At 43.6% G+C, this 1,013,602-nt stretch overlaps 4 protein-coding genes across 15 annotated transcripts; 2 read left to right on the top strand and 2 right to left on the bottom strand.

Moving 5' to 3' along the window:
* Window positions 1–21,103: 21,103 nt before the first annotated feature.
* On the top strand, window positions 21,104–134,488 carry LOC117362998 (F-box/WD repeat-containing protein 7-like). 4 transcript variants are annotated; one of them, XM_033950118.1, is made up of 13 exons: window positions 21,104–21,249; window positions 26,608–26,811; window positions 28,195–28,443; window positions 35,351–35,433; window positions 45,992–46,133; window positions 65,375–65,509; window positions 66,224–66,347; window positions 78,788–78,924; window positions 79,469–79,582; window positions 93,511–93,692; window positions 110,642–110,867; window positions 130,891–131,101; window positions 133,294–134,488. In XM_033950118.1, the coding sequence occupies exons 1-13, from the start codon at window positions 21,220–21,222 to the stop codon at window positions 133,560–133,562; spliced, it is 2,106 nt and encodes a 701-aa protein (XP_033806009.1). In that variant the 5' UTR covers window positions 21,104–21,219; the 3' UTR covers window positions 133,563–134,488. The 4 variants fall into 4 exon arrangements, with proteins under 4 accessions (XP_033806009.1, XP_033806008.1, XP_033806007.1 ...); XM_033950117.1 differs by lacking the exon at window positions 21,104–21,249 and adding an exon at window positions 21,258–21,464 and having other exon boundaries at window positions 45,998–46,133; XM_033950116.1 differs by lacking the exon at window positions 21,104–21,249 and adding an exon at window positions 21,258–21,464.
* A 30,591-nt stretch (window positions 134,489–165,079) lies between these two features.
* On the bottom strand, window positions 165,080–846,142 carry DNHD1 (dynein heavy chain domain 1). Its single transcript, XM_033948490.1, has 47 exons — window positions 845,994–846,142; window positions 835,953–836,078; window positions 825,454–826,156; window positions 803,734–803,913; window positions 792,865–793,068; window positions 766,782–766,892; window positions 745,799–745,955; window positions 745,223–745,474; window positions 744,916–745,059; window positions 705,990–706,095; window positions 672,516–672,787; window positions 639,077–639,320; window positions 631,710–631,867; window positions 627,661–627,786; window positions 613,204–613,335; window positions 607,927–608,203; window positions 604,975–605,102; window positions 592,272–592,470; window positions 567,908–567,999; window positions 559,069–559,282; window positions 552,773–552,898; window positions 537,594–537,691; window positions 510,849–514,116; window positions 509,725–509,845; window positions 468,492–468,675; window positions 445,229–445,526; window positions 431,206–433,141; window positions 408,845–409,062; window positions 391,487–391,691; window positions 382,193–382,295; window positions 377,131–377,280; window positions 355,746–355,928; window positions 346,447–346,514; window positions 340,478–340,490; window positions 338,445–338,876; window positions 316,596–317,061; window positions 315,136–315,291; window positions 294,787–294,960; window positions 278,682–278,863; window positions 262,518–263,486; window positions 247,384–247,558; window positions 227,188–227,319; window positions 214,371–214,575; window positions 191,848–191,939; window positions 169,322–169,474; window positions 168,417–169,201; window positions 165,080–167,168 (listed from the first exon to the last, which is right to left on the bottom strand). The coding sequence occupies exons 2-47, from the start codon at window positions 836,035–836,037 to the stop codon at window positions 166,818–166,820; spliced, it is 15,027 nt and encodes a 5,008-aa protein (XP_033804381.1). The 5' UTR covers window positions 836,038–836,078; window positions 845,994–846,142; the 3' UTR covers window positions 165,080–166,817.
* A 22,069-nt stretch (window positions 846,143–868,211) lies between these two features.
* On the bottom strand, window positions 868,212–878,076 carry TIMM10B (translocase of inner mitochondrial membrane 10B). The gene is made up of 3 exons (XM_033948772.1): window positions 877,946–878,076; window positions 874,439–874,534; window positions 868,212–868,936 (listed from the first exon to the last, which is right to left on the bottom strand). Exons 1-3 carry the CDS (start codon window positions 877,973–877,975, stop codon window positions 868,727–868,729), a joined length of 336 nt encoding a protein of 111 aa, XP_033804663.1. The 5' UTR covers window positions 877,976–878,076; the 3' UTR covers window positions 868,212–868,726.
* ARFIP2 (ADP ribosylation factor interacting protein 2) lies at window positions 877,431–977,165 on the top strand. Of its 9 annotated transcripts, none has more exons than XM_033948763.1 (10): window positions 877,434–877,709; window positions 907,061–907,167; window positions 918,315–918,353; window positions 918,698–918,806; window positions 936,349–936,411; window positions 952,336–952,451; window positions 957,559–957,780; window positions 961,373–961,530; window positions 967,487–967,661; window positions 974,976–977,165. In XM_033948763.1, exons 2-10 carry the CDS (start codon window positions 907,069–907,071, stop codon window positions 975,129–975,131), a joined length of 1,137 nt encoding a protein of 378 aa, XP_033804654.1. In that variant the 5' UTR covers window positions 877,434–877,709; window positions 907,061–907,068; the 3' UTR covers window positions 975,132–977,165. The 9 variants fall into 9 exon arrangements, with proteins under 9 accessions (XP_033804658.1, XP_033804654.1, XP_033804655.1 ...); XM_033948764.1 differs by lacking the exon at window positions 877,434–877,709 and adding an exon at window positions 878,176–878,308; XM_033948762.1 differs by lacking the exon at window positions 877,434–877,709 and adding an exon at window positions 878,276–878,403.
* The last annotated feature ends 36,437 nt before the right edge of the window (window positions 977,166–1,013,602 follow it).

The raw sequence follows: 1,013,602 nt of genomic DNA, 5'->3' as shown, positions 1-1,013,602 counted from the left end.
CTTGAATTGCAGAAAGAAACCATCCTTGGTAATTTGACAGGAGCACCAAGTGAAATTAAAGTAGCTAAGCAATTATGGACGAGAGTGGCTGGAAATAGGTGCAAGTTGAAATGTGGCTTGGTCAGGCAGGTAGGTGACTCTTGTACCAGAAAGTGAACTACACATTATGTACTTTTCCAACTCTATCTTCTGACAGAGAAGTGAGAGAGAATCGGATTCTCTGTGTAAAGTGCTGTGTTTGACAATACTGCAGTTTCCACAAGTACAGCCCAAAATAATACTAACAAACCATGTATTAATGTAGCACTCTTATGGCTCTTCCTCTTATTCACGAGAGATACTAAGTTCAACTAAAACCAACTATAGATGGTTAAGATCCAAGATGGCCGCTGCATCTCTGCTGCAGTGAGGACGCCGTCGAGATCTACTTACAAAAATAATGCCGAAAAGACGCAGCAGGAACGCTGGAGGAGCCTCCCAGCGCCCCATAACCCCATTGGTTACCATTGACGATTTTCTTCGGCGTCTACAGCGGGGAGCAGGAAGAGTTGGGAGTTAGCCCGTTAGGGACACCGCTGGAGAGTAGTGCGGTGGTGAAATCCTCAGGGCTTGATGTCACCCTTAGCCCCGACGTCAGGACGCCACCCCTTCAACCGACGCCGCAGGCAGCCAGCTCTCCATGGGACCAGAATGCACCCGAAGAGGCAGCTTTCTCGTCTCCAGAGGCTAGTGCTATGGAAGGCTCACCGAATGAAACAACTCAGAGTGACTTGCTCTCTCTGCCAGGACCTGCGACCGGGATAACTGAGGTCAGGGGAATACAAGACCTCGCTGAGGTAAAACTAATTTCAGAACAGTCTGATACTACACAATTACAACTTTTTTCTCCTACCAGACCTCCTAAAGTCACACTTGAAGCATTATGGGACTTGGTAGTGAATTTGGGGAATTCCTTAAATCCTCAAATAAAAAGTTTGGATAAAGAATTAATTGAACAGAAAGGAGAAATAAAATTGATAAAACAGGACATATTTCAGCTAAAAACAGAGACACAAAATACAAGTAAAGAGCTAATATCACTAAAACAAAATCAAGATTTGTTGGTTAAAGATAATATAATTCTCAGGAGGAAGTTGGAAGCTCTGGAGAACAATGGTCGAGCTAACAATTTGAGATTTATAAATTTTCTTAAGATCTTGTCAACTTCCCCTAGAGAAATGGTAAAACATTATTTTATGGAAATATTGGAAATTCCTGAAAGCTCTTTACCTCCTCTTACAAGAGTGTACTATCTCCCCACCAAGTCCCCATTCAAAAAAGAAGAAAAAGTTGAGGAACCCCGGGATAGACCATTGGAAATTTCCGCAATTCTGGAACAATCGGATGGAGAATTGGCTGTTTCAGCCACTCTCTTGTTGTCTGTGGCCTTGGCTCCAGACAAGGATTGGATATTAAAACTTTTCTTTAAAAATAGATCCAAGGACTTTCTGGGACATCATATTCAGATTTTTCCTGATGTCTCTAGAGATTCAAAAAAGAAGAAAATAATTTCTACTTCTGAAACCTGGAGTGACTCAAATAGGGGGTACTTTCTTTTTGAGATATCCATGTAAATGTGTAGTTAGATACTTATCCCTGAAGTACATTTTCACAGAGCCATCTTATCTGATAAGTTTTCTCTCAATGAAACGTCTTGAGAAGGGAATAACTGCGCCTAAGGAAGATTAGCTCTCTGTACTGCAGTAGACATGGCTTTCCTGATAACTTTATTTGACTTATTTTGTTCTACTCTTAAATCGTGGATCCAATTATTGAGGACTAGTGTGCGATCAAATTAGATTATCTTTACTTTATGTATTTTTATCTTTAAATTTAATTGCGTATTACTGTACATTTCACATTTCAATTTTGGACTCAGTTTATTATGTTTTGACCGCACTTTGCTGTACAAGATGTATATGCTTGGTAATATTATAAAATTCTATAAATAAATATTTAAATTAAAAAAAACAAACAAAAACCAACTGTAGATATATCAAATGACGCAATTCAGGCAGGCGTTTATAAAAGTTGGTGAAGAGCTAACGAGGTCAATAATTCACCTCTCATGTCTGAGGAAAACAAATTATGGCCCAAATCCAATTTATAGCTCTTATCAACACATGTGCAGACCTTCGATGCACCCATTGTATCCTTAACTCTATGCTGTTACCAAATGCAGATTAAGACCTGCACGGTCCATTGGGTCTGCCCAACAAGGTGGCCAGAGTGGCACCTGCCACTCTGCAGGTTGTAGTCATTCATCATTGAACACTGGCATCACGTTAAGGGCAACTGGCAATCTGTTATGTTCTGCATGATGTCAAAATAGCACAATACTATCGTTTTTATTATGGCCTTAGCATATTCATATTTACTGTACTCCTAATATATAATATAAATGTGATATAACATACAAATACTCGATTCTGAACCAATCTCTGTAAAACTGGAACATGTATTTTATTTCAAAACACTTGATATAGCGCCATTCATAAAACAGTAGCAAAGTGATTTACAACCACACTCGAAGGGATTTAAAAAAAGACTAAATAGGGAAAAGGGGCATTTTCAATATGATTTGTAAGTCCGAGTTTCGATATTTTGTGAAGTACATCCAAAAATCGGGAAGAGAAAAACCACAAAATGTTTTTTTTTTTTTTTTTTTTAATGACTGTTATAGACATGTTCACCCTTAGTATGTATTTTGTTGTTTTACCATTTTTGAAAAAGAAAACGTGAATTAAGTTATATTGGTTACACCACTCAGGCATTAAAAACAAGGATGTCTGAGCATAAATATAGCGTTGAGCATAGGAGATGGTATTGCACTGTGAAGAAAAAAAAGCATACCTCTAGTGAGTTACAATGTGCGGCGAAAGATCCAATACCCCTATCCCAGAGACAAGGCAACATTAAGAGATCAAACAGGATGCCATGGATACAGTTAAGAGGAATGATTAATCTGCTGGCTAGGGTGGTGGGCAGTGGGGAGTAGGGTTATGGCTTGAAGGCTACATAAATATTTAGTGTATGTTACAAATTTGTATGTATGCTAAACATTTAACGCATTAATCATCGGGATGGGCCCCAAAGTGATGGGCTGGGTCAGGAACTGGTTGAGTGGAAGACGACAGAAGATCAATGGAAATCGCTCTGAGGAAAGGGATGTTAGCGGTGGTATACCTCAATGTTGTTCTTGGGCCTGTACTTTTTAACATTTTTATAAACAATATTGCTGGGGGATCACGTGATGCTGTGAGCTGGTCGACTGTGAGATCGATCGGCTCCGGATACCTGCCCCTCATCCGGCATAAAAATCGCGCCTACAAACTAGCGGTTTTGCTCCCCTTTTGCCAGCAACGGGTTAGTAAACGTATGGACAGATATCTAACTTCTCCGGGGGCATGGATGGCAACTAAATCGGTGAAAAAAGACCGCGAAAAGACGTGGCCCGGGGAGGATAAAATGGCAGCCGCGCCTCGTGCTGAGGCGGCGGCAGCGGCATTCACCCCCGAGATGCTCACGGAGCTACACAACGTTGTTTTACAGGCACTGGGGCCGAGGATGGAGCTTATTTCTACTCAATTAACCAAACTGGAGTCCCTGTTGGAGGACAACTCGACCAGGGTGACTGAATTGGAGACGAGGGTCTCGGCGGTGAAAGATGGGGCCACGGCAATGGAATCCACATTGGCCTCCCTCACCAAGCAGCTACGCTCTTGTCAAGACAAGCTTGAGGATTTGGAGAACCGTTCTCGCCGTGGGAACCTGCGCTTCATTGGACTATCTGAAAACATATCTGATACAGTGCTATTATCAGTGGTGGAGTCCTGGCTGGCTAGTGAGCTCCCCATGCCATCTTCACTGGGCCCAGCCCGCTTTGAGAGGGTACATAGAGTGAGTCCTAAAGTGGGTCCGGACCAAAGACCCAGAGTTGTCATTGGAAAATTACACAATTATCGTCATAAAGTGGAACTGCTGAGAGCCTTCCGTGCCCGACGAGAGCCTCTGACTTATGAAACCTTACCGGTGCGCATTGGTCAGGATTACTCTGCTGCGCTGACTGACCGGCGCAAAGTCTTTCACCCCCTATGCGCTAAGTTGGTGGAACATGCCCGGGGGTACATGGAAATTTCCGTCCTACCTATTTAAAAATTTGAATTTTCAGAAATATCTTACACAGAAATGGAATGACTATGCGGCGTTCAATGCACAGCATCGGACCACGCCCGTGCTCTTTTGGGAGGCCGCCAAATCTGTACTTTGGGGAGATATCATTTCCTATGTCAGTGCCCATAGAGCCCGCCTTTCCCGGGGCCTTCTTCATTTAGAGAGTGAATATAAACGTCTGAAGCGAGCTCACCTTGTGCATCCCTCCCCTCAATCTCAGGAGGCCATGGTAGCGGCGCAGACTGCCTTGAATACTTTATTACATGAACGCACGCAACATTATTTTCACTATTGTAAGTTTAAATTCTATAGGTTTGGGAAACAGAGCGGGACGGCTTTTGGCTAATTTGACTAAACCTCACCGTCCTAATCGCCACATTTCCCGTATTTTGCTGCGTTCGGGTGAGGAGCTCACAACTACTCCTGCCATATCCGCTGGTTTTCTTAAACATTATACGGAATTTTATGCTTCCAGGGAAGGGCAGGGGGGACCAAATGCGGAGGACTATTTAATGGACGCCGGGGTACCCTGATTGACCTCACCTGATCGTAATTACTTAAATCGTCCTATACAGGGTAAGGAACTTCAGGGGGCGGTTAAACAGCTTAAGGGAGGCACATCACCAGGCCCCGACGGATTTTCTCCTGAGTTCTATAAACTTCTTTTTCCTTCCCTCTGTGGTCCTTTGGAGGCATATTATACAGCAGCTCTTGAGGGCGGGTCCTTTCCGCTGGGGGCTAATCAGGCATTTATTACCTTAATACCTAAACCGGGCAAACTTGATACGGATATTGAATCCTATAGACCTATATCACTAATTAATGTGGACATCAAAATATTAGACAAAATATTGGCCAATAGATTGGCCACCTTGTTGCCCACTTTGATAGTACAGGAACAGGTGGGTTTTGTTCAACACCGCCACTCGGTGCTAAATGTTCGTAGACTACTCACTGCTCTACAGCGCTCAAGGGATTCTGATCTTCCGGGCATACTGGTGGGATTAGATGCAGCAAAGGCTTTTGATCAGGTTAATTGGGGATATTTATTCCAAGTGCTCACATACATGGGTTTTGATGGGTGGTTCCTGGATATGCTACACTTGCTTTATACTGATCCAACGGCCTGCATTTTGGACAATGGTACTTATACACCTGTTTTCCCGATAACGCTTGGGACGCGGCAGGGTAGCCCTCTTTCCCCTCTTCTTTTCTTACTCTACTTAGACCCTCTACTACACACTATAATGCGGATTGACATTGTCCAGGGCTTACCAGAGGGTGACTCCCAACTGAGAGTTTTAGCTTATGCAGATGATATCTTGTTAACTCTGGGATCTCCCGAACTTTCTCTTACTAGAGCTTTAGAGTTGCTGGATGAGTTTAGTATGTACTCGGGCTTGGTACTAAACAAATCAAAGTCTACAGTTTTGCCCTTGACCCCGGAAGTGCAGACACAGTGGAGGGGGCCTTTTCTTCTCTCATGGGCACCGGGTCATCTTACTTATTTGGGTGTGGTTATTTCCCCCGATCCTTCCAAACTCTATGCTCTCAATATAGACCCTCTAGTTCTTTCCACAACTCAAAAACTGGAGAATTGGAGGATTTATCCGCTTTCTTTAATGGGTAGAATAGCATTGTATAATATGATACTTGTGCCCCAGTGGCTCTATGTGTTTCAAATGATACCTGTATTATTATCCTCACGTCATGATAAACTACTTGGGAAATGTTTGCAAAAGTTCTTGTGGAATGGGAGGAGGGCCTGTATGTCTTTGGCTCATCTGGCGCGCCCCAGGAATCGCGGAGGATTTGGTCTCCGGAGTCTTCGTTTATTGTCCTGGGCGTGCCAGATGAGACATTTGAATGACTGGTACCAGGGGACTAATCATTTTTTGGCTTCCACACAGGAATTGTCACTCTCTGCTCCATACCATTTTAGTTATCTGCTACATGCTTCTCACCTGCCACGGAGGACCTCATCAGCACGAGACTTATTTCTACTGCCTTTACGACGTCTTTGGAAAGTACTATGTAAACAGCTCCAGATTACCTCTCAGGTTACTCCTTACTTACCATTGCGGGGTAATGGTGACTTTACAGCGGGCATGGACCCAGTTTCTTCTCCAGTGTGGACATTGCCAACTAATCAATATATCTTTCAACTGGTACATTCCACTGGCGCTTTGAAATCGTTTGAAGAACTTCAGCGGGACCATGGCTGGAGGCCTAACGATTGGCTATCTTACCTTCAACTTTCCTCTTACATTGGCTCCTTGCCATGGGATTCTATAGTGGACCGTTGTATGGAACACCTATCTGAAGCGCTGAGTCTGTCTGCCCAGGTACCGATTCCATTGTGATTTCATCATCGCCATCTTCAGGAATGTCTGGGCGAGCCTTCCTATTACTCTTATGCTTTAAAATGGTCACAAGACCTTTCTTGTGAGGTAACAGCCACTATGATCCGCAGGGGGGTCTTTCGAACGGCTCGAGTTTCACACAGTGTGACTCTGTTTGAAATGAACTATAAATTTTTACATCGGTTGTACAGATCTACTTCATACCAATTTCGAGCAAAGATGTGCTTGTCCGATTGTTGCCTTAAATGTTCTCATTCTCCGTCCACTTTGGGACATCAGTTCTGGATGTGTCCTCGGATTCAAGCTTTTTGGCAAAAGCTGTGTACGCATATTCAAACCATGTGGAATTACAACTTTTCCTTAGATCAACAGATGCTGTTTATTTACCCTTGATTATGTACCCCTGTCAGCTCCTAAGGGGTTTCGGAGCTTTCTTGCCCGTTCTGTATTATTGGGGAAGAAGACTATTCTACTTTACTGGATTTCGTCTGAATCTCTGACGCTTTCTCGTTGGCGGACATTGATGATACAGCAAGCCTCCATGGAGCAACTTTGCTTTTCTATGTTGGACTCCGCACAGGGCAGGTTGTTCTGTCAATGTTGGGCTCCTTTCTGGGATACTTTAACATCAAGAGCTCGAAGTCATTTGTTAAATGTTTGACTATATATTTTGGACTGTACTGGAGTGGACTTTTGTTATGATTTGTTTGTTTGGGTCATGGGAGGGGGGTGGGAGTGGGTGAGATGGGGGGGGAGGGCTCAAGAATGTGTTGGTGAATTTGAGCAGTATTTTGGTATTCATGAGATTTGTTGTACACCATGTGTAATTGAGTGCTTTGTTCTTTCATCATTGAAAACTTAATAAAATATACTTTTCCAATAAACAATATTGCTGCAGGGCTGTCGGGTAAGATTTGCCACTTGGCAGTTGATACCAAAATCTACAATAGAGTAGACACCCAGGATGGTGTGAATAACATGAAGAAAGACCTGGCAAAGTTTGAAGAATGGTCTGAAATTTGGCAGCTAAAATGTAATGCTAAGAAATGGAAGGTCATGCATTTGGGCTGCAAAAACCCAAAGGAATGGTACAGTTTAGGGGGTGAAGAACTTATGTGCATGACAGAAGAGCAGGGTTTAGGTGTGATTGTAAGTGATCTTAAGATAGACAAACAGGTAGAAAAGGTGACGACGAAAACTAGAAAGATGCTAGTGTGCATAGGGAGAGGTATGGCCAGTAGGAAAAAGGAGGTATTGATGCCCCTGTATATTGTGTACTGTTCTGGAGACTGCACTTTCAAAAAGATATAAAAAGGATGGAGTTGGTCCAGATGAAAGCTACTAAATGGCATTTGGGGACAGACTTAAAGCTCTCAATCTGTATACTCTGGAGGACAGGCGGGAGAGGGAAGATATTCTGTCCCCTTCACCCCCTTGTCCCCACAGCATCCATACAAGCCTCAGTACTGCAATATTTAGCTTATTCCTTCCTTATAAATCAAAGTTCTGGCTGCTGAACTAGAGAAAGAGATGTTCAGCTGGCAGGGCTTTGTTTATAAATTTTTATCAACACAACTAATATACTACTTTATCCTAAAGTGAAAAAAAAAGGAAATAAATAAATAGAATTTTTTTTTCTACCTTTGTTGTCTGGTTTCTCCTTCCATCATCTTCTCATTCAATTCCTTCTATCCAGTGTCTGTCTTCTCTCAGCATCTTCCATTTGCTCTGTTACTGTGCCTCTCCCTTCACCCCCCCAAAAAAAAAAATTGGTCTGGCACCCATCTTCTTCCCTCCACTCTCCCCATAGTCTGGTATCTCTGTCTTCCCCATTTCCCTTCCAGTGTCTTCTGCCCACTCTTGTCTTCCCCATTTCCCTTCCAGCGTCTTCTGCCCACCACCCCCTTACCTCTCCGCCCTTCAGCACCCCTTTGCGCAGCCCGAGAATCCGCCTCCCTCCCCCTTACTTTCGTGGTGTGTTAGTAAAGTAATGGTCTTAATATCTGGCAACTAAAATTCAATGCAAAGAAATGCAGAGTAATGCAGTTGGGGATTAATAATCGGAAGGAGCTGTATATGCGGGGAGGTGAGAGGCTGATATACACAGATGAGGAGAAGGACCTTGGAGTGATAAGTGTCCGAAGATCTAAAGGTGAAAAAACAGTGTGACAAGGCAGTGGCTGCTGCCAGAAGGATGCTGGGATTTATAAAGAGAAGCGTAACCAGTAGAAGAAAGAAGGTATGATGCCTCACTACAGGTTGTTGGTGAGGCACCACTTGGTGTATTGTACATATCTGGGGAAGGATACAAAAAGGCTTGAAGCAGTCCAGAGGAGGGTGATGAAAATAATAGGAGGTTTGCACCAAAAGATGTATGAGGAGAGCCTGTATACCATAGAACAGGGGTGCCCAAATGGTCAATCGCGATGGCAACGCGAGTCGATCATGTTACCTTTGTGATCTTGTTCTTCCTGCCTCCCTGAGCCAGGCCAGGTGCGTACAAGCCTTCACCTCTGACATCAATTCTTTTATATTTTTTAAAATATATATATATATAAAATATTTATTGCAATTAAAAACATCCAATTTATATATTTGTACATAAAACAATACATTAGTTCATTATATAACTTATTTCATGATAAATAATAAAAATATAAATTCTGATGTCAGAGAGGAAGTTCTGGGCCAGCCATCGGGGGGGGGGGGGGGGGAAGGCTTGTGAACCCCAGCGCTTGTATGCGCCAGGCCAGGGAGAAATTGGCATGGTGGCTGGGGGGGGGGGGCAGGGAGAGAAAGAATTAGGAAAGTGGAGAAATCAGTGCGATGGCTTGGGAGGCAGGGGGGTAGAGAAAGGCATATATAAAGAGGGGAGCAGGGGGAGAGAGACAGAAAGAAAATGGGAGGGGGCAGAAAGAAATATTGGATTTACAGAAGAAGGAAGTGCAACCAGAGACTCATGAAATCACCAGACAAAAATGTAGGAAAAATGATTTTATTTTCAATTTAGTGATCAAAATGTGTCCGTTTTGAGAATTTATATCTGCTATCTATATTTTGTATTACGGCCCCCTTTTACTAAACCGCGAGAGCGGTTTTTAGTGCAGGGAGCCTATGAGCTTCAGGAGCTGCGAGGGGCATTCAGTGCAGCTCCCTGCGCTAAAAACCGTTATCGTGGTTTAGTAAAAGGAGAGGGGGCATATTTGTCTATTTTTGTATAATTGTTACTGAGGTGACATTGCGTATTTTAGTCATCTGCCTTGACCTCTGAAAAAAAACCTGAATACAAATGATAATTAACATTTTCTCTGTGTACAGTGTGCTTTGTGGTTTTTAAAATTTTATTGAGGGTAGATCATTTTGACTTGGTCATTTTAAAAGTAGCTCGCAAGCCAAAAAAGTGTGGGCACCCCTGCCTTAGAGGAAAGGAGGGACAGGGAAAATATGATTCAAACGTTCAAATACTTGAAAGATATTAACGTAGAACAAATCCTTTTCCAGAGAAAGGAAAATGGTAAAACATTACATTAGGGATTTCTATTCCGCCATTACCTGAGGACATAATTTGAGGTTGAGGGGTGGTAGACTCAAGAGCAATGTAAGGAAATTCTTCTTTATGGAGAAGGTGGTGAATGCCTGGAATGCGCTCCCGAGAGAGGTGGTGGAGAGGAAAACGGTGACGGACTTCAAAAAAGCGTGGGATAAACACAGAGGACCTAGAATCAGAAAATAATAGTAAACATTGAAGAACTAAGGTCAGTATTTGGCAGACTTGCATGCTCTGTGTCTGTATATGGTCATTTGGTGGAGGATGGGCAGGGGAAGGCTTCAATGGCTGGGATGGTGTAGATGGGCTAGAGCAGGGGTAGGCAACTCCGGTCCTCGAGAACCGGAGCCAGGTCAGGTTTTCAGAATATCCACAATAAACATGCATGAGATAGATTTGCATTTCAAGGAGGCAGTGCACGCAAATCCATCTCATACATATTCATTGTGGATATCCTGAAAACCTGAGCTGGCTCCGGCTCTCGCGGACTGGAATTACCTACCCTTGGGCTAGAGTGAGCTTTGATGGAGACATCAATAGTTGAAACCTAAGAACAGTACTGGGCAGAGCTTTGGATTGTTGCCCAGAAATAGCTAAGAAGGAAAAAAACAACAAATTTTTAGATTGAATCAGGTTGGGCAGACTAGATGGACCATTTGGGTCGGTATCTGCCGTCATCTACTATGTTACTCAGGTGATAGGGAGAGACAGCCACACAGAGGTGGAAAGAGAGGAACAGACACTTATCCCAGGATAAGCAGGCAGCATATTCTCAACAGTGGGTGACGTCACCTACGGAGCCCCGCAGCGGACAGCCTCGAAAGCAGACTTGCTTGAAGATCTTTGTAAGCACTTCCGAGTGCTGCACCGTGCATGCGCGAGTGCCTTCCCATCTGAGTTAGGGCGCGCGTCTCCTGTGAGGACTCAGTTCAACGTTTTCCGTGGAGCCGATAAGTCATCTGTACTTCAGCTCTGCAGCCTTCGTTGCCTTCTCTCACCGCGGCTTTTTTATTTTTATCAAGTCGCTCTGCTCGCGTTCCACTGCGGTTTTCTTTTGTAAAAAAAAATAAATAAATAAAACTTATTTTACTTTTTGTTATTCTTCCGGCCAGCGGCCTTTTGGCCTAAGCCTGCTTGCTCGCCTCGTTCGATACATCGGCCTTTATTTTTTCTATGTCCCAGCCTCTAACCGGGTTCAAAAAGTGTAGCCAGTGCAACAAGACCCTTTCAATCACCGATCCTCATAGTCGGTGTATTGTTTGCCTGGGTCCTGAACATTGTCCCGACGCTTGTTCGCGCTGTGCTACCCTCCAACCTCGGGCAATTAATCGGCGCCGTGCCAAGCTCCTCCAACTTTTTGGCACGATGGACCAGCCGGCTGACAAGGCCTCGACCTTGGCTTCGGGGACAGCCTCGACCTCGACTCCAGCCTCTGCCTCCACCAAGGCCTCGACCTCGACTCCTTCGGCCTCGAAGGCACCTCCTCTGAAAACCTCGACAGGTAAGTCTCCTGTCTCTCCTTCAGGTACCATTTCTAAGAAGCCTCCAGAGTCTCAAGCATCCCAGGCCGTGCTTACAGTCCTGCCAGCCTCTTTGAGACCTCCAGCTAAGCGTGCCTCCAAGCATTGGGAATACTCAACCTTGAGGTAGCCCTCCTTGGAGCACACTGCTGCACCTTCGAGACCTGATCCCTTTGTCTCGGTGCCCATGTTCGAGGACATGTTAAAAGCCATTCTGACCACTAAGATTTCCTCGGTCATGGCTCAACTCCTCCCGTCCTTGACCCTGCTTCCTGCGAGCCAGCCTGAGCGGCAGTCTGAGACCCCTGTGGAAGCACCTAAAGGCAAGCCTCGGAAGTCTCAACGTCTCTCCTCCAGTGACTCTTTGCCTACTCAACATCGGTCTCCTCAACCTCGATCGAAGCATCGCTCGAGGCATTCGAGGCATCTCGCTTCCAAGCTCAGTCAGGAGTCCCTTCACCAGAAACCATCTACTCCTCCGGATACTGAGTCTTCAATGCCTTGTTTATCAAAGGCTGTTGAGGCTTCTACCAAACTTAAGCATAAGTCTCGCAAGGCCCTTACACCAGATGCTTCTCCTCGCAGTCCATCGAGGTTGAAGACTCCCCCGTCGAGACCGCCTCTGAGGGACTCTTCTCCTCCTGCCTCGACCCACTCTGTTCCTCGACCCCCGAGAACTTCACCATCGAGGGTTTTGAAGCGCAAGCACTCTAACTCCTCCTGTCATGAGTAGTGCAGCTTCTTCAATCACTGTGTGCCTGGACTCTGAGCCTCCTTTGCAGTATTCCAGGGAGGCTTCTCCCTCGTATTCGGTGGTTCCTAGTCTCGCATTCCTTCTCCTGAAGGTGCCTCGACCTCGAAGTCTGTCTCTTTTGCCAAGTTTGTTTTTGACATGGGACAAGCTCTTCAACTGAATCTCCACTCAGATTCCAAGTACACTCCTGAATACTTGGCCAATATGGAATTGCCTCATCCGCCTAAGGAGACCTTGACTCCAGTATTGAAGCAAACTTTCTTCAGGAATATGGAAACTCCTTATTCCATTACAGCCATTCCATCCAAGCTGGAATCCAGGTAACATAGAAACATAGAAATTGACGGCAGAAAAGGGCCACAGCCCATCGAGTCTGCCCACACCAGTGACCCACCCCCTGATTCTTACTCTCCTATAGATCCCACATGAATATCCCATTTCCTCTTGAAATCTAACACGCTGCTGGCCTCAATCACCCGCTGAGGCAGCTCGTTCCAATGATTGACCACCCTTTCGGTGAAGAAGTACTTCCTAGCATCACCCTGAAATTTCCCTCCCCTGATTTTCAGCGAGTGTCCTCTGGTTACCGAGGGCCCCGTAAGACTGAAGATATCATCTTTCACCACTATACGCCCAGTAATATACTTAAAGGTTTCAATCATGTCTCCTCTCTGTCTTCGCTCCTCCAATGAGTACATCCGCAGTTTTTTTAACCTTTCTTCATATGTGAGATCCCCGAGCCCCAAAACCATCCTAGTAGCCATTCGCTGAACCGACTCAATTCTCAACACATCTTTTCGGTAGTGTGGTCTCCAGAATTGAACACAATACTCAAGATGAGGTCTCACCATGGATCTGTACAGTGGCATTATTACTTCAGGTTTTCTGCTGACAAAACCCCTACGGATACAGCCCATCATTTGTCTTGCCTTGGACGATGCCTTCTCTACTTGATTGGCAGCCTTCATATCGTCACTAATGATCACTCCTAAATCACGTTCCATCGTGGTCCTGGACAAGGTTTCACCATTTAGTGTGTAAGTTCTGTGTGGATTTTTTTTGCCTAGATGCATTATTTTACATTTTTTAGCATTGAAGCCTAGCTGCCAAGTTGATGACCACTGCTCGAGCTTTCTTAGGTCCTGCGTCATAAAGTCAGGCACACTGCTGTTGCCAACTATGTTGCATAGTTTGGCATCGTCGGCAAACAGTGATAGTTTTCCTCTAAGTCCTTGGGTCAAATCTCCTATGAATAAATTGAATAGAATCGGCCCTAAGACGGAGCCCTGAGGTACTCCACTCATCACTGCTGACGTTTTGGAGGGGGTACCGTTTACCATCACCCTTTGAAGCCTACCATCTAGCCAATCCTTTATCCATGTAGTGAATGTATCCCCTAATCCCATCGATTTTAGTTTGTTCAACAGCCTTCGGTGTGGGACGCTATTAAAAGCTTTGCTGAAGTCCAAATATATCACGTCAAGGGACTCACCGGCATCCAGATGACTGGTCACCCAGTCAAAGAAGTCAATCAGATTAGATTGGCAGGACCTTCCCCTGGTAAATCCATGTTGATGTGGATCACGTAAACTTTCTTCGTCTAGAATTTTGTCAAGTTCTTGTTTGATCAGTGTTTCCATGAGTTTGCACACTATGGATGTAAGACTCACCGGTCTGTATTTTCCTGTCTCTGTTCTGCATCCCTTTTTGTGGAGTGGAATTACGTTAGCCATTTTCCAGTCTAGGGGTACTTTTCCCATGCGCATGGAAAGATTGAAGAGTACGGATAGTGGTTCAGCCAGAACTTCACTCAGCTCTCTGAGTACCCTGGGGTGTAGATTATCTGGTCCCATGGCTTTGTCCACTTTGAGTCTTGAAAGTTCGTGGTAGACGCTACTAGGTGTAAACTCGTAATCGCGAAACAGGTTATTTTGGCTGTCTCTTATTTGTAGTTGCGGACCATCTCCCGGTGCTTCACAGGTGAATACTGAGCAGAAGTATTCGTTTAGCAGTTCTGCCTTGGTAGTATCAGATTCTGCGTAGTTTCCATCTGATTTCCTAAGGCGTTCTATTCCATTTTTGTTTCTCTTCCTGTCGCTAATGTACCTAAAGAAGGATTTGTCCCCTTTTTTAATGTTCCGTGCTAGATCTTCCTCTGTTTGAAGTTTGGCTTCCCTGACTGCCTTTTTGACAGCCTTAGATCTGGCCAGATAGTCTTCTTTTGCCTCCCTTTTCCCAAGATGTTTGTAGTTGATAAATGTTTCTTTTTTCATTTTAATGAGGTCCGAAATTTCCTTGTTGAACCATTGTGGTTTTTTGTTTTTCCGGCGTTTGCTTACTGTTTTTACGTAGCGGCCAGTTGCTTCATTCAGGATGGATTTTAGATTTGACCACATAGTTTCCGGATTGTCAGTTTCTGCATGGTTTTGCAGCTCTTGATGGACAAAGTCTCTCATGTGGTCGAAATCTGCCTCCCTAAAGTTGAGGACCCTCGTTGCTGTGTTTGATTTAGAGAAGCCTTTTCTGAGGTTGAGCCATACCATGTTGTGATCACTGGAGGCCAGCGTGTCTCCCACTGATACTTCCGAGACACTGTCTCCATTTGTGAGTACCAGGTCCAGTATTGCTTTTTCTCTGGTGGGCTCTAATACCATTTGTTTTAGTTGTGCACCTATAATGGAGGTTACTATTCTTTTGCTACCGCTCGTAGTTGCTGAGAGGGTGTTCCAGTCAGCATCTGGCATGTTGAAGTCGCCTAACAGTACTGTGTCACCACGCAAAGTGATGTTCTCTATGTCCTCAATCAATTCTTTGTCTTTGTCTTCCTTTTGTCTCGGAGGCCTGTACACCACACCGAGGTAAAGGCATTTTTCGTTCCCTCTGGCAAGGTTTACCCAAAGTGATTCCCCTGTGTATTTAACCTCTGTGATCCTGGTAGTTTTGATATTATCCTTAGTGTATAGTGCTACCCCCCCTCCTAATTTGCCCTCTCTGTCCCGACGAATTAGATTGTAGCCTGGTATAACCATATCCCACCCGTGTGAGTCTGTGAACCAGGTCTCGGATATCGCTACTATGTCAAGGTCAGCATCCCTTATTTCTGTTTCTAGTTCCAGGATTTTGTTGCCCAAGCTGTGTGCATTAACATACATTGCTCTCCAAATTTGTGATGATATGCCTATCCCCGTTAGTGTGGCTCTTGTTTTTTTGTGTATGCTATGGGTACTTACCTTAGGCTCAGAAGTGTGGGTTTTATTTGTTTCTCCAGGATGGATCCTTACTTCTCTGCTATGTATGTGTGAACCCTCCCCCAACTTACCTAGTTTAAAGCCTTCCGAAGTAGATGTGCTAGTAGATGTCCAAAAACTTTCTTGCCTCTCTTTGTTAGGTGAAGTCCGTCAGGTCCCTGTAGTCCTTGTAGCGCCGCTCCGTGGTCTAGGAATCCAAAGTTCGTCTCTAAACACCATTCTCGAAGCCACTCGTTGGTCCTATGGATGCGCTCTTCCCTGTCTCTGCCTTTGTCTCTTACCGGTAGAATTGATGAGAAGACCACCTGTGCTCCTGTCTGCTTTAGTTTCCTTCCCAGGGCCTCGAAGTCTTTAGGGATGCTGTCTGATGTGCTTCTGGCAGTATCGTTGGTACCTACATGAATGAGAAACATAGGGAAATGGTCAGTAGGTTTCAGAAGTTTGTCTATACTGGTGGTGATGTCGCGGATCCTGGTATCGCACAGTACTTTGCAAGGGCTTTGAGAAATCTCAATTATCCCACCAGTCCTTGGTCCAGGCAGGGAGGGCCGTTCCATGGACAAGTTTGGCCGCAGGTTATATCAGAATTCCATGATGGCTAACAGAATTCTCAATTACAACTACACTTTTACTGCTTATTTCAACTATTTCCTCAAATTGATGCCTAAGTTCTACCCGTCTCTTGAGGAGCAGAGTCTTCCTGAATTTAAATAGATCATCAGAACTCTGTCTCAACTTAGACTCTTTATGCTGCAAGCCACATACGATGCATTTGAGCTTTCTTCTAGAGTCTCTGCCTTTGCGGTAGCCATGCACCGTCTAGCCTGGCTCCGCATTGTTGATATGGATCCCAATCTGCAGGACCGTTTAGCCAACTTGCCTTGCCAGGGGAATGAACTCTTTGATGATTCTATTGAGGCTGCTACAAAGCGCCTCTCTTAGCATGAGCGCTCTTTTGCTTCCTTGATTCGGCCGACGCCTAAGACTCCTCCTGCTCAGCCATATAAGCAACCACCACGTCGTTATCCTCAAAAAATGACACCAGCTTTCTCCAGGCCTCCGCCTAGACAGCCTCCACAACAACGTCAGCAGAAGGCTCAGACTTCTACTGTGACTAAACCAGCTGTCTTTTTGACATTCCTAGTCTGAGCATGCCAACCTCCCTGAATCAAAATTCTCTTCTGCCCATAGGAGGTTGTCTTCACCATTTTTATCACCAGTGGGAGATGATAACCTCAGTTCTCTGGGTTCTCACCATTCTTCGAGAGGGATACTCACTTCACTTTCTTCAGGTGCCTCTAGATCGCCCAAGAGAGTGTCCTTCCAATTCGTCGCAACTTCCCCTTCTTCTTCAGGAAGCTCAAGCTCTTCTTCGCCTTCGAGCTGTCGAGGAGGTTCCTCTAAACCAACGGGACATGGGCTTTTACTCCCGTTATTTTCTAGTCCCAAAGAAGACGGGGGATTTGTGACCCATTCTGGACCTCAGAGCCCTCAACAAATTTCTAGTCAAAGAGAAGTTTCGGATACTTTCTTTACCAACCTTATATTCCCTGATGGATCAGGGAGATTGGCTATGCTCTCTGGATCTCAAAGAGGCTTACACTCATATCCCGATTCATCTAGCCTCTCGCAAATATCTTTGATTCAAGGTGGGGAATCTTCATCTACAATACAGAATTCTTCCTTTTGGACTCGCCTCATCCCCCAGAGTCTTCACGAAATGTCTGGTGGTGGTAGCTGCAGCCCTCCGTGCCCAGGGTCTTCAAATTTTTCCATACCTGGACGACTGGCTTATCAAGGCCCCCTCTCAACAAGGGGTTATTGCAACGACCCAACAGACTATTATGTTCCTCCAAAGTCTGGGGTTCGAAGTCAACTTTTCAAAATACCAGCTGACCCCATCTCAGTCTCTCCAATTCATTAGGGCCACTCTAGACACTGTCCAGCTCAGAGCGTTTTTACCTCCACCACGTCGGGGTACCCTCATTCGCCTTTGCCATCAAGTGTCTCTTCTCACATCAATTTCAGCAAGACAAATGATGGTTCTGCTCGGTCACATGACTTCTACAGTTCACGTGACTCCTTTTGCTAGACTTCACCTTCGCATACCGCAGTGGATCCTGGCATCTCAGTGGCAACAAGCTACCGACCCGCTTTCTCAACAAATTACAGTAACTCCTTCATTGAAGCAGTCTCTCCACTGGTGGATGCTCTCTTCAATCTTTCCAGAGGTTTACTGTTCCACAATCTCCCTCATCAGAAGGTTCTCACAACAGACTCGTCAACCTATGCACGGGGAGCCCAGCTCGACGGACTCCGTACTCAAGGTCATTAGACTCCTGCGGACCATCTTTGTCACATCAATCTGTTAGAACTCAGAGCAATTTTCAATGCTCTCAAAGCTTTTCAACACCTTCACGACAACGTAGTCCTGGTCCGGACGGACAACCATGTCGCCATGTACTATGTCAACAAATAGGGAGGAACGGGATCTCACTCCCTTTGTCAAGAAGCTCTGAAGCTCTGGAATTGGGCAATCCATCAGAACATCTTTCTCAGAGCAGCATATATTCAAGGTCAGAAAAACTGTCTGGCGGACAAATTGAGTCGTCTTCTGCAACCACACAAATGGACACTCAATTCCTTGCCTCTATGTCAGGTGTTTGCTCATTGGGGGACTCCTCAAATAGACCTCTTTGCCTCTCCCCTCAACAACAAGCTGCCTCAATTCTGCTCCCGAATATATTCTCCCCAGCGTCTCGAGGCAGATGCTTTCCTTCTGGATTGGACGGGTCAGTTTCTCTATGCCTTCCCTCCATTCCTTCTGATTCTCAAGACTCTTGTCAAACTCAAGACAGAACATGCCAACATGATTCTGATAGCTCCTCGGTGGCCCAGACAACCATGGTACTCCCTTCTACTTTAACTCGGCACCATGGCGCCTCTGCTTCTACCAGTTGTTCCATCTCTGCTTACTCAGAGTCAAGGGTCCTTGTTACATCCCAACCTGCAGTCTCTACACTTAACAGCTTGGTACCTTTCAATCTGGCGGACTCTATACAGTTCTCTCAGTCTGTCCAGGATATATTGGTAGCTTCCAGAAAGCCGTCCACTAGGCAGTGTTACGGCCAGAAATTAACTAGATTTTCTGCTTAGGGTTCCACTCGCCATATGGAGCCAATGTAAATCGCTTTATTAGACCTTTTTTCCTTTCTTTAACTTTCTCTCTGATATTATCTATTGTTCTTTTATGCTTTGTTTTATTTAGTTTTTGTTTTGTTTACCTGTTTTGTTTTATATTTTATTTTATTTTATTTTTTTTTTTGATGTATTTTAATACTTTGTTATATTATATGTTTTTTAATACTTTGTTAAAATTACATGTTATTTTATTTATTGTAATTCTCTTAGAAAAATTTTTATTTAAGCGATTAATCAAAAACAAATAAAACTTGAAACTTGAATGTCTACCTCCTTGGCTGCTGTTTTGGATTATTTACTTCACTTATCACAGACTGGACTCCAGTCTACATCTATCCAAGTCCATCTTAGTGGAATTGCTGCTTTTCATCAGCCTCTTGATGGGAAACCTCTGTCTGCACACCCTATGAAAGGACTTTTTAATGTTCATCCACCGCTCAAAACACCTTCAGTGGTCTGGGATCTCAATGTTGTCTTGGCTCAATTGATGAAGCCTCTATTTGAACCAATTGATAAGGCTCATCTCAAGAACCTTACTTGGAAAGTAGTTTTCCTGATTGCCCTCATGTCTGCTTGAAGAGTCAGTGAATTACAAGCTTTGGTTGTGGATCCACCTTTCACAGTTTTCCACCATGACAAAGTGGTCCTCCTTACTCATCCCAAATTCTTGGCTAAAGTTTTGTCAGAATTTCACATCAATCAAGTTATTGTTCTTCCAGTATTTTTTCCAAAGCCTCATTCTCATCCTGGAGAAGTAGCTTTCCATACTTTGGACTGCAAGCGTGCCTTGGCTTTCTACTTGCAACGCACTGAACCTCACAGAATAGCCCCTCAACTTCGATCCAAATAAGTTGGGGCATCCTGTCTCGAAGCGAACCATCTCCAACTGGATGGCTGCTTGCATCTCTTTCTGCTATGCTCAGGCTGGTCTCCCTCTGCAGGGTCAAGTCACAGGCCACAGAGTTCGACCAATGGCGGCGTCTGTAGCTTTCCTCAGATCAACTCCTATTGAGGAAATCTGCAAGACTGCCACTTGGTCCTCGGTTCATACTTTCACATCTCATTACTGTCTGGATACTTTCTCCAGAAGGGATGACCATTTTGGCCAATCTGTCTTGCAAAATCTCTTTTCTTAACTTGCCAACTCTCCCTCCATCCCATTATGCTTAGCTTGGAGGTCACCCACATGTGAGAATATGCTGCCTGCTTGTCCTGGGATAAAGCACAGTTACTTACCGTAACAGTTGTTATCCAGGGACAGCAGGCAGATATTCTCACAACCCACCCTCGTCCCCTGGTTGGCTTCTTAGCTAGGTATCTGAACTGAGTTCCTCACAGGAGACGTGCGCCCTAACTCGGGCGGGAAGGCACTCACACATGCACGGTGCAGCACTCGGAAGCTCTTACAAAGATCTTCAAGCAAGTCTGCTTTTGAAGCTGTCCGCTGCGGAGCTCTGTCGGTGATGTCACCCACTGTTGAGAATATCTGCCTGCTGTCCCTGGATAACAACTGTTACGGTAAGTAACTGTGCTTTCTCTTACCATGTTTAAAAGCAGACTGAAACCCCACCTTTTTGATATAGCCTTCAATCCTTATCCCTAATCTTCTGCCCACCAACCCAGCCAACTGATTAACCATTCCCCTTAACTGTATCTATGACATCCTGTTTTGTCTGTTTAGATTGTAAGCTCTTTGGAGCAGGGACTGTCTTCTTCTTTGTGACTCTGTACAGCGCTGTGTACGTCTGGTAGTGCTATAGAAATAATTCATAGTAGTTGTGTGAAGTTTCAGTCTTTGGGAAACAGAGCTGAGATTGTGATGTCATAATGCCTCATTCCACCACTAAGAGCCAACTTCATCAGTGATGTCACAATGGCTTATTGTCCTGTGCTCCCCTCTGCCTTCCAACCCAGCCCCCTTAACTGTATCCATGACATCCTGTTTGTCTGTTTAGATTGTAAGCTCTTTGGAATAGGGACTGTCTTCTTCTTTGTGACTCTACAGCACTGCGTGCGTAGTGGTGGGAAGAGTTTCAGTCTTTGGGAGGCAGAGCTGAGCTTGTGATGTCATAATGCCTCATTCCACCAATAAGAGCCAACCTCATCAGTGATGTCATAATGGCTTATTGTCCTGTGCTCCCCTCTGCCCCCTTAACTGTATCCATGACATCCTGTTTGTCTGTTTAGACTGTAAGCTCTTTGGAGCAGGGACTGTCTTCTTCTTTGTGACTCTGTACAGCGCTGTGTACGTCTGGTAGCGCTGTAGAAATAATTTATGGCAGTAGAAGAAGTTTCCGGCCACAGGGAAGCGATTTCAGCCGGCGTTGCCTGTGGGGGGCGGAAGTGACGCGCCGGGGCGTCCCCGGCGGAAGTGATGCACGTCGGCGTGCCGCTCCCGGAAGCGGTAGGTGGTGCGGCGCCTGCGCAGTGCAGGCTGAAGGCCGCCGCCGCGTTTCGTTCCCGCGGGTTCCGGGGGTCGTGGCCGGCAGGGAGGGGATGGCGGAGCAGGAGGGCTCCGAGCCCAGGGTGGACATCAACCGAGCGGGAGTGAAGGAGCTGGAGGCGGCGCTCAGCGGCATCGGCCGCAGAAGGGCGCGAGCCATCGTGCGGAAAAGGGAGGTGAGCGCCCTCGAGGGTCGGAGGGGGAGGGGGAGGGGAGCTGGCGGTTGCTTCATCCCCCCCCCCCCCCACCGCCGTTAGTCGTCTCTGCTCCAGGTCTCCTCCTCGACCTGCCTTTCACTTCTATAGGGCTGAAAGGTGTACGCGGCGCTGTACACTTGGGGATGCGGAAGCCAAGGGGCAAAGAGGTGGTTTTCCATTTGCTACCTTCTGCTCCCCTGAGAGAGAACTGCTGTGGTGCTTTCTTATTTATTTCTGGTATTGGGGGGGGGTTTCCTTTCTCAGGAGGATTAGAAAGCAGCTGATCTTCATGTAAAGGTTGTAAAATGGAAATGATGGTTTACATTGCATTAAAACTTCTACTAATCATTTCTCTAGCGCTACTAGACATAAACAGAAGAGAGAGTCCCTGCTCAAAAGACAGACAAACTGGACAAGAAGGTTCATCAGGTGGGGGAATTACACAGGGAATGAGAAGACAGATCTTGGTGCTTAGCAGGTGGGCTGCAGTTTGGAATTGAAAGCTTTGAAGCTGGATTTCAGTACTGCCAGAAACGGAGCCTCAGGCAGTTCCAGGCATACAGTGCAGCAAAGTAGAAGGGACAGAGTCTGGAGTTGGCCGTAGAGGACCTACCCGATGAGCGGAGTGTGGGGAGAGAAGAGAAATGCTAAGGCGCCATAGAGCAAATATACTTCTAGGTCAGTAAAAGGAGTTTGAACTGTATGCAAAAATGGATAGGGAGCCAATGACGTGTTAATGTGGGCATAGCGACATTGACGGAACATGAGGCATGTAGCAGAGATTGAAGGGGTGGTTTCGCGGAAGGCCAGTGAGAAGCAGGTTGCAGTAGTCTAGGCAAGAGGTGCTCTCAGAAAGGAATGGTCTGATTTTAAAGAAATGACAGGATTTGGCAGTCTTTTGGATATGTAAAGAGGAGAGAGATGAGTCGATGATTACCCTGAGATTGCAAGCAAACAAGATAGGGAGGATGGGGGGGGGATGTTCACAGATATAGAGAATGGGGGAAGGGGAGAGAAAGGTTTAGATGGAAAGATAAGGAGCTCAGTCTTGACCACATTTCATTTTAGATGGCAGGTAGCCATCCAGGTAGCGATGTCAGACAAGCAGGTTGAAACCTGGGACTGAATGTTTGTCGTGATGTGAGTTATCGGCATACAGGTGATACTGAAAGGCCTGAAAGGAGATTCGAGCACCAAGGAAAAAAGAAGTGGTCCCAGGACAGAGCTCTGAGGTACACTGACTGACAGCAGGATTGCAGTGGAGGAGGGTTCACCACAGCTTATGCTAAAGCTGCAGAAAATCATGCTAACAAGAGCCCTGAAATCAAAGTGAAGACAGTGTATCGATGAGTAGGTGGTGATTTACCATGTCAGAAGCTGAGGATAGATCAAGAAGGATGAGGATGGAGTAGAGGCCTTTGGAGACTTGTGTAAGGGCCGTTTCTGTAGAATGAAGAGGGCGAAAGCTCAATTGAATCGGGTCAAGGATAGCTTGAGATGAAAGAAAGTCAAGACCACAGCAGTAAACACCACATTCAAGTAGCTTAGATAAGGGCAGGTAGGGTCCAGGGAAGGTTTTTTTGAGGAGTGGTGTAACATCTTTGAAGATGTCGGAAAGTGATAGGCTGAGTAAATAGCAGATAGAGGGGATGAGAATAGTCAAGATAGTGGTAAGTAAATGAATGGGGATGGGATTAGAGGAACAGGTGGTGAGTTTGGAGGAGGAAAGAAAACATGCAGATTCCTTCTTCATAATTTCAGGAAAGTAAAATAAGGTGGCAAGGGACAAGAGAGGGTAGAGAGAGCAGGCTGGGGTAGGTGGTGAACATTGTCGTAGAAGTACTTAGCCATAGTTGGGGAGGGAAAGTGACAGGGGCTGGAGGTGGGGGGAACCTTTAGTAAGGAGCTCAGTGTGGGAAAGAGGCAGCTTGGGTTGGATCTGAAAGTCGTGTGTAGTAATCTTGTTTGGCAAGTGAGAGAGCAGATTGGAAGGCAGTCCGGAGGAATTTGAAATGAATGAAGTTTGTATGAGTATGGAACTTGAGCCAGAGCCATTCAGCAGACCTGGCACAGGAGTGTCCTAGGGCTGGGGTTTGGGGCACCTTACAGAGTGAGGAGGAGACAGCCTCATTTACAGACTTGTGTAGCATAGTGGAAGAAAGGAGGGTGTGAAAGGGTAGTTGAGAGAGTGCCAGAGTCAATAGCCTGAAGATTCCTAAATATACAGGAGGTGATGGATTGTGAAAGTTATCAGATGATTGTCAGAGAGGGGAAGGATTCAGTGGAGAAATCTGTGCTAGAGCAATTGGAGAAGAAGCCACTTCAGGCAGTGGTCATTCTGGTGGGTTGGGGTGGTGGAGAGATCAAATGAGGATGTTAGGGCTGGAAGCCTAGATTGATAAGAGTCAAAGGAGTCGTTAGATGGATGTTCAAAAAAGAGGGGTTGAAGTCAAGGAGGAATGAAGAGAGGAACTTCTCAGAGGGGAGGTAAATGACAGCTACATAATCCTTACGGATTGCTTTTGAATTTGGACAAGAGAATCATATAGTTTCTGTTAAAATCTAGTGGCCGCTCTCCTGAGTCATTGGTAGGTCCTAGGTCTCAAATTTGTTTTTTGAATTTTTCATCCTGCCTTAAGGCTCTTGTTCTCTTGCACCCCGATTCATTTGAAAAGTATTTCTTTATTTTATTATTCTTCATACACTGCTTTGACTCAAGTATTTCTCCCTATCAGTCCTGGAGTGTTAAGTGACTTGCCCAGGGTCACAAGGGGCAGTGCTGGGCTTGAGGCTGCAGCCCTAACCACTAGGCCACCTCTTTCTCAAGTCTTCCAGCTTCTTTGCCCTTTCTTCCTTGATCAGATATTTGTTCTAAAGAAGCATTTGTATTAAAAACCAACTAGTTCTAGTACAAAACCCAATTTCTCCTTGGACAAGTCACTTAATCCTACTGTGTCTAAATTTTACTCAGCCTAGCTAGTCTGACTAGTTTTTCATGCCACAAACTCTGTGTTGATCTTAGCTACTTCTCACAGACTTTGCCCTCTTGCTTCCCAAAGCTAATGATACTCTAGGTTTATTACATACACTTTGCTTCTCAGTCCTATACAGTTGGGAGTTTTGCACTTGTACCTGTTTGTTTTTTTAAAATCTAACGAAGCGCCATTATTTACTACGCATAGTCCATCCAGTCTGGCTCAACAAAGGGCCAAAAGTTGTGCCCTAATGATCGGAGCAGCTTACACCCCTCTATTTCATGTTTAATATATGAAGAAGGTAAAGGATTTTTTTCTGTACGGGTCCTCTGTCTTACCTATTTTTGAATTATTTGTTCTCCTTCTCATCTTCAACTGGATGGTGTTCCAGGCATCCACTACCCTTTAGTTCATATGCTCTTGTTCTGTTTTCCTGTTTCTGAAACAGATTTGTTTGTATGCCAGGGGCTGCATTTCTATAAAAATTTTTAATTGTGATTAATTGCACAGTTAAAGGTATTTAAAAAATTTTTATTTACCCCCCTTTTTTTTTTTTTTTTTTACAAAACCGCGATAGCATTTTTTAGCGCAGGCCAGCGTGCTGAATGCGCTGCTCCCGATACTCATAAGAGTTGGGAGCAGCGCAAAGCATTCAGCGCGCCAGTTTTGCTAAAAACTGCTATTGTGATTGTAAAAAGGGGGTGGGGTTAATTACTTATGTCCTACCGTAGCTTCTTCTGATTGGGCAAACCACTTAACTCTATTGTCCAGGTACAAAGTAAGTACCTGTATATAATACATAAACTGAAACGCAGTCTATCAAATCCCATTGCATTCCCCTTTCCCAGAGGACTTCTAATCTCCCTCCCACTCCTCAATAACTTCCTTCCCTTCCTTTTTCTCTTTCTGGGGCTCTTTTGTGACTGATGTAGAACAGGTAAAAGTGAATTGATTTTTCACTCTTTCCAAGAGTTCAAAGACCAGGGGACACTTTACATGAAAATAACTTTAAAACAAATAGGAAGAAATACAGTATTTTTCATTCAAAGAATAGTTAAGTTCTGAAGCAGTTAGCATAGCTGGGTTTAAACAAGTTAAGAACATTGGAATGGTCATACTGGGACAGACTGAAGGTCCATCAAGGCCAGGATCCTGTTTCCAACAGTGGCCAACCTAGCTAGAGCCCAAGTAGGAAAAGAGATTCTGTCTAGTCTAGTCTTCGGTTTATATACCAGGTCATCGCTCGTCGGAGCTTGACTCAGTTTACAAATAGTCAGAAGACTAGAATGTCCATAAATGATGTAGAATAGAGTGTTTAATATTAAAAACTATCATAAAATCAAACTTGCAGCATTTGTTGAAGTCGTAAGCTACAACGCCGGCAAGCCTTTTTGTTTATTGAGCCCCATTTTTAATTTTTTAATCGGACTCGCATGACACTAGTACGATTTCCTACAGGCCAGCCTTCTTGTACAGTGATGTGAGGCTCCTGAAGAAGGTACAACTTGCTGTACCGAAATGCTTGCAGCGTTGAATGTGAATTATAGATCTGTATTTCTGCTCTAAATAAAAGACTTTCCCACTTGTTTTTTCTGTGTCCTAGAAATAGCCCATAGTCTGCTATTGAGACAGACATGGGAGATTCTTGTGACCTGGACTGACCACTCTTGGAAACAGGATACTGGGCTAGATGGACCATGGGTCTGACCCATTCATGGCTAGTCTTATATTCTTATGTTTTGAGCTAAACAGTCATCTTCTTTGTTTCTGTTTGAATATTTGTCATTCTTTTTCATTTGCACCCATCTCTTTTTCAGAATAAATGTGTTCTTTCAGACCTTGAGCCATTTTGATAGCTCTTCTCTGGACTGACCCTCTTGTATATCTTTCTGGAGTTATGGTTTGCAGACCTAGAAAATACTCCAGTGATTTGTATGGAAGCATGTTTGGGTGGTCTTTTAATTGTTCAAAGGGTCTTTGGTTTTTCTGCTCATTTTATTAGAGTCTTGGGATTTTTAAGTACAGTGCTAGATAAGAACTGGGAGAGGAGATAGGGAGAATGTGATGGGTTAGAAATTTGGAAGGCTTCAGACTGGCTACCATCAGAGACGAGATGTTTTTCTTATGTTGAGACTTTTACTTTGCAGGAGCTGAAGGGCTTTGACTCCCTCGAAGATCTCCTTCATGTGAAGGGAATCACCACACGTATCCTGGAGCTGAACAGCGAGCGACTTACTTGCAGGAAACGACAGGGCAGTGAGGACCCCATCAGAGGGAGCTCTTCACTCACTTCTGCACATCAGAGAGCCTCTGTCTCCCTGGGGGACAGTCTGAATGGCAACATCTCTCAGGTACTGGGGAGGGTGGATCCAATAGTGGAGGGCAGGGGTTTATTTGAATTGTGTCCCCATCTCTCAGGTACCTGCTTAGGGAGGGTAGATTTCAGCTGTTTGCATCCCAACTCTTGGACACAGACTGTGAAGACTGGGTTAATTGTTCTGTTGATTCAACTTGTACCTTGCTAATCTGACACAGGGGTGGTAGCCAAATATTTTGACACAGGGTCACATGTATGGTTTATCCTTGTCCCTCCCTCACTTAGAACACTGGTCTGCAGTCTGTTCCACAAGAAAAAGAAATAACATAACTTATGCTGCCAAGCTACATAATAAGAACATAAGATTAGCCATACTGAGTCAGATCAGTGGTCCATCTAGCCCAGTATCCTGTTTCCACAGTGCTGGCTCCATGTCACAAGTACCTAGCAGAAATCCAAATAGTATCAACATTCCAATCTACTGATCCCAGGACAAGTAGTGGCTTCTCTCTATTTCTTTCTCAATAGAGAAAAGTGAGAATGCTCCACGGTGCAGTTTTGGTCGCCTTGTCTCCAACAAGGAATAGAGGAAGAAGACACAAATGATAAAGGGAATGAGATGACTTCCCTCTGAGGAAAGGCTACAGTGGCTTGGTGAAATGGGTAGATGTGACTCTGTTCCATTAAACCACGTTTCATTCTTTATAATAGTTTCCGCACTCTTGCTGGTCTGCAATTTCTCTGTGAGCTTTTCCTGCTTCATTTGCAACTGGCGCTCAATATGCCAATATCCCGATGAGCTGGTTGAAAGGAAGCTGATTATTTTTCACCTGTGCTGTAAACATTGCTTTAGTGCTTTTTGGAATCCTGCCAGGTACTTGTGTCCTGGTGAGTCATCAGTATAGTAGAACGTAACAGTTTTGTATACCATATCCAATCAACAGCGCTGAATGAAAAAGAAACTAAAAAGGGAAATATTTCCAAAAGCATAATAAAGAACTGTCTAAACAGACTTTATAAACTAAAATGTCTTCTAAGTTATCATTAGTTAAATAATAATATGCATTTAATTAAATGGCTGTTTAAACAAAATGAAATATCTTCTGAATAACCAACCCTTAAGTAATAACAGTTCTGTTCCTCCCTTTTTCCTAACCTATGTGATTCTGGCCAATATGTCTCTCTCTCTCTCTACATGATGATAAACAACCAAATTTGGAATCGGTAGGAAAAAAGGAGAGCATTTGTAATCTAGTTAATGTCCCCCCGAGTAAGTTTAATAGTAGGTGTTATGTTAATTGCTTCCCATTGTAAGAACTGAAGTCAAAACTGGCATCTCCACTTTTGGCTCCTCCACAGCCTTCTAGGATTTTAGGTTGCCCATCTTTACTCTCTCCCTTTTCCTTTGAATCTACAGCCAAGTGGGATGGGCACGGAAGATGAAGAAGAGTCTGAGATCCAGGCTGTGTGGGGAGAGGAGGAGGACTCGGAGGAGTCCGAACAGTATGGTGTGCGAGAGGAGGAGGAGGAGGAGGAAGAAAGCTGTGGCAGTGCGGAAGGGGAAGATGGAAGTGATGTGTACTTCTATTATACCAACGATGAACGCTGGATCGATTACTTGGAAAGGACAGAAGAAGGAAACCTAATCCGACACATTCGGCCCAAGGTAAGAGCAAAGAGTTCTTGGATTGTTAGAGCCTGCCACGTATACTGTGCTGTGCCAATATTAGCATGTTCAGGTTTCCAGGGGAAAGCATGGGGGTCTGCTGTCAGGGCCCAGTAACTGGGGGTTTCTGTGGATCTGCTGCAGGAGCCTCATGTCCATTGGAGCCTGGAACGAGGTCAATAATCCCACTAGTCAAGGAGTAAGTTGGGAGATCTTGCCACTGGACTCCAGTGACTGAGGTATTCGTGAGATGAAATTAATTGTTGAAGTTGGGAGGTAAAGCGGAGATCTCGCTAGGTCAGCCAGGCTAGAGGTTGCTTCAGTCAAAGCAAAATCTAGCTCATAATAGTTTCAAGTTGGTTCGAGCTTGATATACCGCTTTAAATACCAAAGCGGTTTACATTGAACAAAAGTTAAAAACAGGGGATAGGACATGCACAAAAGGGAAATAGGAGGGGTTACAATTCTCAAAATAAAATAAGGAGGTAATGGACAGAACCATATGGTTGCATAAACTTTTGTGTGCTTACAGAAATGACCCTTGTAGGTTTGCGTGCGTTGTAATATAGCAGACTTCCTAGAGAAGAAATCAGCCAGTTAGTCATCCCTGGAAGTGGGCTTTGAGAAATGTATTTGATCTTTGCTTGTATTATGATTGTTGTCTTGTAAATCACTGAAAGAAATGAGCTTGGATGAGAAGTATAGCACAATTTTTGAGAATATGCCAGGTACTTTTGACCTGGACTTGCCAATGCTGGGTTTGATGGACCTTGGTCTGACTCAGCATGGTTTTTCTTCCTGTACTTAAATACAGTGCATTTTAATATTTGATGTCCAATTATGTGTGTTGAGCAGTTTTATGGATTTGTTTTTTTAACTGAATTATGATTTGGAATAATTGCTATATTTAATTATGAAAATTTCAGGGTTGTTGGGGCTGTTTTGGGTCCTTAGAATTAAATAAGTGAGGTGCAAAGGTGACAGAACTCTGGTTTAAAGACACCCTAGGGTGTACAGGTGTGTTTGGGTGGCTTCCAGTGAACTTCAGAATTGGCAGCATTCTTAGGTTGAGAGGGCAACCCTGGAATTCAGGCATGTACCATGTACTACTGGTTGGGTTGCATCATAATATGTCTACAGGATAAGAGCAGAGGCTCCTCCCAGTAGACCATCCCCAGATATTCAGTGGCGCTAACTGGACAGTTCTACTGAATATTGGAGACCGCAGCAGCTCTGTCCAAGCAGAACCAGGTCTGGAGCTGAGCTGGCAAATAACTTTTTGATGCTAGTGCTCACATAGCTAGCTATCAATTTGGGCTGCACAATTTGCTGTCCTAACTTTACCTGGTTAGATCGGCAGGCTGACATTGGAGAGCGACCCGGATATTCAGCTCATAGCTGTCAGCAGGAGGAGAAGGAACAGATGCTGAGTGTGAGTTGAGGATGTCTACTCTGCCTGAAGTTCTCCTTCTTGAAGATTCTCAATTTCATACACTAAATAAAATAAAAGTTATATTGAAAAAGGTGAAGGTGGGGCTGGTGAGCTCTGTTAAAGACAAGTTGGTTTCGGCACTGCCCAGTGACCGTACATCTTCTCAATATTCAGTGGGGAATAGTATGGTTGCTTTTTAATTGAATTTTTTTGTTGTTGCTCTTGGAGAGTTTTGTACATTATTTTATAATTGGGTTTTTTTTTTTTTTTAATTCTTTATTATATAATTGGTTTTGTGTGTAGACTTTCCCTTGTTGTAAAGACTTGGTTCTTTCTACCCACAAGTCTGATTACCCCACACCCCACTTTCATCCTGTTCAGGTTTAACCCATGGAGAGGCAGAGATGGATTGGTGCATTGATGTCATGAATTATTGACCAAGGAGCTATATGATCGGTGGAATGGAATTTGGGATTTTAAAACCGGAAACACAGATCTTTTTCAAAAAATCCTACCCAAACTAAAATGACCTTAGTATATAGGACTATAGGAAATGATTTAATTTATTTTTCATTGTTTAAAATTAGTCACAAATGTACTTTAAAATTTATTTTATCTTTTATAATTAGATTGAAAACAGTAGCAGGGTTGTGGCTAGATAGACCTCCTTTTACAAAAATCCCCACCTGAGATTTGCTCTGCATCTGCACTTTGAAAACTGTGTGCATTTCTGGTTGCTTCATGTTGGAAAGTATATAGCACGACTAGAAAAGGTTCAGAAAAGAGCAACAAAAATGATCAAGATGATGGAACATCTCTTATGAAGAGAGGCTAAACAGAAAAAGGATGGGATCCAATTAAAGTAAAACTTAAATAATAATATAAAGCTTTATTTATTTTCAGTTCAAGATGGTATACAGTAGCGGAAAGGTACAAAGTGGATAATGAACCTATTCAGTTCTAGACAGTGTACAATAGTGGAAACAGAGTGGGATTGTGGGGAAGGGGGAGTAGAGAGGAAAAGGGAGAAGAAGCAGGAAGAGAGGGGCTTGGAGGATCAGATGAACTTGTCGAATCGATGGGTTTTCAGTGCTCCTCTGAGGGCTTGGTACGTTGGGGAGTTTAGAACGAGGTTGCTTAGGGTGTTATTCCAAATGCCTGCTTGGAAGGAAAGTGTTCTATCGAGAAGTCTTTTGTAGTGGCATCTCTTGGGGGTGGGGAATGAGAATATCAACGTATTGCGGGAGGGATGTGGTTTGTCCTGTAGGATGAAGTGATTCAGGAGGTAGGTGGGTGAGGTGCCGAGTCTTGCTGCTAACCGGCTGCTGCGAGTTCCTTCGGCCACTGAGCAACAAGAGCAGGAGTGCGATTTGGCACTGCTGCTCGGTACTGAGAGGCATCCTTACTGCAAGAATTCACGGGAGCCAGTAAGGATGCCTCTCAGCAGCAGGACAGGAACTTGGAAAATTCGCTCCTGCTTGCTGCACCTTCACCGCGGATCACCAAGATGAGGTATCATATGAGGCTTAGGGCTGGGAGGGAGGGAGGGTGCATAGTCTGAAGGGGAAAGGAAGGAAGGGTGCTGGGTGCAGAGTCTTGACAGGGGAGGGGGGAAGGAAGGAAGGGGGCTGGTGCAATGCCTGACAGGGGAGAGAGGGAAGGGTGATAGGTGCAGAGCCTGACGGGGCAGGACACTTAAATATTAAGCTGCCCGACTCATATTCGAGTCAACGATTTTTCCTCTTTTTTGGGGGGAAAGGGGGGGTCTCGACTTACATTCGAGTATATACGGTAACTATGCCACTCATTTTCAAAGCAGAGGGACATCCCTAAATGGCCAAAACAGGCCAATTTGCTGAAAAACTTCAAAATCACAATTTTCAAATGCTCAGTTTAGTTGTTTTACACTGCAGTTCATCCAAATATCAAGGGTGCATCTTGGAGGCGTGTTTTGGGCAGGACAAGGAAGGGCCCAAAAATAGAACGGTTCAAGTTTGATATGATAGAGGTCTATAAAATACTGGAAAGGGTAAATACACCCAATGCTTTTCCTTTATACTGTAAATGCCCTCTGACCTCTCCCCTCCCAGCAGTATACTGTATACGCATAATTAACCATGTGCCTCTGAAACGTTATGATTGTATTGTTTCTTCCCTATATATAGAATGTACCACTACCCTTGTATCCCAAACACTGTGAATGTACTACTGTGACCCTGGGTAGGACGAGTTATAAAACGTAAATAAATATGAATTGTTTGTTCACACTTTCCAAAAATACTAGGTCTAGGGAGCATGCGATGAAGCTACTACAGTGTTTCCCCGAAAATAAGACCTTGCCTATCTGCCTGTTCATTCCCTTGAAGAAGTGCAGCAAGTTTGTCAAACAAGATCTGCCTTTGCTGAAACCGTGCTGGCTGGTCCTCATCAGACCGTGTCTGTCAAGGTGATCAATGATGCGGTCCTTTATCAGCACCTCTACCATCTTTCCCAGTACCGAGGTCAGACTCACCAGTCTGTAGTTTCCCAGATCTCATGTCGGGAAAGATTCCGGAGGACTGGAAGGTGGCAAATGTTACGCCGATCTTCAAAAAAGGTTTGAGAGGAGACCTGGGAAACTACAGACCGTTGAGTCTGACCTCAGTACCGGGAAAGATGGTAGAAGCGCTGATAAAGGACCGCATCATTGATCACCTTGACGGAAACGAGCTGATGAGGACCAGCCAGCACGGTTTCAGCAAACGCAGATCTTGTTTAACAAACTTGCTGCACTTCAAGGGAGTGAACAGGTAGATAGACAAGGGCGACCCAGTCGACATTGTGTATCTGGACTTTCAGAAGGCGTTCGACAAGGTTCCGCATGAACGACTACTTGTGAGCCATGGAATAGAGGGTGAAATACTCACATGGATTAAAAACTGGCTGGCGCATAGGAAACAGAGAGTGGGGGTAAATGGACAATATTCGGACTGGAAGAGTGTCACCAGCAGGGTGCCGCAGGGCTCGGTGTTTGGACCCGTGCTCTTCAACATTTTCATAAAAGATCTGGACATAAGGTACAACACGCAAGGTGATAAAATTTGCAGACGATACAAAGTTATTCAGAGTAGTGAAGACGCAGGGGGATTGCGAAGATCTACAACATGACATAATCAGGCTCGAGGAATGGGCAGCGACATGGCACATGAGGTTCAACGTGGACAAGTGTAAAGTGATGCATGTTGGTAAAAAAATCTCATGAACAAATACAGGATGTCCGGGGTGGTACTTGGAGAGACCTCCCAGGAAAGGGATTTGGGAGTTCTGATCAACAAGTCGATGAAGCCGTCTGCGCAATGTGCGGCAGCGGCGAAAAGGGCGAACAGAATGCTAGGAATGATAAAAAAGAGGATCACGAACAGATCGGAGAAGGTTATCATGCCGCTGTACCGGGCCATGGTGCACCCTCACCTGGATTACTGTGTACAGCACTGGTCACCGTACATGAAGAAGGACACGGTACTACTCGAAAAAGTCCAGAGAAGAGCGACTAAGATGGTTAAGGGGTTGGAGGAGCTGCCGTACAGCGAAAGATTAGAGGAAACTGGGCCTCTTCTCCCTCGAACAGAAGAGGTTGAGAGGGGACATGATCGAAACATTCGAGGTACTGAAGGAGATAGACTTAGTAGATAAGGACAGGTTGTTCACCCTCTCCAAGGTAGGGAGAATGAGAGGGCACTCTCTAAAGTTGAAAGGGGCTAGATTCCGTATGAACATAAGGAAGTTCTTCTTCACTCAGAGAGTGGTGGAGAACTGGAACGCTCTTCCGGAGTGTGTCATAGGGGAAAACACCCTCCAGGGAATCAAGACAAGTTCCTATTGAACAAGGACGTACACTGGTAGGGCTAGTCTCAGGGCAGTGGTCTTTGACCAGAGGGCCGCCGCGTGAGTGGACTGCTGTGCAGGATGGACCACTGGTCTGACCCAACAGTGGCAATTCTTAGTTTCTTACCTCGAAAATAAGCCCTAGCATGATTTTCAGGGTAGATCTTAATATAAGTCCTATCCCCAAAAATAAGCCCTAGTCGTAAGCAGCTGCGCTTCCTCCCGACCCCTGCCGCGCAGCCGAACCCCCGCTGACCCTCCATCCTTCCTTCCCAACCAATCCCCACCGACTGATATCATAAATACCTTCTGGCAGAGGAGCATCGGGCCAGCAGCACTCGCAGGCTGCTTCGCGAACTTCTCACTGAGGCCTTCTGTGTATTGATGACATCATCAGTAACATGGCATACAAGGCCCCAGCGAGAAGGCTGCAAAGCAGCCTGTGAGTGCTGCTGTCCCGACTCTCCTCTGCTGGACGGTATTTATGATCGCAGTTGGCGGGAATCAGTTGGGAGGGAAGGATGGAGGGTCAGCGGGAGTTCGGTGATTCAACTGCGCGGCGGGTGCTCAAGGGTTCAGCTGCAGGAGGATGGTAGGGAGGAAAGGATGGAAGCTGGGCAAAGGGTTCTGCTGCACAAGGGATGGGAGGGAGGGAAGGATGGAAGCTGGGCAAGGGTTTTGCTGCACAAGAGGGAGGGAGGGATAGAAAGATGCTGCAAAGGGAAGGCACAAGGGGATGGGTGAGAAGTGAGGAAAGATGTTGCACATGTTGGGGAAAGGAAAGAGGAAATATTGGGGTGAAGAAGAGGAAGGGAGAGATGATCATGTACATGGAAAAAAAAGCCCTACCCGAAAATAAGACCTTGTGCCTTTTTTGGGCCCCAAATGAATATAAGACACTCTCTTATTTTCAGGAAACACTATAAATAGTAGATTTAAAACAAACTGGAGAAAATATTTTTTCACACAACATGTAATGAAACTGGAATTTGTTGCCGGATAATGTGGTGAAATCAGTTAGCTTAGCAGGGTTTTAAAAAGGGTTTGGATAATTTCCTAAAAGAGAAGTCCATAGGCCATTATTGAGATGGCTTGGGGAAATCCACTGCTTATTCCTAGGATAAGCAGCATAGAATCCGTTTTGCTACTTGGGACCTCGGTTGGCCACTGTTGGAAACAGGATCCTGGGCTTGATGGACTTTTGGTCTGTCCCAGTATGGAAATTTTTATGTTCTCATTTTAGAAGGGGAATAAAGACCCACAGCAAAAAAGGGCCTTTTATATTTAGACCTGTTTCACTTACATCCAAGGTACAAAATGATGTCCTGTGCACAGCTGACCACTGAAGGGATAAAGGCATGACCCTTCTTGAATCTCCCCTTTTTGGGGTGGAAAAAGTGCATTTTACAGAGCGAAAAATATGGTAGGTCTTCTTTTTGGGATCTTCTGGCCACTGCTAGAGACAAGATCCTAGACTCAATCAACCTTAGCACAGATTTTGTCTTCATTAGGTAGGGGGAGAACTGGAAGCTCCTTTCACCAGGTGGGGGTAGAGTTAATGTCCTGTCTGGTCTTAGAATTTCTTACCAGTTTTATTTCCTTCCCTTTCAGATGAAGCGGAAATCAGAGAATGGCGTGGATGTAAGAGCTTTGTCCCCAGGAAAGAAGCTATGCAAAGGTTCTGAGTACAGCAGGTGAGGATAATAGTTGAGGCACAGATAGACAGCAGAAGCTTCCTCTGGGGGGATAGCAGGAAAGGCAGAGAAAGGTGTGTGTGGGGGGAGGGAGTTAGTAGACCCTTTGTGGGTGTTTCTTTCTCTTTACAGTATAACCCCAACTCCCACTATTATATGGCAGATAGTTCAGGATTCAGCTGCAAGGATTTGAATTGTAGCATTTCTTTATAAATCTTGAAATAGTTGTCTTTTGTGTACATTTTATTTTTCACTTACAAACATGCCTTTTTTCTTTGAGGAGAAAGGAGATGGAGAAAGGGTCTCAGAAGAGGGAAATGCAGAAGGATTCTCGGGCAGGATGGAAGGAGCGGAGTGATAGGCGTGTAGAATGAGAAAAGAATGGGGGATTCGTGAAACTGGCGAAAAGAAAATGGGGTGGGATTTAATATACCATCTTTCTGTGGTTACAATCAAAGCAGTTGACAAATTATATGCAGCTACTTATTTTGTTCCTGACTGCAGTGGAAATTGAACCCAATTCACCAGGTTCTCCGCTGCTGCACAAAAGAAATCAAGAGGTGGATTGGGAGGAACATCCAAAGAGAATGATCCTTCCCTTCACTTATACTCTTCAGCTGCTCCTATGAAAATAAGAATAGCCTTACTGAGTCAGACAAATGGTCCATCAAGCCCAGTAGCCCGTTCTCACGGTAGCCAATCCAGGTCACTAGTACATGGCCAAAACCCAAAAAGTAGCAAACAGTGGCTTCCCCCATGTCTTTCTCAATAACAGACTATGGATTTTCCTTTCTTAAAACCAGCTGCGCTATCTGCTTTTACCACATCCTCTGGCAACGAGTTCCAGAGCTTAACTATTCTCTAAGTGAAAAAAAATTTCCTCCTATAGGTTTTAAGAGCACTTCCCTGTAACTTCGAGTGTCCCCTAGTCTTTGTAATTTTTGACGGAGTGAAAAATCAATCCATTTGTACCCATTCTATGCCACTCAGGATTTTGTAGACTTCAATCATATCTCCCCTCATCATCTCTTTTCCAAGCTGAAGAGCCCTAACCAGTTTAGTCTTTCCTCATAGGAGAGGAGTTCCATCTCCTTTATCATCTTGGTCCCTCTTTTTTGAACCTTTTCTAGTGTCCCTTCTTCTCATATAACCTTTTCTGTCTCCCACATTACCTCATTCTGTTCATTCTCTCCCTATATACTCTCTCTCTTCCTGTTCCGATGGGTGGGGTGCTTTTTAAGATACTACCTCATGCCTGACTACTTCAAACTGCTTAGTTATACACTGGAAGGCAGGTGTACTGAGGGTAACAAAATAGGGCTATCTTGTGTGCTTTCTTGCTTAAGAAAGTGGAGTGCAGTGAAGAACAGTCAGAAACTTACATCTGAAGCATCATGGATAGGAATAACTGGGCAGAATCAAGAAGGATTGAGTCAGGCTTGAAAATGGGTGACCCAGTTCTGGGCTAGAAAAGCTGCCCCATAGCTCAGAACTAAGGGTTCCTTTTACTGAGTTGTGCTAACTAATTTAATGCATGCTAACAGTTAGTATGCACTGAATGCTAAGACGTCCATTATATTCTTCTGGGCGTGATCATTAGCGCATGCTAAATCAGAACACCACAGCCGCATCCTTAGACCTGTTCTTTTTTGCATCTGAATATGAAATTGAAGCTCTTCCCTATTTGAAGAGGCTTTACCTCTTGTTCCATCTTGACATTTTTCATCACTTCTTTTCCAGCAGGTGATGATACGGTCACAAATTATGAGAAGCCCTTGGGATTCCAGATGTTACAAAAGAATAGCTCTGCTGGGTCAGACCAATAGTCCATCTAGCTTTGGATCTTCTTTGAAAAGAGAAGATGGAACCTCTATCTACGTGGGTGTTGTCTACAGACGTCTGACTCATTCGCAGCAAATTGATCTTTTTGCATGGGAAGAAAGGAGAGCTGCTCCCGTTGAGTAATTTCAACCTGTCGGGTGTGGATTGGAAAGTCCCATCTGCGGAATCGGAAAGAAGTAGAGAGAGTGGATGCCCTTCAAGGGGTTCTGCTCAGATAAATAGTGACAGAACTGCCAAGGGAAATAGCGATATTAGATCTGGTGTGTGTCTAATGTCCGAGTGGGTGCCCACCTGGGTGGTAGTGATCATCAAATGGTTTGGTTTGATATAACGGCTAAACTTGAGGGTGGTCACACAAAACTCAAGGTCCTGGATTTCAAATATGCGAACTTAAGTAAAATGAGGAGTATCTAAAGAAAGAGCTGATGGGATGACAAGAAAAGTGAAAAAACAATTGTTCAGGCTGAAAGGATCAATAAAAATGGCTACCAACCTTTGTGAGGAAAATAAATAAAAACAAGAGCAAAAGGTTCTCTAGACTAGTGGCAGAGAAAATAAAGGCACACAGCATACTGGAACCCATCAGGCTATATGCTGGAAACGAAGACGGAAAGCTGACAGGATTGACAGTCAGTCTAGAGGAGGTGTGTAGGCAAATTGATAAGAGCGCTAAATCTCCGGGACCAAATGGCATCCATCTGAGGGTCATCAAGGACAGAAATGGGACCATAGCTGAACTGCTTCAACTAATAGCCAATCTGTTGATCAAATCGGGAAAGATTCCAGAAGACTGGAAGGTGGGAAAATATTACGCCAATCTTCAAGAAAGTTCGAGGGGAGATCTGGGAAACTACAGACCGATGTAGAGTCACTGATAAAGGACCGTATTATTGATCACTTTAACAGAAACGGGCTGATGAGGACAGTTTTAGCAAAAGCAGATCATGTTTGACGAACATGCTGCACTTCTTTGAGGGAATAAACAGTCAGATAGACAAGGGTGACCTGGTCGACATTGTATATCTGGATTTTCAGAAGGTGTTTGACAAGATTCCACATGAATGACTACTTCGTAAAATTGCGAGCCATGGAATCGAGGGTGAAATACTCACGTGGATTAAAAACTGGCTGGAGCATAGGAAACAGAGAGTGGGAGTAAATGGACAATATTCGGACTGGAAGAGCATCACCAGTGGGGTGCCGCAGGGCTCGGTGCTTGGACCTGTGCTCTTCAACATCTTTATAAATGATCTGGATATTGAGACGACGAGTGAGGTGATTAAATTTGTGGACGATACGAAGTTAGAGTAGTGAAGACGCAGGGGGATTGCGAACATCTGCAACATGACATAATGAGGCTCGAGGAATGCTCATCAACATGGCAGATGAGTTCAACGTGGATAAGTGTAAAGTGATGCATGTAGATAATAAAAATCTCATACACGAATACAGAATGTCCGGAGCGGTACTTTGAGAGACCTCCCAGGAAAGAGACTTGGGAGTCCTGATCGACAAGTCGATGAAGCCGTCCGCGCAATGTGTGACAGCGGCAAAAAAGGCAAACAGAATGCTAGGAATGATAAAGAAAGGGATCACGAACATATCGGAGAAGGTTATCATGCTGCTGTACTGTGCTATGGTGCGCCCTCACCTGGAGTACTGTGTTCAGCACTGGTCACCGTACATGAAGAAGGACACGGTACTACTTGAAAGGGTCCAGAGAAGAGCGACTAAAATGGTTAAGGGGCTGGAGGAGTTGCCGTACAGCAAAAGATTAGAGAAACTGGGCCTCTTCTCCCTCGAACAGAAGAGATTGAGAGGGGACATGATCAAAACATTCGAGGTACTGAAGGGAATAGACTTAGTAGATAAGGACAGGTTGTTCACCCTCTCTAAGGTAGGGAGAACGAGAGGGCACTCTCTAAAATTGAAAGGGAATAGATTCCATACGAACATAAGGAAGTTCTTCACCCAGAGAGTGGTAGAAAACTGGAACACTCTTCCGGAGTCTGTCATAGGGGAGAACACCCTCTAGGGATTCAAGACAAAGTTAGATGGGTTCTTGGTGAACTGGAATGAATGTATGCAGGTAGGGCTGGTCTCGGGGCACTGGTCTTTGACCTGGGGGCCACCGCTGGAGCTGACTGCTGGGCACAATGGACCACTGGTCTAACCCAGCAGCGGTAATTCTTATGTTCTTATGGCATTCGTGAAATATAAAAATACTCAAGAAGAAGAGCACAAAAAGAGATATTAGATGAAAATGAAAGAAACCAAGCGAGAGATACATCTGACAGGAGTGCAGGCAGAAGAGCAAATGGCTAAAAGTATAAAAAAGGGAGATACAAATTTTTTCAGGTATACTGTATTAGTGAAAAGAAAATGAAAAATGGATTTGCAAGACTGGTGACACCAGGAAGTACTTCTTCACAGAAAGGGTGGTGGATCACTGGAACAAACTTCCGGAGCAGGTGATCAAGGCCACCAGCGTGCTCGACTTTAAGAATAAATGGGACATCCAGTGGGATCCCTACGAGGGACGAGCTAAGGAACTAAGTCCTCAGCACTCAGACTTAATGGGGTGGGTCAGTAGAGTGGGCAGACTTGATGGGCTGTAGCCCTTTTCTGCCGTCATCTTTCTATGTTTCTATGACTGAAAGAAGCTATGAACCACTATGTGAAGCTTGATGAGGAAAAAGCAAACATGCTAAACAAATACTTTTGTGTCCACAGAATAAAATCCTAGAGAAGGACCACGATTGGCTGGCAAAATGAGATGGAATGTGAGAATGGATACTGTGCCGTTCACAGAAGAAAGTGTTTATGAACAACTTGAAAAATTGATGGTGGACAAAGCCATGGGATCAGACATGATCCATCCCAAAATACTGAGAGAGCTCAGAGAAGTTCTGGCGGGTTCACTTAAAGATTTGTTCAATAAATCTCTGGAGACGGGAGAGGTTCTGCTCTTCTCCAGAGATGAAGTGGGGAACTACAGGCGTTGCTGAAGGGGAGAGGATAGTGAAATTCCTAGAAGCTAATAGATTACAAGATCCAAGACAACATGGCTTTACTAAAGGTAGTTTGTGCCAAATGAATCTGATTGAATTCTTTGACTGGGTAACCAGAGAATTAGATCAAGGAAGTGCGCTAGATATAATTTACTTAGATTTCGGCAGAGTCTTTGACATGGTTCTTCATAGGAGACTTTTGAACAAACTTGACCAGCTGAAGTTAGAACCCAAAGTGGTAAACTGGATTAGAAACTGGTTGACGGACAGACATCAGAGGGTGGTGGTTAACGGAATTTGCTTGGAGGAAGAAAAGGTGAATAGTGGAGTGCCTTAAGGATCGGTGCTGGGGCCAATTCTGTTCAATTTGCTTGAGTGATATTGCCAAAGGTTTAGAAGGAAAGGTTTGCATTTTTGTGGATGATACCAAGATTGGAAACAGAGGACACCCTGGAGGGAGTGGAAAACATGAAAAAGGATCTGCAAAAGTTGGAAGAATGGTCTAATGTCTGGCATCTAAATTTCAATGCAAAGAAGTGCAGAGTGATACATTTGCGGAGTAGAAATCCGAGGGAGATGTATGTGCTGGGAGATGAGAGGCTGATATGCACAGACGTGGAAGGGGACCTTAGGGTGATAGTGTCTGAGGATCTGAAGGCGACAAAGCTGTGTGACAAGGCGGTGGCTGTAGCCACAAGGATGCTAGGCTTTATAGAGAGAGACGTAACCAGCAGAAGAAAGGAGATATTGATGCCCCTGTACAGGTCGTTGGAGAGACCTCACTTGGAGTATTGTGTCCCATTTTGATGTCTGTATCTGACCAAGGATATAAAAAGATTTGAAGCGGTCCAGAAGAAATCAACAAAAATGATAGGGAGTTTGTGCAAAAAGAAGTATGAGAAGAGACTAGAAAACCTCAACATGTATACTCTGGAGGAGAGGAAGAACAGGGGTGATATGATACAGACATTTAAATATTTAAAAGGTATTAATATGGGACTAAATCTTATCCAGAGAAGGAAAATTGGTAAAACTAGAGGATATAAATGAGGGGTGGTAGACAAGAGTAATGTTAGGAAATTCTTTTTCACGGAGAAGATGGTGGATTCCTGGAATGCCCTCCTGAGGGAGATGGTAGAGAAGAAAACGGTGATGAAATTCAAAAAAGCATGGGATGAACCCAGGGGATCTCTAATTAGAATATGAATGGGGAAACATTCACAGTTTGAATCCTGCAAAGGAGATGGTTTAAATAGGCTGGAGTGAGCTTCAATGGCACTCAGTAGTTGGAACCTAAAGACAGTACCAGGAAGACTTCTAACGTCTATGGCCCAGAAATAACTAAGAAAATAAGACATTCTTTAGCGCCTCTCCAGACTGGCACAGTTCACTGATGGGTAATAGCTCACCATGACCAGCAGGTGGAGACTGAGACAAACTTTTTGGCTGTAGTATTAGTGGCTGTGCAGTCCCTAATACTTATTGTCCCCATCTGGTGCCAGACTGAGCATGGGGAGACCCTATCGGGTGTTACACTCAACAGGTTGAGTCCCTCACCCTCAGTTTCTCCACCTTCCCAAAATTTTTATAGAGGTGCCACCAATACCGGCAATGCATATGGCTATGAGAGCCAGTGGAGTCTGTTCAAAAAAACAAACCAACCTGAGGCACTGCTGATCTGAAGGGAAGTCTTCAATTGACTGTAATTGATTTTTATTGTTAACCGGCAATTTTTCTTTTAGCTAGGTCACGTATTGCGCAATGAGCACTTTTAAGGGGAAAAAGTGTTCATTGTGCTTCAGAAGCAAAGTTGATGCAGCCAGCTTATGCATGTGGTGTGCTGGCTGCCATGAAGGAATCCTCATCGGCTTCATGTGCCAGTGTTCAGGAATCCCCTTTGCGAGTGCCTTGCACTCAGGCAGTGGAGAAGCCTGGGCATCCTTCACCGCCCAAACAGGGATTCCCCCAGCCACCACTGGTCAGGGAAATAAGGTTTCCCTTATCGCCGATGGTACTGGGAACTCCCTTACCTCTGCTGCCTGCTTGCCTGCTTTAGCAGCTGGGGCGGTTCAGGTCTCTCAGCTGCTGCAGGTCTCAGTAGTTTTTTTCGGTTGGTTTTGGCGGGAAGCTCCTCCATCTTGTCTGCAGCCTCAGGTGCCCTTCCCCCCTTATTGGAGAGACAGGGGCAGGTTTCTGCTGGGTCTCCTGCTTTGGCAGTGAGTTAGATTGGGCCGCCAGGGTTTTTTCCCCCCTGATTTTGTTTTAGCCTTGTTTCAAGGCTTATCTTCAGGCAGCAAGACCTACCATTAGTGAATGTTGCCTCCGGTCCGGCAATCCACAGGATTCCAGAATCTTTCGCATTCTCCGTTTTAAAAGCATTTCCATTAATTTGCTTATCACAGAAGTCAGACTTATTGGCCTGTAATTCCCTACTTCTTCTTTACTTCCATTTTTGTGGAGAGGTACTACATCCGTCCTTCTCCAGTCTACAGTACCACTCCCAACTAGAGACTCATTGAAAATTTCAGTCAGCAGAGCCACCTGAACTTCTTAACACCATTCAGCCCCATCATTTTGTCTACCTTTATTTTAGCTAGCTTCTCACAAACACAATCCTCTGAAAATCGATCAGTGTCTACCACTCCTTCATCCCTATTCATGTTTGTCTTCTGTGGTCCCGCTCCCAGTGCTACAGCCGTGAACACAGAACAGAAATATCTGTTAAGCAATTCAGCCTTTTCTTTATCAGCTTCTATATATTCCTCCCCTTCTCCTTTGAGTCTCACAATGCCACTTTTGCACTTCTTCCTATCACTAATATATCTAAAAAATGTCTTGTCTCCCCGTTTTACCATGTTAGCTATTTTTTCTTCCATTTGCATCTTTGCTTTCCTGACTTCTGGACCAGCCTCTCTTAACTTTTCCAGATATTTTTGCCTGTCTTCCTCTTTCTGTGATCTTTTGTAGTTTATCAAAGCTAACCTCTTATTCCTTACCTTCTCAGCTACTACTATTGAGAACCAAAGCGGCCTTCTTTTTCTCTTACTTTTACTTACTTGCCTCACGAAAAGGTTTGTCGCTCTTACAAGTTGTTTGCCCATTCCTGAGTTGCGATTAGACAGGCATCCAGTTTACACAAAGTTATAGGTATATCTGGTTCATTGGGTATGAGAAGTTGTACTTCATCGGCATAGATATAGAATTTTGTGTCCATTGACAGAAGTAACTCAGTAAGATGGGAGATTGGCACCCGTTCAGTGCCTGAGGTAATGATACACTGTTGCTGGTTTTAATAGGATGGTTGTTATTTTGTTTGAACTGTTATATGTATATTGCTGTCCTTTTATATGTATGTTTTGCTGTAATCCGCATAGAATTGTTGGATATGCTGACTATAAATTTTTAAATAAAGAAAGAAAAAAAAAGGTTTGGACAAGTTCCTGGAGGAGAAGTCCATAGTCTGATGTTTAGACAGACAAGGGACGGTAGCATGGAATGCTGCTACTATTTGGGTTTTTACCAGGTACTTGCAACTTGGATTGGCCTCTGTGAAGGCGGGCTACTGGGCTAGATGGACCTTTGGTCTGACCCAGTAAGGCTATTCTTATGACAAATAGGATTTGGACTATGTAAATATTGTGCCACAGATATTTTCTGCCAGTCTTGTAAGCATGGTATTATGATCCACAGTGTTGAAGCAAGATCCCCTGTCACAAGAATGATCTCTGTTCCGTACCCAGCTCTGATAGGCGTCAGCCAGTTGAGTTGAAGGCAGACTGTCTGTTATAGGAATGTTAGAAACTAGTCTATAGTTTTTGAGCTTTTCTTCATCAAGAACGTAAAAATAGCCATACTGAGTCAAACCAGTGTTCCATCTAGCCCAGTGGCCAAAAGGTAGGGGGTGGCAGCTGCCCTTCCACAAAGTGCTCATATGGAAAAGTACTTCCTGCATTTTGAGCTAGGCCACATAAAAATCCACATGAGAAGTTCCTTCACTCTCTGGACCATAATTGGGCTCTCACAAGAACTGAACCAATCTGAAAATAAACCCAGCTATTTGTCTCCTTCAGTCGAAACAGAATTAATATTCCAAAAGCCAAACAAAAGTTGGCAAATAGACCTGCTTCATGTATCCATTCTGTTGCAAACAAGGTAATACTTATTTAGCCAGTAAAGTAGACCCACCAAATTGTTGCCACTGTAGCTATCATAGCTCTCTCACAAAATGTGCTAAATTGTACTGCACATGTGAAGCAGCTACATGGCCCTCACTTCATCCTTTCATCACACTATAGTTTGGGCCAGTCCACAGTTGGAGATCATGAATCCAACTTGTCTTTTTAACATCAGCAGTTCTTCATATATTTATCTTAGTGATCTGGACAACAAACACACCAAACAGTTCTGACTAGAGGTCTGCACGGGAATGGGGATTGTGGGAATCACGGGGACCCCCCTCTGGCCCACGGGGACCTCCCCTCTAACCAACGGGACTCCCACGGGGATGGAAGGCTTTGGAAGCAGGGTTCGTCCATATAATATAATGGACACGTCAGCCTTAGTAAAAGAAGGGGTTTATAAGTTAATTACCTGAACAGAAAACAAAAAAAGGGTTCCATCAAAGAGATTCCACAAGGAAAACAGCAGCACAAACACAAAAGAAACTGTGGAATTGATGATCCTGTCTGAAGTAATTGCTGCTTTTTATGGGGACGGGCGGGGATGGAGGTAATTCCTTGTGGGGATGGGTGAGGACGGAGAGGATCCTGATGGGAACGGGTGGGGACGGAGAGGATCTTGGCGGGGATGGGTAGGATTTCTGTCCCCGCGCTACTCTCTCGTTCTGACCCACATGCGTGCCTGTTGTGGTTTGGCTGTAACAAGTATTTTCAGTAGACGTCAGGATTGAACCCCAGAAGCCCTTCCAGACCCCCAACAGCTTCATTCCTTCTTGAGCTATGGAACTAAGAGAGGGGACTGTGCACAGGAAGGGCTGAGCTCTGGGATGGCTGTTCCATAATGATTCCCTAGAGTAATATCACCCACTTGTGTGCCTCATCTGTTCATTGATTACAGGTGAGAAGCATAGTAACGTAGTAAATGACAGCAGATAAAGACCTGAATGGTCCATCCAGTCTGCCCAAACATACTCGTACACTCTCTATAATTTAATGATTTAATTTAAATTGTTCTTTTTCTTAGATATTTCTGGGCCAGAAACCCAGAGCTCTCCATCCCAGCCCATCCTCAACTGAATGGCCATATATGTGCCACAGACTGTATTGGCTTTAGTTCTTCAATATATACATAGAGATCCTCTGTGTTCATTCCATGCTCTTTTGAACTCTGTCACCGTTTTCCTCTCCACCACCTCCCTCGGGAGCATCAACCACCCCTCAACCTCAATTTATGCCCTCTGGTTTTATCATTTTCCTTTCTCTGGAAAGCAAGGCTCTTCTCTTCCCCAGCCCCTTGCCCATCTCCTAGCTTATATTGGGAGAGCAATGGGGCCTGGGTTGCAATCCTTGCCTTTACTGGTGGTATAGCAAGGGCACTAATACTTATGGTGATTCAGACACACAATTTATAGAGGACACCTGTACCTTGCTGCATGAAGGACCACAGAATACTTTAGGAGGTTCTGGTGTGGCTTGTTTTGAGAGTATGTCATTGCTGGTTTCACTTTTAAAATTTTATTTTATGAGTTTTAGGACTTTGGGATCATGTATCAACACAGCCACAACATTTGGTGATCTGCGCAATGCGAACCTCCACAGGCAGCAGCGCAGACGTATTCCCTCTGTCACACCACCAGCAGAACTTCAAGACTGGCTGCGCACATTCCAGGTAATTTCAGTTTTTATTGTTTTTTGTCCTTTCTCTTCATAAGAACTTAAGAGTGGCCATACTGGGACAGACCAGATGTTCATCAATAATGGCCAACCAGGGTCACAAGTTCCTGGCAAGAACCCAAGAAGAAAAATAGATATTATGCTGCTTATCATATGAATAATCAATGGATTTTCCCATCTTAATAATAATGGCTTATAGACTTTTCGTTTAGGAAATTATCCTAACCTTTTTTTAAATCTTGCAAATCTAACTGTTTTTCACAACATTCTCTGGCAATGAATTCCAGAGTTTAATTATACTTGGACAGACTGAAGATCCATCAAGCCCAGTATCCTGTTTCCAACAGTAACCAATCCAGGTCACAAGTACCTAGCTAGATCCCAAGTAATAAAACAGATTTTGTGCTGCTTATCCTAGGAATAAACAGTGAATTTTCCCAAGTCCATCTTAATAATGGTTTATGGATTTCTCTTTTAGGAGATTATCCAAACCTTTTTTAAACCCTGATAAGCTAACTGCTTTCACTACATTCTCCGGCAATGAATTCAAGAGTTTAAATTATACATTAATGGAAGAAATATTTTCTACGGTTTGTTTTAAATCTACTACTTAGTAACTTCATCACATGCCCCCTAGTCCTGGAAAGAGTAAACAATTGATTCACATCTATTTGCTCCATTTCACTCAGTACTTTATAGACCTCTATCATATCTCTCCTGAGCCATCTCTTATCAAGGCTGAAGAACTCTAGCCACTTTAGCCTTTCCTCATAGGGAAGTGTCCCATCCCTTTTATCATTTTTGTTGCCCTTCTCTGTACCTCTCTCCCATCACGCTTACTGAGTGCTCTTAATCTCATTTTCCTATTTTAAGATACATTAAAAATTAAGAAACTTGGGAGGGGGTTAGCTGGTTGATGAGATGATCCCTGAGTAGAAAACATGCTAAGGGGGAAAGTTAGACCTTTGCAGAAAAATTTAAATTCTTTCCTCTATACTATACAGATCCTGGACCTGATGGGCCACCACATGAGCAGACTGCTGGGCGTGATGGACCTCTGGTCTGACCCAGCAGAGGCACTGCTTATGTTCTTATGTTTTCCAAACTATGTACCAGGGTGCCGCATTGAACTCAATAGGATGCCACGGAGGACGACGCAAACTTACTGCCAGTCCGGCACCTCACCTTCCTTACTCAGTGTGAAATCTCTCTCTCTCTCTCCCTTCCCAAGTTAAAGCTTACAATCTTCTGGCTGCCAGCTGCTTAAACATACTGCCTTTGATGACCCGGAAGCTTTCCCTCTTTTGCAGTATCCTGCCTCTGTAGGGACAGGAAGTTGAAAAGAAAAGTTTCTGGAGCTTCCAAAGGCAATGTGTTTAAGTTGTCAGTGGCCCAAAGATCCCAAGCTGCAGAGTGGAGGGGGATGGAAGAGAGAAATGCTGCACCTGATTGGGAGGGGAAGGGTAAGTGAGAAAACTGCCAATCAGAAGGGGGGAAGTAGGGAGGAGACAGATGCCAAGGAAGTTTGTTAAGGAAGGGGAGGGAAGTTAGAGGAGAGGGACCACAGGAGAGGAGAGAGATACCAGACCATGGGGACCAGAGGGAAGAGAAGGAGAGGATAGAGATACCAGATTTGGGGAAGGGAAGGAGAGGGGAGAGATGCCAGTTTGTGGTGGTGGACTGGTAAGGTATTTTTTTTGACTTTGGAGCGTCATGAAAAATTACTGATAACACGAAGGATGCCTTGAACTAAGTTTGAGAACTATTGCTCTACACCAGGGGTGTCAAAGTCCCTCCTTGAGGGCCACAATCCAATCGGGTTTTCAAGATTTCCCCAATGAATATGCATGAGATCTATTTGCATGCACTTCTTTCATTGTATGCTAATAAATCACATGCATATTAAGAACATAAGAAGTTGCCTCCGCTGAGTCAGACCAGAGGTCCATCGTGCCCAGCAGTCCGCTCCTGCGGCGGTCCATCAGGTCCATGACTTGTAAGGTGATCCTTTGTCTTAAACCCTTCAACCCCCTTTATCCTTCTATCTATATTCACCTCTACCTATATCCCTCAATCCCCGCATCCTTCAGGAATTTATCCAATCCTTCTTTGAAACCCCGTAATGTACTTTGTCCTATCACAACCTCCGGAAGCGCATTCCAAGTGCCCACCACCCTCTGAGTGAAAAAGAATTTCCTAGCATTGGTTCTAAACCTGTCCTCTTTCAATTTCTTCAAGTGTCCCCTTGTTCTTGTGGTTCCCAATAGGCTGAAGAATCTGTCCCTCTCCACCTTCTCTATGCCCTTCATGATCTTGTAAGTCTCTATCATGTCTCCTCTGAGTCTCCGCTTCTCCAGGGAAAAGAGCCCCAGCCTTTCTAACCTGTCTGCGTATGAAAGTTTTCCATACCTTTTATCATTTTTGTCGCTCTTCTCTGAACCCTCTCAAGTATCGCCATTTCCTTCTTAAGGGTACGGTGACCAATATTGGACACAGTACTCCAGATGCGGGCACCATCGCACGATACAGCGGCATGATGACTTCCTTTGTTCTGGTTGTAATACCCTTCTTAATAAGTAATATTCATTGGGGAAATCCTGAAAACCTGATTGGATTGTGGCCCTCGAGGAGGGACTTTGACACCCCTCCTCTACACTAAAGACTGAAGCAGGCTGGGGAGATACCCATACCAAATGTGGTCCCATTTAGAGTCCCCATCAAAGGATTTGAAAAGAACCAGTGTAATGACTTTATTAAAAAAAATTAAAAAAAGAGGTTCTGCAGGTGATCAAGGAAACTATATACTAGTGCACCTGAAAACAGTGGCTCATACAATGATAAACGAAACTGATTAAGGGTTGAAATTTTGTAAATGGGGAATATGACAAAAAAAATTATGACTATTTGATTTATTTATTTTAAAAACTTATAATAATAATAATTTAATAATAATTTTATTCTTATATACCTCCAAAGCCATAATAGTTCAAGGTGGTTTACAATAAGAGAAACTGGACAGTCAGTGAAGAATACAAGTCATCAGAAATACATAATGGATGAAGATTAAAAACAATAAAACCATTAGGTTACAAATCGATTGAACAACTGCGTTTTTACTAATGGATTCCCCTGTCAGGATCAGCTGAATCAGCATGAAGAATAAAAATTTGTCTCTCCCTCCCTCACACTCACCGATCACCTACACATGTCTCCCAACATCCAACATCTCTGGACACCCCCAACACCTTCTGCTGACAAATTATCAGGAGGGAAGCCCACTCCCTCCTGCTGATTTGTCAGCAGAAGGTATAGGGAGGGAGGGGGTCCGGAGATGTAGAGGGGAGGGGTGTAGGGGATCAGTGGATGTGAGGGTGGGAGAAACAAATTTTTTTTTCTCTCTGCCAATTCAGCTGATCCTGACGGGAATCCATGATAAGCTGAACCAGCGGGACTGCACTAAAACCAACTCAGCTGATAGGGATACCCCTGCTGCAATCAGCTGATGGGATGCCTACTGTTGATAGGAGGGGGGGTCATGCCTTAAACCCTCTAGTGGTTGTCTTGTCAGTTTGGGCACATTTGTGGAACTTAGATGCAACTAAAACAGGTCTAACACTCTGCGTTTTAACTTCTCCCTAGGACAGTCCTGGGAAAGCTTTGGCTGTCCCTGCAAGACATCCAGGTCTAAGCCCGCCCATAACACACTTCCCACTTGAGCTCTGGACATTCAACAGCTTAGAAGTTGGTTTTGATTACACTGGTCAACACATCATTTTCATCAGAGTTAATGGTGGGTGGGTTTTGTAGTATTTTGCATGCTGGTTTCAAATTTGTGTTTAGTTTTTCACTAGCACATCACATTTTTGTAATGAGGCTCATATATAATTATAAATGTTAATTGGGCGATATATCATGCGTCTATAGGATAAACACATAAGGAGGGTTAATGACAGTTGTCTTTGTTTTTTTATGCTACAGGCGGTGATTAATATCAGTCTTTATCATGCCAAGATATTGTACTAATCATCCAGATAGTTTCTGTTATGTCTGTAGTTCATTCACAATGAAAGTACAACATTGCCCAATTACCATATATCTGAAGAAGGTATAAAAATTGTACTTTGACTGTCCACTGGGTTACCTGGATAAGTCTTGGGCTACACATATCATCTGTACCAGTTGTCCCAATGGACTTCGTGACTGGCTCAATCAACGAAAGGCAGCAATGTCATTTGCAATCCCAATGAGATGGCGGGAACGCGAGACCATATTAAAGATTGCTACTTTTGCCTTGTGAACACAAGTGGATTCTCAGCTAAAACTAAGCAAAAAATTATATATTCTACTCTGGATTCTGCCATTAGGCCTGTTCCTCATGATGATTCACTGCCTGTCCCTGTACCTCCACAAGATGGACTTGCTATCCGCGCTTTTCAATCTCTCCCTTAGTACGGGTAATGTCCCGTTGGACTGGAAGATGGCTAACGTCATTCCACTCCACAAGAAAAGCTCCAAGATGGAGACAGCAAACTACAGACCAGTGAGTCTCACATCATTAGTGTGCAAACAAATGGAAACTCTAATCAAACGCCAATTGGATACGATCCTGAATGAGGAGAATCTAAGGGATCCCCGTCAACATGGATTTACTAAGGGGAAATCCTGCCAATCCAACCTGATCAGCTTCTTTGACTGGGTGACGAGGAAACTGGATGTTGGGGAGTCCCTGGACATCGTATACCTGGACTTCAGTAAAGCATTCGATAGCGTACCACACCGCAGGTTGCTGAGCAAGATGAATTCTATAGGATTGGGCGACACATTGACGAAATGGGTTGGGAACTGGCTTGGAGGTAGGCTTCAGAGGGTAGTGGTGAACGGCACCCCCTCCGAAATGACGGAGGTAATCAGTGGAGTGTCGCAGGGCTCGGTCCTGGGCCCGATCCTATTCAACATCTTTATAAGAGACTTGGCAGAAGGGCTGCGAGGTAAAATAACATTATTCGCCGATGACGCCAAACTAAGCAATGTAGTGGGCAAAAGCACAACAGACATAAATTCAATGTCCGACAACATGATGCACGATCTACTCCTACTGGAGTGCTGGTCTAGATCTTGGCAACTCAGTTTCAATGTCAAAAAATGCAAAGTCATGCACCTGGGCAGCCAAAATCCATGCAAGACTTACACCCTTAATGGCGAGACCCTAACAAGAACTGAAGCAGAACGAGACTTACGGGTGATCGTCAGTGAGAACATGAAGACTGCTAATCAAGTGGAGCAAGCTTCATCCAAGGCAAGGCAAATCATAGGTTGCATACGCAGGAGTTTCGTCAGCCGTAAGCCTGAAGTCATTATGCCATTGTATAGATCCATGGTGAGGCCCCACCTGGAATACTGTGTGCAATTCTGGAGGCCGCATTACCGTAAGGATGTGCTGAGACTGGAGTCAGTCCAAAGAATGGCCACCCGGATGGTCTCAGGACTCAAGGATCTCCCGTACGAGGAACGACTGGATAAGTTGCAGCTGTACTCACTCGAGGAACGCAGAAAGAGGGGTGAGATGATCGAGACATTCAAGTATCTCACGGGCCGCATCGAGGTGGAAGAAGATATCTTCTTTTTCAAGGTCCCGCGGCAACAAGGGGGCATCCTTGGAAAATCAGGGGCGGGAAACTGCACAGGGACACCAGGAAATTCTTTTTCACTGGAAGAACATAACATAAGAAATGCCTTCACCGGATCAGACCGAGGTCCATCATGTCCGGCGATCTGCGCACGCGGCGGCCCTTTTAAGTACACCTTTTAGGAGACCCGGTTCACTCGTATCCCTCAATATGATTTTCAAGAAGATGTGCATCCAACTTGTGCTTGAAACTCGGAACAGTAGTCTCCGCCACAACCTCCTCCGGGAGAGCATTCCAAGCGCCAACCACTCTCTTTGTGAAACAGAACTTTCTAACATTTGTCCTAAACCTGCTGCCACTCAATTTCAGGCTATGACCCCGTGTCCGTGTCACCTCCGAAAATGTTAGTAATGCTGTTTCCTGGTCTATTTTATCAAATCCTTTTAATAATTTAAAAGTCTCTATCAAATCACCTCGCAATCTTCTCTTCTTGAGGGTGAATAGTCCCAGTTTTCTGAAGCGTTCTTTATAGCTCAAATTTTCCATACCTTTGACTAGTTTCGTGGCTCGCCTCTGCACCCTCTCCAGCAGAGCTATATCCTTCTTAAGGTATGGAGACCAGTGTTGGACACAGTATTCCAAGTGAGGTCTGACCATTGCTCTGTAAAGTAGCATTATGACCTCTTCCGATCTACTCGTGATCCCCTTCTTAATCATGCCCAACATCCTGTGGTTGATCGCTGGAATAGTCTTCCACTTCAGGTTATGGAGGCCAGCAGCGTGCCTGATTTTAAGGCCAAATGGGATAGACACATGGGATCTATTCACAGAGAAAGGTAGGGGAGGTTCATTGGGGTGGGCAGACTAGATGGGCCGTGGCCCTTATCTGCCGTGGTGATGATGATGCAGCAGCAGCTGGTCTCAATCCAGAATTATCTGATCCTGATTATGTGAATGAAGATTCAGAACCAGAGACCTTTACATAAGCTGAGCTCAATGATAATATTCATGATCTAAATCTTTCAAAAGAAAAAGCAGAACTTCTTGCTTCAAGACTTAAGCAAAAGCACTTGCTTGCAAAAGATGCTAATATAACTCATTACAGAAAATAGAATAATAACTTTAAAATATTCTTAACTGTAAATGGCTCTTCAACATTTTGTTACAAGTGCATTATTCAGATGAATGGCGTCTCTGCACTGCGATACTCAAGAAAACAGAAGGGAGGTGGGACTGGAACCAATGAAGGTAACTCAAGAGAGAAAGCACACCCTAAGCACAAATAAAAAGGCCAAAAACAGAAAACTATTACTGTTGGGGGATTCCATCATCAGAGGCATTAACCTTGGAACACAAGGCGAGGAGACCAAAATAGTGAAATGTCTTCCAGGATCCTCAGCTACCAGGAGTTCCAGGCAAATGCAGACTATAATGAAGGAAGAAACTAAGGATTTTAACACTGATGTTGTCATCCATCTGGGAACAAATGACCTGGCCAACAACTCCACACTTGCAGCACAGAAAGCTTTTCGGGAGCTTGGTGAAGGCGTGAAACCTTTTGTAAAGACTTTAGCTTTTTCTGAAATACTGCCTGCATATGGAAAGGGGGAGCAAAGAGTGAAAAACACAGAGGACTTTAATAGATGGCTCAAAGCCTGGTGTCATCAAGAAGGCTTCAGGTACATAGGAGGATGGGGAAATACATGGAAGGACAAGAAGCTATATTGCACTGATGGGCTACATATTACTACAGCAGGAAAAAGAAACCTTGCAGAGAAATTTAGACAATATTTTTCTAGGCATTTAAACTAGAAGGTGGGGATGGTGTAAGTATGAAGGACAATTATAGAGACCACCCCCGGCAAAAGAAAAGATGTGATAGTAGTAAAGACTGCAACATAAGCAATATCAGCAACTCATTTCTTAGTATTACAACGGAAAGTGAAACGAAACAAAAATCCATACGAAAAAGGAGATTATCACTGAAAAATAGCTAGAATGCGATGACCACAAATGCTCGCAGTCTAAGCAACAAAGTTCATGATCTGCAAGCCCTGATGTTAGAGGCAGATCTAGATATTGTCGCTATCACAGAGACATGGTTCAGTGAATCACATGGATGGGATGCAAACATACCGGGATATAATCTTTTTAGGAAGGACAGAGATGGTCATAAAGGTGGAGGAGTAGCTCTCTATGTAAAGATCAATATCCAAGCGACCGAAATGCAAGGGACCTGGGGAGAGGAAGAAGCGATATGGATTGCTCTGAAAAGAGAAGATGGAACTTCTATCTACGTGGGTGTAGTCTACAGACCTACGACTCAATCGCAGCAAATTGATAAGGATCTGATTGTGGATATCCAAAAGTTTGGAAGGAAAGAGGAGGTTCTGCTGTTGGGAGATTTCAACCTGCCGGATGCGGACTGGAATGTTCCGTCTGCGGAATCGGAAAGAAGTAGGGAGATTGTGGATGCCTTTCAAGAGGCTCTGCTCAGACAAATGGTGACGGAACCCACAAGGGAAAAAGCGATATTGGATCTGGTCCTCACAAATGGAGAGAGTATCTCTAATGTTCGAGTGGGTGCTCACCTGGGTAGTAGCGATCATCAAACGGTTTGGTTTGATATAACGGCTAAAGTGGAGAGCGGCCGCACGATACTTAAAGTCCTAGATTTCAAACGTACGGACTTTAATGCTCTGGGAGAGTACCTGAAGAAAGAGCTGTTAGGATGGGAGGACATAAGAGAAGTGGAAAGACAGTGGTCTAAGCTGAAAGGAGCGATAAAAATGGCTACGGACCTTTATGTGAAGAAAATCAATAAAAACAAGAGAAAAAGGAAGCCGATATGGTTCTCCAACCTAGTGGCTGAGAAAATAAAGGCGAAAGAGTTGGCGTTCGTGAAATATAAAAAAAACCAAGACGAGGAGAGCAGAAAGGACTACAGGGTGAAACTGAAAGAAGCCAAGAGAGAGATACGTCTGGCGAAAGCAAATGGCTAAAAATGTAAAAAAGGGAGACAAAAATTTTTTCAGATATATTAGTGAAAGGAGGAAGATGAAAAAAGGAATTGCTAGGATAAAAGATGCTGGGAACCAATATGTGGAAAGTGATGTGGAGAAAGCGAATGTGCTAAACAAATACTTCTGTTCTGTGTTTACAGAAGAAAATCCTGGAGAAGGACCGAGATTGTCTAGCAAAGTTACACGGGAAAATGGAGTAGATTCTGTGCCATTCACGGAGGAGGGTGTTTATGAGCAACTTGAAAAACTGAAGGTGGACAAAGCGATGGGACCAGACGGGATCCATCCCAGGATACTAAGGGAGCTCAGAGAGGTTCTGGCGAGTCCTATTAAAGACTTGTTCAACAAATCTCTGGAGACGGGAGTGATTCCTGGGGATTGGAGGAGAGCGGATGTGGTCCCTATTCATAAAAGTGGTCACAGGGATGAAGCAGGAAACTACAGGCCGGTGAGCCTCACTTCAGTTGTTGGAAAAATAATGATTTGCTGAAAGAAAGGATTGTGTACTTCCTTGAATCTAATGGGTTACAGGATCCGAGGCAACATGGCTTTACAAAAGGTAAATCGTGCCAAACGAACCTGATTGAATTTTTTGATTGGGTGACCAGAGAGCTGGATCGAGGACATATGCTAGATGTAATTTACTTGGATTTCAGCAAAGCCTTTGATACAGTTCCTCATAGGAAGCTGTTGAACAAACTTGAAGGGCTGAACTTAGGACCCAAAGTGGTGAACTGAGTCAGAAACTGGCTGTCGGACAGACGTCAAAGGGTGGTGGTTAATGGAAGTCATTCGAAGGAAGGAAAGGTGAGTAGTGGAGTCCCTCAGGGATCAGTGCTGGGGCCAATCCTGTTCAATATGTTTGTGAGTGACATTGCTGAAGGGATAGAAGGAAAAGTGTGCCTTTTTGCAGATGATACCAAGATTTGTAACAGAGTAGACACCGAAGAGGGAGTGGAAAAGATGAAAGAGGATCTGCAAAAGTTAGAGGAATGGTCTAATGTCTGGCAACTAAAATTCAATGCAAAGAAATGCAGAGTAATGCATTTGGGGATTAATAATAGGAAGGAACCGTATATGCTGGGAGGAGAGAAGCTGATATGCACGGACGGGGAGAGGGACCTTGGGGTGATAGTGTCCGAAGATCTAAAGGTGAAAAAACAGTGTGACAAGGCAGTGGCTGCTGCCAGAAGGATGCTGGGCTGTATAAAGAGAGACGTAGTCAGTAGAAGGAAGAAGGTGTTGATGCCCCTGTACAGGTCATTGGTAAGGCCCCACTTGGAATATTGTGTTCAATTTTGGAGACCGTATCTGGCGAAGGACGTAAGAAGACTTGAGGCGGTCCAGAGGAGGGCGACGAAAATGATAGAAGGCTTGCGCCAGAAGACGTATGAGGAGAGACTGGAAGCCCTGAATATGTATACCCTAGAGGAAAGGAGAGACGGGGGAGATATGATTCAGACGTTCAAATACTTGAAGGGTATTAACGTAGAACAAAATCTTTTTCAGAGAAAGGAAAATGGTAAAACCAGAGGACATAATTTGAGGTTGAGGGGTGGTTGCTATTCAAGAACAATGTTAGGAAATTCTACTTTACGGAGAGGGTGGTGGATGCCTGGAATGCGCTCCCGAGAGAGGTGGTGGAGAGTAAAACTGTGACTGAGTTCAAAGAAGCGTGGGATGAACACAAAGAGTCTAGAATCAAAAAATAAGATTAAATATTGAACTAAGGCCAGTACTGGGCAGACTTGAACGGTTTGTGTCTGTATATGGCCATTTGGTGGAGGATGGGCTGGGGAGGGCTTCAATGGCTGGGAGGGTATAGATGGGCTGGAGTAAGTCTTAACAGAGATTTCGGCAGTTGGAACCCAAGCACAGTACCGGGTAAAGCTTTGGATTCTTGCCCAGAAATAGCTAAGAAGAAAAAATTAAAAAAATTTAAATTGAATCAGGTTGGGCAGACTGGATGGACCATTCGAGTCTTTATCTGCCATCATCTACTATGTTACTATGTTTCTATGTTACTATGTATGTTGATTCTTCACAGAGAAGCTTGAAGGCAGTGTTACTGCACAACGGAAATTCCAAACCAAGTATACCAATTGCCCATTCTGCTCATCTAAAGGAGTCTTAAGAGAATATGACTAGAAGAAATCAGTTATAAAACACACCAGTGGAACATCTGTGGTGTTCTGAAGGTTATTGGCTAATGGGAATGCAAGGAGGATTCACTAAATACTGTTGTTTCCAGTGTTTATGGGATAGCAGATCTACAGCTGAACATTACGTCAAGCGTGTCTGGCAGCTGAGAGATACCTATAATCCAGGGACAAGCAGTGTGAAATTTATGCCATTGGTGGATCCTCATACAAATTTCTTCAACTTCTTCATATCAAGCTGGAGTTGATGATGAACCTGGTAAAGGCCATAGGTAAAGCAAACTCACCAGGTTTTCAATATCCTGTTAAGAAATTTCCAAAAATCAGCATTGCAAAACTGAAAACAGGGATATTTATAGGCCCACAGATAGGTCCGTTATGCAGGATGAAGATTTTAAGCAATCACTCTCAGCAGCTGAGCTTGAAGCTTAGGAGGCATTCAGATGGTTAGTGGAAAACTTTCTGGGCAACCACAAGTCTCCTTCATACAAGGAAGACGTTCAGAATCTCTTTGACTCATCAGAGACTTGGCTGTCACATGTCATTAAAAGTACACTTTTTGCACTCACATCTTGACTTTTTTCCAGAAAATCTTGGTATGGTGAGTGACGAGCAAGGAAAATGTTTTCACCAGGACATTCAGTTAATGGAGCGTCGCTACCAAGGTTTCTGGAATGAGAGTATGATGGCCGACTACTGCTGGATGTTGTGCCGTGACAATCCAGACAACTCACAAAAGGTTTCTGAGTGACACAGTCCAGTGTATGTATTATGCTATGCTGTGTGCTTAATTGACTTTGGACTGAAAATACTGCAACATTTCTTTAAGTTGATGCTGCAATTCTTAAAATCCTATATGCTAAAATTCTATAAACTAACATTACTCGTAGCATTAAAAGTTTACGTGACTGAAAAAAACTAAAAACAGGTCTGAAATCAGCATGAAAAACTGATTTAAAAAAATGTGCTATGTTGTCAGATGATTCCGAAAAAAACATTTTTGTTGCCTTGTGTTATCGATACTTGGACATCCCAGCTATTAGGATGTCCAAGTGCTGATTTAGGTGGGATTTTGGATGTTTCAAAGTTTTGATTATGAGCCTCATACCCAACATTAGTTTTTTGGGTTTATAAAAAATTTTTTATTTAAGTTGTTTTTTAAATTTTATTTTTAAAATCCAACATTGGTAATACAGCACTTTGAACTACAAGACAAAAATTATATGAGGACAGAATTGGTTTTAATCTGCTCAAAAGCCACATCTACAAGAAAGCAGATTTAATAGCAAATAAAACCTGATCCTTCATGGATAAAAGAATCTTTTCAAACACCTAAAACTTTCATTTTCTTTTGCACTATAAGCACCATGCTATCCACCTCAACAACTACTGGTCATAATGGATCTTCAACCCTTCCTACCAACTTCAACTCCATTTTTGCAAGATTCAAAACTAGTCTATGACACATCATCCAATCATAAGAATAGCCCGTTTTCATGGTGGCCACCAAGGCTGTGGAGTCGGAGGAAATTTCGGGTACCTGGAGTCGGAGTCTGAGTCTGAAGTACAAAAAGTGAGGAGTTGGAGTCGGAACATTTATCTACCGACTCCACAGCCCTGGTGGCCAATCCAGGTTACTAGTACCTGGCAAAAACCCAAACAGTAGCAACATTCCATGCTACAAATCTCAACACCAACACTAGGATTTGATCTCACAAACACTGATTGCGGGGCAGCAACTCTACCTATGAGCCACACCTGTACTTATTATTTATTTAGAGCATTTATATTCCACTTATAGCCTAAATGGTTTACATTCAAGTATTTCAAGCATTTTCCCTCTGTGTCCCGGTGAGCTCACACACTGTCTAATGTACCTGGGGCAATGGGGAATTAAGTGACTTGCCACACTCTACAATCATAATCCCAAGGAAACTAATTATTCAACACTCCAAACACTTCTTCCTTATGCAAAAGGAATTTAATTTTTTACTAAGGTTTGCATTCAGCTCAAAGGAGAGAGAGGGAGGAAAGAGCCTCATTAGCTTTCAAGCAGGCTATATTTGTGAGCTCAAAATTCTCCTCCTCCTAATGATTCTCTGTTGGTTTTTACAATTAATTAATTTTATAATTTTTAATAAATATTTTTAAATTAATGATTTATTTTGTGTATTTTTAAAATATATTTTTATGTTAAAACTCCTAATAGCTAAACCCTAACATTCCAAACTTCCATCATCATTGGGGGGGGGGGGGGGGGCGCGGCAGCTAACAACAGTCTTCGGGAATGACCATAAAATCACTTCCCGCTAGTGTCGGATGAGTGTTAGCATAATATTGCACAAATGTTTAAGCTACAACACTTATCTCTCTTCCCTGCAATTCAAGAAATCTTCTTCACTCCGTACTGCTGTTCAAAAATGGCGAGTCTGCTTAAGCCCAAAAGCCGATGGTGGCCTGCCAGCGTTTCGCTATGCTGCGTCAGGGCAATGAGGCTACTGTGCAAAAGATCAAACTTTACAAAATATAATTAACATTCCCCTTGGTTCATGAAACAAATTAGATAAACTTACATCGGCACATGACTCCGTGCTCATAGGCTAGCAAACAGGGAACCTTCAGGACAGATTTTGAACTCTATGGCGTCTGACATAACAGAACCGCCTCCATCTTGGACTACCCAATCAATTGCTCTCTTGCAAAACCTGGGCTGACCACATTAGTAAATCAGCTCCACCTAATAAATACAGGAACTGAAATTTCCTTCGGGCGAACTTAATTTATGGAGTTCATAAATACCAAACAGAATTTTAAAAGAAAATACTGTTATGCAAATGCTGTTCATTTCCCTCCTGATCAACAAGCTTACAATAATTGCTCGTTATTTCTTTTAACTTCTTTTCACCTCTTTTAGCCCCTCAAAAGGCAGATAAAAATAAAATAAAAATATAAAGTTCTGGGAGGATTTAATTACAGGAAAAGGTGCCAATCTATCCTAGAATTTAGACCCTGGGGTTCTTCCGTACCATTCCTGTTCCACTAGGCAGCTCTGGTGAGAATAGGTGGCGTAGGTGCATTCACTCTGAATGGCATTTCTGGGTGCATGCCTTAAGGTGCTGGGTTTGTGAAGAGGAAGGTTTTCACAGCCTTCCTGAAGCTCCAGAGTCTATTGTTCTAACAGATGGGGAGATGGTGTGTCATAGTCTGGCAATGAAATGTGAGTAACATAGAAATAGACAGCAGATAAGGGCCACGGCCCATCAAGTCTGCCCACTCCAGTGATCCTCCCTATCTATCTTTGCGGATAGATCCCACATGTCTATCCCATCTGGCCTTAAAATCCGCCACACTGGTGGCCTCAATAACCTGAAGTGGAAGACTATTCCAGCGATCAACCACCCTTTCAGTGAAGAAGAACTTCCTAGTGTCACTGTGCAGTTTCCCGCCCCTGATTTTCCACGAATGCCCCCTTGTTGCCACGGGAGTAGGAGTATTTGCGGACTGTTTCAGTTTTGAGAGAGTGGCCAGGAGCTATGGTCTGTGGTTTGTCTCCTTGGGACCTCAGTGGTCGCTTTGGGAAGTAGATTTGTAGTTTAGTTGTCATGTAGTGTGGAATTGTTTCATGGAAGGTTTTGAAAGCGAGCATCAGGTCCTTGAAGGTGCATCGTTTTTGAATGGGCAGCCAGTGCATGGAAGCTAATGCAGGGGTAACATGGTCGCGAATACCAAGGTTTTTCAGGAGGCAGATTGCAGCATTTTGCACCCTTTGGAGGCGAGAGAGTTTTGGTAGTAAGGCCCACTAGTAGTGTGTTGCAATAGTCTAAGCGAGATGGTACAAAAGCGTACAATAGTTGATCAAATTTGGGGTCTGAGAAGTATGCACGTATGGTTTTTAGCTGGCGGAGGTAGTAGAAGGAGGAAGATACTAGTTTGGATAAGTGATCTGTCATTAATAAGTTTGAGTCGAGAGTTACTCCTAGGCTGTGGATTTATCCTTGGGTGTAAGGGTGTTTGTGCCCCAGGAAAAGGACGGACTGAACCAGAACATACGCAGGTAGGGCTAGTCTCAGGGCGCTGGTCTTTGACCAAGGGCTGCCGCGTGAGCGGACTGCTGGGCACGATGGACCACTGGTCTGACCCAACAGCGGCAATTCTTATGTTCTTATGGGGTATACGCAAAGATCTTTGTGGATCCAGAGAAGTTCTTTCTTGGACTCATTTAACTGTAACTTGTTCCCAGTCATCCAAGTCTTTATTTCAGTTAAGCAAGACTGGAGATTTTTGATTTGTGTATCTCGGTGTCGGCCTAGTGGGAGGTAGAGTTGTAAGTCATCTGCGAAAGAGTGGATTCTGATTCGGTGTTTTTCCGCTATGTTCAGTACTGGTTTGACATAGAGATTGAAAAGGAGTGGTGATAGTAAGGCACTCCATAGTGGAGTGGTTTGGGTTCAGATAAGGATTTCCCCTTTAGAACTCTCTGGGATCTGTCGTTCAGGAATGAGGAGAACCTTCGAAGTGCGCTGTCACGGATTCCAATGGTTTTTAGCCTGGACAGGAGGAGAGAGTGGTTGATGGTGTTGAAGGCAGCACTGAGGTCTAATAGTACCAGCAGTGCATCATTCCCTTCATCTAGGATTTTCCAGCAGTCATCTAAGATGTCCAGGAACACTGTTTCTGTGCTGTGGAGTTTCCTGAAGCTTGATTGGAAGTTGGAGAGGGTGACATTTGTCTCCATGAAGTCTTGTAGTTATATGAGTACTGTCTTTTCCAATATTTTTGAGATGAATATGAGGTTTGAGACGGGTCTGAAGCTGCTTGGGTTGTCTGGATCCATGGTTGGTTTTTTCAGGAGTGGTTTTACTATTGCTGATTTCCAGCTCTGTGGAACTACACCTGTCATAAGGGACTCGTTTATTAAGGGTAGGATGGATTCCAGGAATGCCTCGTTTGTATCCAGGAGTGTAGTGGAGGGACATGGGTCCAGGATCGAGGTCGTGGGGCATACGGAGTTGATTATGGTTTTAAGGTTGTTGAGGGAGATCGGTTTGAAACTGTTCAACGTTTCCGTCTTGTGGGGATTTACGTCTTGAGTGGTCTTTGGGTGTTTTGGCCTCTGAATCCAGATTTGCACGTATCTTTGATATTTTGTCATGAAGAGATCCCACATGCCAATCCCATCTTTTCTTAAAATCTGGCATGCTGCTTGCCTCAATTACCTGTTGTGGAAGATTATTCCAGCAATTAACCACCCTTTCGGTGAAGAAATATTTTCTGGTGTCGCCATGAAATTTCCCACCCCTGATTTTCAACGGATGCCTTCTTGTTGCCATGGGTCCTTTAAGGAAAAAGAGATCCTCTTCCACCTCGATACAGCCTGTGACATATTTGAACGTCTCGATCATGTCTCCCCTCTCTCTGCGTTCCTCAAGTGAGTACAGCTGCAACTTACCCAATCGTTCCTCATAAGGGAGATCCTTGAGTCCTGAGACCATCCTGGTGGCCATTCGCTGAACCGACTCAACTCTCCGCACATCTTTTTGATAATGCGGCCTCCAGAATTGTACACAGTATTCCAGATGGGGTCTCATCATGGATCTGTACAACGGCATTATGACCTCGGACTTATGGCTGACGAAACTTCTACGGATACAGCCCATGATTTGTCTAGCCCTGAATGAAGCTTTCTCCACTTGATTGGCAATCTTCATGTCTTCGCTAATGATCACCCCCAAGTCACGTTCTGCTACAGTCCTTGCTAGGATCTCACCATTTAGGGTGTATGTCCTGCATGGATTTTTGCCGCCAAGGTGCATGACCTTGCATTTTTTGGCATTGAAACTTAGTTGCCAAGTCTTTGACCAATGCTCCAGCAGGAGTAAGTCCTGCGTCATACTGTCGGGCATTGAGCTTTTGTCGGGCACTGTGCTTTCATCTGTTGTGCGGTTGCCTACTATGTTGCATAGTTTGGCGTCATCGGCGAATAATGTAATTTTACCTCGAAGCCCCTCAGCCAAGTCTCTTATGAAGATGTTAAATAGGATCGGGCCCAAGACCAAGCCCTGCGGCACTCCGCTGATCACCTCCGTCGTATTGGAGAGGGTACCGTTTACCACTACCCTCTGAAGTCTACCTCTAAGCCAGTCCCTAACCCATGCGGTTAATGTTTCACCCAGTCCCATCGAACCCATCTTGCTCAATAACCTGCGGTGTGGGACGCTATCAAACGCTTTGCTGAAGTCCCCTATATCCAGCTTTCTTGTTACCCAGTCAAAGAAGCTGATCAGATTGGATTGGCAGGACCTTCCCTTCATAAAACCATGTTGATAGGGATCTCGTAGATTCTCCTCGTTCAGGATCGTATCCAATTGGCGTTTGATTAGTGTTTCCATAAGTTTACTCACTATCGACATGAGACTCACCGGTCTACAATTCTCAGCCTCCGTCCTGCATCCCTTTTTGTGGAGTGGAATGACGTTAGCCATTTTCCAAACCAACGGGACTCTTCCTGTACTTAGGGAAAGATTGAAGAGCGCGGATAACGGTTCCGCCAGGACGTCACTCAACTCCCTGAGCACCCTGGGGTGTAGTTTGTCCGGTCCCATAGCTTTGTTCACCTTGAGTCTTGATAGCTCCTCATAGACACTGCTGGGCGTAAACTCGAAATTTCGAAACGGGTCTTCCGAGTTTTCCCTCGTCGGCAGCTGAGGGCCGAAGACCGAGCAGAAGTATTCATTAAAAGTTTGGCTTTGTCGGAGTTCGATTCATCATAGTTCCCGTCGGGTTTCCTAAGGCGTACTATCCCATCTGTGTTTCTTTTTCTGTCACTAATATACCGGAAGAAGGATTTATCACCCTTCTTGATGTTCTTCGCAAGGTTCTCCTCCATTCGGAGTTTGGCCTCCCTGACTGCCGTTTTGACTGCTTTTGACTTGGCCAGATAGTCTTCCTTGGATTCTCGCTTCCCTGATTGTTTGTAGATGATGAACGCTCTTTTCTTCTTTTTTTATGAGGTCTGAGATCTCCGCAGAGAACCACTGTGGTCTATTGTTTCTTCGCCGTTTACTTACTGATTTGACGTAGCGGTTGGTTTCTTCGTGTAAGGTTGATTTCAGAGTTACCCAGACTTCTACATTATCTGTTTCGGTATGGTTTTGCAGTGCCCGATGGATGAAATCTCCCATGCTTTCGAAGTTTGTGCCCTTAAAGTTGAGGACCTTGGTTGATGTGCTTGACTTAGTGAAACCTTTCCTGAGGTTGAACCATATCATGTTGTGGTCACTGGAGGCCAACGTATCACCTACCGAGACCTCTGTGACACTTTCTCCGTTGGTGAGTATTAGGTCTAGTATCGCCTGATCCCTAGTGGGCTCTAATACTATTTGTCTGAGTCTCGCTCCCTTTATAGAGGTTAATAGCTTCCTGCTGCCACAGGTCATAACGGAAAGATTGTTCCAATCCACATCAGGCATATTGAAGTCTCCTAACAATACTGGGTCTCCACGCAAAGTGATATTCTCAATGTTTTCGACTAATTCTATAGCCATGTCCTCCTGTTGGCTTGGAGGTCTGTATACTACACCAAGATATAGGCATTTGTCCTTCCCCCTAGCCAAATTCACCCAGATGGATTCCCCAGTGTACTTGACATCTGCGATTTTGGTAACTTTGATGTCCTCTTTAGTGAATAGTGCTACCCCTCCTCCCATTTAGCCAACAATCTGAAACCCATTCACATACTAATCATTGAAAACATACTACCATATGATTTGTGCAAACAAGATTGTTTAAGCTCTGTTTTAAACAGAGAGAAGGAAGTAATCCAGAGCTTAGGACCTGTTACTCGAAACACAGGTTTTTCTCTGTACCTGTTGTTTAATTAAGTGGCAACAAGGAGCCTCAAGACAAGCTCATGATATAAGAAGTTATCGTACTTCAGTCTATCTCCTGAGCCCAGTCGTTCCAACCAAATAGCAATCTTGTAATCTTCTGGATATGACCAGAATCTTCTCTTATTGTAATCCGCCTAGAACCAAAAGGTATTGACAGAATAAAAAACATCAATGTAATGTAATGCAAGAGCATAGTGCTCTGGAAGATGGATGGAGTCGCAGACTTGAAACGATAAAGGGTGAGATCATTTTATGAAGTGCTTTAAAATCCAGACTTAAAATCTTAAATTTTATTCTCTGATTGGTATCCAGTGAAGGTTTTTCTGAATAGGTGCAATATGAGTGTATCTAGGTGTTTCCAGCTAATATTTTGGCTGTCACATTTTGGGCTGATTGTAGAGCTTTTAAACAATTCTTAAACAAAGCCGCAATCAAAGCAAAGAAAGATTGTTTTGTGGCTGTCTCTAGCGCTCTTCTCTTGACCATATTTATTGGTGGCTGTAGAGATCTGGATATAACATTCCTCTCTCTCCTCCAGCGATGGAGTGGCCCAGAGAAATTGTTGGCCTTGGATGAGCTTATCGATCGATGTGAACCTTCTCAGATCAAGTACATGATGCAGGTCATTGAGCCGCAGTTTCAGAGGGACTTCATTTCCTTACTGCCTAAAGAGGTACGTGAGCAGATAAGGGGGCAATGGGCAAGAACTTGATCAACAGGCATTGATGCCTAAGACTGATATTGCCCTTCTCCATTCTAGTGTACCAGAAAGCAAGCATTAATTTTGGTGCCCTAGAATCAGGGCTAGTGTAGCTGACCAATGGTAGGTGGTGATAGACTGACGGTGCCCCTAGCACCGTACGATGTGTACGATGTGTCCAACACAATATTTCAGGCTGGGAATACAATTTTTCAGTTCTGTGGAACTGGTTATATTTTCAGATGGTACCCCCCCTCCATACTCCTTTGATTAGTCTCTAGAACAGGGGCAAAGTCCCTCCTCAAGGGCCACAATCCAGTCAGGTTTTCAGGATTTCCCCAATGAATATGCATGAGATCTGTTTGCATGCACTCCTTTCATTGTATGCTAATAGATCTCATGTATATTCATTGGGGGAAATCCTGAAAACCCGACTGGATTGCAGCTCTCAAGGAGGGACTTTGACACCCTTGCTCTAGAAAGAGCTTGTGGACCATCAAAAGGTTGGATTTGTTGGACCTCAGCTTTTTAGCCTAAATCTCTATGTAGGTAATTTCTCTAAATAAGTATTTGCCAACCTTAATGTATTTTATTTCTTCTCTACTCTTCTTCAGCATCCCACTTGTACTCTCCTTTGTTGCTTTCTCATCCTGATTCTTAAGTGTTGATGCTGTTCTGTTTCTCCAGCTGGCGCTGTATGTGCTGTCTTTCCTTGAGCCACGAGATTTGCTGCGAGCTGCCCAGACCTGTCGCTATTGGAGGGTTCTAGCTGAAGACAACCTGCTGTGGAGAGAGAAGTGTCGAGATGAAGGTACAGTGGCTCTGTCCTATGGGAAAGAGTGATGAGGAGGGGTGAAATATGCTAGAACCAGAGAAGGGCAGTGGTGAAGAGGAATGGGAGAAGAGGAGGCAAGGGTCTGTAGAATTGGAGGGAGGGAGCACAATAGAATGGGCAACATAAGGAAAATAAATTTTGAAACGTAGAAATATGAAGACAGATAAAGACCAAATGGCCCATCCCAGCATCCACTATCGCCTCCTCTTCCTACCCCAAGCCTTCTTGAATTCAGACACAGTCTCTGTCTCCACCACCTCTTCCGGGAGAGTGTTCCACGCATCTACCACCCTTTCTGTAAAAAAGTATTTCCTTCGATTAATCCGGAGCCTATCACCTTTTAACTTCATGCTATGCCCTCTCATTCCTAAGCTTCCTTTCAAATGAAATTGATGAGTCTCAAGTGCATTTATGCCACAAAGTATTTAAACGTCTCTATCATATCTCCCTCTTTTCCTCCAAAGTATAGAAAACGGCAGGAATATGGTAGAAAAAGTGATGAGATGTAGAAAGGAACATGAAAAGGCTGTGGAACAGAAAAGAGAGTGGGGCTATAGTAGAATCGGAAACAGGAGAAAGGAGAAGGATTGAGAGAACAAGGAAGATGACCTGCTAGAGAGAAGGGGAGTAGTAAATTGTCCGGTCTAGTAAACTGAATAATGCATGTGGTAAACCGTGGACAGGTATAAGACCATATCTGACAGGTTGAGAGAAGGACTGACTTTAAGAACAAATGGGATCAACACATGGGCTCACTTCAAAGAAGAATTTAGAGGGGAGGGTTATTTGAGTTGGCAGACTTGTTGGGCCAAAGGCCCTTTTCTGTCGTCATATTCTATGTTTTTAAGTGGAAGAATGCAGGGATGAGGGGGAGGAGTGGTAGAAGAAGATGTGAGACAGAACTCTAAATCCCTGATACTAGATCAAGGTGGCACCTTAGGTGTCTGTGGACCAGATTGTACTGCCAGCAGTCATCCTGGAACAGCTGTCTTAGTGCATGTTTGTTGCTGAACGCTGAATAGTAACATATAGTAGATGACGGCAGATAAAGACCCGAATGGTCCATCCAGTCTGCCCAACCTGATTCAATTAAAAATTGTTTTTGTTTTTTTTTTTCTTCTTAGCTATTTCTGGGCGAGAATCCAAAGCTTTACCCGGTACTGTGCTTGGGTTCCAACTGCCGAAATCTCTGTTAAGACTTACTCCAGCCCATCTACACCCTCCCAGCCATTGAAGCCCTCCCCTGCCCATCCTCCTCCAAACGGCCATACACAGACACAGACCGTACAAGTCTGCCCAGTAACTGGCCTAGTTCAATCTTTAATATTATTTTCTGATTCTAAATCTTCTGTGTTCATCCCACGCTTCTTTGAACTCAGTCACAGTTTTACTCTCCACCACCTCTCTCGGGAGCGCATTCCAGGCATCCACCACCCTCTCCGTAAAGTAGAATTTCCTAACATTGCCCCTGAATCTACCACCCCTCAACCTCAAATTATGTCCTCTGGTTTTACCATTTTCCTTTCTCTGGAAAAGATTTTGTTCTACGTTAATACCCTTTAAGTATTTGAACGTCTGAATCATATCTCCCCTGTCTCTCCTTTCCTCTAGGGTATACATATTCAGGGCTTCCAGTCTCTCCTCATATGTCTTCTGGTGCAAGCCTCCTATCATTTTCGTCGCCCTCCTCTGGACCGCCTCAAGTCTTCTTACGTCTTTCGCCAGATACGGTCTCCAAAACTGAACACAATACTCCAAGTGGGGCCTCACCAATAACCTGTACAGGGGCATCAACACCTTCTTTCTTCTACTGACTACGCCTCTCTTTATACAGCCCAGAATCCTTCTGGCAGCAGCCACTGCCTTGTCACACTGTTTTTTCGCCTTTAGATCTTCGGACACTATCACCCCAAGGTCCCTCTCCCCGTCCGTGCATATCAGCTTCTCTCCTCCCAGCATATACGGTTCCTTCCTATTATTAATCCCCAAATGCATTACTCTGCATTTCTTTGCATTGAATTTTAGTTGCTAGGCATTAGACCATTCCTCTAACTTTTGCAGATCCTTTTTCATATTTTCCACTCCCTCTTCGGTGTCTACTCTGTTACAAATCTTGGTATCATCTGCAAAAAGGCACACTTTTCCTTCTAACCCTTCAGCAACTGGCATCCAGCGAAATGTCTGGCTCCAGAATATTGTAAATGAGGTCTCACCAAAGTCTTATACAGGAGCATCAATACCTCCTTTTTCCTACTAGCCATGTACCCTTCGCCGTCACCTTTTCATCCTATTTGGCCACCTTAAGGTCATCACATACAATCACACCCAAGTCCCGCTCTTCTGTCGTGTACATAAGATCTTCGCCCCATAAACTGTATTGTTCCCTGTATCTCTTATCGTTGGGTTTTTGCAGCCCAAATGCATAACCTTGCATTTCTTAGGATTAAATTTTAGCTGCCAAATTTCAGACCATTCTTCAAGCTTTGCCAGGTCTTTCTTCATGTTGTTCAAACCATCCTGGTTTTCTACTTTATTGCAGATTTTGGTGGTATCCGCAAAGAGGCAAATCTTACCTAACAACCCTTCACTAATATCATTTATAGAAATGTTAAAAAGAATAGGCCCAAGAACAGAATCTTGAAGCACATCACTGGTAACATCCCTTTCCTCAGAGCGATCTCCATTGATAACTACCCTCTGTCACCTTTCACTCAACCAGTTCCTGACCCAGCCCGTCACTTTGGTACCCTTCCCGAGGGCACTCAGTTTATTTATTAGACGTCTGTGTGGAACAATGTCAAAGGCTTTGCTAAAAACTAAATACACCACATCTAGTGCACATCCTCTATCCAATTCTCTGGTCACCCAGTCAAAGAAATTGATCTTTGTCTGGCAAGACCTACCTCTAGTGAATTCACAGGATGCCAGAAACTTGACCATCTTCTGTTTTAAAAGTGTTTCCATTAATTTGCTTACCACAGAAGTCAGACTTACCGGCCTGTAATTCCCTGCTTCTTCCTTACTTCCACTTTTGTGGAGAGGGACCACATCTGCCCTTCTCCAGTTCTCCGGTACCACTCGCGACTCCAGAGACTCGTTGAAAAGGTCAGTCAGGGGAGCTACCAGAACTTCCCTAAGTTCCTTCAGCACCCTTGGATGTACACCATCCGGCCCCATCGCTCCCCACGAACACAACCATCTGAAAATTGATCAGGGTCTATTACTCATCCATCCCTATTTATGTTTGCTTTTTGCAGTCCCGCTCCCAGCGCTTCAGCCGGGAACACAGAACAGAAATATTTGTTAAGCAATTCGGCCTTTTCTTTATCAGCTTCTACATATTCTTCCCCTTTGAGTCTCACAATGCCACTTTTGCACTTCTTCCTATCACTAATATATCTAAAAAATGTCTTGTCTCCCCGTTTTACTGTGTCAGCTATTTTTTCTTCCATTTGCATCTTTGCTTTCTTGACTACATGACCAGCTTCTCTCAAAAACTGAGATCTAATGGTGGGAAGCTTTTTTCATTTTCGACTACTTGGTAGATCATGACTCTCTTTCTTTCCTTCCTCGAGTCAATTCTGTTTTATTTTGCAAATTGTAACTACTCCTTTTGTGTGTTCATTTTTGTCCCTGTTATGGTACTATCTTGTTTCTTTTTTCCCTTCTATATTATTCACTTCCTAAATGTAGTATATTAATAACATTTAAAAATATATTTCAATATAAAGTCTTCTATGTTGAAATCTGAGACTTTGGGCTTTAAGGAATATTGGGCCCATAAGCTCTTAGAACTTCTTTTTTAAAGATAGCTTTTTGTAACTTACTTCACTCACAGTCCAAATGAAAAAGAGTTGAAATAAATTTAGCATGTACAACCCTACTGAAACTTGAATTGGGTGAATGTATTTTTATAGCCCTCTCCCTTCCCTCCATAGGAATCCATTATCCCAGGACAAGCAGGCAGATATTCTCACTAATGGGTGATGTGATCCAACGGAGCCCCAATGTGGACGCTTTTTTGAAGAAAAACTCGAAGTTTCGAGTTGCCCGCACCGCGCATGCACGAGTGCCTTCCCGCCCAGACCAGGGCGCATCTCCTCAGTTCTTACTTTTCCGCGGAGCCGAGAAGTCCGTCTTCGACTCTGCGCAAAGTTTTCTTCACTTGTGCCTTCTAAGTCCGCGGTTTTGGTTTTAATTGATCTTAATCGCTGATTTTCGTCGTTTTATTGTTTCCAAAAAAAAAAAATTTCTTCGTTCCGTTCGACCGGGCAAGCCACATGGCCGCAGCCCCGCGGCTTCGATCTCACGGCGGAGCTTTTTCGGCCTATGTCCTGGCCTATCACCGGTTTTAAAAAGTGTGACAAGTGCCAGCGCGAGATTTCGCTAACGGACCCTCATCGACACTATGTTCGGTGTCTCGGGCCTTAACATCTCCCGAAATCGTGCCGGCCTTGCTCCACACTCACCGGCAATCACACCACTGTTGATATACCAGCGGCGCTACCCTCCTAAACAGGCTCCCCCCCATCAGACAGCCTGTGAAGAGACAGCACCTGCAGAAACATCATTAAAAGCCTCAACCATCTACTGTCCCTAAGGTTCCTCAGCCCTTTTGACTGTCTCAAAGAGGGCATAACCTCGGTCGTTCTGCCTTTTTCAATCAATCCACCCATCGGAGGTCGTCTCCAGCATTTTTACCACCGATGGGCGACCATTACCACCGACCTCTGGGTCCTTTTCCATCGTAAGTTCCACCAAATTCCTCGGGAACATCCTCCAAGAGAGTATCCTTCCAAATTAACCCAGACCGCCCTTCTTCTTCAGGAAGCCCAGGCCTTATTACAGCTGGGGGCTGTCGAACCGGTCCCTCGGGACCAACAGAACAAGGGGTTTTACTCCCGGTACTTCCTCGTTCCGAAAAAGATGGGCGATCTGCGACCCATTTTGGACCTCAGGGTACTCAACAAGATTTTGGTCAAAGAAAAGTCTTGCATGCTGACCCTGGCATCCCTGTATCCCCTCCTCGAGGGCTGCGAGGTAAAATAACATTATTCGCCGATGACGCCAAACTAAGCAATGTAGTGGGCAAAAGCACAACAGACATAAATTCAATGTCCGACAACATGATGCACGACCTACTCATACTGGAGTGATGGTCTAGGTCCTGGCAACTCAGCTTCAATGCCAAAAAATGCAAAGTCATGCACCTGGGCAGCCAAAATCCATGCAAGACTTACACCCTTAATGGCGAGATCCTAACAAGAACTGAAGCAGAACGAGACTTAGGGGTGATCGTCAGTGAGAACATGAAGACTGCCAATCAAGTAGAGCAAGCTTCATCCAAGGCAAGGCAAATCATAGGTTGCATACACAGGAGTTTCGTCAGCCGTAAGCCTGAAGTCATTATGCCATTGTATAGATCCATGGTGAGGCCCCATCTGGAATACTGTGTGCAATTCTGGAGCCCGCATTACCGTAAGGATGTGCTGAGACTGGAGTCGGTCCAAAGAATGGCCACCCGGATGGTCTCAGGACTCAAGGATCTCCCGTACGAGGAACAACTGGATAAGTTGCAGCTGTACTCACTCGAGGAACGCAGAGAGAGGGGTGAGATGATCGAGACATTCAAGTATCTCACGGGCCGCATCGAGGTGGAAGAAGATATCTTCTTTTTTAAGGGTCCCGTGGCAACAAGGGGGCATCCGTGGAAAATCAGGGGCGGGAAACTGCATGGGGACACCAGGAAATTCTTTTTCACTGAAAGGGTGGTTGATCGCTGGAATAGTCTTCCACTTCAGGTTATTGAGGCCAGCAGCGTGCCTGATTTTTAAGGCCAATGGGATAGACATGTGGGATCTATTCACAGAGAAAGGTAGGGGAGGGTCATTGGGGTGGGCAGACTAGATGGGCCGTGGCCCTTATCTGCCGTCTATTTCTATGTTTCTATGATCTCAAGGAGGCCTACACCCACATTCCCATTCATCCGGCTTCCCGCCAATACCTCAGATTCAGGGTGGGACACCTTCATCTCCAATACCGAGTGCTTCCATTCGGCCTGGCCTCGTCACCCAGAGTCTTCACCAAGTGCCTGGTAGTGGTAGCTGCAGCACTCAGAAACCATGGTCTCCATGTGTTCCCTTACCTGGACGACTGGCTCATCAAGGATTCCACGTCTCAGGGAGTCGCCCTCGCGACCCAGAAGACCATTTGGTTATTGCAACATCTGGGATTCGAGATAAACTTCCCAAAATCCCACCTACAACCCTCCCAGACTCTCACCTTCATTGGAGCGATCCTGGATACTACCCAACTCAGAGCGTTTCTTCCTCCCCCACACATGAATGCTCTACTTCACCTCTGCCATTCAGTGTCCTCTCGCCCATCCATCCTGGCGAGACAAATGATGGTCCTGCTAGGCCACATGGCCTCGACAGTTTACGTGATCCCATTTGCCAGACTCCACCTGAGGATCCCCCATTGGACCCTGGCGTCTCAGTGGTCCCAAACGTCCGACCCTCTGACGCCCCCTATCCAGGTCACTCCTGCTCTACAACAGTCTCTGCACTGGTGGATGCTATCGTCCAATCGCTCCAGCGGTTTACTATTCCACACCCCCCACCATCAGAAAGTCCTCACGACCGACTCGTCGACTTATGCCTGGGGGGCTCATCTGGATGGCCTCCGCACCCAGGGTCACTGAACCAGTGCGGACCAGCAGTGCCACATCAATCTCCTGGAACTCAAGGCGATCCTCAACGCTCTCCATGCCTTTCAGCATCTCCTTTGCGACCAGGTTGTCCTCATCCGCACAGACAACCAGGTCGCCATGTACTATGTCAACAAGCAGGGAGGCACGGGATCGGCCTCCCTTTGCCAGGAAGCTCTGAAGGTGTGGGATTGGGCGATTCGCAACAACACCTTCCTCGGAGCGGTCTACATTCAGAGTGCAGACAATGCCTTAGCACAGTGTTTTTCAACCTTTTTTGGGCAAAGGCACACTTGTTTCATGAAAAAAATCACGAGGCACACCACCATTAGAAAATGTTAAAAAATTTAACTCTGTGCCTATATTGACTATATATAAAGTAATTCTCTTGAATAGGAATCAAATAAACACAAAGAAAGTATTTTATAATTACTTTATTATGAAATATTAAGTAAACAGAATAGTGAAAAATTATAAAATACTTTATTCAGTGCGAAACCTGAGCCTGTTTGGCTGAACACAAAGCTGATATTCTGGCTGGAATCGAAGAAAGACACACACGTAGCTCTTCGTCAACAGCTCTCAGTCTCTCTCTGTATTTGGTTTTTTATAGCATACAAAAATAGACAAATATACCCTCCATCCTTTTTATTAAACCACAATAGCAGTTATTAGCGCAGGGAGCTGCGCTGAATGCCCAGCGCTGCTCTTGACGCTCATAGGCTCCCTGCGCTAAAAACCACTATTGCGGTTTAGTAAAAGGTGACCATTTTGTAAAATATAGACAGCAGATATAAATTCAGAACTGTGCATAGTAAGTGAAGGGAAGTTTTCATCTCTGGGAATTTACCCAGTTAACTATTAAGTTATTTGGGCAAATTCCTTTGAAAACTGTGGTAATACTGCCTCCACTTTGCTAAATTTAAAATAAAATCATTTTTCCTACCTTGTCTGGTGATTTCTGGTTGCACTTTCTTCTTCTGACTGTGCATCCAATCTTTCTTCCCTTCTATCAGCCTGTATGCTTTCTCTCCTCCACACCTCATTCCCTCCCCCAACTTTTTCTTCCTCTCTCCCTGACCTTTCTTTCTTTTTTTTCTGTTTCTCTTCTTTCCTTCTGTTTCCCTGCCTGCCCCCTTTCTTTCTTTCTCCCTGCCGTTCCCCAAGCCACTGCCGCTGCCATCGGGGAACAGGACCCACCAATGGATAACAGGCCCCAAAGCTGACGCCGACGCATGCTCTCCCTGACGTCAATTCTGCAATCGGGGAGGAAGTTCCGCCCCGCCAGGCAGCGATTGGCTGGCCCGAACTTCCTCTCCGACTGCAGAATTGACGTCGGGGAGAAGAAGACTTATTGGCTCGATAGATTAGATCGCCAAGACAAAGTGAGTCCTGGGTGATCGATTCACTTTGCCTTGGCGAGCTACTGGTGCCTCTGCCTCGGGCCCCCTGTCAGCTCCGGGCCCCTGAATGCAGGACTGGTAGTACTGCCCTGATGGCGGCCCTGCGGCACACCAGGCAACATCTCGCGGCACACTAGTGTGCCGCGGAACAGCGGTTGAAAAACACTGCCTTAGCAGACAGCTTGATCGCCTCCTGCAACCTCATGAGTGGACTCTCAACTCCACTCCTCTTCATCACATCTTCGCTCTGTGGGGGACACCTCTTCGCAGCCCCCCACAACTTCAAACTGCCTCAGTTCTGCTCCAGGATCTACACTCCACATCGCCTTGAGGCAGACGCATTTCTTCTGGACTAGACAAATCTCTTTCTATATGCGTTTCCTCCATTTCCTCTCATCCAAAAGACCCTAGTCAAGCTGAAATCAGCCCTTGCCACCATGATCCTGATTGTGCCACGGTGGCCCAGACAACCTTGGTACTCCCTTCTACTTCAACTCAGCAACAGGGAACCTTACCTTCTACCAGTTTTTCCATCTCTGCTTACACAGCATCAGGGATCTCTGTTTCACCCCAACCTGCAGTCTCTACACCTGACAGCTTGGTTCCTCTCAATGTAACCCCTCTACAGTTTTCCCAACCTGTGAGGGACGTCCTGGAAGCTTCACGGAAGCCTGCTACTAGGCAATGCTACCACCAAAAATGGACTAGATTCTCTGTTTGGTGTGTTTCTCAGCATCAGGAGCCTCAACACTCTCCTTATCTTCGATTTTGGACTATATTTTACACCTGTCTCATTCTGGCCTCAAGTCTTCTTCGATACGAGTCCATCTCAGTGCAATTGCTATTTTCCATCAGCCTCTGCAAGGAAAACCTCTATCTGCTCATCCTGTGGTTTCCAGATTCATGAAAGGACTTTTCCTTGTCAATCCCCCCTCTCAAACCGCCTCCAGTGGTTTGGGACCTCAATGTTGTTCTTTCACAACTTATGAAGCCTCCATTTGAACCTCTTCACAAGGCTCATCTGAAGTATCTCACTTGGAAAGTGGTGTTTCTCATTGGCCTCACTTCTGCTCGACGAGTCAGTGAGCTCCAAGCCTTGGTTGCGGATCCTCCATTTACAGTATTCCATCATGACAAGGTGGTTCTCCGCACTCATCCGAAATTCCTGCTTAAAGTTGTCTCAGAATTTCATATCAACCAATCCATTGTTCTTTCCGAAGCCACATTCTCACCCTGGAGAATCTGCCCTTCATACTCTGGACTGTAAGCGTGCTTTGGCTTTTCTACTTAGAACCTCACAGAACTGCTCCTCAACTTTTCATCTCCTTTGATCCGAACAAGTTGGGATGTCCTATATCCAAGCGCACCATCTCCAACTGGATGGCGGCTTGCATCTCGTTCTGCTATGCCCAGGCTGGATTGCCCTTGACAGAAAAATCACAGCCCATAAGGTCAGAGCTATGGCAGCTTCTGTAGCTTTCCTCAGATCGACACCAATCGAGGAAATTTGTAAAGCTGCCACTTGGTCCTCGGTTCATACCTTCACTTCTTATTATTGTCTGGATACTTTCTCCAGAAGGGATGAACAGTTTGGCCAAACAGTATTGCAAAATTTATTCTCCTAAGTTGCCAACTCTCCCACCATCCCATTATGGTTAGCTTGGAGGTCACCCATTAGTGAGAATAGCTGCCTGCTTGTCCTGGGATAAAGTAATGTTACTTACCGTAACAGTTGTTATCCAGGGACAGCAGGCAGCTATTCTCATGTCCCACCCACCTCCCCTGGGTTGGCTTCTCTGCTAGCTATCTGAACTGAGGAGATGCACCCTGGTCTGGGCGGGAAGGCACTCGCGCATGCGCGGTGCGAGCGACTCGAAACTTCGAGTTTTTCTTCAAAGAAGCGTCCGCATCGGGGCTCCGTTGGATCACGTCACCCATTAGTGAGAATAGCTGCCTGCTGTCCCTGGATAACAACTGTTATGGTAAGTAACATTGCTTTCTCTGCCTGTCTTCTCTTCCATCTCTGGAGAACACAACCCTTCATATCTTTCTCTCTCTTATCCTCTTCTGCCACTGCTTGGGCCTCCTCCCCCCCCCCCCCCCCCGACATCTCTCCGCTGTCGCCATCCCCCTTGCTCGTGGTCCATATCTTTCTCTCTTCCTTTTTGTCTGAGACCTCTTTTCACCTTTGACTGCATTCCAGCGGTTCTGGGGACTTGCCTTGATCGCTGCACTGAAAGCAGGCTGCTTCTCACTGGGCCAAAGCCTCTCTTTCTGTAGCATTGGAAATGGCTTATTACCTCTAGGGCTTTAGCCCAAGCCATCTCTCCACTGCCCAAGGTAGAATCTTTGCCAGAAAATTGAACTTAGCCAAAGTTTCAATGCCGTAATTAAGGCAAGTTCCCAAGGCCACTAGGGAGAGGGGGATGCCGGAGTGTGGGAAGAGGAAAAAGAGAGAGATGTGGACTGTGAAGCAGTTAATCGTGTTAAATTTTTTAACATGAGTTAAATTATTAATTTGTTAATCGCATTAATAGCTTGTTAAATGTGCAACCCTAATTTGAAATATTAGGGATTTGCCTTTACCCATCTTATAAGATCAGCTTATGTTGCAGTGTATTTGCGAAATCTGAACCAAGATTCAATTTGGATCCTTTATAATTTAGGTTTTTATTTGCTTTTCAACCTTAAGATTTCCAAAGCTTGTTGGTACTTAATACTTTGAAGATTAAGGTTCAGGAGCAGTCTGATTTACTGGTTTTCTGTGGGATTCTGTGGGCACGTTCTACTCGAACCCATTTAGAATTTAGTTAGCAGTTAGTTAAAAGGTTTCCAGAACTGTACAGGGTCTCCCCTCAAGATTTCAGCCATTCCAAGTAATCTAATGTCTATCTTTTCCTCGGTTCCCATATCTTATCAGTTGATTTTTTAAACAGTTACATCTTTTTTCTTCTTCTCACTTTTGTGTGAAAGTTCCAACTGCCCGATTTTATCTTCTATCATAGATATTCTCTGCCTGTCATTTTGAAATTCCTGTTTCAGACTAAGCATTCTTCTTGACCTCTGAAAGTTGCAGGCATGTCTGTAACATAAGTTTGATTTTAAATAGTTCAGCCATGATATCCGATGTTTCAGTTAATTCCTCAGCTTCCAGTGGGATCGGCACACTCGACGGTGACACGGGGGTGATCTTTGACCTTTTCGCCGAAGTACACGGCTTTTCAGGCTTTCCCTGTCTCGTCGCAGCCATTTCCTTTGTTGTATTTTATTAATTTTAGCTCGGGTGAGCAAAGTAAAACAGTTAGTTTTCTCGAGTTTGTTGCCTGGGAGTGAGGAGCGCCGCGGTTAAGCTGCCATGTTGTGCGCGCTCCAAGCCACGCCCCCCAGTCTAAAATTATTAATTGTCTTCCTTTTCTTTCTCTTCTTTAAGTCTGGCCCAGTTGGAAGCTCAGTCTTTCTCTAAAAGGTTTTACACCTTTCTGTGTTTTTCATTTTCTGCTGTTTAAAAATATAGTTCCTAATGCATCAGTGCTTAACTGATTTACCTCACACAATGTTTTCAATGTGAAAAACAATTATATACTGAAAAAGTAATTAAGAACCTAGAGTAGAGATTGACCCAGGGACAAATTTTTCCCCATCCGGTCCCTGTGAGTTTTGCTGCTGTCCCTGTTCCTGCCTCATTCCTGTAGGCTCTGCCTTAACTGCACAAGTCTCAAACACACATGATTTTAAAGTGTTTGAGGCTTGTGCAGATGAGGACAGAGCTTGCAAGAATGGAGCAGGGGCAGGAAAAGAACTCATCCAGATACATTAACCCTCCCCTTCTTCCCTCTCCTCCCTGGTAAATTCCCCTCCCAAAGCCTCCACTTGGGTAATTTCTTCCTCCTCAAAATACCAACCAAGAATACAGATCCCTAAAATGTAATGTAATCTTATTTGTAACCTATCTGTAATATTACCTAGAAATATCCAATTTGCAAGTTCTCCTGGAAATTAGCCAGCTATCTTACCTCTTTTATAACCAAAAAACAATTGTAACGTTACTGGAAATGTCCAGTTAGCTCTTTTGTAATCTGCCTTGAACTGCAAGGTATAGGCGGAATAGAAGTCAGTAATGTAATGTAAGTAAAATGAGTTCCGACAGGGAAAATTTTGTCCCCATGTCATGCTCTACCCTTTTCTTAGCAAATGTGTGTGGTGCTGATTGTTGCATGTATGCCCGATTTCGGTCATGCCTTGGTCTTCAGATCCTCTTCTCTGCACTCTGATGATGCCTGTCCTTCATGCTTTTGTCTGCATAGGCATCGAGGAGCCCCTGAGTCTACGACGGAAGCGAATGCTGACCCCCACCTTCATGTATAGCCCCTGGAAGTTTGCATTCATGAGGCAGCACAAAATTGACATGAACTGGCGACATGGAGACATCAGACCTCCAAAGGCAAGTGCTACTGAGATCTCTTTCTATTATAAAGCTGGAGCGCAGGCAGCAACAGTGATAGGGAGTGGTAGTGTAAGAGGGGACTAGTAGGGGGGGGGCACAGTGTTGGGGAGGAAACTGGCAGCAGGGAAGAGAAAGTAGGCAAAAGATGGAGGGATAGCAGAGAGTGACAGAGAGCCAGATGGGGAAAATGGAAAACTGATAGCAGGGGGGAGGAAGGGAGGCCTAGATTGGCCACTATTGGAAACAGGATCCTGGACTTGGCAATGCCTGACAAGGATGGGGGTTTCTGGTGGTATTGTTGATGCTCAAGGCAAGGTTGTCCATATAACAGATTGTAAGTTTAAATTGGAAATTAGGTCACTGTAATTATAAAAAAATTTTCATCTATTTTGATGTGCTGGGTTGGAGGTGGTTCTTTTCCCAAACTAGAATGGGATGTTTCTCCTCCTTGCAATGTGGGCCCTACTATCCAGTCCCTCCTCTCATTTTCTTTTCTTTGCCTGGTGCTCTGACCTCTGACAATTCTCTCTCCTGGTTGCAGGTGTTGAAAGGACATGATGACCACGTCATTACATGTCTACAGTTTTGTGGCAATCGAATTGTCAGTGGCTCGGATGATAATACGCTCAAGGTGTGGTCAGCAATCACAGGAGAGGTGAGACATCTGGAAAAGCCTCCTGTCCTCCATAGAAACATGATGGCAGATAAAGGCCAAATGGCCCATCCAGTCTGCCCATCCTCAGCATCCACTAACTCCTTCTCTCCCTAAGAGATCCCAATTGCCTGTCCCACACTTTCTTTAATTCAGACACAGTCTTTGTTTCCACCACCTCTTCTGGGAGACTGTTCCATGCATCTACCACCCTTTCTGTAAAAAAGTATTTCCTTAAATTACTCCTGAGCCTATCACCTCTTAACTTCATCCTGTGCCCTCTCATTCTGGAGCTTCCTTTCAAATGAAAGAGGCTCACTTCATGCGCATTTACACTTCCCCCTCCCCATTTGTGGTTTCGGCAATCACGATTTCACATATTCGCGATTTTTTGGGGAAGGGGAAAAAAAGAAAAAAACCCACAGTTTAGCCTTCCCCCCGGCGTCCCGGCCTTACCTGGTGGTCTAGCGGGCTTTCAGGGCAGGAGCGATCTTCCTACACTCCTGCCCCGTATAGATCGCCAATAGGAAATGGCTGTGGGGAGTTCCGTCGTAGTCTCGAGAGACTACGGGAACTCACGGCAGCTATTTCCTATTGGCGATCTACACGGGGCAGGAGAGTACGAAGACCACTCGTGCCCCGAAAGCCCGCTAGACCACCAGGTAAGGCCGGGATGCCGTGGGGAAGGCAGGAGGGAGGCGGGGCTGGGTCAGAGCCGGACCAGAAGATATTCGCGATATTTCACCATTCGTGGTCCGGCTCTGCCCCTATCCCCCGCGAATCCGGAGGGAGAAGTGTACAAAATGTAGGTATTTGAACGTCTCTCTCATATCTCCCCTCTCCTGCCTTTCCTCCAAAGTATACAGATTGAGATCTTTAAGTCTGTCCCCATACACCTTATCACAAAGACCACCTTCCTCTGGACCGACTCTGGTGGTCTCTAGAATTGTACGCAATATTCTAAACGAGATCTCACCATAGTCTTATACAGGGGCATCAGTACCTCCTTTTTCCTAATTGTCATACCTCTCCCTTTCGCCAACACCTTTTCAACCTGTTTGTCTATCTTAAGCCATTCTTACAGATTGAAAATGTGAAACAAAAGAATTAAAAATCACCAAAACACAAAAATTCCCAGTGAAGTGAATATGCAATCATATATTCATACTGATTACAGGGGTATCAGAGAGACCATGTGAGGTGAAAACACCACAAAGGCCTTATCTATCTTCATTTATCCCCTATAGCGTAATCATGATTTAATTTGTTGTTATATAAATGAATATTGACTTAGCTTTTTATCAGCATTTTTTTCTTTTTTTCTTGTTATTTCATTATTTTTCAAGTAATTGCTTCTGCTTTCTCCAGCGTTCTGAGTAGATCGTTCCCCTGCCAACGCGTTTCGCCTATCTTTGTCAAGGCATGGGGTTCTGAGTCCTAACAGGTGCCTAACTTATAGCTGCTGTTGAAGCCGCTGCAGCTATAAGTTAGGCACCTGTTAGGACTCAGAACCCCATGCCTTGACAAAGATAGGCGAAACGCGTTGGCAGGGGAACGATCTACTCAGAACGCTGGAGAAAGCAGAAGCAATTACTTGAAAAATAATGAAATAACAAGAAAAAAAGAATAAAATGCTGATAAAAAGCTAAGTCAATATTCATTTATATAACAACAAATTAAATCATGATTACGCTATAGGGGATAAATGAAGATAGATAAGGCCTTTGTGGTGTTTTCACCTCACATGGTCTCTCTGATACCCCTGTAATCAGTATGAATATATGATTGCATATTCACTTCACTGGGAATTTTTGTGTTTTGGTGATGTCTATCTTAAGACCATCACATACAATCACACCCACGTCCCGTTCTTCTGTCGTGCACATAAGTTTTTCACCCCCTAAACTGTACCATTCCCTCAGGTTTTTGCAGCTCAAATGCATGACCTTGCATTTCTTAGCATTACATTTTAGCGACCATGTTTTTGCCATCTTTGTCAGTGTCCTGCCATCATTTTGTATAAATATGCTTTATTATGTAAATAAACTTGTAACCTGTTATGTTGTCTAGAAATTATTGAAGTTCAGTAGGTTACTACATAAATATGTCTTATATGGAGGTTTTTTTTAGGCTATGATTGAAGGTGAGCCTGCCTGTTTTACGTTCCTTAAGGGGTTCAATGGGACTTAGCACTTTTTGACCTGAGGCCTTTTCTCCATGTTTTGTTTAAATGAATGAACAAGTGGTGTGTTCTTTTGTGATTGGATAGTGGTGTGCTAGTGTGAATTTTGGATCCAATCTTTATATATAAAGTGTGGGTAATTGGAATCATCCAATATCTAGATCCACCCTCATGTATGTAAGCAAAGCAGCCACTTTCAAAATATTCCCCTTGGCACCTTGCAAAAAGCAAGGCCAACCACTAGATGGAGAAACAAGAAAAGACCTCAGAATATACTTCATAGGTCTGATAAAAACCTCACATTGTCCTCATAGCTTCTTCTTTCCTTCCCTCAGAGCTTTAAAAGTTTCTTCATAGAACAGGCCTTTAATGCTTACATGATCGTGCACAAATATAATTAGAATGTCAGTACTTCGCTTGCAATGTTCTCTGAGCTGCCGCCTCTCAAATTCAGCATGGCTTGAAACAAACCGACGAAAGTGAAAGAGGAAATATTTTTCACTCAGAGAATAGTTAAGCTCTAGAATGCAGTTGACATAGCTAGTTTTGAAAAAGATTTGGATAAGTTCCTGGAGGAAAGTCAATAGTCTGCTATTGAGACAGACATGGGGGAACCACTGATTTCCCTGGAATGCTGCTACTATTTGAGTTTTTGCCAGGTTTTTGGCCTCCCTGAAGACGGGATACTGGGCTAAATGGACCATTGGTCTGACCCAGTAAGGTTACTCTATGCTTTTGCCTGCCTTGCATTTGACTTGCCATTCCTTATGCAGCATAATTTGAAAATTAAATGGAGGGAGCATAGGTTTTGGTTTACTTACCAAGCGAAGCCAATATTGGGCACCTGTGAATCTATCACAATCCCCAAACTAACTGAATGAAACATCTAGAAATTGTACTGGTTCATAATGGACATTAGTAGCATGTTTATTCACTGTCATTCTCAAACAGTATTTCAGCTTTTCTGCTCTTCTACAAAACATTTCATCCACTGGAAAAAAAATTTGAATGTCATTTTTCATACACCCTGAAATCAATCCCCAAACATTTTGGAGAACCCCACAAAATAGCTTCAAATAAAAATGAAACCGCAGAGCAGAGGGTGCAAAATCTCAAGGTACTTCTCATTGTCATTAAGTGTAGATAAGAAACTGCATCCCTGAGTTTCCAAATTTATTTTGAATTTGATATACTACCCATCTGAGCGGTTCACAATCTAATCAGGTACTCTTCAGTTTCGTTTGCATATGCCCAATCTGTTAAGTATATCTCAAACCACAAATACATTGTACCTCATAATCCAAGCCCACACAGTCACTGAAGTAGTATTGCATGATTAACAGCATCAAATGCCAAAGATATATCCAACATTGCAAAACCCCATCGAATCGCATCCAGTGATGATGCTAATAGGGTTCCAGTATCATGTGCTTCTGAAACCCATTTTGGTTGAGATCCTAGAGGTCAGCTCTATCCACAGACTCCATCAATTGAGTTATGAAGGTGATTTGAAAAGTTTGGCAAAAAAGTACGTTCTTTATCGTTCCTCCAGACCGGCATAGCAACTGATGAGTTATAGCTCACCTTGACCAGCAGGTGAAGACTGAGATACAAACTTTTGGCTGTAGTACAAGTGGGCTTTGCAGTCCTAAATACAATCAGTCTGCTCTGTCTCCAGCAGGTGGAGGTGGTAAGTCTGTGCAGTCTTTCCCTGGTTTAGTGTAGGGCTGTTGGTTTTGGTTAGTGGCCTTCTGATCCCGGAATGAGCTTGGGGGACCCTTTCGGGGGTTCATCTGACCTCGGGGGTGTCACACTTGTCTGGTTGAGTCACTCCTCCCAATTTCCCCCAATTTTTTTCTTTAGAGGTGCCTCAGCTGTAAGCCTTGCCACCAACTACCGGCAAGGCATATAGCTTAGAAAGCCAGTGGGGTCTGTTCAATTGTAAATTAAAGTTATATTGAAGAAAAAAAAAAGTCCCGAGGCAGTGCTGGTCTGAAGGGAAGCCTTCAACTAAGTTTAATTGATTTTTATTGCTAACTGGCACTTTATTTTCCCTTCTAGCAGTTTTCGCAATGAGCAGCTTAAAAAGTGCTCATTGTGCACCAGGCGTACGATTGATGCGGCTGGTGTGTACCAGCTGCCACAAAGAGGAATCCTCATCTGCTTCGGGTGCTGGTAAGCAGGGTTCACCTTTGCGTGTGCAGTGTTCGTCGGCAGCAGGCACTGGGGAAGCCCGAGCTTCCCCTAACGCCCATACAGGGATTTCCCCAGCCACTAACGGACAGGGAAAGGAGGTTTCCCTTACTGCCAATAGTGCTGGGGACTCCCTTTTCGCTGCTGCTGGTTGCCTGCTTTAGTGGCTGAGTTTGTTCAGGCATCTTTGCCGTTGCAGGCTTCAGGTGGGGTTTTCACCGGTTTTGGTGGGAAGCTCCGCCATCTTGTCTGAAGCCTCAGGTGACCTTCCTCCTGTCTTAGAGGGACAAGAACAGGTTTTTGCTGGGTATCCTACTTTAGCAGTAAGTCCTGCTTTGCTGCCAGGGGGATTTGCCCCAGATTTTGTTTTGACCATGTACAGGGCATAATTGCAGGCAGCCAGTGGTCCTGTTTCTTCCCTGGGAGTCACTGTTTTTTTGAGGGGGCTTTTGCCTTCCGCGTCTACCCCATTTCGATTCCCCCCTCAGCGTTGACTTGCCTAGTCCTCCCCCATCTTCATGGGATGAGGATTTTTTGTTTGGAGATGCGTTTCCTTCTGATGAGGACTTGGACCCCTTGTTGGATCTCCAAAACCCTCTCGGGGATATGTATTTGTCAGAGACACCGTCAGGCGAGGATGCATCAGTGGTGTGCATTTTTCACTGGGAGCTTGTTCTTCAGGTTTCATCGGTTTTGTGCTTTGAGGAAGACGTGAAAAATCCCCCGCATCTGGTAGATTCCATGCTTTAGGAGATGAAGTTTCAAGTTTTTATTAAAATTTGATATAATCGCTTTTTTTGTTTTACTAAGCGAAATGCAATAATAAAAAGTCATTAAAACACACAAAAAATGAAAAAAAACATAAACTATTACAATTTAAGAACTAAATATAAAATAGGGTAAACAAATTGACATACAAACCAACTAATACAGAAGGGTATCGGGGAAGGAACTACAATTTAGTTTTTTAAAGTTCAAAAGAGTAACATGTATGGAAAGTACGATAGGGATGTGGTGCACGTGCAGTGGAATTTGCCGGAAATGCCCTTTCATTTGGCACCATCCATGGCTCGGCTTTAACCCATTCCTGATGGAGATCGGAATACCTGTAAGTCTCCTGTGATGGATGCGGTGGTTTTGGCTATCAATCACAGGCATACAGAGCCGGTTGAAGGCAGTTCAGCCTTGCAGGACTCTCAGGATCTTAAGTTGGAATCTCTTCTTAAGCAAAGTTTTGACATAGCTACCTTGGCAGTCCAGGAGGCGATTTGTTGCAGTCTAGTGGCCCAGGCTTGTTTTGGTGGTTCGAGCAAGTTCTTGACGGTGAGTCTGATGACTGGTCCTTGGTGATTCAGGAGGTGGTTAAGATTGAGCTTGACGTTTTTTATCTTTTGTATGTCATGTATGATCTGTTGCGGGCTTTGGCCAAGTCGATGGCTCTTGGAGTGGCTTATCATCGTACCCTGTGGCTCCGGGGTTGGTCGGCGAATGCAACGTCTAAGGCTAAGCTTAGTAAATTTCCTTTTCCAGGCTCTTTCCTGTTTGGTGAGCAGTTTGGCAAGCTGGTTGAGGCCTTGACTGACTCTAAGGTGCCCTGTCTTCCTGAGGACTGTCCTCGCCCGCCTTTGGGAGCGACTTCTTTTCCTTCCAGGTGCCATTCCTTTCAACGCATGCAGTCCTTTCATGGTGCCCGCCGAGGGGGTGGGGGGGCCCTTCCACTGGTGTCGGTGGTAAGCTGGTTGCGGGAGTTTTACCAGGGGTGAAAGTGATTCGGGACAGTTATGCTCTGGAGTTTTCCCAGCCCTGGCTAGATCGTTTCCTTTCTTGTCAGGTGACTTGGAAGAAGCGGGCTTTTCGTCAAACGCTGCAAAGATTGCTCAACCTCAAAGCAATAGTCCCAGTGCTCATTCAGAAGGTTCACACTGGCAGGTCTTCCATTTACTTTGTGGTGCCTAAGAAAGAGGGGTATTTTTGGCCTATTTTGGATCTCAAAGGTGTCAACAGAGCACTCTGGGTTCTGTCTTTCGCATGGAGACCCTGAGATCTGTCATTCTAGTGGTCCAACCTGGAAGTTTCTGACCTCTTTCGGTCTGACGGAGAGCTACCTGCATGTTCCGATTTGGGCTTCCCACCAGTATTTCCTTTACTTTGCGATTTTGGGAAAGCACTATCAGTGTTGTGCACTTCCTTTTAGTCTGGCAACAGCTCCACGGACTTTCACCAAGATTATGGTGGTGGTGGTTGTGGTGGCGGCCTTATGCAAGGAGGCCATTCTGGTTCATACGTATCTGGACGACTAGTTGATTCAAGCAAAGTCCTTTCAGGAGAGATCCTGGGTTTTGACTCGGGTTTGTCAAATTCCTGCAGTTGCTGGGATTGGTGGTCAACTTGTCCAAAAGCCGGTTGGCTCTGTCTCAACTCCTAGAGTACCTTGGAGTTCTCTTCGACATCTGCCTAGGGAGAGTCTTCCTTCCAGAGGCCCGAGTGTGCAAGTTGCAGTAACAGATTTCCTTCCTATTGGATTGTTGGTGTCCTTGGACGCAGGATTTTCTACAGGTCTTGGGGTTGATGGCAGCCTCCCTGGATGTGGTCAGTTGGGTTCGAGCTCACATGTGCCCACTTCAGTATGCTCTTCAGCAGTTGTCGCCTCAGACACATGATGTGGACTTCCTGTTCCACTTTGGGGGTTAGTTCGTCACAGTCTCAGCTGGTGGCTACAGTCTTTCAATCTGGTGCAGGGAGGGAGTCTAGATCAGCCTCAGTGGACAGTGCTTATCACAGATGCCAGTCTCCTCGGTTGAGGAGCTCAATGTCTCGGTCGCTCGGCTCAGGGCAGCTAGTCTCCAGAGGAGGCGTCCAGGTTGATCAATGTTCTGGAGACCAGAGTAATCCGGTTGGTGTTGCTAGCGTTCCAGATGTTGCTGAAAGGTGAATCGGTTCGGGTTCTCTTGGACAATGCCACGGCGGTGGCTTACTTCAATCGTCAGTGGGGGCACCAAGAGTCATCTGGTGGCGCTGGAGGCTTTTCTGCTTATGGCTTGGGCAGAGACTCGTCTTCTGGCCATCTAGGCTTCCCACATAGCGGAAGTGGACAATGTCCAGGCAGACTTCCTCAGTCATCATGTGCTAGATGCCAGCGAGTGGAGTCTTGGTCCCACTGCATTCAAGTTGATTGTGCAGGCATGGGACCAGCCAGTCGTGGACCTGATGGCCACGAGTGTCAATGCCAAAGCACCAAAGTTCTTCAGTCAGCGCAGAGATTTCCAGGCTCGGGCTTGGCTGACGGAAGGCTTCTTGTATGTTTTTCCCCCGTGGCCAATGGTGGGCATAATCCTTTTTTGCTTTGGTCGTCACATCGGCCTCATGATCCTGGTAGCTCTGGACTTGCCCAGGTGCCCATGGTACATAGATCTGGTTTGTCTTCTAGTGGCAGATCCTCTTCTGCCCCTCTCGCCCGATCTTCTGTCGCAGGGTTCCATTCCAATGTTCGATCCAGGTCCCTTTTGTCTTATGGCTTGGCCTAAGTAAAAAAAGGTTATTTGGATAAGGTGATCTCCACCCTCTTGGGTTCCCATAGACTTTCCACCTCTTGGGCTTATGGGCGAGTTTGGCGTCTCTTTGAGGAGTGGTGTTCCATGCATGGCATGGTTCTCTTTCACACTTCTTTGCCTCACATCTTGGAGTTCTTGCAGGATGGTCTGCACAGGGGCCTTGCATGATCTTTACTCTGACAAAGAGATAGGCGCTATCATTCAGAAACTAACCAAAGTTTGTCAATGGCTGAATGTGAACATGTCCTTAAATGTTAGCAAAACCAAAACCATGTTCTTTCTATGGAAAAGTGGTCTCAGGCCCCCCTCCACCAATCAGTATCAAGGATGTTCTCCTTCAGGAAGTTGATAAGATTAAAATCCTAGGTATAACCATTGATAAATAAAACTCATTTATGAACAAATAAGTTCCGTAGTGAAAAGCTGCTTTCACAGACTCCGACTGATCAGATCTCTGGCGAACTTTCTTAATACATCCTCTTTAAACACTTTAATACACTCCTTGGTAATATCCAAAATAGATTATTGCAACTCCCTCTATAAGGGTGCTTCACTTAAGGAATTAAGCCGGTTACAAATCATCACCAAATCCAGAAAATTTGATCACGTTACACGCCTTCTAAAGCAAGCTCACTGGCTACCAATAATTCATAGAATTACATTTTAAATATGTTTATTGACTCATAAAGTATTAATTAATAAATTTTCCTTATTCTTGAAGAAAATGCTTATTCCCTATGCTCTATCAAGAGCACCAAGATCTGACAACAAAAACCTTCTGTCCATCCCGTCCTTAAGATGCATTAATACCCAAAAGGATACTATCTTTTCAGTTGTAGCCCCACAAACTTGGAACTAGAGAATGACATGGGGAAAAAATTTGTTCCCATTACTGCCCCATCCCCAGACCACCGTCCCCTTCACCACCCCATCCCCGTGACCACTGTCTCCTTCATTGCGCCGTCCCCTTCACGTCTTCGTTCCCGCAGCATCCATATAACAGAGTGAAGGCAACAGGAACAGTATTTTCTGCTTCCAGAAGATCCTACCCCCCCCCACACACACACACACATAATTGGTGTATTCAGCCAGTTTAGCAATTAGACTGTGGAAGGAAGATATCTTCTTTGTCTCTCTCTTCATAAACCTGTTATAACCAGTAAACAAAACCTCATCGGTTCTGCTTCCCCAAAGCAAATGCTTTTTTCTCCAAATCATGGACCTGTTTCTAGTTCTCTGTTACAACACCAAAGAGGAGAGCCAAACTTCAATGTAATCACAAAAACCGGATTCACCAAAAAAAAGAGGTTGCCTGTAATAACCTCTTATTTTTAAAATAAAAGATAGTATGTGAACATTTCTTGACTGTATCAAATCATGGACCTGCATCAAACTTTTAAGAAGGCACTGGGGTAACTTGCACAGAGCAGTGGTTATGACTAATAACCAACAAATTACTGCATTAAACTTTTATATGTATGATGACCACTAAGCATAGGGAATCAGATGTTTTGGATAATAGCCTTGCAGGTTTTGGTGGAGACTAGTGCTGCCCGATTCAGGAAAAAAATTTTGATTCGATTCAGCCTATTGAATCGATTTTTCGATTCTATCTTCTTGCCCAATTGGGTGTTTTTTTCAAACCATTTGGCTTCTCCTAACCACACTGGCGCTGTGGTGTAAACAAAATAAACAAACAAAAAAGACTTTTCCTCTCTCTATTAAATCCTAGCTCACGTTTGTGTTCTAAGACCAGCTCTGGCAGAATACACGTTTCAAATCTGACATATTGTAATCACAAAACAGAAAATAAAATGATTTTTTTCTACCTTTTGTTGTCTGGTCATTATTCAAATCTTGTTGGTCCCAGGCTCTGGTTGTCCTCTGATAACTTGCTTGCCAGGGTCTCCTTTTTTTCTTTCTCCGTGCTAACCATCAATCTTCTATCTCTGTCCTCCCCTTCCCTCCCCTGGAGGTCTGGCATCTTTTTTTCATTGCTTTAATTAATCACCCATCCACAATCTGTAAATCTCTTTATATATAAAAAATAATAACCACACGGTAAGATACTTGCTTAATAGTGAACGCTCAGACCCACAACTATATCCCAGTGAAATATCACGGAGAATCTGTGTAAAGAGACCATCATTGCTTGTTCACAGTCTCTCCCACCATTACTATATAACATTAGTTCTTAGCAACATCCACAGTTCCTAAAATAGGAACAAAAACTACTTATCTTAGTAAGGTGGTACTGTAGTCCTTACAGCTACTCCCGGTACATTCTTAATCACCTCAGCTGCACAAAATGCATATTCACCGACACTCCCCCCCCCATCCACAGATCCTTTTTTTCGTCTCCATCCATAGATCCATCTTTTCTCAACTACCCTTTCATCCAGCATCTCTCACTCTTTCCCCACCACCCCAGGGTCCACCTTCTCTCACTCCTTCCCCACCACCCCAGGGCCCACCTTCTCTCCCTTTCTGTTCCCAACTACCCTCCTATCCAGTATCTCTATCCCCCCTCTACACCATCCCTTGTATCCAACTTCTCTCCCTCTCTGTTCCTTCCATCCCTAAATCCCATTATCCACCATCTCTCTCGCTCCTCTGTTTTTAGACCCATTATTTCTTCCCCCCAAAGTCCAGCATATGCACGTATCTTTTAACCCCCTTCCCTCCCTCCCTCTGTGTACTTCTACACCAGGACCCCCTCCCCTGAAGGCCTGTCCCCCCCCCCCCGAAGTACTCCACCTCCCCCCCTCAAAGGACTGCACCTCCCATGAAGGCCTGTATCTCCCCCTCTGGCCTCCCGCGCGCCTCCTTTTACCTGATTGCAGCAGAGAGCAGCCTGGAGAAAGGATTGCGGGTACTTTAGCGATCCTTGCAGGTTGCCATAGACCTCAGGAGCTGTCATCCTTCTGCCGCGGTCCCGCCCCTCCTCGGACGTTAGAGGCAGGATCACGGCACAGGAACAACAGCTCCGGAGGCCTATGGCAACCTGCAAGGATCACTAAAGTACCCGTGATCCTTTCTGCAGGCTGCTCTCTGCTGCTATCAAGTAAAAGGAGGCGCCAGAGGCCGGGGGGAAGCCGGACACTGCAGCACTTCCCGACTGACCCTCCCCCCTCGCCCTCTAAAGCAGGAGCGCAGCGCCAGCCAGCAAGAGGCAGCACTGCCGATCCTGCTTTAGGGGGCGAGGGGGGAGGGTCAGACAGTGAATCCGGAGGCTGATTTTATTTTTTATTTTTTTAATTGATTCACCCGAAATGAATTGGTGAATCGATTTGATTCGTGAATCGGGCAGCACTAGTGGAGACTACTACATTAACAGGACTCACTCCCTCGCAGTACACCCAGCACTCTCAACGGCAACGATTCCCCCACAGTGCACAGCCAATACCTCGTTTTCCAATCCTGCTCCGCTGGGCTCTGACTCGCTCAGTACTCACTCTCGATGCCAATGATTCCCCCACAGTATGTGGCAGCAGCATCTCGTTTTCCAGTCCAGCTCCGCGATTTGCTACTGCTGCACAGCGTCTACCACACGGGTTTTAAAATGTGTGTGGCAGTAGCGATTGGATCATAGCTTGGGTGGAAGAGAAGAGAGAAGACCCAATTGGGAGCTTTAGGGGGAGGAGTCAAGGCAAAGGCAGAACTGAAGTGAACACAAAGATGGCATGACATTGACGAGGACAATATGGTCGCTGGAATTTAGAAGGGTCACCCACAGTGAGTCGATGACACAGTAAAAAGCGGTAAGCAGTGAGGAGGTGCTTTCGATGAGACTTGTCATCGTTCCCGCAGGCAGTAAAAAGTTTTGTCTCCGTGCCTGTGGTGACTCAGGCTTTAGCGTCTCCATAGTTGTTGGTAAACCACGGCCCCCCCGCGGCTTTCCACGAGTTTTCTTCACTGTGTCATTCTCTACTTGGAACTCACTCCCAAAACAACTGAGGGAAGAAAAGTCATTAGACAAATTCAAAGGTTTACTAAAAACCTTTTTATTTAAAGACACCATCAATGGTTAAAATTTCTAAATTTCTTTTCCATGTCCTTCTTTGTTAACCTTTAACTGTCTCTTTCCTATCACAATGGTAATTCTCCCCTTATCCTTTTGTATCTAATCAGTCATGTTAGTCCTTGTCTATGTTTGTAATTATTCTACCTGTTATCCACTTATTTTATTTTACATCGCTTTGAACCATGAAATTGCGATTTTTATCAAAATTTTATTAAACTTGACTTATTACATAGTCGGCGTTTGTCTATTTAATGTTCACATTTTCTCCTCCTACCCCCTTCTAAAATTTATTTTAATATTTTTAGCTTTGTAAACCGGCCAGATGCACGTCAATGGTCGGTATATTAAAATTTAAATAAACTTGATTTGTTTTTTGAGGGCGGGAAAATTGCTCCGTCCTCCAGTGTGGCATTCGGTTCCAGCCTGGGAACTCAATCTGGTTCTTTCCATGCATGTGCCCCCTCCTTTTTGAGCCTACTGGCTCCTTCATATTGAAGGACCTTACTCTTAAGGCGGTCTTCCTGGTGGCCATAACTTCTGCGAGACACATTTCAGATCTGCAGGCCTTTTCGTGTAGGCCTCCTTTCCTGGAGTTCACTAGGGAGTGGGTTGTGCTGCAGCTGGTTTCCTCTTTTCTGCCGAGGATGGTTTCACCTTTTCATGTCAACCAGTCCGTGATCCTCCCGGTCTTGGGTAGTCGGGAGGGCTCTTTGGAGCAGAGACAGCACAAGTTGGATGTCAGTAGAGTTCTTCGCTCTTATGTTCAGTGGACCCAGAAGTTCCAGAAATCGGATCATCTTTTTGTCCTCTTAGCGGGTCCTCCTAAGGAGGACGATGCTTCTAAGGCTACCATTGCGCAATAGATCAAGGAGCCTATCGCTTTGACTTTCCTTCTTCAAAAGAAACCTGTTCTGGAATTTCTCAAAGCTCGTTCCTCTCGGGGGTGTCAGGCAGCTTCTTGGGCTGAGTCTTCTCTTGAACCTATGGTGGATATCTGTAAAACTGTGGTTTGGTCTTCTCCCCATTCCTTTGTGTGACATACCGTGTGGACGTTCAGGCGCATTAGGATACGGTGTTCAGTGAGCGTGTTCTTATGGTAGCCCTTCGGGGGTCCCACCCATGATTTGATATGTCCCATCAGTTGCTGTGTCGGTCTGGAGGGAGAATAAAGAAGGAGAAATTAGGTTGTTACCTGCTAATTTTCTTTCTTTTAGTCCCTCCAGGCCAGTATAGACCCCACCCTGTCGTTTTTTATTTGGAGTATTGCGCAAAGAGTACGGTTTTTTTTCTGTGGTGTCTTTTTGTCTGAGTTGTCAGGGGAGATTAAAAGAACAGCGGCATTTGGTTCGCCTGGCGAGCTGTGGGGACGTTTTTGAAGGTTCTTATTCTAATCAATATCCAACAGTATTTCTCTCTGTTGCTATTCTCCTTCTGGGAGTGAAGTTGCTGGTTATTTGTTTCTTAGTTCTGCTTGGCTATTCATTAGACTGATTGTATTTGGGACTGCTCAGCCCACTTGTATTACTGCCAAAAGTCAATGTGTTCTCAGTCTCCACCTACTGGTTGAGGCACCATAACCCATGAGTTACTGTGCCGGTCTGAAGGGACTAAAAGAAAGAAAATTAGCAGGTAAGAACCTGATTTCTCCTTCAACAATATAAGGCTATTCACTTAGTCCAGCGAGTTTTAAGTTTTTTTCGTATTGTAGGAAAAATAGGTTTTGTCAGACTCTGCAAAATACTCATTGACTGCATCGATGATGTAATGGACTGTGGTACCATCTCATGAAAACTTTTCAAACTAGCCTTGTAGTTCACCTTTTCAGTAATCTTCCCTAACCGTGAAGAAGGGATGTTGGTGCTGTTCTGGTAGGGCAAGTTGTTGCATAGGTACGAAATGTGGCGTTATATATTTTCTGACATAGGGGAAAGCTCTCTCTCTGCTCTTCACGTAACTCACACTTTTGTTCTTCCTTTGGCAGTGTGTGCAGACTCTTGTTGGCCACACAGGTGGTGTCTGGTCGTCTCAGATGAGAGAGAACATTGTTGTGAGTGGTTCTACAGACAGAACATTGAAGGTTTGGAACGCTGACTCTGGAGAATGTATCCATACGCTGTACGGTCATACATCCACTGTTCGCTGCATGCATCTCCATGGGAACAGGTATGCAGGAGGCAAAACAGCAAAGTGTACAGCTCCACAGGGATTGGGAACAGCAATTTGTGCCTCTCACAAGAGCACGTATGCAATGTGTGGGCCAATGAAGTACACAGGAAGGCATACTGGAAGTAGGAAGTGACAGGAAGCTTCCTGATTGACAGCCACAGTAGAGCAAGGGTGCTGATATCACTTCTGTGAAGAGCACCAGTTCATCTGAATAACACAAGCGAATCTCATACCCTTTATTTGACATCCAATGGACAAAATATTGCAGGACACTCTATAAAGCCAAAAGCCTCTCACTGCTCAGACCCTACTCAAAAGAGCTTATCTTAAGTGAGTACTCGAGGCAACAAAAATAAGTCCCCTTCCCTCTACTCAATTTTCTTTATTGAAATTATCACACTGAATAGTTTCTGCTTTATAAACAAAATGGAATATTCTTCCCCCCCTTCCCGTAGTTGCAGGGGTTAGAGGCCACTTGCAAATAACAAAAATTTGTGAATAACTTAGGGCTGACTCTGAACCACCCTTGCCTCCCTCCTGCCTCCCAGACCACTTCACATCTTACTTTTAAAAAACCTAGTGGTGAAGTGAGGCAGCAGCTTGTGCAGAGCTGTGAACAAAAATGGCTTCTTTGAGTTCCCCAAGGGGCAGAAGCATTGGAAGATTGCTCCAGCCTTGCTTCACCACTAGACCACCAGGCTTGAAGGTGTGGAGAGGTCCGACAGGCGGAGTGGTGAATAACCAAATTTGCAAATCCTAAACCTGCAAATGTGGAGGGGGGAGTGTATTGTATTAGACAAAGGGAACCTGAGTAAATATACATAAATAAATAAAGTAAAATTACCAAACCCGTGTCAACTGTGTGGAAAATAACTGACCAACTTACCAAATTTAATTGCTAAAAAAATTCAGCTAAACACAGCCAGGCTTGGTTGCAGCTAGCCTGGTTCAGTCTTAAATCTCACCATCCCCCCTTTTACAAAACCATGCTAGCGTTTATAGCACTGGCCGCGGTGGAGGGGGGGGGATATATATTGAACCTTATCATGAAAGTGAATTTGTCACTACAAGAGCACTATGTCACAAACAAAAAATATTTCAGAATTGATGAGAAAACAAATTTATTGATGTAAATCAGCCTGGAAATGGTTATGAAGCCATTTCTAAAGTTTTGGGACTCCACCAACCCACAGTGAGAAGATTTGGAACAAAGGTGAATCTTCCTAGGAGTTCATGTAGACGGGTTGATTTTGTGATGAGTTTTTTTTTTTGGTTTTTTTTTTAATTGCTCAGCAATGTTGATAATAATACACTTAGGTAAAAGCAAAATAGAGATGAATAAACATGAACCTTTCATAAATATTGCTCATAAGACACTGAACCGAATCTAATCTAATCAGTAATCTTATATTCTGCTGCTTTTCAGTTCAGATTCAGAGCGGATTACAACAAGAGAAACGCTACATTAAAGGGAGCACATATACTTAAATTATTGCACAAAAAGTTAAAATCAAGAGTAACATTTTTCAAAAAAGAAGGTTGGTATTCAGAATGATTTGAACAGCCAGGAGAGGCTTAAAGCCATTGTGGGGAGATTCAGCTGCTGAAACTGGCTACTTTGTGGGTGGTCCAGGGGCAAAGTGAAGGTGAGTGGAAACTCAGCTGGTGAGTCTGCTGACTGGCTATGTGACCACATAAAGTTAGGATAGCTGTGGTGAGTTAACCAGACACCAGTTTGAATATTACTTGGTGCCTCGTTAATTTCCAGGACAGTGATCATACCTGCATATTCAATGCCAGGAGCCCCACATGCCCCAACAGTGACTATCTGGGATTAAGTGGGCTAATTTTAATATACAGTTATTCTTTTCTTTGACTTTTAACAAATTTTAAAAATGTGTGTGTGAATAGGGATTAAGGGAGTTAAGTTTTTTAGTCACTCTCTGATTTTTAAGCCATCTCAACTGTGAAATGACCTTCCATTTGTTTTAAGAAGTTCTGGCTCACTTCAACCTTTTTGCAAATCCTTAAAAACTACTTTATTTGCTAAACACTTTGAAAATTAACTTTACCAAACTTAGTCTTATTCTTTTCTGGTTTTTTATTCGATAACTTAATTATTGTAAACCGAGTAGAGCTTTCCTTGAATGATGACTCGGTATATAAAGGGAGGAAGATCTTAGGAGTCTAGTAGGTTCTTGAGGAATAAGAAGTTTGTGAATAAAGGCCGTTTTCTTGATGTTTTGAGACTTAAAAGAGAGACTAGCTATTTTATATATGATATGATGTGGAATTGAAAGCCAGTGAGCATTTTTCCTGTTTGTAATTACTTTTATGGCAGTATTTTGTATCAATTGTAGTTGACGGATGCCTTTTTGGCAGATACCCTTATACAGTGCATTGCAGTAATCTAACTTAGATATGATAAGGAAGTGTATTAGAATGTTGAGAGATTGAGGGTCCAGAAAGTTCGCAAGAGACTGAATCATTCTTAGACTAATGAAGCAGTTCTTTACTACAACAATGACTTGTGGCAGATACAGAAGTAATAGAGATATCGTTTATTGTAATGGGATAACTAAGCTGTATGTTTTCTTTCCAAGGAAAGAGAAGACATTTGGATTTTGATATGCTGAGTGACAGCATATTTTCGTGGCGCCAATGACTAATTTTATCCAGTTGAGAATTGAAAAGACAAATGTCATCGGAACTGGAGACATCGATAGGGTAGATGATCTGGATATCATCTGCATAAGCGTAAGTAGTAAGACCAAGAGATTGGCAAAAGGTAATAAAGGAGCCAGGTAGATATTAAAGAGTAAGGGGGACAGTATAGATCTTTGCGGGATACCGAAACTATTTTGAATGGGAAAAGATGTGGCATTATTAAAGGAAACAGCAGTGTGATTTGTGAAATAAGAGGTAAACCACTGGAGAACTTGATCAGAGATACCTGCCGCTGCAAGCCTTCAAAGCAGGAAGTTGGTGATCTACTGTATCAAACGCAGCTGATAAATCTAAAGAGATGAGGATAACTGATTTATGCTGGTCTAGGAAATATTGTACTGATGTGGTTAAACCTATGAGTGTGTGTTCTTTAGAATGATTTTTCCGGAAGCCATTTTGATTGGGAAGAAAGAGCTGTTAGGATGGGAGGACATAAGAGAAGAGGAAAAACAGTGGTCTAAGCTGAAAAGTGCAATAAAAATGGCTACTAACCTTTATATGAGGAAAATAAAAACAAGAGGAAAAGGAAACAAATGGTTCTGTAAACTTGTGACAGAGAAAATAAAGGCAAAACAGCTGGCGTTCGTGAAATATAAAAATGTCTAAGAAGAGGAGTACAGAAAGGACTACCAGGTGAAACTGAAAGAAGTCAAGAGAGAAATGGCTAGAAATGCAAAAGAGGGAGACAAACATTTTTTCACATATATTAGTGAAAGGAAGAAGATGAAAAATGGAATTGCGAGACAAAAAGATATGTATCGATATGTGGAAAGTGATGAGGAAAAAGCAAACATGTTAAACAAATTCTTCTGTGTTCAGGAAAGAAGATCCTGGAGACGGACCAAGATTGTCTGGCAAAGTTACACATGAGAATGGAGTAGATACCGTGCCGTTCACGGAAGAAAGTGTTTATGATCAACTTGAAAAATTGAAGGTGGACAAAGCAATGGGACCAGACGGGATCCATGATATTGAGGGAGCTCATAGAGGTTCTGGTGGGTCCAATTAAAGGTTTGTTCAACAAATCTTTGGAGATGGGAGTGGTTCCAGGGGATTGGAGAAGAGTGGATGAGGTCCTTATTCACAAAAGTGGTCGCAGAGATGAAACGGGGAAACTACAGATCAGTAAGTCTCATTTTGGTTATTGGAAAAATAATGGAAGCGTTGCTGAAAGAAAGGACAGTGAAACTCATAGAATCAAATGTTACAGGATCTGAAGCAACATGGTTTTACTAAAGGTAAATCTGATTGATGGGAGATGCCAGAGGATGATGGTTAATGGACTTCGCTCGGAGGAGAGAAATGTCATTAGTGGAGGCCCTCAGAGATCGGTGCTGTGACCGATCCTGTTCAATAAGTTTGTGAGCGACATTGTCGAAGGGTTAGAAGGAAAAGTTTGCCTTTTTGCAGATTATACCAAGATTTGTAACAGAGTAGACACCGAGGAGGGAGTGGAAAACATGAAAAAGGATCTGCAAAATTTAGAGAAATAGTCTTAATATCTGGCAACTAAAATTCAATGCAAGGAAGTGCAGAGAAATGCATTTGGGAATTAGAAATTGGAAGGAGCCATATATGCTGGGAGGTGAGAGGCTGATATGCCCTGATGAGGAGAGGGCCTTGGGATGATAGTGTCTGAAGATCTAAAGGCAAAGAAACAGTGTGACAAGGAGGTGGCTATTGCCAGAAGGGGTGCTAGGCTGTATAGAGAGAGACATGACCAGTAGGAGAAAGAAGGTTTTGATGCCCCTGTACAGGTCGATGGTGAGGCCTCACTTGGAATATTGCGTTCAATTTTGGAGACCTTATCTGGCAAAGGACATAAGACGACTTGAAGCGGTCCAGAGGAAGGAGATGAAAATGGTAGGAGGTTTGCACCAGAATACGTATGAAGAGAGACTGGAAGCCCTGAATATGTATACCCTAGAGCAGGGGTAGGCAATTCCGGTCCTCAAGAGCCGGAGCCAGGTCGGGTTTTCAGGATATCCACAATAAAAATGCATGAGATAGATTTGCATCTCAAGGAGGTAGTGCATGCAAATCCATCTCATACATATTCATTGTGGATATCCTGAAACCTGACCTGGCTCCTGCTCTCGAGGACCGGAACTGCCTACCCCTGCCCTAGAGGAAAGGAGGGACAAGGGAGATATGATTCAGACGTTCAAATACTTGAAAGGTATTAATATAGAACAAAATCTATTCTAGAGAAAGGAAAATAGTAAAACCAGAGGGCATAAGTTGAGATTAAGGGATGGTAGACACAAGAGTAATGTTAGGAAATTCTTCTTTACAGAGAGGGTGGTTGATGCATGGAATGCGCTCCCGAGGGAGGGGGTGGAAAAGAAAATAAGCACGGGATGAACACAGAGAAAATAATGGGTATACATTGAAGGCATTAAGGCCAGTACAGGGCAGGCTTGCATGGTCTGTGTCCCATATATGGACATTCAGTTGAGGACGAGCCAGGGAGGCTTAACCATGGCTGACATGGTTAAGATGGACCGGAGTGAGCTTTGATGGAGACTCCAGTAGATAAAATCTAAGCACACTACTGGGCAGGGCTCTGGGTTTCTGGCCCAAAAATATCTAAGAAAAAGGACCATTTAAATTACCGTATTTTTTCGCATATAATGCGCGCGTTATACGTGGTTTTTACAAACCGCACATACCCTTGCGCGTTATACAAAAAAATTTTTTACATTGTTTCCCCCCCCCCCCCGACGCCCGATTCATCACCCGGAAGGAGCGCTCGCACTCCCACCCCGAAGGACCGCTCGCATCCCCACAGCCTCCCTCCCTCCCCCATGGAGAAGCTGTCTACCTTGTTTCCGGATGCCAGCCCAGCTGCTTCCTCTGCCGGCGGTCCTGCCCCTTCTCAGAGCCCTGTGCTGCGTTGCTTCCTCTTCAGGCGGTCCTGCCCTTTCTCTGACGTCCAGACTGTTTTTGGATAATCCTAATTTTTTGGACAAGTGGAATGCAGTGCTTAATAAATGTTCTCTGGATTTAATGTTACTAGTAATAGAAACAACAAAAACAGAATTACAGACATATAATATTGAGTTAGATCAAGCTAAGGAAAGTTTAAAATCTCTAGACACTATAGATGACTATAACCAAAAATTAACAGAACTCAATCTTAAAATTACTGCATTTAGAGAAGATTTACGTAAGAACAAAATCAAAAAACTAAGACGTGATGAACTTGATTACACAAAAGGTTTTGTCTATCCGTGGATGGACAAATCTAGTAGTAATAAAAACAAAAAACGATCTACATATACACACACATCCTCCGATTCCTCAGATGACGACAAAACATCCACTTCTGGCCCCAAACAAACTCAGTCGGTCCATTTTCAGGGGGGATCATTACCAAACCCACGCAGACCAACCAGAACAAAATACAACAGGGTTCCACCTTAACATCCAATGTATTTAATCTGTCACATAGAAAGTTAACCACGGCAGAACTATCTGTACTAAACAAAGGGTTATCATTTGTGCCAACTAACCATATCAATCTTTTGACACCAGAGTATCCATGTTTAAATTTATCAGAAAATGCAAACTCAAACATTTTTTTCATCTAGATGAGTCAACTGAAACATTGTCATCTACTACTGACAATGTATTAAGAACTAAATCTACCTTCCAGGAACAGTGGATTCTCATATACAAACTTTTGAGAATTTAGTATTAAAAGATATTAACATTTTGGAACAAAATTTACTTAAAATACGCCACAATTTAACTAAGTCTCAGCATCTTGCTTTACAATCCCTCATGTCTGATCATAACATTATTATCCGCCCTGCAGACAAAGGGGGAGGAATAGTACTTATGGACTCTGATCAATACGTAGCAGAAGCCTTACGTCAATTATCAGATCTAAATTCTTATATTCCTTTACAAGAAGATCCTACCCCACACATACGAGATGCCATTTCCACACTTCTAGTATACGCCGTAGAAGCAGGGACCATTACAGATAAAGAATTTCAGTTTCTTTCATGCAAACACCCTAGAATCCCTGTAATTTATTTTGTCCCTAAAATTCATAAATCTCTCCACAATCCTCCAGGAAGACCCATTGTCTCTGGAATAGGCTCCATCTTAGAACCTTTATCTACCATTATCGATATGTATTTAAAAGATAGAGTTCCTTTAGCTCCATCTTATGTTCGTGACTCCACTAACATGATTAATATTTTAGAACAATATCATGATGTACCTGCATACGCCATCCTTATTACGTTAGACATATCAGCATTATATACTAACATCCCACAAAATGCTGCAATGGAAATTATTAAAGAGGAATTATCAGCATTGGATTTATCTCAACATAGGGATGGTCCCCATCCCTATGGTCAGACCACTACACATACAACTTCAACATCAATTGGACCAAGACCAAACACACACCTCAATCAAAAAAAACCACATATACCACACGCAAACATATCGACCCAACCATTTTTTGGTCAAATGTAGACGAAACTATCCAAGACTGCGACCCAAAAGACTTCATCCTCCACTGGAAAAACGTGTCCACCAACATCCTTGATGATCTGGCCCCCCTACAAACCAAAACCAGAACCAGCAGGAAATCAGACCAATGGTTTGATAATGAATTACTCCAACTCAAAAGACAGTGTAGAAGATTAGAAAGAAAATGGAGAAAAAAGAACCAAGATCAAACAAAAACCGACTGGAAAAAAATCAACAAACAATACAAAATTCTACTAAGGGATAAAAGAAAAAGCTACTATACTAATCTCATAGGCACGGAAACCCAAGATTCCAAAAAAATATTCCAAATCCTGAAAGAATTAACAGACACCAAACCATACACCACCACCACGAACACCCCTCCTCCATCACCCACCCTCTTAGCAGAACACTTCAAGAACAAAATTACCAACACCAGAGCCACTCTCATAATTAACCCATCCCATCAAAACCCAATCACAATCCACCCGACAGGAAAAGAGGCAACCGCAGCAGACAGAATTTGGACTCAATTCCCCAACATACAATGGTCAGAATTCAACAAACTCTATAAAAAATACAGCCATGCCTCCTGTGACCTCAACCATTGCCCCTCATATCTTCTTACCACCTCTAGTGTAAAATTCCGCACCAAAATTCTACAATGGATTCAACTCACGCTCACAGAAGGCACATTCCCTGCTGACCTCAGCGAAATCGTCATCACCCCAATCCAAAAAGACCCAAAAGCACCACAAAACCTCCCATCTAACTTTAGACCTATAGCCTCAATCCCGCTATATGTCAAAATTATAGAAGGCCTAGTAGCCAAACTCCTCACCGATTACATAGATGACCACAACCTACTCCACCCCATGCAATCAGGCTTCAGAACAAACTTCAGTACAGAGACACTACTAGGCTCCCTTATGGATACCGTCAGACAACAACTTAGTACAGGGAAAAAAATGCTTCTCATACAACTGGACCTAACTGCAGCATTCGACTTAGTGGACCACAGCATCCTTCTACAGATCTTAGACGCAATAGGCATCTCAGATAAAGTTTACTCTTGGTTTGAAGGATTCCTAAAACTCAGAACCTACAGTGTAAAATCAAACAAAGAAAAGTCAGAATCCTGGTCAAACCCCTGCGGCGTACCACAAGGATCTCCACTATCCCCTACCCTCTTCAATCTCTACACTGCTTCCCTAGGAACGCATCTGGACAATCTGGACATAACCACCTATAGCTATGCTGATGACATCACCATCCTCATCCCATACGATCATTCTAAACCTACCATGACAGACAAACTTCACCAAACACTTGAAACAGTCACAACCTGGATGAAAAATCACAAACTTAAACTCAACCAAGAAAAAACCAAATTCATCCTCCTCGAAAATGACAAGGTCCAAACCACAACCAACTTAGATATAAACACAATCAAATATCCCATCCAAACCACTATAAAACTACTTGGAATGACCATAGACAGATGCTGCACTATGCAACCGCAAATAAATAAAACAATTCAGAAATCATTTGCAATCATGAGAAATCTGAGACAAGTCCGAAAATTCTTTGAAAGAACACAATTCCAACTTATAGTACAATCCCTAATACTAGGTATATTGGACTACTGTAACATCCTCTTCCTCCCTTGCCCTGCAACTACGATAAGACAACTCCAAACAATCCAAAATACAGCTCTGAGACTCATATACTCATTGAAAAAACATGACCACATCACTGAAGCCTTCATCAACTCACATTGGCTTCCAATCCAAGAAAGAATCCAATTCAAATTCTACTGCATACTATTTAAAACCCTACACGGAGACAGCCCATCATATTTGAACAATCGCCTCATCCAAGCACCCACCACCAGACACAGAAAAACGCACTCCCCATTCATACTCCCCCCAATCAAGGAAGTAAAAAGAACAAAACTACACGACGGCCTCCTAGCCACTCAAGCCGCAAGGCTGGACAACCAGATCTCCAACCTTCTGATGACCACCCCAGACTATAGGACGTTCAGAAAAGAAATAAAAACCACACTTTTCAAGAAATTCCTGAAACAACAATAACACCACGACCTCTTAGTAACTCTAAAACTGACATTTGATCTACCCATTACTACACTAATTATAACAAAAGAATCTCCACTATGACCACCTATTAACTCTCTTACAAACCACCTCACCCTCAACAACCCGCAAAATGTTTATAAAATCTACAATCTACCTCTCTAGCTAATCATTGTAACTCTGTTCTTTTTAAATTAACCTTTTGTAATCCGCCTTGAACCGCAAGGTAATGGCGGAATAGAAATCCCTAATGTAATGTAATGTAATGTAATTTGTTATTACAATTAGCATATATTGCATTAAGTATGAACTATTTTCAGTTTGACATGCAATATTATAAACAAATCAAAGGTACGGCTATGGGGGCTAAGATGGCTCCATCTGTGGCATGTTTGTATGTTTCCAAATTCGAAAAAACTTTTTTATACACATCCAGATATTGGAATAATTTTTTACTCTGGAAAAGGTACATCGATGATATCTTTGCAGTATGGATAGGTACACCTATTGAATTTCAAACTTTTCTAGAGTGGTTAAATTCCTGTGACAGCAATTTACAATTCACCATGAGTACTAATATGAGACAGTTATCATTCTTAGATATACAGATTTGTTTACATCAAGGTAGTTTTTCTACTACCATCTTTCGTAAACCCACGGACAGAAATAACTTATTGGAATACAGCAGTTTTCACCCTAAACATTTAAGAAATAATATTCCCGTAGGACAGTTTTTACGACTCAGAAGACTCTGTACCACAGTTCAAGAGTATATCTGCAAGGCTAATGACATGAAAATGCGATTCATAAAAAGAGGGTATCCAACATCAGTTATCAAAAAAGCATATAAAAGAGGACTGTATGCGAATAGATCTTTATTGTTAAATCCCACCTCTAAAGAAGATGAGGACACTTTAGTATGTGTCCTCCCGTACTCAGTCAGAGCATTTGACATTAAAAGGATCATTAAGAAACACTGGGGTATTATGCAATACCACAAGACATTCCACCAAATACCCCGCTTGCGTTCTCCAAACAACGTAATCTCAAACAACAGTTGGTACAATCCCATTTTGTAAAACATCCAGTAGAACAAATGGCAGGGCAACATGTTCCATGCGGACACTGTAAAATGTGCCAATACAGTGTCACCTTAAAACACATGTCCATACACAATAGCTGTCTTAGCAAAATTAAAACCTCTGCCATAGATTGTGAGTCCAGACAAGTAGTGTATGTGATTCAATGCCCGTGCCATCTTTTATACCACTCGTTGCATCAAAATCAGGATTGGAGAACATATTAGTAGAATTTGCTCTGAAGTAAAAGAGGCTCCCCTAGTCCAGCACTGGTTACTACACCAACATGCGATCACAGATCTCAAATTTTCAGTGCTCAATGTCATTAATTTAATCAGAGGAGGAGATGTGGCCCATACACTTTGGAGACAAGAACAAAAGTGGATTTTCACTTTAAATACACTGCAACCTCATGGCCTAAATAGTGATATGGAATGGATCGCTTTCCTATGAACAAGGCTTTTAGGCTACACGCAGTCATATTTCACTATCTTTACAATAACATTTAAAATCTTCCCTGTATTTTTTAATGCTAAACAGTAACTCACCACTCTATGTACTTATCCACCAACATTCTAGGAATCACGTCAGTTCTAATTCTAATTCTGACGTGTAATAAACTCCTCCCCCTGTACTCTTTTAAACCGGACAGCTGATGCTATGTTTTCTCTGACAGTTTAAATTCTCAGCACCGACAGCGTTCTTTTGACGGTATGTATTGTTGTGCCTCGCTTCCTACAGTAGCTTTATAATTAATTTAGAATTTTTGCCATAGTGAAATTTCTACTCTCATACCCGGCTGTTTATATACATTCTATATTTCAGATGTTACCACATCGCAAACTTGAAGCATTCTATCAGCATTGAAAAGGTTTTTCAGTTTACATATAATAGGGTCTCCTGAAGAAGGAATCGAAACGGGGCCACGTAGAGACCCCGAACCTGTTATAAACTGAATTATCAAGCTGCTCTCAATTTTCTCACAGAGCGATGTTCATTTGAAAAGATTTGTAAAGATAAGAAAAAACAAAGTATTTTCATACAAGTGTTTGAAAGACTGTAAAGACATTTATTTATTTATTTTTGTAATCAAACTTGGAGCGTAACCAGCACTAATAAGGTTGCAACGACTGAAAAGTATACTTTGGTTCATCACTAGAGGGCGCAACTCTCTTCTTGAAGAACTCTATACCTCTGAGTGACTTTCAAATGTGACGGTTGCAATCCTGAAGTTTGGTTACCAATTTGAATGAGAAGACAGTTCTTTTGTTTGAACTCTAATATTTTTCTGACTTCCACTAGTATTTAACTATTAGTACCCCAGTGACATTATAAAGAAATTAAATCAATCTTTGGCATGTCTCCAGGGTACCTTGTTTCCCATTTCTCCTTGAACTACTCCAACAAGCCTACACATAGAGTTCACCTCTTTACATATCGTTTTAAGAGATTTCTTGAGAGAACCCTCTCTTTTCAGGCAGCCAAAATGAATGACTGGTTTAGTAAAATTATGCCAGATGTCTCATCTTATTCTTTTAGAAAATCAGTAAAGACACAGCTATTTGACAAATTCATACCTTAAGCTTTCTATTGTTTTTTAATTATAACTATGTATTTCTTATGACTTGTAAAAAACTAATGTATCTTTTATGATTTGTACATATTCGCTGAGTGTCCAGCTTTACTTTGTTGTGAACCGCCTAGAACATAGAAACATAGAAAAGTGACGGCAGAAAAGGGCCAAGGCCCATCAAGTCTGCCCACTCTATTGACCCACCCACCCTCCTAGCTACCCTTTGAGAGATCGCACTCTGATGTCCCATTCCCTCATAGAGATTCGACATGAGCATCCCATCTGTTCTTAAAATCTGGCATGCTACTGGCCTCGATCACCTGTGCTGGAAGCTCATTCCAATTGTCAAACACTCTTTCGGTGAAGAAGTACTTCCTGGTGTCGCCATGAAACTTCCCGCCCTTTATTTTCAGTGGGTGCCCTCTTGTAGCCGAGGGTCCTCTAAGAAAGAATATATCATCTTCTACCTCAATACGACCAGTGATATACTTAAACGTCTCAATCATGTCTCCCCTCTCCCTATGTTCTTCGAGAGAGTATAGCTGCAATTTTTTTAGCCTTTATGGTCTGGTGGTATATAAGAATAAAGTTATTATTATTATTACTACTGTTCCCTCGGGGTTTTGCAGCCCAAATGCATGACCCAAATGCAGATTCGCTCTCTGATGGATTTCCGATGTTCTGCAGGTCTTGGGGGTTTATGGTGCCTCCTTAGAAGTGGTCCGGTGGGTTTGGGCTCACATGTGTCTTCTTCAGTATGTGCTTCTTCGGCGGTGGTCATCACAGATTCATGATCTGGACTTTCCTGTCCTGCTTCAGGGCTCCAGTGGTGGCTCCAGTCTTCGTCTGATTCAGGGAGTGAGTCTCAATTGGCCCCATGGACAGTGCTTCTCATGGACGCCAGTCTCCTCGGTTGGGGAGCTCAATGTCTCGGTCACTTGGCTCAGGGCTGCTGGTCAACGGTGGAGGTGTCCTGGTCAATCAGTATTCTGGAGATCTGAGCCATTCGGCTAGCATTGGTGGAATTCAAGTCCATGCCGGGGGGCAAGTTAGTTCAAGTTCTCTCAGACTATGCCACAGCGGTGGCCTATGTCAATCATCAGGGGGGCACCAAAAGTCATCTGATAGTGCTGGAGACCTCTGCTCATGGAATGGGCAGAGGCTCATCGTCGGGATATCTCGGCTTCCCACAGTGCCAGGTGGATTTTCTCAATCATCATGCACTGGATCCCGGCGAGTAGTATCTCGGGCTAGAAGCCTTTGAGTTGATTATTCAGTCCTGGGGTCGTCTGATCTTGGACCTAATGGCCTCAAGTGCAAACGTCAAAGTGCCTTTTGGATCTTCACTGCAGATTGAATTCTCAAGTAAAGTTTTGGGTGTCATTATAGACTCAACATTTTCATTTAATGGCCATCTTAATTCTCTGGTTAAAAAAAAAAAAAAAAGTTTCTTTAGTCTCCATATGCTGAGGAAAGTGAGATCCTTTTTCCACCAACAACACTTTGCTGTCCTTGTACAATTAATCATTCTTTCGAGGTTGGATTATTGTAATTCGGTCTGTTTAAGTCTAACCAAGAAAAGACTTCAACAGATCCAGAGTACTGTGGCTAGGTTGATCTTTGCAAAAAGCAAATTTGATCATGTTTCCCCGCTTTTGTTAAAACTTCACTGGCTCCCAGTAATCTCTAGAGTTTACTTTAAATGTGCCTGCCTAACATTTAAGATTTTGCATGGCACTCTCCTCCTTTAATTCCTCTATCTTGGAATTCTGCGAGACCCGATATTACCAGATCTATACAAAAGCTTAAACTATCTATATTTGAAAATTAGGGAAATCTCTGTACTTGAAAATTACTGAGCTTTGGAATAATTTTCCTGTCCAGCTGCGTAACTTGGGCTCTTTTCAATTATTTCAAAAATATCTGAAAACTTGGCTATTCTCAAAAATGTAAATTTCACTGCTCTTTATATAATCACTACTTCTTATTATATTTCCCTTTCTTTAAATTTATCGTAAACTGTGCAGAGCTCTATCTTTATAGAGAACATGTGGTATATAAGCTTAAGGTTTAGTTTAGTTCTTCAGTTGGCGCAGGGATTGCAGGGCCTGGATGCGCTGGTGCAGGCTTGGCCACTGGCTGGTCTGCTTTGTCTTTCCTCCGTGGCCTCTGCTGGGCAGAGTTGTTCTTCTTGTGGCTCCAGACTGGCCCAGGTGCCCCTGGTATGCGAAGCTGGTTCATCTGCTAGTGGCAGATCCTCGCCCGCTGCCGCTCTCGCCCAATCTTCTGACTCAGGGTCCTAGTCCAATATTCGATCTGGGTCCTTTTTGTCTTACGGCTTGGCTTTTGAAAGGGCTCGCCTAAGGAAGAAGGGATGTTTATGTCCATGATTGGCATCTTTTTGAGGAGTGGTGTTCTGCATGTTTTGTGATTCCAGTTCGATCTGCTTTGCCTCACATTCTGGAGTTTCTGCATGATAGTCTGGAGCGAGGCTTAGCCTGGTCCTCCCGGGTGCAGATTGCCGCTTTGTCTTCTTTTCATGGTCTCTTGCATGGTAAGCATTTGGCCTCCTCTCCGGATGTGATTTGGTTCTTGAGAGCTGCAAAATTGCTCCAGCCACCGGTTCGACCATCAGTTCCTACCTAGGATCTCAAACTAGTTCTCTCCATGCTCATTTGTCCTCCGTTTGAGCCTCTTGATGCCTATACTCTTAAGGCGGATTTCTTGGTGGCCATTATTTCTGCGAGACACATTTCAGAACTGCAATCTTTTTCGTGTAGGTCGCCCTTCCTGGAGTTCTCTAGGGTTGAGCTGCGGACAGTTTCCTCCTTTCTTTCAAAGATGGTCTCACAGTTTCATGTTAACCAGTCCGTTGTCCTCCCGGTCTTGGGTAATCGGGAGGGCTCGTTGGAGCAGAGGCAGTTGCACAAGTTGGGTCCTTTGCTCTTATATTCAGTGGACCCAGGAGATTCTGTAAATCGGATCATCTTTTTGTCCTCTTAGCGGGTCCTCGAAAAGGGGGACGATTCTTCCAAGGCTACCATTGCACGTTGGATCAAGGAGGCTATTGCTTTGGCATATCTTCTCCAAAAGAACCCTGTTCGGAATTTCTCAGAGCTCTTCCCACTCGGAGTCAAGCAGCTTCTTGGCCTGAATCTTCTCTTGTACTTTGTACTTCCAGTGGATATCTGTAAAGCTGCGGTTTCGTCTTCTCTCCATTCCTTTGTTCGGCACTACCGTTTGAATGTTCAGATGTGTCAGGATGCGGTGTTTGGTGAGCATGCTCTTGTGGCAACCCTTCAGGGGTCCCACCCATGTTAGGTACTGCTTTGGTACATTCCCATCCATTTCTGTGACGGTCTGGAGGGATGCTAAAGAAGGAGAAATTAGGTTCTTACCTGCTAATTTTCTTTCTTTTAGTCCCTCCAGACCGGCACAGACTCCGCTTGTACAGGTTTTTCTGCAGGAATTGGTTGTTCAGGGAGTTCAAGGAGCAGCGGCAATTCTTATGTTCTTATGAGTGTGGAATTGGAGGTTGTTTCAGCCTAGTTGTTTTCTTCTTGGCTAGTCATTAAGACTGGTTGTAATAAGAACTGCACAACCTTCTTGTACTGAAGCCAAAAGTTAGTATCTCAGTCATTTCTGTGCTTGTCTGGAGGAACTAAAAGAAAGAAAATTAGCAGGTAAGGACCTACTTTCTCCTTTTGTACAGAATTTGTTGCAAGAGTATCATTCTCATGGTATAGACTGATTTACCTACTTACAGATGTGTTCTAGTGGTTTACAATAAAATGATTGATTTACAGTTATACTGGCATTCATTAATACAAAAAATTAAACATCATAATCTTAGCAACATAATTAAAATAAACAGCTAAAACGAAATCCCATTACTCTGAAACCTAATAATAACACAGTTATAGTATAATATAACAATAAGCCCATAATACTTTTGAAATAGCCATGTTTTCAAAGCTTTCCGAGCTAAATTTCTTACAAAATTCATCTGGTGATGAATTCCAGTGAAAAGCAGCAGCATATCAGAAAGTCCTGTTCCTAATAGTAGTCTTAACAAAATGCAAAGATGGAAGTTGAGAAGAATGTAATGACTGAGAGAGAGTATCTGACAAATAGACTCGGTCCTTCAAACACAAACAAAGCTTTAAAAACTCGAGAATGTAATTTTAAAGAAATTCTGACTGCAGTGGATAATAAGTGCAAATCAATCACAATCATGTTTAATCGTTCAAATGACTTGTAGCCAATGAATGAACAAGCGTGATCAAATTTCATTTGGAAAGAAACGAACTTGGTTGCCTAATCAATTCATTTGGAAGAAACAGTTCTTAACAGAAACCTAAGGTCTTGACTTCCTCCACAAGAGGCAACGAAACTCTTTGAATTTTAGAAACAAACTCTGGTGGGGGTTTTAGACCCTGAAAGCCACACTTAATATTCAGCACTAAATCACGAGCATCTGATCACTTGTGCAAACTATCCAATTTACCATTCACGTCCATTGAAACATTCACTTGATTTTCTCCCATTTCTGCGATAAAATGAAATGAGATTCACCAACTGTCCATAAATCTGGCTACAACTTAAATAATAGTGGTGAGAGTAATGAGCCCTGTGACAAAACTCATTGGTTAAATACTCTGCTTTCTCTTTCCACCTTGCTGTGCTCTCCCCACCCCCCACTCCCAGCGCCTCTTCTCCCATGTCACACACTCTCTTCCTGCAGTACCTGTTTTGTACTTTGGATCTGTCAAAATATAATTTGTAGAAAGAGATTATGTTTAATTTTTTACCCAGTGCTACTGCCTCTTTCAGATGATCCCTAAACCTTTGCATACAATATGCAAGCTGGGGGGTGGAGTTATTAAAACGGTAGAATTGGTGGCTCTTGCTGTGATGGTTGTCTTCTCTGAGTTCTTTTTTTTTTTTGATTAGTCCTTTCCCATTCTTTTCATGCAGAGTTGTGAGTGGTTCCCGGGATGCCACACTTCGGCTCTGGGATATTGAGACAGGACAGTGCCTCCATGTCCTCATGGGTCATGTGGCTGCAGTGCGCTGTGTGCAGTATGATGGGAAAAAGGTGGTCAGTGGAGCGTATGACTACACTGTGAAAGTCTGGGACCCTGAGACAGAAACCTGCATCCATACATTGCAAGGGCACACCAACAGAGTCTATTCATTACAGGTAATGCACCTAATTCATGACAATCAGGGCTGAAAGGGAAGGACATTGAGGGTAAAGGTTTGAGGAACTGGAGAGAGAGAGCTGTGAACAAAATAATTGCTATTAAATGAGAGTGTGGCACAGTAGTTAGAACTACAGCCTCGGTACCCTGGGATTGTGGGTTCAAATCCACTCTGCTCCTTCTGACCCTGGACAAGTCACTTAATCCCCCCATTGCCCTAGGTGCATTAGATAGATTGTGAGCCTACAAGACAAGACAGGGGAAAGTGCTTGAGTAACTGAATAAATTCATGTAAACCTTTCTGAGCTCACCTGGGAGAACGGTATAGAAAATTGAATAAATAAATAAAATATATGGCATGCCAATATTGATTGGTTTAAATTTCATTCTTTCAGGTATGCTCTTCTAAGTGGTGCAGTTTTGTCTTACATTTAAATTCTTTATCTTTATGAGATATTGGCAGATCCTTTTTTTATAAACCCATGTGGTGTTCCCCAGGGATCTCCACTTTTACCTTTCATCACTGGGTTCGTGCTTGAGTGACTGTTTAGTTATGCTGATGGCATCACTATTGTCATACCTTTTACTTCAGTTTTATCTCAGATTACCACTAAAGTTGAAATTGTAATAAAACAGATGGATTCTTGGATGCAGAAATTTAAACTCAAATTTAACTCTGGCAAAACAAAGTTTTTTGTGGCGACCTGTACTAAAATCCCTTTTGAACCTTCCATCAACTCCTTATATAATTCATCCAACGATTAAAATTTTAGGAGTTATTCTGGACCAGCATCTTACAATGAAAGCTCAGATAGATGCTATAGTACGTAAATGTCATTTCACCTTATGGAAATTACAAACAATTAAATCTTATTTCAAATTTATTGCTTTCAGACTATTGGTTCAATCGTTATTACTAAGTCTTCTCGATTACTGTAATATTATCTGTCTGACAGTCACTAAGAAAGAATTAGCAAGACTTATACTAATACAGAATGATTTATGGCCTGATGAAATATTGTGAATTGCATTGGTTGCCTATGGAAGCTCGGGTGTTGTTCAAGTTAGGCTGTTTCTGTTATAAGGCTGTTTATGGTATGGCTCCTTTTTATCTGGTCAACAGATTTTCTTTGGCTTCATACAGACACAGTATGAAAAACTCATCCTTTGTTTAATTTTCCATCTGTCCAGGGTTGTAGGAGTAAGAAATTTCTTAATCATACTTTGGCATCTCAGGCAGCTCTTCATGACAAAGAATTTCGAACATTACTGCTCACAGACATTTTAGAAGACAATTGAAGATCTATCTTTTTTCCTAAGCACTTGACTGACTGACTAACCATCTTATTTTATGTAATATGCTTACTTTTATAATCTTTTGTAAACCGCATTGACCTTCTGCTTACGCGGTTAATAAGCGCACTTGAATATTTAGTTGTAAATATCTTTATTGGGGGTTCGATGGGTAATGTCATTATTCTTTAGCGTCCCTCCAGATCGGCATAGATGGATGAGTTTACGCTTCTCTACCAGCAGGTGGAGACTGAGAACACACTGAATTCTATATATCAGCAGTACAAATGGGCTTTGCAGTAGAGAGCTGCACGGGATCAGGGACGATGGGAATCCCGCGGGTTCCCCCTTTGGATCACGGGGATCCCGTGGGGACGCCCCCTAGGGTCAGGGGGATCCCGTGGGGACGCCTACGAGGGTCGCGGGGTTCCTGCGGGGTTGGATGGCACTTGAGCCGCGAGGCTAGTCTCCTTCTCCTTACTTGCCCTTCCGCAGCACACAGCCAAACGGAAGTCTTCCTGATGTCAGCGCTGACGTCGGAGGGAGGGCTTAAGCAAAGGCCTCCCTTCCTCCGACGTCAGCGCTGACATCGGGAAGACTTCCGGTCGGCTGTGTGCGGCAGGGCAGGTAGGGAGAAAGCAATGGCGTACCAAAGAGGAGGGGGGAGGTCCGCCCCTGGTGCAGCCATGGAGGGGGGAGTGTGCACAGCCGGTCAGGTCCCCTTACCCTTTTGGCGCTTCCCCGACCGACCGACAACAGGCCTGGCCGACAAACCTCCCTGCCCTGTAGCCGCGAATCTAAATTACCTTCTTACAGCAGCTTCAATACTCCAGCTGCTGTAAAAAGGTAATTTAGATTCACAGCTACAGGGCAGGGAGGTTTGTCCGACTGGGCCTGTTCTGTTTTGAGTCTGTTTAGAAAGCAGTGGTAAGAATTAGACAGTGCGCCCTTATGCGGTTCTTTCCTATGCGCTAAGATCATTTTGGCTGCAGCCGTGAAAAAAAAAATCCCTATTTACTATTAATTTCATTTATAGCTCTTACCATTAGCACATGATCAATTAAAAAATTCCATGTGATCACCATTAAACTCTGGAATCATTGCCAGAGAATGTGGTGAAATCAGTTACCTTGGCAGGGTTTAAAAAAGGTTTAGATAATTTCGTAAAACAAAAGATGGCTTGAGAAGACTTGGGAAAATCCAATCCTTATTCCTAGGATAAATAGAAAAATGTGGGGGGGCCACAAATTCAAGGCTTGATATTATGTGAGTGATTAAAAGACACTATGGCAAATCCAATACAAAATCACTCCTATATAGTCAATAATTTCTCTGAAAACTTATATCAACTTATACTGAAACCAGTGCTCAGAGACATGGAGGTCGGGTGGGGAAGCGCCACAAAGGTAAGGGGCAGGGAGGGAGAAAGGGAGGAAAGGTGGAGTAGAGAAGAAAAGACGCTTAAGCGAAATGGGTAAAACTGAGGGGGGAGAAGGACTCTGAAAGCACTGGGGAAGACAAAGGGGTGGAGAAGGACACTGAAAGCACATGGGGAAGATGGGAGGGGTGGAGAAGGACGCTGAAAGGACATGGGGAAGACAGAGGGGGGAGAAGGACGCTGAAAGGACATGGGAAGACAGAGGGGGAAGAAGGACGCTGAAAGGACATGGGGAAGACGGGGGAGAAGGACGCTGAAAGGATATGGGGAAGACAGAGGGGGAGAAGGACGCTGAAAGGACATGGGGAAGACGGGGGGAGAAGGACACTGAAAGCACATGTAGAAGACAGAGGGGGGAGAAGGATGCTGATAGGACATGGGGAAGATGGGGGGGAGAAGGATGCTGAAAGGAAATGGGGAAGAGAGAGTGGGGAGAAGACGCTAGCTGGGAAGAAGACAGAGATGCCAGACTATGGGGGGAGCGGAGGGAAGAAGATGGGTGCCAGACCAATTTGGGAGGGGGGAGAAAGGGAAAGGCACAGTAACAGAGCAAATGGAAGACGCAGAGAGAAGAGAGACAGTGGATGGAAGGAATTGAATGAGAACATGAGGAAAGCAGAAATCAGGCAACAAAGGTAGGAAAAATTTTTATTTTTATTTTTTTGCTTCAGGATAAAGTAGTATATTAGTTGTGTTGATAAAAATTTATAAACATTAGAGGCTCTGGTAGAAACCAGTTTACAAAGTATGTATTCTACCCAATTAATATTTCCAAATTAATAAAGTCTTTTGCTTATTTTTAAATGGGTTTCTACCAGAACCTTTAATTCAATAGCATAATTACATGAAATAACTATTTCTGTAGTTTATAGGGACGGGCGGGGACGGATGGGATTCTTCGCGGGGACGGAGGGATTCCTCGCTGGGATGGGTGGGAGTCCTGATGGGGACGGGTGGGACTTTGGCGGGGGCGGGTGGGATTTCTGTCCCCGCGCAACTCTCTACTTTGCAGTCCCTCTTAGAATCCATCTGTTTAAAGTCTTCAGCAGTTCTGTTTTCTTTTCTTGGCTGTAGTTAAGGACTATTGAAAAAGATAGGCAAGGACCTTTTTGGCCTTTTCTTGTCTGGACTGAGCTTGGGTCCCATAGGGGGCCTGTTAAACCTCGGAGTTGTCATACTTGGGCTGAGGAGTCCCTCCCCCCATTCCCTCACTGCCCCAATTTTTATTTAGAGGTGCCTCAGCCGTACGCATTGCTTGTGGGCACTAACTACAGCTTAGAGAGGTACAAGATACAGTGGTACCTCGGTTTACGAGTGCACTGGTATGCGAGTGTTTTGCAAGACGAGCAAAACATTCGCAAACTTGGTGCCTCGTAAACCGAGCTTGCCTCTCTGTACGAGCACCGCCCCCCCGCAATACGGCACCCCCCGCCGCAACCTGAGATCCCCCAACCCACCCGAACCCTCTTCTTACTTCCAGTGTAGCCTCCACATCGGCACCGGCACCAGCATGTCCTGTGCCCGAAAATCTGCTTCCTGTGCCGGGCCTTGAGCATGTGCACTCAACGTGAACTCTCAGGCCTTGAGCATGCGTGCATGCTCAAGGACCGGCACAGGAAGCAGATTTTCGGGCACAGGACATGCTGGTGCTGGTGCCGATGCCGATGCGGAGGCTACACTGGAAGTAAGAAGAGGGTTTGGGTGGGTTGGGGGATCTCAGGTCGCGGCAGGGGGTGCCAGATCGCGGGGTGGAGGGTGCCGGTTCGCGAGGGGGGCCTTCGGGGGGAGCAATGCCGGTTCTCGTGGGGAGGGAAGGTGGGGGGTGGGAACATATCAAAGCAAGTTTTCCTTACTTCCTAAGGGGAAACTTGCTTTGATATACGAGCATTTTGGATTACGAGCATGCTCCTGGAACGGATTATGCTCGTAATCCAAGGTACCACTGTATAGGGTAGTGATAAGGTGGATAGAATTGGGGGAGGCGTAGCATTATATGTTAAGGAGGGCTGAAAATTCTACAGGAACAGAAACACACTTGGTAGAAACTCCATGTGTCAGGGGGAAAAGGATAATGATAGGCGTGTACTACTGTCCGCCTCACCAGGATGAATAGACAGATGCTAAAATATTAGAAATTAGGGAGGCTAATAAACTGGGTAACAAGTTTCAAGTTTAATGATTTTTTGATTAATCGCTTAATCATAATTCAAAGCGATGTACAATTTAAAATACATTCAGAGGGAAACAATACAATACAAACTTTAAAAAAGATTAAACATATAATACAAATCAAACTTGAATAATAACATAATATTAGAAATAGTTCAACATATTCGTAACAAAAGGTAAAAAGGGGAAGTGAAATACAATTCATGATAGAAAAGTAGAACAAACAAAGGAAAAAAAACATTGGGAAGGTATGTAACAGTAAAATTTAAGATTTAAAACAACAGTTTAAAAATTAATAAATCAAATGCCAAATGCATCTTTAAAAAGAAATGTTTTTAAATTACTTTTAAATTTTCCCAGATCATGCTCATTTCGTAGATAGATTGGGAGGACGTTCCAAATCTGTGGCGCAGTTACTGAAAAAATGAATTGCCGTCTTGTATTAATGATCTTGAGTGAAGGAATGGTTAGTAAATTTTGCTCATTGGACCTTAATGTTCTAGTCGGATTGTATGGGATTAATAATTTATAGATAAAAGCTGGAGTTTTATTGAGTAAAGCCTTGAAGGTGAGTAGACAGAGTTTATAAGTTATTCGATGAGTGACTGGGAGCCAATGTGCTTTTATTAAAAGAGGAGTAACATGATCAAACTTTCTAGAGTTAGTTATAAGTTTAATAGAGACGTTTTGAATAATTTGGAGACGTTTGATCTCATTTAATGCTATCCCTTTAAAGAGTGCATTGCAGTAGTTCAATTTCGCTATTACCAACGAGTGAATAAGAATATTTAAAGATTTGGGGCATAGAAATTTTGAAATTGCTCGAATCTTACGTAGTCTGTAAAAGGTAGTTTTAATAATAGTACTGATGTGATCATGAAAATTAAGTTTGGTGTCAAAAGTAACCCCTAAAATTTTTATATTGTTTACTAATTGCAATGGGATATTTTCTATAGTAATAGGAGCAATGAGAGTGGAACTTTCTTTCCATGGGAATAACATAATATTGGATTTTTTGATATTGAGAGCCAATTTGTTTGCATTTAACCAGTGATAAACTAGGTCAAGTTTTTCGTTGATCTCTTGGATATCAGACATTTTATTGGTATCAATTGAATGCAGAAGCTGGATATCGTCTGCATATTCATAAACTTGAAAACCCACGGATTGACACAAAGTAATTAACGGAGCAAGAAAGATATTGAATAATAAAGGAGAAAGAATGGATCCTTGAGGAACACCGTGAGTAGTTAAAGAAAAGTTTGAGGTTGAGTCTTTAAAGAAAACAGCAGAAGTACGATCTGATAAATAAGATGTAAACCAGGAAAGAACTTGGTCAGAAATGCCGATAGAGTGAAGTCTGCCAAGGAGAAGCTGATGATCGATCGTGTCAAAAGCTGCAGAAAGATCAATAGAAATTAATAGGGTTGATTGGTGATGATCTAGAAAGTATTGAATGGAAGTAGTCATACCAATCAGTGAAAGTTCTGTGCTATGGTGATGTCTAAATCCCGTCTGATTAGGATGCAGTGCATTGGTTTTTTCGACAAAATCTGAGATTTGATTATAGACTATTTTTTCTGTTAGTTTTGCTAGGAAAGGGATATTGGCTATTGGTCTGTAATTGGATAAGTCTTCAAAACTAGCATTTTTATCTTTTATTATAGGACGAATAATGGATTTTTTCCACGTTAATGGTACCGTGTTTTGACTCAAGCTTTTGGTAACTAAAGTATGAATGAAGGGTCCGAAGATATCAAAATAATGTTTTAGAATGAATGGTGGAATCAAATCGGCTTTAGATCTTTTGATATTAATAGTTTTAACAATGGATTCTATTTCTTTTAAACTAGGTAATTTGAATTTTGAGCATCTAGCAATTAATGAATCTGCAGCAATTTGTTCAAAGCTATCTGTTGAATCTTGTTTTATTGTAAACATTTTACTAATTTTGTTAATTTTTTCGATAAAATGTTCCGCTAATTCTTGAGCGGTGGGAACAGAAACTACTGCGTCAGGTTGTTGTTTGTAATTTGGAATTGTTAATGAGTTTAGTATTGTATAAAGTACTGAAGGATTTTTAGCTTTGAATATTTTATCTGAGTAAAATTTCTTTTTTGCATCGTTTATTTTTATTCTATCAAGTTTTGATTGTTCATTATATCTTTGTAGATTAAATTGAGTTTTATCTTTTCTCCATTTACGTTCTAAAGATCTAACCTGTTTTTTAATGAGGGAAAGTTCAGCTGTGAACCATGGATTATGAATTTTTCGAGAGGGAATTACTTTAACTTGTAAAGGTGCAATTTTGTCCAAAAGCGATTGTATGGCTATGCTCCAAAGGTTTGTTAAATCATCCAGGGTGCTAGAATTAGATTTTGAAAAATCTAAATTAAATGAAGAATGAATTAAGTCTGAAGAAAGATTGTTATAATTTCTGAAGTTAATTGTTTGTTCATTTTTTTGATTCCAATTAAAGGATGTAGTATATGTTAATGATATTAAAAAATGGTCAGACCAAGGAACAGGTATGCATTCTTTTAATGATAAATCTTTTCTTGTAGTTGTTGAAATTAAAGCCATATCGAGTGTATGGCCAGCCTGATGTGTTGGAGTGGTTATTATAGGGCTTAAGTCTAATTGTTTAATATATGAAAGAATTGTTTTAGTATGGTTGTTATTTAGATCATCAAAATGGATATTGAAGTCACCCATAATTAGAGGATTTAAGCAAGAACTACCGAAATCAAAGAGTAAAGATTGAAGTTGTGTAATATTGGTGGTGGCAAATAAATTAAAAGAATGTCGGTTTTTGGTTTAGTGAGCAGAGAAAATTGTAAAGATTCTATAGTGAAGTTATTTGAGGGATTATCAGTAGTTGATAGTAAATGCTCTCGAAAGATTACTGCCAGTCCCCCTCCTTTTTTATTGCTACGATGACGATAAAGGAATGAGAATCCCTGGGGACAGGCATAGGAGAGATAGGCTTCTTCTCCATCGGAAAGCCATGTTTCTGTGAGACATAAAATGTCAAGGGATCGTAGAATAATTTCATCTCTAATTAAATGATATTTACTTTTAATGGAACGAATGTTAATTAAACCTATATTGAAATGGTTGATTGTGTGTTTAAATGATAGTGGGGACTGTGAAGAAGAGCCTAAGTGGTTATGGGGAAGTTTAATATGTAAACGTTCCGAAAAGCGCGATGAGATTTGACCAGATTCGGATTTAAGTGGTCTGTGTCCCCAGAAAACTGGAATAGATAAAGCTTGTTCATCCATAGTAATAGGATGGTGAATGGGAGTATAAAATAAAAGTATATCAGATTTAGATGAGATATCGGTGAACAGGAAAAAAAGTGAATAAAAAATAATGGTTATGTTTAAATATGGCATTGAAATTTTTTTGTACTTACTTGATTTAAAAATAATTGGAACGCACTGCAGGATCGCACAAAGGAGCGCATTAAGGAGCAAGACCTGCTCCTTAAGCGCGGCGTGCGCCGCAAAGTGCCAATCTTTAAATGACATATACCGGATGTTGAGGGGCGGAGCCAGGAACGGGCCGCCGCTTTGCGGCGGCAAAGAAGTCAGGAGGAGAGCAACTGGAGGTAAAAATAAAAGCAATGTAAAAAACTAAGTTCTTAACTGAAACTTCGAACTTAAAATAAATTTAAATTAAAACAAGTAAAACAGATATAATAAAATAAGTAAAATAGGTTGTCAAACAGAGTGCCATGCAAAACAGCAGTGCTTCACTGACTAGACTAGATTAAGACAGACTAGATTAAGATTATGTTGATTTCAACTGGGCAAATGTATCATCAGGGCATGATAGATAAAATTCATCTTCTCTGTAGTTGCCCCTCAGCTCTGGAATAACTTGTCAATGATATTCAATTCTGATGAATCGGAGAAACTCATACAAATCTCTGTAACACTGGGTCAGTTTGCCAAATTGAACAGTAACAAATCACCTGGACTGGATGGTATACATCCAAGAGTGCTGATAGAATTGAAAAATGAACTTGCAAGCCTAATGTTAACTAGCGGTTGGTGTATCCTCTTCTCTCTCTACACCTGTTCCCTCGGTGCCCTGATCTCCTTCCATGGATTCCAGTATCACCTATATGCTGATGATTCCCAAATCTACCTCTCTACACCTGAAATTTCACCTAAAGTCCAGGAAAAAGTATCTGCTTGTTTGGCTGATATTGTTGCCTGGATGTCCTGCCATCATCTGAAAGTTTCAAGTTTATTAGGATTTTATATACCGCCTATAAAGGTTATCTAAGCGGTTTTTACAATCAGGTACTCAAGCATTTTTCCTCTCTGTCCCGGTGGGCTCACAATCTATCTAATGTACCTGGGGCTATGGAGGATTAAGTGACTTGCCCAGGGTCACAAGGAGCAGTGCGGGGTTTGAACCCACAACCCCAGGGTGCTGAAGCTGTAGATCCAACCACTGCACCACACACTCCAAGACTGAGCCACATGTCCAAGACTGAGCTACTCCTCTTTCCTCCTAAACATTCTGCTCCTCCTTTTTCCATCTTAGTTAATAATACTGTCATTATTCCAGTCTCCTCTGCTCACAACCTTGGAGTGGTTTTCGATTCTGACCTCTCATTTTCTACACATATCCAACAAGCTGCTTCTATCTCTTCAATATCATCAATATTTGTCCCTTCCTCTCTGAGCACACTACCTGGACCCTTGTCCAAGCTCTTGTAACCTCACGCTTAGATTACTGCAATCTACTCCTAACTGGTATCCCTCAGTGTTGCCTCTCCCCCTTGCAATCTGCAAAACTCTGCTGTGCGACTCATCTTCTACCAACCTCACTACGCTCATGTCACCCCTCTCCTTAAGTCACTTCACTGGCTCCCTATCTGCCATCGCACACAGTTCAAGGTCTTCTTGCTGCCCCTCAATATCTCTCCTCACTTCTCTCTCCTTTACACCTCCCAGAGAACTCAGTTCCTCAGTTAAGTCACTCTTAGCGTTATCCTTCTCCTCCACTGCCAATTCCAGACTTAGTTCCTTTCATCTAGCTGTCCCCTATGCCTGGAATAAATTACCTGAGTTTGTCCATCAAGCCCCTTCCCTACCCTTAAGAACATAAGAATAGCCTTCCTGGGTCAGACCAATGATCCATCAAGCCCAGTAGCCCGTTCTCACGGTAGCCAGACTGAAAACCTACCTTTTTGATACAGCTTTCAATCCTTAACCCTATTCCTCTGCCCTTCAACCCAGCCTGCTGATTAACTGTTCCCTTTAATTGTGTATCCATGACATCCTGTTTGTCTATCTTGCTTGTTTAGATTGTTTTAAACTTTGTTTTAAATTGATTTAGAGATTATTCTACACGTAAATAGTTAGGAATGGAATTCCAAAGAGGGAGCAGTCACTGTAAAAATAAGCTTGAGGGATGGAACCGAGAGCAGATTCTGAGTCATGGAGCGAAGAGTTCTAGAACGTGGATGAACAAACGAGTGCATGTGTTAAATTTTGCTAGCTCTGTTCTGCCTTTAATTTTTGATTCGCCCAAGTATCTAGCATTATTAGAAGCTTCAGATGTGCTCCATGACCAGATCTAAACGCACAGTAGCTCAAACTATAGCAAACGTAGTTAGAAATTTTAATATAATTAAAGCTATTGGGCAATTCCAGTGATCGGATACATTGCTGCAGTTGATTTAGATAAACTAGACTGAAGGATCAGGAAATTTATGTCCTGAACCAAAGGAGGCAGAGACCTGTTACGGTATATGGGAAACTGCTGAATATTACAAATGAATCATTAGAATCACATTAGAATATAAAAAGAAGTCACTGCAGGGCCAATACATAAAGGATATTAATGGGAAAAGTGTCAAAAGCTCATCATGGAATAAGAACATAAGAGTCCATCAAGCCCAGTCTCCTGTTTCCAACATGTACCTAGCTAGATCCTAAGGAATAAATCAGATCCTATGAATAAGCAGTAAAGTCAATAGTGGCTTTTAGGACTTTAAACCCCGCTAACTGATTTTCCCCATATTCTCCAGAAACAAATTCCGCAGTTTAATTACATGTTGTGTGACGAAGTATTTTCTCCAGTTTGTTTTAAATCTACTACTTAGTAGATTCATCACATGCCCCCTAATTCTAGTATTTTTTGAAAAAGTGAACAACTGATTCCCATCTACTGTTTCCACTCCACTCAGTATTTTATAGACCTCTATATATTCATGGAGAGGGTGAGATGGATGGAGAGGACAGAAAGGAGGGAAGGAGAAATGTTACACTCTGGGGAAGGGGGAGAGGGCAGAGAGTGAAAAGTTGGACTCATGGAGAGAGAGAGAGAGAGGGGGGGATGTTGGTTGGGGGAGGGGAAGGAGGATCAGAGGAGAAGCATGCAGGAGGAAGAGAGAAAAAATGTTGGACTAGTGGAAAGGAGGGAGAAATGTTGGGCTGGGAGGGGGGCCAGAAAGGAGGAAAGGAAGAGAGATGGACTGCAGGGGGCAGAAAGGAAGAAGGGAAAGAAAAATGTTACACTGGGGGGGGGAGAGATGACTAAAGGAAGGGAGAGATATCAGACCAGGGAATGGAAGGAAAGGAGGGGAGTCTGGTAGTGTTATAGAAATAATAATATTAGTAGGAGTAAAAGAGAGAGATGCCAGGTTATGGGAAGGAGAGGAGAGAGATGCCAGGTTATGGGAAGGAGAGGAGAGAGATGCCAGACTGGGAAGGGGAGAAAGGAAGGAGAGAGATGTCGTCGGACCACCGGGGGGGGGAGGTGAGAAGAGAAGGAGAGAGATGTCAGACTATGGAAATAGGGAGGGAATGAGAGAGACAGAGTAGATTTTGAGAAGAAAGCAGAAAAATGGAAATAGCAGAAAGTGAAGACGGAGAGAAAAACAGTCAGTGGATAAGAAGGCCCTGGAAACATAGTTAAAAGCACAGAAAAATAAAGTCACCAGACAACAAAGGTAGGGAAAATGATTTTATATATAGTGACTGAAGTGTCAGTTTTGAGAATTTATATCTGCAGTGTATAAATGAAAAATGAATGGGGAAAGAAATTACATTACAATTAGTAAAGGGAGTGGGATCTGGGGAAGAGTGGGAGGAGTTTGGGAGGTCTGGGGTTGGGGGTACTCAGTTGATATTTGTTAGACTTCCCTGCTGGCATGCCCTACTGGCATTTCAGGGCCTGTCTGGAGGGCCTCTGCGCATGCGTGGATGTGAGCGTGATGATGTCATCACGTTGACGTCCACACATTTCTGGGTGTCTTGAGCTGTGGCCACTACCTTTAGTGTGCCCCAGCTCGAAAAAGTTTGAGAGACACTGCCGTAAAGGTTGAACAGATAAAGTGACAAGATGCATCCTTGCCTGATGCCACATTTTATTGGAAAGCAACCAGTGTAGCCATATTCTGTTCTCGCTGCAGTTTCTTGATATGATAGGTTTATAAAATACTGTGTGGAGTGGAACAGGTAGACGTAAATGTGCTTGTTTACCATTTCCAATGAAGCTACTAAGTAGTAAGTTTAAAGCAAACCAGAGAAAATATTTCTTTACTCAACATTGTTTTCAGACAATGTGATAAAAGCAGTTAGTTTAACAGGATTTTAAAAACAGTTTGGTTAAGTTTCTAAAAGAAAAGCCCATAAGCCATTATTAAGAAGGATTTGGGAATATCCACTGCTTATCTAGCATATGCAGCATAAAATGTTTCATCTCTTTGGGATCTTGCCAGGTACTTGTGACTTGGATTGCTCTCACTGGGCTTGAGGGACATTTGGTCTGTCCCAGAATAGTACTGATTATGTTCTTATGGCCTGGCTGAGGATGTGGGCAGCACTTGGCAAGGCTACTAGAATTGTGTAAGGGACATGGTTCTTAAACCTGTCCTGGAGGACCCCCAACCAGATGGGTTTCCAAGATATCCCTAATGAATATGCATGAGGCATACAATAGAGGTGACAGGCATGCAAATCTGCCTCATGCATATTCATGAAGGTCTCCAGGACACTTTCAAGAACCACTGGTGTAGGGTCTGCAGTATAGAAGCTCTGCGAAGAGATCATATATAGTAAAATTAAATTAACTCAGGTATTTGAAACTATCACCCAGAAGCATTCTTGTTTCAGAGGAATGTATATGCAAGGATAGGTTAGTATGTAGTAGAAACACTGTATGTAAATCCAAGTGTTTCATATTCTTTGGGGACATTATGGAGCAATCGAGAGGAGGATTGAAACCCCAACCCTTAGAATCTGAGAGCATTCTCACAACCCTGAGATTGGGCCTCTGCAACATTAGGGTCTTGATGTAGTAAAATGCAAATGGTGTGCCATGCACAAAGACCCCCCCTCATAACGTAATTGACAAATTAGCTGCGTGCCTGGTTCTGAAAATGGCGTCCCAATTGTAGGTGGGGGTAGGCATCCTACTGCCGTCAAATGGACCAATTGGGATGGAGGCATCTAGGCCTAGGTGTGGTTTATACCGGAAGTGGCTTTGGGTGTCCTTAGGCCTGTAACAAGCTGGCCTACATTTAAGGTGTTTGTGGAAGAAAATAGCCAGAGATTGAGATGCGACAGGTGCTCGTTTTGCAGGCCCCATTTCCAGAATCAGGCCCTTGGTGTTGGATCAGCAGACTTGCACATCAGGGTTATGCCGTTGAGCTGCTGACAGCAATTATACAGACTCTTGACCTTTAGAGAGTTACTCCCGTATGGTGTAAGTATGTTTATCCCAGGACAAGCAGGCAGGTATTCTCACTAGTGGGTGATGTCATCTGACAGAGCCCCGATACGGACATCTTGCAAGCATGTCTTGCTTGAAGAAACTCAGAAGTTTCGAGATGCCCGCACCGCGCATGCGCCAGTGCCTTCCCGCCCGATGCTCCGGGCGTGTCTCCTCAGTTCTTTTTCTTCCGCGGAGCTGAGAAGTCTATCTTCAATTTGCGCCCATTGAATCTCTTTTTTTGCCTTCTTTTTTGCCGCGGGTTGAGTTCTTTTGGCTCTCCTGTGCATTTATTTCTTTCTTTGATTTCTTTTTCAAAAAAAAAAAAATTTTTCCTTCCGATACCGGGTCGGCCGTGTGGCTGGGGCCCCGCGCCTTCAACCTTGCGGCGGAGCTTTTCCGGCCTATGTCCCGGCCGATCACCGGTTTTAAAAAGTGTAGCAAGTGCCAGCGCGCGATTTCGCTCACGGACCCTCATCGACGCTGCTTACAGTGTCTGGGACCAGATCACTTCCCGAAATCGTGCCGGCCTTGCTCCACTCTGACGGTGAGAGCGTTTAAGCGTCGCTGTCTGCTGTGGGAGTCCATGTTCAAGATGGAAGCTTCATCGGATCCTGCAGCTTCGACATCGACAGGTGCTTCGACTCCTTCTGCGAAGCCCTCTGCCTCCCCGGCTGCTTCGGGCCTCCTGAAACCGGCGTCGTTCACACCGGTTTCGGCCCCGGCTTCGGCGCCGGAGCCTTCATCCGTCTCCTCGGAGCAGGTATCGACCCCAACAGTTCCTCCAGTGGTGCTCAAGGTGCCGAAGACTGGCAAGCAGAAGCACGTAGCACCCAAGGAGCGCGGAGACCGTGCGGAAGGGCCCCCTTTTGGTGCGGATCCCTCCATATCGGCTTCGTTGCGGTCCATCCTGGAGGCTCAGTTCGTGGAGCTCATGCAGACCATGGGGCCTCGGCTGATTGCCACCATCCAGGGTGACCTTCCAGCTTCGGCTTCGAGGGGCGGACCACCCCCTCCTCCTCCTCCTCGCCGCACTACCTCGTTACTCGGCGAGGAGGAGCGGCGAGCGGTGTCCGGGTCCTCGAGGAGGTCCTCCGTTAGCGCTGTACCTCCTTTGGAACCGATTTCCTCGAGGAGGGCCTCCTTTAGTGATATGCCTCCCTTGGAGCCCATCCCCTCGAGGAAAGCCTCGTTTAGTGACCTGCCTCCCTTGGAACCGATTACTCCGCCCCATGACTCGGTGTGGCGTCCACCTTTCGGGGCCACCCAGTCCTGGGCATAGCAGGAAGCAGGACGAGTTCTTCCGAACCCCCTATCAAACCTGGGCGGCGTTGGGGGAGCCTCCGACTCTGCCGCCTCTGTGATCGACGGCATCGAGTCCAATCTGCTCCTTGGAGGCGTCTGAGCCAGTTTCTCACGGACGGGCTCGATCCCCTTCCAGGCATCGGGAGGGGCATCGATCCAGACATTCTTCGAAGCATTCCTCTCGACACTCGACCGTCTCGCCTCAGAAGAAATTGCCTCGGTTGGGGTATGCTGCTTCGACTGGGTCTCCTCCTCCGGGCCCGGAGTTCAAGGGCCCCGAGGTTATCTACTCGTCCTGTTGCTCGCAGGCCTCTCTGGAGCCAGAAGCCTCTTCTTCTTCTAGTCCGTCTCGCAGACCGGCGACGGCAGACCAACTGTCCTTTTCATCGTTCCTCAGGCAGATGGCGGATGACATGGACATTACTCTCGATGCTGGGTCTCGATATTCCAAAGAGTACCTCGATACCATGCACTTGCCTCGTCCTCTGGCAGAGTCCTTGCGGCTTCCCCTGCACAAGCTCCTCGACCAGACCTTCATGCGATGCTTCGAGTCTCCTTACTCTATCCCTGCGGTCCCTGGCAAATTGGATGCGCGGTACCGCACGGTGCATCATAAAGGCTTCGAGGGTCCTCAGCTTTCTCACCAGTCCCTCCTGGTCGAATCCTCGCTCAAGCTGTCTCATCCTGGCCAGGTCTATGCTTCAGTGCCTCCGGGCCGCGAGGGCAGAACCATGGATAAGTTTGGTCGACGCATCTATCAGAATTCGATGATGGCGTCTCGAGTCCTGAATTACAATTTCCACTTTGCAGCCTACTTGGAATTTTTTCTGCCTGTGCTTCGGAAGTTCACACCATACATCGAATCCCAGGCTAGGTTTGAGTTTGAGGAAGTGGTTGCTTCGCTGTCCCAACTTCGGCTTCAGTTAATGCAATCTGCCTATGATGCGTTCGAGCTCTCTGCCCGAGCGGCGGCCTGCTCGGTGGCGATGCGCCGGTTGGCCTGGTTGCGGACCATTGATATGGACCCGAATCTTCAGGACCGCCTGGCAAACGTCCCGTGTGCTGGGGCGGATCTTTTTGACGAATCCATCGAGACTGTTATGAAGAAGTTGTCTGACCACGAAAAGTCCTTCCAATCTATCCTTCGGCCGAAGCCTAAGCCTCAGCAGTCTCGACCTTCTCGTCCGCCGTTGATTTATCAGAGGTGTTATCAGCCGAGGCAAACTCCTCCTGCGAGGCAACCGGTGAAGCGTCAGCCTCCCCAAAAGGGTCAGCCTAAGTCTCAATCGCCTGCTGTCCCTAAGACCACTCAGCCTTTTTGGCTGTCTCGTCGAAGGCATAACCAACCTCGTTCTGCCTCCCCCTGTTTTTCCCATCGGAGGGCGCCTCCATCATTTTTCTCATCGCTGGGAGGCCATAACAACCGACCTCTGGGTCCTTACTATCATCAAGGAAGGATACTCTCTTCATTTCCATCGGGTCCCTCCGGACCACCCTCCGAGAGAGTATCCTTCCAACTTGACTCAGACCGCCCTTCTTCTCCAGGAAGCTCAGGCTTTGCTCCGGCTTCGTGCCGTGGAGCCGGTCCCGACGGACCAACTGAACCAGGGGTTTTACTCTCGGTACTTCCTTGTTCCGAAGAAGACGGGCGACCTGCGACCCATTTTGGACCTCAGGGCCCTCAACAAATTCCTAGTCAAGGAGAGGTTTCGCATGCTGACACTTGCTTCTCTCTACCCTCTCCTCGAGCAGAACGACTGGTTATGCTCTCTGGATCTCAAGGAGGCCTACACTCACATTCCCATTCATCTGGCCTCCCGCAAGTTCCTCAGATTTCGGGTGGGACATCTACATCTGCAGTATCGAGTGCTTCCATTCGGCCTGTCCTCGTCTCCCAGAGTCTTCACGAAGTGTCTGGTGGTGGTGGCTGCTGCACTCCGGAACAGGGGTCTTCAGGTATTTTCATACCTCGACGACTGGCTCATCAAGGCCCCATCAGCTCCAAAGGTCATTTCGGCGACCTTGACCACGATCTGCTTCCTGCAGAGCCTAGGCTTCGAGATCAATTTTCCCAAATCTCATCTGCAGCCTACCCAGTCCCTTCCCTTCATCGGGGCGGTACTGGACACCATCCAGCTTCGAGCATTCCTTCCTCCTCAGCGCATGAATGCTCTTCTTCGTCTCTGCCAGTCTGTATCTTCTCGCCAGTCCATCTCAGCGAGACACATGATGGTCCTCCTGGGCCACATGGCCTCTACAGTTCATGTGACGCCCTTTGCCAGGCTCCATCTCAGAATTCCTCAGTGGACTCTAGCTTCTCAATGGACTCAAGTGTCAGACCCGTTGACTCGACACATCATAGTCACTCCTGCTCTTCGGTAGTCTCTACTTTGGTGGATGGCCTCTTCGAATCTATCCAGAGGTTTGCTGTTTCACACTCCTCCTCATCAGAAGGTTCTCACTACCGATTCCTCGACCTATGCCTGGGGGGCTCATCTGGATGGGCTTCGCACTCAGGGATTCTGGACCTGTGCGGACCGACTCCATCAAATCAATCTTCTGGAGCTCAGAGCCATCTTCAATGCTCTTCAAGCTTTTCAACATCTGCTTCACGACATGGTGGTCCTCATTCGCACCGACAATCAGGTCGCCATGTATTATGTCAACAAGCAAGGGGGCATGGGCTCGGCCTCCCTCTGCCAGGAAGCTCTCAGAGTCTGGGATTGGGCGGTTCGCCACAACTCCTTCCTCAAAGCTGTCTACATTCAGGGGAAGGACAATGTCTTGGCAGACAAACTGAGTCATCTTCTCCAGCCTCACGAATGGACACTCCACTCCAAGCCCCATCATCAGATCTTTGCTCAGTGGGGAACGCCTCAGATAGACCTCTTTGCGGCTCCCCACAATTTCAAGCTGCCTCAGTTTTGCTCCAGGATCTACGCTCCTCATCGCCGCGAGGCAGATGCTTTTCTGCTGGATTGGGGGAATCGCTTTCTGTATGCGTTTCCGCCATTCCCTCTCATTCAAAAGACTCTGGTCAAGCTGAAGTCCGACCATGCCACCATGATTCTGATAGCCCCTCGGTGGCACAGGCAACCTTGGTTCTCCCTTCTACTTCAACTCAGCAGCAGGGAACCGTACCTACTTCCAGTGTTTCCTTCACTGCTTACTCAGCATCAGGGGTCTCTGCTTCATCCCAACCTGCAGTCTCTCCACCTGACAGCTTGGTTCCTCTCAACGTAACTCCGCACCAGTTTTCCTAGGCAGTGAGGGATGTCTTGGAGGCTTCCAGGAAGCCTGCTACTCGTCAATGCTACTCCCAAAAATGGACTAGATTTTCTTCATGGTGTATTTCCAATTCTAAGGAGCCTCAGCGAGCCTCCCTATCCTCTGTGTTGGACTATCTTCTACACCTGTCTCAGTCTGGTCTTAAGTCTACTTCTATACGAGTCCACCTGAGTGCTATTGCGGCTTTCCATCAGCCTCTACAAGGAAAACCTCTCTCTGCTCATCCTGTGGTTTCCAGATTTATAAAAGGACTTTTTCATGTCAATCCTCCTCTCAAACCGCCTCCAGTGGTTTGGGATCTAAATGTTGTCCTTTCTCAGCTTATGAAACCTCCTTTTGAGCCTCTGAGCAAGGCTCCACTAAAGTTTCTCACTTGGAAAGTGGTTTTTCTGGTGGCCCTCACATCTGCTCGCAGGGTCAGTGAGCTTCAGGCCTTGGTGGCGGACCCACCTTTCACAGTATTCCATCATGACAAGGTGGTCCTCCGCACTCACCTGAAATTCCTGCCTAAAGTGGTCTCTGAATTTCACCTCAACCAATCCATTGTGCTTCCAGTGTTCTTTCCAAAGCCTCATTCTCATCCTGGAGAATCAGCTCTTCACACTCTGGACTGTAAACGTGCTTTGGCTTTCTACTTGGATCGCACCAAACCACACAGAACTGCTCCTCAACTTTTCGTCTCCTTTGATCCAAACAAGTTGGGACGACCTGTATCAAAGCGCACCATCTCCAACTGGATGGCGGCTTGTATCTCTTTCTGCTATGCCCAGGCTGGATTACCCTTCCCTGTAAGGTCACAGCCCATAAGGTCAGAGCAATGGCAGCCTCTGTAGCCTTCCTCAGATCGACACCGATTGAGGAGATTTGTAGGGCTGCCACTTGGTCCTCGGTTCATACGTTCACCTCTCATTATTGTCTGGATACTTTCTCCAGAAGGGATGGACAGTTTGGCCAAACTGTGTTACAAAATTTGTTCTCCTAAGTTGCCAACTCTCCCTCCATCCCATTGAGGTTAGCTTGGAGGTCACCCATTAGTGAGAATACCTGCCTGCTTGTCCTGGGATAAAGCAATGTTACTTACCGTAACAGTTGTTATCCAGGGACAGCAGGCAGCTATTCTCACGTCCCACCCACCTCCCCTGAGTTGGCTTCTCTGCTAGCTACCTGAACTGAGGAGACACGCCCGGTGCATCGGGCGGGAAGGCACTGGCGCATGCGCGGTGCGGGCATCTCGAAACTTCTGAGTTTCTTCAAGCAAGACATGTTTGCAAGATGTCCGTATCGGGCTCTGTCGGATGACATCACCCACTAGTGAGAATAGCTGCCTGCTGTCCCTGGATAACAACTGTTACGGTAAGTAACATTGCTATTTGCTTTTCTGAAACTTAGCCCCAAGGAGCCTAGACACAGAGAGAGGGGTGGGTGTATGAAGAGCAATGACAGATAAGCACAGGGGAGAGAGGGCCAAAAGCATCCTTAGGAGCCGGTAAACTTTGCATTAACATCCTGCCTTGAGCACAAAGCCCATAGAGAAGATGGATGCAGCGGGAGGGAGGGCACAAACAAGACAGTTGCTCTGGGACCCCAGGCTAGATAGGGCTCCAAGTTTATCTCAACCTGTTGGTGGGTTTTGGGACTTCTGCTAAATGTTTGCCCTTCTAGCCCAGCCCTTAGAAACATTTATTAATGCTTAAATGTCAAAAGTTTTTTATTTTTTTGTTTCGGCTTTTCTTCTATTTTGGGAGACTATATGTGTTCTGACCTGTCCCTTTCCCACCCCCACTTCACAGTTTGATGGGACGCACATTGTCAGTGGCTCTCTGGATACCTCAATCCGTGTCTGGGATGTGGAAAGTGGGAACTGTTTACATACGCTCATGGGACACCAGTCGCTTACCAGTGGTATGGAGCTCAGGCACAGCACTTTGGTTTCTGGAAATGCGGACTCCACTGTGAAAATCTGGGACATCAAAACTGGACAGTGCTTGCAGACACTGCAGGGTGAGTTATGACAGGAGGGAGGGAGTGGCACTTACACCACAGGGAGAATGATAATGGGCATGCTCTGAGGGGAGATTGGTAACGGGTGGCAGCAAATGTGGGAGTGTGTGGCACAGTGGCTAGAGCCTCAACACCCTGAGGTTGTGGTTTCAAATCCCACGCTGCTCCTTGTGACCCTGGGCAAGTCACTTAATCCCCCCATTGCCCCAGGTCCATTAGATTGTGAGGGAAAAATGCTTGAGTACCTGAATAAATTCATGTAAACTGTTCTGAGTTCTTCTGGGAGAACGGTATAGAAAATTGAACGAATAAATAGAAGGGAGTGGCATTTACGGGTACAGAGTGGGAGACTGGTAACGGGCGGGTGCAAGGGAGTGGCATTTACGGGTACAGAGTGGGAGACTGGTAACGGGCGGCTGCAAGGAAGTGGCATTTACGGGTACAGAGTGGGAGACTGGTAACGGGCGGCTGCAAGGGAGTGGCATTTACGGGTACAGAGTGGGAGACTGGTAACAGGCGGCTGCAAGGAAGTGGCATTTACGGGTACAGAGTGGGAGACTGGTAACAGGCGGCTGAAAGGGAGTGGCATTTACGGGTACAGAGTGGGAGACTGGTAACGGGCGGCTGCAAGGGAGTGGCATTTACGGGTACAGAGTGGGAGACTGGTAACGGGCGGGTGCAAGGGAGTGGCATTTACGGGTACAGAGTGGGAGACTGGTAACGGGCGGGTGCAAGGGAGTGGCATTTACGGGTTCAGAGTGGGAGACTGGTAACGGGCGGCTGCAAGGGAGTGGCATTTACGGGTACAGAGTGGGAGACTGGTAACGGGCGGCTGCAAGGGAGTGGCATTTACGGGTACAGAGTGGGAGACTGGTAACAGGCGGCTGCAAGGGAGTGGCATGTACGGGTACAGAGTGGGAGACTGGTAACAGGCGGGTGCAAGGGAGTGGCATTTACGGGTACAGAGTGGGAGACTGGTAACGGGCGGCTGCAAGGGAGTGGCATTTACGGGTACAGAGTGGGAGACTGGTAACGGGCGGCTGCAAGGGAGTGGCATTTACGGGTACAGAGTGGGAGACTGGTAACGGGCGGCTGCAAGGTAGTGGCATTTACGGGTACTGAGTGGGAGACTAGTAACGGGCGGCTGCAAGGGAGTGGCATTTACGGGTACAGAGTGGGAGACTGGTAACGGGCGGGTGCAAGGGAGTGGCATTTACGGGTACAGAGTGGGAGACTGGTAACGGGCGGCTGCAAGGGAGTGGCATTTACGGGTACAGAGTGGGAGACTGGTAACGGGCGGCTGCAAGGGAGTGGCATTTACGGGTACAGAGTGGGAGACTGGTAACGGGCGGGTGCAAGGGAGTGGCATTTACGGGTACAGAGTGGGAGACTGGTAACGGGCGGCTGCAAGGAAGTGGCATTTACGGGTACAGAGTGGGAGACTGGTAACGGGCGGCTGCAAGGGAGTGGCATTTACGGGTACAGAGTGGGAGACTGGTAACAGGCGGCTGCAAGGGAGTGGCATTTACGGGTACAGAGTGGGAGACTGGTAACAGGCGGCTGCAAGGAAGTGGCATTTACGGGTACAGAGTGGGAGACTGGTAACAGGCGGCTGCAAGGGAGTGGCATTTACGGGTACAGAGTGGGAGACTGGTAACGGGCGGCTGCAAGGGAGTGGCATTTACGGGTACAGAGTGGGAGACTGGTAACGGGCGGCTGCAAGGGAGTGGCATTTACGGGTACAGAGTGGGAGACTGGTAACGGGCGGGTGCAAGGGAGTGGCATTTACGGGTTCAGAGTGGGAGACTGGTAACGGGCGGCTGCAAGGGAGTGGCATTTACGGGTTCAGAGTGGGAGACTGGTAACGGGCGGCTGCAAGGGAGTGGCATTTACGGGTACAGAGTGGGAGACTGGTAACGGGCGGCTGCAAGGGAGTGGCATTTACGGGTACAGAGTGGGAGACTGGTAACGGGCGGCTGCAAGGGAGTGGCATTTACGGGTACAGAGTGGGAGACTGGTAACGGGCGGCTGCAAGGGAGTGGCATTTACGGGTACAGAGTGGGAGACTGGTAACGGGCGGCTGCAAGGTAGTGGCATTTACGGGCAGTGCGCTAGGAGAGACCTTTTTGGGCGCGTGTGGTGGAGTTGTAACGCATCTTATTTTTTCTCTGGGTTTCTCCCTTTCTGTCCAGGTCCTCAGAAGCACCAGAGCGCTGTCACTTGTTTGCAGTTCAGCTCCAAGTTTGTGGTGACCAGCTCAGACGACGGCACAGTGAAGCTTTGGGACTTGAAGACAGGCGATTTCATCCGTAACCTCGTGGCACTAGAGAGTGGTGGCAGTGGTGGTGTGGTGTGGAGGATCCGGGCCTCCAATACCAAACTGGTGTGTGCAGTAGGAAGTAGGAATGGAACTGAAGAGACCAAATTACTGGTGCTGGACTTTGATGTGGACATGAAATGATACTGGACCTGCTGGCGCAGGAACCGGCACTCTGCCATCTGCCCCACAGTGCCGCTGGCATCAGCCTCCCCACACCACAGATGTTGCAAAAATCTTCCTCCTTTCAGATGTTGGCTGCCTATTGAGCTGGTTCCTTATCTGTCATTTTCTCTTTCTCAGTTCACATTCTTTCTTTTCTCACTGGCCAAGCTCTTTCCATTTCTTTTGCTATCATCACCTTTTTACTCTCTCTCTCTCTCTTTTCTATGGGGACCATTCTTTGCATCTGTGGCTGGGTATTGGAGAGGGTCATTTGCTGCAGCCAGTGGGTTAAAGCTACCAGTACTTGGTGGACTTCTTCAATCTGCGTGATATGCCTGAGCATTTCTTGCAGGGATTGTGTTGTACACCTTTTGGCAAGGAGTCACCTGTGTGTCCTTGAGACATCTCACCTGAGCGAACGCTGGATCCTTTCTGCTCCATTGGACTTTAGCTCTGGAGGGATCTTCCACATTCTTAAGAAGTGAGCCCAGAAATGATTACAAATACTAGCCATGGTGTTCGATCCAGAAGAGGCAATGGGTTTCCTGCCCCTCGTTGTTGACATGACAAGTATGTACAGAAGTCGCTGTGTGGATCACCCTTTTCTGTACAAATCTAGTGCTTATTTATAGAAGACATTCAGAGGACAGCCCACAGCGCAAAGGATGACTGTACAGTTCTGTATAGAGAGACAGCATGTTTTATACATATATATATATATATATAATATATATAAATCTATTTATGTACGCTGAGTGAAAGAGCGTGGCTCAGAGCACGCACACTGTATTCTGAATTTTAGCAGAGCAGAAAGTTCTATATTTTTACAGAGTGATAGATTTTGATGTGGGCAGAATTTGTCAGGGCTCAGGTCTTAGTATATAAATCTTTTTTTATGGCTGGGACATGCAGTGTGAGAAATTGTTGGTAAGTAAAGCGCAGTAAGAAAAGGAGACTCTGGGGTCTTGGCAGTCAGGAAGAGTTAGTTCTGGGAAGGAAGGGGAGATCCCTCTGCTCTCAGGCACATCACTGCTGCCTCCTATACAACCAGCCTCTGTGCAGCCCTGCAGAAGGGATGAGATGCTGGTTGTACTGACCTCCTTAAACATACGGCGGCTCTGGTTTTAAGATCAGAGCCAGACCTTGCAAGTAGTAGGCCTTGGTTCTCCGTTATCCATCGCCACTTCATCTCCTGATCCTTAAATTCTCAGGGGAGGACGCTTAATAGATACCACATCAGACATCCACCACGGGTGGCATTGTTGCTTAGCGATGTTCAAACACATGATTTTGGATTGAAAGGACTGGGTGATGAGAATTTAATGGGAGGGAGGGAGATTAAAGGGGGGGGGGCATGGTCAGGAAGGGTGGATGAAAAATTAAATCAGAGCCCCTCTGTGGTTGGGTTGAGAAGCTGCAGTGGCGTCCTGGCACAGAAGGGTAAGGGGTAGAGGCCATAGCAGTTACCTCAGCACAGGGTGGTGAAGGAAGATGAGGGGTAGGAGGGTTGGCAAAGGCTGGAGTGGGGGAGGGGGCAACTCTGTTCCAGCTCTGGTTGGGGGGGAGGGTTTGTGTTGTGTTATCTTCTGTCTGATGTCAAACATAGGGTGGGCTCTCCTTGTGCCCTTTTAGAGGTCTAGGCAGACAGGAACAGCTGGTACGTCACAGGGGTAGTGGAGAGGCTGCAAGCAGACGTACCCTGGCACCCCAAATGAGCAGAGTCTGAAGTGGTTGCTGAGTTACCTTGATTCTGTGTCTGTTCCTTTGTGCATTTAGGGCAATTCTGTAACTTATGTGCTCACATTTATGTTTATGATTTGGGTAAATGTTGAGAATACATGCACAAGTTCTAGGCATTGCCAAGAGACATAGACGGAGCCCCCCCCCCCCACACACACACACTTCTGTGCATAATTTTAAAGAATACTGTAAGTTGCACACTTTGCTTTGTGGCTGGTGTTACATCAGTATTCTTTAAAGGGAATTCAGCACACACTTTCTGTGTAAGAAGTTATAGAATTTGCCCCATAGGAATCGGAGAATGGGCATGTGTGGATTCCGTGAATCCCTGTGACATGGATTTAGCATTAGACGCTGCATTGTGAATACAGTGAGGACCTGAATAGGAGCCACTTTTTTGAATTTTGTACACATACTGTATATTTGAAGACCTGTTATAAAATGCTCAGCAGGATTGCGTGTTCCGTTTTATTTTCTGGGGTGGGTTGGAAGATGGAGATTGAATAAACCACGGCAATGTGCAATCCTGCATAAGAGGTGTTGGTGAGACAGGGGACCATCTCTCTTTCTGGGAGTAGGAACAAACCACATTATTTCATTTTAGGAATGTGTTTTTTTTTCTCATTGCTTAGCTTGCAGCGGTGTAACCTGTCCTCATGCAGGAGAGACAGTAGCCTGGTTTGACATGGAATTTGTGAAAATAGTAATGCACGATGGCTGAAAGAGATAAAACTATCTGAACATATTTCTTGAGGAAGAGGGCACAGCACATTTAGGCTAGAAACTCCTCCCCCCCTCAAATTTCCTTATTCAGGTTGTCTCGTTAATAGGCAATGAACAGGTTGAGAATCAAAACAGGTATTTCTGTATCCCTTGGTAGACTGGTATAGTCTTTAGGAATGGGTAATATGCCTCACTGCTACCAGCAGGTGGAGACTGAGATCAAACTTGTATATCAGTATAGCATGCTCTCGTGCTACTCCAGTTTTCCTCAGTCTCCAGTAGCAGGTGGTAAGGCTTTTCAGCTCCTCTCTTAGCACTGTTGGAACATTGTTTGAGGACTCCTGGTTCCCCTTTTTGTGCCGAACAGAGCTTGGCCGGGTTCTATTTGGGGATCCATTTGACCTCGGGGGTGTTAAACCCAGCAGATCTCGTGTTGGGTCCCTCCCCCAACACACACCTCCCTCCACCTCCCCATATTTTTGTAGTGGGCCTCGGCAGGCGGCCTGGTCCCCTGGTTGGTCAGCCCTCCAACTTTGAGAGTCGTGGAGTCTGTTCAGCCTAAGTAAAAAGAAATAACAACAACAACAAAAAAATCCTGAGTTGTGCCGGTCCAAAGGGCTCATTTCCCTTTATAACTGCCTTTTTCCTGTGTTTTTTCTCAATTAACTGGCATTTTCTTTACATCTAGGGTGGTTTTCAGCACAATGAGCTCTTTTAAAGAGAAAAAGTGCTCCAGGCGCGAGATACTTGTTGCCGGCCTGTGCAGGCCAGAGCAGTAGGGAAGCCTTGGCAGCGGATGCCAGCGGCCAGGGCACCCCGCCACATGTGCCTCGCGGTTCGGCTTTGGATTGTGGGGAAGGCCAGGCTTCCCTAGCCGCCAACAGTCAGGGAGCACAGGATTCCCTTACCGCCAGTTCGTCTGGGGATTCCCTTTTCGCGTTGGTCAGTTCCTCTGCCTCAGCGTCAGGAAAGTCCCAGGCTTTTCAGACATGACAGGCCGCAGGAGCTCCGATTTTGGCGGTTTCAGGTCCAATTTCAGCAGGAACCTCATTCATTTCTGTTACCTCAAGTGACTTCCCCCTGTTCTGGAAATACAGGGGCAAGGTGTGTCAGGGTCCCCTGCTGGGGCAGGGAGTCCCTTGGGGCTGCTGGGGGTTTTCCCCCTGAATTTATGTTAGCACTTTATAAAGCTTATGTGCTGGCGGCAGGAAGTTCTGTGTCCACTTGGGGGGGAGGGTTTACCTCCGACATCTTGCCCGGTGTGACCCCAAAAAGCGGCAGTTTTGCCCCCCTCTACTCTCTCATCCAAATGCCCGAGGGTCTCTTAAGATGAGGATTTTTTTCCCAGAGGAGCACGAGGTGATTGATGAAGACCTGGACCCTTGGGGAGAATTCCAGGATCCTCTTGGAGGGCTGGATTCCACTGGCAAGGGGTTTGAGCACCCCGCAGCCGGCGAAGATGCAAATGTGGTACGCATTTTTCATCAGGAAGCGCTCCATGAGTTAATCCTTCAGGTCTCCTTGGTTTTGCACTTTGAGGACCCTATGTCAGAGCCCCTGCATACAGTGGACCCCTTGCTTAAAGGGATTCGCTCTGCTTCCCGCTCTTTTCTTATACATCAGGATATTCGGGACATCAGGCTCGCATAGTAGCAGGTGCCGGAAGCCCCTTTTCGCTTTGCGCACTCCATGGCCCGCCTGTATCCTATTCCGGAAGTGGATAGGGATACTCTACAGTCGCCTGTAGTGGATGCGGTGGTCTTGGACATCTCTATATGGCATACCATGCCTGTTGAGGGCGGTGCAGCTTTGAAGGACCCTGAGGAGCATAATAATAATAATTATTATTTTATTTTGTATACCGCCATACCCAGGGAGTTCTAGGCAGTTCACAACAGATAGATGAATTACATACAGTGCGATTGAAAAAAGAACATAACAAGGCAATCGTAGGGTCAAACTAGTTTACATTAACAATTTGGGTGAGGGAAGGGCAAAATACAGAGCACATACAGTATGTACTGTAAGCGAATATAATTGAATTTCTGAGAAGGGGGGGACAAAGCATATTAGATGAAAGGGGGAGCAACAATCTTAGAGGGGTGGGGGGGATTTGGTCCATTGAAAAGTAGAGTTTTGAGCTTTTTTCTAAAGTGGAGGTATGATGGGCCGCCGCGGGAGCGGACCGCTGGGCAGGATGGATCTATGGTCTGCCTCAGTGGATGCAACTTCTTATGTTCTAGCTCTTATTATTATAGTTCAGGTTGAAGTGGTCTGGTGACATACCAGATACGGTTTTGTAGCAAATGCAAGAGAACTTAAATAGGACTCTGGATTTGAATGGCAGCCAGTGCAACTTGTGATAGAAAGGGGATATGTGTTCCCATTTCTTCAGGCCAAAGTTGGAGTCCCTCCTTAAACAGAGTTTTGATGTGACAGCTCTGTCAGTCCAGGCGGCTATGATTGGCAGGCTAGTGGCTCGGGCGTGTTTTCATTGGGCCCAGCATGTACTTGATGATAAATCTGAGAATTGGGACTTGCTAAGGCAAGAAGTTGCCAAAATTGAATTGGGTGCTTCTTATCTTTCGGATGCCTTGTATGACCTTTTGCGAGCTTCTGCCGAGTCTCTGGCCTTAGGAGTGGCAGTTCGCCGTACCTTGTGGCTTCGCGCTTGGTCGGCGGATTCGGCATCCAAAGCTAAGTTGACGAAGTTTCCTTTTAAAGGATCTTTCTTGTTTGGCGAGGATCTGAACAAGTTAGTTCAGACTCTCACTGATTCTAAAGTGCCTCGTTTGATGGATGATTGGCCTAGGCCGCTGGCTCAAGGCGGCGCTGCTCGTGGGTGTAATTTCTGCCGTTTCTGCTCTGGTCGAGGGGCGGCTGCTTTTCAGTCTCCTAGGCTCTCAAAAGACAGGTTTTTCCATCGCATGCAGTCCTTTCGTGGGGGTGCAGGTAGTGCCCCCACCGGGTCCCCTGCTGCCCATCCTGCGCAATGACTCCTTGCCGGCGTCCGTCTTGGTTCCAGTGGGCACCCGGTTGAGAGACTTGTCCACAGTGGGCAGACATCACGTCCGATCAGTAGGTTCTGGAAGTGATCTGGGACGGCTATGCTCTGGAGTTCACCCGGTCTTTGCCAGACCGTTTTCTTGCTTTTCCCTCGCAGGTGGCGTGGAAGCAGTAGGCCTTTTGCCAGACCTTTTAAAGATTGTTGGATCTTCACGTGGTGGTTCTAGTTCCCCCGCTGGAGTGGGGCACAGGTTGGTACTCGATTTACTTTGTGTTGCCAAAGAAAGAAGGGACCTTTCGAGCCATCCTGGATTTTGAAGGTCAACAGGGCTCTTCACGTGCCTTCCTTCCGCATGGAAACTGCAGTCTGTGATTCTGGCATTTCAGTCAGGGGAGTTTCTGACCTATCTCGATCTGACAAAGGTCTACTTACACATTCCTATTCGGGCCTCCCATCAAAGCTTCCTGTGCTTTGCAATCTTGGGGCAACACTATCAGTTTTGTGCACTTCCCTCCGCAGACATTTACCAAGGTGATGGTGATTGTCACAGTGGTGTTGCGCAGAGGGCATTCTTGTTCATCCTTATCTGGACGACTGGTTGATTCGAGCCGTCATTCCAGGAGAGCACTTGGGTCAGGGCTCGGGTGGTGGAGTTTCTGCACTCGCTGGGACGGGTAGTCAACCTTGCAAAGAGCCGGTTGTCTCCATCTCAGCGCCTGGAATATATTGGGGTCCTGTTTGACACTTTGGGGAAGGTCTTCCTTCCAGAGGCCTGGGTGAGCAAATTGCAATCTCAAATTTGCCTGCTTATGGTGTCCCGGTATCCTCGGGCGCAGGATTTTCTCCAAGTCTTGGGGTCGATGGTGGCCTCCCTCGATGTAGTGAGGTGGTTGCGGGCACACATGTGTCCTCTTCAGTATGTGCTTCTTCGGAAGTGGTCACCTCAGAGGCACAGTCTGGATCACCCTGTTCTGCTTCTGGGCTTAGCTCGGGGCAGTCTTCGCTGGTGGCTTAAGACCCCCCCCCATCTTATACAAGGGGTGAGTCTGGATCAGCCGCAGTGGATGGTGCTGCTCACAGATGCCAGTCGTCTTGGTTGAGGGGCTCATTGTCTAGGTCACTCAGCTCAGGGCACCTGGTCAATGGAGGCAGGTTCTTGGTCTATCAGTATTTTGAAGACCAGAGTCATCTGTCTGGCGTTGCTAGCCTTCCAGTCCTTTCTGATGGGCAAGTCAGTCAGGGTTCTGTCGGACAATGCCATGGCGGTGGCCTATGTCAATCATCATGGGGGCACCAGGAGCATTTTGGTGGCGCAGGAGGCGACTCTGCTCATGGTCTCTATGCACCTTCAAGAGATCTCAGCATTCCACATAGCTGGATTGGAGAATGTTCAGGCGACTTCCTAAGTCGTCATGTGCTAAATCCCAGAGAGTGGTGTCTAAGCCCCATGGCCTTTCAGTTGATAGTGCAGTCTTGGGGTCAGCCCCTCATGTACCTGATGGCCACAAGTGTCAACGCCAAAACGCCCTACTTCTTCAGTCATCGCAGAGATGGTTAGGCCGAGGGCCTGGATGCTCTGGTTCAAACAAGGCCAACGGAGGGGCTGTTATATGTGTTCCCTCCTTGGCCATTAGTGGGCAGAGTTCTCCGCATAATTCGCCATCCGTGCCTCGTGGTTCTGGTGGCCTCGACAACTGTGGTACGCAGATCTGGTGAGGCATCTGGTGGCAGATCCTCTTCCTCTCTTGGACGACCTTCTAGCTCAGGGTCCCATTCCAATGTTCGATCCGGGTCCCTTTTGTCTTACGGTTTGGCTCTTGAAAGGGGTCGCCTAGGTAAGAAGGAGTATTCAGATAAAGTGATCTCAATGCTCTTGGGGTCCCAGAGGCTTTACACCTCTTGGGCTTATGTTTTGGCATCTATTTGAGGAGAGGTGTGATGCGCGTGGAGTGGTCACTTTTCACGCTTCCCTGCCTAACATCTTAGAGTTCTTGCAGGATGGCCTGGATAGGAGACTGGCTTGGCCTTCTCTCTGGGTTCAGCTTGCGGCCTTGTCAACCTTTCGGGGGTTCTTGAAAGGTTGGCGTTTGACTGCCATTCCTGATGTGATTTGCTTCTTATGGGTGGCCAAGTTGCTCAGGCCTCCCATACGACCTTCTTGTTCCATCTTGGGATCTGAACCTGGTTCTGTCCATTCTGGTGCGCCTTCCTTTTGAACCGTTGAGAGACTGCTCTTTGAAGGACCTTACTCTTAAGACGGTCTTCTTGGTGGCCATTACTTCAGCTAGATGTGTTTCTGAGCTGCAAGCTTTCTCTTGTAGGGCTCCCTTGGAGTTTTCTAGGGAGCGGGATGTCTTGAGGTCTGTTCCTTTCTGCCAAAAAGGAACTATCCTGATGGGACGAGTCGACACTCAGATTCCGAGGTAAGGACCCAATATGCAAACAGTTCTCTTGGAGCCACACAGACTCGGTCAGGAATAGCCTTACAGGGACTCAGCAAACACAAAGTGTGGAGGGCCATGTATGTTAATGCACACAGTTTAGGCAATAAAATTCTAGAACTAGAAACTGAAATAAGGGATGCCAATCTGGACGTGGTGGCAATATCCGAGACTTGGTTCACTGACGCACATGGGTGGGATATGGCTATACCGGGGTACAATCTACTTCGTCAGGACAGAGAGGGCAGGTTAGGTGGAGGGGTAGCACTATACATTAAAGAAGACATCAAAACTACCAGGATCACTGATGTCAAGTATACCGGGGAGTCCCTCTGGGTTAACCTGGCACGAGGTAGTAAAAAATGCCTGTATCTTGGTGTGGTATACAGACCTCCAAGACAACCGGAAAACATGGACGCAGAATTAATTGAAGACATAGAGAATATAACTCTACGGGGTGACACTGTGCTGCTAGGGGACTTCAACATGCCTGACGCAGACTGGAACACATTTTCAGCAGCAACCAGCAGCAGCAGGAGGCTTCTGAACTCCATAAAAGGAGTACATCTCAGACAGATGGTAACGGAGCCCACTAGGGCCCAGACAATCCTAGACCTGGTACTCACAAACGGGGAAAGCATCTCAGAGGTCTCGGTAGGAGATACGCTAGCCTCCAGCGACCATAACATGGTATGGTTCAACATTGGGAAAGGATCCCCTAAATCAATTACAAAAACAAAGGTGCTCAACTTTCGGGGCGCCGACTTCACACGTATGGGAGATCACGTTCATCAGACGCTACAGGACCAAGCAGAGACCGGCAATGTGGAAACTATGTGGTCGTACCTGAAATCATCGATACACGAAGCAACTAATCGCTACATAAAATCAGTAGACAAACGGCAAAGAAACAACAAACCCCAATGGTTCACTGAAGAGATCTCACTCCTCATTAAGGAGAAGAAAAAAGCATTTCTTTCCTACAAACGCACCCAGAGAAGAGAAACTAAAGTAGAATATAAGACCAGATCTGCAGCGGTCAAAACAGCAGTTAGGGAGGCCAAATGTCGAGTGGAAGAAACTCTGGCAAAAAACATTAAAAAAGGGGACAAATCCTTCTTTAGGTATATTAGCGATAGGAAAAGGAACACAGACGGTATAGTACGCCTTAGACAACCGGACGGAAACTACGCGGTGGCGGATTCAGAAAAAGCAGAACTACTAAATGAATATTTCTGCTCAGTCTTCACCTGCGAAGCACCGGGACACGGACCACAGTTGATGATAATACAAGACGTGGATGACCCGTTTCAGAATTTTGAGTTCACTCCTGGGGACGTCTACAACGAACTGGCAAGGTAAACAAGGCCATGGGACCGGACAATTTACACCCAAGAGTGCTCAGAGAATTGAGAGATGTCCTGGCAGAACCATTGGCGGTGCTCTTCAATCTCTCACTAAGTACGGGGAAAGTTCCGTTGGACTGGAAAACAGCCAACATCGTTCCTCTACATAAAAAGGGTTGCAAGGCTGAGGCTGCGAACTATAGACCGGTAAGCCTCACCTCAATAGTGTGCAAACTCATGGAAACACTAATTAAGTATAAATTAGATACGATCCTGAACGAGGGAAATCTCCGGGATCCCAGCCAACATGGATTCACCAAGGGTAGGTCATGCCAGTCCAATCTAATAAGCTTCTTTGACCGGGTAACAAGAAGACTAGACTCAGGAGAGTCCTTGGACGTCGTGTACCTGGACTTCAGCAAAGCGTTTGACAGCGTCCCACACCGCAGGCTGCTGAACAAGATGAAATCTATGGGATTAGGAGAGACTCTAACTGCATGGGTTAAAGATTGGCTTAGTGGCAGACTTCAGAGGGTGGTGGTCAACGGTACCCTTTCTAAAATGTCAGAGGTGACCAGCGGAGTGCCACAGGGTTCGGTCCTGGGCCCACTCCTCTTCAACATATTCATTAGGGATCTGACTCAAGGGCTCCAAGGCAAGGTAACCTTATTCGCTGATGACGCCAAACTATGCAATGTAGTAAACGGCTATAATCTTCAGGATGCTATGGAGCAAGACCTGCGTACTTTAGAAAATTGGTCCTTGATCTGGCAGCTGGGCTTCAACGCCAAGAAATGTAAGGTCATGCATCTCGGCAACGGAAATCCTTGCAGAACTTACACCCTGAATGGAGAAACTTTAGCCAGGACTACGGCAGAACGAGACTTAGGAGTAATCATCAGTGCTGACATGAAAGCAGCCACTCAAGTGGAGAAGGCTTCATCTAAAGCACGGCAAATGATAGGTTGTATCAAGAGAAGCTTCGTCAACAGGAAACCTGAAGTCATGATGCCACTGTACAGAGCCATGGTGAGACCGCATCTGGAATACTGTGTTCAATTCTGGAGGCCACATTACCGTAAGGATGTGCTCAGAGTTGAATCGGTTCAGCGGATGGCCACCAGGATGGTCTCGGGGCTAAAGGGTCTCCCGTACGAAGAAAGACTGAGCAAATTGCAGCTCTACACTCTCGAGGAGCGTAGGGAGAGGGGAGACATGATTGAGACATTTAAGTACATCACGGGACGGGTAGAGGTGGAAGATGATATCTTTCTTCTCAGGGGACCCTCGACCACAAGAGGACATCCGCTCAAGCTCAGGGGAGGGAAGTTTCGTGGAGACACCAGGAAATACTTCTTCACGGAGAGAGTGATTGAGCATTGGAACGAGCTTCCAGTGCAGGTGGTCGAGGCACACAGCATCTCAGACTTCAAGAACAAATGGGATACCTATGTGGGATCCCTACGAGGTCATGCCAAGGGATAGGGTCACTAGGACTGAATGAGCGGGTCAGTAGAGTGACAGTATAATTACAATTATTCTTTAGGGGGTCAGTAGACTCAAGAGGGTGGGTAAATAGTGTGGGCAGACTTGATGGGCTATGGCCCTTATCTGCCGTCATCTTTCTATGTTTCTATGTTTCTCCTTTTCATGTCAATCAGTCTGTAGTCCTCCCAGTGTTGGGTTGTCGGAAGGGCTTTTCTGAGCAGAGACAGCTGCGCAAGTTGGATGTCAGTTGGGTCCTTCGCTCTTATGTGTTGAGGACCTAGGAGATCAGGAAATCAGCTCATCTTTGTCCTACTAGCAGGTCTTCATAAGGGGGATGGCGCTTCTAAGGCTACTGTTGCGCGCTGGATCAAGGAGACTATTGCTTCCACTTACCTTCTGAAGAAGAAACCTGTTCCCGACTTTCTCAAGGCTCATTCCACTAGGGGTCCGGCAGCTTCTTGGGCTGAGTCTCTCTAGTGCCTCCAGTGGATATTTGTAAGGCTGCAGTTTGGTCTTCTCTGCATTCCTTTGTCAGACACTACCGTGTGGATGTTCATGCGCATCGGGACGCAGTATTCAGTGAATGTGTTCTGGTGTTGGCCCTTCGGAGGTCCCACCCTTGATGTACTGCTTTGGTACGTTCTATTCGTAAGGATTATACCAGTCTACCAAGCGATAGAGAAGGAGTAATTAGATTCTTACCTGCTAATTTTCTTTTTGTTAGCTTGTAAACTGGTAGAGTCCCCCACCTTGTCTTTCTTTGTGGGATTTTGTTCGCATGCAGATTTTGAATTTTTCTGCGGGTTCTAGTATTTTTCTAGGGCCGGGGAGAATTAAGAACAGCGGCGATGGCTCAGCTAGCTTAGCTGGTGAGCTGTGGGGATGTTTTACTTCCAGGATCAAGTTCTATACATGTTCCAACAGTTGTTTAAAGATGTTTGTTGTTTTCTTACACTCCTGTTTGGAGTGTCATGTACTGTTTATCAATTAAGAGATTTCCTAGGTTCTGCTTGGGTGCCATCGACTCATGTTTGAGTGGCACGTTAAGCTATTCGGCAAACTGGAGTAACAAGAGGGGCATGCTATACTGATATACAAGTTTGATCTCAGTCTCCACTTGCTGGTAGCAGTGAGGCATATTACCCATTCGTAAGGACTATACCAGTCTACAAGCTAACAGAAAGAAAATTAGCAGGTAAGAACCTAATTTCTCCTTCCAGTGCAATAGGTGTGACATTCTAGACAAGCAGGTTCTCTGCAGAAGGAATTCACTCTGGATTTTTTCAGTGTCCCTCCTACTTCATTGCTACCTACAGTTTTTCCCTTCTGCATGTGAGCCAGAAAGAGTGTTTCTGTGCTGTACTCTCCTTTTCTTATTTTATTATTTTTTGACCTTTATTCAGTGTTTTCTGTTTTCAGAGCTTTTGCGTTGGTCACAGCTCTGCTTGCAAAGAGAAGAAGCAGACAGGCCAATCCCTGGCGATACCTGTTAGCCAGCGTGCACAAGTATTTATTTATTTATTTATTCAATTTTCTATGCCGTTCTCCCAAAGGAGCTCAGAACGATTTACATGAATTTATTCAGGTACTCAAGCATTTTTGGAGCTTGTGGCTGGCCCCATGTTTGTCTCACTGCCTTGTAGGGGTTCAAGGGCAGACTGTGTAGACAACCTTAGGAGGTTCAGTGATGTCTCATAGGGGTCAGGGTTTCTGGCTGCATTTTTCATCTCCCCCCTTCTGTTAGTGCATCCTTCGGGGGTGTAAGTACAGCCATGTCTGACCAGCAGCCCGAAGATCAGTATTTAAGTTTATTGTGTATTTGATTAATCGCTTACTCAAATTTCTAAGCGATAAATATATCTTTAAAATTACAGATAATACAGGGGATAGCAAAAACAAATAGACACTGAGCAAAACAAAACAAATTAATGACTAACAATATAAACAGTAAAAACAGAAGGAAAGAGTGGGTAAAGAAATACAGAATTGTTAATAGAAAAGAAGACAATTATGGTAAAAACAATAGGGGGGAATAAACAGTAGCCTTATAAGAGGTTATAGAGATAAGCTGGAACTCCTAAGTATCAAAAGCATCTTTAAAAAGAAAGCTTTTTAGTTTGCTTTTAAATTTATCTAAGTTGTTTTCTTCTCTTAGATAAATAGGGAGGGAGTTCCATGTTTGAGGAGCTGTAACAGAAAAAATAAAATGACGCCGTGTGTTAACTTTGAGTGAGGGCCTAACTAATAAATGTTGATCGATAGATCTCAATGCTCTGGTTGGGGTATAAGGAATCAATAATTTATAAATGAAAGCTGGAGTTTTATATAACAGGGACTTGAAGGTAGAGGCATTCATAGCTTGAGGCAGTGATTCATCTCCTTTCCAGCTACTGTAAAGGGCCGAGGCAGGCTGCAGCACATGTTCAGTACAGGTCACAGTGAGTAAGGCTGTTACAGCCTGAAAGGTGAATTGGGAGAGGTCTGAATTCCAGGTCTTTGGGTGTTTCTGCATGTTCCCCCACCTGAAAAATCCTAATTTTGCCTTTTTTGCACTTTGTAGAAGTGTTTTATTAGCATTTTTAGGCAAGAATTTCTTAGCGGAGACCATCTTGGATTTTAGCGACCTTTTTTCAAAAGTTCCTTCCACTTCCAAAACTGCAATTTTTGACTCAAAACTGGTTGGACCCGGAGTCCTTGGGCTTTTCTACCCCAAATTCAGACGTAGCACAGTCCAGAAAGGTGGGAACGGCCACCTTAACCTCTCCTCTACTTAGGTGGCTAAAAGGGCAGCCGGCCTGTTAGGGCGGCCTTCTCTATTTTCCGGGCCTGGAAATCCATACAGGCCAAGAAGCGCAAGCTAAGGTAATCCAAAGGTGATTCCACGCGCCAAAGACTTCTCAGACTTTCTGAAATTTTTTTTGGAAGTCCTTTCATGAGAGCTGTGCTTCTACACAGTCTTACTGCGCCTCTCAGGGGATGCTCTTCCCATGGCTGGGGACCCGGGAACGAACACCAGTTCTGGGAGTCCTGCTTTGGCTTAAGTGCCAGGGGATGATCCCACGGCTCTGCACTTATTTAAGTCCACTGCCTTTCTGGATCTTATTTCGAAGTCTCTGCATGAGTTGGTTTTAGTCATTCAGCCAGCTTCCTCCTCTCTTCTGTGTGTTTGTTCTGCCACTTATTTCTGTCAGATGGGATGATCAATGACACTCAGAAAAGCACACAGACAATATAAAAGCATAGACAGTAATCCTTTATTATACTTATATATATATATATATATATGAATATAAAAATAGAATAACTTCACTATGATCCCAGATGTCACCATCCTTCACAATCGGGAATCCCTGCGACTGATAGGTGGGTAGGATATGGACTGCCCCGTGGTTGCAACTAAATAGATTCTGATTCTGGGGGACAGTCCCGTTTCTTATATAGGGTGGAAACTGCTGAGTTCATAGTTATACAAGCCAATCCTGCAGACAACAGGAGGACCTGGATATGGAATTGATCGGAGACATAGAGAATATCACCTTGCGAGGGGATACAGTACTGTTAGGTGACTTCAATATGCCTGGTGTGGATTGGAACACACTTTCCTCTGCATCCAGCAGCAGCAGGAGGCTATTGAACTCTATGAAGGGAGCAAGACTGAAACAACTGGTACTGGAGCCAACAAGGGAGCAGGCAATACTGGACCTGTTACTTACCAATGGCGAAAGTGTCACAGAGGTCTCAGTGGGCGAAGCGTTGGCCTCCAGTGACCACAATATGGTATGGTTCAATCTCAAAAAGGGGTTCGCCAAATCTAACACATTGACCAAGGTCCTAAGCTTCAAGGACGCCAACTTCGAGGGCATGGGGGAATTCAAGCGCTACAAAACCAAGCGGTAACAGATAACGTAGAAGAAATGTGGTCAGCTCTGAAAGATACCATACAGGAGGCAACCAACCGATATATAAAATCAGTAAGTAAACGGCGAAGGAACAATAGGCCACAGTGGTTCTCTGCGGAGATCTCAGGCCTCATAAAAGAGAAGAAAAGAGCGTTCATTTCTCACAAACAATCAGGGAATCAGGACTCGAGAGAAGACTACCTGGCCAAGGCAAGAGCCGTCAAAACAGCAGTTAGAGAGGCCAAATTCCGAAACGAGGAGACGTTAGCAAAGAACATCAAGAAGGGCGATAAATCCTTTTTCAGGTATATTAGCGACAGAAACAGAAACACAGGTGGGATAGTACACCTTAGGAAACCAGACGGGAACTATATAGAAGCGGACTCGGAAAAGGCTAAACTTTTAAACGAATACTTCTGTTCAGTCTTCACCCGCGAGGAGCCGGGATCTGGCCCTCTGCTACAGACAAGGGATAGTTCAGCAGACCCGTTTAGTAGCTTCGAGTTTACGCCAGGCAGTGTCTACTGTGAGCTGTCTAAACTCAAGGTTAACAAAGCGATGGGGCCAGACAACCTACACCCCAGGGTACTCAGGGAGTTAAGTGATGTCTTAGCGGAACCACTATCCGCGCTTTTCAATCTCTCCCTTAGTAAGGGTATAGTCCCATTGGACTGGAAAACGGCTAACGTCATTCCACTCCACAAAAAAGGTTGCAGAATGGAGGCTGCAAACTATAGACCGGTGAGTCTCACATCAATAGTGAGCAAGCTGATGGAAACTCTAATCAAACGTCAATTGGATACGATCCTGAACGAGGAGAATCTACGGGATCCCCGTCAACATGGATTTACTATGGGAAGATCCTGCCAATCCAACCTGATCAGTTTCTTTGACTGGGTGATGAGAAAGCTGGATGTTGGGGAGCCCCTGGACATCGTATACTTAGACTTCAGCAAAGCTTTAGATAGCGTACCACAACGCAGGCTGTTGAGCAAAATGAGTTCTATAGGATTGGGTGACACTTTGACAAAATGGGTTGAGAACTGGCTTGGAGGCAGGCGTCAGCGGGTGGTGGTGAACGGCACCCCTCTGAAATGATGGAGGTGATCAGTGGAGTGCCGCAGGGCTCGGTCTTGGGCCCAATCCTGTTCAATATCTTTATAAGAGACTTGGCAGAAGGGCTTCGAGGTAAAATAACGTTATTCGCAGATGACACCAAACTATGCAATGTAGTAGAAAGGAGTGCAACGGTCAAAAACTCAATGTCCGACAATATGAAGCACGACCTACTCCTATTGGAGCGCTGGTCTAGGATCTGGCAACTAGGTTTCAATGCCAAAAAATGCAAAGTCATGCACCTTGGCAGCCAAAATCCATGCAAAACTTACACCCTTAATGGCGAGATCCTAGCAAGGACTGTAGCAGAACGGGACTTAGGGGTGATCATCAGTGAAGACATGAAGACTGCCAATCAAGTGGAACATGCTTCATCTAAGGCTAGACAAATCATAGGGTGTATACGTAGGGGTTTCGTCAATCATAAGCCTGAAGTCATTATGCCATTGTATGGATCCATGGTGAGACCCCATCTGGAATACTGTGTACAATTCTGGAGGCCTCATTACCGCAAAGATGTGCTGAGACTGGAGTCGGTTCAGCGAATGGCCACCCGAATGGTCTCAGGACTCAAGGACCTCCCGTACGAGGAACGGCTGGATAAGTTGCGGCTATACTCTCTCGAGGAACGCAGAGAGAGGGGAGACATGATCGAGATGTTCAAATATCTCACAGGCCGTATCGAGGTGGAAGAAGATATCTTCTTTTTCAAAGGTCCCACGGCTACAAGAGGGCATCCATGGAAACTCAGGGGAGGGAAGCTGCACGGTGACACCAGAAAGTACTTTTTCACCGAGAGAGTGGTGGATCGCTGGAATGGTCTTCCACTTCAGGTGATTGAGGCCAGCAGCGTGCCCGATTTTAAGACAAAATGGGATCATCATGTGGGTTCTCTTCACAGAGAAAGGTAGGGGAGGGTCATTAAGGTGGGCAGACTAGATGGGCCATGGCCCTTATCTGCCGTCTATTTCTATGTTTCTAACCAGCTTCCTTCACTACGACTCGGGCACACCCGGTCCTGTTCTTTGTTTTGGCAACACCCAGGTCACTGTGGTCAAGAGGTCAGGTTAGCAAATAAGCAGGCTTGTTGCAGAAACCAGCTTTCTTCACTCGGACACCTGGTCAACCTGGTTTTACTGGTCTTTTGTTCTTTGTTTTGGCAACACCCAGGTCACTGAGGTCAGGATAGCAGATAAGCAGGCTTGAGGAGACATGTCAAGCAGTATGATGAGTTTCAGTTACCCCCTGGCCATAGGCATAACAGTCCACCCCTGGATCCTCAAGTCTGCACCTTCGAATAAGAAGTTATCCGAATAGAGGGAGAGAGTGTCCGTTTGTATACACAATAGGTAAACCTACAATTAAGAAATGTTAACATAAGGATAGCTAAGGGATGAAGAAACACCTTTTGTGCCGGTAAAAGCATCCCACCAATGGTGTGCAGTGGTAGCTTCAGTGTGATATGCCACTGAATGCAAGTTGGTATTTAAAAATTCAATATCTATTTTATGCTGCAGCAAGGTATGGTTACGTTGCTGATTTGCTTTATTTAGGATTGCTATATTTTGCATGGCTTTCTTTACAGATGGCAATAAAATAATTGGAGTAAGTACATCGGCAAAAGAAAGATTAATATTTACATTTGATATAAACATACTGAAAAGGGAGCTTGAATAGCAGGAATCACCAGTTCAACAGTACTGCTAGCAACACAAACATATTTATGTGATATTTCTTGTATAAAGGTATAACCTTGCGGTTGAATGGTCTATTGGCACAAATTGTAGGTATGTTGTAAAGAACATGGTTCATAGATAACACGTAAGTTTTATTTTGTTGATTTATTTGTTGCCCATGATAAATGGGAAACCCTAATTGGGGTCCCAATGCCAAAGGCATCACCGTAAAAGGACACATTGTAGAGTTACATCAAATAACATAAGCAACCCTTCACATGAGAAATCAGAACATTGTTTCATATCAAAATTACACCATTTTCTATCTAAGGGTGTGGTTTTAAATCAATGAGATAAAGTTAATTCTTTTGGTATAAAAAAACAAAACACAGATATCATTGACGACATGTAACATTAACTGATCATATCGTAGAGCTAGTTCATGATTATGTACAGTATTTGGCACCCATTCACCTTCCCATCTAAATACATCTGCTACTCTGGAGCCAAAATATGCTTGTTTGCCTACCAGTATTTCAGAAACAATAGTATTTACTATACCTCGGGTTCTACATTTAGGTAAAATAGGAAAATTAAATTATTTCCTTGTGTTCTAAACTGATAATATTTCTTGCTAATTAGGCATTTTACCTGAAAGTGTCACATATCGGGAATCATGGAAATTAATAATCTTATTAATATTATATTTGTGCTCCTACTAATGGCTTACAGCTCCATATTCACCCTTGATCACTGCAGTTATCTGGTATCCAGTTTTTCTTAGCAGCTTAGGTTAGGGTCTGGCTATGCTCCAGTTTCAATAGGCTTGCTATGCCACTCACATGCCTTCACTCACGTAAGAGTCAAGTGCACCACCCCCAGAGACCAGCCCTAATGTGAAGCGGCAGGATATAGGCTCACTTCTATTCCCAAGTCGGTGCCACATAACAGCGTCATGGCACGGCTCTGTATATCTGGTTGCGTGTCATCTTCTCGATCTGGTGAAATTTTCTCTTAACCCAGCATGTTAGCCAAATCATATGAATAAGAGAGCAGAGCTGACCAATTCTATCACAAAGGGATGAAAGTCTATATGGAATAACATTTCCCAGTACGTGATTTTCCAAGGAAAATATTTCATCGTGACTGTTTAGCTTCAATGCTTTAGTTACAATAAACACCCCTAGTGATAAAAGAGAAAATAAGAAAAAGGAGAAAAACCACTTTATGTACAGAATGTGATAACATGTGATAATACTTGTGTGTAAGGTAGTATTTGTTTGAGATAAGAGAAACAACACTAATGCACTTAAAGGTATTCAGTAGGACATTCAGAAAATACACCTTTTTATGTTCTGGACATAATTATTATGTCACATAAGAGAGACCATAAACACGTACTGATGGTAATACCAAACTAACTTATGTCAGAAATGTGCACTGCACTGTTTATACCTGGTAAGTTAAATAAAGAGAGACCATTTTTATTTTATTTAGCAAATATCAAATACCAATGGTCTGACCCGGCGGAGGCACTGCTTATGTTCTTATGTTCAATGAGCACCATTTTAACAAGTATAAAGCTTTCTAATTTTTTCTCTTAAGATATCCTCTTATAATATAACCCCTAGCTAAGTTATAATTGGGCTGTATGAGCCATAGCATAAAATCATTGTGAGCGTGGTTTTCATAAGAAACTTTCTTGTATGTGAGGGAATCTTTTTCGGAAAGGGATATGGTACCATTTGGACTTATAGAGAGGGTGGAAAAACTCTGGAAATGGCCAATGTGCGATGTTTATTGGGATATCCCATAAGCTAAAACAGACGACACATAACAGAAACAGACAAACACAGAGCTCCAGCATGCTTTCTTCCATTGATTCAGGGTTAAATTTAATCTGTAAATAAGCACACTATTAATCAAAAGAGTCATAAACAAATTTGGTATCCATTGGATTCCCAATATCAGGTCACAGTGCTGGAAGTATTTTAGAAATGGCACAGTGAAATTGGTTTCTAATGACCATGTCTGGATGTCAAGCTTCTAAAAGAAAGAGAGAGAGAAACTTAAGGTAATTGCTCTATAGTTTTGCTGGTCTCCTGTCTATCTTCTTCCATTTCCAGGCTCTGTCACACAATCATAAAAGAATGCAAGCAGGGACGTTTTAATCTATAAAACATACAAGAGAGGTTTAAGTGAAGGTAAAGTGGTTCATAATGTTAGAGGTAAAAGACACATTTGCAGTACAACTTCCTTATACTATCTAACAAAACTTTATACATTATAAAGGTCACTTAGCAATATTTCTACTCTTTTATTGTCCAACCTACCCCATATGTCACCGCAGATGTGAAATATGTTGCCTCCAGAATCCAAAAAGGCCCGAGTTTGTTTGTTTTTTTTCTTTGGGGAGAAGGGAAGTTTATAATCTTCTGTTTAACTTTCTCTATCACCTCTCGGCATCCTTTTGCCCACTTAGTCAATACCTGCAGGTAAGGTACAATTATCTAAATGTTCTGCTATAATCTTGTGATAGAAAGTGAGACTATGTAAGTATTCTTGTGGTAGTTTGGTAGAAGTATATTGCCTCCCTTGCCAAGTGAATGCAAATTGTTCCTGACATTGCTCCACTATAGGAATAGTAAAGAATGCATTGGCTAAATCATAAACTGCATACCAAGTACCAGTTTATGATTGAATTTGTTCTACCAGTGTTATCACATCTGGAACGGCTGCACTTAGGTGTCATGTGTTTTATTCAACTCTCAGTAATCTACTGTCATTCTCCAACTTCCATCTGCCTTGTGGACTGGCCATACTGGATTATTGAAGGCGGAGGTAACAGTTTGTTTTTGGGGGTTTTTTGGGTTTTTTTTCACTCCCGCCTTCACCAAATCCTGTATGGTATTGGTAATTTCTTTGTGCCCTCCCGGAATACAATATTGTTTCATGTTTACAATTTTAGTGGAGATCGGTACTATTATTGGTTTGGATAATTTTCCCACCACTACTGATCTCATAGGAATGTCTGGCAATTTACCAAAACTATAGATTCCATCAGAAAGTTGTAATGTTAACCCTTGTAGGATATTTATCCCTATTATATTTTAAGGAATCTCATTGATCAATACAGTATATTCCCAAATTGGTAATTGTCCAATTTTTAAATCTGTTTTTTTTCTGTACCACTTGTATAATTTTCTCCCCAATCCTGATATTTATATTCCGCCACCCCAGTGTCCACTACAGCTTGTACCTTTTGCTCCCCAGATTTCCAATAAATATTTATCTCTACATGCGGACGCTGTTCTAATTTGGTCCAGGCAAACACTGAGGCTTGGCATTCACATCATTGATCCTCCCAACACTTCCACCCTTTTTAAATCAGGATAAAGAGTGGAAGCAGTTTCCTCAGGAGGAGCCGTTGGCACCAAAATATCCTCCCTTTCTCCTTTGTTCACTTGTGCTTGAGACATAGATTTCTTTCCCAGTCCTCTACTTTTGTACATTTCCCATAACGTCCCTGTATCTTTCCCATCTATTTCTTCCCTCTTTACACCACCTTTTATTAATGCCAAAAACATATTCCTCTGAGACACCCGATTAGCCCTGTTTGAATTGGATTGTCCTTTTCTATTTTTATCAAAAGTATTTTGAGGTCCCCAGTCCCTCCGATCTCCTAACTGTCGGACCGCTTCCAAGGCTTCCAAAATAGTCCTGTCTATTTGATTGATCAACAAAGTCATCATTACCTGTTTGTATGCCGGTGCAGCATACCTGATAATTTTATTTCTCATGGACACCGTAAAAGGTAATGACATATGTGTCAGCGTGACCTATTACTAAGGCTACCTTCATAGCCTCCTCCTTAATTCTCATTTGAGCATCTTTTAATGTATACCAAATTTTATCATTTGAGGGCCAATCAGATTCAAGTGGATATCGCCTCGTGACACCCCTACCAATTATCTAATAAAGACAATGGCATTGGGCGTATTTTGCAGGATCAGGATCCTCCCGTAACGCATCTTGTACTGCTGCTTCTTGACTAATTTGAACAAATTTAGGGGCATCTGTGGCATCCAACATAATCCCTGCTGCGCCCAGCTCCTGCACTCGAATTACCCATTGTATTAGTGGTTCCCCAGGCCGCTGTGTAAAGCGTGCCATTATATCCATGACTTCCTGTTGAGTAAAATCCTCCATAACATTATTTCTAGTCAGATTTTCTCCTGTCTGCAGATTTCCCTGTAATCTTCGTCTCCTCACAGGCTTTGCTTCTAAACTTTCCGCCTGCTCTCCTTCAACACATATATCCTCCTCAATGTTATTAGAATTTGAATCCCAAATATCCCCATCCCATTTGTCTGGATCCCAATCATCCAGCAAATGATAAATTAAGATTCTAACTTTTCTGTAACTCACTTTCCGCCTCCGTTTCTTGTATTTATATCGTGCACATTGCACAGCTGCCTTTTCTGTTACATTTTGATAGGTGTCCACCTTATCCATTAACAACTTATTCTGACGTAGCATTGTAATGGCATGCTGTTGATTACACATTTTCTTTTCCAGCTCTAATTTCAATTGTAACTCATGTTTAGCTTCATGCAAATTCTTCCATGCTGACAAAATCATCCATCCTTGTCTAAAAATTCCTTCTTGCTCTTTTCCTTTTGAGATTGTCACCTTTTGTAAGGAGGCACATAATTCATGTGGATCCCCACTTCCAAAAGTACAGGATTCACATAATCCAGCTTCTACAGATCACTCAGTGGCCATTAATTTACCTATACTGTCATCCCAACCCGGAATGGAGGGATTGGGAGCCTGCTCCTCAACCCCTTGTTTCTTGTGTTGCTTTTCTGACGACATGACCACCCCACTTCTGGTACCAATATGTTCCGCCACTTATTTCTGTCAGATGGGATGATCAGTGACACTCAGAAAAGCACACAGACAATATAAAAGCATAGACAATACCCTTTATTATACTTATATATATATATATATATATATACTAGCTTTATAGCCCGTTACATTAATGGGTGCTAGAATATATGTGTGTGTGTCTGTCTTTCTTTGTCTCTCTGTCTCCTTAGCCACTTTCTGTATTTCTGTCTTTCTTTCTTTTGGCTGTCCATCACCACCCCTTCACTGCTCCCCTTATCCAGCAGCAGGCCTTCTCTCTTTGTTTTACCTCCCCCCTGTCCATCAGCACCTCTCCCTGCTCCCCCTGTCCATCAGTAGGCCTCCCTTCCTTTTTTGTTTTACTTCCCCCCCCTGTCCATCAGCACCTCTTCCTGCTCCCCCTGTCCAGCAGGCCTCCCTTCCTTTTTCCCCCTCTCTTCCTGCTCCCCCTGTCCAGCATCATGCCCTTTCCCTCTCACAATACCTAAACGGTTTACAATATTTTTACAATGAAAAAAAACCCCCAATGCTTAAAAGAAACAAAAAAAGTAATATTGAATAAAATAAATTATTATTAAAATGATTGGTGATTGACAAACTGAAAAGTACTAACTGGAACAGTGGGAGAAGGGGGGACAGGGGAGTGAAAAATACATTAAGATTGAAAATTTTAAAAAGTGGGGGCGGGGAAGGAGAATAAAGTAGGATGGCTTCTAAGGAAGTGTTTGCCATTCTCTACTGGTTAGGTCTCATCTCAAGCGTTGTAAGCATTCTTAAAGAAGGTGGTTTATACTTTTAAATTGTCTGGTCCCTTGCAGCCACGCGGCAGCTCCTCCCGCACGGAGAGGGGAGGAGGGCCCTCCCTTCCTCAGCCCTGCGCGCCTTCAGTTGGCCACGGCTTCACACCAGCGAGAGCTCATTCTTCCAGCGCAGGAAAAAACCTTTTTTGGAAGCGGGCTCCACCGACAGCCGTAGCAGCCTGAAAGATCTGTGAGTGCAGGTATGTGGTGCAGTAGCGGTATTTCACTCCCCCTCCACGTCGTCCCTTACCAGAAATTTTTTTTTGTGTAAAAGTGTCCAGCGCCTTCTCTCAGGATCCCTGCCTGCATCCCTTAGTCCCTTGCTGCCCCCTTCCCGCGGTCCCAACAAACGTCCTTACTCCAGCAGGGGCCGCAGCACTGTAAACACGCTGCTTCGCGGCCTGCTACTTCCTTGATTTGCTCTACCGTGTCAGGCAGAGCAAATCAGGGCAGTAGCAGGCCACAAAGCAGCGTGTTTAAAGTGCTGCGGCCCCTGCTAGAGTAAGGACGTTTGCCAGGACTGCGGGGCAAGAAGAGAAGAGTGGTGGCAAGGGACTAAGGGAGCCGAAGGTAGGGTCGGATGGGAGGCTGAACAGGGGTTCAGGTGTGCCGGGGAGAGGAGCGAAGACGATGTCGACGACCGGCCAGAGAGAGAAAGAGATTCACGCGCATGCGCACTCCTACCTCAGGTGCCCTACATCTCACGGAAACAGACGCACGCAGGTGGGAGTGCGCATGCGCGGCTTAGCGTTTTATTATATTAGATGAATATAAAAATAGAATAACTTTACCATGATCCCAGGCATCACCATCCTTCACAATCGGGAATCCCTGCGACTGATAGGTGGGTAGGATACGGACAGCCCCGTGGTTGCAACTAAATGGATTCTGATTCTGGGGGACAGTCCCATTTCTTATATAGGGTGGAAACTGCTGAGTTCATAGTTATACAAGCCGATCCTGCAGTAACCAGCTTCCTTCACTACGACTCAGGCACACCCAGTCCTGTTCTTTTATTCTTTATTTTGGCAACACCCAGGTCACTGTGGTCAAGAGGTCAGGATAGCAGATAAGCAGGCTTGTTGCAGAAACCAGCTTTCTTCACTTGGACACCTGGTCAACCTGGTTTTACTGTTCTTTTGTTCTTTGTTTTGGCAACACCCAGGTCACTGAAGTCAGGATAGCAGATAAGCAGGCTTGAGGAGACATGTCACGCAGTATGCTGAGTTTCAATTACCCCCTGGCCATAGGCATAACAGTGTTCTTCGTTCTCTGCCTTTCCCTGGCATCTTCATATTCACATCCTGATCTCGAAGCATTAAGATTCTCCAGAGGGGATCCTCAAAAGTAGCAAGTGCCATGTCCCATCTGTATCCTATGGCAAAAGTGTCAGCAACTGTTCAGTCAAACTAGAGTGGATTCCTTGGTGACTCAGGTCACTCAGCGCACCTCCAGGCTCTCTTGTCAAGGGCCTTTCCTCAGAATTGCAGAGACTGGGGTCTCCCTGAGCACTGTTCCTTCTTTTCTGCCAAAGGTAGTGTCGGCATTTCATGTGACTCCGGAGGTCAGTTTGACTGTATTCCAACCTATAGGTTCTAAGAAACAGGACCACATTTAGATTCTCTAGCCATCTGTTTGGGCTGACTCCTTTGTCTAAGCAAGGCACTCCTGCTTCCAAGTCATGATATCCATTTGGATCCGTAAGGCCAGTTCATCAGCCTACATTGTCTGTGGGACTCAGTCCCCTGTTTCTGTTAAGGCATATTTGACCAGAAGTGTAGCTTCATAGTGGGCATCTCTCCAGAGGAGTTTGGACAGTAGCAACTTGGTCCACGCTACACATTTTTGCAAGGTTTTACAGGGTGGATGTTGCGGCAAGAGAGGAGTCTGCCTTTGGTTCCTCCGTGTTACGGGTCAGCGCAGTCAGCCCACCCTAGCTCATGTACGTCCCGCTTGTCTAGAATGACACCTATTGTACTGGAAAAAGAGATTATGTCCTTACCTTGATAATATCTTTTCCAGTAGATAGTTTTGTCATTCTAGATTCCCGCACTGGCCTTCCTGTGCCTACCTACTGTTTTTTTATTCTGTATATGCTTCTCCAAGTTGCATCTTGGATGCCAGTCAGCCCTTTGGGTCCTGAAGGATATTGTCTGATATGTTTTAGCATCCACAGGGGTATTTCTTTGATGCTTCTGTAACAGTGTTTATGTTAAAGCAGAACAGTTGTATTGTTGGGTGTCCCTTTTTTGTCCTTACTTCACATAATCTAGCAGCCAGTAGGAGGGACACAGAAAAAAATTCAGAGTGGATTCCTTCTGCAGATGGCTCGCGGCCATGGGGAGATAACCCACTTGTCTAGATTAACACAGATATTTATCAAGGTAAAGACATAATCTCTTTTAATGTAGCATAGGACGGGGAATCTTCAGAACATATAAGAATAGCCATAGTGCGTCAGATCAATGGTCCATCTAGCCCGGTATCTTGTTTCGACAGTAGCCAATCCAAGTCACAAGTACCTGGGAAAAACCCAAATAATAGCAACATTTCATGCTAGCAATCCAGGGCAAGCAGTGGCTTCCCCCATGTCTGTCTCAATAACAATGGACTTTTCCTCCAGGAGCTTCTCCAAACCTTTTTAAAAACCAGCGACTTAAGCTGTCAGCTGAGGAACCCTCCTCTCTTCCTGCTGTCTGTTTTGGGTAAAATGTTATAGGGAGGAGAGCAGCCAGAGAATTTTATATCAGCTCAGCGTAGTCAAGAATCAGACTGCATTAAATATAACAGGCCAAAGATTTTAGAGTGCTAGATGAAGATGGTTAATATTGAGCTGTATATTCTAGTGATACATTATAAGATTATGCAGTTGTCTTGCTGAATTTTGATATCAAAAAGACTAAGGTTTGGGGCAATAAAGTCATTTCCCTAGATAAAACAGTATTATACCTGCAGAAATGAATTTGAATTATTGGCCACTCTCGGTATGCATATGTGAATTGTTTAACAATGCAACTTTTGCATCAGCGTTTCATATGAAGGTGCAAAGACGCCAATGTCATCTACAGTACTTCACTAAACTTAGCACTGTGCTTTACTTCTGGTTAGTGTGCTTTTAATATACTAAAATTGCTTCCTGGTAATGAGGAATTTGATAGACAGTTAAACCTCGGTTTATGAGTGCACCGGTTTGCGAGTGTTTTGCAAGACGAGCAAAACATTCGCAAAATCGGCTTGACTCGATTTACGAGGGCCCCCCTCTGCGATCCGGCATCCCGCCCCCGCTCACGTTGCCCCCCTCCCCCCTGCGATCCTACATCCCCTGCCGAGCACCCAAATAACATCCCTTATGCCGATTTGGCACCAGCACCAACGCACAGGACATGGTGGTGCCCTAAGATCCTCCCTTTGGGCTGGACTGAGCACCGAAGATCCTCCCTCTGGGCTGGGCCGGGCTAGACTGGGCCTTGAGCATTTGCGCATGCTCAAGGCCTTCTGGTCTTGCTGTCTCCGAGAGGGAGGATCTTCGATGCCCAGCCCAGAGGGAGGATCTTTGGGCACTGGCATGTCCTGTGTGTTGGTGCCGGTGCCAAATCGGGGTAAGGGATGTTAATTGGGTGCTCTGCAGGGGATGTAGGATCCCAGGGGGAAGCGACATAGAAACATAGAAGATGACGGCAGAAAAGGGCTACAGCCCATCAAGTCTGCCCATTCTGCTTACCCACCCCCTGTCTATGCCCTAATGACCCAATTTCCTTATCTTGACCCTCGTAGGGATCCCACATGGGAATCCCATTTATTCTTAAAGTCTGGTACGCTGTCTGCCTCGATCACCTGCACTGGAAGCTTGTTCCAATGATCAACCACTCTCTCTGTGAAGAAATACTTTCTGGTGTCGCCATGTAATTTTCCGCCCCTGAGTTTGAGCGGGTGCCCTCTTGTGGCCGAGGGTCCCTTGAGAAAGAAAATATCATCTTCCACTTCGACACGTCCCGTGAGGTACTTAAATGTTTCGATCATGTCTCCCCTCTCCCTACGTTCCTCAAGAGTGTAGAGCTGCAATTTGTTCAGTCTCTCTTCGTACGAGAGACCCTTGAGCCCCGAGATCATCCTGGTGGCCGTCCGTTGAACCGATTCAATTCTGCGCACATCTTTACTGTAATGTGGCCTCCAGAATTGCACACAGTACTCCAGATGAGATCTCACCATGGCCCTGTACAACGGCATTATGACTTCAGGCTTTCGGCTGACGAAACTTCTATTGATACAACCCAATATCTGCCTTGCCTTAGATGAAGCCTTCTCCACTTGATTGGCAGTTTTCATGTCTGCACTGATGATTACTCCTAAATCTCGTTCTGCTGAAGTCCTAGTTAAAGTTTCTCCGTTCAAGAAGTACGTCCTGCATGGATTTCCGCTTCCAAGGTGCATGACCTTACATTTCTTAGCATTGAAGCCTAGCTGCCAGGTGACGTGAGTGGGGGGATGCCAGATTGCAGGGGGGATGCCGGATCGCAGGGGGGTATGGAGCAGCGCCTGTGGCCTCAAGGGGGGGGAATAGAGCAGCACTTGTGACCTCGGGGGGTGGGGTGGAACGTATCAAGCGAGTTTCCATTCATTCCTATGGGGAAACTCGCTTTGATATATGAGCAAGTTGGTTTACGAGCATACTTTGGAACGAATTATGCTTGTAAAGCAAGGTTCCACTGTATTTAGTTGAATGGTCTGCTTTTCCTCTCAGAATATTAAAATGGATTACAAGTTAGCTAAAAATCTTAGAATAATAATAATTTATTTCTTATATACAGCTATACCATGAAGTTCAAAGCGGTTAGAAGGGAAAGGAACTTCCCCTTATAAAAATCAGGAAAAGTAAAGAGTAAAGCAATAAAACTACAAGAAAAAACAAAAAATACAAAATGTAAGACCTAAAAAAAACAAACCAACCATAAACTGCACTAGTTCTTTGGAGGGATGGTATTGGATCCTGCAGATGGATCCAACGGACTCTTCTTGGCCTTTGTAAGTGGTACCGCTCCCCCAATTCCCCTTATCTCGGCGGCAGCAGCAGCAACGGTGGCCCCGGTGGTTTTCGCAGCCTTCCATCACCAAAATGGCCCTACCGGCCGAAGTTTACTTTTAAGTTAAAAGCCGCTGCGGCGGCTCCTCTCATGAGCCGCAACTGCGTCAGAGAAGGCTTCTGATGCAGGTGGCAATCGTGAGAGGGGCCGCCATGGCACATTTAAACTTAAAAATAAACTTCGGCCGGTAGGGCCATTTTTCCTATGATCGAGGTGGAGAGCAGGGAGGCCAGAGACTAAAACTAATCCTGCATGCTATATCGCGGCAAGGGAAGGGGGGGGTGGCAGGGAGCTGGCCAGACCGTGGGAAGGGAAAGGGGGGTAGGGGGAAATGATGCTGCTGCTGCTGCACAGGGATATGGAGGGAAAGCAAAATACTGCTGCTGTTGCTGCACAGGAAAGTTGGGGGGGGGGAGGGAGAGAGACAGATAGACAAAGGACAGAAAGAAAGACAGGGGCAGGTAGAAAGACAGAAAGAAAGACAGACAGACATATATTCTAGCACCCGTTAATGTTACGGGCTTAAAGCCTAGTAAAAACTATAAAAGATAGTAATTACACAATACAAGTTGATTATACTAAAATAAATAAAAATAGTCTGTCGAATTGTTTAAACGAATGATCATAAGATAGTAGAAACGATAACAAATTTAAGAATAAAATCAATAATGTGTTTTGTATTGTTTAAATAAATAAGTTTTAAGATCTTTCTGAAATTGATAATAGGTAAGGGATGGGGAAATGAGAGCATTCAAACATGAATTCATTACTCCTGCTTGGAATGCCAAGGTCCTATCCAAAACATGTTTTATAATGGCATGTTTTACTGAAGGAAAATAAAACCAACCGGATCTGCGAATGTTTTTCTTAAGAGTACGAAATCTAAAATGGGAAGAAAAATCAAATAAAACTTTAAAACAAATGCAACCAAATATGAATAACACGCTGGCCTCAAATGGCAACCAATGGAGCTTTTGATAATATAAACTAATATGATCGTGTTTTTCAAATTAAAAATCAAATGAATTGCTGTATTTTGTATTATTCTTAATTGACTGATTGTTTTTTTGTATGAGCCCAAGTAAATAACATTGCAGTAGTCCAATATTGAAAGAATTGCCGATTGAACCAAAATTTTAAATGATATAAAATCAAAATATTTTCTAATAGTACACAACTTCCAAAGAACAATGTTACTATGCTACATTGCAGGCTCTTCCTGCAATACCTAGGCCCTGTAATCTGTCATGATTCACCAGATCAAAAGCCAGAGAGATGAATAACTGCTTTAGCAAGGGGGAATGGATGCATCTTCAACAGCAAGCGAAGAGGAAGAGGGTAGAGTATTCCTAGAACCTACAGTTGTTGGTGATGGCTAAGTTCTCAAGATTATAAAATTTATCAGGTCAGGTCATGTATGGGATGATAATTGAATATAAAACAACAAAACCATTAAAGGAACAAGCTAAATTGTAGAAAACCTTTCTCTTCACTTTCTTAAACCAATCCTCAGAGAGTGGAGCACTTTATCTCATGCTGGAATTTCTTCCAAGAGAGGAAAAGTTTTTTTTTCTCCTGATGACTTAATTTAATTTAAGCCTTAAGTTTATATACCGCATCATCTCCACAAAAGTGGAGCTCGGCACGGTTTACAAATCTTAAATATAGGAGGAGAGAGGAGAAAGAATTACAAGAGCATTTGAAAAGAGGGGAAGAAACAAAGAGAAGAGATGTTAAAATGAATTGAATAAGAAATGGGTACTTTGAAATTCCCTAACTGCCCCGAAGGCTCACAATCTAACTAAAGTACCAAGACAAGCAAAATTAGCAAATATTAGATAAGAAAATAAAGATAGCGGAAATGAGATACAAAACATCCTAACAAGAATACATAGAGCTCTCAATATTAAACTATTGAAGAACAAAATTAATTAAAAGAAAAACTAAGCAAAAGAAATAAAAATAGTATATAAATAGGACAAAAGTCAGGAAGGGCTTGATTTTATTTCCCTCAGTCATCAATGATTATCGAGTTGAACCTGTCCTTCCTACCATTATTTAAACTATCAATTTAATTACTTTCTTATTAATATCTTTTTATTTAATCTCCAAAAAGATCTGACAACACTGGAAAAATGGGCCAAAAAGTGGCAAATGAGTTTCAACATAGGGAAATGCAAGGTCATGCATATAGGGAAAAAAACCCCGATGTTCACTTACAAAATGGGGGGGATCAGCGCTAGGGGTGAGCGACCTTGAAAGAGACCTGGGAGTGATGGTAGACACAACATTGAAGGCGTCAGCGCAGTGTACCACGGCCTCAAGGAAAGCAAGCAGAATGTTGGGTATCATTAAGAAGGGTATCATGACCAGGACAAAGGAAGTCATCCTGCCACTGTATCGTGCTATGGTGCGCCCGCACCTGGAGTACTGTGTTCAGTTCTGGTCGCTGTACCTCAAGAAGGACATGGAGGTACTTGAGAGGGTCCAGAGAAGAGCAACTAAGCTAATAAAGGGCATGGAGGACCTCTCATATACTGACAGACTGAAAAAGCTGGGGCTTTTCTCCCTGGAAAAGCGGAGGCTTAGAGGAGACATGATAGAAACCTTCAAGATCATGAAGGGTATAGAAAAAATAGACAGGGACAGATTTTTCAAATTAAGGGGGATCAACAAGTACAAGGGGGCACTCAGAGAAATTGAAAGGGGAGAGGTTTAGAACAAACGCCAGGAAGTTCTTTTTCACACAGAGGGTGGTGGATACATGGAACGCGCTACCAGAGGATGTGATAAACAGGAGCACGCTACAGGGGTTCAAAGAAGCTTTGGATAGGTACTTCGAAGACAAAGGGATTGAGGGGTACAGATAAGATTAGAGGGATGGGATTAGAGGTAAGTTACAAAATTAATCAGGGACCACTGTTCAGGCACTAGGCCTGATGGGCCGCCGCGGAAGCAGACCGCTGAGCAGGATGGACCTCTGGTCTGACTCAGCGGGGGCAACTTCTTATGTTCTTAATCTACCTCACTCTTAAACAATTCATCAAATGTTAATACTTCATTAAATTTATTAAAGCTGTCATAACTAACTAATATTAAACATTAAAAAAGGAACTACAATTAAGCTGAACACTCAGGACCAGCAGTAATTAAATTGATAGTTTAAATAATGGTAGGAAGGACGGGTTCAAGCCTGTGATGTCATCAAGAGAAAAAAACCTTTTCCTCTCTTGGAAGAAATTCCAGCATGAGATAAAGTGCTCCGCTCTCTGAGGCTTGGTTTAAGAAAGTAAAGAGAAAGGTTTTCTACAATTTAGGTTGTTGTTTTATATTTAACTATTTAATTAACCATTTAGTTTGGTAGTTTGATTGGGATGATAACTGGTCACAACACTCCTGTGTACCGTAATCTACCGTTTTCTGCGTGTGGCCTAATGAGGGCTGATTTCCAAGCAACTGGAACCAGGTCTCTCTCACTCTGCTTGCATTTGGTGTCACATTTTACATTTATGCCGATGATATCCAGATCTCGTTCCTCTTACATATCTGTTAAGTTTTTTAATCTAGACAAGATTGCTGATGCTTGTATGTGAATGAAATGAAACTTTTCCCCACATGTCTATCTCTGATCCAGCCTCTTCACAACTCCTTCTCAAGGACTGTGTTCTTGGTGTAATCTTTGACCATGCTCTAGATTGCAATTAGTACAAAACCACCACTGTCAGATTATGCTTTGGTTTGGAGCAACATGTTTACTCTTTCTTTAGGAGATCCTAACAATCCTGCTATATTCCTCTCAGCGTAGCCTATTGCCAGTCCCTTCCCACTCTCAAGTCTGCTGCTTCAGTGATTTTGTCATAAGAATAGCCATCCTGGGTCAGACAGTGGCCAATTCAGATCACAAGCAAAAGTAGCAATGGCAGACTACGGACTTTTCCTCTTTGCAATAACCTTCCACAATCTAGGCCATGCTCCCTTCGGTCCCTAGGCCGAGAAGCACCACCCATTCCAGTTCCTAACTTTCTGCCCCACTCCGCTCTTTCTTGTTAAATTGTAATCTGTTCTTCCTTGTGTCATCCATCCTATATTATATCTTGGATCCTGTATTCCCCTTTTTTAAAACCATGTTGATATACAGTTTTGATTGGTGGCATATCAAATAAAGTTGAACTTAAAAATAATTAATTCATATGCACAAGCACAGAAACTAAGGTGAAATAATGAAAACCTAAAGGAAAGAGAGTCTGTATCTTCTGGCTTTCATCAATGAGAATAAGCTAGAAATGAAAGCTCATGGCTCCCTAATCCCAGAGATACCTGTTAATAATGAGCTGGAAGCCCGAAGGAGGAGGAGAAAAAAGGCCAGGCCCTTCAAGAAGAACAGTCTCCCCCCTTCCTTCAAGAGCAATCAGTGAGTTCATCCACTTGTCTGGGCCTAGTAAATCTGGGCGTTAACAGGTTCTACCTGGGAATGGCAATATCTTCATTTCACCTATCCTGCATGGAAATATTCCCCTCTATGCCTCTAAGGAAAAGGAGAGGGAATCAGTCAGCTCTATAGCTGCTATGTGAACTGTTCTGTTTGCTTTCCTCAAAGAAACAAAAATCGAAATATGAAACAGCAGCTGTAAGAAAAGACACAGACGAGTCCTGGTCTGCTTTACTTTCATGAGAACGGAGTGACAGAGATAAGGGCCTTCCGTGGGGGGGAGGCATTAGACGAATGCCCTCTCAGGGGGCACTGCTTTCAGGCAAATAGCCCTTGCTTCGGCCATTCACACTGTATCTGAATCCAAGACTGACTGGCACTGTGGATGCTTATTTCTGAGCATTTTCATAGGGAAATGGCTTTGGATAAAACGGCTCTCCCTTGCAGCCAGAGTCTTTAGAGATACTCGTTGGGGAGGCAGGTGGATTTTCATTTCTCTGAAAAAGCTACCTACATATTTGTGTGGGTAGTTTTCAAAGGGAACGCTCCTCCCACTCCACCGCACTGTACAATGTCACAGCACGCTGCGAGCGTGCACCCGCCGCTGGCTACACACAACTGGATCCAGCTTTGATGTGAGCAGCAAGGAGATGAGCGGGCTTGGTGTCTGTAGCCTGAGTCCCTCCTTATCCGTGCAGACGTAGAGTGGGCAGAGGTACTGAGCATATGCAGAAGATGACCTTCTTGCTTTCTGTGTCACTGGTTCTGCCGTGATCCAGACCACTGGGAGGCTGCAGGGCTTGGTTGAGAGCGTCTCCTGAATAAGTGCAAATCTGGTGTCCCAGAGGGCATTGTGCAGCTGTAAGCCACTGAGGTAAAGGCCATGTTGTGGGACAGGCATTGAAAGAAGACCTCGCTGCATGATCTACAACATAAATCAAAAACAGCACAAATCATCAATTGTTCCATGCAAAAAGCCCAGGTCATCCTTCCCTGGGATTAACCATGGCTGAATACCCCCAGGAACCAATCTAGCTCCATTCTGAATCAGATTGACTGCCTCTTCTACTACTAATAATCATTTCTATCATGCTCTACATCTAATCTAATCTGGTATTTGTGTGTCGCTATGCCTACAAAGGTTCAAGGTGACTTATTGAAGAAAAGGAGAACAGTTAGAAGGTTCTAACAAGAGAAGGTTAGAACAGTGTGGAAATCTAAGGAAAACATTGCAATACAAGGATGCACTAAAGGTAAATTAAGACTTTAGGATTACATATTTTATGCAGGTGCTTTCTCTGTATCTAGTGGGCAATGGAGGGTTAAGTGATGTAAAACAAATCGGAAAAAAAAATATATCTTCACACAACACATAATTAAACTCTGGAATTTGTTACTAAAGAATGTGATGGGTTTAAAAAAGGTTTGGATAATTTCCTAAAAGAAGTCCATAGGCCATTATTTAAATCAGTGGTATTCCACCCAGTCCTCAGGGACCAGTTGGGTTTTCAGGATAGCCACAATGAATATGGATGACAGAGATTTAGAAAACCCGACTGGCCAGGTGGTCCCCGAGGACTGGGTTGAATATCACTGATTTAGATGGCTTGGGGAAATCCACTGCTTATTCCTAGGATAAGCAGCAAAAAATCTGTTTTACTACTTGGGATCTAGCTATGTAGCTGGGACCTGGGTAGGCCACTGTTGGAAACAGGATCCTGGGCTTGATGGACCTTTGGTCTTTCCTAGTATGAGAATTCTTCAGGGAGAAGTGGCCTAGGGGTTAGTGCTAGAGCCTCAGCATTCTGAGGTTGTGGGTTCAAACCCTGTGCTGCTTCTTGTGACCCTGAACAAGTCACTTAATCCTCACTGCCCCAGATACATTAGATAGATTGTGAGCCCACTGGGACAGACAGGGAAAATGGTTGAGAATCTGAATGTAAACCGGCTATTTGTGGGCAGTCATCACTTAACTGGCCAAGGTCACTACATAAAAGTCAGTCCTACCTTTATGTGGTGCCTCATAGCCGGTTAAGTGGTGTAGCTGGCTCTGGAAACCTGAAAATTCAATGCCAGCCGAATATTGATCCCTGTGACTCCTTGTATTGAGAAAAAAATGCCTAAGTTGTTAGTGCAACATTAATGAAAGTCTGAAGATGGATGGAACTTCTACCTGAGCCTGGATGCGGTACTGGTCCAGGTCCTGATGCTCTGCTCTTGCTTTCTCCTCTATTACTGCAACGAGCAGCCCCTTAGGATTTTGAAAGACAGATGGATTGTACTGACAATAATTCCTGGAATCTGACTCCAAGTACCCTGATAAGTGCTCTAGGCGACATCTGAGGAGTTTCAGCCACTTGGGCACAGATAACTGGGATGAAGCTGATCTGTACATAGTCCATTGCTTGGGCAAGGAACAATTTCGCAATGCCCAAGTTATGTCTTCACATCTACTGCAAGGACAGGGGCCCCTTAATAGTTCATCCTGAGTGCAGCAGAGGTCAGTGTGCAACTTTGAGATCATCTGACAAAGATACTTCCACTCTTGAAGAAGAAAGCTCTGCAGGGCATCCAGACCAGTATCTTTGTTGGTACCCTGAGAGCTGGCCTTGCTCCCTTCTTCCCCATAAGTGTCCCATGAGGCCCTGGATCCTTCCTCCCTGCTGCTTCTATGAGGATGAACTTTGAATTTTTCTTTCCTCTTCACCTCAGTCTGCATGTCTTCCAGAAGGTTCACACACTCACTGACAAGTCCCATAAGTTTTTCATGCTGAAATTCTGGTGTCAGCCTGGGCTGCCAGATGTCCTGTGTGGTTAACAGATCTGCAAACATAACTTGACTTTTGCTACAGATTAAGTTCTCTTCCACCCCACTGCAGAGGCCAAAGGTGATAGGATCTGCTGGAATTGGCAGCTTTTGAATCCTCTCCTGTATTTCCAAATATTGCTCCTGAAAACCTGTGCATCAGACAAAAAGAGAAAAGAGTAATCCTGACTGCAGCCTTTTTTTGTTGTTCTAATATTCTCTTGACTTGTCTCCCATTCTATGAGATGTGCCTGAGTTAAAGGGATTTTCACCTGAGAGGGATCGACTTGTCAGCACAGATGCGAGTTTCTCCAGGCCCTGGGTAGGCAGCAATCTGGAATGTATTTTCAGGCAGCCTTGGGCCACGCTGAGGACACTGACTGCATCAGCTGGATCAAGGATGTGACCACCATAGATAACAGATCCTGTAAGGCGAGAAAAGTAACATCACCAAGTGTAGAACCTGGAGAACCCAGTCCCCTCTTATCCAGACAAAAAGATGGCATTGCATATCTTAGAAACCAGCAAATGGCTGAAGGATGCATCAGCGACAGAGCTTTCTTTCTTTGGATTACAGTGTGATATCTAAAGTTTCCTCCAGTTTTTTGACTTCACATGCTGGAAGGAAGCCATGTTTTTTTCAAGCTGAAACTATGCTTTTCCAGTCTGTGAAATAATTTTTGGGCCTAGGACCCTGCTATTGCAGCGAGGGAACCTTTTTTTTTTTTGGGGGGGGAGGGGGATTTTCAAAATGCTACATACAACATAAGGAAAAGAAAGATCAAATGTTAAGCCTATATCTAGGGGAGAACAGAAGGACTCTACATCAAGAAGTCATAAAAGAAACATCTAGGTGAATTATCAATGGCACTAAATTAAACTTTAATCTGTGATTAATCTGCAGTTATTGAAAACAACCTAAGTTGTCTTAACTACTTACCAGACCAAAACTTCTCAAGGTGTCTAGGTTCTGAAAACAAATAAGAATGGCCCCAATACATGACCAGGGAAACTTTACAAAGTGCCTCCCACAACCAAAACATGAGGCTTGAACAGAAGGAAAGCTTTGTAATGAAGTTGTGTTGCTCTAGCCATATTGGAGAACATCATTACTTTTTGACCTTAGAAAGCAACATTCTTCTTAGGCAAATCAAAGTATTCAATAAAGCTAAGTTCTTCTCAATTAAACCAAGAACAATCAACATAATAGCTCTCTTTGATATATTCTGTGAATTCTCTAGGATTTTGACAGATCTAAGCTATCAGGAGAACTTAGAACATCAAGTTTTATTTCCTGGTTGCTCTACTTTACTCCCCTAGGAAAATAATAAGCACTTCTAAGATCACACCGATCAATATTAATTTGCAGGATACTTTTAGCATACGTCTTAAACAGCACAAATGGAAATGAGTCACTGTAAAATTAAGTAAACATAAATTATGCTCTACTGACATTTATTTTAAACATTTCTTTCCCACCTAACATCTAGGCAGGTTACAGCTACAAGTTCTCTAAGTTCTTGATCTGGACATGCATCATCAAACACTCTTTTTTTTTTTTTAATATGTGTTTTATTATTTTTGCAATACAAATACAAAAACAGTACAAGGACTATATACAAAAATGTTAAAGAATACATCCTCTAATGTAAGCACTGCACTCATCCAACCATCCCTCTACCCTCCCAACCCCATCCAACCATTACATAGAAACATAGAAGATGACGGCAGATAAGGGCCATAGCCCATCAGGTCTGCCCACTCTACTGACCCACCCCCAAGTCTACTATCCTAGGGATCCCACTCCTGGTGACAGGTTCCCTTGGCTTAACCCTCTAAGGGATCCCACATGGGCATCCCATTTGCTCTTAAATTCTTGCATGCTGTGTGCCTCGATCACCTGCACTGGGAGCTCGTTCCAAGGATCAACCACTTTCTCGGTGAAGAAATATTTCCTGGTGTCGCCATGAAATTTCCTGCCCCTGAGTTTGAGCGGATGCCCTCTTGTGGCTGAGGGTCCTTTGAAAAAGAGAATCTCTTCTTCCATCTCGATATGGCCGGTAATATACAATCATCAAACTCTCTTTTAATGCCATCACAGCAAAATCATTTGTAACTTTCTCTAAACCTTTATTAACATGTTCAGCAAGTGTGTCCACTTCTTCCTCTGAAAACTTACTAAATTGTCCTTCAAATTTTTAGCCATTTTCATAATAACATCATAAACATCCTTCAAAGCAATAACTTCCATAGAAGAAGTGGCAGACAACACCATATATTGAAAAGAAACCTTCCTAATAGTTGGGTCTACTGAGTCCTGAGATGAAGAAACCAAGTTAAGATTGTTCCCTGGAGTGCTCATTAACAACAAGACCACGCCTTTCTTAGGTTGCGGGGATGGACCCCCTGAAGAAAGAGAAACCTCTGGACAGGGAAGAATACTCACTGGAGAAGGAAGTCCCATCAATTGAGCAGTAGTGGCTCGTGGCCAGTAGGGGGTGATGTCTATGGGACGGTAATGGAATGGTCGTCAGGACATGATAGTACAGTATTTTTGTAGTTTTTCTACAAAAGGGCTGGTTTTTCGTATGATTTTGGGTAACTCTAGTTAGATACAAGCATATGTGTCAGTTAAGGCCATGCCCAATAGAAGCGTATGAAAAACGGGTGAATAAAAATCTGAATATGGACGTAGTCAAGGCCAGAAAAACACACTACAGATTAATATTAAGGGAAAGTATAATAATATTCTTTTTATGTACTTTGCTATTAGGCTAAATCATGAAGGAAATCAGGATATACATGGACTCCATTTTGTTCTCTGCTTTTCTATATCTGCTGTGTCTTGGACTCCATTTTGTGTCAATGAATTTAAGTCTTCTTTGTTCTCTCTGCTTTTCTTTGTGCAGAGTTTTCCCTCTTCTAAGCCACGTGGTTCTAATTGATACCAGATGTGTCTTAGGCTGGCTAGGAAGAAGTATCCCAAACTAAGATATAACATGCATTAAATATGAATGAAATATGAGTTATGAATCAAGTTATGAATGTTTGGGGCCCCTGAATGTGTGATATGAATGGATTTGTAGTACTTAAAATGAAATGGTTTATAAAAAAGAACACTAAAAGAAAAAATCCTGAACACAACATCCATGAAATGGTTAACTTAGAGTCAGAGACTGCTGTTCCAGTCTCTAACATAGGAAGGCTTCTGTGTGAAGATCAATTAAATTTGAAACTGTCAGCTCAGGGGGAGACAGCCCCTCCTTTCCTCTAAGGCTGATCAATTTTCAGCACTGTTTGTAGGTAACTTGAAACTTGGCTGTTCAAAGCAGGCTGAGAGCATTTCAGCAGGCTAAGAAAATTTCAGCACCCTGTTAACAATTGTAGATTCTCTTGAATAATTGGATATGTTATAAAATGTTAATGTATATTCAGAAATGAATGTAAACAAACAAATGTAATTTCTGAAACTTTTAAACGTAGAGGAATTTCTTGTCTAACTTTTAAATACCTCCTTTGTTAATTTTGATTGGCTGACAAACCGATGATGTCACACTGAGCCAAAGGTATATAATGGGGTGTTTCAAAATATTGAACTGAGCTCGTTATCAGAAGGCCAGCATTTTGGCAACTATAACGAACTCCCGCTAATGCAACTGCTAACGCAATTATGCTTTATTCTTTTGGTTTCATGATTGAACAATAAAAACAATAACATTACTTTGGTAACTTTGCGTTAGCGTCAATTTTTCATGTTTTTTGTTATTTTTCACACCTTGAGTGAAAGCTGGCAGCTTTATGAGTACGTAAGCGTCCAATTCCCATGCTCACAATCCCATAGGGCCCTTAACCAGAGTACTGGCCAAAGGGTTGTTCCTCATTCCTTTGCATTTCCCTATACAGGCGGAGCAGAATGCCACACTCCTCAGTGGCTGTGAAGGGGCTCCAAAGGGGTAAGACCTGCCTATTTGGTCAAAGCCATGTATCACGATATGAGCTGCCTCTTAAAGGTGGAAATGAGACCTCTATCTGATGTCAGAAGCCTTGGGTGTTCCAGCAGTGCATGCAGAATTCAAAGGTCCCTTTGATGTCTCTCGCAAGGGAACAGTTTTGAACTTAGACTCTGCTTCTCTGTATAGGAGCCATACTTTTTGAGCTTGTGACCTGCTTTTGTAGTGTAAGACCCACGTTAACTATAAGACGCCACTTCTAGCAATGCTTGTTTGAGCATTGGATGAAGGTAAAGGAAATGCTAAAGAAAGTTAATATTAAAGATGTTTTCAGTTGAGATCTGGCTTTTACTGAACAGCATGGCAGTATTTTTTAGACCATACACACTTCTGCTCTGCAAAGGCAACACTATTTGACCCAAGAGGCAGATTGATAGGCTTAAGAGTGATAAATCCTTGGGACCGGATGGTATCCATCCGAGGGTCATCAAGGAACTGAAAGGGACTATAGCTGAACTGCTTTAACTAATAGCCAATCTGTCAATCAAATTGGGAAAGATTCAGGAGGACTGGAAGGTGGCGAATGTTATGCCAATTTTCAAAAAAGGTCGAGGGGAGACCCGGGAAACTACAGAACGGTGAGTCTGACATCAGTATCGGGAAAGATGGTAGAGGCGCTGATAAAGGACCGTATCATTGATCACCTTGATGGACACGGTCAGATAAGGACCAGCCAGCACGGTTTCAGCAAAGGCAGATCTTATTTGACAAACTTGCTGCACTTCTTCGAGGGAGTAAACAGGCAGATAGACAAGGGTGACCCGGTTGACATTGTATATCTGGATTTTCAGAAGGCGTTTGACAAGATTCCACACGAATGATTACTTTGGAAAATTGCGAGCCATAGAATCGAGGGTGAAATATTCACGTGGATTAAAAACTGGCTGGAGCATAGGAAACAGAGAGTGGGGGTAAATGGACAATACTCGAACTGGAAGAGCATCACCAGTGGGGTGCCGTAGGGCTAGGTGCTTGGACCCGTGCTCTTCAACATCTTTATAAATGATCTGAACATAGGTATGACAGGTGAGGTGATTAAATTTGCGGATGATACGAAGTTATTCAGAGTAGTGAAGACACAGGGGGATTGCGAAGATCTGCAACGTGACATAATCAGGCTCGAGGAATGGGCATCGACATGGCAGATGAGGTTCAATGTGGATAAGTGTAAAGTGATGCATGTCGGTAACAAAAATCTCATGCACGAATACAGGATGTCCGGGGCAGTACTTGGAGAGACCTCCTAGGAAAGAGACTTGGGAGTTCTGATCGACAAGTCGATGAAGCCGTCCGCACAATGTGTGGCAGCGGCAAAAAAGGTGAACAGAATGCTAGGAATGATAAAGAAGGGGATCACAAACAGATTAGAGAAGGTTATCATGCCACTGTACCGGGCCATGGTGCACCCTCACTTGGAGTACTACATCTAGCACTGGTCGCCGTACATGAAGGACACGGTAGTACTCAAAAGGGTCCAGAGAAGAGCGACTAAGATGGTTAAGGGGCTGGAGGAGTTGCTGTACAGCGAAAGATTAGAGAAACTGGGCCTCTTCTCCCTCAAACAGAGGAGATTGAGAGGGGACATGATTGAAACATTCAAGGTACTAAAGGGAATAGACTTAGTAGATAAGGACAGGTTGTTCACCCTTTCCAAGGTAGCGAGAACGAGAGGACACTTTCTAAAATTTAAAGGGGATATATTCTGTACAAACATAAAGAAGTTCTTCTTCACCCAGAGAGTGGTAGAAAACTGGATCGCTCTTCCGGAGTCTGTCATAGGGGAAAACACCCTCCAGGAATTCAAGACAAAGATAGACAAGTTCCCGTGAATCAGAACGTACGCAGGTAGAGCTAGTCTCAGTTAGGGCACTGATCTTTGACCAGAGGGCTGCTGTGTGAGCGGACTGCTGGACATGATGGATCACTGGTCTGACCCAGCAGCGGCAATTCTTATGTTCTTATGTTTTCCTGTCAGTAAACCATGCTTGATCTGAGACCATGCTTTTTCAGCAAGGGAACCAGGGTAAGATTCTTGTGTACAATGAGTACTGATATACACCTGTTCCTATTTCTGTTTGTTCATTTACATTTATAGCACTTTCTTTATTCTTTCATTCTTAGATTTGTTGTGCCTGTGAACTTGGAATGTGAAGAGTTTCCAGCTTCAGTTTTGTTGTCTTGATGTTTGCTTCCCACTGTTATTGACTGGAGAAGACAAAGCAATTCTTGGGCCTGTTCTTTTTAACGTTTTTGTAAGCGATATTCCTGAAGGGCTGTCAGGTAAGAGTTGCCTCTTTGCAGATACCACCAAAATCTGCAATAGAGTAGGCACCCCTGATGGTGTGAATAAAACGAGGAAGGACCTAGCAAAAGCTTGAAGAATGTTCTGAAATTTGGCAACCAAGATTTAATGCTAAGAGATGCAAGATCATGCATTTGGGCAGCAAAAACATAACATAACTCTCACTTTTATACCACAAAACTGTTAAGTTCTATGCAATTCACAAAAGATAAAGGATATACAATAAACGGGATTTACTTAATTTCCAAAGGATTTGATAAAGAGAGATGTTTTTAAGGCACGCTGAAATTGTTGATAGGTATCAGAAGACATAATCAAATGATTCAGATCCTTGTCCCATAATACCGCTTGAAAGGACAAATCTTTTAAATTTACAGCGCTTAGCAGGCGGATAAGTGAATAGCATATGAGATGTTCTAGAAGGTTTTGAGCTTGTAAATGTAAATGAATCCAAGAGATATTCAGATATTAAACTGATTAATGCCTTAAAGCAAATACATCCAAATTTGAACTTACACCTTTTTACCAGTCGAGGCTCGGGTTAACATGATCATACTTCTTCAAATTATAAATCAAACAGACAGCTGCGTTCTGTATAATGCACAAACTTTGAAGATTATTTTGAGTTCCGGCAAGATGCACAATATTACAGTAGTCAAGTTGACTCAAAAACAAAGAGTGCATAAGAAGTCTAAAGGAATTTATATCAAAATATGCTCTAAACCACTTAGAAACCTCACGGTTATTAGCGGTATATAAGAATTAAATTAAATTAATAGTTCTTAATTTCCACAGCATGTGGAAACCCTTACGAACCATAGAGTCAACCTGATTTTTCATGATTAAATTACAATCTAAAATTACTCCCAGTATCTTAATAGTAGGTTGGATGGTATAAGTTTTTTGCATTTAAGACTATAGACGTCACATTATCCTTCTGACTTGGGGAAGCACAGAAAAATTTGTCTTATCTGTATTAATTTTTAGTTTGAATTCTGCCATCCATAATTCAATTATCAACAAGATGTCAGCGAGGATATGACTGATCTGAGAAAGAGAGATGGAAAAAGGGATCAAAATGATTATATCATCTGCATAGCTAAACAGCTTGATTTTCAATTGAGACGGACCGTCTCCCAGTGAGGACAAATAAATGTTAAAAGCAAAGGAAATAACAGTACTGTTTAGGGGGTGAAGAACTTTTGTGCACAAAAGACGAGCGGGACTTTGGTGTGATGATCTTAAGGTAGTCATACAGGTTGAAAATGCAAAAGCTAGAAGGATGCTAGGGTGCATAGGGAGAGGTATGGCAAGTATGAAAAAGGAGGTATTGATTAGAGAATGACACGGGGGAAAAAAATTATCACCGTTCCCGCCTCGTCACCGTGAGCTCATTCCCATCCCTGTCCCCACGAGCTCAGTCCCCATCCCTGCCCTGCAAACTGTCAGTTCCAATTCACACAAGCCTCAAATAGTTATGATTTTATACTGAACTTATTTTATTAAAGTAGAAAAAGAGACAATATCCTATATAATAAAATGCTAAGCACGCATGCGCACTCTTACCCCGTGTTCCCTGATCCCTGATCTGTCGGGCTGTGGCAGGTAAGAGTAGCATGCGTGTCTAAGGACCAGCGACAGATAACACGCCACGACTCCCCCCGCCGACCCAACCTGGCACACAAGTAACATGCCGCGACTCCCCCCCCCCGCTGCACCTACCTGGCACACCAGAAACCCCCGTTTACCCTCTGGCTCCAACAGCGTCTGAGGCACAGTAAACACGCTGCTTCACGTCCTTCTACTGGCCTAATTTCCTCTGCCACGTCCCTGATGACATCATCAGAGACGCAGCAAAGGAATTAGGCCAGTAGAAGACCTCGAAGCAGCGTGTTTACTGTGCCTCGGACGCTGCTGGAGCTGAGAGGTTTGTCGGCCGTCTAGCGGTGGGAGGTTCAGCTGGGAGGGTCAACGGGGGTTTCGGGTGTGCCGAGTAGGGTCGGCGCAGAGGGGGGTTAAATGGATATATGCTGGAACAAAAGAATTTTAACATCCATAAAGGGTGCACGTCTCAAGCAAATGGTATTGGAGCCCACCAGGGACCAGGCGATACTGGACCTAGTACTCACCAACGGAGATAGCATCTCGGAGGTCTCAGTAGGTGATACACTGGCCTCCAGCGACCATAATATGGTATGGCTCAACCTCAAGAAAGGTTTCTCTAAGTCAAACACAGCAACGAGGGTTCTCAACTTTAGAGGCACAGACTTCAACCGCAAGGGAGTTTTTGTCCATCAAGAGCTACATAAACAAGCAAAAGCTGACAATGTGGAGGATATGTGGTCGACTCTGAAGTCCATCCTACATGAAGCAACAACCCGCCACATAAGAACAGTAAGTAAACGCAGAAGAAACAAAAGACCCCAATGGTTCAGCAATGAAATTTCAGACCTAGTTAAAAAGAAAAAAGAAGCATTTATCACCTACAAACATTTAGAAAGACAGGAGGCGAAAGAGGACTATCTAGACAGATCTAGAGCTGTCAAAAAAGTAGTCAGAGAGGCCAAACTCCGAGTGGAGGAAGAGTTAGCACGGAACATTAAGAAAGGGTATAAATCTTTTTTTAGCTATATTAGTGGCAGGAAAAGAAGCAAAGATGGGATTGAACGCCTGAAGCAATTAGACGGTAACTTTGCAGAATCAGATTCTGCCAAGGCAGAACTACTAAATGAATACTTCTGCTCAGTCTTCACATGTGAAGCACCGGGAGATGGCCCACAGCTTTAGACGGGAGATAACCAGGAAGACCCGTTTCAAGACTTCGAATTTACGCCCAGTAGCGTCTACAACGAACTATCGAGACTCAAAGTAAACAAAGCCATGGGACCGGACAACCTACACCCCAGGGTGCTCAGGGAGTTAAGGGAAGTCCTGGTGGAACCATTATCTGTGCTCTTCAATCTTTCCCTACGCACAGGAAAAGTCCCCTTGGACTGGAAAACTGCCAACGTAATCCCACTCCACAAAAAGGGCTGCAGGACCGAGACAGCAAACTACAGACCAGTGAGTCTCACGTCTATAGTGTGTAAGCTCATGGAAATACTGATCAAACGGAATCTTGACACAATCCTAGATGAGGAAAACCTACGTGATCCCCACCAACACGGGTTCACCCAGGGTAGATCCTGCCAATCCAATCTCATTAGCTTTTTTGACTGGGTTACTAGACAACTGGATGCCGGAGAGTCACTGGACGTGGTATATTTGGACTTCAGTAAAGCATTTGATAGCGTCCCACACCGAAGGTTATTGAACAAGCTGAAATCGACAGGATTGGGAGACACTCTAACTACATGGGTTGGGGACTGGCTGATTGGTAGACTACAGAGGGTGGTGGTTAACGGTACCCCATCGGAAGCGTCGGATGTGCTCAGTGGAGTACCACAGGGCTCGGTCTTGGGCCCGATTCTATTCAACTTATTCATAAGAGATATGACGCAAGGACTTTCTCCTCAAAAGAAAACAGCAAGTGTGCGCCTTTATGAAGCGACACCTGTTGAAGCGACAAAACGCTATGATAAGTACTTCAATCCACTAAAATCGTCCTCTATAATCTGCACCTATCAATGCTGACAATCCTGTAGATTCTTGACAGTATCTGCAAACTCTATATTCCTTCCAAATAGCCTGATAAGTTGATAGTTCTGTTTATCTCCATAATAACTTGTATGTCTTCATATAGCTGGATAAGTTGATAACACTGTTTATCTCCATAATAACCTGTATGTCTCCCATATAACCTGATAAGTTGATAGTACTGTTTATCTCCAAAATAACCAGACAAGCATAGACAAACTGCAATAGCTGATACTCTTATATCCCATTGTTAGTTCTCCTTATCCCTACATAACATTGATAGCACTTACCCAGCTCTGAACTCACTACTGAGGGTTACAGATACAACAGAACAGAGGGGAAGAAAAACGCCCCCTCCTCCCCAACCTCCCTTCTCCTCTCAGAATCTCACACCTCACACCAAACACTAATCTGCAGATTTTCCTGCACCCTACAAAAATTCACTATGCCCCCCAATTTTTCCACAAGCATACTCCTACATTTACTGCTCTTCCTACTCCTAACCAACAGAATAACAGAAGGATATCATACATCCTCTATCCCAACCTTAACAGAATCCCTTAGGTTCCCTCTACCTACCAGAAAACTATACTCGCCCAGAAACTTGATAGACTGCTCCTCACTCAACCATATCAGCATACCAACCAGCTGGGGAAAAAGACCACCCCCAAAACCAAAATCAGCATACCACAACTATCACCCACAATCCAAAGACAATCTCCTCCACCCAAACCTCTCACCCATTCCCCAAACACACAACACCTCACTATCCTGTGCATATATGAACATCAGATCAATAAGCACAAAAGCAGACCTTATTAAGGACTGTATAATTAAAAAACAACTAAGCTGCCTATTCCTATCCGAAACCTGGCTAACCTCAGAATCCGATCCCACCATCACAGAACTCTGCCCACCAGGTTACAAAATAGAACTGATCTGCAGAAAAAAAAAACGTGGTGGAGGTCTAGCCATCATACTCAAAAACAACATTAATATAAAGACCCTAGACAAACACTCCACCCCCCACCTAGATCTCCTAGCCTGTCAACTATCCGATGATTCTCTCATAGGAACATTAACATGCATCCTCTGTTACTCAACACCAGGAAAATGGAATGAAAACAAACAAGCTCTCGAAGAATTCATTTACCAGAACTCCCTAACATCACCTCATAACCTACTCCTAGGAGACTTAAACCTCCATCTAGAAGATCATACCTCTAATCAAGTAAAAAATTTTCTCTCATACCTCAAAGCACTGAACTACCAGATCCTCAACCCCCAACCCACACACGAAAAAGGACACCAACTAGATGTCGCTGCTTACATGACCCAACACCCTCACAAACCCGAAATCCATATCTCAAATGGGACCTGGCACCCCTCCCTCTGGTCAGATCACTATAAATATACCTTTAACATCAACTGGCCTCAAAGCCTTAACAAGCAACCTCCAAAAAAAAACCTCCTTCAAAGCACGCCAAAAAATCGAACCCTCCACATTCTGGGATAAAGCAGACCACGCCATCAACAACCTAGCCCCCAACGAATTTACATCCCAATGGCGAACCATAAGCGAAACCATCCTGAATGAGCTAGCCCCAGAAAAACTAAAATTTAAAATATGCAGACCTTCTGATAAATGGTTCGACTCTGAACTTCTCCAAGAAAAAAAGCTCTGCAGACAACTTGAAAGAGACTGGAAAAAAAATAAGAGCTCAGAACACTATAAAACAGCATGGAGAATTCAAATAAACCAATACAAAACCAAACTCAAGGAAAAACGGAAAACCTACTACTCCAAAATGATAGGCACCAAAACCCCAGACACAAAAAAGCTATTCAACCTAGTAAAGAACCTCACTGACACCAAACCTTACCTTGCCACTCAAGGAATCCACCCACCGACAGCAATCCACCTAGCAGACCATTTCAAAAACAAGATCACCAACATCAGAACCGCATTCATCAACACACACACCCATCTCGAAAAGATAACAACAAACCCATCAACAGGGGAAGCCATTGTTGCAGACAGAAGCTGGTCCAACTTCCCAATCCTTCTTTGGTCGGATATGAACCGACTATACAATAAATACAGCCATGCCTCTAGCGACCTAAATAATTGCCCCACCTACCTGTTATCAAACGCCTCCATCACATTCAAAACCAACTTCATGCTATGGATTCAAACCACATTGACAGAAGGCCAATTCCCACAAGACCTAGGAGAGATCTTAATCACCCCAATCATGAAAGATCACAAAGGCCCAATAGACAGCCCCGCCAACTACAGACCTATCGCTTCAATACCAATATACGTTAAAATAATAGAAGGTCTAGTAGCTCAATACCTCACTAACTACCTGGAAAAACACAACTTACTCCACCCCACACAATCAGGATTTCGAACTAACCATAGTACAGAAACACTACTTGTCTCACTTCTAGATACAGCCCGGCAACACATCAGTAAGGGAAAAAAGATGATGTTAATACAACTTGACCTCTCCGCAGCATTTGACCTAGTTGACCACACCTTATTACTACAAATACTCGACACCATAGGGATCTCAGGCAAAGTCTATAATTGGTTTCAAGGGTTCCTCAAATCAAGAACCTACAGGGTAAAGTACAATGATATCAAATCAGAGCCATGGGCAAACCCCTGCGGAGTTCCACAAGGATCACCACTCTCACCTACACTCTTCAACCTCTTTCTCTCCTCCCTAGGAGCCACTCTAGATAACCTAAATGTCACATCCTTCAGCTACGCAGATGACATCACCATACTCCTCCCCTTCGACCCATCAGATACCACCACCACAACAAAGCTGGAAACAACCTTAGATACAGTAGAAAAATGGATGATGGATCACAAACTAAAACTAAACTCAGAAAAAACAAAATTCCTCTTACTCGAACAGGCCAAAACGCCTACCATCACAGAACTGAAAATCAAAAACACCAAATACCCAATACAACCTGAACTAAAACTCCTAGGAATTACAATAGACAGATGTTGCACAATGCAGTCCCAAATCAACAAGACGACCCAGAAAGCTTTTCTAACCATGAGAAATCTACGTAAAATCAGAAAATTCTTCAACCCAGCACAATTCAGACTAATTGTCCAATCCCTAGTCTTAGGTCTGCTGGACTACTGTAACTCCCTCTATCTTCCTTGTCCAGCCACTATGATAAAAAGACTCCAGACCATACAAAACCCCGCTCTCAGACTGATCTACTCACTCAGAAAATATGATCACATAACAACTGCCTTCTTAGACTCCCACTGGTTACCCATACAAGCACGAATTCAATTCAAATTCCACTGCCTATTATTCAAAGCATTACACGGCTCCTCCCCTTCCTACCTAAACAACCGCTTAAACCAGATCTCCACCTCAAGACACAGAAGAACCCCAAACCCTTTTGCCTTTCCCCCACTCAAAGGCACACTATGCAAGAAAATATTTGACAACCTTCTGGCAACACAAGCAGCAAAACTCAACCATTCCATCTCCAATCTGCTGACAACATCGGACGACTTCAAAACATTCCGAAAAGAAATCAAAACCCTGCTTTTCAAAAAATTCATCCAAATATCTTAACCCTTCTTCACCTACCTCAAGATATCACCTCCCCAAATAACCCACCTAAACACCTTCCAAGCAAACAGACCCCTAAAATAGATGGTAATCTTACCTACTCTAACTATATTCTCTTTGTCTATATCACACAGTTTGGCACCATCATTTTACTATCCAACCCCTAAATCCCCTTAGGAATCTATCCAGCTATCTCTCCTCTGACAAAAAAAAATAAAATTGTATCTTCACTGGAAAATGTCCAGTCAAATCTTTTGTAATACGCCTTGAACTGCAAGATATAGGCGGAATAGAAATCCGTAATGTAATGTAATGTAACTTAGAGGAAAGGTATAACTGTTCGCCGACAACGCCAAAATTTGCAACTTAGTAGGCAAAAGCTTGTTACCTGATAATATGACACAGGAGCTACTGCTGCTGGAACGATGGTCAACGACTTGGCAGCTGGGCTTCAATGCTAAAAAATGCAAGAGAAACCCGCGCAGAACATATGCACTAAATGGTTAGACCTTGGTTACGACCACGGCAGAACGTGATCTAGGGGTGATCATTAGTGATGACATGAAGGCTGCCAATCAGATGGAGAAGGCTTCCTCCAGGGCAAGACAAATGATGGGTTGTATCCGTAGAGGTTTTGTCAGCAGGAGACCTGAAGTCATCATGCCGTTATACAGATCCATGGTGAGGCCTCACTTGGAGTACTGTGTTCAATTCTGGAGACCACACTACCGTAAAGACATGCTGAGGATCGAGTCGGTTCAGCGAATGGCCACCAGGATGGTCTTGGGGCTCAAGGATCTAACGTATGAAGAAAGACTAAAAAAATTGCGGCTGTACTCACTTGAGGAACGAAGAGAGAGGGGAGACATGATTGAAACATTTAAGTACATCACGGGTCGCATCGAGTCGGAAGATAATATCTTCTCTCTCATGGGACCCTCGACCACCAGAGGACATCCGCTGAAAATCAGGGGAGGGAAGTTTCATAGCGACTCCAGAAAGTACTTCTTCACCGAAAGAGTGGTGGATCATTGGAACAGACTCCCACTGCAGGTGATTGAGGCCAGCAACGTGACGGATTTTAAGAGAAAATGGGATGCTCACGTGGGATCTTTAAGGGAGTAAATTCAGGGGGGCGGATACTTGGAATGGGCAGACTTGATGGGCTATGGCCCTTTTCTGCCACCATTTTCTATGTTTCTATGCTGCTCAAGGGGATGGCAGGCAGGCTGGCATCGGGGGTGGGGGGGTTTAAATGGAAACATGCTGCTCAGGGGGATGGGAGGCAGGCAGGCTGGCATCGGGGGGTGGGGGGGTTTAAATGAAAACATGCTGCTCAGGGGGATGGCAGGCAGGCAGGCTGGCATCGGGGGTGGGGGTGGGACAAAGTCTGGAAGATAATGATGGGGACATAGGAAGGAGGCACTGGGGCACTAAGGACATAGAAAGGGGCACTGAGGGCACTAAGGACATAGGATGCACTGAGGGCACTAAGCAGGACAGAGGCACTGGGGGCACTAAGGACACGGGAAGGAGGCACTGGGGGCACTAAGGACACAGTACGCTGGCACTGGGGCACTAAGGATACAGTACGCAGGCACTGGGGCGCTAAGGTAAGGACATAGGAAGGGGTACTAAGGACATGGGAAGGAGGCACTAGGGGCACTAAGGACTTAGGAAGGGGCACTAAGGACATAGGAAGGAGGCACTGAGGGCACTAAAGACATAGAGAGAGACATAGGCAGAAAAAATGACAGAAAGACAGGCAGTATGCAAGGAGAAAGATAGAGAATGACACGGGGAAAAAATCTGTCCCCGTCACTGCACCGTCCCTGGCCCACCATCCTCTGGACCGCCCCGTCACCGCCGTTCCCTTCACCGCCCCGTCACCGCCACTGCATCCCATTCACCGCCCCGTCACCGTCCCCGCAGCATCCATATAAGCCTCAGTACTGCTAAACACCATGAAGACAGAAGAGAGTCCTGCCACTACTACTACTGCACTGAGAATCTGTTTCAGTGCCTCTGCCCTGTAGTAAAAACAGAACATAAAATAAATCAATTGACTTGTCCTCCCTTGCAATGACATGTCCCCCATGTTCACCTATAGCTCGAATCAGGTCAATTGTGCACACTAAAAATGCAGAAGGATCTGGAACATGAGCGCAGGCAGGCAGTGATACAAAAAACAGTAGACACCCGACCGACTGCAGTGTTCCGCCATCTCCCTCCCTCCATCTCACCTTAGATGTAGAGTATGCCGGCTTTCTTTTTCGCCCAGCCGCATGCTCATTTGTTCAATATTCTCCTCTGACGCAACCGGAAACAGGAAGTTGCAAGAGAGGAGAAGATTGAACAACTCGAGCAGCCGTGCATGCGGCTGGGCGAAAAAGAAAGCCAGCATACTTCACATCAGTGTTTTTCAACTTTTTTACACCCGTGGACCGGCAGAAATAAAAGAATTATTTTGTGGACCGGCAAACTACTAGGACTAAAATTTTAAAACCCTGTTTCCGCCCCATCTCCGCAAGCTCAGTCACCTCAGTAACTATAGAAAAATAGACAAATATAGTGCAAAATATAGACAGCAGATATAAATTCTCAAAACTGACACGTTTTGATCACTAAATTGAAAATAAAATCATTTTTCCTACCTTTGCTGCCTGGTGATTGATTTCATGAGTCTCTGCTTGCGTTTCCTTCTGTCTGTGTATCCTTTCTTTCTTTCTGCACTCAGGCCCAAGAATTGTCCCTTTCTATTCCCTCCCTCTTTCCTTCCTATGTCCTTAGTGTCTCCTTCCCATGTCCTTAGTGCCCCCAGTGCCTCCTTCCCATGTCTTTAGTGCCCCCAGTGCCTCCTTCCCATGTCCTTAGTGCCCCTTCCTGTCTTTAGTGCCCCCAGTGCCTCCTTCCCAAGTCTTTAGTGCCCCCAGTGCCTCCTTCCCATGTCCTTAGTGCCCCTTCCTGTCTTTAGTGCCCCCAGTGCCTCCTTCCCAAGTCTTTAGTGCCCCCAGTGCCTCCTTCCCATGTCCTTAGTGCCCTTTCCTGTCTTTAGTGCCCACAGTGCCTCCTTCCCATGTCTTTAGTGCCCCAGTGCCTCCTTCCTATGTCCCTCTCACTGCCTTCCACATTTTGTCCCACCCCCGAAGCCTGCCTGCCTGCCTGTGCCTGTCTACCTTTCTCCCTCCCTAGCCAAAGCCAGCCTGCTGCCTCCCTGCCGCTCAAAAAAAAAAAAGCCTCCGTCCTTTTCCTCCTCTCTTACCGCCATGCTGCAGCTGCTAAAGCCAGAAGTCTTCTTTCCGACTCAATTCTGAAGTCGGAGAGGACGTTGGAAAGACTTCCTGTCGGCTGCCGCTTTAGCAACTGGAGAGCAGGAGAAAAGGAGAGGCTTTTTTTTTTTTTTTCTTCGTGCGGACTGGCAGAAATTCAACCGGCGGTGCTCTTCAATTCAAAGGTGAGGTGGAGGGAGGGAGATGGCGGGGACTGCGCGATCTTGATTGCCTCACTGCGGGGACAAGTCCATTCACTGCTCCACGGGGCAGTGAATGGCCTTGTCCCCGTCCCACAGAGGCCACTATTTTTTCTTCCCTGTTTCGGTGGGTTACCCGCGGGTAACCGCCACCGTGTCATTCTCTAGAGAGAGAGAGACAAAAAAAACCCCATACAGACAGACATCTACTCTAGCACCCGTTAATGTAATGGGCGTAGAGACTAGTTCTGTATAATTGTCATTTTATAAACATAAATAATAGAGAGCAAGGATCAACAAAACCCGTGTCTCCCCTCCCTTTCACAAATATCCCCTCCATATTGTGAAAACTGAACAAATCAAATTACTACAGAATGCTACATAGAAAAATCTGTATATGAATTAAGATTAAGAACTAGATTATCCAAACCTTCCTCTTATAAAGCTAACTTAACTAATATATTTATTAGTTTATGCATATATTTACCCACCCTACCCAATTCATTTCTTAAACAGGCTTACTTATACCTTATCCATCCATTTTATATATTTGATTCCCCCTGCCAAGATCAGCTGAGCCCTACACCCCTCCCCCTTACATCCTCCCCCTTACATCCCCCAACATCCGGGACCTCCCCTGACATCTCCTCCCCCCTCCACATCCCCCCAACATTCCTGGGCCCCCCTCCCCCGTACCTTTGTAAGATCAAACGCTGGAGGGAAGCTCACTCTCTTCTGACTACAGGGTCCACATGCTTCAAATGACAGGGCTTCCCCCTCCCAATGCATCTTGGGATGCAGTGGGAGGGACCGAAGGCCCTGATTGGCTCAAACACTATTCCAGAAGTCCTGGTGTTTGTCTACATTCTCCCTGGAAAACTTCAGTCTTGCCTTGATGTTTTTCTTAGAGAGCAAAGATTTCCTCCTTGCACACCTCCCATGCAAGTTAAATTTGTGCAATCTCTTTCTGGCTGTAGAGGTATGCACTTTCACATCAAAAGTAGCAAGAGCCTGCTGTAGGTCCCGTGATGACATTTTAGGGTTTTTGGAGACTTCTTTTAGCATCTTACGGTCTGCTTGGACAGCCAGACCTGGGCAAGTTGGCAGTTGTTTGGAAAATCCTCCACTTGTACACTGTTTTCCGGACCGTGGAATGGCTAATGTCAAATTCTTTCGAGATCTTTTTAAATCCCTTATCAGACTTATAAGCTGCTACAATCTTCTTTCTGAAGACCTGAAACAACTCTTTTGATCTCACCATGGTGCTCGCTCTCACCGCAGCAGTCATGCACACCAAACTAAATGTCTGAGGTTTAACTAGGGCAAACCTCCTTCAAAATGCTGAGTAACAGTTGTTCTAATCATGTACACCTGTTGTGATACACCTGTGTGTGATTTGAGCCACTTTAAGTGGGAGGATATATGGGGGTATCCTAATTTATTCCTCAGTTAGAATATAATAGGAGTGGAGGTAGGTTAAAAAAATAGTCAGGGACCACTGCTCAGGCAATAGGCCTGATGGGCCACCGCGGGAGCGGACCGCTGGGCGAGATGGACCTCTGGTCTGACTCAGCGGAGGCAACTTCTTATGTTCTTATATATACATTTCTTAAAGAACTGAATATTTCATGGGGTGTCCTAATTTTTTCATATGATTGTATATGTAAAATGTTTCTTTGTTTATTTTGTATATTTATTTTCTTATGTTCTTGTAAGATTTAAAAATCTTAATAATAATAACAAAGAGAAAACAGCAGGAGCGAGGCAAGAACTGGAGAAAGGCATTTTCAGCATATTGTAGCTAATTGGCTCATTTTGTGCATTAGGAGAAATCACCTACTGGAGGCGGGAAAGCCCTTTCTCGTAACTCCTACTCCCTCCAGTGACTGCTAAGCATATGCCTGCTGACAGCTTTTTGCAAATATACAGTGAACACTGTGGAAGAGACAGCCAGTCATTCAGGGGTGATTGTTAAAGGGGTCACAGTGATATTAAAGAGATTGATTGGCCTGCATCCCCCTCACTCCCCACATGCTACCTGCTTGGCAACTCCTCTATGGGCCTGAGATGCTGGACGCAGTGTTCACAGTCCCTGGGAGAGGGAAATCTCTCATTGCTCAGGGTGACACCTTGTGGTCAGATCAGTGTCGGCTGGGAACTTGAGGGAACTGCACTCTATGGCTCTGATCAGTGATCCTAATTGCAATTTATGGTCAACTGAGATCAGAGAATTAGGAATTGGTTATCGGATATAAAACAGAGGGTAGGGTTAAATGGCCATTTTTCTCAATGAAGGAGAGTAAACAGTTAAGTGCTGCAGGGGTCTGTACTAGGACCGGTGCTATTTATAAATGATCTGGAAATTGGAACGACGAGTGAGGTGATTAAATTTGCAGATGACACTAAACTGTTCAAAATTGTTAAAACGCATGCAGGTTGTGAAAAATTGCAGGCGGACCTTAGGAAATTGGAAGACTGGGCATCTAAGAGGTAGATGAAATTTAATGTAGACAAATGGAAAGTGATGCACATTGGGAAGAATAACCTGAATCACAGTTACTGGATGTTAGTGTCCACCTTGGGGGTTAACGCCCAAGAAAAGGATCTGGGTACCATTGTAGACAATATGATGAAACCTTCTGCCCAATGTGTGGTGGCGGTGGCCAAAAAAGCAAACAGGATATTAGGAATTATTAAAAAAGGATGGTTAACAAGACTAAGAATGTTATAATGCCACTGTATAGCTCCATTGTGTGACCTCATCTGGAGTATTGCGTTCAATTCTGGTCTCCTTATCTCAAGAAAGATATAGTGGCGCTAGAAAAGGTTCAAAGGAGAGCGACCAAGTTGGCAAAGGGGATGGAATTCCTCTTGTATGAGGAAAGACTAAAACGGTTAGGGCTCTTCAGCTTGGAAAACAGAAGGCTGAGCAGAGATATGATTGAAGTCTACAAAATCCTGAGTGGAGTAGAATGGGTACAACATAGTAACATAGTAACATAGTAGATGACGGCAGATAAAGACCCAAATGGTCCATCCAGTCTGCCCAACCTGATTCAATTTAAATTTTTTTTATTTTTTTAATTTTTCTTCTTAGCTATTTCTGGGCAAGAATCCAAAGCTTTAACCGGTACTGTGCTTGGGTTCCAACTGCCAAAATCTCTGTTAAGACTTACTCCAGCCCATCTACACCCTCCCAGCCATTGAAGCCCTCCCCTGCCCATCCTTCACCAAACGGTCATACACCGACACAGACCGTGCAAGTCTGCCCAGTAACTGGCCTAGTTCAATATTTAATATTATTTTCTGATTCTAAATCTTCTGTGTTCATCCCACGCTTCTTTGAACTCAGTCACAGTTTTACTTTCCACCACCTCTCTCGGGAGCGCATTCCAGGCATCCACCACCTTCTCCGTAAAGTAGAATTTCCTAACATTGCCCCTGAATCTACCACCCCTCAACCTCAAATTATGTCCTCTGGTTTTACCATTTTCCTTTCTCTGGAAAAGATTTTGTTCTACGTTAATACCCTTCAAGTGGTTTGATATTTCACTCTGTCAAAAATTACAAAGACTAGGGGACAATCAATGAAGTTACAGAGAAATACTTTTAAAATCAATAGGAGGAAATTTTTTTTCACTCAGAGAATAGTTAAACTCTGGAACGCATTGCTAGAGGTTGTGGTAAGAGCGGATAGTGTAGCTGGTTTTAAAAAAGGTTTGGATAAGTTCCTGGAGGAAAAGCCACAGGGGGGAAGCCACTGCTTGCTCTGGATCGGTATCATGGAATGCTGCTACTCCTTGGGTTTTGACCAGGTACTGGTGACCTGGATTGGCCACCGGGAGAACAGGCTACTGGGCTTGATGGACCACTGGTCTGACTCAGTAAGGCTATTCTTATGTTCAGAGAGATGATATTGAAATGGTGGGGGTAAAGGAGGAGAACTGAATACAGGGAGATGTAAATAAATAGTCATGGAGCTGAAAATCCAAATTAAGCAAAAAAGCAGGAATTAATTTATTTCTCCGAGGATCAGGACTGAAGAGAATTGTTTACAGAGGGCTGAAAAAGTCAGGATCCTTACCTTAACAGCAGGGGTGTCAAAATCTGGCCCAGAGTGTAAATATATTTGGCCTGTGAGAAACTTCCAAATGTCTACTAGAGCTGGCCCACCGGTAGACAGTTTTTTGACCCATTAGGCACGTCATCATGTTTGACGTTTTTACAAGTTCCCGGGATGTTCTCTAGCTCTCTTCACAGTCTCACACTGCGTTGCAGTACCAATGGACTCTTCTGCAATTGCTTTTTTTGTAAGTATTCCTGCTTTAAAAGTTCTTGTCACAGCTTTGGGAGTATTCTACTGTAGGGTCATGAAATGGTTAATCTAATCTAATCTAAGCTCTGGCCTACATATCTGAAAACAGTGTACAATCTACTGACCTCATCTGCCTAAAATGTATGTCCCTACCTTACCACATTGTAAGCTAAATAGATAAGAGTTTGAGCCATGATGTACCCTGCCCTTCTGTACATGTAACATTTAGACCTGTAAGATCTAGATAAGCAGAGAAATGAGCTAGTTTCCTACAGGACTATAAGTTGTATCCCTGAATCTATCATAAGTGCTGGCTTAGGACCAATAATTGTAGAAAAGTTATAGAAGTAACAAATGAAAATTGTAGTTTTTGTATATGTTAAGTTTGCGTATGCTTAGTGAAAAGGGCATAAAAGTCCGTGCATTTCCTGATTCTAACACTCTAGTAGGCAGGCTGTTAACTGCACTAGAGTCCGGTATACTGTAATAAACCTCTCTTGTACTTTCTTCACGCCTCTGACTTTGTGTGTCCAAGTGACCTTTCACTACTGGTTGCTCTTGGGTCAGTGATTGTTAAACTCGATTGTGATCCTGTTGTTTGTTCCCCTACATTAAGCCTGTTTTTGTCAGGCAGATTGGAACTTCTCCTGTTTTTGCCTTTAGTTTCATAATATGTTTTTAAAGTTTTTAAATTTGTATAGTCCAGTCAATAAGTTTATAATTTGTGTCCCTTCTATTTGCACCTTTCTTTTTCCTTTTTTGTCCGTTGACATCGGAATGGTCATGTGACCTTTCCTGGGGCTTTTTTTTTTAGCATTCACAAAGATCGCACCACTTTTACTTTCGTTTTCACAGGTTGTGGAACAGTGCGGTTTCACTGCACAAGGTAAGGACTTTGCACTCCTCTTTTTGATCTTGATCTTTTTTTCACAGTAATTGCATTATCACCATTTTTACAGTATGTTTTTTTTGTTCTTTTAGTGTTTGATATTTTAGCACTGTTTCAGCAAAAGTACTGCACAACATTTTGAGCACTCTCGCTGTGTTTTTTCTTATGCCGGCTTTCTATCTATGTTCACCATCTGTAACCAGCAATTGGTAAAGGAATCACTGCTCTTTTTTGCATTGCCTGGGCTTTTCTGTTCTCTTGGCTTTTACTATTTTTGAGAGATTTCCTTAAGTTTGTTTCCATATGTAAAGGTTCATCATTATATCTGATGAGAAGGAAAAACTTCCTCAATTGTAAACGTTTTTTCAATAAATATCAAGGTTGGCCTGCGACTTTGTCCAAGTTTTTAATTTTGGCCCACTGTGTATTTGAGTTTCACACCCCTGCCTTACAATGGAAAGCTTAGTGTGCAATAAAGACATGTGGCTTTTGGGAAAGCCCCCTCCACTTTGTGTGAAGAGACAAAGCTAGACTTTCTGCAAGCACAGGGTGCCCATGTCTACCTGCTAGAAACGGCACGACTTCTTCTGGATCCTGACAGAAGCCCCACACCTTCTCTTGTACATTGAGAGCGAAGAAGAGATCAGCCTGAGTCCTGCAGCAAGAAGAAAGTGACAAGCAAGGTCAGCAGACATTGCATTCATTTATTGTTATTATGGAGACATTGAAGAGAGATTAAGATAAAGCATTTCCATGTGAAAGCATTTGACATGAGCAAAAGGGTATGCACTGGAAGCTCCTTTTGACAAGGGCTGCATGCTGGAGTGGAAATCTGGGTGCAGAAAAGGTCTCAGCCCAACCACCAGCTTCCTAAATTCTGAACTATTCTAGCTGAGAAGCGTGAAATTCTCTGTTTTGACACTGTTTCAGATCATTGATTGAACCAGATCCACATCATTCTTTTCATGGTTGGGCTGAGAACTTTTCAGAACTTCCTTGTAAGGCACTCTAGGTTGCTTTTATGAATAGGCGCCTTTTCCAATTTTGTCAAAGGCATCCAGCTAAAGAATTACTGCTTAAAGGGTAATTTTAACTAAATCTAAAGTATGTCCACGGATAAAAAGCAAAGTAATAGATATTCTTTATAGATGGTAGAATTAATCAGGTACATAAGTGGGTGTTGCCAATAGACCGTGCTGGTTCTTGAGATGACAACTAATAGAAAGTTTATTTATTTATCAAACTGTCCTATTTGGGCTGGGGCAGTCTGTAGGCAGAACTTAGGCACAGCATGAGAAAAGCCAGAACCTAACCAATTAGCAGCCCCGTTTCAACTGCTAAACAGTTAAGTAAGTGACTAAAATTAGGACGGCAAAAAGGCTGGCCTAACTTTAGCTGTAAAACTAACGAGGAACTAGTCTGAATATTGGCCGGTGCTCAGTTTGCTTCCCAGTTGTAGCACTAATTATCAACGTGCCCCTCCCACCTGTGGTGTAGAACGGGTACAAGTGGATATTTCACTGTCAAAAATTACAAAGACTAGGGGACACTCAATGAAGTTACAGGGAAATAATTTTAAAACTAATAGGAGGAAAACTTTTTTCACTCAGAGAGTAGCTGTTATTATTATTATTATTAGTTAAGCTCTGGAAAGCGTTGTCAGAGGTTGTGGTAAAAGTGGATAGCGTAGCTGGTTTTAAGAAGGGTTTGGACAATTTCCTGGAGGAAAAGTCCATAGTCTGTTATTGAGAAAGACATGGGGGAACGGAATGTTGCTACTCTTTGGGATTCCGGAATCTTGTTACTCTTTTGGATTCCGGAATCTTGCTATTCCTTGGGATTCTATATGGAATGTTGCTACTCCTTGGGTTTTGGACAAGTACTAGGGACCTGGATTGGCCACCGTGAGAACAGGCTACTGGGCTTGATGGACCATTGGCCTGACCTAGTAAGGCTCTTCTTAGGTTCTTGATTTTGTTATTTCTCAGTGCAGCTGCTTCCTGACTTGTAGACATACTTCTCCAGACTAAAGTTAAATACCACAGGAAACCATCAGTTCAATTCCTTTTAGAGTTCCATATTACGGAAAGAAGATGTAGCCTAGCAGTTAGAGCTGCTGCCTCAACACCCTTAAATTAACAATTCAATCCCAGCCTGTTCCCTGTATCTCTGTTGCCCCAAGTTATCACAGTTTGATTGTGAGCCTGCCGGGACAGATAGGGAAAAGGCTTAAGAGTATCTGATTACTATTCAATGTATTGTAAACCGCTTTGGGTGAATCTTTTCATGAAAAGGCAGTTAATAAATCCAAATAAATAAAAAAAATGTTGCAGAAGTCTAAAGTGTCCATTTTTGTTTATCTGCTCTGAGAGACTCAGGAGAAAATGTAAACAGTCATGAGATAGGAGGCAATGTTGGATGAGGAATTAATTGGTTATTGGTCAAAAATTAGAGGGTAGAGTTAAATGGCCATTTTTCTCAATAGAGGAGAGTGAGTAGTGGAGTGCCACAGGGATCTGGAAATTGGAATGGCAAGCAAGGTGATTACATTTGCAGATGACACAAAACTATTCAAAGTTGTTTAAACATATGTGGACTGTGAAAAATTGCAGGAAGATCTTAGGAAATTGGAAGACTGAGCATCCAACAAATGCAAAATGATGCACATTGGGAAGATTAAGTCAAATCATTGTTACCTGATGCTAGGGTCCACCTTAGGGTCAGCACCCAAGAAAGAGATCTAGGTGTCATTGTAGACAATACACTGAAATCTTTTGCCCAGTGTGTGGCAGAAGCCACAGATATTCGGTGATTGTTTGGGGAGGCTTTAGTAGGTGCAGCTAGGCAAAACAGAGCACAGCAAGGAGGGAATTCTTTACTGTTGGCTCCACCTCCCTCCATGCTCCGCTGTTTTCGTAGTAATATGCAAACTGAATGCACTCCAGAAATTATATACCAAAAAATCAAAATAATGCACCAAAGCAGGCAATTTAACACTTGTCTCTCAGTCTACTATGACTACCATTAATTATTAATATTACTACTTTCTCTGGGTGGTTGATCAACATCCCTGAACTGGACGATGGTTGCAGTGAGCTCCCCAGCCAAAGAGGCTGGCATCCGTTGTCACAATTACCCAGGAAGATATGCGTAGGGATATGCCCCTGACTAGCTACTGAGGGTGGAGCTACTAGTCCATACTGGCTTCCAGAGTCCAATGCAGGAGTATCTGCAGAGAGTTAGTTTGAGGGGACTAACGCAATAACAATGCATTTTGGAGAGGACGCAAGTGAGCTTTCGCCCAAGGAACCATGTCTATTGTGGTTGCCATAGAACCTAGCACTTGGAGATAGTGCAACACTGATGGACTTGGCTTGGCTGGCAAGCTGTATGCTTCTGGAAGACAGACATGGTTGTCTATCATGCTGAACAATACACCCAGGTATTCCAGGGACTGTGTTGGAGTCAGATGGCTCTTTGGGAAATTCACTATTCAACCCAGATTCTGCAGAACTCGGACTGCCTGAGACAACCCTTGCTCTCTTTTGGAAAACAATGGAGCTCTGATCAGCCAGTCATCCAGGTATGGATGAACCTCTAAGCCCATCTTGTGCAGGTGGGAAGACACTACAACCATCACCTTGGTGAACATGCAAGACATGGTCATGGTGAGGAAGAAAATTAGGAAGAGGATAAGCACTGTAAAAACGCTAGAGCAAGCATGGTCCCTTTTTAAGGACAAAGTCATAGAGGCACAAAATTTATATATACCACGTATCAACAAGGGTTCCAAGAGGAAGAAGAACAAGGAACCGGCGTGGCTCACTTTAGCGATGAAGGAAGTGATCAGTGACATGAAAACTTCGTTTAAGGAATGGAAAAGGACAAAAACGGAAGAAAACTGGAAAAAGCACAAACAACATCAAAGCAAGTGCCATAAGGCAGTAAGAGGGGCCAAAAGAGACTACAAAGAAAAAATAGCCAAGGAGGCCAAAAATTTTAAGCAGATCTTTGGATATATTAAGGGGAAACGACCCGCAAAGGAAGCAGTGGGGCTGTTAGATGACAAGGGAATAAAAGCAGTACTAAAGGAGGACAAAGCCATCACCAACAAACTGAACACATTTTTTGCGTCTGTATTTACCGAAGAGGATATATCCAATTTACCGGAAGCCGACAGGCTATACACAAGAAATGAAGAAGGGAAACTGATAGGCTTAAAAATAATAAATCCCTGGGACCAGACGGCATCCATCCGAGGGTAATCAAGGGTGCTAAACTGCTCCAACTAATAGCCAATCTGCCAGTTTCAATTTTATAGTACAAGATTCACTAATAAAAAACAGCTTAGAAATTTTATCCTGTACTCTTAAACATATAGATCTTTCAGATTCTTTAAATTGTATTTTGTTTTATTTGCCTCCTGGATATTGGCCTCAGGCCAAACACCATTTTTATGAATTTATTTATAACAATTTGCTCATAGCGCCTCACTACCTATTATTAGGCGATATTAATCTTCACTTGGAAGTAGAAACTAATCACGATGTGGCTGATCTTACTACATTCCTAGCTTCTTTAGATTTTACTGCCATACTTCCTTCGCAAACTCACATGGGAGGTCATCATCTTAATTTAGTATCTTTAGCTACCAAATCTGACTCTTTACTTAAAATCAAGATACAAGAAGGCAGATGGTCACAGATCCCATGGTCAGACCATTAAATTCATTATTTTTATTTAGAATGGCCTAAGCAATTTTATTCAAGTTTGGTACAGCAAAAACAAGAAATTCTATTTAGGAAATTACCAGATCTAGTTGAATTTTGGAAAACAATTGAGAATAACAATGATTCTCTTTCAAATGAGAACAATTTTGATTTTCCATTAAATTGTAAAAAGAATTGTAGTACAATCCTAGATGAAATTGCCCCCAAACATACAATAAAGAGACGATCACAAGACTCAACAAAATGGTATGATATCGAACTGCTAGGGATGAAATGATCAGTAAAATGCCTCGAGAGAAAATAGTTAAAATCAAAACTAATTGAACATAAGAACATAAGAATTGACATCTCCGGATCAGACCCTGGGTCCATCAAGTCCGGTGATCGCACACGCGGAGGCCCCACCAGGTGTACCCTGGCCTAGTTTTAGTCCCCATATCACCATATGCTTCTCAAGGGAGATGTGCATCTAATTTACCCTTACCCTTATCACTCTATGCCACTCTTAAGGAGATGTGCATCTAGTTTACTCTTAAATCCTAGAACGGTGGATTCTGCAATTACTTCCTCTGGGAGAGCATTCCAGGTGTCCACCACTCGCTGCGTGAAACAGAACTTCCTGATATTCGTCCTGGACCTGTCCCCCCATAACTTCAGTTTATGTCCTCTTGTCCGTGTCACATCGGACATTGTAAATAACTGCTTCCCCTGCTTTATTTTGTCGAATCCTTTCAGTATTTTGAAACTCTCGATCAGATCTCCTCGTAGTCCCTAACCGCATGGGTTAGGGACTGGCTTAGAGGTAGACTTCAGAGGGTAGTGGTAAATGGTACCCTCTCCAATATGACGGAGGTGATCAGCGGAGTGCCGCAGGGCTCGGTCTTGGGCCCGATCCTATTTAACATCTTCGTAAGAGACTTGGCTGAGGGGCTTCGAGGTAAAATTACATTATTCGCCGATGACGCCAAACTATGCAACATAGTAGGCAGCCGCACAACAGATGAAAGCACAGTGCCCGACAAAAGCTCAATGCCCGACAGTATGACGCAGGACTTACTCCTGCTGGAGCATTTGTCAAAGACTTGGCAACTAAGTTTCAATGCCAAAAAATGCAAGGTCATGCACCTTGGCGGCAAAAATCCATGCAGGACATACACCCTAAATGGTGAGATCCTAGCAAGGACTGTAGCAGAACGTGACTTGGGGGTGATCATTAGCGAAGACATGAAGACTGCCAATCAAGTGGAGAAAGCTTCATCCAGCTTCATCCAGGGCTAGACAAATCATGGGCTGTATCCGTAGAAGTTTCGTCAGCCGTAAGCCCGAGGTCATAATGCCGTTGTACAGATCCATGGTGAGACCCCATCTGGAATACTGTGTACAATTCTGGAAGCCGCATTATCAAAAAGATGTGCGGAGAGTTGAGTCATTTCAGTGAATGGCCACCAGGATGGTCTCAGGACTCAAGGATCTCCCGTATGAGGAACGACTGGGTAAGTTGCAGCTGTACTTACTCGAGCAACGCAGAGAGAGGGGATTCATGATCGAGACGTTCAAATATGTCACAGGCCGTATCGAGGTGGAAGAGGATCTCTTTTTCCTTAAAGGAACCACAGCAACAAGAGGGCATCCGTTGAAAATCAGGGGTGGGAAATTTCATGGCGACACCAGAAAATATTTCTTCACTGAAAGGGTGGTTGATCGCTGGAATAATCTTCCACAACAGGTAATTGAGGCCAGCAGCATGCCAGATTTTAAGAAAAGATGGGATTGGCATGTGGGATCTCTTCATGGAGGTAGTTAGGGGGTGGGCCATTAGTGTGGGCAGACTGGATGGGCCGTGGCCCTTTTCTGCCGTCATGTTCTATGTTTCTCCTCTTCTCAAGGGAGAACAACACCAGTCTCCTAAGTTGTTCTTCGTAGTCCAGGTTCTCCATACCTTTCACTAGCTTTGTTGCTCGTCTTTGCACCTTCTCTAGCAGTTTTATATCCTTCTTTAGGTATGGAGACCAATGCTGGATGCAGTATTCCAGGTGCGGTCTGACCATGGCTCCGCAGAGCGGTATTATAACTTTCTCTGATCTACTCGTAATTCCTTTCTTTATTATGCCTAACATTCTATTTGCTTTCTTTGCTGCCGCCGCACATTGCGCCGACGGTTTCGGGGTCCTATCTATCAGTACACCCAGGTCCTTTTCCTGTTCGGACTTTCCCAGAGTTACACCTGACATACTATACTTGTGTTCTTTGTTTTTTCTGCCTAAATGCATCATTTTGCATTTTTCCACATTAAACTTCATCTGCCATTTATCTGCCCACTTCTCCAATTGATTCTAGTCGCTCTGGAGTTCCTCGCTGTCCTTTTGCGATCTGAAGCCAAAGTAAAATGGAGAAATGAAATTAGAATTTACAAGCTAAAGCTAAGGGACAAATGAAAAGCTTATTACTCGGCTAAAGTTGGGATTACAGGTATTAATGTTAAAACATTATTCCAACTTGTTAGCACTGCATTCAATGTAACCAAAAAACCACAATCCTCTTGCTTATCCCTTCCATCTTCAGATGACATAGCTAATTTCTTTAGCTCTAAGGTCCTCCAATCTACCTTGTCCTTTGAACATAGATTCTTATTTTAATTTTAACCTAAAGGAAGATGGGGTCCATACAGACATGAGTTGGTCTACTTTTGAAAAGCCAGACTGGCATGATTTTACTACATTATTTCAAAGATATGCGCAATCCTATTGCTTGCTGGACCCTTGTCCTCCAGATTTGATGGCTCCTTTACATTTTAAACTGAAATTATTTGAATAGTTAATTGATTCTTTAGATATGGGAAAATTTCCTTTAGAAGATGGTAATATAATAATTACTCTGATATTTAGAACACTTACTACTTCATAATTTAGATCCCTGCACAGCATTGAAACAGTAATAGCTATGCTGTTAGACTATTTAAACAATCTAATAAGTAAAGGTAAAAATACTTTGGTGCTCCAATTCGATCTAAGTAGCGCCTTTGACTTAGTGGATCATAGCAACCTTCTAATATGCTTGAATGCCTTAGGATTAGATGGTAATGTTTATTCATGGTTTAAGGGATTTTTGGACTCTAGATCCTATCAAGTTAGATTTCAGACTCAATTTTACTTTAGTTGGAAAAATCCATGCGGAGTTCCCTAGGGATCCCCGTTATCACTACATTATTTAATGTCTATCTCTCATCGCTAGGTTTGTGCCTAAGTGATCTGGACATTAGATTATTTAGTTATGCTGATGATGTTACAATAGTCATACTTATAATTCGGTTCTATCTCAGATTACTACTAAAATTGAGACTATAATGGAAAGGATGAATCTCTGGTTGCAGCAATTTAAACTAAAGCTTAATTCTGATAAAACAAAGTTTTTTGTAGCATTACCCAGTAAAACCACTCATGAATTTTCCATTAATATACATTCAACATCATATGTAAGTCATCCAACAATTAAAATACTAAAAATCGTTTTAGATCAACATCTTACGATGAAAAGTCAGATAGATGCTGTTATACGTAAAAGCTACTTTACTTTATGGAGACTGCGAACAATTAGACCCTATTTTGAATTTTCTGCCTTTAAATTATTGGTTCAGTCACTCGTATTGAGTCTCCACGAGTACTGTAACATTGCTTATTTATTAGTTACCAAGAAAGAACTGTCAAGACTATCACTGATTCAAAATACAGCAGTTAGATTGATCTACGGATTGAAGAAATACGATCATGTTACGTTGTTTTACCGTGAACTTTACTGGTTACCTGTGGAGGCCTGGGTACTGTTCAAACTGGGCTGTTTTTGCTATAAAGTTCTTAATGGCTCAGCTCCTATCTATCTATCTGACTGATAGTTTCTCCATAGCCATACATAAATACAGCAGAAAAACTCATGCTTTGTTCAATTTTCCTTCTGTAAGGGCTGTAAAAGCAAGAAATTTCTTAATCATTCTTTAGCATCCCAGGCAGCCTCTCATGAAAAAGAATTTCGTTCATTGTTGCTCTCAGCTGATTCTTATAAACATTTCAGGAAAAAGTTGAAAACTTATCTTTTCTCTAAATACTTGACTACTTAATCCATCTTATTCCATGGATCATGTTTATAATTTTTTTGTAAACCACATATAAGTTTTTGGTAACGTGGTTAATAAGCACAATGTAATGTAATGCAAATCAGGAAAGATGCCAGAAGACTGGAAAGTGACGATGTTACGCCGATCTTCAAGAAAGGTTCGAAGGGAAATCCAGGAAACTACAGACCAGTGAGTCTGACTGCGGTACCGGGAAAGATGGTAGAGGCACTGATAAAGGATTGCAAGATTCCACTCAAATATCCCATTTTAAAGCACAATTTGAATCTATTGTCCTATAGAGGGAGCGGGAGAGCAGGAGTGCAGGATTCCCATCCCCCACTGAAGCCTAGAATGATTTCCCAGAAATCATTTCCACCTGAGGGTTTGGGGCGGGGCTGCAGACTGCTATCCTTGAGAGCCAAGCTACTTGGGAAACAGAAGCAGCAGGAACTCAGGCAGGACAGGCCACAGCTACTCAGGGCTGAGAGCTCTGAATGTCAGCCCAATTCCAGAGGCCATGGAGTTGATAGAGGCTGGTGAAGATATGCCTCTTGGTTTGCTGGAAGAACCACATGACATGGAGCTGGAAGTAAACCCTGTGACAAATGCTGATTTGCCTAGTAAAGCCCAACCTATGGAGGTATGCTGTATGAAAGCCAAGTGACTGACTCTGTTGTAGTGAGTACTGGAAGTTTGTTTTTCTAATTGCTTGCAAGTGCTGGATATTTCTAAGCCACCTGAAGAGTAAGGAAGTTTTCTTTTGAACTATGCAAGAACTGTATTTTTGATATTGGTTTTTTTTTTCCTTTTTGGAAGTTTGTTGTTTTCCCTGGTGGGGAAAGTGAACTGTTTTCAGTCCCAGAAAGTGGGGTTTGCCCCGTGTTCATAGTGGTGGGATAGAGGGCCAATTTTATGGCAGATTAATACCACAAGGCACACTGTCTGATCAGCACTCTGCTGCTGCTGAAGCCAGTGCGAGTGCACTGACTTTTGCTGAAGTAGTGCAGCCCTGAAGTTTATTTTGGTTTTTGAAAGTTTTCCTTTCTTTTGCTGTTCATACTTTTTTGACTGTGAATTAATGTGGACTCTACTCTGTTGGGGAATTTTCCTGTTGGATGTTTTGAATTATCCTTTTTTTGATACACTCACAGAGACTAGTGAATTATTCAGTTTATAGTATTGACATTGAGCCTATGTTAATAAGCAGAATCATTCTGACAAGTTTGCTGTTTATTCTTACTTTGAAAAATAAAATTCCAGTTTGTTTTAAAGAAGAACTTACCTGGTGCGGTGGCATCCTTATTCTAAATGCTTTATCATTTTCCTTGTGCTGCCCGCAACGGCTCTCAAGAGGTTTTTCTTGTACCGGAGGCTCAGGACTATCTTGCCTTGTGGTTGCAGGTTACAAAGGTGTATCAGTTTGGGGATTTTTTATTTTACTGCCTAACATTGGAGATTGTTGCAAGGAACATCAAACCAGGAACTGAAATTGATTAAGTGCAGTACTTGACACTGTGTGTTGTTTTGCATTTTTTTTTTGTTGCTCTTCATCTGTGGACTGTTGCTGACCTTGGGAGAACTCTGCTTGAGATTGTGACTGCCAGAAGCCGTGGAAGCAGAACCCAGAAGCAGATCCAGAGGGAGCCCAGCAGTGTTCCAGAAGTGCCAAGCCTGTTGTCAATCTCAAACGCTAAGACTTATCAGTCTGTCTGGTAAGAATACCCTGGGGACAGCTGATTGAGGATTCTGGGGTTGATAGCGCAGCTGGGAGGCAGGAGCTGGGGCTAGCTCTCTGGGGGTGCGCAAAAAACAAAACAAACGCCCTTGGGTTCCATTGTTTTTGTTTGCTTTCTAGGTGGCGTCATGGATTTGCAGCAGATGATCACCTTGTTGGCGTCAGAAAGACAGAAAGAGATGGAGGACTTAAAGGTCATGCTCCAGGCGTACCAGGATCTCTAGCGGGCGAGCCAAGTGGAGGCCGGAAGGAGACATGAGGAGCTGGTACAAGCCATGGGGGACCAGACCAGGACATTCACCCAATTTCTCCAAGGGACAGTGTCTGGAGGTTCCGGTGCAGGAGTACCAGCAGCTTTGTAAGATGGGACCTACCGATGCTCCAGATGATTTTTTGATGGCATTTGAACGAATGGCGGTAGCGGCTGGCTGGCCGGAACAACAATGGGTTACGAGGCTGATCCCATGTCTCGCTGGAGCAGCGTTGGCGGCATATCAGATTCTCAGCCCTGAGTTAGCTAATAACTACCGGGCCATTAAAAACCATATCCTGGACTACTTAGGGTATACAATGGAACACTACCGTCAAGAGTAAAGGGGTACCCAGTTGAGGGACAAAGAGAGACCCAAAGCACTTCTTCACAGGCTAAAGAAGCTAGTTGAGCGGTGGCTCCAACCCTGTCTTTCGGACCCTCAGGCTATGCTCACTGAAATATTACTAGAGCAGTTTTTAGAGGCTCTGCCAAAGAACCTCAGGGCCTGGATCCAGAAACAGGGAAGTCGTCCACTAGGACAGGTTATTGAACTAGCCGAAGCTTACATCGACTCCTCTAGTTCCTCAGGGCCTGAGGGGAACACTCATGGGGGTACCTTTGCCCATAGGGGACCTATAACTCGGACAGGTTATCATAAGTCCCAGAAGAATATCCCTAAGCCCACGAAGGAGGCTCAAGACTTAGGAACACCCAGTAATAAGTATATATCTTGTTGGGGATGTGGCAAGCGGGGTCATGTACAGAGGTGTGGAAAATGAATGAATTTAGTAGGGATTCAACCTCCTGCTGATATTTCCCAGGAGGGGTATCAGGTGTCGGTGCAGGTGGATGGACACCCTATTGTGGCTTTCCTGGATAGTTGGGCCTCTCAATCCATGATAAAAGAGCAGGTTTGGGACGCTATCCAGGCTGAAAAGGAGACCTAAGGTCTCCATTCGGTGCATTCATGGGGACATCCATGACTATGTGACCCACTGGATGAGGATCCAGTATGGGGCAAGTGAGGAGAAGCTATTAATTGCGATGGTTCCTAGAGCGCCCTATGAGATGATCCTCTGTTGGGATTGGAAAGGTTGGCCAATAGAATGGGACTCAGGGCAGGCTCTGGGAAAAAGGAAACCGCTGGGGAGACCCTTGGGGACAGCTTCCCGTTTCAGGGAGAACTTTTTCAGAAGGGTAAGGAGAAAGGGCCGCGTCCCTCCAAAGCGCAGGTGAAGCTCCAGAAATGGCAGAGGAGACAAACTGTTGCCTGTACTTCTCAGCAGCAGGAAGTTCCCTCCATTCTTGAAAAAGTATTAAGAGACCTTTCCTATATTCCAGGCTGAGCAAAAGGCAGACCCATCTTTGCGTGCTGTATGGCAACAGGTGGGGACCATGTGTAAAGGGGAATTTAGCATGAAAGTTAAACGGGGGCTACTATATCGAGTTAGGACTGCGGCAGGCCAAGACAACAGGGTCGATCAGTTAGTAGTGCCCCAAGGTTTTAGGTCCTTGGTGCTGCAGATGTCACACGATCATCTCTTAGCGGGGCATAAGGGAGAGGATACCACCAAAACACAGATCTTGCAGAGATTTTTTTGGCCTGGGTTACGCCAGGAATTGGTGCAGTTCTGTGCTTCTTGCCCTACCTGCCAGAAGTTGGCTATACAAAAACCCCGTAGAGCTCCATTGATCCCCATTCCATGGGTGGAGGAACCCTTAGGTAGATGGGCCATGGACATCGTTGGACCTCTGCAGAGGACACCTCGGGGTTACCAGTATATACTAGTGGTCATGGATGTTGCCACTAGATTTCCGTGGGCCTTTCCTTTGAGAAGAACCTCGACCCAAAACATTACAAATGAGTTGGTCAGTTTATTCTGTTCAGTTGGGTTCCCTAAGGAGGTTCTCATGGATCAGGGGAGTAATTTCATTTCCCGGGAGATGGAGGCCTTCTGGCAGAGGTTCGGTATAAGGCATATAAAGACCGCAGCCTACCATCCTCAAGGGAATGGATTATTGGAGCGATTTAATCAGACACTTAAACTTATGCTCAAGAAGGTAGCAAGTCAGGAACTGACTGATTGGGACTTGATGATACCATGGGTGTTATACGCCAATCGGGAAAAAGTCCAAGTTTCTTTGGGGATTAACCCCTATGAAATGCTATTTGGTCGGAAGCCTAGGGGCTTACTGGATATTCTTAAAGATAAGTGGGACCCTCCTCCTGAGTGTTGGATTAATATAATATCCTACCTGGGCGATCTTAAGCAAAGATTCGGGAGGTTGGTGGAGAAGGGTAAAGCTTATATTGGGAAAAGCCAAGAGAAGCAAAAAAAACCTATTATGATCAAAAGACTCAGGACAGACAGTTACAGGTGGGAGAACAGGTCCTTGTCTTAGTTCCTATGGATCCCCATAAGTTTCTTGCTCAATGGAAGAGTCCGGTCACCATAGTACAGCAAGTGAATGAGGTAGACTATAAGGTTAAAGATGGTAAAGCCTTGGAGGGACCGTCAAACCTTAGCCCTCATTGCTCAAAGCTGTGAGTAGGACGAATTCGGACCTCAGATAGGAGAGTTTTATCTGACAGAGCAGATCAATATGGGGGAGGAACTTACCCCTTTCCAGAAGGAAGTAGAGGGTTTACTGGAGGAGTTTGGGAATGTTTTTTCTCCCATTCCTGGTGGTACTATCCTAGTAAACCATGATATCCGGACTCTTCCAGGGCAGGTAGTGAGGGTTAAGCTTTACCGGCTGTCTGAGGAGAAGAAGATTCTGGTTCAAGAGTTGGTGGAAGAGATGTTAGCCCTGGGGATTATTGAACCTTCTCAGAGTCCTTGGGCAAGCCCTATTGTGAATGTGCCCAAGGCAGATGGGTCACCCAGGTTCTGCATCGACTTCCGCCAATTGAACGCGATTTTGCAATTTGATGCCTTTCCTATGCCTAGGGTGGAGGAGCTGCTGGATAAGTTAGGGCAGGCACAGTATCTTACCACCCTGGATCTCACAAAGGGGTATTGGCAGATCCCTTTGACACCCACTACTAGACCTAAAACTGCTTTTGGTTCCCCTTTGGGCTTGTTTCAATTTACTAAGATGCCTTTTGGCTTACATGACGCTGCCGCTTCATGCCAGCGCCTAATGGATCAAGTGCTAAGGGGACATCAAGAGTATACTTCCGCCTATTTGGATGATGTCATCATCCATTCTCAAACTTGGGCTCAGCATATAGAGCAAGTAAGAGCAGTCTTACGAGCATTAAGGGAAGCAGGATTAACAATCAACCCCAAGAAGTGCTGCGTGGGAAAGAAAAAAGTCAAGTATTTGGGATACTTGGTAGGGCGGGGGGTAGTATAGCCTCTAGTGGATAAAATTCAGTGTATCCGAGAGTACCCAGAACCAGAGTCCAAAAAACAATTGCGAGGATTCTTAGGGTTGGTAGGGTACTATCGGCGATTTATCCCTCATTTTGCCACCCATGCAGCCCCACTGACGGAAATGCTTAAGTAGAATAGGCCGAACAAATTATGTTGGGACCCAGAGGGTAGGAAGGCATTGGAAGATCTCAAGACCAGTTTGTGCTCTGAACCAGTGTTGGCATCAGTGAATTTCCAACATCCATTTGTGTTACAGATGGATGCCTTACAAACTGGTTTAGGGGCAGTGCTGAGTCAAGAGGTAGAGGGGCTAGAACATCCTGTCCTTTACCTAAGTAGGAAGTTGCATGATAATGAAAAACATTATGCAACGGTGGAACTAGAACATTTAGCTGCCAAGTGGGCAATGCAAATCTTGGAACATTATTTGGAGGGCCAAGAATTTACATTGGTCACGGACCACGCTACACTGAGCTGGCTCAATTCTATGAGGAATAATAATGCATGGCTCACCAGGTGGTACCTGGCCCTTCAAACGTTCCGATATAAGACCATACATAGGCCTGGCCATCTGCACACTAATCCCGGGTTGGGGAAAAGGACCCAAAGAGGCCTAGCACCATCCCTAGCAATCAGTTAAGGGTATGTGGTATGCAGCCTGTGCCTGCTAGGAATGTCCCTAGAGCAGTGCACAAGTCTAAACCAGATTCCACTCAAATATCCCCTTTTATAGCACAATTTGAATCTATGGATGAATTACCTTCTTTGTCCTATAGAGGGAGCGGGAGAGCAGGAGTGCAGGATTCCCATCCCCCACTGAAGCCTAGAATGATTACCCGGAAATCATTTCCACCTGAGGGTTTGGGGCGGGGCTGCAGACTTCTATCCCTGAGAGCCAAGCTACTTGAGAATCAGAAGCAGCAGGAACTCAGGCAGGACAGGCCACAGCACTCAGGGCTGAGAGTTCTGAATGTCAGCCCAATTCCAGAGGCCATGGAGTTGATAGAGGCTGGTGAAGACATGCCTCTTGGTTTGCTGGAAGAACCACATGACATGGAGTTAGAAGTAAACCCAGAGACAAATGCTGATTTGCCTAGTGAAGCCCAACCTATGGAGGTATGCTATATGAAAGCCAAGTGACTAGCTGTTGTAGTGAGTACTGGAAGTTTGTTTTTCTAATTGCTTGCAAGTGCTGGATATTTCTAAGCCACCTGAAGAGTAAGGAAGTTTTCTTTTGAACTGTGCAAGAACTGTATTTTTGATACTGTTTTTTTTTCCTTTTTGGAAGTTTGTTGATTTCCCTGGTGGGGGAATGTGAACTGTTTTCAGTTCCAGACAGTGGGGTTTGCCCCGTGTTCATCGTGGTGGGATAGAGGGCCAATTTTATGGCAGATTAACACCACACGGAGCACACTGTCTGACCAGCACTCTGCTGCTGATGAAGCCAGTGCGGGTGCACTGACTTGTGCTGAAATAGTGTAGCCCTGAAGTTTATTTTGGTTTTTGAACGTTTTCCTTTCTTTTGCTGTTCATACTTTTTTGACTGAATTAATGTGGACTCTACTCTGTTGGGGAAGTTTCCTGTTGGATATTTTGAATTATTCTTATTTTGATACACTCACAGAGACTAGTGACTTATTCAGTTTATAGTATTAACATTGAGCCTATGTTAATAAGCAGAATCATCCTGACAAGTTCGCTGTTTATTCTTACTTTGAAGAATAAAATTCCAGTTTGTTTTGAAGAAGAACTTACCTGGTGCGGTGGTATCTTTATTCCAAATGCTTTATCATTTACCTTGTGCTGCCCGCAGCGGCTCACAAGAGGTTTTTCTTGTACCGGCGGCTCAGGACTACCTTGCCTTGAGGTTGCCGGTTACAATATCTAGATTTTCAGAAGGTGTTTGACAAAGTTCCGCATGAACGTCTACTTCGAAAAATTGTGAGCCATGGAATTGAGGGTGATATACTCACATGGATTAAAAACTGGTTGGCGGATAGGAAACAGAGTGGGGGTGAATGGTCAATACTCGGACTGGAAAAGTGTCACCAGTGGAGTGCTGCAGGGTTCTGTGCTTGGACCCATGCTATTCAACAGGCTCTATGGCCTGAATATCAAACAACCTTCATACTGTGGCCTCTATCCCGACTGCTTTTTCTGGTCATCCTGCTGGGGAGTCCAGTTTGTAACCTCTCTGAATGATTTCCAGTACACAGCAATTTGACGATATCTGTGCCCAGGCCTGCCCAAAGTCCGAGAGCTGTCCCACTAACTTGAGGGGAACAGCTTCAGACCTGGCGTCATTGTCTTTTTGAAGGTTGAAGCAGGACGGGATCTGGAAGCCTGGCTTCGCTTGGGCCCTGAGAACCTCTGACTGGTTCCTTGGAAGGATCTCTAAGAGTCGGCTCCTCCTATGTACTGTCAAGAATTCTTGAAGCCATGAAAATTAGAGCGCCATGAGACCCTAGAGGCTCTGGGTCTGCTGTTGGGCAAAGATTTAGGACAACGATCTGCTACACTAGTCATGAGATCTTCCAGTCCCTTACCGAAGAACATTTGTTCCTTGAAAGGAAGTCAGCTGAGAGTAGCCTAGGAGGTGGAGTTTCTAGCCCATTGCCTGAAACAGAGCATTCTGCGGGCTGAGATTGAATAGGCGAAAACTTTGCTCATAACCCTGATAATGTCATACAGGGCATCCACCACATAATCCACCCCTGCTAACAGGAGCTGGGGTAAAGGCTCGTTGCTCACTCTCTCAAGACTCCACAACTTGGAATGATAGACACAGGTCACAAAGGAGGCTGCTGTGGCCACTTTGATTCCTAATGCCAAGGCCTCAAACTGTCTTTGAGAACCACATCCACTCTACAATCCTTCATATCCTTTAACACCACGCCTTCCTCGCTTGGTATGGAAGTGTGCTTGATAACCTGTGCCCCAAGAAATCCACTTTGGGTTGAGCAGACAACTGGTGACACTCATGTGCCATTGGATACATTCAAGCCATAGTCCTGGCAACTTTAAAGGACCCTTCAGCTGCATCCCAATGCTCCATGACCGTGATATTCATATCAGGATGCCAGGGAAACATAGAAGACTGGGCTCTCACTCCACTCATAATAGAGGAGGGAGCCAAAGGACCTGCTGGATGTCCATGTTTAACTCCTGTAGTGAATCAGACATTGGATCCATTAGAGCTGAGGGTTTGAATAGACAGTGGACTGTGGGATTATCGCCTTGATCAAGGGCTACCACAGGGTCTAACTCACAAGCAACTGTTTATATCCTTGCATCCGCAGAAAAGGAAGGTGCGAACTGAGACAGCAAGGGCATAGTACGAAACCATTCTCTGAATCTCCCTTGGAAAGGTCCCCTAGATCCTAGCTGGCCACAGCCATAGAGGTAGATGCAGTAACAGAGCCCTTACCCCCTCGTGCGCAGTCGTAAGTGCTGCTAGACTTTCCCTTGGAAGGTCGACTATTCTGAAAGGCTCTCCAAATCAAATGAACACATTCCAGAGAAAATGCCATTCTAGGAAGCACTTATTCTCCTGTAGAAGACTCCAGCTTACATCTCTTGAGCTTCACAGCTTTTGCTTCCATGCACGTAGGACAACCGCCATTCTGGGGCTCTGAAAGGAATATAGCCCCAACCTTTGGGCTTCCAGCCCATTCTTCAGCCCTAGAGATCAAATGGGAGATAAGCTGACCACTTCTGTCCCCCTTCAAGAGCTGCGAGGCATGAGGTGCAAGGGCACTGTTCAGGCACCCAGTCAGCACAAACCTGGCAAGCAATAGGGTCAAAAGAGACTGAGGACTCTATACCTGTCAGTTTTAAGGTAAAACAAGATGATTTGGAGCTTCTAGAGAACTTTGAAAAAAATTGGGAAATCCAAGATGGCCGACGCTAAAATAAAATGAGAAAAGCAACAATTATATAATTTTAGAGGTGGGGGAACATCAGGGAATAGGCATAAACCTTCATAAGAACATAAGAAGTGCCTCCGCTGGGTCAGACCAGGGGTCCATCGCGCCCAGCAGTCCGCTCCTGCGGCGGCCCATCAGGTCCATGATCTGTAAGTGATCCTTTGTCTAAAACCTTTCAATCCCCATTTTTCTCCTATCTCTACCCTTTCATAATCCTATCTCTACCTCTATCTCTACCCCTCAAAAACAACATTTAAAGATCCTCTTCCAGATCTTCTTCATAGGCTGTAACAGCCTTACTAACTGTGATCTGTGCTGGCAATGTGCTGCAGCCTGCCTCACCAGGGAACATCCTTTCAACACTGAATCTTCGGGCTGCCAGTTAGACCTGTATCTTACTGAGCCTCCAACCCCCATGGACCCATGGATGCAAAATGGGGGAGGTTAAATGCAGTGGGAACCCTGCGAGACCCTGTTGAGCCCCCTACAGATGCTTAACCACCTGCGCTCAAGCCCCTACAACAGGGGTAAGAACATAAGCAGTGCCTCCGCCGGGTCAGACCATAGGTCCATCCTGCCCGGCAGTCCGCTCCCAAGGCAGCCCAAACAGGTCACGACCTGTCTGAATCACCAGAAGGGGCTCCCTTGCCACCTTGGTTTCTCATTGAAGTCCTATCTTCCCATCGAAGTCCTAACCCTCCGATCTTGCACATGCACAACCTGGTTGGGTTTCTATACTTGTGTTACATCCCAGCTCCTCCCTCAGTATCCCACGATCCCTTTATCCCTCAGGAATCCGTCCAATCCCTGTTTGAATCCCTGTACCGTACTCTGCCTGATCACTTCCTCCTGTAGCGCATTCCAAGTGTCCACGACCCTTTGGGTGAAAAAAAACTTCCTTGCATTTGTTTTGAACCTATCTCCCTTCAGTTTCTCCGAATGTCCCCTCGTACTTGTTGTCCCCTTCAGTCTGAAGAATCTGTCCCTATCCACCCTCTCTACGCCCCTCATGATCTTGAAGGTCTCTATCATATCTCCCCTGAGCCTCCTTTTTTCCAGAGAGAAGAGCCCCAGCCTATCCAACCTCTCGGCGTATGGGCAGTGTTCCAGCCCTTTTACCAGTTTCGTTGCTCTCCTTTGGACTCTCTCAAGTACCGCCATGTCTTTCTTGAGGTGCGGCGACCAATACTGAACGCAGTATTCCAGATGTGGACGCACCATCGCTCGATACAATGGCATGATGACTTCCCGTGTCCTGGTTGTTATGCCCCTCTTTATGATGCCCAGCATCCTGTTGGCTTTTTTCGAGGCTGCTGCGCACTGTGCAGATGGCTTCAGTGATGCATCCACCAGCACACCCAAGTCTCTCTCAAGTCTGCTGTCTCCCAACAATGCCCCCCCCCCCAATTTGTAGTTGAACAACGGGTTCTTTTTCTCTATATGCATGACCTTGCATTTTTCCACGTTAAAGCGCATTTGCCATTTGTTTGCCCAGTCTTCCAGCTTGTCCAGGTCCCTTTGCAGGTCCTCACACTCCTCCCTGGACCTAACTCTGCCGCACAGTTTGGTATCGTCTGCAAATTTTATAACCTCGCACTTTGCCTCCTTTTCCAGGTCATTGATAAATATGTTAAAGAGTAACGGCCCCAGCACCGACCCCTGTGGCACACCGCTTGTGACTCCCCGCCAGTCAGAATATTGGCCCTTCACTCCGACCCTCTGCAGTCTACCCGACAACCAGTGCTTGATCCATCTGTGCACATCCCCTCCCACCCCGTGGTTCCACAGCTTCCTAAGCAGCCTTTCATGTGGCACCTTGTCGAAAGCCTTTTGAAAATCGAGGTAAATGATGTCTATGGGTTCCCCATTGTCCACCCGACTGCTTATTCCCTCAAAGAAGTACAGAAGGTTCAAAGTGTGTCAAAGTCCCTCCTCGAGGGCTGCAATCTAGCTGGGTTTTCAGGATTTCCCCAATGAATATGAATGAGATCTATTTGCATGCACCACTTTCATTGTATGCTAATAGATCTCATGCTTATTCATTGGGGAAATCCTGAAAACCCAACTGGACTGCGGCCTTTGAGGACCGACTTTGACACCTGTGCCCTACATTATAGTTGGTGAGCAATGCTACCAGGGGAACGGCACCAAGCTCAAAAAAGGGTTCTGCAGGTTGGCCAACAGGCACCATAAGGGATTGGCCTGTCAGCTGCAGACCTCAGTCTGCTTCTCTTCCATGCAGGCAGAGCTGGACCCTTGAAGAGGGGAGCTCTCAGCACCAAAACAGAGGAAAAATACCCCAAAATACTGAAGAAAAATAAAGAAATAAGCAGAGCAGATCAGAGCACTCCTTCTGGCTTCCATACAGAAGGAAAAAAAAACTGTAGGGGACAGCAGAGCCCTCAGTGAAGTAGGAGGGATTCAAAAACCAGAGCTGATTCCTTATGGCTCAAGAGAACTGGGATATAACCCCTCCATCCAGAATGACACACCAATTGCCCTAGAAAAGAGATATTGATGCCCCTGTACTGGTGCACTGGTGAGACCTCATTTAGAATATTGTGTACAGTTATGGAGATTACACATTCAAAAAGATATATAAAGGGAATCCAAAATGGCAATGTAGTGCAAGGACACACTGAACAGTTGTGCAGTAGAGGCATGCTGGAAGGCCGCACAAGCAGAGCTCGGTGTTTTGAGGAGTTTGATCTGCCATACTTTACTTCCCTGTCATTTCTTGATGGGGAAAAGGAGAGGAAAAGTGTGGGAGCCTTCCCTGGTTGCACCATCCACTCCAGGAATGAGACAGCTCTCTCTCAATTTTTTTACAAGCACCAGCAAGACTGGTGACTTCTTCTTCTTCAGTCGCGCCTGGAATATCTGTATCGGGCAGCAGTTTAGGGGCATCTTTAAGCTCCGTAGAATGAACGGCTCCCCTGCACCTGGGTGAAAACTTATCAGAAGTCCAACGTTCGGCAAGGGAACCCGGGCCAGATGATATCCCCTGTGAGCAAGGGAGGCTGCCTTCTGAGGATTTGAAGTCTCCTCCAAAGGAAGAAGAACAACTGATGCAAGCTACTTCCAAAACCTTGGGTCAGGAAGCAGTGAGTAATCTAATGAAAGTTAAGACCCAGGTAACTTTGGTTTCAAAGGAGCGGGAAAAGTCAAGACCAGCCGTGGTGAAACTTGAATCACTGTGGGATGCCAATAATGGCATACAGTCTTCTCTACTAAAATAAGTTAGATAAAATACTATGGATTTGAAGAATATTTCTGAAGCAGTCTTGGTTCAAGCGTAGGTTGCTAATCAACATGGATAGGAAATTGATTCTTTAAGGCTAGGTTCCAGGCAGTGGAGACATGTGAGTCCTCGATAGTAAAAAAATAGAAATTATATTGCAAAATGATTAGAGTACCTTGAAAATCAATCGAGACGATTTAACTTACAATTTTTGAACTTTCCTAAGTCTCCACTGGTACTAGCTGTGGATATGTTTAAAAAATTTCTGATGGAAGTTCTGAAGATACTGTCGAAGGCACTTCCTGCGAGGGTCATACCAATGAATAGGGTCACTAGGGTATAGACTTAATAGAGCGGGTCAGTAGAGTGGCAGTATGATCTGATTTAAGGGGGCCGGTAGACTTAAAAGGGTGGGTCAATAGTGTGGGCAGACTTGATGGGCTGTAGCCCTTATCTGCCATCATCTTTCTATGTTTCTATGTTTCCTCCTATTACACGTGCTCAATACCTCCAGGGTTGGAGGAGTTCTGCTAACCTGGAGGTAACAGCTGAGAAAGAAGAACCCCTGGGACTTACTGCCTTTTTGGAATCCTCTCTGGAAGTGATTACCCTTAGGACTACATTGCTGGTTACCTTCGCTTATGAATTTGACCATAAAAATTGTTTGAAGCTTTCCTTTAGACATTTGGATTCTCAGTTTCTAGGGTCTAAAATAAGAGTATTTCCTGATTTGGCACAAGATACACAGATAAGGCAAAAAGCCTTCTTGGCTGTCCAGGCTAGGGTTCAGGCTTTACCTGCTAACTTTGTGTTAAGATTTCCTTGTAACTGTTGTATTATTCATGAAGGCAAACAATTTCAATTCTTTGACCCTAAGCAGCTTGAGGAATTTTTAAGTGCTAGAGAAGAAATTAAGGTCATAGTGTAAATTCCATACATTCGCTGTAGACTGGCTAGGGGCAGGATCTCAGAGCGTCTTTCAATGCATTTGTGTTCCTTTATTACTTATAGATAGTTACTTTTTCCTAATTTTGGATCACAATTATCTAAATGTTGTGGGCAAAAGGTGTTAACTATTTCCTCTTGTATTCTTAGTTTTATTTTACTTTATTTCAAGAATTTTTGTTAATCTCCAAAGTATTGGTGCTGTAAAAGTGAAATTAATAAAGAATAACTAAAAATAATAAACAGGATGGAGTTGGTCCAGAGAAAGGCTGCTAAAATGGTTGGTGGTCTTAATATGTATACTTTGGAGGAAAGGTGAGAGAGGGGAGATATGACAGAGACGTTTAAATATCTACATGGCATAAATTTTCATTTGAAAGGAAGCTCCAGAATGAGAGAGTATATGATTAAGTTTAGAGGTGATAGGATCAGGAGTAATCTAAGGAAGCAAACTGCAGGCTGTGAAGGCCAGAGACTAGAGGCTGGGAGGTAGAAGAGATCCCTTGTTCTGGGTTAGGAGGGTCAGAAAACAGTCTAGTCTCCATGGCTTTTTGGATAACAACTCTGGAAGAAGAGGGAACCAGATCTGCCTGGGTCAATATGGGACGATCAGAATTATGATTCCCTAGTCTTGTTTGAGTTTCAGCAAAGTCTTCCCTAGGAGAAGTGATTAGGTGACAAGCTTATAAAACAAAGGTTTGTGGGTAATACTTAAACAGTGAGTTATATGGTCACTTCCATATTCCTATTAAAATCTTTGAGACTCACCAGTGATAGAGTTCCATCTGAGCAATATTTCCGTAGTGTTGTCTGTGCAAGAGCACCCCATGTAATACCGCCAGTGCTATGATCCGCTCCACCGGTGTCTTTGATGTCACTTGTGCCATGGCCTGGCTGCAACTTCTTTCCAAGATTAATCGGAGCTCTTGCGGTGTCTCCCACAGCAGAGTCTGTGCCTGAGGCAAAAGGTATCCTGAAAAGAAAGTCACAGTGTGAACTAGAGCAGTGCAGTTCTGTAAGCAGAAAGCTTCTTCTCCTAGCTCAGGTAACTCACTATTACAGCTTGATAACTGGAAATCCCACTGCAGAATATAGAGTAATGCAGGGCTTCTATAAGTTGGCCCCGTACGATGATATCTTATTCTATAACTACACTGGGAACTCAGATTCAATTAAAGGCATCAGTGTGCCTTTCATTCAGATGCACATAGATTCTCCAGCCACAGACCTGATCTAACTGCAAATGCTTAAATGTGTCATGGGTGTCCGCAATTTTATCACACACACATCTCAAAGCATAGTTACTCACCTATAGCAGGTGTTATCTGATGACAGCAGGCAGATATTTTCACATGTGGGGGACGTCATCCATGGAGCCCTGGCACGGACAGTCAAAAAATATACTGTCACTTTAAAACTGCCCATACCACCCGTGTACTGATGCCTTCCTGCCCAATCTCTCCCTAAGTAAGGGGAAAGTTCCCCTGGACTGGAAAATAGCTAATGTCGTTCCTCTGCATAAAAAGGGTTGCAGGGCAGAGGCTGCGAATTATAGACCGGTGAGTCTCACATCAATAGTGTGCAAACTCATGGAAACACTAATTAAAAGCAAATTGGACACGATCTTGAATGAAGGGAATCTTCGGGATCCCAGTCAGCATGGATTCACCAAGGGTAGGTCCTGCCAATCCAATCTCATCAGCTTCTTTGACTGAGTAACAAGAAAGTTGGACTTGGGAGAGTCTTTGGACGTCGTGTACCTGGACTTCAGTAAAGCTTTTGACAGTGTCCCACACCGCAGGCTGCTAAGCAAGATGTAATCGATGGGGTTAGGAGAGACACTAACTGCATGGGTCAATGATTGGCTGAGTGGCAGACTTCAGAGGGTGGTGGTTAATGGTACCCTCTCTAAAACATCGGAGGTGACCAGTGGAGTGCCGCAGGGCTCGGTCCTGGGTCCACTCCTTTTCAACATATTCATAGGGGATCTGACTCAAGGGCTTCAAGGTAAAATAACACTATTCGCCGATGACGCCAAACTATGTAATATAGTAAGTGAATGCAGTTTACAGAATTATATGGCGCAGGACCTGCTTACATTGGAAAGTTGGTCCTCAACCTGGCAGCTAAGCTTCAATGCTAAGAAATGTAAGGTCATGCACCTCGGAAGCGGAAATCCATGCAGGACGTACTTCTTGAACGGAGAAACTTTAACTAGGACTTCAGCAGAATGAGATTTAGGAGTAATCATCAGTGCAGACATGAAAACTGCCAATCAAGTGGAGAAGGCTTCATCTAAGGCAAGGCAGATATTGGGTTGTATCAATAGAAGTTTCGTCAGCCGAAAGCCTGAAGTCATAATGCCGTTGTACAGGGCCATGGTGAGACCTCATCTGGAGTACTGTGTGCAATTCTGGAGGCCACATTACAGTAAAGATGTGCGCAGAATTGAATTGATTCAACGGACGGCCACCAGGATGATCTCGGGGCTCAAGGGTCTCTCGTACGAAGAGGGACTGAACAAATTGCAGCTCTACACTCTTGAGGAACGTAGGGAGAGGGGAGACATGATCGAAACATTTAAGTACCTAATGGGACGTGTCGAAGTGGAAGATGATATTTTCTTTCTCAAGGGACTCTCGGCCACAAGAGGGCATCCGCTCAAACTCAGGGGCGGAAAATTTCATGGCGACACCAGAAAGTATTTCTTCACAGAGAGAGTGGTTGATCATTGGAACAAGCTTCCAGTGCAGGTGATCGAGGCAGACAGCGTGCCAGACTTTAAGAATAAATGGGATACCCATGTGGGATCCCTACGAGGGTCAAGATAAGGAAATTGGGTCATTAGGGCATAGACAGGGGGTGGGTAAGCAGAGTGGGCAGACTTGATGGGCTGTAGCCCTTTTCTGCCGTCATCTTCTATGTTTCTATGTTTCTAATGTCGGTTTGCAGGACCATCAGTTCAGTAACAAAACTAAGAAGTCAACTAGGGGGGAGGGAGGGTTATGAGACTATCTGCCTGATGTCCTTGGATAACACCTGCTGGCAAGTTAGATGCAAAGCATTGATAAAGATAGCTAAGAAAGAATATGAAGAGAAACTTGCAAGAGAGGCAAAAACTCATAGCAATTTTTTTAGGTACATCAGAAGCAGAAAACTTGTGAGGGACCGTTAGATGACCAAGGAGCGAAAGGGGTACTCAGGGAGGATAAGGCCATAACGGAAAGACTGAATGAATTATTTGCTTCGGTCTTTACAGAAGAAGATGGTGTTCAAGGGTGATGATGTGGATGAACTGAAAGACATCTCGGTGAATCTGGAAGATGTACTGAGCCAAATTGACAAGTTAAAAAGTGATAAATCACCAGGACCGAATGGTATACATCCCAGGGTATTAAAAGAACTAAAAAATGAAATTGCTGACTTGCTGTTAATAATCTGTAACCTGTCGCTAAAATCGTCTGTAGTAGAGAGCTGCACGGGAATGGGGACGACGGGAATCCCGCGGGTTCCCCTTTCGGGTCACGGGGATCCCGTGGGGATGCCCCCTAGGGTCGCGGGAATCCCATGGGGACGCCCCCTAGGGTCGCGGGAATCCCGTGGGGATGCCTCCGAGGGTCGCACGGCTTTTCTCCCTACCTGCTCTGCTTGCAGCATAGAGCCGAATGGAAGTCTTCCCGACGTCAGCGCTGACGTCGGGAAGACTTCCGTTCGGCTCTGTGCTGCAGGCAGGGTAGGTAAGGAGGAGTAGCCTTGCAGCTCGAGTGGCTACCAAGGGAGGGGGGGGGCGATACACCCCGCCCCGGGTGCAGCACAGCCGGCCAGGTCCCCTTACTTTTGTGGCGCTTTCCCGACCGACCGACAACAGTCCTGGTCCGACAAACCTCCCTGCCCTTAACCGCAAATCTAAATTACCTTCTTACAGCAGCTGTAAGAAGGAAATTTAGATTCGCGGTTAAGGGCAGGGAGGTTTGTCAGACGGGGGCTGTTGTCGGCACAAAAGTAAGGGGACCTGGCCGGCTGTGCTGCACCCGGGGCGGGAGAGAAGGAGGAGGGAGAAGGACGCTGAAAGCACTGGGGAAGACAAAGGGGTGGAGAAGGACGCTGAAAGGCCATGGGGAAGACGGGGGGGGGGGAAGGACACTGAAAGCATTTGTGGAAGACAGAAGGGGGAGAAGGACGCTGACAGGACATGGGGAAGACGGGGGGGGGAGAAGGACGCTGAAAGCACATGGGGAAAATAAAGGGGTGGAGAAGGACGCTGAAAGGTCATGGGGAAGACGGGGGTGGGGGTGGAGAAGGACGCTGAAAGGCCATGGGGAAGACGGGGGGGTGGAAAAGGATGCTGAAAGGCCATGGGGAAGACAGAGAGGGAGAAGGACCCTGAAAGGACATGGGGAAGACAGAGAGGGAGAAGGACGCCGAAAGCACATGGGGAAGACAGAGGGGGAAGGACACTGAAAGGACATGGGGAAGACAGAGGGGAGAGAAGGACGCTGACAGGACATGGGGAAGATGGGGGGGAGAAGGACGCTGAAAGGAAATGGGGATGAGAGAGTGGGGAGAAGACGCTGGCAGGGAAGAAGACAGAGATGCCAGACTATGGGGGGGGGGGCGGAGGGAAGAAGATGGGTGCCAGACCAATTTGGAAGGGGGAAGAAAGGGAGAGGCACAGTAACAGAGCAAATGGAAGACGCAGAAGGAAGAGAGACAGTGGATGGAAGGAACTGAATGAGAACATGAGGAAAGCAGAAACCAGGCAACAAAGGTAGGAAAATAATTTTATTTTATTTTTTTTTTTTTTGCTTCAGGATAAAGTAGTATATTAGTTGTGTTGATAAAAATTTATAAACAAAAGAGGCTCTGGTAGAAACCCGTTTACAAAGTATGTATTCTTCCCAATTAATATTTCCAAATTAATAGTCTTTTTGCTTATTTGTAAATGGGTTTCTACCAGAGCCTTTAATTCAGTAGCATAATTAAATGAAATAACTATTTCTGAAGTTTATGGGGACGGAGGGGATTCCTCACGGGGACGGGCGGGGACGGAGGGGTTCCTCGCGGGAACGGGTGGGGACGGAGAGATTCCTCACGGGGACGGGTGGGATTCCTCACGGGGACGGGTGAGACTTTGGCGGGGACGGGTGGGATTTCTGTCCCCGCGCAACTCTCTAGTCTGTAGTACCTGAAGATTGGAGGGTGGCCAATGCTATACTGATTTTTAGAAAGGGCTCCAAGAGAAATCTGGGAAATTACAGACCGGTAAGCCTCACTTCGGTGCCGGGCAAAATGGTAGAAATGATAAAAAATTGTGGAACAAGTAGACAAACATGATTTAATGAAATGGAATCAGCATGGGTTCATCCAAGGGAGATCTTGCCTCACCAATTTGCTTGACTTCTTTGAAGGTGTGAATAAACATGTGAATAAAGGTGAGTCTGTGATGTAGTGTATCTAGATTTTCAGAAAGCTTTTCATAAAGTTCCTCATGAGAGGCTCCTGAGAATATTAAAGAGTCATGGGATAGTTGGCAAAGTTCAGTCATGGATTAGGAATTGGTTATCAGATAGAAAACAGAAGGTATGGTTAAATAGTCATTTTTCTCAATGGAAGAGAGTAAACAGTGGAGTGCCGCAGGGGTCTGTACTGGGACCGATGCTATTTAGCTTATTTATAAATGATCTGGTAATTGGAACGACGAGTGAGGTGATTAAATTTGCATATGACACTAAACTTGTTCAAAGTTGTTAAAATGCATGCGGATTGTGAAAAATTGCATGTGGACCTTAGGAAATTGGAATACTCATGTTTCCTTTGCATCTTTCTCATGTTCTCAGTATCAAGATGCCCAGATTATATAAAGAAAATAGAATTTTAATGGATACTTGGAAAACCTTACGATTTGTCAGTAACTTAACAGCTATTCCTATTAATAAATCAACCAATCAAACCATATGGCTAAACTCCAAGATTCAAATTGGCAGATTCAAGGTAGTCTGGAAGCATTGGATAATTGCAGGTATTTGAACTTTAAATGATGTTATTTCTAATGGTAATCTGCTTGATTTTACACAATTGCAACATAAATTTGGGCTTCATAAATCACAATGTTTTCGTTGGTTGCAATTGAAGCAGGCCATTCAGGCAGGGTTCCCTGAATGGAAAACTCTTAATACTCAATACAGTATGGAATTTTTATGTTTTCAGGCGGACTTTCTGGGTCACCAGGCCGCGCAGTGGTTAAAAAAAAGCCTAAAAATGGCCTTAGGGATATTTGGAGCATTGAGATTAAGCATCAGATTTCAGCATCTCAATGGCCACAAATTTGGTCTTGGAGAATAAGATGTACAATGTCGGCGTCTATGAGGCAAACGTGCTTTTTTTTGTTACATAGAGCATTTTGGACCCCAGTTAGTTTACAAAAATGAAATAGTTCCTTGTCTAATAGATGCTGGCATTGTAATCTGGCTGTAGGGACTTTGGACCATCTTTTGTATTATTGTCCCCATATCTTAGCCTTTTGGAATTCAATCTGGGATCAAATAAATTGTTTTTTGGAAAATCATGTAGCGTTATTTCCAAAAAGCGATTTTCCAAAAAGCCTTTGACAAGGTGCCCCATGAACGATTACTGAAGAAACTGTGGAGTCACGGGGTGGAAGGGGACGTGTACAGATGGATCAAAAATTGGCTGGCGGACAGGAAACAGAGGGTAGGAGTAAAGGGGCACTACTCTGACTGGATAGGGGTCACAAGTGGTGTTCCGCAAGGGTCAGTGCTGGGACCATTGCTGTTCAATATATTTATTAATGATCTAGAAACGGGGACAAAGTGCGAAGTTATCAAGTTCGCGGATGACACAAAACTCTCCAGCAGGGCCAGAACTGTTGAGGAATGCAAAGAATTGCAAAGCGACCTGAACAAGCTGAGTGAGTGGGCAAAAAAATGGCAGATGAGCTTCAATGTGGAGAAATGTAAGGTCTTGCACATAGGGAAGGGGAACTCCATGTACAGCTATACGATGGGAGGGAGGGTACTCGGGAAAGGCAGCCAGGAAAAAGATCTGGGGGTATTGGTAGATAACACAATGAAGCCGGCGGCACAATGTGCAGCGGCCTCAAAAAAAGCGAACAGAATGTTGGGCATTATCAAAAAAGGTATCACTACCAGAACAAAAGAAGTTATCCTGCCACTGTATCGAGCAATGGTGCGCCCACATCTGGAATACTGCGTCCAATACTGGTCGCCATACCTCAAGAAGGACATGGCAATACTCGAAAGGGTCCAGAGGAGGGCAACGAGGATGATAAAGGGTATGGAGAACCTTTCATATGCCGAACGGTTAGACAGGCTGGGGCTCTTTACCCTGGAGAAGCGGAGACTGAGAGGGGACATGATAGAAACTTATAAAATCATGAAAGGCATAGAGAAGGTGGAGAGGGACAGATTCTTTAGACTAGCAGGGACAACTAAAACAAGAGGTCATTCAGAAAAACTGAGAGGAGACAGATTCATAACGAATGCAAGGAGGTTCTTCTTCACTCAGAGGGTGGTGGACACCTGGAACGCGCTTCCCGGAGAGGTAATAAGACAGAGTACAATTCTGGGGTTCAAAAAGGGACTGGATGACTTCCTGGAAGCGAAGGGGATAACAGGGTACAGATAGAGGTTTACCGTACAGGACATTGAGCGAATAGGGTATGGATATTTCAGGTTAGGTAGGGAACACTTTCAGGTCATGGACCTGGGGGGCCGCCGCGGGAGCGGACTGCCGGGCACGATGGACCCCTGGTCTGACCCGGCAGAGGCAACGCTTATGTTCTTATGTTCTTATGTTATCTTATGATACTGTGATATTTGGAATGTCCATGAGAAAAAAGAGTCTGATATCATCGTGTAACAATAAACTTTTATTGATCATGACAGGAGTTGCCATCCAACATATTACTAATAATTAGAAAGATCACAGTAGACTTAATTTTAATTTCTGGTGGAATTCGTTGTGTCACTTATATAAAATGGAAAGATCACTGGCGGTACAGAATGTAAAGTATAAAAGTTTTATAAAAATATGGGAGCCATTAACATCTTTTTGTCATGATTAAATGCCATTTTTCTATTAATTATACACCACTTAGTGTTGAAAGAGGGGAAGGGTTTAATGGGAGGGTTTAGGATCTTATAATGAATAATGGGCTTAGAGGGAGGGTGGGGGGAGGGTTGCATTTATATTTATAAGATACAATGATAAGATGTTCAAGTGGTCTAATTAATAGTGTTTATTATGAATTTTGTACACTTGATGAAAGTTTAAAAATGAATAAAGAATTAAAAAAAAAAAAAGGAAATTGGAATACTGGGCATCCAAGTGGCAGATGAAATTTAATGTGGACAAATGCAAAGTGATGCACATTGGGAAGAATAACCTGAATCATAGTTACCGGATGCTAGGGTCCACCTTGGGGGTTAGCACCCAAGAAAAGTATCTAGGTATCATTGTAGACAGTACAATGAAGCATCCACCCAATGTGTGGTGGCGGCCAAAAAAGCAAACAGGATTCTAGGAATTATTAAAAAAGGGATGGTTAACAAGACTAAGAATGTCATAATGCCACTCTATTGCTCCATGTTGCGACCTCATTTGGAGTATTGCATTCAGTTCTGGTCTACTTATCTCAAGAAAGATATAGTGGTGCTACAAAAGGTTAAAAGAAGAGTGACCAAGATGATAAAGGGGATGGAACTCCTCTCGTATGAGGAAAGGCTAAAATGGTTAGGGCTCTTCAGCTTGGAAAAGAGATGGCTGAGGGGAGATTTGATTGAAGTCTACAAAATCCTGAGTGGATTAGAACGGGTACAAATGGATCAATTTTTCGCTCCGTCAAAAATAACAAAGACTAGGGGACACTCGATGAAGTTACACAGAAATACTTTTAAAACCAATAGGAGGAAATTTTTTTTCACTCAGAGAATAGTTAAGCTCTGTAACGCATTGCCAGAGGATGTGGTAAGAGCGGATAGCGCAGCTGGTTTTAAGAAAGTTCCTGGAGAAAAGTTCCTGGAGGAAAAGTCCATAGTCTGTTATTGAGAAAGACAAGGAGGAAGCCACTGCTTGCCCTGTATTGGTAGCATGGAATATTGCTACACTTTGGGTTTTGGCCAGGTACTAGTGACCTGGATTGGCCACTGTGAGAACGGGCTACTGGGCTTGATGGACCATTGGTCTGACCCAGAAAGGCTATTCTCACATGTGGGGACTCCCTAGCTGCCAGGTTAATGCCTCTGAGAAGAGGGTTATTGACAACTACTATGATCCTGGCAAAACTGAAAAGAGTTGGAGGGTAATTGACATCTAAGTGGAGAATAAATTTTGTAGAAGTGGTTGGCCGATCTGACTATCCCGTCAGGAATGCATCTCCAAACAGTAGTGGGATGTGAAGGTATGAACTAAGGACCAGATGGCTTCTTTAAAGATGTCCTCAATGGGAGTGGAATGCAGGTGGGCTTCTGAACTCACAAGTTTTCAGATTTTATGCTGGGACACAGTCTTCAAGCGTCAGCCCAGCCCAAGTATAATAAAAGGCGGTACAGTTCACCAGCCATGTGGAGATGGTTCTCATTTGTTTATATTCTGCTTTTATCAAAGTGGAGCACAAAGCAACATGCACAATAGAATTACATACAGACAGCTAAAAACTTATTTAAAAATTTCACAATACATAACCAAACCATGAAATCCTGCAAGAACTGAGTTATTAGATATTCTTTTCCACACTAAACACCAATGAAACCAACCACAGCATGAGTCTGAGAGACAAATACAGACTCATTCTCAATACTTCATAAGACAAAACAAATGTCGTTTCAACAGTTTTTTTGAAATCCGCCACCCTTGCCTGTTTTTTAATGTAAGATGGAAGTTTATTCCATTCTTCAGGGGCAGCACAGGAATAAAACCCAGTCCTGACTGTCTGCAATCTAACCTTTCTCCTTGCTGGTATCGTCAGGTCACGGTGTGTTGAGGAGCATAACTGTGGTAGAGAACTATATGGGTCACACACTGTACCAGATAGCCAGGAGCACGGCCCTGTACGCTCAGATAGGTCAAAAGTAAAAGCTTATATCTAATCCGAAACTCAACTTTCAGCCAGTACAACTTGGTTCTTGAATGACAGGAACAGTTGAGTGAAAATTCTGTGAGGTTTGATCCGGTTCAAGTAGTAAGCAAGAGTACATTTACAGTCCAATTTGTGGAGTACTGCTTCACCAAGATGAGAATGTGGCTTGGGAAGAAGACAGGTAGAACTACAGGCTGGTTGAGATGAAATTCCGACCTGACCTTCAGGAGGAACTTGGGATGAGTGTGAAGAACTACCCTTTTGTGGTTGAATGTTGTGTAAGGTGGTCTGACACAAGTGTGTGAAGTTCACTGATTCGGCGAGCAGATGTGAGAGATATGAAGAAGATTCTTTCTAAGTGAGATGTTTGAGGGATGAAGTTGAGGATGGTTGAAACAGAGGCTACATTAGAGTAGAAAGTACCACTTTGAGGTCCCAATCTACCAGGGAAGACTTGAGCAGTGGTTTGGTATGGTAAAGGTCTTTCATGAATCGGGATACAGATAATGGCTTATTACGTACCAGTGTATAAAAAGCAGAAATAGCACTGAGATAAACTCTGACTAGTCTTCAGATTAGAGTTGGCAAGATGTATAACAGTCCAGAACCAATGACCATGCTGTGAGTGTTAATGAATGTAGATTGGAATGGAGGCGAGAACTCTTATTCTGTGTTAGCAATGTTGGAAAGATTCAGAGTATTATGGGTTACTCTAAGTTGCAGGAGGAGAGGGAACCATGGTTGACATAGCTACCGAGGAGTTATGAGAATCTTGCTGGCATATCTCTGCTGAAGTCTGAGTAGAGTTTTTCTGACTAGTGGAATTGGAGGGAAAGCATAAAGAAACCTGTTCTTCTAGTTGCTCTGATAGGTAGGCCCCTCCTATAGAGGTCTTAGGCACTTGGGCCAAACAGAGCCTTAGGCCCCTCCGTACTTCCCAGAATGCACCAAGATGGAGCCTAAGGGAGAGGCCTTAGGCGCCTGGACCAATCAGAGCCTTAGGCCCTTCCTCAGAGCATCCCAGGATGCACTGGGAAGGGGAAGGCCCATCATTTTGAAGAGGAGAGCCTGCTGGCTGGAAAGAGTAGGCATCCCTCCGGCCAGCCTTCATTGTAAAGGAACAGGTGGGCAGAGGACCCTGGCAGTGGCAGGAAGTGGGTATCTCTCCTGCTATCCTTGAATTTAAAGGTGTGGGGGTTGTCGGGGAAGGCGGGGAACCCCGGTGGTGGGTAGGAGTAGGCATCCCTCCTGCTGTCACTAAATTTAAAGGTGAGGGGGTGGCAGAGGACCCCAGCAGCGGCAGTGGGCATCCCTCCTGTCGTCCTTCAATTTAAAGGCGCAGAGAGTATTGGGGGGGGTTGTTGGGGGGACAGAGGACACCGGCATCATTGGGAGCATCAAATGGCCCTAGGGGGGAAATCGATGGGAGGGAAGAATTGGGGTCTATTTTTTTTATTTGGGGGAGGGGAATGTCTGAGCTGTCAAGCCTTACTTTCCTGTCAGTGCCTGAACCAATCAGCGCTCAGGGATAGAGAGCTGCACGGGAACGGAGACGACGGGAATCCCGCGGGACCCGCAGGTTCCCCCTTTGGGTCACGGGGATCCCGTGGGGACGCCCCCTAGGGTCGTGGGGATCCCGTGGGGATACCCCTCCCTTCCTCCGACATCAGTGCTGACTTCGGGAAGACTTCCGGTCGACTGTGTGAGGCAGGGCAGGTAGGGAAAAGGCAGTGGCATACCAAAGGGGGGGGCAGTCCGCCCCGGGTGCAGCCATGGGGGAGGAGTGTGCACAGCTGGTCAGGTCCCCTTACCTTTGTGGCGCTTCCCCTGACCAACTGACAACAGGCCCAGCCGACAAACCTCCCTGCTCTGTAGCCACGAATCTAAATTACCTTCTTACAGCAGCTTCAATACTTCAGCTGCTGTAAAAAGGTAATTTAGATTTGCGGCTACAGGGCAGGGAGGTTTGTCTGACCGGGCCTGTTCTGTTGTCAGTCAGGTGGGGAAGCGCCACAAAGGTAAGGGGTAGGGAGGGAGAAAGGGAGGAAAGGTGGAGTGGAGAAGAAAAGATGCTTAAGGGAAAAGGGTAAAAATGAGGGGGGAGAAGGACTCTGAAAGCACTGGGGAAGACAAAGGGGTGGAGAAGGATGCTGAAAGGACATGGGGAAGATGGGAGGGGGGGAGAAGGATGCTGAAAGCACATGGGGAAGACAGAGGGGGGAGAAGGACGCTGAAAGCACATGGGGAAGACAAAGGGGTAGAGAAGGACGCTGAAAGGACATGGGAAGACGGGGGGAGAAGGACACTGAAAGCACATGTGGAAGTCAGAGGGGGGAGAAGGATGCTGACAGGACATGGGGAAGATGGGGGGAGAAGGATGCTGAAAGGAAATAGGGAAGAGAGAGTGGGGAGAAGACACTGGCAGGGAAGAAGACAGAGATGCCAGACTATGGGGGGAGCGGAGGGAAGAAGATGGGTGCCAGACCAATTTGGAAGGGGGGAGAAAGGGAGAGGCACAGTAACAGATTAAATGGAAGACGAAGAGAGACAGTGGATGAAAGGAATTGAATGAGAACATGAGGAAAGCAGAAACCAGGCAACAAAGGTAGGAAAAATTCTTTTTTTTTTTTTTTGCTTCAGGATAAAGAAGTAAATTAGTTGTGTTGATAAAAATTTATAAACATTAGAGGCTCTGGTAGAAACCCGTTTACAAAGAATGTATTCTTCCCAATTAATATTTCCAAATTAATAAAGTCTTTTTGTTTATTTTTAAATGGGTTTCTACCAGAGCCATTAATTCAGTAGCATAATTAACTGAAATAACTATTTCTGAAGTTTATAGGGACGGGCGGGGACATAGGGGATTCCTCGCAAGGACGGGCGGGGATGGAGGGGATTCCTCGCAGGGACGGGTGGGAGTCCTCACGGGGACGGGTGGGACTTTAGTGGGGATGGGTGGGGACAGGTGGGCTTTCTGTCCCCGCGCAACTGTCTAATCAGGGCCTGACCGGGAAGTAAGGCTACAACGGATCATACCCTGCTGGAAAATTTTGCCTGCAAATATGGCACAACGAAGTTAGGAAATCACCCAATGATGACAGAGAATCACCTGGAGTGCTCCTTTAAATATTAATGAGCCCATTTTACTACCATTTTAATATTAATTACCTTGTTGTACTACATTTGCATGGCAGAGTTGGAGACTGCCAGGAAGCTCAGAAAAGACCACGGTGATCCTTCTGATAATCAGCTTATAAAATACTGGCATGCTAAACCGATTCAAACTGGTTTAGCGACCCTCATTAAGGGTACGGTAAGTTTTTAGAATCCAGCCCTCAGTGTCTGCAGAATCTGGCCACATAGGAGGAAAACTAGATATTGAAGAAGATGAGCTAAGAGCACAGACAGGACAATAACCAAGATTATCCTGAATTACTTGCTAGGACATAGGAAGTCAGAACATTATACCTGGAACAGACTTCACCGCATCCACTGCCGTAATAAACCATAGGCGGAAATCTGGATGAACAAAAGCTGAGTGAAGTTCCTTGGTCTTTGCTAGTGGTGTAGAGTGCTCTGTTCCATTGGTGGAAAAGTCTTCTGCAACAGTAACAGAGTAGCAAAATCACAACTGAGAAATGGATCTCCTATTGCTATAAACCCAACACCTGATAATACTTAGCACATAACAGCCAACCTTTCAAAATCACTGGGGATATTCAAGTTCTGCCCCAGACCCCACCCAAAGACAGGGGGGAAGCCTCTGATCGCCTTGGATTGGTGGTATGGAATGTTGTTACTCCTTGACTTTTGCCAGGTACTAGTGACCTGGATTGGCCACCGTGAGAATGGGCTACTGGGCTTGATGGAGCATTGGTCTGACCCAGTAAGGCTATTCTTAGGTTCTTATTTTTCCATTCATTTTTCATATATACACACACAATATAATCTTATAAACAATACATAATAGTTAACCACAAAGCACACTGTATGCTTCTCAACATTCATTCCTACCAGAACACCTGGCCTTGATCACACATGCAGAACACAGATAAATGCTATGCAAATACAGGACCACAAACAAAACCCTAAGATGCCAGACTCTGGATGCAGTACAACACCAGTGGGGACAGGAGAGGGAAAGATTCCAGGCCACAGAGGCAGTGTTTACTTCAAGAATGAAAGAGCAGCTGCAGCAATGGATCCAATGTGTGTGAGTGGGGGGGGGTGGAACCTTGGATGGAACCTCTGCGGTCATATAATGTCCCAAAAATATTGGGCTGCTCGGGCACCCAGAGCACCCACAGAGCTGGCACCTATGACTTATCAGCAGATCAAGCACATAAGTTTAAGGCAAGCACAAAGTAATGAACAATTTATGGAAGTTGCCACTTGCATGAGGAGAGTGTGGTACAGTGGTTAGAGATACAGCCTCAGCGCCCTGGGGTTGTGGGTTCAAACCCACGCTGCTCCTTGTGACCCTGGAAAGTCACTTAATCCCCCAATTGCCTCAGGTACATTAAGTAGATTGTTAGCCCACCAGGACAGACAGGGACAAATGCTTGAAGTAGCTGTACGTAAACCGCTTTGAGTGTGGTATATAAGTCCCAATCCCTTTCCCCATGTAAGACTATTAGCGAGGTGATTAGCTATTGGCTCCCCCAGTCATCTTTACAACTGGGTTAAAGCCAGGTACCTATTTACCAAATGGCTTCCTGAAAGAAATCCCAGTGAGGTACTAGTACGCAAGTACACTACTGACTGCAGCACATAGAAATAGATGGCAGATAAGGGCCACGGCCCATCTAGTCTGCCCACCCCAATGACCCTCCCCTACCTTTCTCTGTGAATAGATCCCATTTGGCCTTAAAATCAGGCACGCTGCTGGTCTCAATAACCTGAAGTGGAAGACTATTCCAGCGATCAACCACCCTTTCAGTGAAAAAGAATTTCCTGGTGTCCCCGTGCAGTTTCTTGCCCCTGATTTTCCACGGATGCCCCCTTGTTGCCACGGGACCCTTGAAAAAGAAGATATCTTCTTCCACCTCGATGCGGCCCATGAGATACTTGAATGTCTCGATCATGTCACCCCTCTCTCTGCGTTCCTCGAGTGAGTACAGCTGCAACTTATCCAGCCTTTCCTCGTACGGGAGATCCTTGAGTCCCGAGCCTTTCAATGGATAAATTATTCATTTAAGGTTGCATATACTTGAGTGGCAGTAAAATGGAGAAGTGGCACCAGAGAAATCATATAAATACATTGATATCTTGAAAGCAGTGCTTTTCAGGATTCCCACAATGAAAATGCATGAGATTTGCAAAGAATGCAGGTCATGCATGCAAATGTGTGTGCAGAGGAGTGGGTCGAGAACCACTTTGGAAAGTTATACCTGCAATATGGCTGCTGGAGCTTGCACAATTATACTGCTGTTGTATAATTTTAATCCCCTGATTCTAACTGGATTTAAAAACACATGGCACTGTAAGCGCTTTAAAATATCACTCAGTAAATAAAAGAACTGCTGCAGTCTTACAAAAGGAGACCTGCAAATAACAAGGAAATGCCTAGTAAGAAAGATAATTGATAAATGAGGGTCTCTGATACGCCAGGATGTAGAACTAGGACCTTTGGGTTTCTTGAACGCTTAAGATTTTGAGATAACATCTAATTCTGGTGACATATAAAGTTAAAAAACAGGAAGACCCAATGTTCCACAGAAAAAGGAGCAATCCATAAAAAAAAGAACTGTGGACCATATACAATGTTCTTTGACTTTCCATTAGTTCAATCAATGTTAAGAAAATGTCCACATCAACCGAATTAAAGACTAACGGACCCGACACAGGCTGTGTTTTGGCTAACAAAGCCTTCCTCAAGGGTCTGGTCCTTAAATAATACGCTAATATTGTGGAGATGATATGGAGAACGAAACAGGACTGAATGCTGATACACAGAAAACTGCTGTTTGTAGAATAGGTGCCATCGACTCGTGCTCGTCCTAGCAACGATGAATTACAGATCTAAAAAGAAATTGGTTTTGAGCTAATCCTCCAGCATCATCCCCATGGTTATTTTCAACATGGTCAGCCATCTGATTGCAGGTTACCCTCTTCGCCTGGTTCCTTTGCCAAGTGGTAGATGGAGGTGATCCCTTTATTGAATTAATCAGTTTTAATTCTCTAATTTCTTATATGTCCTGTTTGTCTCTCTTGAATAAATGATAAACTCTGTCAAGCAAGGACTGTTTTTTTTTTTTCGAGATGGCACCAGGCTAGGTTGTGATGGTGGTGCCTCCTTCCCTTCCTTGGTTTTTTTTCTCATCTTTTGTTTTTGGCCTGATTTGATCTGAGTTGAGTGATCTAAAGGGCATTATTTAATCATCTTTTATTTCTCCTAGTTTGACCGTTGCAATGATAACAGGCCTCCTACCTGCCTTTCTGTAGTTGTTCATTTTCTATTGGAGGATTGTGCCCTCTGCTCTTTGGAGTTGAATTGTGTAGGTGGGGATCGATGATGATGATGTTGGTGAGGGATTGCTGCTCTCTTCAGGCAAAATTTCAAGGTGACGTGGACAGCGCATCGTGGAGGACGCAGAGCTGAGATGGGAGAGGATGGCGCTGGAAGGACTAAAATTCTGGGCAAAGAAGGCGCACTTTGGAGCTGATCCGCAGGGGAAGCTGTATGGAGGTGGTCCCGATCCACTATGCAGTTGATGGACGTGTGAATATCCCTGGCTCCTGACTGCACTTCTCGGCCTCCTTTGAACTTTATCTCTGCTTCTTACATAGTAACATAGTAGATGACGGCAGATAAAGACCCGAATGGTCCATCCAGTCTGCCCAATCTGATTCAATTTAAATTTTTTCTTCTTAGCTTTACCCGGTACTGTACTTGGGTTCCAACTGCCGAAATCTCTGTTAAGACTTACTCCAGCCCATCTACACCTTCCCAGCCATTGAAGCCTTTCTTGCTCCTTGGTTTTTGTCATCGATCCTTCACTCAGACTTTATTTTATTTATTTGTTTTTTATTCTGTTGAGTCTTATTCTAATTTTTTGCCTTCCTATTTAATTTCCTCTTTTTCTTTTTTGCCAGATATGTACATATTTATTATATTTTTCATCTTCTTTGTATCCTCAGGTACTTTAGTTTAGAATGTGAGCCTGCTTGGGACAGAGAGGGAAGTTTTCAACATGCCAGGTTTTTGATTGTGAGTCAGTTTTTGTTTATTTTGGTACACATTCATGGAAGGGGGGGAAGGGGGATATTTTTTGTCATAATTTGATTTTTTAATATTTACACTTGGGATGGGTGGGAGGATGGAAGGATATGGCTAATATGTAAGATTATTGGGGATATCTATATTTCTGAGTTTTATTAAATTATTATTAGGTGGGAGGGATGGGATAGGAGGAGAAATTGGTTGGTTATGTATATTTGAAAGTTAAATGTGCTTATATTGACTTATTATATATGATATATTTATGTATTGCTCTATTGAAGATTAGAAAATCAATAAAGATAAAAAAAGAGAATGAATTTTTACATTTAGGTTTAAGCAGAATAAAAATGATAAAAATCAATAAGTTAATGTAAACTGTTCTGTGCTCCCTGGTGAGAACAGTATAGAAAACGGAATAAATAAATAAAATACAGATGTGGAGGGGCATAATAAAAAAAAACTTCTAAGTCCCCTTTTGGCCTAAGTAGAAGCAGGGAAAATGTCCTTTGATAATGGCCTGCCTCTACCTTCGCCTAAAAGCTAGATTCTGTAACTGGTGTCTGTCAAAAACAACACCGGTTACAGAATCCACCCCCCACGACATCGGGCCAGAAGGGAACCCAAGCCCTCCTGCCCCGCGATCCCCAACCCCCCTCCCCCCCCCCCCCGATTATGTTCAGGGCAGGAGGGGGGCCGATCAGGGGTTCAGGGGGGCGGTCGTTGGGAGGGTTGTGTCGAGGGCAGGTGGGCCTGGGATCCCTCCTGTCTGTATTGTAGTGGGGGTGGGGGGGTAGGGGGTCCACCTGGGCAGAAGGGGTTGGGCTTCCTCCTGCCTGATCTTGTAGGGGGTGGGGGGTGAGAGGCCACGAGAGCTTGGGCTCCTTCCTGGCTGGATCGGACTCGGGGGGGTTGTGGATCGCGGGGCAGGAGGGCTTGGGTTCCCTCCTGCCCTGAACGTAATTGGGGGTTTGGGGATCGCGGGGCAGGAGGGCTTGGGCTCTCTCTTGCCCTAATGTTGTCGGGGGGGGGGGTGATGTATTGCGGCAGGAGAGATGCCTCATCTCCTGTCGCAGGTCGTGGCAGTTTGAGTAGAGGAGTGATGGCATCGCGGTAGGGGAGATGAGGCATCTCTCCTGCTGCGATCATTGCTGTAGGGGGTAGGCAGGTTTCTGGGGCCACTGAGCTGATCGCAGCAGCCACGATCAGCTCAGCGGCCCCTTTTTCAGCACTTAGACCTCTTTTGACTTCGTCTAAGTCAAAACGTATAAGTGCCGACTAGGCAACCTGTCAAAATCTTTTGGTTATACCTGCTGCACGCCTAGGTCTAGGTCGGCCCACCTCCCGCCCACCGCCCGCCCTTTCCCCTCCTCTAAAAACACCTCTTTTCTCTCTGTGCGTTTAGAGGCAGGGGAAAGGCCTAAGTTGGTTTTAGATACGTCTAAAACCAGCTTTGATTATGGGCACTTGGACGATCAGGCTTTTTGATCGTCCAAGTCGCCATTTAGACCACTTTTTAGACGTTTTTTTTTTTTTATTATGAACCCCTTAGTGTACAGTGTTGTGTAAGTTACAAGTAGTAGTATTAGCAGTTCAAGCTACAACTCTCTGGATCACTCATGTCTGCACTTCAGGAGGCAGCTCCAGGAAGAATTGTTACAAGCTGTGTAGTGCTTCATTGAAGGGATGCTTTAACAAGAAGCATTGGGTCCCTCTCTAACCTCAGGATATTCCACCAGCCCTAAGACCTAGAATGAATGACGAGATTGAGCTTTTAGACTACCTCCAGGAAATTTAATCAACACTAACATTTAGGAAGGACAGTGAGATTGGGTACCTATGTTACCTCAAGATATTCCACCTGTACTAGGACCTAGAATGCATGGTGAAATAGGGTTTTCCTATGTTACGTCAGGATATTCCACCAATACTATGACTCAGAACGCATGATGAGATTGGGCTTTTAGACTACCTCCAAGAAATTTAACCAATACTAAGACTCTTAACATGTAGGAAAGACAGAGAGATTGGGTCCCTCTGTTACCTCAAGATATTCCACCAGTACTAGGACTCAGAATTGTAGGGATATTTCCGTATTCACACCTGAAGGTTAGGCCTCCATGATGTCATCAAGCCTGAACCATTGTTTCAAGAATCTCTCTCTGCAAGCAACTTTCCAGCATGAATTTTGCAAGAAGTAAGAAGAATGATGCATTATGGGGATGTACCCGAATGTTGCTATTCAAGGGCATTCATCTGTGCTTTAATAATGGGACAGTGTGAATCTTGAAGAAATTATTCTGTTCTTATTTGTCTAACGGCCCTGGGTCTTCCAGCATACATGATACTTTATACAGAAAGGCTATTCATCAAGTTCTGTTTCTGGATTGGTCCGAGGAAGTCATCTGATGAGATTCAAGAAAAGAAAGGTGCTAATTAATTAATAATTAGTTAGTCTGTGATAAGGTCCGGGGAAGCTCAGATCTGCTCACAGATGTTCTAATTGTAAACTTTTTTCTTTCAATAATTAGACCTGTAAGTTACCTTGTGTGATTCTCTGCCTAAGAGATAGAAATTCGGACATTTAAAAACTGTTCTGAACTTAGCACAGATAAACGGAACTTATTGCTGATGATTTATAGCCTCATCAAGGATTTTCAACACGTGTAACTTTTACAACAGTATTCCTGACGTCTTCCAGCTGACAAGAAGTTTCTCTTCCACCTAATTGTGCCGGAGAGGCTAATTAAGGGTGAGCATACGGAAATTACTTTTATTAGCTTGGGAATTAGATAGGTATCTATTGATAAAGGTAAAGGGTTGAAAAGTTACCTGGGTGATAATATAATCATTTGCTAATCAGGGATTTTTATTATAAGGAATAGTGTGTGTGTTTAACAAGAAGTTTTACTCAATTGTCTAACCATTAGATTGTGACAATCATGTACTGAGTTTCATTTGTGTAATTAGATATTTTGAACAATATTTAGATTCTGCAGCTGGCTTGTGAATTATATTTTTCTATTTTCATAATAAAGATATTTCTCATTAGCCTGGGTTTGTGTCGTATAATTAGACCATGATATTTGAACTTGAATAAAAGGTTATGGTTTTCTCTAGACCACTTAACAGAAACGTAACGTGTTTATAATACTGCTAAGTGAACCATAAATCCTTCTACAGATTTTGGGGGCTCGTTTGCCGGGATATCTAGGTTTCTAATTTACGACCTTAGCCATGTCTGTTGACACTGAGACTCAGATTTCGTGGCATGCTCTTGAAAAGGATGTTTTTCAGAAATTAGCTGTGCAAGTTTTAAAACAGTCAGATTCTGATGTGTATTTTTCTGACCTTGTTCGTTTATTACATGCTGATATAGAGGACTCTAATCAGGCGTACTGTTCAGTATTGCAGCGTCTCCTACATGCTCGTACTAAACCTACAGGAGAAAATTATTCAGAGCTCATCTGTGCGTTGTTTGCTTTTAAAACTTCTGTCTCTGCTAGTTTATCTCAACAACGTCAGCTTCAGAGTGATTTATATGAGCAATTAGAGGATTGTAAAAATTCTTTGCAAGCAGAACGGACTCGTAATGATTCCCTTGAACTGTTAGCTTCTAATTGTGAAGATCAACATTCCGACTTTGATCAGGTGATGTCTGAGTTACGACATCAATGTTCTGAGTTGAATGCTGAACTTGAAAGTCAGAAAAAAAGTACAGTGGATATTTCTTGTGTTAAGTGTACATCTTTAGTGACGCAACTTAATACTGTCCGGGCTCAGAAGGATGAGTTACAAGTCTCTTTATCTACTTGTCAGAAAAATCATGCTGAGGTTTTATCTAGGTTGCAGATGGAACTTGCAGACGTAACTTCTGCTTATGTTTGTCTGGGTGAAAAGTTAGACGCTACCGAACGTCTGTCTAATGATAAGGCAGCCCGTGCTGACAGGCAATTATGTGCTTTACAAGCGGACTTTGTTGAGTCTCAGAACCGATTTTCCGAAAGTAAGTTACAGGTCACAAAGCTAACTGACTCGTTATGTCAGGCAGATGCCGATAATTTGGCTCTGCGCCAGAATGTTCAAGATATATCTTTCCAAAGAACTGCGTTAGCTTCTGATGTGAAAGTGTTGCAAGACAAGGTTGCTACTTTTTGTAGTGAGAGGGATATTAAAACTGTTTCTCCCCCTGTGTCGCCTCTTCATTTTCCTACACCAGCTCCAAGAACAGTCTTTCGTTCTTTTTACAGCTCTAGTGGGGGAGGTGGGTACAGGAATTCGCAGGAGTGTTCTGATTCTACTGCAGATGACTTGTTGCCTAGTAACAAACCCTGCCCTGAGAAATTAGTGACACTAGCTGACCGCCCAGTGCAGCAACCACGCCCTGTAAGGTCTATCTCAAATTCCTGTGACGTCACTGAACCTTCTGACTCTAAACCACGCCCAGTAAGGTCAGTTTACAGTGAGCCTAAACAACCACCAGATGGCACCAAAGCACCAGACATTTCACAACATACTCCACAAAGGTCACAGCACAATAATGAAACAGGGAAAGAAACTCAAAAGAAAGGAGGAGGTTATACTACACCACCCTATCACGTACAGATAATGAAGATGTTTAAACAAATGATAGAACCTTTTAGAGAGGGAACTAAGCTAACTATTGAAGCACATTTGGCCTCAATACATGAGTTCTTTGAAACTTATGCAGTGACAGAGGACAGTGATAAGCTTCGTTTACTCCGTTGGTCCTTTGCTTCTGAGTGTTCTGAGACATTGAGGTCCATCATCACTGGTACTTCGGATGTGTTAGAGGTGGAACAACAACTCAAAAGACGTTATGGTACATACGCTGATTCCATTGAATCTCGCAAAGCTGCATTCCATTTGCGTTGTGGACTCCAAGAAAATCCCCGTGAATTTGCTTTCCGTCTGAAACGACATTTCTTTCCAGACAGGACTCCTTCTGAGGACGAACTGGAGTATGGAGAATTCCGATCTCTCTTTGCAAAAGCCTTGCCTGAATATATGAGTGTGGTTGTGGCTGGTATGAAAAAGGCCTCTTACTCATCGATCCTAGCCGTAGCCGAGGATTTCTATGATCATAAAGTCAGGGGTCCTGCAGGCCAATCTGAGAAACCGGTGCCCAAAGCACGATCTAAGGAATCTAAGCTGAGTGTATGTGCAGTTCAGAATTCACTTGCTTTGGAACCTAGTAGCTCTGTAGTTTCCACTCCAGGACCTGTTTCATCTCGTCCAGCAGACCAGACTTCCTCTTCTGATGCACCACCCAATAGGGATGGACCCAAGACACAGAAGAAGAGACGGCCCAATAAGCAACAGAAGCAGAGTGACCTCAGTGTGATAATGGAACAATTGGCTCAGGTGGTGGATCGTATTTCTACCCTGGAATTGACTTCTAAACAATTGGCAGTATCTGTCCCCGCGAGAAAGGAACAGACCTCAAGGAAAATGGATAACAATATCAGTTACAGGCCTTCCGGAACTCGAGTGGTCAAGTCTGTAGTAACTGACACCCATGCTTCCTCAGTAGACGACCTGGATGACACACCCAAATTGTTAGAGGATGATACCGCATGACTAGTCCGAGAACCAATTTCTCTACCCACTATTGTATCTTCTGTCCAAACAACATCTCCTGATGCTACACAAGACATAGATCCGGTACAATCCAGTGAATTATCTGAGGACACAGAGTGGCTTCCTTCGTGGGATTCCATTAAGTCACACAAGTATTTCTTGGGTAGGTTAACGCCTATGGGTCAACGGTACACTTTACCTTTGTTTCTCCAACAGGTTTTGTCTTGTCCCGGTTTACTTGATACGGCTTCCGAAGTGACTTTGATCACTCAGGGACTATTCCAACGTTTGCAGACTACCCTGGGTACCCAGAATCCACTGTCGATTATTCCCAGTGATTTGTCTTTGGTTGCATATGGACATCAGAACATTGAGACAGTTGGTCAAACTTGGCTGACCTTGCAGTTAGGCAAAATGAATGTTAAACACCCAGTGATTATTACCACTAGTCCAGGAGAGGAGTTTTTGATTGGAAACGATCTTTTGAAGAGATTGCGTCCTATTTTGGATTACGTCCAAGAAGTGGTCTGGGCTCAGGTGACTCGTCCCCTTCCTTTTGGAAAGGTACCGACTACACGCCTTCCCCAGGTTACCAGTACTGTGGAACGAAACGATACTTCAATTCGAATAAATTTCCTGCGTTCAGCAGATCCACACATTTTGGAGATACGGTACGCCAATGTTCCAGAGGGGGGTCCCACAGACCGCGAGATTGTCAGCGTTCCCAAGGAACAAATATCTGACATTGTTCTCCAGGCTGACCATTTGGAGATTGTTCTGAAGTCTACGTTCCCCGTGCCAGATCCACCTCAAGAGACTGTCCAAGACCCGACCTCATCTATTTCCAACTCTTTGACCTCTCATCCTCGTCTACTGGCTGTACTTCACCAGGATGATACTGACTTGTTTGTTGATGTTCACCTGCACGGTTCTGTCCCAGTTCAAGCTCAACTGCTACTCCAGAGTGACATCTCCATGATTAGTGAATCTTTTTACTGTCAACTTCAGCGAACCACATCAGTTCCGTTTGTTCGGCGCCATTCTACTCACCTACCTATACCAGATCAGGGGGTCAAGCCTCTTGTTGGGGTTTGTAGCCTTCCGCTGACCCTGGGTTCTAAGACTTTCACTCATCACTTTTCTGTGGTGAAAGGCCTACACACATCCTTGTGTTTGGGATCCGAATGTCTTGTTCGTCTAGGAGTCTACGTTGATTTGGTGAATGGTGTGCTTTGGAGCAGATTGCAAGGCACCCCGGTAGAAAATGTGGACCTGATGGATGGTCTGAAGGCTGGACAACTTCTTCCTCTAGTTTGTGAAGTGGTTTGTGCTGAAGACGTCAAGATTCCTGGCCTTGTGCAGGATTTTGCTCTGCCTCTTCGTTTGGCCCATGGTCAACACATGCTCGATGATATTGGCTTTTTCAACCCGAATTCCTCTTTTCTCGAGCATGGTCTTTCTCTAGGTGCTTTACCATGTCTTGAAGTACCTACCTCTTCTTTCCATGTATTGATTGTCAATGCTCAACCTACGGAAGTCTTTCTCTCCGCTGGAGAACATTTGGGTTTTCTAGTGGGTGAATCTTTTCCTGATGTTGAGGTAACATTGCCTATCATTGGCAGCTTGTCTTCCATTGTTGATCCCTGCCAAGGGGGGGATATACTGGACCATATTTTTACCTCACCTAAAGGACTCATTTCACTGGACTTCCTGTGGCCATATGATGCAACGACTTCCCATGTAACAGTGGATAATGATTTTTTGATTTTATCCAGGAAGTTAGCTCTGTCTGACCAATCCAAAGCGGTGAATGCCATTGAATCTTCATCTTTGCAAGAACAGATTGAAGACCAAGTGGAAATCTTTTCCAACCAACCTTTTTCTAAGTTTGATGCTATGGTAAAGGAACAAGTGGACCTAGCTGATGCGTGCTCTTCTGATGAAGAAAAGGCTCAGTTCACACAGTTGTTGTACAAGTATCGAGACCTTTTTGCAGTGGATTCTTATGACACTGGTCTGACCGATCTACATGTGACCAAGATTCCTACGGATCTCCACAGTAAGCCCGTCTTCGTACGTCAGTATAAGATTCCTTTGGCCTCATATGAGTCCGTGCAAGAGATACTTGATACCCTGGAAACTAGGGGTATCATTAGGCTTTGCAACAGTACATACAACTCACCCTTGTGGCCAATCCTGAAGAAGAATAACAGTTGGAGAATTGCCTTGGACTACCGACAGCTAAACAAGCGGGTACCCTTGTCTAGGTGGCCTATGGCCCATCTTGACCAGAGCTTGACTACCATCAAAGGAGCTAAGTATTTTACCAGTTTGGATTTAGCTTCTGGATTTTGGACAGTTCCTGTACATCCACCGGATCAATACAAACTAGCATTTACCTTTGGGAAGAAACAGTACACGTGGAATAGAACACCTTTTGGTTTTCTGAACTCTCCAGCTGAGTTCAACATATTTCTCCATAAAGCCCTTCCAGATGCGGAAGCTCGAGGAACTCTAGTCTATGTGGATGACATCCTGATCAAGAGTCCCACCTTTCAGAAACACCTGGAAGAGGTAGAACATGTGTTCCAACAATTGCAAAATGCAGGAGCTAAATTGACCCTTGCCAAAGGTCAATGGTGCCGAACATCTCTGAATTATTTAGGGTATGACATTTCCTCTGAAGGTCTTCGACCACAGAAGAAAAGGATACAGGCCCTACAACAGTTGAGGAAACCTACCAATTTGACGGAACTTCGTTCATTTTTAGGAATATGCAATTATTCTCGACAGTTCATAGATCAGTATGCAGAGATCTCTAGACCCTTGGTTGCCTTACTTAAGAAGGATGTACCTTGGACGTGGGGTCCTGAACAGGACGATGCTATGCGAGAGATGAAAGATCAGCTTAGTAGCTTTCCTTGCTTGGCCTACCCTGAGAGTGGTCGTGAATTCTTCATCGACCTAGGATTCTCCAAACACTCTATGAGTGCTGTCCTGTACCAGAAATACGACTCTGACAAGCGTGTGGTGGCCTATGCAAGCAAAGGCTTCACCGATGTAGAGAAGAAGTATTCTGAATGTGAGAAAGCTCTACTGTCAACTGTTTGGGCTCTTCAACATTTTCGGAGTTATATCCAAGGAGAAAAACTCATTGTAGAGACTTGTCATCAACCCATTAGTTTCTTGGGCAGTGACAAGATCAAAACTGGTCGTGTCTCCAATAGCCGAATAGTCTCATGGACTTTGGCTCTCCAAGGATGGCCTTTACAGGTAAAGTATGCACTGAAACATCGTAACACAGTAGCCCAAGGGATAACAGAATTGCATGATTGTACAGAACAAGATTCTCTTACAGGTATACCGGAACCTGATGTTCCACCAGAAGAGGAGGAACCCCATCGTCATCATCTTTACGATGAACAGCTATGTGCCAATATACCTCAAGTCTACGTAGATGGCTGTGCCTTTCACCAGACCTCGACCCATAATTTGGTCGCAGGAGTAGGTGTAGTGTGGAATGTCGACACACCTATGGAAACTTTGAAGTATAGATTGGGTGCTAAAACCAACCAATATGCAGAGATTGTAGCAGCTCTGGTCGCTGTACAGTCTGCGGTACAGAAGGGGATCCCAGAACTGATTATCTGTACAGATTCTGATTATGTGCGTCAAAACTTTGTGTCTCACTTACCCGTGTGGAAAAAGAAGGGCATGTTAAATTCCAAAGGAAAGCCTGTCCATCATGGCGACTTGATTCTAGCCTTAGATCAATTGGTACGAGACAATGACATGACCATCTACTGGAAGAAAGTGAAAGGTCATGCTAAGGTTAATAGTTCTGACAAGATCGGAAATGACCTTGCGGATCAATTGGCCAAAGAAGGTGCTTTGTCAGGTGAACTATGGCAATGCCCTGAAGAGTTGTTTTCGATGGTACATGCTATTACTCGACGCCAAGCGAAACAGGTAGTTGAAACACCTGTGGTGCAGTGGGGTAATGATATTCCTTCCTTTGATCTTGTAACCGCTCAGAAGACCGATCTTATCCTGGGAAAGTTCTATAACTTCATACAGAATCCACAGGATCATCCATTGTCTGAAGACGATCAGAAGGATGAAGAACTTAGGATACTCTACATCTCCAGAGAGAAATTTTCTATTCATCAGAACCTGCTCACTCGGACGAGTAAGCATGGTATTGTGCAGTGGGTTGTACCCCGTACATATCGAGGAATCATGTTGCAACATGCCCATGATGAACCTTGTGCAGGACATAGAGGTGAAGAAGTTACCTATGAGACACTGAAGCAAGTGGCCTATTGGCCTCATATGCGGCAAGATGTGCAGTTATATACGAGAGGTTGCTTGACTTGTTGTCAATTTCAACCCTCTACACCACTTCACCGAGCACCCTTGAGAAAGAAGGGTTTGGTCATGCCCTGGTCCGACATCCAGATTGACTGGATTGGCCCAGTGGTCCGTTCCTCCCGAGGTAATAAGTATATGTTGACTGTCACTTGTTTGTTTACAAAGTGGATTGAGTGCTTGCCTGCACCCAATTGTACGGCAGAGACTACCGCTACCTTGTTACTGAATCATGTGTTCAGTAGGTGGGGTTTGCCCATGAGAGTGGACTCAGACCAAGGATCACATTTCACTGCGGATGTGATGCGACACATGTGGAAGATACTCGGAGTGAAAAGTAAATTGCACATAGCTTATCACCCTCAATCATCGGGACAAGTGGAAAGAGCGAATCGTACCATCATCACGATCCTGAAGAAGTACGTGTCTACCTCTGGTAAGAATTGGGACATGAAGTTACCTTTGGTACTGATGGCTATTCGTGCCACGCCTCACCGGTCTACGGGGGTGACGCCTTTTGAAATGATGACAGGTAGAGAAATGACATTACCAATTCATTTGTTGTATAGAACTAATGATGTAAATCTTTCTAGTGCTACTACTGCTCATGAATATGTCACCCATTTACGTAAACATTTACAGGGTGCATTTTCTTTTGCCCAGAAAAATCTGGAAATTGCTGCTAAAGGTAGAAAAGCCTATTATGGTCATAGGACTACCACAAAGGAATACCAAATTGGCGACAAGGTATTCTATTACAATTTTGGCAAAACCAAGGCCAAAGAAAGTAAATTTTTGCCAAGTTGGCATGGTCCATTCCCTATAGTGGAAAAAGCTTCACCTGTGGCCTATCAAATTCGCATCAAATCAAATTCTCCAGGTGCAGATGTCCTTAAATGGGTCCACATTAATCAACTGAGACCATGTCATCCCAGTAAATTTGCCCATGATGAAACCATTGTGATGAAGACATTAACCTAGCAACAGCCTAGGCTGTTCTCTCTCTTTTCTGTTTTTCAGATGGCGAAACGAGTTCTGCCGATGCTGTTCCTGGTTGTCCTGCTGATTGGCGTTGGTACCAAAGTAATCGATCCTGGTCCACAGTCCCGTGTTGTCCTTCAAGATTCTCCTGGTTTCTTCCTCTTCCCGTTCCAGATCCTGCTCCAGAACATCTTCTTTCGATGTTTCTCTTTTTCATTTGGACTCTACTCCTACTGAAACTGAATTGGAAATCTTAGATGTTTTCCGTGGACATTCCATCAACTTTACCCTTGAAGTGGAACAATATTTGATGACAAAGCCTTCCCACACCATTGAACTGAAAGTTGATAATGATAAGCTTCATATTGAGGACTTTCATATTGGCTCCTCCAATGTACATGAAGTTGTTGATACCCGCAGTATTGATCTTTTTATCACTGTTGTTATTCCAATTTTTGCCATTTTGTGGGTTCTCTTATTTGGGTTCTCTGTTTTTGCACTCTATGAGACCATCCGGATTAAACGTCTTATTCAACAGAAACCATCACATACTGACTTAAGAATGCATGATTTCATTGCGGCTATGAAAGAGTAATTTTGCTAGCCGTATTTTTGATTATGATCTATCTGTCTTAACTTTTGCTTTGGCATACCTTTTGTGCCTTGCTAAGTAGTTATGATTTTTGATTTTATCATATATTGCCATTATTCAGTGATTTTATTATCATTTATTTGGCTGGGTTCATATATTTTACCCTTGCCTTTATGATTATTATCCATTGATTATTGATATCTTTGATTTATTGCTGATTTATATGGTATTGCTTATGTTTATGCATTTTTATATCACCTTGGGTCTTGTCGATCCTTTCCTACTTAGTTAGGTTGAAGGTGAAATAGACTCCATTGAAGTTATTTCTCCTCCAAAAGGGGGGACTGTAGGGATATTTCCGTATTCACACCTGAAGGTTAGGCCTCCATGATGTCATCAAGCCTGAACCATTGTTTCAAGAATCTCTCTCTGCAAGCAACTTTCCAGCATGAATTTTGCAAGAAGTAAGAAGAATGATGCATTATGGGGATGTACCCGAATGTTGCTATTCAAGGGCATTCATCTGTGCTTTAATAATGGGACAGTGTGAATCTTGAAGAAATTATTCTGTTCTTATCTGTCTAACGGCCCTGGGTCTTCCAGCATACATGATACTTTATACAGAAAGGCTATTCATCAAGTTCTGTTTCTGGATTGGTCCGAGGAAGTCATCTGATGAGATTCAAGAAAAGAAAGGTGCTAATTAATTAATAATTAGTTAGTCTGTGATAAGGTCCGGGGAAGCTCAGATCTGCTCACAGATGTTCTAATTGTAAACTTTTTTCTTTCAATAATTAGACCTGTAAGTTACCTTGTGTGATTCTCTGCCTAAGAGATAGAAATTCGGACATTTAAAAACTGTTCTGAACTTAGCACAGATAAACGGAACTTATTGCTGATGATTTATAGCCTCATCAAGGATTTTCAACACGTGTAACTTTTACAACAGTATTCCTGACGTCTTCCAGCTGACAAGAAGTTTCTCTTCCACCTAATTGTGCCGGAGAGGCTAATTAAGGGTGAGCATACGGAAATTACTTTTATTAGCTTGGGAATTAGATAGGTATCTATTGATAAAGGTAAAGGGTTGAAAAGTTACCTGGGTGATAATATAATCATTTGCTAATCAGGGATTTTTATTATAAGGAATAGTGTGTGTGTTTAACAAGAAGTTTTACTCAATTGTCTAACCATTAGATTGTGACAATCATGTACTGAGTTTCATTTGTGTAATTAGATATTTTGAACAATATTTAGATTCTGCAGCTGGCTTGTGAATTATATTTTTCTATTTTCATAATAAAGATATTTCTCATTAGCCTGGGTTTGTGTCGTATAATTAGACCATGATATTTGAACTTGAATAAAAGGTTATGGTTTTCTCTAGACCACTTAACAGAAACGTAACGTGTTTATAATACTGCTAAGTGAACCATAAATCCTTCTACAGAATGCATGACGAAATTGGGCTTTTAGACTACCTCCAGGAAATTTAACCAATACTAAGACTCTTAACATGTAGGAAAGACAGAGAGATTGGGTCCCTCTGTTACCTCAAGATATTCCACTAGTACTAGGACCCAGAATGCATGAACAGATTGGGTTTCCCTATGTTACATCAGGATATTCCACCAAAACTATGACTAGAACGCATGGCGAGATTGGACTTTTAGACTACCTCCAAGAAATTTAACCAATACTAAGACTCTTAACATATAGGAAAGACAGAGAGATTGGATCCCTCTGTTACCTCGGGATATTCTACCAGTACTAGGACTCAGAATGCATGATGAGATTGGGCTTTTAGACTACCTCCAGGAAATTTAATCAACACTAACATTGACATGGATAACCTGGACATACAGATGATTCAACTGGACATACTGGCCTCACTTGTATATGCTGGACACTACAGACCTATATTTTCCCTTAGCCAGGCCCAGCCTGTACCTTGCTGTCTGTAAACACCTGCAGCCTTTGCAATGCTAACGTTTTTGTCTCCATTCCCTGCTGGGAGGATATTTCTCCAAGGTTCTGCTGTATGACTTCATATGCCAGGCACACTGGAAAGCCATAAAACTTTTATAATGAGCAAGGATCTCTGCAGGACGATGTGGGTGTAGCGAGATGAGAGAAATTGGTACCAAAACATTTGCTCCCTGTCTCTGAACCAAATTATGGGAACCAAGCAGCTGGATTGTTGAAAGGTCACCTTTGCCAACTTTCAGCATACAAGGACACCATCCCGAAGATGCACAGACTAATAAACATCTACAAAGTGATAAAGTGATCTCAGCGCTGGAGAAAGAAAGTTCACCAAGAGTTCTCTGTTTCTGCAAGGCCCCCCTACTGGGGAGGGGGGTGGAGGTGAGAGAGGCGTGGACTGAGAGGAGGAGTTAGGTATACATTATTTTATGTACCAATAGGGAATTACATAACCAGAATTCAGGGATGGACTTTTTTGGAACAAAGGAAGAATTGCTCTGTATAAAAAACACGTGCATTCTAGGTAAAGCCAGAGAGATTCACTTACTTATGCTACGGGGATCTGCTAGCCCACTGCTAAGCATATGGGTGCACATTCTTCTCTCCATTGCATATTCTGAACTGACAATACATTTTTCTGATATGTCTCTGCTGCTGTAATACTGTAAGTTTTTATACTAACAATAAACGAATATTGTCTGTTTTGGAAGATACAATGTCGTCATGTAGTTATTCCAATGAGGTAAACAAAGCAGCCTTTACTTCAACATTTAGGAAGGACAGTGCGATTTGGTCTCTCTGTTACCTCAAGATATTCCAACAGTACTATGACTCAGAACGCATGGCGAGATTGGGCTTTTAGACTACCTCAAAGAAATTTAACCAATACTAAGACTCTTAACATGTAGAAAAGACAGAGATTGGGTCCCTCTGTTACCTCAAGATATTCCACCTGTACTAGGACCCAGAATGCATGGTGAGATTGGGTTTCCCTATGTTACGTCAGGATAGTCCACCAGTACTATGACTCAGAATATATGTTGAGATTGGGTTTTTATACTACCTCCAGGAAATTTAATCAATACTAACTCCCCCCCCCCCTTTTTTTACTAAACTAAGATAGTGGTTATTAGCGCAGGGAGCTGCGCTGAATGCTCCATGCTGCTCCTGACGCCCATAGAGCATTCAGCTGGACTCCCTGCACTAATAACCGCTATCGCGGTTTAGTAAAAGGGGGGGGGGGGGGGATAAGACAGCGGTATTGGGTCCCTAGATGTTATTTCCATTAGCTTTAAATACTTCAGTCATGCCGAGTCAACTCTACTCTGGAGGAACTGTACAATTTTTGTCTCTCTCCTGCATATACTAGTAATGTTTTTAAGTGATGTGGTCAAAAGGTATCATCTTACAGAAAAGCCCATGAATATCTTTATTCTAATAAGAACATAAAAATATAAGAACAGCCTTAATAGCCTACTATCCTTTTCCCAGTAGCCTTCCATGTTACAAGTAAGAACATAAGCAATGCCTCCGCTGGGTCAGACCTGAAGTCCATCGTGCCCAGCAGTCCACTCACACGGCAGCCCAACAGATCCAGAACCTGTGCAGTAATCCTCTATCTATACCCCTCTATCCCCTTTTCCAGCAGGAAATTGTCCAATCCTTTCTTGAACCCCAGTACCGTACTCTGCCCTATTACGCCCTCTGGAAGCGCATTCCAGGTGTCCACCACACGTTGAGTAAAGAAGAACTTCCTAGTATTCGTTTTGAATCTGTCCCCTTTCAACTTTTCCGAATGCTCTCTTGTTCTTTTATTTTTTTGAAAGTTTGAAGAATCTGTCCCTCTGAAGTATATTGATCTTTCCTTTCCTTTCGATTTTTCCTTTGAATGTCTTACTTACTCAAACAACTTGTATTTCCTTTCCCTACCTCTCCTTGTGTTTTAATGGGTTTGTAATGTTAGTTTATAATTTGTCTTGCAAGACTTAGTTTTTGTCATTTGTTATATTGTTCCCTAAATTTTGTAATTTTATTGATATGTACATCGTTTCAAATTCTGATTAAGCGATCAATCAAATCCTTATTAAACTTGATGACACTTCAAGAGTTTGTAAAATTGACACAAGTCTCTCTGCTGCTGAAGTTTATTCCATTCTATTGGCCCTGCACATAAAATTGTGCTCTGCCATACTGCTTCCAAATGCAGTTGTTTCTGAGAGGGAAACACCAGACCTGAAAGTGCTGCAGAGCGCAACAGAGGACATTAAACAATCTGGCAAATACTGTATTTTGGTGATAAACCATCAGGAACAATTGAAACTTCAGACAAAATTCCATAGACAACCAGCACATCCCAAACAAATATGAAGAAACATGCTTAAATTTCTTAATCCCACTTAATGAGAGGAATGGAATGGGTACATGCAAATCGATTCTTTACTTTTTCACAGGTACAAAAACTGGGGGATGTGACATAGTACATGTTGAAAATCATGTTCACTCAACGCACAGTTAAGTTCTGGCACTCATTAATGCAGCTGTATTTAAAATAGGTCATAAACTGTGGAAATCCAGTACTTATCCCTGAGATTGATAGCATGGATTGTTGCTGCTCTTTGGGTTTCTGCCAGGTACTTGGCCACTGTTTGAATCAGGATATTGGTCTAGATGGACCATTGGCCTGACCCAGAATGCCAACTCTTACGGAGTTTTCTGGGTTTCTTGCATTGCCACACAACTACTGGTTTCCTTGGCTAATGAAGCCTCCGATTCTCACTCATTTTGCTCTCTTTGCTGTTCTTGCACTTGAAAAAATGCAAAACTTCCTCCATGGTCCAGATTCAGCTGCAGGAAGCAAAGTATGATGTGTTGGAGAAATGACCTCTTATCTAAGGATGAAATTGGGTCATTATCTTACCTTGATTAGAGTCCACGAGCTTCATCAACTGATTAATGACGCTGTCAGGCCAATGGTCCAGTAAGTGACAGTTGTTAAGAACGAGCCAATGCCCTTTTCTTTGACAGGTCATTAAGGAGTCCAGTACCTTAGTTTTGGGGCCAGGAGTTCCAAAGGATATTACTATCATGCTTCCCTAAAAATGGAAAAATCATGAGTGAGGCAACTGGGCAACTCTCCCATTCTCAGTTTGGTTTCCCTTTGATATTCCATTTCATTTAATAAAGCACAATTAAATCATACAGCCATATAAAGCACATTAATGCCACTCCCCATCATAATCTTCACATAAAAATCATTTTACAATCTCCCCAAATTGTTAAAATAAGCACAGCATATTCTCACCAACAAGCCTTAACTTCGGTATTACAGGCAACTAACCAAGTTTGAACACTCAGATCCAGATGTGCAAATCATGATGTGTTCTGAGCAGCACTTGGTTTGGGCTGGGCTGGCATGTGGTGGTGGTGGTGGTGGAAAGATGAGCAATTTTTGAAAATAATGCCAAATTATATTACAAATTTGAGAAGTTACAGTATTTCTATTAAACTGAAAACAAAATATAAAACTGTATATGTATATAAATATATGTAAACACATATGCCTTGAGACATAAACATAACATAACATTAAAACTCACTTGTATACCGCAAATACCGTTAAGTTCTATGCGGTTCACAGAGATTAGCAATATAAATGAATAAACAAACCAGTATCTCCAAAAGATTCTGTAAAAAGATGCATCTTTAAAGCACGTCAAAATTGTTGATACAAATTTGAAAGTGTGAATATGCGAGTCAGATCCTTAATCCATGAGGCTACCTGGAAGGACAGCAGTCGTTCCTGGAATTTCTTATATTTGCATCTCTTTGCAGAAGGAAATGCAAATAGTGAGTGAGATTTTCTAGAATGTTTAGAATTTGTAATGATGAAAGATTCCATAAGATACTCTGGGATTAGACCTGTAATGCCACCGAACTTAAATTCTGACCCATCATTAAAATCTGTCAAATATAGAAGACATCATGAATGCACCTTTTAATACCTGGGTGCTAAAATCTGGAATGATCTTCCAATGGCAATTAGAGCTCTATCTACTGATTGTACATTTCATTGAACAATGGGCTTCATTCAAACCATGATGTTTACCATTATTATTTATTATTTTCAATATTTTTGTTCTTAATCATACTTTGTAAATTTTTGTAATCTTTTATAAACTGCTTTGAATCCAGTAGAAGCGAAATTGGTAAATAAGGCACCATTAGCATATTAACACAATATCAAAAAGTAACTTCAATAGGAATACAGTGAGTTCCCTTATTATTGCAATATATCACACTGCACTACAACCATAAAATCATTTACCTAGTAATGATTTTGGTAGGTTGCCAAAGGGCCACCATGGGGCTATCATGGGGGAAGCCACTGCCTACCCATGGAAAGCTGCTACTATTTGGGTTTCTGGCTACTGGGCTAGATGGACCATTGGTCTGACCTAGTAAGGCTATTTTTATGTTCAGCTCCACTAGCCTTTAGTTTGCTGAGAACTAGGACAGCTAGGGCTCAAATCCCACTGATGATGCTTGAGATCTTCGCTAAGTCATTCCACTGCTCAGATACAAAACTCAAAAATTATAAGCCCTCCAGGGACTTAAAAAATACCTACTGTACTTGAGTGTAACTTGCCTTGAGCCAGGTATGTCAAGGGGAAGCAACCAGCAAGGGAGGAAGTGGTACCCTTGGATGATGGAGGCAGAAAGGGAGTGGTAAAAGAGGAAAAGAGATAGCTGACAAGTTAAATGAGTTCTTCATGTCAGTCTTCACGAGGGAAGACACAACCAACATTCCGGAACCCGAAGAGATCGTAAATGGAGATTAAGATGATAAGCTGGTCCAACTAGAGGTAAGCCAAGAGGATGTCCTCAGGCAGATAGACAGGCTAAAGAGCAACAAATCACCAGGTCCAGATGGCATTCACCCAAGGGTACTCAAGGAACTAAGGAACGAAATAGCAGAGCCACTTCGACAAATATACAACCTATCCTTAAAAACTGGAAAGATCCCGGAGGACTGGAAAATAGCAAATGTCACGCCCATCTTCAAGAAGGGTTCAAGGGGTGACCCAGGAAACTACAGGCCGGTGAGCTTGACCTCGGTCCCGGGAAAGATGATGGAAGCGCTGATTAAGGACAACATCTGTGAATACATCGAAAACAATGGACAGCTAAAGCCGAGTCAGCATGGCTTCTGCAAGGGAAGGTCATGCCTCACAAACTTATTGTACTTCTTTGAGGGGGTAAACAGCCAGGTGGATAAAGGGGAATCCATAGACACGACTGATTAAGGGGATGGAAAGCCTTTCATACGCTGAGAGATTGGAAAAACTGAGACTCTTTTCCTTGGAGAAGAGAAGACTTAGAGGGGATATGATAGAGACTTACAAGATCATGAAGGGCATAGAGAGAGTAGAGAGGGACAGATTCTTCAAACTTTCAGAAAATAAAAAAACAAGAGGGCATTCGGAAAAGTTGAAAGGGGACAGATTCAAAACAAATGCTAGGAAGTTCTTCTTTACACAACGTGTGGTGGACACCTGGAATGCGCTTCCAGAGGACGTTATAGGGCAGAGTACGGTACTGGGGTTTAAGAAGGGACTGGACAAATTCCTGCTGGAAAAGGGGATAGAGGGGTATAGATAGAGGTTTACTGCACAGGTCCTGGACCTGTTGGGCTGCCGTGTGAGTGGACTGCTGGGCGCGATGGACCTCAGATCTGACCCAGCGGAGGCATTTCTTATGTTTTTATTTACCTTGACTTCCAAAAAGCCTTCGACAAGGTACCACACGAAAGACTGCTTAAGAAGCTATGGAACCACGGGGTGCAAGGGGAGGTCCACCGATGGATCAAAAACTGGCTGGCAGACAGGAAACAGAGGGTTGGAGTAAAGAGACATTACTCAGACTGGCAATGGGTCACGAGCGGAGTTCCGCAGGGCTCGGTGCTGGGACCGCTCCTATTCAATATATTCATTAATGACCTGGAGGTGGGAACAAATTGTGAGGTCATTAAATTTGCGGATGACACCAAACTATACAGCAGGGTTAAAACCACGGAAGACTGCGAAGATCTCCAAAAGGATCTAACAACACTGGAGGAGTGGGCCAAAAAGTGGCACATGAGCTTCAACATAGGGAAATGCAAGGTCATGCATGTAGGGAAAAAAAACCCAATGTTCACTTACAAAATGGGGGGATCACTACTAGGGGTAAGTAACCTTGAAAGAGACCTAGGAGTGATGGTAGACACAACATTGAAGGCGTCGGCACAGTGTGCCACAGCCTCAAGGAAAGCAAACAAAATGTTGGGTATCATTAAAAAGGGTATCACGACCAGGATGAAGGAAGTCATCCTGCCACTGTATCGTGCAATGGTGCGCCCGCATCTGGAATACTGTGTCCAGTGCTGGTCGCCGTACCTCAAGAAGGACATGGCAGTGCTTGAGGGAGTCCAGAGAAGAGCAACTAAGCTGATTAAGGGTATGGAAAATCTCTCATATACTGACAGATTGAAACAGCTAGGGCTGTTCTCCCTGGAGAAGCGGAGACTTAGAGGAGACATGATAGAAACCTTCAAGATCCTGAAGGGCATAGAAAAAGTAGACAGGGACAGATTTTTCAAATTATGGGGAACCACAAGTACAAGGGGGCACTCGGAGAAATTGAAAGGGGACAGGTTTAGAACAAATGCTAGGAAGTTCTTTTTCACCCAGAGGGTGGAGGATACATGGAACGCGCTTCCGGAAGCTGTGGTAAGCAGGAGCACATTACAGGGCTTCAAAGAAGGTTTGGACAGGTTCCTAGAGGACAAAGGGATTGAGGGGTATAGATAGGAGTAGAGGTAGGTTATAGAAATAGTCAGGGACCACTGCTCAGGCAATGGCCCTGATGGGCCGCCGCGGGAGCGGACCGCTGGGCGAGATGGACCTCTGGTCTGCCTCAGCGGAGGCAACTTCTTATGTTCTTATATGATCTAAATTCAAATCCTAAATCCAATACCAGATATAATGTGAATTTAAGTAATACAAAACACGACCATCAGTGCTGTTTAAAGTACTTTAGTATCATACCATACCATAGCATAGCCTGCCTGTCCGAACCTGCTGCCTGGATTTCTCACTGCCATCTAAAACTGAATATGGTTAAAATCTTTTCAGATAAGTGGTCTACTGTTATACAGCTTTTGTAGAGCCATAACATTTGCCACTCCAGTAGCAGCAAGAATCCTTGCTCCATGCAATGTGTTATGATTAAAATTCAAGCTCCAAAAAGGGGGGAGGTTCCATTGGCGGGGAGGTGGGAGGGTCTCTTTCATGAGGGGGGGAGTGGGGGGGTCTTGGTTCGTTGATTGTCGGGGAGTATCAGAGTACAGCTCGTCGACAAGTACGCTTGTGGGTTTTCTGCTATTTCGAGGGTTAGGGGTTGAGGGTCATTTCAGAGGCTCTTCTCTACTATGGAATATTTGGGTGGGACGCACATTGTTTTAGGTCTGTTCCGCTTTTTGTGTTTGCTGGGGGGAGAGGGGTCTCTGTTTTGTTTTTGTTTTTTTTGGGAGGGTGTTATGGGTGGGGAGGGGGGTTCTCATCATATGAAAAAAATTTTGATGACTACCTCTTTGTTGTATACTATTCTTTGCTTGTTCGTTTTGTAAGTACAGTATTTATGAAGTGTAGTTCTGGATTTGTTTGGTTCTGTTCTAGATTTGTCATCAATAAAATATTATTTGAAATAAAATTCAAGCTCCTTTCCAGCGACATTGTACCGCTGATGTGGTGCCTTACTGAAGAGTTTATGAGCACATTTAAATATTTAAAAGCCTTTAAATGTTATATGATGTTATTATTTGAGAAACTTGCCCAGTATTGATGAGAGGGGGTGGTCTTTTATGTTTTGTTTTACATCCATCTTTGGCATTAACTTTTAATATTCAACTTTCTTCAACTTTTCTGCTTCCTTCTCAAATCTATCCACTGTTTTCCCTTCCAATCTATCCACGTGTACTATCTCCTCCCTCTCTCTTTTCCTTTCCTCCCCTCCATCCATGTGTACCATCTTCTCCCCTATTCCTATCTTTTCTTAAACAGCTTTTCATGCATCTTTCTTCCCTTCCCATCCCTGTGCACCATCTCCTCTTTCTCTCTCCCCTTCCTCTCCATCCCTGTGCAGCATCTCTTCCCTCTCTCTCCCCCCCTCTGGTGGTCTCCATCTCTCTTCCTTCTTTCCCTTCCCTCCTCACCCTTTGTGGTCTTCACCCTCTCACCTACCCTTCTCTCCTCCTTCCCTTCCCTGGTCTGGCATCTCTCTCTCTCTCTTTCCCTCTCCCTCTAGTAGTCTGACATTTCCCTCCTTTCCTTTCTCCCTTCTTGTGATCTGGTATCTCCTCTTCTTTCCTTCCCTCCTCATCCTCCCTACCATAGTCAGGCAACTTTGTCCTACCCTTCCCTGCAGGTCTGGCATCTCTTTTTTTTCCTCTCCATCCCCGCAGTCCAACATTACTCTAATGAACCCCCCTCCCCATGATCCCCCCCTGCATTCCTCCCCTCCACAAGCTCTGGTAAGATCACTCTTCAGGTCATCGACAGCATGAGTGAAGTAAACATGCTGCCTTTGGCAGCCTGGAAGCTTTCCTTCTGCTACTGCTTTGCACCTGAGTAGGGACAGGAATCAATGGCAGAGGGAAAGCTTCCGAGCCACAGAAGGAAGTGTGTTTACTTCACCTATGCTGCTGTCAGTGCAAAGAGTGAAAGAGATGGATCATGCAGAAGGGACGGGGATGGAACCCCGGACAAGTCAAGTTTCAAGCTTAATAAGGATTTGATTGATCGCTTAATCAGAATTCCAAGCAATGTACATATCAATAAAATTACAAAATTTAGGGGACAACAAAATAAGACAAAAACTACGTCTTGCAAACCATATTATAAACTAACATTACAAACATATTAAAACACAAGGAAAGATAGGGAAAGGAAATACAAGTTATTTGATAGTAAATAAGACATTCAAAGGAAAAAAAAGGAAGGGAAAAATCAATGTACTTCTGAGAAGCTATAAAGTGCAGTTAAAATAAGGCCACTAGACTGGCTTACTAATTATAAAATGCGTCCTTAAAAAGAAAGCTTTTTAATTTGCTCTTAAATCTATCCAAGTTGCGTTCTTCCCTTAAGTAAATAGGGTTCCATGTTTGAGGGGCTGTGACAGAAAAAATGAATTGCCGCCGAGTATTAATAATTTTAAGTGAGGGAATCATCAGTAAATGTTGTTCATTCGATCTCAATAATCCATTTTAGATGTAGGGAATCAGTAGTTTATAAATAAAAGCAGGAGTTTTATAAAGTAATGATTTGAGTGTAAGCAGACTTAGTTTATAAATTATCCGGTGAGCTACCAGGAGCCAATGCGCTTTCTTAAGGAGAGGTGTCATGTGATCGAATTTCCTAGCTTTCGATACAAGTTTAATAGAAGCATTTTGAATAATCTGTAAATGTTTGATTTCATTTTGGGCTATTCCCTTAAATAAGGCATTGCAATAATCAATTTTAGAAATTACCAAGGAATGGATTAGAATGTTACACGAGCTGCCAAAAAGGTCTGCAGTCACATGAGGTCCCAAAAATATTGGGGATGCATTGCTCGGGCACTCACAGAGCTGGCGCCTGTGATGCTACCAGCTGCAGAGCTTGGAAATTTTTGGCTACTGGACTGGAGGAACATAAGAACATAAGAAATGCCTGCACCGGATCAGACCCGGGGTCCATCTAGTCTGGCGATCCGCACACGCGGAGGCTCAGTCAGGCACACCCTGGCGAATACTCTAGTCACTCGTATCCCTCAATGTCTTCTGCAAGAAGATGTGCGTCCAATTTTCCCTTAAATCCTAGAATGGTGGTTTCCTCCACCAGCTCTTTCGGGAGAGAGTTCCAGGCGTTTACCACTCGCTGTGTGAAGCAGAACTTTCTGACATTTGTCCTGGCCGTGTCCCCTCTCAGCTTCAGGCCATGACCTCTGGTCCGAGACTGGGTTACATTTGCCAATGTGAATAACGCTGTTTCTTGCTCACCATCCTTTCCCCCTGCTGGTCAGTCAGCTTGCTCCATTATGTCGAACCCTTTTAGCAATTTAAAAGTCTCTATCAGATCCCCTCTCAGTCTTCTCTTCTCAAGGGTGAATAGTCCCAGTTTTCTGAGGTGATCTTTGTAGCTCAAGTTCTCCATACCTTTTACTAGCTTCGTCGCTCACCTCTGCACCGTCTCCAGCAGTGTTATATCCTTCTTCAGGTATGGAGACCAGTGTTGGACACAGTATTCCAGGTGTGGTCTGACCATTGCTCTATAAAGCGGCATTATGACCTCCCTTGATCTACTCGTGATTCCTTTCTTTATCATGCCTAACATCCTGTTAGCTTTCTTTGCCGCTGCTGCGAATTGAGCCAATGGCTTCAGGGTTCTATCTATCAGTACTCCCAGGTCTTTTTCTTGTTCGCTCTTCCCCAATGTTATATCTAACAGTTTGTACCCATGCTCCTTGTTTTTACTGCCCAGGTGCATCACTTTGCATTTTTCTACATTAAAACTCATCTGCCAATTTTCTGCCCATCTCTCAAGTTGCTTCAAATCTCTCTGGAGTTCTTCGCTGTCTTTTTGTGGCCTGATTGCTCGGCATAGTTTTGTGTCATCTGCAAACTTGATGATAGCACTGGTTGTTTCTTCTTCCAGGTCATTTACGAAGATATTGAATAAGATAGGCCCAAGAACTGAGCCCTGAGGCACACCGCTAGTTACTTTCTTCCAGTCTGAGTACTTCCCATTTATGCCCACTCTCTGTCTTCTGTTTTCTAGCCATTTTCCTATCCATCTACTAAGTCATGGAATAGGAGGAGAAGTGCACAGATGGATCGGCAAATGGTTAGAGAACAGAACGCAGAGAGTAAGCATAAATGGGAAATTCTCAGACTGGGAGAAGGTGACTAGCGACGTGCCCCAGGGCTCTGTTCTTGGGCCCATCTTGTTCAATATTTTTATAAATGTCCTGGAAGAGGAGACAACAAGCAATATAATCAAGTTTGCAGATGATACAAAACTATGTCGGGTAGTGGGCTCTCAAAGGGACTGCGAGGATCTTCAGAAGGATCTGAACCAGCTGGAAAAATGGGCGATAAAGTGGCAGATGAATTTTAACGCAGACAAATGCAAGGTAATGCATCTGGGAAATAAAAACAAAGAACATGAATATAGGATATTGGGTGTGACATTAGCCAAATGCGAACAAGAAAGGGATTTGGGGGTACTGATAGACAGAACCCTAAAACCATTGGCTCAATGTGCGGCGGCGACGAGGAAAGCAAACAGGATGTTAGGCATGATTAAGAAGGGGATCACGAGTAGATCGGAAGACGTCATAATGCCACTTTACAGAGCAATGGTCAGACCACACTTAGAATACTGTGTCCAACACTGGTCTCCATACCTTAAGAAGGATATAACTCTGCTGGAGAATGTGCAGAGGCGAGCCACAAAACTTGTCAGAGGTATGGAGAATTTGAGCTACAAAGAACGCCTCAGAAAACTGGGACTGTTCACCCTCGAAAAGAGAAGACTGCGAGGAGATTTGTTAGAGACTTTTAAAATATTAAAAGGATTTGATAAAATTGACCAGGAAACAGCATTACTGACATTTTCAGATGTGACACGGACAAGAGGTCATAGCCTGAAACTGAGCGGCAGCAGGTTCAGGACAAATGTCGGGAAGTTCTGTTTCACACAACGAGTGGTGGGTGCTTGGAATGCTCTCCCGGAGGAGGTTGTGGCGGAGACTACTGTTCTGGGTTTCAAGCGCAAGTTGGATTCATACCTTCTTGCAAATCACATCGGGGGATATGGGAAATTCGGGTCTCCAATAAGGAGCACCTAACTGGGCCTCCGCGTGTGCGGATCGCCAGACTAGATGGACCTAGGTATGATCCGGCGAAGGCGTTTCTTATGTTCATCTTAGTATATCCCCTTCTAATCCATGACTTTATAGTTTTTTGAGAAGTCTCGCATGAGGTTCTTTGTCGAACGCTTTCTGGAAGTCCAAGTATATTATGTCAACCAGTTCTCCGCTATCGACTTGTTTGTTCACTCCCTCGAAAAACTGAAGTAAGTTTGTCAAGCATGACTTCCCTTTCCTGAAGCCATGCTGACTACCTCTCAGCAGGTCATGGTTATCCAGATGCTGTACAATGCTGTCTTTAATCAAAGCCTCAACCATTTTCCCAGGGACCGATGTGAGACTCACTGGTCTATAGTTTCCCGGTTCTCCCCTTGATCCTTTTTTTGAAGATTGGTATTACGTTCGCTATCTTCCAGTCTTCTGGTATCCGTCCGGTTCTAATTGACAAGTTAGCGAGGGATTGCAGTAGTTCTCCGATTTCCAGCTTTAGTTCCTTTAATACTCTCGGGTGAATTCCGTCTGGGCCAGGGGATTTGTCACTTTTTAGTTTGTCAATCTGATAGTATATCTGGTCCAGATCCACCTTCACTGTGGTGAGGCTCTCCTCTATTTCCCCCCTTGAAAACTTTCACTGTTTCGGGTATTGATGTGGTGTCTTCCTTGGTAAAGACAGAAGCAAAGAAGGAATTTAATCTGTCTGCAATCTGTTTGTCCTCTTTGATGTATCCTTTTCTTCCTTGGTCGTCGAGAGGGCACACTGTCTCCTTTGCAGGTTTCTTCCCTTTAACATATCTAAAAAATGGTTTGAAGTTTTTGGCCTCTTGGGCTATCTTTTCCTCATAGGCCCTTTTGGCTTCTCTCACAGCCTTGTGGCACTTCTTCTGGTCGTCTTTATGACTGTTCCAAGCCTCAGTTGTTTTCTCGTGTTTCCATTTTTGGAATGAGTCTTTCTTTTCCCTAACTGCATCCTTCACCTCTTTGGTTAGCCAAGCTGGTTCTCTTTTGGCTTTAGTTTTCCTTCCTTTGGCTATCTGCGGGATGTATAGATTCTGTGCTTCGGTGATAGTATTTTTTTAGTAGGGACCATGCTTGTTCTACCGTTTCGATTTCAGCTATCCTTTCTTGATCCGTTTTCTTACCATGGCTCTCATGTTATCGTATCTTCCTTTTTTAAAGTTAAAGGTCTTGGTTAGGGTCTTTGTTCGCTTCCCCTTCCCGATGTCGAGTTTAAAGTAGATCATACTGTGGTCGCTCGTTCCTAGTGGGACCGTGACTTCTACATCTTTTGTTTGCCCAGTTATGCCATTTAGGACCAAGTCCAAGGTGGCGTTTCCTCTTGTCGGTTCTCCTACCATTTGTTCTAGGAAGCAGTCACCCGTCATTTCCAGGAACTTTATTTCTTTGCCACAGCTTGAGGTTACTAGGTTCCAGTCTATTCCTGGGAAATTGAAGTCTCCCATGATCGTTACATTGCCCGTCCTACATTCATGTCTTATTTCTTCTATCATCTCAGAGTCTGTTTCCTCCGTCTGACCTGGGGGTCGATAGTAGAGACCTATTTTTGTGTCTGCTCTGTTTTGTCTGGGGATCTTTACCCAGATGGACTCCAGTTTCGTTTTCTCCTCCGCCTTCCCTTCTCCAGTAGATTCTACTCCTTCCTGGACATATAGGGCAATGCCTCCCCCTTTCTGCCCTGTTCTGTCTCTTCTGTAAAGCTTGTATCCCTGCAGTACTGTATCCCATTCATTTTCCTTCTCCGCCTTCCCTTCTCCAGTAGATTCTACTCCTTCCTGGACATATAGGGCAATGCCTCCCCCTTTCTGCCCTGTTCTGTCTCTTCTGTAAAGCTTGTATCCCTGCAGTACTGTATCCCATTCATTTTCCTCATTCCACCATGTTTCTGTTATGCCAATGATATCTATTTCTTCGCGTCTAGCTAGTGTTTCCAACTCCCCCATTTTATTTCTCAGGCTTCTGGCATTCGTGTACATACATTTAAGCTCCCTTTGTGTTGCCTTCTTAGATTTTCTGGGCTTCACAGTCCTTATTGTATCTTTTACGGCATCTATTTGCGCTCCATTGTTGTCTCCCTCATTTGCGTTAAGTTCTTCCCCTTCATCTGAGCGGATGTCCTTATTTCCTGCTGTCCGGGCCATCAACTGTTTGTCGACTGTCCGCTCTCCCCTGATCTTCAGTTTAAAGTCTTCTCAATGATCTTCTTCATGTTTCCAGCCAATATTCTCACCCCTTCTTTGGTGAGGTGTAGTCCGTCCTTCCTATAGTACCTGCTCCTTCCCCAGAACGTCGTCCAGTTGCGCACGAAGTCAAAGCCTTCTTCCTCGCACCATCGTCTCATCCAGGCGTTGATTTCTCGCAGTTCATCTTGCCTCTTCGCATCTGCTCTCGGTACCGGGAGGATCTCAGAAAATGCCACTGTCACCTCCCTGACCTTCAGTTTTCTTCCAAGTGAGCGGAGCTGGTTCTTCATTTCCTCCCTATCATACTTCCGTCCGCTCACGTCGTTGGTTCCCACGTGGATAAGTACCGCAGTGTCCTTCCCTTCTGCGCTGTCTATGATCCTGATGATCCTGCCAGCCACATCCTTCACTCTTGATCCGGGCAGGCAGGTGACCAGTCTGTCTTCTCTTCCTCCTGCAATGTGGCTGTCTACATTGCGTATAATGGAATCTCCAACGATGATCCCTATCTTTTCTATTTGAGGGTTTCTTGGGGGTCGCAAGTCCACGTCCATGGTGTAGGTCCTGTCTTCTTTCTTCTGTGGCACATCCCCAACCTCCGCTGCCGACTCTTCATCAATTGTAATGGTATCTCCGCTCATCTCACCATGGCCTTCTTCCTGGGTAGTTCGGGTACAGCTGTCCAACCCTGGGACTTCCACATGTTGCTGGTGGGCTTCCTCGATGAATTTCTCAAGTTCCTCGATCTCTTTGCTGGCATTGGACGTCACAAGCAACTTCTCCTGATTGCTGGGTTCTTCTTCTTTACAGGTGAGGAGTTCTTCCAGTTCTCTCACTGTTCCCTCCAGCATACGAACTTGTTGTTTCAGGCTATCCAGCTCTCTGCACCGACTGCAAATGTATGCCCTAGTCCCCGAGGGAAGGTAGTCATACATATTGCAGTCAGTACAGAAGACTGGAAAGCCCATCTTCTGGGTACCATGGGCGATCATTTCCCTTCTGAAGTCTGGGCTGTATGTGAACCTTCTGTTTCTGTCGGTTGTTTGTGACCCGACTTCCTGTTGTTGTCTTCTTGTTAGTAGTGAGTCTGCTGGTGCTGCTGTGCTTTGGGTGTTTTAGGTGAGTGCTTGGGTGTTTTAGGTGAGTATTTGGGTGTTTTAGGTGAGTGCTTGTTCTAGGTGTGTTCTAGGAGTGTGGTGTGAAAGAAGTGTTCCCTGCTGTGTGGCTAGGTAAGAAAAGCCTTGTAACTTACGCTTTTGGTCTTTCTTTTGGGCGACCTAACTTCCTGGCTCCTTTGCAAGGCTCCTTTGCAAAGGCTCCCTTCCTGTTAAGGGGGAGTCAGGTCGATGACGCTGATGATGTGGAGGGGGTGGGCGGAGCTTTCTCTCGCCGCTACCCGCTCCTCTCCGCCGCCGCTGGTAGCTCTCTCCTGATCTTCCCGGCTTACTTGTGCTTCCTCTGCCTCGCTGCTCCTCTCAACGCTACTTTCACTGCCTCGCTGCTCCTCTCCATGCGGCTGAAGTGGCCTTCGCACCCTGGCTCCCTTCCTGTTAAGGAGGTGGTCTTCAGTTGGTGGAGCTTGGGGATCCTTGCCAGCTCAAGTATTTATACAGTATTTTGTATTCAGGCAGGGAGAAAATTGGTGCCCATCTATTTTGAGCTCAAGCCCTCCCCCCTTCAAACATCTGGCTACACCACCAAATGCAATACAAAAACCATCTAAGATGCATATATTCTAAAGTCAATGTATTCCTGTTAATAAATTCAGAATAAAACACTTTTCTACCTTTGTTGTCTGGACATTTTGCTTTTCCATCATCTTGGTCCCAGTTTCTCTTTTCTGATATGATATTCTCTAGTGTCTGCTGTCTATTTTCTCTCATGTTCCATTCCCTCACTATAGCTGTCTAAGATATTGATTCTTCCTTTTCAGTTATTTCCTTTCCTTGTTTTTCTTTTCTGTCTGTCCATCTAAATTTCTTCCTCTCTCACACCTTTCGCTTTAATTTTCAGCTATCAATTTTCCAACTCCTCTTAGTTCCTAGCTCTCCCATTTCTCATCTTTCACGGCCTCCTATTTCCTTCCATCTAATACTCATTATCATATTTCTACCTCTGTACTCACTATTCTCCTCTCACTCATCTTGTTACCCCCTTTTTGGCCTCTCCCTATTTCCAGAATTCATCTTTCCTCTCTTGTAGCCATATCCAGTCTCAATGCCTGATATCTTCCAGCATCTCCCTGCCCCACCTCTCTTCCCTCTTGTTTCAAGGTCATTATTTCCTCTCTTTTCTGTTCTTCTTTCCTTTCCCCCTTGATGGAGCATCTGTTTCCACCCTCCATCCATTGTTCAGCATCTATTCCTCCCTTACACTCCCAAACTCAACATTTTCCTCTCTCCCTCTCATCCATACTTCTTTCTCTTTCTTCCAGAATTTCTCCTTCACTCCCCATCATCTACAGATCCACCATTTCTCCTTTTCTCTTCTCAACTACCCTTTTATCCAGCATCTCTCTCCTTCCTTCCCCATCATCTCACCCTTTCTCTTCTCAACTGTCCTCCTATCCAGTATCTCTATACTTACTCCCTCCACACCACCCCTTGGATCTAACTTTTCTCCCTTTATGTTCCCTCCCTCCGTCCCACTTCCCACCATCTCTCTCCCTCTCCTCTGTTTCCAGGTCCATTACTTCTTTTCCTTCACCTCCCCACCCCCCTCAGTCTGGCATATCCTCTCTCTTTCAACACCGGAAAGTTCAAAAAAAGATGAAGTCTATCCTTTTCACAGACTACTTTAATAATGCAAAAGACAGTGGAAATTGCAACACAAAGGAATTAGCTGGCTACTCCCACTAGGAACACGAAAGGCTAAATCACAGTAAATATGCCCAGAATACTAAGGAAATGATGGATAAAGTACAGAGTATAAGCAGTTAGAATGTAATATGGTATTCATCTATAAATGAATAGATGAATGTATATATAGGGTGAATATAGCGTTCCCTACCATATATAAGCAAATACAGTGTGAATATAGTGTACCTTAGTGTATATATATATATATATTGTGGGTACTCAGGCACCCACAGTGCTGGCGTCTAGGCTCTGTAATGTTATATTTTCTGTTCATTTGTGTATCATGGTATCCTTGGAGGGATGGACAAAACATTTTGGTCTTGCCCTTTCACTTTCTGTGTGAGGTAAGGAAGTACAGTGATGCCTTGGAATCCGAACTTAATCTGTTCCAGAACCCTGTTCGAGTTCCAAGACAATTTTTCCCAATGAAAATAATAGAAACTGGAATAATATGTTCCTGGTTCCACAAACTCAAATTTTAACAGTAAATACACTGGATTTTAAGGTAAAATATTAACAAATATTCCAAAGCAGCATTCAGATTCTGGGGCAGAAACACACACATACAATGTGCAGGGCGTTCGGATTCCAAAGCAGAGTTTGGATTCTGGGGCAAAATTTACTACAAAAAAAGGTTCGGATTCCAAAACGTTCGATTCCAAGGTACCATTGTACAGGGGAATAACCCCTCCTGGTGATAGAGGTAGTTCTGCTTATTTTATTTATTTGAAAATATTTTCAACTTGCCCATTCACCATTCCGAGTGAGGACCAGATCAACACTTGAGTACATAAGAAACAGAGAAAATATGAAAGAATATAAAAATCTTACCTGCATCTGGCATGTTCTGTCTGCAGAATTTTTAAAGTAACTTATACCTATGTAACATATTTGTGCTTCAACACTGAATCAAAATTCCCATAACAATTTAAGTGCCCCCCTTGGTGTCTAATTTGAAGCTCAGGCAACAGCAAAACTTTTGCCCTGCTATACAGTTAATAAGATGCTGACCAGAGATGTCTCTTCCTAGAATCCATTGCTGTTCTTACCTCTTTCTTTTTTTCTTTTGCCATTTGCTCAATATAGTAGAGGGGATGGGTTGATAGACCAACAGAACCTGTTCCTGGTATGAGGTACACCAGTGGAACATTGTAGCGACTAAGAGAGAATATAGTGTTCATATCCAACCAACATATTTCTGCAAAAGAGCCACCCAGGACACATGTGGTGAGGTCACAGGCCACCTGATAGAGCTTGTCAGGCCGGAAGACTCTCCAGAGAATGGCCTTCTGAAAGAGGCTGAGGTGAGAATGGCTAGCACATGGCACTGGGCCAATAACAGTGGAGGAGAGTTTGAAGTACTCCTGCCATTGGCAGGCCTGCTTTACCAGGGTAGATCTCAGGCTTCCAAACACAGGAAGGATCTCTAGCAGGGAACACTCCTTCCAAGCATCCACACTTATCCAGGAGGGTTTCGAAATACTCATGGGAAGTAACACCTGCTTCACTTTGCTGTCCTTTAGGCCCTGGAGAAAAATAAGCCATTCTAAGTCTGTCACCTGTCCAGTCACACGCAACTGGGCTATGGCAGTAAGGAAACTGAAGACTTTGCTGTGTCTTTCGGGCATAAATAGTTGGACATGGGCAAGGACTTGACCAATGAGAGAGTTGCTTATATCAATCATTCGTGCCTTCCAGATTTCTGGCTTCGAAGCATCTTTTTTTTTTTTGGACTCCAGGATACCCCTTGTCACTTTAAGAATTGTGTCTTTGGAAAAGCGGTACAGAGGATGAAGACGGGAGATGTGCTGCAAAGCTATATAGAGGTCGGCTCCCAATCGAGACACTTTTCTAAACTCTTCCAGGGGTTCCTTTTGCTGCAGCTGCATAGATTCAAGGTCTTGCAGGTTTGCCTGAAGCGATGCAATTTTATCTCGATAGTATCGTATCTTTGGAAGGAAATCCTGCTCTTCAGACAGAAGCCTTGAAGTCTGCATCACGCTCTCCATTAGTAAATTCTGTCAAAGAAAGCAGACATACGGTAGTAGGTGACCATAAAAAATAAATAACTCTCCTTTACTGTCTACCTTGCTAAAGATGTCCCAAACTGCTGGGGCATATGCAACAAACTTTCTTTGAAAGAAGTTTAGTTGTGTAAGTTTGGTAAAAATATAAAAATGATTGCTGTTTTGGCATGGCCAGAGGCATCAATTCAAATGACCTTGCGTGAACCTAAATGAGCTCTTTCGCTTCCCCTGTTGCTAGTCTTTGCCCCTTAAACACTTTAGCTCTTGATCAAGTACGATTGACATTGAGTTCTTCTTTTTCTTATCAGACTCATTCCATCTTACATTCTATTTCATAAAGCAATAAAGACACACCTATTTTCTAAATTTTTGGAAATCTAACATATAATTTTAAAAACAAATATTTTAGAAAAGTACTAAGTACTTGTAATGATTGTTGTATTTCTTTACTAATCTTGTTAACTTTTTTTTCATAAATCGCCCAGAATTCTTGTGAAATTAGGTGGAACATAAATCTCAGAATAGAATAGGGTCCAATTTTAAGATGTGATTTTGTTTTCAAAGCTTTACATGGTCTTGCTGCAGTTTAATTTGTTTGCGTAGTGCAGAACATATATCAATGGTGAAAGGTTTGGGGCGTGGCTTGGAACGCGCACGATATGGCAGCTTAACCGCAGAGCTCCTGAGTCCCAGGCAACAACTGAATAAAATAAAACTATTTATTTACTTGTCCGACTTAAAAATAATAAAAATCAACGGCGGAAATGGCAGCGATAAGGCAAGGAAAAAATGAAAAACCTTGTACTTCGGGAGTGTCGGCAAAAAGGTCAAAGGTAACCCCTGTATCGCCGTCCAGCGTACCAATCCCGCTGGAAGCAGATGAAATTAATGAAAAAGCTGACATCATGGCGGAATTATTTAAAATCAAAATAATGCTGACTGATAATGCCAACAAATTATCAGAAGTGAAGGAAGAGTTGATTAACCTGAAACAAGAAATCCAAACTGACAGACAAAGAATGTCTGTGATGGAGGAAAGAATCTGTCAGTTGGAAACTTTCACACAAAAGTGTGAAGAGGAAAAGAAAAATGTAACAGCCTTAAAAAATCAACTAATTGATATGGAGAATCGAGGAAAAAGAAAGAATATTAGAATCCTTGGCTTAGCTGAAAATATTGAAGGAGAAAACCCTATACAGTTCTTGGAAAATCTTTTGCCTAAACTGCTGCAGCTGAATTCTAAATGGCCGTTGGAGATAGAACATGCCCACAGAATCCCCACAAGAAAACAAACAAACCAGACAGCTCCTAGACCTCTGATCTTCAAAGTATTAAGATACCAACAAGCATTTGAGATCTTAAAAGTGGCAAAAGCAAATAAAAACCTAAACTATAAAGGATCTAAACTGATTTTTGTTCCTGACTTTGCTAAAGATACTGCAAATATAAGGAAACAATTCCTTACATTCAGACAACAATTAAAAGAAAAGGGCTACATGTATGGTCTTTACTATCCGTCTACAATGAGAATTTCTACAGGAAATAAATCTATGTATTTTCAAGATCCTGCTAAACTGAAAGAATTTTTGACACAAGAAGAACCAATGTCTACATAATAAAGCAGAATAAAGCAAATTTATCTAATGAAAATAGATGGAAATAAAGAAAGAAAAAAGAAGAGGAACTAATGTCTACATATAATCAGAATAAAATGGAAGTTTCATCTGAAGAAAGGATATAGAAAATGCAAGATAAAATAAGAATGACAATTTTTGATTCAAATTTTATTACAATATATTGAATTTTATGACTTAAATTAATTTTTGATTTTATTCCATCCATTTAAAAAAAAAAAAAATATTTTATAATTTTTGATTCAATTATTATTAATATATTGGATGTTATGATAAATTTACATTATAATTGAATTGAATACTATTATAGAATATTGCATATATATTTAATACTGCTATTATTAATTGGAAAAAAAAAAAAAAATTATTTTAGATTTGATTAAATGAGTGTGGAAATTATTATAACATAGATATTTAATTCCTATACATATTAGGTTATTATAAATGATGATGTTTAAAAATGTTATTATTACAATATGATATATGGAATTAGAATTATATTTTACATATATTAAATTTATTGTAGGGAGAATATATTATTTTTATCTAAGACTTGAAAATATTAAGATGATTTATCCAATTATAATTTATATGAATTACTACATCTACATTTAATTCTGCTACTATTAATGGAAAAATTTTTTTGGATTCGGTTAAATGAATGGGAAATTATTATAACATAGGTATTAATTATAAAATCTTTTTGATATAAATATTTATCTATACATATTACGATACTATAAATGATGATTTTCAAATATATAAAATGATTTACTAAAATATTTATTATTATATATATTATATATATAGGAATAGACATATCTAATTTGAATATATGAAATTAGAACTATATATGAAATATATTTAATTTATTGAAGGGGTAATAATATATTATTTATATCTAAGACTTGAAAAGATTAATATGATTTATCAAATTAAATTTGATATGAACTATAATATACAAGGGGATTTAATGAAGGTTTAAATGAATAATAAGGTGGATAAAGAAATATGAAATGTATTGAATTAGAGAATATTTTTATGAATGATTAGTTGCCTGGGGGAGGGGATTTAGGTTTTGCATGACCAATGTGTGTTCCAGGACAAACATTGATAGTGGGAGGGTCGGGAGGGAAAATAGAGGGTGGGAATGGGAATCAATATATATTAATTGTGCTGAGATCTAATCATGTATATTATCATAGAATATTGGTTAAAATTTAATTATAAATAAGATGGATATAAAAATTTATTCTATGAATGTCAATGGTTTAAATCATCCTATTAAGAAAAAGAAAATATTATCGTTCCTTAAAAATCAAAATGCGGATATCTACTTCATACAAGAGACCCATCTTTCTGAAACTGAATCTAAAAAATTATCTGGGGGTTGGATTTCTAAATGTTTATTTGCACCGGCTTTAAAGAAAAAAGCTGGAGTGGCTATTCTGATAAACAAAAAATGCAATGCGAATTTCAAATTAATAAATTATGACCCCTTAGGTAGATGGGTGCATGTCGAAATGGATCTGGGAAATACAACCATGAATTTATTCAATTTATATGCTCCTAATACGAATCAAATGGAGTTTTTCAAACAAATTCAACAATTACTTTTACCACTGGCTACATCTAATTTAATAGTAGCAGGAGATTTCAATGCTGTAATGGATCCAATTTTGGATAAAAAACCAAGTAGAATTATGAAATCATTAGGCTTAGATAATTTGATTCAATCTTGTGATTTAGTAGATATATGGCGTATTCTTCATTTTAATGATCAGGAATTTTCTTTTTGTTCTCAGGTCCACAAATCCTTTTCACGAATTGATTATATATTTGTTTCTAATAGCCTAGCGCAGCGTGTGATAAAAGCAGTTATAGATCCTATTATAATTTCGGATCATGCTGGTGTGTGGATTAATCTTCAAAATTATGATATTGAACATTTAAATTCAATTTGGAGATTTAATAATACTTTTTTAGCGGATTCAAATTTTCTCGAAGAATTTAAATTAAAAATACAAGAATTTTTTCAAATTAATGATTCAGATAATATTAATGCTGAGATTTTATGGGACGCTTTTAAAGCAACAATGAGAGGGAATATTATTTCATACTCAGCATATATTAATAAACAACATAAAAAACAATTTCTTGAATTAGGAAAACAAATTAAATTATTAGAAAATAAATTAATTGAAAAATGGGAAAATAAAACATTACAAGATTTATTAAAATTAAAAGTTAAATATAATGAGATTTCTTCTCAATTTGTGAGAAAAGATTTATTTAATAGACAAGTTCAATTTTACGGAAATTCAAATAAAGCTGGAAAATTATTGGCAAATTTCCTTAAAGCAAAAAAAAGAAAATCCAAGATTATTGCAATTAAAGATATACAAGGTAATACACACACTAACAATAAAGACATTTTAAGACAATTTCTTGATTTTTATAAAGATTTATATTCTTCTGAATCTTATGAAAATAAAGAACAAGATGGACAAAAATTTTTAAATTCATTTATTGGACCAAATGTTCCAGATCATATAAAAAGAAGTTTAGAAGAACCTATATCTTTAAAAGAAATAGAATCAGCATTGAAGTCTCTTAGAGTTGGATCCGCTCCGGGTGGTGATGGTTATACGGTTGAATTTTATAAATCATTTCAAAACATTATTTTACCATATCTATTAAAATTGTATCAATATCAAATGAATAATGGAAATATATCAGGTACTATGGCTGATTCATTAATTATTGTCTTACCAAAACCAAACAAAGATCCTACCTTGGTTTCAAATTACAGGCCTATTTCCTTATTAAATGTAGATGGTAAATTAATTTCTAAAGTACTAGCAATAAGATTGGCAAAAGCTCTTCCTTTCATTATTGATGTACATCAAACAGGATTTATTGCTAAAAGACACTCATCACATAACACCAGATTAGCATTTCACTCTTTAAATTTAGCAAAAAATATGAATGATCCAACTTTTATGCTATCTTTGGATGCAGAAAAAGCATTTGATAGAGTAGAATGGAAATTTATGTATCAATCTCTAGAATGGTTTGGAATAGGACCCGGTTTTATTAAAATGATTCAGACATTGTATAGCTCTCCTGGTGCAAGATTATATATAAATAACAATTTATCAGATAAATTTAATTTGCAAAGGGGAGTTAGACAAGGATGTCCTTTGTCTCCCTTACTTTTTGATATTGTTCTAGAACCCTTGTTAATTGCAATTAATCAAACTAAGGAGATAAGGGGAATCCCATTTTCTTACTGGGAATATAAACTTTCTGCATATGCAGATGATATCTTATTATATTTGAGAGAACCGGGGATTACTATTCCAAATTTACTTAATCTTCTAGAGGAATTTGGAAAATTCTCTGGATATAAAATTAATTGGAGTAAATCAGAAATTCTTCCAATTAATGTTCACTGCACCAAAGGATTATTTGATTCATATTCATTTATTTGGAAAGAGGAAGGATTAAAATATTTAGGAATTATGATCAAAAATACAATTGATGATACAGTCAAAGAAAATGAAAAACTTTTATTGAAAAAAATTACAGAAATGTGTGAACAATGGAATCCTTTACATCTTTCATGGTGGGGAAGAATTCAAACAATTAAAATGATGATATTGCCTGTAGTTTGTTATCAAATGAGTATGATACCAATATTTTTTCAGGGGTCCTTTTATAAAAAATTAAACAATATTATTACAAAATTTGTTTGGTTTGGGAAAAGACCCAGAATTGCTTTAGTATCTTTACAAAGACCAATTATGGAGGGAGGGGTAAATTTTCCAAATTTTTATAGGTACCATCAAGCCTATATTCTAAGACAGGGTATGTATTGGATCCTCCCAGATCTCATGGAGAATGTACCAGATTGGCTATATTTAGAATGGCGGCTCCTGTTCCCATTACATTTAGATCATTTAATTAGTATAACAATGCCCAGAAGATACAAAGAAAACAGAATATTATTAGACACTTGGAAAACATTAAGATATATAAATAACCTATCACCAGATCCAATTTGTAAATCACTAAATCAATCTATTTGGGTAAACTCCAGGATCAAAATTGGCGGATTTAAGATCGTCTGGAAACAATGGATAAGTGCAGATATACGAACATTAAATGATGTCATTTCAGAAGGTTCACTGCTTAGTTTTTCACAATTGCAAAATAAATTTGGCTTAAATAAATCACAATATTTTAAATGGATGCAATTGAAGCAGGCCATTCAGGTAGGGTTCCCTGAATGGAAAAATCTTAATACTCAATATAGTCTGCAGGTTTTATGTTTCCAGGCGGATTTCTTGGGTCACCAAGCCGCAAAATGGTACAAATTGATATATGGATTTTTAAATAAAAAAAAGAAAACTGGTCTTAGGGATATTTGGAGTATTGAGATTGGACAGACAATTTCTGCGTCTCAATGGCCACGATTTTGGTCCTGGAGATTAAGATCTACAAAGTCAGCATCTATGAGTCAAACATGGATGTTTTTATTACATAGAGTGTTATGGACCCCTACGCGCTTGCAAAAGATAGATAATACTAGATCCAATAGATGCTGGCATTGTAAAATAGAAATAGGGACGTTAGATCATCTAATTTTTTTTTGTCCCTGTGTAAATGCCTTTTGGAATATGATTTGGCCCCAAATTAACAAATTACTAGAAAATCATGTAGGACTCTCATATGACACTGTATTATTTGGAACTGCAATGAGAACTCAGAGTCCGATCTCAGTAAACAATAATAAACTACTATTAATATTGACAGGAGTCGCCATGCAACAAATAACTCAGAATTGGAAAGACTATACCAAATTAAATTATACGTTCTGGTGGAACTCTGTCTGTCATATATACAAAATGGAAAAAGTAATAGCATTACAACACGGGAACATTCATAATTTCAATAAAATTTGGCAACCATTGACTAATTATTCTAATGATTAGATTTCTTAGCACAATTATAATACTTATATAGAAAAGGGGAGGGACATGTATAATTTTTAGAATCATTAATTGGAAAAAGGGGAGGGATGTATAACTTTTGATTATATATAATATATACTGTTTATAAATTAAGTTGTATTAATGATAGATACAATGATATATAGTAATTAATTATATCACTTGAATTTCAAACATTGTAAAAATTGAAAAATTCAATAAATAAAATTTAAAAAAAAAAAAAAAATGGTGAAAGGTTTGTTTAAAGTGGAAATGTGATCTCAGATTTTCTTACACTTAGAAAGTGATTATTTAAGATTTTGTCAGAATTTAAAGGCTGTTCGTTTTCAAGAAACATTTGGAGACCTGCTTTAGACGTAATTTTCTGTTTTGTCACTTTTCAATGTACTAAAGTTATGTGATGCTGGGGTCTGTGTTAGGAGTCATTGCCCAGAAAAAGGATCTGGGTGACATTGTTGAGGATACGTTGAAACCCTCAGCTCAATGTGCGGCAGCTGCTAAGAAAGCAAATGGAATCATCAGAAAAGGAATGGAAAACATAGATGAAAATGTTATAATGCCCTTGTATCGCTCTGTGGTATGGCCACACTGTGAATATTGTGTGCAGTTCTGGTCACCATAGCTCAAAAAAGATATAGCTGAATTAGAAAAGGTACAGAAAAGGGCGACAAAAGGGATGGGATGACTTCCCTATGAGGAGAGGTTAAGGCAGCTAGGGCTCTTCAACTTGGAGAAGAGACATGTAAGGTTTGTATACCGCTATACATTTGGTAGTTCAATGCGGTTAACAGAATTATCTAGAGGCATAGGATGAAGTTAAGAGGTGAGAGGCTCCGGAGTAATCTAAGGAAATACTTTTTTACAGAAAGGGTGGTAGATGCATAGAACAGTCTCCCGGTAGAGGTGGTGGAGACAGAAACTGTCTGAATTCAAGAAGATATGGGATAGGCACATGGGATCTCTTAAAAAGAGGAAGAGACAATAATTATTGCGGATGGGCCACTTGGCCTTTATCTGCCATCATGCTTCTATGTTTCTATCTAAAGGCATAACAGAGTTGGAAGGATATGTAGGAGGAGAGAACAATGTTCTTGCAAGAACTTAATGTACAAATGGGTTTTCCATTTGCATCTGAAGTACATGAACAAAGAGGAGAACACCGAGTGGAGTGGAAAGGGTAGATGTGAATTGCTTGTTTATTCTTTCCAACAATACTAGGACTAGGGGGCATGCGATGAAGCAACTAAGTAGTATTCAAACTTAGAGATCTTTTCTGTGAACATCCAAGGGCGTTTTCCTGCTGAAGGTCTCTATGCTTGACTGTAACCAGATCTTAATTGGGCCAACAGCAAGAGAAAACTTCTTCACCCAAGCAATTAAGAGAAATGCTTTCATACAATCATGGACCCATCGCCATAAACTCCTGTGGCATTGCTGGTTCCACTGGCAGCTCTGCTGTGTCCATAGCCTTGCAAAATTCTGGGCTCTCAGAAGCATGTAGTAGTGCTGCCCGATTCAGGAAAAAAAATTTGATTCGAATTGATTCAGTCTACTGAATCGATTTTTTGATTCGATTTTCCTGCCCAATTGGGTGTTTTTTTCAAACATCCTGGTGGGTTTATTTTATAGCCTCTTCACCCCTTTGCCCTCTCCTACCCACACTGGCACTGTGGGTGTAAATAAAATAAACCAACAAAAAAGACTTTTCCTCTCTCTTAAATCCTAGCTCATGCTCCTGGTCTAACACCAGCTCTGGCAGGATACACTTTTCAAATCGGACATATTGTAATCATAAAACAGAAAATAAAATTATTTTTTCTACCTTTTTGTTGTCTGGTCATTATTCAAGAAACCCACAAAAAGGCAGAATAGTCACAAATGGTTCAGAGAGTGGTCGCTATAAGACAAAATACCTGAGTAAACACAACGCAAACAAGGCGTAAAATCCAATCTTGAAATATTAAGATGCCCTCAGTGTGAGGGGGCAGCGAAAGGAGCCAATACTCCAGCGCTTCTTTTTTCCGCCCTCTGGATGAACTTTATTATCTACAGCTAAGTCCTTTGCTTTTTTCATTGTTTTGCTTTTGGGAGTAGGCTGGGGGGGGTCACAGAGTAGTCGCTCATTGACTACACCTGTTATTCACTGTTTGGTTTGTGATTTTTTCACTGTTTATTTATTTCACATTACACACACATTAGGTGCCCGATGATGGTGTGCGGGTGGAGTTATATTACCTTTACCCGAAATTGAGACGCGCTGGAGTATTGGCTCCTTTTGCTGCTCCCTCACACTGAGGGCACCTTAATATTTCAAGATTGTATTAGTTGAATTTTACGCCTTGTTTGCGTTGTGTTTACTCAGGTATTTTGTCTTATAGCGACCACTCTCTGAACCATTTGACTATTCTGCCTTTTTGTGGGTTTCTTTCATAGGTTGTGTGGCAGTGTTTTTGGAGTTTTATCTGTTGTGGTCATTATTCAAGTCATGTTGTTCCCAGGCTCTGGTTGTCATCTGATCAGGGTCTCCTTCTTTCTCCATGCTAACCATCCATCTTCAATCTCTGTCCTCCCCTTCAATTTCACTTCTTTCCCCAGGAGGTCTGGCATCTTTCCCTTTTTTCATCTCCATCCCCCCACAGCTGCAGTGATCGACCCCACCATCTCTCCTTTTCTCACCTACCCTTCATCCAGCATCTCTTCCTCCTTCCCCACCACCCCAGGGTCCACCAGCTCTCCCTTTCTATTCCCAACTTTCCAGTATCTCTATCCTCCACCCCCCTCTATATCATTCCTTGTGCCCAACTTCTCTCCCTTTCTGTTCCTTCCTTCCCTAAATCCCATTGTCCACCATCTCTCTCCCTCTGTTTTTAGACCCATTATTTCTCCCCCCTCCCCGTTATATGCACGTCTCTTTGACCCCCCCACCTTCCCTCCCTCCATGTACTTCTACACCAGGGCCTCCCTCCACAGAAGGCCTGCCTCCACCCTCCCACCCCTGAAGGCCTGCATGTACCCCCAGCTTCCCCTGAAGGCCTGCCCCCCTCCGAAGGCCTGCATGCTCTCCCAGCTTCCCCTGAAGACCTGGCCTGCCCCCCTTTGAAGACCTGCATATTCAGCCAGCATCCCCGCTCTTAACATAATACGGCAGCCTGCAGGATCGCCGGTGCTGTAGCAATCCTTGCAGCTGCCATCGTCATCAGCAGCACATTCCCTCTGCCACAGTCCCGCCCCTCCTCTGACATCAGGGTCAGGATCGCGGCAGAGGGAACGTGCCGCTGATGACGATGGCAGCTGCAAGGATCGCTAAAGCACTGGCGATCCCGCAGGATGCCGTATTATGTTAAGGTAAGAGCGGGGAAGCTGGCCTAACATGCAGGCCTTCAGAGGAGGAAGGATGCAGGCCTTTGGAGGAGGGGGGCAGGCCTTCCCAACTGATCCTCCCCCTCATCCCCTAAAGCAGCAGTGGACAGCCGTCAAGAGGCAGCACTGCCGCTCCTGCTTTAGGAAGGCACGGGGAGGAGGGTCAGTCACCAAATCGGGAGGCAGATTTTTTTTTTATTTTTATTTTTTAAAGCAAATCGATTCTAATCGGAAATCGGGCAGCACTAACTTGTAGAAACTCCTGTTGCTCAGGATATCTGTTCCACTCCTCACACGTCTACCTCACTTCCTCATTCTGAGCTCTTTCCATACACTTCTCCAGCCATGCCTCACTCTCTTTGTCTAACTTCCCTGTACTTGGACTGTATTAAAAGGAGAAGGATTCCTTTTACAACCAGAAAACTTGTGGGCTTTAGAATAGGTTTATTCTGAGATATAGTTTCATGGCTGTTACTACTGTACCAGTCCTTATCTTGCTCCATTTCAGAATCTGAGGTGTAGGCAGCTATCTCTGGACCTTTGGCACTAATCTGGTCAGCTCTTCTGATCAGGGACCTAGTACTTTTCCTAGCTTTCTTTGGGACAAAGCCAAGTTTAGCAGTGGGTTTGTTACAAGGTTGGGGAAATTATTTTGGTGCAACAGACAGCCACTAGGGGAAAGAGTGAGTTGAGCTTTGTTTTTTCCCCCCGACCACCCTCACTGGACCACCAGGGATTCTGGGTAGGCCCTGGGGGTAGGAGGAGGATTTCCTTTCTTGCCAGGGGAAGAGAGGGGATTGGAAAGGCTGATTTCTTCAAAATGTTATGCAGCCAAGGCTTGCATAGCTAACTAGATGAATTTAGGACAGATTTGAAGTTGTACTAAATTTGCCTGGTTAGTTATGCAGTTGCCGGCACTGCTGGCTCCTCTCCAAGTCAAGAGTTATTACAGCATAAACAACAACATAAATTACCCGAGTTTGTCTGTCAAGCCCCTTCCCTTGTATAAAAGCAGACTGAAAACCCACCTTTTTGATAGAGCTTTCAATCCTTAACTCTACTCCTCTGCCCTGCAATCCGGCCAACTGATTAACCCTTCCCCTTAACTGTATCCATGACATCTTGTTTGGCTGTCTTTCCTATTTAGATTGTAAGATCTTACTCTTTGTGACTCTGTGCAGTGCTGCGGGTGTCTGGTAGCACTATAGAAATAATTAATAGTAGTAGTAACATGAAACATCTGAAATAATTCTGTGTATTTTGAAACAAAATAAATGTTCAAGAGCAATTGCTAAGATATTTAGAAAGCATTTTGCTTTACTAAAGACTACCATATTTTGAATCCAAACGTTTCAAACTATCTTTTTTAAGTGACATTTTATGTCATACTTCCAAAGAGAAATTTGATCAAACAGTAGAGGTTGGCCAAGGCTGCCACTGACCTTGTGGTCACTGCTCAACATGAGACATAATGGCTAATACCATATATTTTCAAGATTTTAGGTCAAGTAAAACTTACTTTGAGACACAATTCTTCATGTCAGCTTAAAATTATGAATTCTTAGCTTTACTGCCTGTGTAATATGTATTAAGTTGGTCACAAATCTAAAACCTTGTGGGGCTCATAATCGAAAGAGAAAAACGTCCAAAAACCGGCCTAAGTTGGCACTTGGATGAACATTTCTCAAAAACGTCCAAGTGCCGATAATAAAAACGGGTTTTGGACGTATTTCTAAATGACCTAGGCCTTCATAGTGCCGCTGAACGACCAAAGCTAAACGGGGTGTTTTGGGAGGTGTGTCGAGGGCGGGACGTGGGCCGGATTAGACTTAGTAGTACAGTATGTATAACTGAAAGTTTTACAACAGAGCCTAGATGGAACTTGGACGTTGTGACTTCGACCATGTAAAACATGGCCTAAGTCACAAAAAACCACCTAAAGTCACCAGATAAGCACTGCAAACACATAAAACAGACCCCCCACACACTACTCCAGTGATCACCAACCCCCCCACCCCCATAAAAATTTTAATCATAACTTTAAAATTCAGCCTCCAGACCATCATCACCTGGCAGCCTGGCATAGGAAAGCCTAGTCGTCCAGCCCAGAGGAAGCTTAAGTCGTCTTGGGGGTGGGTTAGGGACCCATAGAGAGAAGTACCCATGCCCATAAGCCCCTATAATCACTGCATTGATACTTAAACATATGCACTACCCTATACACCCCCAAAACCCATTTGCACTGGCATATAAGTGGCTCCTGCAGCCATAAGGGCTATTGGGGTGGTAAATAAGTGGGTCTAGGGGATTCTGGAGGTGGTTTGGAGGGGCTCACCGTAACCTATAAGGGAGCTGTAGGGAGGAGAAGACATGGCACCCTTTTTGTGAAGTTCACAGCAGTGCCCTGTAAGGTACCCCACTATTTAGGTGGCATATCTGGGTGTGCAGTCCATCACTTTGCAGACCCCTCTCACGTCCAACAGGGCTTGTTCTAGGCGTTTTGGACTTGGACGGAAAGTTGGATGAAAATGTGGTATAAAGATAGACGATTTAGTGGCTTGGAAGATCAGATTGGCAGGACGTATAATTAGACGATTTTCGAAACGAAAAAAAAGTTGGACGTATTTTTCGAAAATGTGTCTTAAGCTGTTTTTTTTACTTTGGACGACTTGCGAGATGGACGTAAACAGACTTAGACGTCCCTTTCAATTATGACCCTCCACCTATACTGCTTGAACACTAAAAAAAAGTTACAACACCTTTAGTGGTATATTGTGTGGAGAAGGGACGTCAATCACTATGTTAACATGTATTGTTATTGACAGAATAGAGGATTCAGTATGCTGAGGCAGACATGTCAAACTCTGGCACGCGGTGTGTTAAAAATTGGCCCGCCAGACATTTTAAATTTTATAGTAAATCTTGCCCACTGGCACGAACTGCTGCTCTTCACTCGCATCTGCCTTCACCTGGCCTCCTCTTCAAAGCAGCCTGCTGAGGATTGCGTCAGAGGGAATGTGCTACTGAGGTGGGCAGCGGCCTGCGAGGTTCGCTACAGCCGGCCGGCAATACTCAGCAGGCTGCTTTGAAGAGGAGACCAGGTGAAGGCAGACGCGAGTGAAGAGCAGCAGCGGTGTCAGCGGTTCAGAGGAGACCAGGAAGAAGGTAGGGGGGGAAAACATACAGGTCTTCGGGACAGGAATGGGCCCTAGTGTAGAAGTACCCAGAGGGAGAGAAGAAGGGGTCCAGATGTGCATATGCCAGACTGTGGAGGGTGGGGTGGGAAAAAAATAAAACAGAGGAGAGGGAGAGAGGGAAGGAACAGAAAGAGAGAGAAGTTGGACACAAGGGATGGTGTGGAGGGGGGATAAAGATACTGGATAGGAGGGTGGTTGGGAAGAGAAATGGAGAGATGGTGGACCCTGGGTTGGTGAGGAAGGAGGAAGAGATGCTGGATGAAAGGGTAGTTGAGAAAAGGACAGATGGTGAATCTGGGGATGGTGGGGTCCGTTGCTGCAGCTGCAGAAATGGACACAAAAAAAAGGAAAGATGCCAGACCTCTGGGGGAGAGAAGGGAAATGGAAGGGGAGGACAGAGATGGAAGATGGATAGTTAGCACGAAAAGAAGAAAAGTGAATTATCAGAAGACAACCAGAGCCTGGGACCAACAAAAGATAGAAACAATAATTTTATTTTCTGGTTTGTGATTACAATATTTATTTTGTTTACACCACAAAGCTGGTGTTGGGTTGTAACCCTGTACTTCTATTAAGACTAAGCCTTAGTCACTTAGGGGCCATTTTATTAAGGTGCGCATTTAACGCACGCTAAATCGGTTAGCGTACCTTAATTAAAGGACTCCTAATTATCTTCATTAAAAATTTTCAGATTTCGGCCCTTATGTGATTGAGTTTGACATCCCTGTGCTGAGGTGACAAAGAGAAGATTATGGCAGAAGGAGCAACAGTAGATTTTCTATGCAAACACCTTGCAATCTAGTGATTGAAATACAGTCTGCTGTGTTAATTCAGGATTTGATGACATCATCAAAATGCATTTTGAAAAGATGAGATGAGCCGCTGGAGATTGCTTTATTAGGCGAAACAGGAGTTGGCCGAGAGAATTAGTGAGTTTCAGCGAGTTGGCTGCAACTGTAATTAAAGAATGCTTGAGAGACTAAGATAAGTGTTGTTTTTATAAATATTCATTGAATGGATAAGTTTTTCTTGATGTTACATATTTTGTGGCTTTTTATTGAATCACTTTCTTTCTTTCTTTTAGTATTTATATACTACTTATAACCCAAGTGGTGTACATTCAGGTACACTATCTAATGGGGGAGCAGTGGGATTTGAACCCACAACCTCAGGGTGCTGAGGCTGTGGCTCTAACTACTGCACCACACACTCCCAAATCCTGTAAAATTGAATAGATGTTTATCACTGTGGACTCTAGAACAAAAATGGTTATAAATATTTTGTTTTGTGGAGTTTTTTCACAGACCTATGATGGCATAGGTTCCAAATGATTTGTTGCAAGACAAAGAGCCAGAGAACCGAGGTCTGGTTTTCTGCACATTATATTTTGCTTTTCTTATGATTTTGTGGCTTTTTGATAACTGGTGTGGGGTACATAATTACTTTAAGAATTAACACCACTGTAACAGTTCATATCTATATGCTAAAGTGAAATATTTTGATATGCTGGTGTCACTTATCTACAATGAAAGAGATTTCAGAGTTTGCATTAGTGCAGATGTTATCTGAGCCCTGCAAGGAGCTTGTCTATTTTAGCAGAATATCCCTAGATATTCCATGGGTGCTAACTGCTCACTCTGTCACTAGACACAGTAGATTTTCAATGGTGCTAGGCTCAAATTGTTGTGAATATTGACCCTTAAGGGTTGCCATGACCTACTACTGAAAGCAAATTCCTTTCACACACTGTTGTTTAGCTGGAGTTCAGTAGGGATGATAATGCCCAGGTTTCTTTCCTCTCTGGTGATGGAGATTTCTCTGTCAAATACATCTTTGCTTAGGAAAGCATAGCTGCCAAGCTCTTTCCATTCTACAGCTCAGCTTTTAACTCACACCTTCTTGCACTTTTTCCTTCACAAAATACTTTCACGCTCAAAAGCACGATCTGTTTCACCCCCTTTTCCCACTTCTACATCGTACCTCCATCTCTTTCAGCTCCACTTGTAGCTCTAAGTAGCTCTGTTCCAATTGATTCCAATTCTTGTTCAGTTTTGGTGGCATCTCAGATGTTACTATCTCCTTCAGAAGCAACTCCTCCATTCCACAGCGGTTGATACTCATATCAATTACATGCAGACTCTTAAAGAATGATGGCTCTAGCACTGGAGAGTCAAATTGAAAAAGCAGAAGGAGTATGTCTATTATAAAGGAAGTGTATAAACATCCAACCCACACAAAATATAGTAGAGAACAAATAGGGTCTAATGTGGATGTCTCAAATAGTTTGGAACAATACAGAATGCCTGGCACAGGTGAGTTTAAATGTTTCTATCCTCAATATTGTCTATTCCCTTACAAAATCAATATAAAACAATACATTTCTTTTCAGTAAGAAACAGGTGTATCATAACTAAGGGTGGTCAGATCATAGGACCTCCGATAATCTTTAGATTATTTCAGGTCCACATCCTGACTCCAAATTTTCATCACCTACGCCTGTCTCATCCTACCTACCTCACCTATTTTGTGTACATCTCCAACCAGCGCTGGTTCATGGGTTATACCATCTAAGATAAGTGTTTTTGTTTTTTGATTCTCTTTGTTATAAAATTTAGTTCAATGAGAATTTATAAAGCACACACTTGCAGATGCAGCTTTGTAGGTATTACACAAAATAGGTGAGGTAGTTAGGATGAGACAGGCCTAGGTGGTGAAAATTTGGAGTCAGGATGTGGACCTGAAATAATACAAAGATTATGGGAGGTCCTCTGATCTGACCTCTCTTAGTTATGATATACCTGCTTCTTACTGAAAAGAAATGTATTGTTTTATATTGATTTTGTACGGCAATAGACAATATTGAGGTTAAAAGCCTGTGCCAGGCATTCTATATTGTTCCAAACTATTTGAGACATCCACATTAGACCCTATTTGTTCTACATTATGGTAAAGGTTTGGGCAAGATGTCTGAATCAGACCAACCACAAAGAATGAGTTTGTGTTTATTCAGATTGGCTTAGCTGCTTAAATCTATCAGATTTAATATCTCTGTCCTCTGCCAAATTAGGGCAAGGGTGTCAAAGTCCCTCCTCGAGGGCCGCAATCCAGTCGGGTTTTCAGGATTTCCCCAATGAATATGCATGAGATCTATTAGCATACATTGAAAGCAGTGCATGCAAATAGATCTCATGCATATTCATTGGGGAAATCCCTCGAGGAGGGACTTTGACACCCCTGAATTAGGGGGAGAGTGTGGCGCAGTGGTTAAAGCTACAGCCTCAGCATTCTGAGGTTGTGGGTTCAAACCCACACTCTTCGTGACCCTGGGCAAGTCACCTAATCCCCTTATTGCCCCAGGTACGTTAGACAGATTGTAAGCCCGCTGGGACAGACAGGGAAAAATGCTTGTGTACCTGAATAAATTCATGTAAACTGTTCTGAGCTCTCCTGGGAGAACGGTATAGAATATTGAATAAATAAATAAATGAATAAATTAAAACTTCTGCACAGAAAATGACTTTTCATACAGCTGAGTAATAAGTGCAGCTAAATTCACTTGGTCACCTGTCACTTCCACTCATGCTTGGAGGCCCTGAGCTCGGGCAAAGCCAGACACCCTTCTAAAAAGAGGGCCCGTCCGGGTGCAAGCACCACATACTCTCTTGCTCCCTTACCATGATCCTTTCTCCAAAGGCACAAGAAATGCAACACAGAAAACAGCCTCTGAAAAGTGCCTCCAGCCAAACTGGCAGCATTGCTTTGGAAGTCATACTAACTGCCACAGACACATCCTCCAAGACTAACGTGACCATTTATTTTTTTCATCAAAAGGGCTCCCTTAGAAGATGAAACATAGAAACATAGAAGATGACGGCAGAAAAGGGCTCCAGCCCATCAAGTCTGCCCACTCTGCTTACCCACCCCCTGTCTATGCCCTAATGACCCAATTTCCTTATCTTGACCCTCGTTGGGATCCCACATGGGTATCCCATTTATTCTTAAAGTCTGGCACACTGTCTGCTTCGATCACCTGCACTGGAAGCTTGTTCCAATGATCAACCCCTCTCTCTGTGAAGAAATATTTTCTGGTGTCGCCATGAAATTTTCCGCCCCTGAGTTTGAGCAGATGCCCTCTTGTGGCCGAGGGTCCCTTGAGAAAGAAAATATCATCTTCCACTTCGACACGTCCCATGAGGTACTTAAATGTTTCGATCATGTCTCCCCTCTCCCTATTTTCCTCGAGAGTGTAGAGCTGCAATTTGTTCAGTCTCTCTTCGTACGAGAGACCCTTGAGCCCCGAGATCATCCTGGTGGCCGTCCGCTGAACCAATTCAATTCTGCGCACATCTTTACTGAAATGTGGCCTCCAGAATTGCACACAGTACTCCAGATGAGGTCTCACCATGGCCCTGTACAACGGCATTATGACTTCAGGCTTTCAGCTGACGAAACTTCTATTGATACAACCCAATATCTGCCTTGCCTTAGATGAAGCCTTCTCCACTTGATTGGCAGTTTTCATGTCTGCACTGATGATTACTCCTAAATCTCATTCTGCTGAAGTCCTAGTTAAAGTTTCTCCATTCAAGAAGTACGTCCTGCATGGATTTCTGCTTCCGAGGTGCATGACCTTACATTTCTTAGCATTGAAGCCTAGCTGCCAGGTTGAGGACCAACTTTCCAATGTAAGCAGGTCCTGCGCCATATAATTCTGTAAACTGCATTCACTTACTATATTACATAGTTTGGCGTCATCGGCGAATAGTGTTATTTTACCTTGAAGCCCTTGAGTCAGATCCCCTATGAATATGTTGAAAAGGAGTGGACCCAGGACCGAGCCCTGCGGCACTCCACTGGTCACCTCCGATGTTTTAGAGAGGGTACCATTAACCACCACCCTCTGAAGTCTGCCACTCAGCCAATCATTGACCCATGCAGTTAGTGTCTCTCCTAACCCCATCGATTCCATCTTGCTTAGCAGCCTGCGGTGTGTGACACTGTCAAAAGCTTTACTGAAGTCCAGGTACACCCCTCCCCCTCCTGTCTTTCTATGACCACCTAAACTAAACTAAACTAAACTAAGCCTTAAGTTTATATACCGCATCATCTCCACAGAAGTGGAGCTTGGCACGGTTTACAAAGCTTAAAAATATAAGAAGAGAAAGGAGAAAGATTTACAAGAGCATATAAATAGAGGGAAGATAAAGGGGGGAAATAATGTTATATGTTAGAGGAAAGCCAGGTTTTCAGTTGTTTGCGGAATAATTGGAGGGAGCCCAGGTTCCGCAGCAGGATAGTGAGATCGTTCCAAAGGCCCGTGATTTTGAAGAGAAGGGATTTTCCCATTTTGCCTGTGTAGAGAATACCGTGTAGAGAGGGGAAGGATAGTTTATGTCTGTGGGCGGATCTGGTGGTAGCAGGCCTCGAGGCATTAAAGGATAGTGGGATTAGGGGAGGAAGGATGCCGTGAATGATCTTGAAAGCCAGGCAGGAGCATTTGAAATGAATTCTGGGAAGCACTGGGAGCCAGTGAAGATTGGTTAGGAGTGGGGAGACATGGTCAAATTTGCGTTTTGCAAAGATCAGCTTGGCTGCAGTATTCTGGATAAGCTGGAGTCTTTGGAGACTTTTTTTTTGTTAGGCATAAATAAATGGCATTATAGTAGTCGAGTTTGGAGAGGATGATGGATTGGACAAGGACGGCGAAATGTTTTTGGCGAAAGTAGGATCTTACTTTCCTCAGCATGTGGAGGCTGGAAAAGCATGATTTTGCCAAGGAATTGAGGTGATCGTTGAGGGAGAGAGAAGAGTCAATAATGATGCCGAGGACCTTGCTTGAGAACTCAAGGTGCAGAGCAGAGCCTGTGGGTAGTGTGAAGAGGGTGGGCAGGTATTCAAATTTTGGGCCGAGCCAGAGTAATTTTGTTTTTGATTCATTTAATTTCATCTGTACTGAGAGGGACCATGCGTAAAGTCTCATTATGCATGATGTAATGTTCTCATGGAGGTTTGTGAGCTTCTGGTCTGTTTCAAGGAGGATAAGGATGTCGTCAGCGTATGTGTAGATTGTTTCAAGGGGGGAAAGTTTGAGGAGCTTCAGGGAGGTCATATAAATGTTGAAGAGAATAGGGGATAGGGGAGAACCCTGTGGGACACCGCAAGATGGTGTCTACGGAGCGGACCTGGTACCATTTGTGTTGACAATGTAGGAACGAGAGCGAAGGAAGTTTGAGAACCATTTTAGGATGATGGAGTCAATTCCTATCTCAGAAAGTTGGTAAATTAGTATGTCATGGTGGACGACGTCGAAAGCCGCGGAGAGATCGAATTGTAGCAGAACAGCAAATTTGTTTCGAGAGTGTAGTTGTTGCACCTTTGAAATTAGGGTGCTGAAGTTAGATCTGAATCTGTATTGGTAGTGTTGGAGAATGGAGAATCTCTCTAGGTAAGAAGAGAGCTGAGTAGCGACTATGGTCTCTAGCAGTTTAGTCAGAAGAGGGATATTTGCTATGGGGCGGTAGTTCGATGGTAAGGAAGGGTCGAGATCGGCTTTTTTCAGAAGAGGGGATAAGGCAATGTGTCCCATTTCTGTGGAGAACAGGCCCGATAGTAAAGCTTTATTTATAAGGCTGGTAAGGGAGGAGATGGCCTGCGCAGGAATGTTTTCATAAAGGTAGGATGGGAAAGGATCTAGGATGCATTTGCAGGATTTAAGTTTAAGACAAAATTTAGAGATCTGGGGTTCGGATACGAGTTCGAAGGAGGTCCACCTATAAACTTTGCCCTATAATTTTATTGTGAATGTCAATTGTAACCCGTTCTGAGCTCCCAGGAGAATGGGATAGAAATCTAACTATATAAATAAATCAAAATAAAGTATGTAAGCTGAAAAGCTAGTCAGAGATAAGGAGTCTAATGGATCCTACTGACAGAAAATACTTTTATTTATGTGCAGGCAAAAAAACTTTTTCTTTGGAAGACAGAAAGAAAACTCAAAGAATGTATGCAAGCAGAAAAAAAGAGCTTATCCTTATCTTTCTTGCAGGTTATTGGATTTGTGCTGCTTGATTGAAGTGGATGAGCAGTTGAGATGTAATTTATGGGTTGAGATGGTATAATCTTATGATTTTTGCTGATTTCATTTATTTATTTAGCCCAGAACGGGTTACAAGAGTACACTCATGACATAAGTAAGACAAACCTTAGTGAGAAATACAGACTTGGCGGATATAGGGGGGGTTAGATTACAGCATTTTCAGTATAGATGAAGGCGATCTTTGTGTTGTGCAAGTCCTGAAATATGTATTTAATATTGTGAGCCGCCTTGGATAAATGTTGTAAATAAATAAGCAAAAAGCGAGCCGTGTATCACACACTCACAATAGAAAGAAAATTCCAAGACATCTAAGAAAACTGCAAGAATAAACTCTTTTTCTTTTTTTTAAATAAATTCTTTATTCAGTTTTGCATATTACAACAAGTGTATATAAAGGACTATATCTACTCGATTGGGATCGATACGGCAACAAAGGCAGAGGAGCTAGAATCGCTATGGGTCAAATTGCCGGGAAAGAAGAGTGCAGACATAAAGCTGGGGCTGTATTATCGCCCGCCTGGTGCGTCAGAAACAATAGGACAAGACTTGGAAGCAGAACTGAGACAGGAATGCAGGACTGGAAGTGTAACAGTGATGGGGGACTTCAACTACCCGGGGATAGACTGGAGTACGGGACACTCCAACTCCACGAGGGAAGCAGGATTCGTAGAAGCTGTGAGGGACTGCTTCATGGAGCAACTAGTCAAGGAACCGACGCGAGGGGATGCTACTCTTGACTTCATCCTTAACGGATTAGGGGGGCCTGCAAGAGGGGTAGAAGTGGGAGGAACACTAGGCAACAGTGATCACAACATGATCAGATTCACATTAGAAAGAGGGTCACCCATAGTGGGGAGGACCGCAACGACTGCACTCAACTTCAGGAAAGGGAACTATGTTGCTATGAGGAAAATGGTGGGGAGGAAGCTCAGGAACAGCTTTAGGATGGAGACTGTAGGGAGCGCCTGGACCCTTCTCAGGGACACACTGCAGGAAGCGCAAAAACTGTACATCCCCAGTTTCAGGAAAGGCCGCAAGAACAAGCGGTCAAAAGACCCGGTTTGGATGACACATGAAGTAAAGAAGGTAATCAGTGACAAGAAAGTGTCCTTCCGGAAATGGAAAAGGGATCCATAAGAACATAAGAACATAAGAAGCGCCATCTCCGGATCAGACCTTCGGTCCATCAAGTCCGGCGATCCGCACACGCGGAGGCCCTGCTAGGTATACACCTGGCTTATTTTATAGCCAACCATATCTTTATATGCCTCTCTCAAGGAGATATGCATCTAGTTTGCTTTTGAAGCCTAGGACTGTCGATTCCGCAATAATCTCCCCTGGGAGAGTATTCCAGATGTCAACCACTCTCTGTGTGAAGCAGAACTTCCTGATATTAGTCCTGAACTTGCCCCCCCTTAGCTTCATTTCATGTCCTCTTGTCCGTGTCAAATTGGACAATGTAAATAGTTTTTTCTGCTCTATTTTGTCGATTCCTTTCAGTATTTTGAAGGTTTCGATCATATCCCCACGCAGTCTCCTTTTCTCAAGGGAGAACAATCCCAGTGTTTTAAGTCGATCCTCATATTCCAGTTTCTCCATACCCTTCACTAGTTTAGTTGCTCGTCTCTGCACCCTCTCCAGCAGTTTTATATCCTTCTTTAAGTAGGGAGACCAATGTTGGACGCAGTATTCCAAGTGGGGTCTGACCATTGCCCTATAAAGCGGCATTATAACTTTCTCCGATCTACTCGAGATTCCTTTCTTTATCATGCCCAACATTCTATTTGCCTTATTTGCTGCTGCCGCGCATTGTGCCGACGGCTTCAGGGTCCTATCTATCAGTACACCCAGATCCCTTTCTTGTTCACTTTTTCCCAGAGTTGCACCTGACATTCTGTACTCGTATTCCTTATTTTTACTGCCTAAATGCATTACCTTGCATTTCTCCACGTTGAACTTCATCTGCCATTTCTCCGCCCATTTTTCTAACCGACACAAGTCGCTCTGGAGTTCCTCACTGTCCTCCTGCGATCTGATTGCCCGGCAGAGTTTTGTGTCGTCTGCAAACTTGATGATCTCACTGGATGTTCCGTTTTCCAGGTCATTGATATAAATATTAAAAAGGATCGGCCCAAGTACCGAGCCTTGGGGTACACCACTAGTCACTTTCTCCCAGTCGGAGAACTTCCCATTTATGCCCACTCTCTGCTTCCTGTTTTCCAGCCATTTGCCTATCCATCTTTGTATATCTCCCTCTATGCCATGGCTTTGTAGTTTCCTAAGAAGTCTTTTGTGTGGAACTTTGTCAAATGCTTTCTGGAAGTCCAAGTATATTATGTCCACCAGCTTTCCACTATCAATTTGCTCGTTCACGGTCTCAAAGAATTGGAGTAAATTCGTCAAACACGATTTCCCTTTCCTGAATCCATGTTGACTGGGTTTCATCAAGTCATGTGTGTCCAAGTGCTGAACTATGCTATCCTTGATCAGTGATTCAATCATCTTGCCGGGGACAGATGTAAGACTCACAGGTCTATAGTTGCCCGGTTCTCCTCTCGATCCTTTTTTGAAAATTGGCGTGACGTTCGCTTTCCTCCAGTCGTCTGGTATCTGACCAGTTCTGATTGACAGGTTTGCAAGTTTTTGCAGTAACTCTCCGATTTCGACCTTCAATTCCTTCAAGACTCTCGGGTGAATTTCATCCGGTCCAGGGGATTTGTCACTTTTAAGTTTGTCGATCTGGTAGTATATCTGATCTAAGTTCACTTCAACTGTGGTGAGGCTGTCCTTTATTTCTCCTGTAAACAGTTTTTCCAACGGAGGAAAATCACCAGGAGCACAGGAAATGCCAAAAGGAATGCCACCGAGAGATTAGAAAAGCAAAAGGGAAATACGAGGAGGGGCTGGCCAGGGAGGTGAAAAACTTCAAGGCATTCTTCAGTTACGTAAAGGGGAAGCAACCAGTGAGAGAGGAGGTGGGGCCATTGGACGATGGGGATAGGAAGGGAGTGATTAAGGAGAATAAAGAGGTAGCTGAGAGGTTGAACACGTTCTTCTCGTCGGTCTTCACGAGCGAGGACACGTCCAATATACCGGACTCAGAGGAGCTCATGAGTGGGGAGCAGGCCAAAAGATTGGGGCATATAGAGGTAAGTCGGGAGGATGTCCTCAAGCAGATTGACAGACTGAAAAGCGGCAAATCACCGGGACCGGACGGGATCCACCCAAGGGTTCTAAAGGAACTAAGTCAGGAAATAGCGGGCGCAATCCAGCATGTTTGCAACCTATCCTTGAAAACTGGAGAGGTACCAGAGGACTGGAAACTGGCGAATGTCACACCTATCTTTAAGAAGGGATCGAGAGGTAACCCCGGGAACTACAGGCCGGTGAGCCTGACTTCAGTTATAGGGAAGATGGTGGAAGCAATGATCAAGGACAGCATTTGCGAGCACATCGAGAAAAATGGCCTACTGCGGACAAGCCAGCACGGATTCTGTAAGGGAAGGTCGTGCCTGACAAACCTTCTGTACTTCTTTGAGGGAATAAGCAGTCAGGTGGACAAAGGGGAACCCTTAGACATCATTTACCTCGATTTTCAAAAGGCCTTTGACAAGGTGCCACATGAAAGGCTGCTTAGGAAGCTGTGGAACCACGGGGGGGGGGGGGGCGGGGATGTACACAGATGGATCAAGCACTGGCTGTCAGGTAGACTACAGAGGGTCGGAGTAAAGGGCCAATATTCTGACTGGCGGGGAGTCACGAGCGGTGTGCCGCAGGGATCGGTGCTGGGGCCGCTACTCTTCAATATATTTATCAATGACCTGGAAATGGAGGCAAAGTGTGAGGTTATAAAATTTGCAGACGATACCAAGCTCTGCGCCAGAGTTAGGACCAGGGAGGAGTGTGAGGAACTGCAAAGGGACCTCGATAAGCTGGAGGACTGGGCAAACAAATGGCAAATGCGCTTTAACGTAGATAAATGCAAGGTCATGCACATAGGGAAAAAGAACCCGTTGTTCGAGTATAAAATGGGGGGGAGATTGCTGGAAGACACCGGACTTGAGAGAGACTTGGGTGTGCTAGTGGATCCATCCATGAAACCATCCGCACAGTGTGCAGCAGCCTCGAAGAAAGCCAACAGGATGCTGGGCATCATCAAGAGGGGCATATCAACCAGGACGCGGGAAGTCATCATGCCGCTGTATCGAGCGATGGTGCGCCCACATCTGGAATACTGCGTTCAATATTGGTCGCCGCACCTCAAGAAGGACATGGCAGTTCTTGAGAGAGTCCAAAGGAGGGCAACGAAACTGGTAAGAGGGCTGGAAAACTGCCCATATGCTGAGAGGCTGGATAAACTGGGGCTCTTCTCTCTGGAAAAGAGGAGGCTCAGGGGGGATATGATAGAGACCTTCAAAATACTTAGGGGCATAGAGAGGGTGGACAGGGACAGGTTCTTCAGACTAAAAGGGACGACAGGTACGAGGGGGCACTCAGAGAAACTGAAGGGAGATAGGTTCAAATCAAATGCAAGGAAGTTTTTCTTCACCCAAAGGGTCGTGGACAAATGGAATGCGCTCCCGGAGAAAGTGATCCGGCAGAGTACAGTACAGGGATTCAAACAGGGATTGGACAGATTCCTGAGGGAAAAGGGGATCATGGGGTACTGAGGGAGGTGCTGGGGTGTTGCATAAGTATAGACAGCTCACCAGGTCGTGCAGGTGCAAGGCCGGAGGGTTAGGACATTGATGGGAAGATAGGACTTCGATGAGAAACCTAGGGGGCAAGGGGGCCCCTTCTGGTGATTAACCTGTTGGGCCGCCGCGGGGGCGGACTGCTGGGCGGGATGGACCTCTGGTCTGACCCGGCAGAGGCACTGCTTATGTTCTTATGTGTATTAGATAAAATCATACGAACTTATAAATACACACTTGATTAACTTTCATGTAACACGTTAAATACAACATTTCATTACATATTTATACTAAACTAAACTAAACCTTGGGTTTGTATACCGCATCATCTCTACATTAGCAAAGCTCGACACGGTTAACGGTAGGGTAGGTTAGGGTTAGGTTAGGGTAGAAAGGAACTCCAGTGAAAGGAAAAGACAAAATGAAGAGAAAATTTAGGACAGAGTAACCAGAGAAAGGAAGAGTTACATTTTTGAAAATAACCAGGTTTTCAGATGTTTACGGAAGATTTGGAGGGAGCTCAGATTCCTAAGAGGGGAGGTAAGATTGTTCCAGAGCTCAGTGATTCTGAAAGGGAGGGAGGAACCTAGTTTTCCTACAAGGGAAACGTCTTTTCGAGAGGGAAAGGAAAGTTTCAGTTTTTGGGTAGATCTGGTGGAATTGGGGTTAGAGGAATTCCAAGAAGAGGAATAAAAGGGGGGAGAATGCCATGTAGGATCTTGAAAGTAAGGCAGGCACATTTGAAGTGGACTCTGGAGATTATCGGGAGCCAGTGGAGCTTGGACAAAAGTGGTGAGACGTGGTGGAATTTGCTTTTTGCGAAGATAAGCTTAGCAGCGGCATTTTGAATCCGCTGGAGTCTTTGAAGGTTTTTCTTTGTTAGGCTTAGGTAGATAGAGTTGCAATAGTCCAGTCTGGAAAGGATGGTGGATTGGACAAGGACAGCAAAGTGTTTTTGATGGAAACAGGTTCTCACTTTCCTTAGCATGTGAAGGCTGAAGAAACATTTTTTTATTAGGGAGTTGAGGTGATCGTCGAAGGAAAGTGTAGAGTCAATGATGACTCCCAGAATTTTACTTGAGTATTCAAGATGCAGGGTGGGGCCAGAGGACAGTGGGATGGAGGTGGGCAGTTGGTCCAGTTTTGGGCCGAGCCAGAGAAGTTTTGTTTTGGATTCGTTCAGTTTCATCTGCACAGTGTGGGCCCAGGATTGAAGGTTCGATATACATGAGGATATGTTTGCAGAGAGGTTGGTGAGGTTCCGGTTGGTCTTGAGGAGAACAAAGATGTCATCTGCGTAAGTAGTGTTTCAAGTGGGGAGAAATAGAGGAGTTTAAGGGAGGACATGTAAATGTTGAAGAGGATAGGAAAGAGAGGTGAGCCTTGTGGGACTCCACATATCGGGTTCCAGGGGGAGGAAGAAGTGATCTTCATGTTGACTGTGTAGGAGCAGGAGCGTAAGAACTTCGAGAACCAGTCAAGGACTGTGGAGTTAATGCCTATCTCGGTGAGTTGGTAAATTAGGATATCATGATGGATGACATCAAAAGCTGCAGAGAAGTCGAATTGAAGAAGGATGGCGAACTTGTTGCGAGAATGGAGATGTTGAACTTTTGAGATTAAGGAGGTCAGAAGGGATTCAGTGCTGAAGTTGGGACGGAAGCCGTATTGGTAGGGTAGAAGAATGGTAAATTTTTCAAGGTAGGAAGATAGTTGAGTGGATATGATGGATTCTAGCATCTTGGTAAGGAGAGGAATGTTTGCTATTGCACGGTAGCTGGATGGTGTGGAGGGGTCTAGATCAGGTTTTTTCAGTAATGGGGTTAAGGAGATATGGCCCATTTCTGGGGAGAAAAGACCCAAATGGAGGTCGGAATTTATGAGAATGGTAAGAGATGAGATGGCCTGAGGGGGAGTGTTCTCGTAAAGGTAGGCGGGGAATGGATCCAAGGTACAGTTGCAGGATTTCAATTTGAGGCAGAGATTATGGACCAGGGATTCAGAAACTAGTTCGAAGGAGACCAGGATCTGTCGGCTGGGATGGGATAGGAGTCTATTGGGATAGGATTGGGGTCGATTGGAATCAAAGATTTGTAGGAGATTGCAGGTGGGAAGGAGCGCCTCAAGGTGGAGACCTTATCGCTGAAGAACTTTGCTAGAGAATCGGCTGAGGGGGAGGAGGAGAGGATGGAGTCATTTTTGGAGGTTAAGGAACGCCAGATGTTAAATAATGTGCTACTCTGGTTGTTGGATTTGGAGATTTTGTCACCGTAGAAGTTTTTCCTTGCTTTTTTTAGAACAGTATTGTAGAATTTAATATTGACCCTCCAGGAGTGTCTGTCTGTAGGGGATTTAGATTTTTTCCATTTTCGTTCCAGAGCTCGGCATTTCTGTGTCAGTTCTCTGTGGTATGGGAGGTACCAAGGGGCCTTACGGGAATAGGAGATGGTTTTAGTGGAGAGAGGGGTGAGGGAATGGAAGGTGGACTCGGAGATGGCGACCCAGTTTTGCCAGTTAGTTTCTGGTTCTGCTGGTTTAGGGATGGGGGAAAATTTGCCATGAAAATTGGTTCAGAACAGATTGCTCGAGATTTTTTTCGGAAGGTAATAGAATTTGAGGTGCAGGATGGGGGCCCAAAATGTGACATGAAGATTGGGAGACAGAAAGCCCCTAGGAAGTGGTCGGACCAGGGGACGATTTCCCCAGTGAATGTCGTCGGTTGAGGTTTTGTGGGTAGTGAGATCTAGAAAATTGATGAGGTCTAGTATGTGGCCTTTTTCGTGGGTTGGGGAGAGTGTGGGGGGGGGAAAGCCTAAAGAGGAGAGGAAGCTATTAAATTCAATTGCATCCTTGCTGGTGACATCGTCAAGGTGGAGATTGATGTCTCCGATGATCAATAATCTTTGAAATTTGAGGAAGGCGTTTGTTATGGTTTCAAAGACGAGTTCGGAGGAATTGTTCCAAGGGGTAGGTGGGCGGTATAGAAGCAGGATACCCAGTGGATGAGGGTGGAGTTCATCGTTAACTGAGGCTAATATGCATTCTAATGAGGAGAGGCTGCCCTTTTCAAGGAGCTGGACATCGAAGAATGATTTGAAAAGGAGAGCCAGGCCACCTCCTTTTCGGTTAGGTCTGGGAGAGAAGAGGCCTTGGTAGCCGTGGGAGCAAAGTTCGTTTTGAGTAAATTGGTCATCTTTTGTGATCCAAGATTCTGTGATGAATAGGAATCCGGGGTCTGGGTCTTCTTGAATATTATGTAATATACCTAATATCTAAACAATTAGTATTAAATAGAAAACCCTCCCATCTCATCCCCTCCCGTTACAGAATTACATCCAAATACAGCAAAACTATTGATATATTCATATACATTAAGAACATAAGAACATAAGAAATTGCCTCCACTGGGTCAGACCAGAGGACCATCGTGCTCAGCGGTCTGCTTCCGCGGCGGCCCATCAGGTCCATGACCTGTGAAGTGGTTTCTGACTATTCTTATAACCTACCTCTACTTCTATCTGTACCCCTCAATCCCCTTTTCTTTTAGGAACCTATCTAGACCCTCCTTGAACCCCTGTAGCGTGCTCTGGCCTATCACAGCCTCCGGGAGCACGTTCCATGTGTCCACCACCCTCTGAGTGAAAAAGAACTTCCTAGCATTTGTTCTAAACTTGTCCTTTTTCAATTTCTCCGAGTGCCCCCTTGTACTTGTGGCTCCCCACAGCCTGAAGAATTTGTCCCTTTCTACCTTCTCTATGCCCTTCATGATTTTGAAGGTTTCTATCATGTCTCCTCTAAGTCTCCGCTTTTCCATGGAGAATAGCCCCAGCATTTCCAATCTGTCAGCGTATGAGAAGTTTTCCATACCTTTTATCAGCTTTGTCGCTCTTCTCTGGACTCCCTCAAGTACCGCCATGTCCTTTTTGAGGTACGGCGACCAGTACTGGACACAGTACTCAGTACATTATGAGATGAATAAAATAATACCCACCCTTTTCCCCTCCTATCAAATATCTTACTTTGGGAAAATGTTATCATTCATTACAAAAGTCTGTTAATGGTCTCCAGATCTTCTGAAATTTACCAAAATATCCTTTCTGTGTTGCTATTGTACGTTCCATTTTATATATATAGCATACAGAATTCCACCAAAAGTTATAATTTAATCTGTCATAATTTTTCCAATTGTATGTTATTTGTTGAAACATAGAAACATAGAAAAATGACAGCAGAAAAGGGCCATAGCCCATCTAGTCTGCCCACACTAAAGATCCCCTTCCCTAAATTTATTCTCCCAGATATCCTATATGTCATCGAGTCTGCCTATTCCGATGATTCTCCCCCCACTATTACCCTCTTAGAGATCCCACATGCGCATCCCATTTATTCTTAAAATCTGGCACGCTGCTGGCCAGTCCTTCGCCTAAAAGCTGGATTCTGTAACCGGTGTCTGTCAAAAACAACACCGGTTACAGAATCCCCCTCCCCACAACGATCCAGGCAGGAGGGTGCCCAAGCCCTCCTGCCATGTCAAACCACCAACCCCCCCCCAACACGATCGGGGCAAGAGGGAGCCCAAGCCCTCTTGCCCCATGGCAGCCGCGACCTCCCTCCCCCAACTCGATTGGGCCAGGAGGGAGCCCAAGCCCTCCTGGCCCAGGCGACCCCCCCCTACTCCCACCCCCCACTACATTACGGGCATTACGGCATCCTCGACAACCCCCCTCCCCCCAACTCCTCCCCCCCAGAACCTCCGATCGGCCCCCCCCAGCCGATCTGTGACCCCCCGGCCGACCCCATGACACCCCCACCCCACCCCCCTTCCCCGTACCTTTGTTAGGTTGGCCGGACAGACGGGTGCCAAACCCGTCCGTCCGGAAGGCAGCCCTCCGAAGAATGGGGCCGGATTGGCCCAGCCTAACCAAAGCCCCGCCTACTGGTGGGGCCTAAGGCGCCTGGGCCAATCAGAATAGGCCCGGGAGCCTTAGGCCCCTCCTGTGGGCAGTTCAGGTAGAGGAGTGATGGCATCGTAGTAGGGGAGATGAGGCATCTGTCCTGCCGTGATGGTTAGGTTGCCGGGCCGCTGAACTGATGACACCAGCAGCCATCAGCTCAGCGGCCCCTTTTTCGGCACTTAGACCTGGTTTTATTTCGTCTAAGTGAAAAAGGTCTAAGTGCCGACTAGGCAACCTTTAACTGTTTTGGTTATACCTGTTATACCTAGGTGTAGGTCGGCCCACCTCCCACCCACTGCCCGCCCTTTCCCCTCCTCTAAACACACCACTTTTCTCTCTGTGCGTTTAGTGGCAGGGGAAAGGCCTAAGCTGTTTTTAGATATATCTAAAAACCAGCTTTGGTTATGGGTACTTGGACGATCAGGCATTTTGATCGTCCAAGTAGCCACTTCAGACACTTTTTAGACGTGTTTTTTTTTTTTTATTATTATTACCCCCGTAACTTTTAAGCTGCTAAATGAAGAAGAATCTTCATTTGGAAACTCTGGAGTCCTTTTACTGCAAATGCTCAGGCATTTAGTGTTAATTTTGTGAGCAGCGTGTCCCACACACTGAAAAAGAGATTTTACTTTATAGCACCCGGGGGGGGGGGGGCTGGGCTGAAGAGTTCTTCAGTAATTGCTTAGCATGGTTATATTAGTACACGCTAATCAAATAGCGAGTGATAAGTGCCTGAGCCCTCAATGCTAGGGACTCATGCTCATGCAGTAAAAATGGCCTTAGTGCCTGGGAATGACCCAAGCAAGACTGCAGTAAGGACACTTTTTATTACAGTTTTGCTAAAAGTGTCCTATAGGCTGCTAAGCTAGGATGAAAATAGCACAAGGCTTATTTTTGAATATTGGGTCCTCTCTTACTGCCAGTGATGCCCATGAGGTTAAGATGGGGGTGAAGAGAGACAATTTGGGACCTATATTCAAAACAATATAATCAGGCAGGGGGGAAAGGGAACGGGGACTTGTATACCGCCTTTTTGTGGCTTTTGTGGGAATTGGAGGATTAAGTGATTTGCCCAGGGGTGCTCTACCAGTAAGCCGAACATACCCAGTGTTGTCCTTCTGACTGCCAGGGAACATGACCGCTTAAATAACAGCCCTCCCTTTGCCTACTTGGCACTTAACAAATGAAGCTCGATTTTATAGCTAAGCGGCTAGATGCCATATGCTGAGAATTGTGCTGATGTTATGGCCATGTGAAGAGAGAGGGTCAATTCCTACCATCAGTGAAGATCCTGAAAGATAGAGTGAGATGTGGAGAGATATGTGACACTCTCTTCTTACCGTTGGCAATGGAACCAAGAGACAGGGAGGTACTTAGACACAGTCGGAAGAGAGGATGGATGTGAAAGGGCTGAGCTGTTCTTTTCTTCTGGAAACACAGTTCCCGCTGTATTAACATAGAAAGGACGGGACTAGATGGCCTTCGTTCAATTGTAGTAACCAGAACACATTCACCTAGAGCAGAACAGAATGACATACTTATTAAGCCTCTTTCACAGAGTATATGGAGAGAGACTAAATGCTGCTAGAGAATTTTCCTGTCCCGTCCCCGCAAGTTCTTTTCTTCTCCCTGCCCCATTCCTGCAAGCTCTGTCCTCATCTGCACAAGCCTCAAACACTTCAAAATCATAATTGCTTGAGGCTTGTGCAGTTAAGGCAGAGCTTCCAAGTTTATTAAAATTTTGATAAAACGCAAATCAAAGTTTCTAAGCTTATAGGAATGGGGAAGGGACTGGAACAGCACCAAAACTCACAGGAACTGGATGGGAAAATTGAGTTCCTGAGGGGATGTCATTCTCTAGTCTATGCTAATACCCTCACTTAACAGAGAGACTTTTTCTCCCCATACAGAAAACCTTTCCTGCCTTAACCATACAGAGAATACTTTATGCTAACACTCTTATGATATTCCAATCATTTCTATATAGTTTGCCAAATGCACACAGCTCAGTACCTCACATTAACCATGAAGAGAAAAATCCCTGCTCGACAGACAGACCAACAGGACAAACAAGGTAGGAACTTAGACGTGGGTGTTTTAATTGTTTCATAGGCTGATGTCTTTTTCTTTTCATTTCAACCATGTTGCATTTTATTCCTACGTTTCTTACTTGCATAGTTTGCACTTTCATTTTGATCAATTTTTGTTTTTTTTTTACAAACTTCAAATGTTCAGATTTTATTCATATGCTATATAATTTTTTTTTTTTTAAATATCTTTATTCCTTTTTACATTATACAAACAAGTGTACAATAAATCAAGTCATATTATACATTCTTCACTTGAAACTTTACAATCATCTTATACCATAAATTACCTCCCTCCCTCCCTTTCCAAATATTTTTGTAACTACTCATCCTAATGTCATAAAACCCACCCATCCACCCTCCCACCCTATACATACTAAATGGGGATAAATTCAATTATTTATTATAGTAATCAATTAATGGTCCCCACACATCTTTAAATTTCTTATAATATCCTCTCTTAATCGCCAATGTTTTTTCCATTTCATACACATGACAAACAGTAATTCAACCCCCTGTAGTCTTTCCAATTGTATGTTATTTGTTGGATGGCAACTCCTGTTAAAATCATTAACAGTTTATTATTATTCGATGAAATTTGACTTTTGGCCCTCATAGACATCCCAAACAAAACTGTGTCATATGACAGGGCCACATGATTCTCTAACATACAATTTATTTGTCCCCAGATCAATTTCCAAAAATTATTAATAAGAGGACAATAAAATAATAAATGATCTAGAGTTCCAGCCTCAAGATGACAATGCCAACATCTATTAGACTTAGAGCAATCCAATTTTTGTAAACGAACAGGGGTCCAGAGTGCTCTATGCAACAGGAAAAACCATGTTTGCCTCATAGACGCAGACAATGTACATCTTATCCTCCAAGACCAAATACGTGGCCATTGAGATGCATTAATTTTATGCTTAATCTCAATGCTCCAAATATCTCTAAGTGGGGGGGGGGGCATGGCTTGGAGCACGCAAAATGGTCGCATAACCGCGGAGCTCCCTGAACCCAGACAACAAACTGAAAGGAAAAGTTGTTTTGAATCGCGCACCCGCGTTACAAATAAATAAAATCAGCTTCGGAAATGGCAACAACAAGGCAGGGGAAGTCGGAGAAGCCGTGCACTTCCGGTGTTTCAGCGAAAAGATCGAAAGTTACTCCGGTGTCGGCCTCAAGTGTCCCAATCCCGCTGGAAACTGAGGAATACTCAGACAAAGCAGACATTATGGCAGAACTATTTAACATTAAATTAATGCTGTCTGACAACGCTGGAAAGATTTTGGAGGTCAAAGAGGAAGTGCTAAGTCTGAAGCAGGAGATTCAGACTGAAAGGCTGAGGATGTCTGCGATTGAAGAGAGAGTCGAACTACTGGAAGCTGTTACACAAAACTGTGAAAGTGACAGACAGACTGTAGAAAGCTTGAAAAATCAGCTGATAGATTTGGAGAATCGGGGGAAAAGGAAGAACATAAGAGTGCTTGGTCTGGCTGAATATCTTGAAGGGGGAGACACTATACAGTTTTTAGAGAACTTGTTACCTAAACTGTTACAGTTAAACTCCAAGTGGCCGTTGGAAATAGAACGGGCTCATAGAGAATGGCCCCAGACCCTTGATTTTTAAAGTTTTAAGATACCAGCAGGCTTTAGAAATCTTAAAAGTAGCAAAAGCGAATAAAAATTTAAATTATAAAGGGTCTAAATTGTTGCTGGTCCCAGACTTTGCAAAACACACAGCAAACATCAGAAAGCAGTTTCTTATACTGAGGCAGCAGTTGAAAGAAAAAGGTTACATGTACGGCTTGTACTATCCATCTTCCATGAGAGCGTCTACTGGAAATAAGTCCTGGTATTTTCAAGACCCTGCAAAACTTAAAGAATTTCTATCACAAGAGGAACCGATGTCTACATGAAGGACAATTAGAAACATAGAAACATAGAAAGATGACGGCAGAAAAGGGCTATAGCCCATCAAGTCTGCCCACTCTACTGACCCACCCCGATAAGTCTAGATGCTAGTGATTCGTGCTATGTAGGGATCCCACGTACATGTCCCATTTACTTTTAAAGTCAAGCACGCCGGTGGCCTCGACCACCTGCACCGGAAGCTTATTCCAGTGATCTACCACCCTTTCCGTGAAAAAATACTTCCTGGTGTCACTATTAAACTTTCCTCCTCTGAGTTTAAGCGGATGCCCTCTTGTGGTCGAGGGTCCCCTGGGCAAGAGGAAGACATCTTCCACCTCGACCCGTCCTGTGATGTATTTAAATGTCTCAATCATGTCCCCTCTCTCCCTGCGTTCCTCTAGAGTGTAGAGCCGCAGTCTGCTCAGTCTCTCTTCGTATGAGAGACCCTTGAACCCCAAGATCATCCTAGTGGCCATCCGCTGAACCGATTCGATTCTAATCACGTCTTTACGGTAATGTGGCCTCCAGAACTGCACACAGTACTCCAGATGAGGTCTCACCATGGTCCTGTACAGCGGCATTATGACTTCTGGTTTCCGACTGACGAAACTTCTTTTGATACATCCCATCATTTGCCTTGCCTTGGATGTGGCCTTCTCTACCTGCTTGGCAGCCTTCATGTCTGCACTGATGATTACTCCCAAATCTCGTTCTGCTGAGGTCGTGGCTAATGTTTCTCCATTTAGGGTGTAAGTTCTGCACGGATTTCTGCTACCGAGGTGCATGACCTTACATTTCATAGCATTGAAGCCTAGCTGCCATGTCGAGGACCAGTTTTCCAAAGTACGAAGGTCCTGTGTCATACTATCCTGTAAAAAGCTTTCACTTACTATGTTGCACAGTTTTGCATCGTCGGCGAATAACGTTGCTTTACCCTGTAGCCCTCGTGTCAAGTCCCTTATGAATATGTTAAAAAGGAGAGGACCCAGGACCGAGCCCTGCGGCACTCCGCTGGTCACCTCTGATGTTTCAGAAAGGGTACCATTGACCATCACCCTCTGAAGTCTACCACTCAGCCAATCATTGACCCATGCAGTTATCGTCTCGCCCAACCCCATTGATTTCATCTTATTTAGTAGCCTGCAGTGTGGGACGCTGTCAAAAGCTTTGCTGAAATCCAAGTATACTATGTCCAGAGACTCTCCTGAGTCCAACTTTTCTGTTAAAGGAAAAAGAGAAAATGGAGAAGACTCATTTTGAAGAGAAGAAAAGAGGGGAAAAAAAAGGAAGACAGAAGGAAAAAAAAAAAAGAAGTGGATTGATACTGGTCCAAGTTATTTTTACTGCATTTTATTGCAGATGAAGAGCTTTTGACTAATTTTTCAATATTGTGAATTTACTGATACATTTTTAATTTAACAAGAAATTAATTTATTTATGAGAGTTATTATAAATATAACATATATATTTACCCAACTACTAATTATTAACTATTATGAATAACAATATTTGATTAATATAAGGAAATAAATATAGGATACTGAATATTTCAAAAAGGGATTATTAATAAAACAGGAAATCATTTTAGAATTTTATTAATAAATATGAAAATATATATTTTATTCCAATATTTATTTATATTGAATATATTATGAATGATTCTTACATGAGAATGTTTAAAATAAATTGGTTAGATGCTGGTATTAATAATATATTAACTGTATGAATGAATATATTTAAATTAACAATGAATATTTAATATACATGGAATTATAGTTAAATTTGAAAATGTTAATATTAAGATGGGACATATATTACTTTGAAGAGAAGATAGTTTTATAATTTTTTATGAATTAATTAAATATGAATCTTAAAATAATTATATATTTTACCTAGATACTAATTGATATGAAATACAAAAATTATTAAATAAAGGGTTAAGTCTGGGAACTGGGATTTTTAAAGAAGAGATATTTAATAGGAGATAAAGAATTTTACGATATTAATTATTTATATGAATAATTTATATGAATATTTATATTGAATTCATTATAGATAATTTTATGTAATTTGCTACAATGAAATATTAATATTAATGTCAATAATTATTAATTGAATGATTAAATATATATAGATATAAATAATTAAATAATTACATATGTGGGGGAAAAGAATAGCTGAATTTTTTGAGATATGTTAATTCAATATGGAGGGATATTAGTTGCCTGGGGGAGGGGGTTTAGGGTCTGCTATACCAATGTGTGTTCCAAGTCAGATAATGATTATGGGGGGGAGGGGAGGGAGAAAAGAGGGAGGGAGGGGGGTTCAGAGGAATAATATATTTATGAGGAATGAAAATGGGAAAAATGTAAAATTTGAATTCTTTCTTTATACTTTTATTTTCGGGGGGGGGGGGGGGGAAGGGATGGGGGATTGGATGAAGGAAATATATTTACTTAATGTGCTGAGGTCTGGTCATCTTTATTATTATAGAAGTATTTGCCAACATTTAATTATAAAATAGATGGATATAAAAATTTATTCTATTAATGTCAATGGTTTAAATCATCCTATTAAGAGAAAGAAAGTACTAACGTTCCTTAAAAAGCAAAATGCGGACATATATTTTATTCAAGAGACGCACCTTTCTGAGATTGAATCTAAAAAGTTATCTGGGGGTTGGATTTCTAAATGTTTCTTTGCACCTGCAGTGGGGAAAAAAGCTGGAGTTGCTGTCCTGATAAATAGGAAGTGCAATGCTGATTTCAAATTAATAAACTATGATCCTTTAGGAAGATGGGTGCATATCAATATGGTTCTGGGAAATACAACCCTGGATTTATTCAATTTATATGCTCCTAATTCGAATCAAATGGAGTTTTTCAAACAAGTTCAACAATTACTGCTACCACTGGCTACTTCTAATTTAATCGTAGCAGGGGATTTCAATACTGTAATGGATCCAATTTTGGATGAGAGACCAAGTAGAATTATGAAATCGTTAGGTTTAGATAATTTGGTTCAATCTTGTAATTTAGTTGATATATGGTGTATTCTTCATTTTAATGATCGGGAATTCTCTTTTTGTTCTCAGGTCCACAAATCTTTTTCACAAATTGATTATATATTTGTGTCTAATAGTATAGCGCAGCGAGTGATGAATGCAGTTATTGATCCCATTGTAATTTCAGACCATGCTGGTGTGTGGATTGACTTTCAGAATAATGATATAGTACATTTCAATCCAATTTGGAGATTTGATAATGCTTTACTTGCGGATTCGAACTTTATGGAAGATTTTAAATTAAAGATGAATGAATTTTTTCAAATTAATAATTCGGACAGTATTAATGCTGAGATTTTGTGGAACGCATTTAAAGCAACAATAAGAGGAAATATTATTTCATATTCAGCATTTATCAAAAAACAACTTAAAAAACAATATGTTGATTTGGAAAAACAAATTAAAGTATTAGAAAATAAATTAATTAAGAACTGGGAACATAATACATTACAAAGTTTATTAAAAATAAAAGCGAAATATAATGAGATTTCTTCTCAATTTGTGAGGAAAGATATCTTCTATAAGCAATTTCAGTACTATGGTAATTCAAACAAAGCTGGAAGATTATTAGCTAATTTTCTTAAAGCAAAAAAAAGGAAATCTAAGATTATTGCAATTAAAGATACACAAGGCAACACACACACTAACACCAAAGATATTTTAATACAATTTCTTGATTTTTATAAAGATTTATATTCTTCTGAATCTTATGAAAATAAAGAACAAGAGGGATTAAATTTCTTAAACTCATTTATTGGACCAAATGTTCCGGATCATATAAAACGAAGTTTAGAAGATCCTATATCTTTAAAAGAAATAGAATCACATTAAAGTCTCTTAGAGTTGGATCCGCTCTGGGTGGTGATGGATATACTGTCGAATTCTATAAAACTTTTCAAAATATTATCTTACCATACTTATTAAATTTGTATCAATACCAAATAAATAATGGGAATATATCAGGTACTATGGCTGATTCGGTAATTATTGTCTTACCAAAACCAAACAGGGATCCTACCTTGGTTTCAAACTACAGGCCTATATCTTTATTAAATGTAGATGGTAAACTGATTGCTAAAGTATTAGCAATAAGATTGGCAAAAGCTCTTCCTTTTATTATTGATGTACACCAAACAGGATTTATTGCTAAAAGACACTCATCAAACAATACTAGATTAGCATTTCACTCTTTAAATTTAGCAAAAAATATGAATGATCCAGCTTTAGATGCAGAAAAAGCATTTGATAGAGTGGAATGGAGTTATATGTATCAAGCTCTGGAATGGTTTGGAATAGGCCCCGGTTTTATTAAAATGATTCAGACTTTGTATAGCTCTCCTGGTGCAAGATTATATATTAATAACAATTTATCAGATAGATTTAACTTGCGTAGGGGAGTTAGACAAGGATGTCCTTTGTCCCCCTTACTTTTTGATATTGTTTTAGAACCCTTATTAATTGCAATTAATCAAACTAAGGAGATAAAGGGAATCCCATTTTCTTACTGGGAATTTAAACTTTCTGAATATGCAGATGATATATTATTATATTTAAGAGAACTGGGGAATACTGTTCCAAGTTTACTTAATCTTCTAGAGAAATTTGGGAAATTTTCTGGATATAAAATTAATTGGAGTAAATCGGAAATTCTTCCAATTAATGTTCACTGTACCACAGGATTATTTGATTCATATTCATTTATTTGGAAAGAAGAAGGGTTAAAATATTTAGGAATTATTATCAAAAATACAATTGAAGATACAGTCAAAGAAAATGAAAATCTTTTATTAAAAAAAATAACAGAAATGTGTGAGCATTGGAATCCTTTACATCTTTCTTGGTGGGGAAGAGTTCAAACAATTAAAATGATGATATTGCCTGTAGTTTGTTATCAAATGAGTATGATACCAATATTTTTTCAGGGGTCATTCTATAAAAAGTTAAATAATATTCTTACAAAATTTGTTTGGTTTGGGAAAAGACCCAGAATTGCTTTAGTATCTTTACAAAGACCAATTGTGGAGGGAGGGGTAAATTTTCCAAATTTTTATAGGTACCATCAAGCCTTTATTCAAAGACAGGGTATGTATTGGATCCTCCCAGATCTCATGGAGAATGTACCAGATTGGCTATATCTAGAATGGCGGCTCCTGTTCCCATTACATTTAGAACATCTAATTAGTATAAACATGCCTAGACGATATAAGGATAACAGAATTCTATTGGATACCTGGAAGACATTAAGATATATTAGTAATCTATCACCAGAACCAATTGCTAAATCATTAAATCAATCAATTTGGGTAAACTCCAGGATCAAGATTGGCGGAAACAATGGATAATTGCAGGTATACGAACATTGAATGATCTTATTTCAGAAGGATCAATGCTTAGTTTTTCACAATTGCAACATAAATTTGGATTAAATAAAACACAATATTTTAAATGGTTGCAATTGAAGCAAGCTATTCAGGCAGGGTTCCCTGAATGGAAAGATCTTAATACTCAATATAGTCTGCAGGTTCTATGTTTCCAGGCGGATTTTTTGGGTAACCAAGCCGCAAAATGGTATAAATTGTTAAATGGATTTTTAAATAAAAAAAAGAAAACTGGACTTAGGGATATTTGGAGTATTGAGATTGGTCAGACAATTTCTAAGTCTCAATGGCCACGATTTTGGTCCTGGAGATTAAGATCTACAAAGTCAGCAACTATGAGTCAAACTTGGATGTTTTTATTATATAGAGCTTTATGGACCCCTACGCGCTTACAAAAGATAGATAGTACTAGATCTAATAGATGCTGGCATTGCAGAGTAGAAGTTGGGACATTAGACCACTTAATTTTTTTTTTGTCCCTGTGTAAATGCATTTTGGAAACTAATTTGGCCCCAAATTAATGAATTACTAGAAAATCATGTAGGACTTTCATATGATACTATACTATTTGGTACAGCAATGAGAACTCAAAGTCCGATTTCAGCAAACAATAACAAACTATTATTAATATTGACAGGGGTCGCCATGCAACAAATAACTCAAAATTGGAAGGATTATACCAAATTAAACTATACATTTTGGTGGAATTCAGTCTGTCATATATACAAAATGGAAAAAACAATAGCATTACAACAGGGAAATATTCATAATTTTAAGAAAATTTGGGAACCATTGACTCGTTATTCCAATGATCAGATTTCGTAGCACATTAGTAATAGTTATGTTAGAATGGGGAGGGGAGAGGGGGTCACGTGATGCCATGTAACTGACTGGACGTGCCTCTGCACAGCTCCGGGCCATGCAGCTCTAATTTTCGTTTTTAAGCACTTCTCCCCGATCGGGCCCGCTTGCCTTTTATACTGCAGATTACCCGAGGTTGTTTGACATGAGCGGAGCAACTTTTCGGCGGTCACTGTGCCCGGTATGTAGCGAAATCGCAGCAGGACACCTGAGGGAAGGTGAAGCTCACTGATCAAAAGATGGCGGAGGGCCACGAGGTGCCCATGTTCACCATACAGGAAGCGGCTATTCAGGAGCTCACAAAATCTCTCACCCTGGTGATGGAGGACAAACTTGCTAAGATCCAGACATTCATGGAAGACTTCCGGGAGACGCTAGAGACTCACGCGGGCAGGCTGCAGAGAGTGGAGGATTGGGTGGCTCAACAAGAAGACCGCACCGCTAATTTTGAGGAGCGTCTGCGGGTCCTGGAGACTGCCAAGACAACCTGCTTGGATCACCTGGATGACCACGAGAACAGGAGCCGGAGAAATAATTTAAGGTTTATCGGGCTGCCTGGTTCGATCCGGGATGTTGACCTGCGGGCCTGCCTGGAGACATGGCTACAAGGCATGCTGGAGCCCGGCGAGTCCGGGGAGCGGGTGCTGATAGAGCATGCACACCGCGTGGGAAGCAGGAGAGAGGGCGAACAACGGCCCCGGCCAGTCCTTGCCCGCTTCTTAAACTTCGCTGTGAAAGAGCGTGTCCTTGCTCGTTTTCGGAGAGGACCTGGTTTTGACTATGAGGGGCAGAAAATCTTAGTATTCCAAGACTTCTCCCCCCAGGTGTCCTCCAGACGCAGGGCTATGGCGCCCCACTGCAATGCCCTTTATTGGCGTAATATCAGAGTGTCTTTGCTGTATCCTGCCAGAGCTCGTGTTTCCTTCAACAATAAGATCCACTATTTCGAGACGCCACGTGAGCTGGAGCGCTTCATCCAGGATCTGCCGGTGCCCGCGCGTGAGGACCCGGGCATGGCCTGATTGCTCATCCCCTGACTGCCGTGGGCGCCCGTGACCTTGGTGTTCCGCCCCCGGCTGGGGGTCTTTGCTGCTTTGCTGATCTCGCTGCTGACAGACCGGAAGAGGTGTGGCGGGAACACCGTTACCCGCGGGGATGTTGTGATCTACAGTTGTCCCATGACTTGGAGTTGGTGGCCTCGTTGAAACTTTTCCTCGAGGGGCCCAGAGGAGTCACGGCACAGATTCCGATTCCGAGACCTCTTTGTCTTTTCTACCTCTGAACGGCGTGGCATTGTGCCCTGTGTTAGTGCTGGTTGACTTGCCGAGGGTGCCCTGTGGATCTGCTTGCGGCTGGGCTGCCAATAACGTAGGCACCCCCGGCACCTTATACCCCTTCAATCAGAATTTTTGTTCTTTGGACATGGGGTGATCTGCCTACTGCTTGGACCGCTGAGATACCAACGAGGTGCCGCTGTCTTTTCCACTGACCCGGCACTACACCGCAGTATGGGATTTGTTTTCAGTGCACTTCCATCTGTTTTTGTTTTGCATTGTATTGCAGGGGCTTGGCCCGGAGTTGTTCGAATGTTTAATCATTGTTCTTTGGGTTAGCATGGTTATCTGTGCTGGGTATAGGGACCGGGTGGGATGTGGGAGAGTGTATGGGGGTACGTATGGAGGTATAGCTGGGGTTTGCGTGGGATGTATATCTGTGGTGTGTGTGGCTGTATGTATGGGTTTTTCCCTTGGGGGACTCTATACTGTATTTGGGCAATGTATCACTGTATATTTTGAGAGAGTGGAGGCATTGGCTGGGACGGCCTCTACCTCTCTTGTTCTGGTTTACATTTATGTTACTACTGTCTGCCATAGTATTGTAAATGGTGCAATTGCTTGTTAAATCCTTAAATGTGGATGGGATACACTCCCCAATCAAACGCACGAAAATCCTAGCGTATCTTAAACGCGAACACACGGACATAGCATTTCTACAGGAGACGCACCTGACTTCTTTGGAACATAATAAATTGCGTAAGGGGTGGGTGGGTCAGGTGTGCTCTGCTTCATTTACATCTAGGAAATGTGGGGTGGCTATCCTCATTCACAAGAATATGCCCTTCCACATTCATAGTCAAATTGCTGACCCCAATGGGAGGTACCTTATCCTGGTGGGGGAACTTTGGGGTAAACCTTTAGTATTGTGTAATGTCTATGCCCCTAACGTCTGCACCCATGCTTTCTTTATGTCCTTGGTGGGTCACTTAGCGCCCCTATTGCCTCAACCGATCATACTGGGAGGTGATCTCAATTTTGTAGCTAACCCTCAGTGGGATCATAGGCCAGCTAAGCCGGTACCAAAGGGCCACCTCAGCAAAGGAGTAAATTTTCTTTTGAAAGAATTGGGGTTACTGGACTCCTGGCGCACCATGCATCTGATGACCTGGATTTTTCTTTCTACTCTCACCCTCACTCAACTTATTCTCGCATTGATTATCTTCTCATCTCTGCTTCCTTCTTTCCGTATTTGACGGATGCTCACATTTCTACGCCTTTGGTCTCTGACCATGCTCTTCTGGGACTTGCCTTACAATTTGGTTCCCAGACGGCGGGTCGTGTGTGGTGAACGTCCCCTTTCCTGTTCAAGGATGCGGCGTTTCGAGAATTTTTCCAGAAAAGATGGGATGAGTTTCTTCAGACTAATTCAGTGGAGGATGTGGGCCCGGTCGTGTACTGGGAGGCTGCTAAAGCGGTCATGCAGGGGCATATCCTGGCTTACTCGGCGTCCCTGAACAAGCGGCGGGATGCGGAACTTCTGGCTTTGTCGCGGGATCTTGCTGCTTACAGGTCCCTTCACATTTCCCGTCTTGACGCAGCTTCTAGACAGACTATGAGCGCTCTTAGGGCACAAATTAATATTCTTTTAGAGCAAAGAGCTAGGCGTAATATATACTGTTATAAATACAAACTTCACCGATGGGGTGACAAAACGGGGAGGTTGCTGGCTAATCTGGTGCGCCCGCACAAAGCTAGACATACCATTACATCCATTAAGGACAAACAGGGTGTGCCGCATGTCACCCATCAGGCCATTACGCAGCAATTTGTGCAGTTCTACTCTGACCTTTATGCAGCACAACCTTATGATGCGGACGCTAGCGAAAAGTTTTTTAAGGGACTTTGCCTCCCTACTCTGACTGACGCTCAATGTCTTGAGCTTAATGGCCCTATTACAGGAGAGGAACTGCAGGCAGCCATCAACAAACTTAAACTCGCGAAGACGCCAGGCCCCGATGGCCTTGGCCCGGAGTTCTATAAGCTATTGGACATATCCGCTTTACTCCTTCAGCCTGAATCCTTAAATATCCTGGTTCATTCCTTAATAATCTCAAAATTAGACTACTGTAATTCCCTTTTCATTAATATTACACAAAAGGAAAAAAAAAGACTACAATTAATTCAGAATACGGCCGTCAAATTAATCTACAACGCAAAAAAATATGATCATGTTACTCCCCTTCTTATCAGATCTCATTGGTTACCGGTAACTCACCGTATTACGTTTAAACTATTACTTTTAGTTTTTAAAACCATCACTTTCAACGAGCCACAATTCATTAATAGATGGTTAATCCCGTATAACACGACTCGTTCACTTCGCTCATCTTCTTCCAACCTTCTGTCGGTCCCCTCGCTGAAGGTAATTGGAACTAGGCGTAACGACATGTTCTCTGTTATTGCCCCTCAGTCTTGGAATCTCTTACCGCAACACATTAGGGAATTAAAAGATTTATCCATTTTTAAAAAAGCACTAAAAACATTTTTCTTTAAAGATGCATATGATTCTAAATAGTTTATTATGCTTTTTTATTTATCTATAGATTTACTTCCCCCTCCTATTTGTTTTTTCCTTTGTTATTACTCTTCCTTTCCTATCCAATTATTGTAATTTCTTTCCTATTTATCCTCACGATTCAAGTATGTCTCTATACCCTAACTAACATTTTAATATACGAATGTAATTAAGTATGTTTAGTATTTAAGAAAATTTTACTTTATATTGTCAATAACATTTAATTTGTATGTGTTAAGGTATTAATCTATATGTATTAAGACTTTGTACATCGCTTAGTGATTTTAAATAGGCGATTCATTAAGAATAAATAAACTTGAACTTGAAACTTGACTTACTCCCGTTACAACAATACTTTATGGGGCTCCGTCACTCTGCTCCCCCGGGCGATTCCCATAATAGGGCACACGTCATCATTCTACCCAAACCTGGGCGTCCGCTTGACACTCTCGGGTCTTACCGCCCTATCTCCCTTCTCAACCAAGATGTAAAAATTTTGGCTAGTATTCTAGTGGCGCGACTTAACAAATTTTTGCCGTCTCTCATTCACGAAGACCAGGTAGGTTTTGTACCGGGCAGACATGCGTCTATGAACCTTTTGAGGGTCTTATCCGTGCTACAGTCTCTTCATGAACTTCGCGATCGTGCGCTCATCACCAGCCTAGACGTCGAAAAGGCGTTTGACATGGTCTCCTGGCCCCACCTATTTCGGACACTTGAGCGTTTCGGGATCCAGGGTGACTTCATAGCCTGGGTGCATACCTTGTACCATCATCCTCGATCTCAACTCTTAGTGAATGGTGGAGTTTCTGACCCCTTCCCCTTGGGACGGGGCACGCGACAGGGTTGTCCCCTGTCGCCTCTCCTCTTCCTTCTCTCTCTCGAACCCCTGGCTGTGCGCATTCGTCAAGACGAACAGCTAGAGGGCCTCCGAGTGGGCAGTAATGAATTTCGCATAAGTATGTTCGCTGACGATATGCTTCTTTATGTCAATCATGCAGACCGGTCTATGCCCGCCTTGATGTCCCTCATCCGCGCTTATGGCGTTTTCTCCGGATTAAAAATTAATTTTGATAAGACGGAGGCTCTATTGTTGGGAGGCGCGACGACGGAGTCTTGGTGTAGGGACTTGGGCGTGGGTATTGCCCCGGGAAAGTTGAAGTATCTAGGTATCATGCTTTATAGAGACCCCCGCAAAATGTATGAGGCCAATATTACGGCAACCATCGGACGAATAAAAACCCTCTGTAATAAATGGCTCGCGCTACCTCTCTCGCTACTGGGACGTGTGGCCTTGGTCAAAATGGTGTTATTTCCGAAATTACTCTACCCATTGCAAACCATACCGGTGTGGATTTCGCGTTCGGATGAGCGCTCCTACCAGACCATCATTTGCTCTTTTGTATGGCGGGGGAAGAGGGCCCGCATTAATGCACTTAAATTGTCCCAAAGTCGCAACAAAGGGGGCTTGGGGTTGCCCGATCTGCGGGTCTATAATGTGGCGGCGCTTCTCCGCTGGATTCACGAACAACTGGTATCCTCACGCCGGTACTCTCCTGCGGCACTGCTTGAGGACTGCTGCTCGCCATGGTCTTTTTCTTCCTTTCTTCATGGGGCGGGCGGAGGGGGCGTGGGGCCATGCCCTTCTGCTCTGCCTTTTCTTCTTCCTTTCCGTCGGGCTTGGCGATGGTGGCGTGTTTTACAGGACCGTTTACATACTGTATCCCCGTTTCTTTCTCTCCTTCACAACTCTAACTTTGCTTCTGGAGTGGGGGGCAGGTCGGGGTTAAGAGATCGTACTGAACGTGACACGACTTTGGGTGACGTGTTAGCTTTGGGGGGAGGGGAATTCCCTTCCTTTGCTCAGATGAGGACGTCGTGGCACCTGCCCCCAGCGCACCTCTACACTTTTCTACAAATTCATCACTACTATCACTCTCTGGTGCGAGCCCATGGGAACCGCTGGAGCTATGGCCCTTTGGATATGGTTTTCCTCTCCATGCCTACTGCGTCCAACAAAATTTCCACCTGGTATAGAGTGGGGAGGGATAGTCTTGGAGAGGGATGCCTTCGCATTCTGGGGGGCGAGTGGTCTGGCGAGCTTGGGATGTCTGTATCCATCCATGATCTCGGGCTCCTATTCCGGGCGCTCTACCTCAATGTGAAGGCTGCGGGTCTACAAGAGATGCAATTCAAAATTTTGCATCGATCATATATCACTCGAGCCCGGGGCTATACTATGGGTCTGTGGCCTGACGATCTCTGTATTAAATGTAAATCTCATAGGGGTAACTATATTCACACGTTCTTTAACTGTACCAAGCTGCTCTTCTGGGAGTCTGTGAAGACCTGTTTGGCTGCTCTCCTACAGTATTCAGTACCCTGGAATCCCTCTGCACTGTTATTGGGAGATGTTACTGAACTCAGTCATCAGGGCATGGATCTTCCATCCCAGAAGTTTATCCTTCATGCGATACTTGTGGGTAAACAACTCATTTTGAAATATTGGACTGTTGAAGAGGTACCGTCCTACACTCTGTGGACATCCCGGATGCGACAGCAGGTGCGTTTTGAGTTGGACACTTACACCTCTTGACCCCAGCCACATTGGAAAATTTATTGCTCACTTTGGCAAAGGACTTTAGATCTAGCTGCCTAACCGCTTAGGGAGGATTGTGCATAGGCTGTTGTGGTTTACTGCCTTTATTCCACTTTACCCCTCTTATTCTTATTGAGTGTATGAGGTGTGCCTGTGTGATTGAGTTGCGTGTGGTTTGCCTGAGGTTCGAATGGTTTGACTGTGTTGGAATGATTGTGGTGTGGATTGAATCGTTTGGGGATTCTGGTTGATTATCTAATAGAAAATGTAGATGGGGGATGCTGGGCTGCGTGCTGCTTCCCTTTCATGCTAGTTTTTTGCGCCCATAGAGGTAGTGCGCTGTCACTTCTTTTACTGTGCATACTATTGCTTTCTGTATTGTTCCGGCAATGTATTCTGTATACTGTTGCACACTGTTTGGTTTGTATCTCTGTGCACCTGTATTGTTGCGATGCGGACGGCAGCTGTTGTCCGAGTGTTCCTTGTCTCAATAAATATGATATTTAAAAAAAAAAGAATGGGGAGGGGAATGTATATTATATGGATTTAAGAAATGAAAAAAGGGGAGGGGTATATTCTATGTGATAAGATGAATTATTTGTAGTCACAATTTTTCATGTATTATTGAAGTCTTATGTACAATTAAAAATTGTAAGAATGAAAAAATTTATAAATAAAATATAAAAACAGTCCTTGGTTTTTTATTTAAATAGCCAGATAATGTTTTATACCACTGCGCGGCCTGGTGACCCAGAAAATCTGCCTGGAAGCATAAGAATTCTAGAGTAAAATAAGCATTTAAAGACTTCCATTCAGGGAACCCTGCCTGAATAGCCTGCTTCAATTGCAACCACTTATAACTTTGTTTTTTATTAAGTCCAAATTTATGTTGCAATTGTGAAAACTCCAGCAGCTTACCATCATTAATAACATCATCTAAAGTACGTATTCCTGCTTCAATCCAATCCTTCCAGACAATCATAAAACCGCCTATTTGTATCTTGGAGTTCAGCCATATGTTTTGACAAGTAGATTTTTGAATAGTAATAGGAGTTAAGTTGTTTACATACTTTAATGTTGTCCATGTGTCCATTAATATCCTATTGGTTTTCCTTATTCTAGGCATTTTAATGCTAAGCAGATGACGAAGCCTGATAGGAGACATGAGCTGCCACTCCAACCATAACCAATCTGGAAGCTTCTCCATGAGTTCTGGGAGGACCCAATACATACCTTGGCGCAAGATATAGGATTGGTGAAATCTATAAAAATTTGGAAAATTTACCCCTCCCTCCTCAATTGGTTTTTGTAAAGTCACTAGAGCAATTCTTACAGCTTTACCCAGCCAAATAAATTTACTAAGAATATTGTTTAATTTTTTATAAAAAGACCCCTGAAAAAAAACTGGTATCATTCCCATTTGATAACAAACCACAGGCAATATCATCATTTTGACAGTTTGAACTCTTCCCCACCAAGATAATTGTAAAGGATTCCATTGCTCACATAACTCTGTTACTTTTTGCAATAAACTTTTTTCATTCATTATAATTGTCTCATCAAGTTTTTTATCCATATACCTAAGTATTTTATTCCTTCTTCTTTCCATATAAAAGAGAATTAATCCATTTTGATCAATTTTATTGAAATATATGTATTGCCTTTTTTGCTGTATTTTATTAAGATTTTTTATTGAAATGTATGTATTGCTATTTCTCTCATCCAGAGACCCTTCCTACCCATCCCTACCTCAGAATGTTTAGTGACAATTCTCTCATCCAGAGACCCTTCCTACCCATCCCTACCTCAGAATGTTTGGTGCCAATTCTCTCATCCAGAGACCCTTCCTCCCCATTCCTACCTCAGAATGTTTGGTGACTTCTCTCATCCAGAGACCCTTCCTACCCATCCCTACCTCAGAATGTTTGGTGATAATTCTCTCATCCAGAGACCCTTCCTACCCATCCCTACCTCAGAATGTTTGGTGACAATTCTCTCATCCAGAGACCTTTCCTACCCATCCGTACCTCAGAATGTTTGGTTCCAATTCTCTCATCCAGAGACCCTTCCTCCCCATTCCTACCTCGGAACGTTTGATGCCAATTCTCTCATCCAGAGACCCTTCCTACCCATCCCTACCTCAGAATGTTTGGTGACAATTCTCTCATCCAGAAACCCTTCCTCCCCATTCCTACCTCAGAACGTTTGATGCCAATTCTCTCATCCAGAGACCCTTCCTCCCCATCCCTACCTCAGAACGTTTGGTGCCAATTCTCTCATTCAGACACCCTTCCTCCCCATTCCTACCTCAGAACATTTGGTGCTAATTCTCTCATCCAGAGACCTTTCCTCCCCATTCCTACCTCAGAACGTTTGATGCCAATTCTCTCATCCAGAGACCCTTCCACCCCATTCCTACCTCAGAACGTTTGATGCCAATTCTCTCATCCAGAGACCCTTCCTCCCCATCCCTACCTCAGAATGTTTGGTGCCAATTCTCTCATTCAGACACCCTTCCTCCCCATTCCTACCTCAGAACGTTTGATGCCAATTCTCTCATCCAGAGACCCTTCCTCCCCATTCCTACCTCAGAACATTTGGTGCTAATTCTCTCATCCAGAGACCCTTCCTCCCCATCCCTACCTCAGAACGTTTGGTGACAATTCTCTCATCCAGAGACCCTTCCTCCCCATTCCTACCTCAGAATGTTTGATGCCAATTCTCTCATCCAGAGACCCTTCCTCCCCATTCCTACCTCAGAACGTTTGGTGCCAATTCTCTCATCCAGAGACCCTTCCTCCCCATTCCTACCTCAGAACGTTTGATGCCAATTCTCTCATTCAGAGACCCTTCCTCCCCATTCCTACCTCAGAACATTTGATGCCAATTCTCTCATCCAGAGACCCTTCCTCCCCATTCCTACCTCAGAACGTTTGGTGCCAATTCTCTCATCCAGAGACCCTTCCTCCCCATTCCTACCTCAGAAGGTTTGATGCCAATTCTCTCATCCAGAGACCCTTCCTCCCCATTCCTACCTCAGAACGTTTGGTGCCAATTCTCTCATTCAGAGACCCTTCCTCCCCATCCCTACCTCGGATAGTTTGGTGCCAATTCTCTCATCCAGAGACCCTTCCTCCCCATTCCTACCTCAGAACATTTGGTGCTAATTCTCTCACCCAGAGACCCTTCCTCCCCATTCCTACCTCAGAACGTTTGATGCCAATTCTCTCATCCAGAAACCCTTCCTCCCCATTCCTACCTCAGAACGTTTGGTGCCAATTCTCTCATCCAGAGACCCTTCCTTCCGATTCCTACCTCAGAACGTTTGATGCCAATTCTCTCATCCAGAGACCCTTCCTCCCCATTCCTACCTCAGAACGTTTGATGCCAATTCTCTCATCCAGAGACCCTTCCTCCCCATTCCTACCTCAGAACGTTTGATGCCAATTCTCTCATCCAGAGACCCTTCCTCCCCATTCCTACCTCAGAACGTTTGGTGCCAATTCTCTCATTCAGAGACCCTTCCTCCCCATTCCTACCTCGGAAAGTTTGGTGCCAATTCTCTCATCCAGAGACCCTTCCTCACTATCCCTACCTCAGAACATTTGGTGCTAATTCTCTCATCCAGAGACCCTTCCTTCCTATCCCTACCTCGGAACGTTTGGTGCCAATTCTCTCATCCAGACACCCTTCCTCCCCATCCCTACCTCGGAACGTTTGGTGCCAATTCTCTCATCCAGAGACCCTTTCTCCCCATCCCTACCTCGGAATGTTTGGTGCCAATTCTCTCATCCAGACACCCTTCCTCCCCATCCCCACCTTGGAACGTTTGGTGCCAATTCTCTCATCCAGAGACCCTCCCTCCCCATCCTTATCTCAGAACATTTGGTGCTAATTCAATCATCCAGACACTCTTTCTCCCCATCCCCACCTCAGAACGTTTGGTGCCAATTCTCTCATCCAGGGACCCTTCCTCCCCATCTCTACCTCAGAACGTTTGGTGCCAATTCTCTCATCCAGAGACCCTTCCTCCCCATCCCTACCTCAGAAAATTTGGTGCCAGTTCTCTCATCCAGAGACCCTTCATCCCCATTTCTACCTCAGAACGTTTGGTGCCAATTCTCTAATCTATACAGTGAAATTTTGCTATCTTCAACCAAACAGCAGAATGTTCTGTGCTAACCTAAACCGTATAGATAACCTTTCCTCTTATAACCATAAAGCTGAATGTCCTACGTATGTCCTATTATTATGTATCTACATTTTGTAACCCAGCCTGAGCTTTTTGGGGAGGACGAGCTAAAGAACTAACTAAGTAAATACCTAAATAAATGTTCAGTGCTAATGGTCTCACCTATGGAGAATCTTTCCTTCCCTGGACCATACAACTTAATTCTTCAAGCACATACATAGACACTTATAAAGATATGGCCTATCTAGTTTGCCAATCCATACATTTACTAAGCCCTACAAGTCCTTCCCTACCTTACAGATTTATTTGTGTGAGGAGTTTCCTGATGGAAAATGGCCAGGCTCTGAAATATGCCTTATTATTAACTAGAATATTGGTTCATGGAAAGTTGTTAAAGCAAAGCGCGGTCTATAAATGTTCAAAAACAAACATAAAGTAATTAGCTTAGTAGAATTTCTTTGGTCATGATTTCATCCCTTCCCACCAACCCTAACCAGTATTTTCATCATTCTATGAGTGTCAAAATCCAAACCTCTCCCTGTATTTGCCATCATGTTTCTCTGTTTGTCTTGGCACCTGCTTCATGAGGTGCAACTGTTTCCTTGGGAAGTTTCAGCCAGACAGGGATTGCTGTACCATATTTTGCTGATGTTACAAACATAAATGTCTGAATCTTTTCATCATTTTGAATAGTATTATATACTAAATTGTGTTGCATTGTATTGCTAAAGATCCCCACCTTCTCTGGCTGCTTCCTGGAGCTTTGTATCCAGCTCTGGATCACTGGCTGGGATGACCAGAAATCCAATGTCAGGATTCTTTTGGTCACTGTCTTGTTTGGGATCAGAAGTGCTTTGATCTCGAAGACTCTCCATGTCTGGTGCCAGTAGGTTCCCTGTGAACAGAATCATTAGCACAACTTCAGCCAAGACAGGAAGGAAGAGTGAGAACTGGGAGAAAGATGACTTGGATGTGGTTCAAGTGGGAGTCAATGGTACTGCAATGGAGGAAAACTGGGAAGACTAGATGAAATTTGTGGTCCTTTTCTGTACAAGAAGTTCAGCACTCCACATCCCGAGAACATAAGAACTGCCATACTAGGTCACACCAAAAGTCCATGAAGGCACAAATAGCTGATAGGATCTCATAATGTTGTTTCGAGATTCCATGGATAAGCAGTTCTACCGTAATACCGCCTTGAAATCTGATTTGGCGGTATAACAAACATTTGAATAAACTTGAACCTTTTTAAAGCCCAGCTATACCAAGTTCCAGAGCTTAACTCATCAATGAGTGAAAAAATATTTCATTGTTTGTTTTAAATCTTCTGCTTAATAAGTAACATCATGGAGTATTCCCTAATCTTGGTACCTTTCACTCCACTCAGGATCTTATAGAACTGCATCATATCTTCCCCAATCTCCCTAGCCTTTCTTCCTATGAAAGTCTTAATCATTTTGGTTGTGCCCCTCCCGTGCCCTCTTTCCTACCTCTCCACCTCCACGCACTCTTTCCCCACCCCCTCCTGCCGCGCATATGCCACTTCCCTTCCCCTGAACATCTGTGGCACGAGCAGCAACCCCCAAGCTGCTGTCGTGCCAGTGTTGGCTCTTTTATCTGATGTCATTTCCTAGGTGCGGTTCTAGGAGGTGACATCAGAGGAAGAGCCAAGGCTGGTTGTACCATGAATATTACAGAGGTATGGGGGAAGGGAAGTGGCATGCACACGCAGAAGGAGGGAAGGCGGAGAGGAGGACAGGTGCCTGTGCTCTCAGCAAGATGGACCCCCCCCCACCCACCAACACCACTGGCTTCATGGCAATAATGCTCTATGACCTCAGAATGCAGGTGTAAAGAGCCTTAGCCTAAAGGAAGAGGAGATGCAAATGTTAAGAGCCTTAGCCAGTAGGGAGAGGAGTTGATAGTGGATGCTGCGGATGGGCAGACTGGATGGGCCATTTGACCTTTATCCATCATCATGTTTCTCTAACCATAAAGCTCTATGACCTCACAATGCAGGTGTAAAGAGCCTTAGCCTATAGGAAGAGGAGATGCAAATGTAAAGAGCCTTAGCCAATAGGGAGAGGAGGAGATAGTGGATGCTGCGGATGGGCCATTTGGCCTTTATCCGCCATCATGTTTCTATGTTTCAAACCCTTCTCCTTCATTGTTCTAGTACATTTTTACATCTCTGCTTACCTTTATTATTTTTCATCTTTTCTATATTCTTCTGCACAACTCTTAGCCACGATTCCCCTTGATGGTCTGGGTCTACCAACAGTGGCCAGCGGCGGAAGCAGTGACGGATAGAGGCCTGAAGCAGCAAAGCAGCGCCTCGGGCTGAGGAATTGCAGGGCAGACCTCTCTTGGACCAATTACTTTGCTCACTGTGTGTACTCAGAAGCTCCAGTATACTGAAATTTTCCCAGTAAAGGATAGGATCTGGGAACAAAGGGGCAGCTGAACTGACAGGAAGAATTCCAGTCTTCTCCAGCTTTCTTTGCACATCATTAGGATGAAGAGATTCAATCTGGCCTTTGCAGAATCTCTTCCATTTTTCCAGGAGTTCTTCTGAGCGCTCCTTTGGGAATGCCCCCAGATAAGAAGCAGCAGCTGCTAAAAGGAGAGCGTCTCCAAGGAAGGTCCGTTCTCTTCTCTTCCATACCTGCGCAAAGAAAACCAGACATCAGGATGGCAAGCCCACAAGATGGATTGCAGTTGCATGACTAACTTCATTGGGCTTGCTTTGGGCTTAGTGCATATCAGCAGCAAATTATGGCTCTACCTTTTTAACAGGATGCCCAATGAGACGTAACCATTCCATTCCCCACCTTCAATTGTATTAGTGCACCACTGGCAGTTTCCACATATCATGTGCACCACGTCCTGACCCAGTGGCGTACCTAGGGGGGGGGGCGGGGGGGGCGGGCCGCCCCGGGTACCAGCCCTAAGGGGGTGTTCCCGGCCTTGCCGTTCAGTCCCCCGCCACCCCCGAAGGACCGCTCGCCCCCCTGGCCTCCCCGCACCACCTATGAACAGCCGCAGCAGGATCGCGAAGTCAGCGTCAGCATCCCTGCGCTGCTTCCTACGACGCGATCCCGCCCCTCCTCTGACGTCAGAGGAGGGGCGGGACCGTGGCGCAGGAAGCAGCAGGGATCGCTGACGCTGACTTCGCAATCCTGCTGCGGCTGTTCATAGGTGGTGCGGGGAGGCCAGGGGGGCGAGCGGTCCTTCGGGGGTGGCGGGGGACTGAACGGCAAGGCCGGGAACACCCCCTTAGGGCTGGTACCCGACGCTGACTTCGCGATCCTGCTGCGGCTGTTCATAGGTGGTGCGGGGAGGCCAGGGGGGCGAGCGGTCCTTCGGGGTGGGTCGGGGCATCAGGCCTTCAGGGTGGGGCGGGCGGGCAGGCAAGCAGGCTTTCAAGGGGGAGGGGGTGACAGGCAGGCAGGCAGGCCTTCAAGGGGGGACAGGCCTTCGGGGGGGGGGTGCAGACATTCAAGGGGTGCAGGCAGGCCTTCAGGGGGGTGCAGACCTTCGGGGGGGGGTGTAGGCCTTTGGGGGGGTGCAGACCTTCAAGGGGGTGCAGGCCTTCAAGGGGGGAAAGGCAGGCAGGCCTTCAAGGGGGGGACAGGCCTACAAGGGGGGGGGGACAGGCCTACAAGGGGGGGACAGGCCTACAAGGGGGGGACAGGCCTTCAAGGGGGGTGCAGGCCTTCAAGGGGGGGTGCAGGCCTTCAAGGGGGGTGCAGGCCTTCAAGGGGGGAAAGGCAGGCAGGCCTTCAAGGGGGGGACAGGCCTACAAGGGGGGGGACAGGCCTACAAGGGGGGGGGACAGGCCTACAAGGGGGGGGACAGGCCTTCAAGGGGGGGTGCAGGCCTTCAAGGGGGGGTGCAGGCCTTCAAGGGGGGTGCAGGCCTTCAAGGGGTGCAGGCCTTCAAGGGGGGCAGGCAGGCCTTCAGGGGGGTGCAGACCTTCGGGGGGGGGGGGGTGTAGGCCTTTGGGGGGGTGCAGACCTTCAAGGGGGTGCAGGCCTTCAAGGGGGGAAAGGCAGGCAGGCCTTCAAGGGGGGGACAGGCCTACAAGGGGGGGGGACAGGCCTACAAGGGGGGGACAGGCCTACAAGGGGGGGGACAGGCCTTCAAGGGGGGGTGCAGGCCTTCAAGGGGGGGTGCAGGCCTTCAAGGGGGGTGCAGGCCTTCAAGGGGGAGACAGGCCTTCAAGGGGGGGAAAGGCAGGCAGGCAGGCCTTAAAGGGGGGACAGGCCTACAAGGGGGTGGGACAGGCCTTCAAGGGGGGACAGGCCTTCAGGGGGGTGCAGACCTTCAAGGGAGTGCAGGCCTTCGGGGGGGGGTGCAGTCCTTCAGGGGTGGGGTTTAGGCCTTCAGAGGGGGACAGACCTTCGGGTGGGAGGTAAAGTCCTTCGGGGGGTGCAGGTCTTCAGGGGTGGGGTGTAGCCCTTCGGAGGGGGGACAGACCTTCGGGGGAGGGGGGTCCTGGTGTAAAAGTACACAGAGGGAGAGAGGGAAGGGGGGGTTCAAAGATACATGCATATGCCAGACTTTGGGGGTTAGAAATAATGGGTCTAAAAACAGAGGAGTGGGAGAGAGATGGTGCATAATGGGATTTAGGGAGGGAAGGAACAGAAAGGGAGAGAACTTGGAAACAGGGGATGGTGTGGAGGGGGGATAGAGATACTGGATAGGAGGATAGTTGGGAACAGAAAGGGAGAGATGGTGGATCCTGGGGTGGTGGGGAGTTGAGAAAAGGTGAATCTGTGGATGGAGACAAAAAAAAGGAAAGATGCCAGATCTCCGGGAGAGGGAAGGGAAACGGAAGGGGAGAACAGAGATGGCAGACGGATGGTTAGCACGGAGAAAGGAGACCCTGGCAAGCAAGACAACAAGAGCCTGGGACCAACAAGATTTGAATATTGATCAGAGAACAAAAGGTAGGAAAAATAATTTTATTTTCTGTTTTGTGATTACAATATGTTAGATTTGAAAAGTGTACATGAGACAGCTTGAAATGGGAACTTTTCTATTTTTGTGAATGGCAAGGCTGAGTTCAGTTAAAATATATGCTTTATAAGAAAATATAATAATGTGTTTTATAAAGTTTATAAGCATTGCTGGCATACTCGGTGAGGTGTTCCTAGTGTTGGTGGTGGTGGTAGCATGTCAGTGTGTTGAGAGGAAGAGGTAGTCTGGGAAATTCTGCTGAGCAAACTCTGGGCCCATTTCCACCCCCAGTTAGTCCACTCCACTCAACTGGTTCACACACTGAGTGGGTCTTTGGGTGTTATTTCTGGGTAGTTGTTTTAGAATCTCTTCCAGTGGTTTGTCAGTATCTCCTTCTGGTCCAAGGAAGGAAACTTTGTCAACCTTAGCATTGACCTTCAGAATATGTTTGTAACAGCGCTGCTTGTGTGGCATTAGGCTATGTAGTGATCGAAAGAAAAAAACAGACCTTTGCACATTTTTGCACTATATGGTGGGTGTATGAGGAGATTCATTTCCTGCACAGTTAAGTCCATTTTTTCTACTGAATAATAGTATAGGTACAATGAAAGTAAATAGCAAAAATGTTTGAGTAGATAATTAAGGAAATCTTTTTCATATTGCTTGCTTATGGACTGGGAAAAAAGACTGTTCAAGCAAATGTCTCCAGAACTGCTTTAATGGAAAAATGTGATTTTTTTTTTTTTTAAGTACTTTGTGAAATTTATTGTTGTTGTGAAATTTATTGTTATACTTTGTTTAAACTTAAAAAGCGGTGTCATTAACAGTGAATCTAATCGAAAAATCGATTCAACAGGGTGAATCGGATCGAATGAAATATTTTTCTCTGAATCGGGCAGCACTATTGGCTACCATGAGAATGGGCTACTGGGCATGATGGACCATTGGTGTGACCCAGTTAGGCTATTCTTATGTTATGTTCTCATCTGTAGGGGCCTTTGTTTTCACTTCTTATTTTAATGTATTTTTTTCCTGGGAACTTATCAGTGTTTTTTTATAATGGGAACAAAAATGGAAGAGAATTAATGTGTGTGGAATGGGGGGGGGTAACTAATTTCTTCAGCTAAATAATTCAATCCACTTCAAACAGACATAGGAGAACTCACGCACCATTCACACACCCTCCAACCAAAAACGTCAAAAGAAAAAAACTGTTCGACAACCTCCTAGCCATTCGAGCTGCAACACTTGACCCCCAACTCTACAACCTATTGACCTCGACCACAAACTACAAAACCTTAAAAAAAGAAATAAAAACCCTTCTATTAAAAAAACACATAAAACCAAACTAACATAATCAGAACTGTCCCAAGCATCACCTGCAACTACTCCATATGTACTTCTGATGTCATGACAATTCAGACATAATTTATGTTATGTTATGTTTGGAATAATGGTTACATAAATGAGGTTCAATAAAAGAAAATTTTCTGTGGGAGCATTTGTTGGAACTTCTGTTATCCTGATTTCTTCTATCTGTGGGCTTTCTTTAGCTAACCTACTTATCTGGGGCTTTCCACTTCTGCAGCTGCCCTTTTCACGGTCCACTTTGCGCTTGCACTCTCTGGGGAGGGGGGGTTGGGTCTGGGCTTGGTGGGGTAGGTGTGTCTGGTAGTTTTGTCTGGGTGGTGGCTGGGTGTTTCTTGGGTGCTTGTTGTGCGGATTGGTGTGTCTGGTGAGCGGTCTGGGTGTTGTTGCTTGTGGGGGTTTTTTTCATTATAAAATATGGCTGAGGGTCTAGTCCGGCTTATTATTCTTGTGGGTTCTGGGGTGGGATTTGTTTGCTTGCCCCAAGTTTTGGCCTTTTGTTGTGTATTGCTATGCCTCTCATTGGCAATTTTCTCTTGGGAGAGGCTTGTTCATGCTTGTTGTTGCTGTTACTCTCATTCTGTGTTCTTTTTGATAATGTATAAGTTTCTGTACAGACCATGGTTGCTTGTCTGGACCTTTTGCCATTCTCAATAAAAATACTTTGGAAAAAAAAAAAAAAAAAAAAAAAGAAAATTTTCACTGCCTGTTTCTATTCTGACCATTTATTCCATTTCATGGTTATTGCAAAAAAAAAAAAAAAAAAAAATTTTACATGAGGGGGGGGGGGGGGGGTGTCAAAAAATGATGGGCCCCGGGTGCCACATACCCTAGGTACGCCACTGTCCTGACCCCAAGTAGAACAGCCTCAGATAGAACAACACACCCAAGAGGATAATAGACTGGTCTGTGTGTTACCATTTTATGATAGGTCGAACAACTTGGTGTCTAATATGAGAAAACACTGGCATGTGTTACTAATTTATCCCTGAGCTTTTTGTGGATTTCCCCACAATTGCATATAGTAGAGCAAGCAATCTGGGAGAACAACTGGCTAAACACAGGTATGATGGCGGTGATATGATACAAGAGCAAGATCAGGACGTGGTGCACGCGAAATGTGGAAATTGCCAGTGGTACACTAATACAATTGAAGGTGGGGAATGAAATCCTCCGGGAAGGGAGATTATAATCCATTCTAGAAGTAGGACATGTAAATCTTATAATGTAGTATATAGCATTATATGTCCATGCAGTCTGATATACATTGGAAAAACTAAAAGACCAGTCCATATTAGACTAAATGAGCATAAATCTCGCATTATGAATAATGTCCTGGAAGCACCGCTTGTACAACTCTGGCAGGATAAACAAGACATCCAATGGCGAGTGAAAGATCATGTCGAAGAAGGGTGGGAGGCAGGTAACTATGAACAGAACTGGATTTTTAGGTTGAATACGGTATACCCGGGAGGTCTAAACCAGGAAATAGAATGGATGTCTCTTATCTGATTCGCTACTGCTGCCCCTGATGTCAGAGAAGAGGGAGGTTAAAAAGAGGAGCAAAAAATGCCGCGCCATCTTTGTCACAAAATTTCCAATGATCGGGATGGTGTAGAGCTAAAGCAAAAGGGGTAACTATTCAACTACTAAAGGATTTGCCAGTTGGGAAGAACCCCTTTCTTTAAAGATGTTTGCAATAGCAGAAAGGTCTTTTAATTAAATTTATATCTTATACTGAGTTTAATGAATGCATTTTATAGCAGGGGACTTTTTCTTGATACAGCCTTCGGGCGAAACATGTCGGAATGACAGGTCACTTCCCGATAACTATTGACAAAGGGAAAACTCAGAAAATGCAGAAAAAAAGATAAGTTGAAAGATTATTTATTTATTTACTCAAGCACTGAAGTATAGAAGCACTAATCTATATACTGTATATATATATATATATATATATATATATAAAATCGGAGGTATGTATGTGTGTATGTGTGTGTGTATGTGCCGCGATCACGCAAAAACGGCTTGACCGATTTGAACGAAACTTGGTATGCAGATCCCTCACTACCTGGGATGATATAATTTGGGGGTCTCGCGGCCCACCTGCACACATGGGCGGAGCTACAAACATAAAATCAGATTTCACCCATTCATGTCAATGGAAAAAATGTAAAAAGCTGCCATTCTCACAGTAATTCAAAAACGGCTTGACCGATTTGAACGAAACTTGGTATGCAGATCTCTCACTACCTGGGGTGATATGTTCTGGGGGTCTCGCGGCCCACCTGCACACGTGGGCGGAGCTACAAACAGAAAATCAGATTTCACCCATTCATGTCAATGGAAAAAATGTAAAAAGCTGCCATTCTCACAGTAATTCAAAAACGGCTTTACCGATTTGAACGAAACTTGGTATGCAGATCCCTCACTACCTGGGGTGATATGTTCTGGGGGTCTCGCGGCCCACCTGCACACGTGGGCGGAGCTACAAACAGAAAATCAGATTTCACCCATTCATGTCAATGGAAAAAATGTAAAAAGCTGCCATTCTCACTGTAATTCAAAAACGGCTTGACCGATTTGAACGAAACTTGGTATGCCGATCCCTCACTACCTGGGATGATATGTTCTGGGGGTCTCGCGGCCCACCTGCACACGTGGGCGGAGCTACAAACAGAAAATCATATTTCACCCATTCATGTCAATGGAAAGGATGTAAAAAGCTGCCATTCTCACAGTAATTCCAACTATAAAACACTTTCTATGACACTATAACCACTAGGGACATCTTTTCTATTCTACCACGGACACCATACATATAGAGTTTGTATGTTCTAACTGTGTTTGTAACTGTTTCCTTCATGCACCCCAGTTCATAATGTTATTACATTACATGAGTACTCACATATGCTGAACTAGGAACACAGGTTCCATTCTGAACCGGGAACAAACTGCATGGAGTTTCTTTTCAACCTGAGTTTCCACATATTGAGTTGTTTAAATCAATACTGAAACTTTTGGATGCCACTTATTCCAACAGATCTTCCTTTTCAGTGTAAGAGATTGCTAATTCCAGTGAGACTTGCTTTCATTCACCACTATAAAGTATCTTTATTTGAATCCATTTACAGTGTTATTGCTATAATTAAATACCCGTGCAACGCCGGGGCTTCAGCTAGTACAATATAATAAAATCATTCATTCTCTTCGTAATTAATAATAAAAAATCAAGATCCCACCCCCCACCCCAATCTTATAATTATATACATTCAGGGAAAAATAATAATCATCGCCCGATACAACGGCAGGATAACTTCTTTCGTTCTGGTTGTAATACCCTTCTTGATTATACCTAGCATTCTATTCGCTTTCTTAGCGTCCACTGCGCACTGTGCAGACGGCTTCATTGTCTTGTCCACTATTACCCTCAAGTCTTTCCTCTCTTGCTCCCATTCAAGGGGAACCTCAGTTTCCTGCAGGGAAGGATAGGGGAGCGTTTCGTAGGTGGGAATCCAAGGGTTATATCACATTTAGGGATGTGCTTGTAGGGGAATTGTTGCCTTATTTTGATGAGTTAGTTGCTAGGGAGCCTAGGCTTGGGGGAGAATTTTTTGCATATATGCAGTTGAAGCATTTTATGATATCGGTTGGTTGGGATAAGGGGAATCCTCAAGGGACTGAATATTTGGAAAATTTATGGGTATTATTGGGTAAAGTGCCTAGACCGATTTCCGTTTTGTATAGATATTTGAGAGGGCGGGTGGTGGTATCACTTCCTTTTAGGCTGAAATGGGAACAGGATCTTCGGATTCATTTCACTGAAGAGGACTAGTCTATAATCTGTGCTGAGGTACAGAGAGCATCTCCTTGTATATTGGTGCAAGAAAATGCATATAAAATTCTGACCCGCTGGTATTTGACCCCTGAGCGGTTACATATCATGTACCCGCAGGTGCCTGATTCCTGTTGGAGATGTGGTAAGGGTCCTGGCTCTGGTGGGAGTGTGGGGTGATTCAGAAATTTTGTTGCATGTTACTCATCCACTAACACAGTGGATACAGGACCCATTACAGTTTTTACCCCAGGTTTACCTGCTTGGGTTGCATAATCTTAGAGACGCTCCCTGGCAGACTAAGCTTGTGTGTATGGGTTTGGCAGCGGCAAAATGTCTGATTGCACAGCACTGGAAGAAAAATGTTGCTCCCTCGGGGGAGGAGTGGTTGGTCAAATTTAAAAAACTAGCACAGATGGAATGTCTAGCTGCTCGGCATCATGGTTATTATGTGCAGCAGGAACGGACTTGGGACAAAATATTCCATTTCATTTCATCCTTTCTTTGAGCTGAGGGGGGGAGGAGTTTGTAGGGAAATACGGGAGTCTCTCTGAAGGAACCACAAAGGGACTTCCATATGGAGTTCACTAGGTTTTGTTTTATTTTATTTTTGTTGTTATTGTTTAAGAAAATAGCAAAACCCCAACCTTAACAAACCTTGTAATAAACTCTATCACATACCCCATTCAACCCACCCTAAAACTTCTGGGAATGCTGATAGACAGAGGCTGTACCATGCAGCCACAAATCAACAAAATAATACAAAAACAATTCGCAGTCATGAGAAACCTAAGACAAGTTCGAAAATTCTTCGACAGAAAACAATTCCAGCTAGTGGTCCAATCCCTAGTCCTAGGTCTACTAGACTACTGCAACATCCTATATCTCCAAAAAGATCTGACAACATTGGAAAAATGGGCCGAAAAGTGGCAAATGAGCTTCAACATAGGGAAATGCAAGGTCATGCATATAGGGAAAAAGAACCCGATGTTCACTTACAAAATGGGGGGTTCACCACTAGGGGTAAGCAACCTTGAAAGAGACCTGGGAGTGATGGTGGACACAATATTAAAGGCGTCGGCGCAGTGCACCTCAGCCTCAAGGAAAGCTAACAAAATGTTGGGTATCATTAGAAAGGGTATCACGACCAGGACGAAGGAAGTCATCCTGCCACTGTATCGTGCAATGGTGCGCCCGCAACTGGAGTACTGTGTTCAGTACTGGTCGCCGCACCTCAAGAAGGACATGGCAGTACTTGAGAAAGTCCAGAGAAGAGCAACTAAACTAATAAAGGGCATGGAGGACCTCTCATATACTGACAGACTAAAAAAGTTGGGGCTTTTCTCCCTGGAAAAGCGGAGACTTAGAGGAGACATGATAGAAACCTTCAAGATCATGAAGGGTATAGAAAAAATAGACAGGGACAGACTTTTCAAGTTAAGGAGAACCACACGTAAAAGGGGGCACTCAGAGAAATTGAAAGGTTTAGATCAAACGCCAGGAAGTTCTTCTTCACACAGAGGGTGGTGGATACATGGAATGTGCTGCCGGAGGATGTAGTAAGCAGAAGCACGCTACAGGGCTTCAAAGAAGCTTTGGATAGGTACTTGGAGGACAAAGGGATAGAAGGGTACAGATAAGAATAGAGGTAGAGGTAAGTTAAAAAATTTTCAGGCAATAGGCCTGAAGGGCCGCCACGGGTGCGGACCGCTGGGCAAAATGGACCTATGGTCTGCCTCAGCGGAGGCAACTCTTATGTTCTTAGCCCCGCAACCATGATAAAACAACTATAAACACTACAAAATACAGCTCTAAGACTTATCTACTCACTGAGGAAATACGACCACATCACAGCAGCATACCTCGACTCACACTGGCTCCTAATACAAGCAAAAATACTCTTCAAATTCTACTGCCTACTATTCAAAGCCATAAACGGAGACAGCCCAGCCTACTGGAACAACCGACTAATTCAAACCACCACAACCAGACATAGGAGAACCCACGCACCCTCCAATCAAAAACGTCAAATGAAAAAAAATGTACGATGACCTCCTAGCCACCCAAGCAGCAAAACTAGACCACCAACTCTCCAATTTACTGATCTCGACCACAGACTACAAACCTTCAAAAAAGAAATAAAAACCTTGCTATTCAAAAACTACATAAAGACAAACTTAACACAGCAAGATCCATCTCAAGCCCCATTTGCAATCTACTTCATCCTTTAGCACCTCCGAAAATGTCCAGACAACTCATATGTAATCCGCCTTGAACTGCAAGGTAATGGCGGAATAGAAATCACTAATGTAATGTAATGGACTGTCACAAATTCAGTATAAACACAAAAGTTTCAAATGTATTAAACCATCAAAAGCAGAATGGCCACCTTTATATCTATAGTATTGTCACACTTGTTCCTCCGAATGCCACACAATAAAGTAGTGTGGTAGCCGTCCTCAAAGGAACTGAATGCAGTGTGATTTTTTAGTTAAATATTAAATACTTTCTTTTATATTATACTAATAATTTATAAAGTGCTAGTGCCAGTACTTTGTTTAACAGGACTAACATGGTTGTAAACTAGTTGTGAACTAGCAAATGCATGTTTGTTGCTTAGCTTTTGCTTCAGAACGGGTCTGCCTCGGTCCCCACCGACGCGTTTCAAGATTTCATTAGGGTTAGGGACAGAACAAGCAGAACGGTTCAGAGCTTTAGCATAACGCTAATTCCCTGCATATATGCCAAGGCTACAATATTGCCTCTTGCTGCGTATCTCCCTGGACTCCTGCCTTCCACATTTTCTCTGCACCCCCAGAACATCAGTGGCAGCTCAGTGTGCTTTTAACTTGGCCACAGAACTGCTGCGAGGATTAATTTAGACGCAGTTTTCATCAGTAGTCACGGGACTTTTGCTAGGCCAGCCCATATCAAGGATACAACTTCCTCTTAACATTTGCATCTCCTCTTCCTATTGGCTAAGGCTCTTAACACCTGCATTGTGAGGTCATAGAAACATGATGGCAAATAAAGGCCAAATGGCCCATCTGCAGCATCCACTACCTCCTCCTCTCCCTATTGGCTAACGCTCTTAACATTTGCATCTCCTCTTCCTATAGGCTAAGGCTCTTTACACCTGCATTGTGAGGTCATAGAGCTTTATGGTAATAGAAACATGATTAAGTAATGTGTACAGCAGTCCTTTGTACTGTTATGCTATCACTCGTGTTCTCCACAAACAGTACTTCATAACATATTCATTTCTAATTTTTACTTATTCATTGCTCTTCAGAAGTGCCAGTATTAGCAATTGGTTTCAGTGGCCAAATACTATGTGGCACTAGCCTCCTCATCAGACCATTATGCTTTATATAAAGTGACTAGATGAAGCCCCAGCATTGCACGGGTATTTAATTATAGCAATAACACTGTAAATGGATTCAAATAAAGATACTTTATAGTGGTGAATGAAAGCAAGTCTCACTGGAATTAGCAATCTCTTACACTGGAAAGGAAGATCTGTTGGAATAAGTGGCATCCAAAAGTTTCAGTATTGATTTAAACAACTCAATATGTGGAAACTCAGGTTGAAAAGAAACTCCATGCAGTTTTTTCCCGGTTCAGAATGGAACCTGTGTTCCTAGTTCAGCATATGTGAGTACTCATGTAATGTAATAACATTATGAACTGGGGTGCATGAAGGAAACAGTTACAAACACAGTTAGAACATACAAACTCTATATGTATGGTGTCCGTGGTAGAATAGAAAAGATGTCCCTAGTGGTTATAGTGTCATAGAAAGTGTTTTATAGTTGGAATTACTGTGAGAATTACAGTGAGAATGGCAGCTTTTTACATTTTTTCCATTGACATGAATGGGTGAAATCTGATTTTGTTTGTAGCTCCGCCCATGTGTGCAGGTGGGCCGCGAGACCCCCAGAACATATCACCCCAGGTAGTGAGGGATCTGCATACCAAGTTTCGTTCAAATCGGTCAAGCTGTTTTTGTGTGATCGCGGCACATACACACATACATACCTCCGATTTTATATATATAGATATATTAATTATTGATAGAAGGGTGGGTGGGAAGGGGATAAATTTAATTTGGGGAAATTTTGTGATATCTCAAGTGATGTATTAAGTTAATCTGTTATTATTTCTGTACACTTGATGCAAATATAAAATGAATAAAGAATTTAAAAGGAAAAAAAAATAAAATTAAAAATAATTAAAAAAAATAAATCTTCCACCTGATTTTGTAAATCCTGGATGGAGGACGCCGTCTGATCTGCTTCAGCCCACATGGTCACCATATCCTGGGTCAACTCCGACACGCTGTCTTCTGTGGTCCCCACCTGGCCTCCCAATTGACCGTCACTCAGCCATTGCAGTTTTTAAATCCTGTCGAACTCCCACCATTTCATCTTTTAAAGCACAAAACCATTCATGTAACATTTGGGGAGTAACTTCCACTGCATTAGCACTCTCGATCACATTCTCCTCATCTTCCAACTCTGTGGGCACTGGCACCGTTTTTTGGGGTTTTTTTGCCTCCCACCGGCACACCGCTGCTCGCAGTAGCCAATTTCTCCCCCTCAACCAAGGGAAATCTATATTTATCCAACTTCTTACTGGTCTCCATCGTTGCTGACATCAATCGGTACTAAAATCTCAGGAACTCCGTTGTTCAGAACGCCGTAAAGCACTTTTTTCTATTTCGCCCCTACGGAGCTCCCAGCTCAAGTGGCCATTCTGTGAACTGACATCACTTCCTCCCTTGGGGTTTTGCTATTTTCGAGGAGGATGAATTTTGTTTCGTTAGGATTTAGTTTCAGTTTTTGCTCTTTCATCCATGTTGCTACTGTTTCTAGTGTTCTGTGCAGTGTGTCTGTCATGGAGGGTGCTGGTTGGTCAAAAGGAAGGAGGATGGTGATGTCGTCTGTGTAGCTATAGGAGGTCAGGCCTAGTTTGTCAAGGCAGGTGCTGAGGGAAACAATGTATAGGTTGAAGAGTGTGGGAGATAAAGGTGATCCTTGGGGTACGCCACAGGGATTGGACTATGGTTCTGATTTTTCTTTGTTTGTCTTTACTCTAAGTTCTGGATTGTAGAAATCCTTTAAACCATGATAGTACCTTGCCTGTGATTTCTATTGAGTCTAATATTTGAAATAGGATGTCATGGTCTACCAGGTCAAAAGCTGCGGTTAGATCAAGTTGAATAATTAGCATTTTTTTTTTTTTTGCCTGTGCTGAGGTGCTGTCGAGCAGTGTCCATGAGGGATCCTAGTCTCAGTGCTGTAATTGGTTCTGAAACCAGACTGTGTAGGGTGGAGTAGGTTGTGGTTTTCTAGGTATACAGTTAGTTTAGCTACGAGGCCTTCCATTAGCTTGACGTAAAGTGGTATTGAGGCTATGGGTCTGTAGTTGGAGGGTTGATCTATTGATCTTTTGGGGTTTTTTAGGATCGGAGTGATGATGATTTCGCTGAGGTCTTGTGGGAAAAGGCCGTTTGAGCAAGGTTTGTATCCATTGTAAAAGGAGGGCGCGGAATAACGTACTGGCGTTTTTTAACAGGTAAGGGGGCAGTGGTTGAGGTCACAGGCTGCGTGGCTGTATTTAATGTAGAGTTTGTTTAGGTCTGAGAAGTGGGACCAGGTTCTGTCTGCTGCAACTGATTCTTTTTCTGTGGGGGGTATTGAAATCTCTTCTAGGTGGGTAGGGGTTCCAGTGAATGTAGCCCTAGTAGTTGCGATTTTGTTTTTGAAGAATTCCGCTAAAAGGGTGGCTGAGGGAGGGGGAATGTCGTTATTAGTTAGATAGGGTTTGGCGTCTGTGAGTTTTTTTAGTAGTTGGAATAGTTTTTTTGTGTCTTGAGAGTCTCTTCCTATTTGGTTTGACCTAAATATACACTTAGAACTAGAGAAAAAAACCGGAAGTGATTGAAATTGATACATTCCTAAACACCTTAGGCTTTATTATACCAGACAAAGAGGAAACACACGAAAAGGGACACCAACTGGACTTAGTAACTTTTGCACAGCAAGACCTCCCCCAACCTAAGATCCAATATTGCATAGGAGTTTGGAAAAAATGCATATGGTCAGACCACTATATTTGCAATTTTTAATTACGCTTGGAAAAGAAACATTCATTTGCAAAGCACACAAATAAAGCCATACAGGAAACAACAGTCACCAGCAGAAGCACCATTAATCCAACAGAATTCTGGACGCACTATGAACTATACCCCAAATCAGAGAAGGAACAAGATTTCCCTACCAGATGGGAAAAATTCACCAAAGATATATTAAACCAAATAGCTCCAGCTCAAACATACAAAAAGAAAAAAAGGGTATCAAAAGAATGGTTCGACGCTGAATTACTTACCCTTAAACAAGAACTCAGAAAACTAGAAAGAACATGGCTCAAAACTGACAATGTGGAAGATAAAAGAAACTGAAGACAAAAAATGAAAAACTACAAAAACCTGATAAAAGAAAAGCATTATAAGCATTACGCCCAGAAAATAGGAGCAGTCAAAACAAATAGCAGAGAATTGTTCAACCTAGTGAACAGTCTAACTGATACTTCACAGGTCCTAAAAAATCACAATGAACAGATACCTTCGGTCAACTCCTTCGCCATCTACTTTAGCAAAAAAATCACAGACTTAAGAACCACTATACCTACTCCCTCATCTGACTTCGAATTCCACTTCAGACCGCAGAAAAGGGAGTCCACTGCCGATATGATCTGGAACCAATTTGAGCCCCCCAATTGGAACCAATTTCTCACCTTATTCAGTAAATACGCCAAATTGAACTGCCTATTAGACGAATGCCTATCTAAGATCATGCAAGTTGCAGTACCAGAATTTAAAAGGGATCTATTCAACTGGGATACATCCACTCTTCAAAGTGGGACATACCATGAGCACATGGGACACATTCTGATCACACCCATCCCCCAAAGACCAGAAGAACTCTATCACATTGGTGTCCAACTTTAGACCCATAGCGAGTACCCCCTTGTTTACCAAATTGCTGGAAGGGCTGGTCAACCTGGAACTAGTAAACCACCTAGATAAATTCAATCTCCTCAATGAACATCAATCGGGTTTTAGAAAAGGATACAGCACCGAGACAGTCCTAGGCTCCATCCTCAACTACCTATATGATCTCTTCAGTAAAGGTACCAGCGCCCTGATCTTACAATTAGACTTTAGTAGTGCCATTGACCTAGTGGACCATGAAATAATGCTGAATTGCTTAGACGCAATGGGTCTCTCGGGAAGAGTTTGGACCTGGTTCCAAGGCTTTTTAACTAAACGATCTTATCAAGTGGTCTATGATGGGAACTATTCTAACTCTTGGAAAAGCCCCTCGGGAGTTCCTCAGGGTTCCCCTCTGTCTCCCACCTTGTTTAACATCTATATCTCTTCCCTAGGCCACCTACTACAAAAGCTAAATCTAACTTACTATATATACGCTGATGACATCTCTATTTTAATTCCAGTGACTAACGTGACCAATGCCACCTCTTCTCCATCTGTAAGCTGTAAGTCGCTGATTGTACAGCTATTCTTCACTGTGAACCGCCTAGAAATCGCAAGATTATGGCGGTATAGAAAAATAAAGTTATTATTATTATTAGTATGTCTCTTTTTTCTTTCAGTTTTTGTTTGTATTGTTGGTTTAGTTTTCTCCATGCTGTTTTAGTGGGCTCTTGATTACTTTTTCTCCATTTTCTTTCTAGTTGTCTGCATTATCTTTTGAGTAGAAGTAGTTCGTTGTCGAACCAAGATTGGCCCCTCCCATGTCCAAATGGTCTTATTCTAGGTGTTTGGGTTTGGACAATTTTGTAGTATAAACATAGAATACTAACGGTCTGGATGTTCAAACGGCTAGATGTAGAAGTAGATGATTTTCAAAAAAAAATATTTTGGACATACTTTATGAGAATGGACATTTTTACACTGCCAACTTTGGGCTACTACCACCCTACGTTTAATCGGACTTAGCCATTTCTTTTGATTATGCCCCTCTTAGTTTATAACAATAATGCTCTATGACCCCACAATGCAGATGTAAAGAGCTTTAGCCAATAGGGAGAGGAGGAGATAGTGGATGGGTCATTTCGCCTTTGTTTGCCATCATGTTTCTAATGTCCTGATAGTATTTTACATAGAGTGCTTTGTTAAGTAGAGCCTTTTGTAAAATATGCACAGAAATACGCAAGTCCCTACCTAAACATCTGAATTTCCATCCGGATTTTGATATAATATGGGCCTTCATGTACCTGTCTATTCAATGTTTCTGATTACAAGTGACTTTCAAGCACAGATTTTATAGTTTAATTACAGGATGACATTGTCTTATGCCCAGGGTGGTAGAATGGAGGGGGGGAGGGAAGTGGTGGGAAGACAACAGCAGAGCAGAAGGCCTTTGAATGTGTTCTCAAGGCTTCCATGTCCTGCCCCCTCTAACAGGATGTTTGTTTCAAAGGGAGTAGGTCTAGAGTTACCAGATGTCTGGATTTCCCCAGACATGTCCTCTTTTTGAGGACTCTGTCAGCAGTCTGGGCAGCTTTTAAAATTTATAGCTTTTGTCTGGGGAAAGCGGACATCTAGTAACCCTACACTCAGCTCACCTAACTGGAGTCCTCCTCACCCCCCCTCACCACGCACCTATCCGGAGTCCTCCTCCCTCTCCCACTCCACTGCACACGTATCTGGAGTCCTCCTCCCTCCCCCATCAGGATCCTGTGCTTGCTCACCCAGCACTGCTGTCGACAGAGTGAGTTAACTAAGCACATTCCCTTCATCGACCCGGAAGCATTCTAAAGCTTCCGGGACAATGAAGGCAGCGGGTTTAGATCACTCACACTGCCAATGGCACGAAGAGTTTACAGCAGCATCGTATAAGTAAGCACCGGATCCTGGGGGTGGTAAAAAAGATGCTGCGACTATGGGGATGGGGAGGAAAGGGAAGGAAAGATGCATTAGACCTGCAGGGGAAGAAAGGGAAGGAGAAAATATAGATATCAGACCACAGGAGGAGGGGAAGGGAAGGAGAGAAATGTCAGACCACTGGATGGGGAGGGGGGTAACATAGTAGATGACGGCAGATAAAGACTCGAATGGTCTATCCAGTCTGCCCAACCTGATTCAATTTAAATTTTTACATTTTTTCTTCTTAGCTATTTCTGGGCAAGAATCCAAAGCTCTACCCGGTACTGTGCTTGGGTTCCAACTATGGAAATCTCCTTTAAAACCTACTCCAGCCCATCTAAACCCTCCCAGCCATTGAAGCCCTCCCCAGCCCATCCTCCACCAAACGGCCATATACAGACACAGACCGTGCAAGTCTGCCCAGTACTGGCCTTATATTTAATATTATTTTCTGATTCTAGATCCTCTGTGTTCATCCCACGCTTCTTTGAACTCAGTCACCATTCCTGTCCAGCACCTCTCTCGGGAACGCATTCCAGGCATCCACCATCCTCTCTTAGATCTTCTTCTTCACAATTGCTCTCGGTCCCCTCATTAAAAGTCATAGGTACTAGGTGAAATGATATGTTTTCTGTAAAAGCCCCCTCATTGTGGAACTCCCTTCCAAATTTCATTAAAAACGAAACTGACCTCGTTGTTTTTAAGAAAATTTTAAAAACTTACCTATTTCAAGACGCGTTTGACATATGAAATTCCATCTTTTAGCACTTTTTAGGTCCAATATTCTTTCTAACCCCTTAGTACCTAATGTGTTTCCCCTTCGATGTCATTCTCTAACAAAGAACAAGATTGTAACTTTTCCCCTTCCTTCCCACCCCCCCTGTTCGTCTAATTTTGTCTGTCTTATGAGTAACTATTGTAAATTAATTGTATTACCACACTCTGATGGTTTTTATTACTGTACATCGCTTAGATGTTATTATAAGCGATTCATCAAATAAAGGTCAAACTTGAAACTTGAAACTCTCCATAAAATAGAATTTCCTAACATTGCTCTTGAATCTACCACCCCTCAACCTCAAATTATGTCCTCTGGTTTTACCATTTTCCTCTCTCTGGAAAAGATTTTGTTCTACTTTAATACCCTTCAAGTATTTGAACGTCTGAATCATATCACCCCTGTCCCTGCTTTCCTCTAGGGTATACATATTCAGGGCTTCCAGTCTCTCCTCATACGTCTTCTGGCGTAAGCCTCCTATCATTTTCGTCGCCTTCCTCTGGACTGTTTCAAGTCTTCTTACGTCCTTCGCCAGATATGGTCTCCAAAACTGAACACAATACTCCAAGTGGGGCCTTACCAATGACCTGTACAGGGGCATCAACACCTTCTTCCTTCTACTGGCTACGCATCTCTTTAAACAGCCCAGCATCCTTCTGGTAGCAGCCACTGCCTTATCACACTGTTTTTTCGCCTTTGGATCTTCGGACACTAACACCCCAAGGTCCCTCTCCCCATCCATGCATATCAGCTTCTCACCTCCCAGCATATACGGTTCCTGCCGATTATTAATCCCCAAATGCATTACTCTGCATTTCTTTGCATTGAATTTTAGTTGCCAGGCATTAGACCATTCCTCTAACTTTTGCAGATCCTTTTTCATATTCTCCACTCCCTCTTCAGTGTCTACTCTGTTACAAATCTTGGTATCATTTGTAAAAAGGCACACTTTTCCTTCTAACCCTTCAGCGATGTCACTCACAAACATATTGAACAGGATCAGCCCCAGCACCAAACCCTGAAGGACTCCACTACTCACCTTTCCTTCCTCCAAGTGACTTCTATTAACCACCACCTTCTGGCGTCTGTCCAACAGCCAGTTTCTAACCCAGTTCACCACTTTGGGTCCTAACTTCAGCCCTTCAAGTTTGTTCAACAGCTTCCTATGAGGAACTGTATCAAAGACTTTGCTGAAATCCAAGTAAATTACATCTAGCATATGTTCTCAGTCCAGCTCTCTGGTCACCCAATCAAAAAATTCAATCAGGTTCGTTTGGCACGATCTACCTTTTGTAAAGCCATGTTGCCTCGGATCCTGTAACCCATTAGATTCATGAAAGTAAACTATCCTTTCTTTCAGCAACACTTCCATTATTTTTCCAACAATCGAAGTGAGGCTCACCGGCCTGTAGTTTCCTGCTTCATTCCTGTGACTACTTTTGTGAATAGGGACCACATCCGCTCTCCTCCAATCCCCAGGAACCACTCCCGTCTCCAGAGATTTGCTGAACAAGTCTTTAATAGGACTCACCAGAACCTCTCTGAGCTCCCTTGGTATCCTGGGATGGATCCCGTCTGGTCCCATCGCTTTGTCCACCTTCAGTTTTTCAAGTTGCTCATAAATACTCTCCTCTGTGAATGGTGTAGAATCTACTCCATTTTCTCGTGTAACTTTGCAGACAATCTCGATCCTTCTCCAGGATTTTCTTCTGTGAAAACATCACTCTCCACATATCGGTTCCCAGCATCTTTTAGTTTAGCAATTCCATTTTTCATCTTCCTCCTTTCACTAATATATCTGAAAAAAATTTTGTCTCCTTTTTTTTACATTTTTAGCCATTTGTTCTTCTGCCTGTGCTTTCGCCAGACGTATCTTTCTCTTGGCTTCTTTCAGTTTCACCCTGTAGGCCTTTCTGCACTCCTCTTCTTGTTTTTTTTATATTTCATGAACGCCAACTCTTTCCCTTTATTTTCTCCGCCATTAGTTTGGAGAACCATATCAGCTTGCTTTTTCTCTTGTTTTTATTTGTTTTCTTCACATAAAGGTCCGTAGCTATTTTTATCACTCCTTTCAGCTTAGACCACTGTCTTTTCACTTCTCTTATGTCCTCCCATCCTAACATCTCTTTCTTCAGGTACTCTCCCATTGCATTAAAGTCCGTACGTTTGAAATCTAAGACTTTAAGTATCATGCGGCCGCTCTCCACTTTAGCCGTTATATCAAACCAAACTGTTTGATGATCGCTACTTCCCAGGTGAGCACCCACTCGAACATTAGAGATACTCTCTCCATTTGTGAGGACCAGATCCAATATCGCTTTTTCCCTCATGGGTTCCGTCACCATTTGTCTGAGCAGAGCCTCTTGAAAGGCATCCACAATCTCCCTACTTCTTTCCCTACGATTCCGCAGACAGAACATTCCAGTCTGCATCCAGCAGGTTGAAATCTCCCAACAGCAGCACCTCCTCTTTCCTTCCAAACTTTTGGATATCCACAATCAGATCCTTATCAATTTGCTGCGATTGAGTTGGAGGTCTGTAGACTACACCCACGTAGATAGAAGTTCCATCTTCTCTTTTCAGAGCGATCCATATAGAGATGTCAGACCGGTGAAAGGAAGGAGGAGAGAGGGATTCTTGACTAATGAAGGGGGAGGGGAAGGGAAAGACAAAGATGACAGACCACAAAAGGGGGAGAAGGGAAAGGAAGGAGCGGAGAAAGACGCCAGACTGTGGGAAGGAGAGAAAGATTAAACTCCTGTCATAGGCCAACACACAACTCAAAAATGACTAAAGCTCAATACATAGAGATGAAGACTAAAATTCTCCAATGCCCAAGATTCACAACCAGAACTAATCTTGGTTTCTAAACCATTAGCTGAGCTATCATCAAGTAAGTCTTATTTTCTCTAAGAGCTTGTTAAGTTTATATTGTAGATGAAACATATTATGGACTGTTTCTCATATTACTGCTACATTGTTTATGCACTGGTTATGCTGCTGTGAAAGCGTGGTACTTAGCTGGACAAACGCCCGGCGAGAATCCCACACCTAAATGACGGAAGATCTCCGTTTCGCTCTGTTACTATTAATCAGAGCTTCTTCAGAACAGCAGTGTATTGAATTTCAATGCAGAGAGCACTGTGTATTAAGATCCCAGACCATAGGAGGGAAAAAGAGGAAAGACAGATGTCAGACCACAGGAGAGAGAAAGAGGAGGAGATGGTACTCAGGGATGGAGGGGTGGGGAAGGAGAAGGGAAGAGCAAGGAAGGAGATAGTGCATAGGGATGGGAGGAGTGGGGAATGTAAGAAAATGGAAGAAATTATGTTTATGGATAGATGGGAATAGGGGAGAAGATGGTATACATGGATAGAAGGGAAGGCATGGAAAAGTAGATAGATTTGAGGAGGAAGCAGAGAAATGGAAGAAAGGTGAATGTTAAAAGTTAATGCCAAAGATGGCAGAAAATGAAGGACAGAAAAACAGAAAATGGATAAGAAGGCCCCAGTGAAAATATAGCTAAGAGCACAGACAGAAGTAAAGTGCAACCAGAAACTGGGAAAAGATGAATAGAAAAATAAAATCATCAAAGGTAGGTAAAGTGATTTTATTTTTAATTTAGTGATTAAAACGTGTCATTTTTCAGAATTTACATCTGCTGTCTATATTTTGCAGAGTTCAGGAAGAAGTGCATTTCTTTCTATTTCTCTGGTGTTGTACTGCATGCAGAGCCTAGGATCTTAGTGTTTTGTTTGTGCATGTTAGGCCTTTTAGTTTGTGGTCCTGTATTTGCATAGGGTTTATCTGTGTGACCAAGGCCAGGTGTTCTGGTAAGAATGAATGTCATAAAGTGTTATTGGTGTCTCAGCCCCAAGTAGGAAGATATTTGTTGCAGTTTGTCTGGGTTTTGGAAGGCCTCTGCAGGACCAGGGGCCGAATAGGGTGGGGCTAAGTGTCCTCTTTTTTTAAAAGAGGAAGTCTGGTAACCCTAAGTAGGACACTGCAAGTCTCAAGGTCTGTGATTTCATTTGTGAAGATTTGCTATCTTATGTGACCTCGGACAACATCCATATTGTTAAAAGATAGCCCAGTAGGGACAGAGTATGGCAACAGTGGGGTGTTCCTTTTCCATTTGTGCAGCTAAGTTACCTCTAAGGCCACTTTCCAGGCCGAAGCATGAGATGCTAGCATTTCCTCCAGATTCTGTGCTTCCTTCTGCTTCTTTAGAGTCTCTCTGTGCTCATCCTCCATCTTCCTTTCCTGCTCTTTGGCTTCCTGAAGACATCTTGTCCATTCTTGCAGGATCAGTTTCTGCTGCTGAGCTCTAAGAAGTTTTTCTCCCAGCTGGCTTTGAGCTGCTCGCATCTGATTCTCATACTCCTGCTCCTCTAGCAGCTCTTTCTGCATCTTGCGTAACTTGCTGCTATATCTGAATACAGCGAGAATCCACCTGCAGAGGGAGGCTGCTGCACTGCTGGCAGTTTGGATCGTAGCAGGGTTAAAGAAGGTCTTTGCCGTGATCTCACTCAGAGCTTCATACATCTCATCTGTAATCTGACTCTTGTTGTAAAATACCAGATCCTAAAAAAACAGTAAGAAGTAGGTATAGTGATTAGAGCAGTCGGAGTTCAAATTATGTTTAACGCATCTATTAATCTCAAAATGGAAGCTTTAATTACACTCAACATATCATTAAACGCTGGAATTCATTGCCGGAAAATGTGGGGAAAGAAGTTATCTTAGCAGGGTTTTAAAAAGGTTTGGATAATTTCCTAAAGAAAAGTCCATACACCATTATTAAGATGGCTTAGGGAAATCTCTTTGCACAAGCTTTTTTTTAGATGTATATTCCACAAAATTATGGAGATGTATCTTTTCTATTTCATGGTTATGATGTGATGTACCCTCATTTGGATTTCTCTTTTGTTTTCTAAAATTTTGTAGACATATTGGCAAAGCGTGTCTAAAGTTAGGCAGAGTTTGGACATCCAAGATAGGCGCCTTTGTAGAATCGCGCTCAGCAACACTCAGCACTGTTTAGATGTCCAATTTTTGAGACATCCTTTAGAGAATCGGGTTTTAGGCAAGAATTAGATGTTCACACAATGTCCTTAATGTTATAATATTTTGTTATCATGATGTTATTAAAATGGCGATTTTATGGTGTTTTTCATTATAATTGTGATACTGGGAGTTGGATCTGTTTAATGCTTTTATTTATTTTTCTTCCATCAGACAGAGTGACTGGGATTCGGGCAAAAGGCTGTAGGTTTAACCAGTGTGCCTCACAGTGAGCTAGCAACTAGGTCCTATAGATATTGTCAAGGAGGTCTACTTTTCAGCATAGTTTGGGCTGCAGATAAACCTGAGTTTGGACATCCTTAATGCGATCTGCTAAATAGCTCCCTGGGTTTTTATTTTTGCTTTATTAAGCTCAAAATACATTTAATAAGGCACATCAAAAGAAAACCTTCTATTTTTATGGACAAACAGCATGTCACCCCTCTCTTTAACTCACTTCACTGGCTCCCTATCTGCCATCGCATACAGTTCAAGATCTTAGTGCTGACCTACAAGTGTGTTCATTCTGTTGCCCCTCAATATCTCTCCTCATACTTAACATTACCCTTCTCCTCCACTGCCAATTTCAGACTTCGTTCCTTTCATCTAGCTGCCCCCCTACCCGAGTTTGTCCGTCAATCCCCTTCCCTTCCCTTGTTTAAAAGCAGACTGAAAACCCACCTTTTTTATATAGCTTTCAATCTTTAACCCTACTCCTCTGCCCTCCAACCCAGTCAGCTGATTAACCATTCCCCTTAACTGTATCCATGACATCTTGTTTATTTGTCTTGCCTGTTTAGATTGTAAGCTCTTTTGAGCAGGAACTGTTTTCTTACTCTTTGTGGCTATGTACAGCGCTCTGTGCATCTGGTAGCGTTATAGAAATAATTAGTAGTAGTAGAAGTGTTATTTGCTAATTAGAAGAAAATATCCATTAACTGAAGTAGAGCATATGAAAAAAACCACAGCTTTAGGTTTCTTGCTAAAAAGCTACCCTTTATTCTGACTAAACAGTGCTCCAATCAGCTCATTACTGAAAGCAAGTAAAGCCCATGAAAAAAATATATATACAGTATTGCATACATAACTTCATTTGCAAAAGCTTAAAAACAGATACAGACCTTAGCATGGCATCTACTTCATTGCTAATGGAGGTGTGCAGCTGTGAGATTGTGAGATCATCAAGGTGCACCTGCAAGGTAGAATGCCACAATTAAAATATGTGCTGGGATTTGAACCCATGACCTCTGGAAGATGAGCACAGGCTTTTATCTGGTAAGCAACAGCTGCTACCTTTCAGTCATGGGGGTTCCTATCATGAGAGCTTAGTGATCCTAGCCATGTGAAGGTAAAAATACCTGAGAAGATCATAGCTTAGCAGATCCCTAAGCTATTATATCAAATGTGAGGAAGAAAGACATTAGTGGAAGCTGCTGTGGCTCAATGGGTAAAAGTCTTGTTCCCATCTTCCAGAGGTCATAGGTTCAAATCCCAGCACATATTTTAATTGTGGCAGTCTACTTTGCAATTGCATCTTGATGATCTCACAATGCTGTTTGTCCACAAAAATAGAAGGTTTTGTTTTGATGTGCCCTGTTTATGTGGTGCCTTATTAAATGTATTTTGAGCTTAATAAAGCAAAAACAAAAACCCAGAGAGCTATTTAGTAGATCGCATTAAGGACATCCAAACTGTGCCTAAGTTCCGTCCACAGAACTCAGGTCTATCTGAAGCCCAAACTATTCTCAAAAGTAGACTTGGTTTTCATTCGCCTACAATGTAGGCATGAGATGGACGCCCTAGGTCGCTCAGCGTTATGCGAATAAATCGAAGGATGCCCATATTGAAGCCTTGCCTATTCCGTTAGGTGTGAATTTTCCCAATGGGTGTCCATGAAATTGTGGAGGCACCTACAAAGTGACGTCCACATCCTTTGGATGTCCATGTGCCAATTATCGCTCATTAAGACCCTTAAATGGCTCATTAACCACTTAGTTTGGATGCCCAAGTTCCGCTCAGCGTTAGGCAGGACTTAGGCGCCCTTTATAGAATCAGGGCCATTATGTCTTTTAAGCTATGTATGTTAATTGTGAGCTGCTAAAAGTGGATTATAACTATTCTAAATAAATAAAACTGCTTATTCCTAGGATAAGCAGCATAAAATATATGCGTTACTTTTTGGGTTCTTGTCAGGTGCTTGTGCCCTGGGTTGGTCACCGTTGAAAACAGGATTTGGGCTTGATGGGCTTTCATTCTGTCCAAGTACAGCCATTTAAGCTATGAGAAAGATGGTCCAATTTTCAGAAGACACAAAACCTATTCAAAATAGTTAAACCACAAGTGACAGACTGGAGACCTGTGAAGCGCAGGCCCCCTTCTCCTCAACAAGTCCTGTAATACTCTGCATTCATCATCTGTTGAAAATTAGAAGCTTCTCCCAGATAAATCACCAACACCCCCCATCTCTTGTACACTGCCCCCCCCCCCCAGCACATATCAGGGTCTAACATTTAAGAATATAAGAATTGCCCTACTGGGACAGACTGAAGGTCCATCAAGCTCAGGATCCTGTTTCCAACAGTGGCCAACCCAGGTCCCAAGTACCAAAACAGATTCTATGCTGCTTATCCTAGGAATAAGCAGTGGATTTCCCCAAGCCATCTCAATAATGGCCAATGGACTTCTCTTTTAGGAAATTATCCAAACCTTTTTTTAAACCCTGCTAAGCTTACTGATTTCACCACATTCTTCAGCAACAAATTCCAGAGTTTAATTACATGTTGTGTGAAGACATATTTTCTCCAGTTCTTTTTCCGTTTAAATCTTTATTGATTTTCCAAAGTTAACAAAAATGCAGTACAGTATCTACACAAACAACATCAATCACAAATGCATTTATAATCAATCAAAATTGCCACAGCAAAAAACAAACAAACAAACCACCCAACCAATACCTTGCAAGAGAATAAAACCATGACATAAATATCCTTCTCCCACCCTCCCTCCCCTTGGGTGGGTGTGTGCAATATACCAACAGGATCAAAGGAAAAAACAATTACAACGCATCTATAAAAGATATCAAAGGGCCCCAGATTAACTTAAATCTCCTAGTATGACCCATTATATCTGTATTCATTTTTTCAAATCTATATGTTAAACATAAATTTACCCACCAAAAATTAAAGTTAGGCGATCCCAGATCTTCTTCTCTTAGTCCACAATATCTGATCTCTAGCTCTTAACTTTGTTAATTCTACTGAATCTGTAGCATCTTTTAATCATTTTAAACCGCATAGAACTTCACGGTCCTGCGGCATATAAACTGTTATTATTATTATTCCAGTTGCGCATACCCCGGTCATGATAAGGAAAAGCTGCCCTTTATATATATCCAATGAGGGCTTCAGATGTAACATCGTCCCACATCTCGATGACTGCCTCATATGTTAAAGGAATCTGTCCCCATATCGACTTCCAGAACTTGAGTATTAAAGGACAATAGAGCAACAGATGATCCAGTGTCCCTATATCAAGATGACAATGCCAGCATCTATTAGACTTAGAACTATCTAACTTTTGTAAATGAACAGGGGTCCTAGAAGTTCTATGCAAGAAGAAAAACCATGTTTGTCTCATAGTCCAAATTGGTGGCCATTGAGATGCTTTATCTCAACACTCCAAATGTCTCTAAGACTATTTTTTGGTTTCTTATTCAGAAATTAATTTATACCGCCTGGCTTGATGTCTGGAAGCATAGGACCTGCAAACTATAATAATTTTTACAAATTCTGCCATTAAGTCTACTACTTAGTAGCTTCATTGCATTTCCCCTAGTCCTAGTATTTTTGGAAAGAGTGAACAAGCGATTCACATCTCCCCTTTCCACTCCACTCGTTATTTTAAAGACCTCTATCATATCACCCCTGAGCTATCTCTTCTCAAGTTTCAAGTTTATTGGGTGGCTTGATTAACCGCCTTAGACAAGGTTTCTAAGCGGTGAACATTTAAAAAAAAAAAAATTACATAGATTAGGTAACAAAACAGTCCATACAATTAATAAATAAACTTAAAAAACTAAAAATTAACAATGTTAACACAAGGTAAGGAGGGATGAAATACAATTTGTAAAGTAAAGAAGAAACATCAAAGGGGAGTACAAAAGGGTAATAAGACATTAAAGGGAATTAAAATAAGCAAAGTAATAAGATTAAAAATTAACTTGCAAATGCATCTCTAAAAAGGAAAGTCTTTAATTCGTTTTTAAATTTTAGAAACTCTTTCTCCTCCCGTAAAAACATAGGGAGGGCGTTCCATGTCTGCGGTGCCGTACAGGAGAAGATATATTGTCTCCTAGTATTGATAATCTTTAGAGAAGGAATAGACAAAAGATTTTGTTCGCTTGATCTCAAGGTTCTCTTTGTAGAATAAGGGATAAGTAGTCTAAATAGAAATGCCGGGGACTTATTATATAAAGTTTTAAAAATAATTGTGCATAGTTTATAAGTGATTCTATGTAAAACAGGAAGCCAGTGAGCCTTTTTAAGGAGTGGTGTTACATGATCAAACTCCAAGCTGAAGAGCCCTAGCTGCTTTAGATTTTCCTCATAGGGAAATCTCCTTTCCCTTTTATCATTTTTGTCGCCCTTCTCTGTATCTTTTCTAATTCCGTTATATCTTTATTGAGATACAGCGACCAGAACTGTACATTGTATTCAGGAAGCGGCCGTACCATTTTCATCTTTGTTTTCCATTTCTTTCCTGATAATTCCTAACATTCTATTTGCTTTCTTAGCAGCCGCCACACATTGAGCTGAGGGTTTCAACACCTAGATCCTTTTCCTGGGCATTGACTCCTAACACAGAACTCAGCATCATATAGCTATGGATTCCTCTTTCCCATACAGAAACATAGAAACATGATGGCAGATAAAGGCCAAATGGCCCATCCCCAGTAACCATTATCTCTTTCTCTCTCCGAGAGATCCCAAATGCCTATATCCCAGGCCCTCTTGAATTCAGACACAGTCTTTGTTTCCACCACCTCTTCCACGCATCTACCACTCTTTCTGTTAAAAAGTAATTCCTCAGATTACGCCGGAGCCTATCACCTTTTAACATCATCCTATGCCCCCGCATTGCAGTTTCCTTTCAAATGAAAGAGACTCGACTCATGCACATTTATACTATGTAGGTATTTAAACATCTCTATCATATCTCCCCTCTCCCACCTTTTCTCCAAAGAATACAGATTGAGACCTTTAAGTCTGTCCTCATACGCCTTATGACGAAGACCACTCACCATTTTAGTAGCCTTCCTTTGGACCGACTCCATCATTTTTATATCTTTTTGAAGGTACACAATATTCTAAATGAGGTCTCACCAGAGTCTTATACAGAGGCATCAATACCCCCTTTTTCTTACTGGCCATACTCTCCCTATGCACTCTAGCATCCTTCTAGTTTTTGCCATCACCTTTTCAACCTGATTGGCCACTTTAAGATCATTACATCCAATCGCACCCAAGTCCTGCACTTCCGTCGTGCATATAAGTTCTTCACCCCTAAACTGTACTGCTCCCTCAGGTTTTTGCAGCCCAAATGCATGACCTTGCATTTCTTAGCATTAAATTGAATTAAAAGGCTGCTTACTTTACCAGGCTGGGGATCCGTCGTGAAGGAAAAAACAAAAATAAAATCTACAAGATTACATTGTATATTCCAAAGCAAATAACTTTTTATTCTAGTAATAAGTTTTATAGCAGCATTTGTCAAATCATAAATAAATCAGTTTGGACATATACAATGGAGAGAAACCCCCCCCCCCTCATACAAACAGTGCCAGCATATTTCTGTAAGTATGGCGCAGCGTTTCTAAAGAAACTCTGCCAAAGCATGGGGGTTTTATACAGAATGTGTTTTTGTCTTAAACCATTCTCCTGGCTGTGAATATGTATCACCTATTGGAGCAGACAAGCTACTTATCTACCGTATTTTCGCGGATATAACGCGCGCGTTATACGCGTTTTTATGTACCGCGCATACCCCTCGCGCGTTATATGCTTGAGCGCGGTATACAACTTTTTTTTTTCAATCCGATCGGCATCCCTCCTACGAACCGGTATCCTCCCCCCCCCGCTCACCCCTCCCCCGCGATCCTACATCCCCCCCCCAGCACCGCAAAACATGCCTTACCCGATTGGGCACCGGCACCAGCACCAATGCACAGGATGTGCCAGTGCCAGTGCCCGAAGATCCTCCCTCGTTGGTTTGGGTTGGTTTGGGCTGGGCTGAGCTGGGCGGTGCGGTGCAGGAGAGATCCTCCTTCTTCCTGCGCCGGGCTGGACTAGGCTTTGAGCATTTGCGCATGCTCAAAGCCTTCTGGTCTCGCTCTCTCCGAGATTTCGAGAGAGCGAGACCAGAAGGCTTTGAGCATGCGCAAATGCTCAAAGCCTAGTCCAGCCCGGCGCAGGAAGAAGGAGGATCTCTCCTGCACCGCACCGCCCAGCTCAGCCCAGCCCAGCCCAAACCAACCCAAACCAACGAGGGAGGATCTTCGGGCACTGGCACATCCTGTGCATTGGTGCTGGTGCCGGTGCCCAATCGGGTAAGACATGTTTTGCGGTGCTGGGGGGGGGGATGTAGGATCGCGGGGGAGGGGTGTGTGACGTGAGCGGGGGGGAGGATGCCGGTTCGTAGGGGGATGCCGGATCGGATTGAAAAAAAAAAGTTGTAAAACGCGGGTAAGCTAGCGGGGGGGAGGATGTCGGTTCGGAGTAGGCGGGAGAGGTTTTAGCATGCGCGGTATACGCGTGTGCGCGCTATATTAAATTTTTTTTACATAGATTTGTGTTCCCCGCGCGCTATACCCGTGTGCGCGTTTTACACGGGTGCGCGTTATATCCGCGAAAATACGGTAACCCTCTCCTAGTCCACACTGCCATTCTTCCTTGGGGGGCTCTGGACAGGCATAGCTTCTGATACTTTCTTCTTCTTGAAGTTTCCATTCTTCACACGGGTACATCAGAATCAGTGCGTTAGCCTGGCATCACTTTATCAGTTCTTAGGTTCCCGGATGGAGTGTCCTGCTAACTTGCATTTGCTTTCAGCACTGTCAAACAGTTCATTGTCTTTCCAACACTGGTTGGTGTCCTTGAGAACCTTCACAGCAAGAAATCTACACACTCACATACCACACATTAGCATCTCAGCATCTGAACTGAAACTAGTTTGTACAAGCCCGTGATTTCAGAAACTCCGGCAAAATGCAGGAATAGGTCTCACAACCTGTAAAAGTCTCCCATAGGATCCTGTCATCTATCTCAAAATTTTAACTGCCAAATTTCAGACCATTCTTCAAGATTCACTAGGTGTTTCTTCATGTTATTCACACCATCCGGGATGTCTACTCTATTGCAGATTTTGGTATCATCTGCAAAGAGACGAATCTTACCTGATAGCCCTTCAGCAATATAATTCATAAAAATGTTAAAAAGAACAGGCCCAAGAACAGAACCTTGAGGCACACTACTGGTAACATCCCTTTCCTCAGAGCGATCTCCATTGATCACTACCCTCTGTCGCCTTCAACTCACTCAGTTCCTGACCCAGCCTGTCACTTTAGGACCCATCTCGAGGGCACTCAGTTTATTTACTAGACGTCTGTGTGGAACACTGTCAAAGGTTTTGCTAAAATCTAAATACACCACATCTAGCACACATCCTCTATCCAATTCTCTGGTCACCAAGTCAAAGAAATTGATCAGATTTGTCTGACAAGACCTACCTCTAGTGAATCCATGTTGCCTCTGGTCTAGTAATCCACAGGATTCCAGAAATTTGACCATTCTCTGTTTTAAAAGTGTTTCCATTAATTTGCATACCACAGAAGTCAGACTTACCGTCCTGTAATTCCCTACTTCTTCCTTACTTCCACTTTTGTGGAGAGGGTCCACATCCATTCTTCTCCAGTCCTCCAGTATCACTCCAGACTCTAGAGACTCATTGAAAAGGTCAGGCAACAGAGATGCCAGAACTTCCCTAAGTTCCTTCAGCACCCTTGGATGTACACCATCCAGCCCCATCGCTTTGTCTACCTTTATTTTAGCGTCCTCATGAACAGGACGCTCTGAAAATTGATGAGGGTCTATTACTTCTCCACCCCTATTCACGTTTGTCTTCTGCGGTCCCACTCTCGCTCCCGGCGCTTCAGCTGTGAGCACAGAACAGAAATATTTGTTAAACAATTCGGCCTCTTCTTTGTCAGCTTCAACAAATTCCTCCCTTTCACCTTTGAGTCTCACAATGCCACTTTTGCACTTCTTCCTATCACTAATATATCAAAAAATGTCTTGTCTCCCCGTTTTACCGTGTCAGCTATTTTTTCTTCCATTTGCATCTTTGCTTTCCTGACCACACAACCAGCATCTCTTAACTTTTCCAGATATTTTTGCCTGTCTTCTTCTTTCTGCGATGTTTTGTAGCTTATGAAAGCTAACCTCTTATTCCTTACCTTCTCAGCTACTACTTTTGAGAACCAAAGCAACCTTCTTTTCCTCCTGCGTTTACTTACTTGCCTCACAAAAAGATCTGTTTTGCCCAATGCATTTCAGTTTTACCCACTGCATTTCTATGTCTTCCAGATGTTCCCATCCAGACAATTTCTTGGCGTAATCCCCATCTGAACAAAGTTCATTTTTAAAAAGTCTAGAACCTTTGCTTTTGAATGAGCCCTCTCTATACCCGTCTCAATATTAAACCATACCATGCAGTGATCACTGGATGCCAGATGATCACTCATGGTAACATCAGAAACACTTTCCCCGTTTGAAAGCATTAAGTCCAGTATGACCCCTTCCCATGTGGGTTCCATTACCAACTGCTGGAACAGTTCTTCTTGTAGAGAATTCATGATCTCCCTACTTCTAGAAGACCCCACAATAGATATACCCTAATTAAAATCTAGCATGTTAAAATCACCTATTAGTAAAACTTCCACATTTTTAGAGATATTCTCAATGTCTATTATTAAATCTCTATCTACTTCTTCCGTCTGTGAAGGAGGCCTGTATATCACACCAATGTAAATATATTCATTACTACTCTTTAAGCCTGTTACATTAATGGGTGCTAGAATAGATGTGTCTGTCTGTCTTTCTTTCTGTCTCTCTCTCTCCTTGGGCCGCTGACTGTCTTTCTTTCTGCCCTTTCTCTCTCTCCTTGGCCACTGTCTGTCTGTTTTTCTGTCTCCCTCTGTCGCTCTCTGAGTATGTCTGTCTTTCTGTGTGTGTATCTCTCTCTCTCCTTGGATGCTGTCTGTCTTTCTGTATCTCTCTCTCTCTCTCTCTTGGCTGCTGTCTGTGTGTCTGATTGTCTTTCTGTCTCTTTCTCTCTCTCTCCTTGGCTGCTGCCTTAGTGTCTATCTGTCTTTCTGTCTTTTTCTCTCCTTCTGTCTTTGGTCTCTCTGGTCTTCTGTGTCTTTCTAGCTCCCTCTGTCGCTCTCTGTGTATGTCTGTCTTTCTGTGTGTGTGTGTCTCTCTCTCCTTGGCTGTCTGTCTTTCTGTCTTTCTCTCTCTCTCTCTCCTTGGCTGCTGTCTGTGTGTCTGTCTGTCTTTCTTTCTGTCTCTCTCTCTCCTTGGCTGCTGCTGTCTATCTCTCTCTCTCCGTGGCTGCTGTCTGTGTGTCTGTCTGTCTTTCTGTCTCTCTCTCTCCATGGCTGCTGTCTGTCTTTCTGTCTGTCTGTCTCTCTCTCTCCTTGGTTGCTGTCTGTGTGTCTGTCTATCTTTCTGTCTCTTTCTCTCCTTGGCCACTCTCTGTGTGTCTTTCTATCTCCCTCTGTCGCTCTCTGTGTGTGTCTGTCTTTCTGTGTCTCTCTCTCCTTGGCTGCTGTCTGTCTTTCTGTCTCTCTCCTCGGCTGCTGCCTGTCTTTCTGTCTCTCTCTCTCTCTCTCTCCTTGGCTGCTGCCTATGTGTCTGTCTGTCTTTCTGTCTCTTTTTCTCCTTGGCCGCTGTCTTTGTGTCTTTCTCTCTCCCTCTGTCACTCTCTGTGTGTGTCTGCTTTGTGTGTGTCTCTCTCTCCTTAGCTGCTATCTGTCTCTCTTCTTGGCTGCTGTCTGTGTGTCTCTCTGTCTCTTTCTCTGTCTCTCTCTCCTTGGCTGCTGTCTGTGTGTCTCTCTGTCTTTATCTCTTTCTCTCCTTGGCCACTGTCTGTGTGTCTTTCTATCTCCCTCTGTCGCTCTCTGTGTGTGTCTGTCTTTCTGTGTGTCTCTCTCTCCTTGGCTGCTGTCTGTCTTTCTGTCTCTCTCCTTGGCTGCTGTCTGTCTTTCTGTTTCTCTCTCTCTCTCTCTCTCTCCTTGGCTGCTGCCTGTGTGTCTGTCTTTCTGTCTCTCTCTCTCTCCTTGGCCACTGTCTATCTGTCTTTCTGTCTCCCTCTGTCGCTCTCTGTGTGTGTCTTCTTTGTGGCTCTCTCTCTCCTTGGCTGCTGTCAGTCTTTCTGTCTCTCTCCTTGGCTGCTGTCTGTCTGTCTTTCTGTCTCTTTCTCTCTCTCTCTCTCTCCTTGGCTGCTGTCTGTGTGTCTCTCTGTCTTTCTGTCTCTTTCTCTCCTTGGCCGCTGTCTATGTATATTTCTATCTCCTCTGTCGCTCTCTGTATGTGTCTATCTTTCTGTGTGTCTCTCTCCCTCTCTCCTTGGCTGCTGTCTGCCTTTCTGTCTCTCTCTCTCTCTCTCCTTGGCCGCTGTCTGTGTGTCTGTCTATCTTTCTGTCTCTTTCTCTCCTTGGCCGCTGTCTGTGTGTCTGTCTATCTTTCTGTCTCTTTCTCTCCTTGGCCGCTGTCTGTGTGTCTTTCTATCTCCCTCTGTCGCTCTCTGTGTGTGTCTGTCTTTCTGTGTCTCTCTCTCTCCTTGGCTGCTGTCTGTCTTTCTGTCTCTCTCCTTGGCTGCTGTCTGTCTTTCTGTCTGTCTTTCTGTCTCTCTCTCTCCTTGGCCACTGTCTATCTGTCTTTCTGTCTCCCTCTGTCGCTCTCTGTGTGTGTCTTCTTTGTGGCTCTCTCTCTCCTTGGCTGCTGTCAGTCTTTCTGTCTCTCTCCTTGGCTGCTGTCTGTGTGTCTGTCTGTCTTTCTGTCTCTCTCTCCTTGGCTGCTGTCTGTGTGTCTCTCTGTCTCTTTCTCTCCTTGGCCGCTGTCTGTGTATCTTTCTGTCTCCCTCTGTCGCTCTCTGCTTGGCTGCTGTCTGTGTCTCTCTCTGTCTTTCTGTCTCTTTCTCTCCTTGGCCGCTGTCTGTGTATCTTTCTATCTCCCTCTGTCGCTCTCTGTATGTGTCTGTCTTTCTGTGTGTCTCTCTCCCTCTCTCCTTGGCTGCTGTCTGTCTTTCTGTGTCTCTCTCTCTCTCCTTGGCCGCTGTCTGTGTGTCTGTCTATCTTTCTGTCTCTTTCTCTCCTTGGGCGCTGTCTGTGTGTCTTTCTATCTCCCTCTGTCGCTCTCTGTGTGTGTCTATCTTTCTGTGTCTCTCTCTCTCTCCTTGGCTGCTGTCTGTCTTTCTGTCTCTCTCTCTCTCTCTCTCTCTCTCCTTGGCTGCTGTCTGTGTGTCTGTCTGTCTTTCTGTCTCTCTCTCTCCTTGGCCACTGTCTATCTGTCTTTCTGTCTCCCTCTGTTGCTCTCTCTGTGTGTCTGCTTTGTGTGTGTCTCTCTCTCTCCTTGGTTGCTGTCTATCTTTCTGTCTCTCTCCTTGGCTGCTGTCTGAGTGTCTGTCTGTCTTTCTGTCTCTTTCTCTCTCTCTCTCTCCTTGGCTGCTGTCTGTGTGTCTCTCTGACTTTCTGTCTCTTTTTCTCCTTGGCTGCTGTCTGTGTATCTTTCTATCTCCCTCTGTCGCTCTCTGTGTGTGTCTGTCTTTCTGTGTGTGTGTCTCTCTCTCTCTCTCTCCTTGGCTGCTGTCTGTCTTTCTGTCTCTCTCTCTTTCTCTCTCTCTCCTTGGCTGCTGTCTGTGCAGGGCAGGATTAATTCGTCGAGGGCCCCTAGGCACACAAGTACACTGGGCCCCCTGCCCTACCCCACCCCACCATGTGCCCAGTGGAAACAGGAAGCTGCATCAGAGGGAAGCTTTGGGCAAGTAGCACTGCTTGCACAATTACAGTTCCCATTGCCTTTCTTACCCACGTTGCTTGCTTGTCTTACTTTCTGTCGATGGGGGGGGCCCGCGTTGCCGATCGGGGGGGGGGGGCCGCGTTGCCGATCGATGCTGGAGGGGCCCATTGCCGTTTGGAAAAAACAATGTTGATGCCTTCCTTCATCGGGCACCTCTGACCATTTCGGGCCATAGGCACATGCCTACTTGGCCTATTGGTTAATCCTGCCCTGTGTCTGTGTGTCTGTCTGTCTTTCTGTCTCTTTCTCTCCTTGGCTGCTGTCTGTGTGTCTTTCTATCTCCCTCTGTTGCTCTCTGTGTGTGTCTGTCTTTCTGTGTGTGTGTGTCTCTCTCTCCTTGGCTACTGTCTGTCTGTCTTTCTGTCTCTCTCTCTCTCCTTGGCTGCTGTCTGTGTGTTTGTCTGTCTTTCTGTCTCTTTCTCTCCTTGGCCGCTGTCTTTGTGTCTCTTTCTCTCTCTCTCTCCTTGGCCACTGTCTGTGTGTCTTTCTGTCTCTTTCTCATTGGCTGCTGTCTTTCTGTCTGTCTCTCTCTCTCTCTCCTTGGCCTGTGTGTCTTTCTGTCTCTTTATTGTGTTATTTTACTGAAATTTAATTTCCTTTCTTGATTCCAACAATGGTGGACTAAATAGTAGATTATATATTAGTTACTTGGGGGAGGGAGTCCAGGATTAGAACTTATGCCATTACAATTTACCTACATCCTTAGGACCAAGTGATCTGTCTGGAAACTAAGAACACCAACTAAGATACAGAACCTAAGCCCCTCCCACTTCTTCCCCCATTTCATCCGTCCTGCCCACCTCAAACTGTCGTCTTCTGCCCCTCCAGCCATTCGCTCGCAGCCAGAATGACGCCTCCCCCTTAGCCTGTGGCGAGTGCCTAGCTGGCTCCTCCCAGACGAGGGACGCAAGCGTGACGTGAGCAGCCGCCCCCAATCTTTAGCCTCGAGGAATTCTTGACCTTCCTCTGTTATCACGTGTGCATGCGCCACCCGCTTTAACATTCTGCCGGCCACAGAGCTACGAATCATGGATCACTCAGGTAGGAGTGCATATGCGCACTTAGGGTTTTATTATTAGTGATTTCCTCTTTCCAAATTGCTCCACAATGCCTCTTCCTTGCCCTGCACATCAGATTATTACATTATTGAAAAAGATAAGTTTGAGTCACTTTTGTACCTACATTTTTGACCACTTGTTATTTATTTGCATTGCACAACATAGAGCTTTACCAGGCCCCATGGGAGGTTTTTTTCACCAATGAGGTTCTCCGCCTGAACACCTTAAGCCACAGTTGTAGTGGTGGGTGGGCTTTATCTGAGGCTTTTCCTCCCAGTGGTGGTTTACTTGACTCGTGTTGTAGCCATTTGTACTTTTTGCATGATCCATGTAAATGTGTTGTATATATTGATATTGGATTTTTCACTGCTTCCGAGTTGTTTATATTTTAATATGATCTTTAACATATAATGCTATTCCCTCTCCTTTTCTTCCTACCCTGTCTTTTCTGAACAGATTATAGCCCGGTATAACTACATCCCAGTCTTGGTTCTCCGTGAACCATGTCTCCGTGATCGCCACTATATCCAACTCATCTTCTTCCATCACAGCTTCTAGAACCAGAATCTTGTTTCCCATACTTCGAGCATTAGTATATACTGCTTTCCAGACATTGCCCCCTTTTCCCATCCGTGTAAAGGTATTCAGTGATTTACTTACCTGAGGGCTTATACTCACCTGGGGGCTTTGACCATCCTGCTCCATCACTTCTAGTTTAAAGCCCTCTACAGTAGATTAGCCAACCTACTGGCAAAGACACTTCTTCCTTCCCCGATAGATGCACACCATCCCTGTTCAGCAGCCCTTGGAAAATCATCCCATGGTCCAGGAAGCCAAAACGCTCTCAACGACACCATCCACGTAGTCATGCATTCATCTCCAGGATGCGGGTGTCTCTGCCCTGGCCTTTACCCTTGACAGGGAAGATGGGCGAGAATACTACCTGCGCACCTGACTGCTTCACCTTCTGTCCCAGAGCCACAAAGTCACTTTTGACACGTTCGCAGTGCACCTGGCAGTATTGTTAGTACCAATGTGGATGAGCAGCATTGGATAGTAGTCATCAGGCTTGATGAGTCTCAGCAAGCTCTCTGTAACATCTTGGATTTTGGTAGCAGGCAGACAGCATACCTCTCATGACATCATGTCTGGTCTGCAGATGGACACTTCTGTACCCCTCAGAAGGGAATCAGCATCCATCACTACCTTACGCATCCTAGTGTTCCAAGTTTGCAAGTTTACTATGTATTTGATTAATCGCTTATATCGACTTCTAAGCGATGTACAAAAGATAAAAATATTGCGCTACAATAATCAAAGGAAAACAAGTTATATAAATATGACTGACAGGACAAAATTAATTGATACAGAAGGAAGGGGTAGGTGCAGAAATACAATTTAAAATAGTAAAGAAAACATATAAGGGAAAAACATTAGGGAAGGGAAGAGCAATAAACATCAGAGAATTTAGAAACCAGGGCTCAATCAAAGCACCTGATATAAACCTAATGTCTGGTTAGCGAACCAAACATGTCAAATGCATCTTTAAAAAGAAAGCATTTTAGATTGCTTTTAAATCTATCCAAGTTCAGTTCTTCTCGCAAGTGAATTGGGAGTAGATTCCATATTTGGGGGGCAGTAACGGAAAAAATAGTTTGGCGCCATGTATTAATCGTTTTTAGGGAGGGGATGGTCAGGAGATGCTGTTCAGTGGATCTGAGAGATCTAAGGAAAGAGTGGGGAATCAATAGTCTATGAATAAAAGCAGGCGCTTTATAAAGAAGGGATTTGAAAGTCAGTACACATAGTTTGTAAGTTATACGGTGAGCAACCGGAAGCCAATGCGCTTCCTTAAGTAAAGGAGTCACATGATCAAATTTTTTAGCATTCCTTATAAGTGTGATTGAGGCATTTTGAACAATCTGCAGGTGGCGGTTTTCTTTTAGAGTAATTCCCTTAAACAATGCGTTGCAATAATCCAGTTTTGAGATCACCAGCGAATGAACTAGTATATTCAATGATTTGGGATATAAGAATTTAGCAATTGACCGAATTTGACGTAATCTAAAGAAGGTAGATCTAACAATATTACTGATATGTTCATGGAAAGTAAGTTTGCAGTCAAAAGTAACCCCGAGAATCTTGATGCTATTGGTCGATTGCAAAGTAGAGCCTTTAATAGTTATGGGAAACGTAATTTTGAGACCTTCTTTCCAAGGAAAGAGCATAACGTTTGATTTGTTTACATTCAGTGCTAATCTATTTGCTTCAAGCCATTGGTGAATCATTTCAAGTTTCTTATTAATAGCTGTTGTTTCAGAGGAATTATTAGAGTCTAACTGGGGTAGCAGCTGAATATCATCTGCGTATGCAAAAACGTTGAAGCCGATGGACTGGCAGAGGGTCATCAATGGTGCTAGAAAAATGTTAAACAACAAAGGGGAGAGGATAGACCCTTGGGGGATACCATAGGTAGCTGAAAATCGCTCAGATGTACTATTATTAAAGGCTACTGTCGAGGAACAGTTAGTGAAATATGATCTAAACCAAGAAAGAACATGGTCGGTAATAGTGGTCACGGATCCAGTAATTATTGGGATCTCAAGCTTTGGTCCTTCCTTTCCTTGGGATGCTCTCATCTCCTTCACTTCCAGGACAGCATACCGGTTCTTCAGTTCAAGGTTCGGGGGAGTCTCTACCTCACTCCTCTCCTATCACCATGCCCAATAATTCTCTTTCTTCCTTTCCCCATGTACACCATCTCTTTCCCCCTCACTCACACTCATTCTATATCTACTAGACAAGTAATGATGGATCGATCAGCATCACCATAGGCTGCTCAACTGTCATTGCGCCTCTACTTATCAAAGTATCGGTGCTATTTAGCTTAAAAAGACATCATCAATCTGCCCTCTGGATGGACTCTTTTTGAAAGTGGGGTTTCCAGCATTGTACACAGTACTCTATATGAGGTCTCACCAGACACTTATACAGAGGGATTATCAACTTCTTCTTCCTGTTGGCTATTCCTCTTCCTATGCAATCAAGATTCCTCTAACTTTCACTACTAATAATCTAAACATTTTTATGCACAATGGTGAAGTAAAGGTTAGTGCCCAGTTTATAGAATTGGGAATAGTATAGATCAAGTGATAGCTCTAAAAGTTATACACTACAAATTATGAATGATTACTTGCCTGGAAAAAATTTTCTTGTGCAATGAGCAGCTTGGCATTTTCCCAACCAGGGTTTCGCCCAAACATCATGCAAAGGGTATCAGTTACCATGATAACAAGGGGAGGAGGAACTCGGTAGCTTCGGAGCTCTTCAATGTCTTGAATTTGCAAAGTTCCTGCCTCGTTCAAAAACTCCATAGTAGTCTGAAACATGAGTGGAACAACAGAATTTGAGTTTATAAGATGGGAAATGAGATGTGAGAGAAAGAGGAATAGAGATCTAGAGTTGGGAAAGAAGAAGAGTCAGTTCAATATAATACAATAGACTTTAGTGCACTACATTATGAAAAGGTCTAGTGCAGATGATAAAAGAAATAGAACGAAGGAAACAATCAAAATCCCTGGAAAATACTGTACAATAATAAAATGAACTCCTAAGAAACAAATCAAGATAATGAAAATTTTAACTACATAAAAACATCTTCAGCAGTCTCTTAAAATGAAAGGAGGAGGATTCTGATGACCTTCTGGAAAACGCTGAAACATAGAAACATAGAAATAGACGGCAGATAAGGGCCCACGGCCCATCTAGTCTGCCCACCTTAATGTCCCTCCCCTACCTTTGCCCTGTGAAGAGATCCCATGTGCCGATCCCATTTGGCCTTAAAATCAGGCACGCTGCTGGCCTCAATCACCTGTAGTGGAAGACTATTCCAGCGATCAACCACTCTTTCAGTGAAAAAGAATTTCCTGGTGTCACCTCGTAGTTTCCCGCCCCTGATTTTCAACAGATGCCCTCTTGTTGTCGTGGGACCCTTGAAAAAGAAGATATCTTCCTCCGCCTCGATGCGGCCCATAAGATACTTGAACGTCTCGATCATGTCCCCCATCTCTTCACCTGAACAGTGCTAACAATCAGCCTCCTCCCCGACTCCCCTTCCCGCCTCAGACTGCCTGCTTTCTCGTGCTCCCCCTCCCCTCCCCTTCTCACTCTTCTAGAAATGCCTATCTCCTGTAATTTTTTGAGAATGTCAATTGTAACCCGTTCTGAGCCCCTGGGAGAACAGAATAGAAATGGAATTAAATAAATAAACCAGTATATTGACTTTGATTAAGAACAACACTTTTTTGTTGGACAATTTAAAAGCAAAGCTTTATTAATAATAATAATAATTTATTTCTTATATACCGCTATACCGTGAGGTTCAGAGCGGTTTACAGTAAAGATACAAAAAGATGTAATAAAATAAAATAAGTGAAGAAAAGTACTTGGAAGTTCCTTGACTGTCCCGAAGGCTCACAATCTAGCTAAAGTATTTAAGAAAAAAATTATTAGATTATAAAGATAGAATAGATAAAACCAGAGATATAATACATAGGAAATTATTTCTGGATACATTATATAGGAAATTATTTCAAGTTACATTACATAGAGAATTACATTATATAGGAAAATACTTGACATATTAAATTACATATCAGTGGAAAATTAAATCTGGTTACTTTACAGAGTCTTAACTGAATTCCATACAATGATTAAGTAGATGATTTAGTAGGAGATGTTAGGAATCATGTTGAATACATGGAATTAATATGAGAAATTCTTTTTGGGAAGAAAGAGAAAAGAGGTTTACACATTTAAGCCCGGATTCTATAAATGTCTAACCAGCAAATCGGGGCGTACATTTTTTTTTTTTTTTTTAAACCTCCCGAGGCAGGCCACCTACATTTGAGGCACCTCTGGGAGCCTAAGGAGGCGTGCAAGCCCGCCTAAGGCTAGGCATGGGCGTAGTTTGGCCTGGAAGTAGCCTTAGGTGGACCTAGGCCAGCAGGACACGTGTACAATGTAGGCCAGCAAAATGCTGGCCTACATTGTAAGTAGACGTGGCCGCTGGGCAAGGGATCTCCCTACCACGGCCACCCATCCTCCCCCCTGAACAATCACGGCAGAAGGGATGCCGAGTCCCTCCTGTCCAGCACCCCTCCCTAACGATCGCAGCAGGAGGGATGCCCTGTCCCTCCTGCCCGCAACCCCCCTCCCCCCATAGATCGCCAGCAGGAGAGATGCCCAATCCTTCCTGCCGGAACTCTCCCCCCCCCTTAGGGATGCACCGGGAAGGGGCCTAAGGCCTGATAGGCCCAGGCACCTGTATGCCCAGGTGCTTAACCTGATGATTGATGCCTACATAATTCAAGGGTTAAAAAAGAGCTGGGGATCTGAGAAAAAGCACCTCTTCAGTGATTTAAGACAACAATTCAAACATTAAACTAGCAGCTCCATAGAAGACTCAATGTCACTGGAAGAACAGATTATCACAGAACACTAAAAGAAGAGAGGTCAATACATTTTAAAATGATATAAATAAAAAGACCCAAGAGGAAGAATAGGGGTTCTCCTATAATCAGCACACAGCAGTAGCAGTCACCAGTAACAGCAGTGGGACTGGAGATCTGGAACTGGCTGGAGACAGAAGTGATAGCCACTAGTGACAATAGTAGAACTGCACCTCTGGAATTGGTTGAGCCTATGCTATATGCTGAAGGAAGCAGTGACAGCAGTGGAAGTCGGTCTCTGAAATTGGCTTAATCTATGCTCTAAGGTAGAGGCTATAGGGGGCATGACTTGGAGTCGCAGCGGGATGGTCGGGTGAAGACTGAGCTCCACAGTTACAGGCTTTTGAAAGTAGTTTATAAGTTATTAAATTAGTCGGTATCTCAATGAAAGTTGGGAGAATTGATGAACAAATGGCAACGAGCAAACAGCTGAAAAATGAGATGGCTGGCACTAGTTCGGGAAGCGCAAAAAGATCAAAGATTGAGCCGATGACTCCGTCTAAAGTGCCATTGCCCAAAGAAAACAGCGGTGACATTTTTGCGGAGCTAAGAATAATTAAAGAAATTGTCACTGACAACTCTCTAAAACTGCAAGATCTTCCCAGACGCATGGAAAACCTTGAACTTAAATTTGATAATATTGAACAGAGAACAGCTGCAAATGAATTTGAAATTCAGATATGCAAATCATATAGAGAGAAAGTAGATATTCTTTCAAGAGAACTTGAAGATTGTGTTAATAGAGGAAAAAGGAACAATTTACGAATTATTTGGGTCCCAGAGGGAATTGAAAAAAAAGATACAATTTCCTTTCTTGAAAACTTTCTCCCAAAGATCCTGCCTCTTAAGACAAAATATCCTCTAGAAATAGAGAGGGCACACAGGATCCCTTCAAGAAGAACAGCAAATTCACAGGGGCCACATCCAATTATTTTTAAACTTCTAAGACATCAGCAGGTCATGGAAATTATTCGGCTTGCAAAGGAAAATAGAAACTTGAAGTGTTATGATTCAAAGATTCATATTTTGCTGGATTTTGCTATGGTCACCGCAGAAAAAAGGAAAAAATTATTAGAACTGCGACCACAAATGAGAAGTTTAGGAGCAAGATATGGCTTGCTATATCCGGCTATTATGAAGGTTACTTATGCCAATAAGACTGTGAGTTTTGAAGATCCTGAGAAGTTAAGGGCCTTTTTAGATTCATGCGAACAACCGATGGCTTCGTAGAAAATTAAGAGGGGGAGCAAATATCATTACTTTCAATTATTTTTTATTTGTACAATTTTTTATGTTTTGATTATACAAAAGCTGTGGTATTTATTTAAGTAACTGATTGGAATGTAGGATGGATTCATTTTTGAATTAACTGTATTAACTGTTTTGAAGTAAGAGCTATCAGATCTTTACAAAATGCTTGAGTTTATGTAAATTGAATGGTTGCCATGGCGCATAGTATAACTGAGGAAATTTCAAGTTATGGAACTGGAATATGGAATGTATTACATCACTATCCTGGATGAGATGTCAATATCTTTAAACTGCTTTGGATTTGAGCGTGACAATTATCGCCGTTACTATAAAGTATTTGGCAAAGCTATCTAAATATTTGCTAATTCTACTGGACTCGATGGGAGCGGCAGTTCACATGCAAGCAGCATCTCTGCTGTTGGAATGAAGAGAGGTAGCACCGGAACCTTCCCTATGGCTGACCTTTGCTCCTTGGGTGCGGGGATTTGGTGTCATTCTGGGAGCGCATGTTGTTTGGTTCTTCGGTTGCTCCTTGTGGCGTAGATTAGGGCGGCTGCTTGTGTTGATGACGTCGACATAAGACATTTTCTCCTCCCTTGTTTTAATAAGGGAGGAGCTACAAGAACACTGTTGTAAAATTACGATTTCCTGTGACAATATTTGAGAGCTTTTGCTCAAAAATGGTAAATTCCTCTGTGTCAGTGTTATGAAATTTATGAGGATAGCGACTTTGTGTCATCGTTCTGTGGTTTCGTTTCTTGGATGTTTGGCTGCATTTTAGTGGCTGAAGAAAGAGTAAAGCCAGTCTCATTGATTGGTTTTGTTTCATTAGTAAGAAGAGGAGGGAATGGTTTGATTCCTGCAAGAAAGTTGAAGTTTTCACCAAAGATTCTCAGTCCTGTCACATTTATAGCTTCATCTGTGCTCTTAGGTGTTTTAACATTGAGGGAAGACCTTATTTCTTAGATTCTTGTATAACATGTACGTCAATTGGATTAGAAGATATTTTATGGGTTTCTTAAAATGTATTATTCGGAAATATAGCTTATGGGTATATGTCATTTCCAAGTAAAAAGGATAATTTAAAGAATGAAATAATTCATTATTGGGAATTACATGGGTGTATTGTGAATTTATTTTTGAGGAAAAATATATTTAAAGATTGCTTTGTTGTAGTTAAAGCTATATTAGAGGGATGATTTTAAATTGATTTATATGTATTTTTTAAGATGAATAGTATTCATATTAGTTCACACTTAAGAAAGATTCATTATAGCTATATTAAATTCCTGTGTTTATATTCTAAAATATAAAATATATTCAATTTAATTAATGTTGTATAGGGTAATAAGGGTGAATATGAGTTAATTATTTAATTAGCTATTGTCATTTTATATAAGAGTTTTGCAGATTTATGGAGTACTTCAAAGGGGTAATATTAATTTTTTTTTTTTTAGAAAGAATTAATTGATAGTTCATTTGGTCTATATTTTTTCTTTGATGCTTTACTGAAATGAAGGGGTGTTCTTTTACTGTGAAGTATTTTTCATTTTAATTGTCTATATTTAGAGTTCTATCTAATCATTATTTTTAATTTAACAAATATATAATTAATTCCTTTCAGTATGGATATAATTTAATATTAATTGTTATGTTAACTTCTGATAATATGAAGTTGCAATCGGATATTTTATTTTTAGACAATATGATTTCTTTTATAATGGGTTGATCTGGTTATATATTCAAAGTTTGTTTTTAAGAGTATATAATTTATGTTTTGTTCTATATAATTTAATGCTTATTATATTGTTTTATCTTTGTTTTGCCTGTGAAGAGTTCTTTTTCACTTGATATCACTTGCGTTTCCAAGTTTTCACTATTATTTAATATGGGGGGGTAGGGTGGGTGTGAGGGAGGGTTTGGGTGGAATAAAAGGGCAAAAATTTCATGTTCAAATGTTTAAAGTAAGGAGAATGGTGTCTATTCATGAGATTCAGAATGATTTTGAATACTTGATTTTGATAAGTTGTTTTGATTATAAAGCTTATGATGGCATTTAAAATTTTTTCAATTAATGTTAATGGCCTCAATCATCAGATCAAAAGAAAAAAAACACTAGCTTATTTGAAACAGCAGAATGTGGATATCTACTTCATACAAGAGACTCATCTGTCTGTGTTAGAGTAAAAAAACTAGAAGGGTTTGGGTGAAACAATGTTTTTTTGCCCCAGCCATAGGGAAAAAAGCAGGGGTAGCTATTTTAATAAATAAGAAATGTACAGCTAATTTCCAATTAATAGGTTCAGATTCTATGGGGAGATGGATACATGTAGATATGAGTATGGGAAATAATACCCTATCATTGTTTAATGTATATGCCCCTAATTCGAATAAAAACGAATTTTTTAAAACACTACAACAATTATTACTTCCACTGGCTGCTTCTAAAATAGTTGTAGCTGGAGATTTCAACGCTGTTATGGATCCATTAATGGATATAAAACCGAGTAAATGTATAAAATCATTAGGGTTAAATAATTTGGTACATTCATGTGATTTGAAAGATATTTGGCGCATACTTCATTTTAATGATTGGGAATTTTCTTTTTGTTCAAATGTTCATAAATCCTTTTCAAGAATTGATTATATTTTTGTCTCAACTCAAATAATTCAACAAGTGATTAAAGCATCCATAAATACAATTATTTTATCTGATCATGCGGGTATATGGATTGAACTTCAACTAGATGAACAAGAATATAGCAGATCTGTTTGGAGATTTGATAAAACATTGCTTGCGGATACAAAATTCCTTGAAGACTTTCAAGGCTACCATGAGAGGTAATATTATTTCATATTCTGCTTATATTAGAAAACAATTCAAAAAGCAATATTCTAACTTGGAAAAAGAAATTAAATATTTAGAATCTAAATTGATTGATAAGTGGGAATATGGCACTTTACATGCTCTTTTAAAAGCTAAGGGTAAATATAATGAGTTATCTTCCAAATTGGCAAGGAAAGATTTGTTCTCTCAGCAAACTCTGTATTACGGAAACTCAAATAAGGCAGGAAGATTATTGGCAAATTACCTTAAAGCAAAGAAAAGAAAGACAAAAATTATTGCAATAAAGGATGAGAAAAGAATTACCCATAATCAAATTGGAAATATTTTAAATCAATTTCTAAAATTTTATAAAGACCTATATTTCTCTGAGCCTTATGCAGACAGGGAAAAATATGGTTTAGAATTTTTAAATCTAATCATTGGACCGAAGATTCCTGAGCATATAAAAAGAAGTTTGGATGACCCTATATCACTAAAAAAAGTAGAAACAGCGTTGAGGTCTCTTAGAGTTGGATCCGCTCCAGGTGGTGATGGTTTTACAGTAGAATTTTATAAATCATTTCAATTTACCCTATTACCTCTTTTACTAAATTTATATCAGTCCCAACTAACTAAGGGTTGTATTACAGGTACTATGGCTGAATCATTAACAATCGTTTTGCCAAAGCCAAATAAAGATCTGAGGAGTAGTGGCTCGTGGCCAGTAGGGGGTGATGTTTATGGGACGGTAATGGAATGGATATCAGAACATGATAGTGCAGTACTAAGTGCCTGGTTTTTCGTATGATTCTGGGTAACTCTAGTTAGATACAAGCATATGTGTCAGTTAAGGCCACGCCCAAATAGAAGCGTACGAAAAACGGGTGAATAAAAATCTGAATATGAATGAAGCTAAAGCCAGAAAAACACACTACAGATTAATATAAGGGAAAGTATAAAATTGGGGGATTGGGGTTGGATGTGAGTATGTACTTGTATGAATGTGGTGTGGATGGCTGTGTTTTTCATGGGCGGAAGAGGTGCGGGGAAATGATTTCGGTATGGTTATTATGGCTATTGGGTGGATGTCTACACTTCGCAGGTACTGAGTTGGGGGGAATTGGTTGGGACGCCCCCTGCCCGGTACTTGGCGAATATTGGGTTTCTTTTCTGCTGTCTGATCTTGCTTTCCTTTCCTATGGCTAGTCTCTCTGTTAACTCTTTGAATGTGGATGGGTTCCATTCTCTGGTGAAACGTACAAAAATATTGACCTATCTGAAAAAAGAACGCTGCGACATAGCACTCCTTCAAGAAACTCACCTGTCCCCCACTGAGCATCTTAAACTTCGGAGGGACTTGGTGGGACAGGTGGGTTTCTCTGCCTATTCCTCCTGAAAGAGAAGGGTGGCGATCTTGATCCATAAAAAACTTCCCTTTATTGTTCATAAGGAGATTAGGGACCCCGAGGGCAGATATTTATTTTTGATTGGAGAACTGTGGGGATGTCCTTTAGTGCTGGGTACTATTTATGCCCCAAACATTTACTCTCACGAATTTTTCTCTACTTTGGTGGGAATCTTAGCGCCTTATTCCTCTCATCAAATGATTCTAGGGGGCGATTTTAATGTGGTGGCGGAGCCCCTTGTGTATCGTAAACCTGCTAAATCTGCTACTAAGGGACATTATGATAGGGGTATTCCCTTCTTACTTCGGGAACTGGGTTTGTTGGATGCTTGGCGGACCCTGAATCCGGATGATAGTGATTTTTCCTTTTTCTCCCACCCTCACAATGTGTATACTAGAATTGATTATATACTCGTCTCTGCTGGACTTTTTCCGAAGCTGTCTAAGGCTGTTATGGCCGCTCCGCTGGTATCGGATCATGCACTGCTAGGTACTACTTTTCAGTTTTCTTCTGCCTCTCCTGGCAGGATTTGGCGGATGTCTCCTCATTTGTATTCTGACCCCAATTTCAAATCATACTTAGAGCGTAAATGGGAGGACTTCCTCGCCACTAATGGTGCAGGAGATGTCAGTTCGGTTGTGTATTGGGAGGCTGCTAAGGCTGTTATGAGAGGCCACGTGCTTGCTTACTCCGCGGCTGTTAAGAAAAAGAGAGATGGGGACTTATTGAAACTAACTGCTGAGCTGCAAGCTCTACGGCGCTCTCATATCTCGAGTCTCACACGGGAGCTGAAGGCAGTAGCGTACCAAGGGGGGGGGGGGGGGGGCAGTCCAACCCGGGTGCCAGCCCTGAAGGGGTGCTCCCGGCCTTGCCGTTCAGTCCCTCCACACCCCCGAAGGACCGCTCGCCCCACTGACCTTCCTGCACCACCTGTGAAGCAGCCCGCAGCAGGATCGCGAGGTCAGCTATCCCTGAGCTGCTTGGGCACTGCTTCCTGCGCTGCAGTCCCGCCCCTCCTCTGACGTCAGAGGAGGGGTGGGAACGCGGCGCAGGAAGCAGCGCCTAAGCAGCGCAGGGATAGCTGACGTCGCGATCCTGCTGCGGCTGCTTCATAGGTGGTGCAGGAAGGTCAGTGGGGCGAGCGGTCCTTCGGGGGTGGTGGTGGGGGGGGACTGAACGGCAAGGCCGGGAGCATAGGTAGTGCTGCTTCATAGGTGGTGCGGGGAGGCCAGGGGGGCGAGTGGTCCTTCAGGGTGGGGCGGGTGGGCAGGCAGGCAGGCATTCAAGGGGGAGGGGGGTGATAGGCAGGCCTTCAAGGGGGGGGGGGACAGGCCTTCGGATGGGGGTGCAGACCTTCAAGGGGGAGGGACAGGCCTTCAAGGGGGGGCAGGCAGGCCTTCAAGGGGGGGCAGGCAGGCCTTCAAGGGGGGGCAGGTCTACAAGGGGGTGGGCAGGCCTACAAGGGGGTGGGACAGGACTTCAGGGGGGGTGCAGGCCTTCAGGGGGGGTGCAGGACTTCGGGGGGGTGCAGGACTTCAAGGGGGGGCAGGCAGGCCTTCAAGGGGGGGCAGGCAGGCCTTCAAAGGGGGACAGGTCTACAAGGGGGTGGGCAGGCCTACAAGGGGGTGGGCAGGCCTACAAGGGGGTGGGACAGGCCTTCAGGGGGGGTGCAGGACTTCGGGGGGGTGCAGGCTTTCAAGGGGGGGGACAGGCAGGCCTTCAAGGAGGGGACAGGCCTACAAGGGGGGGGACAGGCCTACAAGGGGGTGGGACAGGTCTACAAGGGGGTGGGCAGGCCTACAAGGGGGTGGGACAGGCCTTCAGGGGGGGTGCAGGCCTTCAGGGGGGTGCAGGACTTCGGGGGGTGCAGGCCTTCAAGGGGTGGACAGGTCTTCAAGGGCGGGGACAGTCCTTCAAGGGGGGGGACAGGCAGGCAGACCTACAAGGGGGGGACAGGCCTACAAGGGGGGGACAGGCCTACAAGGGGGTGGGACAGGCCTTCAAGGGGGGGACAGGCCTTCAGGGGGGTGCAGGCCTTCGGGGGGGGTGCAGACCTTCAAGGGGGGAGACAGGCCTTCAAGGGGGGAGACAGGCAGGCAGGTCTTCAAGGTGGGGGGACAGGCCTACAAGGGGGAGGGACAGGCCTTCAAGGGGGGACAGGCCTACAAGGGGGTGGGACAGGCCCTCAAGGGGGGTGCAGGCCTTCAAGGGGGGGACAGGCAGACCTTTAAGGGGGGACAGGCCTTTGGGGGGGACCCTGGTTTAGAAGTACACGGAGGGAAGGGGGTGTTCAAAGAGACGTGCATATGCCAAACTTTGGGGGGGATGAAGAAATAATGGGTCTTAAAATAGAGGAGAGGGAGAGAAATGATGGACCATGGGATTTAGGGAGGGAAGGAACTGAAAGGGAGAGAAATTGGACACAAGGGATGGTGTGGAGGAGGGATAGAGATACTGGATAGGAGGGTAATTGGGAAAAGAAAGGGAGAGATGGTGGACTCTGGGGTGGTGGGGAAGGAGGGAGAGATGCCGGATGAAAGGGTAGTTAAGAAAAGGTGGATCTGTGGAGGGAGATGAAAAAAAGGAAAGATACCAGACTTCCTGGGGAGGGAAGGGAAATGGAAAGGGAGGACAGAGTTGGCAGATGGATGGTTAGCACGCAGAAAGAAGGAGACCCTGGCAAGCAAGTTATCAGAAGAAAACCAGAGCCTTGGACCAACAAGATTTGAAAAATAACCAGACAACAAACGATAGAAAAATTAATTTTATTTTCTGTTTTGTGATTATAATATGTCAGATTTGAAATGTGTATCCTGACAGAGCTGGTGTTGGACTGCAAACGTGAGCTAGGATTTAACAGAGAGAGGAAAAGTCCTTTTTGTTTCTTTATTTTATTTACACCACAGCGCCAGTGTGGTTAGGAGAAGCCAAAGGGGGTGAAAAAGCTATAAAACCCACCAGAAGTTTTGAAAAAAAAATCACCCAACTGGGCAGGAAAATCGAATTGAAAAACCAATTCAATAGGCTGAATCGAATCGAAATTTTTTTTCCTGAATCTGGCAGCATTAGTTTGCGCTACTGTCTTAGACTTTAGGACCTGGGATTGGGGAGAGATGGCATCCTCAGTACTTTATAATGCAAGTGAAACGAGGATTTGGTCAGACTTTTGAAGGGTCTGCAGAAAAAAAATATTGTATAGGCCGGGGACATGAAACAGCAGGAAATGGGAACTTTTCTTCCTTCTATTTTTGTGAATGGAAAGGCTGAGGATATCAGAGAGTTCAGTTAAAATATGTGCTTTATAAGAAAATATAATAATGTGTTTTATAAAGTTTATAGCATAGCTGGCCTACCCAGTGAGGTGTTTCTAGTGGTGGTGGTGGCAGCGTGTCAATGTGTTGAGAGGAAGAGGTGGTCTGGGAAATTCTGCTGAGCAAACTCCGGGCCCATTTCAACCCCCCAGTTAGTCCACTCCACTCAACTGGTTCACACACTGAGTGGGTCTTTGGGTGTTGTGTTGGGATCTCTTCCAGTGGTTTATCAGTATCTCCTTCTGGTCCAAGGAAGGAAACTTTGTTATCCTTAGCATTGACCTACAGAATATGTTTGTAACAGCGCTGCTTGTGTGGCATTAGGCTATGTAGTGATCGAAAGAAAAAAACAGACCTTTGCACATTTTTGCACTATATGGTGGGTGTATGAGGAGATTCACATTTCCTGCACAGCTAAGTCCGTGTGAAGTTCCCTTGTGTTGTATTTGACATCTAGCAAGGTCTCTGTTTGAAAGGAAAGATCTAAACTTAAAAATGAAGTGGCCAGAAGTTATGGTAAAAGCAGATAGCGTAGCTGGTTTTAAGAAAGGTTTGGACAAATTCCTGGAGGAAAAGTCCATAGTCTGTTATTAAGACATGGGGGAAACATCTGCTTGCCCTGGATCGGTAGCATGGAATGTTGCTACTCTTTGGGTTTTGACCAGGTACTAGTGACCTGGATTGGCTTCCATGAGAATGGGCTACTGGGCATGATGGACCATTGGTCTGACCCAGTTAGGCTATTCTTATGTTATGTTCTCATCTGTAGGGGCCTTTGTTTTCACTTCTTATTTTAATGTATTTTTTTTCTGGGAACTTATCAGTGTTTTTTATAATGGGAACAAAAATGGAAGAGAATTAATGTGTGTGGGATGAGGGGGTAACTAATTTCTTCAGCTAAATAATTCAATCCACTTCAAACAGACATAGGAGAACTCACGCACCATTCACACACCCTCCAACCAAAAACGTCAAAAGAAAAAAACTGTTCGACAACCTCCTAGCCATTTGAGCTGCAACACTCGACCCCCAACTCTACAACCAATTGACATCGACCACAGACTGCAAAACCTTCAAAAAGAAATAAAAACCCTTCTATTCAAAAAACACATAAAACCGAACTAACACAATCAGAACTGTCCCAAGCATCACCTGCAACTACTCCATATGTACTTCTGATGTCATGACAATTCAGACATAATTTATGTTATGTTATGTTTGGAATATAAGAAAATTTTCACTGCCTGTTTCTATTCTGACCATTTATTCCATTTCATGGTCATTACAAAAAATATTTTTTTACATGGGGGGGGTGTCAAAAAATGATGGGCCCCAGGTGCCACATACCCTAGGTACGCCACTGGCTGAAGGACCGACTTCAAGCTGTTAAACATTATAGAGGCGGCATGGTGGCGACGTCTACAACATAAGGTGCCTCATCCGTCCCCTTTCTTGTCTTTATTGGGTAACCCGGGGTTTGTACCCGGAATTCGGGGTCTGCTGGGCTTGAGGGATCGCCTTGAACGAGATTCCACCATACTTGATTTGTTGCATATGGGGGGCGATAGATTTCCTTCTTTTTCTCTCATGTTCACCCACTGGGGGCTCCCCACCACCCAGGCTTACCTTTATATTCAAATCAAGCATTATTTTCTCTCCCTCTCTGCTATCCCTTCAAACTCCTGGTCTTATGGTGCCATCGATGAAAAGGCTTTACTTACACCTCCACACAAGAACAGGATTGCTACCTGGTATAAGGAGGGTCGGGATTTTCAGGGGGAACGCTGCCTTCAACCCATAGCAGATGATTGGTCCCGGGATTTGGGCATGATGGTTTCCCTTCAGGACTTGCAGACTTTCTTTCAAAATATATACCTTTTTCTCAAAAATGTCTCGCTGCGGGAGATCCAATTTAAGATATTACATCGTGCCTATCTATCTAGACACAAAGGTTTTGTTATGAAGCTTTGGCCGGATGATCTTTGTGATAAATGCCGTCTCTCTCCAGGAACCTATCTACATTCTTTCTTTCTCTGTTCTACTCTCTCCTTCTGGGACTCCGTCAGAACCAGTCTTGATACTACTCTTTGTTGTACCTTAATTTGGAACCCGTCTGCCTTGCTGTTGGGTAATGTACAGGACTTGTCTCAACAGCAGCTCACCACATCCTCTCAGAAATTTGTCCTTCATGCGATCATGCTGGGAAAGCAGCTTATTCTGCAACATTGGGCGTCACTTGAGGCCCCTACTTACCCGATCTGGCTGGTTCGCATGAAGGTCCTGGGTCTTTATGAGCTTCAAACCTATTCTTCTCATGCTCAGGATCACTGGAAGGAATATAGTGCTCTGTGGGACCGATTCCTGATGTCTTGCCAGGATTGATGATGACGCTCTTCTTGCATCTTTTCCTTCATCTTCGCATAACTAGCTCCGCTTCTGCTCCGCTTGTACTATGCTGACATATGTCTGACTGGCTACTGCTTATTTACTGCCTTACATCTTTTTATTTTTCCTTTTTCCGTCTACTCTCATACCTCTGCTCTACTTATTATCGTCACCCTTACTCTTCTCCTTCTTGTTCTTTTTCTTCCTACTTTCTCATATTATTATTCTTCTTCATCTTCTTCTCATTCTTCGTATTCTCCTATTCTAATACTCTTTTTCTTGCCTCGTACATTGTCTTTCTTCTGCTCTCTGATTGTTGTGTGAGTGTGGGGATGTTGGGGTTACACATGGGGTTCTTTGAACCTCCCTCCTATCATATCATATAACCCTTGAGCATTTTGGTTTATAGTACCATCGCTTTTTCTCATGTTTGCTCTTCGTGCTACTGTTGACCTTTTTGCATTCCCATTCGCATTGTGCTGGGTTTCTAGAGTCTGAATGCTCTGCTCTGAACTTTAGGTTATGCTTTTATTTTCTCAGACTACGGCATTTGACCTTTCTGTACCGCTTGTATTGAATGCACTATGTGTACTTCTTCTTATTTTTGTGCTTGATACTGTTTCTGTACTGTTTGATGTGCTGTAAACTTCTTGCTCAATAAAAATGAGTATACAAAAAAAAATATATATATATAAGGGAAAGTATAATAATATTCTTTTTATGTACTTTGCTATTAGGCTAGATCATGAAGGAAATTAAGAGATACATGGACTCCATTATTGTTTCCTGTCTTTGCAAGTTTATTTAAATTTGATAAATCACTTATTACATACTAATCGAGTAACATTAAAATATAAGATAGATCTAGAGTTCATTATACAGCTTTAAAAGGGGTTAAAAACAAACAGACAGACTCGGATACATAAGGGAAAGGAAAAGGAAGGGAAGACAGTTACAATATTTTTCATAATTGGGAAGAAAAGAAAAACCAAATAGGGGAAAAACATATGGAATGGGATTAAGATTGTTAGAAATGAATTATTTAAACATTAAATGCGTCTCTAAATAGAAAAGTTTTTAAATTATTTTTGAATCTGCTGAGATCTTTAACTTCTCTTATATATAAAGGCAAGGCGTTCCAGGTTAAAGGGGCCATTACAGAATATATATCATGACGTCTGGTTCCAATAATTTTCAAAGAAGGAACCATTAGCAATCCCTAAGTTGTAGATCGGAGTGAACGTGTCGTGTTGTATGGGATTAGTAACCGATCTATAAATAGAGGTTCGTTGGTAGATAGTGTTTTAAATACTAAAAGCAAAATTTTATAGGTTATTCGTTGGTTAATGGGAAGCCAATGTGAGTCAATCAAAAAGGGAGTTACATGATCAAATTTTTTTCCATTATGAATGATTTTAACTGCAGTGTTTTGGATTATTTGTAAACGTTTCTTTTCCTTTTGAGTAATGTTTAACAATAGCGAGTTACAATAATCAAGCTTAGCGATGACAAGTGAGTGTATTAAAATGTTTAAAGATTTGGGTTCTAGAAACTTAAACATAAAACGAATCATACGCAAACGATAGAAACAACATTTGACAACATTACTGATGTGATCATGGTAAGAAAGTTTATCATCGATAATAACCCCAAGTATCTTCAAAGATGATACTAGGTTTATAAGTATGTTGTCAATTAAAAATGGAGCCGATAGTTTTAACCCCTGTTTCGTTGGGAAGAGTAGTGCTTTAGTCTTAGTTATATTTAGAGCTAGTCTGTTTTGTATAAGCCAATTTTTGATTTTTTCAAGTTTCTGATTGATTAGAAATATTTCATTAGTATTTTCAGGGTTGAAAGGATGAATTAATTGAATGTCGTCTGCGTAAGCATAGGTATTAAAGCCTATAGATTGACTTAGACTTAGTAATGGAGAAAGAAAGATATTAAAAAGTAAAGGAGACAAAATAGAACCCTGAGGAATGCCATAATTGTGTGAGAAAGAATTAGAGATTGAATTATTAAAGTGAACTGTAGATGACCGATTAGATAGAAAGGAAGTAAACCACTGTAGAGTTAGATCACAGACGCCTATGGTTTTTAATCTATCTAGGAGTAGAGAATGATCGATAGTGTCGAATGCAGCTGAGAGGTCGAGGGAAAAGAGTATGACGGAGTTATGATGATCTAAATGGTAAATAATATTGGTGGTAAGGCCTATTAGTGAATATTCGGTGTTATGATTTTTCCTAAAACCGGTTTGATTAGGGTGTAATACGTTAGTGGATTCTACAAAATCAGACAGTTGGTTGAATACTACTCTTTCAGTTATTTTTGCCAAAAAAGGGATATTGGCAATGGGACGGTAATTCGCGGGGTCCTCTAAGCTTGTTTTGCGATCCTTTATTAAAGGAAAGATTGTAGCGGTTTTCCATGCCGAAGGAAAAATGCCGGTATTAAGGCTTTTTAATACAAAGGAATGTATGAATGGGCCAAAACAGGAAAAGTATTTCTTTAGGATTAAAGGTGGAATAATCTCCGATGAAAAGCCTTTTAAGTTTACTTTTTGAATGATGTGTTCGATATCTGACAAGGAAGGGAGGTTAAAGGTAGAACATTTGGCAAAAGGAAGTTGATAATTGTTTAAAGTGTCTGGAGGATCAGTAGTTGAGATAGACTCAAAGATTTTTCATATGTTTTTAATTTTTTCACAAAAAGAGTTAGCCAAGTCTTGAGCTGTTAAATCCATTTTGCTGGCTTCCTTTTGTTGGTTGGGAATGATGGATTTTAAAATGGAGCAGAGTATAGAGGGGTTTTTAGCTTTAACAATTTTGTTGGAATAATAGGATCTTTTGGCGTCATTGATTTTTGATTTGTAAAAAAGTGATTTTTCTTTAAAAAATTTCAAATTTTCAACTGATTTGTTTTTGCGCCATTTCCTCTCAAGGGACCTAAGTTGTCTTTTAATTAGAGAGAGCTCATGTGAATACCAGGGATTTTGGGTTTTTCAAGTGGAAATGGTTTTATTAATAATCGGTGCTTCGTTATCCAGCAATAGTTGGATAGCTGAGTTCCATGTCATAACTTGATCTTCTAGAGAATCAGCTTCTGACATTAAAGAGTTTGCATTAAGGAAAGAAGAGATGGAAGATGACTAGTTTTGTGTAGTCCCGATAAGTAATCGTTTTAGGGGAAGGAATAAATGTTTGTTTATTGTTTGAAAGTAATCTAAAGGTGATAAGATGATGATCTGACCAGGGAACTGATATGTTATGAAGATTAGGATACATAGAGCAATCAGAATTTGGGTTTAAAATCATATCCAAAGTATGTCCTGCCGAATGTGTCACATCTAGGATTAAAGGTTGTAGATTCAAGGCATTGATGTAAGTTGTGAATTCACTTGTTATAGGGTTTATAAGTTCATCAAAATGTATGTTGAAATCTCCTAAGATTAAAGGATGTTCTGATGAGGAACAGAAATCGAAGATCAAATTTTGAAGAATAGATAGACATGTGCCCAAGGCCCCACCCCCAGGAGGGACCTAAGGCTCCCGGGCCTATTCTGATTGGCCCAGGCGCCTTAGGCCCCACCATTAGGCGGAGCTTTGGGACGGATGGGCCAATCCGGCCTCATTCCGTCGTTGGCTGCCTGCCGGACAGGCTCCCGTCTGTCCGGCCAACTACAATAAGGTACGGGGAAGGGGGGATGGGGGTGTCGTGGGGGTCGGCCAGGGGGATCGCGGGTCGGCTGGGGGGGCGGTCGGAGGTTCTTGGGGGGGGATGTCGTTGGGGGGAGGGGGGTTTGCGTCGAGGGCAGGAGGACCTGGGATCCCTCCTGCCCGTAATGTAGTGCAGGGTGGGGGTAGGGGGTCGCCGTGGCCAGGAGGGTTTGGGCTCCCTCCTGGCCCGAACAACTAGTGGGGGGGGGGGGGGTCGCCAGGGCCAGGAGGACTTGGGCTCCCTCCTGGCCCGATATTGTCGGGGAGTTGGGGAGTCGGCGGGGCAAGAGGGCTTGGGCTCCCTTTTGCCCCGATCGTGTCGGGGAGTCGGGGGTGCAAGAGGGCTTGAGCTCCCTCTTGCCCCGATCGTGTCGGGGGTGCCGCGGTTGGCTGGGGCAAGAGGGCTTGAGCTCCCTCTTGCCCCGATCGTGTCCTGCAAGGGGGGGGGTGAATCGGACGTCGGGGGGGGCATCAGGCTTTCATGGTGGGGACAGGACTTCAAGGGGGAGAGGAGAGTCGGGGCGGGCGAAAGGAGAGTCGGGGCGGGCGAAAGGAGAGTCGGGCAGCATGCGCGGTATACGGGTGTGCGCGGTATATAAAAATTTCTGTACATAAATTTGTGTTTTTCGCGCGCTATACCCGTGTGCGCGTTTTACACGGGTGCGCGTTATCTACGTGAAAATACGGTAATTAGGAGGACAGCAATAGGAAAGATAGGCTTCTTCGCCTTCTGTCAGCCAAGATTCTGTTAAGCATAGAATGTGAAAACCTTGTGAAATAATCATTTCTTTAATTAGATGATATTTTCCTTTAATGGATTTTATATTAATAAGTCCTAATTTTAAATGTATTTAGTTTTGAGTATTGGTGACAGAAGAAACTAATGAGGATGTGATTGGAAGGGTGTTATTAGGATCGATGAGAGGAAAAGTTTGAAGAACGATTGGTGTATTCATTGATTGACGCGGTGTGTTGAATTTATTCTTTGGGGGACGAAAACCCCAATGTGTTGGTATATTAAAAGGTAGGTTTGAAGAGGGAGATGGTTGGCAGGAGACTTGTAGGGTCATAGTTAGTAAATGTAAAAAAACAAAAAAAAATAGGTAGTTTAAATAAAAACGCCAGAGAGCGAGTTGCTTGATGCTTAAGTTTTTTGTGATAGAAGTAATGATAGTAAAAGCGCCCTCAGGTTGCGCACGAAGGAGCGCACTAAGGAGCAGTACCTGCTCCTTTTGCGCGCTCCTTCGGCGTGCGCCGCAAATGGCCAAGTTTTATGGAGCATGGGCAGACCTGGAAGGTGGGAGGAGTCCAGCGGGCTGCCTTGCGGTGGCGATTCAAGGAGAGAGGAACTCTAAAAAGGTACAACAGTTAAAACAAAGATAAGCAGGCAAATAAAATAACCAAGTAAAATATAAATTAATCTAAAAAGGTGACTTCAGTACGCCTCCACTGTTCTCCCTAGAGTGCGGCTCGCGGCTCGTCTAGAGCAGTGGTGCCCAACCTGCTTCCCTTCCCTTCTCACCGCTGCCATCGGGGAACAGGCCAGCACCGTGTTCTTTGATCTTCCTGCTTCTCTTCCCTGCGGGGCCGACAAACTCTCGCCGCCCGACGTAAATTCTGACGTTGAGAGGGCGTTCTGGCTAGCCAATCGCTGCCTGGCTGCCCGGAACGTCCTTTCCAACGTTAGAATTGACGTCGGGCGGCAAAAGTTGGTCGGCCCCGTGGAGAAGAGAAGCAGGGAGATCTTGGCCTGTTCCTGATGGCGGCAGTGGCAGCAGCCTATTCCCCGGCGGCGGTGGCATGGGGGAGGGCAGGAAGGAAGAAAGAAAAAAGGGGGGGGACAGGGAGCCAGAAAAAAAAGCAAAAAATGGGACATGGAATCAGAGAAAGACAGACATAGAGAAAGAAAGAAAAAGTTGGGGGAGGGAATGAGGTCTGGAGAAGAGGAAGCATACAGGAGGCTGAAAGAAGGAAAGAAATATTGGATGCATAGTCAGAAGAATAAAGTGCAACCAGAGACTGATGAAATTACCAAACAAAGGTAGGAAAATGATTTTATTTTCAATTTAGTGATTGAAATGTGCCAGTTTTGAGAAAGAAAAGATATTAAACTTTAAATGTGAGTGCTGCAAAAAAAATAGAGTACTTGGAGGGCCGCAGAAAAAATTGTTAATGTCTTATTAAAGAAATGACAATTTATAGTTTATATATCTTTCCTTTTAATTGTTAAAGGAAAGTTTTATAAACTATAAAGAGTTTAACCTCATGCAAAATTGTTATTTCTTTAATAAGACATTAACTATTTTTTCTGCGGCCCTTCAAGTACCTACAAATCCAAAATGTGGCCCTGCAAAGGGTTTGAGTTTGAGACCACTGATCTAGATGATGGCCTTTTTCATGTGTTTGTGTGGGGACAGGGAGGTTGTAGTTAAGTAGGGATAGAAAGTTTTTGAACTCTTTTGTGTCTGTATTGTCCTCTTTATCTAGGTGTATGTTTATGTCTCCTGCGATGATATTGTAGGAAGGACTAATAGAATTATGTAGGACAAATTCACTGAAGTCCTCTTTGGCTTTTGACCAGCTTTTTGGTGGGACATAGAATAGTATGCAGGATAGGGATTCTTCTAGATGAATGTTACAGATTTTACAGGCTAAGATTTCTAGTTGGTTGGAGGTTTTGGAGTCCAATAGTTTGAACTCGAATCCTTCTTTGAGAACAATTGCTAACCCTCCTCCTTTTTTTCCCTCGCGGTTTAGTGTAAGGATTTTAAAATTATCTGGAAGGAGATATTGGATCATCTTCAGACAATAGCCAAGTTTCGGTTGCTGATGATCCAGTCTTTGATTAGAAAGGCCTTGTTCCTGACAGATCTAGTATTAAGATATGCACAGGGGATGGTTGTGGATGTGATAGGTTTGGTAGAGGTAGTGGTTCTAATAGGTTTTACTATCCTAGTTCTTTTTTTAAGGGTTTGTTGGTGTCTTCTTTTGTGTGAGATGACATTGATGTGATTTATTTTGTCTTCTTGTGGGTTAGTGATGTGCATGATTGATAAATCAGGGAAATGGGTTGATTGCAATTGAGGGTAGAGAGTGTGAACCTCTTTGATGCTACCGCATAGCATATAGAGTAACAGTATTAGTAGGAGATTCATGTTTGCAGTGTAGTGTGTTTCAACCTAATACAAGGACTGTGTTAGTTTCCCAGAAATTCTTGGTTTAGAGTGGGTAGGGTTGTTAGACGGATTGGGATAGCTCTTAAGATGAACCAAGTGGAAGTAGGTCTTAAGATGCCTCTAGCAGATACACATGCCACTAACAGTTCTTCATGCCTCTGGCGGATACACATGTCACTAACAGTTACACATGCCTCTAGCGGTTACACATGCTTCTAATAGTTACACATGCCTCTGGTTACTTGTGCTTCTAGCAGTTACTCATGCCTCTAAGAAATAAATTTGCATCTAATTTGGCAATTTTAGCGTAGTGTACTGGAAAGAAAAATACTCTGTCATTTTCTTCTGGGCTGCATTTTGATACTATATCACCGGCACTCCATGCGCCTTGTAGGCGGAGCCTGCATGTCCGTTATAGCCAAAGAAAACTACAGCTAAAAGCGGCTCTGTGGACCAAATCGTTGTCCGTTATATCAGAGTCCGCTAGATGCGATGATTTTCTATATGTTTAAAATGGTGCACGGCCAGGACCAGCAGACCTCGTCCGCTATAGGCAAGGTTCCGTTATAAGCGAGTCCATTATAACACGATTATACTGTATGCTAAATGAAAATAAATGTAATGGCTAGCTGTGTGAGAAGACTGTGATGCCGACGGAACAACTGAATTAGAGCTAAAAATCTATCAGACCGATACTGAAAAAAACTCTAAGGAAACGATAACGATACTTGGATTTATTTTGTTATATTTATTGACCTGATGTTTTGATGCTAGTGACCCCTGATGCAGGTGTTTTTATTTGCCAAAACACAGTACTGTGTCAGGTCCTACATTGGAATAAACAAGACTATTTACATGGTTGATCGCTGTTTTTTTGTCCTGTTGGACTTTTGGGGTTTTCCAGGTGTTCTTTACTACCCTTTTGAATTTGAAGTTCTATTAAGTGGTGTGTTGTTTTTTGAGAATGACACTGGCTTCTATTTCCTCTCCCATTCACCTGGTTCAAATAGTTCTGGGTCCTGGCATGAGTTTGCTCCAGCTGCTCCTCTAGGTCACTAATGATGTTTTGCTGTGAACTGCAGTGATCGACGAGGTGAGTTAGATAAACTTCTCTAGTCTCCAGCTGCTTCTGGAATGGTTGCTTAAACTGGAAAGGAAGAGAAAATGAAACAAACTAAGTTGAAATTTAAGTTTATTAGGATTTTATATACCGCCTATCAAGTTTTTTTCTAAGCGATTTTACAATCAGGTACTCAAGCATTTTCCCTCTCTGTCCCGGTGGGCTCACAATCTATCTAACGTACCTGGGGCTTTGGAGGATTAAGTGACTTGCCCAGGGTCACAAGGAGCAGCGTGGGGTTTGAACCCACACCCCCAGGGTGCTGAGGCTGTAGCTTCAACCACCACGCCACACATACAGCTATTTAGAAGCACTGGAATTTACACATGCAGATCGGCTATAAATAGAAAAAGCAATTTTAGAAAAACATCATTTATATGTGAAGATCCAAACCACATACAGATTTCAAGGAGGCATGGCTGGAGCATGAAAAGTGTATAGTCTGGGTGTCACAGCAAAAAGAAGCAGGAAACCACCAACCGAAGATGGAAGAACATCTTGTTCCAGAGAAACCGATGTGAAGAAGAATAGATGAAACACGCACCATTATGACAACCATCTATAAGAATAGGCCTATTGGAGCAGATAGAAGCAGAATACTGGGCTAGATGGACTAACAGTGGCCAATCCAGGTCACAAGTACCTGGAAGAATCCCCAAATAATGCTACCAATCTTCTAGACCAGTGTATCACAAATTGTGTGCCTCCTGAGATTTCAGGTATGCCATGACACACTGGGGAGGGGGAGGAGAGGCACCGGTACTGGCTGACTACCTAAAGAATTGTGCCTCTCGCAGCGAGAGGCACGTCCTGTAGGCCAGATATTCTCAACACACGGCCCCAGGGGGTACATGGTGCCAACTTCCTGCTGCCGTCACGTATCTCCCGTGAATCCCGCTTTTCTCTTTTTTCCCCACCCCCACACCAGCTGCGGCAGCTCACAGTGTGCTTTTAAGATCCCCACACAGCTGCTGCTAGCATTAGTTTAGCCGAGATTTCATTGGCAGCTTTGGAGACTTTGCTACGCTAGCCCGCATCGATGATGCAACTTCCTCTTTCGTCAGAGGAGGGCCGGCTAGCAAAGTCCCCGAGACTGCCCGATGACACCTTGGGTAAACTAATGCTAGCAGCAGCTGTGTGGGAAACTTAAAAGCACACAGTGAGCTGCTGCTAGGGAGAGGAGAGGTACTGCTGGACAGGGCAGGAGGGAAAGGAAATGGAGAAGGGGGTACTGCTGGACATGGAGAAGAGGGAAAGGGAAGGGAGGAGAGGTACTGCTGGTCAGGGGGAAGGAGAGAAGGGAAAAGGGGTACTGCTGGACATGGGGAGAAGGAGAGGTGCTGCTGGACAGGGGGAGAGAAAGAGAAGGGAGAAGAGGGTGAGATGGTGCATGGAGAGAGAGCGTATTAGTTTACTAAGTTAATGCTATTTCAATTTATTCTGCATCATCAAGTTGGATGAAGTTAGAATTTCAGTAATGCCATCTGGAGATAGGGCAAGGGGGGCAGAATATGGCATGACACAGGCAGAACGGGGCAGAACTGGGGGCATGGCCATGGGTCCAGATTTTCTTTAGAGAAAATCTGGTAACTCTACTTAAAAAGTCATTTTTGAGAAGACAGTCCTAGGATTGCTGCAGTTGAGATTTTTTGGATTAATTTTTATTGTATTTGAAATTGGTTTTAAATTTTGCATATTATTTTTATTTCTTTTAGAAACCTAGAAACATGATGGCAGATAAAGGCCAAATGGCCCATCCAGTCTGCCCATCCATAGAAACCATTATCTCTTTCTCTCTCTAAGAGATCCTACATGACTATCCCAGGCTTTCTTTAAATCAGACACAGTCTCTGTCTCCACCACCTCTTCCGGGAGACTGTTCCATGCATTTTACATCTTTTCTATAAAAAAAGCATTTCCTTAGATTACTCCGGAGCCTATCAACTCTTAACATCATAGAAAACCTAGAAACATGATGGCAGATAAAGGCCAAATGGCCCATCCAGTCTGCCCATCCACAGTAACCATTATCTCTTTCTCCTTCTGAGAGATCCCACGTGCCTATCCCATGAATTCAGACAGTCTCTGTCTCCACCTCCTCTTCTGGGAGACTGTTCCATGCATCTGTAAAAAAGCATTTCCTTAGATTACTCCGGAACCTAACACCTCTTAACTTCATAGAAAACCTAGAAACATGATGGCAGATAAAGGCCAAATGGCCCATCCAGTCTGCCCATCCTCAGTAACCATTATCTCTTTCTCCTTCTGAGAGATCCCACGTGCCTATCCCATGAATTCAGACAGTCTCTGTCTCCACCTCCTCTTCTGGGAGACTGTTCCATGCATCTGTAAAAAAGCATTTCCTTAGATTACTCCGGAACCTAACACCTCTTAACTTCATAGAAAACCTAGAAACATGATGGCAGATAAAGGCCAAATGGCCCATCCAGTCTGCCCATCCTCAGTAACCATTATCTCTTTCTCCTTCTGAGAGATCCCACGTGCCTATCCCATGAATTCAGACAGTCTCTGTCTCCACCTCCTCTTCTGGGAGACTGTTCCATGCATCTGTAAAAAAGCATTTCCTTAGATTACTCCGGAACCTAACACCTCTTAACTTCATAGAAAACCTAGAAACATGATGGCAGATAAAGGCCAAATGGCCCATCCAGTCTGCCCATCCTCAGTAACCATTATCTCTTTCTCCTTCTGAGAGATCCCACGTGCCTATCCCATGAATTCAGACAGTCTCTGTCTCCACCTCCTCTTCTGGGAGACTGTTCCATGCATCTGTAAAAAAGCATTTCCTTAGATTACTCCGGAACCTAACACCTCTTAACTTCATAGAAAACCTAGAAACATGATGGCAGATAAAGGCCAAATGGCCCATCCAGTCTGCCCATCCACAGTAACCATTATCTCTTCCTCTCTCTAAGAGATCCTACGTGACTATCCCAGGCTCTCTTTAAATCAGACACAGTCTCTGTCTCCACCACCTCTTCCGGGAGACTGTTCCATGCATCTACCACCCTTTCTGGAAAAAAGCATTTCCTTAGATTACTCCGGAGCCTGTCACCTCTTAACTTCATCCTCTGCCCTCTCATTCCAGAGCTTCCTTTCAAATGAAAGAGACTCGACTCAGGCGCATTCACATCACGTAGGTATTTAAACACCTCTCTCGTATCTCCCCTCTTCCGCCTTTCCTCCAAAGTCTACAGATTGAGATCTTTAAGTCTGTCCCCAGACACCTTATGATGAAGACCATGACCATTTTAGTAGACTTCCTCTGGACCGAATAAAATGGTTCGTTTAGCGCTAACCGATTTAGAGCGCACTAAATGCTAAGATGCCTATAGAAATATAATGGATGCCTTAGCTCTTGGTGCATGATAATCTTTAGCATGTGCTACATCGGTTAGCGCCTTAATAAAAGACCCCTAATAGAATTGAAATGGCTTCAAAGAATTGTCCTGTTCTGCTACCCAGAGCCGATCGAGGCATCTGGACTTTCTCTGGATATGTAGTCACGAGAAAACACCAGGGCACCTTTTTGTAAGATATCCTGAAAACTGTGAATGTCCCTATGGATGAGCTAAATATCCTATGCAAAAGGGGACATTACAGCTTCTCAATTGAATATCAGGCAGAAAGTGCAATAAATGGTTCTTTTCTTATCAACAGTCAAGAAAGCCTGAGAAAACAAGAAAATAAATGGGAAAGGAAGGGGAGATCTAGAAATAAGTAGAAATGGCAAATGGAGAATAAAGGCGGGATATTATCTGTACTCATAGAACTTCATATTCTCCAAGTGACTGAATTTACATCGATTTATTTAAATCCTCTTTAATAAAACCCTATGCGTGCATGTGCACTTAGGGTTTTGTGATCCTTGCCACCATGCTGTGTGCCTCCATGCCGAATTTGATTTCCGGCACGTGGGGCAGCTTGCAACGGCAATTTCAGCAGCGGTTTGACTCCTGCGCTGCCGGGACGCCTCTTCTCACCCCCCGACCAGCGAGGTGGGCCGGCCTAGCAAAAGCCCAGAGGCTGCCCGGGCTAGCGGATGCTGGACAGGTGGAGCAGGGAAAGGAGAAGGCCTACTGCTGGACAGGGGGATCAGGTAAGAGGTGCTGCTGGACAGGGGGAGTAAAAGGAAGGGAGAAGGCCTACTGCTGGACAGGGGAAACAGAGAAGAGGTGCTGATGGTCAGGGGGGTAAAAGGAAGGGAGAAGGGCTGCTGCTGGACAGGGGGAGCAGGCAAGGGGTGGTGGTGGATAGCCAAGGAAAGAGAGAGACAGAAAGAAAGACAGACAGAAAGCGGCCAAGGAGAGAGAGAAAGAAAGACAGACACAAACATCTATTCTAGCACCCGTTAATATAACGGACTTAAAGACTAGTTTATTAATAACCTTTAAGAAGAGATTCACCCAAGACAGTGTGCAGCAGGTACGAGTTACGATTTTGTTAACAGCAAAACAATAATAAAATGTTCAAACTGAGGCTAAAATATAATCAATGAGCTAAGCATGGAGAAGGGAAATTGAAACATGACTAACATCAAACCATATCAGCATTGTAAAACAATCCTAAACAGCAATGTAGATGTACAAACGATACCATCGAGACAGCATGGAAGAACATTGCTCTTCTGACCTTCTTGAAGGTTTTCCTTGACAGTTTGCATTGCAAAGTAAAAGAGCTTTATTTATGCCCATGAGGTATCGTCTAGCCTTGCCTTAAAGCTGGCCTGTGCTACGTGATCCTCCTTTCATGATGTGATGTATTGAACAATAGTGAAACTTAGACTTTTTGCACCTATTTGTGAAAAGAGTTGTTTATTGCTTACTGAATGTTTTTCAATTTACTGTGTTGTTTTGGGCTATAGATATAATATGTAAGACCTACTAGGCTAATGCCTGCTTCAGCATCTCAATCTTACCTTCAGAGTTTCAATTAATTCCTGTAACTGGGCCTCTGCTTTCCTTTTGAACCTTTCGACTTCCTCAGTAACTTCTTTTATTTTATTTAGCGTAGTAGTCAACCTTATAAGAGAACAAAGATCCATCACTGAGAGACAAATATCTCTTCAATTTGATTCCAGACACCACCCTCAGGTCACCAAAAAAGAAAGGAAAATTAGAAACCAAACCCAGAAGCGATAGGTGAGTAAACCCCTAGTTCACCTCCTTCTTTTTGTATTTGACATACTCTAGAGTAAAGTTTCAAGTTCAAGTTTCAAGTTTATTTAAATTTGATAAATCGCTTATTTCATACTAAGCGAGTAACAATGAAAATGTATAGTATACAACAGGGGTGCCCAATACGTCGATCGCGATCGACAGGTCGCTCACTCAGGTGACCCCAGTCGATCACAGAGCGGATTCCCTTCTTCCCTTCTCTTTTTTCCCCTCCTGACTGGCCCGCCTCTTGAAGAACGCCAGCCAATCAGAGTGCTGGCAGGGCGGGGTGAAGGTCGGTGGCGTACCAAGTGGGGGGGCGGTCTGCCCCAGGTGCACGGCTTGAAGGGGTGCGCAGCCGGCCAGGTGCAGGTCCTCCTGCCCTTCCTTTCCCCCTGTCCGCGCTCGGGGCTCGTGCCTGCCTGGTCCTGTGCCGCCACCCAAATGGTGCTGTTCAACTCTCGCAAGACTCGCGGGAGTTGACGGCACCATTCGAGCGGCGGCGCAGGACCAGGCAGGCGCGCTCGGGGCTCACACCTGCCTATTACTGCCGCAGCAGATGGGGACTTGGGTGGCTGTCCAGCAGGGAAGGCTGCCGATGCAGCGCTGGACCGCCAGGATTGCATCAAGGTACCGGGGGTGAGGGGATGTTTAAAATACCAGGATAGCCATCTAGGGAGGGAAGGAGGGATTTTAAAAAGTACAGGGGGTATGATTAAAAAAGGTACTGGGGGATACGTAGGTGGATGATTTAAGGTACTGGGGGGTATGGGGGATGGTTTAGGGTACGTGAGGGGTATGGGGCCAGCCTGCCTGTCACTAGGCCTGCCTGCCTTGTGCCCTGTCACTGCCTAGCGGCAGTGGTTTGGGAGGAGGGCAGGGAGAAAGAAAGAAAGGGGGCAGGCAGGGAAACAGAAGGAAAGAAGGGAAACAGAAAAAAAGAAAGGGGGCATGAAGAGAGAAAAAAAGAAAGGGAGGCAGGGAGAAAGAAAGAGAAGGGAGAGAGGAAGAAAAAGTTGGGGGAGGGAATGAGGTCTGGAGGAGAGGAAGCATACAGGCTGAAAGAAGGGAAGAAAGATTGAATGCACAGTCAGAAGAAGAAAGTGCAACCAGAGACTCATGAAATCACCAGACAAGGTAGGAAAAATGATTTTATTTTCAATTTAGTGATCAAAATGTGTCTGAATTTATATCTGCTGTCTATATTTTGCACTATGGCCCCCTTTTACTAAACCGCAATAGCGGTTTTTAGCGCAGGGAGCCTATGAGCATCGAGAGCAGCACTGGGTATTCAGTGCAGCTCCTTGCGCTAAAAACTGCTATTGTGGTTTAGTAAAAAGGGAGGGGGGTATATTTGTCTATTTTTGTATGGTTGTTACTGCCTTGACCTCTTTGAAAAAACCCTGGAATAGGAATGATATTTAACATTTTCTCAGTGTACAGTGTGCTTTGTGTTTTATTTTTTATTTTATTGTTGGTAGATCATTTTGACTTGGTCATTTTAAAAGTAGCTCGCAAGCCCAAAAAGTGTGGGCACCCCTGGTATACAACATTAAAGTATATAGTAAACAACATTAAAAAAGGGGGTAAACAACAGACTGACATTACAGACAAACTAAGATACTTTAGGGAAAAACAAGGGAGGGCAAAAGTTACAAAATGTTATTTTCCTAGTGAAAAGAGAGAGAATGTCTGGTGAGGGAAAAACATTAGGATTGGGGTAAAATAGATAAAAAAAGTTATTTTAGAGATTAAAAGAGGCTTTAAAAAGAAAAGTTTTTAGATTGGTTTTAAATAAATTAAGATCTTTAATTTCTCTGATGTATAAGGGAAGAGTATTCCAGGTAAAGGGGGCCATAACTGAAAAAATGTCATGGCGTCTGGTTCCTATAATTTTTAAAGAGGGAACCATAAGCAGCCCGCAGGGAACGGATCGAGTTATGTGGGACTAGTAACCGGTCAATGAATTGTGGTTCATTAGTAGATAATGTTTTAAATGCTAAAAGTGCTATTTTGTATGTTATTCGTTGAGTAATGGGAAGCCAGTGTGATTCTATTAAAAAAGGTGTAACATGGTCGTATTTTTTTCCATTGTGAATTATTTTAATTGCAGTATTTTGGATTATTTGTATGCGTTTTTTTTCCTTTTGGGTGATATTTAACAGAAGTGAATTACAGTAATCTAATTTAGATATGACGAGGGAATGTATTAAAATGTTTAAGGATTGCGGTTCTAAGAACTTAGACATAGAACGAATTAAACGCAAACGATACATTGCTGATGTGCTCTTGATAAAAAAATTTGTCATCGATGATAACTCCTAATAACTTTAATGATGCTACTAACTCAATAGTTATATTGTCTATTAAGAAAGGAGTTGATAGTTTTAATCCCTGTTTTGTTGGGAAGAGTAGAGCCTTAGTCTTTGTTATATTTAGAGCTAATTTATTTTGTGTGAGCCAATTTTTAATTTTTTCTAATTTTTGATTGATGAGAAATATTTCGTTAGGATTTTCGGGGTTAAATGGGTGGGTCAGTTGAATATCATCAGCATAAGCGTAAGTGGTGAAACCTATAGATTGACTTAAACTAAGTAAAGGTGAAAGAAAGATATTGAAGAGCAGAGGGGACAGAATTGAACCTTGTTGTGTGAAAATGGTTTGGACTTTGCGTTATTGAAGTATACTGTAGAAGTTCGGTCAGATAGAAAAGAAGTGAACCACTGTAATGATAAATCGCTGACGCCTATGGTTTGAAGTCTGTCTAAAAGGAGAGAATGGTCAATGGTGTCGAATGCTGCCAGAGGTCAAGGGAGAAGAGAATAGCTGAGTTGTGATGGTCTAGATTGTAGATAATGTTAGTGGTATTCAGTATTGTGATTTTTCCTAAAACCGGTTTGATTAGGATGCAGTACGTTTGTAGATTCAACAAAGTCCGACAGCTGGTTAAATATCACCCTTTCGGTGATTTTCGCTAGGGTGGTAATTAGAAGGGTCTTCTAGACTGATTTTATGATCCTTTATAATAGGAAGTATTGTGGCGGTTTTCCATGGTTTGGGTAAAGTCCCAGTATTGAGACTTTTTTTTATGAAGGAAAGTATAAAAGGTCCAAAACAAGAGAAATATTTCTTTAAAATTACAGGAGGAATGATCTCAGAGGGAGAACTTTTTAAGTTTATCTTTTGGATGATTTGTTTAATGTCTGTCAATGTAGGAATGTTGAAATTGGAACATTTGGCACAAGGGAGTTTATAGTTATTAGAGGTTTCAGGGGGATCAATGACTGGGTTAGAATCGAATTTCTTTCGTATGTTTTTAATTTTATTACAAAAGGCATCGGACAAGTTTTGGGTTGAAAGGGCTGTGCTTTTAATTTCCCTTTGTGAATTGGGATTAAAGGATTTTATAACAGAAAATAATATGGAGGGGTTTTTGGCTGTTTTAATTTTATTGGAATAGTAAGTTCTTTTCGCTTCGTTGATTTTGGTTTTGTAGAAAAGTGATTGTTCTTTATATAATTTCAAGTTTTCAATTGTTTTGTTTTTACGCCATTTTCTTTCGAGGGATCTAAGTTGTTTTTTAATCAGTAAAAGTTCTGGTGAGTACCAAGGGTTTTGGACTTTTCGATTAGGAATAGTTTTATTAATAAGAGGTACTTCTTTATCCAGTAAGAGTTGAATTGTTGTATTCCAAGTGATAAGTTGGTCTTCGAGGGAGTCTGTCTCTAAGATTGGGGGTCTTGAATGAAAGAAAGAGGAGACAGAAGAAGGCTCTAAATTAGTATAGTTTCTGTAAGTCATTTTCTTGGGTGAGGAAGCGATTGCTTTTTTCTTTTTTTGCAGTATACTGAATGAGATGAGATGGTGGTCAGACCAGGGGACTGGTATGTTCTGAATATTAAGAGTATGGGAGATGATCGCTTTTTGGAATAAAGATCATATACAGGATGTGTCCCGCCGAATGTGTGAAATCCTGAATGAGAGGTAATAAGTTTAGTGCATTAGTATAAGTTAGGAATTCATTGGTGAAGGGATTTGTAAGTTCATCAAAATGAATGTTGAAGTCTCCTAAGATTAAAGGATATTCGGATGAAGAGCAGAAATCAAAAATCAGATTTTGAAGGAGAGATAGGTTGTTCTGAACAATTGGTGGGGAAATATAAAGTAGTAATATGTCTGTTTTTGGATTAGTAGTAAATTGAACCAGAAGAAATTCGATTGCTACACTACTAGTGGAGTAGTCTATGGTTTTTATAGTGTCGTTGAGGTAGATTATGGCTAATCCACCTCCTTTACGTTTATGACGGTAATTAAATATAAATGAGTAATTTGGAGGGCAGCAATAGGAAAGGTAGGCTTCTTCGCCTTCTGTCAACCAGGTTTCTACTAAGCAAAGAATATGGAAACCTTCTGAAATGATCGTTTCCTTAATTAGATGGTATTTTCCTTTAATGGAATAGGAGAGAGGTGATACTTAAGAAAAGCTTGACTGGGCCAGACCAATGGTCCATTTAGCCCAGTAGCATCTTTATGGAGGCAAATCCAGGTCACTAGTACCTGACAAAAATCCAAAGAGTAGTAACGTTCCATGCTAGTGATCCAGGGTGAGCAGTAGCTTCCCCCATGTCTGTCTCAATAACAGACTATGGGTTTTTCCTCCAAACCATTCTTAAAACCAGTTAAATTAACCGCTCTTACCACATCCTTGAAAGGTATTAGTATATAAAAAGCCTTCAGCAATATAATTTATAAAAATGTTAAAAAGAATAGGCCCAAGAACAAAACCTTGAGACACACCACTGGTAACATCCCTTTCCTCAGAGCAATCTCCATTGATCACTACTCTTGTCGCCATCCATGAAGTTAAGAGGTGATAGGCTCAGGAGTAATCTAAGGAAATACTTTTTTACAGAAAGGGTGGTAGAAACATAGAAACATAGAAATAGACGGCAGATAAGGGCCCACGGCCCATCAAGTCTGCCCACCTTAATGTCCCTCCCCTACCTTTGCCCTGTGAATAGATCCCATGTGCCGATCCCATTTGGCCTTAAAATCAGGCACGCTGCTGGCCTCAATCACCTGTAGTGGAAGACTATTCCAGCGATCAACCACTCTTTCAGTGAAAAAGAATTTCCTGGTGTCACCTCGTAGTTTCCCGCCCCTGATTTTCAACGGATGCCCTCTTGTTGTCATGGGACCCTTGAAAAAGAAGATATCTTCCTCCGCCTCGATGCGGCCCGTAAGATACTTGAACGTCTCAATCATGTCCCCCCTCTCTCTGCGCTCCTCGAGCGAGTATAGCTGTAATTTGTCAAGCCGTTTTTCGTATGGTAGATCCTTGAGTCCCGAGACCATCCGGGTGGCCATTCTTTGCACCGACTCCAGTCTCAGCACATCCTTGCGATAATGCGGCCTCCAGAATTGCACACAGTATTCCAGGTGGGGCCTCACCATGGATCTATACAATGGCATAATGACTTCCGCCTTACGACTGACGAAACCCCTTCGTATGCAGCCCATGATTTGTCTTGCCTTGGACGAAGCCTGCTCCACTTGATTGGCAGACTTCATGTCCTCACTGATGATTACCCCCAAGTCTCGTTCTGCTACCGTTTTTGCTAGGATCTCGCCATTAAGGGTATAAGACTTGCATGGATTCTGGCTGCCCAGGTGCATAACTTTGCATTTTTTGGCATTGAAGTTGAGTTGCCATGTCCTAGACCATCGCTCCAGTAGGAGTAGGTCGTGCATCATGTTGTCGGGCACTGAATCTTCGTCTGTTGTGCATTTGCCCACTACATTACTCAGTTTGGCGTCATCGGCGAATAATGTTATTTTACCTCGAAGCCCTTCTGCCAAGTCTCTTATAAAGATGTTGAATAGGATTGGGCCCAAGACTGAGCCCTGTGGTACTCCACTAATCACCTCCGTCATTTCGGAGGGGGTGCCATTCACCACCACCCTTTGGAGCCTACCACCAAGCCAGCTCCCAACCCATTTCGTCAATGTGTTACCTAATCCTATAGAACTCATCTTGCTCAGTAACCTGCGGTGTGGTACGCTATCGAATGTTTTGCTAAAGTCCAGGTACACGATGTCCAGGGACTCCCCAATATCCAGCTTCTCCGTTACCCAGTCAAAGAAGCTGATCAGGTTGGATTGGCAGGATCTCCCCTTAGTAAATCCATGTTGTTGGGGATCCCGTAGATTCTCCTCATCCAGGATCTTATCTAATTGGTGTTTGATTAGAGTTTCCATTAGTTTGCTCACTATCGATGTTAGACTCACTGGTCTGTAGTTTGCTGTCTCCATCTTTGAGCCTTTCTTGTGGAGTGGAATGACGTTAGCCGTCCTCCAGTCCAACGGGACGCTGCCTGTACTAAGGGAGAGGTTGAAGAGCGCGGACAGTGGCTCCGCCAAGACATCACTCAGCTCCCTAAGCACCCTGGGGTGCAGGTTGTCCGGCCCCATTGCTTTGTTAACCTTGAGCTTTGACAGCTCACCATAGACACTGCTGGGCGTAAACTCAAAGTTACTAAACGGGTCAACTGAGCCAACCCTTGTCTGTAGCTGAGGGCCGAGCCCTGGCGCTTCTCGGGTGAAGACTGAGCAGAAGTATTCATTTAATAGTTGGGCTTTTTCCGAATCCTTTTCCACATAGTCTCCGTCTGGTTTCCTAAGACGTACAATCCCGCCTGTGTTTTTTCTTCTATCACTGATATACCTGAAGAAGGATTTATCTCCCTTCTGGATGTTCTTTGCTAGAGACTCCTCCATGAGGAATTTAGCCTCCCTGACTGCTGTTTTGACGGCTTTTGATTTGGCCAGGTAGTCTGCTCTAGAGTCCTGCTTCCCTGATTGTTTGTAAGAGATGAATGCTTTTTTCTTCTCCTTGATCAGGTCTGAGATCTCCGCAGTAAACCACTGTGGCTTATTGTTCCTTCGCCATTTACTTACTGATTTTACATAGCGGTTTGTTGCTTCTTGTATGGTTGCTTTCAAAGTCGACCACATGTCTTCCACGTTATCGGTTTCTTCTTGGCTTTGTAGCGCCTGGTGAACGAAGTCTCCCATTTCTTTGAAATTTGTGTCCTTGAATTTGAGGACTTTGGTTAGTGTAGTAGATTTAGTGAAACCTTTCCTGATATTGAACCATACCATGTTGTGGTCACTGGAGGCCAATGTGTCGCCCACCGAGACCTCTGTGACACTTTCTCCATTGGTAAGTATCAGGTCCAGTATTGCCTGATCCCTTGTCGGTTCCAACACCAGTTGCCTGAGGCTTGCTCCTTTCATAGAGTTTAATAGCCTCCTGCTGCTGCCGGAAGCAGAGGTAAGTGTAACCCAATCCACATCAGGCATGTTGAAGTCACCTAGCAATACTGTGTAGATGCATGGAATAGTCTCCCAAAAGAAGTGGTGGAGACAGAGATTGTGTCTGAATTCAAGAAAGCCTGGAACAGGCACATGGGATTTCTTAGAGAGAGGAAGAGATAACATAACTCCCGAAATAAATAATCACCTAGCTTCAATCCTAACGCAAATCAAACTATGGATGGCCGACTTCAAACTGAAACTCAACTCAGATAAAACCAAATTCTTCCTGGTGAGTCCAAACGACAAAATTAATGACACCTCAATCTCCCTGAATGGCCAAGTTTTCCCATAACAAACTCCTTAAAAATTCTTTGAGTGACTCTCGACCGCAACCTTACCTTCGAAGCTCACACCGACCTTCTGGTCAAAAAAGACTTTGCCACCTTATGGAAGCTAAGATCCATCAGAAAGTACTTCGATGCTCCCTCATTCCGCCTACTTGTGCAATCCTCCATCTTAAGTCTCCTCGACTACTGCAACATCATCTACCTGGGATCTTTCAAAAAAACCACACAAAGATTGCGAATCATCCAAAACACGGCAATCCGACTGATCTTCGGGCTAAAAAAATGGGAACACTTAACTCCCTACTACCACAAACTTCACTGGTTACCCCTGGAAGCAAAAGTGCAATTCAAGTTCGCCTGTTTCTGTTTCAAATCCATCCTTGGCGCGGCCCCCCTTTACTTGGTATCCCATTTTATCCTAGACTGCTCATCCAAACTTACATGTAGAACCCACCTGTTTAGCTATCCTACCCTAAAGGCCTGCCGTTACAAAAGATATCTAAATAGAACTCTTGCCTTCCAAGCAGGTCAGCTCAATAACTGGCTGGCCCACATCATCTCACACACTTCATCCTACTTAAACTTCAGGAAACTACTAAAAACTAATCTTTTCACCCGATTCACGCCCTAAGACCCCTTTACCCTACCCTGGCCCCTTCTATCTCACCATGTCCTGTTTCCCATTAAACTGCTTCCCTTTAAACCACATCTTCACCTGCTGTTTGCTCCCCCTGTTTTCTTCCTACCTACATCCCCACTTCCACTGTACCCCTTTGTTATACCTACATTCTTGGATTGATCCTTTATGCTGATTGTCTTGACCTTCTTCTCTGTACCATTTTTTGCCCGGATAGTACCTATTTTCGTTGATTGTACCATTTTTTTTCACCGATTGTACCACTGTTCGCTGATTGTTCCTATTTTCTCTGTTTGTACCATTTTCTCTGCCACCTATTTTCTCTGATTGTACGACTGTACCATTTTCGCTGATTGTCCAGCCCTTCTTCGTTGTAAACCTCCTCAAACTACTATGGCTTTGGCGGTATATAAGAAATAAAATTATTATTATTATTATTATAATGGTTACTGTGGATGGGCAGACTGGTTGGGCCATCATGCTTCTATAGGTCTCCTTTGGGAATTGAGAGTAAAAATCAAGGTTTTAGTATGTGATCTGAATTATCTTTATTAGAGTTTATTAATCTGGAGGATATTTTAATGTGGTCTGGGAAAAATCTTTAAAGCATGGTCCTGAGAAATGTTTTTAGAGCACAATCACTCAAGAGTCATGTGATACATTCGATTACATTCTAAATTCTAGATACTTGAATGCCAGTACTTAAGGATTTTTACAATGTCATCTTCTTAGCCCAACAAGATTCTCCATCTTACCTGCTGAAATTTGACTGAAATGTCTTCTTTATGTGTGTATTAAACATAAGGAAGAGATCGATGAAGTCTAAGTAGTTCTTAGGCGTGATGAGAGGCAAGCAAGGACACAGGAACTCTGCGTAACTGGCTGCGGACTGGTGGATCTGAGCCATTACCTGGATGATACTTGACAACTGCCTCTGATATTGCTCTGTTGATGAAGTGCCTAAAACATACCAAAACAGCCATGTACTTCATTGACTGGAACATAATACTGGATAGTTTTCAAAATCTGAAATCTGTCTCCTCTGTCCAGTAAAAGGTATATGCAAGGATATATAGTAAAACCAAAAAGACATTCCTGATGGTATATTTAGATTTTCAAATGTATGTATGCTAATTTACCTCCACTTCACTGCTCACATGGAGCATAATTTTTTAATAGGGTGCTAATGCTGTTGTCTTTCTTCACACATTTGTACCTATGTATCTTTCCCTAAGAATATAAGAACATAAAAATTGCCATATTGGGACAGACCGAAAGTCAATCAAGCCCAGTATCCTGTTTCCAACAGTGGCCAACCCAGGTCCCAAGTACCTGGCAGAAACCCAAAGAGTAAAACAGATTTTATGCAGCTTATCCTAGAAATAAGCGATGGATTTTCTCAAGCCATTTCAATAATTTCTTATGGACTTTTTAGAAATTATCCAAATCTTTTTTTTTAACCCTGCTAAGCTAACTGCATTTACCACATTCTTTGGCAATGCATTCCAAAGTTTAATTACACGTTGAGTGAAATATTTTCTCCGGTTTGTTTTAAATCTACTACTTAGCAGCTTCATTGATCCCCAGTCCTAGTATTTTTGGAAAGAGTAAACAAGCGATTCACATCTACCCTTTCCACTCCATTCAGTATTTTATAGACCTCTATCGAATCTTCCTGAGCTGTCTCTTCTTCAAGCAGAAGAGCCCTAGCCACTTTAACCTTTCCTCGTAGGGAAGTTGTCCAATCCCCTTTATCATTTTCACTGCTCATCTATGTACCTTTTCTAATTCCACTATATCTTTTTTTGAGATATAGTGATTTGCACACAGCATTCAAGTTGCGGCCATACCATAGAGCAATACAAAGGCATTATAACATTTACATCTTTGTTTTCTATTCCTTTCCTGATAATTCCTAGGGGTCAGCAACCTGGAGAGAGACCTGGGAGTGATGGTAGATGCAACACTGAAGGCATCGGCGCAATGCGCCACGGCCTCAAGGAAAGCGAACAGAATGTTGGGTATCATTAAGAAGGGTATTACAACCAGGACGAAAGAAGTCATCATGCCGCTGTATCGTGCAATGGTGCGGCTGCATCTGGAGTACTGCGTCCAGTACTGGTCACCGTACCTCAAGAAAGACATGGCGGTACTTGAGGGAGTACAAAGAAGAGCAACTAGACTGATAAAGGGAATGGAAAATCTCCCATATACCGAAAGATTGAAGCAGTTGGGACTTTTCTCCCTGGAGAAGCGAAGACTTAGAGGAGACATGATAGAAACCTTCAAGATCCTGAAGGGCATAGAAAAAGTAGACAGGGGCAGATTTTTAAAATTAAGGGGCGCCACAAGTACAAGGGGGCACTCGGAGAAATTGAAAGGGGACAGGTTTAGAACAAACGCTAGGAAGTTCTTTTTCACTCAGAGGGTGGTGGATACATGGAACGCGCTTCCAGAGGCTGTTGTAGACAAGAAAACATTAAATGGTTTCAAAGAGGGTTTGGATAGATTCCTAGAAGAAAAAGGGATTGAGGGGTATAGATAGGTATAGACCATTGCTCAGGCAATGGGCCTGATGGGCCGCCGCGGGAGCGGACCGCTGAGCAGGATGGACCTATGATCTGCCTCAGCGGAGGCAACTTCTTATGTTCTTATGTTCTATTTCAGTGGTCTCAAACTCGCATCCTGGGGGCCACATGCAGGTACTATTTTGCAGCCTGCGGTCTGCACTAGTGCTGCCCGTTCTTTGAAGCGTCCTCCGGCTTTCCCCCTGACCTCCTGCTTTTACCTTCAGATAATTACCTTAGCCTGCAGAGAGAATTGCTGGTGCTTTAGCGATCTTTGCAGGCTGCCATGGTCCTCAGCAGCATGTTCCCTCTGCCATGATCCTGCCCCTGACGTCAGAGGAGGGGCGAGACCGCGGCAGGGGGAACGTGCTGCGGAGGCCAATGACAGCCTGCAAGGAATGCTACAGTACCGGCGATCCTCTCTGCAGGCTACGGTAATTAGCTGAAACTAAGATCAGGAGGACAGGGGGAAGCTGGAGGATGCTGCAAAGAAGGGGGGAACATGCAGGCCTTCGAGGGGGGGGGGAGATTTATAAACTATAAGAGTTTTACCTCATGCAAAATTGTCATTTCTTTAATGACATTAACTATTTTTTTTCTGCGGCCCTCCAAGTACCTACAAAACCAAAATGTGGTCCTGCAAAGGGTTTGAGTTTGAGACCACTGTTTTATTTGCACACTGAGCAGAGGATTTCAACTTATCATCAATGATGACACCTAGATCTCTTTCTTGGACGGTGACTCCTAATGTGGAATCCTGCATCACATAGCTATAGTTTGGGTTCCTCTTTCCCCCATAAATCACTTGCTCACATTAAACGTCATCTGCCAATTTGATTCCCAGTCTCCCGGTCTCCCAAGGTTCTCTTGCAATTTTTCGCAATCTTCTTGCGACTTAACAACTTTGAATAATTTTATGTCATCAGCAAATTTAATTATCTCTCTAGTTATTCCCATCTCTAGATCATTGATACATATGTTAAAAAAACAGTGGTTCCAGCACAGACTCCTGGGCAACACAACTATTTACCCTTCTCCATTGACCATTTAAACTTACTTTCTGTTTTCTGTCTTTCAACCAGTTCTTAATCCATAATAAAACATTATTTCCTATCTCATGACTTTCTGATTTCCTCAGAAGTCTTTCATGATGTACTTTGTCAAATGTCTTTTGAAAATCTAAATGCACAATATTGACTGGCTTACCGTTATCCACATGCTAATTCATCCTGTCAAAGAAATGTAGTAGATTGGTGAGCCAAGATTTCCTTTGACTAAATCCAATTTGGTTTTATCTCATTAATCCATGCTTATGTAAATATTCTGACATTTTGTTCCTTATAATAGTCTCTATCATTTTGCATGGCACTGACGTTAGACTCATCCTATGTAATAAAACCCTAAGCGCACATGTGCACTTAGGGTTTTGTGATCCATGGCCGGATTCTATTTTAGAACCCGGCGGCAGGGAACACTCTGGCCACTCCCCTCCTCCCGCCCTCACTCACCAACCGCTGGAGGAAGCCAGGGCAAGATCTCTCCCTGTCCGCCGGCCTGTCACTCCTCACACGCGCATGACGCCGAGCCAACAGGCCAGTGCCCAGCAGAAGCCCCAACACAGCGCCGACCACAAGGGAATTTGGCACAGGAGCCCCGGCCCAACACAACCCTCCAAGATAGGCAGCACGGACATGGAGCCCTGAAGGCAGCCCGAGAACACGTGCCGACTCTGAAAATTCACCGCCGTCGTCGCCCCCCTCCTCCTCGCCCCCTTTCCCGGTGCACACGAACCCCCATTGACCCTTCCACCGTGAGACACACAAACCTCCCAGCTCCAGCAGCGGCCGCATCACACTAAAAACGCTGCTTCGCAGCCTTCCCATGCTCTGATTTCCCCTGCTGCGTCTCTGATGACATCATCAGAGACGCCGGCAGAGGAAATCAGAGCATGGGAAGGCCGTGAAGCAGCATCTTTAGTGTGATGCAGCCGTTGCTGGAGCCAGTAGGTTTGACGGTCGTCTCGTGGTGGAGGGTCAGTGGGGTCGGCTGCACGGCGGCGATAGTGGTGGGGGGGAGAGGGTTCTACTGCACAGGGGGATGGCTGGCAGGCAAGTTGGCTTTGGAGGGTGCTGGAGGGACAAAGTATGTAAGGCAGTGAGGGGGAGCAGGGAAGAGGTGCTGCTGGACTGGGGGAGCAGGGAAGAGGTGCTGCTGGACAGAGGTAGTGGACAGGGGGAGCAGGGAAGAGGGACAGGGGGCGCACGGAAGAGATGCTGCTGCACAGGGAAGTGGGTTGGGGGAGGAAAATGCTGCTGCTGCACAAAAAAATGGAGGGGGAGGTATGCTTCTGCTGCTACTGCACAGGGAAGTGGAGTGGGGAGGTAAATGCTGCTAGTGAGAAAAGGGGGCTGGGGCTAAAAGGGAAAAGATGGGAGAAGGGGGCTGGGGGGCAAAAATGTGTTTGGAGCTGGAGCTGGGGCTGAAAATAGGGACATGTGAAGGAATGAGGCTTTACTAGCACCCGTTAATGTAAATGGCTTAAACACTAGTTGGTCTATAATTTCCCAGATCACCCCTGTAACCCTTTTTAAAAATTGATATGACGTTGGTTACCCTCACTCTTCTGGTACCATGCGGGATTTTAAAGATTAATTACTAATTACTAATGATAGTTCTGAAAGTTCATTTTTCAATTTTATCTGCACTCTAGGATGTATACCATCCAGTATAGGCGATTTGCTACTGTTCAATTTATCAAAATGACCCATTACATCTTCCAGTGTCACAGAAATCTGTTTGTTTCTCTGGCTCATCAGTACTGAATACCATTTCTGGTGACGGTATCTCCCATAAACATCTTCCTTAGTGAAGACCAAAACAAAGAATTCATTTAATCTCTTTACTATGGCCCTGTCTTCCTTGAGTGCCCCTTTTATCCCACGGTCTAGAGGTCCAACCAATTCTCTTCCTGGCTTCTTAATTTTAGTATACTTAAAAATATTTTATTGTGTATTTTTGCTTTCAGCACAATCTTCTTCACAAAAGAAAGCGTTCAATTTTCGAAACAATAACTATGATAAAATGAGTATAATGGTTAAAAAGAAGCTAAAAGGATCAGTAAACCAGGCATGGATGTTATTTAAAAATACCATAGTGGAAGCCCAGACCAGATGTATTCCATGTATCAGAAAAAGGTGGCAAAAAGAGGAAACAAGAGCTGACATGGCTAAAAGGTGAAGTGAAAGAGGCTATTAGAGCCAAAAAACTTCCTTTAAAGAATGGAAAAAGGATCTGAATGAAAAAAATAAGAAGAGACACAAGCACTGGCAAGTTAGATGCATAGCATTGATAAAGAAAGCTAAGAAAGAATATGAAGAGAAACTTGCCAAAGAGGCAAAAACACATAACTTTTTTAGGTACATCAGAAGCAGAAAACCAGTGAAGGAATCTGTGGGACCACTGGATTATCAAAGAGAAAAGTGGGCTCAGGGAGGATAAGGCCATAGCGGAGAGACTGAATGAATTCTTTGCTTCAGTCTTTACGGAAGAAGATGTTAGAGATCTACCTGAGTATTATAAATAAGCAACAATTTATCAAAAAACCATACATATAGCTTATGTAAACAATTTCAAAAATAATATAGTATTTGTTTGTAGGACTTTAGCGGTAACACAAGTTGGACCAGAATAGCTAAACTGCTATACCACAGTGTCTTGTCATAGTCCCAATTTTTTAGTTTTTTCATGTGTATCAATGAAAGTGCAAAACGTGCTTAAAAACTTCATAAACTTCAATAAAACTTGAATCGATAATCTTCAATGGCTTTCAATAGCTTTCACAGCAAAATATATATTTCAAAAATTAGAATATAGCTACTTAAACGTTAATATATAATTAACTTAGCTTTATGGTCGCGTCGGGGAGGGAAAAACAAGCAGACACGATCATGTTTCACCACCAGGGCTGCTTCAAGGCTCTCTCCCCCCTTTTTCCATTCACTTGCTTCTTAAAGCTCACAGCTGAGATCTACCTGAACCAGAAATGGATTTCAAGGGTGAATCTGGAAGATGTACTAAGCCAAATTGACAAGTTAAAATGTGATAAATCACTGGACTGGATGGTATACATTCCAGGGTACTAAAAGAACTCAAATATGAAATTGTTGACCTGCTGTTAGTGATCTGTAACCTATCACTAAAATCGTCTGTAGTACCTGAAGATTGGAGGGTGGCTAATGTTACGCCAATTTTTAAAAAGGGTTCCAAGGGAGAACTGGGAAATTATAGACCAGTAAGCTTGACTTCAGTGCCGGGCAAAATGGTGAAACAATTATATAAAATAAAATTGTGGAACACATAGACAAACACATAGACACGCTACACAGAATACTAGAAACCATAGCAACAAGGATGAAAGAGCACAAACTGAAACTCAATCCTGACAAAACAAAATTCATCCTCCTCAAAAATAACAAAACCCCAACCATAACAAACCTAGTAATAAAATTCAATCACATACCCCATTCAACCCACTCTAAAACTTCTGGGAATGCTGATAGACAGAGGCTGTACCATGCAGCTACAAATCAACAAAACAATACAGAAATAATTTGCAGTCATGAGAAATCTAAGTCAAGTTAAAAAATTATTTGACAGAAAACTCCACCTCGTGATCCAGTCCCTAGTCCTGGGTCTTCTAGACTACTGCAACATCCTCTATCTCCCCTGCCCCGTAACCATGATACAACAACTACAAACAATACACAACACAGCTCTGAGACTTATCTACTCACTGAGAAAACACGACCACATCAAAGCGGCTTACCTCGATTCACACTGGCTTCTAATACAAAGAGTACTATTCAAATTCTACTGTCTACTATTTAAGACAATAAACGGAGACTGCCCAGCCTACTTGAACAACCGACTAATCCAAACAACCACAAACAGACATAGGAGAACCCACACTCCATTCACGCACCCTCCAATAAGAAACGTCAAATGAAAAATCCCTTAATTCTTGTGAAGCTTTGAAACATCAAATGCTCTTCTGAAGTGATTCCCATCCTAATGTTTTGCCACTCCCCATTTACTCTCTTTTTTTTTTTTAAATTAATTTTACTTCGATGTATTTTAAACAACCTTTTCTCCCCTGCTTTCCTTCTGTTTCATGTACGTTAATCTGAATTCATCTAGGATTTTTAATATCTGATAAAATATTGTTTTTATTTATTTATTTTAATTGTTTATTGCAATCTTTTTTATACTGTACACCGTTTAGACACTTGTTTTCATAGACGGTATATCAAAAATAAAGAAACTTGAAAAAAAAATGTACGATGGTTTCCTAGCCACTCAAGCAGCAAAACTAGACTACCAATTCTCCAATTTACTGATCATGACCCCAGACTACAAAACCTTTAGGAAATAAATAAAAACCCTGCTATTCAAGAAATCCTTAAAGACAAACTAACACAGCAAGAATCATCTCAGTCCCCAATAGCAACCTACTCCACTCCATAATACCACGGGAAATGTCCAAATAACGCCTTATGTATTCCTAAATGCCTTATGTAATCCGCCTTGAACTGAAATCACTAATGTAATGTAACATGATTTAATGAGATGGAGTCAGCATGGGTTCAGCCAAGGGAGATCTTGCTTCACCAATTTGCTTGACTTCTTTGAAGGTTTGAATAAACATGTGAATAAAGGTGAGTCAGTTGATGTAGTGCATCTAGATTTTCAGAAAGCTTTTGATATAGTTCCTCGTGATAGGCTCCTGAGAAAATTAAAAAGTCATGAGATAGGTGGCAAAGTTCAGTTGTGGATTAGGAATTGGTTATCAGATAGAAAACAGAGGGTAGGGTTAAATGATCATTTTTTTCAATGGAGGAGAGTAAACAATGGAGTGCCGCAGGATCTGTATTGGGACCGGTGCTATTTAACTTATTTATAAATGATATGGAAATTGGAATGACGAATGAGGTGATTAAATTTGCAGATGACACTAAACTGTTCAAAGTTGTCAAAACGCATGCAGATTGTGAAAAATTGCAGGCAGATCTTAGAAAATTGGAAGACTGGGCATCCAAGTGGCAGATGAAATTTAATGTGGACAAATGCAAAGTGATGCACATTGGGAAGAATAACCTGAATCACAGTTACTGGATGCTAGGGTCCACCTTTGGGGTTAGCGCCCAAGAAAAGGATCTGGGTATCATTGTAGATAATACGATGAAACCTTCGCCCAAATGAGTGGTGGCGGCCAAAAAAGCAAACAGGATGTTGGGAATTATTAAAAAAGGGAAGGTTAACAAGACTAAGAATGTCATAATGCCCCTGTATCACTCCATGGTACGACCTCACCTGGAGTATTGCGTTCAATTCTGGTCTCCTTATCTCAAGAAAGATATAGTGGCACTAGAAAAGGTTCAAAGAAGAGTAAGCAAGATGATAAAGGGAATGAAATTCCTCTCGTATGAGGAAATACTAAAAAGGTTAGGGTTCTTCAGCATGGAAAAGAGATGGTTGAGGAGAGATATGATTGAAGTCTACAAAATCCTGAGTGGAGTAGAATGGGTATAAGTGGATTGGTTTATTTACTCCGTCAAAAATTACAAAGACTAGGGGACATTCGATACAGTTACAGGGAAATCATTTTAAAAATCAATAGGAGGAAATATTTTTTGACTCAGAGAATAGTTAAGCTGTAGAACATGTCACCAGAGGTTGTGTTAGAAGCAATTAATGTAGCTGGTTTTAAGATAGGTTTGGATAATTTCCTGGAGGAAAAGTCCATAAAGCACAGTTACTTACCGTAAAGCATAGTTACTTACCGTAATAGGTGTTATCCAGGGACAGCAGGCAGCTATTCTCACTAGTGGGTGACGTGATCCAATGGAGCCCCGATGCGGACGCCTCACAAGCAGACTTGCTTGAAGAAACTCGAAGTTTCGAGTCGCCCGCACCGTACATGCAGGAGTGCCTTCCCGCCCAGCGCAGGGCGCATCTCCTCAGTTCAGATAGCTAGCAGAGAAGCCAACCCAGGGGAGGCGGGTGGGATGTGAGAATAGCTGCCTGCTGTCCCTGGATAACACCTATTACGGTAAGTAACTGTGCTTTATCCCAGGACAAGCAGGCAGGTATTCTCACTAGTGGGTGTCCTCCAAGCTAACCAAAATGGGATGGAGGGAGAGTTGGCAACTTAGGAGAATAAATTTTGCAATACTGATTGGCCAAACTGTCCATCCTGTCTGGAGAAAGCATCCAGACAATAATGAAAAGTGAAGGTATGAACCGAGGACCAAGTAGCAGCTTTACAAATTTCCTCAATAGGTGTAGATCTGAGGAAAGCCACAGAAGATGCCATTGCTCTGACCTTATGGGCTGTGACTTTACTGTGAAGAGGAAACCCAGCCTGGGTATAGAAGAATGAGATACAAGCCGCCATCCAGTTGGAGATGGTACGCTTAGAGATAGGACGTCCCAACTTGTTCGGATTAAAAGAGACAAAAAGTTGAGGAGCAGTTCTGTGCGGTTTGGTGCATTCCAAGTAGAATGCCAAAGCACGTTTACAGTCCAGAGTATGAAGAGCTGATTCTCCAGGATGAGGCAGATCCCGTGCCTCCCTGCTTGTTGACATAATACATGGCGACCTGGTTGTCTGTGCGAATGAGGACTACTCGGTATTGAAGAAGATGCTGAAAAGCATAGAGAGCATTGAAGATCGCCCTGAGTTCCAGGAGATTGATGTGACACTGACGATCCATAGAGGTCCAATAGCTTTGATGAGCCTAGATGAGCCCCCCAAGCATAAGTTGAAGAATCTGTCGTGAGAACTTTCTGATGAGGGTGTGTGTGAAAAAGTAAGCCTCTGGATAGATTGGAAGAGAGCATCCACCAGTGAAGAGACTGTGTCAGAGCAGGAGTGACCTGGATGTGTCAAGTCAGAGGGTCGGAGACCTGCGTCCATTGAGATGCCAGGGTCCACTGAGGTATTCTGAGGTGAAGTCTGGCAAAAGGAGTCACGTGAACAGGGGAAGCCATGTGACCTAGAAGAACCATCATGTGTCTCGCCGAGATGGTTGGGCGACAGGACACTGAATGACAAAGATGGAGAAGAGCTTCCAGACGTTGAGGAAGGAATGCTCTGAGTTGGGCTGTGTCCAGAACAGCTCTGATGAATTGAAGAGTCTGAGACGGCTGCAGATGGGATTTGGGAAAGTTGATTTCGAATCCCAGACTTTGCAGGAACTAGATAGTCTGCTGGGTCACTACGACGACTCCTTGAGACGTGGAATCTTTGATGAGCCAGTCGTCGAGGTATGGAAATACTTGAAGACCGTGGTTCCTGAGAGCTGCGGCCACCACTACCAGGCATTTGGTGAATACTCTGGGAGACGAGGCCAGACCGATAATGCAGATTTCCCACCTGAAATCTGAGGTACTGATGGGAGGCCGGATGAATGGGAATGTGTGTGTAGGCCTCCTTGAGATCCAAAGAGCATAACCAGTCGTTCTGCTCGAGGAGGGGATAAAGAGATGCCAGGGTCAACATGCAAAATTTTTCTCTGACTAGAAATTTGTTGAGCACCCTGAGATCCAAAATAGGTCTCAGATTGCCCATCTTCTTTGGAACAAGGAAGTAACAGGAGTAAAAGCCCTTGTTCTGCTGAGCCAGAGGAACTGGCTCGATAGCTCAAAGCTGAAGTAGAGCTTGAGCTTCCTGAAGAAGAAGGGCGGTCTGGGAAAGATTGGAAGGATACTCTCTTGGAGGATGTTCTGGAGGAACTTGATGGAAATGAAGAGAGTATCCCTCCCTGATGATAGAAAGGACCCAGAGCTTGGTAGTAACCGTCGTCCACCGGTGGTAAAAATGGTGGAGACGACCTCCGATAGGGGGAAAAACGGGAAAGGACAGAACGACGGAGGTTATGCTCTGTTCCAGACAGTCAAAAAGGCTGAGGAGCCTTAGGAACAGCAGATGGCTGAGGCTTTTGCTGCTTCTGTGGATGCTGCCTCTTGACAGGCTGACGAATAGCAGGAGCCTGCTTTGGTGGGAAACGCCACTGATAGATTTGAGGAGGGCGTGTAGGTCAAGGAGGAGCTGGCTTCAGCTTCGGTCTGAGAATAGATGCAAAAGACTTCTCATGATCAGTAGTTTCTTGGTGGCTGCCTCGATTGACTCATCAAAGAGGTCATTGCCTGCACAAGGAACATTAGCCAGCCGGTCCTGCAGGTTAGGATCCATGTCGATAGTACGAAGCCAAGAAAGACGTCTCATGGCCACAGAGCAAGCAGTTGCTCGAGCAGTTAACTCGAAAGCATCATAGGGTGACTGAAGAAGATGCAGACGGAGTTGTGATAATGAAGCAATGACTTCTTGGAACTCAAAGTGCATACGAGAATCCAGATAAGGCATAAACTTTGGAAGAATGGAAAGAAAGAACTCAAAATAGGTGATGAAATGAAAATTATAGTTGAGGACTCTTGAGTTCATCATCGAATTCTGGTAGATGTGACGACCAAATCTGTCCATCGTTTTACCTTACCTTCCTGGAGGGACAGTAGCATACACCTGGGAAGGATGAGATCCTTTCAAAGAAGATTCAACGAGAAGGGATTGATGAGACAATTGAATATTGTCAAAGATGTACACAGTCTTATACCTATAGTCCAATTTTCCTGGAACAGCTGGAATGGTATAAGGAGTTTCCAGACAGCGGACAAAGGTTTGATCCAAAAGCTTATGGAGCGGAAGCCTGAGAGATTCAGCTGAAGGTTGAGGGAGATGCATGGTTGAGATATTCCTTGGAGAACTTCGAGCCAGTATCTAATTGAATATCCAAGTCAACTGCCATCTGACGAAGGAAAGATGAAAAGGAAAGTTGATCTGCTAAAGCCGTGCCTCTAGAAGGGCTCGAGGATGTCGAGGCAGCTTGGCCCAGTGAAGATTGAGACCTGGACGAAGAAATGGAAACCACCGGTCCTCGAGGTCCGGAAGCAGAAGGCTCGATGGAGAAGGTGACGACAGCTGAAGAAAAGGCTGCTTGCGGTGTGGCGATGCATGCCTGGATGAATGCTTTGATGAATGCCTCGATCTGTGATGCAAGCTGTGCCTCAAAGCAGGCCTCGAGGATCGAGGAGACCACGCCTTTTCACTTAACCCCTACCACCATACATTGGGGGGTCACGAACAAAACTGACAAAAAAAAATTGAATTCTACTTACCCAAATCATCAGGAAGGACCGAGACAAAGCCCCCAAAATGTCAGTTTTGTTCATGACCCCCCCAATGTATGGTGGTAGGGGTTAAGTGAAAAGGCGTACTGACCAACGCTGGTCCCAGATTCAGTTCCCTCACTGAAGACTCACCAGGAAGTAGAATAAAGAAGGCATAGCCAGAGGTGATTGCATAAAGAATATATTATAGAAATAGACTTACAGAAAAGCAATATTTATAATCATTACAATTAAGTATTACAATTAAATAGAGAGCAAAGCAGTTTCCCTGCTTTACATAGTCTAGAAACAAAGAGAGACATAGAAGCTTGCAGTTCTAGGAAGAGCCAGAGAGAGAGAAAAGGGGGATGGTCTAAGCTTCGTGTTCCATAGATAAAGGGAAGGATAGACAGAGAGAGGGAGAGCCAAGACAGAACCAGAGTGCCAAGCCAAGAGCCAAGAGATAGCTAGATAGAAAGAGAGATAGATTGATAGAGCAGAGAGCAGGCTTTTATACCTTGGAATCTTATTCTGAATAAAGAAATTATTGTATCTCCCAGTATCTTTCTGTTTAGAATTTGTAAACTGTTTGAAACAATGGTTAATTTAATTGCTAAGGAGGGTGTGATACTTGCAAGCATGGTGATGGGATTAGTCTATGGCTTCTTTGTCCCATTCAAGCAGGCCATTGTCCTAAGCACCCTCTTAATCAGACATTAACACCTTTTAGCTAGTCATGATTCAATCAGGGCAACTTAAAACATATCAGGGATACTTAAAACAGTTTCCCTGTCCTCAGGGTCTATCTGTATTCCCATGCCAGAGTCAGATTGATATAATTTTCCCATAGGCCTCGCTGACATAAGTAATGCCAACTAAAAATGCTGAATGGTAGCGATAGCTAGGCTGACAATTACAAGGAGACAATCAGTATCTTAACACTGAACTTGACAGTGAAACGCTTTCAGAGTACTAAGCTGAAAAAGTAGACAAAATACGATCTCACATTGACCTCGCTACAGACATTGTCCACCTGTGACTCAGACAAAACAACTAAAACCACAACTGGGAACCTAACTAACTTCAAAACTGTCTCCCGCGGTGACATTGTTGAGATACTAGACATAATTTGCCCTTCTGGCTCCAACTTGGACCCCTGTCCACCATGCCTCATAGTGGTGATGAAATACACCTTTGTAGACTCCATCCTTCCTCTCATCAACACCTCTCTACAAACGAGCATAGTGCCCGCAAACTGGAAGTCGGCGGTCATCAGACCGATTATTAAAAACCCATTCTCGACCCTAACGTGCCCGGAAACTTTAGACCTGTCTCCAACTTACCATGCATCTCCAAGATCCTGGAAAAGACAGTGTTATCCCAATTACATTCCTTCATCGATGAACAAGGTGTCCTATCCACCTTCCAATTGGGATTCAGGAAATTTCACAGTACTGAAACTGTCCTCCTCAACATGGGCAAAAACTGCTGAAAACTCATGGACAAGGGTAATGATGTTTTTCTGGTACTACTGGATCTCAGCATGGCCACTACTTGCCCTGTATTGGTAGCATGGAGTATTGCTACACCTTGGGTTTTGGCCAAGGTACTAGTGACTTGGATTGGCCACCATGAGAATGGGCTACTGGGCTTGATAGACCATTGGTCTGACCCAGTAAGACTATTCTTTGACACTATTGATCATCCTCTCTCATTGAGCGGCTCTCTGAAATCAGAATTCAAGACATTGTGCCATGATGGTTCTCCTCTTTCCTAAATAACAGATCTCAAAGCATTCTGCTGAACAATGTGCTATCGAAACCAAAGCTGATCAAATATGGTATTCCACAGGGGACTCTGCTATCCCCCCTATTATTCAAACTTTATGATAGACCTGTCCTAGACATAGCCTGCAAATATCAAATACAGATCACCCCTTCGCGGATGACATCCAACTGTACCTACTACTAGGAGAAGCCCGTGATGCCCAGATTGTGAAACTCCTAACTTGCCTCTCGGAAATCAAAAACTGGATGTCGGTCAACAAATTAAATCTAAACGCCTCCAAGACGGAGCTCCTTTGGATCCGTAAAGAACACTGAGACCACACCCATCCCTCACTGTGCTGGAATTCGACTACTTTAACTGTGTGCAGCCTAGGAATACTCCTTGATTACAACCTATCGCTTTCTGACCATATTTCTTAGGTGGTATCTTCCTCATTTTACTACCTACGACAACTTCAAAAAATAAGGAACTACTTTTCAGAGTCTGACTTTGCCCAACTACTCTATGCCTTAGTACTCTCCCGCATGGATTACTGCAATGAGTTATTCAACAGTCTCAGTGAAGAATGTATGACATCTCCAGCATGTTCAAAATGCAGAGATCACGCTTCTGAAAAACTTCCATGCTCGCAACCCTGTCTCCCATGCTCTAGTGTCAGCTTACTGGCTGCCCGTAGCCAAACGTTGTGTCTTCAAGGGCCTGATGCTAGCATTCAAATCCTTGCATGACATAGCGCTGAGCTACGTGATGAACTGGTCTCTCTGCTCCTGGGACAAAATACGCTTAGAAAAGCAATAAAAACAGAGCTCTTCACTTAAATTCCTGCCCTTGACTGATAGACAACAAAGAAATGCATATTGGTACCAGAACCAGTATGTGTCACATAAGGATAACTTGTATTTTTAAATCATACACTGTAACTATCTGTGTGTTAAATTAGGATAAAACTTGTACTGAAATGATGTCTGTTCAACCTGTAACCATTCTGACCTCTTTGGGGACAACGGGGTAGAAAATGAAATCAATCAATCAATTACTGCAACTCTCTCTTAGCTGGATGCAGTAAAACATATTTATAGCATTTGCAGACGAGCTTATGGACCCTATAAGCCCCATTTGATAACATCATCATTGGTTCCTGATTCTAATACAGACTTTATGTTTTCATCGCAGAGGTGGTGGAAACAAAGACTATGTCTGTGGGACAGGCACATGAGATCTCTTAGGGAGAGGAGGAGATAGTGGATGCTGCGGATGAAGCAGTTGGCCTTTAACTGCCGCTATGTTTCTATGAGAAGAAGAAAACTTTATTTTATTCACCAAGTTTATTAAATAGTTTGATTTATCGCCTATTCAAAATTCTAGGCGATGTACAAATAGATAAAAAATTTAGGTAACATATCGTTCAAACATACAATAATTTGGGTAAAAAAGTAAACTTATTTAAACAGATAACAATACATTTAGGGGATATTTCTACATATAATAATGAAACAAAAGGGAAGTTATTTAATGGTTACATTCATTGTTAAATTCAATAATTCAAGGGAAAATACGTTAGGAAGGGAGACAATGACGATTAACAAAGAAATAATTGGATTGGCAATGCGGAAGATTTTAATCGTTAAAAGCATCTGTAAATAGAAAACTTTTAAGTTTAGTCTTAAATTTTTCTAAGTTTTTTTCTTGTCTTAAATAAAGTGGAAGATCATTCCAGGACTGAGGGGCTGTTATAGAAAAGATTGTATTGCGCCTTGTGTTGATAACTTTTAATGAGGGGATAGCTAATAGATGTTGATCTTGTGATCTAAGAGATCTAGAGGTAGTATAAGGTATCAAGACTCTAAAAATAAAGGCAGGAGTTTTGAATTCTAAAGCTTTAAAGGTAAGTACATGCTCCAGGTTAATAACAGATGCCCAACATGGCCACGTTTACCAAGGGCTGCTTCAGGGCATACAAAATACTAATTGTTTCTAAAATCCAACCTTGACCAAATCTAATATCAGTGTTTCCAACCCGAGTCTTCAGCTTGGGAGAGGCCTTTGGCACCTGGGCCAATCTGGAACCAGTTTACTGACCATCATTAAGGTTTTGAGAATCTGGCCCAAAGTTTCCAAGTTTATTATAGGATTTGATTAATCGCCTATTCCAGATTCTAAGCGATGTACAGCTAAAAATTACAAAAATGGGGAAACTTACATAACTTATAAAATTAATATTAAACATATTAAAATATCATAAAAATATATAACATAAAATAACTTGACTAAACATAACTAACAAGACTGTTTAACAAACATGATCAAATAAAGGGAAAGTTGTAGGAAGAAATACAATTCAATATAAAAGAAACAATTAAGGTAAAATAACATTGGGAAAAGGGGAAGAAATTTAATATAAAATATTAAAAATGAAAAGCATCTTTAAAAAGGAAGCCCTTAAGTTTGCTCTTAAATTTGTCTAGAATTCTTTCCTCTCTTGGGCATTCCAAGCTAGGGGAGCTGTAATTGAGAAAATAGAATGACGTCATGTACTAATAACTTTTAAAGATGGAACAACCAATAGATGTTGTTCTGTTGACCGTAATATTCTAGAAGTATTATAGGGAATTAAAACTTTATAAATAAATGCTGGGGTTTTAAAAATTATAGATTTGAAAGTGAGCAAACATAGTTTATACATTATTCGATAGGCAACCGGTAACCAATGTGCTTTCTCAAGTAAAGGCGTAACATGATCGAATTTCTTAGCATTTACAATAATTTTAATCGAGGCATTTTGTATAATTTGGAACTGGCAGTGGAGGAGAAGGGAACAGATAAAAGCAATTTATCTGAGGAACAGCAATTGTCTGGCCACTGCTAGGGACAATTGCCTCAACAGGGCTCCATAGGGTGGAGCAGAGCTAGCAAGATAGGAAGCCAAGGGGGGAAGTTGCCTTAGTAACCAGTGCTAACAAGGAAAAGGCTTGTGCACTGAAGCTCAGGAAGTAATTAATAGGATTTTTTCCTGGGGCTATAAATAGGAGTGAGGTTTAGAGGCCGCAGCCATAGGGAATGCCTAAAGGGAGATATGATAGAAATAGGAGGCGGGTCTCTTTCAATTGAAAGGAAGCTCTAGAACAAGGGGGATAGAAGTGGGGGTGGAAATAAAAACTGCATTTGAATTTAAGAAAGCTTGGGACAAGTACCTAGGATCTCTCAGGGAGTGATATGAGTGTGTGGCGTAGGGGTTAGAGCTACCTGAGGCTATGGCACCCTGAGGCTGTGGGTTCAAATCGCTTGCTGCTCCTTGTGATCCTGGGCAAGTCACTTAATCCCCTCATTGCCCCAGTTAAACTGGATAGAGTTTGAGCCCACTGGGACAGATAGAGAAATATGATAAAGTACCTGAATGTAAACCACTTAGGATATAAATGGCGTGGATAGGCCATATGGTCATTATCTGCCTTCATGTTTCTCTGTTTCTCAAGCACCTAAATAAAAAATATTCCAAAGAGGCACTTACTTGGCTTTCCTGTTGTTCCATCTTACCTTGGCCCTGCATCACTTCCTTAGCATCGACATCTGACAAGCGGTGAGATGCTATCTCCAACAGGGTCTTTTTGCCCCAGGAGCAGTAAATGTCAATGTTACAAGCCAGTTTCAACATGGAAAAGATGGTGGTAGCTGAGAATTCTTCATCACTGCTTCTCACCCCATAAGCCAGCAAAAAAACCACATGAACCTTCATTTTCACTTGCTCATGAAATCTATGGAGTAAGAAAGGAAACTATTAATTAGCTGCTCCAACCTTCCCAATTTAAACCCAGTCTCAGACATGAACCTGTGAAAGACTAAGCCTGGTCCTCCTAGGGTCTGAGTCATGAACAGAGACAGATCCAAGTTTTTGCCAAATATACAGTATATCAGAAAGATATCTGATATTTCCAGAGAGCTGTCTTAATTAAATTGAAAGGTATATAGCATTTATATTATACAGAACAGCAGCAAAACATGGTAAAAGCAGAATAAAAGCAATTTCCTTCATCCTCGCCCAGAAAATGCCAGCTTTCTCGGTGTAAAAAGAGAGAGCCATTTGTAGAAAAGATTCATTAATGATTTGTAGAGCTAGTTTTACTTAAGACCGTCCAAAGTGCTACATGACCAAAAATACTTTGCTTACCTTCCAGAGTGAGATGTGACTGATTATGTGTAACACAGTGGCGTAGCTAAGATGGGGCAGCTCAGCCCAGGTGCAAACCATAAGGGGGTGCTCTGGTTCTGCACAATTCCTTCTCCTTGTTACAGCTTACAATTTTCGGGCCAACAGCAGGATCAGTGAGTTACACATGCAGCCTTTGGCAACCTGAAAGCTTTTCCTCTTCAGTAGAATTCTGCCTCTATGGGGACAGGAAGTTGACGCTGCTGGTGGCCTGAACATTGCAAGCTGCAGCCTGCAGGGAGTAGAAGAGAGAGAGAGATAGGGAGGTTCTGGATCTCATGAGCGGAGGGAGGGAGGAAGAGAGAAATGCCACATCCAGATGGGGACATGGAGGAATAATGGAGAAAGCTGCTAAATCGGGTGGGGGGTGGGGGGACAGGGTTGTAAGACCAGGAAAGAAAGAGGAGAGATAGATGCCAGGGGGGAAAGAGATGGAAGGGAAAGAAATAGAGATATCAAACCATAGGATGGGATGGGAAGGAGAGGGGAGGAACGAAGAGAGATGCCAGAGCCCGGGGTGGGGTGTGGGGGGGGGGAAGGGTGGAGGGAAAGATGGCTAATCTTAAAAAAAAAAATCATATTTATTCAGTTTCAAGTCAAAACAGCAATACACAAAGACAGGCCACAGAACATTGCAAAAAGCACAAAAAAACCCACAACAAAGCACCAATAACAAGGCCTGTAGTTGAACACTTATGAAGAAACTGTTATAGTATAAGTAGACAAAGAAAGCATAAGTCCCTCTATTCCCCCTCCCTCCCCTCCCCACCAGTCACCAATACCACCCTCCCACCCAATCCCATGCCAAGTGAGCACAGACCGAAAATAATCCTCAGTCAAACATTCAAGAGGCGGCTGCAAGCCACCGGTGTTAACATAGTCCAAAAGGGTTCCCATATGGAGGTAAATGTTGTCCTAGAGAGGAATCAATGTCCTTTATAAATCTCCATTTCAGGGAAGCTTAAGTGATCAGCCAAGGTTGGTGCATAAGATGAGATCCAACATTGCAAAATACACTGCTTGCCCAAAAGAAAATCCTGTAAACCCCTGGGTCTGGGATTGACTATATTATAACAGCTAAAGAGTAACAAAGCACCCGGTACAGTGCTAGAAATGCGACACCGAGGAGATTATAGCTTGCCAAAAAGACTGTATCTGTGGGCAAGCCCAAAACATGTCTCCCAAGGAAGCAACAGAGCGTGTACTGTACATTTAGGGCAGCCAGAAAAGCCCTACAAGGGGCAATAGACATACGAAACAAATTTCACTCTACTAATGCCCTGACAAGCATGAAATTGCTCCACAGACGAGTTCCATGCTTCCCACGAAACCTCAGGAAGTTTATCCAAAAAATATTTATAACATTTCAAAGGGACTAATAAGTGAGCGTCCAGCCAGTATGCATCACTAAGAAGTTCTTGTAATGTTTTACATAAGGATGCAGACGGGAAAGAAGCAATATAGTGTGCAAGTTGTAAATAACTAAACATATTTCAAACATAAGGTAGGGAAGGGCTGAATATGTCCTTGCTCAGTTAAGAGTTGGAATAAATAATATATTCCTTTCTGCGCCCGGTCCGTGGATCCAGGTGGAAAGAACCTGTTGCCCCGTAAAGGCAATTAAGGAGAGGAAACCAGAGTATAGCCTACCAGTTGACCCACTTGGTGCCAGACTCGGCGTAGTGGGATGTAAAAAAGAAAAGCAGGGTCTGTTTCCAACAGCACCAGGGGCGTTGGCAAATGCCAAAAAGAACTGAAATGCAGGTGGTTTCAACTGACACTATCGAGAAATGAGAAGTGCCTCTCAAACTCGTGGCCCAGGGGCCACATGCGGCCCGCCAGGTACTATTTTGAGGCCCCTCGGTATGTTTATCATTATCACAAAAGTAAAATAAAACAATTTCTTGATCATATGTCTCTTTAGCTATAAATGACAATATTATTATTAAGACTAAGCCAAAAGGAAAGATTTATAAACTATAGAGTTTTTCCTCATGCAAAATTGTCATTTCTTTAATAAGACATTAACTATTTTTTTCCGAGGCCCTCCAAGTACCCACAAATCCAAAATGTGGCCCTGTAAAGGGTTTGAGTTTGAGATCACTGCTCTATAACAATCGCTAATATGGCGCATGCCACATGCCCAAGAAAAGAATTCTAAGCTCAACAAATCTAAACCCCCATTATTCTTAGGAATGTAGAGAGATCATAAAGGTAAACATGCCCATTTCCTAAGCCAGAGAAATCTAGCAAGCGCTTTATGTAAGGCATGTAAATGAGAAGGCGAGAGAAGAAGAGGAAGGATTTGCATGCCATAGAGCCATTCAGGTATAATTAGCTTGTTGTATAAAGCGATACGCCAAAGTAACGAGATCGGAAAATGATGCAAGTCTCCAATTGAGGCCTAGTAGTTTGCAATTGAGGGATAATTTTAATGTCTTATAACGTAATGAGATCTCGGGGCAGATATATGCCGAGTTATTTGATTTTGTCCTCCGCCCACAATAGGGGAGAGTGCTTGACTTGTTTAAATTCAAAGAGAGGCCAGAGTAGAATCCAAATTCAGCTAGAGCATTAATAATAATAATAACTTTATTTTGTATACCGCCATACCCAGAGAGTTCTAGGCGGTTCACAACAATTAATTAAGATTACAAACGATGAAATCATTAGAATTAACATTTTAGGAATGTACAGGTTATTGAAGTTGACAGGAATATACAAGAGTGTGCAATAGGAAGGTAATATTTTATTTACAGGAAAATACCAATCATTGAAGTTAATAGGTTAGGTGGGTACAATAAGAGGGGAAGGTGGAGGATCACGTGTATTGTTGGGAGTTGAAGAAGTGAGAGGGTGTGTTAAGGGTTCTGTCCCTTGAATAAGTGAGTTTTGAGTTTTTTTCTGAAGTAAAGGTAGTTGGGGGCGTCGAGTACAATTTGGGGGGAAGGGGTAAAACGCAGACCTCACGGACCTGACGGACCTCGCAGATCTAAACCTGTACGGCCTTAAAAATCTGAGGTCCGTGTCGGTCCGTGTCCATGGCGCTTGTAGTTTCTGTCGCTGACAGACCTTGATGAGATTTTAACGCTGACGGGTCCGTCTCAGCATAGGGAGGGAAAAGTGTTAGGATCCGTCAGCGCTAAAATCTCTTTGAGGTCTGTCAGAGCCAGAGGCTAGTGCTGGAGCGGCACAGCAGAAGCCAAGAGAGCGGGGACATAGGTTTTGGACGTGCGTTATGGAAAAGAAGTCTCCAAACTCCAGCATGAGTCTCTGGCTCTGACAGTGATAGGAGCTCCATTAGCAAAACACTGTATAGAAAAAAATCATGAATTCTTTTCCTTGAAGGCTATTATCATTGAAGTTGTACATCAGAGTAAAAGAGGAGGAGACTTTAAACGTTACTTGGCCCAGCATGAACAACGCTGGATTGATCGTCTGGGATCTCTTGCCCCGGGCGGCCTTAACAGAACTTTTGAATGGCAACACTTTTACTAATTTAAATTCACTAAAATACAATTAGTAAGTTTCTTCCCATTTGGGTTTTAAATCTTCCCATTAAGGGTTAATGTCGGGAGTGATGATGTCAGAACGTCCCGGTACGTTGCCTAGTCAGCACGCTGAGGCACAAGTATAAAGAGTATTGCTGGTGCCATATTTCCTCTGTTTGCGAGCTTTTGGCAGCTAACAACATAGAAGTAAGTTTGATCTCGATTGACTATAAGAATATTTTTAACAGTAGCATTCTCATGTTATCTTTTGATTATATTCTAGATGCCTGAACGTTTCTGCCTCTGGCCCTGAAGCAGTGGACCGAGTGTTATGTCCACGAAACGCTGGCCACGTCGGCAACTTATTGGCAGTAAACAGGCAATACACGAAATAGTAATGACAACGCTGAGATAAGTATTCAGTTGTCAAATTCTTTCTCAAACTATTAGAGAGATGTACCCATGAGTTTATGAATATTTAAAAAAAAGTTTAAAAAATTATATATATTTATTAAAAAACAACATTTCAAGTGAACTGAACAAACTCTCAGGTTTTTTTGGCCAATGATTGGAGCAAGGAGCAGCTACGCCGGAGTTTCAGTCTATGATAGGACTGCGCGTAGGCTCCTATTCCTGAGTAGCTAGAACTATAAGAGAGTATATTTTGGATGCATCCTCTCTGAAAGTGGTATTTGTGATTATTTTTGTATAGTGCTCTTTGAACCACTTCGGGTGAATATATTTTGTGGTCATCTGATAGCAGTACAAAGTCTGGGTTAATTTCATTCAGCCAGTCCTTGATCAGGATGGATTTGTTTCTCATTGATCTTATGTTTAGGTAGAAACCTCGTAGGTTCTGGTGGGTGGTGTGTTTGTTTGGAAAGTAATGGGAGTAGATTAGTTTTTTTAGTGATCGTTGTTTTATAGTGCGGGGCTTGGTTGAAGTGTGGGGGGCGGTGGAGTTGGGATTGGGAGTGGACTTATCTCTGGGTAGTCGTATGATTTATGAGGTGGGAATGGTGGGAATTTGGCCTTAGCTGCGCGGTGTGAGGTGTAGTGAATTGGGATTGGAGCTGGGTATAGTGGGTTGGCTGTACAGATTCTGATGGAGACCAAATAGAGTAGGAGCAATCGTGCGCATTGATGGGAGTTTGGCAGGGCCATGGCTCAGGGCTCCGGAGGGAGGGGGGATGTCTAGTTTAGGAAGAAAAGGTCAGAGAGGGGTGAGGTGAATTATAGGGGAAGGTGGGTGAAGTTTGGGATTGAATTGGTTTCGGAGAAAACAGTACTTGTCTGACATATAAGGCTTGTCAGGCTGTTAGACTTATCTGGCTATACAAGGCTTAACAGGCTATTAGACCTGTCTAGTTATACAAGTTCTGGTTATGCAGCAAGGAAGGTACGTGCAGCAAGGAAGTTTGGGGTCTAGACAGAGTAAGCAAGATATCATCCACATAGGCAAGGACTTTTAGTCCAGTAGGTCCCAGTGGCAAGCCTAAGATGTCTGCATCGTTCTGCAATGTTCTCAAAAGGGGTTCAAGATAAAGGATAAATAGGAGTGGGGACAGAGGGTACGTTGTATGGAAAAAGAATCTGTTTTCGTCCCATCTAATATACCGTATTTTCACGCATATAACGCGCGCGTTATACGCGTTTTTACCTACCGCGCATACCCCTCGCGCGTTATATGCATGAGCGCGGTATACAAAAGTTTTAAAACATAGTTCCCACCCCGCCCGACGCCCGATTCACCCCCCCCCCAGCAGGACCGCTCGCACCCCCACCCCGAACGACCGCCGACTTCCCGACAATATCGGGCCAGAAGGGAGCCCAAACCCTCCTGGCCACGGCGACCCCCTAACCCCACCCCGCACTACATTACGGGCAGGAGGGATCCCAGGCCCTCCTGCCCTCGACGCAAACCCCCCTCCCCCCCAACGACCGCCCCCCCCAAGAACCTCCGACCGCCCCCCAGCCGACCCGCGATCCCCCTGGCGACCCCCACGACCCCCCCACCCCCCTTCCCCGTACCTTTGGTAATTGGCCGGACAGACGGGAGCCAAACCTGCCTGTCCGGCAGGCAGCCAACGAAGGAATGAGGCCGGATTGGCCCATCCATCCTAAAGCTCCGCCTACTGGTGGGGCCTAAGGCGCGTGGGCCAATCAGAATAGGCCCTGGAGCCTTAGGTCCCACCTGGGGGCGCGGCCTGAGGCACATGGGCCCAACCCGACCATGTGCCTCAGGCCGCGCCCCCAGGTGGGACCTAAGGCTCCAGGGCCTATTCTGATTGGCCCACGCGCCTTAGGCCCCACCAGTAGGCGGAGCTTTAGGATGGATGGGCCAATCCGGCCTCATTCCTTCGTTGGCTGCCTGCCGGACAGGCGGGTTTGGCTCCCGTCTGTCCGGCCAATTACCAAAGGTACGGGGAAGGGGGGTGGGGGGGTCGTGGGGGTCGCCAGGGGGGTCGCGGGTCGGCTGGGGGAGCGGGCGGAGGTTCTTGGGGGGGGCGGTCGTTGGGGGGGAGGGGGGTTTGCGTCGAGGGCAGGAGGGCCTGGGATCCCTCCTGCCCGTAATGTAGTGCGGGGTGGGGTTAGGGGGTCGCCGTGGCCAGGAGGGTTTGGGCTCCCTTCTGGCCCAACTACCAAAGGTACGGGGAAGGGGGGTGGGGGGGTCGTGGGGGTCGCCAGGGGGGGTCGCGGGTCTGCTGGGGGGGCGGTCGGAGGTTCTTGGGGGGGGGCAGTCGTTGGGGGGAGGGGGGTTTGCGTCGAGGGCAGGAGGGCCTGGGATCCCTCCTGCCCGTAATGTAGTGCGGGGTGGGGTTAGGGGGTCGCCATGGCCAGGAGGATTTGGGCTCCCTCCTGGCCCGATATTGTTGGGGAGTCGGCGGTCCTTCGGGGGGAGGGATGTATCGGACGTCGGGGGGGGGCATCAGGCTTTCAGGATGGGGACAGACCTTCAAGGGGGGACAGTGCACGGAAGTCAGGGGGGGTGAACGGAGAGTCGGAAAGTCAGGGCGGGCGAAAGGAGCGTCGGGCAGCATGCGCGGTATACCCGTGAGCGCGGTATACCAAAGTTTTTGTACATATCATCGTGATTTCTGCGCGCTATACCCGTGTGCGCGTTTTATACGGGTGCGCGTTATTTGCGTGAAAATACGGTAATAAAATGCTAGGCCGCGCATGCGCACTCAAAAGTCGTGTTCCCTGATCCGTCGCGGAAACACGACTGCGCATGGGCGCCCCTGGCTCTCACTGTGCACTATGCTCAAGTTGCCGCCATGGCTCCTCTCTCGAACTGCAGCAGGATCGAGAGAGGACCTGCGGCGGGGGCTTTCAGGACAGAATATGATTACCATGTTTCTTTAGTCAGCCCCGGTTGTTTACGTGGATTCAATGTCAGCATTAGGGTTCGCCGGCCGCGAGAGCCGGGTGAGGAAGGCCGCCGCAGCCTCGTGGCTAGGTAGGGGGACAACAATCGTGCTTATGCTCAAGCCGCCGCCACGACTCCTCTCTCAAACCGCACCAGGATTGAGAGAGGAGCTGCGGCGGGGGCTTGAGCATAAGCGCCATTGTTGTTCCCCTACCTAGCCGCGAGCCTGTGGCGGCCTTCCTCACCCGGCTCACATTGAATCCAAGTAAACAACCGGGGCTGCCTAAAGAAACAAAGTTTCACGGTGCTTGGCCCGCCAAACAATTCCTGCTGTTGCCGAAATTTGCCCCACCGTTCCTTCCCTTCCTCCATCAGGTCAGTTCAGCTCCGCCTATGTTAAAAGGAGCTGCTTTGAAATTGGAGCCCTGCTGCCACCGTAACACGTTCCCTCTGCCGCGGTCCCATATGTCAGAGAAGGGGCGGGACCAAGGCAGAGGGGAAAGTGCTACGGCAGTGGCAGGCCTCCGATTTCGACGCGGCTCCTTTTAACATTGATGGATTCACTGCACCCGATGGAGAGAGGGAAGGAAAGGTGGTTATGCGCTGTTGAGCCCCTCTTTGCCCTCAGTCCCTCTCCTAACTGCTCCCTCCTGTCTCAGACCACTGGGGGGATGTGCCTGTCTTCAGCTGCAGGGATGGAGGGAGGGAAGAAGAAAGAAGGGGCCCTGGCAAGCGAGTTATCAAAAGCCAACCATAGCCTGGGACCCCTACATGGTATGAATAATGACCAGACAACAAAAAAAAATCCCCAATCAACCATCACCAACTGACTTGGCTAACTATTTCGACCAAAAAATAAAAGATATTCGATCAAACTTCAATAGCCTCATCCTTAAACTACCCAGATCCTCCGAAATAGGATTACCACCTCCCTTTTAGTACACTCTCAAAATTCAAACATCCCTCTTAGAAACATAGAAAAATGACGGCAGAAAAGGGCCAAAGCCCATCAAGTCTGCCCACTCTAGTGACCCTTCTCCTTGATTTTGCTCACCACCCCCTGCCTTTACATCATTAGAGATCCCACATGAATATCCCATTTATTTTTGAAATCTGCCACGCTGTTGGCCTCAATCACCTGCCGTGGGAGTTCATTCCAATGATCGACCACCCTCTCGGTGAAGAAATACTTTCTGGAGTCACCATGAAATTTCCTTCCCCTGATTTTCAGCGGATGCCCTCTGGTGGATGAAGGTACCATAAGATGGAAGATATCCTCTTCCACCTTGATACGGCCCATGATATATTTAAATGTCTCAATCATGTCCCCTCTCTCTCTTTGTTCTTCAAGTGAGTACAGCTGCAATTTATTCAGCCTTACTTCATATGGGAGATCCTTGAGCCCCGAGACCATCCTGGTGGCCATCCGCTGAATTGACTCAATTCTCAGCACATCTTTCCGGTAATGTGGTCTCCAGAATTGAACACAATATTCCAAATGAGGTCTCACCATGGACCTGTACAGTGGCATTATGACCTCTGGCATCCTGCTGATAAAACCTCTACGGATACAACCCATCATTTGCCTTGCCTTGGAGGAAGCCTTTTCCACTTGATTGGCAGTTTTCATGTCATCACTAATGATTACTCCTAAATCCCGTTCTTCCGTGGTCCTAGCTAAGGTCTCACCATTTAACATGTAAGTCCTGCACAGATTTCTTTTACCCAGGTGCATCACTTTACATTTTTTAGCATTGAAGTTGAGCTGCCAAGTCGATGACCATTGTTCCAATAGTAGTAGGTCCTGCGTCATACTGTCAGGCATAGTGCTTTTACCTACTATGTTGCACAGTTTGGCGTCATCGGCGAACAATGATATTTTTCCTCTGAGCCCTTGGGTCATATCACTTATGAATATGTTGAATAGGATTGGACCCAAGACCGAGCCTTGTGGCACTCCACTGGTCACATTCGATGTTTTGGATGGGGTACCATTTACCATCACCCTCTGAAGTCTATCGCTCAGTCAATCCTTAACCCATGCAGCTAGTGTTTCCCCTAATCCCAGCGATTTCAGCTTGTTCAATAACCTGCGGTGTGGGACGGTATCAAAAGCTTTGCTGAAGTCAAAATACACTACGTCCAGGGACTCCCCGGCATCTAGTTGTCTTGTTACCCAGTCAAAGAAGCTAATCAGATTTGATTGGCAGGACCTGCCCTTGGTAAATCCATGTTGATGGGGATCACATAGATCTTCCTCATCCAGGATTGTATCAAGTTTCTGTTTGATCAGTGTTTCCATGAGTTTGCATACTATGGATGTGAGACTCACCGGGCTGTAATTCGCTGTCTCTGTCCTGCAGCTGAGCTGCTGAAAACCATTCAGTCTATAAATACCTCTAATAATCCATTAGAGAACATTCCATCATCTTTGTTAAAAAAAACATTTTTCATCATTTGGTCCTTTCCTCCTAGAAATGATCACCCAAAATCTCTCAACTAACACTTTTCAAAAATCTTGGAAATCAGCCTTAGTTTTTCCCAAACTAAAAAGACAAAACTTGGATGAAACTCGAAGTTCTAATTATCGACCTATTGCCAATCTACCATTCATTGCTAAACTCACAGAAAAAAATCATTTTTCACCAGATCTCCAAATTTTTCAAACTAATACTCTACACCCAAACTAAACCGGGTTTTGCTCAAACTATTCAACAGAACTACTTGGCCTTACCACCACCATTTACTACTACCATGATCATAGAAAATCAGTCCTTTTGATATCCCTTGATCTATCGGTTGCCTTTGACACGGTTGACCATGAGCTACTCCTCAATCATCTTAAAAACAGCAGAATAACTGATTCCGCTCTTCTTTAGTTCTCCTCCTACTTCGCTGACTGAAATTTCCAAGTTCACTCTAAAGGAACTCCTTCTGCCCCAATCTTTCAAACCTATGGTGTCCCACAAGGCTCTATTCTCTCTCCCCTACTATTCAATATCTTCTTAGCCCCGCCTCCTGACTCTAACACAATCTATTGGATTCACCCCATTTGCCTATGCTGATGACATTCAACTTCTTCACCCACCCACCCAGCTAACATTAACGACATCGAAGAAATCAATCTCAAATTAGACAAAATCAGCCTATGGCTTCGAATCAACAGACTCTCACTAAATGTAGCAAAATCACGAGGGATCTTATTCCCTTCTAAACACAACTCAAAAGCTTTCTGAAAATCTAGATATACTATATCAACTGGCTCACCTTTATCCACATGCTTATTCACAGTTTCACACCTTCAAAGAAGTCGAGCAAATTTGTGAGGCAAGATCTCCCTAGGATGAACCCATGCTGACTTCGTCTCATTAAATCATGTTTGTCTACGTGTTCCACAATTTTATTTTTTATAATCGTTTCTACCATTTTGCCTGGCACCGAAATGAGGATTTCTGGTTTGTAATTTCCCAGATCTCCCCTGGAGCCCTTTTTAAAAATCAGTGTAACATTGGCCACCCTCCAATTTTCAGGTACTAAAGACGATTTTAACAACAGATTACAGATCACTAACAGCAGGTCAGCAATTTCATTTTTGAGTTCTTTTAATACCCTGGGATGTATACCAGCCGGTCCTGGCGATTTATCACTTTTTAACTTGTCAATTTAACTTGTCGATTCACCAAGATTTCTTTCAGTTTCTCCGCATCATCACCCTTGAAAACCATTTCCGGTTCAGGTAGATCTCTTACATCATCTTCCGTAAAGACCAAAGCAAAGAATTCATTCAGTCTTTCCACTATGTCCTTATCCTCCCTGATCGCCCCTTCTGCTCCTTGATCATCCAACGGTCCCCCAGATTCCCTCACAGGTTTTCTGCTTCTGATGTACCTAAAAAAATTGCTATGAGTCTTTGTCTCTTTTGCAAGTTTCTCTTCATATTTTTCTTAGCTGTCTTTATCAATGCTTTGCATCTAACTTGCCAGTGCTTGTGTTTCTTCTTATTTTCTTCATTCAGATCTATTTTCCATTCTTTGAAGGAAGTTTTTTGGCTCTAGTAGCCTCTTTCACTTCATCTTTTAACCACGCCGGCTTTCGTTTCCTTTTCTTTCCACTTTTGCTGATACGTGGAATACATCTGGTCTGGGCTTCCACAATTGTATTTTTAATGGGCCCATTGGTGAATCCCCTTGAGTGGGATGAGTTTTGTACCTTGATTTTAGGCTTTGTCTAAGCGTCTGTGAGCACTAGCGCCATTTTTCTTGAAACAGGGTGTGGATTTGCCCAAGCTTGCTGCAGCGTGTTTGAGCGTTGCAGTTATAGTGTTGTTATCCCATGATGCAGCCCTATTCAGCGAAACGGGGACTCCCTGTCGGGGTATTGATGTGTGGAAGAAACAAGCAGTAGCATTGTGCCTGAATGAAAATACAGATAAGTCTTTCCTGCTTAATTTCAACAGTGCTTGGGGTAGTACACTGTAGTGTTTGCTTTTTGATTTTGATGCTGACTGATCCTGTGGATGAAACACTATATGGACACTGTGATAGAATTGCAGTAAACATTGATGTGGAGTTTTTTTGAGCCCATGAAGCATTAACTGAGGCTTTTTTCTCCACATATTTATATTGTGACCGGGCCGGTTCCTTGGTGGCTGGAAAGCCGGGCCCGGGCTACAGGTAGATTTATGTAGCGCCTTTTATATGGCTGGTAGAAAGAAAAACCAGGACAAGGGATTTCTCAAAAGAAAAACAGCTTCATTTTTATTTGTAATCCTTGAACATGATAAACCAACAATATGTTCATCAAGGCAATGTCCTATAAGTCCTTTGGAGCAATCCCTCTTGCCCCAGCGTGGGCCACTTGCCCTGTACTTGTCAGCAAAAGCATAAAGAAAAAAAAAAACGTTTTTCCAAAATCCCCATTCAGGAGTATGCTTTAATTTTCTGGAGCCCACATCTTCCTAAGCAGGCTGGCAACTTCCAGCCAGTGTCCATGGGCTCACCCAGCCAGTACACCCTGCTGCTGGGCTACTTGTTCTCCCCCACCAAGGGTCTCCCTCCCTGAGGCAATTACCAACTCCTGACTTTGCCTCTGGAGTCCTCTGCGCTTATTGAAAAGCCTGCAAACAGTCCTCCCTCAAATTGTCTTTAATTAGTGCAGAGCTGCTTCTGCCCTGTTCACAGCCTTGCTCTAGCTCAGGGTTTTTAAACCACCAGGACTGGATTTCCCATAAGACAGGAAGGACCTTTCATACTTCATTCCCTCCTATATCCATGCCCTCTTCACACTCACTTTCATCAAGAAGGCTGCTCATTTCCCAGTCATTAGTTCTGTAGTCAGGGCTGTTTCTCCACCCATTAACTTCAGGCTGTTCCACCCATCCTCCACTTTGCCTGCCTGCCAGCTCCTTCAGAAGTTATGTCTCTGAGGGCAAACCCCCGGGTCTCCCTCCCAAGATTGGCCAGGCAGTGCACTGTACCTCCCAGAATTAACACTTCCTCCTTTGCTGGGTTGACCTCCTGCAAACGTCCTGGGTCTCGGAGTGTAGCTGAGCTCCCCTGCTTGCTCTGCCTCCTCTCTATTTGAGGCAGCTGGTCCCCTCCTGGGTTGGGTTTAGGTTTCTCACCCTGAGGAAAGGATCGATAGGGGAGATAATTGGTTTGCAGTGCCCTTCCCCCCTGGCTGTTGTGTTGTACTGAACCTGGCTTCTGCCCCTTCCCTCTGGGCTGAGTCAGCTGAGTCTGCTCCAGGCCAGGTTTTACCAAGCCCTTTGATGCCTGCTGGGGAAGTTTAACTGTTATTTTCCTTGGGACAGGGGCTTCCCTGTCACAATATGCTGTGTTTAGCTTAGTGCAATATACTGCGATTTTCTCTCACCCTATATTGTACTACATAGTGGTCAGTGGAGTGATCATTATTGTGCCAAGCAAAATTTTTGCTTTGCCTTTGGTAATTGAAATCACCTATTATTATAGTGTTGCCCATTTCTCCAGCTTTCCTAATCTCTGAAAACATTTCTTCATCTGTCTGCTCATTTTGTCCAGGGGGGACGGTAGTATAATCCAACTTTATATTCCTTCCCTTCACACATGGAATTTCTATCCATAAGTATTCCACACTGTTACCTATGTCATGCAGAATGTTTATTTGATTTGATTCAATTCTCTCTTTAACATATAGCGCAAACCCCCCCCCCCCTCCAATTTGATCCACTCTATCCTTGTCCAATTTGATCTACTCTATCCAGTGTCCCATTGATTGTCCTCCTTCCACCAGGTCTCCAAGATGCCTATTATATCTATCTCATCATTCAGTGCTATACACTCTAACTCTCCTATTTTATTTTGTAGGCTTCTAGCATTTACATACAGACACTTCAAATTCTGTTTTTTCCTTGTAACTAGAGGGAAAATCTGAGTCCTTTACTCTACCTTCCTCTTAAACCCTCCTGGCTTTCTTTCACCATTATTGGAACCTCTCTACCGGGACTCCCTAAATATCCTGTTTCAATACTTACATTACATTACATTAGTGATTTTTATTCCGCTTGTACCTTGCGGTTCAAAGCGGATTACATAAGAAGAGAACTGGACATTTCCAGGATGGTACATGACAATAGAGAATACAGTTTGAGGATAGAGACTTAATAACAGAATGATAGTAAAGACTTAATAACATCGGAAGATGTTTTGGACGGCAGTGTTTTGGTTTCTTAGGGGATGGGGTGAGGGAGGTTAGGTAGATTGTATATGCTTTTTGAACAGCAGTGTTTTGATTTCTCCAAGGCGACTGTTGGCTTTCCCCCACATCTCAGTTTAAAAGCTGCTGTATCTCCTTTTTAATTGTTAGCACCAGCAGCCTGGTTCCATCCCGGTTAAGGTGGAGTCCGTCCTTTCACAACAAGCTCCCCCTTTCCCAGAAGGTTGCCTAGTTCCTAACAAACCTAAATCCTTCATCTCTGCACCAACGTCTCTACCTGCCTCTTGGGTCCTGCTTGTGGAACTGGGAGCATTTCTGAAAATGCAACCCTGGAGGATCTGGATTTCAGCTTTCTACCTGAGAGCCCAAATTTGGCTTCCAGAACCTCCCTCCCACATTTTCTTTTGTCATTGGTACCTACATGTACCAGGACAGCTGTCTCCTCCCCAGCACTATCTAAAATCCTATCTATGTGACGCATGAGGTCCGCCACCTTCGCACCAGGCAGGCAAATGACCAGGCGATCCTCATGTCCACCAGCCACCTAGCTATCTACCGTATTTTCACGAAGATAAAGCGCACCCGTGTAAAACGCGCTCACTGGTATAGCGCGCGGGAAACCGACATATATGTAAAAAAATTTTATATACCACGCGCACCCTTATACCGCGCATGCTGCCCCAACTCTCCCGTTGCCGCCAGACTCTACTTTCGCCCGCCCCGACTCTCCTCTGGCCACCCCGACTCTCCTTTCCCCCGCCCCGACTCTCCTCTCCCCCTTGAAGTCCTGTCCCCACCCTGAAAGCCTGATGCCCCCCCGACGTCCGATTCCCCCCCCGGCAGGACCGCTCGCACCCCCACCCCGAAGGACTGCTCGCACACACCCCCACCCCGAAGGAACGCTCGCACGCACTCCCACCCGCACCCACACCCCCACCCTGAAGGACCGCTCGCACCCCCACAGCCTCCCGACCCCCCCTCCCCCTCATCACGTAGAAGCTCCTACCGGTGTCCTGCTGCTTCCTTTGTCGGTCCCGGCCCTTCTGTGAGCCCTGCGTCTGCGCTGCTTCGTCTTCCGGCGGTCCCGCCCTTTCTCTGACGTCAGAGAAAGGGCAGGACCGCCGGAAGATGAAGCAGCGCAGACGCAGGCTCACAGAAGGGCCAGGACCGCCAAGAGGAAGCAGCAGGACACCAGAAGGAGCTTCTACGTGATGAGGGGGAGGGGGGGTCGGGAGGCTGTGGGGGTGCGAGTGGTCCTTCAGGGTGGGGGTGCGGGTGCGGGTGGGAGTGCGTGCGAGCGTTCCTTCGGGGTGGGGGTGCGGGTGCATGCGAGCGGTCCTTCGGGATGGGGGTGCGACCATCCTGCGGGGGGGTGAATCGGACGTCGGGGGGGGAACTATGTAAAAAAAATTTTGTAAAACGCATATAACGCGCAAGATTATGCACGGTTTGTAAAAACCGTGTATAACGCGCGCGTTATATGTGTGAAAATATGGTACATGCCTAATAATTGCTTCACCAACTACAACCGCTGTCCTATCTTTTCCCTCCTGGGCAGAAACCCCTGGAGACACATCCTTAGTGGGATTTATTTTGTATTGGAGGATTGTCTTGTAGAAATCCCAAATACCATTTTCCTGGTTTCATTTAGTATCTAGTAACCTAGATAAATCCCGAAGCCTCCTACTTCCAATCAAAATCGCAGAATCCCTACTGGAAAATATTTCAATTAAATCTACTCCAATTCAAATGGACACTAAAATAAAACTATTAGGCGTCACCATCGACAGGGATCTCACCTTCCACGACCATATAAGCTCAGTTGTCAAAACCTGTTTTTTCAAATTACGTATCATCCGATCTTTAACCTCTGTCCTAGAGATCAACTCAATCACCATTCTGATACACTCATTAGTCATCTCCCATCTAGACTACTGTAATTCACTTCTCAATGGTCTCTCTCAAAAAGAAATTCGACGCCTACAACTAATACAAAACACCGCAATAAAACTTATTTATAAAATTGGCAAATATGACCATGTCACTCCTCTTCTAAAAAAAGAACATTGGCTCCCCATCACTCACCGTATCACCTACAAAATCATCTTACTTTCCTTCAAAATAAAACAGTCTCATCTGCCCTCATTCCTTGATAAACTTCTCATTCCCCAATGTTCTCCACGCACATTAAGATCAACTGATCAAAAACTCTTTTTCATTCCCTCCATAAAAGATTTTTACTATACACGAAAAGTAAACTTCGCAGTAACTGCCCCAACCCTATGGAACTCCCTACCACAGCAACTGCGCGATGAACAACGATTAGATAAATTTAAGACAGGTCTAAAAACTTTCCTATTCCGCGATGCATTTGCTAACACTTAGACTTCTCATCTTCCATCTTCTTACCAGCAACAAACCGCTTTGATAAAGCGACCCCACCCACTATGTCTTATCCTAACCCCACTATTCCCTTTTTCTTCTCAAATATGTAACTTTTCCCCTCCTCTCCCCTCTCCCTCACTCTCTAGTATGTCTTGTAATTGTTATTTATGTTCACACAATGTTTTTAATATGCTAATTCTATTTTAGTCTTCCTATCTTTTAAATTTATTGTTAACCGGCCAGATATTAATTTGATAGTCGGTATATTAAAATTAATAAAACTTGAAACTACTTCTCTACAATATCCCTGTAGGTCTCCTCTATGTACTTCTCTGTCTCCCTCAACTCCTCCAAGTCTGCTACTCTAGCTTCAAGGGAATGCACTCGTTCTCTGAGAGCTAGGAGCTCTTTGCAGCGAGCACACACATAGAACTTCTCGCCAACAGTCATACATGTGATACTCAATGCAAAAGACTGGATAGCAACCCTCTTCCTGCTGGACTAGTGTCTGTATCTTGTTATTGAGCTAATTAATTGATCTTTTTAAGCTACTAGGAATATATTAGACTAATATAGAGAGCCTTAGGATTTTATTAAAAGTTTGTTTTTTTAAGATCTAAACTGTCTTTAGAAGGGAACCTGCAATTGAGCTTTTATCAAAGCTCAGAGCAAAATAATTTATACTTACCCAAAGATATGTCTTCTACTTTTCTTCTCTCAGAAGGAGAATGTCCTCTTCCCTCCTTCTCTAACAGACTCTAAAGGCTACACAACTGCCTGACTGATTTTGCTGAGCTAAAAAGAGAACTACAAAAATATAACCCACCAAAACCCAAGTTTGAATACCACCAGACAAAATGATCCTCTGAGTACCTCTTCAGGTGTGGGGAAAAGGGTGAGTTTGCAGATCTGGTGAGAGGGCTTGGGGGGTTATGTGTTTCAGGTTGTGCAGATTGTCCTTCTTAAGATCAGCTGGAGAAATGTGAAGGGTAATTTAGAAATAGTAGAAGAGTAATTAGATCCTAGGGGTGGGTGGCACGCTGGCTCCACCCTCTCAATTGAAGGGGAAACCTATTGAATTATAACTTCTCATACATTTAATTGTAATAAATTATAATTACATCAAATCATCACTAGCAGGTTTTACACTGGGATGCCATATACCAGTCTTGAGCTATCAAAGTAAGCATGCCAGATTATAAGTTCTAATATTTGGGAGGCCAACCTCCATACAAATAATGACATTTTACTTTAGACTGCTTTCCTCCCAGCTATCTTATTCAATTTTCTAATATTCTTGTGTAATAAAGTACCTGGAAGACTGAGCTTCACTCGGGAAAATGGGCTGATGGGGTTCTTGTTTGGGTTATGAGACATCAACCTTTAGTCTCGGTTTTTTCTGCAGCCTATTGGCTGGCTAAGCTTCCTTGGGAATGTCTGACCAATGGGATGCAGGAGGAGGCGGGAGCAGTACCCACAGAGACAGTACATCCTTCAGCGTAGAAAATGACACGGGGAAAAACTTTATCCCCTTCCTGAAACTATCTGATCCCATCCACATAAGCCTCCAATAGTTTTATACTGAACTTATTTTATTAAAGTATAAAAAGAAACAATATTCTGTACAATTGTCATTTTATAAATCAAAGTTCTGGCTGCTGAACTAGAGAAAGAGATGTTCAGCTGACAGGGCTTTGTTTATGTTTATTAAAAACTTTCTATACCACATAACAGTCTAAAAAAGGATCCAAGCAGTGTACAATATATAATACACATTCATTAAGAAAGGAACTCCATTTAAAAATAGGATAGAAAAGAATAAAAGCAATAATAATTAAAAAAAAGTTTTAAAAGTGGCCTAAATGGGTACTTGAATGATCAAAAAGCCTGATTGTCTATGTACCTATAACCAAAGCTGGTTTTAGACGTATCTAAAACCAGCTTAGGCCTTTCCCCTGTCTCTAAACGCATAGAGAAAAAGAGGCGTTTTTACAGGAAGGGAAAGGGCGGGAAGTGGGCCAACCTAGACATAGGCGTCCAGCAAGTATAACCAAAACTTTAGGCAGGTTGCCTAGTCGGCACTTATACATTTTGACTTAGACCACGTCAAAACAGGTATAAGTGCCGAAAAAGGGCCCGCTGAGCTGATGGCGGCTGCCGCTATCAGCTCAGCGGCCTAGCAACCTACCCACCCCCTACCACAACCATTGCGGCAGGAGAGATGGCATATCTCCCCTGCCACGATAGCGATACCACCAAGTGCCGCCAAACGTGGCACTTGGGATCGCTATCACGGTAGGAGAGATGATCCATCTCTCCTGCCGCGATGGTGATTGCTAGTGTTGCCTGATTCACGATTCGAATCGGTTCACCAATTCACTTTGGGTGAATCGATTCGAATTGATTCAAAACAAAAAAAAAAAATTGGCTTCCCGATTCGGTTGACCCTCCCCCCTCACCCCCTAAAGCAGGAGCGGCAGTGCTGCTCTTGCTGGCCGGTCGCTGCCACACCTGCTTTAGAGGGTGAGGGGGAAGGGTCAGTCGGGAAGTGCTGCTGTCGGCTTCCCCCCCTGGCCTCCCTGCACCGTTTACCTTAAAGAAGCAGCCTGTAGACAAGATCGCGATGCTAGCGATCTTTGCAAACTGCTTCTGAGCTGTTTCCTCCACCGCAGTCCTGCCCCTGATGTCAGAGGAGGGGGCGGGACCGTGGCAGAGGAAACAGCTCCGAAGAAGTGCAAAGATCGCTAGCACTGCGATCTTATCTGCAGGCTGCTCCTCAACGGTAAACGGTGCAGGGAGGCCAGGGGGGAAGCCAGACTCCAGTGGGAGGCCAGGGGGAACACGCAGGCCTCTCCGGGGGGGAGTGAGGTAGCAGTACTTCGGAGTGGGGGTGGGACAGGCCTTCAGGGGGGACAGGCAGATAAGCCTTCAGGGGTGGGATGCAGGCCTTTAAAAGGGGGGGGGGGGGCAGGCCTTCAAGGGGGGGACAGGCCTTCAGAGGTGGGATGCAGGTCTTTAAAGGAGGGACAGGCCTTCAAGGGGGGGACAGGCCTTCAGGGGTGGGATGCAGGTCTTTAAGGGGGGACAAGCTTTCAAGGGGAGAAACGGGCATTCAGGGGGGGACAGGCCTTCAGGGGGAGGTGCAGGCCTTCAGGGGGGGGGACAAGCCTTCAAGGAGATGGTGGCACAGGCCTTCAGGGGTGGGATGCAGGCCTTTAAAGGGGGGGGAAGCCTTCAAAGGGGGGACAAGCCTTCAAGGAGGGGATAGGCCTTCAAGGGGGGGACAGGCCTTCAAGGGGGGGGACAGGCCTTTAAGGGGGGGGACAAGCTTTCAAGGGGGGGGGACAGGCCTTCAGGGAGAGGTGCAGGCCTTCAAGGGGGGACAAGCCTTCAAGGGGATGGTGGCACAGGCCCTCAGGGGGGACAGGGATGGTGGCACAGGCCTTCGGGGGGACAGGCAGGCCTTTAGGTGTTAGGTGCAGGCCTTCAGGGGGAGGTGCAGGCCTTCAGGGGGGTACAGACCTACAGGGGGGACAGACCTTCAGGGGAGGGGGGCCCTGGTGTAGAAGTACACGGAGGGAGAGAGGGAAAGGGGGGGGTTTCAAAGTGATGTGCATATGCCAGACTTTGGGGGGAAGAAATAATGGGTCTGAAATAGAGGAGAGGGAGAGAGATGATGGACAATAATGGACAGGGAGGGAAGGAACAGAAAGGGAGAGAAGTTGGACACAAGGGATGGTGTGGAGGGCGGATAGAGATACTGGATAGGAGGGTAGTTTGGAAAAGAAAGGGAGAGATGGTGGACCCTGGGGTGGTAGGGAAGGAGGGAGAGATGCTGGATGAAAGGGTAGATAAGAAAAGGTGGATCTGTGGAGGGAGACAAAAAAAGGAAAGATGCCAGACCTCCTGGGGAGGGAAAGGAAACGGAAGGGGAAGACAGAGATGGCAGATGGATGGTTACCACGGAGAAAGAAGAAAGAAGGAGACCCTGGCAAGCAAGTTATCAGAAGATAACCAGAGCCTGGGACCAACAAGATTTGAATAATGACCAGACAACAAAAGGTAGAAAAACTAATTTTATTTTCTGTTTTGTGATTACAATATGTCAGATTTGAAATGTGTATCCTGCCAGAGCTGTTGTTAGATCGCAAACGTGAGCTAGGATTTAACAGAGAGAGGAAAAGTCTTTTTTGTTTACACCACAGTACCAGTGTGGTTAGGAGAAGGCAAAGGGGGTGAAGAAGCTATAAAATAAACCCACCAGGATGTTTGAAAAAAAGACAACAAAACAAAACACCCAATTGGGCAGGAAAATCGAATCGAATTGAAAAACCAATTCAATAGGCTGAATCGAATCAAAATTTTTTTTTCTTGAATCGGGCAGCACTAGTGATTGCCCACCTCCTGAACCGCAGCACTTTGGGGTGAGCATCATGGCAAGGCATCTCCCCTGCCGGCAATCCTCACCCCAAAGTTCCACGGTTCAGGGAGTGGGCGATCGCTATCACGGCAGGAGAGATGAGCCATCTCTTCTGCAGCGATCCACCTCTCCTCCCCGCCCGACAACAATCCGGGCAGGAGGGAGCCCAAGTGCTCCTGCCCCAACGCCCCCCACCCACCTGACAATCCGGGCAGGAGGAAGCCCAAGCCCTTCAGCCCCAGCGACCACCCCATACAGCCAATCCGATCTGGGCAGGAGGGAGCCCAACCCCTCCTGCTCAAGCAACCCCCCTACCCCATATGATACGGGCAGGAGGGATCCCAGGCCCTCCTACCCTTGGCGCATCCCCCTCCCATGATCGCCCCCCTGAACCCCCAATCGGTCCCCCACCCGCCGACCCTGCCATCCTCCCCTCAATCCCCCCTAAGCCTGTACAACCGGCAGGCCCGCCATCCATCAAATGGCGAGCCTTAGGGGCCTGATTGGCCCAGGCGCCTCAAACCCCACCCACAGGTGGGGCCTGAGGTGCCTGGGCCAACCAGAATCTGAATCTACTTATTTCTGACTTCATTAATTTGCTTACACTTTATTCGTGTAAATAGTATGTTATTTTCATATAAATAAGTTATTTGTTATATCTATTAGTTAATGTGTTTTTAGTCTAGTCGCATAAATTAAAAAGCATTAGAGCTCAGAATAGGAGTGATTTTTCTTATTATTCCAGAGTGAAAAACATAATGTCTCTGTCCTACCACTAGATGATAAATTATTTGTTAGTACTACAGGTCAGTTCTGGAATGCCACAAGTTTGTCAGGGGCTGATTCTGTAAGTGGTGCCTGAAATGGCAGGTACCTAGAAAAATGGCGTCTGACAAGTGTCAATCATGTTCAGAGAATCGTGGCTACCGGTGCCTAACGACGAACTTAGGTGCCAGTAATGTAGGCCAGGGATTTTGGCACTTAGGTTTGTCAAAGAATCATGCCTAGTGGCCAACTCCGCGACTAAACATACCTACTTAGGTGTGCGTCATCACTAAGTGCCACTAGGTGCTCAGGTGTTAGCCACTGTTCCTGGTAGGTGCCTAGGTCTTTTTTAAATTGGTTTTTAATGGCACAATCAATTATTGCACCACTTAAAGCCGATTAAAACAATTAAGTTAGGCACCAGCAAGCATGATCTAGGCATCTGCCAGCACCTACCTTTAGGCAGCCCTTACAGAATTTCCTTCTCAGTGCCCAAATGTGGCTGGAAAGTTGTGTTCCTGAGTCTGATACTGCTTATATGGCATCTTGTCTGAAGACTCTCACCTTTCCAGGACCACTTCAGGCTTTGTCGTCTTCCTTATGTTCCTGTTGGCTTCCATGTAGTCTTGTACAATAGCTTTTGTCTCACTTGGAGAGTAGAGAGCAGGAGAGGTGCCTTCTGCCATGAGAGAACACAGCTTCTCTACAGTCCTGACACTGACTCTCTGATCAACCAGCAGCACTGCACTCTTACCCAGAATTCCTGCATGCCTACTGGCTTTCCTTACCAATTCATCCACCTCAGACTCCAGCCCATAGTCTCTGACTTCCAGTAATAAAGACTCTGTTAACTGAGCTGCTAGTGTCACTAGAGATCTTCTACCTGTGCTCAGTTGCATTGCAATAAGCACACTATGGCCCATAGACATAGACAAGACACGAGTGAGATGAGCAAGATGGTGTATTGCTTCATGATATAATACAAGTCCTGAATGTTGTATCTCCCCCAAACCTTCTTCCTGAAGAAGACAAGAAAGCTGCTGTCTCAGGACCTCGGGTTTTTGTTCCAAGTACAGGGATGAGGTTGGTGGAACATTAGGGATAGGCAGCATATCTTTGCTAAAGATCAAGTCTTGCAATAGTTCTTCTGGAGAAAGAAGGTGCTCTGGGAGTAAAAATGGGGAGGTGGGTTCTGCCTTCTCAGAATCTTTCTGACTTGTTTGATAGGTCTCAGTTATTCCTTTTTTCCAGGAGACACGCGATCTCTGTGAAAAGGATTTTGTATCAAGGGCCTTGGACTCTAAAAATGGGGTTAGGGAAGAAGGCTGGCTAACTGCTGTAATTTCTACATTTCTGATTCGATTATCCACTTCATTTTGGTTAGTCTTGCCATCCACTGGATGGGCTGACAGAGATGGTTTAATTATTTGCTGCATTTCAGGAATGGCAAGGGAGGAGGTCACCTCAGAGTCCATAGTCACAATATCAACATCTTCTGTTATCTCTGTCTTAGCTATATTCTCCTCTTCAAAACTGGTCAATCTTGAAACACTTCCAACCAAAGTTGGTTCAATACTTTGTGTAGTTGTGATGAACTTTAGCTCCATCTTACTCTCTGGTGTGACTTTGCCTCCTAGACCTGGTTCCAATGGCTCTGTTATATGGTCTATGTCTGAGATTTCAGATAATGAAGGTTCTGTTTTGGAATCCTTTCTCTTCCTATACTCATCACTGCCTTGTTCGGTTGTAGGAGAACTTGCATTATCAGATGACCTGAACAGTTGAAAGATCTTTTGCTTCTTTCTGCTGTCTTCTGGGGTCACCTGTGGAACAAATTTCTCTGTGCAAAAAGCTAATTGTGCAACTTCTGTCATAATGTCAATAAGCTGTGCCTTCTCCTTTTCTGTTATCAGACGATCATAGAAGGTACGCAGAGATTCATGGAGCCAGAGACGAATTATCAACCGCTTGATTAAAATATCAGTATTCATCATCCCTAGTTTAGGTTTTGCCTTTGTGGACTTGGAGTCTCTCACAGAATAGAAACACTGTAATGCTGTTCGCAAAGGCAATATAAACAAACCTTTGAGGACCTTATCAATGTCATGCAGAGAGAAAAGATAGTGCCAATGATTGGGAGAAGGCCGAAACATTTCCCTCACAGCATAATACAAGTCTATGGTGGCCACAGTCAGAGCAGTGGACAGTTCATTAGTTCTGGGAAAAACTGGAATCTTTCGCAGCCAAGCCTTAATCTTTGGTGCATATATGCTTACAAGAGATTCCTTAGTAGCAGTCGGGAGTGCAAAAATTGTGAAGAGCCGGGTGAAGCGAGCTGAAAGTGGACGTGATCCTGAAGGAGCCTCAGTTGTGGCAAAACTTTTGGATATTGTAGATTGAGCTTCATGCCCCAACAGCAGGGAGTCAGCAGTATGGACATCATGACCAGAGAGATTCTGACGTATCATTTCAAGGATGGGATAACTTCTGCTTCTCTCATCTAAGGAGAAACAAATACTCCTTTAGAATGACATATGAATAGAAGAAAAAACCTTAAGTGGTTGATAGTTGGATGGAAACATCAGGAGGTAGAAAAGCAGTCAGCAAAACTAAAAGCAACAGGAAAGTAAAAAGTAAAAACAAAAGAAGGTTGCTTTGCTTCTCCAAAGCAGTAGCTGAAAAGGTAAGAAAACATAACAACATAGTTAAAGAGGGCAGATAAAAAACTGTCTGATCCATCCAGTCTGCACCAAAAGGTGGCCAGAGTTATATTTGGCAATCTGTGCAAGTTATACTTCTCCATGATTAAACACTGTATATATGATGTAGTCTTGGATCATAATACCACAATCCTGTACCAATAGTCTGAAATGTGGTTAATCACCTTTGTTTTACTTCAAACTCTGATTACAACACAAGCTGATGTGGTTAAGTGAACACTCAGACCCGCAGCTGAGGTCCGGTGAAACAAGTTCACGGAGCAGCTGTTAAGGAGACCATCATTGTTGTTCACAGTCTCCTCCACCAAACAAAGACTAAATAACCACATATAAACTTGAAGAAAATAAAATAATAAATTTAACAGCGACTTAACTTTGAATGGTGTGGATGGTACACATAACTGCTCCGGGCTCCTCCGTTTATTCACAATACCGACCCCCCAACCTAGGTTTCACCCGCTGGCTTCTTCAGGAGGGGTACTACAATTACAAGATGACTCAAATCAGCACTACACCACACAGCTTGCTAACTTAATAAACACTACATTTTGAAATACTCAGTATAAACACTCTCTCTGTAACTTACCGGCACAAACACTCCATACTGCACACACACGCACTGCTGACAAGAGGAACTTCCCAGCAGGCCACGCTTTAAATACACTCCCCTTTTGCTACCTGCTATGTCATCACTCCTTACATCATAGTTGAAACCATTCAATATCATTATTTAATCCTGCGGGGGCCAAGGTATGCCATTGGAATATAAACTTCTGCTCTAAGTAGAGAAGATGTTGGGTAATATTTCCGGATTTTTTATGAGCACACATAAGAACAGTATATTGTAATTCCTCAATGGAGTGCTGTTGTTCAATCCAATGGCTAACTAGGGGGGCAGTAACACGTTTGCATCTTATGTTACTTAAATGTTCGGCAATGCGAATTTTAATAGCACGCCGAGTATATCCTATATAATACAGCCTACAAGGGCAAATAATACAATATATTACTGCAGATGACTGTTTGGGGAATTATCACTCGGTCAGTGTTGAGGACATGAGGGCAATACACACACTGATGGCAACGTACGTGAGGACCCTCTCTGTTCTGTTGGACAGGGTCACGATGTTTCAAAATCTGACCTAAATTCCGGCCCCTAGTGTGGGCAAATAAAGGGATGTCATTCAAGCTTTCATGTACCTGCAGCACTGGCCAGTGTTTCAGAATGATTTTTCTAATTTGTTGACTTCGATTGGAATAAGGCAATACACATACCACGGCCCCACTATTCTCCATTTGTTGGGGATGAAATAGCCACTCCCGCTGACAGTTGCGGGCTCTCTTCCATGCCCGTTTGACTACCCGGGGAGGGTAACCTCTCTCCATAAACTTTGTGTATAAAAGCGTGGCCTGCTGCTGAAAGTCCCACTTGTCAGAGCAGATCCTCCGCAACCTTAAAAATTGTCCCACCGGGATGCTGTCCCTGAGGGGTTTTGGATGATGACTATGATAGTGTAGGAGAGTGTTCCGATCGGACGGTTTCCTATACAAAGTAGTATCATAACACACTTGAGAGTTGATCTGAGATTTTACTACTTGGATATCCAAAAAGGATATCCTATCACTACTTACTTCATGAGTAAGAGTTATGTTAGGATCTGCCTGATTCAGCTCTTTTAGGAATTCTTCCAATTCGTCACACTCCCCATTCCACAAGAAGAAGACATCGTCTATATACCTTCTCCATAGACCAACTTTACTAAACCATCTAGAAGTATAGACATGTTTGTCTTCATATTCAGACATGTAGAGGCAGGCGACGGACGGGGCCACCGTGGCCCCCATAGTCACCCCCTTGGTCTGAAAGAAGAACCTATTTGTGAATTGGAAATAGTTTTGACACACCACAAATTCAGCTAAAGTTCCTACTAGCTCCTTCTTTTGAATTGAAATATTGGATTTACTAACTACCTGCTTAATAATTGCCAGGGCCGCCGATTGTGGCACGTTGGTATACAGGGCGGAAACATCTGCAGTTACTAACAGTTTACAATCTTGACCCTCACAACTCTGCAAACATTGCAGGAAGTGAGAAGAGTCCCGTACATAGGACTGAACAGTACCAACATGTTTATAGATGAAACTATCTATAAACCTTGACAGAGGTTCCAGCACTGAACCAATACCAGCCACAATCGGACGGCCCAGGGGGCACGTAGAAGACTTGTGGATTTTGGGGATGAAGTATATATATGGAATTTCCGGAAATTCCACATTCAGACATTTAAACTCTTTAACTGTGATAACCTCAGCTTGACGTGCTGAATTTAATATGATATCAATTGCTGTCTTGATATCCTTAGTGGGATCCACATCGACTTCCCTATAGAAGCTTACATCTAATAATTGCCTTAAAGCTTCCATATAGCCCTTGTGGGCTATATTATATAGGACATACTCGGCGTGCTATTAAAATTCGCATTGCCGAACATTTAAGTAACATAAGATGCAAACGTGTTACTGCCCCCCTAGTTAGCCATTGGATTGAACAACAGCACTCCATTGAGGAATTACAATATACTGTTCTTATGTGTGCTCATAAAAAATCCGGAAATATTACCCAACATCTTCTCTACTTAGAGCAGAAGTTTATATTCCAATGGCATACCTTGGCCCCCGCAGGATTAAATAATGATATTGAATGGTTTCAACTATGATGTAAGGAGTGATGACATAGCAGGTAGCAAAAGGGGAGTGTATTTAAAGCGTGGCCTGCTGGGAAGTTCCTCTTGTCAGCAGTGCGTGTGTGTGCAGTATGGAGTGTTTGTGCCGGTAAGTTACAGAGAGAGTGTTTATACTGAGTATTTCAAAATGTAGTGTTTATTAAGTTAGCAAGCTGTGTGGTGTAGTGCTGATTTGAGTCATCTTGTAATTGTAGTACCCCTCCTGAAGAAGCCAGCGGGTGAAACCTAGGTTGGGGGGTCGGTATTGTGAATAAACGGAGGAGCCCGGAGCAGTTATGTGTACCATCCACACCATTCAAAGTTAAGTCGCTGTTAAATTTATTATTTTATTTTCTTCAAGTTTATATGTGGTTATTTAGTCTTTGTTTGGTGGAGGAGACTGTGAACAACAATGATGGTCTCCTTAACAGCTGCTCCGTGAACTTGTTTCACCGGACCTCAGCTGCGGGTCTGAGTGTTCACTTAACCACATCAGCTTGTGTTGTAATCAGAGTTTGAAGTAAAACAAAGGTGATTAGTACAACAGTGATTTATAAGCATCACCTTGGATAAATATATTCCCTTGCTGTTTTTTGTTTATTTTTATGGTGTCAGGGTAATCACATTGTGAAGGAGCCTATAGACTACTGCCCCTCTTCCTTAACCCTTTAATTGGTAGATCGTAAAGCTGGCCGCTTTACTTAACTTGATGCTGAATGACAGCTACAGTGCCAAGTAACAGACATTTGGAGATGCAGATCACCTATAAAAGCCTTAGAAATATATGTTGCTTCTGAGCAACAAAGCCAAATAAAGGGTTAATACCATTCCTTCAAGTGCCAGAGCCACCTTAATATCCATAGTCCCACCCAAGAAGGAAGTGACATGAGAGGGGTGGAGCCAGGAGGGCATGCTCTAGGAAGTACATAAGCTCAGGCCATAGCTAGATTAAGGAGGCCCAGAGGGAAACAGTGACACCCAACTACATTTGCTTCCACCACCTACATGTAAACTATAATTACTACAGTCAGGTTGGATATATTTAACTTGGACTTTTGCAACTTAGGATTTTTGACTCAAATAACTGCTTGAGACTATATTGGTAACTCTAGGGAATCAGGCAAGAGAAAAGTTAAGTACAGGTAGTCCCCGGGTTAAGAATGGATTCCATTTTTTTAAAAACATTCTTAAATTGAATTTATATGTAACTCAGATCCTAGTATTCTTCCCACCTTCTCCACCTCCTTGAGGCCCCTCTTGCATCCCTTTCCATCCATCCTACTGTTCACTCTCCACCACCACAACCAACATTACTCCCTCTCATCTCTCTCTTCCCCATGCATCTCTACTTCACTCCTCTCCCACCACCATGTCCAATAATTCTCTCTCCCTACATATGCCCAACAATTCTCCTCTTTCTTCATTTACCCATATGCACCATCTCTCTTTCCTTCTCACTCAGACACCCAATTCTACATTTCCATACCCTCCCCCACCTCAGCATCTCTATCTCTCACTCCCTCCATTCTTCAATCCTATGGCTCATGCTCCCCTCCTTCCCTTCTGTGTCCCAAGTTCATGCCCCCTCTCTCCTTCCTTCCATCCTTGTCCAAAGTTTGTACTCACTCCCTCCTGTGCCCCTCTCTCTCCCTCCTGTTCCCCAAGTACATGCCTCCACCCGGTGGGTGTTTACCTTCTTTTGGCTGGCTCCCTCCTACTTTCAGCTGCAGTCATTTCTCTGCATAAATCCGGGGGCAGCAGCTCCTATGTGTGTCCCACAACTGAGCCGGAAGCCTTCCTTCTGATGTCAGAGGAAGCACCTCCAACGTGAGAGGGAAGGCTTCTGGCTCAGCTGCAGGATGCACATAAGAACATAAGAATTGCCATACTGGGACAGACTGAAGGTCCATCAAGCCCAGTATCTTGTTTCCAACAGTGGCCAACCCAGGTCCCAAGCATCTAGCTAGATCCCAAGTAGCAAATAGATTCTATGCTTTTTATCCTAGGAATAAGCAGTGAATTTCCCCAAGACATCTCAATAATGGCCTATGGACTTCTCTTTTAAGAAATTATCTAAACCTTTTTTCAACCTCACGATGTTGAGCAAATCAGGGCCTTAGGCCCCTCTCACTGCATCCCGTCATTCACAGCATGAGGCCCTGTAGGAAGGAGGGAGTTATGATCACTGTTATCAAGACTGAATTCAGGGTGGCCAATATAACACCAATTGGGAAATAGTTTTGATATCAGTGCCGAGAAAATGGTAGAGACTATTATAAAGAAGAAAATGAGAGAGCATATACAGGATAGACAGAGCCCACTTGGATTTAGTCAAGGGAAATCTTGTCCTGGATCAGTAGCATGGTAGGTTGCTCCTGTTTGGATTTCTGCCAGGTACTTGTGACCTTGATTGGCTAATATTGGAAATAGGATACTAGGCTAGAGGAACCATTGGTCTGATCCAGTATGGCTAGTAGGAACTGGGATGGTTCTTGTGGCTTTGCTAGAGTAGAAAGTGGTCCTACACGAGTGGAAAAATGTGGATATGATCTCTCTCCACAGAAGCAGAAGTAAGCAGTGGCGTACCAAGGGGTGGCGGGGGGAGGGGGGGGAGGTCCGCCTCAGGTGCACGGCCCAAGCTGGCCACTCACCGGGGAATAGGCTGCCGCCGGGGAAAGGCTGCCATTGCCGTCATCAGGAACAAGCCGGCGCCAAGTTCTCCCTCCCTGCTTCTCTTCCCCACGAGCCGACCTACTCTAGCCATCCGACATCAATTCTGACATCAGAGAGGACGTTCTGGGCCAGCCAATCGCTGCCTGGCTGGCCCGGAACGTCCTCTCCGACGTTAGAATTGACGTCGGATGGCTGGAGTTGGTCGGCTCGTGGGGAAGAGAAGCAGGGCGAACTTGGCACCGGCCTGTTTCCGATGGCCAGTTGCAGCCTTTCCCCGGCAGCGGTGGCAGCAGCATGTTTCCCAATGGCGGTGGCATAGGGGAGGGCAGGGAGAAAGAAAGAAAGGGGGGAGAGTCAGGGAGCCAGAAAGAAAGAAAGAAAGAAGGGGGGACAGGGATCCAGAAAGAAAGAAAGGGGGCAGGGTGAAAGAAAGAAAAAAATGGGGCATGGGGAGAGAGAGAGAAAGACAGACATAGAGAAAGAAAGGGGGCATGGAGAGAGAAAGAAGGGGCAGGGTGAAAGAAAGAAATGGGGCACGGAGAGAGAGAGAGAAAGACAAACATAGAAAAAGAAAGGGGGCATGGGGAGAGAGAAAGAAAGAAATGGGGCACGGAGAGAGAGAGAGAAGACAAACATACAGAAAGAAAGGGGGCATGGAGAGAGAAAGAAAGAAGGGGACAGGATGAAACAAAGAAAAAGTTGGGGGAGGGAATGAGGTCTGGAGGAGAGGAAGCATACATGAGGCTGAAAGAAGGGAAGAAATATTGGATGCACAGTCAGAAGAATAAAGTACAACCAGAGACTGATGAAATTACCAAACAAAGGTAGGAAAAATGATTTTATTTTCAATTTAGTGATCAAAATGTGTCCGTTTTGAGAATTTATATATACTGTCTATATTTTGCACTATGGCCCCCTTTTACTAAACCGCAATAGCAGTTTTTAGCGCAGGGAGCCTATGAGCGTCGACAGCAGCGTGGGGCATTCAGCGCAGCTCCATAGAAACATAGAAAGTGACGGCAGAAAAGGGCCAAGGCCCACCGAGTCTGCCCACTCCAATGACCCACCCCCCTAGTTAATCGCTCTCTGATGACCTTTTCCCTTGTAGAGATGAAACATGAGCATCCCATCTGTTCTTAAAATCTGGCACGCTGCTGGCCTCGATCACCTGTACTGAGAGCTTATTCCAGCTGTCAACCATTCTTTTGGTGAAGAAGTACTTCCTGGTTCGCCATGAAACTTCCCGCCCTTTATTTTCAGCGGGTATCCTCTTGTGGCCGAGGGTCCTCTAAGAAGGAAAATATCATCTTCTATCTCGATACGACCAGTGACATACTTAAACGTCTCAATCATGTCTCCTCTCTCCCTACGTTCTTCGAGAGAGTATAGCCGCAATTCATTCAGCCTTTCTTTGTATGATAGATCTTTGAGCCCCGAGACCATCCTGGTGGCCAATCGCTGTACCGACTCAACTCTCAGCACATCTTTACGGTAATGTGGCCTCCAGAATTGTGCGCAGTACTCCAGATGAGGCCTCACCATGGTTCTGTACAAAGGCATTAGGACGTCGGGCTTCCGACTAACAAAGCTTCTCCGGATACAACCCAGCATTTGCCTAGCCCAGTATGAAGCCTTCTCCACTTGATTGGCCGTTTTCATGTCTTCACTGATGATCACCACCAAATCCCGTTCTGCTGCAGTCCTTGCCAAGGTTTCACCATTCAATGTGTACGTTCTGCACGGATTATTGTTGCCAAGGTCCATGACTTTGCATTTGTTAGCGTTAAAGCTAAGCTGCCAGGTCGAGGACCAATGTTCCAATAAAAGCAGGTCTTGTGTCATGCTGTCGGACAGATTGCTGTCACTCACGATGTTACATAGTTTGGCATCATCGGCGAATAATGTTATTTTACCTTGAAGCCCCCGAGTCATGTCTCTTACGAATATGTTGAAAAGGATCGGGCCCAAGACCGAGCCCTGCGGCGCCCCACTGGTCACCTCCGACGTTTTAGAGATGGTACCATTAACTACCACCCTCTGAAGTCTACCACTCAGCCAATCGTTGACCCATGCTGTTAGTGTTTCACCTAATCCCATCGATTTCATCTTGCTCAATAGCCTGCGGTGGGGGACACTATCAAAAGCTTTGCTGAAGTCCAAGTACACGATGTCCAGGGACTCTCCCAAATATAGTTTTCTTGTTACCCAGTCAAAGAAACTGATGAGATTGGATTGACAGGACCTACCCTTGGTGAATCCATATTGGTGGGGATCGAGTAGTTCCTCCTCGTTTAGTATCATGTCTAATTTGCGTTTGATTAGTGTTTCCATGAGTTTACTCACTATCGATGTGAGACTCACCGGTCTGTAATTCGCTAAAAAACACTATCGTGGTTTAGTAAAAAGGAAGGGGGTCTATTTGTCTATTTTTGTATAGTTGTTACTGAGGTGACATTGCATAAAGTCATATACCTTGACCTCTTTGAAAACCGGTGGAATATAAATGATAATTAACATTTTCTCTGCGTATAGTGTGCTTTGTGTTTTTAAAATTTTATTGTTGGTAGATCATTTTGACTTGGCCACGAAGGTAAGGGGGAGGGAGGGAGGGGAGCTGCTAAAAGACATCTAGTAATCCTTGCAGGCTTGACTGTGCAGGGAATTATTTTTGTAAAATCATGTTTTGTTATGTGATTGGCATTATTTAGACTTTAATTTCTATGAATGAATAGAATGAAAATGATATAAAATTACTTGCTTGTTTTTATGTGTGTACGCTGAAGGAAAGTGGAGAGAGAGTGGGCTGAGGACGCTTAAGGGAAATGGGGAAGATACAGTGGGGAGAAGACGCTGATTTATAAATTGACAATTGTACAGAATATTGTTTCTTTTTATACTTTAATATAATAAGTTCAATATAAAACAATTCAAGGCTTGTGTGGATGGAATCAGGTGGTTTGTAGGGATGAGGATCGAGCTTACGTGGATTAGTCCAATAAAATGGTATTTTCTTATTTCTCATTATTTGTTTTATTTTTATTTGTTAATTTGTAAAGTGGTGATTGTTATGTATCAGTTTTTTCAAATTTACATCTACTGTCTTTATGTTTTGCACAGTATTAGAGGACATGTATTACTGTTTTTGTGGTGTTGTGGTGTTGCATTGTATGCAGAGTCTGGTTTCTTGGCAGTTCAGTTTAACTTTTGTCTACATATTTCTATTTTTAGTTTGTGATTATTCCATATTGGGCGAGGGTGTATCTGTCTGTGTGTATGAAAGGGACATGGCTTTCTGATAGCATCGACTGTACAGGATCAATTGACTGTGCAGGATCTGGTTTGTTTAGTTTTACAATGTGTGTGTTGGTGTTCTAGTGCTCACTGCAGTGTTTAAGATGCAGCCTTTTCCTAGGTACACTTTTTTTGTGCGATATGTAGATTGTTACTATTTTTCATATAGATGGGGGGGGGGTCAAAAAATGATGGGCCCCAGGTGTCACATATGCTAGGTACGCCACTGGAACTAAGGAACACATTGAGAGTTACAAGCTGTTTATCTGACCTGTGTTGTGAGATAGAACATGATTTAGACCAGGGATCTCAAAGTCCCTCCTTGAGGGCCGCAATCCAGTCGGGTTTTCAAGATTTCCCCAATGAAAGCAGTGCATGCACAGAAATCTCATGCAGATTCATTGGGGAAATCCTGAAAACCCAACTGGATTGCGGCCCTCAAGGAGGGACTTTGACACCCCTGCCCCTTGGAGGGTTCTCATAGAGCAAGGGTGTCAAAGTCTCTCCTGGAGGACCGCAATCCAATCGGGTTTTCAGGATTTCCCCAATGAATAGGCATTGAAAGCAGTGCATGCATATGGATCTCATGCAGATTCATTGGGGAAATCCTGAAAACCCGAATGGATTGCGGCCCTCAAGGAGGGACTTGGAGACCCCTGATTTAGACAGAGTTGAATTTTCTACATTTAGGGCCATATTCTATAAACAGTGTCTACATTAGGCACCACTAGGTGTCCTAATTGCAGCCGCCTAGTGATGCCTAAAATTGGGATCCGTGCCTAACTTTTTTTTAATTGGCTTAATTGACATAGTAATTGACCACACCAGTTTTCAGTCAATAAAAAAAATATTAATTAAATAATTTAAGAGTTTGGTGTCGAACTCTTAGGATGCCTAGTGATGCATAAGTGCATGCGCCCTCCCAAGTCTAAGGAAACCTAATAATGCCTATCTCAAACAGTAGGCGTGGTCGAGTTAGGCATAGTTAGGCATCCAACGAAGTGGCCAGTACCAATGCATTATACATACACCGTACCCTTGTATCTTCTCCAAGTCAAATTCCTTCTCCTTGTAAATAAACCATTATTCTATCGTGCACCATGTATTAATCACCTGGAACTGTAACAACACACCACTGAATGTATTAAATATGTAATTCTGTAACCTGTTTTGAGTTCTTCTGGGAGAACGGGCTATAAAACCAAATAAATAAACAATGCGGCAAAGGTACAGTCGGCTCTGGTTGTGGTTGACATTGAGGGGAGGGAGACCTAAGTGGAGGAGGTCTTCTAGATGGAGAAAACAGCTGCCCTGATGGAAAGTGCTCTAAATGTCAACGTTTTTGAGGTGTTGTTGAATGTGAGGAGGTGGAGGATCGCATAGAAGGTGAGTAACGATGCTTCTTAGCTTTTTTATGGAGACCTTCCAATGCAGAAAAGAGCAGAGTAAGCCTGGTCTTCAAATGAACCACACTTTATTAGCATCCACAGATTACCATATTTTTCGCTCCATAAGACACACTTTTTCCACCCCCAAAAAGGGGGTGGAAATAAGGGTGCGTCTTATGGAGCGAATATTAAAAAATACCAAAAACAACCCGTACCTTTTTCATCTTCCTGGCTTTCCCATGTCCTTTCAGCGTCTTCTCCCCACTCTGTCTTCCCCATGTCCTTTCAGCGTCTTCTCCCCACTCTGTCTTCCCCATGTCCTTTCAGCGTCTTCTCCCCACTCTCTTCCCCATTTCCTTTCAGTGTCTGTTCCTCTCCACCCCCTTCAGCATCTGTTCCTTTCCTCCACCATGCTTCCCTCTCACTACTTCACCAACCTTTGGCATCCCTCGAGCGGCCCCCTCCCTCCTTCCTACCTATCCGAATCTATCTATCTCCCTCCTTCCCCTTTACCTTCGCGGTGCATTTTGTGTAACTTCTTCAAAGCCGTCGGAGCTTGCAAACAGCAGCCTGCTTGTGTGGGCAGAAGCTTCTCTTCTGACGCATCCAGAAGTTGCGTCAGAGGAGAAGCTTCCGCCCACACATGCACGCTACTGCTTGCAGGCTCCTAAGGCTTTGTGAAGAAGTTGCTCAAAATGCACCGTGAAGGTAAGGGGGAGAGAGGGAGGGAGATAGATAGATTTGGGTAGGTAGGAAGGAGGGAGGGGGCTACACGTGATTGGTGACTGCGTGCGTTCCTTCCCTTAACTGTGGGGACAAGGCCATTCACCGCTCCACAGGGCGGTGAATGGCCTTGTTCCCGTACCCGCAGTGAGCACTTTTTCACCCCTCACCGTTTCAGCGGCTTACCCGCAGCTACCTGCAACTAGCCACGGGTAACAGCCACCATGTCATTCTCTAACTAGAAGACCTCAAAATGTATACTCTGGAGGAGAGAAGGGACAGGGGTAATATGATACATACATTTAAATATTTGAAAGGTATTAATATAGTACCAAATCTTTTCCAGAGAAGGGAAATTGGTAAAACTAGAGGACATAAATTGAGGTTGAGAGATGGTAGATTTAAAAGTAATGTTAGGAAATTTTTTTTCATGGAGAGAGTGGTGGATGCCTGAAATGCCCTGCTGAGGTAGGTGGTGGAGAGAAAAACAGTGATGGAATTCAAAAAGGCATGGGATGAACACAGAGGATTTCTAATTAGAATATGAATGGGCAAACTTTCATGGTTTGAATTCTGCAAAGGATATGGTTATTATAGGGTGGAGTAGTTGGAACCTAAGAAGAGTACCGGGTGGAAATAACAAAGAAAAAAGACATTTTTATCATGAAATTGTAATGCATGCAATTACAAGGCAGACTGTTTTTTATTTGCTGTCATTTACTATGATTCAATTTAATCATGAGTTTATAATGAGTCTAACTATTGTGCAGACTATGTTACTATATATTTAAATGTTAGACCTGCTATTGACTTCAACAGATTAGTTACATAATATAGGACAGCTGAATTTTGCCACTGAACATACATTTTTTTTGTCCTTTTGTGCGGCCTTAAACTGTCCCATTTCTAGATGGATATCTTTAAGCAATAATTGTTTCCAATAACAGAAATCTGGAAATGGATTCCATATTCTTTCATAGTATAGCTTATGACCAGGATAAGGCTGTGAAGATATTCTCCATCTGCAGAGGCAGAACTGAGGAACTGAAGATGTTCTGAGAATACTTACTATATGCTGCAGCATGGACGTCATCAAAGATGAAGAAATATGACTTTTCTAGAACATATGACTTCCTCTGTACAAGCGGCTGGCCACTCGGCCCTTTCCTCCCAGGGACCTTAATCTGCAGCAGCTGGTGGAAATGTGTGGTACTGAGGGTGCCACTGATGGCGATGCGTTTAAAAGAGCGATTGGGATGCATTATCATCTGCGCAAAGGATGACTTCCCTGCTCCTGCCTCTCCTGCCAGTAACACTGGGGAACCAGATTCCAAAAGGCAGTCCATTACATGGATTAAACTTTCATACTGCAAGAAAAAAAAATTACTTAAAGACTGCACATGCATGCAGCATCGTAAGAAACTAAAAGAAGGAAGCACTGAAGCAAGATCAAAAGATTAGGTTCTTACCTTTGCTAATCTACTTTCTTGTAAATCCTCACTTTATTCCGGGACCAGTGGATTGTTTACCTTCTCCCGCCAAAGATCTGTAGGAAGCCTCAAACATTTGAAGCTTTTACCCCCCTCCCACTCACACCTTACCACTGAACATGCTCCTCTGGACTCCAGTCAGTCTTTAGCCAACCAGGAACATCTGTAAAGGATAACAAACAAGAGAGAGAGAGGAACGGGGAACTCCCTGACAAGCAAATTAATTCTGCTCATATAAACAAATGCAACAATAATGCAAAACGAAAAAACAGGTTATGAAACATTGAAAACCTGAATGTCAAAGCAGTGCTAAGAGGATACACAGCCTGCACTGTCAGAAGGGGGCATCTGAACTAGGGACCCCCCCCCCCATTTAAGTGCTAAACCCAGTCAGATGGCACTTTTATAAAGGCTGGTCAGAAACAGAAATCATAGAAACATAGAGTATGACGGCAGAAAAGGGCCGGCAGCCCAAAAGTCTGCCCACTCAAGAACCCTCCCTCAGCAAATTTTCCTACTCTAGAGTCTCCTCTCCCATGAGTCCATCTTTTAAGCATGACTCTGTAGCGACCCCACTTGTTTGTCCCAACGTCTCTTGAAGTCGAGCACATTACTGACCTTGACCACTTGGTGTGGAAGACCATTCCATCGATCAATCAGCCTTTCAGTGAAGAAGTACTTCCTGGTGTTCCCATGAAATCTTCCCCCTTTAAGTTTTAGCGGATGCCCTCTTGTCGCCATGGGACCCTTAAGAAAAAAGATATCTTCCTCCACTTCAATGCGGCCCGTGATGTATTTAAATGTTTCTATCATGTCCCCCCATTCTCTTCACTCTGGTCAGACGTTCCTCATAAGGGAGATCCCTAAGTCCCGAGACCATCCTAGTGGCCATTCTCTGGATCGACTCCAGTCTCTTCACATCTTTCCAATAATGCGGCCTCCAGAACTGGACACAGTACTCCAGGTGAGGTCTCACCATGGATCTGTACAATGGCAGTATGACTTGCAGTATGACTTTAGGCTTTCGGCTGATAAAGCTCCTTCTGATGCAACCCAGCATTTGTCTAGCTTATGCTGAAGCTTTCTCCACTTGATTTGCAGCTTTCATATCGTCCTGGATGAGTACTCCTAAGTCCCTTTCTGCAGTAGTTCTTGTTAATTTTACACCATTCAAGGTGTATGTTCTGCATGGATTACTGCTTCCAAGATGCATTACTTTATATTTTTTGGCATTAAAGTTTAGTTGCCAAGTACTGGACCATTGTTCCAGCAGAAATAGGTCCTCCTCAATAGTGTTGGGCCTGGTAGCGCTGCCAGGTTCCGTTGCCCTGCACACAATGTTGCAAAGTTTAGCGTCGTCAGCAAATAATGTAATTTTGCCACGAAGTCCTTGAGTCAGATCACTTACGAAGATATTAAACAGCATCGGGCCCAACACCGAGCTTGTGGCACTCCACTGATCACTCTCGATGTTTTTGAGGGAATATCGTTTACCATTACCCTTTGAAGTCTGCCGCTAAGCCAGTCTTTTACCCATGCTGTCAGTGTTTCTCCTAGTCCTAGCGTGTTCATTTTGCTCAATAACCTACGGTGTGAAATACTATCAAAAACCTTGCTAAAGTCCAAATACACGATGTCCAGGGACTCACCCCCATCCAGTTTTTTTGTTACCCAGTCAAAGAAGCTTCTCAGATTGGATTGACAAGACCTTCCCTTTGTAAAGCCATGCTGGTGGGGATCCCTTAATCCTTCATCATCCAGAAATGTGTCCAATCTGTTCTTGATCAACTTTTCCATGAGTTTACTCACTATTGATGTGAGACTCACCGGTCTATAATTTTCAGCCTCTGACCTGAATCCCTTTTTGTGGAGCGGGATAATGTTGGCAGTTTTCCAGTCCAGGGGAACTTTTCCTTTGCTTAAGGAAAGATTGAAAAGCACAGCTAACGGCTCTGCCAGGACATCACTCAATTCTCGAAGTACTCTAGGGCAGCGATGGCGAACCTATGGCACGCGTGCCAGCTGTGGCACGCGAAGGCCTTGCAGCTGGCACGCGGGAAGGTCTGCAATAGAGAGCTGCATGGGACGCCCCCTAGGGTCGCGGGGATCCCATGGGGACGCCTCCGAGGGTCGCGGGGTTCCTGCGGGGCTGGATGTACTAAGTCGCGCAGCTTTTCTCCCTGCCTGCTCTGCTTGCAGCACAGAGCCAAACGGAAGTCTTCCCGACGTCAGCGCTGATGTCGGAGGGGAGGGAGGGCTTAAACAAAGCCCTCCCTCACTCCGACGTCAGCGCTGACGTCGGGAAGACTACCGTTCGGCTCTGTGCTGCAGGCAGGGTAGGTAAGGAGGAGTAGCCTCGCGGCTCGAGTGGCTACCAACGGAGGGGGCGGTCCGCCCCGCCCCGTGTGCAGCATAGCCGGCCAGGTCCCCTTACTTTTGTGGCGCTAACCCGACCCACCAACAACAGCCCTGGTCCGACAAACCTCCCTGCCCTTAACCGCGAATCTAAATTACCTTCTTACAGCAGCTGTAAGAAGGAAATTTAGATTCGCGGTTAAGGGCAGGGAGGTTTGTCAGACCGGGGCTGTTGTCGGTCTGTCGGTCGGGGAAGCCCCACAAAAGTAAGGGGACCTGGCCGGCTGTGCTGCACCCGGGGCGGGAGAGAAGGAGGGGGGGAGAAGGACGCTGAAAGCACTGGGGAAGACAAAGGGGTGGAGAAGGACGCTGAAAGGCCATGGGGAAGACGGGGGGGGAAGGACACTGAAAGCATTTGTGGAAGACAGAAGGGGGAGAAGGACGCTGACAGGACATGGGGAAGACGGGGGGAGAAGGACGCTGAAAGCACATGGGGAAGACAAAGGGGTGGAGAAGGACGCTGAAAGGTCATGGGGAAGACGGGGGGGTGGAGAAGGACGCTGAAAGGACATGGGGAAGATGGGGGGGTGGAGAAGGACGCTGAAAGGCCATGGGGAAGACGGGGGGTGGAGAAGGACGCTGAAAGGCCATGGGGAAAACAGAGGGCGGAGAAGGACGCTGACAGGACATGGGGAAGATGGGGGGGAGAAGGACGCTGAAAGGAAATGGGGAAGACAGAGTGGGGAGAAGACGCTGGCAGGGAAGAAGACAGAGATGCCAGACTATGGGGGGAGCGGAGGGAAGAAGATGGGTGCCAGACCAATTTGGAAGGGGGAGAAAGGGAGAGGCACAGTAACAGAGCAAATGGAAGACGCAGAAGGAAGAGAGACAGTGGATGGAAGGAATTTAATGAGAACATGAGGAAAGCAGAAACCAGGCAACAAAGGTAGGAAAAGAATTCTATTTCTTTTTTTCTTTTTTTTTTGCTTCAGGATAAAGTAGTATATTAGTTGTGTTGATAAAAATTTATAAACAAAAGAGGCTCTGGTAGAAACCCGTTTACAAAGTGTGTATTCTTCCCAATTAATATTTCCAAATTAATAGTCTTTTTGTTTATTTGTAAATGGGTTTCTACCAGAGCCTTTAATTCAGTAGCATAATTAAATGAAATAACTATTTCTGAAGTTTATAGGGACAGGCGGGGACGGAGGGGATTCCTCACGGGGACGGGCGGGGACGGACGGGGATGGAGGGGATTCCTCACGGGGACGGGCAGGGACGGAGGACATTCCTCGCGGGGACGGGTGGGGACGGAGGGATTCCTCACGGGGACGGGTGAGACTTTGGCGGGGATGGGTGGGGACGGGTGGGATTTCTGTCCCCGCGCAACTCTCTAGTCCGCAATTAAGATATGCGGCACGGCGGGAGGCGAGTGTGCCGGTGTCTGCTTTTGCAGCTCACCTGGCAACAGGGCCGGACTGGCCATTGGGAGGACCGGGCATTGTCCCGGTGGGCCGCGGCCCATCCTCCTGTGCTGGCTGCAGTCCTGCAGTGCTGGCTGCAGTCCAGTGGATGTTTAGCCTGTCTGTCTTCCCCTTAGTATCCTATGAGCCAGGCAGTGTGTGAGGGGGAAGTGGGGGGAGGAAGAGAAGCTTCACACTGAGTCTGTCACAGGAACTCAGTGAGGCTGTAGTGTGACTCCACATGTGACATCTGTAATCAGGAACAGTTCCTAGTGCTCCCATGCTAGAGAGGTGAGGATATGGGGGGATGTTAATGTGTCTAATAATGTGCTCCTCTGTAAAAAACCTCTGTATCTTCCATGGGGGACATGCTAAATTTGAGGAAATAAAAAAGCTGCTTATGATGATTGCATAGAGAAGTTCAGTAAGCTGAGAGGAGGGCTGGGCTCTCTGTGAACAACCAACACACTAATCCTCTGCGCTGTACCTTATGGAAAACTCAATATAGCAAAAAACAGTAAAGTGTATATGTGGCCCTTCACAGTGCTTTTGTAAACATCATAATAAAATAACAAAGGCTCCAATAATGAAAAATAAAAGTCCTTTTCCCATACACTCAGGTTGCACAAGTCCGGTTTTCACCGGACAGTATATTTTTTGACCAAAACGGATGTCTACAATTAGTAAAATTCCCCAATCACATATTTTTTTATGGGGACGAATTTGTATACAGCACTTCATTAGATTTTTTTTATTATACAAATTTTATCTTTTTGTAGACTTGAAGTCTTGAACAAAGAAAATGAGTACAGCAAAAAAAGCAAAAACAGATAGTGGAAGACCATTCCAAGAGGCCTAGACAGAGACATATGGAGTGATTGAACGCAGTGGGAAAGCATTGTGTATTATGTGTAATGAAAGTGTTGTGTCTCGCACATCAAGTGTCAAACGTCACTTTGAGACCAACCATAACAGTGTTGCTGAACTTGGTTTAGCTCAAAGAAAAGAGTTCCTTGTAGGAAAATTAAAGAAATATCACTCCCAGTCTCTTAGTTTTAGCAACTATCTTTCAAAAACTAATCATCTTACAGTTGCCAGCTTTCAAATTTCACTGTGCATGGCAAAACATGGTAAGCCCCTCTCTGATGGAGATTTTGTCAAAAAGGCAATTTTGGCTGGGAGTAATTCACTCTTCCATGATTTCCAAAACAAGGATAAAATTGTGCAGCGCATCTCTGAGATGCTGCTAAGCAGAAATACTGCAAAAGATAGGGTTCTGCGAATGGCTGCTGATGTTAGTCAACAGCTTACTTGCGACTTAAAAAAAGCACCCTTCTACTCCATGTGCTTGGATGAAAGTACATATATTACTAACCATGCAAGACTAGCGCTCATTTTGCGTTATGCTACTGGTGACATCATGAGAGAAGAGCTGGTAAAACTGCTGTCTTTGCCTGGAAGAACACAAGGGATAGATATCCACAATGCTGTGATGGAGGCTTTTTCATCACTAGACATAAGTCCAGAAAAAGTTGTTTCAGTTACTAGCGATGGAGCACCTAGCATGGTGGGGACAACATCAGGATTCATTCATTTCTTTGCTAAGGAAGCAAAACATCCACTGATTCAATTTCACTGCATAATACATCAAGAGGCTCTCTGCGCCAAAGAAAGCAGCAAAAAACTTGACGATGTCCTCAAAGATGTAACAAAAATGGTGAACTTCATCATGGCGCGTGATCTTAATTTTCGACAATTTCAAGCCCTTCTTGATGAGGTTCAGGCACAATATAACACTTTACTGATGTACAATAATGTCCGGTGGCTGAGCAGAGGACGAGTGTTAGAGAGATTTGTGGCCTGCTTGGAAGAAGTTAGGCTATTTATGAACGAAAAGGGGGAAGACTATCCTCAACTCACCAACATGGCCTGGCTTACCAACCTCATGTTCTTTACAGATTTTACTAACCACTTTAATGTACTAAACAAAAAATTACAAGGCATGGGAAAAACAGCAGAAAGCATGTTTAGTGACATTAAAGCTTTTGAGAGAAAATTGCATGTTTTTGAAAAAGACCTTGAGAGTGGACAGCTAAAATATTTTCCCAACCTAAAAATACATTTGGATAATTCTACAACATTTGTGGACAGTCATAAAAAACACCAGGAAATCCACAAAGCTTATTCCACCATTGTAGCCGAAGCAAAGGAGAATTTTAGTAAAAGATTTTCTCAGTTCCGTAAGATGGAGACAACCCTTTCATTTATAACTTCCCCAGAAAAGTCCACATTTGAAGATCTTGATCTTTCCTGCTTACAGTGGTTGGATATTCAAAATTTGGAAATGGAGCTACTGGAATTTCAAGAAAGCTCTATCTGGAAAAGTAAATTCAATGACCTGCGTGCGGCTCTTGAACATATTGAGTGTGAAAGGGTGACAAATGAAATCACTGCTAGCAGTTCTGAAAATGAAATCCTAAAAGCGTGGAATTCTCTGCCAGACAATTTTAAGTCCATGAAAGCACTTGAGATTGCTCTTCTTACTTTGTTTGGGTCATCCTATGCTTGTGAGCAGCTGTTTTCGTTTTTGAATCATATAAAATCTGATGCTAGAAATAGATTAACGGATGACATGAGTGCTGCATGTGTTGCTCTGAAATTAACGCACTATGAGCCAAGGATTGACAAGTTATCAGCATGCATGCAACAACAAAAATCACATTAATTTTTTTCAGAGCATGCCCAATGCATATATTTACATGAAGCTGTGTTTTCAGTTTGCAGTTAAGACACTTTCTAAGTTATTTAAATATTATTTAAAGATGTTATTTAAAAAAGGGACTTTACATGGCCCTGTTGTATTCCAATCTGGAATTTCCAATAAAAACGGTTGGTTTAATTGAAAGCTCTTTTGTTTTCATTACATCATATTATTAGAAATGTAATGATTTAACTATTTTCTAATTTGATTGTAAATTTTACAAAAAAACATGGGAATACACACCGAGTCTTGACACAGTTAACAGTTTTAAGAAGTTTATCTTTTTTTTTACTCAGGATACATTTGACATGTTATGTGAATAATACATTTAAAATATATTGTGTAACTGAATCAAATTCTTCCTAAATTCATTAAATTGAATGAAATCATTAAAACATTATAAATTGCCAATAAATTGAAATGAAAACCAAAGGATTGTGAATCAAATTGATTCTCTGACAATACAAAGATTCCAACCTTTAAAAATGATGTTACATAGTTCAGGCAACTTTATAAAGAGTTTTTAGATACTAAAATCTTGTTATTAAGGTTTAATTGACGTGCTGGCACTTTGAGGAAATTCTTTGGTTTTGTGCAGCAGTTTGGGCACTCGGGCTCAAAAAGGTTAGCCATCACTGCTCTAGGGTGTAGATTGTCCGGGCCCATAGCTTTGTTTACTTTTAATTTTGATAACTCGTGGTAGATTTCACTCGCAGTAAATTCCATGTCCCAGAAAGGGTCCTCTGAACTCCCCTTTGTTTGTGGCTGAGGACCGGATCCTGGTGCTCTGCAGGTGAAGACTGAGCAGAAGTAGTTATTGAGTAATTCTGCTTTGTCTGCGTCCGAATCGGTAAATTTGCCGTCAGGTTTCTTTAGCCGCCCAATACCACTTGTGTTCTTCTTCCTGTCGCTAACGTATTTAAAAAAGGATTTCTCCCCTTTCTTCACCTGCCTAGCTATGTTCTCTTCCATCCTGAGTTTGGCCTCAGCTTACCAGTACCTGTAAGGCAGACAATCAGTGAATCAGAAGACATAGGGTTGGTTCCCGGAATAAAGTGAGGATTTACAAGTAAGAAGATTAGCAAAGGTAAGAATTTAATTTTTCATAAAAGAGCAGTCTCGAAAAGTCAAGGGTGGGACTGATGAGCCTTCTACCAACACAGAGGAACCAAAAGAGGCATCCTGTTTGGTCGCTACATCGATCATGTAAAACTTGGTGAATGTGTGCAAGGAGGACCACATAGCAGGCCTACAAATGGCATCCAGAGACACAGCAGACAACACTGGTTGAATGAGCCTGCACCCCTGTGGGAGGGGTTCTTCCAAGCTACCACATAAGGTGCTGATATGGCCGAGTGAATCCATCTGGCAATGGTAGCCTTAGAGGCTGGCCTACCATTGCGGTCAGGACCCGTCAGAACAAACAGGTGGTCAGAGAGACGAAACTCGTTGGTAACTTTCAAATACCGCAACAAAAGCCTGCACACGTCTAGGGACCACAGCACCCAGTCCTGGTCCTTCGAACCAGAGGAAGCAAACACAGGAAGCTGGACTTCCCGATTCCCATGTAAAACGGAAACCACCTTTGGAAGAAAGGAAGTAACAGTATGCAGCATCACTGCAGAATCCGTAATACACAGGAAGGGATCTCTGCAGGAAAGAGCCTGAAGCTCTGAAACTATCCAGGTTGAAGTGATAGCCACAAGGAAGACCATCTTGACCATGAGATCCACCAAAGATGCCTGCTCCAAAGGCTCATATGGTGGACGAGTCAGAGAGTGCAGAACCAGATTTAGATTCCACGTCGGACAGCGAAAGCATAAAGGAGACAGCAGCCAAACTGCACCCTGCAGAAACATACCATATCCAGATGTACAATCAGTGAGCCCTTCAAAGCAAAAGAACCCATACATGAAAGACCTGCAATCTGAACTTGAAGCAAAGCCACAAGGCCCTTCTTCGAGCCATCCTGCAGAAACTCCAGGACCCGAGAAATCGAAGGAAGAGAAGGATCCTCCTGTCAGAGTGCACACCACGCTTGGTAGCACACCAATGCTTTCACGTAGGCTACTACTGTGGACTTTCATTTACTGTGAAACAACGTGGCAATCACTGCTGACAAATAGTCCCAGCCCATCAAGGTCACGCTTTCAAGAGCCATGCTCTAAGACCAAAATGGTCCTGATCCTGCAGTGTGATTAGCCCTGCGTGAGGAGGTGAGAGTGACAAGGCAACCGGAGCCCCCGATCCTCCTGGAGCCGAACCAGGTTGGCATACCAAGGCTGCCTCAGTCAATCAGGAGCCACCAGGATCACCAGCCCCTCGTGATCTGCTATCTGTCTCAACAGATGCCCTATCATGGACCACGGAGGGATGACATAAAGAAGAACCTTCCGGGACCAGGGCTGAACCAGAGCATCCAGACCTTTGCTGCCGGCCTCTCGACGACTGTAGAATCAATCGGCCTTCTTGTTTACCGCAGTCTCCATGAGATTGAACACGGGGTATCTCCACTGGTGCACTATGCAATTGAACGTTCTTCGAGAGAGAGATCACTCTCTGGGGTCCAGCATCTGACGACTGAGAAAGTATGCTTAAATGTTATCCACACCTACCCCATGTGCGCCACAAGGTGCCTCTCTGCCCACCAAAAGAGCAGCCAAGCCTCAACACTCAGAGAGGGACTTTTTGTGTCTCCCTGACGACTGATATAAGCCACCACCATGGCATTGTCTGTGAACACTGAGGAGTAGTGGCTCGTGGCCAGTAGGGGGTGATGTTTATGGGACGGTAATTGAATAGATAGCAGAACATGATGGTGCAGTATTTTTGTGGAGTTTTCTACAAAAGTGCCTATTTTTCGTATGATTCTGGGTACTTCTAGTTAGATACAAGCATATGTGTTAGTTAAGGCCACACCCAAAGGAAGTGTACGAAAAACCGGTGAATAAAAAATCTAAATATAAATGAAGCTAAAGCCAGAAAAACACACTACAAATTAATATAAGGGAAAGAATGGTGTTCTTTTTGTGTACTTTGCTGTTGGGCCAGATCATGAAGGAAACCAGAGGAATCCATTTTGGTTCTCTGTCTTTTCTAAATCTGCTCTGTCTTTGGACACCATTTTGTGCCAGTGACTAGTTTCTGTCTTCTTTGTCCTTTGTTTAGTGTTCCCGCTCCCAGCAGCGTAGTGTTAATTAATACCACATGTGCTTTAGACGGGTAAAGAAATATAACGTGTCCCAAACTAAGATATAACAGGAATTAAATATAGTTTTGAATGAAAATTATGTATGGAAGGCTTGGCCAAGCAAATATGAATGGAGTGTGTGTATGGCTGTGTATTGAACAAAAGAATTGGTAGAAAAACATATGATATATCTTTGCAACCTAAAGAAATCCTAAAGCAACATCTGGAAGTAATTAAGTCAGAGACTCCTGCTCTAACATAGGAAGTGTGAAGCTGTCAGCTCAGGGGGAACCAGCCCCTCCTTTTCTCTGATTGCCTTCTCCTGCACTTTCTCCTTTCCTCTAAGGCTGAGAACTTTTCAGCATCTTTTTAACAAATAATTTCTCTTAATATACTTTTGTGAAAATTATGATTTATATTCAGAAACGACTATAAGCAAACAAATGTACATTTCTGAAACTTTGTCAAACTTTTAAACGTAGAGGATTTTTCTTTGTCTAACTTTTAAGACCACCCATGTTACTTGTTATTGGTTGAGATACTGATGATGTCACAATAAGCCAAAAGTATATAATAGAATGACTTGAGATATTAAGGTGAGCTCGTTATTAGAAAGCCAGCATTTGGTAACTATAACGATCTCCCATTAGCGCAACTGTTAATGCAAGCAATTATGCTTTGCTTTATTCTTTTGATCTCATAATGGAAAAATAGAAATACCTCAATAAATCTTAATTATAATTTTTAAAACCTTGTGCTGATGTCATTTTGCATGTTTTATTATTTTTCAAACCATGAGCTTTCAAAGAGGCGTCGATGTCCCTTGCTCAACACCCATACGACTCAATGATGGAGATGATCCTCTGAGGGCGCCCACTGGCCTTACACCGGAACAAACATGCACACTGCTCCTCAACCCTTGAGACTTGCATACGTCGACAAAGATCACCCAATCCAAGATCTGGAATGGGAGGCCCCTGGACAGTGAAAGGAGACACAACCACCACTCCAGACTGTTGCTCACCACCACTGACCAAGGCAAGGGTGCAAGTAACAGGTCCCACTGTGGATTCCAGCACGACAGCATAGCCTCCTGCAGCGGACACAGCCTGGCTCTTGCCCATGGGACCACATTGCTCGTTGCCACCTTGTCCCTAAGACATGGAGATACTGCTATGCCATCAGGGTTGGAGTGGCCAGGAAGGTTCTGATGACCTGGCGAAGCTTCTCCTGATGGGACACGGGTAGAAACACTTTGTTCTTCCCCATGTGAAATCGAACTCCCAGGTACTCCAAATCCTGGGTGGGCTCGATGTGACTCTTCTGGAAGTTGATCACCCAGCCCAGACGTTGCAGTAACTGTACCACCTGCTGGACCGCCTGATGCCCCTTGGACAGAGAGGGAGCTCTGATCAACCAGTCATCCATATACAGGTGAACCAGGACACCCAGGGAGTGAAGATAAGCCGCTACTACCACCATCTCTTTGGTGAAGGTCAGGGGTGCCATCGCCAATCCAAAAGGGAGAGCTGCAAACTGAAAATGCTGCCCCAAGACATGGAACTGCAGAAACTACTGGTGGTCCAGGAAAATGGGAATGTGGAGATATGCCTTGGTCAGATTTAGGAAGGCCAGAAACTTCTCCGGTGCCACTGATGCTATTACTGAGCACACCATCTCCATGAGGAAGCAGGGCACTTTCAGAGCATTGACCGCCTTGAGGTCCAGAATTGGTCTCCAGTTGTCGGATTCTTTCTTTGGAACAATGAAGTATATCGAGTATTTCTCAGAGCCCAAGTCTCGCTCTGGCACGGGTTCGACTGCTGCAAAATCAAAAAGTCTGTGGCCTGTACCTGAACTACCTTATCAGGGCAACCCACAGGGGAATCCAGAAAATACTCGGTCAGAGGACAAAGAAACTCCAATTTGTAGCCATAGCGGAGGACCTCCAGAATCCAGCGGTTGGAGGTAATGGCTCCCATTCTGCCAGAAAGACTGACAATCTCCCCCACCCCGAAGCACGGAGGAGACGGTAGGCTGGTGTCAGAACTGTTTCTTAGTGGAAGCTACCAGCCATCTTGTCGCTGACTACTGACGGTTAGTTCCACTGAAGCATGGTCTGGCAGACAAAGAGGACCACTGTCCTGAGGAAGAACCTGAGTACGGATGGGAATGCTGAAAGGGACAAAAATTAAAATGTCCTGAACTCCTGGAAGGGCGATACCTACTCCCAGGCAATGCCTTGGGTTTGCGATCCTGAACACTGGCCATAAGGTCATCCAGACCCAGGCCAAACAGGAGCTGACCCTTGAAGGGCAACCAGCTCAATGTAGCTTTAGAAGATGAATCACCAGATCATTACCTGATCCGGGGCATTCTGCGAGCCGAAACAGAAAAGGCGCCTAGCTTGGTGAAAACTTTCAAGATGTCATACAAGGCATCAGTTGCCATGTAATCCACTTCAGAGATGAGAAAATCCAAATCACACAGCACCACAGTGTCAGGATCATGGTGCAGCTTGGAATGACATGCCCGAGCAACAAAAGATGAGGCCGTCGCCGCTATGACACCAGCTGCTGTCGAGTCAAACAGACGCTTAAGGATGAAATCCACACGTTGGTCCTGAACATCCTTCAGGTCTACCCCTCCATCTGTGGGAAGAGATGTGTGCTTGGTGACCTGCGCCACCGAGGAATCCACCTTCGGAGAAACAAAGTGCTTGTTAAAACCATCTGCCATGGGATAAAGCCTTGCCATGGCCTGAGCACATTTCAGGGGACCTTCCAGATTGTCTCAGATATCTGAAAGGATACAAACCACATCAGGGTTATCAGGAAAAGAGTCAGATTGTGGCCTCTGGTCAGTCATGAGAGAACATTCAGCACTGATCCGACTGCAGCTTCAATTCCTGCAGAGATTCAGAAATTAAATCCATAAGATGTGCGGGCTTGAAAAATCTTCGCACTGTGGAATGTCCCCCAAATCACGGGTCCCACACAGATCTAGATCGTGGAGATCCACAAGATTCGCAAAATCCATGACTGCCACAGTACAACCTGGCGAAAGCAGAGGAATCGAAAGAGTGCCTGCCACAACTGCAGGCACCACCATGTTATACCCTGGAGCCCCCACAGGAAAACAAAGGGAAAGACCCTAGGCCAGTGGAGCAAGAGTCCCTGTGACCGGTCCAGAAGCTGGAGAAAGGGAAATGGGCAGAGACTTTTTAACTAAGTATGACTGATAAAGAATATTCACAAAATCCGGGGGGAAAAGTTTCCCTGCAGCGGGAGCCGACTTCTGCATCTCAGATTTGGAATGTTTGGAAAATGTGTGAAGTTTTTTTCTGGATCCGTGCTTGCATTTTGCTGAAACGCCGCCATCACACTCCCCAGGGCCCCCAGACACCAATTTTGTGGAAGTCAGGGGAGAAGGCACTTGAAGGACCTCCCCGAAGGTAGAAGGCACTGCATCTGGGCAAACTTCACCCCCCTTGTGGGCCGCAGTACACATGGAGCATGGCTGTGCATCCAACAGCCATCCACTGCAAACGAAACATGAATCCTTCCCATCCTGTCCTGGGGAGGCCATCTTGAAGATTTATGCAAAAACAAAGCTTGGAAGTATGAAAAATATACTTAAATTAAAATTGAGAAAAATCCAAGATGGCCACTGCGGGAGCTGATATTGAAGAAAAATAGCCTATGAAAAGTACAAGAACCCTCAGAAAACAGTAATTTTGGATTTTAGAGGTGGAGAGGGGTAGGGCATGCAGGGAAACCACCAAAATACTCCTTCTGAAGACCCCCAAAGTCACTGATTTAGGCTGTTACATGCGCTGTCTGATAGAATGTGCAGCAAAGCTGAACACAGCATACAGGGAGATCCTTAGCCTGAGGGAAATGGAAATATGAATTTCAAGACTTCTGGCTGCCCCACCGGCCTGACCACCACAGCCAGAGACCTCCACCACCCATGGACGCACCAAGCAGACGCCTGACGGAGGGACGCAGTCTGATCCCGGTCATGCCTCCATGGAACTGCTCAGCCTGCGCTACACCCACTACTGGACGAACTTGGTGTGAGCAAGCTCAGGAAGGAACGGTCCCTGGCTCCGATCTGATGTGAAAGCTGTCCAGGGGGCTTACTGCTGAGCAGGGAACCCCCCAGAAGCAGACGTTCTCCAACAGTCTGCAATCTCCCGCCGCAAGGATGTCCCTGCAGAAAACTTCCACAGTACAAGAGCAAAACCGCGACCGAAAATTACTGAAATTACTGAACCCCCCCCCCACCAAAAAAAAACAAAACAACAACCCACAAAAACCCTTGAGCAGAAAAGATAAACTACTACAGCCTGGTCTGTAGGATTTTAGACTGGAGTCCAGAGAAGCATGCTCAGTGGTAAGGTATGAGAGGGAGGGGGTAAAAGCTTCAAGTGTTTGAGGCTTCCTACAGATCCCTGGCGGGAGGAGGTAAACAACTCACTGGTCCCAGAATAAAGTGGGATTGTACAAGAAAATCTTATTTCAAGCGCTGTTAGCTAGTTACAGTATTGTGGCTACTCTGGGCTTACAGTCCAAGTTTGGGCACAGGGAGGTTAAGTGACTTTCTCAAGATAATACAGCTGTGTGATGGCAGAAAGAAATCTCCTCCCTCAACATAAAGGTAGCAATTTTATAAAGCATTTTCCATGTGGAAAAGAGGTGTCCAATGCAGGAAAAGGTTTTTTAGAAGCATCATGGAGTATACAAGCAAAAAGCAGGAGTAGCCTAAGAGCAAATTAGAAGGCCCGGGTTCAAATCCCACAGCAGCGTCTTGAGGGTTGTGTCTCCTAACATGGGACTAAGTCCATTTCTAGTGCAGCCTTTTTCAATTTCTATTTCTGGCTGAGCACTAATATTCAAACCAAAAACCGGGTAAAGCACTCAGCCCCAAAATATAACCCACAGTGTGACAAATTCTTTCTAGAAATCCTTTTCTTTTGTATAAGATAATTTTCAAATTGCTTTTCTACCAAAAATGACAAATGAATAGGGACATACGATTTATGATTCCAAGAAAATCTCTGAGGCCCATATTCTCTAAACGGTACCTTAACTTACGTGCCCTACCGGTGCCTAGAAAAACGGCGCATTCATAGCCACAATGGAGGTGCTTTACAATGCTTACCACTGTAGGCCTAGCTAATGCTGGAAGTTTCAAGTTTATATTACTTCACTATAGCAGGTCTTTGATTATAAGTCAGTTTTGTTTAGTTTCAAACACATCCAAGGAAGGGTGGGGGTGGGTGGGATATTTCTGTCCTAATTTGACCTTAGAATATTTACACTTGGGGTGGGTGGGTGGGTGGGGAAAATGATTGGTAATCTATAATTATAAGTTGAATGTGCTTATATTGGCATGTTATATATTCATGTATTGCACTATTGAAGTATTGAAAATCAATAAAGAATTACAAAATAAATTTTGTATACCGCCTATCGGTCTTCTTTTTTATTTATTTATTTATCAATTTTTCAAAAACATATCAAGTATACACTTGTACAGAAAGGAGAAGCCATAAGGAAAAAATAAATTCCAAAGTAACATTAATCACTATCACATCAAAAAAGAAATATTTATGATCTATGATCTCCTCCTCAAGTCCTCAATTCAAGGATCCAAGATGTCATTGAAATATAAAGAAGAAGAAAACCAGGGACATAGTCAGCTGAAGGAAGTGAACAAATGTTGTCCTTGTCCCAGCTTTCAGGTGTTGTCAGCTGTAGAGGGTCAAAGAAGACCTAGTTTTGCTTTTGATATAATATCACACATTTACATGGGTGTCTTAAGAAGAAGGAAGCTCCAAGAGCAATAACTCCCGGCTTCAAAATCAGAAATTCACGACGACGCTTCTGGGTATCTCGTGCCAGATCCGGAAATATTTGTATTTTAAATCCCAAAAATTCTTTTAGCTTATTTTTAAAGTAAGGTCTCAGCAACAGTAAGAAGTAAAGTTGCAGGCGTCGCTATTTCCTTATCCGATTGTTCCAACATCAGTGAAACATTTAAATTCTGTTGGGCCTCTGGCGATGGTAGTGGTTCTAGGTGTTGTCCTTGTCCTTGGATCCTTCGTGAAGGGAGATAATAAACCTGAGAAAGTGGTGGAAGCAATTCTTCTGATATGTCCAATATTTCTATCATATACCTTTTTATCATATCTCTCGGAGGTATTGTTGCCACTCTAGGAAAATTAATTAACCTGAGATTATTATTACGAGAAAGATTGTCCAAAGCTTCTAATTTTCTTCTCATATTTGTATTATCTCTCATTAATGTTTCATTTAGTTGGAGAGATTGGAAGAGAGCATCCACCAACGGAGAGACCTCCTCAACAAAGGAGTCACAACAATGCGGCAAGAGAGAGGATCCCGATCCTGGGTCCACTGGGACGCCAGAGTCCATTGAGGAATACGGAGGTGAAGTCTGGCAAAAGGAGTCACGTGAACTATGGAGGCCATGTGACCTAGGAGGACCATCATAAGCTGAGCCGGCGCTGAGTGCAAATGGGTTACCATTTGGCACAAACGGATAAGGGCCTCCTGACAAGGCCGAGGCAAGAAGGAGCGGAGACAAACCGTGTCCAGGACCGCTCTGATGAACTTGAGAGACTGGGACGGGCAGAGGTGAGACTTGGGAAAGTTCACCTCGATGCCAAGTCTCTGAAGGAGCAAGATGATCTGTCTCATCGCTCACAGGACTTCAGTGCGAGAGGACGCCTTGATTAACCAGTTGTCGAGGTAGGGAAACACCTGCAGGCCGCGGGACATTTCGTGAAAACCCTCGGAGAGGCCACCAGGCCGAAGGGAAGAACACTGGAGATGGAGATACTGGAGATGGAGATCCCCCACCCGGAATTTCAAATGCCGGCGAGAAGCCGGGTGTATCGGAATGTGCGTGTACGCCTCCTTGAGGTCCAGTGAACACAGCCAATTCCCCTCGTCCAAGAGGGGATACAACGTGGGAAGGGTGAGCATTCTGAATTGTTCCCGGACCAGAAACTTGTTCAGACCATGGAGGTCCAGGATCGGATGCAGATCCCCCGTCTTCTTGGGTACCAGAAAGTACCAGGAACAAAATCCGAAGTTCCACTGTTCCGTGGGAACCTCCTCGACTGCCCGAAGGCGAAGAAGGGCCCGAGCTTCCTGCAGAAGAGACTGAGCAGGAAACTCTCTTGGAGGCAGGTCCGGGGGTACGCGACTGAAGTGGAGGGAGTACCCCTCCCAGAAGATAGACAGTACCCAACTGTCGATGGTAAGACTTTCCCACTGGGCATAGAAATGATGGAGAAGACCCCCGATGGGGAAGGGGGAAGGCTCCAGGAGGAAAGGAGCCCGAAGGTTCGGACTGGAATTGTCAAAAGGACGGTCCGGGCTTCGCCGGCGCCGGCGGCTGGGTCTTAGATTGATGTTGCTGCTACTGCAGTGGCTGTTTCGAAGGAGGCCTAGAGAAAGCAGGAGTGGATTTTTGTGGATACCTCCGGAGAGGAATTTTATATTGTCAAGCCAGAGGGGCCTTAGGTTTAAGTTTCACCAGAGACGCAAAGGACCGCTCGTGGTCCGAGAGGCGCTTCGTGGCTGCCTCGATGAAATCATCGAAGAGCTCATGACCCACACACGGGATATTGGCAAGTCGATCCTGTAGATTCGGATCCATATCCACAATCCGGAACCAAGCGAGGCGACGCATTGCAATCGCAAAGGCTGTAACTCTCGAGGACAATTCAAAGGCGTCGTAAGAGGCCTGAAACATATACAGGCAGAGTTGGGAGAGGGTCTCCTCGAGGAGACGAAACTCCTGATGCCGAGTCTAAGGTACGACCTCCCGGAACGAGAGAAGGGCATCTATACAGAACCGGAGGTAGGACGTGAAGATGAAATTGTAGTTAAGGACACGGTTTGCCATCATCGAATTCTGATAAAGGCGGCGACCAAATTTGTCCATCGTACGGCCCTCCCTGCCCGGGGGGATGGCAGCATAAACCTTCGAGGAGTTAGACTTCTTCAAGGAAGACTCAACCACCAAGGATTGGTGGGAAAGCTGAGCACTCTCAAACCCTTTTACTGGGATAGTCCGGTAAAGGGACTCCAACTTGGAAGGAACAGCTGTGACCAGATTAGGTGTCTCCAGGTTCCGGAGAAACGTCTGCCGGAGAACCTGATGCAATGGAAGGCGAAGCGCCTCACGAGGTGCATTGTCAACTCCCATTTCTGCCAAGTATTCCTGGGTAAAGTGGGAGTCGGACTGAAGATCCAAGTGCAGAGCTCTGCCCATGTCATAGATGAAACGAGAAAAGGAGGAGGTCTGAGAATAAGAATCATCCTCCGGGGAAGACTCTGATCGAGATCGGGGTGCGGCCGAGAAAGAGGGAGAAACTTCCCTGGAGTAGTAAGCCGGAGCCTCAGAGACCTGTGAACGGGAGACCAGATATGTATTTTGGTCACCGTTGAACGAGCCGATGCCTTCCCGCGTGTAGGGGGTGTCGAGGAATGGTTCCGTGCCAGATGGACCGGGGAAGACCCCGGGGTCCGAGGAAATCACTGGGGAAGCCTCGGAGAAGACAGGGTATAGGAAAAATCCCCAACTGGCTTCGAAGCAGGTCTTTTAGAAGCTGGCAATCGCCTCGATGGGGAACATACACTAGAGTCCAATTCGAGGACAAGCGTGTGTCTGGATGGTCTCGAGGTCGAAGACCTGCCCCGGCAGGGTGGGGAAGACCGGGGCCGTTTAGAAGAGGCGAGCCTCGCCGCAGTAGTGGAGGAAAAACTGGTCCCCGGCCTGGACCCCCGAAAAGTCACCGGCGACTTAGGGGTGGAAGACTCGCTCGAGGGAATCCGACGAGTCTTACGGGTGAGGCCTCGAAAGATGAGGGGAAGCTCAGGCTGGTCAGACCATGCCTGGGTCAAGACCGAGGTCAAAGGCGTCGAAGTCGAGACTAGTTGGCTTACCACTGAGGAAAACTGTGTGGTAATAATAGCCTTAAGCATGTCCTCAAACATAGGCACCGAGACCAAAGGTAGGTGGGTCGGAGGTGCATCAGTGCGCTCCTTCGGGGGCGACCTCGAGGAACAGTATTCCCTACGTGAGGATTGATGTCTCGAAGACGCCGATGAGGTGGCGCTAACATGAGACTCTGAGGTAGGCTTTTTCGCTGGCATACCTGAGGAGGGAAGAGGAGACTTACTCGAAGCCGTAGTAGCAGGAGGGGCTGAGGCCGGAGCCTTTGAGGCCGACAGGGACTTCGAGGCCGAGGCGCCCAATGAAGGCGTTGAGGCCGAGCTCGAGGCCAGTACTGCAGGATCCATGGGGCCAAAGAGTTGGAGAATCTTGGCCACCCGTCGACGAAGAGCCCGCGGCTGTAAAGTCGCACAATGGGGACACGATTCTGCACCCAGGTATTCCACACACCAACGATGAGGATCGGTGATAGAGATAACCTGGTTGCACTTAGTACAGTTTTTAAATCCGGAACGAGGCCGGGACATAAGAAAAAGGAGGGAACCCGCTCAAAAATATACGAACTGAAAAAAATGAAAATAAAGAAAATTAAAGACGCGAACACAGCGACTCAACAGAAACTAACCAAATAAGCCGCGGTGCAAGAGGGACAATGAGATCGCGCGAAGCAAGGGAGCAGTGCTTCTGGCTCCACGGAAAACAGAGAACTGAGGACACGCTGAGGAGACGCATGCCCTAGGCAGGGTGGGAGGGGCACACGCGCATGCGCGGGCCAATCGCAAGCCTGAAGGTCTTTGAGCAAGTCTGCTTGCAAAAACATGCTAGGGGGCTCCGTCGGTTACGTCACCCACATGTAGAGAATATGCTGCCTGCTTGTCCTGGGATAAAGCCCCTTGTTTAAAAGCATATTGAAAACCCACCTTTTTGATATAGCCTTCAATCCTTAACCATACTCCTCTGCCCTCCAACCAAGCCAGTTGATTAACCCTTCCCCTTAACTGTGTATCTATGACATCCTGTTTGTCTGTCTTGCCTGTTTAGACTGAAAGTAGAGAATGACACGGGGAAAAATTCTGTCCCCGTCACCACCCCGTCCCCGGCTCACCGTCCCCTTCACTGCCCCGTTACCGCCATTCCCTTCACCGCCCCATCACCGTCACTGCCATCCCATTCACTGCCCCATGACCGTCCCCGCAGCATCCATATAAGCCTCAGTACTGCGAAACACCATGAAGACAGAAGAGGGTCCTGCCACTACTACTACTGCACTGAGAATCTGTTTCAGTGCCTCTGCCCTGTAGTAAAAACAGAACATAAAATAAATCAATTGACTTGTCCTCCCTTGCAATGACATGTCCCCCATGTTCACCTATAGCTCGAATCAGGTCAATTGTGCACTCTAAAAATGTCCACCTGAGCACATAATCATGCAGATGCTGCAGTACAATGAGCAACAGGAGGATCTGGAATGTGAGCGCAGGCAGGCAGTGATACAAAAACAGCAGACACCGGACCGATTGCAGCGTTCCGCCATCTCCCTCCCTCCACCTCACCTTAGGTGTATGCCGGCTTTCTTTTTCGCCCAGCCGCACATGCGGCTGCTCATTTGTTCAATATTCTCCTTTGACGCAACCGGTTACAGGAAGTTGCAGGAGAGGAGAAGATTGATCAATTCGAGCAGCCACGCATGCGTGACTTTTTGAACGCGTGCGGCTGGGCGTAAAAGAAAGCCAGCATACTCTACATCAGTGTTTTTCAACTTTTTTACATCCATGGATCGGCAGAAATAAAATAATTATTTTGTGGACCGGCAAACTACTAGGACTAAAATTTTAAAACCCCGTTTCCGCCCCATCTCTTCGAGCTCGATCACCTCAGTAACTATAGAAAAATAGACAAATATAGTGCAAAATACAGACAGCAGATATAAATTCTCAAAACTGACACGTTTTGATCACTAAATTGAAAATAAAATCATTTTTCCTACCTTTGCTGTCTGGTGATTGATTTCATGAGTCTCTGGTTGCGCTTTCTTCTGTCTGTGTATCCTTTCTTTCTGCACTCAGGCACAAGAATTGTCCCTTTCTATTCCCTCCCTCTTTCCTTCCTATGTCCTTAGTGCCCCAATGCCTCCTTCCCATGTCCTTAGTGCCCCTTCCTGTCTTTAGTGCCCCCAGTGCCCCCTTCCCATATCCTTAGTGCCCCTTCCTGTCTTTAGTGCCCCCAGTGCATCCTTCCCATGTCTTTAGTGCCTCCTTCCTATGTCCCTCTCACTGCCTTCCACACTTTGTCCCACCCCCATTCCCGAAGCCTGCCTGCCTGCCTGTCTACCTCTCTCCTTCCCTCCCTAGCCATAGCCAGCCTGCTGCCTCCCTGCCGCTCAAAAAAAAAAACCAAAAAAAGCCTCCCTCCTTCCTTTCCCCTGCTCTTACCGCCTTGCTGCAGCTGCTAAAGCCGAAAGGAAGTCTTTCCGACGTCAATTCTGAAGTCGGAGAGGACGTTCTGGGCCAGCCAGGCAGCGATTGGCTGGCCCAGAACGTCCTCTCCGACGTCAGAATTGACTTCGGAAAGACTTCCTGTCGGCTTTAGCAACCTCAGCAGGGCGGTAAGAGCAGGGGAAAAGGAGGGAACCTTTTTTTTTTTCTGCCTGTCCCTTAATCTTGCTGGTCCTGCACGGACCGGCAGAAATTTCCTGTGGACCGGCGGTTGAAGAACAGTGCTCTACATGTAAGGTGAGGTGGAGGGAGGGAGATGGCTGAACCCTGCAATCGGGCGGGTGGGGACCACGCGATCCTTGATTGCCTCACTGCGGAGACAAGTCCATTCATCGCTCTACAGGGCGGTGAATGGCCTTGTCCCCGTCCCCGCAGAGGCCACTAATTTTTCTTCCCCGTTTTGGCGGGTTACCCGCGGCTACTCGCGGGTAACAACCACCGTGTCATTCTCTAATTGAAAGCTCTTTTGAGCAGGGACTGTTTTTCTTACTCTTTGTGACTCTGTACAGTGCTGCATGCATCTGATAGTGCTCTATATATATTTAATAGTAGTAGTAGAGTCTGCCTGTGGAGTAGTAACTGAGGAGTTCTTTAGGAACTTCAACAAAATCCAATGCTTCAAAGAGCTCCACTCTGGGCTCAGCTTTGCCCATCTGCTGTATGAATTTTGTGAAAGATAAACCTTCAGGAGGTGATCTGCACCTGGGAAGGTACTCGCGCATGCGTGGTGCGGGCAGTCTCAAAGCTTCCCTAAAGCTTAAAGTGACAGTATACTTTAGCACTGTCTGTACCGAGCTCCATGGATGACATCACACACATGTGAGAATATGCTGCCTGCTTGTCCTAGGATAATCTATTTTACTCCTTGGGATGACCTGGGTTGGCCACTGTTGGAAACAGGATAATGGGCTTGATGGACCTCTGGTCTGTCTTATGTTCTTTTTTTTTTTTAATTCTTTATTCATTTTTAGAACTTATAATAAGTGTAAAAGCAAATAAACATTTTTAACTTAAATACAACACTTAATAATCTTCAACAAATCAATTTAGAACTTATCTCTCCCCTCCCCCCTAATCAATAATAACCTTTGAACACATCCTTACATACATTTATACAAAGACCAAAATCTACCTTCCCTCCCCCCCAACCTTAGACATAGTATTTGTTATAGGCTCCCAAACATCTTGAAATTTTCTTAAATACCCCTGGCTGGGTAGCTATTACCCTTTTCATTTTATATATATGAATAAAGAATTCCACCAGAAACTATAATTCATTCTACTCCAATTCTTCCAGTTATTCGTAATCTATTGTATGGCAACTCCTGTCATAATAAGTGAAAGCTTATTATTGTTAGAAGATATTTGACTCTTAGCCCTCATTGACATGCCAAACAATACAGTATCATGCGATAATGCCACCGGATTTTCTAATAAACAATTTATTTGACCCCCATATTGATTTCCAAAAAGCCAAAAATCAATGGACAGTAGAATAACAAATGATCTAAAGTCCCAACTTCAATTCTTATGTAACTATAAAAAAATAAAGGTGTTTCCCTGATGACAGCTCTTTGTTATTACCTGAGGTAGAATGAAGAAGTTGGTTGAAATCTTCTTTTTAAAATAGCTTCTTTTAAAGACCACAAAAGACCCATCCTCTGGGCTGGGACAGAGATCAAAGATAGTTCCAAAGCATGGCAGCTGGATGTATGACTGACTCTGGGACAAAATACCTCTAACAAACACATCAAATTGAGGCCAATATCTGTGAAGAAACAAACACAGATGGGGTATTTGTATAAGCATTTTCCTTGTGAAGATGGTGTGTATTTATATTGAAATATTTGTATGAAATATCAGGTTCAAATAACAACAGCAGCACTGGTTCAAACACAGTTAAATAATATCATCCAACATATTAGTCAAGTGATTTTCAGACTCATTAAACCTGGCAACAATCAAAACAAATGAACCTTTTATGCAACCAGTTTTATACCAAATAGGATCCTCTCTCCCAAAGTATTCCCTTCCACCCCATGCCAACTCTAACTCCACGATAGTACTATTTTCAGGAAAACAGAGCGCAGCTAATGGAAGATTCGGTTTATACCTTCGATAATCTTCTTTCTGTTAGTCCCTGTAGGATTCCATATGCTAGGAGGGCATAATCAAAAGTGTGCCTAACCCCCTCTTCTATTAAACTGCACTAGCAGTTTTTAGCGCAGAGAGCTGCGCTGAATGGCCCGCGCTGTTCCCGACGCTCATAGGAACTCTATGAGCGTCGGGAGCAGTGCAGCTCCCCACACTAGAAAACTGCTAGCACAGTTTAATAGAAGAGGCCTTAAGTCTGAGGTTGGACATTTTCTGCAAGACGTCCACAAACCCAGCAGGAAAAACGTCCGTTTTTAAAGCTAATATAAACTAGAAGAAATACCCACCATGGAATTAACCCAACTGGGTTTCAAGCATGATCAATTCACTCACTCCCATTCAAGTCACTTGCTAATTTTATTGTGCTCAGAACTCTTGTAAGCTCATATTCATATTTATAAGTCTATGAGAATGTTCTGAATGTTCTCTGTGACCAATGTTCTCTATCATAGTCAATTCAAGCTTATTTATGATAGCCTCAGTAGATCATAAAATCATAAATCAGCAACTTCAAAATTCATAGCCATTAAATGACTTATCTGTCTTTAACTTTGTTATTGAAGGAATGAGCTGTACTGTAGAAGGCTGCCACGCTGCGACTGATGCCGTCAGCGTTTCACGGCATTATATTCTCTCCCACTGCGTCAGGGTGATTCCTTGGCAACTAATTCGATAATGTTATATTCCTCTGTAAATTCTCTTGCTGTCGTTACCAGTTCATCCGTTCTGATGAATAGGAAGGGTAGGGGTTTTTTGCCTATGACTTGAATGGGAGCGAGTGAATTGATCACGCTTGAAATCCAGTTGGGTTAATTGCTCCATACTCTGAGGCTTTTTCACCCCCTTACAATTATAATTACAATCATAATAACATTGTTTAGACTTTCTAAATGAGTGATTGCAGTAATTTAATGAAAAGATATCTCAGAAATACATAATTTCACAGTGTGTGTTTCTTCTAGTTCATATTATTTTTTGGACCAACTATTAGGGTTTACTGGTTATACATTTTTAAAGCTGCTATTTTGAGAAAATCAGGGCCTTCAGCCCCTCCCACTGCATTCCAAGATGCACTGGGAGGGGGAAGCCCTGTCATTTGCTGCATTCAGTCCTGCAGGCTGGAGGGAGTGAGCTTCTGAAGGTACGGGGGGGGGTCCGCAGATGTGGGAGAGGGGCCCAGGAATGTGGGGGGCAAGAAATAGCGGGCACAATCCAGCATGTTTGCAACCTATCCTTGAAAACTGGAGAGGTACCAGAGGACTGGAAACTGGCGAATGTCACACCTATCTTCAAGAAGGGATCGAGGGGTGACCCCGGCAACTACAGGCCGGTGAGCCTGACTTCAATTATAGGGAAGATGGTGGAAGCTATGATCAAGGATGGTATTTACGAGCACATCGAGAGAAATGGCCTACTGAGAACAAGCCAGCACGGATTCTGTAAGGGAAGGTCATGCTTAACGAACCTTTTGTACTTCTTTGAGGGAATAAGCAGTCGGGTGGACAATGGGGAACCCATAGACATCATTTACCTCGATTTTCAAAAGGCTTTCGACAAGGTGCCACATAAAGGCTGCTTAGGAAGCTGTGGAACCACGGGGTGGGAGGGGATGTGCACAGATGGATTAAGCACTGGTTGTCGGGTAGACTGCAGAGGGTCGGAGTAAAGGGACAATATTCTGACTGGCGGGGAGTCACGAGCGGTGTACCACAGGGATCGGTGCTGGGGCCGTTACTCTTCAACATATTTATCAATGACCTGGAAAAGGAGGCAAAGTGCGAGGTTATAAAATTTGCAGACGATACCAAACTGTGCGGCAGAGTTAGATCCAGGGAGGAGTGTGAGGACCTGCAAAGGGACCTGGACAAGCTGGAAGACTGGGCAAACAAATGGCAAATGCGCTTTAATGTGGAAAAATGCAAGGTCATGCATATAGGGAAAAAGAACCCGTTGTTCAACTACAAATTGGGGGGGGGGCATTACTGGGAGACAGCAGTCTAGAGAGAGACTTGGGTGTGCTGGTGGATGCATCACTGAAGCCATCTGCACAGTGCGCAGCAGCCTCTAAAAAAGCCAACAGGATGCTGGGCATCATAAAGAGGGGCATAACAACCAGGACGCGGGAAGTCATCATGCCATTGTATCGAGTGATGGTGCGTCCACATCTGGAATACTGCATTCAGTATTGGTCGCCACACCTCAAGAAGGACATGGCGGTACTTGAGAGAGTCCAAAGGAGAGCAACGAAACTGGTAAAAGGGCTGGAACACTGCCCATACGCCGAGAGGTTGGATAGGCTGGGGCTCTTCTCTCTGGAAAAGAGGAGGCTCAGGGGAGATATGATAGAGACCTTCAAGATCATGAGGGGCATAGAGAGGGTGGATAGGGACAGATTCTTCAGACTGAAGGGGACAACAGGTACGAGGGGGCATTCGGAGAAACTGAAGGGAGATAGGTTCAAAACAAATGCAAGGAAGTTTTTTTTCACCCAAAGGGTCGTGGACACTTGGAATGCGCTACCGGAGGAAGTGATCAGGCAGAATACAGTACAGGGATTCAAACAGGGATTGGACGGATTCCTGAGGGATAAAGGGATCGTGGGATACTGAGAGAGGTGCTGGGATGTAATACAAGTATAGAAAGCTAACCAGGTAATAAGTATGGAAACCTAACCAAGTCATGAATGTGCAAGACCGGAGGGTTAGGACATCGATGGGAAGATAGGACTTCAATGGGAAACCAAGGTGGCAAGGGGGCCCCTTCTGGTTATTCAGACAGGTCGTGACCTGTTTGGGCCGCCGCAGGAGCGGACTGCTGGGCAGGATGGACCTATGGTCTGACCCGGCGGAGGCACTGCTTATGTTCTTATGTGGGGGGAGACGGAGATGTCAGGGGATGTTGGGGGAGGTACAGGATGTCAGGGAGATGCTAGGGGATGTCAGGGGGAGAGGTATAGAGATTCCTGGCTTAGCTGATCCTGGCAGGAGGCATCCCCATCTGCTGAGCTGTCAGGAATCTCCAAAACCAGCTCAGCTGATGGGGATTCCTCTGCTGTGATCAGCTGATGGGAAGCCTACAGGGGGGGGGGGGAGTTTCGCTTTGTGGGTGAGTGGTGGGAGGGGGGCCTTGACCACCTCCAGTGGTCTTCTTGTCAGTTTGGGCACCTTTGTGGCTCGACCACGGAGTTTTGCTCCCGGCTTCAGTGTACAGTTTTCATCTTGATTTTCTTCAGTTTGAGACCATGTTGGTAGCACTGGGTCCTGTTTTCCTCCAGGTGTGCGATGGGGAAGAAGAAAGGAGTTATGCAGCCAAATCCTCCAGTGACCAGGGGCTCTAGAAACCTGCTGTAGATAACACTTGATGCTGGAATGTTGCGTCAGCAGAGAGAGACACCTTCAGCTTTGGGAGGAACGCCAAATCATTTGGCGAACCTTAGTTTTGATCGGGCTTCTCTCAGCCCGATCCAAGGACAGACTCCTCTATACGCTGGGAAAAAAAACTCTGTAGAGGGAGAGGCACTCAAGCTCACTCAACATGAGGTACAACAGGAGAGCCCCGGAGGAGCAGTGGGAGGTGATTTGTTGGGGAAGAAGACTCCCACTGTAGCTGGACTAATGGCACCCAACACAGAAGCTGGTAAGATCTCATTACCTGTCCCTAATTGTGATCAGTTTAGAGCAGTGGTCTCAAACTCAAACCCTTTGCAGGGCCACATTTTGGATTTGTAGGTACTTGGAGGGCCTCAGAAAAAAATAGTTAATGTCTTATTAAAGAAATGACAATTTTACATGAAGTAAAACTCTTTATAATTAATAATATTGTAATTTATAGCTAAAGAGACATATGATCAAGAAACTGTTTTATTTTACTTTTGTGATTATGATAAACATACCGAGGGCCTCAAAATAGTACCTGGCAGGCCACATGTGGCCCCCAGGCCACTGGTTTAAAGAGTTGGTTAAGCCTGTGGACGCACTGTGAAAGGCTATTGAGACTATGGACTCCAACCTCAACTATCAGCTCTCAGGTGAATGTTGATGGAGAAATGTTAAAAGAGCAAAGTGAGTTATTCAGAAGCATGAAAAACAGATTGATTCACTTAAATACCTAGAAATGGAGATTGTTAAAGAAAGATCTTCTATCCATAGAAAATGAGAATTTATGGAAAACAAACAGAGAAGGAATCTTTGGAGATTCTTGGATTTTCCTAAGTCTCCATTAATAACTGGGGTGGAAATGGTCTGAAGATATATTTTGAGAGTAACAATGTGGGGAGGGAGGAGGTTATTATATGTTTTTCTTGAGTTGATGAATGTTATTGAATAGGAAAGGAGAGGGATATGGGATTGGAAATTCCATTTTGTAGAATATTAAGTGAGGTGTGTAAGACCAAATGGATGTTATATACTGTTTCACTTATTGTAAGTGTTAAAATGAATAAAGAATTTTTTTTTCAAATTCTTTACTTATTTTTCTATCTTACATCAAGTACACATTACATCAGTTAAAACTTGTATATATTACTTGAATTTCTTTCTAATATCATCTTAAATACATAAATTTATACCCTCTCTACCCACCCTTCCCACAAATACTTTAATCAAAAATATATTTTAAATATTATAATTTTATCTATTGATTAAACCTTTAATAGAACTTTATATCAGCCCCCCTCCCCCCTATGTATAAATGTACTTTCAGTGGAAAATGGAGTCTAATCATTGCAATAATTTGTCAAGGGCCCCCAAATCTTTTTAAAATTATTATAATTCTCTTTTTTGTATGGCAATTGTTCTTTCCATTTTGTAAATGTGGCACAACAAATTCTACCAGAAGGTATAGTTAAGGCTACTGTAATTTTTCCAATTCCTGGTGATATGTTGTATGGCGACTCCTGTCATAATCAATAAAAGTTTATTATTGCAAGATGAAATTTGACTTTTTCTTCTCATTGACATACCGAACATTATTGAATCATATGATAATCACATGGTTTTCTAATAAACAATTAATTTGGGACCAAATTGATTTCCAAAAGGTCAAGATAAGGGACAATAGAATATTAAGTGATCTAAAGTCCCTGCTTCCAGATTACAATGCCAGCATCTATTAGACTTAGAGCTATCTAACTTTTGTAATCTAACTGCGGTTCAAAATGCTCTATGTAAAAGGAAAAAACAAGTTTGTATCATAGATGCGGACACCATACATCTCATTCTCCAAGACCAAATTCGTGGCCATTGAGACGCAGTAATTTGATGCTTTATCTCAATGCTCCAAATGTCTCTAAGTCCAGTTTTAAGTTTTTTATTTACAAATCCATTTATCAATTTATACCACTGTGTGGCCTGGTGTCCCAAGAAGTCCGCCTGAAAGCATAAGAACTCCAGACTATACTGATTATTGAGATTTTTCCATTCAGGGAACCCCTCCTGAATAGCCTGCTTCAGTTTTAACCATCTAAAACTTTGTGATTTATTAAGACCATATTTATGCTGCAACTGTGAAAAGTCAAGCAGTTTACCATTTGAAATAACATCGCCCAAAATCCGTATACCTGCTATCATCCAGTGCTTCCAGATGACCTTATATCCACCAATTTGAATCTTGGAGTTTAACCAAATTTGTTGATTTATAGATTGGAATAGATGTTAAATTATTAACATATCGCAGTTTTCCTTGTATCCATAAATATTCTGTTTTCTTTATACAATCTAGGCATTTTAATACTAAGAACATGACATAAATGTAGAGGGAACATGAGTCGCCATTCCAACCACAACCAATCTGGGGCATTATCAATGAGCTCTGGGAGGACCCAATACATACCCTGGCGTAAAATACAGTGGTACCTTGGTTTACAAGCATAATTCGTTTCAGAAGCATGCTCTTAAACCAAAACACTCGTATATCAAAGCAACTTTTCCTATAAGAGTTAGTGTAAACTTGAACAATTCGTTCCACATCCCCAAAAACTTAATTACCATTAGGGACGCCTCCACTGCTGCCTCTCCCACTGATCTATCCACATGGCTCCTCCAATTCTCCTCCTCTGCTGCTGTTCGCTGCCTCTCACTGTGGGTGGTGCTGGCTGTAAGCAAACCGCCGCCGCCACAGAGCCTGACTGGACACTGTTGGCTCTGGCGCTCCCAGACGCTGCCCCCGCCCCCTGCCCCCACCACTACCCCCTCTGCTGGGACTCTCAGGTGCTGGCTCACTCCTGCCGGATGCACCCCGACTCCCATGCTCCACCCGAGGCCACCGGTACTGCTATCGACTCTTCCCCCCCTCCCCGACTGGCCCTGTCCTTACCCCTGCACCGCCGGTGATAGAAAGTGCCTGCCGCCGGTCTGCTGATGAGCCTTGAGCATCTGCGCATGCTCAGGCCTTCTGGATCTCACCCTCTCCAAGATTCTCAAGAGATCTCGAGTATCATGAGAATCTCGGTGAGGATGAGATCCAGAAGGCCTTGAGCATGCGCAGATGCTCAAGGCTCAGCAGCAGACTGGCGGCAGGCCCTTTCTAACTCCGGTGGCTCACGGGTAAGGACAGGGCCGGTCGGTAGATGGGAAGGAGACGATCGTGAGGGAGGGAGCAGCGCCGGTGGCCTCGGGGGGAGCAATACTGTTGGTTCCCGCGGTCGGGTCGGGTCGGGGCTCATAAATCGAGTCAATGCTTGGTTTGCGAGTCAAAAGTTTGCTGAGTGTTTTGCTCGTCTTGCAAAACACTCGCAAACCGGGTTACTCGTAAACCGAGGTTTGACTGTATAGGCATGAAGATACCTATAAAAATTGGGAAAATTTACCCCACCCTCCGCAATTAGTTTTTGTAAAGATACTAAAGCAATTCTAGGAGTTTTGCCCAGCCAAACAAATTTTGTAAGAATACTGTTTAACTTTTTATAAAAGGACCCCTTACAAAAAACTGATAACATTCCCATCTGATAACAAACCACAGGCAATCTCATCATTTTAATAGAATGAACTCTCCCGCACCATGACAGATGTAGTGGATTCCGTTGCTCGCACATTCCTGTTACCTTCTGCAATATAGATTTTTCATTCTCTTTCATTATGTCTTCTGTCAGCATAGCTTACATCTTCCTGCGTGTTTTTTATCCCAATTCCCAAATATTTTAATCCACCTTCCTTCCTTACAAAAGAAAATGAATCAAACAAGCCTTTTGTAGCGTTTAGTGGAAGGACTTCAGATTTACTCCAATTTATCTTATATCCTTTAAATTTTCCAAATTTCTCAATCAATTCAAGTAAGCATGGAATGGTTGTTTCTGGATTTCTAAAATGAAGCAAAATATCATCTGCATATGCAGAGACTTTGTATTCCCGGTCTGAATAAGGAATACCCTGTATCTCCTTTACTTGCTGAATAACTAATAACAGGGGTTCCAAAACAATATCAAAAAGCAAAGGAGACAGGGGACAACCTTGTCTAACCCTCCTTCGCAAATTAAAGCGTTCTGATAAATTATTATTAATATACAATTTTGCAACAGAGGAGCTATACAATGTTTGAATCATTTGTATAAATCTTGAACCTATTCCAAACCATTCCAAAGCTTGATACATGAAGGTCCATTCCACCCGATCAAAGGCTTTCTCTACATCTAAGGACACAGAAAAAGCCGGATCTTTCATGGTTTTTGTTAAATTTAACATGTGAAAAGCCAATCTTGTGTTTTTAGATAATAATAATAATAATTTTATTTTTGTATACCGCCATAGTTCTAGGCGGTTCACAACAGTTAGATGAAATACACACAATGCGGTTGAAATTGAAGAACATAACAAAGCAATCGTAAAGTCAAACTAGTTATAGGTTTATAATTGAGAGGGAAGGACTTTATACAGTGCATACAGTAAGAGAATACATTGAATTTAAGAGAAGGAAGCCAATGCATATAAGTTAAATGGAGGGATCAACAATCTTGAAAGAGTGGGAAGGGAAGAGGTGGAAAACGTTAAGGAAGAGGAGGAGTGCGTTAAGGATTTGGTTTGTTGAAAAGTCGAGTTTTGATCTATTTTCTAAAGTTGAGATGTGAAGAAGCATCAAGTAAAATTTGGGTGAGCCATAAATTTAGTTTGGCCACTTGAAAAGAGAAGGTTCTTTCGAAGAATCTTTTAAGATGACACGATTTCAATGAGGGAAAAGTGAACAGATTTATTCTGCGGGAGCTCTTATTATTGTAATTCAGGTTGAAGTGAGGATAAAGATAATCTGGTGACATACCAAATACTGTTTTGTGGCAGATGCATGAGAACTTAAATAGAACTCTGGATTCGAATGGCAGCCAGTGCAACTTGTGGTAGAAAGGGGTTATGTGTTCCCATTTCTTCAAGCCAAAGATGAGGTGGACGGCGGTATTTTGGACCAACCTCAACTTCCTGGTGATTTTCTTGAAGGCGCCTAGGTATATGATGTTACAGTAATCCAGGACATTCAGAATAGAAGATTGGACCAATAGATGAATGTCTATTAGCAACAAATCCAGTTTGGTGCACATCAATAATAAAAGGGAGAGCCTTGGCTAAGCGTAAAGCCAATGTCTTAGCCAAAAGTTATCCATCTACATTGATTAATGATATAGGCCTGTAATTGGAAACCAATGTGGGATCTTTGTTTGGCTTTGGCAAAACTATAGTCAATGATTCTGCCATAGTACCTATAATGCAACCCTTATTTAGGACAAACGACTGGCTGCACGGATGGTGCAAGGAGATGAACTTCGGGTTCCTGAACCATGGAGAGGCGCTGCAAGGACTACAGGGACCAGACGGGCTCCACCTGACCAGAAGGGGAAAGAACATCTTTGGACACCGACTAGCCCGCCTACTTCATAGGGCTTTAAACTAGGTAAGTTGGGGAAGGATAGCCACTCAAGTAGTGGCATAAGTAACCAACCTGGTGAGGTAAGTTGCCAATCCAATTTCTGAGTCTGAGGTAAGTACACATTGCATTTCTGAGTCTGGGGTAAGTACACACATTGCAAACAGTACTAAAGGAGTCAAATTAGCTCAAGCGGGAATATCTCCACAGAGTCATAGCAAACATAAGGTATGGAGGGCTAGGTACGTCAATGCCCACAGTTTGGGCAACAAGATTCTGGAACTAGAGACAGAAATGAGGAACACCGACCTAGATGTGATGGCGATATCTGAGACCTGGTTCACGGACTCCCATGGGTGAGATATGGCTATACCGGGTTACAACTTACTTCGTCAAGACAGAGAGGGCAAAATTGGAGGAGGGGGTAGCACTATACACTAAAGAGGACATCAAAGTTACCAAAATTGCAGATGTCAAGTACACCGGGGAATCCCTCTGGGTGAATTTAGCCAGGGGGAAGGACAAATGCCTGTATCTTGGCATAGTATACAGACCTCCAAGACAACAGGATGACCTGGATATAGAATTAGTCGAAGACATAGAGAATATCACTTTGCGTGAAGACACAGTATTGTTAGGTGACTTCAATATGCCTGATGTGGATTGGAACAAACTTTCTTCCAGCAGCAGCAGAAAGCTATTAACCTCTATAAAGGGAGCAAGACTCAGACAAATGGTATTAGAGCCCAATAGGGATCAGGCGATACTGGACTTGATACTCACCAATGGAGAAAGTGTCACAGAAGTCTCGGTAGGCGATACGTTGGCCTCCAGTGACCACAACATGATATGGTTCAACCTCAGGAAAGGTTTCATTAAATCAAGCTCATTAACCAAGGTCCTCAACTTTAAGGGCACAAACTTCGAAAGCATGGGAGATTTCATCCATCAGGTACTGCAAAACCAAACCGAAACAGATAATGTAGAAGTAATGTGGTCAACTCTGAAAACAACCATACACGAAGCAACCAACCGCTATGTAAAATCAGTAAGTAAACGACTAAGAAACAATAAACCACAGTGGTTCTCTGCGGAGATCTCAGACCTCATAAAAAAGAAGAAAAGAGCATTCATCTCCTACAAACAACACTGCACAACAAAGTTTTTGCTTCCTGAACACTGCTGGGTGTTTCTTATAGAATTTTGGGTGCTGATCATGAATATTACATCAAAAATTACCCATCACGTACCATTTCAGAGAAATCTTCAATTTTGTCGTGATTTTTTCTTATATTTGGATGCAAACAATTTTTTCTCCCATAAGTGTCTTATCAACAACGGTTTGTGCCGCCTGGGTATGTCCATGCATAAAATCTAGCCAGGTTGGAAGCTGTTTTATGGAAGATGACATCCTGGGCATGTCTGGGCAGGTCTGAACGAGCTTGCGCTGTCTCACCATGCTATAATGGTGGCTTCCATACACCGATCCTGCTCATTTGGTTAATATAGATAGTCCGTGTGTGTATATAGTATCAGTATAGTAAAGTATAGTAGTATAGTAGCTGTAGCAATATAACAGTAAGTAAGCTTGATGCTATAGACGTTTTGGTGTCGGGCAATATGTCTCGTCGGTGTCGTAACAGCCGCGACACATTCTGCTATATCTGTGGGGAATATACACTTACGCCTCAGAGACGTTCGATGACTGCCCTTGTAAAGAAAGCCTATCATCTGTATTTTGGCTGCAAAATAGGTGATCAAGACAAGCAATGGGCGCCTCACATTTGCTGTGCGACATGTGCTGTTAGTCTGAGAGCCTGGCTCAGAGGTACTCGAAAGACGATGCCATTTGCTGTTCCGATGATATGGCGAGAACAGAAAGACCATGTGACGGACTGTTATTTCTGTTTGACTAATGTGTCTGGTTTCTCTGCCAAAAACAAGAAGTCAATTGAATATCCTAATCTGCCTTCAGCAATGAGACCCATGCCACATGATGACAGTCTTCCAGTTCCGAAACCACCAGAGGATTGGACCTTAGACGAACCAGATGAAGAAACTGCAGTGCAGGGTTCTAACAGTGACATTGACCCGGATTTTGAACCATCCTCATCAGGCGATCCACATCTGATAACACAGTCCGAATTGAACGATTTGGTCAGAGATTTGGGTCTGTCAAAAGCAAAAGCTGAGCTGCTAGGTTCGAGACTGCAGGAATGGTGTTTGCTATCACCAGGTTAGAAAATTTCTGTGTTTCGAGACCGGCATCATGATATAACCAAATTTTTTGCACAAGTCGACAGTCTCTGTTTCTGTTGTGACATTGAAGGATTGTTCTCGGTCTTTGGTTGTGATCACAACCCGGAAGAGTGGCGTCTTTTCATTGATTCGTCAATGTTAAGCCTGAAAGCTGTTCTGTTGCACAATGGCAACGTTTATCCTTCAGTACCTGTTGGCTATGCAGCACATATGAAAGAAACATATGAGAATATGGAAATGTTACTAAAGTATGTCCAGTATACCAGGTATAACTGGAATATCTGTGGAGACCTCAAAGTCGTTGCTCTGTTACTAGGACTGCAGCTTGGCTATACAAAGTACTGCTGTTTCATCTGCGAATGGGACAGCCGAGACAGAGAGTCGCACTATTCTAGAAAGAACTGGCCACTCCGTAAAAAGTTAGTTCCAGGACAGAAAAATGTAGCACATGAATCGCTTGTTGACCCGACAAAGATATTTTTGCCTCCTCTTCACATTAAACTGGGACTCATGAAGAATTTTGTGAAAGCAATGAACAAGGAAGGGGAAGGTTTTCGTTATTTAAGACAGATGTTCCCAAGAATAACTGATGCCAAGATCAAAGAGGGTATTTTTGTTGGCCCCCAGATCAGACATGTTATGAGTGACAAGCGATTTGAAGATCTGTTAGTTGGGCCGGAAAAAATTGGCTGGAAAGCCTTGAAAGACGTTGTTGACAATTTTCTGGGCAATTACAGAGCCCCAAACTACATTCAGCTGGTAGACAAACTTCTCAAAGCATACAAGAGAATGAAGTGCAATATGTCACTCAAGATTCATTTCCTCCATTCACACTTGGACTTCTTCCCCGCAAATCTCGGTGCTGTGAGTGACGAGCACGGTGAAAGGTTTCATCAAGACATAGCTACGATGGAGAAACGATACCAGGGCAATTGGAATCCGTCAATGCTTGCCGACTATTGTTGGATGCTACAACGTGATGCACCAGACACTGAATATAAAAGAAACTCGGGAGCAAAACACTTTTAATTCTGTTTCATTTAGTCGCTTGTGCGAAACGTAAACTTGACTATATATTTTATTGTCAGTAAACATAAAAATGTCTATTTCTCATAGTTCTTACGTGATGCAGTAAAACCAAAACCATATTTGAGCATACCAAGTTGGTACCTGTCATAATCACCAAAAACTTTTCAGGAATCAAGACTTAACCAAAAAATTGTTGTGCAGTGTTATCGTTGTCTGTCTCTTCCTCTGTAAACTGCTCTGAACTATATGTGGTATTGTGCTACATAAAAATAAAGTTATTATTATTAGAGGCAAAAAAAATCCTTTAAAGAATGGAAAAAGGATCCGAATGAAGAAAATAAGAAGAGAAACAAACACTGACAAGTTAGATGCAAAGAATTGATAAAAAAAAAAAAAAGCTAAGAAAGAATATGAAGAGAAACTTGCCAAAGAGGCAAAAACTCGTAACAAGTTTTTAGGTACATCAGAAGCAGAAAACCTGTGAGGGAATCCGTGAGACCATTGGATGATCAAGGAGCAAAAAGGGTGCTCAGGGAGGATAAGGCCATAGCGGAGAGACTGAATGAATTCTTTGCTTTGGTTTTTACAGAAGATATAAGAGATCTACCTGAACCATAAATGGTTTTCAAGGGTGATGATGCAGAGGAACTGAAAGAAATCTCAGTGAACCTTGCCATGAGCTAGACCTTTGTTCAAGCCAGTAGAGGGCACTAGCCGTGATTCTTGAGAGACTCTGGGTGCATTCCCCTGGAAATTGGGCAACCCTTCAGATACACCTGGTCTAGGCAACAGCCTAGAGTCATCAGTTACACTGGACATCGTATACCTGGACTTCAGTAAAGCATTCGATAGCGTACCACACCGCAGGTTGCTGAGCAAGATGAGTTCTATAGGATTGGGCGACACATTGACGAAATGGGTTGGGAACTGGCTTGGAGGTAGGCTTCAGAGGGTAGTGGTGAACGGCACTCCCTCCGAAATGACGGAGGTAATCAGTGGAGTGCCGCAGGGCTCGGTCCTGGGCCCAATCCTATTCAACATCTTTATAAGAGACTTGGCAGAAGGGCTGCGAGGTAAAATAACATTGTTCGCCGATGACGCCAAACTAAGCAATGTAGTGGGCAAAAGTACAACAGACATAAATTCAATGTCCGACAACATGATACACGACCTACTCCTACTGAAGCGCTGGTCTAGGTCCTGGCAACTCAGCTTCAATGCCAAAAAATGCAAAGTCATGCATCTGGGCAGCCAAAATCCATGCAAGACTTACACCCTTAATGGCAAGATCCTAACAAGAACTAAAGCAGAACGAGACATAGGGGTGATCGTCAGTAAGAACATGAAGACTGCCAATCAAGTGGACCAAGCTTCATCCAAGGCAAGGCAAATCATAGGTTGCATACGCAGGAGTTTCGACAGCCGTAAGCCTGAAGTCATTATGCCATTGTATAGATCCATGGTGAGGCCCCACCTGGAATACTGTGTGCAATTTTGGAGGCCGCATTACCGTAAGGATGTGCTGAGACTGGAGTCAGTCCAGAGAATGGCCACCCGGATAGTCTCGGGACTCGAGGATCTCCTGTACGAGGAACGGCTGGATAAGTTGCAGCTGTACTCACTCGAGGAATGCAGAGTGAGGGGTGACTTGATCGAGACATTCAAGTATCTCACGGGCCGCATCGAGGTGGAAGAAGATATCTTCTTTTTCAAGGGTCCCGCGGCAACAAGGGGGCATCTGTGGAAAATCAGGGGCAGGAAACTGCACGGGGACACCAGGAAATTATTTTTCACTGAAAGGGTGGTTGATCGCTGGAATAGTCTTCTACTTCAGGTTATTGAGGCCAGCAGCGTGCCTGATTTTAAGGCCAAATGGGATAGACACGTGGGATCTATTCACAGAGAAAGGTAGGGGAGGGTCATTGGGGTGGGCAGACTAAATGGGCCTTGGCCCTTATCTGCCGTCTATTTCTCTATTTCTATGTTTCTATGTTTAACAAGCAAAGGGGATACAAGGTATTCCTTATTCAGATTGGGAATATAAAGTTTCAGCATATCCAGATGATATTCTGCTTTATTTGAGGAAGCCGGAGATTACCATTCCATGCTTATTGGAATTGATTGATACATTTGGTAAATTTTCAGGTTATAAAATTAACTGGAATAAGTCAGAAATTTTACCTTTAAATATATATTGTTCTAAAGGATCATTTGATTCTTTTCCATTTGTATGGAAGATGGATTAAAATATTTAGGTATTCAAATTAAAAGTACTATTGAAGATACAGTAAAAGAAAATGAAAATTTGTTATTGAAAAGAGTTACGGAGTTATGTGAGCAATGGAATCCTTTACATCTTTCTTGGTGGGGGAGAGTTCAAACTATTAAAATGATGATTTTGCCTGTGGTTTGTTATCAAATGAGTATGATTCCAATTTTTTTTCAAGGGTCCTTTTATAAAAAGCTTAATGGGGGGAGTCACGTGATGTTCTGAGCCGAGTGAGACGTGTCTTACTTGTGCTCCGGGGCCCCGGGTCCCCTCGTGCCTACCTTGCTCCCTTCTTGTGAGTCCTGTGCATTTCCTACTGGTCTGGGCAGTGCATGGACAAGTTTCTTCGTCTATCTAGTCCGGTCATGAGCGCAAAATCGACCCGGGCCGTCAAAGACCGAGAGAGCAGAGCAGCACGGCCTGAAATGAAAATGGCGGCGGGGGATTTGGGCTCCGCGCTCCCCTTGTCAGAGGCTCACATCGCAGCGTTGTCGGCGTCTGTTGTGAGAGCGCTAGACTCCCGTTTTGACCAGCTATCGGGCCAGCTTACCACACTTGAATCCCTCCTGACTGAGACCACGAGGCGGACGGGTGAGCTGGAGCAGCGAGTCTCTGCGGTAGAAGACACCACCACTGCTTCTTCAGCGGATCTGGCATCCATGAAAGCTTTGCTTCAACGGCAAGGGGAAAAACTGGAAGACCTTGAGAACCGCTCAAGACGGGATAATATTCGTCTGGTGGGTCTTCCGGAGGAGGTTCCAGATTCCCGCTTGCTTTCTACACTAGAGTCCTGGCTCCGCACCGCATTACCCCTTCCGGATGGTGTAGGACCCCTGCGGCTCGACCGAGCGCACCGCCTGGGTCGGCACTCTGATGAGCGTAACTCGGCGGTGAAGGATGAACTGATGCGGCAATATAGGAAAAATCAGAATACCCTTTCCTTTGAAGGTGCGTCGGTTCGCCTCTTCCAGGATTATTCGCCTGCGCTTCAAGAACGCCGGAGGCGCTTTTCCCGGGTGTGAACGGCACTGTTTGACAGGAAGCAGAGGTTCAATTGCTTTATCCGGCGCTGCTGAAGATTTGGACTTCATCTGGATGGCGGACTTATGATTCGGCGGAGATGGCGCAGGCCTATCTAGACGCCTTACCTGGAGAGTCTGGGCCTTCCTCGGCCCCCTGAGATCGCTGGCATAGCTAGAGTGTTGGCTAATGCTCTCCGGAGGAGGGGACTTTTCTCCCTTTTGGCCTATTTGGGCCTAGAGACCTGCTAACGACATCGGACTCACTTGTGAACTGGCTCTGCGAGGCGGGGGGGGGGGGGGGGGCTCGGCCTCCCCCCTGGTACTGAACTGCCCCACGTTCTTGTTTGTTGTTTGGGGGCCGGAGTTGGGCCATTTGACTTGAGTGAGTCTGCAAGGGAGCGGAGCGAGGACTGGAGCTTCTGGTGACTGGGATCTCTCCCTTCTCTCTGTCGTGGGCCCATGGTTGTTTGCTGACTGAGAAGTTTGGGGGTTGGTTGGGTTTCTGAATGTTTGCAGCTTGTTTCTGGGATATCTGTTCTACATGGGCTGGGTACTGTGGTAGCTTTTGTTGGTGTTTGTCTTTCCCGGGGGGGGGGGGGGGCGTGTGACTGTTTCTCCACTAGCTGGGTGGGTTTTTGCTGATTCCGAGTGGGTTCCTCATTTTAGTGATTTGTTGGATTGCTCTGCCTCTCCTAGTTTCTTTCTCTGGAGATAGGTTGTGTGCACTTTTGGATTTCCTTCTTAGGGGGCATTCTGGAGGGCTGTGGAACCCCCTGAAATGTCTGGTTCTCTGTGTGTGGTGAGCGGAGTGTGGTGAGGGCTGCTGTGGGGGTTTTAGTTTGATTGTAATCCGGACAGAACTATGTGGAGCGGGTGGGGTGGGGGGATTGGGGGCCCTGTATGCATCCACTCGTGACTCTCTCTCCGCTTCACGTTTGTGGAATGGGGTTTGGAATTGTGGTTGGGTTTATGGGAAAATTGGTTTGGGGGGTTGGGTTGGGATGGGTGGGGGGTCCTCCGTCATTATGTATGCTCACTTTGTTCACTACTTACAATGGTTTTGCTTTTGTCTTCTGTCATGCCATTTTGGGGATCATGGGTTGCTGGGTTGGGGAAGGTTTGGGTGTGGGTGGGGTTGGTTTTGGGGGGTGGGGGGTCCTCCTTCAGTATGTTTGCCTCAATTTTTCTGTGCTCTATTGTCCCACATTTGCTGCATTGTTCTCCTTAAGCGGTCACTGCTACTCTAGGGGGGGGGGGGCTGGGCCCTTGGGGTAGTTTTCGTTTGGATTCCTTTTTCTTCTCTCGCATCTTTTCTGACTTTCAGTTGTGAGTACCCCTTTTAGAATTACATCTTGGAATGTAGGGGGGATTACATCGCCTGTTAAGAGATCCAAAATAATTGCTGCTCTACAGCGCTATCGGTCAGATATTGCCTGTTTACAAGAAACTAGATTGACTGATGCAGAACATCTTAAGTTGCATCGTTCTTGGGTGGGGGAGGTGTATTTGCTTCCTCTTCGGGCCGTCATGGGGGCATTGCTGTGTTGGTCCGCAAGTCTTCTCCCATTGGTGTCCAGGTTCTAGAAAAGGAGCCTGACGGTCGATCCCTGCTTTTACGACTTACCTTGGGAGGGCGCTCCTATCTTTTGTTAGTGGTTTATGGCCCTAATTCTGGTGAATCAGCCTTCTTGCAGCGGTTGCTCCAAATTTGTTCTCGTTTTCCTGGTGATCCTCTATTTCTCCTGGGAGATTTTAACTTGGTCATGTCTCCTGATCAGGATAAATCCGGATCTCCTGTTTCTTCTTTGGGTTCTAAGGGTCACCTTCTTTCGGACTTTTGTGAATCTCTTTCGGTTGTGGACCCTTGGCGCCTCCTGCACCCTGAAGTTCGCGACTACACTCATCTTTCTCGTGCCCATGGCACTTGGTCTCGCTTGGATTATATCTTCTTGTCTTCCTCTATGTTTCCTTCCGTTCAATTGGCTGAGATTGGACCTCTGTCTATTTCGGATCACGCCCCGATTTGGGTAGATGTTTTCTTGGATTCTTCGTACCTCCGAGCATCGTCCTGGCGGTTTCCCTTCTATCTTGCACAGGATACGGAATTTCTTACCTTTTTGCAGGCCCAATGGGATGACTATTCAACGAATAATGCTTCCCACATGGATGATCCTATTTTGTTTTGGGAGGCTGGGAAGACAGTGATTCGAGGTCATATCATTTCATTTCTGTGTGCTCGTAACAAGCGTATTAACCAAGGGATCGTTACTCTCGAACGGGCCTTACGTTTGGCGAAGCGGTCCTTTTCTCTTCACCCTTCTCAGGAGACTCGAGACTGTTATGTCTACTCAGGTGGCCTTGAACTCACTTCTTCATTCTTGTTCCCAAAAATGCAAAGCCTTTTATCAGCATCGTTTCCATCGTTATGGGAACAAACCTGGACGCCTTATGGCTCGTTTGGTTAACGCTACGACTGGTAGGAAGCCGATTTTATCTTTGCGGACCCGGGGCGGTGGGGTGGTGTCTCAAACTTCTGAGATCTCCGGGGTTTTGTTTGACTTTTTTCGTCGGTTATATGAAGCTCCGGATGATGCTTCTTTGGAGATGATGACGGACTATCTTCACTCTTCTGGGCTTCCGCGTTTGTCGGAGGCTGCAATTTCTTCTCTTAATAGTCCGTTCCGGGCATTTGAACTAGAGTCTGCCATTGAATCGCTCCGCTCTGATCGGGCTCCGGGCCCAGATGGGTTCTCGGGTGACTTCTATCGGCTCCTTTCCCCTTCTCTTTATGGACCTTTGTTGGCGTATTTTAATGCTGCTACTGCCCATGGTTCTTTTCCGCGCTTTGCGAACGAGGCCCTTATTATTTTGCTCTTGAAGCCGGGTAAGGATGCTGATTTGCCGGGGTCTTATCGCCCCATTTCTTTAATAAATGTTGACCTCAAGCTCTTCACAAGCATGCTGGCTGATCGTCTTGCTCCTCATTTACCCCAGCTTATACATGAGGATCAGGTTGTTTTTGTTCGGGGCCGCCAGTCTGTACACAATGTCCGCAAGGTACTTCTTGCTCTTGCTCAGTGCCAATCTCGCCAAATTCCGATGCTATTTGTTAGCCTGGATGCATCCAAGGCGTTTGATAGCATTCACTGGTCTTTTTTGTTTCGTACCTTGGAGTATGTGGGGCTCGGAGGGTTCTTTATGGATGCCGTGAGTTCACTCTACTCTAATCCGCATGCTTCTCTGCTTGTCAACGGGACACGCTCAGACTCTTTCCCTATTCTTCGTGGTACCCGGCAGGGTTGCCATCTTTCCCCTCTTCTGTTCCTTCTTTCTTTGGAACCCTTGTTATGCACTCTTCGGGGGTTCGCGGAGGTCAGAGGTCTCTCGGTTGGAGACTACGAACTTAAGACTCTGGCATATGCAGATGATATGTTTTTAATTCTTACCCGCCCTGAAGACTCTCTCCCGGCAGCTCTGGATCTCATTTCTGAATTTGGGTTTTATTCGGGGCTGTCCCTTAATTTGGATAAATCCTTGGCCTTACCTTTTCCACCGGATTTACGAACTTCCTGGAGGGATGCTTTTCCTCGTCGTTGGGCTGATTCCGCTTTGCGGTACCTGGGGGTTACCATTCCGCTAGATTTATCTGGGTCTGTACCGGTTAAATGTGACGCCGCTGTTTCAGGCTTTACAAAATAAGTTACACCTTTGGGAATCTCTTCCTTTCTCGCTTCTGGGTCGAGTACACTTGTATAACATGCTATTAGTTCCCTGTTGGCTTTATGTTTTTCAGGTCCTTCCCCTTTATTTGACTTTTCGTGATGAGCGCAGACTGGAGCACCTGGTCCAGAAATTTCTTTGGGCTGGTAAGAGACCTCGTTTGTCTTATAAGCGGGCGGCGACTTCCTGTTATAGAGGGGGTTTGGGCTTATTGAATCTTCGCTATTTGACAGTTGGTTGTGGCATGCGGCATATTAACGATCTCTTTAGGGGTACTTCAGCGTTCACTAACACTTCTCTAGAACTTACTTGTTTTCATTCTGCTCACTTTAGTGCCTATCTACATTCTGTCCCTTCTATTGCACCTGAGTCTCTTTCTCTGAAAGTATTGCATCGACCCTTGAAGAAGGTTTGGCGTTGGGTCTGTAAATTTCACACTCTTTCTTCCTCTGTTTCTCCCTTTCTACCTCTTCGCTTTAATGGTTCTTTCCTGCCTGGGATTGATGGGCCGAGTTTTGTTCGGTGGGAAACGAAGGGCATTCATTATCTATTTCACTTGGTTAATGATGATGGTACCCCTAAATCTTTTGCTCAATTGCAAACATAATTTGATCTTCCCCCTTCTGACTTTTTTGCTTATATGCAAATCAACCATTACATTTCTTCCTTACCTCCTAGCTCCTTGCAGGCCTCCTGCCAAGAGTCGTTGTCCACAGCCTTTACCATTGGTTCACAGGAGCCGGTCCCTCTCAAGTTCCATCATCGCCACTTGAAAGATGAATGCCCTTTGTTTGACCATTCTCGGTTGCGAGATGCTTGGTCTTGTGATCTTGCTGTAGACTTGCCTTCGGACATACTTCTTCAGTCTGTCCGACGTCTGCCAGCATTTCGTACATATACCACCTTTTGGGAACAACATTTTAAATTGATTTTTCGTTTATATATCTCTCCTAAAAGGGCTTATTTGGCTCACTTTCGTTTAAACGCAGCCTGCCTTCGTTGTCAGGCTCCGGAAGCCAGTTTGGGACACATGTTTTGGACTTGTCCTCAGGTACAGCATTTTTGGACTGCTATCTTTGCTTTTGTGGAGAATCTTTGGCATGTTACCATCCGCAGCTCACCTTTGCTTTTGTTTGGGACTATTCCTCACTACTTTCCACATAAGTACATAAGTAGTTGCCTCCGCCGGGGCAGACCAGAGGTCCATCCCGCCCAGCGGTCCGCTCACGCGGCGGCCCATCAGGCATATTGCCTGAGCAGCGGTCCCTGACTAATTTTATACCTACCTCTACACTTATCTCTAAACCTTCCACTGCTCTTATCTGTACCCCTCAATCCCATTGTCCTCCAGGAACCTATCCAGGTCTTCCTTGAAACCCTGTACTGTGCTATTTCCTATCATGGCCTCCGGAAGGGTGTTCCATGTGTCCACCACCCTCTGTGTGAAAAAGAATTTCCTTGCGTTTGTTCTAAACCTGTCCCCCTTCAATTTCATCGAGTGACCCCTTGTTCTTGTGGTTTCTTTCAAATTGAAAAATCTGTCCTTGTCAACCTTTTCGATGCCCCTCAGGATCTTGAAGGTCTCTATCATATCTCCTCTGAGTCTCCGCTTTTCCAGGGAGAACAGCCCCAGCTTCTTCAGTCTGTCAGTGTATGTAAGGTTTTCCATACCCTTAATCAGTTTAGTTGCTCTTCTCTGGACTCCCTCAAGCATTGCCATGTCCTTTTTGAGGTACGGTGACCAGTACTGTACACAGTATTCCAGATGCGGGCGCACCATAGCCCGGTACAGTGGCAGGATGACTTCCTTCGTTCTGGTCGAGATACCCTTCTTAATGATACCTAACATTTGGTTTGCTTTCCTCGAGGCTGTGGCGCACTGTGCCGACGCCTTCAATGTCGTGTCTACCATCACTCCCAGGTCTCTTTCCAGCTTACTGACCCCTAGCATTGATCCCCCCATTTTGTAAGTGAACATAGGGTTCCTTCTCCCTATATGCATGACCTTGCATTTCCCTACGTTGAAGCTCATTTGCCACTTTTTCGCCCATTCTTCCAGTGTCGTAAGATCCCTTTGGAGTTCCTCGCAATCTACTGTGGTTTCAACCTTGCTGAATAGTTTGGTGTCATCTGCGAATTTGATGACCTCACATTTTGTTCCTGCCTCCAGGTCGTCAATGAATATGTTAAACAGGAGCGGTCCCAGCACTGACCTTGAGGAACCCCGCTCGTGACCCCTTGCCAGTCCGAGTAGTGGCCCTTTACACCAACCCTCTGCTTCCTGTCTGCCAGCCAGTTTTTGATCCATCGGTGGACCTCCCCTCGCACCCCGTGATTCAATAGTTTCCTGAGCAACCGCTCATGTGGTACCTTATCGAAGGCTTTCTGGAAGTCTAGGTAAATTATGTCTATAGGTTCACCTTTGTCCACCTGGCTATTTACCCCCTCAAAGAAATACAACAAGTTTGTGAGGCACGACCTACCCTTGCAGAACCCATGCTGGCTCGACCTTAGCTGTCCATTTTTTTCGATATTCCAAAAGGAGTTGCAGCTTTCCTCAAGTGGTCTATCCTGATTGCTTTGAAATGCATCTTGCTGAAATGGCTTGAAGCTGAGGCTCCAGACTATTCCCTTTGGAGGAGCCGCATGATTGCTCTCTTGATGTGGGAGCGACGGGATGTGACTGATTTGTCCTCTCGCCAGGGCCGCCTTTTCCAGACCACTTGGGAACCCTTCTGGACTACTTTGACCCCTCTAGCTCGTAGCCGGATACTTAATTGATGCTTTTTGTTGTGCTTATCCTTTTGTTTCATTTTATGTATAGTTTGCTCTTTGTTTCTTTTTGGTAATTGGAAGGAGGACCCAGGGGTGGGACTGGGGGGGGAGGGGGGTGTTTTGGGTTGGGTTTGGGGGAGGGAGGTTCTTTGGGGGGATATTTCAAACTCTTTTGAGCTGGTTTTTGACCTTGTTGTGTCACTCTGTTGTTTTCTTGATTGCTCAATAAAATATATTTGATCATAAAAAGCTTAATGGTATTCTTACAAAACTTCTTTGGCTGGGTAAAATGCCTAGAATTGCTTTAGTATCCTTGTAAAAGCCAATTGAGGAGGGTGGGGGTAAATTTTAAAAATTTTTATAGGTATCATCAAGCCTATATTTTACGTCAAGGTATGTATTGGATCCTCCCAGAACTCATAGATAATGCCCCGGATTGGTTGTATTTAGAATGGTGCCTCTTGTTCCCTTTAAATTTAGTTCATGTGCCAAGTATCAATATGCCTAGGAGATATAAGGAGAATAAAATTTTAATGGATACATGGAAAACATTGAGATATATTAGCAATTTAACACCTATTCCAATTAATAAATCAACTAATCAATCCTTATGGATAAACTCCAATATTAAAATTGGTGGATATCAAGTCTTATGGAAGAATTGGATTATTGCGGGTATTCGAACTCTGAAAGATGTTATTTCTGATGGTAAACTGCTTGAATTTTCACAATTGCAATATAGATTTGGTCTTAATAAATCACAAAGTTTTAAGTGGTTGCAGTTGAAACAGGCTATTCAGGTGGGGTTCTCTGAATGGAAGTATCTTAATAGTCAATATAGTCTGGAGTTCCTATGCTTCCAAGCAGACTTCCTAGGACATCAAGCCGCATTGTGGTATAAATTGTTATCTGGATACTTGAATAAAAAACCAAAATGTGGTCTTAGAGACATTTGGAGCATTGAGATCAAGCAGCAGATTTCTGCATCTCAGTGGCCACGAATTTGGTCTTGGAGAATGAGATGTACAGTGTCAGCATCTATGAGGCAAACCTGGTTTTTTTTGTTGCATAGAGCGTTTTGGACACCTGTTCGTTTACAAAAGTTAGATAGCTCTAAATCTAATAGATGCTGGCACTGTAATCTGGAACCAGGGACTTTGGATCATCTACTTTATTACTGTCCCTGTATTAAGTTATTTTGGAATTCAATTTGGACTCAAGTAAATTCTCTATTGTAAAACCATGTTGTGCTTTCTTATGATACATTTTTATTTGGAATGGTTATGAGAAAAAAGTCAAATATCATCACACAACAATAAACTTTTATTAATTATGACAGGGGTTACCATTCAACATATTACCAATAACTGGAAAAATTACAAAAATCTTAATTACACATTCTGGTGGAATTCGTTATGTCATATTTTTAAGATGGAAAGAGCATTAGCGTTGCAAAAAGGGAATTATAATAAATCCGTAAAGATTTGGGGGCCATTGGAAAAGTATTGTAATGAATAGTCATCATTTTTCTTCCTTTTTTAGATTTATTATATGCACACTCAGGGGGGAGGGAGGATTTAGGGAGGAAATTTTATAATTATGTTTATAATAATAGTATATTATATTTTATATAGAATAACTGATGAAGGGTGGGTGGGTAGGGTTTTATATCATTAATGATCTATTAGATTTTATGTGTTAGATTTTAAAGTGTTATATTGGAATCAATTTAGGATATATTTATGTACACTTGTTTGATTTTAAAATGAATAAAGAATGGGGAAAAAAAAAGAAATTACCAAAGAAACATTATGGGATGCATTTAAGGCTACCATGAGAGGTAATATTATATCATACTCGGCATATATTAGAAAACAACTTAAAAAAACCATTTTCTGATTTGGAAAAAAAAATTAAACATTTGGAAGCTAAATTAGTTGATAAGTGGGAGCAAAGTACCCTGCAGGCTTTATTAAAAGCAAAAGGTAAATATAATAATGAGATATCATCAAAATTTGTAAGGAATGATTTGTTTTCCAAACAAACTTTGTATTATGGAAGTTCAAATAAGGCGGGAAGATTATTGGCAAATTATCTTAAAGTGAAGAAAAGAAGAACAAAAATTATTGCAATGAAGGAAGAGAAAGGAGAGACACATACTCAAATTGGAAGCATTTTAAGTCAATTTCTAAATTTTTATAAAGATCTATATTCTTCTGAGCCTTTTGAAAATAGAGAAAAAAATGGTTTAGATTTTTTGAATCTAATTGAGGGGCCGAAAATTCCTGAGCATATAAAAAAAAGTTTAGAGGAGCCTATATCACAAAAGAATTAGAAACAGCATTGAAATCTCTTAGAGTTGGATCCGCTCCAGGTGGTGATGGCTTTATGGTAGAATTTTATAAATCTTTTCAAATTACCCTATTACCTCATTTATTGAAATTATACCAGTCTCAACTAAATAGAAACAGAAAAACAGAAAATAACGGCAGAAAAGGGCCACGGCCCACCTAGTCTGCCCACACTAATGACCCACCCCCTAACTTCCTCCGTGAAGAGATCCCACATGCCAATCCCATTTTTTCTTAAAATCTGGCACGCTGCTGGCCTCAATTACCTGTAGTAATAATAATAATAACAGCTTATATACCACAATACCGTGAAGTTCTATGCGGTTTACAAAGATTAAGCAAAGGTACAAATTGATTGACTTTAAGAAGGGAGGAAGAAAGAGGGTTAATAGGACAGGAAATCCATTTTTGAGGAGAGAGTGATCAATAGAACAAGTTAATCGCTATAGAGGGGAGAGAGAAGAGAGGATCAGTTGTCTAGATACTTTAGGAACAGGTGTGTTTTCAGACGTTTCCTAAATTCCTCATAAGTAGTGGGCGAAAGCAATTGTTCATGATGCTGCTTGGTGCGAGAGAAGATGTTCATGGTGTTTTTTCAGTTTACAACCTCTCACTGGGGGGGAAACGAAGTTGGAATGTGAGCTTCTCTTGTGTCTGTTGGTTGAGAAGACGAAAAGGTCAGTTATATATTTAGGGGCAAGTCTGTGTAGTGCTTTGAAGCAGAAGCAGGCAAATTTAAACTTTACGAGCGCCTCCATTGGCAGCCAATGCAGCTGCCGGTAGTAGGGTGTCACGTGGTCAAACTTCCTCAGCCCAAAGATCAGTTTGACCGCTGCATTTTGCATCAATTGTAAACGCTGCATGTTCTTTTGGGAAATTGCTAAATAGGCGATGTTACAGTAGTCAAGTAGACTCAGTATGAGGGATTGGACTAGGGTTCTGAATGCCGCTGTATCGAAATAAGCTTTAATGGAGCTGAGTTTCCAGAGAGTGAAAAATCCCTTTCTGATCAAGAAGTTCACCTGGTCTCTCATGGTTAGGCACTGATCCAAAGTTACACCTAGTATCTTTATGGTAGGTTGGATAGGGTAATTAAGATTATTGATACATAGTGGTGATTTGGTGTCAAGCGGATGTGGCGAAGCAACAAAGAAAGTTGTCTTTTCTGAATTAAGTTTGAGCCTAAAGGTTGTCATCCAGTGCTCCATCATGTTTATGGCTTCTGAAGCTTTAGGAATAGTTTCAGAGATAGAATTAACGAATGGGATGATGATCGTAAAATCATCTGTATAACTAAATAGTTTTATCCCTAACTGGGTTAGCTGCGTGCCTAGTGAGGACATGTAGACGTTGAAGAGCAATGGAGATAGTGGCACATTGGATGGATTGCTCCAGGTATCTGAAAGTTCATAATTAAAACGTACTTGATAAGTGCGGGACATAAGGAAGCCACGGAACCAATTCAGCACTAGGCATTGCAGCAGTTTCCCGTGGTCTACTAGATCAAAGGCAGAACTCATATCGAATTGCATAACTAGGGCATTAAGGCCCTTACTAAACAGTAGGTGCAGATTGTCTAAAATAGCCGCAATTACTGTCTCAGTACTGAATAGCGGTCTAAAACCGGATTGAGTTTCATGTAGGAGAGAGAACTGATTCAGATAATCCATCAGTTGGGTGTGTACCAATCCCTCCATAATTTTTACAATAAACGGAATGGATGCTACTGGTCTGTAGTTGGATATTATAGCTGAAGATTCTTTTCGATTTTTTAGAATTGGGGTTATTATTATGTGACCATTATTAGAGAGGAACTTCCCAGTTTTTAGTTTATGACCCAAATATTGCATCAACGATAGCTTAAATACTAAAGGTGCCGCTTTCATTTCTGGGGGGCATGAGTCCAGAACGCAATAGGATTTAGAGTATTTGTTATATAGTCTGTTGTAATTGTTCCACTCTAAATCTTGAAAGGAGCTCCAGATCATATCTGCTGGTGTATCATTTCCTTGGGTGATAGGTATCGGATGATCACTAGGGTCGTTTGTTGAACAATGAATTGTAAGGTTTTTAATTTTCGAATCGAAGTGTAGTGCTAAGTCATTTGCAGAGGGTAACTTAGAGTTGTGTGTGGGTGTGGTGTAGCGAGCGGTGTCAAATAAATTTGTGATCAGGTTGAATAGCTCTTTTGTATTGATTCCTTGTGAACCATTACAAGATGAGTTGATTTTAATTGAGTAGAATGCTTTACGTTTGTCTTTTATCATTTGTTTGTAGATTTTTATGTTAGCTCTCCATTTGTTACGGTCTGTTAGTTCTCCTGTTTTTTTCCAAGTTCTTTCTAGTCGTCTAGCTAGTTGTTTCAGTTTTAGAAGTTCGGTGTCAAACCATTTGTTATATTTATTTGCTTTGCTTTTGCTATTGCATATAGGGGCAATTTTATTTAAAATGGATGTGCTGGTTGTCATCCAGTGATCCCAGAAATCGATTCCTTCTTCTATCTCTGATTGCAATTCATATTGTGACCAGAAATCTATTGAATTAATATAGCCTCTGGTGTGATGTTCTCTTTTTATTATTGGACGTGTTTTAGATTTAGAATAAGACCAGATTAGCTTGAAATAATAAGTAAAATGATCAGACCAGATATCATGACACCAGGTGCCTTTACGTATAGAGATGGCAGGGTTTGGGATGTCCTTTGTGGACATGGCTACCATATCTAACTGATGGCCTTTTTCATGTGTTTGTGTGGGTAGAGGGAGGTTGTAATTGAGTAGGGATAGAAAGTTTTTAAACTCTTTCGCGTTTGTATTGTCCTCTTCATCTAGGTGTAAGTTTATGTCTCTTGCGATGATATTGTAAGAAGAACCAAGTGAATTGTTTAGGACAAATGCACAGAAGTCTTCTTTGGCTTTTGGCCAGCTTTTTGGTGGGACATAGAATAATATGCATGATAGGGATTCTTCTAGATGACGGTTGCTAATTTTACAGGCTAGAATTTCTAGTTGGTCGGTCATTTTGAAATCTAATAGTTCGAACTCAAATCCATCTTTAAGAATAATTGCTAGACCTCCTCCTTTTTTTCCCACGCAGTTTAGCGTAAGGATTTTAAAATTGTCTGGTAGGAGGTCAATTATTATTGGATCATCTTCTGATAGTAACTATGTTTCAGTTAGTTAAAGGCAGGCTATTTGCTTGTTAATGATCCAATCATTAATTAGGAAGGCTTTATTCCTGACAGATCTAGTATTAAGATATGCACAGGGGACAGATGTGGGTGTGATAGGTTTGGTAGCTGTATGGGTTTTACTTGCCTTATTCTTTTTTTAAGGATTCGTTGGTGTCTTCTTTTATTTGAGATAGCAGTAATGTGATTTGTTATGTTTTCTTGTGGAATAGAGATGTGTAAAAGTGAGAGATCCGGGTAGTTGATTGATTGTGATTGTGGGTGGAGGGAGTTAACATCTTTGATATTGCCAATTAGCAGACAGATCAGGAAAATCAGGAGGAGATTCATGTTTGCAGGGTAAAGTATTTCTTCCTAGCACAGAAGTGTAATGGTTTCCCTGTAAATTCTTGAGTTCAAGTTTCAAGTTTATTAGGATTTTATATACCGCCTATCAAGGTTATCTAAGCGGTTTTTACAATCAGGTACTCAAGCATTTTCCCTCTCTGTCCTGGTGGGCTCACAATCTATCTAACGTACCTGGGGCTATGGAGGATTAAGTGACTTGCCCAGGGTCACAAGGAGCAGCGTGGGGTTTGAACCCACAACCCCAGGGTGCTGAGGCTGTAGATCCAACCACTGCGCCACACACTCCTCTTGTTTGTATGGTTGTTGACTGGATTGGTGTAGGTTTTGAAGGTGGTCCAAAGGGATATAGATCTTAAGCAGTTCTACGACAAGTCTCTAGTAATTACACATGCAGCTATCAGTTACTCATGCATTTAACAGCTATTTGTGTCTCTGATGATAACATATGCCTCAAAAAGTCCTAAGTAGTCCTAATTCAAGACTTCACCAATTACACATACATCTAGTGGTTAAATTTTCATCTAGTAATTGTATGACTCTGATGGTAACATATGTCTAGCAGTTACATATGCAGGCAGGCAGTTCTTAATCGCAGGATCGGGTCGATGGGCTCTCTGTAGTGGCGATGGCTTATCCCGCTGCTTGGAAATAAAAAGCAGGTAGTTATTGGGCAGAGCACAGATACTCGGCAGGATCGGGTCGATGGTCTCCCGATAGTGGTGGCTGATCCCTCTGCTTGTTTTTAAAAGAAAGCAGGCAGTTGATTCTCCCCAGCGGACTGCGGTGGGAGCGGAGCTCAGACATCCGGCAGGATCGGGTTGATGGGCTCCCGATAGTGGTGGCTGGTCCCTCTGCTTGTTTTTAAAAGAAAGCAGGCAGTTGATTCTCCCCAGCGGACTGCGGTGGGAGCGGAGCTCAGACATCCGGCAGGATCGGGTTGATGGGCTCCCGATAGTGGTGGCTGGTCCCTCTGCTTGTTTTTAAAAGAAAGCAGGCAGTTGATTCTCCCCAGCGGACTGCGGGGGGGGGGGCGGAGCTCAGACACCCGGCAGGATCGGGTTGATGGGCTCCCAATAGTGGTGGCTGGTCCCTCTGCTTGCTTTTAAAAGAAAGCAGGCAGTTGATTCTCCCCAGCGGACTGCGGGGGGGGGGGGGGAGGGGGGAGGGCGGAGCTCAGACACCCGGCAGGATCGGGTTGATGGGCTCCCGATAGTGGTGGCTGGTCCTGTAGTGGAAGATTATTCCAGTGATCAACCACCCTTTCAGTGAAGAAATATTTTCTGGTGTCTCCATGATTTTCAACGGATGCCCTCTTGTTGCCGTGGGTCCTTAAAGAAAAAATATATCTTCTTCCACCTCGATATGGCCCGTGACATATTTAAACATCTCGATCATGTCTCCCCTCTCTCTGCGTTCCTCAAGTGAGTATAGCTGCAACTTATCCAGCTGTTCCTCATACGGGAGATCCTTGAGTCCTGAGACCATCCTTGTGGCCATTCGCTGAACCGACTCAACTCTCAGGATATCTTTTTGGTAATGTGGCCTCCAGAATTATACACAGTATTCTAGATGGGGTCTCACCATGGATCTGTACAAAGGCATTATGACCTCGGGCTTATGGCTGACGAAACTTCTACGGATACAACCTATGATTTGTCTAGCCTTGGATGAAGCTTTCTCTACTTGATTGGCAGTCTTCATGTCTTCACTAATGATCACCCCCAAGTCTCGTTCTGCTACAGTCCTTGCTAGGGTCTCACCATTTAGGGTGTAAGTCCTGCATGGATTTTTGCTGCCAAGGTGCATGACCTTACATTTCTTGGCATTGAAACTTAATTGCCAAGTCTTTGACCAATGCTCCAGTAGGAGTAGGTCATGCATCATACTGTCGGGCATTGAGCTTTTGTCGGGCACTGTGCTTTTATCTATTGTGCTCTTGCCTACTATGTTGCATAGTTTGGCGTCATCGGCGAATAGCATAATTTTATCTCGAAGCCCCTTAGCCAAGTCTCTTACGAAGATGTTGAATAGGATCGGGCCCAAGACCAAGCCCTGCGGCACTCCGCTGATCACCTCCGTCGTTTCGGAGGGGGTGCCGTTTACCACCCCCTCCGAAATCTACCTCCAAGCCAGTCCTTAACCCATGCAGTTAATGTTTCACCTAATCCCATCAAACTCATCTTGCTCAATAACCTGCGGTGTGGGACGCTTTGCTGAAGTCCAAGTACATGACGTCCATGTTGATGGGGATCTCGTAGATTCTCTTCATTCAGGATCGTATCTAATTGGCGTTTGATTAGAGTTTCCATAAGTTTACTTACTAACGATGTGAGACTCACCGGTCTGTAGTTCGCAGCCTCCGTCCTGCATCCTTTTTTGTGGAGTGGAATGACATTAGCCGTTTTCCAGTCCAACGGGACTTTTCCTGTACTTAGGGAAAGATTGAAGAGTGCAGATAACGGTTCCGCCAAAACGTCTCTCAACTCTCTGAGCACCCTGGGGTGTAGTTTGTCTGGTCCCATAGCTTTGTTCACCTTGAGTCTTGATAGCTCATAGTAGACAGTGCTGGGCGTAAACTCGAAATTTCGAAACGGGTCTTCCGAGCCTTCCTTTGTCTGCAGCTGAGGGCCGGATCCCGACGCCTCGCAAGTGAAGACTGAGAAGAAGTATTCATTTAAGAGTTTGGCTTTATCGGAGTCCGATTCTACATAGTTCCCGTCGGGTTTCCTAAGGCATACTATCCCATCTGTGTTCCTTTACCTGTCACTAATATATCTGAAGAAGGATTTATTGCCCTTCTTTATGTTCTTCGCTAGATTCTCCTCCATTCGGAATTTGGCCTCTCTGACTGCTGTTTTGACTGCTTTTGACTTGTTCAGATAGTCCTCCCTAGATTCTTGCTTCCCTGATTGCACTGCACAACAATTTTTTGGTTAAGTCTTGATTCCTGAAAAGTTTTTGGTGATTATGACAGGTACCAACTTGGTATGCTCAAATATGGTTTTGGTTTTACTGCATCACGTAAGAACTATGAGAAATAGACATTTTTATGTTTACTGACAATAAAATATATAGTCAAGTTTACGTTTCGCACAAGCGACTAAATGAAACAGAATTAAAAGTGTTTTGCTCCCGAGTTTCTTTTATATTCAGTGTCTGGTGCATCACGTTGTAGCATCCAACAATAGTCGGCAAGCATTGACGGATTCCAATTGCCCTGGTATCGTTTCTCCATCGTAGCTATGTCTTGATGAAACCTTTCACCGTGCTCGTCACTCACAGCACCGAGATTTGCGGGGAAGAAGTCCAAGTGTGAATGGAGGAAATGAATCTTGAGTGACATATTGCACTTCATTCTCTTGTATGCTTTGAGAAGTTTGTCTACCAGCTGAATGTAGTTTGGGGCTCTGTAATTGCCCAGAAAATTGTCAACAACGTCTTTCAAGGCTTTCCAGCCAATTTTTTCCGGCCCAACTAACAGATCTTCAAATCGCTTGTCACTCATAACATGTCTGATCTGGGGGCCAACAAAAATACCCTCTTTGATCTTGGCATCAGTTATTCTTGGGAACATCTGTCTTAAATAACGAAAACCTTCCCCTTCCTTGTTCATTGCTTTCACAAAATTCTTCATGAGTCCCAGTTTAATGTGAAGAGGAGGCAAAAATATCTTTGTCGGGTCAACAAGCGATTCATGTGCTACATTTTTCTGTCCTGGAACTAACTTTTTACGGAGTGGCCAGTTCTTTCTAGAATAGTGCGACTCTCTGTCTCGGCTGTCCCATTCGCAGATGAAACAGCAGTACTTTGTATAGCCAAGCTGCAGTCCTAGTAACAGAGCAACGACTTTGAGGTCTCCACAGATATTCCAGTTATACCTGGTATACTGGACATACTTTAGTAACATTTCCATATTCTCATATGTTTCTTTCATATGTGCTGCATAGCCAACAGGTACTGAAGGATAAACGTTGCCATTGTGCAACAGAACAGCTTTCAGGCTTAACATTGACGAATCAATGAAAAGACGCCACTCTTCCGGGTTGTGATCACAACCAAAGACCGAGAACAATCCTTCAATGTCACAACAGAAACAGAGACTGTCGACTTGTGCAAAAAATTTGGTTATATCATGATGCCGGTCTCGAAACACAGAAATTTTCTAACCTGGTGATAGCAAACACCATTCCTGCAGTCTCGAACCTAGCAGCTCAGCTTTTGCTTTTGACAGACCCAAATCTCTGACCAAATCGTTCAATTCGGACTGTGTTATCAGATGTGGATCGCCTGATGAGGATGGTTCAAAATCCGGGTCAATGTCACTGTTAGAACCCTGCACTGCAGTTTCTTCATCTGGTTCGTCTAAGGTCCAATCCTCTGGTGGTTTCGGAACTGGAAGACTGTCATCATGTGGCATGGGTCTCATTGCTGAAGGCAGATTAGGATATTCAATTGACTTCTTGTTTTTGGCAGAGAAACCAGACACATTAGTCAAACAGAAATAACAGTCCGTCACATGGTCTTTCTGTTCTCGCCATATCATCGGAACAGCAAATGGCATCGTCTTTCGAGTACCTCTGAGCCAGGCTCTCAGACTAACAGCACATGTCGCACAGCAAATGTGAGGCGCCCATTGCTTGTCTTGATCACCTATTTTGCAGCCAAAATACAGATGATAGGCTTTCTTTACAAGGGCAGTCATCGAACGTCTCTGAGGCGTAAGTGTATATTCCCCACAGATATAGCAGAATGTGTCGCGGCTGTTACGACACCGACGAGACATATTGCCCGACACCAAAACGTCTATAGCATCAAGCTTACTTACTGTTATATTGCTACAGCTACTATACTACTATACTTTACTATACTGATACTATATACACACACGGACTATCTATATTAACCAAATGAGCAGGATCGGTGTATGGAAGCCACCATTATAGCATGGTGAGACAGCGCAAGCTCGTTCAGACCTGCCCAGACATGCCCAGGATGTCATCTTCCATAAAACAGCTTCCAACCTGGCTAGATTTTATGCATGGACATACCCAGGCGGCACAAACCGTTGTTGATAAGACACTTATGGGAGAAAAAATTGTTTGCATCCAAATATAAGAAAAAATCACGACAAAATTGAAGATTTCTCTGAAATGGTACGTGATGGGTAATTTTTGATGTAATATTCATGATCAGCACCCAAAATTCTATAAGAAACACCCAGCAGTGTTCAGGAAGCAAAAACTTTGTTGTGCAGTGTAATACAAAAACTTTCAAAATTACATTAGCACGTTAAGGTTAATCAAGTTTATCTGGGAGTGTTTTAGGAATGCATCAAGGCAGAAGTTCAGAGAAATTTAAAAAAAAAGATAAGTTTTGATTGATTTCCTGAAAGTTTGATAAGAAAGTACGTTTAAAATAAAGTTGATTAAACATTTGTTCCATTTGCCTGCTTGGAATGATAGTGTTCGATCAAGGAATCTCTTGTAGATGCAGCCCTTCGAGGATGAAAAGGCGAACAAGTAAGTACTACGTGTACAGGTTGTGCCTGGAAATTTGAAATGGTGAGACAGATGAATTGGGGATAAACCTGTTCACTTCACCTTTTAACCATGCCAGCTCTCATTTCCTCTTTTTTCCACCTTTGCTAATACATGGAATACATCTGGTCTGGGCTTCAATGATGGTATTTTTAAATAACATCCATGCCTGGTTTACAGTCCTAACCTTTGCAACTGATCCTTTTAGCTTCTTTTTAACCATTTTCCTCATTTTATCATAGTTGCCCTTTTGAAAATATAATGCCTCAACAGTAGATTTCTTTTGCGACGTTACTCCTGGTAGCAACTCAAATTTGATTATGTTACGATCACTGTTTCCCAGCGGACCCAACAAAGTTAACTCCTGTATTATGCCTTGCATTCCACTAAGGACAAAATCAAAAATAGCTCCTCCTCTTCAGTTCCTGGACCAGTTGCTCCAAGAAGCAGTCATTTATGACGTCTAGGAATTTTACCTCCCTAGCACTCCCTGGTGTAACATTTAACCAGTCAATGTTGGGGTAATTGAAGTCTTCATATACAGCAACTCTCTTCTACTGAAAGAAAAACCAGAGGAGTCCAGCAAGAAAATTAAACAATGGAGACAAAAGACCTCAAACTTTACAGGGGAATTTACAAACGGCATGTAGCCATATCAAAGTATCAGTGGCGCGGTACGCTAATCCTTCCTCCGGGTTCTGTTGGGTCTCCACCTCATCTGCCTGTCCAGATCCTCTGCAAGGTCCTACTCCCATGGCGTCTGGTGGATTCTGTCCTCCAACTGTTGGTTCCCTTCTGATATGCTGATGGTCCTGTGCCTCCACCATCCTGCAGGCCTCCTTGATGAATTTCTCGAGCTCTCTAACTTGCTCCGTGATGTGGCTCTCTCTGGTGGTATCCTCAGTTGCCCAGCACTGTTCCTCTATGGTGCAGAGTCCCTCCAGCTCCTGGACTCTGACCTGCAGTCTTCCGACCTCCTTCTTCAGGCTATCCAGTTCCTGGCATTGACCGCATATGTACGCCTGCCTCCCGGAGGGTAGTCATACATATGACACTCGGTGCAGTATACTGGGTAGCTCCGCTGGGTTCCATCAGCCTCCATTACTCTTTTCTCGTTCCTATGTCCCACGGTGTGTATGAGTGGTGCCCGGCGCGCAGCTAGCTGAAAGAGTAGAGAGAGAAGAGAAGAATGAGTAGAGAAGAATGTACCTGTGGTTTATTTTTCAGAGTTAGATTTCGCTGCTGGGCTGCCTGGGCTCCTGGCTCCTTCTCAAGGCTCCTAACGGCTGCGCGCCGTTGGCTCCTCTCCTTTTATGGGGGAGTTTGGCAGGTGACGTCGGGGGGTGGGCGGAGATATCTCTCGCCTCTTCCCCTCAACTCCGCTTGGTCTACTTTACGCCCCTTGGCTCTCCTCCCCTGCTTTCAGCTCTCCTCTCTCGGTCTGTCCGCTCTGCTCTTAGTCTCCTCTCACTGTCCGCTCTGCTTTCAACCCCCTCTCTCTGTCCGCTCCGCTCTCCGGTCTCCTCTCTCTGTCCGCTCCGCTTTCAGCCCCCTCTCTCTGTCCACTCCGCTCTCAGCCCTCTATTCTCCTCACTCTGTCTGCTGTCCGATTTCCCAAAACCCCGCAGCTTCCTCCACTGCCTGCCACGTGCTCGAGTTTCAGTTCAGCACAGCACCTCCTATCTTCCCCTTGCTGCAATGTCTGAGAAAAAAGAGTAAGAGAAAAAAGAGTAAGAGAAGAAAGAAGTGAATGAGTAAGAGAAGAAAGAAGTTTGCTGTAAGAGAAGAAAGAAGTTTGCTGCTGGGCGGCCTGGGCTCCTTCGCAAAGGCACCCTCGCAAAGGCGAGCGCCTTTGCCGCTCGCCTTCGCTGCGCGCCGTTGGCGCCCCCCTTTTAAGGGGGAGTCCGGGCTCCAACGCTGCTGGTGACGCGGTGCGGGTGGGCGGAGCTAACTCTTGCCGCTACCCGCTCATCGCCATTATCCCCTGCTTCCTCCGACCTCCTCCGGCTTCCTTCCTCCTGCTTTGCTTGCCTCCTCAGCCGCTGCTGCACTTTCCTCCTCCACGCGGCTGCTGAGGTCTTGGCGCTGCTGATTCGCCCCTTTTAAGGGGGAGTCCGGGCTCCGACGCTGCTGGTGACGCAGTGCGGGTGGGCGGAGCTAACTCTCGCCGCTACCCGCTCCTCACTGCCGCTATCCCCTGCTTCTTCCGACCTCCTCCGGCTTCCTCCCTCCTGCTTTGCCTGCCTCCTCAGCCGCTGCTGCACTTTCCTCCTCCACGCGGCTGCTGAGGTCTTGGCGCTGCTGATTCGCCCCCTTTTAAGGGGGAGTCTGGGCTCCAACGCTGCTGGTGATGTAGTGTGGGTGGGCGGAGCTAACTCTCGTCGCTACCCACTCTTCACCGCCGCTATCCCCTGCTTCCTCCAATCTCCTCCGGCTTCCTCCCTCCTGCTTTGCCTGCCTCCTCAGCCACTGCTGCACTTTCCTCCTCCACGCGGCTAATTCCTCTAATTATATAACTAATTATAATTTCATATTATCAATTCTATCCAGAAAAAATTTATTTTCCAAAATCCTGTTATATACTATATCACACAATAGAAACCATTGTAATGATAACTAATAGTTTCAGCATGCTAATGAATATGGAATAAATAATGTAATTCATAATATATAACTAATGCATTAATAATAAAAGTTAGCAAAACTATTTATTCTTAAATTATATATTATTTATATCATGACTCAATCTTCACTCTAATATATTCCTCAATAGATCAGTAATATATCAATCCCAAGACAATATTGTTCCTTGCAAGCTCCAAACTGATAAAACTGATAAAAATTCAAAGTCAATTTTAAAGAACCATCCAAAAACCATATCAATCCTTCCTTCCAAATATGTAAATATCGTTAGATCCTTCCTATTATGTTTGAGTTTAAATCAAAGTTTGATATGTTCCAATTCAGGTAAAAGTCATAACATGTTCAATGTCTAACCAAAGTTGGGTTTATTCCTCATCCGTATCCGTTATCATGTATTTTATTGTCTGAAGATAGAATTATAAAGATATAAATAGCTCTACACTTCCAATAACCTTAACTTGAAAGGCCATTAAATGAACATGAAATCCTTCAATAAAATGAGTCTGAAAAGCTCAGCATTAAACATCATTTGAAATGTATCTTAAAACAGTCATGTACCTATATCCATATCTAATCTAATCCTTAGGTTTGTATACCGCATCATCTCCACGTTCGTAGAGCTCGAGAAATACAAAGAAATAGGAGAAACAGGAAGGAACTACAACAGAGGGTTAGAGGTAGAAGTGGGAAGAAAATTTAGAGGACTTGGGATGCCAAGATATAAGAGTTTCCTTGATTCCTAAGTTGGAGGGAGACTTACATTTTTTGAGAAAAGCCAGGTTTTCAGATGTTTGCGGAAAACTTGGAGAGAGCTCAAGTTCCAAAGAGGGGAGGTAAGGTTGTTCCAGAGCTCAGTGATTTTGAAGTGGAGGGAGGTCCCTAGCTTTCCTGTGTGGGAAATGCCTTTTAGCGAGGGGAAGGATAGTTTTAATTTGTGAGAGGATCTGGAGGTATTAGGGTTTGAGGAATTCCAAGAAAGAGGGATAAAGGGAGGGAGGATACCATATAGGATTTTCATATCCATTCTTCTTGATGCTGAAAAACCTTTACCTCCAGAAGATTATAACCATCCATTTCTTTATTTATTATGTTAAAGAATATCCCCGATCTATTCCATAGCTGCGCTGCCCGCTGCTCTTGTGATTGGTCTCACTGGTAAGTGACAAGGAAGATCCAAAGAGATTTATATGTCTGTAGTTCTCCAACCTAGCATTTTTGGATAAATATGATGTCATTTTTATTGTCCATGACTGCTTTCAAGACTTTTATTGACAGAAGATATACTTTTAGCGTCATAAAAATTTTTCACTAACAGTTATCCAAAACATTAAAAGATCATAAGATGAACTTGAAATTCTTCACTCAATGTTACTGGAAAACTCAGAATTTAAATCCGTTGTAATATATATCAAAACAGCCATGTCTCAAATCCATATCCACACTCTCCGATTTTAAAATCCTTTTTCCTTTAAAGATCCAAGACAAATAGGAATCCAATCTGGAGACAATTAAATATGCTTTTGTTCCTTCACGACTATTTCCTTTCTTTTGCTGTCCAATATCTTATCTGTTTAATTATTAACAATTCCTTCTTTTAAACAGAAATAATTTAATATCATTTAAAAACCTTCCAGGAACTTATATACATCCATGCCATATTTATTATATTGTATCATATCCATTACATAAAGTTAATACAGCCATTAATTCTTTACAAAGACATGGGCTCCAATTTTGAGAGAAAGTCTTTTAATTTCTCAGGGTCATCAAAAAATAAAGACTTGTCTCCGCTAGAAACTCTCATTTTAGCAGGATAATAAAGACCAAACTTATATCCTTTTTCTTTTAGTTGAGATCTCATTTCAAGGAATTGTTTCTTTATATTTGCTGTGTTTTTAGCAAAATCTGGCAAAAACCATATTTTGGACCCTTTATAATTTAAATTCTTATCACTTTTCACTGCATTCAAAATGTCTATCGCCTGTTGATATCTTAATAACTTAAAAATTAAAGGTCTCGGTCTCCCTTGATTAGTATTCCATTTTACCGGAATCCGGTGTGCACGTTCTATTTCAATGGGGTGTTTGAAATTCAACTGTAACAGTTTAGGTAGCACGATAACATAACATCCTGCTTAATGAGACTCCACTCCTGGTCCCTCTCAGTACAGATGAAACTAAATGAATCAAAAACAAAATTACTCTGGCTCGGCCCAAAGTTAGAACACCTGCCCACCCTCTTCGCACTGCCCTCAGGCACTGCCTTACACCTTGAGTTCTCAAGCAAGGTCCTTGGCATCATTATCGATTCCTCTCTCTCTCTCAACGACCACCTCAACTCCTTGACAAAATCATGCTTTTTCAGCCTCCACATGCTAAGGAAAGCAAGACCCTTCTTCCCCCAAAAACATTTTGCCGTCCTTGTCCAATCCATCATCCTCTCCAAACTTGACTATTGTAATGCCATTTACCTATGCTTAACAAAAAAAAGCCTCCAAAGACTCCAGCTTATTAAGAACACGGCAGCCAAGCTGATTTTTGCAAAACGTAAATCTGACCACGTCTCCCCACTCCTGGCCAATCTTCATTGGCTCCCAGTGATTTCCAGAGTCCAATTCAAATGCTCTTGCCTGGCTTTTAAGATTATTCACGGCATCCTTCCTTCCCTAATCCCACTTTCTTTCAACTCCTCGTGCCCTGACTCCACCAGGACCGCCCATAAATTAAAACTATCCTTCCCCTCCCTACATGGTATTCTCCACGCAGGTAAACTGGGAAAATCACTTCTTTTCAAAATCACAGGTCTCTGGAATGACCTTACCATCCCGCTGCGGAACCTGAGCTCCCTCCATTTATTCTGCAAGCAACTAAAAACCTGGCTCTTCTCTAACATGTGATTTCTTTTCCCTTACTTTTCCACTCGATTTATAAACTTATGTAAACCTTTTCCTACCCTTTCTCATTTTTAAGTTCTTGTAAACCGTGCCGAGCTCTACTTCCGTGGAGATGATGCGGTATATAAACTTAAGGTTTAGTTTAGATTTTCTAAGAATTGAATTGCATTACCCCCTTCTAAATTTTCTGGTAAACCATTAAGTTTAATATTCTTTCTCCTACCGCGATTCTCATAATCCTCAAGCTGATTTTTTAACTCTGTAATCCTTAAACTGTCAGTCTTACACCTCCTCTCAGCACGTTCTAAAAATTCCATTTTTGTTTCTAAATCAGTAGTTCTTTTATTTGATATTTCCATTTGGCGATGAATGTTTAGAATTTCTTCTTTCATGTCAGCCATGTTATTAGCAATCTCTTGTAGCAACTGTTTAATATATCTCAATTCACTTCGGCTTTACTCAGTTCTTCCGTTGCGTCTCCCGGAAGAGGAACCTTAGACGGTGTAACCTGATCCTGCTTTTGACGCTAAGCAGTCCCTCCGGTTTCATTTTTAGATTGCCTCTTACACGTCATGATCTTACACCACTATTCAACACTTTAAAGCCAAAAAGATAAAAAGATCTATCTTTAAAATAATAAACCGTTGCCCAGGTAAGAGGAGCGTCGCGATCACACTTCCATCTTGTGTGCGCGCTAAGCCACGCTCCTTCTATGGCAATTTCTTCTGAAGTATTAATTTGAAAAAATTCAATCATTTTTAATTTAAATTCATCAAGGAAATTTGAATCCGCAATCAATGTATTATCGAATCTCAAACTTAAATTCAATCCATACACCCCCATGACCTGACAATATGATAGGATCTATGGAGGTTTTTTTCCACTTGTTCTATTTGGTTTAAGACAAAAATATAATCTATTCTTGGAAAAGATTTATGAACTTGTGAACAAAAGGAAAATTCCCGATCATCAAAATTAAGTATCCAGCATATATCTTTCAAATTACAAGATTGTACCAAATTATCTAACCCTAATGATTTCATTATTTTACTAAAATCTCCAGCCACTACTATTGGGTATATCTTTCATTTAGAAATTTCCTGCTAAATGTTGTATTTCACTTGAGGGGGAAAATTTTCTTTTTTTGGATCCAAAGCAATTGTTGGAGTTTATTGTGGCTAAAGAAGGGGGGGGGGGGTGACTATTGGCTCAAATGTTGTACCTGCAGTTTAAAGAAACGGCTGCTTTCTTTCTTTTATCCCGTCCTAATGATATTATAATTTTTCTTCTTTCTTTGTCTATTTCCTAATATAATCGACCAATTTTTTCTTGTTTTTCTTCTTTATGTATTACATTTCTAATCTGTATTCAAGTAGATTTACTTGTCTTTCATTTCTAAAATGAAATAAATAAAATAAATATTTGACATCCAAAGAAAAGGGTGATGTCATCAGAGAAGAATCCCAGCACTCAGTTCAAGCAGGGAATCCGCCCCCCCCTTGAGAAAATCAGATTCCTGGTGCTGGTGCTTTCTCAAACAGTAAACAATCATGAAACTTATATACTCAATTTGGACAGACTGTTGGATTGCTGAAAAGGATCAATCTTACTTTGTTTGAAGTGTATTAAAATTTTTAAATATTGACCTTTGAAAACATGCACAAGCAATAACCCATAAAAACTATCGACACCCTTTTTCACTGGTTAATGGAACAATCTGTATGGAATAAAAATATCTGTGGAGACAGACAAAACGCAGGTATTTTACTCTTGATCTCCTTACCTAGGATTCAGATGACTTCCAAAGCCCCAGATGTAAGCAAAAAGAAATATACTTTTGGTCAGCCTGTTCTGATGCTGCTTGGGATCAATGTTGGGGGAACCATCAAAGCTCCAAGTTTTGCCTTTAAAATGAAGAAATGGTTATTATCTGAGCTTAGCCTCCATCTAAGAAAAGTGCTCTCTGACCTTGTCCTCTCTGTGTCTATCTCTCTTTTCTCCTGCTCTTTAATACTTTCTAGCTTGGTCCAACTTTTTCTTGCCCCCATCAAGCCCAGTAGCCAACCCAGGTCACAAGATCCCAAAAGAGAAAAACAGATTATCCTTATAAGTAAGCATTAGGTTTTCCCAAATCCAGCTTAATAATGGCTTATGGACTTCTCTTTTAGGAAATGATCAAACTTTTTTAAAACCCTGCTAAGCTAACTACTTTTACCAAATTCTTTGGCAACCAATTCCAAAGTTTAATTATACACTAAAGGGCTGATTCTATAAGTGGTGCCTGCTGCATGTCAGTCATGGACAGGCGCTGTTCCAGAATTCCCTAGGCACTGGAAATGCAGGCCAGGGTTTAACAGGACTACATTTCCAGCGCCAAAGGGACTGTCAGAATCGTGGCACACAGTGACACTGACGTCTAGCACAACCCCTTACATGCCCACTTCTGGGCTTTGGCACCACCAGGCACCTAGGTGCCTGTCCCAAAGGCTGCTTAGTGGTGGCTATTTTTTTTAACAAGGGTTTAATTGGGCAATTATCGTACCACTTAAATCCAATTAAATCACTTGCGTTAGGTGCCTCCCAGTGCCAAACATAAGGCCACCTGTTTGTGAATCCAGCCTGAGTGTAGAATTATTTTCTCTAATTTTATTTAAATTTACAACTTAGTGTTTTCATTGTAGGCCCCTTTGTACTTTTGGAAAGGGTAAACCAGCAATTCAAGTCTACCCATGGAAGTAATTTCTCAGCTCTGTCCCTTGCCCTCAGTGGATAGTCCAGCCCATGAACCCATCCTTCATATTCAGCTGAATGAAATACCTTTTGACTTTGGAATTGCACTGCATTCCCTGAACCCCCAATATCTTTTCTTTGCTTATATCTGACTTATGTATTGTTATTCCACCTTACCCGATAAATTATTTCCTGTTAAAGAGATTTTCTGTGTACTGCCATAACTGAGGTGTTGTGCCATCAAAGCCTGGAATATTTTCCTGAAGGCTGATACTTCTTGCATCCCACAAACTACCGAAGTCAGGTCTCTTTGAGGTTCCAGCACAGACCTGCAACTGTGTTCTAGGAAGTTAAATGTTGGAGGGAAGATCTCCTCACTGAGGCCTTTTAGCATGGCTACAGAATCCTGGGTTACATTGTATTTTGTGCTGATGAAGGTCATGAGGGATCCAAACTCTGAACGCCACATTTGATTTCCACTACAATAAACAAGACGACAGCGAGTAGCCATTGCTGGTGAGATGTTAGCAAGATCTGTTTCCTCAAAGATGAACCTCATAGAGTCTGGTGGTTTCATTTGCTCCCCATTAGGAAGTGTGAGAAAAGGATGAGTGTTGAAAAGGCAGGAGATTGAATCTAACCATTCTGAGCTCGTTGTCCCATCAAGCACTACCCACTTCTCAGTGCTACCTGGGTGGGATATGTGATTCCCAAGTATATCAAATTTTGCTCTACTAGGATCTTGCTGTACATGAGCAACTGAAACACTTCTAAGAATCTTGGGGAAAAGCCCATCCTTCCAGCTCCCATTTTTCATTTCTCCCAAAAACTCTTCCACACAGAGACTGTTTGGATATAGACATACACAACTAACAGGTCCATAACTTTCTTTACTAGAAGAAAATGCTTCATTGCCATGCTCCTTGGTTTCTTTAACAAACATAGAACAATATTTCTCATTGGTTGCAAGCCTGTTAATGGCCCTAGCCAGAATTTTCCATGAGGTCGTTTTACCACTTCCTGGGGGACCTACAATCATGACACCTCTTGTGTGAAAGAGGGCCTGAGAAAGCTGTAGAATTATAGCTGCAAGATCAGAATCCACATAGAGCTTGGACTCCTGGAGCTCCAAACTTATTGCACTAGCCAGTCTGGAGAAAGAGTATGTCTTTGAATAGGTCACTGCTGCACTGGGCGGTCTTGTATATAAGCCCAATTCTGGAAGAAGAGTAACAGACATGGGGAAAATATTCCTTAAAAGCTTCTTTCGATGATACAGTTCAGAAGAATCCACATCAGCAAAAAGAAAAGATGAAGACAAGGCCCTAATCATGGCTATTTCCTGTGCTACACATTTAGTGATGCTCTGGGGCTTACTATGGTGATGATAGGTTGTTGGGCTCCAGGAACTCCTTTCCTCCTTCTCAGATGTTGCTGCCTCAGATTTCACATAACCAGTTTCATTTGTCTTCTTTTCAGAGATATAAGGTAACGATACAGGAAGTTCTGTGTCATGTTCTCTTGAACTTTGATGGATGTTTAATGTTGTTTTTATGATGTTTCTCAGAAAGCAAAGAGAGTCAGGATTTGGTTTACACCCCAAGTCTTTTGTCAGTTGAAGAAAGGAACAGAGTTTTCCAGTCAGGTGTTTGACTTCTTGAAAACCAGCAGCAAGCAAGCTTACTTCTGAGATCTTCTGGAGGTTTGGCTGAATCAGCGACACGGGCCTCATCAGAATTCGAAGGTTTGCAGGAATTTGAGTTGATGAAACCAGCTCTGAAAGGGTCATGAAACAACTATAGTTCTGTGCAATGGGGATTGTATTCCCATGGAAAAAAATATTTCCAAGGATTCTGGGCTTATAATATTGTATGAGAATGGGAGGCCTATCTATAGAGCTCCTTGGTACTTCATAAATAGTGGAAAGATTCTCAGTCTGCTCATTTGAGGCTGGAACTAAGGCAAAGTTATGGATGCTTCTGCTGCTTTGTTGCATAGCCATATATGACTTGTGTATATCCATAAGATCTTGGCCAAGCACTGAGAGTTTCTCTTGATCCATCCTCTCTGCATGATTTATGACCAACCAGGCTCCCAAATGCATGGCTCCATAGAGATATTGACTGATGCAACTGAGGCTCAACTGCTTAGAAGAGTTTAGACAAACAACAAGCCTCCCCAGGGCATTTCCTAGAGTCAAAAGGGTTTCTGTTTTGCCAGCTCCATGTGGACCAATTACTGTTCCACAATGATACTGTTCCACTGCAAAAATTAAACCCAATATGCTCTTCTCTGTCATGGTATTTCCCACAGGGATTTCACTGGGGCCAATATATTCATAATCATAATGCAATGTATTACCTAGAACTTCCACAGAGCAGCCTTCCTCAGGGTTTCTTTTCTGTAACCAAACATCCAGAAGAGTATTAGGTGTAAACTTTTTCAAATATTCCTTTGCTTTTTGACTGCTCACACCTACATTGTATTTCAGGAGCTTTGCCCACTCAAAAGATGTTTTAGAATCAACATTCTGCTTCATCAGTTTTTGAACAATGTCTTGATGATGCACTGTGAGAGTTACTAAAGCAGAGAACAATGGTAGAAGTAGGCTGCGACTTGTAGGAATGACAGGCCAAAGATAGCGATGCTTCTGGATGTATTCCACTAAGAATTCAAGTTTCAGGCCATACTTCTGTTTCAAATATAACTTATTAACTTTCTTATTGAATAATGAGTCTTCTAAGTCAATATACCAGGACACTTGTTCAGCCACAAGGATACATTGAAAAGGGAAGGCTACCGCTAGCTGAGCCCACAGCTCTGCCCCTAGGCACACACTGGAAGGTTCTCTAGATAATAATGTAGATTCCTGCCTGTTTTGAAATTCATTGTCTAGCTTCTTCTGTAAGAACAGCCTTTCTGCTACACAGTCCTGCAGCAAAAGAAACAAAGTGTTTTTCATCATAAACTCAAAGTTAGACAGCCAGATAGTGGCTTGGAGATCACTGTGGAGGAGTGAATGCAGAACAATCTTCTCTCCACAGTGGCCTATGAAGGCTTTTGTTACTAATTTGGAGCTGTCAGCAGTTTCCTCTAACGTTTCAAACTCCATATCCTGTATGTTTTGAAAGCATCTCTTGACCCATGGTACCCTTTTGGTGAGATCATCTGAAGCTACTAATATAGCCAGGACTTCGTCATTGCTGAGGAAGTAAAGTCGTGGGCAGCTTGCCCTAATGTTTTCCAGCAGGTACTGTAGGTCTTGCACAATCTCCTCCATGACAGTAATCCCATTGATTAGCATTGCCTTCAGTGTCTCTCCATGGAAATCTTTGTTCATTTGAACTCTCAGCTGATTGGGCAGAATGGAGAGCACTGAAGCATTCTGGTAGATGGTCTGCATAAATGCTCTGTAAGTCAAATCCACAGTCTCAAATTTGGAAACCTGCAAAATACAAACAATTGATTTATCAGCATGAAATTAAGTTTTTTTTTGTTTTTAACAGTGCTGATTAAGCAACCATCCCTATCACTACTAATAAAGTGAAGAGAGTACTATGTTTATCATCTTCATGTAACTTACAGCATAAAGAAACCCAGCTATGGGTTGTAAGAGGGCTGGTTGGCCTATTTACTATATTACTATTGATACTAAAAGTAGAACAGTAGGATATTTTGAGGAGCAGCTAAGAACATAAGCATTGCCATACTGGGGAATACCGAAGGTGAGGGTGGTGGATGCCTGGAATGCTCTCCCGCTTTACGTGGTGGAAACAAAAGCAGAGTTCAAAAATGCACAAGACAGGCACAAACATAGAAACATGACAACAGATATGGCCAAATGACCCAGCCAGTCTGCCCATTTGCAGCATCCAGCTATCTCCTCTTCTCCCTAAGAGATCCCTTGTGCCTGCTTCACACTTTCTTGAAATCAGACACACTACCTCTACCAGGAGACTATTACATGCACCTACTGCAGAATGAACGCTCTTGTAAGTCCGTAAGAGGAGTTTGAACCTACAAACGTAACGGCAGATAAAGACCAAGTATATCATCCGCCTGTCCATCCGGCGTACAGTACAAAAATTAAGAAGACAACTCCAAGGGAGAGAGTGTCTTGCTCTCCTTGGAGAACACCTGCTTTTCTCCAAGGACAAACAGGCATAAAATGGAAGGTAGAGTTGACGTTCAAATACTTCTAAAACCTGGAAGAATCTCCTATGAGGCTTAGTACATTCTAGATAATATGCTAAAGCACGCTAACAAGCAAGGTATGCAGTGCAGCTTCCTGAGGCTTTGGAAAGAAGATTGGAAGGATAATGGATTCATTGAGATGAAATTCAGATTCTATTTTTAGGAAGGAAATTAGGGTTAGCTCAAAGAACTACCCTGTCATGTAAAACAGGCCTGAATTTCACCTACACATCTGGCAGAAGGAGTGCCGTTAAGAATACTACTTGCCATATCAGAAATTTTAGTGAACGGGAATGGAGAGGATCAAAAGGAGACCTCAAGAGAACTATGAGAAGACGTTCAGATCCCAGGTCACCGGAAGAGGTTTGATAAGGGATTTGGTATGCAACAAAGACTTTAATGAACTGAACAACCAAAGGATGAAGAGACTTAAGTGTAAATCATTAATTGCACTCAGGTGTACCCTTACTACTGCTGCTACTACTACTACTTATAATTTCTATAGCACTCAAAGGCGTATACAACACTGTACATTTAACATGCAATAAATGGTCCTTGCTCAGAAAAGCTTACAAGCTATTTGGATAGAAAGGACATATAGGGATTGGAAAGTTTCTTGCAGAGATAATGATAGGAAAGACATAGGTATCTTACAGAGAGTGAGAGTTAGGAGTTGAAAGCTTGGATTTGAATACTGCTAGAGACGGAGCTTGATGTACTGACACAGGCCGTCTCTTCCAGGCATACGGTACAGCAGGATAGAAGGGATGGACTGTGGAGTTGGCAGTGGAGGAGAAGGGAATGAATAAGAGGGACTTACCCAATGGAGTTCACGGGGGGGGGGGGGGGAACATAGGGGGAGATAAGTGAGGAGAGATATGGAGGGGCTGCAGAGGAGTTTGAACTTAGAAACATAGAAACATAATAATATAATAATAATAACGTTATTCTTCTATACCGCCACAGTCAAAAAGACTTCTAGGTGGTTCACATCGAATAAGGCTGGACAATCAGCGAATTACAGAATGCAAGAAGAGGAGGGTACAGCTTATTACATAAGAAATAGATAAAAGGACAACATATTACACCGAGGTTGAACAGAGGGAAAATATAACTTAATAAGTGGTGAGGTTTCAGTTTAGGAGATGAATTTGTCAAACAGTGCGGTTTTAATTGCTTTCCGGAATGCGCCGTAGGTCAGCCTGGTTCCATTAATGTAATTTCCCAGCCAGATGGCAGATAAAGGCCAAGTAGATCATCCAGCCTGTCCTTCCACAGCATCCACTATTGCCTCCTCTCCCTAAGAGATCCCACGTGCCTGTACCATGCTTTCCTGAATTTAGACACAGTCTTTGTCTCCACCGGGAGCCTATTTCACGCATCTACCATCCTTTCTGTAAAAAAGTATTTCCTTAGATTACCCCTGAGCCTATCACTTCTTAACTTCATCTGGAGCTTCCTTTCGTATGAAAGGCTTGCCTCATGCGCATTTATGTCACATAGGTACTTAAAAATCTCTATCATAAGAACATAAGAATTGCTGCTGCTGGGTCAGACCAGTGGTCCATCGTGCCCAGCAGTCCACTCTCGGGGTGGCCCCCAGGTCAAAGACCAGCGCTCTAACCAAGACCAGCCCTACCTGCGTACGTTCTATTTCCGCAGGAACTTGTCTAACTTTGTCTTGAATCCCTGGAGGGTGTTTTACCCTTTGAGAGCCTCCGAAAGAGCGTTCCAGTTTTCCACCACTCTCTGGGTGAAAAAGAACTTCCTTACGTTTGTACGGAATCTATCCCCTTTTAACTTTAGAGAGTGCCCTCTCATTCTCCCTACCTTGGAGAGGGTGAACAACCTGTCTTTATCTACTAAGTCTATTCCCTTCATTATCTTGTCATCACCTGTACTCTGGCCGAGCGGTTTTTGGTAGCCAGGTAGTGACTCACAACTGACACTCTGGCGTGAGCCCCTTTGAAGTAGGGCCACCCTTCAAGCTGGATACCCCTAGGATAGCTGGTGCGTGCTTGGTTTACAGACAACTCAGTAGTCAGAATGGCTTCAGCTAAAGTTATAAACTTTATTAGGCCACCGGCCTCAGCAACACCAAAATAAGTCCGGTTCCACTGGGCACATGGAAAAAAGAATCATTCAAAATCAAATATAATCCACACTGCTCTGGACTTTACCCAAATGCAACACAGTCCAAGCACTTCTCTTCACCAGAGTCTATTCATTAGGCAGGCAAACTGCCCTCACAGTCCTAGGTTATTTCAACCTAAGCAGTCCTGACGAACCTGGTTACATGGGAACTATTTTCCTACGTTTGTACTGCAGGAGATAAAGTCCTTCTAGTTGGAGCTTTATCCAGTTCAATTACCTCCCACAGTTTGCTAATGTAATTAGCTACCATCTGTGAGCCTGCATTGAGATTTGGTCCTAAGAACCAGAGACATTCAGGCTGCTTCCCTGCACAGCGTTTGCTTAGGTAAGTTATGGTTTAAACAAAGCTCTTGTGCTTTACTCAGTCATACATTCAGGAACAAACTTGGCCGTTTGCAACAATTATAACGTTCCGATAGCATTTCTCCAGCTAGCAGAGAGACAGTCAGAGAAACAGCAAGGTGAAAGCAACTTTCTCCCTGCCTTCACAGTTCTTATGCAATTTCCATCTGTTCAGACTGGGTTTCACACGGGGTATAACTTTCTCCTAATACCATGGGTTCAGGTGTACACGATTCCAAAGGAGAGTTTCTAACCTGTTCCTCTTTCATGTCCCAATCCGTCAGAGCAAGGGGCACTGGCTGTCTCCTGGTCAGCACAACCTCCCATGGGGCTCCTTGCTCCCAGGCTTCTCTGGTTACTTCCTCCGTCCTTGGACTCCCCCTTCTTCCTAGCTCATTACTAGCCTTGGCTTAAGCTGTGGGAAGAAACCACTCCCCTGAAGCTGTAGGGGGGAGAGTTTCCTTCCCTCTGCCTGAGTCGTTCTCAGGGCACCCTGCTGATCTGCCTTCTGTATACTAGGCACTGGATTGCCGCAAGGCAAACCTTTCCTGCCTGACTTTAAGACAGCATCAGGGAAGTTGCAGCTCTTCTGTTCCACTTCCCTTTCTTCCTCACTGTCCACAAGATAGTCAGCTGATCTGCTCCCTCGGACCCTGACTTGGTCAGCCCTTCTGTACCGGGTTTGTAAATCCTTCCATATCCCTCTGTGACAAGCCTCGGGGATGCAGGATTGTCACAATCTTGAAGGTTTCAATCACGTCCCCTCTCAGTCTCCTCTTTTCAAGGGAGAAGAGGCCCAGTTTCTCTAATCTCCCACTGTATGACAACTCCTCCAGCCCCTTAACTATTTTAGTTGCTCTTCTCTGGACCCTTTTGAGTAGTACTGTGTCCTTCTTTAAGTACGGCGACCAATGCTGGACACAGTATTCCAGGTGAGGGCGTACCATGGCCCGGTATAACGGCATAATAACCTTCTCTGATCTGTTCGTGATCCCCTTCTTAATCATTCCAAGCATTCTGTTTGTCCTTTTCGCCACTTCGGCGCATTGCGCAGACGGCTTCATTGACTTGTCAACTAGTACTCCCAAGTCTCTTTCCTGGGGTGTCTTTCCGAGTACTGCACCAGATATCCTGTATTCGTGTACAAGATTTTTGTTACCAACATGCATCACCATACACTTGTCCACGTTAAACTTCATTTGCCATGTCACAGCCCATTTCTCAAGCGTATTTCTGTCCTGTTGCAGGTCTTCGCAATCCTCCTCTTTACTACTCTATAGCGAGAGGGGCCTTAGGCGCTTGGGCTAATCAGGCCCTAGGACCTGTGGGTTGGGCAGGGGAGGGGCGGACCCGCCTCATTTGGACAGAGGGGCCTGCTGGCTGGATGGTGTGAAGACCCGTCCAGCTAACTAGGCGGTAAGCTTGAGGGGGGTTCCAGGGTTTGTTGGGGGGGGCGTCCGGCAGGAGGGGTTGGGCACCCTCCTGCCAGCGATCATGGGGGAGGCCGTTGAGGGGTCTGGGGAGGGCGGTTAGGGCATTTTGTTTGGGGAGGTCGTTGGGGAGGGTCCAGCAGGAGGGGTTGGGTACCCTCCTGCCGGCAATCTTTGGGGGGCGTTGAGGGGTCTGGCAGGAGGGGTTGGGCACCCTCCTGCCGCGAATGTCGGGGGGGGGGGTTGGGGACTCTGGCGGCTATAGTTGTGGCCGCTATACTGATTGCGGCAGGGAAATCCCTTGTCGCGATAAAGTATAGCGGCCGCGTCCTATACAGAATCCGGGCCAAAAATCCGATTCTGTAACCGGCATCTGCAACATGGACGTCTGTTATAGAATCGGGTTTACTTTGGGTGGGTTTTGTTCCAATTCTGTATTGGACGCCCGGGACGGGCGCCCTATACAGAATCCGGGCCTTTGTGTTCCGCTGAAGTTTGGAATTGTGATGGGAAGAGGGTGGTGGCTGTGGGAAGCCATAGAAAACGTGGTAAGTGCTCTGTTTGTGATCTAATGGTCAAAACTTCTGAATTTGTCCACCCAACCACAAAGGAGAATGCAGTGGCGTACCTAGGGTATGTGGCACCTGGGGCCCATCATTTTTTGACACCCCCCCAAAGTAAAAAAATATTTTTTGTAATAACCATGAAACGGAATAAATGGTCAGAATAGAAACAGGCAGTGAAAATTTTCTTTTATTGAACCTCATATATGTAACCATTATTCCAAACATAACATAACATAAATTATGTCTGAATTATTAGGACATCAGAAGTACATATGGAGTAGTTGCAGTTGATGCTTGGGACAGTTCTGATTGTGTTAGTTCGGTTTTATAGTGTTTTTTGAATAGAAGGGTTTTTATTTTTTTTTTTGAAGGTTTTGTAGTCTGTGGTCGAGGTGTAGATTTGGGGGTCGAGTGTTAGGAGGTTGTCGAACAGTTTTTTTTCTTTTGACGTTTTTGGTTGGAGGGTGTGTGAATGGTGCGTGAGTTCTCCTATGTCTGGTTGAGGTGGATTGAATTATTTAGCTGAAGAAATTAGTTACCCCCTCATCCCACACACATTAATTCTCTTCCATTTTTGTTCCCATTATAAAAAACACTGATAACTTCCCAGAAAAAAAATACATTAAAATAAGAAGTGGAAACAAAGGCCCCTACAGATGAGAACATAACATAAGAATAGCCTAACTGGGTCAGACCAATGGTCCATCATGCCCAGTAGCCCATTCTCATGGTAGCCAATCCAGGACACTAGTACCTGGTCAAAACCCAAAGAGTAGCAACATTCCATGCTACCGATCCAGGGCAAGCAGACACTTCCCCCATGTCTTAATAACAGATTATGGACTTTTCCTCCAGGAATTTGTCCAAATCTTTCTTAAAACCAGCTACATTATCTGCTTTTACCATAACTTCTGGCCACTTCATTTTTAAGTTTAGATCTTTCCTTTCAAACAGAGACCTTGCTAGATGTCAAATACAGCACAAGGTAACTTCACATGGACTTAGCTGTGCAGGAAATGTGAATCTCCTCATACACCCACCATATAGTGCAAAAATGTGCAAAGGTCTGTTTTTTTCTTTCGATCACTACATAGCCTAATGCCACACAAGCAGCGCTGTTACAAACATATTCTGAAGGTCAATGCTAAGGTTAACAAACTTTCCTTCCTTGGACCACAAGGAGATACTGACAAACCACTGGAAGAGATCCCAAAATAACTACCCAGGCACAACACCCAAAGACCCAATCAGTGTGTGAACCAGTTGAGTGGAGTGGACTAACTGGGGGTTGCAAATGGGCCCAGAATTTGCTCAGCAGAATTTCCCAGACCACCTCTTCCTCTCAACACATTGACACACTGCCACTACCACCACCATTAGGAACACCTCACCGGGTAGGCCAGCAATGCTTATAAACTTTATAAAACACATTATTATACTTTCTTATAAAGCACATATTTTAACTGAACTCTCTGACATCCTCAGCCTTGCCATTCACAAAAATAGAAGGAAGAAAAGTTCCCATTTCCTGCTGTCTCATGTCCCCAATCTATACAATATTTTTCTTCTGCAGACCCTTCAAAGGTCTGACCAAATCCTCGTTTCACTTGCATTATAAAGTACTGAGGATGCCATCTCTCTCCATTCCCAGATCCTAAAGTCTAAGACAGTAGTGCAAACTAGTGCTGCCTGATTCAGGAAAAAAAAAAATTCGATTCAATTCAGCCTATTGAATTGGTTTTTCGATTCGATTTTCCTGCCCAATTGAGTGTTTGTTTTTTTTTCAAACATCCTGGTGGGTTTATTTTATAGCTTTTTCACCCCCCTTTCGCTTCTCCTAACCACACTAGCGCTGTGATGTAAATAAAATAAAGAAAAAAAAAGGACTTTTCCTCTCTCTGTTAAATCCTAGCTCATGTTTGCGGTTTAGCACCAGCTCTGGCAGGATACACATTTCAAATCTGACATATTGTAATCACAAAACAGAAAATAAAATTAGTTTTTCTACCTTTTGTTGTCTGGTTATTTTTCAAATCTTGTTGGTCCAAGGCTCTGGTTGTCTTCTGATAACTTGCTTGCCAGGGTTTCCTTCTTCCTACTTTCTGCATGCTAACCATCCTTCTGCCATCTCTATCCTCCCTGTTTCCCTTCCCTCCCCAGGAGGTCTGGCATCTTTCCTTTTTTCATCTCCCTCCACAGATCCATCTTTTCTTAACTACCCTTTCATCCAGCATCTCTCCCTCCTTCCCCACCACCCCAGGGTCCACCATCTACACCCGCGAGGCGCCGTGACTTGGCCCTCAGCTGCAGACAAGAGTTGAACCAGTTGACCCGTTTAGTAATTTCAAGTTTACACCAAGCAGTGTCTACTGCGAGCTGTCAAAGCTCAAGGTTAACAAGGCAATGGAGCCTGACAACCTACACCCCAGGGTGCTCAGGGAGTTGTGTGAGGTCTTGGCTGAACCGCTATCCGCGCTCTTCAATCTCTCCCTTAGTATAGGTAACGTCTCGTTGGACTGGAAGACGGCTAATGTCATTCCACTCCACAAGAAAGGCTCCAAGATGGAGACAGCAAACTACAGACTAGTGAGTCTCACATCAATAGTGAGCAAACTAATGGAAACTCTAATCAAACGCCAATTGGATGCGATCATGAACGAGGAGAATCTACGGGATCCCCATCAACATGGATTTACTAAGGGGAGATCCTGCCAATCCAACCTGATTGGCTTCTTTGACTGGGTGACGAGGAAGCTGGATATTGGGGAGTCCCTGGACATCGTATACCTGGACTTCAGCAAAGCATTCGATAGTGTACCACACCGCAGGTTGCTGAGCAAGATGAGTTCTATAGGATTGGGCGATACGTTGACGAAATGGATTGGGAACTGGCTTGGAAGTAGGCTTCAGAGGGTAGTAGTGAATGGCACCCCCTCCGAAATGACGGAGGTGATCAGTGGAGTGCCGCAGGGCTCCGTCCTGGGCCCGATCCTGTTCAACATCTACATAAGAGACTTGGCAGAAGGGCTCAGAGGTAAAATAACATTATTCGCCGATGATGCCAAACTAAGCAATGTGGTGGGCAATAGCACATCAGACAAAAATTCAATGCCCGACAACATGATGCACGACCTACTTCTACTAGAGCGCTTGTCTAGGTCCTGACAACTCAGCTTCAATGCCAAAAAATGCAAAGTCATGCACCTGGGCCACCATAATCCATGCAAGACTTACACCCTTAATGGCAAGATCCTGACAAGAACTGAAGCAGAACGAGACTTAGGGGTGATCGTCAGTGAGGACATGAAGACTGCCAATCAAGTAGAGCAAGCTTCCTCAAAAGCAAGGCAAATCATAGGTAGCATACGCAGGAGTTTCGTCAGCCGTAAGCCTGAAGTCATTATGCCACTGTATAGATCCATGGTGAGACCACACCTGGAGTACTGTGTGCAATTCTGGAGGCCGCATTACCGAAAGGATGTGCTGAGACTAGAGTCAGTCCAGAGAATGGCCACACGGATAGTCTTGGGTCTCGGATCTCAAGGATCTCCTGTACGAGGAACGGCTAGATAAATTACAGCTCTACTCACTCGAGGAACGCAGAGAGAGGGGAAACATGATCGAGACGTTCAAGTATCTCACGGGCTGCATCGAAGTGGAAGAAGATATCTTCCTTTTCAAGGGTCCCACGGCAACAAGGGGGCATCCGTGGAAAATCAGGGGCGGGAAACTGCTCGGTGACGCCAGGAAATTCTTCTTCACTGAAAGGGTGGTTGATCGCTGGAATAGTCTTCTATTTCAGGTCATTGAGGCCAGCAGTGTACCTGATTTTAAGGCCAAATGGGATAGACACGTGGGATCTATTCACAGAGATAGGTAGGGGAGGGTCATTGCGGTGGGCAGACTAGATGGGCCGTGGCCCTTATCCGCCGTCTATTTCTATGTTTCTTTTCCCAACTACCCTCCTATCCAGTATCTCTATCCCTCCCTCCACACCATCCCTTTTGTCTAACTTCTCTCCCTTTCTGTTCCTTCCCTCCCTAAAAACCATGGTCCATCATCTCCCTCCCTCTCCCCTATTTTCAGACCCATTATTTCTTCCCACCCAAAGTCCGGCATATACGTGTCTCTTTGAACCCCCCTTCCCTCCGTGTACTTCTACACCAGGGCCCCCCTTTCCTGAAGGCCTGACCCCCCTTAAAGGTCTGCATCCCACCCCTGAAGGCCTGTCCCCCCCCTTGAAGGTCTGCCTGTCTGTCCCCCTTGAAGGCCTGTCCTCCCCCCTTGAAGAGCTGCCTGTCTGTCCCCCTTGAAGGCCTGCCTGTCCCCCCTTTGAATGCCTATCCCCCCCTGAAGGCCTGCCTGCCCGCCCCACCCTAAAGGCCTGATGCCTTGCCCCACCCCGAAGGACTGTTCACCCTCCAACCCTGAAGGACCGCTCATCCCCTTGGCCTCCCCGCACCACCTATGGTAGAGAAGCAGCCTGCAGCAAGATCACGATGCCAGCGATCCCTGTGCTGCTTCGGCGCTGCTTCCTCCGCCGCAGTCCCACCCCTCCTCTGACATCAGAGGAGGGGCAGGACCGTGGCAGAGGAAGCAGGCTGAAGCAGCGCAGGAATCGCTGGCATCACGATCCTGCTGCAGGCTGCTTCTCCACCGCAAACGGTGGGGGGGGGGAGAATCCGGACGTCGGGGGGGGGGGAACTGGACGCCAACAGCTTCAAGGCTGGGAGCACCCCCTCAGGGCTTGCACCTGTGGCGGACCACCCTCCCCTTGGTACGTCACTGGGAGAATGTAACCTTATATACTCATACATCTTGCACCTCTCAGAATGTAATTTATTTACTATTATGCTACTCAAAAGAGTCCAGAGGAGAGCGACAAAAATGGTTAAGGGACTGAAGGATTTGTTGTACAATGAGAGGCTAGAGAAACTTGTCCTCTTCTCCCTTGAAAAGAGGAGACAGAGGGGACATGATCAAAATATTCAAGATAGAAACATAGAAACAAAGAAAAAAGCAGTAGAAAAGGGCTATAGCCCACCAAGTCTGCCCATTCCAAGTATCCCCTCCCCTTAATTTACTTCCTTAAAGATCCCACGTGAGTATCCCATTTTCTCTTAAAATCCGTCACGCTGCTGGCCTTTATCACCTGGAGTGGGAGTCTGTTCCAATGATCCATTACTCTTTCGGTGAAGAAGTACTTCCTGGAGTCGCCATGAAACTTCCCTCCCCTGATTTTCAGCGGATGCCCTCTGGTGGTCGAGGGTCCCATGAGCCAGAAGATATCATCTTCTGACTCGATGCGTCCCGTGATGTACTTATATGTTTCAATCATATCTCCCCGTTCTCTTCTTTCCTCAAGTGAGTACAGCCGCAATTTTTTTAAATCTTTCTTCATACGTGAGATCCTTGAGCCCCAAGACCATCCTGGTGGCCGTTCGCTGAACCGAATCGATCCTCAGCACGTCCTTTTGGTAGTGTGGTCTCCAAAACTGAACACAGTACTCCAAGTGAGGCCTCACCATGGCTCTGTACAACGGCATCATAACTTCAGGTCTCCTGCTGACGAAACCTCTGCGGATACACCCCATCATTTGCCTTGCCCTGGAGGAAGCCTTCTCCACTTGATTGGCAACCTTCATGTCCTCACTAATGATCACCCATAGGTCGCGTTCTACCGTGGTCCTAACCAAGGTCTCACCATTTAGTACATAAGTTCTACGCGGGTTTCTTTTACCCAGGTGCATTATCTTGCATTTTTTAGCATTGAAGCCTAGCTGCCAAGTAGTTGACCATTGTTCCAGCAACAGTAGGTCGTGTGTCATATTATCAGGTAATAAGCTTTTGCCTACTATGTTGCAAAGTTTGGTGTCGTCGGCGAACAGTGATACCCTTCCTCTAAGTCCTTGCGTCATATCTCTTATGAATAAGTTAAATAGAATCGGGCCCAGCCCTGCGGCACTCCACTGATCACGTCCAATGCTTCGGATGGGGTACCGTTCACCACCACCTTCTGAAGTCTACCGCTCAGCCAATCCCCAACCCATGTAGTTAGAGTGTCTCCTAATCCTATCGATTTCAGCTTGTTCAGTAATCTTCGATGAGGGACGCTATCAAATGCTTTACTGAAGTCCAAATATACCACGTCCAGTGACTCTCCGGCGTCCAGTTGTCTAGTAACCCAGTCAAAAAAGCTAATCAGATTAGATTGGCAGGATCTACCCTGGGTGAACCCGTGTTGGTGTGGATCACACAGTTTTTCTTCGTCTAGGATTGTGTCAAGATTCTGTTTGATCAGTGTTTCCATGAGTTTACACACTATTGAAGGGAGTTGACTTAATAGAGAAAGAGAGATTGTTCACACTCTCCAAAGTGAAAAGAATGAGAGGGCACTCACTAAAGTTAAAAGGGGATAGATTCAGTAGAATCATTAGGAAGTTCTTCTTCACCCAGACAGTGGTAGAAATCTGGAATGCTCTTCCAGAGGCTGAAAGCACCCTTCAGGGATTCAAGAAAAGGTTAGATGAATTCCTGCTGGACCAGAACATATGCAGGTAAGGCTAGTCTCAAATAGGGCACTGGTCTTTAACCTAAGGGCCGCTGCATGAGCGGACTGCTGGGCATGATGGACCAGTGGTCTGACCCAGCAGTGGCAATTCTTATGTTCTTATGCTATCTTATTTACATTGGGCAAACCTCTCGGCAATTAAAAACCCGTATGATTGGGCATTGGCACTGCATCACTACAAAAAAGTTATCAGAACCTTTAGTCAAACACTGATTGGAGTTAAAACATAATTTTTCAGCCTTCAAATGCCTGGTTTTGGAACAGCTGAAGATGGGAAAACGCCGAGGTAATATCCGAAGATATTTGAGACACAGAGAACAACGCTGGATATTTTGGCCAAAATCTTTATCACCAACATATCAGCTCGGTAATTAGCAAATGCTTTTATAAACTAAAACTTATTCCATCTCTTTCTTCATTACTGGATTCTTTTTCCCTAAATATCCTTATCCATTCCCTTATCATCTCAAACATTCAAATTTCAAGTTATTTAGAGCTTGATATACCGACCATCACATGTATCTGGACAGTTTACAATATTAAAAATTAAATAAATCTGCTAATTTTTAAAATTAAATTAAAATAAAGTAAGAAGAGTAAAACTAACACTATGACATATTAAGACTTATTAGAGATGAGAGGTACTGGGGGATAGGGAGGCCACATTACCGGAAAGATGTGCTTCGAGCTGAGTCGGTCCAGAGGATGGCCACTAGGATGGTCTTGGGGCTCAAGGGTCTCTCATACGAAGAAAGACTGGGCAAACTGCAGCTCTATACCCTAGAGGAGCGCAGGGAAAGGGGTGACATGATTGAGACATTTAAGTACGTCACGGGTCGTGTCGAGGTGGAAAACGATATATTCTTTCCCAAGGGACCCTCGGTCACAAGGGGGCACCCGCTCAAATTCAGAGGAGGGAAATTTAGTGGTGACACCAGGAAGTATTTCTTCACAGAAAGGGTGGTAGATCACTGGAACAGACTTCCGGTGCAGGTGATCAAGGCCACCAGCGTGCTCGACTTTAAGAATAAATGGGACATCCATGTGGGATCCCTACAAGGGTCGAGTTAAGGAACTAGGTCATTAGCATTCAGACTTAATGGGGTGGGTCAATAGAGTGGGCAGACTTGATGGGCTATGGCCCTTTTCTGCCGTCATCTTTCTACGTTTCTATGTTTCTAGGGAAGTTTTAACTACAATATATAAATGAAAATAAAAGGAAACATAGAATATGACAGCAGAAAAGGGCTGTAGCCCATCAAGTCTGCCCACGCTAATGACCCACCCCCAGACTTCACCCCGCTAGAGATTCCACATATATATCCCATTTATTTTTAAAATCAAGCCCGCTGCTGGCGTTAATCACCTGCAATGGAAATTCATTCCAATGATCGACCATGGTGAGGAAGGATAGAAGGCTAGGGAATAACGAGAGGAAAATAAGGATGGCATTTCTTAAAAAAGAAAAAAAAAATTTTCCCCCTGCTTATTTATCGGCATCTCTAAAAAGAAATGTTTTAAGATTCGTTTTAAATTTATTTAGGGAGTTTTCATTGCGGAGATAGAGAGGCATTGGATTCCAGAGCGAGGGTGCGACTACAAAAAAGATGGAATTTCTAGTATAATATAGGTCCTTGATTACTGTAATATACTTTATCAAGGTATAACCCAAAAAGAGATCCGCAGACTACAAATTCCACAAAATACTGTCATTAAACTTATCTACCATGCTAAAAAATTTGACCATGTCATCCCATTCCTACATGATGCACACTGGCTCCCTATCCCTCATCACAACACATACAAAATTCTGCTATTCACTTACAAAATCAAACACCACCACATCCCCGCCTTCATTGATAAATATTTAATCCCTAACGCCTCTAGTCATACACTCCGTTCAAACGTATCAAGATCTTCTTGTTATTCCATCCATTCAAGACAGAGGGGACATGATCGAAACATTCAAGATACTGAAGGGAATACACTTAATAGATACAGACAGGTTGTTCACCATCTCCAAGGTAGGGAGAACGAGAGGGCACTCTCTGAAGTTAAAAGGGGATAGATTCCGTACAAACATAAGGAAGTTCTTCTTCACCCTGAGAGTGGTGGAAACCTGGAACGCTCTTCCGGAGGCTGTTATAGGAGAAAACACCCTCCAGAGATTCAAGACAAAGTTAGACAAGTTCCTGCTGAACTGGAACGAATGCAGGTAGGGCTGGTCTCAGTTAGGGCGCTGGTCTTTGACCAGAGGGCCGCTGCGTGAGCGGACTTCTAGGCATGATGGACCACTGGTCTGACCCAGCAGTGGCAATTCTTATGTTCTTATGTTCTACGATACAACCCATAATTTCATTTTCTCGGTCATGGCACCATCTCTTCTGAACACCCTGCCCCTGTATATAAAACAAGAGTCCTCTCTCCCTATATTTAAGATCAAACTCAATACTTTTCTCTTCAATGATGCTCATGACACCTAATCTAGGATTTCATCTGCTTTTCCTGGAATAATTCTCTCTCCAGGCTTTTAAATCCAAACGCCTCCTTAAAGGTGAACCAACCCCTCTTGTTCTACGCTCCCCATCTTCGCTTTTATATTTTTTTTATCGTGATGTTTTTTTTTTTTTTTTTGCAACCTTATGTACTTACCTTCCCCGTGATGTCCTCTCCACCTTCACTAAATTTGGTGATGTGTTTTTCTTTTCCCCCTCCCTTTTTTTTTTTTTACATTTGCTTTTAAATATATTTTATTGATGGTAAACTACCTAGATATTATTTTGTGATAGACAAAATATCAATATAATAATAAACTTGGAAACTTGTTAAATTAGGATCGGTAAAGTTGGATGGAAAGTTTTTTTATGAATGAATGGTGCCATCATTAGAAACCTAGAAACATGACGGCAAATAAAGGCCAAATGGCCCATCTAATCTGCCCATCCTCAGTAACCATTATCTTTTTCTCTCTCTGAGAGATCCCATTGCAGGAGGAGTTTTCTGTGAAGTCATCAAGTTGGAGGCACTGAATCTGCTCCGTCTTTAGGGAGAGCTGCATAGCTGGCCAGTCACTAGCCAATTGGTATGCTGTGAGAAGGTTGCTCCCCTGACGATGCCTCGGCAAAACGGGATCTCCCATTGGGACTACAACATTTGGACTCTTTTCAGCCAGTTTAGCAAGTTCAGATAAGTGAACATGTGTTAGAAGTTTTTGTAGGTGCTTAATTGTGAAACTGTTTTGTTGGCTACAGAGTGTGACTCAGTGGTGGCTCCTACATTTTTGCTGTTTCTCTGCTCACTGGCTGTATGAATGAAACACAGTATATACAAGCCACTTACTGTTAAATTAACTGGGGGACCTAGAAGATTTTTTATGACCTATCACGACAGTGAGCTTACTTTGATATGGCTACATGCCGTTTGTAAATTCCCCTGTAAAGTTTGAGGTCTTTTGTCTCCATTGTTTAATTTTCTTGCTGGACTCCTCTGGTTTTTCTTTCAGTAGAAGAGAGTTGCTGTATATGAAGACTTCAATTACCCCAACATTGACTGGTTAAATGTTACACCAGGGAGTGCTAGGGAGGTAAAATTCCTAGACGTCATAAATGACTGCTTCTTGGAGCAACTGGTCCAGGAACTGAAGAGGAGGAGCTATTTTTGATTTTGTCCTTAGTGGAATGCAAGGCATAATACAGGAGTTAACTTTGTTGGGTCCACTGGGAAACAGTGATCGTAACATAATCAAATTTGAGTTGCTACCAGGAGTAACGTCGCAAAAGAAATCTACTGTTGAGGCATTATATTTTCAAAAGGGCAACTATGATAAAATGAGGAAAATGGTTAAAAAGAAGCTAAAAGGATCAGTTGCAAAGGTTAGGACTGTAAACCAGGCATGGATGTTATTTAAAAATACCATCATTGAAGCCCAGACCAGATGTATTCCATGTATTAGCAAAGGTGGAAAAAAGAGGAAATGAGAGCTGGCATGGTTAAAAGGTGAAGTGAACAGGTTTATCCCCAATTCATCTGTCTCACAAATGGTGACGGAACCCACAAGGGAAAAAGCGATATTGGATCTGGTCCTCACAAATGGAGAGAGTATCTCTAATGTTCGAGTGGGTGCTCACCTGGGTAGTAGCGATCATCAAACGGTTTGGTTTGATATAACGGCTAAAGTGGAGAGAGGCCGCACGATACTTAAAGTCCTAGATTTCAAACGTACGGACTTTAATGCAATGGGAAAGTACCTGAAGAAAGAGCTGTTAGGATGGGAGGACATAAGAGAAGTGGAAAGACAGTGGTCTAAGCTGAAAGGAGCGATAAAAATGGCTACGGACCTTTATGTGAAGAAAATCAATAAAAACAAGAGAAAAAGGAAGCCGATATGGTTCTCCAACCTTGTTTTAAATTCTTTATTCATTTTTGCATGTTACAACAAGTGTAGCAGTTAAACTCATATGAACTTAAAGATACACACTTGATTAACTCTCATATATGCTTTAAGTATACCATTTCATAACAAATTAATATTCTGTAATATTTTAAAAATTATGTAAGAAATCTAATATTTAAATTATTCTTATTGAATAGAATAACCTCCCCTCCCCTCCCTCCCTACTCAATAATACATAAAAGTATCATTACTGTAAAACTATTCAATTAGTCCTGTATTATAAAATAACAACAAGTAAAGCCCACCCATTTCCCCCCTAATCAAATATCTTATCACTAGCTTTATAGCCCGTTACATTAACAGGTGCTAGAATATGTGTGTGTATGTGTGTCTTTATTTCTTTCTCTCTCTCTCTCCTTAGCCGCTTTCTTTTTCCTTGGCTGTCCACAACCACCCCTTGCGTGCTCCCCTTGTCCATTATTCCTTCCTTTTACCTCCCCTGTGTCCACCACCACCCCTTCACTGCTCCCCTTATCCAGAAGCAGCCCTCTCCCTTTGTTTTACCTCCCCCCTGTGCATCAGCACCTCTTCCTGCACCCCCTGTCCAGCAGTAGGCCTCCCTTTATTTTTCCCCCCCTGTACATCAGCATCTTTTCCTGCTCCCCCTGTCCAGCAGTAGGCCTCCCTTTATTTTCCCCCCCCTGTACATCAGCATCTTTTCCTGCTCCCCCTGTCCAGCAGTAGGCCTGCCTTCCTTTTTTTCCCCCCTGTCCATCAGCACTTCTTCCTGGTTCCCCTGTCCAGCAGTAGGCCTCCCTTCCTTCCCCCCCTGTCCATCAGCACCTCTTCCTGTTCCCCCTGTCCCCCTGCCTTTAATTTTGAAGCTAACTGCAATTGTCTACTCCTTTATGCTTTCTCTTTTTCTCAGTGTTTTTCAGTGGGGAGTTCCCTATGTTGCCTGCGTGACATCCGATAGCAGGAAGCAACGCTCACCCAGGCAAGCGCAAGCTGAAAGAAAGAGCGCGATTCGAGGCTTGGGGGGAGGGGGGGAAGGAAGCGACCGACCAACTGTTACCTTACTGTAATCGGCCGGGAATGCGGCGAAGTTCCTCGGCTTGCAGATGTCTAACATAGTGTGACAGAAGCGCCGTGAACATGTTTGGTGGGGCACGGCCCGAACCCGCCTCTCCTGGAGCCGGAGCTTCACGCGACTTTTCCAGTGGGAGTTTGGTCGGTGTCGAGCGTGGTACTCGGTTTCCCACACAGTGCCGCGCTGTGCTTGGAGCGTGTTTGGCGGAGAGGGGAGAGGCCTGTGCGGGAGGAGAAGGCCTGGAGCCGCCGCCATTCAGCGCCTGTACACCACGCTCCTCAGCATGAGCGGCAGCAGCCGACTTGGGCTCGGGGCCTTCCGGTGTTGGAGGAGCAGAGCAGACTTCTGGAGGTGAACGTGTGGGAGGCTCAATGGGGATTAGGGGGTGGAGAAGCGAAGACGACGACGAAGAAAGAACCGTAGACGCGCATGCGCACTCCTGCAATGCCACAGATCTCACAGATCAGGGATTACAGATCACGCAAGTCTTAGTACGCATGCGCGTCTAGCGTTTTATTATATAGGATGGGAAAAGTTAATCATTCATTACAAAAATCAGTTAATTGTCCCCAGATTTTCTAAAATTTACTAAAATAACCTGGGGATTAGAGGAGAGCGGATGTGGTCCCTATTCATAAAAGTGGTCACAGGGATGAAGCAGGAAACTACAGGCCGGTGAGCCTCACTTCAGTTGTTGGAAAAATAATGGAAGTGTTGCTGAAAGAAAGGATAGTGTACTTCCTCGAATCTAATGAGTTACAGGATCCGAGGCAACGTGGCTTTACAAAAGGTAAATCGTGCCAAACGAACCTGATTGAATTTTTTGATTGGGTGACCAGAGAGCTGGATCGAGGACATAAGAACATAAGAAGTTGCCTCCACTGGGACAGACCGAGGTCCATCTCGCCCAGCGGTCCGCTCCCGCGGCGGCCCATCAGGTCCGTGACCTGTGAAGTGGTTTCTGCCTATTTCTATAAACTACCTCTAGTTATATCTGTACCCCTCTATCTCCTTATCCTCCAGGAACCTATCCAAACCCTCCTTGAACCCCTGTACAGAGTTCTGGCCTATCACATTCTCTGGAAGCGCGTTCCATGTGTCCACCACCCTCTGGGTAAAAAAGAACTTCCTAGCATTTGTTCTAAACCTGTCCCCTTTCAGTTTCTCTGAGTGACCCCTAGTGCTTGTGGCTCCCCACAGTTTGAAAAATCTGTCCTTATTCACTTTCTCTATGCCCTTAAGGATTTTGAAGGTTTCTATCATGTCCCCTCTAAGTCTCCTCTTCTCCAGGGAGAACAGCCCCAGCATTTTTAACCTGTCAGCGTATGAAAAATTTTCCATACCATTTATTAGTTTAGTCGCCCTCCTCTGCACTCCCTCGAGTATCGCCATGTCCTTCTTGAGGTACGGTGACCAGTATTGAACACAGTACTCCAGGTGCGGGCGCACCATTGCGCGATACAGCGGCATGATGACTTCCTTCGTCCTGGTTGTAATACCTTTTTTGATGATGCCCAGCATTCTGTTTGCTTTCTTTGAGGCTGTCGCACATTGCGCCGATGGTTTCAGTGATGTGTCGACCATCACCCCCAGGTCCCTTTCAAGGTTACTCACCCCTAGCAGTGTTCCCCCCATTTTGTAGCTGAACATCGGGTTCTTTTTCCCTACATGCATGACCTTGCATTTTTCTACGTTAAAACTCATTTGCCACTTTTTTGCCCAGTCTTCCAGTTTCGTTAGGTCCCTTTGCAGGTCTTCACAGTCTTCCGTGTTTCTAACCCTGCTGCAGAGTTTGGTGTCATCAGCAAATTTGATAACCTCACATTTTGTCCCTGCCTCCAGATCGTTAATAAATATGTTGAACAGTAGAGGTCCCAGCACTGACCCCTGTGGAACTCCGCTCGTGACCCATTGCCAGTCAGAGTATTGGCCTTTTACTCCAACCCTCTGCTTCCTGCCTGCCAACCAGTGTTTGATCCATCGGTAGATATCCCCTTGCACCCCGTGGTACCACAGCTTTTTAAGTAGCCGTTCATGAGGTACCTTGTCGAAGGCTTTTTGGAAGTCAAGGTAAATGATGTCTATGGATTCCCCCTTATCCATCTGGCTGTTTATTCCCTCAAAGAAGTACAGCAAGTTCGTGAGGCATGACCTTCCCTTGCAGAAGCCATGTTGGCTCGCCTTCAGTTGTCCATGGTTTTCTATGTATTCGCATATTGTGTCCTTTACCATTGCTTCCATCATCTTCCCTGGAACCGAGGTCAAGCTCACAGGCCTGTAGTTTCCCGGGTTACCCCTTGATCCCTTCTTAAAGATGGGCGTGACATTCGCTATTTTCCAGTCCTCTGGGATCTCCCCTGTTTTTAGGGAGAGGTTACATATTTGGCGAAGTGTCTCTGCTATTTCGTTTCTCAGTTCTTTTAGTACCCTTGGGTGGATGCCGTCCGGGCCTGGTGATTTGTCGCTCTTTAGTCTGTCTATCTGTCTGAAGACATCCTCTTTGCTCACCTCTAGTTTTACCAGCCTTTCATCTTGTTCTCCGTTTATAATCTCCTCGGGTTCCGGAATATTGGTTGTGTCCTCTCTGGTGAAGACTGACGAGAAGAATTTGTTTAACCTGTCAGCTATCTCTTTTTCCTCCTGTATCGCTCCTTTCCTGTCTCCGTCATCCAGTGGTCCCACTTCCTCTCTGGCTGGTTGTCTCCCTTTCACATACCTGAAGAAGGGTTTGAAGTTTCTTGCTTCTCCTGCCAGTCTTTCCTCATATTCTCTCTTTGCTTTCCTGACCTCTCGATGACATTCTTTCTGGTGTCTTTTGTGCTCTTCCTGGTTTTCCTTTGTTGGTTCCTTTTTCCATTTCTTGAAGGATGATTTCTTGTCGCTTATAGCCTTTTTAACTGCAGTTGTTATCCATGCTGGGTTTTTAGTTCGACTTTTTTTGCACCCTTTCCTAAACTTTGGGACGTACAGGTCTTGTGCCTTGAGCACTGTGCATTTAAGCAGTGTCCAGGCTTCCTTTACGGTGTTCACCTTCCCTGAGCTGTTGCTGAGCTTTTTTCCTACCATTTTCCTCATGTCCTTGTAGTTTCCTTTTCTGAAGTTGAGTGCTGTCGTTGTGGTTCTTTTCACCTTGGTTGTTCCCATGTTTAATTTGTACTGGATCATGTTGTGATCGCTATTCCCTAACGGTGCTAGTACCACCACTTCCTTTGCTAGATGTAATTTACTTGGATTTCAGCAAAGCCTTTGATACAGTTCCTCATAGGAGGCTGTTGAACAAACTTGAAGGGCTGAAGTTAGGACCCAAAGTGATGAACTGGGTCAGAAACTGGCTGTCGGACAGACGCCAGAGGGTGGTGGTTAATGGAAGTCGCTCGAAGGAAGGAAAGGTGACTAGTGGAGTCCCTCAGGGTTCGATGCTGGGGTCAATCCTGTTCAATATGTATGTAAGTGACATTGCTGAAGGGTTAGAAGGAAAAGTGTGCCTTTTTGCAGATGATACCAAGATTTGTAACAGAGTAGACACCGAAGAGGGAGTGGAAAATATGAAAAAGGATCTGCAAAAGTTAGAGGAATGGTCTAATGCCTGGCAACTAAAATTCAATGCAAAGAAATGCAGAGTAATGCATTTGGGGATTAATAATAGGAAGGAACCGTATATGCTGAGAGGAGAGAAGCTGATATGCACGGACGGGGAGAGGGACCTTGGAGTGATAGTGTCCGAAGATCTAAAGGCGAAAAAACAGTGTGACAAGGCAGTGGCTGCTGCCAGAAGGATTCTGGGCTGTATAAAGAGAGGCGTAGTCAGTAGAAGGAGGAAGGTGTTGATGCCCCTGTACAGGTCATTGGTGAGGCCCCACTTGGAGTATTGTGTTCAGTTTTGGAGACCGTATCTGGCGAAAGACGTAGGAAGACTTGAGGCGGTCCAGAGGAGGGCGACAAAAATGATAGGAGGCTTGCGCCAGAAGACGTATGAGGAGAGACTGGAAGCCCTGAATATGTATACCCTAGAGGAAAGGAGAGATAGGGGAGATATGATTCAGACGTTCAAATACTTAAAGGGTATTAATGTAGAACAAAATCTTTTCCAGAGAAAGGAAAATGGTAAAACCAGAGGACATAATTTGAGGTTGAGGGGTGGTAGATTCAGGGGCAATGTTAGGAAATTCTACTTTACGGAGAGAGTAGTGGATACCTGGAATGCGCTCCCGAGAGAGGTGGTGGAGAGTAAAACTGTGACTGAGTTCAAAGAAGCGTGGGATGAACACAGAAGATTTAGAATCAGAAAATAATATTAAATATTGAACTAGGCCAGTTACTGGGCAGACTTGTACGGTCTGTGTCTGTGTATGGCCGTTTGGTGGAGGATGGGCAGGGGAGGGCTTCAATGGCTGGGAGGGTGTAGATGGGCTGGTGTAAGTCTTAACAGAGATTTCGGCAGTTGGAACCCAAGCATAGTACCGGGTAAAGCTTTGGATTCTAGCCCAGAAATAGCTAAGAAGAAAAAAAATTAAAAAAAATTTAAATTGAATCAGGTTGGGCAGACTGGATGGACCATTCGGGTCTTTATCTGCCGTCATCTACTATGTTACTATGTTCATAGATGTACCAAATAAAATAGTATCATAGGAAAGGGCAACATGATTTTCTAACAATGAATTAATTTATAATAAGCTTAATTATACCTTTTGGTGGAATTCAGTCTGTCATATTTATAAAATTGAGAGAGTACTTGCTATACAGCAAGGAAATTATCATAATTTTAAAAAGATTTGGGGGCCATTGATTACATATTCTAATGATCAGACACTTTAACCACTCCTTTTTTTATTATATAAGGTTATAAGTAGGGTGGGATTGGAATTTATGATATTTGTTTTAACTGGTTTGTTACTAATGGGGGGATGGGTGGGGAGGGATTCTTTTATGCTTTGATGATTATAAGTAAAAATGTCAAGTGATTTGTAAAATTTATTTTTGATTGAATATTATACACTTGTTGTAAGATATGAAAACGAATAAAGATTAAAAAAAAAAAAAAAAAAAGGAATTGATTATCAGATAGAAAACAGAGGGTAGGGTTAATTGGTCATTTTTCTCAGTGGAGAGTAAATAGGGGCATGCCAAAGGGATCTGTACCGGGACCAGTGCTAATTAACTTATTTATACCTGATCTGGAAACTGGAACAATGAGCGAGGTGATTAAATTTGCAGATGACACTAAACTCTTCAAAGTTGCTAAAACTCATGCAGATTGTAAAAAATTGCAGGCAGACCGTAGGAAATTGGAAGACTGGGGGTCCAAGTGACAGATGAAATTTAATGTGGAGAAATGCAAAGTGATACACATTGGGAAAAATAACCCAAATCAAAGTTACCGAATGCTAGGGGGTTAGCGCCCAAGAAAAGGATCTGGGTGTCATTGTAGACAATATGATGAAACCTTCCACCTAATGTGCAGTGGTGGCCAAAAAAGCAAACAAGATGCTAGGAATTATTAAAAAAGGGAAGGTTAGCAAAACTAATAATGTTATAATGCCCCTGTATCGCTCCATGGTGCAATCTCACCTGGAGTACTGAGTTCATTTCTGGTCTCCTTATCTCAAGAAAGATATAGCGGCACTAGACCAAGATGATAAAGGTGATGGAACTCCTGTTGTATGAGGAAAGACTAAAAAGGTCAGGGCTCTTCAACTTGGAAAAGAGACGGCTGAGGGGGAGATAGGATTGAAGTCTACAAAATCCTGAGTGGAGTAGAACGGGTACAAGTGGATCAATTTTTCACTGTCTTGGGGACATTCAATGGAGTTAAAGGGAAAAACTTTTAAAACCAATAGGAAGAAATATTTTTCACTCAGAGTTTGTGGTAAAAGTGGATAGCGTAGCTGGTTTTAAGAAAGGTTTGGACAAGTTCCTGGAGGAAAAGGCCATAGTCTGTTATTGAGAAGCCACTGCTTGCCCTGTATTGGTAGCATGGAATATTGCTACACCTTGGGTTTTGGCCAGGTACTAGTGACCTGGATTGACCATTGGTCTGACCCAGTAAGGCCATTCTTATGTTCATAAGACTTTGTTAGTTTTCACTCCAATCTGCTTTGATACATGCTATAAGAACCAGAATATAAAAATCGATAAATCATGGAGCAGAATAGATATAAGGATGAGGTAGCCAAAAGACTCACTGTTTCTGGACGAGGCAGGGAAATCTTCATCTCATGAAGTATTTTAGTCAGGAAAACCCACTTTTGCTGAAAAGTGATCCACAAATCCAAAATAATTCCTGTGGACAATACATGATAATATGAACATTATGGGGTCCAGATTCATGGCAAATTCATGGTTAAGTTTCAATAATTTTAATGATAAGTTATCTTCCATCTTGAGTGAAATGGTGTGGTGGCTGTGTTAGTCCAATAAAACAAAAAAACAAACAAAGGAAATAAAGTGATACCTTTTTCATTGGACTAACTCGAAGGTAATCCTTCTTCAGATCAGAAATAAGCCAATGTTGACAAATATCAGTATATATAAGGAAAACATGAAAGCATTTCAGCAATAGGAAGAGGGAGGGGAGCAGTTTTAAATGTCTTTTTAGTTGGAAAGAAAGCCCAGATCGCTATTAAGTCCATCAGCCACCTAATTTGAAACAAAAATTGGTAAAAAGCAAGCTCCCCACACAAACCCATGAAGAAGAGACAAACTGTAAATTGTGCGAGCACTCATATGGGAAAAACTTTCAGCATAAAGGGATCCTTCACATGTTCATCTTCTAATGTGGCAGGCATCATTCAGTACAAAAAAATGTAGAGAGACATGTTACATCATGAAACAAGCCAAATTTCTTTATTTCAGTATTTCTAGACCACTTACACCTAAGTGGTTTACTTTCAGGTCCCTGGGACAATGGGGGATTAAGTTACAAGGAGCAGCATGGGATTTGAACCCACAACTTCAGGGCGTTGAGGCTGTAGCTCTAACCAGTGCACCACACACTCCACCAAATGCTAAAGACCTACATAAATATCATATTAAGAATTGCAATACCAACCAGAATGTCACCTCTGTCGGACAACACATTGGAAAAACTGACCACTCACCAAAGATTTTATGGTGAGAAGAGTAAAACGGAACTTTAAGACAATCTAAGACTGGATTTTGCTCCTGGCGTTCTGTCACCTGAGATTTGTCAACATTTGCTTAATTCTGATCCTTCAAAAGCTCATCATCATCATCATAATTATAATCGTGCGACTTCTAGGCAGTTTACATTGAAGAGAGCGAGTTACAATATGCAGATAGTCAGTGGGATTACAGGATGCAGAATCTTAAAAAGTAGCAAATTACAAAATACAGTTTGTTAAGAATTAAAAAGAACTGGAATTGGTGTTTGGTGTAGTTAATGTTTAGGTGATATATCTGTCGAATAAGGCCGTTTTTATGCCTTTTCTAAAAGCATTGGACAAAGCTTTTCCTTTGTTTCTTCTATTTCTTTATAGGTGCAAAGAAATACGACCAACCTGCGGCCTCAGTCAAGGGCGATGCCGTTTTTTCCTCTGCTGCCGCTGGCTGTTTACAGTCTTGCCGGCTCCCTCCTCTGTCTTGCTGCAGCGTTTGCGCGGCCAATGCGGCCCAGGGAAGCCAAAAGGTTGGACACCCCTGGTCTAGACATTATGGCCCAAATTCTGTAACCAGCGCCTAAAGTTAGGCACCTATTTCGGAGGCACCTATCTAAATTGAATAACAATCCCAATTAAGCTTTGTAATCAGCACTGATTGAAACATAGGCGCCTATCAAGAAAAACGCGATTCTGTAACAAGGCGCCTCTAAAAATAGGCGTGGGTATGGCTATGTGTTAGGCGCCTACCGAATCACTGCTCTTAAGCGCTCAGCTAGGCGCATAACTTTTAAGTGTGCCTAGAGCTGGCCTAGTTAATGGGTGCCGCTCTGCGTGATTCACTAAACAGTGCCTATATAGGCGCCTAACTTTTGGGCACTTATAGAATTTGCCCTTATGTCTAATACAGACATAAAACTAGAAAATACAATCCTCAATTATTTCCCCCCCCCAATTCTTCCTCCACAGAAACTCTCTCAACAATTCCAACCTTTACAACATATTCCAGGAGCTCTTAAAACCTCCACTCGGACTATAAGAGAAAGAAGCAACTAACCCAACTCACTCCTTCTAGATTTTTCATACCACCATTCCATGAAGGTTACATTTCTCACAATTAACATTCTCTACTGTTCTCGTCAAAGGGTATTCAGAATAAACCAGCACACTCTCTGGGCAGAGACTGTAGGTATGAGTCCCACCACAATACAAATGCACTGGCGTATTGTCATGAAGAAGCAGCACGCCTGATGTGACTTTTCCTCATCTTTTCTCTTTGATTGATTTCTATAAAGCAATTATTGTGTTGGCATAAGTCTTGTGTGGTATGAACTCCAGAAGCAAACGTTTTTCATCATCCCAGAAGACAGATGTCATGACTTTGCCTGCAGATTTTTCTGTTTTGACTTGTGCTTCCACTGCATTGATTCCATTTTGGACTCAGGATCTCTGTGATAGACCTAAGTCTCATCTCCAGTCACCAAACGATGAAAAAAATTCACTTGGTCTTCATGAAACGTCTCCAAGTTCTCCTGACAGCACTGGAGCCTTGTGCCCTTCTGACATAGCGTCAGCACTCTTGAAACCTATCTTGCACTTACCTTGGACATGCCCAACTTTTCATTAATTATTTTCCAAACTGTACCTGCAGTTATTGTAGCTGGTTTTAAAAAAGGTTTGGACAAATTCCTGGAAGGAAAGTCCATAGTCTGCTGTTGAGACAGACATGGGACAGTAGCATGGAATGCTGCTACTATTTGGATTTTTACCAGGTACTTGTGACTTGGATTGGCCTCAATGAAGATGGGATACTGGGCTAGATGGATCATTGGTCGGACCCAGTAAGACTATTCTTATGTTCTTATGAGAGCTATTCGGGAAACCTTAATTCGTCTGTCTGATGAAATGAAATTCTCAACTTTTTTGCACATTTCTGTAGACATTGCTTCCATAGTGTGAGGATCATCTTTAATGGATTCTCTACTCCAGTTAAACTGCTTGCTCCAAAATTTTACTTTGTAGGATGACGGGGCATACGCCATAAACTGCATTCATAGATCTTCTTTGGCTTTTTTCTTTTTTTGGTGAGAAATTTTACCAAATCTAGCAGTTTCTTAATTGATTCACATGAGGACTCTCCTGACATCCTGTCTCTTGGAATGTTAGACTCGCTCTGAGCTGCAACTGTGCATGAATAACCTTGAGACATGTCATAACATCCACAGACTTGTTTAAACATGTTTGTTACTTTCATTCATACTCAGGCAGATAAATTATTGAACACCCCTCGTACTTATGTAATAGTGGGAAGTGTGTGGTGTGGTGCTTAGAGCTACAGCCTCAGCATCCCCAGGTTGTGGGTTCAAATCCCACACTGCTCCTTGTGACCCTGGGCAAGTCACTTAGGGCTAGATTCACTAAGCAAACCGATCATGTACTGATCGGTTTGCGATCTCTTTGCAACCCAATTTTCCTCCGACCCGATTCACTAACCTCTGTGCTGATCCGATTCCGATCCGTGCATGCAAATGAGGGGAAATGGCATGCAAAATAGGCAGGCAGCGATTCACTAAACAAAAATCATGAAAACCGACTGGGCTGGCCGATCAACAAGAAGCGACTACTGGGTACCAGTCGCTCACGTCTTTTCCGACCATCCTGCCAGCCCTGCTCTCTGCTTCCCCGACTCTCTCTCTCTGGCTCCCCGGCTCTCCTGCTCCATGCTGCGACCTGCTCTCTGCCTCCCCCAACTCTTCTGCTCTCTGCTGCCCTTCCCTGCAGTGCGAGCCCATAGTTTTAACCCGATTTAAACCCATGGCATGGGCTCGCACTGCAGGGAAGTGTGGCAGAGAGCAGGAGCCATTAAAAAAAGTTTTTTAAAAAAAACCAGATAGCAAACATGCGCAGACCATCTACAGGCAAAGTAGATGGTCTGCGCATGTGTCGGGATTGCCTCCGATCGCCCCCGTTTGCATGAAGATGGCTAGTGAATCGGTCGGCCTGCCTCCAATCGCCCACGATCGGAAGGTTAATGAATCTAGCCCTATATCACCTGTTGCCTCAGGGACATTAGATAGAGTGTGAGCCCACCAGGACAGAGAGGGACAAAGGTTTCAGTATCTGAATGTAAATCACTTAGGTTATATATAGTTATTCTTAATATGATATTTAAATACTGAAATATAGAACTATATATAATGCAAATACAAACATGAGACCCTAGCCAAGCAGCTAAGAGACCGACAACAATCCCAGTGGAATCCATCGGAATCTGTATTTACACTCCATTACAGATGTCTTTGAAAACCACTCTGAATTGACTCCCCCATCATTAATCGCGGACGATAAAGAGTTTCAAAGGGCAGCAGAGGTTAGTGCCTGCTTAAATTGTGTTCTTTGGATGGTAATGCTGCTGTATTACAAAGACACCTGTGATGGATTTTAAATACAAATTCGGATGGATTCCACTGTGATTGTTGTCTGCCTCCTAGATGCTTGGCCAGGGTACCAGGGTTGCATTTGCATTATCATATATGTGTATTATGTTTATACAAGATTACAGTTAGCCATTCTAACATGAGGATTCTCAAAAGTTATCATGCCCTTAACGTGGTCGCTAAACTGCTTCCAGCCAGTTTAGTGTGCCAGTAATTTTACCAGCCGATTATCAGAACAGCCTTTTCTGGGCTTTCTAGCAGTCTCTGACTCTCCCAAGCAAATGTAGTACATCAATGTCATTAATATTAAAACAGTAGTAAAAGGTGCACTCCAGGCAAATCTCTGTCATTGCCAGGTGATTCCAAAAACCTCACTGTGCCACATTTGTGATCAAAATTTTCCAAAAGGGTCTGAGCTGTCATAGCCTTACTTTCCGATCAGTGCCTGAGAACTAATTGGCTCAGGCACTGACAGGAAAGTAAGGCTTGATAGCTCAAACCACCCCCCCTTGTAAATTAAAAAAAAGACCCCCAAATTGAAGGATGGAAGGAGGGATGCCCACGCCCTCCCGCTGCCAAGGTCCCCACCCCCCTGACAACCCCTGACACCTCCAGTAGGAGGGATACCTATTCCCTCCCTCTGCCGGTGATTTCCACCCCAACACCCCAAGCAGGAGGGATGCCCACTCTTTCCTGCTGTTGCCATCACCACCGGGCCCTGACAGCCCCTCCTCGTCTTTCCTAGCAAGAAGGATGTCCACACCCTCCTGCCGCTGCCACAGCCTCAGGGCCCCAAAATTCCCCCTGACACTCCCGGTAAGAGGTATGCCCACTCCCTCCCACCGCAAGAGCCCTTGCCCCCCTGATAACCCCATACCTTTTCCAATGATGGTCAGCAGGAGGGATGCCTACTCTCTCTGGCCAGCAAGCCTGCCTCTTCAAAATGGCAGGCCTTCCCCTTCCTGGTGTGCCTGGGCTAATTATTGCCTTAGGCTCCTCCCCTGGGCCAATCAGCACCTTAGGCCTTCCTGTTCCCGGTGTGCCTGGGCCAATCAACACCTTAGGTCCCATCCCTGAGCCAATCAGCGCATTAAATCCTTTCTCGGTGCATCCCAGGGTGCACCAGGAAGGGGAAGGCCCACCATTTTGAAGAAGCGAGTCTGCCAACTGGAGGGAGTAGGCATCCCTCCGGCTTGCCATCATCGGAAAAGGTATGGGGGCGTTGGGGGGGTGTCTGGGGGCGGGAGACTCTGGCAGTAGGAGGAAGTAGGCATCTTCTGCTGGGAGTGTTGGGTTCTTGTGGTGGCGGTAGCAGCAGGAGGGAATGGGCATCCCTTCTGCCGGGAATGTTGGAGTTGGGGGCTGTCAGGGCCTTGTGGCAACGGCTGGAGAAAGTGGGCATACCTCCTACCGGGAGTGTCAGGGGAGGGGCTGTTGGGGTTCAGTGGTCACGGCAGCAGCAGGAGGGAATGGGAATCCCTCCTGCTCATCTTGGGTCAGTGCGTTTGGGGGGTCCAGGCAGCGGCAGGCTAGAGTGGGTGTCGGCGGTACGGGGTACTCTTCTTTCTGCTGCTCTCTCTGCCAGTTAATCAGCTAAGCCAGCAGGACATGGGGAGACTTGCAGCTCAGTTGATTGGGGCAGAGAGAGTAGTTTCTCCCGCTCTTTATTGGCGATTCTCCGCACAAATAATGTGCATATAAATTGCATGCTGTTATGCTGAGAATTACCTGTAAAGTCACTCCCACTAAGAGCATTACATCGACTTGCCAGATTTTACCAGCGAGTTTTGAGAATGAAACCATCTTAAATAGGTTTGCATAAGATTACAATTAACCATTCTAAGTATGCTATATTTACACCCTCCTAGATAGGGTAGCCGTTTCAACTAAGTAAACTATAATTATATGCATCTTAATTGCACTAATAATGTGTACCATATTCACTCTATTTACACTCCTAGATAATTCTAGTTACTCTCGTCCTAACCTAATTTAGAACCGTTACTATATTCCCCATATCTTAAACATTTCTAGAAAGACCTACTATGTACCTTTCTCCCTCTTCGCCTCATGGTTTCAGTTGAAGTAGTCTGAGAAAAGGAGAGTCTTTATCCCTTTCTTGAATTTTCCGGTGTCCTTTTCCAGTTTTAGTTCCTGCAATAGTGTTCCACTATGTTGGAGAACATTAAAACATACAAGTAGCCTTACTGGGTCAGACCAATGGTCCATCAAGCCCAGTAGCCCATTCTCATGGTGGCCAATCCAGGTCACTAGTATCTGGCCAAAACCCAAAGAGTAGCAACATTTCATGCTACTGATCCAGGGCAAGCAGTGTCTTGTCCCATTACAGAGAACATTCTTGCTCTTGTGTTTTTGTATTTTATGTCTTTGAAAGGGTATTTGTAGTAGAGACTCTTGACTTGAGCACAGGGCATGAGGTGGAGTTTGGTTATGCAGTCTGGCTGCAAGATATTGCAGTTCTGAGAGGTCAGCAATAAGATCTTGAATTTTACCCCGTTTTCAACTGGGAGCTAATATAGCTCTTTCAGTAGCAGGGTGGCACTCGTATGACTTGATTTTCCTAGTAAAAACTTTGCTACAGCATTTTGACTGTTTGGATCTGTCTGATCATGTATTTTGTCAAACCCAACAAAGTTGCATTGCAGTAGTCGAAGACTGAGTGTACCAGCGATAGTACTACATTGGACATTGCTTAATGGGAAAGGTACGGTTTTAGTCCTCTAACCCAGTAAAGTTTGCCATAAGCATTTTTGACAATGTGTTGGATGTGTGTTGTCATGTCTAGAATTGTGTCCAACTATACTCCTAGGTTTTTCACCCCATTCTTGGCTGATTCTATAGTATTGCTGTTTAGTGTTAGCTGGAAACTGGGGCTGTTTCCTCCCTATTTATTTATGAGAAGTAGTTCTGTCTTTTTTGTTAGCTATTAGTCCGTTTGATGAAACTGTCCAAAGATTTTCTCTAGGTTTATCTTTATCGTCTGTTTAGTCTTCTTGTCTTGTCTCTTCAGTGGGATGATCAGTTGGACCTCATCTGCGTAGATGTAGCATTCCCACTCCAGTTTTCTTAAGAATTTCCCAGTGGTTGGAGGAAGATGTTGAACAGCATGGGTGAATGCCGGTTTTGTAGGGCTATTGCTGCACTAGCATTCTAGGATTTTTGGCCTTACTTAGGCCAGTCCTCCATTTTCTTTCCTGTGTGCACATCTTGGATTTTACAAGCTGTGTATGTGTCAGCCAAGGTCATCTTTGCCAGCCCTGGGCTCCTTTGCTTTTCCAGTGGAATGTGTGGAAAAGGACTAAATCTGCAGAACTGTGATATATGGTGCCTTGGTCTTATCTACTGGATGATTTGTATTACATCTGATAATGTCCAGCAGGCATCATGGCTGGAGCTATGTGATCCCCCAAAGATACCCCTGCAAGTCGGGCATGGATTGGTCCTGGAAAATGCCTTCAAAAGAAGAGAAGGGACACTTTTTAAGAAAGACAAAGAAAGAGGCAGTGAATAGTTGGTTCTTGGAAAATTAACACACAAGTCTGGTGCAGGAGGAGGCTGAAGCTGAAGTGTGACTATGTGTGCTATCTGAAACAAAGATTACAAAGAAGAGTTCCCTTATGCTTCTGGAATAGCAAGTGGTTATCCTGATAAGAGACCTGTGAACTTTTTCTCTGATTTACCTACGACTGATCGTCAGCTGAGAAATCTAGCCAACAGCATCCTGTAGGACTGGTGATTCCCACCATGCAAAATTTCGACAGTTGCCAAGCCAAAGTGGGTATCGCCTCTGGCTCATTGCCCAGGAAGAGACATTCCTTACACCTGGTGGATTGACCCCCCTGGGGATCCTATGGTAAGCAGGAATTTTTCCTACAGTTCACTAAGAATTTAGTTAGTTGAAATGCTTTTTGCATATGTGAGGAAAGCTTCCAGGACTTGTTGGTGATTTAGCCAAGTCATATAACTGTTTATCTCCTTAGGAAATCTTAGTTCTAATATACAGTATATATGCCTTGTGCAATATATTTAGTTCTTTTGCTGAAGGCACACTAGTATTTACCAATTGTTTATGTAACTGTATTTATGCAAGTGATATATTTTTCCATGAATTTTCTATTTTGGTAATAAATCTTTTCTTGGCCAAATTGTTTCTCCTTGTCTGAATACTGAAACTGGGGTTTCTTTTTGCAGGCATTTTCCAGGACCAATCCATGCCTGACTTGCAGGGGTATCTTTGGGGTCACATAGCTCCAGCCATGAAGCCTGCTAGACTGTATCAGATGTAACACAAATCATCCAGTAGATAAGACCAAGGCACCATATATCACAGTTCTGCAGATTTAGCCCTTTCCCACACATTCCACTGGAAAAGCAAAAGGGCCCAGGGCTGGCAAAGATGACCTTGGCTGACAAACACACAGCTTGTAAAATCCAAGATGGCAGGAGGAGAGAAAATGGTAGTGCAGCAATAGCCCTACAGTATTGTATTGCTTTTGAGTATTAAGCGGTTTACAAAACTAAAACAAAAGGCACATCGAACATCCCTCTCTGTCCCAAGCAGGGTCACAGTCTAAACCACAGTTCTTCAACTGGTGCCGGTCCGCAGAAAATTCCTGCCGGTCCGCGCAGGACCGGCGAGATCAACATCTTTAATTTCCTGTCGGTCCACGCAGGACCGGCAAGATTGAGGGCCGGAGAGATAATGGGGAGCGTGCTTTCTTCCCTCCCATCGGCTCTCCTTACTTACAAGAGCAGCGATTCAGGAAGGAAACCTTGCAACTTTTGCTGAGTCGGGCTGCCTCTGATGATGCAACTTCCGCTTTCCTCAGAGGCGGTGCGACCCAACAAAGGACCCGAGGCTGCCATACTGAATCGCTGCGCTGGCAAGTAAGAAGAGTTGCAGGGAGGGGAGAAAGCCACTGTTAGAGGCTGGGAAGCTGCTGGGCATGGTGAAAAAAAAGGGACAGCTGCTACTGGACCTGGAGAGGGAGAAGGATAAATCTTACTGGGAGGGGAGGAGGGAAGGAGTCTGGGAAGCTGCTGGGCAAGGGGAAAAAGGGACAGCTGCTACTGGACCTGGAGAGGGAGAAGGAGAGATGCTGCTGGGAGGGGAGGAGGGAAAGGAGTCTGGGAAGCTGCTGGGCAAGGGGAAAAAGGGACAGCTGCTACTGGACCTGGAGGGAGGGAGAAGGAGAGATGCTGCTGGGAGGGGAGGAGGGAAAGGAAAGGGAAGAGAGTAACTGCTGGACAGGGGGAGGAGGGAAGGGAGAAGAAAAAAAGGAAGGAAACAGCTGGCAGGGAGATTAGAGGAAGGGGAGAGACAGGAATGAGATGGGAAGGGGGGGTCAGCAGAGAAATTGAGAGGACAAAGATGCTAGATCTGGTGTAGGAGAGATAAAAATGAAGAGAGCAGTGAAGCTGGAATGAATCGTGTAAAAAGGAGAGAGGGGCATAGACTGGATGGAAAGGGGAGAGGGGCATAGAAAGAAGACAAATACCATATGGAAGGGGGAGAGGTCAGACAGTAGATGGAAGGGGCAGATGCTGGATTGAAGAGACAGAGAGGGCAGATGCTGGAAGGAAGAGAGTGAAAAGAAGATTAAAGCAGAAACCAATAATTTTATTTCTATTTTGGTGATTAGAATATATCAGATTTGAAATATATATCCTGCTAGAGCTGGTGTTAGACATAACTGGGGACTGCAAAGTGCAGGCAGTGGCTTAGGGCTCTTTCAGACCAGGGGGGCAGTTGCCCTAGTTGCACTCCCCTAACCCTATTCCTGCTATGTGTGACTGCGGTATTCTGTTAGCATGATATTTCTGTGTAGCATTCTGTAATAATTTGGCTTATTCAGTTTTCTTGATAGTAGAGGGGATATATGTGAAGGGGAGGGGAGACAGGGGTTTTGTTGATCCTTGCTCTGTATTATTTGTATTTATAAAATGACAATTGTACAGAATATTGTTTCTTTTTATACTTTAATAAAATACATTCAGTATAAAATCATAACTGAGACTTGTGCAGATGGGATCAGATGGTTTACGAGGACCGAGCTCGGGGAGACGGGGCAGAAATGGGGTTTTTAAATTTCAGTCCTAGTAGTTTGCCGGTCCACAAAATAGTTTTTTTTTGTCCGCCGGTCCATAGGTGTAAAAAGGTTGAAGAACACTGGTCTAAACTAAAGTGCCTAAGAGAAAACATCACTAGAATGAAAAGATAAAATTGGAAGGAGGAAAGAAAGAAAAACACACTCCAGAAAATAAACTTCAGAATAATTAGAACCCAAAAGATCCATGAGGAAAAGCAGAATTGTAGAACTATAAATAATAATAAATATATAAATTACAGTATCAAGCAGAAAAAAAAAGAAATGAGAACTTTTTTTTAGTTTAAATGGTTCTTTTTCTTAGATATTTCTGGGCCAGAAACTCTGAGTCCTGCCCAGTAGTCTGCTTAGGTTCCATCTACTGGAGTCTCCATCAAAGCTCCATCCAAAGAATAAAGAAATAAAACAGAAAACCCCCAGAAATTAAACAAACCCTGCAAAATAAAATGGAATGAATTATAAGTTAAAGTAAAATAAATTCCAGTCTGTTACTAGATCTAAGTTTCATTCTGGTCCAATAGAGCAGTGTTCTTCAACCTTTTTACACCCGCGGACCGGCAGAAATAAAATAATTATTTTGTGGACCAGCAAACTACTAGGACTAAAATTTAAAAACCCCGTTTACGCCCCCATCTCCGCGAGCTCGGTCCCTGCAAACCATCTGATCCCATCTGCACAAGCCGCAATTATGATTTTATATTGAACGTATTTTATTAAAGTATAAAAAGAAACAATATTCTGAACAATTGTGATTTTATAAATACAAATATACAGAGCACGGACCAACAAAACCCCTGTCTCTCCTCCTCTTCACATATATCCCCTCTACTATCAAGAAAACTGAACAAGCCAAGTTCATAGAAATATCATGCTAACAGAATACTGCAGTCCCCAGTTATGTCTATAGCAGGATATACATTTCAAATCTGATATATTCTAATCACAAAATAGAAATAAAATTATTTGTTTCTACCTTTTGTTGTCTCTGGTTTCTGCTTTCATCTTCTTTTCACTCTCTTCCTTCCAGCGTCTGCCCTCTCTGTCTCTTCAATCCAGCATCTGTCCCTTCCATCTACTGTCTGACCTCTCCCCCTTCCATATGGTATTTGTCTTCTTTCTATGCCCCTCTCCCCTTTCCATCCAGCCTATGCCCCTCTCTCCTTTTTACACGATTCACTCCAGCTTCACTGCTCTCTTCATTTTTATCTCTCCTACACCAGATCTAGCATCTTTGTCCCTCTCAATGTCTCTGCTGACCCCCCTTCCCATCTCATTCCTGTCTTTCCCCTTCCCCTCCTCTAATCTCCCTGCAAGCTGTTTCCTTCCTTTTTTCTTCTCCCTTCCCTCCTCCCCCTGTCCAGCAGTAACTCTCTTCCCTTTCCTTTCCCTCCTCCCCTCTCAGCAGCATCTCTCCTTCTCCCTCCCTCCAGGTCCAGTAGCAGCTGTCCCTTTTTCCCCCTTGCCCAGCAGCTTCCCAGACTCCTTTCCCTCCTCCCCTCCCAGCAGCATCTCTCCTTCTCCCTCTCCAGGTCCAGTAGCAGCTGTCCCTTTTTCCCCCTTACCCAGCAGCTTCCCAGACTCCTTTCCCTCCCCCCTCCCAGCAGCATCTCTCTTCTCCCTATCCAGGTCCAGTAGCAGCTGTCCCTTTTTTTTTTACCATGCCCAGCAGCTTTCTCCCCAACCAGCAACTCTCCTTACTTGCCAGCGCTGCGATTCAGTAAGGCAGCCTCGGGTCCTTTGTTGGGTTACACCACCTCTGAGAAAAGCGGAAGTTGCATCATGAGAGGTGGCCTGACTCAGCAAAAGCTCCAAGGCTTCCTTCTTCAATCGCTGCATTTGTAAGGAGAGCCGCTGGGAGGGAAGAAAGCACAGTGAGGCTCCCCATTATCTCTCCGGCCCTGCATTCCTCGATCTTGCCGGTCCTGTGTGGACCGGCAGGAAATTGAAGAAGTTGATCTCGCCGGTCCTGCGCAGACCGGCAGGAATTTTCTGCGGACCGGCACCAGTCCGCAGACCGGCGGTTGAAGAACTGTGCAATAGAGCACCATATCCGTCTTTACTTCGCTACTATGGAAGGCTCCAAGGTGGATGAGCAGTCAAGTTTCAAGTTTGATTAATTTTAATATACTGACCATCGACGTGCACCTGGCCGGTTTACAATTCTAAAAATGAAAGGTTAAAATAAATTTTTGTAGGGGGGGAAATGTGAACATTAAATAGACAAATTACAAATATGAATCTGTAAAGTGAACCGAGACCGTCTTCAAACTGTTTCCACATAAATGTTAGATCTTTCCTCTGCTTTTGACACCGTTGATCATAATTTGTTATTAACACGTCTTCACAAAATTGGCATAACAGGTCAAGTCATGAACTGGTTCACTTCTTATTTCTCAGACAGATCATCTAAGGTCATTTTCAACGGTTCATCATCTGAGCCTTCTACTAAGCACGGAATTCCGTAAGGCTCCATTCTGTCGCCGTTACTTTTTAACATCTTTATATCCCCCCCTTCTGACTGTGGGCCAATCCATTGGTTTTACCACATTTGTGTATGCTGACGATGTGCAGTTAATCCATCCCATCGATCTTAATAACATAGAGGATGTTGCATCCATCAACCACAAACTAGAAAAAAATTTAATCGTGGCTAGATTCAAATAGGTTGTCCCTTAACATTAATAAATCAAAACTAATAATCTTCCCCTTTAAAGATGGAATAACTCTTCAGGCCCCCTTGAAATTTGAATCTCTCCCAATCCAAGTTGTACCCACTTTAAAGCTGTTAGGTGTCACTTTTGACAGTAAATTTTCTTATCACAATCATATTACTACGGTTGTCTAGAAATGTTTTCATCGTCTTAGAATGATATGTTCTCTCTCTAAACTACTAGACCCAGCTTCCTTGAATACACTGATCCATTCTCTGGTAATTTCTTGTATAGATTATTGTAATGCCCTTTATAAGGGCATTACAAAAAAGGAAATAAGACGCCTTTAGATTGTGCAGAATACAACTATCAAGATTATCTCAGGCGCTAAGAATTTCGATCACGTTTCACCTCTCCTGTTCAACGCACACTGGCTACCCATTGAACATAATCTTACTCTTAACCTTTACAACACGTTCAAACCATCAACCAGAGATCATTGATAGACTCTTAATTCCTTACTCCTTCTAAATCGCATTGTTCAATGTCACAGAATCTCCTTATACCATCTCTAAAATCAATCAACTCGCTGAGATCCAACAATTTTGCTGTCACTGCACCTTCTCTTTGGAATTACGCATTGAATACGCATTAAATCAATTTAAAGCAAAATTTAAAACATTCTTGTTCCAAGATGCTTTAGGACAATAACTGTCCTTTTAAGGGCTAAAACAAGCTTTATAGCTTTTTACCCCGACCTATTGTTTCTTCCCCTTTTACCGTGCTCTTTCCTCAAAGATTGTAGTTCTTGCCCTTCTTTTCTAACTGTGTGAAGTTAGTACTTATGTTTTGTTATGTGTTTTATTAACCTATCCTGGTTTTGTTTACTACTTTTAATTTAATTTGCTTTTATGAAACTTTTTTACTCTGTACACCATCTAGAAATTTGATTAAGCGGTATAAAAATTTTTAATAAACTTGAAACTTGTTTAACCTTTATGGTTATCAGGACTTTGCTAGGTAAGGGAGAAGACTGCTCTGGAGGCATTACAAAGAAGTAAGTAAGTAAGTAGTTTATTGATACACCGCATTTCTTAACAATATAGTCAGATCAAGATGGTTAACATTAAATCTTCCCTCTCTGTCCCAGTTGGACTCACAACTAAACTAAGGCCCAAATTCTGTAACCGGTGCCTAATGTTAGCCATCTATTTTGGAGATGTCCATCTAGACAGGCACCTATCTAAATTGATTAACAAGTTCAATTAAGCTTTTTAATCAGCAATAACTGAAACTTAGGCGCCTATCAAGAAAGCACGATTCTGCAACAAGGCGCCTCTAAAAATTTCTGTGAAGGGTTCAAATTCTTCCATGTTATCTCCAGTTTCCAGAGATATGTTGCCATTTAGTCCATTGTCTTTCTGTAGGTTTCTTATTTTCTTTACTGGTTAGGGAGCATTTGGTGGTAGTCTCTTTCTGATTTTCCCTATCAATCCCTATACTATCTGGAATAGGGTATTTGTGGAGTTTCCGGCTTTGAGGATTTTTGGCTCTAATCAGCCATTTCCAATGTGGTCCAGAAAGGGGCACTCCAAGGCCAGAGTCAGGGCTGAGCTGGCAGTTATGCAACTGTTGGCAATATTCAGTGCCAGGGCCCACATAGCGAAATGACCACATCAAAAGCAGCCCTAACTTGTTGAATGCTCTCTCCTTCCTTTTACTTTCCACCCATGTGATCAGAACCTCTCTCTGAACCCCAATGCCCCCCAAATTCCAACCCCTCTCCAAAATTCTCCGCCTGAGACCAGGCCCCTCTCCCCAACTCCCATCAGGACCTACCTACAACAGAATTTAAGGACTTTGCTCTACAGCAGTTCTTTATAACATTCATTTGTATATTTACATTGATTTTCTTTGTTAGCCATAGGACTTTTTTCTAGTCACTGTATAATAAGACAGGGTCTATGCCCTCATGATTTGTTAGAGAGAGATTCCAAAGTACAGTACTGTTAGTCTTCTTGAAAACTTACCAAAGCTGTGCAGTAGTTCAGCCCAACTCTTCACTTCCTGTTGTTGGTCAGCAGCATGAGGAGATGATTGTAAAATTTGAAGTGTTAAAATACTGTCTTCTACCAGCATCTTCAGACTTTCTGTATCTGGGAAAGCAGGATGAATTTTCAAGAAAATGGCCATTATAAAGAAACTGGTGCCATCTCAAGAGACAGTGAGAGAGAAAATCAAAGAGAAAAGTGTGTATGCCTAATAGAAGAGCAACAGGTGACGGGGCAGCGAACTCGGTAATAGCAAAAGGTAGCATAACTGCAACTATTTGGAAATCTGAAAGGTGTGTAGAAATTAGAGCTGTAAAATTAGAGGAATGTGAAACATGATTATAGGGTACCCATGATGGAAAACATACCAGAGTTGCAGGGAATGCAAGAAAGAAGGGCCACAAGTGGAGTTGATAGTCAGTTATTTAATTTTGAGCGTCTTTCTTGCAGTTGCTGTATAATTTTAAGTCATGGAAAGAAGAAAAGAAACTGACCATATGAACAATATGTTTATTCCGTATGCTCCCAGGAAATAATAACCAACGTGGTCGGGTATTGCTAGAGGCAAAGCAATCAATCACCTTAGGAGTGTACAGATACCATGAACATGTATAGCAACAGTAACTTTTAGGAACTAACATACATAAGAATTGCCACTGCTGGGTCAGACCAGTGGTCCATCATGCCCAGCAGTCCGCTCACGCGGCAGCCCCCAGGTCAAAGACCAGTGCTCTAAAATGAGTCCAGCCTCACCTTTGTACGTCCCAGTTTAGCAGGAACTTGTCTAGCTTAGTCTTGAAACCCTGGAAGGTGTTTTCCCCTATAACAGACTCCGGAAGAGCATTCCAGCTCTCCACCACTCTCTGGGTGAAGAAGAACTTCCTTATGTTTGTAAGGAATCTATCCCCTTTCAACTTTAGAGAGTGCCCTCTCGTTCTCCCTACCTTGAAGAGGGTGAACAATCTATCTTTATCTACTAAGTCTATTCCCTTCAGTATTTTGAATGTTTTGATCATGTCTCCTCTCAGTCTCCTCTTTTCAAGGGAGAAGAGGCCCAGTTTCTCCAATCTCTCACTGTACGGCAACTCCTCCAGCCCCTTAACCATTTTAGTCGCTCTTCTCTGGACCCTTTTGAGTAGTGTCCTTCTTCATGTATGGCGACCAGTGCTGGACACAGTACTCCAGGTGAGGGCACACCATGTCCTGGTACAGCAGCATGATAACCTTCTCCGATCGGTTCGTGATCCCCTTATCATTCCTAGCATTCTATTCGCCCTTTTTACCGCTGCAGCGCATTGTGCAGATGGCTTCATCGACTTGTTGATCAGAACTCCCAAGTCTCTTTCCTGGGAGGTCTCTCCCAAGTACCACCTCGGACATCTTGTATTCATGCATGAGACTTTTGTTACCGACATGCATCACTTTGCACTTATGCACATTGAACCTCATTTGCCATGTCGATGCCCATTTCTCGAGCTTGATTATGTCACTTTGTGATCTTCGCAATCCCCCTGTGTCTTCACTACATCCCTGAGCACTTCACAACTGCTTGCAAAGACACGTCAGCAAAAGTATTCAGTAAATACTAGTTCCTTCAACTTTCTTTTGAACTGACTGTCATCTTTTTCCGCCCATAATTCCTTAGGTAGGGCATTCCAGCACACTGGGGCCATTACTGAGAACATTCTCGACCTGATGTGTCCATATTTAATGTCTTTGTTGAAGGGGACCTTCAGCAGGAGATCTTGTCCAGAGTGTAAGGCCCTTGATCAAGTTTAAAGTTTTAGTACAATTTCTAGATGAAATAGCAGAAATAAAAACTATACAATTTTAAAACCACATATACATAATTCCAATTAGAACTAACCAAACATACTGGAACATGAACGGGAGATGGGAAGGAACTACATTCGTTATAGGATAGAGAGACACTTAAGGTAAAAACATCTAGGTAAGGCTAAGAAGAAAGAGAAGATCTTTGAAATTGGTTATGGGTGTTTAGGAAAGTAGAGGTTATAACAAGAAAGCATCTTTGAATAGGTGGCTTTTCAATTTACCTTTGAATTGGTCAAGTATTTTTTCATCCCTTAAATCTAGAGGTAGAGTGTTCCAGAGCTGAGGAGCTGTGACAGAAAAGATCTCTAAGCATCTTGTACTGATTATTTCTAAGCAAGAAACGGTGAGGGTACTGAACGGTTTGGGCACTTAGTTCCGGTTCAGTGGATATAGGTGGGGGGAAGGGGTGATATGGCATCTTCGGGGCTCATAAGAGTCCAGGGCCTTGGAGTGCTTTCCGCCGCTTTATTCTTGCTCACCCTATGTAGAGTAGGATGGGGGGGGGGGGAGTTTGGTAGTTGTTACTTTTCTTCTGTACCTGATTGTTATTCATTGTATATGATGCATCATTATTTGTACTGTGTACCCGTGATGTGCCCTGGCATTGTTTTTTTTGTTGTTTGCATCAATAAAAATTGTTTGAACCTAAGCAAGAAACGGTTAGTAGTTGCTGATCCGTGGATCTGAGTGCACGTGATTGTGTGTACAGTATGAATAGGTTATGTATAAATTCAGGCGGGACGAAGTGTGAAGTTATAAAATTTGCGGATGACACTAAACTCTATAGCAGGGTTAGAACTGCCGAAGAGTGTGAGGAACTACAAAGGGACATAAACAAACTGGAGGAGTGGGCGAATAAATGGCAGATGAACTTCAATGTAGGGAAATGCAAGGTCATGCATATAGGGAAAAAGAACCCGATGTTCAGCTACCAAATGGGGGGATTAGTATTAGAGGGAAGTAACCTTGAAAGAGACTTGGGTGTACTGGTGGACACAACAATGAAATCAACGGCACAATGCGCAGTAGCCTCGAAGAAGGCAAACAGAATGTTGGATATTATCAAGAAGGGTATTACAACCAGAACAAAAGAAGTCATCCTGCCGTTGTATCGGGCAATGGTGCGCCCGCACCTGGAGTACTGTGTCCAGTATTGGTCACCGTACCTTAAGAAGGATATGGCAATACTTGAGAGGGTCCAGAGGAGAGCGACACGAATGATTAAGGGCATGGAAAACCTTTCATACACTGAAAGATTGGAGAGACTGGGGCTCTTCTCCCTGGAAAAGCGGAGACTCAGAGGAAACATGATAGAAACCTACAAGATCATGAACGGCATAGAGAGTGTAGAGAGGGACAGATTCTTCAAACTTTCAGAACATAAAAGAACAAGAGGGCATTCGGAAAAGTTGAAAGGGGACAGATTCAAAACGAATGCTAGGAAGTTTTTCTTTACCCAGCGTGTGGTGGACACCTGGAATGCGCTTCCAAAGGGAGTAATAGGGCAGATCATGGTACTGGGGTTCAAGAAAGGATTGGACAATTTCCTGCTGGAAAAAAGGATAGAGGGGTATAGATAGAGGGCTACTGCACAGGTCCTGGACCTGTTGGGCCACCGCGTGGGCGGACTGCTGGGCACGATGGATCTCAGGTCTGACCCAGTGGAGGCATTGCTTATGTTCTTATGATGTAATCGTTTTAAATGTCAGCAGTATTATCTTATATGTGTATTTGCGGAGTCTAGTGAACAAATATTCAGGTTCTGTCATCAATTGTTCTGCATGCTATAATAATAATAACAGTTCTATGCGGGTTACATTGATTAGAAATGTTACAGATTGAGCAGAATTAACATAGTTAAAATCTATTGATTAACAGCTCTAGAGATCAGTTATTGTGGGAGAGATTGTGCAAATCAGTTTCCTATGTATTTTAAGAACATATGTTTTTAAGTGTCTCCTAAATTCCCCATAGGTATTGGCAAGCGTAAGTAATTGTTTCAGATCTTTGCTCCATAATGCTGCTTGATAAGAGAGAAGATGTTGGTAATGACTTTTAAATTTACATCCTCTAACCGGGGGAGAAACAAAATTCAAATTTGAGCTTCTCTTATATCTATTGGTTGAAAAGGAGAATAGGTCAGGTATGTATTTGGGGGCTAGGCTGAATAGCAGCCAAACTTAAACTTCACACGTGCCTCCATCGGCAGCCAATGCAAGAGTCGGTAGGAAGGAGTTATATGATCGAACTTCTTCAACTCAAAGATCAGCCTGACTGCCGCATTCTGCAGTAGTTGTAATTGCTGCATATTCTTCTGGGAAACTGCCAGATAGGCGATACTGCAGTAATCCAATTGGCTCAGTATGAAGGATTGTACCAAGATTATAAATGATGATGCATCAAAATATGCTCTAATGGACCAAAGCTTCCAGAGAGTAATAAAACCCTTTTTAACCAAAGAGTCCACCTGGTCTTTCATGGTTAGGCCCTGGTCCAGAACCTTCAGTGGGTTGAATAGGGTAACTAAGTTTGTTGATGCACAGTGGTGTTTTAGTATCTTCAGTCTAAATTCAGTTATCCATCGTTCCATCGAATTTAGTACTTCTGTTGCTATGGGAGTAACTTCTGAGAGAGAGAGGTGGCGACTGGAATGATGATCGTAAAGTTGTCTGCGTAACTGAATAATTTTATCCCTAGTTGGGACAGTTGCGCACCTAATGATGACATGTAAACATTGAAAAAAATGTGGATAGTGGTGACCCCTGTGGGACGCCAAATCGGTTACTCCAGGTGTCCGAGAGATTGTAATTAAAACGAACTTGACAGGTGCAGGACATAAGGAAGCCTCGGAACCAGTTTAACACCTCTCCTCTGATGCCAATTGAATCTAGCCATTGTAACAATTTCCCATGGTCTACTAAGTCAAAGGCGGAACTCATGGTCTACTAAGTCAAAGGCGGAACTCATGGTCTACTAAGTCAAAGGTGGAACTCATGGTCTACTAAGTCAAAGGCGGAACTTATGATACAGCAACATAAAAGTAACTTGTAAATTTTGTTAGTAGTTACTTAACTTCTGTCGATCTTATCAGAAAGTAACTAGTTACAGTAATTAGTTACATTTTTAGTTAACTATCAATGCAAGTAGTTATTACCCAGCACTGCTCTTATCTGTATCCTTCTGCTCTACAGCCAAGTCTAGACTCCGTCCCTTCTACTTTACTGTATAGTATGCCTGGAACAAACTGCCTGACTCCACATCTCCGGCAGTATCAAAATCCAGACTCACAGCCCACTTCTTTGGAGATGCTTTCAGTTTCAAACTCCAAAGCACCATTATCCGTCTAATTCCCCCACCTGAGCACAGTATATTGATGTACCTTCCTATCCAGTTTGTCTGTCTTGACTAGATTGTAAGCTCTTTTGAATAGGGACTGTCTCTTCTATGTTTTGATGTACAGTGCTGTGTATGTCTAGTAGCGCTATAGAAATGATTAATAGTAGTAATAGAGCTTGTGGGGATCGGGTGGGGGACGGGGACAAACTTTGTCCCTTTGTCATTCTTTAGCACAATGCTTTCTTATTTGATAAGAAGTTACTTCTAGCACGTTGTTGGATCCCGAGATACCTTCAGTGTCTCAAAGGAGAGCACTGATGATCTATCGGTTAAAACTTGAATGTATGCTATTTTCTTATCATAGGGGGGGAGGGGTTAAGGGGAGGGAATTATTCTCTTTATCATACATTATAAATAAAATATTATAATAGATGATATTCTTACATGAAAAGAACGTAATAAAGGGAGGGGGAAAAGGTTCATATTTAAATAATAATTGATAAAATCATTACAATATATATATTGTATAACTTTATAAGAAAAATAATTACAATTATATGATATATAAAACCATAAGAAAAATAAGACAAGAAATGTTATATATAAAATATATTATAAAAATATCAAGTGTATTGTTAAGATAATTGTATGAAAATTTATGACACTTGTTGTTAAATGGAAAAAAAAATTCAATAAAAAAAACTTAAACAAAAAAAAAAAAAACTTGAATGTATGGAAGTTACAAATATGACTTCAGATATGTGGCTACAGCTGCAAAATGGGAACCATTCTGATCATCTTTGACAACACATGCTTGTAGTAAGCTTCTTAACTTGTAATTATGAAGTGCCATCTCCAGTTCTTCTGTTTTACCATATCTATATATACTGACATGTGACTGTATTTTTTTCATGGGGAGGGATGGGTGGGATAATGTTTTTGAATTTCCATCCAAGCAGTTGTTTTGAGAAGACTAATTAGATCTTGCTTGTATGTTCTTACCATTGTGTACATCTCTGGACCAATAAACATATTTGAAATAATATCCAAAAACGTAAAACATCATCTTTCTTATGACAAACAGTGAATGTGAACACACTCACCACTTAGAATGAAGGTTCCAGTATCCTGTGAGAAATAACCACCTTCTGGCTCCCGGATCTGACTGGTTGGTCTTCTTAAGCGATCAACGGCTGAATCCTGATGCCATACTCGAAGAAGAAATTTGGTTAGTTGGAATTCTAGTTGTTCCCACATATTCTGGAGCCTTTGGAGAGTCTGCAGTGAAGTCAGACTGGCCTTTGCTTTGTTATAGATCTGAGTTAAGGAGGAAAGTGTAATTGCATATCAAGAGATTATGTATTTACCCTGATAAGCTCTTTTCCAGTAGATAGGTGAGACATTCTGGACAGCTGGGTTATTTCCCCATACCTGCATGCTACAGAAGGAATCCACTCCGGATTTTTCACTCTGCCTCTGGTGTACTTCACTGTGCAGTTTAGCGCCCTCTACAGTTAGTACTCAATTACTGAGAAGCACCTAATATACGTGAAGTAGAGGCACCTGTAGCAAAAGGCAAAATAAACTGTTCTGCTGAAAAGTAACTAAATAGTACCATTAATCGCCAACACAGGCTTCAAAGGAGCTCAGAAGCTACTCCTCAATAAATGGAACATATATACAAATTCTTGCCACCCCTCAAGGGCTGACAGGTATCCAAGAATCAGCTTGAAGAAGCATAAACAGGTGCAGGAAGGACAGGGTAGGGAGTACATCATCTCTTTCCAGTGCAATAGGTGAGACATTCTAGACAACTGGGACATACAAAAGCAGTCCCTCCAAAATCTAGGGTGAGCTTGTTGTGCTGGCCCTTAGGACTGAAGACCTGAAAGCCGAGTACTGTATTGCAGCTACATTCACTCTACAAGAACTTGACAAACTTGAAGAACTTGTGAAGAGAAGACCATGTTGCCGCTCTGCAAATCTCCTCAGGAGAGACAGATCTAGCTTCAGCCCATGAAGAAGCCACACTCCTGGTACAATGTGCCTTTTAAATTTACATCCTCTAACCGGGGGACGGGACGGGGACAAACTCCTGGTACAATGTGCCTTGATGAAAACAGGGGACTGTTTCCCAGAAAGCATATAGGCTGATGAAATGGCCCTACGGATCCATCTGGAAATCGTGGCCTTGGAAGCGGGAGACCAGAAAGCTCATATCCGGTTGCCAGATTGTGAGCGCACACTACAAAGCCAAGAAGCAGAAGTGGATGGACTAAGTTTGATTCCTGCAAAGACTCAGCAATAAGGTCCGGCAGAACCGAAAACTTACATAAGCACAGGACCATAGGATCATCACCAGGATCCAAGGCCCCTGAAAGATCCACAGATCCAGCACACAAGCCAGGATTCCCCAGTCCGGGAAGCGCTGTACCAGCAAATAAGGGATCAGTAAGGTAAAGATCAGCATCCGGATCCCCCAGATCAGGATCAGGCAGCGCAACAGCCGCAGCAGGTTGAGGTGAGGACTACGCCAGTGAGAGACGTCTCAGAGGCAGATTGAAGTTGCAAAGGGGAAGAAGACTTGTTTTGAAACTCTGAAAAGGGGCCCGGCACCTGGGGCATAGAGTCACCTTTAGATGACTTAAATTTGCATTTCTTAGGCTGTGGAGGGCCCGAAGCCTAGCTGACTAAGGAACCAGCTGTACCGAGCCCCAAAAGCAATGAAAGCCACCCCACTGGGCTAGCTGAGCATTTGATCACCTGCTTCCGCAGGAGAGAAACTAAGTTGGGCACTACACACCCCTCCAGTTGTGCCATGTGCTCTAAAATCGCTTAATTTGTGCAATCCTGCCAAGAATCCACATGAAGAGGATATGGTAAGAGTGGATAGAGTAGCTGGTTTTAAGAAAGGTTTAGATAAGTTCCTGGAGGAAAAGTCCTTAGTCTGTTATTGACAAAGACAGGGGGGAGCCACTGCTTGCCCTGGATTGGTAGTATGGAATATTGCTACTCCTTGGGTTTTGGCCAGGTACTAGTGTCCTGGATTGGCCACCGTGAGAACAGGCTACTGGGCTTGATGGACCATTGGTCTGACCCATTAAGGCTATTCTTATATTTTTATGTAAGAGAACCCAAGGACTCCATCCCAGCAGTTTTTAAGGCAAAATTTGAAGTTTTAAGGAAGCAGAGAGATGAAAAAAAAAAAATCACTAAATATCCAAGATGGCCACCGGCACAAAATTTGTGCCAAAATTGTGATATTTATCACACTTCACAAACTATGAAAATGGCGATTGTAGGATTTTTCAGGAGGGAGAACACAGGGGAACATCCAGAAACACTCAAAACCCCACTTTCCAACCTCCCCTGATGCCTAACAACCTACCCTTGACCTCTGCTTAACAGTAGGTGAGATTATTACAGGGACGGCCCTATGCATGCTGGCCAACAGGTACCCAAAAAGGGATCGGCCTGTCAGCTAAAGACTGAAGTCTATGAATTCTCAGCAGGCAGAGCTTTAAATTCACTTCAAGCATAAAATTACCCAAAAAGGGGATGAAATAATATCAAATTAAAACAATAAAATCTAGAGGCAGAGTGAAAAATCCGGAGTGAACTCCTTCTGTAGCATGTGGGTATGGGGAAATAACCAACTGTCTAGAATGTCTCACCTATTGCACTAGAAATGTGATTATCATCTTCAGAAATACGCAATGTTGTTTAAAGCAGTAGGTCAAAGTAGTTAACTAAAAGTATAGATAAATGTATATTTTGATACTTAAGTTTATTTAAAAATTTATTCAAGTAAAAATTTTAAAAAATGCCTAAAATAATATTTTTTGAATAAAAAGTACCACAACTATAATGTCTGTTAATTAAGAATCACTTCATCACTGCTTTAAAGTGGCCCAACTGATCTAACCAGTTCAAACACAGGCAACAGCACAGTTCTTATAGGCTATATTCACCAAAGAGCAAAATTGAAGATGAAATGATCTACTGTTTGCAATACCAAAATCCTGTTCCCAGTTTTGCTCTTTCATTTAGTGTACTGAGCAATTGTCATTTACATCTTCCTTCATTTTTACTTTTTATTTTTAACTGCAAGCATCAAATGTCACTAGGTAAAAGTAGTAAAAATTGGTACATTTATCACTTCAGTAAAAGTAACAAATGTTATCCTGGACAGGCAGTCCCCGAGTTACAGATGCCCAACTTAACTATGACTCATACTTAAGAACACAGTTGCGGTTTCATTTGATTTCAGTGAGAAGTATTTCCAGAGGCCTAGACTCCTACACTTCTCCTGCAATAGATTCAGGGCTGATGCATGGCCACATTAAGAACAGTGTGTGGTTGTGCGTGCTGTACCTTAGAGGGAACACTGGGACAGTTGGCCCTTTTGTCAGATGGGAGCAGAAACTGAAAATCTACAAGTTCTGAGTTACATACAAATCCCACTTAAGAACAGCTTTAAAACATAATTCGTTCTTAACCTGAGGCTGCCTGTACTTCTTTACAAGTAAAAGTATCTAAACTTTTACTTCAGGAAATAATTAGTTACTATACAATAATGGAAATATGAATGTGAAAGCAGTTCTAGAAATAGTTCATGGAAGTTTCTAGTAAGCTTTAAACACAAAAAGGGTTGAATTTGTCCTAGTTTGAAAGTTGTTGCTCATTTGGACCTGGGGTTTTGAAGAGTTAATGAGAGTTAGTGAGAGAAGGGAATTGACTTAGTAGAGAAAGAGAGATTGTTCACCCTCTTCGAGGTGAAGAGAACCAGAGGGCACTCCCTAAAGTTAAAAGGGAATATATTCCATACAAACGTAATGAAGTTCTTCAACCAGAGAGTGGTAGAAATCTGGAACGCTCTTCCAAAGGCTGTTATAGGGGAAAGCACCCTTCAGGGATTCAAGAAAAGGTTGGATAAGTTCCTGCTGATACGCAGGTAAGGCTAGATTCAAATAGGGCACTGGTCTTTGACCTAAGGGCCGCCACATGAGCAGAATGCTGGGCACGATGGACCACTGGTCTGACCCAGCAGCAGCAAATCTTATGTTCTTATGTTCCCTCGTGACCTTTCACTTAAAACAGCACTGTGTACGTCTGGCAGTGCTATAGACATGATTATTATTCGTAGTAAACCTCAATGGTTTGGCTTTTTTTTAGGTAATTCTTAATTCAGTTCCTTAACTGGCTCCTCTTCTATGTCTAGTTTTACAAAATCTGGTACTTGTGTAAGGAACATAAGAATTGCTGCTGCTGGGTCAGACGAGTGGTCCATTTGCTGAAGCTGTGCTGGTCGGTAATAGATGCCGATCTTCATTTCCGTTCCATTCGTTCCCGGAATTTTGGCCCATAGAGACTTTACCTTATTTTTTGTTTCTGGCGTGTTCTCTCCCGTGGACTCGATTCCCTCTTTGACGTATAGGTCAATACCCCTACCTTTTTGTCCTAGTCTGTCTCTGGGGTATAGCTTGTATCCCAGTAGCACAGTATCCCAGATGTTTTCCTTGTTACACCATGTTTCTGTGATGCCAATGATGTCAAGGTTATCTTTTTGTGCCATAGCTTCCAATTCCCCATCTTATTCCTTAGGCTCCTTATGTTCGTGTACATACATTTGAGTTTGCGGCCTGTTACTTTCTTGCATTTCCTTCCCTCTTGTGTCCCTTTCGATCCGTCAGGATTTCTGTCTTTCCTATGATCTGGTGAGTCTTCCCGCAATCTTCCTGCACGGTAACCTCTGGGTATACTGTTTCCCGAACCATTGACTCTTGGTCGACTGTCAGCTTTCCCCTTCTTCCTAGCTTAAAAACTTCTCAATTTCTTGCTTGATGTTGCTTGCAAGTAGCCTCGTTCCGTCTCCGTTGAGGTGAAGTCCATCATTCCTGTATAGCTTGCTCTTCCCCCCGAACATCGGCCAGTTGCGCACAAAGTGGAATCGTTCTTCCTCACACCAGCGCCCATCCATGCATTGACTGCTTGCAGCTCCGTCTGCCTCTTCTCGTCGACCCTGGGTATCGGCAGGATCTCTGAGAACGCTACCCTCAGCATTCTGGTCTTCAGCTTCCCTCCTATCATCCGGAACTGGTCCTTCAATGCTTCCCTGCTGTAATTTCTGTTGCTCACTTTGTTTGTCCCCACATGGATCACCACCGCCATATCTTCCTCTTCCACACTGTTGATGATCCTGTCGATGCGGCTCACTATGTCTTCTACCTTGGCTCCCAGTAGGCAGGTCACTAGCCGATCTTGTCTTCCTCCGCTATGTGGCTGTTGACTTGTCTGATGATGGAATCCCCCACAACGATTGCTGTCCTCTTGTCTCTCTAGCCACAGTCCGTGTCCCTAGTGCAAGTCCATCTCTCCAGCCGTAGGTCTGTGTCCTCTGCGCACTTCCATCTTCCCTCATCCTGGTGTTGACTTGCACCAGACTCGTCTTCCTGTGGGTTCCCGCCGCTGTTCCCAGGTCTCACTGCTGTGTCACCTGTTTCTTCCTTGTGGTTGTCCTCCAGGTGGTCCTCACTCACTGTAGGTGTATCTTGGCAGTTCTACTTTGTTGGTGATTTTCCACAGCCTCCCTCCCGGATTTCTTCCTCAATGGTTCCTCTGTCTTGAAATTTTCTGCCTCTCTGTCCTCCTCCTCCACTGCTCGAAGTGCTTCTAGTTCCAATATTCTGCCTTCCAGGAGTCTGACTTGCTTCTTCAGGCCCTCCAGTTCCTTGCATCGAGTACATACATAAGACCGTCTCCCAGAGGGAAGGTAGTCACACATATGGCAAACGGTGTAGAAAACTGGATAGCTCAACATCCTGCTTCTGTCTGCTGCATCCATTGCTGTCCACTTGCTGGTCTGCTATCTGAAGTGGCTTCTCCCTGTTTCCCTATATGCCTTTTCACACTTTGTCTGAAGTGGTTTCTCCTTGTGTAGGAATCTGTGTAGCATCCTTGGTGTTACTGTGAAGTCCTTCTCTTGATTTTAAACCTGCTACCCCTGTTGCTTGTGTGTGTCCTCTATGTCTGCTGTGATTGCCCTCTGCTACTATTGTGTTAGTTTAACTACTTACATTACATTACATTAGTGATTTCTATTCCGCCTGTGCCTTGCGGTTCTAAGCGGATTATAAAATTAGAAGAAATCTGGACATTTCCAGGAAGTTTACATATCAAGTACATATCAAGCACATATCAAGTACATATCAAGTTTACATATCAGGTAAGAATAACAATACATTCAGGTTATAGAAGATTATTACATAACATTGAGGGAAGAAATATTCTGGTTACAGATGGAGGTTGCTTGTTTAGGTTTCTGAATATATTTTGGGGATATGGTTTGAAGAATTGGCTAGGAGATACTATAGGGGAGGTATTCATGAAGGAATATGCATATGCGAGTAGGATGGAGGTTAGAATGATGGGAGGTGTTTTTTGAATAGAAGAGTTTTGATTTCTTTTCGGAACACTTTAATGTCTGTTGTTTTGGTCAGCAGTTTGGAGACGGTAGGGTCAATTTTCGCTGCCTGTGTCGCCAGAAAGTTGTCGTAAAGTTTCTTGCATCGAGTACCATTGAGATGTGGGTAGGTGAATAGGCTTTGAGTTTTCCTTATTCTGTGTGTAAGGTTGCGGTATAGGCGGTTGTTTAGGTAACTTGGTGCAGCTCCATGGGTTACTTTAAATAGTAGACAGTAGAATTTGAATTGGGTTCTTGCTTTTATCGGTAGCCAGTGAGAGTCTGAGTATGCATTGGTGATGTGGTCAAATTTGCTAAGCGAGTAGATGAGTCTGAGGGCTGTGTTCTGAACGGTCTGTAGTTGTTTTATCATGTTGTTTGGGCATGGTAGGTAGAGGCTGTTGCAGTAGTCTACAATACTAAGCACAAGGGATTGGACAATGATTCTGTATTGATCTTTGTTAAAGAATTTTCTTATTTTTCTTAAGTTTCGCATGGTGAAGAAAGCTTTTTGGATGATTTTGTGGATTTGTGTCTGCATTGTGCAGCATCTGTCTAGTTGTATTCCCAGAATTTTGAGGGTGCTCTGTATTGGGTACTTGATTGCGTTTACTTCCAGTTCTGTAAAGGATGGTATTTTTTCCTTCTCTAGTAGTAGGAATTTAGTTTTATCCGAGTTTAGCTTCAACTTATGGGTGGTCATCCAGTTTTCTACTGTTACCAGTGTTGTTTCCAGGCGTTCTGTGGAGATGGGGTCTTGGATGTCGAAGGGGAGGAGAATGGTTATGTCGTCCGCATAGCTGAATGAGGTTATATTTAGGGCGTCTAGAGTTGAAGAGATTGAATAGTATGAAGCTATGAAGAGGTTGAATAGTATGGGCGATAGTGGTGATCCTTGTGGTACTCCACAGGGGTTAGACCATGAGTCGGATATAAGATCTTTTGACTTAACTCTGTATGATCTTGTTTTAAGGAAACCTTGAAACCAGTTATGAACTCTACCTGAGATTCCTATGGCGTCTAGTATCTGGAGTAGTATGGGGTGGTCTACTAGGTCAAATGCTGCTGAAAGATCAAATTGGATGATTAGCAGCTTGTATCCTTTGTTGAGGTGTTGTCCTGTTGTCATGTTTGCTGAGGTGTTGTCCTTCTCCCCTGCTGTTCGCTTTCTGATTCCTCTCCTCTGTCTCCTTTCAAAAGCCTCTGTGAATTTCATTTCATTAGTATGTTTGGGAATAGCAAGATAGGAAATTTGGAGAGAATCAAAATGAAGGAAAGAAAGATTTTTCCTCTTTCTCTGTAACATGATAGATCTTGGCTTTCATAATTGGATATGTCAGTCCAGCAAGGCTTTTGCTACCTGGCTGATAATGATTGGCAATTGATCATGTGTGTAGGTTGGACAAAAGATGGTACTATGCAGGGCTGAAGAAAGAACTAACAAGATAAGCCGAGTCACATCTCCCCCTCCCGAAATCTGGGTCGAAGTGACCTAGACCCTTGCAGGACTGTACAGTTATTCTGGGATAGGGATAATGGGAGGTGATGCAAGGCAACCAATCACAGGTAGAGGTGGAAAAGGGTGACCAATGCTAGCTGATTGGTGATTGGTTAGAATTTTGTACTCAATCCAACTTCTGTGGACTTAGGCATTGGAACATGAGCCCAGAAGATGTCTACAGGAAAGTCTGGGATTTTCCACCCATCACATGGCCTAAATTAATGTATAAAAGCTGTTGAAGGGAGGAGGGGAAGTGGAGTTGGAGAGGCTGGATTCAGATTGGGACCCCTTCCTCATCTGCAGAAAAAGACTTGGGTAAAGTATGGGTTTATTTCGATTTGATATAGAATTTGGTTGTAATTGAAGAAAGGGGCTGATTCACTTAGGACTTAGGTAGACATAAAATTAAGAGGTAGAGAGTATAAAAGAGCATTACTGCAATAAAGTTGTAATTTGGCTATAAAACCTCCATTGATGCAGATTCTTGGAATGTAAATAATTTTCCTTTGTAATTATCAAATATATTCTTTTAATAAACCAGTTTAATTATTTAATCTTACTTCTGGTCTCTGCTGTTATGTTTGAGTGGGTTTCTATTATTTTACTTTATAAAAGTTGATCTCTGGGTAGAACATAGCAAAAGAGATAAAGTACACACATTTATTCTGAGATTTAGGGTGCCTGGACATTTGGGTCTTTAACACTTGCATGTGTCCTCCCCCCCACCCCAATGTATAATACTCAGAGGGAAGTTGTTCTTTTTCCTTTCTCTATTTTTGTAAAATGATTGTTACTACTGCAAATGCACTTGTATTCCAGCATGTCTTTATAGGTATTTTTTTTAAGAAACCCTTCAGGTTTTACAATCTCTTTCCAAAATATTCTGCAAATTTCAAATATCCCAACTTGGACATCTGTTTTCTGACCTTGACACCTTATAAAATAAAACATGAAACTTGGAAAACTCAGAGATACTTACCCTAGTAATCACATCAAAATGCTTGTGCAGTGGATAACCGAGCAGATCAGAAATGGTCAGTTGCTGGTCTTCGTGGAACACAACGTTCATAGCTAAAAGGGGGAAAACATAAAAAAAATACTGACATTGTAAATATTAAAATCAATATTAGCACTGACCTACAATCAAGAACATAGTAACATAGTAAATGAGGGCAGATAAGACCTGAACGGTCCATCCAGTCTGCTTATAAGTGATACTCATTTTAAAAATACATGATATGATGAACTTGTTTCTTCTTTGATATTTCTAGGCCGTAGACTTAAAGTCTGGTATTGTCCTAGGTTCCAAATGTTAAAGTTGCCATCCAAGCTCACTCTAGCCTATCCAACCATCCCGTTGTTTGTAGAATATCTACCGTAAACATCCTCATGTTCCATATTAGTGGAGCTCATATTGATGCCCACCCCAGCCCATCCTACACCGAATCACCCTATATAGAACACAGACCGTGCAGGTCTGTCCAATACTGGTTTTAGTTCTTTAATTTACATCCTTCGTTTTCTAATAGGAGATCTTCTATTTTTATCCAACGCTTTTTTGAAGTCCATCACCGTTTTCCTCTCCACCACTTCCCTCCAGGCATCTACCACCCTCTCCGTGAAGAAGACTTTCCTAACATTGCTCCTAAGTCTTCCTCCCTGTAACCTCAAATTATGCCCTCTAGTTTTACCATTTTTTCTTCTCTGGAAAAGATTTGGTTCTATATTAATGCCTTTCAAGTATTTAAACGTCTGTATCATATTTTTATTCATTCATTCAATTTCTATACTGTTCTTTCAGGGGAGCTCAGAACGGTTTACATGCATTTATTCAGGTACTCAAGCATTTTTCCATGTGGGCTCTCCCCTGTCCCTCCTCTCCTCCAAAGTATACATATTTAGGTCTTCCAGTCTCTTCTCATACTTCTTTTGGTTCAAACTTACCATTTTTGTTGCCTTCCTCTGGACCGCTTCAAGTCTTTTTATATCCTTTGCCAGATATGGCCTCCAAAACTGAACACAATACTCCAAGTGCGGCCTCACTGACCTATACAGGGGCATCAACACCTCCCTTCTTCTGCTGGTTACTCCTCTTTCTATGCAATCTAGCATTCTTCTGGCAACAGCCACTGCCTTATCACACTGCTTAGATCAGACATGGGCAAACTACGGCCCATGGGCCATATCTGGCCCATTTAGTGTTTTCATCCAGCCCGCTGAAAATTTCCAGTCGGTCCATGTAAGGCCGGCAAGATCAGTGCACAGAAATTTCCTGCTAGTCTGTTCAGGGCTGGCGAGATCAGGGGGCCTGATGAGCTCCGACGTTTTGCTTCCCAACCTCCAACAATGGCTTCCTTTCCTCCGCTCCCCTCCCAGCAGCTCTCAGTACTTGCCTGCAGCAGTGCCAGTAGCGAGACATGTTAGTTTCTTTTTTATTATTCTTTACTTGGATTTTGTACATCGCTTAGTAATTTTAATAGGCGATTCATCAAATATATTAATATATTAATAAACTTGAAACTTGAAACTTTAAGTATATTACCGGCCGTATCGAGATGGAAGAAGAGATTCTCTTTCTCAAAGGACCCTCAGCCACAAGAGGGCATCCACTCAAACTCAGGGATGGGAAATTTCATGGTGACACCAGGAAATATTTCTTCATCGAGAGAGTGGTTGATCCTTGGAACGAGCTCCCGGTGCAGGTGATCGAGGCAAACAGCGTGCAAAAATTTAAGAGCAAATGGGATGCCCATGTGGGATCCCTTAGAGGGTTAAGCCAAAGGAACCTGTCACCAGGAGTGGGATCCCTAGGATAGTAGACTTGGGGGTGGATCAGTAGAGTGGGCAGACCTGATGGGCTATGGCCCTTATCTACCGTCATCTTCTATGTTTCTATGATTCACTTAGGCAGCCTTGGGTCCTTTGCTGAGTCGTGGCCTGCCTCTAATGATGCAACTTCCTCTTTCCTCAGAGGTGGGCACGACCTCAGAGGCAGGCTGCCTAATTGAATCACTGTGCTGATGTTACTGGCACTGCTGCAGGCAAGTACTGAGAGCTGCTGAGAGGGAAGTGGAGAGAAGGGGAGGAAGCCACTGTTGGAGGCTGGGAAGCTGCTGGACTAAGGAAAATAAAGGGAGGGCAGCTACTGGACTTGGAGGAAGGGAGAATGAGAGATGCTGCTGGGAGAGGAGGAGAGAAAGGGAAGGGGTTACTGTTGGATAGGGGGAGGAGGGAAGGGAGAAGGGGTACTGCTGAACAGGGGAAGAGGAAAAATTGAAAGAAACAGCTGGCAGGGAGATTAGAGGAGGGGAAGGGGTCAGGGTGGAATGGAGAGATCAGTTGAGGGAAAGGGGAGAGACAGAGGAATGAGAAAGTAGAGAGAGACTGATGCTGGGAAGTGGGGTCAGCAGAAAAATAAGGAGAGAGGGACAAAGATGCTAGATCTGGTGTAGGAAAGAAAAAATGAACAGAGCAGTGAAGCTGGAATGAATCATGTAAAAAGGAGAGAGGCTCAGGCTGGATGGAAAGGGGAGAGGGGCATAGAAAGTCAGATACCATATGGAAGGGGGAGAGGGCAGACAGTGGATGGAAGAGGCAGATGCTGGATTGAAGAGACAGAGAGGGCAGACGCTGGAAGGAAGAGAGTGAAAAGTAGATTAAAGCAGAAACCAGAGAGAACATTCTGCCCTTGGGGGGGGTGTCTTTCTTTCTGCCTTAGCCCTTTCTCTTACCATCATTATTCTGTGGTGCATCAGAGACCCCCCTCCCCCCTGGTCACCCAGCCCCTCTTGCAAATTTAAGAACCCATTGTGGCCCACGAGTCAAAAAAGTTTGCCCACCCCTGGTTTAGATGCCTTTAGATCAGGGGTGTCCAACCTTTTGGCTTCCCTGGGCCACATTGGCCAAAAAAAATGTTTCTGGGGCCGCACAAACACGCAAATGCTGCAGCAAGACAGAGGAGGGAGCAGGCAGCAGAGAAAAATACTGCATCGCTCTCGACCAGGGCCGCACAAAATACTTCAAGGGGCCGCATGCGGCCCTTGGGCCACAGGTTGGACACCCCTGCTTTAGATCCTCAGGCACAATCACCCCAAGGTCCCTCACTCCATATGTGCTTATCAGCCTCTCACCTCCCAGCACATGTGGTTCCCTCGGATTTCTACCCCCCAAATGCATTACTCTGCACTTCGCATTGAATTTTAGTTGCCAGACACTAGACCATTCTTCTAACTTTTGCAGATCCTTTTTCATGTTTTCCACTCCATTCAGGGTGTCTACTCTGTTACAAATCTTGGTATCATCCGCAAAAAGGCCAACCTTATCTTCTAACTCTCACAAACATATTGAACAGAATCGGTCCCAACACCGATCCTTGAGCCACTCCACTACTCACCTGATCCTCCCTCTGAGTGAAATACATTTGCCACCACCCTTTGGCATCTATCCGTCAACCAGTTTCTAATCCAGTTCACCACTTTGGGCCCTAACTTCAGCCCAAGGAGTTTATTTAAGAGCCTCCTATGAGGAACTGTGTCAAAGGCTTTGCTGAAATCTAGGTAAATTGCATCTAGTGTGCGTTCCTTGATCTAGTTCTCTGGTCACCCAGTCAAAGAATTCAATCAGATTTGTTTGGCACGATTTACCTTTGGTAAACCCATGTTGCCTCGGATCTTGTAATCCATTAGATTCTAAGAATATCACTGGACTATCAAAGTGAGACTGTCCTTCATGACAGAATCTTGTATAGTTGATATTTGCAGAGATACCATATAGCTATGGCAGCCATGTGTGAAAGACTTTTATCCTGTGATGAAGCTTGAGGTTAAACAAAGCCAATTGATGTGAGATGAAAATGTTGATAGCACTACAAGTATTTATAGATAAATGAATGTTTCCTGTAAAAAAAAAAAAAAGTTTTTGGTCTAAATTCTTAATAGACTCAGAATAATACAGAATACAGCAGTTCACCTGATTTTTGGTCTTAAAAAAACATGATCATGTAAGCCCTTATTATTTAAAGCTCCATTGGTTGCCATTTGAGGCTAGAGTTTTATTTAAATTTGGCTGTATCTGTTTTAAAATTTTATTTGGATTGACTCCAACCTACCTCTCTCTTCCCACTTTAAATTTTTTAATTCAAATAAGAATACACGCACAAGCGGAAGGAGGCAGAAGACGAAGAAGATTAGAAAAAGCCAGGAACAGGAGAGAGCACACAAGCAAAGAACATAGGAATTTCTAGAAGGCGGATAAGAATGGAAGCTGCAGGTGCCCAGAGGTTGAACTTTCCAGTTTACTGCGTGGACTGCCACATGTACGACTACCTCCCCTCGGGGAGACAGTCGTATGTGTGCGGACGATGTCAGGAACTGAAGAGCATGAAGAGTGAAGTCAGTCAGCTGAAGCACAGGGTCCAGGAACTGGAGGGACTCTACATCTCAGAGGACCCTTTTTGGGCAGCCGAATACCCTATGAGAGAGAGGCACATTGAGGAACAAGTCAGGGAACTCGAGAAGTTCATCGAGGATGCCTACAGGAGAGTGGAAGAACAAGAACACAAGCAGCACAGGAACAAGGAGGATGCACTAAACGGAGGACAAGAACCATCTGATACCGAGGCAGAAAGATCCCATGGAGGAAACCTACAGGAAGAAGAGGCAAGATCCTACCAGCGCCTTGAGGGAGAAGAAACAAAAGGCACCAAGGACGCTGATCTGTGACCACAGCGGAGGCTGAAAAAAAGGAAATCTGCAATCCTAGTGGGAGACTCGATCCTAAGACAGGTGGACAGTCACATAGCAAGAGGGAGAGAGGATTGGCTGGTGACCTGTCTCCCAGGAGCAAGAACTAAGGACATCGTTGACAGAATCGAAAGGATCATGGAAGGAGCAGAGACGGAAGAGAAGGCAGTGATAGTCCACGTTGGGACAAACGATGTCACCAGGAGAGACTACAGCTGGAATGCACTCACCGAACGGTTCAAGATCTTGGGGAGGAAGCTGAAGATGAGGACTCAGAGGATAGCATTCTCGAAGATCCTGCCAGTACCGAGGGCTGATGTGAAGAGGCAGGCGGAGCTACAATCAATAAATGCGTGGATGAGAAGATGGTGTGAAGAAGAGGGATTTCAATTCGTAAGGAACTGGACATCGTTTTTGGGCAAGAACAAGCTCTTCAGGAGAGATGGACTACACCTGAGCACGGCGGGAACTAGATTACTAGCAAGTAACGTCAGGTGAGGAATAGAGCAAGGTTTAAATTAGGAAGAGGGGGAAAGCCGACAGTCGACCAGGTGTCGATGATTCGGAAGACAGTATCCCGAAAGGATACTGAGCGGGGACAGTGCTGGGAAGGTACCAAAGACACAAAACAGGTGATGAAATACAAGCGGAGTCAGGCGAATCAAGAGGAAGATAGGAGGAGTCTACTACAAGGGGAGGACAGAAGGGAACAGGAGGAAAGAAGGAACAAAAAGAGGAAAATAAGATCGTACCACAAGGGGATGACAGGAGAGGCAATAAACAGGAATCTGCAGGACAGGAAGAGGATGGAAAGAAAAATGAGCCTCAAAGGAGAATAACAAGAAAACAAAAATTTAAAGACTTAAGTTGTATATACACTAACGCAAGAAGCCTGAAGAACAAAATGGGGGAACTAGAAATCATGGCCAAAGATGAGGACCTAGACATCATAGCGATCACGGAAACTTGGTGGAATGAGGAAAACAAATGGGACATAGTACTGCCAGGGTACAAGCTCTACCGAAGAGACAGGAAACATCAGAAAGGAGGAGGAGTAGCACTTTACATAAAGGAAACCATTCACTCGACCAGAATGGACGCAACAGGGACAAATGACCAGCTGGAATCAATATGGGTTAAAATACCAGGAAGAAAGTGAACCGAGATAAAGATGGGACTGTACTATCGCCCACCTGGGCAAACAGAAGCAAAGGACAAAAATCTGAGAGCCGAGTTGAGGCGAGAAGGTAAAAACGCAAACACCATAGTTATGGGAGATTTCAGCTATCCTGGGATAGACTGGAGCCATGGAGCTTCAAAATGTTCGAAGAAAATGGAGTTCCTGGAGGCAGTATGGGACTGCTTCCTGGAGCAGCTTGTCAGGGAACCAACAAGAGGGACAGCTATTCTGGATTTAATCCTCAGCAGGCTGAAAGGACCTGCCCAAGAAGTGGAAATAGTGGGACCATTAGGCAATAGTGACCACAACGTGATCAAATTCAAAGTGAAATTAGAAATGCCAAAGGGGAAGAGAACCATAACAACAACATTTAACTTCAAGAAAGGGAATTATGAAGCCATGAGACGAATGGTAAGGAGAAAACTCAGGAACTGCTCCAGGAAAACACGGTCAGTGGAGCAAGCCTGGACCACATTCAAGGACACGGTAAACAAAGCGCCAAACCTGTATATACCTAGATTTAGAAAAGGGGACAAAAAGAATCAAACAAAAGACCCGGCATGGATATCCAATGAAGTTAGGAAGGTGATAGGTGACAAGAAAAAATCATTCAGGAATTAGAAAAAGGATAAAACCGAGGAAAATAGGAAAGAGCACAGGAAGCATCAAAAAGAATGCCACTGCGTGGTAAGAACAGCAAAAAAAGAGTATGAAAAGAGACTTGCCAAGGAGGCATGGAATTTTAAACCATTCTTTCGATATGTGAAAGGGAAACAACCGGCGAGGGAGGAGGTGGGACCCCTGGATGAGGGAGACAGAAAGGGAGTGGTAAAGGAGGAAATGGAGGTGGCAGACAAATTAAACACGTTCTTCTCGTCAGTCTTCACAAAAGAGGACACTTCCAACATGCCGGAACCGGAAAAATTCTTCAAGGGGGATCAAGGGGAAAAGTTATCGTCAGTGGAGGTAAGCCTCGGAGACGTACTCAAACAGATAGATAGATTAAAATCTGACAAGTCTCCGGGCCCAGACGGAATCCACCCGAGAACACTGAAAGAGCTCAGAGATGAAATAGCGGAGTTCCTACAACAATTATGCAACCTATCCTTGCAAACAGGGGTAGTCCCGGAGGACTGGAGGATAGCGAATGTCACACCCATCTTCAAAAAAGGATCCAGAGGCGACCCGGGGAACTACAGACCGGTGAGCTTAACCTAAGTGCCGGGGAAGATGGCCAAATCACTAGTCAAGGACAGTATCAGTGAGCATATAGAAAGAAATAATCTGATGAGAACCAGCCAGCATGGTTTCTGTAAAGGAAGATCATGCCAAACAAACTTACTGCACTTCTTTGAGGGGATAAACAAACAATTGGACAAAGGTGACCCCACAGACATCATATAACTGGACTTCCAAAAAGCCTTCGACAAGGTACCCCACGAGCGCCTACTAAGGAAACTGTGGAACTACCGGGTGGAAGGGGACGTGCACAGATGGATCAGAAATTGGCTGGTGGACGGGAAACAGAGGGTATGAGTAAAGGGACACTACTCTGACTGGAAAGGGGTCACGAGTAGCGTCCCTCAGGGGTCAGTGCTGGGATCGCTGCTGTTTAATATATTTATTAATGACCTGGAAACAGGAATGAAGTGCGAAGTTATAAAATTCGCAGATGACACGAAACTCTCCAGTAGGGTTACAACTGTTGAGGAATGTAAAGAACTGCAAAGGGAGCTGAACAGGCTGAGTGATTGGGCAAATAGATGGTAGATGAGCTTCAATGTAGAGAAATGTAAGGTCTTGCACGTAGGGAAAGGAAACCCAATGTACAACTACATGATGGGGGGAAGGTATTGGGGGAAGGCAACCTTGAAAAGGACTTAGGGGTCGTAGTGGATAAAACAATGAAGCCGGCGGCACAATGCGCAGCAGCCTCCAAGAAGGCGAACAGAATGTTGGGCATTATCAAAAAAGGTATCACTACCAGATCCAAAGAAGTTATCCTGCCGCTGTATCGGGCGATGGTGCGCCCGCACCTGGAGTACTGCTCGCCGTACCTCAAGAAGGATAAGGCGATACTCGAGAGGGTACAAAGAAGGGCAACAAAAACGATAAAAGGTATGGAAAACCTTTCATATGCAGAGAGGCTGGGGCTTTTTTCCTTGGAAAAGCGGAGACTTAGAGGGGACATGAGAGAAACTTACAAGATCATGAAGGGTATAGACAAGGTAGAGAGGGACAGATTCTTCAGACTTGCGGGGGTAACAATAACAAGAGGGCACTTAAGGAAATTGAAGGGAGACAGATTCAGAACAAATGCTAGGAAGTTCTTCTTCACTCAGAGGGTGGTGGACACCTGGAATGCACTTCCAGAGGAGGTGGTAGAGTAGAGTACGATTTTGGGGTTCAAAAAGGGATTGGACAAATTCCTAAAGGAAAAGGGAATTGAGGGGTATGGTTAGAGGGATACTATACAGGGCAAAATGTTGTATGTATAAGATCACTAACAGGTCTTTGACCTGGAGGGTCGCCACGGGAGCGGGCCTCTGGACACGATGGACCTATGGTCTGACTCAGCAGAGTCGATTCTTATGTTCTTATGTACTGGTTTATGTTTCTATCGGTAAAAGTATGTCGTTATAAGAGATTCTTAGGAAAAACTTTGCATTTCAGTCTAGTGCAATGAATTCATGTTGGAGTATGCTTATTCCACAAGCTCAGTCTTATTATTTATTTAGAAAAATTCTTAAAACTTATCTGTTTGATAAACATGTGACTTAATTGCCATTTTGTATTTTCGGAGAAATTTTGATATGCTTATGTAAGTAATTCATTGTGTATGCAGTTTCTTCTTGCTGTAAACCGCCTATATTTGAGGGAGGGGTACTCCCTCACTGATACTGCAATTACATCACTATACAGCAGGGGGTGCATAGCTCACAGAGTGGAAGAGTAGGCCACCTTAGTGTAGGTGAGACAATGCTGCAGGGAGGAGTTCATATGCTTTAGGCCCTGAGAGGGAGAGTGTGGCACAGTGGTTAAAGCTATAGCCTCAGCATCCTGGGGTTGTGGGTTCAACCCCATGATGCTCCTTGTGACCCTGCTCCTTAATCCCCTCATTGCCCCAGGTACTTTAGATAGATTGTGAGCCCACTGGGACAGACAGGGAAAAATGCTTAAGTACCTAAATAAAATCATGTAAATTGTTCTGAGCTCTCCTGGGAGAATGTATTGAAAATTGAATAAATAAATAAAAATAACAGGTCTCCAGAAGGAGAGATCTTCCTTAACAGTGGGCTAAGGGAAAGCCCTGGGAAACAGAGTAGCCCTCAATTAATTGTGAGAAAGACTGGCAAGGTAAGATGTCTGTTATCTAGCCGGGGAAGCAGAGGGCTATGAGGAACCTGTATATATGGACTTTGTTCACTAGAGAAATACTAGACTAGAGAAATACTGTTGCAACCTGTGTTTGGGGTGTGGCAGCCACTGGGACTGCTGGATGACCTGGGAGGAAAAGGGTGCGTCAAGGATGACAAACAAATTGCAGACAAATTGAATTCCTTCTTTGCGTCGGTCTTTACAAAGGAAGATACTGCAACAATACCTGACACAGTGAAAGTGTTCAAGGGAGTTGTACAGGACAGCCTCACCACAGTAGAAGTAGACTTGGACCATATTTACCACCAGATCGACAAACTTAAGAGTGATAAATCTCCTGGACCGGACGGAATTCATCCGAGAGTCCTAAAAGAACTAAAATTTGAAATTGGAGAACTATTGCAAAAACTTGCCAACCTGTCAATCAAAACAGAACAGATACCGGACGACTGGAAGACAGCGAACGTCACACTGATATTTAAAAGAGGATCGAGAGGAGCGCCACGCAACTACAGACCTGTGAGTCTCACGTCTGTCCCTGGAAAGATGGTTGAGGCGCTGATCAAAGATAGCATAGTCTGGCACCTAGACACACACGACCTGATGACAGCCAGTCAACATAGGTTCAGGAAAGGGAAATCATGTTTGACGAACCTACTCTAATTTTTTGAGACAGTGAATAGACAAATTGATAGTGGAGAACTGGTGGATATTGTATACTTGGACTTTCAGAAAGCGTTCGACAAGGTTTCACATGCAAGACTTCTCAGGAAACTACAAGTACATGGGATAGAGGGAGATATACTAAGATGGATAGGCAAATGGCTAGAGAACAGAAAACAGAGAGTGGGCATAAATGGGAAGTTTTCAGAATGGGAACAAGTGACAAGCGGTGTACCCCAGAGCTCGGTACTTGGACCCATCTTATTTAATATTTTCATAAATGACCTAGAAGAAGGAACATCCAGTGAAATCATCAAGTTTGCAGACGACACAAAGCTATGCCGGGCAATCAGATCGCAGAAGGACAGCGAGGAACTCCAGATCGACTTGAATCAATTGGAGAGGTGGGCAGATAAATGGCAGATGAAGTTTAATATGGAAAAATGCAAAGTGATGCATTTAGGCAGGAAAAATAAAGAACACAAATATAGCATGTCAGGTGTAACTCAGGGAAAGACCGAACAGGAAAAGGACCTGGGTGTACTGATAGATAAGACCCTGAAGCCGTTGGCACAATGTGTGGCGGCAGCAGCGAAGAAAGCAAATAGAATGCTAAGCATGATAAAGAAGGGAATTACGAGTAGATCAGAAAAAGTTATAATACCACTCTACAGAGCCATGGTCAGACCGTACCTGGAATACTGTGTCCAGCATTGGTCTCCATACCTAAAGAAGGATATAAAACTGCTAGAGAGGGTGCAGACATGAGCAACGAAGCTAGTGAAAGGTATGGAGAACCTGGACTACGAGGAACGACTTAGGAGACTAGGGTTGTTCTCCCTTGAGAAGAGGAGACTATGAGGAGACATAAGAACATAAGAAGTTGCCTCCGCTGGGTCAGACCAGAGGTCCATCCCGCCCAGCGGTCCACTCCTGCGGCGACCCATCAGGCCCATCACCTGTGCAGTGTTCCCTTGATTATTCCTATAACCTACCTCAACTCCTATCTGTACCCCTCAATCCCCTTATCCTCCAGGAACCTATCCAAACCTTCTTTGAAGCCCTATAGTGTCCTCTGGCTTATCACGGCCTCTGGAAGTGCGTTCCATGTGTCCACCACCCTCTGGGTAAAAAAGAACTTCCTAGCGTTTGTTCTAAACCTGTCCCCTTTCAATTTCTCCAAGTGCCCCCTTGTACTTGTGGTTCCCCACAGTGTGAAGAATCTGTCCCTGTCTACCTTTTCAATGCCCTTCAGGATTTTGAAGGTTTCTATCATGTCTCCTCTAAGTCTCCGTTTTTCCAGGGAGAACAGCCCCAGCTTTTTCAACCTGTCAGCATATGAGAAGTTTTCCATACCCTTTATCAGTTTAGTTGCTCTTCTCTGGACTCCCTCAAGTACTGCCATGTCCTTCTTGAGGTACAGCGACCAGTACTGGACACAGTACTCCAGATGCAGGCGCACCATTGCACGATACAGTGGCATGATGACTTCCTTCGTCCTGGCCATGATACCCTTCTTAATGATACCCAACATTTTATTTGCTTTCCTTGAGGTCGTCGCGCATTGTGCCGATGCCTTCATTGTTTTGTCTACCATCACCCCCAGGTCTCTTTCAAGGTTACTTATCCCTAGCAGTGATCCCCCCATTTTGTAGCTGAACATCGGGTTCTTTTTCCCTACATGCATGACCTTGCATTGCTCTATGTTAAAGCTCATCTGCCACTTTTTTGCCCACTCCTCCAGTATCGCTGGTCCCTTTGCAGGTCCTCGCAGTCTTCCGCGGTTCCAACCCTGCTGCAGAGTTTGGTGTCATCCACAAATTTTATAACCTCACATTTTGTTCCCGCCTCCAGGTCGTTAATGAATATATTGAACAGGAGCGGTTCCAGCACCGACTCCTGCAGAACTCCGCTCGTGACCCATAGCCAGTCTGAGTAATGGCCCTATACTCCAACCCTCTGTTTCCTGCCTGCCAGCCAGTTTTTGATCCATCGGTGGACATCCCCTTGCACCCCGTGGTTCCACAGCTTCTTAAGCAGCCGTTCGTGGGGTACCTTGTCGAAGGCTTTTTGGAAGTCAAGGTAAATGATGTCTATGGATTCCCCTTTATCCATCTGGCGGTTTATTCCCTCAAAGAAGTACAGTAAGTTTGTGAGGCACGACCTTCCCTTGCAGAAGCCGTGCTGGCTCGCCTTCAGCTGTCCATTGTTTTCTATGTGTTCACAGATGCTGTCCTTAACCATCATCTTTCCCGGAACCGAGGTCAAGCTCACCGGCCTGTAGTTTCCCGGGTCACCTCTTGAACCCTTCTTAAAGATGGGCGTGACATTTACTATTTTCCAGTCCTCCGGAATCTCCCCAGTTTTTAAGGATAAGTTACATATTTGGCGAAGTGGTTCCGCTATTTCGTTCCTGAGCGTGGCTTGGACGCGAACGATGACGGTTGGATGAAGAAAGAGCTCCTGTATAAACAAGCTTAATTTCAAAAAAAAACTACAAAAAAACGTTCTTAAAAGTATATAAATTGGAGTTTACCTCTTTGATTAGGTGGGAGAGTCAATTGAAGGGGAAAATCGGAAAAAAAAAAAGTGCCGTTTTCTGAAAAACGAGGTGTGGAGGGCTGAATCCGTCTTAACGGCAAAGACAGCAAATCGGGTCTCCCAAGCAGAGACGACAAGATCAGATCCCCGCTGACAAAGCCGGTAAGATCGGGACCCCGCTGGCAAAAGCTGCAAGATCGGGTCCCGCTGACAAACGCGGCAAGATTGGGTCCCCGCTGGCAGAAACGGCAAGATCGGGTCCCCCAGGCAGAAACAACAATATTTACTTTTAAACGTTGCCAGGGTGGGCTGGTCCGGGACGCCGTGAGGCCAGAGAGGCTTTCCTTCCTCTTTAGCACGATCAAAGCTCTCTGGCAGAGAGCAAGAGGAAAGTGCAAGTGTCTTGTCTTGAAGAGGAAAGATTTCCCGAAGGTGGGTGTTAACAGGCAGTTGCTCGTTGCAACACGACCGCGGCCATCTTGGATCGGAAAAAAAAAAAAGAAACTTTTACAAAGTCTGGGTCGGCCGGTGAGCTGCCTACTGACAAGGATAAGTTTTTTTTTTTTTTTTTTTGAAATGCCTGATGCCTGCTTAATTCAGGTAATGGGCTGCTTGAAATAGCTGTCCTCTGCTGGAAATGAGGAGAGATCTGCAGTGAAAGCTACTTGGCAACGGTTTTTAACTATTTCCTTGCTGCTAACTTCAAAAATAAACTGTGAAAGATTCAATATAAATGTTAATCTCTCATGTTGTAATTTAAGAGATTCAGATATAAGAGAATATAGGTTTTTGGGCTCTGAGGAAGGTCAAATAAAAAGATTGGTATTTTCTTTGACCTGAAGAAAAGTGACATTGAGGTAATTGAGAGGCACTGAAATACAAATACATGCACATTGAAAGATTGAAGTAATATATTGGATGGAATATTGCTCTCCTCGATAAAAGCTGCGATTGGGCTTGTAAGAGGAGAGCTAGAAAAGAAGGCTACAAATTTTTTCAGGCTAGGTGCCAACAACGAGTCTGCAATAGAGCCTAAAAAACAAATAACTTACAGTTGCCTTAATAATATTGAATAAAAGGGGCGTGGCTTGGATGAAAGGTTGGATAAACGAATAGCTCCTTATAAGCAAATATAAAAAATATAAAAAAAATATATTAAAAAGAACTACTACCAAATAAAAAAAAAAAACTAAAATATATATTGAAATATGACTTCAACTAAACAAAATAAAGCTGATTTAGGAGCTGGAACATCAGGAAGCAATAAGAGGTCGAAACCTGAGCCAGGTACACCCTCTAAAATTCCATTACCAACAGAAAAAAATCTGGATGTTATGGAAGAACTAAGACAAATAAAAGAAATTGTCTTAGATAGTAACAAAAAACTACAAAAAGCAATGGAAGATGCCGCAATCCTAACTAAAAGAGTGGACATTACAGAGAATAGAATTTCAACATTAGAAGATATTACAGAACAATTAAATACAGACATGAATCACAGCAAAATCATATGGAAAGAAATAACAGAGATAAAAAAAAATCTTGAAGACAGCCGGAATCGTGAAAGACGGAATAATTTAAGAATAATCGGATTACCTGAAGGAGTGGAAAAGAATGATCCGATTGCATTTCTGGAAAAATTTCTACCTAAAATACTACCATTGAAATTTAAAACGGAACTGGAAATTGAAAGAGCCCATAGGATTCCAACACAAAGAAATAACACTCAAACAGGTCCAAGAACTTTAATTTTCAAACTTTTAAGACACCAACAAGCAATTGAAATATGCCAATTAGCCAAGGAAATCAAAAATCTTAAATGCCAAGATTCAAAAATATACATTGTCCCGGACTTTGCAAAAGAAACAGCAAAAAGAAGAAAACTATTCTTAGACATGAGACCACAACTAAGATCTCTAGGAGCTAGATTTGGGCTCCTGTACCCGGCAATTATGAAGGTTACCGTTGCTAACAAAACGCAAAACTTTACAGATCCAGAAAAACTACAGGAATTTATAAATCAACTGGAGCAACCTATGACAATCTAAAGAACAATTAATGGGTTCATACTAAAGTCTATTGACGGTTAAAGATAGATCAAAACGGAAAGCAATGGAAAAAGAACACACAATGATCAAATTAAAGACTTAAACAACTTGCAACATTCTACATAGAAAACAAGAAAACTGAAAAATATAAAAATTCTATTCAGAATAAATAGAATAAACTGAATGGCAGGAACGTAAATGATTTGAAACACATCTCCGAACTCAAATGATGACGAAGAAAGTTTCTTCAACAAACTTAAAAATGTACTGATTGAATCCGAAATTTTGAAAGCGGAGTAATAGTGAGAAAGAAAATCATCCTTCAATCACAAAGAATATTATAAAAAAAAAAAAAAAAAAAAAAAAGATGAAGTGATTGGTTTGTTATATTTCCGGTTGAAGGTGATACTTCAGGTTTAAATTTGCGTTTCAGATATATTAAAATACATTTCAATACGAAATATATGAAAAGAATAAATCTGAAACGCAAATTTTATGTTCTTTTATTTATTAAGTTTAATTTAGTATCCACAATAGTTCAATCTGGGAATCTTCTATGGGAGATAAAAGGAGAGTTTTTGGCACAGGACTTCACTCTTGTCTGCACAGGCCTCAGATACTTTAAAATCATAGATGTCTAGAGAGTATGCTAATGAGACAAAACTTACAAGAACACTGATGGGAATGTTAGCTCCTCTTAATTGACAATTCTCTCGTGAATCATAAGAAAATAATGAATATAAGAGATGAGTTGATTCCTGTGCTGTAAACTCTAGTCACAGTTCTGAGGAAAGAGGCTAAATTGGAAAGCTTTTTAAAGTAAAAACAATATACCACCTGAAAAGGAATGAATAGTAATTGAAATGTTCTTAGATATAATTGATTTAATATAATCATTCTTATGGATTTAAAGATATACAAATACAGAAAATAATCTTTCAATACATAAGAATGTAAAACTTTTTACTTATTCTTATAATTAAGAATAAAATAAGAGAAAATATACAAAAATAAAAAAAAAAAAAAAAAAAAAAAAAAAAAAAAATGGTAGTACTTTAGATAATTATTAATAGCTTGTGGGAGTTATCTAAATCTAACCTCAACCTGCGTATCCAAGTTTTCGTAATTAATAAGGGGGGGAAGGGAGGGATAAGAGGGATGGGAGGGAATAAAAGGGAAATATATAAGGAAATCATGGGAATAAAGGAAAAAAGAGAAATGAAATACTTAAAACATTGGGAAAATATACATAATTTAATACCTGAAAATTTAAAAATAAATGGATATTAAAATTATGTCTTTAAATGTTAACGGTCTAAATCATATGATAAAAAGGAAAAAAACACTATCATTTTTAAAAAGGCAAGATGCTGATATATGCCTTATACAAGAGACCCACCTCTCACATATAGAATCTAAAAAGCTAGAAGGAGGCTGGGTCAAACAGTGTTTTTTCTCACCAGCTATAGGGAAAAAGGCAGGTGTTGCTATTTTAATTAACAAAAAATGCTCTGCTTCATTTAAACTAAAAGCTTCAGATATTCATGGAAGATGGATAATGGTGGAAATGAATATGGGAAATACTACCATGACGTTAATCAATATATACGCCCCTAATTCGAACCAAAATGAATTCTTTAAAACTCTTCAACAACTGATCATACCACTGGCTACTTCAAATCTTATAGTAGCAGGGGACTTCAATGCTGTAATAGATCCTTTATTAGATAAAAACCCAGGTAGAGTTATGAAATCTATGGGACTAGATAATTTGATTCAATCTTGCGATTTAATAGATATATGGAGAATACTTCATTTTGATGGTCGGGAATTTTCTTTCTGTTCTCATGTTCATAATTCTTTTTCAAGAATAGATTATATCTTTACTTCAAAACATCTTGCACATCAAGTGACACAAGCAGCCATTGATCCAATTATTCTATCTGATCATGGTGGAGTGTGGATCAAAATTAAAACTACAGATCAAAATAATAACAGACCAATTTGGAAAATAGATAATACAATGTTGGTTGACAAAAATTTTTGTGAAAATCTTCTAATAAAAATGAAAGAATTTTTTCAAATAAATGATAATGATGATATTAACAGAGAAACTTTATGGGATGCCTTTAAGGCAACCATTAGAGGACAAATAATTTCTTATTCGGCTTTTCTAAAAAAACAAATTAAAAAACAATTTTTAATCTTAGAAAAAGAGATAAAAAATTTAGAATCAAAACTTATAGAAAAATGGGAATATTCTATTCAACAAGAATTATTAAAATTAAAAGGTAAATATAATGAGATCTCATCTAAGATGATTAGGAAGGATTTATTTTCTCAACAAACATTGTACTATGGTAATTCAAACAAATCAGGAAGAATATTGGCAAACTATCTTAAAGCGAAAAAAAGAAAAACAAAATTAATAGCAATAAAAGATGAAAATGGAAATACATATACACAAATTGAACCTATATTAAAACAATTCTTAAAATTCTATAAATCTCTTTATTCTTCTGAAAATTATCCAAATAAAGAAAAAGATGGTTTTGAATTTTTAAAAATGTTAGAGGGTCCAAAAATTCCTGAACATATAAAACGAAGTTTGGAAGAACCAATATCACTAAAAGAATTAGGAACAGCTTTGAAGTCCCTTAGAGTTGGATCCGCTCCAGGTGGTGATGGATATACAGTGGAATTTTATAAAACATTTCAAAACTTTTTATTACCCTATTTATTAAATCTCTATCAATATCAACTCAATAAAGGTTGTATTAAAGGCACTATAGCAGAATCTTTGACTATTGTTTTGCCAAAGTCCAATAAAGATCCCACTTTGGTATCAAACTATAGACCAATATCTTTAATAAATGTAGATGGAAAATTATTAGCAAAAATACTTGCGCTAAGATTAGCTAAAGCTCTCCCCCATATAATAGGTATGCATCAAACAGGATTCGTTGCTCAAAGACATTCATCTCACAATACCAGATTAACATTCCATATGTTATATTTAACAAAGAAAATGAATGAACCTACTTTTGCAATTTCATTAGATGCAGAAAAGGCCTTTGATAGAGTAGAATGGCCTTTTATGTATCAAGCAATGGAATGGTTTGGTATAGGTCCTGGATTTATACAAATGATACAAACAATGTATAGCTCCCCTTCTGCTAGACTATATATTAATAATACGTTTTCAGAAAAATTTAATCTACAGAGAGGAGTTAGACAAGGATGTCCCTTATCCCCTTTGCTGTTTGATATTGTTTTAGAACCCTTAATATTAGCTATCCAACAAGCTAAGGAGATACAGGGTATACCTCATTCAGATAAAGAATATAAGATATCTGCTTACGCAGATGATTTATTACTATATCTGAAAAATCCAGAATCCACCATTCCACATCTACTTGAATTGATTGAGAAATTTGGAAAATTTTCAGGATATAAAATTAATTGGAATAAATCAGAAATTCTTCCACTAAATATACATTGTACAAAAGGTTTATTTGATACATTCCCTTTTGTTTGGAAGGAAGAATATATTAAATACCTTGGAATTTTGATAACAAAAACAGTAGATGAAACAATGAAAATTAATGAAAAATGCTTATTACAAAAAGTAATAGAAATGTGTGAGCAATGGAATCCTTTGCACTTATCTTGGTGGGGAAGAGTACAAACTGTAAAAATGATGATTTTACCGATAGTATGTTACCAAATGGGGATGATACCAGTTTTCTTTCAAGATTCGTTTTATACAAAAATAAATAGGACTTTGACAAAATTTATATGGCTTAATAAAAAACCAAGAATTGCTCTAGCGTCATTACAAAGACCAATTAAGGAGGGAGGGGTAAATTTTCCCAACTTTTATAGGTATCATCAAGCCTATATCTTACGTCATGGTATGTATTGGATCCTCCCAGAACCCACAGATAATATTCCAGACTGGTTTTGGCTAGAATGGAGGCTTATGTTTCCATTACGTCTTAATCATGTAATTAGTATCAAAATGCCAAGGTTATACAAAGATCATAAAATATTTATGGATACCTGGAAAACTCTAAAATACATAAGTAATCTTACTCAAATTCCAATTAGTAAATCAACCAACCAAACTATATGGCTAAACCCCAAGATCAAAGTTGGCGGTTTTAAAATCATCTGGAAACATTGGATGATAGCAGGCATTCGCACTTTGGATGATGTAATTAAAAATGATAAATTGCTGGAGTTTTCACAATTGCAACAAAAATTTGGTCTCAATAAAACACAATATTTTAAATGGTTGCAATTGAAGCAATCTATTCAGAAAGGGTTCCCTGAATGGAAAGATCTCGCTAAATATCACAGTTTGGAATTCTTATGTTTCCAGATGGACTCAATAGGTCACAAAGCCGCACAGTGGTATAAATTAATATCCGGATATATAAATAAAAAACCAAAAAATGGTCTTAGAGACATTTGGAGCATTGAGATAAAACACCAAATTAGTGCATCTCAATGGCCACGACTTTGGTCTTGGAGGCTAAAATGTACGGTGTCAGCATCTATGAGACAAACTTGGTTTTTTCTTCTTCATAGAGCTTTTTGGACCCCTACTCGTTTACAAAAAATAGATAGTTCAAGATCTAATAGATGCTGGCACTGTCATATTGAAATTGGGACATTAGATCATCTTTTATTCTTTTGTCCATTTATCCTATCATTCTGGAAATCAATTTGGCCCCAAATTAACAGAATGTTAGAAAATCCGGTAGCCTTGACATATGATACTATATTATTTGGAACAACTATGAGAGCAAAAAGCCAAATTTCATCCAGTAATAACAAACTTTTATTTATTTTAACTGGAATTGCAATACAACAAATTACATTCAATTGGAAACAACATGATAGATTGAACTATATGTTCTGGTGGAATTCGGTATGCCACATATATAAAATGGAACTTGCTATTGCAACACACAAAGGATACATGAATAAATTTAAAAAAATATGGGGACCATTAACCGATTTTTGTAATGAAGGATAATTTTTCCCATAAATAACACTGGAAACATCTAAAGACCGTTAACATGATTTCTCTTATGAATTTTTCCCATGATAAGATAATTGTAAAGAGGGAAATGGGGTGGGTTTTTCAATTTTGATTATCACATACTAAATTAATATTTAAAGAATATACAATAAAATTGATTTATGTATTATTGGTTGGGAAGGAGGGTGGGACAGGGGATTATTATATTAATGTTAAACTTGATATTAATATATGAGTTAGTCAAGTGTGTATTTAAGTTTCTATTGAGTTTATCTGTAACACTTGTTGTAACATAAAAAAATGAATAAAGATTTAAAAATGGAAAAAAAAAAAAAAAAAAAAAAAAAAAAAAAAAAAAAAAAAAAGATGGGCGTGACATTTACTATTTTCCAGTCCTCCGGAATCTCCCCAGTTTTTAAGGATAAGTTACATATTTGGCGAAGTGGTTCCGCTATTTCGTTCCTGAGCTCTTTGAGTATCACTCTTTAGTCTGTCAATCTGTCGGAGGACATCCTCTTGTCTTACTTCTAGTTGGACCAGCTTTTCATCCTGATCCCCATTTGTGATCTCCTTTACAGATGGGTAATATGCCTCACTGCTACCAGACCTGATCGAGACTTTCAAAATACTGAAAGGATTCGACAAAATAGAGCAGGGGAAGCAGTTATTTACAATGTCCAATGTGACACGGACAAGAGGACATAAACTGAAGCTGAGGAAGGACAGGTCCAGGACGAATATCAGGAAGTTCTGTTTCACGCAACGAGTGGTGGACACTTGGAATGCTCTCCCAGAGGAAGTAATTGCAGAATCCACCGTTCTAGGATTTAAGGGTAAACTAGATGCACATCTCCTTAAGAGTGGCATACAGTGATACGGGTAAGGGTAAATTAGATGCACATCTCCCTTGAAAAGCATACGGTGATATGGGGACTAAAACTAGGCCAGGGTACACCTGGTGGGGCCTCCGTGTGTGCGGATCACCGGACTTGATGGACCCAGGGTCTGATCCGGAGATGGCAATTCTTATGTTCTTATCTGTGGCCCTGCAAGCCACAGGCCCGTTTCAAGACTTTTGCATTTGACCAACGATCCCTCTGTCAGTGCTTATCAGCCTCTCACCTTCCCTTGTTACAAATCTTGGTATCATCCACAAAAAGGCTATGCTTTCCTTCTATCCCTTCAGCAATGTCACTCACAAACATATTGAACAGAATCCCTGAGGCACTCCACTTCTCACCTTTCCCTCCAAGTGAATTCCATTAACCACCACCCTCTGGCATCTATCCATCAACCAGCTTTTAATCCAGTTCATCACTTTGGGCCCTAACTTCAGCCCATGGAGTTTGCTTAAGACCTTCATATGAGGAACCGTGTCAAAGGCTTTGCTGAAATCTAAGTAAATTACATCTAGCATATGCCCTTGATCCAATTCTCTGGTCACCCAATCAAAAAATTCAATCAGATTCGTCTGGCATGATTTACCTTTAGTAAAACCATGTTGCCTCGGATCTTGTAATCCATTAGATTCTAAGAATTTCACTATCCTTTCCTTCAGCAACGTTTCCATTATTTTTCCAATAACTGAAGTGAGGCTTACCGGCCTGTAGTTTCCCACTTCATCTCTACGACCAACTTTTGTGAATAGGGACCACATCCACTCTTCTCCAGGAACCACTCCCGTCTCCAGAGATTTGTTGAACAAGTCTTTAATAGGATTTGCCAGAACCTCTCTGAGCTCCCTCAGTATCCTGGGATAGATCCCGTCTAGTCTCATTGCTTTGTCCAACTTCAATTTTTCAAGTTATTCATAAATGTTTTCCTCCATGAACAGTGCAGAATCTACTCCATTTTTGTGTGTAACTTTGCCAGACAATCTCAGTCCTTCTCCAGGATTTTATTTTGTGAACACAGAAGTATTTGTTTAGCATGTTTGTTTTTTCCTCTTCACTCTCCACATCCTTCGGGGTCCAGCATTCCTGGGATGAACTGTTTCCATTGAAATGGCAAGAGCGGGCTTTCAGGTATTTAGGCGTGCAGTTGACTCCTTCCACATCCAATCTGCAAGTGCTCAATCTAGAGTATTTGTTGAGCTATACAAAACAAAGTTTTGACCGTTGGAAATTTTTTCCCTTATCGATACATGGTAGAATACAGCTTTTCAATATGGTTGTGTCTCCTAAATGGCTATATGTTCTGCAACTTTTGCCGATTCGGCTGCTGAAAAAGGATTTGAGGGCACTTTATAAACTTCTCTCCACTTTCATATGGGGGGAGGGGGATAAGAAGCTTTGCATGTCATTTCGTTTCTTATTGGGAGACTGGCAATATGGGGAATCCCAGATGTCCAGAAGTATAATTATGCTTGCTTACTTCGCTATATTGGAGATTGGATATTGAGCCATTCGGTCTTTACGTGTTTTGATTATGAAGCTTCTTATTAACATCCCTGGCATCTTTCTTCACTTTTACATGTTTCTCACTCCTCTCTACCTCTTCATTTACGGTCTAGTGTGTTATTAAATTCTTTGTGAGATGTATGGCGGGTGGTGGTGCGATTGTTAGACGGACTTCCGTATATGTCCAATCTGTTGCCTATTCAAGGGAATTGGCACTTTTCTCCTGATAGAGACAATCCAAGTTTTGGGCGGTAGGTGTGGTTGGGTTTAAGTTTCTTATCCCATGTCTTGCAAGCTGATGGCTCGCTGGCACCACGGAGGATATTTTGTCAGAGGAATGGAATTGTTGGGGGGGGATTATTTTGCTTATGTTAAGTTACAACACTATATTCAATCGTTGGATACATGAGCTCTTGGTTTCCAATTGGATGTGAAATTGCATTCTTTCTTTGAGCTAACTGAGGTGATGGGTCTTTCTGTGTCTTGGCTTTACCGGGAATTGCACGCTCATTCTGTGGGGAAATTGTGGGAGGGACTCAGTACCAAATGGAGCCCAGAGGTGGGAATTTCCCCAGAGGATATGGACCTTGGTGGTCTTATTAAACAAATTCCTACTTTATCCATGAGTGCGGAGTTGCGTGAGTGTCAATTCCGAGTGATACATTGGGCTTATTTTACTAGGGACCATCTCTTTAGAGCAGGTCTCGCTGATTCACATGATTGTAAAAAATGCAGGTGGGGGTGAAGTCCTTTTTTCATGCCTTTTGGAGCTGTTCTGTGGTGCGCGGGTTTTTGGCAGAGAATAGTTCATTACTTGGCTTTACCTTTGTATTTTCTCCGGCTGGATTTCTTAGAAAAATATGAGACTTTCCGTCTATCTAATCGCTTTCACCGGCTTTTGGTATGGAAGGCAGGGGTATTGGGTAAGGTGATCCTACAGGTATGGACAGTTGTTGAACCCCCTTCCTTATGGGCTTCGTGGAATCACCTGCATGCTGTCAAGTTGATGGAAAATGAACAGATGCATACATCCTTTAAACAGAAAAATATTTTTTTGAAAATCTATTCTTTGCCACACAGAGTTAGAAGCTTAGTGCTTAATTCTTTTTGATCCTTAATGATACGATTGATGGTCAGTGTCCATTTGCTTAGGAGGTGAGAGACTCTCCCCGCCCATCATAGGTTTGTGAGCGGTGAAACCCTTTTTTGTGTGTGTGTTTTGTTTATGAATGGGGTTTCTGTGACTCTTCTTTTCCTTTCTTCCAGGGCTGGGGTCTTTAAGGAACCAGGGCTTTGGCTAATTCTCACTTGCTGTAGCCTTGCTGAATTTTTGCCATGGGGGAGAGGGGATTTTCTTTTTGCTTTTGGGGGGCAGGAATTATTGTAGAGGTAGTGTTGTAAAATTTGATGATATTAATATTGTCCCTCTGATGTTCCTGATAATGTTCTTGTTATGATATGTATTTTTCAGCTGCTTTCTTGGTTGTACTCTTGTATCATCAATAAAAATTGTTTGAACTTAATTATTGCCCACCTCAATTTATTTCATAGCACACAAGGTATTAAAGCAGTTTACAATAAAAACAACAATAACATAGAATAAAGCATAAAACTGCTTAAAGTAATGCAGATGGTGGAAAAGAGCTAAAATGCAAAGGCCCAGTGCTCAGGTTTAATTCAACAGGATTTAGTTTCAGAGGGGATCAACTTGGTCCTGCCTGATGTTCAGTTGGGACCTGCTTAACCCTCTCTTTTATTAAGATGCGCTAGAGGTTTTTAGCGCAGGCCAGCAAGGTAAGTGCTCCAATAGGAATTCTATGAGCGTCGTAGCACTTACCATGCCGGCCTGTGCTAAAAATCTCTAGTATGTTTTTTGTGTTTAAATCATTTTTATTATATGTGCACAGTACAAACTCCATCCCTCAGTTAAACCCCTCCAATTCCCATGTAAAGATAGCAGCTCCAGAGCTCTAGTATGTTATGTGACAAATTTTAATGTACATTGCTTTGAATTTATTATAAAAGCATTTTATTAAATTTTAATAAAAACTTGAAACTTGACTTGAAGCGCAGCTTTATAAAAGCAGGCCTAAGTGTCTGATGTGGATCTCAGCTGAATATTGGCCAGAACAATTTCTGTTTTATTCTGTTATATACTTTATGTTTTGTGCTTTAAGCTTTGTTTTATTGTGTATGTTTTTACTTTTGTGTCTTGCTCAGAACAAATGGATAGCACAGATGTTGAACTAAAAAATAAAATAGCATGCTACCCCCTTTCTACTTCTGAAGACATTTCCTGAGGTGACTGAAAATAAAAGAAATGGCCAATAACAAAAGAATTACCTGAAAAGATAGCCCGCCAGTGCTTCTCCTTCAGTGCGGGGCTCCCTAGCACTTCCAGTACAGGGAGGTACTGTGCAAAATCTTCCATAAGCTGTGCACAGGCCTGTAGGACTTCATCTTCAGCAGGAAGAGAATTCTTCAGTAAACTCAAGGTCTTCTTCCACTCAGTCAGTTTCTCTAGAGCATGGACATTATTAAACTGGAAAATTGAGAACAAAAATAAAATGTTAGATACAGACTTTTTCTTCCACTAGAGAGAACAGTAGATGTAAATGCGAGGTACTCGAGAAAATGCCTGGCAAAGTGTGAGATATGTTCATTTTTATTGTTAAAGATGAAGCACTATCTTATGATACAATACTATTTGGAACAGCTATGAGAAAAAAGAGTCAAATATCATCTTTTAACAATAAACTTTTATTAATCAACATATCACCAACAATTGGAAGGATTGTAGTAAGCTTAATTTCACCTTTTGGTGGAATTCATTATGTCACATGTTCAAAATGGAAAGATCAATAGCTATACAAAAAGGAAATTATAAGACATTTAATAAAATATGGGGGCCAATGACTTCTTTTTGTGATGATTAAACACTATTTTATATCTTGAAATATACACCGTAAATAGTAGAGAGGGGAAAGGGATCTTATTTAATAACAATAAGAGAGAGGGGGGTTGGGTCTTGGGTTTTTATATATACAACTGTTGTATTTATTGATAGATTTATAAGTGATGTTTACAGGAATTTGTATGGTTTTAATTGTACACTTGTTGAAAGATTAAAAATGAATAAAGATATTAAAAAAAAAAAAAGATGAAGCACTACAGATGAAGATGTGAATAGGGAGATAAGTGGAAGAAGGGCAGAGAATGTAAGAATTGAAGATAATGTAACATTGCTTTGGAGTCAGGGCCAGTGTGACAGGGTATCTTTCCCATTACAGGGGGCAAGTTACAGTTCTTTTAGAGCAGTTACTTACCGTAACAGGTGTTATCCAGGGACAGCAGGCAGATATTCTCACTGATGGGTGACGTCACCACGGAGCCCCGGTACGGACCACTTTAAGAACTTGGAAAGTTCTCGGCTGCCCACACCACGCATGCATGAGTGCCTTCCCGCCCAACGTAGGCGTGCAGTCCCTCAGTTAAGTTAAGCCAGCTAAGAAGCCAACACGGGGAGGTGGGAGGGTTGTGAGAATATCTGCCTACTGTCCCTGGATAACACCTGTTACGGTAAGTAACTGTGCTTTATCCCAGGACAAGCAGGCAGCATATTCTCACTGATGGATGACCTCCAAGCTAACAGAATGGGATGGTGGGAAAGTTGGCCATTAGGAAAATAAATTTTGTAATACAGACTGACCAAAGTGCCCATCCCGTCTGGAGAAAGACTCCAGACAGTAATGAGAAGTGAAGGTATTAACTGAGGACCAGGAGGCAGCTTTGCAGATTTCCTCAATGGCAGTAGACCTGAGGAAAGCAACAGAAGCTTCCATAGCTCAAACTTTATGGGCTGTGACGCGGCTTTCCAATGCCAGTCCGGTCTGAGCACAGCAGAACGAGATGCAGGCGGCTAGCCAGTTGGAAATCGTTCTCTTAGAAACAGGATGTCTCAACTTAGTTGGATCAAATGAAAGGAAAAGTTGGGGAGAGGTTCTGTGTGGCTTTGTGCGATCCAGGTAGTAAGCAAAAGCTCTTTTACAGTCCAAAGTATGCAAATCCCGTTCTCCAGGAAGAGAATGAGGCTTAGGAAAAAATACTGGTAGAACAATGGACTGATTGAGGTGAAAGTCAGAGACAACTTTAGGGAGAAACTTTGGATGAGTATGGAGAACCACCTTATCATGATGAAAAACTGTACAAGATAGATCTGCAACCAGCGCATGTAACTCACTGACCCTCCTGGCAGAGGTGAGAGCAATAAGGAAAACCACTTTCCAGATAAGAAATTTGAGATGAGCTGTAGCCATTGGTTCAAACGGAGGCTTCATCAAACTGGAAAGCACCACATTAAGATCCCAGACTACAGGTGGAGGCTTGAGAGGTGGTTTCACATTGAAAACCCCCTTCATGAATCTGGATACCAGAGGATGAGCAGTAAGATGTTTCCCCCTACACTGGTTCATGATATGCATTAATAGCACTCAGATGGACTCTAATGGATGCAGATTTAAGACCAGAGTTAGACAAAAAAAAGAAGGTAATCCAACACCAATTCTACTACCAAGGAAGTGGGATCATGATGATGAAGTAAACACCAGGAAGAAAACAGAGTCCACTTCTGTTGGTAACATTGTTGTGTGGCCAGTTTCCTGGAAGCATCAATGATGTGACGAACAGGCTGAGAGAGGAGCGTTTGAGTAGAATTCAGCCCAAGAGAAACCAAGCTGTCAGGTGTAGAGACTGCAGGTTGGGATATAGAAGGGAAGTAGTATGGGTTCCCTGGAACTGAGTTGCAAAAGAAGGGAAAACCAATGTTGCCTGGGCCACCATGGAGCAATAAGAATCATGGTGGCTGCTTCTCTCTTGAGCTTGAACAGAGTTCTCAACATGAGAGGAAGAAGAGGGAAGGCATATAGAAACCAATCTGTCCAATCCAGGAGAAAAGCACCCCCGCCAGACGGAGAGGAGAGTAAAGTCTGGAACAAAACTGAGGCAACTTGTGGTTGTAAGGAGCTGCAAATAAGTCCACCTGTGGGGTGCCCCATTGAGCAAATACGGACTGGAGAGTTACAGAGTCGAGAGTCCATTCGTGAGGATGGAGGATTCTGCTGAGGGAATTCTTCTCGCCTTGAATGTAGACGGCTTTCAGGAACAGATTGCGAGCTGTCGCCCAAGACCAAATCTTTTGAGCCTCCTGACACAACAGGAGAGAACCCGTGCCTTCCTGCTTGTTGATGTAGTACATTGCTACTTGATTGTCCGTGCAAAGGAGGAGGACTTGAGGACAGAGGAGATGTTGAAATGCCTTGAGGGCATAAAACATCGCCCTGAGTTCCAGGAAATTGATGTGGAATTTCTTCTCTCTGGCAGTCCAAAGACCCTGAGTCTGTAGATCGTCCATATGCACCCCCCAGGCATAAGGGGATGCGTCGGTGGTGATGATCTTGTGATGCGGTGGCAAGTGAAAAAGAAAACCTCTGGAAAGATTGGATGAGGTCATCCACCAACGAAGAGCCTGCAGAAGAGATGATGTAACGGATATAATAATAATAATAATAACTTTATTTTTCTATACCGCCATAGTCGAAAGACTTCTAGGCGGTTTACATTAAAGAAGGCTGGACAATCAGCGAATTACAGAGTGCAAGAAGTGAAAGGTTACATAAGAAATAGGTAAAGGACAGCAAATTACATCAAGTTTGGCAAGGGGAAAATATCATTGAGAGTGAAGGGCATCTGTTTAGGAGATGAATTTGTCAAATAGAACGGTTTTTATTGATTTTCGGAATGCGCCGTAGGTCTGCCTCGCTCTATTAATGTAGTTTCCCAGCCAGGATTGCTGTCTGCTTGCTTGGAAACTGAGGGTCCTGTCCAAAAAGGATTTGTATTTGCAGTCTGTAATCTTTGGGTATATAAAGATGTTTTGATTTCTGGTTGCTCGTGTGGGGTTGTGTAATGTGAAGTGGAGTAGCAGGTAGGAAGGCGCTAGTCCCCAGACTTGTTTGAAACAGGTACATGCGAACTTGAACAGTATTTGCGCTTCCACGGGTAACCAGTGCAATTTTTTGTAGTAAGGGCTAATATGGTCATTTTTCTTGAATCCAAAGATCAAGCGAACTGCATTGTTTTGCACTATTTTTTTATTTTTGTACTGTTTTTTTGGGATACCTAGATAAACGATGTTGCAGTAGTCCAGTATTGATTGAATCAGAGATTGCAACAGTAGTCTGAAGGATGTTGTGTCAAAGTGTCCTTAGTTTCCACAGTGTACAGAAGCATTTCTTCACCACTAAGTTCATGTGGTCAGCCATGGTTAAGTGTGTTTCTAGAGTGATACCCAGTATTTTTATGGTTTGGAGACTGGATATTCGTGGCCGTTTAATTGTAGCGAAGTTCTGGTAATTTTGTCCTTGGAGCTTGCCAAGAAGACTTTTGTCTTTTCTGTGTTTAGTTTCAGTTTGAAGTCGGTTGTCCATTTTTTGATTTCGGTCATTGTGTGAGAGAGATTATCTACAATTTCATTTGTTATGTCATTTAATAATAATAATAATAATAATAACTTTATTTTTGTATACCGCCATACCCCGAAGAGTTCTAGGCGGTTCACATTAGTTAAACAGAGATTACAAGTGGTTACATATCAAATTGATCATAGAGTTGCAAACAGCAAGGCGAGAGTAGTTACAAGTGGTTGCATATCGAATTGATCATAGAGTTGCGAACAGCAAGGCGCGAAGTGGGGGGAGAGGAGGGAGAAGGGGGAGGGGAGTAGGTCAGGACGGGGGGAGGAGGAGGGTAGGAAAGGGGCATTAAGGGTCTTGGTCTCGGAATAGGTGAGTTTTGAGTAATTTTCTAAAGTCGAGGTAGTTGTAGGCCTGGAGGACCATTTGGGCTAGCCAAAGGTTTAGTTTGGCGGCTTGTAAGGCGTAGGTTTTGTCAAGGAATTTTTTTGAGTGGCATAGTTTTAGGGAGGGGAAGGCGAAGAGTTGAATTTTTCGGGAGTTCTTATAGTTGTGGTTAAGGGTGAAGTGAGGGGTGATGTAGCTTGGGGATAAACCAAATATTGTTTTGTAGCAAAAACAGGCGAATTTGAATATGATTCTGGATTCTAGTGGGAGCCAGTGGAGTTTGTGGTAGAAAGGGGTGATATGGTCCCATTTTTTCAGGTCAAATATGAGGCGGACAGCGGTGTTCTGGATCATCTTTAGTCTCCTGATTGTTTTCTTTGTGGAGCTCAAGTAGATGATGTTGCAGTAGTCCAGTATGCTGAGGATGGAGGATTGTACTAAGAGGCGGAAAGAAGAGTCGAAGTATTTTTTTATGGTGCGGAGTTTCCAAAGTATCGAGATACTTTTCCTGACTGTGATATCAGTATGTTTCTCGAGGGAGAGATGTTTGTCCAGTGTTACACCCAGTACTTTTAAGGTTTGTTCGAGGGGGAATGTGGATCCTTTTATTTGGATTGTGGTGTCTTTGATTTTGTCTTTGGGGGTTGCTAGGAAGAATTTTGTTTTGTCTGGGTTTAATTTTAGTCTGTAGGATAGCATCCAGAGTTCTATCTGACTAAGTATGCTTGTGAGGGAGTTAAGGAGTTCTTGAGTGAAATTGGTTAGAGGGATGACTATGGTAATGTCATCCACGTTGTGACCAGTCAGACCCGGGCTCTGCCAAGGTCCCAGTTAGGCCAGGGGTAAAAGTACAAAAGAAAACCCGGAAAGGAATGGACAAGGATTGTTCTAGGGGTGATTTGCAGGTTAACCACCAGGGGGAGCCTGAAATCTCCCAGGATCTCCTGGAAGAGCCATATCTAGGTCACCACAGGAGGAGCCCTAGAGCTAAGTTATTCCCTGCTGAGTCAGCCAGGTTAGGGTGTGGCCCTAGAATATATAAACCAGCAGCTGAGAGCAAACAAGTAGGCAGGCTAGGGAGTAGGTTCAAACCTTTCCTCCCTGAGAGTCTCCTCGGGCCAAGCAAGGGTGACACAGCCTCACCTATGGAGGTGCAGGAATCCGGGGAAGTGCTGGAGGAAGCCTTTTCTGATCTCCCCATAGAGCTGGATAACCTGCCTGAGGGAATAAGTCTTGATGAAGAAGCCATGGAGGTTGGCTTTTCCACCAGCTGCAACTGCTAACTGAAGAAACAGTGAGTGTATTGTTCAGCTTGAATTGTTTGAGAGACTATTTTATGGAAGCTGAACCTTTGAGGATTTTTTGGTTTTTCTTTACTGTTTTGCATTTGGGTTTTGTGGAAGCTGATAGTGTCTGTTATCTTGGGAGAGGTTTGCTATTACCTGGGAGGGCATTTTGAGGCTATTATTAGCTAATTTAAAGCAAACCTGAGGCACTCTCCATTGCCTGGCAGTGAATTGTATGGCTGTCAGAGGCTTCACCTTGAAGTACTGTGAATAGGGTATACAGTGCCTTTAACCCTATGGTGTTTTGTTGTTTTTTTTTTTAACTAAATATCCTGCTCAGGAGCAGGCTGATTTAAGCTCTGAGGTGAGCCCCAATCTTCAGGGGAGAAGAAAGAGGAAGAAAAACAGTGTGGACTTTATATTGCACTGTTTGTTTTTTTTTTCTTTTGAGTTTGGACTGTTTAAACTTTGTGATCAACTTTCCTGATTTGCTTGGACCTATAATTACCTGACTTTTATGCTTTACCCCAAGAATAAAAGTGAAGCATTTGCATTTATTACCTTTTGGAAGGATTGTGTTGTTTTGGTGTTTCGGGTGTCAATCCAGGCCTGCAGGGTGACTCCAGGCCGGGTCACACGCTAGTGCAATTTTTCTTGTGACCACTAGAGGTGCTGGGGAGTCCCGTGCGGACCCCAGTGGTGGTCACAGCGTAGATAAAGAATTTTAGCTTGAGGCTTTGCAGGAGGTTTCCTAGGGAGGTGAGGTAGATATTAAACAGGGTGGGGGACAGGGGGGAGCCCTGTGGCACACCGCAGGAGTTTTCCCAGGAATAGGAGAGAGAATCGCTTTTAAATACTCTGTAAGATCTGTTCCGTAGGAACCCATTGAACCAGTTAAGGACCTGGCCGGAGATGCCAATGTAGGCAAGGCAGTCTAGGAGAATGTCGTGGTCGACTAGATCGAAAGCACTGCTCAGGTCCAGTTGTAAAATCAAGGCACTGGATCCCAGGCTAAAGAGTGTGTGTATGTGATCTAGGAGGGAGGCTATGATGGTTTTGGTGCTGTGATTGGAGCGAAAGCCTGATTGGTTGTCATTAAGGATATCAAATTTTTCTAGGTATGTGGTAAGTTCGGCGTTTACCACCCCTTCTGCTATTTTGGTGAATAGCGGGATACTTGCGATAGGTCTGTAGTTGGATGGGGTGCTTGATGGTTCTTTTTTGTTTTTTATGATAGGAGTTACTGAAATGTGGCCTTGTTCTGCTGGGAAACTGCCAGTGGTTAGTAGTAAGTTTACCCATGCTAACATATTGGCTTTAAAATGTATTGGCGCAGTTTTCATAATGTTGGGGGGGGCAGGTATCCAGTCTGCAGAAGGAATTTGAATATTTGTTAAAATATGTGTTGAAGGTTGGCCAGTCGATATTTGTGAATTGATTCCAGCTTAGGTCTGATCTGGATCCTGGGTCTAGTTTAGGCCTGTCTGAGTTTAGAAGGATTGGGAAGTCCCAGTGGGGGCTGGCTGGGGCAGATATCAATGATCTTAATTTTTGTATCTTTGTGTTAAAGAAGTCTGCAAGGGTGTTAGCGGTTAGAGTGGATTCGTTAACGCAGGTGTCGGTGAGAGTTTCAAGGTTGTAGAGGTCGTTAACCAGTTTGAAAAGGTTGCTGCTGTTGTTTGTAACATTTCCAATTTTGTGGGCATAGAAATTTTTTCGTTTGTCCTTGGTGAGGCTTTTGTAGTTTTTTAGTTTAAGTCTCCATGTAGCCCTGTGTTCTTGGGCACCAGATTTAATCCATTGTCTTTCTGATCTTCTTAGATCTCTTTTTGCCTGTAGTAACTCCGAATCAAACCATCCGTCCTGGATTGGAAATCTAATTCTGCGTGTTTTTAAGGGGGCAATTTCGTCTAAGATATTTGTACTGTCTTTGATCCATGAGGTCATGATTTGGTCCGTTTCTTCGTTTTGTTTTGAGAGAGATTCGTAAAGGGGCCAGAATTCAGCCGGGTCGATTTTACCTCTAGTGGTGTGAGTTTTGGTGTTTAAGGGGATTAAGATGGATATATCGTCTGCGTATATGTAATGGTTTAAATTTAATTTTTGTAGTAGATGGCCTAAGGATGAGATGTAAATATTGAACAGTGTGGGAGATAGTGGGGAGCCTTGGGGAACCCCCGAGGGGTTTTTCCTTGGATTGCAGTAATTTCCATTGCTAGTTACTTGGTAGGATCTATTTGTTAGGAATTCCTGGAACCATTTATTTACCTTTCCGAGAACCCCATTGCATCTAGTCATAGTAGCATAATTTTGTGGTCTACTAGGTCGAACGCACTACTAAGGTCATTAGAATTAGAGCACTTTTGCCCTTGCTGAAAAGACCATAGAGGTGATGGAAGCTATTACTGTTTTCATACTGTATCCTTTTCTGAATCCTGATTGGTGTTCACTGAGAATGTTAAATTTGTCTAGATAGTTTACTAGTTGTAAGTTAACCAATCCTTCCTGTAGCTTTGTGAATAGGGGGATGCTCGCTATGGGCCTGTAGTTGGATATCAGAGCTGTTGAGTTTTTCTGATCTTTGGGGATAGGTGTGATCAGTATATGTCCCATGTCCTCATTTAATATTCCGTTTGTGAGGGTGGTTGTTAGCCAGGTGAATAGTTCCATTTTAAAGTCTGGTGGGGCAACTTTCATGATTTTGGATGGACATTTGTCTAATAGGCAGCTTGACTTGGTGTATTTATTGAATAAAGTGATTTTGGATGGACATTCGTCTAATAGGCAGCTTGACTTGGTGTATTTAATGAATAAAGTTGAATAAAGTGCTTTGAGAGAAACGCCCTAAGAGTGGTGTCCAGAATCGCCCCAATGAATTGAAGACGTTGCGTCGGAATGAGATGTGATTTGGGGAAGTTGACTTCGAATCCCAGAAGCTGAAGAAAGGAGATGGTTTGAGATGTTTCTTTAACTACCCTCTGAGATGAAACATCCTTGATCAACCAGTCGTCCAGGTAAGGAAAGACTTGGAGACCGTGTAAACGCAGAGAGGCGACCACCACAATCAGGCATTTTGTGAATACTCTGGGAGAAGATGCCAGACCGAAAGGAAGAACCTTGTACTGGTAATGATATTGATTTATCTGAAACCGAAGGTACTTCCGAGAGGCCGGATGCATGGGAATATGCGTGTAGGCTTCTTTGAGGTCTAGGGAGCATAGCCAATCGTTGAGATTGAGATGAGGATACAGGAGAACCAATGACATCTTGAATTTTTCTCTGACCAAGAAGTTGTTTAGAACTCTGAGATCCAAGATGGGTCTGAGTCCCCCCCATCTTCTTGGGGACTAAGAAGTAACGGGAGTAAAAACCTCTTCCCTGTTGATCGAGAGGAACTGTTTCGATGGCATTTAGCAGAAGAAGAGATTGCACCTCCTGGAGAAGAAGGGAGGACTGTGCAAGGTCCAAAACAGACTCTTTTGGAGGATATTCTGGAGGAAGAGTCTGGAAATGAAGAGTGTAACCCTGACGAACAATGGTGAGGATCCAATGATTGGTGGTAATGAGTTCCCAACGACTGATGAACAACTGAAGACGACCCCCATTGGGCTGGGGTAATGGAGCAGAAATGCTGAGATTGACTATGCTCTGAAGAAACAGGTCAAAAGGGCTGCTGAGGTTTAGGTTGAGCAGCCGGTTGCTTCTGTTGTTGGCGAGGCTGCTGTTGTTGAGGCTGCCTTTGTCTGCGAGGTTGAGACTGAGGTGGTTGCAAAGGCCTAGCAGCAAACCTACGCTGATAAGTAGACTGTGGCCTGTAAGGACGAGCAGGGGGAGGCTTTTTCTTGTTTTTAATCAAAGTATCCCACCTGGTTTCATGAGCTGACAACTTTTGTGTCGTGGTATCTAAAGACTCACCAAAATATTCATCGCCCAAACAAGGAGCATTGGCCAGACGATCTTGATGATTAGACTTGATGATTAACATCCAGCTCAGACACTCGAAGCCAAGCCAAGCGTCGCATAGCTACAGACATGGCGGTAGCATGAGATGTAAGCTCAAAGGTATCATAAATAGAGCGAACCAAAAACTTCCTCAATTGCAACAAGAAAGCAACATACTGCTGCAAAAGAGGAACTTTGCACTCAGGCAAGTATATCTGTAGAGCCGACACTTGTTGTATTAAGTGTTTGAGGTAAAAAGAAAAATGGAAAGCATAATTTCCAGACCGATTGGCAAGTGTGGAATTTTGAAATAAATGCTTACCAAAATGGTCCATTGTTTTACCCTCCTTGCCAGGAGGGACAGAAGCATAAACACTGGCATCTACAGATTTTTTAAGCGTAGACTCCACAAGAAGTGACTCATGAGGAAGTTGAGGCTTATCAAAACCAGGAAGATCCACCACTCTGTAGAACGAATCCAGTTTATGAGGAGCCCCAGGAATAGAGGGGTTTCCAGATTCTTATTATAAGTCTCCCTGAGAATATCATGAAGAGGGAGCTTAAGAAACTCCTTAGGAGGCTGCTCAAAATCTAATGCATCCAAAAATGCTTTAGATTTTTTAGAATCCGACTCCAGAGGAATGGAAAGTGCCTCTGACATTTCCCTCAAAAACTCTGAGAAAGAGGTCTGTTCAGGCTTCGAAACAGGCTCTCTAGAAGAAACATCACCATCAGAAAAAGCATCATCTTCTGTCAGGTTAGGTTCCTCAGAGTCCTCCCAGAGATCCGAGTCCTTCGTCGGAGGAAGTCGGGAGGTGGGTGTTGAGGGCTCGACATGCTTGAGCTTCCTCAGAGATTTGCCTGATTTGATCAATATCATCTCAGGAGATGTATAAGAAGAACAATGTCGAGCTGAATCAGACATCGCACCCAAAGGTAATACTGCCGGCACTGAAGAAAGTTTGAGACGGTGTCGGGGCATTAAAAACAGGCTCAACAAATGTCGATGCCGGAACAGATGGCCCAGACCTGGTCGGTGCTGCCAAGGTCGATGCCGAAACCATCTGCTCAGAATGAGCTGGCACCAGAGGAGCTGGTGTCGCTAGCACTGGAAGCAAAATTTGCAATTGCTCTTGCAACTGGACTTTAAGCACGGCTGCAATTGTGTCCTTGAGAGACTGCATCGGTACTGCTTGCCTTTTTGCCGTACCTTTGCTGCTGCTCTGCACTCCGGAGATGAGGAGGCCGATGACGAGGCACTCACCTCTATCGGAGCCGAGCATTTTTAGGATGCCTTGAGGTCGGCAGGACTTGGCTCACTGCAGTACTGAGCTGAGGACCTGTAAGGGTAGGGGAAGGCTTCTTAGGCGGCTTACTCACAGACTGCGACACTGAAGGGGAATCCTGCGATGTTGAATGATGTGAAATCGACTTCGGCGTGGACTTCGATGCCGGGACCGATGACGAATCACCTTCCATAGCAGACCCAAACAGCAACTGTTGTTGAATTTGGCAGTTTCTGAGGGTCCTCTTCTGAAGAGAAGAACAACGGGTGCAGGATTCAGCCCTGTGGTCTGGCCCTAGACACTGGAGACACCAGCAATGCGGGTCTGTGAACGAAATAGGGCAAGCACACCGTTCGCACGTCTTAAAACCCTTAGACAGTCGGGACATGGAGGGAAAAATAGCCTCAGCGAAATTGAAGGTTGAGGCTTGAGGCTTGGAACAGGCCCTGCAGGGCCGAAATTGCAAAAGTGAAAAAGTAAATTATTGTTATTTATTTTTTTTTACTTAAAATGAAAAAGAAAAGATTAAAAGAACAAATTATGAAGAAAAAAGAATAAAATAAAGCCACGTGAGCGGGAAGACAGCAAAAAAAATGAAAGTACGAGATTGAAAAGCAACTGACTAGCTTTGTGGAAACTAGAAAACTGAGGGACTGCGCGCCTACGTCGGGCGGGAAGGCACATGTGTGGTATGGGCAGCCGAGAACTTTCCAAGTTCTTAAAGTGGTCCGTACCAGGGCTCCGTTGTGACATCACCCATCAGTGAGAATATATGACTGCTTGTCCTGGGATAATTTATATACTGCCATTTTTAATTTAAAAAGTTAAATCAAAGTGGTTTACAAAAAATAAAACCAATGGGCAATAGTTAAAATCAATAAAGACAAACAAGGGACAGACAGACAAATAACAAAACTGGACACAAATAGGCAAACAAGGGCAGGAAAGGTTTACAATATCATGAGGAATAAACAGACAGGATAAGAACAAGAGGAGGTCAAAAAAGAATTCATTGGCTTAAGAAATTCTTAATCTCTCCTTCCCATCCTTTCCTAATGTATCATGTACATCCATGTGCAAATGGTCCTCATTTTCTTAGTTTAGATAAGTTGTTTTTCGTTTTTTTTAATACTGTATATTTATTACATTTTATTGTAAACCGTTCAGATATCTGTAAGATAAATGGTATATGAAAAATAAACAAACACACATCTGATTCTTTTTGGGAACTTATGCATTTGATGTCGGGGGATCTACCATGTTGGCTGCTCTAGATTGGCGGGTTATAGTGATAGGGAACATTGAATGTACTCTTTATTTAGCTAATTAATATATTTCCTTTATTCTCCTAGCTGTACCAAATCATTTCTGGTTATTTTCATTGCTTAATACTAGGTTTCCGATGATAGTATTATGCTTATTTCAACCAGTTGTTCTGTCTAGGTTTGCTTCATTAGTCTTTATTTAAAATGTCATAAATATTTCTTTTTATTTAAAATCTTGTCAGCAGGGGCGGGACTAGGTGGGCATAGGTGGGGAAGGGGCCCCAATGAATTGGTCTGCACAGGACCCCACAATTGCTAAGATCAATTAATGTCATGTGGTACATTTGCAAATGAGCTAAAGAATGAGGAATTTTCCTGATCCTGCTATGAAGAAGCATGAAAAGACGTACCTTACTTAAGGTCTGCAACTTCCATGCCTCAATTTCTTCCAAAATCACTTGAAACAATTGCCATGCCTTCTGACGAAGATTAATCTGCTCTTGTCTATGAGGGATAAAGGCAAGGTCCAAAGATGTACCTATAACAAAAACAAACAGGCTCTCTTAGGTGATATTAGCTGAAAATGGAAGTAGAATCTGTTCTGTCTCATATCGAGTAAGAACATAACAAAATAAGAAGAGCCATACTGGGTCAGACCAATGGTCCATCTAACTCAATATCCAGTTTCCAACACTGGCCAATCCAGGTTACAAGTACCTGGGCAAGATCCCAAAAAGAAAATAGATTTTATGCTGCTTATCCTAGGAATAAGTGGTGGATTTCCCCAAGCCATCTTAATAATGGCTTATGGACTTCTCTTTTAAACCCTGCTAAGCTAACTGAATTCACCATAGCAACAAATTCCAGAGTTTAATTGAGTGAAGAAATATTTTCTCTGCTTGTTTTAAATCTAGCACTTAGTAGCTTCAGCGCATGCCTCTAGTCCTAGTATTTTTGTAAAGAGAAAATGAGCAATTTACATCTATCTGTTCTACACCACTCAGTATTTTATAGACCTCTATCATACCGTATCTCCCCTGAGCTGTCTCTTCTCCAGGCCATACCAGGCATTTTCACATTTGTTTTCCACTCCTGTCCTGTAATTCCTAACATTCTATTTGCTTTCTTAGAAGCTAAAGCACATTGAGCTGAGGGTATCAACGTATCTTCTACAATGACACCTAGATCCTTTTCCTGGGCAGTGACTCCTAACATGAAACCCAGCATCACATAGCTGTAGTTCAAACTTCCTCTTTCCCATCATCTGCCATTCTGATGTCCAGTTTCCCAAATGCACAAGGTCCTCTTGCAATTTAACAACTTTGAATTATGTGTCATCAACAAATTTTTTTTTGCAATTCTTTATTAATTTTTCATTCATAAACAATGCAATAAAATATACAAATACAATGGTACCTTGGTTTACAAGCATAATTCGTTCCAGAAGCATGCTCGTAATCCAAAGTACTCGTATGTCAAAGCAACTTTCCCCATAGGCCATAATGGCAATGCTGACAATTCGTTCCACAACCCAAAAGGTGCCGAGGAAGTGACGAGGAGTGGCCCAGGGGTGTGTACCTGTCGGGTGCCAGGTGCTGCAGCGCCATCTCTAGGAAATGCCTCCTCCGACTGCCAGCCGCTGGAGAACCCCTGAGCCCACACAGCGCCGCTTCAGGAGGATTCCTCTTCCATCCACCGGTCAGCCTTCCATGCCGGGTGCCTTCAGCAATTTGGAGAGCCTATGAGAGCTCACGCAGCTGAGTGCCGTCCCACCTGCACATTGCGTATGATCACGCACAACGTCGATGATTGACGTGCGTGATCATACGCAACATACAGGTGGGACGGCACTCAGCTGCATGGGCTCAGCCAGAGGCTCTCCAACATGTGGAAGGCACCCGGCGTGGAAGGCTGGCCAGCAGATGGAAGATGAATCCCCCTGAAGCGGTGCTTCCTGCAGCTGTTAAGTGCTTTTTTACCATAAGAGCATAAGAATAGCCTTACTGGGTCAGACCAATGGTCATCAAGCCCAGTAGCTCGTTCTCACAGTGGCCAATCCAGGTCACTAGTACGTGGTCAATACCCAAGGAGTAGCAACATTCCACGCTACTGATCCAGGGCAAGCAGAGGCTTCCCCCATGTCTTTCTCAATAACAGACTATGGATTTTTCCTCCAGGAACTTGTCCAAACCTTTCTTAAAACCAGCCACTCTTACCATAACCTCTGGCAATGTGTTCTAGAACTTAACTATTCTCTGAGTGAAAAAATACTTCCTCCTATTGGTTTTAAAAGCATTTCCGTGTAATTTCATCGAGTGTCCCCTAGTCTTTGTAATTTTTGATGGAGCAAAAAATCGTTCTACTTGTACCCATTCTACTCCACTCAGGATTTTTTAGACTTCAATCATATCTCCATCTTTTTTCCAAGCTGAAGAGCCCTAACCGTTTTAGTCTTTCCTCATACGAGAGGAGTTCCATCCCCTTTACCATCTTGGTCGCTCTTCTTTGAACCTTTTCTAGCACCACTTTCTTGAGATAAGGAGACCAGAATTGAATGCAAAACTCCAGATTAGGCCACACCATGAAGTGATACAGGGGCATTATGACATTCTTAGTTTTGTTAACCATAATTCCCAGCATCCTGTTTGCTTTTTTAGCTGCTGCCACACATTGGGCAGAAGGTTTCATCGTATTGTCTACAATGATACCCCGATTCTTTTCTTAGGCGCTAACCCCCAAGGTGGACCATAGCATCTGGTAACTGTGATTCAGGTTATTCTTCCCAATGTGCTGATAACAAACTGACAGGTTAATAATGGGCATAAGCTAAAATGAATTACTAGTTAGGCACTTACTAGAAAGTGAGCATAGTTAAGAGCAGATCTTGTGTGTGTTTTCCGTGGCTGCACCTTAATTGGACAGGCACTGGTAGATGTCTAATTTAGGCAATGATAATTCGGCCAAGAAAACCCTAGCATAAATAGGAGGCACCTAAGGTTTTTGACGTCTGCTGCCACCTGAAGACTGACAGACACTATGTGCTGCATTCCTCGGTGCCTAATTTTTAATTAATAATTTATTTTTTTATAGACCGCCAGACCAAGAATGGTTCTAGGCGGTTCACAACAAGTAAAACTGAACATGCAGCGAAAAGTACAATTTGAAAGTGGAAATACATCAGATAGTAAAACATAAGAATGCATAAAATTTAAAATAAAAACACCAATAGAAAGCATTAGGAACAAATTTATCAAATAAATTAGGCGCTGTTTATAGAATTGTAGCCTTAGTGTCGAAGCATGAGAAAGCAAAGTGAGTTCTGTGTAACTCTTGACCTATCAGTATTGAAGGTTTGATGTTACCTGTTAGAAGACACCTGGTCTGATTCAGATACTTTATCTTTTTTGCAATGGATTCAAGTTTCTTTTGTAATTTCTGTAGATCATCAAGAATAGATTGTGCATTTTGAGAAGGGTCCAGAAATTTCCCAGTTGTTGCTGTTCTAACAGTTTCCTCCAGTTCTTGCAATAAAGTGTTGATGGAGTCTATTAATTCCATGGAGAGGACTGGCTGATTACTGCTGATAAATGCTGAGACTTTCTTTACTTCAGAAAGGAAGACATTCCATGTTTCCAGCATCTGAGAAAGAAAAAGAAGCTTAACTCATCTCCACACTGAGGAAAAAGCCAAGACAATTAAAAGGAGTGAGTCTCAGGAGCTTGTATTGGTGCAAACTTTATAGGTATTTTTGTAATCACAGATCTTTCAGCCAGTATTCAAAAGGAAAAAATGCATGATTTTCTGAAGAACTGCCTACAATGTAGACTGATGAACAAATGAATGGAGGAAAGCAGGCAACTTGAAAGTGCACATATATCATTTTATCTCTTACATCAAGTGTATAAATAATTGACATATTGAATTGTATACAACACTTGAATTTGTTATCATTTTAACATTAATACATAAAATTTAATCCCTTCCCACCCCTCCCATACTATATGCCATCAAATATATCGTATAAGTATTCTTATCTAATGAACTAAATATTTAATTGAATTCAAAAACAACACCCCCCCCCCATCATTCTTCTGCACTTGTACCTATATTGGAAAAATGGTATGCATTCATTCATTGCAATAATTTGTCAATGGCCCCCAGATCTCTTTAAATTTATTATAATTTCCTCTTTCTATCGCAATTATTCTTTCCATTTTATAAATGTGACACGAGTTCCATCAAAAACAGTAATTGAGTCTATTCCAATTCTTCCAATTAGATGTGATATATTGTATGGCGACCCCTGTCATAATCAATAAAAGCTTGTTATTTTTTGATGAAATTTGGCTCTGTGTCCTCATTGACATACCAAATAGAATTGTATCATAAGATAGAGCCACAGAATTCTCCAAAAAACAATTTATTTGGCCCCAAATTGATTTCCAAAAGGCTAAAATAAAGGGATAATAGAATAATAAATGATCTAGAATCCCTACTTCAAGATTACAATGTCAGCATTTATTAGACTTAGAGCTATTCAATTTTTGTAATCTAACTGGGGTCCAAAAAGCTCTATGTAGGAGAAAAATACCAAGTTTGTCTCATAGTTGCGGACTCTGTACATCTCATCCTCCAAGACCAAATTCGTGGTCATTGAGATGCTGAAATTTGATGCTTAATCTCAATGCTCCATTTTTAGGCTTTTTGTTTACAAATCCGGTTATAAATTTATACCACTGTGCGGCCTGGTGACCCTGAAAGTCCACCTGAAAACAAAAAAATTCCAAACTATATTGGGTATTAAGATTTTTCCATTCAGGGAACCCTACCTGAATGGCCTGCTTCAGTTGAAACCATCTAAAGTTTTGTGATTTATTAAGACCATATTTATGTTGCAGCTGTGAAAAGTCAAGCAGTTTACCCTTTGAAATAACATCTTCCAAAATCCGTATACCTTCTATCATCCAATGCTTCCAGATGACCTTAAATCTGTCAATTTGAATCTTGGAGTTCAGCCATATAGTCTGATTCGTTGATTTATGTATTGGAACAGGTGTTAAATTACTGACATATCGTAAGGTTTTCCACGTATCCATTAATATCCTGTTTTCTTTATACAATCTAGGCATTTTGATGCTGAGAACATGACATAAACGTAAAGGGAACATGAGTCGCCATTCCAACCACAGTCTGGGGTATTATCAATGAGCTCTGGGAGAACCCAATACATATCCTGGCACAAAATATAGGCTTGATGATACCTATAGAAATTTGGAAAATTTACCCCACCCTCCGCAATTGGTTTTTGTAAAGATACTAAAGCAATTCTAGGGGTTTTACCCAGCCAAATAAATTTTGTAATAATACAATTTAATTTTTTATAAAAGGACCCCTGAAAGAAAACTGGTATCATACCCATTTGATAACAGACCACAAGCAAGATCATCATTTTTATAGTTTGAACTCTCCCCCACCACGAAAGATGTAAAGGATTCCATTGCTCACACATTTCTGTTACCTTCTTTAATAAAAATTTTTCATTCTCTTTCATTGTGTCTGCCAGCGTGTTTTTTATCCAAATACCTAAATATTTTATTCCATCTTCCTTCCATACGAAGGAGAAAGAATCAAAACAAGCCTTTTGTACAATGTACATTTAGTGGAAGAATTTCTGATTTGCTCCAGTTAATCTTATATCCTGAAAATCTACCAAATTTCTCAATCAATTCAAGTAAGCATGGAATGGTTGTTTCTGGATTCCTCAAATGAAGTAATATATCATCTGCATAGGCAGAGATCTTGTATTCCCGATCTGAATAAGGAATACCCTGTATCTCCCTCGCTTGCTGAATAGCTAATAACAAGGGTTCTAATACAATATCAAAAAGCAAAGGAGATAAAGGACAACCTTGTCTAACACCTCTTTGCAGACCAAAACGTTCTGAAAAATTATTGTTAATATATAGTCTAGCAGTAGGGGAGTTATACAAAGTTTGAATCATCTGTATAAAATCCCGAACCAATACCAAACCAATCCATTGCTTGGTACATAAAGGTCCATTCCACATGATCGAAGGCCTTCTCTGCATCCAAGGATACAGAGAAAACCGGATCATTCAAGGCTTTTGTTAAGTTTAACATATAAAAAGCTAGCCTGGTGTTATTTGAGGAATGTCTCTGAGCAAAGAACCCTGTTTGATGCATACCAATAATATATGGGAGCGTAAAGCCAATAACTTAGCCAAAAGTTTTCCATCTACATTGATTAAAGAAATAGGCCTGTAATTTGAAACCAACATAGGATCTTTATTTGGCTTCGGCAAAACTATAGTTATAGATTCTGCCATAGTACCTGTAATACAACCATTAGTTAGTTGAACCTGATATAAATTTAATAGATGTGGTAAAAGGGTATTTTGAAATGATTTATAAAACTCTACCGTAAAACCATCACCACCTAGAGCGGATCCAACTCTAAAGGATTTCAACGTTGTTTGTAATTCTTTTGGCGATATAGGCTCTTCAACTTCCTTTTATATGCTCTGGAATTGTTGGTCCCTCAATTAATTTTAAAAATTCTAAACCATCTTTTTCCTTTTCTAAATAAGGCTCAGAACAATATAAAGCTTTATAAAAACTTAGAATTTTTTTTTTTAAATAAATCTTTATTCATTTTTACATCTTACAACAAGTGTTTCAATAAATTAACAATTGAAATTAAATACATCACTTGAATTTATGTCATATTTAACAATAATACATAAGATTTAAGTTCAATCAATTTGTACATTCTTGTACAAGCTTATTATTGTTTGATGAAATTTGGCTCTTTGTTCTCATTGACATACCAAATAGAATCATGTTATATGATAAAGCCACAGGATTCTCTAATAAACAATTTATTTAGGTCCAGATTGATTTCCAAAAGGTCAAGATAAGGGGACAATAGTATAACAAATGATCTAGTGTCCCAATCTCAAGATTACAATGCCAGCATCTATTAGACTTAGAGCTATTTAACTTATGTAATCTAACTGGGGTCCAAAATGCTCTATGTAAAAGAAAAAAACAAGTTTGTCTCATAGATGCGGACACTGTACATCTCATTCTCCAAGACCAAATTCGTGGCCATTGAGACGCAGTAATTTGATGCTTGATCTCAATGTTCCAAATGTCCCTAAGTCCAGTTTTAGGTTTTTTATTTACGAATCCGTTTATCAATTTATACCACTGTGCGGCCTGGTGTCCCAAGAAGTCCACCTGAAAGCATAAAAATTCTAAACTATATTGCGTATTAAGATTTTTCCATTCAGGGAACCCTGCCTGAATGGCCTGCTTCAGTTGCAACCATCTAAAGCTTTGTGATTTATTAAGACCATATTTATGTTGCAGCTGTGAAAAATCAAACAGTTTACCATTTGAAATAACATCACCTAAAATCCGTATACCTTCTATCATCCAATGCTTCCAGATGACCTTATATCCGCTAATTTGAATCTTGGAGTTTAACCTTTAGTTTGATATGTCGATTTATAGATTGGAATAGATGTTAAATTACTGACATATCGCAGAGTTTTCCATGTATCCATAAATATTCTGTTTTCTTTATACAATATAGGCATTTTAATGCTAAGAACATGACATAATCGTAAAGGGAACATGAATCACCATTCCAACCACAACCAGTCTGGGGTATTATCAATGAGCTCTGGGAGAACCCAATACATACCCTGGCGCAAAATATAGGCTTGATGATACCTATAGAAATTTGGAAAATTTACCCCACCCTCCGCAACTGGTTTTTGTAAAGATACTAAAGCAATTCTAGGGGTTTTGCCCAGCCAAACAAATTTTGTAAGAATACTATTTAACTTTTTATAAAAGGACCCCTTAAAAAAACTGGTAACATTCCCATCTGATAACAAACTACAGGCAATATCATCATTTTAATAGTTAGAAACATAGAAACATAGAACATGACGGCAGAAAAGGGCCGATGGCCTATCAAGTCTGCCCACTCAAGAACCCTCCCTCCAACTAGTCTGCCTGCTCAAGGACCCTTCTTCCCTGGAGTATCTATCGATTGAGCATAACTCCGTAATACTCCCACGTGTTTGTCCCATCGACTCTTGAAGTCAAGCACATTACTGGCCTCGACCACCTGCTGGGGAAGATCATGCCATCGATCAATCACCCGTTCAGTGAAGAAGTATTTCCTGGTGTCACCATGAAATCTTCCTCCCTTAAGTTTTAGTGGATGCCCTCTTGTCGCCGTGGGACCCTTTAGAAAAAAGATTTCCTCCTCCACTTTGATGTGGCTCATGATATATTTAAATGTTTCTATCATGTCCCCCCCTTTCTCTGCGTTCTTCAAGAGAATATAAGCGCAGTTTGATCAGACGTTCTTCATATGGGATGCCCTTAAGTCCTGAGACCATCTTAGTGGCCATTCTCTGTATCGACTCCACTCTTTTCACATCTTTTTGATAATGTGGTCTCCAAAATTGGACACAGTACTCCAGGTGAGGTCTCACCATGGATCTGTATAATGGCAGTATTACTTCCGGTTTCCTGCTGATAAAGCTCCTTCTGATGCAACCCAGCATTTGTCTGGCCTTTGCTGAAGCTTTCTCCACCTGATTAGTAGCTTTCATATCATCCCGGATGAGAACTCCCAAGTCCCTTTCTGCAGTAGTTCTTGTTAAGTTTTCGTCGTTTAAGGTGTATGTTTTGCGTGGATTTCCACTCCCAAGATGCATTAGTCTCCCTCTCTAAGACAGATGTAAATTTAATAGATGTGGTAAAAGGGTATTTTGAAATGATTTATAAAGCTACTTTAAAACCATCACCACCTGGAGCGGATCCAACTCTAAGGGATTTCAACGCTGTATGTAATTCTTTTGGCAATATAGACTCTACAACTTCCTTTTATATGTTCAGGAATTTTTGGTCCCTCAATTAATTTTAAAAATTCTAAACCATCTTTTTCCTTATCTAAATAAAGCTCAGAACAATATAAAGCTTTATAAAAACTTAGAAATTGTTTTAATAAAGGTCCAAATTGAGAATGAAAATCCCCTTTCTCATCTTTTATTCCAATAATTTTTTTCTTTCTTTTTTTCACTTTAAGATAATTTGCCAATAATCTTCCCGCCTTATTTAAGTTTCCATAATACAAGGCCTGCTGAGAAAACAATTCTTTCCTAACCAATTGTGAATAAATCTCATTATATTTACATTTAACTTTCAAAAGATCCTGTAAAGTACTTTGTTCCCATTTTTCAATCAACTTTAATTCCAAGACCTTAATTTCTTTTTCCAAATCATAAAATTTTTTTTAGCTCTTTTCTAATATATGTTGAATATGAAATAATTTGTCCTCTCATGGTTGCTTTAAAAGCATCCCATAAAGTTTCCATAGATTTCATCCGAGGTATTAATTTGGCAATATTCATTCATTTTTAATTGAAATTCTTCAACAAAGTTAGGATTCGCAAGCAATGTATTATGAAATCTCCATACAGGTCTACTATTGTCTTGTTCAGCAATTTTTAAATCGATCCACACCCCTCCATGATCAGACAAAATAATTGGATCTATGGAAGCTTGTGCTACCTGCTGAACTAATTGATCCGAAACAAAAATGTAATCTATTCTTGAAAAAGATTTGTGAACATGGGAACCAAAAGAAAATTCCCACTCATTAAAATGAAGTATTCGCCATATATCTTTCAAATCACAAGACTGTATTAAATTATCTAATCCTAATGATTTCATGATTTTACTAGGTTTTTTATCCATCAAAGGATCCATAACAGCATTAAAATCCCCTGCTACTACTAAATTAGAAGCATCCAGTGGCAGTATTAATTGTTGCAGAATTTTGAAAAATTCAGTTTGATTCGAATTAGGGGCATATACATTAAAAAGCGCCAATGTATTATTTCCCATGCTCATGTACACATGTAACCATCTTCCTAGGGGATCCGCTGCAATCAGTTTAAATATTGCAGTGCATTTCTTATTCATCAAAATAGCTACCCCTGCTTTTTTCCCTACAGCAGGGGCAAAATAACAATGTTTTACCCAACACCCCCTTCTAAATTTTTTGGATTCTATGGCCAAGTGTGCCTCTTGAATATAGCAAATGTCTGCATTCTGTTGCTTCAAAAAGGAAAACATTTTCTTTTTTTTAATTGGATGATTAAGGCCATTAAAATTAATGAATTTTTTTTTTAATTCCATTATATTATTGTACTAAAAAGGGACCACAAAATATACGACAATACCCTTTAATAATTCAGTGAGTTCATTTTCCCCTTGCACATCCAAACCCATATTAAGAAAAACCCCTCCCTCCTCCCTCCTCTTCCCGCTAAATGAAATTACTGCCTTGGAACACACATAGGATTAGCAATCACAATATCCCTCCCCCAGGCAACTTATATCTTTTCCTTCCCCAATCAAAACTTAAAAGTAATAAACTCATAATTTAATTTTGCAGTATGAATTATTCCCTCTTTACCAACCCATATGATAATAAAACCTCTCCCTATCTAATTTAAGAAACTTTTCCAAAAAGTCTTATCTATTTCTCTTCATATTAAGTAGAATGTTAAATATCTCTTTACTAACCTTCAAATATCTTTATATAGATAAAATAAATCAGTAAGTTCATAGAACATTCATTTTCCCATTAATTTCCTTCTTTTCACCATTTCTATACCCACCCACTCCCATATACCACCTTGAATATTTCCCACCGAACACATCCATAAATTTTATAATTTAACTTTCATTAATGAATAATTAATTCAAGTAATATGTTCTAAGAACAACCTTTCTACCCATCCTACCTTTACGAAAAAATCCCTACACAGGCCATCTCTTCCCTTACTAACCTCATAAACAAAGTCTTACTATCGGGCCTGTTCTCCACCGAAATGGGGCACATTGCCTTATCCCCTCTTCTGAAAAAACCCGATCTTGACCCTTCCTCACCATCGAACTATCGCCCCATAGCAAACATCCCTCTTTTAACAAAACTTCTAGAGACCATAGTCGCCACTCAGCTCTCCTCTTACCTAGAGAGATTCTCCATTCTCCAACACTACCAATACGGATTTAGGCCCAATTTCAGCACCGAGTCCCTCCTAGTTTCCCTAATCTCAAAGGTGCAACAACTACACGCCCGAAACAAATTTGCTGTTCTCCTACAGTTTGATCTCTCCGCGGCTTTCGACGTCGTGCATCATGACATACTAATCTACCAACTTTCCGAGATTGGGATAGATTCTTCTGTCCTAAAGTGGTTCTCAAACTTCCTTCGCGATCGTTCCTACATTGTCAACACAAACAGCTCCAAATCCACTTCATGGACACCATCCTGTGGTGTTCCACAGGGCTCTCCCCTATCCCCTATTCTCTTCAACATATATATGACCTCCCTGAAGCTCCTTAAACTATCCCCCCTTGAAACAATTTACACATATGCAGACGATATCCTCATCCTCCTCGAAACAGATCCAAACCTTACAAACCTCCAAGAGAACATCACATCATGCATAATGAGACTTCACGCCTGGTCCCTCTCAGTACAGATGAAATTAAATGAATCAAAAACAAAATTACTCTGGCTCGGCCCAAAATTAGCTCACCTGCCCGCCCTCTTCACCCTACCCACAGGCCCTGCTCTACACCTTGAGTTCTCAAGCAAGGTCCTTGGCATCACTATCGACTCCTCCCTTTCCCTCAACGATCACCTGAATTCCCTGGCAAAATCTTGTTTTTTCAGCCTCCACATGCTGAGGAAAGTTAGATCCTATTTTCACCAAAAGCATTTCACCGTCCTTGTACAATCCATCATCCTATCCAAACTCGATTATTGTAACGCCATCTACTTAGGCCTAATGAAAAAAAGTCTTCGCAGACTCCAGCTTATCCAGAACACTGCGGCTAAGCTGATTTTGCTAAACGCAAATATGACCATGTCTCCCCTCTACTTACCAATCTTCACTGGCTCCCAGTACTTTCCATTACAAATGGAATTCATTTCAAATGCTCCTGCCTGGCTTTCAAGATCATTCACGGCATCCTTCCGCCCCTAATCCCTCTATCCTTCCTCGCCCCGACACCAACTACCACCAGATCTGCCCACAGACATAAACTATCCTTCCCCTCTCTACACGGCATCCTCCACGCAGGTAAACTGGGTAGATCCCTCCTCTCCAAAATCACCGGCCTCTGGAACGACCTCACTGTCCCGCTGCGGAACCTGGACTCCCTCCAACTATTCCGAAAACAACTGAAAACCTGGCTTTTCTCTAGCATATAATAATCTCTTCTCCTGATTACATCCCCTCTCTTTATGCTTTGTAAACTCTTTCTCTTCTCTCTTCCCATATTTTTTAAACTCTGTAAACAGTGTCGAGCTCCACTTCAGTGGAGAAGATGCGGTATATAAACCTAAGGCTTAGTTTAGTTTAGTTTAGTTTCTTTAAAAACTTAATTTAAGTCTTAAATCAATATCCAATAAGTTAAAATATCATCTATATATTTATTTACTGTCAATATAATATTTTTTATATTAAAATTAATAAATTTATCATATTAAATCATCCTTTTAAAATTTTCCCTAAAAATCTGAAATTAATCACCTTTAAATGACAATTTATTAACTTTTCTTCTTTGAATTTCATCAATTTATCCTTTCCCCCCCCCCGAATTAATACCAAATACATCTAATAAAAGTTCATCCTTATACATGTCCATGAAATTAAAATCCCCACATTACCTTTGATACTTACTCCATATTCTCAATCCATCCTTAAACATTAACTAATTTCAGTAAAAACATGTCTATGCACAATATGTCAGACAAATCATAACATTTCTATCCTCATGACCCAGAAACAACTAATCAATTAAAATCTTTTAAAACCGCTCTATTTGACAAATTCATTACCTAAATTCATTACCTAATGACAAATTCATTACCTAAACAGATGACCTTCTCTCACTAAGCAAAAACTGACAATGTAGCGGATATGTGGTCGTCTCTGAAGTCCATACTACACGTAGCAACAGACCGATACATAAAGACAGTAAGTAAACACAGGAGAAACAAAAGACCCCAATGGTTCAGTAAAGAAATTTCAGACCTAGTTAAACAGAAAAGAGATGCTTTTATCGCCTGCAAACATTTAGGCAGAGAGGGGGCGAAAGAGGACTATCTATACATATCCAAAGCTGTCAAAACAGCAGTCAGAGAGGCCAAACTCCGAATGGAGGAAGAGCTAGCACGGAAAATTAAGAAAGGGGATAAATCTTTCTTCAGCTATATTAGTGACAGGAAAAGAAACAAAGATGGGATAGTACGCCTGAAGCAATCGGACGGTAACTTTGCAGAATCAGACTCTGTGAAGGCAGAATTATTAAACCAATACTTCTGTTCAGTGTTCACCCGCGAAGCACCGGGAGCTGGTCCACAGCTGCAGACGGGAGATAACCGAATAGACCCGTTTCAAGATTTCGAATTTACGCCCAGTAGTGTCTACGGCGAACTTTCAAGACGCAAAGTAAACAAAGCCATGGGGCCGGATAACCTACACCCCAGAGTGCTCAGGGAGTTAAGGGAAGTCCTGGCAGAACCATTATCTGTTCTTTTCAATCTTTCCCTAAGCACAGGAAGGGTCCCTTAGACTGGAAAACAGCCAACGTAATCCCACTCCACAAAAAGGGCTGCAGAACAGAGACAGCAAACTACAGACCAGTGAGTCTCACGTCTATAGTGTGTAAACTCATGGAAACACTGATCAAACAGAATATTGACACAATCCTAGACAAAGAAAAACTGCGTGATCCACACCAACACGGGTTCACCCGGGGTAGATCCTGCCAATCTAATCTGATTAGCTTTTTTGACTGGGTTACCAGACAACTGGACGCCGGAGAGTCACTGGACGTGGTATACTTGGACTTCAGTAAAGCATTTGATAGCGTCCCTCATCGAAGATTACTGAACAAGCTGAAATCGATGGGATTAGGAGACATTCTAACTACATGGGTTGGGGATTGGCTGAGCGGTAGACTTCAGAAGGTGGTGGTAAACGGTACCCCATCCAAAGCATCGGACGTGATCAGTGGAGTGCCGCAGGGATCGGTCCTGGGTCCGATTCTATTCAATTTATTCATAAGAGATATGACGAAAGGACTTAGAGGAAGGGTATCACTGTTCGCCGACGATGCCAAACTTTGTAACATAGTAGGCAGTGGCTTATCACCTGATAATATGACACACGACCTACTGCTGCTGGAACAATGGTCAAAAACTTGGCAGCTAGGCTTCAATGCTAAAAAATGCAAGATAATGCACTTGGGCAGGAGAAATCCACGGAGAACTTATGTACTAAATGGTGAGACCTTGGTTAGAACTACGGCGGAACGCGATCTAGGAGTAATCATTAGCGAGGATATGAAGGTTGCCAATCAAGTGGAGAAGGCTTCCTCCAGGGCAAGACAAATGATGGGGTGTATCCGTAGAGGTTTCGTCAGCAGGAGACCTGAGGTTATGATGCTGTTGTACAGAGCCATGGTGAGGCCTCACTTGGAGTACTGTGTTCAGTTTTGGAGCCCACACTACCGAAAGGACGTGCTGAGGATCGAGTCGGTTCAGCGAACGGCCACCAGGATGGTCATGGGGCTCAAGGATCTCACGTATGAAGAAAGACTAATGAAGTTGCGGCTGTACTCACTTGAGGAAAGAAGAGAACGGGGAGATATGATTGAAACGTATAAGTACATCACGGGACGCATCGAGTCAGAAGATGATATCTTCTGGCTCATGGGACCCTCAACCACCAGAGGGCATCCGCTGAAAATCAGGGGAGGGAAGTTTCATGGCGATCCCAGGAAGTACTTCTTCACCGAAAGAGTGGTGGATCATTGGAACAGACTCCCACCCCAGGTGATAAAGGCCAGCAGCGTAACGGATTTTAAGAAAAAATGGGATACTCACGTGGGATCTTTAAGGGAGTAAATTCAGGGGGGGATACTTGGAATGGGCAGACTTGGTGGGCTATAGCCCTTTTCTGCCGCTTTTTCTATGTTTCTATGCTATTTCCTCGCTGCATACCCGAATGTAACCTCTCACATATCTCCAATCCCTCATGTATTCTTTCCCCATGTAACCCCCCAATTTCTTATGGAACATTTCTCTTTATGTATTCTGTATTTCGCTGATTGTCCAGCCATCTTTTTTTTTTTTTTTTTTAATATCGTGTTTATTGAGACAAAGGACAACTATACAGCAAGAGCCCATGACAAAGCAGCAATGTAAACAGGGCGGCAAACAGTAGCATAGTGGTACAAGAAATAAGAAAGAACTCACAAAGTACTCAAAAGAGAACATAGAACCACAACGTGGACAATGAAAAAAGGCATGCAAGGCTCGCAGACCAGCGCCCTCCATCCATTTTGAATATAAGTAACAAACAACCCAAATCCCCAAAAGATTCAGGACACTCATACCTCAGCCAAACGCAGCAAACCAAGCCAAACAGAAACGCAGCCATACTCTACAGACGCACCCAGCTACTCACACACTCACAACCACTCACCCCCTAGCACGCTCTCTCTCTCTGCCGGAAACGATTACGGTGTAAGCAAAAGTGGAAGAAGGATCCAGAGATCCAGCCATCTTTTGATGTGAACCGCCTAGAAGTCGTTTGACTATGGCGGTATAGAAAAATAAAGTTATTATTATTATTATTATTTCTGTATATATTAATTTCCTTCTCAATAAGTCCAATTCAAATCTTTTAAAATCATAAGGGAAAGAATTCTTATCTCAAGCAACTACTTTTATATTTTCCAAGTTTAGAAAATAAATGTTCCTTTTCTAATTCTATCAGCTTGAATATAAGTTTTCTTAAGAGACTTTTCCAAGAATTCACAGGCTGACATTTAAATTTCTTTTGAAGGAATTTCTGATTAAATCAAATTTTCAACGATCTTGAACTTCTTTTTATGTAATGCCCATTCCAGAATGAAAAACCTTGTATCTTTACATTTTACCATCTTAAATGTCTTGATACAATTGCTTAAATGAAATATTTGTGAAAGTCATTAGTATTTATATTTCTCCAGCGTTCAGATTGTTGAATATTTCCTTTTTCCCCTCTTGTTAGATTATCAAAATCCATCCTTTCCATCAGTTAACGTGTCCAGAAACTAAAAGATGTTATTATGTCAAGGTTATTAAAATTCATATCCATTTAAGTAGACATTGGCTCAGTATTTGACAAGAAATCTTTTAACTTTCCGGATCTTCAAAATATAAAGTCTTATTACCACTTGTCATTCTCATTTTTGCTGGATAGTACAAGCCATAAGTGAGCCCTCTTTCTTTCATTTGTGGCCTTAACATAAGGAACTGCTTTTGCGTGTTCGCTGTATCCTTCGCGAAATCTGATACGAACAACAACTTAGAACCCTTATAATTTAAGTTTCTATCAGCTTTGGCCAATTTTGGTATATCTAAGGCCTGCTGGAAACGTAGAAGCCTAAAAATTAGAGGCCTTGGCCTCACTTGGCTTGCTGACTGTTTTTTTGGAATCCCGTGTGCTTGTTCTATTTCTAGTGGATTTTTAAAATTTAACTGTAATAATTTTGGCAACAGATTTTCTAAAAATTGGATGGTATCTCCCCTTCCAATCCTTCAGCTAATCCAATAATTCTTACGTTCTTTCTCGTTCCCCTGTTCTCATAGTCTTCAAGTTGTTTCTTCATTTCTTTAATAGTTTGACTGTCGTTTTTACATTACTTCATATTGAGTTTCATCTGCTCCACTCTATTTTCCAACTGTAACATTCTTTGATTAGCAATTTCCATTGCCTGTTTAAATTTATCACTTCTTCTTTTACCTCAGTAATTTTATTTGCATTGTCTAAGCATTTAATGCTCAGTAGTTCCGCCATTAGTTAATTTTTTTAAAGTCTAGAACCTTTGCTTTTGAATGAGCCCTCTCTATACCCATCTCAATATTAAACCGTATCATGCAGTGATCACTGGATGCCAGATGATCACCCACGGTAACATAAGAACATAAGCAATGCCTCTGCTGGGTCAGACATGAGGTCTATCATGCCCAGCAGTCTGCTCATGCGGCGGCCCAACAGGTCCATGACCTGTGCAGTAATCCTCTATCTATACCCCTCTATCCCCTTTTCCAGCAGGAAATTGTCCAATCCTTTCTTGAACCCCAGTACCGTACTCTGCCCTATTACGTTCTCTGGAAGCACATTCCAGGTGTCCACCACACTTTAGGTAAAGAAGAACTTCCTAGCATTCGTTTTGAATCTGTCCCCTTTCAACTTTTCTGAATGCCCTCTTGTTCTTTTATTATTCGAAAGTTTGAAGAATCTGTCCCTCTCTACTCTCTCTATGCCCTTCATGATCCTGTAAGTCTTTATCATATCCCCTCTAAGTCTCCTCTTTTCCAGGGAAAAGAGACCCAGTTTCTCCAATCTCTCAGCGTATGAAAGGTTTTCCATCCCCTTTATCAGACGCGTTTGTAAGCATTAAGTCCAGTATGATCCCTTCCCATTGGGGTTCCATTACTAACTGCTGGAACAGTTCTCCTTGTAGAGAATCCAGGATTTCCCTACTTCTAGAAGACCCCACAAGAAAGATACTCTTATCAACATCCAGCATGTTAAAATCACCTATTAGTAAAACTTCCCCTTTTTAGATATATTCTGAATGTCTACTATTAAATCTGTCCACTTCTTCCATCTGTGAAGGAAGCCTGTATATCAAACCAATGTAAATCTATTCACCATTCCCTCTTTCCAAATTGATCCACAGTGCCTCTTTCTTGCCCTGCAGATCCTGCAATTGTGTGGCTTTAATATGATCTTTAACATATAACGCAACTCCCCCTCCTTTTATTCCTATGCTGTCTTTCCTGAACAGATTATTGCCCAATATAACTACATCCCAGTCATGGTTCTCGGTGAACCACGTCTCCGTGATCGCCACTATATCCAACTCATCTTCTTCCATCACAGCTTCTAGATACAGAATCTTGTTTCCCATATTTCGAACATTAGTATATACTGCTTTCCAGATATTGCTCCCTTTTCCCATCCGTGTAGAGGTATTCAGTGATTTACTTACCTGAGGGTTTATACTCACCTGGGGACTTTGATCATTCTGCCTCAGCACTTCTAGTTTAAAGCCCTCTACAGTAGATTAGCAAGCCTGCTGCCAAAGACACTTTTTCCCTTCTTTGAGAGATGGATACTATCCCTGCTCAGAAGCCATTGGAAGCCAAAATGCTCTCAACGACACCATCCACTTAGCTATGCATTCATCTCCAGGATGCGTGCTTCTGTGACTTGGCTCTTACCCTCGACAGGGAGGATGGACGAGAATACCACCTCTGCGCCCAACTGCTTCATTTTCTTTCCCAGAGCCACAGTCACTTTTGATACATTCGCAGGGGTACCTGGCAGTATCATTAGTGCCAACATGGATGAGCAGCATCGGATAATAGTCAACAGGCTTGATGAGTCTTGGCAATCTTTCCATAACATCTTGGATTTTGGTATGAGGCAGGCAGCATACCTCCTGGGACATCATGTCTGCTCTGCAGATGGATGCTTCTGTAACCCTCAGAAGGGAATCACCAACCACCACTACCTTACACCTCCAGCAATTTTGGGGATTTCAAGCTTTGGTCGTTCCTCTCCCTGGGAAGCTCTCATCTCCTTCACTTCCAGGGCAGCATACCAGTTCTTCAGTTCAAGGGTAGGTGGAGTCAAAGTACCAATCTTGCAGGATTCCATAATCTGAGTCAAGAACCCTGCAAGACTGGTATTGTGACTCCACCCACCCTTGAACTGAAGAACTGGTATGCTTTCCTGGAAGTGGAGGAGAAGAGGGCATCCCAGGGAGAGGAATGACCAAAGCTTGAAATTCAAAAAATTCCCAGTTTGGGGAATAAAAAGAAAGAACTGTATTTAATTTTGCTGTTAAAAAGCATACGTACTCTTCAGATACTGTTTGGTTTGGCTTTGAGATTGTGGTGTTATTTTTGCCTTTATACTTTGAGTATCCGACACTAGGAAATAGTGATCACAACATGATCCGGTACAAACTAGAGGTAGGAGCATCCAAAGTGAAAAGAACTGCAGCGACGACGCTCAACTTCAGGAAAGGGGACTATGAAGCTATGAGAGCAGTGGTGAAAAAGAAACTCAAAAATCGCTCAAAATGGATGGAAACCATAGAGAAAGCATGGTCCATATTCAAGGACACGGTGCTGGAAGCACAAAACCTGTACATTCCCAGGTTTAGGAAAGGGTGCAAAAAAAATCGAACAAAAGACCCGGTATGGATAACGACAGAAGTAAAGAGGGCGATAGGAGATAAAAGAAAATCGTTCCGAAAATGGAAAAAGGACCAAACCGAGGAAAACCGGAAAGAACACAAAAATTACCAGAAAGAATGTCACCGAGTGGTTAGGAAAGCAAAGAGAGAATACGAGGAGAAGCTGGCTGAGAAATCCAGAGACTTCAAATCGTTCTTCAGATACGTCAAGGGGAAACAACCGGTGAGGGAGGAAGTTGGACCGTTGGATGATGGAGACAGAAAGGGGGTGGTAAAAGAGGAAAAAGAGGTAACCGACAGGTTAAACAAGTTCTTCTCGTCGGTCTTCACGAGCGAGGACACATCGAATGTACCAGAACCAGAAGAGATCATAAGTGGAGATCAAGAGGAAAAACTGGTGCATATAGAGATAAGCCATGAGGAGGTCCTCAAACAGATAGACAGACTAAAAAGCGACAAATCACCGGGCCCGGACGGAATCCACCCAAGGGTTCTAAAAGAGCTAAGGAACGAAATAGCGGAAACTCTCCGACAAATTTGCAACTTGTCCTTGAAAACTGGGGAGATCCCGGAGGACTGGAAAATAGCAAATATCACACCTATCTTTAAAAAGGGATCGAGGGGTGACCCGGGGAACTACAGGCCAGTAAGCCTGACTTCAGTCCCAGGCAAGATGATGGAGGCACTAATAAAGGACACCATCTGCGAACACATAGAAAAAAATGGACAACTAAAAGTGAGCCAGCACGGCTTCTGCAAGGGAAGATCGTGCCAAACGAACCTACTGCACTTTTTTGAAGGGATAAACAGCCAGATGGACAAAGGAGAACCCATAGACATCATCTATCTTGACTTCCAAAAGGCCTTTGACACGGTGCTCCATGAGCGGCTTCTTAGGAAGCTGTGGAGCCAGGGGTGGAAGGGGACGTACACAGATGGATTAAACACTGGTTGGCAGACAGAAAGCAACGGGTCGGAGTGAAGGGACACTACTCGGACTGGCGGAAGGTCACGAGCGGTGTTCCCCAGGGGTCGGTGCTCGGACCGCTGTTGTTCAATGTATTCATAAACGACCTAGAAGCAGGGACGAAGTGTGAAGTTATAAAATTTGCGGATGACACCAAACTCTGCAGCAGGGTTAGAACCACGGAAGAATGTGAAGACCTACAAAGGGACCTAAACAAACTGGAGGAGTGGGCAAGCAAATGGCAAATGCACTTTAATATAGAGAAATGCATTTAGGGAAAAAAAACCCGATGTTCAGCTACAAAATGGGGGGGTGGGGGGGGTCAGTGCTAGGGGATAGTAATCTTGAAAAAGACTTGGGTGTACTGGTAGATACTACAATGAAACCAACGGCACAATGTGCAGCGGCCTCCAAGAAAGCAAACAGAATGCTGGGTATTATTAAGAAGGGCATTACGACCAGGAAAAAGGAAGTCATCATGCCGCTGTATCGTGCGATGGTTCGTCCGTATCTGGAGTACTGTGTCCAGTATTGGTCACCGTACCTCAAGAAGGACATGGCGATACTTGAAAGGGTCCAGAGAAGAGCGACGAAAATGATAACAGGTATGGAAAACCTTTCATACACAGACAGGTTGGGAAGGCTGGGGCTCTTCTCCCTTGAAAAGAGGAGACTCAGAGGAGACATGATAGAGACTTTCAAGATCATGAAGGGCATAGAGAGGGTGGAAAGGGACAGATTCTTCAGATTATTGGGAACCACAAGCACCAGGGGGCACTCAGAGAAGCTGAAAGGGGACAATTTTAGAACCAATGCTAGGAAGTTCTTCTTTACACAGAGGGTGGTGGACACCTGGAATGCGCTTCCGGAGGTTGTGATAGGACAGAGTACACTACGGGGGTTCAAGGAAGGTTTGGATAAATTCCTGAACGATAGGGGGATTGAAGGATACAAATAGGGGTAAAGATAGGTTTTAGACAGAGTATAGATAGAAGGATAAAAGGGATTAGAGAAGGATCACATTACAGGTCGTGGGCCTGATGGGCCGCTGCGGGTACGGACTGCTGGGCACGATGGACCTCGTGTCTGACCCAGCGGAGGCAACTTCTTATGTTCTTATGTTCTTAAAAAAGCTGGGTGAAAAGCCTTTATTTAGGTTAACTGGAAAATCTGGATTGGCTCATTTTACTTTTGTGGAATCAACTCTGGGAAAAAATTCAACTGGTAATTAAAAGGAACAGGCACTCCAGTGCAGTGCTTCTCACCCTTCCCCATCACAATCTGAACATCCAACCTAATGCTGCCCAATTCAGGGAAACATTTTTCGATTCAATTCAATTTGGCCTATTGAATTGACTTTTTGATTTGATTCACTTTTCTCACCCAATAGGGCATTTTCTTCAAACATCCTGGCGGGTTTATTTTGTAGCCTCTTCACCCACTCCAGCTCCCTTTGCCCTCTCCAGCCCCACGCCAGCGTTGTGGTGTAAACAAAATAAACAAAAAAGAAAGACTTTTCCTCACACTCGTTGTCTAACACCAGCTCTGGTGTTAGACATTTCAAATCTGTCATATTGTAATCACAAAATAGAAAATAAAATGATTTTTTTCTACCTTTTGTTGTCTGGTCATTTTATTATTCAAATCATGCTGGTCCCAGGCTTGGTGAATCAATTCGAATTGGCAAATTGGGCAGCACTAATACAGCCTTAGGTTTGACAAAAATCATAACTCTCCAGATACAATTTAGCTGGTTCAGCTTAAGGTAGCCATTTACAACTGCTCTGTAGGGTGATATTTTTAACCTACAGGATCTCCCAGGTTAGCTAGATTTTTCTGAAAATTTACCAGTCTTGTCCTCCCCTGTCATTACTGGATTTCCTCCTTTTTAACCTCCCTTCTCCATACTTGCAGTATACTCCAGTGTCCCATCCTCCCTGCCCCTCCGGGATTACTTTCTTTTTCCTTCCTTCTCCATATTCACAGTATTCGCCAGTGTTTTGCCCTTCCCATCCCTCTTGGATTCCCTCCATTATTCTTCCCTTCTCCATACACACAATATGCTCCAGAGTCTCACCCCCCATCCCTCTTGGATTCCCTCCTTTATTCTTCCCTTCTCCATACTCACAGTATTCACCAGTGTCTTGCCTTCCCATCCCTCTTGGATTCCCTTCATTATTCTTCCCTTCTCCATACCCACAATATGCTCCAAAGTCTCACCCCCTCATCCCGTTTGGATTCCCTCCATTATTCTTCCCTTCTGCATATCCATAATATGCTCCAGAGTCTCACCCTTCAATCCCTCTTGTATTCCCTTCTTTATTCTTCCCTTCTCCATGCTCCAGAGTCTCATCCTCTCCATCCCTCTTGGATTCCCTCCTTTTTTTCTCCCTTCTTCATACTTATATGTTCCAGTCTCGTCCTCCCCCATTTCTCTTGGATTTCCTCCTTTATTCTTCCCTTCTCCATACTCACAGTATTCACCAATGTCTTGCCCTTCCCATACCTCTTGAATTCCCTTCATTATTCTTCCCTTCTCCATACCCACAATATGCTCCAGAATCTCATCCCCCCATCCCTCTTGGATTCTCTTCTTTCTCTAGAGTCTCATCCTCTCCATCCCTCTTGGATTTCCTCCTTTTTTCCTCCCTTCTTCATACTTATAACATGTTCCAATCTCATCCTTCCCCCATTCCTCTTGGATTCCCTCTTTTATTCTTCCCTTCTCCATACTCACTTTATGCTCCAGAGTCTCCTCCTCTACATGAAGTGGACGACAATTTTTTCGAATCACCTCATTCAGGGAACAGATGTAATTTACTCGCTCCTGGAGCTCTGGAATGTGCTGCTTGTATTTTTCTACCTGTGAAAAGAATAATTTATATGTCATATTTTATTTCTGATACCACACTGTGTAATTTTGTTTATTAAGTAGCACTTGTTCCATCGCAGATGTTTGTTGAACATCACTGTTTACTGTCCATCAGTAGGGTACTGACCACTTAGTCCTAATCTTCACATCGATGCCCACCCCAGCCCATCCTACCACCATATATGGAACACAGACTGTGCAGGTCTGCCCAATACTGGCCTTTCGGGCACTGTGGAGCAATTGGTACTTGATATGCCGGGAGCTTTCAGAGGCCTCCCTAAGGGGGGTCCTCAGTGGTGTCGTAAGGTGTGTCTCCTTGCTCGCAAATGCATACTGCAATCTTGGATCACCTCAGAATCCCCATCTTTTTGGAGATGGAGATCATTAGTGCATAATTTGTCCTCTTGGGAGGCCTGTGAAGCAGTGGGCTGTGCTCATAGATGTAACACTTTCTGTTTATTTGGGGGGCTTATCTAGCTTCCTTGTCCTGTCGAGGTCGTAGCTTAATCTTGAACACTATCTCTTAAGGAGTTTTGCAGGCACCAAGCTGTTCCTTAGGATCAGATACTACTTTCTATTTTTAGTTTATTGTTGGAGTTTTTATTAAACTTTAGTTAGGGAAGAGTTTTTGATGCTGCCCAGGAGTCACAAGAGTTCGGGACCCTGGAAGGGTTAAGAACATAAGATTTGCCACTGCTGGGTCAGACCAGTGGTCCATTGTGCCCAGCAGTCCGCTCACGCGGCAGCTCTTGGTCAAAGACTAGTGCCCTCCTTGAGTCTAGCCTTACCTGCGTATGTTCTGGTCCAACAGGAACTTATCTAACCTTCTGTAATGCTTCTTCTCTCTTCTACCCTAGTTTTTCTTTCCTTGACGTTTTAAGGGGGAATTGGTTGTTGGGGAAAGGTTTGGATGGGAAGGGGAGGCATGTACTGTATAAAACACACAAAAATTGTTTATTGTTGGATTCTGGTTTGGAAGGACTCTGTTCTGTTTTATATTTTGTCTTTGATCCACAATAAAAACAGATTTGAACATAAAAAGGAAATAGAGCAGCTTTTAAAACGAGATTGGGGGGAGGGGGGAACGGCCGGTTCAGTCTGAAGTATCCTTGAAGGATACTATTGAAACAGGATATTTAGGAAGTCCCAATAGAGAGGTTTCAATAATGATGAAAGAAAGCCAGGAGTAAAGAACTTAAATTATCCCTGTCATCTTCTCAGCAACCTGTAGAAACAAGGAAAAAACACAAATTGAAGTGTCTGCATACAAATGCTAGAAGCCTAAAAAATAAATAGGAGAGTATATAGCACTGAAAGATAAGGTAGATATAATAGGCATCTCATAGGCCTGGTGGAAGGAGGACAATCAATAGGACACTGTGTTATCTGGGTACAAATTATATTGCAAGGATAGAGTAGATCAAATTGGAGGCAGGTACGCTATATGTTAGAGGGCTATGGATCGAGAAACAATGTATAATATATTCAAAGGCCGAGGAATAGCCTACAAACTCTTCCACAACATGGTACTGACCTATTTGGCCTCCATACTTCCGCTTTGCTCACAAGAAGAAAAACGATTACATGCGCCCTCAGGTTGCGCCTTCCACCTTGAGAACGCCCAAAAAATATCTTATTAGCACTAACTACCATGCCTCTGGAACAAACTACGTACCTACATAAGATCATTAGAGGGCCTACTGAACTTCAAGAAGGCAATAACACCTCTTCCCTGATCCTCTATGATAGGGGTGTCCAACCTGTGGCCCTGTGAAGTATTTTGTGCGGCCCCGGTCAAGGGCGATGTAGTGTTTTCCTCTGCTGCCCCTGGGTGTTTACCATCTTGCCGGCTCCCTCCTCTGTCTTGCTGCAGTGTTTGCACGTTTGTGCAGCTCAGGGAAGCCAAAAGGTTGGACACCTCTGCTCTATGAGAATGCGCCAATCCAAATCCCCGAACTTTCAGACAAAGTGCCCCAACCTTCTGCTGTCTCACGTCTCAAATGCTATGCAATTCGTCCTACGTCTGACCATGCAAAGTTTTCTCATACACTGTTCTTCCACACTTTGTCATACTGTTCACCATCTTTGTTCTACTGTATTATACTATACATCATATTTACCATACTATGTTTGCCATTCTATAATCTCTCATGCCATATTTACCACACAATGTTTGCCACTCCATGTCTTCCATCCTATATTTTGTTATGCTTGTTGACCTTACCGTTTTTGCCAAGTCGTGTCATACTATGTTAGCCATGCTTTGTGATACTATGTTTGCCGTACTATGCTTGCCATGTTAAGTCTCACAGTACCATGTTTTGTTATATTATGTTTTGCCATCTGTCAGACAGCGTTTGCCATGCTATCTTCTGAGAATGTGATGCAGGAGTTAAGAGCTACAGCCTCAGCACCCTGAGGTTCAGAGTTCAAACCCACACTGTTCCTTGTAACTCTGGGCAAGTCACTTGGTCCCCCATTGCCCTACATATATTAGATAGATCCCGCCGGAACAGACAGGGAAAAACACCTGAATAAATGCATGTAAACCGTTATGAACTCCTCTGGGAAAACGGTATAGGAATTGGTTATCGGATAGAAAACAGAGGGTAGAGTTAAATGGCCATTTTTCTCAATGGAGGAAGGAAAATAGTGGAATGCCACAGGAATCTGTACTAGGACCAGTGCTATTTAACTTATTTATAAATGATCTGTAAATTGGAATAATGAGTGAGGTGATTAAGTTGTTAAAACACATGCAGATTGTGAAAAATTGTAGGCAAACCTTAGGAAATTGGCAAATGAAATTTAATGTAGACAAACGCAAAGTGATGCACATTGGGAAGAATAACCCAAATCATAGTTATCGGATGCTAGGCTCCACCCAAGAAAAAGATTTGGGTGTCATTTTAGATAATATGCTGAAACCTTCCACCTAATGTGTAGCGGCGGTCATTAAAGCAAACAAAATGCTAGGAGTTATTCAAAAAGGGATGGTTAACAAGAGGAAAAACTTTGGAATTCCCTTCCGGGAGTATTGAGAGTATATAGGGATCATGTGTCGTTCAAGAAACTTTTAAAAACTCGATTATTTGTAGATGCTTTTCTCTAAACTCAGTGAGATTCATTCATTTGGGTGGTCTTGAATTTTAAGGGAAGATTAAGGTTAAGGAGGAACGATTTTGATTTTATCATGCACTTTAAAATGCTCTACCAATTACTAATTTTTACTATTTTTGTTATTATATTGCTTGTTTTCATTCTGTGTATGTTTGATATGTACACCACTTAGACTTAAGCAGTTTATAAATCCTGAAGATAAATAAAAATGTTATAATGCCTCTGTATCGCTTCATGGTGCGATCTCACCTGGAGTATTGCATTCAAATCTGGTCGCCTTAGCTCAAGAATTACAAAAACTAGGGACACTCAAAGTTACAGGGAAATACTTTTAGAACCAATAGGAGCAAATATTTTTTCACTCAGAGAATACTTAAGCTCTGGAATACATTGCCAAAGGTTGTAGTAAAAGCGGACAATTTCCTGGAGGAAAAGTCCATTGTCTGTTATTGAGAAAGACATGGGGAAGCCACTGCTTGCCCTGGAATGGTAGCATGGAATGTTGCTACTCCTTGGATTTTGGCCAGGTAGTAGGGACCTGGATTGGCCACCGTGAGAACAGGCTACTAGGCTTGATGGACCATTGGTCGGACCCAGTAAAGCTATTCTTATGTTCTAAATAATATAGTTTATAGTTTATTTATTTGTATCTCACTTTATACAAAGTAGGTCACAACAAATATATATGTAATAAAACAACAATGCATATACAGTAAAACAACATCAGTTACATAACATGTTAGCGACCTCTGCTCAAATAAACAACAGGGGTCTGCTTATTCTGGAGGACATACCTTCCTTGTACAGTGGGAGAAAGTGGAGATTTCTGTATTAATGGTCTGAAAAACTTTGGTCGCATTGCTTAGTTCTGATATCAACAGCTTGGATCTCTGTATACTCTCCGCTGTCAGCACTGAGAAAATATCTCCTGTTATTGAAACCAGTAATGGAACTACATAAAAGAAGAAAAAAAATAGAGAATCCAGAAAAAAGAAAGAATGCAAAGGACAAAAATTAGAGCCTATCATTCCAAAGAGAATTTACAAACCCATGAAGCATAAAGCACAATAGAGAACTCAAAGAAGAATCACATACATAGGGCTCATTTTCAAAAAGGATAGACATCCAAAAGAGAGCATAAACCGACACTTGGATTGCTGAGTAAGGGACATATTCAAAACTGACATTTTAGACCTCTTTCTGGTTGTTTTGTCTCCAGTGAATCTAAATCATAAGGGGGCCTGTTTTGGGCAGGAGTAGGATAGGCTTAGCACTTGGACATTATAACCACACATTTTACAAAACGTCCAGGGCATAATTTGGATGCTTTGGGCTAGACCAATTTTTAAAATGAATAAGGGCCAAAAAGGTATCCAAACTGACCAGATGACAACTGGAGGGATGAAAGTATACCCCCACACTAGTGCTGCTCGATTCACGATTCAAATCGGTTCACCGATTCACTTCGGGTGAATCGATTTGAATCGATTTAAATTTTTAAAAAATCGGCTTCCCGATTCGGACCCTCGCCCCCTAAAGCAGGAGTGGCAGCACTGCTCTTGTTGGCTGACCGCTGCCGCATCTGCTTTAGAGGGCAGGAGGGAGGGTCAGTCGGGAAGTGCTGCTGTCGGCTTCCCCCCTGGCCTCCCCGAAGGACTGCACTGCGCATCACATTACATCACATCCCCCACCCCTGGAAGGCCTCCGTGTTCCCTCTGGCCTCCCCACAGTGTTTACCTTATAGCTGCAGTGAATCGTGGTTACAGCGTCTTTACTAAGTGCTTTAAGCTGTTTCCTCTGCTGCGGTCCTACCCCTCCTCTGACGTCAGAGTCAAAGAAAAAAAAATCCAAGAAGGAAAAGGGGAGACGGGATGGTCCCCAGATAGAGGTTAAGCGCTGGTCTTAAGCGCAGACCAAGAGATGGGAGAACAACAACCCTGGTGGTTTGGACGAGATTGAAGAATTGAGTAGGTTGTCTGTCATGTTATCTATGGCAGATGAAGAAACAGAAACCCTGAAGGATCACCATGTAGAGGTTCAAAGCCTACCTCGGGATCTAGCTATGGAGCTAAAGGCAGCTAACCACTTTATTGAAGCTATACTAGAAGACCAGAGGTCAGCGGCTGAATGTGTGTTCCAGTTAAAGGGAGAAGAAGAAATTACTCCAAGAGCAATTGGTAAAGATGGAAAATCAAAAGGAGAAAGTGAAAGCACATTCATTTACCTGTACGAATTTATAGTTCATTTATACCTATTTACATTAGCATGTTTTTCATCTTGGGAGGTGGGGTTCACTGCACCAGAGATTGTGAGATCAAATTCAGTGCCCACCACTTTGAACATAAGAACATAAGAACATAAGAACTGCCATCTCCGGATCAGACCCATGGTCCATCGAGTCCGGCAATCCGCACACGCGGAGGCCCAGTCAGGTATACACCTGATTGTTCTAATCACCCATATCCCTCTATGCCTCTCATAAGGAGATGTGCATCTAATTTGCCTTTGAATCCTAGCACAGTGGATTCCTTAATAACCTCCTGTGGAAGAGCATTCCATGCGTCCACCACTCGCTGCGTAAAGCAGAACTTCCTGACATTTGTCCTGGACTTGTCACCCCTTAGCTTCAAACCATGTCCTCTTGTCCGTGTCACATTGGACAATGTAAATAATTTGTTTTTCTGCTCTATTTTATCGATGTCTTTCAGTATTTTGAACGTCTCTATCATGTCCCCTCGCAGCCTCCTCTTCTCAAGGGAGAACAATCCTAGTTTCTTGAGTCGTTCCTCATATTCCAATTTCTCCATACCTCTTATTAGTTTCGTTGCTCGTCTCTGCACCCTCTCCAGCAGTTTTATATCCTTCTTTAGGTTGGGAGACCAATGTTGTACACAGTATTCCAAGTGTGGTCTGACCATTGCTCTATAAAGCGGCATTATGACTTTCTCCGATCTACTCGTGATTCCTTTCTTTATCATGCCCAACATTCTGTTTGCTTTCTTTGCCGCTGCCGCACATTGTGCCGACGGCTTTAGGGTCCTATCTATCAGTACACCCAGGTCCTTTTCTTGTTCGCTCTTACCCAGAGTTGCTCCTGACATTCTATACTCGTGTTCCTTATTCTTACTACCTAAATGCATTACTTTGCATTTCTCCACGTTGAACTTCATCTGCCATTGCTCTGCCCATTTCTCTAGCTGATACAAGTCGCTCTGGAGTTCCTCGCTATCTTCCTGCGATCTGATTTCCCGGCATAGCTTTGTGTCGTCTGCAAACTTAATGATCTCACTGGATATTCCGCCTTCCAGGTCATTGATATATATATTAAATAGAATCGGCCCAAGTACCGAGCCCTGGGGCACACCACTAGTCACTTTCTCCCAGTCTGAGAACTTCCCATTTATGCCCACTCTCTGCTTCCTGTTTTCCAGCCATTTGCCTATCCACCTTTGTATATCTCCCTCTATTCCATGGCTTTGTAGTTTCCTGAGAAGTCTTTCATGCGGAACTTTGTCGAATGCTTTCTGGAAGTCCAAATAAATTATGTCCACCGGCATTCCACTATCAATTTGCTTGTTCACGGTCTCAAAAAATTGAAGCAAATTCGTTAAACATGATTTCCCTTTCCTGAACCCATGTTGACTGGGTTTCAGCAAGTCGTGTGTATCTAAGTGCCGGACTATGCTATCCTTGATCAGTGCTTCAACCATCTTTCCAGGGACAGACGTAAGGCTCACTGGTCTGTAGTTGCCCGGTTCTCCTCTCGATCCTTTTTTGAAAATTGGCGTGACATTCGCTATCTTCCAGTCATCTGGTATCTGTCCAGTTCTGATTGTCAGATTGGTGAGTTTTTGCAATAACTCTCCGATTTCAATCTTCAATTCTTTTAAGACTCTCGGATGAATTCCATCCGGTCCAGGGGATTTGTCACTTTTAAGTTTGTCGATCTGGTAGTATATCTGGTCCAACTCCACTTCAACTGTGGTGAGGCTGTCTTCTATTACTCCATTAAACACTTTCATTGCCTCTGGTATTTTTGCAGTATCCTCCTCCGTAAAGACAGACGGAAAGAAGGAATTTAGTTTGTCCGCAATTTGTTTATCTTCCTTAATGTACCCTTTTCTTCCCTGGTCGTCCAGGGGTCCCACCGCCTCTTTTGCGGGTTTTTTCCCTTTCACGTATCTAAAGAAGGGCTTGAATGTCAGCTCTGAATGCCAAAGCCACAGAAAGACAGTATACAAGTCCCCATTCCCTTTGCCAGTTCAGTTATTCCTTTTTATTAATGACATGCTGCATTTTTCTATTTGCTTGCTCGTATTGTTTTATATGTATGCATTTATCTAATCTAATATATATATAATTTTTTTCAGAATTAGTGACTCCTGAGGCATAACAATAGCCTAACTGGGTCAGACTAGCTCAGTATTCCGTTCTCACGGTGTCCAATCCAATCCAGGGCAAGCAGTGGCTTTCTCAATAACCGACTATGGACTTTTCCTCCAAGAAATTGTCCAAACCTTTCTCAAAACCAACTACGCTTCTGTGCTGAAATGAAGATCTGCATCAAGACTTTTTTGAACAAAACCCTTGTGCTGGATTTATCTAGTCTGCTTCTATTTTCCTTTGTGTCAAAGTCCCTCCTCGAGGGCCGCAATCCAATCGGGTTTCCAGGATTTAGCCAATGAATATGCATGAGATCTATTAGCATACAATGAAAGCAGTGCATGCAAATAGATCTCATGCATATTCATTGGGGAAATCCTGAAAACCCGACTGGATTGCGGCCCTCGAGGAGGGACTTTGACATCGCTGGTGTAGAGGATTATCATCTTCTTTTCTTACAGGTAGCTGATGTAATCTACCCACTTAGTGCACTTGTGCATCTAAGAGTCAGTTAAGGTACACGTGGCCTGCACATACTTTATATTACATCACATTTATAGATGGCAAAACCTCATGGATTGATGCAGTTCACAAAAGACAAAAAACTGGACTTTTCCAGTGAACTACAGAATAATTGTTAATTATTTTAGTTCTCTAAAAATTTTGTGAATAAAAATGATTTTCATAACTTTCTGAAATGTGCGACTGAGCAAGACCTTCCAAACAAAATGCATAACTCTTTGTCCCAAAAGCAAGCAAGCGTTGCTGGAACTTTTTATAGATACAACCTCGAACTGGGGGAGCAACAAATAAAACAGTATTACGTAGTGGATGATTCAGTGTGAATAAAGTAAATAATTCTAATAGGTACTATGGTGCTTGACCATGCAAAACTTTATAACAAAGTGTTCCCAGTTTAAACCTCATACGGGCTTCAAATGGGAGCCAATGGAGCCTTCTATAGTAAGATATAATATGATCTGTTTTTTTCCGATTGAAAATCAGACGCACTGCGACATTCTGTACTCTGAAGTCTAAGGGGCTCATAATCGAAAGAGAAAAACGTCAAAAAACCGGCCTAAGTCGGCACTTGGACGAACATTTCTCAAAAATGTCTAAGCACCGATAATACAACCGGGTTTTGGACGTATTTCTAAAAGACCTAGGCATTCATAGTGCCGCTCAACGTCCAAAGCTAAACGGGGCGTTTCGGGAGGCGTGTTGAGAGCGGGAGTTGGGCGGGACGTGGGCCGGCTTAGACTTAGTTGTACAGCATGTATAACCGAAAGTTTAACAACAGAGCCTAGACGGAACTTGGACGGAACCTTTTTACACCTATGGACTGGCGGAAAAAAAAAATTATTTTGTGGACCGGCAAACTACTAGGACTGAAATTTAAAAACTCCGTTTCCACCCCGTCTCTGCGAGCTCAGTCCTCGCAAACCATCTGATCCCATCCGCACAAGCCTCAGTTATGATTTTATACTGAATGTATTTTATTAAAGTATAAAAAGAAACAATATTCTGTACAATTGTCATTTTATAAATACAAATAATACAGAGCAAGGATCAACAAAACCCCTGTCTCCCCTCCCCTTCACATATATCCCCTCTACTATCAAGAAAACTGAATAAGCCAAATTATTACAGAATACTACACAGAAATATCATGCTAACAGAATACCGCAGTCACACATAGCAGGAATAAGGTTAGGGGAGTGCAACTAGGGCAACTGCCCCCCTGGTCAGAGAGAGCACTAAGCCACTGCCTGGACTTTGCAGTCCCCAGTTATGTCTAACACCAGCTCTAGCAGGATATATATATTTCAAATCTAATATATTCTATTAGAAATAAAATTATTTGTTTCTACCTTTTGTTGTCTCTGGTTTCTGCTTTCATCTTCTTTTCACTCTCTTCCTTTCAGCGTCTGCCCTCTCTGTCTCTTCAATCCAGCATCTGCCCCTTCCATCTACTGTCTGATCTCTCCCCCTTCCATATGGTATTTGTCTTCTTTCTATGCCCCTCTCCCCTTTCCATCCAGTCTATGCCCCTCTCTCCTTTTTACACGATTCATTCCAGCTTCACTGCTCTCTTCATTTTTATCTCTCCTACACCAGATCTAGCATCTTTGTCCTCTCAATTTCTCTGCTGACCCCCCCTTCCCATCTCATTCCTGTCTCTCCCCTTCCTCTAATCTCCCTGCCAGCTGTTTCCTTCCTTTTTTTCTTCTCCCTTCCCTCCTCCCCCTGTCCAGCAGTTACTCTCTTCCCTTTCCTTTCCTCCCCTCCCCTCCCCTCCTCTCCTTCTCCCTCCCTCCAGGTCCAGTAGCAGCTGTCCCTTTTTCCCCTTGCCCAGCAGCTTCCCAGACTCCTTTCCCTCCTCCCCTCCCAGCAGCATCTCTCCTTCTCCCTCTCCAGGTCCAGTAGCAACTGTCCCTTTTTTTTCACCATGCCCAGCAGCTTTCTCCCCTCCCAGCAACTCTCCTTACTTGCCAGCGCTGAGATTCAGTAAGGCAGCCTCGGGTCCTTTGTTGGGTCGCATCGTCTCTGAGGAAAGCGGAAGTTGCATCATCAGAGGCGGCCCGACTCAGCAAAAGCTCCAAGGCTTCCTTCTTGAATGGCTGCGCTTGTAAGTAAGGAGAGCTGCTGGGAGGAGAGAAAGCACACTGTCTGAGACTCCCCATTATCTCTCCAGCCCTGCACGAACTACAGCTCTTCGACCTTGCTGGTCCTGCGCAGACCGGCAGGAAATTGAAGATGTTGATCTTGCCGGTCCTGTGCGGACCGGCAGGAATTTTCTGTGGACCTGCAGTTGAAGAATTGTGGTCTAAGTCACAAAAAAACCACCTAAACTCGCCAGATAAGCACTGCAAACACATAACACAGACCCCCCACACACTACCCCAGTGATCACCAATCCCCCCACCCCCATAAAAATTTTATTCACAACTTTAAATTTCAGCCTCCAGACCATCATCACCTGGCCGCCTGGCATAGGAAAGCCTAGTCGTCCAGCCCAGAAGCAGCTTAAGTCGTCTTGGGGGTGGGTTAGGGACCCATAGAGAGAAGTACCCATGCCCATAAGCCCCTGTAATCACTGCATTGATACTTAAACATGTGCACTCCCCTATACACCCCCAAAACCCTTTTTTACTGGCATATAAGTGGCTCCTGCAGCCATAAGGGCTATTGGGGTGGTAGATAAGTGGGTCTAGGGGATTCTGGAGGTGGTTTGGGGGGGCTCACTGTCACCTATAAGGGAGCTGTAGTGAGGAGAAGCCATGGCACCCTTTTTGTGAAGTTCACAACAGTGTCCTGTAAGTTACCCCACTATTTAGGTGGCATGTCTGGATGTGCAGTCCATCACTTTGCAGACCCCTCCCATGTCCAACAGGGCTTGTTCTAGGCGTTTTGGAATTGGACGGTCAGTTGGATGGAAATGTGGTATAAAGATGGACGATTTAGTGGCCTGGACGATTAGATCAGCAGGACGTATAATTAGACGATTTTTGAAAGTAAAAAAAAGTTGGACGTATCTTTCAAAAATGTGTCTTAGGTTCTTTTTAACTTTGGACGACTTGCAAGATGGACGAAAACGGACTTAGACGTCCCTTTCGATTATGCCCCTCCATGTATATTTGTACGGTGTCCGGCAATGTGAATAGTGTTACAATAATCCAGGGTACTAAGTATCAAGGACTGAACAAGCAGTCTAAATGCACCGAAAGTGTTATAGTCAAAATCTGCCAAAGGAATGTCTCTCTCTCTTTCTCCATACCTATCTCTTCTCGAATGTTGTTGCAGTCCACGGAAAGAATGTTGCTCTGGGTGATGAAGACCCTTTTCATACTTTTTACCCTTTCAGCCCAGGCCTGAAGCTGCAGGATTTGCTCTCTGTACTGAATGGCTGTGCAACCACACAACGCTTGCAAATGACGAGGTGTCCATGAGTAAACAAAGTCATAGATTTTGGCTAGCCAGTCATGTTCAGTGCAAAACTGTTGAATCTCCCTCAAGGCATCCTGCAGAAAAGAGAGAATGAACTGCTTTTACATCTCATTTGTGACCCCACCATCTTTCCACTCAGAAACTATAGGGTAGGCCTAGAGAAGGAGGCTCAGTGAGGGTATCTTGATGGGAATATAGGAATGGCAAAGATGCTGCATTGCAACTAAGCTACCAAACCAAAACAGTATCCGGTGGGTATATTGAATCTTTGGTACCTTGCAGGTATCTTTAGTAAAACAGCAATAAGATAGACTAGTCAAGAGGAACAATTAACAGTTGTCATTATCTGCAGATAATAAATATTGAAAAGTCTCTTCTGTTATGCTTTGGTGTCACAGAGGATCCTGGGGGAGGGGGTATGCTTCAGATATTTTCAGTTTTGATTCTAAGCTGTGTTTCAATTGCTGTTGTGTTGCTCAATAAAATTTATTTTCAAATAAATTAATAAAAAAAAGTATCTGCTTATAATAAATATAATACAATAAATTTGAAAAATTGCACTATAGCTTTATATTAAATGCTTTTGTGCAAGTAGGATTGTGCATATAAAAATGAGAAATGGATGTCTCCTCCACACCCCTTTCAATAGACTCACACCTATTGAAGGGACATATACTTCCTGTAAGTTTATTCTATTCCTGATTTTGTTACATATGAAGACTGCTGCAAACAGTTTGCATTTGCCAAGAAGATGCAAAGTCTTTTCTTTTTGTGTTCTGAGCTCTGTGTCTTACAACCTGTTCTAGCAGACTTGGTTTGCCAAGGTCATATCCTCCTTACGTTATGAACCCCCACATCCTGTGTTTTAACTGAGTGATTTTGCTTCTTGTGAGTCAGAACTTAGATAAGAAACATTTGCTAGAAATAAATATTTGCTGGAACTTAGACAAAGACAGTATTATATGCCATAGTTATGGAAACTTCCCACTAACCCCCCCCCCCTTATGTTTGCTACCTCTTTCTTGCTGCTTTTATGTATCCTGTTACCAAATATGGTCTTTCCTAAAGTCATATGCTGAAAAAACAGACCCATGTAAAATGCTATAAATATATATATGCAGCACTCATAATAAATGGACATCTCTTTGGAATAATAAGCGTCTATTCGTTCTAAAAGAGACTATCCCCAGATGCATCTGACTTACAAACGATAGAGCATGTGAGGCAGTATTAGGACCAGAACCTTTTCAGCTGGGGATTTGTGTCCGGGATTGGAGTAGGTTTAAATGGTCAATATTCTCAATGGAGAAGAGTAAATAGTGGGGTCCCCAGGGGTCTATGCTGGGACCGTTGCTGTTTAATGTATTTATCAATGATCTACTACTACTTATCACTTATATAGCACTGAAAGGTGTATGCAGTACTGTACATTTATAGACAGTCCCTGCTCAGAAGAGCTTACAATCTAACTTGGACAGACAGATATGACATATAGGGTTAGGGATGCAGAACCCAAGGTAAAAGGAATTAGGAGTTGAAAGCACTCTCAAAGAGGTGGGCTTTTAACTGGGCCTTGAGCACTGCCAGAGACGGAGCCTACCAAAGGGATTCAGGCAGCTTGTTCCAAACATACAGTGCAGCAAGGCAGAAGGGACAGTGTCTGGAGTTCACAGTTGAAGAGAAGGGCACAGATAGGAGGGACTTACCAGCTAAGCGGAGGTCACGGGGGATATCATAGGGGGAGATAAGTGAAGAGAGATAGTAAGGGGCAGCTGAGCGAGCGCATTTGTATGTCAGTAAGAGGGGTTTGATCTAGAGATGGGAATAACTAGTGAGAATTAAATTTGCTGATGACAAAGTTGTTCAAAGTTGTTAAATCGCAAGAGGATTGTGAAAAATTGCAAGAAACTGGGAGACTGGGCGTTAAAATGCAAAGAATCTATGTGGTGTAATTTACAATAAAATTTAAAACATGTTCTTTAGTTCCATTGTTTGCGGTAGCATTAGTTTAGGAAGAAGGGGTGAAGTGTAAGAAAGTGACTATAGTGAAAAGAGGTATGTCTTTAGTTTCTTCCGGAATTGTGTGAATTGAAGAAAGAGTGTGGGACTTTAATACCTGAAGTTAGTCCCTCTGAGTTCTCACCATAGATCTCTTTGTGGACCATGTAGGCTATCTTGAACTGGATCCTTTTTTTCATTGGCAGCCAATGTAGTTGCTCTAATAGTGGACTTGCCCTCTAGTATTGGTTCCTTTTTAGAATTAAAAACATAAAAATAGCCTTACTGGGTCAGACCAATGGTCCATCAAGCCCAATAGCCCGTTCTCATAGTGGCCAATCCAAGTCCCTAGTACCTAGCCAAAACCCAAAGAGTAGCAACATTCCATGCTACTGATTTAGGGCAAGCAGTGGCTTCCCCCATGTCTTTCTCAATAACAGAATATAGACTTTTTCTCCAGGAAATAAAAACTATACTCTTTAAGAAATCCCTTAATAAAGCTTAATACCATGATAAAGCTTAACCCCCCTCTTACCATCCCCTCCCTAACCCCAGATCCTACTTTTCCCTCTCTTGGAAATCTTCTCTGATCTAACGTTGTAACCCTCCTTCCATAACTCTTTTTGTAATCTACTTTGAACCGAAAGATAATGGCGGAATAGAAATCTGTAATGTAATGTAATGAAATTGGATGCCCAGTCTTCAACTTCCTAAGGTCTGCAATTTTTCACAATCTGCAAATACAAATCCTTTTTGGACAGGACCTTCATGTTCCAAGCAGGCAGACAGCAGTTCTGGATGGATAACTACATAAATAGAGCCAGTCTGACCTACGGCGCATTCCGAAAATCAATCAAAACTGTTCTGTTTGAGAAATTCATCTCCTAAACAGAAGCCTCTCCACCCTTAATGATATTTTCCCCCACCCTCTCTACCTCAATGTAATTTGCTGTCCTCTACCCATTTCTTATGCAACCCTCACTTTTTGCTTCCTGTAATTCGCTGATTGTCCAGCCTTCTTCGAATGTGAACCGCCTAGAAATCTTTCGACTATGGCGGTATAGAAGAATAAAGTTATTATTATTATTATCTGCAAATTTAATCACCTTGCTCATCGTTCCAGTTTCCAGATCAGGTATAAATAAGTTAATTACCACTGGTCCCAGTACAGATCCCTGTGGTATGCCGCTGTTTACTCTCCACTGAGAAAAATGACCATTTAACCCTACCCTCTGTTTTCTATCTGATAACCAATTCCTAATCCACAACTGAACTTTGCCTCCTATCCCATGACTCTTTAATTTTCTCAGAAGCCTCTCATGAGGAACTTTATCAAAAGCTTTCTGAAAATCTAGATGCACTATATCAACCGGTTCACCTTTATCCATGTTTATTCACATCTTCAAAGAAGTCAAACAAATTTGCGAGGCAAGATCTCCCTCAGCTGAACCCATGCTGACTCCATCTCATTAAATCATGTTTGTCTATGTGTTCCACAATTTTATTTTTAATAATTGTTTCCACTATTTTTCCTGGCAATGAAGTCAGGCTTAACAGTATGTAATTTCCCAGATCTCCCCTGGAACCCTTTTTAAATGGCCTTTCGCCAAGATACATCACCCCCCACTTTAACCTTTACTGCACCAACAAGAAACCCCGCAGAATTCAGCTGTTCGCCTTCCCTTCGCTAAAGCTTTGTCAACTCAAAAGATTCCTAGATAAAACCCTCGCCTTCCAAGCAGCCAAGCTGAACCCATGGCTAGCCCAAATGATACTCGAGGCCCCCACCTACCTCGACTTCAGAAAATCACTCAAAACCTACCTTTTCAGCAAACAAGACCTTTAACCAACCCCTCAGATAATCTCAGGGCCTTTGCTTGGCTCATCCCCTCCTTCATGATAGCTCCTTTCCCCCCCTTCCTCTTCTACCCTCTCACTTCTTCATCTGCCAAGTTTGGCTAAATTTGTTGTAAATCTTCCTTCTTCATCTGCCAAGTTTGACTAAATTTGTTGTAAATCTTCCTCTTTCATCTGCCCAAGTTTGGCTAAATTTGTTGTAAATCCGATAAATTTGTTGTAAATCTACATGTATATGCGGATCCTAATCTAATTAATGTAAACCGCCTAGAACTCGCTGGGTATGGCGGTATAAAAGAATAAAATTATTATTATTATTTTAAAAACTGGCGTAACATTGGCCACCCTCCAAACTTCAGGTGCTACAGACAATTTTAGCAACAGGTTACAGATCACTAACAACAGGTCAGTAATTTCATGTTTGAGTTCTTTTAGTACCCTGGGATGTATACCATCAGGCCCAGGTGATTAATCACTTTTTAACTTGTCAATTTGGCTTAGTACATCTTCCAGATTCATAGAGATTTCTTTCAGTTCCTCCACCATCATCACCCTTGAAAACCATTTCCAGTTCAGGTAGATCTCTTACATCTTCTTCTGTAAAGACCTAAGCAAAGAATTTATTCAGTCTCTCTGCTATGGCCTTATCCTCCCTGTGTGCCCCTTTCGCTCCTTGATCATCCAACAGTCCCACGGATTTCCTCACAGGTTTTCTGCTTCTGATGTACCTAAAAAAATTGTTCTGAGTTTTTGCCTCTTTTGCAAGTTTCTCTTCATATTCTTTCTTAGCTGTCTTCATCAATGCTTTGCATCTAACTTGCCAGTGCTTGTGTCTCTCTTATTTTCTTTATTCAGATCCTTTTTCCATTCTTTAAAGGATGTTTTTTTGGCCCTAACCTCTTTCACTTCACCTTTTAACCATGTCGGCTCTCGTTCTCTCTTCTTTCCACCTTTGCTGATACGTGGAATTTATCTAGTCTGGGCTTCCATGATGGTATTTTTAAATAACATTCAAGCCTAGTTTACAATCCTAACCTTTGCAACTGATCCTTTTAGCTTCTTTTTAACCATTTTCCTCATTTTATCATAGTCGCCCTTTTGAAAATTAAATGTCTCTAAAGCAGACTTCTTTTGTGACGTCACTCCCTCTATCAGCTCAAATTTGATCACGTTATAAGAACATAAGAAGTTGCCTCTACTGGGTCAGACCAGAGGTCCATCACGCCCAGCAGTCCGCACCCGCGGCGGCCCCATCAGGTCCATGACCTGTCAGGTTTTCTTAATTTAGCCCTATATCCCTATCTACCTCTATCTGTACCCCTCAATCCCCCTATCTTTCAGGAATCTATCCAATCCCTCTTTGAATCCCTGTAGCGTACTCTGCCCGATCACTGTTTCCCAGCAGCCCCAACACAGTTAATTCCTGTACGATACCTTGCATCCCACAAAGGACTAAGGGCTCCTTTTATGAAGCCGCATTAGTGGCTTTATCGCACGTACATTTGTAGTGCATGCTAACCCTGCGCTAGCCAAAAAACTACCACCTGCTCAAGAGGAAGCGGTAGCAGCTAGCGCGGCTGGCAAATTAGCACACGCTATTATGCGCGTTAAACCGTTTTAAGCGGCTTCGTAAAAGTAGCCCTAAATCTAAAATAGCTCTCCTTCTTGTCGGTTTCCAGACCAGCTCCAAGAAGCAGTCATTTATGACGACTAGGAATTTTACCTCCATAGCACTTCCTGATGTAACATTTAACCAGTCAATGTTGGGGTAATTGAAATCACCTCTTTATACTTAGGAGAAAGAGTAAGTTTCAGCCAGCAACCTTATACGAATCTTTTACTCAAAATAACCAACCAGAGTGTACTGCTATATCATTGAAGTTTGAGAAAAAAATCCACTGGGTGGTAGAAAAAGTCCTTAGTTTGGCTTCATAGGCCACAAAAAAATCCTCCCAAACCCCATATATTTCAATTCAAAAAAGTACTTCAATCCTAAATCTTCTTTCAATTGAAATTAAACACAGCACTCTGCAGGCACAGCAGTGAAGAAAACCAAAAAAAGTTACTTAGCTTGCTCTGATTCTCCTCCGTGCTCCAATGGACCTTTCACAAACACTTCCAGCAGTATCCACTATATAAAAACCACAAAATACAGCGCAGATATCCTACAGGGTCATCCCTGTTTCGCCATACTGGGGAAAGTGATTCTGATGTTACAGTGGGTGATCATCTGGCATCCAGTGATCACTAAATAGTACGGTTTAATATTAAGATGGGTAAAGAGTGGGCTCATTCAAAAGCAAAGGTTCTAGACTTTTAAAAACTATAGCAAAGGTTCTAGACTTTTAAAAACTAACTTTGTTCGGATGGGGGATTACGTCAAGGAATTGTTGTCTGGAAGGAGTGGAAATGTAGTGGGAAAAACGGAAAGGAGTAGTTATAAGAGCAACAAACTTTTTTGTGAGGCAAGTAAGTAAACTAAACTAAACTAAACTAAGCCTTAAGTTTATATACCGCATCATCTCCATGGAAGTGGAGCTCGACACAGTTTACAAAGCTTAAAAATATAGGGAGAGAGAGGAGAAAGATTTACAAGAGCATATGAATAGAGGGGATGTAAACAGGAGAAGAGATGTTATATGTTAGAGAAAAGCCAGGTTTTCAGTTGTTTTCGGAATAGTTGGAGGGAGCCCAGGTTCCGCAGCGGGACAGTGAGATCGTTCCAAAGGCCCGTGATTTTGGAGAGGAGGGATCTTCCCAGTTTGCCTGCGTGGAGGATGCCATGTAGAGAGGGCAAGGATAGTTTATATCTGTGAGCGGATCTGGTGGTAGCAGGCGTCCGGATGAGGAAGGATAGAGGGATTAGGGGCGGAAGGATGCCGTGAATGATCTTAAAAGCCAGGCAGGAGCATTTGAAATGAATTCTGGAAAGTATTGGGAGCCACTGAAGATTGGTAAGTAGTGGGGAGACGTGATCAAATTTGCATTTAGCAAAAATCAGCTTGGCTGCAGTATTCTGGATAAGCTGGAGTCTGCGAAGACTTTTTTTTGTCAGGCATAAATAAATGGCATTACAGTAATCGAGTTTGGATAGGATGATTGATTGTACAAGGACGGTGAAATGTTTTTGGTGAAAGTAGGATCTTACTTTCCTCAGCATGTGGAGGCTGAAAAAACATGATTTTGCCAAGGAATTCAGGTGATCGTTGAGGGAGAGGGAGTGATGCCGAGGACCTTGATTGAGAACTCAAGGTGCAGGGCAGGGCCTGTGGGCAGTGTGAAGAGGGTGGGCAGGTGTACTAATTTTGGGCCGAGCCAGAGTAATTTTGTTTTTGATTCATTTAATTTCATCTGTACAGAGAGGGACCAGGCGTGAAGTCTCATTATGCATGAAGTGATATTCTCTTGGAGGTTTGTGAGGTTCTGGTCTGTTTCGAGGAGGATAAGGATATCGTCTGCATATGTGTATATTGTTTCAAGGGGGGATAGTTTGAGGAGCTTCAGGGAGGTCATAAACATGTTGAAGAGAATAGGGGATAGGGGAGAGCCCTGTGGGACACCACAGGTTGGTGTCCACAGAGCGGATTTGGAGCCGTTTGTGTTGACAATGTAGGAACGAGCGCGAAGGAAGTTTGAGAACCACTTTAGACAAAGGAGTCTATTCCTATCTCAGAAAGTTGGTAGATTAGTATATCATGGTGCACGACGTCGAAAGCCGCGGAGAGATCGAACTGTAGAAGAACAGCAAATTTGTTTCGAGCGTATAGTTGTTGCACCTTTGAAATTAAGGACACTAGGAGGGACTCGGTGCTGAAGTTAGGTCTGAATCTGTATTGATAGTGTTGGAGAATGGAGAATCTCTCTAGGTAAGAGGAGAGCTGAGTAGAGACTATGGTCTCTAGAAGTTTTGTTAAAAGAGGGATGTTTGCTATGGGGCGGTAGTTCGATGGTAAGGAAGGGTCGAGATCGGCTTTTTTCAGAAGAGGGGATAAGGCAATGTGTCCCATTTCTGTGGAGAACAGGCCCGATAGTAAAACTTTATTTATAAGTAAAAGTAAGAGGAAAAGAAGGCCGCTTTGGTTCTCTAAAGCAGTGTTTTTCAACCTTTTTACACCTATGGACCGGCAGAAATAAAAGAATTATTCTGTGGACTGGCATCAGTCCGTGAACCGGCGGTTGAAGAACACTGGCCTAAGTCGTGGACCAGACTCCGCCCATCTCTACCCGATCTCCACCCCAGACCCTGCCCCCATAATAGTACTAATTGCACCTTGCGCATCCCGTGCCTCATCTGGAAGCCTTCCCTCTGACGTTGCAACGTCAGAGAGAAGGCTTCCGGTTCAGGCGCAGGATGCCCGTAGGAGCCGCTGCTCGTGGCTTTGTGCACTGAATCAGTTAGGAAGAGGGAGCTGGCTCAAAGATAACACCGCATCAATCGCACCGTGGACCGGCGGTTGAAGAACACTGTTTTGGGCATGATGCACGTGCTGGCCCTGTGGACCGGCAGGAAATTTCTGTGGACCGGCACTGGTCCATGAACCGGTGGTTGAAGAACACTGCTCTAAAGTAGTAGCTGAGAAGGTAAGGGATAAGATGTTAGCTTTGATAAACTACAAAAGATCACAGAAAGAGGAAGATATGCAAAAAAAATCTGGAAAAGTTAAAAGAGGCTGATCGTGTAGTCAGGAAAGCAAAGATGCAAATGGAAGGAAAAAATAGCTGACATGGTAAAATTGGGAGACAAGACATTTTTTAGATATATTAGTGATAGGAAGAAGTGCAAAAGGTGAAGGGGAGGAATATGTAGAAGCAGAAAAAGAAAAGGCCGAATTGCTTAACAAATATTTCTGTTCTGTATTCACAGATGAAGCACTGGGAGCGGGGCTGCAGAAAGCAAACATGAATAGGGATGGAGGAGTAATAGACCCTGATCGATTTTCAGACTCCGATTGGTTCAGAATGCTGCGATCTGCTTGATTTTCAGTCTCAAGAAATATGATCATGTCAGTCCTTTTTACGCTAGACTGCATTGGCTGCCATTTGGGGCCAGAGTGTTTTTAAAGTTTGGGTGTATTTGTTACAAGGCACTTTTTGGATTATTACCCTCTTATTTGGTATCCTATTTGAAATTGTCTTATTCAACAAAATGTACCAGAAATTTCGGCATGTTCATCTTCCCTATCCCATGGGCCTGTCGTTATAAGACTTTTTTGGACAGGACATTGGAATATCAAGCAGGGAAGATGAACTCCTGGATGGGCCCACTGATTGCTCAAGCCCATTCATATTTTACATTTAGGAAATCATTATAAACTTACCTATTCGATGAACAAGAATGCTGATTTGAGTAATATTCATGATGGGGGTTTTTATACTTCATTTAATTTTTGTTTAATATATTAATTGATACTGTACTAATGATTGTATGTAGAAGTATGTTTTAAAACATTAGAAAATAAAACTCCAGCATTTTTATTCAGACTACTTATCCCATATTCTGTTAAAAGAACTTTAAGATCTAGTGAACGGAATCTCTTATCAATTCCTACTTTGAAAGTAATAGGCACAAGAAGACAATATATCTTTTCATGTACAGCCCCCCAGATCTGGAATGCGCTTCCTATGTTTTTACGGGAGGAGAAAGTGTTCGGGAAATTTAAATGCGAATTAAAAACCTTTTTGTTCAAGGATGCATTTGCAAATTAAGTAAAATTTTTTATACAGTGTTATTTTAGTAAATTATTTTTCAGCCAATTTTAACTTCCTTATGTGTTTTCCCTTTATGTTCTTTCTTTACTATAAAAAATGGAGTTCTTTCCCTTTTTACCCTTTTTTTTTTTACGTTATAATTGAGAAATTGTATGTAATGTTTTTGTTTCCCTTCATTTATATTTTATTGTACATCGCTTAGAAGTTTGATTAAGCGATTCAACAAGCAACCTAATAAACTTGAAACTTGAAATTGTATTTCCGGCTGACTAGTTTCAGCTTTCTGTTGTTAACCGCCTAGAACTGCTGGTGGGGCGGTATACAAGAAAATAAATTATTAGTGAGGAGCTAGCTAGAATAAAAGTAGACAAAGCGATGGGGCCAGATGGTGTAGATCCTAGGGTGCTGAAGGAACTGGTAGAAGTTCTGGTAGAAACATAGAGTATGACGGCAGAAAAGGGCCGTCGGCCCAACAAGTCTGCCCACTCGAAGAACCCTCCCTCAACAAGAACCCTCCCTCTAAGAATTTCCCAGAGCAAACCTACTCCAAGAACCCTTCCTCAACAAGAACCCTCTTTTTAAGCATTTCCCTGGAGCGTATCTACATGTTTATCCCATCGTCCCTTGAAGTTGAGTGCGTTACTGGCCTCAACTACCTGACGTGGAAGACCATTTCAACCACTCTTTTGGTGAAGAAGTATTTCCTGATGTCACCATGAAATCTCCCACCCTTGAGTTTGAGCAGATGCCCTCTGGTTGCCGTTGGCCCCGTAAGGAAGGTAGCTCCCCTGATTGACCTTTTCAATGTGTCTCTAGAGTTGGGAGTGGTACCGGACATGGAGAAGGGTGGATGTGGTCCCTCTCCACAAAAGTGGAGATAAGGAAGAAGTAGGGAATTACAGGCTGGTAAGTCTGATTTCTGTGGTAAGCAAATTAATTAATAGAAACTTTTAAAACAGAGAATGGTCTCTTGAAGACACTCCAGAGAGTGGATATTGAGACCAGAAAGACTTCAGAGGAGGTAAAAAGCCTTGGGGATGAAGGTGGATCATTTTATAAAAAAATTTGAACAAACCAATATTGAAACTAAGAATACTTTAACTAAAATACAAAATGAAGTACAATCTTTGCAAACTTAAAAGACTGCTGTAATAAAAGATAGTGTTTTGCTACACTGAAAAATAGAGAATATAGAAAATTTCAATCGACGGTTAAATGTGAGGATTTTGAATTTTCCTAAAACTCTGAGTATTTCTTCATATGAAATGTTTAAAAAATATGCAATGGAAATTTTGTCTTATTCCTCTGAACATATTCCATTGAATACAAAATACAGATAATACAAAATACAGCAATAAAAATAATTACAAATTCAAAAAAATATGACCACGTTACACCACTTTTACAAGCTGCACATTAGCTACCAGTTACACATAGAATAACTTTAAAATCATACTGTCAACTTTTAAAATTCAACAATCATATGCTCCGATATTCCTGGATCATTTTTTGATCCCGTACTCTCCGCTTAGGGCACTCAGATCAACACAACAACATTTATTAACTATTCCTTCTTTAAAAATAATAGGGACCAGGAGATCTAACATTTTCTCGGTCATAGCACCCCAGCTTTGGAACAATTTACCATTATATTTGCGTAATGAACCTTCCTTAGAAAAATTCAAGCGCTTTTTGTATAAGGACGCATTCAAAACATAAACAGCAAAACTCACCAATTACTTTAGACTTTTATTAATCTTATGAGTAGGTCGCCATCAATCTTTCGAGCAGGTCAGCAAATTATTATTATATTTTTTTAAATGTGTTCCCACCATATATGTCCTTCCCTAAATGTTTCTTTTCTTTCTTTAAAGTTTGTAGTTCATTCCTCTTGCCTTTTGTACCAGTTTGTTTCAGAACGTATATAATTTGTATCCAATGTCTTGTCTTGTCCTCCCCTTTTTTTAACAAATTGTTATAAGCATTGAAATATATGATATTGCGTAGATAACAAATCTTACATAAGAAGTGCCTCTGCTGGGTCAGACCAGAGGTCCATCGTGCCCAGCAGTCCACTCGCACGGCGGCCCAACAGGTCCAGGACCTGTGTAGTAGTCCTCTATCTATACCGTTCTATCCCCTTTTCCTTCAGAAAATTGTCCTATCACGCCCTCTGGAAGCGCTTTCCAGGGGTCCACCACCCATTGGGTGAAAAAAAAAACTTCCTAGCATTGGTTTTGAATCTGTCCCCTTTCAACTTTTCCGAATGCCCTCTCATTCTTGTAGTTTTCGAGAGTTTGAAGAATCTGTCCCTCTCCACTTTCTCTATGTCCTTCATGATCTTATAGGTCTCAATCATGTCCCCTCTAAGTCGTCTCTTCTCCAGGGAAAAGAGCCCCAGTTTTTCAAGTCTCTCAGTGTATGAATGGTTTTCCATACCCTTTATCACATGTGTCGCTCTCCTCTGAACCCTCTCGAGAATCGCCATATCCTTCTTAAGGTACGGCGACCAATATTGGACGCAGTACTCCAGATGTGGACGCACCATCGCCCAATACAACGGTAGGATAACTTCTTTCGTTCTGGTTGTAATACCCTTCTTGATTATACCTAGCATTCTATTCGTTCTCTTGGCGGCCGCTGCGCACTGTGCCGACGGCTTCATTGTCTTGTCCACTATTACCCCCAAGTCCCTTTCTTGGGTACTGTCACTCAATAGTATCCCTCCCAAAGTATAGCTGTACCTCGGGTTTTTGCTTCCTACATGCAAAACTTTACATTTCTCTACATTGAACTTCATCTGCCATCTCGTCGCCCACTCCCCTAGTTTGTTCAGGTCCCTTTGTAATTCTTCACAGTCTTCTTTAGTCTGACCACCACTAAATAGTTTGGTGTCGTCTGCAAATTTTATTATTTCGCACTTTGTCCCTGTTTCTATATCATTTATAAATATATTGAATAGCAGAGGTCTGAGCACCGACCCCTGCGGAACACCACTCGTGACCCTCCTCCAGTCCGAGTAGTGGCCCTTCACTCCTACCCTCTGCTTCCTACCTGCCAACCAATTTCTGATCCATCTGTGTACGTCTCCTTCCATCCCATGGTTCTTCAGTTTCCGAAGTAAGCGTTCTTGGGGTACCTTGTCAAAGGCTTTTTGGAAATCTAAATATACGATGTCTATGGGGTCCCCTTTGTCCATCCGTTTGTTAATTCCTTTGAAGAAATGCAGTAAGTTTGTTAGGCACGATCTCCCCTTGCAGAAGCCATGTTGGCTTGTGATTAGAAGTTTATTTCTTTCAAAATGCTCATCGATGCAGTCTTTTATCAGCGTTTCCGCCATTTTCACCGGAACCGAGGTCAGACTTTCTGTAGTTCCCCGGGTCACCTCTTGATCCATTTTTAAAGATGAGCATAACATTGGCTATCTTCCAATCCTCCGGGATCACTCTTGTTTTCAGGGATAGATTGCAAATTTGCTGTAGTAGTTCCGCTATTTCCTCCTTAAGTTCTTTCAGAACCCTTAGGTGGATTCCATCCGGGCCTGGCGATTTGTCAGTTTTTAATTTTTCTAGCTGCCTACGTATGTCTTCAAGGCTTATTTCCATGGATGTTAGTTTATCTGTTTGGTCTCCTTTGAAGATTTGCTCAGGTTCCGGTATGTTGGATGTTTCCTCTTTTGTAAATACAGACGAAAAGAACATGTTTACTCTTTCCTTCACTTCTTTCTCTTCCTTCACCACTCCCTTCCTGTCTCCGTCATCCAGCGGTCCCACCTCCTCCCTAGCTGGCTGCTTCCCTTTAACATATCTGAAGAATGGTTTGAAATTTTGTGCTTCTTTGGCTAGCCTTTCTTCATATTCTCTTTTGGTTTTTCTAACCACTCGGTGACATTCTTTTTGATACTTCCTGTGCTCTTTCCAATTCTCCTCAGTTTTGTCCTTCTTCCATTTCCTGAATGAATTCTTCTTATCCCCTATCACTTTCTTCACTTCTTTGGTTATCCACACCGGGTCTTTTGTTCGATTCTTTTTGCACCCTTTTCTGAATCTTGGGATATGTAGATTTTGTGCCTCGATCACCGTGTCCTTGAATAAAGACCAGGCTTGCTCTACAGTCTGCCATTTCTTTGAGGTGTTCCTAAGTTTCTTCCTTACCATTACTCTCATCGCCTCGTAGTTTCCTTTCTTTAAGTTAAAAGTTGTCGCTATAGTTCTTTTTCCTTTCGGTATTCCTACTTCAATTTTGAACTTGATCATATTTTAACCCATAGCGATTCCAAATTGTTGGTCGTGGCTGCTGTGTCCACTCTGGTCGAGTATATGCTTTCTTTTATATATAGGGCTATTCCTCCTCCTTTCTGACCTGAACTGTTCTGGCGATAGAGTTTGTACCCCAGTAGTGCTGTATCCCATTTGTTTTCTTCATTCCACCATGTTTCGGAGACCCCAATGATGTCTATGTTCTCAGTTTTGGCCATGACTTCTAATTCCCCCATTTGGTTCCTTAGGCTCCTTGCATTAGTATATATGCCCCTGTACAGGTCATTGGTGAGGCCCCACTTGGAGTATTGTGTTCAGTTTTGGAGACCGTATCTGGCGAAAGACATAAGAAGACTTGAGGCGGTCCAGAGGAGGGCGACGAAAATGATAGGAGGCTTGCGCCAGAAGACGTATGAGGAGAGACTGGAAGCCCTGAATATGTATACCCTAGAGGAAAGGAGAGACAGGGGAGATATGATTCAGACGTTCAAATACTTGAAGGGTATTAACGTAGAACAAAATCTTTTCCAGAGAAAGGAAAATGGTAAAACCAGAGGACATAATTTGAGGTTGAGGGGTGGTAGATTCAGGGGCAATGTTAGGAAATTCTACTTTACGGAGAGGGTAGTGGATGCCTGGAATGCGCTCCCGAGAGAGGTGGTGGAGAGAAAAACTGTGACTGAGTTCAAAGAAGCGTGGGATGAACACAGAAGATTTAGAATCAGAAAATAATACTAAATATTGAACTAGGCCAGTTACTGGGCAGACTTGCACGGTCTGTGTCTGTGTGTGGCCGTTTGGTGGAGGATGGGCAGGGGAGGGCTTCAATGGCTGGGAGGGTGTAGATGGGCTGGAGTAAGTTTTAACAAGAGATTTCGGCAGTTGGAACCCAAGCACAGTACCGGGTAAAGCTTTGGATTTTTGCCCAGAAATAGCTAAGAAGAAAAATTTTTTTAAAAAAATAAAAATTTAAATTGAATCAGGTTGGGCAGACTGGATGGACCATTCGGGTCTTTATCTGCCATCATCTACTATGTTATGTTACTATGTTATGCAATTTAGGTACTGGTAGTTTTTTGTCTTAATTTCCTTTCGCTGTGTTTCAAACTTTATTTTCTTCCCTTGTGCTGCAATCCTTTTATCCTCCTCTTCTGGGTTAGTCAACTCCTGTGTTTTGCCCGTTGTTTCTTCCCAGCATTTTTCTCCCTTAGTATCTTCGCGGGATACCTTCTTTCAAATCGTTGACACTTGGTCGACTGTCGGCTTTCCCCTTCTTCTTAGTTTAAAGTCTGTTCTATTCCTCTCCTGACGTTGTTTGCTAGAAGACTAGTTCCCGTCGCGCTCAGGTATAGTCCATCTCTCCTGAAGAGCTTGTTCTTACCCTAAAACGTTGTCCAATTCCTCACGAAGTGGAACCCCTCTTCTTCACACCATCTCCTCATCCAAGCATTTATTGATTGTAGTTCCGTCTGCCTCTTCACATCTGCCCTCGGTACTGGTAGGATCTCTGAGAACGCTATCCTTTGGGTCCTTATCCTCAACTTCCTTCCCAGAATCTTGAATTGTTCTATCAGTGCACTTCTTCTGTAGGCTCTTCTGCTGACATCATTTGTCCTGATGTGGATCACTACTGCAGTCTCTTCTATCTCTGCTCCTTCCAGGATCTCTCCAATTTTGTCCACAATGTCCTTTGTTCTTGCTCCTGGGAGACAGGTCACTAGTCGATCCTCTCTCCCACCTGCTATGTGGCTGTCTACATTCCTTAGGATTGAGTCTCCCACTAGGATCGCAGACTTTTCCTTCTTCAACTTTCGCAGGTCTGTGTCCTCGGTGTGCTTTACTGCTTCCTCTTCTAGGCACTGGCAAGACCTTGCCTCCCCTTCCTGCTGAGTTCCTCTATGGGCTTCTTCTTCCTTGAAGTCCGACTGCTCTTGCTCTCTATTCCTTGTGGATGTGGCTTCATCCTTCCTACGATGTTCTTTTTCTTCCACCCTTCTAGGCCTCTTCGATGAACTCCTTGAGCTCCCTGACTTGTTCCTCGATGTGCCTCTCTCTCTCTGGGTCTTCAGCTGTCCTGAGCGGGTCTTCTGTCCTGAAGGGTCTTCCGCGATGTAAAGTCCCTCCAGTTCTTAATAAACTTGAAACTTAATAATAACAGGAAGTGACGTCATCGCCGCAGATGGGAGCTTAAACTGAAAGCTCCGTTCGGGCCCGGCAATCTAACTGATTAAAGTTGTGAAAATGGCGCATTTTTCCACTCCCCGAGTGGTGGTGAGGTGTGTGAAGGATCGGGGAACCCCATGGCAACGCGCAAAAAATTACCCGGTGACAAACCCGGCCAGCGCACAATGGAGCAGGCGCTGGGCCGGGTAGCACGTGGCGGTGCGGGCCCGGAGACCAGCAGCGGGGAAGCGGCGCGATTGAGTGGTGCTATCGCTGCGGTCGCTGACATGCTGGTTGAGCCCGTGCAGGTGGATGCCCCGCCGGAACCGCTTACTAAAGCGGACATGCAGCGTTGGATTACTGAGGTGAAATCTGAAATTTCGGCTGTGGCTGTGCAGGTCCGGGAAGCGGTGCAAGAGCTGCGAACTGATTTGGTGGAGGTGGGCACCAGGGTGGAGGTTGTGGAGATGCGGCTGGATAGCTGCGAGGAGAATGTGACCGGGGTGCAAAGATCCTTGGAAACTGCCTCTGCTGATTATCAAATCCTCCTGGACAAAGTTGAGGACCTGGAGAACCGCACCCGGCATAATAATTTGAGGGTGCGGGGCCTACCGGACTTACCAGAGTTTAAAGATGTGCGTGCTACTACTATTAAGCTGATCAGGTGGCTTTTACAAGATGATACCCTGGAGCCGGGACTTGAGTGGGCACATCGGGCTCTGGGACCTCGGATATCCGATCAACCTAAAGATATTGTACTCTGCCTCCTGAGCTTTACCCTTAAACAACGGATCTTCCGCAGAGCCCGGGAGATGGGCACAGTTACGTGGGAAGGCCATCGGTTGGAGTTGTATCAAGACCTGGCTGCGGGCACGCTCCAGAAACGTCGGGCGTTCAGAGATGTGACCAAAGCATTGCAGCGTAGTAATTTGCGCTACCGCTGGACTTACCCTTTTGGGGTGGTGATTACCATCAATGGAGTTCATACAAAAGTCACTACAGTGCGGGAGGCTCATGGTCTGTTGCAGCAAGCGGGTATTGAGATCCCGGAGGAGGCTGTTCCTGCTGGGGGAGCGGTGTTGAACGGAGTGGCGCCTCCCGCCCCCTCCCGATGGCAGCGAGTGGAGAGAGGATCCTGGAGCAGGAGGGGCAGCCGAGGAGGTGGACACCCTCTTCCAGTTACCGCTTCTACATCCAGTGCCCCCCCTGAGGGCTGACTGACTGTGCTTGTATTGTTCCAGTTTTTTTCAATACTTCCCTATCTGCAGGGGGGGGGGGTGTATGGACCCCTCCTTGGAGCTGGGTACCTGGGTTTGAGTTTTGGAAAGGAACTGTGAGGGGGTTACCCATGGACTGGTTCTGGGGGAGGGTGGGAAGGGGGAAGTTGGAGAGATGTATTGGTGTTCTGTGGGGGAATGTTGTACTGTGGGGGAGGGGGGAGTGAGAAGTGTGGTGCGGGGGGTTTGGGGGTTGGCGGATTGAATTCTGGGGATTGTTGTGGGAACTGTATTTGACAGTTAGTGTTGTGTTGTGGGGTTTGTGTAAGGGGCCATGGGGATGGATCACTTCCTTGTATGCTGGTGGGAGATCTGTGGACTCTCACTTTGGGGGAGGGAGGTGGGGGAGTGGGCTGGGGGGGGTAGCGGGAGATGTGGGGACAAGTTGGCAGGGGTTGGGGTTGCATTGCCATTCTTCTCATTGGATTATGGAGGGATTCCGGTTGGTCTCTTATAATATCAGGGGTCTAAATTCCCCCAATAAGAGACGAGCTTTCTATAGGGAGCTGCTTCGCTTGCGGGCTGATGTATGTTTCGTCCAGGAGACACATCTACTCCAGTCCCATGAATCTCTAGTTAGGGATTCTAGGTTTCCTCAGGCCTTTTGGGCTTCCAGGGTAGGCACTTCTAAGAGGGGTGGGGTGGGTATTCTTGTTCGTAAGGGGATTCGTTATGAAGTGCAGAGGGTGGTGCGGGATCCTCAGGGTAGATATATAATGTTGGAGGCTTTGATTGAGGGGGTCTTGTACTCCCTGGTTAATGTTTATGCTCCCAATGAGGGTCAGGGGGTCTTCTTTCGAGAGTTAGTGCCTAGAATTCTCAGGTTTAAGGGGGGTGCCCTGGTTTTAGGTGGGGATTTTAATCTTACAGTAACCCCTCATTTGGATAACTCAGGGAGGGCGGATCAGTATGGGAGGCGGGATCGTAAACTGTTGAGGGAGGCCTTAGCTACTCTGAATGTGGTGGATTGTTGGCGGTGGCTCCATCCATCGCTTAGAGATTATACTTATTTTTCGGGTATCCATTCCTCTTATTCTAGAATTGATTATGTTTTTGTGGAGCGGGGACTGCTTCGGAGGGTGGAATCAGCGGGGATTGAGTCCCTAACTAGGTCGGATCATGCCCCAGTTTGGTTGCGGTTCCTGGGAGAGGGTAGTGGCTCGGGACGCAAATTCTGGCGTTTTAATGATAGTCTCCTGGATACTAACATAGTAACATAGTAGATGACGGCAGATAAAGACCCGAATGGTCCATCCAGTCTGCCCAACCTGATTCAATTAAAATTTTTTTTTTTTTAATTTAATTTAATTTTTAATTTAATTTTTTTTCTTCTTAGCTATTTCTGGGCGAGAATCCAAAGCTTTACCCGGTACTATCCTTGGGTTCCAACTGCCGAAATCTCTGTTAAGACTTACTCCAGCCCATCTACACCCTCCCAGCCATTGAAGCCCTCCCCTGCCCATCCTCCACCAAACGGCCACACACAGACACAGACCGTACAAGTCTGCCCAGTAACTGGCCTAGTTCAATCTTTAATATTATTTTCTGATTCTAAATCTTCTGTGTTCATCCCACGCTTCTTTGAACTCAGTCACAGTTTTACTCTCCACCACCTCTCTCGGGAGCGCATTCCAGGCATCCACCACCCTCTCCGTAAAGTAGAATTTCCTAACATTGCCCCTGAATCTACCACCCCTCAACCTCAAATTATGTCCTCTGGTTTTACCATTTTCCTTTCTCTGGAAAAGATTTTGTTCTACATTAATACCCTTTAAGTATTTGAACGTCTGAATCATATCTCCCCTGTCTCTCCTTTCCTCTAGGGTATACATATTCAGGGCTTCCAGTCTCTCCTCATACGTCTTCTGGCGCAAGCCTCCTATCATTTTCGTCGCCCTCCTCTGGACCGCCTCAAGCCTTCTTACATCTTTTGCCAGATACGGTCTCCAAAACTGAACACAATACTCCAAGTGGGGCCTCACCAATGACCTGTACAAGGGCATCAACACCTTCTTCCTTCTACTGACTACGCCTCTCTTTATACAGCCCAGAATCCTTCTGGCAGCAGCCACTGCCTTGTCACACTGTTTTTTCGCCTTTAGATCTTCGGACACTATCACCCCAAGGTCCCTCTCCCCGTCCGTGCATATCAGCTTCTCTCCTCCCAGCATATACGGTTCCTTCCTATTATTAATCCCCAAATGCATTACTCTGCATTTCTTTGCATTGAATTTTAGTTGCCAGGCATTAGACCATTCCTCTAACTTTTGCAGATCCTTTTTCATATTCTCCACTCCCTCTTCGGTGTCTACTCTGTTACAAATCTTGGTATCATCTGCAAAAAGGCACACTTTTCCTTCTAACCCTTCAGCAATGTCACTTACATACATATTGAACAGGATTGGCCCCAGCACCGAACCCTGAGGGACTCCACTAGCACCTTTCCTTCCTTCGAGCGACTTCCATTAACCACCACCCTCTGGCGTCTGTCCGACAGCCAGTTTCTGACCCAGTTCACCACTTTGGGTCCTAACTTCAGCCCTTCAAGTTTGTTCAACAGCCTCCTATGAGGAACTGTATCAAAGGCTTTGCTGAAATCCAAGTAAATTACATCTAGCATATGTCCTCGATCCAGCTCTCTGGTCACCCAATCAAAAAATTCAATCAGGTTCGTTTGGCACAATTTACCTTTTGTAAAGCCATGTTGCCTCGGATCCTGTAACCCATTAGATTCAAGGAAATACACTATCCTTTCTTTCAGCAACACTTCCATTATTTTTCCAACAACTGAAGTGAGGCTCACCGGCCTGTAGTTTCCTGCTTCATCCCTGTGACCACTTTTATGAATAGGGACCACATCCGCTCTCCTCCAATCCCTAGGAATCACTCCCGTCTCCAGAGATTTGTTGAACAAGTCTTTAATAGGACTCGCCAGAACCTCTCTGAGCTCCCTTAGTATCCTAGGATGGATCCCGTCTGGTCCCATCGCTTTGTCCACCTTCAGTTTTTCAAGTTGCTCATAAACACCCTCCTCCGTGAACGGCGCAGAATCTACTCCATTTTCTCGTGTAACTTTGCCAGACAATCTCGGTCCTTCTCCAGGATTTTCTTCTGTGAACACAGAACAGAAGTATTTGTTTAGCACATTTGCTTTCTCCTCATCACTCTCCACATATTTGTTCCCAGCATCTTTTAGCCTAGCAATTCCATTTTTTATCTTCCTCCTTTCAGTAATATATCTGAAAAAATTTTTATCTCCCTTTTTTACATTTTTAGCCATTTGTTCTTCCGCCTGTGCCTTCGCCAAACGTATCTCTCTCTTGGCTTCTTTCAGTTTCACCCTGTAGTCCTTTCTGCTCTCCTCTTCTTGGGTTTTTTTATATTTCATGAACGCCAACTCTTTCGCCTTTATTTTCTCAGCCACTAGGTTGGAGAACCATATCGGCTTCCTTTTTCTCTTGTTTTTATTGATTTTCTTCACATAAAAGTCCGTAGCCATTTTTATCGCTCCTTTCAGCTTAGACCACTGTCTTTCCACTTCTCTTATGTCCTCCCATCCTAACAGCTCTTTCTTCAGGTACTTTCCCATTGCATTAAAGTCCGTACGTTTGAAATCTAGGACTTTAAGTATCGTGCGGCCTCTCTCCACTTTAGCCGTTATATCAAACCAAACCGTTTGATGATCGCTACTACCCAGGTGAGCACCCACTCGAACATTAGAGATACTCTCTCCATTTGTGAGGACCAGATTCAATATCGCTTTTTCCCTTGTGGGTTCCGTCACCATTTGTCTGAGCAGAGCCTCTTGAAAGGCATCCACAATCTCCCTACTTCTTTCCGATTCCGCAGACGGAACATTCCAGTCCGCATCCGGCAGGTTGAAATCTCCCAACAGCAGAACCTCCTCTTTCCTTCCAAACTTTTGGATATCCACAATCAGATCCTTATCAATTTGCTGCGATTGAATCGGAGGTCTGTAGACTACACCCACGTAGATAGAAGTTCCATCTTCTCTTTTCAGAGCAATCCATATCGCTTCTTCCTCTCCCCAGGTCCCTTGCATTTCGGTCGCTTGGATATTGATCTTTACATAGAGAGCTACTCCTCCACCTTTATGACCATCTCTGTCCTTCCTAAAAAGATTATATCCCGGTATGTTTGCATCCCATCCATGTGATTCACTGAACCATGTCTCTGTGATAGCAACAATATCTAGATCTGTCTCTAATATCAGGGCTTGCAGATCATGAACTTTGTTGCTTAGACTGCGAGCATTTGTGGTCATCGCTTTCCAGCTATTTTTCAGCGATAATCTCCTTTTTCGTATGGATTTTTGTGTCGTTTCACTTTCCGTTGCAATACTAAGAAATGAGTTGTTGATATTGCTTATGTTGCAGCCTTTACTACTATCACATGTTTTCTTTTGCCGGGGGTGGTCTCTATAATTGTCCTTCGTACATACACCGGATGATCCGGAGGTGGGAGCGCAGATTGAAGGGTGGATACAGGACTATTTAGATGTGAATGTAGAATGTGGCGCTTCGTTGGAAGCGGTTTGGGAGGGGTTAAAGGCTACCCTTAGGGGCATAGTGATAGCCCTGGCCTCGGCCCGGCAACGTAAACGACGGGAAGAGGCGGCGGCTTTGCTGATTTTGATTGGTCGGTTGGAGGGCTTGCACAAGCGTAGCCCTTGGGATGTTGCATTACGGGAACGCTTGTTTCAAGCACGTCGGGATCTTCAGGCTTTAGACCTGGAGCGTTTACACCACAATTTACAGCTTCTCAAACAGCGTTATTTTGAATTTTCTAATAAAGCTAGTCGACTGGTTGCCCATCGTCTGAAAGTGAGGCAGACGCGCAATCAGATTCTCTCGCTACGTGCAGCCTCTGGTGAGTTGTTGCGGAAAGAGGATGCTATTCGGGCACGTTTTGTGGAGTATTACTCCCATTTCTATGCACCGGAAACTTCTGGGTCCTTACCAGACCTAGATGCTTATTTGGCTTCAGCGGAGTTGCCCCGGATTGCGCCTGATGATGTGGCACGGTTGGACCGTCCTCTCACGTTGGTTGAGGCTCGTGGAGCGCTGCGTTCTATGCCCCTTGGTAAGTCGCCAGGGTTGGATGATTTTACTGTTCGATATTATAAACGCTTTCAGGATCTTTTGCTGCCTCCTTTGTTGCGTTTTCTTAACTGCTTGCAAGAGAATAGTGCCCTCCCCTACTTTATGAGATTAGCGGGTGTGACGGTGTTGGCCAAGGAGGGGAAGGATCCCCTGCAGTGTGCTTCTTATAGGCCGATCTCGTTGTTGGGGGTTGACACTAAGCTATTTACGTGGATCTTGGCTGACAGATTGATGAGTTGGATTCCTCGGCTGATCCATCCGGATCAGTCGGGTTTTGTAACGGGTAGACAGGTGGGCGACAATACTCGTCGGGTTTACAATTTGTTTGAAAGGGCAAGGGGGGGAGTGAGGGAAACGGTGTTTCTGTCGGTCGACGCTGAGAAGGCGTTCGATAGAGTCTCCTGGCCTTTCTTGTTCAGGGTTTTGGAATCTGTAGGTTTGGGTCTGCGCAAGCGGGATTGGATCCAGATCCTTTATACTTGCCCTATTGGATGTATAAAGGTAAATGGGGGCTACTCGGAGACTTTTTCGCTCGCAAGTGGAACGCGTCAGGGGTGTCCTCTTTCACCTCTGCTCTTCGCCTTGACGATAGAATCCCTGGCGCAGAGGGTGCGGCTGAATCGGGATATCAAGGGGGTTACGGTGCCGGGTGGGGATTATAAGTTAGCTTTGTTTGCGGATGATCTCTTGTTTACGGTGGAGGACCCTGAGGGTTCCCTGCATGCTATCTTACGGGAGTTGGATGCTTATGGTAAGGTGTCGGGATTTCGTGTCAATGTTGGAAAATCTGAGCTCCTTAACATTAACTTGTCTGATGATCCTTAAAAGGAGGCGGGCCGACGGTCCAGCCACTGCTCCGGATTCGAGGGCAGAGCGGGTGAGAGAGGAGGCGCTGGGAGTCTCAGCAGCAGCGTGCTGAGACGCAGGTAACCAGCGAAGGCGAGCGGCAAATCATCCATTCAGTCGGGGTAGGCGAGAGTAGCTCCGCCCACCCCCACCGCGTCAGCAGTAGGCGCCCGGGCTCCCCTCCTTAAAAGGAGGCGGGCCGACGGTCCAGCCACTGCTCCGGATTCGAGGGCAGAGCGGGTGAGAGAGGAGGCGCTGGGAGTCTCAGCAGCAGCGTGCTGAGACGCAGGTAACCAGCGAAGGCGAGCGGCAAATCATCCATTCAGTCGGGGTAGGCGAGAGTAGCTCCGCCCACCCCCACCGCGTCAGCAGTAGGCGCCCGGGCTCCCCTCCTTAAAAGGAGGCGGGCCAACGGCGCGCAGCCGTTCGGCGCGCGGCGAAGGCGAGCGGCAAAGGCGCTCGCCTTAGCGAGAGCGCCTTTGCGAAGGGCCTTGAGAAGGGCCTCCAGTAAGCCGTATCCACACTCTAAAACCTAAAAAAAAAATAAAAATAAAAAAAAAAAAAATTTTTGCATTCACATTCTAGACTCGTATACACACTCACTCTCTCCACATACACTTTTCTTACACACTCTCATCCAGGCAGATAGCCTTCTCCTGACACCCTCTATTCTCTCTGCAACTCCCTATTCTCATTGATTTTCTATTTCACACCTAATCTCTCTTCCTTTGGATATGGCAGGGAGGACAAGAAGTACCAAGACTACCATCCAGTTCATCACGCCAATGTCCGGCGAGAACCAGGGGATGGTGCAGAAGGAGGAAGATGGCACTGGACGGAGGGCAGAGGTTGCTGTGCAGACCGAGACCGCCCCCCTAAACCACGCCACAGTTTCTACGCAGACAGAGGAGATGGAGCAGCTGAACAAGGACATCCTACTGGAACTATGGAGTCTCAGGGAGGAGGTGCAGCGCTTGAGGAGCATCAGGGAGGATGAGGTCTTCATCGACGAAGCCATCAAAGAGGTTTCCCATTTGGCAGAGCTGACCCATGACAGATCCATCCTCGAGACACCCAGGTCTCCAGTTACAAATTCCACGATCGGGGTGCAAGAAATGATAGGAGATACCGGTCCCTGGCAGCTGGTAACCTCCTCCACGGGAAAACGTAAACCCCCCCCCCCTTTTCTCACTTCATTTTTCTTCTTTTTGTCCCAAACAGGGCAGCTCTACTTCCTCACCACAACTCAATCTGAACAACAGGTACCACGTCTTGCAGGATATTACTACCGAAGAGATAGCGGAAGAAGCTCGAGAAGACACCCAGCGCACAACTTTGACTCCAAACCACGCTGATCATCCCCCCCGGAAGGAGCGCAGAGTGGTAGTCATCGGGGACTCCATGCTGCGAGGAACCGAGGGTCCAATTTGTAGACCAGATTTGCAGTCGAGGGAGGTCTGCTGTCTCCCTGGAGCCAGGATTCGTGACGTCACCACCTCTATCGATAAAATACTAAAACCTACTGACCACTTCCCTATGCTTCTTATCCATATAGGTACAAACGACACTGCAAGGAACACCGTAGAGAACATACCCGATGACTTCAGAGCCCTGGGTAGGAAGCTGAAGCAGACGGGTGCACAGGTGGTCTTCTCATCCATCCTCCCAGTTAGAGACAGAGGAAGAGCCAGGGAAGAACGCATCCAACGTACCAACGAGTGGCTTCGCAACTGGTGCATTGAGATGAACTTTGGATTCCTGGACCATGGAAAGGCACTCCAGGGACCAGACGGACTTCACTTGACCAAAAGAGGTAAAAACGTACTGGGACACCGTCTAGCCCGCCTACTTCGCAGGGCTTTAAACTAGGTAAGTTGGGGGAGGGTATCCACTCACATTCCACAGCAGTAAGGAACCATCCAGTGGAGGCGAGACACAACCGCCCTTTTGAGCCCAAGGTAAGCACCCATAGCACGCATGACAGCTCTAACAAACACAAGGGATGGAGGGCCATGTATGTCAATGCACACAGTTTAGGCAACAAAATTCTGCAATTGGAAACCGAGATAGTGAATGCCAACCTAGATGTGGTGGCAATATCCGAGACCTGGTTCACGGACTCTCATGGGTGGGATATGGCTATACCGGGTTACAGTTTACTTCGTCGAGACCGAGAAGGCAGATTAGGCGGAGGGGTAGCGCTATACATTAAAGAAGGAATCAAAACCACCAGAATCTCGGAAGTCAAGTACAGCGGGGAATCCCTCTGGGTGAACCTGACCAGAGGGAGAGAAAAATGCCTGTATCTTGGTGTGGTATACAGACCTCCAAGACAACCGGAAGACAAGGACACGGAACTAATCGAAGACATAGAAAATATCGCGCTAAGGGGGGACGTTGTACTAATGGGTGACTTCAATATGCCAGATGTAGACTGGAGCACACCTTCAGCAACAACCAGCGGAAGCAAGAGGCTATTAGCCTCCATAAAAGGAGCACGCCTCAATCAAATGGTAATGGAACCCACTAGGGCCCAAACGATCCTTGACCTAGTACTCACCAATGGAGAAAGCGTCTCAGAAATCTTCGTAGGAGATAAGCTAGCCTCCAGCGATCACAACATGATATGGTTCAATCTGAGGAAAGGTTTCCATAGATCAAACACTAAAACAAAGGTACTCAACTTCCGAGGAACAGACTTTGCACGTATGGGAGTTTTCGTCCATCAGGCACTCCAGGACCAAACGGAGACAGAGAATGTGGAGGATATGTGGTCATCCCTGAAATCGGTCATACACGAGGCAACCTGCCGTTACATAAAATCATCACATAAACAGCGAAGAAAGGACAAACCCCAGTGGTTCACCGCAGAGATCTCACGTCTCGTTAAGGAGAAGAAAAACGCATTTGCTTCCTTCAAACGCACCGGGAAAAGCGAAGATCAACTGCTACACAGGATCAAGTCCACAGAGGTCAAAACGGCAGTCAGGGAGGCCAAACTTCGAGTGGAAGAAACTCTAGCAAACAACATTAAGAAAGGGGACAAATCCTTCTTCCGGTATATCAGTGACAGGAAAAAGAACACAGACGGGATAGTACGCCTGAAAAAAACAGACGGGAATTACGCAGAATCAGATCCCGAAAAAGCAGAAATACTGAATAAATACTTCAGCTCGGTCTTCACCTGCGAGGCGCCAGGGTCCGGCCCTCAATTGAAACCACAGTCAAACACAAAAGACCCGTTTCGGAGTTTTAAATTCACACCCAGCGAGGTTTACTTTGAGCTAACAAAACTCAAAGTGGACAAAGCCATGGGACCGGACAATCTGCACCCCAGAGTGCTTAGGGAGCTAGGTGATGTCCTGGCAGAACCGTTAGCCGTACTATTCAATCTCTCACTGAGTACAGGGACAGTCCCCTTGGACTGGAAAACAGCTAACGTCGTTCCTCTACACAAAAAGGGTTGCAAGACAGAGGCTGCAAATTACAGACCGGTGAGTCTGACATCAATAGTATGCAAAATCATGGAAACACTGATCAAACGCCAGTTGGACACGGTCTTGAACGAAGGGAATCTACGGGACCCCAATCAACATGGATTCACCAAGGGTAGGTCCTGCCAATCAAACCTCATCAGCTTCTTTGACTGGGTAACAAAAAGACTGGATGAAGGAGATTCACTGGACATAGTGTACCTGGACTTCAGTAAAGCTTTTGACAGCGTCCCACACCGCAGACTGTTAAACAAGATGAAATCAATGGGGTTGGGAGAGACTCTGACGGCATGGGTCAGAGACTGGCTGAGTGGCAGACGTCAGAGGGTGATGGTTAACGGTACTTTCTCTGGGACATCGGAGGTGACCAGCGGGGTGCCTCAGGGCTCGGTCTTGGGTCCGCTCCTCTTCAACATATTCATAGGAGATCTGACTCAAGGGCTTCAAGGTAAAGTAACATTATTCGCCGATGACGCCAAACTATGTAATATGGTAAGCGAGGACAATTTACAAGATAGTATGGCGCAGGACCTGCGCACATTGGAATGCTGGTCCTCAACCTGGCAGCTGGGCTTCAATGCTGGAAAATGTAAGGTCATGCACCTAGGTAACAGAAACCCGTGCAGAACTTATACCTTGAACGGGGAGACCTTGACCAGGACTTCAGCGGAACGAGATTTGGGAGTAATCATTAGTGCAGACATGAAATCTGCCAATCAGGTGGAGAAGGCTTCCTCAAAGGCAAGGCAGATGCTGGGTTGCATCCGTAGAAGTTTTGTCAGCAGAAAGCCTGCTGTCATTATGCCATTGTACAGGGCCATGGTGAGACCTCATCTGGAATACTGCGTGCAATTCTGGAAGCCACACTACCGCAAAGACGTGCAGAGGGTCGAGTCGGTCCAAAGAATGGCCACCAGAATGGTCTCAGGGCTTAAAGGTCTCCCGTACGAAGCAAGACTAGACAATTTGCAGCTCTACACTCTAGAGGAGCGCAGGGATAGGGGAGACATGATTGAGACGTTTAAATACATCACCGGACGTATAGAAGTGGAAGATGACATCTTCCTTCTTAGAGGCCCCTCAACCACAAGAGGGCACCCGCTCAAACTCAGGGGCGGAAAATTTCACGGCGACACCAGGAAGTATTTCTTCACGGAGCGAGTGATTGATCGGTGGAACGGGCTTCCAGTGCAGGTGATCGAGGCAAGCAGCGTGCCAGATTTTAAGAATAAATGGGACGCCCATGTGGGATCCCTAAGAGGGTCAGGGCAAAACACTAGCTAATCTTAAGGGGAGGGTCTATAGTGGGCAGACTTGATGGGCCTTGGCCCTTTTCTGCCGTCATCTTTCTATGTTTCTATGTTTCTATGGCTTACCTCCGAGACCGGTTTTCGTTCCGGTGGGTTCAGCATTCTCTCCGTTACCTCGGGGTTTATTTCGGACCTCCGGGAGTGGATCTCTATGATCTTAATTTCCCCCCGCTCTTTCGACGCATTCGTCAGGATTTGCTTAGTTGGAAAGATCAGTATTTCTCTTGGTTGGGTAGGGTGGCAGTTGTGAAAATGATGATTTTGCCTCGTCTTTTGTTTTTATTTCAAGTACTGCCACTCTGGGTGGGTAGGAACACGTTGGAGGGAGTTCAACGGCATATCTCTCACTTTATTTGGGCTGGAAGGAGACCTCGGGTGAGTAGGACGGTCTTATGTATGGGTAGGGGTGACGGCGGGTTGGGGGTTCCCAATGTGGTAAAATACTATCAGGCTGCTCAGCTGCGCACCCTTTTAGAGTGGCAGACGCAGACGCCGAAACTGTGGGTGGAGATAGAGCAAAGTTTAAGTGGTGGGGTGCCTTTGTTACATCGGCCTTGGTTACCTGGCAGGGTGCGGCTGGAGGGTGGCTTGTCCTCAGTGGGAACTTCTTTGAGGGTTTGGAATCAGACCCGGGATAGTTTATTGCTGGGTAGGCGGCATTCCTGGTATACTCCGTTAAGATATAATCCAGATTTTCTACCGGGAAGGGGTGGTGGAGTATTTGCTGATTGGGAAACTAGGGGCTTAGTGTGTGTGGGTCAATTGTGGGATCCGGTTTTGGGCCGTATTCGACCCTTTACAGAGCTCCGGGGCAGGTTTGGCTTTGGGGTCGGAGATTTGTTTCCTTACCTGCAAATGGTTCATTATATCAGGGCCTCGGGTCTTTTGAGGGATCTGAGGGGGGGTAAGACTCCCTTTGAGCTGTTGTTAGGACCGGTGCTCAGGAAGGGAGCTCTCTCTGCTATATATAGATGCCTCAATTGTCGGGGGACCCCACATTCCTACATGAGGGCATGGGAGGGTGATTGGGGCTCTGATATATCCTGGGACACCTGGGGGGATATCTGATCAGAGATTTCTTCGGCGGGTATAGCGGCCTTGTTGATCGAAAATGGATACAAGGTTCTCTTTCGTTGGTATTATACCCCTCAGGTGGTGGCTCGTTGGCAGGGAGGTGCAAGTGCTCTTTGTTGGAGGGGCTGTGGGGAGGTGGGTACCTATTTCCATATGTGGTGGCAGTGTGGGCGGGTGTCTGGGTTCTGGATTGGGATTTTTTCTCGGGTGTCTCGGATCCTGGATATCTCCATTCCGGTGGATTGGCGACATGCCTTGTTGTTCTGGCATCAATTGGATTTAGCTTGGGGTGATTCTATGTTTTGTAAGTTGGCCTTCACTGCTGCTAGATTAGCTATTGTTTCCCTTTGGAACCAGGTGCTCCCTCACACGTGGGCCATGGTGGAGCATCGCTTGCTTACTTGGCAACTTCTTTACCACTTAACAGCCCTACGCCATGGTAAACTCCATGGCTATGCTCATATTTGGCGCAGATTTCGGGCTTCTGTGGGGATCAGTGGCAGGGATGGATTGGGGCACTGAGTTGACCATGGGGCTGGACTGGGATGGCGGAGACTAGGGGGAACCTTTATTTATATCCCTATTCCATTTTTGGGTTTTTTTTTCTGGTTTTGGATGCTTCTCGACCTAATTGGGTGTTGTGGGAATTGTGTTTTGTCCCTGGGGGGTGGGTGGGAGGGGGAATTTGACTGCGTTTTGGTGGGTTTTGTAGTTTGTTATTGTTAGATTGGGAGGATTACATTTGTATTTGTTCTTGACTACACTTTGGGTGTTATTTAGAGTGTGGTTGCTTGCATTTTATTTTCTTGCTGCTGTATTCTATATGTTTATGTTATGTTTGAGGTGTATCTCAATAAAAGCTGTTATTTAAAAAAAAAAGAAACTTAATAATAATAAACTTGAATAAAATTTACTACCTTCCATTGCCCAAAAAATCTGCCCAAGAGCTTATGAAAGGAGAGAAGATACAGGTCCCTCAGACGGACTTGAACAATATATCAGCAATCCTAGAAGAGTCTATTTCCGAGGTGGCGGAGAGAACTACACTACTGATTTCCTTTGTTTTCCAACAGGACATGGACTCATTTATGAAGTTATATTTTAGGTTTTCAAAATCTTTGTTCTATGGGAAAAGAGTATGGGTATATTTGGATGTTACGAAGATCACCCAGGAGAGAAGGAAACAGTTTTTGTCTTTGAGGCAGGCAATAATAGCTTTGGGAGCCTCATTCTTGTTAGCATACCCTTGTAAGTGCATTGTAAAATATGCACAACTTAAATATGTATTTTTTTCTTCCTGATCAGTTAAAATCCTTCCTGGAGCTGAAAAAGATGGCTTGAAATTGACCCAGTGTTAAGAGATAGCAAGTAAAGTGTAGTGTTATAGCCTTTCTTTGAATATTTTTCCTTTTATAAACCTCAAGTTGTTTTTTCTCCTTAACCCCCCTATATTTGTGGTCTAAGGAGGTATAATTAATTATACCACTTTTTATTTTGCTTGTATTAATATCAAATTTGTATTGTATTGCTTGACAAGAAGTTTATTTTTCTTGTAAAATTGTTGGAAACCATAAATAAAGAATTTAAAAAAAAAAAAGAGAATGGTCAAGTTTCTGGAATCCTGTGGATTACAGGACTGGAGGCAACATGGATTCAATAGAGGTAGGTCTTGTCAGACAAATTTGATCAATTTCTTTGACTGGGTGACCAGAGAATTGGATAGAGGGACTGTGCTAGATGTGGTGTATTTAGATTTTAGCAAAGCCTCTGACAGTGTTCCACACAGACCTCTAATAAATAAACTGAGTGCCCTTGAGACAGACTGGGTCAAGAACTGGTTGAGTGGAAGGCGACAAAGGGTAGTGAAAATGGAGATCGCTTTGAGGAAAGGGTTGTTACCAGTGGTGTGCCTCAAGGTTTTGTTCTTGGGCCTGTTCTTTTTAATCTTTTTATAAACAATATTGCTGAAGGGCTGTCAGGTAAGATTTGCCTCTTTGCAGATGATACCAAAATCATCAAGATGGTGAATAACATGAAAAAAAGACCTGGCAAAGCTTGAAGAATAGTCTGAAATTTGGCAACTAAAGTTTAATGCTAAAAAAAAAAGCAAACTCATGCATTTGGGCTGCAAAAACCCGAGGGAACGGTACAGTTTAAGGGGTGAAGAACTTATGTGTACGACAGAAGAGCGGTACTTGGGTGCGATTGTATGTGATGATCTTAAAGTGGCCAAACAGGTTGAAAAGGTGATCGTGAAAGTTAGAAGGATGCTATGGTGTATAGGGAGAGGTATGGCCAGTAGGAAAAAGGGGGAATGAGTCCTCATTTAGAATATTGTGTATAATTCTGGAGGCCGCACCTTCAAAAAGATATAAAAAGGACAGAGTCGGTCCAGAGGAAGGCTACTAAAATGGAGCATGGTCTTCATCATAAGGCGTATGGGGACAGACTTAAAGATCTCAATCTGTATACTTTGGAGGAAATGGGGGAGAGTGGAGATTTGATAGAGACGTTTAAATACCTACGTAATGTAAATGCACTTGAGTCGAGTCTCTTTCATTTGATAGGAAACTCTGCAATGAGAAGGCATAGGATGAAGTTAAGAGGTGATAGGCTCCAGAGTAATCTAAGGAAATGCTTTTTTACAGAAAGGGTGGTAGATGCATGGAACAGTCTCCCGGTAGAGGTAATGGAGACAGAGACTGTGTCTGAATTCAAGAAAGCCTGGGATAGGCACATGGGATCTCTTAGAGATAATGGTTACTGTGGATGGGCAGTTTCTATGTTATTGTGTTACTAAAAGAACTACACTGGCTGCCATTAAGATCACCTGATAGTTTACAAGGTAATATATGAAGAGAACTCTAATGGACTCGTATAAGATATCAAGGTCACGCACTTTTCATAACTCAAGGACAACATAATGTTTCAAACTGCTTTCCTTTCTTCCCAAGTTCAATGGAAAAAACTATTCGAGTCTACCTTCGAATTCCAGGGACCCAAAGTATTTATTAGCCTACCTTTAAGCTTGTGTTGGTTCCCCACTTACTACAATTTCAGGAAGATATTATAGACATATTTCTTCTTTTTATAATCCACTAGCAACTTACCCATTTCTGATCTGAGAAATCTTACTGTAACTCAAAGCAACTGTCCTGTAATTGTATTGTAAACTGCAATGAATTCTAGTAGAAAATTGTGGAATATAAGAAATTATATGGCATGGTATGGTATGGTCTGAATTCAAGAAAGTGTGGGACAGGCAGTGGGATCTCTTAGAGAGAGGAGGGGATGGTGGATACTGCGGATGGGCAGACTGGATCGGCCATTTGATCTTTATCTGTTATCAAGATTCTATGTTTCTATAGACTTTAGAAGTCCTCCCAATACTGACCTTAGGTTCCAAATACTGGAATTGCCATCGAAGCCCACTCCAGCCTATCCAAACCATCTTGTTATTTGTGGGACACTGACCATAAAAGTCTGCTCAGCACTTTCCTCATGTTTCAAATTACTGGAGTTTCCTTTGAAGCCCAGTTTCCCAAGGTCCTCTTGCAATTTTTCACAATCCTCTATGATTTAACAATGTTGAACAATTTTGTATCATCAGCAAAGTTGTTCAGTCACAAGAGGATTATGAAAACTTGCAAGAAGAGCTTGTGAGACTGAGCATTAAAATGGCAGATGACGTTTAATTTGAGCAAGTGCAAAGTGATGCATGTGAGAAAGAGGAACTCAAAATACAGCTACAGGATGCAGGGTTCACCATCCAGGAAAAGCATCTAGGTGTCATTGTTGAGAATACGTTGAAACCCTCAGCAGTGGCTAAGAAAGCAAAGAGTATGTTAGGAATTATCAGGAAAGGAATGGAAAACAAAGATGAAAACAGTATAATGTTTTTGTATTGCTCTATGGTGCTGCTGCACCTCAAATACTTTGTGTAATTCCGATTGCTGCATCTCAAGAACGATATAGCTCCTGAAGGGTCAAAAACTGCCTGAGTGAAAACTGAATATAAGATATCACTCACTGTCAGAAGCAAGAGCACATTCTCACTCCCTATTACAGAGAAAATGCTTACAGCAAGTGTGTGTTCTGCCCAGGTCAAGTGACAAAAGTGAGTATATTGGGTGAAGGATTGGTTTGTGAAATCACTCACTGTCAGTAGTCTCTTCAGTGTAGCAGAAGCTTGTTGGATGCTAAGATCTGATTGCAGGTATCTCCTTAGCTTCTTCTGGGATACTGGTGAATATTCACTCCTAATTCTATGTCCCATGAATGCCACACTGACAGACTTTCTAAGGTCCAGTCTGTGAGCAAGAGTCAGCTTTGGAATTGGAAGAATATCACTCAAGTGGTCTTCCAGAATTTCCCGGGAGAGAGAACACTGAGATGTGTTATCCAAGTATCCAAGTGAATCTTCAAGGAGACCTGAATCAGAGAAACAATGATCATTGTCAATTGATAAACTTCTAGAATCAATCACTGCTTGCGCCTGAGATCAAGAATACTCACAGCTTGCTATAGAGTGCATATCCAAAGTGGTATTTTCTTTCCTGCTCTCTAGCTACCTCCCAAAGAGACTAGGTGGCATGCAATCAATGTACAACTAAGCTCTGAAAATTTCTGCCAGAGAATGTGGTAAAAAGAGATTATGTCCTTACCTTGAGAATATCTTTTCCAGTAGATAGGTGTGTCATTCTAGACAAACAGGTTATCTCCCCATGGCTAAGAGCCATCTGCAGAAGGAATCCACTCTGGATTTTTTTCTGTGTCACCCACCCCTACTTCACTGTGAGCTCTACTGCCACCTGCAGTTAGTACCCAAGCATGCTAGAGCTCAAATCAAATATGGGATACAGATGGGACATTCCATAACAATAGAATTGTTCTGCGTCAACATAAACACTATAACAAGTAATGAACTAGCAACAGCTAACAGAAGCATCAAAGGAGCTCAGGGAGTACCCCTGGAAATGCTCAACCTATAACACAGTATTCTTCAAGGCTCAAAGGGCTGAATGGCATCCAAAACCAACTTGGAGAAGCATTAACAGAATGAGACAGTAGGCAGGTGGAGGAAGGACAAGGAAGGAGTCTACTGGAAAAGATATTATCATTGTAAGGACATAATCTCTTTTTCCAGTGCAATAGGTGTGTCATTCTAGATAAGAGGGACATACAAAGGCATAAGAACATAAGAATAACCTTACTGGGTCAGACCAGTGGTCCATCAAGCCCAGTAGCCCGTTCTCACGGTGGCCAATCCAGGTCACTATTACTTGGCCAAAACCCAAAGAGTAGCAACATTCCATGCTACCAATCCAGGGCAAGCAGAGTCTTCCCCCATGTCTTAATAACAGACTATGGACTTTTCCTTCAGGAATTTGTCCAAACCTTTCTTAAAACCAGCTATGCTATCCACTTTTACCACAAACTCTGGCAACACATTAACTATTCTCTGAGTGAAAAAATATTTCCACAGCCTGCAAGGCCAATTGGGATCTACCAAAATGATTCTTCCTGGATGAGTCGCTATCCATAGAATGACCTGGCCTACCACGGGCTAGGGAGGAAAGACATACAATAGAACTCCCTGAGGCCAAGGCTGGACCAATGTGTCCACCCTGTCTCTTCAGGGCTCGACTCTACAGCTGATGAAGTGATCTATCTTCTTGTTCTTTGCTGTTGCCAAGCAGTTGAAGTGAGGATGCCCTGACTGTACTCCCACCCCCAAAGATGATGGGCACACTTACAGAAGAGGGGAGAAGTGAGAAAAAGGAGCCGGACACCCTGCGAGTCTCCTATGGGTTCCCCAAAGTCTGCGCTCAAACCCTGAAATACAGTAGATGAGCAAAAAAATGCGGGGATGGCCCCAAGTTCCAAAAATGCTTGTGCAGGTTGGCTAACAGATACCACAAGGTCAGCTGCAGACCGAAGTCTGATTCTTCTCGACCACAGGTAGAGCTATAACCAAGGTGAAAGCTCTGAGCACAGAAAACACCGAATAAAGGTCTAAAACACTGAATAAAATAATATAGGGAGAGTGCAGAACAGAAATTCCTTCTGGCTCACATCAGAAGGAAAAAACTGCAGGTGGTAGTAGAGCCCACAGTGAAGTAGGACACAGAAAAAAATGTGAGGTGGATTCCATCTGCAGATGGTTTGCGACCATGGGGAGATAACCCCCTTGTCTAGAATGACACACCTATTGCACTGGGAAAACCATTAGTGCAGAAGGGTTTAAGCTCCTAGAAGAAGAGTTCATAAACTACTATTAAGGAGGACTTGGGGAAATCCACTGCTTATTCCTGAGATACACAGCATGGAATCTATTTACGCTTTTGGGATCTGGATTGGCCACTGTTAGATACAAGATAAGAATATAAATATAAAAATACTGGGTCAGAACAATGATCCATCTAGCCCAGGCAACCCGTGGCCCACAAAGCACAGTTATTTACCATAACAGGTGTTATCCAGGGACAGTTGGCAGACATTCTCACATGTGGGTGACGTCACCGACGGAACCCCGGTACGGACACTTTAAAAGTGCATCGCCACTTTAAGACTTTCAAAAAGTTCCCAATAGCCCGCACCGCGCATGCGCAAGTGCTTTCCCGCCCGATGTAGGCACACAGTCCCTTAGTTCAGTAAGCCAGCTAAGAGAGATGGGTGGGTTGTGAGAATACCTGCCTGCGGTCCCTGGATAACACCTGTTATAGTAAGTAACTATGCTTTATCCCAGGACAAGCAGACAGGGACTCCCTAGCTTACTAAAATGGGATGGAGGGAGTGTTGGCCATTAAGAAAATAAATTTTACAAGACTACTTGGACAAAATAACCCTCCCATCTGGAGAAAGATTCCAGACAGTAATGTGAGGTGAATGTGTGAACCGAGGACCAGGTGGTAGCTTTGCAAATTTCTTCATAAGGAGTAGATCTAAGGCAGGGGTGTCAAAGTCCCTCCTCGAGGGCCGCAATCCAGTCGGGTTTTCAGGATTTCCTCAATGAATATGCATGAGATCTATTTGCATGCACTGCTTTCATTGTATACTAATAGATCTCATGCATAGTCATTGGGGAAATCCTGAAAACCCGACTGGATTGCGGCCCTCGAGGAGGGACTTTGACAACCCTGATCTAAGGAAAGCTACTGAAGCTGCCATAGCTCTAACTTTATGGGCTGTGACACGACTCTCCAGTTGCAGTCCAGCTTGAGAGTAACAGAACGATATGCAAGCAACCAACCAGTTGGAAATCGTTCTCTTGGAAATAGGGTGCCCCAAATTGTTAGGATCAAAAGAGAGGAAAAGTTGAGAAGATGTCCTATGGGGCTTTGTTCTGTCAAGATAGTAGGCCAAAGCCCGCTTGCAGTCCAGACTATGAAGAGCCGCTTCTCCTTAGTGAGAATGAGGCTTAGGAAAAATTACTAGAAGCACAATTAATTGAATGAGATGAAATTCCGTGACCATTTTCAGCAGAAACTTTGGATGTGTGCGTAGGACCGCTTTGTCATGGTGGAACACTATGAAAGGTGGATCTGCCACTAATGCATGAAGTTCACTGACTCTCCTTGCAGATGAGAAAAACAACTTTCCAGGTAAGGTACTTGAAATGAGTCATCAACATTGGTTCAAATGGAGGCTTCATTAAACTGGAAAGAACCACATTGAGGTCCCAAACTACTGAAGGAGGTTTGAGAGGTGGCTTCACATTGAAAAGTCCTTTCATGAATCTGAAGACCAAAGGATGAGCAGTAAGAGGTTTACTCTCAACTGGCTGGTGAAAAGCAGTGATAGCACTGAGATGGACTCTAAGAACATAAGAATTGCCGCTGCTGGGTCAGACCAGTAGTCCATCGTGCCCAGCAGTCTGCTCCTGCGGTGGCCCCTAGGTTAAGGACCTGAACCTTGAGTCTAGCCTTACCTGCGTATGTTCTGGTCTAGCAAGAACTTGTCTAACTTTGTCTTGAATCCCTAGAGGGTGTTTTCCCCCTATGACAGCACATAAAGAAAATCAATATTTAATGTAGGTATGTAATGCTATGTCAAGAATTAAAGTCACTATCCAGGAAAAGGATCTAGCCAGCATCATCATAAACAAGATTTAAAAGAGGTTTGGACAATTTCCTAAAAGAAAAGTCCATAAGCCTTTATGAAAATGGACTTTGGAAAATCCAATGCTTATTTCTAGAATAAGCAGCTTAAAATTTGTTTTACGTTTTTGGGATTTTTCCAGGTACTTGGACCTGGATTGGCAGATGTTTGAAACAAGATACTGGACTTGATGAAGCAACAAAACAGAAAAAGAGGTCTTGCCTTGAATTATAGCTCACAAACAAGAAAGGCAAGTGAGGTGTCCAAATCAACCAGTGGACATTTTATTGAATATGTAAAAAGTTTCTATAGGGATGTTTTGTCAATGAGAGTACGCCAACTAAGGTCCCGACTAGGATCCCAGTTTCGGCAGTGTGAACCACCTACCTCAGGGGATTTACAAACAACTAGGAATAAGAAATAAACATCAATAAGAAAACCATCTAAATAATGGATACTTTGAAATCAATGAATATGCTATATAAAATATATATGTATTAAACCATCTGTACAAATAAATTTCCAAAAGCATTCAATAAAAACATCTGTGCAAATAAACTATAGAGCATATAAAACCACAAAAGTTTATAAAACAGCATAATAATAAAAGGAGGGCCAAAAGAAACAAGGGTGCACCAACATGAGATGAATCGAGCTTCTTCACATATACAAGTGATTTGTAAAAGGGGATGATAGCTTACCAACATTGAAAGATTGACATTATTCTTTGCCTATCATGGGCCACAGAGGGAAGACATAATGGAGCCCTGCCTTTAGCCATGGTTGCACCAGGGTGTCCAAGCCATTGTTCTAATAGGACTTAAGCCCAGAATCAGACAAATGGAGAAGATAATCCAGCACTAGTGAAACTAAACTAAACCTTAAGTTTGTATACCACATCATCTCCATAAAGATGGAGCTCGGCATGGTTTACAGGTAAATTCAATAAATGAGGGAAGGACATAATAAGAAATTAGAGGTTATGAAGAGGATAGCTAGCTTTACATTTTAAATAGATAGCTTTACATTTTGTAGAAAGGCCAGGTTTTCAGATGCTTTCGGAATAATTGGAATGAGCCTAAGTTCAGCAGCGGGGCAGGGAGGTTATTCCAAATCTCAATGAATTTGAAGAAAAGGGATTTCCCTAATTTACCTGCATACGATGGGAAAGATAGTTTGTGGGCGGATCTGGTATTGTCAGGTATTGAAGAAACTGAAATGGATTGTGGAACATAGTGATGGAGAAGACACCAGGAGAAGAAATGAGTCCACTTCTGCTGATAACATTGCTGAGTGGCTGGTTTCCTGGAGGCTTCTACAATAAGTCTCGCTGGCTGAGAGAGGTGAAGCTCAGCTGCACTCAGTCCGAGAGATACCAAGCCATCAGCTGTAGAGACTGAAGGTTGGGATGTAGCAGTGCAACTTGACTCTCTGTAAGAAGAGATGGAAATTCTGGCAAAAGAATGGGTTCCCTGGAACTGAGTTGAAGTAGAAGGGAGAACCAAGGCTGCCTGTGTCACAAACCCCCTTGCAGTCCAGGGCTAACGTGTGACAAACACACAGATTCGGGCGCGTCCCCTTCAACTAGGGGTACCTTCAGGATTTTTAGGCGGCCCCAGACAACGGTCTAGGCCCCTCGAGATATAGGGTAAGTACAAGGTTTCACTATATCACCAAGTAAACGAGTTCTTTAGGAAAACATAAATGGTTTATTCTGACCTCCAGGTCAAAAGATATGCAACAGCAAAACAATATCACTTTGCAGGTCATTGAACAAAAAATAGTAAATTGGCAAAAATCAAACTTACAGTACATTTTCAAGCAGACAAGAACTCATTAGGCAAAAATCGTCACAGCACACTCTGTTAGCAGTTCAGCTTTTCTCACAGCTCCTACATGCAGGCACAAATGACACAGCTGAGATGGTTAATTTAATTAGCTCCCTGCAACGGGAGTCACAGCAACTTTCCTACAGTTCCAACTGCACTTTAAACAGTTCAGCCTGCATCTGGTTCACAAACTTGTCTTTGAATGCATAACTTGATTCAGACTTCAGGCAAGTATTATTCTCCAACTTCCTATGCTTATACAGCTCAATATATATATCCCCTTCTTCAGGTTTAACTTGGGCAGCAGAGCGGAAAAAACGAAATGCCAAAAAGAAAACACAAAGCACAAACAGTTTCCCTGATGCTGCATTCTTTCATTCAGAATTCCATACCTTCTAACTGACCTTCTACCCTAGGGCCAGCTACTTCTATCTCCATGCCTTCTACCTGGTCTGGCACTGGATAGTTTGAAGGGGTTAAGACTTCCTCCAAATCCTGCATGGGATAATCCAGCACGTTTTCCTCTGCTGCCCTGTTCCACAGCTCCTCTCCTGCCTTGGGCTGTGGGAGTGACTCGCCCTCGTCACTCGCTCCTCCCCCTCCTGTTTGTCTCTGCCTGCTTTTAAACAGACCAGAGCCAATCCCCTTCAGCCTGTAGCGGGGGATGGGTTTTGGCTCTACAGCAGTTTTCCTCTGCCTGGGTTTTTCAACTGCAGCTACTTTCCTTGTGGCTTCTTTAGCTGTTCTAAAGCCCGGAAGCTGCTGTTGCCAACCTGCCTGCCTCTGTTCCAGCTCACTATCACTTTGATTATAGGGGCAAGGGAGGTCAGCCTCAAGTTGAGCGCCAGAATCAATCTGGTCCATTCTTCTGCACTTAATCCTATCAGGGACTGGGCTAGTGCTGGTGCTGGGTTTGTCACACCTGGGCCACCGAGGAGCTATGAGAATCATGGTGGATGACTCCTGCTTGACTTTGAAGAGAGTCCTGAGAATGAGAGGAGTAGGCGGAAAAGCGTAGAGAAACTTGCGTGTCTAATCCAGCAGAAATGCATCTGCCTCCATATGGTGAGGTGAGTAAAGTCTGGAGCAGAATTGGGGCAACTTGTTGTAGGGAGATGCAAACAAGTCCACTTGAGGTGTGCCCCACTGAGCAAAGATGGGATGGAGAGCTGCAGAGTTGAGCGTCTATTCGTGAGGTTGAAGAATTCTGCTGAGCTTGTCCGCTAAGCAATTCCATTCTCCCTGAATGTAGACTGCTCTCAGGTAGATGTTTTGAGCGGTCGCCCACAGCCAAATCTTTTGAGCTTCCTGGCAAAGAAGGAGAGATCCTTGCTTTTTCATATAGTACATCGCTACTTGATTGTCTGTGCGAAGCAGAAGGATTTGATTGTTGATGAGGTGCTGAAAAGCTTTGCTAGCATAGTAAATCGACATGAGTTCCAACAGATTGCTGTGGAACTTCCGTTCTCTTTGACCAATGACCTTGAATGTGCAGACCATCCAGATGCACCCCCAGGCATAAGTTGACGCATTTGTGGTCAAAACTTTTTAATGAGGAGGCATGTGAAACAGGAGTCCTCTGGAAAGATTGGTTGAAATCATCCACCACTGCAGCAATTGTCGAAGAGACGATGTCAAAGAAATATGTTGTGAGAGAGGATCCATTGTTTGGGAGTATTGAGGTGTTCTGAGATGGAGCCTCGCCAAAGGAGTCATGTGGACTGTAGATGTCATTTGGCCAGGAAGAACCATCATTCGCCTGGCTGATATGGATTGGAGCTGTTCCACTTGATGACAAAGCTGAATCAGAGCATCCTGACAATTCTGGGGAAGTAATGCTCTCATCAATGTGGTGTCGAGAATTGCACCTATAAATTGAAGTCTTTGAGATGGCAGAAGCTGCAACTTGGGGAAGTTGATCTCGAATCCCAAGTGCTGGAGAAATGAGATGGTGTGATTTGTCGCTAGCACATCATCCTGAAAAGACAGGTCTTTGATGAGCCAGTTGTCTAGATAGGAAAATCCCGAAGACCCTGAGACCTCAAGGCCGCTGCCACTACAATCTGGCGCTTCGTGAAGACTCTGTGAGAAGATGCCAGACCGAATGGCAGGACTGGTAGTGGTAAGAAGCCACCTGAAACCTGAGATACTTCAGGGAAGCCTGATGAATCAGAATATGAGTGTAGGCTTCTTTGAGATCTAGAGAGCATAGACAATCGTTTTGAGCCAATAGGGGATGTAGAGTGGCTAGAGATAGCATTAGATATTTTTCTCTGATTAGAAATTTGTTGAGAGCTCGGAGATCTAAGCTTGGTCGTAGACTCCCCTGTCTTCTTGGGAACCAGGAAATAAACTAAACTAAACCTTAGGCTTATATATCGCATCTTCTCTATAACAGTAGAGCTCGGCACAGTTTACAAGAAATTAGAAAAAGAGAACACATACAATATGGAATTGGAATAGTTTGGAGAGAAGCGGAATTTACAACTTTGAAAATAGCCAAGTTTTCAGATTTTTTCGAAATGGTTGGAAAGAGCCCAGATCGTGCAGTTGAATAGGAAAATTATTCCACAGCTCAGTCATTTTGAAAAGTAGAGACTTCCATAATTTGCCAATGTAGGGAACGTCTTTTAACATAGGAAAGTAGATCTGGTAATGTCAAATCTTACAGAATTCCAAGACAGGGGAATTAAAAGAGGAAGGATGCAATGCAAGGTCTTAAATGTTAAGCAGGCACATTTAAAATAAACCCTGGAAATTATTGAAGCCAATTAAGTTTTTGCAAGAGTAGAGAGACGTGATCAAATTTACTTTTTGCAAAGATCAGCCTAGCAGCAGTATTCTGGATCAGTTGAAGTCTTGAAAGCTTTTCTTGGTCAAGCTTAAATAGACCGAATTATAATAATCCAGCCTCGAAAGGATGATTGATTAAAGAACAGCAAATTGTTGTTGATGGAAACAGGATCTCACTTTCCTCAACATATGGAGACTAAAAAAACATTTTTTATCAGAGAATTAAGATGGTCATTGAATGAAAGTGTTGAATGTATAATGACACCCAGAACTTTACTTGAGAATTCAATCTGCAGTGAGGACCCTGAAGGCAACAGAATGGACGAAAATAGCTGCTCTAATTTTGGGCCAAGCCAAAGTAACTTTGTTTTGGACTTGTTCAGTTTTATTTGTACAGTAAGGGTGCAAGACTAAATTTTTTATATACATTCTATTATATTCCCAGCAAGGTTAGTAAGATTCGAGTCTATCTCAAGGAGAACAAAAATGTCATCTGCATACATAAATAGTGTTTTGAAGGGGGATAAACGGAAAAGCTTCAAAGTAGTCATGTAGATGTTGAAAAGAATAGGTGATAAAGGTGATCCCTGCAGGACTCCACATAGAGGCTTCCAAGAAGATGACTTGGTGCCATTCATATTAACAGTATATGAGCGAGATCGTAAGAATTTTGAAAACCAGTCTAAGACTGTGGAATCAATACCTATCTCAGAAAGTGTGTAAATCAAAATATGGTGAATGACGTCGAAGGCCGCTGATAGATCGAATTGTAGCAAATTGCAAACTTATTGCACACTTGCAATTGCCGAACCTTAGAGATTAATGAGATCAGTATAGATTCGGTACTAAGATTAGGTTTGAATCCATGTTGGCAAGATAAAAGAATGGAAAATCTCTCTAAATATGATGAAAGCTGAGCTGATATAATGGATTCTAATATTTTGGTGAGTAGAAGAATATTCACTACAGGTTGATAGCTAGATGGTGAGGATGGATCTGTCAGCTTTCTTCAGAACAATGTGACCCATCTTTGCAGAAAAAAGACCTGACGATAAGGCAGAATAAGTTTGTTAAGAGATGAAATGGCCTGAGTAGGAATTTTCTCATATAGATATGAAGAGAATGGATCCAGAGCACATTTGCAGGATCTTAATTTATGACACAGGTTTGCGACCTGGGCCTCAGATACATACTCAAAGGCTGTCCAGATTCTATCTGTTGGAATTACAATTGGATTAGTATCACCTGACACCAGAGAATTATAAGAAACTAATGATGGAAAAGAGTCTCTTATAAAAGCAACCTTCTCATTAAAAATTTTTGCTAAGTCATCTGCTACTGGGGAGGAAGGGTGTATTGATGAGTCATTGTTAGTAGTTAATGAGCGCCAGATGTTAAACAAGGTGCTACTTTGATTGTTGGATATGTTAATTTTATCACTGTAGAAATTTTTCCTAGCTTTTTTATGTTGCATTATAAGACCTAATACTATCCCTCCATGACTGTCTGTCAGCGGATCTTGATTTTTTCCATTTACCTCCAGTGCTCGGCATTTCTGTTTCAGTTCTCTATGATAAGGAAGGTACCAGGGAGCCTTACAAGAGTAAGAAACAGTCTTAGTTGGTAGAGAACAATAGGTGGACTCAGAAAGGTTTACCCAATTGTGCCAGTTGATTTCTGAGGCATCGGGCTTGAGGAAGAAAGCAAACTGTTTGAGAAATTGGGACCAAAATTGTTCACTCACGATCTTCTTCCGGAAGGTAATAAGTTTTGGAGTATAAGGTTGAGCCCCAAGATGGGACATAAAAACAGGAAGACATGAGGCACCCAGAAAGTGATCAGACCATGGAACTTGTTCCCAAAGAACATCCTCAACTAAAGTTTTATGATCGGTAAGATCAAGAAAGCTAATGATATTGAGAGAGTGCCCTTTTTCATGAGTTGGAGCAGACTTAAGAGGCATCCCAAGTCCTCTAAATTTTCTTCACACTTCTACCTCTAACCCTCTGTTGTAGTTCCTTCCTATTTCTCCTACTGTAAACCGCGTCAAGCTCTACGAACATGGAGATGATGCGGTATACAAACCTAAGGATTAGATTAGATTAGATTAGAAAACCCAGAGAGGTGAGAAAGCGGCTGAGTTCCATAACATCCTTATTAGCATTATCATCTAAATGAAGATTAATGTCACCAATAATCAATAGTCTCTGGAATTTCAGGAAAGCACTTCTTATGGTCTCGAATACTAGTTCAGAAGATTTATTCCAAGGAATCGGGGAATGATAAAATAACAGAATACCTAATGGGTGGCAAGAGAGCTCATCGATAATAGTAGCTAGCACGGACCACAGTTGATGATAAAACAAGACGTGGATGACCCGTTTCAGAATTTTGTGTTCACACCTGGGGACGTCTACAACGAACTGGCAAGGCTAAAGGTAAACAAGGCCATGGGACCGGACAATTTACACCCAAGAGTGCTCAGAGAATTGAGAGATGTTCTGGCGGAACCGTTGGCAGTGCTCTTCAATCTCTCACTAAGTACGGGGAAAGTTCCGTTAGACTGGAAAACAGCCAACGTCGTTCCTCTGCATAAGAAGGGTTGCAAGGCTGAGGCTGCGAACTATAGACCGGTAAGCCTCACCTCAATAGTGTGTAAACTCATGGAAACACTAATTAAGTATAAATTAGATACGATCCTGAACGAGGAAGATCTCCGGGATCCCAGCCAACATGGATTCACCAAGGGTAGGTCATGCCAGTCCAATCTAATCAGCTTCTTTGACTGGGTAACAAGAAGACTGGACTCAGGAGAGTCTTTGGACGTCGTGTACCTGGACTTCAGCAAAGCGTTTGACAGCGTCCCACACCACAGGCTGCTGAACAAGATGAAATCGATGGGATTGGGAGAGATTCTAACTGCATGGGTTAAGGATTGGCTTAGTGGCAGACTTCAGAGGGTGGTGGTTAACGGTACCCTCTCTAAAATGTCGGAGGTGACTAGCGGAGTGCCACAGGGTTCAGTCCTGGGCCCACTCCTCTTCAACATATTCATTGGGGATCTGACTCAGGGGCTTCAAGGCAAAGTAACCTTATTCGCTGATGACGCCAAACTATGCAATATAGTAAACGGCTATAATCTACAGGATGCTATGGAGCAAGACCTGCATACTTTAGAAAGTTGGTCCTTGAACTGGCAGCTGGGCTTCAATGCCAATAAATGTAAGGTCATGCATCTCGGTAACGGAAATCCTTGCAGAACTTACACCCTGAATGGAGAAACTTTAACCAGGACTACGGCAGAACGAGACTTAGGAGTAATCATCAGTGCTGACATGAGAGCAGCCGCTCAAGTGGAGAAGGCTTCATCTAAAGCACGGCAGATGATAGGTTGTATCAAGAGAAGCTTCGTCAACAGGAAACCTGAAGTCATGATGCCATTGTACAGAGCCATGGTGAGACCTCATCTGGAATACTATGTGCAATTCTGGAGGCCACATTACCATAAGGATGTGCTCAGAATTGAATCGGTTCAGCGGATGGCCACCAGGATGGTCTCGGGGCTAAAGGGTCTCCCGTACGAAGAAAGACTGAGCAAATTGCAGCTGTACACTCTCGAAGAGCGTAGGGAGAGGGGAGACATGATTGAGACATTTAAGTACATCACGGGACGTATCGAGGTGGAAGATGATATCTTTCTTCTCAAGGGACCCTCGACCACAAGAGGACATCCACTCAAACTCAAGGGAGGGAAGTTTCGTGGAGACGCCAGGAAGTACTTCTTCACGGAGAGAGTGATTGAGCATTGGAACAAGCTTCCAGTGCAGGTGGTCGAGGCACGCAGCATCCTAGACTTCAAGAACAAATGGGATACCTATGTGGGATCCCTACGAGGTCATGCTAAGGGATAGGGTCACTAGGACTTGAATGAGCGGGTCAGTAGAGTGACAGTATAATTACAATTATATTTTAGGGGGTCAGTAGACTTAAGAGGGTGGGTAAATAGTGTGGGCAGACTTGATGGGCTATAGCCCTTATCTGCCGTCATCTTTCTATGTTTCTATGTTTCTATATTCTAGCAATGCATCGCTACCTTTTTCAAGAAGCTGTACATCGAAAAATGATTTATAGAGAAGTGCCAAACCACCTCCTTTCCGGCAGTTTCTGAAAGAGAAAAGACCTCGACAGACATAGGAACAGAGCTCATTTTGAGTAAATAATAATAATAATAATTTATTTTCTTGTATACCGCCCCACCAGCAGTTCATAACAAAGATACTGAAACATTTCAGCAGAAGATACAATTCAAACACTGCTACATACATCAGTCAAAATACAACAGTAGTTAAAATACAATCAGCTCGTTGCTATCAATTAATACATAGATTAAAAAATATAAAACAATTAAAAATCAGCACTCGTTTATCAAATAGGTAAGTTTTTAATAATTTCCTAAATGTAAAGTAAGAATAGGCTTGAGCAAACATCGGGCTCAACCAGGAGTTCATCTTCCCTGCCTGATATTTCAATGTCCTGTCCAAAAAAGTCTTAAAATGACAGGCCCTTGGGGTAGAGAAGATGAACATATCTCAGTATCTGGTACATTTTGGAAAATTGCACGCCATGGAATCAAGGGTGAAATACTCACATGGATTAAAAACTGGCTGGAGCATAGGAAACAGAGAGTGGGGGTAAATGGACAATACTCGGACTAGAAGAGCGTCACCAGCGGGGTACCTCAGGGCTCGGTGCTTAGACCCGTGCTCTTAAACATCTTCATAAACAATCTAGACATAGGTACAACGAGCAAGGTGATAAAATTTGTGGACGATACAAAGTTATTCAGAGTAGTGAAGACACAGGGGGATTGCGAAGATCTACAACATGACATAAACTGGCTCGAGGAATAGGCTGCGACATGGCAGTTGATGTTCAACGTGGACAAATGTAAAGTGATGCATGTTGGTAACAAAAACCTCATGCACAAATACAGGATGACCAGGGCAGTACTTGGAGAGACCTCCCAGGAAAGGGACTTGGGAGTTCTGAACAACAAGTCGATGAAGCTGTCTGCGCAATGTGCGGTGGCAGCGAAAAGGGCGAACAGAATGCTAAGAATAATAAAGAAAGGGATCACAAACAGATCAGAGAAGGTTATCACGTCGCTGTACCGGGCCCTGGTGCACCCTCACCTGGAGTACTGCGTCCAGCACTGGTCGCCGTACATGAAGAAGGACACGGTTCTACTCGAAAGAATCCAGAGAAGAGCGACTAAGATGGTTAAGGGGTTGGAGGAGCTGCCGTACAGCGATAGATTAGAGAAACTGGGCCTCTTCTCCCTCGAACAGAGGAAACTGAGAGGGGACATGATTGAAACATTCAAGATACTGAAGGGGATAGACTTAGTAGATAATGACAGGTTGTTCACCCTCTCCAAGGTAGGGAGAAAGAGAGGGCACTCTCTAAAGTTGAAAGGGGATAGATTCCGTACAATCATAAGGAAATTCTTCTTCACCCAGACAGTGGTAGAAAACTGGAACGCTCTTCCGGAGTCTGTCATAGGGGAAAATACCCTCCAGGGATTCAAGACAAAGTTAGACAAGTTCCTGCTGAACAAGGATGTACACTGGTAGGGCTAGTGCCAGTTAGGGCTCTGGTCTTTGACCAGAGGGCCGCCGCGTGAGAGGATTGCTGGGCATGATGGACCACTGGTCTGACCCAGCAGTGGCAATTCTTATGTTCTTAAATAAGATACCAAATAAGAAGGTAATAGTCCAAAAAGTGCCTTATAACAAATGCACCCAAACTTATAAAGCACTTTGGCCTCAAATGGCAGCCAGTGCAGTCCAGCATAAAAAGGACTAACATGATCATATTTTTTAAGACCGAAAATCAAGCGAACTGCAGCATTCTGAACTAATCAGAGTCTTAATACTGGCTTTTTTGGTAACCCTAAATAAACAATATTACAGTAATCCAAGGTAGACAACACAATCATCTTTTGCTATCCATGAATCAGTAATGCATAAGAAAATAGGATCAAGATCCCCTAGTAGGTCATTTAGAATTTGAACCTTGTCGCATAATGATCTGGCATTGCAATATATTATTGGAAGTAAGAGAGACAGAGGCTAGACTAGGTAAGTTAGTAATTGGTACAGGCTTTAGAGAGGCATAATTGACATCCCGGAAAGGCTTTTTAGAAGAATAATTTCTAGTAAGCACCAATACAGGAATTCTAAGGCCAGGGCAGATCACACTATTACCGTACTATTGAAGCCAAATACCTTGGAGGAGAGAGAATTTGCATAATGAGGGGGATTAAAACATAGAGAGTGTAAGAGAGAAAGAAGCCAGAGAGGTAACTTCAGGGTGAAAATTTACAGAAATCACAAAGTCCAGTCTAGTGGAGAGAATTATAGAACTAACTGAGCTAAAAAATCTTGGCACTGCACGTTAGAGACAGAGCAGAGGAACCTCCCACACTGAAGTAAGATGAGATGTCAACTAGTGTGGAGTCAGCTGGGAAGTTTGGCACCGAGCTTTTAAAAATGCCTGATGCTACATGTAAGGGACAGGGCAGAGCAAGCTCCCACACCGGAGTAAGACGAGATGTCAGCTAGTGTGGCGTCAGCTGGAAAGTATGGTGCCGAGCTTTCAAAAAAGTTTGACACTGCAACACAAGAGACAGGGCGGCCTAAGCTCCTACGCCGAAGTAAGATAAAATGTCAACTGGTGTGGGGAAAGCTGGAAGGCTTAGCACTGAGCTTTTAAAAAAGCTTGATGCTGCACATAAGGGACAGGGCGGAGCAGGCTATTCTCGGTGCAGTGAGGGGGGACGACTGTCCTCCCTTCCCCTCACTGTGCTGGAGAGAAGATGACCTGGTGCTGGATCTGAGCCCTTTAAAGGGCAGGAAGGTAAAATGGCTGCCTGAGGAGGAAGTGGGTGGGGCTTCCCACCAAAGAAAAATGGAGCAGGCTGTTCTCGGTGCAGCAAGGGGAACAACTGGCTTCTCTTCCTCTCACTGTGCTGTAGAACCTCTGATGTTGCTGGCACTGAGAAGAAGAAGAAGAGATTGAACCTCCTGGAGATGAAGATAGGACTGGTGAGGGTTGAAAACAGTCTTTTGAAGGATGATATGGAGGGAGGGTGGAGAAATAGAGAGAGTAACCCTCCCGAATGATTTTCAAGACCCAAAGGGCTGAGCTGATAAGTTCTCAACGATTGATGTACAGCTGAAGACGTCCTCCTATTGGCTGAGGGAGAAATGGAGATTGAAGCTACGCTCCCTAGTAGCAGGTCAAAAGGACTGTGTTGCCTTGGCTGGAGCAGCAGGCTGAGGTTTAGCAGAGCATTGTTGTTTCTGCTTCCGCTGTTGAGGACGTGATGGAGCAGAAGCTTTAGCAGAGAATCTCCTCTGGTAAGAGGAGGCAGGCTTGAAAGGTCTCGATGGGGCTTGTTTCTTCTTTGGTTTGACTAACGTGTCCCAACGAGTCTCATGGGCTGAGAACTTTTGAGTGGCGATGTCTGCTGAGTCCCCAAAGAGCTCGTCACCCAAACAAGGAACATTAGCAAGTCGGTCCTGATGACTGATGTCCATGTCAGAAACCCTTAGCCAAGCCAACCTCCTCATGGCCACGGACGTGGAAGAGGCCCTGGAGGTAAGTTCAAAAGTATCATAGGTGGAACGTACTAGATAATTTCTCAGCTGCAAAACATTAGCCACCAGCTGCTGAAAACCTTTTGCTTTACGTGCAGGAATATACTTTTTGTAAGCAGCAAATTGTTTGACGAGATGCTTCAAATAGCAGAAGTAGAAATTATAATTTAGTGATCTGTTGGCCAACATAGAGTTTTGATAGAGTCTCCTGCTGAACTTGTCCATAGTGCAGCCCTCCCTCCCTGGAGGAACGAATGCATAGACATTCGCTGAAGCTGACTTTTTCAAGGTAGATTCCACCACTAAGGACTGATGGGGAAGTTGTGATTTATCAAAACCTGGAAGAAGAATGACCTTGTAGAGGGATTCCAGCTTTCTGGGAGTCACAGGCACTGAGAGTGGTGATTCTAAGTTCTTGTAGAAAGTCTCATGTAAAATGCCATGTAGAGGGAGCTTAAACAGCTCTTTAGGAGGCTGATCGTAATCCAGAATCTCAAGCAACTCCTTGCTGTACTTGGAATCAGCCAGGTCTTTTTCCATCATCCTGGAGAAGGACAATTTGTCTGAAGGAGATGACTTTCTAGCCGGGGAACATTGAGGAGAGTCAGATACTAATGAATCTTCAGCTTCAGTGGACGATGGAGATGGATCTGGGTCGGAATCACCAAACAAATCTGAATCCTGAAGTAAAGATGGAGATTTTATTTATGATCGTTGCCGGTCCGGCGTCGGTGTCTGAGAATATTTCTTTTTACTAGACACCTTGCCCAACCGGTGTTGCTCTGGTGTCGAAGACTAAGAGTGCTTTCTCTTCCGAGACACTTTAGTGGACTCAAAGCAGGACTACGGTCTGAGTGCCTAGAAGATGATGACCAATGTCGAGGAGAATGGTGTCGAGAAGTGAAGCGATGAGCTGCTTCAACAGAACGCACCGATGGAGCTTTGATGGTGCCGGTGGTCAGGGCTGTGGTACACTCAGGCTGGACCAAGACCGGAGAAGTCAGTGTCGGGGGCAATAGATGGAATTGATCCCCGAGCTACTCTCAAAACACAGCATCACGCTTCTACTTCATGGTAAGCACCGGTACTGTAGGCTTGGACGCAAGTACCTTAGGTATTGCAACATGTTCTGGCAAGGATGATGCCGATGTTGAGACACAGCTCGACAATGGAATGGTGCGCTTTTGGGACATGTGCAAGGCATGATTTGGCTCAATGCCTTTTTGACCTGCATCCCTGATGGGGAAGGGGAAAGCTTCTTAGCCGGCTTACCCAGAGATATATTGTACTGCAACACCGGGGTCAATGTCAGTGCCTCTACTGGTGTCGATTTCTTCGGTGTCAGCAACTTCGATGTCGACAGTGCCAATGGAGGCTCCTCTTCCATGGCGACACCAAACAACTTTTCTTGCTGCAAAATACCTATCCCTAAAAACTGGAGAGATCCCGGAGGACTGGAAAATAGCTAATGTCATGCCCATCTTCAAGAAGGGTTCAAGGGGCGACCCGGGAAACTATAGGCCGGTGAGCCTCACATCGGTCCCGGGAAAGATGATGGAGGCGCTGATTAAGGACGGCATCTATGATCATATCGAAAAAAATGGACAGCTAAGGTCGAGCCAGCATGGGTTCTGCAAGGGTAGGTCGTGCCTCACAAACTTGTTGTATTTCTTTGAGGGGGTAAATAGCCAGGTGGACAAAGGTGAACCTATAGACATAATTTACCTAGACTTCCAGAAAGCCTTCGATAAGGTACCACATGAGCGGTTGCTCAGGAAACTATTGAATCACGGGGTGCGAGGGGAGGTCCACCGATGGATCAAAAACTGGCTGGCAGACAGGAAGCAGAGGGTTGGTGTAAAGGGCCACTACTCGGACTGGCAAGGGGTCATGAGCGGGGTTCCTCATGGGTCAGTGCTGGGACCGCTCCTGTTTAACATATTCATTGACGACCTGGAGGCGGGAACAAAATGTGAGGTCATCAAATTCGCAGATGACACCAAACTATTCAGCAAGGTTGAAACCACGGTAGATTGCGAGGATCTCCAAAGGGATCTTACGACACTGGAAGAATGGGCGAAAAAGTGGCAAATAAGCTTCAACGTGGGGAAATGCAAGGTCATGCATATAGGGAGAACCATGTCACAGAGACATGGTTCAGTGAATCACATGGATGGGATGCAAACATACCGGGATATAATCTTTTTAGGAAGGACAGAGATGGTCATAAAGGTGGAGGAGTAGCTCTCTATGTAAAGATCAATATCCAAGCGACCGAAATGCAAGGGACCTGGGGAGAGGAAGAAGCGATATGGATTGCTCTGAAAAGAGAAGATGGAACTTCTATCTATGTGGGTGTAGTCTACAGACCTCCGACTCAATCGCAGCAAATTGATAAGGATCTGATTGTGGATATCCAAAAGTTTGGAAGGAAAGAGGAGGTTCTGCTGTTGGGAGATTTCAACTAGAGAGTTGCGCGGGGACAGAAATCCCACCCGTCCCCACCCGTCCCCGCCAAAGTCCCACCCGTCCCCACCCGTCCCCGTGAGGAATCCCACCCGTCCCCACCCGTCCCCGCGAGGAATCCCCTCCGTCCCCACCCGTCCCCGCGAGGAATCCCCTCCGTCCCCACCCGTCCATATAAACTTCAGAAATAGTTATTTCATTTAATTATGCTACTGAATTAAAGGCTCTGGTAGAAACCCATTTACAAATAAGCAAAAAGACTTTATTAATTTGAAAATATTAATTGGGAAGAATACATACTTTGCAAATGGGTTTCTACCAGAGCCTCTAATGTTTATAAATTTTTATCAACACAACTAATATACTACTTTATCCTGAAGCAAAATAAAAAAAAAGAAATATAATTATTTTCCTACCTTTGTTGCCTGGTTTCTGCTTTCCTCATGTTCTCATTCAATTCCTTCCATCCACTGTCTCTCTTCCTTCTGCATCTTCCATTTGCTCTGTTACTGTGCCTCTCCCTTCCAAATTGGTCTGGCACCCATCTTCTTCTCTCCGCTCCCCCATAGTCTGGCATCTGTCTTCTTCCCTGCCAGTGTCTTCTCCCTACTCTCTCTTCCCCATTTCCTTTCAGCGTCCTTCTCCCCCCCATCTTCCCCATGTCCTGTCAGCGTCCTTCTCCCCCCTCTGTCTTCCACATGTGCTTTCAGTGTCCTTCTCCCCCCTCTGCTTCCCCATGTCCTTTCAGCGTCCTTCTCCACCCCCCCGTCTTCCCCATGTCCTTTCAGCGTCCTTCTCCACCCCTTTGTCTTCCCCATGTGCTTTCAGCATCCTTCTCCCCCCTCTGTCTTCCACAAGTGCTTTCAGCGTCCTTCCCCCCCCCCCCCCCGCCCTTCCCATGGCCTTTCAGCGTCCTTCTCCACCCCTTTGTATTCCCCATGTGCTTTCAGCGTCCTTCTCCCTCCTCTGTCTTCAAGTGCTTTCAGAGTCCTTCCCCCCCTCCTCCCGTCTTCCCCATGGCCTTTCAGCGTCCTTCTCCCCACTCCTTCTCTACCGCCCCGGGTGCAGTACAGCCGGCCAGGTCCCCTTACTTTTGTGGCACTTCCCCGACCGACTGACAACAGCCCCGGTCCGACAAACCTCCCTGCCCTTAACTGCGAATCTAAATTACCTTATTACAGCTGCTGTAAGAAGATAATTTAGATTCGCGGCTACAGGGCAGGGAGGATTGTCGGACCGGGGCTGTTGTCGGTCGGTCGGGGAAGTGCCACAAAAGTAAGGGGACCTGGCCGGCTGTGCTGCAACCGGGGCGGGGTGTGGCGGGGCGGACCGCCCCCTCCCTTGGTAGCCACTCGAACCGCGAGGCTACTTTCCTCCTTACCTGCACTGCCTGCAGCACAGAGCCAAACGGAAGTCTTCCCGACGTCAGCGCTGATGTCGGAGGGAGGGAGGGCTTTGTTTAAGCCCTCCCTCCCCTCCGACGTCAGCGCTGACGTCGGGAAGACTTCCGTTCGGCTCTGTGCTGCAAGCAGAGAAGGTAGGGAGAAGAGCCGCGCGACTGAGTACATCCAGCCCCGCAGGAACCCCGCGACCCTCGGAGGCGTCCCCACGGGATCCCTGCGACCCTAGGGGGCGTCCCCACGGGATCCCCGCGACCCTAGGGGGCGTCCCCACGGGATCCCCGTGACCCAAAGGGGGAACCCGCGGGATGCCCGCGGGTCCCGCGGGATTCCCGTCGTCCCCGTTCAGCTCTCTAATTTCAACCTGCCGGATGCGGACTGGAATGTTCCGTCTGCGGAATCGGAAAGAAGTAGGGAGATTGTGGATGCCTTTCAAGAGGCTCTGCTCAGACAAATGGTGACGGAACCCACAAGGGAAAAAGCGATATTGGATCTGGTCCTCACAAATGGAGAGAGTATCTCTAATGTTCGAGTGGGTGCTCACCTGGGTAGTAGCGATCATCAAACGGTTTGGTTTGATATAACGGCTAAAGTGGAGAGCGGCCGCACGATACTTAAAGTCCTAGATTTCAAATGTACGGACTTTAATGCAATGGGAAAGTACCTGAAGAAAGAGCTGTTAGGATGGGAGGACATAAGAGAAGTGGAAAGACAGTGGTCTAAGCTGAAAGGAGCGATAAAAATGGCTACGGACCTTTATGTGAAGAAAATCAATAAAAACAAGAAAAAAGGAAGCCGATATGGTTCTCCAACCTAGTGGCTGAGAAAATAAAGGCGAAAGAGTTGGCGTTCATGAAATATAAAAAAAACCCAAGAAGAGGAGAGCAGAAAGGACTACAGGGTGAAACTGAAAGAAGCCAAGAGAGAGATACGTTTGGCGAAGGCACAGGCGGAAGAACAAATGGCTAAAAATGTAAAAAAGGGAGATAAAAATTTTTTCAGATATATTAGTGAAAGGAGGAAGATAAAAAATGGAATTGCTAGGCAAAAAGATGCTGGGAACAAATATGTGGAGAGTGATGAGGAGAAAGCAAATGTGCTAAACAAATACTTCTGTTCTGTGTTCACAGAAGAAAATCCTGGAGAAGGACCGAGATTGTCTGGCAAAGTTACACGAGAAAATGGAGTAGATTCTGCGCCGTTCACGGAGGAGGGTGTTTATGAGCAACTTGAAAAACTGAAGGTGGACAAAGCGATGGGACCAGACGGGATCCATCCCAGGATACTAAGGGAGCTCAGAGAGGTTCTGGCGAGTCCTATTAAAGACTTGTTCAACAAATCTCTGGAGACGGGAGTGATTCCTGGGGATTGGAGGAGAGCGGATGTGGTCCCTATTCATAAAAGTGGTCACAGGGATGAAGCAGGAAACTACAGGCCGGTGAGCCTCACTTCAATTGTTGGAAAAATAATGGAAGTGTTGCTGAAAGAAAGGATAGGGTATTTCCTTGAATCTAATGGGTTACAGGATCCGAGGCAACATGGCTTTACAAAAGGTAAATTGTGCCAAACGAACCTGATTGAATTTTTTGATTGGGTGACCAGAGAGCTGGATCAAGGACATATGCTAGATGTAATTTACTTGGATTTCAGCAAAGCCTTTGATACAGTTCCTCATAGGAGGCTGTTGAACAAACTTGAAGGGCTGAAGTTAGGACCCAAAGTGGTGAACTGGGTCAGAAACTGGCTGTCGGACAGACGCCAGAGGGTGGTGGTTAATGGAAGTCGCTCGAAGGAAGGAAAGGTGCTAGTGGAGTCCCTCAGGGTTCGGTGCAGGGGCCAATCCTGTTCAATATGTATGTAAGTGACATTGCTGAAGGGTTAGAAGGAAAAGTGTGCCTTTTTGCAGATGATACCAAGATTTGTAACAGAGTAGACACCGAAGAGGGAGTGGAGAATATGAAAAAGGATCTGCAAAAGTTAGAGGAATGGTCTAATGCCTGGCAACTAAAATTCAATGCAAAGAAATGCAGAGTAATGCATTTGGGGATTAATAATAGGAAGGAACCGTATATGCTGGGAGGAGAGAAGCTGATATGCACGGACGGGGAGAGGGACCTTGGGGTGATAGTGTCCGAAGATCTAAAGGCGAAAAAACAGTGTGACAAGGCAGTGGCTGCTGCCAGAAGGATTCTGGGCTGTATAAAGAGAGGCGTAGTCAGTAGAAGGAAGAAGGTGTTGATGCCCCTGTACAGGTCATTGGTGAGGCCCCACTTGGAGTATTGTGTTCAGTTTTGGAGACCGTATCTGGCAAAAGACGTAAGAAGGCTTGAGGCGGTCCAGAGGAGGGCGACGAAAATGATAGGAGGCTTGCGACAGAAGACGTATGAGGAGAGACTGGAAGCCCTGAATATGTATACCCTAGAGGAAAGGAGAGACAGGGGAGATATGATTCAGACGTTCAAATACTTAAAGGGTATTAATGTAGAACAAAATCTTTTCCAGAGAAAGGAAAATGGTAAAACCAGAGGACATAATTTGAGGTTGAGGGGTGGTAGATTCAGGGGCAATGTTAGGAAATTCTACTTTACGGAGAGGGTGGTGGATGCCTGGAATGCGCTCCCGAGAGAGGTGGTGGAGAGTAAAACTGTGACTGAGTTCAAAGAAGCGTGGGATGAACACAGAAGATTTAGAATCAGAAAATAATATTAAATATTGAACTAGGCCAGTTACTGGGCAGACTTGTACGGTCTGTGTCTGTGTATGGCTGTTTGGTGGAGGATGGGCAGGGGAGGGCTTCAATGGCTGGGAGGGTGTAGATGGGCTGGAGTAAGTCTTAACAGAGATTTCGGCAGTTGGAACCCAAGCATAGTACCGGGTAAAGCTTTGGATTCTCGCCCAGAAATAGCTAAGAAGAAAAAAATAAAATAAAATAAAAATTTAAATTGAATCAGGTTGGGCAGACTGGATGGACCATTCGGGTCTTTATCTGCCATCATCTACTATGTTACTATGTTAAGGAACCCGATGTTCACTTACAAAATGGGGGGATCAATGCTAGGGGTCAGTAAGCTGGAAAGAGACCTAGGAGTGATGGTAGACACGACATTGAAGGCGTCGGCACAGTGCGCCACAGCCTCGAGGAAAGCAAACCAAATGTTAGGTATCATTAAGAAGGTTATGTCGACCAGAACGAAGGAAGTCATTCCGCCACTGTACCGGGCTATGGTGCGCCCGCATCTGGAATACTGTGTACAGTACTGGTCAACGTACCTCAAAAAGGACAAGGCAATGCTTGAGGGAGTCCAGAGAAGAGCAACTAAACTGATTAAGGGTATGGAAAACCTTACATACACTGACAGACTGAAGAAGCTGGGGCTGTTCTCCCTGGAAAAGCGGAGACTCAGAGGAGATATGATAGACCTTCAAGATCCTGAGGGGCATCGAAAAGGTTGACAAGGACAGAATTTTCAATTTGAAAGAAACCACAAGAACAAGGGGTCACTCGATGAAATTGAAGGGGGACAGGTTTAGATAAAACGCAAGGAAATTCTTTTTCACATAGAGGGTGGTGGACACATGGAACACCCTTCCGGAGGCCGTGATAGGAAATAGCACAATACAGGGTTTCAAGGAAGACCTGGATAGGTTCCTGGAGGAGAAAGGGATTGAGGGGTACAGATAAGAGCAGTGGAAGGTTTAGAGATAAGTGTAGAGGTAGGTATAAAATTAGTCAGGGACCGCGGCTCAGGCAATATGCCTGATGGGCCGCCGCGTGAGCGGACCGCTGGGCGGGATGGACCTCTGGTCTGCCCCGGCGGAGGCGACTACTTATGTACTTATGTTCTTATGATTGTTCTCTTTTGCAGCGAAGAGCAGTGTTTGCAAGTCTGGACATGGTGCTCAGGACCCAAACACTGGAGGCACCAACTGTGAGGGTCCGTGAGAGATATAGTGCGAGCACAATGACAATACTTCAGTGTTCTCCCCAGAAATTTTTTTCAGCCGGGTGGCATGAAAAAGTAGCCAGGTGGGGCGGGACAGGGAAATTTGGAGGTGGTGAAAATTAAGGACTCCTTTTACTAAGCTGCAATAGCGTTTTTAGCGTGTGCAGAATTGCCGCGCTACACGGCTAGAACTAACGCCAGCTCAATGTTGGTGTTAGTGTCTAGCATGTGCGGCAATTCTGCGCGAGCTAAGCACACAGTAAAACCGCTATCGCAGCTTAGTAAAAGGAGCCCTAAATGTGTACTATTTGTATTAGTTAATTATTATTAGTTATTTTCCAATGCTCAATATGACTTAAGGTTTGACACTTGTTCCATAATATATATGTTAAATTTAAGAAGTATCCAATTCTAGAAGTGAATAATTAGATATTTGCCCTCTTTCAAATTGTATAGAACAGCGTCTCTCAAACTTTTTTAACTCTGGCACACTAAATGCAGCAAATTTTTTTCATAGCTGGAAAAAATTTCTGGGGAGAACACTGATGCCCTTAGTTTTCAAGGTCCAATCACGTCAAAGACTGATGCTTATCTGGACAGTTGTATAATAAAAAGAATGGATAAGATAACATGAGAAGTGAAATTGTCATGAATCGGAGGGATACATTACATTACATTACTGGCTTATATTCCGCCTGTACCTTTCAGTTCTAAGCGGATTACATCAGAACGATAACTGGACATTTCCAGGAAGAGAAATACAAATTACAATTAAGGCGTAAGGTCTAAAGCAATTTTGATGAGTAGATTCTAAGAGGGGGAGAGAGGGGAAAAGGAAGGGATTAGGACGTTTGGGTGAATTTCTTGAATAGTAGGGTCTTGATTTCTTTGCGGAAAGCCTTGAGGTCAGTTGATGCTGTCAGTAGGTTGGTCTTTTAGAATTGCTAGGCTAAAAGATGCTGGGAACAAATATGTGGAGAGTGATGAGGAGAAAGCAAATGTGCTAAACAAATACTTCTGTTCTGTGTTCACAGAAGAAAATCCTGGAGAAGGACCGAGATTGTCCGGCAAAGTTACACGAGAAAATGGAGTAGATTCTGCGCCGTTCACGGAGGAGGGTGTTTATGAGCAACTTGAAAAACTGAAGGTGGACAAAGCGATGGGACCAGACGGGATCCATCCCAGGATACTAAGGGAACTCAGAGAGGTTCTGGCGAGTCCTATTAAAGACTTGTTCAACAAATCTCTGGAGACGGGAGTGATTCCTGGGGATTGGAGGAGAGCGGATGTGGTCCCTATTCATAAAAGTGGTCACAGGGATGAAGCAGGAAACTACAGGCCGGTGAGCCTCACTTCAGTTGTTGGAAAAATAATGGAAGTGTTGCTGAAAGAAAGGATAGTGTATTTCCTTGAATCTAATGGGTTACAGGATCCGAGGCAACATGGCTTTACAAAAGGTAAATCGTGCCAAACGAACCTGATTGAATTTTTTGATTGGGTGACCAGAGAGCTGGATCAAGGACATATGCTAGATGTAATTTACTTGGATTTCAGCAAAGCCTTTGATACAGTTCCTCATAGGAGGCTGTTGAACAAACTTGAAGGGCTGAAGTTAGGACCCAAAGTGGTGAACTGGGTCAGAAACTGGCTATCGGACAGACGCCAGAGGGTGGTGGTTAATGGAAGTCGCTCGAAGGAAGGAAAGGTGACTAGTGGAGTCCCTCAGGGTTCGGTGCTGGGGCCAATCCTGTTCAATATGTATGTAAGTGACATTGCTGAAGGGCTAGAAGGAAAAGTGTGCCTTTTTGCAGATGATACCAAGATTTGTAACAGAGTAGACACCGAAGAGGGAGTGGAAAATATGAAAAAGGATCTGCAAAAGTTAGAGGAATGGTCTAATGCCTGGCAACTAAAATTCAATGCAAAGAAATGCAGAGTAATGCATTTGGGGATTAATAATAGGAAGGAACCGTATATGCTGGGAGGAGAGAAGCTGATATGCACGGACGGAGAGAGGGACCTTGGGGTGATAGTGTCCGAAGATCTAAAGGTGAAAAAACAGTGTGATAAGGCAGTGGCTGCTGCCAGAAGGATTCTGGGCTGTATAAAGAGAGGCGTAGTCAGTAGAAGGAAGAAGGTGTTGATGCCCCTGTACAGGTCATTGGTGAGGCCCCACTTGGAGTATTGTGTTCAGTTTTGGAGACCGTATCTGGCGAAAGACGTAAGAAGACTTGAGGCGGTCCAGAGGAGGGCGACGAAAATGATAGGAGGCTTGCGCCAGAAGACGTATGAGGAGAGACTGGAAGACCTGAATATGTATACCCTAGAGGAAAGGAGAGACAGGGGAGATATGATTCAGACGTTCAAATACTTAAAGGGTATTAACGTAGAACAAAATCTTTTCCAGAGAAAGGAAAATGGTAAAACCAGAGGACATAATTTGAGGTTGAGGGGTGGTAGATTCAGGGGCAATGTTAGGAAATTCTACTTTACGGAGAGGGTGGTGGATGCCTGGAATGCGCTCCCGAGAGAGGTGGTGGAGAGTAAAACTGTGACTGAGTTCAAAGAAGCGTGGGATGAACACAGAGGATTTAGAATCAGAAAATAATATTAAATATTGAACTAGGCCAGTAACTGGGCAGACTTGCACGGTCTGTGTCTGTGTATGGCCGTTTGGTGGAGGATGGGCTGGGGAGGGCTTCAATGGCTGGGAGGGTGTAGATGGGCTGGAGTGGGTCTTGACGGAGATTTTGGCAGTTGGAACTCAGGCACAGTACCGGGTAGAGCTTTGGATTCTCGCCCAGAAATAGCTAAGAAGGAAAAAAAAAAAAAAATTTAAATTGAATCAGGTTGGGCAGACTGGATGGACCATTCGGGTCTTTATCTGCCGTCATCTACTATGTTACTATGTTACTATGTGATGGAGGGGTCTAATTTAGCTGCATGTGTTGCAAGTAAGTTGTCATACATGCTTTTAAGACCCTGTAGGTCCTAAAAGCAGGCTTGTGGATTAGATATAAACTATGAAGGCAGTGGCATACCTAGCATATGTGACACCCGAGGCCCATCATTTTTTGACACCCCCCCATCTGTATGAAAAACATGATTTTTAGTAACAATCCACACATCACACAAGAGTGTACCTAGGAAAAGGCAGCATCTTGCATATTGCAGTGAGCAGTACATCAATACACCCATTGTAAAACTAAACAAGCCAGACAAGTACAGATCAATCCTGCACAGTCAATCCTAACTGAAAACCATGTCTTTCGAACACACCTTCGCCTAGTATGGAATATGTAATCACAAACTAACCCCTCTCCCTTTTACAAATCTGTAATGTGGTTTTTAGCCATGGTGGTAACAGTTCAGACTCTCATAGAATTCTGAGAAATTACCATCATGGCCAGTGCTAAAAAAAAAAAGCTGTACAGTTTTGAAAAAGGGGGGATAAAATAGAAAAATGTAGACAAAGGTTAAATTGAACTACCAAGAAGCTGGACTCTGCATACAATGCAACACCACAGAAACAGCGATGCATCTTCCCTAAAGCAAAAAAATAAATAAATATAATTTTTTTCTACATTGTCTTCTCTGGTTTCTGCTTTCCTCATAGTCTTGACACTTTCTTCATTTCATCCACTGTCTACCCTCTCTCTGCCCCTTCTATATGGCATCTTCTCTCCTTGTATTCCCCTTCCATCTCTCCCTTCACCCCTATTATTCTGGCATCCATCTTCTTCCCTTCCCTCCTTCAATGGTCTGGCATCTCTCTCCTCTTCTTCCCTTCCCTCTCCCACACCCCCATGGTCTGGCATTTCAATCTCCTCTCCCTTCCCCCCACTTCCACCAGCATCTGCCCCCTTTCTTTCCCTCCAACCCAATTCCATCCAGTATCCTTCCCCCTTATGGCTCTTTCTCCTTTCCGTGCACACCAATTCCATCAGCATCTGCCCCCTTTCTCTCCCTCCACCACCCTTCCATACCACCCTGACCTCCTTTTTCTCCCTCCACCACCCTTCTATACTCCTCTGTCCCTCCAAACCAGCAAGGTCCCATGATGACTGCTTCTGTTGCCTCTGCCTCTGTAAGATGTAAGTGACATTGGAGGGGGGTGGGCCGGCAGACATAGGGAATTGCAGCAAGGTTCCGCAATGACTGCAGCTGCCGGTCCTCCCCTTCCGATGTCACTTATGTCTTCCGGAGGCAGAGGCAGCAAATGCAGTCATCGTGGGACCTTCCTGCACTTCAGTGCGGCTGCCGACTCTGCTTCAGAATAAGTACGGCAGCCGTGCTGAGGTGCAGGTGCCATTTAGAGCAGCTTGGAAGGTTCTAGATCCAGCCGGCTGTGTACCCCCCTAGGGCTGGCACCTGGGGCGGTCTGCCACTGTATGAGGGGACAAAAAATAATAGAAAGAATGGATAACTTGACCGATTTTAGACATGTCATACAATTATAACCACAAAAATACATCATAAAATGTAATTCTAAACTCAAAAGACTCCAGACGAAAAGCATACTATAGAAAGGAAACCAGAAAAAACCAAACCCATAGTACTAAGATCCAAATGCTAAAATCGGACATGTCCATTACGAAGAGACATGTGGATCACCACTAATTATAACGAGTGAGTCTTTAAAATATGAGATGGTAACGGATAGCCAGACCTGGTGAACGGAAGTGACAAATACTGGAGCCAAAACCAGAGCACCGTGATGAAACTTGAATATGGATACCTTGCATTTCTTGGCGTTGAAGCCCAGCTACCAGGTAGATGACCAACGTTCCAACAAAAACAGGTCCTGCGTCATACTATCGTGTAAATCGGAGCCGCTCACTATGTTACATAGTTTGGCGTTGTTGGCGAATAGTATTATTTTACCTTGAAGCCCCTGAGTCAGGTCCCCTGTGAATAAGTTGAAAAGGAGCGGGCCCAAGACTGAGCCCTGCGGTACTCCACTTGTCACTTCTGACGTTTTAGAGAGGGTACCGTTAACCACCACCCTCTGAAGTCTACCATTGGCTATTTTTTGGGCTTGCGAGCTACTTTTAAAATGACCAAGTCAAAATGATCTACCAATAATAAATTTTTTTTTTAAAAACCACAAAGCACACTGTACGCAGAGAAAATGTTAATAATCATTCCTATTCCGTGGTTTTCTCAAAGAGGTCAAAGCAGATGACTCTATGCAGGCAATTTGCACCCAAGTGTGCTCAGAGAATTGAGCGATGTCCTGGCGAAACCGTTGGCTGAGCTATTCAATCTCTCCCTAAGTAAGGGGAAAGTTCCCCTGGACTGGAAATTAGCTAATGTTGTTCCTCTGCATAAAAAGGGTTGCAAGGCAGAGGCTGCGAATTATAGACCGGTGAGTCTCACATCAATAGTATGCAAACTCATGGAAACACTAATTAAAAGCAAATTGGACACCATCTTGAATGAAGGGAATCTTCGGGATCCCAGTCAGCATGGATTCACCAAGGGTAGGTCCTGCCAATCCAATCTCATCAGCTTTTTTGACTGGGTAACAAGAAAGTTGGACTTGGGAGAGTCTTTGGACGTCATGTACCTAGACTTCAGTAAAGCTTTTGACAGTGTCCCACACCGCAGGCTGCTAAGCAAGATGGAATCGATGGAGTTAGGAGAGACACTAACTGCATGGGTCAATGATTGGCTGAGTGGCAGACTTCAGAGGGTGGTGGTTAATGGTACCCTCTCTAAAACATTGGAGGTAACCAGTGGAGTGCCGCAGGGCTCGGTCCTGGGTCCACTCCTTTTCAACATATTCATAGGGGATCTGACTCAAGGGCTTCAAGGTAAAATAACACTATTCTCCAATGACGCCAAACTATGTAATATAGTAAGTGAATGCAGTTTACAGAATTATATGGCGCAGGACCTGCTTACATTGGAAAGTTGGTCCTCAACCTGGCAGCTAGGCTTCAATGCTAAGAAATGTAAGGTCATGCACCTCGGAAGCGGAAATCCATGCAGGACGTACTTCTTGAATGGAGAAACTTTAACTAGGACTTCAGCAGAACGAGATTTAGGAGTAATCATCAGTGCAGACATGAAAACTGCCAATCAAGTGGAGAAGGCTTCATCTAAGGCAAGGCAGATATTGGGTTGTATCAATAGAAGTTTCGTCAGCCGAAAGCCTGAAGTCATAATGCCGTTGTACAGGGCCATGGTGAGACGTCATCTGGAGTACTGTGTGCAATTCTGGAGGCCACATTACAGTAAAGATGTGCGCAGAATTGAATCGGTTCAGCGGACGGCCACCAGGATGATCTCGGGGCTCAAGGGTCTCTCGTACAAAGAGAGACTGAACAAATTGCAGCTCTACACTCTCGAGGATCGAAACATTTAAGTACCTCACGGGACATGTTGAAGTGGAAGATGATATTTTCTTTTTCAAGGGACCCTCGGCCACAAGAGGGCACCCGCTCAAACTCATGGGCGGAAAATTTAATGGCGACACCAGAAAGTATTTCTTCACAGAGAGAGTGGTTGATCATTGGAACAAGCTTCCAGTGCAGGTGATCGAGGCAGACAGCGTGCCAGACTTTAAGAATAAATGGGATACCCATGTGGGATCCCTACGAGGGTCAAGATAAGGAAATTGGGTCATTAGAGCATAGACAGGGGGTGGGTAAGCAGAGTGGGCAGACTTGATGGGCTGTAGCCCTTTTCTGCCGTCATCTTCTATGTTTCTATGTTTATGCACTGTCACCTCACTAACAACCATACAAAAATAGACAAATATACCCCCTCCCTTTTTACTAAACCACGATAGCAGTTTTTAGCGCAGAGAGCTGCGCTGAATGCCCAGCACTGCTTTTGACGCTCATAGGCTCCCTGCGCTAAAAACCGCTATTGCGGTTTAGTAAAAGGGGACCATAGTGTAAAATATAGACAGCAGATATAAATTCAGACACATTTTGATCAGTAAATTTAAAATAAAATCATTTTTCCTACCTTATTGTCTGGTGATTTCATGAGTCTCTGGTTGCACTTTCTTCTTCTGACTGTGCATTCAATCTTTCTTCCCTTCTTTCAGCCTGTATGCTTCCTCTCCTCCTGACCTCATTCCCCTCCCCCCCAACTTTTTCTTCCTCTCTTCCTGCCCTTTCTTTCTTTCTCTCTTCATGCCCCCTTTCTTTTTTCTGTTTCTCTTCCTGCCCTCTTACTTTCTTTCTCCTTGCCCTCCTCCAAGCCACTGCCAATGTCACTGCCATCGGGGAACAGGCTCCAAAGCCGCTGGCCGCCCCCCCCCCCCAAGCTCTCCCTACTTCGGGCCGACCAGCATTCTTCTCCTCGATGTCAATTCTGCCGTCGGAGAAGAAGGCTAATCGGCCCAAGATCACAATCGATTGGGGGAAATGCTGCCGGGTCCTGCCTTCGCGGAAACTGAAAGTAAGCAGGACCCGGCAGCAAGAAGAGCAAATGGAAAGCTTCACTGACCTGTCTCCCGCCTTAGCCCGTAGCGAATTTATGCTTCGGGGATGTAACATGTGCGTGCCGGCTTCCCTTCTCTTCCCTCCTCCCCCCCCCCCGGACATAACTTCCGGTTTCGGAGGGAAGAGAAGGGAAGCCGGCACACACACATTAAAGCCCCGGAGCATAAGTTCGCTATGGGCTAAGGTGAAATCATCAAGCCGGCTTTTTTTTTTTTTTTTTTTTAATGTTGAGCAGTAGCGGAGGCAGCAGAATTTAGCTGGGCGGTCATCTAAATTACCCGGGCGGACCACCCAGCTGAAAGGCCCTAGGGAGAACACTGTACTTCTTGAATCCCGTCAGCGGGCGTGACATGGATGGGAACACCGCCTCAGCTAAATCAAAATCGATGGCTGAGGCGTACGAATAAGAATTGCCAGGCCAAAACCCGCAGACAGCACAAAAACAATCAAATTTTTTTAAACTTTTATTTTTAAACAGGAAGGAAACAAAATAAAAAACGAATCTGACTAAAAAAGTCAAAAAACACAAGAGAAGGAAGGCCAAAGCAACAACAGTCGTTGAAAAGCAACTTAGCTCTGCGGAAAACTAAGAACTGAGGGACCGCACTCCTACGTCGGGTGGGAAGACACTTGCACATGCGCAGTGCGGGCTATCGCAAACTTTCTGAAAGTCTTAAAGTGGTGATGCACTTTTAAAGTGTCTGTACCAGGGCTCCATCGGTGACGTCATCCACATGTGAGAATATGCTGCTTACTTGTCCTGGGATAAACCACATGCAGCTTTTTGACAACATGACTGCGGCTCTTCTCGTGTTTCAACAGGTTAGCAACTGCAATTACTACTGCTGCCTGCCGTTAACCCAGAAACAGGGCTGGCGCTAGGGGAGGACAAACAGGGCATCTGCCCTAGGCCCCACAGCTCTGGGAGGGCCTAATGGGAGCTGGCATGCCTTCCACTTTCTTTCGGTGCCAGTCTGACGTCACCCTCACCTTCCACAACTCACTGACAAACTGACCACAGCAGCGATTCTGAAGCATTGCCTGAGGCCTCCTCCCTGTTTTCCTTCTGCCACGGTCCTCCCAAGAGGAAACAGAAAGTTAGGGGTTTACTGAAAGATTTTTGTGTTCCCCTGCGTAAACTATTTATCCTACTCAAAGTAAATTTTAATTAAACATTAAGATTTTTCGCTATTCTTCATTTTTGTATAGGACTGCACCCCAAAGCAGTGAATCTTGCAAAACATAGCCATGTTTGCATACAGATCTTTCTTCTTCCAAGGTATGTAACACACATGTTTTTGTAGAAATAAAATTTTCTGAACATGAAGTTGTATAGAATTGAGACCAATGATGATACAAGCAAGTCATGAGATATTTACCCTCATGTAAAACGAGTCCCTTCTGAGGTCTTTGAAGAAATTATTTGACTTGTAACATTGAAGCCCCTGCTTTGGAAAAGAGTATTGTTGGACCTAATAAATTAAATGTATCTTTGGAGGTAAGCAGCCTGGAGTCTATCTACCTTATAGGATCTCGTTTGGCTACTGTTTGAATCAGAAACCAGTTTAATGAACCTTTGGTTTGAGGTAAGTTACCTTTTCCATGTATACTACAGAACTAAATCCCATGGGATCCTTCCATGTTGAACAGCCTACTCAAACCTCACCAAATTCTCTGCTTTTTCATGAGATACAGCAAACACTCCCAACCACATCTTTGCTCTTCTACTCAAGTTTCCTCTATCATGTACCATACAATATGGGACAAGATTGAAGACTAATTTGTTAGCATTTCATAAAAAGTTGAAAACTTATCATTTTCCCATTATTTAAGTTTACGAGATAATATAATCACAGTTTGAAGATTGATCATGCTATAGCATTGCATTCTATCTTACCTATGCTTTATTTGGGCTTTTATTGTTTTTTTATGTTGAGCAAACTTCACTGAAATAGTATACAAAGTTTGATAATTAAATACCTGTCTCATCTACTATGGAAGAACTCCTTGGCACATCTTTCAATTCTGACTGTTCTTGATCTTCTGTTGTCTCATCACTTTCTTTTCCATTATCAGGTTGTACAAGCTACAAGTAAAGAAACGTTTTAGTCTATGATGTGACACAGAATTCAATTTTGGGATATTCAGATAAAAGAAGATCAAAGATCCATTGAGTCCAACCTTCTGAGTTCCTCTTTTTATATACTAACCACAGAGGCCAATAAAAAAATTTTTTAAAGCCTAGTCCATAAATTTACACTTCCTATTTTCAGTACTCCTAAATTTTACCTGCTCCTTGTCAGTCTCTGACCCACCAATCCCCAAGGCACAGATTAGGCTACATAGTAGCATTCAGCCATATGCAAGCCTCTAGCAGTAGCTGTCCTGAACTGTTCTCTCTCTCCCTCAAACCCCCCCCCCCCCCCCCACCATGTACTTTTCACTGCAATTTTCCTCTTCATAGCCCTAACAATGGCAGCATTTCACATTAAGCTGTCTGCATTGGCCCTGGAGTCCTTCTCTCTGCTGTGCCCCTGTGGAAACATCATGTCCCCATTTAATATCTGCACTTGGACCCTTGACTATAGAAGCTGTATTGTAGGAAAGCATTAACATAAGGGTGCAATAGATTTGCTACAGATTTGTATACCTGTTGTGGCAGACACAATGAACACACTGATGAAACATTCCCAGTGCTCAAGCCAACTCCTATGTTAGGAGATAAAACTGCTTCTATTCTTTGTCTTAGGAAGCCTACTAGTAACCTGAACCCCAATAGGAACAAGGTTGGGAGAAGGGGTAGAAAAGAGAGAAGCTATAATAGCCAAAGCTTCCAAATAAAACTTTCCCTGACTTATAAGCACAGCCCTTTGCAAGCCCTGAGAAACACACCAGTGAATTCCTGAAACATAAGAATTGCCGCTGTTGGCTCAGACTGAAACCAACCCTATCTGTGAATGCTCCGGTTCAGCAGAAACTTGTCTAACTGTCTTGAATCCCTGACATGGGAGAAGTGCCAAGACCCAAGGGGAGTTGATGCAGCAGGAGCCAAGTGAGTGGAATGCTGAACTGGGGCCAGAACTCATGGAGTGGGTCTGAGCAATACAAAGGCAAGAATGAAGCTTAAACTGTGTTTTTACTGCTGTTTTCTTCTTCTGGATTTGATATACCGCTCCTGCATTTTACGGACCTAAGAGGTTTACAATGTATCAAACTAAAATGAAATTAGGTACTTGGGAAAAACGACTCTGTCTGTCCCAAAGGCTCACAATCTAGCTAAAGTACCCAATAAACTAAAAATAAGTAATAACAACATAACATACATTTCCAAGATAAAAAAAATCAAAGAAATAGATAATAGAAATAATGAAAAAAGATTTTAAAAAAATTTGACATCTTTTATGGATTCATTGTAGTTGTCTTTTCCTTTGTTCCTGTTGGTATATTGCACACACACACCCGGGGAAGGAAGGCGGGAGGGGGGTATTTCTTTGCATGGTTCTATTCCCTTATGAAATGTTGGTTGGGTGGGATTTTTTTATTGTTGTATGGATTTTGATTGATTATAAATGCATATGACTAATATTATTTGTATAGATACTGTATTGCATTTTTGTTGGTTTTAAAGCTCAATAAAGATTTATTTAAAAAAAAAAAAATTAAAAATAAAATAAAACAAACTTAAGAGATAGAAAAGTCTCTGAAGTAGCCTGATAGCAAACGGTCATATTCGAGTAAAAGTCTTAATACAACTCCCGGCACAGCACACTTCCCAGATGCCGTGCTGGTTGAAGCAGAGTGTTAGGGTACTGGAAGCCTCGCCTGGTTTGGGAAGAATTTTTTCCTTTTGAACTATTGGTTTGCTAATGATCTACACAAGTGCCTAAACCAAAGAAGATGAATGAAGGGCATTGTGGGAACTGTGGTTTGAACTAATCGCTGGAGTGGTTTTTTTTTTTGGAGTTTAAATTAAGTATGTTTTTGCTTGGAACTGGAAAACCCAGGGTAAAAATGGGAGAAATCCTGGTGTGCAATGTTAATTGACTGACGGTGTATTCTGACAACAATAAAAATGAGAATAAGAATAAAACTTCAATGAACTAAGTTTGTGGAAAATACAGTGGCCTGCTAGTAAGAATTCATAGGGACACACTGTGAAACTTTGAGCTTTCCCATTCATAAGAACATAAGAATTGCCGCTGCTGGGTCAGACCAGTAGTCCAGCTCACGCGGTGGCCCGCAGGTCAAAGACCAGTGCCCTAACCGAGACCAGCCCTACCTGCGTCTTGAATCCCTGGAGGGTGTTTTCCCTTATAACAGACTCCACTTCTCTACCACTCTACCATTGTCTTGTTTTTTTGTGGGTTTGTCCATGTTTTAGCATCATATTTATGTTATTTGAATATTCTAATGTGTACTTATTAATTGTGAGGTGAGGAGTGGCCCAGTGCTGCTCCATGTAACCCTGGGCAAGTCATTTAATCCTACCACAAAAGGGAAGAATAGGATTCCCCTTCCCCTCCCTCCCCCCCCTTTCATGATCGTCTTAAGGGCTCCTTTTACTAAGCTGCAATAGCGTTTTTAGCGCATGCAGGATTTTAACGCGCACTAAACCCGAGCTACACAGCTAGAACTAACGCCAGCCCAATGCTGGTGTTAAGGTCTAGTGTACGCGGCAATTTAGCGCACGCTAAAACTGCTATCGCAGCTGAGTAAAAGGAGCCCTAAGTTTCAGTTTGCTGATTTTGAGCTTACCTCACTCATTGTATTTGTTTATATGAATTTGGTCTTTTTCTTACTGTTAACAAAATTGTAAGTTTTATGTTGAATTGTACTTGAATCTCTTCATAAAGGCGGTTAATAAACAGAGATGGGGTATGGCAGAGAGAAGGACACTGGGGTTAATGTGCCACTGTTAGTGCTCTGAAGGGGACAGTGATAGAATTGCAGCCTTAGTGAGGGAAAACCCCGCAGAGATTCCCGAATTCCCTTCCTAAGTATATATTAGAATAGATGACATATACGTCGCATGTTCTGAGCGTCTGCGTGTATAAGGATACAACTGCCCAGACAAGCATCATTCTTTGACAAGATTGCTCCTTGAAAACTAATGGCAAGAAATTTTAGTTTTATTTTTTATGCAATAATTATCCTAACTTAAGTAACAAAGCAATCGAGGCTTTGTTACCGTTTATATCTTCTTATCTTTGAGAACTTGGGGACTTAAATTGCCTATAAAAAAAATTATATTTTTTTCTCTCCACTTTCTTCCTTCTCTACCCTTTCGGCTTCTCATTCTTCTCTCTCTCTTTCTCTCTCTACCCTTGCAGCTTCTCACTCTTCTCTCTCTCTCTACTCTTTCAGCTAGCTGCACGCCAAAAGCCACTCTCAACCACCGAGGGACCGTAGGAGCAAGGAGAAAGAAATGGAGGCTACAGGAACCCAGCAGAGCTACCCAGTTTACTGCGTTGAGTGCCATATGTATGACTACCTCCCCTCCGGGAGGCGGGCATACATATGCGGTCGGTGTCAGGAACTGGAAAGCCTGAGGATGGAGGTCGGCAGACTGAGGGTCAAGGTCCAGGAACTGGAGGGACTAGAGGGACTGCGCAACATAGAGGAGACGAGCTGGTCAACCAAGGACACAGATGGAGCAGGCCTCATTGTGGACCAGGTGAGGGACCTTGAGAGATTCATCGAGGAGGCCTATAGGAAGGCGGAAGGACAGGACCAGAGACTGCACAGACGGATGTCGGCAGAAGAGACCCAGGTTCCACAATGCGACACCGGGGAAGGACCTAGCGGAGGAACCACACAAGAAGAGGAGACCGGGACTCACCGAGACCCCGAGGGTGAGACACCTCACTACACCGAGGACACGGACCTGAGACAGAGGAGGTTGCTGAGGAAAGGGAAGTCTGCTATTGTGGTGGGAGACTCGATCTTGAGAGAGGTAGATAGTCACGTAGCTGGAGGAAGGGAGGATCGGCTAGTGACTTGTCTCCCAGGGGCCAAGACACGTGACGTCACTGATAGGATCGAGAGGATCCTGGACGGAGCAGAGACAGAGGAGACTGCGGTGATAATCCACGTCGGAACAAATGATGTGAGCCGGAGAAACTTCAGCATGGCCACGCTGACTGACCAGTTCAGGGTCCTGGGACGAGAACTGAAGCGGAGTAGCCGGAGGATAGCATTCTCGGAGATCCTGCCTGTGCCGAGAGCAGATGCAAAAAGGCAGGCAGACCTCCAGGCTGTGAATGCATGGTTGAGGAGATGGTGCCAGGAGGAGGGCTTCCACTTTGTAAGGAACTGGACGTCCTTCTGGGGAAAGAGTAAGCTCTACCGGCGGGACGGCCTGCACCTGAGCACAGAGGGAACTAGACTACTGGCTACCAATGTGAGGAAGGAGATCGAGAGGGCTTTAAACTGATGAGAGGGGGAAAGCCGACAGCTGATCTGATGTTGACGCTTCGGACAACAGTATCCAGAACAGATGCTGAAAGGGCTGACTGCACGGAGGAAGTAGAGAGACCAGTGGATCTCAGGATCAGACAGCGAGGGAAACAACAGGTAAAGGGAGCTTGCTGGATGGAGACTAATGGGCATGGAGACACAGGGGGACTGGGTAGCAAGAGGACGGAAGCTGAGGGCATTTTGGGGGCTGCACAAGGCGAGGGGGATCAAACAGAGGCCGGGGCCCAGGAGGGGGCAAGAAAACCCAGAGGAAAAGCGGGGAAGTGGGGTGGCAGAAATGTGGGGAAGCTGAAAGCTATGAGGGTAAAGGCAAAGGGCAAAACAGAAGTACAGGGAACAGGAGTGGCGGCCCAGGTGAATGCAGAGGTGGAGGAAAAACGACGGGACCTGCGGTGCTTATACGCAAATGCAAGAAGCCTCATGACCAAGATGGATGAACTAGAGGTCGTGGCCAAGGGGGAAGACCTGGATATAATTGGAATTACAGAAACATGGTGGACAGAGGAGAATCAATGGGATGTGGCGCTGCCGGGGTACAAGCTCTACAGGAGAGACAGGACCCACAAGAAGGGGGGAGGCATAGCACTATATATAAAGGACTCTACCTACTCGGTCGGGATGGATATGGCAACGAAGGCAGAGGGGCTGGAATCGCTATGGGTCAAATTGCCGGGAAACAAGGGTGCAGACATAAAACTGGGGCTGTACTATCGCCCACCTGGCACGCCAGAAGGACTCGGACACGACCTGGAAGCGGAACTGAGACAGGAGTGCAGGACTGGAAGTGTAACAGTGATGGGGGACTTCAACTACCCAGGGATAGACTGGAGTACAGGTCACTCCAACTGCACTAGGGAAACAGGATTTGTAGAAGCTGTGAGGGACTGCTTCATGGAGCAACTGGTCAGGGAACCGACGCGGGGGAATGCTACCCTTGACCTCATCCTGAACGGATTAGGGGGGCCTGCAAGAGGGGTAGAAGTGGGAGGACCACTAGGCAACAGCGACCACAATGCGATCAGATTCACATTAGAAAGGGGGACACCCATAGTAAGGAGAACCGCAACAACTGCGCTCAACTTCAAGAAAGGGAACTATGTTGCTATGAGGGAAATGGTGGGGAGGAAGCTCAGAAACATCTTTAGAATGGAGACTGTGGAAAGTGCCTGGACCCTATTTAGGGACACGCTGCAGGAAGCACAAAAAACGTACGTCCCCAGTTTCAGGAAAGGCTGCAAAAACAAGCGGTCAAAGGACCCGATTTGGATCTCAGCAGAAGTAAAGAAGGCAATAAATGACAAAAAAGTATCCTTCCGGAGATGGAAAAAGGATCCAACAGAGGAAAATCACCAGGCGCACAGGAAATGCCAAAAAGAATGCCACCGAGAGGTTAGAAAAGCAAAAGGGAAATACGAAGAGGGGCTGGCCAGGGAAGCAAGAAACTTCAAGGCATTCTTCAGTTACGTAAAGGGGAAACGACCAGCGAGAGAGGAGGTGGGGCCGTTGGACAATGGAGATAGGAAGGGAGTGATTAAGGAGAATAAAGAGATAGCTGAGAGGTTGAACACTTTCTTCTCGTCAGTTTTTACGAGAGAAGACACTTCTAATATACCAGACTCAGAGGAGCTCATGCGTGGGGAACAGGCTGAAAAATTGGAGCACATAGAGGTAAGTAAGGAAGATGTCCTCAAACAGATAGACAGGTTAAAATGCGGCAAATCACCGGGTCCGGACGGGATCCACCCAAGGGTTCTGAAGGAACTAAGACAAGAAATAGCGGGCACAATCCAACATGTTTGTAACCTAACCTTGAAAACTGGAGAGGTACCAGAGGACTGGAAATTGGCGAATGTCACACCTATCTTCAAGAAGGGATCGAGGGGTGACCCCGGGAACTACAGGCCGGTGAGCCTGACTTCAATTATAGGGAAGATGGTGGAAGCTATGATAAAGGACGGCATCTGCGAGCACATTGAGAGAAATGGCCTACTGAGAACAAGCCAGCACGGATTCTGTAAGGGAAGGTCGTGCCTAACGAACCTTCTGTACTTCTTTGAGGGAATAAGCAGTCAGGTGGACAATGGAGAACCCATCGACATCATTTACCTCGATTTTCAAAAGGCTTTTGATAAGGTACCACATGAAAGGCTGCTTAGGAAACTGTGGAACCACGGGGTGGGAGGGGATGTGCACAGATGGATCGAGCACTGGTTGTCGGGTAGACTGCAGAGGGTCGGAGTAAAGGGCCAATATTCTGACTGGCGGGGAGTCACGAGCGGTGTGCCACAAGGATCGGTGCTGGGGCCGTTACTCTTCAACATATTTATCAATGACCTGGAAAAGGAGGCAAAGTGCGAGGTTATAAAATTTGCAGACGATACCAAACTGTGCGGCAAAGTTAGCTCCAGGGAGGAGTGTGAGGACCTGCAAAGGGACATAGACAAGCTGGAAGACTGGGCAAACAAATGGCAAATGCGCTTTAATGTGGAAAAATGCAAGGTTATGCATATAGGGAAAAAGAACCCGTTGTTCAACTACAAATTGGGGGGGGCATTGTTGGGAGAAAGCAATCTTGAGAGACTTGGGTGTGCTGGTGGATGCATCACTGAAGCCATCTGCACAGTGCGCAGCGGCCTCAAAAAAAGCCAACAGGATGCTGGGCATCATAAAGAGGGGCATAACTACAAGGACGCGGGAAGTCATCATGCCACTGTATCGAGCGATGGTGCGTCCGCATCTGGAATACTGCGTTCAATATTGGTCGCCGTACCTCAAGAAAGACATGGAGGTACTTGAGAGAGTCCAAAGGAGAGCAACAAAACTGGTAAGAGGGCTGGAACACTACCCATATGCTGAGAGGTTGGATAGGCTGGGGCTCTTCTCTCTGGAAAAAAGGCGGCTCAGGGGTGATATGATAGAGACCTTCAAAATCATGAGGGGCATAGAGAGGGTGGATAGGGACAGATTCTTCAGGCTGAAGGGGACAACAGGTACGAGGGGGCATTCGGAGAAACTGAAGGGAGATAGGTTCAAAACGAATGCAAGGAAGTTTTTTTTCACCCAGAGGGTCGTGGACACTTGGAATGCGCTACCGGAGGAAGTGATCAAGCAGAGTACGGTACAGGGATTCAAACAGAGACTGGATGGATTCCTGAGGGATAAGGGGATCGTGGGATACTGAGAAAGCTAACCAGAAAATATATGCAGAAACCCAACCTGGTCGTGCAGGCAAGACCGGAGGGCTAGGACTTTGATAGGAAGATAGGACTCAATTAGGAAACCAAGGAGGCATGGGGGCCCCTTCTGGTGATTTAGACAGGTCGTGAACTGTTTGGGCCGCCGCGGGAGCGGACTGCTGGGCAGGATGGACCTATGGTCTGACCCGGCGGAGGCACTGCTTATGTTCTTATGTTCTTATGTTCTATACACTAATGCTAGGAGCCTAAGAACCAAAATGGGGGAGCTAGAAGTTATAGCCAGTAAGGAGGACCTAGACATAATTGGAGTCACAGAGACATGGTGGTCTGAGGACAATAAATGGGATGTGGCCCTACCAGGGTACAAACTCTATAGGAGGGACAGGACACATAAGAAGGGTGGAGGAATAGCGCTATATATAAAGGACTCCATTTCTTCAACCAGGATGGAAACAACAGTAAGGACGGATGGCTTGGAATCACTATGGGTAAAGTTGACAGGAAGAAATGGAGCAGACATAAAATTGGGAATGTACTATCGCCCACCAGGACAACTGGAGGCAAACGACCAGGACCTGGAGGCTGAATTGAGGCAGGTATGTAAAAGCGGAAGTGTGGTGGTGATGGGGGATTTCAATTACCCTGGGATAGATTGGAGTATTGGACACTCAAATTGCACGAGAGAAACAAAGTTCCTGGAGGCAGTGAGGGACTGTTTCATGGAGCAGCTGGTCAAGGAACCAACAAGAGGAGATGCCACCCTTGACCTAATCCTCAACGGGCTAGGGGAACCCACAAAGGAGGTGGTAGTACTAGAGCCACTAGGAAACAGCGATCACAACATGATCCAGTGCAAGCTAGAAATAGGAACACCAAAAGTGAAGAAAACCACGACAGCACTCAGTTACAGAAAAGGGAACTACGAGGCCATGAGGAAAATGGTGGGAAAGAAACTCAGCAGCAGCTCAAGGAAGATGGAGACCGTAGAAAAAGCCTGGTTCCTGCTCAAGGGCACGGTGCATGAAGCACAAAACCTGTATGTCCCCAGGTTTAGAAAAAAAAAAATCGAACCAAAAACCCGGCATGGATAACAAATGCAGTGAGAAAGGCGATAAGTGACAAAAAAACATCATTTAGAAAATGGAAAAAGGACCAAACTAAGGACAACCAGAAGGAGCACAAAAGGCACCAAAAGGACTGTCACCGAGTGGTTAGGAAAGCAAAAAGAGAATATAAGGAAAGACTGGCGGGAAAAGCAAAAAACTTCAAACCATTCTTCAGGTATGTGAAGGGGAAACAACCAGCCAGGAAGGAAGTGGGACCTTTGGACGATGGAGACAGGAAGGGAGTGGTTAAGGAGGAAAAAGAGATAGCTGACAGGTTAAACAAGTTCTTCTCGTCAGTCTTCACGAGAGAGGACACATCCAATATCCCAGAACCCGAGGAGAACATAAACGGAGACCAAGATGAAAAGCTGGTCCAACTAGAAGTAAGCAAAGAGGATATTCTCAGACAGATAGACAGGCTGAAGAGCGACAAATCACCAGGTCCGGATGGCATCCACCCAAGGGTATTAAAGGAACTGAGAAACGAAATAGCAGAAACACTATGCCAAATTTGTAACCTATCCTTGAAAACTGGGGAAATCCCAGAGGACTGGAAAATAGCCAATGTCACGCCCATCTTTAAGAAGGGATCAAGGGGTGACCCGGGAAACTACAGGCCGGTGAGCTTGATCTCGGTTTCGGGAAAGATGATGGAAGTACTGGTCAAGGACACAATCTACGAACACATAGAAAACAATGGGGTCACGTGATGCAACTGCCTTGATCGGACGTGTGCTCTTTGAGCTCTCTGACCTCGAGTCTCCTAAATCTGCTTAACTATCTTCAAACACTACTGCTTGCCTGTTTTTGGCTCCCCCGGCATTGTTCCTGAGGCAGTGGGTGCTAGTGGGGTGCTTTGCCGGACGGCAGACGCCTGGTATGCCGGTCAGGTCGGTGAAGACACCTAAACTTAAGTCGGCCTTGCCTGGGGATAAAATGGCGGCATCCTCGACTCCGCTCTCTGCTCCTGCTCAGTGGGGGGATGGGCCCAAGAAATCTCGCGTATGGTAACCGTGGCCCTAGAAGATCGACTGCACAAGCTACAGTCAGCTGTGGATGGCATTAATGAGCGCTTTGAGGCTCAGATGACTCGGATTGCAGCGGTAGAACAGCGCATTTCGGATGGAGAAGATGCAGCACTACAGGATCGAAATAGCGTGCTTGCCCTGCAAACTCAAGTAGCAGCACTTACTACCCACTTGGATGACCAGGAAAATCACCAGCGCTGAAACAACTTACGGGTGGTGGGTCTGCCGGAGTTCCGGGCGGATCAGGACCTCTATCAGTTTTTTCAAACTTGGCTCCCGACTCAGCTAAGTCTTGAGATGCCAGCGGCTGGATTTATCTGTGAGAGGGCGCACCGCATGGGGCCGCGTTCGGGAGACAACAATCGCCCCCGGGCTGCGATTGCCCGATATATCAACTGGAGAGAGAAGGAGCTTATTCTTCAGGCATATCGGAAGTCGGGTCGGCTGGAGTATGAAGGGAGGAAGCTGTTATTATTTAATGATTATTCACTCCACGTGGCTTCCCTTCGCAGAGAAATGGCGCCCCTATGCACAGCGTTCCACCGATGAGGAATGCGCTTTGCGCTGGTCTACCCGGCGTCCCTGCGAGTTTGGAGGGAAGGGAAGCCCCACACATTCCCGGACCGAGCAGCAGCACAGCGCTTCCTGGACACGTTGCCTGCACTTGCCGAAGGTGGAGCTCCTGCAGCTGACATGGCCGTTTAACTTGGGAGTTTGCTTTCAGTGATTTTCTCTCTTTCCTATGAGGTCTGTGGGCGCTCTGGAAGTTTGGCGGTTTGTCTGTTCAGCCCCACAGAGTTGACCTGTCTGGCTTGTCTGGCGAGTGAGGGGGTGTCTTGAATGGCCCGAGATGTCGGGGGCCCGACGTTGAGCCTGCCTCCTTCTTTTGCTGTCCATCCCGCGGACTGGCCTGCTTCCTCCAGACCTCGGGGCTCCCTGCTCCCTCCTTGATGCCGCAGACTCTCCCCGCTGTACTGCCTGGGAGCTCCTCTTTAGCCCTGTGGTGGTTGGACTCTTGTGCCACCTTGCTGGCAGTTGTTCTCATGTTGGGGGACTCGGGGTCTATGGGAGCTCCAGGGAGGGCGTTTGGTAGCTTTCATTTCAGAAAGTTCAGTTCATTGTTCTTGGTTTTTCTTTTTGTACAGGGGGGGGGGGGTTGGGGGGTGGGGAGGCCGGGGAATGGTCTTCTCTGGTGGAGGGGATGGGTTTGGGGGTGACTGGGAGGGTGGGGGGTTTGAGTGGGGGAGGGGGAAGGGGGCTGGTGTGCATGTGTGTGGGTATGTGAGAGGGATAAATGTGGGGTTGCAGGGGAGGTTTCTCTGGGTTCTCCTGTTAGGTTTCTGGGGGAGGGCTACTACTCTGTTGGCAGCACTGCAGTCACTTGGGGTGCCACGGTTCCACTTATCTTGGATGGGAGGCCTAGCTGGGGGGTCTCCTGTTCACTGTGTCAGGTATTTCTGCTCTGGTCTTTGGGAGTGTTTTCCCACATGACTAAGTTGACTATAGCCACATTAAATGTGGCCAGGATTCACTCCCCTGTCAAGCGGAAGAAGATTTTGAACTGGTTTCGCTGGAGGGGGACGGATATTGCATTCGTGCAGGAGACCCACCTCTCCTCTGCTGAACACCTTAAGCTTCGTAGAGAATGGGTGGGCGAGGTTTGCTCGTCCTCTTTTGGTACTCGGAAGAGAGGGGTTGCTATACTTATTCACAAACAACTGCCATTTCACACTCATAAAGTCCTCCAAGATCCGGATGGTCGCTTTGTTATCGTGCTGGGGGAGCTCTGGGGGCACAAGTGGTTGTTGTGTAATTTATACGCTCCTAATGTGTATGAGCATAAATTTTTTTCTGCTTTGCTTGCCAAGATAGCCATGTATCCGGATTATCAGCCGATAGTAGGCGGGGACTTCAACATTACCGCAGATCCTACTCTGGATTGCAGTCCGGCAAAGACAGGGGCCAGGGACCATGGAGCTCGGGGGGTAAATTTTTTGCTTAGCCAGTTGCAGTTATTGGACACCTGGAGGATTTTGCACCCTACGGAACGCACTTATTCCTTTTACTCGCATCCCCACAATGTCTATGCTAGATTGGATTACTTGTTGGTTTCGCCCTCTCTGCTCCCCAGGGTGTCTGGGATAGCTATTGAGGAGGTTCCCCTGTCGGATCATTCGCCTGTTGTCATGGAGCTTCAATTTACGCCGGAACCCGAGGAGAGACATTGGAAGTTTCCGTGTTACCTATATAGAGATCTCGAATTTCATAAATATCTTCGGGAACAGTGGTCGGAGTATAGTTTGCATAATAATACCGCCGATGTTAATCCGGTGACTTATTGGGAGGCTTCCAAGGCGGTTTTGCGGGGGTTCATTATTGCTTATCTCTCTCGCAAGCGGAAGTCTCTGGATGCGGAGTTACTGACTCTATCGGGGGAGCTTCGGCTGTTGCGGGCACGACACTGTACTTCGCTGTCGGCGGCTGATAAACTTCATTTGCTGACTGTCAGGCGGCAGATAGATACCATCTTGACACAGCGGGCTTCTCGGGATATCTATTTTCAACGGTATAAATTGTACGCCTGGGGGGGGGGGTAAAACGGGACGATTGTTGGCCAATTTGGTCCGACCTCCGCGCACTCGTCAGGTTATCCTGTCCATCCGGGACCCAAAGGGTACTCGTTACACTCAGGAACGACAGATTCAACAGCAATTTGTTCACTTTTATGAATCTCTGTACGCTAACAGACCGTTCTCGGATGTTGATAGGGATGCTTTCTTTCAGGGGCTCCTGCTCCCTCGGTTGACAGAGGCCCAGTTGGAGCAACTGAATGCCCCTATTAGTTCTGACGAAGTACTGATAGGTATTAAGAAGCTTAAATTGACTAAGGCGCCGGGCCCCGATGGGTTCGGATCTGAGTATTACAAGATTCTGTCAGATCAGATCTCTTCTGCTTTGGCGGAGGCGTTTAATGCGCTCTCTGAGACTCGAGGTTTAGGGACTCCTAATCTGGCTCATGTTGTGCTGTTGCCTAAGCCTGGCAAGGATCCGGCCCAGGTGGGTTCTTATCGGCCTATTTCCCTCCTGAATCAGGATGCTAAACTTTTTGCTGCCCTATTGGCGCATAGATTGAATGCTTTTTTGCCGCTGCTGATCCATGAAGACCAGGTGGGCTTTGTGCCGGGCTGCTATGCGTCGATGAATTTGGTCAGAGCTTTGATGGCCCTTCACTCCAGGCGTGGTCTGGTGGGTGAGTCGGCTATTGAAGGCCTGGACATGGAAAAGGCATTTGATAGTATCTCTTGGCAGTATCTTTTCTGGGTTCTCAGCCAGTTTGGTATAGAGGGTTCTATTCATCAATGGATCCGCAGCCTATATTTACAGCCGAAGGCCAGACTTTTAGTCAATGGTCAGTTTACTGTTCCGTTTGCTTTGGGAAGGGGAACGCGACAGGGCTGCCCGTTGTCCCCGTTACTTTTTGTGTTAGCTATCGAACCACTGGCTGCTCGGATTCGCACTGATTCAACTATTCAGGGCATACAAATTGGGAGCAAGGAGAGTCGCATTAATCTTTTTGCCGATGATATTCTCCTTTATTTGGACCAACCTAGACGAGATCTGGGGTGGGTACTTGCTTTGGTCCGCTCCTTTGGAGATCTTTCGGGTCTGCGTGTTAACTGTGATAAATCTGAACTCCTTCCCTTACGGTCCACTAAGGTAGAGCCTTGGCATGGGAGCCTCGAGATTCCACCGGTGAAGGGGCCGATGCGTTACCTTGGTGTATATTTAATCCCGGACCTTAAGCTATTGTACCGCTTTAATGTGACACGCCATTTGGAGGCGATTCAGCGTTTGTGCGATAAATGGAGAGATCTTCCGTTGGGTGTTTGGGGTCGTGTGGCTTTGGCTAAGATGATACTCCTCCCCAAGATTTTGTATCCGTTGCAGGCTGTACTGCTTTGGGTTACTGAGAAAGAGGTGCGTCTATTTCGGTCGACTATCTCCTCTTTCATTTGGCGTCATAAGCGGGCCAGGATTAGTTATGCTACCTTGGCTTTGGATAAATACAGGGGAGGTTTGAACCTCCCTGATCTGCGCTATTATAATGTCGCAGCTCTGTTTCGCTTTATTCATGAAGGATGGTCGGGTTGTTACAAATTTTCTTCCCGGAGTTGGGTTGAGTCCTGGTGTGCCCCTCATTCGGTCTTGTCTCTTCTTCATACCCTGCTGTCTGTCCTACCGGGAGGAGGGGCTAAGTTTGCGTATCTTCTACCCCTGCAACGGGCATGGCGGTGGTGGCGTCGTCGGCAGGGGAAAACTCCGTCAGCTTCCCTTTTGTTACAGTTGTATGGCAATCCTGACTTTACCCCGGGAGTGGGCCATTCCTGGTTTCGGCAGTGGGAGCAGAGAGGGGGTAGAACTCTTCAAAATTTCCTCACAGTGGGGGGGAGGTCATTTTCCTACTTTTGCCCAACTGCAAGATTACTGGCAATTGCCCCGGACTCATTTCTGGGCTTATCTCCAGGTCCGGCATTATTATTTGTCCCTTGGTCGTAAGTGGGGGGATGCTTGGCTCTGTGGTCCCTTGGATGTTCAGTTTTTTCAGGTAACCCCTGCTTTTAACAAATTAGCCACCTGGTATCGGATTCTGAAGAATGCATCGACCATGGGATCTATTGATCGCTTGGCTTCCCAGTGGCAATCAGAGCTTGGCACTCTCCTGGATCGTAAGGCATTCCTTGATCTTTTTGCCACTGTGCACGCCTTGGGGGGCTCCACGGACTTTAAGGAAATGCAATTTAAACTTCTACATCGGGCGTATATTTCTCGGGCTCGGGGGGCTCATATGGGCATCTGGGAGGGAGCAGTTTGTACTAAATGTAATCGTTTCTTAGGTACCCTTACGCATCATTTTTTGGAATGTCCCTCTTCCGAGTTGTGGCTGCACGTTCTTCCCTTTTTGGAGCGCCTTCTTCAGAGGGAGGTGCCCTGGTCTTATGGTTTTTTGCTCCTGGGTGACCAACGTGATCTCATTGAGGGTGGGCTTTCGCTTCCCCAGCGCCGGGTTCTTTACATGGCTGTCTTGGTGGTAAAAAAGCTTTTGTTGCAGCATTGGGTGGCTGACTCAGTGGCCTCTTTTCCGCAGTGGCTTGCGCGTTTTGCTGAGGTGGGGTGGCATGAGCTTCAACGCCTCCCTGGGTCTGGGACTTTGGTCCTTCGTTGCTATCAAGCCTTGTGGAAACGGGTGTTAACTGTTTGTTCCAGCTTGGAGCCATTGGCTCCGGAGTCCTCACCCTGATATTCCTTCTAGGTGGTGCTGTGGCTCTCTCTCTCTCTCTTTCTCTTTCTTTTGCTCTTTTTGTTTTTGCTTTCATCGGGGTGGCTGCATTGATGTGTGGGTGTGGGTGTGTGTATTTGGATGGTAGGTTGTCTGGAGATATGCTTGTGGAGTGTTTGTTGCTTGTTTGTTTGGATTTGACGCCATACGCTTGAGGTATGGGGGGGTTTGTTTGGGGGATTTGGTCTTTCAAAATGTCAATTGTGCTGGGCATACTCCCTTGGGTTCCTGTACGGTGACCTTTTTTCTGTTCAAATTTTTACGTGCTGTATTTCTGGCTGATCTGTTTTCTGTTTACTCTGATCCTGGTTGTATGTTCCCTTTGCAATTGTTAATAAAGATAATTAACAAAAAAAAAAAGAAAAAGAAAACAATGGACAACTGAAGGCGAGCCAGCACGGCTTCTGCAAGGGAAGGTCATGCCTCACGAACTTACTGTATTTCTTTGAGGGAATAAACAGCCAGGTGGATAAAGGGGAATCCATAGACATCATTTACCTTGATTTCCAAAAGGCATTCGACAAGATACCTCACGAAAGACTGCTTAGGAAGCTGTAGAGCCAAGGAGTGCAGGGGGATGTCCACCGATGGATCAAACACTGGCTGGCAGGCAGGAAACAGAGGGCTGGAGTAAAGGGCCATTACTCAGACTGGCAATGGGTCACGAGCGGAGTTCCACAGGGATCGGTGCTGGGAACAAGAGGGCACTCTCTAAAGTTGAAAGGGGATAGATTCCGTACAAACGTAAGGAAGTTCTTCTTCACCCAGAGAGTGGAAGAAACCTGGAACACTCTTCCAGAGGCTGTTATAGGGGAAAACATCCTCCAAGGATTCAAGACAAAGTTAGACAAATTTCTGTTGAATAAGAACGTGCGCTGGTAGGGCTAGTCTCAATTAAGAGTGCTGGTCTTAGACCAGAGGGCCGCCGCATGAGCGGACTGCTGGGCATGATGGACCACTGGTCTGACTCAGCAGTGGTAATTCTTATGTTCTTATGACCGCTCCTGTTCAATATATTTATTAATGACCTGGAGACGGGGACGAATTGTGAGGTCATTAAATTTGCTGATGATACCAAACTCTGCAGCAGGGTTAGAAACACGGAAGACTGCGAAGACCTGCAAAGAGACTTAACAAGACTGGAAGAGTGGGCAAAAAAGTGGCAGATGAGTTTTAACATAGAGAAATGCAATCATGCATGTAGGGAAAAAGAACCCAATGTTCAGCTACAAAATGGGAGGATCACTGCTAGGGGTGAGCAACCTTGAAAGAGACCTGGGGTGATGGTGGATACAACATTGAAAGCATCAGCACAATGTGTGACAGCCTCAAAGAAAGTGAACAGAATGTTGGGTATCATTAAAAAGGGTATCACGACCAGGACGAAGGAAGTCATCATGCCGCTATATCATGCAATGGTGCGCCCACATCTGGAGTACTGTGTCCAGTACTGGTCGCTGTACCTCAAGGACATGGCAGTACTTGAGGGGGTCCAGAGGAGAGCAACTAAACTGGTAAATGGTATGGAAAACTTTTCATACGCTGACAGGTTGAAAATGCTGGGGCTGTTCTCCCTGGAAAAGCGGAGACTTAGAGGAGACATGATAGAAACCTTCAAAATCCTGAGGGGCGTAGAGAAGGTGGACAGGGACAGATTCTTCAGACTTTGGGGAACCACAAGTACAAGGGGTCACTCGGAGAAATTGAGAGGGGACAGGTTTAGAACAAATGCGAGGAAGTTCTTTTTTTTTTACCCAGAGGGTGGTGGACACATGGAACGCGCTTCCGGAGGTTGTGATAGGCCAGAGCACACTACAGGGTTTCAAGGAAGGTTTAGATAGGTTCCTAAAGGATGAGGGGATTGAGGGTTACAGATAGATGTAGAGGTAGGTTACAGAAATGGTCAGTAACCACTTCACAGGTCACAGACCTGATGGGCTGCCGCGGGAACGGACCGCTGGGCGTGATGGACCTCTGGTCTGACCCAGTGGTGGCAACTTCTTATGTTCTTGGATTTTCAGCTCTGACTGAAATTTAAAAAAAAAAAAGAGAACGACTGCAGATGGTGGATGATGAAATGCGTGTTTGCTTGTTGATTATCGAGTCATGTTTTGAGTTAATTTTCACTCAAAAACAAGCATATCCATTGCATTGATTAGCAATTCTTTTCTATCTACTTTACTTTCATCATTATTACATAGCTTTCATCATTGTTACATAGCTTAAAGAACTTTAAATAACTGAAATTTAATTTTTTGTTAGTTTGACAAAAAATATTTCCTTTGTTAGTGTGCCACAAAAGCACAGTTACTTACCATAACAGGTGTTATCCGAAGACAGCAAGTAGATAGTCTCACTTGTGGGGGTGACATCATCCACAGAGCCTGGTATGGACATTGAATAGTGCACCGACATTTTAAGAAATCCAAAGCTTTCAGATTGCACACTACCGCACATGTGCGAGTTCCTTCCCGCATGACGAGGGGTCGTGGTACCTCAGATCCGTAAACAAGCTAAGAAGCCAACTAGAGGAGGTGGGAGGGATGTGAGAATAGCTGCCTGCTGTCTCCGGATAACACCTGTTACGGTAAGTAACTGTGCTTTATCCTAAGTCAAGAAGCAGTATATTCTCACATGTGGGACTCCCTAGCTGAATATAATGGGATGGAGGGAGAGTTGGCCATTAGGTAGAAAATAAATTCTGTAAAACTGCTTGGTTAAAATGACCATCTCATCTGGAAAGGATTCTAGAAAGTAGTGAGATGTGACTGTATGAATTGAGGACCAAGTTGCTGCCTTACAAATTTCATCAATGGAAGTGGATCATAAGAAAGCCACAGAGGCTGCCATCACTCAAACTTTGTGTGCTATAACACATCCCTTGTGGTGCAACCCAACCTGAGCATAGCAGAAGGAGATACAGACCGCCAACCATGTAGAAATAGTTGTCTTGGTAACAGGACGACCAAGTCTGTTGGGATCAGAAGAGATGAACAGTTGAGGTTAAGTCTTGTGTGACTTAGTTCTTTGAAGATAGTATGCTAGAGCACGCTTACAGTCCAATGTATAAAGAGCTGCTTCTCCAGGATGAGAAAGAGGCTTTGGAAAGAAGACAGGAAGTACAATGGATTGATTGAGATGAAATTCTGTGACAACTTTTGGAAAGAATATAGGATGAGTGCACAGAATCACCTTGTCATGGTGAAATACTATATAAGGTGGATCAGAAACCAATGCTTGAAGTTCATTGACTCAATGAGCAGAAGTAATAGCGATCAAAAATACAACTTTCCAAGTGAGAAATTTTAGATGAGCAGAAGCTAGCGGTTCAAAAGGAGGTTTCATTAACTTGGCAAGGACTACATTAAGATCCCAGACAACTGGAGGCAGTTTCAGTGGAGGTTTGGAATTAAAAAGTCCTTTCAAAAACCTAGAAACCAGAGGGTGAGTGGCCAGAGATTTATCGTTACTAGGAGTATGGAAAGCACTAAAGAGCAAATTCTATAAACAGTGTCCCGATTCTAGGCAGCCTAAGGGCCTGATTGGCTTAGGGGCCTTAGGCGCCTGGGCCAATTGAAATCTTAGGCCTGTCTCCCAGTGCATTGTGGGATGCTCTGGGAATGGCCTAAGATTCCGATTGGACAGATACCTTATAGCGAGAAACAAGAGGGTTTTGTGAAACTGGTTCACCATACACCAGTGAGTGGTATGCTGAGATGGCTGACAAATGAAGTCTTACAGAGTTTGTTTTTATGCCGGAGACTGACAAATGTAGAAGATATGTGAAGATATAATCCAGTGGGCAATGAACATAAGAATTGCCGCTGCTGGGTCAGACCAATGGTCCATCGTGCCCAGCAGTCCGCTCACGTGGCGGCCCCAAGGTCAAGATCTGTGCTCCAAATGAGTCCAGTCTCACCAGTTTAGCATGAACTTGTCCAACTTTGTCTTGAAACTCTGGAGGGTGTTTTCCCCTATAACAGACTCCGGAAGAGCGTTCCAGTTTTCTACCACTCTCTGGGTGAAGAAGAATTTCCTTACGTTTGTATGGAATCTATCCCCTTTCAACTTTAGAGAGTGTCCTCTCGTTCTCCCTACCTTGGAGAGGGTGAACAGTCTGTCTTTCTCTACTAAGTCTATTCCCTTCAGTATTTTGAATGTTTTGATCATGTCCCCTCGCAGTTTCCTCTTTTCAAGGGAGAAGAGGCCCAGTTTCTCTAATCTCTCGCTGTACAGCATCTCCTCCAGCCCCTTAACCATTTTAGTTGCCCTTCTTGGGACCCTATCGAGTAGTACCATGTCCTTCTTCATGTATGGCGACCAATACTGAGAATGGATCTTGACTTCGAGCATGTACCCTTAGGGAAAAATGCTTCCATTTATCCTGATAAAATTTTCTAGTGGAATGTCAACTTGCTGCAAGCAGAACTGACTTTACTGATTGTGAGAGAGGAAGATTGGTTAAGAGTAAACTCTCATTTTCCAAGCTGTAAGACTGAGACTGTGGAGATTGGGATGCAGGAGTTGGCCATTCTGCTGAGAGAGAAGAGAAGGATGGTCCCCTAAGGGAATTGGAGGAGCATCCAGAAGATCCAGGAGCAGTAGATACTATATCTGTCTGGGTTACCGGGGTGCATTGAGTGTTGCACCTTGGAAATGAGAGGAAATGGTGGGAAAACATAGAGAAGATTGTGCCCCCATGGAATGGAAAATACATCTCTTGCTATTGCTCATGGAGCTGGACGCAGGACGCAAACACAGGCTGCACTGAGCATTGATCTGAGAAGCGAAGAGATCCACCTGGGGAGTCCCCATTGTTGAAAATGTCATAAAGAACAGTAGGATTTAGGGTCCACTCTTGAGGATCGAGTTTCCTGCTGAGGGAGTCTGCCAGGACATTGTGTTCCCCTGGAACATAGACTGCATGAAGGTCCACTTGAAGAGAAAGAGCATAGTTCCATAGACTGTAAACTTCCCTGCAGAGTTGAAGGGATCCGAAGCCTTCCTGCTTGTTGACATAAAACCTAGCCACTTGATTTTCTATCTGAATGAGAATGTTTCTTTTGGAAATCCACGGACAGAAGGCCTGAAAAGCATAAGAAATTGCTTGGAGTTCTAAGTGATTGATATGCAGGGTATTTTCGTTTGTTGACCACTGACCCTGAATTTTGAGGCTGTTGAGGTATGCCTCCCAGCCCTGGTTGGAAGCATTGGTTGTTATGGTAATTAGTGGAGGTGGAAGTTCGAACGGACATCCTTTTTGCATGAAGGTGAAATGAATCCACCACAGAAGAGAATCTTTGAGGAAGAGGAATCAGCTTTGAAAGTGGATGAAGGTGTTGATTCTAGTGTAGCTTCAGATGCCACTGTAGTGGATGCATGTGGAGTCTGGCATGTGGCACCAGTGAAAGTGATGCTGCCATGTGGCCTAAAAGGTGTAGTATAGTTCGAGCTGGTAGGAAACTTGATTTGCTAGCATTATCATGGCCTGATGTATTTCCTAAGGAAACTAGGCCTTTGCAAGGTTGAATCTAAAACTAGATCTAGGTCAGAGAATTTACCTTCTTCAGATGTTCTAGCACAGTATTTCAAAACTAAAATTAACAAATTGAGAACACATTTAAATCTGACCAAGAATGTAAACTTTGAATTTCCTTACAATTCAACTATATGATGGAATCAGGACCGATATGTCCTGGAACCAATTTAAACTTCCTGATTGGTCAATATGTTGTAAATTATTCATTAAATATGCCAAATCATTGCCACCTTCAAATCTAATGAGAAATGCTTCGCTCACTTTAAAAACTAAACTTTTCAAATGGATTGTATCTTTACTAGAAGCAGGATCTTTTCCAAGGGACATAGGCCAGGTTTGATTACTCCTATTATAAAGGATTTGAAAGAACCCATTACTAATACTTCCAATTTTAGACCGGTTGCTTCTATTTCACTATTTACCAAGCTGATAGAAGGTTTAGTAAATGCGCAACTAGTAGATTATTTAGATAAATTTGAAATTCTTCAAAGCTTTCAATCAGGCTTCCGATCAGGATTTAGCACAGAAACGGTACTAGCCTCATTAATAGATCACATTCTTCCAGTGCATTAATCCTACAATTGGACTTGAGTAGTGCTTTTGATTTAGTTGACCATGAAATATTACTAACTTGTTTGGATTCCATCGGGATCTCAGGAAAGGTATGGAATTGGTTCCAAGGCTTCCTGAAAAATAGGCCATACCAGGTAGTTAGTGCTGGAAAATATTCCACTAAGTGGGCAAATGGAAGTGGTGTCCCTCAGGGTTCACCACTCTCACCAACTCTATTCAATGTTTATTTAGCATCATTGGGTTATTTATTAAACAATTTTCAAGTAAAATTTTACATTTACACAGATGATATAACAATACTCATTCCTTTAATTGTTTTTACAACAGAAGTGTTGAATCAAATTGCTTCCATTCATTCACAAGTGGAAAACTGGACTTCTACATTTAAACTGAAACTCCACCCAGGCAAAACGAAGTTTTTCCTTGCTAGCCCAAATGACAAACTTACTGAAACAACGCTCTTCTTAAATGGTCAAAATGATCCTATAGGTTCTACCTTAAAAGTATTAGGTGATACATTAGACTGTTCTTTATCTTTTAAAGCTCACACAGATTTACTGGTCAAGAGATGCTTTACTACCCCCTTTGGAAGTTACGAATACGTACCATTAGGAAATATTTTGATTTTATATCCTTTAAAATTTGGGTTCAATTGTCAATTCTTTCAATATTAGATTACTGTAATATCATTTACTTAGGTTTCTACAAAAAAAAAATCAGTCGATTGAGAATACAAAATACAGCAATTCATTTGATTTTTAATTAAAAAAAACATGATCATATCAGTTTATATTATCACAAGCTTCACTGGTTGCCGTTAGAAGCCAGAGTGTTATTCAAATTTGGTTGTATTTTATTTGGTTTAGCACCAACTTATCTCTCTTCCCATTTTAGATTTTATACTATTAAGAAAAATACCCGAAGCTCAGGTTGATTCTCTTTTCCCTCAGTTAAAGCATGCCAGTATCAAAAATTCTTGGATAGGACCTTGACATTCCAAGCAGGAGTAATGAATTCATGTTTGAACGCTCTTATCTCTCCATCCCTCACCTATTATCAATTCCGGAAAGATCTTAAAACTTATCCATTCAAAAAATATGAAATACAAAATTAATTTTATTTTTTAAATTTATTAAGGTATTAAGCTTCGAATCAATTTATGATTATCCGTACAATCAACTGTATTGTGTAATTTCTATTTACTATATTATAATTAATTGTACTTTTAATCACTATCTTTTACAAGTTTTACAAGGTTGTATCTTTTCCCTAGTGCTTTTATTCTGAATTGTGTTTTCTTCTATTTTAAAAATTGTTTTATGGAAGATTATTGGCAAATTATTTAAAAGCAAAGAAAAGGAAGGAGAAAATAAGCATAATTAAAGATGAGTTAGGAAATTCTCATTCTCAAATTGGAAATATATTAAAACAATTTTTAAAATATTATAAGTCATTGTATTCTTCGGAGTCTTATTTAAATAAAGAGAAAGATGGGATGGATTTTTTGAGTTTAGTTGAAGGTCCTAAGGTTCCTGATCATATAAAAAGAAGTTTAGATAAACCTATATCATTAAAAGAGTTACAAATGGCATTGAAATCCCTTAGAGTTGGGACTGCTCCAGGTGGAGATGGATTTACAGTAGAGTTTTATAAAGAATTTCAAATTTCCCTATTACCGTATTTATTAAAATTATATCAGGATCAATTGAATAAAGGTTGTATATCAGGCACTATGGCAGAATCTTTAACTATTGTTTTGCCAAAGCCAAATAAAGATCCAACATTGGTTTCAAACTACAGGCCTATATCTTTAATAAATGTAGATGGTAAATTATTAGTTAAGATTTTAGCATTAAGATTGGCTAAAGCTCTTCCGCATATAATAGGAATGAATCAAACTGGATTTGTTGCTCAAAGACACTCTTCTAATAATACTAGACTGGCATTTCAGATGTATTATTTAACAAAACAAATTAATGATCTGGCTTTTTCGGTTTCACTAGATGCTGAGAAGGCTTTTGATCGTGTAGAATGGAGTTTCATGTATCAAGCTATGGAATGGTTTGGTATTGGATCCGGATTTATACAAATGATACAAGCATTGTACAGCTCCCCAACTGCTCGCTTATATATAAATAATAATTTTTCGGATGCTTTTAAGTTGCAGAGGGGAGTTAGACAAGGTTGTCCATTATCTCCTTTGCTCTTTGATATAGTTCTTGAACCCTTATTACTAGCTATTCGACAGGCAAAGGACATACAGGGTATTCCATGTGCTGGAGTGGAATATAAAGTATCTGCTTATGCAGATGACATCTTGCTTCATTTGAGGAATCCGGAAACAACAATCCCATGTCTACTGAAGGTCATAGATACATTTGGAAAATTCTCAGGATACAAAATAAATTGGACTAAATCAGAGATTTTACCTTTAAATGTGCATTGTACAAAAGGTATACTTGATACTTTCCCTTTTATATGGAAAGAGGATGGAATAAAATACTTAGGTATTTGGCTGAATAAAACACTTGGAGACAATAAGAATAAATGAAAAATTTTTATTACAAAAAGTTACAGAATTGTGTGAGCAATGGAATCCTTTACATTTGTCCTGGTGGGGAAGAGTACAAACTGTTAAAATGATGATTTTGCCTGTGGTTTGCTATCAATTGGGAATGATACCAGTGTTTTTTCAGGGGTCTTTCTATAAAAAATTAAATAGTATTCTGGTTAAATTTATTTGGCTGGGTAAAATTGCAAGAGTGGCTTTAGTGTCTTTGCAAAGACCAATTAAGGAGGGTGGGGTAAATTTTCCCAATTTTTATAGGTATCATCAGGCCTATATCATGTGCCAAGGTATGTATTGGGTCCTCCCAGAGCTTTTGGAACAATTACCAGAGTGGTTAAGGGTGGAGAGATCACTTATCTTTCCACTTAGGCTTGATCTTTTGCTTGGTATAAAGGTGCCTAGAATACGTAAGGACAATAGAGTATTAATGGATACTTGGAAAACATTAAGGTTTGTAGACAAATTAACTACTGATTCTATTTTAAAATCGAAACAACAGACTATTTGGGTAAACTCCAAGATACAAATAGGCGGGTTTAAGGTTGTCTGGAAAGATTGGCTTCAAGCAGGTATAAGATCATTAACGGAAGTAATTGATAATGGTAAGATGCTTGAATTTTCACAATTGCAACATAAATATGGTCTGAATAAAAAACAAAGTTATAAGTGGTTGCAATTGAAGCAGGCTATTCAGTTGGGGTTCCCTGAATGGAAATCTTTAAATGATCATTACAGCTTAGAATTCTTATGTTTCCAGGCAGATTTTCTGGGTCACCAGGCCGCAAAGTGGTATAAAATTATATTTAATTATTTGAATAAGAAGCCTAAAAATGGATTAAGAGATATTTGGAGCATTGAGATTAAGCATCAGATTAATGCATCTCAATGGCCACGTATTTGGTCTTGGAGAATTAAAGGTACGATGTCAGCATCTATTAGGCAAACATGGTTCTTTTTGTTGCATAGAGCATTCTGGACCCCTACTAGATTACAAAAATTAGATTGCTCTAAGTCTAATAGATGCTGGCATTGTAAAATTGAAGTTGGAACTCTAGACCATCTTTTATTTTATTGTCCATGTATTCAGGCATTTTGGATATCAATATGGGATCAAGTTAATATGTTGATGGAGAGTCATGTGGCTTTATCCTATGACACAGTGATTTTTGGAATGTGTATGAGGGCCAAATGCCAAATATCTGCAGCAAACAATAAATTATTGTTGATTCTTACGGGAGTGGGAATTCAACAGATAACAACTAATTGGAAAGACTGTTCTAGATTGAATTGTAATTTTTGGTGGAACTCAGTTTGTCATATGTATAAGATGGAAAGATTTTTTGCGATACAGAGGGGGTATTTTAAAAGATTTCAAGAGGTGTGGAGGCCATTAATTGAATATTATAACGAGTAAAGTTTATTCTTTTTCCTTAGGGGATAATATATAGAAATGGGATGGGATGGGAGGGATAGGGAGGGAAAAATATTGGAAAGATGTTGTTATGAAAAATAAGGAGATATATGTAATAGGATGGGATATTTATTGTTGTGCATTACTGGGTATAATAAAATGTTTAAAGTGTTTGAGGAAGAAGGATGGGGTGAGGGACAGATTTCATGTCAGATTAATTGTATTATCAAAAAAGGATGTATAATTATATATAAATTTGGAAGGAATATTTTATTGATATGGAAAAGGGTGGGAGGTGGGGGGGGAATAAAAACATGTATAATAATATTGTTTAAGAATGCCAAGTATGTTATGTAAATTAATTGTAATAATACTGTACACTTGTTGAAAGAAATAAAAAGGAATAAAGATTAAAAAAAAAAAAAAAATTGTTTTATGACTTTGTATTCCTATTCCCTAGTGTAATACCATTTGTAAACCGCCACGAACTGATGGTTTGGCGGTATATAAAAAATAAATTATTATTCTTGTGTTTAAAAAATGCTCCAATGAATGTGAGGGAACAAACTGAAGTTAGTTTGGACTTTTCGAAGTTGATACTGAAACCCAGTGTTTGCCAGGTGTGCACTGTGGTTTGAATGATGAGAAGCAGATTGTCTTGGTATGGGCTACCTATAGCCAATTGTCTAGGTAAGGGAACATTATATGGTGCTGTTTTCATCAAAGCGCCGCTACTACAACTAGGCACTTTGTGAACACCTGTGGTGCCGACGATAGGCCAAAGGGCAGGACTTGAAGCGTAGAAAGTGGCAGTGGGAAGGATGAATGGGAATATGAGAATATGCATCCTTGAGATCTAAGGCGGCTAACCAATCATGTTGTTTCCATAAAGGAAGGAATGCTGAAAGAGAGATTGTTCTGAACTTTTCCCTCTTGAGGAAGGTATTAAGAGGTCTGAGACCGAGGATCGAATGGAGACCTTGCGTCTTCTTGGGAATTAGGAAAGCTTTTTGAATAAAAGCTCTGATTCATTTGAAGGAATGGTACCTTTTCTATAGCACTGTTTTGAAGAAGAGATACCTCTACTACAAGCTGAGGAATGTGATGATGAGACACCGAGTATGGTGGTGGTTCCAAAGTTGCAGTCTGATATTTCAGCATGGAGCTGGGAGAGAACTATAAGGCCGAAACGGAGCCCCCGGGAGCCTTCCCAGAAACACCCACTGTCAATAGTGCTGTCTGTGTGGGACGTGCCCCTAAAATTGCCACTGCTAGAGAGGGAGTATCACCTCTCTGGATAGACTTCTTTTTCTGAACTGCCACAAATGCCGTTTTTTTCTTTCCTGCTGACGTCAGCAGCACTGAGCTTCCCTTCCCCGGTAGTACCGAGACAGAGCTCTGGAGGGAGGGAGCAAGTGACAAAGTTTGCTGCCTTGACACCTTCATCACAGTGGAGATATTGAGGAATCCTCTTTAAGTTGCGAGACTGTGGCTTGTACATTTTTTTCCCAAACAACCTGTCTCCCAAGCAGGGAGCATCTGCCAACCTGTCATGGAGGTCATCTCTGAGATCCAATGCTCTTCACCATGCTGTGCGTCAGGCAGCTATAGTCACTGCCATAGCTCTAGTAGTCAAATTGTAGGCATCATAGTTGGTTTTAATTAAGTGGTAAGTAGACTACTGAAGTGCTATATGAAGACTTGAAATGGCCTCAGGAGAAGCAGTGTCAAGTTGTTGAAGGAATGGATGTTGAAAATGTAGGATTTAAAGCTCTTGAGCCATAATCCTAGATGAAAGCATAGAGCCCTGAGAAACTTTGTGGCCAGCAGAATCCAGGAGACAACTATCTTTTCCTGGGGGAGTATTAGCAGGAAATTTTGATGCTTTTGATTTTTTAATAGCTGATTCTGGAACCATGGAATGGTGAGGAAGTCGAAGCAGGTCTTGACCTTGTATTTTTTTTTTTTTAACTTTATTCATTTTATATTCAACATCAAGTGTATAAAACAAATCTTCACAATAAGATATCACATCACTTGAACTACTACAATAATTATTGAAATGAGTTTTACCACCCTCCCACCTATCCATCCTTATATATCATATATTATAATATACAATAACATTTTCTACACTTAATATTTAAAGTATCAAGACCTACCCCCCCCTTCTCTAATAATAACCCATAAGGAAAAGTAACAAATAATCATTATTCATTATAATAACTTATTAATGGCCCCCACACTTCCTTAAACCTATTAAAATCTTTCCATTTTATATAAATGGCACACTTGAGTTCCACCAAAAGCTATAATTTAATCTAGTATAATCCTTCCAATTGTATGTTATCTGTTGAATAGCCACACCCATAAGGATCATCAAAAGCTTATTATTTGTAGAGGATATTTGACATTTATCCCTCACAGACATTCCAAACAACACCGTGTCATAAGACAGTGCCACATGATTTTCCATCATAAGATTAACTTGGTCCCAAATTGAATACCAAAAGGCCTTAATAAATGGACAATGAAATAATAAATGATCCAAAGTTCCAACCTCAATATGACAATGCCAACATCTATTAGACTTAGAGCAATCCAATTTTTGTAAACGAACAGGGGTCCAGAATGCTCTATGCAACAGGAAAAACCACGTTTGCCTCATAGATGCAGACATTGTACATTTTATCCTCCAAGACCAAATACGTGGCCATTGAGATGCATTAATCTGATGCTTAATCTCAATGCTCCAAGACCATTTTTTGGTTTCTTATTCGAATAACTAGATAATAATTTATACCACTGCGCGGCCTAGTGTCCCAAAAAATCTGCCTGAAAGCATAGGAATTCTAAACTAAATTGATTATTAAGAGATTTCCATTCAGGGAACCCTACCTGAATAGCCTATTTCAATTGCATGCATTTATAACTTTGTTTATTATCAAGACCATATTTATGTTGCAATTGTGAAAAATCAAGCAGTTTACCGTTAGAAATAACATCATCTAATGTATGTATCTCTGCTTTAATCCAATCCTTCCAGACAATCTTATAACCGCCTATTTGGATCTTAGAGGTCAACCATATGGATTGATAAGTAGATTTTTCAATAGGAATAGGTGTTAATTTATTAACAAATCTCATAGTTTTCCAAGTGTCCATTAAAATTTTATTATCTTTATGTATTCTAGGCATCTTGATACCAATAATAAGACCAAGCCTGATTGGAAACATCAACTGTCTTTCCAACCCCAACCAATCTGGAATCTGTTCCAAGAGTTCTGGGAGGACCCAATACATACCCTGGCGCATAATATAGGACTGATGATACCTGTAAAAGTTTGGAAAATTTACCCCACCCTCCTTAATTGACCTTTGTAAAGACACTAAAGCAATTCTTGCAATTTTACCCAGCCAAATAAATTTAACAAGAATACTATCTAACTTTTTATAAAAAGATCCCTGAAAGAAAACTGGTATCATACCCATTTGGTAACAAACCACAGGCAAAATCATCATCTTGATAGTTTGAACTCTTCCCCACCAAGATAAATGCAAAGGATTCCATTGCTCACATAACTCTGTTACTTTTTGTAATAAAAACTTTTCATTTACTTTCACTGTTTCTTCAAGTGTATTTTTTAACCAAATTCCTAAATATTTTATTCCTTCCTCTTTCCAAATAAAAGGAAATGTATCAAATAATCCTTTTACACAATGCACATTCAAAGGAAGAACTTCTGACTTAGTCCAATTTATCTTATATCCCGAGAATTTTCAAAATGTATCAATCAATTCAAGTAAACATGGAATGGTTGTTTCTGGATTTCTCAAATGAAGCAGTATATCATCTGCATAAGCAGATACTTTATATTCAACTCCAGAACATGGAATACCCTGAATGTCTCTTACTTGTTGAATAGCCAATAACAAGGGTTCAAGTACTATATCAAAAAGCAAAGGAGACAAAGGACAACCCTGTCTAACTCCCCTTTGCAATTTAATAATAATAATAACTTTATTTTTGTATACCGCAATACCACAAAACAGTTCAGAGTGGTTTACAGGGGAAGAGACTGTACATATACAGTGAAGTTACAGAATATCAGAAAACAGTTCAGAGTAGTTTACAGGAGATGAGAACTGTGCATATGCAATGAAGGTACAGAGAATTAGTTATCAAGTGTATGGTATAAACCAGTGACAATTACAAAATGATCCAATAACTGTTGCAAGGGGGGTGCAGAAATGGGAAGGAAAACAATCTGAAAAATTATTATTAATATATAAACGAGCAACAGGGGAGCTATACAGCGCTTGAATCATTTGTATAAATCTGGATCCAATACCAAACACCTCCATAACTTGATACATGAAAGTCCACTCCACACGATCAAAAGCTTTCTCAGCATCCAAGGATATAGAAAAAGCCGGATCATCAATTGTTTTTGTTAGACATAACATATGAAATGCCAATCTAGTATTATTTGAAGAGTGTCTCTGAGCAACAAAACCTGTTTGATGCATACCAACTATATGAGGAAGAGTCTTAGCCAAACGTAAAGCTAAAATTTTAACCAACAATTTACAATCTACATTTATTAAATAAATAGGCCTGTAATTTGAAACCAATGTAGGGTCTTTATTTGGCTTTGGCAAAACAATAGTTAAAGACTCTGCCATAGTGCCTGAAATACAACCTTTATTTAGTTGACACCAATATAAATTTAATAGATAAGATAAAAGGGTAATTTGAAACTTTTTATAAAACTCTACCGTAAATCCATCACCACCTGAGCAGTCCCGACTCTAAGGGACTTCAAAGCTGTTTGTAACTCTTTTAGAGATATAGGTTCATCTAAACTTCTTTTTATATGATCAGGAATTTTAGGTCCCTCAATTGAACTTAAGAAGTCCAAACCATCCTGTTCTTTTCCCAAATAAGACTCAGAAGAATAAAGGGTTTTATAATAACTCAAAAATCGTTTTAATATATTCCCAATCTGAGAATGAGAATTACCTTTATCATCTTTAATTGCACATATTTTTTCCTTTCTTTTCTTAACCTTCAAATAATTAGCCAATAATCTTCCCGCCTTATTTGAACTACTATAGTACAAAGCTTGTTGAAAAAAAATATCTTTCCTTATCAATCTAGAGGAAATTTCATTATATTTACCTTTTATTTTCATTAAAGTTTGAAGCGTAGACTGCTCCCATTACCAATCAATTTTGATTCTAATTCTCTAATTTCTTTTTCTAAATTAACAAATTGCTTTCTTAACTGTTTTCTGTTATACACTGAAAATGAAATAATTTGTCCTTTCATGGTTGCTTTAAAAGCATCCCACAAAATTTCAACAGAAATTTCCTCCAAATTATTAAGTAAAAAATATTCATTAATTTTGACCTGAAAGTCTTCACAAAATTTCGAATCCACAAGCAATGTATTATCAAATCTCCATATAGGTTTAGAAGCATCCTGATCCACTAAATTTAAAGCAATCCACACTCCACCATGATCTGACAATATTATTGGATCAATAGAAGCTTGTGTAACCTGCTGCACCAATTTATCAGTAACAAAAACATAATCAATTCTAGAAAAAGATTTATGAACATGTGAACAAAATGAAAATTCTCGATCATTAAAATGAAGAATACGCCATATATCTTTCAAATTACAAGATTGTACAAAATTATCTAACCCTAGAGATTTCACAATTCTACTAGGATTTTTATCCATTAACGGATCCATAACAGCATTGAAATCCCCCGCCACCACTAGATTAGTAATAGCCAGCGGTAAAACTAATTGTTGTAGAGACTTAAAGAACTCAATTTGATTCGAATTAGGGGCATATATATTAAAAAGCGCCATAGTAGTATTGCCCATTCTCATGTCAACATGGAACCATCTGCCTAGAGGATCTGCATCAACCATACTAAATACTGCAGAACATTTTTTATTAACTAAAATTGCTACTCCAGCTTTCTTCCTTGTCGCAGGTGCATAGAAACAATGTTTCACCCAATTACCAAATAATTTCATAGATTCTGTACCAGATAGGTGCGTCTCCTGCAGAAAACAAACATCTGCATTCTACTGTTTAAGAAATAACAATGCTTTTTTCCTTTTGATCGGATGATTTAGGCCATTAACATTTAAGGAAAAGATTTTAAAAGCCATTATAAAGATGAAATATAATATCCATACCTATCCAATCCAACAACATTCCATGCTCCTTTTCCCTAAGCCCATAATCTAAATTATTCCCCACTCCAAACCCTCCCCACACCCCATCTTCCCTCCCTACCCACCCTTAACATAAATACAAACTTCAAAACGCACATACAGACTAAGCAAAAGAAAAATCTCCCTGCAGACTAAATCCCAAATATTCTATTGATTTGCACAAACCTTTCATTATCAGAAAGAAAGTCAGAGAAAAAGAAGAAAATCGTTAAATCTATATTCCCAACTCCCCTACAGTCTTCTTATAATTATATATTTAGAACAATTATAAGTATCTAAAATTCTTATTTTTTTTTTTTTTTTTCATTATTCTCCTATATAGAAGAACAAACCCCCATAATCAAGCGAAAGAAAAGAAAATAACCACATTACCAAACATCTCTTTCCAGCCCCTCTTTATACTTGACAAAACTAAACCCAAAAAAGATTACAAAAGAAGTCAATTTAAATTTTATTGCTTCCTGCACCCACCCACTTTATTACTTTTTTTTTCCCTTAATGACAAAACACAATAAATCCCAGGATCAGAACATAACCAAAATATAAAAACTATTTCTCACTTATTAATGACATAAGCTTAGAGCACAAGTATAATATACCTGCAAATGTCACTCAATTAGGACAATGCTCTAAGATAAAAGAGATAACCAAAAACATTGTTTCATTTAAAACATACAAACTGAACTACATCTGTATTTAATCAGCCTTATCAATCAAATGATGGTAGAAAAATATCAGTTCCATTGAATCCTTCAGAATGCAGCACTCCAGAATCTTTCACATTAGTTTTCACAACATCCAGTTTTACTAATATCATAGATCTGTAGAGTCCTCCGATAAAGTTTTCATATTTCAAACTCCTCCTGCCATAGACTCATAGTTTACTTTCCTTTCTTCTATCAGAGATCAATTGATTTTCATATGTCTCCAAAAGCAGGTATAAACGTATGGTATACACCAGAAAGCAGGTCGTATCATACAAACTCCACTTCTGATTATGATTCAACATACCACATTGAATTATACCTCCCCTTCTTGCAGAAATATTCCAACTCTTGACAGGATCCGTCTATCCACTCCACAAACACCATATTAACGGTTCCTTATTAGAGCAACCACCTCAATCATCATTGCACTTTAAAACTTGTAAACAGCACATGCAGTGATATTTGTCCGTAGACTAGAATCCACTTGCAATCAACAGAAATCCTTCTTCACATTTCCTGCTTCACAAAAGGAAATGCCTTCGACTCTTTCTACACGCACACTTCTCAGAGAACTCTGCAATTGTGTATAGCGCCACCCTCCATATCGGCAGACCTTCTTCATTACAACCATGCACTGTGACAGTATTTTCAATTCACTTAACTGAGGATCAAATGACTATATAACATAAGGAGATATGTCAAATTTTATGTTCCATAATCAATAATTCTTATTAGGGAAGAAGACTCTCAGAGCAAACTGAAGTAGAATCTTTCTACACTTTAAATGGCCGCGAGGCCAGCATGGAATGCTAGCCATGGAAACAAACTGAAGCAGTGCCAAAAGGAACATGACAGTTTCAAAAGATAATATCTTTAAAACTAATTAAAAGAAAATACAAGATGCAACAAACAAATAAAAGAAAAAGGAAAATCAAATATATATTTCTCATCCTCCCTTTCAGGTATTCATGGGCATTTCAAACTTGCCCAAAAATTCTTTTAACTTTCCTGCATCTTCAAAACTCAAAGTTTATGATCATATGTCACCCACATAGTTGCCGGGTATACCAGTCCAAATCTGGCTCCCAATGCCCTTAACTGTGGGCGCATGTCAAGCAACTGTTTCCTCTTATAAGCAGTCGCTTTAGCAAAGTCTGGAACAATAAAAATCTTTGCATCTTGACATTTTAGATCTTTATTTTCCTTAGCTAAAATCAAAATTTCTGTTACCTGCTGATATCTGAGCACTTTAAAAATTAAGTGACGCGGACCTTTTTAATTACCTAACCTTTTCGTTGGAATCCTGTGAGCTCTTTCTAATTCCAACGGAAATTTATTCTGAAGTGGCAGGATTTTTGGCAAAAAATTGATCAAAAAATTAATTGGATCATTTTTTTCTATCCCCTCCGGTAAACCAAGCACCCTCAAATTATTCCTTCTCTCACGGTTTGACAAATCTTCAATCTCTTTTTTTAATAAATTCAATCTCCTTATGATCTTTCTTATACTGCAATGTTTCCAATTCAGTGCTTTCCACCCGTTTCTCCAAACAATCCATCTTCAAATCTACTGCATTCAACCTTCTTGTCAAACCTGCCACTTCTCCTTTAACTTCTTTTATATCTTTTGAATTTTCCATGACAATATCTCTTATGTTCTTTATTTCCCTCATAAAATCTTTATTATCTACTTCATCCGACGGCAGCGGCACTAACAAAGGAGAAGTCGATTCAATTTTTGATCTTTTAACACTGCTTGCGCTGGCTCCCGCTGAAGAGGACTTATTTTGCTTATCAGAAGCCATTCTTAAACAAAAATAACTTTCTTAACGCGACTTTCAAATAAACTCATCCAACTAATATCTCATTAGTTAGCCTGACTTTACGGAGCACTTCAATTACACAGCCATCACCATTCACCTCGAAACCACGCCCCATGACCTTGTATTTGAACTCTGGATGCTCTCCTTCAAACTAAAGCTCAACCCAGACAAAACAAAATTCTTTCTAGCCACCCCCAAAGACAAAATCAAAGACACCACAATCCAGGTGAAAGGATTGGTTTTCCCACTCGAACAAACATTAAAAATACTAGGAGTCACGCTTGACAAACATCTATCCCTAGATAATCACACCGACCTCATTGTCAAGAAAGGCCTTTCAGCACTCTGGAAACTCCGTACCATAAAGAAATACTTCGATGACACTGCATTTCGATTATTAGTTCAATCCTCTATCCTCAGCATACTGGATTATTGCAATATCATTTACCTAAGCTCCACAAAGAAAATCACCAGAAGACTAAAACTGATCCAAAACACAGCTGTCCGACTCATTTTCGGCCTGAACAAATGGGAACACATCACCCCCTTCTACCACCAACTACACTGGCTACCCTTCGAATCCCGAGTCCTCTTCAAGTTCGCCTGCATCTGTTACAAGACAGTATTTGGTCTCTCACCAAAATACCTCTCCCCACATTTCAATATGTATTCCACCAACAAGAAACCCCGCAGAATCCAGTTGTTTACCTTCCCCTCCATAAAATCATGCCAGCTCAAAAGATTCATCGACAAAACCTTCGCCTTCCAAGCGGCCAAGCTGAACCCTTGGCTAGCCCAAATGATCCTAGAGGCCCCGACCTACCTAGACTTCAGAAAGCTTCTCAAAACACACCTCTTCCGCGAACAAGACCCTTAGTCCTTACTCCCCGCATACACTCCAACCCCCCCCACCCCCTCCTCCCTCTCCCCCCCCTCCTCTAGTTTCCCACTCCCCTCCATCTTATCGTCCAACCCAACTATGATAAACCTGCGCCTCCTTCTGCGCTACCTGCAATTCCGATAAAAAAATTTTTGTAAATCCGGGTTCAGACCGGATCCTAATGTAACGAATGTAAACCGCCTAGAACTCTTTGGGTATGGCGGGATATAAGAACCTAATAATAATAATAATAATAATAATAATATTTTAATTCAAGTCTCTGAGAAGCTTTGGAGACTGATAGGGGGTCTTGTAGTATCTGATGTATTGGCAATGAAATAATTTCCTTTGATGGAGTTTTACAGGACTGAATGATTGTTTGAAAACCCTTACTGCCTGTGGGCACAGCGGTCTGATGAAGATTCAGAAGAGTAGAAACCTTTTGTAAGAACTTAGGATAAGAAAACTCCTCTGTTGGGACTGGCTGCAAAAGAGATAAAGAAAGTTAGTCAAGGTTTGATATAAGGACATCATCATAATCTGACCAATCTTTAGGAGAATCTGCAAGCACTGGAGATGAACAGATGGGGGTGCAGGGACCCTAATTCATGTTCTGAGGAATACCAACAAAGATTGATAAAACAGAATTCTCTGAAGAAAGTTGTTCCACACAAGCAGGGCACTGCTGTGCTTCGAGAAGAGGAATAGCAGGAGCAGGAAAGGAAGGCTGAAGTAAAGCAGCACTATCCTGCATAAACCTTTGTAAAAGATTTAAAAAAATGAGAAAGTGACTGAATAGACTCTGAAAAGGAAGTTCTGGAGCTAAAACAGGCAGAGCAAGATGTTTAGGTGGTACCTGGTCATGGTCCAAAGGAGCTGAAGAGGCAACCCGTTTAGTCTTAGCATGGGTTTTTGCTGATTTTGACGTGGTTTTCAAAGTTGCAGCCAAATCTTTCAGCAAGGAGCTGGGAGAGGACCTTAATGCCGAAACTGAGCCTCTGGGAGTCTTCCCTGAAACATCCACTGTGAACAGCGGTGTCCCAGTGTTTTTTTGTAAGGGACGTGCCGCTAAAGTTGCCACTGGTGGAGAGGAGTATCACCCCTCTGGATAGGCTTCTTTTTATGTCCTGCCATAATTGCCGTTTTTTTCTTCTCTGTCGATGTCGGCAGCACTGAGCTTCCCTCCCCCGGCGGTACCAAGGCAGGGCCCTGGGGGGAGCAAGAAAGCAGTGAAGTTGTCGGCCTGGACACCTTTGTCACAGTTCCGAAGTAAATGGAGAAAGAGAGCCACTGTCCATGGTGCCAGCCTCAAAGGAAAAAAAGATGTTTTTACGGTCTTAAAGCCCGCAATATTTAGGCGGTTTTTAAAACCGTATTTATTGTACGTTGATGTTTCTTTCTTTTTTTTTCTGTGAGAAGCTTTCTTCAATCTCTTCTTTTTTTTTGTTTTTTTTTTAATTAATGGAAAGAACTAAGAAGACGTAAGAAGACTTGAGGCGGTCCAGAGGAGGGCGACGAAAATGATAGAAGGCTTGCGACAGAAGACGTATGAGGAGAGACTGGAAGCCCTGAATATGTATACCCTAGAGGAAAGGAGAGACAGGGGAGATATGATTCAGACGTTCAAATACTTGAAGGGTATTAACGTAGAACAAAATCTTTTCCAGAGAAAGGAAATGGTAAAACCAGAGGACATAATTTGAGGTTGAGGGGTGGTAGATTCAGGAGCAATGTTAGGAAATTCTACTTTACGGAGAGGGTAGTGGATGCCTGGAATGCGCTCCTGAGAGAGGTGGTGGAGAGTAAAACTGTGACTGAGTTCAAAGAAGCGTGGGATGAACACAGAAGATTTAGAATCAGAAAATAATATTAAATATTGAACTAGGCCAGTACTGGGCAGACTTGCATGGTCTGTGTCTGTGTATGGCCGTTTGGGGAGGGCTTCAATGGCTGGGAGGGTGTAGATGGGCTGGAGTAAGTCTTAACAGAGATTTCGGCAGTTGGAACCCAAGCACAGTACCGGGTAAAGCTTTGGATTCTTGCCCAGAAATAGCTAAGAAGAAAAAAAAAATAATAATTTTTAAATTGAATCAGGTTGGGCAGACTGGATGGACCATTCGGGTCTTTATCTGCCGTCATCTACTATGTTACTATGTTAACTAATGCCCTAATGGCTAGAAAGCCTTTTGGCTTTCTTTTTCTCTTTCCTTTTTTTTTCTGAGGAGATAGAGGGGAGAGTTGTAACTGTACAGGAATGGTTGAAGAAAAAATTGACAGGATGAGGGAAGAGGATCCAGGTGTAGGGCATCCTGCACATGCTCAGTAAGCCAAAAGCTTACTATAGCTAGGGAAGAGCACCGACACACAGGCTCAGTCATATGACTTCACCAAGTGTGCCTGCATATTCCCTGCTTGTCTCCGGAGAAATGGAGTGGCAAAGCAATGCTCCAGCCAACCAGGAAAGCCTATGGACATTTTCTGGGGAAACAGTTCAAGAAAAGGGAACAGTTAAAGCCTGAATCACAGCTGTGGGAAACAGCTTGTTTTTCTTTTGTGAGACAGTTTGTTTGTTTTAACCTGTCCAAGGACCCAGGAGGAAAAGGGTATAGCAACTGAAGCTTTTCAGTTTGGGCGGGAAGGCTGAGTGAAGAGAAAAGCTATAGAAAGATAAGGAGCAATAGGGTGCCCGGAGAAGAAGCCTGGTTCAGGTGAAGAGCCCACATTCCTGAGGGAGAGGACTTGGGAATGTCTGAAACTGAGAAGAGCTTATATTTGTTTGTTGTTTTTTTTCTTCATGCCTAAAATCTGGACTGAACTAGGAAGCCTGGGGATTTTAAACCAGGAATGAATAGTTTTGTATTTTTGTGTTTTGCCATGAGTGGCAGATTGGAGCTCATAGCCCAGGGCTAGAACCCTGAGCGCTACAGTATAAAACTGGAATCCTGAAGTAAAATAAAGGAACTGGGTTTTTTCAATGCCATGCTGACAATTGTGTGTGTGTGTGGGGGGGGGGGTTCCTAACCATTACTAAACTATCGGGAGATGTGATGGTGGAAACAGTGCTCCAACAGCTGTTTTGAACTCTGAGTTTCAGCTGGTGTCACACTATTTTCTCCCATTTGTTTTAAAAGTATTTCTAGGAAACTTTGTTGAGCGTCTCCTAGTCTTTGCAATTATTAAAAGGGTAAAAAATTGATTTACTTTTACCCATTCTACACCATTCAGGATTTTGTAGACCTCACTCTTATACCCCCCTCAGCCATTTCTTTTCCAAGCTGAAGAGTCCCAACATCTTTAGTCGGGGTCAACTAAAAGTGCCCAACGTTGAGGAAGTATGGAGATCTCCTCAATGCCAGTGCACTCCCAGTGGTTTCTGATATCTAGGTCTTGGACTGGCCTTCAAGGAGCCGAAAAGTTTCTCCTTTTGAATCTGCCTTGCTCTCTGTGTCCTCGACTGCATTTGCAGACAGAACAAGAATTAGGATCATGAGCAGATACAAGGCACCTGATGCACCAATTGTAGCTGGATCACCCAATTACACTGGGCGCACCTTTTGAAGCCACTTGGGGGTCTTCAAGAGAGAAAAAAGAATCATGGCTAAACTAAACTCAATTGTAAAGCAAAAAAAGGAACACACTCAAATTGAGGTTGAGGATCTGGCCTATTCACTGCAACAAAGAAGGTAAGTTAAAGAGCCACAAAAAAGACTAAAATAATACTTGGGTTAAAAAAAAAACAAAAAAACTTGAGGTGAAACACCCAAACAGGAAGACACAATCACACACAAAAATCAATGAAAGGAAAGAACAGAGATGCGTCCTCTCAAGGATTGGCATCGGGCGGGAAGACACCTGCGCATGTGTAGTACGCACTGTAGAAGTTTCTACATTAATTTCACCAGCAATCATCCATGCTTGGCTCTGTCAGATAACATCACCCAGCTGTGAGAATGTAATGGTCTGCTTGTCCTTGGAGAATATTGCTATTCAAGTTACTCACCTGCACAACTGAATGCAATACAGAATCCAGAGTACTGCAAAGATAGTCCTGCACATGCTGACCAGAGGGGACAATGATCAACTGTCTGCTGGAGTCAAAAACAAGGCTCACTTTCAAGAAAGCTTCTCGTTCAGAGTCTACTGACTGCATAGTGAAAGAGACAAACAGTGCTGCTGTTAGAATTCTGGGGGAAAAAAAAGGAGCTTACAATAAAGTGAGAGAGACGGCCATTAGGATAAATAGAGATATGCACCATGAAGGATATTGTTGTCATTCTCCTGTGATGTATATTAGCATCTTCTCTCACCTGTATGACTTTGTAAACAAAGGCAGTAATCTCTTCTTGCATGACGGTGACCAAGTTCTGGCAGATCATGTGATTTATGAGCTGAGCAAGGTTTCCAAGCCTCTGCAGACAGGACTGAGCTTCATGAAATTTCTTCTCCACTGAATTCTGCAGAATTCTTTGCAGGTAAATGGGATCCTTGATTTCAAATGGCCTAGGATTCTGTACTTGTCTCTTTAGGACCTCTACCATCTTGTAACTGTCATCTTGGACCTGTGGCAGAGAGACAGTGAGCCCAATTAACACACATATTACAAAGGTAGTTACTGAGTTTCCTGACTCCATGAGCAAAACAAACAGACTGAGAGTACCATCCTTCGTGTCACCAGAATTTACCCCTTCCAACAGGCAATCCCAAAGTCTCACCCTATGAGGTTCCTCTCTTACTGCCGTATATCCCATAGCCTGGCTCTGTAGGGTGCTCATATATTGAAGCCAGATCCACAGCCTGGTCCTGTGAGGCTGCTTCAGGAGTTCCCACAACCTGACTCTATGAGGCTACTCCAGTCTTGGAGAAGTCCTATAACTTTTTCTTACCAGTTTGAGTATTGCTGTGCAGAAGTTGAAGAATTTCTTCAGCAGGAGTCTAGCTTGTTCATTCTGGCTTGTCAATGCCTGCTGGAGTTCTGAGAAAGTGAAACAGTGGGAGTGGCTTTGAGGAAACCAGTGAATACACCTTAGCTCTTGCAGGAGTCTGAGGATGTAGGAAACAAGAAGGGATTAAGTAAAACAGGACTTTCACTGGAAAGAGGTTCAGTGGAGTCAGTCCTGAACCAATATAGTACTTCCAACTTGATTAGATCTAGTGCAAAAGGCAGGTCAGAAACCAAAACTCTTCAGCTCACTCTACAGGACAAGAGAATATAGTCACGCACTATGTACAGAAATTATAATAGTAACAATAACAATGAGAAATAAATACCTGAAGATGCACGGTACAATAACAGTACATACTTGTACAGTTATATCGGAAGGAGGGACTCAGAAGCAAGAAGGTTCTGGTCGGAGCAGCCCTGCATGCAGGAAGCTTATAATAGGCTGGTAGGACCACCCCAGGAGGCGTGTAGGGGCCAACCCAGGAGATTTGCAAGTTTGTTGTTTTGTTTTGGGGGGGGGGTTTTGCCGCCCACCATCGGGAAGGAGGGTAGGGGGCTGTTGGACCTGCGATAGAGGGGGGGCTGCTGGACTTGTGAAGGGGGATGCTGCTGTGATCGTGATAGAGGACTGCTGGATGCGCAATCACGAGGAGGGCTGCTGACTGGGAGGGGTGAGAAGGGAGCAACTTGGGGCAGATACTTTACTGCGGGGACAAGGTCATTCACTACTCCATGGGGTGGTGAATGGTCTTGTCCCCGAACCCACAGAAACCAGTCTTTTTCCCCCCATTCCTGCGGGCTCGCCATGGGTAACAGTAACTGTGTCATTCTCTAGAAAAGACTAGCTCCTACTATCTCGCTTGTAGGAAAGCAACTGGAATTCAGTGGACAGTGCTGAGGTTAGAGGGGACGATCAAAAAAATGATGTAATGATGGTTCCTACAAGCAATCTCACGAGATGGGATACATAACCCACTTGTCCAGGAATAGAGTGGATTGTGCAAGAAGTACACATTACTCATCTTTATTGGAATCTTCTATACCGGTACTAAAGACTGTGGGGTCAATTTAGAGCAGTTGTCACAAGCATCTGCAATGGATGTTGAATTCAGATTCAGATGGATTCCGTTGCTTGGCTGGGGTGTCATGTAGGCATATGCATTATAGAGAAATTAGGTTCTTACCTGCTAATTTTCTTTCTGTTAGCCTGTAGACTGGTATAGTCCTTATGAATGGGTTATATACCTCACTGCTACCAGCAGGTGGAGACTAAGAACAAACTTGTATATCAGGATAGTTTCCCCTCTTGCAATCCAGTCTGCCGAATAGCCAAGCAGAACCTAGGAAAGACTTCAACTGAAAAGAGTAAAACACATTCCGAACAGGAGTGGAAAACAGCAAATACTTAAAAAACTACTGTTGGAACATGCGTAGAAATGAAACCTGGTAGAGAAAACACCCCCACAGCTCACCAGCTAAGCCAGCTGAGCCATAGCTGCTGTTCTTAATTCTCCCCGGCACTAGAAAAATCCTAGAATCTGCAGAAAAAACAAATATGCACACTAGCAAAAACAAAAATCCACAATCATCGCACAAAAACGGACAGGATGGGAGACTATACCAGTCTACAGGCTAACAGAAAGAAAATTAGCAGGTAAGAACCTAATTTCTACTTCTGTAGCGTCTGGTAGACTGGTATAGTCCTTACAAAAGGGACGTACCAAAGCAGTACTCATTAAGGGTGGGACCCCCGAAGGGCCAACACCAGAACAAGTTCACCGAATACTGCGTCCCAACATGCTTGAACATCCACTCGGTAGTGTCTGACAAAGGAATGCAGAGATGACCAAACTGCAGCCTTGCAAATATCCACTGGAGGCACTAGAGAAGATAGTCTAAGAAGCTGCCTGACTCCGAGTGGAATGAGCCTTGAGGAACTCTGGAACAGACCCTTTTCTTCAGAAGATAAGCAGAAACAATAGTCTCCTTGATCCAACAAGCAATAGTGCCTTAGAAGCGCCATCCCCCTTACGAGGACCCACAAGAATGACAAAGATGATCAGATTTCCAGATCTCCTGGGTCCGCTGCACATAAGAGCGAAGGACCCGACCAACATCCAACTTGCACAACTGTTTCTGCTTGAAAAAGCCCTCCCGGCTACCCAACACCGGGAGGACCACTGCCTGATTGACATGAAAAGGAGAAACTACCTTTGGCAGAAAGGAAGGAACAGGCCTCAATACAACTCGTTCCCTAGAAAAATCCAAGAAGGGAGCCCTACAAGACAAAGCCTGTAGCTCAGAAACATGTCTAGCAGAAGTAATGGCCACCAAGAAGACTGCTTTAAGAGTAAGGTCCTTCAAAGAACAGTCGCCCAATAGTTCAAAGGGAGGGTGCACTAGAACTGACAGAACCAGATTCAGATCCCAAGAAGGAACAGAGGGTCATACAGGAGGCTTGAGCAATTTGGCCGCCTGCAAGAAGCGAATCACATCAGGAATGGCAGTCAAACGCTAATCTTTCAACAACCCATGAAAGGCTGACAAGGCCGCAAGCTGAACCCGGAGAGAAGACCAAGCCAGTCCCCTATCCAGGCCATACTGCAAGAACTCTAAGATGGTAGGCAGGGAAACATGAAGAGAGACCACGCCACACGCAGCATACCACTCCTCAAATATACGCTAAACCCTTACATAAGCCTGAGAGGTGGAAAGAGAGTTGAGATCATTTTATCTGAATACCCCTTCTTATCTAGGCGATCCCTCTCTAAAGCCAAGCCATAAGACAGAAAGGACCCGGATCAAACATTAGAATGGGACCCTGAGTCAGATCATCTATGAGAAGCAGAGGAAGAAGATCCGCCACCATATGCCTCACCAGATCCACATACCATGGCCGCCTGATCCAGTCCAGAGCCACCAGCACCACCAGACCCGGATGATGAACTATGCAGAGAAGAACTCTGCCCACTAATGGCCAAGGAGGGAACATATACAACATACAGGGAACATATACAACAGTCTCTCTGTTGGCCATGGTTGAACCAGAGCATCTAGGCCCTCGGCCTTAGAGTCTCTGCGACGACTGAAGAAGTGGGGCATTTTGACATTGACACTTGTGGCCATCAGGGCCATGAGGGGCTGACCCCAAGACTGCACTATCAACTGAAAGGCCACGGGGCTTAGACACCACTCTCCGGAAGCTAGCATGTGACAACTTAGGAAGCCCGCTTGAACATTCTCCACTCCAGCTATGTGGGAGGCTGAAATTTCTTGAAGGTGCGACTCCACCCAGACCATGAGCAGAGCCGCCTCTTGTGCCACAAAAGTGCTCCTGGTGTCCCCCTGATGATTGACATAGCCCACTGCCGTGGCATTGTCCAAAAGAACCCTGACTGACTTGCCCATCAGAAAGGACTGGAAGGCTAACTGTGCCAGATGGATGGCTCTGGTCTCCAAGACACTGATCGACCAAGAAGCCTCCTCCGTGGACCAAGTGCTCTGAGCTGAGTGACCTAGACACTGATCTCCCCAACCAAGAAGACTGGCATCCGTGAGCAGCACCGTCCATTGTGGCAGGTCCAGACTCGCCCCTTGAACAAGATGGAAAGTCTGGAGCCACCAATGAAGACTGCACTGAGCCAAGGCTGAAAGCGGAACAGGATGATTCAGACTGTACCTTTGAGGAGACTACCTCCTAAGAGAGCATACTGAAGAGGACGCATGTGGGCCAGAGACCACCTCACTACATCGAGGGAAGCCGCCATTGACCCCAAGACTTGGAGGAGATCCTGCACCCGAGGACATTGGGACGCCATAAGCAGGCGAATCTGAGATTGCAATTTGTTTACCCGGGCCTCCGGAAGGAAGACCTTCCCTAAGGAGGTGTCGAACAGCACTTCTAGGTACTCCAAGCGCTGAGATGGAGACAACCAGCTCTTGGAAAGGTTGACTATCCATCCCAGTGACTGCAGAAACTCTTCCACCCGAGCCATGACCTGGGTGCTCTCCTGGAACAACTTTGCTCGAATCAACCAGTCGTCCAGGTAGGGATGAACTAGAATGCCCTCTTTTCGCAACACCACCATGCCGACCACCATCACTTTGGTGAACATCTGCAGAGCCATGGCCAGCCCAAAGGGAAGTGCACAGAACTGATAGTGTTGCCCCAAGATCGCAAAGCACAAGAAGCGATGATGGGAGGCCCGAATAGGAATGTGCAAGTAGGCCTCGGTCAGATCTAGAGAGGTCAGAAACTCCCCGGCTGAACCGCCAGAATCACAGACAGCAGAGTTTCCATGCAGAAGGAAGGCACGTGAAGAACCCTGTTGACCCCCTTCAAATCCAGGATGGGCCGAAAGGTTCCTTCTTTCTTTGGCACCACAAAGTAAATCGAGTACCAATCTGTGCCCCATTCCTGTGGGGGAATTGGAACCACCATGTGGAAATCTAACAATCTTTAAAGGGTCTGGCGAAAGGCCTGCTGCTACCATGCCACCTGCGAGAGAGAAGCAAGAAAACAGTCTGGCAAGGAATGGGCAAATTCTAGAGCATAACAATCCTGAATCACCTTCAGAACTCACTGATCGGACATGATGTCTGCCTACTTTGGATAAAAATCCCTCAGCCGGGCACTCACCGGAACCAAGACAGGTGCCGGCAAGGAGTCATTGGGCAGGACTGTGGCAGGGGACCCTGTGGGGTTGCTACCCGCACCCTGACGGGCCCCACGAAAGGACTGCAGACACTGGAAGAACCTGCCTCTAAAGAGCCCAGGAGACTGAAAAGAGGCAGCCCCTCGACCAGGGCGAAAGTGGCGGAAATCACGCCCACATCCACGAACTGCCCCACCTTGAGCCAGCGGCCTAGGCCTTTCCTCAGGCAAACGAGGCACTTTAGAATCAGTGAGAGTCTGAACCAACTTGTCCAGGTCCTCACCAAACAAGAAATATCCTTTAAAAGGAAACTTTGTCAACTTAGATTTGGACGCTGAAGCCACAAGGTATGGCAAACCGCCACTGCAAACGCCAACGACTTGGCAGAAGTTCGCAAGAGGTCATACATGACATCTGAGAGATAAGAAGCACCTAATTCAATCTTTGCCACCTCGTGCTTGAGCAATTCCCAATCCTCAGATTTACTGTCAAGCACATGCTCAGCCCAGCGAAAACACGCCTGAGCCACCAACCCGCCACACATTGCCACCTGGACCACCAGATCTTTCACATCAAAACTCTGTTTAAGGAGGGACTCCAACTTACGCTCCTCAGGGCCCTTCAAGGCCGCACCGCCCTCAACAGGCAAGGTATGCCTCTTAGAGATGGCCAAGACCACCGCATCCATCACAGGCGACTTCAGAGTGTCCGTATCCCCTTCACGAATGAGATACAGGTGGGCCATGGAGTGCGCAAAACGAAAGGGAGCTTCCGGCACCTGCCACTGTGCGAGCATAATGTCCCGAATATCCTGATGCATAGGAAAAGAGCGGGAAGCAGAGCGGATCCCCTTAAGCAAGGGGTCCACCATACACGGGGGCTCCGACACGGTGTCCTCAAAGTGCAAACCTTATGAAACCTGAACAATTAGCTCATGAAGCTCTTCCCACTGAAAAATGCGCACCACAGACGCATCTTCACCAGCAGGGGGATGCACAAACCCCTCGCTGGCGGAATCCGACCCCCCAAGAGGATTCTGGAAATCTCCCCAAGGGTCCAGGTCCTCATCAATTACATCTTGCTGCTCTGGGCAAAAATCCTCATCCCAAGAGACCCTCGGACGTTTGGATTAGAGAGGAGTAGAGAGGGGCAAAACCGCCGTTGTTTGGGGCCGCACTGGGGAAGACGTCGAGGGCAACCCCCCCCCCCCCCAGGGGACATAGAACCTCCAGCCGCCAGTACATAAGCTTTACAAAGTGCTGACATAAATTCAGGGGGAAAAACCCCCGGTGGCCCAAAGGGACTACCTTGCCCCTATATTTCCAGAACAGGGGGAAGGTCACCTGAGCTAACATAAATGAAGGAGGAGGTTCCTGCCGAAACTGGACCTGAAACCACTAAAATCGGAGCTCCTGCGGCCTGTAGTGTCTGAAAAGCCTGGGACTTTCCTGACGCTGAGGCCAAGGAACCGACCAACACGAAAAGGAAATCTCCAGCCACTCCTTCGTGAGGTACATGCGGCGGGATGCCCTGGCCGCAGGCAACCGCTACCGACGAGACTCCTCCACCGTTCCGTCTTGCACAACGCTTGTACAGGTCAGCCGCAAGTACCTCGCTAAAAAATGCCCTAGCTATAATAAAAGTGCCGGTTAGATGAGAAAAAACAATACAAATGGCAGTTTTAAAGGGAATTGAGCCCTTTAGACCGGCACACCTCAGGATTTTTTTTTTCACTTAGTCAGAACAGACTCCACGGGTCTCAAAGCTGGAGGGCTGACCAACCAGGGGGCCAGAGTGCTGGCTGAGGCACCTCTACAAAAATGTGGGGAGGTGGAGGAAGGGAGGGATCCAGCACGAGACCCGCTAAGTTTAACACCCCTGAGGTCGGACGGATCCACAAACAGAACCCGTCCAAGCTCAATCCAGCACAAAAGGGGAACCCAGGAGTCCAAAACAAAATTCAAACAGTACTAAGAGGGGAGACGAATAAGTCTTACTACCTGCTTTAATGGAGACTGAGAAAGACTGGATTGCAAGAGGGAAAGCTATCCTGATATCCAAGGTTATTCTTAGTCTCCACCTGCTGGTAGCAGTGAGGAATACAACCCATTCGTACGGACTATACCAGTCTACCTGACGCAACATACTTCTGCTCAGTCTTTACCTGCGAGGCACCGGGGACCGGTCCACTGTTGCAGGCAAGGCAAAGCTCGGAAGACCCGTTTTGGAACTTCGAGTTTACACCGAGCAGCGTCTACTGCGAACTATCAAGACTCAAAGTGAACAAAGCCATGGGATTCTTAGGGAGTTGTGTGATTTTCTGGCGGAACCATTATCCGTGCTCTTCAATGTTTCTCCGAGTACGGGAAAAGTCCCCTTGGACTGGAAAACAGCTAACGTCATCCCATTGCACAAAAAGGGTTGCAGGACGGAGGCTGCGAATTACAGACCAGTGAGTCTCACATCAATAGTGAGTAAACTCATGGAAACACTTATTAAACACAAATTAGAGACGATCCTGATTGAGGAGAATCTATGGGATCCCCGCCAGCATGGATTCATGAAGGGAAGGTCCTGCCAATCCAATCTAATTAGCTTCTTCGACTGGGTAACAAGAAAACTAGATATGGGGGAGTCCCTGGACGTCGTGTACCTGGACTTCAGTAAAGCTTTTGATAGCGTCCCACACCACAGGTTGTTAAGCAAGATGACATCGATGGGATTAGGAGAAACATTAATTGCATGGGTCAATGACTGGCTAAGCGGTAGACTCCAGAGGGTAGTGGTTAATGGTGCCCTCTCGAAGGTGATCAGTGGAGTGCCGCAGGGCTCAGTCTTGGGACCGATCCTTTGCAACATATTCATAAGAGACCTGACTCAGGGGCTTCAAGGTAAAATAACATTATTTGCCGATGACGCCAAACTATGCAACATAGTAGGTAACAGCACTTTGCCCGACAGTATGACGCAGGACCTACTCTTGTTGGAACATTGGTCTTTGAATTGGCAGCTAGGCTTCAATGCTAAAAAATGTAAGGTCATGCACCTTGGCAGCAGAAATCCATGCAGAATTTACACTCTAAATGGTGAGACCTTAGCTAGGATCAAAGCAGAACGTGACTTAGGAGTGATCATTATCGAAGACATGAAAACTGCCAATCAAGTGGAGAAAGCTTCATCCAAGGCTAGACAAATGATGGGTTGTATCCGTAGAAGTTTCGTCAGCTGGAAGTCCGAAGTCATAATGCCTTTGTACAGATCCATGGTGAGACCTCATCTGGAATATTGTGTACAATTCTGGAGGCCATATTATCAAAAAGAGAATTGAGTCGGTTCAACAAATGGCCACCAGGATGGTCTCGGGCCTCAAGAATCTCCCATATGAGGAAAGACTGAATAAATTGCAGCTATACTCACTCAAGGAACATAGAGAGAGGGGGGACATGATTGAGATGTTTCAATATATCACGGGCCGTATCGAGGTGGAAGATGATATCTTCCTTCTTAAAGGACCTTCGACCACAAGAGGGCATCCGCTGAAAATCAGGGGAGGGCAATTTCATGGTGACACCAGGAAGTTTTTCTTCACCGAAAGGGTGGTCAATCATTGGAGTGAACTTCCACTGCAGGTGATCAAGGCCAGCAGCATGCAAGACTTTAAGAAAAAACGGGATATGCATGTGGGATCTCTAGCTGGGTGAAGTTATGAGGGTGGGTCATTAGGATGGGCTGTGGCCCTTTTCTGCCATCATTTTCTATGTTTCTATGTTTCTATGTAATAGAATACTCTATTATTACACTTTTATAGATGTACAGTATATTATGTTTACACAGGATTACAGTTTATCATTATATTAAGTGTCCATTCTTCATACTTTAAAATGTTTCTGGCAATAAAAATCTATTATGTACAGCACAGCATCTCCTGTCCTCTATAGCATTTCTAGTGGGAGGGGGAGCCTGTTATTTTCCTCTATGTTGCTTCCTCCCACCGTCTACTCACAGTTTCAGTCTGAGAAAAGGATAGTCTTTATCCCTTTCTTGAATTTTCCTGTGTCCTTTTCTAGCTTTAGTTCCTTCAGTAGGGCGTTCCACCATGTTGAAGCCATGACCGAGAACATTCTTGCCCTTGTGCTTTTGAATTTGATTTCCTCAAATGAGGGTATTTGTAGTAGGGACTCTTGGGTTGAGCATAGGGCACGTGATAGAGTATGGTTGTATAGTCTGGCCGCAAGATTGGAAGATTAGGTTTATACCTTTGATAATCTTCTTTCTGTTAGTTCCTGCAGGATTCCATACGCTAGGTGTTCAATCCCATCCCACAGTCTGGGTGTTACAGATATCCACATCTTTTCAGAACATACGCTGCACTCCCCCTAGTGTTAGAATTAGTTCAGGCCCAAAGCCAAGCACATATCTGCAAATCCAGGACAAGGGGGTATGAGGAAGAATCCCCATCACCATAAGTAACTCACAAACTAGTTTGCTCTGCAAAATATTAACAAGTAATAAATAGGCACAAAGTCAACTCAGATAAACATTGAGGAACAATGTAGAACTAACCTGTTGTGTGCAACAAGAACCCCAAGAAAGGTCTTCAGTAATGTGTATATTCACAGAAACTCCCCACAAGATCTGGCAACTGGCTGGAAAATCTGCAAATAGAGTAACCAAGGCAGAAAGGAGAAGGCTAATCCAAACAAATGAGTGAATACAGAGAGGGTGGGTCATATGGAATCCTCCAGGGACTAACAAAGAAGATTATCGAAGGTATAAACCTAATCTTCCATTCTGTTGCGTCTCTTCCAGATTCCATATGCTAGGTGACATACTAAAACCAAGGTAGCTAGGAAGGGACAGAAAAGCCTGCACACAAATGCAGGCATCAGAATGCGCCACCACATCCATTCAGTAAAATCGGGTAAAAGTATGAAGAGAGGACCAAGTAGCCACCCTGAAAATTTCATCTGGATGAATCACACGAGATTCCACCCACAATGCAGCCACACTTCTCATCAAAAATGCTGTAAGGGAAATCGGCAGCTGCATGCCACGGGTGATGTAAGTTTGCGGAAATGGCCCTTTGAATCCATTGAGCAATCGAGGACTTGGACGCCGGCCTACCACAGTGAGGCGCAGCAGTGAGAACAAGAAAGTGCCCTGGTTTTACAATTTGATCTAAGCAGCACATTTGATCTCATTGATTACGAGATACTACTTCGCTGTTTGGATGCAATTGGCATATCTGGTCATGTATTCTAATGGTTTTGATGCTTTTTACTAACTTGTACTTATCAAGTTCGATCTGAAGAAAAATATTCTAGAAAATGGATAAAGCCTTGTGGTGTCCCACAAGGTTCTCCCCTCTCCCCCTTGCTTTTTAACATATATCTAGCCTCCTTGGGAACCAGGCTATCCACCTTAGGAATTAAACTTTACAGTTATGCAGATGACCTAATTACTGTAGTTCCAATTTCTTCTTTACCATCTCAATCTCTACAGTTTATATCTTCTGTAATGTTTACAGTAGAGCTCTGGATGAAATAATTTAATATGAAATTCTTTCTAGCTACTCTTTTTAATAAGATCAAAGCAGAGTCTCTAAAACTGAATGGAATTCTATATCCAATCAACTTAGTAATTAAAATTTTAGGGGCATATTTAGATCAAAATTTATCTTTAGATGCACAGATAAATGCTCTAAATATTTGATTAATTGCTTATCTTTTTTACTAAGCAATCCACAATATAAAAATTGATAAAAATAAATTAAAGGTATGAAAAACCAAAACAATGACTAACATGAAAACGAAAGGGAAAAGGGAAGAACTACAATGAAAGCAAGAAAAGATGGGAAGGGGAAAAACAAAATTAATGGTGGAAACTTCTTTGGAGGAATTTCGTTGAGGAGCAGAGCTCAATGCTCGAAAGCATCTTTAAATAAGAAGCATTTTAAAGCTCCCTTGAATTTGTCTATGTTTTTTTCCTCTCTGATATGGATAGGTAAAGAGTTCCATATAAGTGGAGCAGTGACTGAAAAGTCGTATGTCTAATGCCGACCATCTTAAGTGATGGAACATGGAAAAGATGTTGCGCAGCAGATCTAAGGACTCAAGTAGGAGCATGAGAGATAAGCATTTTATCGATAAAGACCGGTTCTCTTGTTTTATGTGTTTTAAAAGTAATTATGCGATTTTATAAGAGATTCTATGAGATACTGGAAGCCAGTGTGCTTTCTTTAATAGTGAGGTATCATGATCGTACTTTTTTGAGTGTGTAATGATCTTAATATATGCAATCTGAATGAATTGCAAGCACCTAATTTCTTTTTGCAGTATACCGTTATAAAGGGAATTGCAATAGTTAATTTTGGAAATCACCAGTGAATGGATTACTAATATGTTTAAGGAAGAAGGTTCAAGAAAGTCAGCCAGGGACCTGATCATTCTGAGTTAAAAAAAAAAACAATTTTTGACCACTGCCCCTATCTGATTATGAAAATTTAGTTTATTGTTGACGATCACACCCAAGATTTAGATAGAGGAAACTTCAATAATCGTAGTATTATCTATGGAGATTGGTGAAGAAAGTTGGAAGCCGTCCTTCCATGGAAAGAGAAGGCAGTTTGTTTTAGAAATGCTTAATGATAACATGTTATCTCTAAGCCAGTGGTTTCAAACTTATGCGGCCTGCCAGGTACTATTTTGAGGCCCTCGGTATGTTATCATTGTTCTGGAACGTTGCCCGCCTCACTGCTGTAACCTCATGCAAGCGCTTTCCTGTGTCTATACTGTCACAAACCCGGCACTGGAGTTAGGTTTGTGCCAGGTAAAGGACAAAAACCCCTAACCTTTAGAAGAGCTGATCAATGTGGCAGCCCTTCTAACAGCAGACAACCAGACTCTAGACCAGGGGTGCCCACACTTTTTGGGCTTGCGAGCTACTTTTAAAATGACCAAGTCAAAATGATCTACCAACAATAAAATTTAAAAAAAACACAACGCACACTGTACGCATAGAAAATGTTAATTATCATTCCTATTCCAGGGTTTTTCAAAGAGGTCAAAGCAGGTGACTCTATGCACTATCACCTCAGTAACAACCATACAAAAATAGACAAATATACCCCCCCTCCCTTTTTACTAAACCACGATAGCAGTTTTTAGAGCGCAGGGAGCTGCGCTGAATGCCCAGCACTGCTCTCGACGCTCATAGGCTCCCTGCGCTAAAAAAACTCTATTGCGGTTTAGTAAAAGGGGACCTTAGTGTAAAATATAGACAGCAGATATAAATTGAGACACATTTCGATCACTAAATTTAAAATAAAATCATTTTTCCTACCTTGTCTGGTGATTTCATGAGTCTCTGGTTGCACTTTCTTCTTCTGACTGTGCATCCAGTCTTTCTTCCCTTCTTTCAGCCTGTATGCTTCCTCTCCTCCACACCTCATTCCCTCCCCCAACTTTTCCTTCCTCTTCCCTGCCCTTTCTTTCTCTCTGCCTCCCTTTCCTTTTTTTCTGTTTCTCTTCTTTCCTTCTGTCTCCCTGCCTGCCCTTTTTCTTTCTTTCTTTCTCCCTGCCCTCCCCCAAGACACTGCCACTGCCATCGGGGACCCAAACTGCCATCGGGGACCAGGACCCAAACCGCCACCAATAACAGGCCCGAAAGCCGCTGCCCCAACCTCTCCCTGCTTCGGCCGACCAGCATCGCGAGGAACTGTTGGGGGAAATGCTGCCGGGTCCTGCCTTCGCGGAAACAGAAAGTAGGCAGGACCCGGCAGCAAGAAGAGGAAATGCTTCTAACATGTCTCCCGCCTTAGCCCGTTGCTTCAGGGCTCTCAACATGTGCGTGCAGGCTTCCCTTCTCCCCCCTCCCCCTCCCCCTCCCCGGGCATAACTTCCGGTTTCGGAGGGAAGAGAATAGAAGCCTGCACGCACACGTTAGAGCCCGAAGCATAAGTTCGCTAGGGGCTGAAATCTCCAAGCCGGTTTTTTTTAATGTTCAGCAGCGGCAGATGACAGCTGGGCGGCCCGCCCAGCTAAAAGACCCTAGGGAGAACACTGGAGAGGAAGACTGATCGGCCCGTAGATCAGGACGGCAACACGAGTGCGATCGACTCGAGTTGCCTTCCTGAGCTACTGGTCGATCGCGATCGACGCGTTGGGCACCCCTGCTCTAGACCTTCTGAGAGTGCCCAAGAGCAGGAGCCCTGGGGGGAGGGGCAGCAGAAGGAGTTTATTAACTTCTCTAAGCCTAAAGCAGCCCCTAGCAAAATGCACCCTAGCAGGCAGGCTCCTAGTCATGCTAGCACTCAGCTGCTGAGGCTAATTGAGCAGCAGCAGAAGGCTCAGCAAAAGCCAGCCCATCCCCCACTCAGATTAGGGCGTGGCTTTCTCAGGTCTGGTAAAAGCCAGCAGAGCAAGTTTGGAAGAGTCAGTCTGGATCCAGCAGTGGAAGGAGACTCATGGCCAGGAAATGAGATCGAGATGGAAGACTTAGAAGCTGTCCCTTTGGTGAACCAGCCGGTCTGCTCTCAAACATAGGAAGATATGGCACCTACCTGGGACCTGAGGAGGCGTCTATGGAACTAAGCTAAGTTTGGTTTTGGGGTTTTTTTAAATTTCTGTCTGTGTTTGTTTTTGAATGCTGAGACCTGTGCTGGGAGAGTGAGCATTACCAGGCTCACTGCTAAAGGACTGTGCAATCTTTCAGAGGAAGTATGTTTTTGTCTTTCTTTTCCTCTGTTTGAAGAACTGGGACACTGAGCATTAGTGGGAATTGTGGGGCCAGTATTGGCAGCGTTTAATGGTGGATTCAGCAATTCCCCATCTCCACCAGTTAATTGAAGCTGGTTGGAGAGGCCTGATTGAAGCTAGGCAACTACAGTGTGCTTTATTGAAGGCAATGAACTTTTATGATTGACCGCTACAAAGACTGTGCTAGTCTATGTGCTCCTGTTTTTGCAGTTGTTCTTTTCTTTTGTGAACAAGCTGATTAAGGACTGTAATACTTACCTGAGGAAAGGCTGAGTGCAGTCTCATGTAGGACTAAGTCCTGTTTGCATTTGTTTCTTTTGTTTTTGCCTTTACCTTTGAAGTAGAGAATGATACGGTGGCAGTTGAAATATTTTGTCCCAAGTCCGCCTCTGGTATTCATAATACCCATAATGCTTAGCAGCTAAACATTCCATCTGGGCAAGTTTTCGCAATTTTTCTAACCATTCCTCCTCTGGTGGAGCAGCTAGCTTCTTCCAATACAGTGCTATCAAACATTTGGCCGCTGCCAATCCCATTCGAGCCAGTTTTGTCTGCCAAGGAGCATCTCTAACATTATGCAACCCGAGCAGACACACTTGAGGTAAAAGCTGTAGCGGGTCCTGGATCCACAATGTCAAAGAGCGTGTAACAAGCACCCAAAATTTCTGAATCACCCCACACTCCCACCAAATATGCAGGAAAGATCCAGGACCCTTACCACATCTCCAGCAAGAATCGGAAACCTGAGGGTACATAATATGCAACCGTTCAGGAGTGAAATACCAGCGTGTTAAGATTTTATAAGCATTTTCTTGGACTAATATACAATGAGATGCCCTCTGTACCTCAATACAAATACGGGACCAATCGGCCACAGAAAAGTGGAGCCGAAGGTCCCGTTCCCATTGTAGCCTAAAAGGAAGGGAAATCACCTCCCTACCTCGCAAAAATTTATAGATAATGGAAATCGGTCTCGGTACTTTACTCAATAAAAGCCATAAATTTTCCAAAGATTCAGATCCCTGAGGATTCCCTTTATCCCAACCTTCCGAGATCATAAAATGTCTCAATTGCATATATGCAAAAAATTTGCCCCCCAACCCAGGCTTCCTAGTCACTAACGCATCAAAAGTAGGTAAGCATCCCCCAATAAGTACATCCCGGAATGTAAGAATATCCAAAGATTCCCATCTCTTAAAAGCCCCCCTATCCATTCCTGCAATAAACTGCGGCTCCCCCTTAATAGGAGCAAGAGTAGAAACTCCTCTACCACTCCTCTCCCTATGACACAGAGATCCCCAGATCCTTACCAGATGACAAAAAAATGGATTCCTTTAAAAATGGATTCCTTTGCCCCTGTAATCGCTCTGACAATTGACTTGATTTGAGCTATAGGTGAACATGGGGGACACATCATTGAAAGGGAGGACAAGTTAATAGATTTATTTTATGTTCGGTTTTTACTACAGGGCAGAGGCACTGAAACAGATTCTCAGTGCAGTAGTAGTAGTGGCAGAACTCTCTTCTGTCTTCATGGTGTTTCGCAGTACTGAGGCTTATATGGATGCTGCGGGGACGGTGACGGGGTGGTGAATGGGATGGCAGTGGCGGTGAAAGGGATGGCGGTGACGGGGCGGTGCAGAGGATGGTGGGCCAGGGACGGTGCAGTGATGGGGACAGATTTTTTCCCCGTGTCATTCTCTACTTTGAAGCATTAGCCACCTGGCTGAAGGAAGCTGGGTTAGGCATTAAAGACTTATTATTCTAAGGAGAACCAGGCTGTTCTGAACTTTATTTTTGCTCCTCATATTAGCACCAGCAGGGCCTTCGACCTGTGAAGGCACGCCAGTGACTGTGTTTTGCACATCTCCCGGTAGCCATTCTGACAACCCGGTACCGGGGGTGTGACAATACGCAATTGTAAGGCTGGAGTGGAGAGGACAATCGCGTACAGATGCATGAAAGCGCTTGCGTGAGGTTACAGCTGTGAGGTGGACAACGTTCCAGAATGTAAGAAAACCATTGAGGGCAGTGCAGCTTATGTGTGTGTACGTAATCTCGTGAACTCTGGCGAAATTCAGCACCTCTCCTGGCGGTGACTGCTTGATGTAAGATAGCGGTTGTGTCCAGTGCTGGAGGAGGTAAGAACTGAAGGCGGTTGCGGACGCAACCACTGGACACTTAGGGCCTGTTTCTCCAAAGTGCATCCCGATTTTAGGCAGCTGTAGGCGTCCTACAGCTGTCTAATCAGCCAATCGGGATGCACGTTTTTTAAAAAAAAATGCTCCCCAGGCAGGCCTGAAGGCGCCTCCGGGAGCCTAGGGAGACCCGCAAAATGCCTAAGCTCGCCTAAGGGCCTTAGGCGAACCTACGCGTCTCCCTAGTAGAGGAGAAACGCTAAAATGCAGCAAAATGCTGGTCTACATTGTAAGTAGACGCGGCCGCTATTCTTATTGCGGCAAGAGATCTCTCTGCCGCTATAAGTATAGAGGGCCACGGCCTGTCCGATCGCTGGCAGGAGGGTGCCCAATCCCTCCTGCCCGAAGACGCACCCTCCCCCCCCGGCGCTAACAACCCCCAAGCCTCCACCCCACCAAACTAACCTTTTCTTAAGGCTAGACGGTTCTTGCCCATCCAGCCGGCAGGCCTGCCTCGTCGAAATGAGGCGGGCCCGCCCCTTCCCGGCCCATCCCGCCGAAGCCTAAGGCCTGATTGGCCCAGGCTCTAGAAGCCTGGACCAATCAGGCCTTAGGCATAGCGGGTCCGCCTATCCCCACTAAGTCTATGGTCTGGTTTGGGCACCCTCCTGCCAGCGATCGGTCAGGGGGCCGCGGCCCGCTATACTTATAGCGGCAGAGAGATCCCTTGCCGCGATAAGTGTAGCGGGCCATGTCTAATCTAACCCGATTCTCTAACCAGCGTCTATAACATGGACGCCGGTTACAGAATCGGGGTTTAGTGTAGGCCGATTCTGAATAGGACACCTCTCCCGGGCGTCCTATACAGAATCAGGGCCTAGGTGTCTTGCGGGCCTCGCCTTCAATATAGGCGGCCTGCCTGGGGAGCATTTTTTTTAAAAAAACGTGCATCCCGATTGGCTGATTAGACAGCTGTAGGACGCCTACAGCTGCCTAAAATCGGGACGCACTTTGGAGAATCAGGCCCTTAAGGCAGAAGTATTGCAGGCACAAGTCGGATATTGATTCTCCCCTCTACAAAAAAGCCTAGAGGACTACATCAAAATCTTGTTTCTTGCAGTTGATATTTTAGAATCTAAATCACAATTTTGCATGAGGTAAAACTCTTTATAAATCTTTCCTTAATTGCTTCTGATAATTTCAGCTATACACAGCGGAAAGCAGTGCAATATACAGAAAGTGAAAAACTATCTAAACTCTTTAGCTACAAAACCTTCAGAAAATAAATCCTTAAAAGACAAACACAGCAAGTATCATCTCAATTCCCAAAAGCAACCCGCTCCACTCCTTACCACGAGAAATGTCCAGGTAACTCCTTTTTTTTAATCTCTATTCATTTTTACATCTTACAACAAGTGTATCAATAAATGGCAATTGAAATTGAATGCATCATTTGAATCTCTATCATATTCAACATTAAATCATAAAATTTAACCCCCTCCCTCCCAACCCTACCACAACCTATGCAATCACATATATCATAAACAATTTTCTTTCCTATTGATCTATACAGACTCTTTAGTAGAGGTACCAGTGCTCTGATCTTACAACTAGATTTCAGCGGTGCATTTGACCTAGTGGATCATTAATGTAATGTAATTTATTTCTTATATACCGCTAAACTCCGTTAGGATTCTAAGCGGTTTACAGAAAAAAACAGACAATAGGGTGCATTAAAATTATAAGTAAAATATAAGTAAAATAGGTACTTAGATATTCCCTTACTGTCCCGAAGGCTCACAATCTAACTAAAGTACCTAGAAAAATGACAATTAGTAGAGTAATGAAAAAATTAAAATAGAGATAGATGAGAAAAAATAAGAAAATAAACATTCTAATAAGACTACAATGGTCTAAAGGACTTTGAAAGGTTGAAAAAAGAGGGGAGATAGGAAATAGAAGTAATAATGCTACATTGCCTAGACACAATGGGGCTCACGGGAAGAGTTTGGAACTGGTTTCAGGGTTTTTTAACCAAAAGATCATATCCAGTGATCTGCGATGGGAAATACTCCAACTCCTGGAAAAACCCTTAGGGAGTACCGCCCACCTTATTTAACATCTACATTTCTTCTCTAGGACACCTATTACAAAAGCTAAACCTAAAATACTACATATACAGTACACTGATGATATCTCTATTTTAATTCCCCTGAATAATGCGATCAACAAAATTTTAAAACACATTTTCCATATCATGACTGAAATTGAACAATGGACTATCAACTTTAAATTGAAATTAAACACTGAAAGGACAAAAATTTTCTAACATCAATACACCTAAACGGTCACGATCACCCAATATAAAAAACTATAAAAATATTAGGAGTCACTTTAGACACCCACTTGGCTATGACCGAACACACTAACATGGTGGCAAAAAAGTGCTTCTTTGCACTATGGAAACTAAAAACCATCAAAAAATATTTTGACCCTCTATCTTTCAGACTACTGGTACAGTCATTGATTCTATCCACCCTGGACTACTGCAACATCATTTACGTGGGTGTACCCCAAAAAACTGTGAAAAAATTCAGAATAGTGCAAAACACAGCCATCCGCTTAATATTCGGTCTGAAAAAAAACAAACACATTAGTCCTTACTACAAAACTGCTACACTGGTTACCAATGGAGGCACGAATAATATTCAAATTCTCATGCTTTTGCTTTAAACTGGTGTGGGGAATGGCCCCTACCTATCTCCTACCACATTTCGAGCTGCACATCCCCATGAGGACAACCAGAAATCGCTATATTTTTACCTATCCAAAGATCACTGATTGCAAATACAGGTCCTTTCTCGATAGAACCTTTAAGTTTCAAGCTAGCAAACTGCAGACCTGGCTGGGAAATTACATCAGCAGAGCCGGGTCGACCTACGGCGCATTTCGGAAAGAAATTAAGACAGCACTGTTCGATAGATTTATCTCCTATTCAGATACCACTTCTAAAACTTATTAACAATATGTCGATTCCTCGTATTCTCACTACCTAATTGTACTTTGTTTCCACTAACTGTTCAGTGACATCTTCGCCAACCGTATTCTGGAATTCGCCGATTGTCCAGCCCACCTCACTGTAACAGGTTGATATTGTGTTCTCACTAATTGTACTCTGTAATCACTGACCGTTCAGTGACATCTTCCCTATTTGTACTCTGTAATTCGCTGATTGTCCAGCTCTCTTCACTGTAAACCGCCTAGAAGTCGCAAGATTGTGGTAGTATAGAAAAAATAAAGTTATTATTATTATTATTATTATTAAACATTTAATAAAATTCTAAAATCCCTCCCTCCCACCCCCTCATTTGCACTGTACTTATATAAATTGTTTATTGGAGAATCCTGTGACCTTATCGTATGATACGATTCTATTTGGTATGTCAATGAGAACAAAGAGCCAAATTTCATCAAACAATAATAAGCTTTTATTGATTACTAGTGTTTAAGCCCGTTACATTACGGTGCTAGAATATATGGCTGGCTGTCTTTATTTATGTCTCTCTCCCTGCTCCTGTCTCTTTCTTCCTGTCTCTCTCCCTCCTGCAATTTTTCTCTCTCTCTCTCCCTGGCACCCTTTGTCTGTCTGTATTTCTTTCTGTCTCTCCCCCCCCCCCCCCCACTTTCCTTTGCAGAAGCAGCAGTGATATTTCCCTTCCCATCCAGATCCCTGTGAAGTAGTAGCAGCATTTTCCCCCACCCACCCCCCATTCCCTTCTCTTCCCCCCCCCATCACTTTCCTTTGCAGAAGCAGCAATGATATTTCCCTTCCCCTCCAGATCCCTATGAAGTAGTAGCAGCATTTTCCCCCACCCACCCCTCATTCCCTTCTCTCCCCCCCACCACTTTCCTTTGCAGAAGCAGCAGCGGTATTTCCCTTCCCCTCCCCTCTAGGTCCCTGCTGAAGCAGTAGAAGCATTTTTCCCCACCCTCCATTCCCTTCTCTTACCGTGAGCTGCCCTGCTCCATTCGGCCCCTCCCCCTTCCCTTCCCGCGTGCTGGCCTGCTGCGGCTGAAGGGCTTTTTTCGGCGGCTCTTCTCACGATCCCCGTGGTGGCTGATCCTCCTGTTCAAAGCGGCCTGCTGAGGTTCGCGGCCGGCTGTAACGAACCTCGCAGGCCGCTCTCCAACTCGGTAGCATGTTCCCTCTGACGCGATTGCGTCAGAGGGAACGTGCTACCATGTGGAGAGCGGCCTGCGAGGTTCGTTACAGCCGGCCGCGAACCTCAGCAGGCTGCTTTGAACAGGAGCGGTAGCGGTTGTTGCGGGAAGGGGGGGGGGAGTCGGCGACGTGCAGGCCGCTGTGAACAGGAGCGGCAGCGGCGGCAGGACCATGAGCCCTCCTCCCGCCATCCGCCGCCAGCACCGCTCCTGTCGCCCGATGCACCTAACTGCGCATACGCCTCAAGCCGCGGCCATGGACGGACACAGCACACATCAGGTCCCCACAGGAGATGAGCCGCCGCTGCTGACGGCCAAGGTAGGCTGGGAAGAAGGCTGGGGACTGACGCATGCGCACTCATGCGGCCACGGAACTACAGATCATGGAAGCACGCAAATAGGAGTGCGCATGCGCGAGTTAGCCTTTTATTATATAGGATGACAGGAGTCGCCATACAACATATCACAAGTAATTGGAAGAATTGCAGCAGACTCAATTACAGTTTTTGGTGGAATTCGTTATGTCACATTTATAAAATGGAAAGAACAATAGCCATTCAAAAAGGGAATTATAAGAAATTTAAAGAGATTTGGGGGCCACTGACAAATTATTGTAATGAATAGATACCATTTTTCCATTATCACTAATGTAATGTAAATTACAATATTATTAAGACTTAGCCAAAAGGAAAGATTTATAAACTATAAAGAGTTTTACCTCATTTCTTTAATAAGACATTAACTATTTTTTCTGAGGCCCTCCAAACCTAAAATGTGTCCCTACAAAGGGTTTGAGTTGGAGACCACTGCTGTAAAGAGACTGAGGGGTCCTTTTACAAAGCTGCGCTAGCGGTTTTATCGCATGCACTGGATTAGTGCGCGCTAGCTGGAAATCTACCGTCTGCTCAAAAGGAGGCGGTAGCGGCTAGCACATGTGGCAATCTAGCACGCGCTATTCCGCGTGTTAAGGCCCTAGCGCAGCTTTGTAAAAGGAGCCCTGAGTTGTTTAAACACCTACCAAAGATTTAGCCTCCTGGACCTGGGTTTCAGCAGAAATACCTTTCCACCTCAGACACTCCGATGAGAATTCTACCCCTAGAGGATGGATGACAACACAAAATCTGCAGCGCTTAGTATCCATGAGAAATACACACCTGGAGATATGCTGCAGGATGGTTCCAAAGTGTGGAATTGCAGCAAGGAGATGGTCTCTAAGATTGTTCACTTTTTTCAGCATCTTTATATGTCTCACCTTTCTAAGCCACCTGTGTAAAATGTTTCAGGAAGACAGCGAATTAGCGACTAGGCTGCTCACATGTTCGCCTTGCTCAGCATGTGGAAACAATGACTAATGATTTTCCTTTTTCAAGTCCAGAATATTGCATTGTACAGGGAGGAGTTGGTAAGCTTGTCTTGTTTGTTATTTAAAGAATTTCTAATTTTTATCTAGTCTATCCAATTTCTAAACCTAAGGATCCTCTGCTTATTTCAGATTTTATCCTTATTTGAAGAAGATCTTCTAGGCCAGGGGTCTGCAACCTTTAAGACATAAAGAGCCACTTGGACCCGTTTTTGAAAAGAAAAAAAAACTTGGAGCCGCAAAACCATTATAAAACAAATCTAACACTGCATATATTGTTTCTTATCTTAATGCTATATACAGGATCACTAAATTGAAAATAAAATCATTTTTCCTACCTTTGCTATTTGGTGATTTCATGAGTCTCTGGTTGCACTTTCTTCTTCTGACTGTGCATCCAATCTTTCTTCCTTTCTTTCAGCCTCCTGTATGTTTCCTCTCCTCCAGACCTCATTCTCTCCCCCAACTTTTTCTTTCTGTCTCCCTGTTCCCCCTTCTTTCTGTCTCCGTGCCGTCCCCCAAGCCACTCGGTTTGCTGCCACCGCAATCGGGGAACAGCCCCCAAGCCACCGCCGTCCCAAGCTTTCCCTGCAGAAGTGTTGCGCTGACCAGCATTCCGCTCCCTGACGTCAATTCTGACGTAGGAGAGGAAGTTCCGGGCCAACAAGGCATTTCTCCTCATTCCATCCAGCCTGAGCCCCATCTCTCCTTGATCCAGCATTTCCCTTCTGTGTCTGTCAGAATTACCATTCCACCTATTTTCCAGCATCACCCTTCTTTGTGTCCATCTCACCTATATCCCTATCTCACCACTTTTTCAGAATCTTCATTTGTCTCTGTCCTTATCTTTACGCCATGTTCACCATTTGCCCTTTCAATGTCTTTATCTCCCCCCCCCCCACTTTTTCAGCATTACTTCTATGTCTCTATTTCACCTCCTCTTCATGTCCCCTCTGTATCTCTATCCTTATTCAGTAGGTCCTGCTTACCCTTTCTCTTCTTTGTGTCACTATCTCCATTTTCAGCTTTCCCCCCCTTTTCCTTTGTTACTGCACCCTGTAGCTAGAATCTTTCCACCCTCCCTCCACTCCGGCCCAGCCCAGTATGAAAGATTTCCTTTTGTTTCCCTCCCCTCTCTCTTTCTCTCTCTCTTCTCCTCCCTCACCCACGAGTCCTGCATCTGGCCCTCTCCCTTCTACCTGCACCTGGCAACACCCCCCTGCTCCGCGGCTCTCTTCAGCAACTCGTCAGCAGCAGTGATCAAGACAAGCTGCCGACATCGAGGCCTTCCCTCTACGAGTCCCGCCTTTGTGGAAAAAGGAAGTTGAAACAAGCGGGACTCGCAGAGGGTAGGCCCCGACGTCAGAAGCTTGTGTCGATCGCTGCTGCTGAGTTGCCGAAGAGAGCCGCGGAGCAGGGGGTGTGGCCGGAAGCAGGAAGAAGGGAGAGGGAGATAGGAAGGCTGTAGATCTCCGGAGCATGACACCGACCCCGGCCAGGATGATTTCTTTTTCAGGCGTGCATCTTACAAGTCCGGCGTCGCGGTGGGAAATAGCCATGCTGAGCAGTGAGCTCAGCACTACACAGATGAAAGCCTTGCTTGCTGATTGGTCCGGCGGCATGGCGGACCAATCAGCAAGCAAGGCTTTCATCTGTGTATGTGCTGAGCTCACTGCTCAGCATGGCTATTTCCCGCCGCGACGCCGGACTTGTAACTGCATGCCTGCGTGACACACTACCGGAGCCGCAGCAAAGGCTCTGGAGCCGCAGGTTGCCGACCCCCCGTTCTAGGCTTATCTCATTTTTATCCTCACATCCTTGTGCCTAGGGATTGATTGAGTTTATCCCAAACATTCTTAATACATCCTGCTTCCAACTACAACTTCCCCACATTCTCTCCTCTGGTAGATAGGCCTTACTTACCTAAGAACATTATTTCTCTCACAGATCTATGCAGGCTATCACTATTATCAACTCTTTGATCCTCCTTTGATCCCTTCTATAATAGCTGCTCTTGATGGGTAGCAAGATCCCAAGAATCAAAAGTGGGGTGATATCATCAACAGAACCTCAGTACAAAAATCTTCTTAGATACATACATCTACAGCAAGAGGGCCCACACTTTTTGGGCTTGCAAACTACTTTTAAAATGACCAAGTCAAAATGATCTACCAACAATAAAATTTTAAAAAACACAAAGCACACTGTACGCAGAGAAAATGTTAATTATCATTTTTATTCCGGGCAGTGACGTACCTAGTGTAAGTTGGCACCCAGGGCCCATCGTTTTTTGACACCCCCCCATGTAAAAAAAATATTTTTTGTAATAACCATGAAAAACAAATGGTCATAATAGAAACAGGCACTGAAAATTTTCTTTTATTGAACCTCATATATGTAACCATTAATCCAAACATAACAAATTATGTCTGAATTGTCATGACATCAGAAGTACATATGGAGTAGTTGCAGGTGATGCTTGGGACAGTTCTGATTGTGTTAGTTCGGTTTTATGTGTTTTTTTTAATAGAAGGATTTTTATTTCTTTTTTGAAGGTTTTGTAGTTTGTGGTCGAGGTCAATAGGTTGTAGAGTTGGGGGGTCGAGTGTTAGGAGGTTGTCGAACAGTTTTCTTTTGACGATTTTGGTTGGAGGGTGTGTGAATGGTGCGTGAATTCTCCTATGTCTGGTTGAAGTGAAACATAGAAACATAGAAATAGACGGCAGATAAGGGCCAACGGCCCATCTAGTCTGCCCACCTTAATGTCCCTCCCCTACCTTTGCCCTGTGAATAGATCCCATGTGCCGATCCCATTTGGCCTTAAAATCAGGCACGCTGCTGGCCTCAATCACCTGTAGTGGAAGACTATTCCAGCGATCAACCACTCTTTCAGTGAAAAATAATTTCCTGGTGTCACCTCGTAGTTTCCCGCCCCTGATTTTCAACGGATGCCCTCTTGTTGTCGTGGGACCCTTGAAAAAGAAGATATCTTCCTCCGCCTCGATGCGGCCCGTAAGATACTTGAACATCTCGATCATGTCCCCCCTCTCTCTGCGCTCCTCGAGCGAGTATAGCTGTAATTTGTCAAGCCGTTTTTCGTATGGTAGATCCTTGAGTCCCAAGACCATCCGGGTGGCCATTCTTTGCACCGACTCCAGTCTCAGCACATCCTTGCGATAATGCGGCCTCCAGAATTGCACACAGTATTCCAGGTGGGGCCTCACCATGGATCTATACAATGGCATAATGACTTCCGCCTTACGACTGACGAAACCCCTTCGTATGCAGCCCATGATTTGTCTTGCCTTGGACGAAGCCTGCTCCACTTGATTGGCAGACTTCATGTCCTCACTGACGATTACCCCCAAGTCTCGTTCTGCTACCGTTTTTGCTAGGATCTCGCCATTAAGGGTATAAGACTTGCATGGATTCTGGCTGCCCAGGTGCATAACTTTGCATTTTTTGGCATTGAAGTTGAGTTGCCATGTCCTAGACCATCGCTCCAGTAGGAGTAGGTCATGCATCATGTTGTCGGGCTTTAATTGGATTTAATTTAATTGGATTTGGCTTTAAGTGGATTTAATTATTTAGCTGAAGAAATTAGTAAACCCCCCCACCCATTCCACACACATTAATTCTCTTCCATTTTTGTTCCCATTATAAAAAACACTGATAAGTTCCCAGAAAAAAAATACATTAAAATAAGAAGTGAAAACAAAGGCCCCTACAGATGAGAACATAACATATTAAGAATAGCCTAACTGGGTCAGACCAATGGTCCATCATGCACAGTAGCCCATTCTCATGGTAACCAATCCAGGTCACTAGTACCTGGTCAAAACCCACAGAGCAGCAACATTCCATGCCACCGATCCAGGGCAAGCAGACACTTCCCCCATGTCTTAATAACAGACTATGGACTTTTCCTCCAGGAATTTGTCCAAACCTTTCTTAAAATCAGCAATGCTATCTGCTTTTACCATAATTTCTGGCCACTTCATTTTTAAGCTTAGATCTTTCCTTCCAAACAGAGACCTTGCTAGATGTCAAATACAGAAAGAACAAGATAACTTCACAAGGACTTAGCTGTGCAGGAAATGAGAATCTCCTCATACACCCACCATATAGTGCAAAAATGTGCAAAGGTCTGGTTTTTTCTTTCGATCACTACATAGCCTAATGCCACACAAGCAGCGCTGTTACAAACATATTCTGAAGGTCAATGCTAAGGTTAACAAAGTTTCCTTCCTTGGACCGCAAGGAGATACTGACAAAGAGATCCCAAAACAACTACCCAGGCACAACACCCAAAGACCCACTCAGTGTGTGAACCAGTTGAGTGGAGTGGACTAACTGGGGGGTGGAAATGGGCCTGGAGTTTGCTCAGCAGAATTTCCCAGACCACCTCTTCCTCTCAACACATTGACACACTGCCGCCACCACCACCACCACCATTAGGAACACCTCACCGGGTAGGCCAGCAATGCTTATAAACTTTATAAAACACATTATTATATTTTCTTATAAAGCACATATTTTAACTGAACTCTCTGACATCCTCAGCCTTGCCATTCACAAAAATAGAAGGAAGAAAAGTTCCCGTTTCCTGCTGTCTCATGTCCCCGGCCTATACAATATTTTTCTTCTGCAGACCCTTCAAAAGTCTGACCAAATCCTCATTTCACTTGCATTATAAAAGTACTGAGGATGCCATCTCTCTCTAATCCCAGGTCCTAAAGTCTAAGAAAGTAGCGCAAACTAGTGCTGCCCGATTCAAGAAAAAAAAAAATAAATTTCGATTCGATTCAGCCTATTGAATTGATTTTTCGATTCAACTTTCCTGCCCAATTGGGTGTTTGTTTGTTTTTTCAAACATCCTGGTGGGTTTATTTTATAGCTTTTTCACCCCCCCTTTGGCTTCTCCTAACCACACTGGCGCTGTGGTGTAAATAAAATAAAGAAACAAAAAGGACTTTTCCTCTCTGTTAAATCCTAGCTCACGTTTGCGGTCTAACACCAGCTCTGGCAGGATACACATTTCAAATCCGACATATTGTAATCACAAAACAGAAAATAAAATTAGTTTTTCTACCTTTTGTTGTCTGGTTATTTTTCAAATCTTGTTGGTCCAAGGCTCTTGTTGTCTTCTGATAACTTGCTTGCCAGGGTCTCCTTCTTCCTTCTTTCTGCATGCTAACCATCCATCTGCTATCTCTGTCCTCCCCGTTTCCCTTCCTTCCCCAGGAGGTCTAGCATTTATCCTTTTTTCGTCTCCCTCCACAGATCCTTCTTTTCTTAACTACCCTTTCATCCAGCATCTCTCCCTCCTTCCCCACCACCCCGGGGTCCACCATCTCTCCCTTTCTTTTCCCAACTACCCTCCTATCATTTTTTGGCATTGAAACTGAGTTGCCAGGACCTAGACTGGAGCGCTGGTCTAGGTCCTGGCAACTCAGTTTCAATGCCAAAAAATGCAAAGTCATGCACCTGGGGAGCCGAAATCCATGCAAGGTTTACACCCTAAATGGCGAGATCCTGACAAGAACTGAAGCGGAAAGAGACTTAGGGGTGATTGTCAGGGAAGACATGAAATCTGCAAACCAAGTGGAGCAAGCTTCATCCAAAGCAAGGCAAATCATAGGCTGCATACGCAGGAGTTTCGTCAGCCTCAAACCGGAAGTCATTTTGCCACTGTATAGATCCATGGTGAGACCGCACCTGGAGTACTGTGTGCAATTCTGGAGGCCGCATTACTGCAAGGATGTGCTGAGACTGGAATCGGTCCAGAGAATGGCCACCAGGATGGTCTCGGGACTCAAGGAGCTCCCATACGAGGAGCGGTTAGGGAAGTTGCAGCTCTACTCACTCGAGGAACGTAGAGAGAGGGGAGATATGATCGAGACATTCAAGTATCTCACGGGCCGCATCGAAGTGGAAGAGGATATCTTCTTTTTCAAGGGTCCCGCAACAACAAGGGGGCATCTGTGGAAAATCAGGGGCGGGAAACTGCACGGTGACACTAGGAAGTTCTTCTTCACTGAAAGGGTGGTTGACCGCTGGAATAGTCTTCCAATCCAGGTTATTGAGGCCAGCAGCGTGCCAGATTTTAAGGCCAGATGGGATAGACATGTGGGATCTATCCGCAAAGATAAATAGGGAGGGTCATTAGAGTGGGCAGACTTGATGGGCTGTGGCCCTTATCTGCCATCTATTTCTATGTTTCTATCTCTATCCCCCCCTCCACTCCATCCCTGTGTCCAACTTCTCTCCCTTTCTGTTCCTTCCCTCTCTAAAAACCATGGACCATCATCTCTCTCCCTCTTCTCTATTTTCAGACCCATTATTTCTTCCCACCCAAAGTCCGGCATATGTGCGTCTCTTTGAACCCCCCCATTCCCTCCGTGTATTTCTACACCAGGGCCCCCCCTCCCTGAAGGCCTGTCCCCCCCTTAAAGGTCTGCATCCCATCCCTGAAGGACTGCACTCCCCCCCGAAGGCCTGCAACCCACCCGAAGGCCTGTACAACCCCTTGAAGGCCTGCCTGCCTGCCTGTCCCCCCCCCTTGAAGGCCTGCCTGCCTGCTTGATCCCCTTGAAGGCCTATCTCCCCCTTGAAGGCCTGTCCCCCCCTTAAAGGCCTGCACCCCCGAAGGCCTGTGTCCCCCCTTGAAGGCCTGCCTGCCCCCCCTCAAAGGCCTGTCCCTTCCTTGAAAGCCTGCCTGATGTCCCCCCCCTTGAAGGCCTATCCCTTCCTTGAAAGCCTGCCTGCCTGTTCCCCCCCCCCTTGAAGGCCTATCCCTCCCTTTGAAGGCCTGCCTGTCCCACCCCCTTGAAGGCCTGCCTGCCTGCCCCACCTCGAAGGACCGCTCGCCCCCCTGGCCTCCCTGCACCACCTATGAAGCAGCCTGCAGCAAGATCGCGATGTCAGCGATCCCTGCGCTGCTTCGGAGCTGCTTCCTCCGCCGTGGTCCCGCCCTTCCTCTGACGTCGGAGGAGGGGCGTGACCGCGGCGCAGGAAGCAGCGCCGAAGCAGCTCAGGGATCGCTGACATCGCGATCCCGCTGCGGGCTGCTTCATAGGTGGTGCAGGGAGGCCAGAGGGGCGAGCGGTCCTTCGGGGGTGGGGGGGACTGAACGGCAAGGCCGGGAGTACACCCTCAGGGCTTGCACCCGGGGTGGACCTCCCCCCCTTTAGTACACTACTGATTCCGGGGGTTTTCAAAGAGGTCAAAGCTTTATGCAATGCCACTTCAGTAACAACTATACAAAAATAGACAAATATACCTCCTCCTTTTTACTAAACCACAATAGCGTTTTTTAGCGCAGGGAGCTGCGCTGAATAACCCGTGCTGCTCTTGACATTCATAGCCTCCCGGTGCTAAAAACCGCTACTGTGGTTTAGTATAAGGGGGCCATAGTGCAAAATATAGACAGCAGATATAAATTCTCAACACAGACACATTTTGATCACTAAATTGAAAATAAAATCATTTTTCCTACCTTTGTTTTCTGGTGATTTCATGAGTCTGATTGCACTTTCTTCTTCTGACTGTACATCCAATATGTCTTCCCTTCTTTCAGCCTCCTGTATGCTTCCTCTCCTCCAGACATCATTCCCTCCCCTTTCTTTCTTACTTTCTCCCTCCCTGCCCCCTTTCTTTCTGTCTTGTTGCACCCATTCTTTCTATCTTTCTCTCTCCATGTCCCCTTTCTTTCGGCCTCCCTTCTTTCTTTGTCTCCCTGTCCCCTCTTTCTTTCTTTCTGTTTCCCTTCTTTATGTCTTCCTGCCTACCCCCTTTCTTTCTTTGTCTTTCTTTCTCCCTGCCTTCCCCCAAGCTGCCGCCACCATCAGGGAACAGGCCCCCAAGCCGCCCGCCACCGAGTTATGAGATCTACCTGCTTCCCGACGCGGTAAACAGAAGCGCCGGGCCGACCAGCCTTTCCCTGGCCTGGAACTTCCTCTCCAATGTCAAAATTGACATTGGGGAGGGGGGGAGGCGGAGGAAGCTGGTCGGCCCGGCATTTCTGTTTACCGCATCGGGAAGCAGGTAGAATGTGAAGGCAACAGGGACCTATCACAGAGCTCAGGATACGCTCCGCGATTGACTCACGTTGCCTCCGCAACCTACTGGTCGATTGTGATCGACCTTTTGGGCACCCCTGATCTACAGCATTATCTATACTCTTACTTAAGAACATAAGAAGAACATAAGAAGTTGCCTCCACTGGGTCAGACCAGAGGTCCATCGTGCCCAGCGGTCCGCTCCCGCGGCGGCCCATCAGGTCCATGACCTGTGAAGTGGTTTCTGACTATTCCTATAACCTACCTATACTTCTATCTGTAACCCTCAATCCCCTTTTCTTTTAGGAACCTATCTAGACCCTCCTTGAACCCCTGTAGCATGCTCTGGCCTATCACAGCCTCCGGGAGCGCGTTCCATGTGTCCACCACCCTCTGAGTGAAAAAGAACTTCCTAGCATTTGTTCTAAACCTGTCCTTTTTCAATTTCTCCGAGTGCCCCCTCGTACTTGTGGCTCCCCACAGCCTGAAGAATTTGTCCCTGTCTACCTTCTCTATGCCCTTCATGATTTTGAAAGTTTCTATCATGTCTCCTCTAAGTCACTGCTTTTCCAGGGAGAATAGCCCCAGCATTTCCAATCTGTCAGCGTATGAGAAGTTTTCCATACCTTTTATCAGCTTTGTCGCTCTTCTCTGGACTCCCTCAAGTACCGCCATGTCCTTTTTGAGGTACGGCGACCAGTACTGGACACAGTACTCCAGATGTGGGCGCACCATCGCCCGATACAGCGGCAAAATGACTTCCTTCGTCCTGGTCGTGATACCCTTTTTGATGATACCCAACATTCTGTTCGCTTTCTTTGAGGCTGTCGCACACTGTGCTGATGCTTTCAATGTTGTGTCCACCATCACCCCCAGGTCTCTTTCAAGTTTGCTCACCCCCAGCAATGATCCCCCCATTTTATAGATGAACATCGGGTTCTTTTTCCCTACATGCATGACTTTGCATTTCTCAGTGTTAAAACTCATTTGCCATTTTCTTGCCCAGTCTTCCAATCTCGTTAAGTCCCTTTGCAGGTCTTCACAGTCTTCCTTGGTTCTAACCTTGCTGTAGAGTTTGGTGTCGTCCGCAAATTTAATAACCTCACAGTTCGTCTCTGTCTCCAAGTCGTTAATAAATATATTGAACAGGAGCGGTCCCAGCACCGACCCCTGTGGGACTCCACTTGTGACCCATTGCCATTCTGAGTAATGGCCCTTTACTCCAACCCTTTGTTTCCTGCCTGCCAGCCAGTGTTTGATCCATCGGTGGATATCCCCTTGCACCCCGTGGTTCCACAGCTTCTTAAGCAGCCGTTCGTGGGGTACCTTGTCGAAGGCTTTTTGGAAGTCAAGGTAAATGATGTCTATGGATTCCCCTTTATCCATCTAGCTGTTTATTCCCTCAAAGAAGTACAGCAAGTTCGTGAGGCATGACCTTCCCTTGCAGAAGCCGTGCTGGCTTGCCTTCAGCTGCCCATTGTTTTCTATGTGGTCGCAGATGGTGTCCTTAATCAGTGCTTCCATCATCTTTCCCGGAACCGAGGTCAAACTTACCGGCCTGTAGTTTCCCGGGCCACCCCTTGATCCCTTCTTGAAGATGGGCGTGACATTTGCTATTTTCCAGTCCTCTGGGATCTCCCCTGTTTCTAAGGAAAGGTTACATATTTGGCGAAAAGTTTCTGCTATTTCGTTTCTCAGCTCTTTTAGTACCCTTGGGTGGATGCCTTCCAGACCTGGTGATTTGTCACTCTTTAGTCTGTCTATCTGACGGAGGACTTCCTCCCTGCTTACCTCTAGTTTGACCAGTTTCCCATCCCGGTCTCCATGTAAGATCTCCTCGGGTTCTGGAATATTGGATGTGTCCTCTCTTGTGAAGACTGACGAGAAGAACTTGTTTAACCTGTCAGCTATCTCTGTTTCCTCCTTTACCACTCCCTTCCTCTCTCCATCATCCAAGGGTCCCACTTCCTCCCTGGCCGGTTGTCTCCCCTTCACATACTTGAAGAATGGTTTGAAGTTTCCTGCTTTCTCTGCCAGTCTCTCCTCATATTCTCTTTTTGCTTTCCTTACCACTCGGTGACATTCCTTTTGGTGCCTTTTGTGTTCATCTTGGTTGTCCTTGGTTTGGTCCTTTTTCCATTTTCTGAACGATGCTTTCTTGTCACTTATCACCTTTCTTACTGCATTTGTTATCCACACCAGGTTTTTTGTTCGATTCTTCTTGCACCCTTTCCTAAACCTGGGGACGTACAGGTTCTGTGCTTCGTGCACCGTGCCCTTGAGCAGGAACCAGGCTTTTTCTATGGTCTCCATCTTCCTTGAGCTACTGCTGAGTTTCTTTCCCACCATTTTCCTCATGGCCTCGTAGTTCCCTTTTCTGTAATTGAGTGCTGTCATTGTGGTTTTCTTCACTTTTGGTGTTCCTATTTCTAGCTTGCACTGGATCATGTTGTGATCGCTGTTTCCTAGTGGTGCTAGTACTACCACCTCCTTTGAGGGTCCCCCTAGCCCGTTGAGGATTAGGTCAAGAGTGGCTTCTCCTCTTGTTGGTTCCATGACCAGCGATTCCATGAAGCAGTCCCTTATAGCCTCCAGGAATTTTGTTTCCCTTGTGGAGTTTGAGTGTCCAATACTCCACTCTATGCCAGGGTAGTTGAAGTCCCCCATCACCACCACACTTCCACTTTTGCATACCTGCCTTAATTCAGCCTCCAGGTCCTGGTCGTTTGCTTCCGGTTGTCCTGGTGGGTGATAGTACAGTCCCAATTTTATGTCTGCTCCATTTCCTCCTGGTAGCTTAATCCATAGTGATTCCAAGTTGTCCGCCCATATTGCTGTTTCCATCCTGGTTGAAGGAATGGAGTCCTTTATGTATAGCGCTATTCCTCCACCCTTCTTGTATGTCCTGTCTCTCCTGTAAAGTTTGTACCCTGGTATGACCACATCCCATTTGTTGTCCTCGGACCACCATGTTTCAGTGACTCCAATTATGTCTATGTCCTTCTTTCTGGCTATGACTTCTAGCTCCCCAATTTTGGCTCTTAGGCTCTTAGCATTAGTGTATAGGCAATTTAAGTCCCGGTTGTTTACCTTCCTTGTTGGTTTTCCTCGTGGTTTGGTGTTCCTGCCTACTCCCTCATGGGCTGCCAGTCCCCGGGTCTCGCTTTGTTTATCCTCCTCCTGTGGTGTGTCTATTTCATCCTCATCTCCCTCCTGTGGTGTGTCTATCTCGTCCTCAGCCTGCTTCCCCATTTTTGGATGTCCTTCCGGCTGTTTCCTCCATTTCTTGCTCTTTGAGTTCGTTAGTTCCCTGGGCCCCTGCTTTGCGTCCTTGGATTTTTTGTCAAAAAATGTCCACTCAGTCTCGATCCCTCTATCGCCTTTTCCTGGTCCAGTATCCTTGTTTGATACTCTAGTCCGGTGTGTCGATGTCAGATCGACTATCGGCTTTCCCCTTTTCCTCAGTTTAAAGCCATGTCTATGTTGTTCTGGATGTTGTGTGCCAGCCTCCTCGTCCCATCAGTGCTCAGGTGCAGTCCGTCCCTCCTGTAGAGCTTGTTCTTTCCCAGGAAAGTTGTCCAGTTCCGTACAAAGTGAAAACCTTCCTCTTCGCACCACCTCCTCAGCCAACCGTTAATTGCTTGCAGCTCGGTCTGCCTCCTTGCATCTGCCCTTGGTACTGGCAGGATCTCTGAGAAGGCTATCTTCCTTGTCCTCAGCTTCAGTTTCCTCCCCAGTTTCCTCCTGGGTCTCAGGTCTATATTAGTGACTCGATCCGCCAATCCTTCCTCCGGATTCTGATGGGACTCTGCTTCCTCTGTCTGCTCAGTTCCTCCGCAAGGTCCTGTTGGAATCCATCCCCTCCTGGAATCTGGTAGAATCTGTCCTTCCCTTCTGGAATCTGGTAGAATCTGTCCTCCATATATTGGTTCCTGTCCCCCGGCACCTGGTGGATTCCGTCTTCCAACTGTTGGTTCCCTTCCGACTTGTTGGTGATCCTGTGCCTCCACCATCCTGCAGGCCTCCTCAATGAATCTCTCGAGCTCTCTAACCTGCTCATTGATGTGGCACTCTCTGGTGGTATCTTCAGTCGCCCAGCCTGGTTCCTCTACGGTGCGGAGACCCTCCAGCTCCTGGAGCTTCACCTCCAGTCTCCCGACCTCCTTCTTCAGGCTCCCAACCTCCTTCTTCAGGCTATCTAGTTCCTGACATCGACCGGAGGGGAGGTAGTCATACATATGACACCCGGTGCAGTATACTGGAAAGCTTCGCTGGGTTCCTGTAGCCTCCATTTCTCCTTTCTCGTACCTGAAGTCCCTTGGGGTGTAGGAGTGGTGCTCGGCGTGCAGCTAGCTGAAAGAATAGAGAGAGAAGAGAAGAATGAGAACAGAAGAAAAGTACCTTTTTTTTTTTTTTTTTGAGTTAGAAGTTTAGGATTTGCTGCTGGGCTGCCTGGGCTCCTGGCTCCTTCCAAGGCTCCTTCGCAAAGGCGCCTTTGCCGCGCGCCGTTGGCTCCCTTCCTTTTAAGGGGGAGCCCGGGCGCTGAGACAACCTCTGACGCGCTGGGGTGGGCAGAGCTTCCTCTCGCCGCTACCCCTTTGCCTCTGCCTCTGCGTGCCGGATTCCTTCCTCCCCTCTGCCTCCCAGTCCGCTCTACAAAGGAAAAAAAGCTAAAACAAAAAAGAACAAGCACGCCGCAGAGTTCTGCCTCGTGCTCTGGCTCCCTTCCTTTTAAGGGGGAGCCCGGGCGCTGAGACGACCTCTGACGCGCTGGGGTGGGCGGAGCTTCCTCTCGCTGCTACCCCTCTGCCTCTGCTTCCAAGATACTTCCATTCCTTCAGATCTTGAACAAGTCATTTAATCATCAATGCCTCAGTTACAAACAGATTAGCCCTTCAGAAGAGAAAAATACCTACTGTATCTGAATATAACACGCATTGTGCTACAACTGAAAAAGGTGTGAGCTAACTACAAAATCTACTACCAGACATAAATTAATACAAAACCCTATTTTGACCTGAGTGGTAAGTTCTTCTTGGCATGGGAGCATGCTCAGCGTATTTAGCTGCGCCAGACAATTGGACCTTTAAAGTCTAGTGCGTAATGGCATGCCACCATTTAGTGCACCATCTGAGGCAGTTTTTCTCAACCTGCGGTACACATACCCTAGGGGGTATGCGGGCCCCCCGCCCACCGCTCCCATGAAGTGCTTTTTGAGGAAATCAATTTCGATGGGGAAGAAAACAATTCTCCTATATTGGTTGAAGCCAATGGGTCCGCCATTTTCAGCTCGGTGACTTCAGATAAGTTGTTTTCTATGGAGAGACTGAGTGTACAAGATTTCTCGTCTTCCAAGGAACTCATTTTCCAATAGATATAGGAAATATGGCTCTCACTTAAATTGGCAGCATGCAGTAGAATCCTAAATTAATCAAGTTATACCTCATCATTTCTCTTATGTGGGCAATGCAGCCAAAAGGGAGTGAGGTGGGTTGTGGGTAGGGGTGGTTTGGGGTTCAGGGTCATGGAGTAATAATGATGTTCTATCTTGTGTTGTATTCAGTTGTATTTGATAGTTTGAAGTTAATGTATGTAGAACCTTTTTTTAAATTCTTTATTGATTTTTAAAACTTACAATAAAGTGTAACAGCATATAACATCATTTCATACTAGTACCTTTTTTGTGGTTGTTAAAATAAGTGGCTGAAAATAAGTTTTAAAGTTTACTACAGTCTTTAACGTGACTTGATAGTCGGGTAAAGTAATAGCTCCGTGAAAACAGGCTGTAATTTCTGAAGATAAGCTACAAATATTAGTTTTTGGAAGTTAAGTGTCAAATCCATCTGATTATGGCATCCAGCAAGCAAAACAAAAACGATTTGATTGGAGGAGGAACCCGGTCGGATAGTAACAAAAGATCAAAGCCAGAACCGGCAACTCCGTCCAAAGATCCATTGCCAACGGAAGAAAAAGAAAATCCTGATATAACAACTGAACTTTGACAAATTAAGGCTATTGTTTTAGAGAATGCTAAAAAATTGCAAGTGGTTATTGATGAAGTTGCTTGTCTTACTAAGAGAATGGACCTGGTTGATAAGCTAAATCTTCTGGAGAAACGGGCAGATCAAGTGGACATAGAAATATTGCAAAGTAAAGTTGACAGGAAGGAAATGGAATCGGTAAAGAGAGATCTTGAAGATTGTCTTAACCGCGAAAGAAGGAATAATTTAAGAATTATTGGGCTGCCGGAAGGGGTAGAGAAGAGTGACCCAATATCTTTTCTTGAATGGTTCCTGCCAAAAATATTACCGATTAAATCAAAAATCCTGTTGGAGATCAAGAGAGCGCACAGGATTCCTGTGCAGAGAACAAACAATCAAAAAGGACCCAGGACACTAATTTTTAAACTGCTACGATACCAACATGTAGTAGAAATTTGTCAGCTAATGAAGGAAAATAAAAACCTTAAATGTCAGGACTCAAGAATCCATATAGTGCCTGACTTTGCTAAGGCTACAGCAATGAAAAGGAAGCAAATGTTGGCTCTACATCACAATTGAAAGCACTGGGTGCTAGATTTGGCTTGATGTATCCTGCGGTAATGAGGGTCACACATGCTAACAAAAACTTTAAATTTTGTTGAGCCAAGGAAACTGCAGGAATATTTGGAGCAGTGCAAGCAACCTATGTCTTCATAATAAATACCCTCATTAGAGCTTATATATTTTATTCATCTTAAAGTACACCGTGAACTATTTTGTTATAATAGAAATTTGAGTTGTGAGATGGCTAAAATGTGGAGTTATAGTGGTGGAATGCAAAAGAGGGAAATTGGCAGTGTTAATGGAATGTCTGCTTCATTTGAAACTTGACAATATTTGAATCCTGGCATGAGCACAAGCGATATGGAACAGATGCAGGAACGACTTGGTTAAATGTGATGGAAGTTTTAACAAAGATCTTCGTGATCCACGCTTCTTTCCTTAAGCATGTTATGAAGAGATATGCTATGTTTTGGTGGACGGAGACTCTGACATAGTGAATTTCTTATAAAGTGGGGATTTGGATTGGCTAAGTAACAGTTAACTATGTTGAGCCTGTTAATTTTTGAATGGAAAGTAGTTTTACTCCTGAATGAGCTTGGATTGGCTTAAAATTCCTAGATAAAACCCTCGCCTTCCAAGCAGCCAAGATGAACCCATGGCTATCCCAAATGATACTCGAGGCCCCCACCTACCTCGACTTCAGAAAATCACTCAAAACCTACCTTTTCAGCAAACAAGACCCTTAACCGACCCTTCAGATAATCTCAGGGCCCCCTACCCAACTCTTCTCATAGAAACATAGAAACATAGAAACATAGAAATAGACGGCAGATAAGGGCCAAGGCCCATCAAGTCTGCCCACCCCAGTGATCCTCACTATCTATCTTTGCGGATAGATCCCACATGTCTATCCCATCTGGCCTTAAAATCCGCCACACTGGTGGCCTCAATAACCCGAAGTGGAAGACTATTCCAGCGATCAACCACCCTTTCAGTGAAGAAGAACTTCCTAGTGTCACTGTGCAGTTTCCCGCCCCTGATTTTCCACGAATGCCCCCTTGTTGCCGCGGGACCCTTGAAGAAGAAGATGTCTTCTTCCACCTTGATGCGGCCCGTGAGATATTTGAATGTCTCGATCATGTCTCCCCTCTCTCGACGCTCCTCGAGTGAGTAGAGCTGCAAATTCCCCAACCGCTCCTCGTACGGGAGCTCCCTGAGTCCCGAGACCATCCTGGTGGCCATTCTCTGGACCGACTCCAGTCTCAGCACATCCTTGCGGTAATGCGGCCTCCAGAATTGCACACAGTACTCCAGGTGCGGTCTCACCATGGATCTATATAGTGGCATAATGACTTCAGGTTTACGGCTGATGAAACTCCTGCGTATGCAACCTATGATTTGCCTTGCTTTGGATGAAGCTTGCTCCACTTGGTTTGCCGACTTCATGTCTTCCCTGACAATCACTCCCAAGTCTCTTTCTGCTACAGTTCTTGTCAGGATCTCGCCATTTAGGGTGTAGATCTTGCATGGATTCTGGCTTCCCAGGTGCATGACTTTGCATTTTTTGGCATTGAAACTGAGTTGCCAGGACCTAGACCAGTGCTCCAGCAGAAGTAAGTCATGCACCATGTCGTCTGTCATTGCTTTTTTGTCTGTTGTGCTTTTGCTCACTACATTGCACAGTTTGGCATCATCGGCAAACAATGTTATTTTACCTCGAAGCCCTTCTGTCAGGTCTCTTATATAGATGTTGAACAAGATCGGGCCTAGGACGGAGCCCTGTGGCACTCCACTTATCACCTCCGACATCTCGGAGGGAGTGCCATTCACCATCACCCTCTGAAGCCTACCTCCAAGCCAGTTCCCAACCCATTTTGTTAAAGTGTCGCCCAAACCTAAAGAACTCATCTTGTTCAGCAACCTGCGGTGTGGCACGCTATCAAATGCTTTGCTGAAATCCAGATAGACGATGTCCAGGGACTCACCAACATCCAGCTTCCTCGTCACCCAGTCAAAGAAGCCGATCAGGTTGGATTGGCACGATCTCCCCTTAGTAAATCCATGTTGGCGGGGATCCCGCAGATTCTCCTCGTCCATGATCCTATCCATTTGGTGTTTGATTAGGGTTTCCATTAGTTTGCTCACTATTGAAGTGAGACTCACTGGTCTCCTTCACGATAGCTCCTATCTCCCCCTGCTTCTCCTACCCAATTCCTTCCTCATCCACCAAGTCTGACCAAATCCGTTCTAAATCCGATAAATTTGTTGTAATTAACTCTGCCCTCTTCATCTACGAAGTTGGCTAACTTGTTGTAAATTTCCTTTTCATCTGCCAATTTTTGGCTACAGTTGTTGTTAACCCGATAAATTTGTTGTAAATCTACAAGTTCATGTGGATCCTAATCTAATTTAATGTAAACCGCCTAGAACTCGCTGGGTATGGCGGTATATAAGAATAAAATTATTATTATTATTATTATTATTAAAAGGTGTGCAAATACGAGTCGGTAACTTGATTGACTCAATGACAGAGTGATTGGAGGCGTGTCTTGGACAAACAGACTGGTCCGGGAATCTTATTTCAACTGAAGCCCGAAGACTGAAGAATTGACTTTAATGTTTTGAAAACTGATGGGAAAAGTTTTATAAAGGGAATTCTAAAGAGTGGAATGAATATATGGTGGACTGGATGGAAATTATAAAGATTTATTAATTTGTCTGCTGTAAGGTGAATTGAATTTAAGTCAAGAAGGCTTGTACTATGAGTAGTGAATTTAGTTACTGAACAAAAACTTTTCTTCATTGTAAAATATTGAATGTAGCTATGCCCGGGTTCATTTTGTAGACCTGTATGGAGATTTGATAATACATTGCTTGCAGATCCAACATTTTGTGAAGATTTTCAATTAAAAATGAAAGATTATTTCCAACTTAATACAACAGAAGAAATCTCTAGCACCCATGAGAGGTCAAATTATCTCTTTTTCGGCTTATCTTAAGAAACAGGTCAAAAGACAATTTTCCAATTTGGAGTAAGAAATTAAACTTTTGGAGTCAAAATTAATTGACAAATGGGAATATTCTACGTTACAGGACCGTTTAAAAGCTAAACGTAAATATAATGAGATTTTGTCTAAATTATTAAGGAAACATTTATTTTCTCAACAAGTTTTGTACTATGGAAACTCAAATAAGGCGGAAAGAGAATTGGCAAACTATCTTAAAGCAAAAAAAAGGAAGACAAAATAATTGCCATTAAAGATGAGAATGGTGATACTTATACTCAAGTTGAACCTATTTTAAAACAATTTTTAAAATTTTATAAATCTCTTTATTCTTCTGAGCCTTATTTAGACAAAGGAAAAGATGGTTTAGAGTTTTGAAATTATTAGAGGGACCTAAAATTCCTGAACATATAAAAAGAAGTTTAGAAGAGCCTATAACACATAGTAACATAGTAGTTGACGGCAGATAAAGACCCGAATGGTCCATCCAGTCTGCCCAACCCGATTCAATTTAAATTTTCTCTTCTTAGTTATTTCTGGGCAAGAATCCAAAGCTTTACCCTGTACTGTGCTTGAGTTCCAACTGCCGAAATCTCTGTTAAGACTTACTCCAGCCCATCTACACCCTCCCAGCCATCCTCCACCAAATGACCATATACAGCCACAGACTGTGCAAGTCTGCCCAGTACTGGCCTTAGTTCAATATTTAATATTATTTTCTGATTCTAAATCCTCTGTGTTCATCCCACGCTTCTTTGAACTCAGTCAGTTTTACTCTCCACCACCTCTCTCGGGAGCGCATTCCAGGCATCCACTACCCTCTCCGTAAAGTAGAATTTCCTAACATTGCCCCTAAATCTACCACCCCTCAACTTCAAATTATGTCCTCTGGTTTTACCATTTTCCTTTCTCTGGAAAAGATTTTGTTCTACGTTAATACCCTTCAAGTATTTGAACATCTGAATCATATATCCCCTGTCTCTCCTTTCCTTTAGGGTATACATATTCAGGGCTTCCAGTCTCTCCTCATACGTCTTCTGTCGCAAGCCTCCTATCATTTTCGTCACCCTCCTCTGGACCGCCTCAAGTCTTCTTACGTCCTTCGCCAGATACGGTCTCCAAAACTGAACACAATACTCCAAGTGGGGCCTTACCAATGACCTGTACAGGGGCATCAACACCTTCTTCCTTCTACTGACTACTCCTCTCTTTATACAGCCCAGCATCCTTCTGGCAGCAGCCACTGCCTTGTCACACTGTTTTTTCGCCTTTAGATCTTCGGACACTTTCACCCCAAGGTCCCTCTCCCCGTCTGTGCATATCAGCTTCTCTCCTCCCATCATATACGGTTCCTTCCTATTATTAATCCCCAAATGCATTACTTTGCATTGAATTTTATTTGCCAGGCATTAGACCATTCCTCTAACTTTTGCAGATCCTTTTTCATATTTTCCACTCCCTCTTCGGTGTCTACTCTGTTACAAATCTTGGTATCATCTGCAAAAAGGCACACTTTTCCTTCTAACCCTTCAGCAATGTCACTCACAAACATATTGAACAGGATTGGCCCCAGCACCGATCCCTGAGGGACTCCACTACTCACCTTTCCTTCCTTCGAGCGACTTCCATTAACCACCCCCCGCTGGCGTCTGTCAGACAGCCAGTTTCTGACCCAGTTCACCACTTTGGGTCCTATCTTCAGCCCTTCAAGTTTGTTCAACAGCCTCCTATGAGGAACTGTATCAAAGGCTTTGCTGAAATCCAAGTAAATTACATCTAGCATATGTCCTCGATCCAGCTCTCTGGTCACCCAATCAAAAAATTCAATCAGGTTCGTTTGGCATGATTTACCTTTTGTAAAGCCATGTTGCCTCGGATCCTGTAACCCATTAGATTCAAGGAAGTACACTATCCTTTCTTTCAGCAAAACTTCCATTATTTTACCAACAACTGAAGTGAGGCTCACCGGCCTGTAGTTTCTTGCTTCATCCCTGTGACCACTTTTATGAATAGGGACCACATCCGCTCTCCTCCAATCCCCAGGAATCACTCCCATCTCCAGAGATTTGTTGAACAGGTCTTTAATAGGACTCGCCAGAACATCTCTGAGCTCCCTTAGTATCCTGGGATGGATCCCGTCTGGTCCCATCGCTTTGTCCACCTTCAGTTTTTCAAGTTGCTCATAAACACCTTCCTCCGTGAACGGCGCAAAATCTACTCCATTTTCTCGTGCAACTTTGCTAGACAATCTCGGTCCTTCTCCAGGATTTTCTTCTGTGATCACAGAACAGAAGTATTTGTTTAGCACATTCGCTTTCTCCTCATCACTTTCTACATATTGGTTCCCAGCATCCTTTAGCCTAGCAATTCCATTTTTCATCTTCCTCCTTTCACTAATATATCTGAAAAAATTTTTGTCTCCCTTTTTTACATTTTTAGCCATTTGTTCTTCCGCTTGTGCTTTCGCCAGACATATCTCTCTCTTGGCTTCTTTCAGTTTCACCCTGTAGTCCTTTCTGCTCTTCTCGGGTTTTTTTATATTTCATGAATGCCAACTCTTTCGCCTTTATTTTCTCAGCCACTAGGTTGGAGAACCATATCGGCTTCCTTTTTCTCTTGTTTTTATTGATTTTCTTCACATAATGGTCCGTAGCCATTTTTATCGCTCCTTTCAGCTTAGACCACTGTCTTTCCACTTCTCTTATGTCTTCCCATCCTAACAGCTCTTTCTTCAGGTACTCTCCCATTGCATTAAAGTCCGTACATTTGAAATCTAGGACTTTAAGTATCGTGTGGCCGCTCTCCACTTTAGCCGTTATATCAAACCAAACCGTTTGATGATTGCTACTTCCCAGGTGAGCACCTACTCGAACATTAGAGATACTCTCTCCATTTATGAGGACCAGATCCAATATCGCTTTTTCCCTTGTGGGTTCCGTCACCATTTGTCTGAGCAGAGCCTCTTGAAAGGCATCCACAATCTCCCTACGTCTTTCCGATTCTGCAGACGGAACATTCCAGTCCGCATCCAGCAGGTTGAAATCTCCCAACTGCAGAACCTCCTCTTTCCTTCCAAACTTTTGGATATCCACAATCAGATCCTTATCTAAACTAAACTAAACCTTAAGTTTATATACCGCATCATCTCCACGGAAGTAGAGCTCGGCACGGTTTACAAGAACTTAAAAATGAGAAAGGGTAGGAAAAGGATTACATAATTTTATAAATCGAGTGGAAAAGTAAGGGAAAAGAAATTACATGTTAGAGAAGAGCCAGGTTTTTAGTTGCTTGCGGAATAAATGGAGGGAGCTCAGGTTCCGCAGTGGGATGGTAAGGTCATTCCAGACCTGTGATTTTGAAAAGAAGTGATTTTCCCAGTTTACCTGCGTGGAGAATACCATGTAGGGAGGGGAAGGATAGCTTTAATTTATGGGCGGTCCTGGTGGAGTCAGGGCACGAGGAGTTGAAAGAAAGTGGGATTAGGGAAGGAAGGATGCCGTGAATAATCTTAAAAGCCAGGCAAGAGCATTTGAATTGGACTCTGGAAATCACTGGGAGCCAATGAAGATTGGCCAGGAGTGGGGAGACGAGGTCAGATTTACGTTTTGCAAAAATCAGCTTGGCTGCCATGTTCTGAATAAGCTGGAGTCTTTGGAGGCTTTTTTTTGTTAAGCATAGGTAAATGGCATTACAATAGTCAAGTTTGGAGAGGATGATGGATTGGACAAGGACGGCGAAATGTTTTTGGCGGAAGAAGGGTCTTGCTTTCCTTAGCATGTGGAGGCTGAAAAAGCATGATTTTGTCAAGGAGTTGAGGTGGTCGTTGAGAGAGAGAGAGGAATCGATAATGATGCCAAGGACCTTGCTTGAGAACTCAAGGTGTAAGGCAGTGCCTGAGGGCAGTGCGAAGAGGGTGGGCAGGTGTTCTAACTTTGGGCCGAGCCAGAGTAATTTTGTTTGATTCATTTAGTTTCATCTGTACCGAGAGGGACCAGGAGTGGAGTCTCATTATGCAGGATGTTATGTTATCGTGGAGGTTGGTAAGGTTCTGGTCTGTTTCAAGAAGGACAAGGATATCGTCGGCGTATGTGTAGATTGTTTCAAGGGGGAAAAGCTGGAAGGGCTTCAATGAGGACATATAGATATTAAAAAGGATAGGGGAAAGGGGTGATCCCTGAGGGACACCGCAAGAAGGAGACCAAGGAGTGGACATGGTGCCATTAGAGTTGACAGTGTAGGAGCGAGAGCGAAGGAAGTTTGAAAACCAATTAAGAACGGTGGAATCAATTCCTATCTCGGAAAGTTAATAAAGTAGTATGTCGTGGTGGACGACATCAAAAGCAGCAGAGAGGTCGAATTGTAACAGAACAGCGAATTTGTTTCGAGAATGTAGTTGTTGCACCTTTGATATTAGGGAGACAAGGAGGGACTCGGTGCTGAAGCTGGGTCTAAAGCCATGTTGATAGTGGGAGAGAATGGAGAATCTCTCTAGATAAGAAGATAGTTGGGTAGCGACTATGGACTCAAGCAGTTTGGTTAGGAGGGGGATATTTGCCATGGGGCGGTAGTTCGATGGTGAGGAGGGTCGAGATCAGCTTTTTTCAAAAGAGGGGATAAGGCAATGTGTCCCATTTCTGTAGAGAACAGGCCAGATAGTAGGGCAGTGTTTACAAGATTGGTGAGGGAGGAGATGGCCTGCGCAGGAATGTTATCGTAAAGGTAGGATGGGAAAGGATCTAGGATACATTTGCAGGATTTCAATTTGAGACAAAATTTAGAGATCTGGGATTCGGAGGCTATTTCGAAGGCAGTCCAGGATCTATCAGCAGGGATAGGGTTGGAGTCGTTGGGAGGTAGAGAATTGTAGGAGATAGTTGGGGGGAAAGAGCTTTTTATGGTAATTATCTTATCGTTAAAAACTTTGGCTAGGTCGTTAGCAGATGGTGGAGAGAGGGGGGAGGTGGAGTCATTTTTTGAGGTTAAATTACGCCAGATGTTGAACAGTGTACTAGTTTGGTTTTTTGATCTGGTGATTATCAATTTGCTGCGATTGAGTCGGAGGTCTGTAGACTACACCCACATAGATAGAAGTTCCATCTTCTCTTTTCAGAGCAATCCATATCACTTCTTCCTCTCCCCAGGTCCCTTGCATTTCGATCACTTGGATATTGATCTTTACATAGAGAGCTACTCCTCCACCAAAAGAATTACAAACAGCTTTGAAGTCCCTTAGAGTTGGATCTGCTCCAGGTGGTGATGGTTTTATAAGTCGTTTCAAAATACCCTAGTGCCTTATTTATTAAATTTATATCAGACTCAACTAAATAAGGGTTGTATCACAGGCACAATGGCAGAATCTTTAACTATAGTTTTGCCAAAGCCAAATAAAGATCCCACTTTGGTTTCAAATTACAGGCCTATTTCTTTAATCAATGTAGATGGTAAACTTTTAGCTAAGATATTGGCTTTGCTAAAGTTCTCCCTTTTATTATAGGTATGCACCAAACAAGATTTGTTGCTCAGAGACATTCCTCTAATAATACTAGATTGGCTTTTCATATGTTATAGTTAACAAAAGCCATGAAAGATCCGGCCTTTTCTGTGTCCTTGGATGCAGAGAAGGCCTTTGATCGAGTAGAATGGACCTTCATGTATCAAGCAATGGAATGGTTTGGTATAGGTTCAGGATTTATACAAATGATTCAAACGTTGTATAGCTCCCCTGTTGCTAGGTTTTATATTAATAATAATTTTTCAGAACGCTTTAGTTTGCAGAGGGGGGTTAGACAAGGCTGTCCCCTATCTCCTTTACTTTTTGATATTGGTTTGGAACCCTTGTTATTAGCTATTCAGCAAGCGAGGGAGATACAGGGTATTTCTTATTCAGATCGAGAATATAAAGTATCTGCATATGCAGATGATATTCTGCTTCATTAGAGAAATCCAGAAACAAACATTCCTTGTTTACTTGATTTAATTGTGAAATTTGGAAAATTTTCAGGATATAAGATAAATTGGAGTAAATCAGAAGTTCTTCCACTAAATGTACACTGTACAAAAGGTTTATTTTATTCATTTTCTTTTGTATGGAAGGAAGATGAACTAAAATATTTAGGAATTTGGATAAAAAATACGCTGGATGATACAATGAAAGTAAATGAAAAATCTTCATTACAGAAGGTAACAGAAATGTGTAAGCAATGGAATCCTCTATATTTATCTTGGTGGGGGAGAGTACAAACTGTTAAAGTGATGATCTTACCTGTGGTTTGTTACCAAATGGGAATGATACCAGTTTTTTTCAGGGGGTCTTTTTACAAAAAGTTAAATAGTATTCTAACAAAATTTATTTGGCTGGGTAAAAATGCTAGAATTGCTTTAGTGTCTTTACTAAAGCCAATTACGGAGGGAGGGGTAAATTTTCCTAATTTTTATAGGTATCATCAAGCCTATATTATGCGCCAAGGTATGTATTGGGTCCTCCCAGAGCCCATTGAAAATATCCCGGATTGGATATGGTTGGAATGGTGACTCATGTTTCTTTTGCGACTTTGTCATGTTCTTAGTATCAAAATGCCTAGGCTATGTAAAGAAAACAGAATATTAGTTGATACATGGAAAACTTTAAGATACGTAAATAGTCTAACTCCTATTCTAATACATAAATCAACAAATCAAACGATATGGCTAAACTCCAAGATTCAAATTGGCAGTTTTAAAATCATCTGGAAGCATTGGATGATGGCAGGCATACGTATATTGGAAGATGTATTATCTAATGGTAAGCTGCTTGAGTTTTCACAGTTGTAACATAAATTTGGTCTTAGTAAATCACAAAGTTTTAGATGGTTGCAATTGAAGCAGGCCATTCAGGCGGGGTTCCCTGAATGGGGAAATCTCAATAATCAATATAGCTTGGAATTCTTATGCTTTCAGGTAGATTTCATGGGACACCAGGCCGCACAGTGGTATAAATTGATATCTGGATTTGTGAATAAAAACCCAAAAACTGGTCTTCGAGACATTTGGAGCATTGAGATCAAGCATCAAATTACTGCGTCTCAATAGACATGAATTTGGTCTTGGAGGATGAGATGTAAAATGTCTGCATCTATGAGACAAACTTGTTTTTTTCTTTTGCATAGAGCTTTCTGGACCCCTGTTCGTTTACAAAAATTAGATAACTCTAAGTCTAATAGATGTTGGCACTGTCATCTTGAGGCTGGGACATTAGATCATCTTTTATTCTATTGTCCATTTATATTGTTATTTTGGAAATCAATATGGACCCAAATAAATAGGATGTTAGTATCATATGTCAAGGCCACCGGATTTTCTATTTTATTTGGCATGTCAATGAGAGCGAAAAGTGTCTTCAAAAAACAACAAGCTTTTATTTATTTTGACTGGAGTTGCCATTCAACAGATTACATTTAATTGGAAAAATCAGAGCAGATTAAATTACAGTTTCTGGTGGAATTCTGTATGTCATATATATAAAATGGAAAGAACATTAGCAATACAGAGAGGATATTTTGGTAAATTTCAGGAGGTTTGGCATTAACAGACTTTTGTAATGAGCAATAAACATTTTCCCATAATAAGATAATTGAAATGAAGGGATGGGAATGGGTTGGTGGGGTGGTATTTTTTTGATATTTTATTAAATCATATAATGTATAAAATAATATATGAATATTTTTGATGTATTAGGGATGGAAAGGGTGGTTAAATTTCATGACTTTCAGATGATATTATAGCAAATCAAGTGATGTTTTACAATTTAAATGTTATTTCCTGTTACACTTGATGTAAGTTATAAAAATGAATAAAAATTTAAAACGTGACTTGAATTTAACTTATATAAAGGTAGAAAAAATGAAAAATAAAATTTCTCATGGCCAATGATGATAGCCCACATAATTCTTCACGCTATAAATATATGTTAGCTGTGGAGTGGTGGGGCTGAGGCCTAAGAATATAAGAAAGTGTGATAGTTGATTGGATATTGTTCCAGAATATTTTTTCAAAAAATTTTACATCATATTAGACTGTTCACTGTTTGGTGCATTACTAAAAATGATTTCAACATAAATAAAGAATTCAGAGCACTGCTTCATTTCCAGAACTCTCCTCCATACTCTCCCCATTAAGAACTGTCATACAAAAGTTCGCTTATACTCTTCTCTGGTATGGTCAAGTCTAGAATAGAAAGCTTCCCATCCAAGAGAGCCTCTTCCTGTCCTGTTTCCCTGGATGTCACTTACCTAAAGAAGACTTTCCTTATCAGGAAGTGCTTGAAAAAAGGAATATCCTGCAGCAGTTCCCAAAGTACAGCTTCTCGATGCCAATCTGCCAGTGTCATGACATCAGCCCCCTCCTCTGGATGCACATGTACAATTCCAAATGGAGAGAAAATGTAGTGTTCTGGGCCAAGTACAAGTTTAGGGACTGTCACTAGGTCATAGGGCCTGCAAAGAAATAAATGTACCAAAACATTAGAGCTCCCAAGTCAAAGGAAGTTTAGATATAACCCCTCTCCCCCTTTACCTGTCCCACAACCCAATGTTTTCCAAACACAACAACCACAAGTACAAGTCTGTTTTCCAGTATTATCTGGGTATATGGGAGGGGGTACAATTCTATAAAATTAGCAATAACAATTAGGTACCATTGAATATGTAAATGTTTACAAATTATACCAAAGAAAATAAGGTTGGAAAAGAATTTTAAGGTTTTTTAAAACTGAAAACATAGTTTTTCACAACTTAGCAGTGTTTGGTTGTGATGGTAAATTTTTTGCTCAAATATTTATTTAAAAGATGTCAGGTATATTAAATAGATTGTGAACGCACCAGGACAGTCAGGTAAAATGCTTAAAGTACCTATATGTAAACTGCTTTGAGTGTGGTTGCAAAACCACAAAAAGGTGGTATACAAGTCCCAGTCCCTTTTCATTTTTAATTGCTTTTAAAAATAAATATGATAGTCAGCCCATTCCAATCACAACTTGCCTGGTAAGGGAAGGAGGCACCTAATATACACTACAGCAGAATAGCCTTACTGGGTCAAATCAATGGCCCATCAAGCCCAGTAGCCCATTCTCATGGTGGCCATTCCAAATCACAAGTACCTGGCCAAAATCCAAGTAGTAGCAATATTCCATGCTACTGATCCAGGGCAAGCAGTGGCTTCCACCATGTCTGTCTCAACAGCAGACTATGAACTTTTCCTCCAGGAAATTGTCCTTTTCTTAAAACCAGCTACGCTATCCGATCCTACCACAACCTCTAGCAAATGCGTTCCAGAGCTTAACTGTTTTCCAAGTGAAAAAAAATTTCCTCCTATTGGTTTTAAAAGTATTTCCCTGTAACTTCATCGAGTGTCCCCTAGTCTTTGTAATTTTTGACGGAATGAAAAATCGATCCACTTGTACCCATTCTACTCCACTTAGGATTTTGTAGACTTCAATCATATCTCCCCTCAGCCGTCTCTTTTCCAAGCTGAAGAGCCCTAACTGTTTTAGTGTTTTCTCATGTGAGAGGAGTTCCATCCCCTTTATCATCTTGGTCGCTCTTCTTTGAACCTATTCTAGCACCACTGTATCTTTCTTGAGATAAGGAGACCAGAATTGAACGCAACATCCTTGATGAACTAGCCCCACTACAAACCAAAACTAGAATCAGCAGAAGATCAGATCAATGGTTTGACAATTAACTACTCCTACTTAAAAGACAATGCAGATGACTAGAAAGAATTTGGAGAAAAACTAATCTAGATCACACGAAAACTGCCTGGAAAAAAAACTAACAAACAATACAAAATACTACTAAAGGACAAGAGAAAAACACATTACACTAATCTAATAGGCACAAAAACCCAAGATACCAAAAAACTATTCCAAATATTAAAAGACCTAACAGACACCAAATCCTACATGACCACTAACCATACTCCACCCCCCTCAGCCACCCTCTTAGCAGAACACTTCAAGAACAAAATTACAAATGCCAGAGCCACCCTCAATTGTACCCCATCCCACCTAAACGAACTCACAATTCTTCCCACAGATAAAGAATCAACTGCAGCTGACAGAACATGGTCTCAATTCCTCAACATACAATGGTCTGAATTCAATAAATTCTACAAAAAGTACAGCCACACATCCTATAACCTTAACCACTGCACATCATATCTCCTTACAACCTCCAGCACAAAATTCCGTACTCTACCTCAGCAATGGATACAAACCATGCTCACTGAAGGCCTTTTCCCAACTGACCTCAGCAAAATCATCATCACCCCACGGAGCTCTTGTTGGATACCTGGCATACTCTGCCTCTCTCCCTTTTAGGTCACGTTGGTCTGGTACGGATGCTCATATTTCCTAAGTAGCTGTATGTGTTGCAAACCCTCCCATTGCGTTTGACGGGAAAGGATCTGCGCAGATTATACAGAGATATCGCTCGATTTTGTTGGGCAGCAAAGAAACCTAAGTTGAAGCTACCACAGCTCTTGGGGAATTGGTCGAGAGGGGGGTAGGTTTGCCGGATGTCCAGGTTTATAATTATGCGTGTTTGCTCCGACATTTGGGGGAATAAGTAAAGTTGTTATACCCCTCTTTTGTTGGAATAGGAGTTTTTTGCTCCCTTTGATGCGTTGCTCCATAGTCCCAGAAGTGCGCTTCCGATGGATATCAGAGCGAGTGTGGTATTTGGCTCTCTGCAAGAGGCTTGGTGATGGCTATTGAAACGTTTGGGGGGCCCCGAGGGTCACTGATCTCTTGCCTTTACGGGGCAATCCAGCTTTTCAGCTGGGCCGGGTTGCATTTGGATTGGGCTTTTGGGTGGGGGAGGGGGTTAAGGTTTACACATATTGTTCCAGGTCAATGTTACTGAGTTCAGTAGGAGGTGGCTGATGGATGGATTGCTCCAGGGTTCATCAGAGTCCAGGGCCCTGGTTCTGTTGTAGTGTTCTTGGACCAAAGTCTGTAAGGGAATATGGTAGGTAGGAGATGTGTATTATGTCCCTATGGATGACAAAATGTTGATGACTGTTCTTCTGTTGTGAAAATTGTTCCAGTGTTCTTTTTTTGATTTTGATATCATCTGTCTGCTTCTGTTGAAATGTGGTTTCATCAATAAAAATTGTTTGAACATAAAAAATGTTTTTATGTTTTTGGATGTGAACTGTTTAAATGTGACATTTGTTTGTAAAGTGGTAAATAAGAATTCAATGCTAGTTAAATGTACTAGCAGTTGTGTTTAAAAACAGATATGCATGATGTAAATGGCCACAGGCATCAAATGCTGTGAAAAGATTTGAATGGTAGCAGCAATAATCTACAAAAACCCTGACAAAGCTGTAATAAAATAGTGGCCGTGTTGGGTGTTTTTACTTTATAAATGAGAGTTTTTGGCACCGATTTATGTATAATTTAATCAAATTTATCTGTAAAAAACAAAAAACAAAAACACAACAACCCTGGATAATTTTTAGAACAATAATTACTTAATACAACCCAAGTTCAAGCTCATTTGTATTCTGTAACAGGGTGTCTAAGATATTTTTCTCTTATAGCATTTATACACACACACACACGTATAGCAAAGATACTTACCTGTTCCAGGTGTTCTTTGAGGACAGTAGGCATATATTCTCACATGTGGATGATGTCATCTACAGAACCGAGTACAGATACTACCAACTGCATTGCCACTTAAAATCTTTAGGCAATGCCTACTCCATGTGTGTGTAGATGCCTCCCTGCCTGACATTGGCTCAGTAACAAAGCTAAGAAGCGAACTAGGGGATGTGGGCGATTTGTGAGAATATATGCCTGCTGTCCACAGAGAACACCTGCAACTGGTAAGTATCTTTGCTTTCTCCAAGGACATAATATTCTCATGACTCTGGATTAGGGTAATGGACATATAAATATAAGCCTGGCAAAACTCAAGAGGGTTGGAGGGAATGTTGGCGCTCAGGAAGTAAGAAGATTCTGGAAGCGAAGGGGATAACAGGGTACAGATAGAGGTTTACCTTACAGGACATTGAGCGAATAGGGTATGGATATTTTAGGTTAGGTAGGGAACACTTTCAGGTCATGGACCTGGGGGGGCCGCCGCGGGAGCGGACTGCCAGGCATGATGGACCCCTGGTCTGACCCGGCAGAGGCAATGCTTATGTTCTTATATTCTGCAGAACTACTTGTCCAAACTTGCGGTCTCTTCTGGAGTTTTGTTCCAAACAGTAGTGAGAAGTAAAGTATGAACTGAGGAGCAAGTAACTGTTTTGCAAATGTCATCAATAGATGCAGAGTGGAAATGAGCCACTGAGGCAGTCGTAGCTCAGATATTGTGGGCAGTTACATGGCCCTGTAGCATTAACCCAGCCTGATTATACACAAATGCTTGAGTACCTGTATGTAAACCACTTTGAATGTGGTTGTGTAACTACAAAGGTGGTATTCAAGTCCCTATCCCTTATCCCTAAAGGAGAAATAATCCACTAGCTAACTGGAGATGGTTATCTTGGTAACAGGAACTCCAAGTTTGTTAGGGTCAAAAAACACAAAGAATTGGGAGGATCCCCTATGAGGTTTAGTTTGGTCCAGGTGATATGCCAGAGCACATTTGTACTCTAAGGTGTGAAGAGCTGCTTCTCCAGGATGAGAATATGTCATTGGAAAAAAAAACCAGGCAAAATTATGGCTTGGTTGAGGTGAAATTCTCAGATAACTTTGGGTAAGAATTCTGGATGAGTTTGAAGCACTACTCAGCCATGATAGAATCTTCTGTAGGGAGAATCTGACACAAAAGCATGACGGTCACTCACTCAACAAAAAGAGGTGAGGGCAATGAGGAAAACTAACTTCCAAGTGAGAGAGCAGGATGTAAACAGCTCAAAGGGAGACTTCATAAGAGCAGATAGTACCACATTAAAATCCTAAACAATAGGTGGAGGCTTGATAGGTGGTTTCATGTGGAATAGGCCTTTCATGAAATGGGCTACAAAGAGATACAAAGATAGGTTTCTTATCCAAGAGAGTGATGGAAGATTAAATTTTTACCTTTGATATCTTCTGTTAGTCTCTGTAGGAATCCATATGCTAGGTGCTCCTCCCCCTTAAGAGTGAGAGCTTGAGCCATCTGCAGATGAGTCCCAAAGCTAAGCAACATACCTGAACAAATCCATGACAAGGGGGGAAGGGGAAAGATCCCCAGCAACATAAACAATTTCTGAACTGGTCTGCTCTGCAAAACATTAAACAAGTAATAAATAGGCACAAAGGCAATTCAGAAACACATTTAGGAACAACGTAGAACTAATCTGCTGTGTGCAATGAGCCTCACATGAGACAGCCTTCAGTTTAGGATACTCACAGAAATGGAAAACTCCTCACAGGATCTGTCAACTGGCTGGAAAGTCTTCAAGCCTGCAAGGAGAATAATCGAGGCAGAAAGAAGCAGTCTATTCTAAACAACTGAGAGTACACAGAGAGGGCGGGTTGTATGGAATCTTAAAGGGACTAACAGAAAGGAGATTATCGAAGGTAAAAACCTAATCTTCCATTCTGTTACGTCCCTTCTGGATTCTGTACGCGAGGTGACGTACCAAAACAATGGAGCAGCAAGGAAGGGACAGAAAAGCCTGCCCTCAATACCAAGGTCCCAAAAACGGCATCCGAGAGAGCCGCCACATCCACTCAGTAAAATTGGGTAAAGATATGAGGAGAGGACCAAGTAGCTGCCCTGCAAATTTCATCTGGATGAATCGCGCAAGACTCCGCCCATGATGCAGCAACACTTCTAGTCAAGTGGGCCTTAAGAGAAATCAGTGGCTGCTTGCTGTGGGTGAATGTCACAGAAAATGGCCAGCTGAACCCACTGAGCAATTGAGGACTTGAACGTCGGCCAACCAAAGCGAGGCGCAGCAGTCAGGGCAAAGATGTGATCATACAGCAGAAATTATTAGTCCTCTCCAAATAGTGGAGCATGACTCTCCTGACATAGTAACATAGTAGATGATGGCAGATAAAGACCCGAATGGTCCATCCAGTCTGCCCAACCTGATTCAATTTAAATTTTTTTAATTTTTTCTTCTTAGCTATTTCTGGGCAAGAATCCAAAGCTTTACCCGGTACTGTGCTTGGGTTCCAACTGCCGAAATCTCTGTTAAGACTTACTCCAGCCCATCTATACCCTCCCCAGCCCATCCTCCACCAAACGGCCATATACAGACACAAACCGTTCAAGTCTGCCCAGTACTGGCCTTAGTTCAATATTTAATCTTATTTTTTGATTCTAGACTCTGTGTTCATCCCACGCTTCTTTGAACTCAGTCACAGTTTTACTCTCCACCACTTCTCTCGGGAGCGCATTCCAGGCATCCACCACCCTCTCCGTAAAGTAGAATTTCCTAACATTGTTCTTGAATCTACCACCCCTCAACCTCAAATTATGTCCTCTGGTTTAACCATTTTCCTTTCTCTGAAAAAGATTTTGTTCTACGTTAATACCCTTCAAGTATTTGAACATCTGAATCATATCTCCCCTGTCTCTCCTTTCCTCTAGGGTATACATATTCAGGGCTTCCAGTCTCTCCTCATACGTCTTCTGGCGCAAGCCTCCTATCATTTTCGTCGCCCTCCTCTGGACCGCCTCAAGTCTTTTTACGTCCTTCGCCAGATACGGTCTCCAAAATTGAACACAATATTCCAAGTGGGGCCTTACCAATGACCTGTACAGGGGCATTAACACCTTCTTCCTTCTACTGACTACGCCTCTCTTTATACAGCCCAGCATCCTTCTGGCAGCAGCCACTGCCTTGTCACACTGTTTTTTCACCTTTAGATCTTCGGACACTATCACCCCAAGGTCCCTCTCCCCGTCCGTGCATATCAGCTTCTCTCCTCCCAGCATATACAGTTCCTTCCTATTATTAATCCCCAAATGCATTACTCTGCATTGAATTTTAGTTGCCAGACATTAGACCATCTAACTTGCGCAAGATCTGATCCTATCACTCCGAGCCTGAGGAAGGAAACACAGGCAAACGAACCTCCTGGTGGACATGGAAGGCGGAAACCACCTATAACAGAAAGGCAGTTACAGTACAGAGAACAACTCCTGCATCCAGAATAGAGAAAGGGTTCCCTGCACGAAAGAGCCCGAAGCGCCAAAATACGCCGTGCCAAGACAATGGGGACCAGGACAGTATTGATCATCAGATCCAGAAGAGTAGCTGCCTTCAGTGGCTTTCCTAAAGCCCTGAAGAATGATGTTAAGATTCCACAAAGGGAAAGGATGATGCAAGGGAGGTCACAAACGAAGCACCCCTCTCACAAATCTGGTCACATCTGGATGAGCAGTAAGCAAATTACAGCCTCTGTGTGCTCGGAAGCACAAAAGGCCTGCAATCTGAACTTTAAGGGAGGCCACTGTAAAACCTTTCTCTAGGCCTGCCAGAAGAAAAACCAGGACCACCTGAAATGGGAGTCCTCTCAGGTTTCACCTGATCCTTAGCACACCACTGTTGGAAAGCCTTCCAGGCTTTGGCATAAGAAGCAATAATAGAGGGCGTCTTTAACTGCAAAAGTGTCAAGATGACTACATCTGAATAGCCATATTTAATCAAGGCTGAGCACTCAACAGCCTTGCCTTAAGACTAAAGCGCTGTGGATACACCAGGGGCACTGGAGCCTGACTAAGATGGTAGTGATAAAGAGGGAGTTGGAGCCTCCTATGATGCTGAAGACGGATGAGATCTGCACACCACGGATGCATCATCTGGGCCAGAAAATAGCAGAAACATGCTGATCCAAAGTGGTCATTCGCAAGATTCTTAATTATGCCCAAAAGCAGTCATGGTGCTCGAGGCCGCTTCCGTTCCGGGATGCACCATCTGGATCCTAAGTTTATCTAAATCTACAGGATAGGACTGATAGATGTGGACCAATCACAGCCCTACACGTCATTAAATTTGTCATTTTTAGTTTCACTTTCACCGTGTTTTTTTCACTTGAATACACCAGTTGTACTGTGCAACAGAGTTCAGCACTCGTTTCAGTCTTCACTTTGGACTCTTCGTGACTGCAATCAATTCTGTTCAATCAACTGCCTGCTTTGACTGGACCCTTGAAAAACACATGCTAGCTAAAACACAGCCCGTGTCGGGTCATTGTAGTCTTTTACATGTTTAATGTGGTCCAAAGATATCTTTTAAGAAATAAAGGAAAATCAAGAACATTGTGTTCCTCCACAGTTTGTTTTCTTTTGGATTGCTCCTTCTTCTGTGGAAAATTGGGTCTTCCTGTTTTGTGCCTCATAGGAAGAGGTATGGCCAGTAGGAAAAAGGAGGTATTGATGTCTCTATATAAGACTCTGGTGAGACCTCATTTAGAATATTGTGTACAATTCTGTAGGCCGCACCTTCAAAAAGATATAAAAAGGATGGAGTAGGTCTAGAGGAAGACTACTAAAATGGTGCGTGGTCTTTGTCATAAGACGTATGGGAACAGACTTAAATATCTCAATTTGTAAACTTTGGAGGAAAGGCGGGAGAGAGGATATATGATAGATGTTTAAATACCTACATGATGTAAATGCGCATGAGTCGAGTCTCTTTCATTTGAAGGAAGCAATGGAATGAGAGGTGATAGGCTCAGGAGTAATCTAAGGAAATACTTTTTTACAGAAAGGGTGGTAGATGCCTCCTGGTAGAGGCAGTGGAGACAGAAACTGTGTCTGATTTCATGAAAGCCTGGGATAGTCATGTGGGATCTCTTAGAGAGAGGAAGAGATAATGGTTACTGCAGATGGGCAGACTGGATGGGCCATTTGGCCTTTCTCTGCCTTCATGTTTCTATATTTCTATGATGCACATGGAGCAGGCAAGCAAACTTCTAGTGGAATGGACCCCGAGTCAAAGAATGGTAGCACATGGCAGGCTGGCTCCACAGATCCATTAAAGTTTCTCCGTGAAGCAGCAGTCCGGACTCATGGGACTGTGTCCTTTTCTCCTACAGAGGACCCCTGGAAAGGGTCTCAAGGCACTGAAGTTACCGAAAAAGACCAATCTTTAAGTGAAAAATAAGAAAAAGAAGCAGAGCAATTCAAAAGACTTCTGCATGGATTGCTTGCAGAAATTGAAACTGCGGATGGCTCTAGCTCTCACTCTAAGAGGAAGGAGCTTGTGCTCAGAAAAGTTTTGGATTTCTACATCTCCCGGATTGTGGGTTGGCACTGAACACCTAGCGTATGGAATCTACATAAGAACATAAGAATAGCTTTACTGGGTCAGACCAATGATCCATCAAGCCCAATAGCCCGTTCTCACGGTGGCCAATCCAGATAACCTAGTACCTAGCCAAATCCCAAGGAATAGCAACATTCCATGCTACCGATCCAGGGCAAGCAGTGGCTTCCCCCATGTCTTTCACAATAACAGACTATGAACTTTTCCTCCAGGAAATTGTCCAAACCATTCTTAAAACCAGCTACGCTATCTGCTCTTACCACAACCTCTGGCAATATGTTTATTAAAAGTTTTAACAGAAAATGCACTGATAGCACCAAGATGAACACTAAGCAAACTGATTTTTAGACCAGAGTTAGAGAGGTGGAGAAGGTAGTCTAGTATGGACAGAAGTGGGGATGTGATGCAATGCACACCAGGAAGTAAATCTTGTCCATATAAAGTAGTAACAGCGCAGAGTGGAAGGTTTCGTAGACGCTTTCGTAGATATTGCAGCCAAGAGGGAGACATTTACTTGGTTGGTGAAAGAAAGCTCGCTGTTAGTGTTAACAAGTGGCTGTTGGGATGAAGGAGGGATCCTATTGCGGAAAGATGGGCTTTACCTTAACCAAGCTGCTGGCATCAACATTTAAAAGGAGATAGAGCAGCTTTTAAAGTAGAAACTGAGAGAAGGCCAATAGACAGTCAAAAGAGCATGGTTCGGAACAAGGTATTTTTACAAGATATCATGCTGAAAGCAAGGTTGCAATGCAGGCCACAGTAGACAAGTTTTCCTTAAATACAAAGCAGACAGAGTTTAAAGATCATAATTTAACCATGCCAACTGCTGAGCAAACTAAATGAAAACGTAGATATAATAGGCATCTCTGAGACCTGGTGAAAGGAAGATAACCAATGAGACATTGCCATACTGGGGTACAAATTATATCGCAGTGATAGGATGGATCAAATTGGTGAAGGCATTGTGATATATGTTAAGAAAGGCCTTGAATTGAATAGACTACAAGAACCGAAACACACCTTGGAATCAAGGACTGCTTTAAGGAGCAGCTGATCCAAACTGACAAGAGGCAAGGAAATTTTATGCTTTCTGTGTTTAGACCTTGTTCTTACTGGAACATATGAATTGGTACAGGAGGTGAAGTTGCTGGGGGTCGCTTGAAGAAATTTGATATATAGTCCCTAGAGTAAGTTCACACAGGAAATACAAAATATAGCATTTAACTTTAAAAAAGGAGACTAACATGAGGATAACATGGTAAAAAAAAGAAATTTAGAGAAGCAGATGCAAAGGTCAAAAATTTCCATTCTGGAAGCCCAGACCAGATATATTCCATGTATTAAAAAAGAAAGCATGGGATAGGGAAGCAGTCGAACTAGAAGTTATAGGGTGGGAGACTTAGGAACAATGTCAGGAAATACTTTTTCACAGAAAAAGTGGTGGATGCCTGGAATGCTCTCCTGCAAGAGATTGTGAAGAGATAAATGATGATGGAATTCAAGAATGAGTGGGATAAACACAGAGGAATACTATATAGAAAAAGAATTGAATGGAATCCATTTAAAGCAAAACTTAAATGCGTGAGCTTTGACAGCAATTTCAGAGGTTGGAAAGTAAGACCAATGTCGGGCAAATTTCTACGGTCTGTGCCCCATAAATGGCAAAAAAAGCAGATCAGGATCGAGACTGAATGTGGACTTCAATGGCAATTCCAGTAGTTTGGAAGGACCAGTGTTCAGCAAACTTTCAGGGTCTATGCCCCAAAATTGGCAGGGAAAGATGGAGATACCAGATTCAACTCTGGCCACCTTGATGGGCAGACTGGATTGATCATGCAGGCCTTTATCTGCAGATATTTACTATGTTATGTTGTTACCTGTAGTGCCTATTCTGAGCAATATTAAGGTATAAGAAAATGATCCTCTGTTTATATCGGTATTTCACACATAGTTCAGCAGCACTCCTTCCTGTCATGGACTCAACGGTTGAGTGCTCAAATTTCCCATATTTCTCTGAAGATGAAAGCTGTAGGTCTATCTTGTTATCTTCTAGAGACCTGGAAGAAAAGGAATACAAAGAGAGATGAGTGGCAAAATTTTCAATCCAACTTTTTCTTCTCTACAATGACTTTTTTCTTTAACAAATCCAGTCCTATCACTATTTCTATGGTGCAAGAAGGCATCCACATACCTTTTTCTTCACCTAGTGATAGCCTGGAATTTAGAATGTCTGACATTTCTCTGTAGTTCATGCTGATTCTTGACATCACTACAATCTTGTCTGCCCCTTTCCCATGTTCATTGCTCTCCATTATAGATAATCTAACTTCTGATTACCCATCAAATTTCTGCCCAATATCCAATCTCACCCATCTCAGCCCTTTCCCTAGTGGTGGGGTGCAGGGTTAGGGTTACCAGATGTCCGGATTTCCCTGGACATGTACTCCTTTTAGTGGACATATCCAGGGTTCTGGAAGGCTTTTCAAAACCCAGCACCTTGTCCGAGTTTTGAAAAGTTTCTAGCTAGGAGTGACGTCAAGACATCATTTGCGCATACATGGATGCAACGCGGTGACGTCACGCACATGTGTGCATGCATGTGACATGATCAAGTAACACCCGCAGATGCCCTCCCAACAAGTGAACAGGTTGAGGAGGTAGGGCTGTGGGGGGAATAATGGGGCATGACTCGAGACAGGCGGAACTGTAAGGGCCTGGGGGCAGGGTCATGGGTCCAGATTTTAGTTCTGGAAAATCTGATAACCCTATGCAGGGTCATCCAGAACCAAGCCCTGCCCTCAGTATAGCCCAGCCGAGTGGTAACTGGAGTGGCCAGTGAGAAATTACAAACCCAAATAAAAGTCCAAAACATGTACCATTCAAAATCAAAAGTTCTTTATTGTTCCCCCCTCAGGGATAAGGCTTCAAAAAGAACTAAAGTCCATGAAAGTGCTTTGTCCTGCATTTGAATGTATTATCACATCGTTTCTTCAAAAGGCAAAACATAACATAACAACAAATTTCTAGACCACATAACCACATTGCTGTTCCATAGTTTCCTACTGTGCTTGTAACTGTTCAGCCATCCACTTCAGGCCTGACACATTGACCCTGGTCCTGCAGATGAGAAAGGGAGAAAACAGAGATCCAAGTGTGATATTTTCCATAGATAAATGCCCCTTAAGCAGCTTGTTGCTATCTTTGTGGCCTATATACCCTTTACTATGGCTGTAGGTCATTGCTTTCCTCGAGGGATAGTTTTGTAAATCTCACTCCTGACACAATATTACGTAGACAGTTTGATGATTCCACTATCCCTTGGGTCTATTTCTGAATCAGTCCAGTCACTTCTGAACACTCAGGTTACTCTCCTGTAACTTCTGGTCACTCTGATTACTTCAGGTCACTTTTGGATTTCACAGCCCTAGCCCACGCTCTGACCTCTCTGGTCAGGTTTCTCAGCCTTAGGCCATGCTCTACCCATAGGAGTCCTTGTTGCCAATAAATAGCTCCCCTATCCAGTTTCCCTGTCTAGAAATCCTATGAGGAGCTCCTTTGTATTCTCGGGGTGAGGCGACTTTCTCCAGTATTGTCACCACCACTATAGCCCAGGGAAGGGCTCTATAGCAATCCCAGTGGTTACAATAAACAGCACACCAGCGTGTGACCCGACATGGAGTCACCCTGCAGGACTGGACTCTCAGCAGTAATCAAAATTAAAGCAACCCAAAATAAAGTCTCCACAATTGAGGTTGTTTAGAGAAATAGTTCAGTTTACTATTTTCTTCATGCAGGTAAGTAGTTCATCAAACATTTGCCACATTAGTCAGAATTCCACACAGCATTAAAGCAAAACTGTCCAAAAGAGGCAAGAAAATAAAACAGTCCAAAATAAAGTCCAAACTTTCTTTCAATCTTAATTAAGTCCCAATTGCTTCTTGAGACCACAGCTCTCCACAGAGCTAGCACTGCCTGCTCCAAAGCAGGAAATTCAGTAAATCAAAACTGCAGTTCAGGATAATAGTTCCCCCAATTCTCAGTCCTTAAGAAAAAATGAGGAAAGCCTCTGGCAACATTTATGACTGCCAGGAAAGGAGAGTGTACAGGTTTTGTCAAAATACAGCCACAAAACTGGCTTTCAAAATCCCACCCAGAGTGAAAACAAAACCTCTCCCCACACACTCCTAGCTTTCTCAAAAAACCAACATCCAAGAAAACAAAACACAGCAAGCAAACAGTTCCAAATAATCCACACTCACTGTTTGTAGCTTGAGGCCAAGTCCACCTGCATAGGCTCAGGGTAATTAGCTTCACAACCTGCACCGGCTTCATGACAGTCCATAGGCTCTCCATTCAAAAGTGGCAAGTCCTCATCTTACCCGGCCTCTGTCAGCTCCATAGGCATAGGGTTGTTGCTCCTGTTTGGCCCAGGTGGATCTTTAGGGAGGCAAGGCCTGAACTTCCTCCCTAACCGGCCTGCTGGCTTGAATGCCACTGCTGGCTTACATACCCTAGGGGTGTGGCCTGATCTGAGGTAGTCAGCAGAAGTCCAGGGGCCTCTTGAGTTCCCCCGGTGGTGATTCGAATCAAGCTCACCTACTTCCTTCTCAGATGAATCCAGCTCCCTCTGGTGGTTAATGACATTATCTCCCAAAATATAACCCTGGGAGATCCTGGAATTTTCCTTCCGTGTTTTTATTCTTACTTTTTTCCCTGGCTTAATTGGGACCTTGGCAGAGCCCGGGTCTGACTGGTCACAGTATCCAAGTGTCTCCTCCTTTTCCACAATACAAGAAGAGAACCCCTCTTTACCCTTGCAACTAGGTCCCAAGTTGATAGGAACCTTTTCTTTCTTCTAAAGTAGGTGTTTTCCTCAGGGTTAAGTCTTATGCAAATTGCGTGCAGGTTAGACTTTCTTCTTAAACCCAGCTGGTTTTGGCATATTGTCTGCCCTTCAGTCTACCAGTGGTTCTGAACCTCCGTGAAGGGGCGTATACCTCATCACACTGGGTTATTGATGTAACCATGAATCTGATATTATGAGCCACGATATGACCCTCCCGAGTCAGCCCAGTCTTGGCATAAAGGAAATGCAATCTATTAGCCAATTACCGTAGATAAAGTATGTTTACAGATGTCTGCCCCCAACCTGTTTGGATCAAAAGAAACAAAAAGCTGGATGGACTGTCTATGCACTTTAATCTGCTCCAGACAGAAGGTTAAGACTTGCTTATAGTCCATGGTCTTTCACTAGATAGGGTATGAGCTTTTGGAAAACCTTTCGCAGGACAACAGACTGATCAAGATAGAAACCTGATACCTTCTTTGGAAGGAACTTAGGATAAGTACAAATAATCACTCTATTATAATAAAACTTTTGTGAAAGGTGAATCAGCTACAAGGGCCTGAAGCTCACTGATTCTGCGTAAAGTGACCTCCACTAGGAACGCAACTTTTCACATCAGATGGCACATGTCAAGTGTCTCAAAAGGAGCTTTAATCAGCTGTGAGGATTATGTTGAGGTCCTATGATATTGCAGGAGGACTGATTGGAAGCGTAATCAAAAACAAATCTCTTATAAAAAGGATAACTAGAGGCTGTACAGAGATGAGTTTAGCTTCCATACAGTGATGGTACATTTCACACTGAGATGAACTCTTAAAGAGTTGGTTTAGAAAGTATTCAAGCAGTATTTGTGTTAGGCAGGAAAATAATCTAAGGCTTTGCCTTTACACCAGATGGCAAACCTCTTCCATTTCAAATTGTATCAATTCTTAGTGGAATCTTCCCTGGAAGGAAGCAGCTGAGTAGAGGAGTAGCCTAATGGTTAGTGCAGGGGGCTTTTTCATCCTAGTGAACTGGGTTTGATTTCCACTGCAGCTCCTTGTGACCTTGGGCAAGTCACTTAACCCTCCATTGCCCCAGATTTAGATAGTGAGCCAGCTAGGCCAGAGAAAGTACCTGCATATAATGTATACAGCTCTGTGTATGTCTAGTAGCACTACATCAACCCCACGCAAGTCACTTGATTCTCCACTGCCCCAAGTACATTAGATGGATTATGAGACCACTGGAACAGATAGGGAAAATGATTGAAGTACCTGAATGTAAACTGCTTTGAGAGTGGTTAGTAAAACTACAAAAGATAGTATACAAGTCCCAATCCTTTTCTCTATAGAAATGATTAGTAGGGGTGCAGAAGAGACCAATCGTTCTGGGTGATAAGTCATAAAAGTACCCCAGCCTCCATGGATCTTCAGGGGACAACTCCAGAAACAGAGGGCGCCATATCTGCCTTAGCCAGTAAAGCTTGATGAAGATCAAGGTCCCCCAGTCTTGCTTGCGTTTCAGCAAAGTCTTTACACAAGAGGTATGAGAGGCTCTTTCTCCAACACCATTCTGCAGTATGATCTCAGCCTGGTTAAATGGCAAACGTTTGCATGTTTTGACAACTATGAATAGTTTTGCTTCATCTGTAAATGTAATCACCTTACTTGCTTCAATTTCCAGATCATTATAAATATGTTAAATAGCACTGATCACAGTACAGAATCCTGCAGTAGTCCACTGTTTACCCTCCTACATTGAGAAGAATGGAAATTTAACCAAATCCTCTGTTTTCCATCCAATAACCAATTCCAAATCCACAACAGAACATTGCCTCCTATCCTATGTTCCCTCTAAGCAGAGCACGTGAGCAATCACACATACATTCTAGGAGTAGTGCTGCCCGATTTCCGATTCAAATCGATTCACCAATTCACTTTGGGGGAATCGATTCCTTTTAAAAAATAACTCGGCCTCCCGTTTCAGTGACCAACCCTCCTTCCCATGCCTTCAGGTCTCCTAAAGCAGAAGCGGCAGCGCTGCCTCTTGCTGGCCGTCCACTGCTGATGCCCCTCCTGATTTAGGGGGCGAGGGTCAGTCAGGAAGTGCTTAGGCGCTCCTTGCAGCGTCCTCTGGCTTTTCCCCTGGCCTCCCGCTCTTACCTTCAGATAATGGCTTTTCCCCTGGCCTCCCGCTCTTACCTTCAGATAATACGGCAGCCTGCAGAGAGGATCACTGGTGTTGTAGCGATCTTTGCAGGCTGCTGTTGTCCTCAGCAGCATGTTCCCTCTACCGCGATCCTGCCCCTGATGTCAGAGGAGGAGCAGGATCACAGCAGAGGGAACATGCTGCTGAGGACGACGGCAGGCTCCAAGGATCGCTATAGCACCGGCAATCCTCTCTGCAGGCTGCCGTATTATCTGAAGGTAAGAGCGGGAGGCCAGGGAGGAAGCCGGAGGATGCTGCAAAGTAGGAGGGAACATGCAGGCCTTCGGGGGGCAGGCCTTCAGGGGGAAAACATGCAGGCCTTCGGGAGATGGGGGCCCTTGTGTAGAAGTACACAGAGGGAGGGAGGGAAGGGGGTTCAAAGACATATGCATATACCGGACTGAGGGGAAGGGAGGGAAGGGGGAAGAAATAATGGCTCTAAAAAAGAGAAGAGAAAGAGAGATGGTAGACAATGGGATTTAGGGAGGGAAGGAACAGAAAGGGAGAGAAGTTGGACACAAGGGATGGTATGGAGGGGTGGGGTGGGGATAGAGATACTGAATAGGAGGGTAGTTGGGAAAAGAAAGAGAAAGCTGGTAGACCCTGGCATGGTGGGGAAGGAGGGAGAGATGCTGAATGAAAGGGTAATTGAGAAAAGGAGAGATGGTGGGGTCCATCGCTGCAGCTGCGGGAATGGAGACAAAAAAGGAAAGATGCCAGACCTCCTGGGGAGGGAAGGGAAACGGAAGGGGAGGCCGGAGATGGAAGATGAATGGTTAGCACAGAGAAAGAAGAAAATGACAAATGGGCAGGAGACCCTGGCAAGCAAGTTATCAGAAGACAACTAGAGCCTGGAACCAACATGATTTGAATGATGACCAGAAAACAAAAGGTAGAAAAAATAATTTTATTTTCTGTGTTGTGATTACAATATGTCAAATTTGAAATGTGTATCTTGCCAGAGCTGGTGTTAGACTGCGAACATGATCTAGGATTTAACAAACAGTGGAAAAGTCTTTTTTGTTTACACCACAGTGCCAGTGTGGGTAGGAGAGGGCAAAGGGGGTGAAGAGGCTATAAAATAAACCCACCAGGATGTTAAAAAAAAAAACCAAAAAAACCAAAACACCCAATTGGGCAGGAAAATCAAATCAAAAAATCGATTCAATAGGCTGAATCGAATTGAACAGAATTTTTTTTCCCTGAATCAGGCAGCACTATCTAGGAGCATTGTTTACAGATTTTACAGGGTCACTTACAAAACACTTGCATTGTGTCTGAATTCAAGAGGGCCGGGGATAGGCACGTGGGATCTCTTGGAGAGAGAAAGAGATAATGGTTACTGAGGATGGGCAGACTAGATGGGCCATTTGGCTTTTACCTACCATCATGATTCTATGTTACTCACACGAAAACTTTTTGCACAACTTGTCGATCACATGAGAAAAAAATTTGCACACAGCCAGCCAATCTTTAGACGGAGCATTGCTTCAGTGAGGAAAATAAAAACATAAGATTTGCTACTGCTGGGTTAGACCAGTGGTCCATTGTGCCCAGCAGTCTACTCATGTGGCGCCCTTAGGTCAAAGACCAGTGTCCTATTTGAGTCTAGCCTTACTTGCATATGTTCTGTTCCAGTAGGAACTTATGCAACCTTGTCTTGAACCCCTGAAGGGTGCTTTCCCCTATAACAGCCTCCAGGAGAGCGTCCCATCACTTTTTAATTTTCTCATAGGTCTCCCAAGAGGAACAGTGTCAAATGCTTTCTGAAAATCTACTACTGCTATTAATCATTTCTACACCGCTACTAGCCTTATGCAGAGCTATACACATTATATGCTGCTACTGCAACTTATCATTTCTATAGCACTACCAGGCATACACAGCGCTATACACCAAACATGGAAGAGACAGTCCCTGCTTGAAAGAGCTTACAATCTAGTTATGACAGACAAGCTAGACAAAAAGGTGCTCAGGTGGGGAATTAATGACTGTACCAACAGTCTACAAAAAGAAACATCAAAATATGATCTAACAGTCCATAATTTTCACAACATATAGAAACTTCTCCTTACTAAAGCATCTGCATTTGAATTCATTGTGAGATTTTGAGAATTCTTATAGAGGATTAATCAAGTACAAAATTCCATTCAAATTTATACTCATCTCTATTTTGTTCTTCTTGCAAGTAGCATAGAATAATTTTTTTTTTTAATGTTCTGAGTTTTAACTTAAATTTGGTCATCCATGATTCTACAGTTGTGACTATGGTGGAAATTAACTGCATAGATTGAGAAAATGATGAATATATTGGAATTGCAATAGTAAGATCATCAGCTTAACTGTAAAATGTCACACCCAACTTAGATAACTTAATTCCCAGAGATGACAAGTAGCCATTGAAGAGTAAAGAGAAAGGGAAGATCCCTGAGGAACTCAACAAGAATTGGCCCATTTGTTAGAAAATACATTCCCAAATTGGACCTGGTAGGTACGAAAATGCAAAAACCCCTGAAACAAAAATTTAGAGTCATAATGGGATCAAAATCCAACTGGATTGATTGGACCTCTTGATAAAATTTCCCTTTTAGATAAACAAACACCTACAGTATAAGATCGCAGCCAATTCAAACTGGATCTAATCCTAAATAGGCTAATGGGACCTGCAAAGGAAGTGGAAGTAGTGGGACCGTTGGGAAACAGCGATCATAATATGATCAAGTTCAAGGTTGAAGTAGGAATACTGAACGGAAAGAGAATCATAGCGACAACTTTCAACTTCAGGAAAGGAAACTATGAAGCATTGAGGGAGATGGTAAGGAAGAAACTTAGGAACACTTTCAAGAAATAGCAAACGGTAGAACATGCCTGGTCTTTTTTCAAGGACTCGGTGAGCGAGGCACAAAATCTGTACATCCCCAGATTCAGAAAGGGGTGCAAAAAGAGTCGAACAAAAGACCCGGTATGGATGACTAAAATAGTGAAGGAAGCGATAGGCAATAAGAAAAATTCATTCAGGAAATGGAAAAAGGACAAAACTGAAGGGAACCGGAAGGAGCACAGGAAGTATCAAAAAGAATGTCACCGTGTGGTCCGAAAAGCCAAAAGAGAGTATGAAGAGAGGCTAGCTAGGGAGGCATGAAATTTCAAACCGTTCTTTAGATATTTTAAAGGGAAACAGCCAGCTAGGGAGGATGTGGGACCGCTGGACGAAGGAGACAGGAAGAGAGCGGTGAAGGAGGAGAAAGAAGTCGCGGAAAGACTTAACATGTTCTTTTCGTCTGTATTTACAAACGAAGACATAACCAACATACCGGAACCTGAGCAAATCTTCAATGGAAATCAAGCAGAAAAATTAACATCCATAGAAATGAGCCTTGATGATGTACAAGGCAGATAGAAAAACTTAAAACTGACAAATCCCCAGGTCCGGATGGAATCCATCCAAGGGTTTTGAAGGAATTAAAGGAGGAGATAGCAGAACTACTGCAGCAAATTTGTAACCTATCCTTGAAAACAGGCATGATCCTGGAGGATTGGAAGATAGCCAACGTCACGCCCATCTTTAAAAAGGGATCAAGAGGTGACCCGGGAAACTACAGACCGGTGAGTCTGACCTCGGTTCCGGGGAAAATGGCGGAAGCACTGATAAAAGAAAACATCGATGAACATTTGGAAAGAAACGAACTTCTGATAACAAGCCAACATGGTTTCTGCAGGGGGAAATCATGCCTAACTAACTTATTGCACTTCTTCAAAGGAATTAACAAACGGATGGACAGAGGAGACTCCATAGACATCATATACCTTGATTTCCAAAAAGCCTTTGACAAGGTGCCTCACGAGCGTCCGGAAACTGAAGAACCATGGGGTGGACGGAGAGGTACATAGATGGATCAGAAACTGGTTGGCGGGTAGGAAACAGAGGGTAGGGGTGAAGGGCCACTACTCGGACTGGATGAGGGTCACTAGTGGTGTTCCGCAGGGCTCGGTGCTCGGGCCGCTGCTATTTAATATATTCATAAATGATCTAGAAACAGGGACGAAGTGTGAGATAATAAAATTTGTGGACGATACAAAACTATTTAGTGGAGCTGGGACTAAAGAGGAATGCGAAGAATTGCAAAGGGACTTGAACAAACTAGGGGAATGGGCGGTGAGATGGCAGATGAAGTTCAACGTTGAGAAATGTAAAGTATTGCATGTGGGAAGCAGAAACCCAAGGTACAACTATACGATGGGAGGGATGTTATTGAATGAGAGTACCCAAGAAAGGGACTTGGTGGAATGGTGGACATGACAATGAAGCCGACGGCACAGTGCGCAGCGGCCGCTAAGAAAGCAAATAGAATGCTAGGTATAATCAAGAAGGGTATTACAATCAGGATAAAAGAAGTTATCCTGCTGTTGTATCGGGCGATGGTGTGCCCGCATCTGGAATACTGCGTCCAATATTGGTCGCCGTACCTTAAGAAGGATATAGCGTTACTTGAGAGGGTTCAGAGGAGAGCGACACGTCTGATAAAAGGGATGGAAAACCTCTCATACGCTGAGAGATTGGAGAAACTGGGACTCTTTTCCCTGGAGAAGAGGAGACTTAGAGGGGATATGATAGAGACTTACAAGATCATGAAGGGCATAGAGAGAGTAGAGAGGGACAGATTCTTCAAACTTTTGAAAAATAAAAGAACAAGAGGGCACTCGGAAAAGTTGAAAGGGGACAGATTCAAAACGAATGCTAGGAAGTTCTTCTTTACCCAACGAGTGGTGGACACCTGGAATGCGCTTCCAGAAGGCATAATAGGGCAGAGTATAGTACTGGGGTTTAAGAAAGGATTGGACAATTTCCTGCTGGAAAAGGGGATAGAAGGGTATAAATAGAGGATTACTGCACAGGTCTTGGACCTGTTGGGCCGCCGCATGAGCGGACTGCTGGGCATGATGGACCTCAGGTCTGACCCAGCAGAGGCATTGCTTATGTTCTTAAAACAATAAGTAAAATGATCAGATCATATGGTCGGATTCCAGGTACCATGAGTTAAATAAAAGTTAGGGGAAACAGTATCTTTAAATGAAAAAGTCACTAAGTCCAAATGATGGCCTTTTTCATGTGTCTGAGTGAAATTAGGGCAATCCACAAACCCACTTGAGAGACCCACTGTGATAACTGCGGTCACAAGAGCAGAGGCAAAGACCAGGCTACCACAAAAAAACAAGAGACGTCCACAAAGCACACCACGTGGAGCCTGTTCCTGGACACAGGAGTGTAAAATTCAAATCTTTATTTCAAATTCGAAACTACATCAACGAACACTGGAGCTAGACCCAACTCGGGCCGTGTTTTGGCAAACTATGCCTTCCTCAGGGGTCTGTAGGACTCACTAGTCAAAAACGCAGTGCGTTGAAAATGGAGTTGAAGCTTCTGTATGAACTTCCGTGAAATGGAAAGAAAAATTAGGGAGCACAAAATCCAAAGAAAACAAAAACAACTTCAACTCCTTTATCACAGAATCATCCTCTAATTTCATATGCAAATTGCTATCTCCTAATAATATTCTGTGAACTGTAATTTAGAGTTATACGATATAAACTAAAAAAAAAGCATGTCTGGCTTTAATCCAGCTGCCAGATAGAATGTAAAACAATATGCAAGTAAATGAATCCTTCAAAAATTGACTACTTACTTTACAAGATAAAATTTCTAGATCCTTATTTTGCTAAGAATCTAACACTGTAAAATCAAAACAAATCCTTTTCTATTCTCCCAGTGTTCTCCCTAGAGCCTTTTAGCCAGCCGCTCCACCCGGCTAATTTAGATGACCGCCCGGCTGTCATCTCAGTCGTGAATTCTGCTGCTGCCGCTGCTGCTCAAACATTTTTTTTTAAACCCTCTCACCAGCTTGGGGATTCCACGGGCTGACTCTGCACAGCCTGAAGAGCCGCCGGAAGTACAATGCTTGACTCCCGCCTCAGCCTGACTTTTTTTTTTTTTAAGCACCAGCAAGCAACTTGAACCCATGCTCCAGGGTTCTAACAGTAACACTGTGCGTGCCAGCTTCCCTTATTCCCCTCCAAAACCGGAAGTTACGTCCCGAGGTGAGGAGGGAAGAGAAGGGAAGCCGGCATGCACAGTGTTACCGTTAGAGCCCTGGAGCATGGGTTTAATTCCCTACAGGCTAAGGCGGGAGATAGGGCAGGGAGGGAAGCTTACAACTTGCTGCTCTTGCTTACTTCGGGCCTTCGTCGCTACCGTGGTCCTGCCTACTTTCTGTTTCCGCGAAGGCAGGACCCGACAGCGAGGAAGGTCTGAAGCAAACAAGAGCAACAAGTTGTAAGCTTCCTTCGTCGCTTCCCTATCTCCTGCTTTAGCCTGTAGCAAATTGTGAATGCTGCACTGTGGGGGGGGGGGGAAGAGAAATGTTGCTGCTGCATCCAATTGGGGAGAGAGAGGGAAGGAGGAAGAAGTAAGACCAGGGAAGGGAGAGGAAAGAGAGATGCCAAGACCATGGGAGGGAGAGAAAGGAAAGGAGATACCAGACCATGGAGGGGAGGGAGAGATGTCAGGTCATTTGGGGGGAAGAGACAGATGCCAGACCAGGGGAAAGGAAAGAGGGAGGGAGAGAAAGGAAGGAGATGTCAGATAATGGAGGGTGAGGGGGAGATGGAAGGAGAGGAGAGAGATCCCAGGGAATGGGGGAGAGAAGGGAAACTAAGCAGACAAATGCCAGACCAGAGGGAAAGGAAGGAATGGAGGTACCAGAGCAAGGAGGGAGATATAGGAGAAGAGAGATAAGCCAGGGCATGGGGGGAGGGAAGGGAAGGAGATAGAGATGCCAGACCATGGGGTGGAGTGGGAAGGAAGGAAGGAAAGGAGAAGAGAGATTCTAGAGCATAGGGGAGAGGGTGGAGACAGAAAAATGGGGAGGGGGTGAAGCTGAGATGAATCATGTACAAAAGAGAGAAAGGGTACAGGATATACAGTTTTTTGAAGGGACATAAAAAGAGGGAAGATGCCATATGGAAGAGAGAGAGGGCAGACACTGGATGGAAAGGGCAGAGAGGATGGACAGTGGATGCAAGGGGCAGAGAAAGGGTGGACAATAGATGGAAGGGGTAGAGACAGAGAGGGCAGAGGCTGGGTGGAAGGGGCAATAAGAGAGTGATCAAAGTTTATAAATAGGAAATGGAAATAAGGCAATTTGGGGGGGGGACTAAACCCCTTTCCTCAGGTCAGGGCAGGATACCATAACATTAGTATACTGTACTGTCTTGAAATAAGATTTGGCCTCTGAAAGCTAATTGAAAAACTTGGTTCTTTTTGTTACATCGTTCTTTTTGGACCCCAGTAAGATTGAATAAGTTAGATAATTCTAGATCTAATAGATGCTGGCATTGTCACCTAGACATAGGAACATTAGACCATCTACTATTTTATTGCCCTAAAATTCTGATTTTTTGGAAATCAATTTGGGGACATATTAATAATATTTTAAATTCTGAGATTCCTTTAACTTATGAAATAATAATTTGTGGTACCATTTTGCATATCAAAGATCCCCTAGATAAACATAAAAGACGTCTCTTTTTAATTATGACAAGTACAGCTATACAATTGATTACACGAAACTGGAAAAATTGAGACCATCTCAACTTTACATTCTGGTGGGCAAGTTTATGTCTAATATATAAATATGAGAAAATGAACGCTGTTATTTTAGGGAATAATGAAAATTTTAAATAAATTTGGGGCCCATTGACGTCTTTTGTAGAATCTCTATAGTTATGGTTGTTATTAGATAACTAGTGTTTTAGCCTGTTACATTAACAGGTGCTAGAGTAGATGTCTGTCTGTCTGTTTAGTTTTTTTAAATTTGTCTCTTTCTCCTTGGACGCTGTCATTCTTTCTGTCTGTGTCTTTCCCTGGCCCCCTGTCTGTCTATCTTTATTTCTAACTCTATCCTCTTCCCTCAATCCTGCATGTGGCCTTTTTTCTTTCTCCTCCCCACTTCCTTCTAACATCTGCTCCCCGTCCTCCACACTTCCATTCGGTGTGTCTCCCTCTCTCTACCCCTTCCATCTACTGTTCACCCTCTGTCTTGCCCCTCTCTTCTCTTTCCATCCAGTGTCCGCCCTCTCTCTCTCTGTTCCATATGGCCTCTCTCCATCTCCATCTCCTCATTCCTTTTCCCTTGGTCTGGCATACCTTCCTTCTTCCCTCCAAGCCATTCTCTCCCCCTCTGCTCCCTTTCCTCATTTAACTACTTCATTGGGCAGCAGCAGCAGCATTCACAATTCATTGCTATTGCTGACTTCAGGTCTTTCTCTCTGGCCGGTCCTGTCTTCATGAAACAGGAAGTAGGCAGGACCGGCCAGAGAGGAAGGCCTGAAGCCAGCAACAGCAGCGAATTGTAAATGCTGCTGCTGCCTGAAGCACCCAAGGCAGACGCTTCTCTCCCCTCCCAGCTCAACCCCCGCTGACTCTGCGACCCTCCCGGCAAAATGACTTTAATATCAAACCTCCCTCCAGCGTTGGCAGCCGCAGCACGCTAAACAGGCTGCTTCGGCTTTCTTCTGCCGTTGAGTCTCTCTGTCGCATCATTGATGACATCATCAGTGACGCGGCAGAGGGACTCAACTGCAGGAGAAAGCCCGAAGCAGCCTGTTTAGCATGCTGCGGCTGCCAACGCTGGAGGGAAGCACGCAGGCAGGAGTGCGCATGCACGGCTAGCGTTTTATTATATAGGATATGCACATCCAGGGAGGGGGGAGGGATGGGAGGTATACAAGATCTTTAATCGACTATTTTTACGGATGGTAATAGGGGGGAAGGATGATAAAATTTGTGGTTTGAAAAATAAGTCTGAATGGATATATATATATGCATTTTCTGTTTTAAAACATGTATAATATAATACTAAAATTATGGGAACATTTTATAGTTACTCTAATGGAAAAGATTGGATTGGGTGGGGGGAGGGTATTAATATGTATGAATCTTGAAAAATTTAAGTGATGTCTATAGTGTAAAATGATTACTTTATTCTATTTTCCACTTATTGAATGTGTTTTAAAAATGAATAAAGAATTAAACAAAAAAAGAAAAATGGATTAGTCCAATAAAATGGTATTTTCTTATTTCTCATTATTTGTTTTATTTCTATTTGTTAATTTGTAAAGTGGTCATTGTTATGTAGCAATTTTTTCAAATTTATATCTACTGTCTTTATATTTTGCACAGTATTAAGGGACATACCGTAGTCTGTTATTGAGAAAGACATGGGGGAAGCCACTGCTTGCCCTGTATTGGTAGCATGAAATGTTGCTACTCCTTGGGTTTTGGCCAGGCACTAGTGACCTGGATTGGCCACCATGAGAACGGGCTACTGGGCTTGATGGACCATTGGTCTGACCCAGTAAAGCGATTCTTATGTTCTTATGTACTGTTTCTGTGGTGTGAGTCTGGTTTCTTGGCGTTTCAGTTTAACTTTTGTCTATATATTTCTATTTTTAGTTTGTGATTATTCCATATTAGGCGAGGGTGTTTCTGTCTTCTTTGTGTATGAAAAGGACATGATTTTCTGTTAGCATTGACTGTGCAGAATCTGGCTTGTTTAGTTTTACAATGCGTGTGTTGGTGTTCTAGTGCTCACTGCAGTGTTTAAGATGCTGCCTTTTCCTAGGTACACCCTTGTTGTGTGACTGATGATTATAAAAATAACTTTTTTATATAGAGGAGGGGGTTGTTAAAAAATGATCAGCACTGGCAGTCATAAATACTAGGTATGCCACTGGATTTAATGACCATATTCTAACCACCAAATTTCCTTGTCCCAGCTACTTTTTCATGCCACCCGGCTGGAAAAAATTAAACTAAGCTAAACTAAACCTTAGGTTTGTATACCGCATCCTCTCCACAATCGTAGAGCTCGGCACGGTTTACAGGAATTGGGAGAGAAAGGAACTTCAATGAAGGGTTAAAGGTCAAAGTATGAAGAATATTTAGAGGGCTTAGTATGCCAGAGATGGAGTAAGTATTGCATTTTTGAGAATAGCCAGGTTTTCAGATGTTTGCGGAAAAGTTGGAGAGAGCTCAGGTTCCGAAGAGGGGAGGTAAGGTTGTTCCAGAGCTCAGTGATTCTGAAGGGGATGAAGGTCCCTAGTTTTCATGCATGGAAAATGCCTTTTAATGAGGGGAAGGATAGTTTTAATTTGTGGGTGGGTCTGGTGGTATTAGGATTTGAGGAGTTCCAAGAAAGTGGGATAAAGGGAGAGAGGATGCCGTGTAGGATTTTGAAAGTTAGACAGGCGCATTTAAAGTGGACCCTGTCGATTTGGACAGGAGCGGTGAGACATGGTCAAATTTACTTTTTGTGAAGATAAGCTTAGCCATGGCATTCTGAATCCGCTGAAGTCTATGAAGGTTTTTCTTAGTTAGGCTTAAGTAGATAAGAGTTGCAATAGTCCAATCTGGAAAAGATGACGGATTGGACAAGGACAGAAAAGTGTTTTTGATGGAAACAGGATCTTACTTTCCTTAGCATATGAAGGCTGAAAAAGCATTTTTTTGGTCAAGGAATTGAGGTGGTCGTTGAAGGACAACGTAGAATCAATGATGATGCCCAGAACATTGCTTGAGAACTCAAGCTGCAGAGTGGAGTCAGAGGACAGTGGGATGGAGATGGGTAGTTGGTCTAGTTTTGGGCCGAGCCAAAGTAGTTTTGTTTTGGACTCGTTCAGTTTCTTATGCACAGTGTGGGCCCAGAATTGGAGATTCGTTATACAGGAGGATATGTTCTTAGAGAGGTTGGTGAGATTTGAATCAGACTCGAGGAGGACGAGGATGTCATCAGCATAAGTGTAAATTGTTTCTAGGGGGGATAGATGGAGGAGTTTTAGGGAGGACATATAGATGTTGAAAAGAATAGGAGATAGAGGTGAGCCTTGTGGGACTCCACATATTGGTTTCCAGGGGGAGGATGAGCTGCCATTCATGTTGACAGTGTAAGAACGAGAACGTAGGAATTTTGAGAACCAGTCTAGGAAAGTAGAGTTAATGCCTATCTCAGAGAGTTGGTAAACTAGAATATCATGATGGACAACGTCAAAAGCAGCAGAAAGGTTGAATTGTAGGAGGATGGCAAACTTATTTTGAGAATGAAGTTGTTGAATCTTTGAGATTAAGGAGGACAATAAGGATGCGGTGCTGAAGTTGGGATGAAAGCCATATTGGTAAGGTAGGAGAATAGAAAATCTCTCTAAGTATGATGAGAGTTGGGTAGATATGATGGACTCTAGCATCTTGGTTAGGAGAGGGATATTTGCTATTGGGCAATAACTGGATGGTGTGGAGGGGTCTGGGTCAGATTTTTTCAGTAGTGGGGTCAAGGCAATATGACCCATTTCTGGGGAAAAAAGGCCCGAATATAAGGAGGAGTTTATAAGTTTGATAATAGACGAGATGGCCTGTGTGGGAATTTTCTCGTATAGGTAGGAAGGGATTTCAGTTTGAGGCAGATTTTGAAGACCAGGGATTTGGATATGTGCTCAAAGTTAGTCCAGGATCTGTCGGCTGGGATAGGGTTGGAGACCGTTAGGGTAGAATTGGAGTCAGTGGGTACAAGAGAGTTGTAGGAAACTGTAGGTGGGAAGGAGCATCTCAAGGTAGTGACCTTTTTGTTGAAGAATTTTGCCAGAACATCGGCTGAGGGAGAGGAGGGGAGCAAGGTGGAGTCTTTTTTGGAAGTTAAGGAGCGCCAGATGTTGAATAGTGTACAACTCTAGTTGTTGAATCTGGAGATTTTGTTGCAATAGTAGTTCTTCTTTGCTTTTTTTAGTACTGTATTGTAAAACTTAATATTGACTCTCCAGGACTGTCTATCTATAGGGGATTTAGATTTTTTCCATTTGCGCTCCAGAGCTCAACATTTCTGCTTTAGTTCTCTGTGATATGGGAGGTACCAAGGGGCCTTACGGGAGTAGGAGATGGTTTTAGTGGAAAGAGGGGCGAGGGAGTGATAGGTGTACTAGGAGAGAGCGACCCAGTTATGCCATACATAGAGAAACAATCTTATACCCAGGTGGCAGCAAATCTCCCATTATTGGATCATTATCTGAGGTTAACCAAGTCTCCATAATAAATAAGTAACCTAACTGTTGTTTTTCAAGCTATTCTTTGATTAAAGAACATAAGAAACGCCTTCACCGGATCAGACCAAGGTCCATCTAATCCAGTGATCCGCACACGCGGAGGCCCATTTAGGTGCTCCTTTTTGGAGACCCGGTTTTCCCATATCCCTCAATATGATCTGCAAGAAGGTGTGCATCCAACATGCGTTTGAAACCCAGCACAGTATTTTCTGCCACCACCTCCTCCGGGAGAGCATTCCAAGCGCTCACCACTCTTTGTGTGAAACAGAACTTCCTGACATTTGTCCTGAACCTGCTGCCATTCAGTTTTAGGCTATGACCTCTTGTCCGTGTCACATCTGAAAATGTCAGTAATGCTGCTTCCTGGTCAATTTGATCAAATCCCTTTAATATTTTAAAAGTCTCTATTAGATCCCCACGCAGTCTTCTCTTTTTGAGGGTGAACAGTCCCAGTTTTCCGAGGCGTTCCTTGTAGCTTAAATTATCCATGCCTTTGACTAGTTTCGTGGCTCGCCTCTGCACCCTCTCCAACAGAATCTTATCCTTCTTAAGGTATGGAGACCATGTTGGACACAGTATTCTAAGTGTGGTCTGACCATTGTTCTGTAAAGTGGCATTATAACATCTTCCGACCTACTCGTGATCCCCTTCTTAATCATGCCTAACATCCTATTTGCTTTCTTCGCCGCTGCCGCGCATTGAGCCGATGGTTTTAGGTGCTTTGTTCCTTACTGATCTTGAATTTAAATAAGCACTAGGAATGCAATTGAAATCTGCAGTGCTGGGCAACTTAATTGAATTTACTGACTTCAACATGTTGTTTAAAACGAGCAGGACCACTACGCCTACTATAAAAAAAACTTCAATAGGATGAGGTCCATATTAAGTGCAATCTATCAGCGTTCGAACAGATGAATAGGGTTTAACAGTTTTATCTAGTCTTCCAAAGGAAAAATAGACTGGAATCAATAGACTAGGATTCTATCTTCGTTCGCTCCTGCTCCGTGCAGAGCCGCAACTAGAAATGGTTGCTGGGAGTTCCTGCACAGTCTCGCGAAGTCTCACAGTCTCACAAGACTGCCCCGGGAACTTGCGGCAGTCATTTCTGATCGCGGCTCTGGATGGGGCAGGAGCAAATGAAAATAGCTCCTGCCCTGCTTCACCTTGAAACTACTAGGGTTCAAAGATATGTTGTAGAGGGAGGTGGGGTAGGGGTCTGGGAGGCGGGAGGGAGGTGGGGTGGTTAACAGTTCACTGTGATAGGACATGGTAAGATTGCTCCTGTCCAGGCTCACCGCTGGACCACCAGGGCTTAAGGGCAGCCTGCAGTGGGCATCAGAGGCTGGGTGCAGAGCTGGGCAAGGAGGGAAGGAAAGGAGAGAGGGAAATAGGGCTGGGAGCAAGGCAGAGCAATAATATATAACCCCTTTCCCCCCCCCCCCCCCCCGGTTTATATTCAAGTGAACCTTTTTTTCCCCCTTTTTTGAGGGGGGAGAGTTATCTAGGTTTATAATTGGATCGTTTTATATTTAAATATCATATATGGTACTAGGCAGACTTGCACAGTCTAGCCCGGATTATGTATAGAACGCTCAATCTCAGAAGCCGACGGGCATCCTATATAGAATCGGGTCTAAGGCTGCCTAAAATAAACCCAATTCTGTAACCGACATCCATGTTACAGGCACAGGTTACAGAACTGGGTTATTGTAGATGCGGCCACTAAGCTTATCATGGCAAGGGATCTCCCTGCCACGATAAGTATAGCAGCTGCCAGTCCCTCCACCCCCCCGAACGAACATGGCAGGAGGGATGCCTAATCCCTCCTGTATGGAACACCCCCCAACCCTCCCTGAAGATCGCCGGCAGAAGGGTGCCAAATCCCTCCTGCTGGAACACCCCCGAGCACCCCGCACCCCAAGAACGCCTCTCACAAATCGAGACAAACTCAGTTTCTGAGGCGCCGATTTTGCGAATGTTTTGCTCGTCTTGCAAAACACTTGCAAACCGGTGCACTCGTAAACCGAGGTACCACTGTATATTATTTTGGTTTTTAACAGTTCAACAACTGTTTCGTATATCCTTTGTTTTTAAGTTTATTTGGTTTTGGGTTTCAATTTGTATATTTTTCTTTTATTTGATGATGCATTAGACCAATGTTTCTCAAACTTTCTCGAGCCAGAGCACACTAAAGGTAGTGGCTATGGCTCAAGACACCCAGAAGTGCATGGATGTCACCGTGATGACATCACACGCATGTGTGACATCCATGCATTCGCAGAGGCCCTCCAGACAGGCCCTGAAATGCTAGGAGGGCAGCAGGGAAGTCTAACAAACATCAACTGAATACCCCCAATCACAGACCTCCCAAACTCCACCCTAGACCCACCCAAGTTCTTCCCCAGATCCTGCCCCCTTTACTAATTGTAATGCAATTTTTTCCATTCATTTTTATATACACACAATATACACAGCAGATATAAATTCTCAAAACCGATACATTTCAATTGAAAATAAAATAATTTTTTTCTACCTTTGTTGTCTGGTGACTTTATTTTTCTGTGCTTTTAACTATGTTTCCAGGGCCTTCTTATCCATTGACTGTTTTTCTCTCCGTCTCCACTTTCTGCCTTGCATACATCTTTGGCATTAAGTTAACATTCAGTTTTTCAATTTGTCTGCTTTCTTATCAAAATCTACTTTCCCATGTCTTACCTTCCCTTCCTATCTCTCTCTCCTTCCCTCCCTATTTCCATGATCTGACATTTCTCTCCTTCCTTTCCCCCCTTCCCAGTCTGGCATCTCTCACCTCTCCTTCCCATAATCTGGCATCTCTCTCTACTACTACTACTAATATTATTATTATTTCTATAGCACTATCAGACTCCCCTCCTTCCCTTCCATTCCCTTGACTGATATCTCTCCCTTCCTTTAGTCATCTCTCCTCCCCCCCACCCCCCCAGTGTAACATTTCTCTTTCCCTTCCTCCTTTCTGGCCCCTGCAGTCCATCTCCCTTCCTCCTTTCTGGCCCCCCTCCCAGTCCAACATTTCTCCATCCTTTCCACCAGTCTAACATTTTTTTCTCTCTCTTCCTCCTGCATGCTTCTCCTCTGGTCCTCCTTCCCTCCCCTAACCAACATCTCTCTCTCTCTCTTTGAGTCCAACCCTTTCTGCTTCCTCCACACTTTCTCTCTCTCTCTCCTTGCCTCTTCCCTCGAGTGACATCCTTCCCAACTCATATTATCTCCCCATGCACCATTTCTCCCTCTCTCATCACTCTCACTCCTCCTGTAACAATTTTCCTTCCTTCCTTCCCTCCCCCAAACCCCACTCACAGCTATTATGCTCACTCCCCATCCAACATCTCACCCTCCCCTCCAGTGTGTAGCATCTTTCCTTTTTCTCCCCTTCTGCCAGGTCCAGCAGCACTTCTTCTCCCTTCCCTTTCCCTGCCCCCTGTCCAGCAGCACCTCTTCCTCTCTCCATGTCCAGCAGTACCCCTTATTCCTTCATCCTCCCCCTTCCCCCTGTCCAGCAGTACCCCTTCTCCCTTCCCTTTCCCTCCTCCTCTGCCAAGCAGTACTTATCCTGTCTAGTGGCAGCTCAGTGTACTTTTAATTTGGCCAGAGAGCTGCCACGAGGATTAATTTAGAAGCGGTTTTCATCAACAGCCTCGGGACCTTTGCTAGGCTGGCCCGTTACAATGATGCAATTTCCTCTTTCAAAAGAGGAAGTCGCATCATTGAAATGGACCAGCCAAGCAAAGGCCCCGAGGCTGTTGATGAAAACTGTGTCTAAATTAATTCTCGCGGCAGCTCTCTGGCCAAGTTAAAAGCACACTGAGCTGCCGCTGCTGTTCCGGGGGTGTGAAGAAGACGCGGAAGGCAGGAGTCCAGGGAGCTATGCAGTGAGAGGCAAGTCAGCTGGCCAGCGCTTCTCTTCCTCCTCTGTGGGCCACGGCACACTTGGAATCTCAGGAGGCACACTAGTGTGCCGTGGCACACAGTTTGCGATACACTGCATTAGACTCTTGGCAAAGGCATGATTGCTGAAACACTGTTAGTGTCGAGTCCACTTGCTCATTTCGTGCTGTCTATCAATAAACCACCACTCAGTGATTGACGTCTTTTGTATCACAACTCCTTCATTTGGATTGTTGTCTTCATCACAGAGACCTATCCCAACTCTTCTCCAAGTGCCTAGTGGTATCAGACACCATTGAATTCAGATATTCAGTGCTATCTGAACAGCAGCATTGAATATTTAGGTTTTATTTAGCTGCAGTGGCCTACATTTAAAAATAAAAATACTCAACTGCCACAGCAGAATATTCATCCATTGGTATTATTTTCTAAAAGATCAGTGAAATAGCATATTGATTTCTCTAGAGAAACACATCATTGAGGTGATTACCGATCTCCTTCAGAAACTTGAGGAAGCTTGGAATCTATGCTCAGAAAATCTATGGGCATTTCAGTCCCAAGTGCTAATAATGTGAAACCAAGGCTGGACTTCCAGAGAGCCTCAAACTGTGCCAGTTCTGTTCCTACCACTGCAACACCCTTGTGCAAATCCTGTAGCATCACGGGGGCTGGCTTAAAGACATCCTCTGGCTTTTCTTTGGCTCGTTCCAAGACAAATGGGTAAGGTTGTCCAGAGAAGGCTGGACTAGGATTAACATGGACACCCTCCATCATAGATTTTAGCTGAGGAGGGGGACTTCCCCAGTACTTCTGAAAAGTAGGGTGGGCACTGCTGTGTAGCATAGTAAAGTCTTTTGAGAAGGCTTTGGCCATAGCTCCTGGTATGTCTAGATCAGAAAGTAGAGCTAGGTTACTTTGATACTGGGAATAAATCTTCTCCAGGTATGGCATGAGCTCCTCTTTGCCATGCAGGTGTTCTTGGTAAGCCTGGAGGAAATGAAAAACTTCCAGTAGGTACAGCCATGAATTTCTGTTGTTTTTCTGCAGTACTGTCACAAAGACGTTGATAAGCTCTGCTACCAAGAGGTCCATGTCCTGGTGTTTGACCTTCCCAGTCTCCTTCAGCTGAGCATTGATTCTTTGGCGAATGCTGCAGGCCCAGCTTCCAGCCCTCAACTTGCTCTCCTTGGTACCTGGAAAAGAACCAAATTTTGATCAGCAGAGTGCACCTCACAGTTTACATATTCACTTGGGAACATAATATATATTTTCAGACTGTTTACGTTGAAATAATGCCTATGGATTCTTTTTACCAGGAGAGTTTGCATCAAATTTCAAAACGAACCAATAAGGGAAAAATGATATTTACTCATCACAATATTCTATTAATGGACCCCAAGCCTCCTGAAATTTATTGAAAATTCTTTTTTGCGTAGCTAGCGTTCTTTCCATCTTAAATATATATGACACAAACAGTTCCACCAGAAACTGTATTTAAGTCTACTCCAATTTTTTCAATTAAACATAATTTGTTGAATGGCTACTCCTGTCATAATAAGTAATAACTTATTATTTTTTGCAGAAAATTGACTTTTTTTCCTCATTGACATTCCAAATAAAATAGTATCATATGATAAAGCCACCGGATTTTCTAATTTATTTGGCCCCATATTGATTTCCAAAAAGCCAAAATGAATGGACAATAGAATAATAAATGATCTAGAGTCCCTGCCTCAAGATGACAATGCCAACATCTATTAGACTTAGAGCTATCTAATTTTTGTAAATGAACAGGGGGTCCTGAATGCTCTATGCAACAGAAAAAAACAAGTTTGTCTCATAGATGCTGACATTGTACATCTTATCCTCCAAGACCAAATCCGTGGCCATTGAGATGCAGTAATTTGATGCTTTATCTCAATGCTCCAAATGTCCCTCAGACCAGTTTTCGGTTTCTTATTCATAAATCCAGATAACAATTTATACCACTGTGCGGTGTGGTGTCCCAGGAAGTCCACCTGAAAGCATAAAAACTCCAAACTATATTGATTATTAAGATTTTTCCATTCAGGGAACCCCGCCTGTATAGCTTGCTTCAGTTGCAACCATCTATAGCTTTGTGATTTATCAAGACCAAATTTATGTTGCAACTGTGAAAAATCAAGCAGTTTACCATTAGATATGACATCATCTAGAGTTCTTATACCTGCCATCACCTAATGCTTCCAGATGACCTTAAATCCGCCAATTTGAATCTTGGAGTTAAGCCATATAGTTTGATTTGTTGATTTATGTATTGGAATGTATTATGTATTTGTTGATTTATGTATTGGCTTTGGCTAGGGAGGGAGAAAGGTAGACAGGCACAGGCAGGCAAGCAGGCAGGCAAGCTTCGGGGGTGGGGGTGGGACAAAGTGTGGAAGGCAGTGAGAGGGACATAGGAAGGAGGCACTAGAGGCACTAAAGACATGGGAAGGAGGCACTGGGGGCACTAAAGACAGGAAGGGGCACTTAAGGACATGGGAAGGAGGCACTGGGGGCACTAAAGACATGGGAAAGAGGCACTGGGGGCACTAAAGACAGGAAGGGGCTCTAAGGACATGGGAAGGAAGCACTGGGGCACTAAAGACATGGGAAGGAGGCACTGGGGACACTAAAGACAGGAAGGGGCACTAAGGACATGGGAGGGAAAGAGGGAGTTACTCAACAATCTTAAGGTTTTCCATGCATCCACTAATATTCTGCTTTCTTTATATATCCTAGGCATCTTGATACTAAGAACATGGTTTAATCTCAGAGGAAAAATAAGAAGCCATTCCAACCACAATCAATCTGGAATATTTTAAATGGGCTCTGGAAGGATCCAATACATATCTTGGCGCATAATATAGGCTTGATGATACCTATAAAAATTTGGAAAATTTACCCCTCCCTCCATAATTGACTTTTGTAAAGACACTAAAGCAATTCTAGCAATTTTACCCAGCCAAATAAATTTTGTAAGAATACTATTTAACTTTTTGTAAAAAGACCCCTGAAAAAATACTGGAATCATACCCATTTGATAACAAACCACAGGTAAGATCATCATTTTAATATTGAGGGATGGGAAAGGGAGGGATTTCTGATCTGATATAAAATGTTTAGAGCAGGGGTGTCCAACCTGCAGCCCAAGGGCTGCATGCGGCCCCGTGAAGTATTTTGTGCGGCCCCAGTCGAGGGCGATACAGTATTTTCCTCTGCTGCCCCCGGGGGTTTACTGTCTTGCCAGCTCCCTCCTCTGTCTTGCTGAAGCATTTGCGCGGCCCCAGAAAATTTTTTTTGGCCAATGTGGCCCAGGGAAGCCAAAAGGTTGGACACCCCTGGTTTAGAATATTAGAAATATTATACAATATATTATATGATATATGAATTAGTAGGGAGGGGAGGGGGTTTTAAATATTATAATTTAAGTTGTCTATGAAAGCTAATCAAGTGTTATTGTATAAGTTCAAATGATATTTTCTGATACACTTGTTGTAAGATGTAAAAATGAATAAAGAATTTAAAAAAAAAATTTTCAAAACGAAGTCTGTGCAAAATTTTCCTTTCAAACTTGCTGTTTGTAGTATTTACCTACAAACTATAGCCTTAGATTTCAGTATTTCAAATGACAAAGAGGTGGAGAGTTGACTGACATTTTCAACAATGAAACTTCAAAACATGAGAAGAAACTATACCTCAAAGTCATTATTTAAAACTTCAAAACTAATCAAGTTTCAAGTTTATTAAAGGCTTGATATACCGCACATCAATTGCCTGTGTGGTTTACAATTAAAAAGGTAAAAATAATTAAAATTGCACACAAATAAATAACAATGAGAACGACATATCCATAATAATAAAACCCTTAGCGCGCATGCGCACTTGAAACTCCGTACCTCCGTGTGTCTGTGCTTCTGTGTCGCCGCATGCGCAGTAGAAGCCTGCAGCGGTTTCTCCATCAGCCTCTATCCTCATGCGCATACTCGGCAATGGCTTCCCCCTCCCCCCTCCCAGCCAGCCTGCGCCTCGATGAATGGCAAATATCCAGGCCTCTAGGAGTCAAGGCACCGCTGCCAGGCACACAGACAGGGACTAGCAGGGTTTCCCTAGTCCGAGGGTAGCCAATGGGCGTGGGGGAACATGACTGCGGCTCTTCGGCTTTGTGACTGGGTTCGCTTGCCAGGAAGCCAAGGAGCCGGTGGTAAAAGGGAGGAGAGCTGCGATTGGACATCTTGCCTGCATCTCGGGGACGCATCCTATCTACCTCCGCAATTGTCCCAACTGGAAAATGCAAAAAAGCCAAATCCTTCCTCCCAACCGACTGGAAAGGAAATGAAATCCTTGAGGAGCAGGGGAGACAGGTAGAAAGGGGGCCAGGGAGAGAGACAGGCAGAAAGAAAGAAAGACAGACACACAGAAAGACAGGGGAGCAGGGAGAGAGACAGAAAGAAAGAAAGACAGACAGCAGGCAGGGAGAGAGACAGAAATAAAGAAAAAGACAGCGGGCAGGGAGAGAGAGGCAGAAAGAAAGACAGACAGACAAAGGGCAGGGAGACAGAAAGAAAGAAAGACAGACAGACAGCTGGTTGGGAGAGAGACAGAAAGAAAAAAGACGGACAGAAAGCAGGCAGGGAGAGAGAGACAGAAAGAAAGAAAAAGACAGCGGGTAAGGAGAGAGAGACAGAAAGAAAGAAAAAGAGAGCAGGCAGGGAGAGAGAGAGACAGAAAGAAAGGCAGACAAACAGAGGGCAGGGAGCGAGATAGAAAGAAAGAAAGAAAGAAATACAGACAGAAAGGGGGCCAGAGAGACAGACAGAAAGACGGGGGCAGGGAGAGAGACAGAAAGAAATAAAGACAGCCAGACAGCGGGCAGGAAAAGAGATAGACAGAAAGAAAGACAGTCAGACAGCTGGCTGGGAGAGAGAAACAGAAAGAAAGAAAGAAAGACAGACAGTGGGGTAGGGAGAGAGACAGAAAGAAAGACAGACAGACAGTCGGGTAGGGAGAGAGACAGAAAGACAGACAGGGGGCCAGGGAGAGACAGAGGGGGCAGGGAGAGACAGAAAGACAGACAGACAGCGGGCAGGGAGAGAGAGAGACAGAAAGAAAGAAAAAGACAGCGGACAGGGAGAGAGAGACAGAAAGAAAGAAAAATACAGACAGCGGGTAGGGAGAGAGAGAGAGAGACAGAAAGAAAGGCAGATAGACAGAGGGCAGGGAGAGAGATAGAAATAAAGAAATACAGACAGAAAGGGGGCCAGAGAGAGACAAACAGACAGAAAGACAGGGGGCAGGAAGAGAGACAGAAAGAAAGAAAGACAGCCAGACAGCGGGCAGGAAGAGAGACAGAAAAAAAGAAAGAAAGACAGCGGGTAGGGAGAGAGACAGAAAGAAAGAAAAGGACAGACAGACAGCAGGCAGGGAGAGACAGAAAGAAAGAAAAAGACAGACAGACAGCAAGCAGGGAAAGAGAGACAGAAAGAAAAAGACAGCAGGCAGGGAGAGAGACAGACAGAAAGGGGGCCAGAGAGAGAGACAGACAGAAAGAAAGAAAGAAACACAGAAAGACAGGGGGGCAAGGAGAGAGACAGAAAGAAGGAAAAACAGACAGACAGCTGGCTGGGAGAGAGGCAGAAAGAAAGAAAAAGACAGACAGCGGGCAGGGAGAGAGAGACAGAAAGAAAGACAGACAGTGGGGTAGGGAGAAAGACAGAAAGTCAGACAGACAGGGGGCCAGGGAGAGACGGGGAGGGGGGTGCATGGAGAGACAGAAAGACAGATAGACAGTGGGCAGGGAGAGAGAAAGAAAGACAGAAAGAAAGAAATGCTGTAGTGCCCCATTGTGCTAAGTCTACACATCTATTCTAGCACCCATTAATATAATGGGTTTAAACACTAGTTAATAATAATTTGGTAGGATAAAAGCGAAAAGGGGAAAAACTCAATTTTCGTAATAGGAAAGAAAACAATAACAAAAAAAAACATAAGGGAAAAGAGAAGGGATAAAAAAAATTAAAATTATTATTTTATTTTTTTGATACAGTTGGTTTATTTATGTTATATAGTACTCTCCTGATATTCGCAGGGGTTCCATCCCAGGAACCTCCGCAAATCTTAGTTCTTGTAAACCGTGTCGAGCTCCATTCTCATGGAGATGATGCGGTATATAAACTTAAGGTTTAGATTAGATTAGATTAGATTTTAAATTATTTATTCATTTTCAATATTTTCAATAAGTGCAATACAAATTAAATACATTTTATATTTAAGACATCACTTAAGAACATAAGAAGTTGCCTCCACTGGGTCAGACCGAGGTCCATCTCGCCCAGCGGTCCGCTCCCGCGGCAGCCCATCAGGTCCGCGACCTGTGAAGTGGTTTCTGCCTACTTCTATAACCTACCTCAAGTTATATCTGTACCCCTCTATCCCCTTATCCTCCAGGAACCTATCCAAACCCTCCTTGAACCCCTGTACAGAGTTCTGGCCTATCACATTCTCCGGAATGTGATAGGCCAGAATGTATTTGAATGTATTTGAAATTGTATTTGAATGTACACATTAAACGTCAATGGACTTAATCACCCTATAAAAAGAAAAAAAATGCTATATTTTCTTAAAAAACAAAATGCCGATATATATTATCTCCAGGAAACACATCTGTCCGCTATAGAATCTGCTAAATTAGAAGGGGATTGGGTTAGACATTGTTTCTATGCTCCTGCTATAGGTAAAAAAATTTAAAATTATTAAAAAATTAACCATATTAACATATCATATAATATGCAATTAACACAAAATCTGTGACATCTTTATAACTTGGACCTCTGGACTAATCTGTGTGGCAAATCTAATGTATTCCCTATTTGCCACAGGGGAAAGGTAAAGGCAATCTGGTATTAAAGGGGTTTAAAGCCCACCAGAGAAGTTTCCCCGGTGAGCAGGCAAGTAGGGCTATCTATCCCAGCTCAAGTCCTCACAGTCATGATCTTTGGCAAGAAAGTCCTGTTCAATACAAAGGGAAAGTTTTAGAAACAAGCAGGAAAGATCCTTCTTTTCCCCCACAGAAAAAGCAGCAGTATTTTCCAGACTGCAATCTGCAGTCTGACCAAAGGGGGAGGCAGAGAGAACTCCTGCCTATGCTAATTTATGCGGGTGTAGGCAGGACTCTCACCAATAAAAACCAGACCCTCAGAAAGCACAGGGGAGCAGCAGAGAGGAAGCGGAGGTATCGAAGCCACCCAGGAGGAGAGGAACAGAGCAACAGGTGTTAACTCTTAGCAGCAACCAGCCCAAGTCAAAGCCTGACATAAGGATGCTGGATAATAATAATAATAACTTTATTTTTCTATACCGCCACAATCTTGCGACTTCTAGGCGGTTCACAAAGAAGAGGTAGAAACATAGAAGAAACATAGAAACATAGTGGCAGAAAAGGGCTATAGCCCACCAAGTCTGCCCATTCCAAGTATTCGCTACCGAATTTACTCCCTTAAAGATCCCACGTGAGCATCCCATTTACTCTTAAAATCCGTCACGCTGCTGGCCTCAACCACCTGCAGTGGGAGTCTGTTCCACTGATCCACCACTCTTTCGGTGAAGAAGTACTTTCTGGAGTCTACATGAAACTTCCCTCCCCTGATTTTCAGCAGATGCCCTCTGGTTGTCGAGGGTCCCTTAAGACAGAAGATATCATCTTCCGACTGAATGCGACCCGTGATGTACTTAAACGTTTCAATCATGTCTCCCCTCTCTCTTCGTTCCTCAAGTGAGTACAGCCGCAACTTCTTTAGTCTTTCTTCATACGTTAGATCCTTTAGCCCCGAGACCATCCTGGTAGCCATTCGCTGAACCGACTCGATCCTCAGCATGTCCTTACGGTAGTGTGGTCTCCAGAATTGAACACAGTACTCCAAGTGTGGCCTCACCATGGATCTGTACAACGGCATAATGACTTCAGGTCTCCTGCTGACAAAACCTCTACGGATACAACCCATCATTTGTCTTGCCCTGGAGGAAGCCTTCTCCACTTGATTGGCAGCCTTCATGTCCTCACTAATGATCACTCCTAGATCACGTTCTGCCGTGGTCCTAACCAAGGTCTCACCATTTAGTGCATAAGTTCTGCATGGGTTTCTCCTATCCAGGTGCATTACCTTGCATTTTTTAGCATTGAAGCCTAGCTGCCAAGTCGTACAATCAGCGAATTACAGTACAATCAGCGAATTACAGTAGATGAATACAAGGTGGTTGAAAGGAAACTTATACATATGTTGAATTATAAGAAATTAACTATTTTACATCTTACAATTTAAAATAGTCGGACACCAGCGAATATCAGGATACAATTATGAAGAGGGAATTTTAGCAGACAGGGAATGTGGATACCTAGTGTGAGGAAGAAATTCAGGATAAGGTGTGGAAGTTATGTTTGCGGGAGAGTGTCTGACTAGGACAAGAATTTCTTAAACAAAGTGGTCTTTAGTTCTTTCCGGAAGATGCTGTAGGTCAACCTAGCAGTATTGATGAGATAGCCTAGCCATGATTACTGTCTACCAGCTTGAAACTTGAAAGTTCTGTCCAGGAAGGTTCGATATCTGCAGCCAGTGATTTTCGGGTATGCAAACAGGTTGTGGTTTCTGGTAGATCTAATGGGGGAGTAGAATTCAAAGTGAGGTAGAAGGTAGTTGGGGGCCATTCCCCAGATTAATTTATAGCAAAAGCAGCCCTTTGTAGAAGGGATTAACGTGATCACTTTTCTTTAGTCCGAATATTAAGCGGACGGCCGTGTTTTGAACTATTTGCAGTTTACTTATGGTTTTTTTAGGTATCCCCAAGTAGATGATGTTACAATAGTCCAGGGTGGATAGAATCAGCGACTGTACCAATGATCTGAAGGATAGAGGGTCAAAATATTTTTTTTGCACCCTTTTCTAAATCTGAGGATGTACATATGTTGTGCTTCTTGCACTGTGCCCTTGAATAGAGACCAGGCTTGCTCTACGGTTTCTGTTTTCCTTGAGCTGTTTCTGAGTTTTTTCCTTACCATTGCTCTTATAGCATCATAGTTCCCTTTCTTGAAGTTGAACATTGTCACTATGGTTCTCTTCCCTTTTGCTGTACTTACTTCTAATTTGTACTGGATCATGTTGTGATCGCTGTTTCCTAGTGGTCCTACTACTTCCACTTCTTTTGCAGGTCCCCCTAGTCCGCTGAGGATTAGGTCAAGAGTGGCATTCCCTCTTGTTGGTTCCTTGACAAGCTGATCCATAAAGCAGTCCCTCACAGCCTCTAAGAATTCTGTTTCCCTCGCATTTGTACATCATTGTGATACTGGGCTAGATGGACTTACTATTGGTCTGATCCAGTAAGGCTATTCTTATGACAATAATGGTCTCTTCTATTTTAGCCTATTTACCATATTTTTTGCGTCATAAGATGCACCTGACCATAAGACGCACCCTAGATTGAGGAGGAAAACAAGAAAAAAAAAACCATTCTGAACCAAATTCTCCCTGCCAGGCTCTCCATCCTGCCCCCCCCCTCCCTGCCAGGCTCTGTACCCTGTTCCCCCTCTTGTTGTCTAGTGGTAGGCCAGGACAGGGCACAGGACAGGGTACAGGGAAGTGCCAGCCTAGTAGCTGGCAGGCAGGGAAGTCTTTCTGTTTCCTGCTCAGCTTTGGAAAATGCACTTCTCTAACATTTTTATTTCCTCTTTTTAAATTTTTTTAAAGCAATTCACATGTCCAGTACAAGGCCTCTTGCCTCAGCTGTACATTTGTTGTAAATTTAAATTACAGTAGTGATTAATTTACTGCAATTCCAGCAGGAGGGCCCCCTTCCCCGGTACCTTTCTGCAGGACCCCTCCCTCCCTGTACCTTTCTGCAGGACCCTCCCCCTCCCAGTACCTTGATGCAATCCTGGCAGTCCAATACTGCACCAGCCGTCCAAGTCCCCATCTGCCGCAGCAGTGGGAGGCAGGCATGAGCCCCAAGCGCACCTGCCTGGTCTCGTGCTGCCGCCCGAATGGTGTCAGCTCGATCCAGCGCTGCATTGGCAAGCTCCCCCATCTATTCCGGAAGTGAAAGGCATGCGCAAGCCCCGAGCATGCCTGCCTGCCTGGTCCTGCGCCGCAGCTCAAATGGTGCCGTCAAATCCCGCGAGTCTCACGAGAACCAACAGCACCATTTGGGTGGCGGAGCAGGACCAGGCAGGTGCACTCGGGGTTTGCACATGCCTTTCACTTCTTCGGCAGATGGGAGAGCCTACCGATGAAGCGCTGGGCCAATCTGAAACCATTCGGACGGTGGCACAGGACCAGGCAGGCACACTTGGGGCTCGTGCCTGCCTGGCAGATGGGGACTCGGGTGGCCGTCCAGCAGGGGCGCCTGCCGATGCAGTGCTGGACCGCCAGGATTACATCAAGGTACTGGGGGGGGGTACGTGGTATTCGCTGCACTCCCTTTTTGGGGATGGAAAAAGTGCATCTTATGGAGCAAAAAATATGGTAGTTTTCAGTAAAGGCAGTATACTGTACAAGATGAAATGCCATGCAACTTGTGTCTAGAACAAGTGTAATCCTCTGAACCTGTTCTCTCTCATCTTACTTAAAGAAAAGAATTGGGTTACTGACCCCCTAAAACTCCAGTTTCTGAGTCCCGGAAAAGACTGCTCACATGATTGTTCTGCTTTCTTTTAAACATTTTGCAGTTCACTTCCCTTTCCTTCCTTGGGTTTATGGGTTTGTTAAGTCTGTTAATAGTCCTGTAGGACTTAATTATTTTAAGTATTGTATTGTTCCCTAAATATTGTAATTTTATTATTATGTTCATCGCTTAGAAATATGATTAAGCAATCAATCAAAAACCTTATTAAACTTGAAACTTGAAGTAGAGCGCAAAGACACACACAGTATGAAATATGCTAATTTAGTATGTTCCGGGGGCAGGTCAGCAGGATCTTACCTGGGACAGCACCTGTATCTCCCAGAGTTACAAGGGCTGGAAATCTTGGCTGGGAAGGAGATGTGGAGTTCTGAGATGAGGCCATGCTCAGTTATTAAGGACTTAACTTCTAGATGTCAGGATGAGCTGAAAATATGAAAAACAGTTAATTTATTAAATATATTTTACATGAAATGTGTGTATAAGTATTTATCACACAAACATACCCATACATATAAATGCACAGTTTTTTCTTCTAATAAGAAATGTGCCAGTACTCAGATGTACTCATAATGATGTCCTGGGTTGAGGGGGGGGTGGAGGGGGCTAGGATTTGAATACTGCTAGAGACAGCATTACATACTGACTCAGGCAGCCTATTCTAGGCACATGGCATGGCAGGCAAGAAAGAAGGGATGGAGTCTGGAGTTGGCGGTGGAGGAGAAGGGTACAGATAACAGGGACTTACTCAATGAGTTGCATTCATGAGGGGGCGCACAGGGGGAAACAAGCGAGGAGAGATATTAAGGGGCTACAGAGTGAATGCACTTGTAAGTCAGTAAGAGGTATTTGAACTGTATTAAGAAACAGATGGGGAGCCAATGAAGTAACTTAAGGAGAGGGGTAATGTGAGTGTGGCGGCTCTTAAGGAATATGAGTCGTGCAGCAGCATTTTGAACAGAGTGTGAGGTGATGAGAGTATGGATAAGAGTTTTGATAGTGTGCTTGGAAAGAAGAGGTTGGATTTTGATAATATTATAGAGAAGGAAGCGACAGGATTTAGCGGCTTGTTGGATCTGAGAGAAGGAGAAAGGGGAGTCGAAGATCACCTTGAGGTTGCGAACTAACAAGACAGGGAGGAGGAGAATGTTATCCACAGAAATAGAGAATGGTAGGGGGTTTAGGCAGAAAGATAAGAATTCAGTTTTAGCTATATTGTTTTAGATGGCGGTGAGACATCCAAAGCAGCAATTTCAGAAAGGAAGGCTGAAATTCTTGTAGAGATATCTGGTATGGAGAGACAGATCTGGAAGCCATCAGCTTAGAGGTGATATTGAAAACCATGGGAGGTTACTGGTGTACTGAGATAGCGGGTATATATGGAGAAGAGGTGGCCCAAGACAGAGACTTGAGGTACACCGATAGATAATGGAATGGCAGAGGAGGAGGATCCACCATAACGATGGGAGAGATAGGAAGAAAACCAGGAGGGAACAGAACCCTGGAATCCCAGCAAGGACAACGTAGCGAGGAGTAGGTGGTGATCAAAAGTATCAAAGGCAGCGGACAGATTGAGAAGGATAAGGGATAAAGTAGAGGCCATTGGATTTGGCTAGGAACAGGTCGTTAGAGACTTCGGCAAGGGCAGTTTCCTTAGAATGGAGAGGGTGTAAGCCCAATTGAAGTGGGTCAAGAATACCTGCAGATTGGATGGTGGCCAATGTTACACTGATTTTTAAAAAGGGTTCCAGGGGAGGTCCGGGAAATTACAGACCGGTACTCCTGACTTCAGTACTGGGCAAAATGGTGGAAACAATTATAAAAAATAAAATTGTGGAACACGTAGACAAACATGATTTAATAAGACAGAGTCAGCATGGGTTCAGCCGAGGGAGATCTTGCCTCACCAATTTGCTTTACTTCTTTGAAGATGTGAATAAACAGGTGGATAAAGGTGAGCTGGTTTATATAGTGTATCAAGATTTTCAGAAAGCTTCTGACAAAGTGCCTCATGAGAGGCTCCTGAGAAAATTAAAGTCATGGGATAGGAGGCAAAGTTCAGTTGTGAATTAGGAATTGGTTATCAGATAGAAAATAGAGGGTAGGGTTAAAAGGTCATTTTTCTCAATGGAGGAGAGTAAACAGTGGAGCGCCACAGAGATCTATACTGGGACCGATACTAATTAACTTATTTATAAACGATCTGGAAACTGGAAAGACAAGTGAGATGATTAAATTTGCAGATGACGCTAAACTTTTCAAAGTTGTTAAAACGCATGCGGATTGTGAAACATTGCAGGCAGACCTTAGGAAATTGGAAGACTGGGCGTCCAAGTGGCAGATGAAATTTAATGTGGACAAATGCAAAGTGATGCATATTGGGAAGAATAACCCAAATCGCAGTTACTGGATATTAGGACCGCCTTGGGGGTTAGCGCCCAAGAGAGGGATCTGAGTGTCATTGTAGATATTTGATGAAACCTTCTGCCCAATCTGTGACAATGGTCAAAAAAGCAAACAAGGAGGTATGGCAAGCTGTAGGGGTGTTTCCGTATTTGCACCTGAAGGTTAGGCCTCTATGACCTCACCAAGCCTGAACCATTGTCTGCAAGAAATCTTTCTGAACCAATGTCTGCAAGAAACTTTCCAGCATGAATTTTGCAAGAAGAAAGAAGTACACAGCTTTGCTGTTTCTGCCTGATGCATTATGGGTATGTACCAGAATGTTATTCTACTCAAGGACATCCATCTGTGCCTTCATAATGGGACTGTGTGATTCTTGGAGAAGTTATCCTGTTCTTATCTGTCTAACGGCCCTGGGTCTACCAGCCTATATGATACTTTACACAGAAAGGCTATTCATCTAAGTTCTGTTTCTGGATTGGTCCGAGGAAGTCATCTGATGAGATCCAAGTGAGAAGGTGCTAATTATTAATTAGTCTGTGTTGGGATGGGAGGAAGCTCACATCTTACCACAGGTGTTCTGCACGCAACCTTTTCTTTTAATAATTAGACCTGAGAAGTTACCTCGTATGACTCTCTGCCTAAGAGAGAGTGATTCGGACTTTAAAACAGCTCTGAATTCAGCACTAAAAGGAACTTGTCTGCCGATGAATTATAGTCTTACCAAGGACTGACAAATACGTGTACCTTTAACAAGGATTTCTGACATCTCCTGAAGCTAACAAGAAAGTTTCCCTTCCACCTAATTTCGCCAGAGAGGCTAATCAGATGGTGAGCATACGGAAATTTTTATCTTATCAGCTTGGGGGTTAGATAAGGAGACAATTGTGATATGGGACAAGGTTTGTAAAGTTACCTTGGTGATACGGTAATCATTTGCTAATCAGGCATTATTATTATTATAAGGAATTGTGTAGTGTGTGTGTAACAAGTAGTTTTACTTAATTATCTAACCAATGTATTGTGATAATTATGTACTGAGTTTCATTTATGTAATCAAATATTTTGTGAACAATATTTAGATATTGCAGCTGGCTTGTGAATTATATTTTTCTATTTTCATAATAAAAGTATTTCTCATTAGCCTGGGTCTTGTGTCGTGTAAACAGGTAATAAAGCAGAACCTGGATCAGCGTTTATGGTTTTCCCTAGACAAAACTAACAAAGACGTAATTTGTTATGTAACTGATTAGTATCTACCATAAATCTTCCTACAAGGCTCACATTTAAAGAGCTACTGTACAGTTGACCAACTTAAATCTTTCTTAGCTTGGTACAAAGATCGGCATAAGAGAACATAAGAACATAAGCACTGCCTCCACTGTGTCAGACCCGAGGTCCATCGTGCCCAGCAGTCCGCTCATGCGGCAGCCCAACAGGTCCAGGACCTGTGTAGCAATCCTCTATCTATACCCCTCTATCCCCTTTTCCAACATAAAATTGTCCAATCCCTTCTTGAACCCCAATACCGTACTCTGTCCTATCACGCCTTCTGGAAGCGCATTCTAGGTGTCCACCACACATTGGTGAAGAAACACTTCCTAGCATTTGTTTTGAATCTGTCCCGTTTCAACTTTTCCGAATACCCTCTTGTTCTTGTAGTTTTCGAAAGTTTGAAGAATCTGTCCCTCTCCACTTTCTCTATGCCCTTCATGATCTTGTAAGTCTCTATCATATTCCCTCTAAGTCTCCTCTTCTCCAGGGAAAAGAGCCCCAATTTCTCCAATCTCTCAGCGTATGAAAGGTTTTCCATATCTTTTATCAAATTGTCGCTCTCCTCTGAACCCTCTCAAGTATCGCCATATCCTTCTTAAGTTACGGCGACCAATATTGGACGCAGTACTCCAGATGTGGACGCACCATCGCCCGATACAACGGCAGGATAACTTCTTTCGTTCTGGTTGTAATACCCCTGTTGATTATACCTAGCATTCTATTCGCTTTCTTAGCAGCTGCTGCGCACTGTGTCGTCGGTTTCATTGTCTTGTCCACCATTACCCCCAAGTCCCTTTCTTGGGTACTCTCATTCAATAATATCCCTCCCATTGTATAGCTGTACCTCGGGTTTCTGCTTCCTACATGTAATATTTTACATTTCTCTACGTTGAACTTCATCTGCCATCTCGTCACCCACACCTCTAGTTTGTTCAAGTCCCTTTGTAATTCTTCGCAGTCCTCTTTAGTCCGAGCACCACTAAATAGTTTGGTGTCGTCTGCGAATTTTATTATTTCGCACTCCGACTCTGTTTCTAGATCATTTATAAATACATTAAATAGCAGCGGTCCGAGCACCGACCCCTGCAGAACACCACTCGTGACCCTCCTCCAGTCCGAGTAGTGGCCCTTCACTCCTATTCTCTGCTTCCTTCCCGCCAACCAATTTCTGATCCATCTATGTACGTCTCCTTCCACCCCATGGTTCTTCAGTTTCCGAAGTAGGCGTTCATGGGGTACCTTGTCAAAGGCTTTTTGGAAATCTAAATATACGATGTCTATGGGGTCCCCTTTGTCCATCTGTTTGTTAATTCCTTTGAAGAAGTGCAATAAGTTCGTTAGGCATGATCTCCCCTTGCAGAAGCTGTCTGGTTATCAGAAGTTTATTTCTTTCAAAATGCTCATTGATGTTGTCTTTTATCAGTGCTTCCACCATTTTCCCTGGAACCGAGGTCAGACTCGCCGGTTTGTAATTTCCCAGGTCACCTCTTGATCCCTTTTTAAAGATGGGTGTAACATTGGCTATCTTCCAATCCTCCGGGATTACGCCTGTTTTCAGGGATAGATTGCAAATTTGCTGCAGTAGTCCCGCTATTTCCTCCTTTAGTTATTTCAGAACCTTTGGGTGAATTCCGTCCAGGCCCGGCGATTTGTCAGTTTTTAATTTTTCTATCTGCCTGCGTACGTCTTCAAGGCTTACTTCCATGGATGTTAATTTTTCTATTTGGTCTCCTTTGAAGATCTGCTCTGGTTCCGGTATGTTGGATGTGTCCTCTTTTGTAAATACAGACGAAAAGAACATGTTTAGTCTTTCTGCCACTTCTTTCTCCTCCTTCACCACTCCCTTCCTGTCTCCGTCGTCCAGCAGTCCCACCTCTTCCCTAGCCGGCTGCTTCCCTTTAACATATCTGAAGAACGGTTTGAAATTTCGTGCTTCTCTGGCTAGCCTCTCTTCATATTCTCTTTTGGCTTTTCTAACCACAAGGTGACATTCCTTTTGATACTTCCTGTGCTCTTTCCAGTTCTTAGTTTTGTCCCTTTTCCATTTCCTGAATGAATTCTTCTTATCGCCTATCAATTTCTTCACTTCTTTAGTTATCCATGCCGGGTCTTTTGTTCGACTCTTTTTGCACCCTTTTCTAAATCTGGGGATATACAGATTTTGTGCCTCGCTCACTGTGTCTTTGAAAAAAGACCAGGCTTGCTCTACCTTTTGCCATTTCTTGGAGGTGTTCCTAAGTTTCTTCCTTACCATTCCCCTCATCGCTTCGTAGTTTCCCTTCTTGAAGTTGAAAGTTGTCGCTATGGTTTTCTTTCCCTTCGGTATTCCTACTTCAACTTTGAACTTGATCATATTATGATCGTTGTTTTCCAACGGTCCCACTACTTTCACTTCCATCGCAGGTCCTCTTAACCCATCTAGGATTAGATCCAGAGTGGAATTCTCTCTTGTCGGTTCCCTGACAAGCTGCTCCATGAAGCAATACTGTGTAGCCTCCAGGAATCCTGTTTTCCTTGCGCATTTTGAGCTTCCAAGACTCCAGTCTATCCCGGGATAGTTGAAGTCTCCCATAATAATCGTGTTACTGCTTTTGCATTCTCACTTCATCTTGGCTTCCATTTCTTCATCGATATAGAAACATAGAAATTGACGGCAGATAAGGGCCACGGCCCATCCAGTCTGCCCACCCTAATGACCCTCCCCTGCCTTTACTTTGCGAATAGATCCCACGTGTCGATCCCATTTGGCCTTAAAATCAGGCACGCTGCTGGCCTCAATCACCTGAAGTGGAAGACCATTCCAGCGATCTACCACCCTTTCGGTGAAAAAGAATTTTCTGGTGTCACCGTGCAGTTTCCCGCCTCTGATTTTCCATGGGTGTCCTCTTGTTGCCGTGGGACCCTTGAAAAAGAAGATATCCTCCTCTGCATCGATGCGGCCCGTGAGATACTTGAACGTCTCGATCATGTCTCCCCTCTCTCTGCGCTCCTCGAGCGAGTATAGCTTTAATTTATCTAACCGTTCTTCGTACGGGAGATCCTTCAATCCCGAGACCATCCGGGTGGCCATTCTCTGGACCGATTCTAGCCTCAGCACATCCTTACGGTAATGCGGCCTCCAGAATTGCACACAGTAATGCAGGTGCGGTCTCACCATGGATCTATACAAAGGCATAATGACTTCAGGCTTACGGCTGACGAAACCCCTACGTATGCAACCTATGATTTGTCTTGCCTTGGAAGAAGCTTGCTCCACTTGATTGGCAGCCTTCATGTCCTCACTGACGATCACCCAAAAGTCCCGTTCTGCTACCGTTCTTGTTAGGATCTCGCCATTAAGGGTATAAGTCCTGCATGGATTTTGGGTACCAAGGTGCATAACTTTGCATTTTTTGGCATTGAAGCTGAGCTGCCATGTCTTAGACCAGCTCTCTAGTTAGAGTAGATCGTGCATCATATTGTCGGGCATTGAATTTTTATCCATTGTGCTTTTGCCCACAACATTGCTTAGTTTGGCGTCATCGGCACGAGGGGGCATTCGGAGAAACTGAAGGGAGATAGGTTCAGAACAAATGCAAGGAAGTTTTTTTTCACCCAAAGGGTTCTGGACACTTGGAATGCGCTACCGGAGGAAGTGATCAGGCAGAGTATGGTACAAGGATTCAAACAGGGATTGGACGGATTCCTGAGGGATAGGGGGATCGTGGGATACTGAGAGAGGTGCTGGGATGTAACACAGGTATAGAAAGCTAACCAGGTAATAAGTATAGAAATCCAACCAGGTCGTGCATGTGCAAGACCGGAGGGTTAGGACTTCGATGGGAAGATAGGACTCAATGGGAAACCAAGGTGGCAAGGGGGCCCCTTCTGGTGACTCAGACAGGCCGTGACCTGTTCGGGCCGCCGCGGGAGCGGACTGCTGGGCGGGATGGATCTATGGTCTGACCCGGCGGAGGCACTGCTTATGTTCTTATGTTCTTATGTACCTCGGAGCCCTTCTGTCAAGTCCCTTATAAAGATATTGAACAGTATCGGACCCAAGACAGAGCCCTGGGGCACTCCACTGATCACCTCCGTCATTTCAGAGGGGGTGCCATTCACCATTACCCTTTGAACCCTACCTCCAAGCCAGTTCCCAACCCACTTCGTCAATGTGTCGCCCAATCCTATGGAACTCATCTTGCTTAGCAACCTGCGATGAGGCACGCTATCAAATGCTTTGCTAAAGTCCAGATATACGATGTCCAGGGACTCTCCAACTTCTAGCTTCCCCGTCACCCAGTCAAAGAAGCTGATCAGGTTGGATTGGCAGGATCTCCCCTTAGTAAATCCATGTTGACGGGGATCCCGTAGGTTCTCTTCATTCAGGATCGTATCTAATTGGTGTTTGATAAGAGTTTCCATTAGTTTGCTCACTATTGATGTGAGACTCACTGGTCTGTAGTTTGCCGCTTCTGTCTTGGAGCCTTTCTTGTGGAGTGGAATGACGTTAGCCTTCTTCCAGTCCAACGGGACGCTACCTGAACTAAGGAAGAGGTTGAAGAGCGCTGACAGCAGCTCCGCCAAGACATCACTCAACTCCCTGAGCACCCTGGGGATATCTTCGGTTTGCCCAGGTGGTCGATAGTACAGGCCCATCTTTATCTCAGGCCCTTTCCGTCCCGGTATTTTAACCCATAACGATTCCAGTTTGTTGGTCATCTCTGCTGTATCCGCTCTGGTCGAGTGTATGCTTTCTTTTATGTATTTCCACCTCCTTTCTGTCCTGACCTGTCCTGGCGATAGAGCTTGTACCCCGGCTATGCTGTATCCCATTTGTTTTCTTCATTCCACCATGTTTTGGAGACCCCAATGATGTCTATGTCCTCAGCTTTGGCCATGACTTCTAATTCTCCCATTTTGTTCCTTAGGCTTCTTGCATTGGTATATATGCAATTTAAATCCTGGTATTTTCTTGTCTTCATTTCCTTTCACTGTGTTTCGATCTTTAGTTTCTTCTCTTGTGCTACATTCCTCCTAACCTCTTCTTCTGGGTTAGTCAACTCCTGTAATTTGCCCGTTTTTTCTTCCCAGCCTTTTTCCCCCTTAGTATCTTCGCGGGATACCTTCTTCCGAATCGTCGCCATTTGATCGACTGTCGGCTTTCCCCTTCTTCTTAGTTTAAAGCCTGTTCTATTCCTCTCCTGACGTTTGCTAGAAGTCTAGTTCCCGCTGCGCTCAGGTGTAGTCCATCTCTCCTGAAGAGCTTGCTCTTGCCCCAGAACGTTGTCCAGTTCCTCACGAAGTGGAACCTCTCTTCCTCACACCATTTCCTCATCCATGCATTTATTGATTGCAGTTCCTCCTGCCTCTTCACATCTGCCCTTAGTACCAGTAGAATCTCTGAGAACACTATCTTCTGAGTCCTTATCTTCAACTTCCTTCCCAGAATCTTGAACTGTTCTATCAGAGCTGGGTGGTGAAGACAAAGACTGTGTCTGAATTCAAGAAAAAGTGGGGCAAGTGGGATATCTTAAGGAGAGGAGGAGGAGATAGTGGATACTGCGGATGGGCCATTTGACCTTTATCTGCCGTCACATTTCTATGTTGGGTTCAGATAGAGCAGATTGCAGTTGCTGGTCATGCATGTCAAGCTTTACCTTGGCTTCCTAGGGCTGAGCTTTGTAGGCATCAGCAGATGGCAACTCCTTTTTTGAATCTTATAAAAGTCATGGACACCAGATGCCTCTTTGTGCACCAATAGTCAGATTTGTACATAAAGTTGAAGAGTGCTCAGACATTTTAGACAAATGATTATATCCACCATAGGGAAGCTCCTTTCTCAATCATAGCACTACTGTCTGTACTGACTTGCTATGATTGTATGTAAAAATACAAAAACACTTGTCAGTGCAGTGAAATGTGATTCAAGAACCACAACAGCTAAGGGGCTCATAATCGAAAAACATCCAAAAACCGGACTAAGTCGGCACTTGGATGATCATAAATGAAAGACGTCCAAGTGCAGATAATCAAACCGGGTTCTGGACGTATTGCTAAACGACCTAGTCCTTCATAGTGCCGCTGAACGACCATAGCTAAACGGGGCATTTCAGGAGGAGTGTCAAGGGCAGGCTTAGACTTAGTCGTACAGCACAGGATCAACGGAACTTGGACGTTGTGACTTAGACCATTTAAAACATGGTCTAAGTCACAAAAAAACCACCTAAAGTGATAAGCACTGCAAACACATAAAACAGACCCCCCCCCACCCACACACTACCCCAGTGACCCTCCCCCACCCCATAAAAATATGAATCACACCTTGAAAATTCAGCCTCTAGAACATCATCACCTGGCAGCCTGGCATAGAGAGGGGGGGGGGGATATGATGATGACACAAAGTTGTTAAATGGCAAAAGGATTGTGGAAAATTGCAAGAGGAGCTGGTGAGACTGGGCGTCTAAATGGCAGATGACGTTTAATGTGAGCAAGTGCAAAGTGATGCATGTGGGACAGAGAAATCCAAAGTGTTAGGAAAAGGATCTACGTTGAAACGCTCAGCTCAATGTGCGGCGGCTGCAGCTGCTAAAAAAGCAACTCGAATGCTAGGACGTGCATGTTCAGTAAGGTCTTCTGGGCAGGCACTGTGGTCAATCCGTTCAATTTCGATGAGCACTTTACCTCCTGTGAATGCTTCGTATTGCATCGCCCACGTCCTTCCTTCGGCTGCTCTTTGCCTGACTCACACCGACGCCTTCTCGCTACGGTTACCTGCTCCCGGCTCAGGCTCGTGCGCTCCGATCGTCTCGAGCGCAGTTGCCAGGGACTCGTACGCCACTGCTGTTGCCAAGGGACGGGGGGCGGCAGCGGCCAAACTTCGCACAGGCGGAAGGCGAGGCGAGAAGAGAGAGAATGAGGGCGGGGCACAACCAGAGGAAAAAAGAGAGACTGGGACAGATCGAAGGTCCATCAAGCCCATTGGCCAACCCAGGTCCCAAGTACCTGGCAAGATTCCAGAGCTGAGATTGTGATGTCATAATGCCTCATTCCTCCAATGGCCAATGCCTAAGAGTGATGTCACAATGGCTTGGCTCACATAAGCCCAGTATCCTGTTTCCAACACTGGCCAACCCAGGTCCCAAGGACAAAATATTTATTTATTCGGTTTTCTATACCTTTCTCCCAGGGAGCTCAGAACAGTTTATGTGAATTTATTCAGGTACTCAAGCATTTATCTCTGTCTGTCCCAGTGGGCTCACACTCTATCTAATGTACCTGGGGCAAATGGGAGATTAAGGCCCCCTTTTATGAAGCCAAGTTAGGCTTTTTTTTATTACATGCCGCAGGGGTATTAGCTCTGACGCTCATAGAAATTCTAGGAACGTCAGAGCTACCGGTAATACCACTGCGGCCAGCAATAAAAAAGTGTAACATGGCTTCGTAAAGGGGAGGGGGGTGTAAGTGACTTGAATCAAATTATATTCCACTAATAAACTTTTAATTATAACAGTGTATAATGAGTAAATGTTAAATTTCATTCTATAAGATGTATATTATTAAATGGCAGGAAAAGCCTCAGGGCACAGCTCAGGACTATGAATGTCTTCACAAACCTTACTGTGCCACCTTATCCACCTCAAAGGTACAAAAATCTCTTATAAGGGAAGCTGCAATTTGCTTTCAATAACTTAGAACAACTTTCAACTTCAGTTACTTAAGTCCAGTCAGTCGTTATAGTAAAAAATCCCATTATTCCAATGAATCATTTTTCAAGCTGCTCTTCACTATTGAATGTGTGTTTCTCACCACTGAGGCCCCCATGCTGATGACTCTCCCTCCTTTGAAGTCTGTTCACTCCCCTACCTCTACCGACCCTCCGATATGTCCCACTCTTCCTTCCTTCCTCACTGACTTTGACTCCTGCCTCTCCTTCCTCAACCCCTCATCCCTGGTGACTTCAACATCCATGTCCATGACCACTGCGACTCTTTTGCCTCCAGGTTTCTTGCCCTAACATTCATTCTCCATTTGTGCTCCATCACCCCTACACACCAGAAAAGACTCTGTCTGGATCTAATTCTTTCGTCTAACTGCTCGACCACAAATTTCTGCAATACCATCATTCCCCTCTCTGACCATCACCTGTTAAACTAAACTAAGGGCTCCTTTTACAAAGGCACATTAGCGGTTTAACGCGTGTAATAGCACGTGCTAAACCACCGGCTGCGCTAGCCGCTACCGCCTCCTCTTGAGCAGGCGGTAGTTTTTCGGCCAGTGCAGGGGTTAGCGCATGATTAAAAGTCGCGCGCAGTAACGCAGCTTCATAAAAGGAGCCCTAAACCTTAAATTTGTAGACTGGATTATTCTCCATGAATTGGAGCTCGACTCAGTTAACAATCATTAATTAGAAATTACACTAAAATGAAAAAAAAAAAAGGCTAGATTGTTGATATTAACCAAAAAAGAACGTAACAAAACTAATTTTTTAGCTGTTTAGAAATAGTAGCATTTTAAATATTTTACAAAATGATTCCTTTCACTGTTTATCATCCCACCCCCCAGATCTGACCAATCACCACCAACACGTTCAGGAGCTCTCAGGCTATTGATCCTGGAGCCATCTCTGCTACTGTCTCATCCTTTCCTCAACTTCCATATCACACGAGACTGTCAATGAAGCCGTTCTCTCCTATAATACCATTCTCTCCTCTGAATTGAGAGGGGGAAGGCCTGTCATTCTGAAGAGTTGGCCCTATCGACAAAAGGGAGTGGGCTCCCCTCCTGTCGATGTTTCATCAGAAGGTATGGGGGTGGCGGGGAGATGTTGGGAAGTGTCAGGGAATACTGGGAGGGGGTATAAGGCTTAGAAGGCATGTGAAGGGGAGATCAGTGGGTCTGAGGGAGAGAGGAATCTCCCTGCCAGTTCAGCTGATTCTGGCAGGGGGAATCCCCCTTAGCTGAGTGGGCAGGACTCCCCGAAACTGGCTCAGCTGATAGAAATTCCCCTGCCATGATCATCTGATGGCAAGGTAGTTGGATACCACATACTAGTTGCTTGGATGTCAGAAAAACTGGCTTTTGTGCATTTCTCACTGGCTACCTATGCAAGCACAAATTCAATTCAAATTCTACTGTCTATTATTCAAAGCATTAAATGGCTCCGCCCCCCCTATCTAAACAACCGCCTGAACCAGATCCTCCCCTCAAGACAAAGAAGAACTCTGAACCCTTTTGCCTTTCCTCCACTTAAGGGCACTCAGCGCAAAAAGATGTTTGATAACCTTCTGGCGACGCAAGCAGCAAAACTTAACCACTCCATCTCCAACCTGTTGACGGCAACGGGTGACTTCAAAACTTTTCGAAAAGAAATCAAAACTCTACTTTTCAAAAAATTTATCCAGATATCTTAACCCAACCCTTCCCCCTCCTCCTAGATAAATTCTTCCCCAAAACCTCCACTTAAATAATCTCTTCCTCCCCAAAACACCAAACAAGTATTCAGATCCCTGAAATGTAACGTAATCTTATTTGTACTCTAACTGTAATCTATTTGTTATATCACACAGTAACGTACAGTCAATTTAATATCCAATTTGCAAGTTCTTCCAGAATTAATCCAGGTACCTCTCCTCCCTTGTAACCAAAAAACAAACAAACAAAAACTGTTGTAACTTCATTGGAAATGTCCAGTTAGCTCTTTTGTAATCCGCCTTGAACTGCAAGGTATAGGTGGAATAGAAGTCCCTAATGTAATGTAATGTATGTTTGTATATTTGAAAATGGCCAAAAAAGATAGAAATACTAAGGGCCATTTTCAAAAACAAAAGATACACATCTTGTGGTTTGAAAATGTACCTTTTTACTACTGGATTTGTAGATGTCTTTTCCAAAACATCCAACCTTAGATTTCTATTGAAAATGCTCACCCATGTCTCTAATTTTGTTGCATATGCAAAGTCTGACTTCACGAGGTTTCCAGTTTAGATACTGTATATATATAATTCATCAGTGGACCCTTCTTTCATATTTCTCCTTTTTTTGTAACTGGAGAGGAAAGGTTCAAACCTTAGACTGCGTCCTGTGACCCTGGGAAAGCCACTTAATCCTCCATTAGATAAATTGTGAGCCCACCAGGACAGACAGGGAAAATGCTTGAAGTACCTGTATGTAAACTGCTTTGAGTGTAGTTGTAAAACTACAGAAGGTGGTATTCAAATCCCTTTCCCTATATTTGTTAAAATCGTGTATAAGTAACACAGGAAATCATTGACAATAATAATCACAAAGAACACAACCAATCAGTCCCTTCCAATCCTCCCTCTCCCCTACAATGTAGTTGTCCCAAATCATGAAGTCAAGCTCCTCTTATGCAAGTAAAACTGTACCCTGGACCATAACAAAGAAGCAAGAGTCTTCAGTATGCATAGAGCTGTCAAATGTTCCAGGATTTAAAGCAATAAAAACATCTCTCTTCACCTAACTCCCCTGCCCACGACTGATGGATCACAAAGAACTGTTTATTGGTAATAGATCCTCAGGATGTGTCGCGTTGGGATAAAAACTTGTATTGAAAAACCCTACACTGTAACCAGTAACCTAGTATGTGTCAAGTTAGGATAAATACTTGTATCAAAAAAACTTGTACTGTAATATAGCAAATAGTAATTTGTTAACTGTATAATATGTATGTTAATCTGTAACCCATTCTGAGCTCTGTGGGGAGAATGGGACAGCAAATTAATTAAATAAAAGTACAGTACTTTGATGCCATCTTGTGGTAGAGAGAGGTAAAACATCTTTCCAGGATTTAGCACTACTGTAATTCCTAAACTCCAAAATAGGCAAGATCTCAAGATGATCCAAATTTTTTTAATCTATCAACAAGGGATAGGGCAGGCAGTTAAACAGGCATAACTCTTATGTAAGATCAGTCCCAGCAATAGAATAAAATTCTGCTTGCACTTCCGGAGCTGTTATAGGGGAAAACACCCTCCAGGGATTCAAGACAAAGTCAGACAAGTTCCAGCTGAACAAGAACGTGCGCTGTTAGGACTGGTCTTTGAGCAGAGGGCCGCCGCGTGAGGGGACTGCTGGGCATGATGGACCACTGGTCTGACCCAGCAGCGGCAATTCTTATGTTCTTATCCAGAAACGTGCAACAATAAGATAGTCTTACCACATGTAAAAGTGAACCCAACACCCTCTCCAACAATTTGGATCAGCCATAAGCCCCCTTCTATGTAATAAAAATGGAATTAAATACCACTGTAATAGGAGCTTCAAGCCAAGTTCTTTTATCTGAGCTGAACCAGAAAAATATTTTATTGAATTATTAGCAACCACTGAATGTCTGATATAGTGTGTTCCAACTCTCCCATGTCAGAATATAAAGTTGTTTAATAAAGTGATAATGATGCACAATTTTATGACTGTAATTGAGGCCAAAGACCCTCCAGCTAAAGTTTACCTCTTCATCACCAGTTGATAGAGGTTTGTAGACAGGCAGTGTCTTAAACAAAGATAGAAATAAAGTCCACACTAGGAAGCTGAAACTCCAATCAGTGGGCCTCCAAAGATTTTAAATAATTATCCTTATACAACTGAAGCACAAATCTCAGCCCCTTATTTGCCCACCCCTGAAAGGAATATTCAATGTGGTGAGTGACCTGCTCTCACTTCCAAGGCCATGATTTCCAGATGGATCCACATTTCATCGGCCTACAATCTTTCATAGAAACAGTCTCCTGTTTCTGTTAAGGTGCATACTACCAGGAGTGTGGCTTCTTCTTGGGCTAGAAGTATCTCTCCTGAGATTTGCAGAGCAGCCATGTGGTCTTCTCTGCATACGTTTGCCAAGTTCTACAGAGTGGACAGGGCAACTAGACAGGACTCTGCTTTGGGGTCCTCAGTCTTAAGGGTGCAGCATGCCCAACCTAGCTTTTTAGGAGATTGCTTTTGTACGTCCCTACTGTCTAGAATGTCTTGCACTGAAAAAAGAGATTATGTTCTTAAACCCTGGTAAGCTCTTTTCCAGTAGATAGGTAAGACATGTTGTTACTGCACCTGCTTACATTTTCAGTCTGTTTATGCTTCTCCAGCTATTTCTTGGATACCTGTCAGCCCTTGGGAGTTGGGAAGAATTTGTATATATGTTCCATTTATTGTGGAGTAGTTTGAACTCCTTTGAAGCCTCTGTTGGCGGTTTATGGTACTGTTATGTTATTGTTTGAGCAGAACAAGTTATTTGTGCCTGTTGCTACAGGTGCCTCTACTTCACATGTATTAAGTGGCTCTCCATGATTGGGTACAAACTTTAGAGGGAGCTAAACTACACAGTGAAGTTCTATAGAGGTAGAGTGAAAAATACAGAGTGGATTCCTTCTGTACTATGCAGCTAAGGAAAATAACCCTACTGTCTAGAATGTCTCACCTATCTACTGGAAAAGAGCTTACCAGGGCAAGTACATAATCTCTTTAAAATTATATGCTAACCAGTTCATAATGTTGTAAACTGCTGTGAACTTCCATGAGGTATTGGCAGGATATAAAGCACAGTTACTTACTGTAACAGGTGTTATCCAGGGACAGCAAGCAGATATTCTCACATGTGGGTGACGTCATCCACGGAGTCCCGGTACAGAAATTCCCAAGTGCATCACCACTTTAAGAACTTTAGAAAGTTTGCGAACAACTGCACTACGCAGGGGCGAGCCCTTCCCACCCGACATAGGTGCATGGTTCCTCAGTTCAGTAAACTAGCCAACCAGGGGAGGTGGGTAGGTTGTGAGAATATCTGCCTGCTGTTCCTGGATAACACCTGTTACGGTAAGTAACTGTGCTTTATCCCAGGACAAGCAGGCAGCATATTCTCACATGTGGGTGACCTCCAAGCTAACCAGAATGTGATGGTGGAAGTGTGTTGGCCTTTTAGAAAAATAAATTTTGTAATACAGTTTGGCTGAAGTGCCCATCCCGTCTGGAAAAAGATTCCAGACAGTAATGTAAGTTGAAGGTATGAACCGAACACCAGGTAGTAGCTTTGCAGATTTCATCAATAGGAGTGGAGCGGAGAAAAGCTACTGAAGCTGCTATAGCTCAAACTTTATGGGCTGTGACACGACTCTCCAGTTGCAGCCCAGCCTGAGCATAACAGAACAAGATGCACGCAGCCAACCAGTTGCATGTCGTTCTCTTCAAAACAGGACACCCCAACTTGATAGGATCAAAAGAGATGAAAAGTTGTGGAGATGATCTGTGTGATTTAGTCCTTTGTAAATAGTAAACTAATGCTCATTTGCAGTCCAGTGTGTGAAGAGCAGCTTCTCCAGGATGAGAAAGAGGATTGGGAAAAAATACTGGAAGAACAATTGATTGATTGAGACGAAATTCAGTGACGACCTTTGGTAAGAACTTTGGATGAGTACGAAGCACTACCTTGTCATGGTGGAACACTGTAAATGGTGGATTGGCTACCAATGCTTGAAGTTCACTCACTCTTCTAGCAGAAGTGAGAGAGATGAGAAAGACAACTTTCCAAGTAAGGTATTTGAGATGAGCCATATACATTGGTTCAAATAGAGGCTTAGCAAGAACCACATTAAGATCCCTTACCACTGGAGGTGGTTTGAGAGGTGGTTTTACATTGAAAAGTCCTTTCATAAATCTGGAAATGAGAGGATGAACAGTAAGAGGTTTACCATCCACTGGTTGATGAAAGGCAATGATAGCACTTGGATATACTCTAACAGATGTAGATTTGAGTCCAGAGTCAGATAAATGGAGGAGATAATTCAAAACTAGGGAAACAGAGATAGAATTAGGGTTCTCTTGATGAAAAAGACACCAAGCAGAAAAACATGTCCACTTTTGCTGGTAACACTGCTGAATTACTGGTTTTTTAGAAGCTTCCAATATCAGTCTAACAGGCTGAGGTGAGAGATGAAAATCAGCCAAACTCAGCCCAAGAGGTACCAAGCTGTCAGGTGTAAAGACTGAAGGTTGGGATGTAGGAGACAACCCTGATTCTGCATGAGAAGAGATAGAAAAATTTGTAGAGGTATTGGCTCCTTGATACTGAGTTGAAGTAGAAGGGAGAACCATGGTTGTCTGGGCCACTGAAGAGCTATTAGAATCATGTTGGCAGACTCCTGCTTGAGCTTGAAAAGTGTTTTGAGAACAAGAGGAAAGGGTTGAAACGCATAAAGAAACTTGTTTGTCCAATCCAGGAGAAAAGTGTCCGCTTCTAGGCGAGTATAGCCTGGAACAAAAGCAGGGTAGCTTGTGATTGTGAGGAGATGCAAACAGATCTACCCGAGTCCCCAATTATAAGAAAATGGAATGGAGAGCTGCTGAGTTCAGAGTCCATTTGTGTGGTTGAAGAATTTGGCTAGAGAATTATTTTCCTCTTGAATGTAAACAGCTTTGAAAAAGATGTTGCAAGGAATTGCTCAATTCCAAATCTTTTGAGAGCCTCTTGACAGAGAAAGAGAGACCCTGTTCCTTCCTGCTTGTTCACATAGTACATTGCTACTTGATTGTCCATCCTGACAAGGAGAACTTGATCTTGTATAAGATGTTGAAAAGCTTTGAGAGGGTTGTAAATAAACAGATTTATATGATGGATTTGGATATTGCGATCATATCAATATTTTAAATAAACTTGATAAACTTGAAACATGGCGCTGATCCCTGATGGTCCAAAGACCTTGAGTGCATAGGCCATCCAGATGAGCCCCCCAAGCATAGGTTGAAGAATCCATAGTCAGGATTTTCTGATGAGGACGCGTTTGGAAGAGCAACCCTCTGGAAAGATTGGAAGATTGCATCCACCATTGTAGTGATTTTCGAAGAGACAAGGTCACTGCAATATGCTTCGAGAGTGGGTCGAGAACCTGTGACCACTGTGAAGCTAGGATCCACTGAGGAATCTGTAGGTGCAGTCTCGCAAAGGGAGTCACGTGGATTGTGGATGCCATATGTCCTAGAAGAACCATCATGCGCCTTATCGAGAGATTGAATCTGGGTAACCTAATGGCAGAGTTGAATAAGTGCATCTTGATGCTGTTGAGGAAGAAACACTCTGAGTTGAGTCGTATTTAGAAGGGCTTCTGAGACGGTTGAAGTTGAGATTTTGGTAAGTTGATTTCGAATCCCAAATTCTGGAGATATAACACACTTTGCTGTGTCTCTGAAAGCACATTGTGATATGAAAGATAGGGAAAAACTTGAAGGCCCTGAGATCTCAAAGCCTCTGCCACTACTACCAAGCACTTGGTAAAGACTCTGGAAGAGGATGCCAGGCCAAAAGGTAGAACTTTGTATTGGTAGTGGTGTTGCGCCTCTTTGAGGTCCAGAGAGCATAGCCAATCGTTACGATTCAATAGGGGATACAAAGTTGCTAGAGATAACATTCTGAATTTCTCCTTGACAAGAAATTTGTTGAGAGCTCTGAGATCCAATATTGGTCAAAGACCTCCTGTCTTCTTTGGTATAAGGAAATAACAGGAGTAAAACCCTATGTTTTCTTGTTCTGGAGGAACCTTCTCAATGGCATTGAGAAGAAGTAGATTCTTGACCTCCTGAAGAAGGGAGGGCTGAAGGAGATTGGAAGCTATCTCTCTTGGAGGAAGCTCTGGAGGTATGGTGAGAAAATGAAGGGAGTAACCTTCTCGAATGATGTTGAGAACCCGGATGTAATCAACTCCCAATCTAATATAATAAAGCTCTAACCATGCATGCGCACTCCCACCTGGTGCGCTGGTTTTCCGTGAGATGTAGGGCACCTCAGGTAGGAGTGCGCATGCGCGCAAATCTCTCTCTCTGGCCGGTCGTCGGCGTTGTCTTCGCTCCTCTCCCTGGCACACCCGAACCCCCGTTCAGCCTCTCATCCGACCCTACCTTCGGCTACCTTAGTCCCTTGCCGTCGCTCCTCTTCTCTTTCCGCCCTGCGGTCCCGACAAATGTCCTTACTCCAGCAGGGGCCGCAGCACTCTAAACACGCTGCTTCGCGGCCTGCTACTGCCCTGATTTGCTCTGCCCGACACGGCAGAGCAAATCAGGCCAATAGAAGGCTGCAAAGCTTTTGAGTGGCGTTCTCAATGGAATCTCTGAAAATTTTATCCCCCAGACAGGGAATATTAGTCAATCGATCTTGAAGATTGACATCCATGTCAGCAATTCTAAGCCATGCTAGTCTTCTCATGGCTACAGACATGGAAGAAGCTCTAGAAGATAATTCGAAAGAGTCATAAGCAGATTGAACTAAATGCTGTCGTAACTGAAGAAGGGTAAAAACCAATTGTTGAAAACCCTTAGTACGGCTTCAGCAAATGTTTCTGATAACATATAAAAGTAAAACATGAAAGGTGTAATTATTTACACGACTGGACAACATAGACTTTTGATACAGACATCTACCAAATCTGTCCATAGTATGACCTTCTCTCCTAGGTGGAACTGAGGTGAGACAGTTGAGGTTTGTCAGATCCTGGAATGGGAACAATTTTATACAGAGTCCAGTTTCCTGGGAGCAATTGTTATTGATAAAGAAGATTCCCAATTATTATGAAGATTATCCTTCAAAATTGCATGGAGAGAAAGTTTAATTACTTCTTTAGGGGGATGTTTAATATCCAGTCTCCATATATTCAGGAGTGTATTTGGAATCTGATTCCTGTTTAAAAGACATGTCCTTTCCAAGCTGTCTTATAAACCGGGTAAAGGAAATGTCTCTGGAGATGACTCTTTGATAGGAGTCTGTGAAGAGTGCTGCTCCAGAGAGTCATAAGCTTCTGTCATTGATGGAGAAGCATCAATAGAAGACTCAATGTGAAAGTCAGAATCTATGACCAAACACTGAGATCTATGTCTCCTCTTACATCAGTACTAGACCAGTGATCGAGAAGGTGTATGATGCTTACACTTCTCTGTTTAGCAGAAGTATGTTTGAACTTGTGAGAAGACTTACTCGAGTGAGAGTATTGAGGAGAAGAATGATGAGCTGTGCCTGGAAACAGGAGTCTTGGATGCATGTCTGGATGATGGGCAGTGCCAAGAACCAGGAGACGGCATTGAAGACTGAATACTGGTACCGGCATCCCTGGTACTGATACACTTAGGCTGGGCTGGTACCAGTAGAGTCGGTGCCGGGGTGAAAAAAGCACAGTTACTTACCGTAACAGTTGTTATCCAGGGACAGCAGGCAGATATTTTCAACAGGTGGGTGACGTCACTGACGGAGTCCCGCAGCAGACAGCCTCGCAAGCAGACTTGCTTGAAGATCTTTGTAAGAGCTTACGAGTGCTGCACTGCGCATGCGCAAGTGCCTTCCCGCCCGAGTCAGGGCGCGCGTCTCCTGTGAGGTACCTCAGTTCAGATAACTAGTGAGGAAGGGAAGAGAAGTCCTGTGTAGAAACCCCCCCCAGGTGAAGACCCCTGAGAATTCCCTCAATATAGCAGAAACAGGCCAACAGCTAAGAACTAAAATGGTTGCTGAAAGAGCAAAATGGACACTCTGACTAGAAACTGTCAGCTCTGAAAAACACTTCTGCTATCTTGAAAGCAAGGTCAAACAGAAGGCACAGCTGGAGACAAAAACAATTCTGGTGGAAAAGAGATCTTAGCCCTATAGTGGCAGGATAAGCTTATGGAAGTTTCACAAGAAGGATGAATGCTGCGCAGGAAACAAGGGATATAAGAATGTAAGAGTGCTAACCACAGAACTGAAAAGCCATTAGGCCCAGGTGCTTGAGGGAGGTTCTTGATATATTAATAGGACATTTACTGAGAAATAAGGCAGAATTAGATGAAAAAAGGTGTGACACACAGTATCACTCAATTATGCTAACCAGTCCATAGATTAATGAGATAAGGAATATGATTAACCAATGCAAGTGCAAAATGTAACATGCACCAACGTGGGCCAGAGCTGTGAGAATCATATAAAAGAAAGCTCCCTGGACCATAGTTTCAGAACTCTTTGGAAGTTCTCCATCAGTCTGGCCAGCCTGGTGTATGCTCTATCACTCTATATGCTGTGTGATTTGTTCCTATAAGCGAAGCCAATCAGGGGAGGAGGGTGGGTTGTGAGAATATCTGCCTGCTGTCCCTGGATAACAACTGTTACGGTAAGTAATAATAATAATTTTATTTCTTATATACCGCTATACCCTAAGTTCGAAGCGGTTTACAATGAGGGTCGTGCTGAGAGAGAGTACAGTGTTAACAGCAGGAGACATATGTTTACAACGAGATACATATGTTTGAACAAGATATGAGCTAAGTATTGGAACCAGGAATTTGAGATACATAAGCTTTGGAACATGATATCTAAGATGCGTTGGTACTTCTGGAAGGGGCAGTTTGCCAGAAGAAAAGGTAATGAAAAAGAACTAGCAAGAAGGTACTTGCAAGAAGGGGAACTAGCAAGAAGGGGAGCTTGCAATGGTATTGATATTGATTGTTTGTTTCTCTCCTTTTTTTGTATTTTGATAAAATTTTCAATAAATTTTCAAGAGAAAAAAAAAAAAAGAAGGTACAGGGAAGGAGAGTAATGGAGTTAGCGAAAGGAGGCGAGGTATTTTGAGTCAAGTTACAGAACGAAGGGTTCAGAGCAGGTACAAGAGATCAAAGCTGAATACAGGAAGATCATTACAATGTGAATAAGAAGTAGAATATTACAATGAATAGGATACAGGAAATTACAATGTGCATGAGATATTGGGGGATGTTTACAGTAAGATAGAGGATATTACAAAGTGAATAGGTACAGGAGATGTTTACAATAGGATACAGGATAATACAAAGTGAGCAGGTACAGGGGATGTATAGGGGATGTCTACAATAAGATACAGGATATTACAAAGTGAACAGGTACAGGATGTTTACAATAAGATACAGGATGTTACAGTATGAACAGGATACAAAAGATCAACGCTGTTTACTGTGCTTTATCCCAGGACAAGCAGGCAGCATATTGTCAACAGGTGGGTGACCTCCAAGCTAAGCATAATGGGATGGAGGGAGAGTTGGCAAGTTGAGAAAAAAGATTTTGTAAAACAGACTGGCCAAAGTGGCCATCCCTTCTGGAGAAAGTATCCAGACAGTAATGAGAGGTGAAAGTATGGACCGAGGACCAAGTGACAGCCTTGCAGATTTCCTCAATAGGAGTTGATCTGAGGAAAGCTACAGACGCCGCCATTGCTCTAACTCTGTGGCATGTGACTCGACCCTGCAGAGGGAGACCAGCCTGAGCATAGTAGAAAGAGATGCAAGCAGCCATCCAGTTGGATATGGTTCGCTTCGAGACAGGATGCCCCAACTTATTTGGATCGAAGGAGATGAAAAGTTGTGGGGCCGTTCTGTAAGGTTGAGTGCGTTGCAAGTAGAAAGCCAAGGCACGTTTACAGTCCAAAGTATGGAGTGCCACTTCTCCAGGGTGAGAATGAGGCTTTGGAAAAAAATACTGGAAGAACAATAGATTGATTAATGTGAAATTTTGAGACAACTTTAGGCAAGAATTTTGGAGGATCACTTTGTCATGGTGGAAGACTGTGAAAGGTGGATCCGCAACCAAGGCCTGTAACTCACTGACTCTTCGAGCAGACGTGAGGGCAATCAGGAACACCACTTTCCAAGTAAGATACTTGAGATGAGCCTTGTCAATTGGTTCAAATGGAGGCTTCATCAATTGAGCCAGGACGACATTGAGATCCCAGACCACTGGAGATGCTAGATGAACATTAAAAAGTCATAACAACATCAGAATGATATTCATATATTCCTAATACCGGAAAACAAGAGCCATAAATTCTTCAATTTATAGATGCAGAAGAGACCTGTGTTTCTCAGGAAAATTCCTGAGAAACATTCTATGGCAACAATAATATTGTCATAGAGAAATACATCCTTGGTCTCATATATCCCCGCTTCAAATTCACTATTTTCTTTTTATCTTGTATTTTTCAAAATTTAGTGAAAAAATAAGCACTTATCTCAATGTTTATCTTCCGATAGTGCAAAATTACCACAGTTTGCAGTTTAGGATCCAGCGCGGTACCAATCTACCACACTTGGAAAGTTCAGTACAATCTCATATAATAATAATTTTATTTCTTATATACCGCCAAAGCCATAGTAGTTCAAGGCGGTTTACAACGAAGAAGGGCTGGACAATCAGCGAAAATGGTACAATGTTACAATCAGAGAAAATTGGGTGGCAGAGAAAAAATGGTACAACAGAGAGAAAAAATGGTACAAACAGAAAGAAAGATGGGTACAATTATGGCAATGAAATGGTACAGGGAAGAAGGTCAAGACAATCTGCGTAAAGGACATAGAGAGATAGAAGAGGCCAGGGTGGGCATAGGGTCTTAGGGTATGAATCGGGTGAAAAGATTAGTTTTTAGTAGTTTCCTGAAGTTTAAGTAGGATGAAGTGCGTGAGATGATGTGGGCCAGCCAGTTATTGTGATGACCTGCTTGGAAGGCAAGAGTTCTATTTAGATATCTTTTGTAACGGCAGGTCCTTAGGGTAGGGTAGCTAAACAGGTGGGTTTTACATGTGAGTTTGGGTGGGCGGTCTAGGATAAAATGGGGTACTAAGTAAAGGGGGGCCGAGCCAAGGATGGATTTGTAGCAGAAACAGGCGAACTTGAATAGCACTCTTGCTTCTAGGGGTAGCCAGTGAAGTTTGTGGTAATAGGGAGTTATGTGTTCCCATTTTTTTAGTCCGAAGATCAGTCGGATTGCCGTGTTTTGAATAATTCGCAATCTTTGTGTGGTTTTTTTGAAAGATCCCAGGTAGATGATGTTGCAGTAGTCGACTAGACTTAAGACGGAGGATTGCACAAGTAGGCGGAATGAGGGGGCGTCAAAGTATTTTCTGATGGATCTTAGTTTTTCTATAATCAAGCAGCGCATTTCAGAGAATTTATGATTGGTGTCTAAGCAGTGCTGCACCATAGGTGCTGGATTATAGAAAAACTATATCCTTCCGACAAGGGGGGTGATTTCAAAGCATATCTTAGACAAAAAGAACAAAGATGGATATTTAGATTGAAAACTTGTATCCCATATGGTCTAAATGCTAAGATAGAGTGGCACACATTTTTTTCAGAAAACCGGAAGTAATGATGATTGGTCACTTCCTCCGTGTTCACTCTATGATTGGTGCAGTGCTTTCTCTTGTTTCCCTTATAAACTCTGTAGTACGCCGAGCCACCATTTCTTTAGGAGAGAATCATTGAAGCGGTGGCTCATAATGTTAAGTAAGTAGTTCTACAATAGGGGTACTTTTTTAAAATAAGTACCGTATTTTCACGCAAATAATACGCACCCGTATAAAACGCGCACACGGATATAGCGCGCAGAAATCACGATGATTTGCACAAAAACTTTGATATACTGCGCTCACGGGTATACTGCGCATGCTGCCCGACGCTCCTTTCGCCCGCCCTGACTTTCCGTGCGCTGTCCCGACTCTCCGTTCACCCCCCCTGACTTCCGTGCACTGTCCCCCCTTGAAGGTCTGTCCCCATCCTGAAAGCCTGATGCCCCCCCCCGACGTCCGATACATCCCTCCCCCCCCCCCCCGAAGGACCGCCGACTCCCCAACAATATCGGGCCAGGAGGGAGCCCAAATCCTCCTGGCCACGGCGACCCCCTAACCCCACCCCGCACTACATTACGGGCAGGAGGGATCCCAGGCCCTCCTGCCCTCGACGCAAACCCCCCTCCCCCCCAAGAACCTCCGACCGCCCCCCAGCCGACCCGCGATCCCCCTGGCGACCCCCACCACCCCCCTTCCCCGTACCTTTGGTAGTTGGGCCAGAAGGGAGCCCAAACCCTCCTGGCCATGGCGACCCCCTAACCCCACCCCGCACTACATTACGGGCAGGAGGGATCCCAGGCCCTCCTGCCCTCGACGCAAACCCCCCTCCCCCCCAAGAACCTCCGACCGCCCCCCAGCCGACCCGCGATCCCCCTGGCGACCCCCACGACCCCCCCACCCCCCTTCCCCGTACCTTTAGTAGTTGGCCGGACAGACGGGAGCCAAACCCGCCTGTCCGGCAGGCAGCCAACGAAGGAATGAGGCCGGATTGGCCCATCCGTCCTAAAGCTCCGCCTACTGGTGGGGCCTAAGGCGCGTGGGCCAATCAGAATAGGCCCTGGAGCCTTAGGTCCCACCTGGGGGCGCGGCCTGAGGCACATGGTCGGGTTGGGCCCATGTGCCTCAGGCCGCGCCCCCAGGTGGGACCTAAGGCTCCAGGGCCTATTCTGATTGGCCCACGCGCCTTAGGCCCCACCAGTAGGCGGAGCTTTAGGATGGATGGGCCAATCCGGCCTCATTCCTTCGTTGGCTGCCTGCCGGACAGGCGGGTTTGGCTCCCGTCTGTCCGGCCAACTACTAAAGGTACGGGGAAGGGGGGTGGGGGGGTCGTGGGGGTCGCCAGGGGGATCGCGGGTCGGCTGGGGGGCGGTCGGAGGTTCTTGGGGGGGAGGGGGGTTTGCGTCGAGGGCAGGAGGGCCTGGGATCCCTCCTGCCCGTAATGTAGTGCGGGGTGGGGTTAGGGGGTCGCCGTGGCCAGGAGGGTTTGGGCTCCCTTCTGGCCCAACTACCAAAGGTACGGGGAAGGGGGGTGGGGGGGTCGTGGGGGTCGCCAGGGGGATCGCGGGTCGGCTGGGAGGCGGTCGGAGGTTCTTGGGGGGGAGGGGGGTTTGCGTCGAGGGCAGGAGGGCCTGGGATCCCTCCTGCCCGTAATGTAGTGCGGTGTGGGGTTAGGGGGTCGCCGTGGCCAGGAGGGTTTGGGCTCCCTTCTGGCCCGATATTGTCGGGAAGTCGGCGGTCGTTCGGGGTGGGGGTGCGAGTGGTCCTGCCGGGGGGGGGGGATGTATCGGACGTCGGGGAGTCGGCCGGGCAAGAGGGCTTGGGCTCCCTCTTGCTCCGATCGTGGATGCGGGTGTGGGTGGGAGCGCGTGCGAGCGGTCGTTCGGGGTGGGGGTGCGAGCGGTCCTGCTGGGGGGGTGAATCGGGCGTCGGGCGGGGTGGGAACTATGTTTTAAAACTTTGGTATACCGCGCTCACGCATATAACGCGCGAGGGGTATGCGCGGTAGGTAAAAACGCGTTTAACGCGCGCGTTATATGCGTGAAAATACGGTATTTATTTCTGAAAATCATTAGATGTATTTTGTCTGTTTAGATAATCCCCTGATACAGCCAAAGGGCGAAACAGGGCCTGTCGGGATATCTCTATGTTATATGAGATTGTACTGAACTTTCCAAGTGTGGTAGATTGGTACCACGCTGGACCCTAAACTACAAACTAGTGTGCACTATCGGAAGAAAAACATTGAGATAAGTGCTTATTTTTTCACTAAATTTTGAAAAATACAATATAAAAAAGATAAAAAGAAAATAGTGAAAATAGTGAATTTGAAGCGGGGATATATGAAACCAAGGATTTATTTCTCTATGACAATATTATTGTTGCCATAGAATGTTTCACAGGAATTTTCCTGAGAAACACTGAGGTCTCTTCTGCATCTATAAAATGAAGAATTTATGGCTCTTGTTTTCCGGTATTAGGAATATATGAATATCATTCTGGTGTAGTTATAATTTTTGAAGATATTCAGCTTGTATTGTGAGATTCATTAAAAAGTCATTTCATGAAGCGGGAAACCACAGGATGTGCAGACAGAGGTCTCCCATCAAGAGGCTGATGAAAAGCAGCAATCGCACTATGGGTTCGAATAGATGTAGACTGGAGTCCAGATTGTGATAAGTGAAGTAAACAATCCAAAACAGAAGCCAAGGAGGTGGACATTGGCTCCATTTGGCGAGTAGAACACTAAGCAGAAAATCTAGACCATTTCTGATCGTAACACTGCCTAATGGACGGCTTTCTGGAAGCTACCAAAATGTCCTGTACAGTTGAGAAAATTGTAGAGAGTCAGTTAGGTTGAAAGGTACCAAGCTGTTAAGTGTAGAGACTGCAGATTGGGATGAAGTAAAGACCCTCAACTCTGAGTAAGCAGAGAGGGAAAAACTGGCAGAAGCAGAAGCTCCCAATGGTGAGTTGAAGTAGAAGGGAGTACCACGGTTGTCTTGGCCACCGAGGAGCTATCAGAATCATGGTGGCATGTTCTGTCTTGAGTTTGACAACAGTCTTGAGAATCAGAGGGAATGGAGGGAAGGCATAGAAAACTGACCCGTCCAGTCCAGGAGGAAAGCATCTGCCTCGAGACGCTGGGGAGAGTATATCCAGGAGCAGAATTGAGGCAGCTTGTTGTTGAGGGGAGATTCAAAAAGGTCTATTTAAGGGGTCCCCCACTGAGCAAACACCTGACACAGAGGCGAGGAATTGAGTGTCCATTCATGAGGCTGCAGAAGACGACTCAATTTGTCCGCCAGACAGTTATGGTGACCTTGAATGTAGACAGCTCTGAGAAAGATGTTTTGATGGATTGCCCAATCCCAGAGCTTCTTGAGCAAGGGAGGGAGATCCCGTACCTCCCTGTTTGTTGACATAGTACATGGCAACTTGGTTGTCCGTCCAGATAAGGACTACCTTGTCATGAAGAAGATGTTGAAAAGCTTTGAGAGCATTGAAAATCGCTCTGAGTTTCAACAGATTGATGTGACAAAGACAGTCTGCGGGAGACCAATGATCTCGGGTACAGAGACCGTCTAGATGGGCTCCCCATGCATAGATTGACAAGTCTGTTGTGAGAACCTTCTGATGAGGGAGAGTGTGGAACAGCAAACCTCTGGAAAGATTGGAAGAGAGCATCCACCAGTGGAGAGACTGCCTCAACAAAGGAGTTACTGTAATTTGTTGAGAAAGCGGGTCGGTAGCTTGTTGCCACTGAGATGCCAGGGTTCCACTGAGGTATGCGAAGGTGAAGTCTGGCAAAAGGAGTCACGTGAACTGTAGAAACCATGTGACCGAGTAGAATCATCAATTGTCTCACTGAAACTGAGTGGAGATGAGACACCTGATGGCAAAGGCGAATGAGAGCATCTTGGCGTGGTGGAGGCAGGAACGCTCTGAGCCTGACAGTGTCTAGAATGGCCCCTATGAGCTGAAGAGACTGTGAGGGGTGCAACTGGGATTTTGGAAAGTTGACTTCGAATCCCAGACATTGGAGGAAAGTAATAGTCTGTTGGGTCGCTGCAATAACCCCTTGTTGAGAGGGGGCTTTGATGAGCCAGTCGTCCAGGTATGGAAAAACTTGAAGACCCTGGGTAGGAGAGCTGCAGCCACCACCACCAGTCACTTAGTGAAGACTCTGGGGGATGAGGCGAGTCCGAAAGGAAGAACTCTGTATTGTAGATGAAGATTCCCCACCCGGAATCGTAAAAATTTGAGAGGCTGGGTGAATCGGGATATGAGTGTAAGCCTCTTTGAGATCCAGAGAGCATAGACAATCCCCAAGATTCATCAGGAAATATAAACTTGGTAAAGAAAGCATCCAAAACTTCTCTTTGACTAGAAATTTATTGAGGGCTCTGAGACCCAGAATGAGTCGCAAATCCCCCGTCTTCTTTGGGACTAGAAAATAACAGGAATAAAAGCCCATGTCCCGTTGGTTCAAGGGAACTTCCTCGAGAGCTCGAAGGTGAAGAAGAACCTGAGCTTCCTGAAGAAGGGGAAGTTGAGACGAATTTGAAGGACACTCTCTTGGAGGGCGATCTGGAGGCACCTGAAGAAAGTGAAGTGAGTATCCCTCCCGAAGGATGGTGAGAACCCAGAGATCTGAGGTGATCATCTCCCATTGGTAATAAAAATAGTAAAGATGACCTCCTATGGGCAGAAGAGAAGTCTGATGGAGGGAGGTTGGTATGCTCAGACTGGGAAGGTCAAAAAGACTGAGCTGGTTTAGCCACAGCAAGAGTCTGAGCTTTCTGCTGTCGTTGTTGCTGTGGCGGCCGTCTAGGCGGAGGCCTGGAGAAAGCTGGCGTCGTTTTTTGAGGATAATGACATGGTGGTTGCTTGTATGGCTGAGCAGAAGGAGTCTTAGGCTTCAGCCGAATCAAGGAAGCAAAAGAGTGCTCATGTTCAGAGAGGCGCTTAGTAGCAGCTTCAAAGGAATTATCAAAAAGTTCATTTCCCTGGCAAGGCAAGTTCGCTAGACGGTCCTACAAATTGGGATCCATATCAACAATGCGGAGCCAAGCAAGGCGACGCATGGCTACTGCAAAGGCAGAAACTCTGGAAGAAAGCTCAAAGGCATTGTATGTGGCTTGCAGCATGAAGAGTCGAAGTTGAGACAGAATTCGGATAATCTGTTTGAATTCTGGAAGACACTGTTCCTCAAGAGCTGGGTATAACTTAGGCATTAATTTGAGGAAGTGATCAAAATAAGCAGTGAAAGTGTAGTTGTAATTGAGAATTCTGATATAGCCTACGGCCAAACTTGTCCATGGTATGGCCCTCCCTGCCTGGAGGGACCGCAGCGTAGAGCTTAGAATGTTGAGCTTTCTTTAATGAAGATTATACAACCAAGGACTGGTGAGACAATTGAGATTTCTCAAATCCCTTGCAAGGTACGGTGGGATACCTGAATTCCAGCTTGGATGGAATGGCTGTAATGGAATAAGGAGTTTTCATATTCCTGAAGAAAGTTTGCTTTAACACTGGAGTCAAAGGAAGCCTCAAAGTCTCCTTGGGTGGATGAGGTAACTCCATGTCGGCCAAATACTTAGGAATGTATTTGGAGTCAGAATGGAGATCCAGCTGAAGAGCTTTCCCGTGGCAAAGACAAACCTCACAAAAGAGGCAGACTTCGAGGTAGAAGGAGTGTGAGACTTAGGAGCCACCGAATAGGAAGGAGAAGCCTCTCTGGAATATTGAGGAGGCTCAGAATCCAGCCGCACAGTGACTGAAGAAGCTCCACTACCTGTGACAGGAGGAGTCAGAGAGTGCTTGCGCTTAAGAAGCCTCGATGGATTCGAGGAATAAAGTGGGTCGAGACAGGAGGAGAAGGCTCCCTCGGAGGCAGTCTCGATGGAGGAGTCTTCGACCTCGATGGACTTGGAGGAGAAGCAGCCGGTGTAAGAGCTTTGCGAGACTTACAAAATCTCGACAGCCCTTGATAAACGAGGCATAGAAGACTCAGTATCTGAAGGAGGAGAGGTCTTCCGCTTGAGAAAAGACTCCTGACTATGCTTGGAAGCAAGATGCCTTGAATGCCTCAAGCGATGCCTTGATCGAGGTTCAGGAGACTGTGTCCCAGGAGGAGGCAAAGAGTCACTGGATGATAAGCGACGAGACTTCCGAGGCTTGCCTCGAGGTGCTTCAACAGGGGGCTCAGACTGCAGCTCAGGCTGGCTCATAGGAAGCAGGGTCGAGGCTGAGAGGAGCTGAGCCATGACCGAGGAAATCTGAGTGGTCAGAGTGGCTTTCAACATGTCCTCGAACATAGGCATCGAGACAAAGGGATCATGTCTTGAAGGTGCAGCAGTGCGCTCCAAAGAGGGCGACCTCGAGGATGAGTATTCCCTATGTTTGGAGGCACACTTAGCTGGAGGTCTCGAAGAGGCTGGCAGGACCGTAGGCATGGCCTGGGATGCCTGAGACTCTGGAGGCTTTCTCAGGAGACCACAGATGAAAATTTCGCAGGAACTGCAGGCGAGGCCTTCGAGACCAAAGGTGTTGAGGTTGAGGCAGTCGCGAGGCTGTCCGCTGCGGGGCTCCGTCAGTGACGTCACCCACCTGTTGAGAATATGCTGCCTGCTTGTCCTGGGATAATTTAAATATATCCCCATACTCCACAAGAAAGAACGCTTCAAACTGTTCTTTCAGAGAGGGTACTGGTACCTGTGGCTTTGTCGCCAGTGCCATTGGTGCCATGACTCGCTCCAAAGAGGATGACGAGAAATCCCTGGATTTTGGAGTGAATCGCACGAGGGGTCTCCGCTTGACTGGCATGACTGGACTCAATGTCATAGTGGCCTGCGACCCCACCTGGGAAGCTGGTGACTTCCTCACTGGCTTGCCAGAAGAAGAGACTGCGACTCCAGAGTGGAAGGTGGTACTGATGAAAGCCTCGGTGCCTTTGTTGACGTACCCTGGAGCGCGGTGCCTTTGACTGCTGAAGGCGGCGGCTTTTTAAGGTATGCATTTTTAAGGTGGAACAACGCGTTCAGGAATCGATGCAGTGGTCCGGCCCGAGACACTGTATGCACCAGCTGTGTGGGTCTGCGACTGAAATAGTCCATTGGCACCTGCTGCACTTCTTGAGCCCCATTAAAGGCCGGGACATTAAGTTAGAAAAAACTGCCTCAGCCAAATCGAACGCGAGAGGCTGAGGTGAAAAAGTAGTCCCCACCATCGAAGCCTGAAGGCATGAACGAGGAAAAAAAAAAGGAAAATGTCCTTTTTTTTACGAAGGAAAAAAGAAAAAAAATAAACGTGCAAGCGGGAAGACAAGGCAAAAAACTAAACGAATGTTCAATGACGTGACTTCTCAGCTCCACAGAAAACATTGAACCGAGGAAGAGCCTATATTTGATTCTCTCATGGAGGAGTATGCCCGGAGTGAGACTGAACTACATAGTCTACCCATTCATTGCTCCGAGATTGGTAATACTTATTCTTGCTACTCTTTGGGATTCTTCTAGACACTTCTGATCTGGATTAGCCACTGTGGAAACAGGATACTGAATAGATGGACCACTGGTGTGACCCCATATAGCTATTCTTACGTTCCACCCAGCTTTGCTATGGAAATTATAGTTCCACTCCTTTGTACCTGGCTTTTCCATTGTTTTTTAACCTTCCATTCTATTTTCTTACCCCATATTAAATTTTAAGCTGTTCATGCAATGTTCTGATGGAAACTCTTAATATCTTTTAGTTTCCATCTTTATTTAAAAAGTTAAGGAAGAGAGATCATACATTATACACACTTTTATTTCAATGAGAAGACAGAAAAAAGCGGGGTTATTTGGCCAGTGTGCTGCTAGCTTCAGAAGAGATTAGATAGCAAGCAGCACCACTGGCACTCCTCAGAATCTCTTCAGTATGCACATGGAGTCATAAAAGGCAGAATCACTTATGAAATGTGCAGTATCTTTCTACATTTCAGCACATGAACAAGATGATGCAAGGCTTTCATCACAAGACTGGGGCTACTAGTTCAAGCTTGGCAAGTCAGTGCTTAGAGGTGGGAGGCCAGTGTGTCTCAAAACCAGAAAGGCAAACTATCATAACAGATCCTTATGCCAGAGATCATGTGGTGATTTTATTCTGATCCTAATAGGAGCCATGGTCCTCTTTCCTCTTAGTGCTATGTAAAAGGCACCATCTTTTGAGCTTTTGTCACTCAGAACCAGGCTGTGAAGCTCCAGCACTACTGACGCCACTGAACTCGCCAGTAGATTTGGTTGCTGAGCTGAAATCTGGGTTCTCTAAATGGTGAGGGAGCTGAAGGGTGGTGACCCTGGCTTAGGGCTTGGGGCCTGTAGATGTTCATCATCTGTACTCTGACCAACTTCTGTTTTAGATTCATAGTCCACGACACGGCGCTGTACAATGGTTGGCATCTGTTCAACATAGGCAGCCATCAGGCGGTGGTTGGAGCGGATAAGCTTTGCTGCACATCTGTCCAGGCACTGCTCCTGCAAGAGGAGAATATAATCTAATGATTAGACTAAAACAACTGGAACTAAGACATGGGGAACAATGGATCGAAAGCCAATCTGGGCAATGCCCAGATACTTGTACAATCTCCAGGGACATTATTCGCATCTGGCAGATAATGGGTAGATTTTGCAGCAAGGGTTCCCGCAATTTGCAGCAGAATCTGGGTTCCCGCAATTTGCAGCAGAATCTTGGGAAAGTTTGCATAACTCTGCAATAAAAGGTATTACAAGAGGAGTGAATGTACAAAATCCGTTACCCTCTTGCTATCTGTGGGAAAACAAATGCTACAGTATTAAAAGCCTAAAAATGACAAAAAAGAGCCAACTTCAATGCAAATCTTTCACACTGTACTTAAACAATATTTCAAGTAAATACAAATACAAAATGATTTTATAGCAAAGTGTTTTAAATTTTGACATTAAAATGGGTAGGACATTTATTTAGTGTATGTGAGGGGGGGAAGGGGAGGCGAAGTTTAATGACTATATTGCTATGTTGCTCAGATAAGCAGCTCTTAGCTGTATCTTTCTCCTCCACTGCCAATTCCAGACTTTGTTCCTTTTATCTAGCTGTCTTTTATGCCTGGAATAAACTTCCTGAGTTTGTACACCAAGCCCCTTTCCTTGTTTAAAACCAGAGTAAAAATCCATCTTTTATATATATATATATATATATATATATATATATATATATATATATATATATATATATATATATATATATATATATATATATATATACTAGTCATTAAGCCCGTTACATTAACGGGTGCTAGAATACTGTTCACCCTCTATGTTGCCCCTTCCATTCACTGCCCTCTCTTCTCTTTCCATCCAGTGTCCGCCTCCTCTCTGCTCACTTTCCTCCTTCAACTACTTCATCGGGCAACAGCAGCATTCACAATTCATTGCTGTTGCTGGCTTCAGGTATTCCTCTCTGGCCGGTCCTGTGTTCGTGAAAACAGGAAGTAGGCAGGACCGGCCAGAGAGGAAGGCCTGAAGCCGCAACAGCAGCGAATTGTAAATGCTGCTGCTGCCTGAAGCACCCGAGGCAGACGCTTCTCTCCCCTCCCAGCCCAACCCCCGCTGACTCTGCGACCCTCCCGGCGAGATGACTTTAATAACAAACCTCCCTCCAGCGTTGGCAGCCGCAGCACGCTAAACAGGCTGGTTCGCGGCTTTCTTCTGCCGTTGAGTCTCTCTGTCGCGTCATTGATGACATCATTAGTGACGCGGCAGAGGGACTCAACTGCAGGAGAAAGTCGCGAAGCAGCCTGTTTAACGTGCTGCGGCTGCCAACGCTGGAGGGAGGTTTGTACCGGTATGTGCAGAAGCGATATGTCTCTCCCCCTCCAGTACCTGTGCAGCACTTTTCTGCGGCGCATCCTCCCATCCTGAGTCGGCCACAGCGCTCGAGTCTGTTTCTCCCGCTTTGTCTAGCTGCCGCATGTGCACTCTGGCCACGGACCTACAGATCACGGATCAGGGATTACAGATCACGCAGGTCTGAGTGCACATGCGCGGCTAGCGTTTTATTATATAGGATAGCCTCCATAACCCTACTTCACCACTGCCCACCAACCCAGCCAGCAGATTAACCATTCCCCTTAAATGTATCCATGACATCCTCTTTGTCTGTTTAGATTGTAAGCTCTTTTCAAGCAGGGACTCTCTACAGCACTGCATACATCTGGTAGCACTATAGAAATAATTAATAATACTAGTAGTAGTGGTATATCTGGAATGACATGGATGGTATTTTATAACACATGTAAAAGGACCTTTGGGTCTTTTTACTAAGAGCTAAGTACCTCCTCACAGGAGGGCTCTGAGATTGTTGGAGTAGAAAGAATCATTTTGCTATGGTGCTTTACTCCAGGAACAGCCATAGTGGTCAAAGGCCTACTACTAATCATCAAAAGATAGTGGTGTTGGCAATTTCCTTCCGAGGGGTACAGAGGCATCTATCTGGGATTTACTAACTGCCAGGTAGCAAGGAGCTGCAGCAAAAAAAAAGCAAACAAGATGCTAGGAATTATTAGGAAAGGGACAGAAAATGCTATGTTATGTGCAGTATTATATCCCGCTGAATCCTCATTAATTATAGAGTTCTAGGCAGATTACAGGCAACATATTGTAACACAGAATTTTGTACACCTGGGAGCTTATAAGAAGACATAAGCTGAGATTAATTCAGAACACCGCGGTCCGGTTCATCTTTGGTTTAGAAAAATGGGAACATGTCACCCCATACTTTCAGATACTCCACTGGTTGCCGGTGGAATCCAGAATACTCTTCAAGTTTGCCTGCATCAGCTACAAAGCTGTCTTTGGGATGCTACCAACTTACCTCGCCTCTCAATTCATCCTCAACAGCTCTAATAAGAACTCTCGCAGAATAAATCTCTTTAATTAACCATCCCTGAAATCATGTCATTACAAGAAGTTCCTTGACAGAATGTTATCATTCCAGGCAGCCAAACTGAACACATGGCTCGTAAAACCCATACTTGAGGCCACTTCATACACTGACTTCAGAAAATCACTGAAGACCCGTGTCTTTAACAAATTCTAATCCCAATTCTTGTCCAATCCCCTCAGCTATCCTCATCCCATTCCCAAATTCTCTCGATTTTAGATTAACTCATGCTCTTCCCATTTGTAATTGTATTCCACCCAAATTGTTTTCCCCTTGCACCCCAATCTCTGACTAGATACATCCTTTTGATTCAAAGCAACCTGGTTCTCTTCCATTTGGAACTTGTATCCCAGAAAGTACTTTTTCTTTTCCCCTTACATCTCATACCCTCATTGTATGTATGTTGTTGTAACATCTCATACTCCCTTTGTATGTATCTTGTTGTAAACCGCTTTGAACTTATGGTATAGCGGTATATAAGAAATAAAATTATTATTATTATGTTACAAAGAATTATACATGCTATATAAAGTTATCAAATTGTTATCAATTTATACATACAGTTTGAGGTAATATATCATAAATAGCAGCTGACCATTAGCATTGCCTTTGTTTTGGGTGGCTTCTATTAGTAGTCTGAGTCTCTTTGGACCCCTGGTAGGGATTTCTTAAAAAAGAAATGTTTTTAGATTTTTACAAAACAGTGTGAATTCTGTGGTTGTTTGAATTTTGATGGGAAGTGACTTCCACTTTTGCTATTTGGTAGTTGAATGATTTCCTGTGAGATGTCTTGTATTTTATATTTTTCATAGTAGGGAATGATAGGGTTAGGTTTCTAGAGTTACACTGGTCCACAGATCTACCTAATAGTTCAATATAAATGCCCTACTGAAGAAATTAAAGCTAGAAAAGAACACTGGAAAATTCAAGAAAGGGATAAAGACTATCCTTTACTCAGATTAGGTCAAATGAAATTATGAAGCTGACAGAGAGAGGAAAATAGCAAGTTCTCTCCTCTCACTAGGAACACGACAATTCACGACAAAATCACCGGCCTCTGGAACGTCCTCACTGTCCCGCTGCAGAACCTGGACTCCCTCCAACTATTCCGAAAACAACTGAAAACCTGGCTTTTCTCTAGCATATAATAATCTCTTCTCCTGATTACATCCCCTCTTTTTATGCTTTGTAAACTCTTTCTCTTCTCTCTTCCCATATTTTTTAAACTCTGTAAACCGTGTCGAGCTCTACTTCAGTGGAGAAGATGTGGTATATAAACCTAAGGCTTAGTTTAGTTTAGTTTAGGACAGCACATGTTTGCACCTAGGAGACCATGCATTTTCTTCTATACCACAATTTTCCGCTAGGGTTCACTGCGGTTTACAACAGATTTAAGATCAGGACATGTACATTGGATATAGAATTGGGGGAAATCAAAGGGTTGCAACAAGATTTAGGGATTGGATATGAGGAAAGAGCAGGAGGTTGGCTCCTGGGATTTTGCTATAGATCCAAGGAGAAAAGATAGGTCTTAAGATTCTTTCTGAAGGTTTTGTACTGGCATTGTTGTTGCAGGTGAAGGGAGAGACCATTCCATGTCCTGGGTCCCTGGAATGCAAATGTTGAGTTGTGTAGCTTCCTCCTATGTATGCCTGAAGAGGGAGGGGGTAGGGAGGAAGGCCAGTTTGTACCGTTGGAGTGTTCTTGCCTTGAAGAAGGAGTGTTTGACTGTGATGTCTGCAATAAGTCCTGTGGTGTTCTCCCAGTAGATGGTTTTGTGTACCATGCAAGCTGTCTTGTACTATATGAATTTTGGGAAACAACTGAAAACCCAATTATTTGTTGATGCCTTTATGTAATATGTATAGATGAAATTTTTTTTTTAAGACTATGCATTTTTTTTTAATGGCTATGCATTGTCCACCAGGCCTACACGCAGAATACGTATGTTTAGCCACCCTATAATAAAAACCTGCCGATACAAAAGATTCCTTGACAGAACGCTTGCCTTCCAAGCAAGTCAACAGAACAACTGGCTAAGCAGCATCATCAAGTACTCCTCATCCTACCTCAACTTCAGAAAACTAGACGAAACCAATCTGTTCAACTGATTTGTGACCAAGAATTCCTAAAGACTTCACTGCTTATCTCACGCTGTATGACCAGCCCTTCTTATTGTAAACCGCCACGACCTACTTCTTATTGTAAACCCACCCCTAAAATGTAATCTTACTCTGTACAAATATTCATGTACTCAAAGACTTCATTGTTTTTTCGCTGAATGTCCAGCTCTTCTTTATTGTAAACCGCCTCGAACTACTTTAGCTTTGGCGGTATATAAACAATAAAAAATTATAAAAAAATAAATTTAAAAAAAGTAGTAGATGAAGTAAGAATTCCAGCTTATAAATTATGAAATGTTAGTGTAAATTTTGGTTTCTGTTATGAATCTTGGTGTGTCTCAATAATATGTATGTGATTTTGTACATCGCTTTGATTATAAGCGGTTTATAAATTTTTTAAATAAATAAAATTAAAAGAGAAGACACTTAATTATGGAAATTATAAGATTTTAATTTGTCTTTATTTTATGCATGTTCTTATTGATGTGTGTGATTGTATGTGATGATGTTAAGGTGGCTAAACAGGTGGTGATGGCAAAAACCAGAAGAATGCTTAGTTGCACAGGGAGAGTACGGCCAACAGGGAGAAAGGTGAAAGATGCGATAGACAAATAGAAATACCTTTGTGGCATAAATGCACAGGAGATGAGTCTTTTTCAATTGAAATGACACTCTGAAATGAAAGGGTATAGGAAGAAGGTGAAAGGGAACAGACTCTGGAATAACCCAAGGAAATACTACTTCACAGAAAGTGAGTGTGAATTTGTAGAATGGCCTCCCAGTGGAGATGAAAACTGTTTCTGAATTGAAGAAACCTTGGGACAAAGTACACAGGATCTCTAAGGGAGTGAGTGAAAGGGAGAGTAAATAGATTGGATAGGCCACATGGTCTTTATAGGCCTTCAGTTTTACTATGTTTCCAAGAGGGCTCCTTACCTCCTCCATTATGAGGTTTCTGTAGTTGAGGTTGCTGGCACACCTATTGAAACAGATTTCTGTCATTTTGTTGTATACAAGCAAAAAATCTCGAAGCTAAAAAAAAAAAAGAAAAAAAGTTTTAAACCTACAGTATTAGTAATGAAATTCTAAGAAAGAAGTGCTAAAGTTTCTATATACTTCTAAATAATTCTAAATCGAAAGCATTACAGATACACATAAGGACATAAGAATAGATCTAATGGGTCAGAACAATGGTCCCTCTAGCCCAGTGGTCTCAAACTCGCAGCCCGGGGGCCAGATGCAGCCCACCAGGTACTATTTTAAAATAAAACAGTTTTTTGATCATATGTCTCTTTAGCTATAAATTACAATATTATTATTAAGACTTAGCCAAAAGGAAATATTTATCTATATATATAAAATCGGATGTATGTATGTATGTGCCGCGATCACGCAAAAACGGCTTGACCGATTTGAACGAAACTTGGTATGCAGATCCCTCACTACCCGGGATGATATGTTCTGGGGGTCTCGCGGCCCACCTGCACACGTGGGTGAAGCTACAAACAGATAATCAGATTTCACCCATTCATGTCAATGGAAAAAATGTAAAGAGCTGCCAACGCAAAAACGGCTTGCCCGATTTGAACGAAACTTGGTATGCCGATCCCTCACTACCTGGGTTGATATGTTCTGGGGGTCTCACAGCCCACCTGCACATGTGGGCGGAGCTACAAACATAAAATCAGATTTCACCCATTCATGTCAATGGAAAAAATGTAAAAAGCTGCCATTCTCACTGTGACCAATTTGGACGAAACTTGGTATGCAGATCCCTCACTACCTGGGGTGATATGTTCTGGGGGTCTCGCGGCCCACCTGCACACGTGGGCGGAGCTACAAAAAGAAAATCAGATTTTACCCATTCATGTCAATGGAAAAAATGTAAAAAGCTGCCATTCTCACAGTAATTCCAACTACCTGGGGTGATATGTTCTGGGGGTCTCGCGGCCCACCTGCACACATGGGCGGAGCTACAAACAGAACATCAGATTTCACCCATTCATATCAATGGAAAAAATGTAAAACGCTGCCATTCTCACAGTAATTCAAAAATGGCTTGACCGATTTGAACGAAACTTGGTATGCAGATCCCTCACTACCTGGGGTGATATGTTCTGGGGGTCTCGCGGCCCACCTGCACACGTGGGTGGAGCTACAAACAGAAAATCAGATTTCACCCATTCATGTCAATGGAAAAAATGTAAAAAGCTGCCATTCTCACAGTAATTCCAACTATTTGGGGTGATATGTCCTGGGGGTCTCGCGGCCCACCTGCACACGTGGGTGGAGCTACAAACAGAACATCAGATTTCACCCATTCATGTCAATGGAAAAAATGTAAACAGCTGCCATTCTCACAGTAAATCTAAAACGGCTTGACCGATTTGAACGAAACTTGGTATGCAGATCCCTCACTAACTGGGGTGATATGTTCTGGGGGTCTCACAGCCCACCTGCACATGTGGGCGGAGCTACAAACATAAAATCAGATTTCACCCATTCATGTCAATGGAAAAAATGTAAAAAGCTGCCATTCTCACAGTAATTCAAAAACGGCTTGACCGATTTGAATGAAACTTGGTATGCAGATCCCTCACTACCTGGGGTGATATGTTCTGGGGGTCTCGTGGCCCACCTGCACACGTGGGCGGAGCTACAAACAGAAAATCAGATTTCACCCATTCATGTCAATGGAAAAAATGTAAAAAGCTGCCATTCTCACAGTAATTCAAAAACGGCTTGACCGATTTGAACGAAACTTGGTATGCCGATCCCTCACTACCTGGGGTGATATGTTCTGGGGGTCTCGCGGCCCACCTGCACACGTGGGCGGAGCTACAAACAAAATCAGATTTCACCCATTCATGTCAATGGAAAAAATGTAAAAAGCTGCCATTCTCACAGTAATTCAAAAACGGCTTGACCGATTTGAACGAAACTTGGTATGCAGATCCCTCACTAACTGGGGTGATATGTTCTGGGGGTCTCACAGCCCACCTGCACATGTGGGCGGAGCTACAAACAGAAAATCAGATTTCACCCATTCATGTCAATGGAAAAAATGTAAAAAGCTGCCATTCTCACAGTAATTCAAAAACGGCTTGACCGATTTGAATGAAACTTGGTATGCAGATCCCTCACTACCTGGGGTGATATGTTCTGGGGGTCTCGTGGCCCACCTGCACACGTGGGCGGAGCTACAAACAGAAAATCAGATTTCACCCATTCATGTCAATGGAAAAAATGTAAAAAGCTGCCATTCTCACAGTAATTCAAAAACGGCTTGACCGATTTGAACGAAACTTGGTATGCCGATCCCTCACTACCTGGGGTGATATGTTCTGGGGGTCTCGCGGCCCACCTGCACACGTGGGCGGAGCTACAAACAAAATCAGATTTCACCCATTCATGTCAATGGAAAAAATGTAAAAAGCTGCCATTCTCACAGTAATTCAAAAACGGCTTGACCGATTTGAACGAAACTTGGTATGCAGATCCCTCACTACCTGGGGTGATATGTTCTGGGGGTCTCTTCACCCAAGAATTTATATGTTCTTGCTCCTGGAGGGAAACTAAAAATGTTGTTTATAATCAAGTTTTGTGTTAGTTGTATTGTATTCATTTTGTCAAATATTTCACATTATAATTTGAATATTGAACTTTTTATAAAGCTGTAAAAAAATAATTTCATTCACCATTATAAAGTATCTTTATTTGAATCCATTTACAGTGTTATTGCTATAATTAAATACCCGTGCAACGCCGGGGCATCAGCTAGTTATTTATATAGTTACCAGATTTCTGTAATCAAAATCCAGACCCACGGCCCTCCCCCAGGCACATCCAGTGCTGCCCGGCCTCACCCTGTTTCGCCCCCTCAACCTGTTCGCTTATTGGGAGGGCAGATGCCACACACATGTGCTCATTTGCCTTCCTGACGTCACTGCCAGCTGGACAAAGTGCTGGGTTTTGAAAAGTCATCTGGGCCCCTAGACATGTCCTCGAAGAGAAAATCCGGATGTCTGATAACCCTACTTATTTAGCGCTATACATTTTGACATTTGCTAAACGGTCCCTGCTCGGAAGAGCTTACAGTCTAATCTGGACAGATATAGGGTTGGGGACGTCACAACTTTCAAAGGACCTCATCGCATTTCCCGCCGTCTACTGCGCGGAACCTTTTCGACAGAGGATTTGGCGGGAAGTAGGACTCCCCCCTCCCCCCCTTCCTCTTGCTAGGCTACGGCTGGAAATCTCATTGCGCGCTCTTTCTACTTTAGTTCCTCAGAGAAACGACGGAGAGTCGCGAGGCTGAGCGCTGGGGAGTCTATTCCCGCTCTCGCGCCTTCCACACTCCTCAGGCCCGACCTGGGTCACGCGCACAGGCGCCGCGTGCCTACGAACCCCTCAACGGCGCCCCCTCCCTTTCCGTGGACTCACGTTTCGCAGCTGCTGTTGGTCTCCGTCCATCGCCGGCCTCTTTGCACTCACGCGCACACACAGTCTGACCCTCGCGGGCTTCCGTCCTCTACAACAGAGGTTAATGGAGAAGCGGAGAATAAGCAAAGGATTACTTCAGAAACGTATTCCTTTATAATTATGGAATGAGAATTTTCAATAAACACATTAAAAAAAGAAAAAGGTTATTGGTTAGATAATGTATTTTCTTGAAATAGGATCTTTTGGCCCCTATTAAATATGGCCGCCCCAGCTTCGTCGCCCTCATCTGTCTACGCGTGCGCCCTTTAGTTTAGCAGCTCGAGCCACACAGAAGATGGTGGATTTTCCCTGCTTGTCTTCCAGGTGAGCTGTTGATACGTCATTTCCGGAAGTCCATTGCTTCCGTGGCCGTGTCAGCGCTTGAAAAGGGAGACGGACAGAAGGAAAAGGGACTGCAGGTGAGTAACGTGGCCGCGCATAACACAGAACATTTACACTTCAACTCTCCATCCACGTCCACACTTTCTAATACTCTCACACACGATCCCCTTAACACCCCCCGTGCCACTGGAGCACATTCATACACCTGAGTGCACCCCGATCTCGGTGTCACGGGGGCACATTCATACACCTGAGTGCACACTAAATATAACACCCCCAAGTACCACTCAAACACATTCATACACCTGAGTGCACACTAAATATAACACCCCAAGTACCACTCAAACACATTCATACACCTGAGTGCACACTAAATATAACACCCCAAGTACCACCCAAACACATTCATACACCTGAGTGCACACTAAATATAACACCCCAAGTACCACTCAAACACATTCATACACCTGAGTGCACACTAAACATAACACCCCCAAGTACCACTGAAACACATTCATACACCTGAGTGCACACTAAACATAACACCCCCAAGTACCACTCAAACACATTCATACACCTGAGTGCACACTAAACATAACACCCCCAAGTACCACTGAAACACATTCATACACCTGAGTGCACACTAAATATAACACCCCAAGTACCACCCAAACACATTCATACACCTGAATGCACACTAAATATAACACCCCAAGTACCACTCAAACACATTCATACACCTGAGTGCACACTAAATATAACACCCCAAGTACCACTCAAACACATTCATACACCTGAGTGCACACTAAATATAACACCCCAAGTACCACTCAAACACATTCATACACCTGAGTGCACACTAAATATAACACCCCAAGTACCACTCAAACACATTCATACACCTGAGTGCACACTAAATATAACACCCCAAGTACCACTCAAACACATTCATACACCTGAGTGCACACTAAATATAACACCCCAAGTACCACTCAAACACATTCATACACCTGAGTGCACACTAAATATAACACCCCAAGTACCACTCAAACACATTCATACACCTGAGTACACACTAAATATAACACCCCCAAGTACCACTGAAACACATTCATACACCTGAGTGCACCCCGACCTCGGTGTCACGGGGGCACATTCATACACCTGAGTGCACACTAAATATAACACCCCAAGTACCACTCAAACACATTCATACACCTGAGTGCACACTAAATATAACACCCCAAGTACCACTCAAACACATTCATACACCTGAGTGCACACTAAATATAACACCCCAAGTACCACTCAAACACATTCATACACCTGAGTGCACACTAAATATAACACCCCCAAGTACCACTCAAACACATTCATACACCTGAGTGCACACTAAATATAACACCCCCAAGTACCACTCAAACACATTCATACACCTGAGTGCACACTAAATATAACACCCCCAAGTGCCACTCAAGCACATTCATACACCTGAATGCACACTAAAGATCATCTCCCTGTGTCACTAGGGCACATTCATACACCTGAGTGCACACTAAATATAACACCCCCAAGTGCCACTCAAACACATTCATACACCTGAGTGCACACTAAATATCATCCCCCTGTGTTACTAGAGCACATTCATACACCTGAGTGCATACTAAATATAACACCCCAAGTAGAACTCAAACACATTCATACACCTGAGTGCACACTAAATATAACATCCCCAAGTGCCACTCAAGCACATTCATACACGTGAGTGTACTCCTACTGTCACACCTCCCCCCACGTCATTGGGGCACATTCATACACCTGAATATGCAATAAATATAACCCCCCAAGTGCCAGTCAAGTACATTCATGCACCCCTAATATCACCCCCACTCCAGTGTCACTCAAGCACATTCAAACACCTGAGTGCACACTAAATATCACCCCCCTGTGTCACTGAGGCACATTCATACACCTGAGTGCACACTAGAGATCATCTCCCTGTGTCACTAGGGCACATTCATACACCTGAGTGCACACTAAATATAACACCCCAAGTGCCAGTCAAGTACATTCATGCATCCCTAATTTCACAGCCACCCCAGTGTCACTCAAGCACATTCAAACACCTGAGTGCACACTAAATATAACACCCCCAAGGGCCACTCAAACACATTCATACACCTGAGTGCACACTAAATATCATCCCCCTGTGTCACTGGGGCACATTCATACTCCTGAGTGCACACTAAATATCATCCCCCTGTATCACTGGGGCACATTCATATACCTGAGTTTACACTAAATATAACTCTACCAAGTGCCACTCAAGCACATTCATACATCTATGTTCATGCCTATTAGCACCTCCACCTCCATTGTGTTCAATTCATTTAGAATATTGTGTACAATACCGGAGACCCCACTTTCCAGCACTGGTCGCCGTACATGAAGAAGGACATGGTACTACTCGAAAGGGTCCAGAGAAGAGCGACAAAAATGGTTAAGGGGCTGGAGGAGTTGCCTTACAGTGAAAGATTAGAGAAACTGGGCCTTTTCTCCCTCGTACAGAGGAGATTGAGAGGGGACATGATTGTAACATTCAAGGTACTGAAGGGAATAGACTTAGTAGATAAGGACAGGTCGTTCACCCTTTCCAAGGTAGGGAGAACGAGAGGGCACTCTCTAAAGTTAAAATGAGAAAGATTCCGTACAAATGTAAGGAAGTTCTTCTTCACCCAGAGAGTGGTAGAAAACTGGAATGCTCTGCTCTTCCGGAGTCTGTTATAGGGTAAAACACCCTCCAGGGATTCAAGACAAAGTTAGACGTTCCTGCTGAATCAGAACGTACGCAGGTAGGGCTAGTCTCAGGGTGCTTGTCTTTGACCAGAGGGCTGCTGTGTGAGCGGACGGTTCATAGACAACGGCGCGAAAGACAAAAGCGCACCGCTGCCGCACCGCTCTAAATTACAGTTTTTAGGGGCTCCGATGGGGGGTTTTGTTGGGGACCCCCCCCAGTTTACTTAATAGACATCGTGCCGGCGTTATGGGGGGTTTGGGGGGTTGTAACCCTCCACATTTTACTGTAAACTGAACTTTTTCCCTAAAAACAGGGAAAAAGTGAAGTTTTCAGTAAAATGTGGGGGGTTACAACCCCCCACACCGCCCCCATAACGCGGTGCGATGTCTATTAAGTAAATGGCCACGCCCCCCCGTCGGAGCGCTAAAAACAGTAATTTGGAGTAGCGCGGCGGCGCGTGCTGCGCTCAATTATCTGGGCGCGCCTTTGTCCCGGCGTGCTTTTGACCTGACACCGAGCGGACTGCTAGGGACGATGGACCACTGGTCTGACCCAGCAGCGGCAATTATTATGTTCTTATAAACAGGATGGGTGTCAATTCAGAGGAAGGGTACTAAAATGGTCAGTGGTCTTTGTCATAATGCAAATGAGGACAGACTTAAAGATCTGAATATGGTATACTTTGGAGGAAATGTGGGAAAGGGGAAAAATGATAGAGACATTTAAATACCTATGAGGCGAGTCTTTTTCATCTGAAAGGAAACTCTTGGATGAGGGTGTTTAGGATGAAGATTTAAAAATAACCTCAGAAATACATGGAACTGCTTCCTGGTGAAGACTAAAAGTGTATCTGAATTGAAGATAGCTTGGGATAAGTGGTTGGATCTGTAAGGGAGAGAAGGGTACATATGATCTTATCTGCCTTCATTTTTCTGTTTTGTTTTAGATTCCCTGCCTATCGCTCTCTCATCTATTCCTGTTACCACCCTCCCCCGTGTCACTCAAGCATGTTTATACACCTGTGTCCATCCATGCCTCAGTTTCACACGCCTACGTGTCCGTATGATCCCCTCCCCCATCTCTCTCTCTCTCTCTCTCTGCCACAAACTCTTATGTAAGTATCACAGTCTCTGCCTAGCAAGACAGAGAATATAATGCAGTACGAACGAAAAAATCCATCTAATCCCTGCCAGATGTATTTTCTGATGCAATATCTTAGATCCCAGTTGATTTCTGCCTTTTCCTTGCATTTATTTACATGCTTATTTTGCAATTACATGTTTTCTAGCTAGGATTTTCTGTGTTCTGTCTTAAGTAGTTGGCATGGTTATTCTGTATTAATTGTTTCATTGTTCATTTTATTTGTGATTGTTATATTGTAACCTGGCTAGATTTGACTGGTTAATGTGATGAATTAGTTAAATAAACAAACCACAGCTTCCCTTGGGAATTTATTCCCTGCCTTTCCTCATTCTCCCTTATACTGTCATATTTCCTTTTATATTATTCTTTCCCTTGTGAAAGGTTTGATTCTTGTGTATTCATGCCTTCCAGATATTTTGATATGTTTGCATCTCCCCCTCTGCTTTAATATGTTCATGTACATGCTTAAAATTGTAGAAAAGTGAAAAATAAAAATAAGTACTTATCTAGGAAAGAGCAAAATGATGAAAAATTGAGTTTCCCTAGAGCTTTACTTTTCTGCTTTGTCAGACACATTCATCTCACTGAAGAACACCTGTGAAGATATATATAACAGCAATTTGTGTGTATGGTAGTCTTTATACATACCCACACAGATTTCCTGACAAGCTCCTTGATAGGAAAGGCTGATAGAGAGGCTGTGCTTAAAAGACTCAGAGGCAACATGTCAGAGGGTTGCACCACAATTCCTGAGTTTCTTGTCTTCTGTGTAACTTTTCTTTATCCCAGGACAAGCAGGCAGGTATTCTCACTAGTGGGTGACGTCATCCAATGGAGCCCCGATGCAGACATCTCACAAGCATTCTTGCTTGTAGAAACTTGTAGAAGTTTCGAGTTGCCCACACCGCGCATGTGCGAGTGCCTTCCTGCCCGATGCACCGGGCGTGTCTCCTCAGTTCTTTCTCTTCCGCGGAGCTGAGAAGTTTGCCTTTGAAACTCTCTGCGCGAAGTTCCTTTTTGTGCCTTCTGTGCCCGCGGGTTTGGGTTTTTTGTGCTCATTCCTGTTGGCTCACGTTGCGTTTTGTTGTTTTAAAAAAAAAAAAATTTAGTTCGATCGTTCGACTGGACAGGTCGCATGGCCGCGGCCCCGTGGCTTCGACCTTGCGGCGGAGCTTTTTCAGCCTATGTCCCGGCCTGTTACCGGTTTTAAAAAGTGTGTCAAGTGCCAGCATGCAATCTGCACAAGCCTCAAATAGTTATGATTTTATATTGAACATATTTTATTAAAGTATAAAAAGAAACAATATTCTATACATAAGAACATAAGAACATAAGAAGCGCCATCTCCGGATCAGACCTTCGGTCCATCAAGTCCGGCGATCCGCACACGCGGAGGCCCCGCCAGGTATACACCTGGTTTATTTTATAGCCACCCTATCTTTATATGCCTTTCTCAAGGAGATATGCATCTAGTTTGCTTTTGAAGCCTAGGACTGTCGATTCCGCAATAATCTCCCCTGGGAGAGTATTCCAGATGTCCACCACTCTCTGTGTGAAGCAGAACTTCCTGACATTAGTCCTGAACTTGTCCCCCCTTAGCTTCATTTCATGTCCTCTTGTCCGTGTCAAATTGGACAATGTAAATAATCTTCTCTGCTCTATTTTGTCGATTCCTTTCAGTATTTTGAAGGTCTCGATCATATCCCCACGCAGTCTCCTTTTCTCAAGGGAGAACAATCCCAGTGTTTTAAGTCGATCCTCATATTCCAGTTTCTCCATACCCTTCACTAGTTTAGTTGCTCGTCTCTGCACCCTCTCCAGCAGTTTTATATCCTTCTTTAGGTAGGGAGACCAATGTTGGACGCAGTATTCCAAGTGAGGTCTGACCATTGTCCTATAAAGCGGCATTATTACTTTCTCCGATCTACTCGAGATTCCTTTCTTTATCATGCCCAACATTCTATTTGCCTTCTTTGCCGCTGCCGCGCATTGTGCCGACGGCTTCAGGGTCCTATCTATCAGTACACCCAGGTCTCTTTCTTGTTCACTTTTTCCCAGAGTTGCACCTGTCATTTTGTACTCGTATTCCTTATTCTTACTGCCTAAATGCATTACCTTGCATTTCTCCACGTTGAACCTCATTTGCCATTTCTCCGCCCATTTTTCTAACCGACACAAATCGCTCTGGAGTTCCTCACTATCCTCCTGCGATCTGATTGCCCGGCAGAGTTTTGTGTCGTCTGCAAACTTGATGATCTCACTGGATGTTCCGTTTTCCAAGTCATTGATATAAATATTAAAAAGGATCGGCCCAAGTACCGAGCCCTGGGGTACACCACTAGTCACTTTCTCCCAGTCAGAGAACTTCCCATTTATGCCCACTCTCTGCTTTCGGTTTTCCAGCCATTTGCCTATCCATCTTTGTATATCTCCCTCTATGCCATGGCTTTGTAGTTTCCTGAGAAGTCTTTCGTGTGGAACTTTGTCGAACGCTTTCTGGAAATCCAAGTATATTATGTCCACCGGCTTTCCACTATCAATTTGCTCGTTCACGGTCTCAAAGAATTGGAGTAAATTCGTCAAACACGATTTCCCTTTCCTGAATCCATGTTGACTGGGTTTCATCAAGTCGTGTGTGTCCAAGTGCTGAACAATGCTATCCTTGATCAGTGATTCAATCATCTTGCCGGGGACAGACGTAAGACTCACAGGTCTATAGTTGCCCGGTTCTCCTCTCGATCCTTTTTTGAAAATTGGTGTGACGTTTGCTTTCTTCCAGTCGTCTGGTATCTGACCTGTTCTGATTGACAGGTTTGCAAGTTTTTGCAATAACTCTCCGATTTCAACCTTCAATTCCTTCAAGACTCTCGGGTGAATTTCATCCGGTCCAGGGGATTTGTCACTTTATAAATACAAATAATACAGGGCAAAGATCAACAAAACCTGTCTCCCCTCCCCTTCACATATATCCCCTCTACTATCAAGAAAACTGAATAAGCCAAATTATTACAGAATGCTACACAAATATCATGTAACAGAATACCACAGTCACACATGACAGGAATGGTGTTAGGGGAGTGGAACTAGGGCAACTGCCCCCTGGTCAGAGAGAGCCCTAAGCCAGCTGGAAGCTAAAGAAGCACTGCCTGGGTTTTGCACTCCCCAGTTATGTCTAGCAAGATACATATTTCAAATCTGATATATTTGAATCACAAGATAGAAATAAAATTATTTTTTTCTACCTTTTGTCGTCTCTGGTTTCTGCTTTCATTGCCTTTTCACTCTCTTCCATCCAGCATCTACCCTAAGAACATAAGAATTGACACTGCTGGGTCAGACCAGTGGTCCATAATGCCCAGCAGTCCGGTCTAAGACCTGCACCCTAACTGAGACTAGCCCTACCAGCGCACGTTCTTGTTCAGCAGGAACTTGTCTAACTTTGTCTTGAATCCTTGGAGGGTGTTTTCCCCTATAACAGCGTTCCAGCTTTCTACCACTCTCTGGGTGAAGAAGAACTTCCTTACGTTTGTACGGAATCTATCTCTTTTTAACTTTAGAGAGCGCCCTCTCGTTCTCCCTACCTTGGAGAGGGTGAATAACCTGTCTTTATCTACCAAGTCTATTCCCTTCAGTATCTTGAATGTTTCGATCATGTCCCCTCTTAATCTCCTCTGTTCGAGGGAGAGGAGGCCCAGTTTCTCTATTCTTTCGCTGTACGGCAGCTCCTCCAACCCCTTAACCATCTTAGTTGCTCTTCTCTGGACCCTTTCGATCAGTACCGTGACCTTCTTCATGTACGGTGACCAGTGCTGGACGCAGTACTCCAGATGAGGGCGTACCATGTCCGTACCATGGCCCGGTACAGCGGCATGATAACCTTCTCTGTCTCTTCAGTCCAGCATCTGCCCCTTCCATTCACTGTCTGTCTTTCCCTGCCATTTCTCTTCCCCCCCCCAATTTGGTCTGGCATACATCATCTTTCTTCTGTTTCCCTCATGGTCTGGCATCTCTGTCCTTCCCTTCCCCCTGTGGATTTTAGCATCTCTCTCTTCTCATTTCCTCCACTCAGATCTGATATCGTTCTCTGCTCTCTCTTCCCTTTTCTTCTCTGGTCTTCCTTCTCTATTTTCTGCCTCCATCTAAATTAAATTCTTTCTTACTATTTAGTCCTGTTTCCCTCTTTTCACTGTGTCTACCCACAGCTTGTCACCCCTTTCACTCACCCCTCCATTATCTTACTATTTTCTTCCCCCTTTATTTAGCTCCTCCTTCCACCCAGTATGTGTTCTTTCCCCACTTCCAATTCAACATCTGCTCTCCCCTCTCAACTGACATCCATCTGCCTTCTGCTCTCTCTCCCTTCTTCTCACTTCCATCATCTGTCTCCTTCTCTCTCTCATCTCCTCCATTCCATCATCTGCCCCTTCTCTCTCTTCCCCCCCCTAACTTCCATCATCTGCCCCCCTTCCCCTCACCTTTGCGGGTCACTTTCTTTCCCCTGAGGGTGGTTCATGTCAGAGGGGAAGCTTTGGCCGAGCATAACTGCTTGCAAGGAACAGTGGAACTTACTTGATGTCATGCTGGGGCCCGTTGCCGTTTGAAGAAAAAAAAAAAAAAGGGACCTCCAAAGGTGAGAGGAAGGGAAACCTCCAGGACAGCTGCTCTTTGCCCTCCTTCAGCAGCCCAAGAGTCTTTAGGCAAGCGGCAGCTCTGTGTGCTTTTAACTTCGGCACAGAGCTGCCCCTAAGCAGTAGTTTAGCGCGGTTTCATGAGGCAGCCTCGAGGCCTCTGCTAGGCCGGCCCACATCACATCATCGAAGTGGGCCGGCCTAGCAAAGGCCCCGAGGCTGCCTCATGAAACCGCGCTAAGCTACTACTTAGGGGCAGCTCTGTGCCGAAGTTAAAAGCACACAGAGCTGCCGCTGCTGGTCTGGAGGTGCGGAGACAAGGCAGGAGGCATACGCGGTGGAAGGCAGGAGTCCCGGCACAGCGAAGGCAACAGGAAGTTGCAAGTCAGCTGACGCCGGCACCTTTCCTTGCAGTACGGACCGGCAAGATTTTTTTGTGGACTGGCGGTTGAAGAACTGTGGTCTAGGCAATGTCGTTAAACTTTCGGTTATACTTGCAGTATGACTAAGTCTAGGTCAGCCCATGTCCCACCCAAATCCCATCCTCACCACTTCTCCTAAAACACCTCTTTCAGCTCTAGGCGTACAGTGGCACTGAAAAGGCCTAAGCTGTTTTTAGATTCATCTAAAACCTGTTTCGATTATCGTCACTTGGACAACCTGTCTTTAAGATCGTCCCAAGTGCCGATTTACGCGGGATTTTAGATGTATTTCTGTTTTGATTATGAGCCCCATTCTCTGTACCATATCTTTCCCATCATTGTGCCGATGAGAATGTCCTAAAAAATGAGCATATTTCAAAGTAGACCTCACAGTAAGCGGTTGTAACACTACAGATAGAGACTTCGTAACACTGGAGCTGCACATGGAAATGTTGTTTTCCTGTTGGATGTTTCTGTAATATTTATGATAAGGACCACTATCCATTTTAGTGTCTTCCCTCTGGACTGACTCCATCCATGTACATCTTTTTAAAGTTGTGATTTCCAGCATGGCATACAGTACTCCAAAGACTTACAGAAGCAGTATTGTCTCTCTTTTTTCCTACTGGCTATTCCTCTTCTTATTTACCCAAGCATCCTACTGGCTTTTGCTTTGCCTCAGCTACGAGCCTGTGTGTCCATCTTGTGCCTTTGCCTAAAGATTTGTGTTTTTACACTAACTGAACTCACTTAAGTAGTCTTGACACTCCACAATTAGCCCTACGACCCAGTAGAGAGGTACTGCCGATAATGGTCTTTTATAAGTCATTGGTAAGACTTTACTTGGAATAGTGTTACTTTCTAGAGATCATATTGCCAAAAGGTGAAGATCATTAGAGAGAGGTGACCAAAAGGTTCAAGATAAGATTTACACTAAAGTCCTTATGGGAAGGAGGACTGCTTATCAGATGGCTTGGCAATAGGCCCTTTGGAAATTTGCATGCAGTAGTGCAATTTGATACATAGATTCCCCTCCCCCCCCCAAGAGAGGAGAGGCAGGGCAGCAGTTAATATGATAGACATTCAGCTACCTTAAAAGATAGAAATAGCGTATAATGGTTTTCAGTGGACAGGAAGATTGAGAATAAGAGGTCACACGATGAAGCTCTACGATATATATACTTGGGAAAATATTAGAAAAATAAAAACAGGATGGCAGATTTGTCCCTCATCATAAATACTACAGATGTAGTTCATTTCCATGTTTACTCCTTCCCGCCGCATTTGATACCATAGATCATTTTCTCCTTTTACAAAGACTAGAATCCATCAGGATTACAGATCAAGTACTTAACTGGCTCCAGTCATATTTCTCCAATCGTCAATCCAAAGTTTCATTCAACAACTCATCTTCGGACCTCTTCACAAATCAAAATGGAGTTCCTCAAGGGCCTATTCTTTTGCCTTTATTGTTTAACATTTTCCTGTCTCCTCTTCTTATCCTTTCCCAATCTATTGGCTTTTCTGCCTTTGCTTACGCAGATGATATTCAACTATTGCACCCTCTCAACCCCGGAAATGCTATTAAAATTTCCGCGATCAATACCAAACTAAATCAAATTAGATTATGGCTGAACGATAATATGTTGGCATTAAATATCTCAAAAACCAAAACCACGATCTTCCCCTGAAAAGAGGGAATATCGCTACATGTCCCAATTCTTCTCAACAAGTTACCTTTAGACTGTGTTTGTTCATTAAAAATCCTAGGGGTTACGTTCGATAAAAAAACTGTCATTTCACGAGCACATTAGTACCGTAGTTAAATCTTGCTTTTTTAAGCTAAGGATGATCTCTGTTCAATTTCTAAATTTCTAGAACCCAAGTCATTGAACCCAAGTCCATTCTTTAATCATTTTGAATTTGGATTATTGTAACAGTCTGTTCTCCGGAATTAGTCAGAAGGAAGTTTCAAGTTAATTAAAAAAATTTTAAACCGCTTAATCAGGTTTCTAAGCGGTGTACAATATAAAATTTACATAAAAACAGATTAAAAATCAGGGATACTAGACAAAACCAAAGTGGCTTAGTAAAACACATAATAAGACATATTGACACTTCAAACAATAGGAAAGAAAGGGAAGAACTACAATCGTAAATGAAAAAGCAAAACAAAATGGAGGAAATGAGATGCCTCAAATTAATTCAAAACGCTGCCATTAAACTCATATCAAAAGCTAAGAAATGTGACCATTTGTTACGTAAAGCTCATTGGTTACCAATTGAACAGATAATTTCTTATAAAATTTAATTAATTACCTTTAAAATAATGCAAGCTAAAGCTCCTCAATTCATTGAAAAATATCTGATTCCTTATGAGCCATCCCGTCTTCTAAGATCTTCAGATTGGAAATTACTCACCTTTCCCTCTCTGTGTATAATTGGCACCAAGTGGCAAGACATCTTTTCAGTAGTTGCCCCTCAGCTTTGGAACATCCTTCCAGCTCCAGTAAGAGAAGAAACTACTCTAGATCGCTTTAAAGGCCTTCTTAAGAGCCATTTATTTAAAGATGCTTTTAACATCTAAATCTTTCTCTAGTTTCCTCAAGTCTTCCTTCGTAAGAAACAAATTACAACTTGCCCTGTCCTCTCCTCCTTCCCTTAATTGTTTTCTTTCCTATCTTGATTGTATTTCCTCCCCTTTCGCCTTTTATATCATGTTAGTTCAGTCCATTTTGTAAAATATATTTGATACGCCTTTAGCTTAAGTTGTTTTTATCTTCTTTTAATTTGCACTGTCACTGGCGTTTTTATTTTGCATTCCCTATTATATTTTATTTGTCACTCGCTTAGAAGTTGGATGAGCGATAGAATCAAATTTTAATAAAAACTTAAAACTTGAAAAACTTGTTTTGTTGCAATTGCTACTATTTATCATTTATGTAGTGCACGTATAAGTCCCTGCTTAACAGAGCTTAAGACAGACCAACTGCACAGATAGGGCCTAGGGCAGGGGTAGGCAACTCCGGTCCTTGAGGGCTGGAGTCCAGTCGGGTTTTCAGGATTTTCCCAATGAATATGCATGAGATCTATTTGCGTGCATTGCTTTCAATGCATATTCAATGGGAAAATCCTGAAACCCGACTGGATTCCAGCCCTCAAGGACCCCTGGCCTAGGGGGTTATTTTAAATGATTTAAAACTGACATAGGAGTTAAAAGCAGCCTCCAAAAGATTTTTATACTTATTTCAGGTTTTCTTGATTTCTGCTATTATGTTTGCTGCTAGGAGGCTATTTTTCTCCTTTTTCTGTGAATAAATATTTCCATATGATCCCTCAGCAAATAGATTACTGGCTCCGTGGGATACAGCCAGCTTTACCCTCAAGGGAGACTTCTTGCATTGCTGCCTAACCTGCAAAACCAGTCTGTGTGTTTCTGAGCCAGAATTCTACCCCTAAGCCAAGCTCTGTCTACTTCTTCCAAATGTTCATTTCCATTGCTCCCTGGTGCATGTAATGTTTTTCTACCAAGAAAGAAAGAGAGAACGTTTTTAAACTTCCATTTCTCTGTCTTGCTTTGTGGCCAGTTTCTTTGCTAGTGCCTTCTCTTCAGTTTCAGGCGTATAGCGAAGAGAACCACTGAAACCTGAGTGGGGTTTGCATGGTGCAAGTGGAGAATTCCCACACCAGGGCGCTCTGTGAGCACTGAGCTCTCGCAAAGTTATTTTCTGAGTTGTTTAAACCTGATAGATTCTTTAATTCCTGCCCCTTCACCTGGGAAAACACTAAAGAAAAATCAAACAGGTTGCAACCTGTGCAGTGTGAACATTAAACAAATTAAAACTACAGAGGCTGTGCTCCAGTCTGTAGGAGTTCTTCATTACTGTGAGACATTGAAGGGAGGGATCATTTGGAGGAATCCCTTCCTGATCCTGAGAAGGTAAGGTGCAGTCAGAAGGGAAGGGATGGCAGTGTCCCCCTCTCTTTCAGGGAAGGGAAAATAGAGTGACTCCAGGTCAAGATGAAATCTTTGGATGGACCTTAAACAAAGGTGCATTAATTCATTTAGGGCCCAGCATGGCAAATGTGATGCAGCCCATTCAATTCTTATACACTGCGTTGCACCGGGACTCACTACTGTAGCTTTGTAATAGGGGCCCTTAGAGGTAATTCAATGTCAGAAATTGAGATCAATATTTAAGATTTTATAAACTTCAAAATTTCAGACCTCTAGCTTCAATGGTTTTCAAGGGGTTGACACAGTTTGTAGCCAACTGAAAATTTAGGCACTGTGCAATTAAGTATCGTACTGCTGTGAAATTTGTACCACTTATTCCGAATTTTGTGTAGATTCAAAAATAGAACCCATTTTGAGCTGGGACACATGGTTTCTGAAATGTTAATTGTCAAAAATGGAATTTTATTTAATCTTGCATAACAAAATGCCACTTTCCTCTGTTAAATCTATGTGGGTCCTGTCCCATTAAGCCACGTTTATTCATATGGACACATTTTTGTTTTTCAGAATAGATGCACCATTATCCCAGGACAAGCAGGCAGCATATTCTCACACATGGGTGACGTCACCGACGGAGCCCCACAGCGGACAGCCTCGAAAGCAGACTTGCTTGAAGATCTTTCTAAGAGCTTCCGAGTGCTGCACCGCGCATGCGCGCGTGCCTTCCCGCCTGAACTAGGGGGCGCGTCTCCTGTGAGGATCCTTAGTTCAAAGTTTTCCGTGGAGCCAAGAAGACCTGTTCTTTTCAGCTCTGCAGCACTTAGCCTTCTCTTCACCGCGGCTGTTTCTTATTTTTTTGTAGTTAAGTCGCTGTGTATTGATATCATGTTTCTTTTTAAAAAAAACAACCCAATTTAATTCCTTTTATTTTCGTCTCCCTTACGTCCGGTCGGCGGGCCTTGGGCCTAGGCCCAACCGCTTGCATCGTTCGACATGGACTTTATTTTTTCTATGTGCCGGCCTCTTACCGGGTTTAAACGCTGCCGCCAGTGTAGTCGTGTGATTTCTCTCACCGACCCTCACTCCCGTTGTCTCTCTTGTCTGGACCCGAGTTATTCACCTGAAGATTGTCTCCGTTGTTGGACTCTTCAGTCTCGGGCTTTTCGTCGTCGCTGTGCTCAATTCCACCAACTTTTCGGCGACATGGAACAACCTTCAGACAAGACCTCGACCCCGACCCCGACGGTAGCCCCAGTCTCGAAGGCCTCGACTCAGACGTCGATAGCAGTCCCGGTCTCGAAGGCCTCGACCTCGACTCTGACTTCTGACTTCTGTTCCTGCAAAGACTTCGACCTCGTCCTTTTTGGGCTCGAAGGTCTCGACAGTACCTCTGGTGAAACCGTCCTTGATAAGTCTCCTACTTCTCTTTCAGGTGCCGAACCTAAGAAGCCACCAGAGACCTCCTTGCGTCCTTCTTCCAAGCGTGCTTCCAAGTCAAGGGAATACTCACCTTTGAGGTCACCCTCTTTGGAGCGCACTGCTGCACCTACGAGACAAGATTCGTCTGTCTCGGTGACGATGCTCTAGGTAATGTTGAAGTCCATTTTGACCACTCAAATATCTTCCATAGTGGCTCAACTAGTTCCAGCCTCGGCTCTCCCTCGAGTGGACCAGCCTGAACCCCAACCGGATCCTCCAGTCCTCGTGTCTCGAGGCAGGTCTTGTACATCGAAGCAGCTGTCTTCCAGTGATTCCTCGCCTGAGCCTCCAGTGTTACCTCGCTCGAAACATCGCTCGAGGCATTCACGACACCTTGCTTCTAAGCTTCGCCGAGAGTCCTCTGCATACTCTTCTAGGGATACCGAGGCTTCTATTCCTCGCTCTTCTACCTCGAAGCATGAGTCTCGTTGACAACCTGCCTCGACTCGAAGTCCATCCTAATTGAGGACTCCTCCTTCGAAGTCAGTTCTCCGAGACACTTCTCCTCCTGCTTCGACACATTTTATGCCTCGCACTCCAGGAACATCACCACTGCGGAGTCTGAAGCTTAGACATTCTTTGACTCCACCTCACATGGACAGTGCTGCTTCTTCCCTTACTGTACGTCTTGAGTCTGAGCCATTGTCTCAATACTCTAGGGAGGCTTCCCCCTCCTACTCTGTGGCTCCACGTTCTCGAAGTCCTTCTCCAGATGCCAAATCCACTTCTTTTGCCAAGTTTGTGTTTGATATGGGACAAGCTCTCAAACTAGATCTTCATTCAGACTCCAAATTTACTCCAGAATATTTGGCAGATATGGAACTTTCTCACCCGCCTAAAGAGTCTTTGAGAATACCTATGACTCCGGTGCTTAAACAAACTTTTATTCGAAATATGGAAACTCCTTATTCCATCGAATTTGGAATCACGTTACCGCACTGTTCCCTGTAAGGGTTTTGAAAAATCCCAACTTTCTCATCAATCCTTGGTGGTGGAATCTTCTTTGAAGAAAGACCATCCCTCCAAGATATATGCTGCTGTCCCTCCAGGTAGAGAGGGTCGTACAATGGACAAGTTTGGTCGTTGTTTATACCAAAACTGTATGATGGCCAATCGAGTTCTTAATTATAATTACATTTTCACCACTTATTTCAACCATTTCTTGAAACTGCTGCCATCCTTTTATCCGGATGTTTCCAAGAATCGTCTTTCGGAGTTCAAGCAAATCCTCAAGACTCTTTCTCAATTGAGACTTTTTATGCTGCAAGCCTTTTATGATGCTTTCGAACTATCATCTCGAGTCTCAGCTTTTGCTGTAGCCATGCCTAGATTGGCCTGGCTACGCATTGTCGACATGGATCCCAACCTCCAGGATCGTTTGGCAAACTTACCATGTCAAGGCACCGAGTTATTTGATGATTCTATTGAGGCAGCCACTAAATGTCTCTCAGAACATGAGCGCTCTTTTGCTTCTCTCATTAGACCTAAGCCCAAGACTCCACCAGCTAGGGCATATAAACAAGCTCCACGGCGTTACCCTCAGAAAATGACTCCTGCTTTTTCCAGGCCTCCACCTTGCCATCCTCAGCAGCAGCAACGTCAACAGAAGTCACAAACTCCTGCCACCAAGCCAGCTAAGTCTTTTTAACGTTCTCAGCTTGAGCATTCCAATCTCCCTGTTTCAGAATTCTCTGCCCATAGGGGGGTCGCCTGTCCACTTTTTATCACCAGTGGGAGCTTATCACCTCAGATCTCTGGGTTCTTACCATCCTGCGAGAGGGATACTCTCTTCGCTTGCTTCAGGTACCTCCAGATCACCCTCCAAGAGAGTGTCCTTCCAATCAGTCGCAACTTCCCCTTCTTCTTCACGAAGCTCGGGCTCTCCTTCGCCTTCGAGCTGTCGAGGAGATTCCTCTGTCTCAGCGGAACTTGGGGTTCTATTCCCGTTATTTTCTAGTTCCCAAGAAGACGGGGGATTTGCGACCCATTCTGGACCTCAGAGCTCTCAACAAATTCTTGGTCAAGGAGAAGTTTCGCATGCTCTCTTTGCCGACCTTGTACTCCCTGATGGCTCAGGGAGATTGGATGTGCTCGCTGGACCTCAAGGAAGCTTATACTCATATCCCTATTCCTCCAGCCTTTCGCAAGTACCTCAGATTCAAGGTGGGGGATCTTCATCTCCAATACAAAGTCCTTCCTTTCAGCTTAGCCTCCTCCCCCAGAGTATTTACAAAATGTCTGGTGGTGGTAGCTGCAGCTCTTCACACCCAAGGTCTTCAAGTATTTCCATACCTAGGCGACTGGCTCATCAAGGCCCCCTCTCTTCCAGGGGTTATTACAGCGACCCAACAGACTATTACATTCCTTCAAAGTCTGGTGTTCTAAGTCAACTTTCCCAAGTCTCAGTTGACACCATCACAGTCTCTCCAATTCATTGGCGCGACTCTGGATACCGTCAGCCTGAGAGCATATCTTCCACTATCACGTCAAGATACCCTCATTCGGCTTCTACAGGTGTCTCGTCTTCCATCCATTTCTGCAAGGCAAATGATGATTCTATTCAGTCACATGGCTTCTACAGTTCATGTGACTCCTTTTGCCAGACTTCACCTTCGCATTCCTCAGTGGACCCTGGCATCTCAATGGCAACAAGCCACGTACCCGCCTTCTCAACAAATTATAGTAACTCCTTTGTTGAGGAACTCTCTCAGCTGGTGGATGCTTTCTTCCAATCTTTCCAGAGGTTTGCTGTTCCACAATCTTCCTCATCAGAAAGTTCTCACAACCGATTCGTCCACTTACGCATGGGGAGCCCACGTAGATGGTCTTCGTACTCAAGGGTTGTGGACTTCAACAGATCATCAGTGTCACATCAATCTGTTGGAACTCAGAGCGATTTTCAAAGTTCTCAAAGTTTTTCAACACCTTCTTCACGACACAGTGGTTCTTGTCCAGACGGACAATCAAGTAACCATGTATTATGTCAACAAACAGGGAGGGACGGGTTCTCACTCCCTTTGTCAGGAGGCTCTGAGGCTGTGGCATTGAGCATCTTTTTCATCACATCTTTTTCAGAGCTGTCTACATTCAGGGTCAACACAATTTTACAGGAACTAAGGAGCCTAAGGGAGGAGGTGGAGCGCTTGAGAAGCATCCGAGAGGATGAGGCCTTCATTGACGGGGTCGTCCAAGAGCTGTCCCAAGTCACCAAGCAGGCGCAAGACACGTCCATCCTCAGGACGCCCAAACATTCAACTTTGACGACGACGATTGGGGTACAGGAAATGGCTGGAGACGCTGATTTCTGGCAGCTGGTGACCTCCTCCACAGGTAAGCATAGGAGACCCATCCTCCCTTCTTCAATTTTTTCATCCTTTTCTTTTTCTTCCCAACAGGGCAGCTTTACATCTACCCCACAACTCACCCTGAAGAACAGATTCCAGATCTTACAGGAAGGGACTGCCGACGAGGAACAGGGTGAGGTCCAACCTGAGGCTCCAGTTCCGGGGACTTCTGATCGACCCCCCCCCCCCCAAAGAAGCGCAGAGTAGTGGTCATTGGGGACTCCATGCTGAGGGGCACCGAGGGACCAATCTGCAGACCGGATATGAAGTCAAGGGAGGTTTGCTGTCTGCCTGGAGCCAGGATTCGAGATGTCACTGCCTGTCTAGATAGACTTCTCACACCCCAAGACCACTTCCCTATGCTTCTCATCCATGTCGGAATGAACGACACTGCCAGGAACACCCCGGAGAATATACCCATAGACTTTGGAGCCTTGGGTGAGAAGCTGAGGCGGACGGGAGCATAGGTGGTCTTCTCATCGTTCCTCCCAGTTAGAGGCAAGGGAAGAGCCAGAGACGAGCGTATCCAGAGAACCAACGAGTGGCTACACGGATGGTGCAGGGAGATGAACTTTGGATTCCTGAACCATGGAGAGGCACTGCAGGGACTTCAGGGACCAGATGGACTCCATCTAACCAGCAGGGGTAAGAACGTCTTCGGACACCGACTAGCCCGTCTGCTTCGCAGGGCTTTAAACTAGGTAAGTCGGGGGAGGGCACCAGTGCAGTAGGTAACTATCCTGAGGAGGAGAGTCACAGCTCCACTTCTGAGTCACAGCTCCACTTCTGAGTCCGAGGTAAGAGCTCACATTGCAAAAAATACATTAGGGGCAACACAAACTCAGATGGGAAACTCCCCATGGGGTCCTAGCAATCACAAGGTATGGAGGGCTATGTATTTTAATGCACACAGTTTAGGCAATAAAATTCTGGAACTGGAGACCGAAATAATAAATGCTGATCTAGATGTGGTGGTGATTTCCGAAACTTGGTTCACGGACTCTCATGGGTGGGATATGGCTATACCGGGTTACAACTTACTTCGTCAGGACAGTGAGGGCAAATTAGGGGGAGGGGTAGCACTATACACTAGAGATGACATTAAAACTACGAGAATCACAGACGTCAAGTACATCGGGGAATCCCTCTGGGTAAACCTAGCCAGAGGCAACGAAAAATGCCTGTATCTTGGTATAATATACAGACCTCCAAGACAGCTGGAAAACAAAGACATAGAATTAATCAAAGACATAGAGAATATCACTTTAAGGGGGGACACTGTACTGCTAGGGGACTTCAACATGCCCGATGCAGATTGGAACACACTCTCAGCGACAACCAGTGGCAGCAGAAGGCTATTATCCGCCATTAAAGGAGCACAACTCAAACAACTGGTATTGGAGCCCACCAGGGCCCAGGCGATACTGGACCTGGTACTCACCAATGGAGAAAGCGTCTCGGAGGTCTTGGTAGGCGATAAGTTAGCCTCCAGCGACCACATGGTATGGTTCAAAGGGTAGCTAGGAGGGTGGGTGGGTCAATAGAGTGGGCAGACTTGATGGGCCTTGGCTCTTTTCTGCCGTCACTTTTCTATGTTTCTAATTGTCTGGCAGGCAAATTGAGTCGTCTTCTGCAACCTCACGAATGGACACTCAATTCCCCAACACTTCATCAGGTGTTTGCTCGCTGGGGGACCCCTCAGATAGACCTTTTTTGCATCCCCCCCTCAATTTCAAACTGCCTCAGTTTTGCTCTCGCATCTACTCTCCTCAACATCTCGAAGCGGATGCTTTTCTCCTGGACTGGAGGAATCAGTTTCTTTATGCCTTCCCTCCATTTCCACTGATTCTCAGGACTCTTGTCAAGCTCAAGACGGAATGCACCACTATAATTCTGATAGCTCCTCGGTGGCCCAGACAACCATGGTATTCCCTTCTACTTCAACTCAGCACCAGGGACCCTCTACTTCTGCCAGTTTTTCCTTCTCTGCTCACTCAGAGTCAAGGGTCCTTGCTTCATCCCAATCTGCAGTCTCTACACTTGACAGCTTGGTACCTTTCTGCATAACAGACTCGTCTCAATTTTCTCAGTCTGTTCAAGATATTTTACTTGCTTCCAGGAAGCCATCCACTCGACAGTGTTACGGCCAGAAATGGACTAGATTTTCTGCTTGGTGTTCCACTTGTCAGCTGCAGCCAATGTCTTCCTCCTTAGCATCTGTGCTGGACTATTTGTTTCACTTATCACAATCTGGACTTCAATCTACATCTATTCGAGTCCATCTCAGTGCTATTGCTGCTTTTCATCAGCCTCTTGATGGAAAACCTCTCTCTGCACATCCCGTGGTTTCCCGCTTTATGAAAGGACTTTTTAATCTTCATCCACCACTTAAACCGCCTTCAGTGGCATGGGATATTTTTTTTTTTTAATTATATATTTATAATTTTTATACAACCGATGAAAATGGTACAGAGAAATACTGAAATACACATATTAAGTCAATACAGACTGAAAACAATATACAGGTAATATACTCATTATTATAGTCCTCAAATGGGGAGGAAGGCAAGACATAAAGAAAAAACCCCTGGAGAGAAGGGATACATCAAAAACATAAAGGAAATAGCAGTACTTAGATATTAACCTACTATTAAACTAAATTCCACTCTAAATCACTTGATTCATTCTGGCTGCAATGGAGTCCCTTTACTCTCTAAGAAAAAACCTAGTTGGGCAGGCTCAAAAAATATATATTTATTCCCTTGATAGGTAATAAAACATTTACAAGGCAATCTTAACTGAAAAATTGCCCCCAATGAAATAACTTTAGGACGATATTGCAAAAATTCTTTCCTCCTGGATTGTGTCCATTTCGAGACGTCAGGAAATATATATACCCTTTCACCTAAAAAGGTGACTTGTTTCAACTTAAAGTATAATTTCAACAGCATTTCTTTATCTTGTAAGAATACAAGGGAAACTAGTAATGTTGCCCGACCCAGTAATTCAATTTCAGAGGATTGCAATATTGCTGATACATCTAATTGCTCAGTTCCACCTTCTAAAACTTTTTCTTTTTGAGCATTCTTTAAATAATAAATTTTCTATATAGGTGGAAGATTCAATTCTGATACTTTTAAAACTGTGATCATAAAGTTCTTGAAGAGTTCCTGAGAGGACATAAATTTTGCTATAGGAAAATTAAGAATCCTAAGATTCAGATTTTTTTGCTGATTTTCCAAATTTTCTATCTTCCTCAGAAACATCATTCTATCAGTCATTTGTTTAGTCAGCAAATTTTTATTCTCAGTTGTTAGTTTTTCTAATTTAGAGAAGTCAATCTTCTGCTGTTGAACTGATGTCTCCAAAAGGGTTATCCTGGAAGAGGTGTTTAAAGTAATAGAAATAAAGTTTGTACAAACCGAGTGCAGGTTTTCAATTGCAGACCATATAGAGTCAAGGGTCACTGCCTGTGGTTTCTCCAGCGGCTTGAGGGGGGAGATAACTGCCAGGTTTCCATAGGCTGAGTCTCCAGAGAACAAACTCCGGGCTCCCTCACCCTCCCCACCGCTGGTTCCCTCAGGATTAACGCTTCCATGTTGCAACGATTCCTGTGCCAGAATCGGCAGCGCTGTAATCACATCCGGGTCAGCCTCGGGTGCAGTACGCGTCATGCTCGATGTGTTCGGCATGTCCTCCAACTGCGACCGCTCTCCCGAAGTTTCGCCGGGCATTGGGGGCGTGTGCGGTCCTCGTGGGCTCAGCGAAGGTTCGCCGTCCAAGCTGTGATCCACCCCAATCACAGCAGCAGATATGCCCGGTAAGTAGGTTGGGACTGCATACGATGTTATGGCAGTCTGTCGTGGGGTTGAAGAGCCAGATAAAGGTGGAGGAAAACCTCTCTGTTTTCCCCTTCTTTTAGGCATCGAAGAAAAATGTTTAAGCAATCTAACTCGAAAAAAATTGCCGTGGGAAGAGGAGCTCTCAAACCAACGTCTGCTCAAATCGCCATCTTGTCTCCCCCCACCCCCCAGTGGCATGGGATCTTAATGTTGTTTTGGCTCAACTGATGAAGCCTCCTTTTGAACCACTTGACAAGGCTCACCTCAAGTATCTCACTTGGAAAGCTGTATTCTTGATTGCCCTCACATCTGCTCAAAGAGTCAGTAAGTTACAAGCTTTGGTTGTGGACCCACCTTTCACAGCTTTTCACCATGACAAGGTGGTCCTCCGTACTCATCCTAAATTCTTACCTAAAGTTGTTTCAGAATTTCACATCAATCAATCTATTGTTCTGCCAGTGTTTTTTCCAAAGCCTCATTCTCATCCTGGAGAAGTGGCACTTCATACTTTGGACTGCAAACATGCCTTGGCTTTCTACCTCCAACACACTCAACCTCACAGAACATCTCCTCAACTTTTCATCTCCTTCGATCCGAATAAGTTGGAACGTCCTATCTCGAAGCGTACCATCTCCAACTGGATGGCTGCTTGCATCTCTTTCTGCTATGCTCAGGCTAGTCTTCCTCTGCAGGGTTGAGTGACGAGCCACCAAGTTCGAGCTATGGCGGCTTCTGTAGCTTTCCTCAGATCAACTCCTATTGAGGAAATCTGCCACTTGGTCCTCGGTTCATACTTTCACCTCTCACTACTGTCTGGATACTTTATCCAGGAGGGATGGCCATTTTGGCCAATCTGTTTTGAAAAATCTTTTTTCTTAAATTGCCATCCCATTTTGCTTAGCTTGGAGGTCACCCATGTGTGAGAATATGTTGCCTGCTTGTCCTGGGATAAAGCACAGTTACTTACCATAACAGTTGTTATCCAGGGACAGCAGGCAGATATTCTCACAACCCACCCACCTCCCCTGGTTGGCTTCTTAGCTAGGTATCTGAACTGAGGATCCTCATAGGAGACGCGCCCCCTAGTTCGGGCGGGAAAGCACATGCGCATGCGTGGTGCAGCACTCGGAAGCTCTTAGAAAGATCTTCAAGCAAGTCTGCTTTCGAGGCTGTCCGCTGCGGGGCTCCGTCGGTGACGTCACCCATGTGTGAAAATATCTGCCTGCTGTCCCTGGATAACAACTGTTACGGTAAGTAACTGTACTTTCTGGTATTGTCAAATATATTTATTGAGCCCAACAGAAAAGGAAATGCAGAACGTTCAAACTGATACAAAAAAGCTCAGTTTTCAACAAGTACAAGGCAACCCCACCAATCCACCCCTCAAACCCTCCCCCATTCCCCCCTCTACCCCCCACCCCCAGTCCTCCTTCAAGCTGCTGCTTTTCTGGTATATCAGTAGCATAAAACCTCTCAGGGAATCTGTAGGATCAAGGAGCAAAAGGGGGTACTCAAGATAAGGCAATAGTGGAAAGACTGAATTCTTTGCTTCAGTCTTTACAGAAGATAATGCAAGAGTTCTACCTGAACTGAAAATGCTTTCAAAGGTAATGATGTGGAGGAAATGAAAGAAATCTCGGTGAACCTGGAGGACATACTGAGCCAAATTGACAAGTTAAAGAGTGATAAATCATCTGGACCAGATGGTATACATCCCAAATTGCTGATCTGTAACTTATCTCTAAAATCCTCCATATTACCTGAAGAGGGTGGCCAATGTTAATCTGAGTTTTAAAGGGTTCCGGAGTGATTTGGGAAATTAAAGACTGGTAAGCCTGACTTCAGTGCTGGGCATAATAGTGGAAACTTATTATTAAAAATATATAGATATGGAACACATAGACAAATTTAATTTAATGGGACAGAATCAGCAGTAAGAATCTACTTCTTACTGGTATCGTTCAGTGTTGCCTCTCCCCTTTGCAATCTGTGCAAAACTCTGCTGCGTGAATCATCTTCTACCAACCTTGCTACGCTCATGTCACCCCTCTTCTTAAGACACTTCACTGGCTCCCTATCTGCCATCGCATACAGTTCAAGATCTTATTGCTGACCTACAAGTGTGTTCATTCTGCTGCCCCTCAATATTTTTCCTCTCTTCTCTCTCCTTATATACCTCCCAGAGAACTCCGTTCCTCAGATGTCACTCTTTTTTTTTTTTAACATTATCCTTCTCCTCCACTGCCAATTTCAGACTTTGTTCCTTTCATCTAGCTGCCCCCTACCCAAGTTTGTCCATCAAGCCCCCTTCCATTCCCTTGTTTAAAAGCAGACTGAAAACCCACTTTTTTGATATAGCTTTCAATCCTTAACCCTACTCCTCTGCCTTCCAACCCAGCCAGCTGATTAATCGTTCCCCTTAACTGTATCGATGACATCTTGTTTGTCTGTCTTGCCTGGTTAGATTGTAAGCTCTTTCGAGCAGGGACTGTTTTCTTACTCTTTGTGACTTTGTACAGCGCTGTGCACATCTGGTAGCGCTATAGAAATAATTAAACTAAACTAAACCTTAAGTTTGTATACCGCATCATCTCCATAAAGATAGAGCTCGGCACGGTTTACAGGTAATTCAATAAATGAGGGAAGGACAGAATCAGAAATTAGAGGTTATGAAGAGGATAGCTTTACATTTTGGAGAAAAGCCAGGTTTTCAGATGCTTTCGGAATAATTGAAATGAGCCTTGGTTCCGCAGTGGGTCAGGGAGGTTATTCCAAAGCTCAGTGAATTTGAAGAAAAGGGATTTCCCTAATTTACCTGCATACATGACGCCTTTTAATGAGGAGAAAGATAGTTTGAGTATGTGGGCGGATCTGGTAGTGTCAGGTTTTGAAGAATTCCAGTATAGTGGGATTAGGGGAGGAAGAATGCCATGTAGGATCTTGAAAATTAGGCAGGTACATTTAAAGTGAATCCTAGAAATCACCAGAAGCCAATGAAGTTTTGACAGAAGCAGGGAAACATGATCAAATTTGCTTTTTGCAAAGATCAAACTAGCCACAGTGTTCTGGAGCCGCTGAAGTCTTTGAAGATTTTTCTTGGTTAGACTTAGATAGATGGAATTACAATAGTCCAGTCTGGAAAGAATGATTGATTGTACAAGAACAGCAAAATGTTAATAGTAGTAGTAGTAGTAGTAGCATGGGTCCAGCTAAATAAACATGTGGATAAAGGTGAGCCAGTCGATGCAGTTCTCTTTTATGCATATTCATTGTGGATATCCTAAAAACCTGACAGGCAAGGGGATACTCCAAGACTGACTTGTGAAACACTGCTCTATCATATCTCCCCTAAGCTGTCTCTTCTCCAAGCTGAAGATTCCTAGCCAGTTTAGTCTTTCCTCAGGGAAGTCATCTATCCCCTTTATTATTGTCATCGCCTTTCTAATTTATATCTTTTTTTGAAATGTTGTGACCAGAATTGCACAGAGTATTCAAGATGCAGTTGCAACATGGATCAATACAAAGGCATTATAACATTCTCATTTTTGTTTTTCATTCCTTTCCTGATAATTCCTAACATTATATTTGTGTTCTTAACTGCCTCTGCACACTGATCAGAGGATTTCAACGAATCATCAGTGATGACACTTAGATTCTTTTCCTGGGTGATGACTTCTAATGTGGAACCTTGTATCACATAGCTATAGTTTGGATTCTTCTTTCCTACATACATCACTTTGCACTTGCTCACATTAAACGTCATCTGCCATTTTGACGCCCAGTCTCACAAGGTCCTCTTGCAATCTTTTACAATCCTCTTGTGATTTAAAAACTTTGAACAACTTTGAGTCATCAGCAAATTTAATTATCTCACTAGTTATTCCCATCTCTAGATCATTGATAAATATGTTAAAAAGCAGTGGTCTCAGCACAGACCCCTGGGAAATCCCACTATCTACTCTTTTCAATTGAGAATACCCTATTATCTGTTTTCTATCCTTTCAGTGATCCTTAATCCACAATAGGACATTAACTCCTATCCCATGACTTTCTAATTTCCTCAGGAGTTTTTCATGAGGTACATTGTCAAATACCTTTTGAAAATCCAGATACCTTGAAAATCTGGCTCATATTTATCTACATGTTCGAAGTAAGCTGCAACTTTTGCCATGTATAGCATTTGTGACAACTGGAAGTTTTATAGATGTTGACACTTTTATCACAAATTAAGATTTTCCATCAATCAATCAACCCTTCAACATTGACTCCTGATGCAGGCCTAGTGACTGAAACACAAATCATGTTGAGTCACCTGTTGACTATGCAATAAATTCATCCGTTTGAATTCCATGGTCTTTTGTCTCTTCTGGTATGGTGTTGCTTGTTCTTTAATCTCTCTCATTTTACCCGGCACTGATGTCAGATTCATTGGTCTTTAACCTAAGAATTGTACAGTCTTTCTCGTCTTCAAATCTGTAAGCTTGTATTCGATGACTTTGTATGGTGACTACTTCGCTGTTTGTCCAGCACCTCTTGTTGTAAACCGCCTCGAACTATCATGGCTTTGGCGGTATATAATAATAAAATTAATATTATTAAATTACCTTGGAAATTCAACTGTGTGTTACAGTGGCCATCCTCCAATCTTCTGGTACCATGCTAGATTTTAAAGGTTAATTACAAATTGCTAACAATAGCTCTGCAAGTTAATTTTTGAAATCTCTCGGTATTCTAGGATGTATGCCATCCTGTCCAAGCAATTTGCTACTCTTCAGTTTGTCAAATTGCTCTTCTACATTTTTCCAGTTTTACAGAATTTGTTTTAATTTCTTTAACTCATCAGCATTGAATTCCTTTTCTGGTATTTGTATTTTCCCCCACATGTTTCTAAGGGATGGGGTTCCATGACAGGGATCATGATCTTGAGGATGGGGGCTCTGAGGCATTGGGTGAATGGGTCTCTGATAGTAAAGGATTGTGAAGGGATATGTTAGAAACATAGAAAAATAGAAGATGACGGCAGATAAGGGCCATAGTCCATCAGGTCTGCCCACTCTACTGACCCACCCCCAAGTCTACTATCCTAGGGATCCCACTCCTGGTGACAGGTTCCCTTGGCTTAACCCTCTAAGGGATCCCACATGGACATCCCATTTGCTCTTAAATTCTTGCACACTGTTTGCCTCGATCACCTGCACCGGGAGCTTCAGGCTGTGGCCCCGTGTACGTGTGACTTCCGAAAATGTTAACAATGTTTCTTCCTGGTCTATTTTATCAAATCCTTTTAATATTTTAAAAGTCTCTATCAAATCCCCTCGCAGTCTTCTCTTCTCTAGGGTGAACAGACCCAGTTTTCTGAGAATTTGAGCTACAAGGAACGTCTCAGAAAACTGGGTCTGTTCACCCTAGAGAAGAGAAGACTGCGAGGGGATTTGATAGAGACTTTTAAAATATTAAAAGGATTTGATAAAATAGACCAGGAAGAAGCATTGTTAACATTTTCGGAAGTCACACGTACACGGGGCCACAGCCTGAAGCTGAGTGGCAGCAGGTTCAGGACAAATGTCAGGAAGTTCTGTTTCTCACAGCGAGTGGTTGGAGCTTGGAATGCTCTCCCGGAGGAGGTTGTGGCGGAGACTGCTGTTCTGGGTTTCAAGCGCAAGTTGGATGCACATCTTCTTGAAAACCATATTGAGGGATACGGGAAATCCGGGTTTCCCAATAGGTGTACTTAAATGGGCCGCCGCGTGCGTGGATCGCCGGACAGGATGGACTTCGGTCTGATCCGGTGAAGGCATTTCTTATGTTCTTATGAGCTCGGTGTTGTGGTGTTTGAAATTTTATTCTATATTGCTCTGCTGCTTTATGAATAATGGACTAATAATACATTGAATCAAAGGATGACAGACTTAGCAGTAAGTCTCAGAACATGAGGAATTATGGCCTTGTAGAAGAAGGAGTATGAAAGTGGGAGGGATGAAGGTCTTAGTTGGGGGAGTGAGAGTGGGCCTTGGAACATAAGAGCTGATGGCCTCAAAACATGAGGAGGGAGGAGTGGCCTATTAGAGCTATAATCTCAGTACCCTGAGGTTATGGTTTTGAGCCAGCACTGCTCCTTGTGACCCTGGGCAGGTCACTTAATTCTCTATTGCCCCAGTTACGTTAGGTAGCTTGAGTACCTGAATGTAATAACAGCTTAGACATCCTCCATTGACAGGCAGTATATACTCAAATATAAGCAGAGATTTTGGGGCACAAAAATGGGGGTCTCAGCCTATAGTCGGGTCAGCGCCCCCCTCCCCCTCTCAGACCTGTTGCAGGGCCTGCCGTAAGACCTGGTAGTCCTGTGGTGGGCTGGAATAGGAGGGATCCCACCCACCTCTGTCCCAGCTGACTGTGACAACTTTTACCTCCCTCCTGCCTCCCCCGCATACCTTTCAGTTCACTGGTGGGCCAGGACAGGAGTGATTTTCCTGTGCTCCTGCCCTGTGCAGAGCTGCTAGCTGATTGGCTGCCACGAGTTCTCGCGAGTCAAGGGAGGGAAAGGGGACAGGGAGGGAGGGAGAGGACAGGGTGCAAAGTCTGGCAGGACAAGGCAGTTGGATATTAACCCCACGCTTTATATTCAAATTAACCTTTTTTCCTCCTTTTGGAGAGGGACGGTTACCTTGGTTTATATTTGGCTTGGCTTATATTCAAGTATATACAGTAAATACTAATAAACTTGAAACTTGATGGATGATGATGACCTTTGGTGGAGAAAGGAAGGGAAAGTGGATCTTAGAATATGACATATGACTTTGGTGGCAGGTGGTAGTTGAAAATGGGTCTTGCAACATGAGAGATGATTGCCCTGGCAGGTTGCGGGGAGTGAGTCTTGTAATACGAAGACTAGTGGCCTTGGCAAGGGAGTAAAAGTGCATCTGGGAATATATGGGGTGATGGCCTGGATGGATTGAGATGGAATATGAGGATGATGTTTTTTTTTCTAGGTGGGGTAAGAGGGAGGTCTCAGAATTTGAAAGTTGATGGTCTTGGAGAGCATGGAGAGCTTCTAGCAGTAAAGATGGTCTTTGATTTGTAGCTTACTTACATTTTCTGTCTCTAATTTTTTCTTTAAGGGGTAACCATGACGGACGGGATAATGAGTAAAGCAGCCACAATGGAAATCCCCATCAATGGTAACGGAGACAGGGGAACCCTCACTGAGGATGAAAGTCTGGAGCAGGTAATTCTCATGGGCAGAGAGGAGGGAAAAAGTGAACGAGATCTGTCCAAGGTTAAATGTGACAGTTTGCCTGCCTGCCCACTGCTATAACTGCTTTCTTGAAAAATCCCACTCTATTCCTGAACAAGTTTAGTACTTTATACAATATTAAACTCATTAACAATTCCAAATGACAAACAACAACCTGAAGCGGCGAATTCCATTCCCACCGCCCAAGAACTTGCGGATCACTTTATTGAGAAAATTAACAAAATTAGTAAAACCTTTACAATAAACCAGCCCTTAACAGATGATTATGACCAAATTGTTGCAGAATCATTAATTTCTAAGTGCTCAAGATTCAAATTACCCAGTTTAAAAGAAATTGAATCCATTTTCAAATCTATTAATATTAAGGGATCTAAAGCTGATTTAATTCCACCATTCATTCTAAAGCAACACTTTGATATTTTTGGACCTTTCATTCATACTTTAGTTCCTGAAAGCCTGAACCAAAACACGGTACCATTGGCATGGAAGAAATCCATTATTCATCCTATTGTCAAAGATAAAAACGTTAGTCTTGATGACTTATCCAATTATAGGCCTATAGCTAATATTCCTTTTCTGGCAAAATTGACAGAAAAAGTAGTCTTCAACCAAATTTCAGATTTTGTAGAGAAAACTAACGTGCTGCATCCTAATCAAACGGGTTTTAGACATCACCATAGTACGGAACTTTCATTGATTGGTATGACCACCTGTATTCAATACTTTCTAGATCATCACCAATCAACTCTGTTAATCTCTATCGATCTATCTGCGGCTTTTGATACGATCGATCATCAGCTTCTTCTTCGCAGACTTCAGTCCATTGATATTACAGACCAAGTTTTTTCTTGGTTTACATCTTATTTAACAGATCGCACTTCGGCTGTTTTCTTTAAAGACTCAACTTCAAATTCCTCGTTAACTACTCATGGGGTTCCTCAAGGGTCGATCCTTTCTCCTTTATTATTTAATATTTTCCTTGCCCCGTTAGTCACTCTATGTCAATCCGTGGGTTTTCAAGTTTATGCATATGTAGACGATATTCAGCTTCTGCACTCAATAGATACCAATAAAATGTCTGATATCCAGGAGATTAATGAAAAACTTGATCTAGTTTATCACTGGCTAAATACGAACAAATTGTCACTTAACATCAAAAAATCTAATGTTATGCTATTCCCATGGAAAGAAAATTTCACTCTCAATGCTCCTATTACAATAAAAAATGTCCCCCTACAACTAGTTAACAGTATAAAAATTTTAGGGGTGACTTTTGATAACAAACTTAATTTTCATGATCATATCAGTACTATTGTTAAAACCACTTTTTATAGATTACTTAAGATTCGAGCAATTTGAATATCATTGAATGAAATTAAACGCCTTCAAATTATTCAAAACGTTTCTATTAAACTTATAACTAAATCTAGAAAATTCGATCATGTTACACCTCTTTTAAAAGACGCACATTGGCTTCCAGTCACTCATATAAACTTTGCTTGCTCACTTTTAAATCTCTTCTCAATAAAACACCGGCATTCATATATAAACTACTAATCCCTTACTATCCATGCAGAGCCTTAAGATCCAACGAACAAAATTTACTAACTATTCCTTCACTCAAGATTATCAACACAAGACGGCAGTTTATTTTTTCAGTAACCGCTCCACAGATTTGGAACGCTCTTCCAATTTACCTACGAAATGAGCATGATCTGGGAAAATTTAAAAGTAATCTAAAAACATTTCTTTTTAAAGATGCCTGTGATATTTAATCCATTAATTTTTTGACTATTGTTTTTTTAATTATATTTCATAATTATTTGTTTCCCTCATTTATTTTCCCTTTTTTGTTCTGCTTTTCTATCATGAATTGTATTTCGCTTCCCTTTGTTGCCTTATGTTATGAGTATGTTGGACTATTTTTAATTTTATGTTATTATTTAAAGTCTGTAATGTATTGTTTCCCACTGAATGTATTTTAAATTGTACATCGCTTAGAACTATGATTAAGCGATTAATCAAATGAACTATTAAACTTGAAACTTGAAACTTGAAGTGGATAGTCAATCCCATCTCATGAGATTTCTTGTAGGAAGCCTCATTTGCATAGTTTTGATCCTCCCCTCTTAACCTCAGAACTGCCCTGGAACTTTGAGTTGTCTTCCTACAAGCGAGACAGTAGGAGCTACTGTAGGTTTTTCTGCTCGTGTTTATTTTCCTTAAATTCAGTAGCCTCTGTTGGAGCTGGAAAACGTCCTTCTGTTTCGATAAAGGTGCAATCCAGACAAGGTGCTGCTTCCTCGTGAGCGTAATCTTCAGTGGTTTCCCCAGATGAGAAAAGGAGACTGTGAGGGGATATGATTGAGACCTTCAAAATACTAAAAGGAATCGACAAAATAGAGCAGAAAAAATTATTTACATTGTCCAATTTGACACAGACAAGAGGACATGGAATGAAGCTAAGGGGGGACAAGTTCAGGACAAATGTCAGGAAGTTCTGCTTCACGAAAAGAGTGGTTGACACCTGGAATGCTCTCCCAGAGGAGGTTATTGGGGAATCGACCGTCCTAGGATTCAAAAGCAAACTAAATGCACATCTCCTACGAGAGGCATAGAAGGACATGGGTGACTAAAAATTACACCAGGTGTACACCTGGCGGGGCCTCCATGTGTGCGGATCGCTGGACTTGATGGACCGAGGGTCTGATCTGGAGATGGCGCTTCTTATGTTCTTATGAGTCTGTAGAATGACCACTTGGTCTTTACACACCTTTATGAAGTTTTATAGGATAGATGTGGCGGCCAAGGGGGATTCCACATTTGGATCTTCAGTTCTGGAGGCAGGCTCATCAATCCCACTCTAAATTTTTTTTTAATTCTTTATTTATAATTTATAACATTTGACAATCTTATCAGTCAAATAAAAGGAAAAAATGCAATGCCCACAGACATATCCATAGCAAGCACAATAGCATTTTGCACAAAATAACAAGGAAATAAATAGAGACCCGCATTCAAGATGCGACATTCCCCTTCCCCTCCTGTTTTATCCCTCCCCTTTTTCCCTCCTTTTATTTTTATTTACATAATGTAATTAAAAACCTCCCTCTCCCCCTCCTTCCTCTCGTCACCCACCCATCTCAATTATGTCCTTGTCTTGTCCATAATTCCCCCCCATTTTTTTTCTTTATGCAATTTTAAATATTGTAAATATCTTTTTAATTTCTATTATTGTAAACCGACCAGATATCTGTGATGGTCGGTATATCAAGCTACAAATAAGCTTGAAATAAACAAATCACAAAGTATTGTTAGTCCACAATAAGTGGAGGAGTGGCTGAAATTAGACTGAAACAATTAACAAGTAACTTTATAAAAGGAAAAAAAGGATGGAGCTAGATGATCTCAGAACATATCCTCACTGAGCTCATATTTGGGAATAACAGGTTCACGCAATAGATACACTTTGCCCTTTGGCTGAAATAAATTTTGACAGCTGCTGAGGCTCAAAGAAAACATACTGATTCTCTTTATAAACCAAAACACACTTACAGGGGTATCTCAAAACGAATGTTGCCTCTACCTGAGGTCTCAAAATAAGAAATTGTTTCCTTCTCTTCTGTGTAAAACGAGATACATCTTACACTATTTGTCATAAAGAGAACATCTTTATACTTGAAAAAAGTTTAAGCATCCATTCCCTATCTGAATCTATGGCAAATTGTAGCAGCAAAGTAGCAGTAACCTAAACTTCAGTATCCGACCTCTCCAGGAAATTAGATAAATCCAAACTATCAGCAGATAAATTCTGCTGATTAGGATTTTGAGATTTAACTCTCCGAGGTGGGTTTGAGGTCTCTGGTACTTTTAAACATATCACATGTGCTGATATAGGAAATACTTTGGGAAAATTTATAATCTACAGATTAAATTTCCTTGTAACATTGTCCAACATGTCTAACTTGAAATGTAAATTTCCACTGTCTTTAACCCAAGTTAAAGCCTGTGTTTCAACAACTTTTAATCTGGACTCATGTTCTTCCGTCTTTTTTTCCCAGACATGTTACTTTAATCTTTAAATCCAAATTTTCTGAAAGCACCGTCATATAGAGCAAGAAAAGTTGCTGTATTTGAGTTCCCAAAGAAAATTGCAAACTAGATATTGCCTCCTATATTGTCTCCATATTGAAAACCTTTGGCCTTTGGCATTTCCAGAACCCACTGTAGGAATCAAAGTACCTGTATTCACGGCAGTCACTTTTGTCATTGGGGAAACTTCGTGACCTGTTCCTTCCCATTCACTGATAGCACTGATGTTAATAAAGTTGGCTTCTCTAGCCTCTGTCCAGAGTTGTTCCCTGCACTCTGTTGGTTTGGTAAAAGAAAGTCTCGGGCCGGTTCCGCCTCCAGCAACTTCTTCGTCGCCTCGGGACGAATCAGTGGACTACGCTCCTCCAGAGATAAGGTGGCACCTCGAAGGAGAAGTTACATGCCTCTCCAAGCCGAAGAGCCCTCCGGTTCCTGTGTTTGGGCTCCTCACTCCACAAGGCATCCATCGGTCCGGTTGATACACCAGAGCTTAGGTTGATAATCCGGAGCTTAGGTAAAATTAGGAAAAAGTTTTGACAGAAACCCCGACGGCGTCTCCGTGCAGGCTTCAAGCCACCATCTTTGGTAAACTCCTCCCCAGGAGTCAATCCTACCCTAAATTTAAGGAACTGCTCTGTTAGGTCCAACTTGTTCAGGAACAGAATGGGATTGTAAAGAAGGAAAGGTTAGATAATCTTCTTTCTTGTAAATCCACACTCTGTTCCTGAAGCCCGCCCTGGGAGTTACTTTTTTGCCGCTTTTCTGCCTCTATAAGTAACGGTAAATTGGATGTCTAATTCACTGGATCAGCCTTTCCAAGCATAACATCCGAAAGGCGTGCTTTAGTCCAAGAGTATCTCATTCATGTGCACCCATCTTGTTAGTGCAGGCTGAGTCTCTATTCTGTTGTTCAGTTGTCTAATGCTAGTTCTACATATTTGAAATGTTGATTATTATGAGCAGATTACACTTGTTTCTCAGGAAGTATCCCCCTCCTCTCCCCTTTTCTATGTCCTATACAGCCAAGAAATCACCTTGGATCTCAGAAGAAACCAGAAAAGTAACAGAAGAAAGAAGACAAGCAAAACTATCTGGTGATAGAGACAAAGTATCACAAATAAGCCGAGAATTTCAACATCAAGTTTGGCAAGACAAAGAATGATATCTCAAGGATATTTGTCTGAAATTTGAATCAGAACATGTAAATAGAAAAACCAGATTAGCTTTTCAGGAGATTAACAGATTGCGGCAGAAATTCCATCCTCAACTGGAGATGTTTAAAGATGCCAGTGAAATAATACTGAATGATCCAAAGAGCATTAAAAAGAGATGGTAAGAATATACAGAAAATTTATACAAACAAGGTAATGAGGATAACATTGGAGAAATTGAACTGGAAACTGAAGCAGAAGAAGAACCAGATATTTAAAAAGAAGAAGCCATAGCAGCGATTTAAAGCTTTATCGATAAACAAGTCACCTGGTATCAACAGTATTACAATTGAATTAATAAAAGGCTCAGAAGGTGCTATCATGGCCCTCACTCGACTGTGTCAACAGATTTGGAAGGAACAAACATGGCCAACCGATTGGAGAAGATCACTGTTCATACCTATATCGAAGAAAGGTGACACCAAGGACTGTAACAACTACAGAACAATTGCATTAATTCCACACACCAGCAAAATATGGCTGAAAATAATTCAACAAAGGCTCCAATCATACGTTGAGCAAGAACTACCCAAAGTACAGGCTGGTTTCAGAAAAGGTCGAGGAACAGGAAACATTATTGCCAATGATAGATGGATATTGGAGAAGAGCAAAGAATACCAAAAACCCCTATGCCTTTACTTAATTGACTACAGAAAAGCTTTTGACTGTGTGGATCACAATAAACTATGGAGAACTCTAGTGCAAATGGGAATACCGAAATACATAACACAGCTGATAGAGAGCCTATATGAAAATCAAGAAGCTGCAGTAAGAACTGAATATGGAAACACTGATTGGCATCAAGCAAGGATCAAGCAAGGATGCATCTTGTTACCTTACCTGTTCAACCTTTATGGCGAAGCCATCTTCAGAAAAGCAAATCTGAAAGAAAGAGCATCAGTTTCAAAGTTGGTGGTCGAAATATAAACAACCTGAGTTATGCAGACGATACAATGCTCATCACCAGCAGCAAAGACAACATGCTGTATCTACTGAGAAAACTTGAAGCCAAAAGTCATAACATGAGATTAGAACTGAACATAAACAAGACGAAGATCATGAACATGGAAAATAATGAAGATTTTGAGCTTGAAGGTGATAGAATAGAAATTGTAAAGTATTTCAATCTCCTGGGCTCTTTTGTAAACAAAGGACCAACTAGCAAGGAGGAAATACTCCGCAGAATAGCACTTGGTCGCTCTTCAATGAAGGCTCTCGCCAAAGTATTCAAAGGCAAGGAGATAACATTCCAAATGAAGATCAGACTTGTCCATGCACTCATTTTCTTAGTGTTCAGTTACAGATGCAAAAGCTGGACGCTAAGGAAACAAGACTGAAAGATTGACTCACATGAACTTTGGTGCTAGAGATTTTAGGCGTGCCCTGGACTGCCAGAAGAACTAATAAATTGATTCTGGAAGAGGTCAAACCGGCTATGTCACTCGAAGCCCAAATGATGAAGTTACGACTGTCCTATTATGGTCCCACCATCAGAAGAGAGAGATCACTGGAGAAGGACATCATGTTTAGGAAGATTGAAAGAACTAGGTGAATAGGGCGACCTGCAATCAGATGGGTGGACATGTTGAAAACAACCATGGGGATGATGCTGCAGGACCTTTCCAGACTAGCACAAAACAATTTCTTTTTAGATCTACAATTCATTAAGAGTTAGATTACTAAGGACATCGATCGTGTCCCACCCACTTTGCGACCTGATTTTCCTCCGACTGAATTCACTAACCTCATGGCCTATCATCCTCAGATCCGATCCACGCATGCAAATGAGGGGAAACGGCATGCAAAGTAGGAAGGGCGCAATTCACTAAACAAATTCAGGCACACCAACTGGGCTGGCCGATCCAAAAACAAGCAATTGCTGAGGACCAGTCGCTTGTGTTAAAACCCTGCTCTCTGCCCCGATTCAAGTTTATTTAAATTTTAATATACCGACCATCAACGTGTACCTGGCTGGTTTACCTAGCTCTGGCCACCCTGCTCTCTGCCGCGATTCTCCTGCTCTGGCCGCCCTGCTCTCTGCCCCGATCTCCTCCTGCTCTCTGTCCCGATCTCCTCCTGCTCTCTGTCCCGATCTCCTCCTGCTCTCTGCCCCGATCTTCTCTTGCTCTCTGCGCCGATATCCTCCTGCTCTCTGCGCCGATATCCTCCTGCTCTCTGCCCTGATCTCCTCCTGCTCTCTGCCCTGATCTCCTCCTGCTCTCTGTCCCGATCTCCTCCTGCTCTCTGCCCCGATCTCCTCCTGCTCTCTGCCCCGATCTCCTCCTGCTCTCTGCCCCGATCTTCTCCTGATCTCTGCCCCGATCTCCTCCTGCTCTCTGCCCCGATCTCCTCCTGCTCTCTGCCCCGATATCCTCCTGCTCTCTGCCCCGATCTCCTTCTGCTCTCTACCCCGATCTCCTCCTGCTCTCTGCCCCAATCCTGCTTCTCCTGCTCTCTGCCCTGACTCTCCTGCCCTTCCTTGCAGTTCAAGCCCGTGGTTTTAACCTACAGGTTTAAAGCAGGTTAAAACTACGGGCTTGTGAAAAAGTAAAAAACAAAAGTAATAAAAGTTTTCTTTCCAGCTCTGTCGGGCATGGAGGGCCAGCGCATTTGCAGACCATCTACAGATGGTCTGCGCATGCTTCGGGATCGCTGGAGAGCAATCTGTGCAGTCAGTTGGGGCGTGATTCCGATCGCCCTCATTTGCATGAGGGTGCTTGATGAATCAGCTTCCCGGCCACGGATCAGATCGGATCCGTGGCCTTAGTGAATCTATCCCTAAGTCACTAGAACTCGAGCACCAGTCGATGGCCCCTAATAACATACAGGTTGAACTGTTTGCATTGTTACCAACTGGAAGTTACAGGGCAGTTCTGAAGTAAGAGGGAAGGATCAAAACTATGCAAATGAGGCTTCCTACAAAATAAGATGAACTACCCACTTGTTCAGAAATAAGAGTGGGATTTACCACACCTCGATCATTATTTGCATTTGTCTTCTGCGGTCCTGCTTCCAGCGCTTCAGCTGTGAACACAAAACAGAAGTATTTTTTAAGCAATTCAGCCTTAAATTTATCAACTTCTACTTATTTCTAACCTTCTTCACCTTTGAGTCTTGCAATGCCACTTTTGCACTTCTTTCTATTATTAATACACCTAAAAAATGTCTTGTCGCCCTAATTTACTGTGTCAGCTATTTTTTCTTCCATTTTGTATCTTTGCTTTTCTGACCAGCTTCTACATATTTTAGCCTGTCTTCCTTTTTCTACGATCTTTTGTAGTTAATGAAAGCTAAACTCTTTAGCCTTACCTTTTCAGCTATTTCTTTCAAGAACAAAAGCAACCTTCTTTTCCACTTACTTTCCTTACAAAATGGTTTGTTGCCCTTACAATAGCTCCTTTCAATTTTGCCCACTGCTTTCCTACTACTTCCAGATGTTTCCATCCAGACAATAATTCCTTGCTATAATCACCCATCTGAACAAAGTTATTTTTTTTTTAAGTCTAAAACCTTTACTTTTGAATGAACCCTCTCTACACTTGTCTTAATATTAAACCATACCATGTGGTGATCACTGGATGCCAGATGATCACCCACTGTAACATCAGAAACACTTTCTCTGTTTGTTCCGAGGAGGGGCCTGAGGCTCTGATTGGCCTAAGTTGTTTAAGGCCCCCTCCTATGAGAGGGACCTTAAACAACCTGGGCCAATCAGAGCCTTAGGCCCCATCCCCGGATGTACCAGAGAGGAGCCTAAGGCCCTGATTGGTCCAGATGCATAAGGCTCCTCCCATAGGAGGGGCCTTACCTGGACCAATCAGAGCCTCAGGCCCCTCCCCAGTGCATCCCAGGATATACCGAGGAGGAGAAAGCTCGCCATTTTGAAGAGGTGGGCCAACTGGCCAGAGGGAGTAGGCACCCCTCTGGCCTGCCATCTAGGGGGAGAGGGCAAAGGTTGTTGGAGGCAAGGGGTAGGGGTTGTGTTGTGGCGGGAGAGTGTGGGCATCTCTCCTGCTGCCAAGGGGGTGTTGGGGGGTGTATTGCTTGGCGGGGAGAGAGTGGGCATCTCTCCCGCTGCCAGGGTGTGTAGGGTTATAAGTGTCGGCAACACAGTAGGAAAGAGTGGGCATCTCTTTTGCTGAACTTCAATTTGGGTTTGGGTTTTCTTTTTAATTATAATTTGCATGGGTGGGGGGAGCTGAGCTGTCAAGCCTTACTTTCCTGTCAGTGCCTGAGGCAATAAGCACTCAGGCGCTGATCAGAAAGTAAGGCAACTACAGCTCAGACCTATCGGTAAATTTTGGATGCAAATGTGGCACAACGAGGTTAGAGAATCACTTAGCGATTTTATGAAAATTGCTCGGAGTGATCATTTCACTATTAATGACCTGGTTGTACTACATTGGCATGGCAGTATAGGAAGCTGCTAGAAAACTCAGAAAAGACCTCCCTAAGCCGTTTTGATAATCCACCGTTAAAATACGTGTACGCTAAATCAGCTGGAACCTATTTAGCAAGCACATTAAAGGCATATTTTTGTTTTGAGAGTCTAGAATGACCCGATCCCACATGGGCTCCATTACCAGCTGCTGGAACAGTTCTTGTAGAGAATCCAGGATCTCTCTGCTTCTAGAAGATCCTGCAATAGGGAATACCCCAATCAAAATCCAGCATGTTAAAATCACCTATTAGTAAAAATTCCCCTTTTACAGCTATATTCTGAATGTCTGGTATTAAGTCTCTATCCACAACTTCTGTCTGAAGAAGGCCTGTATATCACATCAATGTAAATTCATTTTCCATTCCTTCTTTCCAGATTGACCCAGGTAGTATAAAGAAATAAAATAAAAAAACAAAGGAAATAAGGTGATAAATTCAATGCATTTTATGACGAGCTGTCGAAAGTAACCCCTATTCAGATCAGAAAAAACCAAATGTTGACAAATATCAGTATATATAAGAAAAGCATGAAAGTATATTGGGGATAGAAAGAGGGAGAAGTGAGTGGACAGGAGACAGAAAGGTGGCAGAGTAATTTTAAATGTCTTTATAGTGGGAAAGAAAGCCCAGATCTAGATCTTTGTTAAGTCAAGGTTTATTAAAAATTTCTTATACCACTTAATCCAAAATTCAAAGCGGTGTACAATAAACTACATAATCACCATACAATAATACAAAACAGAAGATTAAAACCAAAATACGTCTGGTAGGTGTCAAAATGCCGTATCATTTTGATTTCAAAGGTTTTACGTTCTTGAATTGTCTTTAAAGTTCCCTTTTACTATTCTCACCATAAAACCATTGTTTCAAATTAGGTGGCTGATGGAAGGCCAGCACAGATGGAGCTGAGAATATTTCTTTTACTAATTCATTTTCCTGGAGTAGTGGTTGTAGATCTCTTATAATTTTCTTAGTTCTTCCAGCTCTGGAATGTATGTCTTTATCAAGGGAGTCTTGTCTCTGGTTTTCTTGTCCTTGTAGTGTAGTAAGTTTTCTCTGGGATGAGGCAATATTCTTGGAGACTATTTTAGGGTTGTATCCTTTTTGTTTGAAAGATTCAGTCAGGGTCTTTAGGTGTTTATCTCTGTCTGTTGGGTAAGAGCAGATGCGGTGGTATCGTGTGGCTTGGCTGTGTATAATGGATTTTTTTATATGTGAATGGTGAAAGCTAGAATTGTGGAGGTAGCTGCATCTGTTCACAGGTTTCTTGTATATAGATGTTTGTATGTAACCATTGTTGATAGAGACTGTGGTATAGAATGAAGTTAAGAGGTGATAAGCTCAGGAGTAATCTAAGGAAATACTTTTTTACAGATTGGTCCCATGCCTAGTCCAGATTTCACAGTATTGCTGGTGAGTAGTGCAGTCCTTGGCTGCTTCTCTCCCTTCTTCACTACAGTTCCTTGTGACTCTGGGCAAGTCACTGAACCCTCCTTTGCCCCAGATACAAAAATAACAAAACCTCAAAGCTCCACAAGGTACATATTTCAATTTTCGTACAGTCTTTAAGTGGAGTCCCATTGTTATAATTGGTTTTAATTGACGGAGAAAAAAGACACAGAGCAAAAACTCCACTTAAAGGAGAAAATCATCTGTGTCCAAAAACCCTGTACTAATGCACGTTCAAATTAAACTCTTCCTTTATCTAAGTCTCTTAATGACTGCATTTTGCTGTGTTTTGTTTTGTTTTTTTCTAGGATCTGCAGCAGGTGATGGTGTCTGGACCAAACCTGAATGAAACCAGCATAGTTTCCGGAGGTTATGGGGGCACAACAGAGGGGATCATACCTACTAATTCAATTAAAGGTAAATGATATCTAATATAATCACACCTTAAGGAATTCCATAGACAGACTTGTGATTTTCTTCTTTGTCTTGTATAGTACTGTAAGGAGCTAATGTTAATATCTCTGAAACCTTAAACACTACTCTTTCACTCCCCTTTAGCACTGTGTTCTGCCAGCATCCCCTTGGCTTTCCCTTCTGCCCCTTCCCCAAACATAGTCCATTCCAGGCCCCACTCGCTGTACTATGTCAGGTTTCCCTCTGACTTCCAATGCCAGGCTTCCCTTTATCCTATTGTGTTGTGCTGTGCTAGTTTATCCCTTTGCTGTAACCTTGTACTATGCTAATCTTCCTCCATATTTGTGCCTTGTTTCCCCTTCCCTGTAACTGTATATGTTGCCAGGATTTTTCAGAATATAGCTATACCATGCCAGGTCTCCCACCATATTCACTTGCTGTGCCAGATACTCCACTATGTTATTCCATACTATGCTAGTGATTGCTCTGTCTGCACCAAACTCCACATCTTTCCACCATGCCACTTATTTGTGTAGTCTGGTGTATGCATTGAAAGTGGGATAACCTTATATTTATTAGACTCATGGATAGTTAGGAATCAATAGCATGTATCTGCATCAGTCATGATTCTACTGCAGATCTACCTGCTTTCATTAAATCCACCTGTGCTCATCAAAAGTTAGATGGCGGTCCAAAATCACCCCAAATATTTTAATCATTTTTTTATCTGATAGTCCTGGCCATTCAATCTCTGACATTCAATTTGCTGATGACATACAACTGTGCCTACTGCTAGGCTGAAACCAAAACACGCAAATCCTCAAACTACACGACTGCTTCTCAGAAATAAAAAGCTGGATGTCCTGAAACAAGCTGCAGCTAAACACAACAAAAAACAAGCTCCTCTGGATACGGAGAGGTGAGCCCGAACTTGCCCACCCATCGATCTTTTGGGAATCAACCACTCTGATGACCAAAGACAAAATATGCAGGCTAGAAGTGATCTTGGATGGCAACCTTTCACTCTCCGACCATATCTCCCAAGTAGTATCCGTCTCGTTCTACTACCTCCAACAACTATGGAAAATCAGTCGATAATTCTCAGAACCAGACTTCTCTCAACTACTCTAGACCTTTGTCCTCTACTGTATGAACTGCTGCAACATGCTCCTAAACAGGCTTACTATAAAAAGCCTTCTTCGACTACAAGTACAAAATGCTGCTAAAGTTCCTGAAGAACTTCTGCATACGAGATCTGATCACCCTCGTGTTACGTGCTGCCCACTGGCTGCTGATTGATAAACGATGTATATTCTTTTTTTTTCCTTGAAAATTTATTGAAGATTTTCAAAAATACAGAAATAAAAAATAAACAAGACAGGTCAACAATAAATGGTTATCATAATCAAGACAAAAGAATTCCAGAAGTATATATATAAAAAAAAGAAAATTATGTGTATATATATATATATAGAGAGAGAGAGAGAGAGAATATTGTCATTGGATTCTTGTGATAACCAAAAAGAGAAAGGGGAGGAAAGTGATAAAAAAGGGAAGAGGAAAGAAAGGGAGAGGAGAGAGTGATAAAGAAAAAGCCGAAGGGGAGGAACAGGATCTTAAATCAGGGAAAAGAAAAAGGGAAGAAGGAAAAGATCCCCCAGAGGCCAAAGAGAAGAAGAGAAGGAAAAAAAGATGCAGAAAGTTGAAAAAGAGAGCAGTAATATGCTCAAATGTATTGAGTTCTCAAAGAGAGTCCAAATAATCTGTAAAAGCGGCCCATTTGGTGTGAACATTAGCAGAAAGAGGCAAGTCGGAAGAAATCAATAACTCACATTTATGTTGTAATAAGACCGATTGGAACCAAAAATGGACAGTAAGCGAGTCAAAATATTTTCAGTTGGAAAGTATAAGTCTTAACGCAATGATAAGGAGTGTATCAAACAAAGAATATTGAGGTCTAGAAATAGTAATGGAAGGAACCTCTGATTTTAGTATTATGATATCTGAAGATAAATTAGAATGTAATTGGAATATTAATTGGAAAATGGACCAGACATCTGTCCAAAATCGTTTTAATGAGGAACATTCCAATACCATATGTAGCAAAGTACCTGGTGACGATTTACAATTCCAACATTTATTTGAGGAGTAAAATCAGCCACATGCAATTTTTGAGGAGTCCAAACAGTCCTATGATACAGAAAATATAAAGACTGGATCGAGTTGGCAGAAGAAATTGTTCGAATAATTTTAGACCAAAGGATTGTCAATTGACTATCATTTATAGGAAATCCTAGATCAAGTTCCCAAGATTTACATAGGGAGGCATCAGTGGTAACGTGGGATGTGAGAAACAATTTATATATTTGTGATGCCAGATGTCCAGTGGAGAGCAGTTTAGGATATAGGGAAATCAGGGACGGAACTCCCAAAACAGTGGTATGTAGAACATTTGATTTTTTTATTACACTAGTCAATTGTAACCATTGAAAAAATGATGAGGCCGGGAGAGCAAATTTATGTTGTAGTTCTGCGAAGGTCAAAAGTTGTAGAGAAGGCGTGCAAATATCTGCTAAGGACCAAATCTCTGTTTGAGCCCAGGTAGGCCAGTATATTGGCTTATTGCCAATCAAAAAAAGTGGATTGAACCATAGAGAGGTAGCAGTAGAGTTGCAGATGGATACATCTAATAGTTTATCTAATTCCATGAAGCAGGACACTGACTGAGATATGATGGGATTAGATTTATGGAGGGTGGGTGACAGGGGTCAAAAGTGCAATTAATGAAGGTGAGGTATTGCAGAGAGTTCGTTCTAGTCGTAACCAGAGAGAAACAATAGGCAGGAGTCGAAGAAAACCATTGACAAGATTGTTGCAGTATAAAAGCTCTTTAGGAGCTTTGAGCTTTTTAAGAGCAATTTTGGGTGGCTTATGGTTCCAAATAAAATTAGAGATATGCTTATCTATTTGCTTATAAAACAATACAGGAAATAATCTGGGGATCATACTGAGTATAAAATTAATCTTAGGAGCAATAACTATTTTAACAGTTTCAATCCTGCCCCACCATGAGAGATGGAGTGGGTGCCACATTTGCAGAAGTGTTTTCACTGTACTAATAAGATTCATGGTATTATGATGAATTGTTGTAGACAGAGTGGCATACAAGTCGATTCCTAGATATCTGAAGTGTGTTGGAGACCATAGGAGACAGAACTGTTGAACTAGTGTTGGGAGAGAAAGGTCATTAAGGGGCAAAACCTCAGTTTTTTGTTGATTAATCTTGTAGCTAGAGAAGAGGGGAAACGTGTGAATTAGATCAAAGAGGGCAGGCAAAGAAGATTCTGGTTTACTGAGGTACAAGAGCATGTCGTCAGTGTAGGCTGATAATTTGTATTCCTGTTTATTATGCACAATACCTGAGATTCGCACATCAGAATTGATGGCTAGAAGAAGAGGTTCAAGGGCTAAATTAAAAAGATAAGGCGAAAGGGGACACCCTTGTCAGGTACCTCTTTGTAATGAGAAAGGGGCTGATAGAATGTTATTTGTAATAATGGAGGCTTTGGAAGATGAATACAATATTTTAACATATTCTATAAATTTAGGTGGAATTCCAAACCAGGACATTGTGCTGAACAGATGAGACCACTCTACCCTATCAGACGCCTTTTCTGTATCAAGAGAGAGGGCTATACATGGGTCTTTAGCAGCGCGTGCAATAGAAGCGAGATGATAAAAAAGCCGAGAATTGTCTGTAATAAGTCTACCCGGCATGAAACCAATTTGATGAGCAGAGATAAGTGAGCCGATAGAATGTTGAAGTCTGGAAGAAAGAACAGTAGCATATATTTTGTAGTCCGCATTTAGTAGTGAGATTAGTCGATAGTTTGAAATTTGTTGGGAGTCTTTGTATGGCTTTGGAATTACTGTAATAATGGCATCTAAGAAGTGACTCTTAGATACTTTTTGAGGAGTCAGTGAGTTAAATAGGGTGGTGAGAATCGGTGACAATTTAGTTTTAAAAAGTTTATAGAATTCTGCAGTGATGCCATCAGACCCAGGCGATTTTCCAGAAGAGAGGCTTTGTATAGCTAGTAATATTTCCGAGATATCAATTTGAGATTGTAGTACCTCTACATCTGTTGCTGCTAGAGCGGGCGGCTGCAAAGATGCTAGGAAGTATCTGAACCGGTCAGATGATTCATGTTCTCAGATGTGTAGAGTTGGTTATAATATGAATGAAAAGGTGAAGAGATATCCGATTGCGAGGAAAGAAGTGTCCCAAAAGGACTCTTAATAGAAGAAATCTGTACTTTGACTCTCTTCCTTTTGAGGTAATTAGCAAGCAGTTTGCTGCTCTTATTCATTTCCACATAATATTTAGTAGAAGTAGTAAAAATATCTTGTTGTGCTGCCATACTGGCTAATTTGTTAAAGGAGTATTTGATTTTATAGATATCAGGTAAAAGAATTTTATCATTAGTGCGGAAGAACTCCTGTTCTCGGGATTTGATTTGAAGTTCAATATTTTAAGAACATAAGAAGTTGCCTCGCTGAGGCAGACCAGAGGTCTATCTTGCCCAGCGGTCCGCTCCCGCAGCGGCCCATCAGGCCTACTTGCCTGAACAGTGGTCCTTGACTAATTTTATAACTTACCTCTAATCCTATCCCTATAACCTACCTCTACTCCTATCTGTACCCCTCAATCCCTTTGTCCTCCAGGTACCTATCCAAGCCTTCTTTGAAGACCTGTAGCGTGCTCCTGCTTATCACATCCTCCGGTAGCGCGTTCCATGTTTCCACCACCCTTTGGGTGAAAAAGAACTTCCTGGCGTTTGTTCTAAACCTTTCCCCTTTCAATTTCTCTGAGGGCCCCCTTGTACTTGTGGTCCCCCATAATTTGAAAAATCTGTCCCTGTCTACTTTTTCTATGCCCTTCATGATCTTGAAGGTTTCTATCATGTCTCCTCTAAGTCTCCGCTTTTCCAGGGAGAAAAGCCCCAGCTTTTTCACTCTGTCAGTATATGAGAGGTCCTCCATACCCTTTATTAGCTTAGTTGCTCTTCTCTGGACTCTCTCAAGTACCGCCATGTCCTTCTTGAGGTACGGCAACCAGTACTGGACACAGTACTCCAGGTGCGGGCGCACCATTGCATGATACATTGGCAGGATGACTTCCTTCGTCCTGGTCGTGATACCCTTCTTAATGATACCCAACATTTTGTTTGCTTTCCTTGAGGCTGTGGCGCACTGCGCCGACGCCTTCAATGTTGTGTCTACCATAACTCCCAGGTCTCTTTCAAGATTACTCACCCCTAGCGGTGATCCCCCCCATTTTGTAAGTGAACATCGGGTTCTTTTTCCCCACATACATGACCTTGCATTTCCCTATGTTGAAGCTCATTTGCCACTTTTTGGCCCACTCTTCCAGCGTTGTCAGATCTTTTTGGAGATCTTCGCAGTCCTCCATGTTTTTGACCCTGCTGTATAGTTTGGAGTCATTTTGCTGTTCTATATTATTTTGTTTTAATTTGTATGCATGACATGAAATGAGTTCACCTCTGAGAGAAACTTTGAAAGCTTCCCATATAGTCAAGGGATCCATAGAATCTGTGTTATTGAAATGGAAGAATTCAGTGATAAATTTATCAATCCGTTGTTTGACAGATTCATCAGTTAATAGATGGTTAGGAAGACGCCAAAGAGGAGATCTAGAAGAAGTCAGGGATGACCATTTCAAGTCAATAGATATTGGGGCATGATCTGAGATAACAATAGGATTGATGTTTGAGTGTTCTAAGTTGGGTATTAGTGAGGAAGAAATAAGAAAATAATCAATTCTTGAATAACTATTATGAGGAGAAAAAAAATAAGAATATTCTCTAGCATCTGGGTGTTGTAACCTCCAGGGCTCTGTAAGGTCATAGTGTTTGAGCAGGGAATGTAAAGTATGGTTTGCCTTGGAGGGGGAGAGAAAACAAGACGAGTGTCTATCAAGCCATGTATCCAGCGGCATATTGAAATCACCTGCCATAATAAGGAGTAGAGGTTCAAATTCAGAAATAGCTTGGAAAAGCTGCAGAAAAAATTCAAGGGAATCCATATTGGGGGCATAGACATTGGTGAGAAGTACCTCCGGGGAGTAAATTTTCACTTTAGCAATCAGCCATCTACCTTCAGTGTCACGTTTCATATCTAAAAACTGGAAAGGAATATGTTTATGTGATAGAATTGCAACTCCGTGTTTCCTACCAAGGGCTGGTGGTGACGGGACTAAATCGCGCGAGACAACGGCGCGCCGACAGCTGAGCGCATACAACTGAGTGCAATGTTGACGGCGCGCCAAAGAAAAGCACTATTTTAAAGGGCTCCGATGGGGGGTGTGGGGGGAACCCCCCCACTTTACTTAACAGACATTGCGCTGGCGTTGTGGGGGGTTGTAACCCCCCACATTATACTTAAAACTGAACTTTTTCCCTAAAAAACAGGCAAAAGTTCGGTTTCAAGTATAATGAGGGGGGTTACAACCCCTCAAACCCCCCACAATGCCAGCGCGATGTCTGTTAAGTAAAATAGGGGGGTTCCCCACCAACACCCCCCCGTCAGAACCCTTTAAAATAGTGCTTTTCTTCGGCGCGCCGTCAACCTTGCTCTCAGTTGTCGGCGCGTCGTTGTCTCGTGCGATTTTGTCTATGAACCAGGGCTGGTGCATCTGCAATATGGGTAAACCAGTCATTAGTACCTATGAAATGTGAGAGGTTAGAAATGTGGGTTTCCTGCAAAAAGACAATGGATGGTTTGAGTTTTTTAAGATGTGTAAAGATTTTTTCCTTTTTATAAGATGTCGCAACCCATTAACATTCCAGGATATAAAAGTAAGCTTGGAAAAATTATCACTAGGGGCCATTATGAAATAAATATAAGTAAAGACATAATAGGAACTGCGTGAAAATGGAGAGTAAGAAGAACAGAGCAGAAAAGAAGGACCTCTGGGGGAAAAGGTACAGAGAAGGCATGAAGAGCTAGGAGAGGCTCAGCCAAATGGAGAAAAATTGAGGTGATGGGGGAAAAGCAGGTAAACAAGAGGCACCTTAAGGACCAGTAGAAAAAAGTCCTCCATTACATAGCATATAATATGAGAAAGCCATATGCACAGAACAGCGTCAGAAATAAGTGTAAAAATATTGTACATATTGTGGCCGGGCCCGTCCCCGAGTAGGTGGGAAACCCGGGCTTGGATCACAGGTAAGATTTTTAGGAGCGCCTTTTATATGGTTGGTCAAAGGAAAACCCGGAAACTGGACTTTTCGCAATACTTCATCAGGTTTATTAACATGCAAAACAAAACATCACTGAATGCACACTTGTCTCAGGGCAAAGTCATTGAGTTCACCATATATTACACAAGTCCAGGGCACGCTCGATGTGCCTCCGCCTGGGACTGTCAATCTTCCTCAATACATTGGAATCATAAAACCAAAATCAGAAAAATGCTTCTGCAGTTTCTTCACTGCCTCCGTAGTGTTCACTCTCAGGGCTAAGGCTTCTCCCAACCAGAGTGGGTTTACTGATTCGTAGCTGAGCACAACAGGTGCTAGTAAGTTATCCACTATACTTTCTAAAAAAAAAACCACGTTTTTGGCTTTTATTCTTTCTCTCCTAGTCCCTCCCTTTGAAGGACGTTCACAACCTGAACCCAGGTTGTGCGGGCAAGCCTCCCTTATGCTAAAGGTCTTCTAGCCCACCCGAACATGCCCATAACATCCAGAACTTTATTTCAAAGGGCACTTAAGAGAACTGAGGTTCAAGGAATTATTTTGGCATTACTTAATTAGGCACTGCTGCCATGCCTTTTCCAGCTCACGACTCCATGTCCATGTCTTCCTCAAACATGTATTCTCCAGAGCCTTCCTCACTGAGCATTTCCCAGGCTGGCTCCAGGGGATTAAGGCTCTCTATGAAGTCCTGCACTTCTTCCCATCCCCCTCTCTGAATGCTGGCTAGCCCTCTCCAATTGTTTTCCCCTTCAGGTACACCTTCCAGCTCCTCACCCAAAAATGTGTTAGGAAAGTGATTGTACTTCCTTGGAGGTAATCTCTCTCCCCTGATGAGCTGGCGTCCTGGGAACTTTATTGGCTGGCCTCTGGCAGAAGGAAGATAGCAGTCCTCTTGGAGTCCTGCTGGGCTCCTGCAATCAGGACCAGCTGAGCCTCCTCCTCCTCCTTGATTACTCTGCCTTCTGCCTATTTGAGGTTTGCTTGGTTGCAGGGCTCGGTGACCAGCTCCACCCCCTTCTACCTGGATTCCTCCAACCTGGGGAAAGGAGTAATAGGGACTGGCTTGTGGTTTCAGTGCCCTCCCTTCCTGAATCCTGGGCTGACTCCACCCCTGCTTTTCCTCCATGCTATTTGGTTGTACTACCCTACTGCTTTTACCAGGAGAAACAGGCTTTATCTTAGAGCTTACAGCCTTATGGGCAGTATTTCTGACTGGACCCACAGTCTTTTTACCTGTGACAGGAACTTCCCTGTAACAATATTCAATGAAAAAAGATAAGACAAGTAAAGACCATAATACCAAAGTATAGAAGAAATAATAGGTAGGAGAAGAGAATCACAAAACAATCAATATTTACCATGGTGAAATATAAAAAGGAATAAGATCATAAGCAAGGTATCAATCGTAGGAATTCAATAAAGTATAAAATCCATTAAAAAAGTAATTAGATGGTAATAAAAATGTACAAGCAAATATATTTTACAAGGTATAATTTGATTTTACTGTACAAAGGAAACTAGGGATAGTTAATAGCATTTACAAACATAACTGTATTTAATTCAGAAATCCAATTATAGTAGTTTGATATAGACAGAAATAGGTAGAAAGATTAGAAATAGAAAGCACGCAATCTATTCATTAATAGTGCTTGAAGTAAGAGAGAAAAGAAAGAAAAAGCAAGTAAAAAAAAAAGGAACTGAAAAAGGGGTAATAGATGAAAATAGTCTAGGCAGTAGCAGGTATTAATATATTAATAATCACAGAGACACAGTGAAAGTAATGCATTGGATAAATTAAATTAGTAAGTACAAATCTTCTGAACAGGCAGTCATTCAATAAGGGATTTTAGAATAAAAAACTAATAAGCTAAGAGAAATAAAATCAATATTAAGAACCAGCATTTGATTAAGAGTTAGTAAATAAGGCAATGAAAAATTTAATGAAAATAAAGTCAAATGTTAAAGGATATTTTTCTAAAACTAGTCTAGTTGAGTAAGCATATATTATTTAAAACTGTGAAAGGCATAAATAGCATGGCTAGTAGAAAGAGAGAAGTACATTTAATAAATTAATTATAATAATCCCCCATTGCCCCAGGTACATTAGATAGGTTGTGAGCCTACCAGGACAGACAGGGTAAAATGCAGTGACGAGAGTCCTCAACTTTAGAGGCAAAGACTTCGAACGCATGGGAGATTTTGTCCATCAGGAGCTGCAAAACCAAGCACAAACTGACAACGTGGAGAATATGTGGTCGACTCTGAAATCCACCCTGCATGAAGCAACAAATCGCTATGTAAAAACAGTCAGCAAAAGTCGGAGAAACAAAAGACCCCAGTGGTTCAGTACTGAAATTTCGAACCTCGTTAAGGAGAAGAAAAAAGCATTTAGAAAAGCAGGAGGCAAAAGAAGACTATCTGGACAGGTCTAAAGCTGTCAAGAAGGTAGTCAGAGAGGCCAAGCTCCGAATAGAGGAGAATCTAGCATGGAACATTAAGAAAGGGGATAAATCCTTCTTTAGGTATATTAGTGACAGGAAAAGAAACAAAGATGGGATAGAACGACTCAGGAAATCGGACGGGAATTATGCAGAATCGGATTCCACTAAGGCCGAACTACTAAATGAATACTTCTGCTCCTGTGAGGTGCCGGGATACGGTCCATATTTACGGACAAGGGAAAGCCAGAAAGACCCGTTTCAAGACTTCAAGTTTACGCCCAGTAGCGTCTACTGCGAACTTTCAAGACTCAAAGTAAACAAAGCCATGGGACCAGACAACCTACACCCCAGGGTGCTCAGAGAGTTGAGTGAAGTCTTGGCGGAACCATTATCCGTACTCTTCAATCTCTCCCTAAGCACGGGAAGAGTCCCCTTGGACTGGAAAACAGCTAACATTATTCCACTCCACAAAAAGGGCTGCAGGACAGAGACGGCGAATTACAGACTGGTGAGTCTCACATCCATAGTATGCAAACTCATGGAAACACTGATCAAATAGAAACTTGATACAATCCTGGATGAAGAAGATCTACGTGATCCCCATCAACATGGATTTATCAAGGGCAGGTCCTGCCAATCAAATCTGATTAGCTTCTTCGACTGGGTAACAAGACAACTAGATGCCGGGGAGTCCCTGGACATAGTGTATTTGGACTTCAGCAAAGCTTTTGATAGCGTCCCACACCGCAGGCTATTGAACAAGCTGAAATCGCCTGGATTAGGCTCGATCTTGGGTCCAATCCTAATCAACATATACATAAGTGATATGACCCAAGGGCTCAGAGGAAAAATATCATTGTTCGCCGACGACGCCAAACTGTGCAACATAGTAAGTAAAAGCACTATGCCTGACAGTATCACACAGGACCTACTACTATTGAAACAATGGTCATTGACTTGGCAGCTCAACTTCAATGCTAAAAAATGTAAAGTGATGCACCTGGGTAAAAGAAATCTATGCAGGACTTACACGTTAAATGGTGAGACCTTAGCTAGGACCACGGAAGAACGGGATTTAGGAGTAATCATTAGTGATGACATGAAAACTGCCAATCAAGTGGAAAAGGCTTCCTCCAAGGCAAGGCAAATGATGGGTTGCATCCGTAGAGGTTTTATCAGCAGGATGCCAGAAGTCATAATGCCACTGTACAGATCCATGATGAGACCTCATTTGGAATATTGTGTTCAATTCTGGAGACCACATTACTGGAAAGATGTGCTGAGAATTGAGTCAGTTCAGCGGATGGCCACCAGGATGGTCTCGGGGCTCAAGGATCTCCCGTATGAAGTAAGGCTGAATAAATTTCAGCTGTACTCACTTGAGGAATGAAGAGAGAGAGGGGACATGATTGAGACATTTAAATATATCACGGGCTGTATCGAGGTGGAAGAGGATATCTTCTGTCTTATAGGACCGTCCACCAGAGGGCATCCGCTGAAAATTAGGGGAGGAAAATTTCATGGTGACTTCAGAAAGTATTTCTTCACCAAGAGAGTGGTCGATCATTGGAACGAACTCCCACTGCAGGTGATTGAGGCCAACAGCGTGGCAGATTTTAAAAATAAATGGGATATTCTCGTGGGATCTATAATGATGTAAAGGCAGGGGGTGGTGAACAAATTCAAGGCAAAGGGTCACTAGAGTGGGCAGACTTGATGGGCTTTGGCTCTTTTCTGCCGTCATTTTTCTATGTTACCTGAATAAATTCATGTAAACCGTTCTGAGTTCCCTTGGGAAAACGGTATAGATAATTGAATAAATAAATAAATGATGCTCGGAATCTTTCAGCACTCTGAGCATCTTCATAGAGAAAGGTTGCCACCCTCAGCCTTTCCACTAGCTTTGATGTAAGTAGTGGGGATAGCGCAGATCTCTAGATGAAGATACCCTGCTACCATGATAGGATTTATAGTGAATTTGTTCATAGACCCACTGCAGGAGGAAAAGGACATACAGGCATTTCTGGGACATAGACTGTAGAAGTCTGCCTGCACTGTCCTTAAGTTTCAACTACTGGAGTTGCTGTCAAAGTCCATTTCGGTCTATTCAAACCATCTTGTCATTTGCAGGACACATATCGTAAACATTCGCCTGGCATTGTCCTCATGTGCCTAATTACTGGAGTTTCTGCCAAAGCCCTTCCAGCTCATCATAAGGGAATTGCCATATACAGGACACAGACCGTTCAAACTGGCTTCCGGAAATTTCGTAACACTGAATACTCAATGATAGGTCTTATAAACAATATACATTACTACTTAGATCACCACAAATCAGTAATCCTTTTCTCGTTAGACCTATCAGCGGCCTTCAACACAATAGACCATGACTTACTAATCGGACGTTTGAAATTCATAGGTATTGAAGACCAAGTCCTACGATGGTTTAATTCTTTTCTGTCCAACCACTCTTCATTTGTCAGATACAATGATGCAAACTCTAAAGTCTTTTCCTCATCCTATGGTATTCCTCAAGGTTCTATCCTGTTACCTCTGCTGTTTAACATCTTTCTCTCTCCTTTGCTGAGTATGTGTCAATCCATAGGCTTTACACCATTTGCATATGCGGATGACATCCAGCTTCTCCATCCATTTGATCCTGGAAATATCGATGAAATTACGGTAATTAATAAGAAACTTGAAACTGTAAATAATTGACTTAATTCCAATAAATTAGCTTTAAATATTCACAAAACTAAAGCCATGCTCTTTTCTTGGAAAAAGGAGACAACCCTGAGAACTCCTTTTATTCTCAATTCCATCACTATTGAATTAGTTCCCTCTTTAAAAATCTTAAGAGTTATCGTCGACAACAAACTATCATTCCATGACTACATTAGCTTTACAGTTAAATCATGTTTTTATAAATTACGTTTGATCTGCTCCATTTCTAAATTCCTTGAACCAAAATCCATCAATATATTAATTCAGGGGTGCCCAACACGTTGATCGCAATTGACAGGTCGCTCGCTCAGGAGACCCCAGTCGATCGCAGAGCGGGTTCCCTTCTTCCCTTCTCTTTTTTCCCCTCTTGACTGGCCTGCTCCTGAATTCTGCTGCTGCCTCCGCTGCTCAACATTAAAAATAAATAAATAAATAACCGGCTTGGAGAATTTATGCTCCGGGGGCTAACGTGTGCTTGTACCGGCTTCCCTTCTCTTCCCTCTGAAACCGGAAGTTATGTCCGGGGGGGAGAGAAGGGAAGCCGGCACGCACTTGTTAGAACCCCATTCGCGGGCTAAAGCGGGAGACAGGTCAGTGAAGCTTGCGATTTGCTCTTCTTGCTGCCAGGTCCTGCCTACTTTCTGTTTCCTCAAAGGCAGGACCCAGCAGCATTTCTCCCAATAGGTCGATCTTGGGCCGATCAGCCTTCCTTTCCCCGATGTCAATTCTGCCGTCGGAGAGGAAGTTCTGGCCAGTGAACTTCCTCTCCGACGGCAAAATTGACGTCGGGGAGAGGAATGCTGGTGGGCCCGAAGCAAGGAGAGCTTGGTTGGCGGCGGGCGGCTTTGGGGGCCTGTTATCCGATGGCAGCGGCAGTGGCAGTGGCTTGGGGGAGGGCAGGGAGGGAGAAAGAGGGCAGGCAGGGAGACAGAAGGAAAGAAGAGAAACAGAAAAAAAGAAAGGGGGCATGAAGAGAGAAAGAAAGAGAGGGCAGGGAGAGAAGAAGAAAACGTTGGGGGGGGGGAATGAGGTCAGGAGGAGAGGAAGCATACAGGCTTAAAAGTAGGGAAGAAAGATTGGATGCACAGTCAGAAGAAGAAAGTGCAACCAGAGACTCATGAAATCACCAGACAAGGTAGGAAAAATGATTTTATTTTAAATTTAGTGATCAAAATGTGTCTGAATTTATATCTGCTCTCTATATTTTACAATATGGTCCCCTTTTACTAAACCGCAATAGAGGTTTTTAGCGCAGGGAGCCTATGAGCGTCGAGAGCAGCGCTGGGCATTCAGCGCAGCTCCCTGCGCTAAAACTGCTATCGTGGTTTAGTAAAAAGGGAGGGGGGTGGGTATTTGTCTATTTTTGTATGGTTGTTACTGAGGTGACAGTGCATAGAGTCATCTGGTTTGACCTCTTTTAAAAAACCCCGGAATAGGAATGATAATTAACAATTCTATGCGTACAGTGTGCGTTGTGTTTTTTTTAAATTTTATTGTTGGTAGATCATTTTGACTTGGTCATTTTAAAAGTAGCTCGCAAGCCCAAAATGTGTGGGCACCCCTGTATTAATTAATTCCCTGGTCATTTCTAAAATTGACTATTGCAATTCACTTTTGCTTAATGTTACACAAAAAGAGTCATGCAGGCTTCAAATAATACAAAATACCGCAGTTAAGTTACTTCACAATGCTAAAAAATACGACCACGTTACTCCCTCACTGATAGATTCCCATTGGCTGCCGATCAGACATCGAATTACCTTTAAAATACTGCTCTTAGTTTATAAATCCTTATCCTTTAATGAACCTCAATTTATTTCCAGAATGCTGGTCCCCCAGAATTCCTCACAGTCACTCCGCTCAATGTCTAAAAATTTATTATCCGTTCCTTCTTTAAAAGTTATAGGCACTAGAAGACAGGATATGTTCTCCGTTTTGGCCCCTCAATTGTAGAACTCTTTACCACAGTACATCAGAGAAGAGAAAGACTTAACCACATTTAAAAAAATGCTAAAAACCTTCCTTTTTAAAGACGCATTTAATTCTTAAAAGATTCTAGGTCCTCATTTTTTGTTCCTTTCCTCTTGTTTTTTCCTTTTTTTGTGTTTTTTCTTCTTCTACTATAAAAATTGTAACTTTTCCCTCCTTCCATCACTTCTCATGTTTGTCTTAAAATAAAATCACCTATGATAATATGTTCTTTTCACAACCTATGCTTTTTTAATTGTACATCGCTTAACAAATTAATTAAGCGATTCATCAAATACTACTAAAAACTTAAACTTAACTTAAACTTAATCCAGCACTTGTCGCTGTACATGAAAAAGGACACAGTACTACTTGAAAGGGTCCAGAGAAGAGCGACTAAAATGGTTAAGGGGCTGGAGGAGTTGCCATACAGTGAGAGATTAGAGAAACGGGCCTCTTCTCCCTCGAAAAAAGGAGACTGAGAGGGGACATGATCGAAACATTCAAGATAATGAAGGGAATAGACTTAGATAAAGACAGGTTGTTCACTCTCTCCAAGGTAGAGAGAACGAGAGGGCACTCTCTTAAGTTAAAAGGGAATAAATTCCATACAAATGTAAGAAAGTTCTTTTTCACCCAGAGAGTGGTAGAAAACTGGAACGCTCTTCCAGAAGCTGTTATAGGGGAAAACACCCTCCAGGGATTCACGACAAAGTTAGACAAGTTCCTGCTGAACCAAAATGTACGCAGGTAAGGCTAGTCTCAGTTAGGGCACTGGTCTTTGACCTAAGGGCCACCGTGTGAGCGGATTACTGGGCATGATGGACCACTGGTCTGATTCAGCAGCAGCAGTTCTTATGTTATTATGTTCTTTCTGTCTTGATACCGTAATGTCTAGCTTTTGCATCCGTAATTGACCACTGAAAAAATGAGTGTGTGGACAAGTCTGATCTTTGTTTGGAGTGTTATTTCATTTGCTGCTGGTGATGAGCATTGTATCATCTACATAACACAGGATGTTTATATTTCGGCCACCAACTTTGAAACCGATGTTCTCTTCTTCCAGATTTGCTTTTCTGAAGATGGTTTCTTATGTAAGATCAATGATATTCTATTAAAAGCAAAAGAAGATGGTTTGATTTTGAATAGGGAATATAAGTATTTGTTACAACTGCATCCAAAGACACCAGTTATTTACTTTATCCCTAAAATCCCTAAGTCTTTGCACAACTCCCCCCTCTCTCCCCCTGGACAGCCTATTGTGGCTGGTATTGGTTCCATATTAGAACCTTTGTCACATTATGAGGAGGGTTTTTGAAAGATCTGATGTTAAGAGCACAATCATTCATCAAGGATTCGTCTCATTTTCTGCAAGTTTTGGAGGATCTGAATACATTATCTTTTAATACACAAGACATACTTGTTACAGCAGATGTGACTGTTTTATATATGAATGTACCGCAACTTTTTGGATCATTCAATATCATTTCATTGGTGTCCCCAATTGAGGTTGGAATTTCTGCCGCAATCTCTTAATATCCTGATATGCCTCTAACACTGCCCATCTGCTGCTGCCCAGATGGATAGTATATTGTTAGTCTGACATCTCCACTGAAATCTGTCTGCCTTGTAAGGTCCTGCTAATAGTGAAACTGCCAACTGCATAGCTTTCAGCTTTTCAGATATGTGCAAACTCCATATGCGTGACAAACCATTGTATCATGCCTGGAGTTCAGCTTGTTACTTGAAGAAAGCTTCAAGAGAAGAGTCAGCCTTCTCTTGGAGCTTATAGAGCAAAGGATTGGGGAGGATTCTCATCCTCTTCCTGCTTCCGTTGGCTTTCAGTGAAGGGAATTAGGTCCTTTCAATAGAACTAGCCAGGTCCTGCTGCAGCAAAGGGTCCCCAAACCACGAAACCCCATGCTTCACAGTTGGTATGAGGTTCTTTTCCTGGAATGTGATATTTGGTATATGCCAAACATGTCCCCTTTTCTGGTGTCCAAATAATTCAATTTTAGACTCATCTGTCCATAGAACACTATTCCAGAAGTCCTGATTTTTGTCTACATTCTCTCTGGCAAACTTCAATCTGGCCTTGATATTTCTCTTAGAGAGCAAAGATTTCCTCCTTGCACACCTCCCATGCAAGTTAAATTTGTGCAGTCTCTTTCTGATTGTAGAGGCATGCATTTTCACATCAACAGTAAGAAGAGCCTGCTGTAGGTCCCATGAAGACATTTTAGGTTTTTGGAGACTTCTTTTAGCATTTTGCAGTCTGCTGTGGGGGTCAACTTGCTTGGATGGCCAGATCTGGGCATGTTGGCAGTTGTTTGGAAAGTCCTCCACTTGTACACTATTTTCCGGACCATGGAATGGCTAATGTCAAATTATTTTGAGAGCTTTTTAAATCCCTTACCAGAATTATAAGCTGCTACAATCTTTTTTCTGAAGGCCTCAGACAGCTTTTTTGATCTCACCATGGTGTTTACTCTCACTGCAGCAATCATGAGCACACCAAACTAAATGTCTGAGGTTTAAGTAGGGCAAACCTCCTTCAAAATTGTTACATTACATTAAAATACATTTCTAGACTGCAATACCTTCCAGATTGATGTGGTTTACATCATCAAGAGACTGTACATCACAGTGAAATACAAGAGAAGTATCATCTTCCTTACTTTCCTAAGAATTAAAAAAAAAAAAAAAAAAAAGAGATGTCTTTAATAATGTTCTAATCATGTGCACCTGATGTGATACACCTGTGTGTGATTTGAGCAAATTTAAGTAGGAGAATATGTGGGGATGTCCTAATTTATTCCTCAGAATGCACATTTTTGTGGATATCTTCTGTTTCATGAGTAAATCAAGGAAAATTTTTATTGTTTACCTGCAATTACATCACTTTCTTTTCCAGAGAAGAAAAAAGAATTTGACATCGATACGTGAACATTTCTTAAGAAAGAACTTAATATTACATGGGGTGTCCTAATTTTTTCACGTGACTGTATCCCCTGATCTCAAATATTGAAAGAGAGTGGGTTGGAGCATGATATATTGATTATAGTACTTGGTTTTTGTGGCAAAGCTCTTCCTTTGGGATTTGCTTTCATAATGTTCTGTAATTCTGTTTAGGGCCAGCGGTGCAGTATAATCCATCATTCCTTGGGCTACGATTCCTCTGCGCACAGGGACAAGGTGGCAAGCCCTTCCAGTTTATATTTCCTTACTCTTCTTTTTTATTAATTGGTGATATCATCTTGGGGGCTTCACTAACAACAATTAAGCATGTGGCATCCTTTCTCCCTGTCTCGCGCAATTTCTCTGCTGGAACATTTCTGCTATCTGCAGCGCAGAACACACTTGCTCTTTCTTCTCTGCAAAACGAGATATCTTATTTTCAAATGAGATTTGAAAGGCATGGCTCAGTTTGTTGATTGTGCATAGACAAAACTATTTATAGATGTATAGAAAATGCATGAAGATAGATATTGAAAGAGTTTGTCCTTCTAAATGGATTAAAATTTTCCTCCACTGAACTAAATTTTGTCTGGGTAAATTGTTGCCCGGAAAAAATTAAGATGGATAGAAAACACAGAGACATCACCATAGCTTTAGCTAGTTACATTTGATTCAACACTGGTCAGCCAAATTCAACCAGGTAGCTCTGGTTGGACAATGTTGTCTAACTTTATTTAAGATTTTAAGATACTTTAAATTGTTAAAGTTTTATATTATTTTGTTTGTGTATATATTATGTTTTATATTGTACATAATTGAGATTAATCCATTGTTAGATTATGCAGAACATAAATCTGGATGGTTAAATGTTCAGCCCAAAACTATTTGAGCTTACTGATAAAATTAATCAGCTGGCTGTTTATTTTGAGCATTTGTTATACCACCAATCATTACTAAACTAAACTAAACCTTGGGTTTATATACCGTACCATCTCCGTAGACGCAGAGCTCGGCACGGTTTACAGGAAATAGGATGAGAGAGGAACTCCAGTGGAGGGTTTAAGGATTAGGTGTAAAAGGGTGAGGATGGGGGGGGGAAGAGTGACAGTTTTGAGAATAGCCAGGTTTTTAGGTGGTTTATAAATCATGGTATATTTCTATATTTACTTATTTTAGTATTTATACACCACTTATAGCCTGGAGGGCTCACGACAATCTGACTAACATACCTAGGGCAAAGGAGTGTTAAGTGACTTAGCCAGGGTCACAAGGAGCAGTGCTGGGCTTGAACCTGTAACCTCAGGGTGCTGAGGCTGCAGCTCTAACCACTAGGCCACTCCTCCACAGAGAACTTCAAACAAATATTAAAACATTAAAATAAGTTTATTTCCAAGTGGGTTGTGTCCCAATGGCCACGAGCCATATGCAGAAGGAATCCACTCTTGATTTTTCTTTGACTCTGCTCTACTTCACTGTACTCTCTAGCTTCATCTGTAGTTTTCCCCTTTTGTACGTGTCTGCTCCTTTTTCTTCTTTTATTCAGTGTATTTCTTCCTTTTGGGGGGATTCTTCAGCTCTTCCTGCATGGAGATCACACAGACCCTGGTGGTACCTGTCAGCCAGCCTGTATCTGCTTTTTTAGTTTAGTAATTTTAATTATATATAGCAAGTATAGTTATACAAGAAAAGAATAATATCGGTAAAACATATTTTACAAGAAATACTACAAATAGAAAGGAGCTAATTCTAAAGTCCACTTCAAGGAGATATTTGCGAGGATAAACTAAAAGTAAATAATTCCTGATGGAAATCCAGTTAGCATTCTAACTATAAACATTGAGATCCATTTTCTGCTTTAATTATCCTTTTTTTCATGTTCAATAGAAATTTTTTCAAATGGGAATGATCAAAAAATATAAATTGTTTACCCTGATAATGTAAAATACATCTAAAGGAAAAACGCAGGGAAAAAGTTGCTCTGCCAAAACCCTGGATTTCAGGGCCAAGAACTGTTTCCTACGTTCCTGAGTGGCTCTCGTTACATCTGGAAAAATTAGAATTGGCTGTCCGCAAAAAAACTTTTTTATATTTAAAGTAATTCTTTAAAACTAGCAATTTATCTCTTTCTGACAAAAGAGTTACCAACAAAGTTGATCGAGTGGAAATTACAGTGGAACCTTGGTTTGCGAGCATAATTCGTTCCAGAAGCATGCTCTTAAACCAAAGTGCTTATATATCAAAGCAAGTTTCCCCATAGAAAGTAAGGGAAACTTGCATGATTCGTTCCTGATCCCCAAAACAGGCCTTTGTCTTCTTGTGGTCCAACACTTCTCCCACTCCCTGTTTCAGCATTTCTCCCTTGTTTCCCCTTTCTTTCCATTACCACAGACCATCTTTCCCTTTTCTTATTTCCCAGTCATCTTTCTCTCTTCACTTTCCCCCATTCCTCCCTTTTTCTTTCTCACCTCCTTCACGGGTGCCGAAGGTAGCTGCCGTTGTCTCCCCGGCAAGTCAAACAAGAAATTGTCCAACTGGGTGAAGCCGATGAGCGCCGGCATCCAGGTGAGCAGGAGCAGGCACCGCAGCACACGGCCATCATAGTCAAGCAGCGGCAGGGGCGGGTGGGCGGCAGAGGGGGAGGTGTGGCTCAGGGGCAGGCAGCACTGAGCCGTTCTCCTCTGGCAGCACATTCTGGCATCTGCAGAAGAGAATGACACGGGGAAAAAATCTGTCCCCGTCACTGCACCGTCCCTGGCCCACCATCCTCTGCACTGCCCCGTCACCGCCGTTCCCTTCACCACCCCGTCACCGCCACTGCCATTCCATTCATCGCCCCGTCACCGTCCCCGCAGCATCCATATAAGCCTCAGTACTGCGAAACACCATGAAAACAGAAGAGAGTCCTGCCACTACTACTACTGCACTGAGAATCTGTTTCAGTGCCTCTGCCCTGTAGTAAAAACAGAACATAAAATAAATCAATTGACTTGTCCTCCCTTGCAATGACGTGTCCCCCATGTTCACCTATAGCTCAAATCAGGTCAATTGTGCATACTAAAAATGCAGGAGGATCTGGAACATGAGCGCAGGCAAGCAGTGATACAAAAACAGCAGACACCCGACCGATTGCAGCGTTCTGCCATCTCCCTTCCTCCACCTCACCTTAGATGTAGAGTATGCCAGCTTTCTTTTTTGCCCAGCCACACGCGCGGCTGCTCATTTGTTCAATATTCTCCTCTGACGCAACCGGAAACAGGAAGTTGCAAGAGAGGAGAAGATTGAACAACTCGAGCAGCCGTGCGTGCGGCTGGGCGAAAAAGAAAGCCGGCATACTCTACATCAGTGTTTTTCAACTTTTTTACACCCGTGGACCGGCAGAAATAAAAGAATTATTTTGTGGACCGGCAAACTACTAGGACTAAAATTTTAAAACCCTGTTTCCGCCCCATCTCCGCAAGCTCAGTCACCTCAGTAACTATAGAAAAATAGACAAATATAGTGCAAAATATAGACAGCAGATATAAATTCTCAAAACTGACATGTTTTGATCACTAAATTGAAAATAAAATCATTTTTCCTACCTTTGCTGTCTGGTGATTGATTTCATGAGTCTCTGCTTGCGTTTCCTTCTGTCTGTGTATCCTTTCTTTCTTTCTGCACTCAGGCCCAAGAATTGTCCCTTTCTATTCCCTCCCTCTTTCCTTCCTATGTCCTTAGTGCCTCCTTCCCATGTCCTTAGTGCCCCATCCTGTCTTTAGTGCCCCCAGTGCCTCCTTCCCATGTCTTTAGTGCCCCCAGTGCCTCCTTCCCATGTCTTTAGTGCCCCAGTACCTCCTTCCAATGTCCTTAGTGCCCCTTCCTGTCTTTAGTGCCCCCAGCACCTCCTTCCCATGTCTTTAGTGCCCCAGTACCTCCTTCCCATGTCCTTAGTGCCCCTTTCTGTCTTTAGTGCCCCCAGTGCCTCCTTCCCATGTTCTTAGTGCCCCTTCCTGTCTTTAGTGCCTCCTTCCCATGTCTTTAGTGCCCCTAGTGCCTCCTTCCTATATCCCTCTCACTGCCTCCCCTATGGCCTCGGTCTGTAAATTCTCAGCATGTGCAGCGTGCTAGGATGAGCCTGCCGGACCGAATACAATAATGCAGTAGATATTCTGGTTTTAGCCCCACCTTTAGAGCAGGACTACCCGGTAAAGCTTTTAAACCGCCCATCCACCATGATTCCCATCCATCATACCAATAATTTTTGTCCCATCCCCACCCCCGAAGTCTGTCTGCCTGTCTATCTTTTTCCATCCCTAGCCAAAGCCAGCCTGCTGCCTCCCTGCCGCTCAAAAAAAAAAAAAAAGCCTCCCTCCTTTTCCTCTTCTCTTACCGCCATGCTGCAGCTGCTAAAGCCGGAAGTCTTCTTTCCGACTCAATTCTGACGTTGGAGAGGACGTTCTGGGCCAGCCAGGCTGGCCCAGAATGTCCTCTCCGACGTCAGAATTGACGTTGGAAAGACTTCCTGTCGGCTTTAGACTGAGAGCAGGGGAAAAGGAGAGCCTTTTTTTTTTTTTTTCACGTGGACCGGCAGAAATTCAACCGGCGGTTGAGGAACAGTGCTAAGGTAAGGTGGAGGGAGGGAGATGACGGGAACCGCGCGATCTTGATTGCCTCACTGCGGGGACAAGTCCATTCACCACTCCACGGGGCGGTGAATGGCCTTGTCTCCGTCCCGCAGAGGCCACTATTTTTTCTTCGCCATTTCGGCGGGTTACCCGCAGCTAAACGCGGCTAGCCGCGGGTAACCGCCACCGTGTCATTCTCTAATCTGCAGTCTGTGGCCATCCCGAGCCGGGTCTGCTGCGGCTTTACCCCCTCCCCTCCTGCTATGGCTTCTTAATCGGTAACGGATGGCATGGAGAAGGAGATGTGGTAAATTTCCCCCCGCTTGCAAGCGCCTGATGTTCACTCTCAGAGCACGACACCGTAGAGGAAAAGCCACAGCAGGAGCACAGTCAGGCACGCATCCTCGGCTGGGAAAAGTCAAGTTTGACTAGGAGTTTCACGAGAGAGATGGGAGAAGCTTTTGGAATTATCCGGCCTTTTCTCTCTCTATCCTCTTCATGTGCACGCCTCTTGGAAGCGGAAGGAGACCCGCAGAGCCAGCCCACAGACACACACCTCCCTCTCCGGCAGGCCAGGTAGCTTGTTGATCGAGTCGATGCTCGGTTTGCGAATTAAAGTTTGCTCGAGTGTTTTGCTCGTGTTGCAAAACACTCGCAAACCGCGTTACTCGCAAACCGAGGTTTGACTGTATATCTTGAATGCCTTCTAAGAAGGCAGTGCTGGGGCTACATCCATCGTTCCTCTAGTTGACATTGCTAGTGATGATGGCAGGTACATAACCTTCTGAAATACAATTGACTCAGATATTTACAGTTTTAAAATTTCCCTAAAATATTTTCTAAGCAATATTTCAGCTGAAAGTAGTGAATAAGGAAAATTTAAAAAGCATAGATTATTAACACACAAACGATGCAAAATCTTTCATAGCCGAGGAACTAACTGATTGAAGTACTTTCACTTGATTTTGCATCTCCTCACTAGCAGATTTAATTTTTGTAACATCATCTTGTAATACAGAGATAGAAGACACAACCTGAGTAGAAAAAGGGCATAATTGTGCTACTTTCCCTTTAAGCAAATTCTGTATCTGCTTCTAAAGAGCTTGGGGCCATCTCTGCTTTTTCTCCTTTTGCCAAACGAAGGTTCGAGCACAAGCTGTTAGGCATACCTAGGAGACTCGGTGGTGTCTCGCAGAGTGCTGGCTGCGCTTCTCACATCCGCCCATTTCTAACCGCATCCATCAGTCCGTGAGAGTGGAGGTACATTCAGGCGCAGAGTCTGACTGGCAGCCCGAAGATCAGCGTCAAGGAGGCATTCCCAGCATGAGGCAATGAATCTCTGATTCCAGCTACTGTGAGAGAGCTGAGGCAGGCTGCAGCATGTTCCTAGCACAGTTCACAGTTTGTAAAACCTGTGTCAGCCTGTGAGGTGGATCCGGAGGAAGGGGGGGTGGAAGAGGAGAGAGGAATCTGAATTTCCTAATTTTGAGGGTTTCTGCATATCCCCCTGTGTTCCCCCATCTGAAAAATCCTAAAATCGCAATTTTTAAAGTTTGCTGACTGAAAAATATTGCAATTTTGGCATGAATTTCTTAGCGGTGGCCATCTTGGATTTTTAGCTATCTTTTTTTCAAAAGCTCTCTGCTTCTCCATAACTGCATTTTTTGCCTCAAACTTTGTTGGGATGGAATCCTTGGGCTCTTGCCAGGATTGCGCACTTTAACGCCTTAGGAGCATCTTTGTGCCAAGTGGCGCAGCCGGGAGTGGTGGCAATACAAAGTTTGCCCTATCCCCTAATTAAGTGGATGGCCCTCTTTGTTTTTGGGGCTCAGCATAGCTGATAGTTCTGTGCACAAGGTGACGGACCTTCCGCAGCTTAAGAAATGCAATACTAAGTCATCTAAGGGTGACTGCGCCCCAGGAGCCGGAGGCCTTCTCAGACTTTATGAAATATTTGTGGAATTAATTTCACAGTAGGCGTTCTCCTTCACAGTTCCACTCCACCTCAGATACTTCTCTTAGCGGCATTGCTTCTCTGGGCACTTGTGCTCCATGCTAACAGATTAAGCTTGGTTTGCCCTGATGCAGCTTCAGTGAAATGCTGACTTGCTGAATTGCTAAACGAGCATGGTACGAGATCTGGCTGAGCTTCATCTGCACATCCATACTTCACAGACATTTATCAAGAATCATCGAGAACACTTCAGATATAAGATAAGTGGACTTTAAAGCATGATTTATTGAATTTACCTGTAAACCGTGCCGAGCTCTATCTTTATGGAGATGATGCGGTATACAAACTTAAGGTTTAGTTTAGATATGAGTGAACTTAGAAATTTGGAGATAAACTATTGAACTCAATTTAATGCACTAGACTTGGTGAGGAGGAGGTTTTTTTATGCCAATGAGGTGTATCCCAAGTTTTTGCCTGCTTGCTTGCAATAAAAAAGTGATTGCAGTAGGTTAGTCTGAGGCTTTTTCCTCCTTCTCAACAAATCATTTATCTGAATAATTACAGCTTAAATAATTTGTTTGCAGTCTCTCCTGACCACCAATTAGCAATTTGAGGGAAATTTTTGGATTGTGATTATTTTGTGCCCTTCAGTTTGTGAAAGTTTTAGGAACCCCACAATCTACCCTTCTCCATTGATAATATTGACCACTTAATCCTTCTTTCTGTTTTCTATCTTTTAACCTATTTGTTTGAATGTTTGTAAGTATGTGACTTTTTCAAGAGTATATTAAAAATGTATGTAATGTAATGTAATTTATTTCTTACATACCGCTAAATCCGTTAAGTTCGAAGCGGTTTACAGAGAAATATACATTAAAGGATACAATAAAAATAAGATAAATAAAGAATAGGTACTTTGAAATTCCCTTACTGTCCCGAAGGCTCACAATCTAACTAAAGTATGTGTACATTTTTGTCTTTTATTAATGTTTACATTTCTTTTATATATGTACAGTTATGAAAAATCACTGAATCCTGTGGTTGATCCGTTGATACCTGTGACCACTCTTTGTTGTCCTTTGGTTGAATTCTTCTCTTGGCGTGGTCCTACCTCTCTTAACCTAAAGGATATGATAGAATCCAGTACCAGCATCTCTGGGTCCCTGAATCTTGGTTATGGCTGTCTGAAACTGTTGGATTATAGTACAGAACCAAAACTCATGACCTGAAGTACCTTTAATCTTGCTATATGTAATACAGAACAGAAATTGGCTTGGGTTAGGCCAGCTTGGTACACCTGAGGACCTTAAATTGAATCTCATGAAGGAGTACATTATCTAAGAACGTGGGGATGTCTTTGACCCTGGCCTGTTAACATTCCTAATCTTGCCCAACTGTCTGCCAACCACTGGAAGTCATAGGGTTTCCTTGTTCACAGCAGACTGGTACAGAAGAAACGAAGGTCTTATTCTCAGCTTCAAGAAAAAGGTGATCTGTAATTTTGCCAGCAGTTTCCTCTGAGATTTGCAGCATTAACACTTTTATATAGTGCCTAAGTAAGCTGTAAGTAAGAAAAATCCCTAGCCTGATTCTAATACTGCACAGTGGTAACCTCAAAGGTCTTACTGTGCCTGTGCCCCCATCCCATATAACAGACATGCAACCCATCTTTCCTTCCAAATCTAAACACTCTGCAGGTCCATAAATAATTAGAGATGGAAACACCCATCTATTTGGGCTTTCTGTTGTGATCTGCCAGGTACTTCCAAGGGACCCAGACTGACCATTTATGGAGAACAGGATGCTGGGCTTAATGGTTCAGTGATCAGATCCAGCCATAAGCAATGTTCAAATACTCATCAAATTGCTCTAGGGCATCGTTCTTCTATTGATTGTGATTTGTGATGGTTAACATTTCATCTGTTTTTCTTTCTTTTTCCATTTCCCTTTCTTCATGTGCTATTCCTTACATCTATTGAGTGTCGCCTTCATTTCTCTCTTTTCTTCTCTTGTTCTGTTTGTTCCTTCTACTTCTCCCACTCATTTTCTTTGCTAACATCTCCTCTGTTTTCTCTGCACATTCTCTGCTCTTGGACCCTTTCTCCTCTTCCTTGTTTCCCCCACCTGAAATTTCTGAACCTCTTTCCATTTTCATCTCCATTTCTTTCTTTTCACCTCCTCTGTGCTCTTTTCCTCCTGTCTTACCATTCTTGATCTTCTCATTTCACCTTGTATCTGTAATCTTTTATATCTTTTGAATAAATACTTTCCCACTGTTTGGGATGTCTTGCTTTCCTTCTCGCTTTCTTTGCCCTCTCCTCATGTCTCGCTCTTGGTTTCGCCCTTCTCCCTTGTCCAATCTGTTCACCTTTTCAGGCTGTCATGTCAAATCTCACTCACCCCGTGGACTATTTATTTTACCCAGCAAATCAGCTCCAAGCAGAATCACCCACAGTTTAAGACCTCACAGCATATGCCTCATAACTTTCTTCCTTTGCCTGCCTGTCTCCCTCCCTCATTTGACCTGAAGGGGGTGATTTGACAAAGCTGTCTAGAATTAGACACCAGAATGACGAATGATAAGCACAAATTCTATAAATCAGTTTTTTAATTGCTGTTATGGAATGCTAGTAGAAGTCCTAAGTACACTTCTAAGTTTAGGAGCAAGCACTTATTCTAGCCGAAAGGCTGGTGCAAATACTTATGCCTAATTGCAAACTAATCTATAACCTACACATATGAATGATAGATTTGTCCCTTCATGGTCCGTCCCCTGAGCTGCCCATGTCCCCTTGCAGTTGCATGCTGTGGATTTTGCATGCTCAATTCATAGAATCCCAACTAAGGGCAGTTACATGGGTAACTAGTGCCAATTAGCAGCTAATTATTAAGTTATATGCTTAAGAACATAAGCAGTGCCTCCGCTGGGTCAGACCTGAGGTCCATCGTGCCCAGCAGTCCACTCATGCGGCGGCCCAACATGTCCAGTACCTGTGCAGTAATCCTCTATCTCTACCCCTCTATCCCCTTTTCCAGCAGGAAATTGTTCAATCCTTTCTTGAACCCCAGTACCGTACTCTGCCCTATTACACCCTCTGGAAGCGCATTCCAGGTGTCCACCACACGTTGGATAGAGAAGAACTTCTAACATTTGTTTTGAATCTGTCCCCTTTCAACTTTTCCGAATGCCCGCTATAACTTAAACACACTACTTTGCAAGCTAAGAGTAAAATTGTGCTTCTAGAATTAGGAGTTATGTTTTAAGCAGAATCATTTTTACAGCTGAGTTTAGAGCAGTGGTTAAAAAATAAGCCTCTGAATCTTGACACTGCCTTAGATTTCATTGTGCATCTTTGATATGCTGCTTCTGATCTTGAGTACATTCCTGTCACTTAAACTTCCTGTGTGCACCTAAAGCCACCCAGAGCTAAAGATACTAGTCTTAATTTTAATTCCTTGAATAAAGTTTAAAAACCTGCAGTGTAGGAATGGTGAAGATTTTTTTCTCTCTGAGTCTAACACATGTTGAATGATCTTGCGTCTGATGATTACGCAGTCCTTGATCGCTATATTGAATCATGGTATTCCTGATGAGGAGCCTCCTGTTTTTTCTGGACCTGGCACACCTGGTAAGGATCCTCTTTTCTTTGATGTGGTGAATCATAGTATCCATGCTGAGGGTCTTCATGCTCATTCTGATCTCTGTACCAATTGCTGGTGAAGAATCTTGCACTCTCTAATCCTTGGTTATAGTTACTATTTATCATTTCACTTTGTGTTACATCAGAGATTTCAGAAGTCCAATCTGTAGGCCATTTTCAGGCTACATGCCTCTTTTATCCAGCCTGTATTACAGCTTAGAAGATGCAGGGAGCAGGAGTCATTTCCAATAGATTTATCTTCAAGTTACGTGTGCAGCATTGAAGGAGTGGCTCGGGAAGTCCCATGGAGATTCAGCTTCCACAGCACATCACATGACCACCCTCTTCTCTTGGTAAAAAGTGAATCGGACTCGAAGGGAACAGCAATATCAAGTTGCCTTCAGGGAGGTCATATTTTTTATTTGATTAGGTATATATACTGCCTAGCAAAGTTACGAGTATCTAAGCAGTTTACAATCATGTACTCAAGCATTTTCTCTATCTATCCTGGTGGGATCATAATTTATCTAACATACCTGGGGCAATGGGGATTGAATGACTTGCCCAGGGTCATAAGGAGCAGCGTGGGGTTTGAACCCACAACCTAAAGATGCTGAGGCTATATCTCTAACCACTAGATCACTCCTTTCTCCATTAACACTAATGTGAGCAGAAAAGTAGGATGTGGGAGGCTGAGACACTGGTAGTTTAAAGGGAACCCCCTTCCACCTTCTCCATGGGACCTCTTGGCCAATTTTGCCACAGTCCCTGAGGTTGCATTTCTAATATTGGGGGTGATTTTTCTATGCCTTTTCTTCCCACAGCCTCTGAAGCTGTGGGGGTTGCAAATGATGGGACAAGAAGGACTATAGAAGGATGGAAAGTGAGTGAAGGGATTTAGGTGTGGGAATGAGGGGATCAGAGGTGGAGTCAAAATTCCAGGAACAAATGACCTGGAAACGAAGATCGGCATCTACTACCGACCCCCAGGGCAGTCCAAAGAAATTGATGGAGAAATGACAGACGAGATTAAACGCAACTGCAAGGGAGGCAACACAGTTATCATGGGTGACTTCAACTATCTGGGAATAGACTGGAACCTAGGCATCTCCGGCTGCATTAGAGAGACCAAGTTCTTGGATGATGTAGGCGATTGCTTCCTGGAACAACTTGTCAAGGAAAATACTAGAGGAAATGCAATTCTGGACTTAATTCTAAATGGCCTGCGAGGACCAGCACAAGATGTAGAAGTAGAAGGGACGCTGGGAAGCAGTGATCACAATATGATCCTCTTTGATCTGGATGCAGGGGAGAAACATCAGTCCAAAACGACAACCACGGCACTGAACTTCCGAAAAGGGAATTACGAAGGGATGAGACTCATGGTAGGGAAGAAGATTAAGAAGAGGATAAGCACTGTAAAAACGCTAGAGCAAGCTTGGTCCCTTTTTAAGGACATAGTCACTGAGGCACAAAATCTATATATACTGCGTATCAACAAGGGATCCAAGAGGAAAAAGAACAAAGAACCGGCGTGGCTCACTGTAGAAGTGAAGGAAGCGATCAGAGACAAGAAAACTTCATTTAAGGAATGGAAAAGGTCAAAAACGGATGAAACTGGAACAAGCACAAACATCAACGCAGGTGCCATAAGGCGGTAAAAGGGGCCAAAAGAGACTTTGAGGAAAAAATAGCCAAGGAGGCGAAGAACTTCAAGCCATTCTTTCGATATATTAAGGGGAAACGACCCGCAAAGGAAGTGGTGGGACCGTTGGATGACCATGGAATAAAGGGAGCACTAAAGGAGGACAAAGCAATCGCTGACAAACTGAACACATTTTTTGTATCTGTATTTACCGAAGAAGATGTACACAGCATACCGGAACCCATCAGGCTATATGCTGGAAATGAAGACGGAAAGCTGACAGGATTGATGGTCAGTCTAGAGGAGGTATGTAGGCAGATTGATAGGCTTAAGAGCGATAAATCCCCAGGACCGGATGGCATCCATCCGAGGGTCATCAAGAAACTGAAAGGGACCATAGCTGAACTGCTTCAACTAATAGCCAATCTGTCGATCAAATCGGAAAAGATTCAGGAAGACTGGAAGGTAGCGAATGTTACATCTATCTTCAAGAAAGGTTCAAGGGGAGATCCGGGGAACTACAGACCGGTGAGTCTGACCTCTGTACCGGGAAAGATGGTAGAGTCACTGATAAAGGACAGCATCATTGATCACCTTGATGGAAACGGGCTGATGAGGACCAGTCAGCACAGTTTTAGCAAAGGCAGATCGTGTTTGACGAACTTGCTGCACTTCTTTGAGGGAGTAAACAGACAGATAGACAAGGGCGATCCAGTCGACATTGCATATCTGGATTTTCAGAAGGCGTTCGACAAGGTTCCGCATGAACAACTACTTCGGAAAATTGCAAGCCATGGAATTGGGGGTGAAATACGTGGATTAAAAACTGGCTGGAGCATAGGAAACAGAGAGTGGGGGTAAATGGACAATATTCGGACTGGAAGAGCGTCACCAGTGGGGTGCCGCAGGGCTCGGTGCTTGGACCCGTGCTCTTTAACATCTTTATAAATGATCAGGACATAGGTACGACGAGCAAGGTGATTAAATTTGCAGATGATACGAAGTTATTCAGAGTAGTAAAGACGCAGGGGGATTGCGAAGATCTGCAACGTGACATAATCAAGCTCGAGGAATGGGCATCGACATGGCAGATGAGGTTCAACGTGGATAAGTGTAAAGTGATGCATGTCGGTAACAAAAATCTCATTCACGAATACAGGATGTCCGGGGTGGTACTTGGAGAGACCTCCCAGGAAAGGGACTTGGGAGTTCTGATCGACAAGTCGATGAAGCCGTCCACACAATGTGCGGCGGCAGCAAAAAGGGCAAACAGAATGCTAGGAATGATAAAGAAGGGGATCATGAACAGATCAGAGAAGGTTATCATGCCGCTGTACCGGGCCATGGTACGCCCTCACCTGGAGTACTGCGTCCAGCACTGGTCGCCTGAAGAAGGACACGGTACTACTCGAAAGGGTCCAGAGAAGAGCGACTAAGATGGTTAAGGGGCTGGAGGAGCTGCCGTACAGTGAAAGATTAGAGAAACTGGGGCTCTTCTCTCTCGAACAGAGGAGATTGAGAGGGGACATGATCGAAACATTCAAGGTTCCTGAAGGGGATAGACTTAGTAGATAAGGACAGGTTGTTCACCCTCTCCAAGGTAGGGAGAACAAAAGGGCACTCTCTAAAGTTGAAAGGGGATAGATTCCGTACGAACATAAGGAAGTTCTTCTTCACCCAGAGAGTGGTAGAAAGCTGGAACGCCCTTCTAGAGGCTGTTATAGGGGAAAACACCCTCCAAGGATTCAAGACAAAGTTAGACAAGTTTCTTTTGAACAAGAACGTGCGCTGGTAGGGCTAGTCTCAGTTAGGGTGCTGGTCTTAGACCACAGGGCCGCCGCGTGAGCGGACTGCTGGACATGATGGACCACTGGTCTGACTCAGCAGTGGCAATTCTTATGTTCTTAGAACAGAGTGAGGAGATGGGAATATGTGTGGTGATATGCAGAGGATCACAGGAAGCTATAGGACATTACTGAGGCGTTGTAGGGTGTAAATGGATCATACAGTCTTTTCCATCTTCTAATTCCAGTGTTTCTCAACTCAGTCCTGGAGTATCCCCTTGCCAGTCAGGTTTTCAGGATATCCACATGAATATGCAAAAAAGAAATTTGTGTATAATAGAGGCAGTGTATGCATATCAAGTTTATGCATATTCATTGTTGATATCTTGAAAACCTGATTAGTTGAGAAACAGTGTTCTAATTCTAGTTTTCCCTTTTTTTCTCTGACCAATGACCCTCTTCTTTCTCCCCTCTATCCTTTTTTCCTCTCATCATTCTCTTTTCTTCACCTTCCTGATTCTCCCTTTCCACCTCTCTCTTTCCCCTAAGATCTCTTCTCCAGAGCCTTTTCTCTTTATTCCCTTCATAGCACCAAACACTAAGCTCTACCTCCCCCCAAAATAACCAGATATATAATTGGACACACATGAAATGAAAGAAAAGGCTTGGTTTTAATAAAGCAAGTATTGATTTACCTGTTTCAATATGCAAAATGCATGCATATTCGCAAACATACACTCATTCCCCTTCCCACTTGGCTTGCTGCATTTTTTGTGTGGCTATGATTTAAATTCTAGGTTTTCATTCTGATCTAGTTGATTTAAAAGTATTTCTGTAGTCAGCTGTTATGAAATTAGCTAAATCAGGAGAACAGTTATGCTAATAATTGCTACATCACATTGAAGATGTTGTGATATGAGGTTCCAAATAACTAGACTCAGGAGAAACATCAGAAAAGACTTCTTCATGGAAAGGGTGGTGAAAATATAGAACAGCTTCCTAGGGGACGAGGTAAAAATAATAAGTAGTACAAACAAAGGCACCATCCTCTATCTCCTCTTCTCCCTTAGAGATCCTGTTGTTTGTCCCTTGATTTTCTGAATTCATTACATTGATTTCTATTCCGCAACGACCTGTATTATTCAGTTTGGGTCACAAAAAAGAAAGGTTGGGCAATTCCTGATGAAATACAAGAAGCAACAGAGCTACCAACAAAAAGTTAGGACAACACACAATTTTGAAACAAATAGGTTTTCAGAGTTTTCCTAAATTGTAGATAGTTTCTCAGCTGTTTTAGGTTAGGGCTCTTCATCTTGGAATAGAGACAGCTGAGGGGGGATATGATTGAGGTCTATAAAATCCTGAGTGGTATAGAACCGGTAGAAGTCTAGGGAACACTCAATAATGTTACTTGAAAATACCTTTAAAACAGTGGTCTTAACCTCCTCAAACCCTTTGCAGGGTCACATTTTGGATTTGTAGGTACTTGGAGGGCCTCAGAAAAAATAGTTAATGTCTTATTAAAGAAATTACAATTTTGCATGAGATAAAACTCTTTATAGTTTATAAATGATGGGATACATTTTAATTATAACATTGAAGTAGACAATTTAAAAAAAACATATTCAGAAATACAAATTGAAGCAAGGACTCCAACCATATTCAACTATAAAAACAAGTGGTAGTATCCATATATACCAATATCAAACACATCCAAAACACTACATAACAATAGCCATACTCACAAACCTGATTCTTCCATTCAACCAGAGTTCAACCCTTGCATTAAAGCTTTAAAAATATGGTGAAATTTTGTCTGAAACGTAATCCCCAAATGGCTGATATTTAAATTTTGCTACTCGGAAAAAGATAAAGTGCCCAATCCAAAGAACAAACCAAATCCACACATCTTACTCCTAATAGCAACTGCCCAGATATAAACTCTGCTTCATATCCTTGGCTTAAAGGTGAAATAGGTCATATACAAATTGGTTGTATTCCAAACAGTACCTTGTGTTTTCAAAAGAGAGACTGATCAGGTTTTCTTAAACCTTGTTTTGATTTGAGAGTAAGAAGTTCCATAATTATGGTGCTAGCGAGGAATAAGACTTAGCCCTTGAGCCAGTCAGATGCAGCTCATGCACTTCATGAAAACACAGGAAAGCTAAATCAAGAAGTAGAGATAAGCTTCCTGTAACCTTTATTAAATGTTTGGACATTTAACTCGCTTAATCATTTCTTAATGCTTATTTTGATGTAAGGAGCATAGTTGAATAAAGCAGGGTCAGCTGGGGTAACTGACCATCTTTCATAAAGTAAAGGCCTAGCTTGCTCTCTGTGACAGGGAGGATGGGCAGTTCCTGAGTTGCTGATGGCTCATTTTCTGACAAAGATGAAGATAAAAGAAAAGAGTGACTGGTGAATGGGAAGCTCTTGCCTCAGCCTATGGCAAAAAGGTACAGCATTAAATCCTGCTTAAGTTTTTTGACTATCTGGCAATGTCATTTTTGTCCTTGGTCTTTGTTGGTCTTAGGCTCCAGTATGCACCAGTGTCACAGTCATCCATCCATGACATCGGAAGAGTTGTCACGTGGTCTCGCCATAGAGAAGTTCGACGTTGTAAAGAAGTGGGGGATAAATACATACAAGGTGAATCCCCATGACTGCTCTCCTCTCAGATCTTCAGGTGGCTCTCTCTCATCCTCTCATAACTTCCTTCCTCACTGTTCCTACAATCTGTTAATTCCTCTTTTTCATACCCTTGCCCCCATACTCTTCTCCAGACCTTCACCATCATACTACTCCTCCCTTTGTGGGTGTTTTATATTATAAATGTTATATGCATCAGGGATTAAAAGCAGAGATATACAGTCAGGTACTCTCCTTCTGGTTTTTCATTTCATTCCCTTTGCTCTCCTTTTCTTGTGCTTCAATTTAGTTTTGTTTCCCATTTCTACCTTTCTTTCCTTCTTCCCCTTACTCTTCACTCAGTCCTGCATCTTCTCCCTCCTCCCCTCCCCTCCCCAATTTCCCCCTCGTTAAATGTCTACCTCTTCATTATCCATATTTGCATCGTCTTCCTTTTAGATCCCTCTCATTTCTGTCCAACTTTAGGTTGTCTCCTTCCTTTTCCCTGACCCTACAAGTTCTTTCTCTCCCTCTTTTTGCCTGGCCTCGCAAATGCCTCATGGTTGTGCCCTTCCTCTCTTGCCTTGCCTTCTAGACAAATCATCCTTATTTTTGTCCTTAAGGTTCTTCCCTTTCCCTCCTCACTATCTAGGTTCCTATCTTTCCTTCTCTTCACTATCTATGTTCCTTGTTTTCTTCTCTTATCTTCTTTCCTTCCCCTCCCCTCGGCCATCTAGGTTCTGCTTTCCATTCTCAGTACCTTACTCACCAGGTTCTTGTCATGTGCTCCTCTCCAACAAGGATCACACCAGCAAGAGCAACAACAGGCAGCCAGATGGAAGGAGATACCATGAGTTCTAGTTCCTAGTGCCTATGGTTCTCCTCACCCACAATTGTGTGTATTTGTCCAGGACCAGGAGTGCTCATTAATTATGTCCTTGCATGCCTTCTAGTGCAGGGATGGTGGTTCAGCAGCTGCTGCTACAGGGTGAGGGAGTGGGAAGAATAAGGCTGCTGCTGGGTGGTGGGAAGGCTAGGTCTGTATGCATTCATTGGTGAGATATCTCAGCCCACTTGCAGACATTCTCTCTCTCTCTCTCTCTCTCCTAAGCCATGTTGGCATTTTAAATCAGCTGAAATTGCATACTACCCTATGTAATTCTGTAACAGTGCCAGGTAAATGGATGAGTAATCTTCCCATGCTTGCAAGCCATGCAGAAGGAATCCACTACATGTTTTCAATTCCTCCTCTTTCACTAGAAGGCTCTGCTGCCACCTTCTGTTTTTCCTTCTGCATTTGAACCGGAAGGAGTCTTTCTGATTTGCTCTTATACTTTTTTATTATTTTTTATGATTTGGGGCTGTTTTCGGTGCTCCAGGTTGAAGGGGAAGCTCTGCCTGCATGGAGAAGAAGCAGATTTGAGATCTGCAGCTGACAGTCTAATCTCTCTGTGGTACCTGTTAGCCAGCCGGCAGAAATTGTTAATGGAGTACAGGCTGTTAGGTACTCGCAGGGGGCTCAGTGGGGCTTTTCAGGGTACTGGCTGCGTTTTGCTTCCTCTTTTCATGTGCACGGGTCCATGGGGATTGAAGATCAGTCTGATTTCGGTCTGACTGGCAGCCTGAAGATTTCCATTGAGGCAGTGATTTCTTCCCCAGATCTGGCTAAAGAGAGCTGAGGCAGGCTGCAGCACATCCACAACACAGGTGGGGTGACTGCAGATCCTGATTTTGCAGGTTTCTTACACTTCCTATAGATGCGTGGAAGTGTCTCTCGGTAGAGGTGATGGAGACAGAGACTGTGTTTGATTTCAAGAAAGCCTGGGATAGGCACATGGGGGATCTCAGAGAGAGAAAGATATAATGGTTACTGTGGATGGGCAGATTGGATGGGCCATTTGGCCTTTATCTGCCATCATGTTTCTATGTTTTCTATGTTTCTATGAAGTTAAATAATCTAAGGAGTAATCTAAGGAAATACTTTTTTACAGAAAGGTTGTGAATGCGTGGATGTTTTCTATGTTTCTATGAAGTTAAGTAATCTAAGGAAATACTTTTTTACAGAAAGGTGGTAGATGCGTGGAACAGGTGGAGACAGAGACTGTGTCTGATTTCAAGAAAGCCTGGGATAGTCACGTGGGATCTCTCATAAGGAGAAAGAGATAATGGTTACTGCGGATGGGCAGACTGGATGGGCCGTTTGGCCTTCATCTGACATCATGATTCTATTTTTCTATTACTGACAACCATAGTTCAACCACCAAGGGAGTCTTCAAGCATAAACATCAGACTTCTGACACAGCATGCCAAGTCTGGACTAGAGCCCCCCTCTCCCCCTTCTTCCCTGGAACTCAGCCAGGTACTAAAGCTTAAGCCAGATCACTTTGTGAGGATTGTTGTCGAAAGATGTGGCCTTTTATGTTCTTCCCCAAGTTACATTATGAAATTTCTCTCCCCTAGTAAACCTTCTTGTGTCTTGTTTTGTTTCCTTGTTCAGGTTTATTACCCTGTTTGTTTTATTTTCTTATAAATTGGTTTTTAGCCCCGTTTTTATTATAGTAAACCGCTTTGATTTGACAAGTCCTGTTAGTAACTGTGGTATATCAAATAAAGTAACTGTAACAGCAGTTAGCGTACCTGGCTGTAAAAAAGGTTTGGACAAATTCTTGGAGGAAAAGTCTGTTGGGACAGAATGAGGGAACCACTGCTTGCCCTGGGATCAGTAGCATGGAATATTGCTACTGTTAGGATTTCTTCCAGGTACTTGTGACCTGGACTGGCCACTGTTGGAAACAGGATACTGGGCTAGATGGACCATGAATCCGACCCAGTATCACTGCTGTTATCTCTCATGAAGATACCTGCATCCATTTTTGATACAAATAAGCATGTACTCCTGTTACCAGTAAAGTGAGATCTCATGAAATTAAAGTCACCACATTGTGGCTGGTTTTAAACCCACTTCTCTGGATGCTGTAGGCAAAGCAGCAACTTGGTCCTTATCCATGCCTTCATCCTACTGCCTGAACCAATTCTCAGTTAGAGGCAGTGCATTTGGTTGAGGTGTGTTGGCCTATTTCTCCTCGTATCATTGGCAGTGCTCACATCTTTCTTAATTGCAGGGCTTCTTCTAAATGAGCAGCTATGAGCATGGATGTCACTCACTTTTGTGCCTGATACAGTACTGGGGAGGGGGGTCATTGCTTCTCACCTTTAACATGTTTTCCTTGGACAGTGGAATTGATCAGGCACACAGTCCTTCCCATCTCCCCAAAAGTAATGTTTCTTTTTGAAAAATGGAACTAACCGTGGTGCTGAGAGCTGTTTTATCTTGAAAATGTTTTGATTCCTTATAAATTCTACTACAGTACTGCTAATCATTTCTATAGCAGTACTAGACATACGCAGTGCTGTATATCAAAACACAGAAGAAATAGTCCCTCCTCAAAAGAGCTTACAATCTAGTCATGGCGGACAAACTGGACAAGAAGGTGCATCAATACACAGTGCTCAGGTGGGGGAATGAGAAGACAGATATTGGTCCTTAGCAGGCGGGTCAGAGTTTGGTATTGAAGGTTTGAGTCTGGATCTGAATACTGCTAGAGATGGTGCTTGATGTACTGAGTCTGTTCTAGGCATACATTGCAGCAAGGTAGAATGGACATTGTGGAGTTGGCTGTAGAGGAGAAGGGTACAGATAAGAGAGACTTATGCAATGGGGGGAGTGTGGGGTGAGAGGAGAGATAGTGAGGAACTGCGGAGCAAATATACTTGTAGGTCAGTAAGAGGAGTTTGACCTTTATGTGGAAACAGATAGGGAGCAAATGAAGTGACTTGAGGAGAGGGGCAATGTGAGTATAGCGACATTGACAGACTATGAAGTGTGCAGCAGAGGTCTGAACAGATTGAAAGGGAGAGTGATGGTTTATCAGGTTGCAGTAGTGTAGGCGAGAGGTGATGAGCGCAAAAAGGAAGGGTCTGATTTTAGCAATTTATTGTAGAGAAAGAAATGACAGGTCTTGGCAGTCTGTTGGATATATCCATGGAAAACAGCTGTTACAGATAAGAACACTGCTTTCTACTGAAGGATTATACACTTGCAGATAATGTTAGAAGGGGTAGTAATGAAAACAATATTGAGTATTGCTGCAAAGCTCAAGAGGAGAATTACCTGTGGGATTTGCAGTGTGCCTTTCTGGCAGTTCTGCCCTGAGACACTGCTTTGGAGACACTCAGGGATGTAACTTAGGTTGAAGGCAATATTCAAAACTCTCTCCATGGTTAAACAAGTGGATATTCAGAAGTAGTTGAAGAGTGGATAGACGTACCTGCAGACTACATAATTTGTAGCTAATTAATGTGCGTTGAGCAGAAAAAAGAGGTGTATATCGCTGTGTGTCCTTCTCTTGGTGCAAAACCCATGGATTTGTTTCCTAGGATAACTGTTAAGGAAGGTGTGTGGGAAATTTTTACTTTGAAAAGCCTGTGTGTGCAGCTATAAAATTACATCTGAAAAATTGCTCTAGAAAGACTGGTGCAGTGCATATAATGCAAATCATGTCCCATTCACAAGTCCTGATTCTTTACATCTTGCTCTGTAAGTCTCCCTCTGTGCTCATGTGAGAGGAGGCTACGTCATAGAAACATAGAAGATGACGGCAGAAAAGGGCTACAGCCCATCAAGTCTGCCCACTCTGCTTACCCACCCCCTGTCTATGCCCTAATGACCCTCGTAGGGATCCCACATGGGTATCCCATTTATTCTTAAAGTCTGGCACGCTGTCTGCCTCGATCACCTGCACTGGAAGTTTGTTCCAATGATCAACCACTCTCTCTGTGAAGAAATACTTTCTGGTGTCACCATGAAATTTTCCGCCCCTGAGTTTGAGCGGGATCCCTCTTGTGGCCAAGGGTCCCTTGAGAAAGAAAATATCATCTTCCACTTCGACACGTCATACATTACAACTCTGTGACTGTGGCGACATGTGTGTTACATCAAACTTATAGAGCAGAACATCTGCGGCATTGTGTGAAAGTGTAAGATGCATTAATATCTGCTGATGGTGTCTTTTCTCCATTGTAGTCCACGTGCATTAAACACACGTCCTTATATTTGTCTCTCTGGCAGTGCACAAAACAGATGATTTCTGAGCGCTTTGGTCGAGGGTCTCGTACAGTGGATCTGGAGCTTGAGACACAAATTGAGTTATTACGAGACACAAAGCGAAAATATGAGAGTGTCTTACAGCTGGCCCGGTCTCTCACAAACCACTTCTACAACTTGGTACAGACGCAGCGAGCCCTCGGGGATGCCTTCTCGGACCTCAGCCAGAAATCTCCAGAGTTGCAGGTATTGACTGATTCCCATGCCTTTTTCTCTTCAGCTGAGCTCCTTGAGAGAAACCTTGGGTTCTGATGGTGGGCCTGTTTTTTGTAGAAAAATTCAGAGTTTTCTGTTGAGAGTTTTGAGGATTACATTGGATTCTGAAGCAGGCCGTATTCTTCTGGGCCAGGGTCTCATAATGGGTTGGTTGTGCATGTACCAAGTTAAGTCAGGATTTATTGAGTAAGATCTTTGTCTCAGATTTACAGTTAGTGCTCTTAATATGTCTGAAGTTCATTAGGCAGTTGTAGTATATAGAAGCACTGAGAATTTTATCAGTTGAATGAGAATGTTTCTGTGATCACAGCTACTTTGTTTTCTGCAGTTCTGTCTGGTTAGTGATTCCATTGTTTTTCTGGTACAGTCATGATACAGTCCATATGTACTTTTCATTCTTTGTGGGAGATATTTGGGTTCCAATACAATCCCTGTTCTTTCTATATAGTAGATATTTAGTTTCTGAATAGACTTAGTTCTCTTCTTGATGAGAGGTGTTTGGATGTGTTACATGCTTCATTTTGTTCTGTGTAGCATGTGTATGGGTTCTGCTGTTCACCCCTATTCTCTCTGGGAGATGTTTGGGTTCTGTTTTTTTTTTCTCTGTGGAAGATATTTGGGCTCTAGAAGCAGGAACAGTTCTGTATAGATGTTTAGATTCTGACACCAGCTGTCATTTTCTGTGGAAGATGTTTTAAAACTCTTTCCACTGAGGGAGAGATGTTTGATGCATTTGTGAGGAGCTAGCTAAACTAAAAATAGACAAAATGATGGGGCCAGATGGTGTACATCCGAGGGTACTGAAAGAACTTAAGGAAGTTATGTTGGCTCCGCTGACTGACCTTTTCAATGCTTCTCTAGAGTTGGGAGTGGTAGAGGACTGGAGAAGGGCGGATGTGGTCCCTCTCCACAAACGTGGAAGTAAGGAAGAAGTAGGGAACTACAGGCCAGTAAATCTGACTTATGTGGTAAGTAAATTAATGGAAACACTTTTAAAACAGAGAATAGTGACTTTTCTGGAATCCATTAGATTACAGGACCCAAGGCAGCATGGATTCACTAGACGTAGGTTTTGCCAGAAATTTCTTTGAATTGAATAGAGGGAATGCGCTAGATAGGGTGTATTTAGATTTTAGCAAAGCCTTTGACATTGTATACTTAGACTTCCAAAAAGCCTTTGACAAGGTATCCCATGAATGCCTACTTCGGAAACTAAAGAACCATGGGGTGGAAGGAGACGTACACAGATGGATCTGAAATTGGTTGGCGGGCAGAAAGCAGAGGGTAGGAGTGAAGGGCCACTACTCGGACTGGAGGAAGGTCATGAGTGGTGTTCCGTAGGGGTTGGTGCTTGGACCGCTGCTATTCAATGTATTTATAAATGATCTAGAAAAGGGGACGAAGAGCGAAGTAATAAAATTCACAGATGACACCAAGCTATTCAATGGGGCTAGGACTAAAGAGGACTGCGAAGATTTACAAAGGGACCTAAACAAACTAGGGGAGAGGGCAACGAGATGGCAGATGAAGTTCAATGTAGAGAAATGCAAAGTCTTACATGTAGGAAAGAGAAACCCGAGGTACAGCTACACAATGGGAGGGCTGTTATTGAGTGAGAGTCCCAAGAAAGGGACTTGGGGGTAATAGTGGACATGACAATGAAGCCATCGGCACAATGCGCAGCGGCTGCTAAGAAAGCAAATAGAATGCTAGGAATAATCAAGAAGGGTATTACAAGCAGAACGAAAGAAGTTATCCTGCCGTTGTATCGGGCGATGGTGCGCCCGCATCTGGAGTACTGCGTCCAATATTGGTTGCCATACCTAAAGAAGGATATGGCGATACTCGAGAGGATTCAGAAGAGAGTGACGCGTTTGATAAAAGGTATGGAAAATCTTTCATATGGTGAAAGATTAGAGAGACTGGAGCTTTTTCGCTGGAGAAGCGGAGACTTAGAAGGGATATGATAGAGACTTATAAGATCACGAAGGGCATAGAGAAAGTGGAGAGGGATAGATTCTTCAAACTTTTGACAACTACAAGAACGAGAGGGCATTCCAAAAAATTAAAAGAAGACAGATCCAGAACCAATGCTAGGAAGTTCTTCTTCACCCAACGGGTGGTGGACACCTGGAACGCGCTTCCAGAGGGAGTGATAGGACAGGGTACGGTATTGGAGTTCAAGAAGGGATTGGACAATTTTCTGAAGGAAAAGGGGATAGAAGGGTATAGATAGAGGGCTAGTATAGAGGTCCTGGACCTGATGGACCGCTGCGTGAGTGGACCGTATTGGATTGCAAGAAGGGATTGGACAATTTTCTGAAGGAAAAGGGGATAGAAGGGTATAGATAGAGGGCTAGTATACAGGTCTGGACCTGATGGGCCGCCGCGTGAGCGGACTGCTGGGCATGATGGACCTTAAGTCTGACCCAGCAGAGGCATGGCTTATGTTCTTATGTTCCACACAGACATCTAATAAATAAAGTGAGTGCCCTCGGGATGGGCCCTAAAGTGACAGATTGGGTCAGGAACTAGTTGAGTGGAAAGCGACAGAGGATAGCGGTCAGTGGAAATCACTGATGAAAGGGATGTTACCAATGGTACGCCTCAAGATTGGGTTCCTGCGCCTGTACTTTTTAACATTTTTGTGAGTATTATTGTTGAAGGAGCTGTCTGGTAAGGTTTGCCACTTTGTGGATGATACCAAAATTTGCAATAGAGTAGACACCCATGATGGTGTGAATAACACAAAGGACCTAGTGAAGCTTGAAGAATGGTCTGAAATTTGGTAGCTAAGATTTAATACTAAGAAATGCAAGGTCATGCATTTGGACTGCAAAAATCTGAAGGAACAGTACAGTTTAGGGGGTGAAAAACTTATGTACACGAGAGAAGAGCGGGACCTGGGTGTCTTAAGGTGGCCAAACAGATTGAAAAGATGATGTCGAAAGCTAGACGGATGCTAGGGTGCATAGGAAGAGGTATGGCCAGTAGGAAAAAGGAGGTATTGATGCCCCTGTATTAGACTGCTGAGACCTCATTTAGAATATTGTGTACAATTCTGGAGATCGCACTTTCAAAAGGATATAAAAAGGTTGGAGTCGGTTCAGAGGAAGACTACTAAAATGGTATGTGGTCTTCATCATAAGGTGTATGGGGACTTACTTAAAGATCTCAATCTGTATACTTTGGAGGAAAGGTTGGATGGGAGATATGATAGAGACGTTTAAATACCTATGTAATTTAAATGCGCATGAGTCGAGTCTCTTTCAATTGAAAGGAAGCTCCGGAATAAGAGGGTACAGAATGAAGTTAAGAGGTAAGTTAAGGCTCAGGAGTAATCTAAGGAACTACTATTTTACAGAAAGGATGGCAGATGTGTGGAATAGTCTCCCGGTAAAGGTGGTGGAGACAAAGACTGTGTCTGAATTCAAGAAAATGTGGGACAGGCACATAGATCTGTTAGGGAGAGCAAGAGATAGTGGATGAAAAGACTAGATGGGCCATTTAGTCTTTATCTGCCATCATGTTTCTATTTTTAATACTGGCCTTTTTTTTCTAGGAAGAATTTGGATATAATGCAGAAACCCAGAAATTGCTCTGTAAGAATGGAGAGACGCTCCTGGGTGCTGTAAATTTCTTTGTCTCCAGCATAAATACACTTGTAAACAAAACCATGGAGGATACACTGATGACAGTGAAGCTATATGAGACAGCCAGGTTGGTACTTTCTGTATACGATTTGAAGTCTGGGGAGGGATACAGGGACACATAATAAAGGGGGATTTGGATTTACCTCATCTCTTTCTCAGATGTTCAGGGTGAGTTGCATTCAGGTATAACAGATATTTTCTGGGTCTGGAAAGACTAAGAGTTAAGTATTTTCTACACAGCCCTCTTGGTCAGCATGGTGATTTATAAACTATGAAATGAATTCATTTCTACATGGTTTATTAAACTGCTGTAATGGAGCATGACAGTTTAGTAAATCTTGCATGTTGTCCCAGGCCCAGACTGCACATTTCCATATATAGGGTGATGTGCAATCACAGTTATCTTTATAAAGCAGGTTTAAGACCAAATTTGGAGTACAGTGTTCAGTTTTGGCCACCCACTCTCAAAACAGATCTCCAAATGTCAGACCCTGGATGAGATTACTTGGGCAATTAAAAATCTAAAAAAGGGGGCAAAGTTCCAGGCTTACATGGATATACCAATAAATTTTATAAACAGTTTGCTGGGGAAGTGGACGACTTGTTGTGGAGAGTTGGAAACAGCTTAGCACAGGGGTGTCTCTACCTCCATCTTAGAGAAAGTTAGTCATATCAGTATTGTTGAATCTAGGAAAAGATCCCTCTGTTTGTGGCTCATATAGGATAATCTTTCTCTTAAATATTGATGTTAAAATTATAGCTAAAATATTAGCCAAGTGTTTGGCCAGGGTCCTACCAGGACTTATACATATTGACCAGTCAGAATTTATTTCTGAGAGACAGGTTGGAGACAATATGAGAGGCCCAATGTATCCAGGAAAAAGTAGTGGTATTGATAATCAACACTAAGAAATCATTCAATTGGGCAAATTGGGCCTCCTTATGGGTAGTTTTAAGAAGATCTGGGTTTAGGAATAATTATTATTCTTGAATTTGTATCCTATACACCAACCTCACAGCTCATATTCAGGTTAGTTGTAGGTACATAGAACAGTTTTTGAGTCAGAAAGCTACTAGGCATAGGCGTCATCCTTTGAATCAATGTAGTAACAGCAGTTAGCATATCTCGTTTTAACAAAATGTTTGGATGAGTTCCTTGAGGAAAAGTCCATAGTCTTCTATTGAGATATACAGTACAGATATGGGGGAAGACTACTTGCCCTGGGATTGTTATTTATAGAAAGAATTTATGAATTTTCCTAAAATATATAATTTGGGGCCAAAGGATATTTCAGGAGATATTTAGTTGAAGTGTTAAAATAACAGAGAAGACCATTCCACTAGACTTGCATAAGAACATAAGAATTGCTGCTGCTCGGTCAGACCAGTGGTCCATTGTGTCCAGCAGTCCGCTCCCGTGGCGGCCCTTAAGTCAAGGACCAGAACCCCAACTGAGTCTAGCCTTACCTGTGTATGTTCTGGTCTAACAGGAACTTGTCTAACTTTGTCTTGAATCCCTAGAGGGTGTTTTCCCCTATGACAGCCTCCGGAAGAGCGTTCGAGTTTTCCACCACTCTCTGGGTGAAAAAGAACTTCCTTACGTTTGTACGGAATCTTTTAACTTTAAAGAGTGCCCTCTCGTTCTCCCTACCTTGGAGAGGGTGAACAACCTGTCTTTGTCTACTAAGTCTATTCCCTTCATTATCTTGAATGTTTCAACCATGTCCCCTCTCTCTTTTCAAGGGAGAAGAGGCCCAGTTTCTTTAATCTCTCACTGTACGACAACTCCTCCAGCCCCTTAACCATCTTAGTTGCTCTTCTCTGGACCCTTTCGAGTAGTACTGTGTCCTTCATCAGTGCTGGACACAGTATTCCAGGTGAGGTCGCACCATAGCCCGGTACAGCGGCATGATAACCTTCTCCGATCTGTTTGTGATCCCCTTCTTAATCATTGCAAGCATTCTGTTTGCCCTTTTTGCTGCTGCCACGGCTTCATCGACTTGTCAACCAGTACTCCCAAGTTTCTTTCTTGGGAGGTCTCTCCGAGTACTGCACCAGACATCCTGTATTTGTGTACAAGATTTTTATTACCGACATGCATCACCTTACACTTATCCACGTTCAACTTCATTTGCCATGTCATGACCCATTTCTCGAGCGTGTTTATGTCCTGTTGCAGGTCATTGCAATCCTCCTGCATCTTCACTACTCTGAATAACTTCGTATTGTCTGCAAATTTAATCACCTTGCTCGTCATTCCAATTTCCAGGTCGTTTATAAATATTTTCAAGAGCACAGGCCCAAGCGGTACTCCACTGGTGGTGTCAGGTCAAAAGCGTGCCGGGACAAAGGCACGCGCAGACAACTGAGCGCAACGCAGAGCCGTGCGCTGAAGAAAATGACTGTTTTAAAGGGCTCCGACTAGGGGTGTGGGGGGAACCCCCCCACTTACTTTATACAGATCGCGCCGCATTGGAGGTTTGGGGGGCTGTAACTCCCCACATTTTACTGAAAACTTTACTTTTTCCCTAAAAAACAGGGAAACAGTTAAGTTTCCAGTATAATGAGGGGGGTTACAACCCCCCAAACCTCCCACAATGCCGCCGCAATCTGTATTAAGTAAAGTGGGGGGGTTCCCCAACAAAACCACCCGGCAGAGCCCTTAAAAACACTCTTTTTCTTCGGCATGCACTTCCGTCTTGCGCTCAGTTGTCGGCGGTTTTGTCTATGAACCCCACTGGGGACACTTTTCCAGTCTGAGAATTGTCTATATAGCCCCCACTCTGTTTTCTATCCGCCAACCAGTTTTTGATCCACGTGAGTATTTCACCCTCAATCCCATGGCTCTCAATTTTTCGAAGTAGTCATTCATGCGGGACCTTGTCAAACGCCTTCTGAAAATCCGACCGGGTCACCTTTGTCTATCTGCCTGTTAACTCCCTCAAAGAAGTGCAGCAAGTTCATCAAGCAAGATCTTCCTTTGCTGAAGCCGTGCTGGCTGTTCCTCATCAGATTGTGTCCGTCAAGGTGGTCAACGATGCGGTTCTTTATCAGCGCCTCTACCATCTTTCCCGGTACCCAGGTCAGACTCACCGGCCTGTAATTTCCCAGATCTCCCCTCGAACCTTTCTTGAAGTTCGGCGTAACATTCACCACTTTCCAGTTTTCCTGAATCCTTCCCGATTTGATTGAAGCAGTTCAGCTATAACCCCTTTCAGTTCCTTGATGACCCTCGGATTACCCTACTTCTAATGCATTAAGAGAAGAGCCTCACTACTTTTCTGGAAGCTTCTAAGGAATCTCAAGTCACCCCTATTACCCTACTAATAGGTCAGACCAATGATCCATCTAGCCCAGTATCCCGTTTCCACAGTGGCCAGTCCAGGTCACAGTACCTGGTAGAAACCCAAACAGTAGCAACATTCCATGCAAAATCTCAGACAATAACAAGATTCCATGTGGAATCCTAAAGAGTAGCAACATTCCATTCTACCGATCCCAGAGCAATCTGTGGCTTCCCCCATGTCTGTCTCAATAGCAGACTATGGACTTTTCCTCCAGGAGCTTGTCCAAACCTTTTTTAAACCCACATATGATAGCTACTGTTACCACATCCCTCTCACTGCAGCTGCTAGACTGAACTCGGCATCTCTGACTTCCAAAGTGCTACCACTTTGAGACCTCTCATCTGGGGTATTGGCAGGATTATATGAGCTGATTGAATCTCCAAAGCCACAGGAGGAAACCGGCTGTCCTTACTCAGCTGGGACTACCAACACTGGAAGCAATAACAGAACCTATTGCTGCATGCTATACAGAAAAATCCATTTGGCCAAAGGATAGAAGAAGAAATGGTTAAAAGGAAAAACCCCTAGCTCTAACCCAGCGGTCTCAAACTCAAACCCTTTGCATGGCCACATTTTGGATTTGTAGATACTTGGAGGGCCGTGGAAAAATGATTAATGTCTTATTAAAGAAATGACAACTTTGCATGAGGTAAAACTCGTTATAATTTAAAAATCTTTCCTTAATTGCTTCTAATAAAGCAGTGCAACATGCAGAAAGTGAAGTTTAGATAGTTTTTCACTTTCTGAATATTGCACTGCTTTCCACTGTGTATAGCTGAAATTATCAGAAGCAATTAAGGAAAGATTTAGAAACTATAAAGAGTTTTACCTCATGCAAAATTATGATTTAGATTCTAAAGTATCAACTGCAAGAGACAAGATTTTGGTGTAGTCGTCTAGGCCAGTGGTTCCCAACCCTGTCCTGGAGGACCACCAGGCCAATGGGGTTTTCAGGTTAGCCCTAATGAATATGAATGAGAGAGATTTGCATATAATGAAAGTGACAGGCATGCGAATCTGCTTCATGCTATCCTGAAAACCCGATTGGCCTGGTGGTCCTCCAGGACAAGGTTGGGAATCACTGCTTTAGGGGAGAATCAATATCAGACTTGTGCCTGGAAAACCTGTGCCTTAAGTGTCCAGTGGTCGCGTCCGCAACTGCCTTCAGCTCTCACCTCCTCCAGCACCGGACATAACCGCTATCTTACATCAAGCAGTCACCGCCAGGAGAGGTGCTGAATTTTGCGAGAGTTCACGGGATTACGTACACACGCACAAGCTGCACTGCCTCCAATGGTTACCTTATGTTCTGGAACGTTGCCCGCCTCACTGCTGTAACCTCACACAAGAACTTTCCTGTGTCTGTATGCGATTGTCCTCTACACTCCACTTCACAATCGTGTACAGACTCAGCGCTAGCGTGAGGTTACAGCAGTGAGGCGGGCAACATTCCAGACCAATGGTAACATACCTGGCGAGCCACGAGTTTGAGACCACTGATCTAACCCTTCCTCCTCCCCACTGAGGAAAAAAATGGGAAAGCTAGCATGCAATACTCAGATCCTAGCATTTTCCTGTCTCCCCCTCCGTATGATTCAAATATTTCTCTAATTGTTCACATATAGATCAGCGAATTCAAGCTCTTGCTTTAACACATTTCAAATTTTATCATTTAGACAACAAAATGTGAAAAATGTTGAAGGGTTAAAGGCTTTCATAGTTCTGCTAAAAGCTCCATTCTTTGAAGAAGCAGTTACATAAATTGTTGGATTATCAAAGGAAATGCAGGTTTTTTGAAATTTGGATCTGTATAAATTATGCTATTGAATTGTAGATATATCAAATATGTAAGAGGCTTTATAGGTACATATGAGCTACTTTTTAATAAGTAAATAAACCAGTCTCTACTCAGCTACTGGTAGAATGCAGAGCAGCCCTCATGCCGATCTGAGGATTCTCTTTTCCCATATAGTTAAATTATTTTACTTAGGTTCTTTGGGTTTGTCCATTCAATGCTCTAAACGTTTAAACCTAAGCTGAGCTCTATTCTATTTATATATTCACCAAACATCATCCAATTTGTCTGGCTGAGTCTCTTATTTTCTGCTTCCTGCATGCCCACACACCATCGCTCAGCTTCTACCCCCATATGTCCCCATATGCCTGATCCATGCCTCCCCAAGCCAGCATTGCTTGGTTTCTGTCTTACTCATTTATTCTACTTATATTGACATGGCTAAGTATCTGACACAGTCATGTTGTTGTCCCCCCAATCAAAGTTCAGTCTCGATTCTGCTACTCTCCCCCTCCCCAATTTTCTCAGGATTACTCCTTCCCAAATGCTTTCCAGCATGATGAGATGTTTGTTTTGCTCCTTTCCAAATGGTTTGACCCAATAACCTTCCCTTTACCCAATGTGGATTAGCATCTGATTCTCTATTCACCACCCCATCCAGCTATATCTTGTGATCTGTTATGTCATCCATCCTTTTATGTGGATTAGCATCTGTTCCATCTTGTCGAGTCCTATCCAGTCTTTATGACTTGATGTCTTACTCGCTAACTCCTCTCTATCAGTTCACGCATGGCTCGTTGGCTCAGTGTCTGTCTTGCTGTTGGTTCTCCCTTCTTATGTGATTTGTCCTACCCACTGATTCAAATCCTGTTCTCTCTTAGACTAGAGTATGATGCATATCGCACAGACTTGGAAGAGTTGAACTTGTGTCCCCGTGATGCTACTACCTTGTCACGGATAGAACTGGCACAGCAGAACTTTCATACCCACAAAGAGAAGTATGAGAAACTTCGAGGAGATGTCGCCATTAAGCTGAAGTTCTTGGAGGAGAACAAAGTAAGCAGCATTGGATTCGGGCTCTCAGAGGGATGATCTATGTTACAAAGGATATGGGAAAGGCTTTTAAGTGTACTGTACTGGAAATACTGTCTTGTGAGTTGCAAAACAAAGAAAAATGGGGAGACCCAATGTTCCACAGTGAAAACAATCCACCGATGAAAACAAAAACTGTGTTCTGGAGATAATTTATTAAACACTGACATATAAAACCCATGAAAATTCAATTAAAAAAGTACAATGATAAAAAATACTGTGATAAAAATCCAACCAGACCTTACACGGTCCGTATTTTGGCGAACACACCTTCCTCAGGGTCCAATGGTTTGCAACCTCACATATAAAGAATTGGACTGAAAACAGTCTATTGTCTTTAAACATGTGAGCAAAGAACACCGCAGACAAGCTGAAGTAGCAAAAAAATGCTAAGCTATCATATCAGTTGGATTTTTATCACAGTATTTTTATCATTGTACTTTTTTAATTGAATTTTCATGGTTTTATATGTCAGTGTTTAATAAATTATCTCCAGAATATCTGTATCCACAGTTTTTGTTTTTGTTTTCATTTGTGAGTTGCAAATGCTGGTAGCACTCGCTGTAGTTTACCTCCCTATATGCCTTTTCCGCCCACATTCCCCATCTTTCCTTATTGTACTGTGTAGTTGGCTTTTTTTGGTTTCTTTTCCATTTTTTGTATAGCTCTTCTTCCCATAAAAGGAAAGTTAACAGTTGTTCACAAGGGTGTGATTTAGAATGAAACTATAATGATCAAGGTGGCATGAGTGCATTAAAATACTATGAGTAAAAACAACTATGAATGTTTTCAGATTAGCTGAATCAACCACTAATAATAAGCAGGTTCTGAATTAGAATATTTGTGAGCCTGACCTTTATTTTCCACCTCTTATAATATAGTGTCTAGGCCCAGATGCACTAAGAGGATCGGGAAGACCGTGCGGGTCTGCACCGATCCAATTTTTTTACCGATTCAGAAAGAGCTATTGATGCACTAAAAGGTTTGCATAGAAATGATTTGCGTGGATGTTCGCCATAATCCCTGACTCTCCTATTTGATGGATTGCTGCAAGAGTGATTCTCACACATGTGCAGAACTGGCAGTGGAAGCCCAAACAGCTGAGAGGCAGAAGAAACCCTCTTGCCATGCTGTTCAGGGCAGGAAACCTGTGCCAGTTGCATTTTTTGGGATCGCTGAAAGCAATCACTTTTCTAGTGCGTCGGGAAGCCATGTTAGATGCTCTACTAGATTACATTAGCCTTTCAAAGAATATTCCAAGATAATGTCTACTCATTCCATCTCATTACCTTGACTTCCAAAAAGCCTTCGACAAGGTACCACACGAAAGACTGCTAAGGAAGCTATGGAACCACGGGGTGCAAAGGGTGGTCCACCGATGGATCAAAAACTGGCTGGCGGACAGGAAACAGAGGGTTGGAGTAAAGGGCCATTACTCAGATTGGAAATGGGTCACGAGCGGAGTTCCACAGGGATCGGTGCTGGGACCACTTCTGTTCAATATATTTATTAACGACCTGGAGGCGGGAACAAAATGTGAGGTTATTAAATTTGCGGATGACACTAAAGAATACAGCAGGGTCAAAACCATGGAGGACTGCGAAGACCTCCAAAAAGATCTGACAACACTGGAAGAGTGAGCCAAAAAATGGCAAATGAGCTTCAACATAGGGAAATGCAAGGTCATGCATGTTGGGAAAAGGAACCCGATGTTCACTTACAAGATGGGGGGATCACCGCTAGGGGTGAGCAACCTTGAAAGAGACCTGGGAGTGATGGTAGACACAACATTGAAGGCGTCGGCGCAGTGCGCCACAGCCTCAAGGAAAGTGAACAGAATGTTGGGTATCATTAAGAAAGGTATCACGACCAGGACGAAGGAAGTCATCCTGCCACTGTATCGTGCAATGGTGCGCCCATACCTGGAGTACTGTGTCCAGTACTGGTTGCCGTACCTCAAGAAGGACATGGCGGTACTTGAGAGAGTCCAGAGAAGAGCAACTAAGCTAATAAAGGGTATGGGGTCTCTCATATACTGACAGACTGAAAAAGCTGGGACTTTTCTCCCTGGAAAAGCGGAGACATGATAGAAACCTTCAAGATCATGAAGGGCATAGAAAGAGTAGACAGGGACAGATTTTTCAAATTATGGGGAACCACAAGTACAAGGGGGCACTCAGTGAAATTGAGAGGGGAAAGGTTTAGAACAAATGCCAGGAAGTTCTTTTTCACCCAGAGGGTGGTGGATACATGGAACGCGCTACCGGAGGATGTGATAAGCAGAAGCACGCTACAGGGCTTCAAAGAAGGTCTGGACAGGTACCTGGAGGACAAAGGGATCGAGGGGTACAGATAAGAGTAGAGGTAAGGTATAGGGATAGGATTAGAGGTAAATTGTAAAATTAGTCCGAGACCACTGTTCAGGCAGTGGGCCTGATGGGCTGCCGTGAGAGCGGACCACTGGGGTAGATGGACCTCTGGTCTGCCTCAGCGGAGGCAACTTCTTATGTTCTTATGTTCATATATCACAGTTATATTAGCTGTTATGCCATAGACCTCAGAATCACCACCACTCCTCCGTCCGTTATGGTATTATTCACCGGGGATAAGTGAAAAGTTAAAATTTAAATTTAAACTTAAAAATTTAAACAAGTTTAGTGATTGAGAACTTTATGTTATATTAATCGATAAAGCTGTAAAGCCTTTGACCAGTGAAGATTTGCACAAGAAGCTCCCCGGTGACTGAGGTCTATGGCATAAAGCTAATATAACTGTGATATATGAGTAATGAAAGGGATGGAATGAGTAGACATTATCTTAGAGTATTCTTTGAAAGACTAGTGAAGATTAAAGCCATTCCTTGATAATATTGACTACTAGTTTACATGGCATTTTAATATTAATCAACTTATTTGCATGGTCGGATCAGGGAATGAGCGATCATGTAGAAAACCAGGCTGTAAGCCATTTTCTACATCGGGTCGGCAAATGCGATCATCACTAAAGCTGTTAAACATAGGTTTAGCAACGATTGCTGGCTTTAGTGCTTCTGGGCCCTAGACAGGTACATATTAAAAATGTAAAAAATTATGCACTAAAATTCACAATTCCTATCAAAATAAAATCAAAATATACCATGGGGCTCATTTTTGAAACAGAAAAACATTCTAAAAACAGCACGAAGCAGCAGATAGACATGCATTTTGCAAAAACGTCCAAATCACTATTTTCAAAACTAATTTTTAAGATATTTTTCTCTTCAGTTCTCTAAATCTCAAGGGGAGGTGTTTCAGGTGAGTCTAGGACAGACTTAAGATTTGGATGTTTTTCTGCAATAATAGAACATTGTAAAAATGTCCAGGGTAAAAATAGGGCGATTTGGGCTACACCTGTTTCATTAACAACTAAGTGCTAAAAAATGTGCCAAAACTGACCCAGATGACCACAGGAGGGGATAAAAGCATGATCCTCCCCCAATCCCCCAGTGGTCAGTGACCCCCTCCCATTTCCCTAAAAGATGAAAATGACAGTACATACCAGAATCTATGGCCCAGATGTACTAAAGTCAGCGATCGTTGCTAAACCAGTTTTGACTGCTTTAGCGACAATTGCATTTGCTGACCCAATGCACAAAATGATTTGCCATGTGTTTTTCTCCTAGATCACCCATTTTCTGATCCAGCCATGCAAATTAGCTGAAACCCCATACAAACTAGCCAAGCGATTGATGGACTAACATTGCTTGGCTATGTACAAAAAAACCAGGGGTTTTAGCGATCAAAAAAACCCAACTTGTCACTAATAGTTCAGCCTTTTTTTAACTGGGCACAGATGCTGTGTGTGTGTAACACACACACAATAACTGTCTCATTAAAAAAAAAAAAATAGCCTCCCTCCACCCACTGCCAATGACGGCCCTCCCCGACGTCCCCCCGATGCACCGAGAACCAACACCCTCCCCCCACATGGCAGGAGGGATGCCCACTTCCCTCCTGCCATGATGACCCCATCCCCTGCACACGAAAAAGTAGGCACAAGGGATGCCCACTTCCATCCTGCCATGCCAACCTCCTGTCACGCAAGAGAGAATTGGCAGGAGGGATGCCCACTCCCTCCTGCTAATGGAGGCCCTCCTGAACCATCCCTACCCTCCCCCTTCCTCCTCCCCCAAAATGCAAGAGGGATACCAAGGGGAGGAGCCCAAGGCCCTGATTGACTCTGATAGGCCCTGATTGGTTCTGTATACAGAGGAAGGAGCCCAAGACCCTAATTGGGAGAGGTCTTAGGTGTCTGAGCCAATCAGGGACTTGGGCCCCTCCCCATGCATCACATGATGCACCAAGGAGGGAAGGCCTGCCATTTTGTATCAGTGGTCCTTGTAGCTGTAGGGACCGCGCTTCCCTCCTGCTTCCAACTTCTGAAAAAAGTACCGGGGTGGGGGGAGGTGTGTTCAGGGGATCAACCGGTGGTAGAAGGGATTAGGCATCCCTTTTGTCTTTATTTGGGGGGTCCTTCCGTTGGCAGGAAGGAGTGGGCTTCCCTCCTGCCAATTTTCTCTCACACGGTGGGGGGATGGCATAGCAGGAGGGAAGTGGACATCCCTCTTCCCGATTTTCATGTGGGGGTGCTGAGGTCGGTCTCTGGTGCCGGTTCGTTGGCAAAAAATCGGGGAGGTGATTGTCCAAAAAACTCATTTAACTGAAACAAGACTGTTTTTTCTACCACTTTAGTTAATAAGGCTAAGTTGGAGATAAGCCAAAAGCCTGAATAACCATCACACAGGTTTTTGGGTTTGTTTGTTTTTTTTACTCTTTTGGAGAATTGGCGTAACAATAGCTTCTTTAAGGTACTCTGGAACATACATAATTAATGCAAAGTTAGTAAGATGAGTCAAAAATGGTGCAATGAATTCCTTACATAAAACAAATATCAAAAAGTAAAGCAGAAGAATTAAGACTACAGAAATACTTGTATAATAGGCATTCAGAAACCTGATGGTAGGAGGATCATCAGTAGAATATTGTAACGTGAGCATGCTACACCTCTCAAAATGACAGAGCAGATAGAAGTGATGGGGAGATACTATAGTATATTTTAAGAATGACATAGTATTAGTCAAGTCGGATGAAAGTTATGCAGGAAACAAACTGCAATCTGGGATCTATATAGTGTGTGATACGGAAGAGTATAACAGTGAGGGTTTACTACCAACTACATGGTCAACTTTTTAAAAAATGCAAGGCAAAGTCTAATGAAATAGAAAATGGCAAAAGCACAGGAAAATGTTTTGAAAGGAATACCACAGAGGATAATTTCTAGCTGCCATAAATAATTATTTTATAGGCCATCTGGTCTTGGAACAGTGAATAATTTCAGTTCTCTTTCTCAGTGGATCATAGGGTCTTGTGCAAGAAGTAACTGTGGTAGAACTGCTTGGCAGTAATAAGTATAACACAATAAAATTTGTCATAATGACTGGAGGGAGAAGAATAAATAAAAACTGATATCAATGCATTCACTGTGATTTTGAAAGGGAACCCGAGATAAAATAAGGAGACTAAAAAGATGGACCATTTGGCCTTTATCTGCCGTCATGTTTCTATGTTTCTATATGGTTACTGTGAATGGGCAGACTAGATGGGCCATTTGGCCTTTATCTGCTGTCATGTTTCTATATGGTGGCTGCGGATGGGCAGACTAGATGGGCCATTTGGCCTTTATCTGCCGTCATGTTTCTATGTTTCTATATGGTTACTGTGAATGGGCAGACTAGATGGGCCATTTGGCCTTTATCTGCTGTCATGTTTCTATATGGTGGCTGCGGATGGGCAGATTAAATGGGCCATTTGGCCTTTATCTGCCGTCATGTTTCTATGTTTCTATATGGTTACTGCGGATGGGCAGACTAGATGGGCCATTTGGCCTTTATCTGCCGTCATGTTTCTATGTTTCTATATGGTTACTGCGAATGGGCAGACTAGATGGGCCATTTGGCCTTTATCTGCCATCATGTTTTTATGTTTAAAATGAACAATTGCAATGGTTGAAAATTTTCATTGGACCTGGAGATTGTTTTAGGAAACCCAGATTATAAATATTTCAAACATTAAAGAAAAAAAATCAAAAGTCAGCATAAGTAATAAGTGTGGTGAAAGAAACAGCCAGGCAGATAGCATTCTGAGACTGTATATAGTTTATATTCTCTTAGTTTAATTAAAGCATAGGGTTTCTTACCCCAATAACGTGTCATAATATTTTTTAAAATCTCAATTTTCTGTAGCTCATTATTGTTCCTGTGTGTTCTTAGCGTCCCCATAGCATGTATGTTATCGAAACCCATCTCAATTTTCTGTAGCTCTTTATTGATCCTGTAGCTTGTTTGTTAATGATCCTGAAAACTTCTGTAACCTGTTCTGGGGTCCTGGGGAGGATGGACTAGAAAACGAAGGGCTCCTTTTACAAAATCGCGCTAGGGCGTGCTAAAATGCCCTGCGCGCTAGCCGCTACCGCCTCCTCTTGAGCAGGCGGTAGTTTTTTGGCTAGCGCGCACTAATCCGGTGCGTGAGCTAAAAAAGCTAAGGCACCTTCGTAAAAGGAACCCTAAGTAAATAAATATTAATTCCAAAAATGGAATTCTGTAAAAATCACAAAGTAGGATCTAATGAAAGTAGTAAATATTATAAGTACCTTGAAATTAGATGTAAAACCTTGAGGCAGACCTGCTCCTGGCAGTCTGTAGCCTTTCGATCAAATCTGCCTCTAAACCTATGGGATACAAAGTATCAAATATAATGTTAATTTTCAAAAAGAGCTCTAGTGCTGATCCAAGAAACCACATGAGCCTGATGGTGCTGGTTAAATATTGGGAACTCTTGTTAAGAGTAGAATCGGTGGCGTATGAATAAACATGGCTTAAGCAAAGAGAATTCATTTAAATTAATATATGAATGAGATGAGTTGGGTATTATAATCAATATCATCAAAACTTATATTGCCTCCCTATACCTTAGCAGAATGCTCAAGGTGTCTTGCAGATAAACGCTTGGGCACCAATGCACATGTTAAATTATACACAGCAATAGCATCCATTTTAAGGGTAATAGAAGTGTGGAGTCAAGGACTGTATCTAAATTTAAGAAAGCATAGGACAAGCACAGAAGATTAAGTGAGAAGAAAGGCTGGAGAGTAGCAGTTGGTAAGGGTGGGCAGACTGGATAAGGGGATGGTTTCAGTGCATTGAGTTGGGCTCCCTCTGACATCTCCTCCTCTCTCTTGCAGATTAAGGTCATGCACAAGCAGTTACTTCTATTCCACAATGCCATATCTGCATACTTCGCAGGGAACCAGCAACAGCTTGAGCAAACCCTCAAGCAATTCAACATCAAGCTGAAAACCCCTGGTTCAGACAAGCCGTCCTGGCTAGAAGAACAGTGAAGGGAGAGACTGCCAAGGAAACACAACAGAACCAAATCAGTACGCCATGAGCCCGATGGATTCCAAGATCTGGACTGGGGGTTGACCTTCTTTTTCTGTTTGGGTGAATGTTTATGCCTGGATGTTTGCATACGTTGCTGTGTACACCTGCTCGTGTACACATATATGAGTGAGTGTATGCTTGTAAGTACGTCTGTTTAGGAATGAGTTCGCTCAGGCATGTTGGTGCTCTGTGGGACAATGCCTGTGTACAGATGTGTACTGTGGGGGGGGGGGTTGCACATTCGTACCATGACACTACATACAAGCGATGCATGCGTGAACCTGCAAACATAAATATGGACATGCATTGCTTGGCGTGTTGTACATTCACTGCTTCTGTCTGAGAATGAACATTCGTTTCGGGCTTTATAACCAAGCATTCTCCAGTTCTGTAAAGTAGAACAGGGTTTTGGTAGCTCTAGGACTGGACATGCAGAATCTGAGTAAGTGTGGCATCCGTTACCTCTGCATAAGGGAGAAACAAGCATACATTTTACTGTGCGAATGATAGAGAATGCATTTGTGTGTCTAATCTTACTTGTGGTACTGTGTGGTGCTTTAAAGTTCAGATATGTACCCTGGCATCACTTGCTTGGGTGATGCTCCTTCAGGGGTTAATGTGACCTTAGATTGTTTGCCCTCTTACTGGGTCTCTGGCACATTCCTGACCTTTGACACTCCTCAGTTTTCATCTGTATGAAGACATACACTCCATTTCCATAACCTAAGCAGGTATGGCAGAGACCAAACAAGAGGATCAACTCATATGTTACACAGGTAAAAATTTGTATGTGAGTGGCACAGTGGAAGTGCCTGGATCGTCTCACTGACAAGAGGAGAGTGTGGTTCAGAAGGTAGGGAGAAGTATAGGTATGATTTTATGATCCTGATGTCATGGTGGTAATACTGAAAAGAGCCTGAGAAGGCTGGGGTTGAGGAGAAGGGATAGGGCAGGGAAATAACTCATTCACTTTTGTCTGCCAGGAAAAGAGGCAGAACTGCTTGCCTTCAACTCTGAGGGGAGGGGTGTAGGTGAAGGGGAAAGCCTCTCCAAGCCTTCAGTTGGGGTGCAGGATGGGTGTTGAGGAAAGGGAAAGGGTTAAGGAGGAAATTCATTCTTACCCTATAGTTTGAAAAGAGTGGTGGGGGGGGATGAAGAGATAATTCATGCATATTCTTCCAGTCATGAGAAAAGAGTAGGGGTGTGAAGGGGAAAGAGTTTGTTCTCCATGCAAGAATTCATCTTTAATCTCCAGTGGATAAAAGATAAAGACGGCCTCTCCAAGCCCTTCACTGTTTGTGGAGCAGATATTAGGAGGACAGTCAGTCCATGCCCTCCATTCTGTGAGTGGATAGGTTTAGATAGTTTGAATTTTTATTACTTGTTTTCCAAATCTAAGGCACATTACATGATCCACTGAGATACTCTCACTCCTCATCCATACCCTCCAGTCTGTGGGTGGATGGGAAGAGTCTAGCCGGGCATTGCTTAGGAGCAGAGGTGGAGATTGATGACAGGGTTGTGAAAACCATAACTCATTCCTAGTACTTTGTTCTGGATTCTGTCAGTGTCAGTAAAGAAAGTCAGACAAAGTGATCCCTTATCATGCAGGAGCAGAACAATCTGGCTGAGCCTTGTAAAGAGGACCAAACTCTTAATTTCTAGTTCAAAGTAGCCTCCAATATGTTTCTGATTTTTGGGTCTCTTGCCCACAAGGATCATTCTAAGACACTGTCTTCACTCCTGTGTTTGCAGGTGTTTCTGTGGGTGTACTGACTTATGCACATACGAGTATGTTTGTGTGTGTCTGTGTGTGTGTGTGTGCGTGTGTGTAAATGGAAGAAAACCTGTTTTTATTTATAACAATATTTAGATCTGCAATCCTAGTAGAAAAGCTCTCAACACACCTGTAAAAATCCCCAAAGAAAATTTTAAAACGATAAAGATAAAATTGTCAGATAACTAAAAGAAATAAAGGACATTAAAGAGTAGCATCTGTTTCTGTGTCAATTCAGCTCTCAGGTGCCTTTCAGATTTTGAACCTAACATCAGACCAGTGGTCCATCGATCCAATGCAGATCCCAATGACCAAAGAGCAGCAAGACCTGATTCTCCTGTGGATGCTAGAAAGAACAGTCTTGGCTAACTCCTACAGATGGATTCTCTGCATTAGATGATACGGGTGTGATGCTGTACACAAGATCTTCGGATCAGAGGACATGGCATATGCTTATCTATGAAGAAAGAAGTATAGTCTTGGCACATTTGCTGGTGACATTGAAATGATTTACAAGAACAACTCTTGTTATAGAAATTCAGAAATAAATTATCAATTTCAAAATATAATTAAACAGAAATAGCTTAACAGGATATCCCGCTTTCATATACCTGTTCTGTAACAATAAACACTTCAAGTTACCAGTTTCTTCATATCTACAAATGCTTTAAGCTGTTCTAGGGCAAAGAATACATATTTTACACCTGGATATTTTACCAGGCACATACAAGGATAGGATAATAGGAACAAAGCTCCCAGGAAATTACATCTGATTTCAATGCAAGAAATAATTTCCTACGATCTTGAGTTTGTTTAGTCACATCTGGAAATATCCAAAATTTTTTACCATAATATAACTTATGAAAATTACAAAAAAACAACCTGAAAATGTTATTAACATCATGTTTAAATGCAAAGGACACTAATAAGGTTGCTCTTTCAGAGTTTTCTGTAATTGTTGATTCCAATATGTCTGTGATGTTTAAAGGTGATTCATCTAGATTCTTTTGCAAATTCTCTGCGGTAGCTCCCATTTCTTTTTTCACCGGCAAATAATAGATACGATTTATAGGAGGTATATTTTCAGAAGAAAAACCCAAAATTTCAATCAAATATTTTCTAAGCAACTCAATAGGGGTCACACTCAGAGATTTAGGAAAATGTAATAGTCTGAAGTTCAATCTACAATTGTAATTTTCAAGTTGTTCAATCTTACGATTAAGTATAACTTTTTCTTTTATAATTTCAGTTGTTAGTTCTTATAGTTTATCTGTAACATTCTTCATCTATAAGGAAAATCTATCCCTAGTCCCATCTAATTTCTTCCCCAGGGCAGTCACAGTACTTACTAAGGTTGAAACTTCATTTGAAAATCTGGCAACTGAGGTGTTCAATGTCTGGAGAGCTTCCCAAATGCTCTCCAGTGTTAACGCCTTAGGTTTTCCAAGCCAGGTAGCAGTATCGACTACCATTCCCAGGTCACTCTGCTCCTTCTCAATTCTCGCGGCCACTGCTCCCTGGATTGGGGTTTCCCCCAGCCAAGACTCCCTCACCGGGTTCCCCCATCAGAGCCGTGATATGAGCAGGACAAGGTGGAGGTACAGAACCCGGAGAAGATAGGGAGATGTCCAAGTCCTTGGTGTCTCCTTCCACCAAGGGCACTGCTAGGTTAAAGTGAAGCCTAACTCTTTCATGGAACGCTGAGCGGGTGAGGAGGTTCTGGCTGCCAAGGGCTCAGGCCGAACACTTCCTTTCTTCTTTGAATGCGGCATTTTGTATAAGGAATCAAAAACACTCAGAGTCCAAGTCAGGAGCGTTTCACTACACTGCTGCCATTTTGGACCACCCCCTGGTGCCATCTTCTGATTGAAGCCACAGTGCCTGGAGCCCTCCTCCAGATGAATCTTTTTTTATATATATACTGAATTTGTACCTGATTTCTCATCCTTGACAAATTTTGTCTATCAGGAGCCAGGTCTAGGTTCTTTTTTTCACCAGTTATATTGAGTAGTTCTTCAGGCCGTGACTACATTTTAAACATTTTCTCCTGGTTTATTGGGAGCAGCTTTTCTCTTAATATTGGCTGATTCTTTGAGAGCACACAGGGAGAAATTCTGTATAGGACGAAGGTCTCAGCCACCGCCTGAGAAGCAGCTGAGAATCACATACTGGAGTCCTGTACAGAATCATGTCTGCCCTAATGGACAGATGCCTAACCCCACTTAACCACCCTGATTCTCTAACCGGCGCCCATGTCACAGGCACTGGTTAGAGAATCATACCTAATCCCTTGCCATCAGCTGATTGTGGCAAGAAAAGCTCCGTATCCCGATCAGCTGAGCGGCTGCAACAGAGGACCCCCGAATCCTCCCCCCCTCCGTGAAGTTGGCTGGCTGGCAGGAGGGATGCCCATGAATGTTGTGACATAAGGGATGCTCACTCCCGCTGCCACCCCTATATTTCCCAAGAATGTCTCCGTGAATGTCTGTGGCAGGAGGGATGTGCACTCCCTTCCACCGCTGATCCCCCCCCCAAAAAAAAAAATGGCAGGAAGGATGCCACAACCGCTGATGCCTATGGGAGGGGGCCTTAGGCATCTGAGCCAATCAGAGTCTTAGGACCCTTCCTATTGCACCAGGAAGGCCCACATTTTGGAGTAGTGGGCCTACCATCCAGAGTATGTATGCATCTTTATGGCTAGATTTTCATCTTAAAAGATACGGGGGGGGGGGCTACTGGTTAGGGGGTGCTGGGGAGTCTGCAGGTGGGGACCTCTGGTGGGGGGGTGTTGCCGGGTGTGTGGGGAAGTTCCAGGGGGTTGGCAGCAGGAGGGAGTGGGCATCTATCCTGGGAGATTTTTTTGGACGGAGGGGATGTTGGCGGTTCCAGCAGGAGGGAGCGGGCATCCCTCCTGGCTTGGACATTCACGGGGGTGTTTGGGGGTGGCGACTGGTGGGAGTGCATTTGAAAAATGCAATCTTTTTTGCTTGTCTGAGACTGGAAGTCAGGAAGAATACCTAATTGCAGCAAGAGAAGTAGCAGAGGTAGACTTCTGCTCTATTAAGTTGACAGTGAAGGAGCAAGTGGCTGGGGTGAAACCAGGGCTGGAAGGAGGATTTTCTTAGGAAGAAAGGGCACAGCGGTGCAGATTTGTCAAGAGCTAAACATAGGGTTGAGTTCTTTAATGCATCCTGGTTATCTATGGGAAATAAAGAGAGATGGAAAATCATCACAATTACTAAGAAACATCTCAAGAGTTAGAGATTGAAATTTTCTAGTCAGGGAGGATACAAAGGAAGTAGAGGAGAAAAAGCTTCAGAAAGAGTAAAGATAAATGACATTACAGTATGATCATACCAAGGAACCAAGAGAATAGAAAGAGATGATGGACGCGGAGGATTGTTGGGTGACAACTATGTCAAGAATGTGACCTACAGTACGAGTAGAGCAGGAAACCAGTTGAGTAGGGTTAATAGCACGAAGAAAAGACAGAAGGTTGATAACTAAGGGATCAGAAAAGTTGCTTAGGTGAAGGTTGAGGTTGCCTAACAACTTGAACACAGTATTCCAAGTAAAGATTCACCAAACACCTTTAAACAGATATTATCACCACTTTTTAGCTACAGGTTATGTTTTTATGCAAAACTCTGGATCTAGCCGTTACCTTACCATGTGAGCTCAGAGATGTGATCTTTGTGTTCTCTGTTTTGGTCAGTGGATATTAGCCCATCCCCTGGCCCAGGGGTAGGCAATTCCGGTCCTTGAGAGCCACAGGCAGGTCAGGTTTTCAGGATATCCACAATGAATATGTATGAGATAGATTTGCATGCACTGCTTCCTTGAGATGCATATTTATTGTGGATATCCTGAAAACCTGACCTGCCTGTGGCTCTCAAGGACCTGAATTGCCTACCCCTGTCCTAGCCCATCCCAGTAGTGTACCACTCCTCTAGATTTCTGCCCTCCAAATGAATGGCTGGACTTTCTTTGTATCAGATCTTAATTGCCAAGCACTTGATCAGTCCTCACACATTCTTAGATCACTTCTCATTCTGTCTTAACTCGGGGATATGCACCCAGTCTATGGCATATTTTACTATCATCAACAAGAAAAGGCAAACTTGATTTATGCAATTATTTCTCTTACGGTTTGCTAAATTTATTGCATTGATTCTTAGTTATATTTTTTTGTTTTAGTTTTTAGCAAGTGTATGGTGTTATGTTGGGCATCAGAAGTGGGAAGTAAGGCCATTCTGTTATGTTCCTTCCGGATTCCATACATTAGGTGTTAAGTCCCAACCTGCAGTTCGGGTGTTGCAGAAATCTACAACTTTTCTGAGCATATGCTCCACCCCCTAAGCCTGAGAGCTAGTAAACAAATCCAGTTACAATTTCTGCAAGCAGTCCATGCAGAAGTCATTTGCAGTAACTCTGCTTCTTGTTTTTATTTTACAATTAAAGTTTGTTTCTTGATGGCTTCAGTGCCTTGAGACTGCTCCCTGGTGGGAGGAGTCTCAAGGCACTGAAGGTTTCTAGCACAGAGAAAACGATGCAGTCCTGCGGTGCTAGACATAATTTACTTAGATTTCAGCAAAGCCTTTGACATGGTTCCTCATAGAAGGCTCTTGAACAAACTTGACGGGCTGAAGTTAGGACCCAAAGTGGTGAACTGGATTAGAAACTGGTTGACGGACAGACGCCAGAGAGGTGGTGGTTAATGGAATTTGCTCAGCGGAGGCAAAGGCGAGTAGTGGAGTCCCTCAGGGATCGGTGCTAGGGCCGAGCCTGTTCAGTATGTTTGTGAGCTACATTGCCGAAGGGTTAGAAGGAAAACTTTGCCTTTTGGGGGATGATACCAAGATTTGTAACAGAGTAGACACCGAGGAGGGAGTGGAAAACATGAAAAAGGATCTGCAAAAGTTAGAAGAATGGTCTAATATCTGGCAACTAAAATTCAATACAAAGAAGTGCAGAGTAATGCATTTGGGAATTAGAAATCAGAAGGAGCTGAGAGGTGAGAGGCTGATATGCACAAATGGGGAGAGGGACCTTGGAGTGATAGTGTCTGAAGATCTAAAGGCGAAGAAACTGTGTGACAAGGCGGTGGCTGTTGCCAGAAGGATGCCCCTTTATAGGTCGATGGTGAGGCACCACTTGGAATATTGTGTTCAATTTTGGAGATCGTATCTGGCGAAGGACGTAAAAAGACTTAAAGTGGTCCAGAGGAAGGCGATGAAAATGGTAGGAGGTTTGCACCAGAAGACATATGAGGAGAGACCGGAAGCCCTGAATATGTATACTTTATTTATTTTTAAATCTATTTTATTAAGCAATAGTAAATACAAAATCAATGACAACCAAGATTTGCATTATCCCAGGACAAGCAGGCATGATATTCTCACATGTGGGTGACGTCATCTACGGAGCCCCGATGCGGAAGCATTTTCAATCAAACTTGATTGAAGATTTAAGTTTGCTCTGCTGCTCCACGCATGCGTGCCTTCCTGCTCCACTAGGGGGTGCATCCCCTCGTGGTCTCCAGTTCAAAATTTTCCGCGAGCCTAGAAGACGTGTTTTTCAGGCTCTGCCCCAACTGCCTTCTAGCACCGCAATTTTTTTCTTGTTTTTTCACGATTAAGTCGCTGTGCGCGAATTCTTTACTCCTTTACTTGATTCCTGCTTCGTTTTCGACGACCCGGAGGCTTCCGGGTCCCCGTGGCCGCGTGGCTAATCGAGCCGCGGCTACTTTCGATTTAATGTCCCGGCCCCTGACCGGATTTAAAAAGTGCACCCGGTGCGAGCGGCTTCTTTCTCTCACAGACCCGCATCGCCGGTGCATCCTCTGTCTGGGGGCAGCTCATCCAACCGACTCCTGCCCCCAGTGCGCTATTTTCCAAAACCGGGCCCTCCGCCGAAGAAAAGCCCGCATGGCGGATCTCTTCACCCCGGACCAACCCTCCACCTCGGCCTCGAGGTCGGCCCCGGCCTCGACCCCGGCCTTGACCTCGGCCCCGGAAACCTCAGCATCGCCTCGAGACTCGACCCCGAAGTCCTCGGGACAACAAAAAGCCTCGGCTCCGGGTAAGTCCCCTCTTCCCTCTTCAGGTTCTGTAACAGCGAAGAAGCCAACCTCGGGGACAACGGCGACGCATGGCGGAAGCCCCATGCTTACAGCCCCGTCTAAGCCCTCCAAGCCTTCGGGCCGTGCCTCCACCACACGGGAATACTCTAATACGAGGTCGCCCCCGGTGGAGCGCACCGAGGCAGTGGACATGCCTTCGATGCTGTCCGTGACCGTCTTCCAGGACCTACTCCGAGCGATGATCACGTCGGAGCTGTCCGCTGCAATGGCCCAGTTTCAATCGGCCTCGACCTCGAATGTGCCAGACCAGCCTGAGCCTCACACCGAACAACCTCGAGGAAAGGTGCGCAACCCTCGCCGCATCCCATCCTCCTCGGACTCCTCGCCGAGACGCCCGAGACGTTCCCCCACCGCAGACCGCAGAGGGGCAAAACGTCGGGTTAGAACTACAGAAACCTCGAACCGCCGTACCTCCAAGAGGGCACGAGGTTCACCAACTCTACGAGGCCGTTCTCCCACACCTCGTACGGGACCACTAAGGGTGGCTGAGTTATCACTCTCCAACCCGCGCATCCTCCGAACTCCCCCTCGGACGCATTCTCCGAGGGAGTCCGGATCAAGGTCACCAATCCGACATCGATCGGTACCCCTAACCCCGGCATCGTCTCCGAGGGGCTCCTCGAGACGCCGAAGATCGACAACCCCGGAACACTCTCACAGTGCTTCCCCAGTCTCGGAGCATGGATCAGAGCATGAACCTCGATACTCGAGGGAAGCCTCCTTATCCTTCTCCAACCGACGAAGGTCTCGTTCCCCGACCCCGCACGGGGCCCCGGAGACATCTCGCCCATCCTTCACTCGCTTTGTCCAAGACATGGGCCACGCATTGGACTTAGACCTCCAGTCCGACTCCAGATACTCTAAGGAATACCTGGCGGAGCTGGATATGCCATCACTGCCCAGAGAGTCCCTTCGCTTACCACCTAACCCGGTACTCCAACAGGCCTTCTTCAGGAACCTGGAGACCCCCTACATGGTCACAGCCGTACCCTCCAAAATGGAGGCCAAGTACCGCACAGTACCTTACCCGGGATTCGAGCAACCACAGCTCTCCCACCAATCGCTGCTAGTAGAATCCTCCTTGAAAAAGGCTCACCCGTCCCGGGTCTCAGCAGCGGTCCCCCCAGGCCGAGAAGGCCGAACCCTGGACAAGTTCGGCAGGAGGCTATACCAAAACGCAATGATGGCCTCTAGGGTGCAAAGCTACACTTTCACCTTTACATCATACCTCAAACACCTCATTGGACTATTGAGAGCCTTTGAGATTGACCTACCGGCCTCCCGGCAGGGAACGTTCGGCCTGCTCTTAGAGTCCCTCTCCAACCTGCGCCTTCATCTATTCCACGCGGCCTACGATGGCTTTGAACTCTCCTCCAGAGAAGCAGCCTTCGCTATCGCCATGCGCCGACTAGCTTGGCTGCGCCTGGTCGACATGGACCCCAACCTACAAGACCGGTTGGCTAACCTCCCCTGCGTGGGAAAGGAATTGTTCGATGACACTATCGAGGCGGCGACAAAACGCCTCTCCGAACATGAACGCTCGTTTGCCTCCCTTGTCCGGCAAAAGCCCAAACCGCCAGCGCCCAGGCAATACAGGGCCCCTCCGCGCCGCTACCCACAAAAGTCCACCCCTGCTTTCTCGCGGCCCCCACCCAGACGTCCGCAAGCCCACCACAGGGCCATGCCCAAGTCTCAACCGCCCGCGAACACCAAACCATCCCCGTCCTTTTGACGGGACACGCGGAAGGGGGCGGGCCCCCTCCGCCATAGTCCCAGGCCTCCTTCCCATCGGGGGTCGACTCAAAGCCTTTTACCCTCGCTGGGAACAAATCACGTCGGACGCATGGGTCCTTGGCGTGATCTCATCAGGGTACTCTCTCAACTTTCGGGCCATTCCCCCAGACAATCCACCAAGGAATTGCCCTCCCAACCGGACTCAGCTACCTCTACTCCTCTCCGAGGCTCGAGACCTGCTCCGCCTGAGAGCAGTGGAGAAGGTCCCCCCCGACCAACGGGGGAAGGGCTTCTACTCTCGCTACTTCCTGGTACCGAAAAAAACGGGAGACCTACGCCCAATACTAGACTTGAGACGCCTCAACAAATTCCTGGTACGGGAAAAGTTTCGGATGCTCTCACTACCAACACTCTACCCCCTGATCGACGAGGGCGACTGGCTCTGCTCCCTCGATCTCAAGGAGGCGTACACACATGTCCCAGTGCACCCCGCTCACCGCAAGTTCTTGCGTTTCCAGGTAGGGGACTGGCACCTACAATACCGAGTCATCCCCTTCGGACTAGCATCATCACCTCGGGTCTTCACCAAGTGCCTCATGGTGGTAGCAGCAACCTTACGTTCCCAGGGCCTCCAGGTATTCCCCTACCTGGACGACTGGCTAATCAAAGCCCCGTCCAAGGAAGGGGTTATCTCAGCGACCCAACAGACTATTACCTACCTACAAAGTCTGGGGTTCGAAATAAACTTCCCAAAATCTCAACTACGCCCCTCGCAGTCCCTACAGTTCATCGGGGCCACGCTGGACACGGTTCGCCTCCGTTCCTTCCTCCCCCCTCCGCGCTTGGAGGCGTTAGTAAGTCTGAGCCGAAGGATCTCTCGGCTGACCTCAGTATCAGCCCGACAGATGATGACCCTCCTGGGCCACATGGCCTCCACCGTCCATGTCACACCCTTCGCCCGCCTCCATCTGAGAATCCCTCAATGGACCCTGGCGTCTCAATGGCGTCAAGACCAGGACCAGATCGACCGCTCCGTGACAGTGACTCCTTCATTGCAACGATCGCTCCGCTGGTGGGCCGACTCTTCAAATCTTTATAAAGGTTTGCTCTTCCTCTCCCCACCCCACAGCAAGGTACTCACCACGGACTCGTCGGAGTACGCTTGGGGAGCCCATCTGGATGGCCTACGCACCCAAGGAATGTGGTCAGCACAAGACCGTCGCTGCCACATCAACGTGCTAGAACTTCGGGCCATCTACCTCGCAACTGTAGCCTTTCAACATCTGCTCCGCGACCGAGTGGTTCTCATCCGAACCGACAACCAGGTAGCGATGTACTACATAAACAAACAAGGGGGTACAGGGTCTTGGCCCCTTTGTCGGGAAGCCCTGCGCCTCTGGAAATGGGCAATCTCCAACAACACCTTCCTTCGGGCGGTGTACATACAAGGAGAACAAAACTGCCTGGCGGACAGACTCAGCCGCCTCCTCCAGCCACACGAGTGGTCACTACACTCTCAGGCACTACGAGGAGTGTTCGAACGATGGGGGACGCCTCAAATAGACCTGTTCGCGTCCCCTCACAATCACAAGCTACCTCTCTTCTGCTCCCGGATATACTCCCCGGACCGGCTCGAGGCCGACGCCTTCCTCCTCAACTGGGAGGGAAGGTTCTTGTACGCGTTCCCGCCGTTTCCTCTGATACTGCGGACGCTTGTCCACCTGAAAACAGTACAAGCCACCCTGATCCTGATTGCCCCTCGCTGGCCACGCCAGCCGTGGTTTTCCCTGCTACTTCAACTCAGTGTCAGAGATCCACTGCCTCTGCCTCTGTTTCCCTCTCTACTGTCACAGGGTCAGGGTTCACTGTTACATCCCAATCTTCAGTCTCTTCATCTGAATGCTTGGTTTCTCTCCCCCTGACTGCTCTCCCCGTGTCTCAATCAGTCAAGGAGATATTGGAGGCCTCCAGAAAAACCTCAACGAGAACCTGCTACTCACAAAAGTGGACCAGATTCTCAACCTGGTGCTCCTCCCACAGCCAGGACCCGGTGTCGGTCCCCGTCCCCCTGGTCCTTGACTATCTACTTCAACTATCTCATTCCGGCCTAAAGACCAACTCCATTCGAGTACACCTCAGTGCGATTGCGGCCTTTCATCAGCCCCTGGAAGGGAAAGCCCTCTCGCTCCATCCCTTAGTCACTCGCTTCATGAAGGGTCTGCTAAACGTCCACCCCCCTCTCAAACCTCCCCCGGTGGTTTGGGACCTTAACGTGGTTCTGGCTCAACTAATGAAACCTCCATTTGAGCCATTAGACAAATGCCATCCAAAATTCCTCACTTGGAAGGTAATTTTCTTACTCGCGCTCACGTCCGCACGGCGGGTTAGTGAGCTACAAGCACTGGTAGCGGACCCACCCTTCACGGTATTCCATCACGACAAGGTGGTACTCCGCACCCATCCAAAGTTCCTACCTAAAGTAGTGTCTGATTTCCATCTAAATCAGTCCATCGTCTTACCCGTGTTTTTTCCCAAGCCCCACTCTCACCCAGGAGAAGTGGCGCTCCACACTCTTGACTGCAAAAGAGCGTTGGCCTTTTACCTCCAACGCACTCAGCCACACCGGAAAGTCCCACAACTGTTTCTGTCCTTCGACCCAAACCGGTTAGGCCACCCAGTTTCCAAACGCACCTTATCCAACTGGTTGGCCGATTGCATCTCCTTTTGCTATGCTCAGACTGGTCTCGCGCTGCATGGTCGAGTAACGGGACACAAAGTCCGAGCGATGGCAGCCTCCGTAGCCTTCCTCAGGTCCACACCTATCGAGGAAATCTGCAAGGCTGCCACGTGGTCTTCGGTTCATACCTTCACCTCCCACTACTGTCTGGACTCTCTGTCCAGAAGCGATGGCCGGTTCGGCCAATCGGTATTGCGAAATCTATTTGCTTAAATTGCCAACTTCCCTCCATCCCTCTTCAGTAAGCTTGGAGGTCACCCACATGTGAGAATATCATGCCTGCTTGTCCTGGGATAAAGCACAGTTACTTACCGTAACAGGTGTTATCCAGGGACAGCAGGCATATATTCTCACAACCCACCCACCTCCCCGAGGTTGGCTTCTTGGCTAGTTAAGTGAACTGGAGACCACGAGGGGATGCACCCCCTAGTGGAGCAGGAAGGCACGCATGCGTGGAGCAGCAGAGCAAACTTAAATCTTCAATCAAGTTTGCTTGAAAATGCTTCCGCATCGGGGCTCCGTAGATGACGTCACCCACATGTGAGAATATATGCCTGCTGTCCCTGGATAACACCTGTTACGGTAAGTAACTGTGCTTTTTCATCAAACACCCGCGGAGGACTGGACTCTTATGCCCTCCCCGGACCCACCTCACCCCACCCCACAGCAAAGAAACCCCAACAGACTGTCTGAATCATTATATCAGGCTCATTCTCTAGCAGTATTCAAATCCAAACTAAAGGCCCACTTTTTCTATACTGCTTTCAACTCCTCCTATCATTCTCTCTGCAAGAAAATCCCCAATCCCTATATATCCTTTCTGTCTGTCCAAATTAGATTGTATTCTGAGCAGGGACCATCTAATGCAAGTTAAATGTACCACGCTGTGTACACCTTTCAGTGCTATAGAAATGGTAAATAGTAGTAGTAGCAAAGGACAATAATACAAAGCCATTAAAAGTGCTCACTGCAAGTAGTGAACATAGATATTTCACTCGGTGCATAGCTGGGATGTGAATGAAGGGCTGTGTGGGTACTAATTGAGTAGTTATGTGGGTGCTGCACTGTTCAGACTTTGTCTACTTGAGTTGGTCTCTTGCTCTTCCTCCCAATCTCTTCCTAACACTAGTTCCTTCCTTCCTTCCTTCCCCTTCACTCCATGCTCCAACTGTTCCCTAGTCATCCTCTTTGTTTATTCTCCCTCTTCCCTTTCCTATTTGATATATCAAAAATCCCTGCCAGTGTCACCTCTTCTTTTGGCACATAGTGCTCCCTGCCTGCCTTGCACCACTGTTGACATCTTGAGCTGCCTCTTTTTGATGGTGTTGATTGCCTTGGTGCTGCTGTGTGTGCAGAGGCTCCTAATGTACAGACCACACCAACCTCATGTTTCCTAAATATGTATGGACAATTGAGCACACCCTCAATAACAGGCACTCTTGTTTGTAGGAAACACACCTAAAAACAGAAACCAAAATATAAAACATCAGACAGGATATAACATAACTCTAATACGTATAGTATTGAATAATAAAACTAATATATAATGAAACTCATTGCACACTAATAAACAGGATTAAATGTTAGCATTTGAATTGTATATTTTAAGGCACTCAGAGAAAAGGACATTTCTCTGGGCAAGTGAACATTATTTTACTCTCAGCTTTGGTGATTTAAAGATTGGGATAAAAGAGAAATTTTAGGCTTTTGATAACAGCAGTTTGATTTTTTTTAAATGTAAATTTTATTCACTAGTTTAAATAGTGTAAACCCCTTTCCTCATAGTTTTAAACTTTAATTTTCTCATAGAGGTTGAACTTAACTATTATAATCTACAGCATTAACAGATAGCCTCTAGAAGGCACAGCAGAGCCTAGTCAGTTAGTGCTGTGTCCACTGGGAAACAGTGATCATAACCTGATCAAATCTGAACTAATATCTGTAATGAAGTCACTAAGAAAAAAATCTAGGTAACTACAATAAAATGAGGAAAATGTTTAAAAAGAAGGAGAAAGGATCCGCTGCAAAGGTTAGGACTTTAAATTATGTATGGATATTGTTTACAAATACAGTCTTGGAAGCCCAGATCAGATGTATTCCACATATTAACAAAAGTGGAAAGAAGAACAGGCAGCATGGTTAAAAAGTAAACTAAAAGAGACTATTAGAGCCAAAATAACATCTTTTCAAAAATAGAAAAATGATCCAATTGAAGAAAGTAAGAAGCAACATTAGATGCAAAGCAGTAATAAAGAAGATTTAAAAATGAAGAGAAACTTGCCACAGAAGCAAAAACTCATAGTAATAACTTTTTCAGATACAACAGAAAGCCGATAAGGAAATCTGTGGAACAATTAGATCATGAAATAACAAAAGGAACACAAAGAGGACAAGGCTAGGGCAGAGAGACTAAATACATTCTTTGCTTTGGTCTTTAATGAAGAAGATGCAAGAGGATCTACCTGTACCACAAATGGTTTTCAAGGACAAGGCAAAGACATTGAAACAAATATCAGTGAACTTGTAGTGAAACTGTACTGAGCCAAATTGACAAAATAAAGAATAGTACCTTAAATCGACAAAAATAAAGAGTAGTACCTTAAATGAACAAATATGCATCCCAGGATACTGAATGACCTCAATGATTGGAGCATACCAATGTAACACCAATTTTTAAAAAGGGTTCCAGAAGTAATCTCGGACATTAGAGACCTGTAAGTCTTAATTCAGTGCTGGGCAAAATAGTGGAAACTATTACAAAAAATAACACATAGACTAGCATGGTTTAATGGGACAGAGCATGGATTTAGTCAAGGGAAGTCATGCCTCACCATAAGAACATAAAAATAGAATTACTGGGTCAAATCGGTGGTCCATATAGCCCCGTATCCAGTCTTTATGGTGGCCAATCCAGTTCACAAGTACCTGGCAAAACCCAAATAGTAGCAACATTCCATGCTATCGATCCAGGGCAAGCAATGTCTTCCTCTATGTCTTTCTCGATAGCAGTGTATGAACGTTTCCTCCAGGAACTTGTCCAAACCATTTTTTTAAACCAGATATGTACACCACTCTTACCACATCTCTAGCAATGCACTCCAGAACTTAACTATTCTCTGAGTAAAAACATATTTCCTCCTATTGGATTTAAAAGTATTTCCCTGTAACTTCATTGAGTTAGATTGTGAGCCTTCGGGACAGTAAGGGAATTTTTCAAGTACCTTTCTTATTTATAATCTTAATGTATATTTTCTGTAAACCGCTTAGAACCTAACGGATGTAGCGGTATATAAGAAATAAATTACATTACATTACATTACATTGAGTGTCTCCTCAATCATATCATATCATAGACTTCAATCATATCTCCCCTCAGGCATCTCTTTTCCAAGCTGAAGAACCCTAACTTCTATAGCTTTTCCTCAAACTAGAGTTCCACCCCCTTTATCATCTTGGTCGCTCTTTGAAACATTTCTAGTTCTGCTATATCTTTTTTGAGATAAGGTGACCATTATTGAATGCAGTACTCAAGGTGAGATCATACCATGGAATGATGCAGAGGCATAACATTCTTTTTTTTTTTTTTTTTTAAGTTCAATAAATTTTTATTGAGTATTTTGAAAAATACAAGGAGCAATTCAAATACATAAGAATAAGATAACGTTTTGTATATATATGATCTATAAATATAAAATTAATTATAAAGGACCATAGTATTAAGAAAAGCTCAGAGTAATGGAGTTGTTTGTGAAGACTGTATGAGAAAAAGATGAAAGAAGACAGAGTAAAAATAAAAAGAGAAAGGAAAGAAAGAGGAAAGGTGGAGAAAAGGAAGGGAAGACAGGAGTGTCTACAAAGCAGAGCGTACATATGAATCTAAAAATGACCAGGGTGATTTCTTGCTTTTTAAATTCCTGGAGATTCGAAGTGTGAATTTATTCTCATATGCGTATGATTCAAGTCTATGATACATACATAGTGAGTTCCACCAAAACGTATAATCTAATAACAAAAATGATTTCCAATTTTTCAGAATGTGCATGAGAGCAGTCACAATCATCGTATCAATGAGTTTAGGAGGACATTTTGATTGCGCGAAGCAGGGATGCTGAGATCGAAGGATTATAATGTTCATAGAAATTTCTTCTGAGCAGTTAGTGATAGATTGTATGGTATTCCAAATTTGGGTCCAAAAAGAGCGGACTAAAGTACAATGAAAAAACATATGATCAAGAGTTCCCTCCTCTTTCAAGCAGTTCCAGCAAATAGAGTCAAGTTTTAAGTTGGCTTTCCACATGCGAAATGGGGTCCATATTGCATTCCACATAATAAAGAACATTGATTGTGAAACTCTAGAAGATAGAAGTGGGTGGTTTGTTGAAGACCAAAAGAGTTCCCAATCAATGTCAGATAGCGGAATGGTGAGTATATTATCCCAGTGTTTCATAGATTGATATGAAAAAGTAAATAAATGATCTCTCAGAATATTATAGAAAAAAGATATAGCTTTTCCTTTTGATAGAGACCATAAAGACCAATGGTAGATAGTGTTTTTGGAAGACATGAAGTCATACCGTATATGCACAGAAGACAGCACTTCAATAAGTGAGATCCACTGTGAATAGGCAGAGGAAGGCAACAGGTATGTGGAGCAGAGTATATCAAAAGGAATTGACGTAGTGAGAGTAGACAATTGATGAGCAAACCATATACCTGCTCGCTGCCACCGTTTCCATGAAAGGGATTTGCCATGGTTTTGGATTTTGGGATTATTCCAAAGAGACATGAGTGGGCTTACACTAATTGAGATCTCAGCTATATTATCTAAATGATGGAGAGCATGCTGCGTTGAATTCAACAGAGAATACTTTCTCAAATGTCTAGGTATTGATATCGTTAGTAAGCAGGAGATGTGTAGAGGTTTGCATAGAAAACACTCCATTTCAAACCAAGTAGGAGGGTTTTGAGAAAAGGAGTCATTAACCCAGTAGGCTCCATATTTAGCTAATGAAGCAATATAATAATGATAGAAATCCGGGAAGTTAAGACCACCGTTAATTTTAGAGGCCTTCAGCTTGGCTAGAGCAATTCGAGGTTTTTTCTTGTTCCATATAAATTCAGATAGCTTCCTATTTAGCCAATGGAAAAATGATTTCTGGCATAAAAGAGGAAGCATAGAGAGAATGTAATTAATTTGAGGTGCTAGGGTCATTTTGATGGATGCTATTCTACCCCACCAAGACAAATAAAGTGGAGACCACCGAGATGTAGTGTTAAGAATTAAATTTTTGATTTTAGATATATTAAGATCTTGAGTGAGGACCGGATCCTTGTGTATTAAAATCCCCAAGTATTTCACAGCTTCATTAGACCATGTGAATGGAAAGTTAGCCAAATCTGATTGAAGAATGTTATTATTCAGAGGAAAGATTTCTGATTTCTCCCAATTGACAGAATATCCGGAAAGTCGGGAGTATTGTTTGATGATATGTATAAGATGAGGAAGAGAAGATTGAGGGTTCCTAAGAAAAATTAAGACATCATCAGCATAGGCTGCTAATTTAAAGTTTCGATCAGAGGAGGAAATACCGTTAATTAAGGGATTTTGTCGAATAGCAGAGAGAAGAGGCTCCAACACTAAATTGAACAGTAGTGGTGAGAGAGGACATCCCTGTCTAGTGCCTCTGTGAAGGGGAAATTTATTGGATAGAGAATTGTTAATTAGAATACGAGCGGTGGGACAGTGATATAATGTTTCTATCCATTTCGTGAAAAATGAGCCAAAGTTATACCATTTCAAGACACAGAAAAGAAAAGGCCACTCCACTCGATCAAAGGCTTTTTCAGCGTCTATAGCTAGGCCTATTATTGGGTCTGTCAAAGTTTTAGCGTGAGCATTAATATGGTGAAAGAGGCGCAGGTTATCTCCTATATATCTTTGTTTGATAAACCCTGTTTGATCCTTATGTATAAGATGTGGAATCACTTTGGTAAGTCTTAATGCAAGTAATTTTGCCATTATTTTGTAATCTAAATTAAGGAGAGAGATAGGATGGAAATTTTTGACCAAAGTGGCGTCTCTGTCAGGCTTAGGAATTACTACAATGGTGGCTTCAGTGAAATTAAATTGTTTATCTGGAGTGGAATGGAGGAAATCATAGTATGTAAGGAGATGAGGAGCTAAAATGTTTCGGAATTGTTTAAAAAATTTGTTAGTGAAACCGTCCGGACCAGGGGCTTTCCCAGTCTGTAGGGAAGATATGGCAGCTTCTATTTCTGTTATGGTTATCGGAGAATCTAGTTCCAATTTAAGAGAGTCCGATATGGTCGGATGAGATAAGGAGGAAAGAAAGGAGTCTATATTTGATTCAGAAGCCGCAAATTCAGATTGGTATAATGAAGCATAAAAATTTTCAAATTGAGAAGAAATTAAAGATCTGGTTTTGACTAATTGTCCTAATGAATTTTGGATAGATGTGATATGTAGTCTTTTGGATTTAATTTTAAGGTATCTGGCCAAGGGGCGACCCATAAGATTATCTCCCATATAATGGCCAGATTTGGAGATGAAGATATCCCGTCTGGCTGTGCATGAAACTAAGGTATTATATTCATATTTAAGTTTTTGGATATTTTGGAGAATATTTGGATCATGTAAGTGATTAGACATATATTGTATTTCTAATGTTTTAATAGAGTTTTCTAATTCTTTTTCCTTTATCATGGACTGGTTTTTTTTCCAAGAGGCAATTTTTATCAATTCACCTCTAAGGGTTGCTTTGTAAGCTTCCCAGACTATGGAAGGACAAACTTCAGGGTCTTTAGAGTTATTTTCAAAAAATTCTACTGTGAACGAATTAATTTTTTCAACAGTTTCTTCATCTAAAAGAAGGGCGTTGTTCAGTCTCCAAGAAGGAGATTCTTTACGTGGAGCCGAGACAGAAATATATAAAGAAATGGCAGCATGATCCGTAAGAGAGATTGGATGTATAATAGCATTGGTAAGATCCTGGATGAGAGAAGAGGATATGAGAAAGAAATCATAACATTCTTAGTCTTGTTTACCATCCCTTTTCTAATAATTCCTAGCAACTTGTTTGCTTTCTTGGCCGCCGCCACACATTGGGCAGAAGGTTTCATTGTATTGCCTACAATTACACCCAGATCCTTTTCTTGGGTGCTAACCCCCAAGGTGGACCCTAACATCCGGTAAAGGAGACACCAGAGTAAGCTGGTGGAATATAACATTAGCTGAGCCTAGTCACCTGCTAGGAGTAATTAAAGTTTAAAGAATGGGGTAAGAAATAGGTTAGTTTTTAGTACTGATTGGCAGGGGATTAGAATGCAGGGGTTGGAATGAGAAGATAAAGGGTTAAATGGTAGATGTAAACAAATGGGTGATTGGATGAGGTAAATGGGGAGAAGGGGGAGGAGTAGTTTGATGATTGGTCAGGTGTTTTGGTGGGTTGGAGTGTTAGTGTGAGGAGAACAGGGCAGGATAGGGTAAGGCTAGGAAAAATTTATGGCTGAAAACCAAATTATTACTTATGGTCACAATTCTCAAAACTTACATGGGGTGGTTTGAATTGCTTTAAAGTTTGATGTTGGTTTGAGGTAAGATGGGGCTGGCTAGTTCAGGGTTCTGCATTTATCTGTGAGGGGTGGGTTAGTTTGAGGAAAATAGTGAAGGATAATGGTTGGGGTTATCTTTAAACTTTTTTGTCCTACTTTAATTGTACTGTGTTAATTTCTGGGTGGGTTAAGTATCGTTATTGGGGTCTGGCGGAGTGTGAGGTGGTGTACAGTTAAGGTGGAGTGGTGCATTTTACCTCCTGGGTGTAGTGGTTTGGGCTCCCTTTGGCTGTTGTGGTTCTGTGGTATTTCTCTTCTACAGTGACTTCTCCGGGGTGACCAGAGGTGGTGGCATTCTGAGGTGAGACAGTGGAGGTTAGGGAGCACTGCCACATTATGGAGCCTTGGAGTCCATAAACCATGAGCTATGATGTTGGCTCTGTGTGGTGGGGGGTAGTGTGGTATCATGTTATTGAGCTGTTCGAGACAGTGATGCAGGCGGTTTGCCGTTTTTTTGTGGCCTTTGCATGCTGCCTTTTTGTGGTTCTTTGGGCGCCAGTGTTCTGTTTCTTCACTTTGGGCCTGTTGAATGCGGCCACGTTTTTGCGGTGTTAATGAGTTTTTTCTTGGCGGGAAGCTGCATGGCCTCGCGCACTTCAAACGCTGCTGTGTGCATTGCAGACATCGTTGGGGCACCAGCTGTGCTTTTGCATCGTGGTTTTCTGCGTTCCGTTTAGCTCCTGTACATTAGCTGAGGATTGTTTGTGGGATCAGGCAGGATGGCGCCTTTGGTGGTGGTAGTGTTTATGCTGTCGTTGTCTTCCGGCAGTGTTCTTTCTTCTGCAGCGGTTTTTGGGGGGCCTTTGCGCGTTGCTTTTTGTGGTGCTTGCACTGCCGGAGCTCTGCTCTTTTGCTTTGGGCCTGCTGCTACAGTTTCAGCACTATTACGGTTTTCTGCGCTATGGTTTCAGCGCTATGGGGAGCTGCCTGGCCTTGAGCGCTTTGAGTGCTGCTGCATGCGCGGAAGATGTCCTGGGGGCCTGGTTGTGTTTGCGATTTTTGTTTTCTGTACTTTTTTTTTTACCTCCTACGCTTCGCGGAGCTTGTTGCTGGGATCAGGTAGGCTGGGGGGGGGGGGCTGTGCAGGGCAGTTTTCTTATAATTTCTACTTGTGGCATTTGTGTGTGTGTGTGTATTGGGTTGGTTTGGGTTGGAGTGTGTGCCTATGAAGGGGGGGGGGGTTCAGCTGGGCAGTTTTTCTTGTGTGTGTGGGAGGGTTGAGTGGTGCCAGACTGGGTGGTGTGTATATGGAGAGAGGAGTGTTCTGTTTTGGGGTGGTTATGGTTTTCTGGGTATGGGTGCTTGGCAGTATATGCTGTTTTGGTGGGTAAAGCATTGGGACCTCTAGTGGGATATTTGGGTGCATATGGAGGAGTATGGTTGGAGCAAGGATATTAGTGTTCATTGGGAACGGGAGGTTCAGTGATGGCAATGCCGGTTGTTTTTTTGGGTTTTTTTAATGGCTCTGTGTGTGAGTCTGGTGTACCTTTTGTTAGTATATTGTGTACTATGCTGGTGTACGCTCTTTTCCAGTGACAAGCAGGAGGGGATTGGTCCTTTGGGAAGACTTCTAACATGGTTAGTGGGTTCAGCATTCAGTACTTGGGATGGAGAGAGATGATAAAGATACAGTATTTGTTTATTTAAGTGCCATAGATATGAATGTGGTATTTTTCCTTTTCCAGGCAGCTCCGATATGAAGGGTCTTGGGAAATGGGTTCTTACTACTACTGTTTAACATTTCTCTGGTGTTGGCGGGCGTTTCCAGCGCTATACATTTTGACATCAAATCTGCAGTTCTTGCTTAGAAGAGCTTACAATCTCACTAAGACAGACAGACATAACATAGACAGTGGGGATGTGGAACCCAAGGAAGTGAGTTAGGAGTTGCCAGTAGTCTCCAATAGGGGAGCTTTTCACTGGGACTTCAACTCAGTCAGAGACAGAGCCCGCCATAGGGATTTAGGTAGTTTGTTCCAGGCATACAGCGCAGCAGGACAGGATACAGGCTGGAGGTGGTAGAGCATGAGTAGGTCATAGATCGGTGGGACTTACCAGTTCCGGCTGATGAAGTCCAGTGCTGTTAGGATTCTTGTGTTGCACGGGGTCCTCCACTCTGTACACTGAAGCTATTGTATTGGTCGGAAATTCCGTCCTTCCTAGGACATTTTCCACATTGCCGTTTGTATGATCCCTATTCGGTGAGTTTTTTCCTAGATGTTTAATAAGTTTGTTGGGGTGCAGCCTGGTTATGCAACAGTGGGGATCATTTTGGACATTTGGGGGTCGCAACGTAGAGGGGTTGTGTGTTGTTGCGGTTTATGCATTTCATTGTTCATCCTTTTGGATAGATGTGTTTGCAGTTTTTTCTGTTACTTTAGCGCTGTTCTAATTATTTTAGTCCTATTTTGAATGATGGTCTGGTTTGTGTACAGTGTGCTCATGTCTGAATTCACGAGGGCCTGGTGATAGGCAGTGGGATCTCTTAATGGATAGACGAGATACTTGTTACTGTGCATGAGCAGACTAGATGGCACATTTTGGCCTTTATCTGCTGTCATGTTTCTATGTCTATGATATTCTGTTGTTGTGGGTGGAATGTCTCTGTTTTTTCATGGGGTCACACTGCTTATTTTACCAGAGTGGATCACTTTGTTTTGTGCGGGTGTGCCACGTGAGTGCCATGTCTTATCTGCTGTGTCCATGAGGGGCGGGGATATTGGCTTGTTTCGACCATGTTGATTTTGGGGTGGGTTTTTTCTTTATGGCTTGGGGTAATTTTTTGGTTGTCAGAGCACGAGATACTAATTTATTGCATTGGGTTGCTGACAGAGCTACGATTCTGTACGGGAAGAGCCTGGTCCAAAATGGTTGCACTAGGTTGTGCTAGTTTCTAATTCTACGGTTTTGCCTCAAGATGTCTATGTATTGATATGGTACAACTGAAACATGGTTTACTGTTTATCACATTAAATTCACTGTTTGGGTTTCAACTAGAAACTTTCTGTATATGGTTAAATAAAGTATGTATAGATGTGTGCACATTCATATGTCTCTGGGATTCGTCTGTGAAATGGGGTTACGTAGGGGACCTCATTTCAGGTAGAGGTACATGGTCTGTGGCTTCGTTGGTTGTTTCTTTGTTTTTAGGTTAGGGCTCTTCTGCTTGGTCAAGAGCTGGATAATATGATTGAAGTCTGTAAAATCATGAGTGATGTGGAACTGGTATCAGTGGATCAATTTTCTTCTGTTATGCTTACAAAGATTAGGGGATCCTCGATAAAGTTTTAGGGAACTAATTTTAAACCCATTGGGAGACAATATGTTCACACGGAGAATAGTTATGCTCTGGAATGCATTGCTAATGTTTGTAGTACGAGTGGATAATGTAGCTATTTGTTAAGAAGGTTTGGAAAGTTTCATGGAGGAAACGTCAATAGTCGGTTTTTGCGACAGACATGGGGGCAGCCATGCTTGTCCGGTATCATGTCCCATGGCATGTTGTTCCTCTGGGTTTTCTGCCAGGTACTAGTGAATCAGATTGCCACTGTGTGGACGGTCTATTGGGCCTGATGGACCATGGGTCTAATCCAGTAGGAATTTTCTTCTGTTCTTACTTATTATTCTTCTGGTGTGTCTTGCTTTTGGCATGTGATTGGGAGGTGGCAGTTACTACAAGGTTCCATATGAAAGTTCATGCTCCTATATCTTAGTTCATGGTTGCTAGCTACTGTCCGATTCAGTATGCAAGTGCCTGCTACAGGTTTTTGGGAGGTTGGGTTTTTAGCCATGAGTTCTTGAAGTTCATTGCTATGGCTTTGACTGTTTCGATGAGGGGTTCATCTTTTGGGGGCATTGGTTTGGGCATTTTCTTGACTATTTTCAGGATTGGTTGCATGTTTGTCTAAGTGTTCTGTAATTTAATTATTTATTATAGTTTCTACTATTTATCTCAGCCCTGAAGTCAGGCTTACTACTGTGTAATTTCCCAGATCTCCCCTGGAAACCTTTTTAAAAATTGATGTAACATTGACCACCCTCCAATCTTCAGGTACTACAGACAGTTTTAGTGTTCACTAACAGCAGATCAGTGATTTCATGTTTGAGTTCTTTCAGTACCCTGGGATGTATACCAATTGGTCCAGGTGATTTATCACCAGGTTCACCAGGTGCTATTTAACATATAAATGATCTGAAAATTGGAATGACAAGTGATGTCACAAAACTATTCAAAGTTGTTAAAACACATGCAGAATGTGAAAATTTGCAGGCAAACCTTAGGAAATTGGAAGACTGGACATCCAAATGGCAGATGAAATTTAATATGGATAAATGGAAAGTGATGCACATTGGGAAGAGTAATCCAAATCATAGTTACTTGATGCTAGGCTCCAGCTTAGGAGTCAGCACCCAAGAAAATGAGCTGCAGAGTTTGGGTAAAAAAGTAACCCACTAGAGCAGGGGTGCCCACACCTTTTGGGCTTGCAAACTACTTTTAAAATGACCAAGTCAAAATGATCTACCAACAATAAAATTTTAAAAAAAACCCACAAATCACACTATATGCAGAGAAAATGTTAATTATCATTTATATTCCGGGGGTTTTCAAAGAGGTCAAGACAGATGACTTTATGCAATGTTACCTCAGTAACAACTATACAAAAATAGACAAATATACCCCCTCCCTTTTTATTAAACCGCTATAGCAGTTAGTGCAGGGAGCTGCACTGAATGCCCCACGCTGCTCTCAATGCTCATAAGGTCCCTGCGCTAAAAACCGCTATTGCAGTTTAGCAAAAGGGGGCCATAGTGCAAAATATAGACAGCAGATATAAATTCTCAAAATGGACATATTTTGATTACTACATTGAAAATAAAATAATTTTTCCTACCTTTGATAATTTCATGAGTCTCTGATTGTACTTTCTTCTTCTGACTGGTATCTTGTTTTGGGGGGTTGTTTTTTCAAGTAACCGTGGTTTTACAGTGCAAATACTTTTGAATGCATGAAAATTGCTGCATGGCCAAGCTAGAAAGTTTGCAATTTTACCATGTTTAAAGATCAAAACAAAAGAAAAAAAAAAGCTGCAGATGTGATGTACAAGGTGTAAAACTAATCTTTATAACAAAAGAGTCAATATAGCATTCAAAAAAATAATAAAATAAAAACAAATATAAAAAAGGGTCCTCAGGTGTGAGTCCACAGGACCCGACATGGTCTTTGTTTCGGAAAACACTCCTTCCTCAGGGGTCCAGAATGTGATGTGCCTACCCAGAGAACCTGATGAACCTAATGAAATCTGTAAGGCACGTGAATCCTCTGATTTGGCAGTTTCGCTGTCCGCAAGCACTTCGTGCATCTGGCGGATCAGAGGATTCATGCGCCTTACAGGCTTCATTGGTTCATCTGGTTCTCTGGGTAGTCACATCACATTCCGGACCCCTGAAGAAGGAGTGTTTTTTCAAAACACGGACCGTGTCGGGTCCTGTGAACTCATTTCTGAGGACCCTTTTTTATATTTGGTTTTATTTTATAATTTTTTTTGAATGCTACATTGAATCTTTTGTAATAAAGATTAGTTTTACAACTTGAACATCACATCTGCAGTTTTTTCTTTTGTTTTGGTCTTTTGACTTCAGCTGCAGTTAGTTTGGATATCACCTTTTTGTTTTTGCTTTCCATGTTTAAAGATAACATCATCCATAAATTACTATCCATAAACTAGATAGTAATTATAAATAAAGTAAACTCCAAGTGGTTGCTGAGAAAACTCAAGGGGGTTTCTTTGTCTCACCCTGTAGGTGTCATCCTAGAAATTATGTGAAATCTGCCCAGGGTGTGGCAGCGGCCAAAAAAGCAAACAGGATGCTAGGAATTATTAAGAAAGGGATGAAAAATAAGATCAAGAATATTATAATGTCTCTGCATTATTCCATGGTACAACCTCATCTTGAGTATTATGTGCAATTCTGGTCACTGTATTTCAACAAAGATATCAAGTTTCAAGTTTATTATGGATTTGATTAATCGCTTATTCAATATTCTAACCTATGTACAAAGGAGTAAAATAATAAATTACAATTATCAAGGGGAAACAAACCAGATAAATACGACTGCCTTGTCAAAAGATATGGTACAAAAGGAAAAAATAGGGAAAGAAATACAAGTTAATGACAATAAGTAAGACGAGTAAGGGAAAAAACAATAGGAAGGAGGAAAACAGTGAGCTTCAAAGAAATTAAGAACCAAGGTTCGGTTGATGCACCTAATCTGATTTTCTAGTTGTCAAATACATCTTTAAAAAGAAAGCATTTTAACTTGCTCTTAAATCTATCTAAATTATGTTCTTCTCGTACATGAATTGGTTTTAAGTGAGGGAACTATTAAAAGATGTTGGTCAGTAGACCTGAGTAATCTTGTGTGATGTATAGGGAATCAATAGCGCTATTAGAAAAGGAGATGGAACCCCTCTAATGTAAGAAAAGGCTAAAGAGGTTAGGGACATAATTTTATTGGGATTTGTTAACTGCCTTTTTCATGAAGAGATTCATCCTAAGTAGTTTACAATACATTAAATAGTAATCAGGTACTCTTCTTAAGTGTAATAGAGCTCCACAAAATCCAGAGTATTGTAGAATGGGTAAACGTGAATCAATGAAATTAAATAGTCATACGTTCAAAACAAGTAGGAGGAAATATTTTTTCACTCAATGAATAGTTAAGTTCTGGAACTTGTTTATGGTTTAGCATGCCATAAGGTATATTCCACAGCAATTAAGAGGAAGAATTCAAAACTGTACATGTCGCATTATAACAAAAAGAAAAAACCCTGGAGAAAAAATCTGCAGTATAAAAAAGCATGATTAAATAAGTTTCCTGAATCTGAGAGATCCCACGCTGCTACAGGTAGCTTGCTTTTGATTACTGCCAGTGGGAAAGTTGTACACGGAGATTTGTGTCTTTTTATATGGTGCTATGTTCTTTAAACTCAAACGTATGCATTTGTTGCTTCCCTCAACCTAGGTCTGGGTACAAATGGGCATGTTTCAAGAAGCTGTTGTAGCCACATAAATAGCTTTCAAAATTGCCTTCAGACTGAATGTGAAAAAGAGCAGCAGGACTATATAGTTCAGTCTCAAGCAACACTGCAATACCCTGAGAGTGGAAATGCTGAACAAATGAGGCTTCTGTTCAGTTACATTCCAGGGGAGGGACGAGGGAGCGGCAATATGCCAGGGCTATTATTTAGGAGCACAGAGCTAGTTATTAAACTAATAAAGCTTTGGTAAATTACTGTTTATAAGAGTGGCAGAGCTTTTTCAGCATTGAGTGTGTTTTTCTTTGTAAGCAGGCATCTACAGACATGTGAATGACCTTGCTACTAAAGAAATGGTTTGTGTAATTCCTTAAAATAAGTACATTACAAAACATTGAACAAAAGATTCTTTCAGACAAAGGGATAGCTTTCATATTCCGCTAAATACCTTTAAATTCACTGCAGATTACATCAAGAGCACTAGTCATTACTAGGAGTCAAAATAAAACAATCATAAACTTGCCAATATTTAAAATCATCAATGAAGTTTAAAAGCTTTCCAAAATAAAAATGTTCTTAACTTTTGATAAAAAGACATACAATTTGAAACAAAGTGAAAGTGATCACAGCCCCCGGGTGAGTATAAGCCGCTAAACAAATGGAAAAAGGGGGCAATGTCTGGAAAGCAGTACACAAAGTATGGGAAATAAGGTTCTGGATCTACAGGCTGTGATGGAAGAGGCTGAGTTGATTTAGAGGCTATCATGGAGACATGGTTCACTGAGAGCCATGACTGGGATATACGCGGGCGAATCATAAGAACTGCCACTGCTGGGTCAGACCAGTGGTCCATCGTGCCCAGCATTCTGCTCCCACGGTGGCCCCTAGGTCAAAGACAAGTGCCCTAACCGAGACCAGCCCTACCTGCGTACGTTCTAATTCCGCAGGAACTTGTCTAATTTTGTCTTGAATCCTTGGAGGATGTTTTCCCCTACGACAGCCTCCGGAAGAGCGTTCCAGTTTTCCACCACTCTCTGGGTGAAAAAGAACTTCCTTACGTTTTTACGGAATCTATCCCCTTTCAACTTTAGAGAGTGCCCTCTCATTCTCCCTATCTTGGAGAGAGTGAACAACCTGTCTTTATCTACTAAGTCTATTCCCTTCATTATCTTGAAGGTTTCAATCGTGTCCCCTCTCAGTCTCCTCTTTTCAAAGGAGAAGAGGCCCATTTTTTCTTATCTCTCACTGTAAGGCAACTCCTCCAGCCCCTTAACCATTTTAGTCGCTCTTCTCTGGACCCTTTCGAGTAGTACTGTGTCCTTCAAGTATGGTGACCAGTGCTGGACGCAGTAGTCCAGGTGAGGACGTACCATGGCCTAGTACAGCGGCATGATAACCTTCTCCGATCTATTCGTGATCCCCTTCTTAATCATTCCAAGCATTCTGTTTGCCCTTTTCGCCGCTGCCGCACATTGCGCAGACGGCTTCATCGACTTGTCGACCAGTACTATCAAGTCTCTTTCCTGGGGTGTCTCTCCGAGTACTGCACCAGACATCCTGTATTCGTGTACAAGATTTTTGTTACCAACATGCATTACCTTACACTTGTCCATGTTAAACTTCATTTGCCATGTCGTAGCCCATTTCTCGAGCGTGTTTATGTCCTGTCGCAGGTCTTCGCAATCCTGCGTCTTTACTATTCTGAATAACTTCGTATCATCTGCAAATTTAATCACCTTGCTCGTCGTTCCAATTTCCAGGTCATTAAAAAATATGTTCAAGAGCACAGGCCCAAAGACCGAACCCTGCGGCACTCCACTGGTGACGCTTTTCCAGTCCGAGTATTGTCCATTTACCCCCACTCTTTGCTTTCTATCTGCCAACCAGTTTTTAATCCACATGTGTATTTCACCCTCAATCCCATGGCTCGCAATTTTTTTTGAAGTAGTCGTTCATGTGGGACCTTGTCAAACGCCTTCTGAAAATCCAGATATACAATGTCGACCGGGTCACCTTTGTCTATCTGCCTGTTAACTCCCTCAAAAAAATGCAGCAAGTTTGTCAAGCAAGATCTTCCTTTGCTGAAGCCGTGCTGGCTGTTTCTCATCAGATTGTATCCGTCAAGGTGGTCAACAATGCGATCCTTTATCAGCGCCTCTACCATCTTTCCTGATACCGAGGTCAGACTCACCGGCCTGTAGCTTCCAGGATCTCCCCTCGAACCTATCTTGAAGATTGGCGTAACATTTGCCACTTTCCAGTCTTCCCGAATCCTGCCCAATCTGATTGACAGATTGTCTATTAGTTGAAGCAGTTCAGCTATAACCCCTTTCAGTTCCTTGATTACCCTCGGATGGATGGCATCCGGTCCCGGGGACTTATCGCTCTTGAGCCTATCAATCTGCCTGCATACCTCTTCTAGACTGACTGTCAACCCAGTCAATTTCCTGTCTTCATTTCCTAGTTTTAGCCTGTCAGCCTCTGTTATGTTGTGCATATCCTCTTCTGTAAAAAGATGCAAAAAACGTATTCAGTTTGTCAGCTATGGCTTTGTCCTCCTTTAGCATGCCCTATATTCCATGGTCATCCAACGGCCCCACCGCTTCCTTCGCAGGTCGTTTCCCGTTAATATATCGAAAGAATGGCTTGAAGTTTTTCGCCTCCTTGGAAATTTTTTCCTTGTAGTCCCTTTTGGCCCCTCTTATCGCCTTATGGCACCTGTGTTGATGTTGCTTGTGCTTTTTCCAGTTTTCATTCGTTTTTGACCTTTTCCATACTTTAAAAGAAATCTTCTTGTCTCTGATCACTTCTTTCACTGCTACAATGAGCCACGCCGGTTCCTTGTTCTTTTTCCTCTTGGATCCCTTGTTGATATGCGGTATATATAGATTTTGCGCCTCGGTGACTGTGTACTTGAAAAGGGACTATGCTTGCTGAAGCAATAAGGAACAGAGTAGGTGAAATACAGAAACAGAGAAACACGATGGCAGATGAAGACCAAGTGGCCAATCCGCAATAACCATTGTCTTTTCTTCTCTCTAAGAGATCCCATGTGCCTATCCCATATCTTCTTGAATTCAGACACTCTCTGTCTCCACCACCTCTTCTGGGAGACTGTTCCACGCATCTACCATCCTTTATGTAAATAAAGTATTTCCTTAGATTACTCCGGAGCCTATCACCTCTTAACTTCATCCTATGCCCTCTCATTCCAGAGCTTCCTTTCAAATGAAAAAGACTCGACTTATGCGCAGCTACGCCACGTAGGTATTTAAACATCTCTATCATATCTCCCTTCTCCCGCCTTTCCTCCAAAGTATACAGATTGAGATCTTTAAGTCTGTCCCCATAAGCCTTATTACGAAGACTACACACCATTTTAGTAGCCTTCCTCTGGACCGACTCCATCCTTTTTATATCTTTTTGAAGGTGCGGCCTCCAGAATTGTACACAATTTTCTAAATGAGGTCTCACCAGAGTCTTATACAGGGTCATCAATACCTTCTTTTTCCTACTGGCCAAATCTTTTCCTATTCACCCTAGCATTCTTCTAGCTTTTGCTGTCACCTTTTCAACCTATTTGGCCACTTTAAGATCATCACGTACCATCACACCCAAGTCTCACTGTTCTGTCATGCACATAAGTTCTTCACCCCCTAAACTGTACTGTTCCTTTGGGATTTTGCAGTCTAAATGCATGACCTTGCATTTCTTAGCATTAAATTTTAGCTGCCAAATTTCAGACCATTCTTTAAGCTTCGATAAATCTTTCTTCATGTTATTCACACCATCCGGTGTGTCTACTCTATTGTGGACAAAGAGGTAAATCTTACCTGACAACCCTTCAGAAATTTTGCTTATGAAAATGTTAAAAAGAACATTGTTGGATATGTCATCCACATACAGTGCAGTGCTCAGCCTTTAGTCGTGTTGCTGCCACGAGAACAGAAACAGAGATGCTCCATTTACAAGTCTGCACCATTGGAGAGCAGTAGTGTACTTTCTTTGGATTGAGGGAATGAAACCTGTGGAAATTCACCATCAGATATTGACTCAGTAAGGACATAGCACCATGAATCAATGAAAGGTTTATGAGTGGGTAAAAATGTTTAAAGTGGGAAGAACAGGTGTAACCAGTGAAGGTTGTTCTGGTCGCCCTTCATTATCACTCACACAAGAACACATTGGCAGGGCGTATACCTTGATTAGAGATGACCGACAGATAAAGGTGTCTCAATTGGTTGCAAATTTGAATATCAGCTATGGATCTGCATATGCCATAAAGCATGATGACTTGGGATAAAGGAAAGTCTACGCATGATGGGTTTCCAAACATTTTAATGATCTGCACAAACTACAGTCTGTGGTGGTTGCAATCCAGTTCCTGAGATGGTATAAAGAAGATCTAAGTATTCTAGAGAGAATTGTCACCGATGACAGGAGATGGGTGCATCACTGTGACCCAGAGAACAAAAGACAAAGCATGATGAGGTAAAGGAAGCGTTGCTCACCTGGCTTCAGGAGTAGCTGAAAAACTCTGCAGGAATGCAGAAGCTAGTTGAATGATACAACAAATGTGTCATCTTGCATGGAAACTATGTGGAAAAGTGATATGTTCAATTGCTCACAGTTATTTTATTTTTATTTTAAAATTTTCTATACCGTTTAAAACTAAATGGTTTACATGATTTACATACATAATATTATAAAAACATAATAAAACAGACACACAACCAATCCTCAGAAATCATATCTACAAACTAATACCATGGTTTATATAATGAAAATCATGAATAGTTCATCAACTATGCCAGAGAAGAGAATTATTAGCTAGAAAAAGGCATCTATAAATAATTGCGTCTTGAGTAATTTTCTAAACAAACCCTTTTCACGACAATTTTGTATTTGGCCCACAAGGGAGTTCCATATTTTAACTCAAGCACAGCAAAAAGTCATTTTACCATTCTCCACAAGCCTCGTCTTCAGTAAAGCTAAATTCTCAGAACATAATTGATCTATTTGGTGTGTAACTAAGCATATTATTTTTAAACAATTCTGGTTTGATTCCATACAAGAATTGATGGCAAATCATTACTGCTTTATATTGTATTCTGAAGGCAACTGGTAACCAATGCAATTGTTGGAGATAGGGCGAAATTTGATCATATTTCAACAATCCCATTATCAATCTTACTGCTACGTTTTGTATAACCTGCAATGCCCTACACCTTGCTTTTATTCCAAGGTACAGGGTATTGTAGTAATCAAGTCTTGACAAGCCATAGTCTGGACTACAGTACAGAAATCATATGGCGATAACATTGAATTTAGTCGATGAAACAAATGCATTTGGGCAAAACATATTTGTATGGTCTTAGTTATTTGCAACTTTATTGTAAGGCCAGAATCAAGCCTTACACCTAAAATGGTCATAAACTCATGTACTGGAAGAACATCATCAATTAATAACACTTTTTTAGGTCACTGATGATCAAGCTTTCCTACAAGCATTATTTCGGTATTATACACGTTTAATTTCAAACCTTGTTCTCCGATCCACTCTTCAATTTTACATATATATTTACTTAGTGATTTTTAAAAATTAATAACCCATCCACCTACTGGGAAAAAGAAAATATCATCTGCATATATTCGATATTCAACTCCTAAAGATTCAAATAATTGGCCTATAGCAGCCATATAGATGTTAAATAATAGGGCAGAAAGCGCCAAACCCTGTGGTACTCCAGTCCTAGCTGAATATTCTCCTGAGGTCTTACATCCATTTCTCACTTGGAAAGAGCATCCTATAAAGGTACGTTTTAAACCAATTAAAAACAACCTCATTCATTCCAGGGTTATACAGTCTCACCAGCAATTTATGAAGATCAACCGAATCAAATGCTCCAGATATATCCAAAGACACAAGACAAAATGTCTTATGTTGGTTCATCCCTAATTGCAGAGTATCAGTTAAGGAGATCAATAATAATTCTACGCTATGAGCTTTCTGAAAGCAAATTGATTACAGTCCAGACAATCAGTCTTCTGTACAAGATTATCTAACTATTTTTTCTAGAACCTTTCCAATAAATGGTACAATGGAAATTGGTCAGAAATTTTTCATAACACTTATTTCCAGGTTTTTTTGCTTCAAAACTGGATTAACAGTAGATTGCTTGCAAACCCCCCCAAAATTTCCATCTTCCAGTTACTTCTTTTAAAGCCATTAAATGTATTTTGCCTTTACTTTATGATTTACCCTCGTAGCTACACTGAGCTATAAACTGTTCAAGAAAGATAGGGTAGAAAGAAAAGGAGGGGAAATGGCATTATATGTTAAAGATGCTGAGAGGAGATATGATTGAAGTCTACAAAATCCTGAGTGGAGTAAAATGAGTATAAGTGGATTGATTTTTCACTCCGTCAAAAATTACAAGGACTAGGGGATACTCGATGAATTTACAGGGAAATACTTTTAGAACCAATAGGAGGAAATATTTTTTCACTCAGAGAATAGCATAGCTGGTTTTAAGAAAGGTCTGGACAATTTCCTGGAGGAAAAGTCTATAGTCTGTTATTGAAAAAGACATAGGGGAAGCCACTGCTTGCCCTGGATCGGTAGCATGGAATGTTGCTACTCCTTGGGTTTTGACCAGATGCTAGGGACCTGTATTGTCCACCATGAGAATGGGCTATTGGGCTTAATGGACCATTGATCTGATCCAATAAGGCTATTCTTATGTGGAATGCCTGCTCTGCCTCCAACAAACTTACCTTCGTCCATGACCTCTTTATCTCTAGAAAGCTCCACCTGCTAACACTAACTGAAACCTGGATATTTTTATTTATTATTTTTGATATTCTGCATATCCTACAATTCTATGCAGATTACAAATTATTCAGGTCCTCAAACATTTTTCCCTTCTGTCCTGGTGGGCTCACACTCTGGGGCACTGGGAGATTAAATGATTTGCCCAGGGTCAAAAGGAACAGTGCGGGATATGAACCCACAACTCCAGGGTCCTGGGGCTGTAGCTCTAACCACACACTCTGCTTCAGCTGCCGCCCTGTGTCATGGAAGGTACCTTTTCTCACACACACCTCTCTCACTATCTTGTAAATATCAACCCCCTTTTCTGTCTCAATCTCACTGTTCTCCTTCCTTTGAAGTTCATTCCATCCGTCTAGTCGCTCCTCTGTCTCTCAGAGTAGCAGTGATAAGTCCTTCTCCTTCCTCACTGACTTTGACTCCTGGCTTACTTTCTTTTTTGAACCCTCATCTCCCTTCCTTATTCTCTGCGACTTCAACATTCATTCCATGAAAGATTTTAGATATAATACACGCCAATTTAAAAAGAACTCTGACTTGGTCTGGCAACCAATGCTGATGCAGTGGTGTAACACTATCGTATTTCTTCATACTCAGGGTTCAATTGAAATAAACAGTGAATGTTAAACACCGATACCTCAAAATTATATTGACAATAATTAATATGTAACAGACTTTTTAATATTAATTATTAATGAAAAATATTCTAAAGTGCTCAAAGTATTGAGTGCTTAGTACAACAATTCAGATTGGCAGCTCATATATCCATCATTGCACTATATCAATAATTTAAAGTCACAGAGGTATCAAGGACAACTTTAAGGGGACCACAGCTCTAAATGTAGAGAATTCTCTAAATACTCCAGTATATGCTTAATATCCACTTCACTGTCTTACATCAAAATGAGTCACAATGGTTATCTAAAATGTCCTGTATTGCAACAGGAAAACTGAGTTCCTGGTACAGCACTGCTATGAGTTTGATTAGAAACATTTTGTGTAACATTGCCCCAAAACAATGATTTTCTCTTATCAAGTGGTGTGGTAGCCATGTTAAAGGTAAAAATTGAAATAAAACAAAACAGAGAAAAGCAAATAAGATCCATACCTTTTTTTTATTATTATTATTGGACTAACTTAATACATATTTTGACCAACTTTTGAAAGCAACACTACTTTCTTCAGATCAGAAATGAGCAAAGGTTGATAAACAGCAGAATATCTAAGGGAGACATGAAAGCTTTCCAATGACAGTCTCACAGGGTGGGGAGGGATGGCTTAGTTGAAAAACAAGGAGAAGCAGGGTGAGTGGGGGACAAGGAGCAATGGATGGCTGAGAAGAGGGTGAGAAAACAGTATAGTTTTATGGTTTCTAATGCAATAGAAATCCCAGATCTTTGTTAAGCCCTGTCTGGTGGGTGTCAAAATTTCATCATACTAACTTCAAAGGTCTTATATTTCTGGAGTTTCTTAAAATTTCCTTTAAGTATTCTCACCGTAGAATCATTAATGCCATATTCTGGTTCGTCCAACAAGGTGACATCCTGGTTGACATTGTGATGTTTAATATGATGTCTGGGTAAATTGATTCTCATCTTTAGTATCTGGCTTGTTTCTCCTATATATCCCATATGTGAAGGTGAGCCTGTGAAGTGTCTCCTTATGCTGAATATTTTTCCTGTGTAAGTGACTGTGGTATTCTGTGAAATTTGTTGGCGCACTTTGCAGATTGGTATATAGCAGGGACATGTACTATTCTCTTCTTTTGGGGCTTGTATTAGGAGCTTGCCACTAGTGGTGGAGCCGGGAATATTCCAACAGTCTTTGCTAGGCACTAGCTAGGTCTTTTTATAGTCCCAATGGCCATTCAGTGTCTTTATTTAAACCATGCAGCACGAAAAGAGAAGTACATAGGCCATTATTGAGATGGCTTGGGGAATCTCAATTACTACTTGGGACCTGGGTTTGCCACTGTTGGAAACAGGATACTGGGCTTGATGGACCTTTGGTCTGTCCCAGTATGGCAAGTCTTATGTTCTTAAGTTCCCCATAGAAATATGAAATGCTTTTCTTTAGAACTTGTTGCCATCTTGAGATATATACAACTTAAATAATACTGCAAACCAGACATGATGTCACAAGAAGTATGCTGTCTGCCTGGTGCCAAAATCCAAGATGTTCTGGAGAGCTTGCTGAGACTTATCAAGCCTGATGACTATTAGCCAATGCTGCTTATCCACGTTGGCACTAACGATACTGCCAGGTACCCCTGCAAATGTATCAAAAATGACTTTGTGACTCTGGGAGAGAAGGTGAAGCAGTCAGATGCGCAGGTGGTATTCTCGTCCATCTTCCCTGTTGAGGGTAAAGGCCAGGGCAGAGAAACTCGCATCCTGGAGATGAATGTGTGGCTACGTGGATTATGTCATTGAGAGCGTTTTGGCTACTTGGACCATGGGATGATTTGCCAAGGGCTGCTGAGCAGGGTTGGTATCCATCTATCAAAGAAGGGAAAAAGTGTATTGGGTGGCAGGCTGGCTAATCTACTGAAGAGGGCTTTAAACTAGAAGTGCTGGGGCAGGGTGATCAAAGCCCCCGGGTGAGTAAATCACAAAATACCTCTACACGGATGGGGAAAAGGTACAATGTCTGGAAAGCAGTATATACAAATGCGCAAAGTATGGGAAACAAGAAGCTGTGATGGAAGAAGATGAGTTGGATGTAGTGGTGATCACAGAGACGTGGTTCACAGAGAACCATGACAGGGATGTAATTCTACCAGGCTATAATCTGTTCAGGAAAGACAGGGTAGGAAGAAAAGGAGGAGGACTAGCGTAATATGTTAAAGATCATATTAAAGCCACACAATTGCAGGATCTGCAAGGCAAGGAAGAGGCACTGTGGATCAATTTGGAAAGAGGGAATGGTGAAGATATTTACATTGGTGTGATATACAGGCCTCCTTCACAGATAGAGATTTAATAGTAGACATTCAGAATATATCAAAAAAAGGGGAAGTCTTTCTAATAGGTGATTTTAACATGCTGGCTGTTGATTGGGATATCCCTATTGCGGGGTCTTCTAGAAGTAGGGAGATTCTGGATTCTCTACAAGGAGAACTGTTCCAGCAGTTGGTATTGGAACCTACGCGGGATGGGGTCATACTGGACTTAGTGCTTACAAACGGGGAAAGTGTTTCTGATGTTACAGTGAGTGATCATCTGGCATCCAGTGATCACTGCATGGTACGGTTTAATATTAAGATGGGTATAAAGAGGGCTCATTCAAAAGCAAAGGTTTGTTCAGATGGGGGATTACATCAAGGAATTGTCTAGATGGGAACATCTGGAATGAGTGGAAATACAGTGGGCAAAACTGAAAGGAGCAATTGTAAGAGTAAATAAAAGTAAGAGGAAAAGAAGGCCGCTTTGGTTCTCAAAAGTAGTAGCTGAGAAGATAAGTAATAAGAGGTTAGCTTTGATAAACTACAAATGATCACAGAAAGACGAAGACAAGCAAAAATATCTGGAAAAGTTAAGAGAGGCTGGTCGTGTAGTCAGGAAAGCAAAGGTATAAATGGAAGAAAAAATAGCTGATATGGTAAAATGGGGAGACAAAACATTTTTTTGATATATCAGTGATAGGAAGAAGTGCATTGTGAGACTCAAAAATGAAGGAGAGAAATATATAGAAGCTGATAAAGAAAAGGCTGAATTGTTTAACATATATTTCTGTTCTGTGTTCACGGCTGAAGCACCGGGAACGAGACTGCAGAAGACAAACATGAATAGGGATGGAGGAGTAATAGACCCTGATCGATTTTCGGAGGGTTGTGTTCGTGAGGAACTAGCTAAAATAAAGGTAGACAAAGCAATGGGGCCGGATGGTGTACATCCTAGGATGCTGAAGGAACTTAGAGAAATTCTGGTAGCTCCCCTGACTGACCTTTTCAGTGAGTCTTTAGAGTCGGGAGTGGTACCGGAGGACTGGAGAAGGACGGATGTGGTCCCTCTCCACAAAAGTGGAAGTAAGGAAGAAGTAGGGAATTACAGGCCGGTAAGTCTGACTTCTGTGGTAAGCAAATTAATGGAAACACTTTTAAAACAGAGAATGGTGAAGTTTCTGGAATCCAGTGGAATAGAAGACTGGAGGCAACGTGGATTCACTAGAGATTGGTCTTGTCGGACAAATCTGATCAATTTCTTTGACTGGGAGACCAGAGAATTGGATAGAGGATGTGCACTAGATGTGGTGTCTTTAGATTTTAGCAAAGTCTTTTGACAGTGTTTCACACATGCCTGTCTTTCCAGGAGTGCGAGGAGCCCGTACCTCAGCTCCTTTTGTCTGGAGTGGAATGTGTAGTGGATGATCTCTATGACATTGTATTATGAGTAAAGTGTCAACTTATTTCATGTCTGCCCGCAAAATACTCTGGATCAGACAATGGGCTGGAGATTCCCCACCTCTAAAGCTACTCTCAGCAGACTCCCGTTTGAGAGGCAGTTGTAAATTCAGAAAGACTGGACAATCTTATGAC

This window comes from Geotrypetes seraphini, chromosome 6, assembly GCF_902459505.1.
Source record: "Geotrypetes seraphini chromosome 6, aGeoSer1.1, whole genome shotgun sequence".
NCBI lineage: Eukaryota > Metazoa > Chordata > Amphibia > Gymnophiona > Dermophiidae > Geotrypetes > Geotrypetes seraphini.
The sequence above is the reverse complement of the archived record's forward strand: the minus strand, read 5'-3'. Positions and strand labels throughout refer to the sequence as shown.

Bases quoted from the DNA above. Each gene is read 5' to 3' on its own strand.
- DNHD1 (XM_033948490.1), bottom strand. From the start codon at position 836,037: ATGGCCTCATCTCAGAACTCCACATCTCCTTCCCAGCCAAGATTTCCA. The intron at 605,103-607,926 runs GTAACATCAAAC...TTTTTGTTATAG, and splicing joins GACCAGGTGTCTTCTAACAG to GTACATCTTTGGACCTTGCC. The intron at 355,929-377,130 runs GTGAATGGGAGA...CTCATGTTTCAG, and splicing joins CCCAGAACTATTTGAACCAG to ACTACTATGGAGTTTTTGAA.
- LOC117362998 (XM_033950116.1), top strand. From the start codon at position 21,342: ATGGCGGAGCAGGAGGGCTCCGAGCCCAGGGTGGACATCAACCGAGCG. The intron at 26,812-28,194 runs GTACTGGGGAGG...TTGAATCTACAG, and splicing joins TGAATGGCAACATCTCTCAG to CCAAGTGGGATGGGCACGGA. The intron at 78,925-79,468 runs GCAAGTGCTACT...TCCTGGTTGCAG, and splicing joins GAGACATCAGACCTCCAAAG to GTGTTGAAAGGACATGATGA.
- ARFIP2 (XM_033948763.1), top strand. From the start codon at position 907,069: ATGACGGACGGGATAATGAGTAAAGCAGCCACAATGGAAATCCCCATC. The intron at 918,354-918,697 runs GTGAGTAGTGCA...GTTTTTTTCTAG, and splicing joins CAGATTTCACAGTATTGCTG to GATCTGCAGCAGGTGATGGT. The intron at 957,781-961,372 runs GTATTGACTGAT...TTTTTTTTCTAG, and splicing joins AGAAATCTCCAGAGTTGCAG to GAAGAATTTGGATATAATGC.
- TIMM10B (XM_033948772.1), bottom strand. From the start codon at position 877,975: ATGGACGGAGACCAACAGCAGCTGCGAAAC. The intron at 874,535-877,945 runs GTGAGTCCACGG...TTTTTTTTTTAG, and splicing joins ACCAACAGCAGCTGCGAAAC to CTTCGAGATTTTTTGCTTGT. The intron at 868,937-874,438 runs GTAAGGAGCCCT...CTCCTCTTGCAG, and splicing joins GAAACCTCATAATGGAGGAG to GAGCAGTGCCTGGACAGATG.